This window comes from Nycticebus coucang, chromosome 24 (genome assembly GCF_027406575.1).
Source record: "Nycticebus coucang isolate mNycCou1 chromosome 24, mNycCou1.pri, whole genome shotgun sequence".
Taxonomy (NCBI): Eukaryota; Metazoa; Chordata; class Mammalia; order Primates; family Lorisidae; genus Nycticebus; species Nycticebus coucang.
In genome coordinates, this window is record NC_069803.1 from 5,784,369 (window position 1) to 6,937,801 (window position 1,153,433).

Genomic DNA, 1,153,433 nt, shown 5'->3' on the forward strand with positions numbered 1-1,153,433 from the left:
ATCATAAGAGCGTTTCATAAACTGAGCAGAGCTTTAGATGTGTCCTTTTAAAGTCTGTTCTCTTTCTCAACAACAGCAAACCAGATAATGTAAATGAAAGGAAAAATCTAAGTATCCAGACTTAATTCTGACACTGCTGTTAAGCAATGACTTTGGACAAGTTATATCATCTGGTTAAATTTCTTTATTTTAATGAGGAAAATGGGGGATCAGAGAGATTACAAAGTATCTTCCAACATTATTATTCTGGGCTTTTATGTAAAATAAAAATCTCTCAGAGCTGGATGTGGTGGCTCAATGCCTGTAATCTGAGCACTCTAGAAGGCCAAGGTGGGTGGGGTTGCTCAGGAGTTCAAGACCAGCCTGAGCAAGGGTGAGACCTCATCTGCAAAAATAACTGGGCCTTATGGCAGGCACCTGTAGTCCTACTCAGGAGGCTCAGGGAAGGGGATAACTTGAGCCCAAGATTTTGAGGTTGCTGTCAACTATGATGCCACGGCACTCTACCCCTCTACACAGGCAGGGCAACAATGAGACTCTGTCTCAAAAATAATAATGATAAATAAATATCTCTCAATATGCACATCAAAAGATCAAACTTGACCAATCACATTCTTTAATGGAAGCCAAAGTTAAGTCCTTTAAGCAGAGAACTTATTTGGTTCTTACATAAGGACAGTTGTCAGTGGTCATGGTTACATGGAAGTTTCTTTACTCCACATTTTCTGGTCAGGCTATCTATTCAAGAACATCTAACCACCATAATCAGATGTTCTGGTCAGTAGCAACAAAATACTGAAATCAAGCAGCTCACCAACTACGCGTAACTCAACTGACGGGAAAATGTTTCTTCTAGATTCATCCTCTTCCTAAATCAGCGCATCATTCTGATACCTTCCTATAGCATTTCCTGCCTTCCCGCACCCGTCGGGTACACTGATATTCACAATTGCTGGGCCCAAGAAGGAATAAAGTATAATTTTTATTCTTAGACAGAATACACACTATGTAAACACCAGACACACATATGGCAAACACATGGTGAAATTCTCTATCTTCAAAAGTCCCTCTGCCAAACACAGACTAATCTCTCTCATCTCTCTGGAAAAGCTAGCAAGCAACTAAGCAAATAAAGGGAAGAGAAGCATAAAAAAAATCCATTTAGGACACAAATTCCTAAAACAGCACATTATTACTAAAATCTAAAGTTATAAAGTACAGCATTCAGGTGATCTTTTCCAAGAATAGGAAAATCACTTCAAATCCTTGCTTGTAAACATTAGTCTTCAGTTCTATCAGTGCCTGTATGGAGCAGCCACTGCATGGAAGATTTTGTACGGTTTTATTACAGAAAACAAACTGTGGTCCCAGTTCTTGAGTAACTTACCATGTAACAGGAGAAGCAGAGATTTACATACGTTATATATGAAAACAATATGCGATGAAAGAAAAATAATGAAATACATTTAGTGCACAATTACCTTGTGGAAATAATAAAAGAATTTGAGCCTGATTCCTGCAAAGTTTATTCAGTAAATCTGTGGTTTGAAACTAAAGCAGTACATTAGAATCACCTGAAGAGTTTTTTGAAAGTCTCAGTGTCTAGGCCTAATAATTAAAGTTTCTGAGTCAGTTGAACTGGGCGATACACGGGTATTTTATAAAGATTGCCACTGAGTATGCGGATGTGTGGGCAGGGCTAAGGACCAAGCATTAAACGTTCTGTGGGTCCTTACTAGAAACTAGATTCTCCATATCCCCAATACCTGGCAAAGAGGAAAAAATTCTGATCTCTGCTTTTAAAGTTATTAGCATAATGGAGATTCTTGTCCCGTTATTTAAATTGGTAACCAGTAAAATGATCAGACCATAGGAACTTCAAGGAAGAATTCTAGGACTAACACACACCTCTGTCTTCTACGCGACTGTACTTTAAAAGAACAAAATTTCTCAGTTATCATATCCGTGGATCATCTGAGGCAGATGGGGAAACTGCATGTTAGAACAATTTAAATCAAAACTTAAGCATATTTGAACATACTAGAAATAGAATGAATCTAAAAAAGATTAAATAGGCCTAAAGTCAACAGGACTCATAATACTATAATACTTAAGGATCCTAACAACCTACTGGATAGTCGTGGAATGGTTAAGTTGTATCCTAGCAAATGCTAAAGAATCACCAGTGAACTTATTTGGAGTTAACTAAGGGTTTAGGCTATTAAAAGAAATTGTGAAACTATAATCAGAATAGAAGTATAAATTATAAAATGAACAATGACAATATCTAATTCTCTTGTGCTGTCAAACTAACTGGGGACAGAGGCTTTCCGTTCATGCCCTCACTCTTGAAAGAGATGTAGATAGCTGTAAGGAGGAAAAAGATAAATTAACCAAGGCTGTGTGAAGTGTTGCACACAATTCATCTGAAGAATATTGAAGGAACTGGGGTTGAAATGTACGAGTTCAGAGGATTATTTTGGCCAAAATAAACACAACACTCAATTCAAAGTGGCCTGAAAAGTTATAATGGGCTGAATATTTGTGTTGGTATCCAGCATTGGAGTCTTTGAGGGGTAAGTAAGTTTAGATGAATCCTGAGTGCTGAGTCCCCATAGTGAGATCAATGTCCCCACGAGAAGAGGAAGAGACTGTAGTTGTCCATCTTTGCCTTAAGGACACAGCGACAGAGCAAGTGAGGGCCCACCCCAGAGCCTGGTCATGCTGGCAGCCTGATTATGAACTTTCAACCTCCAAAACTGTGAGAAAACAAATTTCTGTTGTTTAAGCCACCCCCTCAATGGTATTGTAGTATAGTAGCCCAAAGTGACTAGGACAATAATGATACTTTATTGTCTCAGAAGACAAGAAGTGTAGAAGGAGAGAGTTGAAGAGTGGGTTCCGGTGTCCAAGGATGTGCCCCAGGAGCCATATGCAGCTTTCTGCCTTCTGTTCTGTGGCTTGGTCACTCCTGGTTGCAAAATGGCTGCTGTGTTATTCCTTTACACCATGGCCATGTGCAAGTCAAAACAAAACTTTCTCTTTACGTGCCTTTATTTTTTTATAATGGGGATAAAATAGCAGAATAGCCATGTGCTGTTGTCCGAACTGACCATATTCCTATGCTAGAATAATCTGTGATACAAGGACATTGAGCTACCATGACCAGCTTGGGACAATCATGACTTGTTTTCAGCATCTGGGGAATTCCTGAAAATGCTGCAACTTCATATATGAGCAAAACCAGAGGAAAATGAAGGATGGTGCTGACTCAGAAAAATCACAGTGTCTCCTGTGCTGCCCTAGACAGGAGTCTAAAGGAAGGTCCCAGTGACGGTCTTCCAACATTTTTCTGAAATAAACTGTGAAATATGAGTGAGCCTTGTTCAGCAGAGTCTCAAAAGGTAGAAGTAGAGCAGTGGAAACTTTACAGAGAAGAACATTCTTCATACAGTTGTGCAAAGTTACCTGGGCATTTTTGTATTTTCTGTCTTCAATGGTGTACCAGCATGGAGAAAATTAAGCCCTGGAAGGAGTATTTAGTCGAAAGACCTTTAGGAAACTTCTAAGCTCTATATTTCTATACTTTAAGCTCTATACATTAGAATGGGTCTAATAAAAATACAAACAGGATTTTTAACACATATTATTCACCAGTGGGCTCATGAAGTCTGCATAGGTCGTGGAAACAGGTCATAAAAATCCTCCTCTTTCATTTCAATACTTTGTATTAGTTTCCTGTTGCTGTTACACAAATTGCCACAGACTGAGTGACTTAAACCATCACAGATTCATCTTCTTGCAGAGCGCAGGAGGTCAGGAGTCCAGCATGGTCATCAGGACTGAGCTCCTGCGGGAGCCTGCAGGGAGAGTACATTCTGTGTTCTTCTCTGTCCCTGGCGGCCACTCCAACTCCTCAGCTCCTGGTCCGCCCTCCACTTCCTTCGCCGCATTTTCCTTCCTTCCACTGTCACAGAGCCTTCTCTGCCTCTGGCCCTCCTGTCTGCCTCTTACAAGGACTCTGTGGTTCTCTCGGTCTCACCCATATAATCCAGGATAATCCCACCTGAACTGAATCACATCTGCAAAGTCCCTTTTACCCCGTAAACTGCCATGTTCACAGGCTCTGCAGACCGGGACCCAGACATCTTTAGAGAAGCATTATTCAACCTACCATATGCTTCAAATGTTTTTTCTTTGCTCTTTTTAGGGCAATCCAGCCTAAAATACTTAAATACTTTTCTCTCCTAGAAAACATACTGGAACCTACACCCTTAATATTTCACATTGATAATAAGTAACAGAGTTAACATATATTACGAAGATTTCCTATTTAGAGTAATAAAGATATACCATATATAACAGGTTACAAAATAAACGTAACACTGGAAAAACTGCATTTCTGATCTGCAACCATAATGCAACCTGGTAAATCCTGTAAACACATTTTCCTTTTTTGAACCACATTACCCAAAAGATTGAGTCCCAAGAAAAATGTGTCCCAAAAGCAGTAGCAGGGATGGAATATTTCAAATGTCTATGCTATTAGGTTGAAACACATGAAACTGCCATTTTTCATGGGTCAAACACAGTTGAAAACAATTTCATACAATACCTAATATTATAATTCTTTACATAAACATCTTCTTTAATGTTTTGTTGTGAGACATTGCAAACATACAAAAACAGGAATAATATAATTACTGTAGCCCCTACCAAGTTTTGTGGAATACTGTATTAATAATATGTTTCTTTTAAATATATTTTACATGATTAGAATAATACAGTGGAAGCTCATGTGTACCCTTCCCTCAATTACAGTCTCATCTGGGGAGCTGTATGAAATATTCTTACGAGATTTTAGTGCTCCTGACTAGATACAAGTTTGTCTTTCTTCCCTGAAAACAAAATCAATGTGTAGTTTTTTTTTCTGTCCAGTGTGCCACTCGATTTTTCATATCATTTGTTAGTTGACTTTGTCTGATTCATTCATTTGAACATTCTACTTTATATGATGGGGTAAAGTGAAAACTAATCTGGAAGGCTTCTCGAAGGTGCTCTGAGTGGTCACTCGTGCAGATGCAAAGCACCCACCCATCTTTTGGCAAATAGCCTCAAAACCCTGTGAAAGCTGACGTTTAAGAACAGAGTGAGAATGTCAAGTTCAGATAAGATGAAACAACTCATCTAGAATAATTAACCTGTTTGTTTTAATAAGCTTCTCATTATAGGTTTGCCGTTTGCACAGACTCATTCTTTTTTTTTAGTCCCTTTTCCCTACTCAGCACATACCTGTAAGACTGTAAGTTTTGTCATGTGGGGCCATGACTATGAATTACACAACTCCTGCTCAGCTCAGAGAAAAATCAGCCATGAATATTAAAGAAAAGGATTCACGGGCTCTGAAAAAGGTCATGTAATTAGGGTTTAACTGATTATATTAAGAATAGAACCATTCATGTACTAAGGCATGCACATCTAGGAGCCCTAGCACTCTGGGAAGTAGAGGTGGGAGGATTGCTTGAGATCAGCAGTTCAAAACCAGCCTAAGCAAGAGTGAGATCCCCATTTCTACTAAAAATAGAAAGATTAGCCGGGCATTGTGGCAGGCACCTGTAGTCCCAGCTACTCGGGAGGCTGAGAGGAAGATCACTTGAGCCCAAGAGTTTGATGTTGCTGTGAGATGTGACGCCATGGCACTCTAGCCTGAGCAACAGAGTTAGGCTTGGTCTGGCAAAAAACAAAGTGTGTGTGCTTAATAACAGGAATACATTCTTAGTATTGTATCCTCAGGTGAATTCATCATCGTGTGACATCAGTGTAGATTGAACTAATGTAGACTCAGATGGCATAGCCTACCACACACCTAGACCATATGCCTGCTGCTCCCAGACTACAAACCTGTACAGCATGGGACTGTATCAAACACCGTTGGCACAGGGGTAAGCATTTGTGTATCTAAACATAGAAAAGAACAGTACAGATTCTTTATGATACCCTTATGGGATCACTGACCTATATGTGGCCTGTCATTGACCAAAGCATCATTAGGCAGCACATAATTGTACAGCTGAGGAATTAGAGGCAGAATTTTTTTTAAACAAAAATTTACTGAACTGTAAGAAACACCTAGAGAATTAATTCTTCAAATATTCTTTTTTAGTCTCTAATTTTGATTAAAACTCATGTCATTGCCTTCTATCTATGTGCAAGTAATCATTTCATCCTGAATTATTCTGGCAGCCTTCAAAATTTAGTGAAGGATAGTAAGTTTCTTCTGGAAATGAGTGAGAAATTGAAGTTCCTAGTGCAGAGTATTCTAGTTGGGGTTTAAAAATCTGCCAACTTTTATTTGGCATTTGAAGTTTACAAACTTCAATTCCCTTTACAAAGCTTTCCCTGTCAAGGAGCCCCAGCATTTCAATTGTGATTAAAAGAATTTCAGGGTTAGAAGGTAAGAAAATTGGCTTTTGAAGTATAGACAAAGTAGAACACTTGATAACTTGTGTTTTAATATCCACTTTTTAACTAGATTGGGAAAAAAATGATGATAGCTGCTTCTGATGTAAAAACATCATTTATTTCTAGTGAGATAATTTGAAAACTGCTGAACTCATTATCACCAAATTTTTCAATGTAATTTGTCACCAGCCCTGGAGCAAAAATGACTGTAGCCTTCACACTCTTAGGATTATATACGTGGGTGTGTTTCAAAATACACAATTCTAATATAATTATACACTGGCATATGTAGAAAAGCTTACATTTGGCAAGTAATCTGATATGTGTTGAGAATTTGTGATGGAGTGACTGAATCTTCAGAATAAATGGTCATAAGTAAGAATCTAAGATTGAAGCTTTGCAAAATCTGCATTATAGTCAGCTCACTCAACAAATACCATCTTTTAGTTTTCTAGCTTGTTGCCTGTGGTGTGCCGACTCCAACAATCAGCTGAGATCATTCAGACCTACAGTCCATTGACCCTCTTCATGCACTATGTGCCCTTTTCCTTACTTGCTCTTCCAAGTTCCACAGACTGTCTCGGCTGCCTCACCCTCACCACGGCACCTTTTTGCTGTGGTGTGTTCACTTGCCCCAGTGACAGGGCTGTATTGGCTGCTCTCAGCCCACTGTTGAGTCTCATCCCTGGGAATCACCCTCCAAAGAAGGTGGAGGTACCTGAGCTTGCACCTCCTCTTCAGGGACAGGTTTACATTCAGACTTGGTTGATGTAGGGGGACAGAGGCTCAGCTTTTTTTTTTTTTTTTGCCTCAATAAAGGACATTTGTCATGGACATTCCAGCTCTGTTCCCCCAGCTGGATTGGCTAAAGCAGTGGTTTATTTTCATTGCTAATTTTATGGTTGGGGGTCATCACAACATGAGGCACTGTATTAAAGGGTCGTGGCATTAGGAAGGTTGAGAACCACTGGGCTAAAGGCTGGGCTTTGTGGCAACAACATGGCGTTTCAGTGTCTCTCTGCCTGGTCCTACATTCCCGCTTCCTCCCACGCAGGTCTAGTCCCCACGCTGCCGACCTTGGAAACATCTGCACACAAGCTCCATCTGAGAGTCTGTTTGGCAGGGAATAGGACTTAGATAGTTTAAGGGGTGGTGCTAGAAGACAGATTCTAAAACCAGGCCATGGAATTTGGTCCAAGCAGACCATGAGGACAGGAGCCCTGATGGGAGGAGGAGTTAAGACAGCAACTGGTGTGATTGTCAAAAGTACCACTGGTCGTAAAGTGCAAAGGGACGCCCATGGAGGAGAGTACACTGATTGGCCCCACGTCTCAGGGGCTGAGAGGTTTAGGGAAAAGCTAATAACAAGAACTATGGAATTGAATGGCTATTGCCAATGGTAGTGACTCAACAATTTAAGCAAACAGTGAGAGCTTCCTGGGCAACTTGTAAAAGTCCTTCCATCTTCTGCAGCTCCCATATGAGGCTGAATTCCAAAATCTGGCAGAAGCCGGCCTGGCGGTCTGCTGCACCACGCTTAGGACCCCCAGTGAGAAGCAAGGTGACTGAGACTTACAGTGGGAACTTCTGAATGTCCAGATTTCCTGAGCATTCTGGATTACAGGGGCATCTTTTTTGTCAAAGGCTGTGCTCTCCCCTTGTTTGACTGGAGAAGAGCCAGCTTCCAAGCTCACTAAGGTTGTTGGCAGAATTGATTTTGTTGCACATGTGAGACTGAGAGCTTTAGTTTGTTTTGGTTATCCACCAGAGCCTTCACTCAGCTACCAGAGGTAGTCCCCATGGTTTGCTGCCCTGTGGCCATGGATGGTCACAGTACAGATGCTTGGATTGCCAAGGCTAGCAGGAGGCCAACAGAGGCACCAGCCACAGTGGTAACATCCATCACCTTTGCCATGTTCTACTGGTTAAAGAACGTCCTGGGTCCCACCCACGTGCTTAGGGAGGAGGCAACAGGAGAACAGAAACATCAGGAGGTGGAACTTGGGGATCCTTTTAGTGTCAGGAGGTGGAACCTGGGGAATCCCCTCAGGATCAGGAGGTGGAATTTGGGGATCCTTTTAGTGTCAGGAGGTGGAACCTGGGGAATCCCCTCAGGGTCAGGAGGTGGAATTTGGGGATCCTTTTAGTGTCAGGAGGTGGAACCTGGGGAATCCCCTCAGGGTCAGGAGGTGGAATTTGGGGATCCTTTTAGCATCAGGAGGTGGAACTTGGGGATCCCCTCAGGGTCAGGATGTGGAACCTTGGGGATCCCCTCAGGGTCAGGAGGTGGAACCTTGGGGATCCCCTCAGGGTCAGGAGGTGGAACCTTGGGGATCCCCTCAGGGTCAGGAGGTGGAACCATAGGGATCCCCTCAGGGTCAGGAGGTGGAACCTTGGGGATCCCCTCAGGGTCAGGAGGTGGAACCTTGGGGATCCCCTCAGGGTCAGGAGGTGGAACCATAGGGATCCCCTCAGGGTCAGGAGGTGGAACCTTGGGGATCCCCTCAGGGTCAGGAGGTGTAACTTGAGGATCCTCCCAGGGTCTGGAGGTGGAACCATGGGGATCCCCTTAGCATCAGGAGGTGTAACTTGGAGATGCCCCAGGGTCAGGAAGTGGAACCATAAGGATATCCTCAGGGTCAAGAGGTAGAACCTTGGGGATCCTCTTAGCATCAGGAGGTGGAACGTGGGGATCCCCTCAGTGTCAGGAGGTGGAACTCAGAGTCTGTCTGCCTCAGGATTCTCTTGACAGCTCTTTACAGGAAGTGACCGAGAGCAGTGGCCTGATCCATGAGGGGTGTGCTGACCAGGGATTCAGATTCCCAGTGGTTAGGGCCTGCACACCTCCTGGGTTAGCCTTCTAGACTAACAGAGGTGCTAATTATGGACAATTAGGCTAAAATGGACAGTGGAGAAATGACCATGTGTTTCAGTAATAACCCCGAAACAATTGTGGCATCAGAGACTTTAGTTCCTCCTACCAGACTTTCTCTTGTACGTTTCCCCAGGAAGAGGCATCTGGAATCCCAGAGAAGCTGTCCTCAGATGGTGAGAATTCACCCTACGAGGCAAACAGCTTTGGGAAGTGCAGGGGTGACCAGCTGGGCGCCGTGGGCACCTCCCTTCTCTGTCCAGCCCCGATGCTGTCAGCTCCCGGCTCGGAGCGTGGCCTTCCCGGTTCCCAGCATCGCCCCCAGCCCGGGCACCGCCTCCTCCAAAGCACCCTCCATCACCAGCCGCAGCCTGTGTCTCAGGACTGGTGGAGACGTGGGCACAGGGCTCGGTGCCCCAACCTCAGCCTCAGCCGTGTGTCAAGGGTCATTCCAGTTCCAGAGTCCTGGGTTCTCTGCAGGGCCGCACGCCCCAGGGTTCAGTCCCTCTCCTCCTGCTCTGAAATCTCTGTCCTTTCCTCATTTAGAAAGAATTCTTTCTCACGTGAGATTTCTGTTTCCGAGGCTCTGTGCCGGGGAAGATAACCCACAATAGCAGCTGGACGGCCCCGGCTGCAGAGACGCCCCTCACTCCACGGATCACAGCCCTGGAGGCTCCGGCCCCGGCGCTCAGTCACGGTCACCGCCATCTGGGGCCCTCCCTGCTGCCCGGACAGCTCCCCGCAATGACCCTGCGCACCTGCTCGTCCCGGTCCTCTAGACGTGGCTTTCCCTCCCTGTGCACGCCTCCTCTCCATCCTCACTTCCGGCTGACAATCCTGCTCTTTGCTTTTAACGAGCTTCCGCAGACGCCCCCCTGCCGCCGCCCCTCTCACCTGCCCGTGCAGCTTCCCACCAGGGAAGAATTTACTGCAGCACCCGTCCGCGAGGATGTGGCTCCAGAAATGCCCCTTCACTCCCTGTGCAACACTCTGCCCCCTCAGTGAGACACTCTCCGTCTGCACAGGAACCTGGCCCTGTTCTTCCCTCTTGGTACCATTTTGTCATCTAGATTCTGCTCATTTTCTGCTCTTCTTTAAAGCAAAGAGCCCCAGAAGAGTTGACTGTGTTCCTCCCCTCTCACCCCTTCCTGCTCCGCCAGGGCCCGCCCGGTCTTTGCCTCCGCCACTCTGTAGAAACTTCTATCTTGAAGGTCACTGGTGACCATCGCGTTACCGTGTCCAGTGACAATCCTAAACCCGAGGTTACCCCGTCAGGGACACTTGACACAGTTACTCACCCTCTCTTGAAAGCCGGCTCCCAGGATGTCGCGCTGTCCTGGACGTCCTTCCACCTCACTGGACGCTCCTTTTTTGTCTCCTCGGCCAACTCTTCCTCGTCCTCGTCGTGTCTGACCGTGAGAGCCCCAGAACTCAGTCCTGGGACTCTTCTTTCCTCCCCTGAGGCTTCCTTTCCTCGGTAATTTAATGCAGCCTGTGCCCCCAAATAATACAAAAGCTAATAACCACAATATTTATATTCTTTGTCCAAAACTTTCCTCTGAACTCCAGACTTATATAACCATTACGTCTACTCTTGAATGCCAAGTAGATGTCTGACTTAATCTGTTCAAACCCCAAATTCAGTCTTTTTCTCCCAAACCTGCTTTTCTGCAGTCCCTCCCATTTCAGCTCAGGTTATTCCATCTTTCCACTGTCTCGATTTGAAAGCCCTGGTGGTGTTCTAGAATGTTCTCATGTACACACTGCACCATCTCTCATAGACCTACCGTATGGTTACTCCATCTTTCACTGTCTCGGTTTGAAAGCTCTAGTGGTGTTCTAGAATGTTCTTTCTCATGCACTCACTGGACCATCTCTTGGAAATCTACCAAGTGCTTATTTCAGGTGTTATGGAGAAGCTGACCGTGTGGTCGTCTCCTCTGCCACCTCCCTGCTCCAGCCCCCACTTCCTCCACGTACGTGCTGACTGCAGAAGCCCCCACTCGTCCTCCCTGAGCCTCCGTCCCCTTCCTTACAGTCCGCGCTCCATGCAACATCCAGAGCAATCCTGGAAACACAGGCTTCATCTGCTTTCGCCTGCTCGGTACCGACTCAGAAGTCAATGTCCTCTGAGGCGTGGGTCCTGTACATCCTGCCGCCCCCGCGGCTCTCCGAACTCCTCCTCCAGCGCTTCGTCTCCCTCAGCCTCTTCCAGCCACTGCCCTGAAGCAGCCACGCACCTCCCTCCCTCGGGCTTTGCAGGTGCCATTTCCTCCTCCTCTAATGCTCCCTCCCAGACACCTGCTTTGTTTCTCTCACATCTCCTGCTGCTTGTTAACCACCTCCCGAGACGTCCTCTAACCGGCCTGCCCTTTGCTCCAGCACAGTCCCTTCCTGTCCCTCTTCCCCTTTATCTCCACAGCACTTCCCTGCTTCTGATACTGCAGTCCAGCTACTTGTCTTCTGTGTTATCCATCTTCCCTAACTAGACTTAAGTCCCTTAGGGACAGAGATTTCTTGCTGTTTGTGTGCAGTGTTTATATTTCAGAAAGACCCAAAGTACCATTTTGAGGATCATAGATATTTGCTAAAGAAAGTAATAAATGAACAAGTGAATGAGGAAACAGATGGAAAAATCAAATAGAGAAACTTCAGTTAAACAAGGGACTATCTATAAAATAAATATAGCAGGATTGATGTGGGCCCAGGAGCCAGGAACTGTAGGAGAGGGTGTTATTCCTGCACCTTTAGAAGCAAGGGAGGGAATCAGATGCCAGAATATAAGAATAGAAGCCATGATACAAAGCTGCCCAACAGAAGTGGTGGCCTTCAGTAGATGGATACAGGCATCTAGAAGGAACCAGCTGGAGAGCAGCCTGAAAAATAAATATCCCAACCTCAGCCTCCTCTGTCATGTCTCCACTGATGTTACCCATTGGCCAAACCCACCTGCAGGGCAGAAGACCAGGAAGGCTCCAAGTAGAATCCCGAACAGCCAGAGCTCAAGCATAAAGCAGGGAAAGGATGTCTGGAGAGTGAGGCTGGAACAGAAAATGGAAAATGTCCCCTGCATCTGCTTCATTCCCTGTCACCTGCAGTTTCATACAGGAAGGGTTAGAACAAAAACACTATTTTGAAATTAGCATACATTTGCTGCAGGAGATAAATTATATTTATGGTTGAAATTCTGTAATTAATAACTCCATCTTTCCCATTGCCTATGTATCATTCATTCCCTTTTAAAATAAAAAATTTTAATCCCTACGAGGTTTGGATTCTTTATTTACCTTAAATCATGGTAGTGAGACTGATTTCCCCAAATCGAATGCTACAGCCTTTAAGAGAATGTGTAAAGGCTGAATTCTTTGGCCTGTTCTATTTAGGTGACTAGAAGAAATGGCATTGAAGTGTGCTAAAGGCATCTTTGGAAATTTTTTGAAATGAGTCTTTTTTTACTTTTTAAACAAATGGAAGCGAGGTAAAATGAAAGGGAACTGAAGCAAAAGCCATGTTGTGGGAAGGTAAAACTCAGCCCTGGCCGAAAATAGCATCATGATTGCTGATGAGAAAAAGGATGTGTGGTGGGAAGAATGCTGGTATCAGGCGGCACTTTTGAGAAGGTGGCTAGAGCATCTGGGACTTCATAACTACACCAATACCGTGGATGCCAAAAAGATGGAGTAGGGAACAGACCGAGAACATTGCTCAAGGTGGCATGAGGGTGTCCAACCTGCAGCTGGCGGGCCACATGCTGATATTTTGAGGACTCTGTGGTGTCCAATATCACAAAAAGTACACAGGGATCTTTTTTGTTGCTCCTCAGCTCTATTTTTGTGTATTTAATGTGTGGCCCAAGACAACTCTTACTCTTCTGATATGTGTCAAAGAAAAAAACAGGGTTGGACACATCCGGATGGTCTTAGTTTTCTGTCCTCTAAAATTGTGATGCTGTACTTGTGAAAGAGGCTTCCTCTGCCTTGACGGAGCCTTTATTTGAAAAGAGCTTTATGAAAAGAAAGAGAAAGAAAGCAAAGAAAAGCACATGTCTATAAAGGAAGTTTCACTGGTAGTTGAACACGGTCAGCTATGAGGAACCAGTCTTTGGAAAGACTTGTCCTCAGTTCTGGAGGGTTCTGTAGAACTGGAGGGTGATTGCATAACACAGATCAGGGTGAAAATTCCAGATAGTTCTATATTGATTTTGACTGTGATGGTTCTGCTTGTGTTCCCTGATGAGGGTGCATTTGCTACAGAAATACTGAGAGGCTTGTTTGGTTTCCCTTCTGGATTTTGTTGCTGGGTAATGTATCTCTCTCTTTAAACCCTGAGCTCTTGGGATTCAGGATACATTTCTGCTTCCTTCCATTTCTTTTTCACAGCTCAAACATGCTACCTTTTGCCTGCTCCTCTGGGAACTGTGAATTCCGCTTTACCATTCTTTATTAGCAAAAACTGAGCTCAGCGCAATCATTTACTGTTCACGCAGCAAATGTTTGCTCCTTTCTAGTAAATCCACTGCCAAGTAACCTGGTCACTTTTTTACCTTTCTCTGAACTCTTGGCATCTCTGAATTGGTGTCCCTACATATTGTTCTTCCCTATCTCAGTAAATCTTCACTGCAAATGACAAAGAAATATATCTTTCTCACTTCTCTTGAACCTCAAGACTCACTCAAAACTCCATTTTCTCCCTCTGCATGCAGCGCAGCTTGAGGCCATGCAGGCCTTCAACCAGTCATATCCAACTTACCTCACACTTCCCAAGTTATTTTCCTTACATTCTTAACAGAGTTGAATAATAATACAAGACGACTCTAGAACCCCTTAGTTTGGGGAAATATCAGGGTGGGAGTCTCTACTTGTGTGCCCATAGGGATAGGTCCACGTGCATTTACCTCTGGAAGCAAGTATTTACGCCGAGCCCCATCTCCGTAATTGTCACAACTGACTCTCACCACAGCTCTGCAAAGTAGACGGAAACCCTAAGACTTTTTTGGTAGTTTCTCTCCACCTATCTGCATTTTGGGGTTCATGGTGTACTCTGTTATCAATTTTTATTGTAAGTATTTTATTTTTGCTGCATGCTTGCTTTGACTTTTTATGTGAGGATTCAGGAAGATTAGAAAATTATACTCTTGCCATTATATTCCCAGAATGCAGTTTTTTACCCTTCTTAAAAAATATGGCCATTTTCCACATCAGTGTATGTGGCTCTAACTCATTTTTTGAAATAAGTAATTAACATTTAGATTTAAAGCCTAACTTAATGAGTCATTTTCTATTATCATTTACACAAATATTACACAAACATTCTTTTAAGTATTCTACTAATGAACTTTTAAACTCTTTAATTTGTAAATTAATGTGCTATTTTTTAATGGTATCTAATAGGATATACTTTTATTTTATTTTCTGGATAGGTGGTCAATCATTCTGGACAGATAGCCAAAAATTAACGTCACTTCTGGATGGATAGTCATTGAACAAAATTTATTTTATCAAACATATTGTAAAACCACATTTATTATATACACAATTCCTATGTACTTGGATTGGTTTCTAGATTTCATATTCTTTTTCTTCTTTTTTTATTTTAGTTTTTTATTAAAGCATAACTGTATACATTTATGGGGTACAAAGTGATGATTTGAAATACAATGTGGAATGCTTAAATCAAACTGATTAACATAACCACTCACTCACTTGTTTTCTGTGGTAAGACATTTATAATTTACTCTTAGTTATTTTGAAGTGTGCCCTTGCCTTGTGCACATAAGGCAAGATCCCACCAAATGCCCTCCCTCCTCCCACCAATCGCCTGCCCCCTGTCCTTCCTCTCCCCTTCCTCTTGCTAGACTATTTTTGTGTTTTATCATTCATATGAATATGTACATGATTATATATTGGTTTCATAATAGTATTGAGTACTATTGAGTAGTATTGGATACTTTTTTTTCCATTCTTTAGATACTTTACTAATAAGGATATGTTCCAGCTCCATCTATGTAAACATAAAAGATGTAAAGTCTCCATCTTTTCAATGGCTGAATAGTATTCCATGGTACATATATATACCACAATTTGTTATCCATTCATGGATTGATGAGAATTTGGGCTGCTTCCACACTACTTGGCAATTAGGAATTGGGCTGCAGTAAACATTCCGGTGCAAATGTCTGTATGTAAAATGATTTTTGTTCTTCTGAGCAAATACCTAGTAATGGAATTGTAAGATCAAATGGTAGGTCAACTTTTAATTCCTTAAGGATTCTCCATACTTCTTTCCATAGAGGCTGTTTTTGTCTGCAGTCCCACCAGCAGTGTGGAAGTGTTCCCTTCTCTCCACATCCATGCCAGCAACTGCAGCTTTGGGACTTTGTGATGTGGGCTACTTTTACTGGGGTTAGAGACATCTCAGAGTGGATTTGATTTGCATTTATCTGATGATTAAAGATGATGAGCATTTTTCTCATGTGTTTGTTGACCATTCATCTATCATTTGAGTTATTATCCAAATCATACCATTGAGAAGTGGAAGAACCATAAAATGAAGCTAATTATCCAAGTTAGTATTTCTCTACACAGTCACTGCTCATTGATACCTCCCCCATAAACTTTTCTCAATGTTTACTGCACACACATATCACCTGAAGATCTTGGTGAAATGCAGGTCTACAATTTAGGATGAGACCCAAGATCCTGCATTTCTAACTAAGTCCCAGGTGATGCCAATACTGCTGGTAGTCACAGGACAGATTTTGAGAAGCAAAAACCTCGAGTGCTTTGAAGAAAAGACAGGGTGACTATACTTCACCTATGGCCACCTGCATTTAAACTATTTAAATCTTTGAAGACAGGGGCCAGATTCAAGTATTTGTAAATTGCTGCCAAAAGACTACAATACATAGACATGATTGAAAACTACTGGTAGTCACTGAGATTTGCATGCATTCCTCCATAAAACAATACCTCTTAGTAAGCATTTATTTTATCGAAGTCTGTCTGTGTAATACTTCACATGCTATTTGTAAATGCATTATGGTTAAAAGTGGTAATAGGAGGAGGTGTGTTAGTTTCCTGTGGTTACTATAACAAGTTACCAAAAACTAGGAGTCTTAAAATAACAGAAACATTTTCTCAAGGTCCCAGAGGGCAGAGGTCCAAAATTAGGATCACTGGACTGAAACCAAGGTTTGACAGGGGCACAGTCCCACCAAAAGACAGAGAAGAATCTGCTCCTTGCCCTTCGAGCTTCTGGTAAATGTTAGCATCCATTAGTGTGTGACTGCATCATTCCTACCTCTGCTCTTCTTCAAACAGCCCTTTCTTCTGTATGTCAAATCTCCCTCTGCCTCCTTCATATAAGCAAATGAGATCATACAAGTAAGTTCTTGAACTTATACTAGAAAAAATGCTGCATATTTCATTGCTGAATCAGTACAGTCACCTAATGTGTTGGCATTAGAGCCCTGGATAATCTGGAACAATCTCTCCATCTTCTCAAGATCCTTGAATCACATCCACAAAGACACTTTTTCCCAAATAAGGAAAAATTTACAAGCTCCAGGGACTAGGATGTGGATATCTTTGAGGGGTAGTATTTGGCTACAAAGGATAAAAAGGATTTATGATTATCTCATGCAATCTTGAATAAAAAGAACAAGTTATAAGATTTACCCAGCTTGAAGACTTGCTGTAAAGCTACAGTAGTCAAGACAGCATTGCACTGGCTTCAGGGCTGACAAATAAATCAGTGGAAGAGACTAGAGCCCAGCTGTAGACCCACATCTGAAGGACTGTTTGATTTTTCACAGAAGAGTCAAAACAATCTGACAGAGAAAGGAAAGTCTTTACAACAAATGATGCTGCAAGAACAGGATGTTCACAGGGAAGAAAAGTGACCCCTACTTCACACCATACACTGTGATCAGTGTGGATAGATCCTGGACTTACACATGAAAGTTAAAACTACAGCGTTTCTTAAAGAAAATGTAGGAGAATATTTTGACAACCTGGGGAAGGCAAAGGCTTCTTAGAACACAGAAAGCAAAAACTATAAAAAGGAAAAAAAGCTAAATTAGAGTTCAACAAAATGTAAAATTCTTCCTTAAAAAACAGCATGTAACAAATGAACGAGCAGGCCACAAAGAAGGAGAGGTCAGCAAAACATGTATCTGACAAACACTAATATCCAGGACATAAAAAGAGTTCCTGCAGCTCAACGGCAAAAAGACAAACCACTCAATTAAAAATGGGCAAAAGATTGGAAAAAATGCTTCACACAAGAGGATACAGAAACAGCCAAGGAGCTCATGAAAGGAGGCCTGACCATCATCAGTCATCAGAGAAATGCAAATTAAACCAGAAGGAGATGGCATTGCACACACACCAAAACAGCTAAAATTAAAGACCCTAAAAACACCAAATGTTAGTAAGAATCCAGAAAAATGAAGTGGGCGGAGACAAGATGGTGGACTGAAGCAAGCTTTCCACAGAGGCTCCCGTCCTGAAGGAGAGTTAAGGGATGAAAACTTAGCAAGTAACCTGATGGATTCAAGCAGCACCAAGCGAGAAAGTTGAAGAATGCACATCAACCCCGCTGAGGAGAGCTGCGACCACAAGGACACAAACAAAAGGTACAAAACCCACCACCAAGCAGACAGGAGTCCCTCCTCCCCCATCTGATCAGCTTAAGAGCCCCACAAACAAACGGGCAGAAATCAAAGACCCTCCCACTACACTTTACGGGAGAGACCTACTAAAATCTAGACCTACCTCCCTTACTACGGTGCCTAGGCATTCTCCTGCCAGGCATAAAACTGTATAAAACTGTAAATATCCTTTGCCGGCAACTCTGAGCTTCCAGCACTTCCCTCCACTCTCTCTGAGGTCTGAAAGCCTGTCCCCCAGGAGTTTGGATTCTTGGGTGACTTCTAGAGGGGAGAGGACAGTCCCCGAACTGCGGCTGGTCAGCGCTGATTCTGGGGCACCGGAGAGAAGTGAGGACAGTCAGTGGAGGGCGACTCTCACCAGGGCGGCACTTCCCTGAGGTGTGGTGCAGCAGCCCTCCTTGGGCAACAATATAACCAGGCACAATATAAACTGAGGTGACTCAGGCACAAAACTGAGTGGAACTGTGTGACCTCGCTACCAGCGGCTCTGGGCTCCCACCACTCCCCCCACCTAGCCCTCACTCTGAAGCCTGAAGGCTTGAGCTGCCGCGGTGTGGCCGGGTGAGAGACTGGGAGGAGCTGAGTGTGCTCGCTGCTGGCGCCTCTGGGCTCCCTGCGGCTCTGGACTCCCAGAGGCTCTTGGCTCCTGTTGTTCCTCCCACCCTCACTCTGTGATCTGGAGACCTAAGCGCCTGCCGGGCGGCCGGGCAAGGAACTAAGTGGAACTGAGTGTGTTCACTGCAGACGGCCCTGGGCTCCCACCGCTCCCCCCACCCCGCCCTCACTCTGAAACCTGGAGGCTTACGCTGCCATGGTGCGGCGGAGCTAAAGATTGGGAAGAACTGAGTGTGCTCACTGCCCGTGGCTCTGGGCTCCCGGCGCCCAATCCCACCCTCAATCTGGGATCTGGAGGCCTGTCCCCCGGGAGTCCAGATTATTGGGGGATTTGTCGGGGTGTGGACAGTGCCTGAACTGTGGCTGAGACACAGGAGTGAGGCTGGGGGAGACCCACATCAGAGCAGCAGTTCCCTGAGGTGACTGAAGCCACAACCCCTGCCTCACTGGGCAACTAGAGGAGGCCACCCCTGAGTATAGGATTTCCCTGAGGTGACTCACAGACCCGGGAACCTTATAGGGCAGGGCCAACTCTGAGAACTAAGACTTCAACCCAGAGCAAGTGCTTCACTGGGGTCAAACAGAAGCCAGCTGAAAATAAATCAGAACCACTTAGCCCCACCACACTAGACAGGGCCCCAGTCTCTCAGGCCACAACACTGAACAGGCCCTCAACTAAACCCCAGGTGAAATATCAAAGGGAGTAAAACAACCATGGGGCAGAATCAACAGAAAAACTCTGGTAACATGAATAACCAGAATAGATCAACCACCCCAAGGAAAGATATGGCGGATGTAATTGAAGATCCCATTCATAAACAACTGGCAGACATGTCAGAAATCGAATTCAAAATTTGGATTGCAGACAAGACTGCTAAAATGGAATTAGGAATCCGAGGAGAAATTCAATAGTTGTCTCAAGAATTTAACAAATTTAAAGACAAAACCACCAAAGTCTTAGACACACTGAAGCAAGAATTTGCAGCCCTTAAAGATATGAAAAATACAGTAGAATCCCTCAGCAACAGAATGGACCAAGCGGAAGAAAGGATTTCTGACATTGAAGATAAAGCCTTTGAACGCTCCCAAACTCTCAAAGAGAAAGAGAAATGGAGAGCAAAAACAGATCATTCTCTCAGAGAGCTCTGGGATAATTTGAAGAAGGTCAATGTACGAATAATAGGAGTTCCAGAAAACGATGAAGCATCGATGGGCACAGAGGCCCTTCTGCATGAAATTATGAAAGAGAATTTTCCAGACATGCCTAGAGATTCTGAAATTCAGATAGCAGACAGTTTCAGAACTCCAGCATGATTCAACCCCAATAAGTCATCTCCCAGACATATCATAATTAGCTTCACTAAAGTTAACATGAAGGAGAAAATTCTCAAGGTTATCAAGTGAAAGAAAGCCATTACCTACAAAGGTAAGAACATTAGAATGACTGCAGATCTCTCTGCTGAAACTTTTCAAGCCAGAAGAGGGTGGTCATTGACTTTTAATCTCCTAAAGCAAAATAACTTTCAACCCCAGATCTTCTACCCAGCTAAACTGAGTTTCATCTATGATGGAGAAATTAAATACTTTAATGACATTCATATGTTGAAGAAATTTGCCACAACCAAACCAGCTCTTCAGGATATTCTCAGACCTATCCTCCATAATGACCAACCCAATCCTCTACTACAAACGTAAACTCACTCAGAAACTTCTGATCAAACTCCAACTTCCACAATGGCAAAAAGATTAAAAATGTCCACTGGACTTTTGAAAAACTTGATGCCCAAAATTTCACCAAACTTATCAATAGTCTCCATTAATGTGAAAAGCTTAAACTGTCCTCTAAAGAGACATAGTTTAGCTGACTGGATACAAAAACTCAGACCAGATATCTATTGCTTACAAGAGTCACATCTTAACTTAAAAGACAAATACAGACTCAGGGTGGAAGTATGGTCATCCATATTTCAGGCAAATGGTAACCAGAAAAAAGCAGGTGTTGCAATTTTATTTGCAGATACAATAGGCTTTAAACCAACAAAAGTAAGGAAGGAAAAAAATGGTCACCTCATATTTGTTAAGGGTAATACTCAATATGATGAGATTTCAATTATTAATATCTATGCACCCAACCAGAATGCACCTCAATTTATAAGAGAAACTCTAACAGACATGAGCAACTTGATTTCCTCCAGCTCCATAATAGTCAGAGATTTTAACACTACTTTGGCAGTGATGGATCGATCCTCCAACAAAAAGCTGAGTAAAGAAATTTTAGATTTAAATCTAACCATCCAGCATTTAGATTTAGCAGACATCTACAAAACATTTCATCCTAACAAAACTGAATACACATACTTCTCATCAGCCCACGGAACTTACTCCAAAATTGATCACATCTTAGGTCACAAGTCTAACCTCAGTAAATTTAAAGGAATAGAAGTTATTCCATGCATCTTCTCGGACCATCATGGAATAAAACTTGAGCTGAGTAACAATAGGAATCTGCATACTCATACAAAAACATGGAAGTTAAATAACCTCATGCTGAATGATAGCTGGGTCAGAGATGAGATCAAGAAGGAAATTGCCAAATTTTTGGAACAAAACGACAAGGAAGACACCATCAGAATCTCTGGGACACCACAAAGGCAGTTCTAACAGGGAAATTTCTAGCACTGCAAGCCTTCCTCAGGAGAATGGAAAGAGAGGAAGTTAGGAACTTAATGGGACATCTCAAGCAACTGAAAATGGAAGAACCCTCCAACCCCAAACCCAGTAGAAGAAAAGAAATAACCAAAATCAGAGCAGAATTAAATTAAATTGAAAACAAAAGAATAATATAACAGATCAATAAATCAAAAAGCTGGTTTTTTGAAAAGGTCAACAAAATAGATAAACCATTGGCCAACCTAATCAGGAAAAAAAGAGTAAAATCTCTAATCTCATCAATCAGAAATGACAAAGACGAAATAACAACAGACTCCTCAGAAATCCAAAAAATCCTCAATGAATATTACAACAAACTTTACTCTCAGAAATATAAAAATCTGAAGGAAATTGACCGATACTTGGACGCTCATCACCTTCCAAGACTTAACCAGAATCAAGTGGAAATGTTGAACAGGCCCATATCAAGTTCGGAAATAACATCAACCATACAAAACCTCCCCAAAAAGAAAAGCCCAGGACCAGATGGTTTCACATCAGAATTCTACCAAACCTTTAAAGAGGAATTAGTACCTATACTACTCAACCTGTTCCAAAAGGTAGAAAAAGAACGAAGATTACCCAACACATTCTATGAAGCAAACATCAACCTGATCCCCAAACCAGGAAAAGACCCAACAAGAAAAGAAAATTATAGACCGATATCACTAATGAATATAGATGCAAAAATATTCAACAAGATCCTGACAAACAGAATCCAGCAACACATCAAACAAATTATACATCATGATCAAGTTGGTTTTATCCCAGGGTCTCAAGGCTGGTTCAATATACGTAAATCTATAAATGTAATTCAGCACATAAACAAAGTAAAAAACAAAGAACATATGATTCTCTCAATTGATGCAGAAAAAGCTTTTGATAACATCCAACATCCCTTCATGATCAGAACACTTAAGAAAATTGGTATAGAAGGGACATTTCTTAAACTGATAGAGGCCATCTATAGCAAACTGACAGCCAATATCATATTGAACGGAGTTAAATTGGAATCATTTCCACTTAGATCAGTAACCAGGCAAGGCTGACCATTGTCGCCATTGCTTTTTAACATTGTAATGAAAGTTTTAGCCACCGCAATTAGGGAAGAAAAGGCGATCAAGGGTATCCACATAGGGTCAGAAGAGATCAAACTTTCGCTCTTTACAAATAATATGATTGTATATCTGGAAAACACTAGGGACTCTACTACAAAACTCTTAGAAGTGATCAAGGAATACAGCAGCGTCTCAGGTTACAAAATCAACATTCATAAATCAGTAGCCTTTATATATACAAACAATAGTCAAGTTGAAAAAACAATTAAGGACTCTATCCCATTCACAGTAATGTCAAAGAAGATGAAATATTTGGGAGTTTATCTAACAAAAGATGTGAAAGACCTATATAAAGAGAACTATGAAACTCTAAGAAAAGAGATAGACGAGAATGTTAATAAATGGAAAAACATACCATGCTCATGGCTGGGAAGAATCCACATTGTTAAAATGTCCATACTACCCAAAGCAATACATAACTTCAACGCAATCCCTATTAAAGTTCCACTGTCATACTTTAAAGATCTTGAAAAAACAATACTCATTTTATATGGAATCAGAAAAAACCTCGAATAGCCAAGACATTACTCACAAATAAAAACAAAGCAGGTGGAATTACGCTACCAGACCTCAGACTATACTACAAATCGATAGTGATCAAAACAGCATGGTATTGGCACAAAAAGAGAGAAGTAGATGTCTGGAACAGAATAGAGAACCAAGAGATGAATTCAGCTATTTACCGTTATTTAATCTTTGACAAGCCAATTAAAAACATTCAGTGGGGAAAAGATTCCCTATTTAACAAATGGTGCTGGGTGAACAGGCTGGTGACCTGTAAAAGACTGAAACTGGACCCACACCTTTCACCATTAACCAAGGTAGACTCTTACTAGATTAAAGATTTAAACTTAAGACATGAAACTACAAAAATACTAGAAGAGAGTGCAGGGAAAACCCTTGAAGAAATTGGGTTGGGCGAGTTTTTTATCAGAAAGACCCCCCCAAGCAATTGAAGCAGCTTCAAAAATACACTACTGGAACCTGAATAGACTAAAAAGCTTCTGTACAGCCAAGAACACAGTAAGTAAAACAAGCAAACAGCCCACAGAATGGGAGAAGATATTTGCAGGTTATGTCTCCGACAAGGGTTTTTTTTTTTTTGCCTTGTAATGGATTTTTTTTCTTTCTTTTTTTTTTTTATTTATTGTTGGGGGTTCATTGAGGGTACAATAAGCCAGGTTACACTGATTGCAATTGTTAGGTAAAGTCCCTCTTGCAATCGTGTCTTGCCCCCATATAGTGTGACACACACCAAGGCCCCACTCACCTCCCTCCTTCCCTCTTTCTGTTCGCCCCCCCATAACCATAATTGTCATTAATTGTCCTCATATCAAAATTGAGTACATAGGATTCATGCTTCTCCATTCTTGTGATGCTTTACTAAGAATAATGTCTTCCACGTCCATCCAGGTTAATACGAAGGATGTAAAGTCTCCATTTTTTTTAATGGCCGAATAGTATTCCATGGTATACATATAGCACAGCTTGTTAATCCATTCCTGGGTTGGTGGGCATTTAGGCTGTTTCCACATTTTGGCGATAGTAAATTGAGCTGCAATAAACAGTCTAGTACAAGTGTCCTTATGATAAAAGGATTTTTTTCCTTCTGGGTAGATGCCCAGTAATGGGATTGCAGGATCGAATGGGAGGTCTAGCTTGAGTGCTTTGAGGTTTCTCCATACTTCCTTCCAGAAAGGTTGTACTAGTTTGCAGTCCCACCAGCAGTGTAAAAGTGTTCCCTTCTCTCCACATCCATGCCAGCATCTGCAGTTTTGAGATTTTGTGATGTGGGCCATTCTCACTGGGGTAAGATGATATCTCAGGGTTGTTTTGATTTGCACTTCTCTAATATATAGAGATGATGAACATTTTTTCATGTGTTTGTTAGCCATTCGTCTGTCGTCTTTAGAGAAAGTTCTATTCATGTGTCTTGCCCATTGATATATGGGATTCTTGGCTTTTTTCATGTGAGTTAATTTCAGTTCTCTATAGATCCTAGTTATCAAGCTTTTGTCTGGTTCAAAATATGCAAATATCCTTTCCCATTGTGTAGGTTGTCTCTTTGCTTTGGTTATTGTCTCCTTAGCTGTACAGAAGCTTTTCAGTTTAATGAAGTCCCATTTGTTTATTTTTGTTGTTGTTGCAATTGCCATGGCAGTCTTCTTCATGAAGTCTTTCCCCAGGGCAATATCTTCCAGTGTTTTTCCTATGCTTTCTTGGAGGATTTTTATTATTTCATGCCTTAAAATTTAAGTCCTTTATCCATCTTGAATCAATTTTTGTGAGTGGGGAAAGGTGTGGGTCCAGTTTCAGTCTTTTACATGTAGACATCCAGTTCTCCCAACACCATTTATTGAATAGGGAGTCTTTCCCCCAAGGTATGTTCTTGTTTGGTTTATCAAAGATTAGGTGGTTGTAAGATGTTAGCTTCATTTCTTGGTTTTCAATTTGATTCCAAGTGTCTATGTCTCTGTTTTTGTGCCAGTACCATGCTGTCTTGAGCACTATGGCTTTGTAGTACAGACTAAAATCTGGTATGCTGATGCCCCCAGCTTTATTTTTGTTACAGAGAACTGCCTTAGCTATACGGGGTTTTTTCCAGTTCCACACAAAACGCAGAATCATTTTTTCCAAATCTTGAAAGTACGATGTTGGTATTTTGATAGGAATGGCATTGAATAGGTAGATTGCTTTGGGAAGTATAGACATTTTAACAATGTTGATTCTTCCCATCCATGAGCATAATATGTTCTTCCATTTGTTAATATCCTCTGCTATTTCCTTTCTGAGGAGTTCATAGTTTTCTTTATAGAGGTCCTTCACCTCCTTCGTTAGGTATATTCCTAGGTATTTCATTTTCTTTGAGACTATGGTGAAGGGAGTTGTGTCCTTAATTAGCTTCTCATCTTGACTGTTATTGGTGTACACAAAGGCTACTGACTTGTAGACATTGATTTTATATCCTGAAACATTACTGTATTTTTTGATGACTTCTAGGAGTCTTGTGGTTGAGTCTTTGGGGTTCTCTAAGTATAAGATCATGTCGTCAGCAAAGAGGGAGAGTTTGACCTCCTCTGCTCCCATGTGGATTCCCTTTATTTCCTTGTCTTGCCTAATTGTATTGGCTAGAACTTCCAGCACTACGTTGAATAGTAAAGGTGACAGAGGACAACCTTGTCTGGTTCCAGTTCTAAGAGGAAATGCTTTGAGTTTTACTCCATTCAGTAAAATATTGGCTGTGGGTTTGTCATAGATAGCTTCAATCAGTTTTAGAAATGTGCCACCTATGGCTATACTCTTCAGTGTTCTCATTAGAAAAGGATGCTGGATTTTATCAAATGCTTTTTCTGCATCTATTGAGAGGATCATGTGATCTTGAATTTTGCCTCTGTTAATATGCTGGATAACGTTTATAGACTTGCGTATGTTAAACCAGCCTTGCATCCCTGGGATGAAGCCTACTTGATCATGATGAATGACTTTTTGATGATAAGCTGTAATCTATTGGCTAGGATTTTGTTGAGAATTTTTGCGTCTATGTTCATGAGTGAGATTGGTCTGAAATTCTCCTTTTTGTTTGGGTCTTTTCCTGGTTTTGGTATCAGGGTGATGTTTGCTTCATAGAATGTGTTGGGGAAGATTCCTTCTTCCTCAATTTTTTGGAATAATTTCTGCAGTACAGGAATAAGTTCTTCCTTGAAGGTTTGATAGAATTCTGGAGTGAAGCCATCTGGACCAGGGCATTTTTTGGTTGGAAGCTTTTTTATTGTTTCTTTGGTCTCAGTGCTTGAAATTGGTCTGTTCAGGAGCTCTATTTCTTCCTGGCTGGCTCTAGGGAGAGGGTGTGATTCCAAATATTGATCCATTTCTTTCACATTGTCAAATTTCTGGGCATAGAGTTTCTGGTAGTATTCAGAGATGATCTCTTGTATCTCTGTGGGATCAGTTGTTATTTCCCCTTTATCGTTTCCGATTGAGGTTACTAGAGATTTTACTTTTCTATTCCTCGTTAGTTTGGCCAATGGTTTATCTATTTTATTTATTTTTTCAAAAAACCAACTCCTTGTTTCATTAATTTTCTGAATGATTCTTTTGTTTTCAATTTCATTGATCTCTGATTTGATTTTGGATATTTCTTTTCTTCTACTGAGTTTAGGCTTAGATTGTTCTTCTTTTTCCAATTCCATAAGATCTCTTATGAGACTGTTGATGTCCTCTCTTTCTGTTTTTCAAATGTAGGCATCCAAAGCGATGAATTTTCCTCTCAAAACTGCTTTTGCAGTAGCCCACAGGTTTTGGTAGCTTGTGTCTTCATTGTTGTTATGCTCCAGGAAGTTAATGATTTCCTGTTTTATTTCTTCCTTCACCCATCTGTTATTCAACAGAAGATTGTTTAGTTTCCATGCCTTTGGGTGGGGTCAAGCATTTTTGTTAGAGTTGAGTTCCACCTTTAGTGCCTTATGGTCTGAAAAGATACAAGGTAAAATTTCAATTCTTTTGATTCTGTTGATATTTGTTTTGTGTCCCAGGATAGCATCAATTTTGGAGAATGTTCCATGGGGTGATGAGAAGAATGTATATTCTTTATTTTTGTGATGGAGTGTTCTATATGCGTCTATCAAGCACAGTTGTTCTAGGGTCTCATTTAAGTCTCTTATGTCCTTGTTTAATTTCTGTTTAGAGGATCTGTCCATCCCTGTAAGAGGAGTGTTAAGGTCCCCTGTTATTATGGTATTATCAGATATCATATTGCTCAGACTGAGTAAGGTCTGTTTCAAGAATCTGGGAGCATTTAAATTGGGTGCATAGATATTTAGAATTGAAATGTCTTCTTGTTGTATTTTTCCCTTGACCAATATAAAGTGACCATCTTTGTCTTTTTTGACTTTAGTTGCTTTAAATCCACATGTATCTGAAAATAAGATTGCAACTCCTCTTTTCTTCTGAATTCCATTTGCCTGAAAAATTGTCTTCCAACCCTTGACTCGGAGCTTTAATTTGTCTTTTGAAGCCAGGTGTGTTTCTTGCAGACAGCAAATGGATGGCTTGTGTTTTTTAATCCAGTCAACCAATCTATGTCTCTTCAGTGGGGAATTCAAGCCATTAACATTTATTGACATAATTGATAAGTGTGGTAGCACTCTATTCGTCTTATTTTGTGAGAGTCCATTGCTTAGTTTTATCTTTTGCATCAGTGTGGAGGTTTGGTTCTGTCCTTTAGTTTCTGAGTTCTTACTTTGCTGCTGATCCATTGTGGTGGTCAGTGTGCAGAACAGATTGAAGTATTTCCTGTTGAGCTGGTCTTGTTGTGGCGAATTTCCTCAATGTTTCTATATCCATAAATGATTTGATTTCTCCATCAATTTTGAAGCTTAGCTTAGCAGGGTACAGAATTCTGGGCTGGAAATTGTTCTGTTTAAGTAGATTAAAGGTAGATGACCATTGTCTTCTTGCTTGGAAAGTTTCATTAGAGAAGTCTGCAGTCACTCTGATGGATTTGCCCCTGTAGGTCAACTGGCGCTTACTCCTGACAGCTTGCAGAATCTTTTCTTTTGTCTTGACTTTGGACAGGTTCATCACAGTGTGTCTTGGAGAAGCTCAGTTAGAGTTGAGGCGACCTGGGGTCCGATATCCCTCTGAAAGCAGTGTGTCAGAATCTTTGGTGATGTTTGGGAAATTTTCTTTTATAATATTCTCTAGTATGGCTTCCATTCCTCTGGAGCATTCTTCTTCCCCTTCTGGAATTCCTATAACTCGTATGTTGGAACGCTTCATAAAGTCCCATAATTCTGACAGTGAACGTTCTGCTTTCTCTCTCTTCTTTTCTGTCTCTTTTACTATCTGAGTTATCTCAAAAACTTTGTCTTCTACCTCTGAAATTCTTTCTTCTGCATGGTCTAACCTGTTGCTGATACTTTCCATTGCATCTTTAAGTTCCCTGATTGACTGTTTCATTTCCTTCAGCTCTGCTATATCCTTTTTATATTCTTCATATCGTTCATCTCTGATTTGATTCTGTTTTTGGATTTCCTTTTGGTTATTTTCCACTTTATTAGCAGTTCCCTTCATTGTTTCCATCATTTCTTTCATTGTTTTCAACATGTGTATTCTAAATTCCCTTTCTGTCATTCCTAACATTTCTGTATAGGTGGAATCCTCTGCAGTAGCTACCTCATGGTCCCTTGGCAGGGTTGTTCTGGACTGGTTCTTCATGTTGCTTGGAGTTTTCTGCTGATTCTTCCTCATGAGTGATTTCTTTTATTTGTTTCCTTGCCCTAATTTTCCTTTCATTTCCTCTTGCTCTTTAAGTTCTCATGCCTGTGGACTAAGGGTTACAGGACCAGAAGGGTGAGAAGGTTTAAGAGCAAAAAAGGGATGAAAGAAAGGAGGACCGAGTAATAAGGAAAAAACAAAGAAAAATAGAGAAGGAGAGGGGGTGGTTAAAAGGAATATTGACAAAAAGAAGAGAGGCACAGAAAGAGGGAGACAGAGCAATATAGGTGTACAGCAGGGTCCTTTGATACAACCTTAAAAAAAACACCTTCTGGGGGTGCCCAGTTGGTGGTTCCCTTGAGGTCAGCAGCAATTTGCTAACCTGATCAGACACAGTACCCCACCTCCACCAAGTAGAGAGGAAAGACAAAAATGCTAGAAATCAAACCAAAACAAGCAAACAGAAAACTTTATGGGATAAAATTGGGTGGAAAACCAAATAATAGCAGTAGAAACTCTAGCAAAAATGAAGTTCTAATTATTGAAAAAGGCAGCAATGGGAAATTATAATTAAACTAGAAAAATTGAGAAAGAAAAAGGATCTGTATGGAAAAGGTTGAACTTAAAAAACAAAACAACAATCCACAACATCAAAATAAACAAAAAAAAACAACCAAACCAAAAAAAAAAAAAAAACACACACAACCAAAAACAAAGCATTATGTATATGTTATTGAATATTGTCTGGGCAACACGTGGTCTTCTGGGGTGTGAGATGTTAATCACAGTTCTGATACGACTGGAGGCTGCTAGTTTCTCAAACCCCAGCAGGTAGACACCCTAAATCTCTCTTTAGCCCACTTAAAAGGCACTTTGAACTTGTTCACTTACTGAGCAGAAGCTTTCTCAGGGAAGTGCTTGTCGCTGGAATCACTGCTGAAGTGGCTATCCACTTACCCTGTGTGTCAAAACTGGTCTCCCTCTGCCCCCAAGGGTTAGGGCTGCAAGGCGGCTCACACCACGCCCTTAGGCTACTTGGTCACTGGGTTACCAGGTCCCACCCAATTCCAGCTCTGCGACCCTAAGGGCGGAGCTTGCCGGGGCAGATCACTCACAATGTCTGCCTGTGACCCAGAGCCAAACACTATTAGCTCCGTCTGGCTCAGCGGCTCAGACTGGGGCCCTAGACAAAGGCCAAAGTTCTCCGCACTCCCGCTCAGGCTCTCCTCAAGGCAGTTCAGCTGAGTGCCAAGTCCAAAGACACCAAAACAGTTCACAGGTAAGGCCTTTCTGGTTTGCAGTCTCGCTGCTACTGAACTTACAGTTGCAGGCGGGTTTAGACGGATTGAAAACATGCGACCACTTGCCGGTTTTCCACTGTTTTAGTCCTCCTCTTGGGGTCCAGAAGTCTCTCGCTGACTCCCTGTATCCTCTCAGGGGTGATGATAGGCAGATCCCACCAGCCAGAGATGCCTGGAGTCCTATATCCCCAGACTCACGGTGCCCAGATGCATGGAAGCTGTTACTCGGCTGCCATTTTGCTCCGCCTCCTATCTAATGGATCCCGACAAAGGTTTAATAACCAGAATCCACAGAGAACTCAAATGCATTAGCAAGAAAAAAACAAGGGATACCATCGCAGGCTGGGCAAAGGATTTGAAGAGAAACTTCTCTGAAGAAGACAGGCACGCGGCCTTCAGACATATGAAAAAATGCTCATCATCTTTAATCATCAGAGAAATGCAAATCAAAACTACTTTGAGATATCATCTAACTCCAGTGAGACTAGCCTATATCACAAAATCCCAAGACCAGAGATGTTGGCATGGATGTGGCGAAAAGGGAACACTTTTGCACTGCTGGTGGGAATGCAAATTAATACATTCCTTTTGGAAAGATATATGGAGAACACTTAGAGATCTAAAAATAGATCTGCCATTCAATCTTGTAAATTCCTCTGCTGGGCATATACCCAGAAGACCAAAAATCACATCATAACAAAGATATTTGTACCAGAATGTTTATTGCAGCCCTATTCATAATTGCTAAGTCATGGAAAAAACCCAAGTGCCCATCAATCCACGAGTGGATTAATAAATTGTGGTACATGTACACCATGGAATACTATGCAGCCTTGAAGAAAGATGGAGCCTTTACCTCTTTCATGTTTACATGGATGAAGCTGGAACATATTCTTCTCAGTAAAGTGTCCTGAGAATGGAAGAAAAAGTATCCAATGTACTCACCCCTACTATGAAACTAAGTTATGGCTTTCACATGAAAGCTATAACCCAGTTACAACCTAAGAATAGGGGGAAGGTGGAAAGGGTGGGGAGGGAGGGGGGAGGTAGGTAGAGGGAGAGGCATTGAAAGGATCACACCTGTGGTGCATCTTACAGGGGTATATGTGAGGCTTGGTAAATGTGTAATGTAAATGTCTTAGCAAAGTAACTAAGAAAATGCCAGGAGGGCTATCTCAACTAATGTGATGAAAATGTGTCAAATGGTCTATGAACCACTGTATGGTGCCCCATGATCATATTGATGTACACAGCTATGATTTAATAAAAAAAAAAAAAGAATCCAGAAAAACCAAGCCTCGTACTCATCATCGGTGAGAGTTTCAAAGTGCACAACCACTTTGGAAAAACGTCTGGCAATGTCTCACAGAACTAAACAACTACCCAGCCTATGACTCAATAATTTCACTCCAGAGGTGTTTACTCAAGAAAAATGAAAACACATATTCACAAAAAGACTCCAAGGAAAGTGTTGATAAGAGGTTAATTCGTCATAACCTCCCAAGGGAAAGCACAGGTGTCTATCAGGAGGTGAGTAGATCAACTGTGGTGTATTGATACAATGGAGTGTTACAAGTTGGCAAGCATGATCGGCCATGTGCTCTGCCTATGGTATTCTCCCCACACCACAGAGAAACACCTACAGTTCAAGCAAGTTGTTGTTCCAGATCACACGCAGATAAGCAAAAGAAACATAAAATGAAGGCCTTTGTCTAACTTAGTGCTCCCTGCTTCCCTGCTCAGTAAAAAGGGAATAAACTATGGACAGAAGCACCGACATAGCTGGGCTTCAAAATCAGTACGTGAGCAGAAGCCTTCTAGAGCGGAGGGCATACTGCAGTGTCCAAGTCAATTTCTCCTGGGAAATATCAGAACAGTGGTTGTCTGGAGGGAGTGTGAGAGGGATGACTGCCTAGGAAAGGGGACGCGGGAATTTTCTGAGCAATGATGGGGTCCTTGTGAAGGAGAAGGACTACAAAGGTTTATGCATTCGTGAAAACTTACCCAATAGTACACTTAAATTCGTGCATGTCACTGTGTGTAAATTATCCCTACATAAAAGGAAACGGATATTGAACTGTAGTTCATAGTGAAGGGGAAGGTCATGCTGAAAAAAGTGTGTTAATATCTGCAATTCACTTATAAATGCTTCAAAAATAAAATGGGTAAACGTAGCACAGAGGATACTAGAAACTGCAAGGGTGGGGACTGGTGAGGAGGAAGAGAATCGTTAAAGGGTAGAGAATTATAGCTGATAAGGGGAGTAAGTTCTAGTGCTCCATAGCACTGGAGAATGACTCCCGTTAACAACATATACTCTAGGGTGGTGCCTGTGGCTCAAGGAGTAGGGCGCCGGTCCCATATGCCAGAGGTGGCAGGTTCAAACCCAGCCCTGGCCAAAAACCAAAAAAAAAAAAAAACAACAACAACAACATATACTCTATCTTTTGGAGTAGGTAGAATGAGAATATTGAATGTGCCCAACACAAAGAAATGATAAATATCTGCTAGTTACTGTGATCTGATCACTGACCATCTATGTACCAAACATCACTATTTACCCAATGAGTACGGACAATTATTATTTGTCAATTTAAAAATTTAAATTAATTTAAAAAATAAGATGGAATGACATATATGTAGCTATGTGATAAAGCAGTATAGCAAAATATAAATTTTAGAATCTATATGGCAGATAAAAATATGGCTGATCTTTCTAAAATTCTGTACAAATTTAAATTGCTGTACACAACAAAATATTGGAAAAAATGGGTTGGGGAGAAAGCCTTTCTGAGGCTCTGAAACCCTTCTTCCCCTTCAGTGTTCACTCAGTCCTCTACAATAAACAACCCATCTGTCACATCTTCAAATAATTCGTCATTTTATTTTATTTTATTTTATTTTTACTATGGGCTTATTCATACTTGCTTTACTAGTGGGGACAGTTCAGATTATTGACATGATTTTGTATCTCATGATGCAGAACATGAAATACAGGGTCAGCTAATTAATATCAGGTTTAAATTTTAAAGTCACTCCCTCCCTAAGTTACTAGTATGTAGTAGTGGGACTACTACGTGAGACTGCAAACTAATACAACCTTTTTGGAAGGAAGTATGGAGAAACCGCAAAGAATTCAACCTAGACTTCCCATTTGATCGTTCAATCCCATTACTGGGCATTACCCAGAAGGGAAAAAAAAGCCTTTTAATATAAAGATACTTGTACTAGGCTGTTTATTGCAGCCCGATTTACAATCGCTAAAATGTGGAAACAGCCTAAATGCCCTTCAACCCATGTATACCATGGAATATTATTCAACTATTTTTTAAAAAATGGAGATTTTGCAGCGTTTGCACTAACCCGGATGGAGGTGGAACACATTATTCTTAGTGAAGCATCACAGGATGGAGAAGTATGAATCCTATGTATTCAACTTTGATATGAGGACAATTAATGACAATTAATGACATGGTAGGGCCTGGGGGAAGGGGAGAGCAGACAGAGAAAGATGGAAGGGTGAGGGTAAGGAAAAGAAAAAAAAGAAGAAAGAAAATAGTGACTAATTCTCACATAAATTGGATTCGATTTTGACTAAAGTACATTACTTAAACATTAATTTTTACTTCAACTTGTTAATATATTGTTTAGGATACAGGATACTGCATCCTCACTTATAAGTGAATTATGTTTGTAATTTCCCCTTTATCATAATACATTTTTTCTAATTTTAATATCAGGTATATCCAGATTAAGTAGAATGATTTCAAAGTTAGGCATGATCTATTTTTTGAAGTTATCTTTTATCTTTATTTATAAATATTAGTTGTCTATTCTTTGATACTTTGGGAAAAAATAAAAATAAGTAGTTAATTGATGACTCCATACTGAACCTCAGAGTCAAAGCATTCTTTTTTTTTTTCTTTTTTTTGTAGAGACAGAGTCTCACTTTATGGCCCTCTGTAGAGTGCCATGGCCTCACACAGCTCACAGCAACCTCCAACTCCTGGGCTTAGGAGATTCTCATGCCTCAGCCTCCCGAGCAGCTGGGACTACAGGCGCCCGCCACAACGCCCGGCTATTTTTTTGTTGCAGTTTGGCCGGGCCGGGCCTGAACCCGCCACCCTCGGTATATGGGGCCGGCGCCTTACCAACTGAGCCACAGGCGCCGCCCAAAGTCAAAGCATTCTATAATAGACATACTCTATTTGACAATGTGAATGTTACTTTCTTTGCATTGCTATTATTATTATTGCTTAACACTTTGTTGCAGCAATTGTCTGATTTCTTTTCTGAATGTATTTGTCTTCATTCATTCTTTGCGAGGTTTATATTTCTGGTCCCTATCTTAAACATTATTATTATTGTTAAAGTTTAAGCCTTTTTACTTTTATGAAGGCAAAAAGTGGAAGCCTAATGAACACATGTATATGTGAAAATAAAAAAAAAAATTTAAAGTCACTCCATCCTTTAGCTACTAATATGTCATCTCAGCTAAATTACTTTGCTGGTCTTAGTTCCATAATTATTAATTTGGTAATAATGATAATGAGGAAATACTTTGAGATGATTCAGTATATTGCAGAGGATAAAACACAGGGTCAGCTAAATAGACCAGATTTAAATATTAAAGTCACTTTACCCTTACTTAATAGTACGTAATTTTAGGCAAATTACTTTGCTGGTCTTAGTTTTATAATTTTTAATTTGGTAATAATAATGATGAGATAATACTATTAATAAAATTTACCCCATAGAATCAACGTGGCAAACTGAGATATTTTAAGATACCTGTTCTGTCTGTATGTCTTTTTTTTTTGTAGGACAGAGTCTCACTGTACCGCCCTCGGGTAGAGTGCCGTGGCATCACACAGCTCACAGCAACCTCTTAACTCCTGGGCTTACGCGATTCTCTTGCCTCAGCCTCCCGAGCAGCTGGGACTACAGGTGCCCGCCACAACGCCCGGCTATTTTTTTGTTGCAGTTTGGCCGGGGCTGGGCTTGAACACCCACCCTCGGCATATGGGGCCGGCGCCCTACTCACTGAGCCATAGGCGCCGCCCTGTCTGTACCTCTTTTAACACACTAAGTGCCACCACCAGTCTTTGCTGTCTCACACAGTCACGTTTTCTGCCATGTGGCCTGTTACTCCACCACTCCCACCGTCCTCAGCACACTCAACTGGAAGCTCAGCTGGATGACAACCCTGAGGCCAGCAGCCAGTTAACTCCAACTAGCCAGGGACAGCTGAAATTACTAAAACATCTCTCAGCAGGGTAAATCAAGAGACTCATTGAGAGGTGGCAGCTGGTCGGGTTCTGGGCTGGAAGATGATCTCCACTGGCCTCACTTCTGATGAGTAAGTATAAAGGTTCATAGAGGGAGGGGGGAAAGTACCAGTAAGTAGAGAGAAGCAGAGACCGTGAGCTTTGCGGCTCCTGGGACATGAATACAACAGCCTTGTTCCTGACTTTGGAAACCTAAGTGTGCTTAGTTCCAATTGGGATGTGCCTAAAATTCCCTGTAGAATTCTCTCAGGAACCTCCCCTGCCTTTGAATGAAGTAGATAAATCTCCACCAGCAAGGACAGACTAGCTTGTGCTGTGGAAACAGACACACAAGACTCTCAAGGTTTTACAATCACAGACATTTCTCTTTCTCCTGCTACGTGCCCAACTCAAGCTAGCTGGGGCTCTGTTTTACAGTATTTGAGTTAGAAAAAAAAAGAGTTTTGTTTTTTTTTTTTTTAAAGCATATCAATCATCAAATAATACCAGACCACCATGAGCTGGTTCAAGAAGCTGTTGTGCAGACTCACCCTTTCCATTCCCGCTCTCACTTCACCGGCAAAGGAACCACATGACGACAGCTGACTTCCAGGGGGCAGGGTGTGCGCCCTGGGGAGAGGCCCTGGATACTGGGGAATGCTAAAACAATCCATCCCAAGAGCTTTGTGAGGCTTTCTCCCCATAAAAATGGCACTAACAGAAAGCTAACAAAACGGCTGGTGCATAATAAACAATAAACTGGTGTGACATTTGCTCGTTGTGAGGCTTTCTTCAAAGTGTTCTGACGTTTCTGTCCACTCATCCTTCAGACAGAGTGCCTACCTAAAGGTGTGCCAGGCCTGCTGCTAAAGGCTGGAAATAAAATGAGGAACAAGATAGACCTGGGTCCTGCACACACGTGCATGGAGAATCATGGGGAATAGACAATCACAGAGCCTTGGCGACGCCTGGGATGCCAGTGGTGTCTAGTACTGGGTGCCTGAAAACACAGGGGGCAAAGCTAATTTAGATCTGGGACACCAGGAGATGTTTCTTAGACGGAGTGACAACACCTGAAACCAGATGAATAAAGAGGAATTCAGGTGAAGGGCAAGAAAGACTTGGAGTTCTACAGGTAGAGGGGCCCTTAGAGTCACAGGCACAATGTAAGGGTCTAGGGCCCACCTCCTGGGTGTGGAACACAACTACAGCAGGAAGTGCACATACCAAATGCAAAGGTTGTAACCTAATCAGTTAGGTTACAATGATTTCTAAAAAGTCAGATGCAGATGTGAAGGAGGCATGAAACATTTAATGAACCATAAAAAAAAAAAAGGCGTGTGGACAAGCCTGCAGGGGCAAGGGGTCTGCACCCAAAAGAAACTCAGGGCCTCCTGGTCCTTAAGTGCAGCCTTTTGACTGAATCCAAATTTCAGAGAACAAATCCTTTCATTAAAAGGGATGCAACAGGGAAAGGTGAAGCTTTTCTTGCCTTCTTTGATGATTAAAAAAGAATGATCTTGAAATTAGAAGCCTGCAGGTTCCCAAGCCTGTATCTATGAGCCAATCCTTAATCTCCTACTTATGTTTATCAGACGTAACTATATCTATCAGACAAAAAGGAAGAGACTCGTGTTGCAATTAAACTGTGACTATTCTGCGCCTTTCAGCAAAGCTATCCTGCACACGGCACGCAGGTGCACACCGTGCTGAAGCAGGCGCAGGAGCAATGCAGTGGAAATCACACAGCCAAGTGCTGGCCCCAACTCTGAATTCCTCAAAATGTGATAGGGGCAAATCACTTAAATCCTCTGAAAAATGGAGAGAACACGTTAAGGTCTTTGAAAAATATAACTCTACTTAATATGGGTGGCATTACTGGGAGGTTTAGAATATCATTCATTAAAAAAAGCAAAGAAAGGAAGGAAAATCTGTGAAATAATCTAGTTGTGAAATAAACTATGTTAGTGTGGCATAATTTGCTTGTATCACATGGGTAGATCTTATTAATAGCCTCTTTGGCAATTAAGCAACCCAAATGGTACTCTTCAGGTTTTAATCAGATGAATTAATTGAAATTTTTTTTCATTTATGTGGGTGATAAAGTACAACAAGAGCCTTTGGGAGACTCGATTGGCCTCACCCTGGAGCCAGTTCTGAATACGGAGGGAGCTTAGTCAATCTACACACATGGTCCTTTCCTAGTGTGGGTTGGACTTTCCAATTTGCATTTGAAATTCAAAATGTCAGCCCTAATACTCCTGCCGTGCCTCTGAGGGCATGACATGGCCTTTATAACTAAATGTTAAAACATAACTTGGTGCCTGATAGTTGCAATTCCATTTTCCAATCCTAGGAGCTGTCAAAGGCACTGTGTAATGTGCTGTCAAGCCGGGTTGGTCAGACTGTGTAGAATGTGTTCTCCTTTCTTAATGCTGTTCTTACAGTAGGGAGTGTCTCATACCCACACTTGTCTTACGACTTACCAGCAGTGTCTGGGATTCCTTTCATCTCTCTTCAGATCACAGAGAAGCCCCTCTGGAGGGCGACCTAGAAGGGCGGAGCAGCCTGGAAGTGGCTGACGCCCATGACGCTCATTCTTTATTTTCCCCACTGAGCAGTTTCTCAGCTGCTTCAGCTGCATCATGGGAAACTGTCCTGCAGGGAGGTGGATTCAGCACTTGCCAAGGACGGCTGTCCAGAGTCTGCACCCATCTGTTGGATAGGAGCAGATGGACAGCTGAAGCATTCCAGGTTAATGGTACCTTACAGCAAAGAGCAACAGATATGGTTCAATGAACTATCTCACTATAAAGATCATCAAAAATCCTCCTTCTGAGGGGCTGAATCAAAACTGATGAAAATATTTTTGCAAACAGATTCATGAATGATAAATTCTGATGACACAAAAAACCACAGTAGAAACTGTGGCTCCACTTAAAGGAAGTGACATAAAGGGGGGGCTAAAAAATGCATACCATTCTGACCCATCAGTGAAGCGCAAATAAACACGGAAATATTAACAGAAATAAAGATAAAATAATGAAGAATTATTTTCCTTCTGATAATGGAGGAGCTTGTGGCAAACCAACAGTCCATTTGACAAAAACTAAAAAGCTAGATGGTTTTTAAAACTTGTGTTTGAAGGCATGTGACATTACCAAAGCTGCTGGGCTTGCAGGGTTGGGATTCCAGACAGCAGACGACCGAGACAAGTGCTTCTCCCCTTCAAGGCTTTTGTCAGTGACAGAGAGAACCCAATGGGAAATCAGTGGCTAAAAGGTCAGGAAGCCTAGCAGAACACTGGGCCATCTCATGGGATGGAGTAACAAAAATCAACTTCAGGGCCCACCGTGTGGGTAAACATCTCAGACCACTAGACAAGACCCAGAAGGGCTCTATTTAGGGGTGTGAACAACCAAAACTGACCTAGTGTCACAAAATTCTGAAATCTAAACTTGAAAGATCTGAAACCTAAACTCTATTGGGAACGTTACCTATCCCCAAACAAAAGTAAATCTTCTCTTGAAAAGTGACAACCTGAGTAAGAGCCTCAAAATACCTATGTGCTTTTCTATAATAATGTCTGACATTTTGTCAAAACTTATAAGATGTGCCAAGAGGAAGAACAAAATGACTGGAAAAGACCCTGGAAAATATCCAATACAGCAGATTCTTAAGTGATTCAGATGCTACAGTTAACCAGGTACAGGATAGAAAATAACGATTATTCATAGGATCAAGATAGCAGAAGATAAGGCTGAGAATTTCACCAGAAAATTGAAAATCTACAGGAAGCCAAATGAAAGCTCTAGATCTGAAAAACACTTATAATTTAATAAATGGGTTTAAAATAGATCAGATGTAATTAAAGAAAGAGTAAACTTCAAATAAAAGAAGCACTAGGGGAAAAAGGAAAGACTATAAGAGACACATGGGACAAAATGAAAAGCTACAGGAGGGAAGGAGGGAGAAAAGCAATATATTGATCAAGATTTTTCCAAAATTGATTTTTTTTTAAATCAGACCACCAAAGCAAAGAGCACCTTATATCAAAGTAAAGGGACATTGAGCTGTGTCATAGTAGAACTCCTAAGACCAAAGGCAAAAGAAAATATCTCATGAACAGCCAAAGGAAAAATTAAATGTGTATTCTTTGAAGAAGCAACAATAAAATGGAACGCAGAGACAATGAAAAGGAATATTGCAGAGAAGGGGGCTGAGGGAAGAATAACTGCCAACACGAATTCCATGTCCAGGAAAATTGACCCTCGTGAATACGAAAAAAAGAGAGAGAGAGAAGTGCTTTCAAACAAACCCAAAATCAAAACCAAGGGATGTTTTTCACTAGCAGGCTTACACTAAAAGTTCGAACTATTAAAGTGAGTAACTTAGACCAGAGAAAAATGCTCCCAGATGGCAACATGGAAATTCAGGTACAATGAAGAGAAATTGGAAGAGTAAATGTGTGAATAAATAGACAAAAATACTGATTACATGAATTAAGTCTTTTGGGTTAGAATATAGGTGGGATGCAAAATGACAAAACTGCACAAAAGGCAGAAATAATTGTGCTCTTAAGTCTTGTATTGTATAGAAAGTGGGGGAACACTTCAATTTATACCAGACCTAAATAAGCTATGAATCCATTTTATCATCTGTAGAATAACACAAAATGGAGAATAAACGATGTATAACTTGGCTGGGCTCTCACCTGTATCCCAGCACTCTAGGAGTCTCAGGCAGGTGGATTGCTTGAGCTCAGGAGTTGAAGACCAGCCTGAGCAAGAGCAAGACCCCATCTCTACTAAAAATAAAAAAATTGGCTGGGCATGGTGGTGCATGGCTATAATCCCAGCTACTCCAGGGGCTGAGGCAGGAGGATCGTTTGAGCCCAAGAGTTTGAAGTTGCTGTGAACTCTGACTCCATGGCACTCTAGACCAGGGCAACAGAGTAAAGACTCTGACCCCCTCCCCCCCCCAAAAAATGCAAAGTAACCTGCAAAGTAATAGAACAGGAAAATTGAATAATAATAAAAATACTAACTGATCCTAAAAAGATGTTAGAAATACAGGAAAAGGAATACAATAGGTGAGATTAAAAGAAAATAAATAGCAGGATAGTATAATTAAAGCCAAATATATAGTAATTACATTAAATTAAATAAATATTTCTATTAAAAAACTAGATTTCTGGACTAGACTTTAGAATATATTCATTTATATGTCATTTATAAGAGATGTACCTTAATTTAAAAAAATGAAACAGAAACATTATAATTAAAGCAGACCAATAGCATAAAAAATTTGACTTAAAAAAAGAAACATTACTATAGCTAATAAAATTAATGATGAAGGTGACAATTCACACAGAGGATGGATTCTTTATGGAGACAGAATAGACTAAGCTTTGAATTCCTGTCAAGCTACTCCAAGACTCCCAAAGTAGTAATTTATGAAGCATTTGTTTCTATAATTGTGAGTTTATTATTTGTCTCCCTAGTCATATTGTAAATTCACTGAGAATAGAAATTCTATTCATTATTAAATACCCAAGATCTAGCATAGAAATAAGCACAGAGAAAGAGTTCAATAAATAATTTTTTTTTTGAGACAGTCTCACTTTGTCACCCTAGAGTGCTATGGCATCATAGCTCACAGCAACCTCCAACTCTTGGGCTCAAGAGATTCTCTTGCTTCAGCCTCCCTGGTAGCTGGGACTACAGTCGCCTGCCATAACACCTGACTACTTTTTTTTTTTTTTTTTTTTTTGAGACAAGGTCTCGCTCTTTCTTGCTCAGGCTGGTCTTGAACTCTGGAGCTCAAGCGATCCATCTGCCTTACCTCCTAGAGTGCTGGATTATAGGCGTGAGCCACTGCGCCCAGCCAATAAATAATTTTTAATTGAATAAATGGGTGGATGGATGGATGGGCAGATGGTAGGAATGGGCTTCAGAAAAGCAGTATATTTTCTTTACATAAAATTATGCTGTTTCTGGAAATCAATTACATAACTTGTAGTTTTTAACAACTCTAATAATACATTTTAATAGTGTAGTAATGTCATGAGGAAATTCCAGGATCATCTGAGTTATAAACATAATAATTATATTTACTCAATGAAAATGACACATTAGATACTTCCTCAACCTTGACCAAAGTTTCGCCTTCACCTTCCGTTGATCTCATTTGGTGCTCGTTCTTTGTATATACCTGTGTAGGATTTTCATGGGAAGAGGAGCTGTTATAAAGGCAGATGTGGACATTCCTGGAACCTCTAGCCAAAAGTCATGAATTTCCTACAATTTCCTGTAACAGTTTCTTTGACTAACCTTACTGGTTTTGTGTTTTTTATTATTTTTTTCCCTGATAGCTGCTTCCATCTTATTTCTTGTATTCCTTAGTCCTGAGGTATTTAGATCAGAAGACAGGCAAACAAATGGGAGAGAGAATTATGACTCCCTTTCAGTGGCACTCACAGTCTCCTAATTCAGTCATTTCCTGTCGTTTTAGTGCAGACCATGTTATCTCTTCATAATCTTTCACATTACCATTCCTGTTCCCAAACCAAGTTGTTACCAAGAAAGCAAATCAAGAGCTGTGGTTATTTTTTTAAGGAAATCTATCTAGATAACACTGTGTTCTGTAGAACATTTAAAATCTTTAAGCATCTGCTCCATTTTAGTTTTGCACAGAAAACTACCTGCTTCATAGTCATAAATACACTACTTTCCCGCAGACCTATAATTGAGTTAGTTCGGTTTCCCTGGCAACCACCACAATTAATTAGAATACTTGAGCATGGTAAGTTTATAGATGCAGAAAATATTTCATGTATAAATAGTGCAATCTGTTTATGCTCAAAGGAATTTTTTTCCTCCAGTTGAGAAATGGGGTTATTTTTTTTCGTTTTTGTATGGATTAATCTCATTTTCTATCCTGTGAACTCCGTAAATAATATTTAAGGATTAGTGTTGATTGAGCCCTTTTAGCAAAATACTGCAGCACTGTTACGCTTTGAGTGGCTTCTGGCCTGAATCCTGGGCCCCTGCCGGGCGAGGCATGACTATGCCCTCAGTATATTTAGTGACAAAGTTGATGAAAGTGTCCTCTGGGTCCCAAGAATCCCCGTTCTTTTCCTAAATTAGCTTGCAGTACCAACAATTGTGTGTAAGAACATTTGTGTAAAAACTCGGTTCTCTCTGTGATAACCTTTGCACAAAACCAAAAGGAACTCATCAATTTGTTTAAAAAAAAATCCTCTCATTTTTTTGTGTGCTATAAGCACCCTCAAATATACATTCACTTTTATGATACATACAATGTATTAATCTTTTTTCTTTCAAAAATTTTTTACTTTTTTATTTTTTTATTTTTTCCTATTAAGTCATATATACATAGATCATGAATACATCCATGTGTTGATTCTTTGTACAAATTGGAGTGCCTACATCCAACCAATCAACATAGCTTTCACCTCATTCACTTAATCACTGTGTTAAGACATTTGTGTTATATACGTGATAGATTTGACTTGTACACTTACAATATGCTCCATAGGTGTGGTCCCACCGTTCACTTTCCCTCCATCAAAACACTCACCTCCCCTCCCATCATCTCCCTTGCCTTCTTTCCTTCATCTTGGGCTATAGTTGCGGTTTATCTTTCATATGAAAGTGTGAGTGGTTGCAAAGTGGTTTCATAATAGTACTGAACACATTGGACATTTTTTTTCCATTCCTGAGATACTTTACTAAGAAGAATATTTTCCAGCTCCATCCATGTAAACATTAAAGAGGTAAAGTCTCCATCTTTTTTAATGCTGCATAGTATTCCATGGTGTACATAAACCACAATTTATTAATCCATTCATGAGTCAATGGGCATTTGGCTGGGAAGAATCAACATTGTTAAAATGTCCATACTATCCAAAGCAAGCTACATACGTAATGCAATCCCTATTAAAGCACTTCTGTCGTACTTTGAAGATCTGGAAAAATTAGAACTTCATTTTATATAGAAACAGAAAAAAACCTCAAATAGCTAAGACATTACTCAGAAATAAAAACAAATCAGAAGGAATCATGCTACCAGACTTCAGACTTTACTATAAATCTATAGTGATCAAATCAGCATGGTACTGGCACAAAAACAGAGAGATAGATGTATAGAACAGAATTGAAAACCAAGAGATGAATCCTCCAGGCAATTAATGTTTGTTTCCCATTAGGAAAGAAGAGATGGGAAGTATTATTTATTGAATGTTTATACAATATGTCTGTCATTTATTCCGGGGTTTCACATATGCTGTTCCATTTCATCTCCACATTGTAGTGAGAGTAGAATCTGAGCCTTGTTTTAGCGATGTGCAGGCCGAGCCTGAGCACGTTGGGCAAATCATTCAGATTCACTAAGTTGGGAGCTGAAATTTAGGCTGTCATGACTCTTCTTCCAAAGTACCCGCGGAAGAAAGAATAAGAGAGATGCAGAATTTACGTCACAATAGGACACCTCGAGTCTTTTGCTTTGCCCAGAATCCATCTCCACACTCTTCCGAATCAGAGGAAATGGGGCATGTGTGTAATAAGGCAAAAATTGCTTTTACTGAGACGTGCTTGGCCCCCACTGGTCTCTTTTAGCCAGCTATAATTAAATCTTAAGCCAATTCTCAAGAAATAATTTTCAGCATATGTGGGTAAGTCTCCTGCACCCAGACTGGGGTTCAAAGTAGAGTTCAAAAGGCACTGAACAGGTACTAAGGGGCTGTCCCTGACAGCAGTTTATTCCAGGGACATGCATTTCCTCACTGCTAAAATGAGGAATGTCACACATTACTCAGAAGCCAGCAATTCCTCAGAGGTGACAGCGTGTGCTCCCCTCCCTTCACTCTATCCAGATGTTCTCTGGGCCAAGCCCTTTCCCTTCCCAGGCGTAGGCACAACACTAACCACAGAGATTCCCCTTCTTCCTTTCCCAGACAAGTTATTACAGCCCTGAGAAACAATGGGAATTTTTAGCTAATTGTCTCAATAATTTACATATTGGAACTAGTACCAAGATCAGGAACAGTTAGTCAGCTATGGTCATGTCCATGACCACTTACCAAGTTCACCATTCTCATCCTGTATTAATAATGATTTTCCTATTTATAACATAAGAGTATCTAGTTTTATCATTATTATTATTATTATTATTATTAAATCATAGCTGTGTACATTAATGCAATCATGGGGTTTTATAAACAGTTTGACACTTTTTGATCACACTGGTTAACATAGCCTTCCTGGCATTTTCTTAGTTATTGCGTTAAGACATTTATATTCTACGTTTACTAAGTTTCACATGTACCCTTGTAAGATGCACCGTAGGTGTAATCCCACCAATCACCCTCCCTCCGCCCATCCTCTCCCTCCCTCTCCCCCTTCCCCATATTCTTAGGTTGTAACTGGGTTATAGCTTTCATGTGAAAGGGATAAATTAGTTTCATAGTAGAGCTGAGTACATTGGATACTTTTCCTTCGATTCTTGAGATACTTTACTAAGAAGAATATATTCCAGCTCCATCCATGTAAACATGAAAGACGTAAAGTCTCCATCTTTCCTTAAGGCTGCATAATATTCCATGGTGTACATATACCACAATTTATTAATCCATTAATGGGGATTGATAGGCACTTGGGCTTTTTCCATGACTTAGCAATTGTGAATTGGGCTGCAGTAAACATTCTGGTACAAATACCTTTGTTATAATGTGATTTTTGGTCTTCTGGGTATATACCTAGTAGAGGAATTATAGGATTGAATGACAGATCTATTTTCTGATCTCTAAGTGTTCTCCAAACATTTTTCCAAAAGGAATGTATTAATTTGCATTCCCACCAGCAGTGTAGAAGTGTTCCCTTTTCTCCACATCCACGCCAACATCTGATTCAATGTTATTAAATCCCTGAGACCTCCTAGATCTTAAGGGGGATTTGGGATGCTCACTGGTTTTTACCAGAAACTCAGCAGAACTAGTTTCAGCTGTAAGTATACATTTCCTGCTAGTGTGTTTTAAACTAGGAAATGCATTCATAACATTTTAGATACTAATATAACTGTACCAACATTTCTGGTATTTCCTGGTCATGACATTAGATTACTTTTCTAATTTAGACAGATACTCAATTTTAGAGTTATCATATAAATTGACTTTTGCTTAGAAACCTAGAAAGGTCTGAAGGTTATCCTCATTAAATATGACTTGCCAACACCCCAAATACATACAGTGTGCAGAAAATAGAGCTTGCCTGCCTTTGTCTTTCCTGCCTCTTTCTTTCCTCCCTCCCTACCTCATTTTCTATGTCCTTCCTTTCTTCAGCTCTTTCTGTTTTTAAAGGGCACTATCTCTCCTACCCGCTCCTCGTCCCTGCATCTCACAAACTCCCCCTGCCCTTCCCTGCTCAGACAGGATTACAGCTCAACTGTGGTGCTTTGAGCAGCACTGATAGCAGTTCAGGCCCCATGGCTGGAGAGGTCCTGAGCTCATGATAAAAGCATTTCTCAAAGAGTAGACTTGGGCGTGGGAGGTGAAGCATTTAATAATATTGTCTCAAGAATCTGTGATGCCAGCTTCATGTTCCTAGATCTCTTGAGAGAAGATTAGAAAGCTCACTCAAAAGGGGGAATAAAGACAGTTCTGAACATTTTCTCTAGATTCAGGCAGCGTCCCATCTTATTCTGCTCTCAATGTTAGTACCTAGCAGAGGCCTCAAAAGTATTCATAGGTGTTTGTTGGACTGAAATTCAAACCTTTTAATAAACTGATCCTGTTTATTTGTAGGACATTTAAAAGCATATCTGAGAAATTAACCAGTTGAATAACCGTAGTCAATGTGTTTTGGCTCAACTTTTTGGAGCTATAGGTTGTTTTGACAAACTTAATTCATACAAAACTAAATAATTTTGCTACTTGGAAGACTATGATCAAGTTCATGGATTATTAAGATGACGCTGATAAAAATTAAGATAATTGGAAACACTAACTCTGATTCTTCCTACAGGTTAGTCAACGAAGATTGTGTCTAAGATGATGGCACCAGCTACACCATGGAGGGAAGGGGGTCACTGTCTGGGGCATCGATCTCAGAGTCATGGACATACCCTCATCAGACTCTGCTGCACTAACTCGTTGCCTAAAAAATATTGAAATATAGGGTGGCGCCCGTGGCTCAGTGAGTAGGGCGCCGGCCCCATATGCCAAGGGTGGCGGGTTCAAGCCCAGCCCCGGCCAAACTGCAACAAAAAAATAGCCGGGCGTTGTGGCGGGCGCCTGTAGTCCCAGCTACTCAGGAGGCTGAGGCATGAGAATCGCCTAAGCCCAGGAGTTGGAGGTTGCTGTGAGCCATGTGACGCCATGGCACTCTACCAAGGGCGATAAAATGAAACTCTGTCTCTACAAAAAAATATATATATATATATTGAAATATATTTTCAAAACATAAATAAAAATGGCTAAAATCTCTATAAGAAGTTTAGTAAATTACATATCCCTTCCAATGTTGAGATCTAATGAAATGTTTATTGACTGTTTTCAAAACTTTTCAAAGCCCTCTAATTCTTTGAGCCTATGCTTTGGTAAAATACGTCCATCTTATCTATGCACTTTTCCTTTTCCTAAATATGCTATTACATCACCCTTTGCCTTATCTCTTATATTTAAAGCACTTTGCCGTTTATCTCCCACCACATGGCACATCCCAAATCCACAATCTCTCAAGCATTTCAGATTTTTCTGACCAATTTTTTTATAGAACAAATCTATGGAATGTGACCCCAGAAAAGGAATTATGCTTATCCTGTGGTTTAAGGAATTAATCCCATCGGAGTGCTTATCAGCAGACCCAACAATGCCCAAAGCAGGCTCCAGGTAGATAAAATTTGGTTCTGATAACCCATTAAAGACCAGCAGGGTTCCCCAAAGAGCAGCAATTCTTCTTTATCGACTAGGCGGCAGCCTCATGTGTCTAGGGGCAGCTCAAGTTCTCTTGGCCCAGCAGCATTCAAATAGCATTATATTTATCCTCTCTAATAAGTGTCAGCTTTCCTCCCAGTGGGTCCCAAAGTGGTACCACACGTGCCCAAAGACCAATCATTTGGCTACAAGCACCACATGACACCAGCCCCCTTTTGGTTCCCACTTGTCACAGCCCATGAGTTCTCCCTCCTCCATTTCTCAGAGTAACAATCAAGAGAACTGCAATGCGCAAGTTGGGGGTGCAGTCTGGTCCTTCCCAAAGCTGTCATTTCTCAGGGAACCAAACCAGAGCTGAGCTCTGGGCAGAAGCAGAGAGAGCAGCTTCCTCCCAACTCTGAGACACATTTGGTTGCCTGCCCAAGAAGCTTTGCTTCAGAAAAGAAACCCACCAATTTTCTCTTAGCTTCACAATTAACAGACCTCATCATTTAATCATAGAGCTCCCAACCCAGTTCAGTGCACCAGAAAGAGAGCTGGAGGTCAGGTGCCCATATTTCCTCTTCACCCTTCAGTTTGCATTAATAAGTCTCTCCCTAAAAGAACACGCTCTTTCCCAGATACCAATTTTATGCCTCTCCTTCAGGATCAGAATTCTTAAACATCATATTTTAGCCGAGAGTGTTTGTTTAGGTGTACCTCCACCTTTCAGTAATGCAGAAAATAAAAATTTGAATCTGTACATATGAAGAAAAAGAACATTCTCTTGCAGCTTTTAAGCAACAAATTTTTTATCATGAATTCAAGAAAAAATAGTTGGAATCTGGAAAAGGACCATCTCATTACATAGAAAGTTTCTTTTATAAAGCTGAGCCCCCAGGTGAGCTGAAGGGGTGACTGTGTTAACCCTTGCAGAGGAGAGAGAAGACTCAAGTCACAGGAAGGGGGTGAGGCTTTTGCCATCCCAGGGAGCCAGTGGACAAGGCCGAGGCCAGGACAGACATGCAGGCCGGAGATGCGTCTCCGTGGGGAAAAGAGGGAAGGGCTACATTTGGAGAAGTCCTCCCTAGCAGCAAATTAATCACACATCATTGTAACAGGATGGCAGTCCCAGCAATTATTGACTCACACTGTAGACAGCAGATTTCAGATTCTGCTCTCTGACAGCTGGTCCTCAGGCAAGGACCGATGCTCCGGCGGTGTTACATCTTCCTTGACATGTAGCAGCCAGAGTGGAACTCATTAACCCAGGTGAGGAAAGCTCTCCCCACACCCACATAGTCGGGTGTAAAGACTGCAGTGTGTGCTCCGGGGTTTCAGCACCAGAGTCAGAGTGCGCCCCTGTGCCCGGGACTTGATGCTGTGATTCCAAAGCCATTAGCTCTGCCAGGTCTTAGCAGGACCTCAGCTGGGGGTCTGATATTGCTCTCATTGGAATGAGGTTTGACTAGGTATTGATTAGAATTTCAGCAATATGAAAAAAATAGTAATGCAAATATCTTATGTTGGATCCCTACTTACCACTGCTCAGTGCTTGGTGCTTTGGGAGTAGGAAGAACTCTGGGCAAAATACATCGAGACGAGCCGTTTCCATACCCGCCCCAGTGAAGAGATTTGCTCTTGTCACTCCTGTGAGCAACACTGATGCCTGAGTCAACTTCCCATCTGTCATTTGAATGAATGATGACTACCTTGCAAGGTACAATGCACTTTACAAAGTCCACGGACACATGTTATCTTTCCTGATGCAGGAAACCAGGAAGCACCTACAGGAACACATTTTATGCATTATCCCGCTACACAGAGTATTTTTCTCAAAACCAACAGTTCGTGACTGCTCTTTCCTTTTTAAAATCATATCTCTGAAGGTCAAAAGAAAAAAAAAGTCTACTGTAGCAGATTTTTGCATTTTCAGCTGTTTTTTGACCCTCCACTTTGAGTAGAGCAGCAGGGGGTTCCCTGACGCCCTGACTCCGTCTGCACTGACCACCCTGTGTAGAGCGGCAGGGGGTTCCCTGAGGCCCTGACTCCGTCTGCACTGACCACCCTGTGCAGAGCATCAGGGGGTTCCCTGACGCTCTGACTCCATCATCACTGACAAGCATTACACATTCAGAAGTTTGTGCAAAGATCTGATTTCAAGGGCAGTCTCGGAGGAGCCCCCTGGTTCCTTTTTGCCAGATTTCTGTTATTTGTTTGCATTATTTGGCTTAAATTATCCAAGTTTCCCTGCATCAGCTCCCGTTTTGGTTACTTTTGCTATATGTTTATTCATCGCTGGTGCTATCAAAGCACACAGAGCATAAATAAATTACTTAGTAAATACACTCTGAACAGAACACGGCAAACTGTTCAGCAGTGCAGAAACAGATGCTCATTTACTCACTTACTCACTGAAAGCTTCTGAAAATAAGGACCTGGTGCTCCCTACCACAGAGCAGAGGGCCAGATACGTGCCTGTTTGGTCCCAGTACCCACCAACAAGCAATAAGTTCGTTCCCCCGGGCCTGGCCCTGGGACAGCTGATGCTGCTTTCTTATTCTCCCTGCAGGTGCCTGGGATGGTGGGGACTGAATGACCCCACACCCACACCGAGCCATCACAGGTGGTGACTCAGCACAACCTCAGGGAGGAGAAGCAAGTGAGACCTCCCCTGCTGTGGACAGCACGCCTTTCCCCTCGGCCAGTCAGGGCCTCCTGCTCACAGACAGAACAACCTTGGTGCACACAGTCCAGGTGTGTGATTACACACATAGGCACATGTGATATCCTTGACAGAATATCCTTCAGCTTGTGGCTAATACACTTCTAAAACTACAGATTAGAGAGAGAGAGAATTTCATGCCTGAAATTCAACATATCTCCCTTCAGGTTAACCCCTTGAAAAGATGCTTTTAAAAGATTTTATAGGCCACACAGAGTTGTTTGGCATAGAGCAGGTGGCAGGAAGCAGCTCACGCTGGTGTCCCTTGTCCACCAGCTTAACTCAATAGGCATCAGAAGTAGTGAATGAAATATTTCCCTTCCCGTAACCACTTATGTGAAGGAGATCTCAGGTCACAGTTCCTTCCTGGTGCCTACTGCTATTGCCTGTCAGATATTCTACAATTCGCCTTCGCTATTTAATACCAGCTTGGTATAAATTGAACTGGATTCTCAACATTTCTTAGCACACACACATCCATTTATCTCTGTCCCTTTTTTGCTTCAGGAACCAACCTTGCATTACAAAAAAGGTACACAGAGCCCATAAAGACCCACTGATAGAGTGATAGATCTTTTTTAAACACAGGGGCATTCCAGGATTTTATGAGGCAGTAAAACTTTCTCCAGGCATGAAAAGTGCAGACTGACAGAGACCATTTTCTCTGTAAGGCATTAAAGTATAAGTGCCACGTCAGACAAGCATAATAGAAGGGGGGGGGGGGGAACACAATAATTTCAGGAAAGGTGGCCAACTCCTCCCACAAAAAGGATCAGCCTGGGGCGGCGCCTGTGGCTCAGGGAGTAGGGCGCCCGTCTCATATGCCAGAGGTGGCAGGTTCAAACCCAGCCCAGGCAAAAAAAAAAAAAAAAAAAAAAGGATCAGCCTGGAAGATACCTAATGTTCTTCAAGAAACCTAGCAAGTCAAGGTTAGCCCTTTCCACACCTGAGTTTCCAATCAGAAGAATACTGGCCTCTACCCTACTCTCCATCTCAATGGGAAAAGCAGCAGAAAACTGAAGTAATTCCCAAAAGACTTTTCTGAAGTTAATGGTTTAGACACTAAGAGAAAGAGGGGACCCCACTTTCTCATCCCATGCTTCTTCATTTCTCCCACCACTTTAGCATGGAGGAAGTGACATGTACACGGTGTCATTTCCCCCCAAATAATTCAGTGAGCAGCTACTGCATATAAAACAAGGCATTGTATGCTGGAAAAGTAAGGACCAGGGCCCTGCCTTCAGGATTGCACCTTATTATATATATTTTTTTATTGTTGGGGATTCATTGAGGGTACAAGAAAGCAGGTTACACTGATTGCGCTTGTTAGGTAAAGTCCCTCTTCCAATTGTGCCTCACCCCCCAAAGGTGTGTCACACACCGTGGCCCCACCCCCTCCCTCCTTCCCTCTCTCTGCTGTTCCTTCCCCCACCCTCCTTCTTCTTTCTCTCTCTCTGCTCTCCCAACCCCCACCGTGTCATTAATTGTCATTAATTGTTCTCATATCAAAACTGAATGCATAGGATTCGTGCTTCTCTATTCTTGTGATGCTTTCCTAAGAATAATGTGTTCTACTTCTGTCCAGGTTAATACAAAGGCTGTAAATCTCCATTTTTTTTTAATAGCTGAATAGTATTCCATGGTGTACATACACCACAGCTTGTTAATCCATTCCTGGGTTGGGGGCATTTAGGCTGTTTCCACATTTTGGTGATTGTAAATAAATTTCTGTGATACATAGTCTAGTGGAGGCATCAACATACTAGATTTTAGGCCATACTATAAAGCCATAGTGGTCAAAATAGCATGGTACTGGCACAGAAATAGAGACATAGACACTTGGAATCGAATAGAACCAGGAAATGAAACTAACATCTTACAACCACCTACTCTTTGATACCAAATAAGAACATACACTGGGGGAAAGAATCACTATTCAATAAATGGTGCTGGGAGAACTGGATATCTACATGTAAAAAACTCAAACTGGACCTGAACCTTTCTACACTCACAAAAATTGATTCAAGATGGATAAAGGACCTAAATTTAAGGCATAAACAATAAAAATCCTCAAAGAAAACATAGGAAAATCACTGGAAGATATTGGCCTGGGGGAAGACCTCATGAAGAAGACTGCCATGGCAATTGCAACAACAACAAAAATAAACAAATGGGACCTAATGAAACTGAAAAGCTTCTGTACAGCTAAGGAGACACAACCAAAGCAAATACACAACCTACACAATGGGAAAGGATATTTGCATATTTTGAACCAGACAAAAGCTTGATAACTAGGATCTATAGAGAACCCAAATTAATCCACATGAAAAAAGCCAACAATCCCATATATCAATGGGCAAGAGACATGAATAGAACCTTCTCTAAAGAAGACAGACAAATGGCTAATAAACATATGAAAAATGCTCATCATCCCTATTTATTAGAGAAATGCAAATCAAAACAACCCTGAGATATTATCTAACCCCAGTGAGAATGGCCCACATCACAAAATCTCAAAACTGCAGATGCTGACGTGGATGTGGAGAGAAGGGAACACTTTTACACTGCTGGTGGGACTGGAAACTAGTACAACCTTTCTGGAAGGAAGTATGGAGAAACCTCAAAGCACTCAAGCTAGACCTCCCATTTGATCCTGCAATCCCATTACTGGGCATCTACCCAGAAGGAAAAAATCCTTTTATCATAAGGATTGCACCTTCTTATGGGAGAAAAGGCACAATACTAGTAACAAAATAAAAAAAGATAATTAAAGATTATCTGTAATAGCTATGAAAGAAATAAATGAGGATGTTATCATACACTTGCAAAAAGAATAAAAGGGGAGAATACTTTAGATGGTGTGAGCTGAGAACAGGTGATGTGAGGCGTAACCACGACGGGGGCTTCACTGAATATCTTTGCTCCTCAGTCTCACCAGTCTTCCTTCCACTTCTGGAAGGAATCTCCAGTCTTTAATCTCTTCTTCCCTGTCTTTAGATAGTATGGCTCACAAGTGACCCCAGTTAGGCAGATGTCTGTCCTATTTTAAAGGAAACAGACTCCAGATATTCTTTGTATAATATTCTGGGGTTCCAGTCTTTAGCCATGATATTTTTACGTTGACCCAGCTTCCTACATTGCTTGATCTATCCTTTTTCCGATTTTAGTAGAAGACCCAAAAACTATTATTCTCTTACCAGCAAAACTTCTTTTCTTCAAACAGATATGTTTTGTGTACTTAACCTTTAAATGTTGATATATTTTCTACACTTTGGTTTTCTAAAGTGACCTTTTGTGAGACATCTCAAACATAAAAGAGCCCTACTTGGACAAAGTAAGAACGTGTAGTTGGTGATCCAAACTAAACTTTTCAGGACTCAGCAAATTGTGGATTCAAATGATTGCCTCATAAGGCCACCTACAGCAGAATGCTTCCTTCAACCTGTGTGTGCCTCCCTGAGTAGGACAGTCACAGATGTAAGTTGGAAAAACTAGCTTTGTTATTTTACTTCCAATCCCCCAAATTTCCAATGGTCTCTCATTGCCTAAGATATTCTCCTGAACCCCACACAGCTGGGTTTTTTGTTTTTAGATTAACATGAGGGTACAGATGATTACATTTCTCTCTCTCTCTCTCTCTCTCTCTCTCTCTCTCTCTCTCTCTCGTAAAGTCCAAGTTGCAGATGAGCCATTAACCCAGGGTGTGTGTTGTGTGACCTCACATTTTGCCCATTAAGTGAGAGCTAACCAATCACCTTCCCCCACTGGAGTTTTTCTCTTATGTGGGCATGTATTTGTTCATCTATTGGTTTCATATTATTAATGAGTATATTAAATACTTGCTTTTCCATTCTCGTGATACTTTACTAAGTAGAATTTCTCCACCTCTGTCCAAGTTAGTACAAAAGATGTAAAGTCTCCATCTTCTTTATGGCTTTATTAATGCATTCAAGGGTTGATGGGAACTTGGGCTGTGAATTGAGCTGTGTAAACACACTAGTGCAAATGTTCTTGTGGTAAAATGATTTTTTTTTCTTTTGGGTAGATACCTAGTAATGGGATTGCAGGATTCTCATACTTCTTTCCAAAGAGGTGTATTAGTTTTCAATCCCACAACAGTGTAAAAATGTTCCTTTTCTCCACACCCTCTCCAGCATCTGTAGCTTTGGGACTTTAGGATGTGGGTTGTTCTCAGTGGGTGTAGGTGATATGCACAGCTATTCTTAATTACAGAGATTTTTTTGAAGCCAGGTCTCTGCATTTACAGCTCGTTTCTGTCATTCTTTCCTATTTTCTCTCCCTCTATGATTCTTCTTCCACAAGGCCATTCTTGTATGTTTTAGAGCACATCGGCCTCCTTTTCTTCCTGATTTACTGTTGTGATATTCAGATGTCTGTTTTAGGACACTTCATATATAGCTACATAAATCCTGCTCTGTAACTAAGGCTGGAAGACCCAGGCAATGTACAAACGCCATCTGTATAGCATTCAGGTAGCTCAGTATGACAGGCACAAAAATGCAAGCCTGGATGTTGACATACAATTATATTGTGTAGATTATGTCATGCGCCACTCGTTACGGGATGCGTATCATGTGTTATGTTCCCCTCAACATATTCCTTGGCACAGAGTAGACGTTTGCCAAATATGTTCAAATGACATATACCTTATTTAAAACCTTTGTTAGGTTGAGTTTAAACAAATCAGGTACAAGTGTTTTCACAGAAGATTGTTTCTCCTGCTTAGAAATTGTAAGTTAATCAGTTAGGTTAGACAAGAAAAAATAGATTTGATTGCCTGTTTATTGGGAAGGATATTCCATAGTATCTGCACATTCTGAAAATTAATCCAGGAAGTAAGGCACAAAGACTTACTTAATAGATACCTGATTATTAACATTTATTTAGTAAATGTCAGTGGAAGATAACCAAATGAAACACATAAATTTTACCTGCCCCAGACTCTGGTTAGACATTTAGAAGTGATTCATCTGATGAGATCAGTGTATGAGCTACAATATTCCCAGTCACTGTGAGAGCTACTCTGCTCAAGGTAAGCCCATATCCACTCTGGACAAAAGTGCCCTTAGTTATCACACTACCAGATAATGGAGAAGGACAGTGCCAAGCTCCAGCATCAGCTTTTCCTTTCTCTTGCACTTCTGCTGGTCCCCGTATCATTTAGCTGTTGTATTCATCACCCCGTAGTTAAACACACTAGGGAATTCTAAATGGTGTGTAACGTGAACATCTGGCCGCTGCAGGATGGGCACATCTGCACCCATTAATTTTTCATCATTTCCCCAAATCCGGGGTCAGATGTTCACAATGTGCTAATATCTTGGCATTCCTCTCCCATGGATCTCACGCCTCTGAAGCGGATCTTGCAATTATGAGAAAATGGAGTCACTCCGGCAGAGACTGTGTCGGGTTGTGGAGAGTCTACCTCTCACTCTCAGTGGGGAGAAAAATGTTTAAAAACGCTCCATCTTCAAAAAGGATGGAAAGAGGGAATCAGCTTGCTGCTTATTAAACATGGGGTAATCATCTTTGCTGCTTCTTATAAGTATGTTTAGAAAAAATAAGTACAATTTTCTTGCCTGTGAGTTTTACTTTGCTTCTGTTCCTAAATGTAACGGCCCATAACAGCACCTTAGTTTTCATTCACCTTCTATCAAAATAGCTTACCAACTATTCTCTCTTTTTTTCTATTTCTCAGTCTTTTATGTTTAACTCCATCTTTCATCTTTTTATTCCAAAAGAGGAAAGCAACGATCTCGTGCCGCCCTCTCTTTGTCACTCTGCCAGTCTAGGTTTTCTGGTCCTTTCCCTTCCATTCTGTCACCCTGAGTTGAGCACGAGGTAGAGAAATAATGCAGAGCAGGGCAGATAAACACAACCTCTGTGAGGGGCTAACAGGCGTTAAAGTCTGCAGTGACCTAACAAACATTTGTTTTGGGGAGGAAAGTTTCATGCAAATGTTTCTGTCAGACTCTATAGGAACAAACTATTCTCAGAAATGTTGCCTTGGTTAATTGCCAATCTCATAGTGTGTTAAATATCTAAAAATAACTATTGATTGTCCTTTTTTGCAAAGAGTAGAAATCGCAGCAGGAGGGCTATGAAGAAAGAAGATGTTTTTAAAACTTGGATGGTTTCCCAAGGCTTTTTCTTTTCTTTTTTTCTTTTTATTTTATTGGCTTGCTTCAGAGGTTTCCCAAGCTGTCCTAAGGTTGGAGCAAGTGTATCGGCATGTCCATTGCTCCTGAGGAAACAAGACTGTCTGCTTTTCTTCCCTATTTTTGCAGCCCGTGTAAACATTTTGTTAACAGCAGGTCAGCTGTTCCAAACTCACAGTTGCTATCAACATGAACCTTGTTATCAAGGGTAAGAAGATTCTTTTTGTGAGCCTGGTTCTCTTGAAGTCTCTCCTTTGTTAGAAACCATAGCCATTACTGCTTTTGTGAATATATTTCATCCAACAACCATCTTTCCTTAAATAAAACTACCTGGCTTTATTCCAGAATTTTCACAATAACACCAAACCACAGCCAACAGCAGGAACTAGGGAACACAGTAATTATCCAGTGGACGTAGTTAGCCCAGGGCTTTTCTTTCTTATAAAATATAGTAGCTTGGCATCCTGGCATCAGTCGAAATGTTTGAGAACCTGCACACTTTGCTTTTTATTCTGTTTGTTTCTGGAGAGATAACTTTGATCCAGGTGTTCTAGGATATGAAAGGAAAGATAACAATGGTATTTTAGATATAGACAGCACTCTAATTTACAAAAAATTTTCAAAATTATCGCATTTTCCTTCCAACTACAAATTAGATAACCATAAAATATAGTAGCAATTTATTTGAGGAGGCAAGACTTATTATACAAGTTCAGTATTTTTTTAATTCAGAAGGGAACCTATATTTACCATTATACCAGACATTGTGTTAAATTTTTACATATATTACCTCAAATGCTTACAACAGCCTTGCAAAATTAATTTTACTGCCCAAATCAGCCTCAGAGAAATAAAGTAATTTGCACAAAGTCAAAGGTTTGAAGCCACCTCCCATACCTGTGCTCCTTCCTCTGAAACACACAGATTATTATTGTAACAAGGGTTGTAGCAGGGTTGAACATTGATCATATTTCAAGGACTCCTATGTTTTTTATAATCCTGTCCTTTTCATGTTTTAGTCTCAAGCCAATAGGGTTTGATGACCTTTCTGAGTTGTTTCCCAGAAATGGTAATTTCTGGAACACAAAGGAGTAGAGATTCTGAAGACCCCTGGGCAGACTTCCTGATGGCAAGGCTCACCATCCGCCCACAACCTGTCCCCAGTGCGTGTGCCTTGGTTAATTACCCTACCACCTGCCCCAATGCATGTGGCCCCTCCTTACAAAGCCCATTATCTCCCTGAGTCTAGGACACAGATTTGAAACCTGATTCCTTTCCTCCCAACAGATGTCTTTCGTAAAGAAAAATTGCTTCCTTCCTTGGAAATCCTCATTGTCTAAATAATTGGATCTTTACCTGGCAAGCAACTGGAACTTAGGCTAAACCCCCTTGCAGTTTTGATAATAGTGTCTTCTTTAAGAACCAAATCTCAGTTTGCTGATGAAGAATTAAAGGGTATGGGTTGAATGCTTCAAATACTTTGGTGATGTTAGTGAGGTCAGCAATGGAGAGGGCCAGGCAGGATTACATGGCCTGTAGGGATCTGCTGGGCTCTGAGCCCAGAATCTGACTCACAGCCTCATACTATGACCCAGTGCAAATGCAAATCCGGTCTCTATCTCCATGGCCAGCTTCCTAGGACATGGAATGTGTTCAAGTCCATATTCTACCCGTGAGATCAGGCAGTTAGATGAGTCAGATGACAACTTAGATAATTCAAAGAAGATTCTATTTGGTTGGTTCTGACCAATGTTAAACAACAAATAGTCCTGCATGTGAATTACTTCTTTTGTCTTTGATCCCCTAGGCACTAATCCCCAGAACCAGACAGTCCAATTTAGGAATGAATTGATTCTACTCTGCCCACTAATTTATCCAGGAGGGAATAATAAAGGTTACAAAGTGAGTTTAACTCATCCTGGTAGAAACTGATTCCCAATTGCTAGAAAAGAAGTATCTACTTATACTGCCAGTGGAACTCTAAATATTATACCAACATGTATTTGAAGGGCAGTTTTATACGGGGTGCCCAAAGCCCTACAAAGTTTTTTGGAATATTGCTTTAGGAATATATTTAAAGAAGAAGAATGTGGTAAAAATAGATTAATTAATTTTGTTAACCATCAGCACAAATCAACACATTATTTATACTAAATTGAACGCATTTAAATTTGTGTTTCCACCCAGGAAGCAATCAGAAAAATTGAAATCCTGGGCATCTTTTTCACCTCCCAAAGTCTTCTTGTAACCCATTGGAATGCATCCCTCCCTCCACCTTTGTCCATAGGCAACCACTGTCACTGTGTTTCATATTCCACAGAATTTTATGTAAATGGAATCACAGAGAACGTGTTGTTTTGCATCTGTGTTCTCTCAGTCTGTGACCTTGAGATTCATCCATGTGTATAGACCTGTAGTTTGTTTCTTTATGTTGCTGACTAATATTGTAAAGGTACACGGCAAACTTTTCATCCATTCACCTGCTGATGGACATGTGGGTCATTTTCAGTTTGTGGTATTACAAGTAAAGCTTCTATAAATATTCACATGTCAGATTTTGTATGGGCAGGTGTTCTCTCTGTATTTGGTAAGTATTTAAGCAGTAGAACGGTTCTATCATGTGGTAGGTGTTGCAAACCAGTTGGAGGAGGGTGGTCAGGGACTTACAAAACCAGACCATCCTTGATCCACCCCATCAGTATGTTCCTGTTAAGTGAAAAATTTCAAACTACCTAAACAAACAACGATAATTAAGTAAATCAAAATGGCTACTTCCAACGGAACCACTATCCATTAATTTATAATTGCAAAAGTATGATTCCAAGGAATTTTATAACATGAAAAATCGCTCATAATAAATAGTTAAGTGAAAAATATTTTAAATACAGAATTCGAACAATGTATATGATCTTTAGAAAACAAGGATGAAGAACATAGAATAATATCAACAATCATTATTTCTGAAGGTTGTTTTCATTTTTTCCACCTACTTTAACTTTCTAAATACGCTAAGACATAAATAAATCATCAGAAAAGAATAGCAGTGTATGTATGCTACATATCTATGAGTATATTCACGTGTGTATGTGTGTGTGCAATATGCATTTTTTGAGTCTTCCCAAAGGCACACCTATACCCTGAAGGCAATAGTTTTCCAGCTTGGGAACTCTGGGAAGAGAAAGACTCTTAGAGTACATGCTCACAGATAGCATCTGAGTTGCTTTGCTCATAGCCAAAATGTAGATGACCAGCTGCTAAAAGAAATACAAATATTAGGCCTTCATTTCTTTCCAGAGCAAGACTCAGAATGAATAAGTAAATAAATTCTTAAATTTTTCTACTGTTTTACTCTTGACCACAAGGTTTTCACATGCATTAACCCTGGTTAATCCTCACGACCACCCTGGTAAGTGGTCCCAAAGGAGTTTATTGCTATACAATGCTACCTCATCAAGTGCTTTATTCAAAATCATAAATTTTTTTAAAAGGTTACTTTATCACAGGCTTACTTTGCACATCCCATAGGGAAGTTCTTGAGGAAAAAAACCACCATGACTTACGCTAGTGAAGGAATTATTCTGATACCTTTGTGTTGCTCTGAGCAATCTCAGAGATGAAGAGGGACTCTAGGCTCTATGCCTCTCTATGTCTGTGACTTTAAGCACAGAAGTAGAGCCAAGCAAAATAAGAGGAAGAATGTTTTCTTTATATATCTCTGCTTTTGCTTATCTGTCCTTTTCTGTACTCTCTCTTCATGCCCAGTAGTTCTCCTCAATAAATGATGAGTGACCCCAACTCCATAACCTGAGGTGAGTAAATCCAAGGCAGTGCAGTAAAGGCTTGGTGATGTGTAGTAGATTCCGTAATGCTGTGGTCCCCAGCCCTGCAGCGCCAGTCTGAGGCCCGTTAGGAACTAGAAGAGAAGAGGCGAGTGGTGGCAGGGCGCAAGCCAGCCACCCCTAGCTATCTTTACAGCTGCTCCCCATCACTTGCATCATCACCTGAGCTCTGCCTCTTTTTTTTTTTAGAGAAGTTTTTATTTATTTTGCTTTTTTATTAAATCATAGCTGTGTACATTGATATGATCATGGGGCATCACTCACTAGCTTCACAGACCATTTACCAAGTTTCACATATACCCTTGTAAGATGCACCACTGGTGTAATCTCACCAATCCCCTTCCCTCTAGCCATCTCCCCCCTCCCTCCCCTCCCTTTCCCCCTTCCCCCTATTCTTAGGTTGTAACTGGGTTATAGCTTTCATGTGAAAACCCTAAATTAGTCTCATAGTAGGGCTGAGTACATTGGGTACTTTTTCTTCCATTCTTGAGATACTTTACTAAGAAGAATATGTTCCAGCTCCATCCATGTAAACATAAAAGAGGTAAAGTCTCCATCTTTCTTTAAGGCTGCATATACCACAATTTATTAATCCATTCATGGATTGATGGGTACTTGGGTTTTCTCCATGACCTAGCAATTATGAATTGGGCTGCAATAAACATTCTGGTACAAATATCTTTGTTATGATGTGCTTTTTGGTCTTCTGGGTATATGCCCATAGAGGGATTACAGGATTGAATGGCAGATCTATTTTTTGATCTCTAAGTGTTCTCCATATCTCTTTCCAAAAGGAATGTATTAATTTGCATTCCCACCAGCAGTGCAAAAGTGTTCCCTTTTCTCCACATCCATGTGGGTGAGCCTTTCCTTCGAGAAGATAAAAACAGAGGCCTGAGAGAATATTCATTACAGCAGTAGTATCCAACCTTTTTGGCACCAGGGACAGGTTTCATGGAAGAGTTTTTCCATGGAAGAAGGTGGGGGAGAGGGGTGGTTTGGAGATGATTCAAGTGGATTACCTTTCCCTCAGATCATCAGGCATTAGATTCCTATAAGGAGAGTGACCTGACTCCCTCCTATACGCAGAGTTTGAGCTCCTGTGAGAATCTAATGCTGCCAACAATCTGACAAGAGGCAGAGCTAGTGATCATCAGGTCACTCTCCTTATAAGAATCTAATGCCTGATGATCTGAGGGAAAGGTAATCCACTTGAATCATCTCCAAACCACCCCTCGGCCCCACCTTCTTCCATGGAAAAACTCTTCCATGAAACCTGTCCCTGGTGCCAGAAAGGTTGGATACCACTGCTGTAATGAATATTCTCTCAGGCCTCTGTTTTTATCTTCTCGAAGGAAAGGCTCACCCATTAACTTTCCATTCGCACCATGTGCATGCTGACATGGAGCTCACACATAGGAAGCCAAGCTAAAAACAAACTCTCTTCCTCCAATATTTCTAACCACCTCTTTATTTAAACAGCATTTGTACAATTTGTTTCATTTGCTTACTTCATTGCTTTATTATATCATAATTTTATGTAAGTTTTTTCAATCGAATTATTAGCTGTTTCTTTTTTCTCATGTTACTCATCACTGCATCCTTTGCAGAGCCCAGTGTGGTGGCTCTGTACCTGATTGGTGTTCAACGTATTAGCTGACTTGAACTCATTTCACTGATTTGCAGTCCGCTTTACAAGGCACCATCACATTCATGTACCTAACAAACTGTTTTCTTCATATTTTTTCTGACATCAGGATTTTCATGAGCTCCTTATTATCACCTAAAAGTCTCTTTAGTGCCAGATTAATGTATAGCATGGATTTTCCATTGTCTCTCTGGATTTTCTGCATTGGCCAGAAAATTCCTTTTCCTTCCACTCAAGCAACAGAGATACCTACTAATGCCTCAGTGCCTTATATGGTCTTCAGGACAAGTGATAGTACTGGCATATAACTGCCTTGAATAGTAATAAGAACTGTGACATCTTACTGTGGATGCAAGCTGACGACTTAGCCTGCCATAGTTTCACCAACGCTAATGAAAAACACAAGGCTCCCTACATCAGAGACGAAAGACATTCATTACTAAGCAACAGTAAGTGCCAGAGCATTAGTGTTAAACCTAGTTCCTTGACACAGTAACACAAAAAGGACCATATAAAACTATCACAGGCAATAGGTCCCATTCCCAGAGAGGAACTCTGAGCTCACAGAACTGGAATCTATTATAATGGAGAGCTCCAGACAAGACAGTATCTCCAGCTTTCCAAGCTATGAGTAGACCTGTTCTTTGCTGTGGGCGGGGAAACACTATCTTCACCTTCCAAGGATCTTTGCTATGCAATTCTAGAACAAAGGGAAGTCAACATCTTGCTTCACGAGTTGTACTGAAATGTAAGAAGCCATGTAAAATTGGCCCTTGATGATATCCACCTCTCATCTCCAGGTCATCTTGTTTCTAGCCAGTTCTCCCATGAGTATGCCACCCCAATGCCTACTTTGATTAATCTGACCAACAGAGGCTAGGACCAAATTCATTAAATTAGTCTCTTGAAGTATTAATAAAGGCAACCATTCCTAGAACTTCAAGTCTCAGGATGAGGTCAACCAGCAGTAGTGTCCTCAAGCCATGCCTCCCAGGTTCCCTGACCCAGCCAGTTGAACAAAACCATACAGCCATCAGGGTCTACTTTAGAAAATCAAGCTCTGTGCTGACTTTTCCACCTGACCAGAAACATTGACTCAGGAACAGCAGATGCATTGGTGTTTGTGTAGACTCTGTGTCTTTGCTAACAGGTAAAATACTAGGGTATTATTTTGTTCATCCACAACAACCTTTCCCAATGAATGGGTGATAATAAGAATGCTTCCTAGGGTAAACTTGGTGTCATAAATGATTTCATCAAACATAAGGGACAAATTCTATACCAACCTTTCTAATTAGATGACACTTCTTGTGTAGATAACTGTCCATCATATAGATTAACACTCTACAAGGTGAGCATGAATGATGAGTCTGTTACCCTCCAGGAAGTTCCTCAAATATCCAAGGATAGCCTTGTTTAGAGGGCTACAGAATATACTGTTGGCATTTTCTTAAAACATTTGAAGATCTTTTTTAATCACTTGTAAGGTGCAAGACATGTTTCTTGGAGGGAGGCAAGTTGATAAACGTCTGACTTCCCCACAAAGAACAACACTGACAGCATTCATGGTCCTACCGGGAAAAGTTCACTATTATCATGGCCTGCCAAGTGGAACCTACAGCAGTCTGGAGCTAGGACTGGCAGAGCTTACTTGGGATTTCCAGTTTCGTTGAATAACTTTTTGGAGGGAGTATCAAAGGGCACTTAGGCCATTCTGCCATTTCATCCATACCACATGCTGGGTGGCATTCGACTGCCCCGTGGAATGGCTGAGAACAGAGCAGGGAGATGCCAGGAGGTGATGGACAGCAAAAACATAGAAGTTGGGACCACCTCCTGCAGTTTCTGATAGACGTGTCAATAAGGTTAGGAAGAAAGGTGACCAAACCATGGTCAAAGCCATCTGGTCAGGAATGGTGGCCCAGCCGCCCATTATGTTTTGCAGTTGTTTACATACAGGGTGTTATCTTTATGAGGAAGGCTCTAGGGTTAACTCTGAAAGATAGAGATCACTAATGTCAACCCCACCCTGCCTGCCATCCCTCCCAGAATCTAAGGTGCTCCCTCGCCATTTGCTAAGATTGATTTCATTCAATGGCCTCAAAATTGAGTCCATCTCCTAGACTCAGAACTTCTGTCTAGGAGACCCTAGTACAACAGGGGAAAAGGAATTTTTATAAATTTTACAAAGACCCATTATGGCTCCCAACTTTAGTCCACAGGGCCTTCATGGGGGGCCTCTGCAAACAGTTCATCCACCCAAGTGATTATTATCTTTATGATCTTCAATCAATAATTCAAGGGACCGAACCAGAATTAAGTACAAATTTCCTAGGACTCCTTTTGGCTGCTCTGTCACTCAGAGGGATTGTCAACTAGGCTGACCTGGTGTTTTTCTTAAGGAAAAGACAAAATCATCATGCTGAAGAATGATTGGGGGAATGTCAAATTTCCAAAATAGTTCTATGTAACTCTACTCTTTTTGACCAGATCATTGCATAGAAACCAGCTGAGAATAGATGATCACTCTTTGGTGAGAGCTGCATTCGGTGCCAAAGCTGCCTTGCTAGGTTGTGGCACACAAGAGAGGAGTCAGAAATCTGTTTGAGTAGCTTTTGAGGAGGCCATTCCAGTTCAACAATGGCAGATGCCCACAGATGACCTGAACTGTAGAAGCTCATCAGATATCTCTACTGTCATCCCATTGTTGAGTGCTTGTTGCAGTAAAATGTGTGTCACTGCCCTACATTTCAGTCTGAAATATGATCGGAGTGTAAGGCCACAGTGGTGTGGCCAGCATCTGCAATGTGGAGTCCTTTGTGCTACGTCTGGGATGATCAATATCTGGTCACATTCAGGCTGACGGGGGATGCAGGCCTCCACGTGTCAGCTTGTGCAGTGCGACCCCCCTGAGCAGCCTGATTAAAGTGGTTGTCATCAGAGAATAGGCCCTCCATGGGCATCTGGGTCTGTGCCATACAAAGCTCAATGGGCAGTCCCAAGTACTGCTTTCAATCTGCTCAGTCTCTGGTGTTCCAAGTAGCAAGACAAACAGCCAGACCATTGTAAACAGCTTAAGAATCAGTAAAAATATAGCAAAGTTCACAAAGGAGGGTATTGACTAGAGCTATGAGACCAACCTTGTATTCTGCCCATGGTGTGGAGAGACAGTGGAATAAGGAGTAAAGTTCCTCCCAATTGAAAACATTGCCCCTTTTCAGTGTAAAACTGATTTACCAGGCTGCCTACATTCGTGAATATGCCATTTCAAATGGAAAGGAAAATCTTGTTGGGTCCCTCTCACCATGTCAGGCAAATAAGTATGAACTGATCCATCCCAAATAGAAGTATGCGTAATTCTCCATGAGTGTAGAAGAGTTCCCTTCTCTCCACATCCACACCAGCATCTGCCGATTTGGGACTTTGTGATGTGGGCTATTTTTACTGGGGTTAGGTGATATCTCAGAGTGGTTCTGATTTGCATTTCTCTGATGATTAAAGACAAGATGTTTTCATTTGTTTGTTGGTCATTCATCTCTCATTTCAGAGAAGTTTCTGTTCAAGTCTCTTGCCCACTTATAAATGGGGTTGTTTGTTCTTGTTGATTAATTTGAGTTCTCTGTAGATTCTAGTTATCAGGCCTTTGTCAGACTCATAACATGCAAAAATCTTCTCCCATTTTGAAGGCCGTCTGTTTGCTTTGGTTGTGGTACCCTTAGCTGTGCAGGAGCTTTTTAAGGTTGTGGATGCAGAGAGAAAGGAACACTTTTACATGGCTGGTGGAATTGCAAACCTTCATGGAAAAAAGTTTGGAGAATTCTTTTTTTTTTTTTTTTTTTTTTTTTGAGACAAAGCCTCAAGCTGTAACCCTGGGTAGAATGCTGTGGCATCACAGATCACAGCAACCTACAACTCCTGGGCTCAAGCAATTCTTCTGCCTCTGCCTCCCAAGTAGCTGAGACTACAGGCACCAGCCACAAGGCCTGGCTATTTTTTGGTTGCAGCCGTCATTGTTGTTTGGCGGGCCGGGCTGAATTAGAACCTGCCAGCTCAGGTGTATGTGGCTGGCGCCTTAGCTGCTTGAGCCACAGGTGCCGAGCCAGTTTGGAGAATTCTTAAAGAACTAAAAGTTGACCTTCCACTTGATCCTGTAATTCCATTACTAGGTACCTACCCAGAAGAACAAAAGTTATTTTACTATGAAGACATTTGCTCTAGAATGTTTATTACAGCTCAATTCATAATTGCCAAGTTGTGGAAGCAATCCAAATGCCCATCAAACCATGAATAGATCGACAAACTGTACCATATGTATACCATGGAATACTATTCAACCATAAGAAAAAAATGAAAACTTTACATCTTTATGTTTATCTGGATAAAGTTGAAACACATTCTTCTTAGTAAAGTATCTCAAGAATGGGGGAAAAAATAACCAATGTACTCAATACTAATATGAAACCAATATATAAACAATCACATGCCCACAAGAATGATAAAACACAAATATAGTCTAGCAAGGGGAGGGGACAGGAGGGAGAGAGCGGGGGTATTGGGGAGAGCGACTGGCGGGAGGAAGGAGGAGAGAGGGAAATTGGTGGGATCTCACCTAAGGTGCACAATGTGAGAGTGCTCAGCACGCCCCTTGGGTGAGGGGTTCTTCTATAACTTGAACTTTACAATGTAACTTAAAAATTTATACCCTCATATTAATTTGAAATTTAAGAAAACCTCTATGAGCTAAGATTGTTTAGTTTTTACAAGAGCCTGAAAGGAAGCTCATATTGCTTTTCAGTACAGAGACAGGGAGTCTGGACTCCACAGGGCCACCTGCTGGCTCCTCTACCAGAGGCTCCAATCGGTAAAAGTCGTAAGTCATAGATAGAGACTTACAGTTCAAGGTTAAAGGACCCTGAAGGTACAAGTACCTCTCCGCATGCAGCTCTTCCTGGTTGGAATAATCCCCCCTGGCTTTTATAGAACAAAGAAGTAAAATCACATAACCCATCACTTCCTCCTGCACATTCAGGTGTAGAAATAATAACAATAGTACATTGAATCAGCTCAGCTCAAAGTGTCCTGTTAGAGTCTTTTGGGGTTTTTTGTTTTTGTTTTTTTCTTCCACCAACCTTGCTCAAATCTCTTGAGTTTTTTCATTCATTTTTTTGATCACCAAAAGGAATCTTCCCATCCACTCGCAGCTACTCCGTAGCCACCCGATGCCCAGCTCCTGGCAACCACTATTCTGTTTTCTGTCTCTACAGTTGTACCTGTTCTGGATGTTTTTGATGAAGAGAATTACACAATATGTGGCATTTTGAGTCTGATTTCTTTCACTTAGCATAATAATTTTAGGGTTTAACCATGTATTTTTTTCTGCAATTTTTTATTATCGAGATACAATTCACACAACATAAAATTCACCATTTTAAAGTGTACGATTCAGTGATTTTTATTATGTTCACAATGCTGTACATCCATCATTACCATCTAATTCCAGAACATTTCCATCACCCCAAAAGGAAGTCATGTACTTGTTATCAGTGACTCCCAGCTCCTCACTCCTCTGATCCCCTGGCAAGATCATCATGTGTATCACATTTCAGGGCCTTATTCCTTTTTTCTTTTTTCTTTTTTTTTTTTTTTTGAGACAAAGTCTCATTTTGTCACTCTAGATAGAGTACTGTGGCATCACAGCTCACAGCAACCTCAAACTCTCAGGCTTAAGTGATTCTCTTGCCTCAGCTTCCCAAGTAGCTGGAACTACAGGCGCCTGCTACAACATGCGGCTGTTTTTTGTTGCGGTTGTCATTGTTGTTTTAGCAGGCCCAGGCTGGGTTCTTACCCACCAGCCTTGATTCATGTGGCTGGGGCCATAACCACTGTGCCACGGGCACTGAGCTGCCTTATTCTTTTTTATAGCCAAATGTCTCCTTATATGAAAGTGGTATTTTGTCAATCCCTTCATCAGAAGATGGATATTTCCATTATTTCTGCCTTTTAGCTGTTGTGAATAAGGCCGCAGTGAACGTCCACTTCTAAGTTTCTGTGTGGACATATGTTTCCAATTCTCTTAGGCATTGCAATGGTCTGAGTGTCCCCTAAAACTCATGTGTTCAAACTTAATTTTGATGAAATCCAATTCATCTTTTCTGCTTTTGATTTTGATAAGAAGTCTTTGGCAAACCCAAGGTCACAAAAATTTACTGCTGTGATTTCATTTGATCTCTAATCCATTTTAGGTTAATTTTTGTTTATGGGTAACGAAAGGGCCCAATTACATTTTTTTTCAGATAGATATCTGTTTTCCCAGCACTTGAAACACTATTCTTTCCTATATTGACTTTCTTGGTATCTGTGTGGAAAATCAACTGACCGTAAACGTAAGGGGCTATTCCTGGACATGTCACCCTCTTGCATTCATCGACCTGCCTATTCTTATGCCCCAGTAGCACCTGTTTTCCTCCTAAGGCATCCACCTTAATCCTGAGCTTTGCTACCTCATTGTCACGGTAAAACCTTATACATGTGTGTTCTTGTCTTCTTCAAACATAAGGAATAAGAGCATTTTATAGGGGATAAGAGGACCAATCTCAAAAATTTATGTAAATTTCTTTAGGATCTCCAGCAGATCACCTTTGCCAACAATGAAACCCACTCTGCATGTTCACTGCCTTATCTATGGTTTTCCATGAGATTTTTTTCTCTCTTAGGGAAATCTCCCAAAGGGGGGCTACACTCCCTTACAGCTGCAAAATCCTACAGCCAAAAACTTTGAGACATTCTAATGACATCTTCAAATGGATTTAAGATTTGCATAAGGCTGCAGGAAGGGCTGAGCCATAAATGGCCCAGCTGCTACCCTTCTTCCTTCACAAGCATTCTGTGCTCTGCCCCTTTTCTACCAAGTAATCATCCAATGCTCTCATGATTCATCTGGGTTGTGACCACTGTGGCTGTGAATTTCACTACTTTAATGATTGTATAGATGCAAACTTCTGTAACTGTGAAGGGTCTGAAATTTTACTCTACTTACCAGCTAAAAGTGAACTTGCTGCATTTTTGTGGATGCTGGCAGAAAACACAGGGCCACCAAATTGGAGACAAAGGACAGTTTAACAGCAATAGCACTAGTCAGAGTAACAGCATTTTTTTCTAGTTCTCTTAATAGCCTTAATAGGCTTCTCTCCTACATGATGGTATGAAAAGAGACAGATGCTCTCTTCACATGTGATGGGTTGCATTCCAGGAGAGGCCGCCAGGGCTTCAGGAACCCAACCTTTTATAACGGGAATAAGCTTGTTTACCCTGTGCTCAGAGAAATGCTGTTTACCTTCCAAGGCTTTAATCAAGCCTGCCTTCTGCTCCATAGGGACACACTGTATTTTCCAAAGCTGTTTGCTACATAAACATCCTTTAAAAGATAGTTTGAACAAAGGCCAGTCAATATGCCACTTTACAAGATGCACAGAAATGCAAGAGACACAGAAAAAATCTCCCAACAAGCAGTGGCGACTGCCCAAGTTTAGCTGTTTTTCTCCAGTCTGTGAAATGCTTTTTAAACTCTTAATGTAAAAACACCATGCACGGCACACCTCTCCATGGAATGGCAATGATAGATGGGCTCTGTATCCTATCATATTGGTACTTTTCTTGTGTAAGTTTCTCCTACTTAGTGCCTGTGTGGGAGGGTCTGCGGTAGCCTCTGTCATCCACCATGCCCTTGTTTTCTCTTCCCAAATGGCCTTTCCCCTGCCCCTCCTGTGTCCTTTCTTCTTCAGAGGTTACGATTATTCAGCTATTTCATCAATTTAGGGACCTCCACGAAACATTTTCTGATAACTCAGAACTGTATCATCTCTTAGTTCTCAAAATCCTTTACCCTTATTCTCTACACTGGACACCTGATGCTTTCCAACAGACCATCTCACTCTTTAGTTGTTTGTGTGTCCGACTTAATTTCATTTGTTAATTTCTCTGTTTCCCAGCAAGAATATGAAGACAGTATGGGGAAGGTCTTAGCATTTTCTTTCTCAGGAATGTTTAGCACAACACCAGAAATATAGCAGCCATTTAATAAGCACTTAGTGTTGGTAAATCATTTTAGTCAGGAAAGAAGAAAAACCTATGAAGCAAAGCCGTTGAGTCAACGTGACTCACCCTTCAGCTGTGTCAGACCCACGGCCCACGGAAGGTAAACAGGCGACGTGTCTAGGAAGGTGGCCCTGAGTAAGGCTAATAATGAATGGGAGGAAGAGAATTTGCCCACAATGCTCTGTTCACACCACTTTCTGGTGTAATTACTTCAGGAAAATGGAAGCGTGAGATACCAGCTCTTCTGCTCAAAGGCAACCTATAGGTCCAGCTTGCCCAATTTCATGTTTTGAGCGTAATCAGCCCAACTGTAACCCTGGCAGGTTTGTGAACAAATGAAGGAGATGGCCTAAGGGGAAAAGCCTGGGTTCTGAAGTTGGTCAGCCCTGCCTCCAGCCACCATCTTTACCACTTTGTTAGCAAGTAAGTTATTAGTGGCACCTTGTACACTCTGTGGCCATGTGCTCACAAGATGACGGGTGATAATAACAGTCTTGTCCTGAGGATTAAATGAGAGAACAGAAGGCAGTTGGATGGGGTGCCTGAGTTTGAATCTGTGACCTAGGATGGTTACTTAACTCTCTCCACTTCAGCAATCCTCCTTTTAGAAAGGGATAGTTGTTGGGAAGATTAAATGGATTAATACATGGCCTCAGGAAGTTTCAGTCTGACTATGATGATATCTCTAAAGCAATATGCCTGACACTTAGCAGGTAATCATTAAATGACAGCTACCCTTAACTTATTATTTTTTTAATAAGATTGTTATCCCTGAATTTTTTACTAAGCAAAAATTCTGTCCCTTCTCCTAAGCACCGGAGGGGAGACAGTAGTCAGGGAATGCAATTCTACAAGCTGTGCAAAGTTTAGCCACAACTAATTATTCTAATTTTCTTTGTTTCCCAGCAAGACTGTCAATTATTCTAATTTTCTGGGTCTCATTTTATTTCAGCGTTACAATGAGGAGTTTAGGAAATAATCCCAAAGGTTGCTTACAAGCCAAAAACCTCTATCATAGAATATATGTGTGTCCATTCATATCTCAAGGAATAGGCCTGAGTTAGCTCAGAGCTAGAACAGTGAATCTTTTTTTATTTATTTTTATCAGATTAATATGAAGGTACAAATGATTAAGTTACATTGTTTGCCTTTCTAAGGCAAATTTGAAATTGTAGTTGAGACTTTCAGCCAAGGGGTGTGCCATACACCCTTACACTGTGCACATTAGGTAAGAGTTAACCAATCCTTCCCTCCTCCCTGCTCCCCCCCCCCACTTGAATGTAATTGTGTTTTCCTCTTGTGTAGGTGGGTGTTGTTTATCTTTTGGTTTGTAGTAGTATTGGCTACCTTGGATACTCGCTTTTCCATCCTTTTGATACTTTACTAAGAAAAATGCGCTTCAACTCCATCCAGGTTAATACAAAAGATATAAAGTCTCTATCTTTTTATGGCTAAATAGAGTACACTAGTATTCCCTGGTGTACATATACCACAGTTTATTAATCCATTCCTGGGTTGATGGGCACTTGTGTTGCTTCCATGTCTTGGCAATTGGGGATTGAGCTGTGATAAACATTCTAGTGTAAGTGTCCTTATGATAAAATGATATTTTTTTCTTCTGAGTAGATACCTAGTAATGGGATTGCAGAAACAAATGAAAGGTCCACTTTTAGCTCTTTGAGAATTTTCCATATTTCTTTCCATAGAGAGTACATTAGTTTGCAACTTCACCAGCAGTGTAAAAGTAAAACAGTGATTCTTAATGTGCAATCCCCAGAGCAGTAGCATCGACATAACCTAGAAACTTGTTAGGTATACAAATTGTGGGTAGGATACAAAGCCCTCACATGTGAGTCCAGTGCACAGTAGAGTCTAAGAAGTGCTGACCTAGAGTATTAGGAGAGACTTAATGGAGAGGGCTTTAGAAACTAACTAGATTCTAATCTAGAGCAAAACTTTCCAGCCCTGTCTGTACATCAAATCACCTAGGAGGAAAAGAATTAAAAAACAAGATCAAATACCAGATTCTTGCTTAAGTTCCAGAAATTCTGATTTGTTTGGTGTGGAATGGGGCCTAGGAATCAGCATCTTTAAAAACCATCTGAAATGATTCCTGTTGAGACTTACAGATTGGTAGGTAATTTTCTTACATGAATGAAGAAAGGTGCTCTTAGATGTTAAATGGTTTACCAAGGTCATATTAATCCTGGTGTTCTAATACTTAGAACAGTTTTAAACTTATGTACTTTATTGTATTTAATCAATCAGGTTTCACAATCACCCAATCTTGAAGGGCAAAAAAATCACATAGTAAAAACATTCCAAGTATTTACTTGTCAAGTGTGTTTGCCCAAGCAGTGTCCAATGCTTTCATGATTAGGAGGCCATTCAATTTTTTTTTCATTCTGTCAATAGTTGTTCAAATATCTCCTTACACTGACCTACACTCAGAGTTCAGTTTCCCATATAAACATGGCTACGCAGGCTTGTTCACAAAGGTTACGGAATATACTCCCCTATAAATTTACATTTAACAGGATTACAGAGATGGAAATTTGCAAACAGCAATCTCCATGCTGGCAAAGTTCTAAGTAGTGTGTCTCAATGGGAAATACAGTGTAACCTATGATCATTGCTTCCTGAGCATCTATTAGACATATAACCCTTGATGGTTTCTGGAGTCACTTACAGACCCAAGATAATTTCTACAAGTGAGTGGTTAGATCTGGAAATACCTGCCACCTAAAGGAACTGTAGGAAGACAATTTCTCATATGTCCAGGAAGCCGAACCAATCCAGTTTCGGCTGCATAGAAACTTTCTGAAATACACAGCGGCTTTCAAATTACCTTTATTTCTCAAAGGTGCTTTACAAGTTTGTGAATTATTTTAATCTCTTTTTGTGCTTTATTTCAAACTATTTTAAAATTTAAATGAAAGAGAAAATATGCACACTCAAATGTGTTATATGAACACACATTGAAGGTGACCAACATGTTAACTGCTTACTGATGAGCTTCACGGTATAGATTTGAATTTATATAATTTTATAAAGATAATATATGCTTTTCTTGGCTTTATTTAGAGTTTATGTAGAAGTTAATTGCAAAATATCTACATGTTTTGAAAAATCACTTGAGTAACAAAAAATAATAGAAGTGTATAAGGATTAATAATTACTGGCCTCTATATAAATAATATAGCCACCTAGAAAATAAATATTTTTAGGTGTCTGAGACATAATACTGACATCTACTTATTTATTACTACATTTGCTTTACACATATTTCACATTGCAATGATTTACAAAACATTCAGAAATAGGTCTCTTTTAGATCCTCATTAGAATCAAATTCTGCAGATTATTTTCTCTCTTCCTTTGTATAGAATCCCAAGTTGGTGATTTTTTTCCCCCTAGAATAATAGCTGAAGAATCAATTAAATTTGGCTAGAAAAAATATGATCTCATTACAAAGCTTTTTTTTTTTTTGTCACCAGGTATAATCTATAACCAGACTAAAAAGACAAAGATGTTCAAGAATAGTAAATCCATAGTGGCAAAGTTATGAATATTTAAGAAATGTTTCTATTCTCTTCTTTATTGTATCACAGATTTCAACCCCTGTGATCTCCTAGACTATTAGACATATATCTTTTTTGTAGGTGAATGTTTTTCAACCTTTTTTATCTCACAGCACACTCGAACCTATAAAGTTCCACAGTACATGTAAATGATGTTGATCAAAAATTGAGAGTAAGAAAAAAGAATATACTTACTGTGCTTTGAACTTCTTTTGAAAGTAATTTAATTAATTATCTTTAAACATCTTGGCAGCACACCTAAGATCCTCTCACAGCGCACCAGTGTGCCATGGCGCAGTCACTGACAGGTACTGGCCTAGATGAACAAAGGTTTGATTGAACAGGACTGGGCCCACATCAGAGGTAAATAAAGTACAGCTGACATCTTCCCTCAGTTCCCAGGCTCTCCACTGGCCCAGCTGACACATATTTTACACTCCTTAACTTTTACCTCTTTTCTACCAATGTCTGGGTTTCTAAGTTGTGCTAACAATAAAGGGGACCCACCCATAACAGAAACGCCCTGCTCAGTGCTACTTATTAGCCATAAAGGACAAGAGAAATTTTTCCAAAGAACAAAACTGAGGGCAGCCAGGTTACCTCATCAAAGATGCTGTGCTTTTCAGGTGTTGCCAGTATGAAGGTGTTAGGATTGAGGCCTTGTAGAGGAGATTAGGCCTCTTCCTGGGCTCTTCCCTTGCGAATGAGATTAAAACCCTTATAAAAGAGAGTTCACACCTCATGGGGGGAGGGGAATACAGCTGTCCTTCCCTCTGGAGGATCAGCCCTCACCAGATAGCTGAACGTGCTGGCGCCTTGATCTTGGACTTCCCAGCCTCCAGAATGGTGGGAAAACAAATGTGTTTTTATAAATCACCCAGTCCCAGGTATTCTGTTATAACAATACAAACAGGCTAAAACACAGGATATGGTATGAGAAATCTCTTTCCACACTCCTCTTTTCTACCCTGAGGTTCTTGATGTGCTGATTCTACTTTGTCCATACCTTATAAATTGAGAATATTCAAGGTAGTTGCAACTGTAGCACAAAGGATGCAAAATCATAAGCAATACATATGGGTGCCTACCCAGTGGCCAACATCCCCAGGGTCTTCTCTGTTCTTCAGATTATATATAGACCCTCCTGGCCATGGGTGTCTTCCAGTGTTTTTCAGGCAAGAAACTGATGAAAATAAGATGTCTCCTCTTTTAGTCATCTGTGAAGATATAGATTCAAAGATTTGCATTCCCACTTCAGGACATCCACACTTGGTATTCCCTCTGGAAATCTCTTCCCTGGACTTTTGCATGGCTGACTGCTGCTCAGCACTCAGTTCAAATATCACTTCCTCAGAGAAGCTCTTTTTATTCATGCAAATGTCAAGCTATCTGCTGCACCACCCAACTCTAGAACTCTACCACTTCACATTTCACCACTTAAGTGTCCTTCATTTTCTTTATAGTCATCACCATCCTGAAATATGTACTTGTCTCAGCTGCCACTTCCCTCTTTCACCTCTGAGTGCCTGTTCCCTCAAACTTTGAGCTGCTATCATCCTCATTGTCTCGTAACCATAACCCACCTCTGCTCACGTATTTCAGCTTTGCTTTCGTCTCTTACCGCCATAACTGGCGGTACTTTTTGTTACCCACCTCCCTCCCTCCCCCCCGCCAGAAGTCATATCAGTTGGAGGCAACCAGCTTAACTTTCATTAAGCTGGTCAGGTACACACCCCCGTATCATGAAAAAGAATCCTTTCTTCTCATTTCATTTTTCCAAGTGGCTGGCTTTACACCTGAAAATGGTTTTCAATATGTAGTTTCCAGACCAGCAGCATCAAAAATCACCTGGGAACTTGCTAGAAATGCAGATTCCTCAGGCCCCACATCAGACCTACTGAATGAAAAGCTCTAGGAGTGTTTCATATTTAAATGTGTATTCTGATAAACCCTTTAGGAATTGTAGGTATCTGACAACAGTAGTGTTGCCTAGTTTCCATCTCCCAATATTCCCCTCTAGAAAACAATATGGAATAATAAAAAGGAAAAGAGAAGTCTGCACAAACTATGCCATCAGCATAACTTAAAGACAGGGAATGCCCAAACTTCAAAATAACTGTAATTTAAAAAAAGACCAAATCTCAGTTCAGTGTTTCTCAGGTTAATCTCCCACCCCTGCTTCACAGCAAGGGTTTCGGCATGCAAGGAAAAACTAAGAAAAACTTCAGGGAGGACAGCAAAAAGAAGCCAGTGAAGGAGGCTTGTTTCGATCTAAATGTACCCCGAGAGAGACTAAGTCTACTTAAAGTTTAAAATCACTACAGTATCCTGCTAGATCAGAGCACAGATACAGGGGCAAGGACTTAAAAGTCTGCGCAGTTTGAAGGTTCAGTCTTCAAATGTATAGATTCTGTGAGAGAGAAGAAAAAGTACCCTTTGATTATATGGAAAAAAAAGAAGCAAAGAAGAAAAATTTAAAGTTCTATAACACACTTCACAACCCGTCTTCAACTACCAAACAAAAATCCACCAGAGTATCTGACAGGAGGGAAACCATTAAATTAGGTCTCTTGTAAAACACTCAGTACTATGAATATTAATTAAAATTAATAGATCCGTGCAAAGGCATTACAAAAAGTCAGACAATGAATTTCAGCACACATCAATGAAAGGAAATGCCCCATCCTCCCCCGAAAAACACACATAACAAAGAAGACTGTAAAGTGACGCTCCAAATGGAATTAAATAGACTCAAACACGCACTTAAGGACATGAAGCTGTTTATAACATACAAGAATTTAGGGAATCTCGCACATGTGGCATCTACAAAGGATGAGCTTTAGCCAACCAGGAAATGAATAAGAAAACTTCAGCAAGAGGTCTGATGGTGAGCACTTTAAAAAAAGGGAACGTCTATGGGGGTTTCTCAACTTTGGGTCTGTTAACATTTTAAGCAGGGAACCCTCATGTAAATTATCAGATGTTTACCAGCATCCCTAACCTTACTCAGCAGCAACATTATCCTCCCAACCCCCAACCAAAAATGTCTCCAGATATTGCCAAATATCCGCTGGGTGGCCAGATGTCGCCAGTTCTCACTTAGGTCTCCAGATGTCCTCATGGACACCTGAGACTGAAAGGTAGAGATGAGCCAGGAAGACCAACCTACAATGTGCTGTATTATGATGAAATGAAAGATGAGAGAAAGAAAAATCAAATAAAATAATTGATTATTGTTAGGTAATAGGTTAAACAATGTCAATAAAAACTGATAAACCAGATAATAAAATATTAATTAGTAAAACAATGGACCAAGGATATTAAAATTTAAGGACAAAATGAGAAGAAAAAGGAAGACCCTCAGAATGACTGTATTTGGAGCTAGGGCTTTTAACAAGTTACTAGGTTAAATCAGGTCATAAGGATGGGGTCCTACACTGATAGGATTGGTGGCCTCAAAAGATGGAAAAGAGACCAGAGCTTGCTCGCACTGCCCCTTCTGTGTAAGGACATGGTGAAAAGGTTGCATATGCCAGGCCCAAGTCTGCTAACACCTTTATCTTTAATTTTCCAGCTTCTAGAACTGGAAGAAATAACCTTGTGTTGTTGAAGCCATCAACAACATGAAGGAATTAGTCATGGCAGCCTGAGATGACTAATATGTTGAATCAGTGTTAGTTTTCTGATGGTGGTAACTATTCTATGATTAGGGAAAGCTGAATGGAGAGTTTAGGAGACCTATTTTTGCAACATTTTTAAATTTAGAATTACAGCAGCACCTCTGTAAATTGACCACCCAAGGGGCTGTAACAAACTGGTCAACATTCGTGGAGATGGTCAACATAAGGAATGAGGGGCTACTGTACTGGTGATGCATGTCCAGTTTATGGAAAATTAGGTCAGCTTATGGAGGTGGTCAAAATAGGAGGTGGTCCACTATGGAGGTCCACTATTGTATTTCAAAATAAAAAGTTACAAAAATTAGTGCCCTCTAGTTGATTCTGGTGCATGCCAATGTTTGAGAATCACTGTGCTAGAAGAATAGTCCTTGCCTCTTCCCTTTTTGTTATTTTTCCACAGAGAGATGACATTCATTTGTCTATATTTCTGAGGTGGGACTAGAAGCACTCAATGAAAAAGGTAACTGAGACTTCATCAAAATAAAAAAATATTTGTGCTTCAAAGAAAGTGTAGACCACTATCAAGAGGCTGAAAAGACAACCAAAAACAACCCACAGGATGGGAGATGATTAGAAATCATGTATCTGACAAAGGAATTTTTTTTTTTTATTAAATCATAGCTGTGTACATTAATGCAATTGTCTGGTAAAATGTGCTGGTTTTATATACAGTTTGAAATATTTTCATCATAAAGTTTAACATAGCCTTCGTGGCATTTTCTTAGTTATTGTGTTAAGACATTTGTATTCTACATTTAGTAAATTTCACATGTATCCTTATAGACTCTCACTCTGTTGCCCAGGCTAAAGTGCCATGGTGTAATAGCTCACAGCCTCAAACTCTTGGGCTTTAGCAATCCTCTTGCATCAGCCTTCTAAGTAGCTGGGACTACAGGCATCTTTCACCATGCCTGGCTAGTTTTTCTATTTTTAGGAGAGACAGGGGCCTCAGCCTTCCAGAGTGCTAGGATTACAGGCATGAGCCACCATGCCCACCCTGATAAGGGAATTCTATCTAGAATATGTAAAGAACTCCTACAACTCAGTAATAAAAGGATTAATAAACCAATTTTAAAAGGGGCAAAAATTCTGAATGGACATTTCTCAAAAGATGAAGATAAAGGGTGAATATGCACATGAAATGATGCCCGGCATTGTCAGCCATTAGGGAAAGGCAGATCAAAACCTCAATGAGACACCGCTGCTCCTCCCCCAATCCATAATCAAAAGTCAGATCATAACAAGTGTTGACAAGGATATGGAGAAATTTGAACTCTCATACATTGCTGCTGGGAATATAAAATGGTGCAACTATATCGTTTGGCAGCTCCTCAAAAAGTTAAGAATCAAGTAAGTGTGTGCTGCAGGAATTCCACACTTAGGTGTATTCTTTTGAGAATAGAAAACACATTCTTACAAAAACTTGTACACATATGTTTAAAGCAGCATTATTCATAATAGTCAAGAAATGAAAACTGCCTAAATGACTATCAACTGATGAGTGGATAAATAAAACGTGTTATATCCATACAGAAGAATATTATTCAACAACAAGACATGGTGAAGTATTGCTAAATGCTAAAAATGGGTGAATCTTGACAATTATGCTAAGGAAAGGAAGGTAGTCACAAAAGAACTCATAGAGTAAGATTCTAGTCACATGAAATATCCCAAATAGGGAAACCCATAGAGACAGAAAGTAGTGGATTGGCAGTTTCCCAGTGCTCGGGGTAATGTTTGGGAGGGAAGGGAGTGACTGCTAAGGGTATATGAGGCTTCTTTTGGTGAATGAAAATGTTTTAATTGGTTGTGGTAATCGTTCCACAACTCTGCAAATACATGAAAAACTATTGAGTTGTATACTTTAATGGGTGAATTACATGGCATATGAATATATAAATCAATAAACCTGCTTTTTAAAAAGTCTCAAGAAAAAAATAAAAACCTTATACAACTCTATCGAAGACTATGTTAACCAGTTTGTTGTATTTCAAAGTGTATATAAAACCAGCACATTGTACCCCATAAATACATTAATGTACACAGCTATGACTTAATTAAAAAAATAAAAAGGTTATGGGGGGGAGCAGAAAGAGAGACGGAGGGAGGGGGGCGGGACCTTGTGTGTGTGTCACATTTTATGGGGGCAAGACATGATTGCAAGAGGGACTTTACCTAACAATTGCCATCAGTGTAACCTGGCTTATTGTACCCTCAATGAATCCCCAACAATAAAAAAAAAGAAAAAAAAAACTTAACCTTCAGATCTTTAAAATATCAATCATAATTATTTCTGGGTGGTAAAATTAGAGGTTATTATTTTCTGCCTTATAGTGCTACTGTGTTTCAACATACACAAATACTGTTTTAAGATTAAAAAGATTAAAGTTTTATTTTATATGATTAAGATGGAGGAAAAAAACTGGCCATATAAAAAAACTCTCTTTTTTTTTTTTTTGAGACAGAGTCTCACTATGTTGCCCTTAGTAGAGTGCCATGACATCACAGCTCACAGCACCCTCCAACTCTTAGGCTAAAGCAATTCTCTTGCCTCATCCTCCCAAGTAGCTGGGACTACAGGCGCCAGCCACAACACCCAGCTATTTTTTGTTGCAGTTGTCATCGTTGTTTATCTGACCTGGGCTGGGATCTAACCTGCCAGCCTCGGCTTATGTAGCTGACTCCATAACCACTGTCCTACGGGCACTGAGCCATAAAAATCTTTTTGCCATGCCAAAACAACTATTTGTGGTGAAAAATATCAATATAAAAGAACTATTGGGATGGCAGTGTCTTGGGATTGGGATGCGTTCTACCCATGTTCTGGTTAGCTGTGAATGGTGAACATACCTTCTGGGCCCAATCTCCTTTCTAAATAATACTTTGATTTGCATCAGGGATCCTGGACTTGGAATCAAAATACCTACAGCAGTGATTTTTGACCCATGTGCTGTGAACATTTTTAAAGGTCATTAATTAAATTATCTTTGAAAGAAGTTCAAAGCACAGTATGTCCTTTTTTTTTTTTTTACTCTTTTTTTGATCAACATAATTTAAGTGTGCCATTTAAGTTTAACTATAGGTTCAAGTGTGCCATGAGATAAAAAAAAAAAAAGGTTGAAAACACTCACCTAGATTCACTTACTGCATTGAGATTTCAGTTTCCTCATCTATAAAATGTAGACAGAAAATAAAGTGCAATGTTCTAAGGGACTCAGATCAGTGGTTCTCACCCCTGAAGAATCAGAATTGTCTGTGAACGTTATAGAAACGAGGATCCTTCCCACCCGAAACCTACAGAATCAGAAACGGGAATGGAGGCCAGCAACCTGCGTTTTATTAGTAAGCGCTCCCAGTGATTTCTGATGCGAGCTAGATGTGAAAACTACCAGTCACTATTTCTTAAGAGGTTGATAAGAAACATGCCTCGGCACTGCTTCAGTCAACACCTGGGGGATATCTTGAAACTGGATCTCTCTAAACCGCAGCATTCTGAAATGCCTTCCCTATTCTCTCCCAGACATACACTCCACCCATGAGTGCCTGTCCATGGACACGCACATTTCAATTGCCGGCATAGTCAGCCACTGTCACTTATGAGCGTCCTTCTCAGGAGTCCAGGAATGGTGATCATTTAAAACCTCCAACAGGTCCAAAATACAGGTCCAGGAGAGTGGGAGGAAGCACCCACCAAACCGGAATAGCTAACATTGTACTTTCTGGTAAAGGCCAATATGCATCTTTTCGGTTGAAAGGGACATTCTAGCATTCCTAAATTCACATCCCCTTCATTTTGGAATTGCCTCTTGTTAGAAATACAGTAGAGACTCCACAGTTGACCACCTCCCTGCACTCAACACTTCCTTAAGTTGACCTAATTTTCATAGCTGGACATGCACCCCATGTACATGTCAGTACAGGAGGCCTCGTTCCTTATGTTGACCACCTCCATATGCAAACCTGTTTGTTACAGTCCCTTGCATGGTCAACTTACATGGGGTACCTACTTCTGCCTTTACTATGTCTATTTTTGTACAACACTTTTATCTTTTACATTTAACTCTAGACATCTTCAAAACCTTCCTAAGGAAAGATTAAAATGTTCTCAGCTCTTGTCTTCCCCTTCCCCCCGCTCTCCTTCTCTTAATGTTAGTGGTAGCACTGGGGAGCCAAAAGCTAGCTGTGATTCGAAAGAAGTGGTGTATCATTACAACTGCCTAGAGATTTCAGCATCCATGGGTAAGGTAGGAGTTAATTCCTTAATGTAACATTCAATTAAAAACCATACGGTATACACATGCTTAAAGGGAAGGGTACTATAAAGGCAGAAGTTCTAAAAAAATCACTTTGCCCATCTGAAAGAATTTAAATTTATATTTTGTCTGCTCTTGTATTTGTTTTTCAACCACTGCTCTCTTCTGAGAAATCTAATTTCTTTGCCCAGCACATTTTGCAATGCCTAAGACCTTCCGTAAGCGCCTTGATCTGAGAACTGCACAGAAAAAAGGTTTGCAGGTAGAACAAGGAAGAAAAGATGGGCCTCCAGTTGAATACCTTCTCTCACCTTTAGAAAACAGCACAAATAAGCAGTTGCAATTTGTTACACTCCCACTGTTAACAAGATTACCATGATTGCTATAGGCAAAGGCGGCAGCGAAGAATTTGCTTCATCTGCCAACTGTTCTGTGTCTTAAGGGAATGTGTTGATTCACTGAATGACTGGACTAAGCTGTTTGCAGAGTATATGAATCTCGCCTCTGATCCTGGCACTTAAAGTCTGTGTTGCAGGACTGTGTTCCCCACGCAAGATGTGATCGGTCGCGTGATAACTGCGCTCTCTTCTTTCCTCTCTTTTCTTATTTTTCTGAGGCTAAAGAGAAATATTCTGTCCCCTATCACTAATAGTTGGAGCTTTCACCTAATTTTTGCTGTTCAGTCTAGAAGACACTGAGGGAACTCATGATTTTATCAGTTTTGAAATAATTTCTCATGCTCAAAGAATTTTAACATGATGATAAGATGGTATTTGTCTATTAATTAACTCCTGTCAGACAGTCTGGAAAAGCCTGTCCTGAACACATACTAAATCACGTGGGAAAGGCAAGTATGTTCAAACATGTTCATTCTCTTAAATAATCTGGTAGCCCATTTTAACCAGGACCAAATTGTGAAGTTAGTTTGTACTTGAAATTCTTTTATTTCAACTTACTTCGTTAGTTCTTCTTCTCTAAAGTCCACTGAAAATATTTGGTGCCTCAACTCTAGTTCCTTACTTTCCTTGAAACAGATTATCCCTGGTATATTCTTAATTCCTTTCTGGCCCCAAAGCCTTATAGAACTAAAGAAGTGAAAGATCAGCAGTGGAATCACAATGGGAGGGTTGAAGCTTCCCACTGCACCCACAATCAAACCAATAGCAGACTTTTGCTACAAAGGATTGGCCCTTGGATTATATAACCATTTGTTTGTCTGTCTTGGAGAATCTTAGATCCAAGTACTGTAAATTTAATAGTTTCATAGGCAGTCAAGGACTGTCTGTGGTCCCCAACTCCTAGGCCACAGACGGGTACCAGTTCACAGCCTGTGAGGAACCAGGCCACATGGCAGGAGATGAGCAGTGGGCAAACCAGTAAAACTTCATCTGTATTTACAGCCACCCCCCATCTCTTGCATCATCCCCTGAGCTCAATCCCCTGTCAGATCAGGGGTGACCACTGGATTCTCACAGGACTGTGAACCCTGCCATAACCTGCACAAGTGAGGGACTCCTGCTGCTGTGCTGCCGGCTCACAGTCAGTGAGCTTGGGGTGCACATGCCCCAGTGAGACCGGCTGTGGTACACAAGCAAGTCCCTGGTCTCCCTTCCCTCAACTCCAGGCCATGGGACTCAGGGAGAGTCTTCTTCCCCTTGGGAAGAGAAAACAGAACAGTACACAGGATTTTATTTTGCAACTCAGATGCCAACTTAGCCACAGAAAAGGGTTGCTGAAGATTCCTGAAGCCTCTGCTTCCAGGCCTCTGCTCCTAGAAGGCATTTCTAGACTCACCCTGGGCCAGAAGGGAGGAGCCCAGTCCTGGCAGGATCCACCACCTGCTGACTAAAGAGCCCTTGGGCCTTGAGTAAATATCAGTGGTAGCTGCAGTGACTGGCCTGGCGTTAGGGTGATCTGGTGCAGTCCCAACAGGGGTGACCATGAGAGAGTGCTCACCTCAGTGAGCTCACCTCTAGAGAGTGCTCACCTCTAGCAGCCTGGCACAGAGCGTGAGAGACTTCACCTGATAATCCAGGGAATTTTCATGCATCTTACCACAAGGAGTCTGCAAGAGCCACCATGTCCCTGGGTGTGGGACATCCCCTTTGCTGATTAGAGCTAAACTGGCCAAAGACTTAGATCACGTAATTCAATTCCCTTTCAGTACCTAGAAAGCTTCATTAAGAAGGATGAGCACAAACAAACCCAGACCAAGAAGATCAGAACAAAGCCTACCCGTCAACGCCTTGACGTTGGCCGCTATCCACAAGCATCCAAAAAATCCAGAAAAACATGACCTCACCAAACAAGCTAAACAAGGCACCAGTGACCAACCCAGGAGTGACACAGATGCGTGCCCTTTCAACAGAATGCAAAACAGCTGCTCTGAAGAAGCTCGGTGAACTTGGAGACAACACCAAGTAGGAATTACCAGTGAACCCACCTTTAACGTTTAATTAGTTAGAGTAGTAAGTCACATTATTAAATGTTTTAATGATTAAAAATTCTTTTTAAAAATGTATTAATTTATAAATTATGCGGATACATGTCTTTGGGGTGCATATGATAGTGCACATTCATATAATCAGATCAGGGTGATTAAAACATCCACCACCTTAAATGTCTTTGTCCTGGTAACATCCAAATTATTATCTTTGAGCTATGTTTAAATGTATGATAGATTAACGTTACTATAGTCACCCTTAAGTTTTCTCTCAGTTTTAGTTAAAATCAGTTGTAAGTTTAAAAAAAAATGAAATCTTGTCATTTGCAATAACATAGGTGGAACTGGAGAAGGTGATGTTACATGAAATAAGCCGAGGGCAGAAAGAAAATCTCACAGATTCTCACCCACATGTGGAAGCTACTTAGTAAAACATTTGATCTCAAGGAGATAGAGTGTAAAATGGTAGTTACCAGCGGCTGGGAGGGGTAGCAAGGAGTCGGGAATAAACTGGGCATGCTTAATGGTACAAAAATATAGTTAAGTAGTTAGAGAGAATGAACAATATTTGATAGGACACACAAGAAAGTGACTATAGTCAACAGTAAGTTACAGTATGCTTTAAAATGACCAAAAGAGTGAAATTAGAATGTTTGTAGCACAAAGAAATGATAAATACTTATGATGTGGAGACTCTAGTTACCCTGATTTGATCATTACATACTATATGCCTGTATCAAAACATACACCTACCCTATAAATTTATACGGCTATTATGTACCCACATAATTACAAATAATTCATTTCCATTTTTTTTTTCTCTAAGATTCCCAGAAACAGCAACTAACTGCTGGAAATATTGTCTTTGATCCTTACTTATCCCTGTTCCTGGGTTTAAGCTTTTCAATATTGCTAAACCTGTCTTTCCTCTATCTAGAAAAATACTAACTGGAATAGTGATAATCTTTAGAAACTACATTTTGCATTTTATACCATTGGTATGGAAGTCAAAATACTTGAGCTATAGATACAAATCCTATTAAAAATGCTGATAATTCTTTAGACCTTCATAATCCAACAATTGGACTCTCATTAGCATATTTATTCTCTGAATTTGACCAGTTATAGCTGACATGTTTTTCATTCTTGAATCTCAAGGCCAGACTTTTTTCTGAATATCTGTGGGGCTACCGTCCTCTCTATATGGCCAATCAAGATAAACATAGTCATGAGGACATGGTACAATTGTCAGAGTTGATGACCCTCAACATGACCAGACATCATTGGTGTTTATTTAGTTGGAGTAAGTATAATGCTTAAGACCAATTAAGAACCTCTTGCTTCACGTCTCAGAGCACCAACTCCTCATTGTGTTAAAAAACGAGCCTGCAGCTCTCATGTGTTATGAGACCTTCTGATTCCTTATTTCTCAAATTATTCCCACATTCCATGGCACTTTGTCCGCCACTTAACATTAGTGAGGTCATATGAAATTTACAACTCTGGCACTTCTTTTGGGAAGTGATTAAAGAAATTTCCACTTCTGAATAATCTGCTTCTGTAGCAGAACATTAAAACGGGTACTTGGGGCACCATTTTTTTCTAGTTTGTACCAATTGGCCTTCTTCTCTGCAGCCACTAGCCACAGGGAGTAGACCTGGTTCATTTACAGGGATCCCGAAAAGCAATAAAAATCATGAAGCAATATACACTGTTTACTTGGTTCCATTTTCATTGTTCAACTTTGAAAATATCACCCCACATCTGAAGAGTCAAGGTTGATTTTTCCTGTCAAATCAATGGACCCAGAAGATCGATTTTTCTCAGTGAATAATTTTTTCCTAAAATTAAATTTTTTTAAGAATAGTATCCAAATAGTTTCAAGGTAGGTAATACTTACATTTGTGACTAAAATCAAGATAATGGTCAATTATTTTTAAGTAGCCTTTTCTGATCATGAAAAAGAAGCTGGGTGCATGAGAAACGGGAAAGATAAACTCATTTACCAGAAGGAAATCTTGGTGTATCGTGAAAAGCTGTAACTTGTCATTGGAACTAAGGAAGAAAGGTAAGGGGTGGAGGATTAGAGAAGAGGAGGGGAGGAGAGAGGAGAGGGGAGGGAAGGGGAGGGAGTAGAATTATTTCATTCTGTCTGTAGTCCATTAGGTTTTGGAATGTCATAACTGACAAGCCCTGTGCACCACTGAAGTCAGCCCTCTTCTTAAACTGTTGGGCTTGTATTGATGAAACTAATGCTCTGTAATCAATCCTTTGACAGTACATGGATTTCTAGTGCCAAGTTCAGCAGAATTATTAAAAAGAAAGTTGGGGTATTACAAGCTACACCATCAGCATTTTTTTAATTACTAGTTGAAAGATGACAAATTTTTTCTCTTATTTCCTGAATTGAAAGAATTATTCAAATTAAATAGCAGACATGGAACTTAGATTTACCCCATGCTCGTGTTTTGTCTTCAATGTAATCCAAAGTGGTAATGTTAATGGCCATTCTATTTCCTAATCTGATCAAGAAATGGTTCTCTGAAGCTCTCCAGAGAGCCCGTAACATTTTATACCTGCTTCATCATTCATCAATATTCATAGACACATCTATAATTTTCAAGATACAAACAGAGCCTTGTTTATTGCGCAGAAAAAAAACACAGTTTCGATAAGAGCAATGTTGTGAAGGAAGTAAACGGCCCTAGGGGACCCTCTCTTTCTGCCCAACTCCTACCCTGATTTATGTCGGCTCCCCTAGGGGGCCAGTGCTTTCCTGCTGCCCGCTGCTGCCCAAAGCTGACTATACCTCCTACCGTGTTCTGCTTTCCTTCCCGTCTATTCCCAAAACATCTTGCTACAATGCCGAAGTGATTGTAATAATCTAATTTGCATGCACCTGTTAATGGTCTATAAGAGTTTAATGTGTTCTCCTTCCCAGGCAACATGCTTACACACTTGCATTTTTGCTTAAGCTTCCAGGGCTTTAATCGAAAGGAGAAACCTAACATTTTCAAGATGGTATTTGCTGATTTTAATAGAGCTCAGGGCTAATTCACAGTCTGATATCCAGCTGCTGGCAAGAAAAGCAACTTCAGTCCACCCCCTTTTTATTCCTGAAAGACAAAAAATCAATAATCAGCTTCTCAGAATGATTCTGCAATGGTGAGTCCTGGTAACACGGTGGGCAGAAGTCTGGATGTATTTGTCCCCCTGACAGCACTGCCATGTGGGTGCTCCTCCCTCACTACATTGATGAAAGGTACGGACACCCAGTGCAAACATGGAAAAGCACCATCAGGAGTTTCCCTCCCTCGGGAGGAGGACTCAGAAGAGCAGGCCACCCTCCAAGTGCCCTGAACCAGCAGTCCCCGGCCTTTTTGGTTCCAGGGACTGGTTCCATGCAAGACATTTCCCCACATACCAGGGAGGTGCATTACATCTCTGCCTCAGATGGTCAGGTGTTAGAGTCTCGGAAGGAGCACGTGTCCTCCATCCCCTGCACTGCAGCTTACAGCAGGGTTCCAGCTCCTATGAGAATCTGATGCTGACCCTGATGTGCCAGGAGACGGAGCCCAGGTGAGCAACAGGGAGCAGCTGTAAGTGCAGATGACACTTCTCAGCTTGCTTCACCTCCTGCTGTGGGGCCTGCTTCCTGACAGGTCACCAATGGGTAGCAGTCTGCAGCCTCCAGGGGCCCATATGCAGCTACCCTGCCCCTCCCCACTTGGCACATTTTCTGGAACCCTTCCTTGTACCTCTCATTCTCTGCACTCTAAACAGTAATGTGACAGTGGGACTCATTTTAAAAATATCTAAGAAAATTATCTTTATTGTCTTGTAGAGCTTGGGGCTAAAGTATAAGGCATTTGCCAGCCTAATTGTTTGTCAGAAAAATAATCTGCAACTCATTTCCTAAATCCCCTCGTGTCAGGCATCTATTGCATGGAACTGTTTGGTGGCATAATTTTGTACAGAAGATACTGTATTGTTGATATCTGTCCCTTTCCAAGTAATGGCGGAACCATCTGGCATGCAGTAAACAGGTTATGTATTAACTGACTGCACTCAGGAAACCTTGCAGTTAGCAATTAATTTTATCCCTGAATAATGCAGTGGAAATGATAATTGATGGGATGAAAATGGACAATATTAAAAAAGAATCTGGAAAAAACCCGTGTTTCTACAGATGTAGAGTTTCCATACATTCACTCAGATCAGAAATCAAATCCATGTCAGCTCATAGCGTCAGGTTACTAATGCTACGTGGTCCATAACTGTCAGCCTACCAACCAGAACTTCCACCCCTGAATGACCTTGATGGGCTGCCATTATTGTACTGTGCTATCATTCAAGAAAAGCCCATCTGGTCTTCCTAAATACACGCAGAGGAGAGCGGACTTCCACAGTCATAAATGCAACTAAAGAATACCTTCAGTTCAGGTGGAATCAGATGCGTCTCTGATGAAACAGTTTTGCCCTCTGTGAGTTTCTGTAATTCCTTTGGTGCATGAATCCATCCAAATGCCCAATATTAGGAACTGGTTAAGTAAATTATCCTTCTTTTACTTGATGACTTAATTTTTTTTTTTTACTTTTAATTGTTTTTTGTAGTTGTTGCTATAGTTGTCATTATTGTTCAGCTGGCCAGGGCTGGGCGAACCCGCCAGCCTTGGTGCGTGTGGCTGGCACCATAACCACTGTGCCACAGGTGCCAAGCCTACTTTTTTTTAATGTTTACTTAAAATCAAGTTTTTTTTTTATTTATTTTTTTTTTTTGTAGAGACAGAGTCTCACTTTATGGCCCTTGGTAGAGCACCGTGGCCTCACACAGCTCATAGCAACCTCCAACTCCTGGGCTTAAGCGATTCTCTTGCCTCAGCCTCCCGAGTAGCTGGGACTACAGGCACCCACCACAACACCCGGCTATTTTTTGGTTGCAGTTTGGCCGGGGCCGGGTTTGAACCCGCCACCCTCGGTATATGGGGCCGGCACCTTACCGACTGAGCCACAGGCGCCGCCCAAAAATCAAGTTATTTTTAAAAATACTCCCATGACAAAAGCATGATACAAACTGTGTATGTATCACAATGTCTACGATCTAACAAAACTGCACAGACATGCGAGTGAGCAACTTCCCCTCTGTTAGTTTGCACGTCTTCTCCTCTGTAAGGAGACGTGTCTCTAGAGCACGCCCTGATCAAATGTTTGACGAAGCAGAGGGAAGTGGGGATGCAAGATAGAGAAAAGAAAAAGGATGTTAATCAAGGAGTTAACTCTGTGAAAACCCAAACTCTGCAGAAGACCCTCTGAGATGATCACTTCTCAGAATTTTCCACCACGCCATTTGTGTGTTAGCACCAACCCTTACTGCTTGTCAGACATTTCTGGGACACTTAGGCCTGTACCATGTGGCACATGCTGGCATCCACAGCAGAGTGCACCTGCAGGAGAGAGCAGCAGGAAACCATCGGAGCGTAGAACTGCCTCTAGGGTGGGCCCAGGGGGTATAGGGAAAGTATAGACAGAATCTGCCAAGAGGTGATTGGCTCAGATGACGCCCCACACGCCATCCATCCCCAAAAGCTTCACTAGCAGACAGGGATGATGCTGAATGATCCTACACTTCATCTAGCATTTTCTGCAATAAGCTTTCAGAAGTCTACGACCACAGTTGTAAACCAGCCCTCAATCCCGCCCAGGAATTCTGAAAGGCAGTGTAGATTATGCCCCAGAGATATTCTGTGTGAGAGTAGAGGGAACTGAGGTGCTTTCTCCTGAATTCAATTAGTTATTTGCTGGAAACGGTTTCAAGTGGGGCATCAACTGCCTACTGTTTCTGACCTGGGGTGTGCAGAGCAGGCTTGGGTGGCCAGAGAAATCCTCAGGCAGAGAGTCTCAGTGCTCGGTGCTGAATGAAATTCAGGCAGCTTGCAAGGAAATGGTGAGGGAATGAATGGGGCACCAGGAGCATGTGCTCCAAGGGCCAACTGCAGAAGCCTGTGGCATACACCAAAGACGGGGGCTCTTCACGGCTTCTCTTGTGACGTGCAGATTCCTGCATTAACCTAGAAAGACAACTGGGGGAAATATCCAAACCCGAATATTTCAGAACCTTCTCAAGCCTACTCCTAGTCACCACAGCCAGCCTTCTTCACCTTCTACAAACCACCCATGGAAGTTTTGCCCACACCACCCATTCAGAACTTACCACACCCTTTTTGGTTCTACAAGATAATGGATGGCATGTCTTCCTAACCATATGGTGAGTTTGCCTAGAGCGGAGCGTCTGTCTCACTTCTCCGGTCCCCTCTGAGAGCTTAGCACACCGCAGTGCTCCACAAATATTTAGTGCTCTGAATCAACCGTAAATACTAAGTATAGCAAATACTAAAAAGAAATATGCTTTTGATCTGGGCAAGTGGCTTATGCCTGTAATCCTAGAACTTTGGGAGGCCAAAGCGGGTGGATTGCTTGAGCTCAGGAGTATGAGACCAGCCTAAGCAAGAGCAAGATCCCCATCTCTAAAAATGGCCAGGTGTTGTGGTGGGCACCTGTAGTCTCAGCTACTTGGGAGGCTAACGCTGGAGGATTGCTTGAGCCCAAGATTTGAGGTTGCTGTGAGCTATGATGCCATGGTACTTTACCCAGGGTGACTGAGGGAGACTCTGTCTCAGAAAAAAAAAGAAAAGAAAGGAAAAGAGGAAAGAAAAATGCTTTTAAAAATGATATCTATGGCCAGTGGATTTGTTTTGTTTTTATTTTTTCTTTTGCTTTCTTTTATTTTTAAAACTTTCTTTTTTATAAAGCAGTATGTGTTCTTGTAGAGAATTTGGAAAGTATAAAAGATTAACTTTAAAAAATATCTACTGGGGGCAGTGCCTGTTGCTCAGTGGATAGAGCACCAGTCCCATATACCGAGGGTTCAAACCTGGCCCCAGCCAAACTGCAACAAAAAAATAGCCGGGAATTGTGGCAGGTGCCTGTAGTCTCAGCTACTCGGGAGGCTGAGGCAAGAGAATCACCTAAGCCCAGGAGTTGGGGGTTGTGAGCTGTGTGATGCCACAGCACTCTACCAAGAGCAACAAAGTGAGACTCTGTCTCTACAAAAAAAAAAAAAAATCTACTGGCTCGGCACCTGCAGCTCAAGTGGCTGAGGCATCAGCCACATACACCAGAGCTGGTGGGTTCGAATCTGGCCTAGGCCTGCCAAACAACCATGACAACTACAACCAAAAAATAATAGCCAGGCGTTGTGGCATGCTCCTGTAATTCCAGCTACTTGGGAGGCTGACGCGAGAGAATCGCTTAAGCCCAGGAGTTGGAGGTTGCTGTGAGCTGTGATGCTACAGCACTCTACCCAGGGCAATAGCTTGAGGCTCTGTCTCAAAAAAATAAAATTAAAAAAAATTTACTTTTCTATTCTAACAATGGCAAAAGCAAGGGAATAGGCTACTTCTTTTTGTCCCCCAGAATATTACAGGGGATCCTATGTTTTGGTCATATGAAGTGCTCTCATACAGTTTGAGTCAAAGTTGTAAGTGTTCCCCTCCCCCAGCTAGTGTGCCCTGTCCCTGGTAGGTCCAGAGCCCCTCCCACCTCATTTCCACCGAGTTTTACTAACAGATGTGCACAGACACCTTGATCATTTAGTTCTACAGGATCCTTCTTAACATCAAATTTAGCCCCACACTCAGGACTAGACCTGAGTAATATCAGCAGTTTCAACTTTCAGACAACTTGTGATCGGTTACTCGAGTGATAAACTTTCATTTGCTTTCCTAAAATAGCAACGTCATATTTCACCAAAGAAATGGTAAGATTAAAGAGATGACATAAATAACCTGTTTGTGTTAAGTTTCCAGCCTCCCAAGTGTTCCTCACCTGTTTTTGCTGGACCTCTCCAGATCACATAGAACAGTTCCAGGCTTGCCTGATTTAATTTAGAAACTAAAATACACTTTAGTGTAGTGCTAGGCTTGAAAATGAGCTTCTTTGAACTGTGATGATCCTCCTTAATTTCAATGTATCATTATAACTACAGATTTAATTTTTCATGTGTCAGAGATACCTCAGTTTCAATCTGCACATTATTAACAATTAATGCTTAGATTTAGGATGGGATACTCTAATTTTAATAAAAACCTTCACAGGAAAGGTCAGTGAACTCTGTGGAATCAAACATTTATGAGCAATCTTTGGTTTTTACTGAAATATTTATGAATGGTAAAATTATTTTGACAAGGCAAAGTTCAATATGAAGGCCATTTTTGACAACATGACATGGTTTCATAAAAATTTTGGGATGCAATTAAAGTAAGGCAAAAAACTAAGCCAGAGGAAATGGATAATTCCATTTTAAACTCTCCAAGGAACAACAGACATCTCATGAGAATATGCACACAATTATAGATGCGACACCTTCTCAGGATCAGACCAAAGAAGCAGTCAGTCACGAATGAAGTTTGAAATAAATATACATACAAGAAAGTAAAACTATTCCCCAAGGCCTTAACAAGCAGATGTTTGGATGTTTCTATGGTGTTAGAATGACATTTACTCAAAAAAATAGTTATACACATGAAGAATCAAATCAACTTTTTAAAAAATATATAGAATTGTCTGCGCCTTTTGGAACCAAATTGATACAATAGAAAGTGACAGCATCATGTTTGTCAATAAAGGGGCATAAATCCTAGATGGTTAAATTAAGAACACGTACGTGATGGGGTCACCACCTGGGAGGTGATTGGAAGAGATAGCTGCCTTGCAACTCTTTTCTACAACATATGTATCAGATTAGCCCTTACACCCTGGAAGCATTGCCAAGCACAAGGTTTCTTTTTCTATATAACCTCAATCTAGGTTTTGATGTTCATTTTAACCTAATTTCACATGCATATGAACGGGAATCCAAGAAGAAGCCATTCGTAAATGGGGTGGGCTCACAATGTGATTTGCCGCTAGCCCCCAAACAGCCCACACCTCCATAGGCCCGATCATAGGAAGTCAGCTCAACAAGGTCTTAGTATTCAATGGGAACGGTGCTTTGGGAGTAGACAGAAATATGGTGAAATGAATTAATATTAAAAGTGGCTAGCTTGGGGGCGGTGTCTGTGGATCAAAGGGGTAGGGCACCGGCCCCATATGCCAGAGGTGGTGGGTTCAAACCCAGCCCTGGCCAAAGACTGCAAAAAAAAAAAAAATGGGTAGCTTGGGCCCAATGTGTTGACTCACACCTACATTCTAGCACTCTGAGATGCCAAGGCAGGTGGATTGCTTGAGCTCAGGAATTTGAGAACACCCTGAGGAAGAGCCAGACTTCATCTCTACTAAAAAATAGAAAAATTAGCTGGGCATTGTGGCAGGTGCCTGTAGTCCCAGCTACTCAGGAGGCTGAGGCAGGAGTTTGAGGGTTGCTCTGAGCTATGATGTCACAGCACTCTATCCAGGGTGATAGAGTAAGACTGTCTCAGAAAAAAAAATAAAAAAGTGAGTTGTTTACTTTCTTTCCATATCATCCCATAATATAAAATATGCCTAAGTCTTTTGAATAAATGTTGCTGGGAAAAAATGGATATCCATATGCAGAAGAAGGAAACTAGATCCTTATCTCTTTCATTACCTACAAAAATCAGCTCATACTGAATTAAAGACTTAAATGTATGACCCCAAAATATGAAACTATTAGAAAAACTAAAGGGGAAATGCTTCAGAACATTGCTCTGGGAAAAGATTTTGTGGAAAAGACCTCAAAAGGCAGGCAAGAAAAGGGAAAATAAACAATTGGAATTTAAAAACTAAAAGCTTTCTGCATAGGAAAGGAAACAATCAACCTAGTGAAGGGACAACCAGCAGAACAGGATAAAATATTTGCAACTCTTCACCTAATAAGGGATCCATACCTAGAAAATACAGAGAATTCAACCAACGAAAGCCAAATAATCCTATTTATAAATGAGGCAGTGAGCTAACCAGACATCTCTCAAAAGAAGACATACAGATGGCCAAGAGGTATATGGAAAAAAGTTCAACATCACATGGAAATGCAAATCAAACCCCAGTGAAATGTTATGCCACACCTTTTAGAATGGTTAGCATCCAAAAGAAAACCAATAATAAATGCTGGCAAGGACGCAGAGAAAGGGGAAATCTGACACGCCATTGGTGGGAATGTAAATTAGTATAGCCATTATGGAAAACAGTAGGGAGGTTCCCCAAACACCTGAAAATGGAACTAACATGTGATCCGATAATCCCACTACTATCTACATTCTTAGTGGAAAGAAGTTGATATATAGAGAAGATACGTGCACTCCCAGCACTATTCATAATAGCCGAGACAGGAAATCAACCTAAGTGTTCACAAATAAATGAATGGATAAATAAGATGTGTTACCTCCAGCCCTAAAAGAATGAAATCCTGTCATTTGCAGTAACATGGATGAACTAGGAGACATTATGTTAAGCGAAATAAGCCAGGTACAGAAAAACAATTAACTGAATATTTTTCACTTACAGGTGCAAGCTAAAAAGGTGATCTCATACAAGTAGAGTATGGAATACTATTGCTGTCCCAACCCCCGGCTGTGGACAGCTACTGGCCCATGGCCTGTTAGGAGTCTGTTCACACAGCAGGAGGTGAACAGTGCGTGAGCCAGCAAAGCTTCCCCTGTGTCTCCAGCTGCTCCCCATCATGCACATCACAACCTGAGCCCCACATCCTGTCAGATCAGCGAGGGCATTAGATTCTCGCGGGAGAGTAACCCTCCTGTAAGCTGCACATTTGAGGGATGTAGGTTGTGTGCTCCTTATGAGAATCTAATACTCCCCTCCCCAGTCCATGGAAAAATTGTCTTCCATGAAAATGGTTAGTCAGCTGCAAATGGTTAGTCAGCCAAAAAAGTTGGAGACTGCCAGAATAGCAGATATTAGAGGTTGGCACTTGTGGGGAGCTCAGGGGAGAGAGCTAGAGATTGGCTAAAGAATATAAAATTACAGCTAGGTCAGAGGGGTGACGTCTGACACTCTGTAGCACTGTAGGGAAATTAGAATTAACAACAATTTATTGTACATTTTCAAATAACTATAAGAGAGATGATTTGAACATTCCCAACACAAGGAAATGATAAGTGTTTAAGGTGATGGATACACTAATTATCATTGATTGATCACCGATTGATCATTATACATTGTATGCATGTATGGAAATATTACACTTGCTTATTAATACGTACAATTGTTATGTGCCAATTAACATTTTTAAAAAATAAAAGGGTCATATTCTTAAAAAAACATGTTTTTACAACTTGGAATCAAAACTTTCTGGAGCTATTCTGAGCTTGTTTAATTTTATTAAATTCATGACTCTGAGCTAGGAAAAATAAAAATACTTTATGGATTTGAAATATGGATTTGCAGTGTCAGTAAACTTACATTAATTTAGAATAATTAGGCAGAAGTGAAATATAGAAATGTTAACATTATTTGAAGCACATATATAATGTGTTATATAATTACTATTTTCAGCAGGAGGCTGTGTTACACTGTTATTTGTAATATTAATGAAAGCTTTACATTTTTAACATTAATCATATGCCAGTGACTATTCAAGTGCTTTCAGAATACATGACAACAATTAATTTCCTCGAGATTTTTGAGGACAATATTTGGTCTGCCTTTATTAGTAATCTGCCTAAGGAATAATTATTTTCTACAGATGGCACAGAATTTCCAACTAATGGACCCTATTCAAGTGATCACAGCTTTCAAATTAATGAACCTAGAATTTATTATACTGTTCATTCTATCTCTAAGATTGTTTCTAGAGGATCAGAATTCAAATTATTTAGTTAACTTCTAAATTTGTGAAAAATGAGTTTAAAAACATGGGGATCTACAAAGCCAATGGTATTTTAGCCAACCTAGAGCAAGTTCTCCCCATATTCTCCCAAGTACTTTAATCTCTAGCACGTCCAAGAGTTCTTTTTTCTCTGGAGGCCTTCCAAAATCATCTCTTCTTTTCTCTGTTTCAACCAGTACTCCACTCGTGCAGCTTCCTGGCCCTCCCAGGAACCATACCCACTTCTTCAAAAACATCCTGCGTATACTCCCTCAAACACAATTCTGATCTAGATATTTCTCTACTGTGAAATCTTTTGTATTCCCACTGCCTGAGGTCTAAAGTGAACACAGACTTGAGTTACACAGTTATTCAGTTGTATTAGTAAAGTAGTGGGGAAAAAAAATCACACTTTTTTCCTGTGATTTTTCCCTGTTAATAGTCTCATCTGTTGAAGTGGAAGACCTACCTACATCGTTCACATTCTAAATCATTGGAAATATGAAATAAAAATATGAAAGGAAAATGCTCTGAGAAGTGTCACAGTAAACGCGTGCAGCTTGTCATCATAATTATTTCCAATGGCTTTTTTGCTCAGCAAAGTCCTAGTCTACTGGGTTTTTCAGGTTATCAGACGAAACATGGGGTGACATACTTCCTTCATTGGCCCTTACTTTTTGTTCTGCTACCAAGGTAAACAAGCTAATGTCAGGCATACTTAGCTCCTTGCTGTGAAAACCATTACCATTCTTTTGTATAATTATCACGCTTACAGATTTTGTAATTCTTCCCTTGCATTTGACATTTTACTTGGTACTCTATATCTAATTTTTATGTGAATCAATTCAATTTAATCTCACCATCATCCTCTTGAAACAACAGTTTCAAAACATCAGGCTTCAAAGCCTCTTTCCCTCCCTGCTTTCGCTGACTCTTCACCTGGTATTTCCAACAGTCATATGGTCTCTTTGGACATCCCCACTTAAAAGAAAGGTTGCAAAGACCACAAGGGAACATTTCAAGATGCTTGTAAACCTAATTTTCTGGGCCTTTACTAAAAGTCACATTCACAAAATGAGACTTGTAAAAGCTCAGTTATCTATTATAGTGTATTAAACTTAATCCTCTGCAAACTTTTCATTAAACCAAACTCCACCTTGCTTAGGTGTAGGAGAGCTAAGACTTTAAAGCTGTCTAAAATGGATGGACGCATGTGCACACAAAATACAGGTGTCTGAACACCTTATGGAGGGAAATCTGCCAAAGGTTTCTCAAAGTTTGAACTTGGCAGTTTTCCCTTCCTACATTTATGTGGATTCTCATGGCAGGAAATTGTGTTGTGTTTTATTTTTTCCACCCAAGAAACAAAAATGGAAGGAAGGAAAGAAGAAAGGGAGGGAAGGGAAGAAAGAATAACCAAATGAGAAAAGAAATAACAAAAGAAAGAAAATGGCCCCTGAACAGATGATAAAAAAAATTCAAAAGAATGAAGGCTATGTTAACCTGTTCCATGAAAATATTTCAAATTGTACATAAAACCAGGACATTGTACTCCATGATGGCATTAATGTACACAGCTATGACTTAATAAGAAAAAAAAAAGAATGATAGGAATTTTTAAAAAGTATCTTTCTGAACAGTCCACTCTTAAACCATCCCCTTCCATCTCCCTGAAAAAAGGATGGCTTAGGTAGTCATTCATTTCCTGAGTTCACTCCCAATTCTGATTTTCAGTTCTATGAAGGAGAACAAGGTTCTCTCTCTCTCTACACAGTTGAGAAATCATAATAAATGACAATGAAACATGGTTAACCCATATATTTGTGAATTAGCAGGAACCAACTCTGCTTTTGTATTAAGTCTCCAAGTAGCTCATCCAGGTTAAAATTGATTGAAAAGCAAATACCTAACCTTTGCTTCCTCCAATCCTGCTGTACAGTTGTTTGGAAATTAAGCCAGAAAAATCATACACACCTGGACTTTCTTTTTCTGTCTATTCTTTATTTTATTTTATTTTTATTAAATCATAGCTGTGTACATTAATGCGATCATCTGATGTCCATGTTCTGTGTCTGCTGCTGGCGCTTTGCATTACAAAGTGATGACAAAACAGCAAGTGTTCGCAAAGCCTTGGCAGAAGGCAGGAAGTATAATTTTCAAAGGGGAAAAGGAGTCACAACTTTCTTAACTATTCTCAAAAAGGCCTTAGTAAGTGCATTTAAATATATATATTAATTAATTTTAAATGTTAATTCTTTCTGTCTTTGCATTTAGATTATACAGAAAAAGGAAAACACAGGGACAATTATTATTAACATCAAATATGTTTCTTCAGGAAAAGACTGAAAGCTATTCTAGTTTATTACTCAGCTGAATGACAGGATGAACAAAGAAACTAAAATCAGTGAATAAAAAGAAAGCAAAAGCCAACTCAGTTGCATTATAAACCATGATCTACATCACAACGGGAGGACAATAATTTAAAAGAAAATTAGCAAGTTTCTGTTAACAGAATAATGAATAGTTTCAAGGGTTTACCATATCAAAAAGCCCTAATTGTGTTCATTAATTCCAAGCCCAACATTATTGTGGGAAAACTAAAAGTGAACAAAGCAATAATCTACCTCATATTCTCAGAGCCGTGCACAAATGCTTGCTATCCATTACCTTACTTTGGAACATCCCATCTTAATTAGTGTAGCGATATAATAATGCAACAGTCTCTGAAGATGATGAGGAAATGCATTGATCTGAAATATCATTTTCCAGAGTTGTATGAGGAGAGGGCAACAAGAAGACATTTGGCCTTGCAGGACAAGGTAGAGTTAATAAGGGAAAAAAACAAAGTAACATAATTGAAGAATTTATACCACGTAGTATAGATTTAAATGTGAACAAGAATCTAAGCTCTCACAAAACAACTAAATTTATATAATACAATTCAGTGGGGAAACAAAATCAATCAAATTGGTAATTTGGAAATGTGTGGAGGAATGTCCACATGAGTGACGGGCGTTTTCCTCCTCAAACTGGTTGTTTAGGCAATATGAGACTCAAAATTGATGTCTGTGTTCTAAGGGAAATAAGTTTCTCTGTTGCAATTTTTCATTTTTAATAATATTAGTTCAAATTTCTCCAGTGCCTTTTATTCCATTAGCTCAAAGCTCTTTTCAAACCACTAATGAATTACGCTTCCTGACATTGCAGCAAGGCAGAAAACCTTCCATCCATTTTCATAGCAAAATGCTTTACTTCCAGCAGTACAGGCCATTAGAGAGTAGCCACGGTTTTAAAAAAGTATGTATTTTTTTCCACTTCCCATTTTAGCTCCTGTTTCATAGGTAAATCTGAAGTAGTAAGAGGTTTAATGAAATTCTCCCAAAAAGGGAGCTTTCAGGTCTTCCATCCCCACTAATTTTGTCTGTCCTACATCTGAAATTATCCACAGGAAATTGATCCACCTGGAGTTTCCAAAACTCACAGTGGGAGGACAAAGAACAAAAGACAGATACCCCCCAAATCAGTCTCTTCTACAAGGCACCTCCATTATCTTTTCAGAATTCAGGAGCCTGAACATAAAGCATTGAAAAGAACAGGTTAGGTGACACAAGTTATTTCCCCAAACTGAGTGAATCATTGACAACATCATCCATTATACGTGAGAAAGAAAGCAATTGTCAAAGACAGCAATGTTAATTTCAGGTGCATTTAAATTCCAAGTCACTTCTTCATAAAAATCTATCCTGAGCGGTTCTTCTGGGCTCATACACAAACAAATGAGATGAGATTAGAGGAAGGGAATGAGTCCATTTGTCCTGCTTTGGACAACTGAATAGGATAACTTCTACGGGATTTCTAAGATTTTTGTTTTTAAAACTTTTCACTACGGGCGGTGCCTGCTACTCAGTGGGTAGGGAACCGGCCCCATATACCAAGAGTATTGGGTTCGAACCCAGCCCCATCTAAACTGCAACAAAAAATAGTGGGGCATTGTGGCGGGCACCTATAGTCCCAGCTACCTGGGAGGCTGAGGCAAGAGAATTGCTTGGAGGTTGCTGTGAGCTGTGATGCCACAGCACTCTACCAAGGTTGACAAGGTGGGACTCTGTCTCTTTAAAAAAATAATAATAAAATAAATAAATAAATACTTTTCACTAAAAGTAAAAGAAGATTTTTATCTATCTCTTCCATGCCTACTGAGTTGGACACATCAAAATGTGTAAAATGATTATTATATTGTCACCTGTAATTTACCTCTTACAATTACTGCATTTAGGTCCTTAATTACATATTTCTATCGCTAGAAAATTAGACACAATTTTTCTTTCAGATTAATGTGAGGGTACGAACAACTAGGTTATAATGTTTGCCTTTGTTAGGTAGAGTCCCTCTTATAGTAGACACAATTTTTAAAAAAGCACCTAGTCCTTCTTTTTTCCCTTTAGGTCAAGAGGAATCAGAAACAGCCTATATCCCAAGTCCTGCAACTATGGTGCCATGAACTTAAGAGGGGCACAGTCCACAAGGCAAGACTGGGCTGGGAAGAGGTCTTTGTGTTAATCTCAAAGGTCATGACATTTCTGCTTGGGATGAGCTGGAGTGGAAAAGAGGACTCAGTAGGGAAATGCAACAACTTACTAGAGTCTTCTGAGCCAGAACCCTGTATGGTATTGTCAAAATACGTTATAAAATCTCAAATTATCAGACATCTCCACAGGTAAATGGTAGTTGAAACATATTCTGAAGTCCAGTGTAAATCCTATAAAAAAATTATACCATGACATAAGAAAAACATGCCACAGGGGTACTATAACTGCTCTCAGTTTGCAGAGATAAAGAGGAGCTGGCTGAAAAGCCTGTCTGGATGTGTCTAGATGTGTGAGGTCTGTCTAGATGTTTCAAAACACACACCAGACAGCAGAATGAGAGGGAACACATTTCCTATCTCATGAACACGTAGTTACTCTCTACTGACACCAGATGGCCTTCCAAACAGCCAAGTGTTCACATTGGTTTTCTCCCCCACATTAAAAAACAGTGATGAATATTCAGAATGTTGCAAAAGAAAAATACTAAATGTAAATGTGTTGTAAGCATTTTTAGATGACAACATTAGCCAAGTGTAAAACAAAAGAAAAGTAGTAAATCTGGCATATTAGTTTTTTGATATGATTCCATCATAGATATTTGGAACAATTTCCTTTAGAAATAGAAAAATGAACATTGCACTTTCTACTTGATTGATGGAGATCACTGAGGTACATAAAAACTAAGTTCAGTAGAGCTTAACTAGTAGAACTTGGCTAGGGCAAGTAAAAGAAAAAAATTGGGAGGAATAGGAATCATGTAGACCTTGGACAAATGTAAAATAATAAAGTCACCAATATATCATAGCCTACCTTCTTTGTGAAACTACCTCTCAAAGAAAGATCAATCTCCTGCCCCAAGCAAAATATGTTAAGATCCCAGAATAAAACATGCCTGTTTTATTCTTATCCTCTTATGCCTTCCCTCTGCTTTTTGTACTAACTCTAGAGAATATGCACTTGCCATGCCTTGCTCAAGAGGTGGAGAGCACAGGAACAGATACGTCTGCGGCTGTGACATTCAGACTCAACGTGAAAAATCAGAACATTAAGACAGAGGAACTAAGTGAATTCCCCTTGAAGTTCCTAAGTACGCTACCAAGAAAGTAAATGCATCCTCAAACAACCCGCAGGCATGCACCCTTGTTAAAAAGAGCTGTATGTTAGACGTCCTCAGTTTTCCGAGGTCGCAGCAAGGTGTTAGCTGATGTCGCCAGCAGACTTGTCACTGACAACAGTTACTGCTTTTAGTTTGGGTGTTATGTATTACTTAAAAATGGATGAAAACTAGTTTATGGAGATATTATCACAAATAAAAATGAATGAATTTCCCAAAAAAGAGAGAGAGAGAGAAAAAAGAACTGGATGGCATTAAATTAGTGCTCAGTGTGTAAATTTTGTATCATTATCAAAAGTTGGCTTTCAGCTTGCAAAGATCGTCACTTCCTGCAAAGATCATCACTTCCTGAGAAGATCGTCACTTCCGGCAAAGATCATCACTTCCTGAGAACATCGTCACTTCCTGAGAAGATCGTCACTTCCTGCGAAGATCATCACTTCCAGTGTTCCGCGTGTCTCAAGGCCGCGAAGCCGCCTGTTCCTCCTCTTGTGCGCGGCTGGTCTATCCTGTGTCCAGATCGCTCAAAAGACCCAGCACAGTGTTTTGAACCAGTTCACTTCAGTGGGAGTGAATGAGCAAATTTGGTGTTAAAATACCTGTTGAGTGTATACATTAAAAAATACATTTTATTTTCTACTGGGTATTTGGCAGAGTTACGGGTCAGATTTCACCAGTTGACATGAACAGGAATCTCAGGTTGATCCCATAGCAAGTTGGAGGCTTTGCTGCGGCCACACCGCGTGAAGCCCGGGCAGGACTTAGAAGCAGCTAAGAGACCTGGTAACCCAACCCAGAAGTCACAGACACTGCGTAAGTGGGGGAGACATAGAAACACAACACACGTGTGTACGTGTCTTCACACACACCTGTCTTTAGGAAATTCCGTATTGACCGTCTTATCCACCTCTTGGTAAATACTCCTACTTTCTGAAAATAAGCTAGTCAACTTGACATTAACAAACCCTTCCGGTGTTTCTGCTCCACGTGGAGACATGCAAAAGGTGATGGAATAAAACCAGAACCAGATAAAGAGGAGACACGACTGGACCAGCTTCTACGTGATTTTCCTTCTCTCCACACAGACGTGGCACCTTAGGGCTGCAGTCCCCCACCCCTGGGCTGTGGACGGCACCGGTCTGCGGCACTAGATTTTCATAGGAGCACGAACTCTACTGTAAACCGCACAAGTCTAGGTTGTGGCTCCTTTTGAGAACCTAATGCCTGATGATCTGAGGTGAAGATGTAATGTGATCGCATCATCCCAAAACCAACCCCCACCCTCTAGTCCGTGGAAAAATTATCGTTCACGAAACTGGCCCCAGGTGCCAAAATGGTTGGAGACCCCTGGCATAGAGGATGATAGGTCTGGTAATGCCCAAGAACTATTTTACCTTGACAAGTAACAAAAAAATTTTTTTTTATTTTGGGGTTGAGGAGAAGTGTTTGGGTTTTAAAGTATTTTTGATAAGTTTCTCTTTAAATACAGCTTGGGCTAGACACACTTGTATGTTTCATTTGGGAACCAGGGATCTAGATTTGAATTCCGGCTATATCACTTAGAAACTTTGTAATCCCAGGCAACTTTACTTCTCCTAAGTGTCATTTTTTTATAAAATTGGTGTAATTCTTTACAGGGTCTGATTTCAGTATTATTGTCAGGGTTATCTAATGTGGTGATTACATAAGATGTTTACAGGTAAAGGATCTTGTACCATGCATAGAACACTTTTGTAACCCAAGAACAGGGATGCAACATGGCAGACTAGGGGTCTCTCTGTACAGGGAACGTGCCTGACTATGAAATATATCTAGTTAAAAACCAGCAACTTAAAAACAAAAATGTAAATACAATTAAAAAGTAATTATCAAATATCCCACAAATATCCTGCAGGCATCTTGACCTGAAAACTGTAACTTTCCCTCACTAAATTCTCACCACAGTATTTTCAGTCTGTATTTAATACTCTGTCCTTCAAAATGTTCAATTTCTTCTTTAAACTAAAAACTACTTGTTTAATTAAAACATGAAGCTACTACCAGTTCACTTTTTGCCTTGTGTATATAGGCCCCCAGCTTACCTGCTAGCCTCACAAGAAACTAATATGGTGTCATCTCCCATGTTTCAGAACACTAAATACACACACAAACACAAACACACATATATAGTATATAATATATATATGCATAGTATATATCTGTAAATTCTGCAATGCTTTCTCTCCCTTTGTCTGCCAGACCCCAGACAGTTAGGCAAGGTCCCTTTGCAGAAGGACCCCCCAGTCCACAGCATTGCTGCTCAGTTCTCAAGGTACAACAGAACATAACAAACACAATAAATTTTGACAGGCTTTTCCTCACTTTCCAAGATGAATGAGCATGGTTCCATGAATTCTTTTCCACACTTCGAGCAACATTGGCTTATGATGCTACAACATTTAATTTAAAAAAATTGTTTCTTCATCCCACTTAGTATCTCATAAAAATAAAGGGAATTATCTGATTTCCAGGGCAGCCAAATATTTTTCAGTTTTTTCATCAAGAAGAATCTCACTGTGTTCTTTCTCTTTCTCTCATTCATTCCTTGTCTATCATCCTGCAGCAGTTCCAGAGTCTCTCACATCGAAGACAAACAAACAAAACCCCACAAAAGACTGTCCCTCAGATTCTTTAAACTGAAACATGTAAATAAACATACAAGGTCTGGCAATTAAGCTCTAGAACTTGCCACCACCTCTTGTGTTGGCAGCACTGTAGACACAGCTCAGTAAGGTTTCACACCTGGGTGTATATCTGTGTCTTACAGCTGTGTTCATGTGAATTTGTGGGGTTGTCTTGCTGAGTGGTGCTCATTGTTGTTGTGAGAATGGTAGAGCTTAAATTAAAGTAATGGGCAAACATTTCTATATTTCTTATTAAAGTTGGCAAGAGTGAAGTGAAATCAAGCATAATGCCATGAAGAAAATCACAGTGTACAAAGGGATTAAACATTTTTCTAAGGGGAGAGAAAGTCTCTGGTAAAGAGAGCTCAGGGAAGCCAGTAATGAGCAGGACTGATGAAAGCACTGCAAAAATTCATTGAACTGAGTGTGAAAATCTTGGCTGACTGTGAGAAGCATAGCACACCAAGTAAACATCAATAGAGAAACTGTTAGGAAGATATTAACTGGAAATCTCGGCCAACAACTCATGGCTCTTGTATCACGACAATTCACCAGCTCACACGGCACTGTCTATAAAGGAGTTTTTAGCCAGTAAACAAATAACTGTATTGGATCACCCTGCCTACTTACCTGATTTGGCCCCCAGTGAATTTTTTCTTTACCTGAAGATAAAGAAAATATTTAAAGGAAAACATTTGATAACATTCAGGACATCAAGGGTAATAGGATGACAGCTCTGATGGCCATTCCAGAAAAAGAATTCCAAAATTTCTTTGAAGGCTGGACTAGGTGCAGATGTTGGTGCACAGCTTCCCAAGGGAGATACTTCGAAGGTGGCCATAGTGACATTCAGCAATGAGGTATGTAGCCCTTTTTCTGGGATGAGATCTTGAACTTAATTGTCAGACCACATATGTGTATGACTTTCTCTTTTTAGAGTGGAAATACCTTTTTTTATTAAATTATAGCTGTGTACATTAATGCATTTATGGGGTACAATGTGCGGTTTTATGTACAATTTGAAATATTTTCATCAAACTAGATAACATAGCCTTCACTGCACTTTCTTAATTATTGTGTTAGGACATTTATACTCTACACTTAGTAGAGTTGACATGTACCCTTGTAAAATGCACCATAAGTGTGGTCCGACCAATTACCTCCACCCACCCTTCCCCCTTCCACTCCCCCTCTTCTTTCACTTTCATCTTGAGCTTTGGTAAGGAAGTGTGGGTGCTTATATATTGGTTTCATAGTAGAGCCGAGTACATTGAATACTTTTTCTTCCATTCTTGAGTTACTTTGCTGAGAAGAATATGTTCCAGCTCCATCCACATAAACATAAAAGAGGTAACATCTTCATCTTTTTTAATGCTGCATAATATTCCATAGTGTACATATACCACAATTTATTAATCCATTCATGGCTCGATGGACACTTGGGCTTCTTTCATGACTTAGCAATTATGAATTGGGATGCAATAAACATTCTGGTACAAATATCTTTGTTATAAAGTGATTTTTGGTCTTCTGAATATATACCTAGTAGAGGAATTACAGGATCAAGTCACAGAGTATACATATCTTCAAGTTTTCCAGTTAATGCAAATTATTTCTCAATAGGGTTTTGACAATTTTTACCTCTACCAGCAATGTAGAAGAGTTCCTATTTTTCTTGTTTTTCTTTTTCTTTTTTATTTTTTTTTATTAAATCATAGCTGTGTACATTAGTATGATCATGGGGCACCATACACTTGGTTCATAGACCGTTTGATGCATTTTCATCACACTAGTTAACATAGCTTTCATGGCATTTTGTTAGTTATTTTGCTAAGACCTTTACATTCCACATTTACTAGGATTCACATATACCCTTGTAAGATGCACCGCAGGTGTAATCCCATTAATCCCCCTCCCTCCACCTACCTCCCTCCTCCCTCCCCTCCCTTTCCCCCTTCTCCCTATTCTTAGGTTGTAACTGGTTATAGCTTTCATGTGGAGGTCCTACATTAGTTTCATAATAAGGGTGAGTACATTGGGTCCTTTTTCTTCCATTCTTGAGAAACTTTAGTAAGAAGAATATGTTCCAGCTCCATCCATGTAAACATGAAAGAGGTAAAGTCTCCATCTTTCTTTAAGGCTGCATAATATTCCATGGTGTACATATACCACAATTTATTAATCCATTCGTGGATCGATGGGCACTTGGGCTTTTCCCATGACTTAGCAATTATGAATAGGGCTGCAATAAATATTCTGATACAAATACCTTTGTTATGATGTGATTTTTGGTCTTCTGGGTATATGCCCAGTAGAGGGATTACAGGATTGAATGGCAGATCTATTTTTAGATCTCTGAGTGTTCTCCATATCTCTTTCCAAAAGGAATGTATTAATTTGCATTCCCACCAGCAGTGCAAAAGTGTTCCATTTTCTCCACATCCGTGCCAACATCTCTGGTCTTCAGATTTTGTGATGTAGGCTAGTCTCACTGGAGTTAGATGATATCTCAAAGTAGTTTTGATTTGCATTTCTCTGATGATTAAAGATGATGAGCATTTTTTCATATGTCTGAAGGCCATGTGCCTGTCTTCTTCAGAGAAGTTTCTCTTCAAGTCCCTTGCCCAGCCTGCGATGGGATCCCTTGTTCTTTTCTTGCTAATGAATTTGAGTTCTCTGTGGATTCTGGTTATTAAACCTTTGTCGGAGACATAACCTGCAAATATCTTTTCCCATTCTGAGGGCTGTTTGCTTGCTTTACTTACTGTGTTCTTGGCTGTGCAGAAGCTTTTTAGTTTGATCAAGTCCCAATAGTGTATTTTTGAAGCAGCTTCAATTGCCCGGGGGGTCCTTCTCATAAAAAAACTGGCCCAACCCAATTTCTTCAAGGGTTTTCCCTGCACTCTCTTCTAGTATTTTTATAGTTTTATGTCTTAGGTTTAAATCTTTAATCCAGTGAGAGTCTATCTTGGTTAATGGTGAGAGGTGTGGGTCCAGTTTCAGTCTTCTACAGGTTGCCAGCCAGTTCACCCAGCACCATTTGTTAAATAGGGAATCTTTTCCCCCATTGAATGTTTTTAATTGGCTTGTCAAAGATTAAATAACGGTAAGTAGCTGGATTTATCTGTTGGTTCTCTATTCTGTTCCACATGTCTACTTCTCTGTTTTTGTGCCATTACCATGCTGTTTTGATCACTATTGATTTGTAGTATAGTCTGAGGTCTGGTAGCGTGATTCCTCCTGCTTTGTTTTCATTTTTGAGTAATGTCTTGGCTATTCGAGGTTTTTTCTGATTCCATATAAAATGAAGTATTGTTTTTTCAAGATCTTTAAAGTATGACAGTGGAGCTTTAATGGGGATTGAGTTGAAATTATATATTGCTTTGGGTAGTATGGACATTTTAACAATGTTGATTCTTCCCAACCATGAGCATGGTATATTTTTCCATTTGTTAACATTCTCAGCTATCTCTTTTCTTAGAGTTTCATAGTTCTCTTTATATAGATCTTTCACATCCTTTGTTAGATAAACTCCCAAGTATTTCATCTTCTTTGGCACTACTGTGAATGGGATAGAGTCCTTAATTGTTTTTTCAACTTGACTATTGTTGGTATATATAAAGGCTACCGATTTATGAATGTTGATTTTGTAACCTGAGATGCTGCTGTATTCCTTGATCACTTCTAAGAGTTTTGTAGTAGAGTCCCTAGTATTTTCCAGATATACAATAATATCATCTGCGAAGAGCGAAAGTTTGATCTCTTCTGACCCTATGTGGATACCCTTGATCACCTTTTCTTCCCTAACTGTGGTGGCTAAAACTTCCATTACAATGTTAAAGAGCAATGGAGACAATGGGCAGCCTTGTCTGGTTCCAGATCTGAGTGAAAATGATTCCAATTTAACTCCATTCAATATGATATTGGCTGTGATTTGCTATAGATGGCCTCTATCGGTTTAAGTAATGTCCCTTCTATACCAATTTTCTTAAGTGTTCTGATCATGAAGGGATGTTGGATGTTATCAAAAGCTTTTTCTGCATCGATTGAGAGAATCATATGGTCTTTGTTTTTTAAGTCGTTTATGTGCTGAATTACATTTATAGATTTACGTATATTGAACCAGCCTTGAGACCCTGGGATAAAACCGACTTGGTCATGATGTATGATTTGTTTGATATGTTGCTGGATTCTGTTTGTTAGAATCTTGTTGAATATTTTTGCATCTATATTCATTAGTGATATCAGTCTATAATTTTCTTTTCTTGTTGGGTCTTTTCCTGGTTTGGGGATCAGGGTGATGTTTACTTCATAGAACGTGTTGGGTAGTCTTCCTTCTTTTTCTACCTTTTGGAACAGGTTGAGTAATATAGGTACTAATTCCTCTTTAAAGGTTTAGTAGAATTCTGAAGTAAAACCATCTGGTCCCGGGCTTTTCTTTTTGGGGATATTTTGTATGGTTGATGTTATTTCCGAACTTGATATGGGCCTGCTCAACATTTCCTATTTTTCTTGTATCAGACCAACTAAGAAGACAAAGTTGAATTTGTTAATTTTTGCCTATTTGGTGGGTGTGCAATGCCATGTGTTTAATTTGCATTTTCTTAGTTACTAAAGGATTTGTGTTCCTTTTCCAATATTCACTGACAATTGGATTTCCTTTTTCCCAAAGTGCTTTTTAAAAATTTTTGGACACTTTCCGTAAGAGTGTAAGAGTTCCATTTTTATTCTTGATACAATCCCTTTGGCAGTTATATGTGTGACAAATGTCTTTTTCAAGTTTGTGGCCTTTTGTTCTGTATGAAGTGTCTTTTTCATGAATAGTTCTTGATTTTCATGTAATCATTTTATTAGTCTTTTCCATATGGTTAGTGCTTTTTACCTCTTTTAAAATTATTCTACCTTACCCTGATTTTATCAGTTCAATTCTCCTTCCCCCTCTGTTTTGAAAGAAGATTGAGTTTACCAGGCACTTGAAAGCTGCTGATTCAGCCTTGATTCAACAAAGCTAAACCATACTTAGAACAATACTTTCCCAGTAGATGGAAATTGCTTCACTGGCAGAAATAATATTTTCTCCTTTTATTGGAATGATGGTATTGTAAAATGTTCTCATTGCTTGTAGACCTATAGATTTGCTGGTTTAAAGCAAAACCCTCCATAGAAAATCATCAGTAAAAGGTACATTCCTACTGATAGCTTGATTTTTTAGAGAAAATGCTCCAGAAATGTTGGCTCTTCGCTAGATGAAATAGTAAAAACTAGGCAGGAGGAATGGCAAGATCACTAAAGTATCACTAAGCATGCATCAGTTTTATTCAGGAAGTAAGATTTTCTTTTATGCAAATAAAGAAATTAAAAAACAATTGGTACCATCTCAGCTCTAAAGAGTTAAAAAAAGTCATAAAGGACAGGTAGCAAAATCTCTAGGACATGGTAAAAATCTCATCATATCATTTAGCATCTGCCTGGTCTATCTCACTACAGAAGCATGGCATTCTTTATTACACGGCTTTGATTTTAATAAACACAGTCAGGACCTTCCTATTAAAAAGATACCCTCAGCTTACTTACTGAAGTGAATGTTCCATGCCCCACTTAGAAGTGCACCATCCTTGTACCATAATTAATGTTTACCCCTGGGCTCAAAATGCCCATTCCAACTGCCAAGGCTTAAAGGCACAAATCAAGAAAATACAGCTACAAATAATTCTCCTCAAATAAAAAGGTCAACTGGTATTAAATTAGTTCATTTACAGAACTCATTGAAATTAGCAGCGTGTTCTTAAATTGCTTCTTGATTGAGGACATTTGCCTCATTAATTCTAAACAACCTGTGAAGACTATTAAAGTCTTACAGAAAAAAAAAAAAATGACCAGAAGACAAGATGCACGATGCGCATTACCTGAGAGGGAAGCGTGCATCCCATAAAATACACACCCCAGGGAGAGAGCCCAGACGGGTCTCTAACTTTCACATTCTCCCGGAGAAGTCCTAATACTTTTGTGTGTGTGGCGGTGGGGTGGAGTGCAGAATTTTTTGTATGTTTTCATTTTCCAGTGAGGAAAATATTTCCAAAACATCAATCCAGTCATATAATTCCCCCTTCAGTGATTCCTGTTTGCCTTTGAAGAAAGCCCTTGAGACGATTCTAGCTGTGGCGCCGCCTCCGCCTGCTCCTCTGGTCTCTCCATCACGCCAGGCCCTTTTTCTCTTGCCTGAGTTTGCTATTCTCTGACTCACCTTTGGGGCGTTTCACTTGTTTCTTTCTAATTCCTTAATCTAGGCTAATTTCTACTCCTCATTTTTTAGAATGTAACCTGAGTATCCCTGCGTCTGGGAAGCCTTCTCTAGACCCCATAGACTGCCCTAGCTGCTTTCTGTCCTGTAGTTATCTTCACCATAATACTTACACAATGACACGATCGCCTGCTAATTTTTCTGTATCATCTTCTTAACTTCAAAGGCAGAGATTATGCCTTATATGTCATTTTCTTCCTAGCCTGGGCCTGATGTGTGCTCAAGACACAGTGATGCCACTGCGTTAGAACCTATCCATGATGAGAAGAGTCATGCAAAAAAGTACCAGAGTGTAAATCACGAAAAGATTCAAATAAGGACAGATCTGAGGAAGGAGCGGCTATTTTTACTTGGAGCCATCAGGGAATTCTTCTGGTACAGTGGAAGGTAGGCAACCCACTACATTTCATTTGAATATCAACAGATGCAATGAATGATTTGCCTAAGAAAAAGAAGAGACAGAGAAGAGCATTCTGATCACAGAATGGACAAAGATCCAAGGAAAGAACATTACTCATGTATTTATTCATCCATCATTCATTCACTTACTAGTCATCAAAATTGATTCACTGCGTTCCTACTATGGGTCAGACACTCAGTGCTGGATACTCAGTACTGAGTTAAACCAACTTAGTCCCTGCTTTGTAACACTTTTAGTAAGAGGGAAGAAAAACATTAACTATATAATTATTCTCTACCTATCATCATAACGTTATTAACTCTAGGTAAGAAGAAGGCATACTTAGCAGGAGAATGGGATTGAGAGAGTATATTTTTATAATGGGTGAAATTTGTACATCTTCTAATCCTGAAGGCAGGGATCTAGAAGATACCATTAAGGTATAAATGAATGAGCAAATAAGTAATAGGAGGAGATTCCAGAAAAGGTAAAAGGGGTGGTTTCTGGAAAACATGTCCTTAGATTAAAAAATAAACTAGAAAAAGAAGATAGTCCTAAATGTAGGGACTGGCGATTTGGAAGGGTTATTGAGGTTGTCCCTGTAGTTCTAATTCTTTGAGAAATTGGAGGCCAGATAAATTTCTCATGTTAAAAAAAAAAATGTTAAAGAAAGGAAATGCTGTCAGAGGTTGAAGAAAATGAAAACGGGCATTCACAGAAAGAAAAACGCAGTTTAGTTTGACTTAGGGTTTGAGTTATGGAAAATTAGGTTAGGAGTGGAAATTGGGGTCAAGTTGTAGGCACTACTGTTTATGAAGCTCAGCATGCCTGCCTGTTAGTTTCTGGATGACTTCAAGAAGAAGTGGGAAAAAGAAACCTGTAGCTAAAAGCTACTTTTTTTTTCAACTTACATGGAAGAGACTTTTTTTAAACTCCTTTGTTCTGCTCGGTTGTGTTAGCAGAGAGTAAAAGGTCTTTCATTCTTTGTACTGTGTCTGGACTGATGAGAGAATTAATTCTTGGAAGAGAGGAAGTTACAGAGCACCTCTTCCTTTAAAAGGACATAGACCAATAGACAGAATTTGCCCTCCTCAGTGGCCTGTCGCGGATGATCAGATGGCACCTTCACACAGACAGCTGGAACAGGACTCAGGGTCATCTCCTCCATCCGTGTCATCTCACAGCTCACAAGAGCACTGCTGAGAAGTGGAAAGCGTCTGCTGCCATGCACCTCTCAAGACCAGGGCTCTAGTTCAGCTTCTGTCTGGCATGCAAAAGATCACTTAAGTCCTGTCTTCTTCCATTTGTACAAAGGAATCCTTTGATTTGTTCCATGTTTGAGTATTCTAAATTATAAATATTGCTAGATCATTACATCCATCCCCAGAGTAGGCTCTAATTAATCGTGTTTTAACCATGACTTTTCATGCTATATAGGCCAAAGAATTTTAGTTGGCCGTCTTATGCCAATCTCTTATCCCTTATCAATTTCATGTCCTTCTTGATAAAATCAAGAGGTGATAACCACTTTGAAACATATACAGTATCTGATACATGGTTTAGGAGGAAGGTAGGATTGTATTGTCTACTTTCATTCTCATCTCCCTCCAGTGCCCAGAACTGTGATTACCCTTTAGTCTACAGAATAGCTATGGACCAGAGTCTTCAGGGACCAATCTAGGATGTCTCCCAGGCATCTTTCTGACTTATTCACTGCCATTATTTGACATTTTTCCACCCTCTTGGAGCACTCTCTTGAACATGCCCACCCTGAAAATACAAATAAATCCCCACCATATCTTTAACTGGACTTTGGGGAATTATCTCAATGTTCCTGGTCTTAAAATACAAAGAAATAAAGGAAAAGCACAGGTATGGTCCCAGCCAGAACCTTGCTCTGCTACTGAGTTTTACCCAGATTCTAGCTGATTGTGGCTCTGGTGGAATCTTTAGGAGAATAATTGCAGGACAGATGTGTGTCTGTTTGCACACATAATTATGTGCAAGATCTTTATTGATCTCTAAGGCTGCACACAGGCACACACATTCTATAGATTGAAACATGAAAGCACATTTTAGGGAAAGTTTGAATAAAGGGTCCTCCTCACTCCCCCTTTCTGTGTGCCCCATGTGAAAGGTGTTACTTGCAGTGGAATAGTCTTGAACTTTGTTTTTTTGTTTGTTTGTTTGTTTTCTGTCATATTTAGAGATTATTTTATGTGAGACTACATAGTTTCGACCCTAGAGGAGTCTTGCTGGAAAATTGGATGTGCTCAGGTTCAGTTATTAATTTAGCCCCAAATTTCAATTTCAGACAGCCTGAGGCTGGCCTCCCTAGTTACCAAGCTCTCATCATCCAAAAGCCCTTTGGCCCCCCATAACCTTTGGCTACCTCATTACCCTCCTTTGCATAAATATGAGCACCAAGTAAATGAGTTGGAGAGAAAAATGGAGCAAAGCAAGGCATGAGACAGCATGGAGGAGGCTCTCTACTCCGCCACCTCCAACTTGGTGACAAACCGGTCAGCCTAATGTGAGTGCCAAGATAATTAGTGGGAATGCTCTTTATGGCTGCATAATTTCCAACACATCTCAAAAAAAAAAAAATCTCCAACTGACATTGTGTTCCAAGGTTACTTTTTTTAATGAGCTGGTATGTGCGAAATATTAATCCTGACACGTAAAATGGAACCACTGCTGACAGGAAGGCCCAGTGTGGTTTTCAGATCTTATTTTTATTATTTTTAACTCTTGGTTTTTATATGCATATTAGGTGGTCCAGAGACATCAAGGATTCTAGTCAAATCCAAAAATACAAATTCATGTTCAGACCCATTAAATTAGTTGCATTCCATGGTTTCATCATAGCCAGATTTTATGCCTCCACTGATTGAGAATCTAAAAATCCCATCTTTTTAGAAAACATCTTTGGCTACTGCAAATTTTGATATTTATCTTCACAAATAAGTGGTGCTACAATTTAAATTTATTTTAATGTGAGAGATTTCTATGTGTAGCTGATGACTTTTTTTTTCTTTGCATGATCTAAGCTTGATATCCTACCAAACTGCTAATTGTCAGACAATTGAAAGAGAATGCTGAAAAAAACAGACAATTCTAGCTTATGGGGATATGTGTTTAGGAATGCTCCTGGCTGTAAGTAACAGATCTACATAGACACAGACTATATGCCTAAGACTGGAACAAATAATACATATTCATGTATTATCTCCTTAAGTAGACCAATAGTTGACACTCCTAGGCTGAACAATAGTTTAAATGGTCATGGGACCTTCTTCACCATTGCAGTCATCTCAGGCTTGTGATCTCTTGATTACAGTAAAGCTGCCCAACTCCTTCCACAATAAACACACAGCAGGAAGTAGAAACTGGAGCGAGTAGGGATGGAAGGAAAGATAGAACAAGTCTGTCTTTTTAGCCTGAATCACCCCCCATCTCCCATACTTCAATTCATGTCTCATTGGACAGAACTGGAACCCAAACCCACTCCTGGAATGATCACTGCTACAGGGAAATAGGATCACCAGGTTTGGCTTGAATCAGGCATTAGCAGTTCATTCCCTTACACCAGAGACAGGTTCAGCTTCCACTGAGATGAAGAATCCCTTTCTACCTAAAACTCAGGGCTGTTATCAGAAAATAAGAGAAGAGAGAAATCCAATTTTGAGAGAGCAAGACGGTGGCCAACTAACAGCTTCCCTGCATCTGGGCACCGTGAGTCTGGGGAGATAAGACCCCAGGCATCTCTGGCTGGTGGGATCTGCCTATAATCATCCCTTTGAGGCTACAGGAAGTCAGCGAAAGACTTCTGGACCCCAAGAGGAGAACAAAAACAGTGGAAAACTGGCAAGTGGTTGTGTGTGTTCAATTGGTCTAATCCCACCAGCAGCTGTGAGTACAGTAGCAGCGAGACTGCAAACCAGAAAGGCCTTACCTGTGACATGTTTTGGTGTTTTTGGACTTGGCACTCAATTGAACTGCCTTGGGGAGAGCTTGAACAGGAGTGCAGAGAACTTTGGGCATTATCTAGGGCCCCAGACTGACCCACTGAGCCAGATGGAGTATTTGGCTGTGGGCCGCAGGAAGCCATTGTGAGAGAACAGCCAGGCGAGCTCCACCCTCAGGGTCACAGAGCAAGGATTGGGTGGGAGCTAGTAACCTAGTGACTGAGCAGCCTAAAGGCGGGGACTGAGCTGCCTTACAGCCTTAACCCTCAGGGGCAGAGTGAGACCAGTTTTGGCACACTGGGTAAGTGGATAGCCACTTCAGCAGTGATCCCAGTGACAAGCACTTTCCTGGGGAAGCTTCTGTTTAGCAAGTTTAGAACTTTGAAGAGCCTTTTAATAGGACTGAAGAGAGATTTAGGGTGTCTACCCTGGGGGTTTGAGAAATCGGAGGAGGCCTCCAGTTGTATCAGCATTGAAATAACATCTCATACCCCAGAAGACCACCTGTTGCCCAGACAATATTCAACAAGATACATATACTGCTTTGCTTTGTTTTTTTTGTTGTTGATGTTGTTTGTTTGTTTTTTGTTTATTTTGATGCTGTTGTTGTTGTTTCGTTTTTTAATTTCAACCTTTTCCGTACAGATTTTTTCTTTTCTTTATTTTTCTTTCTTTTCTTTCTCCATTTTTCTAGTTTAAACACAATTTCCCATTGCTGCCTTTTTCAATAACTAGCACTTCATTTTTGCTAGTGTTTCTACCCTTATTATTTGGTTTCTCACCCAATTTTATCCTCTAAAGTTTTCTTTTTGCTTGTTTTGGTTTGATTTATAGCATTTTTGTCTTTCCTCTCTACTTGGTGAAGGTGGGGTACTGTGTCTGATCAGGTTAGCAAAGAGCTGCTGTCCTCAAGGGAACCAACCAACTGGGCACCCACAGAGGTTGGGGTTTTTTTAAGGTTGTGTCAGAGTACCCTACTATACACCTATAATGCTCTGTCTCCCTCTTTCTGTGCCTCTCTTCTTTTTTGTCAATATTCCCTTTCACCCACCCCCTGTCCTTTCTCTTTCTTTTTTTCTTTATTTCTTTCACCCCTTCTTGCTCTTCAACCTTCTCATCCTTCTGGTCCTGTAGCAAAAGGACTCATTGAAACCTTAGTCCACAGGCACAGGAACATAAAGAGCAAGAGGAAATTAAAGGAAAATTAGGGCAAGAAAACAGATAAAAGAAATCACTCATGAGGAAGAATCAGCAGAAAACTCAAGACAACATGAAGCACCAGTTGAGAACAACCCCTCCAAGGGATCATGAGGTAGCTACTGCAGAGGATTCCACCTATTAAAAAAATGGTAGAAATGACAGAAAGGGAATTTAGAATACACATGATGCAAACAATGAAGGAAATGATGGAAACAAAGAAGGAAACTGCTAATAAAGTGGAAAATAACCAAAATAAAATACAAAAACAGAATCAAATAAGAGATGAACTATGTGAAGAATATAGAAAGGATATAGCAGAGCTGATGGAATTGATTCAGTCAATTAGGGAACTTAAAGATGCAATGGAAGCTATCATCAACAGATTAGACCATGCAGAAGAAAGAATTTCAGAGGTTGAGGACAAAGTTCTTGAGATAACACAAATAGTAAAAGAGGCAGAAAAGAAGGGAGAGAAAGCAGAACGTTCACTGTCAGAATTATGGGACTTTATGAAGCGTTCCAACATACGAGTTACAGGAATCCCCAAAATGGAAGAAGAATGCCCCAGAGGGGCATGAAAAATGAAAATTTCCCAAATATCACTAAAGATTCTGAGACACTGCTTTCAGAGAGATACCAGACCCCAGATCACCTCAATTCTAACCCAGCTTCTCCAAGACACATTGTGATGAACCTGTCCAAAGTCAAGACAAAAGAAAAGATTCTGCAAGCTGCCAGGGGTAAGCACCAGTTGACCTACAGGGGCAAATCCATCAGAGTGACCGCAGACTTCTCTAATGAAACTTTCCAAGCAAGAAGACAATGGTCATCTACCTTTAATCTACTTAAACAGAACAATTTCCAGCCCAGAATTCTATACTCTGCTAAGCTAAGCTTTAAAATTGACAGAGAAATCAAATCATTTATGGATATACAAACATTGAGGAAATTTGCCACAACAAGACCAGCTCTACAGGAAATACTTCAACCTGTTCTGCACACTGACCATCGGAATGTCAATAGCAAAGTAAAAACTCAGAAATTAAAGGACAGAACCTAACCTCCACACTGATGCAAAAGATAAAACTAAACAATGGACTCTTACAAAATAAGATGATTAGAACACTACCACATTTACCAATTATCTCAATAAATGTTAATGACTTGAATTCCCCACTGAAGAGACATAGATTGGCTGACTGGATTAAAAAACACAAGCCATCCATTTGCTGTCTGCAAGAAACACACCTGGCTTCAAAAGACAAATTAAAGCTCCGAGTCAATGGTTGGAAGACAATTTTTCAGGCAAATGGAATTCAGAAGAAAAGAGGAGTTGCAATCTTATTTTCAGATTCATGTGGATTTAAAGCAACTAAAGTCAAAAAAGACAAAGCTGGTAACTTTATATTGGTCAAGGGAAAAATACAACAAGAAGATGTTTCAATTCTAAATATTTATGCACCCAATTTAAATGCTTCCAGATTCTTGAAACAGACCTTACTCAGTCTGAGAAATATGATATCTGATAATAGCATAATAATAGGGGACTTTAACACTCCTCTTACAGAGCTGGACAGATCCTCTAAACAGAAATTAAACAAAGATATAAGAGATTTAAATGAGACCCTAGAACAACTGTGCTTGATAGATGCATATAGAACACTCCATCCCAAAGATAAAGAATATACATTCTTCTCATCACCCCATGGAACATTCTCCAAAATTGATCCTATCCTGGGAAACAAAACAAATATCAACAGAATCAAAAGAATTGATATTTTACCTTGTATGTTCTCAGACCTTAAGGCACTAAGGGTGGAACTCAACTCTAACAAAAACGTTCGACCTCACACAAAGACATGGAAATTAAACAATCTTCTGTTGAATAAAAGATGGGTGCAGGAAGAAATAAAACAGGAAATCATTAACTTCCTTGAGCATAACAACAATGAAGACAGAAGCTACCAAAACCTGTGGGATACTGCAAAAGGAGTTTTGAGAGGAAAACTTATCTCTTTACATGCCTACATTCGAAAAACAGGAAGAGAGAGTATCAACCAACTTACAAGCCATCCTATGGAATTGGAAAAAGAAGAACAATCTAAGCCTAAACTCAGTAGAAGAAAAGAAATATCCAAAATCAAATCAGAGATCAATGAAATTGAAAACAAAAGAATCATTCAGAAAATTAATAAAACAAGGAGTTGGTTTTTTGAAAAAATAAATAAAATAGATAAACAATTGGCCAGACTAACCAGAAATAGAAAAGTAAAATCTCTAGTAACCTCAATCAGAAATGATAAATGGGAAATAACAACTGATCCCACAGAGATACAAGAGATCATCTCTGAATGCTCCCAGAAAATCTATGCCCAGAAATTTGACAATGCGAAGGAAATGGATCAATATTTGGAATCACACCTTCTCCCTAGACTTAGCCAGGAATAAATAGAGCTCCTGAACAGACCAATTTCAAGCACTGAGATTAAAGAAACAATAAAAAAGCTTCTACAAAAAATGCCCTGGTCCAGATGGCTTCACACCAGAATTCTATCAAACCTTTAAGGAAGAGCTTATTCCTGTATTGCAGAAATTATTCCAAAAAATTGAGGAAGAAGGAATCTTCCCCAACACATTCTATGAAGCAAACATCACCCTTATACCAAAAACAGGAAAAGACCCAACCAAAAAGGAGAATTTCAGACCAATCTCACTCATGAACATAGACGCAAAAATTCTCAACAAAATCCTAGCCAACAGATTACAGCTTATCATCAAAAAAGCCATACATCATGATCAAGTAGGTTTCATCCTAGGGATGCAAGGCTGGTTTAAAATATGCAAGTCCATAAAATATGTTATCCAGCATATTAACAGAGGCAAAAATAAAGATCATATGATCCTCTCAATAGATGCAGAAAAAGCATTTGATAAAATCCAGCATCCTTTTCTAATTAGAACACTGAAGAGTATAGGCATAGGTGGCACATTTCCAAAACTGATTGAAGCTATCTATGACAAACCCACAGCCAATATTTTACTGAATGGAGTAAAACTGAAAGCTTTTCCTCTTAGAACTGGAACCAGACAAGGTTGTCCTCTGTCACCTTTACTATTCAACATAGTGCTGAAAGTTCTAGCCAATACACTTAGGGAAGACAAGGGAAAAAAAGGGTATCCAAATGGGAGCAGGGGAGGTCAAACTCTCCCTCTTTGCTGATGACATAATCTTATACTTAGAGAATCCCAAAAACTCAACCACCAGACTTCTAGAAGTCATCAAAAAATACAGTAATGTTTCAGGTTATCAAATCAACGTCCACAAGTCAGTCGCCTTTGTATATGTCAATAACAGTCAAGATGAGAAGCTAATTAAGGACACAACTCCTTTCACCATAGTTTCAAAGAAAATGAAATACCTAGGAATATACCTAATGAAGGAGGAGAAGGACCTCTATAAAGAAAATTATGAACTCCTCAGAAAGGAAATAGCAGAGAATATTAACAAATGGAAGAACATACCATGCTCATGGATGGGAAGAATCAACGTTGTTAAAATGTCTATATTTCCAAAGCAATCTACATATTCAATGCCATTCCTATTAAAATATCAACATCATACTTTCAAGATTTGGAAAAAATGATTCTGCATTTTGTATGGAACCAGAAAAATACCCATATAGCTAAGGCAGTTCTTAGTAATATAAATAAAGCTGTGGGCATCAACATACCAGATTTTAGGCTGTACTACAAAGCCATAGTCATCAAGACAGCATGGTACCGGCACAAAAATACAGACATAGACACTTGGAATCGAATAGAAAACCAAAAAATGAAACTAACATCTTACAACTACCTAATCTTTGGTAAACCAAACAAGAACATACCTTGGGGGAAAGACTCCCTATTCAATAAATGGTGTTGGGAGAACTGGATATCCACATGTAAAAGACTGAAACTGGACCCACACCTTTCCCCTCTCACAAAAATTGATTCAAGATGGATAAAGGACTTAAATTTAAGGCATGAAACAATAAAAATCCTCAAAGAAAGCATAGGAAAAACACTGGAAGATATTGGCTTGGGGAAAGACTTCAGGAAGAAGACTGCCATGGCAAATGCAACAACAACAAAAATAAATAAATGGGACTTCATTAAACTGAAAAGCTTCTGTGCAGCCAAGGAGACAACAACCAAAGCAAACAGACAACCTACACAATGGGAAAGGATATTTGCATATTTTCAATCAGACAAAAGCTTAATAACTAGGATCTATAGAGAACTCAAACTAATCCACATGAAAAAAGCCAAGAATCCCATATATCAATGACCAAGAGACATGAATAGAACCTTCTCTAACGAAGACAGATGAATGGCTAACAAACATATGAAAAAATGTTCATCATCCCTATCTATTAGAGAAATGCAAATCAAAACCACCATGAGATACCATATAACCCCAGTAAGAATGGCCCACATCACAAAATCTCAAAACTGCAGATGCCGGCGTGGATGTGGAGAGAAGGGAACTCTTTTACACTGCTGGTGGGACTGCAGACTAATACAACCTTTCTGGAAGGACGTATGGAGAAACCTCAAAGCACTCAAGCTAGACCTCCCATTTGATCCGGCAATCCCATTACTGGGCATCTACCCAGAAGGAAAAAAATCCTTTTATCATAAGGACACTTGTACTAGACTGCTTATTGCAGCTCAATTTACAATCGCCAAAATGTGGAAACAGCCTAAATACCCACCAACCCAGGACTGGATTAACAAGCTGTGGTATATGTATACCATGGAATACTATTCAACTATTTAAAAAAATGGAGACTTTACATCCTTCATATTAACCTGGATGGAAGTGGAAGACATTATTTTTAGGAAAGCATCAGAAGAATGGAGAATCATGAATCCTATGTACTCAATTTTGATATGAGGACAATTAACGACTATTAAGGTCATGGTGGGGAGGAAAAGCAGAGAGAGGGAAGGAAGGACGGGTGGGGACTTGGTGTGTGCCACACCTTCTGGGGGAAAGACATGATTGCAGGAGGGACTTTACATAACAAATGCCATCAGTGTAACCTGGCCTATTATACCGTCAATGAATCCCCAACAACAACAACAGAAAAAAAAAAAAAAAGAAAGTAAGAGAAGGTGGCCCTTGGGTCAGTGATTTGTCATGTCAGCACACACAGTAGACGCACCTCCAACCACCTGGATTATTAGGGACTCTCTTTATCCACTGACAAGCTGTTTGCCCCTGTATGTCTCTACCCATAACTCACAGCTCACTCAACACAGACCTTGGGGCTTTAGAAACCAGGGCCCTTGTTTCTGAGTTTAGTGTACTTTCCAGGGTGTAGAGCAGCATTTTTCAAGCTTTCTTATCTCATGGTCTATATAGAATATGTTCACTGTGCTTTGAACCTTTTTGAAAATATTGTAATTAATGATCATTAAAATTTTTCACAGTACACCTAAGATCCTCTTACAGCACACCAGTTAAAAATCACTGGCTTAGAGTTCGACATCAAGCATCTTCTCACAGCATGCAGGAATATTCCCCCAAACAGCAGTGATAGCACATCTAGGAAACGACCCCCGATGTCTGTATATACTTTACTGTTCAAAGAGCTTTCATAAGCATTGTTTTATTTTACCATTCAAAGAAATCGCAGCCATCCCATAGTACACTGGTGGGATTGTTTCCAGGACCTCCCCCCCATACCCAAATCAGGTATATTCAGCCCCACAGTTGGCCCTGTGGAAATGAAGTATATGAAAGGTTGGACCTCTATATACTGAGGTTTCAAATCCTATGAATACTGCATTTGTGATCTGCATTCAGTTGAAAAACATCCGCATATATGTGGACCCATGCAGTTGAAACCCATGTTTTTCAAGGGTCAACTGTAGTTGTGATTTAGGCAAGACCCAGATGGAGTTCAAGAAAGGAAAGTGGCTCACTTGTTCCACATATCTTGTTACAGAGAAAAAGATGAACCAGAGATCTTCTGACCCAAATTCTATGCCTATTTCTCTGCTGCTATGGAGGCCAACCCCAGTGACTACTACTCCCACGGTGGCCACATTTTCTGCTAGGGCTCTTGCTGCCTCTTCAGGCCACATGCTGCCTTTCATACCTATATTATCTTGATGTGACCCTTCCAACTATCTTTTAAAATAGGTATAATTAGCTTCATTTGTGTGAGAATGAGGAAAAGGAAGAGTTAAAGGATTGACAAAGGTCATAGTGACCGTCCTCAGAGAGGGACACCCAGCCTACAGCACACCCAGTGTCACTCTTTCCAACATTCTGCCTTTTGCCCCAAGTACGGAAAGAAGGAACAGAGAGGAAAGAAGACTTAAATGCTATTTTTTCTCTTATAATAGTCATATATATAAAGAACAGCTAATCCAATCTGCCTTTCATCTTTAGATTGGAAGATGGAACAAATGGTGATCTGATAGTCAATAGCGAGTAGATCGACCTCACTGTCCTAATGAGAATATTTCTTAAAGTGGAGGAAGAGTGTCCCTAAAGTTATGTCATAACAATAGGTATATATATAAACAAGGGTTGTCCTAGGAAAATTAGGGCATATGGTACCATAAAAATAAGAGCTTACAGAAAATAAAACCTCAGACGAACAAAAGAAAGCAATATCCAATCTAAGGTTTTAGCATTGATGTTCACTTTCTAGGTTCCAATCCTATCTCTGAGAAACCATTTCACTTCACTCCACGTACAAAGTGCATCTGAATTGCTTTTACAAAGTGTAACTCCCCTTGTAAGATTTAAGTCAGGAATGTTTTGGGTTTTCTGTTCCAGCAAATCTTCTTTATCTGCTTTCCTAATCTCCCCAGCCTCCTTCTCCAGGCCAAATTTTTAGGGAGGGGGGTTTTCAAGAGAGCCTTGAGATGACAAAGAGATTTCACGGTAGAACTTCAGGGAGCAACGCCGCAGATGAGCTGGAGATTTTCGGAGCTGTGTTTGTGCTGGTTTTCCCTCAGTGCTCTCTAGGGGAAACTCTCTGGGAAGAAAATTGACACTTGAGCCTGACAGGATAGTAGGATGGTCTTTGTTCAACTTTATAGACTGTTGAACTATTTGGGGGCTTTAAGGAAATCCAGCCGGGATGGAGCAGGCTGGGAGCCCCTATCACTTGATGCAGATATCAATCCAGAAGGAAGATAAAAGTGGGGTTTTGGGCTTTGTTTTTTATTTCTTCCTGACTATGTGAATAAAATGAAAGCTTTTGACCATCTGGTTCCTGGGACCATGGGGAGGGGTGAAAGGGAATGTGAAGCGAAGGCACTTACTCTAACTTCCTGAGCATGCTGGAGGGAATCAGCGCCAAGGACCACTCTTAGTTAGACCTTCTGGGAGGGAAATTGCCTGTTTCCCAGAGGTACAAGCCCCACCAGCGGAGGAGTGATGGGTCTCTCCGGTCTCCTTTCCCACCCTTGGACCTGTGTTGTGTGACCGGAGACACGAACAAACAGCAGCTTTGCCGTGGGTGTAAACTCGCTCCTGTAATTATTAAGTCAAGAAACAGACTACACGGGATAGGATGGTGTGTAGCGAAGTTCTTTATTTAGGGGTTTGATTTTATACCTTTCTAGTCATGTACACACTTAATCTATTATCTGTTAGTTTCACCATTACCTCATTTTACCTATCTGAAATTAACTTGAAAGGAAATATCCTGTTACCATATCAACACAATCACTTTTGTAGTAAACATCTTCTTCTAGACACTGACTAATCTCTGGGCAGGTATCTAAATAAAGATCAAAAAGAAGAAAGTAGCCACAGGGGAACAGAGTTAATGGAAGAATATCTTCAAGCATTCACTCAGTTTACTCAGTATGAAGTAACGACTGTGTCTTTTCCTCAGGGCAGAGCACCTATAGACCTCTGACAATATGTTGTTAACATAAGTCAACCCTCTGGCCCGTATCTCTGAGGAAGGGCGGCATGCCCTTTGATCTCAGGCTTCACGGGGCACACAGCTTCAGAGAATGGGCTTGTGGAATTTTTAACTCCAGGCAAGCCAACTCTGTGTGTCCCAGGGGGGCCCAGGTCCCTTAAGCCTCTGGGAAAAAAAGCAAGCCATTTTAAACTCACACTGAGTTCACTTTGTGTGCTTGATGTAGGATATGTTTATTTCTAAATATTGTCCTACACACCTGCAGTGGCATCTTGTATTGACACAAGCCCAGGCACAATGGTGGGAGCCAGTCAGTTGTTCAGCAGGGAAGGAAACAAACTCAGACTCTTAGCAAGCTGCCTGGCCCTCCATATGCTGCTCCTGCCACTCGGCTCCTGATTGATGGGAGAAGGTGGCTGCGGGGGAGAGGGAGGTGGCGGGAGCTCTTCAGGTGCTCCAAATTAGGGATAATTCAGCAAATTAGCCTAATGAAGTCAAAAAGTTAATTTGTGGCTGCCAGCTGTTGAAAGTTATAAAGCTCCACAGCCCCCCGCTGCCCAGTGGGGGACGCTGAGGCAGAGCAGAAGGTTCACAGAGGACTTTGAATAAACACAGTCATCAGTGTCAGCCAAGGAAAGCTTGGCAGTGGCCAGGTGGCCTCACAGAAGAGGAGATAATGGAAATAATGATGGTAGGTGGCCTACCAGAGGGGAGAGAAAGGATCATTCTCGGCTCTGGTGCTGGGGCTGACCCCTGCTTAACAGTGCCCTGCTGCCCGCTGGGGCCAGGCTTAGAGGCCCTGTTGCTACATGGGGAACATGTCTTCATTTCCAGCCTCATCCTCCCTCTAGGCTTTCTTTCTATTTAACCCACCAAGTAGCCACTATTTTGTTTTTAGCAGCTCCCCTCCTGCACTGCCTGCAGCCCTGTGCATTCTGAGACACAAGCAGACTTGGGATTGTCATGGTGGGAGGGGCTTGGGGGGGAGTGCTCTCCTAACTGTCCCCCTACACTCATGCACACATGAATGTCCCTGGGCATCAGCATGGACTCCACCAGGGACTCCACCTGGAGGGAATCATCCATCTGATTTTTGACTCCAGCAAAAGCAGGCAGACTAAGGAAGGGTAGTAAGTGCTCTGTGCTTCAAAATGTACACAGATGAAAAAATAAAAAGGAAAGAAAGCTTGCTTCATCTGCAAAAACCTTTTGAAATCCATAGCTAGAGCTTTCACCCCTTCCACAGCACTCATCAGGCCTCAGTTAGACAGTGTAGCTCATGGGGCTGTGTGCACGTGTCAGCCATGGTTTTCCCCAGTGTGTGACCACCTCTTCCTGGAGAGAGTTCCAGGTGCCTACAAGACGATAATAGGTCTAAGGACATCTACTCAATGAATTAAAAGTTACTCTATGGGCAGCGCCTGTGGCTCAGTGAGTGGGGCACCGGCCCCATATGCCAAGGGTGGCGGGTTCAAACCCAGCCCCGGCCAAACTGCAACAACAACAACAAAAAATAGCCGGCGTTGTGGCGGGCGCCTGTGGTCCCAGCTGCTCGGGAGGCTGAGGCAGGAGAATCGCGTAAGCCCAAGAGTTGGAGGTTGCTGTGAGCCGTATGACGCCATGGCAGTCTACCAGAGGGCAGTAAAGTGAGACTCTGTCTCCACAAAAAAAAAAAAAAGTTACTCTGTAATGTCTTCCACTTCCATCCAGGTTAATAGGAAGGATGTGAAGTCTCCATTTTTTTTAATAGTTGAATAGTATTCCATGGTGTACATATACCACAGCTTGTTACATTATTCTTAGTAAAGCATCACAAGAATGAAGAAGCATGAATCCTATGTACTCAATTTTGATATGAAGACAATTAATGACAATTAAGGTTATGGTGGGTGGGGAAGGAAAAGCAGAGAGAGGGAAGGAGGGAGGGGGTGGGGCCTTGGTGCGTGCCACACCTTCTGGGGGCAAGACATGATTGCAAGAGGGACTTTACCTAACAAATACAATCAGTGTAACCTGGCTTATTGTACCCTCAATGAATCCCCAACAATAAAAAAAAAAAGTTACTCTATAAACTAACCATCAACCCAGGGGCTTTTTCTTTTTTTCTGCTGCCACTGGCTATAGAAAGCTGTTCACAGCAATGTTTGAACAATCACCCACAAAAGTTTTTTACTTGCCTTCTATCCCACTCTGCCCTGAACCCTGCCCCTGACAAGCACTGTAAGTAATTCTAATGCGTGTGAAACTGGCCTGCAGTCTTTATTTGAGTTTGGGTCTTAACCTAAGGAAAGAAAAATGCTTTAGCTAGATCAGGGACTGCTCATATGCAAACAGATTATCCCCTTGCTTGTTGGAAAGTTATGTAATGTTGTGGTTGTAAAATTCGGTCTTAATATCTAGCTGGTGATTAAGTCTATAATCACCCACTCTGTGGAGTGATTTAGGAACTCAGTAAACGAGCTGTTGCGGCTGCAGAGGCTTCTCCCTGGGGCTGGAGGCTTTGCCAGCTGCACTGTTTTCATGGAAACTAAAGGGTTGGTAACCCTCCATCTGCCCAGGTGCTCAGGATGAGTCCCTCCGTGAAGTCCTCCCGGTGACTCTGCAGGTTGATCTTCTCCTGTGAGATGGAGATAAGGGTCACTTTACCAATGTGGAAAATAAGTTTCTGAAAGGTTAAGTAAATTACCCAAGTTTGTGTAGTTTGTCAGGTTGTGAAGATATCTAGCATTTAAGCCCAAGACCATTCTAGATTCTGTATTTTCAATCCACGGCACAGGACACCTATTCCCTCAATCCAGTGAGATTTCGAACAAAATTTAATAATTTCGTGTTTAGTTACAGTGACAGGCTACATGGAAAATATAAGCACTATCATCATCACTTTGGCCATCTTATAAGCAAATAACCCAATAATAATCATTTAGCTTGGGGGTCTGAGTTGGTGTTTATGAGCATTTCCTTCTGAGTTATAACCAAACAATGTCTCAGAACACCTGTTTTGCTTTGATTTAAACAGGGGTAAGGATGAGGAGAGCCATCCCATGCCCTGGAACCTCGTGCCACTATAGTCACACCAGAGCCATTGAGCTGTCGGCAGATCGTGAGCTTGTACCCTGCTAAGATCCCATCTTTGCCAGTAAGAGAGGATTAGAAATGACACGGCAGCTACTCTGTTCCTAATCTTGGCAAGAACTGACGATGGGAAAACAGGCTTCAATAATGCAGCAATGCTAAGATTACCAGTATCTTTAAGGGAATAGACAACTTTATAGAATGAAAGATTCTGCAGAGTCATAAAATTTGTCATCATGAATTGATTGGCGACAGCTTTGATTATGATACCTGATTAACTTGATATAGCCAAAGAGGTATTCATTCTAATTTGTAAAACATACTTGCAAATTAACATTTTCTATATTATTTAAGAAAACAGGAGAGATTGATATAGGTCCAAAGTAGAGGCTATTTCATTTAATCATGAAAACAAACATTAGAAACTTTGCTCCAGAGGGGCTGGGTGAGGGGTCACAGTGCATGGCACACCTCTTGAGGGCAGGACACAATTGTAAGAGGGACATTATCTAACAAATGCAATCAGTGTAACCTAATTCTTTGTACCCTCAATGAATCCAAAACAATAAAAAAAAAAATTTGACTCAGCACCTGTGCCTCAGTGGTTAAGGGTGCCAGCCACATACACCAGGGATGCTGGGTTTGAACCTGGCCTGGGCCAGCTAAAACAACAACGACAACTATAACAAAAAAATAGCTGGGCATTGTGGTGGGTACCTGTAGGCCCAGCTACTTAGGAGGCTGAGACAAGAGAATTGCTTAAGCCCAAGAGATTGAGGTTGCTGTGAGCTGTGATGCCACAGCACTCTACCCAGGGTGACATAAGGAGCCTCTGTCTCAAAAAAAAAAAGACATTTTGCTCCATGAAAATAGCATCATGCATCATATGAAATTAATGTTATTAATTTGAATTTTATGCAGTGCTGTTTTTATATTTATAAACTTGCATTGGGTTTACACAAGAGATATAAACATAAGAAATATATTGAATTATGTGTTAAGATATATTAAGTAACACTTTAACAAGATAACCAAAATTGGTAGTCAGGAGTTAGCATAAGATCATTTATTTTTACTTTAAAATGGCCCATGAATACTTAAGTTTGAGAAAGAATGCACTTTACCACACAACTTCCTTTAGTAAAAAACAAATACTAGAATCTCAACCTTAAAATGAAGCAAACTAGAAAAGGTTATAGATAGATGAAGTATTATGTACATACAAGATTTAATCCCTGGTTAGGGAAGAGGCATTGTTATTTTTAAATAGATTCAATGATAAAAATAAAATTTATCATGCATCCCATTTTTTTCTATTATAAAAACATACATATGGATACAGATGCCAAAGAGAAGCAAACAGGATGACCATCAAACTGCTGATGGTTTTATGTCAGGTGGTAAGATTTTAATATTTATTTTCTTTTTCATATTCTATGCACTATTCATTTCATTAAGTTTGTATGTATAATCAGGAGAAAAAGCCATTTTCATTGTGAGAAAATTAAGCCAAAGGTAAAATACAGAAATAGTACCTATGTTATATTTATAAATTTAAGATTGCATCTGCATATGAACAGTGGTTGGAAAGGAATACTGAATATTGAGATCAGTTTGGAAGGTTGAGAAGGTGAGAGTAACACTTGATTTTTTTTTTAATTTAGATTTCTATTTTCTCCTATAATTAGAAAAACACTCATTTCAAAGGCTGAGGAAGAAAGGGAGCAACAATCTGAGGGAGAAAGGAAAGGAATGGTAGAGAAAACAAATAGATTTCCCACCTCTAAGTCCAGGGTATTGTTCACAAATAACTAATATTCATTCAATAAGCATATCCCAGGCAGCACTGTTGTAGGGACCAGACACAGAATACTTCAATATACAAAGAGACAAAAATCCCAGCCCTCAGGAAGTGTGCGGTATAGTGGGAAGGGACGATAGGCAGAAGGTACCTTGTGTAGCCAGTTAGAATATGTATTATATTATACTATAAAAGTATTATACAAAATAGAGCTGGGAAAGTAGGTTTGGAAATGCAGGAGAGGGGGAATCAAAATTTTAAATGGGGAGCCAGTGGAAGACTCACGGACTCTCAGAGAAGGTGAGGGAGGAATGCCTGTGGAAATCTGGCAGAACCAGGTCCAGCAGGATGAACAGCTAAGGCCAGGACCCTGCAGAGGGAGCCAGCCTGATGTGTTGGTGGATGGTGAGAAACAGAGTGAGGGAAGGATGAAGCCTTGAAGTCACAGTAGGTCCTGCAGGCCACACAGGCTGGGTCAGCTTTGCCTCATGGTGTGAGAGGACATGGGGCACTGGAGGCAGGGGCAGATGAGTGGCAGAACATGAAAGTGGGGGGAGCCGCTGGAGGCAGGGGCAGATGAGTGGCAGGACCTGAAAGTGGGGGGAGCCGCTGGAGGCAGGGGCTGATGAGTGGCAGGACCCAAAAGTTGGGGGGAGCTGCTGGAGGCAGGGGCAGATGATTGGCAGGCCCTGAAATTTGGGGGGAGCCGCTGGAGGCAGGGGCAGATGATTAGCAGGCCCTGAAATTTGGGGGGAGCCGCTGGAGGCAGGGGCAGATGATTGGCAGGCCCTGAAATTTGGGGGAAGCCACTGGAGGCAGGTGCAGATGAATGGCAGGCCCTGAAAGTTGGGGGGAGCCGCTGGAGGCAGTGGCAGGACCTGAAAGTGGGGGGTAGCCGCTGGAGGCAGGGGCAGATGAGTGGCAGGACCTGAAAGTTGGGGGGAGCCGCTGGAGGCAGGGGCAGATGAGTGGCAGGACCCGTCCCTAGTTGAGCAGGATGGTCCTCTCTGCTGTGTTAAAGACAGACTAGTTCTCAGAGTAAAGAGAAAGTAAATATCACCTGGATTTGATTGTTATACATTGTTTACATAGATGAAAATATCACACTGCACTCCCCGAATTTATACGACTATGACATTTTAAGTAAAAACAGATTGAGGGAGGCAGGGTAGGCATCGGGCCATTGCTGTCATCTAAGCATGTCAGTTGGGATCTCAGAGGAAACAATGGCACAGTGAATTGGTTAATTTGAAGAACAGTTTAGTGAAAGGACCATTACAGGCTGTGCTTGGTGCCTCACACCTGTAATCCCATCACTCTGGGAGGGTGAGGTGGGAGGATCGCTTGAGCTCAGGAATTGGAGACCAGCCTGAGCAAGCCCATCTTTACTAAAAGTAGAAAAATTAGCCAGGAGTAATAGTGGGCACCCATAGTCCCAGCTACACAGGAGGCTGAAGCAGGAGGATGACTGGAGCCCAGGAGTTTGAGGTTGCTGTGAGCTATGACCACACAGCACTCTAGCTCAGTGAGACTTTGTCTAAAAAAAGGGTGAGGGACTACCCTGTTTCCCAAAAAATAAGACAGTGTCTTATTTTAAGGTGTGTTCCCAAAGATGCGCTAGATGTTATTTTCAGGGGATGTCTTATCTTTCCTGTAAGTAGATCTTATTTTCAGAGGATGTCTTATTTTTGGGGAAACAGGGTATTACAAAGCTATGGTCAGGGTGTCAGAAAATCATGTGGAAAAATTACGGCCAGAGGAGTTGGAGGGAAGTGGGAAGCTGTCACAGAGACCCAGGGCCAGACAGTGCTATGTGGAGTGGCCCCCGACCGAACTGACACTGCAAGTGGGGGGTGCAGCCAGGCCACAGGGACCCTACAGATGCCCGCAGAATAAACACTTCAACTTCCTCTCCTTTCTACCCTTTTTGCTTGCTACCATTCCTTATTGACCAAACCCTGTGGAATCCAAGGGGAATGCAAGGGACATCCTTAGTGCAGTCCGAGGGTGATGGCTCATGGCCGGTACCCATTCCTATAAAGGAAGTTTTATTTGGCACACACCCTTGCTGGTTCAGTAGCTACCTATGACTACTTTCACACACAATGGCAGAGTTGAATGGTGGCTACAGAGACCATGTGACTGTCAAAACCCTAAATATTCATGATCTAGCCCTTTAGAGAAAGTTTGCACACCTGATGGACCTCACACCAGTTTGCCTTCAGGACATAGGATAAAAATATTCTGGATAGTGGCTATGGATGGGCGGACAGTAGCCATCTGTCACACCAGGCATGAGGTGACCGGGATTGGGGTGGGTTTTGTATCTGTTTATAATCTATTTTGGTAAATGTTGCAGAAGCAATTGAAACACACATATATGCTTCTATTTGGTACAAATGAGCTGGATTTTGGTTTGGGGGAGAGAGGACTCAAGGAAGCCTCTGAGTATTGTGGCTTCTGCTCCAAGGAGGATGAGGAAAGAGGAGAAGCTGGCTGGTGGGCAGGAGACGGAGAACTCAGGTTGGGGCCTGTTCAGTCTCATGGGCTCATTGGTCATGGCAGAGAAGTCCAGAAGGCAACTGGATCAGGGGAGGGATCTGATTGCAATATAAACTGGGAAGTGATCAGCTTGCAGGTGGTATTTGGAATCCTGAGACTAATGAGGCCACCGAGGGAATGAGTCTAAATTTTTTTTTTTTTGGCAGTTTTTGGCTGGGGCTGGGTTTGGGAAAGCCATCTAAATTCTGCACCCTGGGCCACAGTAAGTGGTTCACACATAATTAATCCTCACAATAATCCCAGGACATGACTAAGTTATTTTAAAGTACTTTACAGATGAAAAAGCAGTGCTCAAAAGTTAACTTAGTCCAGAGGTGACCTCTGGGAGTACTCAAAGCAGGGTTTAAGCTGGACTCAGAATGTCAGAATACATCTCTCTAATATTCCAGGATGAGCTGTCTGGGCCGTTGCCCTGTGAATGCTCCCTCTGTCGTGGCCTCAGACAGGACACTCAGAGGCGCCACTCCCACGGTTCTTCCTAGCTACCTTGGCTTTCGTTCCACTCCAGTACACCCCTCTTGGGAAACTCTTTATACCATTGACTGAAGAACTGAAAGGAAGCAGAATTAACTAAGAAACAAGGAGAGACATAAGTACATAAGGGACGTAAGTAGAGCAGAACCTCTGGAAGTTGACTGCACCGGCGACTGTGAAAAGCCAGTCAGCATACAGAGGTGGTCAGCATAAGGAACTAGGCCTTACAGGTGTGATCTAGACATTAGGTCAATGTATGAGGTAGTCAAGGTGAGGAGGTGGTCAGCTATGGAGGCTCTACCGTATCTGGTTCATACAGGTTGTGATCTAACTTACTGCAGTAAGGCTAATGTTTAGAAGACTCTTAAAACATCTATGAAGAGTAGTTCCAGAATGTTGTAGGATAAGTACTGGATGAGATGAGTGGGTAGGCTTGAAATGGATATTTCAAAGGCCTATTTAATTTGCATGTATATTCATGTATGTATATGTGTATCTGTACACACACACGTACAATGATACTAGGCCCCAGGAGACACTGATATACCTCACAACGTGGAGTGTCTATGACAAGTTGGCCAGTTTTTAAAGGTGTGACCTTGGAATCAATGTCAGCACTGAAGACTTTTGAGTGTTTCTACTATTTAACAGTATAAGATCTGAGAACAGTGCTTCTCAACATCTGTTATCTCACAGCACACTTGAACCTAAAATTAAACTTCCATAGCACCCTTAAATTATGTTGATTAAAAAAAGTGAAAAAAAGAATATACTGGCCGGGTGCAGTGGCTCACACCTATAATCCTAGAACTCTGGGAGGCTGAGGCGGTGGATTACCTGAGCTCACAGGTTTGAGACCAGCCTGAGCCAGAGTGAGACCCCATCTCTAAAAATAGCCGGGTATTGTGGAGGGTGCCTGTAGTCCCAGCTACTTGGGAGGATGAGGCAAGGGAATTGCTTGAGCCCAAGAGTTTGAGGTTGCTGTGAGCTATGATACCATAGCGCTCTACTCAGGGTGACAAAGTGAGACTCTGTCTCCAAAAAAAGAATGTACTTACTGTACTTTGAACATCTTTTGAAAACAATCAATGACTTTAAAAACTTTCATGGCACACTGGTTGAAAATCACTCCCTTATCGGGTGAAGCCAAGTGTCTATCATTGCTGAAAAGACAAACCAAAAGGTTTTCTGTTCAACAGTAGTAGAACCACAAATGTCTACTGCCTGTTCTTACTGCAAAGTATGAAGAAAACAAGATGTTGACCCACAGCCCTGTGGATCAGACACCTGGGCTCATAAACCCATGACATAGCTCTGAACTTAACCTCAAACCTCCTCAAAGATACCTGTGAAAGTATTTAAGGACGTCCTTCTGCATTGATCAGTTCTGATGAACTCTCTCTGTCCCCCTCTTACTAACAGCGGAAAGTGATTTAAATGGACTAGCAGCAAAAAGAAGCAGAAGCACAAAAAAACACTGAATTTTACAGTGGTTCAAATCCAATAAAAAATTCTATGGTTGTTTATGATGCTTTCTTAGCTAAAGGTTTATAACATGTTATGACACTATAATACATATTAATATATGTATATATAAAAAACAGCTTGGAAAAGTTTAATAACAGGTCTGGAGAAGTTGGACCTCTGCGCCTCAGCCAGAGTGAATAAACTAAAGGCCAGCCTCACACTATATTATAGTTTCCGCAGGAAAACCAGACTGACTGACAGCTCCTTTGCCAGGAATGTAAACTGCTGTGTGTGCAGGGGCTGCCCTCACGTTGCTTTGCAATGTGATCTCAAGCACAGCCCTGTTGCAATGAAAGGAAGTCGGCCGGTCAAATCCTGGCACCTCCGCTGCAAAAATATATGAAGACTTCCTGCTCCTGATCATCAATTCAGACTCCCCAAGCAAGGAAGACACTGGCCAAGGCCTCCTGCCGGAGTGTGGGGAGGAGAAAATGATGGCTGTGTGCTCACCTGTGCCCCGCCAGCCTGATTGTGTGGGGAGAAGTCAGCAGCACTGCCACTGGTCCAGCTGCTTGGGCTAGTATTGAAAAATGTTGAGTAATCAAATTGCCCATTTCTGCTCAATTGCTCTAATTTATTATCCCAGGCATTCTGAATGCTAATAAAAACCACCTATCATACCACTGCATGTCACTACTTTATGATCTTATTAAAATCTTAGGATTTCTTAGCCCAGTGACAATGGATGGAGACTGTGACAGCTGTCCTCCTGCCTCCAGTGAGATTCAGACCCCACCCTGCCACCGCTAACAGCTGAATGATTTAGGCCAAATGAACAGGATGGAGTGATATTTTTATACCCGTGACAGGATTATATAACTTAGAGAAAGGCCATTAGCGAGTATAAAGAAATAAGCAGAAGAGAGAAGCAGGTGAAAAATGGGCAAGTATATCTTTGGGTTTGACTCTTCATTATAAAATGCCCTTCACGTTTAGATTTAATGAGCTGGTTATCTCACCACATGGGAAGGGGGGAGCTGTCGCCCGAGCTTCCCAGCTTTTCTCAAGATGCACCCAATTACAAAGGGGCAAGCAGGCAGATTTTGCAGGAAACAGGGGAGCAGACCCCTGGCCCTGCCTCATGTCGGTGGGAACAATTAGCAACCCTCAGATTTCCAACCCTCAGTCTGGGAAGGGAACCCAAGACTTCATATTTCTGGCCCAAACATGATGAAAGCTAATGAATTGTCAGGTTTTTAGGCTTTTTATGTGTTTGTCAGTTTCTGTGTATGGATATAACACTAATTTGCTAGCACCATATGGTGGGGGGTATTTGACAGTCCTAAACCATGTCACATGGGGCAAGGTTAAGGGGGAGGCCAAACCATGATTCCACATCTCAGTATTAACTGTGAAAATTCTGATAGTGAACCCTTTAGAAAAAAAGTATTGCGATCATTTTCCATTCAAGAAATATATGCATTTGGTTTCTTCTGTGACATGATTCATTTATAAAACCAAAAATATGTTTGTTAGCTGCCTGTATCAATGACCATTTCTGAAATTTCTATGCATTTTAGCTGTAGAGCCCATTGTATCTTTTGTTTTCAATGAGGTTCATATAAAGTTACGTTTTTATTATATGTGACGTATATAATGTATATTTGTGTGTATGTAAACACATTGCATGTATAAACAGACATATAAGTACTATGTAAAGCCCCACAAAGCTCACCAAATTGTGGGTGTGAAGTCACATTCCCTTGGTTATCAGACCCTGCAGTGATAGTATCGATACTCTCCTCCCACAAAATGGCAGGAGCTCATCTATTCTAGGTATTAAGTGGTGTAAACAGGGAATGGGATTTGTGACTTTGCTCTGGGCCCTGGGACACCTGCGCCTCACCAGCCTGCCTGGTAGGTTTCAGTGCTTGCCCCAGGTATCATCACTCAGACCTGCTCAAAGTGAGTGGTGCCATCCTCTTTAACCTTCCACCCTGCTTACACACCCAGAGACCTCTGTGCTCTCTTCTTTACTGTTTAAGAGTCTCAACTTCTCTCTCCAGAGGTCTGCTATTCACCTCTCTCTGGGTTTTAAGGAGATTCTTCCCTCTCTCATCTCTGGCATCATGACTTTTGGTGAGGAGTGGGGAGCTAGCTATCGCAGAAGGGCATCTTCTAGCACGGGAGCTTGCTGCCACCCCCAAAGAATACCCATTATTGGAAGTTTAATACACAGACCTCTCTTCCCCAGAGGGCTGAGTTCCCCTCAGGAGGCTGAACTGAGATGCATTCAAGTGTGGACTCGGCATCCTTAGAAACTCTTTCTTTCTTCCCTGGCCTTTTACTGAGCTGGGCTTCCCCTCCTCTGTGGGAATGTTCTCCTACAGCCCCATAGTGCCTTGCTGCAATCTGGTGTCTGTCAAGGTCTATTTAACTTTATAAACACACACACACATATTTTTATATATATATATATCTGTACTTCTCTAAATCACAGTTGTAGTCAGTGCTTATATTCTTTTCTTTTATTGTTGGGGATTCATTGAGGGTACAATAAGCCAGGTTACACTGATTGCATTTGTTAGGTAAAGTCCCTCTTGCAATCATGTCTTGCCCCCAGAAGGTGTGTCACACACCAAGGCCCCGCCCCTCTCCCTCCTTCCCTCTCTCTGCTTTTCCTTCCCCCCCCACCATGACCTTAATTGTCATTAATTGTCCTCATATCAAAATTGAGTACATGGGATTCATGCTGCTCCATTCTTGTGATGCTTTACTAAGAATAATGTGCGGCTCAGTGAGTAGAGCACCAGCCCCATATACCAAGGGTGGCAGGTTCAAACCCAGCCCCAGCTGAACTTTAACAAAAAAATAGCCGGGCGCCTATTGTTGTGGTGGGCACCTGTAGTCCCAGCTGCTTGGGAGGCTGAGGTAGGAGAATCATGGAAGCCCAAGAGCTGGAGGTTGCTGTGAGTCCTGTGACGTCATGGCACTCTACTGAGGGCGGTAAAGTGAGACTCTGTCTCTACAAAATAAATAAATAAATAAATAAAAATAATAACCTGGATGGCAGTGCTTATATTCTTACCTCTTGGCTCCTTGGTCCCCAGCAATCATGGAATGTGGCTAGACTTAGTGGTGGGAGTTTTTTTAAGATTTTTTTTGTGGTTTTTTGGCTGGGGCTGGGTTTGAACCCACCACCTCCGGCATATGGGACCGGCGCTAAAGATTTTTTTAATGCATGCTCTTGTATACCTTAGATGAAGCTGTATCTATCTGGAATTATAACCAGATGGGCAGAAGGATTATCAGAAAAGCAAATGAAAGAGAACAATTGAGTCTGGAACTAGATTTCTCTGGACATTTCACTAACTAGGTTAAGATCCAAGCTAGATAAAGGCAAATGCTATAAACATCAGCCTCATAATTGTGTCACTATTAGCCATGGAGATATTGCCTTCTCATATTTGTTATACATTTAATGAAAAAAAGAAACCATGGGAAATTGGGTTGTCTACTCCAGGCACCTCTTACGGTACTTGTGAATCAAGCTTTGTTTTCTATGTCTGAAGGCACCTGTGTGAATGCTAGGAAAGCACAGCTGTTTCAATGTTAGTCTCTTTCAACATTTTTATTCTGCTCACTCGCCAGAGGAACTGACAGAAGGTGAAAGCTGGGATGCTACCCTGAGTTCTTACTCAGCAGGCCAAATTCAAGCCCCTCTGGGTCAATTTCAGCTCCCCTCTACGTGCCCCTCTGTGTACAGGGGTGTGTGTCCGTGGGAGTGTGTGTGTGTGCCTGTGCAGGAAAAACATCTTCAATGAGCAACTGGACTGATGGTAGCGCCTTTAAAGATAAAACCATTCATTGTGCCTTCCGGGGGATGAGAGGCCACAAATGGCACTGTCTCAAACCTGATGGATGCTCTATCCTCTGCTTGGTGCTTCAAATGTGGAGAGGATGCAGGGGTGGTGCTGGGCTGCGGAAATCTTCCAGCTGCTTTGCTCCTGCTCCCTGGCCCTTAGCTTCTCCCCGTCACCACCTCCCTCAGTCCTAGAGCAGGAGATAGGCAAGACCCCCTCACACCACCCGACCGAGGACCCAACACGTTCCCTCTGCCAAGTGTGCACTTACTTTCACAGAAGCCTATCAGGAGGACTTAATGGCTAATAGGAAGAGATGAAGGGCTGACAGTAAAATTCAAATATCAATAAAGACGAACGGGATAGACGTGTAAAGAGGCATAGAGGGAGGAGACGCACACCGGTCCTCCAAATTCCACTGCAGAGGCTACAGTCACCTTGGTCGGCGCCACAACACCACAGACTGGGGGACTGGATGAGAGACTATCCCCTGTGTTGGCAGAGAGAGCTTAGGGGTGAACCAGTGACCTACATCGTAAAATTACACAAAGGGAAATACTGAAGCTATTATGAGCTCTGGAGAAGACAGAAATGGGTATAAGAATATGATGTAGTAATTTGCCCCACTGGGCTGAGGAGTAAACCCTGAATATTCAGTTAATAAATATATTAGGAGGATAGAGTCATTGTAGAAGCTACATGGAAGTTGTAAGAGCTGAATCCTCATTTTTCGTTGCAGAAATAAAAATCATCTAACTGAAAATTTTAGAAATAGCCATGCTATTTAGAGACATGGAGGTAAATGGAAGAAAACTAAAAGAGCTAAAGCAGCTCCCTTTGCTGAATGAATTGGGAAGGGGTGAGGCAGGGAGCTGCTGTTTATCATTCAAATAAGTCTTGTAGATCTGCAGTCTCCAACCCTCAGGGTCACGGCCTGGTACCAGTCCACCTGGGTTTCCCCTCCTGCCCCATCTCTCTCCCCTCATATACATGGAAAAATAGTTCTCCATGAAACCAGTCCCCAGTGCTAAAAAAGGTGGAGAGTATTATATTTTATCTTTTTCAAGTATGTACATGTATTTTGATTTAAAAAACAAACAAACAAACAAAAAACAGAAAAGTTCTCTAAAAGCCTCCAGACGGGGAAAGCAGAAGCTCTTAGGCTTGCAAGATATGCTGCCGTTCCAGGAGCATCCCAGCCAGTGGGAGGAAAGGGACTATTTTTCTTGTTTAGGAATAAAGAGGCTTGTCCTAGAAGGTCCCCAGCAGGTCTCTTCTCATATTATAGTTTCTGCAACAAGTCCTCCCACTGCTGGAAAGGAAACAAGACACGATGATTAACTCAGACTTATCAGAATTCAACCTCGAGTCACATGCGGGACCCAGGAATACTACCCAAACACAATGGAAACGGGAAGGAAGAGCAGCATCGGCTGGCAGGTCAGCCAAAGAGTCTCCTGCTGTATGAAACAGTGTTTATGAAACCCACCCTTCATTGTCTATTTTTTTAAACCAGCAGAGGAATGCTGAAAGGCTTTCAGAGGATGACACACTCGGGGCCCTGTCCTGTGAGCATCTCAGAAGTCGATGTTTATGGGCCTAAGGCCTGTACTCATGAGGAAGGAAGGTTCTGCACTTAACTACATGTTACTCACTTGTATTTACTTTTTACAAAGGTCATCTGCTTTATTTTGTGTTACAGGTTATTGGTTGTCAACATTTATAAGTTAAACAGTCCCATGGTTCTGATAACTAATGTTGGTTTGTCAACTCCTTGAGATATGTGTGATATATCCCAAAAGAGAGTCTTGCTGTTAGAAACCACACTCCTGAAAGACTGGGCCTGCCCAGGGTGTTGGTGCATGGCTTTGGGCATCACACACGGCTTTGTTTGTGCAGTACACAACCTGGGCAGCTGTGCTCCGCAGCCATCTTTTAGAGACACTAACAGAACCAGCAAATGCTAACTTGAAGACATGCCTGACAGTTAACAGATGCAAAATAGATTATTGATAACAGGCTCAAGGTTGGGTAGCTCCCATCTTGTAAGATCAATACATTTCCCTGTATCTTGGCTCTATCACTTGCCAGCTGCTGAATGAGTAATTCAGATAGTCTAAAACCTTGTTTTCTCATTTGTAAAATGGGAAAAGAAATATTAACCATCCAAAATGTATAGAACTGTTGTGAGGATTAAATTACTTAATTAACATAACATTTGTATCACAATCCCTAGCACATAATTATCCTTCAATGAATGTTTACTGTTTATTGTATTACTCTTAATTGAGTGTTGCTTTCAAGATCAAGTGCAATGATGCACAGTGTGCAGTACACCGCCCGACAAAGACCTATCTAGGAGAGCTTCATTGACAACTAATATGATGTGAATGGTACTTCCCAGGGCTGGGCAATCCAGGGCTGCACCTAGGTATTTTCAATAGCTGCTAGATGTCATAAAGCCCCACCCATCTCCTTAAAAGCCAGATATGTGACACACTCCCGCTCCTTATGCACATATTTCTTGGGTGACATATTGCTATTAACTCTTTCAAGGAAGCTATAATGTCTGCTTTGACTCTGTTGCATGTTAGAACGGGGAAGAGGGCCCCTGATAGAATCTGCTGTTGAACCTGCTACTATGGGGACAATGTGAATTTCAGTTTCACAAGGGACAGCGTGACAGGCTGAACCGTCCTCCAATATAAAAGTTTAAGTGGAGGAGAACCAAGAAATGCAGCTCCATGTTTAATATCAATATCAGTAAAAGGAAGCTGGAGCAGCCCCTGCTAAGGAAGTCAGGTTACAGGCAACATCAACCATCAGTGACAGAAGAATAACATTTTTGAGTAAAGCAGAATCCAAAGGAACTCAATAAAGAACTCCATGTAAATGATTCTGTTTTAAGAGGTCATTAGAGTGGTTCTTTCCATTATCAGCTATTATAGATACTGCATTCCTGTTTCTTTACTCTGTTAGGCACTTTTGGGAGTTAGTAATTTCTTATTTATATCAATAACTTAGTTTATTATGGAACAATCATGATATAAAGATGATCTGGGCAGCTTGCTGAGGTTAAAACACTGCAGAGTTAGACCATCCAGACTCCAGGGAGCCGTGCAAGGTGTTGTTGCTAAGGAATTGTATGTGGCTTCTGAAGCCCAGCTGACTTGACAGGCAAGAAAATCGACTCACAAGCCTCTTTTGCACACTATTATGAGAATCATGTGAGCTAAATGATTTTAGTGCCTCTTACTGAAGAAAAACAATATCTTGGATTTGCACAACTCTTTACAATTTTTAGTAGAGTTTGCCTCATTCTCAACCGTGACTGATTTGAAAGATGTGAAATTTTCCTACTAAGTTCTCAGAGGCACCATTTGCAGGTTTTTTTTTTTTTTTTGAGAATGAACTGAAAAATTGATGGTTGCTTAGGAGTAAAAATGTAAAAACATAATGCTTTAACTCTGTATGCAGGATAACGTGATTACTATGGTAGTAATTAAAATGTTCAGATTAAATTTATTCACCCATAAAACACTTTTAACATCTTTCCAGTTGGAAAAGAAGTATGGGATGTCATTAATGTTAAAACATCAAATCCTAAGAAGCATATACTAAAGGTACACACTAAAAAGTAAAAGCCCTGACTCTCCCCACCCCTACCCCAGCCTCTTGCTCATTCTACTTTGCTTGAGTTTGAATTTTTTTAGGTTCTACATATAAATGAGATCATCCAGTGTTTTGTCATTCTATGACTGATCTAGTTCACTTAATGTCCTCCAGGCTCATCCATGTGGTTGCAAATGACAGGATTTCCTTCCTTTTTTTTTTTTTTTTTTTTTTTTAAGGCTGACTGGTATTCCATGGGAAGTACATACACATTTTCTTTTCATCCACTTGTTGATGGACACAAGCTGATTCCCACACCTTGGCTATTGTGAATACAGCTACAGTAAACATGGGCGTGTGGACACGACACATCTTTTGCACACAATGCTTCCATTTCATGTGGATACATACCTGGTAATGGGATTGCTGGATCGTTTGGTAGCTCTATTTTCAATTTCTGGAGACCCTCCTTACTGTTTTCATAACACCTACACTAATCAACATTCTCACCAACAGTATACAGGAGTTCCATGTTTTCCATAATCTTGCTAGCACTTGTTATCTTTCCTCTTTTTGATAATAATGATTCTTACAGGTGTGAGGTGATGGACCATTGTGGTTATAATTTGCATTGCCTTAATGATTAGTGATGCTGGAAATTCTTCTGGTCATTTGTACATGTTCTTTTAAGAAAGGTCTATTAAAGTCTTTTGCCCATTTGCTAATTGGGTTACTTTTTGCCATCAAATAGTTTAAATATTAACCCCTTATCAGATGTGTGGTTTGCTAATATTTTTCTCTCACTTTGTAGGTTGTCTCTATGCTGTTGTTTCCTTTGCTGCGCAGTTTTTAGTTTGATGTAATATAATTTGTCAATCTTCTCTTTGTTGCCTATACTTTGAGTCATATAAAAAAATCATTGCCCAGATCAATATTGTGGAAGTTTTCCCCTTTGCCTTACTTTAGTAGTGTTACAGCAGCAGGTCTTGCATTTAAGTCTTCATTTTAAATTGATTTTTATATGTGGTGTGAGGTCCAGTTTCATTCCTCTGGATGTGGATATTATTTATTAAACACTGTCCCTTCTCCACTGTGTGTTATTCACATCTGTGTCAAAAATCAATTGATTGTAAATGCAAGAACTTATTTCTGGGATTGTTCTGCTCCATTGATCATGTACCAAGATGTTGTGATTACTATGGCTTTGTAGTATATTCTAAAATCAGGTAATTTGATGGGTTTGAGAAGTATTAGTTTTTTAAATGTTTGGTAGAATTCAGAAGTGAAGCCATAACATCCAAGCTTTTCTTTGGAGGAAGAATTAGTATACCTGAAAGAATCTGCTTACTCATTATTGGTCTGTTTAAATTTTCTTTTTTGTTATTGTTGTTTGTTTTGAGACAGAGTCTCACTTTGTTGCCCTCAATAGAGTGCATCATAGCTCACAGCAACCTCAAGGTCTTGGGCTCAAGCAATTCTCTTGTCTCAGCCTCCGGAGTAGCTGGGACTACAGGCACTGACTATTTTTAGAGGCGAGGTCTTGCTCTGGCTCAGGTTGGTCAATCTACCAGCCTCACCCTCCCAGAATGCTAGGATTATAGGTATGAGCCATCTTGCCCAGCCACAATTTTCTGCTTTTTCATGATTATATATTGGTGGGTTATATGTTTCTTGGAATTTCTCTATTTGTTCTAGGTTGGCATGAAATTGTTCACAGCAGTCTCTTATGATCCTTTGTATCCATAGTGTCAAGCAGTAAGGGCTTTCTTAGCATTGGCAGGGTCACTGGAGGACCGTATTTCATTTCCTTTAAGAACTTTTCCTTTGCATTCACAACTCGGCTAACTGGAACAGAGACTTTCAAATGTCTTAGCTTTCAACACGTTTTTTTCACAAAGCTTAATCATTTCTAGATTTTGGGCTAAACCAAGAGAGATGTGCGTCTCTTTTCACCTGACCACTTAGAGGCTATTGTAGAGTTATTAATTGGCCTAATTTCAATATTGTTGTCTCTTAGGAAAAGGGAGGCCCGAAGAGTGGAAGAGAGATGGGGATTTCTGGTCAGTGGAGCACTCAGAACACACACAATGTATTTGGATCAAGTTCACTGTCTTATGTGGGTGTGCTTTGTGGTGCCCCAAACAATTACTCAGTAATATCAAAGATCACTGATCACAGATCACCATGATAGATATAATATCAATGACAAAATTTCAAATATTGCAAGAATTACCAAAAGTGTGACACAGTGACATGAAGCAAGTACTTCTTATGGAAAAGTGGCTCTGTTAGACTTGCCTGATGCAGGTTGCCACCAACCAATTAAAAAAAAAGCAATTATCTGCTAAGTGCCATAAAAAGGAACACAAACAAGGCATGCCTGTACCAAGTTCTAATACTTCTTCACTTACGCTGGCTTTACTCTGGTGAGTCCTGGTAAGCTGTCACTGAGGTGAAAATGGGGACCTGTGCCCTTCATCCCTCCTGGGTGGCTTTTTGTCAGTGAGCTCCCTCCTTGGCTTCATGCTGCCCTTGGCAATGGTCATTCTTGCTCAGCTAAGTCTGTGTTGCTGGACTTTACCTACCAGCTGTCAGACATTGTGAAGATTTATTCCCTTGTTACTCAAACTTCCTTTTGCAAACTCAAAATTTAATAATCACCATCGTATCATAATCATTTCAGGAATAAAAGGTTCACATTTAAAGAAACTCCTTGTGCACCAGCCTCCCCTTTTATGTAAGAATTCTAAACTGAATCTTATCAACATTTAAAGCCGTTGGCTATACCTTCAACGGCTCAGGAAACCTAAATAGGGTTTGAAGGCTTATGACTAAACTACTTTATTAAACTTGCCTGAAGATAGGAGAGAAAGTCCACATCCTATAAGGTAGCTTGAGGAATGGGAAGGTGGAAGGAGGTCAAAATAAAGGAACAACAACAAATTCTAGGCAAATACTGCAGACATCCAAGATGTGCTCATCCAATTGGATAAAAGAGGCAGAGTGCGGAGTAGTTTTCTTCCCGTGTCAATTGTTTCTAGCCAGCAGGGAACTACACGGATCTGTTTTGTTTATCACTTGGGTATCACTTGACTAATCTTTGCAAATTTCTTGTAAAAGTGGGTATGACAGAGGGTAGAAACCTGAATCTGTATTATTTATAAGATTACCACCAGATTCATAGAAATTAATCTTTCTTTCTAGCTACAACCCATTCTTAGCTAAGGATAGATTTTTTTAAACAATAGCGTACAGATTAAAGAACATGTGGACTGAAATAATAAAGGGAAAAGTATGTCTTTCTTACCTTTACTCACCTCATTTGATTAATCTGAGGCTACAACTACCCATGATTTTCTGCTGTTGGTCTCATCTCCATGATTTATGCCAGTGGGAGGTTGGCGGCTATCAGAACGGCCCATTGGTTCCCAGTACTGTCTCAAACATCTAGCTTCTACAGAATAGTTTCCGGAAGGTCCTGGAGGAAGTAATGACACAGACTAATGGAAACACTTAGGCCTTAAAATAAGTGAAACTCCCAACCTGTAGTTGGTTTCCCCCTATTTGTTTACAGTGAATGATCAATCATTTTCGAATGTTCTTCACATTCCAGCCCCTAACTTCCTACTAGATGAAAAATTCAAAGGTGTGTTCAAGACTGTATTTATAGACAGCAGTAATTTTACTAGACAGGTAAGTTTGATACTAAAAAAAATCATTCTTGTAATCAAATACATTTGAAAGTATGGTAATATGAAAAAAATGTTTTTACCATGTGACAGCTAGGGGGTATTAGGTAATTGATATGAACTTAACTTCCCATAGAAAAAATTAAAGGTGGGGAAATATACCCAAGATCTATGTAGAATAAAATAGTAAAAAGGAAATATGGTACACTTGATTCTGTCTACCTCCCTGTCTTTCTCTCCCATCCCCCAACACAATAAACTTTTAACTTAAGTTTCTAAAGTACAAATAGTGCAAATATCTTCCAGTCACCTGGCCAAATCCCTACTACTCCTTGGGACCTTGCTAAAGTCTGTTCTCTGTAGGAATCCTCTTATTCCTAATTCCTTCGCTCTGAGCTCTGTATAACACAAGTTGCCTTTCACTTGGGATACCCATCCTTCATTGTAAGAATGTCCAAATCCTTTCTTTAGAGTTCGTGCCTGCTGATTACATCTTCCCAACCAGACTGCTTGCTTCCTGAAATTAGAAGTCATAGCTTCCATCCTCTCTGGGGTTCCTGAAGAACCTAGCCCAGTGCAGAGGACACAGGTGATGGTGTTGAATGTTGCACAGGTCATATCACTTGATTAGATTATTCTGAGCTTCTGGGGCTTGAAACTTTCTTTAAAATTCAGAGCAGGTAGATGTTTCATATATGATGAGCTACGTGGTTGTTTGTGTTTCTACTCCGGAGCTCCGTGTGATTTCAGGCAATATATTTCTCTCACTGCTGTTCCAGCTCTGACCCGTCTTGGCTCCCATGGCCTGAAGTCATGTTACATCATTGATCTGACTTGCTTGGCGTCTTCCCAGCATTAGAAAGTGGCATCTACCTGTAGTTTTTTGTTTTTTTTTTTCAATCAAGTTTCGCACATATAACAATCCCTAAATATCCCATATGGTTGAAGATAACAATAATTTTAATTGCATCTATAAAATCATCATTGGCACTGCTCATGTTGGGAGAGCCATGTATAACCTCAGAGCAGAAATGATCACACAGTTAACCTTTGACCTCATGCTGGTTTCTCCTTCACTCAGGATTGTTAAACTCACGAATGGGGAAGTTCCAGTTTTGTTTTCTCCCGTTTTCCACTTTCAACTGTAAAAAGGTACACAGTGGGGACATTCCACTTCAATTAGACCCTTATTCTTCCATGCATTGCCTATGCCAGAATTTTTTTCTTCTTGTGAAAATGTCCCATTGTCTATTTACATGTTAGCTTCTTTATTCTTCCCCCCTTTCTTTATCACAGTGAAGAATAAATTTCAGACATTTAAATTATGCTTTCAAACTTATTTTGAAAAAGATACATTTTCTTCTCTATCCTATTCACTTCTAATTCTTGCTCTCCTGAGGGAGCCCCTTTCAACGTTTTTAGCTATGCTTTCATATTTACATCCCTAGTTACAAACACTACTCCTATGTTCTTTCTTAAACATTTTTTTTAGCTTTGCATATTCTCCATTGAGTACCTACTAGAGTGGATAAGTATTTAGGCTTTTTTTGAATACTTAACAACACACCCACACATAAAAACATGAGCGTATAACATAACCACATTCACTCACAAGTGCCCTATTACCTCAATACAGTGATTCATTTATTTTCAATACAGTCATATTTTTTGTTACATCGGTATATCATGTGTTTATATTGCTAAGATGTAAAACCACCATTTACAGCTGGGCCAGGTATTACACCACAATTACATTTTCCTTCTAGTACAATAGTTAAGTCTGTCTAAGGTTTCTCATGACCTCATGGTAATTTTTCTTAGTTATTTCTGTATCAATCACAAATTTCTCTCCATATTCTCTAATAGATTTGAAGATATCCCCTGAATAAATTCAAACATATAAGGCACAGTGAAGAGTAAATTTTCTTCTCTATCCTATTCCCTTCCCATTCTTGCTCTTCTGAGGGAGCCCCTTTCAACGTTTTTAGCTATCCTGTTTATTTTCTCGGTGGAAGTATTGCTACTGGAACCCACAGACTCCAGCTCCAGTGTTGATTACTCTCTGAGGCTGTAGCACAGCAGACATCCTATCACCCTAGACTCCCTTTTGCTTCCCTTTATTTTTGTTGAGGAATATTTGGCACTTGTCCCTGAGTCCACTTCAGAAGAATGAGGACAAGTGGTTTGAAAAGAAGGAAAGGGAAATTTAAAAAATTGCAGGCAAATGAGAAGGTTTCCAGGCTCCCATTTTAAAGCACTCATGTTCTCTCTTTTTAAGACTTTGGCTAAGATAATCTTGTGACCTCTGAAGGACAGTTCCCTTAAGCCGTCTCCTATGATACAAAGGACAAAGCATAGCCCATGCCCCTCCTGACCACTAACTCGAGGCAGGGATGCAAGTTTTAATTCTCCAAAAGAGTACAGGGAGGTTTTAAAGAAGCAAAACATTTTTACACTTTTTAAAGCTATTCCCCCTTACCTATTGGATTCCTATTTTTTGTATTTGAAGTTTTTCCTTTTCTAGTTTTTTCTCTTGTTTCCATGAATATGTTCTCCCGACATTTCCCCAGGAAAAGGAAAATATTCCATCTGAAAATATCTTTATTCTACCCTCCTAATTTAGTGACAGCTTGGCTAGGTATAGAATTCACGGCTGTAAATCATTTCCCTTAGAAAACAGAAGCTCAATGATATCCTTTCTCATCTTCTTTCGTCCCTTTACCCCAGAAATAGGAAGTTCTACTTTAGGTGACTGAAATTATCAAATTTCAAAGTAATATGCTTAATTATGGATCTTTTATCATTTTTCATTTGGTATCTCAGAAGTGTTCTTTAAAGTTCATGTCACAACTTACCATTTGAGGACAGTTCTATTTTTTTATTTTTATTTTTTTAGAGACAGAGTCTCACTTTATCGCCCTCACTAGAGTGCCATGGCGTCACACAGCTCACAACAACCTCCAGCTTCTGGGCCTAGGCAATCCTCTTGCCTCAGCCTCCCAAGCAGCTGGGACTACAGGCACCCACCACAACACCCAGCTATGTTATGTTGCAGTTTGGCCAGGGCTGGGCTTGAACCCACCACCCTCGGCATATGGGGCCGGCGCCCTACTCACTAAGCCATAGGCACCGCCTGAGGACAGTTCTATTTTTTAAATCCTTTTGCCAATTTCTGCTATCTGCCCCCCGTTTATCTGTTCTTTATAGAAATACATATTTCCAAGTTTGATCCCTTAATTCTCTTACATTTTCTCATTGATTTTCATATATTTTGTTCCACTTTTTGGGGAGTGTTTCTCAACTATGGTGCATTAAGTTAATCATACAAATATATCTGTGGAATTATTTAAAATTATGTCATATGTTTAGTTTCTCAGAGCTTTTTCAAATTCTCTGACACTTTTATATGTAATAGTTTTCATGTTTTATAGATGCATTTCTTATCTAAGAGTATTATTGACGATTTTAAGAGTTTTTTTTTTTTTAGTCTTAATTTTCAATTTTCTTCTTTCCTTTTGTCTGTGCTCCCCCCCCCCAATTCCTTTTATCTGTTGGTCTCCTTTTGGTATCCTTCTTTTACAGGAGAAGCTTTCCTTAAATGTCTTGTCACCATTGTCTTTCCATTCACATTTTAAAATGAAGCACCAAGAAAACCAACCAACTGAACTATCTGAAAGCTCTTTGAATGGTGAGGGCTTGTCGACTGGTGATCTTTATGGGTGCATAATCAGGTTAACCTTACCTGTCTGGTTTGGGACCTCCAAATGTCAGTGTAACAGGGGAAAGGCCTGAAAAAGGATAAAAATGTTTTCTATCTCTCTAAATCCACCACCTTCCCTTTGGGGAAATTAAAATATGTATCCCTGCCTTAGGCCAATGGTCAGGAGGAGCAAGGAGCAAGGGAGTGTCCTTTATTCTTTGCATCACAGAAGATAGCTCAAGGGAACTGTCCTCACAGAGGTCATAGATATTCTTAGTGGAAAATGGGATTAATCAGAACCATCCCCTTGAAAAGCCCTGTATTTCTGCTCAGAAGCATGACATTGTAACTTTAAGATGGGAGTCTCCTCCACCCAGTTATGGAAGCCTGGCCCTATCTGGCATTGTCACTGGCACCCTCCCTGTTCTAGTATGGTGCACACTCCTTTCTGTAGCTGCACTTGGACTCCAGCCTAGAGCATGTTTGTTTTAGCTTTTTCTAAGTAGAGATAACCTTAGTGTGGCAGGCACAAGGGAACCACCCACTGTGATGCACAGAGTATCCAGGAGTCTGTCTACAACTTTTAAAGCTTTCAAGTAGTCAAGCTTGCTGACCAACTTCTCCATTTTCACTATTCTGAGAAGAAAAAAATAGCTCAGAACACTCTAAGCTATGAAAATATGTTGTGCAGGACCCAAGAGACGTGAATGTGATCTTCCCTCGTGAATCTCCACCTTCCATCCCACTCCCATGTCTGGGGGGCAACTGTTTAAAGGCATTTGGTTCCTGAGTAGCTGCCTCACCCGTTATTTGCATAGTCCCAGAATTTGTGATCTGGGATCACAGAATATGTAGCCAATGAATAGCTTATGTATTTTTAATGTAAATTCTTGGTAAACAACTCAGAAACTGTGTCTCTTTAAACCCACTCATAACTGCTGTTAATAACAGTGTACATAGTGTCCCAAAAGTTGCCCCTAATTTTGCCATATGTCGGGAAAATGGGAAATTGTAGCTACATGTACCTTTATTTACAAAATATTCATTACAGAAGTTTACAAAGAGGTAGCCAACATGTAGAGAATATTTTGTAAATAGTTTTGTCTCTAAATATTTCTAAACATGGTCTCATTCTGTCACCCAGGCTAGAGTGCAGTGGTGTGATCCTAGCTCACTGCAGCCTCAGATTCCTGGGCTCAAAGTGATCCTCCTGCCTCAGCCTCCCAAGAAGCTGGGACTATACGTGTGTGCCACCATGGCCAGATAATTAAAAATTTTTGTGTAGAGATCGGGTCTCACTACGTTGTTCTAGTTGGTCTCAAACTTTTGGCTTCAAATGATCATTCTATCTTGGCTTCCTAGAGTGTTGGGATTACAAACATGAGCTGCTCTACCTGGCCCATCTTTTATTTTATTGTAGACTCTGCCCTACAGGTCCAGGGTTCAGCTTTCTCAGATATGGCACATCAGTTACTGTTCCCCTACGAATATCAATTTCTTCTTGCTACATTTTGATCCTTTTCTTCATATCTTTGTGTGGGCTTATGGTCTGCTTATTCCCATATAGCTACTTACACAATCTTTTGCTTTCATTTTGTTATAATAATATATTTTTTAAATGAAATACATCAAGTATCAAGACAGTATATAAAATAAAAAAAGAACACATGTATCCATATCTGTTTTGAAAAGTCTTATTTCAGGTACTTTTCTTCCAATTCATATTGGAAGATTCATTCTTCCAGTTCATTTTTAAAGAACCACAAAAGTATAGTGAGAGCCTCTTTTAACTTCAGCTTCATCATTTCCCCCTCATTCCTCGGAGGTCATTTCTATGATTTTGTTAAGTATGTCTCGTATTCATCCATGTTGATATCTTAACGTATGTTATGTACAGAGTCCTAAACAATTTGTGGCTCCATTTTGTATTTTTAAAACTCTGTGCGGATAGTGTTGTATTGTACATATTTCTCTGCAAGGGTCTTCACTCCACATGTTTGTGCACATATACATGTTGACTCCTTTCAGCAGCTGGAGGCATCCCGATGTGTATTCTACCTCCATTACTTTTGTCTCTTAGACTAGAGGCCATCCTGGAACACAGATCAGGTCCTTAAAGTCATCATGTGTCACCACCACCAACAAGCAGGATTGTGTGAAGAACCTGGATCCTAGTGTCAAGTAGACCTGGTTTCAAATCTGGAATCTTCTATTTACTAGAAGATTATATAATTTAGGGCAAGTTACTTCTCACACTTAGCTATTTGTTTAGGCTTTATTGGTGTTGTGGGGGTTAAAGGAGATAAATATATAGACTTTAGGACAGTACTTGATAATAGTAAATAGATAATAGAGCTGCCATGATTATCATGTAATTCATGTTATTAGATACCAGTAAATGATTCCCAGAATCTCAGAACTGGTGGTTCAACTATTTTAGGATGTTTGAAGTCTCTTTGAAAAATCTCCTCCAAATAGTAGTCTGGCTTCTGTCTAAACACCTTCAGTGACTTGATATTCTGAGCAAGTCATCCAGTTTTGGACAGCTCTGCGAAATTATGATTGCTATAAAGGAAAAAAAAAAGTCTCCCTGTAGTTTCTGCACAATTGATTCTAGTTCTATCATTGGAGACCAGCCGGAACAGGCCTAATCCCTCTTCCCTATGACAGACTTTCAAATATTTGAAGACAAATATCAAGTTCCCTTGAGTCTAATTATATTGAAAAAAAATGAAAAAGGAAGGGAATTGGTACATGTCAGTGATAGATGAAACCTCACATATTGAAACAAAGAGGCAGGAGCAGAGATAAGGGCCCCAGATATTTCTTTTCTATCAGTTCCTTCAACATGAAAAGCTGCCACCAGAACCTCCCTTTGAGGCAATCTTGTTAAGTCCTGGTCCAATTTTTTGTTACTACCTCTTGGGGACTTGCCTTAATGGTATTGACATAGGTGCTACCAAATGGACTGGGAAATAATCTTTAAACATATTTTATAAAGAGTCTTTATTGTAATCCGTTATACTCTAAGCCTGAAAAGGGTAATTGTAGGAAAGGGATGCTCTGGTTTTACGAGGCAATAACGTGGTGTCTGAGCAGTCAAACTTTACTGAGAGGCAGACTGTGAAGTAGTTTGTCCCAAAGAGGCTCTTTCTGATTATTGTAGAACTGCTCCCACTCTAGAGGTGTGATTGGAGTCAAAAAAGCTTCTAACAAAAATAGTTCCACTTCCTTCTTCCTTAGCTTCAACCAACTTTTACTCCATGCATTGTGTTCAAAATCGACATACCGGTCATTATACCTTCAGCTGAAGATCTTTTTTAGACTGCCCCTCAAGGTAAAATTGTTAACATAGGAAGATTCCTGGCTGAGCAATCTTTCCCCCAAGTTACAACAGATTCTCAATCTGCGGAGTCTCCTGTGAGAGGTGGACAGAGTTTACAAATGGTTTGGACAAGTGGCTCCTCCTCGTGGTCTGTAATGAAAGGCTAGGACAGGGGCTGGTGAACCAACAAAACCCAGCCTGCTACCTGCTCATTGGTGGCTCATGAACTATGAATGACTTTAATGTTTTTATTATTTGGCAGGCCTGGGCCGGGTTCAAACCCACTAGCCCTGGTGTATGTGGCCAGTGCGCTAGCCACTGAGCTACAGGCGCCAAGCCTGACTTTAATGTTTTTAAATGCCTGGAAAAAAATCAATAGAAGAGCAATATTATATATACATAAAAGTATATGAAAATAAAGTTTCTATGTCTAAATATAAAGCTTTTCTGTAACACAGCCATGCTTGTTCATTTACCTGTAGTCTATGACTGTTTCGTTGCAATAACCAAGTTGAGTAATGTCATCAGAGACCTTATGGTCCAGAGGGCCTAATAGTTTGCTGTTTGGACTTCACCCCCCCCAAATTTGCTCAACCCTGGGCTAGGGCATGAAAACTTAAGTGGGAAGAACCAAGAGTCTCAATCTGAAGGAACAGAGGAGGAAAAAATCTGATGGGGTTTTTGGAAGAAAGGGTTTATCAAAAACTACGAAGAGTGTCGACAAAGAGAGATTAGCACTATTTTATTTCAGTGAAAGCCATGGATCAAAACTACTGCAAGTTTTTAAGATTCTTTAAAAGCTCATCCCAGTTTTGGAGAGCTCTGTGAAAACTATGCTCCTTGCAAAGACAAATCTCTCGGTAGCTTCCACAGCACTGGTCTCAGTCTCCACCTGGGACCAGGCAGAACAGGTTTAATTTATCTTCCATGCGATAGACTTTCAAATATTTGAAGACAAATATCAAGTCCCCCTGAGTCTAATTATACTGAAAAGGGAAAAAAACATACAGAAAAGAAAGGAAAATAGAGGAATTGGTACATGTCAGTGATGGACGAGACTTCATATATTGAAACAGGCTTCTTTTTTACCTACCACAGGGTAACCACATTACAGTAACTATAAAGAAAATCTCAAGTTCAGGGTTGCCAGTTGCTCAGATTTACAGAAAGAAATGGAGATAGAGGGAGAGGCCACACAACTTCTGTCTTCCCTTAGTAGCTTCAGAGGTTGAGTTATTGATGTTGGTAGAAAAAAGGGATACAGGCCTACCAATTCTTAGAGTAACAGAAGGAAAAAAACAACATGGAAGTGTTTAGAAATTCCAACAATTGGAAATTTTTTGAGAGATGATGCACAGATAAACGCAGATTTCTGAGACACACTGAGCATTGTTAGGAAAAGGTTGTTAAAAACTTGGATATGAACAAAAAGTGAAATGGTGGGCGTGTCTAGCTGACGTTTTGGAATTACCTGATTCCAAGGTCATGGGCTCCTTTGGTCTCTGTTTACTTGGTTATGTTACAGCTTTGTAGGGGTAGAAGTCAAATTGTGGAAAACGGGAAGTAATGCCAATAATTCTTTTCCAAAGCAATGCAAATGAAATTTGTCCAGATATACTTTATTTCTCATTTGCAGGAGCAATAACGCCAAATATTACATTTCTTTTGCCCTATGAGATATTAACATGTAGGCTAACATTACCCTGTAGGCTATTGACCAATTTTGTTATCTATTATTACCTTGTAGTCTATTAACTGGTTTTGCTTCTATTAGCAAATTAATGTCAAAATTCTCAGTGGTGTATACATGTATATATGTATGTATGCATATGTGTTTTTGAATCTGTTTTTCAAATTTTCAAACTTTTTTACCAGAACTTCATTCATGAACGCTTATTTAATATAGTCTTTGACATGTTCATTTTATATTTGAATGTAAGTCAGGTTCTTAACTCTTTAAAAATATCTTTTAAATACTATAAAGAATTGTTCCAATGTGTTCTCTGTAAAATTCTTTTAGACATAGAATTTTTTTCCAAATCACTCCTTTTGAATATATTCTTCTAACTCCATCAGGAAGGAAGTCTGAAAAAGATGCTCAAGTGTCTGAACTGTAGTATCTTCTGATGGTTCCCTGCTGACTTAAACAGTTCCCGGAAACTATAGCTGTTGGACTCTTTAACTATATTCATTGCTAGCACATCCTCTTAGAAAAATTAAGTTCTGCTGCTTGAATTAAGAAGACTTTTCTGTTCTATGTACATCATGGCTGACGAAACACTGGGGCAATCTTTTTTAAGAAGAGAAATACCACCTCATAAGTAGATTTGGCTTAAACTCTGCCAGCAACTAGCTTAGAAATCCGTGATTATGCCCTTCATTTCTGTTTTACTTCTTTTTTGTTAAATAAGCACATATCAGAGCTTACCTATATCAGAGCTGTCCACAAAGTTCTAGACATAAACCAGGTAAATGTTGACAAGTATAAGTGCATAATGAACTTTTATGCAATCACTAATTTATTCCATTTTAGTGACTGCTGTTATTGTGTCCTCTATCTCTGCTGAGGTCCATCGCCAAGAGATGGCCCTCTCCCCCAGGCCACCCCACTCCCTGGACTACAATCCTCCTGAGGGTCTGTGCATCTGACCCACCACCCTGCCCAGTCCGTGAAACCTTCCCCTGTGCCTTCAGTCACCAGCAAAATGCTTTCCCTCCTCAGTCATTTCTCTGAACTCGTCCTCCTCCTTGCACTCCAGGACGCCCAGTTCTGCCTTTGAAGAACCCCTACTTCTTCCGCGGCCCCTTAGGTGGTTGCTATTCTCTCTTCTGTATATTCTGTACCACTGGAGGTGTGGGGTAGGAGGCACTCTCCTTCTCATTGCCATTTCTGGGCCTTTCTCCCTCACTTCTCCCTAATATTTTCCATTTCTGATGCTCCTATTTTGAGATAACACCGCCCACTCTCCCTCCTGGTTGCCATCATCTGATGCCCAAGTCCGTTCCCCTTGTGCACTGAGGAGTTAGCTTCTGGCTTGTCGTCATGCCGCTCCACACGCTCCCATTCTAATTTCTGAAGATTTTAGTCACATACAGATGAGTCTTCTACCTCCATGTTATTTCAATCACTTGGATTTTGAGTCTCCAGTGTTTTTATCTTTTACCCTGTCTCAGCTTTTTATTGTCACCATATTTTATACACAATGGTTCTTAACTGCAAGCAATTTTGCTTTCCAGAGGACAGCTGGGAAAGTCTGGAGATGTTTTGGGTTTTTTAATAGCTGGTAGATGCCACTGTCACCTAGTGGGTACAGGCCAGGGAAGGTGCTAAATGTTCTACAAAGTACAGAAGAGTCCCTGCTAACAAAGAGTGTCCAGCCCCAAATGTCAGTAGGACCAAGATTTCAGACTTTTAATAGACTTTGTTTAGAACAAATAAATATTTTATGTTCCCATCACATCTAAACTGTTCAGAAAATATTTAATCAGGCAAGAGTCATTTAACAGAAACTTTCAAAACATACCAAGCTTAGAAGCGCTTTTGAACTTTAAGTTCTTACATCAAAGAGAAGCACTTTTAAACACAGGGTGTCCCCAAAGTGCCCCATCCATAGGGAAAATGGGAAATTGTAGCTAACATCCCTTCATTCACAACATCTTCCTTGCAAAATTTTACAAAGAGGTGGCCAATAGATTATTCTCTATGTATTTGCCACCTCTTTGTAAAATTTTGTAAGGAAAATGTTGTAAATGAGGGGATGTTTAGCTACAATTTCCCATTTCCCCTATGGACGGCAACTTTGGAACACACCGTGCATCTGTTTCAAGCTTCTTACTTTCTGATATACCTTACCAGAAAAGGAAAAAAATCTCTTGCCATTAGAGCAAAACTAATCAAAAGTGTGCATTAGAGGGCTGTCTCCTTTTTCTCTTCCCTTTTTTTTTTTTTTTTTTGACTCTACTTTAAATAGGCTTTCCAGCACAATCCTCCATCTAGACTGGTCTTTACAGACCACAGAGAATGTCTAAGGCTCTCTTCTAACCCTCATTGCACTTGACTATCAGCAGCATTTTTTCACAGCTGCTTATGCCACTTTTCTCATAAATTTATCACTTCCTCAGACATCACTCCCCTGATTTTCTTTTCACCTTACCACTTTCCCCCAGTTTTTTTGGATTTCTTCTCATCTCCTGAGGGTCTTAGTTTTTGAGTGCCGTGGGGTTTGGGGCAGGCTCATGATTTTAAATACTATCTACCTTTTGGCAATTACCAAATGTACACTTCTCCCTTGAACTCAAAACTGATATATCCATCTGGGTGATCGACATTTTCACTTGGATTTGGGTCCTTTAGAACTAAATCACACCCAACAGGCTCCGAGTCCCACCTTCCTCTAAACCTGCAGCCCCAAGACTCCATTTTGGGTGGTGGCATGTCTATTTTTGGCTGCTCAAACTAAAACCTTGGAGTCATCACTGATTTTTTTTCTTCTTTCTACAACACCGCTCTGTTGCATCAGCAAATTCAGCCTCTCTACCTTCAGATATAGTGGCTATCCACGTAGCTCTGATCACCTGCACTGCAGGCACGTGGAAGCAGCACACTGTGATCCTCTCCTGTGAGTTACGATTGTGGTAACCTCCCTACTCCCCAAGTCCTCCACTATACATGTTCTCCAGCCAACAGTGTTATTCTGGTGACACCGCTCGGATTCCTCCTGAATCTTCCCACATCACACGGATTGGACAAAGCCTTGCAGGATGGCACGTGACCTGCACCCATCCCTCTCGGAGCTAGTGCCTTGCTGCTCTCCCACTCCCACCACTCCGACCTTCCTACCGCCCCCTGAATAGGCCCCATGTCCTCCCGCCTCAAGGCCTTTGCAGTTGTGGTATGTCTGCTTGAATCCTCTTCTTCTGAGGATTTTATTTACTCTGTCATCTCCCTCAGGTATTTAGTCAAAATTCACCTTCGCACTTGAGGTCTGGACCGTTGACTCTATTTCAATACACAACCCGGATCCCACTCCAGACCCTGCTCTTTCTGCATCCCACCCACGCAACATTGCACTGCCCTCATCTTCACTCTTTCCCATGTGAAATCTCCGTGAGAATGAGATCGTTTCTGTTCACTGCTCTCTTCCTCCTGTCAACTACAAGCTTCCCCTTTAGTAGACATCTAATATTTTCTTTTAATAAACTCAAAAAACCCCAAAAAACCCTCAACACTTTGGTAAAGCAATAAAACCAGAGAGAGAACAATTAAGTGATGAGTTATTTTTATAAGTGCTGTGCAAACACTGCCCACGCCACACACACGGACGATCTTTCTCATAGCATCTGGGTTTTTGGAGAGATGATTCTAGGAAAAGATTCTCTTTTCCTAGAATAGTCTCTCTCTGACTATTCTGCCCACATTATTCAAACTCTAGGGGTCAGAGGAAATGGCTGAAGCCAAGAGATTGCCTTGAGAGCAGAAATTTGAGAGCAGCCTGGGCAACATAGTAAGGCCCTGTCTCTACAAAAAATAAAATAGCTGAGAGTGGTAGCAGGTGCCTATAATCCCAGCTACTCAGGAGGCTGAGGCAGGAGATTTATTGAGTCCAAGAGTTACAGGTTGCAATGAGCAAAAGTGACACCAAAAACATAGAAACTCTACTAACAATAGCCTTGGATGAGTAATTAAAAATGCACATTAGTGTAACTTCTCTTTTCCTCAGTTTCTCTATAAAATGTGAGTAATAGTAATATTGACTTCATATGATTATGAGGGGATTGAATGAGTCATGACATTATGTGAAGGATCTAGCCTATCAACGGTATTCAAAATAACTGCAATTAGTGTGCTAAAGCCTCTGCAAGATCTCACAATAAAGAAAGCTCTGTCAATGTGATTAACTTCTCTTCTTCCAAACACGGCTAACCAGGGGATCAGCACCTATTAATAACGACACAGCCAAGAGAAAGGCAAGTGCTACTGTAGCAGACCCATGAACTGTAAGGCCTAGTGGAGTGTTTTTCAGCCATTTTTATCTCACGGCACACTTGAACCTACAGTTAAACTTCTGTGGTACACTTAAATTATTTTGATCAAAAAATAAAATAGAATTATTGCGCTTTGAATTTCTGTAGAAAATAATTTGTCTTTAAAAATTTCCCCGGCACATCTAAGATCGTCTCATGGCACACCTGTGGGCCGTGGTACACGGGTTGAAAATCACTGGCCTAGAGGCATGAAAAACAGTATGGAAGTCTCTCCGCCCCAAAATGTTTCTTAAATATTTATCAATGCTAATCTTCCTCTTTGAATTCTATTCCTCATTTTTTCTCTGACAAATTCTTACTCATTTCTGATGGACAAATTGAAACTGTGGCCCCAGTTCTGTTCCTGAACTCTTACCCTTTGCAATGGGATTTTGCAGCAATTCTCATCAAGAGGTGGATTCTATTTCCCAACCCTTTGAATGGGCAGGTCTTGAGAGTGACATTGGCAGAAATGACAGTGTTCCAAGCCTGGTCTTCAAAAGACTCTTCCCACTTCTCTTCTTCTGCCTTTACCACAAGGACACACTCAGCCTGCACCATTGGACTCAGATGCACTCATGGCCGAGCTGAGTTCTGTTGTCCTAATCAAGGCCCCAAGCACGGGAGGACCTTCTGCTGACCAGACACCTGAGTGAGTCCTGCTGAGCTCAGCCAAGCCAGGCTTAGATTATAAGGACCATCTGACCCATAAATTTGTGAGAATAAATGTTATTTTAAGCCACATAATATGGAGTTTGTTACACAGTGTTGTTATATTGAGCTATATTGAGCGTACCATCCCCAAAACTTAGCTCCATGGCTTCTCCATGTGACTTTGCCTCACACAACACAACCTGGTTTCAGTTGTTTTTCCTTAACCTGCACTCACTGTCCTAATATCTACTGTATGTAAGTATGAATAATCTCTCGAATCAGACAGCGAGCTTCCTGAGGGTTGAGTGGCTGCTTTTTATTTATTAATGTGTGGCACGTAGCATGTGATTGTGCTCAGGGGACTCTTCAATGTTTAATTTGGGCACACACCAGGTTTGAAGGCCTGTGTATCATCTGAAAACCATAAATGAATCATGGACCATCTTACTGTGGGAGCATCAACTATACACAGTGGTGCCAACATCTAAACTGGCATTAGTTATAGTGAAAGCCACACATTAAATTATGTATTCCCCTTATCCTCTGCCTTAAGTTCTTTCCTAAATTCATCCTATATGGTTTAAATATAGGGGATCTTACTAGAGTATTTTTTAAAACTCATTGTATGAAGCATTAATCTCTATATTTGAAAATGAATTTCATTTGTTTCAGGGGCAGTAAGATTTTTTTTTCTTAAATAACTTTCAGGTATTAGAAAGATAATAAAGTTGAGTACATCATTGGCTGGGCCATACCCTCACTAGGTTTATATAATGAAGCTCAAGGGTGTCACTGTTCAGAAGCAGCTGATGATGAGTTTAGTCATTATCCATGTGTAATAGTTCAACATTTACTTTATACCCACAGAGCTTGATATGCTTCTCCCCTTTTAAAGATAGTCTCTCGGCCAAGGTCACACAGCTGGAGAGTGACTGACTTGGGATTCCTGTCTAAGCCTGTCTGCTCTCAAACTCATTCTGCTAACTGTTAATACTATGCCTACCACCCTCCCAGTAAGATAAATGTAACATTCATTGATTGCTCACTAAGCACCATGTAGAATGTGAAGGGCTTTACATTTTCTTATGTAAGATTCTATTATCTTACATAATGTAAGATTCTATTATCATCCTTATGAGGAAGCACAAATAATAAGTGTCTTGCCCGCTATTGATGCTAAATGGTAGGAGCCAGGGTTTGATACCCAGGCTCTACTGTGTAGTACATGTAAATGCTAAATATTGAGTGAAGGAGTAAATGCCTATCAGAATAAAATTAAATTTAGCAAATGTTGGGTTTCTGAACAAGCATAAATGAGCCCAAATTGATTTAATTCATTCAGAATTAGTTCTTCACTAAATAAAGCAGTTTTTAAAAGTTTAAAAAAATTATTTTGAATAGTTTAACAGATTGGCTTGAGTCTGCAAAAAAATTTTCATGCAGATGAATCAGTTACATCCAGATATTTATGCTAGTCACAGCATTCTGCTAAGTTAAAATCTGTTTTTACCAACTTAAATTTACTTGCTCTAACTATTCAAATAATTCTGAAGTTTGACAGTCAGTTGTACTAATTTACCTGGTTCAATTAAAACCAATTCTCACTGCCAGTACCTTTAAAACTCTAAGTTAACGTGGTCAGAAAGAATAGTTGGAACAACCTCTTTGTGGCTATCCTTACGGCTCCCTAGCAGTCCCGTGAGACGGTTGGAGAACAAGGACCTCCTGGCAGAAAGTGTGCAGGGGCTGCTTCCTGCCCGCCTCTCCCAGAGACCTTTCATTCGGATCCGTCATGCACGTAAAGATTGTCAGAAATCTACAGAATGATGTTTCACTTTACTTCATAGCTTTCTAAACTTAATCTGAAAGAAAAAAAAAAATCTTACCTTTCCACAGAAACAGTAATTTGTTTAAAAAAAAAAAAAAAAAAAGCTTTGGAAACTACTGGCTTAGATCAACCTTTGGCCTTTAAAAAAAGATTAGAACTCACTAGTTTAAATAGACCAGATTCCATCTTTGGTAGATCACCCTGTTTCAGCTGGATCTCTAAGTAGTTCTGACTAAATTCTTGGGGGCTCTCTGAATCTTAAAACCACACAGAACAGATTCCGTCAGACATATTTGAAATATACAATATTGTACCTATTTATATTTTCTTATGGAAAGGCAGAAAATGTTCAATATAATTTGTAAATTTAATCTGCGCATTTTGAGGAATAAAGGGAATGGTGTCCCCGTTACGGAGTGGCTCTGGTGGGGCTCAGAGTGTATTTAATACCATATCCCAAAGAAAGCGTATATATAGCTGACAATTATGTTCTTGAACTCATCCAAGAAAGAGCGCTACATGTCTCACTGCTGAATATCAATCACTACAGTCACCTTCGAAGTCCTCCCTTTGGGAAGCTGTGCCCTGATGCCAGCACCTGAAGTCCACCCTTCAAAGCACATTTTCTAGGATGAGTTCTCAAACTTACCAGATCCTGTATAACTACTCAATGGCCATTCAGAAAAAGAGTTCCAAAATTGCTTTGAAGGGTAGCCCAGGCGCTAGTGTTGTGTGCAGCTTCCCAAGGGGAGTGAGCACCTCAAAGGTGACCCTAGTGATTTGCAGCAATGAGGTGCGCAGCGCTTTTTCTAGGATGAGTTTGGAACTTAACTGTCAAGCTCTTACGTGTATCTGTGTTGGGTGTTAGAAGGCAGCCTCCTCTCTGCTCCCAGCACTTTCATAGCCCTGTATCACTCCTGAGGCCAGACTGAGAAATTAGAGTTAATATGTCAACTGGTATTTGGAAATCATCCTTAAGAGCATTCCAGCTCCTATGGGGATGTGACAGAGGTCCCAAGAAGGTGGTCATTGACATTTCAAAGTCCCACTCACGGAATATCCTAAAATGTCAATAAAAGACTCTTTATTCATAAATAACTGATATGCAGTAATTTACGTCTGTACATGTATCTTGAAAAGTCTGTAACCATCCAGTTTTTTTTTTTTTTTGCAAACTCTACATAAAACATCCAAACTGTCCATTTTGTTCAATACAATATAACACAGCTGTTTGGCATTACCAAATATATATGTATATATATTTATAGGTATGTACATGTGCTGAAAAAGAAGCCAATGCAGCCTTTTCTAAGAAGTCCATCCAAGTATTTACTGTACAACATTCAGAATTTACATTGATAATACAAGGCACAAAAAGTGTGGTACGAAGCCAAGGCCATGCTTTATTCAACCCCTCTCCTCCGGCTTGCTCCCTCCTTTAGCTTCATGTCAAATTAAGTGGTCAGCCCTGCTTTTTTTTTTTGGCTTTGAACACATCAACTGAAAGTTGCGAGTGTTATGGGTTTGAGATATGGATCACTTGAAGGAACAACCCCCACCTACCTTCCCAAAATAAACAGAACAAAATGAAGCCTATTTGAAAACACCTCCATACAGAAAGGGAGGTCAAAACAACTACTCGTTTTTTGAGTTTGGGTTAAGAAACGAAGCCAGTTTTCTTCTAAATGATTTGTGTTTGCAATATCTCTAGGTTGAGACTTACTGGAGAGCATGTGCCAATCAGATATGATCAAGAAAAATGGGAAATTGAATCTTTATTCTGATTTTGAAAGAGCACTGTTTTTCCTAGCCAGAGAATTCCCAGCTGGAGTCTTTTCCCAGCTTCTCACAGGTGAGTTTTACACGGTTTTATCCTAAATCTACCCCATCTAGGATAAGTCTTGCAGAGTGTTTCTGATTGAAAGCTTTCTGTTACTCTCTGAGGAGGCTACTGCCTCCTGGTACAGGGCAATCTCCCTCTCAGCATCATCAGAGATGCCTAATGGAGGGAGATTAAAATCATTATACCTACTGCTGATGGTAATATCTGTGTTTCCATAATGGGATCATAAGGCATGATACTTTGCTTACAAACTCCCCCCGAATATCAGCTCTCCTTTTTATGATTCACCAGAATCATGTTGAATCTCTACCTAACAGAGATATTAAATTTTAATTATATAGGTTGGCCAATTTTGGAATTTGTGTATAAATAATGCTTGAAATTAGTGAAACACTTTTAGGGTTAGCAAAATTGGAGGCAAGAGGGCATTTCCATTGTAATCATTCATGCTTTTCGTAAAAGTATTTTGACACGTATTTCCATGCATGCAAAGAAGTACTGTGTTGTGAAATTTCGTGATATATTCTATAATTCAAAGCTATCACTTCTTGGGAAAAAAAGATGTACCCCTCTTGAACTCAGTATTAGGGACGGGGAAGGACATTTTTAAGCTTAGGCCTAATCATGAAGCTTACTGCCTTTTTTTAATCTTTGGGTTAGGATGGAGGGTGGGTTCCAAGACATGAAGTTTAAATGTGACTGCCTTAGGCTCACCTCGTAAGGACATTCCGAATCCATGATCTTCACAGCAAAAGGAAAAAAGCAATGAGTAGCTGCTTCAAAAACCACAATTATTCTATGTGAGTTAAATTTCCTACTTCAGATCACAGCACTACGCACTAGAGACTAACGGCCAGGTCTGATTTTCATCCCTTTTTTTTAAAAAAAAAAATTACAGCTTCCGAGCTGCCATTTCAGTTTTGTTGATGACCCTGGAGTTAGGGATGTGAGGAGTCCATGGTAGACACTGGCTCTCCTAGGATTGCTTTTGCAAAAACACCACATGCTGTTCAATACAGCCAAACAGCTTTGTAACTGCAGCTTTCAAAAGAGTTTGGAAAGTAAACACACAAAATATGCAACACGTCTAAGATTAGTAACATCTTTCACTGTTGTGACATTTGACAAAATACATTTTTGTTTGTAGTTCAGGAAAATTCTATGCAGACAAAACAGTGGAAAACTACGGAAATGGTGGCCATTTGGCTTTTGGCTAAAGCATCGATTTTCAAATACAGCACTATGGCAACTAACACCAGAGGGCTAATAAAATTTTGTCACTCTCTGTAGGCTGACATTTTGCTCTCCCATTTGCTGTGGCTGTCGCCTCTAGTCCAGTCAATGGGAGTTACTAAGGATTCAAACTTTGCAATGTCTCATGAGGAAATAAGGACAATGGGCCACACAATGAGCTGGAGAGGGACGTTTCTCAGCTCCCTGGAGATTCCTGTGACATTGATGGAGCTGGAACAAAGACCTCGGGGAGAACTTTACCTTCAACACATCTGATAGCTGTATCATCAAACACATTTACAGGGTGGGAAGACTAAGAAATCGAAGAGAAAATGGTTAAGAGGAGAAACGTAAGCACACCAAACGATCTCCTAACATTTTGAAATTCACAGGTACATTTGCCAGAAGTTTGGCAAGTGGAGCATAGGATCTAAGACCAATTATACCACTGGAATAGTCTACATTTGTTTATCAATTTTGATGCTGAAAATTTTTGTCAAGCATTAGAATCTAGGACTTTTGATCCAAAGAGAACCCTGGTTTAGTGATTTCACTTTAGAATCCTTTCTCAAAGCCAACAGAAAGAAAAATATACAGACAACACCCGTAATTGGAGACAAAAATAATTTTTTTAAAAAGTGAGAAGTTCCCTTTTTTAAGGGGAATTCTTTTTCATCTCTTAACAAAAAGCCAATAAAATTTTTGTGGGAGTACATCTGAGTTTTACGAGACTTCCTGCACCAGTAAATGAAGTTTGCATTTAAATCCACAGAGCAAGCTTCCTTTGGCTTAAAGGAATTTAATGTAAACCAGTAAGACTCCACAAGCAATGTTGTAAAAACTGTAAATTAACTTTATGATGCTGCAGTTTGGTGCAGCTGTGAAGTACACCATTTTGGTGGCATAATTTTAAGTCATGTTGAAAGGATGACTATTAGACTTGAATGCCTTTGAAGACTGAAAGATTTGGCATTAAGTGGGATATTTTGTAAAAATGTTAAGTTACCTACCAAGTACTCAAGGCTACTTTTAATTTTTGCCTTATTTTGCATCAGTCCAATAAGACTTCCAAATCATGTGCTTAGATGAATAAATGTTCAAGAGGGCAGGGCATTTGTGTCGTGATAGAACAAAGGTTAGGCTACAGTGAATAACCACAAGTTCGAGTATGAATTAAGTTTTCATCTGATCTGCAATTCCACCCCCTCACACACATATCTGGGTCTGTAAATCTCATAACCAGGGGTTCTCTTTGAAATTCTATTGTAAAATACTGCACAATTCTGACATGCAATGATCACAGAATTTCATACACTTGTCTAGAAATTCCATGTAGGGCCCAGCAGAAATAAGTAAGAGAAATGTAAAGAGGGAACCAACAGCACTGAACTATGGATTTGATTAAACCTTGGGCTGAAATCTGAGCTAAATCACACTAACTTCTTCCTTTTTTGATCTACATGATAGGAAGTTCAAGTACATTTATAATTTGGTCTCCCCCCAGGCCCCTGCCAAAGAAAAAAAACAATCCATGAGAGGAAATTCCAGACATTCAGAGATTTCCAATAATCTCATCTTAAATAATCTAGATTTTTAGAGAAAATTGTTTACATTTTTCACCTGTTTTAAAATATAAAAAGAAGGATCAAGCATCTGAAAAAGACCTGCATGGGTTCATAGAATAGATGAAACAATTATAAGGCCCACTGGAGGGAAGATTAAGAATGGGTAGGATGGTTTAAAACAAAAAATCCTCCAAAATGGATATTAACATCAACTCCAGAATGTGTTTTCTCCATGTTATTACTCCACAGCGAATGCAGATTCCATCTGCCTCCCAACCCAGGGCAACGGATCTCTAGTTTATTGTGACCATCTACTTCCGCCTCTTTCTCTTTGGAAAATTACATCAGTGATGCCAAATGATTTACATTTTTATGCTGTCCCTCTATTGTTCCCTAGAAGGAATAAAGAAGTTGAGTCCACTAGCAAAAGGGTGATTTTCTGATCTTGATATGGTATTTTGAAAATATGCTTGACAATTCTAAGATGATAGGTTTGTTTAATAAGCCTTTGGTTCCTGAGAAAAGTGAGATGCTCTTAAATTACATGTAGCAAAGCCTTCTAATACTGGGGACTGTGAATACCACACGTCAGCTAGAGAAAATGGCCAGCACACTCAGTTCTTCAATGCCGTACCCATGGTATCAATTCAACTTGTTGGTAGGTCTTTTTTTGCTCAGCTGGAGATTCTCAACATTTTTTTTTTTTTCTTAACAGGGTCTATAAAAATGTTTCAAAAAATTGATCATATCCCCATTGCCGAGTACACCCCACCTCCCTCATTCCCTGACTATGTTTATTTTATTCTAATGCAGCCAACTTCTAAGTAGCTGATTAGCTACCTTGTGGTAAATCTGGGTCCTTGACTTTGGTCATCCTGATTGTGGACAGCTAATTAAAACATCCATCAGAAAATGAGCAGGAGTGTATCTGTTCATTTTTAGTCTACCAGGACATCTTGTCAAAAATGATTTAGTAGGAGAAAAATGATGGAATAAAACGTTATGATGAGGGTTGTGAATTGTCTGTAGATTTCAGTAGTGCTGTGTCCTAATTTTAAAAAGAATCATGAAGCAATAGCCATATAAGTGAATGGTTCAGTAGAGAAAGCATAATCAGTGAGGGGGAGTGGCCAGACCTTTAATGCTCCCTGAACAATGCATGTGGTTTCTCGGACACCGGGTAGAGCTATTCCTCGAGTCTTTACTTAGGTACCATTTACAGCAAAAACTATCTGTTAATTTCCTAAGAGGAGGAAGCCAATACTGATGACATAGTACCTGAAGGCTAGAAAATTTCAAGAATATGGATTGAAAAATATAGTAAAACACCTCATTCTCTTATAACAATGTTAGAGAACAAGATAAACACTTGCCTCCTAGAGTTACAGCTTCTTGGAGGCCTGTGACATCTGTACTGTACTTCATGGTTTTGGACCTAAGGACCTCTCCTGTCTCCAAAGCCACATGACAAACTGTGTTCTAATAACATTATGCAGTATGAGTGGCCTAGGTGGGAACAGAGATGGTCCTATTGTGTTATGTTCAAAGAAATACATTTCTATACTGATGAGTCTAGGGCCTTGAAACCTCTCTACTGCAGGAAAAAGGAAGGAAGAATATGGGTAGATTTGTCTCTGGGGAAAAAAGAAGGTAGGGTACACGATGGGAACTGGTTTGTGGTCCCCCTTACCTTGTTACCTGGTCTCCATTGAGTGCCCGGGAGACTGGTGCTGGGGCGATGTACTCGGATTCTAAGTTCTAAATGCCTCCTTGATGTTGTCGGAATTACACAAGTGGGTTAGCAAACCTGTTTCACTTCTAGAATGACTCCTGACATTCCAGATGCTAGTTGGTAGAAAACTCTGACAATTTGGTACCAGAATCAGCTGGCTTTGGGGGCGGGGGCGCATCATTAAAAACCTGCTTTTAAACACGCACTTGCAGTCTCTGCCTTCCCAGCTCTCGGGTAGGTCATTTCCCCACAGCTACTTCTAGATATGCCCTCACTTTTAATCTTGCCACCCAAGTCCAAGGAATGTGACCCTTGTTAACCCGAGTGTGGGAACAGTGGCGCCCTCTTCTATCTGAGAAAGCTTGTACTCTTCCCTGTTAACACGTTTTCATTATATAAAATGCAGTTTCTTTTGCCAGGGAATCTCACTGATTGTAAAAGCTGAATTCCCTAAACACCACTGGGCACAAGGCTGCCTCTTTCTTTCACCGTTTAAAGCAAATGTCCCCAAGCTGGCCATCACACTGTCACACGGGAGGAAGTAAACTAGAGTCCATTTTGCCTGCTGTAGTTGAAGTTGGCTTCGTCAAGCTGGGATTCCGAGATGTTTGCGAGTTTCGTGTGTGTCCTCCCAATCTCTTCAAGGGCACAGGCCAGGGAGTCAAGGTCACCATCATGCTGATGACGAGCCTCCCACAGGTTCAAGATGACAGCAGACGGGCTACTTTGTGTAGCAAAATAAGATAAATTCCTAGGTAGGGTTGAACAACAAAACAACAATGAAAATAAAGGAATAAACAAAATCACAATGGGGGAATTTAAAATGAATTTTTATAGATGTTATTACAATGGGGTAAAGTAGCATGAAGGCAGGTCTGGGGTGGTCTAGTTTGTATCCTGGCACTCACGTGGCACTGTAGTTTGGAATGTTATCAATGACCTTTTTATCCTGTCTCAGTACTCACCTTCCTTGAGCTGTTTGTTTCCCTCTTGAAATACTTAATTTCATTAGTTTAGGTAATGTTGTAACTCATTTCTGTTGTTTTCAAGATGTTTGACCCTTCTCCCCTTGGTAAGTGTAAGGGCTTTCAAAGTTTTATCTTGGATTTCTTGTTGTTCCTCCTCCCTTTAGTGGGTTCAAATACTAAACGGAGTAGTTATCGGCTCCAGGTGGACAGGGTCTACGTCTGCACCTACAGTCTTGCAGGCTACTGTGCGCTAGTTATGGATCTCTGAATGACCTTGGAGTTGCTCCAACTAGATACCCCTCCACTTCCTCAAACTCAATCCATCAGAAATTGGTATCATCTCCACGCCTCCCAACTAGAATGAGTATCCCATATTTACAGCTCTCTTTTCTAATGAAGGTTTGTTTTTTGCCCCTGGCTTTTATGTTTTTCTTCCTGTACTCATCTGTTCTATTTTTACCACTTATACTAATTTCTACTCTATCACATTATGGCCTGGATCACAAAAACAAAAACCTTAGAGTTCCTTCAAACTCTCTAATATAGCCTTCATTCTATTTCCTCAACTCAATCCTAAAATACCTAGTTTTTCAGCACATGGTTTCATTCTGTCGCCTGGGCTAAAGTACAGTGATGTCAACGTAGCTCACTGCAACCTCAGACTCCTGGGCTGACGTGGTCCTCCTGCCCCAACCTCCCAAGAAGCTGGGACTACTGGCATGCATTACCATGTTTGGCTATGGCTATTCTTTTTTTTTTTTTTTTTAATAGAGACAAGGTCTTATTCTTGCTCAGGCTGGTCTTGGACTTGTGTCCTCAAACACTCTTCCTGCCTCAGCCTCCCCAAATGCTAGGATTATAGGCACCTGTATTCTCTGGTTGTTTCCAATGCCTTCCTTGGTATGGCCTCAACCTCAATATGGGAAATTATATATTTATATATGCATACACACACACACACACATATATATATTTCCTCCACTCAGTCTTCCTTTGCTCTTTGAGCTCTGTTCACTGGAAACATCCACTTCCTCCCTTTGTCCTGGCTATCAAGATCATACACCCACAGCGCCTGGTTCAATTCTCATCTCTTCTTTCCTTAAAATGATTAATGTCTTCTCTGAACTCTTTCGATGCTTACGTTTAAACTTTCATCTGAATAAAATGCTTATGTATTTCTTGTGTGGTATGTGAGCTCTGCCTTTCCAATTTGAACAAATACCTGAAAGGCAAGGATCGTATCTAATGATTTCCTAAGTCTGCTACAGAACTTAACAGAATACTACGACAGGTATTTATTCATTGCCCATCAGCTAAGTGACTGGTTCCTACAAGCCTTTTGCAGATGATATGGTATCTTCAGTGAAAAATGCTAGAACAATAACTTCGCTGCAATGAAGGCTAAGTCACACAAAAGATTAAAAGTCACTGTTTTCATAGGGACATTTATTGTAAGGATAGAAATATCATCTGTGGAAAATCTTTTCAACTCATAAGAACTTTAGCAGAGTCAACCACGTATTGCCTATTTCAGGTTGGTTTTACTTTGCATCACCGTACCCAGCGTATAATCATACAAAGTAGCTTCATAGACTACTCAAAAGACAAGCTCTTAGGGACACATTACCCTTTATACACACACGTGTGTGTGTGCACAGCAGTTCTGACTGATACAAGTCCCATGTTATTAACGTTTTAAGAGACTGTTTACAGCCAGTGGTTGCCAAATAGCATACATATCAAGGATACTATAAATATTTCCCGCCATTTACGAATCTTTAATTGAAAAAGGGAGAAGCCCAGCTTAAAACCAATCTGACATTCTGATTTCTTTTTGTTTCCCTTCGATCCTTTTTTTTATGGTTGTTCATTTCTACCCTAACAGCAATAACAAAGCCAGCTGTGCCAGAGGAATTGAAGGGTACCAGGCCCTCTTATTTCCCAACTTTGCTTTGAACATGGTCTCTTCTTCCTGGCCATGTGGAGATGTTTGCAGGGAGTGTCATTCTGTCTCCCCTCAGCCCCCTAACCAGCATTCTAGAAGAACACAGACGGATGGCACAGCTGGGAAAGTGGCAGAGCAAGGCTCAGCATGGCCTGTGAGACCATGTCTTTCCATATCCATTATGAGAATGACGACCATTCTCTTGTTTCTGACATGGGTAAATAATTCTTTATGATCTCCATTGTCGTCTCAAAAAATGACAGTCTCAGAAATAAAAGCAGAACTATTGATACTGTCTTCTTAATTTTATGAAAGATACACACTTTGTGTTGGCTGTTGAACAACAGTGCCTGGAATCCTGGGGGCCCAAAAGTTAGACACACACTTCTGTACTGGGATGACAAACTTTCTCTGTAAACAGCCAGGCAGGAAACGCTTTTGGCTTTAGAGGCCACACATGGTCTCTGTTGCCGCTACTCTGCCCTGCCAGGGTGGTGCAGAAGCAGCGGCAGGCCGTGTGTCAGTGAATAGGTGGGCTGTGCCGGTAAAACTTTAACATAGGTGCTGGTGTTAGATTGTTGTACAATTTTCATGTGTCCTGCAAGATTACTCATCTTTTGACCTCCCCCCCAACTATTTAAAAATGCAAAAACCATCCTTATCCTGTGGGCTTTGGAAAAACAGGTGGTGGGCCACATTTGGCCCATCTGTAGGCCATTGTGCCCATCGCTGTCCTATGATCCACACTAGATTTCCACAGCTATTTGAAGGAGAATAGGCTGAACTTCCTACTTTGTGCTACATTTGAATATGAGATCCCCCAAACTGCTGAATCCCAAGCCGTGTGTCCTGCCTCAAGGGCTCGGAGAGCTTTATTCCCTGTAAATGTTTGGGGATCTTTGACATTTCAAGATGTGACGGGAAGACCTGGGCATAAAAATGCAATAATAAAAATTGCAGTGAGACACAAACAGTAGTCTGATGAATCACTGTCACAACATAATATTAAAATACTTGTGATACACCTGCCCTGAGGAAGAAGAGGGCTAGAGAAGGACTCCTGCCAGCCAGGAGCCACCACATTCTGGAAAATCCTACAAATGTCCTGATTTGTGGAATAGGCACCCAGGGCTGAAGGAAGCTAAATGATCAAAACAGGCAGAAATAGAACTCCCACTTGGCACAGGTCCTGAACATATTGTAGCAAGTGAAATGTGCTCCCCAAAGCAAGTTTCAAATTTATTCCTTGAATATATACAAGCATATTCAGCAGAACACAAATCTCAAATTCCACTTAATTTGGAAAGCATATCAGCCTTATTAAAAATGATACTATCAGCTTTAGATTAATAGATATCCTATTAAACTACACTTACCTGTTCATAACAGAATAATATGTAAAAACCCTAAGTCCTAATGCAATAGACTGTTCCCAAAGTACAGCTGAATCATTTTACTGCTCACATGTGTGCAAATGCATTGTTTTTTATTCGTGTGTCATATACCCATCTGGTCATCTATGTACTGCCCTTGTGACCCTAATCTGTGTGACCCATTTCTGTTTATTAATATATTTATGCATTTGTGGGGTACAATGTGATTTTTTATACAATTTGGAGTGCTTACATCAAACTATTTTTCACCTCATTTACTTAATTATGTTAAGACATTTCTGTTCTATACTTGGTAGATCTGACTTGTACCCTTGCAATATGCTCCCCTAGGTGTGGGGTGTGACCCGTTTCTTTCCACAATGATGGTGGCACACACATAGTTCAGGAAATACTGTAATACAGTACTGCAAAACAGAATTCACAGCGAGTTGATTTTAAACAATTTCCTGAGTGTCTTTGAATTTTTTTTGCGGGTAGGGAACAAAACCAGAATATTTGCAAAAACAGTAATCCTAAATATTCAGGCAAATGCCTGAAAATAAAAGTCAGTAGTATTTTTTTCTGTCTCTTTGAGAAATTTTTAAAGAAACAAATGTTTATTATGCTCATTTTAGATGCTTCAATTTGTCACTTTTCTAAGCACTGAACTTCAGGGAACCTTTTTGTCATAGCCTTTTCAAATTCAGATCATCAGAAGTAATTCTGAAAACTGAGATTTATATTTTATGCTTATAAAGATGTTACATATTGTGCAGATAAAATGATCTAATCTCTATAACTTTTAGGAATTTGCTTTAAAATAATTCTATTTCTTCAGTTCTATTCATTTGACCTAAATTCTATGGATCCAATAACTTTACCTTTTCCTTTGTAAATCCGAGTACAGATAAACTGCAAAACACACAGACAGGCAGATTAAAGATTCCGCTAAGATAGTTGAATACATTTATCCTTGTAAGTTCATTGGATGCTAATGGTTTATTAAATTTAATTTTGTTTTGTTGAGCTTAAATGCTTTCTATACACCTGAGTTCTCGGAAGTTTATTTTATTACCATGATTAATTTCATCTTTCAGAGGCTTCCCTATCCTCATCCCTGGGCTCAATTAAATTCCCATGCTTCACGTGGAGGCCAGGGAAGAAGAGGAAACATGAATCTAGTTTACCAATTTTGCTAGCTAGACACAGGCCAATTTATAATGATGTGTGTGGGTCAAACGCTGACTCGTAATATAGAATCTTAATTTCAAAACGTATCTTCCAACTAATAGCCTTGTTAAACTAATGATGGAATTTTAAGTTAGATGTCAGGATTTTTGTAAATAGTTATTGTGCTATTTTCTTTTTGTGGTATAAAGAGGGGAGAGAATTGAGGGGCCATGATACAATTCTGCTATATAGGTTATTTATAAACTATTATCACCTGGTGCTAATATTATCAAAAGGAAAATAGCTAGAGATATGGGCCTTTCTTTAGTGCTGTGAAAAGCTTTCAGGCCTTCCAGAATTCCTGCACAATTCAAATGCAAATGTCTTTGGGACAAGTACATCTAAGTCCTTTATCAGTTAAGAAAGAGATTAGATAACAGTAATGGAAGGAAGGGAGACCCACCAAGGGCACCTTGGACTTGGAGCAGGAGTCTCCTAGCTCAGTGTTCTAACTCCCTCAGACTGTGCCAGGCCTATAAGGCAAATTCCAAATCACAAATCTGGAGGGAGTTGGGGGGAGCACCCTACCTGCTTGAATTGTGACAATGAATTTTATACTAAAATGCAGGAGGGGATCTCACTTGAGACTGCGGCCCAACATCCTCAGCAGAGAAGGCGCCTCATTTCAGGCACATGCCAAAATTTCATTCAAAACTTGGGCTTTCACCCAACTCCTTGAACAGAAAGGAGCATTTGCAACTGTCCAGGAGGGCAAAACGTTTGTTTATAGTCTAGAAATTGTTGCCATTTACAGTGAAGTTAACTTTATTCTTTAGCTGCTAAGAAGCACATTTTATTTACTTACTTATTTATTTATTTTTTAGAGACAGAGTCTTAACTCTGTTGTCCTCGGTAGAGTGCTGTGGCGTGACAGTTCACCGCAACCTCCAGCTCTTGGGCTTAGGTGATTTTCTTGCCTCAGCCTCCGGAGTAGCTGGCACTACAGGCATGCACCACATGCCTGGCCATTTTTTGTTGCAGTTTGGCCAGGGCCGGGTTCAAACCCACCACCCTCGGTATATGGGGCTAGTGCCCTACTCACTGAGCCACAGGCGCCGCCCGCAGGAAGCACATTTTTAAAAGATCCCTGTTCTGAGTATTTTTTTGATACTTAGTATCAAAAGTGAAAACTAAGTGAAGCTGCCTGATAAACCAGGCAGCATCATTGTTAAGAACAGCGCGGAGTCTGGTGTGAAGAGTGCCAAAGAGGGAACTGAAACATACTCATAAAGAAAAAAAACAAAGATTTCTGCCATCGTTCTAATTGTCTCACTTAATGAAAACCTTTCTTGTGCCCCCAAACAACCCCATAGAATTCTTTAAATAACCTTAATGGCAGTAACTGGACAGGCCATAAGCATTTGGCCTTCCCATCAAGCTCTTCCCCCCAAACTTCAGCCTCACTGGGCAAGTAAACAAATAGTAAAGGAGTCTCCAGGGTAAAGCAAATCAGTGTTTAATTTTCTAAAAAAGCAGCCAAAGATGAATGCTATCACATAACTCTCTATTCCCCAGTGTCTTTCAGTGAAGGGAAGCTGGCCTGGAGAACCCCCCCTAAAAAGGACACAAGCAATTGGAAAACTCGCCGGGTTCCAGTCTGTCTCTCCCTAAGAGTGGTGCATTCATTCGTTTAGGCCATTTAATTTGGCAATAAAATGTCTTCCTAGCTATCTTTTGCCCATTCCATTACCTGGTTCTTGAAAGGGAATAGCAAGGTTTCCTCCTTCTTTGGAAAACATATAAAGCCTTGGAGACTGTGCATCCTGTTTTCAATTTCTCCAGTTTCATTCTTGACAGAATAAGCCTGTGACAATTTCTCAATTTGGGAAATGAAACAGTGGTTATGAAAGGGATTCTTTAGGCTATAAGGGGCTTTGGCATGTCCACCTTTTCTGAAAACGATCTTAGCTTAAAGGAGAGAAATCTGTCCTTTGAAGAGCATCACACATTCACCCACTGCCTAGACCAGTGGTTCTCAACCTTCCTAATGCTACAACCCTTTAATACAGTTCCTCATGTTGTGGTGACCTTCAACCTAAAATTATTTTCATCGCTACTTCATTAACTGTAATTTTGCTACTGTTATGAATTGTAATGTAAATATCTGATATGCAGGATGTGTTTTGATTGGTTGCAACCCACAGGTTGAGAACCACTGGCCTAGAAGAAGCTCCACCAACCCCTGGAGCTCATAGGGGGAGTATGACTTTAGTTCTCTTGGAGGGATATAAAAAGCTTTTTTTCTATGTTGCCTGAGGACGACACCTGCAACTCAGCAAACCATGCACAGCTTGTTCCTGGTTAAGTGTGTCCCAGGGCTGCCTGTTTTCAGTTTCATGAGTCACTGACTTTGCCAGAATGAAGCCCAAACACCCACCATGCTGTTGGGTTGGGTCCCTCTGGCTTCAGTCTAAGGGATTTTGAAATTTCAGACTCTGCATAAGTCTACCAGGCCAGAACCAGAAAATCTGATTCGGCCTTCACAGTATTTTGCCTCCAAAGACCTATGTAATGTTATTGCCCTATGCATTAATTCTCCTTTGAGGAATCATGAAGATCGTTTTCTGGAAATAGCAACCTCCTTCCCACTTTTATTATTTAAAAGGTACAATGTGTTTTCTAGTCTTCAGCCTGCAGAACCAAGAATGCTGAGCTTGGTGTAATCGTACTCCAAATTCAACACAGGAATGAGAAATTTAGTGATGGGGTCACCACACGTGTCCTCCCTCGCTGCTCTGCTTGTGAGGCCGGTTTTCCGTGCACTTTATTCTCAACTTCCTCTCTCTCTCATCCCTCCCTCTTTCTTCACCCCCAAGAAACCTGGCTCTGAGACCGTCCCACCACCAGGGAATTCTCAGTGGTCACTCAGAGACAGATCGGTATGCCGCCTTGGGACCTTGCTCTGGCCATTTCACTGTCCTTTGCATTCAGCTAAGAGGATGGACAGATGGGATGAAAAGATGGTACCTCAATGTGAGAAGATTCTGTTTCCCATGAAAGGTCCTGTTAAAAGATCTGGTGTAAACAAGTTAACATGGCGCTGCGTAGTGGCCATGAGGTTTGAGGAATTTACTCACCATCCCTATTAACCTTCACATCTGAAATAAGGAGTGGACTGTTTAACTAGCTGAACAATAAAAGATAGATTGCCCCTTACTTTGGAAATTAAAAAGTAATACTAAAAAAGGATTTCCTTGGCAATGCTTACACATTTTCAAACAAGTTTATGATTAGGGAGGGGCTTGGGAAAACCTGCGAATGAGATGTCATTTATCTGCTACTTCGCCTTTTGGAATCCTTTCTTCCATTTTAGCTGATTCCTCTCTACTCATCTGCCCATATCTCAGGCATCTGTTCCCATAGCAACCTGGTAAGCTGGCTGTGTTATCCTAAGAGTTTCTGGAATATAAAAATAATGAAGTCTTAAAAAGAATGATCTAAGTAAAACTTCACGTACCATGACCTAGGAGGAAAGCCAGGAATCCTTTATAACTGTGGTCCCCAACCCCTGGGATGTGGACTGGGCTGCGCACCACCACCACCTGAACTTTGCCTCCTGTCCCATCCTTCCCTTCCCCCCAGTTTCTTCCATGAAACTGGTCCCTGATACCAAAAAGGTTCTGGCTGTGGCCTGTTAGGAACTGGGCCACACAGCAGGACATGAACAGTGGCCGAGAGAAGCTTTGCCTGTGTTTTCAGCCATCCCCCATTGCTCTCATCCCCACCTAACTTCTGCTCCTGTCCCATCCAGGAAAAATTGCATTCTAGGAAAACAGTCCTTGGTGCCAAAAAATTTGGGGACTGTTGCTTTATAACATCAGCCAGGTAGCCTTTTTTTTTTTTTTTTTTTGTAGAGACAGAGTCTCACTTTATGGCCCTCGGTAGAATGCCGTGGCCTCACACAGCTCACAGCAACCTCCAACTCCTGGGCTTAAGCGATTCTCTTGCCTCAGCCTCCCCAGTAGCTGGGACTACAGGCGCCCGCCACAACGCCCGGCTATTTTTTTTTTTTTTTGGTTGCAGTTTGGCCGGGGCCGGGTTTGAACCCGCCACCCTCGGTATATGGGGCCGGCGCCTTACCGACTGAGCCACAGGCGCCGCCCCAGGTAGCCTTATTTTAAGACTAAATTTCAAAATCCCCTGATGCTTGTTCATATCAAAGCTATTTATTATGAGGCAAGGCTTTAGGATCAAGAGTTCAAAACCCATGAAAGAGCTCATATCAATCAAATATTTACTGAATTTCCCCTAAGTAGATAGATGGTTTTATTTTGGTATATTCAACTGTAATTAAAAAACACAGGTATTATTAAAGTTTAGAAGTGGGGGAATACTTCTACCCAAAGCAGTTTGTCTCTCATATTTAATCTGCTAAGTTCTCAGCAGTCCCCTACCCCTACATGGTCCATGCCCGACCTGCCTATCAGATGTGGCAAAGAATGCTGAAGGGGAGAGTCACGACCGCTGAATTTACAGAACAAATGTGCAATCCCAGTTTCGAAATGCTGAGTAATAGCAGAGTTTGCTCGCAGAGTCTGTAATGGCAGCTGTTACCTACGACATTCTCTGCTGAGTAATGCGGCTTATTCAGCTAGATCCGTATGGCAGGCAAGTTGAAGACCAACTGTGTTGCCAGCCTTCCAGGACACACCCCTGACATTTCTCACATTCTCATCATTTGCCAAGCCTTTTAACTTTATATCCCTGTCTGTTCCTTCCTTCTCAGATCCAAGTAGAAACTTCATTGGCAAAAAGGAAGCTCATCATTAGTGACAGTTGCAGTCACCAAAAGTAAAGTAAAACATTTGCACTGGCAATACAATAAAAGCAAATGTTTCTTCTCCACTTCCTTTGCAAACTCTTCTTTCATAATTTGAGAGCTGTTGCTTTAGTAGCTTTTTAACACTCTTTGAAATTGAAAGGAGGGGAAAGAGTCAGGTAAAAGTATAGTCACAAATTGAGGTCGGTGAATTCTCTGAATGGAAAGAATATGTGTTGTGTGGTCATCTTTCTGTTGTGATACCAGAGTTGATGAAACGGCTTTCTTATCCAATAATATTGACATATAGACAATTTTAGATGTCTATGTTTTACTAAACATCATTCTATACTTTTAATATATTATTTGGAATTGTAAGATAACAAAACCAGCAATTCGGTACTACACAATAGGAAGTTGTGATGGGTAGTGTCTGAAAATTTGAGGGGATCCATAAAAGGAACTTGAGTATGGAAAAGCAGAAAGAGGATTAGGTGATAAGGGTGCAAGACGGCTTGGAGTCGTCTTGTCCTACTCTGTTTCTCCACATAGCCGTCTCTGCTGTAACCACAGCAGCCTGCAGAAGCGGACCCTGTCCTGCCCCTACGCTGAAGAGTCTTGGATCCAGAGCTGAACAACGGGGCCTCTGCTCCAAGTACTATCCTGACCAAGGCAACGTGATCCTAAAGAGTTTTATTTAATGAGGGCAGGCACATTCCAGGAGTCAGGAAACATCAAACTGTCAAATATGCACGATGCTGTCTGTGTTTGTAAGTACAGTGCACTAGAACGCAGCCAGGCCTGCTTGTTTCAGTAGAGTTTAATAGCTGCTGAGTAGATGCTGTCTGTGTTTGTAGGTACAGTGCACTAGAACACAGCCAGGCCTGCTTGTTTCAGTAGAGTTTAATAGCTGCTGAGTAGATGCTGTCTGTGTTTGTAGGTACAGTGCACTAGAACACAGCCAGGCCTGCTTGTTTCAGTAGAGTTTAATAGTTGCTGAGTAGATGCTGTCTGTGTTTGTAGGTACAGTACACTAGAATGCAGCCAGGCCTGCTTGTTTCAGTAATTTCCTCTGGCTTCTTTACCGAGATAGCACAGAGTTTAACAGTCGCTGAGTAGATGCAGCAGACCCCGTGTGGCCTCTTTGCTATCTGGCCCTTCACAGAAAAAAACAGTTTGCTGATCCCTAATTTAAACCATTTTCTAGTTTTAAAGAATAAACCTATAAAGAAAGGTAAGGAAATGCCATTCAGTGAGACTGCATATGTTAACTGTTATGATTTAAAGATAAAAGGGAATTACGGGAATTCCTGCTATTCTAATTTGCTGTTAATTGTGAAAATGTCAAGAGGTACAACTGACATTTACTGAGAATCCACATATCCCGGGCACCACATTAGAATCTTCCCATAAAATTGGTTATATGACCTGCTTATGTAAAAAAAATTTAGACATTCCAGGAGATACGGTCTTAGGGAAAAACAAAAACAAGAAAACCAAGGGCACAACCCACATTTTATGACCCAGACACTGAGGGGCATCCTGCTCCAGCACAGCCTCGATGTTCCTTGTCCCAGACACAGAACTCTGCTAAACTGTCTCCCAGTTTGAAATGCATTTTCCTTACTGTTCAAGGTCAGAAATAGATGACTTCGGAGGCACTCACTGTAGTTCTCTTATTTATACTATAAATGAAGAATTAAAGGGAAAAAGGCAAAACATGCTCGTGCTCATTCAGGAAATCAACAGCAGTGTCCCTGGGTACATAGGTATTCTGGGGCAATTATTTTTTTTCTAAATGGTGACTTAAAAATCATAAACATTTGTAGCCAGAATTAATTGAAGAATTAACCTAGTTCAGATTCCATGAATTTTATTTCTAAAAAAAGAAATGTAGGGATGGGAAGTGATTCAATGGGCTAGATTGGGATTGGCTGCACAATTAGAGTTGCCATCCAGATCTTCCGCGTCCCCTTTCAGTGCTTTCTTTGTGTTTTGTTTCGTTTAACCAAATTACATTTTCTAAGTTAGTTTTTCATTTTTTTGTCCTCACGTTGACCAGAGAGTGAGCCTGACAGAGTTGTGATGTTCACTGGTTCCATACGCGACATCTCATCTTTTGATCTCAACTTTCCCAAAGTTGCTGGGAAATATTCAAACTAATTTCCCCCCAGTGTACATATTTGTATTCTTTCCTTTTCAATATCTGCCTTTCAGGCCTGCCTGTCTGTAAATTCAGTCCTCCCTTGCTGTGATGCCTCCTGTTTTGACATTCCTCTCTGAGTAGATGGCTGGCTCCATTCTTGACTTCTGTCTCCCTTTACTCCATCCTTCCTTGGCAGACATCTACCCTCCTTGGGTAGATGAGGTAGGATGTCGGCGAAAACAAAGAACAAAAGATGAAAATGACAGAGCAAGTCACACAGTGAGAAAATAAGGCTTTGCCTCAAAAGGAGGAAAAAAACCCATAGTACCAAAGGAAAGGGAGTAAAATGGTCCTGGCAAAACTTACTGTCTTTTCTATTCATTTTGGGGCACTGGGGGTGGCAGTTAGTTAGAGAGATGGGTGATTTGGTTTGTCAATATCTTCTCTCTGCTAAAGGTCCCTAAGCTGAGCCAACCCCTGCCCCCCATCAGTGCTGCCTGGGAGGCACCCGCCTGCCTTTCTCATCTAACAGCACCAAGCCTACGTGACTGTCTCTGTTCTCCTCGTAACTGCAAGTTTAGAGGGGTCGTATCACCATGCCCAGGCAAACCTTTCTTTCTTTAACACCCTCTGGCTTCAAACGTGAGTTATCATCCTTATACTTCCTTTAGTTTTGGTATTCGGGCACCTGGTTCTCAGGGTGAGCACATTTCCCCCCATTAGGGGTTAAATAATGCATTCTGGTTGCCGGATGGTGGGAGGAGCTGTGAGGAATCTGCTTCTCTGTTTCTGTGCGACACACAGGCATGAAGATGACACAGGCTAAGCCCCCATTTAGCAAACCTGGAGCTGGCAGCAGAGCCAAGGTGAGGCTTTTCGATAACATCCCCCAAAGTAGAATGAGGTGGCTGGAAATGCTCCACGCACTGTCACATTCTAGTTCTTTTCCCACTTACTTAGTTGGGACCACACATGAAACACGGCCAGAAGAAAGCAAAAAGGACTCAGGGCCCGGAGACCGCATGGTGACACTTAGCCCACTTTACTCTCAAAGTTTTCTTACTAAAATTGTCTTTCTTCTGAAAGTTGCCCCCGATTACCTGTTGATGCTGTTTTTCTGTGCTAACATCTGCCAGTCCTTGCCTTTGGCATTGGGGGTATCAAACGTAGCACAAATCCGCTGTCTGATGGAGTAGGGGATTTTGAAGGCTTTGGGGCCAGTCTGTGCAGGAAAGGTGCTGTCCTCTTGTGCAATAAAAGTGATGGTCTCTCTTTCACTCTGTGAACAAAATAAAGAAACCTGGTTCAGATCCAGCTGAAACCGTTACTCATCAACAGATTTTTTTTTTTTTTTAATAGAAAATCTGTGTTAACACACATTGTGCAAAACGCTTGCCTGTTGTGTTGGACTCTATAAAATATATTGATAAGTCCCTTTTTCTTCTAAGACAGTAAAGAACTTCTCTAGTAGCCTAATAAATTGTGTACTGGAGATTTACAACACCAGCTTCCGCTCAGAGGAGTCATAATCACCAGCTTCCAACATCCAAAGATCTGGCAGGTGACAGAACAATTTAGACTTTGGGGGGCTCTCGGACAGTTCTAGTAGCAGTAGGAAGAAGCTACCAAATGACAGATTTCAGCCCAGAGTAAGGAGTGACCCTCGGAGGACAGTCATAACTGACCGCAATGAAGGGTTCATCAGAGGACTAGCTCGAGACAGTCATAACTGACCGCAATGAAGGGTTCATCAGAGGACTAGCTCGAGAGCACCTTGTAGGGAAGCTACAGGGTACGATCTACGTTCATTATCCTGAAGTTTTTCCCCACCCCAGTCCTAAAGTGTGCTTTTATAGTAAATAGTCTGGTCTTGTTTCAGGATTTAAAAATCACTTTGGTAAAACACAGTGAGCCATGAGTCAGAGGTAACACCTAGACTGGCCTGGCAGTGGATAGCCTAGAAGGTGCCCAAGTACTGCCTGCCCACCACACTTCTGATTTAAAGCCATCCAAAGAGGATTTGCTATCTTTTTTCTTGTTTTTGAGACAGAGTATCACTTTGTTGCCCTGGTGCCATAGCGTCACAGCTCACAGCAACCTCAGACGCTTGGGCCCAAGTGATCCTCTTGCCTCATTCTACCAAGTAGCTGCGACTACAAGTACTCGTCACAACACCCAGCTATTGTTAGAGACAGAGTCACACTCTTGCTCAGGCGATCCGTCCGCCTCGGCCTGAGGACTTGGTATCTTAATTCATCACAGCAATTCTTTTATCATGTCCAGAATGAAATCACACAGAAATCTGCCAGATTGCCCTGGCTGCTGCTAAGTTTAGGTGCACTAACAGAACTTTAAGGACTGAAAAATATCTTACTGAATCACCCTCATAATTCTAAGACAAAAGGGATTCTACTGATGTCATTAAATTCCCAATTCAATTGACTCTGAATTAATTAAAAGAGCAATTTTGGGAGGTGGGGCTGACTTAATCAGGTGGTCGTAAAAACGGAGAAGAGACGGCTCCCATCTGGAGGCATTGCTTCGGCTGGCCTAGAAGAAAACGAATGGCCTGCTGTGAACTGCACTAATTGGGGGGGGACACAGCTGGGAACTCTAGGGGCTGACAATGTCCCCTGGCCAACTGCCGGCTAGAACATGGGGACTTCAGTCTCAGAGCTGCAAGGAACCAAACCAGACGAACAACTTGTATGAACACGGAAAAGGACTCTGAGCATCAGATAAGAGAGTGTCTGGCCAACACCTTGGTTTCAGGTTTGGAGCTCCTCATCTGAGTACCCAGTTGTGCCATGCCTGGACTTTTGACCTGCAAGAGCTCTGGGGTAATAAATGGATATTGTTTTGTGTTGCTAGTTGAGGTAATTTGTGATGAAGCAAAAGAAAACTAACACAAGGGAGTAATTAAAGCATCACATCCTAGATTGGTTAAAGCAAGGGCTGGTTAGAACTGTTTAACCCCCAAGAAGCTATCCTTTGTGCTGAGAAAAGGCAACCCACCACCCTCCTGCCCTGAACTTCTTCCTCGTGTGGGCACCACAGCCGCGGGCATGGAGGGGCCCTTCACAGCCAGCGGCCAGGCCCACACAGCACACAGAGCATCAGACTTGGGGAGTTCAAAACAGAACTGAGAACCCAGCTGATGCGAAGATTTCACTAATGACCAAGGCAGGTCCTCTTTGCCTAAACTATTTAACACAGTTACATTCCGAGGGCTGTGTTTTGGAAACAATGTTTTAACCCAGCGTTTCCAACAGGCCATCTCAGAAGAGATGCCTGGCCAAACACATTTGAGAAATACTGCCTATGGCAGCCTCTTCTCGGAAACTCATGATACACGTTTACTTACTGGTTTCAGTTTCATGCCTGGAATATTACACAGCAATTCTCATCAAAGCTCTTCTAGTATTTAGTCTAACAGAAAAACATGCTTGTAAGAACCACAAAGACCTCACTTTGGATTAAGACACAACCCTTCCTAGCTCGGTTAAGGATGCTACGTTAACTGTTTCAGCCTTAATTTCCTAATTAGTCCTTTGCATTTTTAAGGACCTCACACAGGTTTTGGAAGTTTGTGACATAGCTGAACCTATAAATCGAATGTCCTGATAACTATACTAGTAGTTACCTCACTACATCACCCTGCTTCAAGACAAGCACCAAGAGCTCCCCAGAGCACGGTGGCTAAAGAAAAAATCCTCTAAGCGACATGAGCATCATGCTCCAGGGATTTACAAGAGGAAAGACTCCACTGGGCAAACACTTAAGGTGACCTTGAAGGATAGGTCAGTATCAACTGAATAGGATTTTGGTGGCTTGGGTAGTTATTCTGGGCAGAATGAACAAGTCTGTTCTGATATACTGCATGGTTATAAAATAAACCAACTCAGCCCCTTACGGCTTAAAATAGGTTACAAGATATATCATTTTTTATCATGGTTTGTAAAATTTCTTCTAGGATCTAAAAATGCAAATCAAGTAGAAATAGCTTCCTTGCATATTTTCTGACTTAAGAGTATGGTATAAACTAGAGGAAAATTAAAAAATAATTCTATGGGGCGGCACCTGTGGCTCAAAGGAATAGGGCGCCAGCCCCATATGCTGGAAGTGGCGCATTCAAACCCAGCCCCAATCAAAAACTGCAAAAAAAAAAAAATAATAATAATAATAATTCTGTGCAAGTTAACAGCGTTACCTGTCATTGCAAAATGACACCAAAGGGTATTAACCCCAGGCTTGCCAATGAAATTGAAAATATTAAAAGTGTCTGTGCAAAAGACTCGTACGAGGCAGACTGGCTTCTGGTAAACCTCACAGCACCTGCAAATTGTAGATTAAGCTCTGTCACTACTGTTGGCAGAAGAACCACCTTGATGCAATGACGTCTTCAGAAAAAGCTGGACAAAGTGCTCTTATTTGAAGGTGAATAAAACATTACATGACACTGAATCTAAAAATAAGTAATTTTTCAATTTACTACGCTTTACTAGGTAAGCCCCCATTTCCTTCTTAAGGTTTCCAAATTTAAATATTTTCTATGCATAAGGATGACACTTTATGTAACATTTATGATGCATTCTAAAAGACGTCTGGGCCAAGTAGTGAGAACCCTGTAGATACATCACATTTTCTGATTGTTAAAATTAAACATGCAGAGGAACAGTAGATTTTCATGCTCTGCACATCTCAGATAAGCTCCTGCTACCTGCTTAGCTCAGGGAGTTATAAATCAATGAGAAATTCTAAGTCTTCTATTTTGTAACAGACAAATTATCCCCCAACTTCTACCACTTTTGGAAGAAAGATAAGAGTGCTGCTTGAAGGGAAAATTGTAACATACAAGATTCCCATTTAAGTTTTTTCTACTGAAAAATAAAGATTCTTTAACACTACATTAACAAGGAATGACCAAATAAATTGCTTGGGGATTCTTCTTTTCAATATTTGGCAGTTTTAGACTAGGGATACTTTATAGAGTATCAGTTGGCAATGACCATAAGGTAATTTGATAGGGTTAAATTTAAGAAGACTCAAGCTACTTCTAAAGATTGACACAATAATGGCTACTCTAAAGAGTAAAAAAGATCTACTGGTCACTGTAATAATTTTTAAGTATAAGAAAGATATGAAGGATTAGAGCAGTGATTTTCAACCTATGTGCTGCGAGAGGATCTTAAGTGTGCTGTGAAAAAATTTAAAGATAACTAATTACATTATTTTTGAAAGAAGTTTGAAGCACGGTAAGTATATATTTTTTTACTCTTTTTTTAAATCAACATAATTTGTGTGGCGTGAAAGTTTAACTATAGATTCAAGTGTGCTGTGAGACAAAAACGGTTGAGAAACACTGGATTAGAGGCATGAAAGGATATGACAGATGGTATACTGAACAGGGTCAAATATCTTCAATGATGATCACCATTCCATTGAGAAATTTAAAATTAATAACATATAACTTAAACATTGATTTTAGTTTCATCTGATCTAATATATTTTAAATATCAATTTTATATGTCTATACTACCTAAAGCAATCTACAGATTTAACACGTCCCTATTAAAGCACCTCTGTCATACTTTAAAGACCTGGAAAAATTAGTACTTTGTTTTATATGGAAACAGAAAAAACCTCAAATAGCCAAGACATTACTCAGAAATAAAAACAAATCGGGAAGAATCACGCTTTCAGACTTCAGACTATACTATAAATTGATAGTGATCAAAACAGCATGGTACTGGCACAAAAATAGAGAGCTAGATGTATGGAACAGAATTGAAGACCAAGAGGTGAACCCAGACACTTATCATCATTTGATTTTTGATAAGCCTATTAAAAATGTAAATTGAGGGAAAGATTCCCTATTCAACAAATGGTGCTGGGTGAATTGGCTGGCGACCTGTAGAAGACTGAAACTGGACTCACACCTTTCTCCTCTAACAAAAATTGACTCTCACTGGTTAAAGGACTTAAATTTAAGATGTGAAACTATAAAAATTGTTAGAGAAAGTGCAGGGGAAACGCTTGAAAAAATTGGCCTGGGAGAATACTTTATGAGGAGGACACCCCAGGCAATTGATCCAAAATCAAAAATACATTACTGGGATCTGATCAAAGTAAAAAGCTTCTGCACTGCCAAGAACACACTAAGTAAAGCAATAGACAGCCTTCAAAATGGGAGAGGATTTTTGCAAGTTATATTTCCAAGAAAGGTCTAATAACCAGAATCCACAGAGAACTCAAACTTATTACTAAGAAAAAAACAAGTGATCCCATTTCATTGTGGGCAAGGGACATGAACAGAAGCTTCTCTGAAGAAGACAGGCACATGGCCTACAGACACATGAAAAAATGCTCATCATCTGAGAAATGCACACCAAAACTGCTCTGAGATACCATCTAACTCGAGTAAGAGTAGCCCACACAACAAAATTCCAAAACTACAGATGTTGACGTGGATGTGGAGAAAAGGGAACACTTCTGCCCTGCTGGTGGGAATGCAAGATAGTACGTTCCTTTTGCAAGGAATTTTGGAGAACTCTCAGGGATCTAAATGTAGACCTGCTGTTTGATCCTGCAGTTCCTCTTCTAGGTATATATCCAAAGGACCAAAAATCATTTGGCAATAAAGATACTTGCACCAGATTGTTCATTGCAGCTCAATTCATAATTGCCAAGTCATGCAAGAAGCCCAAGTGCCCATTGACCCATGAATGGATTAATAAACTGTGGTATACGTATACCATGGAATACTATGCAGCATTAAACAAAATGGAGACTTTACTTCTTTTATGTTTATATGGATGGAGCTGGAAAATATTCTTCTTAGTTAAGTATCTCAGGAATGGAAAAAAAAATCCAATATACTCGGTAGTACTGTGAAACCAATTTATAATCACTCACACTTGCATATGAAAAATGAAACACAACTATAGCTTAGGATGAAGGAGGGAAGGGGAGGGAGAGGGGAAAGGTCCATAGAGGGAGGGTTAGTAGGGGGACCACACCTATGGAGCACATTGCAAGTACAAGTTGGATCTATCAGGTGTACAACACAAATGTCTTAATGCTGTGATTGGGTAAATGAGGTGAAGTCTATGTTGATTAGTAGGATGTAAGCACTCCAATTTGTACAAATAATCAACACACTGAATCCCATAATGGCATAAATGTATTTGTGATCTATGTACAAATGACTTAATAAAAAAAAAGAATAAAAGTCAATGGGTTAAGGACACAACACAAAAAGGCTCAAAAGAACTGGGGTGGTTATTGGTGTATGAAACTGACAGGAAGCCAATAAAACCGAATTTTTAAAAGAAAAAATATATCAATTTTATATATCTTAAAGATTGATTTCTGGAGCTGTGATATTTGTCTCTAGTTCCTGAACCCAAAGACAAGACTCACATCATGGTCAAGGCCCACAGGTAAGGCTAATAAATTAGAGTGCCTTGACTGGGTGCCAGAAGGAGCATCCTATGGCAGTCGGACTTTGATACCTTGATAGCTCCATGATCTTGGGTAAGAAGGTTGAGCTCCTGGAGACAGATTTGTGATGGTTATATGACACATGTGAAGGCCAATGGAAACATACCTGAAATACAGCAGCTTTCAAAAGTTATTAGTCTTTTTCTGACACAGAAAATGAGATCAAATTAGACTTGTCTAAGAAATAAAGTGTATTACAAAGTGATAGAAACACACAGGAGGACTGGGCCTAATCCCGCAGTTATGCTTGAAGCAATTAATTAACATGCTCCTAGATGGGATCAAAGGGTTAATAAAGTTTCTGGAATGCAGCAGCCCTCAAACTGGAGACTGTAGCCTAACAAGGAAGATCTAAATATTAATCTGATGTTTGCCTCCCATTATCAAGACACTGTGATGTTATCCTCTTCAAGTCATTTCAAAGTGACTGTGAACTTCTGAAGCATTAGTAAAGAAATTGGAGAATAAGGGATAAGACTCAGTTTATTAGCTAATTTTCCTTCCACGCACTTCAAGAATTTAAGCAAGGAGCAAAAATACCAGCACGTGCCAGCCATCCCATATTTCTCTTACATAGATATCTTATAATCGCAGAAGTTGATCACCAATATCTGGGGGCCTTAAAAAGCAACCTTTCAAAGCTGGAGTTCCTTTGCTGGCCTGTTACCAGGTATTTAGGGCACCCTGATCAGAGGCATCATTAGGGCTTGCTTCCTGAACACCAGCTCTTCTTGGAGTTTCTTTATTTTAAAACTTTGCTACATTTTTTATTTTACTTTGAAATGTATTGTGTTAAATATGCCATGGCTGTTCAAAAAAGGGGCTCTAAAAATACCCCACCCCAGGTTTCTGGATCTACCTTCTCCATCAAAACCACTTTAACACATAATGCTAATTGGCAATAATGAATGCAGATGCTACACAAACATGTCAGTTAAGGCAGCTATCAATTTAAGGCACAATCCTTCAGAAAGCCACCACCTCTTCAGAAAAACTATTTGGGAAATTAGCAATACCCATTTGGCATAAACAATGAATTCAAATGAGAATGGAGAGACATGATCACACTATACTGCTACAAATTAAAAAAAAATCCTGCAATTGACTTGTATACATAGGAATATGTTGAATCTTCTGCCTAAATGAGTAAACCTATATTATTTATATATTAATAACTTGTAGAAGTGAATGATAAAAATGTGTATTTTCTTATTCTAGGCAGGAATGACCTTGAAACTGCTAAACAAAAGCATCACACCCCACAGTTACTGTCTGCCTCTACCCCTGCATAACTATTCAGGAGGGATTACTGTTTTGTACTTTATAAGCTTCACATTCAAAGCCATGAACTCACCAAGCGGTTTAGGGCAAATCAGAGCCATAGTCTGCCATGAGGTGTCTTTTGGCAAAGGCTCCTTGTTTGAGTCCCACTTTTAACTCTGTCCTACAATAGTAGTACAACCTGGACAAAGTCATTTTACCTCCCTGCACCTGGTATGGAAAATAGCAGAAGGTTATTATCAACCCTGTTCTTCTACTATTGGGCTGATGGATGTAGGTTGATGAAGGTCTGGATGTGCAGAACCCTGAGTCTGGAGAGCATGGGGAAATAAAAGAAAAGGGCCCCGGCCCCAAAGGTGAAATAACATATACATGGACACCGAGTGCTGGGAAACGAGCCAGAATCAGCAGAAAAATGGCCTAACAGTGACCTTCGTGCCTCTTTGTGGTGTGCATGTCAACTGTACTAGCTGGCGTCAGCCCGTGGTGAATCCCAGCTGGCATTCCAAGTCTACTGTGGATGCTGAGACTTCTTGTGGTTTTATGTATAAAAAGCCCGGGACCAGTTCCTTCTCCAAAGGTCCCTTCATAGTCTACATAAGCTCTCTGAGGCCTTGAGTTGTTCTCTGTCCAGTGGGAAGCTCAGTTCAATCCCTCATCTGAGAAAACATTTATTTTCCCTTATTATTAAGTGATAATGACATTTAAGAGTTCATGCAATTTGAAGCTCTTTCAGAAGCCCAATAGCATGGCTAAGATAGGCGTGGTGTGATTATTCTTACCGTCCTTTACAAAGGGGGTCAGATGACCAGTAGATGAAGGACTCACCTCCAGGATGGATGTCTGTACTTGGAGGATTTGCTCATGGCCTTTGAGCTGCCGGATGCAGATTTTGCAGGACAGCTGGGTGGTGGTGGGCGTGTAGCGCTCCAGGGAGAAGGCACAGTGCAAGGGCTGCCGGTTACTGCACCACACGCGGGAGAACGGGACTTCCTGCGGGGAAGACGGGACAGGAGAGAGGGGAGCGTGTGCAGAAGCCGGCTGAGATGCACTATGGCCAGGAGAGACTACACAGCAACAATCAGGCTGATGGTGGCGGTGCTGAGCGCAGCAGAGATAAGCCTAAGCGACTGTGGTGGGATTGCTGGAGGAACAGCGTTCCAGCATACAATGAGCAGCTCACAAGTAATTAACGTCAATTCCAACTGATAACATTTGAATCCCAAACCATGCCACAAGAGCTCAGATCTCACTTGGTGACACACACAATAAGAAAGAATATCATTGAAAAGTAATCATTTTTTTCCCCTTAAAAAAAAATACATCCTTTAGAAGACTCCTGTGGTTTATCTTTCTACCTACACCTAAGGTGGGGGAGATCTTCTCACTTAAATAAAAATAATGCTAAGCAAATGAAAAGTTAGCCCCACACCACAAACTCACACACAATGGTGTGAGAACACAGTATTGATAATGTACCGAGCAGAAAAATTAACATCTACTGCAACATCACACACATACACACATCCCAGAGAGACACCCAGACACACCAGGCCACCACGAGTGATCTAGTTTGCCAGCTACTCTCTCGTTCAATTTGTCCATTCCACGATTATATAAGGGGCCTACTAAAGGCTGGCATGGTACTAAGATAAACAATAAGAAGCAACAATAACATTTCAAGTTCGGTTCTCATTTTCCAAGGACTTACAGACAATTGATTGGCAAAAGTAATTTTTACCAAATGAGAGAGATTATAAAACCTGTATGGATACTCGTTTTCCCCAGCACTAGCTGGTACTTGTTATCAACTGAACTATGCTCAGGCATTTTTTTTTTTTTTTTTGGCCGGGGCTAGGTTTGAACCCGCCACCTCTGGCGTATGGGACCGGTGCCCTACTCCTTGAGCCACAGGCGCCGCCCTGTGCTCAGGCATTTTACAAAAACACAAAGTAGAAATCACTGGAATAGATGCAGAGAGAAAGGAATACTTATATATTGTTGACTGGACTGCAAATTACTAAGACCTCCATGGAAAACAGTATGGAGATACCTCAAAGAACTAAGAGTAGACCTGCCGTTTGATTTAGCAGTCCCTCCACTGGCTGTCTACTCAAAGGAAAATAAATCAATCTATTAAAGAGACACCTGTACTCTGTTTATTGCAGTACGATTCATAATTGCAAACTTGTGAAATCAACCCAAGCGCTCATTCCACGAGTAGATTAACAAAATGTGGTGTCTGTACACCCTGGAATACAACTCAGTCACGAAGAAGGATGACTTAGTGCCTTTTGCAACAATTAGGATGGACCTAGAGACCATTATTCTAAGTGAAGTATCTCAAGACTGGAAAAACAAACACCACCTGAACTCACTACTGAGCTGGAGCTAACGGAGGAGCACTCACGTGCACAGAGCGCAGTAAAGCTCGGTGGAAATCCAGCAGGGGGAGAAGGGAGGGATGAGAACCTATCTAAGGGGTACAATGAACACTGGCTGTGTGATAGGTGCAATTATAGCAATGACTCAGCACTATAAAAGTGATCCATTTAACCAAAAATATTTATACCCCCGTAACACTTTGAAATAAATCAGTCACTGAAATCTTTCATGTACTAAGAAAGAGAAGAAGTCTCTCCTTCTTACTCAGATGTGGCCAAGGGCGCTTCCCAAGGACCATGGATACCCAGCCTCATCCTCGCGTTCCTCCATTAATTTGCTCTTACCAGTTGCTAAGAATACAATTTCTTGCAAAATTGAAAAGTGACAAAACACGAATCAAGTCTGGAAGTTTGGGACCCTGGAATGTGTCTGGTGATGAAGCCAGCACATGGTCAGGAGACCGAGGGCCGGGTGAACACTTGGAATGTAGAACACAGTTGAACATTCACTCCCTCATGCATCTCAGCATCAAAGGTAAGACTTTCGTGGGTTATTTTGTTTGTTATTCATTCTGAAACAAAGGAAAAGCAATGCACTTCCATCTCAAGAAGTACAGGAAGGACTCAGAAGAGGCCTACAGGTGTGACACCGCCTGGTATTTCACTGACGTCATTCCTGTATAAGATGTGCTGTAAGTATCCAATATTATCTCTGCTATTCTCTGTTCTCCCCTATATGGAAGGCCACCAGCTTCATTTTACAGACCCCCCCGTGCTGGCAGAGAGTCCAGATGTCCATTCTGCTAGTGAGATGCACTCGTGCTGGATTTGGAAGGGGGAAGAGGTGAGGAAGGCATCGTGACTCCCCTGCCATCTGCAGGCTCACAGGCTCTTGCTGACAGCACAAGATAAGTGTACAGGGACTTCTGGTCACTCCGACGAGCCACTGCCTCCATGCTGGTGCCATTCCCTGAACTTGCTTCTTTCCTACCATCACTAGAGGCTTTCTCTGACCTTGGCTCCCCCAAAGGTTTTGCAAGCACATAAATCCTTCGATTAAATATCTCCTTGGTTGAAATGCCTTGAATGCTCTCTGTTTCCTTGACCAAACAATTCTCTTTGATGTGAAGAAATTCTCTTGGAAACCAGTTAGGAGTTGGGCAACTTGAAAGGTGTCACTCTAGGTTCCTCAGGGAGGCTGTCCCCTGGGGCAGTGCTGGGAGCAGCACCAAGCTAATAATCACCCAGGCAGCTGCTGGCTCCAGCGCAACTTGCTCGTACCACCTACTGACAGCACCAGGCCAGCTCCCAATATCTCTTTCCCCTTTTCTTCTATACAGAAAGTGTTACTTACGATCTCTCCTTCCTTCCTGTAGTACTCACTGCAGCACAGGGCACTTCTGAGTGATGGGAGACTTTCGGCAACTTTTAGAGGAAGTCACTTCCCTAAAACACTCCAGAACGGTCTTTCATCTGAACTATAACGTGCACATCAAGTCTGGAAGTTTGGGACCCTGGAATGTGGCTGGTGATGAAGCCAGCACATGTTAGGAGTTCAGTTCCAAATTCTGCCATTTCTCCTTGTTGTCTAATGTGATTCTTTCCATCTTTCTCCTCCTGAGCCTTCTTTCATTTTGCACACCAGAGCACACCTTCCTCCACACGTCCACTTCCTACACTTCTCTGCCTACAAGATCCCACCTGCCCACACAGGCCCAGCTGCCACGTCCCTGTGGAAGGCTCCAATAGCAACATCTCTGGTATCTTATCCTCCTCAACCCTGTAAACATAAGGCTAAGCACGACAAATCATTTTATTTGGCCTTTGCTTCTGTGGCAATTTTTACCTTTGGAAAACTTACTACAACCATCTCTCTCAAGGATGCTCTTCTCCAATCTTCCAACGTCCAGCACACTTCATCAGCGCTGACCGCAGTAAACTACTCACCCATCCTGGCTTCAGTCTCTACTAGACAGAGCTAAGGATGGGCTTGATGATAGAGGGAAACAAAAAGAAATTGGTTCTCTTCAGGGAGTGCATCATGGTCTTTTACCTCCAAATGGGTGTGACCAAGCCACCTTCTTTCTCTGTGGGGAGGATAACACTGGCCCCCTGGTGCCTGCCATGTTAAACATACTCTCCTATCTAGCCTCAAAGACTTTCACCCTCTGTTGTCCTGGACTCATTTTCTCCATTCTTATTTTGTTTAATTTTTTGAGACAGAGTCTCGCTCTCTTACCCTGGGTAGAGTGCTGTGGCATCACAGCTCATAGCAACGCCAAACGCTTAGACTTGAGCATTCATCTTGCCTCCGCGTCCGGAATAGCTGGAACTACAGGCAACTGCCACTACGCCTGGCTAGTTTTTCTATCTTTAGCAGAGACAGCCTCACTCTTGCTTAGGCTGGTCTCAAACTCCTGAGCTCAAGCAAGCTACTTGGCCTCCCAGAGTGCTAGGAGGCATGAGCCACTATACCTGGCCTCTCCACTCTTTTCATTAGCCCTCAAATGAACTATCTTCTTCAAATCACTACATTTTTATACACTCACTTTCTTTGCATCATGCTTTTCAATAAAAGTAACTATAACACAGGGCTCTGGTTAACAGGTGCTTCTGCCTAACTGAGTAAGTAGGGTTTTGTTTTCTAAATTGGAAATTTGAGTCACTGTAATATAAGGCAAGTGCATGGACTTCAGGGAGGGCTAGAAAGAGACAAGCTGAAGGTCCATTTTAACACATTAACTGCCATGTGAATTGTATTTAACTGAGGCTAGTTTTGAGCCCTGGGCCTCGTGAAGCATATACAACTTACACATCTCTTGACCTAATAAAACACGGAGGCCCCCTTTTTTTTTTTTCTGGTGTGATACTCAATGTTTAAGAAAACCTACATTTTCTGCAGTACATTTGATTCTTGGTAATGTTTTTGCCTTCCTAAGAAAATGGCACTGGCTCCTTATTTACAAGTATATTCTCTGGCCTCAGTCACTAGTTTCCTGTATATTCTTCTGAAAACACTAGAGGAAAAGTTAAGAAAGTAATGCCCACTGCAGAGATGTTTTTTCCTTTCAGAAAGACATGAGGATTAACAGAGACACACAAAATCCTCTCTTTCCATTCCACTACACACAATCAAAACATTTTAAAAGTCTGATTTTAAGACAGTATCAAAGGAATATTTTTTATTGTTGACTTGAGTAGCAGCTGCCAATAGTGCTCAACAAAACATTTAAAAATAATAGAATTAGAAGCACTGCGATTAGTGTGTTTTGAGGGCAATCATCTTCACTTTCATTTATTCAAAAAAACTCAAAATGACAACAAAAAACCCCACCAACATGCTCACTGAGCTGCGAGGGACTGTACAGAAACTAAAAGGAGAGGACAAAGTATGGCAAAGTTATGGGTGTTTAAAGAATTCCAGAAATGTTTTCATTTTGATTCCCATTATAATTAGGTTTCTAGCAGATGGAGAGAATGTAAATCAAATTCTAGCAGGAGACAGACACGGGGTTCTCTAAGATACACAGCGGGCTGGAAAGACAGCTGCTTTTATTCTAGGGAGGTGACAACTTGACTGTGTGTGTTTTGCTGGATCTAAAAAATAAATTAATAATTTATTGTACTATATTTATTGCAGCTTCCCCACCCTGAAGCCATCAAGGAATAAAGGGAAGTGTGATTTAGTAGCTCTCAGGTCCCAGCAACCTACTGAGAGCAGAGTTATTTACCTCCCAAGAGAGGGTTGCTAATTCTTCAGCAAGGACAACAGTGTATCCCTAATTGCAGCAGCAGGGTCTTAGAGCCTGAGAATAAAACAGGGGATAAAGAATTATTTATTCGGGGGTACCAGCATTGTAGGCCTCAGTTTCTCTTTGAACTAAGGCCAATGGGTGCTACTGACATAGCCTTCAATTACCTCTCACCCATCACAGCTGGCTTCACAGGCAATAGGACTGTAGCATAATATTCCTCAGGTATAATCCTCCAGAACCCAAATCAATAAGATTTAAAATCTAGTTGGTCCTTCTACATATACATAAGTTCCCATCACTTAGCTCTCTGGACCGAACCCTGAACTCACACCATTCCAAACACATTTTTCCTGCAGTCTGTTGATGTCTGATAGGCAAATGCTCTTTGCACAGGGAATTTTCCCAAGAAATTCCACCTTTCTCAAAGAAAACAGGGAGGCTTCTTGTTAGAGTAGGGATCAGGTACGAGTTGTCACATGTCATCTCCCAGGCTCCTGATTTGATGTTAGAGAAAGAGAGAGGAGGGAACAGGAAGCCAATGCTTCCCTGGATTAAGTTGGAAGATGACAGAGAGATTCACCCACTGAGGGAGAGAGCTACACGTAATGTCAAGACTTGTGTGGGATGACGAGAAAGAGGCCCTGTCAGTTCACAGCCACTAGCACTAATGAAAAGCCGTTCTCTAATATCCATGCCAAGCTCGTGCAGGCAGCACACAGGCCTCCCCAAAGCACCTACGCCTAATGCCCAAAGTAAACAGCATGGCCCTCAGCCAACCACGACACCTGTTCCCACAAACCGAGGGATTTCTGTGATGAGAGGGGCAAGGAAAGTGGTGGTAGGTGGGTGGTGAAGAAAAAAAAAGGAATAAAGTATAAAGCCCTTTGGGGTAACAAAAATAAAGTGGAAAAGAAAACTCAGCGGCAATCTTCCTGATGCAGAGAAAATTGTTTTTCAGCCTTCCAAGACTATTTCAAATTATGCTCAATTACAACAGGCAAATATTTATACATGTTCACAACCTCTGAACAAGCCAACCCATCCCAGCAGTAAAGCTTGTTGGGTTTCCTTGCAAGCCAATGCTCTCCAGTCCTGGCTGGTCCTTCTGCATCCTTGGAGTTTGGTAGGCACTCAGCCCCTAAGCCTCTTCTGCCTGGGGTTGCCTTTGGTATCCCCGATATTGGAATTGTTGCTCAAGTGCTGCTCCCAGGTAATGGTTCTTTCATCTGATTTTTTATCTCCAAGCATTAAACTTAATAGTTCACTTTGGACTGAGTCACTTGCATTAGACCCAGTGAAACAAGGCTCTTATAACCTATAATGACTAATCCCGAGGAATTTGCATGTCTGTCAGGAGTTGTGTTAACAATACTCTCAAATTCAATCTGGACCAAAAACTTTGAATCCTGCTTACTGTAAAACAAGGAGCTCTATGTCTTGAACATCAAAAATAATACATTTATTCATAGAAAACTTCTCTCCATTCAGGAAATGCGCTGAAGGTGCCCTAACCCCTCACACCCAAAATTGTTCAGACCCACGAGAGATGTTCATGCTAAAACTATACAGAGATAGGCAGATCCCACAGCAATGAGAAGTCTGAAAAATAAACAGAAAAATTTAGCCCTGTTTAGTTTGAAAATTCTCATTTTTAGAAGTTAGAAGGGTGGTTAGTGGTTCAACAGCTTTTTCTAACTGTCATGAGTGGTCAAGATTTTCTTTCTTTCTTTTTCTTTTTCTTTTTTTTTTTTTTTGGTGATTGGCTTATTCCCATTCTGACAGATTGGTATACCTGTGAATATTTTAAGAAATATGAATGCCGCAAGAATGGATAGGTTAAGAAGCCCGCAAGACTTTGCATGTTATGCTCAGGGACAGAACAAAGGAGCTTTAAGTGTCCTGTGATTCCAGGTGAATAGGAGTCTACCAGAAGCTCTTCCAGAGTTAGGGAAATGCAAAGATGACTCCGACTTAAGAACTACCACAGAGGGTGGTGCCTGTGACTCAGTGAGTAGGGCGCTGCCCCCATATACTGAGGGTGATGGGTTCAAACCCAGCCCCGGCTGAACTGCAACCAAAAAATAGCTGGGCGTTGTGGCAGGCGCCTGTAATCCCAGCTGCTAGGGAGGCTGAGGCAGGAGAATCGCGGAAGCCCAAGAGCTACAGGTTGCTGTGAGTCCTGTGACATCATGGCACTCTACTGAAGGCGGTAAAGTGAGACTCTGTCTCTACAAAAACAAAAAGAACTACCATAGACTAGCTGGCTGCTCACAGTGACAATGCTCATCCATGTTTGGTAAGAAATCTTTCCATGTGAAGTGCGTAGTCAAAATCCCTGAAAATGATCCAAAGAGATTCTGAGTCTCCCTGCCATGTTAAAAAAAACCTCTAATAAGAGACATGAGGACAGTCACAGGTAAATATCTTTAGATATGTATAAAAGGACTCTACAAAAAGATTATTTTTCTTTGTTTTTCAATTTGTAATTCCTTCTTTTCATCTTCCTCATCTGCTTGGCAGCAAGAAATTCTTGCTGCCAAGAACAAACCCTCTTGTTCTCAGCCGGCTGGCCACAGCTCTAACTCAAAATTATCATCCTTAAAAGGCATCTCACCAACATTCAGTTTAATCATTGACAAATATGATTAAAACAAGGTCTCAGAATGAACGGATTTTAATAAAAGCAAACCAACACGCAAACCTTACCCTGTGTTGTTGAACTACCACCTTCAACCTACGCTGACCAAAGATTCAAACAGGAGAGAGGACGAACGTCACATCACCTGACGCCCGGGCACTTCCCCCACCTGTTGGAGTCTTGTGAATTGATGACACTGCGTTTCATGGCCTGTGCGTAGGCAGCCCCACCGTTACATCTCCGTGACAAATCTGGATGAAATCCGTACTCTAGGTTGGGGCGGGGGGATGGGAGGGAGGAAAAGCCAAGCTGCTTCTGTTGGAAACCCGAGTGGCTAGTACCTGGCATGCAGTGAAGGGTTTGATTCTCCAGAGAAATGGCGGAATATCCAGAACAGAGATCTGCAGGCTGAAGGTGTTGCCTCTGAAATGCAGCAGCTTTGGCTCCTCCAGCAGCTGTCCTCCTTGATGTCTTTCATCTGAAACCACTTCCTAGAGGAGGGGAAAGGAAAACAGGGACAGCATGAAAAATGGTCTTCCTGCGTCTGGACACAGCTGCCCGCCACCCTGTTTCTTCTGGACATGGACCAACATCACAGTGGACACGGACTTCTTAAGGCTCAGGACCGATTAGCAAAAGGATTTGATCAGAAAGAGACAATTGTTCTTTATTACGTGTTTTGCTTAGGTTTTTAAACACAAGACCTCCCTTGCCCCTGTGCAATGAGTTTCATTCTGATATGACGAGAATCGAGGGACATGTCTGTTCTCAACATCATTATATTTCACAGTGATTGTATTACAGAAACAGCCTTCTCCCACTCTGCTTCAATTATTCTTCCCTAACACAGGCATTTTCCAATATTTGTTTTTTTTTGGCTTCAAATAAATGTTCCAGAGTTCATGTATCATGTTTATTTGTATACTGTTCATAAAAGTTATTATACCAAAAGGGTAAGAAAAAAATAAGTTGTTGATCAAGTTAGCTGTAGCTCAGAAAAAACAGCGATCCAATCCTGAGGTAAGTGCTCCTGTATCTTTCACTGAAAAATCTTTATCCAATATAATCTAATAATATAAACTCAATCCACATACATTCTGTTGAGTAAGCCATTTAATTGGTTCCAAATTTGTGGTGCTTAGAATTATATTGGAGAGAGAGGAAAAATGAAATAATGAAACAAACACATGTTCCGTAAAATGCTACATGACGATTACAGACCTCCTTAAATCCCTTTTCTTAAATCACCGTTACTTGACTTTTAATTTCCTTGCAGTCAGAAAAAAATACAAAAACTGAAATCTTTTATGTCCTATAACCTTCCCTGATTCTAAAAAAAAGATTGTAAACAGGTTTATAAATGTCAGGAAACTCACATTTCAATTAACGATGAATACAAATAGCTTTACTGGTCATCCTATCCATCTCTTATCCATAATAAGTAGAATGACATCAACAAAAATATTGCTAAGAAGAAGCCTTCCAACATTTATCCTACATGTCCATATGAACTGTCAAGAAGCAGCTAGTATCTTTTTTTTCAGGACTAAATGCCTCAGTCCCAATGTCATTTTCTCCATCTCTTTGGTATTTGTGTGTGTGTGGGGGTGTTTCGTGGGGTCCTTGGGTCAGTGCTAAACTTGCTGTGATGAAGGAAATGTTCTAGATCTGTGTGGTGTGATGGTATCCACCAGCCACCATGGCTTTTAACCACTTAAAATGTGCCTAGAGTGACTAAAGAGCTACATTTTTCATTCTAATTAGTTCAAATACCCACGTGCGATTAGCAGCGACTATACTGGACAGTACCATGTTCATAAATGCTAACGTTGTGGATTTCATAGTGCCTGGGGCGGGGGGGTGGTGCGTAGGAATGGAAGAAAAGAGAATTAATTATAAATGCCCAGTCCAGTGAGGCATTAGGCCTTTTACGGACACTGGTCACTGGTTTCTTCTGTTGAGATTTGCTAAGTACCCACCAGTGCTATAATTAAGCTGGACGCTGAGCATACAGAAATGAAAAAAATCTCTGCCACAGCGGAGCTCAGAATCTATGGAGGGTCAGAACGTGGGCATGTGATCACACTTTACTATGTGAGTATTACTATACATGTGTGCATGGGGAAGACAGGGGTACCTAATCCAGATGGGAAGACAGGCTTGGAAGGAGTCGGGATTACTGGAGGAGGCGATATCTGAGCTGAACCTCCAAGTGAATATAGAAGCCAGTGACTTAAACAAGAGAAAGATGGCATTCCAGACACTGAGCAGGTGTGCACAGAGGCATGGTGGCCAGACGCAGCTGGGAGAGACGATTAGGAAGGAGGCGTGTGGCTGGAGGGGATGGAGGCAGAGGGCCGTGACCAGACCGTGAATTCTTCCTGCCATGCTGAGTACTCTGTATTTTATCTTAATGCTCTAGTTTTGAGTTCCATAACAATCTTCTGGGGCCTAGATAGACTCCAAAGAGCACGAATCTTACAACCCGAAGATGCAAGTTATAGGACTTTAATCACATTGCTGTGTGATCTTGGAAAAATTACTTATTTTCTATAGGCCTCAGTTCCATACCTGGGTTTATTTATAACTAAGCAAAATAACTAATATGATAATACATTAACCTCTTTCTTTTTTGCAATTCCGATGCAAAATGAGAAACAGGTACGGGTGACAAATGTGCTTATTAAACTATATTAAAGCCACAGTGTTAGAATAACCATGTTGACACTTCTAACTATACCGTAAACAGGTTCTCCAAAGTATATCCCTTTTCTTTAAGTTGCCTTAATGAACTGGGAATTACCCAACACCACGAAATAAAGTGACTCATTCAAGATCACATGTAATGGTAGGCTAACTTAATATTATGAAACAACACAGAACTATCATAGTCAAAGGGAACTTAATAATAATTTAGATCACCAAGTCCCTTATTTACAGACAAAAACATGGAGGCCACCCAAGAATGTTCTTTGTCCAAAGCAGCAGTTCTCAACATGTGGGTCGTGACCCCTTCGTAATAATGAAAATACATTGTGTCATTAGAAAGGTTGAGAACCACTGGTAAAGCCACATGGTTAATGGAAGAGCTAAGACAAGAACGGGCAACCTGATCATAGTCTAGTGTTTTTCTTCCTAAATTTTGCTGCCTTTTCTGATACTTTGCTTGATAATTTTTTTTTTTTTTTTTTTTGTAGAGACAAACTCTTACTTTATCACCCTCAGTAGAGGGCCGTGGTGTCACAGCTTACAGCAACGTCTAACTCCTGGGCTTAGGTGATTCTCTTGCCTCAGCCTCCCGAGTAGCTGGGACTACAGGCGCCCACCAGAACGCCTGGCTATTTTTTTGTTGCAGTTTGGCCGGGGTTGGGTTTGAACCCGCCACCCTCAGCTTGATAATTTTTTAAAAGAGTCATGTGAAGGCCAGACTGTTATTAAATCTGTCCCATAAATAATTTTTCAGTGGTGCAAAATTATGTAGAAGAGGATGTAATTCAGCCTACCCACGATATTTACCCTAGAGTTATATGTACTGTTGAAACAGTCTTTGAAATGAAGAATAAAAAATATTAGGGATTTTTTTAAAAAATGGGTGTCTACTTATGATTATCATGAGGGAAAAGAGTAACTTTTAATAAAAATTCCTGCTTCGAGGCCCCAATTTTAAACATGACATGATTAATGTTTGCTTTCTTAGCTTAATACTTTAATCTGCACATATCGAACCAACTATATGCAATTAACAGTGTCTCGTAATCTTGCACAAAATATTAAACAATTATAGTTATTCTGAAACAAAACAGTTATTAAAATGAAAAAGCCCAATAATGAGCTAATCATTAGATTTATATATATGAAAAGGCAACATTGGCTTCAGAGTTAAAGAAATAAACTCTTGAGCACAAGCTTTAAAGCATTATCCAAAGCCCAGCACAGTAGCTCATGCTAATAATCCTGGCACTGTGGGAGGCCAAGGCAGAAGGATGATTTGTGCTCGGGATTTTGAGATCAGCCTAAGCAAGAGTAAGACCTGGTCTGCACTAAAAATAGAAAAATTAGTTAGGCATTGTGGTGGGCCCCTGTAGTCCCAGCTGCTCAGGAGGCTGAGGCAAGAAGATCACTTGAGCCCAATAGTCTGAGGTTGCTGTGAGCTGGGCTGATGCCATGGACCATGCATGGCACTATAGCCTGGGGCCACAGAATGACACTCTGTCTCAAACAAAACAAATCAAAACACCACCATTATCCAAACAGTGGCTGGCACTTAACACAGATTTCCTAGTCTTGCTTTGGCCTCGTGTTCACGCGAGGTGGGCGCTGACACCTGCAGGTACAAGCACTTCTTGGATGATTCTGCAGCTGAGCCAGGTTAGGAAATCAGTGACGCCAATCACGCCACTGTGCACATGGATGTGTCACCCCAAGACTGAGGTCTGATATTCACTTGATTTTTCCTTCCTGCCTCCAAATGACAAGCAACTCCTATTTAATTCCTGGTTCTGTTGGTAAATTGGTATCTGAGTTAATGAAAGTAGAAGATAGGGTCTGGCTGGATTCATGTGTATAAAATGCACAAAAGGCACTGGGTGGTGGTTTTTCTAGGGCTCTACTTCATGGTCTCACACTGGGTGCAAGTCATCCAGCTCTGGAAGCTATGGCCAGGAGAAACCTGTGCTTCATGCCTCACCGAGCTCTTCATGTTGATTTAATGAGACAGGCAGCAGTGTTTAGCCGTGCTGCAGGGATAGTAAAACGGGCCTGCAGAATTTACATATTTATGAGACAAAACTGTTTGAACTTACACACACACACATCCATGAACACACACATACACGCAAACAAATTATGTCACAAATTATGATGTTTTCCTTTAAATGCTTTACATGTACAATATCTCCCAAGGTTGCATTATTGATAAACATAAGAACTACATCTGGTAGAATTCCTTTGAAATTAAATTCTAAATCTTCATTACATCAGGATTAGTAAATTTAGGATTAGCTAAATCAGTAACGAATGGGGAGGGGCACCAAACAGGAGAGATGGGAGCAATGCGGGGAGGGCTATTTGTGTTTTCTTTTTTCTTTCTAAGGTAAGACAGGGCAAACACTTAATTCCTTGCTCTCCCTAAGTCAAGGTTTGTTTGAGCTGTATGTGTGTATTAGCATGTAATAAAACACAACAACCAAAAACCAGGTCTTAAAATGTTACTGCTTCAAAAATATATCACCATGCCTCAACCTTCGGTTTGAATTTATCAAAGGAGGCGATGTCAAACACTCACACATCAAACAGCAGCTCTAATTATTACAGGAACACAGACTCGGAAAGGACGAGGAGTCCTCGGGTCTTTCTCTTCCCTCACCTGTAGGCAGATGACATTTTTATTTAAAAAAAAAAAAAACATATCTGAGCTGATTTAATTTTCCATAGAGATGGTTTTACACATGTTTGCCAGAACAGATCTTTGGAAATCTGAAACTAAATTAATTATGTCTTAGGCAAGGCACATGAAATGTTAATGTCTTTGTCATTCAGAGAAAATGCCACTACTACTCAGAAAAGCTCCCCCAGAGCAAATGAGAAGCAAAGGGAGGAGCTGTGCAGAGGCTACAGGAAGGAGGACAGGATTCGAAAAGGAAAATGCTTCCTCGGTGGCTCACGCCTGTAATCCCAGCATTGGGAGGCCAACGTGGGTGGATTGCCTGAGGTCACACATTCGAGACCAGTCTGAGCAAGAGCAAGACCCCATCTCTAAAAATGGCCGGGTGTTGTGGCGGGTGCTTGTAGTCCCAGTCACTTGGGAGGCTGAGGCAAGAGAATCACTTGAGCCCAAGAGTTTGAGGTTGCTGTTAGCTGTGACGGCACAGCACTCTACCGAGGGCAACAAGTAAGACTCTGTCTCAAAAAAAAAAAAAAAAAAAAGTTTCTACTTTGTTACTGAAATTCCCTAATGGAATTTTTTCTTGGTGAGGACATCATCTTGCCTGGCCGCCAGCCAGTTCTGAGAGGCTGGGCGAAGCTGGTCTGTACCCTGTCCTTCTTGCCAGGTCTTCCAGCGAGAGGGGGGGCTTTTAAGTGTTTTATGGGATGCAATTCCCCAGTGAGACATGAAGTGAGAAATGCAACCATGACCTTAAATCCAGCTTCTTTCTTGGTTAAGAGCATACCCCCTGCATGAAGGGCTCAACTATATCTTGAACATAATTTACCTTAGAATTGAAAACAAAATAACCTAAACCTTTGTACCCTTATATTAATTTGAAATTTACCAAAAAGAAAAAAAGGCAAACTGGCAAGTTGTTAGGGAATGTCACAGAAAACAGTATGTGAATTAATTTTAGTTTCAAAAGAACAGCAAGACTTAGGTAAAAATATTTATATTAATATGATGCAACTGCCACATTTTATCTGTGTGACCAGTAGCACTTTCTAAACAGCAGCTGCTGGAGAAATACACAAAGGAAATGTATCAGGCCCACAGAAAACATAATTTCTGTATTCCAGCTATTAAGGTTTTTTTCTCTCAGTCCTCACATTTCCCCCCAACTCTCACAGGATATGAAGTTTTTGCATGACTTGCAAATTCATAGTTAAACGAGGCACCTTTTTGACTTGGCTAAACCCGTATGGACATCAGAACTGCTTTGAAAGGTAGAACCACACATTGTTGGCATTACCGTCATGATTTTTTAAAATATCAGTTTCAAATTACTGTGTGTGAAATTAAATTACAATAGCAATTCAAAAAAAAAGCATGGTTCTAGTTGGGCACATACTTGTTATCATTTCCTTGAAATGCACCACAGCAGGAGAGTCAACCATGGCTGGATCGCCTTCCTAATCACAACCAATACTTCATGGCAATGACAGCTGAAGCAAATTCCAGGAAGGGCACTTTCTGCAGAAATACTCAATATTTACTAATTCTGATTAAGAAGTCAGAGTTCTATGAGATTTGAAGAAAATATCACCACCATACACTATATTTTCAGCCTTCATCGAATAAGTAGAGGAAGGGCTAAAAACTAATTTAAAAGTTCAAAAAGTGAACTAAGTCTTTTGCTAAGTCTTTCTTAAAGAGTGGATCCATTTTAAGGGATTAGAAACTCATTTCTCCTCTAATTAAACATCACATACAAAGCCATAAAATTGTAACACTGATGATTTGGAATATTGAGGTGGTCAAAGTGAATCTGTGCAGAAGGCCCTGAACACATTCTGCAAACTCAGAAAGCAATGACCGAAGAGTAAATGGTTGTTTTCTGGCCTAGGAAGTCTCAGTTCGGAAAAGCTACATGTTTTGTTGAATGTCTATGTGGGTCAGAAAGTCATTCAACCAAGGTTGATGATCTCTCAGAACCCCAAGGGGGAAGTGTAGCTTTTCTGCTCATGACAGCTGTCACATACATCCTGTCAATAACAAGTACAACTAAACCCAACTGTAAAATCGGTTTTATTTGGCATAATAGGGAAGAGAGAGAGAGAGAATCTCACTGGAGGTAAAAAAGATTAGTACAAGTGGAGTCAGAGGTATTTCTACTAGAAAACATTTCTCTAAAGCAAAATTAGAGTTTTACTTATTTAAGAAATGCCTATTAATGAGGAAATAAAGACATTTGGATTCAATTAGAGAGAGAAATTTCTTTGCCCTAGAACTGGCTGAAAAGGGTAGATTACCTTTTTTTACTGCGCTGTTGGTGGGAATGCAAGCTAATATGTTTCTTTTGGAAAGAAGTTTGGAGAACACTTAGGGAACTAAAAGTGGACCTGCCATTCAATCCTGTAATTCCTCTAATAGGTATATAGGCAGAAGACCAAAAATCATTTTACAACAAAGATATTTGCACCAGAATGTTTGTTGCAGCCCAATTCATAATTGCCAAGTCATGGAAGAAGCCCAAGTGCCCATCGACGCACGAATGGATTAATAAACTGTATATGTATACCAGGGAATATTTTGCAGCCTTGAAAAAGATGGAGACTTTATCTCTTTTATGTTTACATGGATGGAGCTAGAACATACTCTTCTTAGTAAAGTATCTCAAGAATGAAAGGAAAAGTATTCAATGTACTCAGTACTGTTATGAAACCAATATATAACCACCCACACTTCCACATGAAAGATAAAACACAACTATAGACCAGGCTGAAGGAGGAAAGAGGAGGGGCAGAGGAGGGAGAGGGGAGGGGGGAGGCCAGGTGGATGGAGGGTAATTGGTGGGACCTCACCTATGGTGCATATTGCAAGGGTACACGTCAAATCTGTTAAGAGTAGAGTATAAATGTCTTAACACAATAATTAAGTAAGAGAGGTGAAGGCTATGTTTGATGTAAGCATTCTAAATTGTATATAAAATCAGCATATTGTACCCCATAAATGCATTAATGTACACAGTTATGATTTAATAAAAAATTGTTAAGAAAATTAAAAAAAAAGGATAGATTGCCAACAGAAATGGAGAGTGGTTTGAAATGGAGAGTGGCTCTTCTGTGAACAGCTGAGCTATTGTAAGATGTGGTAGCAGTGGACAGGAATGAAAACAGATTCTCTGAAACACACTAAGAATAGGTCTTTAGGTAAATGTCTATCTTGCTGCTGTATACTTTGGCAGTGAGAGCATTATTCAGAGGGCTGACGTCCAAGTTGTGTGAACAACTCACAGCAGTTGGCAGTGGGCTGTCTGTGTGAGCTGGGGGCTGGAAATCTTCCAGGATCCCCCATGGCGACTCCAGTCTACTCAGCCTTTAGAATCCAGCTGAGTCACTGAAGCCCCGACCGGAGTCAGGGTGCATTCTATACGGGTGCAGTGGCAACGGGACCCGGAGACCAACCTCTGTGTTCCTTCACTCGTTACTTCTGCTTTCTGGCCGACTGTTGTGTATTTTCTATCAGGGAATTCCTCTTATTGGGTGTGGGGGGTGAGCATAAAATGGCAATCGCAGGATGAGGTGATACTGAAGCTCCTTCTTCTACAAAAGGGCACACCTCTCAAAGAAGCCCCTTTCTGGAGCAGCTCAAGGTTGAAGCGTGTGTGCCCTTCAGAATGGCCCGAGCTGCTGCAGAGACAGTCAGTGGGGTTTGGGGAATACAGGCTGGCGCCGTGTCCCCTGACCGGCTTATTTTCAGAATTCAGGTCATTGTATCTTTTCTATTGGTAAACATGAGTTTTCCAGCTCAGTGTCTTAAAATCTAGTTACTGAGGAAATGCTCTGCATAATGGACTTAACGACCCAAGACTGGGACAGCAGAGGTCTGGAATGAGGTATGTCAGGAGAGCTGCGCTATTTATATATGGGTAGAACTCACATGGGCGGCTCACATCATCTGGCTGCTATTAATAAACTCGCACTCTTCGTGAGCAGCTAATTTAAAATGAATCTTACATGATTAAAAGTCCCCAAAATGGAAAGGAACCTTGAACCAGCTCTGCCCTAGTAGCGCTAATAATTAATAGACTAGGTGTCCAGGATATAAAATAACTACCAGGTGACAGGCACGATTTATAATTGTTTCCTAACGACAACCTTCAGTTGACACAGGCAATTTTCTCAAATGCCCTCTGCACAAAAAACGACTATTTTTGTTCCTATGACTCAGGCCATTTTCTTTTATTTTTTTTTTCCTTTTTGTTTTTGGAGAGAGAGTATTGCTTTGTCACCCTGGGTAGAGTGTGGTGGCATCAATCAGAGCAACGTCAAACTCCCGGGCTGAAGCAATTCTTCTGCCTCAGCCTCCCGAGCAGCTGGGACTACAGGCAGCTGCCACCACACACAGCTTATTTTTCTATTTTTAGTAGAGACAGGGTCTCCCTCTTGCTCTGGCTGGTGTCTAACGCCTGGCCTCAAGCAATCCTCTCACCTCATCCTACCAGAGTGTTAGGATAACAGGTGTGAACCACCTTCCTGGGCCCATTTTCCTTTTTGGTATAGTAACCCTTTCTCTTTGCTTCTGAATCATGTGAATTTATGAAATGAATCATATCCATTTATGAAAGCTTGCAAATGGTTCTCAGAAATTCTTCCCCATCTCTGCTACTGCATTTGGATATTTGTTTTCTGAATTCTGATTACAGTTGTCATCGGTATCACAATTCATCATCCAATGTTCTCTCTATGTGCTCATTCAACCCTTCTCTGTTCTGGACTGCCAAGGACCTCAGCCCCTCTTGCCTTGCTGGACACACAGGAACAAGGCTCCTGTTTCAAGATCAGTATCTCAGGCAAGTCAGGGGGGTAGGTTTACTCTCCAGAGTCTCCATAATAGAATTTTCTATTGCTACTGATCTTCAGGAAGCCCATCCATTCATGACACCAAGAGGAGAATTACGCAAAAAAGGCATACCTGAAAAGCACAAGGGGTGTTGTCCACACAGTAGACTCTCAAGTTGTAATCCAGGGAATTACAAGACATGCAGCCAAAAACCGCCACCTTGAGTTGCTTCACAGCACAGTCTGTGATTGGCTCTCCAGTGAGGGCATAGGTGCCAAAGCTGTCAAGGAGCAGATGACATGCAAAGGGGTCCAAAAGGCAGTAACAGGATGTGGATTCATCCTCCACTGACATCACTTCCTGTTGGGAAACCGCCATGTTAAATTCTCTCAGCTCAGAAATAAGATGCTATATGAGCATCACACTGCTAGGACATAAATAAATTAACAGTTTTATGAAAAAATTTATTTGTAAGTGTTTTTTGTCCGAATTATCTTGATGTTAAATGTTTGTTCCTCTTCTATCAAATGAACTACTTACATTAAGAATTCAAGAAATTATTATGTTCAAAGTGTTAGAATTTCTACTTAATGGGTTATAACAATAAGAATCACTTTAAAAATTCTATTTGTGGTTACTTTGCTTAATGTTGAGTTAATAAAATCTTGAATACTAATGTGTATAAGCAAACTTATTTTATTTAACAAAGAAGTATTTCTGAAAACTCTTTAGCTATGCTTAGGTAATGTTTATTTTCTCTCAAACATTTTCTCTTCTTTTATTCCATCAAAATTATTCACAAGGGACCACTAGTATAAATGATTTGGATAAGATATGCTAGAATATTTTACCCTCCCTGATAAGAACTTCGGTATGTGAGACCGGTTTAGTAGAATATAAATATAATACCATCTGGGTGTAGAAGATTATGAGGAAGTACTAGGAAGAAAACCCAAAATGGCAAAAATCAAGGCAAAACCAAACATAATGAGAATGGGACCAAAACACGGCTCTTTGTGAAATTCATGGAAATCCGCCTGTGGTTGTAGGAGGACTGAATAGCAGCAGCATGCCTTCCAGAACAAAGAAAATAGACCAGTTTCAACATAGTTGGGCAGAGTTAATATAATCCATGGCAGCAACTGAGAATTTTCTTCTAAAGAAACATGAATTTCCTTTTGCTTCTTTTTCCTGAAGCACCTCCTGGGAGGCAAGACCCTAGGGCTGGCTGGGATAGGTCATTGTGCTCCAGCAAGATAACTCACCTGCTTTCATGCAAACCGACTTCAGAGGGACATAAAGGAAGCCCTATCAGACGGATAAATCAGAACTTCCACTCAGAACAGTAATTCAACTGAAATCTTTCTTTGCTGTGACTGTTTCCCTTGTGGTGAACCTCCCTTACGGAGCCTCATTTTTTTCTTGCCTCTCTTTCTGTATACTTCAGCCATTCTGCATGTACTTACAGACATGAAAACAGATGCTGATAATAATTCTCAATGCATTCATTAACTTGCCAAACATATATCAACCATCTATTGTGTTCCTGTTACCATAGATATGTTCTAATACCCAGGACAGAAAAAAATAGATGTAGGGATTTCTTTCATGAACACGGCCTGCCCGCCAGAGGCCACAGAGGAGGGACATGGCCTAGAAGGAAGTGAAGGGAGTCAGTGACCAGGGCCACAGGGGACAGCACTGTGTAGGTTAAAATAACTTTATCCTCAAACCAAACTGAAAATCTCTGGAGTCTCCCTTGTCCCTCTCTTTTCCATTATCATGGGAAAAACACACTCGCCAATACCCTGCAGGATGTTATAAACATTTGCTATCAGCCCTTTGCAAAACAAGAAAATGCTGATAAAGAGAGGTTACGGTTAAATCTATCCCATGGATAGATTATCCAAATCCCATTGTTTAAAAGGAAGAACTGCATCTCACCTCCCATTTGCCCTGCTGGGTCCTCTTCTTCAGATGGATATTCCAGTGCTCAGAGCTGACATCAGCACAGTGTGGGATGGTCAGTGCAAAGGGCGTGGTGACAGTCATGTCTGGAGGACCACAGGTGACCTCAGGACTCAGAAGCACCTCAGACCCATCAGACTGGAGGCTGAACAGTTGGAAAGGGAATGAAAAACAGAAGTGTGTCAAGGATAGGGTGTATGTGATGAGTTACAGACTGAGGTTTTTTCAGGTTCATCAAATTCCTTCCCAGGAGTCCCTTCTGGGTAGCGCCACGTCACAAAGGTCTGGTCCTTCCCCAGACAAAAGGAGCAGGTGAGCTGAAGCCTAGACCTCAAATCCAGGTTTCTACAAACAAACCAACAAAATGACGACTGTGTCTTTGCAAAGGGTAGAATTGGGAAAGCTCAAAGCCCTGGCTGGTGGGTCCACATCCCAGCTGTCGAATCCTTATTCTTGTTGATAACATTATCAATGGCCAAAAATGACTTTTAAAGAAATGAGTTACCTTGTCAACTTATCACCATCATATTCCTTTCCCCCACCGACACATTCTACAGTAATTTTAATGCTGGTAAATGATAAAACAGATTATTATGAAACAAAACAGTACTGAAACATACATGGAGCACGTGTGTCTATTCTGGCTTTGAAAACATTTATTTTTTGCCAGTGCAGAAATAATACACAGGTTATATAGTAACAGAACGATAGACAGCTATAAATGTGCATAATAAAATACATAAACATGCATCCTTCAACTCTTTCTTGTTTTAGATCTGAGTTTAACATCATTCCACCTAAAACTGGTGTTCAGATTTTCCTGTATTGTGGATTATTTACAATGGGAATGCAGAGTCATGAAACAGATAAAAGAAAGTGAAATTTAACTAAAGGGAAATAGAAACACCTCATTACTTGCCGCCTCCTTTCCTTTTCTTGGCTTTTGTTTTAATCTCTGCTCCCAAACAGCATGCAGGGCTGGTCTGTAGGATGCAACTGTGAGACAGACCCAGGAGTCCACTTATTTCTCCCCCAACTGCATATGAGTTCTTCAATAAGCAAGTTGATTTGTTTTTGTTTGCTAGATTTTCACTTTTAAGAAATATGATAATATTAAATAGTCAATATAGCACTTTAGGACTCACAGATACACCGTGCTATGTGAGGGCTAGGATTGGTATTATTATCATAGCAGTCACTCATTCTTATTTAGGAAGGACATTTAAATATGCTGTCCCTGACAAAAAAAAGCAACCCCATGGGCAATATGAACATGAAATTTAGTGCTAAGAGATATCACCTTTCCCATGATTTTATGTAAATACACAGCTTGAAGAAAAATTTGAAAATACTACATGTTGGTGAAGATGTGGGTGTATAGTCATTCTTAATTATAGTCATTATTGATGTTACATAGACTGCATTTCCATGTAAGGCAGTTTGGCAAAATCTATCAAAATCACACAATGCACAAGTCTACCTCAGATATTACCAGCTCTGTTCCAGACCCCCACAATAGAATGAATATTGCATGAAAGCAAGTCACACAAAGTTTTTGGTGTCCCAGTACATATAAAAGTTATATTTACAGTATACTATAGTCTGTCTGCAATAGCAGTATGTCTAAAAATATATACATAATTTAGTGGTAACATTTTACCTGACCTTTCAGTGAGTCTTTTTTTTTTTTGAGACAAAGTCTCACTATGGACTGCACTCAATGGGTAGGGCACCAGCCACATGCGCTGAGGCTGGTGGATTCAAACCTGGCCTGGACCAGCTAAAACAACAATGAGAACTTCAACAACAACAACAAAATAGCTGGGCACTGTGGCGGGCGCCTGTGGTCCCAGCTACTTGGGAGGCTGAGTCAAGAGAATTGCTTGAGCCCAAGAGTTTGAGGTCACCGTGAATTGTGATGCCATGGCACTCTGCTGAGGGTGACAGCTTGAGACTCTATCTCAAAAAAAAAAAAGTCTCATTATTTTATTTTATTTGTTTTTGAGACAGAGTCTCACTTTTTCCTCCTCGGTAGAGTACTGTGGCATCGCAGCTCGCGGCGTCCTCAAACTCTTGGGCTCAAGTGATTCATTCTCTTGCCTCAGCCTACCAAGTAGCTGGGAGTACGGGTGCTCACCACAACACCCAGCTTTTTTTTTTTTTTAGAGACGGTGTCTCATTTTATCGCCCTCAGTGGAGTGCCATGGCGTCACAGCTCACGGCAACCTCCTGGGCTTAGGCGATTCTCTTCCCACAGCCTCCTGAGTAGCTGGGACTGCAGGCACCCGCCACAATACCCAGCTATTTTTTTTGTTGCGATTTGGTTGGGGCTGGGTTTGAACCCACCACCTTTGGTGTATGGGGCCAGCACCCTACTCACTGAGCCAAAGGCACGGCCCCTGGCTTGCTTTTTTTTTTTTTTTTTTTTATAGAGACGAGGTCTCCCTCTGGTTCAAGCTGGTCTTTTTTTTTTTTTTTTTTAAGAATGGGGTCTGACCCTTATTGAACCTCATCTATCCCAGGCACTTACAGACACACCTGTTTTCTTTTCTTTTCTTTTTTGCAGTTTTTGGCCGGGGCTGGGTTTGAACCCACCACCTCCAGCATATGGGGCTGGCGCCCTACTCCTTTGAGCCACAGGCGCCGCCCTCAAGCTGGTCTTAAACTCCTGAGCTCAGGCAATCCACCTGCCTCAGCCTCCCAGAGTGCTAGGATTATAGGCGTGAGCCACCGCGTCCGGCCTGATGAGCATTTAGATTGTTTCCACATCTTGGCGATTGTAAACTGTAATAAACAATATAGTGCAAATGTCCTTATGATAAAAACATAAAAAAATAAATAAATAAATACACAGCTTTTACAAATGAGTACATGTAATGCAGTGATTTTCAACCGGTGGGCCGTGAAAGGATCTTAGGTGTGCCACAAAAAGTTTCAAAGATAATTAGTTAAATTATTTTTGAAAGAAGTTCAAAGCACAGAAAGTATACTCTTTTTTGTACTCTTTTTCTGATCAACATAATTTATGTGTGCTGTGGAAGTTTAACTATAGGTTCAAGCGTGCTGTGAAATAGAAAAGGTTGAAAAAAAGCTTCTTCCAACATGTTATTAATTTCTGAACTGCTTTTGTTGACATCTCCTTTTTGCTCTCAAGTTATTGATAGTAAGTCACACTTGAGCTCATTATCTATAATTTGCTGCTGCAGTAAAAGCTAAGCCACGTAAATGAACAGGAGCATCTCCCAAAAGAGTAGACATTACACTATTAGGTGACCTGCTTCCTTCCTCAAGCAGCACTGGACATGCTTTTTAAAAACTTCGTCTTCCACAGGGGTGATCACCAGTCCAAAAATGGCAATTCTTCCTACACAAGCAAAGCACAGATTATGCTGGGCACATGTCTGCATTTACCTTTAAGCCGGATGGGCAAGGGAAGGACGACTGGAAAGCAGTGTACTAGCAATTGCAAACACTCTATGAAAAGCCTAGAACAATGCACAGTAAGACCTCTGTGAGTTGACCACCCAAGAGACTGTAAGGAACTGGGTAACACACAGAGGTGATCAACACAGGACCTAGACCTGGGTAAGTCCTGACCGCACACAGGGTGCATGTCCTCTCCGTGAAAATTAGGTCAACCTTAGGAGGTGGTCAATGTAGGGAGGTGATCAACTGTGGATATTCTACTGTCCTTGAGGTGTGAAAAAAATACAATACAGTAATACATACAATAAAGTGTACAATAAAGTTCAAATGTGTGCCGTCACCAGCGTAAAGTGGTGGCCTGCGCATGGGTGCCTGCCGTGGTCGTCAGAGAGGGCTAAGTGCTTCCGTGTGATTGTCGCCTGCACGCTTCACAGAATAGGAATAGCAGGGATGCTTACGAGTGACCGATGACAAGCTCTCCTAAAAGAACTATTTAATTGCTTTCAGAGCATCAGCCCCTGTCTTGAACATATTGTGCAAACATATGGGAATTTGGGGAATTATTTAATGCCAAATGAACTAAAATCAGCTAATGAGATGAACTCTCACACTCATTTTGAATAGCAAGACTCCTCTCGGTAAAAACTTAAACAGCAGTGGGAGTCAGAGGCAGTGCCTACCACCATGTAAGGGGCAGAGCAGTGTAGGGCAGCGGGCATTTCTGTAAGTGCAAAGTGAGTAAATCAAGATTTGTATTTAATCTTCCTATGATGAAAATAGTATCTGTGGGTGTAGGTCTTTCTCCAGTGAAGGAATAAAACGTAATTTCTCCATTTTCCCCCATGATGAATAATAGTCTGCCCTTTTCAGCAGCCTTCTATTTGTGGCAGGCAGGGAGATTTGCAAATGTTAATTAAAGCTCCCCACACACCCGTGGAGCAGGTGTGAACAGCCTTAGGTCACAGAGGCGTTGATGAAGGTGATGGCTGAAAAACAACTCTGCACTTCTGACTCCAAAGGCCCTCCTCTCTGCGACCAGCCTGTACTGTGCTGGCTCTTGTGACATTCCAAGGAAAGATGAGGGCAATGGAGGGAGAGGGAATGTTGTCCAACTGTAATCCTGGAGAAAGATTCAGGACATGTCAGGACAGAGGCTGGGGAGAGAAGCCTTTAATTGGGTGTGGACACAGATGAAGCTTCCTAAGGAAAGCAGAGGTGGGATTTAAATCTTCCCACATTGTATAATCCATGACAGGCAGTGTGATGTTCCTGCTGCGGGAAGGAGCAAAAAAAGGCAACATGTTTTCCTAAAATTGCTGAAAGCTAATAATAACTGTAAACTAATAACAGTAGTAATTTCAGGACCAAAATACAAACCACATCGGTGTATCACACACCCTGGAGTGGCATGTAGATTGAAAAACCTTTTTGCCTAGAACTTTTGCTACTTATGTTTTTTCCTACACACACACACCCCCCACACACATAGGCACACACATGGTTCAAATGCTTTGAAGGGATAGAAAAAGTTGAATAATTTAGTGGCCAGGTCTTCTGTAGGAATTCTACTTCCTGAGAGGGCTCATTTATTCAATAAATTGTCATCGTATCAATATACATTTCGACAGAAACTTGAATGGGTGCCCTGGGTATCTGAGGCTCCTTGGCAATGGAACAGGTCTCCCCTCCATCCTCGCTGCCTCCCACAGTCTTCCCTCAATCAGCCACTCAATCGTCTCCTAAAAAAGCCCTCTGCTCTTGCCTCATGGAACTGCTACTGCTTCGGAAGGCCGGGCACTGCCTGGTGGAGTTTTATTCTAGACGTCCACACGACTAAACTCCCTCAGGCCCTTCAGGTCTTTGCTGAAATGATACCCACCGATGAGGCTTTCTCTGCCCAAGCCCTGGTAATTGCAGCACGGTCTTCCCCTACGGCTGATCTCTGCTTTGCTTTCTCTCCTCAGCACTAAACGCCGACAGGTGCTTTATACCGCTGCTGCCTTACTATTTACATTCTACTACAAACTAGAATGTGAGCTCCACGAGGCCAGGGAATTTTTTCCCCTTGCGTAGTTCCTCTCTGTATCCCCAATTCCTGATATATAGTGAAGACTTAAAAATATTCATTGCAAAGGACATAGGGGCCAGCTTGAAGTGGTTCTCACTGATCAAATCTGGAACATTTTGAACATCAAAGTAAATAATGATAGTAAAGAATTATACCCATTGAGTAGTACCATAAGAATCTACAAAATGTACTGAAGTGAATGGACGAAGGAAGGAAGGGAGGGGAAACTCTACCATGTAAGAGATAATAACCAAGTAATACATACAGAAAGCCATCAGTTAGAATCAACCACATCAACACTAGATTCAGACCCGAACCATAAACAGATGCTACAGGGTGAACGCTTGAAGAATAAAGAACTGTTTACACGGTTGCAAAATATCTTCCTACAAAGGATTCAACTAATTCCCAACAGCAAAACATTAGACCATAGTGGGGCACCTTGGCAGACATCACATAACACAAGCTATTAATGTTGCCAGGAATGGGCCGGATGGAGAGAATATACCTCCAGATCGGACCCAGTGGAGAGAAGGCAGCACCACTGCTGTGACATTCCCACTCGGAGCACACAACCAGAATCTCCTGGTAAGGAGACAGCACAGCAGCTCCCAGGCAGGGACGTTCTGCAATATAACTGATCCGCATTCTTTAGAAGCTATCAATGTTGAGAACCAAAATGACAGCGACTATGCCAGGTTAAAGGAGTCTAAAGATACATCACACAGAACGCAACAAATCCCAGGGCGGGATTTTCATTTGCTGAAAGGGACACTTCAGACAACATGTGAAATAGGAATAAGGTTTGTCCAGTAGGTAATAGGATTTTATCAGTATTAATTTCCTGATTTCGATGACTATACTGTGGTTATATAAGAGTTTCTTATTTGGGGGACATAGACACTAGTATTTAGGGGTAAAGGAACAAGATATCTTGTTCACAATGGATGAAAAGACAGATTTATACATAAATATATTTTATTTGTGTGTATACCCCCAAAAGGAGAAGAGAGAATACAGCTAATGTAAAATAATAACATCCGTAAATCTGAATGTAGGATAGATAAGAATTCTTTCTACTTGCTACCTTCTCCTTGATATTTTATCAAAATAAAGAAAAATAAAAATTTTGAATGAATGAAGACAGAAGGTGCAGGGAGAATTTTTCCAGGGTTCTCACAATGAAATCAGCAGGCCCACTGACTCATGGACAAAATGCATCCTCCAGGGGGCAGAAGGGCTGGTGGAGGTGAGGGGCTGGTCCAGCTGCATGGCCAGTGCCCAGCGGTCCACAGCATCAACCTGCACGCCCACGGCAACGGGAGGCCGGGCTGCAGGTCAGCCACGCCCATGGCAACAGGAGGCCTGCAGGTCAGTGCCAGGTGGCCAGGGCAGGCTGCAGGCGTTCCCTGAATACTTCATTTTTGCACTCAATATACGTTGACCTGATAGTAAACTTGTGACATGTCGCTTTCTTTGAGCAAAACAACCAGTTCCAAGTTTCCAGATGAGGCTCTACTGCTGTTGCTGTAGTCATGCTGGGCTTGGTAATTATAATTCCTTTTTTTCCTCCTTCTGGTCTATCTTACAGATTAATGTAGGTTTGATCACCTTCACCCAGAGTATCACTCGGGGATCCAGGCAGGAGAGTAACGATAGCTTTACTATGTCAGACCGGGGTCGATAGAGAATTAAATCATATTTGAATGGAGCAGACATCAAGGCAGACAGACAGGAGCTGTACTTGGTCTGAAAATTTGAGCTCCAAGGGCAGCGCCAGCCTCCTACAGTTCCCCACCGAAGACGGCATGTAGTTCTAACTACCATTATTCTCTTTTCATTAAAACCCTCTGATTATGATGTAGGAATAAAAATTAAGATTTAAGATTTCCTTCCTTCCTCTTTCGTTCTTTTCATGAGATACCTGTCTCATTTGCCAGCTCTGCCCAGAGATTTCAGATCAAGCCCAGGAAAATGATACCGCGGAATCTCCTAGAGAGATGGGCTCTTTATAGCCGGCTTTTCTCATCTGCCAACCTCAAGGCTGTGACTACACGTCCTGAGGACTTTACGTCAGGCAACTGCTGTGTCTGCTTTCAGAAAACAGATTCCTGGAAAGGGGAGAATGGGGAATGAGGAGCAGGACACAGGAAGAAGAGGGATGCTGAACAGACCCCTCTTTCTGTCCTTCAGTGATTCTAAAATTGTAATGTGGGTCACAATTTCCTGGGAGGCTTACTTAAAATCATATTCCCATACACCACCAATGAAGAGTTCTGATTCCATATTTCTGGGACGGGGCCCAGGAACTTGCACTGTTCCCGGTGTTTTCTACCTGCAAGGTGGTGTTGAACCTGACATTTGAGAAAAGTTGTGTAGTTCACGCCCCAGGAGCTTGGTGCTCTGTCCCATAAAGAGTAGGCTTCCCAGGTGGAGTCTGGATGCAGGACCAGTTTCAGCGCTCACTATTAAGGCCCTGGCTGATGCTACTGTTGGGCTGCTGCTTTTCAGCTATTCCACTGTCCCCACGTCCCTTTCCCTAAGTAGGACCTGTATTAATAAGAAAGGACGTTAGGTTTCGGGGTTGATTAGCAGTGACTAGAAACAATGTTGCTGCTCCTCAAGCCACTATGCTCCATTCACTGGGTAGAGAAAAGGGAGCAGTTAGCAGAGCAGATTACAACAAACAGCAAGCACAATTTACTGAGGAGGGAAGCATGTGGCTCTTCTACTAAAGAGTTTAAAGATCTGGGTCACCCACCTGGTATTATCTGAAATAGGATCACAGGAAGGGAGGTGGCGTGTGGGGAGTGGGGCCGGGAGGGAATTATATACACACTGGAATGAGTGTCTGAATTTGCTGGAATTTAAGCGACATCACATTGAAAGATTACACTGTTTGCATATGTCAAACCGCTTTAGTTTACACACACATTCTCAGGGTGTTTACCAATTAATACACTAACAGAATCACAAATCATGTGTAAATCACCAGTTCTTAGACACAATTTAAGCCTCATCTTTCATGCAGTGTCGGGCTCATATTTAGCTTGTTTTTTTTTAGGAGAAGTGAGATGACGGCTCACCCAAAATGCCTTAAAATGAACAAGAGCAAGGAGGGACCAGCAGCCGGTCTATGCGACCTGCTGCTCGGATGCTTCTTTTCTTTTTTTACATCCATTTGGTTGTTTATTCATTTCCATTTTGAATGGAGAAAGCAGCCTTCTCTGGAGGCAATCTGAATCCTGTCTCAAAGCATCACTTCATTTTAGACTGGGGAGGGTCGTGGGAGCATCACTGGGCTCAATACTCCTTAGATGTTCAGATACATGGCACGGGGTAGGTGACCTGGCCAGAGCCTCATCTTAGTGGTGAGACACTGCAGGAAATAAGTCCACCACCCTGTTGGTGGTGGTCGTGGAGGTGGGATGGGCAGGCAGTGGGAGAAAGAAGAAACACATTCCCTGGGACGTATCTTCCAATCTGGAATTTAAGGTGGAGAGGCCGGAGAGTTGCTGAGGTTGTGTTCCCAGACACGAGCAAAGCCTTGGTCACAACAGAGGTCTGTGGCAGCTTCCCACTGCTGCCACACACAGACACATGGCTGTAATACTGTGTAGATTAATAAATCTACCTTGTGATTCCATAGGTCCCAAGTCTCACTGAGCTGACGTGAGGATGTGTCAGGACCACTTTCCTGAGGTTCTGAGAAGAATCCATTTCCCTGCCTCTTCCCGCTACTAGAAGCTGCCTGCATTCCTTCACCTGAGGCTCCTCTTCCACATTCAAGCCAGCAGCCTGGCCTCTTCAGATCTGTCTCTGATATTCTTACCTTCCTCTGATAAGGGCCCTCACCTGGGCCAGGATCAGCTCTCCTCCTCAGGCTCTTTAACTTTATCTGCAAAGTCTCTTTTCCCATGTAGGGGACTATATCCACAGTCCCAGGGATTAGGTTGTGGGCCTCCTGGGAAGCCAGTCTCCCACCTGCTGCTGGAGCCGTCATGCTGCACAGGCCTGAGGGCTGCCTCCCAGACCCCTTGCCATCGACACAGGAGTCAGTGCACCTTGGGCCATGTTCACTGTTTTATTTCTGACAATCCCCAGCACAGTCTCCAGAGTAAAGCTCCACATAGATATACGTAGGTCACTACAAAAATTTTGAGACAGACTATATTATGGTTCATTATTTCACTTCCAAGAACAAGGTCAAGGCCAGGTACAGTGGCTCATACCTATAATCCTAGTGCTTTAGGAGGCCGAGGTGGGCAGATTGCTTAAACTCAGGAGTTTGAGACAAGTCTGAGTAAAAGTGAAACTACCATTCTACTAAAAATAGAAAAAACTAGCTGAGCATCATGGCAGGCACCTATAGTCCCAGCCACTTGGGAGGCTGAGGCGGGAGGATCGCTTAAACCCATGAGTTTGAAGTTGCTGTGAGCTATGATGATGCCATGGTACTCTACCCAGGGGAACAGACAGAGTGAGACTCTGTCTCAAAAACAAAAACAGAAACAGTCAACAGTGTCCTTCTGATTCACCCGTGCAGGTTCAATTACTCGGCTCATTGGCACGGCTGGGAGGCCTCTTCGTTTCTGTCTGCTGGATTTAGGTTTCTTGATTTTTGTGTATGTCAAAACTTTCATAATAACCCACGTCTAACTTTGTGGAATCTTGAGAAATAGTTATGGATTATCTTAAGGATCATAACCAAAAAAGTGGGGATGTTGCTGGCCTAGGTTTTCAAAGGGTTGTGTGGACTGTGTTAGAAAGCTTGGCGGCCGCCTCCGTGTGGGCTGGTATCTGCTGGCATTTTATTGGGCTATAACTAAGTGAAGAGGTAAGGATGATATATATTAAATATCTTAATAGGACAGGTTATTTCTACTTCCAGCATGGGCAATAAAGGAGATGGCACATACAAATAAAAATAATTACTGTAGGGGCGCTCCTTTACAATGTGCAATCAAACCCACGAACCAATGACTTTCCCCTTATTGAATTAGGAGTACCGTCCATTCCGCTCTATTAATGACATTCACACACCATTGTTATCTTGTCAATGGCATCTTTAATTAAAGACTCCTCTGGACCACTTTAATCACTTCGAATTGTGAACTCACATGGGCTTCAATTGTGCTTTGATTAAGATGATGGCAATTTTCATTTACACGTGTTTGTGGACCGAGCGGGCGTGAGGTGGAATGGAAGGTAAAGAGCACAGACAGAATGGGGAAAATTCTCTACCAAAAAGAACAGGTCTTAAAACGACAAAGCAAGAATTTTTGAATTTTTACCATCCCCCCTTTGTCTTTCTCTTTGCCCCTTCATTTATTTTGGGCCTGGAGAAACGACATTATATTCTAACCTAAATGACTTGGTGAAGAAATCATCATGATTTTACTGGGGAAAACAGGACAATCTTCAGCTAAAGGTGCATTAACCCTTCTAGGCATTAGGATACCATTTGATAAATTGCCCGTTTTATTACCCTGCATGGCACTGGTAGCCTGAAAGAATTAACGTATTTCTCAAATGGCAGCAATTTACTCCCCCCCTTTTTCTTACTTAGAAACTCCCTTCCCTTAGCAGTTCCCTATACGTTACAAAGTTAATTAATGTCAATCTTTTCCAAGAAACAGGTATATGCCATCAATTTGATTTTTCCAATACAAATCTCTAAAACTTGCTTAAAGCAACAGACCGAGTCCAAATCTGTGACTGACCACTGCAGAGAAATGGTGACAGGGACAATCTCTTCATTTCTGTTCATCAGTATTTAGCACCAAAAGCCTGGAGAAGTAGACAGGAATAAAGCTTGTTCAAGGTGGCCTGCGCCACCTTCCTTGTGCGACCGGTCACTGATCGCCTCCTAAACCCCAGCCCTGCTGGAGTCCACTGCGTGGGCCCATATACGTACAGCGTGCCTCTAAAGCAGTGATTTGCAATGAGTGTGCCGTGGCACACTGGGGTGCCCTGGGAGGACCTTAGGTGCGCCATGGAAATTTTTGAAGATCGTTAATTATTTCAAAAGGAGTTCAAAGCACAGTATTTTATTTTTTACTTTTTTTTTTTTTTTGATGAACATAATTTAAGTGTGCCGTGGAAGTCTAACTGTAGGTTCAAGTGTCAGATAAAAAAGGTTGAAAAGCACTTCTCTAAAGTATGAACCACACTCCACAGAGTGTTACGAGAAATAGAGGTGGGCACACAGGAACTGAGGTGGCGAGTTCCGTGTTACCTTCACGAGGCTCCTGATGTTAAAGAGAACTGTTAACATGTTTGCTGAATTAATCTTTCCTCTGATTTTAGGACTGTGGCAGCAATAAAAAAGGAACACACAGTTCAAGCAAATTCCATGCACTTCAGAGAACTTGGGTCATCTACATAATTAAAAACAATTAAGGACACAAGAAAATGGTAACAAAACGCTGCATTTTAAAGGCATTTCACAGTGTGCACTGGACTTCTCAAACATGAAGCCATTTTGTGGTCCTCACCAACATCCTGCAACACAGTAATGTGTAAAATCTGTACAGGACATGGGCGAGGCCTCAAGGTCACCCAAGCCGCTGGCGGGGGAGCTGGTCCCCCACAGCCCCGGAATCTCTGTTCTCCTCAACTTTGCCCTTGGGTGATTATTTCTGATAAGTCCTCATTTCTCTTATTTTTCTGACACATTATGTACGTTATCAGTTCACTTCAGCGAGCCTCAGGATCAGCAGACTCTTACTTCTGAAGGCAGAAGATTTTGCCTTGAACAGAGAACAGTCTATGTCCGATGTCATGATATCTCAACAGTCTGCAGGACGTGGTCACATGCTGTGCAGAAGCTGAATGTGGGATTTGTTGTTGTTCTTCTGGGGTTATAAGCATTATATTTCCCTTTTACTTATCTATTCTTCAATCAATTTTTTCCTACCCTTTTTCTTGTAAGTCAAAGAGCTGTGTTTATTCCCCGGAAAGAAATCCAAAGTTACTCCCAGGGCAACTATGATCACAGACTCTCAAGTGACCTGCAGCCGGCAAATCTCTCTCTCCTAACTCATCATCAGTTCCCAAGCCAGAATTCTGGGGATTATCTTCAACTCCTTCACCCCACATTAAAACATACACCCCCCAGACCTTGCCAAGTTTCTTCCCGAGTCTCTCTCAAAATCTCCCGCTGAGAGCAATGTGGGGATTAGAGATGGGATTTTAAAAGTTCAGAATGAGGGACAAGGCCACACAAAAGCAGAGTGACTATAAATTATTGTCCAAATTGACATACATTTGAGAGAGAAAAGGAAAATTCTTCACAACTGTGCCAAGCCAAACAAAACACAGTGTGACTGAGCTCCCAAGGAAGGTGCTTGTGTAGCAAAAATTTTGAACTTAGGCAGTGGCCCTGGAGATAGAATAGAAAATAATAGATGTAAAATGTAAATATGACCCTGTCTCCCAAATCTTAAGCCTCATGCCCCCTCCCACAGATACATTCCAATCTGTCCTGGGCAGCAAGTGACACTCCCATGCTGGTCCTTCCTTCCCAGCCTCCTTCCCTGTGACTCCTGCTCTCATACCTACCTGCTCCTGATTTGCTTGGTTTCCAAAATTATGTGACGTTTCCGCACTTCTGCGTCTGTGTGTACACCTGCCTTTGACTGCAATGCCTCTTCCTCTCTTTCAGTTTATAAAGCAAATGCCACTTCCTCTCTGAAACCTCCCCTGAGCCTTTTCAACAGGCTCATCCCCTTACTCCAGTGACCACAGGTACCACACTGCAGAATCCTTATTAATTTAAAGAACTGGGTTTGCTTATGGGCCTAATCAGTGATGGTATGAACTTGTCTCAATTTTCCTATAATCACTGACATGGTCAGTCACCATCCACAGTCGCAGAGTCCCTTGGAGACACTCATTTTGATTCTGTAACTTCTCATTAACAACCAGTTAATAAAATACAGTAGAACCTGGTATGGTGACTCAAGCCTATATTCCCACCACCCTAGGAGGCTGAGGTGGGTGGCTCCTTTGAGCCCAGGAGTTCAAGACCAGCCTAGCAAGAGGCAGATCACATCTCTACTAAAAATAGAAAAATTATCCGGGCATGATGGTGGCACCTGTAGTCCCAGCTACTCAGGACACTGAGGCAGGAGGATCGCTTGAGACTAAGAGTTTGAGGTTGCTGTAAGCTGTGACACCTTGGCACTCTTGGCAGGGCCACAGAGTGAGAGACTGCCTCAAAAAATAAATAAATAAATAAGTAAATAAAAATAAACCAGAGTGGACTCTCCATAGTTGATGACCTCTCTACCTTGTTCCCCTCCTTAAATTGACCCAATTTTCCTCTAGTGGGCAAACAGCCCACGTACCTATCAGTATAGCAGGCCCAGCTCCTTATACCGACCGGTTCCTTATAGCCCCTCGAGTGGTCAGCTTACAGGGGTTCCACTGTAGTTTGCTTTGGTTCTCAAGGGTCATTTTTCTTTTAAACCTTAATCTTGTACTGGATTTAAGAACTCGTGCGTGGGAACACATGTGCTGCACACTTGTACACACACACGTCTGCACACAAAGCCCTGCAGGGGATGTAGGCGTTGTCTGTTTCCCGGTGTATTTCTTCTTTCATGAGCTAATCCTCATGGTAATGCAGTTAGGAAGGGGGAGAAGGAAAATACACGTCTTCTCCTTCCTTGATGTGTGGCTAGATGACAATATTTTTCTTAGATAACTGACACAACTTTTAAATTTTATTTTTTAATTGACAAATAATAATTGTCCATATTGGTGGGGTACTGACTGATGTTGCAATACACACAATGTGTATTGAAAGGATCAGAGCAATCGGCACATCCTGTGTCTTACGCATTTACCATTTCTTTGTGTTGGGACACTCGATGTCTCCCTTCAAGCCCTTTGACACCATCTTTACTGCGAATCACGGCCTATTACAGTGTCCGGAACCCCAGGCCTTATTCCTCCGGGCAGATATCATTTTGTGTTTTGTATCCGTTAACAATCTCTCCCTAGCCCTCACTTCCTCCTACACTTTCCAGCCTCTCGTATTCTCTTTTTACTTCTGAAAAGTCACTTTTTTTTTTAGCTTCCACACGAGTGAGAACACGTGGGGTTTAACTTTCCATGCCTGGCTTATTTTTTATTTCCCTTATATCCTTTGGCTCTGTCCACACTGCTGTGAGTGATGGGGTTTCATTTTCTCTGGCTAAATAGTATTCCATTGTGTACACACACCAGGTTTTCTTTCTCCTTATTGTGGGCATGTAATGGCTGTACATAAGTTTATGGGGTAGAGGTGATATTTTGGTACAAGCATACAATTTGTCCTAATTAAAACAGAGCAATTGGGATAACCACCACCTCAAGCATTTATCATTTCTGGATGACTAAAATTTTTAACACTAAGATAATCCTCCACGGGCTCAGTACAGATGAGTGGTGACACCAAAAGGTCACACTGACAGAGGGGTGAGGTGACTGGGTCACTGACAGCTGCCCAGTACATCTGTGGTTCCTTGTGGGTCTCAGTTCCATCTGCCACCTGCCCCAGCTGGCCTGACCCTGCTGCCTTACATCGCAGTGGACCCTGGGAGACATGTGGTTCCCCCCTTCCCCTGTGGCCTCAGCTCTAGGCCAGATTGCATCCGCTCAATATCTTGGGCGTCTGAGTTCCAGAAACTGTGGGGGCTCCTTGGCTGCTCTCACACGTTCTTGTCTCAAACCTTTTTTTCCTGGCCCCCTTGTTCCCCAGAGCATGGAGCAAGTCAGTGTAGAAATCAGTACCTGTGTCCACTTCCTAGAGATGACCCAAACTTTATAACCCAGTCTCTTGGGTGCCTGGGGACTCCTCTCCTTTGGCTTTGGAAAGGACAGGGAACAACCACTTTTGATACTTGCACTTCTCCAAAATGGGACTTCTCTTTTCTCTTAGAGTCTCACTTTTATGTCAGTAAGGAAGGAGAAGCCATGGGGTATGAGCAGGTGGTGGGGGCAGTGGCAGTGTCCGTCATAAAGAAATGACACTTCTCAGCAGGTTCTGGAGGGAGGAAGGAAGCTGGACAGCTGAAAAAACTCTGAAATTGGAATGCTGGGGTATGTGATTTTTTTTTTTTTTTTTAATCAGATCTGAGCTTTCTCAATTCCAGAAATAAAGAAAAAGTCCGTAGGGTCCAAACATCGCCCTGGTCACGTGTAGTATACAATCTCTCTCCTTCCTCTCCTGTCTGTTTCTGTGTTCACTGTGTCCACAGTACAGAATACATTGGGCACTTATTACATCATTATTGACTGAACTGAGCTCATCATATCAATCATGTAAACTATTCCAGAAACACATAATTTTTTTGCAATGAGAGGTGCAATATTTTTCACTTTCGCTGGGGGATGTCTGGAGAAGTCCTTCAAGCCTTAGGTGGCAAAAAAAGAGATGCTGATCAGCTCAGAAGGGCTTAGCCAGCTTCTCTCCCGTGCAGAGTGTCACACCTACTCACCTCATGTCCAGGCAGAATCAAGGTAGGTGCTCTTACTTGGAGCTCAAGAGGACCATTCTCCTGCTGACACTGGCCTGGCAAGTAGTTTCTTACCTTGTAAGAAATCAAGGCCCTCAGAGCCCCATGAAGAGTGCAGGTATTTCATATTTTAGTGTAATGAGCACTTTTAGAAAGACCTCAAATGTCTGCTTTCGACATAAAGTATAGTTTACTACAATCAGGTTATATCATAAAAACTCCATTTTTATTAACAGAATGGCCAGGTGGCTAGCTCATTGATAAAAACTGAACATACAGTATGTGTTTCTTCACTCTTCTAGAAATAGTCTAAGTATGTTTCTGAGTGCCTCTCACAGCTGTGAGGAGGAGGATCTTGCCACAGGGCAGTGTAAACACCTGAAGCTGTTCCCAAGGAGTGGTTGACACTGCAATGCTTGTGAACCTGTTACTCAGAAAGCAAGTCCGTTCTCCATCCTCTTGCCTCTGTTTTTAGAGCTACTTGTTCAGTCTTCCTTGTCCGGTACTTGGTTTCACTTCATGTTTTGCTGTCAAAACCACCGTGCCATCTAAGCACATCTCAGCACCCTAACAATAGGCAATGATTCCTATCCCTGCTGTTTCTATCTTCCCCACCCTTACCACAAGACACAGACACAGGCAGACCATGCTATTGATAGCAAAGAAAAGCCACACACACACACACACCCACCCACCACCACCACCCCATATAACAAAGAACGGGGACAGAAGAAGAAAGTGGTTGAAGTAGCCTGTTCTGGGCTGAGGCCAAATTCCAAAATATATGTCCGTTTGTAAATTCATCAATATGATTACTTACACCATTTCTGATTCTAGTCTAAGCACTTGGTCAGGAGTATCCACACAGTGGTGTAATTGGAAAAAGAAATGAATGTTTGCCTTGGGTTTCATTTTATTGCTTTTCAGAAGAAAGCTTCATATTATAATTTTCTGGTCCAGTTCTCTCTCCAACCAGGGGAAGGGGAGGGTGTCAGAAAGGGAAGTGGGAAAAAATGGTGCTGCATCTGTGTCATTTTTTTATTGTGGCATCTCTGGGAAGAACGCTGAAATGAGACAGTTAATTTTTTTAATCCCCTTGTTTCAAGACTTAATTTATTAAAAAAATTATTGAAACCCGGTAAAATTGGAGAGGACAGAATCTCACTTCCATCAAAGATAATTCCTAAGAAAAAGCAAAAAATAAAAAAAATCCCAAATTAAAGTCTGGGAAGTGAGACAGGCTACCTTTGAGAATGATCACTGCTGGTTTCCTCCTGGGCACAGGGGCCTTTAAGAGAGGCACCCACATCTAACACTAAGGGAGCTGCTCTCATATGAGATTGGACGATAAATTTGGAATGGCCATCAGAGGTGCTGTTGTACAAGCCCTGACAATTAAGTTCACGAACATGCCATCCTGTGTTAATGTTGGCAGCACTGTACAAACAACTCTGTGTGGCTTTATAACCTTGGTATATCAGCATCTTGCAGCTGTGTTTGTGTCAACATGTGGTGGTGTTTTGCTGAACAGATTTCACTATTGTTGATGCATATCTTGTGGGCCATATAATGATAGCTCCAATGGCTATTCCAGAAAACAGAGTTCCAAAATTGCTTTGAAGGGAGGACTAGGTACTGGCATCAGTGCATAGCTTCCTGAGGGGAGTACTTTTAAGGTGACTGTAGTGGTATTCTGCAATGAGGTAGACAGTGCTTTTTCTTTCTTTCTTTTTCTTTTTTTTTGCCGTTTTTGGCTGGAGCTGGGTTTTACCCCAACCACCTCTGGTATATGGGGCTGGTGCCCCACTCCTTTGAGCCACAGGCACCACCCATAGACAGTACTTTTTCTAGGATGACCTCATGAATTTAATTGTCCGACCTTAGATCCTTGATCCAGGAGTTGACCAAGGACTTCTCAGCAGCAAGAATATCTGAAAGCTCCAATTTTATGCCATTGCCTTTGTATGAGGCCATCTAGCTCCTGTGCCCACAATGTCACTAAGTGTCCTCTATTTTGTGAACAGGGAAGAGCATGAAACCTGTTTCCTGTCCTTGGCAAAGCCTGGGCTAGAATAGGAAGCTGCTTTGGGCAAAGTTCTGGCCTCAGGGGGACTTTACAGCATGATGGATCTGTGGTTGCAGATCCTCAACCTCTGCCCTCAAAAGAGCCACAGGAAAGGGTCTCCTGGCAGATGGGAATTTTTGAGGCCCTTACACCTTCCATTTGGTAATTTATGCTCCTTTTTAAGACTCATCTGAGTGCCATCTTCAGCAAGCCACCCTCACTCTCTACCCCTGTGTAAGTCTACCATTAGAATGGGTTAAGGGCCCTGCTCTGTTTTTCCATTACTTTCTGTTAAGTACTCTACCATGGTCATAACCACATTACAATGTTACCCTTCCCCAATCTGGGCCTCTCTCTGTCCCCTCCATGATGTATTTTGCATTCCCATTATTCAGCATGGGAGTCCTGTCTCTGGCCCTCATCAATCAGTCTGAGAATAATATGCCTAATTAGGCCTTAAGAGGTATGATGTAGTCCAAAGATCACATTCTTTAAAAAATCTCACTTTGGTGCCAGGTCCTGCCATAACCTAAGACAAACACATAAACATTTATTGGTCTCAATTTTCAAATCTATAAAATTAGGATGATGATAATGATTTACAAGGTTGATGTGAAGATTAAAATGCTCCAGCAATGTATGAACTGTTACACACTTGTCCCAAATAGGTCTACCTTTGTTATTTCCATCATCCTCAAAACTGCTACATCACTGTGTTGGGGTGTCCTATGCAATTCCACAGTGTGTCTATCAGAGAGGCAACTGCTATTATTTTGTAATGAAAAAACAGAGACACAGAGTCTCATTGCTTTCTCCAAGGTCACTCGGATAAGAGTTACGAAACTTCTCAGAGACACAGAGTTTCATTGCCTTCCCCAAGGTCCATGGATAAGAGTTATGATGCTTCTCAGATCTGAATCCAGGGCCTCTGATGCCTGCATGTGCAACACTCTTGGCCACTGAGTTAGAACGTTTCCTGTCAAGATGTTTACAAAGGTTCAGCACTGGAGTGAGACTTCTTTCCAGCCTTTACATCCCAACTTTACACTGGAAAAACAGCAATTTACCCATGTTGACTTCTAAAAAATGCTTGATTTGAGCCTGTGTTGCCTAATTTCCAGCTATCCCAGAGGATGCCTCCTTACAGGTGCCTTACAGTTGTGCACCATCAAAAAGCGGTCTCCTTATGGTCTCCTATATCCAGAAGAGGCCCAATAATTTAGTCCATGAGCAGTGGAGTCAGAGATTCTGAGCTCAGATCCCAGCTCAGCCACTGAGTTGTACACATTTAGAAAAGCAGCTTAGCTTCTTGGAGCTCTCATTTTCTAGATGCTTTTTTCTCATCTCTAAAACTAGTACAAAATTCTCTTCCTTGAAAAATTACTGTGGAGATTAAGTGAGTCAAGTGTATGTGAGAGTACTTGGCAAATCATACCGAAACAGAGGTAAGGAATAAAAAGCCCTTTTTCAGTAAACCACTTAATACATACAAAGGGACAAAAACGTCAATAGAGATAATTTTCTATACTTTATAACTAACCAAAGGTCTAGGCTGCTGGAAGATTCTGGAGAAGATTCACTAAGAGGATTATTCAAGGCTAAAAATGTAGGCAGACTAGGGGCAGGAACAAGAAGGCGGTCGAGTAATAGCTTCTTTGCAACCAGGGAGGGTGAGATTGGTGAGGAAGACTCCATCCCTTTGGGGATGTCTTGCAGGAAGACAGTGAGTGACTTTTGGACCCCTGTAGGAGGACAAATGCAGTGGAGAAGTGGCAAGAATGGTCTGAGGCTGCCGTGGCTGTAACTATAACAGCAGTGAGATTACAGACAGGGAAGGCCTTCCCTGTGGGTTGTTTTGTTTTTCTGGACTTGGGCACTCAGTTGAATTACCTTGGGAGAACTTGGGCAACAGTGTGGGTGACTTTAAGGGCTATCCAGGATCTGGGACTGAGCCATTGGGCCAAACAAAGATAACATTGTTCGGCTGTGCAACCCAAGCGCAGCCATTGTGGGAGAACTGCCCTGAAGGCCCCACCCTCAGGGTCGCAGAGCAAGACCCAAGTTGGGAGACCTTGGGTGAGTGATCTAGTGCCTGTGAGCAGTGCCAAAGAGTAGGACTGAGACACTGGGGAAAAGCAGAGCTTTCAGTGTTTGGTAGTAGAAGGGCTGCTTTGCAGCATTGGCCCTCAGGAGCATAGGGTGAGAGCCGGTTTTGGTGCACTGGATAAACAGGAAGCAACATCAGGAGAGATCCCAGCAACAAGTGCTTTCCTGGGAAAGCTTCTGCTTAGCAAGGTTAACAGTATAAAGTGTCTTTTAAGCAGGCTGAGGAGAGATTCCGGATCTCAACCCTGTGGGGTTTGAGGGCAATGAAGTCAGCAGAGGCCTCCAGTCCTCATCTCATACAGCTGTATCAGCATGGTCATTAACATCTTATACCCCAGAAGATCACCTGTTGTCTAGATAATATTCAGCAAGATATATGTACTGCTTTTTTTTATTTCATCACTTTCCGCTAGATTTTTCTTTTTTCATTTCTCTAGTTTAAATATAATTTTCCATTGTTGCCTTCTTTAATAATAAGAACTTCATTTTTGCTAGTGTTTCTGTCCCCATTATTTGGGTTTTCATCCAATTTTATCCTGTAAGGTTTTCTTTTTGTTTGTTTTGGTTTGATTTATAGTATTTTTGTCTTTCCTCTCTATTTGGTAGAGGTGGGATACCGTGTCTGCTCAGACTGGCAAAGACCAGCTGACCCCAAGGGAACCATCCAACCAGCACCCCCAGAGGTTAGGGGTTGTTAAGGTGTGGGTAAAAGTACCCTACTGTACACCTGTACACCTTTATTACTCCTGTCTCCCTCTTTCTGTGCCTCTCTTCTTTTTGTCGATATTCTCTTCTATTCATCCATTCTCCTTTCTCTTTTTTCTTTCTTTCTTCTTCTTCTTTTCTTTTTTTTTTATTGAGACAGAATCTCACTTTGTCGCCCTTGGTAGAGTGCCGTGGTGTCACAGTTCACAGCAACCTCCAACTCTTGGGCTTAAGTGATTCTCTTGCCTCAGCCTCCCGAGTAGCTGGGAATATAGGCACCTGCTATAATGCCTGGCTATTTTTTGTTGCAGTTGCCACTGCTGTTTCAGCTGGCTGGGGCCGGGTTCAACCCTGCCATCCCCAGTATATGGGGCCAGCACTCTACCCACTGAGCCATAGGCACTGCCCTCTTTTTTTTTTTAATTTTTTTCCCTTCTTCCTCTTCAATTTTCTCATCCTTTCAATCCTGTACCAAAAGACTCATCGAAACCTTAGGCCAAAAGCCAGGTAACTTAAAGAGCAAGAGGAAGTGAATGAAAAATTAAGGTGAAGAAACAGACAAAACACTAATGTGGAAGAATCAGCAGAAATATCCTGGCAACATGAAAAACCAGTTCAGAGCACCCCTCCAAGGGACCAGGAGGTAGCTACTGCAGAGAATTCCACCTATAAAGAAATGTTAGAAATGACAGAAAGGGAATTTAGAATACAGATGATGAAAACAATGAAGGAAATTGCTTAGAAAGTGGAAAATAACCAAAAAGAAATTCAAAGACAGGATCAAATAAGAGATTAATGATATGAAGAATACAGAAAGGATATAGCAGAGCTGAAGGAATTGAAGCAGTCAATTAGGAAACTTAAAGATGCAACAGAAAGTATGTATCAACAACAGATTAGACAATGCAGAAGAAAGAATCTCAGAGGTAAAGGACAAAGTTCTTGAGATAATTCAGATAGTTGAAAGAGCAGAAAAAGAGAGAGAGAAAGGAGAATGTTCACTGACAGAATTATGGGACTTTATGAAGCATTCAAACATATGAGTTATAGGTATCCCAGAAGGGGAAGAATAATGCCCCAGGGGAATGGAAGCAATACTAGAGAATATTATAAATGAAAATTTCCCAAATATCCCCAAAGATTCTGACACCTTCCTTTTAGAGGGATATTGGACCCCAGGTCACCTCCACTCTAGACTCTAGACTAACTAGAAATAGAAACAAAATCTCTAGTAACATCAATCAGAAACCATAAAGGGGAAATAAGAACTGATGTCAGAAAGATACAATAGATTATCTCTGAATACTACAAGAAACTTTATGCCCAGAAATTTGACAATATGAAGAAAATGGATCAATATTTGGAATCATACCTTAGCCAGGAAGAAATAGATCTCCTGAACAGACTGATTTCAAGCACTGAAATGCAAGAAACAATAAAAATCTCCCCCCTAAAAAATGCCTTGGTCCAGATGGCTTCACACCAGAATTCCATCAAACCTTCAAAGAGCTTATTCCCATACTGCAGAAATTATTCCAAAAAGTTGAGGAGGAAGGAATCTTCGCCAACACGTTCTACGAAGCAAACATCACCCTGATACCAAAACCAGGAAAAGACCCAACTAAAAAGGAGAACTTCAGACCAATTTCACTAACAAATATAGATGCAAAAATTCTCAATAATATCCTAGCCAATAGATTACAGTTTATCATCAAAAAAGTCATACATCATGATCAAGCAGGTTTCTTTCCAGGGATGCGAGGCTGGCTTAACACACACAAGTCCATAAATATTATTCACCATATCAACAGAAGCAAAAACAAAGACTATATATGATTCTCTTAATAGATGCAGAAAAAGCATTTGATAAAATCCGGCATCCTTTTCTAACTAGAACACTGAAGAGTATAGGCATAGGTGGCACATTTCTAAAACTGACTGAAGCTATCTATGACAAACCCACAGCTAATATTTTACTGAATGGAGTAAAACTGAAAGCTTTTCCTCTTAGAACTGGAACCAGACGAGGTTATCCTCTATCGCCACTACTATTTAACATAGTGCTGGAAGTTTTAGCCAATACAACTAGACAAGAGAAGGAAATAAAGGGCATCCAAATGGAAGCAGGGGAGGTCAAACTCTCCTTCTTTGCTGAAACTATGATCTTATCCTTAGAGAATCCCAAAGACTCAATCACAAGACTCATGGAAGTCATCAAAAAACAGTAATGTCTCAGTATAAAATCAATGTCCACAAGTCAGTAGTTTTTGTATATGCCAATAACAGCCAAGAAGAGAGGCTAATTAAGGACACAACTCCCTCACCATAGCCTCAAAGAAAATTAAATACCTAGGAAGTGGTGAAGGAACTTTATAAAGGAAATTATAAAACCCTAAGAAAAGAAACAGCAGAGGATATTAGCAAATGGAAGAATATACCATACTCATGCCTGGGAAGAATCAACATTGTTAAATGTCTATACTTCCCAAAGCAATCTACCGATTCAATGCCATCCCTATTAAAATACCAACATCATGCTTTCAAGAATTGGAAAAAATGATTATTTTGTATGGAACAGAAAAAAACCCATATAGCTAAGGCAGTTCTTAGTAATAAAAACAAAGTCGAGGGTATCACCATCCCAGACTTTAGGCTGTACTACAAGGCCACAGTTGTCAAAATAGCATGGTACTGGCACAAAAATAGAGACATAGACTTTTGGAATCAAATATAAAAAAAGGAAATGAAACTAACATCTTATAGCCACTCAATCTTTGATGAGCCAAACAAGAACATACACTGAGGGGAAAAAAATCCCTATTTATTTTTTTCCCCCGTGGACGCGTATGCTGGGAGAAGTGAATATCCACATGTCAAAGACTGAAACTGGACCCAAACCTTTCTCCACTCCCAAACATTGATTTAAGATGGATAAAGAACCTAAATTTAAGGCATGAAACAATAAAAATCCTCGAAGAAAACATAGGAAAAACACTTGACGATATTGGTCTTAGGAAATACATTATGAAGAAGACTTCTGTGATAATTGCAACAACTACAAAAATAAACAAATGGAACTTAATTAAACTGAAAAGCTTCCATACAGCTAAGGAGACAACAACCAAAGCAAAGAGACAACCTACACAACGGGAAAGGATATTTGCATATTTTGAATCAGACAAAAGCTTGATAACTAGGATCTATAGAGAACTCAAATTAATCCACATGAAAAAAGCCAACAATCCCACATGCCAATGGGCAAGAGACATGAATAGAACCTTCTCTAAAGAAGACAGATGAATGGCTAGCAAACATATGAAAAAAATGCTTATTGTACGTAATTATTAGAGAAATGCAAATCAAAACCACGCTGAGATACCATCTAATCCCAGTGAGAATGGCCCACATCACAAAATCTCCAAACTGCAGATGCTGGCGTGGATGCGGAGAGGAGGGAACACTTTTACACTGCTGGTGGGACTGCAAACTAGTACAACTTTTTTGGAAGACAGTATGGAGAACCCTCAAAGAACTCAAGCAGACCTCCCATTTGATCCTGCAATTCCATTACTGGGTATCTACCCAGAAGAAAAAAATCCTTTTATCATAAGGACACTTGCACTAGACTGCTTATCGCAGTTCAATTTACAATCGCCAAAATGTGGAAACAGTCTAAATGCCCACCAACCCAGGAATAGGTTAACAAACTGTGGTATATGTAGACCATGGAAAACTATTCAGCCACTAAAAAAGATAGCGACTTTCAGCCTTTGTATTAACCTGGGTGGACGTGCAACACAGTGTTCTTAGTAAAGCATCACAAGAATGGAAAAGCATGAACCCTATGTATGCAATTTTGATATGAAGACAGTTGATGACCTAGTACATGGTGGGGGAGTAGGGGAAGGGGAGAGCAGAGAGAGGGAAGAAGGGAGGGGGGGAAAAAGAGAAAAACCCCCAAAATAAAAAAAAATACAAATGTTGACAGACTAGAGATGATGGGGGGGAGGGGGAAGTGACGTCATTCCTTATCACTAGGCCAGGGATATGACTAGAACCTTCTCTAAGGAAGACAGATGAATGATTAACAAACATGAAAAAATACTTATCATCCCTAATCATCAGAGAATTGCAAATAGAAACCACCCTGAGATTTCAGCTAACCCCTGTGAAACTAGCCCATATCACAAAGTCCCAGAGCTACAGATGCTGGGGTGGTTGTGGAGAGAAGGCAACACTTACAGTATTGGGACTGCAAACGCATACAGCCTCTTAGAAAAGAATTATGGAGAATTCTCAAAGAACTCAAATTAGACCCTTCATTTGATCCTGCAATCTCATTACTAGACATCTATTCATAAGGGAAAAAATCATTGTACCACAAGGACATTTTCACTAGAATGTTTATCACAGCTCAATTTATAACTGCCAAGATGTGGAAACAACCTAAATGTCCATCAATCCCAGAATGGATTAACAAACTGTGGTATATGTATACCATGGAAGACTATTGAACCGTAAAAAGATGGAGACTTTACATCTTTTATATCATCCAGATGCAGCTGAAATGCATGCTTCTTAGTAAAGTATCACAAGAATGGAAAAGCACGTATCCAGTGTACTCAATACTACCATGAAGCCAGTAGATGAGCTAATACTTAGCCACATAAGAGAAAAACTCAATTCAAATTCAGGGGAGGGGTATCAAGGGAGGGAGGACAGGGATGGGGAGGGGGATGGGAGTGGTCCCACTTAATGGGCACAATGTAGGGGGTATGGCACACCTTCGAGGTACAGGACACAACTATAAGAGGGACTCTACCTAACAAACGCAAACACTGTAACCTAGTTATTTGTATCCTGATAATGTTTCTGAAATTAAAAAACAAAACAACATGACATCCTTCTTCTTAACAGAAAGCATAGAGTGTCCTTGTAGGGGGTTACCAGGAACACAGGTGGTGTCTCCCAAGAGAGACAGGGTATGTTCAATTCAGACAATGACAACCTCACTTATAACTTACCAAAATATCAAAATAAGCTGTAATCTTAGCACTCTGGGAGGCCGAGGTGGGTAGATCACCTGAGCTCAGGAGTTTAAGACCAGCCTGAGCAAGACTGAGATCCCATCTCTAAAAATAGCCAGGCATTGTGGTGGATGCCTATACTCCCAGCTACTTGGGAGGCTGAGGCAAGAGGATCACTTGAGCCCAAGATTTTGAGGTTGCTGTGAGCTGTGATGCCATGGCACTCTACCCAGTGTGAGTGAGACTCTGTCTCAAAAAAAAAAAAAAATCAAAATACAACCATCTAAGATTATTTCAATACAAGAGGTTGGTTTGTGTCTTTGATTTATTCCAAACAACCATGTGCCTTGCAAATCTGCTAAGAATTTGGATTAAACATGTCACTTTCAGTACCGCTATACCACCACCCAGCCACCTCAGGGATGTAACTTAGGAAGGGGCAAAAGAAATGTGTCATCAATCATAAAACAGAGTGGACCTTAAATACAGCATAAAGATGTTGTTTGGAAGATTGTGCTGTGTTCTGCATGTGTGGAGATGAACAAGTCAGCAAAAACCAATCCTCAGATGGATGACGGAAAAGGGAGAGGCCTGTGGCGGCCGGAGGTGGGAATGAAAGCCACAGGGAGGCGCAAGCTCCAGCTTTACTTCGAGGAAGACAGGCCTTATTCTCAGCACAAGCTCGGGACGACAGAAGTGCGTTGTACCACGAAAATGGGTTTTCAAGTGATATTATGATGAAGAGGCATCACGACAGCCTGTTCATCCAGAAACGAACAAGTTAAAGAATTCAGACCCAACTGAATTCTTCCTGGCAGATATGGGAGAGGTTTCATCCAGGTTTAAAAAAGTCACAGAAAGGCATTTGCTATTTTCAGTGTTTTTGTAAGTAGTTTGAGGCCATGGAAAGGAAATGAAGATTGTGAACGAAGCTCACCGGTCTGTAGCCCACAGACTGGTCACTTCCTCAGGAGATGGGAACATCAGGGAAGGGCCCAGCCATCTGTGAAGGGATGTGCTGTTTTGTACAGCTGAACAGCCAGAAGAACGTACACCTTACGGAATTGGATTTGGGGGCAAACTGGTCTGTGTCTATCCACCCCTACACAGCAGCTGTGAACTGATCCCCTGGACACCAACAAGAGAAACCCCCATTGGTCAATGTGGACCTTGCCAAGCTAAAGGACAGCAAGGTCATGGTCAGCATAGGTGTGACCCCACGAGGGAAGCCTGTTTTCTTAGGTCTTCAGGCTCTGGTAAGTTCTTAGGTATTTCTCCCGCCTACTTGCTTACTTTATTTATTTATTTATTTATTTATTTATTCATTTAGAGACTGAGTCTCACTTTGTTGCCCTTGGTAGAGTGCTGTGCTGTCATAGCTCACAGCAACCTCTAACTCTTGGGTTCAAGTGATCATCCCCTTACCTCAGCCTCCCAAGTATCTGGTACTATAGTCGAACAACATGTGGCTATTTTTATTTTATTTAAAAAAAAATATATATATATATATTTGAAACAGAGTCTCAGTATATCACCCTTGGTAGAGTGCCATGGCATCACAGCTCACAGCAACCTCAAACTCTTGGGTTTAAGTGATTCTTTTGCCTCAGCCTCCCAAGTAGCTAGGACTACAGGTGCTCACCACAATGCCCAGCTATTTTTTGGTTGTAGTTGTTGTTGTTTGGCGGGCTCAGGCTGGGATCCAACCCGCCAGGTCCGGTGTTTGTGGCTGGCACCCTAGCCAGTGAGCTATAGGCACCAAGCCTCTCCCGCTTACTTTAAACTGCAAGATGTAGTTCCTTTCTGATATTTTTGAGCCATTTTTATTTAAGTTTTTGTATGTGTCATGCTTGTCTAGCTCGGACCTCTTAAGAAGAGGCAGCTTCTTGTACAAGACAGGGATTGTGGTAGGTTGTATCAAGAAATGGGGTGCCTTAGAAAGCGTGAAGGTCCTCTAGGTTGGTTCTCATATATTGAGAAGACACTGGAACAGGGGTTTGGAAGGAAAGAGGTGAACCTATGATCACTGGATTGACAACAACCCTGGGGGTGGGAGGAGAGGCCAAGGCAGGGTGTGCAGCAGGTCCTGCTTCTGGGACTAGGTTCTGCATCAGACTGACGTTTGCAGTGTGATGTGTTTTAAATTATCTGTGAAAATGACCATGACCTCTATGTTAAACACTGGTTGATGATTCTTCTTTTTTTTTGAGACAGTCTTACTCTGTTACACGGGACAGAGTGTCGATCCACTTGCCTCAGCCTCCCAGGTAGCTGGGACTACAGGTGCCAGCCACAATGCCTAACTAGTTCTTCTATATTTAGTAGAGACAGGGTCTTGCTTTTGCTCAGGCTAGTCTCAAACTCCCGAGCTCAAGAAATCCACCCACCTTGGCCGTCCAGAGTGCTGGGAGTGCAGGTGTGAGCCACCTCACCCACCCTGGTTGATTCTTAAGTAAATCAACCATGGACGTAACAAAGAGGTAACTTCTAACCAGGGAACCCTGTTTCTAGGTTTGCTTCGACTGACTTACCTAGGATTTTGAGTAAACTCTTCAAACCTTCCTGAGCCTCAGTTTCCCCTATCTCCCAAGTAGAGATATTTGAACACTGGCACCTTTGCAGGCATGGAGTTAAAGATTCTAGCAGAAATAATGTGTAAACCCATCATAGGGCAGCCTGCAGACAGATCCTCTGAGAGCCTCACCAATAACCGACTGGCAGAGCCTCTTCTCCCATCCTTCTCAAGCCCCGTACACCACTGGGCACCAACAAATCCTTTCATAGAAATAGATACCAAAATCTGTTTCAACCATCTGTTTCTCTGGCTGTTTTTCCTTCCAGTGTTTTTCTTTCATATGTTCTTGGCTAACAACAACAAGAAAAATCTATTCTAAAATAACCACGATGTTATGACTAAAAATGCCAGAGGTATATATCCAGTTTATGAGAGAAATCACTTTCTAAAGAAGAAGAAGGTTTATCTTATGTGGAGGAAGGCAACATTTCCACAAATATTATAGTTGCACTAAGAATATAACCAACTACTTTCATTAAAAGAGTATGTGACAAGATTTACATTTATTCAAGTAATTGAATTTAATGTTGTCGGAATCTGTCAGATCAGAAAGCAATTGAAGTTTACATCATATTTTTACATTGAGGGAAACTGCCTAAGAAATTGTCTTTCAGCCTATACATAGCAGGTCTTCTGCTGACATTAAAAGGATCAGGAACCAACCACGGTATGTATGTGCCTAATACCCAGCACCAAAGAGGACCTCATGGGATAATATTTTCTTTGCTTTCGAGAGGAAGACACCGGGAGGCCGCCAGTGTCACTAGGAAGCCAGCTGTGACCCGCTTACCAGTTCACTGCTCTCCATCTGGTGCTTCCTGTTAAGAAGCGGGCGACCACACAGTGTGGACTAATATGTATTTTCCTCCCAGAGAATAGGATTTGGCAGCTGTTTTTTCCCTCTAAAGGGTCAAGGCCTCACTATCCCACCTTCATACTTCCAGGTCTCATTATTAACAACTTCGGATTGTCCATAGCAGTTTCATTTCCTGTGTAACCTGTCATGAGTGTCATGAATATACCATTCTTCTCTCTTACCTGGGTTCACCTTGGTTTATGGACATGTAAATCTCCCAGGAATTCTCTTCTGGAATGGCACCGTGTGGTATGAGTAAACTCACCCCTGAAACAAAAAAATCCAACGGTTACTCAAGAGATTTTTCCAATTAACATGAAGTATCTCACTCGGGCACCTCAAATAAGCCGCAGAAAAGGACTTTCTTGTAATAATTCATGAAATGCCCATCCTTGGAGAGTTTAAAAAGTCAAGGACAATGAGGGAAAAACACTGCTTTGTAACAGTGACATAAAGAAGAGCGTATTGTTCAACTGAGTACTCAAAAACACTTTTTCCTTTTAAATTTTAAGGCTTCTCAGCATTATTTAATTCTCTTAAAAAATTGGGGTATTCTGGCTTGGTGCCCGTAACACAGTGGTTAGGGTCCCATATACAGAGGCTTGCAGGTTTGAACCCAGCCTTAAGCCCAAGAGTTGGAGGTTGCTGTGAGCTGTGACACCATTGCACTCTACCCAGGGCGACATAGTGAGACTATCTCTAAAAAGATTAGGTGTTCTAAGATCAGGTCCTATTAAAAATATTAAGAGTTTATCAACACATCAGCGAATGTGCTGCAAAGTTCTCTATCTTGCCTCTTATTCCACTGGTTTCCTGAAAAGGTACCTGGGATGGTGGCGGGTGAGTGATCTAATACTTTGCCGGAAACCGGTATGAAATACTCTTACAAATACCACATTTGGAGGGAAGTTGAGGGCTGCATTCAAAGGAGTGCTATATTTTGTTAAGAAAACTCGAGAAAGTATAAAAGCATCTGATATGCTTAGAACACGTTCCGGTTAGTACGTAACTGATATGGCCTTTAATTTGCAAACAGAAGCCAGGAAGGGTTAAGGTTAAAGGTGACTTAACCGTATCTACGCCCATGCCAACTGAAAGAACCCAGCAGCCTTACGTCATTCACAATCACACAGAGCAGAGTGGCCGGCACTGGAAACCACAGCACACTGCATTTTAAACTTCTCCTCTGTCCTCCTGAATGCTGTGAAGAACACATTTCACTTTGTCCAGGAGAGAAGAGTCTGGGGGAGGCCAGAGATTCTCTTTAACGTAGCTTCTTGCTTATAAAAATAAATAAAATGGAGAAGCCGTAAGATCCATACAAAATAAAATCTCAAGGCATCCTCCTATTCTTTGAATAATGCATCTCTCGCCCTTTTTCCTTTCATTAGGGCTAATGTAATCGCTCAGAACGCTTTCAGGTTGCTGATGATAATTTAATCCTGGAGATCAGCTGCTTTACTGATATTCCTGTGTGTGCCTGTTAGCAGCTCTCGAGTCAAGGAATGCAAGACGCATTGCAAAACAAGTTATTTGTGATTCACATTTATGAGCATTATTCGGTAACATGCTAGTTACCATCAGTACCTTTCACTGGTACTAAGAATAAGGCACATTTTAATCTCGCTTACAGCTCTTCAGCAAGGAGATCCATTTATATTCTGGACCTTAATGTCACTAGTAGGAGAACTGCAATTGCCATACTTAGGGATCGCCAATCAGGCTCATCTTTCCATTTTCTATTCTTCCTTAAATGTAGTTGCCAAATGAAGTAGCTTCTATTCTATCCCTCCCTGCTGATGAATGCAAGCTGCTGTACACGGGGACTCAGCGTGTCTGGACATCCACAGGGATGTGTGCCCCAGACATACTGTCTCTTCTTAGCTTAACACAGAACTTTCTCTCTGCTGCCCCTCAGTCAGGCTCTGTAGGTCACTGTGACATCAGAGACACCTACTCTCTATTCTTCAAATGGAGAAGCACTGGGGACTGTCCCCAAGCAATAACGTCTTATGTCACCAACAGCACTCAGAGCAGGGCTGGCTGGAGTGGGACCCCAATACCAATATCTTGAATAAATGAACCAAGGAGTAGAATTCAAAATTCTTGGTAAAGAAATACAAGAAGCCAGGCTCTGAAACATGTTACCTTCTATAGATTATCACGGCCTGATAGTCAACTCCCAGATCAAAACAGAAGAAATGTGTGTGAGGATGTTTGAGAAAGGGGCGTCTGTGGAGCAGACCACACCACACCATGCTCCTTTCAAGTCAGCTTCCTTCCCCATGTTTGGACTGAAACATTCTTCATAATATTCCTAAATTCACCCTGGATCGACAAAGTCACTGGACATTTCAACTATCTTCTCAATCAGAAACTGTAGTATCTTTCCATGGCACCTACCCTTCCTCCTGCCCAAACCTGCAAATTCTGTGTGGAGGCTGGAGATGGTGGAATCCAGAGGCAGATAGGGTAGCAAGTGAGTTAGATCAGGAGGAAGGAAACACCTGTTGTGCCTATGTCCCTCAGAAAAGTACACATTTCAATACGTCATTCACCAGTTGTCTCTGATTAAGGAAAAACAGACTCTTCCCAAACTCCACCTGCAACCCTGACGGCCTTTTATTTGAAATGACAATAGAACCATCTTTCTGAGTTCCCTGTTTTATATTTGTAAAAATAAATGATGGCTAGACTATGGGCAGCACCCCAACCTTTTGGAGAAACCATTCCAGGCACCCTACAACAATTTGGGATGAATGGCATTAGAACAACCTAATTTCTGTGCCTTGCTTTCTTTACACGTTAGCTCCTAGGGCAGATTTTGCATTTATCTGGGCATATGTTTCAGAAATTCACCACATTTATTTTCTCTCAAATTCATTCTCATTGAACAGCTTCAAGCTTGTCTAGCACTCCTAGTCAGGAGCTTTAAACACGCCCCTCTCCCAGAGAAAAAGTCCAGGAAGCACTGACAATGCCCTCAGAACTCTGAGTTTCCAACAGCAGAGCTACTCAACTCAGAGGGGAAGGAGAAGAAAAATCTCCAATTCCCCACGATTTCATCTCCTCGCTTTCTTTGAAGAACATCAATCAAACACAGCCGAGGAACGGGATTGTCTTCGCATTCCCTCCCCGTGTGTGTAGATGCCTGTACGCACATGGACACAAACTGGCAAAGGAGGACAGGAAGAGAGAGGAGAGTACCAGCCAATGTCGCCAGCAAATAACCACTGACAGGCTGCTGAGGGCCAGGCAGGAGCTAGATAGCAAAAGGAGAGGAAATGAATGCCTGGAAACTCAGCCTGCAACTTGCCATGATTCTGATGTGTCTGTCCGAGAGAGGGCAAGGGTTGTGTCTCTTTTCATTCCTGGGGACACACACTTCTATTAATAATTTATGGCTCCTTCCAGGAAGGTAATTGGTATATATGGCTGACTGATTCATTCCTCATTGAGTCTCTTATCTGCCAATTATCAACAGGAAGACTCCCATCACACACGGATACTCATACATCGTGACACATACATATCTAAACCAAGACCTTCACCCCGTCGTAATATGCTGACCAAGGAAGGTTTAGCAGAACGAGGCCTTCCAATTAGGGCCGCTGTTGAGGGCTGTTTTTATGAAATAAATGTACTGGGAAATGAAGTTTTTAAAGGAGGCAATTGCTCCAGGAGAAAACAAGACGAGATATGTCAACCTGAAATGAATTTCAGTGTCAAGTCACTAAGCTACTAGAGGGGTCATTTTGCTGGAAGAGTCGTTATCAGACTAGTCCTATTACAGATTTCATTTTATGAGATGAAATGTTTGATTTCAGAGGTTGGTTAGTGTCACCCCCGAGAGAAATCTGTTAAGGCTCTGATGGCTCTGATGCAATGGTGACCTGTGGTTTAAAGACACTGGCAGATCCCGTTGATGCCTTTCCCTCTCACAGACAGTGCTGTGCTGCCTGAGCCAGCACACCACCTGAGTCTTGTTGCTTAGAAGTCAGAGGAGAAATTGACCTCATCTGCCATCACTCACGTCTCGGGTGGCAACGCTGACAAGTAATCCATAGATGGGGTAACATTTTAAAAGTGATCAGGGTTGGACACCTGAAGTGTTCTGTCAACACATCAAGAAAATCTCTCTTCCAACCAAAAGGAGGGAAGAAAAATATGTGAGAACTCATTACGCAGGTGATATAGCCCTGGAGCTGAATTTGAAAGAGCATCTCCACAGTGGTCCTCATCACTGCTCAGGAATGTTATGGCAAGATCTGGACACTCAGAGTGTGTACAAGGGCAGTTCCCGATGAACTTAAGACTCTGAGGGTCACTTCACAAAATTATCTACTGATGCATAAACTGTGCTTGGAGATGCACATGACACTTGTCTGTCATGGTACAGAATGTTTCTGGTGCTTCTTCATCATATTCTAGCAAATACGTTTCAAAGGGTACCTCAACCTTTTGAGCTAATATGGCAATCAACCCTAACAGGGCATGACACAGAGAATTCGATCCCAGTAGAGATGTAGGCTGCAAAACCTAACCTCAGCATTGGTTCTGGTTTTGCTGTGTGAATCAAGTGGGCTGGTGGAGCTGCGGAGTCTGCAGCTCTGATGACGGGATAGGAAACCACATAAGACAGATGTGATGGGAAAAATCGCATTAAACACAAAATGCCCATGTGAGTGCTGGGAAACATGCAAACACACACCCATCACCCACCTGTATTTGGCATTACTAAGCGTCCCCCTAAATGGCCAAAGACCCCAGTTGTCCTCAGTTCAGTCCTTGTGGGAAGGGAGGACAGATTCTGGATGTAGGGCGTTTGGCTTCTGGGATGCATTGTACCAAAACCTCGGTTGTTTCCATGAGGAAAAGTCCCAGAGTGGTTCTTGCCGTGATAGTCTGCTCTTTCAGACACTCCCAGGGAAACCATGAACGAGCTCTGCACTTTGACCTTGATGTCTGACAAAGGGTTAAAGAGTGAGGACTCAGTCATGAGCTCCTTGTCCAGAGGGTCCTGCAGGCAGATGGGTCCACTGTATGTTCGGCTCACCGTGAGGTCTGGTTGTATGGAAGAATTCAGGAGCAGGGAGTTACCTGGTAAAAGAAAATTGATCTGTCACTCAGAAACCACAAGGCACCTAGGTTGCCCCTCTGTGCGCCCCACTAACTGTGTGCCAGCCTGCCTGGATGCCAGCTGCTCTGAGCTGAGCTGGCCCCTCGGGCAGACCCTGCCAGGTTGGGCGTTAGTGACCAGGGGCTCTGGATCAGAAGCTCTGGCTTCCACAGTGCATTCTCTGAATGCCACTGACCCAAATCCTTCACCTTCCAGAGATCATTCCACAATCCCTGAAAAAAACAAGTATTTCTGGCATCCTGTCAGGTAACTAACTCAGATATTATTGTTTATGTCATTATTTTAAATGACAAAGAGAAGCTAAAAAAAAAAAATCAAAAAATGTTTTGTAATCCAGTATGGAGCAAAAATAACATCTGTTCCTTTTAAATGGCAAGAGATGACACAGCATGGTGACTAGGCAGTGCTGTTTATAACCACAGCCGCCTCGGTCCCAGCACACTACATGTGGGATTCTGGGCAGTTTCTGGAGCTGTGGGAGGAAACAGTGTGTACCCAGAGCAAAGGGTCAGTGGCTCTCAGGAGTCGCACCACATTTGAGGGGCCAATTTGCCCTATTAATGCCTGTGTCACTCTGGGAGGGAAGAACGCAGCACATGGGGACAGCCTGGGACGCAGCGTCCACATAGGGAGCAACTGCAGACGGCTTCCTTCTTAAAACAAAGGAAAAAAAAATGTGTTTACAGAAACATGAGAATTGGGGCTTTGTCATCTGTTGGGCCTCACCAATTTTTCTAAGCCAAATATTAAAAAGAAAATGCAGTGATATTTTTCTCATGATGAAGTAACCTCATTTATTAGTAAATAACAAAATAACCCTCCGTCACAGGCCTCCCACTCATATCAGTCCATCACTGTGACATCTCCAATTGAAAACCCAAACTATATTAAATAATTTTCCTTTGGGGTCTGACAAAAAATGTTTAAAGTCTGATATTTCTGAAAATGCTGCAATTCTAGGCCACAGTGTATTAGCCTCTATTGTTTTTCCATTTTCATAATTTGTAGCAACACCAGCAGGAAATCTACAACCTCTGACTCTTCCCATCTCTGTTGAGATGCTCTAAGAATCCAGATTCACGGGGGAAAACACACAAATAACGTAAAATAACACCATGGAGCCAACGGCTCGCTGAGGGCAGCTCCCAGATGGTACATTTTGTTCATGCCTGGGGCTGTAGTGCCAAGACACCATCGGGAGCTGTGCTTTTTAACAGGACTTCCCTGAGTTCTACAGGTGACAAGTCTGATTTTGTTTATGGTTTCCCAGGCAAGACGTGGGACTGGAAGAACTATCTCCCATCTGAAAAGAGTTTGGAACAAGACCTGCATGGAGACCCTCAGAAGTCATATCCTTAAGTCATCTGCCTATTTTGTCTCTAGCCCTCACCTTCTGAAGTTTATCTTCTTCAAAGACTCTCCTAGACAGTACATTGAGTGGAAAATGCCTGATTACAAAAGTATGTACATAGGCTAGAGTCCACAGTTGGGAGAAAATTGGCTGCCACTGTGATTGAAGTCTAACCAGGGCTGGTCAGCCCACCTCAGCCAGCACACTCTTCTTCTTGGAAGTCCTTCTTCAGGTCCCTGGTCTCTTGTCAGTATGACATTCTTTAGAAGTTTCAATGTTTACCCACCTGGAACACTGTAGGTTGTGCTGAAGAAATGGTTATAAGGGAGTGGGGGGCAACCCTACGGCCACCAGTGTAAGGCAGATCATGGCAATGACCACAGGAAGAAAAGCATTTACCGAAGGGTTTTCCTTTTGTCACTTGTTTTTGAGATTCTTGGCCAAGAATAAAAAGTGCAATGGTCAAATAAGTTCGGCAAGACGGCATAATCTCTTAGAAATTCACAATACATGTAAGTTTGAGAAACGCCTCAGTAACGAAGCTTAGAGAAGTCAGCATTCCCCCCACACACTTAGACCAGGAAACCACCCTCTTGCCTGCTGCCTGGGCTCTGTGGAACATGCTGATGTCCTGTTTTTGGAAACAACCAGCTTCTAGACCTTTTTAGAAACATATTCACTACATTTATGAGCATTTTACAAAGACCGAGGGCTTACCCAAGCTGTTCCAGATAATTTCATGTTCCCACAAACACTCTGAGGTGGATGTTAAAATCCCTACTTCGGAGCTATAAAAGTTGAGACTGAGAATTGATGGCTTAGGCCGTATGGTGGATTTAGACTCAAATCTCACTGACTTCAAAGTCTGGGGACTTAGACATGAAACTGTCTCTCACACGAAAACATTTCCTCTATTTCAAAGTGTTAAGCTCTAAAATACTGATATCTTATTATTTGACAGGAGTGTATTTCTAGTTTCTTTAGGTAGCATAACAACCAGTCCTTCATTTGGATTTATTTCTACTGAAGTCACATGTACTCAGCAATACAGCCACAACCGGGGGCGGCGTCTCTACCTGAAGCCGCACACGGAGGGCCCAGAGGTGAAGCGCTCCTGCCTCTCTGGCTGGTCTCAGTTTCTCTTCCTGGCCTGCTTGGGTCCCCACTTCCCAGCCTGTCTGCTCAATCACTGCCAGGCACTGAGACTTCTTGTCCCACACGGGAGGGAGGCATCACTGATGCGCAGTGAACAGAAACAAAGGTAACAATATTGACAGCCAGGGTTGAGGTAGAAAGTGCCACCCTCTGAAAGGAGCCAGTTTCTTTTTTTTTCTAAAATGAAAGCCGTGTATGTCTCATCCTCACCTCGCAATCAGGAATAGTTTCATTAGCATAAGAAATTATGGCCTCTGCTCTGAAAGCACGCATCGCCATGGTTCCTAACATGATAATCTTCCTTTCCCCACAACAGAAGATTACTTGAACCTGGAAACAGCTAAGAGTTGTTTAGGCTGGAATTTTATCCCCACCCGGAACCGACCCATCGCATATCCTCTAAACTTAAATAACCCCACCTCACAAACAGTGTAATAAATATACCTGGGGGACTGTGGTGTAAGAGCTGTTCCTCAGCCTTCAATAATCAAAATTTAACTGAATTAAATATGCATCCTCGAAGTGGACTTTGTAAAATAGAAAGTTGGATATTTTGTGATGAAATAACTCATTAAACTCACTATATGTCAAAGATGAAAATTTCCCATTTAAAATGTTGCTAATGATAAATAGAGATCCTTTTGTCCTTGTGGCGACCAAGGACCCAAACAGATCACTTCATAGAGCCTGTCCTCCAGATGTGTGAAGACAATTTGGTGGTGGCTCCCAGGGCCCAGGGGACACAGGGGCTTCTGTGCAAGTGTAGTCTGCGGCCCTGAGGATGAGGTGTTGGGGGACCTGTGCTGCTGACCTTGACGGACTGTTTTGAAGTTGAAGGTCTGGAAGCCACCTGACAACGCAGCTGAGTCGATGACGTCCACACCGTAGTCACTCTGGCTCCGTCTGTAAAGGGCGATGCCGATGACCAGGACTGCCACGGCCACCACTGCAGCACCCAGGCCCGAGTACAGAGCGATGTCGCTGGCATTCTCGATGCCTGCAAGACACAGGGAAAGCCCTGAATGACCAACCCAGGCCCAAAGCCAAAGAACCACCCGGGATGCAAATGGAACACTGCTGGGTTTTTGGAACTGCCACTCTGAGAAAATGATATGTGTACCTAGCCACAATAATTGTGCTTCTAAAACGCCTTGTAATAAATCAGAGGGATACTGGTCAAGTATCTTAGCTGCATTAAGGTAGCTGAACGTGTAACAGACTCTCAAACAAGAGGATCAAGTGTGCAAAGAAAATGACATTCTCTTAGCAAGAGCAAACCACTCCTTCATTTACTTTAGGAAGTCATACTCACCTACAAAGTACTTTTTACGATTATGTTTACTGGAAGGAGCACAGACCCACACACAATGACAAACTATGGGTGAACTATTCTGTTACGAATCTCCTGGGCCGCATGCATTCCCAGAGAGCAGTCTACGCGGTCTGTATGAGCCAAGAGAGGGAAAACCAGCGTTCACAAATGGAAAGTTTAGCTTTGGCACAAATCATTCAGATTCAGAGGAGACTGACAACACCCGCTGGAGGCACACAGTCATCATGAGCAAATCTGTACTGTGAGATATGAGGGTCTCAAGTCCCAGGTGCTGCCGTGTCCATGGAAAATGCTCTGACACCGGTTAAACACTACATACTAATCCTTCACTGAGGAGCAGGACTGGTCTCGGGGCACGTGCTGTTTCTCCCGTACCTCTCCTACTCCATCCTATTGAATGCATGAGCAAAGCAAAAATAAAAGCGTTAGTTTGGATTTAGAATGTGGTGTCTCCCCATCCCCGACATGTGTGGCAGCTACTTTTCAATCCTTTTTCTAGCTGTGCCTTGGGTGTGGTTTATCCTGGAAGCAGACTCATAATGGTTACTTGAAATTCAGCATAGGAGATTTATCCAAGATAACGTAATCCTCAAAAGAGGTGTAATCCTGGAAAAGCACGCAGAAACGGAAGGTGGCCAGTGTTAACTACACAATTAACCTCCCTACAGATTATGAGGTAAGTACACTTAATGGGTCCAAAAATAATTGCTCTGTCACCCTGTGTTGGGCTTAGAGGATAAAATAAAACCATCATATATTCACCCTGTAACTGCATGGCACCAACGGTATACTCACCACACCCTGACACAGCACTTATGTTATCAAATGTGTAATACTAACTGCACACGTAAAGTGAATTTATTTTTGACAAAGTTAGTGGACTATAAAGTAAGGTGCTACCAAATCAAAGAGTGAACAAGGAAATCAGCAGAACAAGTTCAGTAATAAGGAGATACCAATAGATACGTAACAAATAATTCCCAAGGGAGAAAACCAGCAAAAAGAACAGTATCCAGGAGTCAGAGGTTTATCAAACACATCTCATCACCAGAACAGGATGGTGGGTGCCGAGAAGGAGGGTGTGATTTAAATCTCAGTTCCAACTTCACGACCGCCCCGATGGGGGGAGTGACACGTATGCAGGCTACTCCTCCACGAGCGAGTGGGCAACGCCAACATCGGAGCTGTTGTGTCTGCTTGTGTCTTATGGGGCAGGGAGAGGGAAACTCTCCTTCAGCTCTCATCCTCCCTCCCTCTCTTCCATTAAGTTCCAGGAATAATTACGCCCGAGCAGAGAGCGGGCACAGAAACAACAGCTGCATCACGCCAGGGTATCAGAACAGCGAGGGGACTCTGGGTTGAAACCAGTTAGCCTTCTCCCTCCCTTCCCTCCGGTTCCGGGGCACTGCTGACTGATGACACTATCACCTTCGAAGGTGCGTCTGGGGAGAACACACGTGCTCAGCAAAGGAGCACACACAGAGAAACAGCCTGGCAGTGCCCCGAATGCAGCTGCTCTGTTGCTGAGTTGACAAAATAGAGACAAAGCATCTTCAGCGTCCCAGGCACTAACATAAAAACAGCCACAGGCCAGGAGGACGCTCAGGGCAAAATGCTTGGGCTGAAAATGGACATCACTGGACGTGAACACCGAGACACAGCTGAGCAGCAGTCCAGTTCCCCTGGACTCCCGTTCTGTCTTTTGTGTTCCCATCTCTTGCTACGCAGGTAAACAGGACTCTCATTTTCCCTCCAGACACAGTGTCCTGTTTTTAGGGAATGACCCTACATAAGCCTTTACACTAGTGATTGTTCAACTGGTGTGCCAGGAGAGGATCGTAGGTGTGCTGTGAAAAACTTTAAAGATCATTAATTAAATTGTTTTGAAAAGAAGTTCAAAGCATGGTAAGTATATATATTATTTTTACTCTTTTTTTTTTTTTTTCTTTGATCAACATAATTTAAGGGTTCCATAGACGTTTAACTACAGGCTCAAGTGTGCTGTGAGATAAAAAAGGTTGAAAACGCTGCTTTGGACTGATGCGTGAATGTTAGCTGTGCCATAATGCGTTCTCTCTCACACAAACATCTGCAGAATCTACTGGACTATGTCAAAAGAATAAAATACTAAATGACAGAATTATATATTTTAAAAGGCGGGGGGCGTGGTGGCTCACGCTTATAATCCCAGCACTCTGGGAGGCTGAAGTGGGTGGATCACCTGAGCTCACAAATTTGAGACCAGCCTGAGAAAGAGTGAGACCCTATCTCTAAAAACAGCCAGGTGTTGTGGCGGGCACCTGCAGTCCCAGCTACTCAGGAGGCTGAGGCAGGAGAATCACTTGAGCCCAAGAGTTAGAGGTTGCTGTGAGCTATGATGCCATGGCACCATACCAAGAGAGATAAAGTGAGACTCTGTCTCAAAAACAAACAAACAAACACAGAAAAAAACAAAAACAAAATCAAGCAGCCAGATTTTGGGGAAAAGGCGGAGGAGAAGGGGAGGGAGACCTGTGTGGTGAGTGCCGGCTCTCAAAAGGCTCAGCCTGACACCTGAGCCGGGTGGGACAGTGATCTGTAAGGAAACACGGCAGAAAGGGATGCCAGCAGAGAGAGGGGCACACTGGTGATGGTCTCACGGGACCAATCTGCCCTGGGAATGATAAGTTTCTGGATATAAACATTTCGTTCATTCACCAAACATTTGTTGAGGGTGAACAATGAGGCCATGTGGACATGTCCTTGTTCTCCGTTGCTTCTTGTCTAAAGGCAGCAAGACAAGGCTGTGAAGACGCCAGCCTGGAGCTCTGAGAGTGGCGACAGAGGCAGGTACAAGGACTCACAGAAACACTTTCTGCCTGGAGAGATTTAATCAGACATCCGTACCCACAGCTCAAATTCTTCTAAAACTGGGACACTGAGCTTCTTTCTCATGTTTTTTTCTCTCTTATCTACCGGCTTATACTTCACCCCATTCTTTTTCTCATCCCCTCCACCCCTGCCCCACTGAGCTCCAATCCTTCTTTCAAAGAAGGTAGAGTAATCCTCCCTATAGGGATTTCTGCATGTTTATGAAACTACGGCGCTTCTCAGTGCTGCGTGTTCAGGGCTGGCCCCAGACGCAGCTGCAGTTCCAATCCGGGCTTTCTCTTCTGGCTCCTGGGAGGAGGGAGAGAGTGTGCATGCAGGTGTGTGAGCACATAGCACTGGGAAGGGTGCCCTGCTGAATCACCACACACACGCACACTCGTGCACCCACGCGACTCTTGTCAGAGGAATGCCAGATGTCTCCACCACTCTCCCTGAGAGAATCACTCCAGCAACCACAGGACACCGTCACCGACCGGCTGCGGGGCACCATCACATCAGCCACGTCCCCTCCTGTGCTCACACTTTCAGCCCTTTGCTGCAATTGCCATTTACCCCAAATGCTGCCCAGCCCTTTGCTGCAATTGCCATTTACCCCAATTGCTTACCCCAAATAACTGACCTCCTTGCTAGGTAGTACACAACTGAACTGCCGCCCCGCAGGGCACCTGGACACTGCCTGCCTCTGTCCAACCCGTCTGTCACTCCCAGGCCAAGCGCCTCCTGACCCACAGGGGGTGACTGTCCTGGCCAGCCCAGCCATGCTGCTGACCTGTGGTCTTCTGAACTCTCCCATCACTCCTGGGTCCCAGAAATCATTTGAGGTTACGGTTTCTATTGTTAATTTTCTGAATGCCAGTGAGCTGGTTTGTTCTCCCTAACTGCTTTAAGCTCTTCAAAAGCAGTAATATCTCTACAGTGTCCCAGGGAAATTTGCCAATCACTCTTAGCAACTCTTTTATCATTGTTTGCCTGGCCTCCAACTGTGAGGAAAGAAACATGAAGGAAACCAGTCTTAGGCTGATTCTGGCACACGTTTATGCCTGCTCAGCCTCTCACATGCACTGTTTGTTCCTGGTTCCTTTGCTCAGAGAATGTGAACAGAAGCCTCCAGTGAGCAGGCCCTTCTGCTTTTCAGTTTCATAAACAAAGCTTTACATATCAATGTGTTACCTGTTTCCTTTGTCCCAATTTTCTTCTCTCCCAGAGTCAAAAAAAAGCTTTAGGCAGAGCTTGGAAGAACTCACCAAGTGGCAGAAAAACACTATTGGGTACAATTTACAAGTATGAAGGAAAAACCTAAATGCCCCCAAAAGAAAAGAAAACAAACAACTCAAAGAACTGATGGAGAAATCTCTCTTATTCCAAATCAGTCAGAAATTCCATGGGCCTGTGATCATTGCTGGAAGGGGCACAGAAGCTCTGCAGAGAATGGCTGAGAAGATTAACAGACTCGGAAGGTAGGACCTTGGAGAGGAAATGTTTAGGCATCCATTTGGCCTGGAGAAAAGAGACTTCCAGGTGATCTTGAATATATAAAGGGCTGAGACCTGGCCCCGTCGGCTCCCACTGACCGTTCATTTATGATGAAGCTAGTAACCAACTCTTCACCAGCTTTAACAAGGACTCAAAAGGAGGACATGACCTTTTATTATAGCAACTGGGGCTCTGGTTGGATATTAAAATGACCTTTTCTACAATGAGGGTTGTTAAAAACTGAATTGTATTTCTGAGGGAGACTGTGAACTCTTCCAGAAGGTTTCTAAAAAAACAGCATCATTTTACAATAGTCTGCTGTGACTTTATTTTAGTTTTTTGGTCAATGCTGGAGAGAGGGATTACACAACCTTCCAAAGCCCCTTTGAACTTCATAGTTCTAGGAATATGAACTATGAACTAATGGTTCTAGGAATGTGAATTAGAATCCCATGTAGTCATTTATAGTAACCAATGTCCCCACGGACTCAGAAGCCAGGCGGTTAGCTTGGCTTTCTTCCTTTCTTTACAGGACTCCCACCTGAAGGGTGCATTAGTGCTACTTACTAATGGAAATACTGTGTTCTAAGCTAAACCATATTAACAGGCAAGAATCCGCTTTGCAGGATTCAGATCAGTTGCAGAGAATTGACAAAGGAGCACTGCCAGAGCTTTTCAAAACCTGTGATATTCTGTTTTATCTCCTGTTAGATATTGCAGCTTCCGTTTCTGAAAAACAAACTTGAGTTTGTAAATATCAGAGGCAGTGAATTACTGAGAAATACACACGATACACGTCCACAAAGGGAGTCTTGGAAGGCATGACAAGCTCAAGACTCAGCAGCCAGCTAGTGAGCTGGAGTCCTCCAGAGGACGGGCAGGAGGCGGCGCCCTCAGTGAAGACAGTACTGCTGGTACAAAGTGACCTGCCACCTCTTTAATGGTAAGTTGAAATAACATACAACAGAAATTGCTGTGGAATTTTTATGGTTGCTATCATCAACAAGGCTTCTTCCCCCCCTTTAATGTAACACATCAGAAAATAGCTTTTAAATGGTCAGTTATGGTTTACAATGGTAAGCAATTTCAATTATATTTGCAATCCATGGCATCTCATAACATCTCTGCCTTTCCAATTTCCCCTCCTCAAAAACACTATTGTTGCTAATGTAGTAGTTGTTTTATTGTTGTAATTAACAACAATAGCAGCAAAGTCTTAAAAAGCATTTAACAGGCACTGTTCTAGTACTTTTACACTTACTAGCTCATTTTGATTTTTCCAACAACCTTGTAAACATTTCTCCACACATGTGTGTAAGCCAAGGCAAAAAATTACTTGCCTTGCTCCAAGCCTTGTGACTGGGAAGCAGCAGAGCTGGGGATCAGTCCCAAGCAGTTTAGCTCTGGAATCAAGGCTCTGGAATCTGTGGCCCGGGACCGGCACTGGTTTGTGGCCTGATAAGAACTGCCACACAACAGCAGGTGAGCAGTGTGGGCGGCAAGCGCAGCTTCATCTGTGTTTATAGCTGTTCCCCATCACTTCATCACGGCCCGAATCTGCATCCCGTCACGTCCCCCTCCACCCACATGAAAAAACTGTCCTCCATGAAACTGGTCCCTATAGTGGCAAAAAGGTTGGGGACACTGCTCTAGGTCACTCCCTCCCTGGTGGTGACCTCTGTCTTCCTGCCTGTGCTGCCTCTCTCAGTAACAGAGGCACTCCGTGACCAAGCCTGCACCACATGCTTGGCTCTCTGAGAACTATGAAGATCTCATTCCCATCCTGATAAAAGTCTATGGAGTAGGGATTATATTTTTTATTTTACGGAGGATGACACAGGGTCAGTACGATAGGAACTTAGGAAATGGCAAAGCCAGGTTCTGAACACACATTTATCTTCACTTCCAAGCTGCTTACCCAATGCTGTGTCCGGTCCTTCCATTTCCTGTCTGTTCTCACCACACCTGTGCCCCAGCGAGCCTCCCTACTGGAGGAAGTCCATCACCCTACCCTTTTTCCAAACCACTTCCATGGTGTCCTTAAAAAGGCGATGCTGTGCAACTCCACCTGGGCCTTCCTGACAGCTCAGTAAGTATTTCACTCCAGTTCTCTGACCAGACGACAATTTCAACATGACGGATTCTCAATTTTATTCCCTTTGTTTTGAGACCCCTATTTCTCAACTGTTTTCTTTCTTTCCTTTTCCTTCCTTCCTCACTCCCTCCCTTCCTTCCTCTTTCTTTCTTCCCTTCCTTTTCTTTCTTTCTTTTTTTTCTTTCCCTCCCTCCCTTCCTTTTTTTTTTAAGACAGAGTCTTACTGTGTTGTCCAGACTGGAGTGAAATGGCATCACCAACAGCTCACAGCAACTTCAAACTCCCAGGCTCAAGTGATCCTCCCGCCTCAGCCTCCCCAGTAGCTGGGACTACATGTGCTCGCTACCCAACCTGGCTAACTGTTGTACTTTATTATTTTTTTTTTTTTTTGCTGGGGCTGGGTTTGAACCCACCACCTCCAGTATATGGGGCCAGTGCCCTACTCCTTGAGCCACAGGAGCTGCCCCTAATTGTTGTATTTTTTGTAGGGATTGAGTCTCACTCTGTTGGTCAGGCTAGTCTCAAACTCCTGGGATCAAGAGATTTTCCCACCTGGGCCCAACGTTCTAAGATTACAGCCATGAGCCATCTCACCTGGCCTGACCTCTTTCCTGTTGCAAAAAGGCAGGTCACCCTATAAGTTCACACCCTTACAACTCAAAATGCCTCTTGTTCCTTCACACACTTTGTTTATCCTTTTCTCTGCTCCCTGAGCAGCTGCTCCAGGAGGACCTGGTCTCATTCATTATTCTCCTTTGGTCTTGTAGCTTCAAGGTTTCCCCCACACCTGAGCCGTGCCCTCTGCCCATGCAGTCTAGTCACCTTATCACTGCTCCCCAAAGCACTTCCTCGACCCCCTCTCTGATAAGTGTTGCAAAGGTGCAGTCCTCTTTACACCTACTGAATTCTTAGCTTTTTGTGTAAAAGGATTAAGTCTTTTTTAACATTAAATATTTCTTAATATTTGTTCCATAATCTCCTCAACCAGTTAACCCCTGACACCGTTTTTTTTTAACATTTTTTATTTTTTACTGGATTTTTTTTTTTTTTATTGTTGGGGATTCATTGAGGGTACAATAAGCCAGGTTACATTGATTGCAATTGTTAGGCAAAGTCCCTCTTGCAGTCATGTCTTGCCCCCATAAAGTGTGACACACACCAAGGCCCCACCCCCCTCTCTCCGTCCCTCTTTCTGCCTTTAACCCCTGACACTGTTAAAAATAGCAGTAATACATGTATAAGACTAGAACATGTTTTAGGAAATATAAAAAGTTATATATACTACGCAAAGAGAAAGCTTCTCTTCCAACTACCTCATCTCCAAAAGCAATCACTTAATAGGACACATAACTTGAGTCCTTTCAGATAAAAGAAAAATGTAAATATCTGCCATTTCTTTTTACCCTAAAGGCCCTGTATTATACTTCCTCTTCTGTGATTTCCTTTTAGTAAATGTAGGTATCTTTTCAATGGTTCCTTATCAGAATACACATGCCCTAAATTATTTAACTAGTCACCTATAGTTATATCATTTTATTTTCCCTTACCCTTTAAAGTCTCACCGTTTCCTCTGGAAGGTCATTTCATTTGCAACGGTATCAACAGTGACCTCTTTGTCTTACTGTGTACCACTGATTTGTAGCAATAGATAAGAATAGCTGACCCTCCTTCCCGAGAAACACTGTCCTCATGTTTGATGCTCCGGATTCTAACTTGCTCTGGACTTACTGTTTTGTAACTACCCTTCATTCTCCTGTTTTTAATGTTCAGTTCTTGGCCTTTTCCCTTTCCCTGTTCTCATCTACTTGGATAATCACTCACGCCAGACAGCCCAGCCATCCCTCCATCCTGACAGTCCTAGGCTCACATCTCCTGCCTCATCTTCCTGCTGGACAAAACCACCTGCATCTGGCAAACATCTCACATGTGGCTTGTGATTTACATACTCATTATTCTTACATACGCTAACATTTTCTCCTCTTGAGTTCTCTTTCTGGTAATGACACCGCCAGGGGCATGGCTGAGACCAAAGAGTCATTTTTGCTTCTGTTTCTACTGATCCTTTCTCCAAACCAGTTCCATGCCTGAGTGAGGGTATCTCTAGTGCCCCTCGCATCTCAACATCAAAGGTAAACATCCCAGTTGGCACCCACATTGGGCCAGTCCCTTCCACCCAGATCCCCATTCTGGGAACATTTCACGTGTGGATGGCTCCTCCCAATCCTGACCTAGCAGTGCCACCCTGGCACCTCCCAGTGACCCCCCAGGATGTACCATCCCCTTCTACTGGGCTTAACTGCTCAAGGCACTTGATGCTCTGTCCACACTACTCCGATGCTTCTTACCCACGTCTCCACATTGACAGACCCTATTCCCTGTCTGAACCCGATGACTCATTTTTTCATGTAGACTTGTGCAGACTCCTATTTTTTGGCTCAGATTTTTTGGCTCAGACTTGCTGAGAGGCTCCCTCCTCTGATACCTGCTTTAATTCTAACCATTCTAACAAGGTGGGCAACAAAGGTCAGCCATTTCTTGACAGTGCAGATTCAGACATGCTTTTGTCTTCCTTTTGGTAAGGCTGCCAGGTACAAATATAAGACACACAGTCAAATCCAAATTTCAGATCAACAACGAAAAATTTTAACATGGTATTTTGCACACAATATCCAGAAAACATTCATAATAAAAATGTTATTTTTTAATCTGAAATTCAAACTTAACTAAGGATGCTATATTTTATTTGGCAGATTCCACCTGTGAACTGTAAAAAACTGTGCTTTTGTCCACCACATAGAGACAAGAGTTTTAAATAAGAAGGATTTGAACTTTAGCCCTTGAGGAAACCACCTCACTTTATTTAATTTCCTATTCTGAAAACTGAAGAGATAAACTTTGTAAGGTTTTAATTACAAAGAGATAGAGAAACATGACTTATAAATGCACATTCTTAACAAGTGCCCTGGGTAACTCTGATGTTGAATAATACGCTATTCAATACTGTGTCCATGCTGGTTCTGAGACATTTAATGAACAAAATCTCCTTAAGGGCAGAGGTACCCAAATCACTGAAATTGGAGTAAGAAAAGACATACACTTATGATGGGATAAAAATTAGATCATAAAAAAATAGAAAGTGGCAAGGAAATGACAGACGTTGGGCATACATACATGCGTGGGATTGATTCACAGTAGGAGTGATTCTGAAGGACGAAGCAAGTCATGCAATTTGTGGAAAGTGCTGTATTTATGAAATTGAAAATAATCAGCAGGAGGTGGGGAAAAACCATGGACAAAATAAGGAAGAAAAAGTGTTTAAGAGAGCAGCTAGAAAAATCAGCCTCAGTGCCATTAGCCTAATATTAGCTTAGAGGAGCCTGGGAGTCTGTCGAGGTTTAAGGGACAGCCCCACAAAGCACAGACAGCTTTGTAGGCTCTGTGTGCTCCAGCCCACAGACAGCTCTGTAGGCTCTGTGTGCTCCAGCCCACAAAGCCCCAAAGAGGATGGCAAGTTGCCTGTGAAGACCCCACGTGTGCTGCAAAAATTTTTAAAGATTAATTATTTTTGAAAGACATTCAAAGCACAGTAAGTCTATTCTTTTGATTAACTTTTTTTTTAATCAACATAATTTGAGTGCTCCATGAAGTTCAATTATAGGTTTAAGTGTGTGGTGAGATAAGAAAAGGTTGAAAAACACCACCCTGCGTCTTCTGAGGAGGTCCCTGCCTGGTGAAGATGACAAAGGATGGGGGTCAATGTGAGGCCACCATGGAGGAGGCCAGTGTATTGGGGGAAGAGACACAGGGTGGGGTTTCCTTCAGTGAGGAGGAGAGTGAACCTACTCCTCAGACCTTAAGGACACTTCAGGCCATTCTTTGGGCGCTGGCCTGGTGCCTGGCACAGAATATCTGCTTATTAAACATTGTTTCTGTGCTTTGTCTTTTCCCAAATCACTTACCATCCTTCTACCCTGTACTGAAATTGTGGGGAAGGGGCACGTTTCTTATTTTTTCTTCATGTTTCACTGAGCAAAGATGATTTGTATAAGACAACTGCATAGTAAATATCTACCACATGAATGAATAAAACTGTCTATTTAGAAACAAAACTCTTGACTTTTCACATTAGCAGTAAAAGGCCTAGTGAGAACAAGGCAGGAAGAATTAAAAGCAAAACTGAATATTTACAGACCATCTACACAGTAGGCTGTGGCCAGTGTAACAGGTGTTACAATGAGAGAAAACCTACACTGTTTATCAGATGGCGGGGCTACCAACCAGAGAGGGGACCTAAGCCACCACATTTTTCTTTCTCTCATACTCTGTGCCCCATCCATCAGCAAATCATTTGACTCTGCCTTCAAAAGACATCCAAACTGTGACCCATCTTTACAATTCCTATTGCTATGTATTTGGCCCAAGCCATAGTCATCTTGAATCTAGATTATTCAAATGAATGACCCAGGTATTTTAATAGACTGTTAGTTTCATAATAAATTATTGTAAGAGATCTCCTTGCTTCTGTCCTGGTTTACATTCAACACAACAGTTAGGATTTATCCTTGAAAATATTAGGTCATGTTACTCTAAATCAGTGGTTCTCAACCTTCCTAATGCTACAACTCCTTATTTTTTTTTATTATTTATTTATTTATTTTTTGCTACAACTCTTTAATACAGTTCCTGTGGGTCGCAACCCACAGGTTGAGAACCACTGCTCTAAATAAAAATCCTCAACAGCTTCCCATTTCTTTGGAGACAAGGGTCCTTATGATGACCTATATCACACTTCAGGGTTTCCTCCCCACACCACTTGTCAGTTGCTGCTCTCCCCTCGCCATTCTCTCCCAGACACCTGGTCTCCTTGCTGTCCCGCCACCACTCAGGCAAGCTCCGACCTCTTGCTTCTGCTTTCCTGCGATTCTCTTTGCCTCGAATGCACATCCTCCAGCTATCCAGAATGTTTGTTTCTTTGCTTTTTCTCCCCAGGTCTCTTCCCCAAATGTGATTTTATTACCAAGACCTCTGAACACCTTACATCAAAAGCAACACTCCCTCCAGTCCTGCCTAAGCCTTTTACCCTGCTGGGTTTCTGTGCATAACACTTAATACTATCCCCACGGCACTGACCACTATTTTTTTTCTAGTTTGTTTACTTATTCCCGTCCCCCCTCACTAAAATCATGAGGCGCAGGAAAGCAGAAACTGTGTTTCGCTCCGTGCTGACTCTCACCACCTGGAACGCCTCCTAGCACACAGTCAGCCCTCAACAAATCACCGTTGAGTGAATGGTTGGAAGGTCTGAGACGAGTGGAAATGGACGGCATCTGATGAGCCTGAAACCCATCAAGGTTGCAGAAGAGTCAGGCCGTGGTGATATTGGGTACTGAGCAGAAGAAAAGAAAAGAAACATCTAGAAGGCTGTCCACGTTTCTGCCCTAGACATGTGAATCAAAGGTGTGCTGCTAACTAAGAAGACGGGAAGAGGAGTGGATATGTCCAGAGATGGGGAAGGAAAAACTCAATTTATAAGAAGTTGAGATTAAGGTTACTGCGAGGTATTCCACTGGAGGTAACTGACTCTAGAACAGCGGTTCTCAATCTGGGTCATGACCCACAGGAACTGTATTAACGGGTCGCGGCATTAGGAAGGCTGAGAACCACTGCTCTAGAACTAATTGGATTCACGCTGAACATTCATCTCTGTTAGGTACGAAACAACTAAGTGGGCAGGAGATGAAGCATACACAGTGTTATTTTCTAGGGGAACACTAAGTGCTTTCCACCCCTTTGGTGAACTTGTGGAACCTGCTGCTCCTCCGAAGCCCACAGCCTTTCAGAAAACCACATTCTCCAACCCTCCAAGGAGTCGCATTGTCTCAACCCAACCGTTTTCAGTCTGACTCTGGGGGTGTGTGTTTGCCATTCAGAGCCTACTATATTTTACTGCACCTCCTGACATTGTTACACAACATTTATTGAAAGCACATTTGATGGTAATGAAGTTTCTATTAACTATGATTAAATCTCATAAAGCACCTGAAGATAATTTAAGATGTGCAGAAGTAGAAAATGAAACATTCGGTTTAGTACATTAGGAAACGTAATTGATTAAATTATCTCATTTACAATAAGTGCTTTCATGAGCTATGCTGTGCACATATTTTCCCCAGTTTGTCATTATGATTTGCCAACAGATATCTTAAGACTTCACTTTCTTTTTACACCTCCCTGCAACTCAAAGCTGGCTCCTCTTCCTGCCTGCTCGTGGAGTAATACGCGCCAGGCTCCCAGCGATGTCATCACCAGGCCTCTCCGAGCATCATATAGGAACAGGTTGTTTTTCAATTATCTTCATAACTGACTTTGATTTTGCATCAATGGTGATTCATGTAGCCTTAAACAAAGCCCCTCTTTCACTGAGCAACTGCAGCCTGAATTTGTGTAAAGCGCTTCTAACCATGCAGCCTGCTAGAGCCCTGGCCAGATTCCTCTGGGAGCCCTTTGCAATCACATTGACTCTGTTAAGGTTTTATTTTTAGGGAAATCACAAATTAAAACAATTTAAGTGATTCAGTTGCAGTATCCAGCAATTAAGCGTGGCGCTCAGGAGTGAGAACCCTAAGCAAAAACTAACCCCGGAGTCCCTGAGGACCAGGAATAGCTTCTGTGGGGTTTATGGTTGGAAGTACAATATAACCAAATTAGAATGGCACAGGACTCACAAACTAAGCGTGAAATTAATTTTTAAAACACACACATGGATGTCTAAGTAACTCTTACACTGGCTGCCACACAGAGTCCTATGGTCTTTCTGTGTTACACAAACAGCAGAACCAGTGAACGGTGTGTACCAGATGACCAGGAGGAGGGCAAGGGTCCACGCACTCCTGTCTCACCCTTCAGGTCTTGACACAGGCACAAGACAAATGTTTCCCTCTCCTCAATATCCATGTACATGTGCAACACACAGACACATGCACATGTAGCCAGGTTCCCCCAACTTCAATCTTCCTATGAGTTCAAACTCAAGCATGCATGATGTCAGAGGTCAGCTACCTAAGTACCAACCAACGATTCTTTTATGGTCCCTAGGAGGCAGGGAAAGAAGTTAAAAAAACTAGTTTTGGTTATTTTACAAAATTCTCAGACTCTGCGTGTGCCGACAAAATTGTAGCTCCAGCCCTCAGGAACGGCATCGGGAGCAGGAGCGCGATGGCTTTGCTAGACTCTTCCCTCACGTCTCCTGACCTCTGTCCCAAGGCACCTATTTCTGTCTGTCCTTATAGGGTTTTAATTCTTTCAAATAAGTTAGTTCATAAAAGCTATTAACTTTCCCAAGCTCTTTGAATTTTAATACTCTAGGATTTATAAGAGCAAAAGTCATTCCTTTTAAACTAGAATAAGAGATACTGACTGGGCAGACACATCTTTCACGGGCTTTGCACACCAGACTAGCCAGGTGGTCGTCCCTCGTCTGACTGGTGAGAGCTGTATTGCTGTTGCCCCTGTATCTTTAGGTTGCCCTAGCAGGCTTCACATACTCCTGAATGTGTGAGAGAGACTTGGGGGAGCATATTAACATGTAGATGCTCAGGAGTTTCCCCCAGTCCACCAGGAATTCTAATGGATTTGTTTGGTTCTAAGACGGTGTTTAACAAGTTCCTGCCACACTCCCAAGATTCTGATGCATCTGGACTCTGATCTACTTTGTGAGAAACATTTTTCCAAGACCATAATTCTTAGGCTTACTTGTGCAAAGATCAACTGAGTAGCCTTGTTCAAAAAAAAACAAAAACAAAAACAAAAACAAAACAGAGATTCCTGGGTTCTAAAGAAAAACCCATACCCCAAATTCTGATTCATGGATGCAGCTTGGGAATGGGATTTTTAAAAAGCCTCCCAGTGATTCTAAAGTAGAGTGAAGGCTGAGAACTGTAGTGTCAAACGCCAAGCTGCCAAACATTCAAGCTCCTTTTTCTCTAAATGTACAAGATGCCTAAAATAAAAATAAAGCAAAGGCTCTTCCAGGAGCCAGCACCAGCACCAACATTCTCAGTTCATAATTATTTCACTGTGGACTCCACTTCCTAATGTACCCAGTTGCCATGGAGTCCACAGGAGGTAAGGCTCTGGGCTTGCACTAGCAGGCACCCCCTCCTCCTCCTAGGTAGAAAGGCTTGTAGTCAGGTTTTTTTGCCTACGGGTGTTCTCATGAAAGCGTGTAATGACAAATATTTATTAATTTTAATGCTACAGATTTCTTCAGAAATCAGAATTTTTAGGTGACATTTGCAGAGGAATGGACTTTTAGGCAAAAGGAATCAAAGGGAGAGATTTACTTTTACTCTGAGGGAGGGGAGGGGTGTGCGTATTTCTTTCCAGTTTAAACCTTTGACATGCGACTCCAAACTCAATGAGGAGAAACCTCGAAAGCCCTGGATCTTTCATTGGAACATCAAGTCTGTGTGGTTCCTAAACAAATACAACAGTAAGGCAGCAAATATGAGAATAAATCATATTCACAAGAGGAAAAATAACTTACTTTGGGGTTTTATTTCATGAAGAGGTTTTTTATCTAAAAGAAAGAAAGAGAAAAAGAAAGTTGCATTTAATAATTTACACGGAGCAGATATATTTTCTGTATGACTTTTATCTACTTCTATAAATAAAACATCCTCTCCACTTTTGTGGACAGCATGGATTATGTTTCCATTCTAATTCTTATTTTTTCTGTTTTGAAATATTTTTCTAGAATGGTTATTTCATTTTAAAAAATATTTATTTTCCTTCTGGTTTACTGGCATTTCTGGTGCACTGGCTAGATTCTTATCAGCAGGATGACAGCAGTGAGCTTGCAGCCTGTCCTGCTTGTATACACAGCCAGAAGCCTGCTCAGGTGAGGAATGCCATTTCACTGTATATGCAGATAGAAAAAAATGAACCAGTGAATGAATATTTAAAGGGACCCTGCCTTGCTCTGCAGTAATGATGGCCTGGGTAGGAAGTTCACACTCTGCCTGTTTATCCATTCTCACTGGGGATGGGTACAGTACTGATAGCACATCAGAGTATTGTTTGTTTGCTTGGTTTAAAAAAAAAAAAAAAAAAACACTCATTTTTTGTTTCACATCTCCATTTGCTGCTAAAATCTGTATCATCTCTCTCGACAGAAAAGCTATCACTTTATAATCATAGTATTTGGCAGCACCCTGGACAGATGAGGTGGATAAAAGGAAAATATGTTAAGCAGAGGTTCAGAGGTCAGAGCTCAGTGGGGCCATCTGTGTCAATCCACTCCAGTGCCCTCCAACTACCTACCTGCTCCTGTCCCATCGCCAAAGAATCTCACAGATCACAGGGCGACTTGGCACCTGTGGCTTCCTTGGTGTTGACACCACTCTCCCTCTGCTCCCCACCCCCCTGCCCTGGTTCCATCTCAGCCCAACACGACTCTGCCACAACACAGAAACCTGGGAAGACTGTCCTTCCAACATTGTGCCAAGATTCCAGAAGCTTCCTGCAGTGTTCTATGCCTCTCATCATTACCCCCATAGGGGTCAGATGGCAACAGTGAGAATGCAAGGCTGTTGCTCTTCACTTCCAGAATCACACAACGGTTGGGGACCTCCTGCAGTCCCCTTCTTCTGTTTGAAGGTGAGCCTTGCTGCCTGAGACCGTCATTTCAGATTAGGTTTTCAAATGAAGCCAATCTAGCTTCCTACACATTTGAGAACTTTATAAATATCATGGGACTGGCGGCACCGTAACCCTTCCCAGGCAGATAAACACAGCTATATTCTGAGTTCTCCACAGAAATCTTCCATTTCCTAACCTACTTCTGCATTTAACAGTGATTTTCACAGAATGCCTCTGTAGTATGTAAATGCTGTGTGTTTTTAAATACAGTTTTTGTGTATTTTGCTGATTCCTATGGAACTAGTTTTTAAAAGTCCTGTGTAGGCTGGGTGTGGCGGCTCACGCCTGTAATCCTAGCACTCTGGAAGGCCAAGGTGGGTGGATTGCCTGAGCTCACCAGTTCCAGACCAGCCTGAGCCAGAGTGAGACCCCCGTCTCAAAAAAAAAAAACAAAAACATAAAACAGCCCAGCATTGTGCTGGGCACCTGTAGTCCCAGCTACTTGGGAGGCTGAGGCAAGAGAATTGCTTGAGCCCAAGAATTTGAGGTGGCTGTGAGCTATGATGCCACAGCATTCTACCGAGGGTGACATAGTGAGAGTCTGTCTCAAAATAAATAAATAAATAAATAAAGGCCTGTGTAGAGCACATACTTCCAAATGGGCCACCTTTTTCTTTTCTTTTCTTTTTTTTTTTTTAATGGTGGTGAAAAATGAGATGGGAAATTTCTGGCAATTCTTTAAAATGAAAACTCCAGGCCAGGTGGGGTGGTTCATGCCTGTAATCCTAGCACTCTGGGAGGCCAAGGCAGATGGATTGCCTGAGCTCAGGAGTAGGAGACCAGCCTAAGCAAGAGTGAGACCTTGTCTGTACTAAAAATAGAAAAGCTAGCTGATGTCCTAGAGGACACTATAGTCCCAGATACTTGGAAGGCTGAGGTAAAAGCATCACTTGAGCCCAGGAGTTGGAGGTTGCTGTGAGCTGTGATGACACAGCACTCTATGCAGGGCGCAGAGTAAGGCTGTCTCAAAAAAAAAAAAAAAATTAAATTAAAAAAATAAAATGAGAATTCCTCCTAAGAGACAACAATTTGTTCAGATTTATATGATCATAAGCAGATTTCTACACCATCAGGTTTCTTAAAACAGAGAACACTTACATTCCCCTTACTGTACAAATTCAACCCCACAGGCTTTCCTGAGAGCAGGTGGTACCTCTCAAAGTCCAGATGCTAATGCATTCAAGAATCAGAGGAAAAGGACTTTGGAGGTTTTAACCAAACTTCAGTTTTTGCTTACTGCACCGTATGGGGAGGCCTTTGGCATGGGCACAGCAATGCGGGCTGGCCCGGCTGACCTCTGGAGTGATGCCTGGCCACATTGACCCAAGGAGATGGCAGAACACCTATCTGGAGCTCTGGAGCCCAACAGTATTTCCTTCCTTCTGAACCACAGGAATGAAGATTACGCTGGGTAGCAAAATGAAACTCCATTAAAAACAGGTGAGATGTATAACCACTCCTCAGAAAACCAAATCTAATACAGCCAGGCTCTGAAAAAAATCAGAGGAGAGTTCTGTTGGGTACAGATCTGAAGGCAGAATGTGAACGTGGCTGAGAAGCCCAGCATCATGCTCAGGGGACGGAGAAGGCAGGTGAGGAGGGGACACAGGGCAGCTCTCGAGCCCTGTTACTGGCAACGTGGCACCGTGGAGTCAGGGCAGACTCTCGGGATCAGAACTGGATTTAATCTTCAGTTGTCCACGTTCTGTGTGACCTCAGTGTTCTTTGCAGTAAAATGGGAATAAAAGTGCCCTTGAAGGTTGTTACTGAGGAGGAAGCTGAGAAACATAAAGCTAGAGGATGTTTGGCATCGATCAATGCAACAAACGGCACCTAATGATATAATTCTAACATGTTGATGATGACATGTGTGGCTGCTGCCTGAAGGTGCGTCGTACACCCAAATCAGAAATTCCAGTGAATTTCGGGGCTACTTGAACCCAAGTTAAACTTAAGTCTTGTTTTGGTCTCTGCTGTTTTGAGTCCAAGGTGAGGTAAAACTTAAGAAAGGCAGGGACTGGAGGCCCCTAGGGTTGCTTTCACCCAATGCAAATATGCTGAACAGTCGCCAAAGACATTCCAGAAAAAAATTCATTCAAAATGATTTCCTAAAGCAGAGTAAAAATTATTCAAAGGGCTGTTGTTCTACGGCGGGATTTCTCATGTGAAGGTCCAGCGCGTCTTCTGTGTCAGCATGCAGCCTTGTATGGAAAAGGCTGGAGGCCTCTGATCCCCTGGCACCAGCATCAAAGTTGGGTTCTGCTGTATTTTGTGAAATAACAGTACCCTGACAGCAAGCTGCCAGCATAGAGCGTTTTCCCAACGAGAAATCTCTGATTCAAGATTGTTCTACTACGAATGCAAGAGAGGGCTACCCACTGACCTCACTAACTTTGCAAGAACTGCCCACTCCACACTCAATGCTCTTTTATTCTGTTTGCATAATCATTTCCTCACAAAGCTAAGGGTGATGCAACAACTTGGCCTTGGTCAACCAAATCCTCTCTACTTTAATTTTACCTCTCTCCAAAGGCCAAGTTCAAACGACCCCTTAGTAAATTAATCCATTAGGGCTATGGTTCTTAATGCTGGCTGCATATTAGAATCGCCTGGGGAGCTTTTTAAACAAATACCCAAGCCTGGGCCCCACTCCAAAAGATCCTGATTAATTGCAGTTTGTGTTTTTGTGATTAGGATCTCTTCTTGGCAACAACGCTAGGATTCTGTGTGGTCAACTTTAGTCTCTGCCTCCCGAAGGGGCCTTGGGGTAGCTATGGTATACAGATGAGCCCAGAAGGGTCCCTTCTATATCTTGCAGACAGACAAATATTACAACTTTGAGCCAGTAACAGCTGAGCCCTAGTTCAGAAAATCACAGCAGTTTTCCCAGGGTCTAACCATACTGAGAAGTACCTTCTGGGTAAATAGAAATTGGCAAAGAGTAATTATAAGTCAACCTTAGAATCTTTCTTTGTGCATTTATAAGTTAAAGATGCAAAAGTGTTTTAAAATAATTTTAATAGTGTTTTCAACTGTCATGTTATCTTTGAAAATCATTTTTATTATTTATGGTTACGAAGTAGTTATTGCATCCAAAATAAAAAATACAAGCACAAAGGGAAAAGAAAAAAAAAAACATAATTCCACCATTAAGAGGTAACGACTATCAATGTTAAGTTGTATAGACAAGTCTAGGTTTTTTTTTAAGAAGTTTTATATATATTATTAGCCATGCCTATGGATAAACACATAAATTACCATGAAACTACATGAGATTGCTAGTAATTCATCATTTTCATTGATAGAAACATGGGACTATCTTACAGATTACCCAGCAATCTGCTTTTGCCACTTACTTCTGCAAGGTAGTCACAAAAACTAAACATTGCTCTGTGTCTGCCTGTGTGTGTGAGGTAGGTATAGATTTGTACAAGTAAGAGAGAACAATGTATTTTTTATTCATTTCTTTTTCACTTTAATTTCTGGCTTCCTTTTTAAAAAAATATCTGCTGTTCCTAAAGCATTTCCATGGTATCCATTGTTCTTAGGAGTTATTCAGAATTGCACCCACCTACCCCACCCACATCCAGCCTCCACCAGAGTATAAACGTGGCCAGCTGCGTGCAGGCCTGAGGGGAGAAAGCTCATGGGAACCGAGGGGTTCAACCTCCAACCACAAAGCAGGGGCCCTAGAAAGGTGGCCATGCCATTCCTCAGAAGCTGTGGGTTGTGATTACTTGAAACCTCCACCTCTTGGTTTTGGACACTGCACAGACATATTTGATACCCAAGTCTATGCCATTTTAAAGACTCAGGCACAAGGCTGCTAATTGCAGACTAAACACCCACTGGACCTGCAACCCTTTTCTCAGGCAGCAATTCAAATATATCGTTACAGTCTGTGTTTACTATTCTTTTATTTCACTGGACCATCATTTCCTCTATTTTAGTCTCCAAAGACCATTTTTATTATTTCCTACTTCATATGCTTGGAAACCCTTCTCATCCCAAAAAGATATGTGTTAACTGCTTTAATATATCCTTCACATTCTTTGCAACTCTTAAATTATTTAGCAATGGATTCTGGAAGTCTGTGGAATTAGTCTTTTCTGCTCTCCGGCCAATTCTTTGTTTGTTAAAATAATTCTCCAGTATCAGCACCCAACTATCTCCCATGATTCCAATCGCCTCCAAAACATCACACCTGCTGGCCCACCTTTCTCGTCTTATATTAATCGGTCCTGCCATGCCAGATCAACACAAATCCACGCACGACTCATATAAACCTATTGACACTCCAGTCTCATCTCAAAGCTTTCTGCTCTTCTCCCTCCAGACTCCCTATATAGATTGTCCTGGCTCTGTGACACAAATCAGTTTCAGTTCCTTCATGAGATCACTGGCAGTTAGTCCATTCACAGGGGTTGCTCCTCTCCCTGAATAGTATGCCTTACTCATAGTCACTAAAACACAATGTAGTCACAAAAACTAATTAATTCATAAATGTCAGCTTGACATATTTTATACTTCTGTAATCACTATCAACTATCAGTTATGGTGCCGTCACATGTAACTCATAGTTAAATGATTAGTTCATGTGACATCACAACCACAGCATCACAGCAAGAGAAATGGGGGGGGGGGGACAAAATTAAAAGCTATTTCCTTGAATATTTGCTGATTGGTAGAAAAGAGACTGAGGTTATTGATTATCAGTGGATTTCGTTTATTCATGCTTTCCCTTTTCCCCCATAACTAGAAATAATTAAGAGCCAGTGTTATGCCCTCTGAATGCCATCCAAGGCTGCAGGAAATCCCAGGGCCTAGCAGATCAGCCTTGAGTTAGCAATAGAGGATAATTAGACAGACACGAGGCCTGCTCTGCATTGGCAACACCACTGCGCCTGAGTATGTGAGCCAGACGCTGAGGATGACAAGTGGGGATGCTAATCTCCTCTGGGTGTTGAAAGTTCACCTAGGTAGTAGAACTTGAAGACACAACCGCTAGCTCTCGTACACATCCTAAAGCTGTTTCAGTGATCACAAGTGCAGAAATTCAGAAAGAGCATAAAAATACAACGGACATCTCGTTCTCACTGGTTTTTAATTTCTTCACTGCATTTTTCTTTTCAGTCCATTTTTAAAGATCTTGCCCAGAAATGATGCTTCAGAGACCATATTTATCCACCTGTTAGGGGTTAGTTCAATTCTTACCTCCTTACTCCCACTCTACTCTGCCAGCTTCCCCACCTGGACGGATATCACAAGATGTATCACCCCTTTTAAAATGCAATCTGAGCACGTCCATGGAGGACAAGCTCAGAGAGTGAGGTTTAGATATGGCGCCCTGAGTTTTCCACGTGGTGATGGCTGTTAGAGAAATCACTCATTTTCCCAGAGAAGTCTGTGTAATAAATGGAAATCCAGGGCTCAATGGCAAAAACACAAAACTAAATAAAACCCATACATTAGTAAGTGAAAAATATTTCTTTTTTTTTTTTTTTTTTTTTTTTGTAGAGACAGAGTCTCACTTTATGGCCCTTGGTAGAGTGCCGTGGCCTCACACAGCTCACAGCAACCTCCAACTCCTGGGCTTAAGCGATTCTCTTGCCTCAGCCTCCCGAGCAGCTGGGACTACAGGCGCCCGCCACAACGCCCAGCTATTTTTTGGTTGCAGTTTGGCCGGGGCTGGGTTTGAACCCGCCACCCTCGGCATATGGGGCCGGCGCCTTACCGACTGAGCCACAGGCGCCGCCCTGAAAAATATTTCTATTGCTATCTTCTACCCATTGTTCAAGATCTCTTCATTTTAACTACGTTAAGCCAACAAACGGCTCCTGGATGTCGCTTGTGAGGACAACGAACTTCTAGAATTGCCCTTAGTGAAAGCACGTGACGGGGGTACCTTTAGGAGATATAGTCCCTCCCCCCCTTACATCCAGGAACTAAGATAAACAAGTGTCCATAACAACCAAGCTCCAAGATCACAAGTGGCATTTGTGTGTTTTAGTTTTGAGCTCAAGAATTTAAATTTAAAAAAAGGGGCAGGGGCAGCGCCTATGGCTCAAAGGAGTAGGGCATCGGCCCCATATGCCGGAGGTGGTGGGTTCAAACCCAGCCCCGGCCAAAAACTTAAAAAAAAAAAAAAAAGAAATTATTTTTTGAAAGAGACCAATCTCAGTCTGTTGCCCAGACTGGAGTACAGTGGTGTCAGGGCAGCTCACTGCAGCCTCTAACTCTTGGGCTTGAGTGATCCTTCTGCCTTAGCTTCCTGAGTAGCTCAGGGATGTGCCACCATGCCCAGGTAAATATTTTGTCTTGATATAGTGCCCAGGCTGGTCTCAAACTCCTGGCCTCAAGTGATCCTCTAGCCTCAGCCTTCCAAAATGCTGGGATGACAGATGTGAGCCACTGCAACCAGCAATCATGGAAATTTCTAGATTTGATGCCAATTTTGTTACAGTCTATCCATTCCTACCGATTCCTTGTGTGTTTGTTTTGTGATGAATATACAGAGTAAAATGTGTTCTTGGGCTGCTGCAAACACCATTCAGCATGTGTCTACAAAACCTTCTCTTATCAGAAATTAGCCTCAAAGTGATAAAATGCAATGATTCCAAATCTGCTCCAAGGGACAATACACACTAAAGTCCCTTTTCTATCCGATAAATTCCTCTTCTTTGATTCCCTAGCTTTCACCCACAACAGAAACATACACTGCATAGATTCAAAACTGAATGAAAATGCCCAGGGTCTACGGTTCAAGCTTACGGAAGCATTTACTGTCATGACAATCACTTACATTAAGGCAGGAGTGATACTCACAATATTTAAAAATTATTTTAAAACATCAGTATATTGAAGAGGTATCTTCACTCTCATGTTTAATTCAGCATTATTCACAATAGCAAAGATATGGAAATGACCTAAATACTTGTTGATGGATAAATGGATAAAGAAAATGTAGTTTATATACACAATGAAATATTATTCAGCCTTAGAAAAGAAGGAAAACTTGCCATTTGTGACAACCTGTGTGAATCTGGAGGATATTATGCTAAGTAAAATAAGCCAGTGGTGGAAAGACAAATCCTGCCTGGAATCACTTACACGAGGAATAAAACGCTGAATTCCCAGCAATGCGGAGTAGACTGGTGGCTGCCCGGGGCTGGGCAGGAGATAGGATGTCAGTTAAAGGGAATAAAGTTTAATCATGTAGGATGAAGAAGTTCTGGAGACTCAATGAGCAACAATGTGACTACAGTTAACACTGTACTGCATATGTGAAATCTGTGAAGAGGGCAGAGTTTTAAGTGTTCTCACCATACACACACGCAAGGAAAGAAAGAAAAATACCAGCAGATGCTTTATGAGGGGCAGGCTAATTATTTTGGTTGTTGTAATTATTTTGGTTGTTGTGAATATTTCACAAGTATACATGTATCAAATCATCAAGCTAGATAACTTACATAACATATATACAATTTTTAATTACTGATTATAACTCAGTAAGTTGGAAAAAAGAACTCCCATCTGTAAGTGCCAGTCTTGACACAAGGTCACGGCAGCTTCCCGTTGTGTCCAGGGTTAGCCCTTTGGTTGCTGGGTCCCAGGGATGTCTGGGCAGGGAATGGATGGTGGGGGTGAGATTTAGGAGGGTATTTGTTAATAACGATTGTTTCCTCATTGCTAAAAAAACACTTAACAACTTATGTATACAGGCGATCGGTCCTATCTTATAAAAAATGCTTAAAGGGAAGCTGGGTATTGAGGACCCTTGACTTCCAACTGTTTCATTCAGCCTCCCAGCCCTCATGTTAGCCACGCATTTATACGCCATTATAGATCAAACTGTTGAGAGTCTACATCTGTCCTGTTTAGGTATTCTTAATACCTAGAATGGGAAATAGAACATAGTAGGTACTTAATGAAAATTTGTCCAATGAAACAGTGCTGCTGTGCCTTATTCACTGTTTATAGTTCCAATCATAAGCATTGTAAGTCCAGGTCCATAACTGTCCTGTGTTTTGAATGAATTCCTAGAACATTGTAGCTAAATAAATGCTGAAGAGGCTGGACTGGATACGTCTGTCACTAGATGACGCTACTTCTTTTGTTGGGGTAAAGTTGCCTTCATCACTCAAACGGTTAATTTCAAGTGTGATTGAATTAAAATAACCCCCCCCAAATGGGTTAAAAAACATATATTCTGAAAGCACTGAAATGTCAGCGGTATTATTTCCATATTATGGATATGTAGTAATATATATATTTTCTACATGTGTGTATATACTGAGGGTGACAAAAAAGGTATATATACATTTTAAGAATGGAAAAAACTTATTAAAATTGCAATAATACTCAAGTCAGGTCTGACTTCTGACACGAGAGATACGAGCCACAATGGACAAGCTATCTATTGAGTATAACAAATTTAAAACAGTTTTTTCTTTCTTAAAATGCGTCTGCACTTTCTGGCTCCCTCTGCATACATGGAAACTACTTTGAAGACATTAAATTACAATGATTTCAAGTTTTAAAGCTGGAATGAAACTTTGCTCAACGTCCTGATATTAGATGTGGACATAAAGTACATAATTGCAAGATTTGCTCAAGGTCGCCTGCTAGTTAACAAAACACCTGCACAGGGAGCTGTGACTCCTGAGTCCTGGTTTCAGAGCTGGTTACTACTCAGGGTATCTTCCTAAGTGACCATGGCTGTTTCCCATTCCACTAAACACTGACACTGTCCTGTACTAAACACACGGAAGTGAGACCAGGTGTCCAGTGTCACCCCACTGACACTCTGGCGGAGGGGAAGGTGGGGTTAACAGTAATGTCTGTTGATGATGCTACTATCATCTTCACTTTTTGCATCACCTTTTTTCTTTCCTTTTTTGAGATAGAATCTCACTATGTCACCCTTGGTAGCTCACAGCAACCTCCAACTCTTGGGCTTAAGCAATTCTCTTCCCTCAGCCTCCCAAGTAACTGGGACTACAGGTGCCTGCCACAATGCCTGGCTATTTTTTGTTGCAGTTGTCATTGTTGTTTAGCTGGCCTGGGCCGGGTTCAAACCCACCAGCCTTGGTGCATGTGGCTGGCACTGTAACCAGTGTGCTATGGGCGCCAAGCCTACAAATCATCTTTTGCAATGATCTTGAAGAGACACGTTACTTAACTTGTAATTTAAAGAGAAAAGGTGGAATCAAAAACAAAGAGGCTTCCCTTATTTCTATTAATGTGGTTTGTGCAGCACATGCTGGAGGCCACTGAATTTTTTTTACAAGAGTAGATGACTCAGTTTTAAATCACTTCCCTGACAGGGCTCTTGCCACTTCTTTTATAGCCCAACTACTCTATGATGTCAGACATTAAATCTTTCTCTGGTACAGACTAATATTTCTTATCCAGGGTTTTGTACTGTGGAATCCTTGACTAATTACACTAAAAATGTAGCATTTGCAACTCATAGAACAAATGAATCCGGGAAAGTCTGCTTTAGATGACAGCAAACCTAAATTTTCAAAAATTCCTCACCACTTTGGAGATCGTTAATTACTAACAGCCAAATCTATTAACTGCTGAAAAAATATTGAAAAAAAATTATAGCACGATTGCCCATTTTGGGATTTGGGATGTGGGAATGTGGAAAAAGAGTAGTGTTGAGTGTGCCCCAAATCACTGTTGCAGAATGGTGAGCAACAGCATGTGGTCCTGGGGTCTGCGGGAGGCTTCCCGATTTAGTACGTGTATGTCCTTGTTTGGTTCAATGAGGAACAATTTTTGAATTTGTGTTGACAAATTAAGATTTGCCTTATAAAATTACTTTCTGCCCAGATGTTGGAACACAGTGTTTCTTTCATCGAGGGAGGCCTGTAAATCCCTCTCCTGGGGCAGTGAGGACTGACCTTCCCTGCTGCGGTTCATCTGGGCCCCCTAGTCATCCTGTTTCCTTCTCCTGAGCCACCTTCTTGAGTGATTTTTAACTACTAGGTCAGTGGTTCTCAAACTTCCTAATGCTGTGACCCTTTAATACAGTTCCTCATGTTGTGGTAACCCCTAACCATAAAATTATTTTCGTTGCTACTTCTTAACTATAATTTTGCTACTGTTATGAATTGTAATATAAATATCTGATCTGCAGAATGTATTTAGGCGACTGCTGGGAAAGGGTCATTCGACCCCAAAAGGGGTTGCGATCCACAGGTTGAGAACTGCTGTACTAGATGGACTCGTAGAATTTTGGAACTGGTTAGGACCTTATAGGTCACCTGGTCTGTCCCCTTCTCAACACTGAATCCCACCAGCAAGGCAGAGGGCTGGATGATGGAGGGCAGTTCGTTCAGCTACTCACAAGTTCTAAGGAGGGATATGGAAAATTTTGTCATGGACTGTTAGGTTATTGTAGGTTCTCCTACAATTGATGGCATGTCTCAGTTGATCTGATGCAAAGCAGAACTGTGAAATGTTCTCTGGAAAGTTTTTTGCCCTTACATTTGTCACCCTCCATGATCAGGCTCTTGTCAAGCATCACCCTGAATAAGAATCTGCACTTGTCAGTGTTAAAGGTGTTATCTTTGATGCTCAACCTCTGTGCTCAAACACTCCCTAGTTCAGAGGCTCTGCCTGCATGGGCTTCTTGGGGATGCCATCCACAAAAACTCTCTTCTTTGAAATGGATTTGCCTTCTCACCCACCATCTGGTTCTATGACTAAAATTTCACTTCCTTAAGAAATGCTTTTAAGCTTTCTAACAGACTTGGGGCTCCTATTTACATGGACACAGGGACCTGTTATTATTTGTTTGTTTACTTTCCTTGGGTTTTTGTTGTGTTTTTTACTTTGCTTTTGTCTTCTTAATGTGATCTGGAGGTACCTGTATCCTGCTCTCCAGCTGCTCAAATTTAGTTTTAGAGTCCGTCCTGCTTACAGTGTTGGTGTTTTTGATTCCTCTCATAAAATGAACAAAGTTAACAAGATGTGCCTGAAGTAAATGGCTTTCCAGAGATTAAGTTTTTAAAGCACAACACATCACTTCCTGTCTAATTTCACCAAGAGAGTGAAAGCATAAAAAAGAAAAAAAAACACAAAACCCAAAATCTAAAACCAAAAGAATAAAACAAAACAAAAAAAGAAAATGAAAAGAACGTAAGCATAGTGGAAAAACACATACTGAAATATGTTGGGAGGAAAAGTAGATGAAGCAGAAAAAGAGGGAGACAAGTAGAATAATTGCCTTGAGGTCTATGAGCTGGGAAAGCAATTCCTGCCTAGGCTACTCTGCCAGGACTACGTACACACAGAACCACGAGGAAACAGAGGAGAAGACGGTGATGAAAGGAAAGTTTCCAGGATGACATACGTGTTTTGGAGCTGGTTAATAAGAAGGACCACAGATTTTTTTTAATAGCTTATGAAATACATATCAATCATGGACCAATGGATTGAGGCCAACCTTCAATTAGAAGGGAGATTCTGTTAAACAAAAAATCAGATGTCTTTATCTTTTTATTAGAAAGGCATACAAATAAAAATGTCCAGAGTAGATGCATAACAAGGAACCGCATCATGGGAACTTGTTGCACAGATTTTATTCTGTATCCTCGCTGCCCTCAGTTCCACTAGGATATGGCGTGAGTGCAACACTTATTGTTGACAGCAAAAATGACAGCTTTAGCTTTGTAAAATTAAAAAAAAAAGCCTCCACTATGCTACATGAGTATTAAGCTAGCTCCCCTTTATTTTCTTTTTTAATTAAGCGTGAAACTTTAGTCTTGAGCCACTCCAGTCTGTCTCGTTAAAGCTTGTTACTCACTGGTGGTCTTACTGGGTCCCGTAATGGCGAAGTGTTTACTGGGGCATGGGGGAGAGATTGTTGTTAAGCAGTTAATGACACCATATGTGCCAAAATCTACATTCTTATTACTCCTGTGGGTCTATGATATTATATCCACATTTGCAATGCTGTATACATGAAGGCAGCTCTGGATTCATCAACTGTCTGTCAGGCAGAAAAGAGGCTATTAGGTTTTCCTGGGAAAAATCTTTACGTAAAAGGAGCACCTACTATGTACTATACATTAAAACCACTTGGAAGAATTGTCAGTTAAGATGCTTTGTGACAGCATAAGAAGGCACTGTGCTACGATGTTGTCTTGCTGATGCCATTTTCATTTCTGGGCTAAGGAGAGCTTATGCTATAATTAGGCAATTGTGCATTGCAGCTTGTTCTGAAATATGAACTTATCCAACAAAAAGTTTAAGAATGAGTCAAATATTCTTGACTCTTTGCCCAAAGAAAGGAATTGACAGGTTTTTGTTTTGGTAAAGGGACACCTGTTCTTTGTAATCCTATATAAAAAATAGGTATTCTATAAAACCACTAGCAAACAAGTAGCAGAGTTATTTTAGATGCACAGCGCTATCTCCAGAACAAAATTTCTCCTATTCAGCATCTCAGGAAACACAGGGAAGGGACCCAGGTGATTACTGTAATGGGTAACAGTGAGGCTTGGAATTGTCCCAGAGAATGTGCTTAACAAGGCAGTGTCCCCATCAGGTGATTACAAGTTCACCTCAGGGGCTTGTTCTGGGTCAGTCAAAGCAGATCATTCAATGGACAATGTGGTTAGATTATTAGAGGGTGGCGGGTTCAAACCCGGCCCCGGCTGAACTGCAACCAAAAAATAGCCGGGCGGGGTATGGCGGGCGCCTGTAGTCCCAGCTGCTCGGGAGGCTGAGGCAAGAGAATCGCGTAAGCCCAAGAGTTAGAGGTTGCTGTGAGCTGTGATGCCACAGCACTCTACCCGAGGGAGGTACAGTGAGACTCTGTCTCTACAAAAAAAAAAAAAAAGAAGAGTTCCTCTTTCAGTTCCCTGGGGCATCTCTCTGGATTTCCTCTCTCTACACAGCTAGGTAGTAACCCTCTCTGAAGAAGACCCATGTAGTCTCAGGCCAACGCCCTCGGCTTTCTATCTGCTGGGGTAAAGACAGGGGAGTGGCTCTCCCTATTCCTCAGGATCAAACATCGGCCTCTGGCTGTGACTCTCAGAGCACAGAAGGAAACGGGACAACAGTCAGAAAACTACGGGATTCTGGTGTTCAAGCTCAGGAAACACACATCCACAGTTCCTGTTTCTTAACAGTTACAACAGTAATTATCTTTTTTTTTTTCTTTAGAAAAGCACTGTTTGAGTAGAAAGACATGGAATGTTTGGTTTATGCTTGCAATTTGGATCCTTGGACTCACCACTGTAGGCAAAAGTTGCCAATCTTACTCTCACCAGCTTAGCACCATTTATTTTCTTGTTGGGAGCATTTAGGTGTGGCCATCTGTGATAGCATAACACTGGGGGTCCTGTGCCCCAGTCATAACCGACCAAGCAGCAATCATACCCAAATATTAAAGTGATCGTTCAGAGCTGGCAGCTCCATCTTTAGGAGAAATGCAACCCTCGGGGACAACGTAGGAAACCCAGATGCTTTGTTGAAGGCTAATAAAACCCAAGAATTATAGGTCAGCCAAGAGCCAAGCAATGTCATTGTTAAAGCTCCACGAGAAGGCGGGAATTAAAGAATTGCTTTGGGGTCATGTTTGGCATAAAAGAAAAAAATTAGGATGAAGGAAATTCCCAAATTGTAACATGACCTAGATCCTTCAACAAAGCTATACTGCTCCATAAAGCTGTTGCCAAATGCTATTTTAATCAAAGATAGCATTCACTGGCGCTCTACCCTGAGAGCACAGCTATTTTCACCAAGAGCGCTCCGACAGAGTACCAGTGAGAAGCACAGAGGGATGCTGGCATCGGTTAACTGGACTGCTGTCACTGCTTCCTGCAGAGACAGTAAAATGATATTCATATTTGTGGACATGGTAGCCACTCTCTGTGTAAAATGACAGAATAACACATCCTGGAGTCAGGCTCTTACAAACACACCCCTTTCCCACTGACATGCAAATACATCCCAATCATTGCTATAATTTCAGACTTTACCCTTTCTCCCTCAAAAAGCTTAGTCACAGGGTCATCAGAAGTTTTCAATCACATTTGAAAGATACACTAATATGCATACTATGAAGGTTAAAAAAACGTGGGTAAGTAGAAAAGGAAAGAAACAAATGGATCAAGTAGAAAGAAAAGGCTCACGTAGTATTTTCAGCTCATGGAGGGATTTAACAGAGATCTTACCTCCTACATTGAACACATTCCAAGCCTTACTGTCTTTGTAGCTATTTTATTTCCACTGTATGAAAATACAAACAGAAAGAACTAAGCTTTCTGAATTTCCCAAGTACATATGCTTTTGTGATGGTTAATTCTACATGTAAATTTGACTAGGCCATGGAGTGCCCAGATATTGGTCACACATTATTTTAGGTTTTTCCGTCAGGGTGTTTTTGGATGCAATTCACATTTAATTCAGTACATGAGGCCAGGTGCAGTGGCTCACGCCTGTAATCCTGGCACTCTGAGAGGCCAAGACAGGAGGACTGCTTGGGGTCAGGTGTTTGAGATCAGCCTGAGTAACAGCAAGCCCCTGTCTCTAGTAAAATAAAAATAAAAATAATATAAAAAAGGAAAATTAGTCAAGTATGGTGTCATATACCTCCTATAGTCTCAGCTACCTTGGAGGCTGAGGCAGGAGGACTGCTAGAGGCCAGCAGTCTGAGGTTGCAGTGAGCTGTGATGATGTCACTGCACTCCACCTACAGAAACAGAGCAAGACTCTGTCTCAAAAAAAAAAAAAAAAAAAAATTGTCAAACCGAATAAAACTGATCTAAGCAACATATGGGTGGGCCTCGTTCTGATCTCCCCGAATAGTAGGGAATTCTCCTTCCTAACAACCTTCAAACTGGGCCATAAGGTCTTCCTGGCTTATGGCAACCTGACAACCTCTGGACCTGAACTGGGACATTGGCTCTGTAGATTCTGGACCTGCCAGACTTCAGAATCACAGGAGCCAATTTTTATAACAGACATTTCCCAGTAGCTCTCCATTGTACGCTTTCTGAATGTGTATGCGTGCTCCACTGTTCTGTTTCTCTGGAGAACCCTAATTAACACAGCACCTTGATTTTGTGCTTGGAAGCGAGGCTGGCCACTGCACTCTCAGTGCTGACAAAATCTTCCAGCCCTGAACAGAACTCTTAGTCAGTTAGATATTCAAGTGCAAATAAATACCATTCACATATGAGATAACAATTCTTTCTTACATTAAGAGATAACCATTGTCTCTCTTCAATATGTAACTCTTAGACTAAGCCTTAGTCAATTAAGATTGAAGACCAAGTGTAAGTCTAATCTGTGGTTGATAGTGAAGATTAATAGTATGATGATCTAAAGTTTAACCAGTAACCAAATAGTTACACTGTCATGTTCTGTAGAGGATATATGACATCCACAATTCCTGCTGTCTAAATTTAAAAATATGGCCTGTATCAATGAAAAACTGTTATTAACTTAAACATGTAGGCACCCCATGACTCAGGCAAATTAACACATAAAATTAACCATCACAGATACACAGACACTTGTAAAATTCAAATTCTTTCTTCAAACCTTTCCCAGCCATCAGCATGTGGTGGTGCTATAAGCTATTCATTGGTTTACTGAATAAAGCCCTTCCTGTGAACACTGGCCACATGTGGCTTTTGTCAGACATGAGTAGTTTCGTATTTTTTCTATAGAAGAAATAAAAGCATGCTCAAACACAGACACATCTTGGCCAGTGGTAGCACAGTGGTTACGGCACCAGCCACATGCACCGAGGCTGGTGGGTTTGAACCCAGCCCAGGCCAGCTAAACAACAATGACAACTGCAACAAAAAAACAGCTGGGCATTGTGGCTACACCTGTAGTCCCAGCTACTTGGGAGGCTGAGGCAAGAGAATCACTTAAGCCCAGGAGTTTGAGGTTGCTGTGAGCTGTGATGTTACGGCACTCTTCTGAGTATGACACAGTGAGACTCTGTCTCAACATAAAATACAAACAAACAAACAAACCAAACAAACAAAAACACAGACACATCTCAAAGGTATGTTTCAGAGAACTCTGGTGGCATTCAAGGATGGTCAGAAACACAGTTCCTTAAACATCTTGCTACTGAGTCTGTGTTCAGTATCCTTATGTTAGTAGGAAGTGGGACGGGGATGCATTCCAAAGAAGACAAGTGGTTGGTGTGTATTTATTGGAGAACACAGTCAACTTCAACCTGATGGCTAGGCTGTCAGGTGTTTTTGTTTTTTACTGTTAAACAAAGTTTACTGAGAAAGAGAAAGGTAGGTTTACAGAATAAGAGCAAGATATAGGTTTACAGAGCAAGATATGTTTGCCATAGACAACAAATGGGCAGTGGTCATCCAGAAAAGGCCTTGGTTGTCTTCTGTTACAGCCCCAGGCAATGTTTCTGACATTGGCAGGGCACTCTCAGTACTACCGACTGTAGAAACCATAGGCTATAGTACGTACTGCTTTCTGTGAATCGCCCATTGTAACCAATGACTAACCACACAGATTGAGTTTGAAAGTCCAACAGTTAGCTGGTGCTTGTCTTCAAGGGTCCCTAGTCATTTTGATGCAGAAAAACAAGTCCAACTTGGATGTCTCCTCCTTACTGTCCTCTTGCCAAATAAAAAGTGACACGTATCTCTGAAGAGATCACACACGATTGAGCTATGGTACTTTCTGTGGATTATTTACCCAGGAATTTTCTCAGAAGGGAACTGAGTTTCAAAGAATGAGCATGTTTTCGGTTTCACGTTTACAGACCCCGGCAGAATCAATACACCTTAGAGTTCATCTCAGCGGGCCAGTGGGACAGGGACTTCCACTCAACATCTGCTTTTCATCAGGAAACACTCAGATGAGCTCTTTATCATTCACCCTTGACAATGACCTAAAGCAGGTATCACATATGGCACCTGTAGTCAGAGAAGTTAAGCAACTTGCTTCAGAGTTACAATAAAAAGAGTGGCAGCACCACAATTATAACCTGTCTCTCTCTGACTCTCTCTGATACTCCCCCCTACCTGCTAAACCAGGTGGTCACTTGGAGACGGTAATAATAAAATCTCAAACTAGATCAAAGGCATGGGAGTTTTGAAATTAATATTCTGCTTCCTACTCTGTCAGACCACAGTTACACAAAGCCACCCCCTCAAGTTATCACGCCTCCTCTCCTCGCCCTTTGTAAGGTGACAGTCGCAATACACATCTCTGGACGCAAGTAGGGCCTCGTACAATCTATTAAATGCTTTATTGTGCTGCAAAATTCTTGAGAGAAATGTAAGCACCAGAATTTCACCAAACTTAAAAGTGGCAGCTCCTAAAACAACAGTCTAACGTACTCCTTCAATTATTTATTTTTTATAAAACCTTATTTATCCAGGTTGGTAAATATACACATTTATAGAACTTATAGGGACAGAATACTGAAATTTACACCATCTCTACGAACAATATCTTTGTTTGCTTTTCTTATACTTTTCCTCCAACTTTTCTGTTTTTGCTCTTGGCTTTTGCAGTTGTCTTTCTGCTGACGTATTTAACCACATTAATGGCTATGGCATTTTTTCTCGAGACCCCAGAATATTGTGGGTATCGTGAAAAAACACTGAAGATGTTAAACAGAAGGTGTTACCTAGGATGCAGAGTCCATCTGTGCAATTCTCAGATTCCTGGCTTAGGCCTTCGCAGAACCTGCCCCCGTTCCTCGGAGCTGGCGCGGTGCACTCCCGGATCCGCAGATGTTCACACTCGGGACTGCAGACTGACCATTCACTCCACACCTCCCAGCTCCCGTCCACTTTAAAGGGAAACAAAAGAAACATCATTAGAAAGACTTGAGTGACCATCAGGAGACTCACCTCAGGACTGCTGTTGTTCTGAGAGCTGGATTTTAAAGAAATAACCACCAAGACAAGAAATGAAATATCAATTTATCTTCTCTCCACGCAGACAGGCTAAAAGCAGGGCATTGTTCCCTTGCTATTTCAGGACAAGACCGATTATGGAGTTTAGGCAAGCATTTGAATTACCAGTACCTTGGGGTTGGCTAATGGTGTCAATATCCCTTCTTTCCCGGTCTTCCATGCATCTCAGATGGACAGATAAACTATGAGCATTAACTGCTGGTAATCAGCGTCTTCCTTATGGGTTGACAGTTTAGAACAGAGAATGAAATGACCTCTCTTTAAACCCGAAAGCCCCCAAAACAGTACAAAGTTAACCCAAATATATTGATAGCATTAAACTAAAACAGGTCAGTCAAACCCCAAGGCACCAGGACTTACACAAATAGAATTTCTTGGGTCATGGATTGCTGCCGTATGCAGAAATGAGGGAACTGAATTCAATTCCACTAAAAAGCAACCCTAGAGATTATGGCAGATGTTGGAGGCAATTGCCCCACAATCTCCTAGGAATAGTTCAACCCTGCTTATGTGGGTTATTGAAGATATTGCAATTTTTAATCCAGAGCAATTAGTCAAGAGTAGGGTAACACAGAAAATACTGAACTTGGAGCATATTTATGTTTGAGCCCTTGGGTTGGTTCTATCAACTTTTTGACTGGGCGACCCTGGGCAAGTTACTTAGCCTCCCTTTCCCATGCCTGTGAACTGAGGATAATCAATCTCACAACACAGAGTTAAAGGACACTGCACGTGTAAAAGTATCCTGCACAGTACCTGGCGCATAGTAAACACTCAGTAAATATTTTATTGAATATGAGTTCAAGATGAAACTTTAAGAATATGCTGCTGGGGAGAGTCTCACCTTGACATTCAGTGGAACTAAATTTGAAATTTTAAAGACACAAGGCTCTAGTCCAGTGTCTTTGGAGGCAATATTCTGTAATGCACATGAGACCCAGGATCAATTCATTTCTCAGTGGAAGGATATGCTTTCCCTAAAGAAAGTCATCTTCCATCTCATCTATTTCTCATCGTATAAACTGGGTTATGGCCAATAAGGGATGAACAAAAGAACTTACGAAATTTGGTAAATGAGCTCTCTCTCTATTCAGGAAGGAAGGCAAGCAGAGACCAAATGTAAAATTCTGACTGCTAAGACAATGCACAATCTGCCCATTGTCTTATAAATAAATAAAAAGCTAATATCAGGCTAGCTGAATAGTATCTAATGACAAAGAGTCAAATTTTTGGTACCTGCTCTTTTGTTGTTGAAGACAACACACCTACTTCTTGCTAATATAAACATATATGCTACAGAATGGGAGAACCCAGGGGAGAAGGGGATGCTGTGGCCTAGCCAAACTCTGGGAGTCTAACAACACTTCACACCATTTGGTCTATTGATGTGTATGTTCAGTGTCACCTGCTGGTTTTAAAAAAAAAAAAATACCCCCAAACATTGCACAGAGGTATTTCATCCATGTCTTGCCACTACAATGACTTCTAAGTTAGCACTTTGGATAAAGGCTCTACTCTAAGAATTTGGGAGAGGGTGACTTTGGAAAAGAAGGTTATATGGACTGTTTCACACCAGCTTGAGAGTGTTGGTGGGTCAGAAGGAGGAAGGGAATCTGCGTATATCTCACCAGGACAGAGAGAAGTGCAGGTTACTTTCTGCACTGACATCCCCTCACAAAACGCCCCACCATTGAGAGGAGCTGGGTTGGTGCAGGTCCGGGAGCGTTTCTGCCATCCTCTACCACAGCGAACATTGCAGGCTGACCACTCTGTCCAGGAAGACCAGCCTCCATTCACTGAGAGAGAAAAATGGGGAGGGGAGAAAAGAGGAGAAAGGTTTTTACTGATTGCCTCCTACGTGCCAGCCACTGTGCCAGGTGCTGGGAGTCGGGGCAGCCCCACTGGCTGCTCTTTAGGAGGCCACAGAGGCCTCCCCTCTTTCAGCACTCAGTCTATTTACCTGAAATCAATCGAGGAATGCAGAATTTACTTTGCAGGGAAATTATGGGAAACAGGAAGAACTCATCAACAGACCACTAAAGCACTTGAAAATCCAGAGTATAAAAAGAAAATATCAGCATTTGAATTTCTATCACTTTAAGTGCTTCAGAACTAAATCCCAGGGTTCTTCTCTTGTGGCAGGGAGGCCTTTACTTAAATAGCTGGGAACTTCTTTGATATAATACCTGAGCTATTCAGCGAATAACAATGTTTGTTTTTGGTGGATTTCACATAGAGGAGGGAAACTCCCTGACAGCAGATCTGGGATAGATCAGGGTAGGTGTGAGGTTTGGAAGGGGTGGGGAGAAGTCGCCCATCTCAATTCTTTCTGAGTATAAACACAAAGGAAGAAAATAAACACCTTTTTATTATTTTTAAAAGAGAGAGATCTGAAATGTCACTATCTCACAATATTGGAACAACAAACCCATTAATAGCAATAGGGGTGTCTTCTCGCCTGCTGAGTTGGGGGGGCACAGAGCACGGCAGTGATGCCCCCAGGTGATCTCAGCGCTAAAGGCTAAAGTTTTAATAAAGCACATGTCCCTCGGCCTCTGCCTCCCGTCCACTGCTGGCCGCTGGGCTGGTCTTACCGTAGACCACCACGGTGGCTGACAGGCTCCTCCTCTTCGCCACTATGTTGGCTGCCATGCAGGTGTAGTTCCCGGAGTCGGAGAGCCGGGCCTGCCTGATGATCAGGTTATGGTCGGCTCTGGTGTCGATGTTCTCGTCTTGTTCTGAGTCAATGGGCTCCTCATTTTTCAGCCACTCCACCTACAGAAGGAGGAATATTTACAACCCATTAAAAACAAACAAGCAAACAAACAAAAAAACCAAGAACATTTTTTTAGAATTGGAAGGTGAGCAGTTCTGCAGTGTGGGATAGAAATATACCTAGAATACATGAGGACAATTAAGTTCATGAACTCATCCTAGAAAACGTGCTACCTCATTGCAGAATATAACCATGGTCACCAGACGGCCCGTGGAGTGCTCCGAAGGAGACTGTAGTCATATTCGGCAATGAGGTATGGAGCACTCCTTTCAGAATGAGTCTGAGAACTTGATTGTCTGACCTCATGGAGAAGCAGCAATGATTTTCTCCTTTATGCCACATATTTTATTCACTAAGTTTGGTTATCTTCAGGAAATGGATACTCAAGTTAATAAGCTGCAAACAGAAAAAGAACCCAAATACCCTATTCACTCTGACCCATTTTCTAAAAACGCAAGGGAAGAGAGAAATGAGGTGACTGCAATTAGGTCATTTGATTGCCACTCAGATGACAACAATGATATTTCAATAATTGGTCCAAAGTGAAGCTCAGAAAATCAACACGTAACTGGCAGAATTTGTACTTTGTGCTAAGAGTACATTATATCATTATACAAGGGTTTCAGTCAATAACTTTGCATTTAAACAAGTTTTAATAATGGTGTAAGACCATATAAAGGCTAAGTGACACAGATTTGCGCAGAGGCATGTACATCAAATTCAAAGCTCAGTGTTCTCTGGATTTGGCATCGAGTTTCTATGGTGATGGATTATATTTTCTTCTGATGATTTACCAGACATGCAGGCTTGGGGTTAGGCCCCCTTCCTTCCAGAGGAGCCCACCTCCTCCATCCTCTGGGTATACGCTATTCCAATCTCTGATTTGTCTTCCCCTAATGCAGCTCCTGGAGAATCTGTTTTCTTCTGTCTAGATCTCTGATCCTGTCCTTGCTCCTACTTCCCTTTCCTTGAACAAGTAAGGAAGACACAGACGGAAGCCTTCTGCTTCTTATGTCTTCACCCTTCCCCATGTGGAGGGACGCCACCCTGCGGTCCTCTTCCTGAAGCAGGCCCGGTTCCCTGGTCTGGGTTCCTCCCCATTCGTTCTCTGCGTCCACAGCTAAACATCTCCACTCTCCAGCACCATCTTAGTAGCACTAGATACACCTCTTGAATTGTCAATAACTACTTAGCTCTAGTTATGAGCATATGTAAAACACAGTAATTTAACAGACGCGTTAAAAATGGAAATTTATTACAGAAAGCAATGGCTATGACTACACCACGCACTTCCCACAGAAGTGCATACCTCAGGAGGCATTTCGTCACACTCTGCCCACCATTAAGACAGCTAAGTGAAAGTTGGTTTTTAAAATAAGACAACTCATTTCATTTTGTGTTTAAATCTAAATAAGTCTAATTTATCACCAATAAAAAGTATCATCAGTTATATATAACAATTTGGTTTAATAATGACTTGCTGGTCTCTATAAAAAAGGATTTATTTACAAGAGAACCTATAATAATCCTTCAGTGCCTACCCCAAGTCCCACACCATCAATGAGAGCTTAGATACCAACGTTTATCACCCTCCACATTTACTCCAGCGGAGGCCAATGGGAGAAAAGAAGAATAGCCAGAGAGATGTGAGAACATGAGGAAGAGTTGAAGCAAAGCAGCTGTCACTACCAAGCTCTGTGACTCCTGAGGACATCAGCAGGACACAGCCTGGAAGTGCAGGTGCTGACGTGACCCAAACAGCACTGCTCCGATTGACAAAGCTGGACAGTGTCTGCCCGCCTGTGACACAATGTCCTCTACTCACTGCTAACTTTGCATATTTCAAGCCAAGCACAGAAACACAAATCTCTCATGTTCTCGCTCGTGTACATGTGGGGAAATTGATCTCATGTAGTCAGAGAGTAGAATGATGGTGCCCGGAGCCTGGGAAGGGGCTGGGGGAGGGGCAACAAAGTAGGGATGGTCAACGGGCACAGATAGTTAATTAGATAGAATGGGCGGTATTTGACGACACCACAAACTGACTGTAGTCAATAATAAGTTACAGTACGCTGTGTTAACTAAAGGAGTGAATTGGAATGTTCCTAACATAAAAAAATAATAAATGCCTGAGGGGATGGACACCGCAATTACCCTGATTTGATTAATACACATTTCATACCTGTATCAAATATGACACATATGCTACAGATATACACAACTATTATGTACTCATAATTAAAAATAAAACAAATTTAGAAAAACATTTCATATTTCCCAGACCCATCCATTTATTCCTTTGAAAAATATACATTTACTGGCTATCAGCTGTTTATCGCAGCCCAATTTACAACTGCCAAAATGTGGAAACAACCTAAATGTCCTTCAACCCAGGAATGGATCAGTAAGCTGTGGTCTATATATACGATGGAATATTATTCAGCCATAAAAATGGAGATTTCCCAGCATTTGTACTAACCTGGATGGAGGTGGAACACATTATTCTTAGTGAAGCATCACAGGAGTGGAGAAGTATGAATCCTATGTACTCAATTTTGATTTGAAGACAATTAATGACAATTAATGACATGGCGGGACATGGGGGAAGAGGAGAGCAGACAGAGAAGGAGGGAAGGGCTGAGGGAGAGGAAAAGAAGGAAAAAGAAAAAAGAACAAGAACAGAAAAGAAAATGGCGACTAATTTTCATATAAATTGGTTTTAATTTTGACCAAAGTACATTACTTAAACATTAATTTTTAACTCAACATGTTAATATGTTGTTTAGGATATTGTATCCTCATTTATAAGTGACATATGTTTGTAATTTCTCCTTTATACTAATACATTTTCTCCAACTTTAATATCAGGGGTTCTCAGATCAAGTAGAATGATTTTGATGTATTTCTCCTTTTTCTATTGTCTAGAAGATTTAGCATGTTCTTTTTTTTGAAGTTATCCTTTACTTTTATTTATAAATATTAGTTGTCTGTTTTTTGGTGCTTAAAAAAAATAAGAAGTTGTTAACTGATGACTCCATACTAAATCTCAGAGTCAAAGCATTCTATAATAGACATACTCTTATTTGACAATGTAAATGTTATTTTCTTTGCATTATTATTGCTTAATATTTCAATGTAGCAGTTGTCTGATTCCTTTTCTGAATGTATTTGTGTTCGTTCTTTTTTTTTTTTTTATTGTTGGGGATTCATTGAGGGTACAATAAGCCAGGTTATACTGATTGCAATTGTTAGGTAAAGTCCCTCTTGCAATCATGTCTTGCCCCCATAAAGTGTGACACACACCAAGGTCCCACCCCCCTCCCTCCATCCCTCTTTCTGCCCCCCCCATAACCTTAATTGTCATTAATTGTCCTCATATCAAAATTGAGTACATAGGATTCATGCTTCTCCAGTCTTGTGATGCTTTACTAAGAATAATGTCTTCCACTTCCATCCAGGTTAATACAAAGGATATAAAGTCTCCATTTTTTTTTAATGGCTGAATAGTATTCCATGGTATACATATACCACAGCTTGCTTGTTAATCCATTCCTGGGTTGGTGGGCTTTTAGGCTGTTTCCACATTTTGGTGATTATAAATTGAGCTGCAATAAACAGTCTAGTACAAGTGTCCTTATGATAAAAGGATTTTTTTCCTGCTGGGTAGATGCCCAGTAATGGGATTGCAGGATCAAATGGGAGGTCTAGCTTGAGTGCTTTGAGGTTTCTCCATACTTCCTTCCAGAAAGGTTGTACTAGTTTGCAGTCCCACCAGCAGTGTAAAAGTGTTCCCTTCTCTCCACATCCACGCCAGCATCTGCAGTTTTGAGATTTTGTGATGTGGGCCATTCTCACTGGGGTTAGATGATATCTCAGGGTTGTTTTGATTTGCATTTCTCTAATATATAGAGATGATGAATATTTTTTCATGTGTTTGTTAGCCATTCGTCTGTCCTCTTTAGAGAAAGTTCTATTCATGTCTCTTGCCCATTGATATATGGGATTGTTGGCTTTTTTGCTGTGGATTAATTTGAGTTCTCTATAGATCCTAGTTATCAAGCTTTTGTCTGATTGAAAATATGCAAATACCCTTTCCCATTGTGTAGGTTGTCTCTTTGCTTTGGTTATTGTCTCCTTAGCTGTGCAGAAGCTTTTCAGTTCTTTACAAGTTTTTTGTTTCTAATCCTTATCTTAAACATTGTTATTGTTATTAAATTTTAAGTCTTTTTAATTTTGTGAAGGCAAAATAATGGAAACCTAATTAACACATGTATATGTATAAATAAAAATTAAAATTAAAAGAAATAAAAAATAAAGAAGTTAGAACAATGTGAGATCTTATGATCTGAAACGGCACAGATTACGATGTCTCTCTCACACACGCTGTTGTGATCTGAGTAGTCTGTCCCTCACTGGGAGTGACCAGGAGACGTCCCACTTACTCCTGTTCTGCTGCGCAGTTTGAACAGCAAAGCTTGTGTTGAAATTTAACCCTCAGTCTGGCGGTCCTGAGAGGTGGGGGGCTTTAGAGGTGATGGAGGAAGAAAGCAGAGGCTCATGGGTTCCCAGGGGAGGGGACCTGGTGGCTTCACAAGAGAAGGAAGACAGCCCTGAGCTGGCGCATTAGCACAGGCAGCCCCTCCCAGCATATACCTGCACGGGGACTCTGCACAATCCCTGCCAGCAAAATGTTCTCCCCAGATATGTTCTCTCAACACTGGGATTCGCAGTCTCCAGAACTGTAAGAAATAAGTTCCTTTCTTTATAATTACCCAGTTTCAAGCACTTCGTTATAAGCATCAGGAACCTGGCTGAGACACTGCTCCTCCCTTCTGTCCTTCCCTGGACTTTGGCCTTAGCTTCTTAACCTGTCTATCTGCGGCTTCCTTTCTGGCCTCTGCTGGTGATTCCCCACAATGAGATCCGATCAGATTGTTTTTTAGATTGATAATCCTTCAATGGCCACGACTTGTATTTAGAACAAAATCCCTAATCCTTCCCTAGGCTAAAAACATCCTTCTGTAGTGTAGTCCTCTTTCACTTAGCTACCTCTGACCTTCCCAGCAACCCAGCTCATTCAGCTCCAACTCTGATGGACTCTGTCTTGCCCTAGGCAAGTTCAAAGCAAGTTCCAACCCTGGGGCTTTCACACCTGCTGAATCCTCTGCCCTAAAAGACTTCCCCACAGGAGTCCTCATCCTTTAGCCCCACTTTGCATTTGAGTCTCAGGTCAAATATCATGGCCTGACTACTCTTTTTGAAAAAGTAAACCCGGGCCACAGGGTGGTGCTCCTCTGTAATCTCAGCTACTTGGGAGGGAGGCTGAGGCTGGAGGATCGCTTGAGTCCAGGAGTTCAAGGCTACAGTGAGCTATGACTGCACTCCAGCCCAGGCAACAGGGTGAGATCAGTCAGTAAACGAGTAAGTCCCTCCCCTCCCTGTTTCAATTTTCTTCCTAACACTTACCTCCATCTGACAGATTTGAAAATAGTAATACTATTTGTTTTTGTAATTATGATCTCAGGAATTTGCTAAAAGTAAGTATGAGGGCTGCAAGTGAGGATTTAACTACAATAAATTGGTTTTGGTGGGAAAAAAAAATAAAGAAGCTACATGCCAATTGATGGAGCTCTGTTGAAATAAATCATGATTCCGCGATTGATTTAGTGTTACAGAGGCTTTAGAAGTTAGGATTTCACCTAGTGAAAACATAAAAATGCTCATAATACATGTCCAAATATAAAATTATGTGTTCAATATTATCATAATTTGTAAAACAAAAAAAATTATAAACATACATGTGCTTTATACAAAAAAGACTGGAAGAGAACACAGTTTATTTACTATAGAGGTCTTACTGGGGGTAACTTCTCTTTTCCCTTGGTAGTTAATTTTGGCACATTCAAGGAAAAGCTTTAGTAATCTGAAAAAAATCACTTCAGCTTCAAAAATCTCTTTTACTTAGCAGTTAGCACAGTGATTTTCAAATTTATACTTAGCTAGAGGATGTTTCTTCAGTTCCAAGCTGATCTGAAAGTCCAAAGTGAAAAATGGATCATCAAGGATGGATTCTGTGTCTGATGCAGGAGCGAGGGTTTCTCAGAAGCAGATCTGAGGACCCTCAGTTTCATCAGTGTGGTCACACCCAGGCCCACCGTTGGCACAACTCTGGAGATTAGTCCTGTCCTCCCCCATATCAGTGACGCCCCCTAGTGATGTTCACTGCACAATCTGTGTGACCAGGCAGGGCACAGCGGCTCACCTCTGTAACCCTACCACGCTGGGAGACAGACGCAAGACTGTTTGAGCTCACGAGTTCGAGAGCAGCCTGAGCAAGAGCAAGACCCTATCTCTATTAAAAATAGAAAAATTAGCCAGGCTTTGTGGCGGGGACCTCTACTCCCAGTTACTAGGGAGGTTGATGCAGGAGGATCACTTAGGCCTGAGATTATGAGGTTGCTGTGAGCGATGATGCAAAAGCACTCTACAGAGGGCAGCAGATTGAGACTCTGGAAAAAAAATAATTGTGCTGCCTTATGTTAGCCAGGCCCTACCACCTACTCCCTTGGCACCCACAGGTATGATGAAAATTTACCTTTGGGCTCCCCATATCTAGTCGGTAAAACATTGATATAGGATAAGTGAGGTGTTATAGAGGTGTGGTGTATAAATAGATATTCTGATATACATGATATTTACAGTGCCTTGACTGTGGTCCATCAATCCAATTGTGTCTAAGAACAATCAGCACATTAGTAGACTCTTAACTATAGATTTTTTTTATTTGTAACATTGTAATAGTTTATCCAGTTAATGGATGGCAGGATCTTTATGAGGAAATCAGTTTGGCATGTTCTGAGCTTATAAAAGTGACAAATTGCATTTGGATTTATGCTTCTGTCACTTAGAGAAACTTTAAAACATTTTTGATGAGCTAAGTGCTTCTAATGTAGAACAGTTTAATAAATAAGATAGGGAAAAAAAAAAAAAAAACTTCTCCACAGTAGCTGCTGCAACCTCTAACGTTTCTGGGGGCCAGGGAGGCGACATAAATCAGTGACACGTTGCTGGGCGCAAGACACCAATGTGTGTTGGTGGCACAATAGCAAGGGCTTGTTCTTCATTTCCACAAAGGAATGAGCTCACGCTCATTTTTCTTAAAAATTGTGGCATTTTCTGTCTTGTTTTGTTTTTCCACTTTAGATAGAGACCAGCATATCTTTAAAAAAAAACGATAGTACAATGAAAAATGGCAATGAACTCATTTTCGCTTACCAACATTTTTTGCTTCTAATGTATTATAGTGGTCTTCAATTTTAAGAATATTTAGCATCAGGAATGAAATGTAGATCACAGATGAGCAGCCAGTAGTCAGGGTCAGACCACTGTTACTGTGAGAGAGCTCAGGCCCAGGGGTCAGATCTTGTATTTTTTTTCCCCCACAGAAAGCCAAGGATATGTATTTTAATGCAATTATTTCTTCATTCTTACAGGACTGTTTATATATTACAAAATATACGATGAGGACTAAAACATAAAAACATATATATGTGTTTGATGTAGATTCGTCCTCTTTACTCCACAAAAATGATGACACACCAGCTTTCTGACCCTTAGAGAACGTTAGCACAGAGAGGAACTCAACGCCTTTCACCTAAGTCAACTTCTTTTCATTAAATCTGCTTCATCCACCCAAAACCGTTACAGGTCACCTGTGCCACTGCCAAGCCTATGGCTTCCCTGTGGAAATGTGGCCATCTAAGAACTTGTCAATCTACATACAGTATTCTGCAAGTGTTACAAGGGTGCACGCAGAGGCTGAATCTAGAAGCTGCCTAACAAGAGGCTGCCAACACTAGAAATCCTTAATTAAGCTCCTAACAGGAGCGGCACAAATTTTCAGTCAGCATCATGGGGTCAATACACTGACCACCGTGAGGCCACCAGACATTTGTGACTCTGATCCAAATGACCTCTCGCCAACAGGTCACCAGGTTGCGGGAGGCAGTCACCCCTCAGAGAAACGATTGCTTCTCTGGTTTCTGCTTGTTTGGTTCTGATGGATAATCCCAGTTAGGAGCATGTGAAGAGAACGGTGACTTGGAGGTAATGAGCACTGGATGCGCAGGGTGCCGCGTGCATTAGCATAGTGCTACACACAGATGGTCTGCAATTTGTAGATTTTTCCAGTTTATAAACAAATCTGGAAAAGCAGAACATTAAAGATGATTAGATTTCATGCTGAACAGCAGGTTCCTGATCAGTCATTCTGGGTAGTGGGAACAGAGGGTGTGCAGCTCATGAGCCTACAGATTCTTCTCACCAAAGCAGCAGAATGGACTCGGAGGGGGAGGCCATTCCCTTTGTAAGGGGGAGGGACTGATGCTTTGTAGGGCACCTTCTCACCTCAGATGTGGCTTACACGTGAACATGTCTGCGTGAGTCATGACGGTTAACCTGCTCTGACCTTTCCTCAAAGACATCTATTTAGGTAGACATGTAACCCTTACACCTCAATGTGATTCCCACCAGGCAGCACATGAGGATTCTCATGCTTCTGTTCCTAATGTTCCACAAGACGATGAGAAGGCAAGTAGCATTATAAACCTTTTAGAAATTTAAAAAACAAACGAAGAAAAAAACCTGGTCCAGAAAGAGTAGAAAGCTATTTTAACAGTCTATGGAAGACCCCAAGCCCCTTGATCTTTGAATTCTAGACAGTATCAGCCTGGAAGTCTTCCATCATATCCCACAGAAAATGCAAATGAGAATCTTCACCTCTGTCATCTACCCTGTGTTCCGACCCCTCAATCCTGGTCTTCACTCTTGGTGGTGGCTAGATTATCAGAGTTACGTGCATACGTTACAGATGCAATCTCGGCTTTATGACTTTCGAAGCTTCTTGATTCATCTACTCGTTACCTGTGATCATTTTCTTTCTGATTATTTATTGGCAAGCTCTGTAAGAACTTGAACAATATTTTAAAGTATATCTCATGTCTAAGGATGCTTAATACTATCTGCTCAATAAATGTTGTAGCCCAAATGGGTGTCCATGCAGACTTGGAGACTGGAGTCACTCACACACCCACACAGGATAACACTTCACACTGCATTTTAGGGGTAGGGCCAAGGAGATGGGCATTTTTCTTTGCTTTAGTTCTCAGGGTTGAACACAGATATGGCACAGAGGAGCAACCACGCTGGTGTGGCTGTTTTGAAATTTAAATTCCGGGAGCCACTGGTATTTCATGATGGTTTCACGTTGCATTCATGGAGTTGCTCAAGGTACCCAAGTCATATAAGACTAATCATTTTTCATTCATCAATCAAAAATGGCTTGGGAAGGCAACCTTGTCCCGTGGGATGGGAAAGAGAGGTGTACGAGGAGCACAGCTTGGGAAATGCTGGGAGGCCCTAGCAGGTGACAGTGTGATCACCCCCTACACAACCTTTCAAACCTTTTGTAAATTTACTGTCTTACAAAAAACAGGAGTGATGGGATTTCTGTGAGAAAGCAGAGAGAAGGATGAGGTCTGCATTCCAGTTGGTGGGCATTGTCGCCGAGGACACAGGCTGCAGACGGAGTGAGCAAGACAGGTGTGAAGATGAGGTTCCCTGAGAACCACGAGGAAGCCTTCACATCAGTGAGTTCAACCTGTGGGCCATGACACACTGTTGTGCCCTGACAGGATCGCAGGTGTGCCCCAGAAATTTTTAAAGATTGTCAATTATTTTCACAAGAATTTCAAAGCACAGTAAGTGTGTGTGTGTGTGTGTATATATATATATTATATATATATATATATTTATTCTTTTTTTTGATCAACATAATTTAAGTGTACTGTGGAAGTTGAACTAGAGGGTCAAATGTGCCATGAGACAAAAAATTTTTAAAAACACTGTTCTAGACTTTCCTCCTCTAGGACACTGGTCCAACAGTTCTCATTCACTTTAGGTCCCATGGTGAGTTGTTTTGTTTTATTATGAGACAGCGTCTTGTTTGGTCATCCTGGTTGAGAGTGCAGTGGCATCATCACAGCTCACACCAACCTCAAACTTCTGGGCTCAAGCCATCTTCCTGCCTCACAAGTAGCTGGGTCAGGCATGCACCATCAGGCCTGATTAATTTTTTTTTTTTTTTAATTTTGTAGAGACAGTGATCTTGTTCTTGCTCAGGCTGGTCTTGAATGCCTGGCCTCAAGCAATCCTCCTGCCTCAACCTCTCAAAGTGCTAGGATTTCAGGTTTGAGTCACTACACTGGCCTTATTGTGAATTTTGATCAAAGGGATTATCTCCCAGCCTAATGACAATAATATCTAGCCTTTCTTGACCACTTACTATATGCTAAATGCACTTTTAAAGACTACAAATGTGATTAATTTAATCCTCCAATCATCTCTATGGAGTAGATACCATTTTTATCACTTCCATTTTATAGACAAACAGATACGTTAAGTACTTGGCCCCAAACCACACATAGAGAGTTAATGGTGGAGCCAAAATTTGATTCCAAGTTTGAGTTTGAGTCTTGCTTTTAACCACTAGACTCAATTATCCCATTGTTTGCTAGATTTGGGTGGCATGACTACAGGCTGTTTGAAAACTTACACTGAAATACAGAGGCTTGTCATAATTAAAGACAATTTTGAAAACGTATTTTGGGTTTTTATGATCATTCCTAAGGAATAATTTAAATTTTTTTCTTGGCAATAGCAACACTGTTAGAATAAGTGTCTCTGGGGGTAGGGGGGTGATTTAAAGGACAGCTCCGCACATATTCCAGTTAGACTCTATCAACACAGCAGGATGGTCAGAACGTGAGCTGAATTATGATGACATCAAAAAATGATCGAAACTCAGTCTCTGTCCATATATGAATCACGAGAAGCTACGCCAGCCCTCTCAAACTTATCTGCTGCTGTATTTTGCATCTTGGCAATGAGTAGAAGTGCATGGCACAAGTGTCTATGAAATCCTGCTGTGGTGATACAGCTGGTGGCCTTGGTATTTCTGTTCTTTTGCTTGTGTTGGACATGCATGTGATTCTGGAGATGTGGCAGCCATTTTGTGACCATGAGGAAAAGGCAAAGGAAAGCACAGAGGTCCTGGCTGTAGCTTTAACCTTGCAAGGGAAGCTCTTACTATCTCATGCATGACTGTATTTCATTTGATCCTCACAACAACCCCACAACAGGCAAATAAAACCTGATTCTTCCCATTTTACAGATAACATGATTTTCTGGGCTTGGGAGAAAGACTAGAATTAGTAGTCTTTGCATAGTTTTTCTACCACAAGCTATAGCAATTTTCTTAGGCTCCTGCAGGCCACATGAAGCGCCACACCTCAGCATTTTCCATAATGCGACTTGGCATTGTCAAGTACGTCTTAAATGGGACTTAACCACGGTGCAGAGTGACACTCCTCTGCTCATAATGGAGCCCATTATCTCCTAATGTTGGTTTGGGCCATTACATGCTTTGCCACTAACAGATGAGATGTCACCTGTCCTCTCCTCTGTCCTTGATAATGTTTCTTCTGACTTATTTATAACAGCACTATCATGTTTCCCCTTTCGTCTTGCTTTTCTTCCCAGACTATCTAGATTGATTTTAAAGCCACCTATACTGCAGTTTCTTCAATTTAGCTCCACTTATCTGATTATGCATTACAAAAGGAAGCAGAAATTCAGCTTAATTGTGAAGCCACTATAGCAGAACCAGGCAAATGGCAGAAACCTAATGACAGGCAGAATGGCAGTCACGGTGCTGAATGGGATGACAGACACGAGTCCTGCTGCTGAAGCCTGGGTTCTGATGATGAAGTTTATGTCCTGACACTCTGTGTCTCTCGTCAGACACTGCCGTCCTTCAACTTCCCTGTTCCAGTTATGAAAGTTACCAGTAGATGTAGCCTCACGCTTTATTTATTTATTTTTTTAAATTCATTTTGACAGGTAAATGGTCTCTGGCAAAGGAAGCACCCTTAGCTCCCGCTTACTGAAAGTGTGACACTGTCATGAGTGAAGGATGAACCATGTTTGCTTTAATATAAAGTGTTTACAAGAATGATGATTGCAGGAATATAAAACATTAAATGGACGTAATGCAAGTATTGGGCAAGATATGCAATGAGAAGATGATTTGTAAGGAAGGAGACACACTGTCGTTTGCTTTTTAGCTATGATTTTGACAGTGTTAACAGATTTTGCTCTTTGATAATTATACCTTTGCTCATTGTCATCCTCAAAGGGGAAATAATCTGCTTTTGAATCTCTAGTGAGGCCACACCTGAGTGCTCTAAAACAGTGCAATGTGCTGGTTCCTGTTAAAAAATATTGTTTTAGGGTGGGGAGGTTTCAGAGAGACTCAAAACAATTTTTCTGTGTTCACATTCCTCCCATAATCTAAGTTATTTAAACAAGGGTTTAAGGTGTTGGTGGGAGACATTAATTATCAGTTCCCTTTTTCTGTTCCTTGTTATCACATAATAAACACTCAAGTGTTTAGAATGTACCCATCATACTAAAAACTAAAGCATTAGAGATTCTCAATGTTCCCCCACAGACTGGTTTTAAAAGCTGATATCTGAGTTACATGCAATTAGATAACGCTGCACAAACATGTGTCACACATCCGTACCCCATTTGAGAAATCAAATCTACTAAGAATAAAAATGTTTCCATCAGGCACAGTAAAAGGGTAATCAGGCAATGATCTACAAAGGAAATGCAGGGACAGATACAGATTAGCTCAGATTTCAAATACTGGGGAGCTAAGAATGAATTAGCATAATTATAAATTTGTTCCAATTACAGAAGGCAATTATCAGAAACCAGCTTACAGCATTATCAAAATGAAATCAGCAAAGTGCATCTACATTCCAGGTAGACGCCACTGAGTTAGTGGTACTTTTAACAGGAAGGCTCCACCCCCATTCACCTTCCATCTCTTTGATTACTGCACACTCGGTACAAGTTTCCTTCCAGCTGACAGACACAGAGCCGCCATGAGGGAAGGAAGAGCGCTCACTGCAATCATGCTTAATAACACGGCTGCAGAACAACCAAACTCTCACTCCGAAGTCCGTTGTGGATAATTTATTAGATCAGTGGTTCAGATTGTGCTTTCAAATTTTAGATAGGAATTCACATCGCCTCTGTGTTCTCTCCCAAAATATTGATTAGGAATAAAACTGTGACTAAGCCTGTTCTTACTTGCTCCAAACAAAAGCTCTCTGTGCAGAAATACAGTGCTGTTTTGCAAAAGTAGACTCTTTGCTGTTTATATTGTTTGTTTTCATTTGTGGGACACGTTGCCTTGTTAACCATTATAATCCTAGAAAGAGCAAAGTAGAGTCAAATGGGACTGTAGTCTCCAGACTGTAGAGCTGAAAATGCAATTCCATTTCATGAGCTAAGATTATACATTAGAATATACCCAGCAAGTAAGGAAGCAATAATAGGAGAGAGATGCAAGAAATCACAGATTATTAAGGGACAAACGTGTGTTTCCATTGTAACGAAATACAAAGGTTTTACTATCATCAGAATGGATGGTAGACTCAGCAGAGGTAAGGGAGGGAAAAGGGGGGGAGAAAGAAAGGGACAGAAAGACTAATATTTTACTTATACTGATGGTTAGCTGCGTATCATGTAACAGTTTGTGTTCCTCCTCATCTTGAGTCTTTTAATGAGGTAGACATTGCTAACCACATTTTTATAGTCTAAATAGACACATGGATGGGGAAGCACAGGGAAAGCTAGTGGCAGAGACATCAAGACATTGGAACCTTACAAGGAAGAAATTACAGTGGTTTTACTGGAAGGTTTATGATGTATAAAAGTAAAGAACCTTCACAAGGAATTAGGGAGTAACAGAGAATGAATGGAAATTTCTAAAGGACTTTATATGACATTTATGGAGAAGGGGATCAAAATTTAGCACCCATATTTCTAACTTAGAAAAGTGATACAGAGAACACAAGGTCATCTGTGCATAGTGTTCTAGGACGTATTGACTATCAGCTTGGTCCTACATATACAAAAAGCACCCTGAAATCAATAAAAAGAAATAAAGAGAAAGGAGCAAAGAACTGAATGTGGCAACAGAGAAATGGGCTGAGCACATGAATAATTATTTCAGCAATGCTATATACCTAAATTTAAAATGATCCTAAGGCATTGAAAGAAATATCTCAAACAAAGATATCTCATGAGTTCTAGAACTAAATAGTCAACCATTTTATGAACATATTTACTGAGAGTCTTCAGCATGGTTGTATCCAAAGCTATAGGCATGTATGAAATTATACAAAAAGCATGAGGTAGAAAAAAGGGTTAAAACACAATTCTGAAGAAAGGAACACTTTATGACCAGGAGAGGGAAGAAGGTGCAGAAATATGCTGCTAATTATGAAGTAATAATAAATCAGAAATGCATACATCCCAGAAACCAAGAAAGAAAAGCATTGTAAATATTGAAAATCACCACTAAATAAAATGAGTGTAGGTAATATCTCATGCTCCATCCAACATGACGCTCCTTCTGTGGTACGGTAATTAAAACTAATTTAAAGGATTCCACTCTGTTATTTTTTTATTTGCACATTATGGCGTACATGAGGTATTTTGTGACAAGACCAGTCTTCAGCTTGTCCGAGTAGTCTGAACCCTGCACTCATCCCATCTCATCATGTGTTTGCACCTGTAACCCACTTGGCTTCAATTTTCCCCATCCCCACTCTTCCTTCCCCATCTCTGTTCTCTATTTCTCCACTGTCTGCCTCCATGTGTTCAAATGTTTTTAGCTCCCACATATGAGTGAGAACACATGATAGTTGTCATTTGGGGCCTTATTTATTTCCCTTAAGATACGACCTCTAATTATGAGCACATCACTACGAAGGACATACTTCATTCCTTGTGTATGGCTAATAGTGTTCCATTGTGCATATGTACCACATTTTCATTATCCATTCATCCATTGCTGGACACATTTTTTAATGTGGATAGTAAAAATAAATACTTTCCCCCTCTGCTACCTTTCCTTGTTATTCACAAAAACTCCCCCAGAGTCATCTGGTCTCTTGAAAAATAAAGCGGCCTCTCTATCTTACTTGTAACAGCAAAATAAACCCTAGATGCATAAAATACTAAAATACAATAAGTGAAATAATGAACATAATAGGTGAAACCACTAAATATCATAAGAAAGCATGGGTGAATAATTTTGTAATAGTAGAAGGAGAAAGGATTTTTGCATGTTAGGAAGGGCAAAAGCCATAAAGATTGCTAAAATTTTGAAGTTTTATATAGCAAAAAGATGCCATAAACAATGATAAATATGAAAAAGTGTTTTTAATGTGTCTGCAACATGACAAAAAGTTGTTATACCACAAGTAAGGAAGATATTAAATATATTTCATATTCAATGAAACAGATAACAGTCAATATATTGTACCAGTATATACTAAGTGAATATCACCCTGATCCCTAATATATAAAGAAGGGATCCAAATCAATCAAAATAAAATTCCAACAGAAAAATGACGTGAGAGCTGAGTGGTGACACGTGTCTGTAGGCCCAAGCCACTTAGAAGACTGAGATGGGAAGAATGTTTGAGTTCAAGAGTTTGAGGCTACAGTGAACTATGGTTGCACTTCTGTACTCCTGGGCAACAGAGTAAGATCCTGTCTCTAAAGGAAAAAAAAGAAAAGAACCAAGGAAGAAAATGACCTAAGAACTTGAATAGATTATTTAAGACAATAAAATACAAATAGAGAACTAACCTCTGAAATATTGTTCATCTCACCAATAATGAATATGAAATTTAGGTATTATTGTTAGCCAATTATTGTAGCAAATACTAAGTCTATTTAAGGATGGCAAAGGTGTCAAGAAATAGTTTTCATTCACTTTCGGTAAGAGTCTAAATTAGTATGTCGCTTGTATAGGACAATTTTGCAATTTTTATCAGAACTGAAAATGTTTTTGTAACTTAAGGTAAAATTCACTATAATAATCATTACTCCAAAATCCAGGGATATTAAGATGTTAATCACAACATTTTTTTGTAATAATGAAGAAATTGGAAACAACCTAAATAATTGTTTAAATGAATTATAGCACATTCTTTCAAGCAATTATTCTATGTAACCATCAAAAAGGATGCATTTCTATTTCAACAGAATGAGAAAAATCTCCATGATACATTACTGAATAGAAGAAACTAAATCCTAAGACCGTGTTTTTATTATGTGTAGGTTCAAATGCATACTTTAGTATCTGGAAGGCAGTTCACCAAATGTTGGGAATTTTTGGTGATCAAAATTTTCATATTGGTTTCTGCACTATTGTAATTTTCTAATCACCAAATATTTCTAGCTTTTTGCTTTGCAGGTGTGATTCCTCCTCCTGACCGCCTAGTGGTTTGGCAGGTCTAGGACTAGCTCTGGCCAACAAGGTGTCAGTGTAAGTAATTTGTTAGTTTCAAGACAAAGTCTCATACTGAGATTTTCCAGATTTCTCTCATTTTCCCTCTCCACAACAACTAGCTCACAATTTTTTGGAGGATGGCTAGTCATCAGCCTTGGACCTGTAGTAAGTGTGTCAGGAAACAGAGTACACAGTTGATAGATGATGGCCATATAGCGCAAAAGAGAAATAAATATTTGTTGTTTTAAGCCACTGAGCTTCCTAGGTTATTACTTTATCATAATCTCATCTATCCTATTTTCTACAATCTATATTATGTTTATAAGCAGGGGAAAAAGCTATTTCCATTAAACAAATACATGTTCTCAATTTGAAAAAAAATTCTAATGCTCCTCGCCTCTAAGAAGTAAACACATTCTCTTAAATTGCATATGCGTTGGTTCCATAAACTAATACATTAACTAGAAAACAATCCATTTCTAGACAGCTGAGGGGTTATGTGCGGATCCCACACGGCATTTTATCTCCACAGCTATCCTTACCTGGTGCTGTCAGAGAACTTCTTGTTTTCTGCTTAACCTCACACAGTGTGGACTGCAAAGTGAATAATGAGCCACCGTATCAAACACATTCCAGGATCCAAATCCATAAAGGGAAATTAAAGAAAATTACACATCCCTTTTACATTCCGTACATACTTCAGATGACCACACAATTTCACCAATGGAACTGAGTTTTTCATTTGCTTTTATTTTTTAAATAATACAGGTAGTTTCCTGGGTTACAAACAATTCCAAGAGGAATCTAAAAAGAAGTGACTTTGCAAATCCAACATTTTCTCATTTGGGAGGGTCTTTACGTTTCTCATTTTAATCAGCCTGGTCAATTAAACTGGATGGTTTCCTGTTTGTTTCTACCAAGTTTACCCTCCTCCTCTTTGAGTTCTGGTTTTTATGAACTAGCTCAGAGCTGAGTTGGGCTTCACAACACTATGGGGAATGTTTAAAAAATAAACTAAATTGCCTTTGTGACTTTTTTTTTTTAAACTCTGAAAATGAGGTTTTTCAATGGCCTCAGCTCTATAACCCCCTCCCTTCCTTTTTAATTTAAATTTTGGTGCTAAAATGAGTTTACAATACTCTATTAATATCACTAGAGGAGATACTTATTTCTGATGCAATGTACAGATTAGTCCACAGTTCTCCCAATTTTATCCTTCATTGTTATTTGACTTGGCGCGCGCGCGCGCGCGCACACACACACACATTTATATATACTATTTAGCAGTTTGTTTGCCTTAAAAAATCTACCTTTCCATTTTACTTATTTTTTGTGGGCATATATTTACAAAATAAATAAATAAAATTCCCACACAATCCTCTTTCTACCATAAACTGGCCCTTTGGGGGTGGGGGTGTCAGAGATTTACCTCAGGACACTTGAAGAGTCAATCCCTAACAACTCATTCAATGAAGGAAGACCATGATCAAAATTGTCAGGAAAGAAAAATATAATCCACTTTAGAATGAAATATTTTGTTATTCTGGGGAAAATACAGGTAGATAGGTGCATATATTAAATGGGTGCATAGTTCATAATGAATCAATGCAATAGGGTACAAAAGTTGTACCCAGCAGGGGTGTCCAACCTTTTTGTTTTGTGCTGCAATTTGGAAGAAGAGGAGTTACTTTGGGCAACACACACAAACACTAAAGGAACCTGATTAGCAAAAAAAAAAAAATAGTCCATACATAATCTTTGTGATATCTGACACAACAAATAAAAGTCCTCCCCAAATCGGAAGGCAGCCGTGGGCTCAGGCTGGACACTGAAAGGACAAAGGCCCATGATGTGCGTCTCCCAGATAATCCACCAATTCTATAATCTGCAGAGAGCACTGGGAGTTGATTCTCTAATGGTACTTGCCTAATGAATCAGTGTGGATCTTCACCTTCTCTTCCTCTGTAAAACAGCACCTTCTCTCCTTGCTGGGAGGTTGAAAATGAAACTGAATGAAAGGTTTTGTGTAAAAGTGTAAAGCAATAAATTAACATAATACTGGCTTCCCTCTGGGTGCAACATCCATCCTTCAAGAGATGAGGCCACAACAAAAGCAGTTTGTAAGGGACCCTGCATGCCAACCAGGGGGGTCAAGACTCAACCCTGATATGGCCTGAAGGAGCTAAGGAAGGCAGTTGACCAGGAGTAAATGGAGGAGTGCTGCTTCAGGAAACTCATCTGGCAGCAATGGGGACGGCACCAGTGACACAGGGCCAGAGAAACCAGACAGGAGTCATCACTCCAGTAAGAGGGGAATGAGGACGGCCTGTGGAGGGCAGCGTGGCAGGATGGAGGAGACACGGGCACAACAGGGGGATTGATAACCAGCAATAACTAAAAATGAGAGAATGGATGCGTGAAAGAACCCCAGAAAACACACATAACTCACAAGTTCTCAGCTTGAGCAATTTAAAATAAGGGGGTCTAGATTTTCCAGGTCAAGTGCCTATTTTGTACATGTCATTGCTGAGCCCAAGAGTTTGAGGTTGCTGTGATCTATGATGCCATGGCACTCTACCCAAGGTGATACTATCTCAAAAACAGAAAAAAAAAAAAACAGAAACGAAAAGAAAAGAGAAAAGAAACAGACACCCAAGCAACATGCTGCAAACAGTATTTCCGGTTTGAGAATCTCTGTTCATACTTCCCACCAGGACATGTGCTGTTGCCATCGCTCCTCACTGGCCTCAGGTTGGTGGTGGTGATTCGGCAGGTCAACTATTAATACCAAGTAACTCTGCAGTTCTTGAGTTACTATGGCACTATTCTACCCTTTAAATACATCTGACTCTCAGTGGTGGTCAGTGAGCGGTTTGTACAAGTACGTATCACATCAGGAGGTCAGCGCTCCTTGAAGACACCAAGCAGTGTCTTCCGAAAGGAAGGGAAACTGCAGCCAGTTTACTAGTAAAAAAGGTTAATACCTGGTGGGTGGCTACAACTCATTTGCTCATACGCCATTCTTTGAAGTTTATAAACCACAAAAAACACAAGTTAGTAGGAGTCTCTGCATCCTGGTCCTAAACCGCAACCTCTCCTGTGTATTCCCTGCCCTAAGGAGGGCACGTCCAGCTTGTCCTTTAATCATTTTCTGAAGAACACAGAAACTGGCAGAGAAATGAAGGCACTGTGTTTGGGAATAATTATGATCAAAATCTTTCCCCCATTTTGTAAAACATTCCTCCCACCCCCATTTTACACATGTTCGCCCTGACCACTGCACCTCACCCTCACCACCACCACCAGAATGTGCCAGACAGACATATAGACAAGATTAGTGGAAAAACAAAAACTTCTTTTATTTTCCTGCAGATTTCTAGCTTGATGTGAGTGCTCATGTTACATTTAAGCCAAAATGTTCAGACCATCAATGACACAGCTGCCGCTCCAATCACCAGGGCACTCCTGTCGGTGCTGGAGGCCAGCAGAAATGTGAGCTGATTGGATCTGTGTTTAGAGTACAATGAAGGGAGGGAGGACAGAAAGGACGCCTGGTAAGGAAGTACTAACAGGATCAGATAATCATTTTCTGCCAGGCATCAGGCCGCCTAACACCAGGAATGTGTCAGCCCTTTCCCCAGCTCTGACCAGTGTATCTGGCAGACATTGGTGGCTCCAGTCCATTTCACTGGGATATCTATACTCACTAGTTGGCAATAGATAATCCCCTCCATGGCTCCCTAAAAGAAATGCAGGGAAACAGTCTTCTCCGTCCAGCGAACTTGTGACCCCAGATTGATTGTTTACGACTCCTTTTCCACGTTAGGGATGTGAGCTGTTCATTTTCAGCCGCATTTGCTCGGTAGCAGGGTGTGACCATGTGCACAGGGAGGGCCCAGTGTTAACCTGCTCTGGGTTCTGTGTCTCTCCCTCTCAGTTGTGACCCTGGAGCTGTACGATCCTCTCTCTTCCTGGCAAGTGTTTATTTTGCTGTAAACCAACACTCATCTCTTAAAGCTCGTATTTTTTTTTTTTTTTTTGTAGAGACAGAGTTTCACTTTATTGTCCTTGGTAGAGTGCCCTGGCGTCACACAGCTCACAGCAAACTCCAACTCCTGGGCTTAGGCGATTCTCCTGCCTCAGCCTCCCAAGTGGCTGGGACTACAGGCGCCCGCCACAATGCCCAGCTATTTTTTTTTTTTCGTTGTTGTTGCAGTTTGGCTGGGGCTGGGTTTGAACCCGCCACCCTTGGTATATGGGGCCGGCGCCCCACTCACTGAGCCACAGGCGCCGCCCAAAGCTCGTATTTTTTACACAAATCGCAGACTGAACGAGGTTGTTCACCTTCTCATCCACACGTTACTATCTACGTCGCTGTAACGCGCTGTCTCAAGAGGGCATCGTGGGATTTATGAACAACCGCAACTCAATACAGCACAGCCTGGACTCTGCTCGGCTCGTCTAGCCAGCAAGTCCACACCACCTCGTACCTCGGAGCCAGACAGCACTTGCATCGGTCTACACCACGGCACGGTTTCCTCCTCAAAGTTCCTCTTCATTCCCTTCCGACTCTCCCAAACACAGGAGGGACAAAACAGCACGCTTCCTGTGCATGTCACAGAGAAAGTGCTAGAAGTGACACACGTTTAGGAGTGTGATCAACCCTGGCATCAGAAAACGCGCGTTAGAACCATGGTCCTTTTTCCCATGGAGAAAACGATGCTAGGTCCCCAGCCACAGAGTCTGGAGCGGTGATTCTCCACCCGTGTGCCCTGAGAAGATCTTAGGTGTGCCACGAAAATTTTTAAAGATAATTAAATTATTTTTGAAACAAGCTCAAAACAAAGTATATTCTTTTTTTACTCTTTTATGGGGATCAACATAATTTAAATGTGCTGTGAAGTTTAACTATAGAGGTGAGATAAAAAAGGTTGAATAACACGGCTCTGGAGTGACAAGGAGAAACCACCATGATCAAAGTGATGCACCCTCTCGGGTTCTACGGGCGAAATCTCTCAGGATTCTTACACAAGAAGCCTGTTGAGTGAGAAAATCCTAAACTAAATAGATACATATATTGGTTTGATTATCTATTAAATGACAAGTAGTTCACCTGTGACTAAGGGCTACTTACAGGAAAGTGATACAATGTTGGAAGGCAGCCTTACTGTGGGCTGACCAGAGGCCGACAGACAACGCAGGACAGACTGGTCCAGAGCTCTGCAGTTCCCCATCCTATGGGTGTTGGTTCTAGAGGATGAAAATAATCAGACATTTAAGCCTAAAGCAGGTGGCCAGGTGTGAGGGCTCACACCTGAAACCCCAGCACTTCAGAAGGCCGAGACAGGAACATCACTTGGGGCCAGGAGTTTGAGACCAGTCCGGGCAACACAGTAAGACCCTGTTTCTACTAAGAACTAAAAAGTTTGGCTGGGTGTGGTGGCTCATGCATGTAATCCTACCACTCTGGAAGGCCAAGGCAGGTGGATTATCTGAGCTCTCGGTGTCCAACCTGATCCAGAGTGAGAACTTATCTGTAAAAAAAGTCAGGCGTTGTGGTGGGCACCTGTAGTCCCAGCTACTAATGAGACAAGAAAATCGCTTGAGCCAAAGAGTTTGAGGTTGCTGCGAGCTATGATGCCATGATACTCTACCAAGGGTGACAAAGTGAAACTCTGTCCCAAAAAATAAAAATAAAAAAATGAAAAAATTAGCCAGTTGTGCACACCTGTAATCCCAGCTACTCAAGAGGCTGAGGCAGGAGGCTGAGGAGTCCAGGAGTTTGAGCATCCAGTGAGCAATGATGGGTTCACTGTGCTCCCACCTAGGTGACAGAGTGAGACCCCGACTCTACAGCAAAACAGCCCCACGAGTAAGAGTCTAAACAGGATGAGGGCGGGGAGGAAAGCTAAGCATTGAAGATGTAAGTGTTAAAGTAGACTTCTCTCTTTCCATGGTTTTTCCCCATCAAATCCTGTTAAGACCGGGCTCATTCTCCACAAAATACCTCTTGAGAATATCAACCAGAAATGAGGCAGACATGAGAACCGACTTGCGGACTGGATCATCCTGAGTCATCTCTCGTCTCAGCAAAGGTCTCGTGAAAGTGAGCACTGCCTTCAATACACCAGCACCTTTCAATTAAATGCCTCTTTATGCCAACGGATCTCAGCAATGTTTCTGGAGGGGACTCCCCATGTACAGCCCTGAGCCCTGCAGCATTTACCCTGGAAGGAGCTCTAGAGGAATTGACAAGTCACTTTTAAATTGTCCCTCTCTACCTGGGAGCCTCGCCTAGTGCTCAGAACTCTTAAATATATTCACACATCTTAGGCCCGGAGCTCTGTGGGGAGAGGGAGCACGGGGGCTTGCTCTAAGCTCATTTTATGGAAGAAGATCAATTAGAACCCAGCAGAGTCAGGCTCTGGCAGTTGGTGGTTGGCAGCTAGAGTCTGCTCTAACCAGAGAGCCCGAGGGGAGGGGAGCCCTCCATGCCCACCCCTCCTCCCGAGCTGACTGGTCCCCCGGTGCTATTTTACCCAGATGGATCACCGCATACATGCAACCCTGCTCCCGCCGGTTCCCTCCTCTCCCAGGTCCCCTGTTTTATAATATACACTAACTCCCAGCAGAATCAGAGTGATGAAGGGGTGCGTTTGGCTCTGCATACATTACAGGGATCAGAACTCAGTGCGGGATGATGAACACCGCCGGGGAGCAGGGGTGCTCCAGGAGAAAACGATCTCTAATGGAGACGTTCTTAAAAGTATCTGCATGTGGCAACACTAAATACCCATAAAATCCCGGTTACAGATCACAGCCCCCAAACGCATGAATATTAAAAGAGAAAACAGCAGAGAAGCAACTCAGAGTGAGTAGAAGTTGCGCTGAGAGGAAAACCACATCCATCCGCTTTACTTCCTCGCACACGGACGATCCAGGCAAAACCGTGACAGATAAAAACCTTTCTGTCTAGATTCAAGCTTCGCCCTCCCCCTCTGCCCCACACGCCTTCGTCATCCCATTTCTATCATGTTCTGCCAAGAGAGGCAGAAGCTGAAAGTAATTATTTAGGGAGTACATAAATGCCATAGTTCCCAGGGTATTCACATTTTAATTGGGACAAAGGTTTAACCCAGGGAGTGACCCTCCAGCAGTACGACTTCAGGCAAAATGGGAAAGTGAAAGTGAGGTAGAAGCAGATGGAAGTTTTGGAAGATGGAATGCTCCATAAATCATACCCTTTCACGGTCTCCTCCATTCACGCCACTTCTTCTCCTGGGTGCTGACTGCTATTCTAACTCTAATTCTTCTTTTCCTTTCTAAGAATGGGTGGTGGTGGTTGAAGAAAGAGGGGTTGCTTATAGCTTCAGTATAATGAGCTTTTCAAATGTTGACCCTATAAAAGTCATTTCCACTCAAGTCTTTCTAATACTCTGTCCATTGTTGCAGGAATGAAATCAGCAACGTGGAGGCACCATTTAGAAACTGTGCACGTGCTGTGGGGTGAGACCCATTTAGCTCACCAGCACCTTCCAGACGCAGCCTGAGCTCAGGCCTCTGCGTGTACACACACAACATGCTTGCACAAGTGGACCTTGGAGATTCAAGCTAAAGAATAAATCGAGTCTAACTGAATTGCTGCGAGGAAGTCAGCAGTCATCATAAAATGTAACACTGGTGATTGATCTAAGGAGACTCCACAGAACCCACAGCACATCGCTTGGTTTACTCTGGTAGTTCCATCTTGTTCACATTTGCGTCTGTGACCGTATTGTTATGCCATCGGAATAATAAAACACATAAATCTTCACGTCACAAAACTGATCACAAACCTAGGAGAAGAGGGAGTCACTCTACCTGCTGCCTGGTCTAAACAAATCCACAGAGGGATCCTGAGTCATCCGCTGTGGGTTAGCTTATTTCCCTTTCAGTAGATTTAATATGTAATCTCATTATAGAAACCTGACACTGCACTGACTCTCTACTCATAAATCAGCTTCTACTTCTATTCCCATGGCTCCAAAAGGGAAAGAAATAGCAACAAAGTATGACAAGAACACACAGCATAACATCGCTTCAGCCAGAGGTGCCACTTCTTACAAGGTCTGACAATTACGTTTGCGAAGTCACAGTAGAAAGACTGCTAATTTGTTGCTGAATATCACTACGGTCACCCTCGAAGTTCTCCCAGAGGGAAGCTGTGCACCTATGCCAGCACCTCATCTACCCTTCACAGCAATTCTGGAACTCCTCTGGAACGCCCATCAGAGCTGTCACCGTGAGGGCTGTGTGACGGTGTGACCTTGCTACCATGCGCTTACCTCAGCAGCAGGGCACAAACAACTCGGTTTAAGGTTTTATGACCTTGACATTTGAATGTTTCCCAGCTGAGTTCACGCTGACACGTGGTGATGTCTTGCTGAGTGGTGTTCATTGCCATTGTTGTGTTTGTGTGCTGTGTGATGACAGCTCTGATGCTCATTCCAGAAAAAGAGTAACAGAGTTCCAAAATTTCTTTCCTTTTTCTTTTTTTTTACAACAAAGTCTCACTCTGTCCCCCTGGGTAGAGTGCCTTGAAATCATAGGGCACCTCAACCTCAAACTCTTGGGATCAAGAAGTCCCCTTGCCCTAGCCTCCCAAGTAACTGGGACTACAGGTGCCTGCTACCATGCCCAGTCAGTTTTTCTATTTTTGGAAGAGATTTTTCCAATTTGGTCTCACTTTTGCCCAGGTTGGTTGCATACTCCTGAGCTCAAGTGATTGACCTGCCTTGGCCTCCGAGAGTGCTGGGAATACAGGCATGATCTACCATGCACCTGCCCTAGTTCCAGAATTTCTTTGAAGAGTGGACTAGGCACTGGTCTCGGTGGTGCATAGCTTTCCCATCAGCTGAGAGGTAGGTGACTCAGGACGGGGTGGGAGACAGGGCTTTTCTGTCATAAATAAATTAGATCAAGGTGATGGTTGAGGGTGGGGGAAAGGGTAAGGCTTGGATAATAAGCATAATTGAAAACTAAACATGTCCTTTCCGCTTATCAAAGAAAATTTTGATATCAATACCACCTAAGTTAGGGATTATTCACATGCAAATTCAGATTATATTTTTATATAAATAGATAGCTATTTGCTTGGCCCAGCTTTAGACCTCTCAAATTTAGAATATAAAGTTATATCTAGGAAGACTGGTCAATTGTAGGCAGAAGCCTAGATGTTGGGGCCCTTTATTATCACTTGGCTGCTGGAGCTGCCCCTCCCCTTGCCTATACCCTGACGTCTGAATGGACTGCTCTTCTCGCGATTCCTCCGTCTCTGACTAGTCCTCCTTCCTCTTCAAACCTTCTAAAACACTTGTCTATATCTGACATTCAGGACTTAGCATTTTGTATCTTATTAACTACTTTTTCATAAATTCTGTCTTTTCAATTAAATTGGAAACGTATTGAAGGAATCGCATTAATGTACACAGCTATGATTTAGTATTAAAAAAATTTGTGCATTTTTGATATCTAATTATGTTTATTATGAAATATTATTAAAATATCTATTGTATGACTCCTTAGATACCAATTAAATACACTGAAACAAAGGGCATTCACCCAGTGTCACCAACTAAAAAGATAATACGTACAAAATATTTGTTACATAACTAGGAGACATTCATCTCAAGGGAAGATGACAATATTTTTGGTTAATACCCAGGTGATAATTGGTTAAAAACCAGAAAAAAATTATACAGAGAAAGTAACCTTCAGTGTTTTCAGGGTCCATGTGTTTATAATCCAAAACACCCCAAATCTATATGAAGCAGGTTGGAATAAAGTTCTATAATCTTATTGCCATTTTTCTTAATAGAAAAAGGAAAAACTAAACGGTTGTATTTTCATGATCAAGCACATGACCCAGGCCCCTTCTGCGGAGCTGTCAATCCGTCCTCTACCCTGGAAAGCAGGTCTCACGTATCCTTTCTACCAACTTCAAGGCGCGGGACTGGAGAGAGAGAAGGGACGCCACCTCGCTGGATTCCCCTGCTTTGTATCTGAGAAAACCGGGGCCAAAGGAGTGATGTGAGATATTGAATCACACAATTAATTTGTCATTTCTGGCTTATTATATCAACTGAAGTTAGCCGCTCATATCATGGAAAGGTATTCTAAGCTCTGCTAATTAAAAAAAAAAAAAAGAAAGGCTGGAAATGTGAGTTCTGCAAATATGACAGAGTAGACATGTAAGGAAATCTTACTAGTACAAAGTAACTAAAACTGCTAGATAAAATATGGCAACAAACAAGCAAACAAACAACCTTTTTAAAAAGCCTGGCTAAAATGGTGATAAAGTGAGTCAGTCAAACACCAGTTTTCTCAAAGAGTTAACCTGAGCCCAGGCGCAGTGGCTCACGCCTGTAATCCCAGCACTCTGGGAGGCTGAGGTGGGCGGACTGCCTGAGCTCACAGATTCGAGACTAGCCTGAACCAGAGCAAGACTTTGTCTCTAAAAATAAGGCACTGTGGTGGGCACCTGTAGTCCCAGCTATTTGGGACTGAGGCAAGAGAATCGCTTGAGCCAAAGAGTTGGACGTCATGGCACTCTACTGAGGGTGACAAAGTGAGACTCTGTCTCAAAAAAAAAAACAACAGTAACCTGGGCAGCTGAGCTTCCCAGCAGGTGGTTTTCCATCGCTATGCACATGGGGCCGTGAGTAAAGCTTGACACTCCAGGACAGTGGGAGATGAGAGCTGAGGCCTCTTCACAGACAGGTACTAACTCACAGAGGAAGAACTAGAAAAAACCACAGTCTACAGAAAATTTGCTGTTTCTTGGAGTTTACATTAAGTGAGGCAGGGAAAACAAAAGTCTCTTGTGAGAGTTCTTCACCCAATCTAATTTTCCAAAAACTGAGGTCAGAATTCATATGACAGAGAAACATCTCAGGGAAAAATTTAAAGTAGTATCAAGAAGCAGTGTCCATATGTACCTAGAAGAAACAATTTACAAATCCCTTCTAAAGAAACACACTCTACATACAGGCCATGAAGAATTCCTGCAGATGAATTTCAACAAACACGAGCTCACTATAAAAAACACAACCAGTACACGAGGAAGCACGCCCAATGAACAGGAGTTTCCAGAAACAACACAATATCAGATTAGCAAAGACTGATGCTATTATAAATACAGTATATAAAATGTTTTTATACTTTTATGTGTTCTTATTTAAATACGTATTAACACATTAAAATTAAAACTGATGAGGAAAGACTGAAATAGAACATACAGAAAAAGCATTCAAATTTAAAACAAATACCACTGAAAATATACAATTTAATACAGTTGAAGATTTTATAAACTGACACGTTAATATCAAGAAATTACATGCAAAATAGCACTGACAGAGACAGAAAAAAGGAAGTGTCCATAAGTGGTTAACAGGCAAGGGGACATGGAGTGACAGGGTCTAATACGGTGTGGGACTCTGTAGACCAGCAGCACTGACATCAGCATGACCGCAGGACACAGGGTGAACCTACCACGGTACAGCCCTCCAGGCAACCATTTTGCAGCCAAGGTGTGAGAAGCAGTGCCCTCATACATCCTCATCAGTTCTAAACAGGATGTATAAAATATAAGAGCAGCTGACACAGAAAATCTAATAGCCGAAAATTCACTGTAAGAATGATCTGAATATTCAGACTAAGAATTTCAATCCTCCCTTGTGCAGAAAATAAAGAACAGCAAAGACAGCAAGATGACCTCGGCGCAGTCGGGGCAGACACCAGGGTGGAGTTGGAGCAGATCCTAAGAACACACAGCTCAGTTATCAGACCAGATCCAGGGAAATGAGAAGGCTAGAGGAAAGATTTCCTCGGAATGGTAACATGGACTGAAAGTTAATAGCAACAGTTCTTGAATATATAAAGAGAAGATTTTCATACCTGGCAAAAAATTAGGAATAAACGACACCCACACAGAAAGCTGAGAAATGAAAAAAAAAAAAAAAAAAAAAATCGGGCGGCGCCTGTGGCTCAGTGAGTAGGGCGCCAGCCCTGTATGCCGAGGGTGGTGGGTTCAAACCCAGCCCCGGCCAAACTGCAACAAAAAAATAGCCTGGCGTTGTGGCGGGCGCCTGTAGTCCCAGCTGCTCGGGAGGCTGAGGCAAGAGAATCGCGTAAGCCCAAGAGTTAGAGGTTGCTGTGAGCCGTGTGACGCCACGGCACTCTACCCGAGGGAGGTACAGTGAGACTCTGTCTCTACAAAAAAAAAAAAAAAAAAAAATCATTGCTCTTCAAGGAAAACCAAACATTGTGCAGTGAGGGGAGTCGTGCTACGCGCTGCCCGTCTGTGAACACTCAGACTAACGCAGACCTCACACGGTGACCTGCACATTGTGCAGTGAGGGGAGTTGTGCTACGCGCTGCCCATCTGTGAACACTCAGACTAACGCAGACCTCACACGGTGACCTGCACATTGTGCAGTGAGGGGAGTCGTGCTAAGCGCTGCCCGTCTGTGAACACTCAGACTAACGCAGACCTCACACGGTGACCTGCACACTGTGCAGTGAGGGGAGTCGTGCTAAGTGCTGCCCATCTGTGAACACTCAGACTAACGCAGACCTCACACGGTGACCCGCACATTGTGCAGTGAGGGGAGTCGTGCTACGCGCTGCATGTCTATGAACACTCAGACTAACGCGGGCCTCACACAGTGAGGGGAAAGGGGAATCTTCACCTTGTGTGAGTAACACACTAAGTATGTCTCAGCTTGGAAACCAGGACATAGCAACTGAAGTTTGGATGAGGATATAAACATTGCTAAAATACTATAAGTTAATGACTCTGGAGAGCAATGAATTTTATGTTTTCCATCCCACTTCCTTAAATTGGTTCTCTAAATTCAAGCACATTTAAGCTTCACAAAATATCATCTTACCTCCTTGGTCACTGGCAAAAAGGTGAAAATTTGAAAATCTGAGGTGTTGAGTCTGTGAGGCCATAAGAATGCACTACAGCTGGTGAGAATTCACTTTATAGTAGAACCATTTTTAGAATGATTTGGTACGACACGACAAAGCCAAGTACATCCCAACTCCAAGATCCAGCTCATTCTGTGCAAACCCTAGAAAACTCCTGCCCAGGCGTACAAGGGCATGTGTACAGGAGAGGAAAGGGCAGCACTTTCTGCCTGTATCCAAGATCTCCAGTAGCTCGGCCACAGACCCTGCTGTCCGGTCACGCCGAATACACATGTTAAAAACAATGAAAGAAATGATGGAAACAATGAAGGAAATTGTTAATAAAGTGGAAAATAACCAAAAGGAAATCCAAAAACAGAATCAAATAAGAGATGAACGACATGAAGAATATAAAAAGGATATAGCAGAGCTGAAGGAATGGAAACAGTCAATTAGGAAACTTAAAGATGCAATGGAAAGTATGAGCAACAGGTTAGACCATGCAGAAGAAAGAATTTCAGAGGTAGAAGACAAAGTTCTTGAGATAACTCAGATACTAAAAGAGGCAGAAAAGAAGAGATAGAAAGCAGAACGTTCACTGTCAGAATTATGGGACTTTATGAAGCGTTCCAACATACGAGTTATAGGAATTCCAGAAGGAGGCGAAGAATGCCCCAGAGGAATGGAAGCTGTACTAGAGAATACTATAAAAGAAAATTTCCGAAATATCACCAAAGATTCTGACACACTGCTTTCAGAGGATATCGGACCCCAGGTCGCCTCAACTGTAACCGAGCTTCTCCAAGACACATTGTGATGAACCTGTCCAAAGTCAAGACAAAAGAAAAGATTCTGCAAACTGTCAGGAGTAAACGCAAGTTGACCTACAGGGGCAAATCCATCAGAGTGACCGCAGACTTCTCTAATGAAACTTTCCAAGCAAGAAGACAATGGTCATCTACCTTTAATCTACTTAAACAAAACAATTTCCAGCCCAGAATTCTGTACCCTGCTAAGCTAAGCTTAAAAATTGACGGAGAAATCAAATCACTTATGGATATACAAACATTGAGGAAATTCACCACAACAAGACCAGCTCTACAGGAAATACTTCAACCTGTTCTGCACACTGACCACCACAATGGATCAGCAGCAAAGTAAGAACTCAGAAATTAAAGGTCAGAACCTAACCTCCACACTGATGCAAAAGATAAAACTAAGCAATGGACTCTCACAAAATAAGATGAATAGAATACTACCACACTTATCAATTATCTCAATAAATGTTAATGGCTTGAATTCCCCACTGAAGAGACATAGATTGGCTGACTGGATTAAAAAAACACAAGCCATCCATTTGCTATCTGCAAGAAACACACCTGGCTTCAAAAGACAAATTAAAGCTCCGAGTCAAGGGTCGGAAGACAATTTTTCAGGCAAATGGAATTCAGAAGAAAAGAGGAGTTGCAATCTTATTTTCAGATAAATGTAGATTTAAAGCAACTAAAGTCAAAAAAGACAAAGATGGTCACTTTATATTGGTCAAGGGAAAAATACAACAAGAAGACATTTCAATTCTAAATATTTATGCACCCACTTTAAATGCTCCCACATTCTTGAAACAGACCTTATTCAGTCTGAGCAATATGATATCTGATAATACCATCATAACAGGGGACTTTAACACTCCTCTTACAGAGTTGTACAGATCCTCTAAACAGAAATTAAACAAAGATATAAGAGATTTAAATGAGACCCTAGAACAACTGCGCTTGACAGACGCATATACAACACTCCACCCCAAACATAAAGAATATACATCCTTCTCATCACCCCATGGAACATTCTCCAAAATTGATCATATCCTGGGACACAAAACAAATATCAACAGAATCAAAAGAATTGAAATTTTACCTTGTATCTTCTCAGACCATAAGGCACTAAAGGTGGAACTCAACTCTAACAAAAATGCTCGACCCCACCCCAAAGCATGGAAATTAAACAATCTTCTGTTGAACAACAGATGGGTGCAGGAAGAAATAAAACAGGGAATCATTAACTTCCTTGAGCATAACAACAATGAAGACACAAGCTACCAAAACCTGTGGGATACTGCAAAAGCAGTTTTGAGAGGAAAATTCATCGCTTTAGATGCCTACATTCGAAAAACAGAAAGAGAGTGCATCAACAATCTCACAAGAGATCTTATGGAATTGGAAAAAGAAGAACAATCTAAGCCGAAACTCAGTAGAAGAAAAGAAATATCCAAAATCAAATCAGAGATCAATGAAATTGAAAACAAAAGAATCATTCAGAAAATTAATGAAACAAGGAGTTGGTTTTTTGAAAAAATAAATAAAATAGATAAACCATAGGCCAGACTAACGAGGAACAGAAAAGTAAAATCTCCAGTAACCTCAATCAGAAATGATAAAGGGGAAATAACAACTGATCCCACAGAGATACAAGAGATCATCTCTGAATACTACCAGAAACTCTATGCCCAGAAATTTGACAATGTGAAGGAAATGGATAAATATTTGGAATCACACCCTCTCCCTAGACTCAGCTAGGAAGAAATAGAGCTCTTGAACAGACCAATTTCAAGCACTGAGATCAAAGAAACAATAAAAAAGCTTCCAACCAAAAAATGCCCTGGTCCAGATGGCTTCACACCAGAATTCTATCAAACCTTCAAGGAAGAGCTTATTCCTGTACTGCAGAAATTATTCCAAAAAATTGAGGAAGAAGGAATCTTCCCCAACACATTCTATGAAGCAAACATCACCCTGATACCAAAACCAGGAAAAGACCCAAACCAAAAGGAGAATTTCAGACCAATCTCACTCATGAATATAGATGCAAAAAGTCTCAACAAAATCCTAGCCAATACATTACAGCTTATCATCAAAAAAGTCATTCATCATGATCAAGTAGGCTTCATCCCAGGGATGCAAGGCTGGTTTAACATACGCAAGTCCATAAACGTTATCCACTATATTAACAGAGGCAAAAATAAAGATCACATGATCCTCTCAATAGATGCAGAAAAAGCATTTGATAAAATCCAGCATCCTTTTCTAATTAGAACACTGAAGAGTATAGGCATAGGTGGCACATTTCTAAAACTGATTGAGGCTATCTATGACAAACCCACAGCCAATATTTTAGTGAATGGAGTAAAACTGAAAGCTTTTCCTCTTAGAACTGGAACCAGACAAGGTTGCCCTCTGTGACCTTTACTATTCAACATAGTGCTGGAAGTTCTAGCCAATACAATTAGGCAAGACAAGGAAATAAAGGGAATCCAAATGGGAGCAGAGGAGGTCAAACCCTCCCTCTTTGCTGATGACATGATCTTATACTTAGAGAACCCCAAAGACTCAACCACAAGACTCCTAGAAGTCATCAAAAAATACAGTAATGTTTCAGGATATAAAATCAATGTCCACAAGTCAGTAGCCTTTGTATACACCAATAACAGTCAAGATGAGAAGCTAATTAAGGACACAACTCCCTTCACCATAGTTTCAAAGAAAATGAAATACCTAGGAATATACCTAACGAAGGAGGTGAAGGACCTCTATAAAGAAAAGTATGAAATCCTCAGAAAGGAAATAGCAGAGGATATAAACAAATGGAAGAACATACCATGCTCATGGACGGGAAGAATCAACATTGTTAAAATGTCTATACTTGCCAAAGCAATCTACCTATTCAATGCCATTCCTATCAAAATACCAACATCGTACTTTCAAGATTTGGAAAAAATGATTCTGCGTTTTGTATGGAACCGGAAAAAAACCCGTATAGCTAAGGCAGTTTTTAGTAATAAAAATAAAGCTGGGGGCATCAGCATACTAGATTTTAGTCTGTACTACAAAGCCATAGTGGTCAAGACAGCATGGTACTTGCACAAAAACAGAGACATAGACACTTGGAAACGAATTGAAAACCAAGAAATGAAACTAACATCTTACAACCACCTAATCTTCGATAAACCAAACAAGAACATACCTTGGGGGAAAGACTCCCAATTTAATAAATGTTGTTGGGAGAACTGGATGTCTACATGTAAAAGACTGAAACTGGTCCCACACCTTTCCCCCCTCACAAAAATTGATTCAAGATGGATAAAGGACTTAAATTTAAGGCATGAAACAATAAAAATCCTCAAAGAAAGCATAGGAAAAACACTGGAAGATATTGGCCTGGGAAAGACTTCATGAAGAAGACTGCCATGGCAATTGCAACAACAACAAAAATAAACAAATGGGACTTCATTAAACTGAAAAGCTTCTTTACAGCTAAGGAGACAATAACCAAAGCAAAGAGACAACCTACACAATGGGAAGGTGTATTTGCGTATTTTCAATCAGACAAAAGCTTGATAACTAAGATCTATAGAGAACTCAAATTAATCCACAAGAAAAAAGCCAACAATCCCATATATCAATGGGCAAGAGACTTGAATAGAACTTTCTCTAAAAATGACAGACGAATGGCTAACAAACACATGAAAAAATGTTCATGATCTCTATATATTAGAGAAATGCAAATCAAAACAACCCTGAGATATCATCTAACCCCAGTGAGAATGGCCCACATCACAAAATCTCAAAACTGCAGACGCTGGCGTGGATGTGGAGAGAAGGGAACACTTTTACACTGCTGGTGGGACTGCAAACTAGTACAACCTTTCTGGAAGGAAGTATGGAGAAACCTCAAAGCACTCAAGCTAGACCTCCCATTTGATCCTGCAATCCCATTACTGGGCATCTACCCAGAAGGAAAAAAATCCTTTTATCATAAGGACACTTGTACTAGACTGTTTATTGCAGTTCAATTTACAATCACCAAAATGTGGAAACAGCCTAAATGCCCACCAACCCAGGACTGGATTAACAAGCTGTGGTATATGTATACCATGGAATACTATTCAGCCATTAAAAAAAATGGAGACTTTACATCCTTCGTATTAACCTGGATGGAAGTGGAAGACATTATTCTTAGTAAAGCATCACAAGAATGGAGAAGCATGAATCCTATGTACTCAATTTTGATATGAGGACAATTAATGACAATTAAGGTTATGGGGGGAACAGAAAGAGGGAAGGAGGGAGGGGGGTGGAACCTTGGTGTGTGTCACACTTTATGGGGGCAAGACATGATTGCAAGAGGGACTTTACCTAACAATTGCAATCAGTGTGACCTGGCTTATTGTACCCTCAATGAATCCCCAACAGTTAAAAAAAAAAAAAAAAAGAAATGTACGCAGCCGTTGGAATGACATGGTCAAGTGGATGACCTCAAACATGCACAATTGTATGGAATAAGGCAGAGAGGACTGAAATTTCAGGGCTGAGTTTGAACCTGCCATCTCCGGTATATGGGGCCAGCACCCTACTCCTTGAGCCACGGGCACTACCCAGGGCAAAATGGTTTTTAAAAGCTACTGAAAAGTGAAGCCATGATTAGTTCAATTTTAAAAGGGAGGCACTCTCTGCAGCAGCGGAAGAGAGAGGTTGCAGGTGGGGGTCACACCACAGGCTTTTATTTCTTAAACTGGGAAGTTCCTTAAACTTTTTCTTATTCTTTTTGTATTTCCCATAAGAAAATTAAAATTGGTTCATGCCACATATCAGAATTTATGGTTTCACAAAGTGAAGTGGGAGTCCTAGCTGCTCTCACCAGCGTTCACCTCTTCACTTTCTATCCACTCACTTTTAGGTCATTTCGTTCATTCTTTCCCCTTTCCTGGTCACTTCTTTGACCCTGGCTCCCATAAACATTTATATACAAGCTTCCTGCCTGGCCTGAGTGGGTAGAATACTTTTACAGTATTCTTACTACTGTTATCACGGAGAATGTCCCCAGACAAACTGGGAACCAGATTGTCCCAGTTTATATGTAGGTATCAGAAAAATAAATTCTGCCTGTCTTTATCCCCCACCCAGGCCATTTCCTCTGAACAGTACCAGCTCAGGCTGTCATATAACACAGTGGAGGCCAGAGAGACCACGTGAACATCCCGCTCCCCCCAGAGGGACAAGCAGGCTAAGAGCAGAGTGTGTCACATGACCACAGGCCAAACACCTGTCAGGCTACTGAGAAAACAACAGCTTGAAGAGATTTAAACATACAGAAGAAAAAAAAAAGCCTATTTCTTAACCTAGTTTCTCATTCCCATCGAAAATGATCAGGAATTGCAAAGGTGCTCCTGAGTATTGGCAGTGCAAATCTCATTCCCTGGGTCCTTTGCTGGGACTTCCAGCCCAGCACTGTATTAGAGAGAGAGCAGTTCCTCTCTGCAGCATCTCCACTTTGTAATCCAGGCCAGTGATCATTAAGGCAAAGTAAAACACGCCTGCTCAGTACAATCTGTCATATCAGAAACTGCTTCATCAGGGCTAATGGAGGCTCCCGGCACCCTAGCAAGTTAGTATGACTGCAGAGAGGAAGAAATATGAGCAGGAGGGGCGAGGGGCCCACGGGCTCACCCCAAGTCAGTGATGGAGCAGCAGCCAGAGCCTCAATCCTGAGCCACACTCTGTTCTGAATTCTTGGCGCAATGAAATTAGTGTTTAGAACTGCGTGAAGTGGTTGCTTCTCTTAGTCTCAGCCCTCACGTTCTGAGTTGAAGGTCTGCAATGTCGCTCGCCCACTCGGCATAATATTTCCCCTGTGTCATTTTGAGAAGGTCCCTCCTCTGCCCCCACTTCCCAGAAATGTTCTCGTCCAAGGATTCTAGAAATCTGATTGACAAATATAATTATGGAAATGTGACAAGATTCTTTTATTTTTTCCTTTCTGTAAGAACATAATCTGAAAGACAAGTTAAATCTTAGTATGTGACAAAAACGCAGCGCCATCTCCTTCTGCTTACTCTCTGTTCCTGACATTCCACTGTTGCTCCTATTTTTCTGTGGACACCTAAATTAATGTTAGATATTTCAGACTATCATCTATGGCTGTAGAGTCAGCACTCAGTACCCTGTCCAGTAGAATTCCAGGGCACAGTATCCTACCAAAATAGAATGAACTCCGTTTCTCAATGACGAGACCTCATCAGACCCCAGCGGCAACACTGCCAAGGAGTTACCACTGAAACTCCTGCTTTCTGCGCCCTCTCTCACTACCACCCTTAGCAGGAGCTGAGAATCTTTAACTTCTGAGGATACCGTGGGAGTAGGTACTTCTGTCCCACTTGTTAATGATGCCAACCATCATAAAATGAACATCACTGCAAAGCATAGGATTTTTTTTTTTTTCTGGATTTAAGCCACATAGTTTAAGCCACATAGTTAAGCCATAATTTTGTGGTTTAAAGACAAGATGAGTAAAATGAGAAATAAGATGAGTAAAATGAGAAATGAAAGAGCACATTCTGGAAAGCAGAGCTACGTACTTGGCTTTTTTCCCATTTTAATTGGAACACATGCTCATCCTCTCCTTCCTACGGAAGCTGTGCTGTGATTCACTGTTTGCAGGAGGATTCCAGGGGGGTCAGTAGGTAAAAAGGGTACACCTTCAAGTGACACACAACACAGCAATCAGTTGACTTTAATTATTTTCTAGTAAGAAAAAAGGTGACCTGACTTTTGCTGAAACTCTGGATCCCTTGACTGTAGCTCACGAAAAGGAGAACGGTGAATTATCTGTGCTGTCTTTGGAATACCGCTTTATGTTGCAAACTTGGGAAGTAAAGATGTAGAGAAATACTCTGTCTAGCTTATTACCAGGCCTATGTATGCAGATTTTTTTAATCTAAAAGATACAAGAAGTCCAAAACCATTGTCCATACTTATTTCTAGTTTGTCTTCATTTATAATTAATTAGGAAGAGCCTGCATTCTGCCAATAGATAAACTGTGCAGGGAACAAATGTAGATAACCGGACGGGTGATTGTATTTTTGTATAATCTACAGACAGCATTTGTCTAAGTAGCACTCATTCCAAAGATTGGGATCTAGACAGTAATCACAGAAAACTGAGGCTGCGAACCAGTCCACTCTTTCTCACATAGTCCCCATTCCCTAACGTGAAGATGAGACATTGAAAAGACTGAATAAATTGAAGTGCATGTAATATTTACATGATGTGAGGGCTTCCTACAGACCCTGTACACAAACACACGCACACTTACACACACATACCAACACCACAGCTCAAACCACACGCGCACTTACACACACATACCAACACCACAGCTCAAAACCAGGATTTTCAATAACAAAGTATCCTGGTAAAAAACAGAATTTTTAATAACAAAGTATCCTGATAAATGCGCCATGGTCTAATGAAATAAATCGTTTCCCACTGCTGGTTTGACTGGTCCTTATTCTTGATACCATGAATATCTCTGCACTGTGTGTAAAAGTAATGGCGCCGATATGTGATCAGCTTTAGAGTTATAGCTGAGCAGGAAGGCTCAGATACAAGGCATTTTCTTTTGACAAACAGTTTCTTTCAAAGAACACATTTTTTTGTTTGTTTATAGATGCAGGTGAAGTCAAACAGATAGAAACATCATTAAGATCTGCTAATGAATCATTCTGCTATTTGCACTGGGAATAAGAGTTTGAACTCAATGCTGCATCTATGTTTGAAGAAATACTATTATTGGTTAACAAATGTGCTACATTTAGGTGGTACGGCTAGATGAATACTAACTACAAAGCAAGCCTTGGTTCTGTTGTGCTAGAGAAACACAGTGCTGTATGGTAACATTTCATTTTCACCTAAGCAAATACACATTCAACATATTATCAAGTCAGAGTTAGGCTTTTAAAATTAATATGTTCTTTCTCACTGATGATACATGCTCCTTGTAAAAAAAAAAAACATGGAAAATAAAGAATAAGTAATGATTTAAGGATAAAAATTGTTCTAATTTTGCTGTCTATCTTTTCTTATAGACATACACTCACTTATATGTACAAACACACCCATTTCTGGAACAGAGGGAGCTGTGTGTTAACACAGAAGTGTGAATCTTTAAGAACTACACAAGGATAAAGAGAGGGAGAGGAGGTAAGAGGGTGGGTGATGAGAAATTATATAACGGGTACCATCAATGTACATCATTCAGAGGATGGATACCTTAAAAGCCCCGACTCCACTTCTGCATAATCTGTTTGTTAACAAAATTACTCTTGTAGTTCATGAATTCATATAGATATAAAAAAAAAAGTAATTGATTTTTTCCCCTAGATCCTTATTGGCAAATATCAGCCAGGATATATGGCTTTTACAAACTGAGGTATTTCGTGTCCAAATTAAAAATAAAATCAAGAAAAGACAGAGACAGGCGCCAGTGAGCTGAAACTAACAGACCTGTGACAGCCTTCCTGCGTTCTCCCTGTATTTTATTCCATAAATGTCCTTGAGTCAATCTACTTCTAACATTGCAGAACTTTTTTGAAGACTGTTTTTACCCTGCACAAAACAAACAAAAAGTATAGTGTGTTTCTCTTTGCCTGAATAGGTGACTCCTGATTCCAGACGCCTCTTGTCTCTTATTAATCTGCAAGTTTAAAGCAGAGACTGTGTTTATCCGCCTTTCCCAAACCCAGCATGACACAAAGCGGTGCTCACAAATGTTCAATGACGCCTCACATTACATAAAAATATTACTTAATTCATATTCATCTACTCTTATTTTTTCGTGTCATTTACATTATTTCCTGGGTTGACAGTCTCTGCTGAACTCAACAGACAGAAGTGTTTGTTTGATTTGGGAGCCCTTAGCCTAAGATTTTCAGTAGAGTTGGGTGTGTAATCTCTGACCAGAACACAGACCCACTTTTATCGAGGACCAGGGGGCTGAGCACAGTGGGCGCTGAGTCTCCATCTCATTCATCTTTGAAGTGCAGGTCTTACCCTTCTAGGCCTTGACCAGTGAACGTCCAGAATGGCAGACAAAGAGCCAGGCTTCCAACATAACAATGTAATTCCTTTGCCCTGGCATTTCATAATTTATGAAGAACACCTTTATCTACTTGAAAGCATCCAAGTTCAAAGACCCTCACAGCAGCTACTGGAAGGAAGTGAGCCTCCAAATTTTCCACCTAAGAAAAACACTCCACTCGGATGGTGTATGCTTAAAACGAGAGTGGAAGGGCTAAGAGCAAGGGGGGAATTCACCTGAAAAGAAGAATTTTTCATGGAAAATATTTCAAGTGGGTTTGAGAAATCTTATGACTTGGATGCATTTTTTCCTCTAGTTTTCTCCAGTACTCTGTTAAAGAATTATGCACAGGCTAAAACTGCAAACCAGGCAGCATGCCTGTGTCTTTCTAATATTTAATGGAACACAATGCATGCCCAATGGATTCAATAATTAATTAATTTGAGAGACTAGGCTGCTGCTTCAGCTTCTCCAAAAACAGTAAATAATGCCCAAATAAGGGTTCTGTTATCCATACTGAGAAAAATTCCTCTATGCATCCAGTTCAGGGAAGGTTCCTCTAGGCTTCTGAGGCGCCCGAAAGAGACACATACATTAAGAAGCAAAATCAGACCTGGGCAGAAGCCCCAGTTAGAGACTGTCAGCTGCCTGGAGTGGGAGGCGTTAAACACAGCTACAAGACTCTGCAGCTACCCTGCCCCAAAGTCACTGACACCCGTCTGGACTCAGTTCGGTCAGATCAGATGGTGACAGGGAGAGACAAAGGCCTTCATGTAGAGGCCCCAAACACATTTATATTGAAAAAAAGAAATATTGGAATCCCACTAGTGACAGCATACCCAGAATCTCACTGTTTGTGTCTGTGGCAACAAAAATTCAAGACACAGAACATCCCACTCTTTTAGTGATTTCGTGTGGTCTCTCTACCAGCTGTGCACAAATGTGAGGAGCTACAACCCTTCAAGACGATCAGAAAAGGACCTTCAAATGAAGGGAGAACACACCATGCGTTCCTGAGATGTAACCTGAAATGCCCTTTATCAATGAGGGCAGAAATGGGCTTGTAATAGGCAGCCAGCCATATGAAGGGTGACAGTTAAGTCTGAAGTAATTAGCCCCGAGAACTATGAAACTGCTGGAAAAACTGATCCAAAGTGGAGCTGAACTGTAGTAGACTCTGGACCAACTGAGATGAGATGGTTTCCCTTCTGAGAACTATTTTGCAATTTTATTTGCAGATATAATAGGCTTTCAACCAACAAAAGTAAGGAAAGATAAGGATGGTCACTTCATATATGTTAAGGGTAACACTCAATATGATGAGATTTCAATTATTAATATTTATGTACCCAACCAGAATGCACCTCAATTTATAAGAGAGACTCTAACAGACATGAGCAACTTGATTTTATGAATACCTAGGGAGATGGAAGAAGAGGGAAGATGTGGAATCAGTACAAATGAACACAGCTATAGAGAAGACAAACTTCTTGGTCCAGCTGATCAGCTGTGCTGATAAGAACAAGGCTGGGTGTGGTGGCTCACACCTGTAATCCCAGCACTCTGGGAGGCCTAGGTGGGAGGATCCTTGAGCTTGGGAGTTTGACAGCAGCCTGAGCAAGAACAAGACCCCATCTCTTCTAAAAAAAAAAAAAAAAAAAAAAGGAAAATACTAGCAGGGCAAGGTAGACACCTGTAGTCCCAACTACTCTGAAGGCTGAAGCAAGAGGATCACTTGAACCCAGGAGCTTGAGGTTGTTGTGAGAGAGGCTGATGCCATGGCTCTCTAGCCTGGGACCACAGAGTCAGTCTCTGTCTTAACAAAAACAAAAAATAATAACAAAACCATCAACTAAAAAAAGGGGGGGTGTTTCTTTAAATGCTCACAGAATGACCACACAAATCTGTAATTGTTCCATGAGAATTCCTTTTTCCCATTTCCTGTTACCCACTTATATCTTATATCTCTATCCTTCCTCCCCACGTTTTTGTTGTTGTTGAGACCTGGGTTCACTCTGTTACCTGGAGTTTAGAGGTGTGGTCACAGTGGGCTGCAACTTCAGACTTCTGGACTCCAGGGATCCTGGAGATGGTAAGTCCTACTGAACATCTACCATGTACAGGATCGCGTCCCACAACAAAGACTCACTGGCTCACAAGGTCGGCTGAGCAACCCTGAACTGAGGCTGCTGACTCCCCCTTCTCCTACACACAGGAAATAGCCGACGTCCAGATGCTCCCTGTCTCTTTTGTTAAGGATGTCCTGCCATGGTCTTCACCCTGAGACATTTACCCTGTTTCCCTGAAAATAAGACATCCTCCGAAAATAAGACCTACTTACAGGAAAGATAAGACATCCCCTGAAAATAAGACCTAGTGCATCTTTGGGAGCACACCATAAAATAAGACACTGTCTTATTTTTGGGGAAACAGGGTACCTGCTCAGTGGCTAAATGAAGGACACCTGCACTTTACCAGATTTGGGATGGGGCAGAGAGAAAAACAAGTCCTGTAACTAAAAATAAGGGGAAAAAATATATTTTGTAATTGTTCCAAAAATGTATCATTAAAATGTCTTATAGGTACTTAATGCCTCATCAGAATAAATCTGTACCTGCCAAAACCCAATACTTTCTAGTAATCTTCGGAGTATGTGATAATTAAATTTAGCAAATGCCTTAAGATTAGCCAGGAACCCAGCTAGGAAAGCAATCTGTTGATATGCCTCCTACCGCCAGACTGATTTGACAAGTAGGCTTAACTGATTTGAACTTAGCAGGGTTCAGAAGAGCGCTGCTAGCCAGCGACACTTAGTTTATTAAGGAAAGAAGTTCCCACTAGTTAAAGCCTGAGAGTAAACTTAGATGTATAAATGATGGTTGGCCCAGTGTCCAGACGTGGGTAAAAGAGAAGAAAGAGAAACCTCTAAAAAAAATGGTCTCATGTTGTTTCTTTCTTTTTTTTTTTTCATGTTTCAGAATAATGTTTCATTTTTGTTTTTTTAAATTTTTTATTAAATCATGGCTTGGCACCTGTGGCTCAAGCGGTGAGCTGGTGGGTTCAAATTCAGCCAGGTCCTGCCAAACAACAATGACAGCTGCAACCAAAAAAACAGCCAGTCGTAGCAGGAGCCTGTAGTCCCAGCTACTTGGGAGGTGGAGGCAGGAGACTCACTTGAGCCCAGGAGTCGGAGGCTGCTGTGAGCTGTGACGCCACAGCACTCTACCCAGGGTGACAGCTTGAGGCTCTGTCTCAAAAAAAAAAAAAAAAAAAATCGTAACTGTACATTAATGCATTTATGAGGTATGATGTGCTGATTTGATATACAATGCTGTGCATAACGCAATGATACATTTCTAAACTATTAAGAATAAAGGATGCATGTTTTGCCACAACAAATAAGTCAGCAAGGAGATGGTTCTGTTAATCAGTTAGATGTAAGCATTCTCATGTTGTTTCTGTTGCTTTTGGAATAAGAGGCCTGAAAATGTGAGAATATGCTAACAAATGTACTGTTAGCAAAATACGGGCAAGCTAAAAAGCACAGTAAAAGCAAAAGCTCTAGACCCTAGGACTTGGGACCAAGCCACAGCTTTCATCAACACTCAGATCCTACAGATAAGGTGGCTACTTTCCCAGCCGTAAAATGCAGCGAGGGGCAGAAACAGTCCTGTCAGTTTTTGTGATATTAGTGTAAGAATGCTGGATGAAGATTTGCCATTTTAGTAGATTAGCAGGAAACAACTTTTTTTTTTTTTTTTTGTAGAGACAGAGTCTCACTTTACCGCCCTTGGGTAGAGTGCCATGATGTCACAGGACTCACAGCAACCTCCAGCTCTTGGGCTTTCACGATTCTCCCACCTCAGCCTCCTGAGCAGGTGGGACTACAGGCAGCCGCCACAACGCCCGGCTATTTTTTGGTTGCAGTTCAGCCGGGGCTAGGTTTGAACCCGCCACCCTCGGTATATGAGGCCGGTGCCACAGGCACCACAAATTTTCTTTTTTTCCACTGAGCCACAGGCACCACAAATTTTAAGAGTCTCCCCCAGAGGAGACTGCTACTCCTGGGATCACTGGGAAGCAAGGGAGAGTTTTAAGTTTCAAACTAAAAATATAAACTGACTTATAGCAACAGGCTTTAAGAGTGTTCCGGTTCCTTGTATTTAGCCATATGTCAGAGTCTTTGAGCAAATTTTTAAGGGTTTTCAACAGTGACATGGTGCTACCACATTCACCTATGCAGAGACATGGAAAAGTAAGTTCTATGTGAAATTGTGCCATCCCTTTGGATCATAAAAATCCTAAGACAGCATCTGGAATTGACAACTGTGAGCCTGGAGTTTGAAATAAATACACTGTTTTCAAGTTCTATCCGTTTAGAGTCCTGAACTCCTACAGTCCCGAGCCATCTTAAAATAGCTATATTTTGTGCCGGTTCTGTGAACAGAGCCTGTCTGTTTCTTCTTCCTTTTCTCTATCTCAAATAACACAGAATAGGTATCATTTCCTATTTTATGAACATGGGTATCATCGTCATATTTGATGACTGCCATAAAATATCCCAAACTGTAGAAGATGATTCAATTTCTAATGAAACCTGACATTCCTTTTTATTTTTTTTATTATTATTATTGTTTTTATTAAATCATAGCTGTGTACATTAATGTGATCATGGGGCACCATACCCTGGTTTCATAGACCGTTTGACACATTTTCATCACACTGGTTAACATAGCCTTCCTGGCATTTTCTTAGTTATTGTGCTAAGACATTTACATTCTATATTTACTAAGTTTCACATATACCCTTGAAAGATGCACAGCAGGTGTAATCCCACCAATCACCCTTCCTCTGCCTAAACCCCCCTCCCTCCCCTACCTTTCTCCCTTCCCCCTATTCTTATGTTGTAACTGGGTTATAGCTTTCATGTGAAAGCCATAAATTAGTTTCATAGTAGGGGTGAGTACATTGGGTACATTTTCTTCTGCTCTTGAGATACTTTACTAAGAAGAATATGTCCCAGCTCCATCCATGTAAACATGAAAGAGGTCAAGTCTCCATCTTTCTTTAAGGCTGCTGTATGTGTTCTCGCCAAGAGAAAGATAATCACGCCCCTGCAGCCTGATCAACGGAGACAGCTGCAAAGATGTGATCAGGGCCCTCCATCCCAGGCACCTGTGATATCTCCAAAGTTGTAGACTCTGTTTTTATTTAACTTTTTTCCTGTTTGACAGTGAAATATATTATACAGACACAATCCTGAGGTCCTAAAATTGAAAAGAGATTAAATGATTACAAGCTTTGGGCAGCCAGAAAACACTGCTTAGTAGATTTCGCCTTTTTATGAAAGGTGGATGTGAAGATGAACAAATTCTGCTTATCACTCATACTCCTATACAGAAGGTAGTAAATAAATGTATATGTACATTAGAAGAAAAAGCTGCCCCACCCGTGCCTGCCACAAGGGGACACTAACATTCGTTTCATTAACATCATCTTTTGACCAATGTCATATACTACACAGTGACACCATACTTCAACTTCGACACAGCTCTTGAAAAATACGAATACTTTTGTTGGTATCCATGGTATATACAAGGTCTACAAATGTGAGATACTGGTGTTTTTGAGAAACCGTCTCAACCCTCATCTATGCTATGTCTGTGTTTCTATCAAACACCAGATACTTCTAGGATTTGATTCAACTTAATTCACATGAATGTATACTCAAAAGAAGCTCTAAGGAGAAACCAAGAGAAGGGATGTGTTCTAACAGGTTAAAGTTACAATTCAGAAAACTATTAGAGAGAGAGGAATAAAAGAGCGGGGGACAGAGAGATATAGCTAAAGGATGACAAAAAAACTAAGTATTCTAAAAAATATACGTCATAGAAAATATACTTTTCTTTATATAGATGAACTTGGCCATGTTTCAAAATTTATCATCTATTGAAACACGCAGCAATGTGGCGGCCGAGTAACAGCTTCCTTGCATCTGGGCACCGTGAGTCTGGGGAGATAGGACTCCGGGCATCTCTGGCTGATGGGATCTGCCTATCATCACCCCTGTGAGGATACAGGGAGTCAGCGAGAGACTTCTGGACCCCAAGAGGAGGACTGAAACAGTGGAAAACCGGCAAGTGGTCGCATGTGTTCAATCGGTCTAAACCCGCCCGCAACTGTAAGTTCAGTAGCAGCAAGAATGCAAACCGGAAAAGCCTTACCTGTGAACTGTTTTGGTGTCTTTGGACTTGGCACTCAGTTGAACTGCCTTGGGGAGAGCCTGAGCGGGAGTGCGGAGAACTTTGGCCGTTGTCGAGGGCCCCAGTCTGAGCTGCTGAGACAGACGGAGCTAATAGTGTTTGGCTGTGGGCCACAGGGAGCCATTGTGAGTGATATGCCCTGGCAAGCTCTGCCCTCAGGGTCGCAGAGCTAGAATCGGGTGGGAGCTGGTAACCTAGCGACTGAGTAGCCTAAGGGTGGAGTCTGAGCCGCCTTGCAGCGCTACCCCTAAGGGGCAGAGTGAGAAGAGTTTTGGCACACTGGGTAAGTGGATAGCCACTTCAGCAGTGATTCCAGCGACAAGCACTTTCCTGGGAAAGCTTCTGCTCAGCAAGTTTACAAATTCAAAGTGCCTTTTAGGTGGGCTGAAGAGAGATTTAGGGTGTCTACCTGCTGGGGTTTGAGAAATCAGCAGCCTCCAGTCATATCAGAACTGTGATTAACATCTCATACCCCAGAAAACCACGTGTTGCACAGACAATATTCAACAACATATACACACTGCTTTGTACTTTTTTTTTGTTTGTTTGTTTTAATGTTGTTGATGTTGTTTTGTTTTTTAATTTCAACCTTTTCCGTACAGATCTCTTTTCTTTCTCAATTTTTCTAGTTTAATTATAATTTCCCATTGCTACCTTTTTCAATAACTAGAACTTCATTTTTGCTAGTGTTTCTACCACTATTATTTGGTTTTCCACCCAATTTTATCCTGTAAAGTTTTCTGTTTGCTTGTTTTGGTTTGATTTGTAGCATTTTTGTCTTTCCTCTCTACTTGGTGGAGGTGGGGTACTGTGTCTGATCAGGTTAGCAAAGAGCTGCTGACCTCAAGGGAACCACCCCACTGGGCACCCCCAGAAGGTGGGGTTTTTTTTAAGGTTGTGTCAAAGTACCCTACTGTACGCCTATATTGCTCTGTCTCCCTCTTTCTGTGCCTCTCTTCTTTTTGTCAATATTCCTTCTACCCACCCCCTCTCCTTTCTCTATTTTTTTTTTTCCTTTTCACTCAGTCCTCCTTTCTTTCATCGCATTCTTGCTCTTCAACCTTCTGACCCTTCTGGTCCTGTACCAAAAGGACTCATCGAACCCTTAGTCCACAGGCACGAGAACTTAAAGAGCAAGAGGAAGTGAAAGGAAAATTAGGGCAAGGAAACAGATAAAAGAAATCACTCATGAGGAAGAATCAGCAGAAAAATCCAGGCAACATGAAGAACCAGTTCAGAACAACCCCGCCAAGGGACCATGAGGTAGATACTGCAGAAGATTCCACCTATAAAGAAATGTTAGGAATGACAAAAAGGGAATTTAGAATACACATGATGAAAACAATGAAAGAAATGGTGGAAACAATGAAGGAAACTGCTAATAAAGTGGAAAATAACCAAAAGGAAATCCAAAAGCAGAATCAAATAAGAGTTGAACGATATGAAGAATATAGAAAGGATATAGCAGAGATGAAGGAACTGAAACAGTCAATTAGGGAACTTAAAGATGCAATGGAAAGTATCACCAACAGGATAGACCATGCAGAAGAAAGAATTTCAGAGGTAGAAGACAAAGTTCTTGAGATAATTCAGATAGTAAAAGAGTCAGAAAAGAAGAGAGAGAAAGCAGAACATTTACTGTCAGCTCATGGGACTTTATGAAGTGTTCAAATATACGAGTTATAGGAATCCCAGAGGGGAAGAAGAATGCCCCAGAGGAATGGAAGCCATACTAGAGAATATTATAAAAGAAAATTTCCCAAACATCACCACAGATTCTGACACACTGTTTTCAGAGGGCTATCGGACCCCAGGTCGTCTCAACTCTAACCGAGCTTCTCCAAGACACATTGTGATGAACCTGCCAAAGTCAAGACAAAAAAAAAGATTCTATAAGCTGCCAGGAGTAAGCACCTGTTGACCTACAGGGGCAAATCCATCAGAGTGACCGCAGACTTCTCTAATGAAACTTTCCAAGCAAGAAGACAATGGTCATCTACCTTTAATCTAATTAAACAGAACAATTTCCAGCCCAGAATTCTGTACCCTGCTAAGCTAAGCTTCAAAATTGATGGAGAAATCAAATCAATTACAGATATACAAACATTGAGGAAATTCACCACAACAAGACCAGCACTACAGCAAATACTTCAACCTGTTCTGCACACTGACCACCACAATGGATCAGCAGCAAGGTAAGGACAGAACCTAACCTCCACACTGCTGCAAAAGATAAAACCAAACAATGGACTCTCACAAAATAATATGAATATAATACTACCACACTTATCAATTATCTCAATAAATGTTAATGGCTTGAATTCCCCACTGAAGAGACATAGATTGGCTGACTGGATTAAAAAACACAAGCCATCCATTTGCTATCTGCAAGAAACACACCTGGCTTCAAAAGACAAATTAAAGCTCCGATTCAAGGGTTGGAAGACAATTTTTCAGGCAAATGGAATTCAGAAGAAAAGAGGCGTTGCAGTCATATTTTCAGATTCCTGTGGATTTAAAGCAACTAAAGTTAAAAAAGACAAAGATGGTCACTTTATATTGGTCAATGGAAAAATACAACAAGAAGACGTTTCAATTCTAAATATTTATGCACCCAATTTAAATGCTCCCATATTCTTGAAACAGACCTTACTCAGTCTGAGCAATATGATATCTGATAATACCATAATTACAGGGGGCTTTAACACTCCTTTTACAGAGCTGGACAGATCCCCTAAACAGAAATTAAACAAAGATATAAGAGATTTAAGTGAGACCCTAGAACAACTGTGCTTTATAGATGCATATAGAACACTCAATCCAAAGATAAAGAATATACATTCTTGTCATCACCCCATGGAACATTCTCCAAAATTGATCCTATCCTGGGACACAAAACAAATATCAACAGAATCAAAAGAATTGAAATTTTACCTCGTATCTTCTCAGACCATAAGGCACTAAAGGTGGAACTCAACTCTAACAAAAACGCTCGACCCCACACAAAGGCATGGAAATTAAACAATCTTCTGTTGAATAACAGATGGGTACAGGAAGAAATGAAACAGGAAATCATTAACTTCCTTGAGCATAACAACAATGAAGACACAAGCTACCAAAACCTGTGGGATACGGCAAAAGCAGTTTTGAGAGGAAAATTCATTGCTTTACATGCCTACACTCGAAAAACAGAAGGAGAGTGCATCAACAATCTCACAAGCCATCTTATGGAATTGGAAAAAGAAGAACAATCAAAGCCGAAACTCAGTAGAAGAAAAGAAATATCCAAAATCAAATCAGAGATCAATGAAATTGAAAACAAAAGAATCATTCAGAAAATTAATGAAACAATGAGTTGGTTTTTCGAAAAAATAAATAAAATAGATAAACCATTGGCCAGACTAACGAGGAATAGAAAAGTAAAATCTCTAGTAACCTCAATCAGAAATGATAAAGGGGAAATAACAACTGATCCCACAGAGATACAAGAGATCATCTCTGAATACTACCAGAAACTGCCCAGAAATTTGACAATGTGAAGGAAATGGATCAATATTTGGAATCACACCCTCACCCTAGACTTAGCCAGGAAGAAATAGAACTCCTGAACAGACCAATTTCAAGCAATGAGATCAAAGAAACAATAAAAAATCTTCCAACCAAAAAATGCCCTGGTCCAGATGGCTTCACACCAGAATTCTATCAAACCTTCAAGGAAGAGCTTATTCCTGTACTGCAGAAATTATTCCAAAAAATTGAGGAAGAAGGAATCTTCTCCAACACATTCTATAAAGCAAACATCACCCTGATACCAAAACCAGGAAAAGACCCAAACAAAAAGGAGAATTTCAGACCAATCTCACTCATGAATATAGACACAAAAATTCTCAACAAAATCCTAGCCAATAGATTACAGCTTATCATCAAAAAAGTCCTTCATCATGATCAAGTAGGCTTCATACCAGGGATGCAAGGCTGGTTTAACATACGCAAGTCCATAAATGTTATCCACCATATTAACAGAGGCAAAAATAAAGATCACATGATCCTCTCAATAGATGCAGAAAAAGCATTTGATAAAATCCAGCATCCTTTTCTAATTAGAACACTGAAGAGTATAGGCATAGGTGGCACATTTCTAAAACTGATTGAAGCTATCTATGACAAACCCACAGCTAATATTTTACCGAATGGAGTAAAACTGAAAGCTTTTCCTCTTAGAACTAGAACCAGACAAGGTTGTCCTCTGTCACCTTTACTATTCAACGTAGTGCTGGAAGTTCTAGCCAATACAATTAGGCAAGACAAGGATAAGGGGAATCCAAATGGGAGCAGAGGAGGTCAAACTCTCCCTCTTTGCTGATGACATGATCTTATACTTAGAGAACCCCAAAGACTCAACAACAAGACTCCTAGAAGTCATTAAAAAATACAGTAATGGGGCGGCGCCTGTGGCTCAGTCAGTAGGGCGCCGGCCCCATATACCGAGGGTGGCGGGTTCAAGCCCGGCCCCGGCCAAACTGCAACCAAAAAATAGCCGGGTGTTGTGGCAGGCGACTGTAGTCCCAGCTACTTGGGAGGCTGAGGCAAGAGAATCGCTTAGGCCCAGGAGTTGGAGGTTGCTGTGAGCTGTGTGAGGCCACGGCACTCTACCGAGGGCAATAAAGTGAGACTCTGTCTCTACAAAAAAAAAAAAAAAAAAAAAAAAAATACAGTAATGTTTCAGGATATAAAATCAATGTCCACAAGTCAGTAGCCTTTGTGTACACCAATAACAGTCAAGATGAGAAGCTAAGGACATAACTCCCGTCACCATAGTTTCAAAGAAAATGAAATACCTAGGAATATACCTAATGAAGGGATGAAGGACCTCTATAAAGAAAAGTATGAAATCCTCAGAAAGGAAATAGCAGAGGATATTAACAAATGGAAGAACATACCATGCTCATGGACGGGAAGAATCAACATTGTTAAAATGTCTATACTTCCCAAAGCAATCTACCTATTCAATGCCATTCCTATCAAAATACCAACATCATACTTTCAAGATTTGGAAAAAATGATTCTGCGTTTTGTATGGAACCGGAAAAAACCCCGTATAGCTAAGGCAGTTCTTAGTAATAAAAATAAAGCTGGGGGCATCAGCATACCAGATTTTAGTCTGTACTACAAAGCCATAGTGGTCAAGACAGCATGGTACTGGCACAAAAACAGAGACATAGACACTTGGAATCGAACTGAAAACCAAGAAATGAAACTAACATCTTACAGGCACTTAATCTTCGATAAACCAAATAAGAACATACCTTGGGGGAAAGACTCCCTATTCAATTAATGGTGTTGGGAGAACTGGATGTCTACATGTAAAAGACTGAAACTGGTCCCACACCTTTCCCCACTCACAAAAATTGATTCAAGATGGATAAAGGACTTAAATTTAAGGCATGAAACAAGAAAAATCCTCAAAGAAAACATAGGAAAAACACTGGAAGATATTGGCCTGGGGAAAGACTTCATGAAGAAGACTGCCATGGCAATTGCAACAACAAAAATAAACAAATGGGACTTCATTAAACTGAAAAGCTTCTGTACAGCTAAGGAGACAATAACCAAAGCAAAGAGACAATCTACACAATGGGAAAGGATATTTGCATATTTTCAATAAGACAAAAGCTTGATAACTAAGATCTACAGAGAACTCAAATTAATCCACATGAAAAAAGCCAACAATTCCATATATAAATGGGCAAGAGACATGGATAGAACCTTCTCTAAAGATAACAGATGAATGGCTAACAAACACATGAAAAAATGTTCATCATCTCTATATATTAGAGAAATGCAAATCAAAACAACCCTGAGATATCATTTAACCCCAGTGAGAGTGGCCCTCATCATAAAATCTCAAAACTGCAGATGCTGGCGTGGACGTGGAGAGAAGGGAACACTTTTACACTGCTGGTGGGACTATAAACTAGTACAACCTTTCTGGAAGGAAGTATGGAGAAACCTCAAAGCACTCAAGCTAGACCTCCCATTTGATCCTGCAGTCCCATTACTGGGCATCTACCCAGAAGGAAAAAAATCCTTTTATCATAAGGACACTTGTACTAGACTGTTTATTGCAGCTCAATTTACAATTGCCAAAATGTGGAAACAGCCCAAATGCCCACCAACCCAGGACTGGATTAACAAGCTGTGGTTTATGTATACCATGGAATACTGTTCAGCCAGTAAAAAAAATGGAGACTTTACATCCTTCGCGTTAAAATGGATGGAAGTGGAAGACATCTTCTTCTTTTTTTTTTTTGCCTTATGAAGTAGATTAATTAATTTATTTTTTTATTAAATCATAACTGTATACATTGATATGATCATGGGGCATCATACACTCGCTTCATAGACCATTTGACACATTTTTATCACAATGGTTAACATAGCCTTTCCGGCGTTATCTCAGTTACTGTGCCAAAACATTTACATTGTACATTTACCAAGTTTTGAAAATAACCCCTGTAAGATGCACCACAGGTGTGATCCCACTGATCCCCCTCCCTCTACCCATCCCCCCCATTTCGCACTTCCCCCTATTGTTAGGTTGTAACTGGGTTATAGCTTTCATGTGAGAGCCCCAAATTAGTTTCATAGTAGGGCTGAGTACATTGGGTACTTTTTCTTCCATTCTTGAGATACTTTACTAAGAAGAATATGTTCCAGCTCCATCCATGTAAACATGAAAGAGGTAAAGTCTCCATCTTTCTTTAAGGCTGCATAGTATTCCATGGTACACATATACCACAATTTATTAATCCATTCGTGGATCGATGGGCACTTGGGCTTTTTCCATGACTTAGCAATTATGAATTGGGCTGCAATAAACATTCTGGTACAAATATCTTTGTTATGTTGTGATTTTTGGTCTTTTGGGTATATGCCCAGCAGAGGGATTATAGGATTGAATGGCAGATCTATTTTTAGATCTCTGAGTGTTCTCCATATACCTTTCCAAAAGGAATGTATTCATTTGCATTCCCACCAGCAGTGCAGAAGTGTTCCCTTTTCTCCGCATCCACGCCAACATCTCTGGTCTTGAGATTTTGTGATATAAGCTAGTCTCATTGGAGTTAAATGATATCTCAAAGTAGTTTTGATTTGCATTTCTCTGATGATTAAAGATGATGAGCATTTTTTCATATGTCTGAAGGCCGTACGCCTGTCTTCTTCAGAGAAGTCTCTCTTCAAATCCCTTGCCCAGCCTGCGATGGGATCCCTTGCTTTTTTCTTGCTGATGCGTTTGAGTTCTCTGTGGATTCCAGTTACTAAACCTTTGTCAGAGATATACCCTGCCAATATCTTCTCCCATTCTGAGGACTGTTTGCTTGCTTTACTTACAGTGTTCTTAGCTGCGCAGAAGCTTTTTAGTTTGATCAAGTCCCAGTAGTGTATTTTTGAAGCTGCTTCAGTTGCCCGGGGGGGTTTTCCTCATGAAATACTCACCTAGACCAATTTCTTCAAGGGTTTTCCCTGCATTCTCCTCTAGTATTTTTATAGTTTCATGTCTTTAAGTTTAAATCTTTAATCCAATGAGAGTCTATCTTAGTTAATGGTGAAAGGTGTGGGTCCAATTTCAGTCTTCTGCAGGTTGCCAGCCAGTTCACCCAGCACCATTTGTTAAACAGGGAATCTTTTCCCCACTGAATGCTTTTAATTAGCTTTTCAAAAATCAAATAGCGGTAAGTAGCTGGATTCATCTCTTGGTTCTCTATTCTGTTCCAGATATCTACTTCTCTGTTTTTGTGCCACTACCATGCTGTTTTGATCACTATCGATTTGTAGTAAAGTCTGAGGTCTTGTAGTGTGATTCCTCCTGCTTTGTTTTTATTTCTGAGTAATGTCTTGGCTATTCGAGGTTTTTCCTGATTCCATATAAAGCGAAGTATTGTTTTTTCAAGATCTTTAAAATATGACAGTGGAACTTTAATGGGGAGTGCGTTGAAATTATATATTGCTTTGGGTAGTATGGACATTTTGACAATGTTGATTCTTCCCAGCCATGAGCATGGTATGTTTTTCCATTTGTTAACATTTTCAGCTATTTCTTTTCTTAGAGTTTCATAGTTCTCTTTATAGAGATCTTTCATATCTTTTGTTAGATAAATTCCCAAATATTTCGTATTCTTTGGCACTACTGTGAATGGGATAGAGTCCTTAACTGCTTTATCAACTTGACTGTTGTTGGTGTATATAAAGGCTACTGATTTACGGATATTGATTTTGTAACCTGAGACGCTGCTGTATTCCTTGATCACTTCTAGGAGTTTTGTAGTAGAGTCCCTAGTGTTTTCCCGATAGACAATCATATCATCTGCGAAGAGCGAAAGTTTGATCTCTTCTGACCCTATATGGATACCCTTGATCGCCTTTTCTTCCCTAATTGCAGTGGCTAAAACTTCCATTACAATGTTGAAAAGCAATGGAGACAATGGGCAGCCTTGTCTGGTTCCTGATCTGAGTGGAAATGATTCCAATTTAACTCCATTCAGTATGATATTGGCTGTGGGTTTGCTGTAGATGGCCTCTATCAGTTTAAGAAAAGTCCCTTCTAGACCAATTTTCTGGAGTGTTCTGATCATGAAGGGATGCTGGATATTATCAAAAGCTTTTTCTGCATCAATTGAGAGAATCATATGGTCTTTGTTTTTTAATTTGTTTATGTGCTGAATTACATTTGTAGATTTACGTATATTGAACCAGCCTTGACACCCTGGGATAAAACCAACTTGGTCATGATGTATAATTTGTTTGATGTGTTGCTGGATTCTGTTTGTTAGGATCTTGTTGAATATTTTTGCATCTATATTCATTAGTGATATTGGTCTATAATTTTCTTTTCTTGTTGGGTCTTTTCCTGATTTGGGGATCAGGGTGATGTTTGCTTCATAGAACGTGTTGGGTAGTCTTCCTTCATTTTCTACCTTTTGGAACAGGTTGAGTAATATAGGTACTAATTCCTCTTTAAAGGTTTGGTAGAATTCTGACGTGAAACCATCTGGTCCCGGGCTTTTCATTTAGGGAGGTTTTGTATAGTTGATGCTATTTCTGAACTTGATATGGGTCTGTTCAACATTTCCACTTGATTCTGGTTAAGACTTGGAAGGTGGCGTGCTTCCAAGTATCGGTCAATTTCCTTTAGATTTTCCTATTTCTGAGAATAAAGTTTCTTGTAATTCATTAAGGATTTTTTTGATTTCTGATGAGTCTGTGGTTATTTTGTCTTTGTTGTTTCTGATTGATGATATTGGAGATTTTACTCTTTTTTTGCTGATTAGGTTGGCCAGAGGTTTATCTATTTTATTGACCTTTTCAAAAAACCAGCTTTTTGATTTATTGATCTGTTGTATTATTCTTTTGTTTTCAATTTCATTTAATTCTGCTCTAATTTTGGTTCTTTTCTTCTACTGGGTTTGGGGTTGGAATGTTCTTCCTTTTCCAGTTGTTTGAGATGTCCCATTAAGTTGTTAACTTCCTCTCTTTCTGTTCTCTTGAGGAAGGCTTGCAGTGCAATAAATTTCCCTCTTAGAACTGCCTTTGCGGTGTCCCAGAGGTTCTGATAGTTCATGTCTTCATTGTCGTTTTGTTCCAAAAATTGGCGATTTCTTTTTTAATCTCATATCTGACCCAGCTATCATTCAGCATAAGGTTATTTAACTTCCATGTTTTTGTATGGGTATGCAGATTCCTGTTATTACTCAATTCAAGTTTTATTCCATGATGGTCTGAGAAGATGCATGGAATAATTTCTATTCCTTTAAATTTACTGAGGTTAGACTTGTGACCAAAATGTGGTCCATTTTGGAGTAAATTCCATGGGCTGGTGATAAGTATGTGTATTCAGTTTTGTTGGGATGAAATGTTCTGTAGATGTCTGCTAAATCTAAATATTGGATGGTTAGGTTTAAATCTAAGATTTCTTTGCTCAGCTTCTTCCTGGAGGATCGATCCAACACTGCCAAAGGAGTGTTGAAATCTCCGATGATTATGGAGCTGGAGGAAATCAAGTTACTCATGTCTGTTAGAGTTCCTCTTATAAATTGAGGTACATTCTGGTTGGGTGCATAGATATTAATAATTGAGATCTCATCATGTTGAGTATTACCCTTAACAAATATGAAGTGACCATTCTTGTCCTTCCTTACTTTTGATGTTTTAAAGCCTACTGTATCTGCAAATAAAATTGCAACACCTGCTTTTTTCTGATTACCATTTGCCTGAAATATGGATGACCATCCTTTCACCCTGAGTCTGTATTTGTCTTTTAAGTTGAGATGTGACTCTTGTATGCAACAAATATCTGGCTTGAGTTTTTATATCCAGTCAGGTAACCTATGCCTCTTTAGAGGACAGTTTAAGCCATTCACATTGATGGAGAGTACTGATAAGTCTGGTGGAATTTTGGGTATCGAGTTTTTGAAAGGTCCAGTGGACATTTTTAATCCTTTCACCAGTGTGGAAGTTGGAGTTTGATCCGAAGTTTCTGAGTGAGTTTACTTTTGTGGTATAGGATTGGGTTGGTCATTGTGGAGGATAGGTCTGAGAATATCCTGAAGAGCTGGTTTACTTATGGCAAAATTTTTCAACATATGAATGTCATTGAAGTATTTAATTTCTCCATCATAGATGAAACTCAGTTTAGCTGGATACAAGATCCTGTGTTGAAAGTTATTTTGCTTTAGGAGATTAAAAGTTGATGACCACTCTCTTCTGACTTGAAAAGTTTCAGCAGAGAGATCTGCAGTTATTCTAATATTCTTATCTTTGTATGTAATAGTTTTCTTTCGCCGGGCTGCTTTGAGAATCTTCTCTTTCATGTTAACTTTAGTGAAGCTAATTATGATATGTCTGGGGGATGACTTATTGGGGTTGAATCGTGCTGGGGTTTTGAAGCTGTCTGCCATCTGAATTTCAGATTCTCTAGGCATGTCTGGAAAATTTTCTTTCATAATTTCATGCAGAAGGGCCTCTGTGCCCTTCGAGGCCACTTCATCATTCTCAGAAATCCCAATAACTCATAGATTGCTTTTTTTCAAATTATCTGAGAGCTCTCTGAGTTAGTGATCCGTTTTTGCTCTCCATTTCTCTTCCTCTTTGAGAGATTGGGAGCGTTCGAAGACTTTATCTTCAATGTCAGAAATCCTTTCTTCTGCTTGAATCCATTCTGTTGCTGAGGGATTCTACTGTATTTTTCATATCTTTGAGGGCTGTAAATTCTTGCTTCAGTGTGTCTAAGTCTTTGGTGGTTTTGTCTTTAAATTCGTTAAATTCTTGAGACAACTTTTGAATTTCTCCTCGAATTTCTAATTCCATTTTATTAATCTTGTCTGCAATCCAAATTCTGAATTCGATTTCTGACATGTCAGCCAGTTGTTTATGAATGGAATCTTCAATCACATCTGCCGTATCTTTTCTTGGGGCGGTTGATCTATTCTGGTTATTCATGTTACCAGAGTTTTTCTGCTGATTCCGCCCCATGGTTATTTTACTCCCTTTGATTTTTCCCCTGGGGTTTTATCAAGGGCCCGTACAGTGTTGTGGCCTGAGAAACTGGGGCCCTGTCTTGTGTGGTGGAGCTAAGTGGTTCTGTCTTGTTTTCAGCTGGTTTCTGTTCAATCCTATTGCAACTTCTACTCTGGTTTGAAGTCTTAGCTGTGTGGAAAAATCAACAATTAAGTCACCCCGCCTGCCCCCCTCTGGCCCCAGTTGGAAAAGGAGAATCAAACCTTCCTACAACCGCACACCCAGGGCACCGCCTGAAAAGTCCTCAGTCTATTAGCCCAGTTCAAAAGGTCCAAATCAACTGTCTCAATCGGCACCTGTCTCGGGTGGGAGAGTTCAAGAGGTCTCTGGGAACTGGATCACAGGGGCCTGGTGACTCCTCTGACAAGGCTCATCCCAGTGCAGCGTGGAGTCAGGAGGAGCCACCCAGCAAACAGAGCAGTCTGGGAAGGTTGACGTCTCCTTCCCCACTTTGCCCCTACGTCAGACCCAGTCACTGGTATCTCTGCAGATGGCTAACCCAGTTGCCTGCAGTGAACAGACACTCCAGGGGTTTGCACCTGCCTGAATCGCAAGGAAGTCTGCCAGGCCCCCGCAGACTGCCACTATTTAGCAAGAGGAGATGGGGCCTGACATCTTTGAGTGCTTGATGCAGGTGATGGGAAGGAGGTGTTCACTCAGGCTTAGCCCCGTTCCTGATGGGTGCTGTTAACAGAACAGAAGAGAACAGACAACTTTGCGGGGTTCTGTCTCTGTTCCTGCCGAAATCGCCTACAGAATGCGGGCTGTTCTGAGTTCAAACGTCTTTGCTGCTGGAGGTTTGTGTCCTTTTTGCTGCTGAAGGCTTGCATCTGATCACCTCTCTGGGTCGGCCCCACCCTGGAAGCTTCCCAGGTTTGTGAGCAGTGTCAGGAAATCCCCCGCTCACCGGTGGCCTCCTCTGGTTGCCCAGGGAGACAGGGGGTGTGGCCTCAGAATATCCAGAAGTGAGCCGTTCTGCCGTTAAAGAAAAAACGGCTGTTGCTCTGCCTCCAGGGAACTGCTGCTCTGGTGTGGGCACTCAGCCCACCCTTTTTTCCTCTGTCTCGCGCCCCATAGTTAGCACTGAGCAGCCGTAGTTTATGCTGGGTCCACACCCCTTGAGAGATCCCCCAAGAATCTAAACTCTTGGGGGACAGGCCCCCAGACCCCGAGTGGGAGTGGGGGGGAAGCTACAGTTTCATTCAGTTTTATGCCCGGCCGTATTGTTGCCCACCCGGGGAGGGCTGCTGCACCGCACTGCAGGGAAGTGCCACCAAGGCTTGATTTCCCCTCAGCAGAGTGCCCTCTCCTCGCTCACGTGTCTCAGAGTCAGTGCTGACCTGATGCAGCTCGGGCACTGTGCACTCCCCTCGAGAAATCACCCAAGGATCCGCACTCCTGGGGGATAGGCCTCCAGACCCCGAGTGAGAGTAGGGGCGCTCAGCGGGGAAGCTGGAGTTTTATTCAGTTTTAATGTTGCCCGGGGAGGGCTGCTGCACCGCACCGCAGGGAAGTGCTGCCGAGGCATGACTCCCCCTCAGCCCGGTGCCCTCTCCTCACTCGTGTGCCTCAGAGTCAATGCTGACCAGTCGCAACTTGGAGACTGTCCACTCCCCTTGAGAAATCACTCAAGAATCCGAACTCCTGGGGGACAGGCCTCCAGACCTCAGTGGGCGGGAGGGGAGTGTTGGGGATTCAGGGTTGCCGGCAAAGGATTTTTAAAGTTTTATTCAGTTTTATGCCCAGCAGGAGAACGCCAGTTTTATACACGGCACCCAGTAGAGGAGGTAGGTCCAGTTTTTAGAAGGTCTCTCCCGTGGAGTGTAGTGGGAGGGCCTTTAATTTCTGCCCGTTTGTTTAATTGTGGGGCTCTTGAGCCGGTCTCATGGGGGAGGGGGATTCCCTCCCGCTTGGTGGTGGATTTTGTACCTTTTGTTTGCATCCTTGTGATCACAGCTTGCCTCAGCGGTGTTGATGTGCGTTCTTCAACCTTCTCTCTTGGTGTGGCTCAAGTCCACCAGGATACTTACTAAATTCCTGTCCCTTAACTCTCTTTCTGGACCGGAGCCTCTGTTGAAAGCTGGCTTCAGTCCGCCATCTTGTCTATGCTGGTCTCCTCCAGAAACACCCTCTCAGACTCTCCTAGAGCAGTCTAGTCATTCTCATCATCAGCAAACCATCTGGTTTTGCTTTCAGTAGAGAGGGATGATCTGACATTATTCTTAGTAAAGCATCACAAGCATGAATCCTATGTACTCAATTTTGATATGAGGACATTAGTGACAATTAAGGTTATGGGGGGGGGAGGAAAAGCAGAAAGAGGGACGAAGGGAGGGGGGTGGGGCCTTGGTGTGTGTCACACTTTATGGGGGCAAGACATGATTGCAAGAGGTACTTTACCTAACAATTGCAATCAGTATAACCTGGCTTATTGTACCCTCAATGAATCCCCAACAATAAAATAAATTAAAAAAAAATTATCATCTATTAAATTGAGACTGTTAAACACATCAAAATGCTAAAGACAAGACAGTTAAGATTACAACAGTGAAAAATATCTCTGAGTTTTTAGGAAGTCTGGTTTTTAGAAGAAATGATAATGGCTTGGAAACAGAGCAGAGTCTGTACTTGAACTTTCCACTGTAATCCTTGTAGATTGCTTTTCTCCAGGCAGGCCTATGATGATGGGGATGCCGTTTTTTTTCACCCCAGAGCTTTGTGTTCAGGTAGTGACACTCCAGATAGCTTCACGTCACCCCGGCGGTTCAAACTCTAGAATTTGAATGTAAGCGACCCAGTCCACATACTATCACACTGAGAAACCAACCAGCAGTTTTAACCACTTACTCCTGTAAGACCCAAGAGTTACATTCTTTTGGGTCTTGAAGGGCTATGCGCTTTTTATTCCACAATCCTGAATGGACTGGTCATAATTTGAGCAGGATATGGAAACTTTGAGGCCAGGAAGTGAAAGAACCATCCATTTCATGTAACCAAAAGCCTTTGAGAGCAGGAAAATATTTTGCCTAGCCTGAGTTTAACCTTGTCACACCCAAAGTAGGAATTAAAAAGTAAGTACAAACTGGGCAGAAATCGTTCTATGCCCTTCTTTTAAAAACTTTTTAAAAAATTTTATGAAGCTGGAGGAGACGTCTTCAATATTTTCCAAATGAAGAAAATGAACCATGCACATGTACATAATTTAAAAGTTAAAAGATTATATATTATTTACAGTGAAAAAGAGAGTAATTTGTTTCTCCCACTCTTTCCTGCTCTTTATCATCCAGAATTAATACTGATATTTTTAAATACAGGTACTATGCTTTTATGGCTATTAACTGGCTTTTAGACATGAGTAATAATCTGTTTGCTTCTCATATTGAGGATAAAGATTTAGAGCATGCCTCAGTAAGACACTTCCTATCACCCTCCTGCCAATATTACACATGTGATTACAGTGACAGTATGATGGCTATTTAGCACTGTTTACTTTTAAATTAGTTTGCTATGATTACTCTTCTTTCTTGATAATTTTTTCCCTGTAGTTAACAATTCCATTAATTTTTGGTAGAGGCAATTTTTCTCCCAAATCTTCAAAATAACTGTAAACCTCTCAATACAAGCAAATAAATTACATAATCTATCAGATTTACTTTCTTCTTTGTAATGTCCCCTCTTCTTTTTTTCTTTTTAAATCAACAATGCAAATGTATTTCCCACAGCTCTAGCGGATGGGAAGTTCTAGATCAAGACACCCACTTCTGAGTCATACAAAGCATCACATGGTGGAAGGGGTGAGAGACCGCTGTGAGGTCCATCATTTTGGGTGGAAGGGGTGACAGGCTGCTGTAAGGTCCATCATTTTGGGTGGAAGGGGTGAGGGGCTGCTGTAAGGTCCATTATTTTAAAGGCCACTAGGGCCCTTCACAAAGGCCCAGCTCATAACTTAGTTACTTCTATAGGTCCCATCTCCTAATCCCATCATATTGGGCATTAGGTTTCAATACAGAGACATCCCTAATTGATCTCCCTACCCCTCTGCTCTAATTAGGGCTACCTGCCTGTTGGCTTGCTGTGAGACCTGGGCTCAGCCATGGTCCTAGAATTTCATTCCATCATTCTTGGAATTCTATTGTATTTACTTCCCTCTGCCACTGGGATCCACTCATGTCTGAACACTTTTATTTTCTCTTACACTTGAGCAATGATTTTCAACACTAGTATGCTGTGAGAGGATGTTAGGTGTGCTATGAAAATTTTTAAAGATCATTAATTAAATTATTTTCAAAAGACATTCAAAGCATAGTAAGTATATTGTTTGTGTGCTGTGAGATACTAAAGGATGAAAACCACTGCATTTGATGTTTGCATTGGTTCACAATTCAGAACAGGGAGGATACATTTATCATGGTATCTGCTGCACCTTTCCTAAATGTGGCTTACAGGAGACTTAACAAATGTTATCAATAGTTGGAAAAAGGAAACGAACCAAAGTAGGTATAACTCATCTGCCTTTGATTGCTTTTACACAAGTTTTAACAAAGTTTCAATATTCTTTTTATATACTTTTGATAGTGAGACTTAGGATAGTTTCAGGATCAATGGGGTTAAGTTTTAATCTTTACTTACTAGAGGATAAACATGCACATATAAGAAAATAAAAATAAAAGACATAGACAAATACAGTCCATTCTTCTAGTTGTCATTCATTTAATCAAACTGAATATCTATTAAGTGCTGATACTTCTGTGGGTATGTAATTCCTGTTCAGGAAATTATTTCTATATTTAAACAAGTCTCCATGTGCATACACTGCACCAATTTTAGTTTATTCCCATTATCTTACTCAAAGCATAGTATTTAAGCTACTCCATATTATTATTTAATCTCTAAGTATTTGTTCTAAAAAAATATGTACAGGAAATGTAGGTGACAAGTCATCTTTCACTACTATGAATTAAAAAAGCAAATAATTGCTTTTTCTTACAGATAAAAAGAAGTATGAAAAAACCTAAACTGGTACATACATAGCTCTAGGAGTAAAAAATATATGAAGAAAATATTCCATTAAAGAACACACCACAGGGTTTTTCATTTTTCCTTTCCCTTCTTCTCAAGATACAAAGAACAGAGGACGACAGCAGGTCCAGAATTGGAAACCTCACAGATGGACTGGGGTATCCTGCTGCATACTGGTTGGCTGGTGCAGGGGGACTCCAGGGCCGGGTCAGCAACATTCACAGCGCAAAACACAGCTCTTGAATAATAGCAGAGGCCAAGTGTCTCTTGAATGCAGCCTCATTACCCGGCAAGAATGAAGAAGCCCTCTCTTTGGAAATGCAACACACTAATTTTTTTTTCCCTTTTGATTTAAATGTGAAACATTCCAATTAGCACCAAGAGATGCCAATGCCAACAGAGCAGGCTGAATTCTTCTGTTATGATCACCGTGTGCTTATTTCATCATCAGAATTTAGGATACTGACACTGACCGACTCTAGAGCACCTCCACACCAATTAGACGGGCCTTATGAAAACATGACCTTGAGTCCTGTCTCTCATCTCCACCCCTAAAATGGGCTCATTACCACAGGATGACTCCCTCTCAATTTTACAGATGAATTATGAAGATAACAGGGCTATTTTACAAGTACTTTACAGATTTTAGATGGAAAGTACAATAGAATTCCATAGGAACTAATGTTCCTGAGAAATTTAGGTTCCACATGACACCTAAATTTAAAAATATTTTTGATCGGTATGGCAATTGATCCTAGTTGAGCTAGTGTATCTCTGTAACCTAATCAGAAAGAAAAGGTGTCATTATAAAAAGAAATCAAGGGCAAAGGATGTAAATGCTGCCTTCAGAGTATAAAACTCTGTATGGATTTAATGTATAAACGAGATGTGCAAAGTGCTGATAACTACTTTCGCAAACTAGCAATTGGACCTCTACTTGGAAAACTAATTGCAACGGACTTTTGATTTGCACACTGTCAGATGAAACACACAAGGATGTTGCTGGGATTATTTTGAATGTTACAGAGGTTAACTACATCTGCTGAGCTAGCAAGAATGCTGCCAGATTCTCCACCTATGTTTCGATGGGCAAGCTCCACAAAAACTCTTGGTAACAGAAGAGACAGAATATTCTTGTGAAGCCCTGACGGGAGTCCCCACAACCTCTGGCACTTTCCTGGGCTGATGAACTCCTCACTGGGGAAGACAGAACCAGGCAGGATTCAGGTGGAGTTCCCTGCTCTGTGAGGAAGTCTACAAGTCCTTGCAACCCTCTTTACCTAATGAATGGTTATATTCAGACTGTTGGGTTTGGAGGAGGGCAAACACGTGCCAAATGGCTAAAGGTGGAGAGCAGAAACTGAATTGTAGGTAGGAACAAATTGCGGCTAGGAACTGTTTCCTAGTGGATAGACACAGAAAGACGTTCCATGACCTTTAAGTGACCCGGGGCTCATTACCACCTAATTAGCACAGCATGGGCGGAGCTTTATGAAGGATTGTGGGGAAGATGCACACAGAGAAAGGAAAACTAATATGTAGCAACCTATTAAGCAATTTATGTAATCTATGATACAACCTCAGCCTGTCAATCACTCCGAAAGGTAGGAAAGAACAGCCAACCCTGCCAGGAGAAAGGCAGGACAAACTAGTGAGCTTATAAAAGGCAGGGTGTGCTCAGACTCCGGGTGTCTTTCTGGACGCCTGGAGTCTGTTCAGTTCCTCTCTCTCTGGAACGTATTTGTGTCACTTTGTGAGGCTTCCTTCTTCATGTTCACTTAGTGCAGCTTCTTTCTTTTTCCCATAGTATTCTGTGTGGGACTGTGCTGAATCTGTGATCACGGTCACTGGCTCTACTCAGTACAACGATTCATTCTTGACACTGGCAACCGAGGGACCAGGAGACGTCCAGAGCACACTGCTGCCTCCCCACAGGTGAGAATGTTTATCAGCATCTGGAGAGACTTCCAGTAGACACCTGGAGGATTCCACTGGTACCCAGAGTGTGGGGCCAGCGCTGCTGCTGAGCATGCCGCAGTTCACCTGACAGCCCCACAACAAAGAATGACCAGCCCCAGTGTCATGAGTTCTGGGGCTAGAAAACCTGACCTCATTTTTAAAAAGTTTAATTTTAAGCCATTTGTCATCTCTTTTGTGACAGATGCTTAGTTATTAAATACTATTACTGGTAGGTACAAAATCCATTGTCAGACCCTGTTTGCTTTTCCCCCCTTTCTATGAAATTGATTTAACAACACAAATGCATGTAGAAAAAAATCAATGGTGTTCATAAGTCTTAAGCAGGTACAATATAGAGCTAGGAAGGACGTAATCAGAACTCTGAATGATTAGGAAAAATGTAATCACTTTGTGGTTGTACATACTCTACGGCCTTCCTGCTAACACTGCCTTGCACCCAACAATAAGATCTTCCAGGATTTCCACTTTCTACTTATATATAGGTTCCTTCCATATGTCCACCATGATTTTACTTATCTGACTCTGTGAGGTATGAACTACATGTCTCCCCTTGAGCACACCTTTTTAGTGAGTCCATAGAGGGAAGGCTGAAAACATCTCCTGTCCCCTTGATGAGGAAGAAAAAACCTACAAACATAACTCTTTCCCCTTTTCCTTTCCATATGATTTTTGATTGTTAGTTTCTACATACATAACAAGCTTATTGTATATGTGTCTTTTATTGTTAGCCAGCTCAAATCCTTTTGTGAAAGTAGGCAGGGTATAAATTACAAATAAATAAACGCCACACAGAAGAACCCTTTCTTACATGCATCACGCGCTATTTATAGTAGGTTTGCAGAGCCTTCATCAGTGAACTGCCACCAGTCAGCGTTGTTAAAATGATTTCTTACAACTTAGGAGCATTATCATGGTTTCCAAGCGGACCAGGCAATGAGTTATAACTTCTGCTCAACTTCTTATTAAGAGCTGAACTGCCTCAAAGCCACAACTGGTTTCCCAGGTAGGTGGACAAGTGACACAACCAGCGGAAGAGGAACACATAATGTACAGGACTTAAATGTGTCTCCCTCTCAAAGTCAAAAGACTTTGTCAGGAATGGAGATGAGTGACAGAGAAGTGCCATCATTCTACTGCAACCCCCAAAGGAAACACTTTGGTGCAAATACTCAAAATGAGACACCTGAGACTGCCAGGAGAGCCAGAGGCTAAAGGGGGAGGGAGTCTCCCAGGACATGATGCATATATATTTTCTGGAGAGAGTTTCACTTTGTCACCCCCTGGTAGAGTGCTATGGTGTCACAGCTCACAGCAACCTCAGACTCTTGGGCTCAAGCGATTCTCTTGCCTCAGCCTCCTGAGTAGCTGGGACTACAGGCACCTGCCACAACACACAGCTATTTTTAGAGACAGGTCTCGTTTGCTCTGGCTCAGGCTGGTCTTGAACCTGTGAGCTCAGGCAGTCCACCCACCTCAGTCCCCCAGAGTGCTGGGATTACAGGCATGAGCCACCGTGCCCAGCCTAACATGATGTATATTATATGCCAAAGAGTAGAGAAAAAAACAGTGGAATCTGCTAAGCGGTCAGTATCTGATTTGTGTAACTTTGTAGAAAAAGCCAGAGGGAGAAAAACAACCATAATAATGGTTCCCTTATTTACCTTACAACTGCACCAAAAGCACTTCAAAATCGGCATGTGCCTTCACATCACCTGTTTTTTTCCTCTTGCATCAGTATTTGTAACCTTTCAAAATTGAGTAGCTTGTCTCTCTGTACCCTGGAACTCAGTATCCTACTTCTAAATGCTCTTAATTCTATCAAATAGATCCATTTAGGTCACGGCAGGCCCAGCAAATGAATTCACAGCTCTAGCAGGAGCTCTCTAGTCAGAGCTGGAGGACCTTGGGATGCAAATCTTTCTCACTTTAGCACTCCCATTAGTAGGGATGTGTTTTGCTCCAGTGTTTCTGTTCTGTAACCTTTGCTATTCCTTTGTGAATCGCCTCGTTTAGTTTACAGTTTAACCCAGAAGTAAAAATGTGCAAGTTTCCTGGTTCTCAGGGAACATGTGTGCCCCACTCATTTGCCTGAACTGAATGGAAATTCTCTGTGATTCTGGAAAAATGCTTAAGAGTACATACAACACAAACAAAATGGCTAATGTTTTCATCTTGCTTAGGAGTTTACAAACTGTTTTCCCAATAATTCTGATTTTTTTTTTTTGAAAAGCAAAATATCCCTTTTATTATAATTTCTTTTTACATAACCTCTTCAACCTAGATCCAGGTTAACTACCTGTCTCTCCCACCAAAGGAGAAGGGTCCTGCATATTACAACAGGCAAAAAGGCTTTTAGGAAATAAAATATTTTAAATTGATCCATTACACTTTTTCAATTTTCTGGAGTACATTGGAAAGTGGGAAAAAGACAGAAGGAAGAAATGGTATTTCAAACAACCAGACTATAATAACCTTAGTTAGGTTGGTAGTATACTCTTTAATATTTTATTCCAAACAGGTATTAAAGGAGGATCAAGTGCTCTATGTGGATGCTTTTCTATACCTTAATTTTTTTTTTTTCTCCCAAGACTCCCCTGGCCAGTGTTTGTCCAGATTCTCTGAAGCATATTAAGGAGTCTCAATTATGCAAAATAACCTGGGCAACCGCAAACAAGAGGGAAGCACATCTCCCAGAAATAACAAATAGTTGTACCTTAATTACACTTTCAGAATTTAGAAGTGCCAACTCAAAATGGAGAATATGCAGGGGGAAAAGTTATTCGAAAGGTAACAGAGTTTGACTAACAGTACAAAATGTAGAATTTTAAGATTCAAAGAGCTCCTTAAAAAACAATAAAATAAACATGTAGAGCAGAATGGAAAATAGGAAGAGGGTTTAGATGATTAATTTATATCAATTGTTTACTACCCTAGCACCCTTTTCAAAAAAAAAAAATTTTATAAGGTCCATAAAAAACACTTTAAAATTTATTGCCAACTGCTACAATAATTTATTATAGGGTAATGGTAACTATGAAGACCAAATAAAGAAATAAGAGAAAGAAAAAAAGAATGGAAAAGAACAGGAACTTTGTAATTAGTAGAATTAACTACTTGCTTTTTGTGAAGTATCTGAATAATAGTACAAGGAAGGAGAACATCAGAAAGAGGTTTTTTAAAATGCAGTTTGCTTTTGTTTATGTAGGTGTCTAGAATATCTGATGACTAACCAAGGCAAATGAAATTTATGGAGACAAAAGAAGTGTGATGACAAAAGTTAAGTGTGAGTTAGAGATGCTAGCTAGTGAAATGGTATTAAAATGGACTTATCTGAGAGCAGAACAACTTGATGTAGGCTCATCCAACCAATCTTAAAATATTTTCAAATATACTCAAAATACCCAAGTCAACTCTGAACCCTTACTGTAGTCAGGAAAGCACACTCTACATCCTTTCTATACTTACTCCATTTTCTACCCCCACATCAGAGGGATGGCAAATCTGCCAACAAATCTCTAAAAAGAAACAAGAGTGCATTTAAGACTGTTCACCGTAGCTGTCTCACTCTGTACTTCTGGCATCCCAACCACTGACATGAGTGGGTGTAAACTAAGCCTTTTTTCAAAAATGACATTTCGTTACCCCTCGTTTTGGGAAAAAATAAATAAAAAGGATTGATAAATTTGGTAGTTTTAGTGTCTGTGAAAAACAAGCCATTGCTTATTTTGTTTCTTCATTCTTTCTAAAAGCCATCACATTTTTATGCCAATAAAACAATGAATAGCGTAAGCCTTTAATTCCAGCTTCTGAGGTACACAGAAAGATAGGAATTGCCCTTGCAATTCTCTACAAATGAGCCTACATAGATTTTTACTCTTCTGAGAATTATGAATTACCCGTCTCTACCATGGACAGTAATAAGCAATCTACACCCCATGAAAATCCCTATCCCAAGAAAAATGGTGATTTCCAGAATTTTAGGTGCAAAACAAAGCCATTATTCTATAGATTATTAATATGTCTATCGAAGCCTTTACTCTTCTGAAGTGTTACTAAAAGGGAAACAACACAGCGAAGTTTTCTTTGACTTTAAAACACTTTAGGACTTACAGATTTTGTTTCTTCACTAAACGGCAGTGTCCTTCACTAAAGAGGGAGCTGGAATGAACCAATGATAAAGTAAAGCAAGAAACAAAACAAGGGAAGGAGCCAGAGTTGGGGCAACAGGGAAGTATATGTAAAGAAATGATAGAGAAAAGAGAAGAGTAAATTCACAAGAGAAAATCTTTTATCTGTAATTTAGATCCTCAACAACCTGTCCTCATCCCCTTGAAATTCCTGAATCTCAATGCTCTAAAGATCTTAAAAACCACACTAGTTACCACGAACCTATCATCCTTCCCCCCCGAGCGGTAGGTTATTGTAGTGACTGTTAGTGCTGAGGACCAGCTTTCTTTATAAAGGCCACTGGAGAGCTATGATTTCAGAGGCTGGCTGTGCTTCTTCAACCCTACGTCTTATCTTCAAAGTACCCCTTGTGGAAGGGATCCCATGCCAGAAAAATCTAATTTCTTAGCCCAGCCTCACAAAATATAGCAACAAAGACAAAAAAAAAAAAAATCAAACTTTCTGTTAATAAATAAGAAATCTCAGGCTCCACAACACAAAGATACACATGTTCAAAGTGCAAATTTCTGCTATTAGTCTGGGACTTTTCTCACTGTCTCACTGATAAAGAGCCCTGCCTTGCAGTCCAACAGACTGTACAGAGGGCAGCTCACCCCCCACCCCCACCCCTTGGGAGTATGCTTCCAAGCAAGTGAGCACCATTGAGAGCCATATGGGGGGTTGGGAAGGGGACTGAGATGCTGGGGTCAAGGAAGAAGGAGGTGGTCCCCATGTATCCTTCCTTTCCAAACCCAGTGGGGGATGGAGGAAGAGGGGGTGAGAGCTGTTTTTAACAGCTCACCCTGCTAAGCTCCCCTAGGAGAGAAAGATATGCGGAAGGAGATTTGGAAACCTAAAGATTACACCAGTGATCACGGTGTGGTTGAGATAAAAAGCCCGTTTGTCTGAGTCAGGAGCTTGTGTTCTCTGCAGATTCTAACGGCTAGCTTGGACTAACTCCTGGGTTTTGACTTGGTTTCCTGGCAAGGCTGTACCTTTCCCGTTACCTTTACCAGCTGTGGCCACAGCAACTCGTGTAGGAGTGACTTTCTCCCTGGAACCCAACCAAGGCTCTGTGACACAGCACCATCCTGCCAGGGCCCACCATGTGGCTGGGGGTTTGTTTGTCCTGGACCCTAAAAAACTACAGGTCTTGCCTTTTATATGATAAGCTATATCTGGGATCCAAGCAGAAAAAGATACTGTTTTTTCTTATCTGATGAGGCTAAAAGAGATTGCTCAATATTAGACTAGAAGGTATATATGGCCCTAAAATTATTCTGTGTGGTTTAGAAAAGATCTTGTAAATCAGAATAAGATGGGGCACAGGGAAATAGCTCCGAGGAACTATTTAGATTTTAACCTGGAAGCAGGGGAAGAAGTGTGTAAGAGCAGGAAGTGTGTAAGGGCAGGACACGTCTCACTTACTGAAATACTGTGCAGCTGTGCGCCCAACTGTGCACACACGGAGTCATGTCCTTGGAAGCACAGATGTCGGGAAGGCCTGAAATACTGCAAGTGTCATGGGCACAGGTGCTGTCAGTGACACTACAGGAAGGCGCAGAGAGCCTTCTGGGGTTCCCAAGCACAATGGGACTTGGACAGTAGCACCAGAGACCTAGACTGTTGGGAATGCAAGTTGTCACCTGACGACCACCTGCTCTTCTGTGAGGAGGGAGCTGACTGTGAAAGTGAGAGCCCAAAAGAGCATAGAAAAGGGGTGTCATGGGCAGTTCTGGACAAGGACAGGAGCTCCTGTCTAGAACCGGCCTCAGCTTCCTTTCCTTGCTGAGTCCCTCTGGCCTGGAGAGGGTAATAGTTGAGAAAAGCACAAAGTCCTTGGGAATCTGGGTACATGGGAACAAGGTCCAGGCATGCCTTTGGATGGACTATGGGAACTGTCCTGCAGTGGACAAGATGGAGAAAAGAGGGACAAGCCTGGTCTCAGGGACGTGATCTTCCCAGGAAAGTCCCTCCTTCCCCCTCACCTCTGAACACAGCAACAGCAGCAAAGGGATGAGACCACAGCTGGTCAAACGTTCCTTTATTCCATTGGAAAAGAGAACCTAGACCAGAGGACAATCAGGTAGATTTGAGGGCAAACGACACTCAAGCTTCGGAAATTCCTAGGCAGTCTCCCTCAGCCTCCCTGACCAAGATGATCGTTGAGATCACGATGAAGGGTTTCCATTTTATCCCACATCACAGGCAAAATATAAGTAGCTAATCTTGCAGTTGCCTGTTATGTCAGGAATAAAACTGTGAATTTTCTAAATAATGCAGGGTTTCCATACTTGTGTCTTCACAAGGAAGCTGGGTGAAGACGATGCCTGAATTTCACCCCAAGTAGGAAAAATGGAAACTTTCCAAAATGAATGCAGACCCGGTGATAGTAGAGTTATAGATTTGACTCCGGTTTTATCTCACACATGCAGGTGTCAGTGAGTGCCCAGGGGCTGCGTCTTGGTCTTCAGTGCGGGAAGGCTCTGGGTGCTCTGTGGGGACACGGCAGACTTCTGTGCTTGAGCTGAGGAACGATGGATGGCTGGGTGTTCTGTTCAATCTGAGGGACAGAGACAGCTGACACGCTCAGAATGCAAATGCCCACATGTGCCCCCCGTGGAAATACATCTGGTCATGTGGGTATTGGAGAAATGACACTTAGGGTCCCGGCCAATATAAAACCTTACTAAATAAGGTCAAAGTAATGTTAAAACAGGCTTTTAAGAAAGGGTGAGAGTGAATCTTTGCAGATTCCAAAGCTCCCTAACAACTGTCAATAACCCTTATCCATTAGCAGCTCCCAACCTCCAGGCTATGGACTGGTGCTGGTGTGTAGCCTGCAAGGAGCCCAGGCCGCACAGCAGGAGGGGCGTGGCAGGAGAGGAAGAGAAGCTTCATCTGTGTTTACAGCTGCTCCCCATCACTCACATCACCTCCTGAGCTCCACCTCCTGCCAGATCCTCCCTACCTGGGTCCATGGAAAACCAGTTCCTGGTGTCCAAAAGGCTGAGGACTGCTGCTATACATACTCACCCTAGGTGGGCCTAAGGATCGTCACAGTCGACATCCTCACAATACAAGTGGAAAACCTGAGTTGTAGGCAATAGAATGTACCATGTAAGAACCATAAGCAGGCTCAGAGCAAGTCCCCAGCGACCTGCTCTGTTTGGACTCTTTGCTGGAGGACTGAGTATCTCAAGCTGCTTCCTGCTTCAAATGACCTCTGATCCCTAGCCCGCACATGTGCTGTGGTGACAATGAAGACAAATGAGCCTTGACACCTATGACCTCAGAGGGCAATGGACAGTTGGAGCTGCCCGGCAGTGCGTGGTGCAGTTGAAGGAACATCTGACGAAGAGTCGGGAGAGCTGGGTCCAGCTGTGTGATGGGGAAATCGTCAGACCTTTCTGGATCTCACCCTGCCCTCTACATAGTGGAGCAGTCAGATCAAGTGGTTTATAAAACTCCTTCCAGCTCACACATTCTGTGTTTCTACTAAGGGGGAAGCCATTGTCTCCCCATAGAGAAACTGCTCTCATTCCCAAATGATGAGTACTGTGCCCAAAGATACCTAAGTGCTATCTCGGATCCTTGAGGATCCAAATTATGCTCTTGGAAGAAGTTTGGCTTAAATTAGGAACAAAGCTTGCAACCTTCCAGTAGAACTTCTTCCTCTGGTAAATTATTCTGGCTCTGAATTGGGAGCTGTGGTAGCACTTTAATCAGTTAACTAAATAAGATGGGGAAGACCTAATGAGCCATTTTCCCTATTGCAATTGCTAGATGAGAAAGGGAGATTTGGGAGGACGGTGCAGTCCTGAAACTCCTGAGAAGATCCTAAGAACTCAGTCAAGAGACCCACTTGCAATGTGGCCCGTAGAGAAAGCCAGAACATGGCCAAGCACATTCACTGCCCCAGTGTCGCTGGATTGGGGTCCCGTGGACGTGAGAAAGGACACCACTGCTCCTGGGTGTCCTACGACTTAGTGTCGCCTTTCCGTCTACTTCAGGTATGACTGGGCTGTACACCTCAGTCAGTGTTGCAGAACAGTAACCTACCCATGTGTAAGCTCCATTTTCTGAGATCAGGGCTACTTAGAATTCAAATATGTGCAGAAATCATCCCTGATCACACAAAAGCAACTGTGAGCAAGAAAAAAGAGTTGTAGATCAATGGATAGAAGAGTGTTTATATATGGTCCAACTTGCTAAAGTATAACCTTTGCCAACGAATTCCACTATGGTAACATTTTCTGTAAGAAGTAGATAAAATTCAATGTAAGAAGTCCAGAGTTCATCTGTTGTTGGGGAAGCAATTTATTGAATTTACTTCATTGCATTAATCAATTTCAGTCTAGAAAGAAGACGACCAAAACAAAGCCTTTTCTACATGTAAATACCTATGAAATAACTTTTCCTCCAAGGTTAAAATAAAATAAATAAGATTTTCAGGTAATAAAATATTCTAAACGAATAATTTGCGGTGCATCTTACAAGAGTACATGTGAAACTTAGTAAATGTAGACTATAATTGTCTTAACACAATAACTAAGAAAATGCCAGGAAGGCTATATTAACCACTGTGATGAAAATGTGTCAAACTGTTTATAAAACCAATGTATGGTGCCCCATGCTCGCATTAATGTACACAGCTATGATTTAATATTAATAAAAAAAAAGAGGAAATGAAAAAGCAGGAGAAACCCAATGTCACGGTTATCCTTCAATTCTAACATGACCTTGGTCATGGTTATCCTCCAGTCCTAACACGACCTTGGTGACAGTTATCCTCCAGTTCTAACACGACCTTGGTGACGGTTATCCTCCAGTCCTAACACGACCTTGGTGACGGTTATCCTCCAGTCCTAACATGATCTTGGTGACGGTTATCCTCCAGTCCTAACATGACCTTGGTCACGGTTATCCTCCAGTCCTAACATGACCTTGGTCATGGTTATCCTCCAGTTCTAACACGACCTTGGTGACAGTTATCCTCCAGTCCTAACACGACCTTGGTGACAGTTATCCTCCAGTTCTAACACGACCTTGGTGACAGTTATCCTCCAGTTCTAACACGACCTTGGTGACGGTTATCCTCCAGTCCTAACACGACCTTGGTGACGGTTATCCTCCAGTCCTAACACGATCTTGGTGACGGCTATCCTCCAGTCCTAACATGACCTTGGTCATGGTTATCCTCCAGTCCTAACACAACCTTGGTCATGGTTATCCTCCAATTCTAACACGACCTTGTTCTAGGCCTCACACTGTTACCTCATTTATAACGACCGCAAAGCTTTTATAACTTCAGGGGGAAAGGAGCTAAGAATGTGATAAATAGACAATATGTTAGACTAGAGAGGTTGCAGATGTGTTTTCAAATTTGTATTCGCTTTCGTGAAACTAAACCATACCGCTTTCTAATTACAGGAAGATTAAGCAATTTGTGTCTCTGTTAAAGCAGCTTCTACTCTTCGACTTAAACGAAAAGATACAAAACACTGCTGCCAATATTGGGGGGCGGGAGGGAATGTTTACTATCAAAACACTGCTGAGAGTTTGAGAGAAAAATGTAACAGCAAACAAAGAAGGTACCTCTGAGTGTGTCACTGGCGCTTAGGTCCCTCTCTCCCTTTCTTCTGTACCAAAGATACCACAGGAACCCGCACAGATAGAAGAGCACCAGATGGGAATTTGACTGTATTTTCATAATCAGGAGGTTGGCTAAGTCTACATAATTATTATGATTTTTATCCAGATTTGACAATTGCTAATTCCATGGAATATGCAGAAATCTTTGAGAATGAGACACACTGGTGGAAATATCTAATTACTCTATCAATAATTCCACGATAAGCACTAAACTAGCTCCTCCAATTGTCTATAACAATAAGCTTTTCTTTATTCCCTTCACAAATCTCTCTCTATATATTTACCTATAAAATTTATCTAGGGTTATGTGGAACCTAGTAATTTAATATGTAATCTATTTCTGCAAACATTATTGTCAGTTTTTCGTTTGTTTTTTAAAGAATGACATCTGTTTGTTGAGTTATAAAGTTTTAAGGTTCCATACTAAGGAAACAGAGAGAGAAAAGTCAGTGGAGAAGAGAAACTGTACTTGTTTCCCTGATTCTAAAAATCCATGCACACTTCTCATTTCTTGGAAACCAATGTTTTTAGCTGGTACCATGTTAACGTTAAACATGGCTTCCTAAAAGTGGTATATAAAGTAATGATTCTTATAATTGATGTCAACTTCAAGTCTATGAAACACGGTTATTATCCATTACATACAGGCCAATGCACAATCCCCCGGCAAAAAAAAACACAACCCAATAGCCAAGTAAATATGAAAGAAGAGTTTTCTTTTTCTTTCTTTCTGTTTTTTTTTTTTCAATAAAGTGCTATCAACTGGAGAATGACATTTGGAATTTTCTGCAATGGTGAGTATTTTAAAATTTGGGTCATTTTCCACAGAAACAAAAGGGGGGAATTGATGGCCGCACTCTCAGACAGGAGAAGACCCACACACTATAAATAATCCACCAGGGCAAAAGACTGCTTGACTGCTATGAACGGAATGGTGACAAATTAATACAATAAAGATGCCCTGAGTGTGCTGAGAATCTGCAGCTCCCCTGCTCCTCTGTTACGGCAAGATGATGAATCAAACAAATTAGAGCAGAAATTACTAGATTAATTAAGCCAGGTGATTATGCCTGAGCGTTTTTTGTTTGGAGCTCGTAACTCTACCTGAAAGGTCATTGGATCTTATGTTAGAGGGTGTGTATCCAACTGATAAGAAGAATTAGTGAAGAGGAGGCTAATATGATGGAACCTTAGGAAAGCTCTCTTACTTTTTCCTGTTTTTTAATAAAATCCGTGAATTAGTTTTGTACACATCTGTGCTTAATTTAGCAGGATTAATGAAGCTGTTGCCTTTTAAATCACTTCTTAGTGGCTGGGTGTTGGTTGAACTGGTTTCTGTGGATACAGTCAGCACACACCAGGCTGGAGTTGTGAGTCTTCACCAGAGCATTCGAGAGAGGAACATTTCCTCTCTGGGGTAGCAGCAGCAACGTCTCACAATCATGGGAGCATCAGAGCCTGTTACAGATTTTTGCTAAGTGAATATATCTCTAGTACCAGCAAGTCTGATGTCTGGAAGACAGCAGAAGTGGTTAAGAACCAGCAACGTGGTTTCAGATACAGACTGGACCCTGCACGTATATATGAAGGTTGGCCAGATAGCATTATCTGGAAAACTTTTGAACTCAGACTAAGAAATAAAGAAACCTCTCTTTTGCAAAGAACACGGAGGATGCCTGGGTGATACATGTTCCCAGCCTGTGCTCCAGGGAAAGTAACAGCAACACAGCAAGTGGAAATTGTACCTTGCCAGCTCTGCTTTAATCATTTTCAAGCACTCCTATCTTGCAGATGGCTTTGAACCCCAAATGAGCTGAAGGCTATGTGTGCCCTGCTATAAATGCATCACCTTACAGAATCTAATTAATCATTTTCATTCATTTCTAGCCTAGGAGCACGGTTTCCATGGTTTACCAAGCGCCATAATCACATATATGCATATAGCTAATCAGAGTTAAAATTCCAAAGGGAGGCTACATTTTAATCTTTTGGTTGTAATTACAATTGGAAACTAAGGCCTACAAAAAAACACGTATGGATATTGTTATGGGTTTCTACGAAATGATGCTTATTTTAGCAGTTGTAGGGTACTGAGTACTGTACAGAGTTTATATGTGGATACTGAGATTTCCTTAGACAGAGATTTCCTTTCCTTGTATTAAAAAAAACAAATCTGTGTGCCCCGGGGAGAGAAACCCATGTGGTATTTTGCAGACACAATGGAACACAGGGTCAGCTGCCCCTTTGCTCCACAAGGCTCCCATTAGCATTAATGAGGATGCTGCACGCACATCAAGAGGCAAAAAAGACCCCACGGGTTCTAAAGCAAAGCTGAAAGACAGCCCTGCTATCTGCCAAGGAGCAATTTAATTAAACTCTTATTTATCGCTGCTCGCTCCAGTTTCATGGGTTTCAGAGAGCAGCTGCAACACTCGTGTTTGCTTATTGAGAAGCCAGTCTTGCTTCCCTGCAACGGGGTTTCTAGATCAATAATCACCGAGACGTACGTTGTACGGGCTGACTTGAGCACTGAAGCTGGTGTGTCTTAAATAAAAAATGAAGCACACTTATTGTATTTGTAACTAATGTTCCTTAAAAGTAAAGCAAATATTGATATTCCAGGCACACATAAAAACCAAGATGTATAACTAAGTGTGTAAAAGGCACGCTGCACGCATTTAATAATCATACTCCATTTTCAATAAAGGGAGACCAGGCACAATGACTACAATAATTCACCAGCCCCTTTTTTTCTTCAGCAAGCAGCACATTGTTTTATTACAATATAGCAATCCCGCCACATTACATTTTACTGTATGTGTACAAGAACCATAAATACACCAGCCCGCCTAAAATATGCAGCCGCACTCCCAGCTTTAGTGATTCTTGCAACTTTGCGTTTTATGTGAATTTCACATTTTGTTGATGTGTTCGCAGTGAAATCAGTACTGCCCAGAAGAGAAATTATTTTACATTTCCATTAAAAGCTACAGTAGTAAATAAACCATCAGAGTTTATGTAAATCTCCACGACAACAGCGAGGGAAGCCCATTAAAGTGCCAAACCCCATGTTAAACATTTGATAAAAGAGAACCTGTAAGGCACATTTCTAGCATTTTTTTTTCAAGTGATAGAGTCTTAAAGATATTTTATAATACTGTACCAACCTCTGCAGAACACTCAAAAATCAAGTGAAGTTTATGTCTGTCAGTAAAGCAGCTGAACAGCTCATCACAAAGGGGATGCCCTGTCAGGGCAGAAAATGAAATGGTGATGGAAAATGGACGGCAGAAAGGCCACGGACGGCAGAAAGGCCACCGGAGACTGGTGAGTTCACAGACTGCTGGGCTGAAATGCCCACACACATGCATGAACACGCCCACATGCAAAGGAAGCCTGGAGTTGATGACAATAATTAAGGGGAGATAAATAATAATTAACATTCCTGTAATTAAAAGGGCTCCATTTTAAAGAATAAATTAACAAGGAGGTTTATGTCATCAGATGCACGTATGGAATGTGACTCAATGCAGCTGGCTGGCTGTGCAGAGGGAAGAACCACAGCAGTTTGTTAATTTAGAGAGATGGCCCATTTAGGTTTGCCCTTAAAAATGCAGTTGTACCATGGATGGATTAACAAACTCTGGCTACTGTATACCATGGAGTAGTATTCAGCCACAGAAAGATGGAAACCTTACATGTTTCACATTTACCTGGATGGAGTTCAAACACTTTCTTCTTAGTAAAGTATCTAGTACATCAAGAATGGAAAAAAAATATCCAGCATACTCAATACTCATGTGAAACCAATATATAAACAATTACATGTCCACACAAAAGATAAAACACAAATATAGTCTAGCAAGGAGAGGGGAAGGGAGAGAGGGGGAAGGGAGAGGAAGGGGAGGAGGAGGGGAGAGAGGGAAGGAGGAGGCTGATTCGTGGGGTCGCACCTAATGTGCACGATGTGAGGGTGTTCAGCACACCCCCGGGTGAGGGGCTCAACTGCAACTTGAAAATAATGTATCCTAAGAATTTGTACCCTCATATTAATTTGAAATTTAAAAAAAATGGATGCAAGAAAGTGTTAAAATCTGGTGCTCAGCCTCGATTTCAAAACATTTTATGAGATCAACTTCCAGATTTTTTGTAAAACTTAAACTTAAACTAGGTAATTGATAGCTGTATTTGCCTCAGAAATAAATCTACATTTATTATCTAAAAAAAAAATTGTGGTTGTAATTAAAAAAAAAAAAAGTGCTTGTCTGTGTCCCCTGAGACTACGTGCCCTGGTAGCCGGCGTCCTTCTGCCTTTCCTTTAAATCTTAGAATGGTCACTTTAACATCTGTAAATGAGAAAATCAGCTTAGAGAAAAGAACGAGCCCCCATCACCTTGGCAGTAACTGAGAAGCAGGTCTCAATTCCTGTCCCTGACTCATGGCTCGGGTCTTCCCTGCACAAATGTGCAAAAATAAAAAAATCAGAGGTTACATGCTCTGGGAATGACAGGGTGACATTGTGCCAGCCACCTTCACCTGGGCAGCACGGAGTGCTTAATGTGGCTGAAGGACATTAACAGGCCCCCCCCGACGCTGCAGTGGAAATCTGCATAAACGCTGATGGTTTATTTACTGCTATGGCTTCTAATGGAAACGTGAGGTTACATTTTAGTGGATGCCAACACGAACTCTGATGGTTTATCTGGCACTGTAGGCTTTAATGAAAATGTAGAATCATTAATTTCTCTTTGGGGCAGTGCTGATTTCACTGTACCTGCACAAAGTGGGAGGGAAAGAAGGTAGTCCTAAAAACGAGAATGCACAGGAACTGATGAAGAACGAGGACATGCAGCTTCCTCTGTGGACGCCGGACAGTGTTCTGCTCATCCCGCTCTGATCTGCCAGTGTCACACGGGGGAAGAGGGCTGATCTTTGAAACAATGCCATGTATTATTCATTTACCACATGCAGCCCTGTGATGACTTTTTTAGCTTTTAGAGAAAGGAGATAATATACTGAATTTCTTATAAAGCTAAGCTTATTTAAAATTTGTTATTCTGAGATAGAATGTCATTGTTAAATGTTTCCTATATGAAATAATGGTTAGAAAAATGGTTATTATTACATCCTCAGATCCTTCCTCTAAAAAAAAAAAATTAAAAGTTGGTAACACTCGGCTAGTCCCTTCTCTTATAAAAAGAGGGGAGAGGTCATTTTACTGGTTTACAAAATCCAGGAGCCCCATTCACTGCTCTGAAGATAAGAAACCATGTAAAGGCCTCAGCTTCTGTGCAGCTGGAACAAATAAATGGTCAGGCCAAAGAAGAAGATGCTGGGAAAAAAAAAATAAAAGAAGGGAGAAAAACAATTTCGGCAAAAACTTTGGCATCAGGGAATAATGAAGTCATCACAAAAAATAATAAAAATAAAATAAAATGTACGCCTCGGGTGTTCATAGCACATTCTCTGTTCCCGAGCCCAAAGTAATAGAGATTTTACTCAGCCAAAGAAAGTAATAAGGGAACAACAGACATAAAAATGACTCAAAGCTCGACACCCTGGACGCATTGGCCATGTCCTCCCAGGCCTGGCTGGTGACTGGTCTGACAGCCGCTCTGGAGGACACAATGATGGCCATCAGATCAGACGGGGAGAAGAAATCACCATCCAAGAGGCACAGGGGAGGTGGTAATTCATCCTTTCTGCTGAGTCTATCACGGGAACTGGGATCCATTAGTCACATTGATTCTGGATTGTCCACCTTGACTGGTACCGAGCACCAGCAATGACAGAATCAAGTTGTTCACATTATTCATTGTTTTACTCGGGAAAGTAAATGGCTTTGTCACTGAGAAAACACGACTTCAACAGTGGCTGCACTTCTGAAACTGAGCAATCATCATCCCTGGGAAAGAACGTGTCGGCCCTGACTGGCGTCTGATGAGCTATTCCAGGTTAAGTGGAGCAGGTATGCAGTTGGACCAAATCATTTTAGGAAGAGAGACTATCGCATGAAAACATCCACACAACCTCACTTCAACCAATTACAAGGTGAGAATGACACAGAGGCAGAACCACTTCCTCAAACACGCCTGTGGAGCGGGTGCTCCAAACTAAAATAAAGTCTTTTTTTTTTTTTTAATTAAATCATAGCTGTGTACATTAATGCAATCATGGGGCACCATGAGCTGGTTTTATATACAATTTGAAATATTTTCAGCAAACTGGTTAACACAGCCTTCCTGGCATTTTCTTAGTTATTGTGTTAAGACACTTATATTCTATATTTAGTAAATAAAGTCTTAATGGATTTTCTTATCTATCTAATCTACTACTACTAATAATACACATTTAATGTGCCCAGAACTAAGGTAAATGTTATGTAGTCATTACCTAGCTTAATTACATTACACAGCATCCTCTTAAGGCATATTATCCTATTTTTCCTGTGAGGATCTCTATGTACAGAGGCCGTAGAATCAGCTTAAGATCACTCAGCTGATAAGAGCAGGGGCTTAGATTGCAAGCCTCACCTGACTCCTGGTTTCAAGATTCATGCTCTTGAATAACACGCCTATGATAAATAATGCCTCCCCTGGGATTGTAAGGGGCCCTCACATGACTGCCTCTTGCAGGCACCTGATTGTTAAAGAGGAAAGGTAACCTCTCCACTTGAAACCCTAAGGGATCCTCTTTTTTCTAATTCTGAGTTTCCCCTTCCTCTGACGTGGGCAGTTCCTCCATGGTCACAGGAAACGTGTTCACCTTGCATCTGGAAAGGACCACACTGGTGGAGAGTGAGGCACGTACTTTAGGAATATGCTGTACCCCCTTGTTGTACCTTTTAGGGTTCTGATGTGGCTCAGTGGCTCTCTACTCTGCAGTAGCTTCCTGAAGGGTCGTGGCCTGACGTGATTGACCCAAACTGTGTGCTTCTGACCCTCGAATTTAAGGCCAAAGATGCAGTCTACAACTGTGCAATTTGTGTTTTTGTTTGTTGGTTTGTTTTTATGTTTTTTTTTTTTTGAGACGGGATATTGGTCTGTTGCCCAGCTAGACGGCTAGTGTGCTATGGTGTTATCACAGCTCACTGCAATCTCAAACTCCTGGGCTCAAGCAATCCTCCTGCTCAGCCATTCAAGTAGCCGGGACTCCAGGTGTGCACCACAATACCTGGCTAATTTTTGTAGAGACCTTGCTCTTGCTCTTGCTTAGGTCTTGCTCTTGCTTAGGCCAGTCTTGAATTCCTGGCCTCAAGAGATCTTCCTGGTTTGGCCTCCCAGTAGTGCTAGGATTATAGACGTGAGCCACCACTCAGCCTTTTTTTCTCTTTCTTCTTTTTAGGGTGAAGCCAATTGGGCCATCTGAGTAGAGACAGAGTGTAGACAAGGACCATGGTCTGGTGAACAGAACTTGTACCTTCCTGACTTACCATGTTTCCCTCACTGATTTCCTCTTTATTCACCTCTTCTTGCATAGGTCCAACTCATTCCAGCTCACGCCTCCTTGATTAATTAGCAAAGTGAACACAACCATTTTCTTTTGAGCTTTCTGCCTTATCTTTTCAGTTATGCTTATCCCTTCAGCATATATATTCCGAGTGCCTACTTCATGCCAGCTACTCTGTTAAGGGCCAGTTATGACAAGATGAGCTTAGCATGACACTCGTCTCTACAACACGATCACGGGCTAGCGGGCATATGTTCAACTATCAGCCAGTGCTGGGCTCAATTCAATAAAAAATCCCTGAGCACCTGACATATGGCAACCCATGTACTAGGTGCAGTGGAGGCACCTGAAGGAGGTCACAAACTCCCTGAGAACAGAGACTCTGTCTCGGGGATTCCCAACCAGGAACGATGATTGGTAGTGTCTAGAGTGAGGAGGAGGTGGAGGGTCTACTATCATCTGATGTAGTATTTTTCAACCTTTTTTATCTCATGGCACACTTATGTTGATCCAATAAAAGAGTAAAAAAAATGTAGATACTTACTGTGCCTTGAACTTTTTTCAACAATAATGCAATTAATGATCTAATAATACAATTAATGATCTCTAGAAGTGTTTGTGGCACCTAAGATGGCCTCCTGGCACATGGGTGACAATCACTGACCTGATGGATAGGGGCTGAGGACACCACAAACCCCCCCATGCGGAAGGACCCCCCCCCCCCAAACATGACAGTGATGGGGGCCAAGCGCCCTGGGTCTGTCCTGTGCTCCTCCAACTCCAGTAAGAGTTCAGTGCCCACTGACCAGTGATGAAAAGCAGAAGGGCATTATCTCTGACAGAAGCTGTTTTTAATTGCCTTAGGTATCCATAATTGCTTTTGGGAGCCAGGAAGACAATAGAAACCAGCAACTTAGGTGCAAAGGACCAGTAAGAAGAGTGTGATTAGGCCCAAGGGCAGAAGTGAATTAGAGCCAAATAGCAGATCTTTAAAGGAGGAAAAGAAAGAAATAATGGCCCAGCACTTCAAACACAGCATATAATGTAAACCTTGATAGCACGAGGGTGACTTGACTGAATAAGCCCAGCTGTACAAAGCACACGGGGTGACAACAAATGCAGAGGGTGACTGAGGCAGCAGGTAAGGACATGATGCGACAGGGTGACTGAGGCAGCGGGAAAGGGCGTGACGCGACAGGGTGACTGAGGCAGCGGGTAAGGGCCCGACGCGACAGGGTGACAGAGGCAGCGGGAAAGGGCCCGACGCGACAGGGTGACTGAGGCAGCGGGTAAGGGCGTGACGCGACAGGGTGACTGAGGCAGCGGGAAAGGGCGTGACGCGACAGGGTGACAGAGGCAGCGGGAAAGGGCCCGACGCCACAGGGTGACTGAGGCAGCGGGTAAGGGCCCGACGCCACAGGGTGACTGAGGCAGCGGGTGAGGGCCCGACGCGACAGGGTGACTGAGGCAGCGGGTGAGGGCGTGACGCGACAGGGTGACTGAGGCAGCGGGTGAGGGCGTGACGCGACAGGGTGACAGAGGCAGCGGGAAAGGGCGTGACGCGACAGGGTGACTGAGGCAGCGGGTAAGGGCCTGACGCGACAGGGTGACTGAGGCAGAGGGTAAGGGCGTGACGCGACAGGGTGACTGACACAGTGGGTAAGGGCGTGACGCGACAGTGTGACAGAGGCAGCGGGTAAGGGCGTGACGCGACAGGGTGACTGACGCAGCGGGTAAGGGCGTGACGCGACAGGGTGACTGACACAGTGGGTAAGGGCGTGACGCGACAGTGTGACAGAGGCAGCGGGTAAGGGCGTGACGCGACAGGGTGACTGAGGCAGCGGGTAAGGGCGTGACGCCACAGGGTGACTGAGGCAGCCGGTAAGGGCCTGACGCGACAGGGTGACGGAGGTAGTGGGAAAGGGCGTGATGGGACAGGGTGATTGAGGCAGGGGGTAAGGGCCTGATGCGACAGGGTGACTGAGGCAGCGGGTAAGGGCGTGACGGGACAGGGTGACTTAAGCAGTGGGTAAGGGCGTGATGTTAGAATACACTCACCATGCTTTGCGAATTGCCCGTGACCCAAAAGAACACAGGAGTCCTTCCAGGACCACAGGACCAAGGGACCTTTCAGGGACAATTACCCTATGCTGATGAAAAGACTGCCCCATGGGAATAGTGATAGCAGCACTCCACGGTCCTTGGTCTGCCCTGAACATGAGCTTTAGTAAAGCCCGAGATGCTGGCATTTCCTGCATGCTTCTAATGGTATCAAAGTCACCAGTAAAATGGAAGCATCTCAGCATGGTTCAACGAGAACATGGATCAAGTACAAAGTAGGTAGCAGAAACCTCCAAAGATGTCAAAAATTTTTGGAATCCCTGATGAATACAGGAGTGAAGGGACAGTGTGGGGCCATTGAATGGCATGGAGATCTCTGACCCCTCCTTCAGCTGCTCCTTTTATTCTGAATCCAGGAAGAGTGAGGGTGCCTGTTAGGAGAGCTGGGCAGAGTAAAAGACCAATTGGGTTGAGGCAGAGAGACATGCTCAGAGGCAGGGGCAGCGATGCTGGGCCAGGCCACACTGCCCTCCATCAGGAATACGAAGTCCTTACTCATCCACACCGATGTCATTGGCTACATGTGACAGGTGCAGCAGAAATGACAAGAGGGTTTGACAAGGCAGGAAAAGTGGTCACAGCACTCGGCAAGGCATCTTGAAAGGAGGCTTCTGCTAAGGATTTCTTGCTCTCACTCTTGAGGCTTGTATGTGAAGTTTGAAAATATTTACAAATACACCTTCTGTAAAAAGCTAGTTCCAATAATGCTATAGAGACATACACACCTATTAAGAACCTCCTACTAGCTGCTCAGCTGCACTCTAACTACCAGGTCCTGGAAATAAAAAATAATTTGAATATAAAAACAGACAGACACACAAATCTGGCTCTCACTTCCCTGATGCACATTCTGCCATGGCTGGTGGCCAGGAGGGGAGACAGGTCGAGTTTTCAGGACGCCAGACTAGTCACTTTGTGATCTGACCATCTCCACTTCAACCATTCTCCCACTTGCACTGGCTCACTGGGCTTCCTGGCCAACCACACTATTCCACAGCTGCGTGAATCTGACCAGGCTTATCATGTACAACCTCTCATCATGATGATCTCATTCATCCTTCAGAAACCAGCGTGGGAATTATATTCCCCCAGGTCTTGGTTGACCACTCTGGCCAGCAGAAATCATCAGATCCTTTTGTTGTACTGATGTTGTTATGATTACAGGGAGCACACTCTATTTTAGGTACTTACTTATACATTTATTTCATTTATTTGCTGTTGGAGCTTGTCAGGGAGACAGTCCATGTTTCATTTATTGGAGGTGAAGAAGTCATTTATTAAATAAACTGGAACCCGGAGTAAGAGATTAAAGCTGGATTGGAGAGCAAGATGGTGGCTGAGTAACAGCTTCTCTGCAACTGGGCACCGTGATAAACCAAACAAGAACATACCTTGGGGGAAAGACTCCCTATTCAATAAATGGTGTTGGGAGAACTGAATATCCACATATAAAAGACTGAAACTGGACCCATACCTTTCCCCACTCATAAAAATTGATTCAAGATGGATAAAGGACTTTTATGAAACAATAAAAATCCTCAAAGAAAGCATAGGAAAAACACTGGAAGATATTGGCCTGGGGAAAGACTTCATGAAGAAGACTGCCATGGCAATTGCAACAACAACAAAAATAAACAAATGGGACTTCATTAAACTGAAAAGCTTCTAGCTTCTGTACAGCTAAGGAGACAACAACCAAAGTAAATAGACAACCTACACAATGGGAAAGGATATTTGCATATTTTCAATCAGACAAATGCTTAATAACTAGGATCTATAGAGAACTCAAATTAATCCACAGCAAAAAAGCCAACAATCCCATAGATCAATGGGCAAGAGACATGAATAGAATCTTTTCTAAAGAAGACAGATGAATGGCTAACAAACATATGAAATAATGTTCATCATCCCTATCTATTAGAGAAATGAAAATTAAAACCACCCTGAGATACCATCTAACCCCTGCGAGAATGGCTCACATCACAAAATCTCAAAACTGCAGATGCTGGTGTGGATGTGGAGAGAAGGGAACACTTTTACACCGCTGGTGGGACTGCAAACTAATACAACCTTTTTGGAAGGAAGTATGGAGAACCCTCAAAAAACTCAAACTAGACCTCCCATTTGATTCTGCAATCCCATTACTGGGCATCTACCCAGAAGGAAAAAAATCCCTTTATCATAAGGATACTTGCACAAGACTGTTTATTGCAGCTCAATTTACAATCGCCAAAATGTGGAAACAGCCTAAATGCCCACCAACCCAGGAATGGATTAACAAGCTGTGGTATATGTATACCATGGAATACTATTCAGCCATTATAAAATGGAGACTTTACATCCTTCGTATTAATCTGGATGGAAGTGGAACACATTATTCTCAGTAAAGCATCACAAGAATGGAGAAGCATGAATCCTATGTACTTAATTTTGATATGAGGACAATTAATGACAATTAAGGTCCCGGTGGGGGTAGGGGAAGGGGAGAGAAGAGAGAGAAAGAAGGAGGGAGGGGTGGGGAAAGGAAGAGCAGAGAGAGGGAAAGAGGGAGGGGGTGGGGCTTTGGTGTGTGCCACACTTTTTGGGGGCAAGACACGATTGCAAGAGGGACTTTACCTAACAAATGCGATCAGTGTAACCTGGCTTATTGCACCCTCAATGAATCCCCAACAATAAAAAAAAAAAAAGAAAAAGAAAAAAAAAAAGAGATGACAGCTATAGTAGACCAAGCAAGAAACTGTCCATGAGTGGTCTCTGAACCATGCTTGGACTCCAGGTATGACCAAGTTGATCCAGCACCAGTGGGGAGGGGGGCAGGGGGCCGTGGGATGCAGGAGCCAGGGTCTGACATTGGAATCAGATAATTCCTGATTGGGTGTCTATTTCCTCACTCCCCAGATTCATGCATATGGTTAGTAACAAGTGAGGATCTGGACTTTGAAACCAGAGACAAGCAGGTCCCTACCACATGAGGGGCTCTGGGGAAGTTACTTAACTAAAGCCTCAGTTACTACATCTGTACAATGAAAACATAATAACAGAACCTAACTCAGTAGGGGCCTAGTACAGAGCCTGGCACATGGTCCTCCATATATGGAAACTAACAGTGCCGACCAGGAATGAGGAGTCTGTCACTCCAGCAGATCACAAAATGGAACAAAGTGACACAGGAACAGAATCCAGCCTTTGCCAGCTGTCTCCTCCACTCTGAAGTCTCCTCAAAGCATTAGCTTTCTTATTCTTTCCATCCCTCACACCCACCACCCCTCGACAGATGGGTGGTGGATACAAAAACAGACAGACAGACAACAAATCTGGTTGTCACCTCCCTGATGCACATCCTATTGTGGCTGCTGGCCAGGAGGGGAGACAGGTCAGGTTTTCGTGATGCCAGACTAGTCACTTTGTGATTCGACTGTCAATTGATTCTACAGAATCAATTCATGCTGCCATTAGGTGAAGGAGTTAATTAAAAATGAGAACATGAGTTCCTAGGAGGAGATAAACTTTTCCATACAAACGTAGACTGCCCATTGCCAGGTAATACACCTTTCTAAATGGATCCAGATACTGAAGCTAAGGCATTTCAAGCAGTTCCTAGAGGACAATGTTGAAAGATTAAACTGATCATGGGGGCCCACATGCAAGTTACACACTGGAGCGACTATTTCTGTCAAATTTTGGTGGCATCACTGGATCTGCTGTTTTGGTTCCCTGCAGTGTCACAGCCATCTCTAGAAGGTGGTCTCCCAATGACAGTGCTGAGCCAGCAAAGGAATCAGCCTGATGCTTCCCACATGCAGAAATCAAGGTTTAAGTCATCCCTGGTAACTAGCAAGGGCCGGTGCTGGCAGTCTGTGGACGATGAGGAATACTGCACATGATTAATAAATACATCTATGCAGGAGGATTGACAGCCAGATCTGAAAGCCAATACTGAATCAACAATTAAAAGAACAGTTCCAGTTCAGTCAAGCCAGAGCCAAGAGAGACTCAGTCATGTTCAAATCACAATGCTCTCCAGCAGGGGATTATCAGCTGTTCAGTTCCCTTGGATGTTTTCCTTGGAAGCTTAACTGATAGAACTGAGTGACTCTGAGTTATGTGCAGCTGCTAAGCTGGGGTGGGTGAGCGTGTCCTCTGCCATGTGGAAGCCATTGCAATTTGCACAAAGCAAAGTTTGGGGAGCTTCAGTAAGTCATTCTTTTCACTTACTGAATCTAAGGTGGGGCCAAAGGAAGATCATAGCTCCTTAAGATTTTATAGGGCAGGCGAGCTTGAGAGCTGTGTAGCTCAGTGAAAGAGGCCACCTAGGCCATTTTCAACAGGTGCAAATTCTGAAACTGAAGTGTAAGGTCAGTACAATCAGTTGGCTGTAGCTTAATAGTACCTCTAGGTGGGTGCTTCCCCTAAACTACCCATGAAGGAAAATGGGCACACATCATTCTACCGGCAGTTACAGAGGAAACTGTCCACAGGGCTGGGGCATCTTCCTAGTTGCCCACAGTTAACTAAAAGAAAAAGGCATCACACAAGCTGAATGGCGTACAGGGGGAGCCATTAGGATTCAGGGATCATGGCAAAGAATTACCAAGAGGAGCTGCTGTTGTGGTGGTGGTCGTCGTGGTTTATTTCTGTTCTAGCAGGCTCTGCCTAGAAAAACAAAGGCAGGCAACATTGATAAGTGAATCAGGATGGCGTGATGTGCTTCACAGAAACATGAAAATCCTTGCTGCCTCAGCAAGACGGGGATGGAGTTCTTGATTTGGGCCCATGGAACATTACTGGTGAATTACAGATTGGTAGCTCTTTACGCACAGGCTTCCCAGGCTGCTTCTACTTCTGCATAATTCAAGATATAAAGACTGTTTATTGCCGCTAAACTGTATAAGAAGGCGCAGGACAGGGAAATAGCTCTTAACGCCTTCATTATGTTAATTTAGAAATCACACATTTCCTTTTTCTCACGTGTGCTTTCTGGATAAAGTGCTCACTAGTGACTGATTAACTGCCGGGCTTCTGGTGCTCCCCACACTGCTTTCTCTCTGGTCCATTTGCTGCTCCTTCCATCTTCAGGAACCTTAAGCACATGTACAAATTTTATATTTTTGAAAAAATCCTACATCAGTGAAAGATAAAGGATGTGGGCTGGGTGTGGTGGCTCACTCTTGTAATCCTAGCGCTCTGGTAGGCTGAAGCGGGTGGACTGCTTGAGCTCAGGAGTTCCAGACCAACCTGAGCAAGAGTGAGACTCGATCTCTACTAAAAATAGAAAAATTAGCTGGGTGTTGCAAGGGGCGCCTGTAGTCCCAGCTACTCAGAAGGCTGAGGCAGGAGCATCACTTACACCCAAGAGTTTAAGGTTGCTGTGAGCTATGACTCCATGGCACTCTAGTCTGTGCAATGGAGTAAGACTATGTCTTAAAAAAAAGAAAGAAAAGAAAAAAGAAATAAAGAAAGAAAAGACAAAGGATGCAATTTTCCTGTAAGAGGGAAACAAATTGGAGAGGAGACCGGGGATGGGGGACAGTTCATCAACAGCATTTCTCCATCCCATCAAAGCCTGTTCCAGGTCAGCCTGGCACTCAGCAGCGCTGCCAAACCATCTCCAGAAACTGAAGACAGTGTAGATTCCAATGCCATCAAATCAGAAAGTTAACTGTAAATGGGAGCCATAAAGCTCAAACCTAGAATCACAGACATGACAGGAAAAAATGGAAGAAAGCAGCAGGCGTGCACAGACGTGTTTGGATGTGCACCGCCTTTCCCTCTTCTGCTTAGCTGTGTTCACATGACGTAAGGTGGTGAACAACTTAAACACTGGCACACCATCTTTCACAGCTGGCACCCAGGATGCAGTATCTGACACATTGAGAGGCGTGGGCAGGTATTTAAGAGAGCAGGTTCTAAAACCAGGCTGGTTCAAATATTGGCTCAATCACTTCTTAACTGGTTTCTCCACGCCTCGGTGTCTTCATAAGTGGCATCTACCTACCTCAGAGTCAGGAGAATTCTGTGAACAGTGCCTGGTGCAGAGTACACACGTAACATGTGTGAGAGAGACAGCAGCTTCTCAATGAACGGCTCCATAAAACTGAGATATTGCTGTATTTGCCTAGTTCCCCATGACAGCTTTAAGGATCAAATGAATCAAGGTATGTGGAAATCTTTATAAATAGTACAGTGATATTCAAATTTAAGAATTTATTACTATGTGCAGCACACAGAGGCTGTGCAAATATCCACTCACTTAGTCATATACATTTCCAGAAATCTACTATCTTTCCAGGTGCCTTTGTGTTATTTGAGGGGGATGGGAGATGGCACCAAAAAGTATACTTTCAGCTCGGTGCCTGTAGCTCAGTGGGTAGGGCGCTGGCCATATACACTGAAGGTGGCAAGTTGGAGTCCGGCCCGGGCCAGCTAAACAACAATGACAACTGCGACCAAAAAATGGCTTGGCGTTGGGGTGGGCACCTGTAGTCCCAGCTACTTGGGAGGTTGACACAAGAGAATCGCTTAAGCCCAAGAGTTTGAGGTTGCTGTGAGCTGTGACGCCACAACACTCTAATAAGGGCAACACAGTGAGACTCTCAAAAAAAAAAATAAATAAATAAACTCACAAAAAGTATACTTTCCATTTCCTATCCTGAATGGAATTAGGAGATATGTCACAGAGGTATGAAATATTAAAACATGAGTTAGAAAAAATTTTTTAAAATATATTCAGAATGATATACTACAAAAATATTTTGGCATCTCTGCACCACACTGAAGAAGAAGAGCAGTCCTGGGCCATATATTAAATACACAAACACTAATGAAAGCTGATGAGAAAAAAAAAAAAAAGGTCCACACAGCCCATGGGCCACAGGTTGACACCCCTACTTTAGAGTTTTAGAGGCAGGGAGAAAAATGCTGTCACTACTTGAGCAATCCATGCCAGGGACTGAGGCATTTATAAGAAAGAGAGGTCAAGGTCCACTGGGACGGGCGGGAAGAACTCGGTGGGCTGGCTGGAGCAGACCTTCCAAGACTGTTCACACCACAGACAGGGCAGACAAGGACCCTGCCAGCAAGGAGCAATGACAAGGACACAGACACAGGCCTAGAAATAACCTCCGTGGAGAGAGCGAGGCCAAGACAAACACCCAAGCAAGTTTTGTGATTTCATCTGTGGTTGCTGCCCTTGCCTTTGAACAATGTGATTCTAACTTCCATGCTTCAGGCCTTCCAAGAATGCAGAACAAGAAGGAAAAGGACAAAGAAGTCACCATTAGGGCTCTAGGAGGAACGAGAGGTCCCTTGCAAAGAATGTGGCAAAGATCAGTTTAGTAACAGAACTTACTTAAGGCTCAGGATTGCTGAGGGTACAGGGGCCGTAGGCATCCACTTTTTAAATAACATACATTAACCTCATTTTCCCATCTCTTTCACAACAGAAAATTTTTTTCTGCATGAACATTTTCAGAGAAGTCATTTACTGGCACCTAATTACTAGTATTTAACCAATTCAACATTCCCTTTTCTTTAGAGTGCATTAGGTTGCTATTACAACATTACACACTCTAATCAAAAGTGGTTTTCTGCAAAGGTCCTCATTGTCACTCTCCTCAAAGCAAAGTTTATCTGGACTATTAAACATTCTCTCTGCTTTGGCTGCACCAAATTAGATTAATTATTTATACCTGAGGCCCCATTGCTTCAGAACTCGGGCACCCCACTTAACATTTTTCTAGTGAATTATTAAGAGTCTTATTTTTTAAATAAAATACTCATTTCACAGTCTGTTTGATTGAGGTTAAACACAATAGTCTGTGATTCTTGTATTAAACAGTCCAATGTCATAAGGTTCCCTCCTGGGTTTTATGCCAATGAGCATATTTGAAACAAATGAACCTTTCATTAAAAACACCCTGGCAGGGGAGAAGGACAGAAGGCTTCTGACTTGAAAACTGTCTGGCACCAGCCTGGGCAGAATAATTAAAACAATGGACAAGTCACAGATAGCGTGTCTATTTATATATCAGGAATAATCAGAGGGGGAAAAAAGGGCCTTCAGGGCTTTGTAGCCTCCTCCCATTTCCATTGTTAGAGAGAGATCTCAGCACCCCACGGTCTCTGCCTCATGGTCCCTTTCTTTGCTCAAAAACCACTTACAGATATTTATCAAAGACGTCCTTAAAGAGTTAAGACTTGGCACATCACTGAAAGGGTCAGGGTTCTTTCCTGCAAGCAACAAACTCTCCTCTCTGTTTATGCAGGGAAGAAATTCATTAAAATGATATGAGTAGCATCCAGAACCTCCAGGAGAACCAAAAAGCCAGGCTAGGACATTAAACAGGCAGAAACAACATCCAAGTAAACCCCGGGTAAAAGCACTTTGGCAACACTCTCACAAGGCAGAAAACAGCACAGCTCACACCCGGTGGATGTGGGAGAGATGCTGGTTCTCGCAACTCTCCTGTGGAGCTGGGCCCCTCAGCACACAAACACCACCCCGTCGTGTAAGAGAACACCTACTGCAGACATCACCAGAAAAGTCAGTCTTCTGGCTTTTATCTTCAATAAGTGAGACTTAAAAAGAAAACCCCCAAACACGAGAAAACATGACAAATGTCAAAGCATACGGGATTAGCAGGGCTTCTCAAAACATCCCTGATCTCCAGATGGGTGTCTAGAAGGTAAATAAGGGGAAGCCATACCCTCCCCCAACCCCGGCTGACTGCCCACCCCCCACCCTTCTCCAACACTCTGCAATTTAGCTTCTAACGCGTGTCTGTCTCCAGCACACTTTATTAAGCAGAAAATACATTCTTTCATCCTGACCCTAAAGATCAGCCCATGACAAAACCCATTTGGTGTTAAGCAAAAAGAAAAGAACCTTTTCCCTGTCCAAGCTGCGTTGACCAACACCCTTGACCTTCTTTGAGTTTTCTAATTCCAGCATCATCCTGAGTCCTTGGTAAGATTAAAAAACAACAGCAGTGCCTGGCATGCAATGCCTCAGGGCTAGAATCTGTCCCTCGCTTACCTTTAGGGCCTTAATTCTCAAAGACATTGAATTATTTTGAGTAGGCTGTTTACCTTGATGTGAGCAGAATTAGCCTTAGACACTAAGCCTTTATGGCAAGGTTTTATTGTCCAAGGCAAATATAACCTGTTAAGATTTACAGGCTTTATTAACAGCAATAACCATTTCATAGCCAACATCAGTAAATCAGGGTTTATTGAGAACTCTACAATTTTAATCTGTGGAAAACCATTAAAATGTCGGCTTTTCATTGGACATAATTTCTAACTTTTATGAAAGATAGATTTTCCATTTAATTAGGGAGTATAAAAAAGTGCAGTGTGGGATAATGAATTGTTTTCAAAAGAGCAAATTGGTTTTAGCTAAACAACAAGTGTCAAGTACTAAAGTTGCTATCTTTAGTTAGAGCTGACCCAAAGTTAAGGTTAAAAATAACAGCAGGAACAAGTACGTTCTAACATACACAGCTTCGTGATGACCTAGTGGGGCTTAGAAAAGCTTGAGTCATCATCCATCCACATCTCAGCTGCTTCCTGAACAAGGTGTGGGGCCCTATTATGTCATCCAAACCAGGGTCTAAATGAGTGTGGTGAGAACCTCCAAGTTCACATACATTTTTCCTAAAGTGTTTTCATAACAACAATGCTATTTGTAAGACACTTCAACGGTAGCAAGCAAGGTGAACCAGCTTTACAGTCTCCATCAGTAACCATTTAATTTCTCCACGTGAAAGATTACAAAAGATGGGGGCAGGAAGCTTTCTGCTGGGCATCTTGATCATCTGAGGGGCTGGATGGACAAGAAGGCTGGGACAGAGCACATGGCTGGGGGTGAGGGGCACTCTTAGCATTTCCCTGCTTCTTCATAGGACTAAAAAGTATTAGATATTGCCAGAATTTTCAGTTTGAATATGGTTTCTCAACCACAATGGGGCCTAGTTTCTAAGAATCAAAGCTTCCTGAATCTTTAAAAAACAAAAAAGTGTGAGGGGAAGTCACAATAATCTCTACTATTTATCTAGTATTAGAAATTACTGGCTAGGTGCGGTGGCTCACACTTGTAATCCTAGCACTCTAGGAGGCTGAGGTAGAAGGATTGCCTGAGTTCACAAGTTCTAGACCAGTCTGAGAAAGAGTGGGACTTCATCTCTACTAAAACAGAAAAAACAGCCAGGCATCATGGCGGGTGCCTATATCCCCAGCTACTCAGGAAGCTGAGGCAAGAGGATCGAATGAGCCCAAGAGTCTGAGGTTGCTGTGAGCTATGATGCCACAGCACGAAGGAAGGAAGGAAGAAGGAAGGAAGGAAACTATGCCAAGTATTTTGCATATTGTGGGGTTTCTGTCCTCTTTGCCTCATACCAATCCTTCAATGAAAATATTTTTCCCATTTTCAGTGAGGAGCCCGAGGCGCAGAGTGGTTAGTGACTGCATTAGGAAGTCAGGGTCCGATCTCGTTTCTGTTTGACTCCAGAGTTCATCCTTGTCCCCCACTGTACCACACTGACAATCCTCACCTCTGTTTCTACCACTGGCGTTCTTGGTAAGGTACACGAGGATAAACACCCCCGCGACAGACACAGGATGACCTCAGCAGAGGACAGTGGGGTCCCTTCTTGGCAATGTGCTCTGCCAGGGCTGAGAGAGGGCTGCCATGAGGGCAGAAATGACCCTGACTGTCCACTGCCCCTGGCCTTCTCCTCCAAAGTCTCTTCCACACAACTTTAGGCATCCAGCATCCTCTTATCTCCTAGGTCAGCATCGAAACTAGGTTCCTTATCCTTAGAAGGCTCCACAGATGTCCTGCCCCACGGTTTCCGCCCACCTCGGCTCCCACAGCACCCAAGCTCTCAGTGTGCTGGCCTGAGTCTTGTTATCTCAAACAAAGAGCCATCTCAAACAAAGAGCCACAGAGTACATAGCAAACATAGGGTCAGAGTAGCAACTAAACTAATTCAATCCAAAACCCAGTATTGGGGGTCACGTTAGGCAGCCCAGTAAGCAGACAGGCCATCGTTCCCTGGCGTGGTGACTTCCAGCCTTCAGACAGGCTCAGAGAAACCAACTAAACCCACAGTCCTATTAAAACCAACCAACAAATAATACATATCATAACCAGAGAAAGGAAAGATATGAACTTTTAAAGTCAGGGTGGCCTGACACCCAAGTTCTTGGTGCTTTGGGGTGATCTAAGTACCTAGACAAGCTGCCTTAGGACAGACATGAAAACAGCTTCCCACACCTCATACATTCCTGTGCAAATTAAACGTAAAAGACAGAAAAGGCACTTTACTATTGTTCCTGAGTGAGCAGGGGGTGAGCTCATAATGGCAGCTCTTTCCATTCTTATATAAACCACTTTCTCATGTAAACGAGTCAGTTGCCAAGAAAGTTCTTCTTGCAGAGAGAAGGCTATTGCACAAGGAAAAACGCCACAGCCATGCCCCGAGGAGGGGCTGCCTTTCAGTGTGCCAAGTAGAGATGGCCTATTCCGCCCAGGGAAAGAGCCAGGTCATGCTCCCAGGCCCTGCCAGTTGAATGGCCTTCAGTTGTGACCCCACAAGCCCCACAGGAGGCAGGTCGGGAAGCGAGTGTTAGCACACAGAGGATGAACGTGGCCTGGTCAGGGAAGATAACTTAGAATGGTGATATTTCACGGTGATAATTAAATGACCGAATCACAAGTAATACTTCCCAGTTACTGCCATTAATGAGAGGATCCTGAGATCACTGTGAAGTTAATAAGCACAATTACACACTCTCAGTGACCTGAAGGCCACACCCAGGCACTGGCAGACATCCCCACCAGCTGTGGAAGGTTTCCGTGTCTGCACTTTGATCCTCCACCCCTGTCACCTCTCTGCTCTCTTCTCTCACTCTGCCTTCCCTCTAAGAAAAGCACAGATGGTGATGGTCACACGTACTGAGCTGTAAATATTGGTGTACAGATATTACTTGTGTCCAACTCACGACAAAGTGAAACTCCTGGGGATGCTGCCCCACGTTAATACGATGTTGTGAACATTTGCTAGGACCACACGATAGCCCTTAAACCCTCAATGTAGCTGAAACCCCCTTCATACCCAGCTACAATACAAAATTTAGACATTTTATCTTATTTTATTTTTTTATTAATATTAAATCATAGCTGTGTACATTAATGCGATCATGGGGCACCATACACTGGTTTTATAAACAGTTTGACACATTTTCATCACACTGGTTAACATAGCCTTCCTGGCATTTTCTTAGTTATTGTGTTAAGACATTTTAAACTGAAAGTTTAGAAAAGCATTTGCCCCTTCTCAGCTCAGAATGTCTGTTTTAAACCATCCTACAACCCTAGCTACTCCTTGGAATAAAACTTCTATTTAATTTCAGCTGGCCTGACTCTGAAATTTTTCTAAAAACATATATTATTAAAATGTGAAATGTGATAGGATTTCAAAGGCAGAATGGGACGTGTACTAAGCTGAAAAGCATCCCTCAAAATTCATGTTCATCTGAAACCTGTGAATGTGACCTTGTTGGAAAACAGGGTCTGTACAGAGAAGCAGGCATGCTGGATTAGGGCCAGCCATAATCCAATGCCTGGTACCCTTTTAGTAAGAGGGAAATTCAGACACCCAGAGACAGAATTATGCCACGTGAAGATGAGGTGGCAGCAGGGACCAGAGTGATGTGTCCACAGGCCAGTGGACACTGATTGCCAGCACCACCAGAAGCCAGGAGAGAAGCTAAGTACAGACGTTCCTTCAGAGCCCCCAGAAGGTCACCCTTCTGACACCCTGATTTCTGACTTCCAGGCTCTACAACTGTGATCCCCAACACCTGGGCTGTGGAACAGTAAGAGCCAGGCCACAGATCATCATGGGCCTGAGCTCTGCCCCCTTTCCATGGAAAAATCATCTTCTATGAAACCAGTCTCTGAGGCCAAAAGGTTCCCACCCATGACCTGTTAGGAACAGGCCGCACAGCAGGAGGCGAGCAGCGAGCAAGGGACGCTTCATCCATCTCTGTTTACATCACCTCCTAAAGCTCTGCTGCCTGTCCTACACCCTGCCCTCCTGCATCCCATGAAACCGGTTCCTGGTGCCAAAAAGGGAGGGGACCACTGCTCTGGGCCTAGGAGAGAATAGATTTCTGTTGTTTTAAGCCTCCTGATTAGTGGTAATTTGTTACAGCAGAGCTAGGAAACTAACATGGATAGTGAATACCTACCATTCGTAAATGTGTATGAACTAGAAAAGAAAATGAACTTTCTGACACATCTATACTGTGTTCCCTCCTTTCCTGTCCAACAGCTCTCCCAAAAAATGCTTTCTCTGACACAGGATTGTGCTGCTACCAAAAGCTTTTCCCATCTGCTCTGCTCCTGGTGGTTTCAGCTGAAAAGAACCATCAAAGCAGATGCAGAAAGGAAACAGATCGAGACAACAAGCAGAACTCATTCCCCTCAGGAAGAAGGAAGGACATGCCCAGCACTGCTTAGCGCTTCAACTGAAGTTCAGCCCTTCCAGATACCAGACGGGTATGCCGCTTACTCCCTAGAGCCCTCCATTCCCCACGGGGTACCCTGTACCAACCACAGACCTGAGCAGCCTGGGAGTCCTTACAATTCATGAATCTCCTGCATTCTCTCGGAAGATGCTTCAGAGTGTGTGAGTGTGTGTGTGTGTGTGTGTGTGTGTGTGTGCGCTGTATACGTATGTACACGCTCCAGAGTGTAGTTTTGCTTTGGGCTATTAACTTACCAGAATGTACATCCCTTATTCTACTCCTATGTTCTTTGTTTTTTTTTTAAATGTATGTCTTGAAAAAAGCAGTTGGGGAATGTTTACCTCACTTGCTGGTACCCAGTAATGGGAGGCAAATATATGTCTGCAGATTTCACCCAGGAGCCAGTCCTGGTGTAAGCTCAAATAGTCATCAAGATAGTTCAGAAACTAGTTTTTATTCATATTCAACAAATACTTATAGAGCACCTAGATATGAGGAGCATGTTTTATTTTTATAATTAATTTTTAATAGAAAAATTGTATATATTTATCACATACAACATGTTGTTTTGAAATATGTGCACATTGGTACGGCTAAATTGAGCTAAAAAATTAACATATGCTTTGTCTCACATACTTGCCATTTTTTTGGTGGTGAGAACACGTAGCAATTTTCAAGCATATTCAAGCAAATTTCAAGCATTGTTATTAATGACATTCACCAAAATCATTAAACATAGTCTATCTTACTGAAACTTTGGACCCTCTGACCAACATCCCTATCTTGTTCCACTGGCCCTGCTCAAGGCTTGGAAACCACCATCCCATTTTTCACTTCTAGGAGTTCAACTTTCTTAGACTCTGCATATTAGTGGGATGGTGGGGTATACTGTCTTTCTCTGCCTGGCTTATTTCACCTGACATGATGTTCTTCAGACTCACCCAAGTTGTCCCAGATGACAGGATTTCCCAAATAGTATCCCATTGTGTGTACCCACCATATTTTCTTCATCTCTTTATCCTTTGATAAACACACAGGCTGAGTTTATGTCTTAGCTACTGTGAGGAATTCTGCAATGAACACGGGGATGTGGGTATCTTTTCTGCACTGACCTCATTCCCTTTGAATATACGCCCAGGAATAGAATTGACCAAAGCTGTCTACAAAAAACCCACAGACAATATATTGAAATAAGTAAAATTGAAAGCGTTTCCACTTAAAACTGGAAATAGACAAAGATGTCCACTATCACCACAACTATTCAACACAGTGTGAAAGTTGTAGTTTATGCAACCAGGAAAGATAATGATATCAAGGGAATTCAAATAGTGACAGAGGAGCTCAAAATCTCACTCTTTGTAATTGGTGGGACCACACCTACGGTGCATCTTACAAGGGTACATGCAAAATTTACTAGGTATAGAATACAAATGTCTTAAAACAAGAACTAAGAAAATGCCGTGAAGGCTATGTTAACCAGTTTGATGAAAATATTTCAAATTGTATACAAAACCAACACATTGTACCCCATGATTGCATTAATGTACACAGCTATGATTTAATAAAAACAAAAAGTAAAAAAAAAGAAGTGCCGGGCCATGCGGTGGATCTTACTCCTTCGAGCAACCTCTGTAACGTATTCCATGATGGCTGTACTAATTAACATCCCCACCAACAGTGTCTAAGGGTTTTCTTTTCTTTACATCCTCACCAACACTTGCTATCTTTGAGCTTTCTGAGATTAACCCCAAGAAGCCCTGTTTTGTGTTCTGGAGGTACTGTGATGAAAAAGAATAAATAAAAATTTCCCTGGTGAAACTTAAATTGCAGTAGGATAGAGATTAAATAAGCAGAGTGAATACAGTTTACTTGTGATACGATATAACAGTGGAACCTCCTCAAGTTGACCTAATTTTCATAGACGGGACGTGCATGTATGTATCAGTACAGGAGGCCTAGTTCCTTACGTTGCCCACCTCCATATGTTGACCAGGGTGGTACAGTCCCACACCAGTTGACTTACAGAGGTTCTACTATACAAATCAGAGAAAAGTTTTGGAGTGGGGAAGCAATATTTTCAACACAGTGTCCAGAGCAGACCTCACTGAGCAGGTGGTATTTGAGCAAGCCCTGATGGAAGAAGGGACAAAGCATTGTCACAGCTGGGGAGGAGCATCCCAGAAGCCAGGCCAGCACGTGCAAAGGCCCTGAGGTGGGAGCACAGCTGGTGCATCTGAGAAAGTTGGAGGATGCCAATGAGGCTGTGGCCAGTTTAGGTGTATAGCGGAGGATGACAGAAAGCAGCCCATTGTCTCGGGTCTTATAAGGCACTAAATGAACGTAGTCCTCTACCCTGAGAGCTTTGGAGGACCCTGAAAAGAGCCCATAAAAAGGCTGCAAGACGTTTTGGGAGGTCATTATATTAGTTTTCCTGCTTCAAAAACGCAAAACTTGTGGCAGCAAATATCTAAGTTCTCTTCCAGCTATAAAAATTGATTACTAGACATTTAGAGCATTCTAGGTTCCCACAGGCAGATTTTTAATAAAAACATCACCTTCCTTCCCACTTCTCCCTCTCTGCTGCTGCTGATGCTGACAGTGGTCACCAAGCACAAAATAGCAAGGAAGCGTGAGAACACCGGGGTACGATTTCACATGGTAGCATGGCAGAGGGTAGACATTTTTATGCCTGAAACATTTGTAAATTGAGAGATGGGCAGTGAATGTAACTATAGATATTGGAAGGCAGGAGTTTGAGACCAATCTGGGCGGAAGAGTGAGACCCCACCTCTACAAATATTAAAGAAACCTAGCCAGGCATGATTCTGCATGCCTGTAATCCCAGCTCCTCAGAAGGGTGAGTTGGGAGGATCCTTTGAGCCTAAGAGTTCAAGGTTGCGGTGACCTAAAATTGGGCCACTGCACTCCAGCCTGGGTGACAGAGCAAGACCTTGTCTGTAAAAAGGGGGGTGGGGTGAGAACTACAGACACCTAAGTTAGACCCCCAGGAGCACGCAGGGCGTCCTAAATGAGACTGTCCCATTCCCTTTATGCAGTGATCGCCCCACTCAGGAAACAAGGGCACACACTTAGTAGGGAATAAGAAGGCAGCAAAAGAGATCAATATCTTTTCACTCCACATTAAATAAAAATGTTAAAATAAGCATTTCCTTTCTAATCATTTCATATCATGCATGGAGTGTTCACTTTAATTTTCAAGTCCGTTTACTTCATTTCTGTGAACCATCTGAGCTTTGACTAGTGCCCACCCAGCGTGCTTTCTGTCCAAATATGCAAGTGTATGTGTTTTTTCTCTCATTTTCTCTCCTCCTCTGCCCTTCCAATTACAAAATCCCAATTTTGCTAAAATGTGAGGTACAGATTTCCATTTTTTTTTTTTTAAAGTATCTGTCCCTCTCAGGGAGTAAACAGTAGCCCCATGGCCAGTTTCCCAACTTCCCATAGAGGAGTCAAAACTGGACCATATACTACTAAGCAGAGGCCTAAGTTGATAAATGTATATATAATTTATCATTCTATTAAGCATGCCTTATACTTAGTTTTTCTCTTCCTATAATACTTAGAGTAGAACCTCCATAGCTGATCACCTCCCTCCACTGACCACCTCCGTAGGCTGACCTAATTTTCACTGACCGGACATGCACCCCATGTGCGTATCAATACAGTAGGCCTAGTTCAGTGGTTTCAACCTTCCTAATGCCACTACGTATTTTCATTGTTACAAAGGTGTCGCGACCCACAGGTTAAGAACCGCTGGCCTAGTTCCTTATGTTGGCCAGCTCCGTATGTGGTTAACTTACAGAGGTTCCACTGTATATTTCTAATCTGTTAGGCCATGTTTTCATTGTGATTTAAAGGACTTAGGAACTCCCCCGATCACCATGGTACGTTATCTGACAATTTCATTCTAATAGTGTGTTAGAAGTCCCAGACAACATTCAAGCAGCAAACGACAAACGACCCTGGATTCTAGACGTCTCAGTGTAAAGGAAGGTCAGTAAATCAGACACCTTCGTCTCACATCCTATCCCTGACACCATCTCTGTGCCTAAAACACAACACACAGTCAATGGAGGCTTCGCCCAGAACAAACCAAACAGGAGCGAACGCCGGGGACACTCAGGACCGTGGCCTGCCACCTCCTTGCTGATGTGCTTTTTCATGCAACTCCGTGACAGCTCAGGCGTGATCTGTAAGCTGATGTGTATATCAGAGTGCCTGGACTAAGGACAGAGAAGATGACAGCTGTGGGGTCCGAGGTCACCGGGAGGAAGAGTGTGGATCCATTCCTACCCAGGCTGCCTAGCGAGGGCTCTATGTCAATGAAGAGGATGATGAAACCAGTTCCTCTTCTAGCTTATTTCCTTCACAATTTCTCCATCATCACTAGCAGCTGGGTCCGGGCAGCCACAAGCCCAGATGCAGGCTCTTTCACTTCACTCACGTCCATGCAGGACGGCGCCCGCCCTCTCAGGAGCAGGCCTGGAGGACGGGCCGAGGGTGCGCCTTACCTCCGCTGCGGGCACTCCCTCTGGGGGGCGGCAATGCAGCACGATCATGCCTTCAATGGGCACCTCTCGTCCTTGTGGGTCCTGTTCGAAGTTTTTCCGTAAATCTGCAGAAGAAATATGGGACAGATGACATGTTGGCATTGCTTGGAGGCCAGGGTTATTCACATTTGGTTCAAGTAAAATAAATTCATGAGCTTGACGTCACAACCTAGATACACACAAATAAGTGCTTATTTCAGAGGTTCCAGAATTAAAGATCCATTCTTTTCCCCCAATATCCATCAACACATTTGAAATAACCTGGACAGAACAGTTCCTAATGTTCTGTATTGATGTGAAAGATGAAAGCATTAACTGGGGAGCCCCCCCCCAAAAAAGAAAAGAAAACAGAAGACCTCATCGTTTCATGAATCTTTGCTAGCATTCTCTGCGTGTATCTAATGAAACACATGGCCTAATAAATTATCATCTACAGCTATTATGCAGTTAAGATGTGCATGATTTTTTATTAACTAAAGAACGCATTATTAATCTATAACCTCTGCCATTTCCTTAACCCTCCAGGGGGCTCTAGAAGATGGTAATGGAGTGAGATTACATAGTAGTTGTTTTATTTGTAACCAGGGAGAAGGGGTAACATTCAACCACCACAAAATCTATAACCTATTCAACCAAACACATAATTAAAAAAAGAGACCCTCCAGTCAAACAGCAAAGCTGGCTATAAGGGTAGTGCCCTTCATGAAAGGCTCCAGGCATTTTGCAAACAAGCTGCACTATTAACCTTTTACACAGGGAAGGTGACACTTGGAGAGGTTAATTGGCTTGCCAGTGGTCAGAGAGCATCAGTGCCAGCAATGGGGGAAAATCCAGCAAGCGTTCAGACACCCAGGCTGACTGCGGACCAGGAAAGCCTTCTCAGGGAAAAGGACACGCACAGAGTCCGGAGGACGAGATACAACTTCATTTCCATTGCTTTCTACTTGTGCATATACGTCACTAACAAAAAGGTGGGGAGGTGGCCTCTGTTACCTTTGAGGTGTCAAAACACTTCGATAACCTCTCAGTATGAGGGTAATTCTCACTGTCACTTGGAAGCACAGGGTAGTAGAGAAGAGATAGGTTGTTTACAAATCTTCTTCAATGTGAAAGATTTCGCCCTCCCTTCCTGACAATGTATTTTTCTTCAAATTGAGTATCTCAAATTACGGGCTGTGAATTTATTGATTTAATTTTCTTCAGTGCTTACCATAACATGAAATATGTTCCCTGTAAAGAGCAGAGCTCCAGAATCAGTTACATCTTTATAAATTGTATAAATACATTAAACTTGCTTTTAGCAAGTGAACAACACTCAGTGAATACCAAGCATGGCAGTCCATGTGTTCACTTTCCTCTGAACGTTACTCTTACTGCTGTTCCTCCCAGGGGCAGCCCACCTCTCTGGTCAGCAGCAGGGCCATATACTTGCAAGTCTCCATGAGAATATATAAGGCAAGAGATCTTAAAAGGATTGGAGGCGCAGGTGGGTGACAAGATCCCTTCTCTCATTTCTCTTACAGCCCCGAGTTGCAGACCCAGCTTCCTTCTGTCCAAGATCTGTGAATTGCCACAGCCCTTAGGATTCAGAACTTCTGACTCTAAGTGTGATGCAGGTCACATCACTGGTAACAAAACCATGACTGGGTGGTGCCTGTGGCTCAAAGGAGTAGGGTGCCGACCCCATATGCCAGAGGTGGTGGGTTCAAGCCTGGCCCCGGCTAAAAACTACAAAAAGAAAAAAAAAAAAAACTTGGCTAAGGTACTGAGAGTAACCCAGAATGAAAAGCCCCACATTTCTAGCACAGTTTGGCCACAAGGGCTCTTTGGGCCAGTCCCTTCTCTTTAAGACTCAGCTATTCAACGGAACGATGTTAAAATTAACACAGTTAACATGGTTGGCAGAGAGTGACAGTGACTCCAACATATGCAATGCTCCTTCACTAACGGAAGGAGCTGGTTTTTGTGGTTTAGTTTATTTGCGGTTCGGGGCCTTTTTTTCCTTGGTCTTAATTGCTTCGTTTTCTAAAAGAGGTCCCACTCACGGGGGCTAAATAAAGACTGTTATTTCGACACCACCAAATAATCTGTGCTTAACCAGATAAAGTATAAAGAACAATAGCAGAGATTTCTATTTATCTTTTATTTCCTTTCTTTGCTTAGTAGTAACAGAAAAGGTAACAAATGCTTAGTTTATATCTCCAGGATACTGACCGCTTAGGAAGCGTAAAGACAGGAGCGAAGTCATTTTTCCTCCTCATTCCCTCGCCTTAGTAAACAGGTAAGTAAATATATGAGATGGCCAAGGGAAGCCCTTCAAAGGGGACCACAGCGCTAGTCAGCAATGAGGTTTGCAGCACGTTTTCTAGTATGGGTTCAGGAACTTACTCTCTAACCGCCCAAGTGCATCTCACACCGGCGGGATCAGATTGAAGAAAGGACCAACCTAATCTTTTCCCAAATGACATTGGAAATAACTGGAAGACTCCTAATAAGAAGCATATTTCATTTCCCCATTTGGAAATACAAAGATTAAAGACAAATGAGGGGTAGAAAACTACTGGGGTGTTATTTATCTGACTCAAACAGTGGTAACAAGCAATTGACCAGACACCAGATATTACACCAAGTGAGAATCCCCTGGGTCACAGAGTCCTGGCTCCCCCCTCCCCATGTCACCAAGTCCTGCCCCCCCCACCCCAGGTCACCGAGTCCTAGCCCTCCCATGTCACTGAGTCCTGGTCTACACCCGCTGGTGGTGCCTAGACACTGTCTCCTAAGGAGGGAAAACTCCTGAGTTCTAAGGAGAGTAAACACACAAGACAAACGTGTTAGCACTGAATGATACTAATACTAGGGAAATAAACTTCTTAGACACTGAGGCGAAAGCTTCCAGTTTTACCTATGAATCTTACAACAGGCCACCCATAGTAATTATTTTCTGAATTGGCAATCTGAAAGTATGATCACTTGATGTCCATTTTCCAAACTCATAGAAAATGACTCAAACTAAAGAACTGAGTATTTGGAACTATGTTAGTTCTGAGGCTTGAAAGATTCAGACAGGAACTGATCCAACTTGTAATAGGAGGGCAAATATCCCCAGCCATGAAAAAACAAAGTAAGGAAACAGACCACAGAACTGGAAATAGATTAGTGTCTTCCTCTAAAAAGATATGAGGAATTGTTTAGATAATTTCTAATTTAAGTTCTTTAAAGTCAAAAGGAAATAGCAACTGAGAATCTGGAGTAGAGAATCATAATTACAATAACATCTGAGATCAAGAAGCTGCCACCGTGAAGAAAAAAAAATTGTAACTGCTGAATGAGAAGAGGTCGTAAACAGCACACTGAACACTGCGGGACGCTGAACGGGCATCAGTCAGGACGCAATCGGAAACGCTGAGTGCTCCTGTTGGAGTAACAGAAAATACTAACACAAGACAGTGATAGGACGCAGGGAGGCGAGAGGAGATCCAGGTCTCGCTGCAGGAACTGGACCACCAGTGGGTGCAGCCGTGGGAGACTGACAAGCCAGGCCGACACAACCCAGCTCAGGAGACGTCTTCACACTGCTCACGTAACTGCTCACCCCATCCCCACAATCTGGTCCCTCAGGTCCGTGAAGGTGGGCCCTGTGTCCCAGACATTGTCTCCCATCTTCCCAGTGCCCGGTGCAATATATGATACAGGACGTGGCCTTAATAAATCCATGCCGAATAAATGAGAGAAGAAGAAAGTGATAAAGTGATAATGACATGGCCAGAAGAAGGATGAAATAATTGACAAAGATAACGTGGAGACAGAGAAACACAACATTGACTCTGATAGGATTTTGAAAGGACACAAGCTAGAAGAAAAAAAACAAAAGTCAATTTAATAATTATCATACTAATAATAACAACAATAATAATAGCAGCTCTCAGAGCTAAAAAGAAAAGGATTTGAGTTTTCCAAACCTTATTAGACAGAAAAGAAAAAAAAAATCCTGGACATAACATTAGTTAAATTTTTAAATTTTAACAAAATTCTGAAAATAATGTTATAAGTATCTTTGTAGAAAATAAGGAAAAAGAAGTAATAATAGAACAAAAATTAGGCTATCCCCAGATTTTTTTCCCTATATTATCTCATATACCAGAATACAATTAATTAAATTCTATGAAATTCTTTTTGTGTGTGTGTATTTAAGAAAAAAAAAAAAACATGAGTTTCTATATCCAAACAAGTCATTATTCATGAGTAAACTAATGGCACTATGGTCTCAGGAATGACAGGGCCATGAGATTGTTATCAGCCACATACCTGTCCCAAAAACATAACCTATTAAAAAAAAAAAAAAAACTAGCAGAAAATGACACAAAGTAATGAATTGAGTATTTGAAAGTTGTGGGTTTAGGAGAACCTGGCAGTGAATGATAAGACCATTTAAAAGTTTGAAATCTAAATATTTTTATAGTGTAACTAAAAATGTCATGTAAATATCAAAAGAATCTGAGAAGAGAAATGTATAACGTACCATAAACCTGCACACTAATTAACAGTAGGACTTTAACTCCTGGGCCGTGTGTTCCAGAACCCACCAGGTAGGAGTGTGCACCGTGAGGAAGGTGAGGTCTGCAGCTGCAAACCTGGGAATGTACCTGGGAGGCCACTCACTCTTTAGCACCCCGACTCTGAGGAGGTATATTTAACTCCCCTTGCCTCAGTTTCCACTTCTGTAAAACAAGAATAATAATTCCTACTAATGCATTTTTTTGCGAAGATTAAATGCTAATATATTTAAGGTCCTTTTAGGAGCCCTGGGTGTATAACAGGGCTTAACAAAGGTCACATATAATACTAGATCCTATTATAAAGCCATGAAGATTAAAATGGGGTTGGTTTTGTTATAAGTCAGACACAGTTATGAACTACGGCATTTTTCAGAGACACTCTGATAAAAAGAATAATTTAGTATATGATAAAAGTGACATAAATGAAGTGGGAAAGGTATTAGGATTACTAATTGCCCTTTTTAGGAAAAAAAAAAATAAAAGCAGATCTGTGTCTTGCTTTTACCAAAATAAATTCTATACCAATAAGAAATATTTTTTCCACATAATACCACAGCAGTAATAAAATATTTATTAGATCTCGAAAGAAGAACACCTTTCTAAACCTAAAATGGTAGAATGAACGGTTAAGGAAATGATTGGTAGATACTGTTTTGTCAAAATTAAAATTTATAATTAAAACACTATGAGCACAATTATGGGCAGAGTGTTTACAGCCTTAATACCAAAAATCTCTTATGAAACAAAATGAGAACAATAATTACCCTCAAATAAAATGAGAAAGAGGCATGAAACATAATTTCATGACAAGATGAGACACAACTGGCTTATAGAAATATTCAACACGGCCAATACCATTAGTTATTAAATAAATGTAAATTTAAAAACCATCAAGGTATCACTTACTTTTTCCAAATAGGTTTAGTTTTATTTCTGTTTTCGAATGATAATTCCCAGGATTAGAAAGAGTATGGAAAATTAGAATATCTTAAACACTGCTCGAAGAAGTGAAAATAGGCATCTCTGAAGAGCAAGCTGTAATATATGTCAAAATTGCCTTAAAAGTTTAATTGTAGGGGTGCTATATAATGAAGAAATACTATCTGGCATATCCATGGAATATTATTTAGCAATAAAAAGGAATGAAAAGTTGATGCAACATGGATGAATCTTAAAAACAGTGTGCAAAGGGAAAGGCATTCACAAAAGGACTGAGGTTTTTTGAAACCATTTGTAATGTCCATAATAGATAAATTCTTTTAGCCAAAAAATAGATTAGCGGTTGCCTATGGGTACATTTGGGGAAAGGGATAAGACTGCTAATAGAAATATTTTCATATGTTTTTCCCAGTGTGATAAAAATATTATAAAATTGACCCTGATGTGATGGCTGTACAACTCTATACCTATACTAAAAATCATTGAATAATATACTTTTTTTTTTTTTTTGGTTTTTGGCTGGGGCGGGGTTTGAACCTCCGGTATATGGGGCTGGCAACCTACTCCTTGAGCCCAGGCACTGCCCTGAATTGTATACTTTTAATAGGTGAATTGGATGGTACGTGAATTGTATCTCAAAGATATTATTTAAAGTATCTCATTCATATCGTTCAACAATTCTACTTCTACAGTTTTCTAAGCAAATGATTTTAGATAGCTACACAGAAAAATGCGTGCATAGTGACACTGCCTAAATGATCATTTACATTGCTGACCACTTGGTAACAACAGAGACACTTAATAAAGTAAGAAGGGCCAGGTGCAGTGTTCACACCTGTAATCCTAGCACTTTGGGAGACAGAGGATGGAGGACTGTCTAGGAGTTAAAGACCAGCCCGAGCAACCCAGCCAGACCCTAGCTCTACAAAAAAATAGAAAAAACAGCCAGATGTGGTGGCATGTGCCTACTGTCCCAGCAAGGTTCAGCTGAGCCCAGGAGTTTGAGGTTGTAGTGAGCTACAAAGACACCATTGCACTTCATTTAGACTGGGGACCAAAGCAAGACCCTGTGTCAGAAAAAAAACCCACAGGAATGGTTAATATCTTTTGGTGCATACACACAATGGAATACTATGTAGACATGAGAAATTGTAAATGAACTAAAAGTATTTAAGATGGCAGATAAATGTTCTAATAAACTGCTAAATAAAATAGTGTGAAATGAATGATCCCTTTATATAAATTTTAATAGGATAAAAATTGTTCTCTTCCAGTTGTAGTGAATTGCATTGATACAGAAAACATCTATTTCTGAATAAAAGCTGGTTCATGTGCATGGAAAACTCATTTTGATAGAGAGCCCTTCCTTTCATTTGCCTTCGGGTCTTCAGTAATTGTGCAATAGCCCTTCACCGACTCCTGCTGTGGGCTGGACGCTGTGCCAGGCAGTGGGGCCCATTACTGACCACGACACAGACCATGCAGGCCTTCCCACTGCGTCTGCTCTTGCAGGGAGACGCTGCCCTATGTACCCTAATTAAACAAGCAATTGGGGTACATGGCTCAGTGACGGATGGAGAAGCAAGAAGTTGTAAATCCGTGCAGCACAGGGAACCCACCTTAGCCTAGTGACTGCAGGAAAGTTTCTCAGAGGAAAGATACACCCAAGCTGAGACAGAGCCCCTCACAAGCTACCCAATACACGCTAGACCTCGTTTACAGCTTCAATCCAACTTCTCCCAGCTTGGAGCAGAATGCCCATCCTCCCTTTGTGTAGACATACGATGTCTCATTTTTTTGCTTGCAAGTCTCTGTAAAACGCTTGTCTTGCTAACTCACTTTCCTTAACTTATCACACCACATAAGGACACTCTTTTATTAGACTTGTCTGCTATTCATAGATATCGAGAGGGTAGAGCATAAATAGATTGCCACCCTCTGCTCTCACTCATAATCATGTGTACGTGGCCCACAGGAATAAGAACAGTAATAGTCACATTATCCTGTAAAAGAGAACTCAACCAAACTGCATATATATGCGTAAGACTGAAGATTTTAAAAAGTGGTATAAAAATATGAAACCTTATCTGAAAATAAGCAAGCAATGGCTGTGGATTAACATATAGGTTGTTACATGAAAAACTTTAAACAAATTATTAAATATTTCAAAGATTTGCCATTGGGTGATTATGGATATATTAATTATCTTGTTTATTTCAGCATTTTCTAAAGTTTCTAGAATATGAATTACTTTTAGAGCCACCAAAAATATTGTTCCCCCCAAAATATTTCTCACTTTTCTGTGAGCTGTCAAGCATTTCTGTACTAGACTGAATCAGAAACCAGGAGAGTACATTTTGTTTAATTTTATTGTACCGAGTTTCATTCCCACAATGTCTATCAAAGAAGGAAGCAAGAAGGACCATTATCCTGTAGTAAATTGTGAATTCTCAAATATTCTTATCTAATTTTATTTTAGTCATGGGAGAATCTGCTCAGGTGGGCAAAATTTTTCATAAGTTTCACTTATTGCTTTATTTCTAGTAGCTGGAAGGAGCTGAGTTAATCTTTGTGAAATGAATGAACAAATAGGAGCTGCTGCCTTCAGCTCATCTGAATGATGATTATGAACTAATATGCAGCCATGTGTCTGGTGGTCGCAAGGGCAGGCAACTGCAAAAGCGCGAACAGACAGATGCAATGGATGCTACGGTGACGTTACAATGATGCTCTCACTGCCACTTCACGCATTCATCACACGTACATGTGTTTGATACTAACACCGTCAGCACAGCCCGATCCAGAGCATCACCCTGTCTCCTTCTGTTCCTTCTTCTCCCCATCACCTTGCTCAGCTCTGCAGCAGAATGCCAACAAGGCCCCAGATGGCCAGAATCAAAGAGAGCAAAGGAAGGAAGAGGGAGATTTGCAACAGCACCACCCAGACTCAGCTGCACCGGCCAGTAAGTCGCCCATCTAGGCCTGGTCCATGGACGCGGCATCCGCCCCTTTCTCACCCTATGCCCTACTTGGCCTTTTTCTCATTTTCCTTTCATGCTACTATGTTAGAAAAGTCATTGTAGCACAAGAAAATCAATAAAAATTCAATTCTGAATAATAGTTCTTTGCAGCTCAGCAACGCCAGGGAGATGTCAGCTCATTCAATGTTCTGGCAGTTAATGCAATGAAATAAAAATAATTCACTCATTCAAACCAAATCAGCCGGTGAAAAATCATAGTCATTTTTTTAATAGTCGCACTCAAAGCCATTTGTTAAGATTGCAGGAGGATGTTACAACGTCCCCTTGGTTGTCCAGCTACTCCGGGATTCTGGTCGGCACCAAATGTTCCCCACCCATATTGTTCCGAAGGAACAACAAACCACATTTGTCATCCACAAAAGGCATTTGTAACTTAGCCAAATACAGATCCTTGGTGGTCATCAAAGGGCTGGTTCACGTGCAGAACAGATGCACGCCAGCAAAATGAAGTCGAGGCCGGGTGCCTCCGTTTGGGTCTGCTTTACTCCTCTAGCCCTGAATAGTTATGGCCTGAGGAGTCAGCCACTGACTGCAGTTCCTAAGGGAACGCAAGTAAACGGCGTCCCATGAGGTTGACTCTTTCAGGCTGTGATATTCTCTTGTATCTGGCACATTGCATGAGCTCCTGTGGTGCTGAGTTCTATGATTCTGCAGTTTTTGACCAGCGGCTCACACAGATCCCAGGCTGTTTTCATGGACCAAAGTCCATGTTTCCATGGACTTTCCATGTATTGGCTTTGGCTCTTCTGGTTTTAATTTCAGCCCCGGGTCCTTAAGTGACAAACGCCACACTTAAGCACAATGCAGCACAGATTCCTACAGGTCAGTGACATAACTATGAGGTTGTGTCAGTTTGCAACATGATCCTCAAAAAAGTTCTACATCTCTCATTGCCGAGGATCCCTGGGGTCCCCTTGGGAAGCTGCGCACCGTACCAGCCCCTTGTCTACCCTTCCAAGCAATTGTGGAACTTTCTGAAATGGCCATCAGAGCTGTCATCACACAAGGTCTGACAAGTTCAGAAATTCACCCTAGAAACAGTGCTCTGAAGGGTGGACTTGGAAGGGATGTCTGAGGTCTGCCTCCATAGAAGGCACTTCCTGTGTATCGACTGTATTGATTTTGCTGTGTTGATAAGGACAGCAAAAGTGTGACTTAAATAGGACGTCCTAAAAGTCTTACAGAAAAAGTTACTCATTGAAAACAGAAATTCTCTGCTCCCTGGTTTTTAAGGCATTAAATTGAGTGAAGACAAAGTTGATAACTCACATTTTGTAGCGCTGCACCACTTTCCACCAAAAGCTACAGGGAGAGAAGTATCTGTGTGCCCCCATCACATAGGTGTGGGAGCGCTATCGCTCTAGTCACTGTGCTAATGGGAAACAGAGTCCCTGGTGAACGCAGAAATAGCCCAGAATGTAAGTGATTTTAACAAATAATAAAGTCCAGGGCCAGGAAGTACTGACTGTTCCAGGCTGCTTAGTTTCTAAGCAGAATATACAAGGTTAGACAATTAAGTTCATAAACGAATCCAAGAAAAAATGCTCCCCATTGCTAAATATCACTACTGTCACCCTCAAAGTAGTCCCTGTGGAAGTCTATGCACTGATGCCAGTGTCCAGTTCACCCCTCAAAGCAGTTTTGGAGCTCGCTCTCTGGAATGGCCATCAGAGCTGTCCTTGTGTGAAGTCTGCCAAGTAAGTGAGCAAACACATCCTACAAACATGTCTCGTTGCTGATATTCTACGGTCATCTTTGAAGTAGTGCCCTTGGCCAGCTGGTGACCGTAGTGATATTCACCAATGACGTTTGCAGCGTTCTTTCTAGGAAGAGTTGGCAAACTTAACTGTCCAACCTCATACAAATGTCATGCTGTTCATTTTCTTTTTTTTTTTTTTTTTTTTTTGGTTTTTGGCCAGGGCTAGGTTTGAACCTGCCACCTCCGGCATATGGGACCGGCACCCTACTCCTTGAGCCACAGGCACCACCCTGCTGTTCATTTTCTATTGCTGGGATTTCCTGCCCTGAAGCTGCTTGATTCCTGCACCCCCCACAGGCAGCCACAAAGCGCGTTTGCAGCTCGGCAGCCCGATGGACACTCGAATGCGAAACGACCCCGTAGTTTAGAACAGCATGGACATGAAGAACCATCCCTGCCTTTCCCAAGTGCCCTCTGCACCCTTCATGGGACGTTAGAAAGATGTGAACTAGCAACGACTTAAAAAAAAGAAATGATCTAAAAACAAAAAAAAAAATCACCTATTTTCCAGTACTCACCACCTCGTTATAATTTGATACCAGTCCAGGAGCAGGATGAAAGGAAAGAAAGGGACTGGAAGAGTCAAAAGGATCAAAAGGAAAAAGCCACCAGCAGTAAGAACGAATTTATTTTAGATGCATTTTTAGCATCTTGGTCCTTCCATCACACCACATCTGAGGCCAAGAAGGTTGATCTGGACAAGATGTGGCCACTGTCATGGCCATGTAAATGTGTCACCACCCCTCTAACACCTCCGCTTGGCCCCACAGAACAAATGAGTGGAAGGACAGGAGACCACATCTTCCTTCACCTGAATTGGAGAACAGGAACGATCCAAGAGCTCGCTCTGGCCAGAAGTTGTTCACTGTTTTAGGTAGCAAATAAGACAACCCAACAAAAAGTGTAGATGAAAACAGAACCAAGAAAGAGCCAATCACGTGTGCAGAGGGATTTTTCAGGAAAAAAGAATAATAAAAGGTCCTGAAATAGGAGCAATCATGGGTCCCCGAGCCGGCAAGGTGACGAGAAGCAGAGTGGTACGAGGGAAAGGGATGGGGGTGAGGGTGGGATTCCTATGGGGCCAAGTGTTGGGAGTCTGGAAAGTCACTCAAGGATGTTCAGAAGCTATGGGAATGCCAAGCTCCAGTTCGCATTTCTTAAAATAATCGTCATTCTGGCTGCTGTGTGGACAATGGATTTTAAGGCAGGCAAAAGATTCTCACAGTAGAGAAATGATGACTATATCAGGGTGGAGAGAAGAGGGCAGATTCAGGATTTATTTTGGAGGCACGGGTGGCTGGGCTTGCTGGTGGGTGGGATGCTCCTGAAGGGAGGGTGGGAATCCAGATGTCCCTGGGTCAAAGCTGAGTCACTGAGCCCAGAATGCAAACCCAGCTCTTCTGGTCTTTACTACTTTACTCTTTCAGTCACGCCTATTCCTTTTTTACACATTTTTCAACTAGAAGCCTATCTAACCTTCACAGGCTGGCATCACATCACCACTTCCTTCTCACATGGTCAAACTCCAGCTCCTGCTCCTGGCTCATTAGTGGAGTTTTGGGGAAGAGTTATCCACACCTTCTCCACGTTCTCATCTGCTGTGGGTTCCAGATACACTATAATCTCCTACCACCCTCTGCCATTACGACATTTTGCCCAAGAGGTCTTCCAGTTGTCAAATCCACCAGGCACTTCTCCATTCTCATGCTGTGTAGCTCACATCAACACTCCTGACATCTATTCCATCAGCAGCATCTTCACTCCCTCTTGGATGCTACGCCTCTTCCACTTGCTCTCTTCCATCGTGTTCATGGGCTCTGTCCCATATTCATGTCTTTGAGATCTACAGAATTTTGCTCATCGCCTGCTGCACTTTCCTTCCTCACCAGCAGCTTGAGTGCTGGTGAGTGTGGTGGAGACTGCAGAGCAGGGACAAACATTGTAGGTGTTTCTGATAAAGCCATGTTCCCCCATCTTCTGATAAAAAGTCTATTATCCCAACGACCACCTACTTACTATTGACTCTCCATTCTGTATTTTTTTTTTTTTTGCATTCTGATCTTACATCTCTGAACTCAGGCTCATAAACAGGTATATAACTGCATGATGGAAACCATCATTGACTGTTCTAAAGCAGTGGTCCCCAACCTTTTTTGCACAAGGGACCAGTTTCATGGAAGACAATTTTTCCATGGGTTGGGGGAAGAGGGACTCAGATTCTCACAAGGAGTGCACACCTAGATATCTCACACATACAGTTTATCTAATGCCCTCACTGATCTCACAGGAGACAGAGCTCAGGCAGTGATGTGAGCAATGGGGAGCAGCTGTAAATACAGATGAAGTTTCCCACGCTTATCTGCTGGTCACCCATGCTATGTGAGTTGGTTCCTAACAGGTCACCAACTTGGTCCTGGTCCAAAGCCCAGGGGTTAGAGACCATAGTTCTATAGTTAGTTTATATATAATATGGTCAAAAAAACAAACTCGGTAGTTTGCTCTTCAAACTGATTTTTTCTACTATAGTCACAATCTACTTAATGGCATTCTCATCAATACAGTCACTTGAGCCAGAAATCTAGAAAGTCCAACAGTTTTAGAAGTTGCTAACATCCATCTTACTTCTTCGCTCAATGTCTAAGCAGCCCCAAACTTTGATTTTACCTTCCTGAATCCTCAAATTTGCACCATCCTCTTTAATCAATACTACCTCTGCAAAAGCTCAATCCCTGTCAACAGTCTCACAGGTGTAAAGCTCACATTCCTTAAGTCTTCCATCCCTTAAATCTCTCTGGCTGCAGAGAACAGGGGGGGTTGTGGGTTTTAAAAGTACGACCACATCACTGCCCTGTGTGTGACATCTCAACAGCCCCAAACTGCATCCAGGATGAATCTAAACTCTTAGCAGAGAATCTGAGCACCTGCCAAACTCTGGCCTAATATACTTCTCCCTGGTAGTTCATCTCTTGCAATTTTGCAAAGTTCTGATGCTTGTTTCCCCACATGGGCCATCTGCTGCTGCTCTATCCTTCTGGGCTTTCATTCAAATCCTCTCCTTAACTGGGGATGCATGTGCTCTGAATTACCAGTCCTCTTCCTTCCTCAGGAATAAGCTCACATGTTAACTCAGGAAGTCTATGTAAGGCCTCAGGGACAGCAAACTGTCCCTTGCTAAAACACATTATGCCCACCGCTAACACCCCGCCCAGTGAAAACACTTGTTTGTAAATACATCTCCCACATTAGACTATAAACTCTTCAAGGAAAGGAACAGTAGCAGTGTTATTGTGCTGCCTAGAACCTGCAGGTAATTATTTTTGGATGCCTGATATTTTTGTACCCTAGTTAGCATTTGTATGCTACTAATCGAATTTCTGAAATGCAGTCCCTTGTCCTACTAACTCTGACAGAAGGATATGAAAGTAATCTAAGAAGAGCATCACTGGGCTCAAAAAATCCGTGAAGATTAACAAAGGCAAGTTGTTTGTTTTGCTTATTAGCTGTTTGTATTATCCATTTGAAGGTTCCTTTAGTGGAGAAAATGGGTATTGAATTGTAATAAAATCCATATCCTTTCCCCTGCTGAAGTTTTACTGAGGTTTTTATAGAAGTGGCCACTTTCCAGGAACTTTTAAGGCTAATTTCACCACAAAAATAGCACATTGAATTAAACCTTAAACTGTGATTTCCTCCAAAGGTGATGGTTTATATTTCTGTAAATTCTTCTTGGTAAAATAATGGTTGGTGATAAATAGCAGATTGGATATCAGCTGGGGAAACTGTCTTGCTTGCCATCCACAGTAAGATATATTGTAAAGTAACATGTTTCTGCCTCAGTAGCTCCCATCTGAACGGCTGGTATTGTCAACTGTGTGCACATTAGGCAAAAGTATCTCAATTTATGTCAATTCCATGCAAATCATTCCACCCTGTTCACAACCCCAATCCCTTATAGTTGAGTGTCTCTCACACTTCCTTGGGAAGCACTCCCATCAGCAGAGCAGAAAAACTCATACCCCCAAGCCATCTATGGGTAGAACCAAAATAGACATGGCACGCACAAAGTGACTTTGAAGTCCCCGTTAAATCTTCAAAATTCATGCAGATTTTCCATTCTATTCCATCCTGTGTTCATGTTTATTTTTACTGACCTAAAAGTATCAGTATGGATTCATGAATTCTTTTGTAATTAGCTGTAACCCTTTACTTTCGTTTTGAAGTTTAAATTATTTCAGATTTGGCCAGTGGGACCCTTTTATGGGTGGAGGAGCTTCTTCTTTTTTTCATGTTCAAATTGAGGAACGTTACATAAAATAACTGGCCTTTATTCTTTAGAAAAAAAAATGCAATGCCATGAGAGATGACTGAGGAATTGTCCATAGTAAAGGAGGCAAAACTGACCTCACAAATGAAGTAAAACATGATCTAGAATTTTGTTATGGACATTACTGGTCAATTGATGAGCTGTCAATAAGGCCTCTAAGTTAGATAGAAATATTTCTTGTTAATTATACTATAGTTATGTCAAAAAATATTTTTGATTTTAAAAAGCATACAATGAAGTATTTAGGAAAAAGGAGCATCATGTCTGCACCTTAATCTTAAGCAGTTTAAGGGGGAAAAAAAGCCCCTACTTGTCTATATATAAATACATGGATAAACACATAAAGAGAATGCTCAGGCATATATAGTGAAACGTTAACATTTGAAGACGATTCTTTGTAAAGGGCTTACAGGAATTTTTAATAGTATGGTTCAACTTTTCTGAAGTCTGAAAACATGTTACAAAATTTTAAACTTTTCTAGTTCACACCTTACTTACTTACCTAACACAGTAATTCCTTCTCCAGTATCCCTGCCAGACGTGCATGCCTTGGCTTTTCCGGACTACCTACAGGGATTTGTGGCCGCAGGAAGAATATCCCATCACTGGGCATTCCTAGCTGCTTGCCTGACCCAAATAGGTCACCTTAAAACTTAACCCCAGTGATGCTGCCTCTGGCCTTGGAACAGAATAATCCTGTCAATTCTACATAAGACAGTTTGAATGTGTTCTAACCTTTTCTAGGCCAATTATTCCTTTTTATATAACTATTACATATAAGCGGTGGTTTCCTCAACCATCCCATTCCTGCCACTCAGAGCCAACATCATAGGTGTGTGACTCACACAGTTACACAGAGCTCCAGCCTTCACATTCATATTCTGCTGCTGACTTGAAACTCTTAAATTATTTTTCAACAGAGGGCCTCACATTTTAATTTTACACTGGGTCCCACCAATGACCTACCCAGTCTTGCTGCCAAAGCTCATGTAGCCCCTTTGCAGGAACTGGCTGACCACGAGGCTTGGTGAGTAAATGGCACCTACAAGTAAAACTCGCCCCTTCCCACAGGCCGAGGCAACCACACTCCTGGTGTGTGCTCTGGGCAGGCTACACGCCACGTTCCCACACTTCCTCCGGCTAGTCGTGAAGTGCACAACTTTATGCGGAGGCCCAGTTCTCCTATCCTACACTAATATTCCCATAAATTAACTCAAGTCTACAGATAAGGCGTGGAATAATATGGGCTCTCGACCTTGGCCACTTTGGTCATGGGAAAGGAAAAGGAAGCTTTCATGCTTTTGTGTGGTTCATACCAAGTGCTCAGAATTAATCTTAACATCACTTCCATGACCTGGGAATAGGTTCTGAAGCAGAAGAAGGAAGCAGAGGAGGCAGAGCTGGCAGCCTGGGGCATTCTCAGAGCTACATACTGCACATCACAAAGGGCAGGGCTGCAAGGCTCCATTGCCTCCCTCTCCCTTTCTGACCCCTTCCCCACTGCAGTACTGATTACCAGAGACAGTGCATAAACAAGCGACAGCAAAGATGATCCTTGTATGTCCTCGTGAGCTATGGGTTCCCTAAGAAGCCAGATGCCATGTTAGCACCATGGCACAATCATGGCATGCAAAAAACAAATGCCCCTCATGGAGCCATTTCCAGTACTCACAGGATTCCTTTTCAAACCAAAAAAAGATTTATAATGCAAAGGTAATATACGTATCAGGCTCTGTACTAGGCTCTTAAGAAAACCAGGTTGAATCTTAAGGCAGTTTTCAATCTAACAAGAGAAATAAATCCACAGATAACTTCAAAAACAGCTATGATTTAGGATGAATTATAATAAGTAGTGTGGTAACAAGTGCTTTGAAAACTCAGACACGGAGAGGTGGAATTTTGAAGCTAGGGATGTTAAGTACCCTTTTCCATGGCTGAGTTGGTGTGATAACCAAAAGTCGGCTGCTGAGATCAATCTAAGTGAGAAGGAATTTGCTAAACTAGATTTTGTGGAGGAAACAGTGAATAAGATGGGCCACAATGTAGAAATGAAGTCGGAAGAGGTAGGAGTTCGAGACAGGGCTGAGAATATACTCCAGTGTATAGGGCTGAGAATATACTCCAGTGTATTGTGCTCCACCCAAGTGGCACAGCTTACAGCTTCCACTTATCACAGGAGGTAAGAACGGAAATGTAGGTCAAGTCTAGGCAGATGAACCTTTATTTATTTATATATTCTGCAGGTAGAAAGGGGCCATTGGTAGTTTTTTAGAGGGTGGAGTATTTATCAAAGCCATAAAGCCCAAATCCATAAGTGAGGTTTAATTGGATATCTCCCTTCCATGATTTTAAGAAAATATACCATCTGCCAAAAAGCAAATAAAAATAATGCTGTTTTTACTATGGGAGTTTCATAGCTTTTAAATGAAACTCTACTGTAATTCCTTCATTTATTCTTGGCACAACTGCATAAATACTTCGAGGTGTGTCTCACATAGCAGCGTATTTAAATCACGTTCAGGATGTGTCACATTTTATACCCTTTCACACACACACACACACACACACACACAATAGTGCTGTTCTACTCTATTCTCTTCCCTGGCCAACTTGCAATAAGAGGCTTGAGAATAATAGGGGAAAGCTTCCTTTTGTCCCCAACCCTACCTCTCACTTTGGAGAAAAGGCCCAAGTATCAACAGGGTTTGCCTAGGCAAGGGTTAAAGACAATGGGCACAACATTTAATCAGCAGACAACCAGGAAAGAGAAAAACAAGGAGGAAAAAAAAAGGAGAAAGTAGCCAAATGTTCATGCATGAAAATAAACAACCACGAATAATTGAATATTCCTCGTTTTGACAGCGGTCCAGCAGCAGAAGTAACAGCTGCCACAGCAAGCCCATCTACCTCCGGCTCGACTGCGCCAGATGAACGTGGGGGACGTGGGAGGCATTCCCTGGAGACAGTCTTCTGCCAACTTTGTGGGGGTAGGTGTAGGTTGGCTTTATTTATTTATTTTTACCTGTATAAAATCGCTTTTGAAACTGGACCTCAGCTATTTCCAGCCCCAGTCAGTTGGATAGGCCGCCAATATCTTCCTGCCACAGTGTGGAATTATCAAGGACAAAACTGATAGTTTAAAGATGACAAGGCACTTTGGCTCCTAAAATACACACACAGCACACCGGAACTTGACCATGAAGAGGAATGCAATTTGCTCATAAACGGAGAAAGAAAAGAAAGCAAGCAGTGTTTCCATCAAAGAAATACTCAAATGCACGTGAACTTTTCTATTATGGTTTTAAACATCTATTTTGTTGTTGTTGTTGGGGAATCATCGAGGGTACGATGAGCCAGGGCACACTGCTGCGTTTGCTGGGTGAAGTCCCTCCTCTACTAATAGTGTCCTGACCCCAAGAGGTGTGTTTAACAGAAAAAAAAAAAATCAACTCAGCTTCCGGAATAGCTGGGACTACAGGCTAGTTCCACAAGCTTGGCTGAGATTTCCGTTTTTAGTAGAGCTGGGGGTCTTGCTTTGCTCAGGTTGGTCTGAGCTCCTATACTCAGGAGATTCTCGGGCCTTGGCCTCCCAAAGTGTTGGGACTAGCAGGCACCAGCTTTGGCTCTCCTAACCTTTTGGCAAATCACTTTCCCAGCTGTTAAATAAAGAAATTGGGGGAATGAATTAAATCCACATTTCACAAACAATGCTTCATGAAGGTATTCCCAGAGCCTTGTGACTGAGAGGAGGGTCCACAGACCAACTGGCAGCCTCTGTATCTAGGGAGCTTATTAGGAATATAAAACTGCAGGCCTTACACCAGATTTACCGAATAATTTAACTGAACCCTACCAGCATTGTAATAGGACCCAGTTGATTTGCATGCATGTCAAAGTCAGAGAAACCCAGAGTTTCCTGATCACAGAATCACCAGGATAATGGACGCAAACACAGCCGCCCAGGCCCTTCCTCCAGAGTCTCACTAAACTCTGCATTCTTTTTTTTTGAAGAAGACCACACATTATTTTATTTTATTTATTTATTTTTGCAGTTTCTGGCTGGGGCTGGGTTTGAACCCGCCACCTCTGGCATATGGGGCCAGTGCCCTACCCCTTTGAGCCACAGGCACCGCCCTAAACTCTGCATTCTTATCAGCCCATGTGAGTCCAGTTTCACCAACCCATGAGTTCTATAAATAAACCCCATTTATCTTGCTTCCCTTTAAAACTCGAAGCTCTCTAAGTAAGTCACAGCTTCCTGGTGTTTTTGGCTACTGAGATCATGTCAAGACATTCTGGTCAATATGTTTCTTAGTTGAATGTCCCAGTTGCCATGGACGCTTTGCCCACAGCAGTTACACAATTGTTAAATTCTTATGGGTAATTGGTTAAATGTAAGCAGCATAAGGAGCTCTGAAGTGGAACTACAATAATTTAATGAATGGTATAAAAATGATACTAATTTTTCAAAGTTCCTCTGCCCCCCGCAAGATGATTGTCAACAAATTCATACTCTACAACGACCTACTGAAATCCTTATTTAGCTCATTAAGATGTCTCTCAATCCTTATTTAGCTCATTAAGATGTCTCTTGTACTTTAAAAACCAAACTTGAAAAGAAGATACATTGTGACAACTTCATCCAATTTGGCTTTTCATTTACTGGGAATAAAACTATCCTTATACACAATATGTTATTTGCTGGGAAGTGCTTACAAACAGCAGCCAGAAATCTTCTTTCTTATCCCAGTCTAACATAAAACTTGTTTTTCTGAAACATATTTTTTTTTTCCTGCAAGCAAATCAAAAGAATCCCAAACAAGGTCCTAAAGGCAATCTCCACCCCACTTCTGATGCCATTACACTATTTAAATTTCAATTTGCATTTTAATGTACACGGGTCCTCAAGTCAAATGCAATATTTAATGACAAATCATGTCTTGGATTGCATAAAGAATTTTAGATAAATTAACCTCTCACTTGCTACATGGAAAGAAAGTAAAAATATGTTGCAAATATACTACAGGCATTAATGATATTCAGATTTCACATCTTTATCATATACAGTAGAACCTCTGTAAGATGACCATCCAAGGGATCATAATAAACTAGTCAACATATGGAGGTGGCCGACATAAGGAATTAGGCCTACTGTCCTGATACGTACATGTCTAGGTCAACATAAGGAGATGGTCAGTGTAGGGAGGTGGTCAACCATGGAGGTCCTACGGTATACATGAGCATATCATATACAACAAAGACAACATATTTTCTTAATCTCTGAAGAGAGTTGTGAGATTATTACCAGAAAAGCATTTCATGACTCTAAAATTGTGAGAAGTTGTACAGAAAACTGAGCCCTAATCTTTAGCATAAGACTCACTTCCTGCTTGAGAGACCTAGAGAATTATGAGAATGGCATGTGAGTTGTGTACATGCAGAAGATGAGAAAACTGATTTCCAAGAGACAATGTGTACGTGAGGTGTGGCAATAATAGTTATGGTAAAGGTTCTCTAGATTCCAAAGGGCTCTAGATGCTGGAGGCAGAGGCTGTGCTCAAGGTCTGAAGCTTTACAAAAACAAAGGAGGGTCTATCTGACCCTCCATATCCTCCCCAACCAGAGCTAACGTTGGATAAGCACCTTTTGTCTAGTCCTTCCTATTTTATGATAAAAAATACAACCCAAAGTTTACTGGAGCGGGGGTGGGGTGGGGTGGGGCTCCTCCCAGCGTTCCTCAGCCACCCTGCACTCTGTCAAACTTCTGTATTCCTGACGTCAAAACCCTCTCATCTGCTGACCCCAAATCTCTTCAAGAAGTGAAAGAATGGAAAAGCAGTTTCCACTTTTAACACTCTTTGATTCTACCACATTTGGGAGCGTTGGATACCTAGGGCTGACCTAAAATAAAACTTTATACAGAGTCCATATATCCATAATCTATAGAAGAACTACTAAGGAACTAAACTTCTAAATCAACTGATTTAGTTTCAGTAAGGATTGATATGCCTGCAACTAAGTTGGAGATGCTGGTGCTGTGGAGGGTCAAATGTCATGATAGCTAATGACTGACAGGTGCCAACTCTGCGCCAGGTGCAGTGGTAAACACTTTATAGATATTACTACCTCTAACTTTCAAAATGGTTCTGAGGCAGGCATCCTTTTATTGATGAAACCATTAAGACACGATGAGGTGAAAACAAACCATCTACCACCTCAAAACTAAGAAGCAGGGGAGGTGAAAAGTGGAAGCCAACAGGTGTGAAACCGGGAACTGCAGGAGCAAAGAACCGGTCAGGCAGGGCGGCTGACCACAGGGCAGCCAGGCATTCGGAAGGCTGAAGTATGAAGGTAGCATGAGCCATTGTTTGCCAAATTTTGTTTTCCCCTGGTGGTGTGAAAATGCCTGGAGGTTTCTAGCAAGCAAGTGGCATTCAGAAATTAAGTGACTCAGAAGGAAGTGGAAGGGATGAGACAGGGACAGATGAGGGAGATGGGACTTAGAGTCCTGCAGGGAATAAGTCATGAGGATAGGAATAAGCAGGGTTGAACATAAAGAAATGGAGGGAAGCTGGGCTGAAACCCCTTACATTCTTTCACATCTGCTCTCTGGAGACAGAGCACAGAGGATCCCCACTTTGTCCTGACTTGGGTCATATGCCCTGGCAAGCCTGACTGAGGCCATGCTGTGAGCAGGGACATGAACTTAGTAAGGGAAGGGTAAATGCAAACATATTTCCCCTCTCAGCTGACCTGCAATTATAAAATCATAAAATACCTGTTGGCTAAAATTAATTAACTAAATACCCACAGGAAAAATATTTCCCATGGCTCTCAGATCAAGAGGTGACCCCTACTCCCCGGGCAATTAGGGCCCAGGCAGCACGTAGGATTCCCAAACTGCCAGTGTAGTGAAGGTGAACTGCGTATTTTAAGAAGAAGATTTTCATTTCCCAAGAAACATAAATGTCTCAGCAAATAGCAATTCACTCCTATTCTTAATCCCTAAACCATCAACATCTGCTATGAAGAATTACTTGAGTCCTCAAATAAATCTCTCTTGTCCCGTATTCTTTACGACACTCTCAAAAGGCAGTATTTGAATAAAACAACAATAACCATCTCTGCCTCCATCTCCCAATTTCATTCTGGAGAGGTTTTACAGTCCTGGGCACACAAAGGAGGTTTTATGGGGCTCCACGGAGGTGGGTAATGGGAGTGGGTGGGCCAAAGACATTTTAAAGGAGGAGAAAAGAAGTTCGTGTACTGATAAACTTTTTTAGATTATAAAATAACTGATGCTGAAATATAAAAAAGAAATCTTAGACTCTCCTGAAAAGCAATTTTCTTTCTTTCTTGTTTATTGTTTTCCAAGTGTGTATTTTTATTTTTATTTTTACGCATTAAGAGGGATGAAGTGTCCTGTACATGAGTCCTACTTGGGTCAAACAAATGCAGCTTAAAAACCCATTTCCATGTTTTAACATTCAGAGGGAAGAGATTTACCAGGAGTCTATAAACATCCCTTAATGTCCTCAACATCTTATTTTTGCAGATTTGCTGGAGAGTATAGCAAACAGCCATCACTCAACGTTTGCCATCAATGCCCCTTGAACTTTGTCATTGATGGTGAGCAGCAGAATCCATTGGTGTGGATTTCTTATGCTCCAGAACAGTTTTCCTGGCATTGTTGAAACACCTGCACTCTGACAATCTAGGCAGAATCTCTCAGCCAAACTGATTTGCTGATTGTACTCCGGAGGAAATTATCAAACATTTAAAATACCATTTAAAAAGAGTAAATTTAGCAGAGGTAGAGTTCTGATGGTTTCTTTCTGTTCTCATTCTCATCTGTATTCTGCAGAAGCATCTGATACTGCCAAAGCCCCTCTACACCTCTATCTGATGGCTGTCTGCATTCCCACGGGATCAGGTCACCCAGAATGTACTTACAGGCAATGCGCACAGAGGCCTTCCTGCTCTTGGAGGTGCCCAGGTGGCTCCAGGCCACACACTGGCACCAGTAGTCCTCTGGCCCATGGAAGTCCTCCACCTGCTGTCTGGTGACGTTGATGAAGACCTCACGGACCTTCAAGCCTGATGAGGGCAGACAGAGAGGGTCAGCTAAAGCTCGTAGCTCTCAAACAAAAAGTTAAGTTTAGCCAAACCTTTTCTTTTTAATTAAACAATTCTGTTTTTAATCAAGGCAAGGTTTTAATTACTCTGACAATAATATATTACTGCTAATTAAACTCCAACAGCTGAGCAGGCTGCAAAGCACAAGTGTAAAGTATTTCTCACCAATTGTGGCTCTCAAGCAGTGTAACAGTGTTCACAGTATCTTAGTGCTGTGTCTATCTTTGTGTAAAACCGACTATGAGCCATGTAGTAACAATGTTAATTGCTGGGGTTCTAGAAGCTCAAAGAGGTCGGGACACACTAACCCCAGAGACCCAGTTCTAGGTTGTTCTGCGTGGTCCCCCCCACCGGGTCTGGCAGCTGAGGAGGGTCACTGTAACAGGGCAGCCTGTGAAAGGACAGGAGTGTGTGCAGACAGGGCAACCTGGCTGGGAACCTAAGGACCCGCCCAAGGCTCAGGACAGCAAAGCGATCCTAAAGAAAGGATGAGCACAAGTGGGAAGCAGACAAGACTAAATTAGCCTTTTATTCCACCCCCCAATATTTCTTGATATTTTGTAAATTTCTTGCTATATCATAATTGTACATATTTTTGGAGACTGTGCTATTTTGATATGTGCACAAAATATGTAATGATCAAATCAGGGTAATTGGGATAACCATTACCTCAAACATATTTTTTTAATTTCTTTGCTGATACAGCACAGCTGTACACATGAAGTCAATCTCAGAGCCCTCATGGGAGAACCCAGGAGGGCCCCATCTCAATGGTGCAAGGAGGAGAGACACAGGCTTTTATAGAGAGGGGGCTAGGCCAGGCGTGGTGTCTCTCGCTGTAATCCCAGCACTCTGGGAGGCCAAAGCGAGTGGATTGCTCTGAGCTCAAGAGTTCCAGACCAGCCTGAGCCAGAACAAGACCTCATCTCTACAAAAAAAAAAAAAAAAAAAAAAGCCGTCGTAGGCTCCTGTAATCCCAGCTGCTGGGGAGACTGAGCAAGGAGAATTACTTGAGCCCAAGAGTTGGAGGTTGCTGTGAGCTATGACGTCACAGTACTCTACTGAGGGTGACAAGGTGAGACTTGGTCTCAATAAGAAAATAAATTAATTTAATTTAAAAAAAAAGGGGGGGCTAAGGCCACATTGATGAACTGGGAGAGAGCCTTAACCCTTTAATGGGCGTTTTGTTTCTTTGCATTTTTCTAATAGTTAGAAAATAAGTTTGGTGCCCCTCACGGCAGGGGTGGGATTTCTCTCACAGCCCTGACCACACAGTCTGAGGCTTTCTCTTTGGGGGGGTGAACAGTCATTGGCAAGGAGCACCAAGAATTTAAGGGGGCACTCTCCTCTTCACTGGCCACATCAGTGAACTCATCACAAACAGCAGCAGCCTTGACTGCCAGCGTGTCCTCCCCACCCAACACACACCCTCTGAGGCCGTGCCCTGCCCCAGCACAGGCGACGTGGGAAAAAAGAGGCGACGCTTATTACTGAATCCACCTACCCGCTTCGCATCGTGACAGGGACGTGTACCCCCATTACATCTCCACACACAGAGCCCCAGGACGCTCCCGCACCCCACCATGAAGAGGCCGAGCACGCTCCCGCACCCCACCATGAAGAGGCCGAGCACGCTCCCGCACCCCACCATGAAGAGGCCGAGCACGCTCCCACATCCCACCATGAGGAGGCCGAGCACGCTCCCGCACCGCACCATGAGGAGGCCGAGCACGCTCCCGCACCGCACCATGAGGAGGCCGAGCACGCTCCCGCACCCCACCATGAAGAGGCCGAGCACGCTCCCACATCCCACCATGAGGAGGCCGAGCACGCTCCCGCACCCCACCTTGAAGAGGCCGAGCACGCTCCCGCACCCCACCATGAGGAGGCCGAGCACGCTCCCGCACCCCACCTTGAAGAGGCCGAGCACGCTCCCGCACCCCACCATGAGGAGGCCGAGCACGCTCCCGCACCCCACCTTGAAGAGGCCGAGCACGCTCCCGCACCCCACCATGAGGAGGCCGAGCACGCTCCCGCACCCCACCTTGAAGAGGCCGAGCACGCTCCCGCACCCCACCATGAGGAGGCCGAGCACGCTCCCGCACCCCACCTTGAAGAGGCCGAGCACGCTCCCGCACCCCACCATGAGGAGGCCGAGCACGCTCCCGCACCCCACCTTGAAGAGGCCGAGCACTCTCCCGCACCCCACCATGAAGAGGCCGAGGACGCTCCCGCACCCCACCATGAGAAGGCCGAGCACGCTCCCGCACCCCACCATGAAGAGGCCGAGGACGCTCCCGCACCCCACCATGAGAAGGCCGAGCACGCTCCCGCACCCCACCATGAAGAGGCCGAGGACGCTCCCGCACCCCACCATGAAGAGGCCGAGCACGCTCCCGCACCCCACCATGAAGAGGCCGAGCACGCTCCCGCACCCCACCATGAAGAGGCCGAGCACGCTCCCACATCCCACCATGAGGAGGCCGAGCACGCTCCCGCACCCCACCATGAGGAGGCAGAGCACGCTCCCGCACCCCACCATGAGAAGGCCGAGCACGCTCCCGCACCCCACCTTGAAGAGGCCGAGCACTCTCCCGCACCCCACCATGAGGAGGCAGAGCACGCTCCCGCACCCCACCATGAAGAGGCCGAGCACGCTCCCGCACCCCACCATGAAGAGGCTGAGCACGCTCCCACATCCCACCATGAGGAGGCCGAGCACGCTCCCGCACCCCACCATGAGGAGGCAGAGCACGCTCCCGCACCCCACCATGAGAAGGCCGAGCACGCTCCCACATCCCACCATGAGAAGACCGAGCACGCTCCCACATCCCACCTTGAAGAGTCTGAGTACAGTCCCGCACCCCACCTTGCAGAGGCCGAGCACGCTCCCGCATCCCACCTTACAGAGGCTGAGCACGCTCCCGCATCCCACCTTACAGAGGTTGAGCACGCTCCCGCATCCCACCTTACAGAGGTTGAGCACGCTCCCGCACCCCACCTTGCAGAGGTTGAGCATGCTCCCGCATCCCACCTTACAGAGGTTGAGCACGCTTCCGCACCCCACCTTACAGAGGTTGAGCACGCTCCCGCATCCCACCTTACAGAGGTTGAGCACGCTCCCGCACCCCACCTTGCAGAGGTTGAGCACGCTCCCGCATCCCACCTTGCAGAGGTTGAGCACGCTCCCGCATCCCACCTTACAGAGGTTGAGCACGCTTCCGCATCCCACCTTACAGAGGTTGAGCACGCTCCCGCACCCCACCTTGCAGAGGTTGAGCACGCTCCCGCACCCCACCTTGCAGAGGTTGAGCATGCTCCCGCAGCCCCACCTTGCAGGCGTGAGAACCGTGACTCGCCATCTGTCCACAGAGAATTCATAAACAGAGGGTAGCAGGCACAGAGTCTGATAAATGAAACTTCTTTATCTTACTTTTGGTGATTAGAATACTATAATCTAATGAAATGACCTCTCCAGTTGTCTTTCTCTCTACACAGGGCTGTCCAACCTTTTTGTTTTTTCCTCTGCCTCATATTGGAAGAATAAGAGTTGCCTTGAGTCAAGTAGGAAATAGTAAATACACAAACACTAATGGAAACTGATTAGTCACAAAACAAAGGTCCATGTGTACTTTCCGTGGATGAGCAAAAAAATGTCCTCACAAGGGCTGCAGGTTGGACGCCCCTGTCTTACATCCAAACCAGCACTGCATTCAAGTGCCTCTTAACCGTTTGATTCTGTCCCTATGTTTTTAGGTACTTATTCTTTTTTTTTTTTTGTAGAGACAGAGTCTCACTGTACCGCCCTCCGGTAGAGTGCCGTGGCCTCACACGGCTCACAGCAACCTCTAACTCCTGGGCTTACGCGATTCTCCTGCCTCAGCCTCAGGAGCAGCTGGGACTACAGGCGCCCGCCACAACGCCCGGCTATTTTTTGGTTGCAGTTTGGCTGGGGCAGGGTTTGAACCCGCCACCCTCGGCATATGGGGCCGGCGCCCTACTCACTGAGCCACAGGCGCCGCCCTAGGTACTTATTCTTAACGATGGAAATAAGAGTAGCATATGGAACATTTAAAGAAAAAAAATTAAATACTTAACTATGTTTTTACTTTAAGGTCAAAAGCAGAACAGAGAGATCAGATGCTGTGGCACTCTGAGAGGCTGAGGCAGGTGGATTGCTTGAGCTCAGGAGTTGGAGAGCAGCCGGAGCAAGAGTGAGACTCCGTCTGTAAAAATATCTGGGTGTCGTGGCAGGTGCCTATAGTCCCAGCTATTTGGGAGGCTGAGGCAAGAGGATTTCTTGAGCCCAAGAGTTTGAGGTTGCTGAGAACTATGATGTCATGGTACTCTACCCACGGTGGCAGAGTGAGACTCTGTCTCAAAAAGGAAAGAAAGAAAGGCAAAATAGAGGAGAGAATAACAATAGAACCAAAATGAGCCCAGGACTCACAGTGGAGGAAATCAAACACGATTACTTCACAGGGGCAGAATTTAACACATTAACTGCCATGTGAGTTGTATTTAACTCATGCCAGTTATGGACCCAGGACCTCAACTGTGAAACGACTGCCTGTTGTTTCCATGGCAATCAGCCTGTCCTCCTCACCTCCTGTTGCCCTGCTCCCAGGGGCCCACCCAACGGCACAGTAAATAATAGAAAATAGCCAATAACATTCAAAATTATTTTTGAAGTTTTTATTCTGTTTTTGTAATGAAACACCACGGCCCCAAGGGGAAAAAAAAATTGTAATGTGGAAGTCAATGTGTTAAAGAACAAGAATGAGGGTGTAGGATTAGTCGGTTGGGGAAATGTTCCCTTCCACCCAATCAATGATACATGCAGTGTGTGATGAGAGAGGATGGCGCATCAATCACCCGGCATAATTTGAAGAGGACTTTCTATATTCATAGGAGGAACCCACATACAGAAAATCATCTTGATGACAGCTGATAATTCACGCTTCCCCTGTTTGTGTAAAGTGCAAAAATACCGTGTTTTCCCTGTCAGAGATTAAGAGTTCTAAAAGCTGTCTCCTACATTAAATAAAAAGACGCCCTAGAGGTGATGATATTGCTACTGCTGCAATTTTTTGTTTGTTTTGTTACACCTAAATAAAATACAGAGTAGAAGGACAAAACAAGGGGAAAGACATGCTGGCAGGCAAAGAGAAGAGGGCAGAGTATTAGACAAAGGGGAAAGAGCAAGATTTTTTTTTTTTAAAGTTTGTCAGGGCAGAAAACATCTATATTATAAAGCTGAATAGGTAAAAATAAGGAGGCAGGCTCTGGACAAGAAGGCTTGACTTATATTTTTCTCTTTGAGGCAAATGGTGGATGATCTGCCTCATCCACCAAATCAGCGCACACAGGGAAGAGGCCGGGCAATTGTAACAGGCCGGGAGGTGGAGCACATCCACTCCACTTTCTTGGTCTCACCAAAGATGCTTTTGATAAGAACTCAAATGTGTTCAAGCCTTTCAGCCAGCCACTGCAGAATACTCACAATACTACTTGGAAGAATTAAAGATTGAATGCAAATCTATCAAAATACCCAGGATGTAATTCACAGAGATGGAAAACACAGTCCTAAAATCAGGATGGAATCACAGAAGACCTCAAATAGCCAAAGCCATCCTGAGCAAAAAGAATCAAGCTGGATTCATTACACAACCAACTTAAAAATACATTACCAAAAGCCATAGAAAGCAAAACAGTGTGGGACTGGCATAAAAACAGACTCTTAGATCAATGGAGTAGAACTGAGAACTTCAAAATGAACCCAAGCATTTACTCGTTTTCGGCAAAGGCACCAAGAACGTACACTGATAGAAAAAACAGTAAATGGTGCTAGGAAAGTTGAATATCCACATGCAGGAGAAGAAACTAGATCCTTACCTCTCACCACACAAAAATGAAATTGAAAGAACCAGACCAGCACCATCTTAGGAGTTAAGTTTCGCCCCCCACCCCCACCCCCTGCCATTTAGTTTCACCTTCCAGGCAAGCCCAGGCATCATAAGACAACTGCCCACCAATCAGGGACCCTTCCCCCCCACCTAACCACCCAGAAGCGCCCCCTTTGTTTCAAGCTGTGCATGCCCACCCGTTGCATTGGGACCATAAAAACCCCCTGCTCCAGAGCTGGGGACTCTCGGTTGGATCCATTGTAACGGAGACCCGGGGAGTCCAAGCTCGAACTTGCAACAAAATGGCTCTTTTGCTTTTGCATAGGATTCAGCTCCTCGGTGGTTTTTGTGGGGATTTTGACTGGGCACAACATTGTGTGCATTGGCCGGGAAGATCCCCCAGGACCCCCTGAGGACATCCGACCCGAAGAGCCGACGATACGTGGTAAGTGTTTGTCTTGTCTATTGTGCTAATTTTTTTGTATTGAAGGTCTGTGCATGGTGTGGTCGGTGTAAAGTCAAGGTGCATGCACTGGAGGCTGCCGGCCAGGAGAGCCGCAGAGATGTCCCGGCCTCTTAGGAAGTACGAAACTTAGTGTATATTGTACAGGTAATCCCACCAGACTGGGACGAGGATACCCCAGGGTGTGGTGTGGAAGAAGTGGTTTTTGTGCCCAGGCAATTTCGCGGGTCGCTCCCACAGTACGGTCAGAGACCGTCAGATTACTTTTGGTTTTGTTTCCACTGACCGTCTGTCTGGTTTGTCTTTTTGTGTGCCGTGTGTTTCATTGGTGTCTTTGTGTGGTTGTGGCTGGCCTTGACGGGGCGACTCTGATTTAGACAGTAACATGGGACAGACTCAAACAACCCCCCTTTCCCTTTTCCTTGACCATTTCTCAGACTTCAAGTCCAGGGTGCAGGACCTAGGACTCATGGTGAAAAGAACTAAACTCATCACTTTTTGCAGCATGGAGTGGCCAACTTTCAACGTTGGCTGGCCTCCCGAGGGAACCCATCATTTTTCAGGTTAAGGACATTGTCTACTGCTTACGGACCGGTCATCCCAACCAGGTTCCGTACATTACCACTTGGATGGATTTGGTGAAAGATCCCCCTCCTTGGCTCAAGGCTCTTTTGCCTCCAGCAGATAATCACTGCAACAGAACGGCAGTTCTTGCCATACGCGAGAAGCCCCTCACTGAGAAACCCAAATCCAAACCCTCTGCACCGCTTTACCCTGTGTTACAGGACAGTACGGACCAGGATTTCTTTTGTCCTCCTCCGTATCATCCTCTCGCCCCTCCACAAGTTGCTTCTCCACCTCCTGGAGAGGAGGCAGTGGGGGATCCAGCTGCAGAAGCTGAGCCTGCAGCTAGACCTGGCGCTGGGAGCCCACCATACACGAGGCAGCGGGCCCAGCGAGAGGCGAATGCTGACTCGACTGTCCTTCCTCTGAGGGCTGTAAGCCCTCCAGATGCACATGGGGCACAAGATTTTTATTACTGGCCCTTTGCCACAAGTGAGCTGTATAACTGGAAAATGCAAAACCCTACCTTTTCTGAACAGCCTAGTGTGTTAGTTAATCTTTTAGATTCTGTTCTCTTTACTCACCAGCCTACCTGGGATGATTGTGAGCAGCTTTTACAGGTGCTCTTCATTACAGAAGAGAGGGAGAGAATTCTGTCGGAGGCTCGGAAGTCGGTCGTGGGTGCAAATGGGGCTGTGACCACTAACCCTGCTGAGATTAATGCTGTTTTCCCCCTTACCTGCCCTGATTGGGACTTTCAGGGAATGATCAGACGAGTCTCTGAGTCTACCGCCAGACTCTAATGAGGGGTCTCCAGAAAATGGCCCATAAGCCGACTAATTTGGCTAAGGTAGGGAATATGCTGCAGGAAAAGAATGAATCTCCCACTGCCTTCTTAGAGAGGATCATGGAAGCATTCCGTACTTATACTCCCATGAATCCTGAGGAAGATTACTGCAAGGCTGAAGTAATCATGGCCTTTGTTAATCAATCTGCTCCTGATATCCGAAAGAAACTTCAGAAAGTAGATAGATTGCCTGAGAAAACTTTACAGGATTTGCTTGCAGTGGCTGAGAAGGTTTACAGTAACAGAGAGACACCAGAAGAAAAGCAGACTCGCGTTCAGGCCAAACAAACTCATGATTTGGCTAAAAGCCTGCTGGCTGCCACAGCTGCCGAACCTAAAGATCAGCAGGCTCCACTGAAGAGATTGACCACTGAAGGTGAGGAGAAACGCTGGGAGGGGGGACGCAGACGCTTACAGAGAAACCAGTGCGCCTACTGTAAGGAGATAGGACACTGGGCCAGAGAGTGTCCTAAACGGAGAGCCGGTAAGCCTGTCCCCCATGGTGAAGCCTGCATCTTGGAGATGGGGGAATTAAGTGGTTAGAGGGGTCAGGGTTCAGCACCCTTCCCTGAACCCAGGGTAACCCTCAAAGTGGAGGGGACACCGATTGATTTCCTTGTGGACACTGGCACCCAGCATTCAGTGCTTTTAAGGACCAAGGAAAACTAGATACAAAGAAATCTTGGGTCCAAGGGGCAACTGGTATAAAGCAATATTCATGGACTACCCGAAGAACTATAGACTTAGGCACGGGCCGGGTATCCCATGCATTTATGGTTATTCCAGACTGCCCATACCCCTTACTTGGAAGAGACCTATTAACCAAAATCGGGGCTCAGATATCTTTTAGGCAGAATGGCCCCCAGGTAACAGATGGGCAAGGGCGACAAATACAAGTTCTGACTGTTCAGGTAGAAGATGAGTATGCGCTCCACCAAACACCCCATGGAGCCCCAGCTGACATGAGCGACTGGCTCCACGCTTATCCGTTGACATGGGCGGAAACAGGAGGGATAGGGTTAGCCCTTTATCGGCCTCCGGTCTCAGCAGAACTTAAGCCGGGAGCAGAACCCATAAAAGTGAAGCAATACCCAATGGCCGTAAAGGCAAAGAGGGGCATAATCCCACACATAAGAATTCCTCCTTCAGGCGGGCATTTTGATCCCCTGCCAGTCTGCTTGGAATACCCCCCTGTTGCCTGTTAAGAAATCCCTTACAAATGACTATCATCCAGTACAAGATTTACGAGAAGTGAATAAGCGGGTAATGGACATCCACCCCACATATACACTTCTCAGTGCTCTGTCACCGACTCAAAAGTGGTACACAGTACTAAATCTAAAAGATGCCTTTTTCATTCTGTCTCTAGCCCCACAAAGCCAGGCTATATTTGCTTTTGAGTGGAGCGATCCAGAGGAGGGCATCAGTGGACAACTGACCTGGATCCGCCTGCCCCAAGGCTTTAAAAACTCTACGACCATCTTTGATGAGGCTCTACATGCAGATTTAGGTGAATTTTATAAATCTCACCCTGGCTTGATCCTTCTTAAGTACGTAGATGATATATTATTAGCAGCCGCCACAGAGCACAATTGCCTGCAAAGAACAAGAGATCTGCTTACTATTCTGGGAAACATGGGATATCACGCATCAGTGAAAAAAGGCCAAATTTGTCAGCAAAATGTGACTTATTTAGGGTATGTGCTTAAAGATGGCCAGAGATGGCTAAGTGAAGCCAGCAAGCACACTGTGCTTGGAATTCCTGTTCCCACTACTCCCAGGCAAGTACGGGAATTTCTGGGGACGGTTGGATTTTGTAGACTGTGGGTGCCGGGGTTTGCAGAAATGGCTAAGCCCCTCTATGAGGCCACTAAGGAAGGACAGCCCTTCCAATGGACAGAGGAAAGCGATCAGGCATTTAACAATCTTAAGACTGCCTTGCTAACCTCCCCTGTGCTAAGTCTCCCTGATATCACCAAACCTTTCCATCTATATGTGGATGAACATAAAGGGGTGGCAAAGGGGGTACTAACCCAGACTCTGGGACCCTGGACCTGCCCAGTAGCTTACTTGTCTAAAAGACTCGATCCAGCTGCCTCAGGGTGGCCCCCTTGTCTACGTATTATAGTGGCTACTGCTCTCCTAGTGAAAGATGCCGATAAACTCACCTTGGGGCAGGAACTGTTAATAACAACCCCTCACACCATTGAGGGAGTTTTGAAGCAGCCCCCAGATCGGTGGATGAGTAATGCACAGCTGACTCATTACCAAGATCTTCTTCTGAATCCACCGAGGATTCAGTTCTTGCCCAGTACAGCTTTGAATCCTGCCACTCTTCTGCCCAACCCGGATGCAGAGGTACCGCTGCATCACTGCCAAGATATACTGGTGCGAGTCCACAGCCTCCACAAGATTTGACCTATCAGCCGCTGCCGGACGCTGAGGAAACCTGGTACACGGACGGCAGCAGCTTTGTGAAAGACGGACACAGGTATGCAGGGGCGGTGGTTTCAGAGACTGAAACGTTGTGGGTTGAACCTTTTACAAGCAGAACTTCTGCCCAATGAGCAGAACTTATAGCCCTTACTAAGGCCTTAGTACTGGGAGAAGGGAAGAAGGTCACATCTATACAGACAGCCGTTATGCATTTGCCACGGCCCATATCCATGGAGCCATATACCGAGAGGGGATTACTGACAGCAGAGGGAAAAACAGTAAAGAATAAGCAAGAAATAATAGACTTCTTGACAGCTATCTGGTTGCCGAAAAAGTTGGCCATCATTCACTGTCTGGGCCACCAGAAAGGAAATTCCCCAGTGGCCAGAGGGAATCGCCGAGCCGGTGAAGTAGCCAAGGAAGTGGCTCTTACAATGGCCCAGGAGCTAATTCTCCATTTGCCAGATCCAGGGACACCAGTGTTACCTGAAAAACCCAAATATTCCCCTCAGGACCTGGCTTGGCTCCACACTATTCCTCAGGCCCATTGCCCATACAAATATAATGGCTGGTGGCGCACTGCAGATGGCAAGACTATTTTCCTGGCACAGTTAGGAATGGAAGTGCTCCAACGCATGCATCAGGCCACTCACATGGGCAACAGAAAGTTAAAAGATCTAGTCCGCCATGCAAAAATTAAAATAGAGCGCCTAGACACCAAGATAGACCAAATCATCAGGGCCTGTAAAGTCTGCCAGCTCATGAATGGCAGAGCGGGCCCTGCTGCTCCGGGAACCCAAGAACGAGGAGACAAGCCTGGTGCATATTGGGAAGTGGACTTCACAGACGTCAAACCAGGTTGGTATGGATATAAATATCTTTTGGTCTTCATTGATACCTTTTCTGGGTGGACTGAGGCATTTCCAACAAAGCATGAAACCGCCCAGGTGGTGGCGAAGAAACTGCTAGAAGACATCTTCCCCAGGTATGGACTACCAGCCCTGCTAGGCTCAGACAATGGCCCTGCCTTGGTATCACAGATAATGCAGGGGGTGGCTACGGCTCTGGGAACTACCTGGAAATTGCACTGGGGATAGGTAGAAAGAATGAAAAGAACTCTAAAAGAGACGTTAACCAAATTAACTCCTGAGTCTGGTGGAGACTGGGTGGATCTCCTTCCCTTTGCTTTATATCGGTTGAGAAATTCTCCCTATTAGCTAGGGCTTACTCCTTATGAGATACCATATGGAAGATCACCCCCCATCATTCCTAACATTCGTATAGATTTAATAACTGAGGCAGATGATGAAAATTTCCTCCTCTCCCTTCGGTGTTACCAGCAGGTACAGAAAGAGTGTTGGCGCCGCCTGCAGGCTACTTACGAGGCTGGTCCCGTACCTGAGCCCCACAAGTTCTGACCTGGCGATTGGGTCTGCGTAAAAAGGCATCGCCGAGAGACTTTGAAACCCCGGTGGAAGGGCCCATATGTCGTGATCCTGGCAACACCCACCGCTCTCAAAGTAGACGGCATCGTCTCCTGGGTACACCACACCCACGTGAAACTTGCAGACCCGTTCGCCATCCAAGAAGACTGCATTCCTCAATGGAGAATCCAGCAGGCCGAAGGCAAACCTTTGAAACTCAAACTAAAGCGCTTCCCACCTACTCGCTGTTAATATTGATTGTATGTACCCCTTTGAATGCCTTTCCTTACCCTAATCCCCATCAGCCATATAATGTCACCTGGTATGTCTATGGGGGACCCATGCAGGGGTGGTTCGGGGGCACCTTTGTCTGAACTGCTGACTAAACACTGTTGAATGCTACATGGGGTATCCATCCTAAAAACACTTGGTACCCAGATTTATATATAGACCTAGATCAAGTAGTGGGACTCATGCCCAGTACCTGGAGCCCTCAACACAGCTTATATTATGTGTGCCCAGGTCATAAAACAGACAAGTGTGGGGGAAAGAACTATTTTTTCTGTCAACATTGGAGCTGTGTATCCACGGGTCAGATCTGGTGGACACCACCGAATACCCCGGACTTAATTACAGTAAAGAGAAGTCCTGGTCCTTGGTCATATACGGTCGGCAGAGACAACTGCCGGCATACGGGGCTCCTCGGGGAATTAAGATTATGTGACCCAGTGAGCATTCAATTCACTAGCCTTGGGAAAAATAGTTACACCACCTGGGAAGTAGGAAAAATTTGGGGACTCCATTTATACAGCCACACTTGAATGGCAGGCTTTAACGGTGCTGTACATGACAAGGGAGGGTTCATTAAGATAAAAGTGGAATACAGACCAGTTCCTGATAAACCCGCCCGAGTTGGGCCTAATAGTATCCTCCCTTACCCAGCTAACGTTCAAGTATTTTCCAGGTTGATCACTCGTGCCCCTATGACGTCCCCATCGCCATCCAATGCTAATGAAAACGGTGGTCAATTTACATACCTGGACCCAACATGGGACCTGCTTACCAGTACGTATCAAGTGTTAAACTTAACTCGGCCAGACCTAACTGCAGCCTGTTGGCTCTGTCTCAGTGTAAAACCTCCTTATTATGAAGCTGTTGCCATCCACGGGCAATACACTACTGGAGACACCACAGCCTGCAGATGGCATCAAAACCACCCTAGACTTACTGTTCAGACAGTAGTGGGAAAGGGCTTGTGTGTTGGAAAGGTACCCATTTCCCACCAGCATTTATGTAATGCTACTAGCCCATGGGATGGAGCCGGGTATCTGATACCCCCGCGCGATACCTGGTGGGCTTGTTCAACAGGTTTGGCTCTGTGTATACACGAGGGGATTCTAAATCAGAATGATGATTATTGTGTCCTGGTACAGCTTATACCAACAGTAATCTATCATAAAGAAAGTGAAATACTTCAGAAATATTTAGGTACCTTGAGCCCAGCCCCACGAAAGAAACAGGAGATAATCACCGCTCTCACTACTGCCACTTTATTAGGGCTAGGGGTAGCCGGGGGTGGGACTGGATGTCGGCCCTAGTCTTCCAGAACAAGAATTATGGTGCCCTCCGGGATGCAATTGATCTAAATATTCAGCAATTAGAGAAATCTATTACTCTTCTTCAAGACTCTTTGACTTCTCTATCCGAAGTAGTCTTACAAAACCAGAGGGGACTGGACTTACTGTTCCTCCGGCAACGGGGGCTATGTGCCACCCTAGGGGAGGAGTGTTGTTTCTACGCTGATCATGCGGGGGTCGTGAAAGAATCTATGGCACTTGTCTGAGAAAGCCTGCGCCAACGTAAAATAGAAAGAGAAAATGGTCAGAGCTGGTATGAGTCCCTGTTCAATTGGTCCCCCTGGTTAACAACTCTGATATCAGCAGTTGCAGGCCCTCTAATAATATTAGTTACTTCTAACTATAGGCCCTTGTATTATCAACAGGCTCATTACATTTGTGAGAGAACGTGTAGGGGCTGTACAATTAATGGTTCTTAAAGGCCAGTACCGGCCCTTAGCAGAACAAGAAATGATGGACACACAGGTGTAGGAGCAAGGCCCATGATTGGGCCTTTAATTTACAAGTAGAGGGGGGAATGAAAGAACCAGACCAGCGCCATCTTAGGAGTTAAGTTTTGCGCCCCCAACCCCCACCATTTAGTTTCACCTTCCAGGCAAGCCCAGGCATCATGAGACAACTGCCCACCAATTAGGGACCCTTCCCCCCACCTAACCAATCCAGAAGCACCCCCTTTGTTTCAAGCTGTGCACGCCCACCTGCTGCGCGGGACCATAAAAACCCCCTGCTCCAGAGCTCGGGGCTCTTGGCTTAGATCTGTTGTAACGGTGACCCTGGGAGTCCAAACTTGAACTTGCAATAAAACAGCTCTTTTGCTTTTGCATAGGATTCGGCTCCTCGGTGGTTTTTGTGGGGATTTCGACTGGGCACAACAAAATCAGAATGAATTGAAGACCTAAAACTATAAAACCACTAGAAGAAACATTGGGGAAATTCTAGGACACTGGTCTAAACAAACTTTTTTTTTTTTTAAGATCTCAAAAGCACAGGCAAGAATGGACAAAGGGAATTACACAAGCTACAAAGCTTCTGCACAGCAAAGAAAACAATCAGCAAAGTGGGCACAGAGGCTGTCTCTAGTGGTGTGCAGTGTGAGAGCTTCACAGAGGAGGTGGATTAGGGCTGTGGGCTCTGATTAATTGGTTGTTTTGCATATGAAAAGCAAGCCAGCTGTTTGGGACATCTAAGAATTAGCCAGCCCTGGGCCAGGAGGGCAATCCCTGTAGGGTCAGTGAGACACCAACTAGGAATCATGATTACAGAGACCAAGCCACATGCTGTGCTTGGTAAAGCATCAACTGTTGGCCATGGCCCCCACCCCATAAGATCATAACTGATCTCACTTGCTTCTCGTGAGCAAGTTCTGCAATCCCTCCTTCAGACTAACTCCAGGTGGGAGGAAAACCCAAAGTCATGATGTTAAGATTAGGAAGCACCAAGTATAGAGTATAAATGTCTTAACACAATAATTAAGTAAATGAGGTGAAGGATATATTAACTAGTTCGATGTAAGCATTCCAAATTGTACATAAAATCAGCACATTGTACCCCATAAATGCATTAATATATATCTGATCTTTGTGTTTATGACTTAATAATAATAATAAAAAAAAAAGATTAGGAAGCTCAGTTACCAACAGAGTCTCTCCATCAGTGAAGCAATTGAGTACAGGCCGACCGTCCCAAGCATGGTGTTATCCTCCCTACCAGCCACATTAGGGCGTCAGGCTTCTGTAAAAGGTCACAAGTGACGTTACTGTCCCACAAAAAGTACATTAGTACTCCGGATTATGGCTTCTTTCTCTAACATGAGGCCTTTAGTTTTATCAAAGCAGAAGAATCTTTGGAAAATCATCAATACTTTGTATCTACTAGACTTTTCCCTTCTGTATATGAAATAACTAATGAATGCAATGAATATTTTATTAAAAATTACTCAAATATTCACTTCTCTAGTGATATGTATGTACACACATGTATCTGCGTACGTATACACACATTTATATGTGCAGAATATCGATATCTATGGACACACGAGGTCTACCACGTTCACAAACTCATTCTTGAATGTGTTGAATTATCACCAAGGTCACCTTCGAAGCACTCCCCTTGGAAACGTATACACCGATGCCAGTGCCTGAAATGACCAGAGTCATTGTCTCCTAAGGTCTCACAATTAAGTTTGAGGACTTGTCTGCAAGCACTTACATTGGCAGCACATGCAAACTCAGTGACGTTTCCTAGCCTTGGTACATCAGTGTCTCACAGCTATGTCTGTGTCGATGTACGCCGGTGTCTTGCTGAGTGGCATTCATTATTGTTGTGGTGTGTTTTGGTGAGCCCTATGACAGCAGCTCTGATGGTCATCCCAGAAAGGGTTCCAAAATTGCTTTGAATGGTGGACTAGGTGCTGGTGTTGGTGCACAGCTTCCCAAGGGGGGTACTTCAAGGGTGACCATAGTGACATTCAGCAATAAGGCATGTAGCCCTTTTCCTAGGATGAGACTGTGAACTTGTCAGACCTGGTACATATATATACATGTAATAGTATACATAGTTTTGTACACGATACACTTGTATACACAGAGGACACACCCATGCAAGAACAGCCAAGGTAAGTAGCTCTTCTTAAGGAAACCCAGCTCCCATCTCCCCTCCACTGAAGGCCACCCAACAGCGGCACATGCACAGACAGCTGTCCAGCCGCATCTTCTACATTTCCATAGACCGCAGCTAACTTACTCATAGAAAATGCTACAGGGAGGCAAATACCCCAACAAATAAAAAAAAAAAAAATGGCATCTCACAAAAATGAGCAGCATTGCACCCGATAACTTGCCTAACTCTAATAAACACAGAAAAGTCCACCCCTTTAAGTTATTGAGAAAATTACAACCATCAGCCTTTGTTATGGAGTAGAGTCTTATAGAATATAAAAATATGACTGTGGTATGGATATGCTAATCAGCCTTCTACGCTGTGGGCTGGTTTAGCTGTGGATAGACTAATGCTGGCAGCAGATGAGTAATTGCTCTTATGTCTAAACATCAGGGAGCAGCACAGAGCTTCATCATTTGTCAGCTTTATTTGTTTAAATGAGAAAAATGCTGACAGCAGTTATTGCTATAATCCGTTTACTTTTCAGATAGGAAACACTAGTTACTCTTAGCAGGTCTAATCCTATTGGGAGACTAAAAGTTAGAGAAATTTTAAACTAATTGAAGGTGTATGATTCACCATTTAAGGAAGGGAAATGTATGAAGGAGAACAGGAAGGAAAAGATGGAAAGAGAATTAACATATTTTATTTCTGGTCACCTTTGAATAAAAGGGCTGTCATCTCAGTCTAAGATCCTAACACGTTCTGGAAAAAATAAAGACTTCTGGACTAGCCTTTAACATTCAGCACCAGGCCACCTCAAGCTGGTACTACTGACAGGTGGCCCTGAGCCTGTTACCACCTGCTCATGACCACATTGACCCAAAGCCTGCTGGCAACATCCTTCCTGTCCTGGTTAGTGCTACCAACCAGTTCCCAATTACTCCCAGTGACCTGGGGAAGAGCTGGACACAGCTCTCAAATGCTCCCCTGCCCTCTCTCCGCCTCACGCCCTTCAGTCACGTGGACGCTCTGACTTACTGACTGGAAACACTGGATTCAGCACAGAAAGGAGAGGCCCTCTTCTCCTCTAAGATGTTTCTCTCACCCCAACCACACAGGAGCAGGACACGACGAGCCAGCTGGGTTTCCTGGTGGGTTGTTTTCTCATCTCTGCATCTGTTTTCCCTGGCTCCTCTTCCCCCAACGCTGTACCTCACTCCTACTCTGTACCCCATTTTCTACATTGTAATGATTCATGGTTGTCTGGGAGAATGATCCAGGGAATGGTTATCTGGCTTTTCATCATAAAAGCTCTAAAGCACAAATCCAGCATAACTTCTTGAGTAGCACAGGGCCCTGCTCAGTTCTCTGGGAGAGAAAACAATGAACTTCTTATGAAAAGCAACAGTCTCTTGCCTTCAAGATCTTTCTCTGACAGACCATCATGTGTCTAAGTAGTTCAGCCCTTCTCACACCTGGACCCTTCTTACTATCTCCTGAGCAGACATAAAACAGCCCATTCAATGGAAAGGATGGGCTGAGTCCACCACTCATATAAGAGAATGCTTTCCACTTGCCTCTTAACTGGTTCAAGACTACAGCCTAGAAAACATGCTTAAACAATGGGGAGTAGTTCATGTTCTGAATATCACCTTAATATTAATTAATATTTGCATATTATATTTATTAAATGCCATCACATACAGAATCTTCTTTCATCTAATGCTATGTTACTATTATTTCTACTTTGGTATCAATATTACTACTGTGCCCCAGGTGCTATACTATGTGAGATAGATCAAAGATGTCATAACATTTATAATACATATTTATTTGAAAAAATAATTACTGAATGTCTCATATGGACCTGCTGAGGCTATTATGATCAGCAAATGATCAAAATCTCTGCCCTCAAAGAGCTTCCTCCTGAGGCATTTCAAATCTGTTCCAAAAAGGCTGCGTGACAATTGCTAAGAAGCCAGAAACACAGATTGCTGCTACAAGTTCACCTAAGAGGGGCTTCTGACCTCTTCACGGGATCAGGGAAAGCTCTGGAGGTGGGTACCATTCTCCCTAAGACCAAAGCACTGACCTCATCCAACATACAGCTTAGTTTCTAGAACAAAGCTCTAGGATTCTGATAAGAACACATGACTCTGACAAATATTTCAAGTTTCAAAAACTGAGATATAGGGAAGAAATGTCACGGAGCTGAGCCTCCACATCTCGGGGGAGTTTAGATGTCCTTGGGCCCATATGCTACCAAAAGCAGTAAGTTGAATATAGATCATTAAAAGGCAGAATGATATTTCATTTTACTGGCAGATGATTAATTAGGGCTAAATATCTTTTACCACCTCATCCTAGCAACAAGATAAAAAAGTATTTTGACAAAAAAGTCATGCTTTGAATGTGCCTGTACACTCTGCCTAATGAATGCTCCTTAGTTTTCCCAGGATAATAAGCACTCCACGTATTCCTCAGAAGTACCCCAAGTTCAGTCTTAAGTATGGAAATAAAGAACACACCCAAGCTCTCCAGTTTCTTCCATACCAGAGATTAGAATTAATCAACTCAGAGGTGTGTGGCAGAGGAAAACAAATTAATCTGATAATGTTGTCTGATATTAGCAAGACGGGAAACATACGAGAGGCCCAAGTGGACATGGCAGACTCCCTTAGAGCTGGTCTCCCATCACTGACCCACCCCCACGCCACATTCACAACACTGAGGGAAACAAAGCCACGATTCCCAACTCTGTGGCTCTCAGCGATGACCTTTCATCCCTGTAGCCACTGAAATCACCTCCTGCTCGTCACTTATGACCTGAGGTCAGGGAAAATAGCACCCCACTTGTTTCACCCACTGCACTCCTACCAAGGGCTCTGAGAGTAACACAAAGACAGGTTGGAACCTGAAGGAATGAGGCACGTGCAAATAATGCCATGTTATTCTCTGGAGGACAAATATTTACCCTTGTAAATAATATTAACCCTGTGTCTCTGTGGAACTGTAAAAGCACATCATCATGTATTTATTTTTTCAATCATAATTACTAGCTACACACCTAATTCAAAAAAATAATAAAATACCAATTTTATATTTAACATCAGAGGCTATCTTTTTATTTATATTTTTTCAGACAGAATCTTGCTCTGTTACCCAGGCTAGAGTGCAATGGCATTATCATAGCTCACTCCAGCCTCAAATTCCTGGGCTCAAGTGATCCTCCTGCCTCAGCCTCCCAAGTAGCTGAGACTGTAGTACTCTACCTTGCCTACCTAATTTTTCTTTTCTTTTTTTTTTTTTATTTGTAGAGACATGGTCTCACTTTTGCTCAGGCTAATCTCAAATGGGTGACCTCAGGAATCCTCCTATCTCAGCCTCTCAGAGTGCTAGGATTATAGGTGTGAGCCATCTGGCCTGGCCAAGAGCTAACTGTGATAGAATGCTTGTTATCTGTGAGTCCCACGGATAAGGGTGTCGTGTATATTAGGTGCCATAATTCTCCCCACAATGAAGGCAGATATCATTACTATTACCATCTCATACAAGGGGAAACTGAGGTGAAAGGAAGCTAAATAACACGTGTACCCCAAAGAGTTTGTAAATGAAGAGCCAGATTTCAAACATGGTGCCATCTAACATTAGAACCCATGCTCTTAACTACTACATTATCATCCCATACCTGTGTGTATGTATTTGGGTTTTTTTTTTTTTTTAGATCTTTTCATTCTCACTTCAAAAAAATAGTCATACCTCTTAATGTTCCATGAACAGAAAAGACTGAAAAATTGAAAGACAGTAGTTAAGAAATAATGTGTTTGGAACAACTCTCTGGTCAATATTAGGAACTATTATTAAATCACATAAAGTGAGTAGCTGCTACCACGGGTGAGGGCAGAATTAGGGTAAATGGTCTCTATTTTTCTTCTTGCAGGAAAGGTTAAATTAGAAATAAGAGACAAGGCCTTCAAACTCTGCCATAGGCTATGGAGAGAATTCATAATATTTTCCTAAAACCTTTTTAAATTTCCAGTCTTTTCTCTGAGAACCACAGCAATCAACAAGATGACATCCAAGGAGAATGTGTCCCCACAGACTAAAAGTGGGACACCCGAGAGACTGTTTCTGTGTTATGTGGTCTACAGTACATGCTTTTCAAACCTACTCTGGCCCTCTGTGAATCGCTGAGGGCAACTTCAAAGTCATGGTTTTCTGGAAAATCCTATATTCAAATCCCTATCACCAGCACAGCAAAGTTCTGAGTTATAAACTTCTAAAATGTAACAGATTATTATGTCTTGTCCTCTTTTTCTCAACATAATCCGTTAACCTTTTATCCCCAGAGAGTGACTCCAGTTGTTTTAAAAGGAAACCCTCAATGATATTCTTTAAGAAGAAAAAATAGTAGTTTACCAGAGTTGAGATTTTTCCCATAACAAATGGAATATGCATTAGCACCCTCATTAGAGTTCAATGTCTCTGAGGTAGAATCAGGCAAGAGCCACAGAGCAGAGTTAAGGGGAACTCCGGTTTTTATTGAACTATAAAGAAGTGGTTTAGCTTATTGATGACTTCAGCTTCCCACAGGCAACATCGTCTTAATTGCCTACATGTGTTGGGGTGGTTGTCGGCTGTTGTGTATGAAGAGGTGTGCGTCTCCCAATTATACCAAAGCTCTTAATTTCCATGTTACCGAACATTTCCACCCCTTTTCACAGGAGCATGATTCTTGCTCCAGATGTTAACAGAGGAACACCACAAGGAAGAAGAGTTCCCATATTTCCAAATGAAATGAGGCACAACAAATGAAAGAGGATCCCTTGGCTTGTGCAGAGAGCTGAAAGTGCACATTACTAAGAGGTATAGCCTTGTCTGTGCAAGCCCAGTAACTCACGTCAAATAAATGGTACTTTCTGCAGGAAAGAACTCTAGCTCTGGGTTTTCCAAGCTAAATTGCATGAAAACATACAATCCTTTTTCTTCTTATTTGAACTGTTAGATGACGGGGCTAAATTACCAGAAAGACCAAAGGCAGTTTGCAGCCTTTAACAACTGAAAGGACTTATTGCTTCCAATTTAGGAACACAAAAGATTCTGTGCCCACTCCAAGCACTCCAAGGTCCTATAGGTTTCCCATTAGTTCTGTGAAGAAAGCAAACCAGTAAATGCACAGACTATCAAAATCCTCTAGAATTTCAGAAACGGAGAACACATTTTCCAAAGACATAAGGGAGTTACTTCCAACAGGACTCCAAATAACATGAACAGCTCTCTCTCCCTGGTCAAATGTGGTCCTGCTGTCCTGGGCTTCTAGGTTCCATTAACTTCTACTGGATTGGCAGGAATTATTTTACAGATCCAGTCAAAAGCCATTAAAAGTCTGTAAAGGCAGCCAAGCCCTCTTCTCCAGCTCTGCCTGGGAACACCCAAGGGAGGTCAGGCGTCTATTTTTCAATGCCTGAGGCCATTTTGTTTCCAACCTTCATTGTACTTACGTATTTGGTTTGGGCTACATATCTCCACTCCCCTTGCTCTTGTTTCCAATATCCCACTATTAATACAGAGTTTAGGAAACATTTGTACAGGGTGGTAGACAGAGATTTTCATTAACTACACAGAATAAATCTGTTTAGGGAGAGACCTTGCTTTCCTATTGATTCACTCAAAATGATTTAGAAGAAAAGGTTGTGCTTATTAAATTCTTTTCAAAAGGTAACTGTTAAAATTTAAATTCTTTCTCAACAGCTTTAATAGAAAGTGGCATATAATTTCTTCAGATTTTGTCATTTATGAATTTTGTGTTCTGCCCAGTTCCTCTGAAACGTGACTTTGGGGAGCCTTTTTTAATTAAAAAAAAAAACAAAAACAAAAACAAAAAACGAGTAGCGGGGAGGAGATTTCTACATCTAGAGAATGTAATCAGCGATTCTATCCCTGTGATTTGGAGCTGCCTAGAAACGCTGGGGGAATTAAAAAGGAGAAACAATAACAGAACAGAATGTTGTGAAATTACGAGAGGGTGCACTGTTCCGCTGGTTTGCAATACTCATCAAGAGGACTTTAAATGAGAATGGATATAGGATTTTCTAGCAGTGCTACCAAAAACGGCTGGTCGTTTTCCACTCTTCTTTCGCTGTTCTTTGTATCTTTCATTTAGGACATTTTGCCCAATGGGATTCTGCTGTTTTGAGCTCATTACTAGGCACAATCCAGGAGAGACATCTGAGGATGTGACATACGGCTTCACTGAACCACTGGTATTCGAACCTTTTTTAGTTGGATTAATTGACTGTAAGATGCACAAGCTTTCACATTCTCCCATTGTTTTGTAGGGTACTGCTATGTACATATTGTTCCCTTCATTGCCCTCTCTTAAATTCTAGAGTCTTCCTCTGAGTTTTTCATGCCAAGTTGAGTCTGCTAGAGTCTCTGACTCAATCTCTCCCAATGATAGGTCCATCTGCCTGTCTACCCTAGGTCCAAATCTTTGGGGCACAAAGCCAGAAACTTCTATGACACCAAGATTCAATTTGTTCTCTTTTATCCCCTTGATTATGCCAAATCCTCCTTTCAAAAAGGAAATTGTACCTGCATCCTGGAAAAGTCTTTTTCTTTGTTACAAACTTTGGTCTAACAATGCCAGAAGCATGGAATAAATACAGATTGGCCTTTGTAGAGGTGTCAGAAATGGTCAGGAATAAAGCAATTCTAATGGGATATGTTTAGGATTATACACATGAGCCAGTGAAACACTAAACAGATTCACGATGGGACATGGTGAGCTGTGGCCTGTAATCCATTCTTATATCAGCAAGAGAACTTGTCCATGCTTTGGTCTGGAAGGAAAATGTAGAAACCATAGGCTAAATGGCTTGTAGCATTTAAAGAAATTGACCTGAAGTAGAAATCAGGAGATCTGGGTTATGGAAATAGCTATGCTGTAAACTAGTGGTATCTCTTGGACCTTAAGATTTTTAATGTATAAAAACATGGCTGTTAGATGCTAAGTTCTTTTCCAGTCCTCGCACTTAGGTTCCAAGATTCTAAGCATGGTCTGGTCTAAAGAACATCTCTGACACAGATACTTTTTATTTTCTTTTTCTTACTAGTTCCAGTCTGGAATGAATAGGAAACTGTGACAGGGCTTTAAAGTGTTGCTCTGCACTGAAGTTTTATATTTACACTGCAATCCTGCATTGGCTCAGAACTGTACGCTAATTAGTGCTGTCATATATGCGTTAAGTAGACTGTTTAGTTCTTTGCCCTTTTCTTTACTGACTCTTAAGCAAACCAAGTATTACATAAAGTTCTTTTTGAAAAATTTTCTCCTTTAGCTTTGGAAACAGAATACTCTGGTTATTTTTATGGGACACTGACATTCCTCCCTTCTTGACCCTAGAAGAGATATGTCTCTGGATCCGTTTCCTTTGTCATACAACCTCTTCTCTCTTTTCAAATCCTCCATCTCCACAGCTTCATTCTTTACCAAAAGATCACTGATCTCTTCATTCACCTCATGAGTACCTGACATTCAAATGATCAAGTCAATTTGTTTACCTGTCAAGGAATTATTTATATTCTAGTTCTTATTTCTGGCCCCCCACACACTCTAGGAGCAGAGCTTACGTCCTCTCACCTGATCTATCCAAGTCTCCTCACTCTCATGTGTGTTTCTCCTTACCAACGCCGCAGCCCGATTCATCCTGTACTCCCACACATCGATACAATCAGTCACAACCATCACCCCAAGAACCAAGAAACTAAGTGAAAAACGCCACACTCTGGCATTAAGGCCTTTCATGCCATTGATTAAACTAAGTTTTCTAGCTACTGTCTACCATCCTCTTATATTAACTTTACATTTCTTTTGCTTTTTTAAAGGACAAAAATCTCACTACTTTGCCCAGGTTGGTCTCGAACTCCTTGGCTCAGGTGATCCTCCTGCCTCAGCCTTCTGAGTAGCTGAAACTACTGGTGTATATATCTCTGTGTCCTGCTCCCAATTTCACATTTCAACCAAATCAAACTTCTTGCAGAATGTACTATGTATAGTAAGTTTCTTCATTTACTAATGTTTGTGGGCTTCTCGTCACTGAAATTCCTCTTTCCTCCACGTAATGTAACACCAGTGATGCTATTTCTGTGTTCATCAATGTCCCTTTCAAATACTGTCAATTCTACCAGACCTTCTCTGATGGTCCTACTTAGCTGTGATTTTTTTCTTCTGAAATTCTCCATAACATCATATACCTCTCTTTATCCTATTAGGATAATTCCATTTGTACCACACTACTAGGGGTGTATTTATCTCATACCTATAGGTAGGTGTAAAGCTCACCTATGGACTATAACTTATCTCTCTTGAATACTCTAAAATGCCTACCAAGGATATTGAAAAACACTGGTATATAGTTAGTAAATTAAACTGACTTGAAACTTCCTAATTATATTGAGATTTTATGACTTCTGCAAAATCCAACATCTAGAGATCCAACCATCTCAGGAATAGTAAATCAATGATCTAAACCAGTATTTTTCCATCTTTTTTATCTCACGGCACACTTAAATTATGTCGGTCAAAAAACAAGTTAAAAAAAGAATATACTTACTGTGCTTTGCATATCTTTTGAAAATAATTTAATTAATGAACTTTGAAAATTTTCACGGCACACCTGAGATCCTCTCATGGCTCATCAATGTGCCCTGGCACATGGGTTGATAATCACTGGTCTGGAGCATGAGCAGACTGGATTGAGTCTGAGTAACCAAAATTCAGAAGCATATACTATTTCTCTTATGTGCTATAATATTAAAAAATTATGCATTTTGAAGGTTCAGAGTCAAATTATTTTGCTTAGAAATCCAACACAAGCACTTAGTTTACCGAATCTCTTTGAGTTTCAGTTTCCTTGTCTGTATGAAGGTAATAATAGCATTATCTACCCTGGAGGAAGCTGCGGTACAGACCCCGACAATGCCTGTGAGATGCTGAAATCAGGCTTGTATATAATGAATGTTTCAGAAACATTAGCTAGTACGATCACAGTTTTCATCATCAGGCAAATTAGCCAAACTAATAAAGTAAAGATTGTCCTCAAATTTGTTTATACTGGAGATCCCGCTAGAATATAGTAATCTAATTTGGGATCTGCTACTATATGGTAGTCAGAAAAACTCACAGAGAACTTAGAAACCACCAACAGTAAAGGAATGAAGAACAAAAGAACACCTGGGAGGAAAGATTAAAGATGCTGGAATTATACTGCTTTAAAAAAGGGTTTGTAAGATTTCATGTTTGTCTTCAAAAATATATAGAACTCAGCAAATTAAAACAGCGACTGCCTGATTTTATTTCTGGTGAGAATATTAACTCTAATACAGAGTTAGATTTTTAAAGTTATAAAGAACCACCAAAAAAAAAAAAGTCTTAATATCATAATGGAATAGGCTGCCAAGGTAGCTGTGGAGTCATTTAAAGATAAGATTGTGTCTTTTATGTCTGGAGTGTTATAAACATGACCTAATTCAAATATGGCAGTGGGGGTGGTGGGGCTGGGGGTGGTTTCTATAGTCTTTACTAGACACAGAACATGAATCTGAAGAGCTACCATGGCTTCTTCTCATAGCCCCACACTCACCTGAGCTCTCGTCCAGACTCTCCTCAGAGACGTGCTCATTTTGATGGACCCACTCGCCATTGCATTTGAAGAAAATCTGCATGGCTGGCCTTGCTTTGCACCGGAGTGCAATAGGGTTACTCTTGATGATGTAAGCATCATCTGGCTCCTCTATGAAATGAGGCAGTGTTCCCGGAGCTGATGGGATGGACTCAGGAAGGACTTCACTGTTGTCAGCTCCTACAGAATTGAAAAGGACATCAGAACAGTTTCCACTGCTACCATGTAAACAGAACACAGTGTCAGTCCCACATCAGCCCTAAGGGTCTGTGCTGAAAAACTTGGCATCATTTCAACACAGCATGCTTGTGTACGTAAATGGTCTTCCATGATATAGCCTGCTTGTGTAGGTGAATGGTCTTCTGTAATACAACCTGCTTGTGTAGGTGAATGGCCTTCTGTAATACAGCATGCTTGTGTAGGTGAATGGTCTTCTGTAGTACAGCATGCTTGTATAGGTGAATGGTCTTCTGTAGTACAGCATGCTTGTGTAGGTGAATGGTCTTCTGTAATACAGCATGCTTGTGTAGGTGAATGGTCTTCTGTAGTACAGCATGCTTGTATAGGTGAATGGTCTTCTGTAGTACAGCATGCTTGTGTAGGTGAATGGTCTTCTGTAATACAGCGTGCTTGTGTAGGTGAATGGTCTTCTGTAATACAGCATGCTTGTGTAGGTGAATGGTCTTGTATAATACAGCGTGCTTGTGTAGGTGAATGGTCTTCTGTAATACAGCGTGCTTGGGTAGGTGAATGGTCTTGTATAATACAGTGTGCTTGTGTACGTGAATGGTCTTGTATAATACAGCGTGCTTGTGTAGGTGAACGGTCAGCTGTAATACAGCATGCTTGTGTAGGTGAACGGTCTCCTGTAATACAGCATGCTTGTGTAGGTGAACGGTCTTCTGTAGTACAGCGTGCTTGTGTAGGTGAACGGTCTTCTGTAGTACAGCGTGCTTGTGTAGGTGAACGGTGTTCTGTAGTACAGCGTGCTTGTGTAGGTGAATGGTCTTCTGTAGTACAGCGTGCTTGTGTAGGTGAATGGTCTTCTGTAGTACAGCGTGCTTGTGTAGGTGAATGGTCTTCTGTAGTACAGCGTGCTTGTGTAGGTGAATGGTCTTCTGTAGTAAAGCGTGCTTGTGTAGGTGAATGGTCTTCTGTAGTACAGCATGCTTGTGTAGGTGAATGGTCTTCTGTAGTACAGCATGCTTGTGTAGGTGAATGGTCTTCTGTAGTACAGCATGCTTGTGTAGGTGAATGGCCTTCTGTAATACAGCATGCTTGTGTAGGTGAATGGTCTTCTAGAAGCTCAACTAGCAGGACAGGGGAACGTCCAGCTGAACACAACTTCAATATTATTTGAAAAATTGCAATGATAAATATAGGACACCTCAAACTTCTGTTTTGAATCTGAACATCTTTTCAGAAAGAACTTAGATAAATATCTGTGGGGCAAGAGTCTAAATCTCGAGATTCACTCCAGTGAGTTGCAGTGGATTCAATGAGAACCCTAAGCTGCCTCAAGACGTTAAGAAAAACGTGAGAATACAAAATCCCAAGACCAGAGATGTTGGCGTGGATGTGGAGAAAAGGAAGCACTTCTACACTGCTGGAAAGATGTTTGGAGAACACTTAGAGATCTAAAAATAGATCTGCCATTCAATCCTATAATTCCTCTACTGGGCATATACCCAGAAGACCAAAAATTACATCACAACAAAGATATTTGTACCAGAATGTTTATTGCAGCCCAATTTATAATTGCTAAGTCATGGAAAAAGCCCAAGTGCTCATCGATCCACAAATGGATTAATAAATTGTGGTATATGTACACCATGGAATATTATGCAGCCTTAAAGAAAGATGGAGACTTTACCTCTTTCATGTTTACATGGATGGAGCTGGAACATAGTCTTCTTAGTAAAGTATCTCAAGAATGGAAGAAAAAGTATCCAAAGTACTCAGCCCTAGTATGAAATTAATTTATGGCCTTCACATGAAAGCTGTAACCTAGTTACAACCTAAGAATAGGGGGAAGGGGCAAAGGGAAGGGAGGGAGGGAGAGGAGAGAGGGGGATGGAGGGAGGGTGATTGGTGGGATTACACTTGTGGTGCATCTTACAAGGGTATATGTGAAACTTAGTAAATGTGGAATGTAAATGTCTTAACACAATAACTAAGAAAATGCCAAGAAGGCTATGTTAACCAGTGTGATGAAAATGTGTCAAACGGTCTATAAAACCAGCGTATGGTGCCCCATGATCGCATTAATGTACACAGCTATGATTTAATAATAAAAAAAAAAAGAAAAGAAAAACGTGAAAATAGATGTTGTACTTCCCCAAATGTGTGTGTGAATGGTAGTAATGAAGGTGGAGATCTCAGTCATAGGATACATTCCAAACATTCCAAACTGCCTGCTTCCTTCACCTATGAGACTTTAGAATTAGCCTGACATTCTGCTTTAGGTAATTCACCAACTTATTGTTTTTAAAAAGGAATGTGAGTTCACACTGCTTGCCTTTTGCCTGCCCTCTGTCCCCCTAGCACTCACCCCTTCATGATGTACTATGGATTCACCACCAAGGGCAAGAACTAAAGCAAATTACTAAAACAGCTCTGACCTTGCCATTAGTAGCTTTAATTACATCTGTTCAATGGAAAGAAACAGGCTGGGCATGATGGCTCACCCTATAATCTCAGCACTCTGGGAGGCTGACTGCTTGAAGCCAGGCATTGGAGAATTGCCTGGGCAATGTAGTGAGACCCCATCTCTATGAAAAATTTTTAAGAATAGACAGGAGTGGTGTGCATCTGTAGACCCAGCTACTCAAAAGGAGAACTCAGAAGTTTGAGGCTACAGTAAACTATCATGCTGTTGCAATCCAATAATAGAGTAAGCCCAGTTCTCCTCCATCTCCCCAAAAGGAAGAAATAAGATATGGTTCTCCTCTAAGCACAGGGAACTGATAAAAAAAAGAGAAAAAGGGAAAAGCTGCAGCCAAGACTTCTGTTTTCTTGCCTCTTCACTATGCTTAGAAAAGAACTCAAACCCCAGGAAATGACCACAGATCACAGGCAGGATAGTCTGACTGCTGAGCATATGAGAGGCCCACGAAGAGTGGTGTGTTGTTCCCTCCAAAGGTCATTCCACTGAACAAATAAAGCAAGGATTCCAATACCAAGACCAGCTATGCCCTGGAGAAGGTAGTTCCCACCAAGACCAACCAGTCTCTAGGACTAAACCAAGGGACCCAACCAAGTGAACTAATGGAAAAACAATTGCAGTCATCAGACCGAACTCTCAGGAGAGTGTCAAAGGAAGAGGGGCTGCAGCTAGGACCTAGCCTGCCTCTCTGTCAGTGCAATACAGACGAGCGCTATGATGGCTGAAGCTTAAATCAATAAGCATTGTTAAAGAGAAACCTAGGTCATTAATATGTTCTATGTATCTAATGGAGGCTGGCGGTGGCTGCTCACGCCTGTAATCCTAGCACTCTGGGAAGCTGAGGAGGGTGGATTGCTTGAGCTCAAGAATTCCAAACCTGCCTGAGCAAGAGAGAAACCCCCAACTCTATTAAAAACAGAAAAATTAGCCAGGCTTTCTGCTGGATGCCTTTCGTCCCAGCTACGAGGGAGGCTGAAGCAGGAGTCTGAGACTGCCGTGAGCTAGGCTGACACCAGAGCATTCTAGCCTGGTCAACAGAATGAGACTCCATCTAAACAAACAAAAACCTATAAAGAGAATTCTGAAATATAAAAAAGAAGGGGGGGCTTGGGCTTGCAGAAGTATTTGGAATAAGGAAGAAAATAAGAGACACTGAGTTATAAAAATAACCACTAGGGACCCCCAAGCACCATTCACCACTGCCATGAATTCAATGCATCTATAGCCTGATTCTCCCAAATAAGATGTTTTTCCCATTGAATATATCAACTTAAGGGGAAAAACAGCCTCATATAACAAATAATTTAAGGCATCTATAAACCTTGAAATATATTTGCAATGCAAGCGTACCTCATATGTAAGTAAAAGGGAGTATCAAAAAATTGTAAAGCAAATATTCATTAACAAGTAAGGTCGAACAATTTATGTCATAAAAGTACAATAAAGTCACCCAGAAAATAAACTGTGCACCTATCACAAGGAGTAAGGGAATTTCAGGATAGAATCTAAGGTGTGTGTTTTATTAATGTTTTAAATTTTATTTACAATGGACTTTATGAAATATATATAAATTTATTTTCTTATTGACTGCTCATGCCAATTTCCATCTTCAGCAACTACCAAGTCCCTGCAGGCTTTCCTAAATCCATGCATTAGCAGAAATGACAAAAACATTAAAAGATTTTATGTGGGCATCAAATGCACACACTCCCATCAGGAGCTTTAGTCCAGCTTCCTATTGTATAAAAGGGTCACTTGATAGAGAATACATCCCCAAACCCACAGTGGAAGCCTGAGAGGACAGGCAGAGACACACATTTTGAATGATGAATTTCTGCTTAACTAGTAATAATATATGAATGTGTCTGAAATAACTATCTGAATGAGGGAAGGGATGGGGAAAGGGCTATAAATAATGACCTCTTATAGTGAGACCACATTTATCCAGCATAAATAAAATGCCAAATAAAAGAACAAAAGTACTCAGTTATAAGATAAATCAAATTTTACCCATCCAGCTCACAAAACAGAGATCTAAGAGCAATTAGGTTGCTCCTCCCGCCGTTTTAATGAAAGCTCGTTAGGGAAAGCGAGTTCAGGCTACATTTGAAACAAGGCAGGAGAGTGGAAGGGACAAGTGTGAGACTAAGTGTCCCTGCTTTCAAGGGACCTCCCTTACCATCTTTGTGTGTATTTTAATAGAGATAAGGGGGAGGGGAAGAGGAAGGAGGGGGAGGGTCAGACCTTAGAGATAAGGGGGAGGGGAGGGGGAGGGGAAGGGGAGGGATGGGGGAGGGTCAGACCTTAGAGATAAGATCCTGCTCCGTCACCCAGGCTGCTGCACAGTGGCGCCATCATAGCTCACTATAGCCTGGAACTCCTGGGCTCATGTGATCCTCCCATCTCAACCTCATGAGTTACCTGGGACTACAGGCATGTACCACAAGGCCTGACTAATTTTTCTATTTCTCATAGACAAGGTCTCATATATTATCCAGGATGGTCTCTGACTCCTGGCCTCAATCAATCCTGCCCCCTTGGCCTCTCCAAGCACAGGAGTTACAGAATTAAGCTACTACACCCAGCCAAGGATCGATCTTAATGTTCAGAGGAGAAAAAGGTAGAATGTAACCCTATGTCTTAACTACCACTGAAGCAACATCAAAATCACGTTGCATAAGAAAAAGGACTGAGATACAAGAGAACAAGGAACATTAGTATGGCAGTGGTGAGAGACTGCAGCCATGATGTATTTGTATAAGTGTAACCATTTTTTGCATCCTTCCAACAAATAAATGAGGTTAAGTATAAACTGCTTACTGGGAATTTTTTTCAGAGAGCTTTGTATATAGAGCAAAGTGTTGGGAGTGGTATTTAGAGGTATGTCCAACACTGCTAATCCCTAACACTGTGGGACTCCCCTCACACCCCAGTCCCTCATGGGGTCAAGGGGTCAGGCTCTAATGCAGATGCAGCAAAGCCCGCCCAGAGTGGGCTCCCTCACAGCCAGAAGGTGGGATGTGAAGCCTCCCTGTAGGAGGACACCCCTTCCCCAGCTCAGGGGACCAGAAGTCACCTTCCTCCCGTCTCTCTCACTCTAGGGACAGACACTGAGGTGCTCAGCTCCACCTGGTGGTTTGGGAATAAATCTTCAGGAAATTCTCAATTACTCAAGTAAAAGGGGAGAAAAAGGAAGAGGAACTAAAGTGTAAACATCTAAGGGGCTTGTAAGTTGCTGACAGATCCTGTTCTTTGGAACGGGAGGAAGGAGGTCACTTCAGGAAACAGCTTTCTGGGAGACTGCCACATGCTTCTTACCTCAAGGTAAAATGACCTACAACGTCAATACATGTGCCACCACTGCACTCTATGATACAGAGAAAAGTTTAAGGTTGGGTGGTACGAATGCTGGTGACAGACGTTGCCAACTGCCTTCTCCCACATCAGATGCTGAGAAAGCCAGGCATTCTGGAGCCTTCCTTGCAGGCCAGCCTGATCAAGTGACACAGGTCTAGCAAAGGAGTGATAATCAGAAGCTTCTGAGAAAGCTTTTAGTTTCCTGATAAAAAGAAGTGTGGTTGGTACCATCCACTCTTGCCTTAGCTATGGAAGACCGAGAGGAGGAGTTTGCGAGGAACACAGAGGCCCCAGGGCTGATGTCGTGGGGAGCTGGATGGCGGCACACCAGGAGACAGCCGCCCCAGACAACGTGTTAGGGCTGTTTAACAATCTCGGCTTATGTAAAGCTACAGATAGATTTTCGGTTCTTTGTGGCAGAAAACATTCCTCACTGATACAACTGCAGCTCCCTTCTTAAACAAAGCCAGAGTGCCAAACTTCACTTAATTAAATCTTAATGCTATCAGCTGTTAAGGAAAGAATTTGGTAAGAAATGTGGAAATGATGCTAACTCATATTACCTCCTGGGTAATTTCAGGTGACAGCACTAAGCCTTCCTTGTACATAGATTTGGTCACCTGAGCACCAAGGCAGCTCTCTAAGGCGGATCCTGAGAACATCCCCATTTGTATTTGGCCCTGAAGAAATGCTTCAGTTCCGTGTCTTGTCCAGGGGGGAACAGCCACGGTGCGCTTGGAATGTGAACACAGGTCTCTGACTCCACCCACCTCACAATTCCATTTTCCTTCCCAAGGATGGGCTCTGAGCAGTCTGGAACAGTGTGCAGTCCATAAAACTGTGATATAAAATGATACCTTATCTGGGTGGCAGCTCACCACTTAGAGAAAGTATGAGATTTACTTTAAAGTTCATTCAGTTACCTGGTCAGCTGGACAGGCCTTCCAGGCCTCCGGTATGTGAGGGACACATTTAGAAGTGGTCTGGAGAAAATAAATATTTTTGAGAGAACAGCAAGTAAGTCCTCAACAAACTGTATCCACCTGATGAGGGTCCTCAGCAAGGTCAGAAATAAGGAAGTCCAAAATAACTGTGTGAGAAGTAAAGTCATGAGAAGGATTTGGCAATGTGCCATTTGGAAACAAATATTTCTTTTTCAGCAGAAGTAGCTAAATTATTTGTGTATGTTTTTCTTGAGAAACATACATTTTAGTGCATTTGAAATAATTTCATTATATTGGTATATGCTTCAAAGTGCAAACAGTGGCCACGCCATAACGCAAAGACGAATTCAGATGAAACAAAAGAACTTTAGAATCATTTACAGGTTGCCAGCCAGTTCACCCAGCACCATTTGTTAAATAGGGAATCTTTTCCCCACTGAATGTTTTTAATTGGCTTGTCAAAGATCAAATAATGGTAAGTAGCCGGGTTCATCTCTTGGTTCTCTATTCTGTTCCAGACATCTACTTCTCTGTTTTTGTGCCAGTACCGTGCTGTTTTGATCACTATTGATTTATAGTATAGTCTGAGGTCTGGTAGCGTGATTCCTCCTGCTTTGTTTTTATTTCTGAGTAATGTCTGGGCTATTCGAGGTTTTTTCTGATTCCATATAAAATGAAGTATTATTTTTTCAAGATCTTTAAAGTATGACAGTGGAGCTTTAATAGGAATTGTATTAAAATTGTATATTGCTTTGGGTAGTATGGACATTTTAACAATGTTGAAACCCAGCCATGAGCATGGTTTGTTTTTCTATTTGTTAATATTTTCAGCTATTTCTTTTCTTAGAGTTTCATAGTTCTCTTTATAGAGATCTTTCACGTCCTTTGTTAGATAAACTCCCAAATATTTCATCTTCTTTGGCACTACTGTGAATGGAATAGAGTCCTAAACTGTTTTTTCAGCTTGACTATTATTGGTATATATAAAAGCTACTGATTTACAAATGTTGATTTTGAGACGCTGCTGTATTCCTTGATCACTTCTAAGAGTTTTGTAGTAGAATCCCTGGTGTTTTCCAGATATACAATCATATCATCTGCGAAAAGCAAAAGTTTGGTCTCTTCTGACCCTATATGGATACCCTTGATCGCTTTTTCTTCCCTAATTGCCATGGCTAAAACTTCCATTACAATGTTAAAGAGCAGTGGAGACAATGGGCAACCTTTGAAGCTGGAACATAGTCTTCATAGTAAAGTATCTCAAGGATGGAAGAAAAAGTATCCAATGTACTCAGCCCTACTATGAAAGTAATTTATGGCTTTCATATGAAACCTATAACCCAGTTATAACCTAAGAATATGGGGAAGAGGAAGAGGGAGGTGAGGGAAGCGGATGGGCAGAGGAACGGTGATTGGTGGGATTACACCTGTGGTGCATCTTACAAGGGTACATGTGAAACTTAGTAAATGCAGAATATAAATGTCTTAACACAATAACTAAGAAAATTCCAGGAAGGCTATGTTAACCAGTGTGATGAAAATATGTCTAATGGTCTATAAAACCAGTGTATGGTGCCCCATGGTCGCATTAATGTACACAGCTATGATTTAATAATAATAATAATGATGATAATAAAAAGAACTTTAGAATCAAACAACCTGATGAAGTCTGGGTTCAGTGTGTGACCTGGAGTGAGAAACTGAACTCATCCAAGGCTCCAACCTGATGAAGTCTGGGTTCAGTGTGTGACCTAGAGAGAGTAAGTTAACTCACCCAAGGGTCTGTTTTTCTTATCTATAAAAACAGATCATTAAAATCAATTTCGTGTTCTGTGCTATTAATATGTGTAAAAACATAGTAAACAGATAAATGTCACATACAGGCGCCATCACTACCGCACTCTCAGCATCATTGTGTGAATGAAAACAAACAGAAAAAAAAGACAGTTATAGGGTGGCACCTGTGGCTCAAAGGGGTAGGGCGCCAGCCCCATATGCCGGAGGTAGCAGGTTCAGGCCCAGCCCTGGCCCCCAAAAAAGACAGTTATAATTATGATCTCTAAAATTTTCATTCCCAAACTTATTTTCCTAACTTCTAATAGTATTTTACCAATTGCTACCCACATGCTCGGTAGTAAACTTTGTTAAGTCAAGGATTCTGGTGGCGTGCTATGCAGCCCTCACGTGAACACAGTGAAAAGGTCCCACCATACAGCAGGTACACGGCTCTGTGGCATAGCAGCGAGCGCGGCCCGTTGGACAGTTCCCAAACCTACTAACTTGAAGAGGCAAGTCGTTATTAGACATCAGAGATTTCATAGTATTCCAGAGCACCTTTTACTGCAATACTGAAATGGAGGAAGGCACTTTAAAAATAGCTCTTTCGCTTCCACTCCTGGTGAGCACACACACCCGTGGCACAGTGTGAGCCAGAACAGAAAGCCCAGCAAGGAACCCAGGCTGCATAATCCACAGAGAACTCTGGGGAGCGCTCTCGGCTCTGCTTTCTGTAATGGGACTTTCTCCACACGCTTCCTTCATTAGATCGGGGGTGCACTGTGTCTGCTAACGCAGCAGCAGCCAGAATTTTACAGACCAAATAGTTAATGCAATTTATGAAACACAGGCTCATTCCCGGGGCCCCCATAAAAGTTTTTTGTGCTTTTTTATTAAACTCAAAAACTTTTCTGCCTTCTTCCCAACCTCTAATAAAAATGGAAATGTTTTAGATCACTGCATTTGCACAGTTCACCTCACTGGTGCCAATCTTATGTGTATATTATCACCTAGAGATATTTCCTTCAGCAGATCTGAAATTATACAGAATGAAAGATGGGACGCAACGCTTACAACACATCCAGAGAAACGGGAAGAGCCTTTCTCAGTTCCTTAAGCAAGAAATTACAAATTTCAGTAGCACTTACTAAAGCACATTCATTATTCCTCAATTTATCACAATTTACCTTCTAATACATTTGATTAATTCATTTTTCTGTAGACGTATGCATGCCTAAGATTAAGCAATATTCTAAGTACTGGGGATTCAAAGATGACTAAGACATAGTTGATTTCCTCAAGGGGCTCCAGACTCAACTAGAGATACACAACAGAACAATGACAAGGTGCTTCCAGTGCTCTAGAGGCAGATACTGAGTGTCACAAGGACGAGAGAGGGAGAGAGCCATGAGAGCAGGCCTCCACGGGTAGGCCTGGCTGGGACAGAGATAGGAGGGGAGAGGAAGCTGTAGGAAATGAGAGAGGGCTGAAATGCAAGGTTCTGGGAGTATGAGGAAAAGAAGTGAATGGCTAGGTACAGCTGATAGCATCTTCATCAGAAAGCACGTTTTAAAGAGTGAGGCTTTACTAAAACTGCTGTCCTACTTGGCCGTAACAGCCTCATTTCTGCCTTGCACTAGGAACTTCTGAGATTCAGATACAGAGTGATCAGAAATTGCAGAAAGCACGCTGCTTTGGCTTGCTGCACAGATGCTCAGGCCAGCTGAATGGAACCGTGCGTGTGCATCTCTGAATGCAGAGAAACGGTGGTTCAGTTCGTAGGATGGGATTATTCTTTCAGCCCCGCCAACACAGGTCACTTACTTTCCAAGGTGGCCATGAGGGAAAGGTTTTTGCTTTCATTTTTAAATTGTAACCAACATTTTAGCTCTCACTTCAGTCTCATCCAAAATTGGTTTCTCAAATTAGGTCTAAATGAGAGATTCTATACTAATGATGGCAGGTAAGACTTGGTTCCTTCATGGAAACAAACAATGATTTAACATGAGGCATCAGTTCTTACAACACTTTCTCCAAAGGGACTTTGAAGTAAGATGTCAAAACTAGCCTAATGGTCTTCTCTCTATGATGGGATATTGCTAAATTCAGTTCTGTAATTTTTTCTTTTTTAGAACACATAACCATAAAATACATATATGAACATACCCACCTACTTCGTACCCACCTACTTCTTTGTTCTGGTAAAAGGCTCCATAAACTATGGCAACTCCTAGGTTTCACTTCAGATATCTAAACTTAGTGTATTAAAATCCAGAAGTCAGGGAAAAACCAAAAAAGAACAGTAAGTCCAAAAGAAAAAATGGAAAAGAACTTGATTATCAGATTTATAAAAATTATTCATTTCAAAATGTAGAGAAGAATATTTGGCTGAGAATACTGGATGAGATGAAGTTTTAAAGTTATTTAATTTTTCTCCCAACAATGGATACATTTATATATGAATATGACTAATTTTTAAATTCATCTGAAAACCTAGTGGGATTTGAGAAAGGTTTTACTTTCCAAGTGTTATTGCTTTTCATTTGTAACTGACAGTTTTCAAGAGTGAGGCCACTCATAGTTATGGAAAAATGGCTGTTTTAATGCAACAGTGAATGACAGAAAACCAAACAATCAAACACTATTCTCATATTTTTCATTCCTGGAAAATTACCTTTCAAAAAGAGCTTTGTTTTTCATGTTCTGCACACTAATACAGAAGGGACTTTCAATCTTTTTATGACAAAAAGAAGAAACAAAGGGGGGAAAACAAAAGTATAAGGAATAAACCAAATTCCCTTTGAAATAAATTGACTTCTATGAGATGTCGGGTCACATTTTAAAACTCAGACTATGACCATTTAGCCATAACAGTAAACATTTAAACATGGGCTGATGTGACTGGGACATGGCTTGATAGAGCTTGTGATGTAAATACCGGCAGAAATAGACAAAAATAGGAAGATCACCCTAGATAAAATCTGGGCCAGTTGTTATCTTAAAAGTCATCCAGCCTCGGTGGCGCCTGTGGCTCAGTCAGTAAGGCGCCGGCCCCATATACCGAGGGTGGCGGGTTCAAACCCGGCCCTGGCTGAACTGCAACCAAAAAATAGCCACGCGTTGTGGCGGGCGCCTGTAGTCCCAGCTACTCGGGAGGCTGAGGCAAGAGAATCGCTTAAGCCCAGGAGTTGGAGGTTGCTGTGAGCTGTGTGATGCCATGGCACTCTACCCAGGGCCATAAAGTGAGACTCTGTCTCTATGGAAAAAAAAAAAAAATGTCATCCAGCCTCTTAGGGAGTTCTAAGAATAGAGGAGGGTAAAAACCTCTAATGACACCAGGTTGCCTTTATTTCTGTGGGACACAAAATACTAATTCACAATTAAATTTGTTCTATTATCTACAGAGAAATTTTACCCAGAAAAATATCTTGTAAAGTTTCTTTTACAATGACCTTGTAAACTTTTTCTGGTAAAAGGCTGTAAACTATAAATATTCTAGTGAAATTGAGTACAGCTAAAAATACATTCTTTACCACTTTATAAGATATTTTGTATTGAAATTAGGGCTTATAATAAGACACTGAATTATAGAAAAGTACAAATAAATATGTATTTTAAAAATTCTTATCCACTGCCACCAAATTTTCAAAGTCAGGGAAAATATTAATAATTGACAAATTTCATTCTAGTACCTTTTCCAGACACAGTTTCATAGTTCGGCTCTGTGTATAGAGGCTACACATACATTCATAACATCATCTCATTTTGCTGTAGTATTAACTTCTCCTAAACTAATTCTCTATCGTCTAAGAGTAGGTTTGTCAGTGCCCACCTAGTTATGTCTATGCTGTTTAGTATTCTGTTAATATTTCAATTTTAGCTGTATATTAACATTATAATTCTTTACTTACCATTGATATCTTGATTACATCAGAATTTTTCTCTTCTGTCCAGTTATTTTTCTTCAGCTTCACATTTTTACATTAAATTGCTTCTAGCTTCAAGGTCTGACAATTAAGTAAGTGAACTCGTCCTAAAAAAAGTGCCACACATCTCAGTGATGACTATCACTACAGACACCAGATGGCCAAGGGGAGGACTTTGAAGGGGACTGTAGCAACATTCAGCATTGAGGTATACAGTACCTTATCTGGGATGAGTTCTTGCACTTAGTAGTCCCCATTCATATATTCATTCACTTTAACGTCCCAGAGGTCGTTCAAACTTCGGATGCCTGAAACATACTGCTTAGCCTCTCAGAAAGACTTTTTTTTTGGCCAAAGTCACATAAATCAAAGAATGGCTCTAGTCCCACTGAATTCCCCAGGTTAGAACCTGGGTATCACCTACTTTCTCTCTACTCAGCTCCAACATCTAATTCATCACTAAACACTATTGATTCTGTTTCCTAAATGTCCTTCACGTTGAGCAGTGACCTTCATCCCCATTCCCTGGTTATCATCATCATTCCCCTAAATCATCACCCCTGCCTCCTCCTTGATGGCCTTCCTTCAATCCTTCTGCACACTGCAAAGCAGAATGAGTTTTACAAAAACACAGACTGAGGCTGGGCATGGTGGCTCACACCTGTAATCCGAGTGCTCCGGAAGGCAGAGCAAGAGGGAGACCCGGTCGCTACTAGAAATAGAAAAACTGGCCAGATGTGATATGGTGGCACATGCCAGTAGCCCCAGCTACTTACTAGGGAGGCTGAGGCAAGAGGATTGCTTGAGCCCAAGAGTTTGAGGTTGCTGTGAGGTACGATGACGTCACAGCATTCTACCCAGGGCAACAGAGTGATACTCGGCCTCAAAAAAAAAAAAAAATAAAAGCAAATTCAAATGTATCATTCTGTATAAAAATTCTCTACTCCTTTGGATGAAATCCCTACACACACACACACACATATATATATATGGATTTTTTTCTTTAAACTTCACTGACCAGGCCTTTCATGATCTGCCTCCTGTGTGCATCTCCAGCTTCAAGTCCGATCACTTCACCCCCCAGAAGCTAGAGGGAACGCCTCTCAATTCTTCCAGGGACCTATGTGCTCTCCTACTCGGAGGAGCCTACACTGTGCTTCTCTTTCTGCCCATAATGCACATCTCCTCCTTCTTTTGCTTATGGCCCATTCTTATCCTGTAAGTGAAAGCTGTGCCCAGCCGCACTAAACTCTGGGTTGAACCCCCAAACACTTCCTTACATTTCCACAATACTTCGTAGCACTACGTGATTATTCCTGTATTTCAACACACCTTGCTTTTACCAGTGATTTTCAGCTGGTGTGCCACGCAAGGACCTTGGGTGCACCCTGAAAATTTTTAAAGATCATTAAATTATTTTTAAAAGAAGGTCAAAGCAGAGTAAGTATATTCTTTTTTTTTTCTTGATCAACATAACTTAAGTGTGCCATGGAAATTTAACTATAGGTTCAAGTGCTATGAGATGAAAAGTTTGAAAAACACCTCTCTAGATTGAAGGGTCTGTGGAAGCAACGGACGTGAGTCTCCCGTTTGTGGTTTACAACCCCAGTAGCTGAACAGCTCTGAGATGCAATACAAGCTTGTGGAATCTCTTAATTTTTAAAAATCAAAAGTAAATGAAGCGATGAAAAAAATCTCTGTGACTGTTACCTTTCTAATAAAATGTACTGTGTGCAAATGATGTATCATTAATTTTATTTTCCAAAGGACTATGAAAATTGACACAGGTACCAGCGTTACAGGATTTTTATAAATTTTTCTCAACCTTGCCAGCTTTAAACATGATCTGTTGGGGGCTATTTGTTAATTAATGGGTAAAAAAATAATACTTTAATACACACTTACTAATTACTAGTAAAGGTAAATGTTAAAACATCAACTATGTTCATTTACCTTCTTCTGACTTCCTTATTCATTTTTTGTCATTTAAATTTTATGTTTTACAGATGACATAACTTGAAAGTATAGATTTCACTGTTTTAGCATCAACTACTTAAATGATACTAAAGGTACCTTGCATTGTACATTATTTCTATCTTTTTACTGTTGATATTTTGTTTTTTTATTTTTTAATTTTTTTATTGAATCTTTTGTACATAGATCATAAATACATTTATGCCAATTTCAGTGTGTTGATTATTTGTACAAATTGGAGTGCTTACATTATACTAATCAGCATAGCTTTCACCTCATTTACCCAATTATAACATTAGGACATTTGTGTTTTACACATGATAGAACCAACTTGTACTTGCAATGTGCTCCACATTTGCACCAGATTGTTCATTGCAGCTCAATTCATAATTGCCAAGTCATGGAAGAAGCCCAAGTGCCCATTGACCCATGAATGGATTAATAAATTGTGGTTTATGTATACCATGGAATACTATGCAGCAGTAAAAAAAAAATGGAGACTTTACCTCCTTTATGTTTACATGGATGGAGCTGGAAAATATTCTTCTCAGTAGAGTATCTCAGGAATGGAAAAAAAGTATCCAATGTACTCAGTACTACTGCGAAACCAATTTATAATAACTCACACTTGCATATGAAAAATGAAATACAACTTTAGCCTAGGATGAAGGAGGGAAGGGAAGAGGGAGGGATGGGGAGGGGAACCACATTGCATTTACATTATTTCTTGCAATTCATTAATTCATTTATTACTTTTTTTCTTTTCCAGACAGAGTCTCACTTTGTTGCCCTTGGTAGAGTTCCGTGGTGTCACAGCTCACAGCAACCTCAAACTCTTGGACTCAAGTGATTCTCTTGGCTCAGCCTCCCAAGTAGCTGGGACTACAGGTACCTGCCACAACACCCAGGTTTTTTTTTTTTTTTAGAGACTAGGTCTCACTCTGGCTTTGGCTAAATACTCAGGCGATCCACCTGCCTGGGCCTCCCAGAATTCTAGGATAATAGGTGTGATCCATTGCACCCAGCCCACTACCACATTTTTGAAAAGAATTTTGGTTTACAGTAATCAAGAGATCAGTTTCACTCCTCCAAATGCAACATAATTTTGATGAGAATAGTTATTTTTAGATTAAAGAAGGTTTCGTGTAGGGAAGAAAGTACATTGTCAATGTTTTTGTATAGAGGATTCATAAAGAAAAAGACAAAAGAAATAGGATTTATTTTCCATTTCTTAATGAGATGACATTGTTTGTACAACAAAGTCCATCTTCTGGAAATCACCTAAGACGTTGATATGAGGATAAAGTTTTGATGCTCATATGAAATCCTTTAATTCCTTTGTTATTTTTCCTAATACACAGATTTAGTTGTGCCTGCTGGGAAGTGGTATTTAGTAAAGACTGACAATACACCACATGGCACCAGTGTCCAGCAATAGAAGCTGTGTCCGGATTTGATTTGACAGTTATCTGATTGGGATGTGGAACCAGTATAATACGAGGGGCTTAATTTCCTTATCCTCCTAAGAAAGGATGCTAGACACTGTCAGAAACAGATTTATACCATGTTGTATTTGAAGCACAAAATATCGTTCTTCCTGATATCTTTTATCAAGAGGTGACCTGGTACGGGGGGAACAAATGTGGGCTCTGGAGTTAAGACAGAGCTAGGTTCCGATCTAGGCTGACTCATTAGCTATATAATCTTAGGCAGGATATCTAACCTGTCTTAGTCTCCATATAGAATAATGTAGTACTACAATGCTATTGGGCATTAAAATAGCTAAATACAAGTGAACTGTAAGATTACCTGGCATACAGCAGGCACACAACTACCCTGTTTCCCCAAAAATAAGACATCCTCCGAAAATAAGACCCACTTACAGGAAAGACAAGACTCCCCCTGAAAGTAAGACCTAGCACATCTTTGGGAGCACACCTTAAAATAAGATACTGTCTTATTTTGGGGGAAACAGGGTATTTACAGAAATTATACTTACCACATATAATTAATTAAAGAAAAACTACGGGAAGCACAGATGGACAGATGGTAAAGGATGAAACACAGAGTTGTGTCTTGCAGAATTTTGTATGTTATGAAGAAACTGCTAGAACAAGAGCGGGTTTACTCAGCAGCACTCCAGGAAATGTCTGAAATTTTACAGATCTTCTCCTTACAAAACACTATTTAAGATTATAATCCAGTGACAGATTCTGGGGACCTGATATTCTTGAAGGCTCCTTGCCTCTGCTGCACTGCTTTACATCATGTGAAGGCCTGTAGGTGTACCTCAAGAATTTGGCATTTGACTTATGGAGCTTAAAAAAAAGCAACAACAATTAAAAGCAGCCATACTTGAGTGGGCAGTGTTACCTAATCAGCTTAACTGCAGTGGGGTGAAGCCTGGCGTGCAGACTGTCAGCAAGAAGAATGGGGAGTAAAAGAACACACTAATAGAGAAAGTTTAATTGCATTATGTGATTTAATTATTTAGCTATCTCAGCACCCTACCTCCATGTACAAGGGAATATGAGTCAGACAATCAAGTCTGTGTTGTTAGGCCTTTACAGATCACTATTCATCTTCAACAGCTTCATCGCTTCCAGGTAGCTCTGGCTCATGGCATGCACTTCATTTTGCTGGCAGCCAGGGTCTGGGTCAGGACATTAGTAATGACCTGTATTACTACTGAACAGATTTTGAAATTAAAGAAACAGCCAATACTAGTTGGTCCTTTGGGGGATGATATTAAAACATCAGTCAAATGGATCAATGTGCCCTAAAGGGAATGAGACATCCCCTAACATTTAGAGGGAATGTTGTGGGGAGGGGGAGTCTACAGAGTATCAAAATGTTCCTGTTTGGCTAACTGTGTATATGGAGGGAGAAGAACGGAAATTGTATCATTACACTATGTTTCCTTCTATCTCTCAGGATCTTTGTGTGTCCCAAATATACTTTAAAACAAATTTGAATAGTGTTCTTCCGGTCAATTTCTGTGGCCATTCCAAATATCAAATGATGGAAATGACACTGCAAAATTCCAGGAAGGACATATTTTGGGTACCTTTACCTAAAAATGACACTGGATACTTTACAAATCAGGTTTTATCTAATTAAGTAAACATACTTATTTTCAACTGGTCTGTAAGGAAATCTAGCTAGAACTATCAACCCAAGGTCTCTCAAAAGGACACCAGTAAAGATGCTTATACTTGACAAGGATTAAGCTTTAATATTGTAACAGCAAATTAGAAATAAAGCACATTTAATACCTAAGCATGGAGACAAGGTAACGTCATTAAAAGATACTAAAATCGGCGTTTAGGCCATGTTTAAGGTTGACAGTCTGACACAGACAAAGGAACAACAGTGTCATACAAAGGTGACAAAAAGAACAGTACAATGGGTAAATTCACACCTGTTGGGTACAGTGCACACAAGGTGGGTGAAGGCCATACTTAGCAGGTACAACATTGCCTCAATCTGTACAAAAACAAAGTATGTGTGCCCCCAAGTCTAATGGTCTTAGGAGGCGGGAACTTTGGAAGTTAGTTAGGTCATAAGGGTAGTCACCTTATACATGCAATTAGTACTCCCCAAGAAGGGATAGGAGAACTTCTCCCTCTGCTCTCTGCCTTGGGAAAACACAGGGAGAAGATGGCCGTCTGCAACCTGGGAAGCTGAGCTTGAGCAGACACCAAGTCTTCCAACCCCTCAATCTTAGATTCCCAAACCCAGGACCACCCAGCCTGCAATACTGTGCATTTTTGTTGTACCAGCCCTAACCTACTGAGGCAGGGGCTATCCATCTGTAGGGAAGGAGCCTCAGGAACACAGAGACTAACATCCCCTGCGAGGGATTCCAATCAAAACAATCCCTACTTATTTACCTGCTCCACACAGCACTGGGAAAACAAGGCAACAGCTCGGGAGGCTCTAGAGCAGCAGTTCTCAACCTTCCTAGTGCTGTGACCCTTTAATACTGTTTCTCATGTTGTGGTGACCCCCAACCATAAAATTATTTTTATTGCTACTTCATAACTGTAATTTTGCTACTGTTATGAATTGTAATGTAAATATCTGATATGCAGGATGTATTTTCATTGGTCGCAATCCACAGGTTCAGAACTGCTGAGAGGTTGAGGAAAACCCAAAGATTTTCAATTAGGAAAGAAGAGGAAAAAAAAAACAAAAGGAATCTAAGAGCAGCCTACAATTTTTACTAATGAAAATATCAGAGTACAACTTGTAGATCTTTTTATTTCTTTACAAGTATTTTTCCTAGGTTACACTCTATTACAGAGAGAACCCCCATTATAAAATGTGATGAAAACAGAAGTAAAGGTTCACAAAGTTTTGACCCATGATGAATACAAATCGTTTTCTACTCGCTCACTGCAGACAGGGTCAGGGACGGCACAGCTGGAGGAGAGGGAGCCATTCTGGAGGGTACGGAGTGGTCCGCTGTAGCAACACAGAACGTGGAGGAAGCAAACTGGGCGTTTATGTGCCATTGAAATATAATGGGGTGCGGGCGCCGTGGCTCACGCCTGTAACCCTAACATCTGGGGGCCAAGGAGGAAGGATCCTTTGAGTTCAGGATTTTGAGACCAGCCTGAGCAAAAGCAAGACCCTGTTGCTACGAAAAATAGATAAAATTACCTGGGTGTTGAAGTGGGTGCCTATAGCCTCTGCTACTTGTGAGGCTGAGGCAAGAGGATCACTTGACCCAGCACTTTGAGCTGCTGTGAGATATGATGCTTGGGCGAGAGAGTGAGACTCTTCCAAAAATAATAATAATGAAATGAATTAAAAAAAAAAAAACAGAAATAATGGGATGTGAACACTGGGAAAAAAGCAGTAATGTGAGACATGCATTCACTCCTCTGATTAGCCCCTTTTTCTTAGATGGCAGAAAATAGATTTTCCTCATATGGAGAAAACAATCTTTCATCACTCAGTATTTAAAGTTCTTGGCAATAAAAGTCTGTAGGGATTAAAATGCTAACATTGTAAAAAACAAAATCACTTCCTATCCTGTGAATGCTGTCCCCATCCCCACCTACCCCCACCCCTGCCCTGATCCCAGATTAAACAATTCTAACCACCCTGCTGATGACTCGGGCAGACCAGGAACGCATCTGGGAACGCGTGTGGTTTCTGGGGTATTAAGTGCTGCTGAGGCTGCGTCCCTGTGCAGAACCAAGGAGAGATGAATGAGGCTGAGGTGTCCAAGGACTCAAGGAGCCACTTTCTGAAGAATGTGCTGCTCTCCTTGTGACTTCAAGGAACAACACAAACCATCAAGATAAATGTGGACCCTGGGTTTGGTTGAAGGACTATGCGGGTCACAAATGCAGATTACTAGTTTTCTACTAGAAAGTGGAGAACAGCAAACTTCAGTGAGATTAACTGTACATTGAAGTCATGCTCTCGATTGACAATGAGGCACTTAACAGTAAAACTACTAGAAGAGAATCAAGTTTTTCCCCTTTGTTTCACGGGGAACTATTTCACGTCTGGGCCATGTCACGCTGCAGTGACTCGCAGAAGAATGTAATGCTTAATGAGCCAAATAAGAAGATAATTATGCCGGTTATATTTGGGACACACACAAAGTAACAGACTACAGTTGTAGTTTCTTTATGAACACTTCAGGGCAGGGAGAGAGAAAATTTTCTTTAATAGCTGAAATGGATTTTACTATGACTAAATACTTTTAAAATGACACATCACTCTTCCACCCAATTAAAATGAAAAAGTTAGTTGAAAGAGCACATTCCGAATTTCAGTGGCTCCAAAAGAAATTGGTTCTCAAACCCCAGCTGGATTTTATCCTTGTGATCTCCAAAGGAATAACCAGATCTGTCGTTTCTTGAAAATTATACTTATTATACAATACTATCTTTGCATCACTGTTTTTGATGACAAGCTGACAGAACAGTACTGCTGTAATTACAAATAAAAGTAAGTTTTAAAGCACAACAGCAGTCACATACTTTGAGATGCCCTTAATATACTTTATTATGCTGTTAGATATCAATAATAATCATTAATTGGTAATTATGGCTCATCAGGTTTATTCAAGGAAGTTTTTGGAGCAAAAGGACAAGTCAATATTATGCTGTGCTTAAAAAAAGCATGTGCTTATGAAAAAGATGTTTGATGCCTATGTGAAGTGTCTTTGCTGTAGAAAAAGTGGGAAGGAGCAGAGTGGACCCAGATGTATCTTTGGAATCACTGCACATGCCGAGGCCAGAAGAAACTGTCCAGATCATCCAATTTAACTCATTTAACAGACAAGAAAAGCATTAATCATAGAATCTAAGTTACCTGTCTATGTTTACTCAAGTAGTTAACAGCAGAGTCAAGGTTAGGAGACTGGAAACACAGCTCTGGATGTTGAGATTCAAGTGAAAAAATCTGACATTTAACCAAAGTTGCCTTAAACTATTTCTTTCCTTCTAGATGAAACTTCCTCTCTTTGCATAAGCAGCTCGCAGAGTTAAAATATCCCAAGGCATTTCAGAAATTGGTTGAAATCACCAGCTCACTGTAATCATCTTTGAAAGCTCTCAGAGTCCTGCGAGGGCCCCTCTGATCAGAAAAAGGGCAAATGAAACATCTATTTTTGAAGGAATTTAGGTTTGGCTCCACATGAGAGCTCATCAAAGACTAAGAGAATTGAGCTTGAATCAGATTAGGGTGCACAGCTGATTAGAAAGTGATCCCTAAAAATCAGATTTTAGGCAGCCCAGCATGGGGCCCATTATCTAAAACACTGTCATAGAATTTATTGCGAAAATAAGTTCAAACAGGGCAGAGCCTGTGGCTCAATGGAGTAGGGCGCCAGCTCCATATGCTGGAGGTGGCAGGTTCAAACCCACCCCCGGCCAAAAACTGCAAATAAATAAATAAATAAATAAATATAAGTTCAAACACAATAAGCATGTTAAAATGTTCATTTCAGAATTAGCAGATGTTACAGGAAGATGATAGGGTAGCAAGGCGTTGTTTGGTGTGGAGTGTGTGCGGGGGGCACAGGTTCATGGATGGCAGACTGGGCAAGCTCAGTGATGTGCACTGCTTCTCAAAGGATCTCAGCTTCAGCAAGGGGAGCACACGACTGGGGGAGGCAAGAAGGCTGAATTCCTCACGGGTCTTCTAACTCAGAGTAAAGTGCCCAGTCAGGGGAATGTCCACGTGCCTAGCCCTGAATGGAGACTCAACAGTGCAGGTGGGCTAAGACCTTTAGATTCCTAATCAACACTTTCTATTAGGGAAGTTAAGATAGCTCAAAGGGATGAAACTTGTTTCTCCTGTCCTCTACTCCCCATACACTCACTGCCTGACTGTTTCAGACACCCCATTACTCTGTTGTTGTTTACCTAATCACTGCCCTTTACATTTCTGGGGGTATGGGTTCTGCTTTCATCTTTAACTTTGATACCTGTGTGCATTCTTGCACATATGCATTGATGTCTGAGCACAAAATAAGACCCCTGGGAAGACTGAAGAGGGCTGAAATGTCTTGAGTTGCCAGCAGGCATGAAGGACGGAGTATGCCTCCTCAGCTCTCACGCTTTTATACACTAAGTTTGTTTGTGAGTCTCATGATTTTTCCAGCACCATCTCCCTTCTCAACCACCATCCCAGGTTGGGTCCATGAGAGGTAAACCCAATATGTTGTTTAGTTGATTAGTCAAGCTAGACCTCCCATTTGATCCTGCAATCCCATTACTGGGCATCTACCCAGAAGGAAAAAAATCCTTTTATCATAGGACACTTGTACTAGACTGTTTATTGCAGCTCAATTTACAATTGCCAAAATGTGGAAACAGCCTAAATGCCCACCAACCCAGGAATGGATTAACAAGCTGTGGTATACGTATACCATGGAATACTATTCAGCTATTTAAAAAGATGGAGACTTTACATCCTCCGTATTAACCTGGATGGAAGTGGAAGACATTATTCTTAGTAAAGCATCACAAGAATGGAGAAGCATAAATCCTATGTACTCAATTTTGATATGAGAACAATTAATGATAATTAAGGTTATGAAGGGGGGAAAGCAGAAAGAGGGACGGAGGGAGGGGGGTGGGTCCTTGGTGTGTGTCACACTTTATGGGGGTAAGACATGATTGCAAGAGGGACTTTACCTAACAATTGCAATCAGTGTAACCTGGCTTATTGTACCCTCAATGAATCCCCAACAATAAAAAAAAAAAACTGTAGAACATTCTTCTCACTTCTTAAGAAATCTCATATAACTCATATGCCATACAATTCTCCAATTTAGTTTACAACTCAATGGTTTTCATATATTCACAAAGTTATGCTACTATCACCACAATTGTGGTGAGAAATATTTTCTTCTCCCCACTCCTAAACAATCCTGACCCCAATAGCACTTGCTCATCTCTGCCCCTGATCCAGCCCATGGCAGCCTTCAGGATATTTTCTGTCTCCATGGACTTGCCTCCTCAGGATACCTCATGCAAACGGAATCATATGAAACACAAATGTGACCGGCTTCTCTCGCTTAGTGTAATGTTCTCAATGTCCATCCACATTGTAACACACCTTGGTGCTTCATTCCTTTTCATTGTCAAGTAATATTCTGTGGTGTGGCTGGTTCCCTAGTTTGCTTTTCCATCCATCAGTTGATGGACACTGGGCACATTTTCACTGTTATGAAGAATGCTGCTATGACTATTCATGAACAAGATTTTGGGTGAACATGCGTTTTTATTTCTCTTGGGTAGGGCATAAGCTAGGTATAAAATTGGTAGGTCATATGATAGCTCTATGCTAAATGTGAGGAAGAGCCAAACTCCTTTCCAAGGTGGCTGCACCATTCTACATTACCACCAGCAACGTCTCAGGGCTCGAACTTTTCCACAGCCTTGCAAACACTTGTTATTATCTGTCTTTCTAATTAAAGTTATCCTGGTGGGTATAACACAGGAACTTTTATGATTCTGATTTGTATTTCCCTAATGGCTAGAGATGTTAAAACATGTGTTCATATGTTTATTGCCCATTCATACTATGATTGCTTTGAGCTGTACATTGTCTTTAAAAATCACCCTTGTCAATATGTGTGATTAGAATTCATGTATTTTATCACAGTAATTTATTGTGTGAATATGTCATGATTTACTTATCCAGTCTGTCTGTGGGTGTTTAGTTTGTTTACTTTCTTTTATTTTGCTATTAGAAATAATTCTGCTATGAACATCTTTTACATATTTTCTGGTATGTAACAACTCCCTCTCTTTGTCATAAACTCCCTGTCTTTGTCATCAACTAATACTTAAATAGCAAAAATGGCTTTTGTACAACATGTCAAGAGGCATAACCAGGACACACACTACAGCTAACCCAGCTACCCAACACTGTCTGTGTGCACGTAGGCGTATTAGAAATACAGGAGTCCTGCTAAATAGAAGAAACACAAGATTTCCTGAAAAAAGGGACATACACATATGTATGCGTAAGCACAAATACAGAAAGTCATATATAAATACTGGGAGGTAACTGTTAGCCCTGTATAAGGCAGGCCATGATAAGATCATATGCTTTTAGTTTTAAGCCATAAAATGTAAACAGCAAGTGGATAAATTTGAAAAAGCTTTTATTGTAACTATACAAACCACCAATGGGAAAAAACCCTAGAAGAAAGGGTAAGGCTAAAAGGACTTCTCTCATAAATGCTAAAGAAAACAGTAACTATAAATCAGCATACCAGATTAGAAAGGGGCTTTCTTTTTTCTCTTTTTTAACACAGGGCCTCCCTCTGTTGGATGGGCTAGAGTGCCCATGGCATCAGCCTAGCTCACAGCAACCTCAAATTCCTGGGTTCATGTGATCCTCCTGCCTTGGCCTCCCAAGTATCTAGAACTAGAGCTGTCTGCCACCATTCCCAGTTAATTATTTTTATTTTTAGGAAAGACAGGGTTTCACTCAGACTGGTGTCCAACTCCTGACCTTATGCGATCTTCCCACTTCAGCTTCCAAGCGTGTTGGGAAGGGTTATTTTAAGAGTGGAACTTACTAAGCAGCTGGTCTTATTACTCCTGGAGAGAACAAGAGGGATTGGGCTTCAATTATAGAAGTAGGATTTTAGGTCAAATGTTGTTAAAAATTTCCTACCTCTAGTGTTCTGAGACACGTATAAGTAACCAAAGGGATTTGTGGCCTCCTACTTGGGTGTTTTTTTAAAAGGGAGAGAGAAAATTTCTAAGATGAGTTAAATTTAATCAGGGGTAGACAGGTGCACTGCATCAGTGACATCCAAACCCTTTGACCATTAAAGGATTCTGCCTACCAAACAGCATTTGTTAAATAATATTCTCCCCAATGTTTTTAACAATTGGAGACATAAAGAAATTTCTACTAGAACATGAGCCAAAGAAAACATGCATAAATATGTTCTACATGTTTCCCAGAGAAAAACTAAAATCAATATACCTGCCTCCTAACGGTAGATCTAATAAATCACAGAAGATATATTCATAGAAGAGAACAGTGTGCTGCAGTAAGAAGGAACCATCGATCTATCCACCAACACGTATAAATCTCGATTTATATTGCATTTAAAAAAATGTGCAGAAGAATATACTCTATAGGGTTCTATTTTTATAAATTTTTATAAATAATAGTCATAAAGCAATGTAAACCACATTACAAGCACACAAATGTATGCTGAAATATAAAAACAAAAAGGAAAGATATTAAATTACTACAGAGATGATTTTGAGAATATGGGGAAAGGAAAGAATGTAGGAAAAGATTTGGAAGAAAAAGTACTTCAATGTTACCTACAATGTTTATTTCTCTTGTTAAAAATATATCAAGCAGATATGGTAAATAATGTTACTTAATACTTTTATAGTCAGAGCCTAAGATACTGTTTTTTTCTGTACTTTAAAAAAATCTGACACACAACTTATCACAATCTCTGATTAATGCTCTGCAGCATAACAGATACTTCTGTGCCCCGACAATTCATCTGATGTAATCCTAACCCCCAAGGTCACGGTAGTAGGAGGCAGGAACTCTGGGAGATGATTAGGTTATGAGGGCAGATGCAGCATCAATGAGAGGCACACCTTTCTCTGAGCGCTCCTGTGTCCCTCCCGCTGTGCGAGGCTACAGTGAGAAGGCATCCGTTTATGAGGAAGTGGCCCTTCCCCAGACACTGAATCTGCTGGTGCTTTGATTTTGGACTTCCCAGCCTCCAGACCCGTAAAAATAAATTTTGGTTGTTTGTAAGCTACTCTCTCCAGGATATATTTGTTATAGCAGCCCAAACAGACTAAGACATCCAGCATCACTCATCTAGACCCACAGAATTTCAAAAGCTCCAGCCAAAATGAAAGAAAGGCACTTGTGAGTAAATACACAATTTGCATTATGATTCGTGAAATTGGGAAAATAGTGGACATGCCACACCTGCTCTGCAAATGTTTGGTTTCCTAGGATCCAAAAGGGATAGTAGCCTCTCTTCTAGCTTTTGAACAGGGCAGGTCTACCCTCCCAATTACAGGCCCATTTCCAGTCTCACTTCCTTCCCTTTTAAAGCAAAAGAAAACAATGATAAAAACATTGCCCTTTTCAATTGTTCCCTCTGTTAAGATTTAATTTGTTTCAGAACTGCATTCCCACCTGTAAAGAGAACTAACTTTTACCCTTTCCACTCTTTTCCACCAACCATATGGCTAGTTCCCAAATCCTTTCAAAAGGATTGCACGACATTCCAGATACTCTATAAACCTCCCAGCTGCTTTACTCAGAGAAGTCAAAGAGAAGCACTTTTATGATGACGGGATAGTGTATTTGGTTTGGGGGAGGAGTAAAGGAAAGATCTTTGAAAGGAAGACAAAAGAGGGAACAAAACTTAACCCTCAAATACTAAACATCATCAATATCTTAAATTTTAAAATTTTGTGTACTGAAATAATTCTAACAGCAGAGAAGGACTACAGTTATCTTCAGAGTGTCAGGGAGGGCATACTAGTTTGGTATCAGCTATTTCATCTTCAAATTCAAGCAAATTTAGATTTTTGCTCTATGATATGTCTGCTATTAAATAATAAGAAAAAAAATTCAAAGTAAAATTAACAAGATGTGACGTGTTCAGCTTGTGATCCTTCTACACTTGTACACTGCCGCCCACCCAGGACAGACCACCTCTTCTTGGGGAGCACAAAACAAGCAAGTGACGACACCACAGAGCTTGTGCTGGGACACGGGGCAGGCAGCGGAGCCCAGAGGCTGAGTTTGCAGGGGAGGGTCTGGGTAGGAGAACTTGGAGGGGCAGTAGAAAGTGGAAGAGGAAAGCTGAAGGATTTACTACAATCAGCTTTTCCACTCTGGATCTTGGGCACACCCAGTGTAAATGCTATTTTGCTGCTATTAGTTGGTGACAGGACATAGAAAAGATTATGATGAACACAGTGGCTCCTACCAGACTGCTGAGGCCCTGGAGAGACTGGAATGGCTCTGCCACACCGGCGGACCCACCACCAGTGCAAGCCCGGTGACATCGATGAGCTGGGAGAAGTCAAACATCTGGTGCAAACAAGAGCAGATTGTCAGTGGGGGGAGGCAAACTGGGTTTGGAGCAAGGCCACACCATTATTGCCACACTAACAGCAACAAAATGCTCTTCATGATGATCAAATCTGTCTCATTCCAGATTCGTATGCAAATGATGCAAATAAAAAACATTAAGTGAAAAATTCTAAAAACCATGTCTACAAAGTGCTCCCAAGTCAAGAAAGTAAGACACAGAAATCTTTTTTGAGAAAGTAGACTTTGAGCTGAGGTCACGATGGGTAGGCAAAATTTCAATTTGATCAACAAGCAGGGTGAGAAATGGCAAGAACAAAAGTATGGAAATTAGGTAATTCTCAAGGATTCTGTAGGAGTGAATAGTTCAGTCTGACCAGCTTGTTGGATACGCAGGGTGGTAGAAAATAAGATAGAAAAGGCAAGTGAGGGTCTCAATATCCAGGGACATGACTGCCAGCTCATGAATTTCGGTCCCTCCTCTGAGCCACCTGAGATCTAGACGTGGCCTGGTAAATCTATGCTTCAGGAAAATCCTTGTGACAGTAGCAGTATTATTACTTACGATGTCCATAAAACATTCAGAGAAACTAGGGGAAGAGCGACAAAAACAGTTTTATATATATTGTGACAGGTTAAAAGGGTGCTGCCATTATGCATGGACTTTTAAACCAGCTTTATGTTGACTGTACAGACCATTCTGGCTGTCTACCTAACAAACTGCAGAGAAATAGAAAACTCAACAGAGACAGTAAATTACTTGAACCAGAAATCAAATGACAATTTAATCATTACCTACGAACCAAGGCTTTTTTTTTTTTCCTTAGTTCCAGTTACCAAGAAGGTGAACAATAATAATTTCAGGCAATTAATTCAGATCTCTGGCAAGGACACAAGAGTTTTGCTGAATACAGTTACAATGTAAAAAATGAAAAACACCATTTTCCACGCCATAGGTTGAGAACTGCGTGCCTGTGTGTGTGTTTGTGTCATTGAAGCTGGTCTTTTGGAAATTGCCCTAACTACCGGAAATCCATCCACAGCTTTGCAGACACTTTAGCAAGCTGGACAGTGATTCAGGGTAGCAGTTTCATTAGACCCTTTCACTTTCAAAGGATCCACAGTACAAACTTTCAGAGCCAGCAACATAATCCTTCTCATCAAATATTTGGGCGACAGGTAGAAAATTGTTCTGCCAGTTGAAGAAGACAAAATCCATTCCTTCTGGCAATTTTCTGCAATGAAAACTCCAGGATTGAATGTGCAATAACTTGTGGAAATAAATTTCAAATATTATCTCACACAAAAGCAGTGTGCTCAAAATCTCTAACTGTAAACTAACTCCTGCTTATCTGAATTTCAAAATGTTGATTCCTTTTTGTGTTTGAATTGCCACTAAGGTAAGAGAAAATATTTTCAGACATTAAAATGCCAGAGAAATGCTAAATTCAAACAAAGTAAAGTCATGTTAAAAGCTGTACTTTGTTAGCGGCAACTCTTGGGTCAGGATGCGAGGACCACAAGGGCATTTTCTACCCTTAGCTCGTTCCAGCAACTGCCAGGTCTCTCCCTTCGATTAGAATGCTGCCCACAAACCAGCCTGGAAGTGTACGTTGGACTCTGAGGCTTTTTGGTTGGTTGCAGAAACTTCATCTGCTCTCTGATGCAGAGATGGATCACTCTGGTCTTCCTCATAGATAAAGGTTCTTTTAAAGGTTTCTCTCAGAAGCCCTCCTTTGCTCACTCCCTAACTGCGTAAGAGCCCAGCAGATGGGTCTGTAACGGGAGGTTAAGAGGGTTTGCAGCAAGTTAATGAGAGACATGATCGCATACTAGCAGTCTGGGTCTGCAGCCTCACACGTGAACTGCTCAAACATTCTTTTTCTTCCCGCATGTCAGAATTCACACGGTTACGGAGATACATGACGTACCCGGTTGGGGGACAGGCAGGGAATAAGTGTCTTACTCTGGAACTACTACATCAAACAACTTAATTAAACACCTCCTTCAACTGGAGGATGTTTTTCCTCCTTTCACCCACTGCTTTCTTATGTGGCTTGTGTGTCATGATAACCAATGGATTCTAATTTACATAGTTGGGATTTTATAAAACCATTGGTAAAGTTTATATCTGCAATAGCTTAAAAAAGTGTTGAACAAATGAATAATACAAACAAATTACCAGTTTAATACATTATTTGCTTTAAAAAAGCAAACACTTCATGGATTTTAAAAGTACCTGTTTAACAAGTCAACAATTATTTACATGAATATCATACACATTCACAATTCACAGTCAACAATTTCTTTGGTGCCTCCTCTGTGCCAGGCACATGACAGATGTTGGGAGTACTTAGCAATCAAAGGACACAGAATCCATGTTGATACGCTTGAGAGAAGAGAGACAATACACACACTTTTTTTTTTTTTTGGTAATATAGATGAGATCTCCCTCTGTTACCCACAATTCACCCTAACCTCAAACTCCTGGGCTCAGCCTCCTGAGTGGCTGGGACTACAGATGTGCAACACCACACTCGGCTAATTTAAAAAAAATTTTTTTTTGTACAGATGAGGTTTCACTTGTTGTCCAGGCTGGTCTCAAACCCCTGGCCTCAAGTGATCCTCCTGCCTCAGCCTCTTAAAAGTGCTAAAATAACAGACATTAAGCCACCATGCCTGGCCATTACACGTATTTTTAACAAGTTATGAGCAGGACACCAGAGGATATGTTCTGCAGAGAAAAATAAAGCAAGGGAAAGGGATTAGTAGCATTGGGTAAGGAGGAATTGTAGCTTAAGATAAGCTACAACTGGTTGGTTAAGAAGGACCACAAGGCGAGGAAGTAATGCACATGGATTATTTAGGGAAAAACATGTGAAGGCCTAGAGGTGAAAGACACTGAACCTTGTAAGTTTGCTCTTTTTGAGTCACTCAAACAGATCTTACAAACGCTGAGAACCATTTCAAAATAACTTCAGTAAGCTTATATATTAGGAATGCTAAAGGGGAATTTTAAGGAAGTGGGTACCCCAAATATCATCCACGTTTACAAAAAAAGACAAGTAAGGTTCAAAGTCCTCACCTTGAAAGGATCACTGCAAATACAAAACTAACCTTTATTTGCCAGTGTTTCTCTTCAAGATTTTAACCTTTTATAAAGTTTAAGAAATTGCTCTTGGTCAGATTATAAGAATGCTATCTAACAACTTCCAGGGGAAGAAATGTAATCTAGGTTCTTCTTAATAAATCTAATTAGGTCTCTTATGGATAATGGCAATTTTTTTTAAGAACCAACAAGAAGCAGTCAGGTAACTAATGAAGTGACTATAGGCCCGATTACTCTTTTAATATCCAATATGTAGAGAGAGAGAACTCCTTTCCTTATTCATTGCTATTATGTGAACATGTGTCTTTGAGGAATTCACGGTCCTGCGAATTAATCAGAAACTGCAGCGCAGTATTCCACAAACATTTGCAACTCTGTCTTAGTATCTTAATTGACACATGCATTTTTATACCAAAAGCTCCTTAATTTACACCCTATCAATTAGACACTATACCTTAGACCAGCGGTTCTCAACCTGTGGGTTTTGACCCCTTTGTAACAATGAAAATACATCATAGCATTAGGAAAGTTGAGAACCACTGCCTTAGATTGATACACCTCTATATTTTTAAAAAAGGAGGAAGAGGTTGTCAAGCAAATTAAGAATGTATCAAGAATGGAGGAAAGAGGAGAATGTTGAAACTATTTAAATTTGACTCCTATGTTTCAAGGATGTCAGAAACCTCCATTCTCAATGGTACCCAAGAATCTCCAATTAGTTATCTTCCGTATTCACATTAACATGTGAAATGACAAAATAAACTTTTGCATTTATACTTTATATCTTTGTTTTTACAATAGTAAACCTCTATTTCTTGATATTCTGAACTGGAAAGTATTTGGTCAGGTGCATTTTCTGGTTAAAATAAAGTATCTCAGGGTTGGAATAAAATTTGAACATCTGAGCAGCCTTTAGATTTTTACATCCTACCAGTACATTACTCATCTTCTGCAGGGCTACATCGATGCTGAAGGACTCTGCCTCTCAAGAAACACTATCTCCTCCTCCTTTGAATAGCTGGACTCTGTTTAAGAGAATGAGCTTTAGAGCCAGAAAGCTCGTGTCTAGGTCTCTTCAACACTCACCCACTAGTGTGAGACCTTCAGCAATATAATTAACCCCTTTAAACACCTGTTTTCTTACATGCAAAAGAAAAAAAAAATAACACTTCCTTTCCAGGGGAGCTGCAAAAAATTCAGACTCAAATCACATAACGTGCTTATTTTGAGAACCTGTATACCACACAGTGGTCCTGAGCCCCTAAGAGTTAGCCTAAATCAAGTTCATTATACTTTTACAAGACCTCCTTGTGGTGCCACCTTGGTGTCTCACGATTTTATAACACATCGTGTTGCCAGGAATGGGAAAGACCAGTGAGAGAAGGGGTATTTGTACACTGCCAACACCCAAAGTGAAGGCCCCGAACTGAAGCAGAACTTTTCCTCTTTCCTGCTCTAGTGCCATTCTTCCCTGGTGCCTCCACAGGAACTAGAATCAATCTGCCCCTCGTAGGTCATAAATGCTGCATTCCCCTATTCCCCCCAAAACCGGCCGTAAAACCTAAAATTATTCTATGTACAAACTGACCATAAAGAAATTATTTAACCCCATGTGCAGCAGTGTACAGTGAAGCAGAGGCAGAGCGGTTCCGCAAGCTCCTCTCCACTTTCCCATAGTGAAACCCTGACTGGCCACCGAGGGCAAGCCACATACACGCCCTCACACCCCGTGAGCCCACGAGGTAACTATCATATGACAAAGGCTTTGCCACAGTTCATCTACCTCCCTGTGTACTTTCCATTTGCCTTCCTGGATTTAAACTGTTCCACCTGGACCTCCGTAAGAGCTGTGCCACGACCCACAACCCGCCATTGGCGCCCGACCGGATCTCTGTAAGAACTGCGCCCTGACCCGCAACCCACGATTAGTGCCCACCTGGACGCCAATAAGAGCTGTGCCGGGACCCGCGACTGCCCAGACATTTGTACGAGTGGCGCAGTGACCTATGACCTGCCCCCGTCCGGCCTCTGCATGCCCTGACGAGAAACTCCAGGAACCACACAAAACTACGTCCTCTCTCCAGTACCCTCTCTGCCTCCACAAGGGCCTGCTCATCTGGCCAGGGATTATGCTAGCTGGTGCCCTCCGGAGACCTCACTGCCTCTGCGAAGAGCCCTTCTCCTGGCCAGAAACTGCTAGAGCCTTGGGCCCTCTGTGCCAAAGTCACTGGGCACAAGGCACTCCCAGAACTGTGTGCACCACCCCCACCCTGTTGCTGAATCTGGGTGTGTCACACTCTGGAGCTGCTCCCTACAACCAGAACTCCCTGGCTGGGGTAGCCCCATAGGAGCTACACAGGGTCACTCCCTACAAAGATCCAGCAACAACAGAGTGATCCTGCTGGGGCCTAATCTTGGAGAGACACCTCCCCAACTTTGAGGATGGCCAGAGGCAACAGCGAAAAACAATCATGAGGTGAAATCAACGGAAATACCCTGGCAATATGAATAATCAGAGTAGATCAACTCCCCAAAGGAACAATGGGGCAGACACAGCACAAGATCCCATGCACAAACAAATAGCTGAGATGTCAGAAATCGAATTCAGAATCTGGACAGCAAATAAGGTGGAATTAGAATTCCAAGCAGTAACCCAAAAGATGTCTCAAGAATTCCATGAATTAATTTGAGTTCTCTATAGATCCTAGTTATCAAGCTTTTGTCTGATTGAAAATATGCAAATATCCTTTCCCATTGTGTAGGTTGTCGCTTTGCTTTGGTTATTGTCTCCTTAGCTGTACAGAAGCTTTTCAGTTTAATGAAGTCCCATTTGTTTATTTTTGTTGTTGTTGCAATTGCCATGACAGTCTTCTTCAGCAAGTCTTTCCCCAGGCCAATACCTTCCAGTGTTTTTCCTATGCTTTCTTGGAGGATTTTTACTGTTTCATGCCCTAAATTTAAGTCCTTTATCCATCTTGAATCAATTTTTGTGAGTGGGGAAAGGTGTGGGTCCAGTTTCAGTCTTTTATATGTAGACATCCAGTTCTCCCAACACCATTTATTGAATAGGGAGTCTTTCCCCCAAGGTATGTTCTTGTTTGGTTTATCGAAGATTAGGTGGTTGTAAGATGTTAGTTTCATTTCTTGGTTTTCAATTCGATTCCAAGTGTCTATGTCTCTGTTTTTGTGCCAGTACCATGCTGTCTTGAGCACTATGGCTTTATAGTACAGACTAAAATCTGGTATGCTGATGCCCCCAGCTTTATTTTTGTTACAGAGAACTGCCTTAGCTATACAGGGGTTTTTCCGGTTCCATACAAAACGCAGAATCATTTTTTCCAAATCTTGAAAGTACAATGTTGGTATTTTGATAGGAATGGCATTGAATAGGTAGATTGCTTTGGGAAGTATAGACATTTTAACAATGTTGATTCTTCCTATCCATGAGCATGGTATGTTCTTCCATTTGTTAATATCCTCTGCTATTTCCTTTCTGAGGAGTTCATACTTTTCTTTATAGAGGTCCTTCACCTCCTTCGTTAGGTATATTCCTAGGTATTTCATTTTCTTTGAAACTATGGTGAAGGGAGTTGTGTCCTTAATTAGCTTCTCATCTTGACTGTTATTGGTGTACACAAAGGCTACTGAGTTGTGGACACTGATTTTATATCCTGAAACATTACTGTATTTTTTGATGACTTCTAGGAGTCTTGTGGTTGAGTCTTTGGGGTTCTCTAAGTATAAGATCATGTCCTCAGCAAACAGGGAGAGTTTGACCTCCTCTGCTCCCATTTGGATTCCCTTTATTTCCTTGTCTTGCCTAATTGTATTGGCTAGAACTTCCAGCACTACGTTGAATAGTAAAGGTGACAGAGGACAACCTTGTCTGGTTCCAGTTCTAAGAGGAAAAGCTTTCAGTTTTACTCCATTCAGTAAAATATTGGCTGTGGGTTTGTCATAGAAAGCTTCGATCAGTTTTAGAAATGTGCCAACTATGCCTATACTCTTCAGTGTTCTAATTAGAAAACGATGCCAGATTTTATCAAATGCTTTTCTGCATCTATTAAGAGAATCATATATACATGAAAAAAACCAACAATCCCATATATCAATGGGCAAGAGACATGAATAGAACTTTCTCTAAAGACGAAAGACGAATGGCTAACAAACACATGAAAAAATGTTCATCATCTCTACATATTAGAGAAATGCAAATCAAAACAACCCTGAGATACCATCTAACCACAGTGAGAATGACCCACATCACAAAATCTCAAAACTGCAGATGCTGGCGTGGATGTGGAGAGAAGGGAACACTTTTACACTGCTGGTGGGACTGCAAACTAGTACAACCTTTCTGGAAGGAAGTATGGAGAAACCTCAAAGCACTCAACCTAGACCTCCCATTTGATCCTGCAATCCCATTACTGGGCATCTACCCAGAAGGAAAGAAATCCTTTTATCATAAGGACACTTGTACTAGACTGTTTATTGCAGCTCAATTTACAATCGCCAAAATGTGGAAACAGCCCAAATGCCCACCAACCCAGGAATGGATTAACAAGCTGTGGTATATGTATACCATGGAATACTATTCAGCCATTAAAAAAATGGAGACTTTACATCCTTCATATTAACCTGGATGGACGTGGAAGACATTATTCTTAGTAAAGCATCACAAGAATGGAGAAGCATGAATCCTATGTACTCAATTTTGATATGAGGACAATTAATGACAATTATGGTTATGGGGGGGGAACAGAAAGAGGGAAGGAGGGAGGTGGGTGGGGCCTTGCTGTGTGTCACACTTTATGGGGGCAAGACATGATTGCAAGAGGGACTTTACCTAACAATTGCAATCAGTGTAACCTGGCATATTGCACCCTCAATGAATCCCCAACAAAAAAAAAAAGAATTCAATGAATTTAAAGATCAAAATGACGAAAGGTTTTGACACACTGAGACAAGAATTTGAAGCCCTCAATTTCTGAGAAACACACTAGAATTCCTCAGGAACAGAATGGAGCAAGCAAAAGAAAGGATTTCTGACATTGAAGACAAAGCTTTTGAATGCTCCCAAACTCTCAAAGAGGAAGAGAAATGGAGGGCAAAAACAGATCACTCTCTCAGAGCGTTCTGGGATAATTTGAAGAAAACCAATATTTCTCTTATAGGGATTCAAAAAAGCAATGAAGTGGCTTCACAAGGCACAGAGTCTCTTCTCCATGATATTATGAAAGAGAACTTTCCAGACATGGCAAGAGATTCTGAAATTGAGATAGCAGACAGTTTCAGAAATCCAGCACAACTCATCGGAATAAGAAATCCCCCAGACACATCATAATCAATTTCACAAAAGTTAATATGAAGGAGAAAATTCTGATAGCAGCCAGATGAAAGAAAACCATTACCTACAAGGGGAAGAAAATTAGAATAACTGCAGATCTCTCTGCTGAAAACTTTCAAGCTAGAAGAGGATGGTCATTGACTTTTAATCTCCTAAAACAAAATAACTTTCAACTCAGGATCCTGTACCCAGCTAAACTGAGTTTCATTTAGGACAGAGAAATTAAATATTTTAATGACATTCACATGTTGAAGAAATTTGCCATAACTAAACCAGCTCTCCAGGATATTCTCAGACCTATCTTCCATAAACACCAGCCCAGTCCTCTACCATAAAAGTAAACTCACCCAGACAATTTTGATCAAATTCCAACTTTCACAGTTGCAAAAGGATTAAAAATGTCCACTGGACTCTTGAAAGGCTTATCAATATTGTCCATTAATGTGAATGGTTTAAATTGTCCTCTAAAGAAGCACAGTTTGGCTTACTGGATACAAAAACTCAAGCCAGATATGTGCTGCATACAAGAATCCCATCCTACATTAAAAGACAAATATAGGGGTGGTGCCTGTGGCTCAGTGAGTGGGGTGCTGGCCCCATATACTGAGGGTGATGAGTTCAGGCCCAACCCCGGCCAAACTGCAACAAAATAAATAAATAAATAAAAATTAATAAAAAGACAAATATAGACTCAAGGTGAAGGGATGGTCATCTATACTCCAGGCAAATGGAAAGCAGAAAAAAGCAGGCATTCCAATCATATTCACAGATGCAATAGGCTTTAAACCAACCGAAATAAGGAAGGATAAGGATGGACACTTCATATTTATTAAAGGTAATACTCAATAAGATGAGATTTCAATTATTAATATTTATGCACCCAATCAGAATGCACCTCAATTTATAAGAGAAACTCTAACAGACATGAGCAACTTGATTTCCTCCAGTTCCATAGTAGGTGGAGATTTTAATACCCCATTAGCAGTGCTGGATAGATCCTCAAAAAGAAGCTAAACCAAGAAATTTTAGATTTAAACTTAATCATTCAACATCTGGACTTAAAAGACATCTACAGAACATTTCATCCAAACAAAACTGAATATACATCCTTCTCATCAGCCCACATACTCCAAAATCGACCACATCCTAGGCCACAAATCTAACCTCAGCAAATTTAAAAAAATAGAAATGATTCCTTGCATCTTCTCAGACCATCATGGAATAAAAGTTGAACTCAATAAAAACAGGAATCTGCATACCCATACAAAAACATGGAAGCTAAATAACCCTTATAATGAAGGATAGATGGGTTACAGATGAGATTAACAAGGAAATCACCAAATTTTTGGAACAAAATAACAATGCATACACGAATTATTAGAACCTCTGGAATACTGCAAAGGCAGTCCTAAGAGGGAAATTTATAGCACTGCAAGCCTTCCTCAAGAAAACAAAAAGAGAGGAAGTTAATAACTTAATGGCACATCTCAAGCAACTGGAGAAGGAAGAACATTCCAACCCCAAACCAAGCAGAAGAAAAGAAATAACCAAAATCAGAGCAGAATTAAATGAAATTGAAAACAAAAGAATTATACAACAGATCAATAAATCCAAAAGTTGGTTTTTTGAAAAGATCAATAAAATAGATAAACCTTTGGCCAACCTAACCAGTAAAAAAAGAGTAAAGTCTCCAATTTCACCAATCAGAAATGGTAATGATGAAATAACAACAGACCCCTCAGAAATTCAAAAAATACTTAATGAATATTACAAGAAACTTTACTCTCAGAAATATGAAAATCCAAAAGAAATCGACGAATACTTGGAAGTACCTCACCTACCAAGACTTAGCCAGAAGGAAGTGGAAATGTTGAACCGGCCTATACCAAGTTCTGAAATAGCATCAACTATACAAAATTTCCCTAAAAAGAAAAGCCCAGGACCAGATGGCTTTACATCAGAATTCTACCAAACCTTTAAAGAAGAACTAGTACCTTTACTACTAAACTTCTTCCAAAATATAGAAAAAGAATGAATACTACCCAACACATTCTACAAAGCAAACATCACCTTGATCCCTAAACCAGGGAAAGACCCAACAAGAAAAGAAAATCATAGACCAATATCACTAATGAATATTGATGCAAAAATACTCAATAAAATCCTAACAAAGAGAATCCAACAACACATCAAATAAATTACACACCGTGACCAAGTGGGATTTATCCCAGGGTCTCAAGGCTGGTTCAATATACTTAAATCCATAAATGTAATTCAGCACATAAACAAACTAAAAAATAAAGACCATATGATTCTCTCAATTGACGCAGAAAAAACTTTTGATAATATCCAGCATCCCTTCATGATCACAACACTTAAGAAAATTGGTATAGAAGGGACATTTCTTACACTAATAGAGGCCATCTACAGCAAACCCACACCCAATATCATATTGAATGGAGTTAAATTGGAATCATTTCCACTCAGATCAGGAACCAGGTAAGGTTGCCCATTGTCTCCACTGCTCTTTAATACTGTAATGGAAGTTTTAGCCATTGCAATTAGGGAAGAAAAGGGGATCAAGGGTATCTACATAGGGTTAGAAGAGATCAAACTTTCACTCTTTGCAGATGACATGATCGTATATCTGGAAAACACTAGGGATTCTACTACAAAACTTTTAGAAGTGATCAAGGAATACAGCAATGTCTCAGGCTACAAAATCAACACCCATAAATCTGTAGCCTTTAAACATACCAACAATAGCCAAGCTGAAAAAACAGTCAAGGACTCTATTCCTTTCACAGTAGTGCCAAGGAAGATGAAATATTTGGGAGTTTATCTAATAAAGGACGTGAAAGATCTCTACAAAGAGAACTATGAAACTTTAAGAAAAGAAATAGCTGAAAATGTTACCAAATGGAAAAACATACCATGCTCATGGCTGGAAGAATCAACATTGTTAAAATGTCTATACTACCCAAAGCAATATATAATTTTAATGCAATTCCTATTAAAGCTCCATTGTCATATTTTAAAGATCATGAAAAAATAATACTTCATTTTATATGGAATCGGAAAAAACCTCGAGTAGCCAAAACATTACTCAGAAATAAAAACAAATCAGGAGGAATCACGCTATCAGACCTGAGATTTTACTATAAATCAATAGTGATCAAAACAGCATGGTACTGGCACAAAAACAGAGAAGTAGATGTCTGTAACAGAATAGAGAACCAAGAGATGAGTCCAGCTACTTACCATTATTTGATCTTTGACAAGCCAATTAAAAACATTCAGAGGGGAAAAGATTCCCTATTTAACAAATGGTGCTGGGTGAACTGGCTGGCGATCTGTAAAAGACTGAAACTGGACCCACACCTTTCACCATTTACTAAGACAGACTCTCACTGGATAAAAGAGTTAAACTTAAGATGTGAAACTGTAAAAATACTTGAAGAAAGTGCAGGGAAAACTCTTGAATGAATCGACCTGGGTGAATATTTTATGAGGAGGACTCCCCAGGCAATTGAAGCAGTATCAAAAATACATTACTGGGACCTAATCAAACTAAAAAGCTTCTGCACAGCCAAGAACATAGTAAGTAAGGCAAGCAGACAGCCCTCAGAATGGGAGTAAATATTTGCAGGTTATACCTCCAAGAAAGGTTTAATAACCAGAATCCACAGAGAGCTCAAAACGTATTAGCAAGAAAAGAACAAGTGATCTTGTTCACTTTGATCTCAGGGTGGGCAAAGGACTTGAAGAGAAACTTCTCTAAAGAAGACAGACTCACGATCTACAAACACATGAAAAAAAGCTCATCATCCTTAATCATCAGAGAAATGCAAATCAAAACTACTTTGAGATATCACCTAACCCCAGTAAGAGTAGCCCACATAACAAAATCCCAAAACCAGAGATGTTGGCGTGGATGTGGAGAAAAGCGCACACTTCTACACTGCTGGTGGGAATGCACACTAATACGTTCCTTTTGGAAGGATGTTTGGAGAATACTTAGAGATCTAAAAATAGACCTGCCATTCGATCCTATAATTCCTTTAGTAGGTATATACCCAGAAGACCAAAAATCACAATATAACAAAGACATCTATACCAGAATGTTTATTGCAGCCCAATTCATAATTGCTAAGTCATGGAAGAAGCCCAGTGCCTATCGACCCACAAATGGAGTAGCAAATTGTGGTACATGTATACCATGGAGTATTATGCAGCCTTAAAGAAAGATGGAGACTTTACCTCTTTCATGTTTACATGGATGGAGCTGGAACATATTCTTCTTAGCAAAGTATCTCAAGAATGCAGTAAAAAGTATCCAATGTACTCAGCCCTACTATGAAGCTAATTTATAGCTTTCATATGAAGGCTATAACCCAACTATAGCACAAGAATATGGGCAAAGGTCCAAGGGAGGGGAAGGAAGGGGGGAGGTTAGAGTGGAGGGAGGGTAAGGGGTGGAGCCGCACCTATGGTGCATCTTAGAATGGGTACGGGCGAAACCTACTAAATCCAGAATATAAATGTCTACATACAATAACTAAGAAAATGCCATGAAGGCTACGTTGAACACTTTGATGAGAATATTACAGATTGTATATAAAACTAAAACATTGTACCCCTTGATTGCACTAATGTACACAGCTATGATTTAACAATAAGAAAAAAAAGAAAAGAATTATTTGACCTATCTTGTTTGACTACAGGTCAGAAGACCCCCAGAGAGGGTCCTGTGCCATAGCCAGAAAGGCCAGAAGAATCCAAACACACAGGCCTCGCTGGGCTGCCCCACTGCAGTAAATTAACATTTGATCACACCCATTTTGTCCATATTTCTAAACAGCTGTCCATACATTATTGAACCTATTAGAATTAAGAATTTCCCCTGTATCTTTGAGTCTTTATTCTGCAAGCTGTCATATAAATATGTCATTTGTCTCAAGTTGGTGATTTTTTATTTTTTTTGCAAACTATTAGGGGGCCGAGCATCATATAAGGTATATAGTCTAGAAATCATTTTTAAAAAAGAAAACCCTTAAAAGCTTAATTTTCCCAAGAGTTACAAGTCTCTTACGCACTTGAAGGGCAAAAAATTGATTAATTGAAGTCTTGGAATCTGGATTCCAGTTAATGGAGGCTTTCTATATATAATTGGCCTTTCTCTCAATTAGTCCAAATTAGTAAATTCTACTATACCTTTGTTCTTGTCAAGAGTGAATTAATAATTCAGGTGTGACATTAAATAAATACCAGACATTGATTTATATGTGTCATCTTCAGTAACATCAATTTTCCTGTGAAGCCCTTGACAGTGGCAATAGAGCACAGCAGGCAAGATGATGGAGAAGAACTTTTGCTTTACCTGTGTGAACCACAAAGGGAAAAAAAAGTGAACAGCTGCCTCCTTAGAAAAACAAGTGAATTTATTCCCATTTATAGAGAGTAAACTTAACGTGCCTGACTGGGCCAGGAGACTGAGCAGAATTGTTTATACTGTGCTTCCTATATCCTGTAAGGAGTGGTGAGTCTTGTGTTACCTGGGCTCAGGGCAACCTCATAAAAGGCAGAGGTCATAAGGAGCTATTTTTTATAACTTCAGCAATAAAGCTTACTTTTTCTTAAAAAAAAAAAAAAAAAAAGCCAGCAGGTGATAACTGATCACAGGTGTGAAATATACAAGCACACAACTGATAATACTTATTTCAACATGGAAAATAGTGTGATCTTATAAAATATGTATTTTGCTGTCCCCTTTTCCTGGCACACAGCCACCAGCATCCTTAGAACTTCCTGAGCGAGGAGTGTTTTTGGTATTCTAATGGGTGGACTGGGTGGCTGGCAGCCTCTACCTAGCTCCAGGATGGGGGCTGGTCACAAGAAAGGCCATGGCATGACTAGACAGCTGGCACTTTTCAGAACCATCCCTCCTAACCTCCAAGGAAGGAAAAGGAACTGAAGATTCAGTTAATTACCAATGGTTCAACAAGGTAACCAATCATGCATATGTAATGATGTTTCCATGAAAAACCCAAAAGGACTGGGTTCTGGAAGTTTCCAGGTTGGTGCACACGTGAAAATCCTAGGAGAAGGTTTTGCCCAGAGAGAGCATGGAAGCTTTCCCCTCCTGCCCAATACCCTGGCCACCTGGTATTCATCTGTACCCTTTGTTAACACCCTGTATAACAAACCAGTAAATAAGGGTTTCCTTAAGTTCTGCCAGGTGGCAAATTAATCACACCCAGAAAGGGGTCATGAGAACCCTGGTTTGTGGCCAGTTGGCCAGAGGTTTAGGTGGTCCAGACTTTCAACTCTCTGAAGTGGGGGTGACCTTGTGGGATCTGACTCTGTCTAGCATCACAATTGAATTAGGGAACACCCAGTTGGTGCACTTATTGTAAGCAAAAAATATCTACACATCTGGGGTCACAGAAATTTTCTGTGTTATGGCAAAACAGAGAACAAGAAAAATACACTGTTTTTTCCCTATGTCCTCACAGTGAGAAAGGATGGGCAAAGTACCCAGTTACGGGGCGAGAATACAAGGGAGACATCCAGCATGTAGCATGTCCCAGGGTCTCAAAAAACAAAAACTTCTTGGCCAGGTGTGTTGGCTCACGCCTGTAATCCTAACACTTTGGGAAGCTGAGGCAGGAGGATTACTAGAGCACAAGAGTTCAAGAACAACCTGAGCAACAGCAAGACCCCATCTCTACAGAAAAACTGTCTAGGTGTTATGGCAGGTGCCTGTAGTCCCAGCTAAGGTAGGAAGATCGCTTAAGCCCAAGAATTTGAGGTTGTTGAGAGCTAGTCTGACGTCACAGCACTCCAGCCTGGGCAACAGAGTGAGATATTGACTCAAAAAAAAATTATATATATGTATACATATGTGTGTGTGTATGTGTGTGTGTGTATATATATATGTGTGTGTGTGTGTGTGTACACACACACATTCATCCTTGTTCTCCTAGCAAGGCAGACAAGCTAAAATCTCGGCCTGGGTCTCTACTTGGCCCGGTGCTCTCTTCCTGACTCTAGGGGCTAGCCCCGACAGGGCTCTAGCAATTTCTTTCACGGCCCCTTCCTACTTCTTGGCAACACTGCTTTCTTTTATATCCCAGGGAGGTTTGAAGCCAGCCTCTTGCCCTTATCTCTAATACTCTGATGTAATAATAAATCTATTTATCTTGATTGATGTGCAGGAAATGAAGTATTTGTGCTCCTTTTTCAATTCCAATACTCTCTCGGGCTCTGTGCCCCACCACACACTATTTCCCTATGTCTGCACAGATTCTAAGTCCAGACCTTTATCCTATGACACAGTAGAAAACTGGGAGACAAAAATATGCAGTAGCAGCCAGGCACATGTGAACAGGCACGATTTGAGCTCCTGAACCTCCCGGAGCGCCCTCCTTATGTATTAAGATGAATTTTATAATATCAAGCTTGATTAGCTGCAGAAAAAAAAAAAAATCAAAGAAAATATTTTTTTATTTTTCCTAGACATTTGCTATCAATACTAAATTCAAACTATGTAAGTTTTGAAAATATATTCTCAAAATCAAACCTGAGGCAAGCACACTACTAAATTTTCTTTTCTGAAGGTATGAGAGGTCCTGATTCCTTTCTAGACTGCAAATGAAGCTGCACATCTTTATTTCCAACACTCTTCCTCGCAGCCCCGCTGAGCTTATCACAGGTGTGTGTGATTAAGGGTCTTAGTGCTCAGCTGATGCTCCCAGAGGCGCTGTCCCCTGCCCTGGTGCCACCTGCCACCCCACTGGAGCTTGTGTTCTGCCATTTCCCTCTCTGAAATCCTTTCTGTGAGGAACAAGTTAGAAGAAACATGGGCCGTTTCTTTTTCCCAGTAATACTTTAAAATATGTACAAAAGGCCAGGGGCAGTGGCACACCTGTAATCCCAGCACTCTGGGAGACTGAGGCAGGAGGATTCCTTGAATTTAGAGGTTTGAGACCAGCCTGAGCAAAAGTGAGACCCTGTCTCTAATAAAAATAGAAAAATCAGTGGATATGGTGGTGCGTGCCTTAGTCCCAGCTACTTGGGAGGCTGAGGCAGGAAGATCTGTGAGCTCAGGAGTTCAAGACCAGCCTGAGCAAGAGCAAGCTCCTGTCTCTCCTATAAATAGAAAAACTAGCCAGGTGTTGTGGTGGGCACCTGTAGTCCCACCTACTCGTGAGACTGACGCAGGAGGTTTTCTTGAGCTGTGAGCTATGATACCACAGCACTCTACCTAGGGTGACAGAGTGAAACTGTCTCAAAATGTAAATAAGTGAAATAAAATAAAAATAAATAAATAAAATATGTAGAGTTAGTCTTTCGGAGGGCTCACTCTTGACTTGCCTGCTTAGCTATGACAACAGAAGATTCAGAGACAGAGCCTGGTGCAAGTGACGCCGTCCTTGTCCCTCACAAGTCTCTGAAGAGATACACCATCTGGTTTTATTTATTTATTTATTTTTTTTGTGGTTTTTGGCCATGGCTGGGTTTGAACCCGCCACCTCCTGCATATGGGACCAGTGCCCTACTCCTTTGAGCCACAGGCGCCACCCGACACACCATCTTTTTCATCAGAAAACTTCTGGTGCTCCTTGATGAAGTCAAAATGTCAGGCATTCAGCCGATGAGAATAACTAAAAAAATTAAAATGAACTAGACCTAGGTCAACTTTTTTTTGAGACAGAATCTCACTATGTCACCCTTGGTAGAGTGCGTGTTGTCACAGCTCACAGCAACCTCAAACTCTTGGGCTCAAGCGATTCTCTTGCCTCAGCCTCTCATGTAACGCCCACCACAACGCCTGGATATTTTTTGTTGCAGTTGTCATTGTTGTTTAGCTGGCCTGGGCCGGGTTCAAACCTGGCTTCCTCGGTGTATGTGGCTGGAGCCCAACTACTGTGCTATGGGCACTGACCCTAGGTCAACGTTTTAACTTTTCTTCCCATTTATATCTGGAAATAATTATTTTTTTTAAATGCCCCCAAGGTCACTGTATTAAAAATGTGCCGTAGCCCAAACAGTGAGCTAACGGTAACAGTGTCTGAGAACCAGGAAGTCCCCAGGGGGAGACTCCGATGTTTAGAGCATTTCCATGTGTCTTATCCTATTCATTTCTTATATAGCTTGGGACTGACATCATTACATTCATTTACCAAGGAAGGCAACGTTAAGTGCCCCAGCTACCACCTTAGGACCAGTGACTGACAGTGCGAGGGATTCCTGCCTGCTGTTCCAGCATGATTTCACAAAACCACACTTCTTCAACCTTCTCAGTTCCAAAAGCAGCGTTTCTTGCTATGTTTTCCCTCTTGACTCCTTTTTATCAATAACTAAAACAATTTCTCCACCTGTGAGACTGTGTTTTCATTGTGTTCCAGGACCTTTGCCGTGAAGCCGTCCTCAGTCAGTATAGATGGTCTCTGCTCCCACCTGTGGGCACAGGGTCTGACCTATGGAGTGGGTCTGTCGACAGGCTTATTTGAAAAAGAGAGCCTGATGGAGACATGCCCTAAAGACTCAGCCCTATGAAAACGCCTTCAAATGACAGCTTTGCCTGTCAGACATGATTGTTAAATGCCAGGACAATATTCATCAGTTAACGCACAGTGGCCTGTATCATTTACTCCTGGAGGCTGGCAGCCCTGTCCCAATGGTCCTGACCCACCAAGTCATGTCTGTCCCACTCAGATAACAAGGCCTTTCCAAGGTACAGCCCTTAGATGCCTTCAGTGTCACTGGCATACCCAGGACACAGCTGTCCTATCCTGAATCTTCCTTTCCATCACATCCCGTAAATAATGCCATCAGTGCCTTCCAGACTTCTAAATACACGCGTGTCCTAACGCAGATCTAATACGCCTGTGAATCAAATCACAATGCAAGGTACAGGCTGTAATTCACGAGCTTTACAATCACAAACACTTCAGTTCAAAACCTGTTTTCTGTGTAACCTTAGGCTGTGTTAATCTTTGAACCTCAGATTCCTTGTCTCTGAATGGTCATACCTGAACCTCTAGCACACAGGTTCTCAACCTTCCTAATGCTGCGGCCCTTTAATCCCACAGGTTGAGAACCGCTGCTCTAGCAGATGACTATAGTTTGCTGAGGTCTCCCTCCGTTTGAAGGGAGCCTCTATCTACAGCTTCCTTCTCAAGGCTCTGCAATTCACATGCCAATGGGGTAACTGCAGGGGAAGCAAATGTGACCACTGAGATGTAAATGAGGGTCTGCTGCGGAATCTGGGGCCCAAAAATGACACACCCAAGAAAGAAGGCCTATCTTGCCTTCTGCTGGACAGTGTTCTTGCCTGAATGTGAGGGCAGGAACCTCGGCAGCTACCCTGCAAAGATGCATGAAGGCAGCTTGAATGGACACTGGACACACAGAATCAGTGTTAGGTAACTGCCCCAGACTGACTAACCAAGATTAGCTGTTTCACTCTTAAAGTTACAGCTACCCACTGAAAATTTCAAACTTAATGGCCTGCCCCTAACGGCTCTTCCTGCCAGAGCAGTAACTCCTTATTGGCTATCCTACCGTCCTGTCACCATTCTGAGACTCCCCCTAACCAAACTTATATAAAGGAGCACGTGTGCTCGCGCGCGCGCGCTCTCTCTCTCTCTGTCCCTCTCTCCCTCTCTCTCTTTTTCCTCTCCTCCTTGGTGCTGCTCTGCAGCATCCCTCTCTCGCCAATAAAGACCTTTTGTATAAGCCTCGGTGGTCTGTGAGATTTCTGCTGGTCAAGTGCCGCCCTTTCAGTCTGTGTGTGTAAAGGCCAGAAGTCCCTGGGCCTCCGATATCCTCACTGAGCTGCTGACCTAGTAAGTATTCTTATCACTTACGTCATCTGAGGGCATTTTTCTACCACCTGAAGCCTAAAGCAGCATAATAATTGAAAATAATGACAACAACTAACACCAAGAAATTCCTTAATGTCAAATACCCTGTCAAACATTTTGGTCTTCTAATGTATGACAGCCCCCCTCCCAGGCTATTGAGACACAGCACAGGGAGGGTGAGCAACCTGCTCAATTCACCCAGCAAAGCCAGAATTTGATCAAAGGCAGTCTGGCCCCAGGGGCAACCTCCATGCAGAATCACTGTCCCTTCTTGCACACGCTGTCTCACTTTGGGTTAAAATATAAACCCATCTAAACAGGCCCTAATGAAAAGCTGGAGGAATTCAGACACGCTGGTGATTTTGCAATGATGATGATTTTTCCTTCTGCTTCCTACAATATCAGGCATCTTCTCACTCACTGTAATTGTTCTGCTCACTCCATTATCTACATCTCTGAGTTTATCATTCACACTAACCCTTCCCACAGTACTAGATCCCTTAATACCCCCCACATAGGTCTGCTCTCAAAATTACTCCCCTGCACCTGACCCTTAACACCCACTTTCCCTCTTCCAGGAGCTTCTCTGCCCTGCCACTACTCAGACTCTCAAGCTACTTTCTGAAGAAGGGATTTGGTTTCATCAAGCCAGCCTAGGAGAGCTTCTTACCATTCAAATGTACTGTAATGTCCTTTTTTTTTTTTTTTTTTTTGAGAGAGAGCCAGAGTACCGCTGGGGTAGAGTGCAGTGGTTTCATCATAGCTCACCGTAAACTCAAACTCCTGGCTCAAGCAATCCTCTGCCTCAGCCTCCCGTGTAGTAGCTGGGAGTACAGGTGTGCATGACCATGCCTGGTTAATTTTTAAAATTCTTTGCAGACACAAGGTCTCACTATATTGCCCAGCCTGGTCCTGAACTCCTGGCCTCAGCAATTCTCCCACCCTGTCCCCTCCCCCAAAGTGCTGGGATTCTAGGTATGAGTCACGACAACCAGCCTTATTTTCATTTTCTTATCTCCAAAATACTTCCATAATTTCTGGACATCTTTACCATCACTCTCAAGCAATTTGATCCAAATCATCCTGAGGAAGTTCATGTGACCACACCATTCCCGGTCTAGGACAATGGGTCTCTTTTCCCCTTTTAGATACACATGGGAGTCTTAACTACTTGTTCCTCCACCTGCAGAAGGAACCTGAGGGTGGAAACAGGGAGCCCAGCGGTGAGAGGGAAGGTAGATTCTGTTTGAACCACGAGGGAAGAGGAGGCACCACAGAACCACCAACAGCAGAGCCCTCAACCAGAATCCCGATGCCTGACTCCCATGACAGACTTACCTCAACATCTTAGGAAAAGGCTCAAGTATATCATTGTAAACTGTCGCACAGGTGATTCTGATGCACACTAAACTCTAGGACTCCCTGTCATAATGGCCAGAAAGCACAAAGGAGCCAGTCAGTAGGATTTGAATGGAGTCCAAGCACCTTTATATGGTGGTACTTCAAGCCTGGGGGTAAAGCTGCCCTATCTTCTTTTCCTTTACTCTCCTACAATGCCTTTATCACATCACAGTTCAGGACTTCTCCACCATTCACAAGCAGGTTATTAGCCTCATGGCTTTATAGATTCTGCACCTAATACCTCTTGATAGTCCCAAAGTGACCTGAAAACTAAGCCCTGACACTTACCAGCACACCTGCCAGAGGCGATGGCTGTGCCCTCAGCCATACTAACTCGCCTCATCACCCACAAAGCTGTGGTACTGTTACTCTTCCCCAGGACCAAGATCACAACAGATCACAAGAGACCAAGGCCACATGGTGGGTCAGGACTGATCTGGGATTTTGACTGAGTATCTGCTTCTGAAGTTGGTGCTCTTTTTAACAACAGTGCCGTCATGCCAGAACTAAACGAGACGTTACCAATAGCTTTTCTCTGACTCCAGTTGGAAACTCCAGCCCCTTCCCCTCTGGACTTTCCCGTATCTTCTCCTGCCTGGAATACCCTCCTATCTTCATCAGCTTTTCCCCTCTCCTGTATCCTTCAAGGGCCACAGCTAATTACAGTCAAACCTGGCAACCATTTCAAAGGTTAAAAGCACAGGAGATAAAATTGCCTGCTAATGTCTCCTGAATTTTAAATCATACAGGGGTCCTCAAACTTTAAACAGGGGGCCAGTTCACTGTCCCTCAGACCGCTGGAGGGCTGGACTATAGTTTAAAAAAAAAAAACAACTATGAACAAATTCCTATGCACACTGCACATATCTTATTTTGAAGTAAAAAAACAAAATGGGAACAAATACAATCACACTGCCTCATGTGGCCCATAGGCCACAGTTTGAGGACCCCTGCGCGTAGAACCTCCATAGCTGACCAGCCCCCTGCACTGACCGCCTCCTTGAGCGACCTAATTTTCACAGACTGGACGTGCACCACATGTGTGTATCACTATTGTAGGCTAGTTCCTTAACGTTGGCCACCTGCAAATGTTGCCCAGTTTGTGACAGTCCCGTGGGGGGGGGGGGTCAACTTATAGAGGTTCTACTGTATATTAAAGGCTAAGTAACACGATGCGCGGCCCTCAGGTAGCACAGCTAGCAACTACGCTTCATGTTCTTTTCTCCACCTTTTTCTTTCTTTAGCTCTTTCCATACACTGTTCAATGATGACAATCCAGGGGGCACATCAGCAGGCGTGGGAATCACAATTCTAACTCCCTTCCTAGGAAAACAAACTTTTCCCACAGTGTTTTACCAATTCAATAACAAAAACTTATGCTATTAATTATTCTTAATTTCTCCACGATGGAACACAACCTTAACAAAGTGAGATACTCACATTCAAATACACACGGTCAAATACTCACAGTCAAATACACACGGTCAAATCCTATCTCTGACATTTGCTAACTACATGATCTTGGGCAACTCACTGTCCCAAGTGAGGGGTTGTGGGGGCTCCAACTACAACTCTGGGTGCCTGCCTTGCCTTGTTATTGGCCGTGTGAATTTAGGCCATGCTTCAAGTCATCCGGGGACCTTGTAAAAATGCAGGTTGTGAATTAGCTGTTCTGGGAACAAACAGATTTTATATTTCTCCAACTGATTTTGTATTTCCAACAAGTTCCAAAGTGATAGTGATGACCACAGCCTACGGACCACACTCTGAGTAGCGAGGAGCCTGAGCTTAGTTTGTCTGTTTTTTAAAAAATGAGAACAACAGTGTCATCCTTTTTGTGAGAATGAGGTAATCCCCATAAAACACTTAGTGCACCGTCTTAGAACTGAGAAGCAGTTTGAGACACTATGTGAAAAACAATGTTCTTGAATGAAAGCTCAGGGAGCTTCCTCTTGGGGTGGCTGAACTTTTGTCCAACTGACATGCTGTGACAACTTTGCTTGACTCTAAAGAGCACCTGTTCCTTACATAAAAAGGACTGGGGCTGGCGGCAAGGATAAATGTTACAGCAGCTTTCATCTTTAAGTGCACCCCCCACCCTGGGCCTGTTTGTTTATCCCGCCCTCTGAGTGCTTTAGGTAGGCTATGCTATGATATGCTTACCTCAGTGAGACTCTGCAGAAATTAAGGGGGAATGACTTCCCATAAAACATGTTTATAATTGGTATGGGAAACCAACACATTTATATCCACCAATGAGGATTAATGTGCTCATAAAACACCAGTAGTAGTAGTCTCTTTTGACAGCTAAAAAGAAAGCACCACCCCTTTCTACTGTCTCATATTATAAATTCATATTTTATTTCTATATCTTTGCAAAATACTCTAGTTTTAAGCATTAAGTGGAGTACAAGTTATCACAAATGATCACCTCTTCTACATTTGTCTAATGCTGAAGTCAAGAGAGGAAACCACAGTGAACCAACATAAATCCGCTTCCAACACACAGAAAAGCTTATCTGTTCACAAGCACTGCAGCACAAACAGAATAGCAGAGCCGGAACTCCGTGAGGCTGCTGACAAGTCCATATTTACTAACTGCTTTCCAGTGATGGTAAGAATGGAGAAACGAATCCAAATGATTGACTTCAATTCTGAATGACATGATTTCAATTTTTTTTTTAAGATGCAAATGACTGAGGACTAGAGAGGCTTTCAGACCTATCAGTTTTACACCTGTCCTTCTGCCCTTCCACAGAGATATCTGAAACCAAGACAGCCGTGGCTCTAGTGGACCTTTGCTCTGTCTCTCTCACAGAGTGCCCCTCTAAGCAGGGGCTCTGCCCACTGTCATCTGCATTTGAAAGCTCTCAAGCTCCCAAGTACAGAGCCATAAAGGGAAGCTACCAACAGCAAGAAAGCCTAGGGGACAGACACACTGCTAGAAGAGTGAGTGAGAATCTATTTGCTTTTAACCTTAGTCAGGCAGCACCTGGAAGTGGCAAGTTCTCAGGAGAATTTATTTCTGACACGAAGCCCTCTGTATAAGATGGGCTTATCTCCACTGCCTCAGTAATCACATTTTCTGAACTGCGTAGGGCGGCCCAAAGTTTCGTGTCTGACTGCGACCAGACAGTCTTTGGCCAGGCAGACATCAGATGTTCATTGAGCAGCTCCCGTCTACTCAGTCCTGTGCTGGCCACCGGTGATAGAGTCAGACACGTCCTCGGCCCTCACTAAGCTCCTGTGCCCAGGAGCTACTGCTAAGAATTAAGAGACTCTAAACGCTACCTTTCCCCCCACTTTGCTTCATAATTTTAAGAATTTCTGAACCTCTATTAGAGAGGTTTTAGATTTTACTTTAATTAAGCCATTTTCCAAATGTGATACTTACTGTCTTCCCCTCCCTCAAATGTGGACAGTATCCAGTGAATTTCACAGTGAAATTCAGCCTCATCCTTTAAGTCATTCACATGCATTCCATCAATCACCAATAATTTATTGGGCAGCTATGGGATGCAAGGTTCTGAGCTAAGCACGGAGATGACAAACAGCCCTCAAGATGCCCATGGCCTAGTGGGCAAGGTCAAGAACTTCCCATGGGATAAAATATGATGAGTAGCATAAATACAGCTTACAGGGTGCCACAGGAAGTTAAAGAAAGAAAAAGATGTTGGAAATGACACTTCCACAGAGAAGGAAATACTGAAGTCACTGAGTCTCATCTGCAAAGCCCAAAGGAAACATAGGGATGTAATATAAGTTTTTATCATCTTCATCTTATGAGCCAAATATAGTCAATAAAAGGCATTATGGCTGAACATATTCTCCAAAACTCAATGCATTGCCAACTTAACCCTTCTGCCTTCATGAATGAATTAATGTCACTGTCAGGGGCCTGGGTTCCTTATCGCAGGCACTGCTTTGGTATAAGACCAAGCTCTCTCTGGCTCTCCTGCCCTGTGCTCTGGCCAGGCACGCTCTCCACTGTGTTACGCGCAGCAGAAAGGCCTCACCAGGGCCATGCCCTCCGTCTCCCTGCCTCCAAAACTATAAGAAATAAATTGATTTTCTTAAATTATCCAGTCTACAGTATTTTTTTCTAGCAACAGAAAATAGAGTAAGACAAGAAGTAGAGATATATTTCCTTGAAAACTAATTAATACCAACAGAAAACATGGCTTAATGTCATTCAAAAATGTAATCAATTATTTAAAATGAAAGGTGATGGGGGTAATGTGTTTCTATCGTTGTTCAGTACAATTTGGGGCTTGAGTGGTGCAAGATATTTATCTATTCCCAATTTGATATTTTCACTTGCACAAAATCCAATTAGAGTATCAGATGTTTTGTATTTCCAGTATAAGCATTAATAAAACATTGGGGAGGGGGAATGAAACGTTGGCGCCTACATGATTCACGGATGTTTTCCAATATGTTTCAACTAATGAGCAATAGCTGAGAAGCAATTTAGGGTATTAACTGCTACATATTATTAATGCCCTGCCTGAAAATGGAGACAGGCCTTCTCCATGCTGCTTATAAACAGCCTGTGGAGCTCCTGTAGCCCCTCCCTTGCCCCATACCTCCCCCTAAGCTAATCTTCATGAAAGCACTTCCACATTAAAACCAAAACTTTCAAAGGGAGATTAAATGGGCCCCTCAAAAAAAATATTTCCTCTGGCTAAATGATGCCCAAACAGACATAATTAAAATATATTCACAACATTTGTTTAAAAGTCACCACCCCAGAGAATAAAGTTTCCCCAACAACTGAATTCAGGACAGGCACTGAATCACGTGTGGTTTGTTGGCTGGGAAATTCTCTGTCATTCAGTCAGTTAAGTTTTGATGAATCAAAAAGATAAATATCCAAGAGGGAGAGCTAACTGGTCCCAAGGTCAATACTCAATCTTCCACAAAGGATAAGTCAAAATCAACTTTCCTCCTAAGTGCAATTATTGAATTAATGTAGGTGCTTACCAGGCCTCAGGTCTGAAATGTGTGCTAAAGCATGGACTTGCAAGCTGGCAGGAGTAACAATGAAACTGAATCCTGCCCAGATCATAATTGCACCTGTGGCGTGATGTTTATTCTTAGCTAAAAAAACATTTCATTTACTGAAGCTATTTGTCTGAACCAATTCCCAAGCTCTTCCTTCAACTTGATTTGCGGATCAATTGTCATGATTAAAGCTAAAGGATTTGAAGAAGCCAACTGCTGATTCAAACGGTAGAGGTGCTTACTGCAGGGTTACTCATGCCCTGCTTTACACTAAGCTGCCTGAGTTCCTTTTTTTAAGCAGAGAAGTTTCAAAACGCTGCTGAATGGCTGCAAGCAAGTGTGAGGGGAACAGGCTGTACTGAGGTGAAAGGGCACGAGTCAAGGTAACAAAAACACACGGGGTGATTTCCAGAAAATGAAACTTGTGCTAGCCAAGGTGTGATTTACACATCTCCTTCAGTGATTATGAGTTTCAAGCTGGGAAATCCTACACACACACACACAGACATGCACACTCACATGACTCACACATGCGCGCACACTCACATGAACAGCACACACACGCACACTCACATGACTCACACATGCACACACACTCACATGCACAGCACACTCACATGACACACGCGCGCACACTCACATGCACAGCACACTCACACACGCACACTCACATGTGCACACACATGACTCACACATGCACACACACTCACATGCACAGCACACTCACACACACACACTCACATGACTCACACGTGTGCACACTCACATGCGCACACACAGACACGCACTCACATGACTCACACATGCACGCACACTCACATACACATTCACACATGCACATTCACACATGCATGCACTCACACACGCACATGCACCATGCCTTTGTGCTCTTGTCTGATAACTAAATTAAGAAATTAATTTAGAGGAACAGGCCAGCCACGTGCAAGTGCGTCAATATGGCTGCAACCAAGTCCTAAAACTGAATGTAAACCTCCCTACATCCCCACACAGTCTTGCACTTTCCTGCCCAGTGCCCTGGAACAACATCCATCTTCCCCCTCCTTCAAGTGCACCTTTGATCCCCTTTCTCCAGGATGCCCGCCCATGGTGTTAGCCTTCTCCTTTCTATACGTAACTTTCCAGTTTGCCTGTACCAATCCTTCTGGTCAACACTTAGTTCTGCTCAAACTGCTGCCAGGTGTACAGCACTCAGTTACACATTCCGTCCTCACTTTCTTCCTCACCAGAGGGTCACCTGCAGTCATAATTCTTATTTCTTTTGTCACCCAATTGTTCACCTGTTCCAACCTAGAACCACTCAGTCAACACGAATCCCACTTAAGTTACCAGCAGTATCCCTTCAATGGGAATTTGCACCCTCAACTTAATAGACTTGTTTGTATCACCTGATGCATATAACAATTCTTTTTCTTGAAATATTCTCTTCACCCTGCTCCTGTTTTTCCTTTTATCTCAATGGAGAGAGAACTTTTTTCTCAGTTTCCTTCAAATTCATCCTCTCTACAAACATGAGTTCCACAAGGCCTGGTTGTAGGCCACCGTTTTTCCCCCCACGTCTTTCTTTTTAATCCATGCTCAGTACTTTCATTAGCAGCTGTAATGAGGTATTTCCACAGAACGTCAAAAAAAAGGTCTCACACTTGGTATGTCCCACCTACTCATCACCTCTCCCCTGCCATGGCCAACCCACTTCTTACTGAAAATAAAGGATCCAAGGCTGGCATGGTGGTTCACGCCTGTAATCCCTGCACGCTGGGAGGCTGAGGCAGAAGGAACGCCTGAGCTCCAGGGTTCCAGACCAGCCTGTGGAAGAATAAGACCACATCTCTACTAAAAACAGAAAAATTAGCCGGGCTGGTTGGTGGGCACTTGTAGTCCCAGATACTCGGGAGGCTAAAACAGGAGGATTGCTTGAACTCAGGAGTCCCATGTTGCCACGAGCTACAATGATGCCACGGCCCTCTATCCAGGGTGACAGAGTGAGATTCTGTCTCAAAAAAAAGGAAGGAAGGAAAAGAAGGGATGCCATGCATCAAACAGCGCGGCATATATGGGTTCAGGACATGCCACCCTTGCACAGGCAGGAAGGCCACTCCCCGCTTTGCCCGCTCCTCTGCCTTGAAGCAGACTATAAACTCCCAGGAAGGATTTTGTGAGCTTTCCCTGAAGCAGGTCCTAAGACTGTCATTTAAGAAGTGCCCTCCTGACACCCAGATGAAAAGAACAGTCTAATCTCTGAAGTCTCTGAACACATGGGCCTTGCTAAATTTCCCCTTGTGTTTGACCAATAGTGGGGGAAAGGAATTCTCATAACTCTGACAAGAGTGCAGCCATTTTAGAAAAACATGTCAGAATCAGCAACCACCTCCACCACACACACACACACACACACAAACACATTCCTGGAATGCTTCAAGGGCAGAGTTCCTGGGAACCACCGTACCCACATCCCGGCTGGCACTGGAGCCCCAGGATTTATTCCTGGGGGCAGCCTTTACCCAAACAGCAATCAGAAGAGAAAGACTCCCCCCACTTCCTACATTCCAGCTGTCCAGATAAGGTTAATAAAAGCCTCCTGCCATCGTATGGGAGCTCATCATCCCTAATTATTAGAGAAGTGCAAATCAAAACCACCCTGAGATACCATCTAACCCCAGTGAGAATGGCCTATATCACAAAATCTCAAAACTGCAGATGCTGGCATGGATGTGGAGAGAAGGGAACACTTTTATACTGCGGTGGGACTCAAACTAATACAACCTTTTTGGAAGGAAATATGGAGAACCCTCAAAGAACTCAAGCTAGATCTCCCATTTGATCCTGCAATCCCATTACTGGGCATCTATCTACCCAGAAGGAAAAAAATCTTTTACCGTAAGAACACTTGAATTAGACTGTTCATTGTAGCTCAATCTACAATTGCCAAAATGTGGAAACAGCCTAAATGCCCACCAACCCAGGAATGGATTAACAAGCTGTGGTATATGTACACCATGGAATACTATTCAGCCATTAAAAAAATGGAGACTTTACAGCCTTTGTGTTAACCTGGATGGACGTGGAAGACATTATTCTACGTAAAGCATCACAAGAATGGAGAAGCATGAATCCTTTGTACTCAATTTTGATATGAGGACAATTAACAACAATTAAAGACATGGTGGGGGAAGGGGAGAGCAGAGAGAGAAAGAAGGAGGGAGGGGTGGGGAAAGGGAGAGAAGAGAGAGGGAAGGAGGGAGGGGGGTGGGGCTTGGTATGTGCCACACCTTTTGGGGGCAAGACACAATTGTAAGAGGGACTTTACCTAACAAATGCAATCAGTGTAAACTGGTTTCTTGAACCCTCAATGAATCCCCAACAATAAATAAAAAAAAAAAATTGGGCATTTCTACTATTACTATTTCAACAAAATTTATACACACACACATGCTCTTGCAATAATTTTAGTTTCTTTATACCTCCTGGCCAGGTAAACTGAGGCTTTAAACTGGGACTAGTTTCTGAGAGGGGCACCACAAGGGAAATACATGGAAGCTCCACATTCTTGTAAATCAAGCAAAATTATCTTAAGTCTTGTCTGCTCTTTTCCTAGTTAATAAGGAGCATTTGCCAGCCAAACAGAAATGTTCACATCACCCCTCCCAATTATGCTAGAGAAATAGTATTTTTACATTCTCTCCCTTTCTCTGCATAAGCTAACCACTTCCAGCTGAGGTATGGATGACAGGACCCATGGCAAGTCCAGAGTCCTGAGTCTCTTTCTTTTCCCTGTGATTAAAAATACGTGTCTAACTATCAGTTGGCAAAAAAGATGAGCTGTCAAGCTCTCGGTCCCAACTCCCTTTCATGCTCTGAGCAGAACTCTAAGCCCACTGGGTCCGTCCTCAAGGAGAAAACTTGGTCCATCCCCTGAATGTCATTACCTAATCCAAAATCCAGAGCCTTTAGACACTACATAAAGAAGGAAAAATCTCAAATATTAGGTAGAAAAAGTATCAAAGCCGTGTCTGAAGAGTCTTCTATCAGAGACTTTAAAAATAGTTAAAGAACAAATACACAATTTAAACAAGGAAAAACAAAATATCATTCCACAGAACAGAATTAAACTACACTTTGAAAGAAAAGGAACTAAAATCACACCCACAGAAAATATAACTGGCGCATTTAATGTTGTAGACGGGAGCTGTCAGATTTCTTCTGGACAATTATATCTCAATAAATATTCCAAACACTTGACTCAACTTATACAAGGCGCAGCTTCCTAATGAGATTTCTGCCAGGTGTACAAATGATTTGACTAGCAGGCAGCTGAATAGAGAGCACGGCTCTTCATCACAGTCACTGTTTGTAATTCTTAGGAAATCAATTCTTTCTAGAGATTATTGATTTCCTATCTGTAAAATTAATATAATACTGCTTGGCATTCTCATGGGATTCTTTAAAGAGTAACAAAAATATTTCAATATAAGATTTGAGGAGTTCTAGGAAAGAGATATTGTAATATCATACCTCTGTTGTCAAGGTAAATAATCCTAATACAAGTTCATTATAATGCAAAAGTATTATTAGAGAATAGTGTGTTTCATACATTTTCTTTCAGAACATTATGCATTAAACTTAGGAACTGTTCTGAGGAGATACCAAAGATTTAATTAGAATATCTTACAATAGGCATCTATTTTATTAAATAGAACCATCTACCACTGATAGGTTACTTAATTCCTCTCTCAATGTATTCATGTGAGTTACCAGACATGAAATGAAAAGTCAAATTAACTTCTAAACATTCTGCTTAAAAGAAAAATGCATCTATCAATTCCAGTAACTTTTTACTTGACAAATTCTAATAAAACCTAGAAATGTAGGGTTTACTTGTTCAAGAAAAATGGAGAATAGTATATCGATTAGTAAAAGAAAACAGAGTATCCACTAAAAGTGTTAAGAAAGCTTTCTATAAACCAAACTTAGTATAAAAACCTCAATATTCTATTTAATTAAAAAATCTCGAATACTCAACATTAGATATTTTTATGTCTTAGTTACAACACAACACCTCTTTTTTAAATGCCATTTTCAAGTTTCCATTTTTTGTTCACTTTTTGTTGTTTTGTGATATCAATAACCCCAAACCTTTAATTTATTGGCCAACTAAAACGACAGGACCAACAACAAGGGAATGTTGTCAAGTTTTAAAGTGGCTTCTGGACACACCTGGACACAACATCTCACAACACACACAACCCAGACGCTTCCTTGCAGTGAGATGGTTAACACGTTTCCTATTTTTCCTATTTTCAAGACTAGGAACAGATACTTAACTACAAAGCAAGGTGATTCTTTTGTCACAAGCTTCATTGGAATAAATCTGAATTGTCAATTAAAGTACAGATCAGAGCAAATTCAAAGTGTTGCTCGGGTGCAGAGAACGCTACGCCATACTCTGATGCTTTGTCACACTAAGCACTTCTGAATTAAAGGAAACTAGAGGGCGGTGCCTGTGGCTCAGTTGGTAGGGTGCCGGCCCCATATACTGAGGGTGATGGGTTCAAACCCGGCCCCGGCCGAACTGCAACCAAAAAATAGCCGGGCGTTGTGGTGGGCGCCTGTAGTCCCAGCTACTGGGGAGGCTGAGGCAGGAGAATCGCTTAAGCCCAGGAGTTGGAGGTTGCTGTGAGCTGTGTGATGCCACGACACTCTACCAAGGGCCATAAAGTGAGACTCTGTCTCTCCAAAAAAACAAAAAAAAAGGAAACTAGAAAGTCTTGGGAGCCTCCTCAGAACTAAGAGTTTTGTAACCACCTCTCCCTCACCCACCTGGGGTCTCTTTGCGTCTGCCTTTATCTGACTGACTGAAACTCCTGTGAAAAGAAATACAAGTGAAATAAGTCATCATCCCCAGGAAGCTCATCAAGTGACCAAAGTTAACTAGAAAACAGAAGAGACTAAAGTCATGCCCAGAGAGACTTTTCATCTCTTTGTCTGAGGGCAGCTCCCAGAGTTTACCTGGAAGACTTTATCTGCATAGTAAGACCACCTTTGTTTACAGTGCACTTCTGCCCCTCATCTTCCCATAACTTGCCAGTCCCACTCAGTTTCCTAAAAGAAAAACAACTACTACTACTACTACTTCTACTTTACAAACTACTTTCTCTTCCTTGAGCCCATTCATTTCCACTGAAAAGAATTTGAAATGTCACAACTGCCTGCCTTTCTCCCATCTCCACAAGGAAGAGGCTGTTGAAGCCTCAACCATCTTGCCTTTCTTTGAGCCTTGTTTTTTATATGGCTTCCAGGCTCATACATGTTGATAAATTTATAGTCCCTTTCTCCTGTTAATCTGTCTATTGTCAGTTCATTTAAGCAGACATCAACCTTTGCAGAGGGAAAGGGAATATTCCTTTGCAACTACAGTGTCACCAAGTACACAGCAGTTTGGGAGGCCCTGAGTTCTCAATCACTGATGGGCAACTCTAGTTGTTCCTTGATTAAAGATGAAAATGCTAGTAGTAACTTTTTATTTCCCTCCTTATAGATTTCTCTTATCACTGTGCTCTGATAGACATATCATAACCCACTGACGGAGTTATGTAGTCTGACGTACATTTTTTTTTTAAAAATCATAGCTCTATACATTAATGCAATCATGGGGCACCATACACTGGTTTTATAGACCATTTGACATATTTTCATCACACTGGTTAACATAACCGTCCTGGCATTTTCTTAGTTATTGTGTTAAGATTTTTATATTCTACATTTAGTAAGTTTCACATGTGACTTACATTTTGCCACAATTAAAACAAAAAGAACAGAAGTGTCCAAGCTCTGAGGGCAGAGTAATAAGAGCTATCTGTTTTATTTGAACGAAACTTGAAGCTCATTCTTTGCTTAAGGAGATAATGGCAATGAACTATAGACTCACAATTAGACCCTAGGAAAGGTAGCAAAGAAAAGAAAAATATAGGCTGGGTGTGGGGGCTCACCCCTGTAATCTTAGAACTCTGGAAGGTTGAAGTGAGTGGATTGCCTGAGCAAAAGCAAGACCCAGTCTCTTAAAAAAAAAAAAAATAGCCTGGGCATCTTGGTGGGCACCTGCAGTTCCAACCACTCAGGAGACTAAGGCAAGAGAATTGCTTGAGCCTAGAAGTTTGAAGTTGCTGTGAGCTATGACACCAGAGTACTCTATTGAGGGCAACAAAATGAGACTCTGTTTCAAAAAAAAAAAAAAAAAAAAAGAAAGACAGTGCTCTAAAAACCAAGAAAGATAAATAAAATTAGCAAGTGAAATGTTTGAGACCATTTTGTTGTTCATCAAGTACTCGCTCTATGCAAGGCAAAGACAGCTACCAAGAGGGAGTTCAAAGACAACTCTTCTTATGGTCTTATAAGGGGATGAGATGGAAATGAGGAAAAGGGAAGCTGATGATGAAGGGATCCATCAACTACTTCCATGTAAGGAATGACTGTCAAATAAAGGTCTGAGTGAATATGAACACGCTCTTTAAAATATGAGAATCATGCCAGGTAAGGGAAAGAAACTAAAGGATACACAAGTCACAAAATCCCATTTTGTCAGTCTCTAAGGAGCTCCCTAGAAGCTGCAAACCTTGAAGGACAAGTTTTCCAGTTGGGAACCTCTTCCTACAAGTACAGCATTTCCAAAGCGTTGCTTACACCCTAGAGTATATTTTTGAATATGTTACATTAGTAACTACCAAGGATAATGATGCCTGAGGTCTCTCATCTTACGTAAATGGACATATAAAAATCTAGGTCTTAAGAATTAATTAAAATGGAAGGAAATGGTGAGGTTTCTTTAAATAATACTATCTATTCTATAAATCAAATATACTTTAATTTATCAAATGTAGGGCTATTGCTCAAGGCTAATTCCATCATGCTCATAGTCATGTTAAAAGTCAATATCTCCCTAATTTGCTTAATGCTTATTTTTGAAAAATTAAACAAGGCAAATCAATAGCCATCTGTCCTCTAAAACAGGGCATTGACATCTCACCAAGTCTTCAGAGATCAGGAAGAGATACCATCTAGAATAACGTCGTATTTGACAACACGAGTTCCAGTAATACTGTCTTTACCTATAGTTCACTTAGCAGCCTTAATTATCTGAATGTAAACAAGAAAATGTAAGGTATTGGTAGCTCCTTATTAACTAATATTAATACTGCAAATTTCAGGTACTAAAAATTTGGTATATAACCCCAGCCCATTTGTGCTTATTTGCAAACAACTGTTGCCACTTCAATCATTCAAGTACACAGGGAAGGGGGGGATGCAAATTAGGAATGAAGAGAAGGAATTCTATAGGTTAATGAATGAAAAATAAGAAATAGTAATTAAGGAAAATTCTGGTATGAAAAAATAATTATTGTAAAAGCATTTCTGAAGATTCAAGTTCAAATGCAAGCTGAAGCCATGTGGTAAGATGACAAACCTTCTAATAGCTTCCGGCAGTCCTCCCTCTTCTAAAGGCCAGCAAAATAACACAAGTGTTCATAATGAAAGGCACTGAATCACAAAAAAAACATTTAATACATGTCCACTCTGTTACACCAGGCTAAGCCATCAGGTGCGTGCTTAAAGATATTTCTGTCAAAGACTATCCAAGTGTGTGTTTTGGTTTTAGTATATAAAAGGGAACTTTGGTTATATAGAAATTTCTCTTCCAAGAGCCTCCAAAATTATTAATGAAGCAAAATAAATAGGACGCTTCTGTGCTTGTTTCTGGTGACGACCAGAAGAGAGAAAATGGAATTGCTTAATAACAAAATTCCTGGTTATAAAATACAACCAATTCATAATTTTAAGAAGGAAACATAATAAATATACTAGAATATCTTCATAAGGACTTTCCAGTGGATTATATTTAAGCAGAATCAAGATTGATGTGTGAACAGTGGTTTCTCTCTTTCTAGTGGATATTTACTAAGTGTGAAAACTAAAAAAAAATAAAAAAACCTCCACAAACAAATAAAAACTATCAAAAGTTGAATGTTTTTTGTTTTTGTAACTAAACAGAAATCTTGGATGGACGTCTTGGAATACACTTCATTATTTCGGATTAGGTGGGAGACCCAAGGCAGCAATGTTTAAACTTTTGCAAAAGTCCAAAGCAACACGTCGTGGAAGTGGACTTCCTCAGCACGGCCGTCTAATCAGTCGAGTCAGGACGATAAAATTGTAAAGTTTCACCAAGTTTATTAGATTGTTAGAGCTGGCATAAGAAGATAGGACAGACAGGGCAGCTTCAACAAAAATGTGTTTTCTCACAGTATTTGAGGGAGGAAGTCCAGGATGAGATGTTGGCAAGTTTGGGTTCTTCTGAGGCTTAGTGGTTTACAGAAGGCCACCTGCTCGCTTTGTCCTCACAGGGCCTTTCTCAGTCTGTGCACAGCCTGACTGCTTCCCCAAGTCTCCAAATTTCTACTGTAAAGACACCAGTCAGATAAGATTAGAGCCCATCCTGATGGCCTCAGGTTGACTTAAATCACCTTTTAAAAGACACTATTACAAAATACAAATGACAAAATACAATGACATACTGAATACACTGGTTGTTAGAACTTCATATGAACTTGGGGGAGACAATTCAGCCCATAACACTCCAGCCTCTGCCCCACCCCCAGATTCAAGTTCTACTGACATGCATATTACACTTTCATCTCCAACTCAATAGCTCAAAGTCATAACCCATTCCGGCATCAACTCTTAATCTCAAATACCATCTAAATATCGAAGTGAGGTATGATTCATCCTGAGGCAAAAATCTTTCTCCAGCTGTGAATCTGTAAAACAAGTTAAGTTCTCTGGTATCCAGACACAGTGGTAGAATAGGCATAAGAGACATTCCTATTTCAAGAGTGAGAAAGAGAAAAGAACAACGTGATCACATAAAGTCAGTCTGAAACCTATTGGTATTAAGGTCAAGAACAAGCCCTCTTTGTCTGATGCTCTGTGCTCTGGGCCCTCCACCAAGCTGGATGGCAGCCCTGCCTTCCAGGACCTAGGGAGCAACCTTGGCCTCACTCAAACTGAGGAGGCGGTTCTGGCTTGTGAGACCAGGAGGACAGCCTCACCCTCCCAAGTCCAGATTTGTGCCCCTCTGGCCACACTGGCAGTGGTAGCCCTGCTGACCTGAACCATCTTCAGGGTCATTCTCCCACCCACATACCCAACTAGGGAGCTCCGTAGTCCCATCCTGCAGAGTTCTAAAAATACAACAGCCTTCCTTCATTCTTCCTAATCTCTGTAATCTGTGCCTGGCAGTATTCCCACTGTTATGACTCCATCCCTATTCTGTCCTCTGCTGAGCTGACCGACTGTGTCCAGTTACACTAATGATCTCTTTATCAATCTTTGCTTTATCTAAAGCAAGGTGCTTGGTCTTCTCTCCAGCACACACTTAATTCAATATTTCCAATATGAACAGGCAGAGAATTTTATAAATCTTTAAGTTCTGATTCTTTTCTCAGCTTAACAATTCTTCCTTTAGTATCTCTCCTTTCACATTTTCCTATAAGCAGCAATATGAAACCTGACATGTTTGTCTCCAAAAGAAAGAAAAAAAAAGGATCTTATTCTATTATCCTAGGGAGAGTGCTGTGGCATCATAGCTCACAGCAACCTCAAACTCCAGGACTCAAGTGATCCTCCTGCCCCAGCCTCCCCAGTATCTGGGACTGCAGGTGTCTGCCACCATGCTCAGCCAGTTTTTCTATTTTTAGGAAAGACAGGGTCTTACTTTTGTTCAGGCTGATCTTGAACTCCCGAGCTCAGGCTTTCTACCCACCTTGGCCTCCCACTGGCCACACTTTGAACACTTTGCTTGGAAATCTCTTCAAATAAACAAATTTATCATTTACAAATTCTACCTTCCACGAATCAACAGAACACAAATCAGCCAAGTTCTTTGCTATTTTATATCAATGATTACCTTTTCCCCAGAGACTAATAATTATATGGTCCTCATTTCCATCTGAGTTGTCACCAGAAGCACCTTCAACATCCCTATATCTACAAACCATCTCTTTGAGGCCATCTAGGTTTTATCTAGAAAGACCCCAAACTCAGCCTCCATCCATCGTTCAGTTGCAAAGCCACTTCATTTCTAGGAACCTGTTACAACAGCATCCCACTTCTGGGACCAAAATCTATAGGCGTAAGGGTTCTCCAGAGAATAACTAACAGGTTGTGTGTGTGTTGTAGAGCGAGAAAGAGAGATTTTAAAGAAAATGGCTCATGCAATTGTGGAGGCTTGATAAATTCAAAATCTTCAGGGAAGTAGGGAGGCGGGGGCCAGGGAAGAGTTGCAGTTTGAGCCCAAAGGCAGTGGTGGGCAGAATTCCTTCCTGCTCAGAGGGGTTCAGTTTTGTTTCAACTGACTGCCTTTCATATTATAAAAGGCAATCTTTTTTCAAAGATCACTGATTTATACATTAATCTTATCCAAAAAACACCTTCCCAGAAACATCAAGGATAATGTTTGAGCAACTATCTGGGCACTGTGACCAAGCTACACTGACACTTAAAATGAATCATCACACCAAGGAGTGTCTCCTCTTCATAAGGCACATGCATCAGGTGGAAAACGAAGATCCACGACCAGTCAGCAGCGATGTTGACCTCACAAAGGCTGGTGATCTTCGCCCTCCAAGAGGAGCAGTAACTAGTAGGCTTTGAAAACCATAATAATCAGTAAATCTTAGTTATAACATTGTGACCTGTGGTACCATAGTGGGGCCTGGGATTTTGTACTGTGTAGCTTTGAGCCCTGTCCTGGGAGCTTTAGAACTGGAGGGCCAAACTCATGAGCAGTTAGTTGTAACAACTGTGGAAATTCACATCCCTAGTGTGAGTTTCCTTAAGTGGTCATTAGATTAAAGATAAGGTTTCTTCCATTTCTACACTTGTCCGAATAACTCAGAGAATCTTCCTTCTATTGAAAACTAGAAACGCGTGATACTTTGCTGTGGACAATAAGGACACTGAATCCAATGACTACTCATTTGCATTTTTTCTAGTTTTCAAGATAGACATTAATCATCTTTCCTTAATCAGACATTCCAGCTATCACTAGCTTTGATCTCATGGAACAGAACAGTCAGACATGAGGTTTAAAAGAAAATCTAGGTTGATAAAATCAAAATATAATCTTAAAAATTATTGTTAAGTTTTATTTTTCTTCAGATTCAAGTCCTCATAAATTTCCTATGGAGTGAAAAACAATCAAAGATCAACTTACATTTATCAGAAGGAAAAGCTCAGACTGAGATTCAGATGTTTCCCTGGGCTGCTCTGAGTCAGTGTCAGGATTGGTATTGAACCTTTGGCCCAAGGTCATCACTGTGGGTATGGATTTTGGGGGCTGGGTCCCATCAGGCAGCATGTGCTCTATGGATCGTTACCGCAGAGAAAATGGGAACAGAGCCACGTGTGTGCATAAAAGGAATTAGAATGTGCTCCTCACAGAGCCCAGGAAACGGCTTTTATACCTACTCATGCTAATTAGGAAATTACTGAAAATATTTCCCATATTTAAAACAGCAGCACTCCTCATTGATATGCCGCTGTCTCCTTACATGGAAACCCTGATATGAATCAAACCTGAATAATAATCCATCACTGTCAAAGGTAAATTACTGCCTGGAAAAAAAAGCAGTGCGACATTTAAAGCATGGAGAAGTAGTCAGCTAGTCCTTCTGGTACTCCTCGAGATGCAGAAGAGCAAAGCTGAATTGACAGGCGGGGCCAGGGTCCACATGCCTGGGACACTTCTGTGGACAACAGGGACCCGCGGGAGGACACATACTCTGATCACCTCCCCTATGTCTACCACCATTTCACACAAGTTACTGTACTTGATTCTTACAATGACTCTCAGGTTCTGCTCAACTCTACAGATCAGGAAACTGATCCTCAGTGAAATTAACACCATATCCAAGGCCTCCTGATTGGTGACGGGGGAGCCAAGAATGACAGACAATGTCCATGTGACATCGAAGCCTGCGTTGATCTTAATGCCTCTCACTCCTACTGCTGGAGGTATTCTGGTGGGTCGTACCACAAAGCCCCCATGTGTGTGCTAGCACACCGGATATTCATATAGGTTGTGACATACACAATAACATAAAGCTTTCTGCGTCCGGTTTGTGCCACCATATAATGGAGCAATAACTGTCTACCCAGTCACACTGTGTAGATGGAGGTGCTCCCCAGGTAAAGTCACAGCACACAGTGCTTCCTGAGTAAGCCGGGTTTCTTCCTAACACTCTAAATTAGTGGGTGACGACCTCTTTGTCACAATGAAAATACATCACTGCATTAGGAAGGTTGAGAACCGCTGCTCTAAATGCTGCAACAGGAATATGTTTAAGAAATCTGTACTGGTGACCTTGTCTATCTCTAAGGAAGGTTATACTGAAGAAAATAAAATTCTAGATTTGTATTCTAAAAACAAATGCTAGATTCCTCCTGCAGACGGTGTAACTGTTATCATTATGATCGTCGGTATCAGAATGTGAGGCCCGATAATGAGCAGATGTCTCAGCCTTTAATCACAGTGGCACTAACTACGCTTCTCCCTCCCTTGCTTCCTGTGGGGTTTGCTTCTCAGGGTGGCCTCCTGGGAGCTCATGGATTTCTTATCTCATGGTAGAGGGACCCAATGAAATGACAGAAAACAGAGTGTGGCTATGAAGCTTATGTGCAATTTAAAATAGTGTGCAATATCAAAATTGCACATGAATGTTATGGACACCCTGCATTATACTGGTAACTTACAGTGTCACCACCACAATATCCTTGCCTCAGTACACATAGAACAATTTACAAGAGAACACTCTTTAAGACCCGGTAAGATGACCGAGAACTGGAGTCAGCCTGCATCAAGACTGCAATCTCTTCCTGCTATGTCAACATGAAGCAAGTTGTCCCATCTCTGCCAACCTAAGCTTCCCCCACTGAAGATGGTGATGATAACAGTACCATCCTCCTGGCAGGGGCAGCACCATAGTCTGTACCCCAGACCTTTTAGCTCCTCTTGCTGCAATGCTGAGAAGATCCGTGCCATTAGGTCAAAGAGAGTCATTAAGAGCCCATGGCCCCTGCCCAAAGCATGACCGACTGGGCTCTGGCCACACGCATGGCAGGCCACAGTCAGACAGAGACCATTTGCATCTGAACTAGGACTTGTCAGGATTCTGTTTCCACATTCACTTTCCTCTAGAGCCACATCATTAAATCCATTCTTCTCTCTGCCTCCACCTGTGGCTAAGTGCATAGGAAATCTCTACCACTGAATTAGTCAGTCACTATATACAGAACACTCACAGCCCTGAGGCCCCAGGCTAGGTAGGTGCTTGAGAAAACAACAATGAACAGGACCAACATGATCCCCCACCTCACGAAAAATGCCCTAGTGTGTGAGGAACAGCAAAAAAAAGTAGATAAAAAGTTATTAGTTTGTGATACATGATGTGAAAGAAACAAACAAAAATACAAACAAATTAAAGAAAGATGGGGGCGGAGCGCTTGTTTTAACCAGTGTGGTCAGGGATACCTCTCTGAAAAAGTGGCAATTCAAATGAGACCAGGAAGACAAGAGGGAGATGGGTGCACGGTCAGAGGAAGAGACTTCAGAGAAGGGCATTTGCGAGGGCCCTGAGGCAGGACAGACGGGCACGCTCCCGGGGCTGACAATCTGGAGTGCCCAGCAAGGAAGATGACTGAACCACAGGTCACAAGAGATGGGAGGAGCTAAGTCATGCAGGGCCTTAAAGGATCACAGGATACGAATCACTGTGTTAACTTGAAAAAATAAAAGACCCTAGAGAAAATGCTTCTAAATATGTTGTGTTTACTCAGGAATGTAAAATGAGGATTATAATCCAAATGCACAAAATGGCAAGCCTCCGGTCTACCCCGTGGAGGGAAGATAAAGAAAACTCTCATTAGCAATAAGGGAGAGGTTCACATAAGCTGCTTAAAAACACGGTGGGTGCAGTGGCTCATACCTGTAATTATAGCCCTCTGGGAGGCTGAGGCAGGAGGATTGTGTGAGCTCAAGTGTTTGAGACCAGCCTGAGCAAGAGCAAGACCATGTCTCTCGTCAAAGTAGAAAAAACCCCAGCCAGTCACTGTAGCAGGCAGGCCCAGCTACTCAGGAGGCAGGAGGATCGCTTGAGTCCAGGAGTTTGAGGTTACTGTGAGCTATGACGCCACAGCATTGTACCCCACGAGTGAAGTACAGGGAGACTCAGTCTCAAAAAAAAAAAAAAAAAGAACCACCCCAGTTCGTTGGTTCCAGAGGCTCAAATCCAGACTTTGTTGTCAGTTCCTTGGTAGAGAGACTCGGCCTGGAAAAGTGTTCTTTCAAGAACATCTTATCCGAATTACTGCAGCCCTAAAGAATGTCTCTCGAAAAACCTTGTCAAAAGTAGTACATTCATGTAAGACACGAAAGGGCTTCTTGTGGGGATTTTAGAAAGTTCGTGGAAACAGTCCTCAAACATGTAAGCAGAAGGTCCTACCCCCTCCCTGACGCCTTCTCGGCTCTGTGCTGTCTGGATCTGGTGACAGTGATTTCCTCCTGATAGCTATGATAGTCACAACTGTAAGGTCAGAGGAAAGCCACTGAAGAGTCTGAGGAAGGGAGTGAGGTGATCTGATTGCCTTCTAAGAAGATCCCTTTATAGGAGGGAAAGAGCGGCCTTGTGAGGGGCAGCGCGAGAGGGAGCCCGCCTGGCCAGCTGCGCCCGTGTTGGGGCTGCAAACAGCACCCTGTAGAAGGAACTGCTAAGGCGAGAACATAAAGGGGATATAGGTATATTGGAGGACAAGTAATAAACCATTGTGATAGATTGTAACAGGGTAAGAAAAGAAAGAAAAGCAGAGTAACTGGAGATTCTGGCTGTGCAGCCAGCCAGCCGACCAGCCCCAGTGGAAGTCAAGGCAGTGACCAGAGCCAACACCAGGCTTTGGATATTTAGGGAGTTTCCAACAAAAATTGGAAATTGAGAGGTTACCATGGGGTTGCAGCTGTTATTTCCCCTATTTATTTTCCTCTCTGCTTCCTCTCTACTACCCTCCTCCGCCTTAACAGGCTTTTGACAAGGTTGGCATTGATGTCTTGGTGATTGAATATAAATATGCTTAATTCATTACAGACAGAGATAAAGGAACTCAGCTTTCCCTTAAGGGTCATCATCTAGATATGATTATACTGCGAATTGAAGCCAGGTCTCTGGAGGCAGCCAATCGATCCACTAGTTCACAAGCCTCTCCTCCTCCCACACACCCACATTTGGATGCACCACAAATTTCCAGCTTAAGATCTCTATTCCAGCAGCCCTCTGTTAACCACATGGAGCTTTTGATGTCAGGGAAGCTATCTAAGCGACTGCCTAAAGAAAAAAATAATAAAATGTTTTTATCTGTTCTCGAGACTCATCCTAAGCTAATATATTGATTCCACCTCTGCACCGTGAATGGTATTTTAAAATCAGTTCCTCTTGGGCCCCATGGGGATTGAGAGTGGGCGAAGAAAAACCCTTTGTTTTCTATATGCCTTGACAGTTATCTTTTTTTTTGCAGTTTTTGGCTGGGGCTGGGTTTGAACCTGCCACCTGTGGCATATGGGGCCACAGGTGCCACCCAACATTTATCTTTTATAATAAATACAAAGACATAAATCCTTGGATTCCCTATTAGGAGGAAGCCCAGCATTGGAGGAAGAACATATTGCTGCTCTATTTAGAAAAAGTGAAACAAATTAAAAGGTCTGTGGTTTAAGATTAGTTTCTACCTTTCTAGCTAAATCCCCTCAACAAAAGTAACCCTAGTGAATGATCTAATCTAGAATGTGCTACAGCAGTAGTTCTCAACTTTCCTAATGCCATGACCCTTTAACACAGTTCCTCATGTTGTGGTGACCCCCAACCATAAAATTATTTTCATTGCTACTTCCTAACTGTAATTTTGCTACTGTTATGAATCATAATGTAAAATCTGATAAGCAGGTTGTACGTAGGCAACACCTGTGAAAGGGTCGTGTGACCCCCAAAGGGGTTACAACCCACAGGTTGAGAACCGCTGTGCTATAGGAAGATTTGCCGGCTAGCAGTATATAAAATATATACACAGACCTCCCACTGGGGAGGTAAAAATACTGAACATTCTGAATCTTTCATGGGGGGTAAACCTGCCAGATACACAAATTCATGAAATTTGGCCAGGAACAGTAGACAGTGCAGGCAGGTATTCTGAGATGTCTCTCTGAATTTAGGAAGGAAGGGTCTTTCAGAACCTGACTTGTCTGCAATGCTTACAGGAGATTCTGTACTGCACAGCGCTGTCCACACACAAATCCAAGATTTGGAGGCCAACCCATCAAGATTGCAAACTGCTGTGACCAGTGAGTCTCTTCTAACTCACATGAGATTGAACAGTATCAGTGAAACACACACACTAAGAGTGGTAGGAAGGCTGGCTCTCTCTTTTTTTTTTTTTTAATTTTTTTTATTGTTGCAGTTTGGCCAGGGTTGGGTTTGAACTCACCACCCTCAGTATATGGGGCCAGCACCCTACTCACTGAGCCACAGGCACTACCCATGGGCTGGCTCTCTTTAATGACATACTTTTAAAAAGTATCTCTAAGTGACCCTGAAAATTACATTCATTGTTCGATTTGTTAATGTTTGCCTCTGTGGTCTCCCCTAAGTTTCATGATGTCCGTGTCTATCTGTGTCTGTTTCCTAGAACCTACCAGCACATCTACTGTAGAGTAGTGACTTAAGAAAACACTGGTCCAGTTTAATGAATTCTTCTTTGTCAGGCCTCGTTTAGGCAACTGACTTTAATTCTCTTGTCTACATTATAAGAGGCAGAACTGGTATCCAGAACTGGTTAGCTAAGATGGAAAAGTGAATAGAAAGTTTATATATATTAGCAATATTAAAGTTAGCAGCTGAGTCTAGGAATGGTGTAAGGATACGGTGGAATTCTTTGCAGTTTGTAACATCATGTTTTAGAGAAACGGGACTTCATTCTGGATCTCTAAAAGGCAAAATTAAGAAAAAAATGTATGGAAAGCAATGAAAGACATTTTAACTCAAGGTTAGAAAAAACACACTCATAATTTAAATTGTCTAAAAATTAAAAATACTCTGGTTTCTCCTCAGATCATAAAAATTAAACATCTACTTGAGAAGAAGGGCAGATCCCAGTAACACACACCTCTAAATCATAACTCAGTAATCACAGCTCCCAACATGCTAAGGACAGGATACCCCTTCCTCCTAGAAAGCCATGATTCAATGACTTTATTCTGTGGAATAAAAACATTTCGGCTTGTTGGTTCTAAACAATAATGTAAAGTATATTCTAACAGCTTAACTTGGCATATGTTGGGATATATTTGATGGGACAAATATAATTAGTTTTGAAAGTAATTAGGTTTAAAGTCATAAATATTTTAATCAGATGTTAAAAGTGAGTACAGCTAAGAAATAAAGTATTTGAAAGATATGGGAGAAGTGATCCAATTCATACCCTCCCACAACTGTGGGAGTGAAGGTGTTCAAAAGTGCAGGATGAAAACCACATTCCAGGTACAAATGAGGAAAGAATGTTGGGAACAGGTAATTTTTTTTTTTTTTTAATGCAGGGGACCACCTTTAGAGAAAAAGCTCAAGTCTAATTTTAAAATCAAAAGTTTGGTGTGAACTACTGTGTGTGTGTGTGAATAATGAGGCAAGACACTGATTGGCCTCAGATTCAAGGGGGAGCTGAGGACCCATGAAGGGTTGTAAGTAAGGAGTGTAACTGTTAGAGGAGGAGGAAGGGGGGCAGGGGGAGCAGGGGGACCGGAGGGAGGAGGAGAGGCACAACATCCACATCAGAGCAAAAGCTTGGGGACAAAACCGTGCTGGAAGGTTAGCTCTACCTGCTACCTTTGGGCTTCGCAGTGCCACAGTGAAAGAAGCAGCATCATCTGGTTCTTTCAAAAACACTAACAAGAGCTGATGAGAAAAAAAAGAAAATAGCTCCTTGCATACTTTGTGATATCCGCCACCACAGATAAGCAATCAAGTCCTCATGTGGTCCATGGGCGACTTACTAATTTTGTCAAGTTTGCTGATTACAACAGTAGCAGCCATGTGCAGTCACTCCGCGCCAGACGCTTCATCAAGTAGAGCAGGGCAGTTAGTGAGGGGAGGAAAAAGGGTCATGCAGATTATCTGTCTATCAGGGAGCATTTAAAACATCACGGCGAATTGTAAGATGAAATATTGTGTGGGTATTAAAAGCAATGATTACATCTGTAGCTATAGACCTCTACTTCAAGAAAGTCCAGAAGGAAAGGGAACACTTACACACGGTTGGTGAGACTGCAAACTACTGCAGCCTGGTCGGAAAGACCTAGTGAGAATCCTCAAGGAACTAAAGTAGACCTTGCATTTGGTCCCACAATCCCACTACTAGACCCAGAAGAAAAAAAATCATTTCATCATAAGGACATAAATACTAGAATGTTTATCACAGCTCAATTACAATTGCCAAGATCTAGAAGCAACCCAAGTGCTCATCTGCACAAGAATGGATTAATAAACTGTGGTACGTGTATACCATGGAATACGATTCAGCCATAAAAAGACTTTACATCGTTTGTATTAACTTGGATGGAGTTGAAACAAATACTTCTTAGTAAAGTGACACAGACACAAGAATGGGAAAGTATCCAATGTAGTCAATACTGATATGAAGCCAGTAAATAAACAAATTCACATCCACGCAAGAGAAAAGCGAACTCAAGAGGGGAGGAGGGAAGAGAGACTGGTGTGCCCTCGCCTGCAGGCACGAGGGAGGTCACATGGCACACTCCTTCCTTAGAACAGTGGTTTTCCACCTTTTTTATTTCATGGCACACTTGAACCTATAGTTAAACTTCTATGGCACACTTAAATCATGTTCATCCAAAAATATATATATATAGTAAAAAAGAATATACTTACTGTGCTTTGAACTTCTTTCAAAAGTAATTTAAATAATGATCTTTACAAATTTTCACAGCATACATAAGATCCTCTAAAGGTGCACCAGTGGGCTCTGGTGCACCAGCTGAAAAATCAACAAACTGGAAGGTAACATTTATTTGCTAATGAAATCACTGATTTAATGAGATGATAGGTTTAGAGGAACTTTAGTGTTAAATAATGATTGTTTTAACTTTTTCAAATATGACACTTTTTTAAAAGACTAATCCCTATTTTATACCTAAATCCAAAGCTCAACCAAATAGCAAAATGTTTAAGATATTTATTCTCAAGTTCAATACTATTTAACACAGCAATGCAAATGGCCATGTCACATGTTAAGTATGTGGAATTTCGACAGCTAGCACAAACCCACTATAGAAAGTGGGTGTTTCTACTTTAATTTCTGTTAATTTGTGGCCATTTTCCCTAATACGAAGACATGTGGCCTCAGCCCTGGTAACAGCAGGAATGACATTACCCCTCTGCCTTCTGCTTTTTAATCCTCTGTCTCATAAGATGTGTTGTGAGAACTTTATTCGATGTTAAAGGTTAATCCCCTCTTCCAGTAGGATATATTTGTCCAATAAAATATATACAGAGGTTTACTTGTCAAAAAGCAAATAAAGTTGGCTTCACCCAGGATTATTTCACCCACAGAATCAACTAAGAGACTTTGTTGCAGAGATGCTTTGTAAGAATCTATCCATGTCTTGGGGTATTACTTAGTTTACAAATTGCAGGTATTTAGACACACTCCACATCTCCACTTGCAAGTCTGATTTTCACCTTAAACCACACATATCCCAAACTGAACCTGTTATCCCCCACCTCCACCCAAGCTTAGCTCCGCCAACCCCTCCCAATCTCAGGGGAGAAGCTTCATCCTCAGAGGCAGCAGAGCCAAGAGGGCAGAGTCAATGTTGGACTTTTCCTCACACCCTAAATCCAATCTGTCAGGAAACCCCATTGGATGTCCCTTCAAAAAGACCCAAAATGGTCTGGTTTCTCCAACTGTCCACTGTTGACTATCTCATCCAACCAATCATAATATCTTACTGGACAAATAATCGGAATAGCCTCAGAACAACCCCACTGCTTTCTCCTTTGGGCTCCAAGAGCCTGTGCTGGACAGGTTTTGTTTTGTTTTCTTGAGATAGAGTCTCATTTTGTCACCATGGGTAGAGAGCTGTGGCATTAGCTCACAGCAACCTCAAATTCTTCGGCTCAAACAATCTTCCTGCATCAGCCTCCCAAGTTGCTGGGACTACAGGCACTGATAAGACACTTGGCTAGTTTTTCTATTTTTAGGAGAGACAGGGTCTCGCTCTTGCTCAGGCTGGTCTCCATTTCCAAAACGCAAGCAATCCACCCACCTCGGCCTCCCAGAGTGCTGAGATTACAGGCATGAGCCACCGCACTCAGCCCAAGGTGTTGGTTTTAAAACATAAATTATCATGTCTCCATTTTCTACATTGTACAAAACCCTCCAACTACCCCTCCTTCCTCCACTGACCCTCTCAACTCTGCACACGTTCTTGGCAGCCCTTGTTCTTCCACCTGCAAGGCTGTTACTCAGTGTTCGCACTGCGAGCTCCCCTCATAGTTGCAAAGCTCACTTTCTCCTGTTACTCAGTGTTCACTCTACGAACTCCCCCTCATAGTTGAAAAGCTCACTTTCTCCCTTTTCTCAGTGTTCACACTCTGAGCTCCCCTTCATAGTTGCAAAGCTCACTTTCTCCTGTTACTCAGTGTTCACCCTGTGAGCTCCCCCTAGTAGTTGCAAATCTCACCTTCTGAGCAAGGCCTGCCCTGTTTCTTCCCTGTAATGGCAACCTTTCCTGATCTCCCTCATCCTGCTCTATTTCTTACTACCTTCTCTACAATCCACTTTGCTATGAGGGTCATTACAGGAGGTATGTTCCCTACCCATTCTCCTAGAACGTAAGCCCCATGAGAACAGAGATCTTTGTCTATTCTTGACATACCCCAGGAACCTAGAACCAACCCTCACGTATAGGAGATCCTTCGATTGATACTGTTTAATAGTAATTTTTTTTTATCGTACAAACTAGGAATGTACAATGAAAAATATTTTGTTTTCCTCATGCTGCCAGGAAACCTCTCAAGGCCTCCTCAGGAAAGCCACCAAGGAATAAGGATCCTACCACTGTCCCATCAAACAATAACCTTCAAATTCCAGCAGGAGTTCAGTCTCAGTGAAAGCTCTTCTGACAAAATGATGCCTTCCTTCTTCTAGGTATTCTCGAATGTGTTTGGGTAGTTTTGTTTCATTTAGACTTGATTTTTAACATAGTACAGTTTTTATTTATTTAAGGGATATGTGTATTATTGTTGATGGTTTTAGCTTCTCTTTTGTTTGGAAGAACAGTGTTGTAGTAGAACCACATGCTGTTAACATAAATATAGAAGATTTATTATCCATAAAGATGGTATGTTCAATATTCTACCTCTAAATCACTAATACTAAAACACAGCACAGTAGAATTCTGGAGACTAAAACCTTGAATACATTGATGACATTAAAATGGGTTAACTCAGAGAAGGACACTGGTTTAAGGATCACCATTAGCAACAGAGTGCACGGTGAGTCCGTTAACAGAGCCTTCCAGAGGACGGAGTGATGGATCCCCACGTCGTAAAGTACCCTTTGCTAATGGAGGGTTCCACTATCATAGAATTGACTTTTGCCCCACTAATCAGATACGGAGAATAGTAGTCCTGATTTCTGATTTCTCTGCATTCCTTTTCTAATAAAAGAAAATTACCTTCATAAAGAATGAAAGCCTCCTAAAGGCTAACGATTTATTAGAAATTCCAAGTGACTGACAGCTGCCGGGTGAAGGCAAAGCAGGCTCCTACTAGTTCTGTGCGTGTCCACACCAGTAAACGGCAGGGAGAAAGCTCTGCAAAGCCTCTGGGAGGGAACAGCATTGTTTAGACAGGGAAAATGCTGTCGCCCACCACAGAAGATGCTTCTGTAAACTACAGTTGTGTTTCTGGGGTCCAAAGACAAATACAAGTTCTCTAAGTCTCTCATTGCAAAAAGACATCGCGCTCTCCGGAGACTTGCCCCTTATTTCACTCAAAATTTTCTGAAACCCTCTCCTACAATGCCTAGTTTAGAATGTGATCTAAAACAACTCGACAGCCAAGACTGAGGAGCTGCAGTGAAACTCAACAAATAGAGCCTAAAATCCCTAATGACCTAATTAAAAGCAGGTTAAAGAATGTTGTACTTGACTTTCTACATCCTCAGATACCTCACACTTCATCAAAAAGCACAGAATGTTTAATGTTATTAACACATTTCTATACCATCAATTTCAGGTCTGATATTCAAGACCATTTATTAGAAGATAAAACCAAAATTAAGGATCAGAACTCAATGCTGATTTCACCTTTAAGGAAACTATGGTCTCGTATGGGGAATGGGCTTCCCTTAGGAATAAATAACTTCACCGCTACGACCCTGAGGGAATCCCAGCAAGAATCAAGAATCATTGTTCCTAGGTAAATTTGCCTGTATGTTTTCATTTAGAATATTAATATACAGTGTTATGACTTTCTTATGATGACAAGTTACTTTTAACATGAGCTGATGAAAGAAAAGGATTTTTATGTGTGCTTCTAACCCGTGGATTTTTTTTTTTTTTTTGTAGAGACAGAGTCTCACTTTATGGCCCTCGGTAGAGTGCCGTGGCATCACACAGCTCACAGCAACTTCCAACCCCTGGGCTTAAGCAATTCTCTTGCCTCAGCCTCCTGAGTAGCTGGGACTACAGGCGCCCGCCACAACGCCTGGCTAATTTTTTTTTGGTTGCAGTTCAGCTGGGGTTGGGTTTGAACCTGCCACCCTCGGTATATGGGGCCAGCGCCTTACCGACTGAGCCACAGGCTTTTTTTTTTTTTTTTTTTAGACACAGTCTTACTATGTCACCCTCGGTAGAGTGCCAGGGTGTCACAGCTCACAGCAACCTCTAATTCTTGGGCTTAAGCAATTCTCTTGCCTTAACCTCCCCAGGAGCTGGGACTACAGGTGCCAACCACAATGCCCAGCTATTTTTTATTGTAGCTGTCATTGTTGTTTAGCTGGCCCAGGCTGGGTTCGAACCAGCCAGTGTCGGTGTATGTGGCTGGCACCATAACCACTGTGCTACGGGCACCGAGTCTAACCCGTGAATTTTTGATATCAAGTTGAAAATCGCTTAGTCACCAATCTAAAAGCTCAAAGTCAGAATATCAACATTTAAACTAAAGCCACTGTGTCAACCATTTGATGGGGCCTCATATATTATTTTTTCATATTGAGAAATAAGCTAAACAAAACTCAATAATTTTTAAAGAGGTAAGTATATCTGTTGATTAGTTTATATTTTTAACTAATTTTATAAGAGGTATTGTGCATATTGACCTAAATCTTTTAATATATAATTGTAATGACAAGGAAAAGAATTAGTGAGTAAATTATGAATTTGAATACAATTCCTTGATTAAAATGAATTTTTTTTTAATAAATGCCTCTACCCACCTCCCTAGCATGGTATTCAAAGTTTCTTGACAATATTTACTTTTATTTACCATTAAGCATGCTCAAAGATTATCTTCCTACTTAAATCAGTAAAACTCATGAAAAGTGGTAATTGCTTTTGACTACTGCAATTGCCAGCAAGCAGTGAAGATACATAAAGTTACGTGATTTTTCCAAGTTGCAGGATGTGCTCAGATATGGACATAGCCACTGAGTCTGACTGGGTGTTTGGTAAAAACTGCAGATTAAAAGTCCATATTAAGTTTTGGGGCCATGATTCTAGATGAATTTTTACTATTTTTTTTCCCTTGTATGATCCTTACTAGCCATACATGATTATCTTTGATCAGGTTCAGAATAATCCATGCAAAGTTCCATTCAAATTTTTTCCACACAGAAACTCTTTCTGGTAGAAAAAATATCATTAGCAGTAGCATCATTGAACAGTAAGTATCATAAAAATCACTCTATGAAGAAAGTGCAAAGAGGTTGATTTTACATAATGTGACACAGACTTTGAAATTATGCAGGTAAATATCCAAATGATATGTAATGGTGAAAAAGACCCAAAAAAGACAAAAGGACAATCAACATGCTTGAGTGTCAGCTGTGTGGAGGCAATACATACATGGAAAATGATAATTATGAAAAATGAAAAGAAAATTCTTCTTTTAATTCTTTATTAAATAACTGTGTACATTAGTACATTTATGGGGTACGATGTGCTGATTTGATACAATGTGGAATGCTTACACCTAACTGATTAACATGACCATCTCCTCACTTACTTATTTGTTGTGGTAAAACATTCCTACTCTATGCTTAATGGCTTAGAAATGTGTCATTGCATTATGCACATTAGGTGAGGGCCCCAAATACCCTCCCCCCCCCCTTCTCTCTCTTTCCTCCTTCTTTCTGGACTATAATTACATTTTACCATTCCTATGAAAGTACAGGTGATTATATCCTGATTTCATAGTAGTATGCTTAAACTAATCCAATACAGAAAAAAAGAAAGCTACATACTTAAGGTTTTAACACATTAAAATTAGGCCCTGGAATAATTTCAAAATTAGGTGAAAAATCACAAAAGCAGGCAAATTTCTTTTAAAGCATAAAGAAAATTACCCAAGAGGATGAGAGGGAGTGTCTTTCCAAGTGCAGCTCATCAGACACTTCAGAGGGACCCACAGAGGGACCCTGTGGAGTGACAGACATTGCTAATAAACACCCAAATGGATGCCCTGCCATAATGACCAGGGGAGGAATGAGACACAGGCATTGCAGAGAGTGGCCTGATTTCAGGAGCAAGTGAAAAAACATTAAATAAAAAAGGAGAATGTAAATCAATATTAATGCCAGAATAGGTGATCAAAGCATCACAACTCAACGTACAGACCCCGAACTCTGAAGCTTGAAAGAAATGAAAAAATACATATGCAAAATCCTTCACACGCTTTCCAGGTGGAGCTTCAAAGAAAAAAATAAACAGAATTCAACTGCCATAAACGGTGGCTGCCTTAATTCTCAAGAGAGGCCTGAATGTCACTCCAGGGAAATCCAGGACAGTGGCCTTGGGGAAGGTAGAGTTGGAGGGTAACAGAAAAGGGAAACTTGGCTTGGAAATAAAGGAAAGGAAGACACTTGTCACTGGCGGTGCTGAGGATGGACTGACCCTGGTGGTGAGGTTCAGAGCCAAGGCCACGGAGTGTTTAATCTCTGCATCAGAGAAGACACGAATCTCTCTCCTTAGTGGCCTTCATGTGCTGTACAGCAAAACACTCCCTTGGGAAAATACTGAGATAAAGGGAGAGACAGCCATCAAATTTTAAGAGTGATAAGAAAACTCTGCAAGCATCTAGGAGAACATCTTTATAGCTGGATGAATAAGCTCCTCCCTGGAGGGGAAAATATCTGGTTTCTGACTTCACAGGGCAGCCAGAACTAGAACTCAGGTGTCAGGACTGGGACTTCGCTTATTCCAGCATGCTTACAAAGGCCCCATCGCCCACTTTTGTGGTGGTTCTTCAACTTTTGTTTGCAGAAAAGTCATTTGGAGAGATGTCAAAAGGCAATTTCAGAAACAGTGACTGTAACCCAATAGCAAAGGATGGCACGCAGGCTTGAGCCGGAAGGAAGCTCCAGCTCACACAGCACAAGTGCCAGAAGTCCCAAGCGAATGTGTGAAGTCCTCCCAGACGAGGGTAAAGTGATGATGGCAAGGACACTGTCCTCAAAGAACTTTCCATCTAGTGGCTATTCTGCTTCTGTTGGGCCGAGCACCCAGTGGGCACTCGGTAAACGTCAGCTGAGAAGGACAGAGGAAGCCTCTGCCGGCTGCTGCTTCACAGATGTTCAATAGTAGAAAGAAATAATACCTGAGTGTAAGGTGGGTTGCAAACCCCCACTCAGACGCACAGAATGGATATGGGGATGGGGCGCTATGGTCATCAGGGTCAGTAGTACATATTTATGTTGCAATTTTAAAAAAACTGAAATTGAAGTTTGGACCCATACCATTTTGCCCCAGCCCCATGTTAAAACAAAATACAAAACAGGTTTTGGGGATGAATAATTCTGGAAGAAGGTGCCTCCATCTGCCTTCTACCCCACCTCTCCTCTTCACACCTGTTAAGAGGGACCAGGGCTGGCAAAAGCAGCCACGCCATGGTTGGGGTCCCTTGCGGCGTCTCGAGGCACAGGGTAAGCCTTCCTAGTTCAGAAGACTGAAGTTCATGCACACCCCAGAACAGACACACAAGCCTGAAGTTCATATCCCAGAACAGAGCCAGCTAGGACAAGGAAGCTGTGAGGCCTAGATAGCTGTGTTGACTACTTTCGAGTTCCCCTTTTGGCCTACATGTGACTGCTACATGGTATGTCTAGAAAAAAGGGCAGCCTGGGAGGAGGATAGGTGTGCAACAGGCCCAGACTTGCCTTCCTGGTTCTGTCTCATCAGGCGGCTGTCGACTTGATTGACAAGGACAGTGCCAAATCTGGCCTCCTAAATTAAGCCTCTACTTGTTTATTTAACATTTTTGTTAAAGTTTAAGGGAAAACAAAAGTGCTCAGAACAAAACCAAACAACTACACACTCTTCCCGTTCTTCCTGAGTGTGCTTTTCTATTCCCCCAAATTGAAGACCCAAACTAAACCTTACAGACCCCTCTGTAGGACCACAGAACCCGTTCCCCATTTCTTCTTTACAACTCCATCTCCCACAATTTAAGATTTAAATGGTTGATATAATGAATGGCCTCACCTATATAGACTCAGATTATCAACTCCCCCACCTGAAGGGAATTTTATGATTCTCTCTTTAGGTGGGCCTCTTTCCACCACCATAAAGTGGTTTGTTGGCTAAAGCCCCATACAAAACTTTATTAGGCAGGGTAATTTATCTCAGCTACTGCAGCAAACAATGAAATCTCACTATCCCCATTCAATGAGGGGATGTTCCTCGGGTCACATAAAGTCCTGAGCGGTCAAGGGGGCCTTCCTCCTTCCAGGACTCAGGGACCCACTATCCTGCCACACTTTGATACCACTGTTCCCATTTGTGGTCTTCAGTGTTGCTGAGGCAGGAAGGGACAGGAGGCATCACGCTGACTTTTAACTACCTCTGTCCAGAAGGAACACAACCCACTCCTGTCCAATAAATAGAACCAGTCCTAAAGCTTCATCCACAAAGCAGGGGAGACCAGTAAAAATAAGGAAGCTCCTGGAATACTCAGTGTGCATGAACTCTGCCATGACAGCAATAATCATTACATATAATAATAGCATACATATCTGGAAGGGTCTTTTTTTTTCATACTTTTACAGTTCACATCCAATAATTGTTACTGCCATTCAGGGTAGTAGGGAATATTCTCTTCTGTTGTTCTACTGAGGGAGCTAGGTAACTAAACATAATTAAATGCAAATAGAATGACAAAAAAGAACAATTCTTCTTTTGTATATATTAAGGATCAGAATGTGCACATGGTTAAGAAAGAACTGTGGGAAACAACCAGGAAAGGAGTAGAGGAGTAGAGGAAAATAAAGGGAAAACATTACAGCTGGTACTGTCTCTGATAAACACACTGCACAGCTCAGTCCCTAGATACAAACATCCCATTGACCCTGCACACACTGCTATGGTTTGAACGTGTCCCCCAAAGTTTGTGGGCTAGAAACCTGATGTCTCACAAAGTGGTGTTGGGAGGCGCAGTTTAATGGAAAAGGTTGGGGTCTCAGGGGCACTGCCTTCACGAAGGCATTGATGATGCTATAGTAGGAGTCAGTTCCTTGTAAACCAATGAGATCAGTCCCCTCTTACTCTCTCCTGCCCTCGCACCACAGGATGACACAAGGAGAAGCCCTCACCAGACGCCAACCCCTCCACCTAGGACTCCCCAGCCTTCAGAATTTTAACAAATAGTTGTTCATAATTCTCAGGTATTCTCTTACAGGAACACAGACTAAGACACACACATTCACATGCACCCCCAAAATATCAGAGGTTCTTAATGCTTCATAACAAATGGAATCTAGTTATTATCCTGGTGGTTTCTACCTTCCAACATTCAGAGCCCTCAGCAGGGAGTGAAAAATTATATGTACTTCACATCATTCTTGGACCTGCAGGTGGCTCCTAAGCTTGTAAAGGTAATTCTTTTGATGTAAAAGTATATTTCAGATATATCTTGAATTTTGGGAAGATGGCCAACTGGTAGCAACCCTTGTCAGAGGCTCCTGTGAAGAGGAAGAAAAACTGGACATAGTCAGACTCCATGAAGCCAAAGACAGGGAGCTGAGCCAAGAAAGAAGTTTGGCAAGGTGTAACTCCAAGGAAGAGCATTCAAGAAAACAAATTACAGGTACAAAGCCTACTGACTAGAGGATGGGAGACCCCTCCCCCAAGCAGGGGGCCTGCAGCAGGCTATCTGAGAAAAAGCCGGGAACAAAATACCTCTCATTTTACCTCGCTAGAGAGAGCTGCTAAACTCCATCTCTTTCTCCAGGGAAGTCTGACTTATGAATCTAAATACCACTCCACCAGGCATAAAATTGAACAGATATTTTTCCCCACAAGTCCAAACTCCCAGTCCACCCTTTCCCTCTCACATGGTGGCCTGAAGTTCTGCCCCCTGCAGAGCATAGACTATTTGGTCTTGTCCTGAGAGACCTGGGTATAGAGTGGACCGCCAACCAACAGGACGGAATCTGTGACTAACGGAGAAGGAACAGGGTATAGGAAGAAAGGCACACTCAGCGGGAGGAGGAATAGTCCCCTGGTTATGACTATGCCAGGCCAGTGGTGGTGTTGACCCTCGGTTTGGGCTGTGTCTGGCGGGATGGGGTGCAGAATCCCCAGTTCTGATGGCACCCACAGCAGGAGAGTGGTTTCCTTGTATGGACTGAGTTTGGCAGACCAGGCAGGTCCCTGCTGGGCCTGCGAGCAGAGGCTTGATAGGCCTGGACTGTGACCTGAGAGCAAGGGTGTGGTCTTCTGATTGCAACAGAACCCTTGAGCAGTGGCTTACTGGGTATGAACTAAGGTCTGAGGGCTAGGGTGTGCTCCACTGCCTCCAGCGGGACTGGTGAGCAGAGACTTACCAAGCGAAGACTGAGACCTACGGGCAGAATGTGGTGCCCTGATTCTAACAGAGCCTGCGAACAGAGGTTTGCCAGGCAGTGGACTGAGACTGGCAGGTGGGGCATGGCCCCCTGACTCCAACTGGTCTAGCAAGCAGAAGCAAGCTATGTGTGGACTTAGCTTGAATAAGAAACAAGACAGGTTCCCTGTCTGGTGCCCTGACGCGGGTGCCCTGAGTCAAACAGAGCCTGCAAACAGAAGCTTGCCTGGCAATGGACTGAGACTGGTAAGGGGAGGTGTGGTTCCCTGACTCCAATTGGACTGACAAGCACTACTCCAGACACTACTCCAGAGGCTAGCTGTGTGAACTGAGACTGGTGGGTGAAGGCATTGCCCATGGCTCCAGCTGGGCCTGTGAGCAGAGAAGCAGAGAATAGTGTGGACTGAGTCTGGGGTGGGGGGAGCATGGATCTCTGGTCCCAATTGTGCTTTGAATCCCTTTGCTTTGAATTGTCCTTAAATACCTCTCTCTGTTGGGCAGGGTTTGCACTGCCAGAGACAATTTGGTTGGAATCCATGTCTGGGGCTGTCCACTTAGGGACATTCTGAGGTTGACCTTCGATGTTCTGTAGTGGAAAAGAACTGAAGGGTGGGGTCTGGGTGCCACAGCTATCTGTATCTCTTGACAGTCAAGATTTAAATCTAATAGTGTGGTTTCTTAGGATAGGGTAGAGGTTGGCTGATATCAAAACAGAGATAGCCTGTGCTATCTCACTAAGTAGGTCCTCAGAGTCTCCAGCCAAAACTCTGAAAGGGGCCTTTGTAAGGTTGTAGGAGATAAGCCACAATTACAAAGCCTGGAGCTTTGGTAAGGGGCTATCTCTACTACCTGGGAACCCCAATTCAATCTCACCCTACCAGTTCTAATAACCACACAGTGGAAAAGAAACATGGTGCAGACCCAACAGAAGAACTCTGGCAATATGAATAATCAGAGTAGATCACCCCCCCCCCCAAGAAATGACAAAGGAGATACAACTGAAGATGCCATGCATAGACAAATGGCAGCAATGTCAGAAATTGAATTCAGAATATGGACTGCAAATAAGATAAATAGAATAGAAGAAAAGATAGAAATTGAATTCCAAAAAGTAGTTCTAAAGTTGTCTCAAGAAATTAATGACTTCAAAGACAAAGTCACCAAAGATTTGGACATAATGAGAAAAGAGATAGCAGAGCTCAAGGAAACAAAAAAGTTAGTTGAGGAGCTCCAAAATACAGTAGAATCCCTCAGTAACAGAGTTGACCAAGCAGACGAAAGGATCTCTGAAACTGAGGACAAAGCTTTTGAATGTTCCCAAACACTCACAGCGGCAGACAAATGGAGAGCAAAAACTAATCATTCCCTGAGAGAGTTGTGGGATCACTTGCAAAGATCAAACATTCATCTTATAGGTATTCCAGAAGGAGAAAAGGATGGTCCTAAAGGTACAGATGCTCTACTCCAAGAGATTTTGGAGGAGAATTTCCCAAACATTGCAAGAGATACAGAACTTCAGATAGCAGAGAGTTTCAGAACCCCAGCAAGACCCAATCCAAATAAAGCATCTCCTAGACACATTGTGATTAACTTTGCCAAAGTTAAAATGAAGGAGAAAATTCTGCAAGCAGCCAGACGTTAAGAAAAGCATCACTTACAAAGGGAAAAATATCAGAATGACTGCAGATCTCTCAGCCAAAATGTTTCAAGCCAGAAGAAGATGGTCATCAACCTTTAATCTCTTAAAACAAAACAACTTCCAGCCCAGGATCCTCTATCCATCTATACTGAGTTTCATTTGTGATGGAGAAATCAAAAAATTTAATGGCATAGACATGTTGAAGAAATTTGCCATAACTAAACCAACTCTCCTAGATATTCTCAGACCCATCCTCCACAACACCAGCACAATGCTCTACCTCCAAAGTAAACTCACCCAGAAATTTTCTGAACAAAACCCAACTTTCACAGTGGTGAAAAGATTAAAATTGTCCACTGGCCATCTGAAAATCATGACACCCAAAACACAACCAGGCTTATCAATCCTCTCAATTAATGGGAATAGTTTAAATTATCCTCTACAGAGGAATAGGCTGGCTGACTGGATATCTGCTGTATACATGAATCTTACCTTACCTAAAAGGATAAAAATAGACTTAGGGTAAAGGGATGGACTTGTATAGTACAGACAACTGGAAACTAGAAAAAAGCAGGTGTTGCAATTTTAGTAGCAGATACAATTGGCTTTAAACCAACAGAGATAAAGAAAAATAAGGAAGGTCACTACATATTTGTCAAAAGAAACACCCAACATGAAGAGATTTCAATAATTAACATTGATGCACCCTACCAGAATGCCCCTCAATACACAAAGCAGATCCTAATAGACATGAACAACTTGATATCTTCCTGTACTATAATAGTTGGAGATTTTAACACCCTTTGAGAGTTTTGGATAGATCCTCCAAGAAGAAACTCAACAAAGAAATATTAGACTTAAACCTGACCCTAGAACAAATGGACATTATAGAACTCTATAGAACATTTCAACCTAATAAAACTGAATATACGTTCTTCTCATCAGCCCACGGGTCATCCTCCAAAATAGATCACATCCTAAGACACAAGTCTAACCTGAGCAAATTTAAAAGTATAGAAATTATTCCTTGCAAATTTAAAAATATAGAAATTATTCCTTGTATCTTCTCGGACCACCATGGAATAAAAGTTGAACTCAACAGGAACAGGAATCTCCATACTCAAAGTCATGGAAGCTAAATAATCTTAAGTTGACTGATAGCTAGGTCAAAGACGAGATTAAGAAGAAAATCACCAAATTTTTGGAACTAAATGATAACGAAGACACAAATTATCAAAACCTGAGGGATACTACAAAGGCAGCCCTAAGAGGGAAATTTATAGCATTGGAAGCCTTCATAAGGAAAACAGAAAGAGAGGAAGCCAACAACTTAATGGATCATCTCAAGCAACAGGAAAAGGAAGAACATTCAGATCCCAAACCCAGCAGAAGAAAAGAAATAATGAAAATTAGGGCAGAATTAAATAAAATTGAAAACAAAAGGATCATTCAGAAGATCAAGGAAACAAAAAGTTGGTTTTTGAAAAAATTAACGAAATTGATAAACCTTTGGCCAACCTAACCAGAAATAGAAATGTAAAATCTCTAATATTGTGTATCAGAAATAATAAAGAAGAAATAACAACAGACACCTCAGAAATTCAAAATATCCTCAATGATTACTACAAAAATCTCTACTCCCAGAAATATGAAAATATGAAGGAAATGGACCAATACCTGGAAGCAGGCCACCTTCCTAGACTCAACCAGAAAGAATTAGAAATCTTGAAACAGCATCATCAATATGAAATCTCCCTAAAAAGAAAAATCCAGGGCAAGATGACTTCACATCTGAATTCTAGCAAACCTTTCAAGAGGAACTAGTACCTATATTATACAACGTTTTTCAAAGCATAGAAAAAGAAGGAATACTTCCCAACACATTCTCTGAAGCAAATATCACCCTGATACCCAAACCAGGAAAGGATCCAACAAAGAAAGAAAATTATAGACCAATATCATTAATGAATATCAATGCAAAAATATTCAATAAGATCTGAATCAACAGGATTTAACAACACATCAAAACCACGATCAAGTTGATTTTATTCCAGGGTTACAGGGTTGGTTCAACATATGCAAATCTATAAATATAATACATCACATCAATAAAATAAAAAACAAAGAACATATGATTCTCTCAATTGACACAGAAAAAGCCTTTGATAATATCCAGCATCCTTTCATTATCAGAATTCTTAAGAAAATAGGCATAGAAGGGACATTTCTTAAACTGATAGAGGCCATTTACAACAAACCCACAGCCAATATCATATTGAATGGTGTGAAATTGAAAACATTTCCACTCAGATCAGGAATGAGGCATGGATGCCCACAATCTCCACCGCTATTTAACATAGTAATGGAAGTCTTAGCTATCATAATCAGGCAAGAGAAGGTGATCAAAGGTATCCAAATAGGATCAGAGGAAATCAAACTCTCACTCTTCACTGATCACATGATCCTATACCTGGAAAATCCCAGGGACTCAACTTCAAAACTCTTAGAAGTGATCAAGGAATACAGCAGCATCTCAGGATACAAAATCAATACTTACAAGTCAGTAACTTTTATATACACCAACAACAGTCAAGCTAAAAAAAAAAAACAATAGAGGACTCTATTCCTTTTACAATACTGCCAAAGAAGATGAAATATCTGGGAATTTACCTAACGAAGGATGTGCAAGATCCACACATGAAGAAATGCTCATCATCCTTAATCATCAGAGAAATGCAAATCAAAACCTACTTAGAGATATCATCTAATCCAGTAAGATTAGCCCATATCACAAAATCCCAAAACCGCAGATGTTGGCATGGATGCAGAGAGAAGGGAATGCTTCTACACTGCTGGTGGGAATGCAAGCTAATACGACCTTTTTGTAAAGAAGTTTAGAGACCACTCAAGGAACTAAAATTAGACCTACCATTCAATCCTGCAATTTCTCTACTAGATATACCCAGATGATCAAAAATTATTTTACAAAGACCTCTGCACCAGAATGTTTATTGCAGCCCAATTTGTAATTGCCAAGACATGGAAACAGCCCAAGTGCCCATCAACCCATGAATGGATTAACAAATTGTGGTATATGTACACCATGGAATACTATGCAGCCATAAAAAATGATGGGAATTTTTAAACATAAAACACATCTTTTATGTTTACCTGGATGGAGCTGGAACATATTCTTCTTAGTAAAGTATCTTAAGAATCGAAAAAAAAGTATCCAATGTACTCAATACTACTATGAAATCAATATATAACCACCTACACACTCATATAAATGGCAGAACATAACTATAGTCCAGAAAGTGGAAGGGAAGAGGGAAGAGACGGGAGTGGAAGGTGGGATATGGGAGGAGGGAGGGTATTTGGGGGGACCTCACCTAATGCGCATGATGCAATGGTACATTTCAAAACTTTTAAGAAACGAGTATAATTGTGATGGATGTTACTTAGTTCAATGTAAGCATTTCACATTGTATATCGAAGCAATACCCTGAACCCCATAAATGCATCAATGTACAAAGTTATGATTTAATAAAAAATAATTAATTTTTTAAAAAAAGATATATCTTAACTGAGTGACAATTAATATGCAATGGCTGGGAACATGTGTGTGAGTGATTTGCTTATCTACCATCCTTCACCTATCTACCCAATATTTGTTGAATGCCTACCACACACCAGCCTCTATTCTGAATGTTGTTGATATGGAAGTTAGTAACACCTGCAAAAATTCCTGCCCTCATGGAACCTTAGAGAATAAATCTGCTTTCCCTAGCTTGTAGTATATCTTTCCAGTTAGTTCTTTCTTTCACTCTTGCTTTTTCATTTTCCCACTTTGGGTCATCACCAGATGAACTTGATAGGTCTGTTTCCAAATACTACACCATCTGTCATTCCTCCCATATTGTCAACTAACGTTTACACTGTCCCTGTAATCAAGGTCATCATCTTGCTCATTTCTAGGAAGCCCCGTCACTCACTATCAGGGCAATCGTGTTTAGTAAAATCCCACATTCTACCATTAACAACCTGAATATTATTTTCACAATCTGTTCACTTGGTTGACTACCAGGCACCCTGGTGAGACACAACTCTGATCTGCCCATTATCTGGTTTTGTATCTTCCACCTCCCGCTACCTGCAGAAAAGCCAGCTTCCAGTATTACACTTCCATGCAGCATCTTTAACCCAATATCTTTATTTTCCATCTTTCCTTCATCCTCACTCTTTTACTGTTAATTCTTCATGTGAGGACAGGTAATATCATGAAATGTCCAAGGTGAGAGGAAACCTGGGTTTATATTCTCATTCTGGCAAGTCACTTATCTTCTTGTGTTTCACGAGCATTCTGGGTTCAGAGTTTCCAAGCAAAAGGCATCTCCCCGCCACCACCACCCCCCGCCACCTTTTACTTATCTGGGGACTTTGTGGCGATAGAGACCACATACCTACTTTTTGTCCCCAGAATATTTCCCACATCCCTTCCTATAAATATGCCGTCATATTTATCTGTTTTAGTTTCCTCTAAAAATGCAAGGTTATAGTTCACCTGGTGGCTTAGCAGGGCATTCTCCATTAAAAATCACATTTTCGCTGAGTGTCTTTTTAAACAAACCTTTTTCCAACCTCCTCCCACGCCCTCACTCATCTCAGGTTAAGAACACTTACCAATTTTCTGCTCATCCAGACAACCCACTCGTGTCTGCCGGCATCACTCAACATGCCCTTATTTATGGGCTGCCCTGCCAACCTGACTGATGTTCACCAGATTCTGTCCCCTCTTTTCAACAGAGGTTCCCCTAGTTTGTCCACACCCCACACAACACTCCCCTGCAGCCTGACAGAGTCCCTGAGCTATAGGAATGAGAAGAATTCTTTTGAGGAAATCTTTTCTAAATTCAAACTCAAGACTCTGTGTGTTTTCTGATGACAGATTCAATCTCTAGTTTCTGCATCAGCAGAGCCTTCGTTTAAATACTGTTTACTTGAGATATGTCTTATTGCCCTTCATTTTATTCTCATCCTTGTAACTCCTTGAGGGTAGGGTCTAAGAAAATTCAGCTTTACCTGTCCAGTACTGAACTTCAAAGAAAACACTGAGATGTTTGCTTGTTTTGTTTTCACTTACACGGTCATTAAACCACAAGAAAGCATTACTATACTTCATTGTCATGGCAACTTCCTCTTTGAAGGACTCAATGGATCTTTAAATACTCACCAAACACCACATTCTACAATAGCCACCAGGCAAAAGATGTCTCTACCAGTGTGTGTTTGTGTAATTCATTAAGAGAAACATAAAAAGTGGTTGTGGTCTACTGCATGACAATAACATTGCCAGATATTAGAATGTTAATTATTATTATTATTATTTTTTTTTTTTTTTTTTGCAGTTTATGGCCGGGGCTGGGTTTGAACCCGCCACCTCCGGCATATGGGGCCTGCGTCCTACTCCTTTGAGCCACAGGCGCCGCCCTAGAATATTAATTTTTTTAACTATGAAGGAAGGGAGGAAAAACCTGGTAAAGACACTAACAAGAGAAAGATGTAATAGCATTAATTTATTTACGATCCACTGAGGAACCTGAGTTAACACAGTAAAAATTATATAATGCTTTGTTCTCAATATTATGTATGTTGGTTTACAAGGTTGTTGTAGTCCATTTTAATTACAAGAGACTTCACTGAATGCTTTTGTAGTTAAAATACTATGAAATTCACGCAGTGTCTTCCATTTGCAGGGGATGGGGATGCACTTAGTATCTCAGTTTTCTAACCCTTTCGAAATCTTTTATACAAACCTTTTTCAACATAAGTAAATCAACAGAGATACTTACTTCCTTATGGAATTTCTTGGAATAGTTATTCTTTGGATAATGGAAGTTTGAAAGAAATATGAGATGACACAGCTATTAGTGGTTTAAACATTATCTGTCACCTCTAGTTGCACAGCAAAATGTTACTTCCCAGGCAGTATGATGGGTGGGGATTTGAATAGACAGCAGTGATCAAGGAATTGGCCCCTGGGTACTAGAATTGGGGAATCAGCTTCAAGTGCTGAAATCCCTAATAACTCACTGTGTGAATTTAAGACTAACCTGTAAATCTTGTTGGGGTAGCCTTTATCACTACAAAATGGGAACTCAACCTCTCACTGCTGTTGCAAAGCTTAATTGACATAATGTCTATGAAAGCATCTTGTAATGATACACACACAGGCCGCAGGTGCAAAGCCTTGGTGGTGGAGGTCTCACTCGGGCTGAGCTGTCTTTTGGTTCTCTCTTCCAGTCAATGCCACACTGACTCTTCATACTCCGTCTAGACATGCAAATCATCTTCCCCAGCTAGACCACAGTTCTCCTAACATCAAGATCGACCAGCAGTTTCCCACAGGTCAATGCCATGCTACGACCAGAAGAAAAGATGATTCAGGAAATGCTTGTTAACATAAATAAATACATTGCACAGAATTTTTTCAGGTGATGGCCAAAAACCCTACTTAAAAAAAAAAAAAAAAAGAGTCAACACCATCCTGTGGGTCTTCCAAACCACTTTACACAAACTTGTATTAGCACATGCCTCAGTGAGTTGTAATTAATTAAACATAGGTTTGTCTTCTCAGTAATTAGCTGTATTTAATTTTTGTCCTTATCCCCTGGCTAAATTATTTGCTCCTGCTTCTACTTAATATTCTACCAGAGACATAATACAAATCAAAATTTAAAGTATGCACTTTTGCCCAGCACCAGGTTTGCAGCATCCTCATCAACAGTGCCCAGAAGACAAGCACTGGCTTAACGTTCGTGTCATACGTGTTCAACAAGGGCCGGAAGTCCCAGGGTCCCTCCTTCATTCCTACAACCAAGAAAAGCCCTCTGCCATATACCTGAAGCTCTCCTATCATAATTTGATACCTCTTCCTCTCTCAAGATCCAACAGCTGTGATATATGTTAGGCATAAATGTAATAATACCATCAGGAGATCAGATTTTTGAACTTAAAACCTCATATTGATCATTCAGGACTTTCTGGGGAAATGCACTATAGCTCCCTTTAAATGCCTTTCTTTGGCCAAATGGAAACATTCTATAGATTCCTAGTATCCTCCTTTATTGCCTATCTGCAAGGTAAGTGAGCAGTTGGTGTTACCAAGCTCCAGGAAAGGCAAAAAAAATAAGGCACAGAGTGGGTACTAAGTAGGCTTTCCAGAGCAAAGCAAGTCATTAAATCGAGACGGTACAGTTCGTTTATGCCCAGAGCAGGCACTCAGTACTGGCTGGTGCAGCGAGGGCTGGCGGTGTGGTTGGTAATCCATGGACTCCTCCACTTTGCTTCTGCACATACTACTTACCTCCATTTATTGAACGCTCCCTGAACGATGGGTACCAGGCTAAGTGCTTGCTAGGCATTAGTCCATTTACGTTAACTCGCAAGGCTATGCTATTACAAGGGTATTACTACTCCCACTTCAAAGATAAAGAAAATGAGACTCATGGAACCTAAACGAATTGCCTGAGTTTAAATCAATATATTTGACTCCTGATATTAACCAGTATAAATATACATCCACTGGAAAATTAGAAGCTTTTATCTGTGCAGGTCTGATACATGTATATTGCTCCTAAAACGTGCTTCCTCTTTGATCAGAAGAAGTTAATCACGCCTGTCATATCACGAGAACACTTTTAACTTGCTGAGGAAGGTGCAAGAATAGATTATTTCACATCATCAGCTACCACCCTCTCCAACTCCCACCTTCCACACGGCACGGCTATTTTATTTTTTCATCTCCAGGCTTTGCTGGCCACTTTTTGCCAATTAACAAGGGCTCTCCTACCTCCCAAGCACTTCCACACCTTCAGTCTCCCTCTGACCCACCTGTTAATGCAGTGTTGAAGAATCCTAATTAAAAGGTCCTCAACTCTGTCCTAGGGAAATCACACCCTCTTTGCCAGGAGGTGTATTCAGTGACACCAGGGGTTGCCACTCGGGAATGATGGCTAAATGTGATGTCAATCATTCTGCAAGATAATAGTATAGAAATGTATCACTGCATTAAGAACAGAGGATGAATGTTTTTGCCACAACAAATAAGCAAGCAAGGAGATGGTTACGTTAATCAGTTAGATGTAACCATCGCACATTGCATATAAAGTCAGCACAATGTACCCCATAAATCATCAATGTACACAATTATGATTTAATAAAGAATAAAAATATAAAATTCCTACGCCAATTTGTTGCCACTGGCCAGGTAATAAGCCGTTCATGCTGAAAACCATTCTGAGCTGTAACGTAAGTCAAAAAATAAGAGAATCCTGACCTCTGTATTTACACACGAATGTCACCCGTCAGGAGACAGAGGACACAGGCAGCACCACACCCAACACGAGGATCACAGCTGCACATTGGGCACCAAGGACCAAACTTCCAAATGTGAAAGCTCATTTCTCCACCAGAGGAAAAGAAAAAGTACTGAAATCCAACTTTCACAACATGAATCATTTTACTGAACGTGAAAGGTGATTTTGACTTCCTTGAAGAGCTCAGCCTAAACACGGAGACTGGTAAAAGAGCTGGTGACCTCTGCCTTTGTGACTCGTCAAAAGCCCGTTCCTGTCTTCATGAAGACTCCATCTGGGTTGTCACTGTCACCTGCTCTCAGTAACAATTCATCACTCCCGCACTCGGCAATCCCTATACCACAAGCACACTTCCAGGTAACTTAGTCTCACCAACTATTGCACTCTGACTGCTACCTTGGTTTTGATGTTGAGGGATTCATCTGACTAAAGTTAGCAGCAGATAAACCTGTGCTCTAATAATAACTTAAACTTGGCTTACTATACTTTAAGGAAAATTGACACATTTATAGATTTCTTTTAAAGAAACTTAAAGAAATTATAAAGAGAGTGTTTAATGTACCGCCTTTGTTAACATCACAGATATTTAGATTTGGTAGATTTAAACAAAAATTGTGATGGTCATCCAATACTACTTCTCAACCAATCTTTCACTAAAAAGTGATCATCTGGCCTTTTCCAGAAAGCTTTTGGTTATGAGAAGCATGTACTGTGATTACACCCCTATTGTTGGGAGATACTGCTGTGACCTTCAGTGAACTCCAAACCACCTCCCCCAAACTCACCCTGAAGTTTCTAGTTTTGCACTAAAATGCACACTGCATAAGATCCTTTTCTTCTCTATCTGAAAGTTCTTTAAATATTTGGAGACAGTTATTGATGGGTTACTCAAACAAGTCTGATCTTTTTGCCTGTCATAGTTTCATTATGGCACAGATGCTTTCAGACATGAAATAATGGCCCTGGATTACTGAGAACATTAACGCCGCATACCTAAGAGGATGAATCCAACAATCTTGGGTATCTCAGCTGAATTTAAATTATCTTCCACTCTGCCTTCATAGCTTAATTCGTGCTTCCAAACAGTCAACCCACCCACCCCGAAACAAACTTGGTGTGTCTACGTACTTTCCACATCCTCATCTTCCCAAAACGCAGTTCCATGACTAATTCGGCTTTGAGAATAGAACAGGTAACTTCAGCTAAGTTCCCAGGAAAGTGCATTAGAATTTGCAAACTATCTACCCAGTCGTGAATGTAAAGACAAATGGCACTTGAGATATAGGCAAATTTTAAGAAATTAATCTTTAAGGAAGAATGGGTAAAGAAACACAAGTTTCTGAGCTTCCATATTCAAGACCTGCTTGTTTTGAAGAAGCTTCACAAGAGACCATAAAGTCTTCACAAGCTAATTTTGTATTGTACATATTCACAAAATCTGGAATTTCACCCCTTGTCCATGATTCTCTAGGAGAGAATATCCTCAATTTTTATTCCAATTGAAAAAGTAAAATTAAGTTTTAGCTAGCTGGAAAATTTCCCTACTTTCTCCTGACCTCTTAATGAAAGAAATTCAGCAAATGTGTTACATAGTACCAGGGTGCTCAATGAAACACAGTCCATCACTGGCTACACTGCACTTGGAAACATGTAGCTGTGCTGAAGTCCCATGAGGCAAAGATGTTCTCATTCTGTTATATGTGCATACCAACCTTTATTTTTAAACTATCAATGACATTTTTTATATATAAAACATGAAAAAAAATCTTGTGATTGCAAATACAGGATTGTTGATAGCCACATTCTCATTTCCATTTTTGCAAGGGGTCAACAAAAAATAATCTCATGGGATAACAGAACTTTTTAAAGGAAATATCTCCATCTTGTGGGCACTCAGGACTCGTGTGCAGTGCCATTTCCAATGTGTTGCATTTTTACAATTTGATTCGAAAATCACTGGCTTGAACGCAAAGCTTTCTTTTTAGATTCTGTAGTATCTAAGAAGATCAATTATCTATACACTTTACTTCCTGACAACTCAAATCCAAGGTTAGACACCATAAACTAAACAGATATCTAATAAAAGAGAGAAAGTGCTAGTAAAAAATATAAGGTTTTAGTTGAGCATGGGAGAATGTGAAAGAGATAAATTCTGACTGCAAGAATCTTAAAAGTCTAAGAAAAGGTAAGATCAATACTGAACCTTGAAAGTCTTTATCAGATTGTAGTAAGTAGGTATGAAGAAGATTATCCCCAACATAATGATCATCTTTGGTTAAAGCATACAGGTGGATGTATTAGTTTCTTGTTGCTGCTGTAACAAATCATCTACTACATGCATACAAGCTTGGTGCCTTAATACACAAGTGTATTATCTTATAGTTGTGTGGAAGTCTCACATGGGTGTCACTGGGCTAAATAAATCAAGGTGTCAGCAAGCTGTGTTCCTTTCTGGAGGCTCTAGGACAGCGGTTCTCAACCTGTGGGTTGCAACCCCTTTTTAACAATGAAAATACATTGCGGCATTAGGAAGGTTGAGAACCACTGCACTAGAGGAAAATCTTTCCTTGTATTTTCCAGCTTTTATTAGTTAATCATACACCTGGGTTCACAGCCCCTGGCTCCATCTTGAAACTGAGCACAGCAGATCAAGTCCTTCCCACACTGCATCTAACTAACTGATCATTTCTTACAGCAACATCACCCTCTAACCCCTTTCCTCTGCCTCCTCCTTCTACCTGTTTTTTTTGTTTGTTTGTTTTGTTTTGAGACAGGGTCTCATTCTGTCACCCAGGCTGGAGGGCAGTGGCCTCCTAACAGCTCAGTTCAACCTCAAACTCCTGGTTTCAAGCAAGCCTTCTGCCTCAGCCTCCTGAATAGCTAGGATGACAGGTGCCAACCACCATGCCTCACTAATTTTGCCTTTTTTTCTTTTTTTAAGTAGAGGTGGGGTCTTTCTCAGGCTAGTCTCAAACTCTAGATTTCAAGTGATCCACCTGCCTCAGCCTCCCAGAGTGCTGGGTTTATGGGTGTGAGCCGTCACACCCAGATCTTCTTCCACTTTTAAGGACCCTTGTGACACTGGGCTCAACTAAGAAATCCAGGATACTCTCCCTATTTGAAGGTCAGCTGAGTAGTATCTTCAGTTCCATCTGCAACTTTATTTTCCTCTTTTCCTTGAAACCTAACATAGTCACAGGTTTCAGAGATTAAGACATTTGGGAGGGCCACAGAGAGGAACATATTAAGAGAATAAAATGTAAATTGGATTTACATAAAGAAAGAAAGGCACCTGTGAGGAATATAAGGTGATGTACAATGTAAGAGAATTGGAACTCACCAACAGCTTCTGAGCAAGGAGAAACATCATTTAATGTCATTATTAGAAGACCATCGATATCCTGGTGGTTAATGATGAGTGTCTGAACTTGTATGGTAATTGGGTGAAGAAAATACAGTAGAACCTCTATAAGTTGACCACTCAGGGCACTGTAACAAATAGGTCAACAACAGAGGAGGTCCACAGAAGGAAGTGGGTCTACTGCACTGATACATGTGGTGGATGTCCAGTCTATGAAAACTAGGTCAACTTAACAAGGTGGTCAATGTAGGGAGGTGGTCACTATGAAGGTTCTGCTGTAACACGAACAGCACTGTAAAAACAGAAGACATAAGACTCTGACTACTATCAGGGTTCTGGAGCAAGGAGTAGATTTCAAGATCCCCCAAATTTCCAATGTGTGAAAAATAGGATGCTACTATCAGCATTTGGGAACACAGGAGACACTACCTTGATGAAGAGCCTATGACTTGGGAGATGGTCAGGGACAAAGGTGGGTTTACAAAATCTCCAGAAGTTCATGTTATCCTCCAGAAAGGTGTTTTTTTTTGTAGAGACAGAGTCTCACTGTACCGCCCTCGGATAGAGTGCCGTGTTGTCACACGGCTCACAGCAACTTCTAACTCTTGGGCTTACGCGATTCTCTTGCCTCAGCCTCCCGAGCAGCTGGGACTACAGGCGCCCGCCACAACGCCCGGCTAGTTTTTTTTGTTGTTGTTGTTGCAGTTTGGCCAGGGCTGGGTTTGAACCCGCCACCCTCGGCATATGGGGCCGGTGCCCTACTCACTGAGCCACAGGCGCCACCCTTGAAAGGTTTAATGAAATGTGAAAGTAAACAGTGAAGGACTGACCTTCCATGACCACCTCTGTTTAAAAGGCTGGTAAAGGAAGAAAATAAAGGGAAAAACTAAGAGAGAATCAATGAAGAGCAGAAACAAGAGAGCTTAAAAGAAAGGGAAAAAAGAGTGAACAACGAAAGCTGCAGACATGAGCAGAAGAAGGAAGATTACAATCCCAGAAAATTACAGAGGAGCTGGGCACCGAGCACCGGCATGGTAATTCAGCTTTACGGTGACGGCACTACCACACGTGACTAGCAGGTATGCGAGAATGCAACCACCGCCATGGGGACTGTCAGTCAGTTACGTTCTAATGAATTAGTCCTATTTACAAATCTGAGAGAGACTGTGGACAAGTTGTCACCAAAGCATAACATCAGCCAACTTTTACTGTCCATTTTCTGTTGTCTAGTCACTGTCTGAACACTGTACATTTAAGATAAATAAGCAAATGTTTTCAGAACACATACAAAATCCAGGCACTCTGCTAGGTGCTTTGGATACAGCAACGACCAAACAGACAAAACCGTTATCTTTACGATGCTTCCATTCTCGTGGACTGAATCCATACAACGGGATAACAGGGCAGGTTTTATTATGAACTTAAAGATGAAGTCGGTATTATTGATGCCCATAAAGTCTCACAGCCCTCAGTGGTGGAGCAGGTGACAAAGTCAGGTAGTCTGGCTTCAAAGGACAACTGCAGATACCGCCTCTCACGGTATGATTGCTGCCCAGTTTGTGAGAAGTGATGCTCAGCAAATGTTTTTAAACAGCTGCATTTCTAATTTAGCATTAGGGAATTCAGATCTGCACAAATGCTCCTGTTCAACCTCTCCTCTTCTCCGTTGTAACTAGTTTTTCAAAAGTCTGATAGCAGTCCCCATAAAGCAAACTCAACTTGGGATGCAGCAGGCAGCAACAGAGAGCAGAGGACATGTTCCGGGTGGCAGAAGGAGGACGCGGCTTCAGTTTGTGGGCACCTATCCAGGCAGTGATGTGACAGACACGAATCCAACTGGAAATGCTGTTAATAACTATGCAAGTTACAGTCCTGCCAAACAGGAACTGTACCTATCAAAACTACAGATCCAACCTCTAGCCAGTACAGAGAGATGTGGGAAGTATTACATGAGCGTGCCATGGTCAGAGGGAAAGACTGAGCCCATGTCTTAAGAAAGTGCCATCAGCAAAAAATATTCACCTGAGTTAGTTATGTGTCTGGAGATGGTTCTAACTTTGTAAGCAGAAACTAAGAAACTAAGTCCCTCTATTACTTAAACCCAGGGTTACCGAAACGAGATCAAATCTCTTTAGAGTCTCTACGTTATCGCACTCGTATTAAGGCGAGTCTGTGGCAAGAATCAAGTCATTTGTTCCACCTTCCTCTTTGGGTCCCTAACTCACCAATGCCAGGAAAGGGACCCCATTTCCATCAGTATGAAATCTTCTTTTTTTTTTTTATTTTTTTTTATTTATTTTATTTTTTTTTTGTAGAGACAGAGTCTCACTTTATGGCCCTCGGTAAAGTGCCGTGGCCTCACACAGCTCACAGCAACCTCCAGCTCCTGGGCTTGAGCGATTCTCTTGCCTCAGCCTCCCGAGCAGCTGGGACTACAGGCACCCGCCACAGAACCCGGCTATTTTTTTGTTGCAGTTTGGCCGGGGCTGGGTTTGAACCCTCCACCCTCGGCATATGGGGCCAGCGCCCTACTCACTGAGCCACAGGCGCTGCTCTTTCTCTTAATTAGACAGCTCAATCTAGCATATTATTTTTGTTAGATTTCAGACTATTCTGATTATAATTGGTATTTTAAAAACACTGTATTAAACAAGTTTAATAGGATGGCTAAGGTATCATCTTCATGATTAAAAGGATGCATAATTGAATAACTTTCAAAACAGTGATTTCACGTTGCCCACTATGTGCATATTTTTCTAAATTTATAAATATTATAACATGCAGAAGAATTAAGATACACCATATTTATAACTTTAATTTATGAGATTTACAAGTATTATTTAAGCACATGGGTAAGTCTATTTGTTAGACAATTTAAGTAGTTAAAAAGAAAGTAGAATATATTAAATTTATAAGTGCAGTTTAAAATATTTAAGCAATTTAATTAACTAGGTTGTTAAAAAAAAAACCTTTTAAAGGGATTGCTAAAGTTGCTAGGTTTAGTGAAAGAATAATTAGATTTGTAAATTGAATTTAAAGGCTTAAGAAGAAAACTGAGTTTTGAATGTGTAATTTTAATAAATCAAATATTAATATTCAAAATGAAAATAGTCCTTAAATAATCTTTTCTAAGCACAAAAGCCACTTTTAAGGACACCAAAGGCTCCCACAGATTTCATGCAAACCCAGGACATCTGTTTCCCCATATATTATGACAGGCCTGGATTAAAGAACCTCTAAAACCCTTTCCAGTTCTAAACATCCCAAGGTTGTGATTCACCTTCTAAGTAGTTAATTTCTTCATTGTCAACCGTGTTTTGAGTCTTTTCTTTATAGGACTGGGTTTAATTTCGATTCTTATCACAGACCTATGATTATGACTTTAAGCGAGTTGTTTCCTGAGTACTGTAATCTGCTCTCTCCCAGGGCAGAAGTTCCCAGCCATGGTGCTGTGAGCACTAACATGGCCATGTGCTCGTGCCAACTTGCTGCTCCGCTGTGCACTCCTAGGATGCTACAAAGTCTGTGCCAACAACGTTCAAAGGATGGGATGAAGGTGCCTCTTCTCTGCTGGGATGGAATTACCATTGCTGCAGGTTACAAACCATTACTGGACCTATATGTTGGATCTTCCACCTCTTCCGGGTGATGAATGAGCTCCACCACCATACGTACCTCCACTTTGCTTCTGATCTTAGACCCTTTCCAGGTGCAACGCTGAGTGTACCTCTTCATCCAAGTATAGCAAAGAATCAAGAGGTTCTCAACATAAGCAAAGCAGAGTGTGAGACAAAAATCCAGACAAGGAGCTCAGGAGTAAAGGCCCAGCTCATGTACAGAAACAAGGGGTATCAATTTTTTTTATGATTTGTCTTATTAAGTGGGTGCCTCCTGAGCAGCTCAGCCATCGCCACTCCTGCAAAGATGGTAACTGTCTGCTAACCACACAGGCAGCTAGCTCACATCGGCAATGTTGCTGCCTCCATTAGGAGTCTGCGTTCTCAGTACCACTAAATTTCACGATCAAGCACAGTGTCAAGTACAGCAATCAATCCCTAAAACAATCTAATCTTCTTCCTTTGCCTAAATGCAAACATGAAATCATACAAAGGAAAAGATCTGTTCCCGAGCCAATGAGAAAAATCGTCCTGACCGAATTTCCTCTTTTGCTTTCCAAATAAGCAGACCGCTGAGTGGAGAAAGTTAGAAAATATAAACAGAGGGAGTCACTAGCTGATGTGGAGGACAAATGACCCTTCTAAATGCATTGATGTGAAGGGCAGGGTGCTCCGAATTAGCCTGAGAACAAAGCAAGAAAAAAGAGAAAAACAGCCAGATAGAAACATGTAAGAAAGACTGTCTCCAATATGCGTGCAAAGACTCCAAGCAGCTTACAAATCCTTAAAGAACTCTGCATCATGCTCTAAACAAAAGGGGTAAAAAAAAAATGCAGGAGTGATAAATAAAGCATATCCTCAAAAAACGAATGACTAACATTAACTGGCATTGTGGTTTAGCACTGCAGCCAGTGTACTTCCTGGGTTTGAACTTCACCTGCCCCAGGGGATTTTGAGTAATTTGATGAAGCCACGTGTATTTTCAGAGGTTTTGTGGTCCTGGTGTCATTTCAAGTTAACAAGTTCAGGCTCTGATTTCATGTTGCAGCACCTGGAGTATTTCCTGATGTGCAGCTCGTTTTAACCTACATTTCCATGAGCAATCTTTAGTTGCTCCACTCTGCTGTCTCTCAAGCTGTCGAGAAAGTCTCCCTGGGGAGACTCTAACCTCTTCTAGGGAAAGCAAGCCTCAGGAATGTTTTCAGAAAAGAGAATGGGTCCCCTGTCTATTGCTCAGAGAGTAAGCGGCAGAGCTGGTATTTGGCATCTCACTGCCCAATTAGAAACCTTTAATTTCTCTGGAAGTAAATAAAAGGTGATAATCCAAGTTGGCACATTCGGGGCATATGCTTGTAAAATGTGAGCTAAGTTTTGCTTTCTGTTCACTCCAATCTTCCAAGTCATTTGGAGACCAGCTCTTTTGCTGAGATGGGCTGGCTGACCCTCTCTAGTTGGGCTAGTCACCCCCACTGATGACAGGTCATGGAGTTGAATCCTGAAGCTAGAACCCTCCAGTTTAGTTACGCTTGTCTAAAGGCCACAACAGAACTAAAAATACCTAATGAGCCGTGTTCATGTAAATGATTTTCAGTTATAGCAGGACTGTCCAATGGCATAAAATTCAAGCTAAAAATATATGCAAAATTCAAGCTAAAAATTCAACCTATCAATATATGATTTCTAACATAGTGTTAGAAATCAAAACACAAGGCTCATTAGTGCAACAGGAAAGACCCAGACTGGAAACAAGATGCTTTTCCATTTGACAGTACAAGTTGACTCCACATTCCCCATAACTAATCCCTGTTTCAAAAACAAACATTTCCTTCACCTAATCTGATGAATAATACATTGGTGGTTCCAGAAATCGTGGGGGCCATGTATCTTCCCAATTCTTCCCTGTCTAATACGTGCCACAAGCTTCAGCTTTGTGATTTGAACATTTGGCCTCAAATGTCAAAAGGCTTGTGTAGTCAGCCCAGCAAATTCAGTTATGTGTGATGGGATTCAGCACAAATTCCGGAATTAACATGTGTTCAAAAGGTGGTTGTACGTCAGCAACATTTCAACATGAAAGAAAATGGGGCCGAGAATTTAAAAACTGAAATATTAGCCTGCTTTTCCTCATTATTGGTGACACTGTCATTTCTGGTAGAGGCTTAGGATTGCTGCTTACAAGTCCCAGCCTCACCTCACTGACCAAGACACCCTGAATGAACAAGAGTGATAGTCCCTTGTCTGCCCTAAAGAACCATTTTGTGCCATCCCTGTGGAACCTGAACAACCTTCGCCATCAGATGAATTAGTCTATCCAGTACCCACCCTCCCTCTCCTCAGGTCACACACCCTGCCAAAGAGCTAAAAAAAAAAAAACAGTGATTAATAAATCAATCAATGACATCAATTAAGTTCACCTCTCATCTCACAGACCTTCTGAAATGTTTTCCCCTCTACAAGTATGGAAGTAGAGGCCAAGGAGCCACAAAAAAGGAAAAGAAAGAAGAGTAGTTTTTAATGGTTTGATGTTAAAAATGTTACTTAAGAATAAGAAATAGCAGAAGAAGCATAAAATCTGAAGCTTGCATAAGGTATCTCAGCCTTAAAAAGATGACTGCATGGTTGCATCACAAGGCCTCCCTCTGCAGCTCCTTTTTGACCCTGGGTACATGCAGGCTGCTTCCAGCATTCCTGAGCTCTCTTCATGGTGCACCTGTTTTCATCCAAACAGAAGGATCCTGTTATTTAAGATCGGCTTTTCTTAATGGCACAAGAGAGAGAGCTTTCCACGCCAGCCTTGTTCTCTTGTTTTCCTTTAGATGCTATTAATTAAAGGTTCCATGTTGGAGGAAAAGGGACTGAATCCCATGGCAAGCAGGTCAGCGCTGACGGCCTCAGGAAATGACAGCACGATTCCAGCACTAGTCAGGGTGAGCCCCCAGCAGCAAGCGACCAACGGGGTCAAGAATCACCATTAGCAGTGCCCTCTGTGGAGCACGTCCTAGAGGTCATTTGTGCTGAATCACAAAACTCAGGTGCTGGGCTCATTACAAGGTAGGGAAAGGTACCGAGAGGCATTGCTGAGCCAGAAAGCACAGTCTGTCCAGGAGCGAAGTGAGTTTCCTCCTCTGTACAATGAGGGGGTTGCCCTGGGCCATCTCCCAAGTCCCACTTTCACATTCTGTTCTGCTACTACGCCTGCAAAGCAGGCAGGGACTCTCTCCAGGAACCCCGCAAGGACTGACTCCCAGTCTCCCACAGAGCTGACTGACCAACAAGGCTCCATGAGGTCTTGGTCTTCAGAGGATGCTTCACGCTTTATGGTGAATTCAGGAGATCATCAGAAAAACTGCTTGCTGATCTTTTGTGAAATTCTTGAGTCCTTTGGGATGGGGGAGCAATCCCAAGAAAACTGTTCTATTTTAAAAAGCTCTTTCAAAAATAATCATTATTGTCCCTTACTGTGTGAATATTGGGCTAAACCATTGGTAAGTAATAGTAAACAAGATCCCATCAATGTCCTCACATGGATTCTTCCTTATGGGACTCAGAGGACAGCCATCCTGGAAACACAGAACAAGCAGAGCAAGGCCCTCAGTCAGCTCCTCTCAGAGCACTATTCCAATCCTCTAACTCACTCACATCGGATCAGGCTCCGTACCCTTGCCTCCAAACCAAAAGGATGGACATATTCCAGACAGCTTGAATGAACTGTAACAAAATGAACCATGTGGTTCCATGACCATGAAATTTGGTAAGTTATCAATACCTATCAGAACTACAGAGGCATATTCAAACTTGCAACCTGGGGAATATAAATCCCATGATAGGAACCCACGACAGCTACAGACAGGCAGACCCAGGCCTTTCCCACCCCGATGAGAGGGAGGTGAAGGATGCCAAAGGCTGCGTCTTCAAACCAGGAGAGCCTCCAGTCTGACCCCTGAAGAAAGCTTTGCAACATCATCACACACACACACTCCTTAGAATCAGGAAATGTCAATTAATTTTTAATTGTTTTAATGTTAAGTGACATAAAAAGAAAAGGAGAAGAATTAAGTTATCTATTACATACCAGCCATTTTATAGGTCATCTGATTTAATTTTTGAATCAGCCCTAATTAATGGGAGGGATTATTATCCCGTCAACTGAGAAGGAAAATTAGACCCAGTCACCATCAACAGAAACCCGTTCAAGGACATATATTAATAAATTTCTGAGTCAAGACTCAAAACCTTCAGTAAATGCGCTGAAAGTAACATACAGAGAGGTGCACTAAGCATTATAGCTGCTAAGAAAGTGAGGAGGAAGATGCACGTTTGTAGGTGTAATCTTGCAACTCTCCAAACGTGTTCAAATGCCCCTTCCACAAAGCATGCCTCCTACAGTCATGTTCTAATGAGCCACAGAACCCCACTAAGGAGTGAAGCACGAAGGCCCAGATCCCTCTGCAACACAGCCAGGCACTACTGGATTGAACAACTTCTGACTTTTCACAAATTTTCTCACAGATGTGGACAATTATATCAACGACTTTTCCCATGGCCCACCAGTCAGGTGGGTCCTACCTCACCTAACACATTTGGACTTTTAGACAAAATGAATAATATTCTTCTGGAAGAGCATGACCTCTCACTTTCACGGTGCTTTAAGGACACGGTACAAATGTCAGATAGAAGTGAAGATCTGCAAATACACGCTGAACTGCTAAAGCATCAACATATAGGAGCTAACTATATCCAAAGTTACTATCCAAATTATTAGGGCTCATTTTGTCTTTAAGAAGTAGGTCTCAAAGGGTACTCTCTTAACCTGTAGCATCGGGGTCACCTAAAGATGCAAATTGTTGGCTCAACCCTGGCCTACAGAGTCCAAAATTCTCCCCTGCTGATTTTGATAAACATTCAAATTTGAAGACCACTGGCGTAAAGAGAACAATCATGTAACAACGCAGATTGTTATTAAGAGGGAAAAACTAGAAACCCTACTGAATAATAATGTTATGTGATGCTCTAACGAAACTCCTTCCAGGGAATCAGGAATATCACTGACTTAGAATGTTATGTGATGTTCTAACAAAACTCCTTCTAGGGAATCAGAAATATGTTTGCCCATTTTGATAAATGAATTTTTTTTCTTAAAATAAAAGCATCTGAATTAAGCAGGCCAATTAGGTCTCAGTTAACTTCTAGGAAGTACAATCTCCATATCCTGCTTGTTCTGTGTATTTGTTTCACAATGCACTTTTTAATATGTTAGAATATTCCATGTCTGGTTTAAAAGTGTTATTTTATGGAAGAAAATTATAATAAGGAAGGTAAAACATTTAATACTGTATAAAGTCTGATCACTTTATATCTAAAAGCAGCATTATATAAGCAGATAGATGATAGGATGATATACAGCATAAGGCCTTCTATCAATATAGTAATTTTTAATACATTCAATTTAAGGTCTCTACGGACTCTAAAATTTTACCTCTACTAGACTATCAACTACATAAGTATGAGAAGAAAGCCTTAATCATGAGGATACTCAATAAATGTTTATTAGATAAAAGAAAAAATACATAGCAAGGGGTAATTTTCATTTGAGATTCAGGTTTATAAGTGATTTCTAGAGAATTCTGCCCAAGTCAGAAAAGGGAAGTTACTAAATAAGAACAATTCCTTGACAGTGTCGGCCAGATAGGAAAATTTTTCCTCTATTTTCAGGTTCTGTGAATGAGGTCTAGGAATAAAATTAACAAAAATTAATAGGAGAAAGGCATGAAAATTTTATTGATGTTTTAATTTTTCATATAAATAGGAGTTTCACCGAATAGGAAAGAAAGCCCAAATGAGTGGTTAGGTTTGAGAACTTATATACCATTTTAATAAAGGGCAATAAATTTTGAAGTAGGTAGACAAAAGAGGCTTAGGCTTCAGAAACAGAAAAGTATGGAAACATGTGGAAATGGAAAACAAAAATTGTGTTAATAATGCTTGTTTATAAAGACTCTTCTCAGTGCCTTCTTTCTGTGTCTGGTGATAAGGGCTGTCCTCCTCCTGCTGATATGAAGGGGAAGGAGGGCAGTTTCACAAAGGAAGATTTATTCTGTTTTTAAGCAGCTACATAGAGGGTAGAGAGCTCTTCCTGTGTTGTTTTTTCTCAGTTCCTTTAGTTCAACATAATCCTCATGCCAAAGTGGCACCTTTGGGGACAGCATATTCCAATCCCCTTCACAATACCTTCTGAATCTCTGAGTGAGGTGAAGTGAATGTGCTCTGTTCTGGTGTGTTGGGGGTGTGCAAGAGAGGTTCAAGAATCGCTACTGCAACAGTCATGGCCAAGAATTATCTTCTCTGCTCCACTCCTCTTCTATGTAACATGAAGGCAAGAGAGGGCGAGTCTGTCAGGTTGGCAGGTCACATGGGAGATCAAAAATCCAGGACTCCAAGGTCAAACTCTGGCATGCAGTTAAATGTGCTGTGCAGGTAAACAGAAACCAGTCCTATATTAATATTTTTTCTTTTATACCTTCATCGATTTTTCTGAGTCTATATTTTTCTCCCATTAGGAGAAGTGGAGGAAAAATAAAAAGGAAAGAAAATGATGGCTCAGAAAAAACAAAACCAGCCCCTTCTACTGAGTGTGGGCAGCAGGTTAATTTTACACTACAGCTAAAGGAAGATGAGGAATGTCCTGGTAGGCAGGAGAGTGGGTGGGTGGCAGATGTCTTACTCTGCCTTTTAGAAACACACATTTGAAAGTAGAGACCTGAATATGCTACCCCCAAGAGACACAAAGCAGCAAAGAGGCCTATGAGAGGAGGAAGAACTAGGCCAAACAGCAATTAGGAGGAGAAATTAACTGAGAAAATGCCAAAGGACTTGATCCTCTCTGTTCCCTGCTCCCTTGATACAATTTAAAACTAAATGTTAAAGAAACAAAATCATTCTTTTATTTGGTTTGCTCCTGTCTTACCTGCTATTAAGACTGTGCTCAAGGTGGCCCCAGTATGTGCTTCAAATTATAATCCTGTAGCCTGGCGTGACCCAGGGCTGCCAGAAGTTTGAGCTTTTGTCAGCAATGCCATGGACCTCTGAGTTATCAGTGCCGTGGACCTCCTTTGTAGCGCCCCCATTTCTCAAGGCCCTGAAACTACATGGGCTTCATAGATCTTAACTCTCCATCTTGATGTGGTATGTGCACAGATGGGCACCTTGGTCATGACTAAAAAAGCACTCTGAAATTCTGCGATGATATTTCACTATTCTTGGTGCTAGAAAATGCTATTGGAGACAGGAACAGAAATTCACATATGAAATGTAAATTCATCTTATGCCATTCATTTGAGGTCAGTAATTAAATAGATTTCTTCATTTTCCAACAAAGATATCAGGCATTAAAAAAAAAGAGGCTGTGGGGATTGCACTGACTTTGCAGAACGGTAAGAGCCAGAGCCTGCAGGATGGATGCATTAGTTAATTTTCCACTATCACACACTAAACAGCTTTTTTGGACTCTAGACATCAATTTGTTCCAACACCAAAGGCTCCCGTAGTAAAAAGATATGAAAATATTCAAAGTAAACTAATGCCCCGAAAGCACTTGGACTGGAATACTAATGCCTCCATCTGAAGAGGCCATAAGTCTGTTATCTTTCCATTAGAAATCTTTCACATCAGTCCACTTGGACAATAAATACCTGTGGCTCACGGAACGCTAGTCAGCAATACCCATTTACTTTCCCATGTAATGCCCTTCTTTCTCTGCATGTCTTGGGCAAATTCATCAGCAACACTGTTTTTATACTCTCGTCATAAGGAATTCATGGAAAGCTACCTCCTATGTCATTTTACCTAACTTTGGGTAACTAGCAAAGCATCAAGTGTGATTAGGCACTTGATAAAGTTTGTTAACTATAAATGTTATAATTTTCTTTTCTTTCCATACATAGATAGAAACTCAAATTCTACGCAATTCAGAAAAAACGTATAAGTTCTTCTGTGATTCACAATACTACTTCACATACTAATTCATCAAATATTTATCAAGTGGTTATCACTCTCCAGGCACTGAGAACTGGGTCAGAACTGCCTGACCCAGGGAGAACTCCCCATCCTGGGCGAGGTAATGCATGTAATTCTTCACTTAAATGAGCTAAACTACTGCTCAGTGTCCATGAGAGGGAATGAGGGAAGGGGGGTTCACAGGAAGTGTTAGGGGCTTCACAAAAGTCACATCCACTTTACGTTTGCCTCTAAACAGAGAGAAGCTTTCCCATCAAAGGAATGTCAGCTTGGTTCTCCCAAGATCACACATGTAGAAAACATGGACTTGGAGGAGAGAACTGAATGACCAGAAAAATCGAAGGCACCAAGCCGTAAGGTGATGGAGAATTCAGCAATAGACACAAACAAAACCATCTATACCCAGTAACTGTAGGAAGCAGCACCGTGGCAGGGCTTGGACCCTTTGGGGCATACAGAGAAGAGTATAGAAGAACCAAAGATATGTACACAGGATGCTGGGGAGTGTAAGAGATTAAAACTGCAAAGTGTCCTCTAAGGCTAGAGTCTTAGTTTGAGCACCGACTTTCTGCGTGATCTTAGGCAATATTTTTAACCTCTCTGGGCCTGTTTCTTCATTTATAAAACTGAGATAACAGTGCCCACACACTGGACCACCGTACAGACTGCAAGTCTCAATACATGTAAAAAGCTTATAATCATGACCACTGCACAGTACTTTATAAGGATTTAGTAATAAACGAACTATTTAGTCATCTTCTCACACTTCCTAAAAGGTTATCACTACGGATGTGCCTCAGTTTATGATTGGGTGACATGCTGATAAACCCATCCTAGATTGAAAACATCATAAGCTGAAAATGCATTTGATACACCTAGACCCCATTGATCATCATAGCTTAGCTGAGCCTAAGTGTGCTCAGAACACTTACCTCAGCCTACAGCCAAAATCATCCAGCAAAAAGTCTATTTTATAATCAAGTGCTGAATATCACTTTATTTATATAAAGTGTAATGTAGTTTATTCACCACTGTAAAGAAAGTGATAAGAATGGTTTATGGACAGTTCAAGCACAGTTTCTGCTGAACAGGCAGTGAAGTTGAAAAATCCTCCATTGAACCAGTATAAGTTGGAGGCCCATTTGTAGTTTCTCAAAGAAAACAGATTATTTTGAGAAACTACTATAGTTTTGTTTGTAAGTGTGTTTTATAAACAACATGAAGCTCCCTCTAGGAATGCGGATGATAACAGCACCTGTGTCATAAGGTACATGCCAATTATTATTTTATTATTAGATATATTCAAAACAAATTCAAAAGTATTTTGGCTTCCTAAAGTTGTAAGCTAAAATAATCAATCTTAATATTATCATACATAGTTATCAATAATACGGATGCCCAGAGTAAGAAAACCCACAGAAGCTCGTGGTTGTCTCTCTTTCTGAGGACTGGCCTCTGTACTGGGAGAAGACAGCACCGACTTATTCTGAGCGAGCCCCAAGAGAAGTGAGTCACAGTCCCGAGGAGTGACGAAGAAGGCAGGCGGTGAGTCATTCATGTGGGCGCTGGTGCGCATTCCCTCAGTCTGGACGAATCCAGCACTTACAGATAAGACAACTCACTACACGCAAATTCCATTTGTACTTTCTGGCCCCAATTTAGGAGGGGTACCACGCCTTGTATAATATAAGCCTACCAAAAAAGCCTAAATAGTTCCAAAGTAATACAAAGCAATATCCAGACGAGTGAAAGGAAAGAGATCAGTATGGGTCCAAACGGCAGGAGAAGGCTTTGGAATTTAAGGAAGATGATTCGAAATGGATCAGGGAAGTACACGAATGCCGAGCACAGTTGCAAAAGGGTGGGCCTTGACGAACGGATCAACACGGGGTGGGGGGCGGGCAGGAGGCCCCAGACCAGACCGTGACTGAGGCGTAGCAGTAAATGTTACGATGCAAGAGGCTCCTGATGGGACTGAGATACGATACTCAGAATACACAGCTGCCTGGTGCAAACAGCAAAACCCAAAAAAACAGCTACCAGAGAGGGCAGGCAAACACTGGGGTACACAAAGCAAGCAAGAATGATGATGACGTGATACCGTAAAGGGAGCAGAACACGCAAGAGAAATCCCAGCTCCCAAGCACAAAGAACATAAGCTCCACAAGAGTAGGCACCACATTTGTTTATTGTTTTGACAAACTAGGGGTCAATAGATATTTGTTTAATGAATGAACCCCAATGTGATATGGAGGAATCTGGATTCCTGGAGGAGGGCAGGCCAGCAGGTGGAAGGGGAGCTCGAGACTCAAGAAGTTCCTCATGAATGAGCCAAGAGAGGGACAATGGGCAGGGGTTCAACGGCAGAAAAGAGGAGGCCCGGACTGTGCTGGGGCAGTTTTAGTGGGGAAGGACAAAGCAGGGCCGGAGAGATGGGGCTTAGTAGAACAACGGTGTGCAGTTTCACTCAGCAGACACCAACCTGGGAAGAAGAGAGCCCTGCGTTGTCACACACTGTACACCGACACTACGGGGAGCGGGGACCGTAGAACACGGGCAGCCACATGGCTCTCAGTGGCCGCAGCTTAATGCTCACACTTAGCTGAGACAATGGCAATGATAGTAACGGTGAGGAAAGTCACCTGCCCCCAAACCCAGCATCTCTGTGTGAAGACACAGATTCATGCCTGTGAGAGCGTAAACCCCAAAGCAGCAAGTGGGCGACGGTTCCCTCCCTCACCTCCAAGAAACATTCACAGGCAACTGAGGTTCTGTTAGGGAAGGAGCAATTCCTGAGAGATGTATCACCACAGTCACTGTCTTACGGAAGATGGGGTGAGCTTGGGGAACGTACTGGGTTGCCTCCATGAGGCGACGCTTAAAGAACCCAATGGCACAAAGACCCCATCCGTCTCAGAAATGGCAAAGTTAGGGATTGAGTCAAGAATAGAAACCTTCGCTAAAGAGATCACATTTCTGAGATTCAGAGACATCTAATGAGACTCGTTCACGCGCACATTCATGTAACAAATATTTACTGAACCATATGCAGGTACTTTGCTAGTCTCTTTTTAAAAATTAAAAGGAATGAAAGAATTAGGTGATTAATGACATTGGCTTCATATAACTACTAGGTATTTTTCTTTTTAGTTTTTTAAAATTATCCAATGTAAAAAAGAAAAAAACCCAATGAATTCTACAGAACAGTGATTTTCAACCAGTGTGCGTGAGAGGATCGTAGGTGTGATCCTAAGAAAATTTGTTTTACTTCCCCTAAGAAAAATTTTAAAGATCATTAATAAAATTATTTTCAAAAGAAGTTTAAAGAAAAAATATATATCTTAAAATATATATTTTAAAAAATATATATGTATATTATATATGTACGAAAAACTTTTTTTTATCTCTTTGTCGATGGACATAATTTAAATGTGCTGCGAAGTTTAACTATAGGTTCAAGTGTGCCATGAGATAAAAAAAAGTTGAAAAACACTGCTCTAGAGGCCAAAGAATTCAATATAAACATCAAATTCATAAACTATAAGAATTAAAGTGAGTTATCTGATCTTCAGCTGCAGATTCCCTATAGTGTAGAGACAATATACAAATTACATATTAAAATTTCAAAACTTAAGGTCTTTAAAAAAAACACAAAACTCTGAGCGGTGCCTGTGGCTTGGTGGGTAGGGCGCCAGCCCCATATATCGAGGGTGGTGGGTTCAAGCCCGGATCTGGCCAAACTGCAACAAAAAAATAGCTGAATGTTGTGGTGGGCACCTGTAGTCTCAGCTACTCAGGAGGCTGGGGCAAGAGAATTGCCTAAGCCCAACAGTTTGAGGTTGCTGTGAGCTGTGATGCTACAGCACTCTACTGAAGGCAACAAAGTGAGACTCTGTCTCTACAAAAAATAAAAATAAATAAACTCCACATACAAATAACAACTTTTGCATAATGGAAATGCAGGGAGTCATTTAAAGTACTATTTTTAATTTGTCAATGGCTGGAAAAATGCTTACAAAATATGAAGTAAATACAAGCAAATCATAAATTGCAACCAACATAATTATTGCCACTTTTTACACTTTTATGGATTTTTCCAAATTTTCTAAACAAACTCTAGATTACTAGAAAATAAACACTGTAGATATATAAAACACTATTTTTATAAAAATAAAGGTAAAAAGAAATGAAAGATAAATCAGTGAAAAAAATGTAGGAGAAGGAAGTGAATGGTTCTCAAACGTGAGTAACCATAGTCACCTGTATGGTTTGCTGCTGGATTGTCCCCCATCCTCTTGCCCCCAGTTTCTGATTCAGTAGGTTTGCAGGTGATGCTAAAGTTTGTTATTGGTGGGGGGGGGGGGTCGAGCTTTGTTTAGTTATTTTTTAGAAATGCAGATGAGCTCTTTCTCCCAGGCCCCCGTGCAGTGGAGCAATCACAGCTGACTACAGCCTCAAACTGCTGAGCTCAAGCCATCCTTCCGCCTTAGCCTCCCAAGTAACTGGGATTACAGGCACAGACCACTATGCCTGGCTTACTTTAGATTTTATAGAGACGGGGGTCAGTGTGTGGCCTACCCTGGTCTCGAACTCCTGATCTCAAGGGCCTCTCACCTTGACCTCCCAAAGCTGTGGGATCACAGGTGTAACCCCGTGAGTCTGGCTGGGAATCACACTTTAAACCACCAGGTAATAGACAGGATCATGGACTTAAGTCAGATTATCTGGGTTAAACTACAACTCTGACACTTACATTAAGTGTGTAAATTAGTTAATCTCTGAGCTTTAGTTTCTGTAAAATGAAAGCAGTAACAGCAGAGGATAGTATCTACCCCTTAGGACTGCTACTGATTTAAATGCACAAACACAAAGGGCCCGGAAAAGCACTTATTACATAGTAAATTCTGTATGTAGTATTTTAGGAAGAATGAAAATTTAGCAGGGTTCATATTTTCCTAAAGATGGAAAAAAGGAGTTTCATGATTCCTACCACATTTTGAAACTTGGTCATAGTTGTTGGTTTGTTAACGCCTTTTGCAATTCTTTAGCAATTACTTGCATAAAGTCTTCCAGAACCCTCAAAAGAATTTGGTGCTCACTGGAGGACAGGAAGGTGGTGGCGTGGAAGAGGTACCGAGGCTGGCAGAGGAGACAGTAGAGGGCTGTGCTCCACAGCCAGCAGAAGTGGTGCAGGAGGGCAAACAGGAGCTTATCTTGAAATAGTAAAATTCGACCTCAGGACAAAAAATGCTATGATCCACATCTCGAGTGATGCTCTAATTTGTCATCCAAAAATGAGAATTTTAAAGATGAACAGAGAGAGGTGGTATTAATAACTACAGTGGGTCAAATGGCATAACTCGCACTGTCCCATCGCAGCTATCCCTTTTCAATATCAAAATTACTAAGTAAAAATGCCTGTGCTCTTCCTGGTCAATACCAATAATTCTTACAAGGTATGTACCATTACTACGGGGCCGCAGATTTCTGACAGTCTCAAGGGGAAGTGTAGCTGAAAGAACGGCAACCTTTGAGTCAAAGGGTCCCCAGTCTAGGACAGATGACAGACCAGGCCAGAAATTCCATCCTGTATCCACATACTCTCTAATTTTCACTGCCACTGATCTTCCCAATCCTAGGGATTACTTAATACAACAGTTTCTCTTTTTTTGTTTGATTTCAGAAGATGAATGAATTTGAGAAAAGAGTATGTGTATGTGTGTGTGTGGCTGTGTGTGCACAGGCGTGTGATCACAGACACATGTGCACATCTCAGACAGACACATGTCTCACTTGAAAGGAAAAAAGAAAATCAATCAGGTCCTTCCATAAACACCAAAAAAAAAAAAAAAAAAAATCTGCAACAGACTGATTACTTTCCAGGGGGTAAACGTTCTCTAAATGCTTAGAGTAATTTTAGATTGAATGTGCTTCCAAACTGAAATTAGCCAAGTCCCCCAAAGAGCTTATCACTCAGTTCAGTAGGACGAGCAACAGAATGTTCAAAGGGTACGAAACCATGTATTGTAATACATCCACACTTCAGGAGGGCAGAACAGAGAAAAGAGAAATCGATGTTTCTTCCAGCGAGGACTGCAAATTCAGTCACTCTCTGTCTGCAAGATGAACACCCAGAGATGTGTGAAGAAAGGGCTCCTCAAATGCCTTCAAACATCAGACAAGAAATATGACCAAATCGAATTGTTCTATTATGCCATTCCAAATAATCTATTTTTCGTCAAAAATATATATTTAATGAATGAGTGAGGAAAATACATGCAACAATAAATGTCATCAATTCCCACATTAGCAGTGAAGACATTGACCTTTTCTTATGTTTCTCTTCTAAGAAGATTTGCATTAGAGTGTTGCAGGAAGACGAGGCCTGGTGGAGACACCCAAACACCGAGTTTAAAGAGGAAAGGCTGTATGCCAGCCAGCGGAGCCATACAAGGCAAGAGTCCAAAAAGTCTTCTCCTTTCTACCCCCACTCAAAAACTTCCAGCCTGTGGGTAACTTTCTCATTGATCAGCTTGACTGAAGCTGCAGAGGCAGACTCTGGCTTTTACACTAGTGGAAGTGTAGTGTTAGTTTCCAGGTCCCAGGAAGTTAAGTTTCTACCAATTCCTGAGAGCTGCGTCACCCTGGGGTGGGCCTTGCAGGTGTGTCCTTGGGGTCTACTTGAGAAGACCGCTGTTCCCTTAGACCTTTTTCCAGCTACCCTCTTTCAATAGAATACAGTTCCTGATTATACTCTTGGTACAAAAGATGATCAGCTACTTCTGTGCAATGAATCATGTTCTGATATATTTACACGTAGAGCTATATATACAAATCTAATTCTATATTACATCCCAGGCATCTACTTTATCATGACAATCAGACCACAAGGAAATAAGTAAGGAAATTGTCAACAGAAAAGCCAAACTCTGCAAAATAATTTAAAGAGGTTTACCCTGAGCCAAGTGTGAGGACCATGGCCCGGAGCCACACCCAAAGAGTCCTGAGCCAGTGGACTGTGGCTGATTTACAGTTTACTTTTATACCCTTCACGGAGACAGGAATTACATGCAAAATCATAAATCGATACACACAAGCATACACTGATTTGGCTCAGAAAGGCAGGACATCTTGGGAGATGGAGCCACATAAGGCATAGATGGTTTTAGGAATTCTTTAGAAGACAAGACAATTGGCTACAAGAGTTAACCTTTGTCAGAAAGACGACCAGGAGTCAGTGGAAAGGAATGCCTGAGTCAGGATAAGGGTCTGAGCCCTCTGGGAGGACAAGACAGGACGAGACCTCCCTGAAGATAAGGAAGTCTATTAGTTGGGATAAGCCACCACCAGCCACATACCCTGACTCAGATGATTTGTTATGTAAATTAAGGAGCTGTGGTTAATGAGTTAGGAAGGACAGCTCTAAGAAAAGAAGGGAGGGGGCATGATGAGGCCGTCTGACCTCCCTTCTCTTGGCCAACAACTCAGTTTTAGGGTTCCCCCTTGGGCAAAAGGCAGTCGCCATCAGTCAGCTGGTGGGGATGAGCTTATGATTTTATTTTGGTTCACAGTTCTTTTAAAAAACTGTTCTCATACTTGGCTCAGTGCCCATAGCTCAGTGAGTAAGGCGCTGGCCACATACAATGAGGCTGCCGGGTTTGAGCCTGGACTGGGCCTGCTAAACAACAATGACAACTGCAATCAAAATATAGCCAGTCACTGTGGTGGGCACCTGTAGTCCAGCTACTCGGGAGGCTGAGGCAAGATAATTGCTTAAGCCCAAGAGTCTGAGGTTGCTGTGAGCTGTGAGCCACAGAGACAAAGTAAGAGTCTGTTCCAAAAAAAAAAAAAAAAAAAAGGTCTCATACTTTTAACCACATTTTTAAAAAATAGAATTATTTACAGCAGGAAGCTATTATTATTACCAGCAGGCAAAGATTTGAAGAAGACACAATGCAATGCCTCCTTGCAGACCAGAACTAAGTATTCACCAGCTTCCCATGAGCATCCGCAATCTATCTTTTGAAAGTCCCCACAGAAACAAACCCACCGACATCCTCACACCAAGCAGCACCAGGTAACGTCAGCTCGGCGTCGGGCTGTGCACCCATCTTCCTGCGCTGTTGCCCTTCTCTCCAGCCTGAGTTCCCCCGTTTCGGTGGCTGGTTCCCCCCACAGCCAGCAGCGAGTTCATGACTCCTGCGGAATCGTCTCCATGTTCTTCCCCGAGACACGGTACCTCGTTGCCATCCAGAGCAAATCCACTCCCTGACATACAAGTCTCTCTGTGCCCCCAAGACAGCACATATTTTTCAGGTGTTCTCTGAATAACCTTCTTGGTAAAAAGGATTGAATACACTGTTTTTGGTGAAAAAGAGTACTCTTTTACCTTCTTAAAAAGGAATACATTGTTCTTAGTAAAAAAAGGAAACAGGACTACTTGCGTTTTAGCATCCAGATAGAATGAATGCAGGGTGGACGGTATACTATACAGAGCAGGTACAGATAAGTAACTATGGAGTCTCAAGCTAGAGGGTCCATTCCCTCTCCCGATTACTAGTTGTAAACTTCAGGGGCAAGTACTTCACCTCCCCCTGAGCCTAATTAATGGTCCTCATCTATAAAATGGTATTTTGATTCACACCAAATATAGTCACCAACCCTGAATTGGGTTTGCTCTCCTACAATCTAAAGGTTAAACTAGCTACAACAAAACACTTCAGCTATCTTTGTCTCCTGATCAGTGACAGAGGTCTTAACTAATTAACAAAGCAGATTTTCGAAATGGATTTTCACCGGTGGATTATGTCATATTCAAATTCCCTAGATTTAATTAGAAATGTTATTCATACTACTATGTATATATCACTTTTGCATAAAGAAGATATACAAAAGCTACATCTTTCAAATAAGACTTCAACTTTGGTTTTTAAAGAGACTTGAACCCAGCCAGAATTTCAGATTTTGGTTACTAATGACAATTATGAAATTAAGTAACTCTTGTCTCCAGAACAACTGCCGTATGTGCGATCTTACACACCAGTTGCAGACAGAACCCTTAGAGAACAAACCACTGGGTGTAACTGTTTACCTAGCATGGTGTACGACTAATCTCATACTTTCAATAAATATTTGTATCTGTTGCAAGATTTGGTCCAAAACATACACAAGGTTATGAAGGGCAAAAAAGACCCCTCACCCACCTGCCAATAACTGCAGGTCTTGCCAATTAAAAAACAGAAGGTACCACCAAAAAAAGTAATGATCACAAATAGCCAAATTTAGAGAAATCAATTCACAACAGGAGGAAAAATAAAAAGAAAATGACTTTATATATTACAAGGATATACAGGGTTTTGTGAGGACAACATGTGCTGTCACATACCTGGGTCATGGAGAGTACTAACAATTTAGTTCACAATGGGTGAATCAAACAGGCCCTGGCTGAACTTGACGGGCAGCCCCATCTGAACTTCTACTTCTTGCTACTCACGATCCATCCTCATTAGATGAATGGTGACCAGACGACGGATTCCACTGCATTCTCCTCTGTTCCTCCGAAGTGAGATAAAGTATAGACTCTTCAGGTTCTTCTCATTCACCTGCTCCTGTCTCATCATGGCCCCGATGGACACCCTATCTCTGTCCCTCTGAAATCAAGGAGCTGCCACCTTAGGGACTATCTATGAAAGCCAGGGATCCACGCCTAACACACTCAGCTCCCAGTAACATCCCGACCTACTTCTGCTCTAGGATATCCCAAAGTTGAAACTTGAAGGCACCACCAGGAGGAGTGGGGGAGAGGAAAGACTGAAGTACGGGAAGCAGTCAGGGAGAAGAAAGACGGAAGTACGGGAGGGAGCCGGGGGAGAGGAAAGACGGAAGTACGGGAGGGAGCCGGGGGAGAGGAAAGACGGAAGTACGGGAGGGAGCCGTGGGAGAGGAAAGACTGAAGTACGGGAAGGAGTGGGGTAGAGGAAAGACTGAAGTACAGCAGTCACCACCCCTTCCACAGAGACTCTGGGCAGGGTGCAGTGAGTGCCTGAGACTGTGGATAGTACCAAACCCTACGTTATTTTATTTTATCATACACACCTATGTTAAAGCTTAATTTATGAATTAGTCATGGTAAGAGGGTAAGATGAAACTAGAATAATTATAATGATATACGATAATAAGTTATGTGAGTACCGTCTCTCTTTCTCACAATCACATTGCACTACACTCACCTGCAGTTGACTGCACTTGAGCATTGGTAACTGGACCAGTGAAGGTGAAATCATGGATAATCAGGGCTCTCAACTCTACATTGTGTTCTGAGTTCCTCAACTTTCTGGCTACATTTCAAGCTATAATAGTGAAGAGCAAATACAACAACCCTTACGTGCACCTTTACAGAATTTTACATTTAGGTATATTGGTACCAGATAATCAAATGCCCATGACCAAAAGTCACACCAACAAGAAGGGCACAGCCCCCAAGAAGGGCAATCTTCCACCAGCCCAGGGTTTAGAAAACATTTAAAATGCTGACTCTGACTAAACATTTCTCAAGGGAGTAGATAAAATCTGGTCCCTACCCTACATCTCAGAACATATATAGTCTTATCATGGGGATAAGATCACTGTATCACAGATAAATAAATATACAAGAAAACAAATCCAGAAAAATACCAGGAAGACACATTTAACACTCAATGAATGTAGACAAATTAACTTGTGGCAAATGTTCTACATGGCAGTTGTGTAAGAAGTCAAAAATTAACAAGAGCACTGAACACTGCATTGCACTTCACCTGCATTAAGACATATTCCTGGTGTATAATGAAGGGCAAGAGTAACCAAGGACAGCTTTGAAAAGAGGGGGATGTAAAAAGCTTGTCCTAAATTGGGCACGGTGCTGGTTTAACCAACGGACCAAATGCATCAGCAAAGCATCAGGAGAGAGGCACTGGGCTATTCGTCTGGCTGGATAGAAGCTCAAGGAATCAAAGAACCCACAACAGAAAACACAGAAAAATGTAAATCATGTTTAAAGTTTTTTCCCCATAAAGCAGGCTTCATGAAAAGCTGACCAGGGTGGTTGAATTCTCTGAAAGATACGGGCTGAGCTTGTGAAGGAATGCGCTCGCAACAGAGATTGGTATTCCCGTGATGTGCTCCAAGGATACGCCGGGGACTTCAAAAGGAAACCGTCAGCACACACGCAGCACACACACGGGATCTCAGATAAGCCCAGACGGAGATAATTAGTTTCTTACCTATGAAGACACATTTCTGTGCAGCCAAAGGATGGAGTTAGTTAAAGCCCCGAGAGACGCAGCACTACCACACAGCAACAATACAGGTCACTAGAGTGAGAGCTGAACTTGTGGACAAGTCTGATTAGAAAACACCGAGGATTAGAGAGAAGGAACAAAGGACTGAATCTGAAAGTACTTGCTGGTGACCTTCATCTCTCTGTGTCAGTGATTTACAACCAGGGTGCCGTGGCACCCCAGCGTGCTGTGGGATCTTAGGTGTGCTGTGAAAAATTTAAAGATCGTTAATTATTTTCAAAAGTTCAAAGCACAGTAAGTATGTTCTTTTTTTCACTTTTTTCCCAATATATGTGTGCCATGGAAGCTTAACTATAGGTTTAAGTGTACCGTGAAATAAAAAAAAAACAAACATTAAAAACCACTGTTCTATACATTGCCATTGGACATTCCTTCTTACAACTAAAAGTTGTCTCCCTACCTCCTTTCATTTACCTTTCAAGGTGAATGATACCATCCTGAGAAATTCTGGGATACTTTGGTTCAGTCAGGAATTTAGTAAAGGTAGACAGACAGGCATTCAAATGTCCTAGGGGAAGATCCTTCTGTATTTAGAAAATGACGCTCGCCCTGGAAATGACAGGGAACTCAGCTCTGCTGCAGCTGACTGGCGCCTCTGACAGGCAGAGAACCGCAGCCAGGGGAATTAAGACTGCTTGCCCACCGCCTCACCAGTCTTCTGCTGGAACAAGACTTCATTAGGACACAAAGCGTTTGAAAACAGGCACTGGTTCATAAACTTGCCCACGTAGTTCAAGAGTGGCAGGAAATGCTGACAGGCCTCCATCATTTGCGTTCGCGTCCCTGCTGCCCACTGAAAGGCAGGCCGCAGACTCCAATGGGGGAGAACATGCATCTCGAGAAAAACTGTTAGTTGAAAATTTCTCAGGCAAATTTAGGTTTCCTGCAAATTAGGAAGAGGCCCCAGCATGTTATTTTCTTAACAGTGGCAGACACTGGATCAGCCTGCAGGGTGCAGACAGTGTGCTGGAATTCAGAGGTGATCACTCTTTACCCAGAGCCTCCAGAAGCACCAGGTACTTTTTAAGGACCTTTCAAATCTTCAAGGCAATCTGTGAGGTACATATTATTATCTGCGTTGTACGATCTACAAAAGAAGGCCTCTGATAGTCTAAATAATTTGCCCAAGGTCACTCAGCTTGGCAAAAATCAATATTTGGACCAAAACTGTCTACTTTATTAACTTGGATTTTCAGCCTCAGCATCTATCTCAACCAGGCCAGGGGTCCTTTTATCCCTACTTACAGGCTTAAAACTTTCTGTCTCTAAAGCCAGACTTGATCTCAGCAGTATCCGACATTACACTGTAACCTCATGCCCTAATTCTTCAGTGCTCCCTGCACTTGGAGAAGCTGACATCCCTCATTCTCTACCTCTGGGTTCACCACCATTAAATCAAGTTTTAACCTGAACTCTAGCCCTGAATATGGAGCCTGGCTTTCTGCTGCAGACTCTGTAAAGGCAAATTTATGCAACAGCAATCTCAACATAAAGACAGTTTCTCCCGTATCTCTCTCTGTGAAACCTATACATACACACACATATAAACAGGAAGATTCTTGAAAGCATTATTTGAATGAAAATGACTTTCTTTACTTAGGAAAAACCTTATTTTAAGCTTATTTAAGCTTAAAAAACCTTATTTTAAGCTTATTTAAGCCAATTGTCCTGCATACTTATGAACAGTGCCCCATTCCAGTATCAAAATCATGAGTTCAAAGGATAAACATTAAGGTTATCTCAAGGTGTGTACTCCTGAAGTACTTAAGCTTTTTAAAATGTTCACGATAGCTTGAAATGTACTTCTTTATTCTCATTATACAAGAAAGTTAAATGAAACTCAGAGAAGTCAAAATATTTGAAAAAAATCCCAGCTCGCTTAGTGTAAATACAATTCAAAGCCAGAGCAGCCCCGGCAGCTTTCGTATCAATGTCAGCCAGGCTTTCTCAGGCTCCTGTAGAACTGTGGTCCCCACTCCACCCCCACTAGCCTGTGCAGGTCTGGGCCTGTTGGGAAAGGGGTGCAGAGCAGGCCAGTGGCGTCTCATCTGTATGCACAGCTGCTGCGCCTCCTGCCAGACCAGGGCCAGCACTTAGACTGTCACAAGAGCACCAGCCCTCCCGTGAACATGTGTGGCGGGGATCTAGCTAGTGCGCTCCTATCAGAATCTAATGCCTGATGCCAGCTACAATGCAGTGGAATCATCACCAAATCATCCCTTCCCCACTTCAGCATCCATGGAAAAACTATCTTCAATGAAACTGGCCCCTGGTACCAAAAAGGTTGGGGCTGCTGCTCCAGAACATCTGTCTGCCCCACAATCAATGCCCTTTTATTTTCCTTCTCAGAATGGATGGAAGGTGGCTTCCAATTAGATTTAAAATATACCAAGATAACGTATTCCAAAGAAAGGGGAATAAAGATATAGAAAAATAAAACAGAGAATTAAAACTGAGCTGATGTATGAGTATTATCACAATATTTGCCATAAGAGTCAATATTCTGACTTCCCATGAGGGGAAGCAAATTTGGTTTACAAACCAAATATCAATGAGGAAAAAAAAAAAATCACCTGCTCAAAAGAAACCTACTTACACCAGATACTAAATTCAGAAAACAGCAAAGCATTTCTTCCTAAAGGTACTCGCAAAAGGGACACTGCAATCTGATGAGTAAAGATCGTAACAGCATGTTAACAGGAGACTCAAAAATTGTGTAGGGTTTCTTTCCTGTGGCTTCCTCAGACATTGGCTAATGGCACCGCTCCAAACTGCAACTCAGAACATGGAGTGGGGAGGGGAGGGAACGCCACGGATTTCACAGGATGCCCATAAAATGCCACTGGGGTATATGAATGTTGTTAGGGCTTAATCCTGGGACAGATTTTAGCATATTTAATAGTTTAGAGTCTTTAATGGGTATTCATTAAGCAATCATCCACAGATAATGTTTGATTCAGCTAAACATGGACAGGTACAGGGAACAACTAGCTACTGCCAGAAAAAAACTTTGCTGTCTATTCGATACAAATGAAAAAGAGAACTTGGGTTCCCCTCACTGTGGCTTCATGTTACAGATGTACCACCCGTGCCTTCTGTGCTGGAGAGGGCATGTGATACACCGATAAATTGATAAACCAGAAGTCAGTAACATGGGCAAAGTATAATAGGAATATGATGGTTTTCAGGAAAACACCTATAGTCCTGGCTTATGTTTAGATTTTTTTTTTTTTTTTTGAGACAGTCTAACTTTGTTGCACTCAGTAGAGTGCCGTGGCGTTACAGCTTACATCAACCTCAAACACAGGCTCAAGCGATTCTCTTGCCTCAGCCTCCCAAGTAGCTGGGACTACAGGCGCCCGTCACAATGCCCTAACTGTTGTTGTTGATTGAGACAGTCTCACTTTGTCACCCTTAGTAGAGTGCTATGGTGTCATAGCTCACAGCAACCTCAAACTCTTGGGCTCAAGCGAGTCTCTTATCTCAGCCTCCTGCGTCGCTGGGACTATAGCTGCCCACTACAACACCTGGCTATATTTAGCCTGCTCTGGCATGGGCTGGTCTCAAACCTGTGAGCTCAGGCAATCCACCCACCACATCATCTCAGAGTGCTGGGATTACCTGGCCTATAATAAGAAGGATATATGCAATTATCCATCCTAAGGACACAGGAGTATACTTTGTCCAAAGCATAAAAGTCAAATTTTTAAAGTGATATTGTCATAGTAAATGACAGTAATAAATAAAACATTCGATTTTTCCTTTACATATATATTTAAAATATTTGTCAATAGTTCCGTTTTTTCCCTCAAATGAAGAATCATCTATCAATGGGCACTACGCATTTTATGGAGAAAAAGCTCTAGGCTTTGTGCTGCTGTAGTACGTGTCTTGTGCTTTGTGTTTTATCTCTAAACTGAAACACATCTGGAGTTCTAAATCTCAGTAGTCATTACCTGCTATAGACCCTTAGGGATTGGAAGTTTTGCCTTCCAATCCATATATTCTGATTCTCTCCTACTATAACTGAATACAGTCTTTGATTAGTATTTATATGGGGATATACAACCTTAATACTAACAGCTTCTGGCTAACACTGCAGTCAACCCAACTGAAATGCCAATTGTTAAAAAAAGTCAGGAAACTTCTCAGCTAATTATGTGGTTTTTGGTGCCCTCAAGAGTAATTTTTGAATGCAGAAAAGATTATTCAAAAGCTTTCATTTAGTTTCTATAATAATAAATTTTAGAATAGCATTAAAAATACATGCCTCCTAATGAATGTTGTATGAGCCACATCTAAATTAAATCGTGGCACTGTATTAGTGTCTCAGCGTATAATAAGAGAATAGTATACAAGGAGGAAGAGGAGAGAAAGTTGAGGTAGAAGAGAAATGGTACCTTGCTCTGGGACACAGTTCCTAACTAAGAGCTAACACTGTGTAAAGAACCTGAAAGCAAGTGTCTTACTCCTCCAGGTAAGATTACTTCTGCTGTTACATACGTATTACTTAGCATCAAAATAATTTTAAAATCATTTTCTCCTAGCACCTTGGGAGGCTGAGGCAGAAGGATTGCTTGAGGTCAGGAGTTTAACATCAGCCTGAGCATGAATGAGATTCCATCTCTACAAAAAATGGAAAAATTAGACAAGCATGGTGGTGGGCACCTGTAGCCCCAGCTAGCTTGAGGTCAGGAGTTTAACATCAGCCTGAGCATGAATGAGATTCCATCTCTACAAAAAATGGAAAAATTAGACAAGCATGGTGGTGGGCACCTGTAGCCCCAGCTACTTGGGAGGCCAAGGCAGAAGGATCACTTAAGCCTGGGAGTTGGAGGCTGCTGTGAGATATGATAATATCACTGCACTCTACCCCAGGCAAGAGTGAGACCCTGTCTGAGAGGGGAAAGACGTGCTTCCTTTAGTTGTTTGTTTGTTTGTTTTTTATTGTTGGGGATTCAATGATCCTTTAGTTTTTTATATATACCCCCTAAATAAAAATATTTTCATTTGGAAGCAATTATAAAGCACAAATTCCTGCTTCTTAAAATCTAAAATTGTAGCCCTGATTCTCATTAGTGGAAGTTAATATATTTAATTTTCACTAAAATGTTACCAAATTCATTTTCATATTTCAGTCTTATGGATGAGCTAATATGTAAAAGTCATGTGAAATTGATTACATTTAATTTGCTGTCAATTCTGTACTGAGATTTCACAAATCTTATCAGTTTTTTTCAATAAAGCTCAAAAGTCTTATTTTCCTAAAACAAGTAATATATATCAGAGTTATATTCCAAAATTCATTATGTTACATATTTTAATTCTGTAAGTTTTTTTTAAAATGCTAGTTTTAAAAGTAAATTACATTATAAATGAGAATAATACATCACAAAATGGACAAGTCAGAAGAAGATAACTGATAAAGATCATCCTTTAAATGATAACATTTCACTGGCATAGATTAGAACATAAGGTGACTATCAATGAAAATATTCCACTACATTAACATAAAGGCAAGAATTATTTTACATCACAGTATTTTACAAGTGTTATTCCTATGCCCTGTGAGTCCTGACAGCTTATAAACCAATTAAAAAGATACAAGAATTAAATATAAATTTAGTGTTCATGAATATTCTATTCATTTATGTTCATATTCTGACCTAATTAAGTACGTAACTATCTTTAATAGTCCTTTCACACGGAATTGAGTAAACGTTTATGGTTATGTTTTTGTTGGGGTGGGTTGATAGAGATTAGTTCACTTAAATGTGCATAAATTACCATTTCTTTCTCTAGGAATTCATTACTGAGTTCTTCTCATATATGACCCCATCATACAAGAGCAAGAAAGAATCTTAGAAAATCAGAAAGGGAACACTGTCCATGGTTTGGGACTCAATATTACAACCTTAACAAACAGACCAAGAACATAAATACTTTGAGATGGAGAAATTTCAAGGTACTGGTAAGTACTACTGACCAGGTAGACTGATTTCATCTCAGGCCCTGACCGTTGCACTGGAGTATCCAAACTATGATTTGAATCTTGCTCCTCTTAGAGCAGTGGTTCTCAACCTTCCTGATGCCACAGCCCTTTAATACAGTGAGAACCAACCGCTGACTTAGAGAAATGTGGCATACCAACAGAAATTCATCACCCATGTCTTCATACAAAGAACAAAGTAATCGAAGACAAAAATGTCAGTTTTCACAATGAGCTCAACCATCAGGCTAAGCAATGTAATTACGCAACAATACATGTACCTAATATATGTCAATACTTTCTTAGCTATTGAGGACATAGTGTTGTTTCAGACACGGTCCTTGACCTCCAGAAATCTCACAAATAATATAGGAATATCCTTTGTGTGTATTTGTTTATTGACAAACTCACTATTTACCTGTGTAACAAAATGAAACATTCTTTATTAGAGTCTCAGGAAGCTTAATTGTTCCTGGCACTAAACAAAGCTTCCTTGGCCTTGAAAGTGACTGCAGATCAAAGTACTCAGGCAGGACAGCCAACTATTTGTTGAGCTGAATTGAGAAATTGGAAACTTTTATTCTTATGCAAACATGAAAAATACACAAAATGTGATTTCCGGGCAAGTGAGATAAGATATGGCTTGTGATTTAACCGATGAGTGACCTACTTCGTCAGGTCTTTCCACCAATTTCCTCCTCCTGCCTTTCTACCACTAAGTGACAACACTGATTTCATAGAATTATGAAGTAACCCCAAGACTCTCAAGCCCACGTGATTCTAGTTAAAACATAAAGGGTAAGAACCTCAGTCAAGTAAATCCAGGGCTTCTCAGCACATTGGACAGAGCCACAAGTCAGCCTGGGGAGAAGCATTGTGACAAAACCCGATGGTGAAAACTAGAGATTTTCCCTCGCAGCACTTCCTTAAACTTTCTGATTTACAAAATTCTGTCATAATAATATATTATCTCATCGCAATTGAGAAAATTAAAGAAGTATTTTGCATGTGATGATAACAGTAGCGCTCTTCCCATGTGTACATGCTATTGTAAGTATTTCCCAGGGTTAGAAAACAGTAACGCTACCACGCAGGTGACATTCCTTTACTGCATGTGTAGAGGTGAGCACACTGAGACTACATAATCTGACTAAGGTTACACAACTACTGTATTAAAGACCCAGAATTCCAAGCCACCCTCTGTGGCTTAACAAAAAAGAAATTTTTAATTAAAATAAATACACTTTCAAGGATTATGTCACAGAATTCATTTTAATATTCTATTTAAATTTAACTGTAACGCACAAAGAAAACTGTTTACTTTCTTCCACTTGAAAAATGGTCCATGTTACCTAATTTAAGAATATTACTATTGAGATAAAGCACAATTTATAAATTATTTTTAAACTAAATATTATATTGTATTAGGCTTGGAAACCAATCAAAATATAAAGTAAAACATAAAAATGTACCCCAAAGGATACAGAACTATTTTCATTATCTGATGCTTAAAATTATATTCTTTCACTAAAAAAAAATCTTTTGGTATATATTTGTAAGATTTGCACTTCATTTCCAGATGACATAAGAGATGGGTCAGGATGTTATTTTCAATCTCTGCCCCATCAATAATCCACTGTATTTACAGAGTCTTTATACCTCCCCCACTGAAAACCCAAATGGAATGTAATTTTCACAGTATTTTTTCTAGCATTATTTTCTTGAAGTCCTGGAAACTTTCACTTTTGTTTACTTAGTGGGCTTTAAAAACATAGTAAAGATCACCTTGAGATAAATTTTTAGAATTATGATATCTGTTAGGTTCCTAATTTCTTATTCCAGGAAAAAAATTAAATAATCAATGACTAAGCATAACATTCAATATATAATTATGCATTTTCAAAACCACCAAGGCAGGTAGTAATTTTCAGATGAGTAATAAATTGACTAAGTCAGAGCATCCTTAAATCAACTTTACTAACCACCATGGATAACTACTCTTTTTACACATACGGCTTTTCTTTTATAAGGAAATATTTAAATAACTATTTTACTTATGGAATTTTTTTTTACGGATTGATTTTGAAAACAGAAACTGCAGCAGATGCCAATAATTGTTTATCAAATAATTTTTTTTCTAGTCAGAGTCTCACTCTGTCCCCCTGCATAGAATGCCATGGTGTCATCATAGCTCACAGCAACCTCAAACTCTTGGGCTCAAACGATTCTCTTGCCTCAGCCTCCCGAGTAGGTGGGACTACAGGCGCCTACCACAAAGCCCAGCTCTGTGCCTTGGTTGTGAGAATATATAAATTACACTGTGCTAAAATTGATAAAATGGAGGGGGAAAGCCATTATTTTAGACCTTCCAGAAAAAAACTTATTAAACTCATATGCCCAAGAAATATTTTCAACATTAAAGATGAAAAAATAAAACTAAGGATAATATAATAAACTCAGGATGAGTTTGGATTTAAGACATTAGAAATGCTCTGATACAAATACCGAAAATTCTGAGATTGACCCTGTAAGTAGAAACTGGGGTTGAACAAACCCACACTAGTCCCCACTGTGGAGATAAAACACTAAGCGAGTTGTGCTCTGACTATTCACTGAAATGCACATATGTGAAAAAACGTTTCATGGAGAAAAAATTAATTGGTTAATTTATTATCTCACTTCATTGTTATCTTTATGAAAAGATATCAATGTTATTTTTTTATTTTTTTATTTTTTTTTTTAGTCTGTATCACTATTATTGGTGGGTTTTTTATTATTATTATTTTTTATGAAAAGCCTACACCTCACAATCGCAGACACAACACTTCCTGGCCTCTTAGAGACACCAATCCCACCGCCCCACAAGTCCTTACCAAAGAAGAAAGAGATGAACAGGAGATTAATGGAGCTTCTGAAGTACAGTCATTTTCATGCTGACAATCAGCTATGATGTGTGTTTTACACAATGTAAATGAAGCAGAAAATAGCCACCAGATCTCACTTTCACTGCTACCATATTTCCCATTTAACCAGCCGACTGGGGCGAAGGCTTTTAAGAGATGGATTTACTCCAGCCTAGCAACATCTCCTCATTCACTCAATGATTAATCAGTTAACATATTCAATTTCTTTGTAAACTGCCTGCTTCTTTTCCAGTGATCATTTACTGTTTATCTGAAGGCAGGAAAACCTTTCCCAGAATGTGAAAATGGTCAGGAGAGGAGCCACCATGTCCCCAGTGAGGCTGTTACTGTTGTCTTTCATTTCTGAAGACCCTGATAGATAAAAGTCCCTGACGGTCAAGGGTTCAACATTAACTTGTTAATGACTCACAGGTACTAAGACACATGGAGAGCCAACAAAAGCTGAAGGTGGTGTGCACATGGGTCATAGTCTGCAAACACCAGCATAGTGTCCTTACGCTGCATGAGAGAAAATGTGTCCTCAGAGAGGCAGGAGACAGCCAGGAAGGAGCACAATCCATTTACTCAGCAAGAAAATGAGTTTAAAAATAAGACCTGAGGCCAGGCGCGGCGGCTAGCAATTGTAATCCTAGCACTCTGGAGACCAAGGCGGGTGGATCGCTTGAGAGCGGAAGCTCCGAGACCAGCCTGAGCAAGAGTGAGACCCCCACTTCTATTAAAAATAGAAAACCTTAGGCAAGAGAATCACTTGAGCCTAAGAACTTCAGGTTGCTGTGAGCTATTAAGCCACAGAACTCTAGTCAGGGTGCCAGAGTGAGATTCTTTAAAAAAATAAATAAAAAGATCTGACATAACTGTTAAGTCCCTCAGACGTGTGCCAGTGAGTAGGGGAGAAGCCATTTCAGCAAGGTTCTCAGCCTAGCGACGCCTTAGGATACGAAGACTGCCCATCCGCAGGTCCACCTGAGAGGCACTCCCTTTATGTATGTCTAATATTTCACTTCCACAAAAACATTTTATTGGAAAAAACATTGGTTCTTGATAAACCACCATCCAATGACACTGCCTGCAGGAACTTTAGATGCACAATCCAGAATAAGCTTCAGTGAGTATTCCAGGCCGCTCTGATGCAGAGCGTCTCGCAGCTTCACCCGCAGGAAAGGACAAATACAAACAGAGGCTTGAAACTGACAAGGAGCATTGCAGAGCCGGGCTTAGCTTGACCACGCTGACTTCACCCTGCAGGCGCTCAGTGAGGACAAAATGGTTAAAGGGAGCTAAGGATGCATGACTCCGACCTGGTCAGGGCACACACACAACAAGCAGCAATTATGGAAGACCCTCATCGGGATCAGGCAGGAAAGACCCAGAATAGTTCATCTTCCCACTCTGCCCACACCCCATCCTCACTGTCCCCACTGCCCGCACTTTCTTGGAGGTCAGCATCGATCCCTTTGCATCTCAGGGCTGATGGTGGACAAGGAGACCCAACTAGGCCAGGAATCCATCCTGCTAAAACTCATGGGGAAATTTTGGTAATAAAAGCAGTTCACTGAGTAGAATTGCTGGGCTCCTCCTTGTTCTCCCAACACAGGCACCAGAAGAGAAAGAAGCGAATTAAGTGAGCGGAGGAGAAAATGGGCCTCAATCCCAAGCACGCTAGCATCTCTTTCTAAAATGACTTCCCGTGTGAGGTGTGACAGAATAATTTAAAAGGGGAGCGGAAAATGCTGAATTCTGCGCAGTGAATCCACTTCCACCAGAAGCCTGTTTTGCCACTGCGGAGGAATACAACAGAGAAGGTGCATTTCACCATGGCTGGGGCCGAGGGACTGCAAGAATCAACTCGTTCATCATCTTCCATCACCGAGAAATTTAGTAAATAGCAGCAGGAGTCAATAAATGTGCTTAAATAATATGTTGGCTTTTACCTGCTGTGCTTTTAATTTTGTAAATAAATGCCTTCCACTGGGCGCCCACCCCAGAGTCCAGGCAATGACGTGGATTAAATCCCCTGTTAGTGCCGCAGAGTTGAATGCATCTCCGAGGTCTAGCTGATTGTAATGGCCCTGGAACATTCAGCCTCAATCTCCCTGCTGTTTAATTTCAAACAGTAAAAAGGGACATGTGGGACCAACAATACTATGTAGTTAAAAATATCACCTTTTTAATAGTTTTAAGTCTGCCAGCTGTATAAATAAGAGATATGTGCCTTCACATTAAGAAATACAAGTATATGGATGTCTGTACAAAACTGTATTTATCCATACATAAAACAGTAAGATATCGTCCTGATTATACTAAGTTAACCTCAAAGTAACTCTTCTAATATCAGAAAGGTATATTTAGCAAAGGAAAACTACTCAATTTCCCCTCACTTGGTTTCGCCTCTATAATGCAAAAGGTGCCACAGGGATTATTTTCTAAATCACGAATGTTATAATTATTCAGAGGACAAAAGAAAACCTTCATAGAAGTTTCTTTCACATCTGCATTTTCCCTACTTTTCCCTTTTTTATGAATCTGTGATAATGAGATATTTAAAGTACTACATGTAATAAATAGTCCATGAATTCAATTCAAAGGAGAATAAGAGAACTTAGACCATGTTTTATGAGGAACAGTTAAAAGAACTCAGAATAACTCAGCCTAAAGAAAAAAAGTCAGGCAGAATATATTAATGGAGGTGGGAGGGACTATAGCTGAGTTCCTATTTTCAAGTATTTGAAGGCTGTCATGCTTAGATGCCCTATATAGCATTAAAGGGTAGAAGCTACAGGAGGACATATTTTGGTTAAATTAAAAAGGAAACCAAGCTGTTTAAACATGAAATGGTGAAGTTAAAAGTTGGTGAAATTCACGTTGTTAGCGGCATTAAAAACTAAACTGGGCCAAGTGCAATAGCTCATACCTATAATCCTAGCACTTTGGGAGGCTGACGTGGGATGGCTGCTTGAGGTCAGGAGTTTGAGACCAGCCTGAGAGAGAGAGAGACCTCATTTCTACAAAAAGTAGAAAAATCAGCCAGGCGTGACAGCATGGTACTGCAGTCCCAGCTACTAAGAGGATGAGGCAGGAGCATTGCTTGAGCCCAGGAGGAGGTTTAGGCTGTAGTGAGCTACGATGACATGATGTCACGGCACTTTAGCCCAGGGGACAGAGAAAGACAGTTTCAAAACAAACAAAAATTTAAAAAAAAGAAGTAAATTCCAGAGGGCTGAGTATTAGGCTATTTAAGAGGATTTGCATATAAGGGTTTGACTTAGTCATTTTTTATGCTTCTTCTAACCCTGAGATGGCTGTAAAGAGAGGTCACTGTTACTTAAACAAAAGACAAACCTTCCCAAGTTCAAAGCCTGCTCACATGTTCCCTCCAAAGGGCGGAGAGCAGCAGGACAAGGTTGGAAAAGAAACCAAAGGACTGAAGAGTAGAATCGGGAGAAGTTACCTGGCTCTGAGGGGGAGTGGGCCCTGGAGAAGTGCAGCTCCGTGCAGATCCTGTAAACACCCCCTTCCCTTCCCACCTGCTCTGCAGCTCACCACGATCCTGCAGTGACATGGCTCACTGAGCACAGCAGAGCTGCAAACGGGCCTCCCTGAGAGTGCAGACATCAGCATTGACCACATTTCAGGGCTGGATAAACAGAAGCACTAGGAAGCTTAAAGGACAGTGAAGAGAATGATGCACTCAGAAAGGGCCCGAAACAGAACCTTCGCAGATTTCTGCCTGTTTTTTCTTTTTCTGACTCTACTTTGACACCTGGAGTTACCAAGTGATGGGCATTAGAGGGAGGCAAAAACCAGGAGTAAAGACAAGCTCCCTGGCACTCACCTTTGTGAGGAGAGGCACAATTTCAACTCTGTTCCAGATCACACACACTCTAACAGCCCGCCACAGTCCCACGATCACAGAGTGAACAAAGAACCACTCAGCAGTGCTGTGGAAGTCACTGTGGAAGCGTCGGTTCCTTGATGTGTGTGTCACATACTGAGTTACCTCCGGACAAGCAGAGCAGTTTCAGCTGGGGAAGGTTAGAATCACAGAAGGATTCCAGATGTCCTGGGGCTCTGTTCCACGTTCTAGGGACACAAGTAGTGCATGAAACTGAACCTCAGTGAAGTGTACAGGGTACGCACAGAGCCATACTGGAGAACTGAAGCCCACTGTAGTGCATGGAACTGAACCTCAGTGAAGTGTACAGGGTACGCACAGAGCCGCACTCGAGAACTGAAGCCCACCAGGTACATGGAACTGAACCTCAGTGAAGTGTACAGGGTACGCACAGAGCCGCACTCGAGAACTGAAGCCCACTGTAGTGCATGGAACTGAACCTCAGTGAAGTGTACAGGGTACGCACAGAGCCGCACTCGAAAACTGAAGCCCACTGTAGTGCATGAAACTGAACCTCAGTGAAGTGTACAGGGTACACACAGAGCCGCACTGGAGAACTGAAGCCCACCGTAGTACATGGAACTGAACCTCAGTGAAGTGTACAGGGTACGCACAGAGCCATACTGGAGAACTGAAGCCCACCGTAGTGCATGAAACTGAACCTCAGTGAAGTGTACAGGGTACGCACAGAGCCGCACTCGAGAACTGAAGCCCACCGTAGTGCATGAAACTGAACCTCAGTGAAGTGTACAGGGTACGCACAGAGCCGCACTCGAGAACTGAAGCCCACCAGGTACATGGAACTGAACCTCAGTGAAGTGTACAGGGTACGCACAGAGCCGCACTGGAGAACTGAAGCCCACCGTAGTGCATGGAACTGAACCTCAGTGAAGTGTACAGGGTACGCACAGAGCCGCACTGGAGAACTGAAGCCCACCGTAGTGCATGGAACTGAACCTCAGTGAAGTGTACAGGGTACGCACAGAGCCGCACTCGAGAACTGAAGCCCACCGTAGTGCATGGAACTGAACCTCAGTGAAGTGTACAGGGTACGCACAGAGCCGCACTCGAGAACTGAAGCCCACCGTAGTGCATGGAACTGAACCTCAGTGAAGTGTACAGGGTACACACAGAGCCGCACTCGAGAACTGAAGCCCACCGTAGTGCATGGAACTGAACCTCAGTGAAGTGTACAGGGTACGCACAGAGCCGCACTCGAGAACTGAAGCCCACCAGGTACATGGAACTGAACCTCAGTGAAGTGTACAGGGTACGCACAGAGCCGCACTCGAGAACTGAAGCCCACCGTAGTGCATGGAACTGAACCTCAGTGAAGTGTACAGGGTACACACAGAGCCGCACTAGAGAACTGAAGCCCACCAGGTACATGGAACTGAACCTCAGTGAAGTGTACAGGGTACGCACAGAGCCATACTGGAGAACTGAAGCCCACCGTAGTGCATGAAACTGAACCTCAGTGAAGTGTACAGGGTACGCACAGAGCCATACTGGAGAACTGAAGCCCACGGTAGTGCATGAAACTGAACTTCAGTGAAGTGTACAGGGTACACACAGAGCCGCACTGGAGAACTGAAGCCCACCGTAGTGCATGAAACTGAACCTCAGTGAAGTGTACAGGGTACGCACAGAGCCATACTGGAGAACTGAAGCCCACCGTAGTGCATGAAACTGAACCTCAGTGAAGTGTACAGGGTACGCACAGAGCCGCACTCGAGAACTGAAGCCCACCGTAGTGCATGAAACTGAACCTCAGTGAAGTGTACAGGGTACGCACAGAGCCGCACTCGAGAACTGAAGCCCACCAGGTACATGGAACTGAACCTCAGTGAAGTGTACAGGGTACGCACAGAGCCGCACTGGAGAACTGAAGCCCACCGTAGTGCATGAAACTGAACCTCAGTGAAGTGTACAGGGTACGCACAGAGCCGCACTGGAGAACTGAAGCCCACCGTAGTGCATGGAACTGAACCTCAGTGAAGTGTACAGGGTACGCACAGAGCCGCACTCGAGAACTGAAGCCCACCGTAGTGCATGAAACTGAACCTCAGTGAAGTGTACAGGGTACGCACAGAGCCGCACTCGAGAACTGAAGCCCACCAGGTACATGGAACTGAACCTCAGTGAAGTGTACAGGGTACGCACAGAGCCGCACTCGAGAACTGAAGCCCACCGTAGTGCATGGAACTGAACCTCAGTGAAGTGTACAGGGTACGCACAGAGCCATACTGGAGAACTGAAGCCCACCGTAGTGCATGGAACTGAACCTCAGTGAAGTGCACAGGGTATGCACAGAGCCGCACTCGAGAACTGAAGCCCACCGTAGTGCATGGAACTGAACCTCAGTGAAGTGTACAGGGTACGCACAGAGCCGCACTGGAGAACTGAAGCCCACCGTAGTGCATGGAACTGAACCTCAGTGAAGTGTACAGGATACGCACAGAGCCACACTGGAGAACTGAAGCCCACCGTAGTGCATGAAACTGAACCTCAGTGAAGTGTACAGGGTACGCACAGAGCCGCACTGGAGAACTGAAGCCCACCGTAGTGCATGGAACTGAACCTCAGTGAAGTGTACAGGATACGCACAGAGCCACACTGGAGAACTGAAGCCCACCGTAGTGCATGAAACTGAACCTCAGTGAAGTGTACAGGGTACGCACAGAGCCGCACTGGAGAACTGAAGCCCACCGTAGTGCATGGAACTGAACCTCAGTGAAGTGTACAGGGTACGCACAGAGCTGCACTGGAGAACTGAAGCCCACCGTAGTGCATGGAACTGAACCTCAGTGAAGTGTACAGGGTACGCACAGAGCCGCACTGGAGAACTGAAGCCCACCGTAGTGCATGGAACTGAACCTCAGTGAAGTGTACAGGGTACGCACAGAGCCGCACTCGAGAACTGAAGCCCACCGTAGTGCATGGAACTGAACCTCAGTGAAGTGTACAGGGTACGCACAGAGCCGCACTGGAGAACTGAAGCCCACCGTAGTGCATGGAACTGAACCTCAGTGAAGTGTACAGGGTACGCACAGAGCCGCACTGGAGAACTGAAGCCCACCGTAGTGCATGGAACTGAACCTCAGTGAAGTGTACAGGGTACGCACAGAGCCGCACTGGAGAACTGAAGCCCACCGTAGTACATGGAACTGAACCTCAGTGAAGTGTACAGGGTACGCACAGAGCCGCACTGGAGAACTGAAGCCCACCGTAGTGCATGGAACTGAACCTCAGTGAAGTGTACAGGGTACGCACAGAGCCATACTGGAGAACTGAAGCCCACCGTAGTGCATGAAACTGAACCTCAGTGAAGTGTACAGGGTACGCACAGAGCCATACTGGAGAACTGAAGCCCACCGTAGTGCATGAAACTGAACCTCAGTGAAGTGTACAGGGTACGCACAGAGCCGCACTCGAGAACTGAAGCCCACCGTAGTGCATGGAACTGAACCTCAGTGAAGTGTACAGGGTACGCACAGAGCCGCACTCGAGAACTGAAGCCCACCGTAGTGCATGGAACTGAACCTCAGTGAAGTGTACAGGGTACGCACAGAGCCGCACTCGAGAACTGAAGCCCACCAGGTACATGGAACTGAACCTCAGTGAAGTGTACAGGGTACGCACAGAGCCGCACTCGAGAACTGAAGCCCACCAGGTACATGGAACTGAACCTCAGTGAAGTGTACAGGGTACGCACAGAGCCGCACTGGAGAACTGAAGCCCACCGTAGTGCATGGAACTGAACCTCAGTGAAGTGTACAGGGTACACACAGAGCCGCACTCGAGAACTGAAGCCCACCAGGTACATGGAACTGAACCTCAGTGAAGTGTACAGGGTACGCACAGAGCCATACTGGAGAACTGAAGCCCACCGTAGTGCATGAAACTGAACCTCAGTGAAGTGTACAGGGTACGCACAGAGCCATACTGGAGAACTGAAGCCCACGGTAGTGCATGAAACTGAACTTCAGTGAAGTGTACAGGGTACACACAGAGCCGCACTGGAGAACTGAAGCCCACTGTAGTGCATGAAACTGAACCTCAGTGAAGTGTACAGGGTACGCACAGAGCCATACTGGAGAACTGAAGCCCACCGTAGTGCATGAAACTGAACCTCAGTGAAGTGTACAGGGTACGCACAGAGCCGCACTCGAGAACTGAAGCCCACCGTAGTGCATGAAACTGAACCTCAGTGAAGTGTACAGGGTACGCACAGAGCCGCACTCGAGAACTGAAGCCCACCAGGTACATGGAACTGAACCTCAGTGAAGTGTACAGGGTACGCACAGAGCCGCACTGGAGAACTGAAGCCCACCGTAGTGCATGAAACTGAACCTCAGTGAAGTGTACAGGGTACGCACAGAGCCGCACTGGAGAACTGAAGCCCACCGTAGTGCATGGAACTGAACCTCAGTGAAGTGTACAGGGTACGCACAGAGCCGCACTCGAGAACTGAAGCCCACCGTAGTGCATGAAACTGAACCTCAGTGAAGTGTACAGGGTACGCACAGAGCCGCACTCGAGAACTGAAGCCCACCAGGTACATGGAACTGAACCTCAGTGAAGTGTACAGGGTACGCACAGAGCCGCACTCGAGAACTGAAGCCCACCGTAGTGCATGGAACTGAACCTCAGTGAAGTGTACAGGGTACGCACAGAGCCATACTGGAGAACTGAAGCCCACCGTAGTGCATGGAACTGAACCTCAGTGAAGTGCACAGGGTATGCACAGAGCCGCACTCGAGAACTGAAGCCCACCGTAGTGCATGGAACTGAACCTCAGTGAAGTGTACAGGGTACGCACAGAGCCGCACTGGAGAACTGAAGCCCACCGTAGTGCATGGAACTGAACCTCAGTGAAGTGTACAGGATACGCACAGAGCCACACTGGAGAACTGAAGCCCACCGTAGTGCATGAAACTGAACCTCAGTGAAGTGTACAGGGTACGCACAGAGCCGCACTGGAGAACTGAAGCCCACCGTAGTGCATGGAACTGAACCTCAGTGAAGTGTACAGGATACGCACAGAGCCACACTGGAGAACTGAAGCCCACCGTAGTGCATGAAACTGAACCTCAGTGAAGTGTACAGGGTACGCACAGAGCCGCACTGGAGAACTGAAGCCCACCGTAGTGCATGGAACTGAACCTCAGTGAAGTGTACAGGGTACGCACAGAGCTGCACTGGAGAACTGAAGCCCACCGTAGTGCATGGAACTGAACCTCAGTGAAGTGTACAGGGTACGCACAGAGCCGCACTGGAGAACTGAAGCCCACCGTAGTGCATGGAACTGAACCTCAGTGAAGTGTACAGGGTACGCACAGAGCCGCACTCGAGAACTGAAGCCCACCGTAGTGCATGGAACTGAACCTCAGTGAAGTGTACAGGATACGCACAGAGCCACACTGGAGAACTGAAGCCCACCGTAGTGCATGGAACTGAACCTCAGTGAAGTGTACAGGGTACGCACAGAGCCGCACTGGAGAACTGAAGCCCACCGTAGTGCATGGAACTGAACCTCAGTGAAGTGTACAGGGTACGCACAGAGCCGCACTGGAGAACTGAAGCCCACCGTAGTGCATGGAACTGAACCTCAGTGAAGTGTACAGGGTACGCACAGAGCCGCACTGGAGAACTGAAGCCCACCGTAGTACATGGAACTGAACCTCAGTGAAGTGTACAGGGTACGCACAGAGCCGCACTGGAGAACTGAAGCCCACCGTAGTGCATGGAACTGAACCTCAGTGAAGTGTACAGGGTACGCACAGAGCCATACTGGAGAACTGAAGCCCACCGTAGTGCATGAAACTGAACCTCAGTGAAGTGTACAGGGTACGCACAGAGCCGCACTCGAGAACTGAAGCCCACCGTAGTGCATGAAACTGAACCTCAGTGAAGTGTACAGGGTACACACAGAGCCGCACTCGAGAACTGAAGCCCACCGTAGTGCATGGAACTGAACCTCAGTGAAGTGTACAGGGTACGCACAGAGCCGCACTCGAGAACTGAAGCCCACCGTAGTGCATGGAACTGAACCTCAGTGAAGTGTACAGGGTACACACAGAGCCGCACTCGAGAACTGAAGCCCACCGTAGTGCATGGAACTGAACTTCAGTGAAGTGTACAGGATACGCACAGAGCCACACTGGAGAACTGAAGCCCACCAGGTACATGGAACTGAACCTCAGTGAAGTGTACAGGGTACGCACAGAGCCATACTGGAGAACTGAAGCCCACCGTAGTGCATGAAACTGAACCTCAGTGAAGTGTACAGGGTACGCACAGAGCCATACTGGAGAACTGAAGCCCACCGTAGTGCATGAAACTGAACCTCAGTGAAGTGTACAGGGTACGCACAGAGCCATACTGGAGAACTGAAGCCCACCGTAGTGCATGAAACTGAACCTCAGTGAAGTGTACAGGGTACGCACAGAGCCACACTGGAGAACTGAAGCCCACGGTAGTGCATGGAACTGAACCTCAGTGAAGTGTACAGGATACGCACAGAGCCGCACTGGAGAACTGAAGCCCACCGTAGTGCATGGAACTGAACCTCAGTGAAGTGTACAGGGTACACACAGAGCCGCACTCGAGAACTGAAGCCCACCAGGTACATGGAACTGAACCTCAGTGAAGTGTACAGGGTACGCACAGAGCCGCACTCGAGAACTGAAGCCCACCGTAGTGCATGGAACTGAACCTCAGTGAAGTGTACAGGGTACACACAGAGCCGCACTCGAGAACTGAAGCCCACCAGGTACATGGAACTGAACCTCAGTGAAGTGTACAGGGTACGCACAGAGCCGCACTCGAGAACTGAAGCCCACCGTAGTGCATGAAACTGAACCTCAGTGAAGTGTACAGGGTACGCACAGGGCCGCACTCGAGAACTGAAGCCCACCAGGTACATGGAACTGAACCTCAGTGAAGTGTACAGGGTACGCACAGAGCCGCACTCGAGAACTGAAGCCCACCAGGTACATGGAACTGAACCTCAGTGAAGTGTACAGGGTACGCACAGAGCCATACTGGAGAACTGAAGCCCACCGTAGTGCATGAAACTGAACCTCAGTGAAGTGTACAGGGTACGCACAGAGCCGCACTCGAGAACTGAAGCCCACCGTAGTGCATGGAACTGAACCTCAGTGAAGTGTACAGGGTACACACAGAGCCGCACTCGAGAACTGAAGCCCACCAGGTACATGGAACTGAACCTCAGTGAAGTGTACAGGGTACGCACAGAGCCATACTGGAGAACTGAAGCCCACCGTAGTGCATGAAACTGAACCTCAGTGAAGTGTACAGGGTACGCACAGAGCCGCACTCGAGAACTGAAGCCCACCGTAGTGCATGAAACTGAACCTCAGTGAAGTGTACAGGGTACGCACAGAGCCGCACTCGAGAACTGAAGCCCACCGTAGTGCATGAAACTGAACCTCAGTGAAGTGTACAGGGTACGCACAGAGCCGCACTCGAGAACTGAAGCCCACCAGGTACATGGAACTGAACCTCAGTGAAGTGTACAGGGTACGCACAGAGCCGCACTCGAGAACTGAAGCCCACCGTAGTGCATGAAACTGAACCTCAGTGAAGTGTACAGGGTACGCACAGAGCCGCACTCGAGAACTGAAGCCCACCGTAGTGCATGAAACTGAACCTCAGTGAAGTGTACAGGGTACGCACAGAGCCGCACTCGAGAACTGAAGCCCACCGTAGTGCATGAAACTGAACCTCAGTGAAGTGTACAGGGTACGCACAGAGCCGCACTCGAGAACTGAAGCCCACCAGGTACATGGAACTGAACCTCAGTGAAGTGTACAGGGTACGCACAGAGCCGCACTCGAGAACTGAAGCCCACCGTAGTGCATGAAACTGAACCTCAGTGAAGTGTACAGGGTACACACAGAGCCGTACTGGAGAACTGAAGCCCACCGTAGTGCATGGAACTGAACCTCAGTGAAGTGTACAGGGTACGCACAGAGCCGCACTCGAGAACTGAAGCCCACCGTAGTGCATGGAACTGAACCTCAGTGAAGTGTACAGGGTACGCACAGAGCCGCACTCGAGAACTGAAGCCCACCAGGTACATGAAACTGAACCTCAGTGAAGTGTACAGGGTACGCACAGAGCCATACTGGAGAACTGAAGCCCACCGTAGTGCATGGAACTGAACCTCAGTGAAGTGCACAGGGTATGCACAGAGCTGCACTGGAGAACTGAAGCCCACTGTAGTGCATGGAACTGAACCTCAGTGAAGTGTACAGGGTACGCACAGAGCCGCACTGGAGAACTGAAGCCCACCGTAGTACATGGAACTGAACCTCAGTGAAGTGTACAGGGTACGCACAGAGCCGCACTGGAGAACTGAAGCCCACCGTAGTACATGGAACTGAACCTCAGTGAAGTGTACAGGGTACGCACAGAGCCGCACTGGAGAACTGAAGCCCACCGTAGTGCATGGAACTGAACCTCAGTGAAGTGTACAGGGTACGCACAGAGCCGCACTCGAGAACTGAAGCCCACCGTAGTGCATGGAACTGAACCTCAGTGAAGTGTACAGGGTACGCACAGAGCCGCACTGGAGAACTGAAGCCCACCGTAGTACATGGAACTGAACCTCAGTGAAGTGTACAGGGTACGCACAGAGCCGCACTGGAGAACTGAAGCCCACCGTAGTGCATGGAACTGAACCTCAGTGAAGTGTACAGGGTACGCACAGAGCCATACTGGAGAACTGAAGCCCACCGTAGTGCATGAAACTGAACCTCAGTGAAGTGTACAGGGTACGCACAGAGCCATACTGGAGAACTGAAGCCCACCGTAGTGCATGAAACTGAACCTCAGTGAAGTGTACAGGGTACACACAGAGCCGCACTGGAGAACTGAAGCCCACCGTAGTGCATGGAACTGAACCTCAGTGAAGTGTACAGGGTACGCACAGAGCCATACTGGAGAACTGAAGCCCACCGTAGTGCATGAAACTGAACCTCAGTGAAGTGTACAGGGTACGCACAGAGCCGCACTCGAGAACTGAAGCCCACCGTAGTGCATGGAACTGAACCTCAGTGAAGTGTACAGGATACGCACAGAGCCGCACTCGAGAACTGAAGCCCACCGTAGTGCATGGAACTGAACCTCAGTGAAGTGTACAGGGTACACACAGAGCCGCACTCGAGAACTGAAGCCCACCAGGTACATGGAACTGAACCTCAGTGAAGTGTACAGGGTACGCACAGAGCCGCACTCGAGAACTGAAGCCCACCGTAGTGCATGGAACTGAACCTCAGTGAAGTGTACAGGGTACACACAGAGCCGCACTCGAGAACTGAAGCCCACCAGGTACATGGAACTGAACCTCAGTGAAGTGTACAGGGTACGCACAGAGCCATACTGGAGAACTGAAGCCCACCGTAGTGCATGAAACTGAACCTCAGTGAAGTGTACAGGGTACGCACAGAGCCATACTGGAGAACTGAAGCCCACCGTAGTGCATGAAACTGAACCTCAGTGAAGTGTACAGGGTACGCACAGAGCCACACTGGAGAACTGAAGCCCACGGTAGTGCATGGAACTGAACCTCAGTGAAGTGTACAGGATACGCACAGAGCCGCACTGGAGAACTGAAGCCCACCGTAGTGCATGGAACTGAACCTCAGTGAAGTGTACAGGGTACGCACAGAGCCGCACTCGAGAACTGAAGCCCACCGTAGTGCATGGAACTGAACCTCAGTGAAGTGTACAGGGTACGCACAGAGCCGCACTCGAGAACTGAAGCCCACCGTAGTGCATGAAACTGAACCTCAGTGAAGTGTACAGGGTACACACAGAGCCGCACTCGAGAACTGAAGCCCACCAGGTACATGGAACTGAACCTCAGTGAAGTGTACAGGGTACGCACAGAGCCATACTGGAGAACTGAAGCCCACCGTAGTGCATGAAACTGAACCTCAGTGAAGTGTACAGGGTACGCACAGAGCCATACTGGAGAACTGAAGCCCACCGTAGTGCATGAAACTGAACCTCAGTGAAGTGTACAGGGTACGCACAGAGCCACACTGGAGAACTGAAGCCCACGGTAGTGCATGGAACTGAACCTCAGTGAAGTGTACAGGATACGCACAGAGCCGCACTGGAGAACTGAAGCCCACCGTAGTGCATGGAACTGAACCTCAGTGAAGTGTACAGGGTACGCACAGAGCCGCACTCGAGAACTGAAGCCCACCGTAGTGCATGGAACTGAACCTCAGTGAAGTGTACAGGGTACACACAGAGCCGCACTCGAGAACTGAAGCCCACCAGGTACATGGAACTGAACCTCAGTGAAGTGTACAGGGTACGCACAGAGCCGCACTCGAGAACTGAAGCCCACCGTAGTGCATGAAACTGAACCTCAGTGAAGTGTACAGGGTACGCACAGAGCCGCACTGGAGAACTGAAGCCCACGGTAGTGCATGGAACTGAACCTCAGTGAAGTGTACAGGGTACGCACAGAGCCGCACTCGAGAACTGAAGCCCACCAGGTACATGGAACTGAACCTCAGTGAAGTGTACAGGGTACGCACAGAGCCGCACTCGAGAACTGAAGCCCACCGTAGTGCATGGAACTGAACCTCAGTGAAGTGTACAGGGTACGCACAGAGCCGCACTCGAGAACTGAAGCCCACCGTAGTGCATGGAACTGAACCTCAGTGAAGTGTACAGGGTACGCACAGAGCCGCACTGGAGAACTGAAGCCCACCGTAGTGCATGGAACTGAACCTCAGTGAAGTGTACAGGGTACACACAGAGCCGCACTCGAGAACTGAAGCCCACCAGGTACATGGAACTGAACCTCAGTGAAGTGTACAGGGTACGCACAGAGCCATACTGGAGAACTGAAGCCCACCGTAGTGCATGAAACTGAACCTCAGTGAAGTGTACAGGGTACGCACAGAGCCGCACTCGAGAACTGAAGCCCACCGTAGTGCATGGAACTGAACCTCAGTGAAGTGTACAGGGTACACACAGAGCCGCACTCGAGAACTGAAGCCCACCAGGTACATGGAACTGAACCTCAGTGAAGTGTACAGGGTACGCACAGAGCCATACTGGAGAACTGAAGCCCACCGTAGTGCATGAAACTGAACCTCAGTGAAGTGTACAGGGTACGCACAGAGCCATACTGGAGAACTGAAGCCCACCGTAGTGCATGAAACTGAACCTCAGTGAAGTGTACAGGGTACGCACAGAGCCACACTGGAGAACTGAAGCCCACGGTAGTGCATGGAACTGAACTTCGGCCACCTCAAAATCGCCAAGAGAACTTCACAAACACAGATGCCAAGGCCTCAACCCAGACTTAACAAATCAAAACCTCTAGAAACGGGCTCTAGAAAACCTTATTGTCTAAAGCCTTCTAGAAAATTCTGGCGCTCACATAGGCGTCACATCCTTTGTAGCTCATTCCTACACTACCGACCTGGATCCACCTGGTCCCACATGGTGGCCGCCAGCCCCTGAGCACTTGAAATGTGGCTCGTCCAAACCAAGATGTGTTGTGAGCACTACGTTTCTAAGATTAATGTAGAAAAATGTAAAAAAAATTATAAAAAATGTAAAGAAATACGAAATATTAATTACATGTTGAAATAATATTCTGGATATATCATGTTGAATAAATACATCATTAAAATTAATTTCTCTTATTACTTTTTATTTTGTTCATATGGTAACTAGAAAATTACAATGGATGGGCCATGTATGTGGCCCACAGATACCATTTAAGTGCTCCTTCTGTTTCTACACAGTTTTGTGTTTTCGAAGTGTATGCTTTCTGAATGGTGGCACCCATAGCTCAGTGGGTAGGGCGCCTGCCACATACACCCAGGCTGGCGGGTTCAAACCCAGCCCAGGCCTGCCAAACAACAATGACAACTGCAACAAAAAATACCCAGGCGTTGTGGCAGGTGTCTGTAGTCCCAGGTACTCGGGAGGCTGAGGCCAGAGAATCGCTTAAGCCCAAGAGGTTGCTATGAGCTGTGACACCACAGCACTCTACCAAGGGCAATGTAATAAGACTCTGCTCAAAAAAAGAAAAAAAAAAAGTGTACACTTTCCCATACGCTGCATCATCAGCCATGCTAAACTCCAGAAGGAAATGCCTCGAACGCCCTCCGAATTAAGTATCCTCATTGACACCCTCCAGCTCGTGAACTCCTTTTCTTACTTTACTTCTTAACTCACTTCCACCTCATCTTCAACCTTGTAGTTTCAATGTAAGTCAACAGTTGCTGCCAGTTGCGCTTCTGTAAAAATGCCACCATCTCAACTCTTCCAGTCTTTAGGAGGGATGTTTTCCCTTAACTTTATCTCCAAAAATAGGGCACTCATTAAAAATTATAGTCATAGGCTGGGCATGGCAGCTCACACCTACAATCCCAGCAGTCTGGGAGGCTGAGATGGGTGGATTGCCTGAGTTCAGGAGTTTGAGACCAGCCTGAGCCAGAGCAAGACCTCAACTCTAAAAATAGCCGGGCATTGTGGCAGGCGCCTGTAGTCCCAGCTACTCGGGAGGCTGAGGCAAGAGAATCACTTGAACCCAAGAGTTTGTGGTGGCTGTGAGCTGTGATGCCACAGCACAAAGTGAGACTCTGTCTTCAAAAAAAAAATAAAAATTATAGTCACAATGATAAATTTAACCATCAAATGGTACTTGACTACAAAGTTTAAGTTTTTGCCACTTGCCTGCTTATTAAACTCAACTATAGAAAATGAATAAATTTCTATGCCCAGGTGTCTATGAATGGACTGGGGTGAAAAATAAGTTACATGGCATCTAATCTAAAGGCCATCAGTTTCCTGTGTATAGGGGACAATTCTCTCTCATCTGGGGTAGAAGCAGCTGACTAGGAGGACGGAAAGGACGTTTCAGGAGTATCAGGCAAGGTGAAGCCACGGGGACTCTGCGAAGGTGCTCCAGGACACGTGTGGTGATGGGACCAATGCACAGGACATGAGTCTCACTCCCTAGGAGGTGCTCTGCTCAAGACAGCCATCTGTTACACTCTCTCCTCACCAACTGAACTTTCGGCACTGTTCACAACATAACAAATGGCTGAACACTAGCTAAGCTGCCTCACGGCCTCCTCTTAAAACCAAAGGGCCTTTTCACCTGGTGCTGATCAGTTAGAGGACAACCTGAGGCCAGTCACGAAACCTGAGGATGTTTTCTGTCCTCTGTGGGATGTGTGACAGGATCAGGGAAGGCCTTTCCCCACGTTGCCACTTTGATTGCTGCGACCCCAAGTGGGAGAGTAGAAGGAACATGGACGTGGAGACAGAGTATTAAATTAGTATTTCCTTCCCCATTTCCAAGTTGCAAAAGAGAAAAAACACCATGTACCCCATATAGCATTTGAGAAAATTAAACATTTTTTTCTATAAAGCTCTTTGCCCATAGTATGTACTCAATAAATGGCAGGGCCCTTTTCTCCATTATTTCAAGTGACACTGGTATTCAACCCCATTCAAATTCTCATGTGGACAAAATCAACATTTGTTTGGTAACATATGAAAGCATAATTCTGTGTGCATAGGTATTGACCTTGATGGGGAAATGGAACCTCAGCGTTCATGGGAAGACACGTCATCTTTCGTCATTTCATACTGTGGAGACAATTCTACTGCTTAGCAGTGTCTGAATCCAACGTGTGGTCTCCTCCCAGGCAGGAAAAGTAAGTTTCTAGTCCTTCCCTGGCAGTGGGGGACTATTACCCCTTTAGAGAACAGCCTAGCCCTCTCACAGCACGATTCATTCAAAAGTACTTGGTTCAGCAAAACAAGGAACTGAGAAATGGTGCCATGCAATCCGTCCCTCTCCAGCCTCTTTCGAGTCACCACACATTTTAATTATTAGCACATCCTTCTGTTTGGCTATTTCCAGAGTCCCCTCAGCAGCAGCCCAACTGCTGACATCACCACACGCCACAAGCTCCCAGGAAAGGGCCGTACTGCAGCCCACTGAGCTGGCGGCGCTCAGAGCACGCGGCCGGAATCGCTATGCTTCCAATAGCTGCAGCAACTCCAGCGGGCACCCACTCAGTTTACCACACATTAAAAAAAAGTTTCAGACTTTAAAAAGCCAAAAGGTAGTTGCTGGAAAACATGCTTTCTCAATGGACATGAAAAACTCACGGGTATATTATCTTATCTCCAGTTTGGTTTTTACCTTGTGTCTTTCAAGGGGGCATCAATGAAAACTTATTTTTTCAGAAAGACTCACTGCAGAATGTGGATAGATATGTTTATGTTTTCTTTTTCACTGTTTTTGAAAACGACAGCACAGAGGACGTGTAGACTAGCTAAGAGTGATCTAAACCTGAAGGGTGGGTTGCTTGAGCTTACTGTTTCTTTTTGTATAGAAATATATAACATATATATACATGGTCAATTAAGTTGACAAACTTCATCCTAGAAAAATGCTACCCATCTCCCTGGCCACCTTCCAAGTACTCTCCTTGGCCATCCAGTGACTGCTGGGTATCCAGCAATGAGGTACGCAGCACTTTCTCTAGGATGAGTTCATGAACTTAACTGTCAGATATCGTCTGTGTATATATGATATAGAAATATGACAATAAAAATACAGGCTTAAGGAAAAAGTGCAATCCATACTAAACTACATGCGTTATGAAACTGGTTTTTATACAAAACTGGATGAAATTATAAATCATTCCCATTATTAAAGCATTATTTAAAATTCTCTATAAAAAGGATCTGAACTTTTCCCTGGAATCTCTTCAGTCAAGATCAGATCTGTATTTCCCTAACCGAGGGCCTCCCTTAATGTGTTCACGAAAATTGTGTTTACTCTCCAGCACCAGTAATTCTCTTCTCGCCTTCCCCACATAGCCTGCTGGCTCTCTGGACAAGGCTGTGAGTCGTGTCCAGAAAATGAGTCCTATCACTGTGTTGTGATACCCCCAGCTGTATTTTGGGAACAGGTGGCGCTATGAATTCTTCTAACAAGTGATTCTTGAAAATTTCTTGCTTCTTCTGCTATTTCACCCTCGCAGTATGTTCAGCATCCCAGGGTCCCAAAGTCCAGCTGAAATAAGTGACCAGCCGTTAGACTGGTAGGTTGTATCCACACTTACATAAGTGACCAGCCGTTAGACTGGTAGGTTGTATCCACACTTACATAAGTGACCAGCCGTTAGACTGGTAGGTTGTATCCACACTTACATAAGTGAGCCCTGGAACACTCATGCCCATCTCTGCCACTGACTCAACAATAAAGGCTCTAGGAATTTGCACTGAGTAGTTTTTTACACAACTTGTAGGGCACTGTGAGGACAAACCCATCTCACCGTGTCTGTTCCACGAGAACCTCATACTGTCCATGACATGCGGAGGGGGCACAAGGACAGGGCATTCCTGCATAAGGGGCTTCCAATTAATTTCCACCATTTGCTGCTTTTGCAACACAGTCAGAAACCCAGAACAGACCTTGAATGGCATTTTGACATGTAATTTGCAGGCTGGAAAGCCAAATGCTACAGTGAAATTCCACAGAGATGCTTCCTTGTTCTATCAGCCTGTAACAGGGAGTCTGTATTATTAACACAAGGAACACGGAGGCTACAGCAGGGGCTTTAAAATCATCACTAATGTACATCTGGATTACAACAATATGCTCAAAATGCCTTTACATGTCAAGCATGACGCAGACTCCTGGCACCTGCTGATGGAACTGACATGAAATGAAACGCTGGCAGTGACTCGGTGTATCCGCAAGGGAGCAGGCTGAGGCTCTGAGAGCAACGGCTCCCTCGAGGCGGTGAGACCACTGCCAGCAAACCAAGGGAGCCGGGGTCACCACATAAACCGCTGAGATTATTTCAGAACACTACTGACAGGGGCCCTGGGCAGTAAGAAGCAAACAGAACAGGACAGATTTTTTAAATTAAATTAAAACAATATTTAAAACCAATTAACTTCCAAGGGAGCTCTATCCTCCACCTCTATTTTCAAAACTTACTCATTCTGCAGCTGGCTTGGGGTCTGGAAAGAGGATGGCTCATGGCTTTCTATAAGAAATGAATGAACTCTTCTAATTTAAACTGGCTCACCTGAGCTCTGTTCTGTAGAGGTGAAAACGCGCACAATTCAAATCTGGAAATTGGAGTCAAAAGTCCCACAGTCTTCACTGTACAGATTGACTGTGTGACACAAATGCTGTGAATGCTCTCTAATCTGTGAATCTAGGATAAAGATTCTTTCACTGATTTGCTTACAAATATGGAAGCAGAAATATAACATGCTCAGGATGTCTCTTTGGGACAATTACTTTTAAAATGAAGAGATGGTTTCCATTTCAACAGGGAGATTTAATAACTGAAAGTTGAATACACGTCATAATTAATAAGCAAATGAAAAGACATCAGCATGTTAAAAAAAGAAAATGTATAACACCTAGACTCACGCCATTTTTTTTTAATCTATACACGTGACCTATTGTTTCAACGAAAATAAAAATGGAGTGTTATACTGGCTAAAGCATTGTGTTATGTTGCTTTTCTGAACACTTTTTTTCGAATGGCTTTGATGGAGAAAATAAATCAGTACAGCTTACTCCTTAGCTGGGTATTAATCCTATTCAAAATGTAGATCCGAACCTAAATCCAAGTAAAACCTACCTTTCCCTGTGGAATCTGATGTGAACATCACCCCTGCATCCTCCCCCATCAGGAATCTGGGTATAAACTTGTCACTGCAGACCCACATCCAAATGGTTCATTTAAAAGGACTCTCAAATAGTCACACAGCATCTCAGTGATAACTGAACCTGCTGTTGAATCATGGATGTTGCAAACTATACCACTGTTATTAATATCCCGTGTTTATCTGTGGCCTTACAGACTAAGTTTGTCTGCAATTGATGCAAAACTGTGAGATGTTATCATTGGTAAACCAAGGCCATGTACACGTTCCTCTTTTCCAGCTGGAACATGTCAGCAGTTCCTCCTGACTCTACTCTTATTATGAGAAAATAAATGTCATCAAATTAAATACTTGTTAAAACATACCAGCGGGAAAGACAGAGAGGCCGCCTGCATTCTCCTCTCACATTTAACCAATTAGATGTTTGGGGGCTCACTCTCAATTTTCTCTCTTACAATTGACTGACCATTTTTGATATTTATACTGTCCAAGCAGGTACAGATCAACTTGTTTATAAAATACTAGTTAAAACACATGCCAAATGCCAATGTGTTCTCAGCCATTTTTTAGAGTAAAAGAAAGAAATCAGTGCATTACCACATGAACCTAAACTTACTCTCTTTTGCAGAGTTCTCTGCTTCTCTTTCTCTTGTTCCTTCTGTCTTCCTATGCCTGAAATAGTTAGTTTCCTTTTCTAGTTAATAGTTAATCTAGCAATACAGCCAGCAGGGGCAGTCACTAGGCCAAGTCAATCCTCCTATGGTGAAGCCTGACCCTTCTGGACACCTTGGAATCTTGAGTCACATAAAAGGGACACCAACAGCAGCAGCAACGGCAAAACTCCATCATGCACAGCTCTGTGTAGTTTGCAAGTTGCATTTCCAGAACAAATCAAACTTACTTCTCTGGGTTACAAGCTCAGTCATCTTCCTACTCTATTTGCAGTTCACTGTTTCACTGTTTTGTTTTAGAGACAGGGTCTTTCCATGTTGCCCCAGGCTGGACTCAAGCGACCCTTCCGCCTCAGGCTCTCAGGGAGGTAGTACTATAGTCCTGAGCCACCACACCTGTCTGCAGTTCACCTTTCATGATCTCTAAAATAATTCCAAATTTTATGTGGCTTCCATTGTTAAGGACAAGCAAATAGGGAGAGGAGAGTGGAAAATACTGTGGTCTTCATAACTGCTGTATCTTTAGAAATATTTAGAGTTCAAAATGGTGTAAATAAAAATGGACACAAAAATCACAGAAGTAGCGGAAACACCTGACAACTGAAAATTAGACATCGTTACTGGATAATTGCCCTGTGGAATTATGGAATATGTGGAATTATTGCCCATATATAAGTCAGAGGCACTGCATGCACCCCCTGTGGTCACTGTGCAAGAAGGATATACAGCCACTCGGCTGAAAGAGAGTCAGGGGGAGAATACCCACAAAACCAAAAAGGAGACTCTAGGACAATGAGTTTCAACTGGTGTGCCGTGGCACACAGGTGTATTGTGAGAGGATCTTAAGTGGGCCGTGAACATTTGTAAAGATCATTAATTAAATTACTTTCAAAAGAATTTCAAAGCATAGTAAACATATTCCTTCTTCACCCCTTTTTTTTGATCCACATAATTGTGCCATGGAAGTATAACTAGAGGTCCACGTGCATCCTTAGATACAAAATATTGAACGGCACTGCTCTAGGAAGTACAGTGGAACAAATGACCATGGAACAGGAGAGGAGATTTTCATTGGCCTAACTTCAAATAGATTTTAAATAACACATGATATGCACGTATTGTTTATTCAATATCTAATAAAAATCTAAAAATGAAAATAAATAAGCCAAATGGATTCTATTGTCAAAGACGGTCTGGAAATTTAATTTTCAACACTGACCTCATATCAGAATTGCGTGTTCATATTAGTCACTTGACTAGCCACACAGACAAAACTAAAGCCAGATTGCAAGGTTGGTTAGACCATCAACATACAATTATGTCTTGAGCAGTGACAGATTTAGAAACAACCTATGAAACATCAGAAGAAAACCTATAGTAACATTTGTAATCATCTAGAGCAGTGGCTCTCAACCTTCCAAATGCCACGATCCTTTAACGCAGTTTCTCATGTTGTGAGGTCCCCCCACCCCCATAAGGAACTGTATTAAAGGGTTGAAACACTAGGAAGGTTGAGAGCCACTGATCTAGAGAGAGGTAAAATTTTCTAAGCTGAACTGCTAGATCATTCTGTTTACATATAGTCACCTACAGGCTCAACCTCCCTTTCCCCAAACAAAATTCTGGTTTAGTGGGAAGAATTTTAGTGAAGAATTTCCCTGAGTAATTCAGTTTCACACTCCTAGCTGTACCGGCCTTGGTGCTGTAACAGCTACTAAAGGATATTTCCTATCAATTGACAATAAATAGAGAGAAATCATATTTTATATTCAGGGTCTAGTGTATATTTCTGTGTCCACTACTAGAATTGGAGAAGAGATTATTATAATTTGGGAAACTAACCCTTAAAGAGTTGCAGAAAATGATAGTCATAAGACAACCAGTATGACAGACAAGAGAATTTCTTCAAAGTTAAGTTCTAAAATCTAAGTCCATCAGAATTTGTATCATTATCCACGGTAAAATTAGGTAAACGAGATATTAATACTGTATTATTTCAGGAAAATCAACTTCCTCAGAAATTTTCCTCAGTTTCCTCTGAATTCCTGGCCTTTTTAATGTTTTGGTTCTTAAATATGTCTCATTAGAAAACAATTATAGTAGATCAGGGTTCTGGTTCTCATTCTAGAATTTTAAGTTTGTCAGTGATGATCTATAAAACCCATATAAAAGACTGTAAGATAATGCATTACAATTACGTGACAAAAAAGTAACCACAAATTTGAAACTTCATGGTATCTAAAGGCCGGCACTAAGAGGCCTTAGAGGGCACAAAGACTACAGACGACACAGTTTTTGCCTTGAGAGACTTTTAATCACAATCTCAAGGCTTGTAGGATCTCTTGTGGATGTTAATGGGACCCATCCTGACTGCAGACTCCAGCAAGATTAACAGAGCTGGGGAACAACTGTGTTAGTGGGACTAATTATCCTTACAACAGGTGGTTCTCAGCCTTAGCCACACTTTAAAACAACTCAGTCTTGTAGGAGAAACAACACACTGATAGTCTGGTCCCTTCTAATAATCAAGACTCTGTGGATGGCACTAGTGACCCTAGGATGTTAATTATTCTTTAAAAGGTCTCAAGATGATTCTAACGGGTAGCCAGCATTAAGATTCACTTATCTACAGTACAGAAAATCTGTACGCCCATTCTACTAGAGAAAAAAGGAACAACTCTCTCTGCTACCAACTGAAGAACTTCCTATAATTTCTAAAGCCAGTCTAACTACTATCACACAGCATTTATAACAATCTTAATCACCCTAAGGTGAGCAGATGGTATCAAGAACTTGGGGTATTTGGGGCTTTATACACTATTATGAGTTCCCTGGATAAACAGACACTTTCATCAAGATCAAATTGTCTACTTTGACATATAGTCACGTGACTTAGATGGTAACAGAACGTCAAAGCCCAGCCATCACCACCACCACCAGTCTGTTTAATAAGAGCCTGTCAGCGGCACACTCACTGCTGCTATTTTTGCACACACACACACAAAAAAAAAAAAACAGTGCAGTGAGAAAGCTCTTGGTAACATCAGGCTTCTGGCTATATTCTTAATGAGTTTAAGAGGAGACAGAACAAACAGCTGCATGGCTTTTTTGGTTGTTGTTAAGTCTGTTAAAACCCTAGTTTCCAGCTGTCCATCTCCAATTTGTCCAAGACTGCAAAAAGGAGAGAAAAACACACATATGCACGCACAAACACACATTCTAATAAGAAATATGAGAGAGATGCCTGCAGAAATCTCAGACGCAGGAGCACAGAACCTTGCTAATGTAGTTTCATTTTGCATTGACCGGGCAATAAATTCATGGCTACTACTGTAAGTAAACAAACCAGGACTGGCAAACTTTCTATGCAGCTTCTACCATCAATCCACTACATGGTGCATTCACAGCTGCTCAGTGTGAACAAAAACTACCTTCGCAGTGAAATTCAATAGAACCAGGTCATTTTATGTGTGGAAAAGAAATCCAAGGAGACCTGTGGGTGTGTTAAGAGGCACTCTCTCTGTAGACTGCACACCTGCCTTCCTCTCCAAAGAGTTTTCTGCATCCCTCCATGGAATCAGAGTTTGGTTCAGTTTCTAGATTACCAGTCTTGGGAGTTGGAACAAACATCTGTTGTGCATAATAAACGGCAGAGTGCCAGAGCAGTTTCCCATCCCTGATAACAAGCAGATTACAGCAAAGACTCATCAGAACAGGCAGCAGAATGGCATCTCCACCAGCATCTCATGTCATTGAGAGAACGTCCTGTCTAATAAGGCTTGCAGTGTTTTATTTACCTGCATTGATTTATTTCATTAAGATATCCATTTCTAAAAGGAAGATGTCATTTTTGTCATGTTAAAGATAATAAAACTATAGCACGGAGAAGTTAAATATTCTACCTGAGGTCATAAAGAACCTGTGTTGTTTAGGAAGAAAAGTGAGCTCTTTTGGACTGTGGTTCAGTGTTTTTTGGGGTTTTTTTTCTGTCTTTCATACAAGAAAAAAAAAACAAAGGGTCTAGGCAATAGAAGCAGAGCAGCTTTTGCCCAAGGGAATCTCTCTGAAGTCTCTGTCAAATCATTTGTTTTTGCTCAATGCAATAGTGCTTATATTTTTAGCATAAGATCAGATCAGAAGAGCCAATGCCACCAATCTCAGAACATTTTCTCCCCATTACTGTCACAGTGTGGACAATTTAAGTATATTTCTAACTGGTGCCCAATGGAGGGTTCTAAAAATAGGACAAGTGGTGAGAGCTGACACAATGTAACTGCCAATCCCACATTTAAGACATACTTGAAGCATTTATACTAAAGTAGTTGTAAAGCAGACCACAGGACATTTACCAGTGGCAGCTTAGACACCAAAAGATTAACAGAGTGATTTAAAAAAAACTCTGCACAAGGAGGTGAACAACAGCACATAAACTTTAAACTTTTTTCACTTACAGACCTTCTGTTCACTGTGCAAAACGACCTTTCCCCACTATTTAATAATTTCCCTGTGTCACGGGGAAAGGAGAAGACAGGAGGGGACGTATTTTATCGCATTTTGAGTATGATCATTCCACGCAAATACCTACTTCATTATTGTTTCATTCATTCAAGGAATAGCCACTGATCACTTTTAACACAAAATATGCCCAAGGACCATTCTAGGTACTGCAAATATATGTTGATATAAATACTTCTTTGCCTTCGTGGAGATTATATTCTAGAGGGGCAAGAGAGAAATAAGTATGTGTATAAAGCAATGCCAATACTATTTATGAGATAAAAATAAACAAAGTTGGCTAAAGGAATCAGAGGTGATGAGGTAAGAAGTTCTGAGATCTCAGTAGCAACCATTTCATTCATTCCTTCCTCCATCAACAATTTTATCAGGGACTATTATGTGTCTGACCCTGTTCTAGGCATTCAGGACACATTAGCAAATGGTCCTTACAAAGTCTCTGCTCCGTTAAAAATACTTAGAGGAAGGAGACAAAACTGTTACTTCAATTGATGACTGTCATCTTATATAAGACCAATCAAATTTGTGTTTAGTGTTTTCTTATTATTTTATATGTTTAACTGATATGTTAAAAGAATTACAAAAGCAACAGGTTCCAACAACTTAACCTGCAAATCTGAGGACTGCCTTCCAGCCACTCTGAGATGTCAGGGAACATTTTACTCCAAGGTAAAAACAAACTTTTAAAGGTTGGCGATGGGCAGTGATGCCCAGGAATCCAGGGGTATCAGCTGGATGAGCACCACCAGGGGGCCTTTGTAAAACTCATCAGCTGTCTAGTTTTCAGTGATCTCACTCAAGTCTGCCAATACTTTCTACCTGGATGACAATAAAATACTGACAGGGTAGACTTGGCATAAATGAGGGCTTCTTCTTATAGATAAGGGGTTTTAAATACTGAAGCTAAGATAAACCCCAGGAACATTTCTTACTAGAATGTACAAAAGAAAAAAAACCCAGTTTCCATGGAAACATATAATCTATCTTGAGGAACATCTGAAAAGATAGTCATCTTGAGCTTTGTCCTAAGAATCAGAAGATGGGGCTCCATGCTTCTACACCAATTGGTTGTGCAACTGTCGGCAATGGACATAGCTCTTTGAGGCTCAGTTTTCCAATCATTGCAGTAATGTTATGAGGCTTTCAAATATCTCTGCAAAGCTCAGTTCAAACTGAGCAGCTCTGCTTTTATCTGTTTCTAGGTAAGATTTCGATTGAAAAACAGGTGCTCTGACAGAGGGTTAAAAAACACAATTTCATAATCACCGGAAGAGATGTTCTCTGAATCCTCCTTGTATTCTACAATACCAAGATTCCTAACAAGAACAAAAACAAATTTAGAAAAAAGAAAAAAACCCTCTAAGACTTGAATGATGGTAGGAGAGCAGGTGAAGACAGGAATGAAGAACACTGTACCCTGCCTGACAAAGCCACTTGCTGGCTTCCCACATTTAAGGGAGAGAGAAACCCTTCCATGGCACTGGGAGAACTTTATTTTGACAATGGAGCTGAGTGATTATTGCAGTGAATTACATTAAAAGGTACTTTTGTCTTTTTAAAAATAAATGTGTCGATTCCTTTACTACTGAATGTTTCCCTAGTTGAAAGTATATAAGGAGAAAAGGGAAATTGATAATTATTTTTGCTAACCTGTTACTTTAACAGTTGCTCATGGAAATTACTAGATTTTCTCAAGTTAGAAAATAGTGCACAATACAAATCCAAAACATAAATAAATAGGTATCATCTTCAAGGATTAGAAGATTCATTGTTGTTAAAATTAATTCTCCCTGGACAGAGCAAGATGGTGGAACTGACTGATCACACAGCTGAGCTCTCCTAGAATGACTGGGGTAAAAGCGAGAACCCAGCCATACCTGATGCAGGGACCTTACCCACAGTCATAGCTCAGGGAGCACAGTGAGGAGGTGGTGAGCTGGATACTGTGAATAATCCAGAGCAGCAGAAATCTGATGAATTAGGCAAGTAATTGCCACCAGCTAGAATCTGCTGGCCCCCCTATAGAGGTCTTGGACAGGAAGAAGCCTTTCTGGAGTTCTCAGTTGGTGGGGGAAGCTATGCCTTGAATGGGAAGGTTGAAAGAGTAGGTAGAATCAAAACATATATAGCAACCAGACTTGAATGCCAGTTGGAGTGGACTTGCCATAAGTTTGGTGGCTGCAAGTCAGCATACTGAGAAGGTCCTGGTGGCCAGGAGGCAGCCATAGTGAGAAGGTGGTGAGTAGGTCTTAGCAGGGGCATAAAGCACAGCCATCTTAATTCCACCTGCTCAGACAAGAATTCCACTCTTAGGACAGGCTGAGGGACTCACACACCCCATGGGAACTGGAGTCGGGGGCACTGTGAGACCTGCCCTGAAGGATTCTTGCAAGCTTTAAGGTCCCAACATGGCAGGATCTGAATGCTGAGGAAACAATCAGGCAATCACTAAGGCAACTAAGTTTGGAATAAGGACCATAGAGGTTGCTGGCTGTGCTGTCTCCTAAAAAAAAAAAAACCACACACTGCCACCTGTTGTTCTCGTGACATATTGTAACATATTGTTAACAAGAGCAAAAACTTCTATTTTATGGCCACTAGGAAGAGTTTGGCTTTGCTCAGACTTTGGCCACTTCAAAAAATAAGCTCTGAGAGGTATTCTGAAGCAAAGGAGGCAGTGAGAAGTAAAAAGGAACACAAGGAAGTGAAGAAGAAGAAAGAACACATGAGGAAGAACCAATAGAAAAATTCACGCAACAAGAAAAACCAAAACAGAGCAACTCCGCCAATGGACCATGAGGCAGCTAATGTAGAGGACTCCACCTATAAAGAATTAATGGATTTTCCAACAGCAGATTATAACAAGTAGTTAAAAAACATTAATGTAGTTGACAGAAAGGGAATTTAAAATGTGGATAATAAAGACAATAAAAGGAACGGACAAGAAAACAGGAAGACAGAACCAAAAGTCAGATGAAGACATGTAGAATATAGAAAAGATATGGCAGAGCTTAAAGAAATTAAGCAGACAATCAGGGAATGCAAAGATGCAATAGAAAGCATCAAAAATAGGTCGACCATGGAGAAGAAAGAATCTCAGAGCCAGAGGATAAAGTTTTTGAGTTAACCCAAGTAGTTAAAGAGGCAGAAAAGAAGAAAGAGAAAGAAGAACAAGTGCTTAGAGAACTACAAAACTCCATGAAGTATTCAAACATCTGAATAATAGGGATTCCTGAAGGGAAATACGATTCTCCCAAAGGAATGGAAGCCCTACTGGAGACTACCATAAAGGAAAACTTCCCAAGATTTACTAAACACCCTGATACACTCCTTTCATATGGATATTGAACCCCGGGTGATCACAACTCAAACTGAGCATCTCCAAGACACATTGCAATGAACCTGTCCAAAGTCAACATGAAAGAAAAAATCTGCAAGCACTCAGCACTAAGTGCCAACTGACCTACAGGGACAGAGCCTTTACGATGACAGCAGACTTTTCAACTGAAACCGTCCAAGCAATAAGAGCATGGTCATCCACCTTCAACATTCTTGAACAAAAAAATTTTCAGCCCAGAATTCTATATCCTGCTAAATTAAACTTCAAAATTGATGGAGAAATTACATCTTTTCTAGATATACAAACACTGAGGAAATTTTGCCATAACAAGACTAGCTCTATAGGAAATACTTAGACCTATTCTCAACACCAACCATCACAATAGACCACCAGTTAAGTAAACACCTAGAAGCGAAAGGCCAATACTTAGCTTTCCTAATAGTGCAAAGGATAAAACTACACAACTGATGTTCACAAAATCATATGAATAGAATTCCACCACACGTATGGACAGTCTCAATAAATGTCAATAGACTGAATTCACCACTGAAGAGGCACAGGCTAGCTGACTGGATAAAAAAAGCATAAGCCACCCATATGCTGTCTCCAGGAGATACACCAAGCCTTGAAGGAAAAATCAAGACTCAGGGTTAAAAAGATGGAAAACAGAATTTCAAGCAAATAGAAATCAACAGAAAAGGAGGGGTTGCAATCTTATTTTCAGATACAAGCAGATTTAAAGCAACCAAAGTTAAGAAAGACAAAGATTGATACTTTATACTGGTCAAAGAAACAATATAACAAGAAGAAATTTCGATTTTAAATATTTATGCACCCAACTTAAATGCTCCCAGATTTATGAAACAGACCTTGATGGTTCTGAGCAATATGATATTCCATAATACCACAATAGATGGGGACTTTAACACCCCTCTGACAGAAGTAGACAGATCCTCTAAACAGAAACTAAACAAAGATACAAAGGACTTCAATGTGAGCCTAGAACAAATAGGGTTAATAGACACATTTTTTAGCTTTGGGATGGTGTGTCCCATATATATAATTTTTTCTTGTCTACTCATGGTACATATTCCAAAATTGACCACGTCCTAGGATACAAATGAAACCTCAGCAAAATTAAAAGAATAGAAATTATATCTTCTATCTTCTGAGACCACAAGCCAAAAAAGGTGTTACTCAACTCCAACAAAAAACATTCATCACCACACAAAATGTTGGAAATTAAACAACCTCCTGCTAAATGATAGTAAGGTTCAGGAAGAAATAAAAGAGGAAATCGCTAAATTCCTCAACATAACAATGAAGATACAAATTACCAAAGCCTGTAGACACAGGAATATGTATGGATACAGAAAAAGCAGTCCTGAGAGGAAAATTTATTGCACTAGATGCCAACATTTGAAAAACAGAAAGAGAGCACCATCAACAAACTCATGAAACATGTTACGAAACTGGAAAAAGAAAATCAATCTATCCCAAACCCAGAAGAAAAGAAACAATCAAAATTTAATCAGAGATTAATGAAATTGAAAACAAAACAATCACTGAGAAAATTAATGAAATAAAAAGTTAATTTTTCAAAAAAAAAAAAATGAAATCAATAAACCTTTGGCCAGAGTACCTAGAAATAGAAAAGTAAAATCTCTAACAACCTCAATTAGAAATGATAAAGGGGAAACAACAGATGCCACAGAGAAACAAGAGATCATCTCTGCTCTCCAATCCAATGTACTATAGAAACTCTATGGCCAGAAATTTGACAATGTGGAGGAAATGGATCAATACCTGGAATCACACAATCTCCCTAGACTTAACCAAGAAGAAATAGATCTCTTGATCAGACCCTATTTCAAGAACCGAGATCAAAGAAACAAAAAAAAAATCTCCCAACAAAAAAATGACCTGATCCAGAATTCTATCAAACCTTCAAAGAGGAGCTTATACCCATACTGCAGAAATTATTCCAAAAACTTGAGAAGGAAGGAATCGTCTTCAACACATCAATGAAGCAAACATCAAATTGATACTCAAACCAGGAAAAGATCCAACCAAAAAGGAGAACTTCAGACCAATTTCACTAATGTATATAGTCTCAATAAAATCCTAGCCAAGAGATTACAGCTTTGCATTAAAACAATCATTCATCACAATAAAGTAGATTTCATCCCAGTGATGCAAGGCTGCTTTAACATTTGCAAGTCCATAAACGTAATTCACGGTATCAACAGAAGCAAAAACAAAGACCATATGATCCTCTCAATAGATGAAGTAAAAGTATTCAATAAAATTCAGCATCCTTTTCTAATTAGAACACTTAGGAATATAGGCATAGGTGGCACATTTCTTACTCTGATCGAAGCCATCTATGACAAACCCACAGCTGATGTTATAATGAAAGGAGTAAAACTGAAAGCGTTTCCACTTAGAACTGGAACCAGACAAGGTTGTACTCCATGGCCACTACTATTCAACATAGTGCTGAAAGTTCAGGCCAATACAATCAGGCAAGAGAAGGTAATAAAGGGCATCCAAATAGGATCAGAGAAGGTCAAACTCCCCCTCTTTGCTGATGATAGGATCTTATATTTAGAGAACCCTGAAGACATAACCCCAATACTCTTGGAAGGGATCAAAAAAGACAGCGATGTCTCAGGATATAAAATCAATGTCCACAAATCAGTAGCCTTTGTATACGCCAAGAACAGCCACAATGAGATGCTAATCAAGAACACAATTCCCTTCACAGTAGCTTCAAAAGAAAAAATAAAAAGAAATACCTAGGAATGTACCTAACAAAAGAGGTGAAGGACCTCTACAAAGAATTAAGAAACCCTAAGAAAAGAAATAGCAGAAGACATTAACAAATGCAAGAAAATACCATGTTCATCATCACAGTGCTAATTCCCAGCAATGTCTATACATCCCAAACAATCTACAGATCCAGTGCAGTCCCCATTAAAATACCATCAGCATACTTTCAAGATTTGAAAAAAATAATTCTTCGTTTTGTATGGAATGGGAAGAAACCCCATGTGACCTAGGAAATTCTTAGTAATGAAAACAAAGCCAGGGGTATCACCCTACCAGACTTTCAGCTATACTGCAAGGCCACAGTGATCAAGAAAGCATGGTACTGGTACAAAAATAGAGACACTGACATTTGGAACTGAATGGAAAATGATGACATGAAACTAATGTCTTAGAGCATGGAGATTTTACATCTTTTTATTACCCTGCAAGGAGTTGGAAAACATTCTTCTTAGTAAAGCATCACAAGAATGGAGACGCAAGAATCCAATGTATTCGATTCTAATATGAAGGCAGAAGATGAGCTAATACAACAGGTGTAAGGGAATGAGCCAGTGGGGAGAGAGCAGGAGGGAGGGGTATGGGGGTCATGGTGTATGGCACATCTCTTGGGGGCAGGACACAATTATTAGAGGGACTTTAAGAAATGCAATCAGTGTAACGTTTCTTAGTTACCTCAATGAATCCCAAACAATAAAAAAAAAAGTATTACAGAGAATGGGATCATATTTAGTCATTTCCTATTTTCATGTGAAAAATTTTAAGAAATAAAATTAATTCTCCCCTATTTTGTTCATAGATTCAACAAAAGTCTATACATAATCGTAGCAATGTTTTTGTAGGTATTTACAAACTGTAAAATCTGTATGAAAGGTTAAATAAATATTAAATAGTCAACAATTCTGAAGATGAAAGTTGGAAGACACACACAGTTTCAAGACTTTTTATAAAATGATAATCAAAATAATGTGGAATTAATGAACAAGGCATAGACCAATGGAACACAAAAGAAAACATAAAAAGAAACAAGAAATAAAACCACACAAATGAGGTCAACAGATTTTTAACAATGTTCAAAGGCAATTCAATGAAGAAAGACTGGTGCTTTTGCAACCATGAGAAAAAGAAAAAAAAAAGAACCTAGACCCCCATAAATCATACTCTATGTACAAAAATTAACTAAAAATGACTTAAATCCAAAACCGTAACACTGGGGGTAAGAAGGACAAAATGTGTATGGAAAAGGAGGAAGCTGGGTCTGATGATGACAGATTTAGATGTGATATCAAAATCAATATCATAAAAGAAAAACATGATAAACCGAAATTAAGAATGTTTGCTCAACAAAACATTTTGCTGAGAAAAAGAAAAGGCAAGCCAAAGGCAGGAAGAAAATGTTTTCAACCTGCGTATTCTACTTTAACAACTTGTGTTCAGAATATAAAACATTTCTAAAACTCAACTATAATAAATCAAAGCTCCCAAGTTATAAATAGGTGAAATAATTGAACAGATACATTACCGCAGAAGATATACAGACGTCAAACATATTTGAAGATTCTCAATGTCACAGGTTTTTAGGAAAACATCAGTTAAAAACCATAATGATACATCACTATCCACCTATCAGAAAATTAAAATCAAAACAAAACAGAAGGACAAAAGCAAAAGCTGATAACATCAAATATACAGAGTACTAAAACTTGGGTATACCACTGATAGAAACGCAAAATCAAACAGGGCACACTCACTTTGGAAAAGTTTCTAAATTTTTGTAAACGTGAGCATATCCTTAGCACATGACCCAGCATTGCCACTCCTATTTATCCAAGAAAACTGAAAACTTATGTCCACAAAGAAACCTGTGGGAATTCTTAAAGTAGCATTATACACAATTGCCCATAACTAAAAACAACTCAACTATCTTTCAGCTGATGATTAAATGAACCAGCTCGAGCATGACCATGATTCCCATTTCTACAAGAAACAAGCTGTGGTGCACACCTGCAATCCCAGCTTCTTGGGAACAGAGGCAGGAGGATTGGATGCCTTAAAGTCCAGGAGTTTAAGGTTGCTGTGAGCTATAATGACACCACTGCACTCTAGACCAGGCAATGGAGTAAGACGGTCTCCAAAAAAGGAAAAAAAAAAAAAAAAACAAGGAAGGAAGGACAGTGCTTTCAGGAGCACCAGCAATTACAAAAAAGGGTGGAGGACAAAATACGTCTTTAATGTTTAACTTCCGAGTGAACTAAAAATAAATGCACAGATCTTTGCACATGACCAGATCCTGGTTGGCTTTTTTTCAAACATTATTAATTTTTTAATATTTTTATAAAAGGTACTTATCTGAAAATGATGTTAATGATCACAACCTTTCCTAGAGAGAGTGCTGATTCTAAATGATCTAAAAGTAGAATAATTACAGTTTAGTCTTTCATTCATAAAAAATGCATTTCTATAATATGACTTTGTCAACTCTTCTGCAAAAGTGATTAAATTGAGGTGTGTCTATCTGAAAGTGTATTACTGAACCATCAGAAACAGTGTATGGCCAAAAACATTACTACGAAGTGTCTTTTATTTGTATTAATGTGTGTATAAGCACACTCAGGCAAGTCTTGACAACAGGGATGTGTTGTTAGAAACGCACCCTTAGGTGATTCTGTCCTTGTGTGAACATCGTAATGTGAACTCACACGCAGCCTGCTGCTCCCAGGCTATAAACCTGGCCAGTATGTTCCTGTATTCAAACTGCAGGCACTCTAACACAGTGGTATGTATTTTTGTATTTAAACATACCTAAATAAAGAAAAGGTACAGTGAAATACAGTATTATCCTCTTACAGGACCAAGGTTTCCCGTGTGGTCCTTTGTTGATTGCAGCATCGTTACACAGATATGACTGTACATGGTAATTCAAACAAAGGTGTATACACACACATGCATATATGTGTGTACACAAGCCAGATATATGTAATTCTTCAATAGGTGCAAGTTCCTGGTGTAATATAAGTAACTCTGGAATACAACACTAATAAATAAGAGATTGTAACTCTAACTCTGCCACCAATGAGCTATGAGACCGTGAGTAGGACATGTGTATTCTTTAATTTGCCATTTCCTGATCTAGAATGTCATTTCAAATTCTAAAATGGTATCAGTGCTCTGAGGAAGCACTTCAAAGGAATGGAAGGTCCTCCTAATTATTTACCCGTCCTGGCCTCCCGCATTTTACCCAGTACCAGATTCTCTCTGGGAAATAGATGTGGGGAAGCCAAGGCTCACACTGGCTTTCACTCTGCAGAGTTTAGAATGACTCTCATCAATTTTTCAGGAGCAGCCCAATAGGATTACAATAATGTAAGTCTTGGAAATTTAAAGTAGCTGAGTCTTATCATGATCTAAAGAGAATGGCAGTATTTGCTAGACCATTGAGAAACACAGTAAGTCACCGTAAAGTTCATTTTCATCAAAAAGAACCTGCAGGCTCCTTAAAAAGGAACACTCCTTATAATTCCTAAGAACATGCAAATCTTGTCAATTCCAATTTCACTCCTTGCGAATAGAGAAAATCATTAAGATGTACCAGTTGCTATCATCTTTTGGTTCAGCATTCAGTATCTTTAAATAGAATTCAGTTTTGTTTTTCTTGTAATGTTTACTAAGTAAATATAATCTTCAGGTTAATCAAAGTTTATTATTTCCAGTCTATCTTGTTTGAGGCACTATTTTACTATCAAGCCTGACATATGAGAATACAGAAGCAGTAAAATCAAGAATTTCATTAACCATGTTGAATTATATGTACTATGTAACTTAAATTAATGTTACATTAATAAATTTAGAATTCTCAAAAACATTTAATTTCACATTCCCCTTCCTTTTTCCATTTAAATCTGCAAACAGCTATGTCTCTGAGTTGCAGATGTCGAGATTCTGAATTCAGTTAATCGTATTCATTATTTTCACATACTACAGTCCAGCACCCTGAAAGGAAAAACACAGTTACACGTAATAATATTTTCCTACAGGAAAGAAGTGTTAAAAGCCAGAGTTGTAACTAGAAATGAAGATGAAAATTAGAAAATGAATCTACCATAATAATGTGATTTTAGAGACTGTAAAAAAAAAAAAAAAAAAGTTGTGAATAGAGAATGCCAACTCTTGAAAACAGTTTAACAGTAGTAGAAACTTCATTACCAAATGAACACTCATTTGATAGAAATAAAAATGTCATGGGAAATTTTTTCTTGCACCTCCTTTCACACTTAATCAGTTGATTAATATTCCCAATTGTAATGAAATCTGTATGGCCATGGCCAGGTCAACTTTTTATGTAATTTAAAGCCATTTGGTCAAATCTGGCACAAGGTAAGGTGTGAACTGCAGGTTCAGAATCCACAAGTACCTGAGATTTTATCTATTGGATCCATGGAATTTCAGAACAAAGCAACAAGTTAATGAGGGTGCAGGGTTCATTTTCACTGCAGCCTGTATGCTTTTAGGTGTCCTGTATGATTTCTATTACACACACCATCACTGTCCTTCCGCCGCTAACAATCTTCCAGTTCTAGTTGTCTCTCTTCCCTATTACCTGGGTGGATACGGATGCCATTACCTGGGCCAGGACTGCTGCTTGTGTTGAAAATGAGATTCCTTGCAGAAAGTCTCCGAACTCTTCACATATTATGCTTTATATTTTCATAAATGCTTCCAAACATTATTTTTAAAATCTGTGCAATAAGAGTAAGGTAGCTACAAAGATCCCATTTTTTTAGATAAGAATATTCAGGCATACAGAGCCCAATTTATAAATGAGGGGACCAAGGGTAGGGTCCATGAAAAGGAGAGGCGGCCAGTCCAGGGACTGGGCAGGGAAGGCTTTATTAGCAGAGAAAGGAAAGAAAGTTCAGAGTGGAGTCTGACCATGAGTCAGCTCAGCTTTCATGGTTTCAAGGGGCTTTTCTTATCCTTAATCAGCAGAGCTGAGGGTGGGAGTGGTGGTTCCCAGAGGCAGTCATCCCTTCTGCAGAGGTACTAATTTTTGCACTCAGGGCAAGTCTAGGAGTTACTCCCTTAATTGGCCACCAGGCAGGGCCAGAATAAAAGTTACTGTTGTGTTGTTCCCAGGAAAACCAGCCTTGAACCACTGCAGGGGCTGAGAGGGGGGTGGCTGTGATCAGGCAGTTTGGTTTCTGGCCTACTTTTTCCCACCAGCTATCTCCCCAAATGGTTGTACTCTTGTCAGGGCCATGAGGATTTCTTTCCCACAATAACTTATCAAGCTTCAATGTGCGTAAAAATCACACTGGAAATCTTGATAAAATGCATATTCTACTGTACTATAGTTCTGGCCTGGGAACCGAAAAGACGCATTTCCAATAATCTCCAAGGTGAGATCAGCTCTGTGGTCTCAGGTCACCTTGAGTAGCAGATGTGTAGACAACAACTGACCCCCAAGCCTTCTTCCAGTCCTGGAACCACAAACTCCAGCTTCTTCCATAACTGGTCCCTATTTCTCCTTCTCAAAGCCCCTGCTCCTGCTGGGTGTCAGGACGGTAGCTGCTCATCTCACATATGGAACTCAATCTGGAGAGGCTTTCTTGGCCTCTTGCCAAATCAGTAAGAGGCCCATTCCTCTAGAAATTTCTAACCACACTACCATTTATCAGAATGATTGTCTTTTGTTCTCAACACAAAAGGCTATACAGACTTCGTGTCCTACATCAGGCTGTCTAGGGACACCGGGAAGTTGAGGCTAAGAAGGAAACGCCATCTGGGGGGCCTCAGGCAGGGAGAACAAGTGTAGGCGGAACATGTAGATATCCACACATAAGCTAAACACAAGGAAACCAGACGGCTTGAGATCAGATTGCTTGGGAGGAATGTCAGTGGAAGGAACAGAGGGGAAATGCTCATAGGGAATACAGTGCAGGAGAAAGGGGATTATTCACCCCCTCCCACAGTGGCTATCTGGATTTAGTGTGGTCCGTTATTTAGAGGCCAGCTGATGATGATGATGATGATGATGATTAGCATTTTGGGCATTCTCCACCTCAACAGCATAATTTTCTTACTGTAGGTAGAATCACAGCGCAACCATAATCCGAAATCCAAACTGTTCCCAAACTGGAAGCTTTCCAAGCACCAATACAACACATGAAGGAAATGGTCATGTGAGCAATGTGGAGCCTGGATTTCAGGGTGAGGATGCTCAGCTGGTATGTCTTCTGAACATACTCCAAAATTCAAAAGAAATCCAAAAATGTGAAATACTTCAAAGGCCAAGCATCTCACACAAGGGATGCTCAGCCTGTATGTGCACTTTCTGCTACTGGAGGTACTTGGTCAGCCTCTCCCTCAGGGTCTAGGTCAGTGCCTCACACACAGCAGATGCTGCTTAGCACAGTTCGTGGCAGATGGCAGGCAGGTGGGACCACACAGCTAAGGAGCAGGTTCCAGGCTGACACAGATGCGTCTTCCTCTGGCTCTCCTGACTGCCCAGGGTCCAACACAGACAGTGCTAAAGAGGCGCCTGACTGCAGCTTTTAAAATAATGACACAGCGACCTCAAATCACTGGCCAACAAGCCTCAGTGAAAGACAAGAACATTACAAACACCTCATGCTTTCCTTTCACTGATCTACGCAGCATAACGTGACGGCCTGCCCTGATTAATAAATGTAGGTGACAAGGAGCAGAAACACCAAAAGCTGGTCAATGTCAGCTCATATGCTGCCGGACTCCTGGAACCCAACAAGGCTGGTCCTGCAATGAACTAGATGGAAGAGCTCTGTGTGATATAGCTTTCTAAGGCTAGGAATGAAAATCAGACCACCAGGATTCAAAATGGGATTCTGGGAGGAACCCCCCCAAGTGAGAACCCCCAAAGTGAACTAGACCCACAATTGAATCATCTGAGGTGCATCAAACCGCCCTAATTCCTTTAGAGTCACAGAACCTCTCACAATTCTTTTGGGGCAAATAAGAAAAGAAAGGGTAAGGTGTTAATAAGAAAGGTCAGAAGAATTAGTAGCAAGAAAGTACAAATCCTACTGCAGAGTGCTAACACCTCCAGCACATGGAGGTCAAGATGAGATGTCACTACCATGTAGCTAAACTAGTGATCGAGTTGGTGAAAAGCCTAAGGAAACCATCCAGTGTCTCATGAGAACACAGATTTTGCATAAATTTTCAAATCCAACTTAGGTGGACAAACCATAACGACAGATAAATAAAAATTTAAATTTTCTGTAAGCTAGTCAACACAGCATAAACAGACCAAACTCCTGGAAGGTTAGGTTTTAACATTAGAAATGTGGCTCAGCGCCCGTAGTTCAGTGGTTAGGGTGCCAGCCATATCCACCAGGGCTAGTGGGTTAGAACCCTGCTGGGGCCAGCTAAACAACAATGACAACTACAACAAGAAAATAACCCAGCATTGTGATGGGTGCCTGTAGTCCTAACTACTCAGGAGGTCGAGGCAAGAGAATTGCTTAAACCCAATTCTCAACCCAAAGAATTGCTTAAACCCAAACCTCAACCCAAGAGTTTGAGGTTGCTGTCAGCTGAGACGCCACAGAACTCTACCAAGGGCAACATAATAAAACTCCATGGAAAAAAAGGAAAGAAAGGGGGCTCTGCACCTGTGGCTCAAGTGGCTAAGGTGCCAGCCACATACACCTGATGTGGCAGGTTTGAAACTAGCCCAGCTGCCAAACAACAATGACAGTTGCAACAAAAAAATTAGCTGGGTGTTGTGGCGGTCACCTGTAGTCCCAGCTACTTGGGAGACAGGATATTGGCTTGAGCCCAGGAGTTGGAGGTTGCTGTGAGCTGTGATGCCACAGCACTCTATCAAGTGACAGCTTGAGCTCTGTCAAGGAAAGTGAAAAGAAAAAGGAAGGGAAAGGAATGAAGGAAAAGAAAGAGAAAGAAACATGAGGGCTTTCCACCTGGTGCGTGAATAAGTGAGTGGAAAAGCAATCACACGAGGGCTGATCAGAAGGTTCATGGTGAGCACGTGAGCAGAAGCTTTCCAGGTCAAATCCATTATTTACGAGGCAAAATTAAGATCAATATTTCTGACTTTCACTAAGAGCACAGCCCAGGAGTTGAAGCAAACATAAAGGACAGGAGTTCCGTGCTCCAGATAACGCCAATTTTGCAGGTTTCTTTTCATAGCTTCTGAAAGGGTCTTGGCTGCTTGTCTTCATCCAAGACAAAACTCAGAAACGCCCGAACATGAGACACGTTTCTCTTTTACTTGCCCTGACGGCCTCAGCCAGTACTGGGATGATGTACTAAGACTTCTCTGTCTTCAGGTCCACTGTCTCCAGTGCCAACCTGGGGTTTAGGAACAGGGAGGCATGATGCCGGAAAGGGGCAGCCCCCCTGCTCCCCTCTAACAATTAAAGTCTTTAAAACAGATGGCGTCAGCAAAACTGAAGGGAGCAGGCTAGGAGTAATGAGGTCTCCTCATCCACCAACCCTTCTCCCACAGCTCCTCTCCCTTATTTTGTCAGCAGTGCCTTTATTATTATCTTAGGTGGATAGACTGTTCCCATTTTAAATGTGGGCATTTTTTATTATTAATAAATCATAGCTGTGTACATTAATGCGATCATGGGGCACTATACAATGGTTTTACAGACCGTTTCATACATTTCCATCACACCGGTTAACATAGCCTTCTTGGCATTTTCTTAGTTATTGTGTTAAGGCATTTACATTTTACATTTACTAAGTTTCACATGTACCCTTGTAAGAAGCACTGCAGGTGTAATCCCACCAATCCCCCTCCCTCAGCCCATCCTCCTTCCTCCCTCCCCTCCCTCTCCCCCTTTCCCCTATTCTTAGATTATAACTGGGTTTTAGCTTTCATGTGAAAGCCATAAATTAGTTCCATAGTAGGGCTGCATACATTTGATATTCCTTCTTCCATTCTTGAGATGCTTTACTAAGAAGAATATCTTCCACCTCCATCCACGTAAACATGAAAGAGGTAAAGTCTCCATCTTTCTTTAAGGCTGCATAATATTCCATGGTGTACATACACCACGGTTTATTAATCCATTCATGGATTGATGGGCACTTGAGCTTGTTCCTTGACTTAGCAATTATGAATTGGGCTGCAATAAACATTCTGGTACAAATATCTTTCTTATGATGTGATTTTTGGTCTTCTGGGTATATACCTAGTAAAAGAATTATAGGATTGAATGGCAGATCTATTTTTAGATCTCTAAGTGTTCTCCAAACAAATCTTTCCAAAAGGAATGTATTAATTTACATTCCCACTAGCAGTGTAGAAGTGTTCCCTTTTGACAACATCCACGCCAACATCTCTGGTCCTGGGATTTTGTGATATGGGCTAATTTTACTGGAGTTACATGATATCTCAAAGTAGTTTTGATTTGCATTTCTCTGATGATTAAGGATGATGAGCATTTTTTAATGTCTGTAGGCCATGCAGCTGTCTTCTTCAGAGTAATTTCTCTTCAACTCCCTTCCCAAGGCTAAGATGGGATTACTTGTTCTTTACGTGCAGAGAATATTTGAGTTCTCTGTGTATTCTGGTTATTAAACCCATGTCAGAGACATAACCTAAAAATATCTTCTCCCATTCTGAGGGCTATCTGCTTGCATTACTTACTGTGTTCTTGGCTGTGCAGAAGGTTTTTAGTTTGATCAGGTCCCAATAGTCTATTTTTGATGCTGCTTCAATTGCCCAGGGGGTCCTCCTCATAAAATATTCGCCAAGGCCGATTTCTTCAAGAGTTTTCCCTGTACTTTCTTCTAGTATTTTTATACTTTCATGTCTTAAGTTTGAATGTTTAATCCAGTGAGACTCTATCTTAGTTAATGGTGAAAGGTGTGGGTCAGTTTCAGTCTTCTATAGCTCAACAACCAGTTCACCCAACATCATTTGTTAACGAATCATTTACCCACTGAATGTTTTTAATTGGCTTGTCAAAGATCAAATAACGGTGAGTAGCTGGGTTCATCTCCTGGTTCTCTATTCTGTTCCATACATCTACCTCTCTGTTTTTGTGCCAGTACCATGCTGTTTTGATCACTATTGATGTATAGTATAGACAGAGGTCTGGTAGTGTGATTCCTCCTGCGTTGTTTTTATTTCTGAACAATGTCTTGGCTATATGAGGTTTTTTTCTGATTCCATATAAAACAATGTATTATTTTTTTGAGATCTTTAAAGTAAGACAGTGGAGCTTTAATAGGGGTTACAATAAAATTGTATATTGCTTTGGGTAATACGGACATTTTAACAAAGTTGATTCTTCCCAGCCATGAGCATGGTATGTTTCCTCATTTGTTAATGTTTTCAGCTATTTGTTTTCTTAGAGTTTCAAAGTTCTCTTTACACAGTACTTTCAAGTCCTTTGTTAGATAAACTCCCAAATATTTCATCTTCTTTGGCACTACTGTGAATGGAATACAGTCCTTAACTGTTTTTTCACTTTGACTATTGTTAGTATATATACAGGCTACCGAAGTATAAATGTTGATCTTGTAACCTGAGACGCTGCTGTATTCCTTGATCACTTCTAAGAGATTTGTAGTAGAATCCCTGGTGTTTTCCACATATACAATCATATTATCTGCGAAGAGCGAAAGTTTGATCTCTTTTGACCCTATATGGATACCCTTGATTGCCTTTTCTTCCCTAATTGCGGTGGCTAAAACTTCCATTACAATGTTAAAGAGCAGAGGAGATAATGGGGAGCCTTGTCTGGTTCCTAAACTGAGTGGAAATGATTTTAATTTAACTCCATTCAATACGATATTGGCTGTGGGTTGATTTATTGATCTGTTGTATAATTCTTTTGTTTTCAATTTCATTTAATTCTGCTCTAATTTTGGTTATTTCTTTTCTTCTACTGGGCTTGGGGTTGGAATGTTTTTCCTTTCTAGTTGCTTGACATGTCCCATTAAGTTGTTAACTTCCTCTCTTTTCGTTCACTTGAGGAAGGCTTGCTGTGCTATTCATTTCCCTTTTAGGACTGCCTTTGCGGTATCCCAGAGGTTCTGATAATTCGTGTTTTGTCAGTTAGTTCCAAAAATTTGGCAATTTCCTTCTTAATCTCATCTCTGACCCAGCTATCATTGAGCATAAGGTTATTTAACTTCCATGTTTTTGTATGAGTATGCAGATTCCTGTTGTTACTGAGTTCAACTTTTATTCCATGGTGGTCACAGAAAATGCAAGGAATGGTTTATATTCCTTTAAACTTACTGAGGTTAGACTTGTGACCTAAGATGTGATCGATTTTGGAGTCTGTTCCATGGGTTGATGAGAAGAATGTGCATTCGGGATTTGTTGGGATGAAATGTTCTATAGTTGTCTGTTAAGTCCAGATGTTGAATGGATAAGTTTGAATCTAAAATTTCTTTGCTTAGCTTCCTTTTGGAACATCTATCCAGCACTGCTAAAGGGGTGTTAAAATCTCCAACTACTATGGAACTGGAGGAAATCAAGTTGCTCATGTCTGTTAGAGTTTCTCTTATAAATTTAGGTGCATTCTGGTTGGGTACATAAATATTAATCATTGAAATCTCATCATATTGAGTATTACCTTTAACAAATATGAAGTGTCCATCCTTATCCTTCCTTATTTTGGTTGGTTTCAAAGCCTATTGCATCTGCGAATAGGATTGCAACGCCTGCTTTTTTTCTGCTTTACATTTGCCTAGAGTATAGATGACCATCCTTCACCTTGAGTCTAAATTTGTCTTTTAATGTAAGATGAGATTCTTGTATACAGCAGATATCTGGCTTGAGTTTTTGTATCCAGTCAGCAAACCTGTGCCTCTTTACAGGACAATTTAAACCATTCACATTAATTGAGAATATTGATAAGCCTATTGAGTGACCAGGGGACATTTATAATCCTTTTGTGACTATGGAAGTTTGAATTTGATCAAAATTGTCTGGGTGGGTTTACTTTTGTGGTAGAGGGTTATGCTGCTCTTTATGAAGGATAGGTCTGAGAATATCCTGGAGAGATGGTTTAGTTATGCCAAATTTCCTAAACATGTGAATGTCGTTAAAGTATTTAATTTCTTGTCATAAATGAAACTCAGTTTAGCTGGGAACAGGATCCTGGGTTGAATGTTATTTTGTTTCAGGAGATGAAAAGTCAATGACAATCCTCTTCTAGCTTGAAAGGTTTCTACAGAGAGATCTCCAGTCATTCTAATATTTTTCCCCTTGTAGGTGATGGTTTTATTTCATCTGGCTGCTTTCAGAATTTTCTCCTTCCTATTAACTTTAGTGAAATTGATTATGATGTGTCTGGGGTAGTCTTATTCAGATTCAGTCATGCTAGGGTTTTGAAACAGTCTGCTATCTGAATTTCAGAATCTCTTGGCATGTCTGGAAAATTCTCTTTCATAATTTCATGGAGAAGGGCCTCTGTGCCTTGAGAGGCCACTTCATCACTTTCAGGAATTGCAATGAGGTGGATATTAGCCTTCTTTGAAATATCTCAGAGCTCCCTGAGAGAATAATCCATTTTTGCTCTCCATTTCTCTTCCTTTCGATAGTTTGGGAGCGATCAAAGGCTTTGTCTTCAATGTCAGAAATCCTTTCTTCTGCTTGCTCCACTCTGTTACTAAGGGATTCTACTGTATTTTTCAGATCTTTGAGGGCTACAAATTCTTGTTTCAGTGTGTCAAAATCTTTGGTGGTTTTTACTTTCAATTCATTAAATTCTTGAGACAACTTTTGATTTTCTCCTCAAATTTCTAACTGGAGACATTTGAATTGCTCCTTGAATTTCCAATTCCATATTTTCCTGCATTCTATTAATCTTGTTTGCAATCCAAATTCTGAATTCGATTTCTGACATCTTGGCCAGCTGTTGATGAATGGGATCTTCAGTTAATCTGCATATCTTTCCTTGGGGGGGTTGATCTATTCTGGTTATTCATGTTACCAGAGTTTTTCCACTGATTCTGCCCCATAATTGTTTTACACCGTTTGATTTTTCTCCTGGAGCTTTGTCGAGGACCCGTATAGTGCTATGGCCAGAGAAACGGGGGACTTGTTTGGTGTGGTTGCGCTAGTGGTTCTGTCTTGTTTTCAGATGGTCTCTGTTTGACCCTAGTGAAACAGTTACTCTGGGTTCAAGTCTCAGCTCTGGACAAATACCAGCAATTAAGTCAAACCGCCCCCCACAGGCAACAATTGGAAAAGGAAAATGAAAGCTTCCTACAACCACAAACCCAGGCACCACTTGAATAGTCCTCGAGCCATTGACTCAGTTCAAAAGGTCCAAATCAATTGTCTCATTCAGGACCTGTCTCAGATGGGAGAGTTAAAAAGGTGGCAACTGGATCACCACAAGTCAGATATGACCTGTTCCATTGCTCTGTGAAGTCAGGAGAACCCACCCAGTAAATAGATCAACCTCGTAAGGTTGGTGCCTCCTTCCCCACCTTACACCTCTGTCACACCCAGTCACTGATACCCCAGCAGGGCTGTGACCCAGTTGCATCTAGTGAACAGATACTAGGAGTTTGCACCTGCCTGAATCACAAGGAAACATGTATCTGCTCAGCCAGGCTGCTGTGCTCTGCCTCTATCCAGCAGGGGAAGGTGAGGCCTGACAACCTCAGGCACTTGATGGAGGCTGGTGGGTGTTGACTCAGTTGAAGCCCTGCCTCTAATTGATATTACTGACAGAACAGAACAAATTTGTGGGAATTTGTTTCTGTCCCTGCTAAATTCCCTTGCAGAAGAGAAGCTGTATTGAGTTCCCAGAGCCTGCGCCTCAGGCCCTGTCTTTGCTCCTGCAGGTTTGTATTTGTTTAGCTGTCAGTTCAAGCCTCCTGCTTTCCTTTATACATAGGGTAACGATCCCCTAAGGGCTGTGGGCGTCTTAGGCTCAGTAAGCGGTCCTCTGGGTCAGCCCTACCCTGGAAAATTTAACGGCTCTGCACTTGCGTTTTCTAGTCCCCGAGCTCCTCCCAGGCGGGTACTGCCTCAGGCAACCCCTTTACTCACAGGGCCTGCGTTTCCATCCCAGATCTGTTCCATGGTGTTTGCCACCTGAGAAGGTGCCCAGCTTCCTCTGGTTGCCCAGGAAAACAGAGGATGTGGCTTCGGAATATCTGGGAATGAGCCCTATTTTTGCCAAAAACACCTGCTGCTCTGTGCCTTGGGGCATCGCTGCTTTGGTGTGGTTCCCTCTCAGCCGACCGTCTTCTCCTCACTCCTGTGCCACAGAATCAGCACTGACCAGCTGCAGTTTAGGCCCTGTGCACACCCCTTGAGAAATCACCCAAGAATCTGGACTCCTTGGGGCAGGCCTCCAGACCTCAGAGTGAGAGTAGAGGGAAGTGCTGGGAGCTCAGAATTGCAGGTAAAGAATATATACAGTTTTATGCCTGGCAGGAGAACACCGAGGCACCCTAGTAGGGGAGGTAGGTCCACTTTTTAGAGGTTCTGTCTCATGGAGTGTAGTGGGAGGACCTTTGAACTCTGGTCATTTGTTTGTGGGGCACTCCGAGCCGTTCTAATGGGGGAGGGTAATCCCGTCTGCTTGGTGACGGATTTTGTACCTTTTGTTTGTATCCATGGGGTCGCAGCTTGCCTCAGCAGGGTTGATGTGAGTTCTTCAACCTTCTTTCTTTGAGAAGCTCAAATCCACCAGGTTACTTGCTAAATTCTGTCCTTTAACTCTCCTTCTGGATGGGAGCCACTATGGAAAGCTGGCTTCAGTTAGCCATCTTGTCTCAACCCTCCAACCGTGGGCATTTTGCCTTATTCCTTGGGACACCACATATGAACTGAGCAGATAATGTCAGGCCAGAGCACCACCCCCTGCGCTGTCGCACAGAACCTTGAGGCCACAGTAAGCAAGAAGGGCCTTCCTGTTCCATTTCTGCCTTTCCCCTCCTGTGAAGCTGAACGAAGGGGGCTCTACATAGTGGTAGACTGTCAATTTTGAGTGTGAGGGGAGATGGGAATGGCAGTGGAATATTTAACAAAATGTCAAAATTTCATCAACCCCTCAATCATAACGCTTGAGTCTGATAAAAACAGACACACCCTGCTGTCCAATTATTGCTCAAGCACAGCATTTTTTCCACTGGTGTGCCACGTGAGAGGATCTTAGGTGTGCTGCCAAAGTTTTAATAATTTTCAAAGATCATTAACTATTTGCAAAAGAAGTTCACAGCACTGTAGGTGTATAGCTCAAGCACAGCATTTATTCTACTGGTGTGCCACGTGAGAGGATCTTAGGTGTGCTGCCAAAGTTTTAATCATTTTGCAAAGATCATTAATTATTTGCAAAAGAAGTTCACAGCACAGTAGGTATATTCTTTTACTTTTTTTCATCAAAATAATGTAAGTGTGCAAATCCTTTAACTATAGGTACAAGTATGTCATGAGATTCAAAAAAAAAAGAAAAAAGGTGTGGGGCAGAGACAAGATGGCTGACTGAAGCCAGCTTTCCACAGAGGCTCCCATACAGAAGGAGAGTTAAAGGACAGAAATTTAGCAAGTAAACTGGTGGATTAGAGTTGCACAAAGAGAGAAGGCTGAAGAATGCACATCAACCTTGCTGAGGCGAACTGCGACCCCAAGGATACAAATAAAAGGTACAAAATCCATCACCAAGTGGACGGGTGTCCCCTCCCCCAAGAGAATGCCTCAGAGTGCCCCACAAACAAACGAGCAGAGTTCAAAGGTCCTCCCACCACACTCCCCTGGAGAGACCCTCTAAAATCTGGACGTACCTCACCTACTAGGGTGCCATGGCATTCTCTTGCCATGCATAAAACTGTATATATTCTCTACTATCAAATCTGAGCTCACAGCACTAACCTCCAATCTCATTCTGAGGTCTGGAGGTCTGTCCCCCAGGAGTCCAGATCCTTGGGTGATTTCTCGAGGCGTGTGTACAGGGCCTAAACTGCACATTGTCAGTGCTGACTCTGCAGCACGGGAGTGAGGAGAGGACAATTGGCTGAGAGGGAACCACACTGGAACAGTGGTGCCCCAAGGCACACAACAACAGCCGCTTTTGGCAATAACAAGGCTCGCTCCTGGAAATAACAACCTCATTCCTGGTTGTCTCCATGGGCAACCAGAGGAGGCCGAGCATCTACTCAGGTGTCAGCCAGCACGGAACAGATCTAGGACGAAAATATAGGTCCCATGCATAAAGGGTTTCCCTGAGGCAGTACCGGCTTGGGTAGAGCGCGGAAACTAGAGACGCATGCACAGAGCCAGGAAGTTCCCAAGGTTGGACTGACCCAGAGGACCGCTCTACTGACCCTATGACACACCCGGCCATCAGGGGGTCGTCAGCCTATAGACAAAGGAAGGCATGAAACTAGAACTGACAGCTAACTAAATACAAACCTGCAGGAGCAAATACAGGGCCTGAGGCACAGGCTCTGGGAACTTAAAACAGCTTCTCTTCTGCAGGGGGATTTAGCAGGGACCAAAACAAATTCCAGCAAAGTTGTTCTGTTCTGTCAGTAACATCAATCAGGGGTGGGGATGGAACTAAGTGAACACTCCCCAGCCTCCAACAAGCGCCGGAGGTTGCCAGGCCTCACCTACTCCTGCTAGATAGAGGCAGAGCACACCAGCCTGGTCAAGCAGAAATAGATTTCCTTATGATTCAGTCAGGTGCAAACCCCTAGAGTATCTGGTCACAACAAGCAACCAGGTCACAGCCCTGCGGGACTATCAGTGACTGAGTGTGAAAGAAGTGTAAGGTGGGGAAGGAGGCATCAACCTTCCCAGGCTGATGTATTTACTGGGTGGGTCCTCCTTACTCCATAGAGCACCGGAGCAAGCCATATCTGAGTAGTCCCCAGACCTCTATGATACAGTAGCCAGAGACCTTTTAAACTCTCCCACCCGAGACAGGTGCTGACTGAAACAATTTATTTGGACCTTTTCAACAGAGCCAATCACCCAAGGACTATTCAAGTGGTGACTTGGATGTGTGGTTGTAGGAAACTTTGATTTTCCTTTTCCAATTGTTGCCTGTGGGCAGGCAGGTTGACTTCATTGCTGGTATTTGTCCAGAGCTGAGACTTCAACACAGACTAACTGTTTCAGTAGGGTTGAACAGAGACCATATGAAAATAAGAAAGAACCACTTAGCCCCACCACAACAAACAGGTCCCAAGTTATTCAGGCCATCATACTATACGGGTCCTCGATAAACGTCCAGGGGAAAAATCAAACAGTGTAAAACATCATGGGGTGGAATCAGCAGAAAAACTCTGGTAACATTAATGAATGGATCAATCCCTGCCAGAAAAGATATGGCAGATGGAAACGAAGATCCCATTCATCAAAAGCTGGCCAAGATGTCAGAAATTGAATTCAGAATTTGGATTGCAAACAACATTAATAGAATGGAGGAAAATTTGGGATTAGAAATTCGAGGAGCAATTCAAAAGTCACAATTAGAAATTTGAAGAGAAATTCAAAAGTTGTCTCAAGAATTTAACGAATTTAAAGACAAAACCACCAAACATTTTGACGCACTGAAGCAAGAATTTGTAGCCCTCAAAGATCTGAAAAATACAGTAGAATCCCTTAGTAACAGACTGGAACAAGCAGAATAAAGGATTTCTGACATTGAAGACAAAGCCTATGAACACTTCCAAACTCTCAAAGAGGAAGAGAAAAGGAGAGCAAAAATGGATCATTCTCTCAGAGAGCTCTGGGAAAATTCGAAGAAGGCTAATATCTGCCTCACTGGAATCCCTGATTGATAAAGTGGCCTCGCAAGGAACAGAGGCCCTTCTCCATAAAATTATGAAAGAGAACTTTCCAGATATGCCAAGAAATTCTGAAATTTAGGTAGCGGACATTTTCAGAACCTCAGCACGACTCAATCTGAATAAGACATCCCCCAGGCATATCATAGTTAACTTCACTAAAGTTAACATGAAGGAGAAAATTCGGAGAGTAGGCAGACGTAAGAAATCCATTACCTACAAAGAGAAGAATATTAGAATGACTGCAGATCTCTCTGCTGAAACTTTTCAAGCCAGAAGAGGGTGGTCATCGACTTTTAACCTCCTAAAGCAATATAACTTTCAATCCAGGATCCTGTATCCAGCTAAACTGAGTTTCATTTATGATGGAGAAATTAAATACTTTAATGACATCCGTATCTTGAAGAAATTTGCCATAACCAAACCAGCTCTTCAGGATATTCTCAGACCTATCCTCCATAATGACAACCCAATCCTATACCACAAAAGTAAACTCACTCAGAAACTTTGATCAAATTGCAACTTCCAGAGTGGTGAAACGATTAAAAATGTCCACCGGACTTTCAAAAAACTTGATACCCAAAATTTTACCAGACTTGTCAATATTCTCCATTAGTGTGAACAGCTTAAACTGTGCTCTAAAGAGGCACAGTTTAGCAGACTGCATACAAAAACTCAACCCAGATATTTGGTGCATACAAGAGTCACATCTTACCTTAAAACACAAATATAGACTCAGGGTAAAAGGATGGTCATCCATATTGCAGGCAAACGGTAATCAGAAAAAAGCAGGCGTTGCAAGTCTATTTGCAGATACAATAGGCTTTAAACCAACAAAAGTAAGGAAAGATAAGAATGGTAACTTCATATATTTTAAGGGTTATACTCAATATGATGAGATTTCAATTATTAATATCTATGCACCCAACCAGAATGCACCTCAATTTATAAGAGAAACTCTAACACAGATGAGCAACTTGATTTTCTCCCACTCCATAATAGTTGGAGATTCCAGCACTCCTTTGGCAGTGCTGGATTGATCCTCCAATAAGAATCTGAGCAAAGAAATTTTAGATTTAAACCTAAACCATCCAACACTTGGGACTTAGCAGACATCTACAGAACATTTCAACACAACAAAACTGATACACATACCTGTGTTCACCCCACGGAACTTACTACAAAATTGATCACATCTTAAGTCACCAGTCTAACTTCAGTAAATTTAAAGGAATAGAAATTATTCCTTGCATCTTCATGGACCACCATGGAATAAAAGTTGAACTCAGTAACAACAGGAATCTCTATACTCACACAAAAACATGGAAGTTAAACAACCTTATGCTGAATGATAGCCGGGTCAGAGATGAGATTAAGATGGAAATTGCCAAATTTTTGAAACAAAACGACATTGAACACATGAATTATCAGAACCTTTGGGATACCGCAAAGGTAGTCCTAAGAGGGAAATTTATAGAACTTTAAGTTTTCCTCAAGAGATAGAGAGGAAGTTAACCACTTAATGGGACACTCAAGCAACTGGAAAAGGAAGAACATTCCAACCCCAAACCCAGAACAAGAAAAGAAATCACAACAATTAGAGCAGAATGAAATGAAATTGAAAACAAAAGAATTATACAACAGATCAATAAATCAAAAACTTGGTTTTCTGAAAAAGTCAATAAAATAGATAAACCTTTGGCTAACCTAACCAGGAAAAATAGAGTAAAATCTCTAATCTCATCAATCAGAAACGACAAAGACGAAACAACAACAGACTCCTCAGAAATTCAAAAAATCCTTAATGAATATTACATGAAACTTTATTCTCAGAAATATGAAAATCTGAAGGAAATTGAAAAATACTTGGAAGTCACCTTGCAAGACTTAGCCAGAATCAAGTGGAAATGTTGAACAGGCCAATATCAAGTTCTGAAATAGCATCAACCATACAAAACCTCTCTAAAAAGAAAAGCCCAGGACCTGGTGGATTCACGTCACAATTCTACCCAACCTTTAAGGAGGAACTAGTACCTATATTACTCAACCTGTTCCAAAATGTACAAAAAGAAGAAAGACTACCCAACACGTTCTATGAAGCAAACATCACCCTGATCCCCAAACCAGGAAAACACCCAACAAGAAAAGAAAATTATAGACCAATATCACTAATGAATATAGATGCAAAAATATTCAACAAGATCCTAACAAACAGAATCCAGCAACACATCAAACAAATTATACATCATGACCAAGTTGGTTTTATCCCAGGGTCTAAAGGCTGGTTCACTATATGTACATCTATAATTTTAAGTCAGCACATAAACAAATTAAAAACCAAACACCTTATGATTCTCTCAATTAATGGAGAAGTAGCTTTTGATAATTTCCAGCAACACTTTATGATCAGAACACTTAAGAAAATTGGTATAGAAGTGATATTTCTTAAACTGATAGAGGCCATCTACAGCAAATCCACAGCCAATATCATAGTGAATGGTGTTAGATTGAAATCATTTCCACTCAGATCAGGAACCAAGCAATGCTCTTCAACTCCACTCTCTTTAACATTGTCTCCACTGCTCTTTAACATTGTAATGGAAGTATTAGCCACTGCAATTAGGGAAGTAAAGGCGTACAAGGGTGTCCACATAGGGTCAGAAGAGATCAAAATTTCACTCTTTGCAGATGATATGATTGTATATCTGAAAAACACCAGGGATTCTATTATAAAACTCTTAGAAGTAATCAAGGAATACAACAGTGTCTCAGGTTACAAAATCAACATTTATAAATAGGTAGCCTTTATATATACCAACAATAGTCAAGCTGAATAAACAGTTAAGGACTCTTCCCCATTCACAGTAGTGCCAAAGAAGATGAAATATTTGGGAGTTTATCTAACAAAGGATGTGAAAGATCTCTATAAAGAGAACTATGAAACTCTAAGAAAAGAAATAGCTGAAAATGTTAACAAATGGAAAAATATACCATGCTCATGTGTGGGAAGAATCAACATTGTTAAAACGTCCATACTACCTAAAGCAATATACAATTATAATGCAATCCCTTTTAAAGCTCTACTGTCATACTTTAAAGATCTTGAAAAAATAATACTTTGTTTTTTATGGAATCAGAAAAAACCTCAAATAGCCCAGACATTACTCAGAAATAAAAACACAGCAGGAGGAATCACGCTACCAGACCTCAGACTATACTATAAATCGACAGTGATCAAAACAGCATGTTAGTGGCACAAAAACAGAGAAGTAGATGTCTGGAACAGATAGAGAACCAAGAGATGAATCCAGCTACTTCCAAGGGTATGTGTGAAACTTAGTAAATGTGGAATGTAAATGTCTTAGCACAATAACTAAGAAAATGCCAGGAAGGCTATGTTAACCATTGTGATGAAAATATCTCAAATGGTCTATGAAGCTAGTGTATGATGCCTCATGATCATATGTATGTTTAATAGATTTAATAAATCTATTTAATAAATTAAATAGCTATGATTTAATAAATTAAAAAAAAAGTTTGAAAGAGAAAGTGAGAATGAAAATAGAAGAAAAAAAAAAGAATCCAGCTACTTACCATCATTTGATATTTGACAAGCCAATTAAAAACATTCAGTGGGGAAAAGATTACCTATTTAACAAATGGTGCTGGGTGAACTGGCTGGCAACCTATAGGAGACTGAAACTGGACCCACACCTTTCACCATTAACAAAGATAGACTCTCACTGGATTAAAAATTTAAACTTAAGACCTGAAACTATAAAAAATACTAGAAGAGAGTGGAGGGAAAACCCTAGAAGAAATCGGTCTGGGCGAGTATTTCATGAGGAGGACCACCCGGGCATTTGAAGCAGCTTCAAAAATAGACTACTGGGACCTGATCAAACTAAAAAGTTTCTGCACAACCAAGAACACACTAAGTAAAGCAAGCAAACAGCCCTCAGAATGGGAGAAGATATTTGCAAGTTATGTCTCCGACAAAGGTTTAATAACCAGAATCCACAGAGAACTCAAACGTATAAGCAGAAAAAGAACAAGTGATCCCATTGCAGGCTGGGCAAGGGACTTGAAGAGAAACTTCTCTGAAGAAGACAGGCGCACGGCCTACAGACATATGAAAAAATGCTCATCATCTTTAATCATCAGAGAAATGCAAATCAAAACTACTTTGAGATATCATCTAACTCCAGTAAGATTAGCCCATATCACAAAATCCCAAGACCAGAGGTGTCAGCATGAATCTGGAGAAAAGGGAACACTTCTACACTGCTGGTGGGAATGCAAATTAATACATTCCTTTTGGAAAGATGTTTAGAGAACACTTAGAGATCTAAAAATAGATCTGCCATACAATCCTATAATTCCTCCACTAGGCATATACCCAGAAGACCAAAAATCACATTATAACAAAGATATTTGTACCAGAATGTTTATTGCAGCCCAATTCATAATTGCTAAGTCATGGAAAAAGCCCAAGTGCCCATCGATCCACAAATGGATTAATAAATTGTGGTATATGTACACCGTGGAATATTATGCAGCCTTAAAGAAAGATGGAGACTTTACCTCTTTCATGTTTACATGGATGGAGGTGGAACATATTCTCCTTAGTAAAGTATCTCAAAAATGGAAGAAAAAGTATCCAATATACTCAGCCCTACTATGAAACTAATTTATGGCTTTCACATGAAAGCTATAACCCAGTTATAACCCAAGAATACGGGGAAGGGGGAGAGGGGGGAGAGGGAAAGGAGGGAGTGGGGGAGGTGGGCAGAGGGTGATTGGTGGGATTACACCTGCAGTGCATCTTACAAGGGTATATGTGAAACTTAGTAAATGTAGAATGTAAATGTCTTAACACAATAACTAAGAAAATGTCAGGAAGGCTATGTTAACCAGTGTGATGAAAATGTGTCAAATGGTCTATAAAACCAGTGTATGGTGTCCCATGATCGCATTAATGTACACAGCTATGATTTAATAATAAAAAAATATATTTAAAAAAAGGTTGAGGAACACAGCTCTAATGACTGGTGGGTGCAGGGTTGTATTTCATTAAACAGAACATGAAATTACATCTGTGGTTAGGCCTATAGGGAAATGGTCAATGAAGGACCAATTTTCCTTAGACGACAAAAGTGTGCCTTCATCATTGTCAGTATAATCCAGGATAATGAAGGGCTTGATGGTTCAGCCAGAGGAGAAAATATCTACCTTCCAATTTCAGATACTGACTCGATACTGTAAGGCCTGAATATGCACCTGTAAGTGCGCACACTCACAATGGGAGTCATTAAAAAGGTAAATGTATTTAAAAGTATTTGAATTTTAAAATTAATTTCTCCAGTGTATGAGCTTTTCTTGTTGTTAAAAGAAAAAAGGGATCCCAACTAAGCATGGCTTAAACTACTAGAACCAATATTATCTCAGAAGCATTAGTGCTGGGGGCTGGTAGTTCCAAGGCCATGTAAATACCCAGTAATGTCACAAAAGACCCAGTTCTTTCCAACTTACCACTCAGCCATCACCAGGATTAATTTTTTCCAGATCAAAATATGGCTGTCATTGGTCCAGGCATCATATCCTTATATCCAAAACAGAAAAAAGTGGAGTTTCTCCTCCCACAACTGTTTTTTATCATGAAGGGAAACGTTTCCAGAAGTCCCCAAGCTAACTATACTCAGACCATATTACCAACTTATTTCCTTGGCTGCAGGGGCTTCAGAAAAAGTGAATATTGTTGTCTTTTATCCATCCCTACAGTTGCTGGTAACTCTGCTGGCAAAGAGGAACCTAATGGGTGGGCAATCAATCACATGCACACCCAGTTTTCACAATTAGAATATTAACTGTTATACTGATGTAAGTGCAACAAAAAGCCTTCATTCTGTAATTAAAAGTCTCAATTCCAATTCTCAGTTTTTTTTCTTATCCTTTAGAGAGACACAGATGTTAAGTGTGCTACCTTTTCATATATGGATGTATATAAATTTGTGATGCCCAGATGTAGAAATTGGCTTATAAACAAGTTTCTAAAATGGCAGAAAATACAAGGCTTGAAAGTTCACTTGCAGATTCTTTGCTTTGAATTGAATCTCGAACAAAATATAAGTTCTTTATCTCTCAAGAACATGATATCAAAACAGCAGGGTGACAGAAATTGGGGCGAGTTTTAATTCTACCTGTAGTGCAGGCTGATTAGATCTTTGGGCCTTTGAAGAACAAGGGGCGGCAATGTCTAGAAACCTATTTTGCCCACTTCCTAGAGGTCAGAGCAAATTCACACGTACAACGGTGAGATAATTGATATCTGAAAAACTTTTTTTTAAGTGAATAATAGTTTAAAACCCATTTAAACTCCTGTTTAAGAAAAGAATGAAAGGAAATTTGGAGTATGATCATTTTGCTTAAAATGTGCCCAAATCACTAGCAAAACAGTATGTCTAAAACCTTCTGAAGAGTTGAAACAGTTCATCACTGAGTTTTCAGCAGATAACCAAATTAATTCCTATGTATTCAGTAAGATAAAGGAAAGAAAAACTCAGATTTAATGAAGAGCTTCTCAAATACAACTTCAGTGAGGGGGAGAATAAAGCAATGGAATGAAGAAGAGACAGACTGAAAATCACGCCCATTTGGGAGCACTGCTACTGTCTACCCATGAATTGAAGAGCAGTTCATAAAATACCAACACTGCTGCGGGCGCCCATACCTCAGTGGGTAGGTGCCAGCCACATGCACCACAGCTCGTGGGTTGGAACCCAGCTTCAGGCTGCTAAAAACAAAAAGATGAGCATTGTGGCAGACACCTATAGTCCTAGCTACTTGGGAGGCTGAGGCAAGAGAATCACTTAAACTCAAGAGTCTGAAGTTGCTGTGAGCTGTGACACCACGACACTCTACCAAGGGCAACAAAATGAGACTCTGTCTCAAAAAAAAAAAAAAAAAAAAGTACTACCACTGCTGGGTGCTAGCTGTACAGCTTGTGAGCTTGTCAAACTTCACAGCATAATTGGGGTAAAAGATGTTAAACAACCACATAAATATATAATTATTATGAAATTTGTAATATGAAAAAGGTTTTTGTTGTCTTGGGTTTTGAGACATAGTCTCACTCTGTCACCTGGGGTAGAGTGTCCTGTGATTACAGCTCACAGCAAACTTAAATTCTTGGGCTCAAGAATCCTCTTGCCTCAGCCTCCCGACAGGTGCCTGTCACAACAGTAGGCTATTTTCAGAGACAGGATCTCACTCTTGCTCAACCTGGTCTCAAAATCCTGCGTTCAAGCAATCCATCTTCCTCGGCCTCTCAGAGTGTTAGGATTATAGGTGTGAACCACTGTGCCCAGCCTAGAAAGAATAGGTTTTATATACAAAAAGTGATTCAATTTTTTTTTAAGCAAAAGGGTCAAAAAACGACTCTGCAAGGCAGAGATCTATTTGTAGGATGACTGCTTTTCCCAGTTATTAAACCTGTTGACCTAAATAATTATAAGTGATACCTCCTTTTTCTCTCAACAGTGTCCTGGTTTAGATGGCAAATTATGTAATTCCCTACCTTTAAAGTAAACTGTAAATAATAAATAGGCAATAGCTGAATAATAAGTAAGACAGAACAGGCTCAGTGCCTGTTACAGGGCCAGCCACATACACTGAGGGTGGAGGGTTCAAAGCCAGCCCGGGCCAGCTAAAAACAACAATGACAACTGCAACAAAAAATAGCTAGGCGTAGTCCCAGCTACTTGGGAGGCTGAGGCAGAAGAATCGCTTAAGCTCAAGAGTTGGAGGTTGCTGTGAGCTGTGATGTCACAGCACTCTACCAAGGGTAACACAGGGAAAGGAAAGGAAAGGAAAGGAAAAAGGAAAGGAAAAGGAAGGGGAGTAAAGGAAAAGGAAAAGGGAAGGAAAAGGGAAAGAAAGGAAGGGAAAGGAAAGGAAGACACAACAGCATTCCATTGTCTGGATTAGCTTGTTTAAGGCCTGAAGGGAGGGGGCCTGGTGAATTTGAAGAAATGACAGAAGACTAGCACAGCTACAAAGCAAAAAGAGCGAATGGATGGTTCCAGCCAAGACTGCATTACAGACTTCGGAATTCATCTGCAGAGCAATGTGAAGTCAGGATAGAATTTCAAGTTTTCATCTTAAGGAAGATTTTACATCTTACCAGAAAGTTCCAAGCTGATTAGAGGAAGGTAAAAGTTGAACAGAGAAACCAGCCCAGTTACAACCACAGCAACGCAGACGAGAAATGAGAGTCTCTTGAATTAAGACGGAGAAGGGAAGAAAGAAAAATCACATGAACTCATCTTATTTTAGATGTGGACAAAGTAGAACTTGGCAGAGAATTATACTGATGGTGCCTAAAAAAGTATACACATTTCAAGAAGGAAAAGAACTGTATAAAATAGCAATACTCAATTTATACTGATAACAAAAGATGAATACGAGGAGCATTGAGCACCACTTATAATACAGAAGTCAAATGTGACCGGAATATTACAAATTTAATATAGTTTCTTTCTTTCCTAAAATATGCATACTTTGGGGACACCCTCTGTATACTGAGATAAAGAAGCACGGAGGAAAAGCCTTGAAGAACAGGGCTAAGAGTTCAGCATGGTTAAGAGCTTTTGAGGAGCATCCTGCTTATACGTTGTTACAACATCTCTGATGAACAAGTTGAGCAGGTTGTAAATTACTACACGATTGTTCCGAGAAAGGATAACCTAGCCCAGACTGATATACTTCAAAAGGACTGTTTCTAAGGTTACCCCTTGGCTGGTGTTCTGGAACTTGTACTTTGTGAGAGTTTCTACCATTCTAGGAATTGCTCCAGTCCAGAGCAGCTCAGCCTGCCCGAACTGTCCCTGTTCCTAGTGTTGATAGGAAAATCAGCACCAGGGTTTGCACCCTACACTAACTTTGTCCTTACGCTGGAGCCTGGAATTTTGGTGTGTACTGAGCAGAGGGTGTCCACGCGACCTTGGCTTTCAGTCTCCGACCAGCTTCTCTAGTTGGCACCATCTCACACATGTTGTCAGTTTCTTGCTGGAGAGACTAAATGTGTCCTTGTGACTCCACCAGAAGGGGACCCTTCCTTAACCTTTCAAGTCATCTGGCTTCCCGCGACACTGCCCTGTGTGCCCTCCCCATACGCTCTAATACATCCGCGCCATTCAACACAACCACATGCTGTGTCCTGGGAGCCCTCTGGCCACTCATCAAACCTGAGACAAAGACCAAATTCCAAACTGCAGATTTCAAGGCTAAATCCTGGGCTTTGAGGGGCTGCTTAGTGTAATGAATACAGAATATTAAATGCTCTACAAATTGATATTTACATGACTTATACTCTGGGTCTCTTCCTCACTGTTCCAGGGAGATAAAGTCACCATACCTGTGTAAGAAATGACTGATAGACGTATTTGCCTGACATTCAGGTCAAATGTCCCTGTATTCTAGTGTCCTGGCTCCATAATGCACCAAAGAATCAAGCTTGAATCCGGCAGCCCTGGGAGGGAACAGGAGATGAGGACCTGCTGACATCTGAGGAAGAGTGTCAGGGGCCGAGGGATGCTTGCAGATTCTGTGGTGGATACAAGGAGCTTTCTTCTTTCCTGATAAATGCAGAGCTAGCCATTATCTGCTTCTGCATGAAGACAGAATTCTGAGCAGTTTGCCTGATGGCATGTTGATTATTCAGGATCTCTCTGGCATTTCAAATAATTTCATCTCTACTACTAAACCTAAAAATAAGTTCTTCAGAAGAAAATTTAACTAAAAAGCATTTCTAGCAATATAAGCTACAAGAAATTCAAGCAAACTTTGAAATAATTATAACACTGTCTCGAACACAACATCTCCTGTTTAGCTTTTTTTTTTTTTAAGATGTTGAAAAGGTTACTCAAATGGTGTTGCCTTCTACTATTAGATATGCAAATGCCTTATTTGACTAAGAGCTCTTTTCTGACAGCACTATCTTCGTGGAAAGACGACACTTCTTCATTTTAATGATCAAATAGCATTATTAACTGTCCAAACTAGTCAAGTTATACTGCTCAATGTTAGAATGCAACAAACATAAAACAGTCTTTATCCTTTAAGATTTGATGTAAGAGGCCAAACGCAGTGGCTCAGGCCTATAATCCTAGCACTCTGGGAGGCTAAGAGAGGTAGACTACTTGAGCTCAGGAGTTCAAGACCAGACTGAGCAAGAGTGAAACCCCATCTCCACTAAAAGTGGAAAAACTAGCTGGGCATTGTGGAAGGTGCCTGTACTCCAGCTACTTAGGAGGCTGAGGCAAGAGGATTGCTCAACCCAAGAGTTTGAGGTTGCTGTGAGCTATGATGCCACAGCACTCTACCTAGAGTGAGAGAGTGAGACCATGTCTTAAAAAAAAAAAAAAAAAATTTAACATAAGAAAACAGCACTGCTTCTCTGAGGTTCCCAAAGCACTCAACACACGTTATCCATGTAATTTCTCAGCACTCTCATGAAGTTTTATGAAGAAAGAGTAGCCCTATGTTTCTCATTTTTACAAACATACCTAAAATACTTTAAAAGGAAAACAAATATTTACCAATAAAAGCTGAGATATTCCTACAGCTCCATCTATCCCCTTTATCCAAAGTACCTATTAGGTGACAAGTGCCAGGTACTCTCCTAGACTCTTGAGATACAGAAAGACTATGAAAACTACTTTACATTACCCTTGATTTAAAGACTGTCCTTCATGCCTTTCTCCCTACTAACACAACCTGACATTACCATGACAAGACCAAGACTTCTGGCATTAAGAGAAATAATACCTCTCCATATTTACGTAGAACCTGTTCTGTGTCCTTACCGTTCCTGCTATTGAATAACACTGAAGCTGGAATTAGTTTATCCCATATTTGGAGTGGGATACATTGCAGTGTTTGCTTTGGATGTGCTTTAAACCGCTTTATTGAGGTCTATTTTATATATCATAAATTCACCAGCCTTCCTAATTTTTATTTCTTTTTCTAGACAATAAAAATAATGATCATAAATTTCAAATTATCTAGATGTACATAAAATAGGAAGCAGGAGCCCCCAAAACGAATCCAGTCCTGGCATTATTTTTTTTCACTGTTATCTTTTCCCATTCTTCTCAACATAAAGAATGGTTTTTTGAACACTTAAGATAAAATATCTATACACAAAGTGCACATCATCAGTGAGCAACTCTTTTGTATTTTCATACCTTTGTAACTAGTTCCCAGGTCAAGGAACATTATCAATATACCACACATTGAATTTTATTGCTCTGCGACTTCCCACATCAGCATATATTCACCAACACTAGATTGCTTTCATAAATTATTTAACTAAACTCTATTCATGGGCATTTAGGTAATTTTCCATTTTTCATCACGAAGAATTATATGGCAAATATCCTTGTACATATAATTTTCTTCTGCTTTGGCAGAACCACTGCTAAGGCGAAAATCTTACCAATTCCATCACGGACTGGTTTGTCTGAAATACATGCCGCAGAAATTTCCAGGGCAAGAAGAAAAAGAGGATAAGAAAGAAGATGAGAGAAGAGGAGGAGGAAGAAGAGGAGGGGGGCGGATGGGAAGAGAAGGGAAGAAAACAGACTGAAAGGAAGGAAATTACTACACCAGGCATATGTGGATGCCATTTTTCTTTCAACCACATACAAGTTTAAAACTAAAACAATCGTTAACATCTGCAGTGGAGTATCACAAGAATGCATACACAAGTATCCAATGCACTCAATTCCAATATGAAGCCCGTACATGAAATAATACATGTCCACACAAGAGAAAAACTCAATTTAATGCAAGTTGGGGGCGGGGGGATGGGGAAAGGGACTGGTGAGCTCCCAGCTAATGGTTACAACACGAGGGTATAGGGCACACCTGGGTGCAGATCACCAGGACAGCAGGGACCTCACCTAACAAATGCAGATGCTGTAACCTAGTCCTCCACACCCTCATATCAATCTGAAATAAAAATAGAAAATGAAGATCTGCAGTCGGTTATTCTGATCTAATTCAAAACTACTGTAGAAAAACTCCTCTTTTGACAGTTACAAAGCAAGCACTTTTCCTTTTCCTTAAAACATGCCTCAGAAGGAGGGGGTTCGTAGTTTAGGGAGAGCGTCTTCCATGAGTGAAACACCTATGGCGACAAAAAGGGGAGGTGAGAGTTCCCCTGAATCTCAAGGGCTTTGCGTTTCCAGTAACTGAAGTAGGGCGCTGGGTCTGTGCACGTCATTGGTGCTTTTCAAATGACGAAGATGATGACTGTGGACTTCTTAATTTGATGAGTTCTATTCACCAAGTGCCTGAGAGAAGGGAGGGCTCCTAATTTATGTAAAGCACTACTGAGAATCATCTATACGACAGTGAGATGTAAAAAGCTGAATGCAAGTCATTTCTCACTGCAGACAGTATTGTGACAAGGGAGACATTAGATCACAGAGGATAAAAAGTTGGAACAGGTATTCACATATTTAGTTACATTTGCATAATCACCTAAAGCCGGCCTCCTGTGTCCTCCTGGGGCTAACTAGCATATCATCAATAGAAAAGTGGTTTCCTAAAAATCCACCCTAGACAATATATATTTTTAAGAACAAAAGATATGAATGCTATCAAACATATCCCATTGAGAACCATCCTTATTCCAAGGAGGAGAAATTCTGCAACTCTTGTTTTTTATGAACATAAATAAGTGTTAACTAATAGATAGCAGAGACTCATCTGTAATGAGGTTATCTGGAAGCCAAAGGCTGCAAAAGGACAATATTTGTCCAATTTCTGTGGAATCCATCTTTACATGGTAGGCAGAATAATACCATACTTCCCCTATACTTCCCTAAGATGTCTTTATCCGCAAACCTGTAAATATATTATTTCACATGGCAAAGGAGGCTTTGCAGATGTGACCTTGTAATAGGAAGAATAATTTGGATAATCTAGGTGGGCCAATATAATCACAAGGATTCTTAAAGGCAGAAGGTAGAAGACAGAGGTGTAAATTTCCAAAGAATGATCAGGAAAATGTGACTTTGCAGGCTTCACAGAAGAAGGGAGGGGCCCAGTGTCCAAGGAATGTGAGCAACCTCCAGCAGCTGAGAGGTCCCTGGAAATCGATTCTCCACCACAGAGACTCCAGAAGAAAACCTAGTCCTACATATAGTTTGAATTTAGACCACTGTAACTGGTTGGACTTCTCACCTACACCATGCTATTAAGGAAACTGATGTCTTAAGCCACTAAAATAATCGTAATTTCTTATGACAGTAATGGGGCGCTAACACATACCATCTTTAAGTCTGAAAATTGAAAACATATTCTCTAGTCTTTGTTCTAAAGAATAGTAGGACCAGGTAAAAAAGGAACTATTTGGTTGTTGTTGTTGTTGTTTTTAAATCTCTGGAAGGGAGTAAATCAAGTATGACTGAGTACTGAGGAGTGAGATGAACAGCCTGTTCACCACTTGTCACATCCACAGCCTCATCCTCATCTCACTGTGCACTCCAGGTCAAAGTTTTCATGCCAAGAATTCCCAGTGCTAACCAGCTCCCCAGTTCCCAAGACCTGCCCCTGAAATCACTCTTTCCAGGCTTTTTACCTTTTAAATATCCTCCCTCATTTTCCTCCATTTGAGAGGCTCCTAAGTCTCCCCAAGTTGGACATTCTCCCTTATACAATAAATCTAACCAACTCAGCTTTGCTTGATCCATAAGTTTTGCCAATTTCGGAGGACATTTCATGGGCACTTCCTTCCATTGGCATAAGTGAAAATTTCTTCAGAGCACTGTGAAGGCCACAGAGCCCGGACCCCGACCTGAACTGAGGAAATACACACACATGGAACTACAGAAACAAAAACGTACCCTAATTAAACACCACATATTGGTTTTCATTTTGTCCAGTTATCTCTAAAACAAAAAAACACAAATTTTAGACATATTGGTTTGGGATGCTGGGATAAAGATGACTCAAAAAAATAATGTGACTGGCTTATGCCACACACAACTGAAGAAGTCGATCTGGCCTGAATAGGGAAGATGCTTATTCCCTGTGCACTTATCTAGAGAGTGTACGCTGGGTGGCTTTTCCCCCCACTTTTCCACCTTGCATTTCACAACATGAAATCTAGTAGTTGTACTTCAACAGAATCAGGTCCAGTTTCTTTTTTTTTTTTTTTTGTAGAGACAGAGTCTCACTTTATGGCCCTCGGTAGAGTGCCGTGGCGTCACACAGCTCACAGCAACCTCCAACGCCTGGGCTTAAGCGATTCTCTTGCCTCAGCCTCCCAAGTAGCTGGGACTACAGGCGCCCGCCACAATGCCCAGCTATTTTTTGGTTGCAGTTCAGCCGGGGCCGGGTTTAAACCCGCCACCCTTGGTATATGGGGCCGGCACCTTACCGACTGAGCCACAGGCGCCGCCCTCTTTTTCTTTTTTTTTTTAAACGGAGTCTCACTCTGTCTCCCAGGCTAGAGTGCCAAGGCATCAGCCTAACTCACAGCAACCTTAAACTTCTGAGTTCAACTGATCCTCCTGCCTCAGCCTCCTAAGTAGCTTGTGACTACAGAAGCCTTCCACAACACTCAGGTAATTTTCTCTATTTTTACTAGGGATAGGGTCTAGCTATTGCTCAGGCTGGTCTCAAACTCTGAGCTCCAGGGATCCACCAACCTTATCCTCTCAGAGGGCTAGGATTACAGGTGTGAGCCAGCACACCTGGCCAAGGGTCCACTTTCTTCCCAAATGCCTTTGTCAGGACTGTCCTCCCTAAGCCTGAAGTGTACAGCATCTTTTATGCCCCTCCTCTAGACCCTACTCCCTCCTCCGGACCTGGCTGGTTACCTGCAACAGATGAACGGATGGAAACTCCACCTGACGCAAGCACCAACTCACACAAAACAAAGCTCCTTAAAGCATTGGGACACTGCCTCTAAAAAAGCCAAGTGCCTTTTCTGCATTTGTTCTTGTGTTCGTTGTTTTTTCATTCTCACAGAACAATCAGCACACTGGTGCATTCCTTTAACAAGTTCAGACAGCAACACAGAGGAGTTATAATCCATTACATCCAAATTACACGTCAGTTGGAACTGGGTTTTTACTATTGAACGTGAGTATTTAATCCATAAAGAGGAACTAATGAGATATTTGAAAATGGAATATATGCATCAGTAAACTGAGAGACTTTGCTGGGATTAATGAAATGCCAGAGTATTATCAATAAATAGGAAAAGTATTTCTTTTAGGCGTGTTAACAAAAAGAATAATTTTGCTTTTAATAAAAAAAAAATCTTTCAGATATTGCGGTTCCAATCTATCCCTTAAAAATTCTGCTTTTTGCTTTGAATTTTCTCTCCAGAATTTTTTTTCTCATAACCAACCCTGAGAAAGCTCTCTTGAAAGAGCCTTTGAAAAAAATGAAACTTTGGTATCATTTATGTAATAATGAGGATAGCGATAACTAGTATTAACTGATCACCTACTATGTATAGAGTTTTTCAAACCTATTTTTAAGGTAGCATAACTATCTTCTGTTAATAGGTAATGATGATTATGATGATGTCGATATAACTGTATCTGGATAGTCACACGCACGGTCCTTCTCATTCCCTTCAAGTTCTTGTTGCTGCTATATATCGTCCCACAAGACTGACTTTTTTATCAGTCAGAACATTAACTTCTAGAATTCCATTAAGGAGGTGAACCATGGTTGCAAAATCCTTTCTATATCACAAAGTAGTTCTCAGCCTTGGTAATATATATTTAATCATGCAAAGAAAAAAAGGGCAAGTTATTTAGCAAGTCAAAATATTCTTTCTGTTGGTTATAACAAAAGGAAGGGAAAACAGTGGAGAAGCAGGTTAAATAGTGGGGACTGGAATTTCTGTGAGTACAGTCACGGCACAGTATTGTTTTCCGAACAGGAAAGAAATCACAGCCAAAACAACTGCACCACCTCAAAACTCTCAAAACTTCAGACCTCAGGTCCTACCCCATTTTAACAAGATGCCCAGGCGATGTATGTACATTAAAACTTGAGAGTAACGACCTGGTGTTCCTGGCACACAGCTCTAGAATGCCAAGAGGAAAGGGCTGAGGAGCAGCACAGGGCTCCGCAACCCTGGCTGTGGATTAGACACAAAGCCATCATCTCCAGAAACGGGCCCCAGGCTTCTGGGGGGTTGTTTGTTTGTTTGTTTTAATTTCTCAAGTATTTCTAATCTGTAGGTTAGGGAAGAAAATCACAGGTAAAAGTGCGAAAAATACTGTATCCACTCAGTTAAGAAACAAATACACACACACCCAGAATGATTCTCAGTTCACTGGTCAAGTCTGAAGTTCATGCAAAAAACACAAAAACAAACCACAGTGAACTCAGGATGGATTCAGGGAGAAGAACCACATTCCGTCCACTCCAAAGAGACTCAAGTCCCTCCGGGAAAAAATGCCAGATTCGTTTTTTAAGAGACTAAAGAGACCTTAGGCTTTCAATGACGACAATATTTATTCATCTCTAAAAATTAACTCCCTTACCAACGACCACATTTTAGTGCAAAAGATAGTTCATTCATATTCATTCTGGAACAAACCAGCCCCTCTCAGTTCAACAATATTTGTTTATCATCTTTTGCATAAACAAATATGCAAAAGATAATAACTACTTAGGAAAATAACATGTTACAACAGTGTTTTTCAACCTTTTTTACCTCGTGGCACAGTTGAACCTGTAAGTTAAAGTTTCCTGGAACACTCAAATTATGTTGATCAGACAAAAGAGTAAAAACTAATAATAATAAAAAGAATATGCTTACTGTGCTTTAAACGGCTTCTGAAAATTATTTAATTAACAATCTCTAAACATTTTCAGCGCACTGACACACCTCACACTCCAGTTGGAAACACGTCACAATGAAGCTTTATAGTATGGACTATCTTTCATAGTCTATATAGCCAAAGCACTGTGCGTAGAGATTATGCATAGAAAAAATGTTTAAACTTCACTGAATTGAATAAAAATAGGTCTAAACCCCATTTAAAAATCTACAGTCATGTCATGTACTTGCCAATGATCTATTTGACCGTATGACCTTTTAGTTAGGCTACTATTCCAAGATGCTTGAACATTCCGATCTAAACTCACGAATCTGTGATAATAGGAGATTGCTGACTTTATACCCACACGTTAAACGTACTCAGAGCACAGTGGGCTAAAGATTCAATGCTCAACAATGTAGAGAGAGGAGCCAGTCCTCAGTCTTCCTTCTGGACTGAAAAATTGATTCCTGAATGGAATTTAAGAAATTCCTCTTGAGTGTTTTTTCTTACCCACTGTTGACCTGTGTAGGATAGAAATTGTGAAGAGATCATATCATCCATCTCAGTAGGTTTTGTAAGTGCAGGTGTTTAGAGACAGTGCCTGGGACCACGTAAGTGAGTACACAATAAGAATTAGGTATTATTACAACTAACAAAATTTTAGAAGAGTCGATCTACGTAATGTTATTGAATGCCTTCTGTTGCTATTCTGAAAGAAAAACATTGATAGGCTAAGCAGTTAAAAAGAGAAATACCAGTTTTCCCAATGATCAGCACACAGAAGATCAGAGAGGTTAGGGAACTGCTTCAATGATGCACAGCCACCAAGTGGCCTAGCTGGGAGTCAAACACACACACACAGGGAGATTGCCTTTAAGCATCTTCATTGGGATGTTGACGCTATAGGTCTCTCTACTATCTCCTACTGACTGAAAGTGTTTATTTACTGCTACAGAATTTCCCAGCATCAGCAGAGAGAGAGAAGCATCTTTAACAGGTTTAAGAAAGTACAATGGAGAAAACTGCACAGGCAAGGGCTTCTCAAGACTTCAGTGGGCATCAGATGGACCAAAAGGGCCAGAGAATTTGCATTCGTAACAAGTACCTAGGTGGTAAAGATGCTGCCACTAAAGCAGAGGGGAAAATTCCTCTCACCACCCACCCTGGGCCAGGTGCGATGATTACATTTCATTACCAAAGTAAGCTCAAATTGTCCCTTTCCCCTAGTCACTACAAATTTCCTACAAATTCAGCCATTTCCTACAAATTCAGCGTTTAAACTTAATGTGGAAAAGCCTCGTGTGTGCCACTTTTGATAACAAATAACTTAGGATACTCCTCAATGCCACTTCTTCATTTATATTTTCTTTACTGCTCAAACAAGATAAATGAGGGGAATCCAAACAATTCTTCATAGGTCAGAGATTCAGTGCACCTGCTGCAGAGTTTGGTTAACAATACAGCGATGGCGCTTCTAAAATTACAACCTAAACTTTTTTTTTTTTTTCTTTCTTTCCTAAGGGTTTTTAGTTAATTTCCCTTTCACAGCCCTGAGCCTCCCTTTACGAAAACAATAATTAACAGAAGAAATCATTGAATCTTCCAGTTAAAAAAGCAATACGGTACTGTGGTTAGAAAGGCAAGCAACTGACTTACAGGCTCTCAGGGCTGAGGGGTTTCCTTATGTAAACGGGGGAGGGAGCAGTGTACGGCTCCATACAAAGATATGTCATATTCACATGGTTAGCACAGGATTGTAATAATTCCTTATTGGAAAATTTATCTTAAAGTTTGAGCACATGAGCTAAGTATGGTGGCTCACGCCTATAATCCTAGCACTCTGGGAGGCTAAGCAGGTCGACTGCTTGAAGCTAGGAGTTGGAGACCTGCCTGAGCAAGAGCAAGACCCCTCTCTACAAAAAACAGAAGAATTAGCTAACTATGGTGGCATGTGCCTGTACTCCCAGCCACAGAGAACATTGAGCCCTGAGGGTCACTTGAGCCCAGGAGTTAGAGGCTGCAGTGAGCTATGATGATACCACTGCACTCCAGCTCAGGTGACAGCAAGATTCTATTTCCCCAAACAAAACAAAAACAAAAACAAAATGCACATGACACTCTATCAGAGATTGGATTAAATGTCTCAAAAATCGGCTGAGAAATTTTTACTGAATCAAAGAGAAACTGGAGAAAAATAAGTAAAAAACAATTTCCAATGGGGCATACATATCGACGTTTCAATGGTCTGCTTTAAATTTTGCAGACATAAAACAATTACTCCATGTGATGGTGACACACCAGAGATGGGAATTAACAAAGCCGGCCCTTTATAGACAGCACAGGATCACATTCAGAAGGGAAACAGAGGCAACATGCTACAACCAAAGACAAAATTGTTGGCTGGAGATGATTAGAGGCTATCGGAATTTACTGTGAACCCTGAGAAATGCTTTCAGCTAGAAACACTCCCCAGTTTCACGTTAGCTAAATGCTCTGAGGGGGTAGCTACTGCTGTCTTTGTTAAAAGAGGTAGGCAGAAGAATAAGAACCCCTGACAAAGTGACTGTCCCTGTTGAAAAGGCAGTGGCACATAGGATTCAGTTGGTACAAGGATCTTCACACCAGGCACTGCAGACTTTATGTGCAGGACGATGGCTCCTCCCTAGGGAAGACGAAGACCTTATCTCGTGCATCATTAAAATCTGGACTCACGGAAGAAGCCCAAATGTCCATCGACCCATGAATGGATTAATAAATTGTGGTATATGTGTACCATGGAATATTATGCAGCCTTAAAAAAAATGGAGACTTTACCTCTTTTATGTTTACATGGATGGAGATGGAACATATCCTACTTAGTAAACTATATCAAGAATGGAAGAAAAAAATATTTGATGTACTCAGCACTATTATGAAACCAATTTACAATCACTCACACTTTCATATGAAGAATATATCACAATTATGGCTCAGGATGAAGGAGGGAGGAGGGGGGATGGGAGGGAGGGAGAAGGTTAGATTGAGGGAGGGTGAATGTGGGATCACACCTATGGTGCATAATACAAGGGTACATGTTGGATCTATTAAGTATAAATGTCTTAACACAATAATTAAATAAATGAGATGAGGTATACATTAACCAGTGTCATGTAAGTGTTCCTAATTCTATATGAAATCAGCACATTGTACCCCATAAACGCATTAATGTATCCCTAAAAAGAAAAAAAGAAAATGTTGACTGGACCAAGAATGAGAGACTCAACTTTAGGAACCAATTCCCGTGCTGCCAGAGAGGAAAGGGCCAGGGGCCTTTCCCACCTCTCATTATGTGATTACACAGTGCAAGCAAAGCCAAGAACTCTCCACTGAGGTAACAGCTCAGGGCTGCAACAGCTCCCCCCTCCCAAGGTCTCCTTCTACTCAGGCTGGCACTCTCAGAATACTGCACTGGGTGTGTTTCCAGCATGTGGCGGGAGGATATGGAGTGGGTTCACCCCTTGAATTTTAGTATCCGTCCCAAGGGGCTCCCTCACAACCTTGGCCTCCCCTTTTGCAGACTCCAGAGCTCCGTCCCAGGCCCCCTGGGCTACCTACACATTCCCACCCTGCTGCCACAGGGCTGTCTCCAGCAAACGTTCAGGAAGCTCAGGGATACCTTACGGTAGGTAGATAAACCTCCCTTTCGAGGACAGATGATCTTCACTTAGCCTGACAAGTAAAAAATGAGCATGAAACAAACAGAATTTTTACCTGCTAATTAACGTGGGTAACTAGCTCACCTCTTTACCTCTTGCAGTTTTTTTTTCTCCTTTGTCCCAGTTTGGGTTTGTGGAACTGCTGCCAGCTGTAACTTTGATTAAGCATTCTGCATTTCATTAGGCAGCCAAAAGTGCTCAGGGGGGAAGCAGTAGCAAAGCTCCACCACAGAGCCGGGCAGCCACAGTAGAAGGCTCTTTTAGAAGCTGACTCTGTCAGCAGGAACTCTAAAGATACAAACTACTCCCATGTAAATGGAGAAGTGGGGAGGGGCTGCGACACAGAACAAGGCCAGTTTGAAGGTACACCTAATGGTCCACCCACGTTTACAGGGCAAATAGTGTCCAATCACATGTTCATCAAGCCTCTGTTCTAAACAATGTGGGGAACAGAGTTAATTAATACAAACACTCATAATTTTCTGAGACCATATTATTTTACATGTTCAGTCTTTCTAACCACTACCACACACATGCGAGCGATACAATTGGCATTATTAAGAAATTAAGGATAGACCAGGAGTGGGAGGCTCACATCTATAATCCCAGAACTTTGAGAAGCTGAGGCCAGAGAATTGCTTGAGCCCAGGAAGAGTTATGACCAGTCTGGACAACATAATAAGACACCGTCTCTGCAGAAAAATTAAAAACATAGCTGGGTGTGGTAGTATGCACCTGTAGTCCCAGCTACTTGGGAGGCTGAGGTGGGAGGATCAATCACTTCAGCCCAGTAGTTGAAGGTTGCGCTGATCTATGATCGCACCACTGTACTCTAGCCTTCTCAGAAAAATAATAAATGAGGACATTTCAACTACAAAACAGTGTCGTACACTGGAAGCTAAATTTTTGCCTACAATTTATCTTCAAGCACACCTGCTCCACCTCATTCTCCCCACTCTGCGCTAAGCTCACCTACAGCCCATGCTCACACAGGCTCCCCGTCTCACCCACACATGGCCTCACCCACCACGGAGGCCCCTTTCCCACTCATTCATCCTTCAATCCCCAATTGAAAGATGGTTTCACCCGGAAACCTCTCAGATAACTTCGGTTTTTCCTCTATGAAATCAAAGGGAAGGGCATATAATTATCTAATTCTAATAAAACTTATCATGTCACCTGGTAATTTTCAATCCCTCTGTGTGACTCTCGGATCTTCAGGGTCATGATCTAATGACTGTATTATGTATACAGATTTTCCTAACCCTTAGAATTTTTAACTTGAAGCCTCACCTATGTGTTTGCGGGGATGTAGGAAATGGCGCAGACGAGTGAGAGCAACTGTAGCCTGAAATGAAAAGGTTTGTGTTCTAGTCTGAGCTCAGGGTCTACCCTGTAAGAAATAAAGGAACTGCTGGACACAGTAATGTTATTGTGATGAAGTTCCCGTGTCTCTAAGATCAGGATCATAGTCTGTTACTCACTTCCTGAATTGCCTAAATGTGAACATTGATATGATAGTGTCCTTTAAACTATAAAGGGCTGTCAGCTCATCAGTAAATGCACATTCTTCTCTCATACTTCACAGGAGGGGGTGTTTTCAGCCATGTTACATCCAACACTTGAAGTTTACTGAGCCTGCACAATCTCTAGCACAGAACTCCTGGGACTTTCAGTTAAGGGTAGATGATGACAGGATTAACAAAGTATCGGTAATGTCTATAAACTTTTACTATTACTAATGTAAAAGTGAAACAGAAACTTTCATAGAAACATCAGAGCCATGGTCACAGTAGTCCAGAGGCGTCCGGAACTTCACCAGCCTGGGCCCCACAAACAGGCAGGGCCTCAGCTGGCAGGTGCTAATGCCCTTCTTGAGATATGACAGCAGGAGCCACGTCCAGACAGAGTCACTATAAATCTACAAAGCAAAAACCTTCTTTGTAATTCTTATTCATCTTTTGGAATTTATTACCAATGAAATATTAAAGCTCAGTCTCAAGACAATGCAAAAGATAAAGTACTTTAGCCAGTAAACTTTAAGGTGAATGAAAAATTGTATCTATTATAAATAATATATCTTTAGAATCTCAAATCAGCAAAAGAAAGCATTAAATTTTTTAAATCAAAAAAAATAAGGGCATCTCTGTTCACAAGTGTATAAATCAAGGAGCCTGGATGAGTTTAGTTTTCAAGAAAGTGACTTGAGGCAGTTCTGAAAGTGTCTCCAACGTTTTTTTTTTCTTTTTTTGGTAAAGGACATCACAGACACCTAAAGCAGAGTAAGAAACACAGTTGTCTGGCCTGAGTTACATATCAAAAAATGTCACGGACTGCTGTAGGGGAGAACAGGGAACCTCGACTCCAGCCTCCCAAATGCCTTTCAATTCACCTTGACAGATTTTTATCTTAGTCCGTATGAAACTGTGAACTCCTCAAGGTGATTTGAGATTGCTTTGTGTTGGGTTTACCTGTGTCAAGATTTTCAGGCACTTGTTTCTTAAAAAAAATGTACCTGTGCTAAAATAATCCATAATTACAAAGTTATTTTAAAATCCCAACAGGCAAACGAGTTCTTTCAAAATGCCGCATGCTCACGTGTTGTATTCCATCCAACCTTCAAACAGCTCTCTGGCACCTTCTGCTGTATTACACGTGCTCACCTTTTAAAGTTAATGAAGATTTAATATGAAATGAAAACTCTGGCACAAAACAAAAGCAACAGGAATCTGTGACAAGAAAACACCAGGAGGAAAAGACACACCCGTTCATCTGAGTTGAGCCTATGCACACGTGCAAAGCACAGGGTGACCGCGCGCTTTGTAATAAAGACTTCATGCTGGGAAGCAAAGGGGCACGGCTTCAATATTTCATGTGACCACAGCAGCCTGGTAGGGCTAAAAATTTAATAAGTGCTATCTAAACTAATGGCAGTGCTTCAGACAGGACCAAAACAAAGAGACACATGAGACTAAGCATTCTCGTGACTATTTAATGAAACTTAAAAGAATATAGATCATCTTCCCTTGAATTAAAGAACTCAGGCGAAATAAGAATAATTAAAACACATAATCACAGCCCACAGCTGAGTGTCAGGGAAGACTCCGCAGCAGAGCTGCTGGAGATGTCGGGCTCTCAGCAAAGCTGGACAGCTGAGTCGGGGGCCTGTGCGAGGCAGCAGCTGTCAGGGGTCTGTTCGCACAGCCAGCTGGCCGACCGGCCCCTTTCCTACCTGAGAGAGTCTGTGGTTATAAATCACCCAGGATTGGGGCCCTGGAAAAGGCAGAGGTAAAAAGAACAAGATAAATTATTTGGACTCTAAAGGCAAAATTTCAGTGTCAAGCGCACCATAAAATCTTTCACAACCACCAGGGTCAATCCACGCAGATCTCATTCAGATTCCTAAGTGCTTTCTCTTCTGCTCGTGGGGAAGGTTGAAGAAGTTGGTTTTTCATGCTGGTTATCATACCAATTTGACTTCCTTATATATTTAACTCAATCAATGGTTCTTTCTAGAAGAATATTCTCTCTCACATTCTCTTTAACCTTTGTCCCCACCCCAGATTTAACACAATGTCTTTCCTCTGCAGGGTCCTGGAGCCTGTGACTGATGTTAGACAAACCATTTCTTCAGGGTGGCTTCTTAACACATTATTTCCCTCCCCCCCTCGCCCATTTTTTTTCTTCTTAATACATCATTGACCAGTCAGAAGTTACTCAGTAGCTTGGATAGTTTAGGCATAAAACTGCCAGTGAACAACATGTTAATTTGTTTCTCAAATGAAGAGTAAAAACTGCTCTACGTCTAAGAACTATGCCCCCATGTGCATCTTAACACACAGCACCAGTTTCAGCATCACATGAAACTGGCAAATTGCTTTACCTCTGGTACCCAATTCCTCATCGTATGCAATCCCAAATCTTCCTCTGTCATCTAATTTGTGGTTTTAGAGGAAACATTTTGCTTCCTCTGCTTAAAGAGATCAGATTCAAATAAGCTTTACTTACTTTCAATTTTCTAGTCTGGAAGCCAGAATCCTAACATGAAATTATAATAAAAAGAATAATCAATATTAATAAAAATCATACCGTAAGTAGTATGACTTAGAGAAAGATTTCAACACTTCTCTAAATAAAAGATTATGTCTTAGAAGGCCCATCATTCTTTCAAACGTGATGAAAAGTTCAAGTGCTCATATTATAATATTTTCACAAATACACATATTTATGTTTATCTGTGTGTGTATATACGTGTGTGTAAAATGAACTGAATTTGTCTCCTCCAAAATCCGTATGTTGAAGCCCTAACCCCAACGGAGGGGTGGAGCACCTGTGGCTTAAGGTCCTTCTAGGTCCTTAATTGAATCTTTTCAACTGAATGCAAATTTTACAGAACAAGTCCTTTTATTGAAAGGGGTGCAGCAGATAAAAATGATGCTTTTCTTGCTTCCTTTGGTGCTTAAATAACAATCTTGCAATCGGAAGGCCGCAGTTCCCCACCCGGGTTGGATCTCTGCTATGGGATCGGTGCCCTCGCCAGAAGAGCACAGACAGCACACACATAGGCTAGCCGCCGTCTCCCTCCCCCCGCACATACAGAGGTCACCCAAAACACGGGGGGAGAGGGAGAGGCTGTCTACAAGGCAAGGGGAGAGGCCTCAGGGTGAAACCCACCTCGCCGGATAGAGCCTGTATGTTGGACACCACACGCTCCAAAACCCAGGGAGAGACATTTCACCATTCATGCCACCGAGTCTGTGTTATTTCACTAAGATCCCCAATGTGGGGGTCTGAGGGGCACAAAGGGGGAAAAGGTGAGGGTGACCCAGCTCCTGGCAACAGTGAGAAACGGGCTAAAATGTGACTCAGCTATGTGCACAGCATTGCAGGAGGCTGGAACGGGACTCAAGCACCCAGCTGAGCAGCTGTATGTCTCAGCAGGACCTGTGACCCACCCAGGCTCTGCCTCCTTTCAAATGAGCAGGTTGAAGAAGATAATCTTCATTCTCTCTTCAGCTTGAAAGAACACCACTCTGTTGTGGCTCCCATTTCCCCAGTCAGCAATATGGGAAATCCAAAGAGTCATCTATTCTTCTCTGCAAGGGAGATAGCTCTAAACCAAGACTGAGAATGTTCTGCTGTCCCTTTTGTAGGGCTCTCTCAGTTATCAGAACACCTGCCGAGTCACCTCCACACCTGCAGGAGCCACAGCAAGCCCCTCTGCCTTTCACTCTTTAGTGACAGACCAAGCACGATCAGAAGGCTGCTAAGATTGGGGCCCAGAAGGCTGCTAAGATTGGGGCCCCGCAGGACTCCCCACAGCCACCACTCCCACTCCAGGCTACAACTGCTCCCTTCCCAGCCTCCCTGCCCAGCACCCTGCCCCCTGCACGTCCTTTACAGTCCAGGTGCATGACACCCTCAGATTTCCCAACTCTCTCCAGCGCTTCCACTAGCCCAGACTGTAAAATGAACCCCCAAACTATGGGGCTGACGGTGTGTGCACTACATGCTGGGTGGCCACAGGGGCAGTGAGAAACAGAGCCTAAAGCAGCAACAGGCAGGGGCAGCCAAAAGCATGAAAGCTGGGTGCCACCGCAGAAAAGATGAGAAGGGGACGTCTGGATGTGGCAAACCCACCAAGCAGGACAGAGGTCTTGGAGGGGGACAGACTGGAGTGGGTGAAGCTATGACAGCAGTCGAGGCTTGCCGACTTACCAGGATGCGCGAAGCCAACTTTCTGGGCTGAGCGATGACCTGGATGGCTGGCCATGCTGTTCAAAACTGGGCTTTTCGTGCCCTTTTACTGTGTCTGGGCCCCAAGCAGGAAACCAGGTGCTCTAAGGAAATGCTAAGAGACCAAAGGGGGTTGGTGACCAAATAAAAAGGTGAGTCACAATGAAAATTCCCTGTTTAGGCAGATACTGACTCTTATAGAGGTCTCTGTAACTGAAGGGAGGTGAACTTTAGGACCATGTGCACCTAACACTTGTTAGTAAGAGCTGTCACTGGGATCACAGGCAAAGGGGCCTGGCCCAGGAGTTAGGAAGCCGGCACACTTAGCTTCCCAGAATCATTTTAAAAGACACTAAAAGTTGGGGGTACAGAGAGATGGGATGGAAGGGACCAGACAGCAGCAGCTAGAGTGATTTGTCACCGCCCAATCCCTGGAAACCATATACCATGCCCAGAGCTCTGGGGGCAGACAGCACAAGGGCAGCAAAGGCCCTGGGTGACCCTGGACCACTCTCCCTCCATGAGCATCCTGAGTACGCAGGACGGACTCCTGAAACAAGGACACGGGAACATTCCATACAACTTGTCTCAGGAGGAAAACTAACTGTAAGCATAAAGCAAATGGAATAACTTAGATAAGCACATGTAAAAAAACTTCAGGCTGGGCACGGGGCTCCTGCCTATAATCTCAGCGCTCTGGGAGGCTAAAGTGGGACCATCACTTGAGGTCAGGAGTTCGAAAAGACAAAGAGCAAAAGCAAGACCCCCATCTCTACTAAAAATACAAAAATTAGGCATGGTGGCGGGCACCTGTAAATCTCAGCTATGCAGGAGGCTGAGGCAGGCGGATCACATGAGCCCAGGAGTGTGAGGGCAGAGCCAGACATGCTTCATTAAAACAAAGAAACAAAAAAGTTCAGCTATAACCATTTTGCTGAATCCCTCATCCTCATAAAAACAACCCAAAATGTCACAGGCACAGGGTCCAGCAGTACGCACGCCTGCTAATGTCTTTCCCCTTGCCTCACCTGGAGACCCATCTGGTTACGGGCCTTCACCTCTCTGTGTAAACACAGACAAACCAGGGACAAGGCAGATGAATCAAAGGAAGGCGCTGTCCCTGCAGTCTCGCTGCTTAGCTGGGAGCTACGGTCAGCAGACTGGAAGGTGGCCCCCAGAGCTTTCCCACTGAGCTGAGATTACAGAAACACTCTGATGTAATGATCCCCAGCCCAGCACCTGCAGAGACTCTGCACAAAGCCTCTCCAGCCTGGGGCTGCCTGCTGTGCTATCCTGGAGGCTGAGCTCAGCAAGCACTGGGAAGATCTAAAACGCAGACAGGACACCCACGCTGCCGCCACACAGAACAACAGTCACTCCAAACTCAAGCCAGGATGAGGTCCTACCAGAAAGCCTCACCATGGGACACAGTGGGAGGAGGACTATGCCCCAACCCAGGCTGAGATGCCCAAAGACAGTTCTGTGCTGAAGGTCTGCAGTGATGTCTGTAGTCCCTCGAGGAGTAACTGCTTGGCAACAAGGCCCTGTGCAGAGGAAACCTGAGAAGGAGGTCTCCACACCTGGGGTGGTTTCTGTGCAAACCTCATGTGCACAGAATACATCTGTGAGAAGAGGTAAGCACCCAGTGACAACGCAAGTTTACCAGAGACAAGCAGGAAAAGGACAAAACTCTGAGATTAGTTGGTCAAGGATAGTTTTTTATGAAAAAGACACAACTTTTGCTGGCCCTTAAAGACTCAGGAAGTGCACGTAGAAGATGGTGTGGGCATGATTGCTCTTGCCTGATGGACCAGCATCAGAGGTGCAGAGAGAGGGGCCGCTGGCACAGAGGCCCTGGGCATGGGCATGTGGATGTTGGAGAGGGAGGTTAGGAACACGTGCACAAGCCTTCAAAGTTTCGAGCTCGAGAATGACTTCCAAGGAGCAAAGGAGTCATGGGTGTGTAGGACCCGTCTTCCCATGAATTTTCATCAACTCTCTTCTCATCAATAGTATAGACTTCAGGCACCTGCTGCCCACTACACCCTTCAATAGTCATACTTACTCACATGCATGTGCACTGAGCTTGTAGCCCAGCTCTCTTCCCAACAGAGCTAGCTGGCCACCACTCACCGCAGCTCCATGTTTTGTTCCACTGCCCAGGACAAGCCATAAGCCAACCTCATATCCACCACCAAATATTCTATTCTGTAGAGACTCTCTCTGACCTATCAGAGGTCATGATAAACACTCCTTTTAGTCTAAGTCTTTCAAGAGGGGAATTCACAGGGGGTCCTCTTCACTTCTATTGCTGGTGTTTACACACTTACTCGTGCAAAGAGCGCCTGGTTCAAAAGACTGCACCAGAGGGTCCTCCAAGAAGGCGACACTCAGAACACTCAGCTTATACTTTGCAGAGCTCCACTAAAGCAGATTTTAATTCATTTTTTTATAACTTCAATTACACTTGAGATAGAAAAGTATAAGACTTTTTGTGCATGTGTGATCCAAAAATGCACAATATAAAGAATTTTTCTCAGTGTAATGAATTGCAGACCGTACTCAGCCCAAACTAACTTCTGGGAATGAAGAAATCTCAAATTTCTTCTGAGATTCAAGAGGTGGGAGAGAACAAAGAGGTAGCTATACACCATGAATTTTCATATTGAAAATCATTATTATATGGAAAATCTAAAAATGATCAGCATTTGGGATTCCAAATACTGCCCTGGGCTCCTACTCTGAAAGGATTAGACACGTCATTCCTCTTTTCAAAAATGCAATTGAACTAATGGGACAAATTCAGCCACCCAGCAATTCCACTATAGCTTTAGGAACTGCAGACTCCATGAAATTTACCAGAATCAATAGTTTAGAATAGAAAAGAAAAGTCTCAATGACCTTTATTTATTCTATTGCTTTCTCTAAAATGCTCACAGTTTGTAACAAATAGAATTCCACTGTTAAAATTAAATATAGATTGCAAAGCCAACACCATTAATCTTATTCGTTACTACTATTATTGTATGAGGATTGGTTTGCCATTGTTAAGAATGGCCTGAGCTAGACCTCAGCTTTCTTTTGTGTGTGCGTGTTGTCCTTTTTGATTAGATAGAACCCCGACCGCAAGTGGAGAGTCTCTGATTTCCACATGTGGAACGTGTTATCTACACTTTTTTTTACCTTTCTCTCCTTCCCCAGCACCAGCACGTGTGGCAATTATCAAGGTGTGGCAATGTCAAGGTTGCACATTTCAGTGACCCATACGAGTCACCTTGATCCCTTTAACAAAGTGGGGGCAAAAAACACTCTTTACTTCAAATACTTTGTGCTTCCCTCATGGACAGTCTCACCCAAAAAGTGAACTAATAGAATTTCTGGTCTCCCACCTTTCAATGTGGGAGAGATGGCATGAACCTCCATGTAAAATAAAGATTTTTATCACCTACACTCTAGATTGTACTTAAAATATTTCCCCTATATGACAACCCCACTGATTTCACCCCCTAAAAGAAAACCCCACTGTTTATCACATGCTTTATAGTGGGGACACAAGCCTTAGATGGAGCCCACCTTTATATGATACGTGATATCACCTATGCAAATGAAAATCACCTATGCAAATGAAAAATACAGAAAAGGTTGTAAAAAGAACATTTAGCTTCTTATAAAAAAACTAATTTTCTCATTCTTCATAGAAGGTTCGTGTATGTATGAAAATTTGATCTGCTAATTAAAACTAGTCTTACCTCCCCATTAAAGCAGAGCCTCAAAGAATCTCAGGAAACACTGCAAGCTTTTAATTCTCAACTATTATAACAACCATCAAATGTGTTACATTTTATAAAATTCAATACTCCCAAATTGGCACCAGTGACCGCTCCCCTCACAAAGGGTCTGAATCAATGAAGATGCTGGAGGAACATCTGTGATCTCAGGAGGCAGAGGAAGTATCAGTGAAATGGGGGTTCAGGGGGTCCTCTTGAGACAGTAACAAATAAGCACAGGGGAGCTCACCAAGAGGCGACGGGGGATGTGAAGGTGGGGGGGATGCTCATTCTGAACAGCCTCTTTTTGTCTTGTCTCTTTATATATATGTCCAACCTAGCTCTGCTGTACTTAGCACATTCTTCATAAACAAAAGCTTCATGTATCCTCTAAGCCTGTGGTCCCCAACCTTTTTGGCACCAGGGATCAGTTTCATAGAAGACAATTTTTCCCTGGGAGGGACAGGCGGTGGGGGAAATTCTGACGGGAGGTGGAGCGCAAGCTGTAAACCCAGACGAAGCTCCACCCCCCACCTGCCACCCACCTCCAGCTCCTGGCCCTGCGTGGCCCCGTTCCTAACAGGCCACGTCAGCCACCCATGGCCCAGGGACTGCAGACTGCAGCCCTAAACTGTACATCCCGTGCCTGTGACCCCTCAAAGAACTGTTTTCATGGTAACTTTTCATCTTCACCAGAAACGGCTGAATACTCTTTGAGGAATCATTCTCACAAATACTTCTTCCCTCCACCTTCTTTTGGGCCGTACAACTTTAAACACTTACCATCACATCATCTGTGGACACGTGGCTGGGAGCACTAGAAAAACCCTATTTAAAACACTCACTTCCTGCCATCATTTAGGTGAATTACTTCTTGCACGAAAACAGCAAAGAAACAGTTTTTATGGTCAAAGCAAAGTAAAGGCACAGAGGTAATTTCTCCAACTGAAATGCAGTATCATCAATACACATTTAGGACAGACATTAAGCTACTAGGATGTCAACAAAAAACTCACCCAATTTCTCTGCAAAACTCATAGAATTTTTTTGAAGCAAATCCGTCATGTAAAACGTTGCCTAAATCCACATCATTCACTCCCTTTGCTTATCCCTGCTCTTCAGACAAAATAATTCCCAGCCTATTTTGGAAAATAAAGCATCCCAGATAAGGAAAGATCGGTTTGATCTCTGGAACCCCGGTGCTCCAAGTGTCTGTACTGAGGTATTCCTCAACATTATTTTTCTACGATAATAAAGAAGACGAGTTTAGACTCACAAATTTTGGAGTTAACGCTGGGGTTGACAATGCCAGGTTGTGTATGGCCAGCTCTGATCTCTCCTCCCACCTCTCCACCTCCTTCCCGCGTAAGCAATCCTATCTGCCTTGCTGATGGGTCCTCAAGACAGGGTAAACTCAAAAATAACAACATCGTCTGCCTTATCAGGGGGCCACTCGGCTGCAGAACTGTCAGCTTTATTGTACTGGAGATAGTAATTAAACCTTCGCCAGCTCACACATACATCCCTTTACAAGCAGAATAAGCATGTTCCTCATATTATGTGATGCTTATTAACTAGACAATAAAAGCTGTGTTACAAGAACAGGCCTGACAAGAGAGGAGAAGGCTCAGTAAGTCCACGTTTCAACGCTACACGTGTTTTTTTAAAGAAATGCCTGTGGTACTATGGAGTAGGTAACATTTCCCAGTGTGTCTGAAATCACTCAGTGAGCACCATATGGAGCGGTAATGTCACTGAACGGTGGGGCACACATAACTCACAATTCATTTCACTTTGTACTCTTGTCTGCTTAAAAGCAACAAACTATTCTGAGATGCAACACAGCCACTGGATGTCCTTCACAATCAGAAAAGGCTGAGCACTGGGTGTGGTTATTCATTTCTACATATGGAGCCATAAAAGACAGACAGACATGAGGAAAAGATCCTTCAGGAGAGAGTGTCTAGGTCAGCCAGTGTGAGAGAAGGGACCGCAACAAGCAGAGGGGCTGAGATTCTGTTTGCCTCGTCCTTAAAACAAAGCAAACCATTAGCTCAGACTCGAGAGCCTTTTCAAAATCACTGAGGTGGGTGAAGTCACCCTGCTCTCAAGGGAACCACGTATGGATGGGGTGAATTAGAATATTCAAACAGTTTCATAATAGGTCAAAGTGGGTGTTGATTCCTTTTCATTCTGAAGCTTCAGTTTCAAGCACCAAATGGTGGCTATGGGGGAGAGAGCCATGAGCTTCTCTGTAGAAGAATAACAACAAAGTCAACCCTGTGTATCAAAGAGGCACAAGTGAGGAGGAGCTGAACTGAGTAATGTGTCTCCCCATCCCATTAGCTAATGGTCAGGGTGGGGGAAGTAAAAAAGAGTAGCTAGACTCAGAGCAAAGGCCAAGATCAAAGATTCCAACAGTTGATGTACCATGGTTCCACCATGACCCACCCCATTAGACAGCTGTTCCTTGTTCACCCTTGCCTTGCTCTATTCAGAAGGACCAGATACCCACAGGTCCTAATTAAGAAGGAAGAGCACAGGACTATCTTCAATTCAAACATCTGCTCTCTCACCCGACAGGGTGGAAGAGCTGTAATACACAGTGAGGTGAATGAAACCAAACACCAACCAAAAACCTCCAGGACCCAGAATTATCAACGGATGCACAAGAAATGCCCAGAGATACAAAGTGTAAGAAATACGCTTTTTCCAGCTTCTGAAGTGATGACAGCTATGAATACATAATAAACCATAATTTGGTTCAAGTTCCTCTTACCAAACCAGGAAGAACAAGGTCTTCCATCAATGCTATCCCTCTCCCCGCCGCAGGTGTTTACCAAAGGCTTGATTTCCAGTGATGATCCTCAAAAAGGTTTGCTCGTCTTTAATACCTGCCCACTCCCTGTATTTTTAAAAATGATAATGTCAGCCCAATATGTGCCAAAATATACAGTATCATCAAATCCGAAAAGGAACTGTTAGCAGAAGTCTTGGCCTGGAAGGAGTGACTCTGTTCTACATTTTTCCTTCCACATCCCTGGGCCCCCTGGTGTTAAAGCGGTCGTGATTAAGAAGCAGCAAGCCAGTGGCAAAGCAGCGTAAGTCGGAGCACATCTTCATTGCTATGTTCTCCACCTTTACCAGCTCATCCATTTTTTTTCTCTTTTTGACAGAGTCTCACTCTGTCACCCTGGGCAGAGTGCTGTGGCATCATACCTCACAGCAACCTCAAAGTCTTGGGCTCAAGAGAGCCTCTTGCCTCAGCCTCCCGAGCAAATGGTACTACAGGTGTCCACAACTCCTGGTTATGGGGTTTCGCTCATCAGGCTGGTTTCAAACTCCTAAATTCAAGCAATCCACTAGCCTCAGCCTCCCCTTTAAAAAGAATTAAAAGGCCATGTGTTTTGGCTCATGTCTGTAATCCTACTTTGGAAGGCTGAGCCAGGAGGATCTCTTGATGCCAGGAGTTTGAGACCAGCTTGGGAAACACAGCAAGACTCTGTCTCTATGAAAAAATAAGAAAAGTGAGCCAGGCATGATGGCACACTTCTCTCATCCCGGCTCCCGGAGAGGCTCAGGGAGATAAATTGCTGCTCCCAGCAGTTCAAGACTGCAGTGAACTATGACCACGCCACTGCACTCCAGCCTGGGCAACAGAGCGAGAATGTCTCTTAAAAAATAAAAACCAATAATAAAAATGAATTTGTATGAAATGTTTTGATAAATACATTGCAGGTAATTCTATAGAGATTATCCACGTGTTTCTCCAGACGTGACTGAGTGGACTGCTTTACTACTGATTTAAGTGACTTTCATTTACTCAGCCCATTTCCATGAAGGATGGTAACTATGATTATGCTACAACTGTAATTTCGTACCTTGCTAGAGAACTACTGTGACACTTGGCTCCACACCAAAAAAATGGAGTCCACGGTCCAAGTCGGGCATTCCTGTGTGTTCCATTTCTCGGGGTAAGAGTTACTTTCATTATTTGGTGCTTTGTTTCCCCCAGCTACCAGGAAATAAAAAAGCTGACAGACTGTTAAAAAAAAAAAAAAAAACCACAACATTCTAAATAGCACAGATATAAGTGAACAATAAAAATCTTGAAAAAATGACCATTTTATTCCAACAACGGTTTTAATTCTAAACACTTAATATTCATATGAAACCTCCTAGACACAATTACGTTGACAAGGCTTTATACATTTCAAAAGAATATGACTGAACACTTAGCTAAATGTTATATTAAAGATTCATTATAAATTAAATATTAAAAAGTATTCGACAGCTCCAAGTGTGGTTCAAATCCATCTGTTACTACAAACTGCATTTTTTCTTTATCTCAGCATCGCCATATGCCATAGCAAAGCACCCAAGCTTTTTTTTTTTTTTCTCATTTTCCTTTTGAAAACCCCCCTTTGAAATGAGTAGCCATGGTTAATATGTGGCATTTATTTTCCATAAAGACAGTCTTATTTCACTATCCTCAAGTTAGAAATATAATAATTTCTGAGATATAATTTAACTACAGCTTCCCCCCCACCCAAAGGCATATCAGCTTCTTAGAATTCTGTATAAAGTGTGCCACCAAAGTGGCCTCAAGGTATAAGAAATATGAAGGAAAGAAGAAAGGGGAACTCATAATACTCCCGAGAATGGGGAAGAAAAAAAAAATGTAGGAGAGATTCCAAAGGTACAGCAAAAGAGAAGACTGCAACCTGGACTGTAGGTGCAGAGGGATTCTCCATCCCACCACCATCCACAGACGATGCTGAGCACAGAAGGAAAGCAGGACAAAGACCTAATCCCGACCAAAGTTCAAGAGACACAGAGTCAGGCCGGACATGTTGGCTGACACCTGTACTTGTACTTGGGAGACCGAGGCAGGCGGATTGTCTGAGCTCACGAGTTTGAGACCAGCCTGAGCCACAGCGAGACCCCATCCCTAAAAATATCCAGGTATCGTGGTGGGGACCTGTAGTTCCAGCTACTGGGGAGGCTGAGGCAAGAGAATCGCTTGAGTCCAAGAGTTGAGGTTGCTGTGAGCTGTGATGCCATAGCACTCTACCAAGAGCAACAGAGTGAGACTGTCCCAAAAAGAAAAAAAAAAAAAGACACAGATCTCTTCATTATAGTTTCTTCTTCTGAGGGAAAATAAAGACAAAAATACAGAGACAAACTAGAGTTGTCCACAAACCGTTTCACAACCACCACCATGCCTTTTGCTAGGGATGTTGTAAGAAACAAAATAAACCAGAAGAGGAAAAAAGAGCTCCACCACGACAGCTCTGTGGACGGACACAGCCAACCGGATAGACTCTCAGCACTGCTCGACCAAGCTGAGAGGTGGAAACTGAGACCTGCGATTCACAAACCCAACGTGGATTGAGGCCTCCCAGACAGAGACGAGAAACACCCCAGGAAACGAGACCACTGTCCACCCAACCCTCCTTCATAAATAAGCCTTATTAGAGTTCGTCACTTATAAAACACTATCCCTGAAGGAAAAGACCCTAAAATCAGATTTCAAAGGAATATCATTCGACCCATTAATTGTAATAAAATTAAATCAGCTTATCATTTTTTCTTCACCCAGCATTAGCTAGATGCCAAGAATACAAAGATGAACAGCGTAAGACCCTGATTTACATTTGATCCTTGACAATAAGTGGCTAACTTTCGAGGAGAAAGAGGGCCTGAAAGACGGGTCACCTCATTACAGTATTCCAATCACCAAAAGGTAAGATAAAGTTATATAATTTATATTCTGTATTACATAATTACATTATAATATATTGCCTTGGCAAAACTGCCATACACAAAATCCCTTAGCACGGGTAGCTTAGTCTAACAGTAGATATTTTCTCACAGCTCAGAAAACAAAGTCCAAGGTTAAGGATCCAGCGTGCTTACGGTCTCTTCCTGCCTTGCAATGGGCCAGCCTCTCACCCTGTCTTCACCTGGCTGTCCCGTGTAGAAGCATGGAGAGAGAAGGCAAGCTCCCAGAGCCTCTTTATGCAAGGGCACCCATACCAGGACTGTCTCACCCAAATGAACTCAACCAACCCTAATCACTTCCCAAAGGCACCATCTCCAAATAACATCACGCTGGGGGTTAGGGCTTCAACATACACACTGGAGGAGGGGCAAGCTCTCAGCCCACAAGAAATACGTAAAATGTATGATGCATATTATTTGTATGCATTATATATAATATATAATTACATTCTAAATATATTATCTATAAAATTTTAAATTTATGTTGTTCTTCTAAATTTATATTAAACACCTTAATTTTATTGGGTTTCCTAAGTGTGACATATCATGGTAGTTACATGATGGAATGCCTTTGTTTTTACAGGGCACATAGGCTGCAGAATTTGGGAAAGAACTATAAAGATATCTGCAACTCTCTTCAAAATAGTTTAGTTATTCCCACTTTAGCTTTCTCTAGTTTAAAACACTGTCTTAGAGAGAGAGAGAGAGAGAGAACGCGCATACGCGGACGCACACACACATCAGAGGAGAAAAGAGCAAATGTTAGGAGCTGGTGAACCTGACTGAGGGGCTCTAACACAAGTGTTTGTTCTTCTCTTTCACTTTCTCTATAGGTTTGAAAGTTTTCAAAACAAAATTCAGAGAAAACAGCTAATTAACCAAGATGCTGCTTTTAATCTAATTAATACTCATTATTTTTGTGCCAACTCTAAAGTCTTTCTTTGGGTGGCACTTGAAAATATGTCACTTAAGGGATGCAACTGATCTGTTCTTCTATGAGCTGTCACATGATTAAACTACTAGTCCCAATTAAAAACCAAGGTAGGGTCACACCTGCATGCAAGGGCAGACGTTATAGGAAACCTGCTCGCTAATTAAAAATAGAGGGAAGTCTCAAGGAGTCGGGAGAGACAGGGAAGAAACAAACGAGGCAGAGAGAAGGGAGGGAGCACAGGGCAGTGTAAGTGACTTACGTTCCAGCAACCCTTGTGTTCCGTCCCACACCACATGACAGAATGATTAACCGGTTTGCTTCATTTGCTAGAATGAGCTACAGAAACCCAGCAGAGCGGGAGCAGCGAAGCCCGAGGCTCCTGGATCTCACTGTAAAGTCACTCTTCTTGCCTATTTTGTCTTATGAATGTATCTGATTTAATGCCACATTTGTCATTTTAATTTTTGAGTTTTCTGTTTTTATTTTTGCTATTTTATATTAAGAAAAAGAAGACATTAGCGTTTACCCAGTTGAGATATGTATTTCAATAGTTCTATTATGTCCCCAGTAATCAAAATGCTTCCCTCTTGGGAAATCATAAAGGTACACGTGCTGCTAACACACTGGTCCCCAGCGCAGTGGGATTCATTCATGATCAGGTTATCTTCTGAGGAGAACCAGGGTTCCTGCTTGGGAACAGAGTATACCCTGACATCCTCCTTTCTTTCCCTAGGGAGGAAATCAGAAACTGAAAAAATAAAAGTAGGTTTAATGGCAGGAATTATGGAATAGCAAGAAAGCAGGAGAATGGGGAGAAGCAGGTAAGAACTTACGGATCATTCTCTCAATAGACAGGTAAGCAGATAGGCAGAGAGTAATAAGCACTAGTTCTGAAAGCAGCTCAGTTGTCAGGAGAAGAAAGAGCCCACAGTCATTTTGGAAATGCTGTATACTATATCCTCTGAGAGATTCACAAAGAAGAGAAGTATACAACAGGTTCTAGAAAGTTTTGCAGTAACAAATTACTAGTATCATTTTAAGTCAAGAGATCTGCCTGTTGTTAATTCTGTTAACTAAATTGTAAACATTACAGACACATCATATAGCTACACATTTCAAATTTTATTAATTTTTTTCAAATTTTATTAATCTTATCCCAATTGGAGTTGTAGAAAAGAGTATACTGAAATGATGATCTCTATTATGACATGAGCTAAGAAAACAATTTCTGCTACTCTTAGGTAATCAGAAGTTCTATGCAGCTGTCTACCATGTGACAATGAATATGTAAAATATCTTAAATGACGATAATCATGCTATAACACCTCTGTTTTCTTTTACTGTTTCCCAATACATTTCCAATAATATCCATCACCTTTCATTTCTCAGGGGAAAGAGGACCTAGGATTTACATTACCTCGCATCCAAAATCATGGGGCAGGTAGTGTATCCATTCACTCAGCAGATAGGCCGCAGGCTGTGAATATCGATCAGGTGAATATAATGATGTATATGACAGATACAGCCATTGTCCTGGTTGCACTAGAAGACTTGAGAACGGTGTTTTTCAACATTTTATATCTCCTGTCACACTGGAACCTATAATAAACTTCTGTAGCACACTTAAATTATGTTGATAAAGAGTAAAAAAAAAAAAAAAAGAACACGCTTACTAGCTTTGAACAACTTTCAAAAGTAATTAATGATCTTTAAAATTTTTCACAGCACAACTAAACTCCTCTCAGGATGGCACACTGGTGGGAAATCGTTGCTTTAGATAGAGGAAGGGTGAGTGGACAATTCCATAAGCCAATAGAGGGCAGTTTGCTAAGGGCGTCAACAAAACAAACACTAGAACAAAACTCTCACCAATCCTGGAGGTCAAGAAAAAGCACATCAAAGACAAACCTGCAGACTGAGTGCAATTAGCCAAAATAAGGAGACAGTCGTCTATGCAGGAGAGCTAGTACCCAGGCAAAGGGCACGCACAGAAACAGGAGGTGAGAGATGGAACCACTGGGCAAATGGAAGTTCATTAATGCAGGGAGAATGGGGCCTGAAGACCCCATTCTTGGCAAGGGAAAGCAGCCCCAGAAAGACAGGAAAATTAAACAGTAAGCTGAGTGAGTCGGAAAAAAGAAAAGTCAGCTAGTCTACTCTTAAACTAACCATTGCTAGCCAGCTTCCTGCCTTTTCTGAAATTCTAGCCTATTGAGGATACAGCTTACAAACACCTTCCTGGGTCTGTGAGCACTCTGAGGAGAATGGCCATAGAAGAGACTATGGTAAGTCCTAAAAAAGATACATCTTCTAGGGCATTTTCTGCCCATTAAACAGGCAAAGCAGATACCCATCCATCATGGAGATTTGCATTTGCCTGGGGCAGAGACCAAGGGAGTAGCTTGAGCCCTGAGATATGGGCAGAAGATCTTATATCCCTTATCGCAGAGGAAGATCCTCTGTGGTGGTGATGGGAGGAAAATGCCTCACTTCTACTGATCCCTCAGATGACTTAACACAGGTGGCGTTTTACTCCACAGGGAACAAGCAGACTTTAACACTTCCATAGAAATCTGTGTGTGATCTCAAGCAGGAGCCTCTCGCAATACGAGGCTCAGATTTCAGATTTCTGAAGGCAACCCTAAGGTTAATAATAATAACAAAAGGAGCTGATAAGCTCAATCAAAGAAACTACCTGTGCCTTTGTTCCCTCCCTCATCTTACCCTCGGGACAAATAGACTTCAATAAAATCAGAGTGGAGCAAACACTCTGGGCCATTGCCAGAAGCCCACAAACAGCCAATGGACCCCTGAGCTCCCTCTTTTAATTCTATTCTACGTTTCATGTCTTTTCCTTTACCAATCGTTTCTAACTGTGTATTTCTTTAGTCGTTGGTCACTGCCATTTTCCACAGGTCTTAGTGGACCCTGCTCCTGGGGCAAGTCTGCAACAATTAACATTTCCCCTGAAGGAAGGACAAGTACAAAGCAAAAAGAATGAGGAAAGAATATAGACCACTGTCCTCGGAACCTCCAAGATGTCTGGTTTAGGGGGAAATGCAGTCAACTCATTTAAATAGGATTAGATTTCATCCCAAGTATGCCCGAGCTCTGGGCAAGCCCCTCGAGTATCCACTGGGGGTCACCTCGTATTTCCTGTTTCCCACTCTACACACCTTCAGAACATTTTGGGAGGCAAGGAACAGAGAACCAAAACCTCTTAAAATTTTTGCTCCATTGGTTTATCATGTCTGGAGATTTAACTCTTTTTTTTTTTTTTTTTTTTTTTGTAGAGACAGAGTCTCACTTTTATGCCCCTCGGTAGAGTGCCGTGGCATCACACAGCTCACAGCAACCTCCAACTCCTGGGCTTAAGTGATTCTCTTGCCTCATCCTCCCAAGTAGCTGGGACTACAAGCGCCCGCCACAATGCCCAGCCATTTTTTGGTCGCAGTTCAGCCGGGGCCGGGTTTGAACCCGCCACCCTCGGTATATGGGGCCGGCGCCCTACTGACTGAGCCACAGGTGCCACCCTGAAGATTTAACTCTTATTTGTTATATCTGATTTATTCTTCTATTTCTTTCCCCAAAAAGACACAGACACTTCCTTCACTGTCTAGTTAATATGAACTGCAGTTGAGATCTTTCAAGTATTTTAAGTCAGAGCTTCTTCTCATCATTACTTGTAAAAGCCTCATTTTTTCCCCCAGTAAAGTTCACTCTGAGCATTCATGAGACCTAAACCTAGCTGGTCTCCAGGAGAGGAAAAGAAATCATGAGTTTTACTTAGTGTCAGGATTTTACTCCCGTGCAGCGATACCCCATCCTGTTCTCCAGGGCCTGATGTCTGCAGGAATTATTCTTTGAGCAAGGAAATTCTGAAACCCTTCATTCTCCCCAATTGTCAGTAACTGGTAAATGTGCCATCCTTTGGATTTTTGTTTTTTTGGCTGAGGCAGAAGGGAAGGCATACAAACTACAAGCCTAAAAAGGAATACTCCAATAAAAGATTTTTTGACTAAAAAGTGAAAGGGAAAGGATTGTGTAGAGGCGCATGTCACAGGAGCGTCCAGGGGGACCTTTTCTTAAACCTATTTCTGACATAATTTTTTCTTCAAATAACATTATATCCTGGAATCACCACCCTGTCAGTTCCCAGGGATCTTTGTTCTTTGTTACAGCTGCACAGGACACATGCAGGACCTCTCTTCCGGTGTGGGCATTGAATCTGTTTCCCATCTCTCACAATTACAAACACTGCAGCAATGCAAACCTTCAGGCACAGTCACCTGCTGCTGCTGGACACCAAAGAGTGCAGAGAAAGTCGCCCACCCACCTCTGTGCAAAATGAAACAGAGGAAGGACTTCTGACTGTGGAACTACGGGGCTGTTTCATATATAACAATAAAGACGAGAAGATGACACGCAGCCCCTCACAAATCAAGTTAGCTCTGCAGTGAACGGACAGTGTGACCACGCTGAAGCGTGGAGGCAACATATGTGACCTTGGAGATAGGACAGTGACTTTATGACCTGAGGCTAAGACAAGAGAACTGCACACAGATAGTAGTTTTGCTTTCATGGAAATAGGGGCCAGAAATTTCCAAACCACCTTTTTTGATTTTTACTTATTAACCGAATACCTAAGTATATCACGGATAATGGTAGCCAACTTTCTTAAAGGAAAAGAGAAAGATGGAAAAGAGAGATTCCTATTATGTTGAGCTCGAATTAGAGGTAGTGGTATGAACTTGTGCATTTTAATATATATACTGAGAAATATATACTGCAGATGTGTACTGTGTACGTATACGTATGTACATATATTTCCTAGCTCTGTTCCCTGAGTGGGCCTAGAGCCAAAGGTACCTCCAGTTAATATAAAATGCCTAGCACCCCTGATCATGACCTCTAAAAGTTATTCTGTAATAAAAAGAACCCGGAATCTTTGGTAAAATACCCTGATTCCTGGGCCAGGGCAGGCAAAGCACAGGTGAGCCTGCACTATGTTGTGGTGTCATAAAACAGAAAAAGTGCTTGAAACATAATGGGGACACTCAGAAGGGCACAGCAGCCGTCCTGTCTGCAAGCCTCTCACTAGTCAAATATAGTTAGTTGTTTTTTTGTTTGTTTGTTTTTTGTTTTGTTTTGTTTTTGCAGTTTTGTGGCCGGGGCTGGGTTTGAACCTGCCACCTCCGGCATATGGGGCCAAGGCCCTACTCCTTTGAGCCACAGGCACCGCCCTGTTTATGAGAAACAAAATACATAATGACAGCAATGGAAACTTAACCAAAACTATAAACAGTAATCTACAAACTCATAGTATAAACGAGAAGAAAAAGTATGTCCTTACAGTAGAATTTCAACTGATAAATGTCAAAAACATAATGAATAGAAAAAATATTAAAAAGTGACCATTTGGCAAAAATATTAACTATTCAAGGAAAAGGTCATCACTGGACACTAAAATTAATGAGAAGTATGAAGAGAAACACTATATATTGCGGAAGTACCTTACTACGTTGTAATTACAAATGGAAAAATAGGAGCTCTGATAACAAATGAAAAACAACCTTACAGTAGAGAAACCTGGCAGATAACGGATTAACCAAATGACTCAAGTTAGAATCACCAGCAGCGGGACAGCATGGTCACCTCCCTCCTGGTAAAAGGCACAGAGGTCGCATGGTCTGTGCTGTGCACAGCGGAAACGCACAAGACAAACAGACTACAAAGAATCAGGAAAGCCCGAGGGGCACGTAGCCAACAGCAGGCCAGAGTGTTTCAGGCGTCTTGGTCTCATTCAATATCAAAACTTAAAAATTGTTGTGAATTAGGGACTAAGATGACGCCACTACTCCACACAGCACCGTGATCTGAAACCAGACGGTGGACGAGAGGAAGGATACGAGTGGGAAACCCTGAAGCCAGACATGCGGGCTGTGGATTCAGGGCTGGGCAGACTGTGACAGGCTCGTCACCTATTCTTATGGCTAAGGTTTTTGAACACTGTCATTCTTCTCAACATTTTCTAGAAACAGGCATGCACAGTGGCTCAGCCTATAACCCCAGCGCTCTGGGAGGCCAACATGGAGGATCCCTCGAGCTCAGGAGTTCCAGATCAGCCTGAGCAAGAGGGAGACCCTGCCTTTACTACAAGTAGAACAACTAGCCTGGTGTGGGGACGGACACCTGTAGTCCCAGCTACTCGGAAGGCCGAGGCAGGAGGATCACTTGAGCTCATGAGTTTGAGGTTGCTGTGACCTAGGCTGATGGCACAGCACTCTAGCTGGGTGACAGAGTTGTCTCAAATTAGTTAACTAATTAAACACTCTACACCGTCTATGATGACAGAGATGAGTAGCTGCTATGAAGACCTTACAGCCAATAAAGCCAAAAGTATTCTCCAGCCCTTCGCAGAAAAAGTACACTATTATTCTCTGAATTAGAAAACAGTATTGCATCAAGGGGACTTTCATGATTTGGATAACTGCACTGTGTGGCTCTTGAAATTGTTACTTTGGGGAATCTAAGCAAGATTTACGAGAATTCTGTGTGTGCAACTGTTTAGTAGGTCTGAAAATACTCAAAATAAAACATTTTAGCATCAGCTAGCTCTTCAAGCATAATTATTTCCACTATCAGAATGGTCCAGTAATTTTGCTTACTACCCTGAAGTTTGTCTCTTCCCTGCCACTGGTGAGAGACAGCTACCCTCACAGAAGGCTAAATATGGAAACGCAAACTCCACATGCTTAGCTGGAAAGTGCTCCACCCAGAAGGTGCTTCATGGTTACCATTCACTCTGTGTCAGGCTCTGGGCTAAGTGCTTTACACCTATTTTCTCATAGAAAGTGCATTTGCAAAAAGGAAAATCCATTTACTTAAAGAGTTCTAATTCCATAAAGGTACTTTCTACTAGCTAGTAACAAAAGGGAGCGTTAGCTACAGGAGAGGGGCAGGGGACCTTTGACTCAACTGGGAACAGACTTAAGACTTATTTTTGGCAAATATTTCCATGTCCAACATCCTTGCCATGTTAATGGAGGTTCTTTGTCTCTGCTATAAATATTGTCCAAAAAGGAACTTAGATTATGTCTAATGATATGGATGAATATTATAACCCACTGAAGTGAGGACCTCATTGAATGCAAGGGAGAGCAGTATTTCATTTGCCACAAGGGAAAAAGTTTGTCAACTTTCATAGGAAGATATCAGTAGAAAAAAATATAGTAGAACCTCCACAGTCAACAACCTGCCCACCCTGACCATCTCAAGCTGACGTAATTTGCATAAACCAGACATGTACCACATGTGTGTTATCAGTACCACAGGCCTGTCTCCTTACGTTGACCACCTCTTGTGTGCTGACTGGCTTGATGAAGTCCCTTGGGTGGTCAACTTACAGAGGTTTGGCACACACTCAAGATACAGACAAGAAGTTTTTATATTTATTTATACATAGGATGGCCATAAAGTTCATGTATAATTTTAAATTGGTTCTCACAGTCACCTGTGGTCACCCCAGCCACCCCGTGTGTGTGTATGTATGTATATAAACCTATTTTAAATAGCACATGAAGTTCAGGTTTTCGCTCTGTCCTCCAGGCTGGAATGCAGTGGCTGTAACACAGCTAACATAACTTCAAACTTGTGGGCACAGATGATTCTCTGAACTCAGCCTCCCCAGCAGCTGGGACTACAGGTATATGTCACTAGCCCAACTAATTTATTTTTATTTTTTGTAGAGACAGAGGTCTCACTCCACTGCCCAGTCTGGTCTTGAGCTCCAGGTCTCAAGTGATCCTCCTGCCTCAGCCTCCTAAAGCTCTGGGATCACAAGCACGAGCCACTGCACAGAACCTCAAAGGAACTTTTAATAGCTTGGATTGTTCTAAGTAGACAGAGATCCCTGACCTGACCTAACAAAGGAAAAACAAAACTCAAGCAGATGGCCAGCTAAAGCTGTTACTGAGAATCACACCTGGGAATACTGGTTGGGATTGGAAAATCTCAGCTCTGAGGAATAAAGGCAGCAGCACAGGTGACTGTGAGGACCTGAACTGCCTTCGCCATGGACTCTGCAGGCCACGGCTGATCCCTCCTCACACATCTCTGCACGTCTTTCAGTGCGTTTCTGCCACCATCGATGAAAGTGATACCCATCTGAAGAAGCCCGGTCCTGCAGGGAGGACTGTCTGAGGATTCCGAGTTCACATCCTGAAGATGAGCGAGTAAGATACTGACATAAGTGACTTTTGTCCTGAATGTCTGTTGTTCTGGAGAGGTTGCATATAGTTAACTTATGGTCACACTGCCCCATTAATTTGTTTTTGTACAAACAATAAACAAAATCAAATCATGAGACTAGTCCACCCTTCTTAAAGACAGAGCGGAGAGTGGGGCGAGTACCTGCATGAAGAAAGGAAGGACAGTCGGGCAGGGCTCAGACCCGAGCCCACAGCCCCTGGCTGGTGGTCCAGAACTCTTCCCATTATTCAGACGACTGAATCTTGCTTAGTATTTGCAACCACCCTGAAACTCCCTCATCACCCATGTACCATTTTCACAATCCTGGCAGCATGCTAGTTGTCAGACATTTTGGCATCCATTAAATTTATTTTCCATCTTATAAAAAATGAGCCCAAATGTGCTTTTGATGTTGGAGGGTATGTATTTTTTTTAAAATCTTTTAAAAAAGCAACTTGAATAGAAATAAAGGTATCTAAAGCAATAGCAACTTTGCAATAGTGTTCAATTACAGTACCGCCACCTGGGGAAGCCAAGCTGGAAACCCAGTAGGAGTTTTAAACTATACATTGTCACTAACTGTAATTTGAGTTTTAAAAAACATATACTACGTATTGCCGATTTCACATCAGGTCTTGGAGCACGCATTCATGCGGACAGTCTTAGTTTTTATCTATCACCACACCCAGGCATGTTGCCCACACTCTTAAAACATGTACCAGAGAGCAGAGAGCAACAGTACAAACTCAGACATGCACATCCTTGACTTACACCACAGCAGCAGTTGAAATTCAGACACATGGAACAAAGACGAAGCTTTTCTTTCCAGGTAATGACAGGTAACCTACAGACCAGCAGTTCTCTCCTGTGGGTCACGTCCCACAGGAACTGTATCAAAGGGCTGCGGCCTTTGGAAGGTTGAGAACCACTGCCATAGACAATGCAATAAACCAGACAGATGACAGAATGCTGGATCGCGGAGACGGCGCCAAGCTGCACGCCAGACCCGTGAGCGGCTCAGCAAAGCCCAAGATCAGAGCTCACGTCGCTGTGGGCTGATTTAATGAAGTTCACAAAAGCTGCTTTAAAGGAGGAAACCATTTGATGAAATTTAGGGTGCTGACATCCTCTAATTAAAGCACTCCCTGTGGAAGTAAAAGCTTCTGGTCTGAATTACAGGAATTCAGTAAGTTATAACCCTCCGGAAAGGCTATTCACCACTGCGCAGAGAAAGAAACCAGGGACAAAATGGACTCCAGGGGACAGAGAGACAAGCGCGGCAGCAGACCAGGCAGGGGCTTCAGAACAAGGGGAGAAACTGAGGCGCACAGGCATATGAAAACACCCTCTACAGCAAACCTTGAGAGATGTCTGGTGATACCTGAGCTTGCACACTAAGTAGAAGACTACAAACTAGAAAAAAAGGAAACTGATCCTAGAGTAAGCTGATGTACAGAGACCTTCCTTAACCCTCCCTCCCAAGCTCCTACTGTATAATGATATGATAGCTGGCACTCATAATTTTAGAACTGCACTTTTGGAATCCTCATGTATGGTGGGATTCAGAAATACATCCATTTAACAACCATGATGTAGAACATAGTTTGAATAAGCTGCTGTCCTTGACGCTGAGGGGAACACACAGAAAACACAGGGTCACAGTAAAGAAAGTAGAAACGGAATGATAATGCAACTGTATTTTTCTAAGGTAGGTAATCCACCTATGGTATAAACAGTAACTTCAATAATCAGGATGTTCAATTAACCAGAATGTCTCCCATGCCAAAGAATCTTAGTGTTCACACACGTGACTGTAATAAGACCCTTAGTCATCTCACATGGAGACTTCCAGAATGTTGTGAATAGACAAAGATTTAAGCAAAGCTCTTTGTATTCTAAAGGGGTGATCAAGTCATCTCATCCCCTGGTTTGGCAAACACAGGGAAGTTGGTTGCTCTGCAAAGAATCTGATTTGAGAGAGTTGACAGTCCAAAGTGCAAAGAAAAAAAGAAAACACCAGGCCATAGAGCTTAGACCTCTGCTAAATAGTAAAGCAAGAAAGCAAAAGAAAACAAAAATACATGTGCTCAAAACAAATATGACTTCTTCTGAAAGAGGCTGATTCACAGTCATCTCTATGGCTATTTTCCACCTGTATCTGACCTATTAACAGCAACCATGATTTGAAGTACACTAATTCTTAACTTATTCATATAAGAACCCAATATTTCATTTAACACAGTAACTGTGATGTCAGTTCCAAAGGAATACTAAAAGATAGAATACTAGTTTCTAATATCTTACAAATAGAAAAAGAAAAATGGTAGTCAGTGGACTGTGTGTATCACAAAACTGAAAGAGAAAGAACAGAATGGCCCACGGGATATAGCATTTTTTGAAAGAAAGAGGGATATTTGACTCTGATTCAAATACATGACATAACAGATAGGAACAGGGAATTAATTCTTTAAAATATGAACAGTAAGCAAAAATCAGGGGGCAGAAGAAAAAATCCCCAGTGCTCTGAATTTGATAAATATATGGAGCCTGGGCAATAGAGAATCCTTATCTCTACAAAAAGAAAAAAAAAAAAAAAGAATTACACCAGGCATGGGGGTGCACACCTGTAGTTCCAGCTACTCTGGAGGCTGAGGCAGGAGGATCACTCGAGCCCAGGAGGAGGCTGCAGTGAGCTATGATGACACCAGGGCACTCCACCCCAGGCAACACAGTGAGACCCAGTCTTAAAAAGGGAAAAAAATACGGGAAGCTACTGTTGTAAATTATAGTAACTTCCCAGTGAGGTGGAAGTCAGTGGAAACCTCTAAGGAAGGAAGGGAGAGAAGGAAGACAGATAACTTCTGGTAAGCAAAAAACATGTTATCAATGGAAATAGGTGAAACTGTCTTTCTCACAGAACCATCAGCCAAAACATATTCATTCTGAGCTTCACATCTTCACACAACTGGTCCTTCTAGCGGGGAGGTTGTGGGGACCAGGAAGCACCAGGTACCGGTCTAGGCTTGGGACTAGAGCACTCAAACCTCCCGTATGAGAGGAAATAGCCAGCAAATAAGCAAAGGCAACACAGCAACACTCAGTGACATCCCTCGTGGGGGAAGAACAGGGTCAAACAGAGCACACGACAGAAGTACTAACCCAGCTTTGGTGGGTCATGGAGACCCCCTGAAGGCACTGTCCTGATCTGAGACATAAGAAGTGGCAGGGGTTAGAGAGATGCAGAGGCAGGACAGTGACGCAGCAGAGCATCCCTCGCGCACAGTGGCCAGAGGCTGCTCCGTCCTGGGGAAGGAAAGCAGCCGGCACAGCCCAGCTTCAGGAAAGCAGAGAGAGAGGACAGTACAGGGCGACAGGGAACCAGGAGCCAACCTCACAGAGGCTCGTCAGTTACTCCCCTTTATTCTGGTGGCAACAGAGCTGTAAATTAAAGAAACAAAAGTTGAACAATCACAGCAACAGATTCTCACTTCAGCCACGATGGACGGGGAGGGCAGGCAGAAGACTCGGAAAGAGCAGACGCGAGCCGGGGGCTGGGGCCTCCCCTCAGCTGAGGCTCCACGGTCTGCAATTTGTTACCTGTGTCAACTGTGGTTTGAAAATACTAAATAAAAAATTGCAGAATTTTTTCTTCTGGGTAGATACCTAGAAAGGAGACAGATCTAAATAATGTAACCTAATCACATGTGTTCTTATGTTAACTCAAAATTAAAAAAAAAAATAGAAAAACTCCAGAAATAAATGTACAAGTTTTAAATTGCCAGGCGTGTGGGCAGCAGCTGGGGCTCAAAGGAGTAGGGCTCCAGCCCCACATACCGGAAGTGGCAAGTTCAAACCCAGCACCAGCCAAAAACTGCAAAAAAATAAAAAAATTGTGCCAGGCATGGTGGCTCACACCTGTAATCCTAGCACTCTGGGAGGCCCAGGCAGGAGGATTGCTTGAGCTAAGGAGTTCGAGACCAGTCTGAGCAAGAGCAAGACTTCTCTACTGAAAACAGAAAAACTAGCCAGGTGTTGTGGCATGCACCTGTAGTCCCAGCTACTCAGGAGCTAAGGCAAAAGGATCTCTTGAGCCCAGGAGTCTGAGGTTGCTATGAGCTAGGCTGACACCACAACACTCTACCTCAGGTGACAGCATGAGACTGCATCTCACCAAAGAAAAAAAAATTGCATGATGTTCTAAGATGCATGATTACATCTTACACGGTCCATCCTGCCTGGGATGTGAATTCCCACTCTGTCCAACAGAGCCACGCTGTCAACACTCTCGGCTCATAAGTCACTCAAGTACACCTCGGCTTGTCTGCTTGACTGCCATGGTAATCACGCTGCTTGTGTTCAAGTCACCATTATCTGACTTAATAATGTCCCCAAAGTGCAAGAGCAGTTAGATGCTGGTAATTCAGATCTGCAAAGAGAAGCCATAAGCTCCTTCCTTGAAGTGAAAAGGTGAAAGGTCTCAATTTAAGAGGAAAAATAATTGTAAATTGTATGTTGAGGTGGCTATAGTAAGAGCTACGGTTAAGAATTCAATCTTATATCCATGAAATCAAGAAGAAGGAAAAAAGTCCATGTTACCTTTCCTGTTGGACCTCAAAGCATACAGGGCATGGTCATAGAGTTAGGAAGGAAAAGGCATTAGATTTGTGGGTGAAAGATGGGAACAGAAGCATGTTTGAACTGGTAACTACTGGGTTTGGCACTACTTGTGGTTTCAGACATTCACTGATAAGAGAGAAAGCTGCAGCAATAAAGATAGTAGAAAAAATGTGGGTTAGTTCTCACGAATTTAAAGAGAGGGCTGGGCGTGGTGGCTCAAGCTGGAAATCCTAGCACTCTGGGAGGCCAAGGCAAGATCAACTGAGCTCAGGAATTCTAGAAAAGCCTGAGCAAGAGCAAGACCCCATCTCTACTGAAAACAGAAAAAAACAGATCTCAGGACAGGCGCCCGTACTCCCAGCTACTTGGGAGACTGAGGCAAGAAGATTGCTTGAGCTCAGGAGTTTGATGTTGCTGTGAGCTGTGACACCAGGGCACTCTACCCAGGATGAAAAAGACTTGGTTTAAAATAAAACAAGAACGTAAAGAGAAAATTTTTTATCATGATTCATTTATACAACTAGTACAGTTAGAGCACTGATCATATTTCTACAGGTTCTTAGTGCCGGAAATGGAAGGCAAACATGGTGCAGAGCCTGCTCTCACCACAGGTGGGACACCCAGAGCCAGGTCTCACGCACAGGTGGGACACGCAGAGCCAGGTCTCAGGCACAGGTGGGACACGCAGAGCCGGCTCTCACCACAGGTGGGACACCCAGAGCCAGGTCTCAGGCACAGGTGGCACACGCAGAGCCGGCTCTCACCACAGGTGGGACACGCAGAGCCAGGTCTCAGGCACAGGTGGGACACGCAGAGCCAGCTCTCACCAGAGGTGGGACACGCAGAGCTGACTCTCACCACAGGTGGGACACCCAGAGCCAGGTCTCAGGCACAGGTGGCACATGCAGAGCCGGCTCTCACCACAGGTGGGACACGCAGAGCCGGCCCTCACCACAGGTGGGACACGCAGAGCCTGCTCTCACCAGAGGTGGGACACGCAGAGCCAGGTCTCAGGCACAGGTGGCACACGCAGAGCCGGCTCTCACCACAGGTGGGACACCCAGAGCCAGGTCTCAGGCACAGGTGGCACACGCAGAGCCGGCTCTCACCACAGGTGGGACATGCAGAGCCAGGTCTCAGGCACAGGTGGGACACGCAGAGCCAGGTCTCAGGCACAGGTGGCACACGCAGAGCTGGCTCTCACCACAGGTGGGACACGCAGAGCCGACCCTCACCACAGGTGGGACACCCAGAGCCAGGTCTCAGGCACAGGTGGGACACGCAGAGCCAGGTCTCAGGCACAGGTGGCACACGCAGAGCCGGCTCTCACCACAGGTGGGACACGCAGAGCCGACCCTCACCACAGGTGGGACACCCAGAGCCAGGTCTCAGGCACAGGTGGCACACGCAGAGCCGGCTCTCACCACAGGTGGGACACGCAGAGCCTGCTCTCACGCACAGGTGGCACACGCAAAGCCAGGTCTCAGGCACAGGTGGGACACGCAGAGCCAGCTCTCACCACAGGTGGGACACCCAGAGCCAGGTCTCAGGCACAGGTGGCACACGCAGAGCCAGCTCTCACCACAGGTGGGACACCCAGAGCCAGGTCTCAGGCACAGGTGGCACACACAGAGCCAGATCTCACCACAGGTGGCACACGCAGAGCCAGGTCTCAGGCACAGGTGGGACACGCAGAGCCTGCTCTCACGCACAGGTGGGACACGCAGAGCCTGGTCTCACTAACAGGTGGGACACGCAGAGCCGGCTCTCACCACAGGTGGGACACCCAGAGCCAGGTCTCAGGCACAGGTGGCACACACAGAGCCTGGTCTCACTAACAGGTGGGACACGCAGAGCCGGCTCTCACCACAGGTGGGACACGCAGAGCCGGCTCTCACCACAGGTGGGACACCCAGAGCCAGGTCTCACTCACAGGTGGCACACGCAGAGCTGGCTCTCACCACAGGTGGGACACCCAGAGCCTGCTCTCACCACAGGTGGCACACGCAGAGCCGGCTCTCACCACAGGTGGGACACGCAGAGCCTGCTCTCACCACAGGTGGCACACGCAGAGCCGGCTCTCACCACAGGTGGGACACGCAGAGCCGGCTCTCACCACAGGTGGCACACACAGAGCCAGGTCTCACTAACAGGTGGGACACGCAGAGCCGGCTCTCACGCACAGTTGGGACACCCAGAGCCAGGTCTCAGGCACAGGTGGCATACGCAGAGCCTGGTCTCACTCACAGGTGGGACACGCAGAGCCTGCTGTCACGCACAGGTGGGACACGCAGAGCCGGCTCTCACCACAGGTGGGACGGCAGGTGTCATGGTTCATTTGTGCTGCAATAACAAAATATCTGGGACTGGTTAATTTAAAACATGAATTTACTTCTCATATTTCAGAAGGCTGGCAAGTCCAAGGTCAAGATGCCACAGGTTTGGTTAGCTGGTGAGGTCCCAATCCCTGCACACCTTCAAATCTGTGTCCTCCAGGAATGGGAAAAACGCTGTGTCCTCACATGGTGGGGGGACCCCGAGAGCAGAAGGGGCCTGTCTCGTGCCCTCCAAACCTATCAAAAGGTTTGCCCTTATGAGTCACCCCCCACAAAAGTCCCACTTTCTAATAATACCAGCTTGGCAATTATATATCAACATATAAATTTTTATTTTTATGATTTTTTAGAGACCGTGTCTCCTTCTGTTGCCCAAGCTGCAGTACAGCAGTAACCCCTACCTCAGCCTCCCAAGTAGCTGGGACGACAGGTATGTAACCACCATGCCTTGCTAATTTATTTTAAGTTTTGCAGACACAAGGTCGTCTCCATATGTTACCTAGGCTGGTCTCAAACTCCTGGACTCAAGAGATCCTCCCATCTCAGACTCCCAATTGCTGGCATTACAAGCATGAACCTCTGGGCCCAGCCTCATCATATGAATCTTAAAGGATACATTCAGACCATAGTTAATAGGAGAGCTGAGGGATTTCAATCTGCTTGACATGCCAAGGTGAAGAGCTACTTTCAAAAAAGCTTTGATGTAAGAATGAGCAGAGCTTTGAGATGGAAGGTTATAGGTGCTAAGATGGAAAGAAAGGACAGAAACTGCACCCAATCCTCAGAAAGTTGCCTCCTAGATGTGTATTTCCTAACAAGATAAAGAAAATTAAGTTGCTAAACCTTGGCACAGAAGCACAAGTTAATTGCTAACAATAAAGAAAGGTACATTTTAGGGTCTGAGTAAATGTTGGCCTTCCAAACTTCCCAAGGCAGTCTTTAGGATCTTGTTCAAATTGTTCAAAAGGAGTTCAGGTGCATCAAAATCGGCCACAAATTCTTTACCACCCCTCCCATCAATAGATGGGGTTACATGCTCTCTCCTTGAATCAAGTGACTAAGTGGCCGCAGTGATGGATGGATGCAGCTCCTGCTCTCCAGTCAAGGCCCTGGCAGCTCCCCTTGCCTGTCTCTCATGACACTGGCTCTCGGCAGCCAGCCTTCCTGGAAGAAGTGTGGCTACCAGGACACCACCACCAACCCAAGCTGCATGACAGGCCAGGGACAAGGCGTAATCTGGAGAGACAGGCCAGAGAACTGAGCTGTGCTACGTGTGTGAAGAAGCCAAAGTGGTTTCCACCCCCTGGGATGGATTAAAACCAACCACCCAACCCAGCACTTCCCAACACCCTTACCCAGAAAATCACAAATTACATAAAATCGCTGTTTTAAAGGCACTAAATTTTGAGATGGTGTGTTACGTAGCAAAAGATAATCAGGATAAAATTATAAGTGAACTAAGGAAACAAGGCCATTTTTTTTTTTAAGAGTTCCAAGTAAAAAAATTGTTTTTCTTGTGTCAAAGAAGCTCTTCACCTTGATGGGGGTGTATCAGACAAAGAAGAAGCCAGCTCAGTGACAGCAGGACCGACGCAGATGAAGCAAAATAAAATAAATTGTGCATAAAGTATAAGCCCAGCTACCTCGCAACACACGCACATAAACTAGCTCAAGTTGTACCGGAGTTCACAGCATCACTGCTAACATCTTGTGAGATGTTAACTTTGAGAGCTTATTAACAAAGCTGTCATAAACTCATAAAAACTCCCACATCAACTTTTTAATGACAATCTGTCACTCATATTTGTCTCTGATTTGCCTAATATATTAGAATAAAGCAAGATGAGGAGAAGAAACACAAAAGGAAAAAACACAAAGGCAAAAAAAAAAAAAAAAAAAACCCCACAAAGAAGAATAAGTGACCCGCTTACTTAACTTGCAGTGTAACACCAGATTAAGCCTTGAGGGGAAAAAATTAGTAATACTCGGTGATTCCAATAAATTGTGTTCAACATAACCTTTCCTGTAAAAACAATTACTGAACATATCCAAAACCAAGGACTGTGGACAGTGATACTATGTTTTTCATATTGTATCTTAAACAGGTGTTTCATTCACTGATCAGGCTGCATAATTCATTTACATTATTCCAACTCCTAGCTTTGTAAAGAGTACAGAATGGAAGTTCGACCTCCTAATCCCGTCTCCAGTCACTCAGTACTCTTCCCTGCAGGAAACAAATATTATCAGTATCTCAGATTCCTAAACATATTCTAACAAGAACACATATGCTTTTATATAAATAACTATTTAAATATATAGGCAAACTTTATAAAATGTGCGTCATTCTACAATTACGCAATGCCCTGAACTTTCCGGATGTATTTTTGGATGATTTTCCAATATTAATAGTGGTATTTTATTCTTTTTTAGAATCACAACACACGAACGCAGCCTCTTGCTCTACATGTAACCAGAACCCTATGGACAGACAGGAGAATACTGAGTCTGTTCCGTACCAACGATGCTGTGAATTACCTCTATGATACGGCCACTGGCTAGTGTGCAATATATCTAGAATTCCCAAAATGTGAAAGTTCTGAGTGAAAGGGTATGTCTTCATAACTCAAACAACACTGTCAGCATTGCCTACATAGAGTCTTATAAAATTACAATCCTGAAGCAATGGTTAATTTTATCCACAGACGTGATGAGAGTAGATCAAATGTTTAGACTTCTGCTGTTTAATAGGTAAGGAATTGGTACTTCGGTATTTTATTTTGCAGTTCTCTGAGGTACTGTCAGTGCTCGACATCTGTGCTTTCCAGCCCATGACTGATGGGCTCACTGTTTTCTACTGAGTTGTTGGTCTTTTCCCCACTGATATCTAGGAATTATTTTAAGGAATCAGCTCTTTGGCCAAAATAAAAGTTCAAATAATTATTGCCCCAAGTGGTCTTTTGAATTTTGAAAAAGCTTATGGAGGCTTTTTCCAGGAGAGTTTTTTAAGTGTAGCTGAATTTGTCACATTGCTCTTCGATGCTTTCCACATTTAAGATTATAATTGAAGACTACCTACTTTGTATTTATTTTAATGTGTGCTGTAAAAAAGATATTGGTCTAGTATCATTATTAAGAAATATCATCATTGAGAAAATCTTTATAGGACCAAAAAAAAAAAAAATATTCCAGCAATATTTGAATTACAGTGCCATGGCAAAAAAAGACAATTTCTTGCTTTTCACAAAATGACAGAATTTTACTTATAATTTTTGATGTTATGTAGCTTTTTTCTTACTTTTAAAATCACACAAGCAATAAATTGTTATGAAAGCCACAAAAAGAGAAGAATCAATCAGATCAAGTCAAAATTACTAGAAACTCCTCCACGCAAGATCGTAAGTATCACAAGTATTTAGGAAAAATGTCTTTCCTGTTTCATCTAAAATGTACATACACATATAACTTAATACTGAAGCTAAGAGTTTCGTGCTAACATAACAGCCTTCTGTGTCAATAACTCTAGAGCTACACCTTTATTTGAATGGTTATCTAAAATCTTCTATATTTGTTTTTCTAATCCCCAAATGTCAAATATCTGGGTTGTTTTAATTACTATAAATACTAAAAGTATTTCAATATGTCCTCATATAAATACATATTTGTACACTTGCACTGTTATCTTCTATTTCTTAGAAAAATTTCAAAATCTAAACTTAGTTACTTTCCGGAGGTTTTGATACGTAGTGATAAACCGCCCTCCAGTGAAACTGGCGCCAGGTTCACAGCGTACATAGGTTTCTACCCTCCATATCCAGGCCACTGCCTGCACAAGGTACCATCAAGCTTTCAGTGCTTTGGTGATCTTCAGAGGGGCAGAAATAGCACTTCTATAGTTTACCTTGCTTTTTTATCATCAATAGTTCTAGTAATAAAAACGAACTCTTATCATTTACAATTCCACTAACACAAACTACTTCTCATAGTAGGCAATGACCATCCCTAAGGCTAGGGACAATTAAATCAAATTTTTGTCAGGTGGTAGATATTTAATACTATAAACATCTTCCTTCCCAAGGGACAATAATCCTTGGTCTGTATGTGTGGAAGAAGAGGGGTTTGGTCCTATAATCTTTGAGAATGCTGTGAACAGGATGGCACTGATTACCCTTTAGAGGTAAGGAAGATGCTCCCCCAGTGGTATCACTTTCCATAATGCTTAAGATTTGAAAATGTTTATACTGCATTAACGTGCCTGCTTCATCCAATGGTAGCTAAATGCATTAATATATTTTATTATTCTGAGTTTAGTTGCTTGAAATACCACTGTCAGGAATACTAAAGAAATTCATGTGTAAGATCACCCCCAGCTTTAAAAAACTGGAAGTGTTTTAAAGGTTCATGAGTCATACAGAGGAACTAAGTGGATAGAACAAAGAAAAAAGGATTTTAAATATTGTTTAGAAAATAAAGAGTTACAGGGCTTTGGAAATGGGGTCTCTATTAAAAGCACGTGCATGCATACGAACTCCCACAGGTAACTTCCAGCCTCCAATTACACACATGCAAAACGGTTTAAAGCCAGCAGAAATATTCTCACTAGAATAACAGTCTCAAAACATAAATTTCTTTTGAAACAACTTGTTAATTTTCATTCAGAATCTTTCCTATTTTTAAATATTGTCTACTTAATGATAAGGGATTGTGCTGAAAAGAACAAACGCTGCAATAGACTGCAAGCATTTGATGGTCATCAAAGAGGGTGCACAGATTGGAAATCAAAGCAAACTCACAAACGTTAAGACAGCAAGTTCTTAAACATTTTTCTAAACATAATGCTTCCCCATTTCCCTAGTTTATTAAATGAACTGTAAACATTACTTTTACTGAGACGTAAGCAGATAGAAGGTAGGAAATTTAACTGTTTGTACATAAGTGTGCCAAAAATAATCATATGGACAAGTATGAACTTACTTTTGGAGTCAATTTTAAAGATAAAAGTTTTGACATCAAAAGTGGGAAGGCAATGAACACTTTTTTGGGTGATGGGTACACCTGTCACCCTGACTCAAGCATAACAAAAGTGATACATTTAATCAAAAACACTGTACCCCTATAGTATTTTGAAATAAAAAGTGAGAAGTGCTGAAGTTTACTTCTATGTTGTCTAAAAATGTCATTGAATTTTGCACATTTTTAAATTTTATTAACAGAAATTATTCACTCAAAACAAATATGCATTGAATGCTTTGTATGTATCTTAAAATTAAAAAGTCGAACACAAACTAAAATAGAAAAAGACACTTTCATGGAGACAGCCCCTCCAAAAGAAGCAACAGTAGTCTGCCCTTGTCTTTTTTCATTTTAGTCTCCACACAGAATTCCATTATGTGACTACACTGCAATTTATCCATCCTCAAATTAATGGACATGTGAATTATTTTCAAATACTTTTCTATTACACACAATCGTGCTGTAAACATTCTCATACATACCCACGTATAATTTGCTGCAAAAGGGCAAGTTTTTCTAAAGCAATTGTTCTCAGAATTCAGTTTCCAAGATCCTGGAAGTTCCCAAGATTCTTTTAGGGGTCCAGGCAGTAAAGACTAATTTACTAATACAAAAATATTATGTGCTGTATTTCACTGCATTGACCCTGCACTATAGGTATAAAAATCAATGGTGACTAAAACTGTCTTACTCCAATGGCGACAATGGCACCAAACTCCACCAATCATTGTATCCTTTCCTGCCAACAACTGCAGGAGGGGCGAGTGCCAGTGTTAAGTCCTTGGCAACAGGAAAAAATCATCAATTTTATTAGGTCTTCACCCTTGAGGGCATGGCTTTTTAGTAGCAAAAATTATGCATAAAGTTATTGTGCCACATACTAAACTGGTAATCTTAGGGCTCTTTGTGTGAGTTATATGCTAAACTTTTCTTTTCATAGAATGCCACATTTTACTTGAAAGAATGGCTGGGAAACGTGGTTGAGTATTCACACTTGAGCATTCAGCAGTAATTTTTTTTTTTTAAAGTAAACAATGACACTATCACTTAACAGCAAAAACACAGTATTCGTTATCAGTACAAAATTTGATATTGATTTGATATCAGTACAAAATTTCAATTGAAAATAAGCATTTTGGAAAACTTATCACTTGGAACTGTACAGTTTCCTAATATGCAAAAATTTTTCAGAAGCAATCAGTAGTAGTATTAATGAAAGTCATTCCTGTATTAGATTATGAAATGTTTCAACATTTGGAAGATATGAATAACTCAGTGAACCAGTATTTTCTAATTTATCATTGCTTGATGTAACAAAATTATACATAACTAAAGATCCATTCAAAATGCAGATTAATAGAATAAAAAGAATGCGAAAGTTCTTTGATATGGTTTCAGATTACACACTGTTGCTGAACTTTAAAAAATTGTTACTCGTGAACTTATGGTGCAGCAGCAAAAAGAATGCCACAAATAGCTGAAAAGTCCATTAAAATGCTCCTTTCTTTGTAAGTCATACATCAGCATGGGGGTCAGAATGTCTTTATAGACTGGAACAAAAGCAATGTATTAGACAGACTGGATGCCGAGGCTGATATGAGAGTCCCCTGCCTTCTATTAAGCCAGACACGAAATAAATTCACAAAAGCTAAATATTTTGTAGTAAATTGTTTTAGAAAAAATAGCTATTTTTCATAAGAATATATTGTTTATGATAATACATAATTGCTTTATTCTTATTGTTTCTAAATATATAATAAATACATTAAAGTTATTTAAAATTTAACTTCTTATGCCCTGGTAAAATCTCACTAGCTAAAACTTATATAACTGTAAAGGATCTTTAGAGCTACTGAGCCTTTAAAACTCTAAAGGGGGCCTGAGATAATATAATTTGAAAATCTCAGTTCTAACATACATTCCAAGAGTGGACGCTTTGGGTTTAGCATGTACATGATTTGAAGCTCAGATAATGAAAAGTGTTTTCTAATTTGTAACAGGTAAAAATATTCCTTGTTTCTACATCCTCCCTGAATTTCTGAATTATCAGAATTTTTAATTTCTTTTAATAAATCATAAACACATAGATCATATATACATTAATGCATTCATGGGGTACATTATGCTGATTTCATATAGAATTAGGAATGCTTACATCACACTGATTAACATATACCTCATTTTGTTTAATTATTGAGACGTTTATACTCTATACTAATAGATCCAACATGTACCCTTGCATTATGCACCATAGGTGTGATCCCACCATTCACCCTCCCTCAATCTGACATCCCCCTCCTCCTTCCTTCATTCTGGCCCACAGTTGTGATCCATTCTTCATATGAAAGTGTGAGAGACTGGAAATAGGTTTCATAATAGTACTGAGTACATTGGATATTTGTGCTTCAATTCTTGAGATACTTTACTAAGTAGGACATGTTTCAGCTCCATCCATGTTAATGTAAAAGAGGTAAAATCTCCATCCCTTTTTAAGACTGCATAATATTCCATGCCATACATATACCACATTTATTAATCCTTTCATGGGTCGATGGACACTTGGGCTTTGCCCATGACTTGGCTATTATGAATTGAGCTGCAGTGAACAATCTGGTGCAAATATCTTTAACATAAAGTGATTTTTGGCCTTTTGGATATACCGCTAGAAGAGGAATCACAGGATCACATGGTAGGTCTACTTCTAGGTCCCTGAGTATTCTCCATACTTCCTTCCAAAAGGGATGTATTAGCTTGCACTCCCACCGGCAGTACAGAGTGTTCCATTTTCTCCACATCCACGCCAACATCTATAGTTTTGGGATTTTGTGATGTGAGCCACTCTTAATGGAGATAGATGATATCTCAAAGTGGTTTTGATTTGCATTTCTCTGATGATTAAAGATGATGCGCATTTTTTCATGTGTCTGTAGAGCATGTGCCTGTCTTCTAAAGAGAAGCTTCTGTTCATGTTTCTTACCCACAATGAAATGAGATTACTTGTTCTTTTCTTATTAATAAATTTGAGTTCTCTGTGGATTCTGGTTATCAAACCTTTCTCAGAAGCATAACCTGCAAATATCCTCTCCCTTTCTAAGGGCTGTCTGCTTGCTTTACTTACTGTGTTCCTGGCTATGCAGAAGCTTTTGAGTTTGTTCAGGTCCCAGTAGCGTATTTTTGATGTTGCTTCAATTGCCTGGGGCATCCTCCTCATAAAGTTTTCTCCCAGGCCAATTTCTTCAAGTGTTTCCCCCCTGCACTCTCTCCAAGAATCTTTATAGTTTTGTGTCTTAAGTTTAAATCTTTTATCCAGTGAGAATCAATTTTTGTTAATGGTGAAAGGTATGGGTACAGTTTCAGTCCTCTACAAGTTGCCAGCCAATTCTCCCAGCACCATTTGTTAAACAGAGAATCTTTCCCACAATTTATACTTCTGATAGGCTTATCAAAAATCAAATGATGATAAGTGTCTGCGTTCATCTCTTGGTTTTCTATTCTGTTCCATACATCTACCTCTCTATTTTTGTGACAATACCTTGCTGTTTTGATCACTACAGATTTATAGTATAGTTTGAAGAGTATAGCACAATTCCTCCTGATTTGTTTTTATTTCTGAGTAATGTCTTGGCTATTCGAGTTTTTTTCTGGTTCCATATAAAACAAAGTACTATTTCTTCCAGATCTTTAAAGGATGAGGGTGGTGCTTTGATAGGAATTGCATTAAATTTGTAAATTGCTTTTGGTAATATGGACATTTTATCAATGTTGATTCTTCTCAGCCATGAGCATGGTATGTTTTTCCATTTGTTAACATCTTCAGTTATTTCTTTTCTCAGAGTTTCATAATTCCCTTTGTAGAGATCTTTCACGTCCTTTTTTAGGTACGTTCCCAAATATTTCATCTTCTTTGGCACAACTGTAAAGAGAATAGAGTCATTGACTGTTTTTTCGGCTTGCCTATTATTGGTATATATAAAAGCTACGGATTTGTGAGTATTGATTTTTTATCCGGAGACACTACTGTATTCCTTGATCACTTCTAGGAGTTTTGTAGTTTAGTCCCTTGGGTATTCCATGCGAAATTATATCATCTGTGGAGAGTGAAAGTTTGATATCCTCTGATACTACCTGTATACTCTTGATCGCCTTCTCTTGCCTGGTTGCAATGGCCAAACTTCCATTACAATGTTAGAAAGCAGTGGAGAAAATGGGCAACCTTGCCTGCTGCCTGATCTGAGTGGAAATGTTTTCAATCTTACTCCATTCAATATGACATTAGCTGTGGGTTTGCTACAGATGGCCTCTATCAGTTTAAGAAAAGTCCCTTCTATACCTAGTTTCTTAAGTGTTCTGATCACAAAAGGATGCTGAATATTGTTAGAAGCTTTTAATGCATCTATTGAGAGAATCACATGGTCTTTGATTTTAGTTTATGTGATATATTATATGTATAGTTTTATGTATATTAAACCAACCTTGAGACCCTGGTATGAAACCCACTTGGTCATGGTGTATAATTCGCTTGATCTTTTCATGGATTCTGTTTGCTAGGATGTTATTGAATATTTTTGCATCTATGTTTATTAAAGATATTGGTCTATAATTTTCTTTTCTTGTTGGGTCTTTCCATGATTTGGGGATCAGAGTGATATTTGCTTTGTAGAATGTACTGGGAGTAGTCTTTCTTTTTCAATGATTTGGAAAAGGTTAAGTAATATAGGTACTAGTTCCTCTTTAAAGGCTTGGTAGAATTATGATGGGAAGCAATTTGGTCCTGGACTCTTCTTTTGGGGGGAGATTTCATATAGGTGACTCTATTTCAGTTATGAATGTAGGTCTGTTCAGCATTTCCAATTCTTTCTGATTAAGTCCAGGAAGTTGGCATGCTTACAAGTACTGGTCAATTACTTTCATATTTTTATATTTCTGAGAATAAAGTTTTTTGTAGTATTAAGGATTCTTTGAATTTCTGAGGTGTCTGTTATTTTGCCTTTGTCATTTCGGATTGATGATGTTAGGAACTTTGATTTTCTATTTTTGGTTAGGTTGGCCAAAGTTTTATCAATCTTGTTGAATTGTTCAAAAAACCAACTTTTTGATTCATTGGTCTTTTGAATAATACTTTTCTTTTAGATTTCATTTAATTCTGTTCTAATTTTAGTTACTTCTTTCCTTCTGCTGCATTTGGAATTGGAATGTTCTTCCTTTTTCCACTTACTTAAGATGTCCCATTAAATTATTGACTTCCTCTCTTTCTGTTCTCTTGAGGAAGGCTTGCAATACTATAAATTTTTCTCTTAGGGCTGTCTTTGCAGTATCCCACAGGTTCTGATAATTCATGTCTTCATTATTGTTTTCTTCCAAAAATTTGGCAATTTGTTAATCTCATCTATGACCCGGTTATCATCCAGCAGAAGGTTATTTAGTTTCCATGAGTTTGTATGAGTATGCAGATACCTGTCATTGGTGAGTTCAACTTTTATTACATGATGATCCAAGAAAATACAAGGAATAATTTCTATTCTTTTAAATTTGCTGAGGTTATATTTGTGACCTAAGATGTGATCAATTTTGGAGGAAGTTCCATGGGCTGATGAGAAGAATGTGTATTCAGTTTTGTTAGGATAAAATGTTCTATAGATGTCTGCTATATTGAATGGTTGTATGGTGAAGTATAAGTCCAAAATTTCTTTGCTTAGTTTCTCATTGGAGAATATATCCAACACCTCCAAAGAGGTGTTCAAATCTCCAACTGTGAGGGAGAGACAAGATGGCGAACTCAAGCCAGCTTTCCACAGAGGCTCCCGTCCAGAAGGAGAGTAGAGGGACAAAAATTCAGTAAGTATCCCGGTGGATTTGAGCTGCACCAAGAGAGAAGGTTGAAGAATGCACACCAAAACCGCTGAAGCAAGCTGTGATCACAAGGACGCAAACAAAAGGTACAAAATCCATCACCAAGCGGACGGGAGTCCCCCTCCCCCATGACACCGGCTCAAGAGCCCCACAATTAAACAAACGGGCAGAAATTAAAGTCCCTCCCACAACACTCCACGGGAGAGACCTAAAAACTGGACCTACCTCCCCTACTAGGGTGCCATAGCGTTCTCCTGCCAAGCATAAAACTGTATAAAACTTTAAATATCCTTTGCCGGCAACAATGAATCCCAAACACTTTCCTTCCACTCACACAGAGGTCTGGAGGCCTGTTCCGCAGGAGTTCGGATTCTTGGGTCATTTCTCAAGGGGAATGGACAGTCCCCGAGCTGCAACTGGTCAGCGCTGACTCTGAGGCACGCAAGTGAGGAGAGGGCACCAGGCTAAGGGGGAGTCACGCCTCAGCGGCACTTCCCTGTGGTGCAATGCAGCAGCCTTCCCTGGGCAACAATACGGCCAGGCATAAATCTGAATGAAACTCTAGCTTCCCTGCTGAGCTCCCAGCACTCCCCCCAACTCTCGCTCGGGGTCTGGGGGCCTGTCCCCCAGGAATTAGGATCCTTGGGTGATTTCTCGAGGGGAATGCACAGTGCCCGAGCTGCGACTGGTCAGCGCTGACTCTGAGACACACAAGCGAGGAGAGGGCACTCTGCTAAGGGGGAGTCAAGCCTTGGCGGCAATTCCCTATGGTGCGGTGCAGCAGCCCTCCCCGGGCAACAATACAGCCAGGCATAAAACTGAATAAAACTCTAGCTTCCCCGCTGAGCTCCCAGCACTACCCCCCACTCTCACGCGGGGACTATGGGAATGATCCCCAAGAGTTCGGATCCTTGGGAGAACTCTCGAGGGGTGTGGACAGAGCATAAACTGCGGCCGACTCTGGGGTGCGAGACAGAGGAGAAAAGGGTCGGCTGGATGCCCACACCACAGCGGCAGTTCCGGGTGACAAATCAACAGCCATTTTTCTTTAACAGCAAAATGGCTCAATTCTGGATATTCTGAAGCCACACTCGCTGTCTCCCTGGGCAGCCAGAGGAGGCCACCAGTGAGCAAAGGATTTGCTGACGCTGCTCACAAACCCGGGAAGCTTACAGGGCAGGGCTAACTCAGAGAGGTAATCGGACACAAACCTCCAGCAGCAAAGTCGTTTGAACTCAGAACGGCCCGTCTTCTGCAGGCGATTTTAGCAGAAACAGAGACAGAATCCCGCAAAGTTGTCTGTTCTGTTCTGTTAGCAACATCAATCAGGGACGGGGCTAAGCCTGAGTGAACACATCCCCCCACACCACCTCCATCAAGCACTCAAAGATGTCAGGCCCCACCTCCTCCTGCTAGATAGCAGCAGACTGCAGGAGCCTGGCAGATTTCCTTGCGAATCAGGCAGGTGCAAACCCCTGGAGTATCTGTTCACTACAAGCAACTGGGTTAGCCATCTGCAGAGATACCAGTGACTAGGTCAGACAGAGGGACAAAGTGGGGAAGGAGACATCAACCTTCCCAGACTGATCGATTTGCTAGATGACTCCTCCTGACTCCATCCAGCACTGGAGTAAGCCATATGAGAGTAGCCACCAGACACCTGTGATCCAGTTCCCAGAGACGTCTTCAACTCTCCCACCCGAGACAGGTGCTGATTGAGACAACTGATTTGAATCTTTTGAACTGAACTAAGAGACAGAGGACTTTTCAGGCGGTGCCCTGGGTATGTGGTTGTAGGAAGGTTTGATTTTCCTTTCCCACTTGGTTCCAGAGGTGGGCGGGCGGGGTGACTTAATTGCTGGTTTTTCCACATATCTGAGACTTCAAGTCAGAGTAAATGTTACAATAGAATCGAACAGAAACTAGATGAAAACAAGACAGAACCACTTCATCCAACCACACAAGACAGGGCCACAGTTTCTTAGGCGACAACACTGTACTACGGGCCCTCCATAAAGCCCCAGGGGAAAACTCAAAGGGAGTAAAACAACCATGGGGCGGAATCTGCCGGAAAACTCTGGTAACATGAATAACCAGAATAGATCAACCCCCCCAAGAAAAGATACGGCAGATGTGATTGAAGATCCCATTCATAAACAACTGGCTGAGATGTCAGAAATCAAATTCAGAATTTGGATTGCAGACAAGAATAATGAAATGGAATTAGGAATTTGAGGAGAAATTCAAAAGATGACTCAAGAATTTAACGAATTTAAGACAAAATAACCAAAGACTTAGACACACTGAAGCAAGAATTTACAGCCCTCAAAGATATGAAAAACACAGTAGAATCCCTCAGCAACACAATGGAGCAAGCGGAAGAGAGGATTTCTGACACTGAAGATAAAGTCTTCGAACGCTCCCAATCTCTCAGAGAGGAAGAGAAATGGAGCGCAAAAACGGATTATTCACTCAGAGAACTCCGGGACCAATATACGAATAATTGGGATTTCTGAGAATGATGAAATGGCCTTGATGGGCACAGAGGCCCTTCTGCATGAAATTATGAAAGTAAATTTTCCAGACATGCCTAGAGAATCTGAAATTCAGATAGCAGACAGCTTCAGAACCCCAGCACGATTCAACCCCAATAAGTCATCCCCCAGGCATATCATAATTAGCTTCACTAAAGTTAATATGAAAGAGAAGATTCTCACAGCAGCCCAGCGAAACAAAACCATTAGGTACAAAGGAAAGAATATTAGAATAACTGCAGATCTCTCTGCTAAAACTTTTCAAGCCAGAAGAGGGTGGTCATTCACTTTTAACCTCCTAAAGCAAAATAACTTTCAACCCAGGATCTTGTATCCAGATAAACTGAGTTTCATTTACGATGGAGAAATTAAATACTTCAATGACATTCATATGTTGAAAAAATTTGTAATAAGTAAACCAGCTTTCAATAGCTTTTCAAGATATTCTCAGACCGATCCTCCACGATGACCAACCCAATCCTATACCACAAAAGTAAACTCACTCAGAAACTTCGGATCAAACTCCAACTTCCACACTGGCGAAAGGATTAAAAATGTCCACGGGACCTTTGAACAACTCGATACCCAAATTCCACCAGACTTATCAATACTCTCCATTAATGTGAACGGCTTAAACTGCCCTCTAAAGAGTCATAGGTTAGCTGACTGGATACAAAAAGTCAAGCCAGATATTTGTTGCATACAAGAGTCACATCTTAACTTAAAAGACAAATACAGACTCAGGGTGAAAGGATGGTCGTCCATATTTCAGGAAAATAGTAATCAGAAAAAAGCAGGTGTTGCAATTTTATTTGCAGATGCAGTAGGCTTTAAACCAACAAAAGTAAGGAAGGACAAGAATGGTCACTTCGTATTTGTTAAAGGTAATACTCAACATGATGAGATCTCAATTATTAATGTCTATGCATCCAACCAGAATGCACCTCAATTTATAAGATAAACTCTAACAGACATGAGTAACTTGATTTCCTCCAGCTCCATAATCGTCGGAGATTTCAACACTTTGGCAGTGTTGGATCGATCCTCCAGCAAGAAGCTGAGCAAAGAAATCTTAGATTTAAGCCTAACCATCCAATATTTAGATTTAGTAGACATCTACAGAACATTTCATCCTAACAAAACTAAATACGCATACTTCACATCAGCCCACGGAACTTACTCGAAAATTGACCACATTTTAGGTCATAGGTCTAATCTCAGTAAATTTAAAGGAATAGAAATTATTCCTTGCATCTTCTTGGACCATCATGGAATAAAACTTGAGCTGAGGAACAAAAGGAGTCTGCATACTGATACAAAAACATGGAAGTTAAATAACCTTATGTTGAATGATAGCTGGGTCAGAGATGAGATTAAGAAAGAAATCACCAATTTTTTGGAACAAAACGACAATGAAGACACAAACTATCAGAACCTTTGGGACACCGCAAAGGCAGTTCTAAGAGGGAAATTTATAGCACTGCAGGCATTCCTCAAGAGAACGGAAAGAGAGGAAGTTAACAACTTAATGGGACATCTCAAGCAACTGGAAAAGGAAGAACATTCCAACCCCAAACCCAGTAGAAGAAAAGAAATAACCAAAATTAGAGCAGAATTAAATGAAATTGAAAACAAAAGAATAATACAACAGATCGATAAATCAAAAAGCTGGTTTTTGAAAAGGTCAATAAAATAGATAAACCTCTGGCCACCCTAATCAGAAAAAAAAGAGTAAAATCTCTAATATCATCAATCAGAAACAACAAAGACGAAATAACCACAGACTCCTCAGAAATCCAAAATTCCTTAATGAATATTACAAGAAACTTTATTCTCAGAAATATGAAAATCTGAAGGAAATAGACCCATAACTTGGAAGCATGTCACCTTCCAAGACTTAGCCAGAATCAAGTGGAAATACTGAACAGGCCCATATAAAGTTCAGAAATAGCATCAACTATACAAAAACTCCCTAAAAAGAAAAGCCTGGGACCAGATGGTTTCACGTCAGAATTCTACCAAACCTTTAAAGAGGAATTAGTACCTATATTACTCAACCTGTTCCAAAATGTAGAAGAAGAAGGAAGACTACCCAACACATTCTATGAAGCCAACATCACCCTGATCCCCAAACCAGGAAAAGATCCAACAAGAAAAGAAAATTATAGACCAATATCACTAATGAATATAGATGCAAAAATATTCAACAAGATCCTAACAAACAGAATCCAGCAACACATCAAACAAATTATACACCATGACCAAGTTGGTTTTATCACAGGATCTCAAGGCTGGTTCAATATCCGTAAATTGATAAATGTAATTCAGCACATAAACAAATTAAAAAACAAAGACCATATGATTCTCTCAATCGATGCAGAAAAAGCTTTTGATAATATCCAGCATCCCTTCATGATCAGAACACTCAAGAAAATTGGTCCAGAAGGGACTTTTCTTCAACTGATAGAGGCCATCTACAGCAAACCCACACCAATATCATATTGAATGCAGTTAAACTGGAATCATTTCCACTCAGATCAGGAACCAGACAAGGCTGCCCATTGCCTCCATTGCTTTTCAACATTGTTATGGAAGTTTTAGCCACCGCAATTAGGGAAGAAAAGGCGATCAAGGGTATCCATCTAGGGTCAGAAGAGATCAAACTTTCACTCTTCGCAGATGATATGATTGTGTATCTGGAAAACACTAGGGACTCTACTACAAAACTCTTAGAAGTGATCAGGAATAGAGCAGCATCACAGGTTACAAAATCAACATCCATAAATCGGTAGCCTTTATATACACCAACATTAGTCAAGTTGAAAAAGCAGTTAAGGACTCTATCCCATTCACAGTAGTGCCAAAGAAGATGAAATATTTGGGAATTTACCTAACAAAAGACGTGAAAGATCTCTATAAAGAGAACTATGAAACTCTAAGAAAAGAAATAGCTGAAAATCTTAACAAATGGAAAAACATACCATGCTCATGGCTGGGAAGAATCAACATTATTAAAATGTCTATACTACCCAACGCAATATATAAAATCAACGCACTCCCTATTAAAGCTCCGCTGTCATACTTTAAAGATCTTGAAAAAACAATAATTCGTTTTATATGGAATCAGAAAAAATCTCGAATAGCCAAGACATTACTCAGAAATAAAAACAAAACAGGAGGAATCACACTACCAGACCTCAGACTTTACTACAAATTGATAGTGATCAAAACAGCATGGTATTGGCACAAAAACAGAGAAGTAGATATCTGGAACAGAATAGAGAACCAAAAGATGAATCCAGCTACTTACTGCTATTTGATCTTTCACAAGCCAATTAAAAACATTCAGTGGGGAAAAGATTCCCTAGTTAACAAATGGTGCAGGGTGAACTGGCTGGCAACCTGTAGAAGACTGAAACTGGACCCACACCTTTCACCATTAACTAAGATAGACTCTCATTGGATTAAAGATTTAAACTTAAGACATGAAACTATAAAAATACTAGAGGAGAGTGCAGGGAAAACCTTTCAAGAAATCGGTCTGGGCGAGTATTTTATGAGGAGAACCCCCCGGGCAATTGAAGCAGCTTCAAAAATACACTACTGGGACTTGATCAAACTAAAAAGCTTCTGCACAGCCAAGAACACAGTAAGTAAAGCAAGCAAACAGCCCTCAGAATGGGAGAAGATATTTGCAGTGTATATCTCTGACAAAGGTTTAATAACCAGAATCCACAGAGAACTCAAACGCATCAGCAAGAAAAAAACAAGGGATCCCATCGCAGGCTGGGCAAGGATTTGAAGAGAAACTTCTCTGAAGAAGACAGGTGCGCGGCCTTCAGACATATGAAAAAATGCTCATCATCTTTAATCATCAGAGAAATGCAAATCAAAACTACTTTGAGATATCATCTAACTCCAGTGAGACTAGCCTATATCACAAAATCTCAAGACCAGAGATGTTGGCGTGGATGTGGACAAAAGGGAACACTTCTACACTGCTGGTGGGAATGCAAATTAATACATTCCTTTTGGAAAGATATATGGAGAACACTTAGAGATCTAAAAATAGAGCTGCCATTCAATCCTGTAATTCCTCTGCTGGGCATATACCCAGAAGACCAAAAATCACAACATAACAAAGATATTTGTACCAGAATGTTTATTGCAGCCCAATTCATAATTGCTAAGTCATGGAATAAGCCCAAGTGCCCATCGATCCACGAATGGATTAATAAATTGTGGTATATGTACACCATGGAATATTATGCAGCCTTAAAGAAAGATGGAGACTTTACCTCTTTCATGTTTACATGGATGGAGCTGGAACATATTCTTCTTAGTAAAGTATCTCAAGAATGGAAGAAAAAGTACCCAATGTACTCAGCCCTTCTAGGAAACTAATTTATGGCTTTCACATGAAAGCTATAACCCAGTTACAACCTAACAATAGGGGGAAGTGGGAAAGGGAGGAGAGAGAGGTGGATGGTGGTTAGAGGGAGGGGGATTGGTGGAATTATACCTGTGGTGCATCTTACAGGGGTATTTGCAAAACTTGGTAAATGTAGAATGTAAATGTCTTGGCACAGTAACTGAGATAATGCCAGGAAGCCTATGTTAACCATTGTGATGAAAATGTGTCAAATGGTCTATGAATCGAGTGTATGATGCCCCATGATCATATCAATGTACACAGCTATGATTTAATAAAAAAAAAAAAAAGAATATAAAAAAAAATCTCCAACTGTTACAGTGCTGGAAGATATTAAATTGCTCATATCTGTTACGGTCTCCCTTATAAATAAAGGGGCATTCTCATTGGGCGCATAAATGTTAATAATTGGCATTTCATCATGTTGAGTGTTTCCCTTAACAAATATTAAGTGACCCTCCTTGTCTTTCTTTACTTTTGTTGGTTTAAAGCCTAGTGTATCTTCAAATATATTTGCCACCCCTGCTTTTTTCTGATTTCTATTTGCCTGGATTAGAGATGCCCTTCCCTTCACCCTGAGACTATATGTATCTTCTAAGGTACAATCAGACTCTTGTATGCAGCAGATATCTGGCCTGAGTTTTTGTATCCAGTCAACCAACATGTGCCTCCTAGAGGACAGTTTATGCCATTCATATTAATTGAGAGTATTGATAAGCCTGGTAATATTTTGGATCTCAAGGTTTTCAAAAGTCCAATGGATAATTTGAATCTCTTCGCTACTGTGGAAATTGGGTTTTTGTCAAGAATTTCAGAATGAGTTTAATGGTAGAGCACTGTGCTGATCATTATGGAGGACAGGTCTGAGGATATGGCAAATTTCTTCAATGTGTTTATGTCATTAAAGTATTTGACTTCTCCGTCATAAATGAAGCTCAATTCAGCTGGAATCAAGATCCTGGGCTGGAAGTTGTTTTATTTTAAGAGATTGAACATCGATGACCATCCTCTTCTGGCATCAACGTTTCAGCAAAGAGATCTGCAGTCATTCTAATATTCTTCCCCTTGGAAGAATTAAGGTTAATGTAATTAATGTAAGTAGGTTATGACTTACTTACATTTGGTTGCTTGCAGGATTTTCTCCTTCATATTAACATTGGTAAAATTAATTACAGTGTGTCTAGAAAATGCTTTATTTGGGTTGAGTCGTGCTGGTGTTCTGAAATGGTTTGGAAAGTTCTCCTCAATTATCTCTTGGAGTAGAGTATCTCTGCCTTTCGGACCATCCTATTCTCCTTCAGGGATTCCTATGAGGTGAATGTTTGCTCTTTTGGAGTGGTCCCACAATTCTCTCAGGGAATGATGTGTTTTTGCTCTCCACTTCTCTTCCTCCTTGAGCATTTGGGAGCATTCAAAAGCTTTGTCTTCAATATCAGAGATCCTTTCTTCTGCCTCCTCTGTTCTGTTCCTAAGGAATTCTACTGTATTTCTCAGATCTTTGAGGGCTGCAACTTGTTGCCTCAATGTGTCAAAATCTTTGGTGATTTTGTCTTTGAATTCATCGAATTCTTGAGAGAATTTTTGAATTGCTCCTTCAATTTCTAATTCCATCTTTACTTCCATTCTGTTAATCTTATTTGCAATACAAATTCTGAATTCAATTTCTCACATCTCAGCCATTTGTTTATGAAGGGGATCTTCTGTTGTGTCTCCTTTGTCATTCCTTGGGGGAGTTGATCTACTTTGATTATTCATGTTGCCAGAATTTTTTGCTGATTCCACCCCATGATTATTTTTCACCATTTGGCTTGAGAAGCTGACAAGGTGAAATTGAATTGAGGGCTCCTGGATTTATAATTAAGCAGCCCTTTACCAAAGAACTGGGACTGGAGATTGTGGCTTTTCCCTTAGAGCTTTACAACAGTCCCATTCAGAACTACAGCCTGAAACTCTGGGAACCTGCTTGGTGTGGTGGGGCTAGATGGCTCTGACTGTTATTCAACTAGTCTCTATCCAATCCTAATGAATCAGTAGCTTTGGGCTGAAATCTCAGCTGTGGAGATATATAAGCAACTAAGACACCCCACTCCCCCACAGGCAACAACTGGAAGGGGAGAATCCCACACTCCCACAACAACACAGCCAGGGTACAACCTTGGTGGGTCACCAGGTGATTGGCTCAGGTCAAGAGTTCCAAACCAATTGTCCTGGTCAACACAAACACTGATCAGGTGAGAAGGTTCAAATGGTCTTCGACATCTAGGCAGTGGCAGTCCACTGGTAGATCAATTTGATCCCAGTGGGAGGGACTGTGGAACTGCCACCACGTGGTGGTGGTGCTGCCACTGTCAGGAGTGGTGACCCCAGTCTGGGGTAGTGCTATGTGCAGGTCACAGGAGCCAGTGGGGAGCCGGAGTGGCTGGGCAGGAAACCAGAGAGTGGAGCCACTAACCTCCAGCCTCATGCTGCAGGAGCCTGGTGGGAAGCCAGATGGCAGAGTTGCAGGCCTGGGGGCCTCAGAGGTCAAAGGAGCTGGGCAAGAGTTGCTGGTCGTGAGCCACAGGTCTCATGAGTCAGGAGGGGAGCCAAAGGGTAGAGTCGCAGGCTGCAGGTCACAGGAGCTAAGTGGGAGTCGCACCAGCCATGTGCCACGGGTTTCAGAAGCTGGGCGGGGTTCGCTGGCCATGGGCTTCAGGTCACAGGAACCGAGCAGGGTTCACCGGTGAAGGGCCGAGGGTCACAGGGGCCAGGCAGAAGTCGCTGGCCATGGGCTACACAGGTCACAGGACTTGGCCACCAGTTGCAGGAGCCCAGTGAGGAGCCGAGCCACCCACCTCAGGCTGCAGGCCTGGATAGCCGGTGGGCCGCGGTCCCCAGTGGTCAGTAGCACAGGTCCCCAGCTACGTTCTTTCCAACATGGGGAAAGTATCTCTCCCCGGTGTGACTCCCCCTCTCTATTAAAGTTATACTTTCAACACAACTGCCCCACAGCTCATGTGGTGACCTGCCCAAGCAAAAATCTACCAAACGCTACAGACTTTACAGGGGGTAGTCTTCCAGACTGCCAGGAGAGAGGGCAGGGGTGGATTGGGAGTTCAGGAAGACTATTAGATCAACTTTTGGCCCAAGAGACTGCCTGGGCTTGCAGCAGTATCTCTCTGTGGAGAGAGTCCTGGCCCTCAGTCGTTCTCTCCCCTTTGGTGAAATAAAAGGTTCTTTATTCTCTACTTGCCTCAAGCCACTCTCCTGGGGGGAGGGGAAGGATGCCCATTCTCTTTGGTATGGGTTTTGTACCTGAAATTTGTTTCCTTAGAGTTCCTTGTCGCAGCAGGCCTAATGCGAACCTATCAATACCCTCTCTCAGCTCAACTCCTGATCTTCCACTTTATTGGGTTATTTGTGGCCATTACTTCTCCCTCTGGATGGGAGCCTCTGCTGAAAGCTAGCTTCAGTCGGCCATCTTGTCTCCCTCTCAGAATTTTTAACTTTTGTCAGTGTAATTAACCCATCTTATCCTATACTACTCAATTTATAAACATTGACCTTGCTGGGGGGGTGGTTTATTTCTGAGACAGAGTCTCCCTCTGTTGCCCTGGGTAGAGTGCTGTGGCATCATACCTCACAACAAGCTCACGGACTCAAGCAACACTCTAGCTTCAGCCTCCTTAGTAGCTAGGACTATAGACACCCACCACAACGCCTAGCTAATATTTCTATTTTTAGTAGAGATGGGGTCTCTCTCTTGCTCAGGCTGTCTTGAACTCCTAAGCTCGGTTGATCTAACCACTTGACCTCCCAGAGTGCTAGACTACAGGCGAGAGCCCCCGCGCCTGGCCCGAGCGTGTTTCTTTCTCAGTTGTGCCCCACAGCATTGCAGCCACACCTTCGTTTCTGCTCCCCTGGTTCTATGTATTGAGCTCATGCCTTGTTCATTCCATGATATACTTTTAAATGAAAAAGGCAAATTAAAGACTAAAATACATGGATGATTTTATTTTGGTGCAACAACATCCCCAATGATGTAAGGATGTAATATTCTTCAAATATTTGCATACAAGCAATAAAATATGTAAGCAATAAAGAAATGTTGAAGATGGACTCAAAGCTCTCTACAATGGCCACGTCAGAAGGAAGGCAGGGCAAAACCAGCCTTCACACATCTTGGTATTGCTTTGTTTCCCTCAATAAAGAGGAATTATTTCCATTATCTGAAGGAAGTAATAATGTAGTATGAAATAAAACTGAACGTTTTCCTTTGCACTTAGCTTCCCTTCACAGCTCCACTTCTGCTCTTCATAAACTCCCTCGGTCCTTGTTCTCACGGCCTCTGGGCTATGGAGCACAGATTTCGACTGGAATTCCAATGAATTATAGAGTTGAACAGGGTTAAACTCCTTGTGCAAAAATCACAAATGATGAAACTGCAGAACCGTCTAGTGCAGGGAGCACAGATCTTGGAGCCTGGTCACTTGCTGTCTTTGCCACCTGTGACCATACCACCAAGGTTCATAAAAGTAGGCTTAGCAAGAGGGACACATTAGGGTTGAGCAATAATATCTGACTGATGTCAATCAAATATGCTCTAACCAAATCCAAAAGGAATCACAGGGTCAAGAGGACATGCTCCAAGTATACTGTCAGGACATTTGGGGGGGGGGGGGTAGGGGAGGAGAGGGCGCGCACGGGGAATAAAACCAATCACAGTTTGACAATTTTAACAAAATCTTGACATTGATATTCAGAGGAGGTCTCTCACTTAATCCCAGAGAACCCACATGAGCTGCAAGGAAAGCAACCATGTACATGATTCTCAGATTTAGCAGAGACTGAAGATGAGGGCTGAGTGCCCTGTTTCATGACACATCTACATAACATCCCCCTCAAAATATGAGACAGAAGGCCAGACCAAGTTCTGGTGCCCCTTCAAAAAAGAATGTCTATATAGACACTCTACAAAACCCACGTCTGTGTAGACAACAACTAATAACCCACCCCATTGCTGCCTGTGGGACCCGTCTGTCCTGGCGCTCTGCCACAAAGAGCCTAATTCTGCTCCAAATTGACCAATCATTTTAACTTGTCAATCGATGCAATCTGTTGACCACATTCACAGTACAAGACTCAAAGGCCATTTTCGAAAACATTAAGTTGTTCTTTCCTCTTCTCTTAACGGTGTTAAGCACCTTTCTTTTATATTTAATTTTAGTTTAACTCCTGCCAAGCTTCAATTAACCTAAACCTAAGGAACAATGGTTACTGCGCTCTAATGTATAAACTGGTCTGCACGGATGGACTGTGTAACTCTGAAGCGGTCCAATGTGGCTTTTCAGAAACAAAAAGCATCACTGTTGTGAATGCCAATATTTGACACATTTCCATTAGAAGAAAAAAACTGTCTATATTAATAAGAAGTAGTGAAGGCTTAATGTCCTATCACAATGGTCACAGTGACAGCTCCAATAAAATGATTCATAATAGTGACCCTCCATTATTTACAGGCAAAATAAACAACCTTTATATTCAAGGCCATGATATAAATTTTTCTGTCTAACTTTTGGTTGTATCACATACTGTGTATTTGAGCTTTAAAATTCTGGGTTATATGGAAATATAGTATGTAATATATATTGCAATAAAATACATAAATACAATCTCCTGGTTTTCTATTTTTCTTGAAGTTTTTCACTAAATATTCTGTTAATATTATTGCTTCATTTTCTTTTGACAATTAAGCCCACTCCAGCTGTAGTCCACACATGGACCTATGAAATCGCGTGTTAGAAAAGGAAAGAGAAACAGCCCATAAATTTGAAGATGAAAATAAACCTTAGAGTTGCATGTAACACCTATTACACATAGACTCTTTTCACATAGACTCTTCAAACATATTCACAGGGGGGAAAAGCAAAAAACCTTGGTGGTCCTAATTGGTTTTCATTACTTCCTACCTAAATATGTATTTAATCAATCATTATCATTTCAACGGTCTCTCATGTGATATGCAATCCTACACAAAGAAAAATGATTGTTCCCACAGAGCCCCTGCATTAGATTCTACTAACCTCAATAACCATCACATCCAGGCCTCCACCGGGTCAGGCCTATGTACATCCTTGACGCTAATGTCCTTTCCCCAGGGGACCACACAAACCAGCAACAGAGCAGCAGGTAAAGCAATGGGTTTTGAAGTCAGAGAAATTTTTTTCTCTCTTTTAAGAATTTCAGCATGTTAAAAAAGACTTGAGATCCCTGTGGTGAAGGCAGGCACATGGCCTAGGCAGTCACGACGGCCTGCTCACGACACTGATGGCCTCGTCGACACGTGCATATTTTCATTGTTCAGTTGGCTGGTGATGCACTTCACAAGGGGATGGCTCTGCTTTTTAACTTAATTTTGTTCTGTCAGGTCTGTATTAGAATCATAAAATCTCTATCCCTTACTTTGGACATTATCCATTTTATTAGGCACTTTCATGCATGAGTTTTTTATTCACTGAGGTTTAAAAAAAAGAATCTAATATGTGTTTCATATCCTCTAAATTTTTGTGAGCACACAGAACATTTAAAATAAAAGTTTATAGCAAAGTCTCAGTGATATAAAGTCAGCATATGTCTACGTTTACTCTCCTTCCAATGCCTTACGCTAAGATGATGAAAATTACATTCCCGAATAAAAGAATCCTCTTTAACATCAAAGTGGAATCGGAGGAAATTTACTAAGACAGAGATGTGTTATTCAAATGTATTCAAAGCAGAGAACAGCAGAGTTTTTATTTCTAGAAATCCTCCACAGGAGAGCCACATAGTAGGAAATTTTTCTTTCCAGGTTTCCTTGGAAAGGCTAAAGTATTTTCCAGTAGGTCCTGTGGTCTCATACTTCCACTATTTTATGTCAGCTTATTTTCTCTTCTAATGCAAGCAAAAAGGATCATAGAAAATTCTAGAAGGAATTCATTAAATGAAGACAAAGCAGGTGAGGAGTAAGTGTAGGGATTATAAAAGGTAAACAGCACTGACTACAATCAAGTATAGTTAGATTACAAGGGTTCTTTTCAGCTAGCACATGGAGAAAAATCTACATTTTTAGCAATGATTAGGATTTAGCAAAGATAAAAGTTAACACATAGATTAAACTTTGTCCACATTTGAAACATTAAGTGTAATCAAATTGCACTGTGTAATCCTTTTGGCATTTACTACAGCAAACCCACTACCCAATAGGTTATGGGGATGTGTAGATTACCAATATATTCCTATATGAGCACACTTAGGGTATTGAACACTAACATAACAAAGACATCATAATGCTACCAAGTTTGGGCCAAATTCACATACCCCTCAACCTCCTCCTAGCACTTCTGTTTTTGAAAGATAAACTACAAATGATTTGAAGCAAAGTACTAGATAACCATTCATAAAAGTGAAAGATTCAGTGCAGTCTTTATGGGACTATAGTAGCTGGAGATGAAATTGTAAATGGAGAAGTACAGATTGCTTTGATTTAGAAAATTGTTGCCATTAAACAGTTTACAAAGAGCCTAATGTTTCCGCATCATTATCCTCAATGTGTCAAAGTCAGCATTTTCACAATATTTAAAGCACTCCCAAATTCCTCATAAATATCATTTATATTCCTGCATAGCTATTCGGCGTATCAAGGGACATCATTTACAGTCTTCTAGAGTTACACTGTAGGATCACCTGAGCCAATGCAGGTGAACCTTAAAGAGAGAGAAGGCAAAACTCCCTCCAATCAGAACCATGAAGATCGTGGAATTTTACTGTCAAATCTGATCCAGGACTCAAGGCCATTGTGTTCTTTGTACGTGGAGAGTATCCCAGGAGGTCAGTGGGGGTAGGTGTGCATCCAGCATCTCTCTACCAGCAATCTCAAGTGGAAATGAGCAGCTGGTTCATGTCCTGGCATCATCATTTTTATTTGTTTGGTGTTAGAAGAGGCCTTTCTTGCTTATATGAAAACAGATCTTGACTTAGAATTATTTTTTCCTACCTCCCTTCCTATTCAAATCCCAACAGAGTTCTGTCGAGTCACTGCCTCCCATAAGGCACTGACCCATCTAACACTGGTAACAGCTGTCACTGACACTCTCTACGCTTGCTGAGTGTGGGACATAGCACTTTTGATAGGCAATGTTTGAAACTGTAGGATGAAACCTTCATGAAATTCCCGTGTAGGCAAATAAAATTTTAAGCTGTGAGAATGATAAACACAGTCCGTAAAATGGAATTTGAAAACTAATTAATTTATATTCAACACCACACTACTGCAGAGTTGGGTAATGAGGCTCCTTGTTTCGGAAGCTTTGAAGAAACAAATGATGCATCACCAGGAGGACATGGCGCCAAGCCCTGCGGCTGGAAGGTCCCCAGGAGGACATGGCGCCAAGCCCTGCGGCTGGAAGGTCACCAGAAGGACATGGCACCGAGGCCCCTGCGGCTGGAAGGTCACCAGGAGGACATGGCGCCGAGGCCCTGAGGCTGGAAGGTCACCAGGAGGACATGGCGCCGAGGCCCTGCGGCTGGAAGGTCACCAGGAGGACATGGTGCCGAGGCCCTGCGGCTGGAAGGTCACCAGGAAGACATGGCGCCAAGCCCTGCGGCTGGAAGGTCACCAGGAGGACATGGCGCCAAGCCCTGCGGCTGGAAGGTCACCAGGAGGACATGGTGCCAAGCCCTGTGGCTGGAAGGTCACCAGGAGGACATGGCGCCAAGCCCTGCGGCTGGAAGGTCACCAGGAGGACATGGTGCCAAGCCCTGTGGCTGGAAGGTCAGTGGAGGACATGGCGCCAAAGCCCTGTGGCTGGAAGGTCAGTGGAGGACATGGCACCAAGCCCTGTGGCTGGAAGGTCAGTGGAGGACATGGTGCCAAAGCCCTGCGGCTGGAAGGACAGACGCCTATGAGCTTCCATCAGGTGAACGGGAATTGGGCACGGGAGACTTATAGTTTGCTCATTAGAACTGTAATTCTTCAAGGAGCAAATGTAAAAGCTGAACGTGCTAAAAAGAAAATGCCCCACTGGGAAGTATTTCCCAGAGAAATGGATAACTTCTTTCACCTACTAAGCACTCTTCCTAAACATCATGACTAAAGCTTCAATGAAATAACAAGTTATCAGTAATTCACCTAATTAAAAGAAAACTGTAACATACAAAGACAGCATCCAATATTAACAGTGATTGATGACATCAGATATTTGTTATTTGCCTGTAATGTTAAAAAAGCTCGAAACAGAAAAATGACCTGTAATTTTTTTTTGTTAAGCAAGAAGAAAAAACACATTTAACAGAAATAAAAATATAAGAATGGTGTAATATAAACTAGGATTTTCTTTTCATTTTGTGATAGAGATTTGAGGTTGGAAAGAGAAGGAAGGAAACTGATGGAGCAGAGGAGAAGCAGCATGTTTTGACACCATCTGAAAACCATCTCCATCTTAGACCCCCAGCAGTGCTTTCCCCAGACCAGCAGCTTGTTAAGAGGCTTGTTAGAACCACTGAGACAGTCTCACTTTGTTGCTCTTGGTAGAGTACCATGCTGTCACAGCTCACAGCAACCTCAAACTCTTGGGCTCAAGAGATCCTCTCATCTTAGCTTCCCAAGTAGCTGAGCCTACAGGCACCCATTACAACACCCAGCTATTTTGTTTTTTAGAGACAGGTTCTCACTCTGGCTCAGGCTGGTCTTGAATCTGTCAGGCAATCCACCTGCCTTGGCCTCCCAGAGTGCTAGGATTACAGGTGTGAGCTACCGTACCCAGCAAGAACCACCAATTCCTAGGTATCACCCAGACATACTGAATCCGAAAATCTAGGGGTGGGACTGGGATTTCTGTTCGAACAAGACCTTTAGATAAGTCTGAGGCACACTTAAGTCTGGACCCACTGCTCAAAAGACTACAATGTTTCACACTGCAGCTTGTATAAAACGCAGCCTGAGGTGTCTGTCATATCTGCAGCTCACGCTGAAATATCACAACAGCATCCCTCTATAGTTAAATATATACAGAGAAAGAAAAAAATGATAAGAACTATGGATCTGAATGGAGGGCAGATGGAGCACGGTCTCACCAGAGACTATTACAATAGGTCCACGTTTGAGAATCTGGATTTTATCAGGTCCACACCGGGGAATCTGGATTTCATCAGGTCCATGCCCGGGAATCTGGGTTTATCAGGCATCCTGGGTCTTCCTTTGGCTGAAGGTCTGTCTCACTTGACAAAACATCTCTTTAAAAAATACTGCTAAATGTCGTGGATATTTCTTGGTAAACAATGATGTGGTTGATCAGACTCTACCCAAAATGTGTGTGCAACTCCTTAGATGTGACAGACCTGTGGGTGCTTCTGTCTTCACTCCATTGACCTGTGCAGAGGGGATGCCCAACCAGGTGCCTAATGACTCCTGTTTCCCTGTGCATATTACAGAAGATCATATCCCACACCTTCTAAATCAGAAAGTAACAAGACAAGCAAGTTTATGTGGTTACTCTCTAGAGCAGTGATTTTCAGCCAGTATGCCACAAAAAAATTTTAAAGATTATTTTCAAAAGAAGCTCAAACCACAGTATGCTTTTTTTCCCACTTATTTTTTGATCAACATAATTTAAATGCGCTGTGGAACTTTAAGTACAGGTTCAAGTGTGTCATGAAGCACTGCAACTGAGACAGAGTCCCACCTGGTGATTAAGCATGAGTGTCAGCAGACCCAAAGCACCTGTCTCTCATTCTGTGTGTCCACGAGGCCAGTTCTGATCTATCTGGGATTCTGAGGTCACAGGGAAAGGTCAGAACTCATAGACCTGACTCACTGAATTTTGTATTATTTGTAAGATTCTATTTGTGAGCTCCACTGAGCCAGAAAGATTTCATGAAGGGCTTTGTTCAAATAGCAAATACCCAGGGGGAGGAAGGGGTTAGAAAGTGTTTCAGCACATCAATAGTTAAGTTCACTTTTTCAGAATGCTAGACAGCAAAAGAGCCTTAAAGAGGTAAAATAGAAAATCTACATTCTACAGCACTGATGGTGTGAGCATGCCAGTTAGACTACTGCAAAATTGTAGTATTTGACATTTTGCCCTATTCTTCCCAAATGTGTTGAAAAACACACGATTATTGCATAAACCATCTACATTTTGTAAAACATTTTTGCTTTCTTAAAGCTGAATTAACTATGAATGCCTCATTTTTAAAATATTCACCAGCCACTGCATGTCTCACCATTAATTCCATTTAACAAAATATGTGTCACGTCTCTAGCCATTTGTTAATAAGATATTTTGCTAGTAGTTATTTCTCCTATTAAAGATGTGTCTTTTCTGCCTAATTTACATGATTATTAAGCATCTCTACTTTCTTCTGAGTACTTGTTTAAAGGTTTACCAAGGTAACAGGCTAAGATGTGCTTTAAAATGGTGTGCACACACACACACAAAGAAAACCAACCCAAAACAGTAGAGGAAGAGGTAAAGTCAATTCGGCATACCCAGTGATCAGTTCAATCAACTTTAAATGTGTCCCCACTAAAAAGAAAATCCCTCATTCTGGTTCGGGCTGCTCGGCTTAGTACCTTGCTACCTGGAAGAGTATCAGGAGTGATAGGTAAGAATTGAAATCCATGTAACATGCAACTCAAAGGGAATTTCTTTTTATATAATACATGTTGGGTGATAAATGTGACATAGTTTTGCACATTTATAAACATTATTTCTAGAATAGAAAAATTCTAATTTATAACAATATGAATAGAAAAGTTCAGAGATTCTGCTGTAGTATTATAGCCCCTGAAGCCTGAATGAGATCTGAGTGATTTACTTGTATGAACACAAGAGATGAGTATCATAGATAACTGGCTGCACAGCAGGCACAGACCAGGGCATGTTCCCAGGTTCCGAAATCAACCACCTTCCACTACAGAAGATTAGATCCAGATTAAATTCTGAAAATATTTTATACTCTCAGGAAGACTACTTTAGAACAAAATACTTGTCACCTACCTCACATTAGATTTGAAAGTGTTGGTCCCTAAGCTTCAAAAGCTGATAGAAAAAAAAAAAAATCATTACATCCCCTTCTGTGGGTACTGCATAAATCTCAACTCAAAGGTCAAATCAGAGTCCTAGATGTTCTCCACTCGCTGAACACTAATGTGGACATACCAATTTTCTCTTCCAATCCTATGTCCCCCAAGGACCAACACATGGCAAAGAGGAAAGCAATGAATTCTAGAGCCAGGTACCAAGGAGAGACAAATTCTGCAAAGACTCCAGATCATCCCTTCAATCGTAGAGAGGCTTTACCTCATCCGCTGTCTTGTTCTCATCCAGGCTTCACAACTTCCGTGAGAACCCTCAAACACACCAAACCCGAGTGCATCAAGCAAGGCCTTGGTTACTGAGTCAAACCCCAGGGTAAAGACAACCCCGTTCCACACATGGCCATTCGCTGAGCTGCCAGATCCCCTGTTGACAGTTGACGTGCTGGCCCAGGATTTCACACAGGATGTCCAGGACCAAGGCATTCCAAGAGTGTTTCTATTTAGAATTGGAATAAGAAGTTTTCTCAACTACTGTGAGAAAGGTGACTTCGTGTATTTTGGTAGGAAATCCTCTCCCATCCTCTGGTCCCCTCTTCCATATGGACACTCTTTGTCATATGTCACACGCCTGATGGCAGCTCCAGGGCTCCTGAACACACACCCACACTCACCCGCCTCGGCACGCACTGCTCCTTCCCCTTTTGATGCCATGGAAAACTCCTTCTCATCTTTCAAACCCCAAACCAAACACCATTTTGTCTGTGAAAGCTTTGTTGTAAGAACTAAGGAGTCCCACCAAACTGTTATGGCAAGGACCACCGTGTGCACGGCCTCTTATTAAAATAAGTCAACATCATACAGTAATTATTTCTCTGTCATTTCCATTATATGATTAACTCTTACAGGTGATAAGCATTGAGAAAATAAGGGTCTTCTCTTTATTCCTGGATCAAGCACACTATTAAGCACAAAGCTGATTCTCAGTTTTGGGGAGGGGAGAAGGGGTAGAGGGTGGAGTATGAAAAAACAGGGCTCCAAGGCAAGACATTTTAGACTACATCAAACCTGTCTCTTTCCTAAATTCCCTTTATTTTCATACTAAGTTTTCAGAAAGCATAAAAGCATGGAATAGAAATGTTATATTCAGATATTTCATCCCAAGTGGCATTCAGTAAAATGCCCCAACTGAGGGACAGCAGCAGCCCCAAACGACAGACAGATGCACATGAGGGGTGACCTGGAGTGGGATTCACTGTCTGGCGGCTCTCAGGGGCCTGACACTGCAGAGGGGAATGAACAGAGTTCAGGGCAGAGGTAGGTTAGCGTACATTTGGCCAAACAGGGAAGGGCTGGTACAAGGAAAAACTGGACTAGGTCAGAGGCCAGAAGGCCAGGGGCAGGAAACCAGCAAAGAGAAAAGCTGTGAACTGGAATGTGTCTAAAATGTGAGGCTTAGAGATGAGAGCGGAGCTGACACACCTGTCCTCCGGAATCCCTCCTCTCCCCCGCCCCGGAGCCAGCCCTGCAGCGCGTCTTCCATACTCTGGTCTCCAAAAGAAAATCTCCGTGGTCACTGGAAGATCTCAATACGATCTTGTGATGTGGTTCTGGAATCTGTGTCAGGGAATCAGACACTGTTTTAGGTCTCTCTTGTTTAACACACACACGTACAACACCCCAGAGAAACAAAAATTGGTTTAAATGAACATCGCTGAAGGTGTCACTGAATTTTAAACAGTCATGCTTGTTAATTATTATTAGTTGTTCAGCATAAAAGAAAAAAGAACCAAAAAAATACCCTAAAGAATTGCAAATTTGACAATCTGAATAAATTTCCCTTTAGGGAGAGAAATTTCCACTGAAATTTCTATATGCCAAAGCAGAATTTATTTCTTTCCCATTAAACGTCTCTTGATATCAGGTAAAACAAACAAACAAACAAAATATCCCAGACATTCAAGAAAACCAAGGTATGGAAATTGCAAGGCTTCATTCCTTGTTTTCCTTTTCAACCTTGAAGCAGCACTCTGATTATGAACACAGCACAATTTTAATACAATCATTTGCATTCTGCAAACACTTTAAAGCAATGAAAAAAGCAAAAGGCAAATTAAATTTTTACTGTCTGCCAATCAATTTGGATAATGCACAAGTGAAATAATATCCAAACACAAGCCTTTAATAATTTATACCTTTGACATTAATAACTAGAAATACGATTACCACTTTGGAAATGTTGAGATTAAACCAACAATTGATTTTCTTGGCTATAGAATTTTTTTTTAAAAGGGAAAAATAACACTATCTACATTTGCATAGAATGAGGCTTTTATTGTTTTTTCAACAAAAATGGTCAGAAGTTGAGTTTGAGAGAAATATGCTAGAAACTCACTGAGGAAAGCGAAGTTCAATGTATGCCGTGGACCACAGCAGAATGCTAAGACAGCTACCCACACACTGAGTCTTATTCTCTTAAGTCAGTAGAAACAGCTGACTGCTTTCTTGATGACTACACACTGAAGTCGATAACGTGCCCGGTCTCGGCAGACCTTGACCAGCCTAAATACAAAAGTAAAATGTCAGTACTGACCTCATGTCAGAATGAAAACATTTTGTTCAAAAGCAAGATCTAAAGCCGTGCCTATGGCTCGGTGGCTAAGGCACCAGCCCCATACACCAAGGGTGGCGGGTTCAAACCCAGCCCCAGCCAAACTGCAACAAAAAATAGCTGGGCGTTGTGGCGGATGCCTGTAGTCCCAGCTACTCGGGAGGCTGAGGCAAGAGAATAGCCTAAGCCCAGGAGTTAGAGGTTGCTGTGAGCTGTGAGGCCACAGCACTCTACCAAGGGCAATAAAGTGAGACTCTCTTTAAAAAAAAAAAAAAGCAAGCTCTAAGTACGGCACTTCTAAATAAGTTTCCTCTGTCTCTGAGAACCCTCAAAGAAAATAACCCATTTTTAATTGAAAAAATATTAGCAACACACTTGGAAACTCCTATCAAAAATAACCCCCCAACACACGAGCAGGTGGTGGTACAGGGGTGGAGGTAGGGATGGGGGGTGGGAAATGTGTTGAAGACATTGATGTCTCCAAGTGTGTATCAGAGAAGACAAAATTAAGATTTTTCAGCTGCTGAAGTCTGTGATGTGTTGCATTTGAATTTATAACCACTGCAGTATTTCTAAATCGTTAGTCACCTATGATGGGGTCAGCATTTTTAATATTACTCAGGCAGAAGCAGCTAAACATATAATTAAATAAATATGAAAAAAAATGCAAAAGACAGACCTGAAAACACAGGTCAGGAGGTTACTGGGTAGCATTGCTCACCAGCATCTGTTCATCCAGCTGCTAGCTGAAAAGACAGAAAGCGGGTGATAGTTTAAGAGCTGCTTTACAGTTAACTTCACATAAAGCACTGCTGAGGAGAAAAAATCTAAAACAGTAAAACTAAAAATAAAGCAGAAAAAATAAACACATACATATATATATCTCATTTCTTTGTGTCATTCCAGGCTCTGTGTTTGAAAACTCATCTCCTCCAGAGAGGGTCCTTTGTTCAAGAACTATTGGGAAAAAAAACGTCTGCTTACAATCCGTGTCCAGACAACTTCTAAGCAGACACGGGGGAAGGTGGCTGCTCAGCTCTGCCCCTGTCACTGGTGATGGCCTCAGAGAGAGCTCAGCTACGTCACCTGTGGTACAGCCAGCTGGTTTTCAGCATTCACACCAGGAAAGTAACAATACTGAATCCTGACCCTACCAAGATGCCTAGACGAAATGTGTTCAAAACACTGCCCCTCTCTGACCAGTCACACAATCTCCCTGGCACAATTAACAATCATTTCAACTCAATGTTGAGATTGCAGAGAACGCCAGGATGGTTAAGGAAGTATCTTGTCACATAATCTGTCACAGAATCATAGAACTTGTGAGCTGGAGGCCAACTGCTCTAAGTGACAGAGAGGTTCAATGACATCCCCAAAGCAACAACATTAATAAGGAAAGTGGTTTTCACTCTCCAGCTAGAGATTCCTCCTCCACTGACCACACGTCCTCTAGAGGGGCAGCTTCAGAATCATTCTCCTCTCCCGTCCCCTCTTCCACCACTGACTTTCCTTATACCGTCATACGCGGATACTGATTACTAATGTTACTAAATTGATTACGTACTCCATGCATTTTAATATACGAACTGAGTTTTAGAAATTGAAATCTCTTCAATTTACCCTTCCCAGCATTGACTGCTAAGCATTGTTTTTCATTAGCTGAACATTCTACATATGTCTCATATGAAAGTAAACCTATCTTTTAAATACACAATATTAGAATCACAATTATGCAGCACAAGGAAATAATCATTTTTTACAGAAGTGGATTTCCCAGAAACTTAAGCAAAGCTTAGAAACTGAAATGCTAACATTAAGTTTTAACAACTGTTAAACTTTTTTTTGTGTGTGTGTTAAACTTTTTTAAAAATCAGTTAAGATTTCGAATGCTTACTGTAAGCCAGGCACAATGCTAAGTGCTTTACATAAATCATACCATTTGATCCTTCTAAAGAAAATCTGTGCTTTAAATATTATCTAATCAGATACGGAACTAGCGCAATGAACCCAGTGCGAACACAACAGAGATGCAGGTCCAGGCAGTCAGCACGCAACCCAGCCATTCCACTCCTGGTATTGTATCTACCCAATGGCCTGAAGGCACGTCTACCCAGAGACCAGCACATAAAGGTTCCCGGCAATTTTATTTGTAATAGTCACAAAACGAAAAGACCCAAACACCCATCACTGGGACTGGACAAGTGCTGCCACATACACAGTGAAACAGCACTCAGCAGGAGAGAGCAGCTTGCCCCCAACACGGGGATGGACCTCAGGACCCACAGAGTGAGGCTAGGCACAGTGGCTCACGCCTGGAATCCCAGCACTCAGGGAGGCTGAGGAGGGAGGATCGCAGGAGACCCACCTGAGCAAGAGTGAGACCCCCATCTCTAAAAATGATAAAAATTAGCCAGGTGTGGTGGGGCACTTACAGTCTTAGCTCTTGGGGAGACAGGGGCAGGAGAATCGCTGAAGGCCAGGAGTTTCAGCTCGCAGTGATTATCCCACTACCCTCTAAGTCGGGAGACAAAGCCAGACATGGTCTCAAAGAAAGAAAAAAAGAAGAAACTTAAGGGAAAGAATTTTGACCAAAAAAAAAGCACATGTTTATTGAAACTTTTCAGAAAATGCAAACTACAGTAATACAAAGCACAGCAATCAATGCCTGTGGCCCTTCCCACAACCTCATCATTTGTACCCTCCTAGGAATTAAAAAAAGCACATCAATGGCAGCCAAGAATGGGCTCACAGAGTGGGAAGGGAGGGATTCAAAAGAGGAACAGGGGACTTCTAGCACGGATGGATGTGTTCATTATCTTAATTATGAGGATGGCTTCACAACCGACCACACTGGTCAAAATTCATCAAAACGGGCACTTTAAAAATGTCCATTTTATTATATATTAATTATACCCAAGTTTAAAAATTTAGACAAGCCATCTCCAAAGCTTGAGTCCTTCAGCATCAGAGTAAACTGTCTCCAATGTTACAAAAAGTCTTACTGGGAGGTCACCGTGTATGGCACACCTCTTGGGGGTGGGACACAATTGTAAGAGGGACTTTACCTAAAAAATGCAAACAGTGTAACATGATTCTTTGTACCCTCAATGACCCTGAAATAAATTTAAAAAAAAGTCTCACTTAGAAAAAGCAGCATATTGACTTTAATTTGAAGTTTTCAGTATAAGATCATTTATGTTATAAGTTATAAAGGGCCAATTGATTTTGTTGTTCTTAGAGCTTCTGTTGCCTCCCTGCAAGTGAAATCCTTAGAGAATTTTAGTTTGACCAGTCTGCCCTGTACTGAGCAGACCCAACTGCTATGCTGTTGTCACAGAAGCCACTTCTGCCCTTTCTCAGCTGATCACTGTTACGACTTTCTGCTAGTCTAGGTGGGTCTGTTTCTAAACTATCTTTTAATCTATTTTCTTTACCATCTGTTCTTTCAATCCCTTGGGTTGTGAAGTTATGTAAAAATGATAAGCATATACTGCATATAAAGTAAAAAATACATATCAAAGAGGTTCTGCGCTCAAAGAGGCTTTTTGCCACATTTCCCACAGAGTAAAATGCTCTATTAAAGTCAATTTTATTGATACTAATGTTTAACTCGCTTAGAGTAAGTAGGGCTGAATCTGAAGCTCTCTTCAAGTTTCCAAGACCTGAAACACTGGGTAACAGGTAACTTACTGAAACGAGTTACAGTAGTAATTTAACATTTTAAAATATTGTAGTAAAGCACCCTGTGTTCTAAAACTTAACTTGTAGTGATGGATTTACCCACAAATCATGGTAAGAACAAATGCTGATTCTCCAACTTCAAGAAACTTATAGATTATACAATGAGATTAGACGATGTGGGAGTCACTTTAAGATTACAAAGGAACAAATGTACAATTAAATCAGAATTCAGAAGAGGTCCATGTGTGTAAGGGGCTTAAATCTTAAATACGAGTGTCTTCAGCTGCAAAATCCACCTCTGATTCCAGAGCAGCTTATTCAGAAGGGCAGTAGAGACCGTAGCTGTTCTCCCTAAATTGGCTGAAAAATTAACTTGTAATAAGTATTTGATTAGAATTATATGTTCGTCTCATTCAGAAGAGTAATAAAAACTTGGGGCTTTGATGGGTACCCATGCCAGCAGTTAAAGCTGGGGCAGGGGCTTGGGAATCTTCTTTGCCCCCAGCAACCAGCTCCCCAGACCTCAAAACAGGTCCAGCTTCTCTTGTATTCATGTGTGAGGGGCAGGAGAGGGGGAATTTGACACCAATCAGCCGTGGCCTAACTGCCAATTTCTTGGCCCCCAAATGAAGCGTCTGGAACTCTGCTGTCTTAACCATGACTACATAAACTGATAGTTGGTTGCACATTATTAAAATGTTCATTACCAGTTTTGTGTTTTAAAACCAGTGTAAGTGTTAATAATAATTCTCTGGGCTGGGCGTGGAAGCTCACGCCTGTAGTCCCAGCACCTGTAGTCCCAGTGGGAGGCCGAGGCAGGTGGATTGCCTGAGCTCAGAGGTTCGAGACCAGTATGAGCAGCAGTGAGCCAGAGTAAGACCGCGTCTCTACTAACAACAATCAAAAAAAAAAACAGCTGGACATTGTGGTGGGCGTCTGTAATCCCAGCTACTGGGGAGGCAATGGGAAAGAGGAAGAAGAAAATGAACAAAAAAAAAAAGAGTACTTCAAATGAAGAAGAATGAACAAGCAAGCTGAAATTAAAAATAAAAATAATAATAATAATTCTCTGACCATCGGATCCCAATATATTTAACTAGAACGACCAAAACAAAAAAGCTCTCTGAATTCAACAGGAGTTCAGATGAAGTCTTTTCATTTCGACCAATACTTCACAAGGTGTTACTAAAACAACAAAGGAATGAATTTGCCTATAGTTGCCGCTGCCACCACCCTCCCTGGAGCCTGGAAGATTTGTAATGGAGATTATTAGGTTGAGAACTTTGCAAGTGAGCTTTCAAGAAACCTACTTTACTTCTTTTATGTTTACAAGGATGGAGCTGGTACATACTCTTCTTAGTAAAGTATCTCAAGAATGGAAGAAAAAGTATCCAATGTACTCAGTTCTATTATGAAACCAATTTATAATCACCTACACTTTCATATGAAAGATAAAACACAGTAGCCCAGGATGAAGGAGGGGAGAGGAAGGGGAGAGGAGGGGAGGGGGAGAGGAGGGGAGGGAAGGGGGTGGGCAAGGGAGGGCAGGGGGAGGGCGGGGGAGGCGGGGGAGGGGAAGGGAGGAAAGGGGGAGGGGAGGGAAGGGAAGGGAAGGGTGGAGAGGAAAGGGTGAATATAGGGAGGGTAAACGGTGGGCCCACCCCTATGGTACATATTGCAAGGGGCTTTGATGGGGTGTAGAGTATAAATGTCTTAACACAATAATTAAGAAATTCAGGTAAAGACTATGTTAACCAGTTTGATATAAGCATTCCAAATTGTATATAAAATCAGCACATTATATCCCATAAATGCATTAATGTATACATGACTTATATATTTATGACTTAATATAAAAAAAAATTAAATCTTAGAGATCAAAAAATATTTTTCACAGCACATGGGCTGAAAAATATCACTGGATTATGCAAATACTTTGAAGAAAAATAGAAACCTACTCTACTGCATTTCAGTAGGATAGCAAAAGCCTTCACAACGTTTGCAAACTTCACACACTAACCGAAAGATAAAAGTGTATCAAACATTTTTTCTTAACTGCTAAGCGAGTATGCTGCTTGCATCATGTCGATCTTCATTTTAGCACGTTTTGGCCTGAACCAAAAAGCTTATGGTTCTAATCCCTCAACAGAAAGGCCTTGCCGGGTTATCGTGAAGCCTGAGCACACGTCTGATGAGTTGACGTACGGCATCATTACATCACGAGCATTTACTCTCGTCAGGCAAAAGAGAAAATGAGTGCAGTCAAAATCATAAAAATGACCCCCACATCCTGAACAGGCGCTGTATGCCTGGAACTTCACTTCATATTATGTATTGCTGTCACCTCCCCACCCAAGATCTGGGCAAAGGAAACGTCGTTTTCCTTTTCTGCAGTGTAACATGGGGAGATGGAGAAGCTGCTGGCAAATGTCCCACAGTGGGTAGTGACAGAGACAGGACGTGGGGCTTGGCTCCAAACTCTACCAGGCAGTTTGACTGTTCAGTTCAATTTCAATTCTTCTTCAGGAAAACTGATTCACAGTGAAAAGCAAACATTAAAAAGATTTCACATTTAAGAGTTACAGCAGCCCTCAAAAATTGGTCCATATTCAGACCAGCGATACTGTCTGGTCACACACAAGCGTAAGTTGCCTTCCTTCTGACTGATCACTCTACCAGCAGAGGAGAATAACAGAAGCCACAAGGATGGACGAGTGGACACAGCTCGACCTCCTCCCTTGGTCTTCAGGGGATCCTTCTGATGTTCCATGGTCACATTCTCTATATCAGGCATCCTCAAACTTTTTAAACAAGGGGCCAGTTCACTGTCCCTCAGACCATTGAAGGGCCAGACTATAGTTAAAAAAAAAAAAACTATGAACAAATTCCTATGCATACTGCACATATCTTATTTTGAAGTAAAAAAACAAAACGGGAACAAATACAATCACAACACCTTATGTGGCCCGCGGGCCACAGTTTGAGGACCCCTGGACAGTTTGAACCATGCGTGACATTCAGAGAGCAAAGACACCTGTGTCCACCCCTCACTTCACTGAGCCTGGAAAACACTGTGCCGGCTCAGGGATCCACAAACTACCAGAGGCGGCAGCAGCCACAGTCATCAGCTCCTGGGTTTCAACTGTTACTGGATCACCAGATTGAAGAGGAGCCCGGGGGGGTCCCCATGCTGCCCTGCGATTCAACTGTTCCAAATACCGACAGAGGCTATGAATTCATCTCTCATCTCTTATCTTTCTCTGTCTCTTCTTTTTGCTATCCCTTCTCTTGCTCCATCTCTCTACTTTCAGTTCTACATCTCAAAAAATTCCCCTTTGGAGAACAATTTATCCATAAAAAAAAAAAAAGACTATGATTATCTTAATTTAGCAAACAAACACACCTACGGATGGCAACCTGTTAGCGGCCCTTGACAGCACTTAAAGGAAATGAGGCCGCATTGCCTTTCTGGTTTCCCCTGGGGCAAAAGGCTTTCCAGTGCCACGGCCCACTTCACTTAGACAATCATTTTCAAACTCACTTATCACTTTTATCCACATTTTGTATAATATAGTCAAAAAATACACTTGAAAGCCAAAGCACGCATTAAGGAGGCCTGTCATGGTTCATATCGAGTTCAATTTTATAGTTTTCTTCTTGCAGCCCCCAGCTATGCCACTATATGGTAATCACAGTTGGGCTCACTCATATCATCTTATGCATATTTCAGATTTCCAAACTCAGGGCTGGAAGCCTAAATGTATTTTGTTTTTCAAACACACTGAAAAATGATAGAGGCCCCACAAAAAAATGTATCTAGATTGGATCTAAATGGAATTATACCACGACAGCTGAATGGGAGATCGGCTGGAATAATGCAGGAGCTACTTGCCCTGTAACTGTGGTGCATCAGCTCCCAGTTTTGAATTATTTTTCTAGTCACCACTTCTGATTTTGTTGGCCAGAGTTTAGAAGAGACCTTGGAGCTCACTTAACCCCTTCCCCATCATGTTACAGATGAGAAAACTAGTCCCGAGGAAGAGTGACGTGGATTAGAGGAAGAATCTTTTGCCTTCTAATTATAAGTCCTGTGTTTGTTTCATCAGAATACAGTCTCATTCCTACTACCAATTTAGGATGCATTTCTTAAGCAATTAATATGTGACAAATACTGCATTAGATAATGGAAAGATAATATCAACCAGGGGGGAGGATTTGCGCTGGAAGTCACCGAAATAAGGAATGTGAATTTGGCCTTATGGCTTACTCCCTCCATGACTTTCGACACATTACTTCCTTGCTATGAAACCTAGAAAGAAATTATGTTTAGTTTTCCCCCTTGTAAGTATAAACAGGATGCCAAGAGGGGACAGCACCTGTGGCTCAAAGGAGTAGGGTGCTGGCCCCATATGCCGGAGGGGTGGCGGGTTTAAACCCAGCCCTGGCCAAAAACTGAAAAAAACAAAAAAAAACCAACAAACAGGATGCCAAGAGTACACTCACCTGGGAGTGTATAATATAATCACGCTTGATATGGACTTAGCTTTTGGTGTCCTGTGCACGGTCTGAGATCAGCTTGGAGGCTTTTGTGGTTCTTCTGCAATGCAATGGGGGAGGCGTCTCAGGGGTGCATTCACTGTAGCCATCACCCACCATTATTACAAGCTGAGCAGAGCACTGTCTACACCTGCTCCAGTGCTATAATACCAAACTCTGGACACAAGGAGAGAAACCATCAGCAGCAGCAGAATCAGTTCAGCACAGTGAAAAAGGCCAGTGCAAAGGGCAGAGGAAGGTCCTGGCTACAGTGGTTGGGCCATTCTGCTGTCAGCCAGGCTGGGCCCCAAGTACAAACCTTATTATTTTTTCATTTCTGAATTTTTATTGGTTTAGCTTTATAACAAACCCAGTCATGGCCTACTAATACATTTGGAAAGAAGTTAGAGAGGAGAAAATATATAAACACAACTGCAATAACAATTGAGACTTTAGGAACGGAGGTGAAAAATAGCACTCAAGATCTTTCTGGTGCCTGCCTAGCCTCTGGTTTCATTAGACTATTCCAATCTACTGAATTGCTTTCAAGATTCATAACTTATTTTTCTATCCTTTTTTTTTTTCAGGTATGTTAGCCTAGTAAAAACCGGGAAATTGGGAATATACTCTACCTACATTACTTTTATATGCTAAAAAATGTTTTTATTTCAATCAAAAATAAGTAATCTTCCTCTATGACTGAGAACACACACAGACACACACAGATGCTCCAGAGACAACAGCATGATAGGAAAAAAGTAGGACTTGGCAAGTGGACAATCCCAACATCAAATTTTGGTTCTGAGTTTGAGCAAGTTATTTAACTTCTCAGAGCATAATTTCCTACACAATAGAGAAATAATATCCAGCTTCTGGGTGTCAGTGCTGACTAGAGGAAAGCAGACCTTCCCGAGGTGAAACAGACTAAAAACATTTCATTGAAAAAAATAATTTAAAAAGCAAAGGGACTCCACAGGTTCACTTTATTAGTATCTCAGAAAATAAAAGGTGTCATAAGAGATTCATTCCAGAGTTTTTTAAACGCCGGAGAATGGAGCAAAGATGCAAAGGAGACAGAGAAAGACACATAGAGGGGTAATGAACATACATGTGCAATTGGGGAAGAAACAAAAATAGAATACTTCCAAAATGTCTTACGGAAGGAACAGTTCACCTGAACAGCAGTATGTGGAACGATCCTCCGGTGGCCCCAAGAGTAAACGCCGCCCCCGATACAGACTGACGGGTTTGGCAGAAGGAGCACACTGGGCCAGTCTAACTTGATTACGTTTATATGCGATGTCTTAGCCGGTGTATTAAAATTTTCTCTCAGATCCAGTCTTGTCGGCCTTGGGGACTGCTAGGCTGCATCAGTAGACCCAATACCAGCACAGTGTATAAAAAGAAAGATCCACAGAAACATTTCGAGGTATAATTTGGATAATTATTGCAGTGAGAAAGAAAAAAAAAGTTTGCACCTATGCTGTGACTGGAGTTATTAGTTCATGAAGCACGAACTGAGCTTGAGTCCCTGCCAGGATATGAATGTCAAAAGTCTTCTTCAATGCCAATGTTTAGACTTAATAAAAACACAAATAGAACTGTAAATACTCAGTTTCACTTCCCTGTGGAGGACTGAAGTGTTTATTGTCTAAAAAGCACAACTGTCACTGACTTTGTAGTCTGTAATTAAAAGGATTTAACCCAATGCCACCTGTGAGTTTTCAAAGAGATTACTAAATACCACCAATACCGCATTTGGGAGGGGGTGGAAATAAGTAAATTTGTGTTCAAGGCGTTTTTAGAATATCTTTTCTTCAGGGTTTTAAATTTGTTTTTTACATAAGGGTTGCATCAAATGAGTTTGCGTTTTGGAGGTAGAGCGCTTACCCACATCTTCACTGGTGTTATTTCAGTAGAAAGCAAGAAACCATGCTGGCATTTAAATAGTAGAAATGTACCAGGAGACCTCCTCACCGCAATTTCCCACTCACCCAGATGGAGAATTAACAAAGGATCCCACTGACTGTGGTCTATCAAAGATCTTCTTGTCCTAATCTTCTGTGACTTATTGCTCTGAGTAGGGTATCTAAAACCTGTCACCTCAAATATCCAAATCTCTGAGTTCACACTTCTGATAAATGACTCTTGCAACATTGTACTTGTGAAATCAACTGACCTGGGAGCTCAGAACTTCAATTTGAGCTGTCACCTTCAATCCGTCATTGTGGAATGTCATAGCTCTGCTACTGCAGACCGTAGGAGGGTCAGAAAGGACAGCTGCAGTCAATTAAACAGTTTAGGGATCAACTTCCCAGGTTCCCCCTCAAACAGATAAGCATCTTACCAAAAGGGGTATTTGTACAGGAAATGCGAAAGAGAGAAGCCAGGCAGGGCTTCTCCACTTGCCCTGGTGGAAAAACCCTGCCTGGCCTCCTTTATAGCCACAGAGGTCTGGACTAAGGGAAGTGGGGTTTTCGCCAAATACTGCATGACCTGTTCCACACGTTGGGAATTATATTAGACTTGGGGATGCTGGGGCGCAGTGACACAACTTGTACGTACTCATCATCGAGAGGAGGTGCTGACATGTGGGAAGCAGACCTGCAGAAAAAGTCTTCAGGGCAAATGGCATCACTGTCATCATTGGAAAGACCATTTAGTCCCACGTAAAAATTAACCGATACGACGTACACAGTTGCGAGTGAGTGAGCTGTGTGTTCATCAATGAAATATCCTTTGGGAAACATGGTTTAGAAAATATCATTACAGCTATATGTTGCAGAACTCAGTGGGCATCTAACTTTAACGGGACTCCTGCTGGTCATCTTTCCACAGAGACACTGAGGCCACCTCAGTGCTTTGCCCTTCTCAGAAATACACATCTGACCATTTCCACTAATTCAGACATATTTTTCCCCAACAAGTCAAATGCAGTTGGGGCAAAGATCATTACAACTGCATCACAGCTGAACCTTAAAACAAATTAAAGATGCTACTTCTGGGGTTTCCCTTCTGAATCTAACACATGTCCATGTGTCTGCTGCCAGATGAAGGCTTTGCCCTGCACAGGCCTGTAGGGTGGCACCTCCCCTCTGGGGACTCCCTACAGGGCAGGACTCAGATCCCCAGCAGGGAGGAGGGGGGAGGGGGGAGGGGCTGTGTTTCTTTCCCACCTGCAGTCCTGCACTCTGAGGCCCTGGGTCTTGTGCCTCATCACTACCCCATAGGCCTCCCCATACCTTACCTCTGGTTTCTGGCCACCTGTTTTGACCTGTCTCTCCTCTGCCCGTTCTTGGTGTCTCAGCTTCTGAGGGGCTACGGAGCTGTGTAGTGCTGCCCCTACAGGCTCACTCATAACATCAGGGAGAGGCACCTTCTCAGGGTCAGAACAAAATTCGCAGGGTATCCACACCTGTTCCTGCCCATTCCCGTCCAGGGGACGGCCTACATCCTGCTTAGCCCAAAGTAACTTCATAATGAGATGTTCCCTTCCCACATACAAAAGCCTATTCTACGGTAGGAAAAGTATTTTTTTTTTTCTTTTGAGACAGTCTCACTCTGTCTCCCTGGAGAGAGTGCCGTAGCATCATAGCTCACAGCAACCTCAGCCTCCAGAGTAGGTGGGACACTACAGGCACCCACCACAATGCCTAATTTTTTTTTTCCTTATAGTAGAGACAGAGTCTCACTCTTGCTTAGGCTGGTCTCAAACTCAAGCAATACACCCACCTCAGCATCCCAGAGAGCTAAGATTACAGGTGCGAGCCATCACACGCAGCCATTAGTATTTATATATTAAGTCTAAATCATTATTAAAGTTTCTACCCACTGGTCCTACCACTAACATTTTAGGACAGAACAAAGTGAGGAATTTAAGGAATTGGCTTTTGAAGACCCGTTTAGCATCACAGTATCACAGACCAAGCCTCCACATCCTCATTCTCCCAACCATATCCTGAGGACCATGACATGGTTTTTTTTTTTTGGGGGGGGGGGGTGAGGGGAGGTTAATTGTGGTATTTGAGTCCCTAGTACAGGGCCTAAAATACACGAGTCATTAAGCAAATGTTCCCTCCTTTTCTGTTTATCCTTCCTCTGCGTGAGAATCAGTCTCAGGTGTATGAAGGGCTATCCAGCCTTCCTTCAACAGTCTAGAGCAGCGGTTCTCAACCTGTGGGTTGCGACCTTTTTGTGACAATGAAAACGCATCCTGCATATCAGATATTTACATTACAATTCATAACAATAACAAAATTACAGTTATGAAGTAGCAACAAAAATAATTTTATGGTTAGGGGGTCACCACACCATGAGGAACAGTATTAAAGGGTCGTGACATTTGGAGGCATTAGGAAAGTTGAGAACCGTTGATCTAGTGGTTTCAGATTCCTTACAGCCCCTGGTGACTCCCCCAGAGCACATTCTGGCTGCTTCTATCTCTAACACGGCAGCGAGAACAGATCGCACTGCCTCCTGTCTGTTCAGGTCAGGGCAGAGTAGTAGAACTGCCGCTTCCGTGGACACTAACGCTGCATTCCTACATTTCTTTTTTTTTTTCTGGTTGCAGTTCAGCCGGGGCCGGGTTTGAATCCGCCACCCTCGGTATATGGGGCCAGCGCCTTACCGACTGAGCCACAGGCGCTGCCCCTATGCCTACATTTCTAATAATGCTCTTCAAGTTGCCTTTGACGATGCACATTGGCAAGTCCTGTCCACTTAACAAAGTCTGCTTTGCCATTTCTCAACTGAATTCTACCTACCTGCTCGGCCCTGATTTCAAGGGTCTACCATCTCTGAGGCCATTACCAATTTCAGTTTTTCACTGGCTGAGAACAACCCCCTTCTCCTTTGGAACCTTCGATCTTTCCGAGCTTTGCTTCTTGAGTAACATGACTTTCTCAGGCTCCACGGCACTGATAAATCAGCACGGCCTGGCACAAGCCAGTGATGCCAGTTCTCTCTCTTTTCCATGTCAGTGCCAGAAAAAGGGGGCCAAGAATAGTCCTTAGAGAAATAAGCCTGCTTCAACATATCCTGTCCTAGGACAGGCACAAGATGCCATTTTCAGCACAGAGAACTAATTAGCATTCATTTTCTGTAACAAGCAAGTTGCTAATTTGATAGAAAAATCCAAGTAAATTTGCAGCTTCCCTTCATCATATAAAATTCATTTTCCTTCAGCAACAGGGTCATCTCATACTGATTATTAGTTTTGAAATTTTAATCGACTACATGTCTTTTACTCAGTAAACCACAAACACTTTAATCATTAAGGTGCAAGAAAAATGAAATACACAAATGGCTGCAGTTACCTATGAGAAATGCACATAAAAGCTGTTCAAGAAAACTAGTAATAAAAATAAAGCCTAATATTTGCATAGCATTTTAGAATTCATGAAATGCTTTTTAAATATCTATATTATCTATTTCATAAACTTCATACAGCATAAAAACAAAAGATGAAAATGACATAATGAACACCATAAATAGCAAATGAAATGGGAAAGGATTTTTAATATCCCCCTTTTAGTCTCCAATGGTTATTTACAGGAAGCATTCAATAAATACCTGTTTAATGAGTAGGTATGGCTAGTCATGGCTCACCAGTATTCTGATGTTTGCCAGAAACTAGAGTCAGCAGGAAAGTCTTGAGATATGCAAAAATCAAGAAACATAAAATCCACACAGATGGAAACAAGTGAAGCCCTTTCAGCAACACGGATAAGCTGAGCACATTGAAACCTACACGGGTGAGTCAGAAGGGATGCTGTTCAATGTGTTTCTTGGAAGAATGGCCCTGACCACAGCCTGCACCCTCATGTAAATGTGGTATGCTCTCAAGAGCAACAGCCAGGAATGTCCTAAAACTTGGCTAACAACTGCCAAGACCAGTGAGGACAATGACTCTTCTATTAGTGGTAATAGGATGGATTATGGAGAAATAGGAGCGGATTCACCTCTCACACTGAGCAGTGCCTTGGGCAGGTAACACTCTACACAGCAATGTACCACTAAAATGGACACAGTAAAAATACATGCCCCATGTGGCTGTTCTAAGGAAAACTAGATTTACATACCAAAGAAAGGCTTTTTCCAAGTTTAATTCACATCAAAAAAAGTAGTAAGAGAAAACAAAACATCAACTTTTTTTTTCCTATGTCAGAAATGGAAATGATGTAATAAATTAGTATCTATCTTCTCGGATAGGAAGTACTACATCATCTTTTTTCCTACATATTCTAAATATTGTCTGATTCCATTATGATATATGTGAAGGCAATATTAACCCTACTGCTGTGACCAGATTGACGAGGCAGAAACGCCTGGGCTGAAATAAAAAAGCCTAAAGATAGATCATCAAGAAATACAGCTTGCTTAATGGAAGGGCTTGCTGCTGTAACTAGACATTATGTGGCAAAAATAAAAGTACTGTATGATTCGTCTCTTTAAATCTGTCAATCCAGCCTCTTCGGATAGTAAACTCATCAAATCATTATAACGATTTAGAGAGATCATTTAAGAAATCGAAGGTACTGAGCCAAAACCTTGTGCAATGATTAGAAAAAATTAGAAGCATTAAGTTACCTATAAATAGGAAATCAACATATTAACCTGTACTTCATTTAAAGAGGCAGACACAGCGTGCATTGCAAATGAGGGACATTGGCATACAGCATACACTTACTCCCTAGTCACAACACCAAGTACTCTGGAGAGGGCAGGGTCCTGAGGGATTAAAGTACGCGTTCTAGTCAGCTCCCACCCTAAAGGAACTGAACATGTAATATAGGAAAGCAAGAGAGTGTCGCAGAGGATGTGAGCCTCCCAGTAAAAGGAATGTGCCCAAAGCAGATGTTAAATCCAAGAAAAGCTAAAAAGGTAAGTACATAAAATTTAGATTTATACATGGTGTCTCTGCCAATTTAGCAATAACTCTTGCAGAAAAAAACACTATTTACTAATTTAAAGGACAAAAAATAAGGCAAGAAAATCTCCTTTGTTTTCAATTCTTTAGATAAAGAATAAGAACCAAACAGAATTTAGTATGTCAGAAATGTAAATATGTGCACCTTAAAAAAAATCCTTGACCAAGTAAATAAGCAAACGTTTCAATTAGACTAACTCTTAACAGCAGAATCTGCTTACATAATATTGCATCCTTCACAGTACCCATTAAAAGTACTTCCCCTCCTAGGACCAATTCTTAACTACATAGGTAGAAATAAAAGCAAACATCTACTATATTCAAGGCACAGGGCTGAGCTTTTCACATAAATGCAAAATGCACTTCTCAGAGCAAAGCTGTGCAAAGCTGCCCTGGGTTTTAGTTTCCCACCCACAAAAACTAGATATAGAGATATCCACTTAACTGCTCAAAAGCCCCCCCCTTAAAGTTAACACCACAGGGTTTGTTAATCAGCATAAGGGATAGTGAAATGAGAGGTGAGCAGGGCCTGAGAAAGCCAGCCAGGAGCCAAACACCTCACAAGCAGCTCTGGCAGTATGGATCCCTTGGGACCAGGGACCCCCAACTTCAAGGAAGACTGGCCCCTCGTGTGCCTACAATTTGCAGTTCCTGTTTCCCACCCAGCATTGAATCCACTACACTTAATGCTCTGGGCCCAATGTGTGCTGCCATCATGAGGACAGAATCTGGTGCTAAGTGTGCTTAAACAGTAGGCTGTACCATACTTCTGGGCTGCCTGCTAACCAACGTCTGCATGTTTGACAGAATTGTGCATAAGATCTGCTCTCATTACAGCCCAGGACCTAAAAGATAGTTGCAATGCAAGGGATATACAGCCCTGTTGACGTAAGAGGAAACAGCTGAGGCCAAGTTCACTCAGAGTTTGTTTGGGCCTAAGGTGAGGGCTTCTGAGAGCTGCCCTGGAAGTGCTTGGGAGAACAAGCTCCAGCTTTTATAGAAAAAAGGACAAATCAGAAGAGAGGGAGATGACAAAAGCTGCTCATCAGAAATTCTCATTGGTTCAGAGAATCCATTGCTGACTTGGTGTCAATCAAGAGCCCCCCATAGCAAATGCCTCCCTAGCCCAAGGCAAGAGACACAGGACAGCTTACACTTTAAATGCCTCTCTGGACCTGATACTTTACAGGGGCTCACATTCCTCAGATAAAAGAGCTGTTTCCAGTTCAGCTCCCAGCTCCCTTTGATCCCCAGGTGGTGCTAGTATTTCCATAAAGAACAGGAGGACTGAGAAGCAAGGAATTGCATTTGGCTACTTTTTAAAGTTTCAACATCAGAAGCCAATGATGTTGGCTTGCTCCTTTCTGGCTTCCTCAATTAGTGAGTTGAGATTAACTTATAGTTCAGTAACTCTCTCAGGTAACCACTATTTTAAAAGTGGGGGGAGGGACAGAACATCAAGGAAAGGAAGTGACAGAGGATCCATCCTCTTAGCTGACATACAGAGTCGACCAGGCGCCACTGTATCACAGGGAAACAGACGGTCTCATTAAGGAGTACAGATTAATCTGACCTTTACCCAAATAATCTTGTTATTGCTCAGGCAATAAGAAAAACAAAATGCGTCCCACTTCTAATTAAGTAGAGGCACAAATTAAAAATGACTTGCTATAGTTTTGAGACTACGCCACTGAGCAGCAGAAGGAAGAGAATCTCAATTGCTGACACCTGAGCCTAAGTTAGCCAGAAGGGTGTATTTTAATACAAAATTATAATGTGGTCATACACTTCATACATATGGAAAAACCCAGACTTCATCACCGTGCTCATAAAAACGAGTTCAAAGATGCCTTGTCAGCTTTTGAAATGCTACCCTGGGAAACCACAGAACCTTTTCTCATTCTACAGACTGGAGGGTAAAACAGAGGACTTGTTTAGGAAACACAGCTGAGGTCCTTCTCTAAGAGTCCACGTGGCCAGGCAGATCTTCTGTTACATCAAAGTCCTTGGTATTAATCTCTGTGTATTGTAAGGATATATGCTCAGATATACGTCTAGGCTACAGCTAAATTCCAGAAACCGTGTATCTATTTGTAGCTTCACTCTCCCTAGGTCTCTCCTCAAACTATATTCCTACTGATTCACACATGTGCTACCAGAGACACAGGCTGGCATGTGTTCAGGCTGTCTTGACTGCATTAGGATAACAAGGTCTCATCCAAGGGGAAGTTACTTTCTCCATCTCTACATGTCATGAATCTATAGTTCTCCAGCAGGAAAGTCATTACCTGCTATGTGGCAGGAACGCAGATAGGGAATACATATATAGACCTGCTTGTCATCCTAAAGCAACCCTACAAGGTATGTGTCATTAAAATGTTCTGGATGATAAAACAGAATCAGATGCAAAAATGCGTGCCCCAGGTCACACCATTGATAAGTGAGACCTGCTTCAGATCCAGCAGCATCTGGCTTTGCGTCTTGGGAACTCATGTCGTTATTACATGGGTACCTATCAGCTGCTGTCTGATAATCTGTCGGGTTCAATACTAAGGGTAAGTGGATGACAAATAGTCTTACAGAGCTTTTCTGTATACCAGGAAGACAACTGCTCTTTCCATATAAATCCACCTGAAATCCCTCTCAAAGTATTTTGACGTTGAGGTAGAATCTGGAGTCCAACCCAGGGAGGACTGGAATCAGCCTGCGGACAGAACAGTGAGGTGATGCCATCTCTTCCATGAACTGGGAAGTAATGATAGCAGGTTGCCTGCCGAGAGTTCAACAGTGAAATCAGGACACGTACATGTAAAATTCCCTTCCACAGGAGAAAGTATCTCTTAAGCACAGGAAGACTTAAAAAAAGCTTTAGCACATGGAAGAGTGAGGAGGGGGTATCAACCAGAAAGAAAGGACGGTCAGAACTGGAGTTTATAAAAAGTCACTCAAATGAGGTTGGCACTGCCTGTCCCCACACTGACCAGAGAGACCACACAGCGCCAAGAACGAAGCCCCCTGGGTTCCGGAGAAGGTAGTCCTACAGGGAAAACAGGCGTAATGGTCAACATTGGCCTGGGACCATAAAATAATCAACAGTTCTCAATCCCCTTCCTCAGTCTAACTCGGAGCACACCAGGCAGCAGGGCTTCTCAGGTCAGAAGGCAGAGGAGAAGGTGCAGGGCAGGTGGGCAGGATGTGGGCTTTGAGCCATGGCTCCAATTCTCATTATGAAATGATGGGCACTGCGCCTTCCATCTGTTAGTCTTTCGCATTAAAGTGATTGAGCATCCTTAGTTGAACACATCTTGATAAACTGCTAATTTAATTTTCAGAGAGGTAAGCTAAAAAGTCACGCCTTTAACCACAATAAATTTACTGGGATAGTCATAATAGCCTTGTGGCCAGTGACATCAGCTGGTTATTAGCTGCTGATCTGAATGACCCAAACTGCCCTCTTTTAACATTTAGAGAACCCATTTAACTCTTCAAGAAGAAGTGTTAACTGTCAGCAAATGGACATATTATTTTACCTACCTTCTGATGACATTTAATATCTGCAGCTAAATTCATCATAACTGTTATAGACCATTGCAATAGCACATGATGATGGAAGATGCAGTGGACAGGATCTAAAAAGTTGGGTTACTTCTGTAACTCTACTGCTAATTAGCTACCTAACTTTGAAAAAAAAAAAATCATGTAACTGTTTCAAGCCTTAACATCTTTATCCATAAAATGGAGAAAATGAAATATATGCTACCTAAGCTCTTTCCAAAGTGCTAACACTCCATTTTAAGTCGTGATGTTAGCTTATCCTCTAAAAGTCAGAACATTTATTTTGTGCTGAAATGACTTCATTTCTTTCAAATATTGGCTCTCTGCTGTCATGGTTTCTCTCAGTGATTAAATGAATGTCCTCTGGTGGTGTCTAATATCGCCAGCCCTTCTGACCGTGTATTTCCTGAAAATGCAAAGTAATAGAAGGAATGAAGTAAACCCATCTCCAATTTCTGCATTACCCGTGACCTTACTCACTCATCACACAGAAATGCAGGCTCGATAAAAATGTAGCCTAAATAATTATACTCCTGATTAAATCTGTAATCATTTTCATTCAGGCTCACATGAACCATCCCAGAAATCAAGAGCCTAGGCATTGCTAAGTCAAATAAGATAACAACGTCTCCCTTTCAATTCCAAAGAGTTAGGGCAATGAATCTGATTTCCCTAGGACACTGCATAACTCAGTGTTCTGAAAAAAACGTATTGTCACACCTTGTGAGTTAGTTTGGCAGATGGACAATCACAACACTGTTTTGTGTTCACTAAACAAGTACCATTTATACATTTTACTTATGGAGACAGAACCAGGACTGGCATCTTTACAGGACCAATTAGCAAATATATTAAGAACTCCTTCACACCTCCACTGTCAAGTCCAATCATTTATTTATGCCAACTAAAATCTTCTGTCTTCATTACTCATTATTGACTAACAAAAGATAAGGTGATTTTACTTCTCCCTAAATGAGTTACACACACAATTCGAGTTTTCCCAAGCAACTCACATCCAATCAATACCATCACATTTATAGGAAAGTTTTTAACATGTGATTTCCTTATTTTAAATAAAACTACCCCTCGGTAGGTTCCCGCAACAGTGACCTTCAGGGAGCCCAGAAGACCATGGAGGCCTCCTGAGCAACAACTTCTGACCTTCACCCCCTCAGGCAGAGGGAGAATCACTGGGAAGAGGGGAACAAGGGGAAGGAGACAAAATGGTCACCTCTAGAGTGGCAGCAAGATTTGGAAACATGCTTGTTTCCCAGGCACCTCCATTCTCTCCCCATCTTGGGGACATGAAATAAAGTGTCATGATTGTTCTGCATCACTGGACAAAAAATAAATAAATATAACTATACAGCTATTCCACCGCCACAACCTTAGATCAGGTTTCCCTCGATATACTACTGTCGAACCTCTAAGTTGACCACCCAAGGGACCGTGACAAACCAGTCAGCATACAGCCTTGGTCAACACAAGGTCAACTAGGTCTTCTGTCCTGATACGTACACATGGTGTGTGTTTGGCCTATGAAATTTTATTTCCAATAGGCCCTCATATTCCAATATTTTATTTCCATTCCTGCCCTCCTGTGATTCTTTCTAATCTATGAAGCTGATTTTGTCTCTCTCATGATCATTCTTCAACGGCTCTCCAATGTCCTCAAGATAAAATCCTACCTCTTACAACACTTCAACAATACCCTTCATGGTCTGTACTTAGTTTTCCTCTCCACTCAAAAGCCCACAAGTGGGTGAGAATCAGACTCCAGAGTCACAAGGCCTGACTGCAAAATTCTAGACCTGCCCCTTGCTCTGTGACTTTGAACAAGTTAAAATCCCTAAGGAACCTCAGAGGTAATAGGGATTGATAATACCACATGCCTCACTAAGATCTTTAGAGTTGTAACAGATTACAAAACTGGCCATCCTCACATTCACTCCCCTCCATGTAAGGGCTATTTCTCACATCCTTCATTCTGGGGTGACCTTGTGACTTGGCATAGACATTAGCAGAGGCTTGGTACTGGAGCACTGAGATTTGTCCTCCATTTAATCTTGGAACCTTTGACTGTTGTGTGAACTAGTATGACCAGAGACAGACACCCCGGTCATCTCCACTTATCCACCAGCAGCAAAGCATGTGAGTGAGGGCCTCCTGGAGGGACAGCTGAGCAGAGATGAAAGAGTAAACCCAGCCAGGAGGATCCACACCCAGCCCATCCAAGAAGAATCACTCGGCTCATTTCCCAGCCAGGAGGATCCACACCCAGCCCATCCAAGAAGAATCACTCGGCTCATTTCCCAACGTGTACAATTGGCTCAGGTCACTAAATTATGAGTTTGTTATGCAAGAAAAGCTAACAGACAACACAATTACAAGAGTTAAAATAGGTAAACCACTTTTTAAGGTACCAGGCATATATGAAGATCAACTACTCTAAAACTCAGTAGTGCCTATCTCACATTCTGTTTTTACTTTGAGCACTGGCACTTAATCCTAGAATCTACAACGTGCTGGCATCTCTAGGCTTTTCTAGGGCTGATCAATCTAGAATACCAAGGTCCTTACCCCTCACTTGGCAAATCCAGAATCCTCTTAGTTTAACTCTATCCTCTCTATGATCATTTCCTAACACCATTATGTGGTGTGAAATACCCCTTCTGTGAATTCTTGAGAATGCTACACTTATTTCATTGCAGTATTTCTATACTGTACATTTATTATCTATAGTTTTGCTGCTGACACTAATTAACAAACTCCTTAAGGGTAGAGACTGTGTCACTATTAAGCCTGAGTTGCTGTTTTACTTTTAACTCCTCTTTATTAAGATGCTAAAGTCGGGCAGTGCCTGTGGCTCAATGGAGTAGGGCACCGGCCCCATATGCTGGAGGGGCAAGTTAAAAAACCCAGCCCCAGCCAAATATTGCAAAAAATATATATACTAAAGTCAACCTTATGGAACCAGCCTGACCATCCAAAAGAAAATTGTTTTCAGGTAAAAAATGTCTTAAAATAAATATCCATCTGTGAAGCCTAGACCACGTAACTATTGTGAGACTTTAGAACAAAATTAAGATGACTTTACATATATTCCTATTAAATGTTACTTCTGTTGTTTCAACCACTATTCCTACTAATTGCTTTTTTGGAAACATCTGTCATCAGTTCCCTGTCTAAAATGTGTGTAACTCACAGGACATGCATGTTTTCTAGGTCCTAATGCAGAAATCAAACAAATATTGAATTGAAGTGGGCAAAATATGTTTGTTTAGGGTATGAAAGATTGCCCTTGAGAGTAACAGTCATTGTGTCAGGACCCAATGACAAAACAGAAATTCCATTTGACCAAACTCACGCTTCCTCATTTCAATCAAAATATAACAAAAGAACACATATACTCAAGACAAGCAAATCCAATAATGCTTTCCAAAGATGAGATTCAGATAGTTTGAAATGACTTGCTTTTGACTCGCACATTGAGATGGTTACTGGCCACCACATTTTTCTCCAAGTGCTCAAACACCATCTGGTTAGTAACTTTTACTAGGATTTTTTAAAAAAGAAACGGTAACAATCTATTATTTTTAGAATCCAAATGCTCTATCAATTTAGTAGAACATTTCCATACTCCTGACACCTTTCTTGGGCTCAATGAAGCATCAAAAAATTTAAGAGTGCTCAACTTCAATACATCAATTCTTATAAAGTTTAAATAATAATGATGGGTTAAATCCAGAGTTCCTCCTATGCATCAGACACTGCCCTAAGCTTATTAGATAAACTCATTCAATCTTTAGAATAATCCTGAGGGCTGTTCTATTATTATGTCGAGCCATGTCACAGATGAAGAAACTTGATATAAAAAGCTGTAGCTCACCTAAGTCATGGAGTTCTTAAGTGGCACAGCCAGGATTTGAACTTGCACCAACCTATCCTATATCCATTGCCTTAATTACTCTGGGATCAACAAAGAAACAACTCAAATAAGCATCTGATAACTAGTGTCATCAGGCTGGTCTCCCACCTGTGCCATCCCATTTAGAAGAAGTGTCAGTGGACAGCATCAGGAGTCTGCCTTGCAAGCTTGCTGGGTTTTCTTTTCACAAGTAATCACAAACTTTATGTGGAATGGGATGATTATAGTAATTTTCTATCACTTGGGATACTGGTTCCATTTCATCTTGTAGAAGAGCAAATTTGATGAGCCGTCTACAGTATCTTCAAATACTTTATGTATGGCAGTTCAACAAACTCAGGATCACAGGAGCAAGAGCACCGTGGTGTTAAAGAACATGTTATTACATACTACACTAAATGACAAATGATTTCCATGAGCTATATCCTTCGAGATAAATATCTGGATACATGCATTGTATTTTCAATTTAAGTAAGCTTGCATTCTTTGCATTTTATGAAAAGCATACTCCATACTAATGGCCTATCACAGGTGAACTCTAATAAAATAAATGTGGACTAATCCCTTCTCTAGTGGTGAATGCTGTGCTCCCTGTAAGTAGAAATGTTCACTGAATTTTAACTGATTATTCCTTTCAAACAACCTGTTGAATTATTTCAATACGGTTACCCAGCTGTTTCACAGAACTACCTTGCCAGCTGATAGGAGACTGTCGAATGTGTATTGACACAGTCAGGTAATTCCACTGGTGGGAAAGAAAACTGGCCAAGAGACTCATTTGACAACTCTGGTTATAAAGTAAGAGTAGATAAATGCTATACAACAGTGACATTTTAGTGAGTCTATATTTTGCAATACTACCCTATGTTGAAAGACTAAAGTGCTAAAATAGAAGAGGAAATTCAACACACACTGCAGCAGATCTGTGCTATGATCTGACACCCCTGTAAGAGCTGGTGTCACTGGGGTTCATAAGTTTTCTAAGATGCTAATCAGTTGTTATGAAGACTATTGAACATGTCAACATTCATTTAAAACTATTACCCAGTGTGACAAACCCAACTTTATTTCCTTGAAAATGATCCATGTATCCAATTTCCACACCTAATAATTTTTAGTCATGTAGGCAGGGCCAGACTACCCTGTGTTGGTCCCAAGGTAGAATGGCCTGAAATGTAGCACGGACGCCTAGGGAGACGCTGACTGACACGCACAGCATCCACCCTTTAAAGTCATCAAGGAGAAGTGATATTTTTTAATCTTGGCAGAGAATATTCTGGACATGTATTTAAATGTTTGATCTGACTACAGTAATAATTTCTGACATTTGAAAATGCTAGTGAATGCTACAGTAAAAGCACAATTACATATTTGACAATTATGTCATCCTGGTTAGACATTTTGCATGTTACTATGACGGGGTGTCAGAGGTGTTTTCAGAAGCTGGGTGATGACAGCCAGGCATCACAATGATTTAAGGCATGTGTGACAGCAGTCAATTAATTGTTCCTAACAGATTTTAATTAATTGAAAAACAATGTTAGTTTGGGAAACATGACTTTACCTCCAAAGATGAAACACTGATTGGAGTATAGCACTAGCATAAAAGGCCAGAATTAAAAACAATGAGGGTTGTTTTTAACAAAAAAAAAAAAGAAGTGTTTTTTTTTTTCTTTTACTTTAGTAAACAGATGGAAATACATTGTGCCAATGTGGAGTCCAGGGGTGTTGACACAGGACTGCGGATATGACAGATTCAAACATATCACTAATTATCATGGCAGTCCTAAAATAAGGGTAACTCCCTTACACATCATTTTAAAAAGCTTTGATCCATCATCTTTCTCTCTAGCTTCCTCTCCATTCCTTCCCGCGCTAGTCATAACTTGCCTTGCAGGCTGGGACTGAGGATGCGACTTAATGCATTTCTAATTCTGTACGGGTTTTAGTCATTTTAATATCAAGCCATAGCTTGAGCTCCATGCCCAGCACACAGGATGCTGAGCATTCAGTGAAACAGAAAGACCCGGATGGAGCACAGGCTGAGAGTGGCTCTGTGGCTCTACAGCCAGCACTTCACATGCGTTATCGCAGTTAGTCCTCACAACTGACCCACAAAAGAGACACTGTTATCCCTGTTATCTTAGAGATGAAGAATGGAAGTTTTCCGGCAGTTAAGCATTCCACCCAATCAAGGTCATAAACATAGTAACACCCAGACCTGTCCAGCATCCGAGGCTGAACTTCTGTGACTTCATAGTGTCCGGAGGTCACTATGAAGTCAGTCCAGAGGTCACATTACTCCTCTGTAGAAATGGCTACACCCTTCATGGTCCAAACTCCTCAATGGTTTGTGTCCAATGCCATTCCAATGTCCTCGGAAGTAAACTTTCCAGCTTACAATCCACAATCTTTCTGTACACGTTTCTGCCTCTTATCTGTAGACACGTAGCTCTTTCTGTAAATACGTTAACTCCTATGGCATTCACCTGCCTCGATGTGCTCCCTCCCCAAGACTCTACTTAGCCCCGACATTCCGTGAGGCTTCCCCACTGGGGTCTACCACAACCCTGGATTCTCTCAGGCCCTGTTCATACTGTGTTTATTACACATGGTGTTATTCACATCAGAGACCCTGTCTCCAGCTCCACCTACCCATCAAATTGAGTATATGAACAGTAACTGTCTTTCACCTGTTTGTTCATCCTCTTGGACTCAATTTTCTGTCCCCCAAATTCATATGTTGAGCCCCTCATCTCCGGTATGACTGTTTGTGGAGACAGGGCCTTTAAGGAGATAAGTGGGGTTAAACAGACTCATACTGTCACCATAAAGAGACAGCAGGGTACACAAAGGGATGGCCGCAGACGACAGCTGTATGTAGAAGGTGCTCTGCCTGACTGACCTTCATACATTACCTATTTTTGTAAATCCTGGAATGTCAACTGATTTATGCATAGCTTCTCCTCTATTATTTTTCTTTCTTCTCATTATTTACTTATTAGTTTTTTTTTAACAGATACAAAATCAGATAGGTCACTTCCACAGAGGATTATACATGAAAACATATGCAATGTCCGAAAGTAAAGTATGAATTTCTTTGGCATTGTGGTCTCTCTAAAATAGACACTAGTATCTTTCAAGGAACATTTGAATTAAAGTATTGAAGTATAAAAGTATAAAAATCAGGTTATCAGAATATAAACCAAGACACAAAGAATCATGAACAGTCCCAAAACTACAGAAGTGCTTATGCATATTTCATTTAAAGACAGTTCTGCAAATTCATTTCAGTGAAAACAATGATGAAAATTTGAAATTAATCAAAATTCAGAATCAGCACACTAGGTTGAAGATCTTCAAAATGACTTTTGATTATCTGTAACAGAACCTCCGAGAAAGCTTGTTTAACATTCAATTTCTTGGGCCCCAGCCCAGAAAGCCTGAACAACAATCTCTAGGAGACAGAACCTTAGAATCTCTAGGAGAAGTTTATATTTTTGGAAGTTTAAGAACATTCTCAGTAATTTGTAAAGGCAAAAACATAAGAGAAATGACTCAAAGGAATTCTAGTATTTTTGTCTGGAACAAATAATTCTTAAAAATTATCAGTAACTATCCATAATTAAACTTTTTTTTTTTTTTTTTTTTTGAGACAGGGTCTTACTTTATGTCACCCAGGCTAAAGTGCACTTGTGTGTGGTCATAGCTCACAGCAACCTCAATCCTCCTACCTCAGCCTCCCAAGCAGCTGAGACCACATGTACACGCCACCACACCCAGTCATTTTTTTTCTTCTGTAGAGTCAGGATCTCACTATGTTGCCCAGGGTGGTCCAAAACTCCCAGCCTCAATTAATCCTTCCTCTTTGGCTTTCCAAAGTGCTGGGATTACAGGTGTGAGCACCACACCCATCCTACAACTACCATTTTGGATAAACATGTGTTTAACATTCTCGGATTTGTTTCAAAGGAAGCTCACAATTATCATGTGGGCCAAGAAGAGTTATTTTTCCAGACACACGTTTCCCTGTTAACACAGTCCCAGATGCACAAAAAGGAGAAGAACTTGCATGAACTATGACAGGAGAGATCAGGAGGATTCTAGACATTGTCCCAGAGCTGATGACGCCCTGACCCAGCCAACTAGCACCAGGCTGAACTTCGTACCATGGTGTGCAGGACCAGAGATCACTGAGGGTCTTTCTACTCTGCAAACTGATGACCTTAAGTGGCTCTGTCATTAATTTAAGTCATGCTTCGGTTTCTGAATCTATAGGTCAAAAAGGAGCTCTGTCCATTGGCAACATTATGGCTTGCTGATACCACAAAAAACACGGAGGAATTTCATAAGCATTTCAAAGTCTCAAAATTGTTCCTGTGGAAGAAAAAGGGTCTGTTTGAGTAGGGATCAGCCATACACCAGTGTCTTTATGAAAAGAGTTTTTCTGGAGGACAACAGGGTATGTGGCAAGCGGTCAGCAGTGGTCTATCCATTACCACAGTCCCATGTACCCCACCTGTCCCTCGCCTCCCTTCAACCAGTGAAAACACAGGGTTACATCAAGTTTGAGAGAATGATGATTCTCCTTCCTTCCTATTAAAGACTAGGATACCCAAAGTATGAAATAATCATTATTGATTCACAAATTGTGGCTACATTTGTAATTCTAGTATAACCACAAACCATGTGTTCATTCAAGTCAAAACCATCCCTTCTCAGGAACTGTCATTTTTATATGTATATTGATTGAGCTTTGGTTCCTACTACCAGATGGCTGACCTGTGAAATTCTAATACAGCTGAAGAGAGTCAAACAGATTATCATCCACTAGATATCAGGCACTAGAGCCCGCAGTGAAGGCCAAAGTTTTTATTTCAAAAGTAAGTAATGAGACTGGACAGCAGAAGTGTAAAGGGAGCCCAACTGGATGAATTTGTTAAACAGACTTCCCTGTGGTAGCTGTCCACCCAGGACCGTGTGGTCATCTAACAGACGTTTGCATGTCTAGAGTTTGATTTAAAGAGTGTCCTTGGAGTCATGTCACAAAATGGCATCCCAGGCAAGATTGTAGTATTACGTTAACCAGTGAGAACCTGATTTCACTTACATGATATAAGGCTTTGTTAATTACATGCTGACAGAACGCTTTTGACAGAAACCTACAATATGTAAAAATCAGGAGTGAAAATTAAGGCCACCACCTTCTAAGCTTCTATTTATAAACGTACACACACAGTTACATAAGACTAGAAACAGGGATCTCTGTTGCTTCCATCACAAACACATCCTTCTTTTCAGTAAGAAATACATGAGGCACAATCAAAGTCATATAAAAAGGCTGCCTTTAGACCAATGGTTCTCAACCTTCCTAATGCTGTGGCCCTTTAATACAGTTCCTGTGGGTCATGACCCACAGGTTGAGAACCACTGCTTCAGAGCAAATGAGAAGCCAGTTACCCAGGCCCCAGCACACACCCTTGGTATCTCCACCTAAGTCAATAATTAGGACTTGCACATTCACACATTCCAAATGAAATTTTCAGTAGGTTCCCTCCCCCACCACTCCAGGCTTCTGCATTGCAATCAATGTTGTGCTTCTGACATGGAATCAATATTAATTGTAAAGTCCCTGCATGGCATTTCCATATGCATGTGTAGGAAGGCAAGGTCAATTCTATCCCACAGCATTTTCTCCTTACCTGCCCAAAAAGACTACACAAGTGGAAATGCAAGCTTAATTAAACTAGGCTCACTGCAAATGATGATTCATTGCCTGCCTTTCCTTTCCGTTTCAAACGCTATCATTTAAATCTAAGGCAATTTAAATGATTTTACACTAACTTGGGCTTCCCTTTCACACGCCTGACACCCTTCCCACTCTGTCCTGAGCCTGTCCTCATTTAACCACAAGAATAACTTTTAGGTCTTCTCACTGTCCCATCAATTACTAGTACCAGTCAAATGGTGGTGTCACAAGCATTCCCGGAATACTGGAGAATGTAGTGTGTAACAACACATCCGCTGGGTCAATTAAAATCTAGATCAGGTGAGGACCCTTGTCCAGATGATCTGTAGTCAATTAAAAGTAGTAGGGAGTCACGGTAAAGGTAACTTACCTGCCTCAATATAAGACCTGTGCTTGAGTTCTAAGCTACCTATGGGAGGCACTCATTTTTATTTTTACCAACTGTGAATACTTCTGTACTAAAAAATTGAGATTTGCCAAATTTTCTTTCAAATGGAAATCTCAAAGGACAAACTAAATTAAAATTAAAAAAAAGAACAGCATGAGTCCAATTTATCAGTGACATTTCAAATCTTCAGTTAATTTTGAACTATTTCAAACAAATGGAAATTTAGACTTAGAAAAATGTCTAGCTATCCAACAAGTGTATTCCACCTTTAAGCAGGTAGTCTGTGTAGAAATCCTCAATGTCAAATTATAGAGATAATTCGTATAACAGAAGGCCTCCTGCCTTCAATGTAAATCTAAAGTAATCCCTGTCCACAAGTAGTTAGCAGCTACTAAACTGGTTAGAAACTAGCAGTTACTAACATTCACAAAAGATTAAAAAACCGAAATAATTATAAAATTCCACTCAGAATAATCACTTTTAGAAAACACTGCTCTCTCTCCTCTCATACTCTCTCCCCCTCCATAAATATTTTTCATAGAATATTTTAACATGTTAGGAATTACAGTATCTCTCCCTAATAAAAATGACAAAAATTATGCTTAAAAAACTTTACACCTGGAGCGGTGCCTGTGGCTCAAAGGAGTGAGGTGCTGGCCCCATATGCCAGAGGTGGTGGGTTCAAACCCAGCCCTGGCCAAAAAAAAAACACAAAGAAAAAACCTTTAAACCTGAAAATATAATTGATAACCCTGAGAAACTAAAAGCTCAGTGAATATTCTTAGGCAATTTCCTCAGATGAGAACTTAGTTAGGCTATCTCAACAATGAAGGGGACAAAAACCACCAAAAAGACCTGTCACCCGTGCAGAAGTTTGTACATTTTTCATCAATTTTTTATCATTTATTCACTTCTATGTAGCTTAAACTACCGTCCTCTTATTGTTTTCACAATTCAGGTGAAGAACAAAACATTGAAACATGTTTATACTGAAGTACTGCTTGCTTATATAAAGTTTAGCAAATGGACCAATATATATGACAGAAAGCCATATTAACTGTATTTCTGTATATTAAAAGCAAGCATCATTCTTCCTCTTTACAATCTGCACACTTTCCTCTTCCCACTATTTCTCAACTTATATGAATTATATAATATATACATTTACACATAAATTTTTATGATAAATTATAGATTATAGAAAATTATATATAATTTTATATAATATAAATATATAATTATAATTTTCTATAATGTATATTATGTATGATATATATCTACAATTACACATAATTTGTATAGGATATAAATTATGTACATTTATATGTAAACTAATAGTGGCAGGAGGAATTTCCCCAAAATCATAATATCTGAGTGGTTTGCTCACAATTCTATGACATTTTGGTTAAAACCCAGGATTCCTCCAGAGAACTGATTTCATGGGTTTCTAGGTTGGAAGAGAAAGGCCTATAGATGCTTTTTTAAAAATCGCCTATATCTAATTTTAGAGACTTTCTGGACTTAAAGGGACCTACATATAGGACATAAGCTGGTGAGAACTCCCCAGCTCTCATGGAAGTTCATGCTATCTTCAGATAGTTCACCCAATGATCATTTCTTCATTATATTCAACTAAAAGCTGTCTTGTCACTTAGCTCCACCCACCCCATTTCTCCCCACTTGGACCATTCAGAACAAATCTGACCTCTCTGTCATATGTCTTCAAATATTTGACAACCATCATAATCTGTTTACATCTTAAGTATAATGAAAAGGCTGCAATTATTCCCATTTCATAAAGATGACCTTCAGAGCAAAGCTGGATGTTCATGGAAAAAAAAAAAAAAAAAAAAAAGAATCATCCATGGTGCTGCTTCAATTCTTCAGCCTAAAATAATATAATACATTTCTGTGCCTTTCAAACTAATATAAATGAATATAATAACTTCCTTTTGTTCATGGCCGATTACATTATAGTACAACAGCACGACTTCCAGAGCTAGCATGCAAAAGTAATTTATTTTTCTCCCACATCTGTAACTATTTGGGAGCGCAGCTAAGTCTTAATAATTATGCTGCAGACACAGTAAATACAGCAAACCCAATAGGTCACACTGTGACTATAGTTCAGGGAGAGAACAATTATTTTATCCCATATAATTTGCATCCAACATTTCATATAGAAAACTAAAGAGAAAAACATAACACTGGCTTATGAAATTACTACAGACTTTTCATATTCACTCTTTTCTCCTGTCTGAAATAGGAAGACACACGTGCAGATGCACACTGGGGATGCACAGAACATACCTGAACAATCTTCATTAAAAAGTCATTTCCTTTCAGGTTGTGAGTCATTTTACTTCATCTGACATAGATTAAATTATTATGAAATTAACTAAAATTGCTTGCATGTCATTCGATTTTTCTACTTTTGCTGTTTTCTACCTCCCTGTAAAATAAATAAATAAAAACAATTTTCCACCATCTAAACAATGGTCAATGTTAAGAAACAGGGTTTTTTGCCCTTTTTTTTTTGAGACAGAGTCTCACTATGTTGCCCTCAGTAGAGTACCGTGGCGTCACAGCTCACAGCAACCTCAAACTCGTGGGCTTAAGAGATTCTCTTGCCTCAGCCTCCCAGGTAGCTGGGACTACAGGCGCCCACCACAACGCCCAGCTATTTTGTTGTTGTTATTGTTATCTAGCAGGCCCAGGCCAGGTTCAGACCCACCAGCTTTGCCCTACCGACTGAACTATGGGCACTGCCAGGTCTTCTGATTTCATCAACAGATAACTGACCATCACAATTACCTTTTTTTCCGAAGTAGAGGGAAACCTGCTGACAAAAATGCAAATCAATTAACAAGCAAGTATCTTCCCAGGAACCATGTCGGTATCAGACAGGCCACTATTAGGAAATTAACTCAGTGTATTTGTGGTTTTTTAAATATTACTGTTATTGAAAAGTATGAAACATCAAAATGATTCTCTAGGGAGGCTAAAGGGAAAAAAGTCAAGTCCATGGCCATATTCCCTGCCATCCAAAGGGTTCTATCTAGACTTCTCTTGTTTTAGAAGTCAAATCGCTTCATGGAGCAATCAGTGTAAGTCTCTTGAGAAATGCAGTCTAATAGCCGTTGTTTTTTAACATGAAAGAACCCGAAAATGTACAAAACAAAATTAAATGCACCATGACAAGGACAAACACCTAACTCAGACCGTTAATAAAGTACAACCAGGGAGCCCCAGCAAAGCAGAGCAAGCCTCCAGAACGAACCGGTTTTAGCTGACCATTTGCATTTTTCTTCTCATTTCATCACGGTAATGACTAAAATTAACTAACAGCTACATGAACATTTTTGCCTGTGACGTGTGCTTCCTGCTGGTCTCCAAGGCCCGCCTCCTCCCTGATGCTTATAAACAAGCCTCACGGTGGACAACCGATGTAGGCATTCAGGCCCATCAAATTAAGCACGACTGACATAATTGCAAGAGGGACTTTACCTAACAATTGCAATCAGTGTAACCTGGCTTATTGTACCCTCAATGAATCCCCAACAATAAAAAAAAAAAGAAAAAGAAAAAAAATTAAGCACAATTATCAAAAAGCAGAGAACACATTCAACTAAGTAAAACTCTCGTGACTGTACGACTTCTGCTAAGCAACAGAATTTTTATACTAGAAGCTAGGATTAAGATCATGAAATTTTGAGTAGTGGTAACTGAGATTTAAATGTCAGTTCTAGCACGTAGGGGCTCAGAGCCCTTGGGTAATTAATTTTAATTCTCTAAACTTGCACTACCCAATATTAACCACATGTGGCTACTGAGCACTTGAGATATGGGTAATGTGAGCAGGGAGCTGAATTTTAAGTTTTATTCTATTTTAATTAATTTAAATTTAAAAGTAGATCCTCTCTGCAATTATTAGAAAAACTCTGGTACAAATTGGGTCTGGAAATCTATTGTTTCAACTAGACATTCTATTAAATCTAAATACAGACTAAGTATTTCCAATGAAAATTTAGCATCCAAATTAAGGTGCCTATAGAAATAGGCATTGGTTTCAAAGACTTAGTATAAAAATTTAATGTAAAATACCTCATTAAAAATGTTTTATATTGATTATATGTTGACATATTTTGGATAAACAGTTGAATAACATATTTATAAATTAACTTAATTTAAAATTATATGCATAGTATGCAAGAATAAAAGAATTAATGTAAAATAGCTCATTAAAAATGTTTTAGATTGATTATATATTGACATAATATGTTGGATAAACAGTGAGTAATATATTTATAAATTAACCTATTTTTTATCTTTTTTAATGTAGCTACTAGAAAAGATTCCCTATCTGTAAAATGGGAGAATAACTACATCCTACAGGGTTTTGTTAAAAACCAAAATGTATGGAGTAATGCAAAAACAAGTTGCAATAAAACTTTTCTTCTAAATAATTAACTTTAGTAAGTTACCTTTGAGAGTCAAAGAAAGGTTAACAGGAGTTCAAGACCACAAACCAAGGCTCATCCTTCCACAGGGATGCTGAAACCTCCAGCTGCATGCTTGTCTGCACACCCAAATCCAAACAGATGTGATAAGAAAGCATTCACATAGCCCTTGGGGGGATATCATCATTATGCTTTCATATCTCCCACATTTAAATATTAAATGAGTATTTCCACATTAAAAAAAAACAAAATGTACACATACACAGTGTACATAGTCACTTTATTGATAGCGTATTATCTAATGCAGAGGATGGCTTACTTATATCTTTAAAACATTTAATACCTTAAAATCCTAATTATCCAAATTTCCTACACCATTAATTTTTCTCCTTAATACTTTGCAATATAAGATCTTCATGAATGCTTTATATGCATTCTCCAAAGAAGTAAAGGAATTTTTTAAAAGATTAACTCACCCTCCATCCCTCCTTCAGGTAGCAGTCCGTCAAATCTCCACTTGTGGTCCCACTACGTGCTCTTCTGTGCACACAGGCACCTGCTATTGTTATCTCTGGTTATGAAAGAAGGTTTTTTAAAAGTGGCTTTGGGTAGTCCTGTAAAAGCCCTGATGTACCCAGCATCCGAGGAATGACAAGGTGCAGAGCACCCGGCATGTCACTCATTTGGTGACGAGGTCATTTTGTTGCTTCACTTACCAGTTGCATTTGGTTTATCCTTCCTTTGTGTATAACAAAGGAAATTCCAGAATCCTAAGAAAAGGAGACTGTGGAGAGATTGAATTTCTCCCCTCACAGGACTTCCCAGATTTGGCTCTTAGCTCATTTCCATTTAGAGATTCAGAGCTTCTCTCTTTCCTTGAGAGCCACTAGTACCACTGAGCCCCTCGATGTTAAGTAAACATTTCAAATACAACGGCGAGCTGTTGCCTTTATCCCAAGTAGACTAACAAGAAGTTAAACTCTACCCTCCTCCCACACATCCCCCCCAAGTACCGCTCACTCCTTTTTAATCAGGCACAGAATTTTAAGCCTTTCGAACCCATCCTGCCCCCGCCACAACCCCAGAGCGCCTTCATCCTCTCTGTCATGCTGCAACACCAGCACTCTCAACGTCAGGCTTACACTGTACCAAGACCCTGTCACCCATGTTTCCCTGATGCTAACAGTGTTTGTAAAACCATTACATACTTAGGAAAGCCAGGAAATTAACACAGGTAGCATGTTCATCTGCCAATTAGATTAATGCTTCATCTTCTTAGAACTGATCTTATTCCAATGTCACACTGCCACATGGATGTCTTTCTGATCTAGGAGCCAACCCAGGATCCCACAATGCATCGAATGCTGCTGTTTCCTTGCTCTCCAGTCTACAGCAGCTCCTCAGCCTGTCTCTGTAGTTCATGACCCTAACACTTAAAAAAAAACACTGCTCAGTAATTTTGTACTATGGAACGTCTTTCAACTTGGCTTTATCTGGTATTTTCTCAAGATCAGAGCTGAGGCATTAATTTTAGGCAAAACAAGAAAATCACAGAACTCAGGATGGGCTTTTCTCAGCATCCATGAGATGTTCGACATCTACACACATGACGCAGCCGGTGTTCAGCTGGGTCACTCTGAGAACAAAGGGTCTGTAAGCCTTCTCTGTTGAAAGTTTTCTATTTTTTTCCTCTGTAATTAATAAATACTTTGGAGAAGATACTTTGAGACTTTGCAAATATCCTTCGCAAATTTTAATGTCCGCATCCTTCCTATCTGCATTGATGATCACTGTGCTGTCTGCCCCACCGTGACTTTCTGTTCCTCATTCTTTCTGTATTTATTAAACAGAATGAAGCAGGAGGCCCCTGACCAGAGGCTGCCTCTGTATTGAGTCTTTACATAGCAAACCCCAACATAACTTAGAATATAAACAAACCAAAACCTAATTTGGTAGCGTTTTTTGTTTGTTTTGTAACAAACACCCATGTTTCACAGCTAATCACAGGCAGCCAACTCACCCCACGATGCACAAGTAAGGCAAACCCCGAGCTACTGCTAACTGATCATTTATCTACTTTGCTTCCAAGTTCAGCCTAGACAAGCTTGTTGCTCAAGCTTCTGGGTGGAACTCTATGAACCTCTTCTTGTTATGAGTGCTGCCTGATTCCTAAATCATTTTTGTGCAAATAAACTGTTAAGTTAGTCTAAAGTTTTTCTTTTATTAGATGGGGCTCATGAATATTAATTTACCTCATGGGTTATAGTATAATACTATCATCATTTGTTTATTTTCTCAGTTTGTTCCACCTTTGGCCACCGGGAGCTCTTTCAAGTTGGTGCCTACGGCCTTTCCACTAGTCCTTATTTTTCAAAGCTTTCTTACTTTCTGTTACTATAAAACATGTCAACTTCATCTTACATTTCCCTGCTCCATCTGAAATAATTTTTTAGAAGAGATGGTTTTTAAACACCATTTTTTTCAATAAAAAAGTAAGATCTAAATGAAAGGCATGCTGCTGGCACCTCTCGACAGTTAGGAAACACATGTCTGTGCATAAATACATAAGCACATACACGCACCTGTATTTTTGCTGGCATCTATCTGTCTTCATACCGACACCTCCGATTCTAATCCAATACCACAGTGTTTTATTCTGTATTTCTCCCTTTCCTTATTTTGTAACTTTCTCCCAAAGTGAGAAATCTACCTCTCATTATCTGCAAAATACTGTGTTTAGTATTTGTTCAATCCTAGATCATTCAAATTAGGTCACAGTTGCTAATCATCTCTGTGTGAGAAACACAGTTACTATGTTGAGTACAGTACTGGCTATTTGTCTACAATCCTTTTGTCTTTAGTGAAAACACAGTTTTCCAAAGTTACTGAGGTTAGTCCTTTTGTTCCTTCAGGAGGTTAAGTCTTCTGTGATACAGTCAGGTACATTTGCTGCTTCTTGTATTCCTGCCTTTGGGTTCCACCACATTTTGGTTAATTTTTATCTGGATATACAAAGCATTACTCTGGTTTTAAAAAGGCACGCTAAACCAAAGGAATAATAAGAGACGTGCTGTTCCCTCCCCTCTTCTTCTTTCTCTGCCTTCTTTATCTACTTCCCATGAGTAATTTGTCTCATGAGTTTCTGATGTCTCCTTGCTGTATTTCTTTTGTACAAATTAGTAAATGCATGCTTTTGTACATACATCCTTTTTCTTCTATTATATGAAGGGCAGCTCAGATACTCTTTCACATTTTGCCTTTCCATTTTTTAGTAGTAAATCCTGGGAATTGCTCAAAAGTAATCAATTCACAGTCATCTTCCTCTTTCTTACAGCTGCATGGTACTTCATTGAGTGGACATACTAAACTTCACTCAGCTCCTCTGAGAGTGGATATTTAGACTGTCTCCAATGTTGGCAATTACCAACAATACTACAATAAATAATCTTATTCACACATATTTTCATATTGTTGGAGGTGGATCATTTGCATAAATCCCTTAGTTCAAAGACAGTTTTGCTCTGCATTGCCAACTTTTCCTTTAGAAGAGCTGTACGAGTCTGTGTTCCAAGAAGCAATGGCTGATAGTGCCCAGGTCTGTTTGTGTAAATTTTTATTCTAGCACATCATCCACAATGCACAGAAATGAGGAGGGACAGGAAACGGAAGGGGAAGGGAACAGAAAAGGGAAAGGAAAAGAAAGGAAAAAGGAAGAATGACCCAGATGTCTGAACACATCACCATCCATCTTAAGAATAACTGATAATCTCTCAATGCTGTGAATTTCAGGTCTTAGACCTTTGACCATTCCTGTCAGGCACTCTCCAGGAAGGTTCAAGGCTACCTTTAGCTTTTATGAGGGGAACCTGACATTCAAGTATCACTTGATCAGTTCCCAATATCACAGCTGTGATCATATTCTTCCTGTCCTTCCAATTCCAGACCCCCAGATGACCCATAACTCACTTCATCTACCTTAATCCACTGGTTCCCTCAAGCTCAAAATGTCAACCCTCCATCCAAAGAACACGCTAACATTTTGAGCACTCCTTTGCACCCTAGAAGTTCTGCATTTACACCACCCACTGAACCCACTGTGCATCTTGGCTCCAGGCAGATCTGGTCCTTTGCACAAGTGTTCAGCCTTTGACAGTGCAGACATTCTGCTCAACTCTGAGGATCCAACACTACAGGTGCACAAGCTTTCAAATTGATAAACACAAGAAAATGACATCGGCCTTTATTTGAAAGCGTGATTCTCTTTCTCGTGTCCTCTAGTCTAACAGCTTTTATTAACATTCACATATTGCTTCTAATGAACACATTTTGAAAGAGCAGCCACCAATACTTGTATCTACTATGGTCAAATATGCATCCTTCCAAAACTTATGCTCTTGACATTATGTGGAACTTTGCTCTTTTTTCTTGACTTTCTTACGATCTCTCACCACCCTTACCGCTACTGAACACGTGTGTCTGAGCCCGACTACATATGCTTACTTAAATCAGCACTACTCTCCAGCTTGTAATAGCCCAAGAATCTAAGACAATCAAAAATGGTAAAAGATAAAGAAACTAATCTTTATTCCAACAAAGAAGGCACAGTATAACCTGAGATATTAATTTGTATTTAGTTCTGGTGCCAGAGGAAGCATGCCTTCTGTCTTCAATACTCCTTTTCAAAAGAGTATCTAAGGCTTTGAACTTAAAAGAAATGGACATTTACTTTTTCTAAGCAGAAATAAGTTATGTATAAAGCATACATTCAAAGAGGACCAGAGCCAAAGTTCACGAGTGAAGTCAGTAGGGAATTCCCAAGGGTGGAGAAGGCCAGAGCAGCCAACTGTGGGGACAGTTGGCCTCCCTGTGATTGGGAAGGTGGCAGAGAGCATGAGAGTGGATCCTGCTCATATCCAGAGCTCAGATCATTTAAAAAGGGGGGGGGCTCTAGATGATCAGCAGATGCTGCTCATAAGAGCTGTGCCGTCCTGAGCAGCAGAGAGGTCACTGTGGCTGAGCCTTATCTACAGAGAGAACTCACACGAGAGAAAGCCCTGTGTGCAGCACACCTGAGACTGACCAGAAAATACCACAGCACTGACTGTAGCAAGCAAGAACCCTACTGACTCAAGTTCAGGCCCCTGGTCTCTGTTCAGACACCAAGAAGCCTTCCACCTTCTGACCCTATCCAGTGCAAGTTACAAGATCATGCTGAACTTGAATGAGTCTGGGGTCCTGCTGAGCACATACTGTGAACTTGCTAATTTTTTTTAAGTTGGGACATCTTACATACAAGTATTAGGGAATACAACTCACACCCGTCACAGTTATAATCTATTAAAATGCCAAAGGAAGAAGGGCTGGAACTGTGCTTACCTAGTTTGCTTTTGTATGGTTATAGTCAGAGTTGCTGGTGGTCGCAGGTGTGTCCTTCCCCTACGAAGTGTGTGATACACGGGTATAAAGTACCTGTGGGGTGGGAACTTGCCCACCCCCTTCTTCCCCTCCCCCAACTCGAATCTCATGGAGTTGCACCCTCACCAGTAAGTCTTCCCATGCAGTTAAGAAGGGATTTCATTTTTGTTGTTGTTGTTGTCATTGCAGTTTGGCTGGGGGCCGGGTTTGAACCTGCTACCCTCGGTATATGGGGCCAGCGCCCTACTCACTGAGCCACACATGCCACCATGGAATATTATGCAGCCTTAAAGAAAGATGGAGACTTTACCTCTATCATGTTTACATGGATGGAATTAGAAAATACTCTTCTTAGCAAAGTATCTCAAGAATGGAAGAAAAAGTATCCAATGTACTCAGCCCTACTATGAAACTAATTTATAGCTTTCATATGAAAGCTGTAACCCTATTACAGTATGGAGTATTACTTGGCAATAAATGAAGAAATCCTGTTGTTTGTCACAGATGAAGCTGGAGAGCATTAGAAGTTAAATAATCCTGACAGAGACAGATGAATACCTGTCATCTAGGTATTGTCATTTAGAGTCACATAGAATCTGAAAGAGTTAAATGGAATGCCATGAAGACTCTAAAAGAGGTCAACTTTTAGAAACAGCAAGAGGAAGGGTAGTGACGTAAGCTAAGGAGTAGCGGAAACAGGGAAATATGGACAACAAGGTACAAATTTTCAGTTATAAGATGAATACCTTCCCGGGATCTGAGGTACATCATGGTGATGATGTAAATAGCATATTTGAAAACTGCTAAGAGAACAGACCTTAAGTGCTCTCAACAGACACATAAAACAAAGGTGACCGAGTAAGGTAAGGGGATGCTAACTAACTCGACAGTGGCAATCATTTCACAACATACATGCACGACAGATCATTTTGTATACCTTAAAAATACTTCATCTATAAAAACAGTAAAATTATAATAAAATGCAGTTAACCCCTGAAAAACTCAGGTTTCAATTGTATAGGCCCACCTATACACAGATTTTTTTTTTTTTTAATTGCTGGGGATTCATTGAGGGTACAATAAGCCAGATTATACTGATTGCAATTGTTAGGCAAAGTCCCTCTTGCAATCATGTATTGCCCCCATAAAGTGTAACACACACCAAGGCCCCACCCACCTCCCTCAGTCCCTCTTTCTGTTCCCCCCCCATAACCATAATTGTCATTAATTGTCCTCATATCAAAATTGAGTACATAGGATTCATGCTTCTCCATTCTTGCGATGCTTTACTAAGAATAATGTCTTCCACTTCCATCCAGGTTAATACGAACGATGTAAAGTCTCCATTTTTTTTAATGACTGAATAGTATTCCATGGTATACATATACCACAGCTTGTTAATCCAGTCCTGGGTTGGTGGGCATTTAGGCTGTTTCCACATTTTGGCGATTGTAAATTGAGCTGCAATAAACAGTCTAGTACAAGTGTCCTTATGATAAAAGGATTTCTTTCCTTCTGGGTAGATGCCCAGTAATGGGATTGCAGGATCAAATGGGAGGTCTAGCTGGAGTGCTTTGAGGTTTCTCCATACTTCCTTCCACAAAGGTTGTACTAGTTTGCAGTCCCACCAGCAGTGTAAAAGTGTTCCCTTCTCTCCACATCCACGCCAGCATCTGCAATTTTGAGATTTTGTGATGTGGGCCATTCTCTCTGGGGTTAGATGATATCTCAGGGTTGTTTTGATTTGCATTTCTCTAATATATAGAGATGATGAACATTTTTTCATGTGTTTGTTAGCCATTCATCTGTCGTCTTTAGAGAAAGTTCTACTCATGTCTCTTGCCCATTGATATAAGGGATTGTTGGCTATTTTCATATGGATTGAGTTCTCTATAGATCCTAGTTATCAAGCTTTTGTCTGATTGAAAATATGCAAATATCCTTTCCCATTGTGTAGGTTGTCTCTTTGCTTTGCTTATTGTCTCCTTAGCTGTACAGAAGCTTTTCAGTTTAATGAAGTCACATTTGTTTATTTTTGTTGTTGTTCCAATTGCCATGGCAGTCTTCTTCATGAAGTCTTTCCACAGGCCAATATCTTCCAGTGTTTTTCCTATGCTTTCTTGGAGGATTTTTACTGTTTCATGCCTTAAATTTAAGTCCTTTATCCATCTTGAATCAACTTTTGTGAGTTGGGAAAGGTGTGGGTCCAGTTTCAGTCTTCTACATGTAGACATCCAGTTCTCCCAACACCATTTATTGAATAGGGAGTCTTTCCCCCAAGGTATGTTCTTGTTTGGTTTATCAAAGATTAGGTGGTTGTAAAATGATAGTTTCATTTCTTGGTTTTCAATTCGATTCCAAGTGTCTATGTCTCTGTTTTTGTGCCAGTACCATGCTGTCTTCAGCACTATGGCTTTGTAGTACAGACTAAAATCTGGTATGCTGATGCCCCCAGCTTTATTTTTGTTACAGAGAACTGCCTTAGCTATACGGGGTTTTTTCCAGTTCCATAGAAAACGCAGAATCATTTTTCGCAAATCTTGAAAGTACGATGTTGGTATTTTGATAGGAATGGCATTGAATAGGTAGATTGCTTTGGGAAGTATAGACATTTTAACAATGTTGATTCTTCCCATCCATGAGCATGGTATGTTCTTCCATTTGTTAATATCCTCTGCTATTTCCTTTCTGAGGATTTCATAGTTTTCTTTATAGAGGTCCTTCGCCTCCTTCGTTAGGTATATTCCTAGGTATTTCATTTTCTTTGAGACTATGGTGAAGGGAGTTGTGTCCTTAATTAGCTTCTCATCTTGACTGTTATTGGTGTACACAAAGGCTACTGACTTGTGGACATTGATTTTATATCCTGAAACATTACTGTATTTTTTGATGACTTCTAGGAGTCTTGTGGTTGAGTCTTTGGGGTTCTCTAAGTATAAGGTCATGTCGTCATCAAAGAGGGAGAGTTTGACCTCCTCTGCTCCCATGTGGATTCCCTTTATTTCCTTGTCTTGCCTAATTGTATTGGCTAGAACTTCCAGCACTACGTTGAATAGTAAAGGTGACAGAGGACAACCTTGTCTGGTTCCAGTTCTAAGAGGAAAAGCTTTCAGTTTTACTCCATTCAGTAAAATATTGGCTGTGGGTTTGTCATAGATAGCTTCAATCAGTTTTAGAAATGTGCCGCCTATGCATATACTCTTCAGTGTTCTCATTAGAAAAGGATGCTGGATTTTATCAAATGCTTTTTCTGCATCTATTGAGAGGATCATATGATCTTTATTTTTGCCTCTGTTAATATGGTGGATAACGTTTATAGACTTGCGTATGTTAAACCAGCCTTGCATCCCTGGGATGAAGCCTACTTGATCATGATGAATGACTTTTTTGATGATAAGCTGTAATCTATTGGCTAGGATTTTGTTGAGAATTTTTGCGTCTATATTCATGAGTGAGATTGGTCTGAAATTCTCCTTTTTGTTTGGGTCTTTTCCTCGTTTTGGGATCAGGGTGATGTTTGCATCATAGAATGTGTTGGGGAAGATTCCTTCTTCCTCAATTTTTTGGAATAATTTCTGCAGTACAGGAATAAGCTCTTCCTTGAAGGTTTGATAGAATTCTGGAGTGAAGCCATCTGGACCAGGGCATTTTTTGGTTGGAAGATTTTTTATTGTTTCCTTGATCTCGGTGCTTGAAATTGGTCTGTTCAGGAGCTCTATTTCTTCCTGGCTGAGTCTAGGGAGAGGGTGTGATTCCAAATATTTATCCATTTCTTTCACATTGTCAAATTTCTGGGCATAGAGTTTCTGGTAGTATTCAGAGATGATCTCTTATTTCTCTGTGGGATCAGATGTTATTTCCCCTTTATCATTTCTGATTGAGGTTATTAGAGATTTTACTTTTCTATCCCTCGTTAGTCTGGCCAATGGTTTATCTATTTTATTTATTTTTTCAAAAAACCAACTCCTTGTTTCATTAATTTTCTGAATGATTCTTTTGTTTTCAATTTCATTGATCTCTGATTTGATTTTGGATATTTCTTTTCTTCTACTGAGTTTAGGCTTAGATTGTTCTTCTTTTTCCAATTCCATAAGATCTCTTGTGAGATTGTTGATGTGCTCTCTTTCTGTTTTCCAAATGTAGGCCTCTAAAGCAATGAATTTTCCTCTCAAAACTGCTTTTGCAGTATCCCACAGGTTTTGGTAGCTTCTGGCTTCATTATTATTATGCTAAAGGAAGTTAATGATTTCCTGTTTTATTTCTTCCTGCACCCATCTTTTATTCAACAGAAGATTGTTTAATTTCCATGCCTTTGGGTGGGGTCGAGCATTTTTGTTAGAGTTGAGTTCCACCTTTAGTGCCTTATGGTCTGAGAAGATACAAGGTAAAATTTCAATTCTTTTGATTCTGCTGATATTTGTTTTGTGTCCCAGGCTAGGATCAATTTTGGAGAATGTTCCATGGGGTGATGAGAAGAATGTATATTCTTTATCTTTGGGATGGAGTGTTCTATATGCGTCTATCAAGCACAGTTGTTCTAGGATCTCATTTAAGTCTCTTATATCCTTGTTTAATTTGTTTAGAGGATCTGTCCAGCTCTGTAAGAGGAGTGTTAAGGTCCCCTGTTATTATGGTATTATCAGATATCATATTGCTCAGACTGAGTAAGGTCTGTTTCAAGAATCTGGGAGCATTTAAATTGGGTGCATAGATATTTAGAATTGAAATGTCTTCTTGTTGTATTTTTCCCTTGACCAATATAAAGTGACCATCTTTGTCTTTTTTGACTTTAGTTGCTTTAAATCCACATGTATCTGAAAATAAGATTGCAACTCCTCTTTTCTTCTGAATTCCATTTGCCTGAAAAATTGTCTTCCAACCCTTGACTCGGAGCTTTAATTTGTCTTTTGAAGCCAGGTGTGTTCCTTACACACAGCAAATAGATGGCTTGTGTTTTTTAATCCAGTCAACCAATCTATGTCTCTTCAGTGGGGAATTCAAGCCATTAACATTTATTGAGATAATTGATAAGTGTTGTAGTATTCTATTCGTCTTATTTTGTGAGACTCCATTGCTTAGTTTTATCTTTTGCATCAGTGTGGAGGTTAGGTTCTGACCTTTAATTTCTGAGTTCTTACTTTGCTGCTGATCCATTGTGGTGGTCAGTGTGCAGAACAGGTTGAAGTATTTCCTGTAGAGCTGGTCTTGTTGTGGCGAATTTCCTCAATGTTTGTATATCCGTAAATGATTTGATTTCTCCGTCAATTTTGAAGCTTAGCTTAGCAGGGTACAGAATTCTGGGCTGGAAATTGTTCTGTTTAAGTAGATTAAAGGTAGATGACAGTTGTCTTCTTGCTTGGAAAGTTTCATTAGAGAAGTCTGCGGTCACTCTGATGGATTTGCCCCTGTAGGTCAACTGGCGCCTACTCCTGGCAGCTTGCAGAATCTTTACTTTTGTCTTGACTTTGGACAGGTTCATCACAATGTGTCTTGGAGAAGCTCGGTTAAAGTTGAGGCGACCTGGGGTTTGATATATTCTGAAAGCAGTGTGTCAGAATCTTTGGTGATATTTCGGAAATTTTCTTTTATAATATTCTCTAGTATGGCTTCCATTCCTCTGGGGCATTCTTCTTCCCCTTCTGGAATTCCTATAACTTGTATGTTGGAACGCTTCAAAAAGTCCCATAATTCTGACAGTGAACGTTCTGCTTTCTCTCTCTTCTTTTATGCCTCTTTTACTGTCTGAGTTATCTCAAGAACTTTGTCTTCTACCTCTGAAATTCTTTCTTCGGCATGGTCTAACCTATTGCTGATAATTTCCCTTGCATCTTTAAGTTCCCTAATTGACTGTTTCATTTCCTTAAGCTCTGCTATATCCTTTTTATATTCTTCATATCGTTCATCTCTTATTTGATTCTGTTTTTGAATTTCCTTTTGGTTATTTTCCACTTTATTAGCAGTTTCCTTCATTGTTTCCATCATTTCTTTCATTGTTTTCAACATGTGTATTCTAAATTCCCTTTCTGTCATTCCTAACATTTCTGTATAGGTGGAATCCTCTGCAGTAGCTACCTCATGGTCCCTTGGTGGGGTTGTTCTGGACTGGTTCTTCATGTTGCCTGGAGTTTTCTGCTGATTCTTCCTCATGAGTGATTTCTTTTATCTGTTTCCTTGCCCTAATTTTCCTTTCACTTCCTCTTGTTCTTTAAGTCCTCATGCCTGTGGAAGTTGCAGGTGGGTTTAGACGGATTGAACACACGCGAGCACTTGCCGGTTTTCCACTGTTTTAGTCCTCCTCTTGGGGTCCAGAAGTCTCTCGCTGACTCCCTGTATCCTCTCAGGGGTGATAATAGGCAGATCCCACCAGCCAGAGATGCCTGGAGTCCTATCTCCCCAGACTCACGGTGCCCAGATGCAAGGAAGCTGTTACTCGACTGCCATCTACACAGACTTTTTTTAAGAAATACACAGGAAAAACTTTTGGAGATTAAGAATACCATGAAAAAAACCTTGTAAATAACACACATAGCCTCAAAATATTTTTAAAAGAAAAAGTTAAGTCAGGAACGCATAAAACAGATACCAGTGTACTTTCTCATTTACTACCCGAAAATATAAACAAATCTACTACAAAGAACTAAAATTTATCAAGATGTACACAAACGGCATTGGTGGTACAGTGGCAGCTCAGCCGCCTTCCAAACTTACAGACCATCCATGCCGTCATTCACAGTGGATACGCAGGCAAACACAAAGATACAGCATTAAATCATAACTGCGTAAAATTAACCATAAGACACATGGCGCTCACCTAAGAATTTTGGCGGGGCTTCCTGTTGCTGCTGTAGTAAGCTCTACTGTCTTGATTACCTGCTTAAAATGCAGCATGACACTAAACTCCTAGTGAGGAATTGGCCTCTCCAATAAATTGCCTATCACAGTAAAAAGTGATCTCTCGCGGTTCTTGCATATTTTCATCATGTACAGCGCAATGCCAGACACCTTGAATGACACCTGGGACACATCTGAAGTCCCATGACCGATGCTGGGAGTGCTCCCAAGCAGCAAAGTCGCGACATCACAAAACAAAGTTGAACTGCCCGCTATGCACAGTAAATGGAGGTCTGTGACTGTGCTTACCTGCCATTTCCAGGTAAATAAATTCAGTGCAAGGACCACCATAAAAAATTAAAAAGAAAAGGAAATTCATGAAGTCATGTCAGGAGCAAGATACTAGCAGGTACAAAAACCTTGCACTTTTGTGAAATACTGCACCTCATATTGAGATGTAGCTTTTATATGGGTGCAGGATGGCTTTAGGAAATGCACACCTGTATATTCTAATGTGATTCCAGGAAAAGCAACGTCATCCCGACAAAGTAAAGGCAGGGTGAAGGATCTAAAGGTGGGGAGTAAACGCCAGCAAAGGATGGCTTGATAATTTTAGAAAGATTTGGCTTCAAAAATGTCAAGATAACAGAAGCAAGTCCTGCAGACAAAGCAGTAACAGGTAAGTTCCCTGAAATCATTAAGAAAATCGCTGAAAAAGGAAATCTCCTGAACAGGTTTTTAAATGCAGACAAGAGTGTCTTATTCTGAAAAATTTAAAAAAAAAAAAAAAAAAAAAAAGCCACCAACAACACTTATCAGCAAGGAAGAGAAGCAAATGCCAGGACTAAGGGCAGAAAGGGATAGACTAAATACTGTTTTGTACAAATGCCATCACTTTTGTGATCAACCCTGGCCTTACCTATAAAGCTGCAAAGACCTCAGCTTTGGAGGGAAAACAAACACCAGCTTCCAGACTTTCAGCTGCATAAAAAGGCCTGACCAGTGAAAATCCTTTTTATATATTGGTTCCATCATGCTTTGTCCCTCAAGACAGGAAATACCTTGCCAATATAAACTACTTTTTAAAGTTCCTCTGACACTGGACAGGGCCCCGGCCACCCAGAACCCCATGAGTTCAATCAACACCAGTGGTGTTTACGTGGTCTGCCTGCCCCTAACCTCAGCATCTCTAATTCAGACTCCAGACCAGTGTTTTACAACATTTTTATCTCAGGGCAAACTTGAACCCACAGTTGAACTTCCATGGCACACTTAAATTATGTTGATCAAAGAAATACGTATTTACTGTGCTTTGAATTGCTTTCTGAATTGTTTCAAAAATAATTTAATTAATGATCTTTAAAATTTTACACGGCACACCACTGTGTAGTGGTATATGGGTTGAAAATCACTGCTCTAGAGCAAACAGTTTTGAGGACCTTGAAAGGTTCATGACACATGGTACTTGGTGGAAGGACTGTCATCACTTCGTAAGAGAAGGGTGACAGGGGTCACATCAGGAAAGTCGGGAAGAATTACAACATTGAAGATTCTATTATTGCTACAGAAAAAGCAGTGAAAGCCATCAAGCCCACTACAATTACCTCTGGCTGGAGAAAATGGTGTCCAGTGCCGTGCAGGAAGGGAGAGGGTGAAGGGCTTCGAGATACAGACCTTGGAGAAAGTCCAGAGCTAACAGACACCACAGCAGAGGAATCAATGGAGACGAGCTGATGGAGGTGAGAGCTGCAAAATCAGTGCAAGAAGAGGAAATCGGAGAAGCCACAAGGAAACAAATTGACACCAGGCAATCTGGCAGAAGGGCCCAGTCACTCAAGGCCGCCTTCTTTTATGATGTGGACCCTTCCATAATAGTGGCACTAAAACTAAACCAAATGGTGGTGGAAGGACTGTTAACACATAGAAACATTTGCAGAGAGATAAAGCAAAAATTCAGACAGAAATCATCCGTTATTTCTGTAAAGTCACACTAGGAGGACCTTTATGAAGGTTCACTCCCACTAAATAGATCTTCTCTTCCTCATATTTAAGTTTGTTTTTTTTTTTTTATTAAATCATAACTGTATACATTGATATGATCATGGGGCATCATACAGTCGATTCATAGACCGTTTGACACATTTTCATCACAAGGTTAACATAGCCTTCCTAGCATTATCTCAGTTACTGTGCCAAAAGATTTACATTCTACATTTACCAAGTTTCGCAAATACCCCTGTAAGATGCACCACAGACATGATTCCACCAATGCCCCTCTCTCTACCCACCACCACCCTCCCTCCCCTCCCTTTCCCACTTCCCCCTATTGTTAAGTTGTAACTGGGTTATAGCTTTCATGTGAGAGCCCCAAAATAATTTCATAGTAGGGCTGAGTACATTGGGTACTTTTTCTTCAATTCTTGAGATACTTTACTAAGAAGAATATGTTCCAGCTCCATCCATGTAAACATGAAAGAGGTAAAGTCTCCATCTTTCTTTAAGGCTGCATAATATTCCATGGTGTACATACCACAATTTATTAATCCATTCGAGGATCGATGGACACTTGGGCTTCTTCCATGACTTAGCAATTATGAATTGGGCTGCAATAAACATTCTGGTACAAATATCTTTGTTATGTTGTGATTTTTGGTCTTCTGGGGATATGCCCAGTAGAGGAATTACAGGATTCAATGGCAGATCTATTTTGAGATCTCTGAGTGTTCTCCATATATCTTTCCAAAACGAATGCATTAATTTGCATTCCCACCAGCAGTGCAGAAGAGTTTCCTTTTGTCCACATCCACGCCAACATCTCTGGTCTTGAGATTTTGTGATATAGGCTAATCTCACTGGAGTTAGATGATATCTCAAAGTAGTTTTGATTTGCATTTCTCTGATGATTAAAGATGATGAGCATTTTTTCTTATGTCTGAAGGCCATGCGCCTGTCTTCTTCAGAGAAGTTTCTCTTCAAATCTCTTGCTCAGCATGCGATGGGATCCCTTGTTTTTTTCTTGCTGATGCATTTGAGTTCTCTGTGGATTCTGGTTATTAAACCTTTGTCAGAGATATACCCTGCAAGTATCTTCTCCCATTCTGAGGGCTGTTTGTTTGCTTTACTTACTGTGTTCTTGGCTGTGCAGAAGCTTTTTAGTTTGATCAAGTCCCAGTAGTGTATTTTTGAAGCTGCTTCAATTGCCCGGGGGGTCCTCCTCATAAAATACTCACCCAGACCAATTTCTTCAAGGGATTTCCCTGCATTCTCCTACAGTATTTTTATAGTTTCATATCTTAAGTTTAAATCTTTAATCCAATGAGAGTCTATCTTAGTTAATGGTGAAAAGTGTGGGTCCAATTTTAGTCTTCTGCAGGTTGCCAGCCAGTTCACCCAGCACCATTTGTTAAATAGTGAATCTTTTCCCCACTGAATGTTTTTAATTGGCTTGTCAAAGATCAAATAGTGGTAAGTACCTAGACTCATCTCTTGGTTCTCTATTCTGTTCCAGATATCTACTTCTCTGTTTTTGTGCCAGTACCATGCTGTTTTGATCACTATCTATTTGTAGTAAAGTCTGAGGTCTGGGAGTGTCATTCCTCCTGTTTTGTTTTTATTTCTGAGTAATGTCTTGGCTATTCGAGGTTTTTTCTGATTCCATATAAAACGAAGTATTGTTTTTTCAAGATGTTTAAAATATGATAGTGGAGCTTTAATAGGCAGTGCGTTGAAATTATATATTGCTTTGGGTAGTATGGACATTTTGATAATGTTGATTCTTCCCAGCCATGAGCATAGTATGTTTTTCCATTTGTTAACATTTTCAGCTATTTCTTTTCTTAGAGTTTCATAGTTCTCTTTATAGAGATCTTTCACGTCTTTTGTTAGGTAAATTCCCAAATATTTCATCTTCTTTGGCACTACTGTGAATGGGATAGAGTCCTTAACTGCTTTTCAACTTGACTATTGTTGCTGTATATAAAGGCTACCGATTTATGGATGTTGATTTTGTAACCTGAGACGCTGCTGTATTCCTTGATCACTTCTAGGAGTTTTGTAGTAGAGTCCCTAGTGTTTTCCAGATACACAATCATATCATCTGCAAAGAGCGAAAGTTTGATCTCTTCTGACACTAGATGGATACCCTTGATCGCCTTTTCTTCCCTAACTGCGGTGGCTAAAACGTCCATTACAATGTTGAAAAGCAATGGAGACAATGGGCAGCCTTGTCTGGTTCCTGATCTGATTGGAAATGATTCCAATTTAACTCCATTCAATATGATATTGGCTGTGGGTTTGCTGTAGCTGGCCTCTATCAGTTGAAGAAAAGTCCCTTCTAGACCAATTTTCTTGAGTGTTCTGATCATGAAGGGATGCTGGATATTATCAAAAGCTTTTTCTGCATCAATTGAGAGAATCATATGGTCTTTGTTTTTTAATTTGTTTATGTGCTGAATTGCATTTATAGATTTACGTAAAGTGAACCAGCCTTGAGACCCTGGGATAAAACCAACTTCGTCATGATGTATAATTTGTTTGATGTGTTGCTGGATTCTGTTTGTTGGGATCTTGTTGAATATTTTTGCATCTATATTCATTAGTGATATTGGTCTATAATTTTCTTTTCTTGTTGGGTCTTTTCCTGGTTTGGGGATCAGGGTGATGTTTGCTTCATAGAACGTGTTGGGTAGTCTTCCTTCTTTTTCTACCTTTTGAAACAGGTTGAGTAATATAGGTACTAATTCCTCTTTAAAGGTTTGGTAGAATTCTGACGTAACACCATCGGTCCCGGGCTTTTCTTTTTGGGGAGGTTTTATATAGTTGATGCTATTTCTGAACTTGATATGGGTCTGTTCAACATTTCCACTTGATTCTGGCTAAGTCTTGGAAGGTGGCGTGCTTCCAAGTATCGGTCTATTTCCCTCAGATTTTCATATTTATGAGAATAAAGTTTCTTGTAATATTCATTAAGGATTTTTTGGATTTCTGACGAGTCTGTTGTTATTTCGTCTTTGTTGTTTCTGATTGATATTAGAGATTTTACTCTTTTTTTTCTGATTACGTTGGCCAGAGGTTTATCTATTTTGTTGACCTTTTCAAAAAACCAGCTTTGTGATTTATTGATCTGTTGTATTATTCTTTTGTTTTCAATTTCATTTAATTCTACTCTAATTTTGGTTATTTCTTTTCTTCTACTGGATTTGGGGTTGCAATGTTCTTCCTTTTCTAGTTGCTTGAGATGTCCCATTAAGTTGTTAACTTCCTCTCTTTCCGTTCTCTTGAGGAAGGCTTGCAGTGCTATTAATTTCCCTCTTAGAACTGCCTTTGAGGTATCTCAGAGGTTCTGATAGTTTTTGTCTTCATTGTCGTTTTGTTCCAAAAACTTGGCGATTTCTTTCTTAATCTCATCTCTGACCCAGCTATCATTCAGCATAAGGTTATTTAACTTCCATGTTTTTGTATGAGTATGCAGATTCCTGTTGTTACTCAATTCAAGTTTTATTCCATGATGGTCCGAGAAGATGCAAGGAATAATTTCTATTCCTTTAAATATACTGAGGTTAGACTTGTGACCTAAAATGTGGTCAATTTTGGAGTAAGTTCCATGGGCGGATGAGAAGTATGTGTATTCAGTTTTGTTGAGATGAAATGTTCTGTAGATGTCTGCTAAATCTAAATATTGGATGGTTAGGTTTAAATCTAAGATTTCTTTGCTCAGCTTCTTGCTGGAGGATCGATCCAACACTACCAAGGGAGTGTTGAAATCTCCGACTATTATGGAGCTGGAGGAAATCAAGTTACTCATGTCTGTTAGAGTTTCTCTTATAAATTGAGGTGCATTCTGGTTGGGTGCATAGATATTAATAATTGAGATCTCATCATATTGAGTATTACCCTTAACAAATATGAAGTGACCATTCTTGTCCTTCCTTACTTTTGTTGGTTTCAAGCTTACTGTATCTGCAAATAAAATTGCAACACCTGCTTTTTTCTGATTACCATTTGCCTGAAATATGGATGACCATCCTTTCACCCTGAGTCTGTATTTGTCTTTTAAGTTGAGATGTGACTCTTGTATGCAACATATATCTGGCTTGAGTTTTTGTATCCAGTCAGCTAACCTATGCCTCTTTAGAGGACAGTTTAAGCCATTCACATTGATGGAGAGTATTGATAAGTCTGGTAGAATTTTGGGTATCGAGTTTTTCAAAGGTCCAGTGGACATTTTTAATCCTTTCGCAAGTGCGGAAGTTGGAGTTTGATCCGAAGTTTCTCAGTGAGTTTACTTTTGTGGTATACGATTGGGTTGGTCATTGTGGAGGATAGGTCTGAGAATATCCTGAAGAGCTGGTTTACTTATGGCAAATTTTTAACATATGAATGTCATTGAAGTATTTAATTTCTCCATCATAAATGAAACTCAGTTTAGCTGGATACAAGATCCTGGGTTGAAAGTTATTTTGCTTTAGGAGATTAAAAGTTGATGACCACCCTCTTCTGGCTTGAAAAGTTTCAGCAGAGAGATCTGCAGTTATTCTAATATTCTTTCCTTTGTACGTAATGGTTTTCTTTCGCCTGGCTGCTTTGAGAATCTTCTCTTTCATGTTAACATTAGTGAAGCTAATTATGATATGCCTGGGGGATGACTTATTGGGGTTGAATCGTGCTGGGGTTCTGAAGCTGTCTGCCATTTGAATTTCATATTCTCTAGGCAAGTCTGGAAAATTTTCTTTCATAATTTCATGCAGAATGGCCTCTATGCCCTTCAAGTCCACTTCATCATTCTCAGAAATCCCCATTATTCGTATATTACTTTTCTTCGAATTATCTGAGAGTTCTCTGAGTGAGTGGTACGTTTTTGCTCTCCATTTCTCTTCCTCTTTGAGAGATTGGGAGCATTCGAAGACTTTATCTTCAATGTCAGAAATCCTTTCTTCTGCTTGCTCCATTCTGTTGCTGAGGGATTGTACTGTATTTTTCATATCTTTGAGGGCTGTAAATTCTTGCTTCAGTGTGTCTAAGTCTTTGGTGGTTTTGCCTTTAAAGTCGTTAAATTCTTGAGACAACTTTTGAATTTCTCCTCGAATTCCTAATTCCATTTTATTAATCTTGTCTGCAATCCAAATTCTGAATTCAATTTCTGACATCTCAGCGAGCTGTTTATGAATGGGATCTTCAATCACATCTGACGTATCTTTTCTTGGGGGGGGGATGATCTATTCTGGTTATTCATGTTACCAGAGTTTTTCCGCTGATTCCACCCCATGGTTATTTTACTCCCTTTGATTTTTCCCCTGGGTCTTTATCGAGGGCCCGTACAGTGTTGTGGCCTGAGAAACTGGGGCCCTATCTTATGTGGTGGGCCTAAGTGGTTCTGTCTTGTTTTCAGCTGGATTCTGTTCGATCCTATTGTAACGTTTACTCTGGCTTGAATTCTCAGCTGTGTGGAAAAACCAGCAATTAAGTCACCACCACCCCTACCTCTGGCACCAGTTGGAAAAGGAAAATCAAACCTTCCTACAACCACATACCCAGCGCACCGCCTGAAAAGTCCTCAGTCCATTAGTTCAGTTCAAAAGGTCCAAATCGATTGTCTCAATCGGCACCTGTCTCGGTTGGTAGAGTTCAAGAAGTCTCTGGGAACTGGATCACAGGGGTCTGGTGACTCCTCTGATATGGCTTACTCCAGTGCTGCGTGGAGTCAGGAGGAGCCTCCTAGCAAATAGATCAGTCTGGGAAGGTTGATGTCTCCTTTCCCACTTTGCCCCTCCGTTGGACCCAGTCACTGGTATCTCTGCAGATGGCTAACCCAGTTGCCTGTAGTGAACAGATACTCCAGGGGTTTGCACCTGCCTGAATTGCAAGGAAGTCTGCCAGGCCCCTGCAGTCTGCCGCTATCTAGCAGGAGGAGATGGGGCCTGACATCTTTGAGTGCTTGATGCAGGTGATGGGAGGGAGGTGTTCACTCAGGCTTAGCCCCGTCCCTGATTGATGTTGCTAACAGAACAGAACAGACAACTTTGCGGGGTTCTGTCCTCTGTTTCTGCTAAAATCGCCTACAGAAGACGAGCTGTTCTGAGTTAAAACATTTTTGCTGCTGGAGGTTTGTGTCCGATTACCTCTCTGAGTTAGCCCTGCCCTGGAAGCTTCCCGGGTTTGTGAGCAGCATCAGGCAAATCCTTTGCTCACTGGTGGCCTCCTCTGGTTGCCCAGGGAGACAGGGTGTGTGGCTTCAGAATATCCAGAAGTGAGCCGTTTTTGCTGTTAAAGAAAAAACGGCTGTTGATTTGCCTCCAGGAACTGCCGCTCTGGTGTGGGCACCCAGCCGACCCTTTTCTCCTCTGTCTTGCGCCCCAGAGTCAGCACTGAGCGGCCGCAGTTTATGCTCTGTCCACACACCTCGAGAGATGTCCAAAGAATCTGGACTCCTGGGGGGCAGGCCCCGAGACCCCCGAGTGAGAGTGTGGGGAAGCTAAAGTTTCATTCAGTTTTATGCCTAGCCGTATTGTTGCCCGGGGAGGGCTGCTGCATGGCACCACAGGGAAGTGCCACCAAGGCGTGACTCTCCCTCAGCCGAGTGCCCTCTCCTCACTCGCGTGTCTCAGAGTCAGCGCTGACCAGTCGCGGCTCGGGCACTGTGCACTCCCCTACAGAAATCACCCAAGGATCCAAACTCCTGAGGGACATGCTCCCAGACCCCGAATGAGAGTTGAGGGTAGTGCTGAGAGCTCAGCGGGGAAGCTAGAGCTTCATTCAGTTTTATGCCTGGCCGTATTGATGCACGGGGAGGGCTGCTGCACCGCACCGCAGGGAAGTGCCGCTGAGGCGTGACTCCCTCTCAGCCCAGTGCCCTCTCCACACTCACGTGCCTCAGAGTCAGCGCTGACCAGTTGCAGCTCGGGGACTGTCCACTCCCCTTGAGAAATCACCCAAGAATCCGAACTCCTGGGGGACAGGCCTCCAGACCTCAGTGAGCGGGAGGGGAGTGTTGGGGATTCAGGGTTGTCGGCAAAGGATTTTTAAAGTTTTATACAGTTTTATGCCTGGCAGGGAATACCATGGCACCCTAGTAGGGGAGGTAGGTCTAGTTTTTAGAAGGTCTCTCCCGTGGAGTGTAGTGGGAGGGCCTTTAATTTCTGCCAGTTTGTTTAATTGTGGGGCTCTTGAGCCAGTCTCATGGGAGAGGGGACTCCCGTCCGCTTGGTGGTGGATTTTGTACCTTTTGTTTGCGTCCTTGTGATCACAGCTTGCCTCAGCGGTGTTGGTGTGCGTTCTTCAACCTTCTCTCTTGGTGCAGCTCAAATCCACCAGGATTATTACTAAATTTCTGTCCCTTAACTCTCCTTCTGGATGGGAGCCTCTATTGAAAGCTGGCTTCAGTCCGCCATCTTGTCTCTCTCCCCCCCTCTTCCTCATGTTTTTTTTTAAATAACATTATTTTCCAACTTACTTTATTCTAATACAGTATATAATACTCGCGACATACAAAATGTATGTTAATTGACTATTGATGTTATAATTACGGCTTCCAGTCAGCAGTAGGCTATCAATAGTTAACTTCGGAGTGTCATAAAGTACGTGCGTATTTTCAACTGCACGGGGGGGGGGTCAGTGCTCCAATCCCCACCTGTTCGAGGGTCAACAGTAAATTCAAGTTGCTTTATTACCATCTTCAGAAGCTTTGAGCAATGTCCTATTTCGCAATGCCACAATTAGAAGAAAATTTTTCTGCTAGAAATGAATTAATAACTATAGTTCTGAATATGCAGCATGCACTAATCCTGGTTTTTAAAATCCCTAATGGGCTTTGTACCAATGCAATTTGGCAAAGTGAGTAAAACACTCACATAATAAAGGTAATTAGAGATGCAGAACAAATTCTTTTTAAATGCCCTGCATACGATTCGGACACTTTAGTTTCTTCTTCAGAAATGGGAAACAGTGAAGAGAAGAAATGAAACATATCAGAAGAATAAGGCAAAATCAAACTGTATCAATTACAAAGGGATTATGGGGCTTGAGAGTTGTTAGAGTTCCTTGTAGTTACTTGGACCTTCCCAAAACTCCCAAGAAACTGGCCAACTTACAATTAGCAACTCCATTCAGAAATAGCCTAACTTCAGCCAGTTTGCCAAAGGAGCAGGAAAACAAAAGAAAACCAACAAAAGAACGTTTTATGGAAAACGTACCCTTTCTAACATGGCTGCATCAACCTCTTCTCATAACTAACAGCAATCATTTCAAAGATGTACACATTTATCATAAACTTGGTTTATATCACAGTAAGTGCCCACCCTTCAAACTGAACCTCATCTTTATAGCAAATACTTAATTTTGAGCCATGTCTTTAAATAGCTGAAATTCAACAACAAAAGAAATGAAAGAATGGAATGGAAGAATTAGGATTTGGAATCAAGGAGTGTAAGAGGTAAGGCTCACACGATCCACCACCCAACTCCACGTGCGTAAGAAAACAGAACTGCTGCCAACCAATCCCATGTCTAAGAGCCAGCCATTACACACAGGCAACATTGGGTCCAGAATCAAATTTTCTGATTCCAGCCAAGTGTTTCCATTGCAAAATCAAGCCTGTTTCCCCATAAGCAGCTCCAAACATCCCTGGATGTGCTGAATCACCACATAAACCATCTCCAAACCAACAAGGATGCTGTGGGAACTCGATGGAGCTGTCTCCTTATGGTACTTACTCTTAGGATACTTTGCTAGTTGACTTGTACAGGAATAAAGAAATAACTGCAAATTTCCTCGTTCTATTGGCTCCTAGTTTATGGTTAATTCTGAGCAGCTCAGTTTTCATTTGGGGCACTGGGCATTGGTGCAAGGTTTCATTCTAAACCTCTGTCCCTCAAAGTGGATACAAGTAGCTGAATGTCATTCTCTCTTCCACTTACTCTTAGGTACCTTTTAATAACATTTTTAAATTTATATTTTTATTGACAAGTTATAATTGTATGTGTTTATGGGGTACAATGTGGTATTTTGATACATTTATACAATGTGGTTTGATGAAAATCAAGCTAATTAACATATCACCTCATTTACTTTTATGGTTAGAAATTTACTCAGTTATTTTGAAATATATAACAGTATTACTGATGAATCACACTGCTTTGGGACAGTTCTCGAAACCTATGCCTCCTGTCTGTCTGAAACTTTGTATCCTCTGAACAACAATTTCCCATTGCCTTCCCCCCAACACCACCCCTGCCCAGACCCCCACCCATCAGAGTTCTGGGAACCAGCATTCTACTGAGTTCAACTTTATTGGAATCTACATATATGTACATTATTTTTCTGGCTTATTCACTTACCACAATGTCCTCCAAATTCAACCATGCAGTCACAGCTGACACAATTTTCCCTGTTTTTCAGGTTGAATTACTGCTGGCTATACACCCAGCACATTTTCTTTACCCACTTGATGGGCACTCAGGCATTTGCATTTCTGTAATGATCAGTGATGCTGGGTATTTTCTCACGTCCTGATGGGCAATTTATACACCATCCTTAGAGAAATGACTATTCAGGTCTTTTCCAATTTTCTAAATGTATCTTCTTGCTTCTAAATTGGAAAAGACCTGCTCTTTTTTTGGATGTTAATCCCTTGTCAGATGCTTTCTTTTCAATGCTTTCAAATTTCTAAAGATTTGCTTCACGGCCTAACCTGTGATCCATCCTGTAGAATCTTCCACGTATACTTAAGAATGTTACATACGCCTGTTAGGTCTGCTTGGTCTGAAGTATAACTCAACTCTAATGTTTCTTTTCAGGTGACTGTCTATTGTTGAAAAGAGGTGTTTACATGCCGTGCCTTCAAAGTCTTGCACTCTCTCTCTTCAGTTTCTTTCTTTACGTATGTAGGTGTCATGATGCTGGTTACACACATATTTACAATCGTCATATTTTCTTAGTGAAGTCACCACTTTGTATAGTTTTGATTTAAAATCTATTTCAGCTGATTAATAGTCACCCTGCTCTCATTCAGTTGCCACCTTCCACGGAACATCTTTGCCCCCACTTCACTTTCAGTCTGTGGGTCCCTTGACTAGTAAGATTGAGCAGCCAGCAGCATTTGGCTGTATCTTGTTTTCCATTCCATTCAGTCACTGTCTTTTTACTGGAAAACTTACTCTATTAATTCAAGGTAACTGATAGGTGAAGACTTGCCCTACAATTTCATAATTTGTTTTCTGATTGTTTTGAGGATCCTTTCTTGGTTTCCTGCTGTCTTCCTTTGTGGTTGAATGGTTTCCTATGCTAACAGGCTTTGAATACTTTATACTTTATGCAACCACTATAGGTTTTTGCTTTGTAATTATGATAAAGTTTACCTAAAATAATACATATAACAGGCTGGGCTGATAAAAATCTGTCTTTAATCACATACAAAAACTCTACACTGTTTCTGCTCACTTTTTTATTAAATCATAGCTGTGTACATTAATGCAATTATGGGGTACAATGGCTAGTTCTATATACAATTTGAAATACTTTCATCAAGCTGGTTAACATAGCTTTCACTGCATTTTCTTAGTTATTGTGTTAAGATATTTATATTTTATCCTTAGTAGATTTAACATATACCCTTGTAAAATGCACCGTAGGTGTGACCAATTATCCTCCCTCCACCCATCCTCATCCCCTCCCCTCCCCCTCCTCTTTCCCCTTCATCTTGGGCTATAGTTTGCTTATAGCTTTTATTTGGAAGTGTGGGTTCTTTTTGTTTTTTTTGCAGTTTTTGGCCAGGACTGGGTTTGAACCCGCCACCTCTGGCATATGGGGATGGCACCCTACTCCTTTGAGCCACAGGTGCCACCCGAAGTGTGGGTTCTTATAAATCAGATTCATAGTAGAGCTGAATACATTGGATAGTTTTTCTTCCATTCTTGAGATACATTACTAAGAAGAATATGTTCCAGCTCTATCCATATAAACATGAAAGAGGTAAAGTCTCCATCTTTTTTTAAGGCTGCATAATATTACATGGTGTACATATATCACAATTTACTAATCCATTCATGGGTTGATGGGCACTTGGGCTTCTTCCATGACTGAGCAATTATGAATTGGGCTACAAGAAACATTTGGGTGCAAATATCTGTTTTTTGGTTTGCTTTTATTTTTTGTTGTTGTTTTGCAGTTTTGCAATTTTGGCTGGGGCCAGGTTTGAACCTGCCACCTCTGGTATATGGGGCCAGCACCCTATTCCTTGAGTCACAGGCACCACCCAATATCTTTGTTTTAAAGTGATTTTTGGTCCTCTGGATATACACTTAATAGAGAAATTGAAGGCTCTAATGGCAGGTCTATTTTTAGATCCTTAAGTGATCTCCAAACATGTTTCCAAAAGGAACGTATTAGTTTGCATTTCAACCAGCAGTGCAGAAGTGTTCCCTTTTCTCCACATCCATGCCAACATCTATGGTTTTGGGAATTTGTTATGTGGGCTAATCTTACTGGAGTTAGATGGTATCTCAAAGTGTTTTGATTTGCATTCCTCTGATGATTAAGGATGATCAGCATTTTTTTCATGTGTCTGTAGGCTATGCCCCTGTCTTCTTCAGAGAAGTTTCTCTTCAAGTTCATCACCCACAGAGATGAGATCTCTTGTTCTTTTCTTGCTAATATGTTTGAGTTTTCTGTGGATTCTGGTTATTAAAACTTTGTCGGAGACATAACCTTAAAATATCTTCTCCCATTCTGAGGGCTGTCTGCCTGCTTTACTTACTGTGTTCTTGGCTGGGCAGAAGCTTTTTAGTTTGATTAGATCCCAGTAATGTATTTTTGGTGTTGCTTCAATTGCCTGGGGGTCGTCCTCATAAAATATTTGCCCAGGCCAATTACTTCAAGTGTTTTCCCTGTACATTCTTCTAGTATTTTTTATAGTTACATGTCTTAAGTTTAAATCTTTAATCCAGTGAGAGTCTATCTTAGTTAATGGTGAAAAGTGTGGGTCCAGTTTCAGTCTTCTACAGGTTGCCAGCCAGATCACCCACCACCATTTGTTAAATAGGGAATCTTTTCCCCACTGAATGTTTTTAATTGGCTTATTTAAGATCAAATGATGGTAAGTAGCTGAGTTCATCTCTCGGTTCTCTATTCTGTTCCATATGTGTTTTTGTGCCAGTACCATCCTGTTTTGATCACTATCAATTTATACTATAATCTGAGGTCTGGCAGCATGATTCCTCCTGATTTGCTTTTATGCCTGAGTAATGTCTTGGCTATTCGAGGTTTTCTGTGATTCCACATAAAACGAAGTATTTTTTCGAGGTCTTCAAAGTAGGACAGTGGTACTTTAATAGGGATGGCATTAAAATTGTATATTGCTTTGGGTAATATGGACATTTTAAAAATGTTGATTCTTCCCAGCCATGAGGATAGTATGATTTTCCATTTGTTAACATCTTCTGCTATTTCTTTTCTTAGAGTTTCATAGTTCTCTTTATAGAGATCTTTCGCATCCTTTGTTAGGTAAACTCCCAGATATTTCATCTTCTTTGGCACTACTGTAAAAGAAATACAGTCCTTGACTGTTTTTTCACATTGATTATTGTTGGTATATATAAAGGCTACAGATTTCTGAGTATTGATTTTGTAACCTGAGATGTTGCTGTACTCCTGGATCCCTTCTAAGATTTTTGTAGTAGAATCCCTGGTGTTTTCCAGATATACAATCATATCATCTGTGAAAAGTGAAAGTTTGATCTCTTCTGACCTTATATGGATACCCTTGATCACCTTTCCTTGCCAAATTGCAATGGCTAAAACTTCCATTACAATGTTAGAAAGCAATGGAGACAATGGGCAACCTTGCCTGGTTCCTGATCTGAGTGGAAATGATTTCAATTTTACTCCATTCAATATGATATTGGCTGTGGGTTTGCAGAAGATGGCCTCTATTGGTTTAAGGAATGTCCCTTCTATACCTATTTTCTTAAATGTTCTGATCATGAAAGATGCTGGATATTATCAAAAGGATTTTCTGCATCAATTGAGAGAATCATATGGTCTGTTTTTTATTTTATGTGCTAAATTATAGATTTATGTATATTGAACCAGCCTTGAGACAATGATGCATAACTTGTTTGATGTGTTGCTGGATTCTGTTTGCTAGGAGCTCATTGAATATTTTTGCATCAGTATTCATTAGAGATATTGGTCTATAATTTTCTTTTCTTGTTGGGTCTTTTCCTGGTTTGGGGATCAAGGTGATATTTGCTTCATAGAACGTGTGCGGTAGTATTCCTTCTTTTTCTATATTTTGGAAAAGGTTAAGTAATATAGGTACTAGTTCCTCTTTAAACATTTGGTAGAATTCTGATATGAGCCATCTGGCCCAGGACTATTGTTTTGGGGGAAATTTTAGAAAGTTGATGCTATTTCAGAGCTTGATATAGGCCTGTTCAACATTTCCACTTCATTCTAAGTCTAGGAAGTGCTTCCAAGTATTGGTCTATTCAACATTTCCACTTCATTCTGGCTATGGCTAGGCATGCTTCCAAGTATTGGTCTATTTCCTTCAGATTTTAGTATTTCTGACAATAGAGTTTCTTATAATATTCATTAAGAATTTTGTGAATGTCTGAGGAGTCTGTTCTTATTTCATCTTTGTCATTTCTGATTGATGAAATTAGAGATTTTACTCTTTTATTCCTGGGTAGGTTAGCCAAATGTTTAACCTATTTTATTGGATCTTTTAAAAAAGCCAACTTTTTGATTTATTGATCTGTTGTATAATCCTTTTGTTTTCACTTTCATTTAATTCTGCTCTAATTCTGGTTATTTCTTTTCTTCTGCTAGGTTTGGCGTTGGAATGTCCTTCCTTTTCTAGTTGCTTGAGATGTCTCATTAAGTTATTGATTTCCTCTCTTTCCACTCTCTTAAGGCTTGCAAACTACAAATTTCCTTCGTAGGACTGTCTTTGAGGTATCCCCAAGGTTCTGGTAATTTGTGTCTTTATTATTGTTTTGTTCCAAAAATTTGGTAATTTCCTTTTTTCTCTTTCTTTCTTTTGCAGTTTTTGGCCGGGGGGTGGGTTTGAACCTACCACCTCCGGCATATGGGGCTGGTGCCCTACCCCTTTGAGCCACAGGTGCCGCCCCGGGTAATTTCCTTCTTAATCTCATCTATGACCCAGTTATCATTCAGCATAATGTTATTTAGTTTCCATGTCTTTGTATGAGTATGCAGATTCCTATTGTTATTGAGTTCCATGGTGGTCCGAGAATATACAAGGAATAATTTCTATTCCTTTAAATTTATTGAGGTTAGACTTGTGACCTAAGATGTGATCGATTTTGGAGGATGTTCCATGGGTTGAAAAGAAGAATGTGTATTCAGGGTTTTTTTATTATTATTTTTATTTTTTTATTTATTTGTAGAGACAGAGTTTCACTTTATGGCCCTCGGTAGAGTGCCATGGCATCACACAGCTCACAGCAATCTCCAACTCCTGGGCTTAAGCAATTCTCTTGCCTCAGCCTCCCAAGTAGCTGGGACTACAGGCACCCACCACAACGCCTGGCTATTTTTTTGTTGCAGTTCGGCCAGGGCTGGGTTTGAACCCGCCACCCTCGGTATATGGGGCCGGCGCCTTACCAACTGAGCCACAGGTGCCGCCCATGTATTCAGTTTTGTTAGGATGAAATGTTCTGTAGTTGTCTGTTAAATCCAATTATTGAATGGTTAAGTCTACAATTAATTTCTTTGCTTAGCTTATTATTGGAGGATCTATCCAACACTGCCAAAGGAGTGTTAAAATCTCCAACAATTATGGTGCTGGAGGAAATCAAGCTGCTCATGTCTGTTAGAGTCTCTCTTATAAATTGACGCGCATTCTGGTTGGGTGCATAAATGTTAATAATTGAAATCTCATCATATTGAGTGTTGCCCTTAACAAATATGAAGTGACCATCCTCATCTTTCCTTACTTTTGTTGGTTTAAAGCCTATTGAATCTGCAAATAAAATTGCAATACCTGCTTTTTTTCTGCTTTCTATTTGCCTGGAATATAGATGACCATCCCTTCACCCTGAGTCTATATTTATCTTTTAAGGTAAGATGAGATTCTTGTATGAAGCAGATATCTGGCCTGAGTTTTTGTATCCAGTCAGCCAACCTGCACCTCTTTAGATAAGCCAGGTAGTATATTGGGTGTCAAGTTTTTTGAAAGTCCAGTGGACATTTTTTAATCCTTTCACCACTGTGGAAGTTTGAATTTGATCAAGTTTGAGTGAATTTGCTCTGATGGTAGTGGATTGCACTAGTCATTATAGAGGCTAGGTCTGAGAATATCTTGAAGAGCTGGTTTAGTTATGGTAAATTTCTTCAACATGTGAATGTCATTAAAGTACTTAATTTCTCCATTATAATTAAAACTCAGTTTAGCTAGATACAGGATCCTGGGTTGAAAGTTAGTTTGTTTTACGAGGTTAAAAGTTGATGACCACCCTCATCTAGCTTGAAAGATTTTAGCAGAGCGATCTGCAGTCATTCTAATATTCTCGTATGTTATGGTTTTCTTACATCTGGCTGCTTGTAGAATTTTCTCCCTCATATTAACTTTGGCAAAGTTAATTATACTGTGTGTTGGAGATGTTTTATTTGGGCGGAGTCATGCTGGGGTTCTGAAACTGCTATCTGCATTTCAGAATCTCTTGCCATGTTTGGGAAGTTGTCCACAATTATCTCTTGGAGTAGAGCATCTGGACCTTTCAAAACAACCTCATCACCTGTATTTCTCAGATCTTTGAGGGCTACAAGTTCTTGTCTCAATGTGTGAAAATCTTCGGTAATTTTGTCTTTGAATTCATTGAATTCTTGAGACAACTTCTGAAATGCTCCTTGAATTTCTAATTCCAACTTTCCCTCCAATCTATTAATCTTATTTAGAATCCAAATTCTGAATTTCTGACATCTCAGTCATTTGTTTATGAATGGGATTCTTCTGGTGTGTCCACCTTGTTGTTCCTTGGGGGCAATGATCTACTCTGATTATTCATGTTGCCAGAGTTTTTCCATTGATTCTGCCCCATGTTTATTTTTCACCATTTGGCTAGATGAGCAGATAAGGCAAAATTGGATTAGGGGCTCCTGGAGTAGTGATTAACCAGTCGTTTGCCAAAGAGCTGAGACTGGTGACTGCACATTTTCTCCTAATGCTTTGCAAAGGACCTGTACAGTACTATGGCTTGAGACACTGGGAACCTGCTTGGTGTGGTGGGGCTAAGTGTCTGTGTCTTGTTTTCAGCTGGTCTCTGTCCAGTCCTAGTGAATCAGTAACTCTGGTTGGAAGTCTCAGCTGTGGAGAAATACAAGCAATTAAGATACCCCATGCCCCACAGGAAACAACTAGAAAAGGAAAATCAAACCTTCCCACAACAACACAACCAGAGTACCACCTTGGACGGTCCTCGGGTGATTGGCCCAGGTGAAGAGTTCCAAATCAATTGTCTCAGTCAGCATGTGGTCTCAAGTGGTAGAGTTCAAAAGGTTTCCAGCAACCAGATAGCAGAGGTCTGCTGGCAGCATGAGTATGACTCGCTCTGGTGCTCCGTCAAGTCAGAAGGGCCCACCCAGCAAATGAATTCCAGGAAGGTTGATGTCTCCTTCCCCACTTTGCACCTGTCACACCCAGTCACTGGTAACCCCACAGGTCTGTGACCCAGTTCCCTCCTATGAGCAGATGCACCAGGATTTGTGCCTGCCTGAGTCACTGAGAGATCTATGTCTCCTTGGCCAGGCCACCACACTCTGACACCAGCCAGCAGGGGGAGCTAAAGCCTGAGTACCTCAGGTGCTTAATGGAGACTAGGGAGTTTCACTCAGTTCCAGCCCTGCCCCCGATTGATGTTGCTGCCACTTATAATCTCGCAGAATTTGCGTTTCTGTCCCAGCTATATTCCCCCGTGCTCCAGGAGCTGTTTGAGTTCACAGAAACTAGGCGTCAGCCCTGCTCTGTGCTACTGCCGCCCACCAATTCTCATAGAGCTGGCGTCTCTGTCTCCGCTGCACTCTGTATTGGGGTGGGTGCGGTTAGAGCTCACAAATGGCTCTCAGTTCCTGCCTCTCCCTGGGCTGATGGTGCAGCCATGCCTGCTTTTGTCCCAGCTATGCTCCCCTGGGGACTGGTTGCATGTTGGGCTCATGAAAGCAGCAATTCTGACTCAGCCCTGCCCTGAGAGTAAGCCACCTCTGCACACATGCAGATTCTACTCTCCGTCCCCGCTGCACCCCACCCGGGCAGGTACCACCTCAGGCGTACCTTTGCTCATGGGGCCTGAGTTTCCATCCTAGCTCTGTTCTGCCCAAGGCTGCCATCGGAGCAGAGGCCCAGCTCCCTCTGCTTGCTAAGAGAGGCAAGAAGTCTTTCTCCAAAACTTCACCAGCGTGTGAGCCCTATTGTTCCCACCACTACCACTGTTGCGCTGTGCCACAGGGCACTGTCTCTCCTTCTCTCTTATGGGAAAATTCTTTGGAGGCTGTCAAGAACACCTCTTCCCGGCTTTGGAGCCCCCTACTTCCCTAAGTGGGCTGTCCACACATACAAACGCAGGGCCTTCACTTATTTTTAATATGAACATTTACATGTGTTTGTAATTTGTGTCTAACTATTTACTGTAGATGCCTATGTATTCCTTATACAATTCAGTGTTTTACTTTATTTTTTATGTTATTAGCAGCCTCTCAGCTTGAACTCTCTATAGTAATTCCTGTAAAAGAGTGCCGATGAACGTCCTTAGGTTTTGTTTGTATGGAAAAGTTTTCATTTTTCCCTCTTTTCTGTATTAGTTTTCCCAAGTCAAGTATTCTCGATTAACAACCCACCTACCCACCGGCCCCAGCTCTTTGAATATATCATCTCTATTCCATGACTTGCAGGGTTGTAAGAAACCCACTGAAAACCAGGATGAGGCATCCTTGTACAGATTTTTGCTTTCAGTAACTTGTCTTTGATTTCTGACATTAATATGATTATGATGTGGTCATGGCAAACTTTTCTAGATCAGTGACCACTAAGCTTCCTGCACCTGGCCAATGTCATCTCTCACCAAGATTGGTGGATTTTTCAGCTACTATTTCCATGGTTGTTTTCTCTGCCTTTTTCTCTTATCCTTTGACAATTCTTAGTATTCAAAGGTTTGCTTAATAGTGTCTGATAATTCTCATAGGCCTTTCTTCACTTATTTACATTTTCTTCTTGTTCCTCTGGATACTTTCAAATGTCCTGTCTCTAAACTTGCTGACTTTTTTCTTCTGTTTGGTTAATTATGTTCTTTATCTCTAGGATTTCCTTTGGGTTTTTTGTTTGTTTGTATTACTTTAAGAAACTTCTCCTTTACTCATAAATTGTTTTGCAAATTTCATTTAATTTCTTATCCATGCTTTCTTGTAATCCCCTACTTTAATTATTTCCTAGATCTCCATTTCTTTTCAGTCAACTTCTTGAGCTTCATTATTTTTGGTGGTGTTCTTGATTTGTTCATAGTCTGTGTCCTCACATTGATGCCTCTGAACCTGAGAGGATGGCCCTCTCCTCTGGCCTTTGCAGGTGTTTTTCGTGGTTACAGACCTTTACTGTTTAGTCTTGCCTGAGATTCTGAATGGGTGGCTGACAGCAGGCAGGCAGACCTTGTTTCTTCCTGTGCTCTGAGGTTGAACGGCATTGCTGGATGTGCTCTCTAGTCCAATGAGACTGCTAAACTGGACAATGCCAACAAAGGGGGCTACTGGCTAAGCTCTGCAATCATCTTTGGTTACACAGACCTGCAGGTTGTCTTACCTAGCTGAGTGGTGCTGTTTGGAATCTGTAGTTAAGCATAGCCTTGTGATGAGTTCCAAAGCTGGGGGAGATCTCTCAGGTTGCTGCTTGGCCACACAGGGTGGGCAGAGGCAGAGCGTAGGCCACACAGATGTGTGTGAGCTGGGCTTGCCTCCTAGTCTATGGTACACATAAGCAGAGGTCTGAGAATTGGTCAAGTCACTGCTCTGCAGCTAGGGCTGGGTGGGCCAGATGCTCGTTCCATGGGGAAGGCTGACCTGAACCTGCCTGCTGGCTGGGGGAAAATTAATGAGAGAAACAGAGCCTGAGTAGCCAGCCCTCCCAGTCACCACAGTCCTGCAGTTCCTTCCCTTCAGTCTGGGGAAGACCTACAAGAAAACTCCAGGGTTTACTTAGGATCATTTCTCTCCCCATCACTAGGCATCTCACCTCTCTCTCTCCATCACTAGATCACTAGGCTTCCATGGGTCCAGGTGTACCCCCACATCTCCAGCAGATAATTGGTGACCCACAATTGTGTCTTGACCTGGAGAGTATCTGACAAGAACACTTGAGTTGTATTGAGAAGCTTGCTAAAAATTCAAGCTTGGAAGACTCATGGCCTATGTTTCCAACAGTATGATGTTGTTGGCTAGTCCTTCTGGCTTGGCATGTCCATTGGCCAAGTTGCAGGACAGCCACCCAGATCTGTGCACTGCTCAGTGACCCCTTCTTCTCCCCAATTCACTGTTCCTAACTGACCCAGCAGAGTTGATTTTATTCCTAACGTTTATTCCAAGCATTTACTATACAGTGATATATAAGATTCCTGCAAAGGGTCTCAGGATGGTAGGGAAGCTGAGTGTCTGTCTCCAACCCACTTTTCCCAGTGCAGAAAGCATGGTTATAAGGGAATTCTCCAAGTGGGTAGGGTGCTGGCTTAGGGGAGGCATCCGTGATAAAAAGGTCAGAGAGAATAGTTCCTGTTACACAGTTCATGTGTGGCTTTTCTCAGTTCTTTGGTCACAGGGGGTGTCCCAGCCTCATTCTCCAGTTATGGATTCCGCATAAGGTATTCTTCCCTGTAGACAGTTGCTGTTGGATTTCTGTGAAGGGACTGAAGCCACAGAAATCTGGAGAAATGGTCACACTTTCTTAAAATTATACAGGTTGATTATATTTGATAGGTAGTGAAATGCAGCCCTATTTGGAATGATAATGTCTTTTAACAGTTGTCAAGACGGATTTAACAGAAGGCTACAATAATTCATAACTCCCAAATAGATTTTTCATTTTTACATAAAACTTCAGGTCCCCATGAATAGGCATTACTATTTTTTGCCTTAAAACCAGTCACTAAATTTTGACTCATTAATTCTAATATTTCTATTTCTAATATTATAATCAGTATTGATATAGAGTAACTTTACTGTATAGTATATATTTCAGAGAAATGTTTTACTTCTAGAAAATATATTTTTAAATAACTTTTCCCAGATTTTTCCTACTGCTAAATCAGAAAATACTGTGATTATAAATACTGTGATTTATCTAGTAATAACTGATGTGGATAACTGTGAAATTGTCAGGAAATAATGTATCTCCAACTCATTGCATTAACCCTGGGATTTAGATGGACAGTGCAAATAAAATCTTTGTCACCAAAAGTAGTAAATTATTTAAACACTTAAAAGGTTTTGCAACTTATATGTTTTAAGGAAATAAACATTTGCTGTTAAATAAAAGCAGCTTATGCCCCCTGAGTCCATAATTGTTTTACATATAAAATTTCTAAACTTGGTATGATTATTTCAGCTGAAAGTATACACTAGCATAATGTAGTTTAATATAGTTTCATGCAGTCTTTATCTTTTTCTATTTATTCATAGAAGTAGCCAAGACCAAGATTTTCTATTGGTATTCTCACTAAATCTTTTCTCAATTTAAAATGAATTCATCCCAAAAAAGACTCCCTATAGACATTACTCCTGTTAAAGCTTTCGAGATTTAGTCTGAAAAGTCTAGGTACTTGAGTCTTCATATAAACAGACCTCAACCTTGGCTGTGCTAGAATTATACAGGGGAACATTTAAGAAATACTGATGCTTGGGCATCTGAAGTTTAGTTTCTAGAAAAATTAAGTAAGAATCTCTGAAGTTAGGAACTGAGCATGAGCATTTTTCCAACCTCTGCAGGTGATTCCAACCCAAATTTGAAGACCTTCACCACAGGCTAATTTGTAACTTGGCATGATGCATCTCACGAAGTTCTTTAACATTTCACCGTCCACCACAGACCTTATAAAGAAGGCAGGCTGCTAAACGGTGAAGTTGGACTCATGGACTCTACTGTGAATAGTTAGGATCAAACGTTTATATCTTGGGGATGAAATCAGCCAGAGATACCCACAATAATGTTATATTAGAAAGGACTACATGAGCAAATTTTCTCAAAAGGTATTCTCCTTCATACATAATACGGTTTTGCATTAATTTTCATTTTCTCTACCAATGACAACCACAAGAATGAAAACTATCCCAAAAAACCTCCCAAGAGTAATAAATCACCAAATAGTGTCCATGTAGATGTGTCAACTGGTATTAGTAGTTTTAGCCAACTTGGGAGTTGATAAAACATTGAAAATCCATTAGTCAAGGCTGCAAGTTTATTAAGATATACTGATGTTTCCATATAGTAAAAGATTTGCCCCCCAAAGGAAGGAATATTTATAAGTGCTTCACTATAAATCATAAGATAATAAAAACCCTAATCAGTAAGCATATTTTAAAAGTTCCATTAGTATTAACTAACATAGTTGGCTTTCAATTAGCTAATGATTATTATTATTCCAGGATGAGACAAAAAAGAATATACTGACTTGTTTAATTTTTAAAAGGGTCTCACTATGTTGTCCACACTGGTCTCAAACTCTTAATCCTCCCACCTCAGCCTCCGAAAGAGCTGGCATTTCAGGAATGAGCCACTACTCTTGGCCAGATGTTTGTGTTTTTTAATGACTTGTTAGAGAATCAAAGTTAAGTGCAGAAACAATACATTTCAAAAAGCACAGTGAGCATTTTTACCTCTGAGATCATGGTGCCAAATTTCCTAATCATAATCAATTCTATGCCAATTTCAGTAACACAAAGTTGTTTATGCAGAATCATCTAAATGGAACAAAACCAGAAATCTCACACTCTCCCTGACAAGCCGCTCTTCCCTGTCAAAGAGACTTCACATGTGCCAAAAATTTCTGATAACCCACAACAGAAGTTACTAAAATTGATATTAAGAGTGTGGGCTACTACATTACGTTCACGTAATCTGCATGTAAATTAGTAAACAGATATAATGAAAAGCTATGCAAAGAAGTCGTTCATGAGGGCTGGATGCTGCAATCCCAGAGCATCCTGACCTGGGGGAAAGACTTCAATGCTGCAGTAGCATTAACAGCAGGATTCAAGGAATGGCTGCTGCTTAAAGAGGGATTTTAAACACAAACGAGCTAGGACTAGGTTTTTTTTGTAGTTAAGTTTAAGGAAACAATGTTTTTTTTTTGTTTGTTTGTGTTTTTTTTTTTTTACTTTTTTTTTTTTTTTTTTTTTCCGTAGAGACAGAGTCTCACTGTACCGCCCTCGGGTAGAGTGCCGTGGCGTCACACGGCTCACAGCAACCTCTAACTCTTGGGCTTACGCGATTCTCTTGCCTCAGCCTCCCGAGCAGCTGGGACTACAGGCGCCCGCCACAACGCCCGGCTATTTTTTTGTTGCAGTTTGGCCGGGGCTGGGTTTGAACCCGCCACCCTTGGCATATGGGGCCGGCGCCCTACTCACTGAGCCACAGGCGCCGCCCAGGAAACAATGTTTTTAAACCAAATTCCTGCCTCTGCAAATTGCTCTGAGCCTTTAGAGATTTAGAACTGCTCTTTACAACTGAATCCAGCTCAGGCAGACATTAAGTGCTAGAAAATAATACAATATTTTAGGAGCTAAAAGAATAACTGAGTATATGTGAAGGGACAGGTCGTTAAATGTGGATATTCAAAAAGCACTATAAAAGTCATTCATAAAACAGAACGTAAAAGCGAGAAGGCTACCTAGATTTAAGATACTATCACAACATCATTCACCAAACTAAATGTGGAAAGTAAGCTAGGAATGAGAGAATAAAACTCACCAGGAAATGTCAGAGGCATCAGGGATTGATTTCCCATCACAATGAAGACACAAAGTGTAAGGGACAGTGGGATGGGGCTACCCCACACCTTGGCTACAAGACGCTCACGGGTGCATACTATATAACGATTACTTCATGTGGCCTTAAGAGACCCTTCAGGGAAGATGGTACAGCAATGTTAACCTTGCTAATATTTTTGGTCAAATTCCCCTTTTCAAAAGGGTTATTCTCTTTTTTTTCCAAGAAAAGAAACATTTGTACTCAGTGACACGAACGGGGATGTTTGATACATAAATGGTCCCCCTGTAGCCCACGTAGCTATAAAGATGACCACCTATAAAGATGTCTCTCTCCTTCCTTGAACCAGAGATGTGAAAGCAAAGATGAGAAACTGTAGCATTGCCAGGAAAGAGATGAATTTTCATGAGGGCACGAAGTGAGAAGATTTCAAAAGGGGGTGTGGGGGCGGGGGTAGGGAGCATCAGTCCCAAGAGGAATCTTCCCACAGGGAGGAGGATACACAGAAATGTGATCACAGAACAAAGGCACAGCGATGGCCTGGGGAGATGCTGACATTCTGGCAAGGGAATCAGAAAGAGAAGGCTTTCTGCCAGGAGTGGAGTGATGGGAGTTGGGAGACGGCCACGTACGCTTTAAGAATCATTTTGGAAGTTATTTGTTAGGCAATGGGGAAAAGGAGGAAATTTGGGAAAGGGAAAGACATTAGAGCTGAGCATTACAAAGATTAATTTGGCAACTAAGGGTGAATGAATTGATGGGGAAAGGCACCCACGACAGATGTCCACTTGAATGCAGTCTTTCAGCCAAGAGAAAACCAGGGCAAAATGGTGGCAAGAGGAAAGAAAAGAGGAAAGAACATTAAATTAGAATTTGCATATTTCTAAACATATGATTTGTTATAAAAGGTATCAAAGAGTATTTAAGTATTGCCAAACCTACATGAACTCCATTCCGGCCAACAGTGGGTTAAAAACAAAGGGAGGATGTGTTCCCCATCACTCTGCCCAGCACCCTACCAAATACAACACGCACACACACAAGAGCACTCACACCAACGCAGGGAAAGCATTAGTAAGCTCAACTCTGGCTCTAACCCTGAACATAGGGCACGATGGAGTCCATCACAGAGCATCCAACAATACCCCTCCCCAGCTGTCTTCTAGGCAAGGTCCTCCAGCACAGGTACCATGTGGGCTGCAGAGTGGAGAAATCACAGATCAACCTCTCCCAAGAAAAAGGAACAGGTTGTTCGTACACATTAGCATCATAATGGAAGACTGTTCTACCTCCTCCATAACAGCTCCCAGAGTCCTCGATCTTTCTTGATTATACAGGGACCAATCTACAGATTCCATTTTCCGTTCTGGTTCAAATTTGCTAATTGGAAGCCGGGACAGCAAGTGCAGGCTGAGCAAAGTCATTTCACATCTTCTCATCATGGCAGCATTCTAAACGCGCTGGAGGTTTTCGGGATGAAGGTGGAAGGGAAGAGTCACCGTTGTCCCCAGAGGTTTACTGTGGTAGCAGACTTGGTTATTAACTGGCCACAGGGAACTGATTCCTCTACCGTTTACTTCTGGAATCTGAGTTCATTAATCACCACTGTGACCTACCACATAAATACAATGCTGACAAGTTTTCTCTCTATTGCTAAGGGTCAGTCAGCTTGGGAGCAATTTGCCACCCACATAGCATTTATATTTTTATATTCTCTGAATATGGTATGAGTTCATCACTGTATCTCACAAGCAGCTGGTGCTTACTCGCAACATGACCTGTCCCCACTGTAAATACAAACACACCAAGTTACAGCAGGACCACCGAGTGAAGCCCCAGATACTTCTTGTGAGTATTTTACCTTCCTCTCTCAGAAACACTTGGGGAATGAAGCCTTAACTCAACCCTGTAAGGCTCAGACACTATTTCCAAAATGAGTGAGTCCACAAGGCCCCAAGTCCATGTGGAGCCATCGGGATTCAGGGTACACGCCCTGGCACCCTTAGCATCTCAGCAGGGTGACGGGGATTCTGCACCAGCTCTAAGACTTCAGGGCTGGGGACCCCAGCAGGGAGTCTGAGTCTGGGCCAGGGCAGAAATTGGATTTCTCAACAGGCTGTAAATCCTCACTCTTTCTTAGGGTGGATAATCACTCACTGATGGTAAAAATACCTGGCACCCACCATACTAAGCAAAATTCAACATTTCATGGAATATTTTTAAAACGTATGTGGGTACCAGGAGCAGAGAGGTGGGGGAGATGGAGACACATTTGCCAAAGGGTATCGAAGTTTCTAAGAACGAGCACAGGATGAACAAGTCTGGAGACCTGGAGGACAGCGTGAGGACTGCAGATGCCAACACAGTATTGTATCCGGGAATCGGCTGAGAGTGGACTGTGGATGCTGTCAGCACACAAAAAAGGTTCCTGAGGGATCAGACAAGTTAAATTTGCTGGACTGCAGTGAATCATTTCACTATGTATATTTATAACAATACATGTTATACAACTTAAATACATACAATTTTTACTTATTTTTAATGATAATGAATAAATTCAGATGCCCCCCAAAAATATATTTTCTTCTCGAGGATCATAAACACATCCCCTAAATTCGAAAATCCACTGTAATAACCAAAAACTAGGTTTTTAGTAAGAATAATCTGCTTATATTTTTTACACCAAAAAAGTCAAAGAGTTTTCTTGCTAGCTGTAATGCAGAGGGGTCAGACTGGGGGAAGCACATCCTAGTGAGGACAGTGGACGCATGAAGGAAGTGCGTGCCTGGGAAGGCTGTGGACATGATCCTAGAGGATGTTTTACAGATGGCCATTAGGTAACAGCAGAGGGCACAGGGTGAGTGGCCAGGGGCACATGGGGCCTTCCCAGATGCATCTGTGGGGCAGAGCAGTAGCAGGAGGGTCTCCGAGCAGGCCCAGGTCTTCAGCATCATCACTAGATGAAGCCCGGCTTTCCACTGGCATGAAACACAAAGCATCATCCTGGCTGGCTGCTAACTGGAAGAACCAGACCAAGCATCGAGGAAGGAGTGACACTGACTCCTGCACAGCTACTGAACATGGCGGGAGCCTGGAAAGGGTTGGAGCAGCCTTCGGGACTCCCTTTGGTTCTGGTCACCCCTGGCCAAGCTGTGACTCTGAAATTTCCCCTTCCTCCTTCATTAAAGGCTGAGCAACATGAACAGCATTCAAAACACCATCCCTGAAAGAACATACCGTCACTGCCAGTCTTTGAAAAGCAAAGGAGTCGCCCTGTACACAACGAAAATTTTAGAGAAGCAAAGCCTAGAAAACAGACAAGAGACAGGAGCACTTATTGTAAATGTACTGTTAGTTGAACTCAAAAGGAAACTGCATCTCAGAACTGAGTAGTGGTCACGAAAAGCAGCCGAGAGGGAGGGAAAGACGGAGACCCGGCTGCAGAGACCAGGAGCAGGCAGGCAGCGGCAGGCAGGACTTCGGAAGAAATCAGATCAGTGACACAGAAACTCAACAAACGTCTCCCAAGACACGGATAGAGATGAAGATTGAAAACGAAGGATGGTATTAAAAGCAAGCACAAGCAATCTGAATTTCAGGAGCACCAGACAGAGATGACATGGAAGAACAATCAAAGAAATGGTAACCAAAAATTCTTCTCCACTGAGCAAAATCTCTGAAAATACACAATCCATTTACCAGTCTTTAAAAAAATTACCCTACGGATGTATTCCTGTTAACTGACAGTTCCAACGCTAATTAATTTACCGTGCTAGATAACCATCCCAAGCACCATATCCTGCAAAATCCACCTGACTGCTCCTTGTACACAGACCTACATGGAAAACTATATATCAACTCAGAAAACTTGAGTGAATGAGGAATCTCAACAAGAGGAAAGACATGAACAAATCAAAACCTAATGGTATCAGCTTAATATACATCCATCTCAAAAAACATACAGCCATAACTAATGACTCAAAATGCCTTAGGTCCACTGAAAAGTGCATCTGGGGCTTCTCAACCTTCAATGGCCGTGCATCTGATACTCGGCTGTGCTCTTAGCTGTTGTAATTCAATCAGCTTCTGGTCAAATCTTGCTGGCCCAGAAACAATTCTGACTTTAGACAATGAGAAAACATCCACATCTGAGCTCTAATCAACATATGTCAATATTCAACTCAACATTCGAAGGGCAAGCTTAATGCTATTACTGTGTTATTTGGGGGCAAAGCAGTAAAAACCCCTATATGCGGACAGCTCATGCAGAGGATTTCAAAAATTTATTAAGAGGAGTGATTAAGCAGATGTCCATTGAAACCTGTTAACCGGCCGATTTAAAAAGAAAAAAACATTTTTATCTTCAGTTCGCATGAATCATTAATAAAATTGATCACATATTGAACAACAAAAGCAGTTTGTTATTTTGAATTAATAGGGGGGTACATGTAAATTATTTTCGTTGCTACTTCATAACTGTAATTTTGCTACTGTTATGAATCGTAATATAAGTATCTGATATGCAGGAGACCCCCAAAGGGGTCACTACTCACAGGTTGAGAACCGCTGCTCTAAGGCAGAGGTCAAGTTGTAGTTGAGCCCTTCCCCCTGGGGGTGTGCTCAGCACCCTCGCACTGTGCAGATCTGGTGAGATCCCGCCAATCGCCCTCCCTTCTCCCTCTTGTCCCCTTCCCCTTGCTAACTATATTTGTGTTTTATCTTTTGTGTGGATATGTAGTTCTTTAGACATTAGTTTCATATTGGTATTGAATACACTGTATTATTTTCCATTCTTTTACTTTACTAAAAAGAATGTGTTTCAACACCATCCAGGTAAACACAACAGAAGTCCAGTCTGTCTTTTCTTGTGGGTGAACAGTACTCACGGCGTACGTGCCACCACTTGTTAATCCATCCACGGGTCGATGGGCATTTGGCTTGCTTCTTCCAAGTCAACCTTCCCTTTGATCCTGCAATCCCATTACTAGTTATCTACCCAGAAGAACAGAAATCATTTCACCACAAGGACATCTGCAGCAGAACTGCAACCCTTCACAACTGCCACAAAGGAAATTTTACATCCCAACTCACCTCATCTTCCAGAAAATAAAATCAGAAAATGGAAATATCCCATTTCTCTTAACCTTAGAAATTTTACACAATTTTATTTCCAAAAGGGCTTGATGCGATCAGGAAAAAAAAAATTACAACTAGAAATGAACACTTCTTAGATACAAAAAATTAAGGCATACAAACAAAACTGCAGTTGGAGACAAACCGATAGCCCTTTACAGATGCGCTCTCCAGCCCAGGGAGGCAGCGTCATGCTGCCCATTTCACAGATGAGGAAATCAAGGTCACACAGAAACAGAAAAATGGTGCAGACAAAATTAGATTCCGCATATGCCAGATTGGAAAGCCCTGTCAAAAATACCACCCAGGCTTCCACAAACAATGAAAACAAATTAAATAAGCATAATTTCACAGAGCTGAAATGTGCCAAGGGAAAAGAAACATACCTAAGAAAACAAATACCAATTTTCACTTACATTACCCCCGGGGAAAAGAAAAGCAGGCCATGTTCCTCTGCATGAAAGACACAGTTTGCCACATTGATTTGTCACAATGATATTGATTTGTATTTATGAAACCATTTTTTCCAACACACTTTGCCTGAAATTAGGGCACACTAATTTATTTATAACACATGGTGACACCTGTTATGAACTTTTGATCCAAAAATATTCGATTTCTTCTACCCTAGATCTTTGGGAAGAGGGAGTAGTAGGGGAAAAAAATAAACAGGAGCAGGATGGAAAGACAGAGTCAGCAGAGGAGGAAAAGAGTGCCAGGGAAGGGGAGTGAGGCAGCTGTATCTGATGTCATGAAGTTTCGATCAAAAATAGACTTTAGAACAGATAACATTTTGAAATACTTTTCAAAGTATATTAGATCATTTTGCCTACTAAAATGTCCTCTGGCTATGGGTGCCTATGATTTAAATACATTTTCAATGTCTCCGATACAAACTTTTAACCGGTAAAAGTTGCTGCTCAGCCCACCTGTACTAGGGGACAAATAAATGAATGTTGCTGCCCAGTTTGTTCGCTCTGCACAAAACACAGTGCAGCACCCAGCAATGAGACTTTGAGGTTCTCTTCAGGTGGACAGGAGCACAGGTTATCATGTTCTAAGCTGTACGCAGACACGCGTGCAGACACGTGTGCACATCGTCACGTGTTGCAAACTGGAGATGCAGAATCCTACGCAATCATCTGCTGGGTAAACAGGTTACAAATGCAACTGGCTAGACGATCATTTATCTCTCCCTTTTGAGACAGTTCAATGTCTTAGGATGTGACCGCCGCTGTGCTGAATTTTCGCAATGGGTTCTTAAGACAAATCCCTCCCTAGAGATTTGCTAACTCATCTGAAGAAAGCTTTATACTCTCAGCTTTTCACCCTGGCAGTCCTTTTGCACTGTGGTATCTTTAAAAACTCACATTCACACCAAAGTAGGAGGAACCTATATATTCCACCGACTGAGAAAAGACTTCACTTTCTAAATGCCACCTGTGCCAGCAAGCTCTTTTGAACTTTACAGAGACAAGATTTGAGATTCTCAAAGGTTAAAATGAGCTCCATTCAAACCATAATTATGTTCAGTCAGTTGAAGTAGACAAATGTCTTCATTCCTGGGAAAGTTTAAGAAAGGAAAAAAAACAACGATGAATTGATGTTAATATAAAAATTCCATAAAAGGCATAAAAATGATACTAGGAACCCTATGAGAAAATGGAAGCTTTGGGTTGTTAAGCCTGTATTTCCCCCAGGGTTATAAATAAGATTTATGAGGGAGGATGTTAAATTTACATTTAACAAACTTTTCCAGCCTCTGTGGCCACTTAGTAAGAGCTTTCTAACCCAACCTTACAACAGAAAAGCAATTGAATTTATGTAAGCCAATAAACAGCCATCAGTCAAGTGGTAAGAATTTTCAGTTATTACCATCCTGGAGAGGTTATGCTAAGAAAGTAAAACACTGAAATTAAAATGAACATGTTTTCACTGAGTTTTAGCTATTAATTTTCTCTAACTTCCTTGGAGGAAAATATTTCCAAAATCAACCTTCTGGGGCTCTTTCTACACATATGGGAAACCCTTTGGGTGCTGTGTCTCCTGACCAGACAGGCCTGCACTGAGGGGAGTCTCATTACACAAACCCAGAGGAGGCCTTCCCATAAGCTTGTCACCCTAATTCGATCCACTGTGAAGATACGAAGGGAAAAGTCGGGGCAAGGACCTTCAGTACTTGAACCATCCTCCCTGATTACATCTGGAAACATCCACAATATTCTCACAATTATGCACGTGTGCGAAGACGTGATGCCAAGCAAGAGAACAACCACAGAGCACGCCCCGCCACACTCAGCACCACCTTCACTGGTTCCAGTTCATTCATTCAGGAGACGCTGTTTAGCTCAGTGTTCAGCAACTGGTAAAACCCGTGTCTGGCAGGAAGGTTGACAAGATACTCGGCAGTCACCTGAATGGTGCTGTGGATTGAGTCCACATTCCACCTTTAGTGTTTAGGACAAAGGGATGTGCTTTGCCCACCGACCCTATCGGGAGTCCCGGTGGCTGACCGCTTTCAGCTATTCAGCCAAATCCTGAATCCTCCTCCCTCACCATTGCTATAGACTAGAATTTCTCAAATTTTATCAGTTCTGGGAGCCTTTCTCAGCATTCCTTAAATTAAAAGTGATACCTACCTCAAGTCCTAACAACTTAGTACCCATTGGGCACCACACCACTTTCCAAACCCTAGAAGACAGGACACCACCACCCTCATCTTCCACTTCACATTCAGTGTCACAGGGTCCTTGCTTTTCTATCCCGGTGACCACTGAAGCCCTGGTTTCAGATGAAAAATAGTGATCCAGTTGGGAAACCACAAGCTACCTTAATCTAGTCGTCCCTACTGCAACCTTCAGTCCACTGAAGAACTCGGGGCACACAGCGCAGTTCAGGAACCAGCCTGGGCTGCAGAGGGTGGGCTCCCAACAGGTCACCCCTCCTCAGGGGCAGGCCAGGTCAGGGGACTGTTAAGAATGGAGCTGTTAGGACAAAGGAGTATGTGGGAGTCCCTGGCACTTCCCGGAGTGTGGCATACTGCAAAAGGCCATTTTAGTTCCAGAGCTCCCCATGGGATCGGCCGAGGCCTCTGCTACAAGGACACTGTCCTTCACCTTGTCTGACGGCCCTGAGGCCTCCCCTCCCCGCACAGCTGGTCCAGAGCAGGCCCAGTGAGCTGCCCACACGCTGCTCTGTACCTCACAGCCCACGACCCAGGGAACCCAGGCAAGGGTGGTCACTTAAATAAAAATAAACCTTCCATTCCCTCACTAGTCAGCTGAAAATATACTTCTAATATTTATTTTTAACACATTTGTTTGGGGCTGCATAGAACACTTAGCGATTCAATCACTTTTTTTGTGGCTTTTTGTGAAACAGTCTCAGAAACAGCACAACATCAGATTCCATTCCACAGCTGCTGTGCTCCCCAGGAGTTCTATTTCAGCAGCAGGTACAGTGACCACTTGTCACATCTATCCGAGGCCACCCTGTACATGCGGGTAAGGAGAGCACCACTCCTGACCGCATCCACAGCAGTGATGTGGAGACTTCCCAAGAGCTAATCGCAAAGTTACTTCAAATCCTTCTATTCAAATGGAAGTCCCATGAGGAAAGAGACACCATCCCCTCCTAGCAAATTGCAGGCACTCCATATAATTAATAAAAAACTCTCCAAAATCCACTTTTCATATTCTCTTTAAGGATCATCATTTTCCTGCAATGTAACTACAGAAGACATTAACCTCTTTAGGTATCAGTCAGGATTCCTGTGACATGCATGTATTTGAAGACGTAGCTCATATCCGGATGTGCTCTGCTGATGAGACCTGCCAGGAGACCATCTCCAGTAATGCAGTAAGACGTCCATAATGTTCCTTACGGATACATTTCAGTGTTAAAAGTTAAATGATTTTTTTTAATTGCAGATACAAGTGCAGTGCCATGAGTTGGCAACTAGAAGAAATGACTGCCTATATTTACGAGTTACTGTTTTAAATGGCCACGAAGCAGGTATCTGTTAGATACTTCTGCAAAGCTAAGAGATTCACAAAAATATAAATGAATGAGGAAGATTTGTCTTAGATCTTGTAATTTAAGATCTGTCAGGATACCAGGTTGTAGTTTCATGTAAAGAATATACTGAATTCTACCAACCACTACTATATTGAAGACAGCTTTCTTGTATTATTGTTGTTCAAAGAAAAATGCAAAAGCTGGGTGAACAGGCTTAAAAATTAACTCAATGAAAATCAGAAAACAATTTCTCATGAAGCTCATCAAGGTAGATGGCCACTGACAGAATTAAATCTGTGATTTGAGTGCAGGTACATAATCATTGTGAACCAGATTCTACAACCGCCAGCTACAACCGCGCACAATCATAGTGCAAAGCTTGAGAAATGAACTGCACACCACACAATGTGGTTAGCCAGCCACACGCAAGCACACACTGGGTAACTGCTTAAACTGAAACAGGAGAAGTACGCGAGGAAAATATGGATTTCTTTTGGATAGATACTGGGCTAAATCCCAAGGCTGATGGAAAGAAAAGTTCACATCTCGACTTGCCTCCGTTTTCTTCTGTTAGCTACAAAAGAAACATTCAAAGTCAAGCAGCAGGGTAAGTGTCTCCTCTCATCCTTCCTCCAAACTAAAACCCCATTCTGTGCCACGAAGGCACTATCAGTTGGGAGGCACCACCAAAGCCATACTGAACACAGGACTTGAGCCTGCCCCTCAAGGTCTCCTCACCCACCTATGTGACCTTGACCTCCCGGGCTAATCCCTGGAAACTCAAGTCTCCTATAAGGACTTGCCTCACTGGGTCACTGTTCAGATTAGATAATCTACAAAGTGCAGCTCCTTGTACATAAACCAGCAATGGGAAGAGAAAGAGCAGCGTGGCAGAAGAAGAAATAGTGATGGGCTGTGTCTGGCCTGGGGCCAGTGGAGCCTGAAAGAGATGAAACAGACACAGCTCGTGGCCTGTGGCCTTTGCAAGCTTCCACTCTGCTAAGATACATGAGAAAACTGAATGAATATAGGGAAACACGGAGACTACCATAAACGACGAGGAAAGGTGAGCAGAGGAGCCATAAACTCTGCAGCGGCAACTCGAAGAGAGCATCTTGCAGAAAGGGGCGCTTGACCTGATCTCGAAGAATGAGTAAGACAGGGAAGACCAGGAAGGCTGGACGGGGAGAGCGCTCACGCCCCAAACACAGAGACAGCAGAAGATGGTGGGCTGGACGGGGACAGCACTCACGCCCCAAACACAGAGACAGCAGAAGATGGTGGGCTGGACGGGGAGAGCGTTCATGCCCCAAACACAGAGACACAGCAGAAGATGGTAGGCTGGATGGGGAGAGCACTCACGCCCCAAACACAGAGACAGCAGAAGATAGGGAGAGCGCTCACGCTCCAAAGACAAAGACAGAAGAGGATAGTGTGCTGGACAGGGAGAGTGCTCATGCCCCAAACACAGAGACAGAACAGGCCAGTGGGCCGGACAGGGAGAGCACTCACACCCCAGAGACAGAGCAGAAGATGGGTGTCCAGCTTGGCTGAAGGGGAAAGTGGGAAACAGAGGGTCCTTATAGTCTGGGTCCCAGGCTGTGAAAAGCCCAAAATGTATATATATATATACACTCACATACATGCTTTCAGAGTACAAGTGATCACTTACTATATTCATCTAATTTGTAAAGATCTAATCAGTATAATTGGGATATCTGTCACTTTAAATACATTTGTCTTTTCTTTATGCTAGAGACATTCAAATCATTCTCTATTTTGAAATGGATTATTATAAACTATAGTCATCCTCAGATACTGTTTTAAGAGTTTGTGCTTCGTGTTCTACGTTGGTGGTACCCAAACTTACACCACTGTATGCTTTGCTCAGTAATGATTTTTTATTGGATGACCAATATTTATTAAATACAATATATACAGTGATGTTTCACTATTATCTACAAAGCTTAGCTATGAAACTCAGTGAGAATACTTCCAATGCCAATGTCCTTAATCCATAAGGCACAACAGTAGCATCATTTTTATAAGGTTAGAAAACTCAAGTGAATTTAACCTTTATAACACCCTTATGAAAATATGTTTAAGAACAATGCTCAGTCTAATAAACTCTAAGCTACCTTATATTGTAAAATATTGTAATATTATATTGTAAAATGTATCCCAAAATAGAAAAATTTTAACAAATAAGGAAATAACACATTTAAAAAATATTTACTTAAGGGCACAAAAAGTTTTGCTATCACTTAAACATTAGTGACATTATTATTAGTTATTAATAACTAAAGTTCACTAAAGTTATTAATAACTTTAGTTGGTAGGAAGCACACAGTTTGCTCAAAAAGTTTTGCTATCACTTAAACATTAATAACATTATTATTAGTTATTAATAACTTTAGTTGGTAGGAAGCACACAGTTTGCTCAAAATGTTTAAAAAATAACTTCAGTGGGGGCTAGAGAAGGCAGGAAGGGCTTGGTAAGCTCTCACCTAAAGGACACAATGTCAGAGTACACGGCACCCCTCCTGGAGGAAGGGCTTAACTACAATTTAGACTTTACCTAACAAACACCAACAGTGTAACCTAATTGCCTGTACCCTTATATTGATCTGAAATTTAAAAATAATAAAAAAACTTCAGCAAAAGAAATGTGACTGAATGTTTTTATTATCTTGGTATAGTGATAAACAGAATTTAGAAACAATGCTTTGAATTCCCTTATCGCTATAATACTAGGTTGTAATAAGCTATTAGAGCCACAAAGGAAACCCCAGAAGGCCAAAAGGAACTACCTTTCTGGGGATCCTAATTAAGCAGTTTAATTGCATTTTTCAGGATTTTTTTTTTTTTTTTGCAGTTTTTGGCTGGGGCCGGGTTTGAACCCGCCACTTCCAGTATATAGGTCCAGCGCCCTACTCCTTTGAGCCATAGGCGCCGCCCCTGAATTTTCATTTTCTTAAATTCAGTTTTCCTTAAAAGGAATAAAAGATAATGATTTTTTCTTTTTAATTTTTAACAAACACCGAAAGCCACGGAAAAAATTATTTGAAAGACATTAAAGCATGTTTGTACAATTGTTTCCATTTTCCATGTGAATAGATATGAGAATTTATAGAAAACACAAATAGTATTCAGCAACAAAAATCTCAAAAACCGTCATTTCCAATCTCTCATTTTTAAATGTTCTCTACATTTTAGAGTTGTTTTTAAATCACATTTTATATGATGAAAAACATCAAATGTAATTTTTCAAAAACTTTATTATTAGGGAATACAGCAATGCTCACTTGCACCCCCAAAAAGGCTAACAAAACTAGACCATTTCTTTTGGGGAAGAAATTGCGTGTTATTTATCTTGAAGATTGACCATTCTTTAGGTTACTTTCCCTAAGACAACCAGAGAACCTGTATGTGGTTCAAAAAATGTTCAGGGTCATTTCTCAACTCCACACAAAATACTGTCAAGATTCTACAATTTAAGTCTTATTCTTTTATAAATTTAGCTATAACAACACAACATTCTGCCCTTTGTGCTGCCTTGTTTAAGCTTCTTAATCTTTAAAGAGCTCAATCATGAGTGATGGAAAAATAAATTTCATGTGGGTGGTTTCTCATTAACCTTACTCCAGAAAGATTTTTATTGCCATCAAAATGTCTATTCCATCAGTGATTACACTTGTAAAGATTTATTTAGGGTTTCAAGTTGGTATACAACTTCTTTGGTATAATTCTCCCTTAATAGCTCATCAAAAGACAAGTATAGCTGGATGGGGTAACTCACATCTATTTCCTAGCACTTTGGGAGGCCAAGGTGGACAGACTGAGGTCAGGAGTTTAAGACCAGCCTAAGCAAAAGCAAGACTCTGCCTCTACAAAAAATAAAAAATAAAAATTAGCTGGTCATGGTGGCATGTGCTTGTAGCCCAAGCTACTTAGGAGGGTAGGGTAGGAGGATCACTGGAGTCCAGAAGTTGCAGTCTGCAGTTATCTGTGATAAAGGCATCACACTCCAGGCTGAGCAAGACAACGTTTCAAAAGAGAAAAAAAATAATAAAAATTTATTCCTTGTAATAGTTTATATATGGCCCCCCAAATACTAACATTCCTTATAGAGCTCAATTCTGTCTCCTTCATTTCCATATGAGTGGCCTTCTGATAGCTTCAATCTATACAGCATGGCAGAAGTGACTTCTGAGACTAGGTCCTAAAATCTGTTTTCCACTGGGTTTTCTTGGAACATTTGCTCTCTGGAGGCTCCACTTCAAGATGCAGCCTCTTGAAACCCAGCTGCCACAATGTGAGACACAGATCTACACAAACAGCTCAGGGAAGGTACTCCGATGACCACCCCAGCTGAGCTCCGCCCTCACGGAGAAACCAGACACACAGGGTGTCCGTGAAGTTCATGTGCGATTTAAGATAGTTTTAAATTTTAAATTGCACATAAACATTATGGATAGGCTTTACGTGAAGAAACTTCCAGTTGACTCCAGCCCCAACTATTTTGTTCATTTACAGGTATTCCTGTCGTCCCTGCTGAACTCCTAGACACCGGATCAGAGACAGGCCAGCCCATTGCGCCCTATAGAAATCCTGACCTAGAGAAAGCAGCAGCATAGTGAGATGGTATCTTTTGCCACTGAGATGGTTGGGATGGTCTAATGGTAATTAGAATAACCTGTATGTATTTCACTTCTGGAAACTGCATAAGCTCCGAGACATTGAAACTTCTACCCCGTACCTAACCATTCAGCAAACTTCTCATGGTACAGTTTGTTCCTTTAAATCTTCGACAGTTTTTACTATCCATGTCCCATAGCATTTGTCAAAGGATCATACTCCAACTGAAAGCCACAGTGTCTGCTGCATATTTCAGCCATTTTTACCAAGGAAAGAAGAACACTAGGTTCTTCTTAAAAAGTAGAGCCTCCGGAGAGCAAATGTTCCAAGACAACCCGACGGAAGACAGATTTTAGGACCTAGTTTTCTTTCAATGGTATGTGGCTAATTCTCTTTCAGCATAAAGAAATCTCAAATAAGCTTCTAAGCTTTTACCATCAAATGTAGGAAAATTTTGTAAACTACTGAACTAAATGCTGATTTTAAACCTTTAGAGACAAAAAAAAAAAAAAAAAAAGGTTTTGACCTAGAGACTTTGTATGATGGAAAATTAAAATACATAATTAGAGGGCGGCGCCTATGGCTCAGTCGGTAGGGTGCTGGCCCCATATGCCGAGGGTGACAGGTTCAAACCCAGCCCCGGCCAAACTGCAACCAAAAAAATAGCCGGGCGTTGTGGCGGGTGCCTGTAGTCCCAGCTACTCAGGAGGCTGAGGCAAGAGAATCACTTAAGCCCAGGAGTTGGAGGTTGCTGTGAGCTGTGTGAGGCCACGGCACTCTACCGAGGGCCATAAAGTGGGACCCTGTCTCTACAAAAAAAAAAAAAAAAATACATAATTAGAAATATATAATATCTGGCGGCGCCTGTGGCTCAGTGAGTAGGGCACCAGCCCCATATGCCGAGGGTGGCGGGTTCAAACCCAGCCCTGGCCAAACTGCAACAAAAACATAGCTGGGCATTGTGGCAGGCGCCTGTAGTCCCAGCTGCTCGGGAGGCTGAGGCAAGAGAATCGGGTAAGCCCAAGAGTTAGAGGTTGCTGTGAGCCGCGTGATGTCACGGCACTCTACCCAAGGGCAGTACAGTAAGACTCTGTCTCTACCAAAAAAAAAAATATATATATATAATATTTATTTATAAATAATTAACCTAACCTCAACAATAGTCAGCACATGACCCATCTTTTCTTATCTATCTCCCCATGCACGCTCTCTCTGAACACTCCTAGGGGTTTTAACGGTATCCTATCACCTCCATAAGCATTTCGGCATGTGTATCTAAACACAGGGTCAGTAACCTAGAGCCCCACCCCTACAAGTCAAATCCAGCCTGCTACCTGCTTCTATAAATAAAGTTTCACTGGAACACGGTGACACAAATTCATTAGTGGATTGTCTATAGTGGTTTTCTCCAGCACAACTGAGGAGCTGGTAGTAGGAAACTTACCAGTCTACAAAGACTGACATTCTTACTAACGACCCATTACAACAGCGGTTGTATTAAAGGGCCGCAGCATTAGGAAGGTTGAGAACCACTGCGTTACAGGAAAAGGTTGCCAGTCCCTGCTCTGAAGAATCTTTAGGAGGAAAAACAAAAAAAAAAATAAAAGGATCTAACATAATACACCTTGCTAGTCATTACAGCTCTATACTTAGGTTGGCAAAACATGGTTATAGCATGATTCTTAGAATGGAGAACATTTAGTCCTGATTCTACTAAGGGTAGAATTTATCGTTAACTAACATTTGTCTGATTTCTCGTCAAACCTGCTTTGACTTTGCTTATCCTCACAACACAGAGGAAAGAGCTATGTAGACCTGAAGAAGCAAGTCTCTTCTATTTTCTTCTGGTTTCATCTGTGTTTGCTGTATTAGGACGGTTTTCAGGGTACTATTTGTTTGCAGTATTTATGAGCCATCTGCCCCTTTTGTGAAGATCAGTGAACACTAGAGCATTACTCAACCATCTCCAGAAGCCCTCCGGGTTGTACCAGCCCCTCTCTGCTCTCAGGATGTTTCAGGCACCACAGGATGGTCCTGCCAACAGGCCCCAAGTGGGCACAAGAGCCAATTTGTATGTGTGTACATATACAGAAAAGCTTGGTACTTTTTACTATTTTCCAGATAAAAATTAAATGTATGATGAAGCTTGTAGAAGGAACGCATGTAACCATTGTGAAGTATTCTGTCTTTCCAAATGCTCAAAACACTTCACATAAAGGTATTTTGCTCCTGCATTCAAAGAGATCATATTGCAAACCCACTTTTAAGGATGCTGGAGGAATTTCACCACTCAGGTCTGCACATACAACATCTGCAGAGCCTGAGCAAACAGATCAATGAATTAATGAGCAGTAGCATGTGCTGTAAATGTGGTCTTTACATCCCATGGCTGGGTATAAACAAGCCTGTATTTTCACTCTCAAAAAGCTACTGTATCTTATAAATCCCAGGACCTTGCTGGATCAAATGAAAGGTGACACAGGTAAGCTCAGTCTCAAAACATGAAAGTGCTTCTTTCTGGACAATTTCTTAATATGGATACAACCAATGACAGAAAAAAAATATCACATGACCAATGTTTTTGCTAAATTGGTTGCAATTACATAGAGTACAGTAGGAGGAGTTATTCACTCTTACTGTCAAACGAGAAAATTACACAGTAGGAAATCTGCATACAGCCGCAAGGCAAGTCAGTGGTCAAATGAGGCTCATATCTTCATAGCTAGGGGGATTTGAACTTGGCGGGGGGACCAACCCCTAAATTCCTAAAGTCCAGTCACTTGTTCAGTTCATATCTTACCTCTAGTCTACCATTACCACGGCTTACAATTCAAATATTCTTGTAAAACTTAAGTGTCTTAATGTCTGAACACAAAACTACAGATGTGGCACTTCCTTACCACTAGGTAGCATGAAAAAGTCCATTATCAATTAAAAGAAAAAAAAAAAAAAGCTTAAGTATAATGTGCTATATATGGGATGAATAAAATATCTCTTAAAATTTAATATAAATCTACAAAAATGGGCAGTTTATTCACTGTAGCTTAGTACAATAAATGTCACAATTTAAGAACTGGCTTTAGAAAAGTGGTTCATTCTGCTCCATGGAATTACTAGGGAATTTGCAATGGTGCTCACTTTTGAAATGGGCTTAGAGGGTTAAGTAGGAGTTCATTAGCCTGGGTATAATGCCAAGGTACAGACATGTCACAAGTTCATGTTAGGTTTTTGTGGTTCACATGAAGTACAGGTGAGGGATGAAATTGGGATGTAGATTGAGGCCAAATTGCAAAGTCTGTGCTTTATGTTAGAGGCAACAAAGAACTATTGCTGATTTGAGGGTAACAATAAAACAGCATAAGGGTTTTAGAAATAGATTTCTGACACTGAAGATAAATCGATACGAGAAGGTCTCCAAATCTTACTCTAAAGTATTATAGGATATCATCTTGAATTTATGAAATGAGCGTCCTTCTGTCTACAAATCACTTTAACAAACAACACTATTAGTTTAAAGCTTCCTGCTAAGATGTGAGGTGTCCAAAGAAAGGAAACTCCCTGAAGGGGGCATTTTGGCATGCAATGGAGACAGTATCCAATTTCCTCTGGTTCCCATTCCCAGAAACGAGCTCCTGCTGGCTCCCCAGTGAAGCCCTTCTTAGTTCTTTTAATTCAATCTTAGCTCCTCTGGTTTAGGTGAAGGTCTGTTCCTTGAGTACAGCACTTTGAATTTTAACTATCTTGGAAAGGCTTTTTGTTTGTTTGTTTTTATAATCTGGTATGGCTTTGTTCAATAGTTAAGCAAGCTTTTAAATCACTTCAAATTGAACCTAATATAAAAGGCCAAATATTTAAGAAGGCAGGCCTGTCTACCAGGCAAATATTTATACAATCTGTAAAACATTCAATATTTATTCAGCCAGCCATAATTGTAGTTTCCAAGACATTAGTCAATGTAAATACATGCTCACTGGAACCAGGGGGAGAAATGACTCTAGAAGAGAAGAAGCTCTTATTGTGGCAACTGTTCTGGTTTTTAATTCCCTGCGGTTTAAATACACTACAACTGAAGTTCTTAGAAATAAGGAAGTTTCATTCGAATCTCTTAATTACTGTACCAGAACCAATAAACTTTTACAGGTACCTTGGTCCCACTGTCCAGAATCACCCCTTTAATCTGAATGGTTTTCAATGCTGTCCCTTAGAGGTATTATCTGCAGAAGTCAATAAAATTATTGTATGAAAGCCAGACAACTACAAAAACCCACATTTTATTTTATGCTATTTTTTGCTAGCACTGGCTGTATTTAGTAGCATCAGACATAGCCTTCCTAGAGATATATATCTGGCTTCAAAGAGTAGAAAAAGCAGCTGAAGAGCTTAATTAAAAACAACCTCCTTCCCAAACCTACGAGCACAATGAAACTTCTAAATGCTCCCTATTATAAGACTCTAGAAAACAATAGCATAGAACACTTATGATTGTTCTCAGAGTTGAGAACATATGCCTGAAAACTATTTCTGCCAGCACAACAGAAATGAGGCTCGTACCCTCTCCCTCTCTCTTTCACACACACACACACACACACACACACACACACACACACAGAGTTTCTAAGCCAGGTTGTATTTCCCTTAAGAGGAAGGGCACAGAGAGGAGCGCTCCGGGCCCCACTGAGAAGCTGCTCTGTCTGGCTCCAGCATAATAAACTTCTGTTTACCTTTGGATGCTATTTATGCCACATGCACATTGTTCATCATTATTAAATGATCCTTTTTTATCTTTCTATGATAGTCACATATTTTAACAGGTGACAGTTTGCCTTTATAAGCAGCAAAACACTGGTTTATTAGTATGCATGTGTGGCATAAAAAAAGAGTTCATTTTTTACTGAAATAACTGGAGGAAAGAAACATCAATTGTGCAGGGTTCTGAACAGCTCAATGGGTATAGAAGGTACTGGCTATAAATTAAGAGAGGTTTGCCTTATTTATGAGTCTTAGGTATTCCTTCACAGTGCTATTGTGCATGAATTTTAAGTGGTCCTTTGATGGGCAAGTCCATCCAAAGCAGCACCATAAACTCTTACAGTTTCTCAATTAATTGCTTTTCTGTGTCAACTGAAGGAAGAGTAACTCTACCACTCAGATGATACTCCCTGGTTCCTGGCCATAGCTCTTTAGGCTGCTATTGGGGGAGGGGATTATAAATTATGATACCCCTGAGTCAATGAAATGGCAAAGTACATTCTTTATCAGATTAAACCACAGCAAACCTCAACCCAACTCATTCTGTAAACAGCCAGTAGTGTATCTTCAGGGAACAAGGGTCTGGGTTACTCCTACACACTGATTGCCGCTGTAGCCACTGGGATAACTCCCCCCACCCCACCCCCAAAAAAGACAACGTTTCTGGCAAATAGCATTTAAGAATTGCAGCCACCATAAACTCCACATGCCATTGTACAAGTTTGTCATTAAAAATAAACATTAAACCCCTTCCTGCAGATAACACTTTGTTGTATGTGCTTTGCAGAAGAGGCAAACAGCACATCCACCACAGAGTGCCACCATCCAGGGCTGTCACTGGAGCCTGAGTTAGTACATCATTTCTATAGCTGCTTGTAGTAAGCACCTCATTGGGTAAAATATAGTCCTTGGGAATGATGGACCACTCCAGAGGTGTCTGCTGCTTGGCAGCTGTGGTGCAGGGCTAAGATAATGGGCCTGGCTGGGAGCTCAGCTATTTGTTTGTCACCTGACAGGTAAACCATTCTCTCTGCATTTCTGCAGCGGCATAACTATACCTTTCACTCCAAAGGCAAAATTCACTCCGGAATAACACTGGCAAGTCCCCAGTCATGATGATTTCATTCTCAGGGGTCAGGGATTTGGCAAATCAATGCCAAAGAACAGAGCAGACATTTTCTCAATTAAAACCTTCATTTTCTCAATTAAAACCTTGAGGGACATCTTTTATTTGTACCCTAGCACAGGGCCTGGGGAAAAATAAAGACCGTTCTTCCTCCCCTAACTTAAAAAAGGAAAAAATAAAATCCCAGCAACAGAGGAACTGTCTCACATTCCAAATTCACCCCCTTCCCCTGCTCTCTCACCCTCCATCCTTTACACACCTTTTACCAACGTCCACATATGAGCCCAGAGGATGCATCTTATACATGTTTTCATTATAGAACTTAAAAAAAAAAAAGATCAGTCAGCTTTTTGCACTCTCCTCTCTCACTAAAGTTGCTTCTGCCCTTTGAAAATATGAAAGCCCTTGAGTGATTTTATATTTTCAAAGGGTAAAAGTGCTAAAGAGCACTCCTCTATTTCAGAGAGGAGGAAAAAAGTAAATCAGTCTGCCTAAAGTGTTCACTTGGAAAAGGTAAAAATGAACCACCGCCGTGATGGGAAGTAGTTACCACACCTCGAGTAACACACACACACACACGCACACGCTTCACCCCAAAGTCCACAGCTGGGAAACACCACGCCTGCACCAGTCTCAGCTCAAAGCTGCACCATGTCTGCTTCCGATAGAACCAATTCCTGTCCAGAGGACAGTCATGGTAACCACCTGGATGGCATCACAATGCAGGTAAAACCTGAATCCACCCCATGGTCCCCCATCCCGACCTCCAGCCAGCCACCAAACACCTCCTCTCCCTTCTTTGAAGAATTTTCCTTGGGATATGGCTTCCCTTTCCTTTTAGGAGTCCACAGTCGTTTCTTTAATGCACTGGCTTTTCTTCTCTCTGCATCCCACTATTAGGAATTACTTTGTTAAAAAAAAAAAAGAAAGAAAGAAAAAGACTGAAAATCAGACCATAACACTTCAAAACAAACCAATGCTCACCTCTCCCAAGGACATTTATGCTTTTCCTTTCTCCAGGAGATACAAGGTTTTGTCTTCTGATAAATGCACACCCCCAGCCACGAGGGGGCGTTAGAGGGCTTTGCCTTTCTCTGTGCTGTCCTGAAGGTCGTCCTCCACACCTTTCCTGCATAATTCCTGCTCAGAATTCATCACTAGGCTCAGTCATCACTTCCTGTGGGTAAAAAAACCTCCTACTTGCAAGATGGGAGGGGTCTAGACCATCCTGCCTCAGCACCCTGGTTTCACTCCCTCTCTGCCCTGCAACGCATACCCCTTGCTACACTGAAGGCTCTAATGGCACTTACACCTTTCACCTAGGTCTCTGTTTCTAGCATTTTTCATCAAACGCAGGAGTAAGAAATGTATATAAAATATGTCTTTAAATATTTAGCATTTATTAATCTGCTTAACTCTTTGCAATACCCTGATGAGTGAGTTCTACTATTTAATCCCCAATTCCCAAAGAGGGAGAGTGAAACAGACAGGTTAAGTAATGTTCCTATGGCCATACAGCTAATAAGTACTAAAAACTAGATTCTAACTCAAGTAGTCTGATTCCCCCCACTGTGGGCTATCACTACCACTTCCCACTGCCTCTTTCAAAAATAACATTACCACACGTTTGTGTCCCTCTAAAATTCACATTGAAATTTACACGAGGTGTTCCTTCACAGTTGCTACTGTGCATGAATTTTGAGTGGTCCTCTGATGAGCAAGGTGCCACCTTTGGGAAGTAATCAGGCCATGAGGGCTTGTGCCCTCATGAATGGAACCAGTGCCTTTAAAAATGGCTTGAGGGAACATGGCTTCCTCCACTTGGGACATGGTGTTTACCCCTTCTTTCATGCAAGGATCCATCCAGAAGGCATCATCAAGGAAGCAGGAGGCAGCCCTCACCAGACACCAAATCTGCAGGTGCCTTTAATATTGCATTCTCAGACACCAGAACTGAAAAGTAAATCTCTGCTATGTATAAACAACTCAGTCTAAAGCATTTCATAACAGCCTGGACAAACCAAGACACATAATATGTACAATAAAATGTACTCAAATGTTTCTTGGCTGAATTAAAAAATAAATTTAGATCCATCACTTACAATCTGTTATGACCCAAGAAAAGACAGTTAGTGCTTTCCGATCTTACTTTATTTTCTCCTCTGCAAATTCAGTTTCAATTTCAGTTTCGAGGACCAAATGAGAGTTCTAAAACGTGGCCGCCACAGCGCACAGTGTCTTAAACACATTAATACTGCTGCTCTAATACCAGCCCGTGTGTTAATACTCCTGGTAAGTCTCAAGCAGCGAAAGCCCAGCTAGAAATGCAGGTTACTAATTTCACTTGAGCTGTCATTTGGCCTCTAATTCATATCATCAACTATTATTAGTCCATGTAGCCACACGGGCACAATGTGTGCCCAAAACAAGGTCACATCACACATACCACTGACCGGCTTAGTACTGCGATGTCAACCTTAGTCATCTGGATGTGCACGAAGCAGCAGGCCCTGAAACAGCAAGGACTGTGACCAGGTCTCATCAGCAGCCAGCCTAAGACCAATGGGGGGGAGGGGGTCCTACAAACAGACCAGCACCCCAGAGGGCCCAGCCACCAACATTCTGTGCCATTTGGACGCCAAAGAGGAAAACAAGACCTGTGCTCGAAGATAGTTACCTGTAAGGAAAAACCACAACCTACAAAATGCAAATACAGAGACAGTCAAACAGAGAACCAGAAAGAGATTTCAACATTCAAGCTCCAACAATTAAGTTCATGAATACACCACTGTGTGCTGACATTGGAAGCCCTGTGAGGGCTCAGTGAGGTCTCACAACTTAGTGTGACACCACAGCTGTGTTCCTGTGATGTGCGGTGGCGTCTTGCTGAGTGGTGTCCAGTATTATTGTTGTGTGCCATCGAGAATGTGAGAATGAATTAGCGCAACCAAAAAAACATTAAGTTACTTGTTAAGCTTAGCAAGAATGGAAGTGACATTGGAGAAGTGATAGTCCAACCTCCTGGGGACAATAGAAAACAGCACTGTACAAATGGATTAAACAATTTTCTGAGGGTAGAGAAAGTGTCACTGATGAAGAGAAGTCAGGGAGGCCGTCATAGAACTAATGACAACATTGCAAAAATTCATCCAATTGTGCGTCCAAATTGTTGGCTGGGAGGGGCGTCGCAGACCAAGTAAACAAGGATGGAGAAAGGAAAATCTTAACTGAAAATCTTGGTGTGAGAAAGGTATAGCGCTTACATCACCACAATGCACCAGCTCACACGGCACTGTCTGTGAGGGAGTTTTTAGCCAGTGAACAAATAACTATTACAAAACTCCCTCCCTATACGTCTGTCTGATCTGGCCCCCAATGACTTTTTCTTTACCCAAAGATAAAGGAAATATTGACAGGAAGATATTTGATGCAATTCAGGACCTCAAAGGTAATACAACAGCTCTGATGGCCACTCAAGAAAGAGTTCCAAATCTGCTTTGAAGGGTGGACTAAGTGCTGGCGTCAGTGCACAGCTTTCCAAGGGGAGGACCTCAGATGACAGTCATGATATTCAGCGATGAGGCACGTGGCACTTTTTCCAGGATAAGGCCATGAACTTAACCGTCACACTCCTTCGTATAGCCACTCTGAAAACTCTCTACCACTAGTGGCTAAGCAGCAGCTGGAAAAGCTACTTTGTAAAAGTACAGCTGGTTCTAGAGAGTATCCTAAACTTTTGGTCCATCTTCATCATAGCCAGAAGGCACAACATGATACTAGGAAAAAAATACATTTAGGTTGCCCTGTGTTCAAAACCCTACTCCCTCCCCTTATCAGAAGTGTGGACTTGGGAAACTGAGTTTTGTTTTTGTAAAGCACATAATGACGTCCACCTTACAGGGTTACTGTAAGAACTAAAACATTTTTATGTGAGCACCTAGCACAATGAGCAGCACACAGCTAAGATGCTATCACAACTGAGCTGGGTTGGCTCATCATCACACACACACAGTCACCGTAGCTCGGTACCTGGTCATCCTCGTTTCTATCCATATTTTCCTCGGATGACTCAAGAGTCCAAAACAACATCCAATGATTCAGAAAACAATCTCCTATCATCAAGGTGCTTTATGAGGAAACATTCACCTTGCTACCTAGCTGACCACTAGCTGCAGAACTCTAAACTAGCACACAGAGACACACAGAGGAAAACACCTTTGAAGACGTGAAACTACAGAAATCTTCGATTTAGAGGTGAGTACTTTGGCCAGGAGGGAGGGTGGTGATAGAAAGAGGGGTAAATTGAGACCTGCATATTAAGTAACAGTCTGTCAAGAAATATGGTCTGCAGATTTCTTTTTCTACAGCTTAATTGCTTCAGACGAAATTTTTAATAAATCAGTTTAAGGAGGAGGCGGGAACCAACCTAGGTAAAGACTGATGAATCTTAATTAACTTTGCCTATGAAAATTCCATATTAACTGTTCTATCCAAACCCAAGAAAAGTTAAAAAAAATCCAGAATATAATTTGAGTGCATGTGATGAGTTCATTGCTGTTGGCCACCCAGAGATGAAGCTTTACCGTAACTGAGACAGCCTCCACAGAGTAATATTCTGTTTTGTCTTTTTGAGACAGAGTCTTACTTTGTTGCCCTGGATATAGCTCACAACCACCTCAAATTCTTGGGCTCAAGTGATCCTCTAGCCTCAGCCTCCCAAGTAGGTGGGACTACAGCAGGCTCCCGCCACAACGCCTGACTAGTTTGTCCATTTTTAGTAGAGACTGGGTCTCGCTCTTCCTCAGGCTGGTCTCAAACTCCTGAGCTCAGACGATCCACCCGCCTCAGCTTCCCGGGGTGCTGGGATTACAGGGATGAGCCACTGAGACCAGCCAAGAACAACAAATACTCTAAATAAACATTTCCCAGTTTACGTAAGTCTATAATGGTCAGAAGAGCTCATCCTAGCTGAGGTGTGATTCATTCTGATGCTGAGACAAAGGTAGTGCAGGATAACACACCAGAAATAGGAGAACCATCCCTCAAAGTCATTTTGAAAGAATGTCATTTTTTAAAAAATCTTGTTTTGAACATCATTGCAGTGATCCAATCACATATCTCCTCATCCTGAGGGAGTAGAAATGCTTTTTGAGTTATGTGTTCCATTGCTCGCTTAACACAAAGTACAACTAACTGGTCGGTAAAGTTCACTGCCAGTGGTCCTGGGGCAGCAAACTGTGTCCACTCCGTCTGGCCACAGGTTGAAAAAGGGTATGTGATATTTTCACATTAGGCAAAGCATGGAAGATCTGTAACATGATATACAAAATCCTTAGCACCTGTTAACAAGGAGTGAACATTCTGAAAAGACCAGCAAGACTACAGTATACTTCTTGGTTCACACCTTGGGTAATTAGATGTTCCTCTTTCCAAACCATAGGGTAAAAGGTCTCAGCAGAGATCTGCACACCAACAGAGGGACTCCCCAGGGGGTTATTTTTGCATCACCCATTGCAGATTTCTGTTCTCTTAAATACTTTCCTATGTTTTCAAACTTCTAACAATAAGCACATGATAGAATTTATTTAAGTTCATTTGCAGTTTGCAATCTTTTCCTTGTTTGGTTTTTAGAACATCTTGGAAGCCTCACTTATACCAGACACAGCCCCATGCTGGGGGTCAAGACCATAGAATGGTCTTCAAGTTGAGGAAAGAGACCATTATAAAAACTGAAACGTGGTTGGTCTGAATGGCAGTGTAAAAGAAGTAACATCAAGGTATAAACATGTAACATTCAATGGAGAAATTAATCTGTAAGAATGGAGAAGATTCATAGACAGCGGCCCATGAAGACAGTTTCACTGAACAAGGGGCATGGACAAAGGCACAGAGTTGAGAGTCAGTACATTGTGCTTGGGAAACGGAAATGTTGAGCATCTGGCTATCAAGTGAACTTTACTTTTAGTAAGGGACTCACTAAGGGCCTGGGACCTGCCACACGCCTCTCCATCAGTTCTCCAGCATCTTCATACTAGTTCAGTCATTTACCCATGGAATAGATAATGAGAGATATTCTGAAATAAGCAAAAAAGTAAAAAAATAAAAAAGGAGTCAGGAACCCAGCAAGCAAAGTGAAACTGGGATTGCATTCAATCTCAATAAATCTCACTGACCAGGGGTAGGCAAATTTAATGAGATTGTTTGGATAATTCCACAGACATTCAATTTCAAATTTCAATTTGATTCCATTATTTACCAAATACTCATTAAGTAAAAGACTTTATATTCTGTTTGATGGTATCAACGATGAACAATACACCTTTCCTACTTTCAAAAATTTGCAATGAGAAGCAAAAGAAACACACACCTGAGAAGTACATGAAAACACAACATGCAAAAGAAAGGGAGCTGTGGGCAGTTCTGAGACACATCAGAGTCCCGTTCAGTGGCGGCCACGTGAAGGGAGCACCAGGAAATGAAACCAAAAGGGTTTCCTGGAACTGTCTTAAAGAACATTTAACGCAGCCTAAAAGAGTCCATGCCAACATGAAACCTTCACAAATTACAGAGATGACGCTGCTAGTGAGTGGAGAAAGAAGGGGGCTTCGCAATACATGGTTCTGGGACAACTGTTCATTCACACCAAAGAATTGAATCTAGAACTCAAACCCTACACACAACAAAAGAAAACATATTAAAGGCAGAAGACCAAAACATAAGATTTTAGAAGGAAATACAAGAAAGCATATTTAATGAAAGATTTTCCCAAGCATGACACAAAAGAGCTAAACATAAAATAATTAACATTGATTACATTGAAATTCAAAATTTTAGTTCATAAGAGATACCAGAAATAGCCCTCTTCATAAGACGAGCCCTAAAACAAGTTGGGGACAGGAAGGAAGCCTCAAACTAGGAAGAGATATTTCAATCACACATAACACATTAAGGAGACCCACAAAACTTCTTATAAACCAATGAAGACAAAAACACCACGAGTGAAAACTTTGAGTAGGTACTTTACAGAAGAAGCCTAAGAGGCAATATAAAAGTATTTTAACTTTATTAATCAGGATCAAAATTAAATACATATAGAGATAATATTATGCTCACTACATTAAGGGAAACATTTATGCCTGAAAATATGAAATGTTGGCTGGTGTGAACTGGCAGGAACTCATATTGCTAAAAAATAATTGGCATTTTCTGGAAAATCAACATGCCCGTCCTCTAGGTCCAAGTAATCTATTCTCATATAATAAAACACACACCTAAAAACATGTACCATTAGTCAGGTACATAAATGTTCCCAGTAGTATTTTTCATAATAAAAGATCTGCTGGCCATCCAAATTTCACTGACAACAAGAATAAGCAAATTAGGACACGGTCACACAACCAAATATTGTACCTCAGGGAAGTGAATCAACTACATAACACACCCAATGACACAGATGCAACAGGACAGTGGGTGAGAAGGGAGCTGCTGAAGAATAGGGAGATTATAATAAAATTTCAACATATCTCAAAAAGAAGCAAAAGTAAACTATGTTTAGGAGTACATGTTTAAATTTTTCTTTTGGCTGGGGCGGGGCCAGGTTTGAACCCGCCACCTCCAGTATATGGGGCTGATGCCCTACTCCTTTGAGCCACAGACACCGCCCATATTGAAACATTTTTTTAAAAAGGGAATGAGCACAAAATTCAGGAGTGATTAGTTCTAAGGAGAACCAGAGAGAAGGACTAAAGGAGCAATGCAGGTGAATCAAAAGTGTTGATATCAGTCTACTTTCAAATATGGTGGTAAGTTCACGGATACACATTTTAATTTGACACTTTCAAAAAAAAAAAGAAAACCATATTCACATCCAAAAATAAAATCACAAAACATTCCACAGAGTTTGTATCTGATTTCATAAAGAACCTGGCATTCGGAACAGGGTAGTAATATTAGAAAAGCTTATTTTAGGGAGAGGACAGGTGCACACCAGGGGTCCTTGCCTACTTCTTTGGGTCAATGATGGGTGGTGACTGGGCCCTCGCCCTACATGGTTAAAGAAACTACACTACCTACACCTTTGGACAATAAAACCAGTATATCAGTTAAGACCATGGTATTAATCCACTCATAAATGTGGTCACTTAATTCATGAGATGTCGTGTCTAAGACACATTAGAAGGAGGTTAAAGGGAAATAAGGAGTCTTCAGTTGCAGGCCTCACTCATGCTATTGTCCAGACAGGAAACATAAGGAACCATCTCCAACCCTACATTCTCAAAAATCTCCTCCTTTATAGACTCCCTCATATAATCTCATCCCTTTTATTAATACCGCTGCTTTTATCCCAGTAATAAAAAGTCTAGCTCCCAAAGGCTGAGGAGGCCAGCATTCAATGTCACTCTCCAAGCCACCTGAGATCCAAGTGGAAAGAGGCCAAACAGGGAAGAAGAAGTGAATTGTGGGCAGACACCCTCAACCCTTACGTTCTTCTTATAATAAAGATCTTCGAGTATTTTCCTGAAATCTAAAAAAAAAAAAAAAAAATGATGAGTTTCAACATTCACACACAATTAACACATTGCTGACCGGTCACTTGTTACCTGGTGACGTGGACAGTTTCTACATAAAATTCCCAGTCCACAGTGTGTTAACACAGCAGCTGTTCCTGAATTCATTTCTCCCGGTCTCAATTCCCAGATGTCCCAAAGTCAGCCTATTTTATTCTTTCTGCCCTCCTCGTCTCTCAGCTGCTTATCATATAGAATCACTTAGCACTGCTAACATCTTAAGGTACCCATTAAATCCCTGGGTCTTCATCCCGAGTTCCAAACTAAGACTCACCTAGAGAACTTTAAAAAGAAAAAAACCAACACAGGACAACTGGGTCCTTTCAACTGACATTCTGATTTAACTGCCCCAAGATCAAGGCATCAGCTAACTAAGAATTTCAGAATTCAAGTCCTTCTCTTTAGAATTTACATACATGTGTAATTTCTATAAACAAAGGTTGCATTAAACACTTGGTGTTCATCTTTCAATCTTATATGCATCCATAAGGCTATTTAAAACTATTAAATGTCATTTTTAATCTTAAAAACAAAGTTAATGTCCACAGCACCTGATTTTCTCATCTACCATCAGTGGCACTACCACAGATGTTTTCCTTTCTGCAAGTTGGAAGAAAGTGCCCTTGGGTAATGAGCAGGGATTTGTAGATTTAATGTCTGACCACCATTTCCAGCAGGAAGATGCTTCACTGACAAATTGCTAAAAATAACCAAACCCCGAATATTTTGACACCTGATCTCCAAGAATCAGAAATTTAACACCCTGTGCATTTAACACTTTCCCAGCGAGGTGACTTCAATAGGAATAATCAGGATAGAGACACCAGACTTTATAAGCTCCTAACTACAGTAACTGCTTTTTGCTGCTGACCATAGCCGTCAGATGTAGAATACACATTAAAATAAAATAAAACAGGAACTGCATGAGAAGCAGCAATTAAAGTGTTTACAATCGTATCCAGTCACTCTCTTTGGATGCAGATTTACGGGGGGTTTGAGGATGATATTGACATATCACTGCCAACATCAAAAGCTTTCCTCAAAGATGCACAAATCTAGATGCCTAAGAAAAAAATCAGCCCCACCTCAGAGTGGCCAACCACGGCGTCCATCTGAGTAATGTTACTTCCTAACAACAGGTTCAGCTAGCCATTCAGTCTTCCTCACCACACATAAAAACCCAGATTTAAACAGCTTAAAATGGACGCTGGAAGTAATTTACTTATTCCAGTAAGAATTAGCAGCCATGTGACACACATTCTAAAACGATTTCCTTTGGGTGTACCGTAAGGTTCCCTATTCTAACTCATGGCTCCTATCAAATTGTACAAAGGGTACCAAAAGTTGCCACAAAAGTCACCATACGTAGTTAAAACTGGGAAATTGTAGGTATATGTACCTTCATTTAAAAAAATATTCCCTTACCAAGGGTGGCGGGTTCAAACCCAGCCCCAGCCAAATGGCAACAAAACAGCCGGGCGTTGTGGCAGCCACCGGTAGTCCCAGCAACTTGGGAGGCTGAGGCAAGAGAATCACCTCAGCTCAGGAGTTGGAGGTTGCTGTGAGCTGTGTGACACCATGGCACTCTACCCAGGGCAATAAAGTGAGACTCTGTCTCTACCAAAAAAAAAAAAAACTCTAATGTACCCTACATTAGTGGAAATGAATGAATCCTCTCCTGTGAAATTTTTATTTAGAAGATATTTAGAATCTCCCAGTGAATTCATATTTCTACAAATTTATCAAGCTGCAGAAATGGGAAAACTTAAGCCTCACCCTAAATTTCACCCAAACACAAATCAAATCTACAATGCAAACCTCTTTTACTGTATTAATTATCTCTGCTACACTGAACTAGCTTGAGTCTATTATAGTCCCAGCATCCCAGATAAGATAGATTTTTCTATCTTATCTCCAAGACATTTTAGAAAAATATAAACATATTAAACAACAGGAAAACATCCTTTAGCAGAGGGATAAAATGATCGATGGTCTCTAGTCTTCTGGTATCATTCTCTTGAATTCTTTTGTGCCTCTATTGATTACTTTTGCTATTATAAACCTGAAAAGAAAAAGCAGCCAGAATAACATCGAGAAAATGAAGATCTGGATTCACGGGCAAGTGAAGGCAGAGATGACCTTTCTCAACCAGCCAGGCTGCTTCGTTTCTTGGCAACTTGTTTTTTCACATATAAATTTTAGCTTTGGCCTGGAAATTTCACCAATATTTTATAATTTTTCTTTGCAAACAGGAAGCAAAGATACATAGAAATTCAGTGATCAAATTACTGCATATCAATTGTTTAATAAAAGGCCACTTCAGTGGTTTAGACATTCAGGGGTATCCAACCTTCAGTCTGTGGGGCCACATGCTGCTTTTTTGAGGCCTGTTTTGTTTATCCCTGGTGTCAAATATCATGGGGAAAAAAAACGCAGACTTTTTCTCAGCTTTCCATAGTGTTTGTGCATTTAACATGTCTCCCAAGACAACTCTCATTCTTCTAAATCGTGGCAAAGAGAAAAAAACGTTGGACACCCTGAAATCATGTACTAAACACTACTCCACAAAGCTAGAAAAACCATTACATGCCTGTAAATGAAGCACAGATAATTACTGAAAATGAAGACTGACTAGCTTCCTGATCCTTTAAATCTAACAAAATGTGACAAAGGCATTGATCTGAGATGAATTGAAAAGCTGAGGGCTATACCTGGTTTTGAATCAAGTTGTTTTATTAAAATAATTTGAGGCCAGGCACGGTGGCTGTGATCCTAGCACTCAGGGAGGCCAAGGAGGGTGGACTGCTTGAGCTCAGGCGTTCGACATCAGCCTGAATAAGATGGAGACCCTGTCTCTACTAAAAACAGAAAAAACAACCAGGCACTGTGGCGGGTGCCTATAGTCCCAGCTACTAGGGAGACTAAGGCAAGATGATGGCTTGAGCCCAAGAGTTAATGATGTCACGGCACTCAACTCAGGGTGACAGAATGAGACTCTGTCTCAAAAAATAAATATAATTTGAAAAGACATCAACTCTGGAAATTGAATGAAATTTCATGTATCTTATTTTTTTAAAAAAATAAAAAGTTAATGGCTCAAGGAGTAGGGCGCCGGTCCCATATGCTGGAGGTGGCAGGTTCAAACCCAGCCCCGGCCAAAAACCACAAAAAATAAAAAAAAATAAAAAGTTAAATTTAAAAAAGGAGAAAGAAAAATCCGATCTAGCAAGAAGGGGCCCCCACACCCACGGAGCAATGGCTGAGAGGAGGGGTTCCTCCCTCCTTTGGCTATTTCCCATTCACCCTACTTCTGTGCCAGTGACACTTGGATGCCTTAATTCATATCCACTGACTTCAGAGTAAACAATTTTTTTTTTTTAATGCTGGCACATTCTTGAACATGCCTAAGCCAAGGATTACCAGCATCATTCTGAGGCCCCGTTAACTTAGGGGTTTGCAAATTCTACTTCCAGAGTATTATCCCTTTACTGAAGGTTTGATACATATTTGTAGTGCCAAGGAAAGCTTCCTGAAATGATAAAAATACTAAGAATAAACAGAACTGAAAAATAAAGGGTAGCATCACAGAATGTTAAAAAGCAAGAGGAAGCTTTCAAGAGAATTCAGTCACCTTCTCTCGTTCTACATATAAGAACCAGAGAACAAAAGTGAACTTTCCAGCCCTTCACGCAGCCTAATCAGAAAGGAAGTTTGGACTGAGGAGGAGAAAGGGAAAGACTAAGTGAGGAGGTTACACAGACGACACCATGGAGAGAAAAAGGGCAGTGCCAGAATTAAGCAGCTGACTTTCAAGTCAAAATTGTGACCACATCTCAAGTGTTAATTTGATGCAATGTGACATTCTTAGGGCACTTACCACCTTCACAGTAATCGCCTGTACCATTGTCTTCTCCAGGGTAGGAGATGCTAGTGTTTGCACTGATGTCTCAGAGACTGATGTGCATTGAAAGCTAGCTGTGAAACTTCACAAAACATCAGATGGATTTTTTTGTTTGCTCCAAGGTGGAGGGGTAGAAAAAAGTATTCAACTTTGTTCTTTTTACAACAGCGGTTCTCAACCTGTGGGTCGCGACCCACAGGAACTGTATTAAAGGGTCGCGGTATTAGGAATGTTGAGAACCACTGTTTTAAAGCAAACCCCTAAATACTTACATGCCACCCACATCTCATACTGACAAGACCTGTAAACCTTCTGATTGCCTTTTTCTTAAAAAAGAGGAACAATTTTCAAAACCTTTTGCTGCAACCTGCTAGTAAATGCAGTAGCTTCTGGTCCCAACCCTGAGGGAGATACAAGAGTTGTCTATTCAGATGAAGGATACTTTCCCAGTTCCTTACAACACATGTTTTTCTGGCAAGGAATTTTATTTTGTGCTCTGTATTTTTCCCCCTCATCTTTTTAAAATACTTTATTAAAGATATTGATGAAAATCGTCATTGGAGGTCCAACCACACGGTGCCACTAGATTACTTTCAAACACAAATTAGAAGGCTAATCTTGTTTCCTAACTCAACACAAAGTAAACATACAGGGCATACACTCTGAATCAATAAAGGCAAGGTGTTCAGAAAGCCATGAAGATTGGGGACTAGTGTTACATTTCCTTAAAAAAAAGGGGGGGGGCTGTAATGGCATCTTTTTTTTCATTATTCATGAATACGTTTTAATTCATTCTATGAGTTTAAGGCATTTACCATGCACTAGCACTAAAATTACAAATATATATAGATCCCTTTCTTCAGGGATCTCATATTTCTTTTTTTTGTTGTTGTTGTTGCAGTTTGGCCAGGGCTGGGTTTGAACCCGCCACCGTCAGCATATGGGGCCGGCGCCCTGCTCACTGAGCCACAGGCGCCGCCCAGGGATCTCATGTTTCAATAAAAGAGATAACATTTAGTGATGTTAACAGTATGCCAGACATAAATGCATTATGCCATTTAATTGTATAATGGCATTTTTAACAAAAAAAAAAAAAAATCTTCAGAACTACTATCATCTGTGATAATACTTATTTTAATGAATGACATTAATTCCCTTGATTTTTAAGAAAACATTCTTGCTTAGCAATTTCCTCTGGCTATTTACACACCATTTATTCCATACTACAGTTTGACTATATTCACAAATAATTTCTTCCAATCACTCAGGCACATTTCTTACTGCCTCTTGTCCCAGATAGGGTCATTTCTGTTTACAACCATGAGAAACATAACATAGGGACCAAGGCAGCGAGAGGGGTTCTGGAGTGAATCTGTATCCATTTATTTCTCCTCTTCTCTGACATGCTCACATAGCCACACCCTCAGTCAAATGGAATATAAGCAGAAGTGCTGGATCATCCAACTTTTGTATAATCAACATGGTAATAAAACACAATTACATGGCAACATCTCAAAAAAGCCCCCAAAACCACACCCAGACCTAGTTTCCAGCGCTACTGCTATTTACTGCTACCTGCCTAGCTCTGGTTGGGAAAAAAAATTTCCTAAATTTTATCTGTTCAGTTTTTGGGCTGGATGTGAAGATACAAAGCCAATGCAATTGTGAAAGTCACTTAAAAATGTCAAGTTCCATACAAATAAATTATTATTGAAAACAGCCAGCCATGACAAGGGTACACAATAGATGTCACTTAACCTTCTTTCTCTAAGAGCCTATGGAGGAATGCAGGCTTTATAATCTAGTGAGGGGCAAAAAGATGAAAAACCCTCTGACAGTTATCTCATTCTTTCCCTGGTAACTAAATTTCCCCGAGAGTTTGACCACACTATTAAATAGATTTTACAAATTTTAGTCCAAATATCATGTACACCTCAACACGAGCAACATTCGTGAGAGGGACAATTTTATTACTATTTGGCATGTTCTTGCCAGGTACTGGGTAAGGAACAGTGAACAAGAAGGTCCTTGCAGCAGAGGCAAACAGACCAAAAGCCAGTTCCCACATGATGCCACAGCAGTGACCCCACTGCTGGAGGAACAGCCATAGTACCCCAATGGGGTCTCACTCTGTCTCCCAGGCTGGAGTAGCTGTGGCACGATCATAGCTCACTGCAGCCTTCAACTCCTGGGTCCAAGTGATCCTCCTGCCTCAGCCTCCTGAATAGCTGGGACAGGTGCACAGCACTGGCTAATTTTTTTTTGTAGAGATGAGGCCTTGCTATGCTGCACTGGCTGGTCTCAAACTCCAAGCCTCAAGCAATCTTCCAGATTTGGCCTCTCAAAGGGCTGCGATTATACATGTGAGCCACCATACCCAGCCAAGTTTTGTTGTTTTTAATCAGCTGAGTTTGTTCTACTGAGTCTTACTTAACTACAGCCTCATCTTCTCATCCCAAACTCAGGATCATTCTCCAGCATATACAGCTAAGGTCGAGAAAAATGCAGGGAGCTGAAGGAGCAGTGGAGTGTTAGAAAGCCTCACAGTCAACAAAAAGACAACTCTGAGCAAACTTAAAAGCCTGGGGGAGTCAGTTTCTTCTTCAGCGCAAGAAATTAGATGTAAACATTAGGCCCCAATTATTTCAAAAGAAAATTCAAGACTTTTAAAATATCATTCAACTGGAGCAAATACTGCATGCATCTCTATAAATGCTTCATGTTTCATCAGAATGTGCCCCATTCGTTTTGTAAGCTGCCTTTTGTTTTTTGTTTGAGACACAGTCTCACTATGCCACCCTCAGTAGAGTGCCGTGGCGTCACTCTTGGGCACAGTAACCTCAAACTCTTGGGTATAAGCAATTCTCTTGCTTCAGCCTCTCAAGTAGCTGGGATTACAGGTGCCCACCACAACACCTGGCTACTTTTTATTTCAGTTGTCATTACTGTTTAGCTGGCCCAGATTGGATTCGAACCCACCAGTCTTGGTGTATGTGACTAGAGCCGTAACCACTATGCTACGGGCGCCAAGCCAAGCTGCCTTTTGTTTATCTGAGTTAAAACTGACATTTGTGTTTGCCTATTCTACTGGCATTTTAAAAATAGCTTTATATTGAATTCTGTTTCATGTTGGTTTGCAAGTGAAAAATGTTTAAAAAATCAAAAACTTGAATGACTGGCTAGGTGCAGTGGCTCAGGCCTATAATCCCAGCAACTGTAGAAGGCTGAGGCAAGAGAATTGCTTGAGGCCAGGAGTCTGAGACCAGCCTGGGTAACTGAGTGAGACCAGCTTTGGTGGGGAAGGGGAACTTGAGGCTGGTCTCTAAAACAAACAAAAAACCTGAATTACTATCACCTATAACCTATGGATAGAGTCATCATGAGCTTATCAGAAATGCAGATCCTCAAGCCCCTCTCTAGATTTCCTAAACCAGAATGTGCATTTTAACAAGATGTGCAGTAATTCAAATGCACATTAACATTTGAAAAGCCCTGATTGTGAGTTTCAAACATTACCAGCTTAACTTCCCTAACCCATGATCATTTGGCTTCCCTTCCTTCCACAGAAGGTTTATTAAATTAAATTCCAATCAAGGTGATAACTACAAGTACTATCGCCAGCAGAAGCCACCAATGACTTCCAGACAACTTTAAGCAAAGTACTACAAATATATTTAGAGGCAAATCTTCTCATCCAATATTTAAGAAGTAAATTTGCTTTTATATAGTAAGTTACAAAAAAATCTGTGAGTGACATCACACAAAAGAGTCATCCCAAGGGTGGCTGGGCCCCTGCAGGAGAGTAGTGACGACCATTCCTCCACTCAGCCTCGTGCAGCTCCAGTTTCCTGATGCCAGCCTGCTAATTACCTGCCTTCTGCAATGTCTGTGATGTCATTTCCCTCTGATTTACCTGCCTAAGAAATGATCACATTCAATTTAGGTAACAAGGCACCTGTAAAGTCTCTCCTTATGCCAGTTCCACACTGTTGCAATGATATCTTCCCCACAACACAGGTTGGAGCGGTGAGTGCCAGACTTTCTGGGAATAAGGACTTTCTTTGCACTCTATGAACCAAAAACTTGTGGGCAGAAAATATTATTTATTTTGCATTAAATAAATCCATTATTGACCTCACTTGGAAAACAGCTTTTGACTTTCCAGTACCCCCCACTTATGAAAGTAACTATCTCTGTATTTGATAGAAGAAATAAGAACTAGTGTTTGATAGATCAGTAGAATGACGATAGTTTATAATAATCTATCGTACATTCCCAGACAGCTTGAAAAGAATGTGAATATTTATAGCATAAAGGGAAAAAATATTCTTTCACGGTGATGGATATCCAAGTACACTGGTTTGATCTTTACTAATTGTATGAATGCATTAAGTTACCACATGTACCCAGAAACTACGTGCATCTATCATACATCAATAAAAAGACTTACATTTTAAAAATAAAAAATACTTTGAAGTTGGGAGAAAAAAAGAAGGAACCAGTCATATGTGAAGAATACAGTTCTCACCTTATTCTCGCCCTATTAGAAAGAATATTAGGAAATACATCCTATAGCAGCTTGATGTAATCTGAGAAGTGTAAAACCTGCCTACTATTCGTACTTTAGTGCCAGAAATGCAACCCTGATACTTCTATCATGGAGTTCTAGTGAAATAGGGTTGGGGGAGTGGCAGGAATCTGAGCACGGAATACTTGGTACACACCATACTGCACACATCCCCACTTTCAGAAGAAGATTCCAAAAGCACAACAGAGTTTGCAGTAGATTTCAGATACCACAGTCCAAAGTGAATACATTAACATCCGCCTAATTCTGAAAATTATCTACGCACAGCATGTGTATGAACACAATAGGGCCATATGATGCAACGTGGCACAAACAATTAAAAGTTCGTTGCGAAGTGGAAATGCAAAATAGAACGAATATCTATTTTCTATAAATGAATCTAGCCATCTGCCTCACCAGAGCAGCAGCAGGAGTACCCAAAACAGCAGAAACAGCAGCCTCTGGTGTTAACAATCTATTCTCAAATCTCATGCTCCACATTTCCCTGGCAAACAAGGCTAAAAATACAAGACATCCAACAAATAGTCTCTTCGGATTTGCCATTCCAAGGATGGTGTATTCAATCAGAGTAATATTTTCTGTTGAAATTTAAAATTGAAAAGAAAAAAAAAGCAAGCTATCATATTGGAAACTGGTATTCAGAATTTTAAGTATGAATCTAATCCCAAAGCATATTAAGCTGAATGGTGAGAGGGTGGTTATTTTCATACAACATAAATCTCCTAGATTTATCTGAATGTATTTACAGGTTTATTTAAGCCACTCCAAATTCCTCTACAACTCGAGAGTAATAAGGATACCATTTTAGTACTTTTGTCACCAAAAATACAAAAGTCATTTTGTTTTCGGTATAGTCTGAAAAATTGTCTTGTGCGCTCTGAAGTCTGAGGAAGTAGGTTCAAATCTAGGCCCCACCATATTTAACTCAATGGCCTTGGGCGAATTTTTAACCCATGTCCCTGTTTTCCTATCTTACAAATGGGATTAATAATAGTACTTACCTAATAGAGTTATTTTAAGAATTCGATGAATTCATGTGTATAAGGCATTTAGAATAATGAACAGCACACTTTAAATATAATTATTTCGTGTTTGAATGCAGCTACAGAAATATCTTTTAAGGAACAGGCATGATATAAAAAGACAGCTAACACGATGGCATATCTCAAGCCAACAACAATGTCCCTTTAGAAATGAAGGGAAGAGCACAGAGACACACATATAGAATGTGGCTTAGAATAAAAGAGGAAATGTTTACACTGGTATTCCACTGGGCTGCCGGTTCATGGCGGCGTCAGGAGGCAGAGGGAAGAGAAGACCGTGATGTTCCTGCACAAGCACCACTTCCTAGAGCGAGGGACAATAGGCATTAATGGTGAAGGTGTATCAAGAAGGCAGGCACCTCTAGCCCCCTGTGAACACATGCCTGAACACTAAGAGGGCACCCCCCACCAGTGTCACCACCACCACCTTCCTTAAGACAGTATCGAATAAGTCTTTCCTCATACACCTGTCTATAAAATTAGACTTTAATGCATGTGGCCTGGATCTGTAGCTTTGATATTTAAAAAAAAAAAAAAATGAAGGGAAGGGTCTCAAATATTCACTAACTCCTTAAAAAAACAATTCCTTGATAAACCTTTAGCATCGACAACATTTATAAGTTGGCTACTGTATTTGGTAAGAAGAGGATGATAAAAGCTCACCAGTCACGGAAGCTATAAACAGAAAAATGCTTCCCTAATTAATAAGAGAGCATGGCCTAGAACCCCAACAATTCACTCAGCCAGTCCTGAGACACATGACAGAGGTTCCACAAGGCTCCAAAGATTTCCCCACCCTATGGGGTTGAATTTGAACCTCAGACCCACAGATGGGCCATTCTAAGAGGGACCAACTATGTCGAGGGTAACAAGTGCTGTATTGCAGGACCAGGTCAGAGAAATGTATCTTCTTATAAACCAATACATTTAAAGAGATCTCTTGAGCACAACACTTTTTGGATAGGAAATGTCACCAGGCTACTCGATCTAAGCACACAATCCAAGAATCAGAAGAAACAAGTCCAGCAGGGAATTAGGATTAAGACTCTTAAACTCCTGCCAAGGAACAGACTTGAGGAAAAGGAACAGAAAGAGAAAAGGAGAAAGAGAAGATGGCCTTAGAATGTTCATTTAGAAGGAAATTATTTTAGATTCAGAACTATATGAACCAGACATATAAATGGATTTAAGGACAGGTAAATCACATGACTATTATGCCTATAAAATAAATGTGTACTTCTCTTGCCATTAATGCATTACTCCAGTTATTGTAAGGAAGATTTCATTGTCCAGGAAATTTTTTTAAAGCAAGGAATTGTCTGAAAGCTCAGCCTAGATTTTCTTCCTTTCTGCCTTTAATGACTAGAATCTCTGATGTACAGGACTTAATGCAGGAATCACAACCAGATGAAGAGGAGTACTCTTTTTCCAAAGAACAAAAACAAATCAGTATGACAACATTATGTGGATTCAATTAGCACTTGGCAGGTCATGAATAACTTTTGAACAACCTTCTTTTATCTTGGACAGTGTTAAAACATACAGTAATCATGACACCAGAGTGCCTTCCTCAGAGTACTCTGACAGCCGGAAACAAATCTAAAAAGAACTAAGTCTTGCTTTAAAACACTGAACACTGCTCCTTGAGCCACTACTAGTTTCAAGCCATCCCGTGCCCCAGGGACCTTCTGTAAGTGTATGTAAGGCTGATGTGAAATCGCCCTCTGATTTTGAGAGGGCTTTACATAACTACAGAAGGAAAGAAAAAAATGGTGTAATCATTTTCAAAACAGATTAATGATAAATATAATGAAATGCTACTGAATTGTTAAATATCTTCATAAAAGCAAAACAACCAGCATAATTTTATGTCTCCTATTGGTTAGGGAAGGTAGACTATTTTGATACTCAGGAAAGTCTTGCAGAACAAAAACTATTACTTGGATAATTAAGACCAACCCAGGACCACCATAGTATTTGCAAGTATGACTCAGGCTGGATTTTAATGAATGAGCACCTGCCTGGGATGGGAGAATTTAAGCAAACACTGAAACACGCCCTTAGTTCTGAAAACTAATTGTGGCCACCTGTCCAAATCCAGGTGCACTTGGCTTCACAGGCTTCATTGCCTGGTTAGTGCTCATTTCTTGAGGAATCTGACAGGCGCTAAGAAGAATGGACTTCGTGCCCCAGAATGTGAAGTACGAAAGGGAAGTATCAGTCAGATTTACTGCTCCACTCCGTGTGTCTCGCATACTACTATGATCTGTGCAAGACATTTGCTGTAAATAAGCCTGCAGAGTGTACAGTATGTTTTCCTGAAGACCTTTAAAGAACAGCTTGCAGACAAGAGGTGCTAGCCTTAGTTTCACAGCCAGCAAAACTCCACCAGAGAAGCTTTAGGCACGTCCCCACCTCTTGTGCAGAGCTGCCTTTGAGACAACTTCACCAACCAAATTCCAAGGGTCAGTACCTGGAGTCAGTCACTGTTAAGACATTCCACAACACACTCAGACATTCAGATCAACGTTTGGAAAACAAAAGGCTCACATTTCCCCCATAAGAATGTGTTAAAAACAACTCAGAGCTGACTTTGCAATGAGGCATTTGCAGTAGTGAATTAAATGGCTGAAGCTTGAGCTTCTTCCAGCACAAGAAAGGAAACACGCTAGCCTGTGCACCCCATAGCCCAACGGTGCACAGGCTCATTTTTAAACCTTTCCTTTCTTAAAAAGCTTGACCCATTAAAAGGAAAGAAAAAAAAAATAAAGACTTCTCAGTAAATGAGATGCAAATAGGCACAGAACTAGATCATAAAACAGAAAGCCTCCAAGCACCTTTTTTATTTTGATGTTTCTTTGCAGGCAGTGTGACTACTTTTAACACACGGTAAGATCTTCTTAAAAATGAGATATTAGTTCTTTTGTGGTCGTCCTCAACCTTTTCCACCCTTTCTGTCAGAATACGTTCAGCAGAGCGAGCAGAGCAGAAGGTGACGCTGGGCAGCCCGGTTACACCTCCCGCCACACAGCGGAATCATTTAATGCAGTTACATATTCTGATCCTTATGGACAGCACCCAGGGAAGGAAAAGGTAAAGAAGGGCGGAAAGGAGAAGCTTCCGGATTTTTTTCAAAGGTACTCGAGCTACGTCTGATTTTGCCTCTGATCATCTTCAAAACAAGTCCTTGGGATTTATCTTTAAGTTGATGCTTCCTGTCCTCGCTCAAGGTGGAGCTGAAACCAGCTGCAAAATTTCACTCTGCTGGAATCCGGAGGATCCAGGAAAATGAGGTTCTAAGCTTCTAAGTCCGGAAGAATCAGAGGTTTCCCCGCTGCTCGGCGGGGCCCCGGCTTCCCAACTGGAGAAAGCAGCGGGCCAGGGAGAGGAGGCGCCTGGCGAGCAGCCTCCCGCCAAGGGCTCGCCCGGGCTCGGCTCTACAGGGGCAGCTAAACCCGCGCGGTGCGCGCCCTTCTCCCGAGGCCCCCGTGGCCTCCGGCAGGGACAGCCCGGGGCTGGCTGGGACCCCGGGAAGGGTCGCCCGACGGGTGCCAAGCTTGGCGCAGAGCAAGGGGGCTTCAGCTTGAGTGTTACTACTCTCCGAGGGGAAAAGGCGCCCTCTCGGCTCAAGGCCACCCTGCAGACACTGCCATCACCCGGCCCCTCTCCCCAGAAACTCTCCAACACCGCTAAGGGCGCCCACCCGTGATTGGTCTCGCCTTAAAAAGGTAGCGGAGAGAACAGAGGAGCAGGAGGTTGAAGACCGGGCTATTCCAGTCTGCAGCAATTGGGGAGGGCTTGGGAAAGGGAGCAGGTGATGGGACTTAAGGGTAGGGGCCTGGGTCACAACAACCTGTAGGATTGTGGCAGATTGCAAACTTAGCTTAGAAGGCAGTGGTCCCCGTGGAGTCCTCCACTCTGCTGGGCTTGGCGCGCGGAGAGGGGCAGGGAGCAACTTGGGACAGAAACGCCAAGGTGCGAGTTCCCGCTCCGTCTGGCTGACGCTCGTTCCCCCCACCGCCCGCTCTGCCCAGCACTTACCTCGGGCAGCCGCAGCCCCCGCCGCCCAGAAGCACAGCCCCAGCCATTGGAGCCACCGGCGCGTCCCTCCGCCGCCGCTGCCTCCTGCAGCCGCCGCTGTCCCCATGCTCCGCACCCGGCGCCGTAGGACAGCTCCTCTTCCACGCTCCGGAAGCCTAGGAGCGGCACGGCGACCCAGGGCCGGAGACAAGTGGGTCCCGGGGGTCTTCAGCGAGTGACTCTGCTTGCTCCACGGCAGCTCCCTAAAGCAACGAGGCAGGGCGCTTCGAGCCGCCGCCGCTGGAGGGGCACCTAGAGAAAGCGCGCGTCCTCATTGCATCTCCCGGCGCCGCGATCGCTGCCGCCGAAGACTTCCGCGGTCCCTGCCGCGCGGCGCTCAGCCCTGGCGCCTCCGCCGGGCCTCGGACTACAGAGCGGAGGAGCGAGTCCGCATAGCTAATGAGACCCCCGCAGACGCCCCGTCCCCGCCCCTCCGAGCGGCAGCCAATGAGCCGCGCCGGGGCGGGGCGGCGGGCTGGGCGGTGGCGGCGCCCTCTGGGCTGGAGGCGCAGGTGAGCGCGGCAGCTCCACGTGCTCCGGGGGTGATCCTGGGCCGGCCGGAGCCTCAGCTGGTGAAGACTGAGGAGGGCCGGGAGCCGGCGGCAGAGGACACGTGCGCGGCCCCGGATGCGGGGCGGAGCCGGCGGGCCGCTCGGAAGATCCGTGAGCGTGGGGGTTGGCTTTAACTCCCCTCGGCTGCTTCTAGGAGACCTCTGCTTTGTTCATCAACTTTCAAAGTCCTGCCTCTCCTGCTTCCACTGTTTAACATCAGATCATCGCTCCTGAAAAATCCTAAGAAAAAGAAAGACTTAAACGCAGAATGGGGAAAAATAACAATGGAATAAATCCATGATTCCAACTGTGCTAACTAAGCATGCATGTAAATAAAGAGGTGGGAAGTTACAATTACGTATTCATTAAGGAGTGTGTATGATCAAGTTTTATTTTTACTTTTCTGATTCCCTTTTCTGTTGTCCTAATGACTCCGGAATCACCAAACCTTTCAACTTTTCATCTTGTTGTTACTGTTATTGCTTGTGGTTTTTTGTTTTGAAACAGGGTCTCTTTTAAAATACTGTTTGTTTTTTGTTGTTTTGTTTTTGAGACAGGTCCCACTGTATTTTGTTTTTAATAGATTCGCAAATCTTTATTTAAGGGCTTTTGAAAAGTGCCTGTCTGTTGCCTCTTCTCTCTGCTTTAGAGAGATTTGCCTAGGTCACTCATTTTCAGAGCAAAGAACACGTCCACAGAGTTGGTGCTCTGAGTCCAGGGCCTCTGGGGCAGACCACCCCAAGTTCTCTAAATGGCACCAGAACTCACCTAATCAGAATAGGTGTCCTCTTTGGCCTAGTGCTAACCCATTAGAAAGGGAAGCCTCAGGTTGAAAGACAGGCTTCCCAACAGTTCCAACTGCTCACGCTCAATATCCTTCCCGTACTTTTTAAAAAATCCATCTCTCTTGCCAAAGTGCTACCTGCTCCCTCCCATACAACTTTCTCTGGAGAATAAACAGTTTAAGGCGAGGTAATTGTTCTGGATGAGGTAATTGCACTAACTCTCTTTCTTCTGAAGAAAAAGAGGATGATAGGCAGAAAGATTGATTTCCCAACAAGCACACACGCCATCCCTCTCCCCAAGCGCCACCAGACGTGTGAATGTCAGTGGAGGAGGGGACTGTTCCCTCCAGCCCTCCAAAGCTCAATAAAAGGTTTGGGACCTCGTAGAGAAAACCAAGCTCTGGGGAAGAATGCTGCAAAGCAAAGACTGATGTGGGGCTGGCTGGGGACTTGCCTGGAAATCTCTTTTGACTCTTGGTAAATAAGGGCTTTGTCCTTTTCCACTGAGAAGGTGAATTGAGAATTAATCTACCAAATATGCTTTACCTGTCTTCTGAAAAACAGTCATTCACCGCCTGACTTTATTCTTCAGGACTGTGTGGCAATTCTCACAAATGAGTATTTGCCTAAAAAAAAAAGAATTACCCTGTGCCCAAGATAGTCTTACTACTGACCCACAGGGAGCAAAAGTAAAAGTAGTTTTATTTTAAAATTGTATCTAAGAATTAGATGAACTAATGTTAGATATTTTCAATAATGCAAATAAAATTGCAACGACAAATGGAGCAGACGAGGGAAAAGAGTAAGTATCCTTTGACTGGATACTCAAGAAATGGGTCCTTCAGACATACTTTTTTTTTTTTAAAGCAGAGGAAAACCCTATAAGATGGGCTCTATTATTTCTATTAAGTGGGTTAGTAAGGACAGACTGAGTTTAGCAGTAATTTGCGCAAGGTCACAAAAGCAGATGGCTGAACATCAAGAATGAAACACCAATTTGTGTAATTCTAAACCCAGAATGAAGACTGAGCTAGTATCCATAGCTCAGTCCAGTTTTTCAGAGAGAGATTTCCTACCTCTTCCTCCTCTGGACCGTTCAGCTATTATGTTCTACATATTAATATACCTGTATGTATGATTCTAATTCTGGATGTTTTCAAATATATATGAATTGTACTTTAGTCCGTTTGGAAAAATAAATTAAGTAATTGCTACCCAGAATCACAATCGATAGCAAAGGAACAACAGCATAGAACAGAAGAACCAGCTGGAGATTCAGAATATCCAGAGGCTAGATTAGGGGCAGGGAACCGGAGGCCTTCAAGGTCCGTCTGCGTGCCATTTTGACTGAATACAAATTTTATAGAACAAATCTTTTTATTTTTATTAATACATTTTTGTTTAAATTTTTATTTTATTGTTAAAATGAATGTATGTAAAATACCAAAGAATAAAATAAGTTTCAATGAAATAATCTTCCTGGATTGATCAGCACAATTAGAACATTAGTAAGCTATAAGAGCTAAACTGATGATTTCTGTGCTCATAATTTAATTCAAACTTCCCCTGCCTGACGGGTGCTACAACTGCAGGAGGTTGGTTGGGGAGAGTTTATGGGGATCTAGTAAACCCATCTGTTACCAGCTTTTGGCAATGGTGCGCTGTGTTTCTTCTGAAGCGGAAGTTGTGCATAGTTGCACAGCTCAATGGTATTTTTTAATTCTGTGTGCTTAACAGCCCGTCATGTCAAAGAAGACCAAGAGAAAACTGAAGGAAGAAAACAGACTTTTTAATGAGGGTTGAGAATTGCAGTGTTATCTTGTTTCTGATAAAGATAAGATGATTTGCTTGCTTTGTGATACTGCAATATCAACATTAAAGAAATTCAATGCTCATGAGCATTATAACTTATAAGGACCACAAATACTTTAAATTACAGGGAGAGGCACAAAGGGTTGCATTGCAGACATTAGAAGATGCAAAGAAAAAGCAAAGAAAAAAATTTTTTTTCCAGTTTTTGGCCAGGTCTAGGTTTGAACCTGCCACCTCTGGTATATGGGGCCTTTGAGCCACAGGCGCCACCCCAAAAACAATTCTTTCAAGTAGCAGTAAGACCTGGAAATAATGCCCCTGAAGAAAATTATAAGGTAGTTTATATACTTGGGGAGAAAAAGGGAAGCAGCAATATATTTCAGTGATGTAAAAGGAGTGAAAGAATGTATTGTCAAAGATGCCTGGCCCCTGATATGTTTTAACACCCATCTCTTTCACCGAGAACCATACTGCCTGGCAGCATAAATTAGCCTTTGACTTAACAGAACTTCATACAATACTTCAAAAGAAAAATATATGTTATTCAATTGCTTTTGATGAATAAACTGATATTACCAATTCGGTGTAACTTTTTTTTTTTTTTTTTTTGCAGGGGCTGGGTTTGAACCCACCACCTCTGGTATATGGGGCCAGCACCCTATTCCTTGAGCCACAGGTGCCATCCTCAGTGCAATTTTTATACTTCATTTGGGTCATTACAGAAGATTTATTTGCTAGGAAGACCTACTTGTTCTGGGAACTTTTGTGAACAGAACATGGGAAACAGATATCTTCAATAACTTTCAAGATAAATGTGAATTTGGACTGGATTTGGTATATTTAGTGAGTGTACATACAGATGATGCACCTTCCATGACAGGAAAACATGAAGGATTTATGGCACAGAGTTTTAAAAAAATGTTAATAGATTTAAATGCTCTCATTTCTTTTCATTGTATTTTACATCAGCAGAATTTCTTTGCAAGAAGTTATAAGTATTGTTAACACTTGCTGACCAGTCATGAGTTACCCAGTAACATGGACAGCAACTGTGTAAAACTGCAGTCGACAATGTGTTAGTAGCTGTTCCCTGATTCATTTCTCCCACTCTCAATTTCCAGTTGTATCAAATTCAGCCTATTTTATTCATTCATCCCACCTCATCTCTCAGCTGCTTATAGTATAGACTAGCTTAGCACTGCTAACATCTTAAGGCATTGTTGACCAGTAGCTTTAGGCAGGGACTATCCATGTTAACACATAACTCGTTAGCCATATTTGTGTGAAGGTAAAATGGCATCCTCAGCTTTGTAACATGCTAAGTTGAAAGATGAGTTATTCTGGGTGAATTTGCCCTTTCATTTTAAAGTGTCCTGGCTATCACAGGGACAGGTGTTAGCCAAAACTTTCTCTCTGTGAGAGCAGATAGTTACATTTATGAATAACAGAATCAGCAATGTGAATTATTGAAAGCAAATTTCTACAGGAATGCAGCATTTCTGTGTGATATCCTGTCAAATCAAAACAACTTGAATGTTTCTTTGCACGGTAAAACTCAGTCTATATATAATATGTAGCAAAAACTCCAGCCATTTCAAAAAAAAAAATGTTATCTTTTCTCAAAATACTTCTTCCAAAGGAAATTTCAGATGAACATCTTCCCTGGGTAGCAAAGGTCATTGATGAGCAGGATGATATATGCAAATCATCTGAAGAATATGCAGCTGTTATAAACCTATTAATTGGAGAATACAATGAAAGGTTCACTGACTTTGAGAATTATGACAACACACTCACATCAGCATTTCAGCCTCTCCTAGTTGATATCATCCAGGTACCTGAGGAACTATAGATGGTATTGACTGAACTCTCAGTAGATGGCATTTTAAAGTCACTGGTGGTAAGAAAGATCCAGCTGAAATATGTAAAAATGCTGTAGAATACCTACACCTTTGGCAACGTGCCGGAAAAATGCTTTTTCCCTTTCAACCTCTTACTGCTGCAAATCTACATTCTCCTACCTAGCCCAAATCAAGATGTCCTTAAGGTCACAAATGAGAGCAATACATCTATTGGTGAACTGAAACTGCAGACCTCCATGCTGCAACCAAATATGCAAATGCTTTCTAACAAAAAGCAGACATGACAAAGACATCAAAAGATTACTTAATTTAAAATAAACAGTTTTCATTTTTTTAACTTATTAAATAGTAGTTACATTTTACAAAATACGTATATTTTTAAGTATATATAATTGAAGTTTCTTGAATGCAGCCTTATTTGAATACATGAAGAGATTCTGCCATGGAAAGGTTCCCCACCCTGGGGGAACCCTCACACTGCCAGCAGCTGGCTAGATGGCCTGAGACAAGTCAACAACTCCTATTTTCCACATCTGTAAAATGAGAGTGTCTGAGTAGCTGATTCTAGGATCACTCCTATTAAAAAGCCATCATTTTTAACTGTAGCATGTTATGATTTTGAAAACTCAAAATACTCTGGGTGGCGCCTGTGGCTCAAGGAGTAGGGCGCCGGTCCCATATGCCGGAGGTGGTGGGTTCAAACCCAGCACCAGCCAAAAAAAAAACAAAAAAAAAAAGAAAACTCAAAATACTCAACTCATAAGGACTCTGCACTCATGACCTAATCACCTTCCAAAGGCCCCCCACCCCGCCCCAAATACCATCATATTTGTGATTAGGTTTCAACCTACAAATTTTAGGGGAAAACACATTCTGCCCATAGGACCAAGTAAAATTGATTCAATGCATGGGGATGAGGAAATGTTTCTCTCACTACTTTGTTGTATGAATTGACTATATTTATTTTCTAACACTTTACCGAGAAAGGTGAAGACATATAAAGTTTCTACTTCCTTTGCATTTTGATAATCTCTAACCCAACTAGTCTGGAAAAATAGAAAGCGTTTGAGTCAAACGTAGAGATTGACAATGGAGGCAAGTTCTTTCACATATCATGAGTATTTTTTTAAGTGGTTTACTCTAATTCCTTAGAATACTATTTGTCTAGAAGAAAATTATTTAATCACCCAGCTTGGTGTAAGTGGGCAAAACTCTGAGGGAAGTTAAAGACAGTAGAAATCGTTTACATGAGTCCTGGGGAAGCACCTGTAGTTCTTGGGAGAGGAAGAGGGGAGATGAGATGAGGAGCTGGCGGGAGGGCAGCCCTGCAAAGACGCGTCCTTTCCTCTTGGAGCTGCAGAACACCACTAAGGTGACGTGAGTGAGTTATTTATGAGAATGGTGAAGATGTACAAGCATGCCTCGCATTATTGCTCTTTATTCCTTCACTTTCTTGCTCCTCACAGATATGGTGCTTTGTTTTTTGGAGGGTTTTTTTTTTCTGTTTACAAATTGAAGGTTTGTGGCAATTTTGCATTGAACAACTCCATGGATGCCATTTTTCTAGCAGCAAGACTCAGGCTCACTTTGTGTCCTCATGTAATTCTCCCAATATCTCAAACTTTTAAATTATTGTTATATCTGTTATGATGATCCGTAATTGGTGATCTTTAATGTTACTCTAGTAATTGTTTTGGAATACCACAAATTGCACCCCTGTAAGACGATAGCCTTGATCAATGTTCCCCCCATTTCCCTTCCTCCCCTCCACTGTCCCTATTCTCTGAGATACCAAATTAAGCCACTTAATAACCCTACGATGGCCTCCAAGTGTTTAAGTGGGAGGACGAGCTGTGTGTCTCTCACTTTAAATCAAAAACTAGCTTCGTGCAGAAGGCAAGTTGAAAAGCCAAAAATGAGGCTTTTTATGCAAAACAGTTAGCCAAGTTGTGAATGCAAAGGGAAATTCCTCTGAGCAAATTAAAGGTGCTACAGTGAACACACTGATAATAAGAAAACAAAACAGCTTTATTGCTGATATGGAGAAATGTCGAGTGGTCTAGGGAGAGGATCCGACCAGCTACAATATTCCCTGAAATCAAAGCCTAATACAAATAAAGGCCATAGCTCTCTTCAGTTCTGTGAAGGCTGAGAGAAATGAGGAAGCTGAAGAAAAGTTGGAAGCTAGCCAAGGGTGATTCGTGAAGTTTAAGGGAAAGGTGATCTTCATAACATAAAAATGGAAGGTGAAGCAAATACCTACGTAGAAGCTGCAACGAGTCATCCAGCGGCCCTGGTGGAGATCACTGACAAGGCAGCCACACTGAACAGCAGTGCGCCATGGAGATGAAGCAGCACTGGGTCAGAAGAAGACGCCGTCTAGGATGTTCATAGCTGGGAGCAGAAGTCAATTCCTGATTTTAAAACTTCAACAGATGGACTGACTCTCTTATTAGAGGCTGACGCAGCTGATGACTTTAAGTTGAAATGAATCCTCCCTTACCATTTCAAACACCCTAGAGTCCTTAAGAACAGTGCCTGTGTTCTACCAGCTGAATCACAAACCCTGGATGCAGCACTTCTGTTTACAAGCCAGTGCACTGAACATCTTCAGCCCACCATTGAGACTTAAATAACATATCCTTTCAAAATATTACTGTTCATAGAATGCACCCAAGAGCTCTCTTGGAAACATACAAGGAGATAAATGTTTGCATGCCTGCTAAAACATTTATTCTTTAGACCACAGATCAAGGGGTAATTTTGACTTTTAATCTTCTTATTCAAGAAATATATTTTGTATGGCTATAGCTATCCCTATTCCCCTGAGGGATCTGGGCAAAGTAAATTGAAAACATGGAAAAGATTCAGCATTCTAGATGCCATGAAGAACATTCCTAACTCATGCAAGGAGGTCAAAATATCAACATTAATAGATGTTTGGAAGAAGTTGATTCCAACCCTCATGGATGACTTTAAGGGGTTCAAGACTTCAGTGGAGAAAATAACTACAGATATTGTGGAAATAACAAGAGAACTAAAATTAGAAGTAGAGCCTGAAGATGTGACTGAATTACTGCAATCTCAAAACGCAATTGGATTGGATGAGCAAAGAAGTGGTTTCTGAAGATGGAATCTATTCCTGGTGAAGATGCTGTGGACATTGTGGAAATGACAAAAGATTTAGAATAGTCCACAAACTTAGTTCATAAAGCAGTGGAAGGGCTTGAGAATATTGACTCCAATTTTGAAAGAAGTTCGGGGCGGTGCCTGTGGCTCAAGAGTAGGGCACCAGCCCCATATACCGGAAGTGGTGGGTTCAAGCCTGGCCCCAGCCAGAAACTGCAAAAAAAAAAAAAAGAAGTAGAAGAAGAAGTTCTACTATGAGTATAATGCTATCAAACAATATTACATACTACCAAGAAATGTTTCATGGAAAAATGAGTCAATCAGTGTCGCAAACTTCATTCTTGTTGTGTTTGAAGAAATTATCATGGCTACCCCATCCTTCAAGGCAAGACTCTCCACCAGCAAAAAGCTAGGATTCAGGTGATATGAGGATATAAAGGTTGTATCCCAGCTAAAAGATGAAGATACCGTCTCATTAATTGCTCACAGTAGAATTAGGACTCCAAGGGGCAAGAGGATTCTTAATTTCTGCTTTGTCAAGAGAAAAAGAATCTTTAATAATGTATAAGAATTTGATTGTGTAGTTTATAGATTCTACAAGGCTTTTCTTACAAGTTTTAATGAATTCATTGAAAGAAAAGAGTAAAACTCAAATTATTTTTCTATTAGCTCATCATTCTAATATATAATTAGAATGGTCCTTAGCACATTTTCATAGTAAAGCATTTTATAATTAAGGTATTTACATTGTTTTTAGACATAATGCTACACACATTTAATAAACTATAGAATAGTGTAAACATAACTTTTTTATGCACTGAGAAACCAAAAAGTTTTGTGTGGCTCATTCTTTTGCAATATTTGCTTTATCACAGTGGTCTGGAACCAAACCAGAAATATACTTGAAGTATGCCTGTATTTTGAATCTAGATTATTGAAGCTAAAACAGAAACTCAGAAAAGAAAAAAAGACCTTAGATATGGAAGCATTCAAAAAGTATGTAAAATCTTTTGATGTCCCTAAACCATGTATCATGTATTTTTAGGAATAGGAAATGCCTCATTTAAAATGTGAACCCACCAGGTGTGATGGCTCATGCCTATAATCCTAGCACTTTGGGAGGCCAAGGCAGGTGGATTGATTCAGGTCAGGAGTTCAAGACCAACCTGAGCAAGAGTAAGACCCCACCCATCTCTACTAAAAATAGAAAAAAAAAAAAAATAGCCAGGTGTGGTGGTGCAGGTCTATAGGCTAAGGCAAGAGGATTGCTCAAGACCAAGAGTTTGAGGTAGATGTGAGGTATGATGACACCATGGCATTCTACCTAGGGCAACAGAGTGAGATGCAGTCTCAGAAAATAATAAAATAAAATAGGTGAACCAAAGCAAGAGGCCAGAAGTCGGTGACATCAAAACCCTTGGGATTACAACACAGCTAGAAGGACAAAGAGAAGGACCTGGGAATATTGAGTGAAGGAAGACTTCAGGGAAGAACAGCTGAAAACAACTTCACAATACACTTCTGAATCATAATTCACCAACTTTCTGGACTGAACGGGCAGTTTTAGTTAACACAGCTGTAGGAATCTTTCTTAGCGTTGCTAGGGGCTTTTCCTTGCTCGTGACTCCTCCCCTGGGTCTGGGGAACAGAGAGGCAATCTTCCTGTAACTGGAGTGCTTACTCTCTAGCCTCCTCTTCCTTGAAACTGAAGACTATTTTTGAAGACCTAAATAACAATGTGTTGCTGGCTCTGTGACTTCCCAATGTTTCTGATGAAAGCTCACTGTCTCTACTAATCATACAATCATGATAATAAATTAGGGAAAACCAAAAATCAACTGGACGGAAGGGCAACAGCTGGCAACTTCAATCGGTGAACTTGGCAATAGCAATTACAAGACAGATTGTACAAGTGATATTTCCCCCGGGAATACTCTGTGCCGTTCATTTCCCCAGGACTGTGTCATCCAACAGTGGCACCTCTCAGCACACAAGAGACGGACAGAATGCAGGCTGACTTTTATTTACCACTCTATGCTCACCACCCAGCTCAAGACCCATGATCCTGCTGGACATGGGCCGTGGGGGGGAACATGTTAAAAGCTGGAGAGCTGCAAGCACTTAGCATGCGATGTTCTATGGCTGTACAATAATCCTGCTTAACAACCTTCCCTGTTAAAGGAAATATGGGGTCATTTGTTAAGTAAACTCCCCTTGCACACAAAATTAGAGAAGTCTATTTTAGAGACTGGGCTATGAAGCAGCAAGAAAGTGCAAAAATCCAATACATTTGTTTAAAAAGGGCAACAGGGCACCAAGATAAGACTCTAACTACACAGGTTTTCCTGACACCACAAATGTACCTTGCCCATTTTCTACCCTGGGAATTCTTCCTGGAATCAGGGCATCTTGGAGTTTCAGCTGCAGCTGCTGACACAGATGAATGAAAGGACTTAAAATAATAAGAAGAAACACAATTCCTTGGCAGTAAAATTAATGTCTTAGTGTTCAAAAAATAATAAACTGAGATGAGAAAAGATGTGATGTGTTAACTTATACAAGATGTGGCCTCTGATAACAGCATAACACACTACCCCTGAGTTACCTGACCTTGGCATTTAGCATCAGAAATGTGAAAATTGACACACTCCGACACTTGACAGTGTTTGTGGAAGCTAAGGAAATACTTAACATCTTGCCATATTGAGGGAAAATAGTAAGATGCTTGTTGTCAAATGGAAGATGCTGCCCAAGCCTTGTGGGGTATTTGTGTCAGGTTTTTATGGCCTGGTTTTGTCTGTATTTGCTTCCTCCACATCTCACCTTAGAATATCATTCATTCATTTGCCCCTCTTTATCTATTCTGGAAGATTCTGAGTCTGCTGGTGAGTAGAGAGGACAAAAGAAGAGACAAAGACAATGAAAATGAATTTGTAGGTCTTAAGAGGTTCAAAGTCATATGACGGCCATGTAGCCTCCACTGAACCATAAGACATACCACACAGCTCTCCCCAAACAGAAGACAGCAGAAGAACTGAAGAAATGCTGCTGTGCAACTTCTGCTCAGGAGTATGATCAAGAATTACGAATGAGACAAGTGAAGGAAACTCAATTTCCAATGACCCTATCACCTAATTAATATTATGAAATCAATTTCTTTTTATTTGTTGACAACTTGAACAAGGCTTTTAGGATTGGAATAGAATAATACTTCTTGTATAGGGTATAACTTCTCTGGAGCTGTCAAATCCACCCAAAGTGAATTGTCTGGGGATAATAGGGTTAGATGCTAGGTTTGCTGTATGCTCATGTGAGTATGGATTGCAAATGTATTTTTACACTAAAGCTACCCATCCTACTCCAGAACAAGGGCTCAGAAATGCATGGGTATAGTTGGAGAATATCTGAATGTCAAAATTGGAAATAAGAAAGAAATATATTGCCTCAGCACTCGTAGCACAGTGGTTATGGCATCAGCCACATACACCAAAGTTGGCAGGTTCAAAACCAGCCAGGCCAGCTAATCAACAATGACAACTGCAACAAAAAATAGCCAAGCATTGTGGGGCTCCTGTGGCTCAAAGGAGTAGGGCGCTGGCCCCATATGCCAGAGGTGGCAGGTTCAAACCCAGCCCCAGAAAAAAAATAGCCGGGCATTGTGATGGGCGCCTGTAGTCCCAGCTACTTTGGAGGCTGAGTCAGGAGAATCGCTTGAGCCCAAGAGTTTGAGGTTGCTGTGAGCTGTGATGCCATGGCACTGTACCAAGGGTGACATAGTAAGACTCTGTCTCAAAAAAAAAAAGGAAAGAAAGGAAAAAAAGAGAGAAAGAAATATATTGCCTGTTTGGAGTACCAGAACCAGAAGAAAAATAAGATATCTGGTTGTCTCTGGAACAAAAAGAATGGTAATATACAGCTGTAGGAAGCAACCTATGTAATTGTAAGAATTATAAAAATTTATCTAACAGACTTTAATAAGCCACTTCTAAAAGCATCATGTAGAAATCACTAAGTAAAAAAAAAAAGAAAGATTTCTCTAGAAGGTAAAACAAAGAAGTAAACAATATACGTTGTCTTTCCACTTAGATTTTATTTTGTTCTTTCTTTTCCCTTTTTACTTCTCTGCAGTTGACTTCTCTTTAATAATAAGATATTATAAATTAACCCCTGTGACTAAGAGAAGGATGGCATCGTTAGTTGATCCTTTAAGATAGACTTAAGTAGCTGTTAAATGATTCTAGTTGAAGATGTGCAAAGAGAATATGCTAGCTTAACAAACAGAATCTTTTCTAGCTTTCCAATAAAGCCATGGTTTTTCCGCTCCAAATTTTATATCTGCTTTTTTTCTCTATCTTCAGACCAAAAAAAGTTTATAATTTGTTATATAGTTTGTAATATTTCAAGGCTCATGAAGTAGATTTAAAAGCATTCATTAGCAAATGGCTGTCATGCATTTGGAAGGAGAAAAGATCTGGTTTCCACGGTAAGTAGTATTTTACTGAAAATAAAATTTAAGAGTACCATTTGCAATTTCATTCAACCACATATTCTATTTGTCTTCTCAGATATGAAGATAACTTCATCTCAAGTCTAGTACCTGCTTCCCCAGAGAACAACAATATATTTCTACAGTAGATGGTGGAGATTACTTAGAAGGCCATGATCATCATTAGCACTTTGCTAAGAAATCCATCCAAACAGAAAATGATGATAGAACTTTTTCGAATCTCCTGCACTCAAACTACTGACAATATAGCTCTGTACTGAGAAGAAAAAGCCAATTACATACATACACACATAAATGCACACACGCTCTGGGTAGATGCACCAGTTCATTCGTAAAGGTGGATGGATATATAGATATAAATGTGCACAGGTGTGTGTACATATAGTATTTGTGTCTGAGTGAACTGGCACATTCACCCAAAGAGGGTGGGGCAGGGAGACAAGAGAAGTGAGATATTTTAAGACATCCATTAAGATTGCGAGGATAAGAAGATAACTTCTAACAAAAATGATCTTTTCATTTTAAACTTTCACTAATCTCTTTTTACTTTGTGCCAAAGGAACAGTAGATAACATATGAAAAAAAAAAATGAACACACAAAATGTCAAAACCAAGACAAATATCTGCATGGACTTCAACAAAACAGGTGCTAGTGAGTGGAGTTAATTCAGGGGCTCTCTGGGGTCTGATTTTTGAAGCAGGCTGTGGTATATGGGGGTCTGAATAGTGCAATGCCAGGGGAATGAATGGCTCTATGCCAGATGGGATACTACGGCCAGTTTCACAGCTCCAAGCAGAGACTGGGGCAGGATTACCTTGAACTCAAGAGGGCAGTCTGAACTACATCTGCTATTTGGGGAAGTAGAAATTACAAAGACTCAACTTTGTTACTGGCAACTGAAACTAATTATTCACTAGTCCAAGGAGTGAGATATCTAACAACAGTAACACAATCCAGAACTTGTGAATAACTTTTATAAGACCTAACTTTAGACCTAAGTCTAAATTTTAAGCTTAGGGCCTTGGATTAAGATAGAGGCAGCCAAAATCTTCAATCCAGAGAACGATGATGACGGAAGGAAAGGGATAGTAGGGAAGTTAGAGGGGAACAGAAATGTAAATCTCTGCCTTAAAATTACCGTACTAACCAGAATTCTATACATTTGAATAATGTTTAAAATTACAGAAAAAAATAAAAATCAACATTTGAATGTCAACTCACTCTTCATGAAATCACAAACTTAAAAATGCATTTATTTGGAAGATTCTAAGTAGACATTAAAGAACTACATATATTACATAATTATAAAAAGTAAAAAAAAATTGTGGGGCGGCGTCTGTGGCTCAGTGAGCAGGGCGCCGGCCCCATGTGCCGAGGGTGACGGGTTCAAACCCGGCCCCAGCCAAACTGCAACAAAAAAATAGCCGGGCGTTGTGGCGCGCGCCTGTAGTCCCAGCTGCTTGGGAGGCTGAGGCAAGAGAATCGCGTAAGCCCAAAAGTTGGAGGTTGCTGTGTGACGCCACGGCACTCTACCCGAGGGCGGTACAGTGAGACTCTGTCTCTACAAAAAAAAAAAAAAAAAGTAAAAAAAATTTGAAGCCAAACCAATGGAAATGAAGCAAGTATTTGTGGATAAGAAACAAGTAAAATCTTGGACGGGACAATTCGTTCATAGAAAAGTAATAAACAGAAGACTCAAGGTTGGAAAAAGTGAAGAGAGGGTTAATTAACTTGAAAATAATACTGAGGAAAATATCAGAATATAAAAAATATTAGTAAGACGTCAAACATGTAAGAGAAAGTAAGAAGCTTTGAAATATATAGTAAGATATATAGTAAGATACTCTGATAAACCGCTAGTAAGAATTAAAGGGAAGTATCATAATGGGAATTATGGAGAAATAACTTTGTAATGACTACAAGATGAGAAATTTCCAATATTCAGCTGAAAATCACACCCAAATTACTAAGTATGATGCATAAAAATAAACACATAGCAACACATCATAGTGATAGCACAGAATTTTAAGGATTAAACATTTCTAAAAATATGTATTACTGAGAAAGAAACAGATGGCAATCGATTTTATTTACCAGTCATTGTGGATAACTGAAAATGGTAGAACAATACCATTAGCATCTACCATCACCATTTCATTAGTGAAAGAGCATCAATGTAAAACACAGTTAATTAAATCTATAGTTACAAATTTTAAATAATTCCTCACACATAAAAGATTGAGATGCTTTATAAGCACAGAAAACTACTTACTTAATATGAGGACTGTGGCATTTTGTGTAGTCAGCCCACACCAGACTACTCAGCTGTGGCCTCTCCTCATCATTCTCTGTTACTAAAGATCAACCTCCAGGCCTATCCACTCTCCGGGTGGTGGTGATGCGTTGGGGTCGGGTGTCCAGTTTGGCATCTGCTGCATGCCAGGCACTTCATTCACATCTGAGCCAGGCCTGCTGTCCCCAGTCACAGACTGTATGCAGAAGTGGCAGTGAACACCTGACGGGAAGCTCCCTGGCGGCAGGGCTGTGAACTTTGCTCTCTGACATGACTCAAGCTCCTAGGACAGTATCTAACACATAATAAGCCCTCAATAAGGATCTATTGAATTCAAACCACCTCCCCTGCCAAAAAAGGACAAATGACTTGCATAGACATTTTTCCAAAGAAGATATACAGATGGACAGTAAGTACCTGAAAAAATGCAGAATATCATGGGTTATGAGAGAAATGCAAATCAAAACCATAATGGGAACTTACTTCCCACTCATTAGGATGGCTACTATTAAAAGAAAAATCTACAAAAAACAACAAATATGTGCGCAAGCTGGAAAACAACCATTGTTGGTGAGGATATGGAGTAACTGGAAGACTGTGCATGGCTAGTGGAGATGTAAAATGGTGCAGCTGCAATGAAGAACAATATAGTGATTCTTCAAAATATTCAAAATAGAAATATGATCCAGATATTCTGTTTCTGGTCTGGATATATATATACATATATATATATATATACCCAAAGAATTTAAAACAGGTACTAAAATATATATACACATATATACACACACATATACATATACACTTACATATACACCCACACATATAAACACATATATACACACACATTCATGCTCATGTTATCATTGTTCATAGTAGCCAAAAGGTGGAAGGAATCCAAATGTCTGTTGACAGATGAAAGGATAAACAAAATGTGGTATACCTGTATACATAGAATGAAATGTTATTTGTTGTTAAATAAGAAATACATTTTGACAGATGCTACAACAGGATGAACCTTGAAGACATTTTGCTAAGTGAAATCAGCCAGACCCAAAGGACAAATATTGTGTAATTCCACTTATATGAGATACCTAAAATAGCCAAATTCATAGAAACTGAAAACAGAATGGCGGTTGTCATGGGCTGAGAGGAGGTGGAAATTGGGAGCTATTTTTAAATTAGCACAGAGTTTCATTTTGGGAAGATGAAAATAGTCCTGAAGATTGTGGTGATAATGATTGCACAATAATATGAGCGTACATAATGCTGCTAAATCGCACACCTAAAAATGGCTAGATGTTTTGTGTCTTTTAACACAATAAAAAGAATTTCACAAAGACCAACATCTATTCATGATGAAACATCTCAACATTTTAGGAATAAAAGGAAACTTCCTCAAGCTTTCAGAGGACAGTTAGAAAAAACTTACAGTGAAAGACTGAAGCCTCTTCTCTCAAGATAAGGAACAATGAAAGGAAATCCACCCTTACCGCTTCTGTTCAACATTGTAATTAAGGCTACAATAGGGAAAGAAAAATAAAAAAATTGAAAGTATACTTATTGGAAAGGATGGATCATTTATATGTAATGATTCTGTATGCAAAAAAAAAACTAAGGATTCTACAGAAAAACTCCCAGAACTAATAAGTGAGACTAGGAAGATTTCAGGATATAAGACAATGTACAAAAAATTAAATTTTTTTACATAATATTGATGCACATCCTAAAATTAAACATTTCCTCAAATTGGTCTACATTGGTCTACAAAATTTCCTCAAATTGGTCTCATCCCTGTGAGAATTCTAATGGCTTACTCATAGAATTTAACAAGCTAACCAGTGTGATGAAAATGTCAAACGGTCTATGAAACTAGTGTATGATGCCCCATGACCACATTAATGTACACAGCTATGATTTAATAAAAAAAAAATTAAAATTAAAAAAAAGAATTTAACAAGCTAATCCTACAGTGCAATAAATACAATAAATACAGAAATGCAATAAATACAGAAAGCCAATGGACCTATAAAAATCAATCAATTTTTTTAAAAGAGGAACAAATTTGGAGAACATGAGACATAAAAGGTCACATGTAATGATTTCCACTCAAGAGAATACCAGAAGTAGACAGATACCACGATACAGATGGATTTCAAAACATGTAATACAAAAGAAAGACTCAAGGCAGCGCCTGTGGCTCAAAGGAGTAGGGTGCCAGCCCCATGTGCCGGAAGTGGCGGGTTCAAACCCAGACCCAGCCAAAAAACTACAAAAAAAAAAAAAAAAAAAAAAAAGACCCAACAGGCTGCACACTGTTTAATTCCATTTATATGAATTCCTAGAGCAGGGAACACTCATCCCAGAAAGATTAGTGGCTACTCATGTGGAAATAATTAAAATGTTTCATGTCTTAATTAGGGTGGGAGTTACCTGGGAGAATAAATTCATCAAATCCCTGAGAAGTATAAAAAAAATTAACTCAAAATGTATACTGTCTTAAAATAAAATAGAGAAAAATTCTGTGACCTTGGGTTAGGCGACTATTTCTATGACACCAAAAGCATCATTCATAAATAAAAAACTACCCAGTTGTTGATTTTTATCAAAATATAAAACTTTAATTTTTTAAAAGATACCACTAGATAATTAAATAAAAATTTACAGACTGAGATAAAATATTTCCAAATCATGTATCTGATCATAGACTAATATAAAAAATAAAGAACAAATAATTTAATAATAATAAGAAAAAACTTACAAAAATTTGAATAGTCACTTTACCAAATCAAAAAGAAATAAAGGCAACATAAAAGAGAACAAATGGAAATCATTTATTCAGAGCCACCTATAGCAAGAGAAGACAACTACCATCACTTTAGTTTGGTAGAGACTTAAAGACAGGCAGACTGGCAGGAATTCTTTTTAGCCGAAAGAGTGAGAGGTTTCTGTTGTGCTTTGATGAGTGATTATTGACATGCAGAACTCATTACACAAAGAATGAGGGTCAGAGTGTATTGTCATAAATGCTCAGGCCATTGTCCGTTTTTATGTTCAGTCTTCCATACAAAAAAGAAAAGAGCATTAAGTGCATGGAAATATATTGAATATTGCTAGTTATTAGTGTAATGCAAGTTAATATGACGATGAGATACCATTATATAACCAATAGAATGACTAAAATTTAAAAAGGAATTGATACAATCAAACGTTAGTGACCATATGGAGGAATTGGAACCCTCATACACTGTGAGTGATACAGCTATTCTGAGAAACAGTGTGGCCACTGTCTCAAAACTTTAACATATGCTTAACATACAACCTAAGAATATCCCTCCAAGGTATCTTTCTTGGCATTTTCTTTCTTGGGGTGGGAGTGAGGTTGCAAATCTGCATGTGGTCTTATCTTAGGGTCATGGGTTTGTTCAAAAACTGGATTGTGATGGTGGTTGCACTACTCTATACATTTCCTCAAAATCAATGAACTGTATACTTAAAATAAGAGCATATTGTATCCTGTAAATTATAAACTTAAAAGCACTAAATTAATTTTCTAGAAATTTAAATTTAATACTGAAAATTAAAAACCCAATAACAGTTTAAATAATAGTAAGTTATTTCCTTGGCTTTAGAGCTCAAATACTTAATAATCATCCTATATGTATTTTAATTTTATTCATTTATAAATTTTCCATATTTTGTGCACTGAATAAAGATTTCTTGCTTAAATTTTAAATGAAAGATAAATGGATGTCTTCTTTATTCTTGTTTTCACAGACAGCCCAACTAGTCTGAACTCTAGTGATTTTGCTCCTAAATACTTGATGATTTTCCCCACGGTCTCTCCTTGCTCTTTCTATCCTACTCTTTGGCAACCTTTCTAAAATCTCAATTATAGTCTTATTTCTGGTCTCAGAATATACAATAGTTTTGTGCATCTTTTCTAGAGAAAATAATTCAAGTTGATATTTTAATAACATGTACAATGTTCTCATATTCTCAAAAATTAATGATATTACTGTTATCAAAAATATAAAAATATAATGTTATCAAAAATATAAAAAATTTACTAAATTCTAGCTTCCAAAACCTATGACTTAGTAAATTTGAAAAATAGGTACAGTTCCTTTTTTTTTTAAATGGTCACCCTTTCTTTCCCATGGGTCAGTACACTGAGGTAAAACATTTTTTATTTTATTAAATCTTATCTTTTTAAGGCATGGTCTCACTATGTCACTCTGGCGAGAGTACAGTGGTATGATCGTAGCTCGCTGCAACCTCAAACTCCCAAGCTCAAGCAATCCTGAGTAGCTGAGACTATGGGTGCGTGCCACCATGCCCAGCTAAGTTTTCTATTTTTTGTGGAGACGGGCTCTCACTCTTGCTCAGACTGGTCTCAAACTCCTGACCTCAAGTACTTCCTACTTAGGCCTCCCAATGTACTAGGATTATAGGTGTGAGCCACTGGGCCTGTCTTATTTTTTAAATCTTTAATACAACAACTAATATATTTCTCATAAGGCCTAATGAGCAAGTATGTCTTTTCCGACAAGACAACTATATCTTTTATGCTTTGATGTAGCAAATTATCTAGGAATTTAAACATTAGATGACAATACATAGTTCACAGGCAAAGAAGCTTGAACTGTCAGCTCAGCGCCTGTATCTCAGTGGCTAGAGTGCCAGCCAATACACTGGGGCTGGTGGGTTTGAAGCCAGCCTGGGCCTGCCAAACAGCAATGACAACTACAACAAAAAAATAGCTGGGTGTTGTGGTGGCGCCTGTAGTCCCAGCTATGTGGGAAGCTGAGGCAAAAGAATCGCTTAAGCCCAAGAGTTTGAGGTTGTTGTGAGCTGTGGGCACGGCACTCTACTGAGGGCAACATAGTGAGACTCCGTCTCAAGAAAAAAAAAAAAAAAAGAATCTCAAACTGTTGAAGTTATCCCTCTTGTGCAAAATAATAAATAAGATGTCTGATGCAAAATTTCTGCTTTGGCTAAAACTATTTACAAAATAATATTTTTAAAAACACAAATAACATTATTCTATTGCCATCAAAAAAATAAAATTAAAAATAGTTTGAGACAATCATTAGGTGAGTAATCCCAGTCATTAGATGCATGGTCATTTGATGGGTGATACAGCAGCACCCTGACTGCATTGCTGTGGAAGGGTGACTCTTACAGATGTCTTCTCTTTGTCTATGTAATTGTGATATGGCCCCATTGTCTGCACAAATGTGATTTTGACAACAGTTTACAAACACAATGAAATACATTGTGGTAGAGAAATTTCTGAACATTGACTTTTAAGTTTAGAACAAATGAATTGAGGATACAGAAAGCAAAAATCTGCTTTAGTTTTGTAAAAACTCTGTTGTTTATAAGCATTTCTATTAGCTGCTTACTGGCATGTGACAAAAAGATAATTTTGCTGAATTGAAAGGAAAGAAGCTGCCCTTCAATGTAAGTCATGGCCACAGGGTAATCTGTGCTTTTTATTGTTATCACTGCTAATCAAAGTCTTGTCTTAACTTGGTGTGTTGAACAATTTATTCTCAGCAGTTTGACTGACTAGAATTGGCTGCTTTGTAATACCAAGCCCATGTGAAACCGGCAGACAAGAATACTCAATTATCACACGGAAATAATAGGAATAGCTAAATAAATAATGTTGGCTGCTACTGTGAGAGTGTGGTGTGTGTGTCAGAAGCCTGATTATTAGGCCATCACAGGCAGTGGTGGTTTTGAACACATAGAACTGAAGATGGGAGGCCTTGGGGGATACATCTAACACATTAATCCTACCATAATACATTTCCACTCTTCATTCCAGGAGGCTTCCTCTATATAAACAGGGCTAGTCATCAGAATCATCCTCTCTACCCAGGATATTTTAGAACATGAAAATATATTGGCAAAGCCGTTAGTCAAAGATTTCCTTTCTTTGCTGTTTGAGTCATCAAAAATTCTAGTGGTATGGTAGTACCAAATCAAGCAGAAGTTCCCATAGTTTTTGGCACCAGCTGCCAGTTTCATGGAGGATGGTTTTTCCATGGACATAGGGGCATCAGATTCTCACAAGGAGCCCAACTTAGATGCCTGTCACCAGCAGTTTACAGTGGGGTTCTGCTCCTGTGAGAATGTAAGGCTGCTGCGATGTGGGGGAGGCAGAGCTCAGGAGGGGATGTGCGTGATGGGGAGCGGCTGTGGACACAGGGGAGCTGCACTTGGCTGGCCCACCACTCACCTCCTGCCTAGTTCTTCACAGGTTACAGTCAGGAGCCCAGGGATTGGGGACCACAGGAATAAAGTATTTATACAATGATTTTGAAGATGTCCCTATTATCATCAACCATAGTTGAACTACCCTGTTTCCCCAAAAATAAGACATCCTCTGAAAGTAAGACCTACTTACAGGAAAGATAAGATGTCCCCTGAAAATAAGACCTAGCACATCTTTGGGAGCACACCTTAAAATAAGACACTGTCTTATTTTCGAGGAAACAGGGTATTTTCTTTTAAAGAGTTCTTATAATGGCTTTAAGAATACCTGTGGACTCTTGTGATAAAATGTTAGGATAGAATATTTTGTGCATCACAGCCTTTACTCAGCCACAGCCTTTTCTAGGTACCAACATTGCTGTTGTTATAGTATAGAAAACACTTTTGAAAATTTAACTGTTTTTTTTTTTTTTAAATACAAGGTAGGTAGTGTCCCTCTCATCTAGGAGTCCTCACGATAACTGTGACACAAAGAAGGCATACTCTCAAAAATAAATATAAACAGGGCAGAGTTTCAAATATAGACAAGTCAGAGGATAGCCACCTGTTAAAAATAATGTAAATGAATTGTGTTATGTCTGAGTATTTGTATAGAGAATTCTGGTTTTTGAGAAGTGTGAACCATAAATCATCACAAAATGGGACAGAAGGGTGATGGGGCTGTGTGAAAATGACCCGCTCATTTCAGGTCTTCAGTTACCTGCTGTCTACGAGGAAAAGACAATTATTTATTGACAACTTGGAACAGGCTTTTAGAATTGGAATAGAAAAACGTTTCTGGAACAGAATATGAAGAAAAGCATGGGAAAGATTGTGCTAAACATACTTCTTCTAGTTTAAAGCAATGCAGTTGTTCTTATCTATAGAACAAATATGACATTCCTCGAGTATATGACATCTGTTTGGTAGTGTTCTTTTTCCCTCCCTGAATATAGTTGTTTAATTACCAACATGTAATTAAATGATGCAAAACATTCCAAGGTGCTCAGTTACAGAATTAAACAATCCAATAAAAATGCAAGTCTTCTTCTGGTTTTGGCTGTCTGAAATTGGTGATATATGTACTCACACATACACACAGACTTACGTACATATATAAAAGGATATATGTGTATCTATCTAGACATTTACATCTGTATATATGTTCTTATGTATGAGATATGTATATTTGTACATGAGAGACACAGACAAAAAAATTACATCTACCCTGTTTCCCCGAAAATAAGACAGTGTTATTTTAAGGTGTGCTCCCGAAGATGCGCTAGGTCTTATTTTCAGGGGACATCTTATCTTTCCTTATTTTCAGAGGATGTCTTATTTTCAGGGAAACAGGGTAGGCTATTTCTTTCACCCTCACCATTTACATACAGAAAATAGGGACGAATTCTGCCATACTGGAGAAATATTTTGAGTTAGGCCCTCAGAGCAACAAGGGGCATAAAAATGTCCACCCACGCTGAGCCAAATCATGGCTTAGCACTGCCTTTCTGAATTGGTACCAACTGACATGTTTGGTATATTTCTTTTCATGAGCTCATTATCACGATCTAAATAAGACACGAGGGCAAAACCCTGACAAAATACTGTAATTCATGAGTGTGCATGACTCTCTGGTGAACGGTCACAATTGCTGGTGCAAAACTTGTCAAAAGATCCATGTAGATTTGAACTGAGTGGAATAGTAGTATTGCTGCTAAAAATATCTGCCATTTGGCTACTGTGGGGGGTTTATCCAGCTGGTGTTTACAGGGAAGCGACTGGACCTCATTTGAATTTAGTTAACAGCTTCTGTTACTACTTTGGTTACAGGTTATCCCCATAAAAATATTTCCCATATGTTCAAGTGGTGTTAATATTGAAGAATCTCAAGTATGCTAACAGCTATGCTTAGTCCATTGCATGATGGAAGTGAATAGAATTTAATAACCACAGATACTGTGCAACTCATAATTTTCAAACACCAATCTCACACTTCTTATGCTTTCTGAATAATTGAATGAACGGCGAGGTGTTAATTTGACATCCTTCTACCTGAGAAGGCATGATTTAATCTTAGCAGAAACTTGAAGAATTAAGCATTTAACTTGCAGGTTATATGACTTTTAAGTCTTCATTTTAGCATAAGATTAAGATTCTTATTTGAATAAGTAAGTAAAAGTAGAAGACTAGACACATCAAAACATTAGTGAAACCATAAGCACAGAGTCTGGGGTGAAGTACTCCAAAGATACGTCATGAAACAAAGAGGAACGTCTTGCAGCACTTAAAGACCATCTCTTAAAGTGGCGTTCAGCTTGATGAATCAACTGATTTGGGTAGCTGAGTCAGGTATGTTGTTTAGTGCCATACGAAAAAGAGAAAGAATGTTCCTATGAATCATTGCAACTAGCTAAGAAGGGAATTAACATACTCAGGATCATCAGAAAAGTTTTTCCTCTTTTAAAATAAACTTAAAATACAGCTGGTATATGAGAATCAATTTGCACCTGCTGTACTAGTCAAAAAATTACATTAAGTGCCTATTAAGAGGAAACAGCTTTCATGAGCACGTAGTGTGTCTTAACCATCAAGAACTTTTCACAAATACTTTGTCCAGAAGTTAAAAGACTTACCCACTCCTTCTCCTTTGGTGTAACACAGTATTAGAGGTAATGATCAAAAGGCTCATGCTTCTTCTGCGATTTTGGTGACAATTTTGCTTCTGGGAAGGCTTAACATTTTTGTCCAAAACTCCTACATAACCAAGAGCCTTTGGGTGGGCAAAGAGCAGTGATCTCCCAACGTAAAGCAGTCGTTTACCTTGCTAACCCTAAACTGCAAGTCCTTTTTACCATCTCTGTCTGATTACTAATTACACATTTATCACATTTCATGTGTCACATGCCTGTTCCAGGCCAGTGAGTATCATATAAAATTTCTGCTATTTGGAGGTAGCACAGTCCAACTTTCTGACTGAGACCCTTCTGCTAGCAACTAATAACAGTTTCTATTCATCGTTCCACTCTGGTGTTCTTTATTTTAAGATATTCCTTAATTTCTCAGCACACTGCTCTTGTTTTCCATGTAGACACAAGGGAATATTTCACATCCAAATAGATATGCATATTTTTAAATTGAGAAAAGATGGCTTTGGGTTATGTAAGCATGAGAAAACCCCCAAGAATTTCAAGGTATGTCTTTAACTGAACCTGTAGGTGAGAAAGCCTTGGAAGACTGATTATATGAGCATAGTTCTCAGTTCATCTCCAGTTTTCAGTTGACTGGAGGGACAGGTGGGCCCACCCTTGGATTTATGTGCCCAACATCACTGCTGACTCAGAGTGGATTCGAGCAGATGTATTAGTGTTGCTGTTTGTGATACAAGAAGTAAGATTACTTTAAAATAACCCTAGGGGCTTCTTTCTGGTGGTCTGGATAATGATCTAGCCCAGGAAGGTTGCAAAGGGGCCTCTTTCTCCATGTTCAAAAGGCTGCAACCAAAGTCAGCTTCCCAAGAGATTCACAGGATTCTTTCTGGTGACGATCCCCAACCATTTGGGAACCAGAAACTGGTTTCATGGAAGACAATATTTCCATGGATGGGGTGGTGATGGTGAGAGGTATTAGGTTCTTATAAGAAGAATGCAAAATAGATCCCTCATGTGTGCAGTTCGCAGTAGGGTTGTTACTCCTGTGAGAATCTAATGCCACCACAGATCTGACAGGAGGTGGAGCTCAGGCGGTGATGTGAGTAATGGGGAGTGGCTGTAAATACAGACAAAGCCTCCCTGGCTGGCCCAGTGCTCACTTCCTGCTGTACATTCAGGTTCCTGACAGGGTTCCTCAGGGTTGGGAACCACAGAACTAATTTTCTGGAAAGTTACAGTCCACATGATCCTCCTCTGCACCTTCCAAAGTCTGCATTTTTAGTCTTGTGACAAATTCTCCTGTCCAAGAATGCTGTCAATATTTATTTCAACTTTAACCTGATTTAGAGTATAAAATAACTTATATTCTAAATACCCTTGATATTTACCAACCATTTAGACAAATGTTATTTCTTGTCAGCACTCATAATAGTCAGGCAAAGAAGTTCTAACGTTCTTCTCTTGTTCCAACATTCTGTTGTGATGGGGGAGATAGTTTCCTCAACAGTGCTGTGCTGAAATGTTCAGAGGCAGAGGGAGTCAATTTTTATCAAGATAAATAGGAGGGGGAGACTTCAGTTTAGGTGAATGTTCAAGTGTTCCTCCCTTTCTCCTTATGAATACTATAAAACCATGGATTTCATTTTGGAAATCCAAAAATATGCTACATGTTAATTCAAATCTTTGGGCAAAATGTCAATGGATAGAATTTGAAAGCTTCTGCCCACCCATTTATTTACTTGTTTGTTCTTTAATTTATCCATCTACCCGTCCATCCACCCACTGTTCTCCATTAAATAAATACTGAATGAACACCTGCCACGTGCCGGCATTTCCCAAGTGAACATGATAGACAGTGTACCTGTTCTTATTTAGACAAGATCCTAGTTGGGGGTGGGGAGCATTACATCAAGATATGTTTCTTTTACAGTTACTTTTTCTGGACTAAAATCATAGCTGCTGTGCACATTGTTGTATGAAAATAATGAAATCACAATGGGATAAACAGTGGAATACAAAGTTAGACAATTAAGTTCACGATCTTATCCTGGAAAAACTGCTACATCCCTTATTGCTGAATATCGTTCTGGTCATCTGTGAAGTCCTCCCCTTAGGAAGCTACACACCAATGCCAGTGCCTAGTCCACCCTTCAAAGCACTTTTTGTAGGACGAGTTCACTAACTTAATTGTCTGACCATGTATGCTCCTATGAGTAAATATGAAATGAGAACTTAGTCTGAGATTAGAGAATACCTTCCTAAGAAGGAGGGAATTGCTTGTGCAAAGACTTTAAAAGGAGAAAAAGATTGACAAAAATGAAAATAAAACCAAAGGAAAAATACCCCACAAACAAAAAACTCACTGCGTTTGGATCATACTGAGCTAAAGTATAGAATAAAGGTTATAGAATAAAGGCTTCAGAGGTGGACATGGATTAGGTCTTTATCCTTACATCAACAGATTATATTTAAGGAGTTTTAAGCTAGAAGCTGACATGACCAATCACACTGCTTTTCATTTTATCTTCTAACCTCTGTAGTTTTATTATTTTATATATTTTCTTAAAATATAACACTTTTTCCTAGTCAAACTTTGAAACATTTAAAAAAATCATACAGTAGAAAATTTCACTTCTTCTCTAATCTTCCACCCCTTTTACCCTTTCCTGAAAGCAACCAATATTACTGCCATCTTGGCATCCTTCCAGCAATATCTTTCTGTGGACTTTATTTTACAAACAAAATTATTAACATACATAAAAGCAATAATAACAGTAAATGCCCCTCCACATATGCATCACATACCACCAATTACCAATACTGACATTCCACTGGTGTGATGGAGGAGATAGTTTTACCAACAGTGCTGTACCACTTCAGAGCCAATCTTGTGCCTCTAACGCTCCACTCACTTTTCAGGCAATCCCCTCATATATTACTTTGAAGTGAAGCCAAGATATCATATATTTTATCTGTAAATTTAAAAAGCATCTCTCAAAGGAGCCCCTTTTCAGATATAACATCAACACCATAATTATACTCCAGAAAATAAGTTTATTATCATAAAATTCCCAGTGATTTATCTTGGACTCCCCCTAAAAGTGGACTCTATGAAAAAGATTGGAATGGCATAATATACTACCCTTGGAGGTGATATCAGGAAGGACTTTAAGTCGAGAAATAAAATTCAAAGAAGAGATTGAGAGAAATGACAATTTATTTCTAAAGGAGAGGTGTCTGTGAGGAAGTAAGACTTAATTCCAGTGGGGATCCCTGGACAAGGTTAGGGCATGCATCCCAAGGTCAACGTATGCCCTCTGACTGTTGACAGCTATCTCCCTGGGACTTATAGTCTGTGCTCAGGACCAGTAGTGTCCTTAAAGATGCAGGAGATTGGCAGGCCCAAGAAGTGCTTGCCTCTGTCTTCTGGGATAGGCTGAGAGAATGTTCTAGGAGCACAGTCGGCATCTGCTATGTCACTCACTTTCTACATAGTCTATATTGCTTTCACTGCTTGTTTATGAAATTGGGATCCTCACAGCATCCATGAATTGTCATTGGTTAATATGTCCCTTAAGTGCATTTTAAGAATTATCGTTAATAGAACATAGTTGTATTTTTCTGTAGAACTTGTCAAGAACTATACTGCAGAGTTCCTGTTTTGTTGGTCTCTGTATTTCAGGTACATTGGTAATTATTGTATTTAAATTTAATTTTGATTTTTTGCTAGATGACTTCATAAGTGGTGATACATTCGTCCATTTGGAACCACATAATTTCCAGTTTCCCCTCTCGTGTGATAGTGGTAGTGATTTAAAATCACTAATTGGACACATTAATTCATCAGAGGTTATGGAAGGGTAATAGTCTGATTCTATCATTCTTTATCCAATTGTTAGTGGGACCACTTCTGTAAAAAGAAACTTGTCTTCATCAAGTATATGGTTGCCCTAAGGTATAATTCTTAGAGGTTGATTGGTTATTTTCTTTTATTTTTATTTGTGAATATTCAAAATAATAAGTTAGTCTTAATATCTTCCAAAGGTGATGACTTGTTTATATCATTATGAACTCGTGGATTTAAATAGTTTAATGTTTTCCAATCCAGTGCAGTTACTATCTGTACTGATGTTCCCATCCTGCCATTTTCAACAACTGAGCACCTGCTGAAGTTGGTGCCAAGTTCGTCGGACACTCTGTTCTCGTCTCAGAGAGCTTCCTTGATTTCTGGTGTAGAAATGCTCATCTCGTTTCCTTTATGACCCCACCCCTTTCCTAGGTACCCTCACCATGATTATTCTGAAAATTTTTTTTAGCCTGATAACAGCTCCTTTTTTTTTTTTTTATTAAATCATAACTATGTACATTGATACGATCATGGGGCATCATACACTCGCTTCATAAACCATTTGACACATTTTTATCACAGTGGTTAACATAGCCTTTCCGGCGTTATCTCAGTTACTGTGCCAAAACATTTACATTCTACATTTACCAAGTTTTGCAAATACCCCTGTAATATGCACCACAACAGCTCCTTTTTTAAGGAGTCCTTGCTCTTTTCCATTCTTGTTGGCACATCAGGACCACAACTGGGCTCTAAGGCCATTATTCATTACTTGACCATTCTTTGTTTTTAGGCCAAAGGACAGAGCTAAAATATGTGTATCTTTTAAAATTAAAGAGTATTATGAGTTTATACTGACAGTTTCAGTTACAAGTAAGGACTACAGTGATTTTATTTAACATCATTGATCTTATGTCAGTGTTTCTTTCATCCTACACCCCAAATCTTGGTTCTCAGTAACACCAACATAATCCTGTCTCACACTAGACACATAACAGTCCCTAATTGTACATTACCCCAATGATGTCATTACTAAAAACAGCTACATATTTTATTTTACAGCTTGTTCCCCTCAGGATCTATTCCACTATGAATGTGTGACCAAATCACTGGGCTGGGGGTTTATTTATTTATTTGAGACAGAGTCTCACTCTGTTGCCCTGGGTAGAATACTGTGACATCATAGCTCACAACAGCCTCAAACTCTAGGGCTCAATTGATTCTCTTGCCTCAGCTTCCCAAGTATCTGGGAATACAGGCGCCCACCACTATGTTCAGCTAGTTTTTCTGTTTTTAGTAGAGATGGGATCTCACTCTTGCTCCGTGTAGTCTCCAACTCCTGAGCTCAAGCAATCCCCTCGCCTCGTCCTCCCAGAGTGCCGGGATTACAGGCAGGAGCCACCGTGCCCAGCTCAATCACTGGGTTTTACAGTTACTTGACATATTTCTTCTCTGTGGGTTATGTCAAAAACTGAAATACATAGTTATCATTGTTTATTTCATTTCATTCTTAGTTCTAGGATCTTTTTTAAATTTAATTTATTTTGTAATTACATGTGTATATGATTTCAAAATCTAATTCATAAAGTAAGGTATATCCAAAGAAATTTAGCTCAAATTGTTGTTCTTTTTACCTTATTTCCATCTAGGCAACCTTAACAATGTAAACATATACATATATTCATATGCCTACATACAGTGTATGTATATATACACATGTGCACAAATACACGTATGCATGCATAGGCATACCCACATATTTGCATTCTTATCCTCCTTGGATAAGTGATAAGTGACAATGCTTGGGGAAGGCTTTATGTCATTGACATTAGTACAATATCTAAGAAGACTGGCTATCAGGTCAGAAGTTTCTGGAAGGTGAGAGCCAGGACTATATGGATGTGAAGTATCTGGCACACAAAACCGAAGTTCATCACGTAGTGTAGTGAACATGTATATTTTTTATGGCTTTTTAAAATGAAATTCTTAATTGCTATTTACTTGCTGTTTTTGTTTGTGGCTGGTGTTGCAGGATAAAAATGGTTCTTTGATTTGCTTGAGTTCAAGATTTCCTGTTTTGAATTCTGATAGAGTTTCATACAGGTTGTTACATAAGAACAGGCTGCACAATTTCCATTTGCACACACAGCCTTCGTGCTACACAGCCACCTTGTGTAAGAAGACCTTGACTTTGCAATGTATTGGCAATTCAGAAACACAACTTCCTCTTTTGTACTGCTTTTTGCTTTTAACAGAGTCAGTAATAAGTGAAACTGGATTAGTCAATTTCACTATGGATTACTGTTCAATTTAAGTCAGTTTTCTTTTGTCAGTGCTCTGGAATTAACATAATGAAGAAAGAGCTGGAACTGAAAGGAAAACAAAGGCCATTTTCCAGGTTGTATGTTTTTGTTTTTTTATAAATACATTATGTTTCAATTCTGTCATGAAAATTAGAGTTCCCTTATCACTTCAAACAAAATAGAATTTTAGGTCCTTTCGATCACACTAAGTTTGGGAAATGGAGTTAGTGTGAACCAGAGGAAGCTTGTACATACCAATGAACTTTGTGTGTGGATCCAACAGTGAATATTTTCAAAACTGGTGGGTGTTTTGGTGGCAAGGATATAGGAGGAGAACCTGGGCACACCATTCAATGGTGCATAATGCAAGGGTACATGTCGGATATACTATATAGAGTATAAATGTCTTAACACAATATTCAAGTAAATGAGATGAGGTATGTATTATCCAGTGTGATGTAAGCATTCCTAATTCTATATGAAATCAGCACATTGTACCCCATAAATGCATTAATGTATACATGACCTATGTGTTTATGATTTAATTTAAAAAAGGAGAGAGAGAGAGCACCTGGGAAGGAGACTTAAGGAGCTTCCACCTGTGGGCATATGTGGTGTGGAATGTGGGTGGCCGAACTGCGATGTGTGACTCTCCACACTTGAACTAGACACTTTATGCAGCCTGTGTTAACACACGTAATTATATGCCTGATCCTTTTTAATATCTTCCTAAAATCTTATTTCAAAAATCAAAATCATTTAACATTATTTTAACAAATTACTAAAAATTGAAACTAAGAAACAAAAAAATTAGGATATGTTTAAATATCAGGTAGATTCATTTCTGGCTTCCTTTAAATACAGTCATGCATCAGTTGAGGAGGCAAAGTTCTGAGAAATGTGTACTAAGGTGAATTTTTCATGTGACCATCATAGAGTATACTTACATAACCTAGATGGTCTGGCTTATGACACACCTAGGCTGAATGGTAGAGCCCGTCTCCAAGGCTGCAAACCTGTACAGCCTGTTACTGCATGGAATACTGCAGGCAATTGTAACACAAAGCTAAGAATTTGTGTCTCTAAACATCTAAATGTAGGAAAGGTAATGCACTGTGGTGCTGCAGGGATGACACTAGGTGGCAGGAATTTTTCAGTTCCATCTGTAATCTTGTGGGACCACCATTGTACATGCAGCCTGTTGTTGACTCACTTGTTCTTCAGCACAGGACTGTAGCGAACTTCCTTAACACTGTCGAAAACTAATTTACTAACATTTGATTTAGCTCCAGCGTTATACCTAGCTGTTAAGTAAATGTAGGTGTTTTAATGATGCTGTTTTTTATAGATTTGCCCACATGAGATTATTCGTAACTTTGACAAATCAATCACAAGCATGCATGTGGTAAGTAGAAGATGGCGAAGAAGTGGAGAAAGCTAATGTAGTTTGCTCATGCTTTTCTTATAAAATAATATTCATTACTCTTTTAAGAGTCCTAGCTGCATGTGCAAATGAAGTACAATAGTACTGGGAGGAGACCATAAGATCAAAGGACAATATTCCGGTGAAATTTTTGCACTAAATAACTAGAATGTAATTCATTTCATTTCTGAATATTTAAATTTTTAAACTTTGAATAATAAAAATAAATTTTTACAGATAATGTGTGCATTTTTGTAACAAAACAAAACAAAGCAAGATAAAAGTGGAATGTTTCCCTCCAAGACAGGCTCCATTTCCTCTAGTTTTTGCCTGTCTTAGATGGGCAGAAGGCAAACATGTATATTAATTTTTTACATATTTTCCTGACTTTTCCTTATGTAAATATAAGCAAATATGAGCATATGAGGTCAGACAATGAAGTTTGAAAACTCATCCTAGAGAAAGTGCTACATACCTCATTGCTGAATACCACTGAGGTCACCTTAGAGGTGCTCCCTTTGGGAAACTATGCACCGATGCCAGCGCCTAGTCCACTCTTCAAAGCACTTTTGGAACTCTTCTTCTGGAATGGCCATTAGGGCTGTCACCATATGACATTGTTGAATATCACTACAGCACCAGATGGACGAGGGAAACAGTTCAAAGTTGACTGTAGTGATATTCAGCAATGAGGGATGTAGCCCTTTTTCTAGGATGAGTTTGTGAATTTAATTGTATATCATCTACTATGTTTTACTATTTCCTTTTGAAAAATTATATATGCTTCATATTTTAAAAGTTCCCATTTTCAAATGATTGAAATAATCACAACTTGTGTCTATTAGTTTCCCATTATGAGAATATAATTCTAATATAGAAAAGTAATTTATGTTCTCATGTTCTTTATCCATCTTCTCCTCTCTTCTGTATAGCCCCTCAAATTTACACCATCATATTTTTTCTTAGTGTATATTACTATACTCTTAAAATGTGCTTATATTTCTCCTATTTGATTTTCCAGCTTTAAAGTCTGTTTTGACTCTTACCTACTAAAGGGGTGCAATCAGCAAATTCACTTCACACTCAGCCTTACCCACCGCTCCCACTCTTCACTTTGTTAGGTGTTTTACTTCTATGTTATCACTCACCTTGTATTCCCACATTATTCCAGTACACTTATCCATACAATTTTTTAAAATTTGAGTTACAGCAAAATATATTCATTGCTCACCAGCAGCGTTTTCCTAAAATTTCCCCAGTTATTTCTTGGGTGGGTAAAATTTCTATAACTAGTTCTTTAAGTAGAGTTTATGGAACAAGTACGCTCATATTCTCTGAGTTTTTCCATTTCTAACTATTTGTGCATAGTTTTTGTTTGTTTTTTGCATTTTTTTTTGGCCGGGGCAGGGTTTGAACCCACCACATCTGGTATATGGGGCTGGCGCCCTACTCCTTGAGCCACAGGTGCCTCCTTGTGTGTAGTTTTTGATATATAGCTATTTATATTTCATAGGTTTAACTGGTAGCTGGGCTAGACACAAGTCCTTAGCTTACATTCTCTTCACCTTCAGTGTTCCTAGGTTGCCCCACCATCTTCTGGCACAGGAATTGAGATACAAAGACAAATCTGATGTTAGCTTGAGCAAATGGAGAATTTTTTTCCATAGAAATGACTTAACTTTTTTGTCCTCTAATTGCAGGAGTCTGTCATGATCTTTAACATCCAACAACTTCACTAGTATGTACTATGGAGTTGACTGTTTTGGTCAGTTCTCCCTGGGACAAAATAATAGGTTCAAAGTTTCTCTGTATTCAGAAAATTTTATTGAATTACACTTTAAAATATGTGTCTTTGTTGCTGGCTTTTAAGATATCCAAATGTGAGCACATATGTGCAGCCACATGCGGTGGTCCAGGCCTGTCCTATGGGGAGGCCTAGGTGGGTGGACTCGGGAGCGCAGGAGTTCCAGGCTGCAACGCACCGGAGTCTCGAGCCTGGAAACGGCTGCTGCGCTCCCGCCCGGGCGACACAGAGAGATGTCATCTCTAAAAGAAGAAGAAGAAATTTGAATCTGATTAATGACTCTGTTGACGGCCTTCCCCGTCTTCTCCGTATCCCTCCTCTATCCTTATGACTCTTTCATTTATTATTCCTGCTCATTCCCTGTGGCTCTGCCCCTCCCAGTGGCACCTGTCCGATGGCAGGAGCTGTCCTGGACTCCCGGGTCACCTGCACCTCCGAGCTCCTCTGATCCTCCCTCTCCTCCCCCTGGGTTTACCAGCCGGTGTTTCGCTCATTTGTAACATGTGGCCGTTGCCCCCGCAGCTCTTATTTTTCTGTTCTGTGCTCTTTCTTCTTGCCGTGATTGCTTCATAACTCATTTTAATGGTGGGATCTGTGGCTGAATCTTCAGCTACAACTTGGCCATGTTTTTGTTTCGCGGGAGGAGGTTTTACTGCTTTTTTAAAACGCAACTTCTCAGGGTGGCACCTGTGGCTCAAAGGAGTAGGGCGCTGGCCCCATATGCCGGAGGTGGCAGGTTCAAACCCAGCCCCAGCCAAAAACTGCAAAAAAACCCCGCACTTTCTCAGTGGTACTTTTTTATGGATTCTGGGCCACCGTTCTTTATAAGTCAAAGTTAAACGGATTAGATTTTTCCTTTCCAGCTATCAGCAGGTGTCTATGTGGGGCGGAACCCAGGACAGTGGGGCGAGGCGAAGGACGGAGGTACATCTCAGGGGCTGTACCTTCTGGGACCGAGAAACAGATGCTTTATTCCAAGTCTGACGCTTCTGCGTGCTTCTCTCCTTGACTCTCAACAGACTTCCTCCTTTTCCCAAAATTGACTTGGCCAGGAGGGCTCTGCACCCCACTTGGCTCATGGGTGGCCATTTCCACAGAACTTACTTCACGGATATTCATTAAATGCTTTTTTCACATTATCCGCACTCCACAGTCCCTGTCCTCACTTTCCATGGCATGGTTGTTAACTGAACCTTCCAGATAATTCCAGCTCTGTTCTCGGTGGCTTCCACGTTGGCTTTTGTACTTCAGGATTTGACTTTGACCTTCAGGAAGGATGTTTGTGTCAGTGCCTCCTGGGCCCCTACCATGGGATCCCTTCCCATTTTGCTGCCGCTCAGGCTACTCTGCCCACGCTCACAGCCCTGCCCTGTACCCGCCAGCATTATTCTTGCTCTACTTAATATTTCTTTCTTTTTTTTCTTTTTCTTTTTTATTAAATCATAGCTGTGTACATTAATGCGATCACGGGGCACCATACACTGGTTTTATAGACTGTATGACAAATTTTCATCACACTGGTTTACATAGCCTTCCTGGCATTTTCTTAGTTATTGTGTTAAGACATTTATATTCTACATTTACTAAGTTTCACATGTATCCTTGTAAGATGCCCTGCAGGTGTAATCTCACCAATGACCCTCCCTCCACCCCCCTCCCTCCCCTCCCTTTCCCCCTTCCCCCTATTCTTGGGTTATAACTGGGTTATAGCTTTCATATGAAAGCCATAAATTAGTTTCATAGTAGGGCTGAGTACACTGGATACTTTTTCTTCCATTCTTGAGATACTTTACTAAGAAGAATATGTTCCAGCTCCATCCATGTAAACATGAAAGAGGTAAAGTATCCATCTTTCTTTAAGGCTGCATAATATTCCATGGTGTACATATACCACAATTTATTAATCCATTCGTGGATCTATGGGCACTTGGGCTTCTTCCATGACTTAGCAATTATGAATTGGGCTGCAATAAACATTCTGGTACAAATATCTTTGTTATGATGTGATTTTTGGTCTTCTGGATTACATGCTTAGTAGAGGAATTATAGGATTGAATGGCAGATCTATTTTTAGACCTCTAAGTGTTCTCCAAACATCTTTCCAAAAGGAATGTATTAATTTGTATTCCCACCAACAGCGTAGAAGTGTTCCCTTTTCTCCACATCCACACCAACATCTCTGGTCTTGGGATTTTGTGATATAGGCTAATCTTACTGGAGTTAGATGATATCTCAAAGTAGTTTTGATTTGCATTTCTCTGATGATTAAAGATGATGAGCATTTTTTCATACGTCTGTAGGCTGTGCGCCTGTCTTCTTCAGATAAGTTTCTCTTCAAGTCCCTTGCCCAGCCTGTGATGGGATCACTTGTTCTTTTCTTTCTTATAAGATTGAGTTCTCTGCGGATTCTGGTTATTAAACCTTTGTTGGAGACATAACCTGCAAATATCTTCTCCCATTCTCAGGACTGTTTGCTTGCTTTACTTACTGGGTTCTTGGCTGTGCAGAAGCTTTTTAGTTTGATCAGGTCTCAGTAGTGTATTTTTGAAGATGCTTCAATTGTCTGGGGGGTCCTCCTCAAAAATACTCGCCCAGACCCATATCTTCAAGGGTTTTCCCTGTACTCTCTTCTAGTATTTTTATAGTTTCATGTCTTAAATTTAAATCTTTAATCCAGTGAGAGTCTATCTTAGTTAATGGTGAAAGGTGTAGGTCCAGTTTCAGTCTTCTACATGTTACCAGCCAGTTCACCCAGCACCATTTGTTAAACAGTGAATCTTTTCCCCACTGAATGTTTTTAATTGGCTTGTGAAAGAGCAGATAATGGTAAGTAGCTGGATTCATCTCTTGGTTCTCTATTCTGTTCCAGACATCTATTTCTCTGTAGTTTGTGCAGTACCATGCTGTTTTGATCACTATCGATTTGTAGTATAGTCTGAGGTCTGGTAGCATGATTCCTCCTGCTTTGTTTTTATTTCTGAGTAATGTCTTGGCTATTCGAGGCAGGGACTAGAAATGCACTCGCAAGCCCTGGAAGTTCCCAGGGTGGGGCTGACCGAGAGGACCTCTTTACAGAGCCTAAGACGCACCCGGCCCTCAGGGGATCGTCAGCCTATAGACAAAGGAAGACAGGAGGCTAGAACTGCCAGGTAACCGAATACAAACCAACAGGACCGAAGACAGGGCCTGAGTCGCAGGCTCTCGGAACTCAAAACAGCTTCTCTTCTGCAGGTGAATTTAGCAGGGACAGAAACAGATTCCCGCAAAGTTGTTCTGTTCTGTTCTATCAGTAACATCAATCAGGGGTGGGGCTGGAACTGAGTGAACACCCCCAGCCTCCATCAAGCTCCCCCTGCTAGATAGAGGCAGAGCGCAGCGGCCTGGCTGAGCAGAAACAGATTTCCTTGTGATTCAGGAAGGTGCAAACCCCAGGACTATCTGTTCACTACAGGCAACTGGGTCAGCCAACTGCTGGGCTATCAGTGACTGGGTGAGACAGAGGTGCAAGGTGGGGAAGCATCAACCTTCTCAGACTGATGTATTTGCTGGGTGGCTCCTCCTGACTCCACACAGCACTGGAGCAAGCCATATCAGAGTAGTCAACAGACCCCTGTGATCCAGTTGCCAGAGCCCTTTTAAACTCTCCCACTGGAGACAGGTATTGACTGAGACAATTGATTTGGACCTTTTGAACTGAGCCAATTGCCTGAGGACTATTCAGGTGGTGCCCTGGATGTGTGGTTGTAGAAAGGTTTGATTTTCCTTTTCCAATTGTTCCCTGTGGGGGGGGGGGGCGGGGTGACTTAACTGCTGGTATTTCTCCACAGATGAGACTTCAACCCAGAGTAACTGTTTCACTAGGGTCAAACAGAAACCAGCTGAAAACAAGACAGAACAACTTAGCCCCACCAAACCAAACAGGTCCCCAGTTTCTCAGGCCATAGCACTGTATGGGTCCTTGGCAAAGCTCCAAGGGGAAAAATCAAATGGTGTAAAACAATCATGGGGCGGAATCAGCGGAAAAACTCTCATAATATAAATAACCAGAATAGATCAAACCCCCCCAAGGAAAGATATGCCAGATGTAACTGAAGATCCCATTCATAAACAGCTGGCCGAGATGTCAGAAATAAAATTCACAATTTGGATTGCAAACAAGATTAATAAAATGGAGGAAATTTGATATTAGAAATTTGAGCAGCAATTCAAAAGTTGGAATTAGAAATTTGAGGAGAAATTTAAAAGTTGTCTCAAGAATTTAATGACTTTAAAGACAAAACCACCAAAGATTTTGACGCACTGAAGCAAGAATTTGTGGTCCTCAAAGATCTGAAAAATAAAGTAGAATCCCTCAGTAACAGAGTGGAGCAAGCAGAAGAAAGGATTTCTGACATTGAAGACAAAGCCTTTGAACATTCCCAAACTCTCAAAGAGGAAGAGAAATGGAGAGCAAAAACGGATCATTCTCTCAGAGAGCTCTGGGATGATTCGAAGAAGGCTAATATCCACCTGATTGGAATCCCTGAAAGTGATGAAGTGGCCTCACTAGGCACAGAGGCCCTTTGCTATGAAATTATGAAAGAGAATTTTCCAGACATGCCAAGAGATTCTGAAATTCAGATAGCAGACAGTTTCAGAACCCCAGCACAACTAAATCCCAATAAGACATCCCCCAGGCATATCATAATTAACTTCACTAAAGTTAATACGAAGGAGAAAATTCTGAAAACAGCCAGATGAAAGAAATCCATTACCTACAAAGGGAAGAATATTAGAATGACTGCAGATCTCTCTGCTGAAACTTTTCTTTTTTTTTTTTTTTGTTTTTTGGCCGGGGCTGGGTTTGAACCCGCCACCTCCGGCATATGGGACCGGCGCCCTACCCGCTGAGCCACAGGCGCCGCCCTCTGCTGAAACTTTTCAAGCCAGAAGAGGGTGGTCATCGACTTTTAATCTCCTAAAGCAAAATAACTTTCAACCTCGGATACTGTATCCAGCTAAACTGAGTTTCATTTATGATAGAGAAATTAAATACTTTAATGACATTCATATGTTGAAGAAATAATTGCAGGTACAAAATCCCAGTCAAGGCTGGGCACAGTAGGTCACCCCTGTAATCCCAGCACTCAGAGAGGCTGGGGCAGGTGGATGCCTTGAGCTCAAGAAGTGGAGACCAGCCTGAGCAAGAGCAAGACCCTGTCTCTGTCAAAACCAGAAAAACTAGCCAGGTGTAGTGGTGCAGAACTGTAGTCACAGCTACTTGGGAGTCTGTGGCAAGAGGATCACTGTGCCCAAGAATTTGAGGTTGCTGTGAGCTGTGATGATGCCATGGCACTCTATCCAGGGTGACAGAGTGAAACTCTGTCTCAAACAAAAACAGTCAAACACTTTGGATCAAAAGAATCACTTAATTTGAAAAGCATATTCTAATCATTTCTATTATTTTATTTTATTTTTTATTATTAAATCATAGCTGTGTGCATTAATGTGATCACGGGACACCATACACTGGTTTTATAGATCATTTGACACATTTTCATCACACTGGTTAACATAACCTTCCTGGCATTTTCTTAGTTATTGTGTTAAGACATTTATATTCTACATTTACTAAGCTTCACGTGTACCCTTGTAAGATGCACCGCAGATGTAATCCCACCAATGACACTCCCTTCGCACATCCTCCCCCCTTCCACCCCTCCCTCTCCCCCTTCCCACTACTCTTAGGTTATAACTGGGTTATAGCTTTCATGTGAAAGCCATAAATTAGTTTCATAGTAGGGCTGAGTACTTTGGATACTTTTTCTTCCATTCTTGAGATACTTTACTAAGAAGATATATTCCACCTCCATCCATGTAAACATGAAAGAGGTAAAGTCTCCATTTTTCTTTAAGGCTGCATAATATTCCATGGTGTACATATATCACAATTCATTAATCCATTTGGATCGATGGGCACTTGGGCTTCTTCCATGACTTAGCAATTATGAATTGGGCTGCAATAAACATTCTGGTACAAATATCTTTGTTATGATGTGATTTTTGGTCTTCTGGATTACATGCCTAGTAGAGGAATTATAGGATTGAATGGCAGATGTATTTTTTGATCTCTAAGTGTTCTACAAACATCTTTCCAAAAGGAATGTATTAATTTGCATTCCCACCAACAGTGTAGAAGTGTTCCCTTTTCTCCACATCCACGCCAACATCTTTGGTCTTGGGATTTTGTGATATGGGCTAATCTTACTGGAGTTAGATGATATCTCAAAGTAGTTTTGATTTGCATTTCTCTGATGATTAAGGATGATGATCATTTTTTCATATGTCTGTAGGCCGTGCACCTGCCTTCTTCAGAGAAGTTTCTCTTCAAGTCCCTTACCCAGCCTGCATTGGGATCACTTGTTCTTTTTTGCTTATATGTTTGAGTTCTCTGTGGATTCTGGTTATTAAACCTTTGTCGGAGATATACCCTGCAAAAATCTTCTCCCATTTTGAGGGCTGTTTTCTTGCTTTACTTACTGGGTTCTTGGCTGTGCAGAAGCTTTTTAGTTTGATCTGGTCTCAGTAGTGTATTTTGAAGCTGCTTCAATTGCCAGGGGGGGTCCTCCTCATAAAATACTTGCCCAGACCGATATCTTCAAGGGTTTTCCATGCACTCTCTTCTAGTATTTTTATAGTTTTGTGTCTTAAATTTAAATGTTTAATCCAGCGGGAGTCTATCGTAGTTAATGACAAAAGGTGTGGGTCCAGTTTCAGTCTTCTACAGGTTGCCAGCCAGTTCACCCAGCACCATTTGTTAAATAGGGAATGTTTTCCCCACTGATTGTTTTTAATTGGCTTGTTAAAAATCAAATAATGGTAAGTAGCTGGCTTAATCTTTTGGTTCTCTATTCTGTTCCATTATTCTACTTCTCTGTTTTTGTGCCAATACCATGCTGTTTGTCACTATCAATTTATAGTATAGTCTGAGGTCTGGTAGCGTGATTCCTCCTGCTTTGTTTTTATTTCTGAATAATGTCTTGGCTATTTGAGTTTTTTTCTGATTCCATATAAAATGAAGTCTTATTTTTTCAAGATCTTTAAAGAATGACAGTGGAGCTTTAATAGGGATTGCATTAAAATTGTATATTGCTTTGGGTATTATGGACATTTAACAATGTTGATTATTCCCCAGCCATGAGCATTGTATGTTTTTCCATTTGTTAACATTTTCAGCTATTTCTTTTCTTAGAGTTTCATAGTTCTCTTTATAGAGATATTTCATGTCCTTTGTTAGATAAACTCCCAAATATTTCATCTTCTTTGGCACTATTGTGAATGGAATAGAGTCCTTTCCTGATTTTTCAGCTTGACTATTGTTGATATATATATCAAGGCGACTGATTTATGAATGTTGATTTTGTAACCTGAGATGCTGCTGGATTCCTTGATTACTTCTAAGAGTTTTGTAGTAGAATCCCTTGTGTTTTCCAGGTATACAATCATATCATCTGCGAACAGTGAAAGTTTGATCTCTTCTGACCCTATATGGATACGCTTGATCGCCTTTTCTTCCCTAATTTTGATGGCTAAAACTTGCATTACAATGTTAAAGAGCAGTGGAGACAATGCGCAGCCATGTCTGGTTCCTGATCTGAGTGGAAACAATTTCAATTTAACTCCATTCAATACAATATTGGCTGTGGGTTTGCTGTAGATGGCCTCTACCAGTTTACAAACTGTCCCTTCTATACAAATTTTCTTAAGTTGTCTGATCATGAAGGGATGCTGAATATTATCAAAAGATTTTTCTTCATCAATTGAGAGAATCATATGCTCTTTGTTTTTTAATTTGTTTATGTGCTGAATTATACTTATAGATTTATGTATATTGAACCAGCCTTGAGACCCTGGGATAAAACCAACTTGATCGGGATGTATAATTTGTTTGATGTGTTGCTGGATTCTGTTTGTTAGGATCTTGTTGAACATTTTTTCATGTATATTTATTAGTGATATTGGTCTATAATTTTCTTTTCTTGTTGGGTCTTTTCCTGGTTTGGGGATCAGGGTGATGTTTGCTTCATAGAACGTGTTGGGTAGTCTTCTTTCTTTTTCTACATTTTGGAACAGGTTGAGTAGTATAGCTACTAGTTCCTCTTAAAGGTGTGGTAAAATTCTGACGTGAAGCCATCTGGTCCCGGGCTTTTCTTTTTAGGGAGATTTTGTATGGTTGATGCTATTTGAGAACTTGATAAGGGCCTGTTCAACATTTCCACTTGAGTCTGGCTAAGTCTTGGAAGGTGAAGTGCTTCTATGTATTGGTCAATTTCTTCAGATTTTCATATTACTGAGAATAAAGTTTCTTGTAATATTCACTAAGGATTTTTTGAATTTCTGAAGAGTCTGTTGTTATTTCGTCTTTGTCATTTCTGAGTGTTGAGATTAGAGATTTTACTTTTTTATTCCTGGTTAGGTTAGCCAAAGGTTTATCTATTTTATTGACCTTTTCAAAAAAACCAACTTTTTAATTTATTGATCTGTTGTATTATTCTTTTGTTTTCAATTTCATTTAATTCTGCTTTAATTTTGGTTATTTCTTTACTTCTACTGGGTTTGGAGTTGGAATCTTCTTCCTTTTCCAGTTGCTTGAGATATCCCATTAAGTTTTTAACTTCCTCTCTTTCCATTCTCTTGAGGAAGGCTCACAGTGCTATAAATTTCCCTCTTATGACTGCCTTTGCGGCATCCCAGATGTTCTGATAATTCGTGTCTTCATTGTCGTTTTGTTCCAAAAATTTGGCAATTTCCATCTTAATCTCATCTCTGACCCAGCTATCATTAAGTATAAGGTTATTTAACTTCCACATTTTTGTATGAGTATGCAGATTCTTGTTGTTACTGAGTTCAACTTTTAATCCATTGCTTCCCAGAAGATGGAAGAAACAATTTCTATTCCTTTAAATTTACTGAGGTTAGACTTGTGACCTAAGATGTGATCAGTTTTGGAGTATGTTCCATGGGCTGATGAGAAATATGTGTATTCAGTTTTCTTGGATGAAATGTTTTGTAGATGTCTGCTAAATCCAAATGTTGGATGCTTAGGTTTAAATCTAAAATTTCTTTGCTCAGCTTCTTATTGGAGGATCTATCCAACACTGCCAAAGGAGTGTTGAAATCTCTGACTATTATGGAGCTGATGAAATGAAGTTGCTCATGTCTGTTACAGTTTCTCTTATAAGTTGAGGTGCATTCTGGTTGTTTTCATAAATATTAATAATTGAAATCTCATCATATTGATTATTACCCTTAACAAATATGAAGTGACAATTCTTATCCTTCCTTACTTTTGTTGGTTTAAAGCATATTGTTTCTATGAATAGAATTGCAACACCTGCTTTTTTCTGATTACCATTTGCCTGAAATATGGGTGACCATTTTTTCACCCTGAGTCTATATTTGTCTTTTAAGGTAAGATGTGACTCTTGTATGCATGAAATATCTGGCCTGAGTTTTGTATCCAGTCAGCCAATTTGTGCCTCTTTAGAGGACAGTTTAAGCCATTCACATTAATGGAGAATATTGATAAGACTGGTAAAATTTTGGGTATCTAGTTTTTTGAAACTCCAGTGGATATTTTTAATCCTTTTGCCACTGTGGAAGTTGGAGTTTGATCGAAAGTTTCTGAGTGAGTTTACTTTTGTGGTAGAGGATTAGGTTGGTCCGTATGGAGGATAGGTCTGAGAATATTTTGAAGAGCTGGTTTGGTTATGGAAAATTTCTTCAACATATGAATGTCATTAAAGTATTTAATTTCTCCATCATCAATGAAACTCAGTTTAGCTGGATACAGGATCTGGGGTTGAAAGTTATTTTGCTTTAGGAGATTAAAAGTCAGTTACCACCGTCTTCTGGCTTGAAAAGTTTCAGCAGAGAGATCTGCAGTCATTTTAATATTCTTCCCTTTGTGGCTAATGGCTTTCTTAGGTCTGGCTGTTTTCAGAATTTTCTCCTTCATATTAACTTTAGTGATGTTAGTTATGATATGCCTGGGGGATGTCTTATTGGGATTGAGTTGTGCTGGGGTTCTGAAACTGTTTGCTATCTGAATTTCAGAATCTCTTGGCATGTCTGGAAAATTCTCTTTCATAATTTCATAGCAAAGGGCCACTGTGCCTTTTGAGGCCACTTCATTACTTTCAGGGATTCCAATGAGGCAGATATTATCTTTCTTCGAATTATCCCAGAGCTCTCTGAGGGAATTATCTGTTTTTGCTTTCCATTTCTCTTCCTCTTTGAGAGTTTGGGAATGTTCAAGGGCTTTGTCTTCAATGTCAGAAATCCTTTCTTCTGCTTGCTTCACTCTGTTACTGAGGGAGTCTAGTGTAGTTTTCAGATCTTTGAGGGCTGCAAATTCTTGCTTCAGTGCGTCAAAATTTTTGGTGGTTTTGCTTTAAATTCTTTAACGTCTTGAGACAACTTTTGAATTTCTCCTTGAGTTTCTAATTCCGACTTTTGAGTTGCTCCTCGAATTTCTAATTCCACATTTTCCTCCATTCTATTAATCTTGTTTGCAATACAAATTCCTGATTCGATTTCTGACATCTTGGCCAGCTGTTTATGAATGGGATCTTCAGTTACATCTGCCATATCTTTCCTTTGGTGGGTTGATCTATTCTGATTATTCATGTTACCAGAGTTTTCCCACTGATTACACCCCATGATTGTTTCACACTGTTTGATTTTTCCCCTGGAGCTTTGTCAAGGACCTGTACAGTGCTATGGCCTGAGAAACTGGGGACCTGTTTGGTGTGGTGGGGCTAAGTGTTTCTGTTTTTTTTTTTTTTCAGCTGGTTTCTGTTCAACCCTAGTGAAACAGTTACTCTGGTTGAAGTCTCAGCTGTGGAGAAATACCCGCAATTATGTCACCCCACCCCCGCAGGCAACAATTGGAAAAGGGAAATCATTCCTTCCTACAACCACACACCCACGGCACCACTTGAATATTTCTCGGGTGATTGGCTCAGTTCAAAAGGTCCAAATCAATTGTCTCAGTCAGCACCTGTCTCAGGTGGGAGAGTTTAAAAGGTTTCTGGCAACTAGATCTCAGGCGTCTGGTGACAACTCAGATATGGCTTGCTCCGGTGCTCCATGGAGTCAGGAGGACCCACCCAGGTAATAGATTAGTCTTGGAAAGTTGATGTCTTTTTCCCCACCTTGCACCTCTTTCACACCCAGTCACTGATAGCACTGCAGGGCTGTGACCCAGTTGCCTGTAGTGAATAGATACCCCAGGTGTTTGCACCTGCATGAATCACAAGGAAATCTATTTCTGCTCAGCCAGGCTACTGCCCTCTACCTCTATCCAGAAGGAGGAGGTGAGGCCTGACAACCTCGGGTGGTTGATGGATGCTGGGGTGTGTTCACTCAGTTCTAGCCCTGCCCCTGATTCATGTTACTGACAGAACAGAAGAGAACAACTTTGCAATAATTTGTTTCTGTCCCTGCTAGATTCCCCTGCAGAAGAGAAGCTGTTTTGAGTTCTCAGAGCCTGTGCCTCGGGCCCTGTCTTTGCTCCTGCAGGTTTGTGTTCGGTTAGCTGTCAGTTCTAGCCTCCTGTCTTCCTTTATCTGTAGGTTGATGATCCCCTGGGTACATCTTAGGCTCAGTAAAGCAGTCCTCTGGGTCAGCCCCACCCTGGGATCTTCCCAGCTCTGCACGTGCATTTCTAGTCCCCGTGCTCCACCCAGGCCAGTACCGCCTCAGGCAAACCGTTTACTCACGGGGCCTGCGTTTCCATCCCAGATCTGTTCTGTGGTGTTTGCCACCTGAGTAAATGCCCGGCCTCCTCTGGTTGCCCAGGGAGATGGGGGGTTTGGCTTTGGAATATCCAGGAATGAACCCTATTGTTGCCAAAAACAGCTGCTGCTGTGAGCCTCAGGGCACCGCTGCTCTGGTGTGGTTCCCTCTCAACTGTTCGTCCTTTCCTCACGTCAGTGCCATAGAATCAGCACTGACCAGATGCAGTCTAGGCCCTGTCTACACCCCTTGAGAAATCACCAAAGTATCTGGACTCCTGGGGGACAGGCTTCCAGACCTCAGAGTGAGAGTGGAGGGGATTGCTTGTAGCTCAGAATTGCAGTAGAGAATATATATGGTTCTATACATTTTTATGCCTGGCAGGAGAACACTGTGGCACCCTAGTAGGGGAGGTAGGTCCAGTTTTTAGAGGGTCTCTCCTGTGGAGTGTAGTGGGGGGACCTTTGAACTCAGCTCATTTGTGGGGCACTCCAAGCCATTCTCATGGGGGACAGGATTCCCATCCGCTTGGTGATAGATTTTGTACCTTTTTTTTGTATCCTTGGAGTTGCAGCTCACCTCAGCAGGGTTGGTGTACATTCTTCATCCTTCTCTCTTGGTGCAGCTCTAATCCACCAGGTTACTTGCTAAATTTTTGTCCTTTAACTCTCCTGCTGGATGGGAGCCTCTATCTAATCATTTCTATTTTAAGTAACTTAATCTCAATTGAATAAAGACAAAGTTTTCTTGTGTCAGTGAATTTTGCTTATACATATTTTGAGCTTAGGTTGTGCTGTAAATGTGTGAGTTGTATGTGAATGTGTGTGTGTTTATAGCAGAAGTTTCTAAGCAGACCTTTTCTCATTCATGTAGTTCCCAAGCTTTCCGTCAGTAACATATACATATCTCATGTAAACTGTGATGAAATGTTTAGCTTTGTGGTCCTAAAATAACTGAAATCAGAACAAAGCTATGCCAACATGTGCCTAAGTCACAAATCAACTTGGAGAGTCAGTGAGCAGAACATTCTAACCTGAAGCTGAGGAGTCCTTCAACAATGTACCAGATCCCATAGAGGAAGTTCTGACCAAAGCAGGAAATATTAGCAGGTGCTGTATTTTCAGCCAGTAAATAGCTGTGATTCTGGTCAATAGAATATAGTAAAATTCAGGCTCCTGAGTCATCAGAGTCATTTATTTTAAAAAGTGGCATAAATCCTTATAATGCCTTACTTGTCCGTAACTGAGAGAAGTTATCCCTGCTTGATATTCCCTTGACTTAATCGTGTCACGATCCAGATTCAAGGAAGAAGCTCTAGTCATTAACTTCTTGCTCCCTTCTGATAGTAAGTATCTCAGACATAAGGAAAGCAAGAGTTCAAATCCATCTTTCCCCAAATGAGTGTCACTTCTATGACAAATTTTCATAGGATAAAGTTCTGCCTCTCTTCATATTGACATGTTAACACATGCAAAAGTTTTCAAAAAATACCAACCTCTCATTTTTAGGGTGAATTTAAGGCAATCTTATAATAACTGCTTGACAAGTAATAGACATATCAGCACAGAAGGGAAGCAACATACTCACTCCTGACTGTTGGGATGGCTAGTTTGTTGCTACTGTTTTGTTTTAAACCCTGGCTAGAACACTCTTAAAGAGGGTTAAGACTGCTGCTTTAAATATTGGAGCAAATAACTTTTTTTCCATTCTGTAAAAGTTAATCTTTCTGCAAGTATTTATTGGTGAAAATTGTCTAGTGCTTTAGAAGTAAGGAGGGAGACATAGCAATAGTGGTAGGATTAAAAGGGAATCAGTCATATTTTTTATTTGCTAAAGAAAACAAAGGAAATCAAATCAACAGAGTAATTTCTGCCTCTTGGAAAGGCAATTTAGCAGCTTGACTATATGGGAAATTGTGGGTTTAGGGGGAAATATTTCAGATTCAAACATTACAGGAAAGTTACCCAAGGTGGTCTTTAAAGCATCTTATACACTATTTTGCACAGCACTGCATGGTTTAAAATAAGGGTTGTTAAGTATAAAGGCTATGGAGCCTCGACAGGAGAAAGTGGGATAGAGAAATTATACTTAACGCATAAGATATGGAAAAAGAAATAATCTGGGCTTGTTTAGGAAATAATTAGTCATGTATGCACTTCATTCTTTCTTTCTTCTCTCCAGTTAAAATTGCTTTTACATACTCATGAGCCATAATAAATATTTGTTCGATGAATGAATAATGATGCAATTAATCACAACCACTAGCACTACTACTATGTGAAGAAAGGAAATTAAAAGTTTATAGAAAAAGAGAAGTGTGCCCATGGAGAAATCAGATCAGCGTATTATCTGAACATGGTGGTTGCAAGTATAGATTCTGGGCTTTGGACCCACCAAGGTTCAAATCCTGATTTTATCATCTCTTGGTACACATACTTTACCTCAGTTTTCTCATTTACATAATGAGGACAACTACAGCATCCACCTTATCCAGCTGCTACAAGGATTAAATATTATGAGTTATGTTAAGTACTTAGCATAATATCAGCATATAGTAAGGACAAAATAAATACTAGCTATCCTCATTCTTTGGTTATTAATAAAACATTATTATGGAACAAGCTGTCTTGCTTGGGGTAGGTATATCACCTCAGACCTCATTATTTCAAAATCACTTAAATTCTAGAATACCTTATCAATTTGTACCTCTGCCAGGGAATAAACAATAAAAATATAAGTTAGCAAAGTAAGTAATAATAACACAAATGTGTTTACATGTTCTATATTTTAGAAAAATTTTGTGGAAGCAGAGGTGATTCCGGGTCCCTTTGCCCACTTACAGTAAAATCTGGGAAGGGAGTTAGACTGATGAACGTCTTGGCACGTGCAGGTGAGGACCAGCGGTTCTCATGAAGGTGGCTCACTGAACTTACAAGGAGAATCTTTTGAAGTGTTCATGATGGCTCACACCACAAATTAAGAGAAATTAAATGAAAAGAAAAAAGGAAAAATATCTTCTTTTCCTTAGTCAATGGAAGGCTAGTTGGAGGAATGAAGGTGGGAGGAGGAGATATAAAACAGGTGTAGGTCCAGCTGCCTCTGTCTACTGCCTCTGATTTAGTTTGTTCTTCTTAAAATCAAGAATTACTTTAAAGTCTTATGAGCACAGACTGACCCTCAACACCATCCTGTGATTCAGTTAGACCAGTGGGAATAGAAATGCATCCTTCACTTGAAATCCAGCCTCTTTGGGATGTTGACAGAAGATAAGGAGCTGCATCTGATGGAAGCCCCATCCTGACTAGTTGCAAGCAAATCACTCTTGCAGGTCCAGAGCATGCCACTAACTTCACATGGGGTTTCTTTCCATGGGAAATCAACCACTTAAGTTGCAAAAATTACTCAGGCAAAATGCCCCTCAGCAGTTGAACAACATAAGAAATGTACAGCCTTTGGTATGTTGGTGCAATGAAAGACCAACTGTTTCTACCTCACTACCGCACTCTGATGCAGAATGGTACATGGTATGCACTGACAATTCAAAATTCATATCCTCCAACATGACTATATTTGGAGAGATAGGGCCTATGAGAAGAGGATAAAGGTTTAATGAGACCATAAGGGAGGAACATTAATCCAACAGGGCCAATGCCCTTATAAGAAGAGAAAGAGACCCTGTGAAAGCACTCTCTGTCTCTCCACCATGTACGCATGCTGCAAGAAGGTGAATGTCTGCAAGCCGGGAAGAGAGCCCTCACTAGGGACTGAAACAATTAGCATTTTGATATTGGACTTCCCAAACTCCAGAACTGTGGGGTATAAATTTTTGTTGTTTAAGCCACCCAGCCTGTGGTATTTTGTTAACTAAACCAACGAAGGAGGGAACACACAGGCCTGAGTTCAAATTCTAAGTTTATAATTTATAAACTTTGTGACCTTGACTTGCATTAATCCTAAAAGAATTTTATGAATGGGCCTCATATGATGTACAGACTCCTAGAAATTGTATGCAACATTTTCATATAAAGAAATTTCCTAGGGAAGAGACCAGAGCTTTCTTTGAGTAGAGTCCCAATATGGAGGTGATAAACAAACCACAGCCTTATCTATTAAAATGTGGATAATGTTACTCAGAAAGTGATGATGGTGCTCAGCTGAGGCAGTTTAATATCCAAAAAGAATCTTTTCTTCCTGGAAGCCAATTAGGAATAGACTGCCCAGGAAGTTGTGGAAATACTGTCTTTATCAGTTGCCTTGGATTGCCATTCAATTTAATGACAAGTTCCCCTACTAAGTCTCACAAAAAGGCCACTGCATGTATCTGTTCCCCTTCCTTCTTTCCCCAGTTTAAACTGTGCCTTTCCTTTGTACAAGGTTCTTACTATCTCTCTTCCCCCTCCACCTCCCCCCTCCTCTTCCTCCTTCTCCTCTACTCTTTCCCCTCCCCCTCTCCTCCCCCTTCTCCTCCTTCTCCCCCCTCCCCTGCCTCTCCCTCTCTCCTCCTCCTCTTTCTTCTTCTTCTGTCTGCTGTGGGAAACCACATCTGTTGCCCTGAATACCCACCCTTTTTAAAGTCCCCTGACAGTGGTGGAAACTTGCCCTGGGTGATAGGGCCTATCTCTCAAATAAACTTCTCTTTTTAAAGATGATGAACATAAATAGTGAAATAGGGAAGAAAATCCCATATAGTCATATGCGTATGGAAATGTTCAGTAAAATGGAAAGGAAAATAGGAATCATCATCATGGGAAATTCTCACTAAGGGCTCTGGAGGAAGTTTCATTTGTGTATTATCTCATTTAACCGTGATGGAAACCCCATGAGATGGGAATAGTATTATTCTCATTTCAGAGGTAAGAAACAGAGACCCAGTGAGGACAGGTCATTTGAGGGTGGGTGCACAAACTCCATTGAGCAAATGGAATATCTTTAGAAAGGATGTAATAAATAATACCTTGTCTACATATTAGGCAGACTATTAGAGAATTGGGTTTACACATTTTGACAATTTTAAGTGCAGATATAAAGATCTAATTTGAAAATGTTTGCCTAGTTTTCTCATTCAGAACATTTTACTATGGGTTCCATCATTTTTGCAGATGATCAGGATATGAGGAAAAGTATGGGAGTGTCAAACTAGTGGCAGCCACCAAGTCATACCAACAGATACAAAAACACCGCCAGCTAGAGAGGTAGGGAGTCAGCACCAACCACCTATGTTGTGGATTCAGTTTGCCTGGACTGAAGACATTTCAGTTGACTTTGACTCGCTTGTTGCTTTGGAGTAATCAGTCATGGGAATTTTATTTTCTCCTAGTGACCAGAATGTTGACACCTCCCCAGAAATTGTGAAGGAAAAAGGGCTCCATTTTGGCTTGACCTTTGTCAATTTCTGAAGAGTCTGAAAACCTGCCTCCTCTATCATTCACCTGATCCTTCTGTGTAGAAATCACCTGCCTTATAGCACAGTCTTTGAGAAATAGGAAAACTAAAAGCAATTTCATATTTCTTACAACTCACGGTCATTGGAACCCTGTATAGCCCAGTCACCATGTAGTTGAATTATTCAAGGTCCACGTGACGTGTGTAACAAGAGGGGCTGGATGCAGCCCTTGAACAAGGAGAATCCAGGCATAGTTCTCATAGTTGGAACTTCCTCTGGAAGGTTGCAGAGTCCTTTTTGGTAGAAGAGACACATCAATAATGCAAAGGAAAAACAAGGGTGTTGCTGAATCTAGATTATATTAAGGTACACAGAAAATTCTGGCTAATGAAGTAGAACTGAACACAAGAAAAATAACTTAATGTGGATGTATCAGTTCTACACTTTGCAACACACCCACAGAGATAAGGGACGGGGGTGCTTGTTAACATCAGTGGACTTCTTTAATGTTCACTTAGGCAAGATATTCTCCTTATTAACTACAAAGCAGGGAGCTTTGTCAGGTTTTCCACAGCAAAAAGTAACAGCAGAATTTGTCTCTGTGGCGATAATGGTGACAGATGTCCCTTACTGAGTATTATTTGTGGGTGAAGAGGGATTATTACTGTCATTGTTTTTTTCTTATCAGGGCTCACTAGAAACCAGGTGCCATATGGGATAGTAAGTTAGTCCCCATCCTGCCAGGGCCATGCACGATCGTGCACGGATTGCACTGAATGGGAACCCTCTGGAGTGTGGCTGCAGTCAGCAAATAGCTTTGATGCATTTCGGGCTGACAATGTGATTTTCAGATGTTCTCTGTGATGCCTCAGAGTCACTTCAGATCTTTGTCATATGCCAACCTGGTGAGGACAAGCTCACTTTGGTCTCCTTATTTTTTCCTTTGGGAAGTTTAAAATGCAATCCCCTTGGAATATTTTCTGAGAATTCAAATCTACGTTGGCATGATGGGAAGGGCAAGGACAAGGAACAGGTGTTCCCATGGGTGCCTTGAATGAGATGAAGCATCTGGCCCAATACTGTTAGAAACTTTCATTGGTGGGTGTAAGATAATAATAAATAACATTTAATAAGACACTTGTGTTACAGGCATTGTTGTAAGAATGTCATAGATTTTGTCTCATTTAATCCACAAACCTGAATAAAAAGAACTAATATCATCTCCATCACACATATAAAGGACTGGGTGGATGAAGGGTTAAGTTACCCACCTACAGTCACACCTATAGTAATCTACAGAGACCAGCTTGGAATCCAAGCATTCTAGCTGGGTTTTAGGGTACCCCAAACAGTAGTCTCTGTAGGTTTCAAACATTTTAGAGCACAAATTTCTGTTATTGAATTAATAGGACTTCTATTTCTTAAAGAGTTTTCAATTAAATAATAAAGTCTCATCATGCTCTTTGCAGTAAATTCCTTGTCAAATTGAAAGAAAATTCAAGAAAACTCCCCTGTTGAAGTGCTGAATCTGGCCTTATTAGGGTGCTACCACTCCTACTCTTTTTAAAAGCAATTCTATTTTTCCACAGACATCACTGTCTGTGTGTGAGAGGCTGTCTGAAAGAGCCTTATGAGTGTGGCCAGTTGCTGATGAGTACGCACTGTTGCGTCTATCGCGATGGAGAGTGAGCTGATTTACAAGGAGGGTACTGGGCTAATAGGAAACATGCACGCTGCAGCTGGGAACTGCAGTTCATTGTTCTTCTCAGTTCAGGAGCATCGCTCAGTAGCTCCGGTGAGGAAGCCCTGGGCCTTGCTCCTGTGGACAGTACTTGACCCCAGGCAACGAAAACCTCACTTTGTCCAAGGTCATGACTCCTACTCATTGATGATGAACCTATGGAAGATGATGCAATTCTTGGTCTCTTTTTTTCAGCTCCATGGGAAGCATCAGTCCATCATTTGCAGAAGATCTGATCCTAATAGCACTGGAGCAGCAAGGCTGGTGCTCTGAGCTCCTGGCAGCTTCACAGTGTAGTGGTGAAGGAAATGCCTGTCCTTTCATGTTGGCACCACCTCCCACTCCCCAGAGAGATGCAAATAACAGTTCACTGATTTGGGAGGACAATCTCCTGCACCCCATGGCCTCCCTGCCTTCTTAACTGATCAGGCAACCTAAGGGAGGCTTTGATATCCTCTTCCTTTCCTGCTGGCCTTAAATAAATTTGTAATGTGCTGATCAGTGCTGGGATTATTCACAGGAACAGCAGCATCTTGGGCTTCCTCTCTTTTCTCCTGCCATGGAACAGGCCTGGATATCTCAAGAAAACTCTCCAAGTTCAGCCTGTTTCAAGCCTCGTACATCTGAGCGAGTCTCAAATAGTGTCCATTCTTCCAAGAAATTAACTTGGATTCCTTTTCCTTTATGTGTAACCTCTCTGGCTTGCTGTCTTTGACCCTGTGCTGGGCTAACACACCCCGGTAGCTTAGCATCGTTCCATTCTGTCTGCGTTCCCGGACTTTGTCTTCTCTGGTATGATGAGAAACTCCCACTGCAGACCCGACCCCTGTAGAGCCCTCTGGCTGAACCTGCTTGTGCCTCTTTCCTCCTGGTTCTTCCTACAACTCCAGCTCCCAAGAGAAGTGAGACAGATCCAGTTGTGTACTAGGATCCAGCGGTTGTCTTTTATATGGCTGTTTTGAACCTTTAAAAGTTAAAATAAAAGTGTAGTGAAGATTCTTCCAGGCAACATGAAGATGACTTGAACAAACTCCCCATGTGAGGAGCCCTTCTGAAGAGGTGCAAAAGGGACCACTGGCTCCAGAGACGTCCAGCTCCCTTATTTTTCTTGTAAGTCTCCTGTCTTCACCTCCATTCTTCAGTTCAATTCAACAAATACCAATCATAGACACTGAGCTAGGCATTGAAATTCAGATACATAAAAAATATCCTGTATTCTCGACGAGAATTTTATCTGGAGCCAGATAAAATATACAGATGTCTTCAAAAGACTAAGTCAGTGACATGATAGGTGTGCATGGAGTGGAAGAGGGACTGAGGACGGTTTCCTGGAGGAGAAATCACCTGAGCTGAGACATGAAGCCAGGTAGGAGTAGGATAATGAAGCGACACAGAGCAAAGAACACGGCTTGGGTGTGTAGCCAGCTGCTTGCGTTTGATGTTTCTAGACAGTCAAGCATGCAGCAGGAGGCATTCAATATGTATTATTTATGAAAGAAACACAGTGTCGGCAAGCCCTCCCCTAGAAACCGGGAAGCATGCTGTCGTCTTGATTATGCTCCTGTCCCTGGAAGCTTAAAGTCTTAGTGCCAGATGGCATCAATGAATTACTCTTTTAACCATACAAAAGACTTTGGTTAGTTCTATGCACATCTGAAGAAAATTGTAGGACCAGGCACTCCAGGAGGCCCAAGTAGGTAGATTGCTTGAGCTTAGGATTTTAAGACCAGCCTGAGCAAGAGCAAGACCCCATCTTTAAAAACTAGCTGGGCATTGTGGTGGGCGCCTGTAGTCCCAGCTACTCAGGAGACTGAGGCAAGAGGATTGCTTGAGCCCAAGAGTTTGGGATTGCTGTGAGCTATTACGCCAAGGCACTCTACCCAAGGTGACAAAGTGATATCCTGTCTCAAAAAAAAGAAAGAAAGAAAAGAAAAAGAAAAAAAGGGGGAAAAAGAAAGAAAATTTTAGTCCTAGGAATAAAAAGCATAATAAGAAAAAAAAATGGTCTGGACAACCTTTGCATGTATGCTTTACCCAGGTGACTTTGTTCCCATGAGTTCTAGGTTTAGAAACAATGGAGTGCTCAGAGAAACTCCAGCTTGCAAACCCAACACATGGCTCCACTGCCTAATCTGTCACTTTCCTTGGTGGGCAGTTCATCCAGCATGGAGACAATTGGCTGCATGCTGCATGGCTCTTTGGAATTCTCACCAGCATGGAGATGATCAGCTAGCTGCATGCCCCATGCCTCGTTGAGACTCTACCAGGGACAGGAGTGTGGCAGAAAACAAGAACTGACACAAACATGAAGCTCTCAACCAGGATGTTTCATATCCAGCAGGCACAGGAAAAGTCTGAAGTGGGGTTGTACGTGTCCCATCTCTCTTTGTCTGTAACTAGCAGAGAAAATAATATTGTGATCATCATCTCCCCATACAGGAAAGCACAACTGCCTCTTCTAATGAAACAGTGATTTCCTCCTGCTTTAATCAGCTGATTGGACTCTCTTTGAAGATTAAATAATAATGGTCATATAATCTAATACAATAAAAGGAAATCAGCAGAAATATCTATGTGACCAAGAATTATTACCAAGCCATTTAACAGAAAATTTTATCTTCTCTGACTTTTATAGATCTTGGATTTTAATACCTACATAAGAGAATACAGTATATATTGAATTTTGGAATAAGCAAACATTTTTGATAAACACATAGTAAGTCTATGCCTTGCTGAATGGATCCCTTACCCTCTTCTAAGAAAGCTCCTCAGAAATACAAGTTCACAGGGAATTCTCTGTCTGCTCTGTTCCTAGAGTAATCTTTATCTGTATTTTAATTTGGCTATTAATCACACAGGATTCATAAACTCCCTTGTATTATGTATTGAGCCATTATTTATCCATCATATTGCCATTTAACTTTTCATGATTTTGTGAGAGGTAGCTAAGCATAGGAGAAAGAATATGGATTTTAGTAAAGAAAAAGCTGGATTGACCATTTTCTAGTTATGTGCGTTGGTGTGACTAGGTAGCAATTCTAAACCTTGGTGTCTTCACCTTTAAAATAGAAATAGAGGTACCCATTTTGCAGGGTCATTATGATAATGAAAGAATATATATTCCTAGTACCCGGCATGGGAAGAGGTGCTCATTAAACTATAACTACTTTTTTTATTGCTTAAAAATTACTTTAAGCTCTTGTTTTACATTTGCTTGGAGGAAGTCAGTTGCCATGTGAGAAATTCAACTACTCTGAGACTGCCAAATTGTGAAGGAGCCCAGTAGAAAGGCTGTGGGGGAGAGTGAAAGCAGAAAAATACCAGAACAGCCCCAGCTATTTCCACCATTCCAGCCCAAGCCCAGGCACCCCCCATTAGAGAGAAGCACCCCCCAAGAACATAAGCCTCATCACCATGTGACAATAGCCACTTGAGGGACCGCAACAAAAACCACTCAGGTGGCCCACTCAACTCCAGAGCCATGAAGAGTATAAATGCATAGATGTGTATAGACACAGAAGAAACCAGGATCTCCTTCGAGCAAATGTTATTTATTGCCTCTCTCTCTCTCTCTCTCTCTTTCTTTCTTCTTTCTTTCTTTCTTGAGACAGAGTTGTGCTCTGTTACCCTGGGTAGAGTGCAGTGGCATCAGCCTAGCTCACTGAAATCTTATACTCCCTGGGTTATGTGACCATCCTACCTCATCCATCAGAGTAGCTGGTACTAGAGGCTCCACCATAAGCCTGGCTAATTTTTCTATTTTTAGTAGAGATGGGGTCTCACTCTTGCTTAGGTGGATCTTGAACTCCTGAGCCCCAGCCTGTCCTCCCAGAGTGCTGGGATTACAGCCTTGAGCCACTGCGCCTGGCCTTATTGTATGTTTTGTATTTTTCAAGATCTAGCTTCCCAGTGGATGTAGCAATCACTGTTAATAGGTAAACTGGCTACTTTTTCTCTTCTCTCTATTTTAAACTAAAATATCAATATTCTACATCAGCAAATCTCTGCAAAAACACCTGATCTCAAAGCACTTGATTTTTTTCTCAATGCATTTTCACAAACAGGTTCTCATTTTCCAAATATTCATAGAGGTGTACTCATATTTGAGAGGTTCTGGACCCAAGGATAGAATCATTTTGAGATGCGAGACAAAAGGAAGACAGAGATCCAATTCATGCAGCTAAAGTGGTTTTTATTCCACCTGGAGTGTAGGTGGGGTGAGATTCCTGACTAGACAGAAATCCACCGTGGGCTATGGAGGACAGAGATTTAAAGGGTTAGAGCAGCCAGGATTGGTCTGTCCATAGTTTTACCTGGGCAGGTAGGTAGGACAAGGTTAGGGAGATCTGCCTTGGTCCGTTCACTATTTCCTGGGTGGGACATGCTTCCCAGGACAGAGATCCTTCATGGGTGGGTCGGTATCTTGATTCTATCATTCTTGACTTCCTAATCTATTACAAGGAGGCAGGTGATGGGCATGGTGTCTCTCAGGCTGCTTCCTGCAGGAGGAAGTGGCTGAATGGACTGCCTGTAAAAAGAGAATGGGAGAGGGAAAGGGGAGTGATGCTTACAGGAATGCTTCTGGATTTTCAGTCTGAGCTGGTTGGTATTCAGTAAGGTGAAGATATGAGCAGTTTTCAGGTGACTGTCTGCTCAATAAATCGAGCGATGAGGCAAAGAATTGCTGATCCGTAACTGAGAATGAGAAGGATTATAATTAGTGACTTTATCATCCATTGAGGTTGATGGGTGGGGTAGAAAGGCCAGAATCAACAGGAGGGGTAGCCAGAAGGAAAAAAAGGAAGAAGAAAATTGGATTTCTTCAGGGAGAAAGTCTTTGAAGGAGCCACAGATCTTTAGAGGCTTCAAGGAGGTTGTCCCAACTTTGAACATGTGAGAGTAGCCAGGCATCAACTTCCAGTGAGAAGTTGTTCCATAAGATACAGTTTTATTCGGGATCAGCAAATCCAAACTGGGGGTTGGGTGGGGGGGTGTGGGGGGCCATAAGGCAAACAGCCGTGGGGGTGCTGTAAAGAACTGTGTGAGGGCCTGTCCAATGAGGAGATAAAATCTTGCAGGGCAAGGGAGATTTGAGGAGAACTTGTTGCCCTGCCAATTGGTCTGTAACTTCCTCTGCTGGAAGTGTAAGCTTATTGATTGTTTTTCTAAGTTCATCTCTGGTTTCCTGGAGGATGGGAAAATAGTTTCCTATGATAGCATCTGGGGGAGGGCCAGAGCCTAGAATAATAGTTCTGCCAAAAGAGGGGTTTTTCCAGGGGTGGATTGAATGCAGAGTAAGGCTGTGGGCAGGAACTTAATCCAATCTTGTTTGTGTTAGAGTACTAATTTTGTGAGATGTTTTTAAAGATGCTATTAGTCTGTTCTACTTTTCCTGATGATTGGGCTCTGTAAGGCACATGTAGACACCACTGAATTCCTAGGGCTTGTGAGATTTGGAAGATAATGTAGCTAATGAAAACTGGGCTGTTGTCACTCTGAATAGAGTGGGGAGACCAAATCTAGGTATAATGTAGTGACCTTTACAGTGAATAATGGCAATTCCTTTGGAAGTGTAGCTCCATTTAGAAGGTCTTTAACGAGTGTGGCACTGATGATAGAGGAGCCTTGGGTGGTAAAGAATCCCCTTTCTTGCCATATGGCTACATGGTAGAGATGTAAAGCTGTGGTTAGGGTAAGGGTTCTGCTTATTGTGAGGAAATGCCAAGGGTCAGAGTAACAGAGGTGATAATGTGGGAAGAAGACATGATAGCAAAACCTGTCTTGGCAATGGAGTGAGCAGTGGGCTTAAAAGAACTGCCATCAATAAACCAGGGGTCTTCAGGATTAGGTAAGGGAAAAATAGAAATATTTGGAAAATGTGTGGTGTTACAATAGGATCTACAGGGAGGTCAGATGGAGAGAATGGAGGGGTTGCTGGGGGAGGGGTTGGAGAGGAGTAGAATGAGTAGTGAGAGGTGGGGACCAGTGGGAATTGTCAAGATCACTTGCAACATTGAGAGAATATCTCTACCTAGTAGGGGAACATTACATGAGGGAATAAGAAGGAATGAATATGAGAAAGAGTGCCCAGAAAGTCTGCATCATAAAGGTGGGGTGGATTACATTACCATGTATTGTATTACAATACCCACCACCGAGATTTCTGTCTGTTCTAAAGAACCTTTAGAAGATGGCAGCATGGAAAAGGTTGCTCCCATGTCTATTAAAAAAGAAATTGGCTTACCTTCCACTAGCAAAATCCCCCAGAGTTTAGACTTTGTAATTATCCAGAGGGCACTCTGATCCTACAGGAACTGTGAATCTGCACAGACAGTCCCAGAAGGTTGGGAAATTCAGGCACATTTTTTGGTGCATCCATGAACCAGGTTCTCAGGAAAACCTGTGCAGAATTTGGCCCCATTCTGGGAGTGTCTGTGAACCAAATTTTCAGAAGAACTTGGGCAGTTAAACTTCCAATGAGGGCCTCTGGAGGCTGGACCTGGTTTGTGGGCAGGGTTTGGCTCTGGGCATAGTTTTGCCCAGTGACCTGACCTGCCGCATTTAAAACACAGTCCTAAAAAAAGAGTAAAATCTCTAATTTCATCAATCAGAAATGACAAAGACGAAATAACAATAGACTCCTCAGAAATTCAAAAAATCCTTAATGAATATTACAAGAAACTTTATTCTCAGAAATATGAAAATCTGAAGGAAATTGACCAATACTTGGAAGCGTGTCACCTTCAAAAACTTAGCCAGAATAAAGTTAAAATGTTGAACAGGCCTATATCAAGTTCTGAAATAGCATCAACCATACAAAATCTCCCTAAAAAGAAAAGCCCAGGACCATATGGCTTCACGTCAGAATTCTATCAAACCTTTAAGGAGGAATTAGTACCTATATTACTAAACCTGTTCCAAAATATAGAAAAAGAAGATGACTACCCAACACGTTCTATGAAGCAAACATCACCCTGATCCCCAAACCAGGAAAGACCTAACAAGGAAAGAAAATTATAGACCAACATCACTAATGAATATAGATGCAAAAATATTCAACAAGATCCTAACAAACAGAATCCAGCAACACATCAAACAAATTATACATCCGGATCAAGTCGGTTTTATCCCAGGGTTTCAAGGCTTGTTCAATACCCGTAAATCTATACGTATAATTCAGCACATAAACAAATTAAAAAACAAAGACCATATGATTCTCTCAGTTGCTGCAGAAAAAGCTTTTGATAATATACAGCATCCCTTCATGATCAGAACACTTAAGAAAATAGGTATAGAAGGGACATTTCTTAAACTGATAGAGGCCATCTACAGAAAACTCACAGCCAATATCGTATTGAATGGAGTTAAATTGAAATCGTTTCCACTCAGATCAGGAACCAGACAAGGCTGCCCATTGTCTCCACTGCTCTTTAACATTGTAATGGAAGTTTTAGCCATCACAATTAGGGAAGAAAAGACAATCAAGGGTATCCATATAGGGTCAGAAGAGATCAAACTTTCACTCTTCGCAGATGGTATAATTGTATATCTGGAAAACACCAGGGATTCTACTACAAAAATCTTAGAAGTAATCAAGGAATACAGCAGTGTCTCAGATTACAAAATCAACACTCATAAATCGGTAGCCTTTATATATACCAACAATAGTCAAGCTGAAAAAACAGTTAAGGACTCTGTTCCATTCATAGTAGTGCCAAAGAAGATGAAATATTTGGGAGTTTATGTAACAAAGGACATGAAAGATCTCTATAAAGAGAACTATGAAACTCTAAGAAAAGAAATAGCTGAAAATGTTAACAAATGGAAAAATATACCATGCTCATGGCTGGGAAGAATCAACATTCTTAAAATGTCCATACTACCCAAAGCAATATACAATTTTAATGCAATCCCTATTAAAGCTCCACTGTCATACTTTAAAGATCTTGAAAAAATAATACTTCATTTTATATGGAATCAGAAAAAAACCTCGAATAGCCAATACATTACTCAGAAATAAAAACAAAGCAGGAGGAATCACGCCACCGGACCTCAGACTACACGATAAATCAATAGTGATCAAAACAGCATGGTACTGGCACAAAAACAGAGAGGTAGATGTCTGGAACAGAATAGAGAACCAAGAGATGAATCCAGCTACTTACCGTTATTTGATCTTTGACAAGCCAATTAAAAACATTCAGTGGGGAAAAGATTCCCTATTTAACAAATGGTGCTGGGTGAACTGGCTGGCAACCTGTAGAAGACTGAAACTGGACCCACACCTTTCACAATTAACTAAGATAGACTCTCACTGGATTAAAGATTTAAACTTAAGACATGAAACTATAAAAATACTAGAAGAGAGTGCAGGGCGAGTATTTTATGAGGAGAACCCCCGGGGGAATTGAAGCAGCTTCAAAAATACACTACTGGGACCTGATCAAACTAAAAAGCTTCTGCACAGCCAAGAACACAGTAAGTAAAGCAAGCAAACAGCCCTCAGAATGGGAGAGGATATTTTCAGGTTATGTCTCCAACAAAGGTTTAATAACCAGAATCCACAGAGAACTCAAACGTATAAGCAAAAAAAGAACAATGATCCCCAGGCTGGGCAAGGGACTAGAGAAACTTCTCTGAAGAAGACAGGTGCATGGCCTACAGACATATGAAAAAATGTTTATCATCCTTAATCATCAGAGAAATGCAAATCAAAACTATTTTGAGATATCATCTAACTCCAGTAAGATTAGTCCATATCACAAAATCCCAAGACCAGAGATGTTGGTGTGGATGTGGAGAAAAGGGAACACTTCTAACTGCTGGTGGGCATGCAAATTAATACATTCCATTTGGAAAGATGTTTGGAGAACACTCATAGATCTAAAAATAGATCTGCCATTCAATCCTATAATTCCTCTACTAGGTATATACCCAGAAGACCAAAATTCACAGTATAAGAAAGATGTTTGTACCAGAATGTTTATTGCAGCCCAATTCATAATTGATAAGTCATGGAAGAAGCCCAAGTGCCCATCGATCCACGAATGGATTAATAAATTGTGATATATGTAAACCATGGAATATTATGTAGCCTTAAAGAAAGATGGAGATTTTACCTCTTTCATGTTTACATGGATGGAGCTGGAACATATTCTTCCTAGTAAAGTATCTCAAGAATGGAAGAAAAAGTATCCAATGTACTCACCCCTACTATGAAACTAATTTATGGCTTTCACATGAAAGCTATAACCCAGTTATAACCTAAGAATAGGGGGAAGGGGGGAGAGGGAGAGGAGGAAGGGGGAAGGGTGAGCAGAGGGAGGTTGATTGGTGGGATTGTACCTGCAGTGCATCTTACGTGGGTACATGTGAAACTTAGTAAATGTAGAATATAAATGTCTTAACACAATAACTAAGAAAATGCCAGGAAGGCTATGTTAACCAGTGTGATGAAAATATGTCAAACGGTCTATAAAACCAGTGTATGGTGCCCCATGATCACATTAATGTACACAGCTATGATTTAATAAAAAAAAATAATTTTAAAGACAAAATAAAAATAAATTTTAAACCTGACCAAAAAAAAAAAAAAAAAACCAGCCTGGGGAAAATCTCATTTTTTCAGAGTACCCTGGGGAATTCTGAGACACTGCCAGGTTCTGTCTGATGGCCGAAGCCAATAACTGGAACATTGAGAGCAGCTGCCTTTTAAGAGCATCCTCACAATTATTAAAAACTTTGGAAGTCAGGTTAAATTATATGATTGAGTTAGATATCTAAATTCTTGAGAGTACTTTGTGGGATCTGTAGAGAACGAACCTAGTCTTTGACTTTTGTGGCAAAGGTCTGAGAGAGAGAATGGGACCTGAACCCTGACAATGCCTTCCGTTCCCACAGCCTCTCAGAGGGGGCAGTGGGAGGCCCAAAGGTGTGGCCAGACCTAGTATGGGGCAGGAAAACTGGGTCTGGCAGGGAAAATGGCCAGATAGTCTCCCTTGAAATTACCCACCTCTGTCACTGTGTATGCGTGAAAGCAGCCACACGTTTTTTCTGTTCCAGGTTTGCCATTTTTTTTCTCTTACCATGTGTTGGGGAATTGGAGAGGGGGTAGGAGGGGTGGAAGTTTGCTGATAGGGAGGAGTAGAGATTATTTATTGAGAGCATATGGTATATCATCACTATGTCAAATTTCTCTATTAATCATAAGAAAAATTAGAAAGCCAAGTGTTGTGGCTGGTGCCTGTAGTCCCAGCTACTTGGGAAGAGTAGCTGAGGCAAGAGAATCACTTGAGCCCTAGAGTGTGAGGTTGCTGTGAGCCGTGATGCCGCAGCACTCTAATGAGGGTAACAAAGTGAGGCTCTGTCTCAAAAAAAAAAAAAAATTAGAAAAATTTCACAGCAAGAAATAGTTGGTTGTTTTCATATTTCTCTTGGGTCCCAATGAGAACTCTGTGATTTTGCAGAACATAGGAGAGAAAATTCTCATAAAAATTTGGCCTAGGACTATCACACTTATATTTAAGATACTAAACCAAAAGAAACAGATATATAAAAAAGTTTATATTCACTTTATAGTCTGAAATATGTATATATGTGGATATATATACACATACCAGTTATTTGGAAGGGACAAAGTTTCTGGCACTAAATTTTGTGAACTCAATCTAACACAGATTCTTTCATTTGGCATGCTGATTAATAATGACAAATTCCTTCTTTGCAAGAAGATTCAAAAACTTGCTTCATGAGGACATTTCTTATAGTGATCCTAAGTGAAAATAAGGACATAATGTTAAATTTTAATTCAGCAAAAGCATTTCACTGTGTCTGGTGTGATACTGGCAAAGGTGCTATGCTCGGTGGGAGCTGGTGGTGAGCTGCTTTTCTGGAAAAGCAGCGAGAATTAATCTTATTCAATCCCTGTGGTGAAGTAAAAAAAGAGTTGAATGCTGAGATAATGAAATATATAGAAGATGACAAAGGCTGTATAAGAAAAACCAGAGGGAGAGTCAAGAAACCATCACTTGGGATCAGTTACTTGAAAATCAGCTTGAGATGATGAGAGAAAGAGGGAGAAGAAATCAGTAGATCCTGAGTGTCCCTCGGCGAAGAAACCTCCAGTGTAGAGCAATACTCTATAGGGCGGGGTGAGTGTCTGTGATGCCCTAAGAGACTTTCCCTGTCATCTGAAAAGCTGATGGGAAGCAAAGGAAATACGATATCGTTTTTCGTTGTTGTTCTCTTTGTGAACAAACTTGTTGCAAAATAAATTAGGGAAAGGCTATAAATATGGGTGATTAGTGTGTGACTTACATGAGCTGTGCGTTTCTTGTTTCCACATGAGTTGAAGAGACCATCTAGAATCTGGACTACGCTCTGACAGGCACCTGCAGTTCAGATGATTGGCACATTGACAGGGCGTCGTTTGCTGTACACATTGGTTGTGCAGATGGCAAAGCTCTTATTCTCATGATTTGAGGTCTCCCTATTTAAAAGGTCTCTGTATCTTCTCTCAGAGATGGAGGCAGGAGTGCACTTGCAGGACTTGAATGTTGGAGTATGCTGATTTCTCCATTATGTCATGTTGAACAGAAATACAGCCGCAGAATTTATTCAAGTATATGAATTTACCTGCCCATCCACTTACAGAGTTAACTACAGAATTCGTTGCAGTAAAGAATTTAGGGAAGTTTATTAATGAACTCAGTCCTATAAAACCTGCTAGATGTACGTGTATGTATCTGTGTATATATGGACTATAAACATTTTCCGTAAATGGCCAGATAGTCTCCCTTGAAATTACCCACCTCTGTCACTGTACGCATGAAAGCAGTCACACGTAATATATTAACAAATGCGTGTGGCTGTGTTCCCACAAAACTTTACTTACAAAAACAGATAGTGTACAGGAGATGGCCCTTATGGTCAGTTGTGCAATCCTGGTGAAAAGTAGTACACAAACACACACTTACACATTACAGTTCAAAACCATACACGCAGTCCCCGAGTTACAAACACCCAGCTTACACACCTCACACTTACGAACAGGGGCTATAATTGTGCCTATTCCAACTTACATACATACAGATTCAACTAAGAACAAACCTACAGAACCTATCTCACTTGTAACTCAGGGGATGCCTATGTATGCAATATATAATGATTTCATTTCTACTTTTTATATAGCTTATTTACAATATTGGTGTGATGTTCAGTTGGTTGTTGTAAGAGTACTCTGATATTTATCTGTGAAAGATATTATAATGAAAAAGTAATAAACAAATGAGAATTTTGTTAAACACTATATAGATTTTTAGCATATATGATTCCTGTTTCCTCCTCCACAAAAATAATTGTAATTCACACTATGAATAAATTGAGTTGCATGAGTTGAATTTTTAAGGGTAGGATACTAAGATTATATTTTAAGGGTAAGATTCTGAGATTATACTTATATTAGTAGTTGGTAAATTATTCTTTGCCTTTTGATCTATGTAGATAGAAGACTTACTGAAAGATAGAGTTGTATTTGTAGAAGACTTACTGAAAGATAGAGTTAAGGCTTCGGAAATATGTTTTTCTCTCTTGTTACTAATATATAATATATATCTTTTCCTTACAGAAAAGGGAATATTTTTCATCATTCGTGGTGTGCTTTTAAAATTCCATTCGGCTAGGGTAATTAAAGGATCAAATTCATGTTGCGTTTAAGTAAATTTCTGGCTTTCAGCACTGCCATTTTTCTTTTCTTGGCATTTAATACAAAAGATCCAGATGATGCTTAAAGAGTAGTAATGTTCTTCCTATTTCTCTTGGAATGAAAAATGTGCATTTATTAATTTCTTAAGATTATTTTACATTAAATGATACCCATTAGTGGTCATTGAACAATCTTACAGTGCCAAGATTAAATACTGAAGCTTAAAGTATACAAATGCTGTTTTTAAGGATATACTACTTCATTCAAAAGGGAAGCAATTAAAAAACACGCCAAGTTTCAGAATTCTTAGATCTGACCTGCTAGTTCTTATCCAACCATTTAGTGATCTCGGGAGCTGGTCCCAAGCCATAGAGTGAAGACAGGCTCGCTTAGTAACAGAGATTAAATTGGGATGCCACCTCTCAGCTCAGCTGCGCCTGCGTTACAAAATTCTATGTTCTCAATGGATTAATAAATTGTGGTATATGTACACCATGGAATATTATGTAGCCTTAACAAATGATGGAGACTTTACCTCTTTCATGTTTACATGGATGGAGCTGGAACATATTCTTCTTAGTAAAGTATCTCAAGAATGGAAGAAAAAGTATCCAATGTACTCAGCCTTACTATGAAACTAATTTAGGGCTTTCACATGAAAGCTATAACTCAGTTATGACCTAAGAATAGGAGGGAGTGGAGGGAGGGGGGAGGTGGGCAGAGGGAGGGTGATTGGTGGGATTACACCTGTGGTGCATCTTACAAGGGTATATGTGAAACTTACTAAATGTAGACTGTAAATGTCTTAATACAATAACTAAGAAAATGCCAGGAAAGCTATGTTAACCAGTGTGATGAAAATGTGTCAAGCAGATCACATTAATGTACACAGCTATGATTTAATAAAAAATAAAAAAAAGTTTATAAAAAAAACTCTATGTTCTCTCATTCCCTTACCTGTGAGCTGAGATCAGCAAGGCCTGGCACATTATGAGGAAAGCCAAAATAACGTATTACAGGGTGCAAGCACAGTGCCCATCTCTTCTCTTCCTTTTAAGAGGTAATGTCTTCCTGATTCTGGAAATCACTTCTTCATTTTTGGACAAACACTGTTCTATTAACACCAGGCCCACTGATGAAGAGGAAGCCTCCCAAGTAAAGAAAGCAAAGTGGAAAGGGTGAGAGGTGCATGCTGGAAGAAACCTTTAGAACAGCTTGCAGTCAGGTGTGGTGGCTCATACCAGTAATCTCGGCACTCTGGTGCAGTCAGGTGTGGTGGCTCATACCAGTAATCCCGGCACTCTGGGAGGCTGGGAAGCCCAGGCAAGAGGGTCACTTGAGGCCAGAAGTTCAACACCAGTCTGAGCAAAAGTGAGACCCCCTACCCCAGCTCTTCCCACCCCTGTCTATACAAAAAGATACAAAAGTTAGTTGGGCATGGTGGCACACCTGCTTGGGAGGCTGAGGCAGGAAGATCTCTTGAGCCCAGAAACTTGAGTTTGCAGCAAGCTGTGATGATGCTCCTGGACTCTAGCACAGGCAACAGAGCAAGACCCTATCTCCAAACCACCTCCCTCCCAAATCAAAACCCAGATTGCTCCCTGGAGGAGGGAGAACACAGGTTCCTCTCACTTTTGTGAATCCTTTAGCTACAGCTCAAGAAAGAACTGAAGGTTAAAGGAGGATAATTAGAAATTATTTAAAAGGTAATTGTAATGAGCTGACATAGAATGATCAGAACATCAAAGCTTGATGTTCTTTTATTTTCTAAGTAAAGAAAATTATTTCATTAAGTGGCATACAAAATTGTTCAGGTGAAAACGGCCGTGACATCTAAGACGGTGACAAGTCTGTGTGAACACAGAGTAAAACTGCTGATAGTTGCTGCAGCATGAGGGAGGATACGAGGAGGGGGTCACACAGAAAAGGCAAAAAATCATTTTATCAAAAATAATTTGGCCATCCTATGTCTTTGGCAGGTGGAACTTTCCCAAGTATCATCGAGGATGCTTCTCATATTACAAGAGAAGCTGAAACCAAAGAAGGGAATTTTTCCAGTGCAGAGTTCCTAATTCAGAAGAATGCCAAGATTTTCATTGTAAATTGAATTGTGAGTTTCTCATCTGAAGTGTGAAAGAAACCATAGTGTTGTTTTCCTATTAAACATTTTTGTTTGACTATTGTGTATCTTCTTCAGAAAGAATAAAATCCCTTAACCTTATTAGACTTTAACTATGAGACTTTTTGATGGAAAAGAGTGATTTCTAAGGAAAGGAAATTGGGGATGGGGTGGGGGATTTGGAAATGTCAAACTATCCCTTTCTTTCAGGCGCAATTATTTTCCACAGCAATTTTTTGTCCTCATTATCTATTTATCTGATACCACGCTTTCATGTCAGGACACCCTGTAACAGGTTCAGCTGGTGAAGTGGTGGTGTGTGTCCCCACCCACACTGGCCCTGGCTCACTCACATCTTCTCTCCCTCTTGGCATCTGAAATCAGGCTCACGCGGCTCATCCTGCTGCCTCCAGCAAAAACTTGGCCACGGTTTCCACTGCCTACTAGATTCAGCAGCCCCCCTCTGCAACTCTCTTAAGGAGCGTATCTTTCTATTGATCATGTGCTGAAAGTGAAGAACATTTCTATGAGTGGAGGAGTGTGTGTGCAAAGAGAGAGAAACGAGAGGCAGAGAGAGAGCACGCTTTCTTGTTGAAATGAAACAGAATTTTTGACTAGGAGAAGGCAGTTTTTGCTCCTACCTGGCACCACGCATATGAACGAGGGCCATGTCCCAGGGTCCTTTTTCTTAGGGACTCAGTTCCAATGGGTTTTAAGTGTGTGTGTGCATTTGTGTGTGCACATGTGTGCATGCCAGGGAGAAAGGATTTGGGAGTGTGCGGAGGGCTAAGAGAATTCAAATTGATCAGCACAGCAAAGTAAGGAAAAATCAGCATGAGACACAGTTCTTTCCCTGCAGCATCTGTGGTGTCCCTGGGAGGAAGACCAGTTTCAGGCCTAGGCCTTTGTCTGAATTTCCACTTCGATGCCGAGGTTTGAGGGAAGCTGTGTGCTACCCTGTAAAGAGAGTGGACTGCCTACTGGACAGTGCTGTGCTACCCAGCAGGGCTAGGTGGTGACGGTGAGAGTTCTCGGTGACAATTACCTGGGCTTTACAATTGCCCCAGGACTCTGGCTGGGATCTTTCATTGGCACCAAATTCACATTTTTACATGTCATTAGTCTCTGCACAGACTAAAGTGTGTTTTCTTTTGCTTGCTGGCTCAAGCCACACTGCGAGTCTAATGTCTGAACCTTAACATTTTAGTATTTTCAGTTTAATTAAGTCCATATTCTAGGAAATGTTTTCTTGCCAACCTCTACAATAAAGCTCTCCTGTCAGGCAGGGCCTAATCATCAGTGCTCTCTGGACTAGCCCATAATTAATTTTAAGAACAAAAATAGAATTATGAAAATTATCCCTGATTATGTTATTGGAGTGAGGGGACAAAATAAATACTTTCTAGGGCTACTTAGTCACCCACCGTCCAGATGGTAGCATGAAGTTGGATTAAGACACCTTTGGGGCCCACCTCAAGCTGTAGAAAGTATCCACCACCCCCACAGGAATTTGTCACCAGAGAAATCCTGGCATGAGCAGCAGTGAATTCCTAGGAGACAAAGGTTTTATGGGCACATTTTTACACATTTCATTCCCAAGAGGAAAGAAATAATTTTCCTTTCCAAAAGCAATTATTTCCAGGCTTGTTTTGGCAGTAATGAAGGTAAAATGTAATTTTGTGTGTGTGTGTGTGTGTGTAAGGACTAGTGGTGATGAGAAAGGTTAAAGTGTGTTTGCCTTTCATTGGACGGATTGATACTTAGAAATACTTTGCCAGAAGCATTTAATGATTGTCAATGGAACAAAGACAGGGAAGAGAATTAGCTTCCATGCTTCACCTGTAGTTTCTATCATTAATCTAACTTCAACTAAGTAGCATGCCAGCCCCCTAAGGGACTAGCTTTGTGTTTCTCCCATAAAACGTCAAAGTGGAAAAAAATGTTGCATGTGAAGAATACCCCCGAGTGCCCCAGGAAGCTTTCTAGACATGGAGGAAAGGGGGTGTGAACATTCATCACTCCATGGACATTCCAGGCAGACTCCTTCACCCAAACAGATGTTAAACCACATAGAAATGGTTAGCAACATTTCCAGGAAAGTGGCTCACATCTTTCACGCAGGAAGAGACAAGAGAAAAGACTGATCTTTGTGCAGGAACCACCTTGTGAAGAGAAATGACCAATATCTGAAGTCGGGGGCTGAGGGGCACTTGGGAGGGTCTTTGATGGACAATTTTTTTTTTTAAATACTGATGCAAGAAAGCTTACCTCATCTCTTGGCGTTCTAACTCATTATTAAGGGTCAATCAGGCCCAATGACTTTAAATTCTCTACCTAACCCTGCTAAGACACTGGCTTAAGTACATGTTTTATCAACCATTTTGGCCAGTAATGGATTCATTGACAGCAGAAAAAAATGCCCAAACCTAATCCAACCCAACCCAACCCAACCCTGTCTCTTTACCACTTACACAATTTGATAACAGGATGTCTGGAATATAGTAAGGAACTCAGCCTTTCATCTGGGAACAAGGGTAAAGATATTTTCACTTAGATAAATGCAAGTAATTTAATCAAGAATCTACATTGAAATTCCATTATTTGTACCATAAAGTCTCTGCTAACTCTGCTCTCTTAACCCAGTCCTTTGCTTTCTAAATCTCCTAATGCTAACCTGCTCCATTGTTGATAAGAAGCTCACAGTGGCACGCTCAGGTAGCTTTTGGTCCTCCCCACCCATTTGACATGTATTATCAACTTGTTTTTCTTTTAAGACTTTTTATTTAGAAATTATTTTAGATTCTAGAAGCATTGTAAAGACAGTGCAGGGAGTTCACATGTATCTTTCACCCAGTTTTCCCTAAAGCTAACATCTCACATCATCATGAGATGATTTACCCAAACTAAGAAATTAGCATTGGTACAATATTATTAACTAAACAACAGGTTTGTGTTTTTTCCTTCTTCTTCAAATATGACTTTTCTTCTGTCCAGAATCCAATCCAGGAATTCACTTTGCATTTTCATCCTTTTACTACGTCATTCTCTACCAATCTCTGATAGTTTTTCCAGTTTTACTTTTTTGTCTTGTGTATGTGTGACCTTGACACGTTTAAGAGTACTAGACAGATTTTGTGCAGAATGTCCCGCCTTGTTAGCTTGCCTTAGATTATGTTTGTGATTAGGTGGAGGTTATGGATTTGGGAGAAAGATACTAGAAAGATGAAATGTCCTGATCATTACATTGTACCAGAAAGTACACGATATCACTGTGAGTTATTACTGGTGATGTTGACCTCAAACACTTCATTAAGTGTCTGCCAGGTTTCTCTGATAATTATTATATTTACCTTTTCTATTCTATTCATTAGAAGTGAATCCTTAAATCCCGCCCATTTTTCAGGGGAGAAGAATCAAGGTGCATTTTCTGCAAGAAAGAGTCCCAGAGAATTTGTGAGCAGATATCAAAAACCATGATGGCAATTAATAGGAGTTATGGGGGAGATGACTTCGAGGCTCTTCAAACATTCTGTCTCTCAATAGTTGCTCATTAATTTTAGCATCTATCAGTAGACTTTGCCAGAAATAATTATTACTATGGGGTTTAATGGTGCTTTTTAAAAATTTCCTTCATTTTCTCTGTGTTTATCTTATTAATCCTAAATGATGACTCCTTTGTTAGGTAATGTTTGCTCATTTCCCATTTATTTATTTACTCATTCATTTATATCAGCATATCATGGACCTTTATTTTATTATTTGTGTTATTTTATTTTATTTTATTCCAGGGTTGTCCATTGGGAGCTCTTCTATCTGTTTTGACATATGCTCATTTTATTTTTTTTAGCATTTCCTTAATTCCTGGCACTTTTAGATGTTCCAGAATCATCTTGCATTTTCCTGGACTCTACCCTGAAGTAAGCTCTTTCTACAAGGATTTCCGGTTCCTATTATTGGAGAATGGAATTTAGAAATCAAGTTGTGTGTGCTAATTGTGCTCCTTGCTACTAGACTATCTCACTGCATTTAGGCTCTCTCAGTACACAGAACTAGGAAGTATATTTGTAGGAATAATATCCTGTATACACATCTGTCTGTCTAAACAAATAAACATGAGTTCATATCACATCTGCTATCATACACCTTCTATTTGAAGATTTTCTCTGACATTGAGAAACTTGGCCCTCATGATTTATTTCCTAGTTGGTAAATTCTAAATACATGTAAAATACTTCCAGAACTGCTAGTCTATACCCCTGAAAAACCAAACTACAATATAGGATTATGTAGAGCTCCTTTTAATTCTTTTGGTCCTGTGTTTTCCAGCCAATAAATACAGTATTTACCGAAGTTACTTATGTCAGATTATTTTCTGTCCCACTTTCTTCATTGAGATTTTCTTACATATTTGTACTATAATTAAATTCATCTGTCAGAAACTGCATTCCATCAGGCTTTCCTCTAACTTTGTTTTTTTTTTAATTAGCGTGTAGTGAAGTCCACTCTTTGTGGTACATAGTTCTTCTTCTGAGAAATGTGTAGAGTCATGCATGTACCTCCAGAGATACATCTATCTACAAATGGCACAAAGTTATCTACAAGTGTCCTACTCGCCTCCTTAAATCTCTCAAACAAAGGCTTATTTGTTTTCTACTCCCAATGTTTTGCCTCTTCAAGACTGTTACATAAATATCTATAGTATACCATATGTAATCTTTTGGGCCTGGTTTCTTTTTTTCTTTTTTTATTGCAGTTTGGCCGGGGCCAGGTTTGAACCCGCCACCCTTGGCATATGGGGCCAGCGCCCTACTCACTGAGCCACAGGCACCACCCAGGGCCTGGTTTCTTTCACTTAGCAAAACGAATTTAAGTGTCATCAATAGCTCATTCCTTTTTCTTGCTGAGTAGTATTCCACTGTGTGTATGCACCATGGCTTACTTTTTCACTCACCTACTGAAGAACACCTAGGATGTTTCTAGTATTTGGTAACAAAGTGTCTATGGACTTTTGGGTGCAGGTTTTTGTGAACATTAGTTTTCAATTCACTCAGGTACATACTTAGAAGTGGGATTGTTGGGTCTCACTATGCTGGGTTGTATAGAGAGTGTACTTTCAACTTCGTAAGAAACTGGAAAACTGGTTTCAAAAGTGGTTGCACATTGTGCATTCTCACAAACAAGGAATGAAGGTTAATTAACTTTTTATATGATATCTACGTGTAATACCAGAATGTGTGGGATATTGTTTGTTTAATTCATTTATTTATTGTAATTACTTTTTGAGTCCTACTAGGCAGTTTCTGGCTGGGGCCAGGTTTGAACCCGCCACCTCCGGTATATGGGGCCAGTGCCCTACTTCTTGAGCCACAGGCGTCTCCCAAGTCCCTAATATGTAGCAAGCACTATTCTGGTGTTGGTTTTAAAATAAAGATTACATTCAGTTGGAGGAGAGAGAAAATAAACATGATACAAATAGATAATGTTAGAGAATGTTGAGTACTATGAAGAATATTCTTCTATGATTGAGATAAAGCACTTTGAAGAATTATAACTTTGATAACCACTACCTTAAAATTTAATTTGTCCCACTGACTAAGAACTTAATAAAAATTCATGAGACCAGTGAATGTGTCATGGGTTTTCTGAAATGATGATTTGGAAATGTGTTGTTAAAAAAAATTTAATAAACTCTATTCTTTCACTAGATATCTGGTTCTAAAATCTCTTGCTTTCAGTAAATGAACAAGATTCTCTCAGAGTGGCCTCAAGCGTCTATTTCTTTGTTAATCATTTGTTTTACATTTAATGTGGAGAATGAAGACCAGGGAAGCAGACAAAGAGAGGCAAAAAAGAGCATTGACTGAAAGGTGACGTCCAAAAAATGCACCATTAGGAAAAATTAATTCAGCTGGGTCTCAAGTTTGCCCTGTCTTTAGAAATGGAAGATAACTTAATTTTTTTTTTTTTTTTTTTTAGAAAACTATAAATTACTTTTAAGGCATTATTTGGAGAGACATAAAGTAGAATTCATGGAGACAGGATTGAACTTAAAGTTTAGCTGGAGGAGGTTTAGAAATTGATTTTTATAATATTGAATTTATGGTTCAATGATTTTCTGTTGGGATGGAGGTCATGAGTTTGGAATAGTTGCCCTGTGATATGTGATACTATCACATTTCTCTTATGTGGAAATGCATTACTTACCTAACATAAGAAAAGGTAGACTTCCTGAAACTAAATATTTTAACATATTAATCCCGGAACTTTGGTTAACGGAATGCCTTAAGAATGCCCAGAAACCTATAAGGATGGTGGCTTAGGTTTCACATGCAGTTGACACTGAGCTGAATGTCCTCCTGAGAAAGGCTGAGCTTGGCAGGAGTCAGTAAATGCGCTGGTCACGAAGCTGGAGTTGAGGCCATCGGAAGTCCAATAGCTTTAATATGCAGTATTGTTATTGGTATCTGCCCTACAGTGATTACTGTTCTTCCTGATCCTTCCAAACTTATAAAACTAAGATTTTCCTGATCACATGTCATCATGTGGGAAGTATACGGCCAGCTTCTGGAGAGAGTTCAGTTCTTGGGGGAAGGGAATGACTTGGGGCAAAGAGGCACTGGGTGTCACTGGAAAGTGGTTATCACCAGAAGTGCCAACCAAATTATTCAGGATCAATTTTGGAAGGTTTTGAGTCATTTTCCCATGAAGGAAAAGTTTCAGAGTGGTCTTGGGAGTTCGGAAGTCTGTCCAGGTCCATATTACTTTTCCTGTGGAATCATAATTCCAGGAAGCTTAGCTCCAAAATTCCTCACTGGCTAGAAATCCCCACAATTGTGGAAGAGGCATAGACAGAAGAGCAGGGCGACCGCCTTTATTCAGCATTTCTTTTCTCACAGTTTATTTTTCACTGATCAACAACTCACTTCAGATGAATAGAAGTAATTCGTTACTGTTTTAACCTCATTTTATGCATATAATTTCAATAAAATGATTACATTTCCCCATCAAGATGAGAAATAATACATGAATAACACACGTTGGATTTTGTAGGGAAGATAAATACATGTATGTGCCTGTATGTATGCATATGTTTAAATGTATGTTTATATGTATATACACTTTGATATATATATATATATATATATATATATATATATACACACACTTTGATCTAGTTTTGATTTGTTTCTCTGTTGGACAGAGTCCTGAAGTTAGAGCCCCCGTTCTTGCCCACCTCCCATGGCATCCTTAGACAGCTTTGTTCTAAAAGACAAGAAAGACAATGCCAGGTAAATGGGGGAAAAAAATAAAGCCTTGAGTTTCTCACATAATAAAGCCAACAACAACAATGCTCTATCAGTAGGACTTGCTGAACAAATCATATTGTAATAAATATTTTAAAAATATTTTAGTGAAGGTCACTGTAGTTAACCTCATTTAGGGAAAAGAATCCAAAGATGATCAAACAAAAGTGTACATTTATTTAAGTACTGGTCAAAATTTAGGGCCTGTGCACATACGCTGTTTTAATGTGAGCCTAAATCTCCTGCTCAGGGCGCACTTCATTCTGGCGACAGATGTGGGGCTGGTCCCTCCCTGCGATGCGCCGGGTCTGGGCTGAGCGCGGCCCCGCGGGCGCCGAGCGAGCATCGATCTGTTTTGCAGCAGCGCCACCTATCGGTAGAAAGCGGCAGGGGACGGACCAAAGCTGTGGGCCTCAAGGCAGATTTCAGCAAGTTTGGATGAATTGTTCTCACTGCTAGAAGGCGTTAGGACTTAGTCACTTTCCACCTGACACTGAAAGTTCCCCCAGTCTCCGTGTGTTCGTTTAGGCTGCTTCTGGGAATTAACTCTGTTACATAAAACTTCAGTGAGAGGATTCTGCAGGCTGAATGAACGGAAATGCTGTCTGATGATTTCCAGATTAACGTTACCAACAGGTAATTAACAGAGAAGATTTTCATCCCTTTGAAGCACTGTAGTGAGTAGCCTTCTCAGTTTTCTGTCTGTCAGGCCGTCTGGGGAAGGAAGGTCGCACCTCCTTAAAGGTCCCGAGCTTTGAGCATTCGATTGAGGAGTTCTGTCCCGCAAGCAGACTTTCTTGGGATTTCAGAGGCCTTGGTGGCAGGTTGCTCGGTCACATCCCAAAGATTAAATGTCCACCCACCACGTCTCAGGCAGAGCGATGCCGGTTGGCTAGAAGATGATTTCTTCGGTGGCTGCTAGCAAGGACTTATGACATGCTGATGTTAAAATGGAGCTGGTTTGCAGAACACTCAGGAGGAAAAATGGAATGACAGCATTTCCTTAACTTTTCATTCCAAATGTAATTGGAATTACATGCAATCTTTTTGTGGTGAGGGAGAAGAAAAAGGAGATAGCACCACTGTTGTTGTAATTTTCGTAGAGATAGCTTTAATTCTACCTGCTGCTCTGACTGATCACTTCCTCCTCTCCCTGAAGCCCAAATTCAAACTGAGAGGGGAGGGAAGGTGGATGGGTTACTGTGGTGCTCCAAGCAGGATCCAGTCAGGGTTGGTGGTGAGGAAGAGAAGAGAGGCTATTTTTGCTTCTTGCTGTCATGCAGTCACACCCCAAACTGGAGCAAGTTTAATGCTACGATTAAACACGACTTTCATGATCATTTATTTATTCATAGCTAAATAGACTCAAGGATCCTATAGATCATTACTTTCATTTTCCTGTCACTGAAATCCCATGAGTCTAAAAGTCTGAGGCAAGTGGAGAGATGTGAAGGAAGTGAGTCCTTCCTTATAATCTACATAGTAAACGCAAACAATGAGAAGGGTAAAAATACCAGCAGCCTGCAGCCTGCATTAGGGTAGAACGTGGTGAGCGTGGTGAGTTAAAATCAGACCATCCTTATTAACACGCAGAGTGAAATCTCTTTTCTCCTTCTCGGTGCTTCTCAGAACCAGTTTACTTAGTTACTTACTTACTTACTTTACTTACTTACTTCTCAGAACCAGTACGCTTAGTCATTCAGATCCTGTGCAAAGTGATGAATCACAAAAAGGTGATTTTCTTTAACAGTGTGCCACCAAACAGTTCCTGCTCCATCCAAACACATCAAGTGAGGTTTGCTGGAACGAGGAGCCTTGATCACCATCACAAAGTAGAGGAGGGCAAAGGCCAAACACATAAAGCAAAGGAAATGACTCTCTTCCTCCAAATAAAACAAACAAGCATGAGTATTTACTGGTATTTTCTCAAGTTTGAAACAAAGCAAAACATTGAATTATTATTTGTATAATATACAAAGAAGACTGCTCATTTTTTTGGAAGGGAGATTTTATGCTTAAAAAGTTTAAAATCTAGCAGGGAGATAAGGTATAAGATAATGAAATTAAACAACAGAAGAATAAGTAAGAGTGGTGGGGAATAAACACAGAACATTATAGAAGGCTGTGATTAGCAAATGGTCAGATAATACGCCGTGTTCTGTGGCTTTATAAGAAGCAGTGGACAGCTGATGGTTTGTAAAAGCAAAGATAGATTCTTTTAGCTTTGAAAGCTAGACACAAGTAAACTGATTACACAGTAATGTTACTACTCTTTCCTAATTCTTAACTGTACTCTCCAGAGGTAACTTCCTTTGATCTTTTATGCTTTTTTCTAGGGTAAGTGGTTTTATGCATCTTAATTCAAGAGAGCCTAAAATATGTTATAAAATATGAAAAAGGTAAAAGACAGCTTTGAACTCCAACCTCTTCAAAGAGTTGAGATAAATGAACAACTGTAAAAGAAACAACATATCTTTGATGAATTGGAATGAAGAGAAACCATTAGAATTTGTTTTGGAAGAAGAGACTATCTGATGGGCCATTTTTATAAACACTGGTGCCTAGCAACAGGCTTCACATGTGAAACAGGCTTGACACTGCTTTTGTACATCCATTCATTTCCTGGACCATTTGCCAAATAATTATCAAATACTTCCTTTAAGTACCAAAAGCCTAGTCTAGAGAGCTAGGAAATAAACACTAGAAAAAGACATTAATACGTGGCTTCAAGAATATTTCAAAATAATGGGAAGAGAAGTATATTCAGAATTAAGGTTAACAATGTGACCTAAGATTTAGATATCCAATGAGTATAAGGATCAATTCTGACCTTAGAGAAAGTACCATGGAGGGCTTTAAAGAATAAGCAGAATTTTGACAGCAGAGAAAAACAATTCTTCAGAATTGTAATTATATACCTGTAAGTAGAATGAATAAAGTGATGGAAGAAGTGAAGTGAATAGCTTGAATAAAATGCTAATTATTTGGGAACAGTAAATGTATAGAGGAGAAATTGTCAAAGAACTTTGAAGGCAATACTAGAGAATTTCAACTCTACCTTCATGGAAATGATTTTACCCTTAAAAATTTGAACTGTACCCTGACATATGTACTCTATCTCACATATATGTCATACATATATACATGACATATAAATATATCAGATATTTATAGTGTGCTTAGAGCATCCAATTGTTGGCCAATTCTTACTAATGTTACAAAGATAACCACCTCGGGATAAACAGTTTAGAAAACAAAAATGGAAGCTTATCTATTTATTCAACAAACATTCATGAAGATTTATTGCCATTCATACTTTGTTATTGATTTGGGGACTATTTAATGGCCAAAGACTTATTAAAATACAGAAGGAAAATAAAACAAAGGAACAAAGTTTTGTTTCCATTACCTGCAGCCTGAAGTGAATGCCCTGTAAAAGGCTAGCAGTAAACACTAGAAACTTTCAATTTTAAGTACCCCTAGTAAGTTTTCACATGCACAAAAAGTCACCCTTGTTTATTTGAGCAGCAGACCTGTTTTCACTCTTAATTCAAAGAGAAAAATACCCTTGAAAAGTACATGCACCAGAAGCAAGATAAATCAGCACCATTGCTGTGAAAGAATTACTTGGCTGGAGATAGTGTTTTATGTGCTGTTTCACTACCACTTTAATTAACTTCAAAGAAGGAATACATTCTAGCTGTGCTTGCTTCTTCAAGCACATGAGTCTGTATTCTGTATGTGTGAAGATTGTAACATTGAATTCTACCCTCTGGGAAATTAACTTGACATTGCTCCTAATTGCCAGTGGAATATACAAAACATTCAAGTTCTTTGAATTGTAAAGGATGGTGTGAAGGGAGTTTTGCCTTCTACACCCTGATTGGCTACTACCTTACTCCTTCAAGCCAATGGTATTAACAAGTTCAATTAGAAGAGTTAATGTCAGGCCCCGGAAGGGGCTGCGCAGGTTGAAGAACTGTAAGTAGGACTAGGAATTTAATATTGTAGCTATATTTAGTATTTCTAACATTATCAAATTTTTTAGGGGGGCTTTAAAAAAAGAATTACAATTGAGTTTTTACATTTTTTTTAGTAGATTCTTTTCTTTCTTTCTTTTGATTTTTAAGTATGGGAAGTTTACTCCTTTATTTTCTTTGCGTCATACCTATATTCTTATACTATCTATAGAGTGATTAGCTATTAAATACAGTAGAACCTCCTTAGTCAACCACTTCCCTACAATGACCATCTCTTTAAGTTGACTTAATGTTCGAGGACCAGACATGCACCATGAGTATGTATCAGTATAACAGGCCTAATTCCTAAGGTTGACCACCTCTGTATGTTGAATAGTTGGTTACAGTCCCTGTAACAGTCTCTTGGGTCAACTTACAGAGTTGTTGTTGACCTTGTTATGTGGTCAACATAACTGAACTTGTTATGTGCCAGGCAATGTGCTTTACATATATTACTCTCATAATCTTCCAATTACCTTAAAAGTTAGCTATTGTTATCCCCATTAAATAGATGAACAAAGTGTGGTGAATAAGTGGTAGAGCTTGTACTTAAACAGAAACTCTCATATCCCAAGCCAAGATACTTTATAATCACAAGGCTACCTGTGACCACATGTTAGCATATTTTTTAAAAAAGGAAAAGACATTATTAATCTTGGATGCACTGAGATAGATGACCTCATGGTGCCCTTTTCCCTTTTACTATGGGAGTTTAGGGTTAACCTGTGAAAAGGAAAAAAAGAGATGTGTCCAGTTGGTTTGGCTGCAGCCGGACACTTACTTAGTTGGGAAAGACATGGGTTTTCTCTGGGGACTTCACCTGAAGATCCATCTTTTCTCAAAATGTTGTGTCATTTGCACCAGGCGCAAGAAGCTCAGAATTGGTAACAGCCTGCCAGATCCCTGCTGCAAACTCAAAGTCCCTCCAAGCCTTCCTACTGTCAAAATATCTGTTATTAATTTTCGTTGTGATTTTTCTAAGGTGAAACACAAATGCATACAAGCTTAACACTGCAAGTGGCTTTAGAAAAGGTCAGTAATTGTCCCACCTGGCAGAGATCACTCACACACAAATATAAATTGTTTTGGCTCTTTGTGTTTTCAGTGGTTGTTTGTGAGCAAAGATTCATCACCATTTCTTCATTCTCCATGGATACCAAAGTGTCACATGGCTATGCTGCTGTCCCTGGAGACTTCCACCCTCCCCCCTCTCCCCCCAGATTATGGATCCAGCCTCTGGGATTAGTGAGCATAATTCATGTTTGTGACTCTGTGTATTCTGAGAGAGTTTGCAGTACAGAGGAAGAAGAAATGTCAGCGTGTTCTGCCCTGATCCTTCCTGACCTTTTGTTGTCAACCACCTCCTTTACTCTGGAGAATAGCAAGAAAAGGTCTTCTAATGCCAGATTTGAAGACCTGGCTTCAAGCCCACCACGGAATTGTATGACCAACTTGGTCACCAGACTACCCTGAGCCTTAGTGACCTAGACTCTAAAATCAGTGTATGATGTTTACCCTACAGGTTTGCTGGGAGAGGAAGATGAAATGATGTAGGGAAAAGAACAAGGTGAGCCAGAGCGAGGTGCATCTCCAGCATGGTACTAATAACTGCACTACCTTTAGGGAGGCGCCATCAGTCCTGCTGTCCTCTTGTCTTGGCTGCTTTACCAAGACAGGGATTTAGACGTAGAGAGTGACTAAGGAAGGGAGGGAGTGAGTTGGGTGGTGGCTGGTCTGCTAACTGATGCTGACACAAGTTCAGGCTCAAAGAGGTGCAAGTGTCTCCTCTGCTGACCCATGACCCAGCCCAACCCTTGACCTTGCTGCTTATCTTTTCCCCTTCACATCTCTAAGGCTAAAATGTTTTATTATTTATATTTATAACTTCCAATACTCTTTTAGGTTTTTTTTTAAAAAAGCAAAACATATGTAAATATTAAAGTCAGAATAAAGTATGAGGGAAGATTGCAAAAATCAAAGTTTTCCTCTGACTTCATCCTTCCTAGGGATAACATTGGGCCCCATAGTGATTTGAGGGATCCTTTAGAGACAGAGCTAAATCAATGATTGTGATCTTTCTCTTTCCTCTCCTCTGTTTTTCCTTCTCCCCCACATTTTCCCTCTTTTATTTCAATTATACAAGGCTAAGTTTCTTGGAGCATTAAAAAAAAAATTCTGCCTGGATGAAACTAAGGAGATTTTAATTGAGAATGACTCATCAACATTTTGGCATTACTGCTAGTAGGCAAATTTACATATTGTCATTTTACTTGGACAAGCCAAGGGTAGGTAAGACATTGAGTTATAAAGTAGGTAAAGAGCTGTGATTTATAAGTGCTGTATTTCTTTGTGTGTGGATTGCAGATGTATCCACTAAGAGAAAGTCAAAATATGCTCCCTTAAACTAAGACTGGAATTGATGTCATAAAGTGACTCAGACTTATTAACCCAAAGAAGGACACAGACTGTGCATGTTCAACCCTCATAGACCAGAGTCCAAATGAAAGAGAGTCATCAGACAGTTTTGTCTCTTTTAGAATTTTTATTGCTCCTTTCCCTTCAGGACTGAGAACAGTCATGTGCAAAAAACAAAAACAACAACCAAAGTCAAAACCAAAACTCTTCCCCTTTAGTCCCCATTAGTCCAGAACCAGCAGGGAAAGAGTCGTCTTAGTCAGTGAGACCACAGAGAACATCTGGTCGATTAACAGATGTTAATGCCAGAATAGCTTCAGTTTGATCAATGATGTAATCAATCATGAAAGTTATAATTTTAGCAAGGTTTAGACTGTTCCATTAAATAAAGATGGAATATATCTGATGTTCCAGATTTTCAGAAAAAAATGTTTTTTCCAAAACCAGTCTTTTCGGAACATCTGCATGCATATAATTTTAGATGTGATTTTTAACATGTCCATATGGCAACTACCTTACATAAAAATGAAACAGTGGCGGGAAAAGGTAAAGATTTATTATTCCCTGTAGTTGGGGGAGGTTACAAATTTGTGCAGTCTTTAATTTTGTGCATTGAAGAGACAATAGAGAAAATATGAGCTAAAAAACTGAGATTCAATTAATTAATTTAGAAGAAAATTGTTTAATGGATGTTTTATGTTTGTATACTCGTATTACAGTATCGGAATATGGACTTTAGTTTTACCTGTTCTGATCAGACAAAAAAAAAAAAATCAAGGAAACAGCAAAGCAAAATGGAAAATTATAAAGAAACGAAAGAAAATGATAGTAAAATATTCAATGCCAATTCTTCTACAAGAGGAAATCGTATTGACCCAGCTAAAGCAAGGAAAGAATAGAAGCCATCAAGAATATGGCAGGAGGGTGGCGCCTGTGGCTCAAAGTAATAGGGTGCCAGCCCCATATATCGGGGGTGGTGGGTTCAAACCCAGCCCTGGCTAAAAACTGCAAACAACAACAACAACAACAACAACAACAAAAAAAAGAATATGGCAGGAGAGAGGGAAGAGCATGTGGAAGAACAAAGAAAAATAGCCAAGTGTTCTGTGATCTGAAGAAAAGGTAAGATACTTGCCTAGAAGTTGCCACTGAAATGGCAGAAAAGGAGGCTGAAGTCCAAGAGTTTACAGAAAGTTTGTCAGAAGGAGAATCTCTGGCAGAATCTATCATTTGTCATCATCGTCAAAAACCCGCGGTCTCGCAGGTAAGGAAGTAACACGGGTAACTTCATTACACGGAGGTGCAGACACCATATTTCAGTGAACCAAAATGCATGAACAAGGGGAACTAACAAAACATTTGAAACCAAATAACTAGTAACTTGTTCTATTTGTAACAAAATAGGAAGGCTTGCCTCTAAATGTTTTACATAACTAGTTTTATGGATAGGCATAATCAGAAAGAGAAACTAGAACCTCTCTGTGTTCACACCAAACAAATTAAATGTTACAGTCTAAGGGTTGTGTATGCAGTAAACTCACCCAGCGGCATAATGAGACGAGAAAGGGCACAAGTATTTTCCCTCTGCATGAACAAGAAACAGAGGCTCAGAGAGATTTAAACACACCACGCGTTCTCCCAATTATTACACAGTAAAATAAGGATTCAAAATCAGATACACTCAGAACCACCATGTTGGGCTGTAGATACGTGTTCAACGATGGTTCAAAAAGCAATGTAAAGCATTTTATACATATTTTTCATATAGCTTTGCTAAAAGCAAAGCAGAGGATGAGAAAATTTTATTCCCTCTTGGTCAGAGACACTATAATTCACCCCCACCCCTAAAGATCGGGCAGACTAAACGTGCTCTGAAGTAAGACTCTGCTTTTTTCTACTTTTGTTATTTTGAAAAACAAAACAAAACAAACCCCTTTGGAGAACAAACCTTAACCTAACATTTCAAATATTTTGTTTAAGAAAACAATTTTCAAATGTCAACAAAGGGTTGTGCTCTTTATAACCATTCTGAAAAGGATACCTTATAACCTACACTAGAAAGAGGAATTTTTACATCTCTAAACTATAATTAGATTGAAAGGGTTATATTCTGTTCTTTTGTAGCTTCAAAATTAGGAGCGATTTTCCTTCTCAGAAGCACTCATTATTACAAATAACCAAATAAATAAGCTTTTTGGTTCAATAATACCGAATTTATTTTGTTCCAGGAAAAGAAGATAATTGAAAATAATAATAAAACTTAACTTGTTATTAATTTGAAACTTTTTTCCTTAGTGATATTAAACATCATGTGCATTAGTCAAAGGTCCTCCAAAGAAACAGAATGGGAAGGAGATACGAGGACTGTCTGGAAAGTATCCAGGCACACGTGTCTCTATCTTTCATGGCATATGGCTGGATGTTTTCTGGACATGAGCAGCCCTTGCATTTCTCAGGGGTGGAGAGAGATCGAGTTAGTTTAGGATGGGCTTGCATGATTATAGCAATTGCCAGGGTGGTAAATCCCAAATCTACAGGGTAGGCTGGCATGCTGGAGACCCACAAAAGAGTCAAGGTTGCAGCCTGGATCCAAAGGCAGATTGTAGGCGAAATTCTCTCTGTCTTGGGGACTTTATTCTTTCTTTTTTGAGAGCTGCAACCAAATGGATGAAGCTCCTTCATATTATGGAAAGTAACTGCTGATTTAAATGTTCATCTCATCTAAAAATATCTTCCCTATTATATCTAGACTAGTGTTTGATCAAATATCTGAGTCCCATGGCCTAGCCATACTAACACATAAAAATCACCATCCCGTCAAAACATTTCTTCTAAGTATATATTAATTTTTGCAAAGAGACACTGACCTTTTATCCCTAAATCCAGAGCCAATCGATGAATATGTAAGATGCAATGTCTGACTTTACAATGTATTTCTATTATACCTAGAAAAGGACATCTGTCAGTTACATATCTCTCATTTGGGGGGGTCTAGAGACAATGTTGTACTCAAGGTAGCCGAGAACAGCAGTTTGATGCTCTACTTGAGATCTCTACCTTGAGATCTCTGTGTGTTGTTGCTGACTATATGAGATCACTTTTCAATAAATACGTTTTTGGATACTGTAGAGGCCAAACCTGGAAGGGGTCCAGGACGGATGAGCCACATTCTGGATGTTGTCGTCGAGTGAAGTGTGCTATTTCGAGGGATGGATTTAGAGCACTTCAAGTTGGGGAGTCCCTTTTATTACTTGTAGTGTTTTAGAAAGTTAACATCCAACCTACAATATTTTATTATTTTTATGTGACTTTTAAAAAGCTGCATTTCTATGGAGCTGCAGGGCTTTTGAAAATGAATTCAGCTGACACACTGAATCAGGATGAATTAAGATGGATGGTAGATTCGTATTCCAGGGCACCACATGAGCACATCCATTTTGTGTGTCAGCTGAAAAGTTTAAGGAGAAGGAAAAGAATCAGTTAAAGAAACTTCATCTCTGGTAAAAATGAGTTTAGGGAACCTATAGTTATTAAAGAAGCTTTATACTGTAAATTGTCATAGAGGTTTAAAAGGCTGTACATAGGTGATATTTCAGTTTAAATGTGGATGTCAACACCCTTGATGGATCAGATTTTGGACAGTGCTTTGGAGTCCAAAGGAAAAATCCAGGAAGCCTGGATGGAAAGTGATGGATTTAAGTGAGGATTTCCCATCATTTAAGATAAGAATATTTTGGGTATCATGAATCAAAGAACAAAACTGTAAAATTTTATGTGAAAAATAGTTCTGCTTGAGAAGTATGGAAACTAAGATTGTATGGGTTCTAATATTTGGGTAATATTTTAAAATAAAAGAATAAATATATTTATATCCTTAACCCCAATATTACCTCCTAGATACCAGATACTGTCTCAGATACTTAGAATACAATCAGTAAACAAAGCAGCAAATCTTGGTGCTTGCATTTTTACAGGGATGGGTAGAAAAATGAGCCATAAATATAAGAAGGATGTAAATTCCATGGTGTGCCAGAAGGAGATTCACACTATGGAATAATACAAAATTCAGCAGGATTGCCAAGATTGAGCGTGTTTGGATGGGGTGCTGGAGTTCACCAGTTGACAGATGAGGATGTTCCCCAAGAAGGCCGAGGCCCATGGAGAAAGGGGCAGCACCGTGCTTAGATGAGTCAGAGAGAGTCAAGTTGGGAAGGTACTAACCACAATGCCACAGATCTGACTTTCAGTCTGAGTGACATGAAGGGAAGGAAAGTGAAATAATCTGACTCATGTTCTAAAAAGATGATTCTGTCTGCTTCTACAGACTGTAGAAGGTGAGGCTGGGAGCAGGGAGGAGGGGAAAAGGCAGTTTGAAGGTAGCACCAGAAAGACTTTTTTGCAGCCTACATATGGCGTTCAAAGTCAGGGATGATACAAAGGTTTTTTTGGTCTGGGCAACTGAAAGGATGGAAATACCAGTCTTTGAGCTGGAATTGCTTGGTGGAAACAAGCAGGAGTTCAGTTAAGACCAGCTGGGGTGGAGGTATCTGTTAGGTGGTCGAGGGAGATGTGGAGGAAGGGTTTGACTGTGCAGGCTGGGGTTTAGAAGATGCTTCTGAGCTGGGAGTTGCCATTATGCAGTTGGAGAATGGGTTAAACAATATACAATAGATAACACCTGGTGATTTGTTTACCACAAGTAATAGCAGTTTCATATGATTCAATTTTATAAAAAGCTTTGGCATTGGAACAGGTCACCATGGTTGGAGTACAGATAGACAAGAGTACCAAGGGTGAAAACTGGAGACAGCCCTGCCTTAGGAGGTTGAAGGCAGATGAGAGAGAAATAGCAAAGGAAAAAAAGTGTGCTATTCAGGAAACCATAGATAATCATGACATATGTGCCCACATGGCAGGAAAACTCAAGATTCAAGAAGATGGGGGAGGGAGGGAAGGAGAGGACTAAACTCACAACTAATGGGGACAGTGCTTGGGCACATCACACACTTTCTAGGTGAAGGGCCCACCTATGATTCTGGCTTGAAATACACAAAAGCTGAAATTAAAATAACAATGAAAGTGGAAGATGTAATTCTTGAGTCAGATGCTGTGATAGATTATATAAAATGAAGAGCAGTTGTTAATCTAACAACATAGAGATCATTTATGACCTTGATAAGATGTTTTTCCAATGAAATGTACAGGTTAAAGCATAATTGGAGTAATTCCAAACAAAATGAGTGGGAGAATTGGAGATCAACACTTTAACAAAGTTTTGTCATACAGGCGGTCAGATAAATGAGGTGTTTGGTGAAAGAAGAGGTTAGATCAACATAACATTTTTTTTTTTTAAATATGGGAGAAAAGTTTTTGTACTGATTAGAACGAATCTAGAGATGAGAATTTTTATGATGAAGGGAAGATAGAGAATAATTGCAGGACCAATGTCGGGTAGACAGGAGGGAATGGAAATGTATAGCTGGACTAGCAGGCCTCAGATGCTGTGCAGACCAGCTCACTCTAGCAACAAATAGGCGGTGAACTGCACCGACACAAATGCGGAAGGGCTGGAAGTCCTACTCATGGGAGCTCATGGAGGTCTTTTGCTACTTGTTTCTGCTTTCTTACTTACAGAGAAAGCAAACTCATCAGTTGAAAGTAAGAAGGACCAGCTAAGATGCACTGCTGACTGTAAGGAACGTATGAAATGGTCACTGGGTGATATGGAAACTGAAAGGGCTAGAGAAATGTGCAGGATTGACAGGTGGCTCTCAGGGACCCTCAAGGATGACAATCACAAATGCAAAGGAAGGGTAATGATTTTCTTCCAAGTATGTTCTGCCGTGTGGGTGCTGGTATGAGCAGGAAGAGAATGAAATTAATCAGGTGAAGAGGGTGAAGGCAGAGCAGAGCAACCGGCCGTGTGTCTCCGCACAGGGGAGTGATCATGAGTATAATGGGCACACAGTTCCTAGGCCATGTGAGGAAAACCACAACAGGAGGAAAGGAGGGTGAGAGGAGAGTGCAAGGATGATAGAATTAAGGTCCCAAGGACCTTTGGAATTGGGGTACTAACGGCAGTGAAGAGGAAAGATAGGAGATGGTGCGTGAAATTGAGGATTAGAAGAAATATAATTATTTGTATAGGGGCGTAGGGTATGACGACGGGGGGTGGGGGGGAAGAGGGAGGTGACTGAGGTAGGGAGGAAGCTACAGTCATCGGAGCAGAAGAGGTCGAGGCACTGAGAGCCTCTTGCATTGCATTGGAAATCTCAGCTGTGTGTACGTTGAAATGATTAGGAATTAATCTAGTAGGTTCATTTCATTCTAGGATAAGATGACTGAATATTTTCAGGATGTCACCTTACTTTAGATGCTTAAATACAAACATGCTGAAAGTTTCAAGAGGTCTTTTTTTGGAACTTGCAGGCGTGAATAAAGGATTCTTCTGTGAGAATGGCTTAGAACCCTGCAAAACTTTTCATTCAATATTTAAAAACAAATATTAGAAAGTTTCATATGTTTAAAGTTATAAAGGAGGACTTATAGGATCAGATATTTCAATATACTATAAATTATAACAAAACAGAAAAACAAAAAAAATAAAGTGACAGTGGCCCACTGTCACTTTAATTAATCCATAGACAAATTTAACAGAGTAATTCAGAAACAGATAATGGAATATCATTGTATTATGTGACCAAACTGGCATCACAAATAAAGATGCTGAGAAAGTTTATTTAATAACTGAACTTATGTTATAGTCAACTGTTTGAAAGAAAAATAAACCACATAACTTATATCAGAATGAAATTTAGGGAAGAATTACACGGAAAAACTGTAAAAACAGAAGATTACCCAAGCAGATTATTATTTTTTATATATTTTAATAAGGGGAAGTTTTTTTTTGTTTTAGTAATAAGATAGGGTTGCCATTTTAAAAGGTTACCCTGGCTATTGTGTGAAGAGTGATTGAGAAGCATAGATGGAATCAGAGAGACGAGTTGGAAGGCTATTGCCAGGTGCAGCTGAGAAATGGTGGTGACGCACATGATGGTGGCTGCTTCTGATGGAGAGAAAATGCCTGCATTTGAGGTGTGAATCAGTCAGTCATACCCCTGATCCAATTACCACTCTTATCCAAAAATCACTTCCCTCTTACTGAGAAACCCATTTTCAAATGTTTGTTCTGAATCCATGTTATTTATTTCTGTTACATCATTGCATAATTTGTGCATTTTAATTCCTTTCTGCTTCTTTTTTTCCAGCTTAAACAAGGAATACCTTATCATTTCTAATGTCCCCTATAATTACAGACCCACAGGAAATAGAAATAGTACAGTTCAGTGTATTCTTCCTGCTGCTGTCCCCACTGTCAACATTTTTTATAACTGCAGGACAGTATCAAAACTGGGAAAATTGACAATTGGTACAGTGTTAACTATAATAGATTAGGGGCTAGTCAGATTTCATGGGTTTTAGGTGCACGCGTGTGTGTGTGTCTGAGCAGTTTCATTCCATATAACAACCATTACAATCAAGATACAGAAATACTCCATCACCCCAAAGGGGCTGCCTTGTGCTATTTATTTTATAAACACCTTCCCCTGTCGATTTATCCTGAAAGTCATTAAGCTCTTCCCATTTATGTAATTTTCCACTTTTTTTTTTTGAGACAGAGTCTCACTTTTGTTACCCTTGATAGAGTGCTGTGGAATCACAGCTCACAGCAACCTCAAACTCTTGGACTTAAGCGATTCTCTTGCCTCAGCCCTCCGAGTAGCTGGGACTACAGCCACATTGCCTGGCTATTTTTTGGTTATAGTTGTCATTGGTGTTTGGTGTTGGGGATTCATTGAGGGTGCATATTTTGATATTCTTGGAAACCTCATTTATGCTTATGTTGATTATCATCACATCATGCCCCTCTTACTTAATGTTTCATAGAAACCACTCTACATTAAAAGTGACATAACTAATTCATTATTTTTAATAGAAGCACAGCATTCTGTGATGTGGATATAAAATAATTAGTTTAGTTATTCTTTAGTTATTTCTTTATACATGTCTAAATAACTAAATAACTAAATAATTGTACATTGTCTTTATTTTATTTTATTTTATTTATTTATTTTATTTCATGTTATTTAATGTCTAAGCTTTTCCTTCAACTTTTTATCTTTTATATTTTATTTTTCACAGACATGCAATAATTATATGCATGTATGTGTACATAATGAAAGATGTTTTGATATATATGTATAGTGATCAGATCAGGGTAATTAACTCATCTCACATCACAAACATTTATCATTTCTTTGTGTTGGAAGCATTCACATTTAAGTATATTTTATATATATTAAAATCCACCTTTTAAAATATACAGTTCTGCTGGTTTTGACAAATGCACAGTCATATAATCACCGTGATGAACATGATGGAACATTTCCATCACTCCAAAAAGCCTACATGCCCAATCAATCCTCTCCCCTACCCTTAGGCCATGGTGACCTTTGACATTTTTTATGTCCTGGTAATTTTCTTTTCATGGACTGTCATAGAAATGGAGTAATACATAACGTGGGCTTGAGTTTGGCTTATTTCACTTAATGTAATTCTGGTCTTGGCAAGCAAGAATATAGTTGCTATGAACATTCTTGCAGAGAATTTGTAAATATATTTTACTTCCCTCTGGTAAATACATACAAGTAAGCGTGTTGGGTGCTAAGGTAAGAACGTGTTTAACCTTATAAGAGACTCACAGATTGTTTGCCAAAATGGCTGTATCATTTCACAATCTTACCAGTGCAGGATGAAAGATCCTGTGAATGTATTAATATATAATATGCTCACTAGCACTTGGTATTCTCAGATTTTTTTTTTTTTAATTTCAATTTTAATGGTTTTTTTTTTTTTTTTGAGACAGAGTCTTAAGTTGTTGCCCTGGGTAGAATGCCATGGTGTTATAGCTCATAGCAACCTCCAACTTCCAAGTCCTGGGCTCAAGCGATCTTCTTGCTTCAGTTTTTCTATTTTTAGTAGAGTTGGGGTCTCACTTTTGCTTAGACTAGTCTTGAACTCGTGAGCTCAAGCAATCCACCCATCTTGGCCTCCTAGAGTGTTAGGAGAAGAGCCACCATGCCCAGCCTTTAATTCTAATTTCTAATTTTTTAATTTTAATCTTAATCACCTTAATAAGCATGTAGAGGTAAAACTCACTGTAGTTTCAGTTCTAAGGTGTGGATTATTTTTTCATGTGCTTGTTTGTCATCAGTCTTCTTTGGTGAAGAATCTATTCCAATCTTTTAGATGTTTTAAAATGTCTTTTTCATATAATTGATATGTGAAAGTTCCTTATATGTTATGAATTTTTTTTCACTTTTTTTATTGTTAAATCATAGCTGTGTACATTAGTGCAGTCAAGGGGTAGAATGTGCTGGTTTCATATACAATCTGAAATATTCTCATCAAACTGTTCAACGTAGCCTTCATGGCATTTTCTTAGTTACTGTATGCAGACATTTGTATTCTGCCTTTAGTAAGTTTCGCCTGTACCCATTCTAAGATGCATCATAGATGTGGCCCACCCATTACCCTCCTTCCACCCTAATCTCCCCCATTCCTTCCCCTTCCTTGGCCTTTTCCTCATAGTATTGTGCTATACTTGGCTTATAGCCTTCATGTAAAAGCTATAATTTAGCTTCATAGTAGGGCTGAGTACATTGGATACTTTTCTTCAATTCCTGAGATACTTTGCTAAGAAGAATATGTTACAGCTCCATCCATATAAACATGAAAGAGGTAAAGTCTCCATCTTTCTTTAAGGCTGCATAATATTCCATGGTATACATGTACCACAATTTGCTGGTCCATTTGTGGGTCGATGGGCACTTGGGCTTCTTCCATACTTAGCAATTATGAATTGGGCCACAATAATCATTCTGGTACAGATGTCTTTGTTATAGTGTGATTTTTGGTCTTCTGGATATAAACCTAGTAAAGGAATTATAGGATCAAATGGCAGGTCTATTTTTAGGTCTCTAAGTATTCTCCATCTAACATCCTTCCAGAAGGAACATATTAGTGTGTATTCCCACCAGCAGTGTAAAAGTGTGAGCTTTTCTAAACATCCACGCCAACATCTCTGGTTTGGGGATTTTGTTATGTGAGCTACTCTTACTTGGGTTAGGTGATATCCCAAAGTAGTTTTGATTTGTATTTCTCTGATGATTAAGGATGATTAGCTTTTTTCTTCTTCTTTTTTTTTTTTGTTGCAGTTTGGCCGGGGCTGGGTTTGAACTCGCCAACCTTGGCATATGGGACAAGCGCCCTAATCACTGAGCCATAGGCACTGCCCGATGATGAGCTTTTTTTCATGTGTTTGTAGATCGTGCGTCTGTCTTCTTTAGAGAAGTTTCTATTCAAGTCCCTTGCCCACCATGAGAAGTGATCAGGTGTTCTTTTGGTGCTAATACATTTGAGTTCTCTGTGGATTCTGGTTATTAGACCTTTATCAGAGGTATAACATGCAAATATTTTCTCCCATTCTGAGGGCTGTCTGCTTATTTTACTTACTATGTTCTTGGCTGTGCAGAAGCTTTTTAGTTTGATCAAGTCCCAATAGTGTATTTTTGATACTGCTTCAATTGCCCAGGGAGTCCTCTTCATAAAATATTCACTCAGGCCGATTCTTTCAAGAGTTTTCCCTGCACTTTCTTCAAGTATTTTTATAGTTTCATGTCTTAAGTTTAAATCTTTTATCCAGCAAGAGTCTATTTTGGTTAATGTTGAAAGGTGTGGGTCCAGTTACAATCTTCTACAGGCTGCCAGCCAGTTCACCCAACACCATTTGTTAAATAGGGAATCTTTTCCCCACTGAATGTTTTTAATTGGCTTGTCAAAGATCAAATAACGGTAATTAGCTGGATTCATCTTTTGGTTCTCTATTCTATTCCAGACATCTACTTCTCTGTTTTTGTGCCAATACCATGCTGTATTGATCACTATCGATTTATAGTACAGTCTCAGGTCTGGTAGCGTGATTCCTCCTGCTTTGTTTTTATTGCTGAGTAATGTTTTGGCTATTCGAGGTTTTTTCAAAATGAAGTATTATTTTTTCAAGATCTTTAAAATATGACAATGGAGCTTTAATAGGAATTGCATTAAAATTATATATTTCTTTGGGTAGTATAGACATTTTAACAATGTTGATTCTTCCCAGCCATGAGCATGGTATGTTTTTCCATTTGTTAACATCTTCAGCTATTTCTTTTCTTTTTTTTTTTTTTTGTAGAGACAGAGTCTCACTGTACCGCCCTCTGGTAGAGTGCCGTGGCATCACACGGCTCACAGCAACCTCTAACTCTTGGGCTTACGCGATTCTCTTGCCTCAGCCTCCCGAGCAGCTGGGACTACAGGTGCCCGCCACAACGCCCGGCTATTTTTTTGTTGCAGTTTGGCCGGGGCTGGGTTTGAACCCGCCACCCTCAGCATATGGGGCCGGCGCCCTACTCACTGAGCTACAGGCGCCGCCCAGCTATTTCTTTTCTTAAAGTTTCATAGTTCTCTTTGTAGAGATCTTTCATGTCCTTTGTTAGGTACACTTCCAAATATTTCATCTTCTTTGGCACTACTGTGAAAGGAATCGAGTCCTTGACTGTTTCTTCGGCTTGGTTATTGTTGGTATAAATAAAGGCTGCAGATTTATGGGTGTTGATTTTGTAGCCTGAGACATTGCTGTATTCCTTGATCACTCCTAAAAGTTTTGTAGTAGAATCCCTAGTGTTTTCCAGATATACGATCATATCATCTGCGAAGAGTGAAAGTTTGATCACTTCTGATCCTATGTGGATACCCTCGATCACCTTTTCTTCCTTGATTGCAATGGCTAAAACTTCCATTACAATGTTAAAGAGCAATGAGACAATGGGCAACCTTACCTGGTTCCTGATCTAAGTGGAAATGATTTCAATTTAACTCCATTAAATACAATATTGGCTGTGAGTTTGCTGTAGATGGCCTCTATTAGTTTAAGAAATGTCCCTTCTATACCAGTTTTCTTAAGTGTTCTGATCATGAAGGGATGCTGGATATTATCAAAAGCTTTTTCTGCATCAATTGAAAGAAACATATGGTCCTTATTTTTTAGTTTGTTTATGTGTTGAATTACATTTATAGATTTACGTATATTGAACCATCCTTGAGACCCTGGGAAAAAGCCGACTTGGTCATGGTGTATAATTTTTTTGATGTGTTGTTGGACTCTGTTTGTTATGGTCTTGTTGAGTATTTTTGCATCAATATTCATTAGTGATATTGGTCTATAATTTTCATTTCTTGTTGGGTCTTTCACTGGTTTGGGGATCAAGGTGATGTTTGCTTTGTAGAATGTGTTGGGTAATATGCCTTCTTTTTCTCTATTTTACTTTTTGTTAGATATTATAATTTTTATTTGAGCTACTTATCTACAAAACCCGTCTTTTTCTGTACTTATCTATAAAATCTTGTTTTCTTAAAATGAAAACAAAATATGGAATTGCATTAAATTATAAGATTGATATGCAACTGGAAGACCCATTTTTCAAGTTTTTGTGTTCATCAAATAGGTGAATTTTTTTATTAAATCATAACTGTATATATTGATATGATCATGGGGCATCATACATTCGCTTCATAGACCATTTGACACATTTTCATCACAATGGTTAACATAGCCTTCCTGGCATTATCTCAGTTACCGTGCCAAAACATTTACATTCTACATTTACCAAGTTTCGCAAATACCCCTGTAAGATGCACCACAGTTGGGCTGCAATAAACATTCTGGTACAAATATCTTTGTTATGTTGTGATTTTTGGTCTTCTGGGTATATGCCCAGTAGAGGGATTACAGGATGGAATGGCAGATCTATTTTTAGATCTCTGAGTGTTCTCCATATCCCTTTCCAAAAGGAATGGATTAATTTGCATTCCCACCAGCAGTGCAGAAGTGTTCCCTTTTCTCCACATCCACACCAACATCTCTGGTCTTGAGATTTTGTGATATAGGCTAGTCTCACTGGAGTTAGATGATATCTCAAAGTAGTTTTGATTTGCATTTCTCTGATGATTAAAGATGATGAACATTTTTTCATATGTCTGAAGGCCGTGTGCCTGTCTTCTTCAGAGAAGTTTCTCTTCAAATCCCTTGCCCAGCCTGCGATGGGATCGCTTGTTTTTTTCTTGCTGATGCTTTTGAGTTCTCTGTGGATTCTGGTTATTAAACCTGTCAGAGATATACCCTGCAAATATCTTCTCCCATTCTGAGGGCTGTTTGCTTGCTTTACTTAGTGTGTTCTTGGCTGTGCAGAAGCTTTTTAGTTTGATCAAGTCCCAGTAGTGTATTTTTGAAGCTGCTTCTATTGCCCGGGGGGTTCTCCTCATAAAATACTCGCCCAGACCAATTTCTTCAAGGGTTTTCCCTGCACTCTTCTCTAGCATTTTTATAGTTTCATGTCTTAAGTTTAAATCTTTAATCCAATGAGAGTCTATCTTAGTTAATGGTGAAAGGTGTGAGTCCAGTTTCAGTCTTCTGCAGGTTGCCAGCCAGTTCACCCAGCACCATTTGTTAAATAGGGAATCTTTTCCCCACTGAATGTTTTTAATTGGCTTGTCAAAAATCAAATAGCGATAAGTAGCTGGATTCATCTCTTGGTTCTCTATTCTGTTCCAGATATCTACTTCTCTGTTTTTGTGCCAGTACCATGCTGTTTTGATCACTATCGATTTATAGTAAAGTCTGAGGTCTGGTCGTGTGATTCCTCCTGTTTTGTTTTTATTTCTGAGTAATGTCTTGGCTATTCGAGGTTTTTTCTGATTCCATATAAAACGAAGTATTGTTTTTTCAAGATCTTTAAAATATGACAGTGGAGCTTTAATAGGGAGTGCGTTGAAATTATATATTGCTTTGGGTAGTATGGACATTTTGATAATGTTGATTCTTCCCAGCCATGAGCATGGTATGTTTTTCCATTTGTTAACATTTTCAGCTATTTCTTTTCTTAGAGTTTCATAGTTCTCTTTATAGAGATCTTTCACGTCTTTTGTTAGGTAAATTCCCAAATATTTCATCTTCTTTGGCACTACTGTGAATGGGATAGAGTCCTTGACTGCTTTTTCAACTTGACTATTGTTGGTGTATATAAAGGCTACCGATTTATGGATGTTGATTTTGTAACCTGAGACGCTGCTGTATTCCTTGATCACTTCTAGGAGTTTTGTAGTAGAGTCCCTAGTGTTTTCCAGATACACAATCATATCATCTGCGAAGAGCAAAAGTTTGATCTCTTCTGACCCTATATGGATACCCTTGATCGCCTTTTCTTCCCTAATTGCAGTGGCTAAAACTTCCATTACGATGTTGAAAAGAAATGGAGACAATGGGCAGCCTTGTCTGGTTCCTGATCTGAGTGGAAATGATTCCAATTTAACTCCATTCAATATGATATTGGCTGTGGGTTTGCTGTAGATGGCCTCTATCAGTTTAAGAAAAGTCCCTTCTAGACCAATTTTCTTGAGTGTTCTGATCATGAAGGGATGCTGGATATTATCAAAAGCTTTTTCTGCATCAATTGAGAGAATCATATGGTCTTTGTTTTTTAATTTGTTTATGTGCTAAATTACATTTATAGATTTACGTATATTGAACCAGCCTTGAGACCCTGGGATAAAACCCACTTGGTCATGATGTATAATTTATTTGATGTGTTGCTGGATTCTGTTTGTTAGGATCTTGTTGAATATTTTTGCATCTATATTCATTAGTGATATTGGTCTATAATTTTCTTTTCTTGTTGGGTCTTTTCCTGGTTTGGGGATCAGGGTGATGTTTGCTTTATAGAACATGTTGGGTAGTCTTCCATCTTTTTCTACCTTTTGGAACAGGTTGAGTAATGTAGGTACTAATTCCTCTTTAAAGGTTTGGTAGAATTCTAATGTAAAACCATCTGGTCCTGGGCTTTTCTTTTTAGGGAGGTTTTGTATAGTTGATGCTATTTCTCAACTTGATATGGGTCTGTTCAACATTTCCAGTTGATTCTGGCTAAGTCTTGGAAGGTGGTGTGCTTCCAAGTATTGGTCAATTTCCTTCAGATTTTCATATTTCTGAGAATAAAGTTTCTTGTAATATTCATTAAGGATTTTTTGGATTTCTGACGAGTCTGTTGTTATTTCATCTTTGTTGTTTGTGATTGATGAGATTAGAGATTTTACTCTTTTTTTTTCTGATTAGGTTGGCCAGAGAGAGGTTTATCTATTTTGTTGACCTTTTCAAATAACCAGCTTTTTCATTTATTGATCTGTTGTATTATTCTTTTGTTTTCAATTTCATTTAATTCTGCTCTAATTTTGGTTATTTCTTTTCTTCTACTGGGTTTGGGGTTGAAATGTTCTTCCTTTTCTAGTTGCTTGAGATGTCCCATTAAGTTGTTAACTTCCTCTCTTTCCGTTCTCTTGAGGAAGGCTTGCAGTGCTATCAATTTTCCTCTTAGAACTGCCTTCGCGGTGTCCCAGAGGTTCTGATAGTTTGTGTCTTCATTGTTGTTTTGTTCCAAAAAATTGGTGATTCCTTTCTTAATCTCATCTCTGACCCAGCTATCAGTCAGCATAAGGTTATTTAACTTCCATGTTTTTTTTTTTTTTTTTTGTAGAGACAGAGTCTCACTGTACCGCCCTCGGGTAGAGTGCCGTGGCGTCACATGGCTCACAGCAACCTCTAACTCTTGGGCTTACGTGATTCTCTTGCCTCAGCCTCCCGAGCAGCTGGGACTACAGGTGCCCGCCACAGCGCCCGGCTATTTTTTTTTTGGTTTCAGTTTGGCCGGGGCTGGGTTTGAACCCACCACCCTCGGCATATGGGGCTGGCGCCCTACTCACTGAGCCACAGGCGCCGCCCAACTTCCATGTTTTTGTGTGAGTATGCAGATTCCTGTTGTTACTCAATTCAAGTTTTATTCTATGATGGTCTGAGAAGATGCAAGGAATAATTTCTATTCCTTTAAATTTACTGAGGTTAGACTTGTGACCTAAAATGTGGTCAATTTTGGAGTAAGTTCCATGGGCGGATGAGAAGTATGTGTATTCAGTTTTGTTGGGATGAAATGTTCTGTAGATGTCTGCTAAATCTAAATATTGGGTGGTTAGGTTTAAATCTAAGATTTCTTTGCTCAGCTTCTTGCTGGAGGATCGATCCAATACTGCAAAAGGAGAGTTGAAATCTCCGACGATTATGGAGCTGGAGGAAATCAAGTTACTCATGTCTGTTAGAGTTTCTCTTTTAAATTGAGGTGCATTCTGGTTGGGTGCATAGATATTAATAATTGAGATCTCATCATATTGAGTATTACCCTTAACAAATATGAAGTGACCATTCTTGTCCTTTCTTACTTTTGATGGTTTAAAGCCTACTGTATCTGCAAATAAATTTGCAACACCTGCTTTTTTCTGATTACCGTTTGCCTGAAATATGGATGACCATCCTTTCACCCTGAGTCTGTATTTGTCTTTTAAGTTAAGATGTGACTCTTGTATGCAGCAAATATCTGGCTTGAGTTTTTGTATCTAGTCAGCTAACCCATGCCTCTTTAGAGGACAGTTTAAGCCATTCACATTAATGGAGAGTATTGATAAGTCTGGTGGAATTTTGGGTATCGAGTTTTTCAAAGGTCCAGTGGACATTTTTAATCCTTTTGCCAGTGTAGAAGTTGGAGTTTGATCCGAAGTTTCTGAGTGAGTTTACTTTTGTGGTATAGGATTGGGTTGGTCATTGTGGAGGATAGGTCTGAGAATATCCTCAAGAGCTGGTTTACTTATGGCAAATTTTTTCAACATATGAATGTCATTGAAGTATTTAATTTCTCCATCATAAATGAAACTCAGTTTAGCTGGATACAAGATCCTGGGTTGAAAGTTATTTTGCTTTAGGAGATTAAAAGTTGATGACCACCCTCTTCTGGCTTGAAAAGTTTCAGCAGAGAGATCTGCAGTTATTCTAATATTCTTTCCTTTGTACGTAATAGTTTTCTTTCACTGGGCTGCTTTGAGAATCTTCTCTTTCATGTTAACTTTAGTGAAGCTAATTATGATATGCCTGGGGGATGACTTATTGGGGTTGAATCGTGCTGGGGTTCTGAAGCTGTCTGCTATCTGAATTTCATATTCTCTAGGCAAGTCTGGAAAATTTTCTTTCATAATTTCATGCAGAAGGGCCTCTGTGCTGTTCGAGGCCACTTCATCATTCTCAGAAATCCCAATTATTCGTATATCGCTTTTCTTCGAATTATCTGAGAGTTCTCTGAGTGAGTGATCCGTTTTTGCTCTCCATTTCTATTCCTCTTCGAGCAATTTGGAGCATTCAAAGACTGTATCTTCAATGTCAGAAATCCTTTCTTCTGCTTGCTCCATTCTGTTGCTGAGGGATTCTACTGTATTTTTCATATCTTTGAGGGCTGTAAATTCTTGCTTCAGTGTGTCTAAGTCTTTGGTGGTTTTGTCTTTAAATTCGTTAAATTCTTGAGACAACTTTTGAATTTCTCCTCGAATTCCTAATTCCATTTTATTAATCTTGTCTGCAATCCAAATTCTGAATTCGATTTCTGACATCTCAGCCAGTTGTTTATGAATGGGATCTTCAATCACATCTGCTGTATCTTTTCTTGCGGGGGGGTTTGATCTATTCTGGTTATTCATGTTACCAGAGTTCTTGCGCTGATTCCGCCCCATGGTTATTTTACTCCCTTTGATTTTTCCCCTGGGGCTTTATCGAGGGCCTGTACAGTGTTTTGGCCTGAGAAACTGGGGCCCTGTCTTGTGTGGTGGGGCTAAGTGGTTCTGTCTTGTTTTCAGCTGGTTTCTGTTTGATCCTATTGTAACGTTTAGTCTGGCTTGAAGTCTCAGCTATGTGGAAAAACCAGCAATTAAGTCACCCAGCCCGCCCACCTCTGGCACCAGTTGGAAAAGGAAAACCAAACCTTCCTACAACTGCATACCCAGGGTACCGCCTGACAAGTCCTCAGTCTATTAGTTCAGTTCAAAAGGTCCAAATCGATTGTCTCAATCGGCACCTGTCTCGGGTGGGAGAGTTCAAGAGGTCTCTGGGAACTGGATCACAGGGGTCTGGTGACTCCTCTGATATGGCTTACTCCAGTGCTGCGTGGAGTCAGAAGGAGCCACCTAGCAAATAGATCAGTCTGGGAAGGTTGATGTCTCCTTCCCCACTTTGCCCCTCCGTTGGACCCAGTTCCTGGTATCTCTGCAGATGGCTAACCCAGTTGCCTGTAGTGAACAGATACTCCAGGGGTTTGCACCTGCCTGAATTGCAAGGAAATCTGCCAGGCCCCTGCAGTCTGCCGCTATCTAGCAGGAGGAGATGGGGCCTGACATCTTTGAGTGCTTCATGCAGGTGGTGGGAGGGAGGTGTTCACTCAGGTTAGCCCCGTCGCTGATTGATGTTGCTAACAGAACAGAACAGAACAGAACAGAACAGAACAGACAACTTTGCGGGGTTCTGTCTCTGTTTCTGCTAAAATCCCCTACAGAAGACGGGCTGTTCTGAGTTCAAATGTCTTTGGTGCTGGAGGTTTGTGTCCAATTACTTCTCTGTGTCGGCCCTACCCTGGAAGCTTCCCTGGTGTGTGAGCAGCGTCAGGCAAATCCTTTGCTCACTGGTGGGCTCCTTTGGTTGCCCAGGGAGACAGTGGGTGTGGCTTCAGAATATCCAGAAGTGAGCCGTTTTGCTTTTGTTTGGGTCCTTGTGATCACAGCTTGCCTCAGCGGTGTTGATGTGCGTTCTTCAACCTTCTCTCTTGTTGCGGCTCAAATCCACCAGGATACTTACTAAATTCCTGTCCCTTAACTCTCCTTCTGGACGGGAGCCTCTGTTGAAAGCTGGCTTCAGTCCGCCATCTTGTGTCTCTCCTCAAAGCAATTTTGGAACACTTTTCTGGAATGACCATAAAAGCTGTCCTTGTGTGAGGTCTGACACGTAAGTTTATGAACTTGTCACTCTGCACTTATGTTAGCAGCAGCACTGTACAAACAACTGTTCATAACCTTGGTATATCACTGTCTCACAGCTGTGTTCATGTTGATGTGTGTGATGTCTTGCTGAGTGGCATTCATTACTGTTGTGTGTTTTGTGTGCTGTCTGATGACAGCTCTGATGGTCATTCCAGGAAAAATGTTCCAAAATTGCTTTGAAGGGTGGACTAGACATTGGCATTGGTGCATAGCTTCCCAAGGGGAGTACTTTGAAGGTGACTGTAGTGATATTCAGCAATGAGGTATGTAGCACTTTTTCTAGGATGAGTTTGCAAACTTATTTGTTGGTCCTCATACACACACACTTGGAATAATTATTTAGTACATGTATTTATTCTTATAAATCCAGAGAGCTAAAACAAGACAGGTATTACATGTACCAGCTCAGAGGTGCTGTAATGTATTGAGCACAGAAGCTGGAAATCGGTGTACGCTTGGTTGTGCTAAGAGACTGCACTACTGAATCTTTAAGGGTTTTTCTACTTCTAAGATTATTATTTTCCCAAAGAGGAAAAAACAAACAAACATATTTCTCAAGAAAAGACAATAGGATACACATACAAGAAGTTGAGGCATGGCTGAGTCAGGACAGGCACTCTGACACTCTATTCCTAGTGTGTGTGACTGTTCCTTTGAAACACAAATTTTCATTTAGTTTCTTACTTTGTGCGTTGTGTTTTGGAGACTGGACAAACTAGAAAATGTTACTGTTTTCAGATTTTTGAATTTGGATGGAATGGGTAGTCACCTACTGACCACAGGTCTTCTATAGCAGCTGAGAAACTGGCATTGCCAAGTCCTGGAAATGTGACCACCTTCTGCTCCAGCAGATGGTGGAAAAAGCAATGTCTTAGAAAGCTGAAGAAAGCCAAACTGAAGCTGATCCCTGGAAGGGAGTTTCAGAAGCTGTGAAGCCATGCGCTGCACCACTGTGTCAGTTCATGGTGTGGTCTAGGCATCACCCAAACAGCGTACATTGTACCCAATAGGTAATTTTCCCTCCTTCAGCCCCCTTATACCTTCCTGCCTTTTGAGTCTCCTATGTCTATTTTTCCACTCTGTAAAATCATGTGTACCCATAGTTTAGTGTCCACTTAGAAGAGAGAACATATGGTATTTGATTTTTCCATTCCTGAGTCACTTCAATTATGATAATGGCCTCCACTTCCATCTAAGTTACTGTGATAAACATATTTCATTCAATTTTGTGGCTTAGTGTTCAATGGTGTGTGTGTGTATGTATAAAACATTTTTTTTTATCCACTCACTGAGTGACGGATTCTTAGATTAATTCCATATCTTTGCTACTGTGAGTTGTGCTGTGACATTCATATGAGTACTGGTATCCTTTTCATATAATGAGCTCTTTGCCTTTAGTTAGAGACGCAGTATTGGCATTCTTGGGTCAAATGGTAGATCTACTTTTAGCTGTCTGAGAAATCTCTATACTGTTTTCCATAGAGGTTTTGCTAATTTACCTTCCCACCTACAATGTATAGATATTCAGAGGTTCTCATTTTATATGTTAATTTCACTTTCACTTCTCTATCTTGAAAAGAGCCCAATCTCAGCTCTTGCTCTGTCATGTGTTTTAATATTCTAGTTCCTGAACATCAGAAATTGGCATCTCTTCAAGGTGCTTAAGGTAGGGAGGTACCCACTGCTGGATTTGTTTGAGGATCTGTAAAAGGGATATATCATCAAAATATGTGATTCCTCAAGATCTGTCTAACTCTAAGATTATCTGATACTGCAAAAATATTACCTAACATTTTATTTCAGTTGTGCTATGTATGCAATAGAGTGTGAGATGTTCAGACCCCATCTGAGGTGTTTGGGGATGTAACATGTAGCATGATGTGGGTCAGAGCTAACTTGTGAGAAAGTATGCAAACCTCAGGAAGTCAAATATAAGAAACAACCACATCTTTCCTCAGAGAATATTATAAGGAAAGACTTTCAAGTCTTGGTCAAATAACTGACCCTGTGCCTTTTGAGGTGATAAATATAGATGTTCTGTTCCTTTCATTGATGAACCAATAAATAAAAACCCAAGGCACTTTTCAAAAGTACTATGTGGTAAACAAGATGTTATTGGCCACTGTGCCTCCTAGTGATGTGTGAAAAATTTGATAAAATGCACCAAATGTTCTGAAGATAAAAAGTACCATGTACTGTAAATGATGAGTGATGACCATAATGGAATAGAATGGCCACAGGACCAGAGACACTATCGATACCTGGAGAAAGCTGTTTCCTCCTTTCAAACACAGTAACATTGCTTTAAAGTGCCTCATCTACATCTTCAAGATATTTTCAAGACATTGAAAAATGTCTAGAGTCAATGAACTATCCAGAGATAATTTAATCCACTCCTTGCCCCTCCTAAATTAATAGAAGGATACTTTCTTTGTAAGCCATTCCAGGAAAATATCTTATATCCTTATATGCATATTATGTTGGCATGTTAGACAACTTAACTTAGTCCTTTGTTCACATTCAGATTCAAGGGTATTGGCTAACTACTTTCACAGAGAACAACATAGACACAAGCTAGGAGACGGATTAGAACAATTGGCATTTTAATTTCATATTAGTCAGCACGCTCTGTTGGTTGAATGACCATTTATTTTGTGCCTGTGCAGTCTGAAGGGCTATGAAAGTAGAAGTTAATTTGGTTGATCTAACAATGGCATGTACTCTGCTCTGCTTGATAATGTAAGCAGTTGGGCATTTGGGGTGACTCATGAGGCTTTTTAAATTCAGGAAACATTAGTAAAATTACTGGGAACAATGATTCAGCTTGCACAGCTGGACCACCTTTAAAAGTGCTGTTCTTGAGAGCACATTTGTTAAGTAGGAAGTGCCTAACCCATCTCCTTGTCCATGAGTTTGGAGAAAAACAGCAATGTTCACTTCCCTTAGAAAAACCCTGAGTAAAGAGAGGGTCAGAAAGATGCCATAGGAGTTCACACTAAAAGTGTCAATGCCTAATTGGCTTTAAAAATTCTAGAAGACAGAAAGAATCCCATTAAAAACAAATTTCATGTAATAAAGGGCATTCCACAAACTTAGTAAACCTACGATAAGTATGAAATATTTCTATATTCCTAGCACTTTGATTACAGATCTTCAGCACACAGGATTGTGTGTCTTATAAAAATATTTCTGTTCTTACTCTTAATTTAAATGTTTCTTTTTCTTGATGCTTGCTGATGTAGGGGCAAGGGATAACTTCCTTTTCCCCCAGAAGGTTCACTGAAAGATCAACTCACAGTAAGGCAGATTATTAATAAGAAAAAGGATTTTCTTTACTCTGTTCATGGGGAGGGAGAATCACGGAATGGCTACCCAATATTCCAGTGGGGTCATTTTAGAGGGCAGATGAGAAATGTAGATAATTCTGTTGAGGACAATAAATGGTTACTAGAGAAGATGAATAGATACTTGAGAGAAGGAAGGATGAGGGAAGCAGAATGACTTACAAATGATTCTCTTTGCAAATTAAATTAAACTTGAGAAACAAGTGTTATATTTGAAATTATTTAGGTGAGGTCTGATTGTATTCTTGGTCTTCTTTCCCATAATATGTAAATATTGAGATAACAGGGAAGGGAAGCGAAGGGAAGGGTAAAAAAAGGAAGGGAAGGGAAGCCAATTCTTTTCTTTTTATGGGTCTGGCTTTTTATGAAGAGGGAAAAGCCCCTTCCAAGTCCTGTTGATCTCTAGGACCTTTAATTCAAAATACTGTTTTATATTGGGGCGACGTTTCCTGAACTCTTTTGCTGACTCACTGAGCACCAATTGGCAGCACTTTAAGAAGATAGAAAACGTCCATTTTCTAATTTTGGGATCTGAACGCATGTTCAAACAGGAAGCATTGTTAGGCCAAATAGCCACATTTAAGCTTCATTCAGAGTCTTTAAAACAAAAAACACCATTCAATATCTTACAAGTACATATCAGAGGCTATGTTAATTTTTTTTTTTTTTTTGGTAGAGACAGAGTTTCACTTTATGGCCCTCGGTAGAGTGCCGTGGCATCACACAACTCACAGCAACCTCTAACTCCTGGGCTTAAATGATTCTCTTGCCTCAGCCTCCCGAGTAGCTGGGACTACAGGCGCCTGCCACAACACCCGGCTATTTTTTGGTTGCAGTTCAGCTGGGGCCGGGTTTGAACCCGCCACCCTCGGTATATGGGGCCGGCGCCTTACCGACTGAGCCACAGGCGCCGCCCTAGGCTATGTTAATTTTTAATGCTATCATCTCAAAATAGTTCCATGTCTGGGCAATTCAGAGAAGAGCCTGACGTGTGTTTAGTTCATGCTCACCTCCAGAAGACACTGAATCATATTTGCAGGCTTTAAGTTCCTATTTTCTGGGAATTTTATACAGAAAAGCATTTCAATGTTATGTTTGAATACAGCCAAATAACAACATAATATTTAATATTTGCTCATAAAAATAAACATTTTGCATATTTTGGAGTACTAAGCTGCCTGAATCTCCACCCTTTAAGACAAGAGCTTTTCAGAGCTTGATGTGAATGAACAAAGTCTGTTTCCTTACATATTGAATCTTGGCCACATTTTATATTTTCCTTCCCTAATGTTTATTGGGCTCTGAGAAAGTTATAAATATAAAGAAGAAATGTAGGAAAAATGAGAAAAAGATTTGGAGGCAAGACGATGAAAAAGTTACTGAGGATAGCTGGGCATTGTGGCAGGTGTCAGTACTCCCCGATGCTTGGGAGGCTGAGGCGGGAGGATTGTTTGAACCCAGGAGTTTGAGGTTGCTGTGAAGGAGGCTGCTGCCATGGCACTCTAGTCTGGGCAACAGAGTGACACTGTGTCTCAGAAAAGGAAAAAGAAAAGTTGATGAGGAGAGAGAGACTGAAAATAAAGACAGAAAACGACCAGACCAGGTCACGGGTAGAACTCTGACCCACAACCTGCAGCAGCCTACTCAGGAAAGGAACCTCCCTATCTTTAATGAACAGCCCAGAAAGCCAGTCTGCTGTGTCAGGCTCCTGGGAAGCATGATAGCTATCTCTAGCAACAATGCGGAAAATCAGACAGTAACTCCTTTAACAATCTCTTAGGTTGATAGTCACAATTCTATCTCTTCCAGGAAAAAAGGAAAAAATGTTTTAGAGCTGCCTTGAGCAATTGTCCTACCTGAGAAGAAGGACAAAGGTGGGTCCCATCCTAGTACCATCTCACCTTAATCCTATCCCAGGAAAATAATTGCCACACTGGGAGGAAGAAGGAATGCCCCGGGGGCTGGGCAGCCCAACTACAATAGGATTTGGAGAGTGACTTGGAGCTTACTATCCTGTCCTTAACTGTTCATCAAAGTGGTTCCATGGTAACTCCTGAGCCAAAGCAGGGGCCAATGCTGACTGTATAAAACAGAACCCCAGACTCCTATGGGAGCCTTTTATTTGTCTTGAGTAGGTTAGGTTTTTTGGGGGGAAGACTGTTCATTGTCTTTGGTGAGTGTACCTTGCCCCGTAAACCTATATCTCACTCTTGCTCTATAAACCTATCTTTTTCTTCCCTAAGAAACTTTGTTTCATGCTTGCCTTGCTTTGTTGGGTCTGGGTGTTCTTTGGTCATGGGCCATGAGCACACTAAGGACTTAGAGGGCAGACAATTGCCTGAACCCCCAACAAATTCACCCCAGATGGCCAGGACTTGATTAGCAGTGGAGAGCTTCCTGAGTTCTCCTCTCTGCTGCCAACTTAGGACTAAGTTTGCACCCTTAGCCAATGACCTAGGATACTTTTCTAGTCAGCCCACCCGTAGCTCCCCAACCAATAATCTCCAATCTGGGTACCCCTGAAACCCCACTGTGAAGCCTTCCCTCCCCTCTGCCCACTTTGATTCTCTACCAGGGTGTGAGTGATGGTGGCTGACCCCTTTGGTAGAGCAAATTCTGAATAAATAGACTTTACTTTTTTCATTTGTTTAGTCTACATTTATTTCTACAGGAGAAATAAAAAAAGGAAGGAAAATGAAAAGAAAAAAGAAAGGGAGGGTTACAAAACAACAGAGGAATCACTGTGTCTTACTCCCCAGTAAACAATGCTACATCTCTCAGAAACGAGGGCATGGTCATGAGATTACCAAGTCCCTTATCTTTTGATGTATCTTCTCCTAGGCTTCCTACTATGTGTAACAGAATCTTCATAGAAAGCAGAGTCCATGCAATCCAAAAGAGAGCTGATCATCTCTCTCTAGAAGTCCGTGCTAATGGTGTTCAAATTTTGAACAGAGGATTCTTTTGAATAGATATTCTTACAAATATCTGAGTGATTTTTAACATTTTAAAGCAATGTTTTGGTCAAGATTGATCATTAATATTCTCCTAATTGAATGATATTTATTGCTAATTTAAGTTTCTAGTAGGCCTTTTGATGACCTCAGTTAAAAAGAATAACCTTATTCAAAGAAGGGAAATCACGGTAATGGAAAGACTCTCACCTCTACATCTGGCTTCCAGTGGATAGAAAGAATGTGTTTGAAGTTAACACACATCATATTTAATAGAAAACAATACTTTTCTTCCAGTGCAGAGGTAGAGAAGAGATCACTTTTAAATGGAGATAAATAAAAGGAAGCCAATTTGGCAGCCAAATTTCTATTTTGAGAAGACATTTCTATTTGATTTTAGAATGCATTGTAAACAATGACCTTTTAAATGAATAAATACCCCCCCCCCAATTTAATTACTTAAGATCTTGGTGGATCCTCTGATCTCCTTAGGAAGTCATTATAGCACAAGGGAAGCTTGGATTAAGATCAGTATGGCCTGTTTGAATAAATACTATTTTAGAGCTGTGAAAAAAACATGTCTAAGAAGGTTAAACCCAAGATAAACCAATACATCTGCTTAATTTTTTTTTTTTTTTTTGAGACAGAGTCTCAAGCCATGGCCCTGGGTGGAGTGCCATGGCATCACAGCTCACAGCAACCTCCAACTTGGGCTCAAGTGATCTTCTTGCCCCAGTTTTTTCTATTTTTAGTAGAGATAGGGTCTTACTTTTGCTCAGGCTGGTCTCGAACTTGTGAGCGCAGGCAATATCCCTCCTCATTCTCCTAATGCTAGGATTACAGGCATGAGCCACCACGCCCAACATCTACTTAATTTGACAGATGAGTAAAATGAGGCCCAGAAAAGAGAAAGGGATAATGTGTCCAAGGTCATAGGATCAGGGAAGAAAAGAGAAATTCTGGTACATAACTGGCTCCCACGAAACTTAGCACATTGAGAAGACATCAAGGTTCCAGAATCCTTTTGAATATTACATCTTTCCAACTCTCTAAGTATATTCTTCAGTGTCCATTACATTTTATTCCAGGACTTGGAAAGGAGTATCACAGGACATTGTCCAAAGAAAGGTGAGGTTGAGGAGGAAAAGTGCTAACCAGGCATTAAGAGAGAAGCCATGCTCATGTTCTTACAAGAGGAGAGAGATTCTACTAGGCCCATTTCCTTTGGCAGTTCCCAGATGAAGGCAGAATCTGTGCATCTGCAGAGGACACAGATTCAGAAGTGTCACGCGATACTCTGCTTGGCTGATGACTGCCTCCCATTATGGGTCAACTCTAGAGACACCTTCCTGTGTTTACTCACCACACCTGGCGAGGCAGAGAACACCTGGAAACTGGAGCTACACACAGTGATGGCTATGGACAAAAGGGTTCCCCAAATCCACTCAGCAGGAGCCCACTTCTTCCGTGGGAGTAGCACAGAAAGGCATAACAACTGGTTATAGACTTTCAGTCACTGTCTTAGCCACACACGTATTTATTCACATACCTTCCCTTCACCACTGTACAGTTAAACACCCATGGCCACTTACTAGCGTCATGGTATGTTTAACGGGGAATGTAATTGCTTCCTTCCAACCACTCTAGCTTGAAAGAACTATGGTAACACTGCATCTCTGCATGCTGACTTCCATGTTTTCTGTTGTAAGAGAGATGACTAGAACTGCCTGGGTATACCAGCTATCTGAATGCATTTGGGACCACTGGTAAGACTGAGGATATGATAGATTGATCACCCAGAGAAAATCTCTATGATCTGTGGCCTGTGGTATCTCAGTGGTGCGTAGAAAGATCTGCTTTTAGATTTCATTTACAAATAAATAACAACCTTCCTATATGATTTCCATTAATCAATTGCATTTCTTCATAATCCTATCCATTGATGGTACACCTGAATCAAACCAGCTCTTGTCAGAACAGGATGGTGTTTATCTTGGAGACTCCAGCCCTGTTCACCTGGGATTCCCTTGGAATTTGCTAGGTAAGTTCTGGAATCCGTGGAAGGGAAAGCTTCCATTTATTTTAGGCTTTAGAACACAGAAAAATCTTGCTGTGGTTCTTGGAAAGATCTTGCTGTGGTTCTTGGCACTGATTAGAAACAGTTGATAGATGCCCAAGATGCCTGATTTTATTTTCTCAGAACCATATCTCAAGCATGTCATTTTCTTTATCTATAATTAGAGGATAATATCTCTCCTACCCACCTCGCAGGGCTGTAATAAAACTCCAATGACATAACGTGTGTTAAAAAACTCCTGGAAATTATAAAGTGTCAAGTTACAGGACACAAGAGAGAAGTGACCGCTATAAAACGTGGTTTGCCCTTGCTTCATAAACGTAATCTTATTCAATTTTCCAATAACACTTTTAGGAAAGGAGATGCAGAGAACCTGAGTAATTTCTTAAGTAAACAGTTCAAGTTGAGATTAGCTGTTTTATTTCATAAGTAGACAGGGGCAGGACCAGCATTTTAATTCTACACTGTTTAAATCTGAAGGTCCTGTTATCTTTTACATAAAGATGAGATTCAGTTTAAAAAATGTATCTGGGTAAATCTTTTCAACAGTTTATACCTTTTTCAGATGTGTTCTGTTAAAAAGAGAAGACAAGCAAGCACAGCAAATTCTTCCAAAATCTCCGAGTCAACAAAATGAAGTATAAATCCTGCATGCACAGTGATAGTACTAGCTGGATAGAGTTGAAAAGAGGTGATGGTTCTCCTTCAGGCTACTTGTGTATTGTTGAGCAGGTCACTAAGAATGATTTTTGTTTGTACCCAGAGCAATGAAAACACAACTGATTATTTAATAAAATATTGCTGGTCTTTTGTAGAGTTGTATCATCAGACAAAGTGCCTGTGAGTTGGTGCTTTAGAGTGTGCAGAAGCTGCTCACATGGGGCAAGGAGAGCTGAAAGTTCCAGGTGGATGGAGTAAACACAGCACTTAAAAAATATGATATAAGGTTCGAAAATGCAGCCATGGAATACTCTTCAGCCATGAAAAGATGGTGGTCTAGTATCTTTTGTAACATCACGGATAGAATCTGAGACCATTCTCCTAAGTGAAGTATGACAAGAATGGAAAATCAAACACCACATGTACTCAGTTCTAAATCAGAACTGGTTGATCAACAGTTCTGTGCACACGTGGAAGTAAAACTCAATGAAATTCAAGAAGGTCGACTCACAGAAGGGAAGGGGTAAATTCACAACTAACGGATACATTGCGTGGCCACAACATGTACTTTCTAGATGAAGGGCACAACTCTGACTTAAAATACACAAAAGCTAACTCTGTAACCAAAATGTGTGCACCCCCATAATATCCACCAAAGGAAAAGTATGATATACATTTGAAGAGCATGGATATTCCTCTCTGGACCCCATTTTCTTATCTGTAAAATTAGGATGTTAGGCATCATCTCTAAATACCTGCTAGGCTTTCATAGTCCAAGATTCTGTTGACTCCTTTGAATTCTGTTTCTAATATTCTCCATTTGGTGCAAAAAAAAAAAATCAATTGCATCAAGTAGCCCACTATTCTGCAAACATAATGCAATTAAACTTTACTACCGGAATTTACTGACAGACTTATCCACTCTGAGCTGTGAGCTTTTGAAAAAAATTAAAAAGCAGGCTACCTGAAGGCTAAGACTTCCCTTAACAGGGAGCAATTGTATGCTGAAGCACAGTTGGCTCTCCTATGGGCATTAAAACAACAGGGAAGCATATTTCCACTGAGTTTTAAAAGGGTTAAATGTCAGACATGATATATTACTGGAGAATGTCATCAGAAATGGATGAGGCTACTGCCCCTAGAGAAAGGATTATTGTTGGCCGTCAAAGAAATTGCACTGACATTCAGTCACCTCACTACACTTTAAGGTGAAAGATCACTTTAGGCAAATAGAAGGCAACTTGTAAGCACTTATTTTAAGAAATTGCTCATTTAGGTCTAACAAACACCTTCTGTAAATGTTGGCCAAACAGTTAATCAACTCAAAGGCCAGAAATATTTCCCTATTTGATTTATTTCCAAAGGAAAAAATATAGGAGCCAATGGTTAATGGGGAGGGAAAAATCCCTTTTAATTTACAGAGGTGTCCAGGAATTGAAAGCTTAAGTAAATACAAACTCCATGTCTTAAACCTTTCTTAGTTCACTAGGGTAGTTGTGAGTTCCACACGTGATTTGACTCCCCTAAAGATTAGTATTAAGGGGCTTTTTTGGTGTATTATATAATATGAGGGTTGCATTAAACTTTTTTTGGAAAATAGAGAAATTATCTTAACTGAAATGCTATATGTCATTAATTGCTCTTCTCATCCATTTTACCATGAAACACAAAATACCAATTTTGCATTTGATTTTTTGCAGTGTGTTTGTTTTTTAAATTCAGTTAAGGTGCAAATTCTGATCTCATATAGGGTAAGAGGAATGGGAGCAAATTCAGCCATATGATATACAGTTGTTTGGAAATTTAATGAAGTATCAGAATTTTCCTCTTGGGAACTGGACTGTGTGCTCTTCAAAAGCTGAACTATAGGGGACTTGATAGGACCAATCACAAAAATATATCAAAATGTGGAGCTCAGAAACTTAAATGAAAAACAGCATCCATGAAAGACACTCTTCTCTGGATTTCTAGGCTACAGAGAGAGAGAGAGAGACACACACACACACACACACACACACACACACACACACACACACACACACACACAGAGAGGATTAAGGCTACTGTTTTGAGACTACAGATCCCAATTAGGGTATTAATCACCTTATCTCCCTAAATGATCTTTAATTTCTAATAGGAAAGGAGAAATATTCTGACCACCAGAATGTATATATCTAAGGTGATAGGAAACTCCATTTTCCTCGGGACTTGCTCTTCACTTTCTCCCTATTCATTGAAATGAGACTTGCCTCCCATTGCAGGGACAGCAGGGCGCGCCTGATGGATGCTCCACGGGTCTTCACTCGACTCTCCTATTAATCCATCCTTTGCTCTCCAGCTCTTCTCTGAATCTAAATCAAACTGCCCTTAAGCAGAGGCCAGGCCAAGGTTATTTCTAAGCAATGGGCCCTGCAGACCTAGTGTCTCTTGGGGGAAGTTTCACCAAGTGTGGCCCAAGTATGGCCCTTGGACCAATTACTTAAGACTGAACTGAGTCATTATTTAAAAAACGATATTTCTATACCCCACCCAGAACTACAGAATAGTCCTGGGAATTTGTATGAAAGTTTTAATTTTCCCAGGGAGTCTTATACTTATTCATATCTGGGAATTACTAACTTAAGTCAAGGGCTGAAAAGCCTAATAAATAAAGAAATTAGAGATTATGAAATTGGTTGGTATAATATACTTTCTCCCTTTCCTGTGAAATCACAATTTTCTAGAATCACTAGGAAAAACAACCCATCGACTTGATGAATAGAGGCTGTTACTGCAATTGTTAAAGCCTCACAACGGGGGGCACAGCACTTGGAAAATTCCCAAATTTCGAGAACAAAGGGCTGCACCTCTGAGGTACAAAGAGAGTGGTGTATTGTTGCGCAAGTAGCCTTTATTTCAGTCGCTTATTTTAATTTTTTAAAGCGTGTTGACTTCAATGGTAAAAGGAAACATGAATGATATTTCTTTGTGGCCCACAACTGTGAAGATTTTGTACAGACATCATTCAGCTTAACCTGAATACCAGATTTTATGATTACCAGTTAGTGGAAAGATGCACCCAACATCCTGCAATGATTTGGATTCATCTTACCTATGACTTCTGGACCTGAGTAGTGGAGCAATTGCAATCATTTCTCCCTGCAGGGTCACTGATTTGTTTCCCACAGCTTAGAATGCAGGACATTTTGTTTTACCTTGAAGTGAAACAAGGATCTGGAAGTACAGCCAAGCCACAACAAGTAGCTACTGGGCATTTGCCATGTTCTCATGTAACCAATTTTTTCCAGATGATTTTCTTTCTATATCCTTATTACTTCTGACTTTAAAACTTATCATTTTTATTTTACCTCTTACACAGCCCAAGGTAATATGTACCAGCAGTTACCATGAGTCATGCTAAGTGTTTCCTACAAAGGAAGAAAGTATGATCGAGTTAACAAAAGGTGCTTTGTTTAATGCAGTGGATAAAAATCAGCCACACTTCACAATATATCTGATGTCTCTTGTCAAGGGGAGGAAATTAGAAGCATGACTTGCGGTGATATCTCTGTAGAAATCTGTTCAGGTAGCAGGACACTTATCTGAGCCATTTCTGGTTGTGAAGTGCCAGCAACTAATTCAATTGTTGACGTTAGCAATGATACATTATAACCATCCATCTGTGCACTCCCAGATTATTAACAATAGAAAAGACATATTTCAAAACATTTAAATATATTATCTTTTGGGAAAAATAGAAACATAGTTGCTCAGTAAAATGACTAATGTCTGTAAGTTTCTGCCTTAACTTATAAACTCTTTTTTTTTGTAGAGACAGAGTCTCACTTTATCGCCCTTAGTAGAGTGCTGTACACAGTTCACAGCAACCTCCAGTTCCTGGGCTTAGGTGATTCTCCTGCTCCAGCCTCCTGTAGCTGGGACTACACGCCCCCATCACAACACCCGGCTATTTTTTTGTTGCAGTTCAGCCGGGGCCAGACATGAACCCACCACCCTCGGTATACGGCACCCTACCCACTGAGCCACAGGCATAAAGGACCAAAGGGCAAAAGCAAAGGACTCCTCTAACCTCTGCCATATTTGCCTTCTACACCCCTCTCTGCACATGGCTCCAAGCAAAAATTTCGGCAAACTTCTTAGGCAATGAATGGAGAATTTTTTTTATTATTATTAAATCATAGCTGTGTACATTAGTACGATCAGGGGGCACCATACACTGGTTTTATAGATCTTTTGACATATTTTCATCACACTGGTTAACATAGCCTTCCTGGCATTTTCTTAGTTATTGTGTTAAGACATTTATATTCTACATTTACTAAGTTTCACATATACACTTGTAAGATGCACTGCAGGTATAATCCCACCAATCACCCTCCCTCTGCCCCCCTCCACCCTCCCTCCCCTCCCTTGGCCCCTTCCCCCTATTCTTAGGTTACAACTGGGTTATAACTTTCATGTGAAGGCCATAAATTAGTTTCATAGTAGGGGTAAGTACATTGGATACTTTTTCTTCCATTCTTGAGATACTTTACTAAGAAGAATATGTTCCAGCTCCATCCATGTAAACATGAAAGAGGTAAAGTCTCCATCTTTCTTTAAGGCTGCATAATATTCCATGGTGTACATATAACACAATTTATTTTAATTTTTTTTTGAATTTTTCAATGCAAATTATATTTTGAACACAAATTCTTCATTTCTGAATGCTAAGGACTCATAAAGAATGCCAATGGCTTATGAATTAGGCCATTAGCATGCAATTTGTGATTCAAACAGCACACCAGCACCCTGTAATAAGTAACTATATAAAGAGTCGTGTTGTTGTCTAAATTTTCTTTTCTTTATTTTATTTTTTATTTTTTTTTTATTGTTGGGGATTAATTGAGGGTACAATAAGTCAGGTTACACTGATTGCAATTGTTAGGTAAAGTCCCTCTTGCAATCATGTCTTACCCCCATAAAGTGTGACACACACCAAGGCCCCACCCCCCTCCCTCCGTCCCTCTTTCTGCTTCCCCCCCATGACCTTAATTGTCATTAATTGTCCTCATATCAAAATTGAGTACATAGGATTCATGCTTCTCCATTCTTGTGATGCTTTACTAAGAATAATGTCTTCCACGTCCATCCAGGTTAATAGGAAGGATGTAAAGTCTCCATTTTTTTTAATAGCCGAATAGTATTCCATGGTATACATATACCACAGCTTGTTAATCCATTCCTGGATTGGTGGGCATTTAGGCTGTTTCCACATTTTGGCGATTGTAAATTGAGCTGCAATAAACAGTAAACAGTCTAGTACAAGTGTCCTTATGATAAAAAGATTTTTTTCCTTCTGGGTAGATGCCCAGTAATGGGATTGCAGGATCAAATGGGAGGTCTAGCTTGAGTGCTTTGAGGTTTCTCCATACTTCCTTCCAGAAAGGTTGTACTAGTTTGCAGTCCCACCAGCAGTGTAAAAGTGTTCCCTTCTCTCCACATCCACACCAGCATCTGCAGTTTTGAGAGTTTGTGATGTGGGCCATTCTCACTGGGGTTAGATGATATCTCAGCATTGTTTTGATTTGCATTTCTCTAATATATAGAGATGATGAACATTTTTTCATGTGTTTGTTAGCCATTCGTCTGTCATCTTTAGAGAAGGTTCTATTCATGTCTCTTGCCCACTGATATATGGGATTGTTGGCTTTTTTCATGTGGATTAATTTGAGTTCTCTATAGATCCTAGTTATCAAGCTTTTGTCTGATTGAAAATATGCAAATATCCTTTCCCATTGTGTAGGCTGTCTCTTTGGTTTGGTTGTTGTCTCCTTAGCTGAACAGAAGCTTTTCAGTTTAATGAAGTCCCATTTGTTTATTTTCGTTGCTGTTGCAATTGCCATGGCAGTCTTCATGAAGTCTTTCCCCAGACCAATATCTTCCAGTGTTTTTCCTATGCTTTCTTTGGGGATTTTTATTGTTTCATGCCTTAAATTTAAGTCCTTTATCCATCTTAAATCAATTTTTGTGAGTGGGGAAAGGTGTGGATCCAGTTTCAGTCTTTTACACGAAGAAATCCAGTTCTCCCAATACCATTTATTGAATAGGGAGTCTTTCCCCCAAGGTATGTTCTTGTTCGGTTTATTGAAGATTAAGTGGTTGTAAGATGTTAGTTTCATTTCTTGGTTTTAAATTCAATTCCAAGTGTCTATGTCTCTGTTTTTGCGCCAGTACTATGCTGTCTTGACCACTATGGCTTCATAGTACAGACTAAAATCTGGTATGCTGATGCCCCCAGCTTTATTTTTATCACTAAGAACTGCCTTAGCTATACGGGGTTTTTTCCGGTTCCAAACAAAATGCAGAATAATTTTTTCCAAATCTTGAAAGCACGATGTTGGTATTTTGATAGGAATGGCATTGAATAGGTAGATTGCTTTGGGAAGTATAGACATTTTAACAATGATGATTCTTCCCATCCATGAGCATGGTATGTTCTTCCATTTGTTAATATCCTCTGCTATTTCCTTTCTGAGGATTTCATAATTTTCCTTATAGAGGTCCTTCACCTCCTTCATTAGGTATATTCCTAGGTATTTCATGTTCTTTGAAACTATGGTGAAGGGAGTTGTGTCCTTAATTAGCTTCTCATCTCGACTGTTATTGGTGTATACAAAAGCTACTGACTTGTGGACATCGATTTTGTATCCTGAAACATTACTGTATTTTTTGATAATTTCTAGGAGTCTTGTGGTTGAGTCTTTGGGATTTCTAAGTATAAGATCATGTCGTCAGCAAAGAGGGAGAGTTTGACCTCCTCTGCTCCCATTTCGATTCCCTTTATTTCCTTGTCTTGCCTAATTGTATTGGCTAGAACTTCCAGCACTATGTTGAATAGTAAAGGTGACAGAGGACAACCTTGTCTGGTTCCAGTTCTAAGAGGAAAAGCTTTCAGTTTTACTCCATTCAGTAAAATATTGGCTGTGGGTTTGTTATAGATAGCTTCAATCAGTTTTAGAAATGTGCCACCTGTGCGTATACTCTTCAGTGTTCTAATTAGAAAAGGATGCTGGATTTTATCAAATGCTTTTTCTGCATCTATTGAGAGGATCATGTGATCTTTATTTTTGCCTCTGTTAATATGGTGGATAACATTTATAGACTTGCGTATGTTAAACCAGTCTTGCATCCCTGGGTTGAAGCCTACTTGATCATGATGAATGACTTTTTTAATGATAAGCTGTAATGTATTGGCTAGGGTTTTGTTGAGAATTTTTGCATCTATATTCATGAGTGAGATTGGTCTGAAATTCTCCTTTTTTTTTGGTTCTTTTCCTGGTTTTGGTATCAGGGTGATGTTTGCTTCATAGGATGTGTTGGGGAAGATTCCTTCTTCCTGAATTTTTTGGAATAATTTCTGCAGTACAGGAATAAGCTCTTCCTTGAAGGTTTGATAGAATTCTGGAGTGAAGCCATCTAGACCAGGACATTTTTTGGTTGGAAGCTTTTTTGTTGTTTCTTTGATCTCAGTGCTTGAAATTGGTCTGTTCAGGAGCTCTATTTCTTCCTGGCTGAGTCTAGGGAGAGGGCGTGATTCCAAATATTGATCCATTTCTTTCACATTGTCAAATTTCTGGGCATAGAGTTTCTGGTAGTATTCAGAGATGATCTCTTGTATCTCTGTGGATCAGTTGTTATTTCCCCTTTATCATTTCTGATTGAGGTTGCTAGAGATTTTACTTCTCTATTTCTAGTTAGTCTGGCCAATGGTTTATCTATTTTATTAATTTTTTCAAAAAACCAACTCCTTGTTTCATTAATTTTCTGAATGATTCTTTTGTTTTCAATTTCATTGATCTCTGATTTGATTTTGGATATTTCTTTTCTTCTGCTGAGTTTAGGCTTAGATTGTTCTTCTTTTTCCAATTCCATAAGATCTCTTGTGAGATTGTTGATGTGCTCTCTCTCTGTTTTTCGAATGTAGGCATCTAAAGCGATGAATTTTCCTCTCAAAACTGCTTTTGCAGTATCCCACAGGTTTTGGTAGCTTGTGTCTTCATTGTTGTTATGCTCAAGGAAGTTATTTCCTGTTTTATTTCTTCCTGCACCCATCTGTTATTCAACAGAAGATTGTTTAATTTCCATGCCTTTGGGTGGCGTCGAGCATTTTTGTTAGAGTTGAGTTCCACCTTTAGTGCCTTATTGTCTGAGAAGATACGAGGTAAAATTTCAATTCTTTTGATTCTGTTGATATTTGTTTTGTGTCCCAGGATATGATCAATTTTGGAGAATGTTCCATGGGGTGATGAGAAGAATGTATATTCTTTATGTTTGGGATGGAGTATTCTATATGCGTCTATCAAGCACAGTTGTTCAAGCGTCTCATTTAAATCTCTTATATCCTTGTTTAATTTCTGTTTAGAGGATCTGTCCAGCTCTGTAAGAGGAGTGTTAAAGTCCCCTGTCATTATGCTATTATCAGATATCATATTGCTCAGACTGAGTAAGGTCTGTTTCAAGAATCTGGGAACATTTAAATTGGGTGCATAAATATTTAGAATTGAAACGACTTCTTGTTGTATTTTTCCCTGACCGATACAAATTGACCATCTTTTTCTTTTTCAACTTTAGTTGCTTTCAATCCACATGTATCTGAAAATAAGATTGCAGCTCCTCTTTTCTTCTGAATTCCATTTGCCTGAAAAATTGTCTTCCAACCCTTGACTCGGAGCTTTAATTTGTCTTTTGAACCAGGTGTGTTTCTTGAAGACAGCAGGTGGATGGCCTGTGTTTTTTAATCCAGTCAGCCAATCTATTTCTCTTCAGTGGGGAATTCAAGCTATTAACATTTATTGAGATAATTGATAAGTGTGGTAGTATTCTATTCGTCTTATTTTGTGAGAGTCCATTGCTTAGTTTTGTCTTTTGCATCAGTGTGGAGGTTAGGTTCTGTCCTTTAATATCTGAGTTCTTACTTTGCTGGTGATCCATTGTGGTGGTCAGTGTGCAGAACAGGTTGAAGTATTTCCTGTAGAGCTGGTCTTGTTGTGGCGAATTTCCTCAATGTTTGTATATCTGTAAATGATTTGATTTCCCCATCAACTTTGAAGCTTAGCTTAGCAGGGTACAGAATTCTGGGCTGGAAATTGTTCTGTTTAAGTAGATTAAAGGTAGATGACCATTGTCTTCTTGCTTGGAAAGTTTCATTAGAGAAGTCTGCGGTTACCCTGATGGATTTGCCCCTGTAGGTCAACTGGCGCTTACTCCTGGCAACTTGCAGAATCTTTTCTTTTGTCTTGACTTTGGGCAGATTCATCACAACGTGTCTTGGAGAAGCTCGGTTAGAGCTGAGGCGACCTGGAGTCCGATATCCCTCTGAAAGCAGTGTGTCAGAATCTTTGGTGATGTTTGGGACATTTTCTTTTATAATATTCTCTAGTATGGCTTCCATTCCTCTGGGGCATTCTTCTTCCCCTTCTGGAATTCCTATAACTCGTATGTTGGAACGCTTCATAAAGTCCCATAATTCTGACAGTGAACGTTCTGCTTTCTCTCTCTTCTTTTCTGCCTCTTTTACTATTTGAGTTATCTCAACAACTTTGTTTTCTACCTCTGTAATTCTTTGTTCTGCATGGTCTAACCTGTTGCTGATACTTTCTGTTGCATCTTTAAGTTCCCTAATTGACTGTTTCAGTTCCTTCAGTTCTGCTGTATCCTTTCTATATTCTTCATATCGTTCATCTCTTATTTGATTCTGTTTTTGGATTTCCTTTTGTTTATTTTCCGCTTTATTAGCAGTTTCCTTCATGATTTTCATCATTTCTTTCATTGTTTTCATCATGTGTATTCTAAATTCCCTTTCTGTCATTCCTAACATTTCTTTATAGGTGGAATCCTCTGCAGTAGCTACCTCATGGTCCCTTGGTGGGGTTGTTCTTGATTGGTTCTTCATGTTGCCTGGAGTTTTCTGCTGATTTTTCCTCATGAGTGATTTGTTTTATCTGTTTCCTTGCCCTAATTTTCCTTTCACTTCCTCTTGCTCTTTAAGTTGTCAAGCCAGTTTTCTACTGTTTTATTCGTCCTCGTGCGGTCCAAAAGTATCTTGCTGACTCCCTGTATGCTGACTGGGGTGATTATAGACATATTCCACCAGCCAGAGATGCCTGGATTCCTGTCTCCCCAGACTCACGGTGCCCAGATGCAAGGAAGCTGTTCCTCGGCCGCCATCTTGCTCTCCTCCTATACCGTAATTTATTAATCCATTCGTGGATCGATGGCCGCTTGGGCTTTTTCCATGACTTAGCAATTATGAATTGGGCTGCAGTAAACATTCTGGTAGAAATATCTTTGCTATAATGTGATTTTTGGTCTTTTGGGTATATCTCTACTAGAGGAATTATAGGATTGAATGGCAGATATTTTTTAAGATCTCTAAGTGTTCTCCAAACATCTTTCCAAAAGGAATGTATTAATTTGCATTCTTACCAGCAGTATAGAAGTGTTCCCTTTTCTCCACATCCACACCAACATCTGTGGTCTTGGGATTTTGTGTAATGGGCTAATCTTCCTGGAGTTAGATGATATCTCAAAGTAGTTTTGATTTGCTTTTCTCTGATGATTAGAGATGATGAGCATTTTTTCATATGTCTGCAGACCATGAACCTGTCTTCCTCAGAGAAGTTTCTTTTCAAGTCCCTTGCCCAGCCTGCAATGGGATAAATTGTTCTTTTCTTGCTTATATGTTTGAGTTCTCTGTGGATTCTGGTTATTAAACCTTTGTCAGAGACATAACCTGCAAATATCTTCTCCCATTCTGAGGGCGGTTTGCTTGCTTTACTTACTGTGTTCTTGGCTGTGTAGAAGCTTTTTAGTTTGATCAGGTCCCAGTAGTGTATTTTTGAAGCTGCTTCAAATACCTGGGGGGGTCCTCCTCTTAAAATACTATCCCAGACCAATTTCTTCAAGGGTTTTCCCTCCACTCTCTTCTAGTATTTTTATAGTTTATGTCTTAAGTTTATATCTTAATCCAGTGAGAGTCTATCTTAGTTAATGGTGAAAGGTGTGAGTCCAATTTCAGTCTTCTACAGGTTGCCAGCCAGTTCACCCAGCACCATTTGTTAACTAGTGTGATGAAAATGTGTCAAACGGTCTATGAACCAGTGTATTGTTCCCCATGATCATACTAATGTACACAGCTATGATTTAATAAAAAATAAAAAAATAAATAGGAAATATTTTCCCCACTGAATGTTTTTAATTGGCTTGTCAAAGATCAAATAATGGTAAGTAGCTGGATTCATCTCTTGGTTCTCTATTCTGTTCCAGATATCTACTTCTCTGTGTTTGTGCCAGTACCATGCTGTTTTGATCACTATTGATTTATAGTATAGTCTGAGGTCAGGTAGCATGGTTCCTCCTGCTTTGTTTTTATTTCTGAGTAATGTCTTGGCTATTTGAGTATTATCTGATTACATATAAAACGAATTATTAGTTTTTCATGATCTTTAAAGTATGACAGTGGAGCTTTAATAGGGATTGCATTAAAATTATATTTTGCTTTGGGTAGTATAGATATTTTAACAATGTTGATTCTTCCCAGCCATGAGTTGGAAAATGGTATGTTTTTCCATTTGTTAACATTTTCAGCTATTTCTTTTCTTAAAGTTTCATAGTTTTCTTTATAGAGATCTTTCACATCCTTAGTTAGATAAACTCCCAAATATTTCATCTTCTTTGGCTCTACTGTGAATGGAATAGCGTCCTCAACTGTTTTTTCAGCTTGACTATTGTTGGTATATATAAAGGCTACCAATTTATGAATGTTGATTTTGTAACCTAAGACACTGCTGTATTCCTTGATCACTTCTAAGAGTTTTTGTAGTAGAATCCCTAGTGTTTTCCAGATATACAATCATACCCCTGTGAAGAGCGAAAGTTTCATCTCTTCTGACCCTATACAGATACCCTTGATCACCTTTTCTTCCCTTTCTTTCTTCAGTAGGTCCTTGGTCTCAGGGATTCCAAGAATGGACCACAGAGCTTTTGGCAAAGGGAAAGACCCAAGTGGGAAGTCTCCACTTGGGTACTTTGTCTAGGGGTAGAAGGTCTTGAGAATTACATTTGGCCAGGACTTGGTAGATGGAAACACTTTTTCAATGTTTAATGAGCGTTATTGACAAATGATTGAATGTAGTCCCTCCAGCTAAGGGTAAAAGATCAGGATGTCCCCTTCATGAGATTGTCCAGAGCTAGGAAACCTGAGGTCTCTTGTCCGACCTTGAATGGGGAACTCTGTATCACTACATTAGTGAATATAAAACCAATCAGGGGTACCCGAGCTCTGTGGGCTCTGTGCACACAATGGCTAAATCACCTGCTCTGGGGTGTGACTTCACAGGTCTGTAAATTTGGCTGCTATTATTGGCTCTGTCCATTTTTGGCAAGTCATAGAACCATTCTGTACTTCAGTTTATTTATTTGTAAGTTTGGGGTAATATCTTAAATAGTTGTGATAAATTGAATGTATATACAAAGCACTTAAAATAGCATCTGAAACATAGTTAAACCTCAAAGTTGTTTCCTACTGTTGAATTATCATCCAAGAATCTTTCCAGGGACTCCATCAGGGATATTTGGTTATAAAGGGACTTAAAATCATGAGACATACTATAAGCAAAATGAGCATTTAAGCAATTATCTGTTTTTCGAATCTAAAGCAGTGGCCGCCTGCCCAAACCTCCAGAAAAGCTGCACAGTGACCTGTGACCGGCACCCACTGAGCCTCCATTACCCCTAACCAGGAAGTCTGGGAGCCATGCAACACCGTGTCCTCCCTCCTGTACCCTTCCTGCCTCCACACCAGAGTGCTCTTCTGGCCAGGAACTCTGGTAGTCGTGTGCCCTCCAGAAACCTCCCTGCCTCTGCATGGAGCCCTTCTCCTGGCCAGAGACTGCTGGAGCCTTGTGCTCTCTGTGCAAAAGTCACTGGGCTCCAGGCACTCCCAGAACCATGTGCACCACCCCACACCCAGTTGCTGGATCAGGGTGTGTCACACTCCGGAGCTGCTTCCACAACCAGAACTCCCTGGCTGGGGCAGCCCCAGAGGGTCACTCCCTACAAAGATCCAGCAACAATAAAATGATCCCTCTGGGGTCTAATTATGGAGAGACACCTCCCCAACTCTGAGGACAGCCAGAGGCAATGGTGAAAAACAATCATGAGGCAAAATCAATGAAAATACTCTGGCAATATGAATAATCAGAGTAGATCAACTCCCCCAAGGAACAGTGGGGCAGACACAGCACAAGATCCCATGCACATACAAATAGCTGAGATGTCAGAAATCAAATTCAGAATCTGGATAGCAAATAAGATCAAATTAGAATTCCAAGCAGTAACCCAAAATATGTCTCAAGAATTCACCAAATTCAAAGACCAAATGACCAAAAATTTTGACACATTGAGACCAGAAGTTGCAGCCCTCAAAGATCTGAGAAACACAGTAGAAACCCTCAGTAACAGAATGGAGCAAGCAGAAGAAAAGGATTTCTGACATTGAAGACAAAGCTTTTGAACACTCCCAAACTCTCAAAAAGGAAGAGAAATGGAGGGCAAAAACAGATCACTCTCTCAGAGAGCTCTGGGATAATTCTAAGAAAACCAATATTTGTCTTAGAGAGATCCCGGAAAGCGATGAAGTGGCTTCACAAGGCACAGAGTCTCTTCTCCATGAGATTATGAAAGAGAACTTTCCAGACATGCCAAGAGATTCTGAAATTCAGATAGCAGACAGTTTCAGAACTCCAGCACAACTCAACCCAAATAAGACATCCCCCAGACACCTCATAATCAATTTCACTAAAGTTAATATGAATGAGACAATTCTGAAAGCAGCCAGATGAAAGAAAACCATCACCTACAAGCGGAAGAATATTAGAATAACTACCGATCTCTCTGCTGAAACCTTTCAAGCTGGAAGAGAATGATCATTGACTTTCAATCTCCTAAATCAAAATAACTTTCAACCCAAGATCCTGTACCCAACTAAACTGAGTTTCATTTAATGGAGAAATTAAATACTTTAATGACATTCAAACTTTGAAGAAATTTGCCATAACTGACCAGCTCTTCAGGATATTCTCAGACCTTTCCTTGATAAAGACCACGCAATCCTCCACCACAAAAGTAAACCCACCCAGAAAATTTTGATAAAATTCCAACTTCCACAGTCGCAAAAGGATTAAAAATGTCCACTGGACTCTCAAAAGGCTTATCAATATTCTCAATTAAAGTGAATGGTTTAAATTGTCCTCTAAAGAGGCACAAATGGGCTGACTGGATACAAAAACTCAAGCCAGATAACTGTGGCATACAAAAATCGCATCTTACATTAAAAGACAAATATAGACTCAAGGTGAAGGGATGGTCATCTATACCCCAAGCAAATGGAAAGCAGAAAACAGTAGGCATTACAATCCTATTTGCAGATGCAATAGGCTTTAAACCAACCAAAATAAGGAAGGATGGACACCTTATATTTGTTAAAGGTAAAACTAAATATGATGAGATTTCAATTATTAATATTTATGTACCCAACCAGAATGCACCTCAGTTTATAAGAGAAATGCTAAGAGACATGAGAAACTTGATTTTCTCCAGTTGGAGATTTTAACACCCCTTTATCAGTGCTGGCTAGATCCTTCTAAAAGAAGCTAAGCAAAGAAATTTTATATTTAAACTTAACCATTCAACATCTGGACTTAACAGACATCTACAGAACACTTCATCCCAACAAAACTGAATACACATTCTTCTCATCAGCCCACGGAACATACTCCAAAATTGACCACATCCTAGGCCACAAATCTAACCTCAGCAAAATTTTAAAAATAGAAATTATTCCGTTCATCTTCTCAGACCATAATGTAATAAAAGTTGAACTCAATAACAACAGGAATCTGCATACCCATACAAAAACATGGACGCTAAACAACCTTATTCTGAAGGATAGAGGGGTTATAGACAAGATTAAGAAGGAAATCACCAAATTTTTGGAACAAAACAACAATGAAGACACGAATTATCAGAACCTCTGGCATACTGCAAAGGCAGCCCTAAGAGGGAAATTTATAGCACTGCAAGCCTTCCTCAAGAAAATGGAAAGAGAGGAAATTAATAACTTAATGAAACATCTCCAGCAACTGAAAAATGAACACTCCAACCCCAGACCAAGCAGAAGAAAAGAAATAACGAAAATCAGAGCAGAATTAAATGAAATTGAAAACAAAAGAATTACACAACAGATCAATAAATCCAAAAGTTGGTTTTTTGAAAAGATCAATAAAATAGATAAACCTTTGGCCAACCTAACCAGAAAAAAATGAGTAAAATCTCTACTTTCATCAATCAGAAATGGTAACGATGAAATAACAACAGACCCCTCAGAAATTCAAAAAATCCTTAACAAATACTACAAGGAATTCTACTCTCAGAAATATGAAAATCTGAAATAAAACGACCAATACCCAGAAGTATGCCACCTACAAGACTTAGCCAGAATGAAGTGGAAAGGTTTAGCAGGCCTACATCAAGTTCTGAAATAGCATCAACTATACAAAATTTCCCTAAAAAGAAAACCTCAGGACCAGATGGCTTTACATCAGAATTCTACCAAATCTTTAAAGAACTAGTATCTATATTACTAAACCTCTTCCAAAATATAGAAAAAGAGGGAATACTACCCAACACATTCTATGAAGCAAACATCACCTTGATCCCCCAAACAGGGAAAGACCCAACAAGAAAAGAAAATTATAGACCGATATCACTATGAATATTGAGGCAAAAATACTCAATAAGATCCTAACAAACAGAATCCAACAACACATCAAAAAAATTATACACCACGACCAAGTGGGATTTATCCCAGGGTCTCAAGCCTGGTTCAATATACGTAAATCTATAAATGTAATTCAGCAGATACACAAACTATAAAATGAAGACCATATGACTCTCTCAACTGTTGGGAAAAAAGCTTTTGATAATATCCAGCATCCCTTCATGATCAGAACACTTACGAAAATTGGTATAGAAGGGACATTTCTTAAACTGACAGAGGCCATCTACAGAAAACTCACAGCCAATATCATATTGAATGGAGTAAAATTGAAATCATTTCCACTTAGATCAGGAACCAGGCAAGGTTACCCATTGTCTCCATTGCTCTTTAACATTGTAATGGAAGTTTTAGCCATTGCAATTAGGGAAGAAAAGGTGATCAAGTGTATCCACATAGGGTCAGAAGAGATCAAACTTTCACTCTTTGCAGATGACATGATCATATATCTGAAAAACGCTAGGGATTCTACTATAAAACTCTTAGAAGTGATCAAGGAATACAGCAATGTCTCAGGATACAAAATCAACACCCATAAATCTATAGCCTTTATATATACCAACAATAGCCAAGCCAAAAAAAAAAAAAAACTCTATAAAGAGAACTATGAAACTTTAAGAAAAGAAATAGAGGAAAATGTTAACAAATGGAAAAACGTACCATGCTCATTGCTGGGAAGAATCAACATCGTTAAAATGTCTATAATACCCAAAGCAATATTTAATTTTAATGCAATTCCTATTAAAGCTCCATTGTCATATTTTAAAGATCTTGAAAAAACAATTCTTCGTTTTATATGGAATCAGAAAAAAACTCGAATAGCTAAAACATTACTCAGCAATAAAAACACAGCAGGAGGAATCACACTACCAGACCTGAGACTGTACTATAAATCGATAGTGATCAAAACAGCATGGTAATGGCACAAAAACAGAGAAGTAGATATCTGGAACAGAATAGAGAACCAAGAGATGAATCCAGCTACTTACTGTTTGATCTTTGACAAGCCAATTAAAAACATTCAGTGGGGAAAACAACTGGTACTGGGTGAACTGGCTGGCGATCTGTAGAAGACTGAGACTGGACCTACACCTTTCACCATTAACTAAGATAGACTCACACTGGATAAAAGATTTAAACTTAAGACATGAAACTATAAAAATACTTGAAGAAAGTGCAGGGAAAACTCTTGAAGGAATCGGCCTGGGTGAATATTTTATGAGGAGGACTCCTCAGGCAATTGAAGCAGTATCAAAAATACATTACTGGGACCTGATCAAACTAAAAAGCTTCTGTACAGCCAAGAAGATAGGAAGTAAAGCAAGCAGACAGCCCTCAGAATGGGAGAAAATATTTGCAGACTATACCTCCGATAAAGGTTAAATAACCAGAATCCACAGAGAGCTCAAACATATTATCAAGAAAAGAACAAGTGATCCCATCTCAGTGTGGCCAAAGGACTTGACGAGAAACTTCTCTAAAGAAGACAGATGCACCATCTACAAACACATGAAAAAAAACTTATCATCCTTAATCATCAGAGAAATGCAAATCAAAACTACTTTGAGATATCACCTAACCCCTGTAAGAGTAGCCCACATAACAAAATCCCAAAACCAGAGATGTTGGCATGGATGTGGAGAAAAGGGCTCACTTCTACACTGCTGGTGGGAATGCACACTAATATGTTCCTTTTGAAAAGTTGTTTGGAGAATACTTAGAGATCTAAAAATAGAGCTATATTCAATCCTATAATTCCTTTACTAGGTATATACCCAGAAGACCAAAAATCACACTATAACAAAGACATCTGTACCAGAATGTTTATTGCGGCCCAATTCATAATTGCTAAGTCATGGAAGAAGTCCAGGTGCCCATTAACCCACGAATGGACTAGCAAATTGTGGTACATGTATATCATGGAATATTATGCAGCCTTAAAGAAAGATGGAGACTTTACCTCTTTCATGTTCACATAGATGGAGCTGGAACATATTCTTCTCAGCAAAGTATCTCAAGAATGGAAGAAAATGTATCCAATGTACTCAGCCCTACTATGAAGCTAATTTATAGCTTTTATATGAAGGCTATAACTCAACTATATCACAGGAATATGGGGAAAAGGCCAAGGGAGGGGAAGGAAGGAGGGGAGGTTAGGGTGAAGGGAGGGCAATGGGTGGGGCCACACCTACGTTGCAACTTAGAATGGGTACAGGCGAAACGTACTAAATGCAGAATACAAATGTCTACATACAATAACTAAGAAAATGCCATGAAGGCTATGTTGAAAAGTTTGGTGAGAATATTTCAGATTGTATATGAAACCAGCACATTGTACCCCTTGATTGCACTAATGTATGCAGCTATGATTTAACAATAAAAAAACAAAACAAAACAGTATCTGGCTGTTTTTTTTTTTTTTTATTTCTGCCATTTCCAGAATTCAGAGAGTCCTGAGGATTTTCAAGGCAAACATTCTTTCTCTTCCTTCCCGGGGTCACATTGTCAGAGCAAGATTGATGATTGCACCTAGTTCAGTCAACTGTGGCCAAAGGTTCCGAATCATGGGTCCCATTTGTGCACTTCGTAATTGTTGTGGAAATACACCATATGAGAAAGATGAATATCCCTGTGGAGGATATAAGATTGGTTGTCTACCAACCTTAGCATGAAGCTTGTTGCAAAAAATTCCATCATACCCTGGCAGGCTATTGGTATGTGTTCATACACCTGCATATAAAGTACAAATAAGGACAAGAGAAGTGGTCAGTGGTGAGAAGCCTCTTCAGGAAAACCTTAAAACAGGGTGTCCAACCTGTGGCCTGTGGGTCACATGCTGATTTAGTGAGGACAGTTTTTGTTTATCTGTGGTTTAGGACATCACTAAAAGTATGCAGGGACCTTTTCTTTGCTAACCAGCTTTTGTTAGTGTCTTTTGTTAGTGTTTGTGTATTTACTATGTAGCCCAAGACATCTCTTATATCCTTCCAATGTGTGGCAGAAACAAAAAAAGGTCAGACACCTCTGCCTTTAAGCATACATCCAAACATTTTTATCTCAGCCCTATTAATTTTGAATAAATTTTGGGTAATTTTTTCACATGGATTATGAGAAATTCTGACTTTTTGGATAGGATTTTTATTCTTGCAGTTCTTTTCTAGTTCTCTTTTTGAAATAACTCTGATAGGAGCCTTTTCCCAAGTACAGCATGAAGCAACTGGTTGGGAAAGCATTACATTTTTAATGTTAATATTATTGTAATATATAATTTAATGCAATAGATTTCCAAATTGAATAAGTCACTTTTAGACACTACATATGTTTACCATCAAAAGAAAAGAAACAAATAAAACAAATACACAAAAAGAGAAAATCTAAACCTTACAAATAATAAACACCTCCCCCAAGAAATTTGAAAGTTATAGAGATAATTTAACCCATTGCTATTCATTAGCGTTCATGAATCTTAAGGTTTGTGAATCATCAATCTTTAAAAACACTTAAAAAGCAACAGATTCCCCTTAAGCCCAAACAAGAGCAGCTGTGTATTATTTTAAATATTTTAATATCATGTTAATACAAGAATGCCTAGATTACTGGGTATAAGCACTTAAAGTAGGAAAAAATGGAATTTAAATGCTATGTTTCCACCTATAGTGAGTTTTTGTTTTGTTTTGTTTTATTGAGACAGAGTCTCACTCTGTTGCCTAGGCTAGAGTCCTGTGACATCAGCCTAGCTCACAGCAACCACAGATTCCTGGGTTCAAGTGATCCTCCTACCTCAGCCTCCCAAGTACCTGAGACTACAGGTGCCTGCCAAGATGCCTGGCTAATTTTTCTATTTATAGTAGAGACAGGGTCTTAATCATTCTAGCTCTGGTCTTGAACACCTGAGCTCAAGCCATCCCGCCTTGGTATCCCAGAGTGCTATGACTACAGGCCCAAACCACTGTGCACTGCCATAGTGAGTATTTTAATGATTTATTATCTTTTATTATCCAATTTTTTCATCATGAGCTGTTGGAAGGCTTCACTCATCCACTCCATGAAAATCGGAAGGGTTGTGAGAATCGTTTAAGCCAGCAGTCCCCAACATTTTTGGCACCAGGGACTGGTTGTATGGAAAACAATTTTTCCACAGATGCAGGTGGGGGTGTGGGGATAGTTTTGGCATGATTCAAGTACATTACCTTTATTGTGCACTTTATTTCTATTATTATTATGTTGTAATATATAATGAAATAATGATACAACTCACCACAATGCAGAGTCAGTGAGAGCCCTGCTGTTGTTTTCCTGCAACTAGCATTACCACCTCAGCTCCCTCTCAGAACATTAGGCATTAGATTTCCTTAAGGAGCATGCAACCTCCATCCCTTGCATGAGCAGCTTCCAGTAGGCTTCACGCTCCTATGAGAATCTAATGCTGCTGTTGATCTGACAGGAGGAGGAGTTCAAGCTATGATGTGAATGATGGTAGCAGAAAGAAAATTCTATAGTCATTTGCAATTTTAATCACTTAATATTTTGATCAAAATTATCAGTGGAAATGTGAGGATTATGCTAGCATACAATTCCAAATTGAGTTTACTTTCCCTCCAAAAGACATGGGAGATTCAAGCTTTCTGCCTTTTTGTATGGTTTATACAAAATTGATGAATAAAATAAAGGAAGGAAATAATTAAGAATAGTGGAGATGTGGCTAAAATAGGAGTCTTTTGATTGACAGTTATTACAGGCAGTATGTTTAAAGGATATGAGTTTGATTCCCAAGGTGAAGCAGATTGGACAAGTTATTTGACTTTATTAGATTCTGTACCCTAACTGTAAGAATTGATTAAATTCTAAATTTCTTTCTCACTCTACTTTTAACTTTTTTCTCCACCAACCCTTAATGATTCTTTGATTTTTCTATATTAAAATTTATCTGTGTGTAGTAATTGAAAGTGTAAGAATTTAGCAAAGAAGAGTTGTGTAGAGCAAAGCTTTGTAATTCTTAAATGCCTTTAGTACACGTTTTCCAGAGTACTTTCTGTTCCTTCCTGCAAATTGTAAACATTTACTCTTGTAAGAACAAAGCCTTTCTTTCTTTTTTTTTTTTTATTAAATCATAGCTGTGTACATTAATGTGATGATCACGGAGCACCATACACTGGTTTTATAGACCGTTTGACACATTTCTTGTTAACTTCCTCTCTTTCCGTTCTCTTGAGGAAGGCTTGCAGTGCTATAAATTTCCCTCTTAGGACTGCCTTTGCAGTATCCCAAAGGTTCTGATAATTCGTGTCTTCATTGTCATTTTGTTCCAAAAATTTGGCAATTTCCTTCTTAATCTCATCTCTGACCCAGCTATCATTTAGCATAAGGTATTTTAACTTCCATGTTTTTGTATGAGTATGCAGATTTCTGTTGTTACTGAGCTCAACTTTTATTTCATGGTGGTCCAAGAAGATGCAAGGAATAATTTCTATTTCTTTAAATTTACTGAGGTTAGACTTATGACCTAAGATGTGGTTTAATTACAGCTGTGGAATGAAGCCTTTCTTCCCTGACTTCTTCACTTCTATTCTTTTCATGTTAGGCTCTGCCTTAGCAGGTCTTCAGATTTCCCATTTCTTCTTCTACCTCTTTAAATTGTCCTACATGGAAACTTTGTGGTACTTTATGCAAGGAAATTTCCTAATGATTTGAACCTATTCCACTGGCACACCATCCATTTTTTAGCTTTACTTGAAAATTGGCTTTGCCCAATGACATAGCTTTTCCTGAATTCCTTACCAATAATGCCTTCTTTATTACTTTTCCTTACTCTTGAGGCTAGTTGGTGAAATCAGACTTTTTATTAACTCTTTTCATGCCATGCACACTTCTACATCATGGTTTCACTCAATACCTTGCTTGCCTAAGTTTAGGCTTTTTGCTTTAACATCCTTTTAGTAACCACATTTGCCACATTTATCCTTTTATATCCAGGGCATTTCTCCATCTTCCTTAATGAATATGCAGGTGGTGCCTTGCCTATGAATTTGCTCTCTATTCTGTCTCTCTCATTGTTTGTTTTGACCTTTACATTCCTTGCTGCATGAAAGTGAGGAAGAATGGCCAATAGACCTCACTGCCATTCGGCTTCATCACAGATGTCTGTGATGCTTTCTTTTGTAGTTGTTATTAATCACCTTTTTATCAGATCCTTACCTTAATTCCTTATTCTTGTTGGCATACCTTTCATCGTCTTCATAACCTCTAATTCCCTGAGAATCTCCCAGTTCTCGTCCTCCACCAACTCTGTCTGGATCCACTTGCCTACTGTAAAGCAAGGACCCCTGGTCAGAGAACTCAGTGACATCTCATTAGGTTCTCACAATCCTCCACTGATACTTCCAACCTGCCAAGTCTGTTTTATAGATCCTTAACTCTGGGGAATCTATAGGAGCAGCAAGCAATGCCCCTACTCTTTCTGCTGGACTGTTAGCAGAGGGCAAAGAGAGTCACAAAACCAGGATAATTGGGTCCTTTGCAATTTCATGCTAAGTAAATGCAGGTCTTCCCTGCCACTCAGCAGTCCTTTGATTTTTCTATCTGTTTATCTATGGGGGATACAGGAAAGCCTTCTCCACTGCAGCTATCCCATGTTATTCCACATTATTAATTTCCTCATATCCATACCCCTACACATGTCATATAAAGATCCTGAATACACCTAATACGCTGGCACAATTACAAAATTTCAGCTTGAGTTTTTTTCCCTCCTTCCACATCTCAGAGTGTAGCATTGGGCTTTCCACCCTCTTCTGCTTACTCTAGCATCGCTCCCTCATTTTCGCCAGTGTTTTCTCCTGTGCACCTGATCATAGCCCCTTCTCTTTGTCTAGGACCTGCTCCTATAGACTAACACTATCCCTTAGCATTTTTAACATCTCTCTAACCACAATTTTCCTTCTTTCTCTTTGTCAACCAGCAAATCCAGATTCTGTAATCCTAGAAAAAGGAATTTTTCTTGGTTATTCTATTTCTAGAGTGATCACATCATTTCTTTCTATTTTTGCATTTGAATAAATTAAGTCTTTTTTTTTTTTTCACCTCTGGCCTGGCATTCACCCTCTTGATCCTTGTAATTCATACTTACTTTGGGTGCCCTCCATGCCTTTGGAGCAAGTCAAGGACAATGTTTGAATATAGTTTCATAGCCTGTAGATGATTTGGTATAAAAATTTATTGAACATTTATAGCAAGCTGACAGGTAAGATAAAGAAAGCAGGAATAGGGATAACAATTGAAGGGATGTCCCCAGGATGGGCCACCAATCATCTATACCACAACATTCAAACTTTTGGAAAATACATAAATTGTGGATTAGTACCCACAGGAGTCCAAGATGGTCTCTGGTGTGGTAGCAAGAATTTGGGGGCAGTAACAGACATTGACCCCAAGAGGAGGTGCCTGGAAGTGAACAATTATTAGATATATGACCAGCATTAGTAGGATGACTGGACTTTAATCTCCTATTTTAAATTAGTTCATTGAGGTCAAGGTCCATATGGTTCCTAGAATTCTGTTCTCACTAACTGGTAAAATTTTGGTCAGTATTTATCCTTGCATTCCTTTAAGTTAAGGTGTGGAGCAGGGTGTGGTGGATAGTCACTGAAGTGAACTAAAATACACTAAAACCTCCATAGTTGACCCTCTCCCAACATTGACTACCTTGTTAAGTTGACCTAATTTTCATAGACTGGACATGAACCACATGTATGTATCAGTACAATAGGCTTAGTTCCTTATGTTGACCATCTCTATATGTTGACCAGTTTGTTGCAGTCCCTTGAGCAGTGAAATTACAGAGGTTCAAGTTTCTACTGTATAATCAGCAATCCAAAGTTAAATTGCAGGATTCAACCACTCAGTGACTACATGGTGCTCTCTGGTGTCCCCAACTTTAATGCGGAAAGGCAAATTTCAGTCATTGCTGCTTGCAGGTGGTATGGTGTCTCCTAACACACTGTTGGTCATGGTCAGGACTGACTCACAGTTGAGCCTGTAAGTGGTGCTCCCAGTACATGAAGCTGAGCGGTCTGGAGCAGGCAAGGGGCCAATTCTTACTCTCATTTGGTAAGCTCCTTTCTCCTCCATGGACAGCTGAGTTTCCTTATTCTTGGATATATAACACATCTACATTCATCTGAATTCAAAATCCTGCTTATTTCTTAGATGGCTCAGATTGTAGCTTACTGTTGTAGCTCTTATTGTGGTCTAAATGGAACATCTCTTTATCTCCCGACACACCTGAAAACACACATATTGAGGAGTGAACTTCCAGATGGCAGGGCACGTTCAGTACTCACTTTGTAAAATGGGTGCCAAAAGTATCTCATGCTAGCTCTGTGGTGATGGGAGACTTCTAATGTATAGCAGTAAAAGTCTGATCCCCAGCAAAAGGAGTTTGCTGGTGAAATTATATAATCAATACTGGTAAAATTCTTTTTGCTTTATTGACATAGCAGAACTTCAGATCCTCAGCACCACACTGGGGTCTGGTGAACAGTGATGAGGCTGGGGAAACTACATTATGCCTGGTCTCTAGACAGATCACTAGCTCAACACATTATGGAGCAGGAAAATGGGAATCTTGGGAGGATCCATAGAGAAATATGAAGATAAAGCAAAGTGGGTGATTTGGTGAACAGAGTAGAAGTTCTACTGGTAACTTCAACTTTCTCAAGAAGATGTACAAATAGGTTCTGTTTCTTTTTTGAGATGGACATTTAGATTTTAATATGTTTGTATGATTTTATTGAGGTATAAATGATATTTGGTATATTGTCTATATTTAAAGAATACAGTGTGTGAGATTTGACTTATGTATATATGTGGAAATCAAGATAATGAACTTATCGCATTCTAAAATTTTCTTATGCTTCTTTGTAAACCCATCTTCCTATTCCTACTCCTCCTTCCTTCCCCTGATCTTAAACAACTGATTGACTTTCCTTGTTTTCCTGTTTTCTCTTTATTTAAAAAATATTTTATTTCAAGCAGATTTCACATAGTACAAAAATATTACACATTTGAACCTGACTCCCAGTGAAGAGCCTTTCAGGCCAACCTTCTTCAGAAGCAGTAAATAAGATGTATGTCATATTATGCAGAGCAGTGTTTTCCTGCCTTTTTATCTCCTGGCACACTTGAACCTATAGCTAAACTTCCACAGAACACTTAAATTAATGTTGATAAAGAAAAAGTAACAAAAAGAATATACTTACTGTGCTCTGAACTTCTTTCAAAAATAATTTAATTAGGGGAGAGAGCAAGATGGCGGCTGAGTAACAGCTTCCTTGCATCTGGGTGCTGTGAGTCTGGGAGATAGGAATCCAGACATCTCTGGCTGGTGGGATCTGCATATAATCATCCTTGTGAGGATACAGGGAGTCAGCGAGAGACTTCTGGACCCCAAGAGGAGGACTAAAACCGTGGAAAACCGGCAAGTGGTTGCATGTGTTCAATCGGTCTAAACCTGCCAGCAACTGTAATCCACAGGCACGAGAACTTAAAGAGCAAGAGGAAGTGAAAGGAAAATTAGAGCAAGGAAACAGATAAAAGAAATCACTTACGAGGAAGAATCAGCAGAAAACTCCAAGCAACATAAAGAACCTGTCCAGAACAACCCCGCCAAGGGACCATGAGGTAGCTAATGCAGAGGATTACACCTATAAAGAAATGTTAGGAATGACAGAAAGGGAATTTAGAATACACATGATAAAAACAATGAAAGAAATGATGGAAACAATAAAGGAAACTGCTAATAAAGTTGAAAATACCCAAAAGGAAATCCAAAAACAGAATCAAATAAGAGATGAACGATATGAAGAATATAGAAAGGATATAGCAGAGCTGAAGGAACTGAAACAGTCAATTAGGGAACTAAAAGATGCAATGGAAAGTATCAGCAACAGGTTAAACCATGCAGAAGAAAGAATTTCAGAGGTAGAAGACAAAGTTATTGAGATAACTCAGATAGTAAAAGAGGCAGAAAAGAAGAGAGAGAAAGCAGAACGTTCACTGTCAGAATTATGGGACGTTAGGAAGCATTCCAATATATGAGATATAGGAATCCCAGAAGGGGAAGAAGAATGCCCCAGAGGAATGGAGGCCATACTAGAGAATATTATAAAAGAAAATTTCCCAAATATCACCACAGATTCTAACACACTGCATTCAGAGGGATATCTGACCCCAGGTCACCTCAACTCTAACCGAGCTTCTCCAAGACACATTGTGATGAACCTGTCCAAAGTCAAGACAAAAGAAAAGATTCTGCAAGCTGCCAGGAGTAAGCACCAGTTGAGCGACAGGGGCAAATCCATCAGAGTGACCGCAGACTTCTCTAATGAAACTTTCCAAGCAAGAAGACAATGGTCATCTACCTTTAATCTACTTAAACAGAACAATTTCCAGCCCAGAATTCTGTACCCTGCTAAGCTAAGCTTAAAAATTGACGGAGAAATCAAATCATTTACGGATATACAAACATTGAGGAAATTCGCCACAACAAGACCAGCTCTACAGGAAATACTCCAACCTGTTCTGCACAATTACCATCACAATGGATCAGCACAAAAGTAAGAACTCAGATATTAAAGGACAGAACCTAACCTCCACACTGATGCAAAAGACAAAACTAAGCAATGGACTCTCACAAAATAAAACGAATAGAATACTACCACACTTATCAATTATCTCAATAAATGTTAATGGCTTGAATTCCCCACTGAAGAGACATAGATTGGCTGACTGGATTAAAAAACACAAGCCATCCACCTGCTGTCTTCAAGAAACACACCTGGTTCAAAAGACAAATTAAAGCTCCCGAGTCAAGGGTTGGAAGACAATTTTTCAGGCAAATGGAATTCAGAAGAAAAGAGGAGCTGCAATCTTATTTTCAGATACATATGGATTTAAAGCAACTGAAGTCGAAAAAGACAAAGATGGTCACTTTATATTGGTCAAGGGAAAAATACAACAAGAAGATGTTTCAATTCTAAATATTTATGCACCCAATTTAAATGCTCCCAGATTCTTGAAACAGACCTTACTCAGTCTGAGCAATATGATATCTGATAATAGCATAATGACAGGGGACTTTAACACTCCTCTTACAGAGCTGGACAGATCCTCTAAACAGAAATTAAACAAAGATATAAGAGATCTAAATGAGACCTTAGAACAACTGTGCTTGATAGATGCATATAGAACACTCCATACCAAAGATAAAGAATATACATTCTTCTCATCACCCCATGGAACATTCTCCAAAATTGATCCTATCCTGGGACACAAAACAAATATCAACAGAATCAAAAGAATTGAAATTTTACCTTGTATCTTGTCAGAAAATAGGGCACTAAAGGTGGAACTCAACTCTAACAAAAACTCTTGACCCCACCAAAGGCATGGAAATTAAACAATATTCTGTTGAATAACAGATGGGTGCAGGAAGAAATAAAACAGGAAATAATTAACTTCCTTGAGCATAACAACAATGAAGACACAAGCTACCAAAACCTGTGGGATACTGCAAAAGCAGTTCTGAGAGGAAAATTCATCGCTTTAGATGCCTACGTTCAAAAAACAGAAAGAGAGCTCATCAACAACCTCACAAGCCATCTTATGAATTGGAAAAAGAAGAACAATCTAAGCCTAAACTCAGTAGAAGAAAAGAAATATCCAAAATCAAATCAGAGATCAATGAAATTGAAAACAAAAGAATCATTCAGAAAATTAATGAATCAAGGAGTTGTTTTTTTGAAAAAATAAATGAAATAGATAAACCATTGGCCAGACTAACAAGGAATAGAAAAGTAAAATCTCTAGTAACCTCAATCAGAAATGATAAAGGGGAAAGAACTTATCCCACAAAGGTACAAGAGATCATCTCTGAATTCTACCAGAAACTCTATGCCCAGAAATTTGACAATGTGAAGGAAATGGATCAATATTTGGAATCACACCTTCTCCCTAGACTTATCCAGGAAGAAATAGAGCTCCTGAACAGACCAATTTCAAGCACTGTGATTAAAGAAACAATAAAAAATCTTCCAACCAAAAAATGCCCTGGTCCAGATGGCTTCTCTCCAGAATTCTATCAAACCTTCAAGGAAGAGCTTATTCCTGTACTGCAGAAATTATTCCAAAAAATTGAGGAAGAAGGAATCTTCCCCAACACATTCTGTGAAGCAAACATCACCCTGATACCAAAACCAGGAAAAGACCCAACCAAAAAGGAGCATTTCAGACCAATCTCACTCATGAATATAGATGCAAAAATTCTCAACAAAATCCTAGCCAATAGATTACAGCTTATCGTCAAAAAAGTCATTCATCATGATCAAGTAGGCTACATCCCAAGGATGCAAGGCTGGTTTAACATACGCAAGTCCATAGATGTTATCCACCATATTAACAGAGGCAAAAATAAAGATCATATGATCCTCTCAATAGATGAAGAAAAAGCATTTGATAAAATCCAGCATCCTTTTTTAAATAGAACACTGAAGGGTATAGGCATAGGTGGCACATTTCTAAAACTGATTGAAGCTATCTATGACAAACCCACAGCTAGTATTTTACTGAATGGAGTAAAACTGAAAGCTTTTCCTCTTAGAACTGGATCCAGACAAGGTTGTCCTCTGTCACCTTTACTATTCAACATAGTGCTGGAAATTGTAGCCAGTACAATTAGGCAAGACAAGGAAATAAAGGGAATCGAAATGGGAGCAGAGGAGGTCAAACTCTCCCTCTTTGCTGATGACATGATCTTATACTTAGAGAACCCCAAAGACTTAACCACAAGACTCCTAGAAGTCATCAAAAAATACAGTAATGTTTCAGCATATAAAATCAATGTCCACAAGTCAGTAGCCTTGGTATACGCCAATAACAGTCAAGATAAGAAGCTAATTAAGGACACAACTCCCTTCACCATAGTTTCAAGGAAAATGAAATACCTAGGAATATACCTAACGATGGAGGTGAAGGACCTCTATAAAGAAAATTACAAAATCCTCAGAAAGGAAATAGCAGAGGACATTAACAAATGGCAGAACATACCATGCTCATGGACAGGAATAATCAACATTGTTAAAATGTCTATACTTCCCAAAGCAATCTACCTATTCAATGCCATTCCTATCAAAATACCAACATTGTACTTTCAAGATTTGGAAAAAATGATTCTGCGTTTTGTATGGAACTAGAAAAAACCCCATATAGCTAAAGCAGTTCTTAGTAATAAAAATAAAGCTTGGGGCATCAGCATACCAGATTTTAGTCTGTACTATGAAGCCATAGTGGTCAAGACAGCATGGTACTGGCACAAAAATGGAGACATAGACACTGGGAATCAAATTGAAAACCAAGAAATGAAACTAACATCTTACAACCACTTAATCTTCAATAAACCGAACAAGAACATACCTTGGGGGAAAGACTCCCTATTTAATAAATGGTGTTGGGAGAACTGGATGTCTACATGTAAAAGACTGAAACTGGACCCACACTTTTCCCACTCACAAAAATTGATTGAAGATGGATAAAGGACTTAAATTTAAGGCACGAAACAATAAAAATCCCCAAAGAAAGCATAGGAAAAACACTGGAAGATATTGGCCTGGGGAAAGACTTCATGAAGAAGACTGCCATGGCAATTGCAACAGCAATGAAAATAAACAAATGGGACTTCATTAAACTGAAAATCTTCTGTTCAGCTAAGGAGACAACAACCAAAGCAAAGAGACAACCTACACAATGGGAAAGGATATTTGCATATTTTCAATCAGACAAAGCTTGACAACTAGGATCTATAGAGAACTCAAATTAATCCACATGAAAAAAGCCAACAATCCCATATATCAATGGGCAAGAGACATGAATAGAACCTTCTCTAAAGATGACAGATGAATGGCTAACAAACACATGAAAAAATGTTCATCATCTCTATATATTAGAGAAATGCAAATCAAAACAACCCTGAGATATCATCTAACCCCAGCGAGAATGGCCCACATCACAAAATCTCAAAACTGCAGATGCTGGCGTGGATGTGGAGAGAAGGGAACACTTTTACACTGCTGGTGGGACTGCAAACTAGTACAACCTTTCTGGAAGGAAGTATGGAGAAACCTCAAAGCACTCAAGCTAGACCTCCCATTTGATCCTGCAATCCCATTACTGGGCATCTACCCAGAAGAAAAAAAATCCTTTTATCATAAGGACACTTGTACTAGACTGTTTATTGTAGCTCAATTTACAATCACCAAAATGTGGAAACAGCCTAAATGCCCACCAACCCAGGAAAGGATTAACAAGTTGTGGTATATGTATACTATGGAATACTATTCAGCTATTAAAAAAATGGGGACTTGGGCGGCGCCTGTGGCTCAGTCGGTAAGGCGCCGGCCCCATATACCGAGGGTGGCGGGTTCAAACCCAGCCCCGGCCAAAATGCAACCAAAAAATAGCCGGGCGTTGTGGCGGGCGCCTGTAGTCCCAGCTACTCGGGAGGCTGAGGCAAGAGAATGGCTTAAGCCCAGGAGTTGGAGGTTGCTGTGAGCTGTGTGAGGCCACGGCACTCTACCAAGGGCCATAAAGTGAGACTCTGTCTCTACAAAAAAAAAAAAAAAAAAAAAAATGGGGACTTTACATCCTTTGTATTAACCTGAATGGAAGTAGAAGACATTATTCTTAGTAAAGCATCACAAGAATGGAGAAGCATGAATCCTATGTACTCAATTTTGATATGAGGAAAATTAATGACAATTAAGGTTATGGGGGGGAGGAAAAACAGAAAGTGGGATGGAGGGAGGGCAGTGGGGCCTTGGTGTGTGTCACACTTTATGGGGGCAAGACATGATTGTAAGAGGGACTTGGCCTAACAATTGCAATCAGTGTAACCTCGCTTATTGTACCCTCAATGTATCCCCACCAATAAAAAAAATGTTATTAAAGAGAAAAAAATAAAAAATATTAATTTAATTAATGATCTTTAACAGTTTTTGTGGCCACCTGAGGTCCTCTCATGGCTCTCATGTTTGTTGGCTATTTGTCTATCATCTTGTCTATCATCATCCAGACTGGTTGACTGGTTGAAAATCACTGGTGTAGAGCACTGTTCTTCTTTCACAAGAACAACAGTATTTGGACACTTTATATTTATTGGAATTTAGCAATCCAGGTTAAGTGGACAAATTTAGCTCATTGTCCGGAGGTACCCCTTACACATGAAAAGTAACTCAATAGGCAGTGGATACTTTTGCCTGTAAGGACAAAATGTCTGATGCAATTTTTCTTGTATTTTTTGAAGAAGATATTCTGTAAATTCATGCCTGGTTGGCCCTTTTTAGTCTTTTTGCTCAATAATTTGAAGACTTTCATTTTCTTTTTTGTAGCGCCTTCAAGCTCCTTCTCACTCTTGTTTTTCTTCTCAAAGTCTCATTTCTGAGCAGGATGTTTGTACCTGTCCATATCCTTTTTGCACTTTTTTGTTTGATGTTTTCTTTTTATTTTTCTTTGGAAAATTAGAGGACTTCACTGTTTTGTTACCTTGTTAGATTATCTAAGTGAGGCTGGTTGAAGCGACCCTGTTCTTTAGACAGAGGCAGGCACAGGTGAGTCAACTCACTTTTCTGACATAGGCTGGTCAACTTTTCTTAGCTGCTTCCCAGATCTTTTCTCTTCAGCTAAATAGAGAAGTTTAAGGTGATCTGGGTATTGATTTTTAAATTGGGACTCCTATGATGTTTGAGCTTTCTTTTTACTCTGTAGTAATTTCTTGCAATTTTGCTGAATCTTCAGTTTTCTTTGAAGCACTAAGCCTTGTCCCTTGTGAACAGTCCCCAGGAAGGTTTGCGAATATTTGGCTGCCATTCCTCTGGGTTCACATTCTTATTCCTGAAAGGGACCAAAGAACCTCCCTTTGCCATGTGTTCCCAACCCCCCATTCACAGCCACTATGACAGTCTTACCAGCATCATTTCTGCCCACCAATTGATCTGCTTTCTGTTCTTCTGGTTTTCTTTATCTACAACTTTATGTAAATGCAGTATGAGGTTTTGGTTCTGGCTTCTTTTACTCAGCATGATCATTTTAAGATAAATTCCTGTTGTTGTATCAATATTTTCTTCTTTTTATTGCTGAGTACCTTTACTAGATAGTTATAAGTTGTTGAATTTGAATTCCTGGGCTCAAGGGATCTTCCAGCCTCAGTCTCCTGAGTAGCTGGAACTACATACTTGTGTGCCCAGTTTGTATTTAACTTTTTTTTCTTTTTTGAGACAGTCTCACTCATTTACCATGGGTAGAGTGATGTAGTATCATAGCTCACAGCAACCTTAAATTCCTGGATTTGAGTGATCCTCCAGCCTCAGCCTCCCAACCGACTGGGACTACAATCACCTGCCACAATACTCAGCTAGTTTTTCTATTTTTATGGAGACATAGACTCACTCTTGCTCAGGCTGGATCTCAAACTCCTAAGGGCAGGCTATCCCTGTACCCTGTCTTCCCAGAGTTTTAGGATTACACACATGAGCCAGTGTGCCCAGCCCACATTTAACATTTTAAGAAACAATTAAACACTTTTCCACACTGGTGTGCCACTTTCACATTCTTACCCATCAATGAATATTAGTTTCAATTGCCTGACATTCTCACTAATAGTTTGTAAGGTCATTCTTTCTAATTTTACCAGTTCTGGTGGTTGTGTGGTAGTATTTCACTGCGATAATAATTTATACTTTTCTAATGACTGGTGATATTGGGCATATTTTCTTGCATTTATTTATTTCCCATATATCTTTGTGTGTCCATTAAATTTGGGGGGAACAAATTTTTAGATTGGGTTGTTTGCTTTCTTAATACTGAGTTGTAAGTATTCTTTTCCTACTTTCAAGACCTTTGTCAGATATATATTTTGCAGATATTTTTTTCCAAACTTGTGGCTTGTCATTTCACTTTTATAGCAGTGCCTTTTGAAAAGCAAAAGTGTTTTAAAATTTTGATATAGTCCAATTTTCTTTTGTTTTTGGCTTTGCAATTTTTGCTTTTTGAGTCTTATTTAAAAATCTTGTGAGGCCTGATAACTAGGATCTACAGAGAACTCAAATTAATCAACAAGTAAAGAACAAAAAATCCCATTTACAAGTGGGTAAGAGACTTGAACAGAAACTTATCTGTTCAAGATGATAAACAAATAGCCAACAAACACATGAAAAAAATGCTCATCATCATTATCATCAGAGAATTGCAAATCAAAACCACTCTGTGATACCACCTAACTCTGGTAAGATTACTCCAAATCACGAAGTCTCAAAACTGCAGATGCTGGCATGGATGTGGAAAGAAAGGAAAACTTTGCACTACTGGTGGGATTGCAAACTAATACAACATTTATGGAAAGCAGTATGGAGAATTCTTAAAGAATTATAAGTCAACCTTCCATTCGATTCTGCAATTCCATTGCTAGGGATCTATCCAGAAGGAAAAAAAATTATTTTCCCACAGAGACAGTTGAATGGGAATGTTTATCATAATTTCCAAGTTATAGAAGCAGCCTAAATTACTATCATACCTTGAATGGATCAACAGACTGTGGCATATATGTGCTATGGAGTAATTTACAGCCATAAGAAATGTTGAAGACTTTACATCTTTCATATTTACCTGGATGGAATTGAAACACATTCTTTCTAGTAAAGTATCTCAAGAACAGAAAAAAAAAAAAATCCAATTTACTCAATACGAATACGAAACCAATATAAAAACAATTGAGCATACACATAAGCAATAATACACAAATAAAGTTAAGGGATGGAAAGGGAAGAGTGGGAAAGGGTAGGGCAATTGCAGAAAGTAGGGAGGGCAATTGGTGGCCAATTGGAGGGCAATTTCTCCTAATGTACACAATGTATTCAGGGTATTCAGCATGCCCTGAACTGAACTAGGTGAAGGGCTCTGCTATAACTTGAACTTTACCTGGGAAATGAGAACAGTATAACCTAAAATTTGTCCATTCATATAAATTTTAAAAAAGAAACCTTTGGGGCAGAGACAAAAATGGCTGACTGAAGCCAGCTTTCCACAGAGGCTCCCGTCCAGAAGGAGAGTTAAAGGATAGAAATTTAGGGCGGCGCCTGTGGCTTAAGGAGTAGGGCACCGGTCCCATATGCTGGAGGTGGCGGGTTCAAACCTAGCCCCGGCCAAAAACAAAACAAAAAAAACAAAACAAAACAAAACAAAACAAAACAAAACAAAACAAAAAAAAAAAGGGTAGAAATTTAGCAAGTAACCTGGTAGATTAGAGTTGCACCAAGATAGAAAGTTGAAGAACGCACATCAACCCCGCTGAGGTGAGCTGCGAAACCAAGGATACAAACAAAAGGTCCAAAATCCATCACTAAGTGGACAGGATTCTCCTCCCCCATGAGAACAGCTCGGAGTGCCCCACAAACAAACAGGCAGAGTTCAAAGTTCCTCCCACTACACTCCAAGGGAGACACCCTTTAAAAACTGGACCTACCTCCCCTACTAGGGTGCCATGGCATTCTCCTGCCAGGCATGAAACTGTATAAAACTGTATATATTCTCTACCTGCAACTCTGAGCTCCCAGCACTCCCTACACTCTCACTCTGAGGTCTGGAGGCCTGTCCCCTAGGAGTCCAGATTCTTGGGTGATTTCTCAAGGGGTGTGGACAGGGCCTAAACTGCAGCTGGTCAGTGCTGAATCTACAGTATGGGAGTGAGGAAGGGATGGTCGGCTGAGAGGGAACCAAACCAGAGTGGCGGTACCCCGAGGCGCAGAGCACCAGCCGTCTTTTGGCAACAATAGGGCTCACTCCCAGATATTCACAGCCCCTGTCTCCCTGGGCAACCAGAGGAGGCCGGGCATCTACTCATGTGGCAACCACCACAGAACAGATCTGGAACAAAAACGCAGGCCCCGTGAGTAAAGGGTTTCCCTGAGGCAGTACTGGCCTGGGTGGAAGGTGGGGACTAGAAACGCATGTGCAGAGCTGGGAAGTTCCCAGGGCAGGGATGACAAAGAGTAAATTTAAAGGAATAGAAATTATTCCTTCCATCTTCTTGGAAGGCAATGGAATAAAAGTTGAACTCAGTAACAACAGGAATCTGCATACTCATACAAAAACATGGAAGTGAAATAACCTTATGCTGAATGATAGCTGGGTCAGAGATGAAATTAAGATGGAAATTGCCAAATTTTTGGAACAAGATGACAATGAAGACATGAATTATCAGAACCTCTGGGATGCCGCAAATGCAGTCCTAAGAGGGAAATTTATAGCACTGCAAGTCTTCCTCAAGAGAATGGAAAGAGAGGAAGTTAACAACTTAACGGGACATCTCAAGCAACTGGAAAAGGAAGAAGATTCCAACCCCAACCCAGTAGAAGTAAAGAAATAACCAAAATTAAAGCAGAATTAAATGAAATTGAAAACAAAAGAATAATATAACAGATCAATAAATAAAAAAGTTGGTTTTTTGAAAAGGTCAATAAAATAGATAAACCTTTGGCTAACCTAACCAGGAATAAAAGAGTAAAATCTCTTAATTTCATCAATCAGAAATGACAAACATGAAATAATAACAGACTCCTCAGAAATTCAAAAAATCCTTAGTGAATATTACAAGAAAATTTATTCTCAGTAATATGAAAATCTGAAGGAAATTGACCAATACTTGGAAGCACACCACCTTCCAAGACTTAGCCAGAATCAAGTGGAAATGTTGAACAGGCCCATATCAAGTTCTGAAATAGCATCAACCACACAAAACCTCCCTAAAAAGAAAAGCCCAGGACCAGATGGCTTCACTTCAGAATTCTAGCAAACCTTTAAAGAGGAATTAGTACCTATATTACTCAACTTATTCCAAAATGTAGAAAAAGATGGAAGACTACCCAACACGTTCTATGAAGCAAACATCACCCTGATCCCCAAACCAGGAAAAGACCCAACAAGAAAAGAAAATTATAGACCAATATCACTAATGATTATAGATGCAAAAATGTTCAACAAGATCCTAACAAACAGAATCCAGCAACACATCAAACAAATTATACATCATGACCAAGTTGGTTTTATCCCAGGGTCTCAAGGCTGGTTCAATATATGTAAATCTATAAGTATAATTAAGCACATAAACAAATTAAAAAACAAAGACCATATGATTGTCTCAATTGATGCAGAAAAAGCTTTTGATAATATCCAGCATCCCTTCATGATCAGAACACTTAAGAAAATTGATACAGAAGGGACATTTCTTAAACTGATAGAGGCCATCTACAGCAAACACACAGACAATATCATATTGAATGGCGTTAAATTGAATTCATTTCCACTTAGATCAGGAATCAGACAAGGCTGCCCATTGTCTTCAATGCTCTTTAACATTGTAATGGAAGTTTTAGCCATTGCAATTAGGGAAGAAAAGGTTATCAAGGGTATCCATATAGGTCAGAAGAGATCAAACTTTCGCTCTTCACAGATGATATGATTGCATATCTAGAAAACACCAGGTATTCTACTACAAAACTCTTAGAAGTGATTAAGGAATACAACAGCATCTCAGGTTACAAAATCAACATTCATAAATTGGTAGCCTTTATATATATCAGCAATAGTCAAACTGAAAAAACAGTTAAGGACTCTATTCCATTCACAGTAGTGCCAAAGAAAATGAAATATTTGGGAGTTTATGTAACAAAGAACGTGAAAGGTCTCTATAAAGAGAATTATGAAACTCTAAGAAAAGAAATAGCTGAAAATGTTAACAAATGGAAAAACATACCATGCTCATGGCTGGGAATAATCAACATTATTAAAATGTTCATACTACCAAAAGCAACATACAATTTTAATGCAACCTCTATTAAAGATCCACTGTCATACTTTAAAGATCTTGAAAAAATAATACTTCAGTTTATATGGAATCAGAAAAAACCTCGAATAGCCAAGACATTACTCAGAAATAAAAACAAAGCAGGAGGAATCACGTTACCATACCTCACACTATACTATAAATCGATAGTGATCAGAACAGCATGGTACTGGCACAAAAACAGAGAGTAGATGTCTGGAACAGAATAGAGAACCAAGAGATGAATCCAGCTACTTACCATTATTTGATCTTTGACAAGCCAATTAAAAACATTCAGTGGGTAAAAGATTCCCTATTTAACAATTGGTGCTGGGTGAACTGGCTGGCAACCTGTAGAAGACTGAAACTGGACTCACACCTTTCACCATTAACTAAGATAGACTCTCACTGGATTAAAGATTTAAACTTAAGACATGAAACTATAAAAATACTAGAAGAGAGTGGAGGGAAAACCCTTGAAGAAATTGGTCTGGGCGAGTATTTTATGAGGAAGACCCCCCCGGGCATTTGAAGCAGCTTCAAAAATACACTACTGGGACTTGATCAAACTAAAAAGCTTCTACACAGCCAACAACACAGTAAGTAAAGCAAGCAAACAGCCCTCAGAATGGGAGAATATATTTGCAGTATATGTCTTTGACAAAGGTTTAATAACCAGAATCCACAGAGAACTCAAATATATAAGCAAGAAAAGAACAAGTCATCCCATTGCAGGCTGGGCAAGGGACTTGAAGAGAAACTTCTCTGAAGAAGACAGGTATATGGCCTCCAGACATATGAAAAAATGCTCATCATCTTTAATCATCGGAGAAATGCAAATCAAAACTACTTTGAGATATCATCTAGCTCCAGTAAGATTAGCCCATATCACAAAATCCCAAGACAAGAGATGTTGGTGTGAATGTGGAGAAAAGGGAACAGTCCTACACTGCGGTAGGAATGCAAATTAATACATTCCTTTTGGAAAGATGTTTGGAGAACACTTAGAGATCTAAAAATAGATCTGCCATTCAATCCTATAATTCCTCTACTAAGTATATAAGCAGAAGACCAAAGATCACATCATAACAAAGATATCTGTACCAGAATGTTTATTGCAGTCCAATTCATAATCGCTAAGTCATAGAAAAAGCCCAAGTGCCCATTGATCCACGAATAGATTAATAAATTGTGGTACATGTACACCATGGAATATAATGTAGCCTTAAAGAAAGCTGGAGACTTTATCTTTCATGTTTACATGGATGGAGCTGGAACATATTCTTCTTAGTAAGGTATCTCAAGAATGGAAGACAAAGTATCCAATGTACTCAGCCCTACTACGAAACTAATGTATGGCTTTCACATGAAAGCTATAACCCCAGTTATAACCTAAGAATAGGGGGAAGGAGGAAAGGGAGGGGAGGGAAGGAGGAGGTGGGCAGAGGGAGGGTGATTGGTGGGATTAAACCTGCGGTGCATCTTACAAGGGTATCTGTGAAACTTAGTAAATGTGGAATGTAAATGTCTTAACACAATAACTAAGAAAATGCCAGGAAGGCTATGTTAACCAGTGTGATGAAAATGTGTCAAACGGGCTATAAAATCAGTGTATGGTGCCCCATGATTGCATTAATGTACACAGCTATGATTTAATAATAAAAAAAAAGAAAAAGAAAAAAAGAAACCTTGTGACCAAACCAAGGTCACTAAGATTTTAGCTTCTGTTTTCTTTCATAAGTCTTAGATTTTTAAATCTTTCTGCTTTTTTATTTATTTTTTATTGAAAAATATTATAGCATACAAATGTTTTTGGTTACATGTATCAATTTTTATTATGCTTGATTCAGGGCTGTAAGTGCACCCATTATCTAGATAGCATTCAGTATGCTTGGTAGGTTTCACCCATCCCATCCTTTTCACTCCCCGCTGCTTGACTTCTGCTGAGTTTTACTTCCCTTTGTGCACTTGTGTGCTCACTGGTTAGTAGAACTTACTAGCAAGTACATGTGGTGTCAATAGGCATCATATTAACAGGCTTGACAGGTCTTTCTCTTGTTCAGGCTGGTCTTGAATTCCTAAGCTCAGGCAATCCACCCACTTTGGCCTCCTAAAGTGCTAGGATTGTAGGTGTGAGCCTCTGGGCCCAGTTACAAAGTCCAATCTTCTAAGTGAGGTATTTCAGGAATGGAAAAACAAACACCACATGTACTCACCTGTTAAAATGGAACTAATCTTTCAACACTGATATGCACTTTTGATAGTACAACTCAACAGAATGAAAGCAGGTAGGAAGAGGTAGGGAGGGAATATTGGTAATTTCATACCTAATGGGTACAACTCACACTACCCAGGTGATAGGCACACTTACAAATTTGACTCAAACTGTACAAAAGCAATTCACATAAGTTCACATAAGCAACATTTGCACCCCTCTAATATTCTAAAATTAAAAAGATAAAAATATCCAAAACAATAAATGCTGGCATAGATGCCCAGAGAAACAACAGAGTATGTACTGTTGGTGAGGCTGCAAATTAGTACAACCTGTATGAAAAATAGTATGACTGAAGGGTTAAACAAAGACCGACCATTTGATCCAGCAATGCCACTAGTGGGCATTAACCCAAAGGAAAGAAGTTATTTTATCAAAAAGACAAGTGCATGTGAATGTTTATTGCAGCACAGTTCAAAATTGCAAAGATGTGGAGTCAACCCCAGTGCCCATCAATTCATGAATGGATTCATAAAATGTGGTGTATATATATATATATATATATATATATATATATATATATATATATGTTCCAAATATACATACTATGGAATACCACTCCACCATGAAGAAGGATGAATTAAGGCATTTTGCAACAATTTAGATGTACTGGAGACCATTATCCTACATGAAATATCTAAAGAATGGAAGTTTTAGATTTTTAATTCTTACATTTAAGGCTATTATCAATTTTACTTTGATTTTTAGATAAACTCTAAGGACAGGATTAAGGTTCATTTCCTAACATATGGTATCCAATAGTTATAGAACCATTTGCTGAAAGCTGTTCCTAACAAATTGTGTTAGTATATTAATTAAAAATTAGTCCATCACATAAGTGTAAGTATATTTTTGTGTGGTAACTGAGTTCTGTTGCTCTATTTTTTTTTTATTCTTTTATGGTGCCAATACCACACTGTTGTCATTACTAAATTCACAATAAATTTAGAGGTCCAGTAGTGTCAACTTCCAACTTTCTTCTTATTTTTCAGAGTTGGTTCCCATAGTTTCTACTTTGTAAAGAATGTCTGTGATAGATTTGGGGAATGCTCAGTTGTCCAGTGGGTGCTGCTCTCAGGACAAGAAGAGAATTTCTCTAGACCCAGATTAGAATACAAAAGTAGAAGTTTACTTTATTTTATTTTTTATTATTTTGGTAGCTTTTAGTCTCTTTTTTTATAGATCATAAATACATTTATGACAATTTCAGTGTGTTGATTATTTGTACAAATTGGAGTGTTTAAAGGGAAGAGAGTGGGGGAAGAGAAGAGAAAGAGAGACAGAAGGAAGGAGAGAGCAGGGAGTGAGAGAAGGGAAGTTCGGGGAAGGAGAAAAGGAGCAGAGAATCCCAAAGGAAGAAAGGAAGAAAGCCTGTCCTGAGGTCCAGGGGCAATTGAATTTAAGCGGGGAGAAGGTAATTGCAATAGAATTCACAAGCTGTTGGCTTGGCACCTGTGGCTCAGTAGCTAGGGCACCAGTCACATGCACCAGAGCTGGTGGGTTTGAACCCAGCCCAGGCCTGCCAAACAACAATAGCAACCAACAAATAGCTGGGCATTGTGGCAGGCATCTGTAGTCCCCGCTACTTGGGAGGCTGAGGCAAAAGAATCACTTACAAGCCCAAGAGTTTGAGGTTGCTGTGAGCTATGACACTACAGCACTCTATCATGGGCAACATAGTGAAATTCTGTCTCAAAAAAATAAAAAAGGATTCATTAGCTGTTGTGAATGCAGATGCTCTGTCCGTTTGTCCTCAGGCAAGGTTGTAGATGGATGTTTTTCTAGGTGTTTCATCTGTCTGGGACGCTCAGGAATCACTTGAGGCTTAAAGAAACATGTTCTAAATGACAAAAGAACTGTAAATTTATCTACATTTCTTTCGGGTCTGGTGGATTCTTCAATGGACAGAGATATGCAAGTGTGGGGGCTGGGAGGCTGGCAAGAGAAAGAAAGCAGGTAGAGAGTTTTTTTGTTGTTGTTGTTTGTTTTTTTTTTAGTCACAGAGTCTCACTTTGTCACACTTGGTAGAGTGCTGTGAGGTCACAGCTCACAGCGACCTCCAGCTCTTGGGCTTGGGCGGTTCTCTTGCCTCAGCTTCCCAAGTAGCTGGGTCTACAGGTGCCCACCACAATGCCTGGCTTTTTTTTTGTTGTTGCAGATTGGCCGGGGCTGGGTTTGAACTCGCCACTCTTGGTATATGGTGCCAGTGCCCTACTCACTGAGCCACAATCACTGTCCAGGCAGAGAGATTTTAGGCCTTACTGAAAACTATGAGTTAATAATTTTCTATTATTTTGCTATAAAGACTGATCATCCTTGTAGTCTATCACTGGACATTATTTTTTAAAACACAATTCTAAGGAAGCACAAGGAGGAAAGACTTGCCCTGGCATTTTTCAGAATGACTGTGATCCAGAAATTGTTTCTCTTTCTTCTACTTGTAAGTTCAGAACATGAACTTTTTGATTACTTCATAAAATAGGGGTCCTGCTCTTAAATGGCCAAAAGTCCAAGCCTGTGAAGCAGTGTTTTTCGAGATCTGGTCTGTAATGTTACGTCAGGTGACCCCAAACTTCTTTTAAGCACTCCTACATAGAGAATATGATAGTATAGATAATTCTCAATACATTATCATTTAATTAGTATTGGAATATACCTAAAATTTATAAATTTTATTAATTTTATAAAATTATAAAATGTAATTACAAAGTAATTATTTCATTTGAACCTAATAATTTTTTAAAGAGGTCTCATAAGCACTGTTGATGGTATAATTATTGCACTACACATATAAGAAAGCTCATGGTGGCAAATGCATGTTATGTATCTATTTTGTATGTGAAATAGCACATATATGCAGTCTTCTGGGGTGTAATTCATTGCCTTAAAAAAGAAAACTGGTACAAAACAGAAAATTATTTGTACATATAATCTGAATGTGTGCATTGAAATTATACATTAATATAAATTAGTTAAAAATTGTAAATTAATATTACCTAGGAAATACATAACTAATGGTTGAGATAGATAGCTATAGCCTATAGGGATTTGAAAGGTGTGGTAAATATTAGTGTGATTGAACCAAGCATGAAAAAGTTCCCAAACTAAGAGGGACATAAATTTAAAGAAGGAATAGTCTGTTCAGCTCAAAATGGAGGAGGAAGACTTCTTAGGAAGTGGCAGAAATTTGAACAAGGCATGGGGATAAAAGTGGTTAATGCTATATTGAGACAGAGAAAATAATATGCTCTCTGGGGGAAATAAATTGACCAGAAAAATAATCATAGATGATGCTAGATTGCAGGTTTAAACACAAAGCTTAAAAAAAAAAAAAGACACAGCTTCTATTAGTACCTATCTGCTGTTCACTCTTCCATCCAAGATTCCAGAACAGAAAGCTTTCCTGAATTACCAGCCTGTGAATTTAAGTGCTTGAGAGGCATCGAAGCCTGAGAGATTTCTCAAATAACTCAAAATAAACATGCTTAAATCTGAGAAATACCTTTCTTCACTCAAGCTTGCTCTTCCTCCTCTGTTCTCTATTTTATTAAAGGCCTTATAAACCTCCCTGCAATCTGAGTCAGAAAACAGGGATCTCATCTTGTTTCCTTTCTTATCTTCAGGCATAACTTGCCTTTGTGAATTTTAACTTTTAAATATCTTTTCAATCACTTTCCCTTTCTCCATCACCATTGCTATCACCATCACAGAGGTCTGTATTACCTCTTGTTGGAAATACTGATGGCCTTTAATTCATTCTCTTGACTCTCAGCTTAGCTGAATTTGCCCATAAGGATAAATGAACCCATCATTTCTTCACAAAATTCTTGTCCACGCTTCTCATCAGTGGTATCACAGACTGTACGCAGCTCCCATTTTTGCTATAAATCCTGCCCTTCCACTATCGGCCTTGTACAGCTTCCATTCCAGACAACACATTTCCTTGGACATGCTTCTTTTGTACCATGGTGCTCTTCCCCCCGTTCTTGCTGATAGGATGTCTTCCCTACCATTCATTTTTCATCAAAGCTCAGGTGCTATGCCTCTATGATGCTTTTACTGGTCTCCCTAAGTAGAGTTTTAGAGTTTGAATATTCTTTCTTTTGTGCTTCCTGGAACCTGGTGCAGGCTTATGTTTGTTTATATGAATGTGCTCCAGAAAGACTGTGTGGCCCTTTTAGGAAAAGCATCATAAGCTATTTCATTTCCTATCCCTTTTCAATAACATGATAACTAGCTCAGAGGGGGTACTAAGTATATATGCTTTTGATGGTTGAACTGAATAGATAATAAAAGGGAAGCCTTAAAAATACTAACTTGGAGACAGTGAATTGGAACAGAGTGATGAGGTGGTGAGTGATGGCAGGGAGCCTATTGTCAGAGGAGCTTCTTCAGAGTAAGGGATATGTGGGGAGTAAGCACCTGCTCTTTGGAACTTGGTCTTAATCTATACATCAATTTCTTTACTTATCTGCTTATCCTACTATGGTTTCTATACTTTTTTACTTGTTTCTGCTCCATTTGCTCAGTCACCCACATAATTTTTTAATCTGTTAGGAGTCTGAGGCAGAGAATAGCATATCTATAAGTCTTAGGGCTAAAGTTCCTATTAGGAAGATAAACCAGAATAACAAATTTAAGCTCTTAGATGTCAAATAATAACTACATGATTTCTAATAATAAGGAATTATGTGAGAAACCCTATTGGAGACTTTACTAGCCCCAAAAGAAAGGTGATTGTGGAGATAAGAGACACAAGAAACAGCTTGAGGAAGTCTATTAGTATATTTTTGGGAAAAGTAATTGCCCATTGGCAGGACTGACATTTTAATCACATTTTTTCTTCCATTTACTTACATTCTTTAAATCCAGGCTGCTGCTCGTTGAATGGGACGACTGTACCCCTAATCTTGCTATTTTACTGAGTTTACCTGGCAGTTAAATATTTTTAATGCCTTCACTATTCTTTAAAAAGTGTAATTAAACAATGCTTAGCCTTTGGCACAATTAATGTTTTCTTTGCTCTTCAGAGATAGTCCAAGGTACTAAATATAGCTGCTGTCAGAGAACAGAATAACAAAAGCAAGAGAAAAAGGCTCAAAAGAGATGGTGGTAGAGGTGGTGGGGGGAAGCAGATAAGTAAAGTTATTACATCAATTACTTTTATTTTTTTTATGTTTTTTTGTCTTTTCATGAACTTAAAATTTTCACAGACCGGGAGGTGGAGAGCAAGATGGCAGTCGAGTAACAGCTTCCTTGCATCTGGGCACTGTGAGTCTGGGGAGATAAGGCTCCAGGCATCTCTGGCTGGTGGGATCTGCCTATAATCATCCCTTTGAGGATACAGGGAGTCAGTCAGAGACTTATGGACCCCAAGAGGAAGACAAAAACAGTGGAAAACTGGCAAGTAATCGCATGTGTTCGACGGTCTAATCCCGCCAACAGCTATAAGTGCAGTAGCAAGACTGCAAACTGGAAAGGCCTTACCTATGAACTGTTTTGGTGTTTTTGGACTTGGCACTCAGTTGAACTGCTTTGGGGAGAGCTTGAGAAGGAGTGCAGAGAACTTTGGGTTTTGTCTGGGACCTGAGATTGAGCCACTGAGCTGGACGGATGGAGCTAATAGTGTTTGGCTGTGGCCCACAGGAAACCATTGTGAGAGAACTGCCCCAACAAGGTCCACCCTAGGGGTTGCAGAGCAAGGATCGGGTGGGACCTAGTAACCTAGTGACTGAGCAGCCTAAAGGTGGGGTCTGAGCCACCTTACAGCCCTAACCCTCAGGGGCACACTGGGTAAGTGGATAGCTACTTCACCAGTGATTCCAGCAATAAGCAATTTCCTGGGAAAGCTTCTGCTTAGCAAGTTTAGAAGCTTAAAGTGCCTTTTAAGTGGGCTGAAGAGAGACTTAGGGTGTCTACCCTGTGGGGTTTGGGAAATCAGCTGAGACCTCCAGTTGTATCAGCATTGGAATTAACATCTCATACCCCAGAAGACCACCTTTTGCCCAGACAATATTCAACAAGATATATATACTGCTTTGTTTTTTTGTTTGTTTTGTTTTGTTTGTTTGTTTTTTGTTTATTTTGATGTTGTTGTTGTTGTTTTGTTTTTTAATTTCAACCTTTTCCATACAGATTTTTTCTTTTCTTTCTCCAGTTTTCTAGTATAAATACAATTTCCCATTGCTGCCTTTTCAATAACTAGAACTTCATTTTTGCTAGTGTTTCTACCCCTATTATTTGGGTTTTCACCCAATTTTATCCCATAAAGTTTTCTGTTTGCTTGTTTGGTTTGATTTATAGCATTTTTGTCTTTCCTCTCTACTTGGTGGAGGTGGGGGTATTGTGTCTGTTCAGGTTAGCAAAGAGTTGTTGACCTCAAGGGAACCACCCAACCGGGCACACCCAGAGGTTGGGGTTTTTTAAGGTTGTGTCAAAGTACCCTACTGTACACCTATATTGCTCTGTCTCCCTCTTTCTGTGCCTCTCTTCTTTTTGTCAATATTCCTTTTACTCACCCCCTCTTCTTTCTCTATTTTCTTTTTGTTCTTTCCTACTTTCTTTCACCCCTTCTTGCTTTTCAACCTTCTCATTCTTCTGGTACTATACCAAAGGACTCATCGAAACCTCAGTCCACAGGCCTGGGAACTTAAAGAGCAAGAGCAAGTGAAAGGAAAATTAGGGCAAGGAAACAGATAAATCACTCATGATGAAGAATCAGTAGTAAACTCCAGGAAACATGAAGAACCAGTCCAGAACAACCTCTCCAGGGGACCATGAGGTAGCTACTGCAGGGGATTCCACCAATAAAGAAATGTTAGGAAAGCCAGAAAGGGAATTTAGAATACACATGATGAAAACAATGAAGGAAACTGCTAATAAAGTGGAAAATAACCAAAAGGAAATCCAAAAACAGAATCAAATAAGAGATGAATGATATGAAGAATATAGAAGGATATAGCAGAGCTGAAGGACTTGAAGCAGTCAATTAGGGAACTTAAAGATACAATGGAAAGTACCAGCAACAGGTTAGACCATACAGAACAAAGAATTTCAGAGGTAGAAGACAAAGTTCTTGAGATAACTCAGATAGCAAAAGAGGCAGAAAAGAAGAGAGAGAAAGCAAAATGTTCACTGTCAGAATTATGGGATCTTATGAAGCGTTCCAATATATGAGATATAGGAATCCCAGAAGGGGAAGAAGAATGCCCCAGAGGAATGGAAGCCATACTAGAGAATATTATAAAAGAAAATTTCCCAAATATCACCAAAGATTCTGACACACTGCTTTCAGAATATATCAGACACCAGGTTGCCTCAACTCTAACCAAGCTTCTCCAAGACACATTGTGATGAACGTGTCCAAAGTCAAGACAAAAGAAAAGATTCTGCAAGCTGCCAGGAATAAGCACCAGTTGACCTACGGGGGCAAATCCATCAGAGTGACCACAGACTTCTCTAAAGAAACTTTCCAAGCAAGAAGACAATGGTCATCTACCTTTAATCTACTTAAACAGAACAATTTTCAGCCCAGAATTTTGTACCCTGCTAAGCTAAGCTTTAAAATTTACGGAGAAATCAAATCATTTATGGATACACAAACATTGAGGAAATTCGCCACAACAAGACCAGCTCTACAGGAAATACTTCAACCTGTTCTACACACTGACCATCACAATGGATCAGCAGCAAAGTAAAAACTCAGAAATTAAAGGACAGAACCTAACCTCCACACTAATACAAAAGATAAAACTAAGCAATGGACTCTCACAAAATAAGATGAATAGAACACTACCACACTTATCAATTATCTCAATAAATGTTAATGGCTTGAATTCCCCACTGAAGAGACATAGATTGGCTGACTGGATTAAAAAACACAAGCCATCCGTTTGCTGTGTGCAAGAAACACACCTGGCTTCAAAAGACAAATTAAAGCTCCGAGTCAAGGGTTGGAAGACAATTTTTCAGGCAAATGGAACTCAGAAGAAAAGAGAAGTTGCAATCTTATTTTCGGATTCACGTGGATTTCAAGCAACTAAAGTCAAAAAAGGCAAAGATGGTCACTTTATATAGGTCAAGGGAAAAATACAACAAGAAGACTTTTCAATTCTAAATATTTATGCACTGAATTTAAATGCTCCCTGATTCTTGAAACAGACATTACTCATCTGAGCAATATGATATCCAATAATACCGCAATAACAGGGGACTTTAACACTCCTCTTACAGAGCTGGGCAGATCCTCTAAACAGAAACTAAACAAAGATATAAGAGATCTTAATGAGATCCTAGAACAACTGTGCTTAATAGACGCATATAGAACACTCCATCCCAAAGATAAAGAATACACACATTCTTCATCACCCCATGGTGATGGAACATTCTCCAAAATTGATCATATCCTGGGACACAAAACAAATATCAACAGAATCAAAAGAATTGAAATTTTACCTTGTATCTTTTCAGACATAAGGCACTAAAGGTGGAACTCAACTCTAACAAAAATGTTCGACCCCACCCAAAGACATGGACATTAAACAATCTTCTGTTGAATCTGTTATGGGTGTAGGAAGAAATAAAACAGGAAATGATTAACTTCATTGAGCATAACAACAATGAAGACACAAGCTACCAAAACCTGTGGGATACTGCAGAGGAAAATTCATTGCTTATATGCCTACATTTGAAAAACAGAAAGAGAGCACATCAGCAAACTCACAAGCCATCTTATGGAATTGGAGAAGAACAATCTAAGCCTAAACTCAGCAGAAGAAAAGAAATATCCAAAATCAAATCAGAGATCAATGAAATTGAAAACAAAAGAATCATTCAGAAAATTAATGAAACGAGGAGTTGGTTTTTTGAAAAAATTAATAAAATAGATAAACCATTGGCCAGACTAACCAGAAATAGAAAAGTAAAATGTCTAGTAACCTCAATCAGAAATGATAAAGGGGAAATAACAACTGATCCCACAGAGATACAAGAGATCATCTCTGAATACTACCAGAGACTAACTCTATGCTCAGAAATTTGACAATGTGAAGGAAATGGATCGATATTTGCAATCACACCCTCTCCCTAGACTTAGCCAGGAAGAAATAGAGCTCCTGAACAGACCAATTTCAAGCACTGAGATTAAAGAAACAATAAAAAATCTTCCAACCAAAAAATGCCCTGGTCCAAATGGCTTCACACCAGAATTCTATCAAACCTTCAAGGAAGAGCTTACTTCTGTACTGCAGAAATTATTCCAAAAAATTGAGGAAGAAGGAATCTTCCCCAACACATTCTGTGAAGCAAACATCACCCTGAAATCAACACCAGGAAAAGACCCAACCAAAAAGGAGCATTTCAGACCAATCTCACTCATGAATATAGATGCAAAAATTCTCAACAAAATCTTAGCCAATAGATTACAGCTTATGATCAAAAAAGTCATACATCATGATCAAGTAGGTTTCACCCCAGGGATGCAAGGCTGGTTTAACATACAGAAGTCCATAAATGTTATCCACCATATTAACAGAGGCAAAAATAAAGATCACATGATCCTCTCAATAGATGCAGAAAAAGCATTTGATAAAATCCAGCATCCTTTTCTAATGAGAACACTGAAGAGTATAGGCATAGGTGGCACATTTCTAAAACTGATTGAAGCTGTCTATAGCAAACCCACAGCTAATATTTTACTGAATGGGGTAAAACTGAAAGCTTTTTCTCTTAGAACTGGAACCAGACAAGGTTGTCCTCTGTCACCTTTACTATTCAACGTATTGCTGGAAGTTCTAGCCAATACAATTAGGCAAGACAAGGAAATAAAGGGAATCCAAACGAGAGCAGAGGAGGTCAAACTTTCCTTCTTTGCTGATGACATGATCTTATACTTAGAGAATCCCAAAGACTCAACCACAAGACTCCTAGAAGTCATCAAACAATACAGTAATGTTTCAGGATATAAAATCAATGTCCACAAGTCAGTAGCCTTTGTGTACACCAATAACAGTCAAGATGAGAAGCTAATTAAGGACACAACTCCCTTCACCATAGTTTCAAAGAAAATGAAATACCTAGGAATATACCTAATGAAGGAGGTGAAGGACCTCTATAAAGAAAATTATGAAATCCTCAGAAAGGAAATAGCAAAGGATTTTAAGTAATGGAAGAACATACCATACTCATGGATCGGCAGAATCAACATTGTTAAAATATCTATAATTCCCAAAGCAATCTACCTGTTCAATGCCATTCCTATCAAAATACCAACATCATACTTTCAAGATTTGGAAAAAATGATTTTGCATTTTGTATGGAACCATAAAAAAACCCATATAGCTAAAGCAGTTCTTAGTAATAAAAATAAAGCTGGGGGCATCAGCATACCAGATTTTAGGATGATCATGGCATGTGCTGGAAAATGATCGAGTGGAAGTTTTAACTGAGAACTGGTGGGAGCTTGGGTTTCAATTAGCAGCTGAACCTAAATTGTCTTAGAATCAAGGTCCCAGTTGACTGCCTAAGATAAGAGAGTTTCAGAGAAACAGCAGGCACTCAGGGAATTAGACAAGAGAGAACAGTGAGCCATTCTGTTTTTCCCTTGGCATTCTTCTGTGAATATGTACCCTAACCATGACTATAATATTAGGAGCAGTAAGGTAATTGTTATGGGCTAATTTACTAGATAGTATCAAGTGACTTTACATCATTTTTAAGTTTTCGAATTAAAATTGACTTGAATCTACACTCCACATTTTGGCAGAATTGTTTAGGAGACAACAAAGGCTTACTCTGATCAAGTGCTTCATGGCAAGGGGACCACACTGGAGGGCTGCTGCTTCTGCTTGCTTCTTATGCTCTAGTCCATCATAAACTTCTGCTCCAACTCATCTAAGGCTATCTTGTTTGCTGATATGCTGCTCCTTCTGTTTCAAACACTTGCAGAAGGCTCTGTGGTTTTGCCCTGGTGAAGATCTATTTCCTTGTTGTTTTACTTTGCGTCCGTGACTGAAACCCACCTGTTGTGTGTGACTGGCTTTCTTCAGTCTACCTAAAAGAGTTTGATTATAATCTTTTCCTCTGGGTCCTTGGATGCCAGAGAGTTTTAGATGTATATAACAATGGGGTTCCACACATGATCTTTCCTTGATCAACATAGAGTCAAAGACAACCTGTTTTCTCCAAATGTACAACTTTAGTGACAACTTGTCTTAAAAATAGAAATCTAATTTCTGAGCACTGGGTCACTTAGCTACAATTTATTGAGTGCCCACTATGTACTAACTTTGATCTGGATCTCATTTAATATGTAATCTCAGTCTATAGTCTCGGGCCTTGTGAGTGCTAAAATAACTTTCCAAATAAAACAATTACAGTCTCTTTGATTTCAAACGATAGGGTCTTTTTACTTTGTCAGAATTCTTCATGCTGACTATGCACCAGAAATTGTGGGAGTTTTTGCCACAATTGGGCACAGAACAGTGACAAGACTATTTCTAAATCTGAATATTCATATAGTATGGGCTGTTAAAATAGTCCCTAAAAGGCTGCATACTTCTGTTTTAAATTTAAGAGAAAAACTGAGTGTTCTGTATATCAGTGTTGAGAGGGGTTGTCAGTGTTAACATGACACACACACCCCTAGCATATATATGTTATAAAAGTCACAAAAATTTACAGATACAAAATATAATATGGTCCTAACATATTTATTAATTTAGTAAATATTGATGAAATGTACATTTGTGTGCTGGACACTGAGATAGATGTAAGGGATATAAAAATGTGATCTTTGTTCTCAACACATAGTACAGTGGCAAAACCGAGTCTTGGCGCCATCTGAGCAAACAGAAAAAAAATGTCAGCTTGAGCTCACCAGATAACAAGCTGGCTTGGCAGATGGTCCCTACCTACTAGACAGCTCATTATAATTGCTAAAGTATGAGGTAAAAGTAACACGCTCCTAGAAAATGTTTTGTAACTTTCCCTCTTTCTTAGAAACTCTCAGTTTATAGCTTATTTTCCAGTTCTTTGAGAAAATATAAGTAATTAGAATAAAACTTTCACATTGTCCCTCCACCCCATGTAACACTGTGTGCTCCTAGGATTAGAATTCACTGCATCTCCCCCAGGGTATCACCAAAGTAATTTACCTGCACCAAAAATCATTAATCATTCCTTCTTAGTGCACAATTCCTAGTTGTAGGTACACATGCCATCATTCTCTTCACTCAGCATCTCTTTCAGCTGTCAATGACCTTGTCCCCTTTTTAAAAATACCCATTGCAGAAGCTCATGCTCTGCCCTCAGCTCCTTCCCATTTCCCCTTGGGTCCACTCCCGTAACACTTGACTGATATTGCTCTTATCTATTTTGCAGAAGTCCTCCATGTTGCTAGATCTAAGTAAGGCTCGATTCTTATCTTACTTGACATAACAGAAATGTTTAACATAATCGCTTCTTATTGGACATATTTTCTTTACTTGACTTCCAAGGAATCACCCTCTCTTGTTTCTTACCAGTTTCCTTTGTTAAGAGCTGGTTTTTCCTCATTTCCTTGCCTTCTAGATGGTCTATGCCTCAGTTTTTGGAAATGTAATTCCTTATATCTACTTTTATCATGTAATGACTGTGTCTGGTAACCTGGCTTAAATAGCATCTACCTGCTCATGTCTCTCAAATTTATGTGTTGAGACTTGGCCTTTCTAGTGAATTCCAGACTTGGAAGTCCAATGTTGCCCTATCCTCAACTCTGTTATACCCAGCATCACCCAGTTTGGAAATGGGCATTTCAAATTTAACTTGCCCCAAACCAAAAGTATGCTCTTTCCTCCGAACAGGCTCCACCTGCCATCTTCTCCATCTCAGTTAGGGGCAACTGCATGCAGCCTGTTGCTCTGGAAAGTCTGTCAGGAAATCTTTGACTGCAATCTGTTGCTTCTGCCTCAAAATATATTTGTAATCCTTAAGATCTCTGTTCCACAAACCATTTTCTCTTCCCTGAATTGTTGCCATTTTCTTACAACTTGTCTCCCAATTTCTGTCTTTGTAAAATCTGGATTGATTCTCAACATGAACCAGAGTTGTCCCATTATGACATAAGTCCAATCCTGTTTTTTCTCTGCTCCAAGCCCTCTAATGGCTTCTATCCAATTCAAAGCAAAATCAAAGATCTTTGGAGTGCCTAGACGGTCCCACACTATTAGCCTCATCCTTTCCCTCTCAAATCTCATCTAGTACTACCTACCAATCACTAACTCTACTCTTGCCACACACTGGTCTGCTTGCTGTTTTTTCAACATTTTAGACACCTTTGGTTCTGATCTCCCATATTAGTGATCTATCTAAGGTCTCTAGCTATTTTCTCTCTCTCTGAATCTCTCACTAAGCTTCATTTGTGGAGTGGTTTTTGCTTGTTCTGTTCCCACATTTGAAACTAATATATGTATTATAGCCACCTATTAATTTTTCTAACTAAAGGAAGATGGATCTGAAGCGTGAGCAATTAGACAATTTTAGGTGTTTATTTATTGAGGGTTTTGAACCTGCCAGGCCCTAGACTGAGAGTTTGACATGAATAATTTCCTTTCATCCTCACAAGAATCCATTGAGGTAAAACTGTTCTTCCTAAATTTTACTGGTAAGGAAACGGAGAGGACAATAGTCCAACAACAAGTTGGCAGAGTGAGTATTTGAGACCAGGCATCTGACTACTGACCTTCTGCTCCCAGCCATAACAGTAACATTTGACATAGATCTGTCCTTCCACCTCGAATTCCTCCAACCACACCACTGGTCTGTATCACATTCCATTCCATGTGATCATATAAATATTTTTGAACAAATAAAATTCATTTCCCCTGTGGACAACCCACTCTCTTGCACATTGAAGGAGCTCATTAAATGCTGGATTAAGAGATACAAAGGCACATGTGTGACAGTTTGATAATGAACTGGAATTAAAATATCAATAGCAATTTTGAATTTCAGAAGTTGAATTCTACAAAAGCAGGGGAGCTGTCCAATTTCCATCCTGTTCCTTTTAGTTCATCTCAGAGTCCATTGCATGCTCAGAGTTAGAGGCGATACTTCCTCAGAACGCTGCCAACTTCATCCTCTTCCAAATGTTGTTTAGTGCATAGTTTTCAGCATCATTCAAAAAAAAATAGAAGGTACTGGTATCAACAAAGGTATAATTATGCAGATTAAGAACTTCACAATTAATTAATTTATAGCAAAGCACTCTTCTAGGTCTGTGAGTTATAAAAAGATAATGTTAACTTGTTCTTCAATTAACCTGGAAAAATTCCAGTTGTCATTAATAATGTGATATTCTCCAAACACAAACTTTCTTTAAATATTACTACTTAGGCAAACAAAAATTTCTTAAATGTCTTTGAATTAAAAGTATAGAACCATTAAACTTTTTTAAAGGTAGTTTTCCCATTATGAGTTATAAAATAGTTAAAGTTACCTTCCCTCCCCCACCCCCCCCGGTTTGGGTAGCTTTGAATTTATAGCTCTTAAAAACTCCTAAAAGGACAAAACTAAAATTTTAATGGGCATTTCATCTAAGTCTTTTTGAATTTAGTATTAGATTTTCGTTTAGCCTTGGGTAAAGCCATAAAAAACAACAACAACAACAACAAAAAAAAACTGCCTGCTTGAAAAAGTAATCATCACACAGGAAACTTCCTAAAGTCAGCATCGAATAGAATAAAATATATTTTATTAATGATACAATTCACAAAATTACCTGCCATTCTTTGCCCTCAAGAGATATCTCCTCTTCTTATTACTCATATACCAGTTTGTTCTGTGTAATTTAATCTTCTGATTGCCTTGAATGCTTAACGAACTAGATTAAGTGAAATGCTATTTAGAGGACTGTTGACTTCTGATGTGGAAGTGGACCAGTAAAATCCTGGTCTTCAGGCAGAGACTGAGGAAAGCCCATTCATTATCTTGATTGAGAAAGGAAAGGCAAGCTTTGTTTGTTTTCATTTTCAAAGTGTTATGTATGTATTTATATATTTTTAATGAAGGTAGAGTCTTAATCTGTCACCTGGGTAGAGTGCCATGGCATTAGCCTGGTCTGCAGCAACCTCAAACTCCTGGATTCAAGTGACCCACCTGCCTTAGCTTCCTAAGTAGCTGGGACTACAGGCATAGCCACAACGCCTGGCCAATTTTTCTATTATTAGTAGAGATGGGGTCTCACTGTTACTTAGGCTGGTCTCAAACTCCTGAGCTTACGGGATCCACCCACTTCAGCCTCCCACAGTGCTAGGACTACCAGCATGAGCCACTGTGCCCCAGCCAGCCAAAGTGACTCTTCCTAAAGAAAGGGCATCTACTTTCAAAGATTCAGTCAGAACAGGGAGTCTGGGCCACTTGGAAGGTGCATTGGCCTGTTTCTACTTAAATGTCATTTTAAGAATCACACTGAGTTATAACTGATCTTTCCCCTCCTTTCTCAATGTGTTGGTTTATCTTTGTCTCAAAACCTAAAAGGTTCTTTCTCAAATTTGTCTCAAATTAGAAGTGCTGTTGCCTCACAGTACACCTCCCTGGGAGATGGATCCCTAAGCCTAAGATCAGCTTCATTATAAACTGAGCTTGACAGTTTCACAAAAACTCACTGCAAGGTGCTGTGGCCTTTCAGAAAGAGAGAAAATGCTACTGGTGAATGTTTATCTTTGGTTTGTCATAAAACTTTATTGTAGTATTTTGTTCCAGGATTCATTAAATACCAAATATTTAGTAAGAATTTGTTAGATGTTGAAAATTGATTAGTTTTTAAGGTGAACATCCCCAACATCCAAAATTTTTATAAGAAGTTCATAGCTTCATTAAGATCTGGTAAACAATGACATAATAATGAAGAAATACCACATCAACTTTTGAAGTACTGTTTAATTTTTTTTGACTTTGAATTTTGAGATGCTGAAGATAACACAAGAACAACTTATGATGGCAGAAAACCTATGATGAATTCCTGTAATCCCTCTACTGGGCATATACTCAGAAGACCAAAAATCACATCATAACAAAGATATTTGTACCAGAATGTTTATTGCAGCCCAATTCATAATTGCTAAGGCATGGAAAAAGCCCAAGTACCCATCGATCCACGAATGGATTAATAAATTGTGGTATATGTACACCATGGAATATTATGCAGTCTTAAAGAAAGATGGAGACTTTGCCTCTTTCATGTTTACATGGATGGAGCTGGAACATATTCTTCTTAGTAAAGTATCTCAAGAATGGAAGAAAAAGTACCCAATGTACTCAGCCCTACTATGAAACTAATTTAGGGCTTTCACATGAAAGCTATAACCCAGTTACAACCTAAGAATAGGGGGAAGGGGGAAAAGGAGGGGAGGGAGGTGGGAGGTGAGTAGAGGGAAGGGAATTGATGGGATTACACCAGTGGTGCATCTTACAAGGGTATATGTGAAACTTGGTAAATGTGGAATGTAAGTGTCTTGGCACAATAACTTGCCAGGAAGGTTACGTTAACCAGTGTGATGAAAGTGTGTCAAATGGTCTGTGACGCTAGTGAATGATCATATCAATGTACACAGCCCCCTGATCATATCAATGTACACAGCTATGATTTAATTAAAATAAATAAATAAATAATACCAAGTGGAGAAAATACTGAGACAAAGATGTGTGGAAGAAAAGTACTGGAACTAAGATGTATGGGAAAATATTAAAACAAGGATGTGTGACATATAGCTAACTAACTGCAAAATTCTGCTTCTGTACAATGCTTGCTTGCTACACCACCCGAATGCACCTGGAAAGCCTGTGTGCCAACCAGGATGCAGACCAAGCTTTAAAAACCTGAAACACTTGGGGCTGCTCTCAGAAACTCCATGATGGGACACTGAGGCAGTCACCAGCTAGCTCTTCAATAAAAGGACTCTGCTATAAATTTGAAAAAAAAAAAAAGAAAACCTATGATGAGTTTTTCCAATGGAATAGATGAAAAAGTCAAAATGGCACGTTGATGTGGGAATAAATTTCTACTGGCTAACTAGGCAGATCCAGAAAAAGATCAATAATTTGATTTATTAAACTTATTTAATTTCCAGTGAAATTAAGTTTTCATTTCAGAGGAAATGAGTCAGTGAGAAGATAAGTTCTTGATTTTTCAGCATTGTAGAGGGGGAAAATGAGCCAACACCATTTTAGCAAACAAGATATTTATGTGCCTATATTCTATGGGGCCTTCCAAGGAGCATGTACAATGGGGAAACCATAGTTACACACTTGAGTTTGTGTGATTATCATTAATTCCATCCTGCTCAGAATCTTTCCTAAAGACCCAACTATGCACAATGGCCAAAGCATGTAAATTTCAGAAGGAGAATTCAACAGATATCACATCTGCTGTAAGATATATAATTACCAAGAGCAGAATGTCCATACTATGACATCATTCTACCCTTAATATAGGAGTGGGAAATTAGGAGATCATGAGCATTACTTTCAACTATTGTTTTATTTTAGTGTTCCAAATAAGGTTTTTTTCTTTCCTTTTACTTAATTTCTTCAGTGTTTTGTATTAAGAGGACTTAATTTGGCTAAATCAAGTACTTGTACTGTACAAGAATTAAATAGGCCATTTATAAATTACTCCAGCTGGCCCTTAAACCATTGTGAAACACTTCGTTGGACAAGATAAAAATTAAATGGATGTTATAGGCAAAATACAACTAGAAAAAGAATGATCCTCTGTTCTGCTATATTATGACCTCTGGCAAGAATTTTTAAAATATTGCTTCATCTCCAGTACGTAAATATATATGTTCAGTAAAACTTTGTTGTGGCTAGCATTCTAGCTGCTGAGCTATAGGTGCCAAACCTATGCTCAGTTTTTTAAAACAATGAGATGCAAAGTATATTCAATCAAATCTATGGTTCATATTTGCTGAATTTATTACCTTAATCTATTTCTCTTCATTGATACAAAAACGTCTAGTTTCAAGGTTGAGTTGAAAGTTGGCTGCAGGTCAACACACAAGGTTGAAATGCTTTCTAAAAAGATATAGAAAAACTCAGTGATAGAAAAAAAAACATTATATTTCAAAGAAGAATAACTGCATTCAGAGTCTCCACAATGTATTATTAATAAAGCCAAGTATGCAACAAAAATTTAGACATATTAAGAAAATGATAAATATTTGAGAAAAAAATAATCAATATAAAAGTATCTTGAGATGATGTAGATATTGAAATTAGCCTACAAATATATATACATATCTATCTATCTATCTATCTATCTATCTATCTATCTATCTATCTATATATATATACACTATATATTTTTTATTGTTTGGGATTCATTGAGGGTACAATAAGCCAGGTTACACTGATTGCAATTGTTAGGTAAAGTCCCTCTTGCAATCATGTCTTGCCCCCAGAAAGTGTGACACACACCAAGGCCCCACCGCCCTCCCTCCATTCCTTTTTCTGCTTTTCCTCCCCCACATACCCTTAATTGTCATTAATTGTCCTCATATTAAAATTGAGTACATAGGATTCATACTTCTCCACTCTTGTGATGCTTTACTAAGAATAATGTCTTCCACTTCCATCCAGGTTAATATGAAGGATGTAAAGTCTCCATTTTTTTTAATGGCTGAATAGTGTTACATGGTATACATATACCACAGCTTGTTAATCCAGTCCTGGGTTGGTGGGCATTTAGGCTGTTTCCACATTTTGGCGATTGTAAATTGAGCTACAATAAACAGTCTAGTACAAGTGTCCTTATGATAAAAGGATTTTTTTCCTTCTGGGTAGATGCCCAGTAATGGGATTGCAGGATCAAATGGGAGGTCTAGCTTGAGTGCTTTGAGGTTTCTCCATACTTCCTTCCAGAAAGGTTGTACTAGTTTGCAGTCCCACCACCAGTGTAAAAGTGTTCCCTTCTCTCCATAACTGTGCCAGCATCCGCAGTTTTGAGATTTTGTGATGTGGGGTTAGATGATATCCCACTGGGGTTAGATGATATCTCAGGGTTGTTTTGATTTGCATTTCTCTAATATACAGAGATGATGAACATTTTTTCATGTGTTTGTTAGCCATTCATCTGTCATCTTTAGAGAAGTTTCTATTCATGTCTCTTGCCCATTGATATATGGGATTGTTGGCTTTTTTAATGTGGATTAATTTGAGTTCTCTATAGATCCTAGTTATCAAGCTATTGTCTGATTGAAAATATGCAAATATCCTTTCCCATTGTGTAGGTTGTCTCTTTGCTTTGGTTTTTGTCTCCTTAGCTGAACAGAAGCTTTTCAGTTTAATGAAGTCCCAGTTGTTTATTTTTGTTGTTGTTGCAATTGCCATGGCAGTCTTCTTCATGAAGTCTTTCCCCAGGCCAATATCTTCCAGTGTTTTTCCTATGCTTTCTTGGAGGATTTTTATTGTTTCATGCCTTAAATTTAAGTCCTTTATCCATTTTGAATCAATTTTTGTGAGTGAGGAAAGGTGTGGGTCCAGTTTCAGTCTTTTACATGTAGACATCCAGTTCTCCCAACACCATTTATTGAATAGGGAGTCTTTCCCCCAAAGTATGTTCTTGTTTTGTTTATCGAAGATTAAGTGGTTGTAAGATGTTAGTTTCATTTCTTGGTTTTTAATTAGATTCCAAGTGTCAATGTCTCTGTTTTTGTCCCAGTACCATGTTGTCTTGACCACTATGGCTTTGTAGTACAGCCTAAAATCTGGTGTGCTGATGCCCCCAGATTTATTTTTATTACTAAGAACTGCCTTAGCTATACGGGTTTTTTTCTGGTTCCATACAAAATGCAGAATTATTTTCTCCAAATCTTGAAAGTACAATGTTGGTATTTTGATAGGAATGGCATTGAATAGGTAGATTGCTTTGGGAAGTACAGACATTTTAACAATGTTGATTCTTCCCATCCATGAGTATGGTATGTTCTTCCATTTGTGAATATCCTCTGCTATTTCCTTTCTGAGGATTTCATAATTTTCTTTATAGAGGTCCTTCACCTCCTTCATTAGGTATATTCCTAGGTATTTCATTTTCTTTGAAACTATGGTGAAGGGAGTTGTGTCCTTAATTAGCTTCTCATCTTGACTGTATTGGTGTATACAAAAGCTACTAAATTGTGGACATTGATTTTATATGCTGAAACATTACTGTATCTTTTGATGACTTCTAGGAGTCTTGTGGTTGAGTCTTTGGGGTTCTCTAAGTATAAGATTATTTCATCAGCAGCTCTTTGCTAACCTGATCAGACGCAGTACCCCACCTCCACCAGGTAGAGAGGAAAGACAAAAATGCTATAAATTAAACTAAAACAAGCAAACAGAAAACTTTACGGGACAAAATTGGGTGAAAAACCAAATAATAGTGGTAGAAACACTAGCAAAAATGAAGTTCTAGTTATTGAAAAAGGCAGCAATGGGAAATTATAATTAAACTAGACAAATTGAGAAAGAAAAAAGATCTGTATGGAAAAGGTTGAAATTAGAAAACAAAACATCAACAACATCAAAATATGCAAAAAAAAAAAAAAAACCAGACAGAAAAAAAAGAAAAAAAAAACACAACTAAAAACAAAGCAATATGTATATGTTGTTGAATATTGTCTGGGCAACATGTGGCCTTCTGGGGTATGAGATGTTAATCACAGTTGTGATACGACTAAAGGCTGCTGATTTCTCAAACCCCAGCAGGTAGACACCCTAAATCTTTCTTTAGCCCACTTAAAAGGCACTTTGAACTTGTAAACTTGCTGAGCAGAAGCTTTCCCAGGAAAGTGCTTGTCACTGGAATCACTGCTGAAGTGGCTATCCACTTACTCAGTGTGCCAAAACCGGTCTCACTCTGCCCCTGAGGGTTAGGTCTGCAAGGCAGCTCAGACCCCACCCTTAGGCTTCTCAGTCGCTAGGTTACCAGCCCCACCCGATTCTAGCTCTGCGACCCTGAGTGTGGAGCTTGCCGGGGCAGATCACTCACAATGTCTCCCTGTGGCCCACAGCCAAACACTATTAGCTCCATGTGGCTCAGCGGCACAGACTGGGGCCCTAGACAATGGCCAAAGTTCTCCGCACTCCCACTCAGGCTCTCCCCAAGGCAGTTCAATTGAGTGCCAAGTCCAAAGACACCAAAACAGTTCACAGGTAAGGCTTTTCCGGTTTGCAGTCTCGCTTGCTGCTACTGAACTTATAGTTGCGGGCGAGTTTAGACTGATTGAACACACGTGACCACTTGCCATGTTTCCACTGTTTTAGTCCTCCTCTTGGGGTCCAGAAGTCTCTTGCTAACTCCCTGTATCCTCACAGGGCTGATGATAGGCAGATTTCACCAGCCAGAGATGCCTGGAGTCCTGTCTCCCCAGACTCACAGTGCCCAGATGCAAGGAAGCTATTATTCGGCCACCATCTTGCTCTTAGGGATCAGCCTACAAATATTTTAAAGCAATAAACAGAAATCTTCAGAGAGTCCTTCTTCCAGTTCCAATTTCAAAAATAGTGGAGTACTTCGTAACAATTATATTACATGTAACTCCATCTACTAACATAGATCTCTATCTACACACATGCAGACACACGAGAATAGATCTCTGCATCTACACACATGCAGACACATGTGCTAGACCTCTACATCTACATATATGCGGACACATGTGTATAGGTCCCTACACCTACACGCATGCAGACACACGTGCATAGACCTCTACATCTACACACATGCAAACACACATGCATAGATCTATACATCTACACACATGCAGACACACATGCATAGATCTCTGTATCTACACACTCGCAGAAACACCTGTATAGATCTGTACATTTATACACATGGAGCACATGTGCATACACCACTACATCTACACATATGCAGACACACGAGCATAAATCTCTACATCTACACACATGCAGACACACTTGCATAGAAATCTACATCTACACACATGCAGATACACCTGAATAGATTTTGACATCTACACACATTCAGAGACACATGCATAGATCTCTGTATCTACACACATACAGACACACAAATGCATAGATCTCTACATCTACACACATGCATAGATCTCCACATCTAAACACACACAGACACACGTGCATATACCTCTACATCTACACATATGCAGACATGCGAGCATAGATTTCTATACCTACACACACGCAGACACACGTGAATAGACCTCTGTATTGACACACATGCAGACATGCCTGCATAAATCTCTGTATCTACACACATGCAGACACACTTGCATAGATCTCTATATCTACACACATGCTAACACATTTGCATAGAAATCTACATCTACACACATTTAGACACACTGAATAGATCTCGGCATCTACACACATGCAGACACACATGCATAGATCTCTACATTGACACACATGTGGACACATGTGCATAGACCTCTGTATCTACATACATGCAGACAGAAGTGCATAGATCTCTACATCCACAAGTATTGAGTTGCACATGCATAGCTCACTATATCCACACACATGCAGACACACATGAATAGATCTCTAGATCTACACACGTGCAGTCACACATGCATAGATCTCTGTATCTACACATGTGCAGACACACATGCATAGATCTCTGTATCTATGGATGTACACTAGCAGGAATTCAAGGTGGAGATGCGGATCACCCTGGAGAGGAACACTCCATGGATTTACACTAGCACAGGAGTGAGGTGCGGACTCGGATCACCCTGCAGAGGATTACTCGCTGGGATTACAGAAATGCTAGGTGAGGACTTGGATCACCCTATAGAGGAAAAACCGCTGGATTCAACTAGCAGAAAGGCGAGATGAGGATTACTCGCTGGATTTAACTAGCGAGAAAGGCGAGATGAGGATTACTCCAAGGATGTACACTAGCAGAAATTCAAGGTGAGGATGCAGATCAGCCCAGAGAGTATTACTCCATGAATTTACACTAGCACAAATGTGAGGTAAGGAATCGGATCACACTGCATAGGATTACTTGTTAGGTTTATACTAGCAGGAATGCGAGGTGAAGAGTCTCGTCCGTTTGGTAGAGGAGTGCTGGAGGGATGCTCACTAGCCAAAAGGAAGGTTGAAGATGCGGGTGCTCTGGGAATGGTGTGCTGTATGCAAGTACACAGACAGAAATGCGATATCAGGACTCGGGTGCAAAGAATACTGCTGGTTATATGCTGGAGCAGGGAGGCAAACTTCTACTCCCACTAAAGTCATACATGTTATAGCAATACAGTTGGCACACCAGCTTAGGAGCACATGTGCATTGATGTTCCCTCAGCAGGAGTGTTGAGATAGTTACATGTACGATGAGAACAGATATTCTCTGTTAAAGATTGCACTCTGGAAACACGCTGAATTGTGTTTAAGGAGGAACTTTCAGAAGAAATTTCTGAAAAGCAAGGTGTTGTGTAATTTGTGAATCAACTTTACCGGGTAGCTCTCCTCAACCGTTCTTCAGGAGAGGAAACTGTTTTTCCCTGCCAGAAGTATGCTGCCAGTTATTCCCTGGAGCAGGGCTATACTCCTGTTCTCAGTGACATTGTGCATGTAGTAACATGGTATTGGGCACATTAAGTGTCATTGGTGAGGGACTCACAGGCATTAATGTTCACTCAGCAGGAATTCTCAGAGAGTTATATGTACGATTAGTAGAAGTAGTCTAAGAAATAGATTGTATTTTGAAACACGCGGATGTGTTTATAAAGTTCCTATGGATGGACTGGGAAACAAGGTATTGTGGGATTTTTAAAAAGGTATTCATGGGTAGCCCTAAGTAGCACACTTAAGAGAAGAAAGTGAATTTCTCTCCCAGCAGGAAACTGCCAGATATAAGCTGTAGAAGTGCAATCTGCTGGATGTACACTAGTAGAAAGTGAGGACTCGGATCACCCTGGAGAGGATTATTCCAAGGATGTACACTAGAAGAATGGTAAGGTGAGGACTTGGATCACCCTGGAGATGATTACTCGCTGGATATACACTAGAAGAAATGCAAGGTGAGGACTCAGATCACCCTGTAGAGGATTATTCCATGGATATACACTAGCAGAATGGCAAGGTGAGTACTCGGATCACCCCGTAGAGGAATACTCGCTAGATTTACACTAGCAGAAAGGAAAGAGGAGGACTCGGATAAACCTGGAGAGGATTATTCCATGGATGTACACCAGCAGAAATTCAAGGTGAGGACGCAGATCACCCTGGAAAGGATTACTCAATTAATGTCCCCAAGCAGAAAGGTGACTTGAGGACTCAGATTACCCTGGAGAGGATTACTCTGTGATATACACTAGAAAAAATGCAAGGTGAGGACTCGAACATGCTGGAGAGGATTATTCCATGGATGTACACTAGCAGAATGGCAAGGTGAGGACTCGGATCACCCTGAAGAGAATTATTCCATGGATGTACACTAGTGGAAATTCAAGGTGAGGAAGCGGATCACCCCGAAGAGTATTACTCCTTAGATTTACACTAGCACTGGAATCAAATCACACCGCATAGGATTACTCGTTGGGTTTACACTAGCAGAAATGCAAGGTGAAGAATCTGGTCCGTTTGGTAGAGGAGTGCTGGATGAATGCTCACTAGCCGAAAGGAATGTTGAAGACGCGTGTGCTCTGGGAATGGAATGCTGTATGCATGTACAAAGACAGAAATGTGATATCAAGACTCGGGTGCAAAGAATACTGCTGGTTATATGCTGGAGTAGGGAGGCAAAATTCTACTCCCTTTAAGGTCGTGCGTGTTATAGCAATACAGTTGGCACACCAGCCTTGGAGCACATGTGCATTGATGTTACCTCAGCAGGAGTGTTGAGAGAGTTACATGTAAGATGAGAACAAATATTCTCTGTTATAGATTACACTGCGGAAACACGCTGAATCGAGTGTAAGGGGCAACTTCCAGATGAAATTACTGAAGTGCAAGGTGTTGTGGAATTTGCGAATCATCTTTACCGGGTAGCTCTGCAACTGTTCTTCAGGAGAGGAAACTGATTTCCCTGCCAGAATTATGCTGCCGGTTATCCGCTGGAGCAGGGCTAAACTTCTGTTCTCAGTGACATCGTGCACATAGTGACATGGTTTTGGGCACAGTAAGTGTCATTAGTGAGGGACTCACAGGCATTAATGTTCACTAAGCAGGAATTCTCAGAGAGTTATATGTACGATTTGTAGAAGTATTCTACGAAATAGATTGCAAATCGAAACAGGCAGAGGTGTTTATAAGAAAAGGGCCTTCCCAACAATAAAAAAAAGTAAAAAAAAAAAAAAAAGAAAGAAAGAAAAGGGCCTATGAACCATCTAGGAAACAAGGTATTGTGAGATTTTGAAAAGGTATTGATGGGTAGCTCTAAATAGCATGACATAAGAGAAGAAAGTGAATTTCTCTCCCTGTAGGATACTGCCAGATGCAAGCTGTATAAGTGCGATCTGCTGGATGTACGCTAGCAGAAAGTCGAGGTGAGGACTTGGATCACCCTGGAGAGGATCACTCTGTGGGTATACACTAGAAGAAATGCAATGTGCGGAATCAGATCACCTTGGAGATGATTATTCCAAGCACGTACACTACCAGAATGGTAAGGTGAGGACTCAGATCACCCTGGAGAGGATTGTTAAATGGATATACACTAGCAGAATGGCAAGGTGAGAACTCGGATCACCCTGGAGAGGATTACTCTCTTTTAATACACCAGAAGAAATGCAAGAGGAAGACTTGGATCACACTGGAGAGGACTACTCTCTGGATATGCATTAGAAGAAATGCAAGGTGAGGACTCAGATCACCCTGGAGAGGATTATTTCATGGATGTACAATAGCACAATGGCAAGGTGAGGACTCGGATCACCCTGGAGAGGATTACTCTCTTTATGTACACCAGAGAAAATGCAAGGTGAGGACTCAGATCATCCTTCATGGGTTATTAAATGGATGCACACTAGCTGAATGGCAAGGTGAGTACTCGAATCACGCTGTAGAGGAATACTCACTGGATTTACACTAGCAGAAAGGAGAGAGGATGACTTGGAACACTCTGCAGAGGATTATTCCATGGATGTACACTAGCATGAATTCAAGATGAGGACACGGATCACCTCGGAAAGTATTACTCTTTGGATTTACACTAGCACAAAGATAAGGTGAAGAATCAGATCACACTGCACAGGATTACTCGTTGGGTTTACACTAGGAGAAATGCGAGGTGAGGAGTCTCATCCATTTGGTAGAGGAGTGCTGGATGGATGCACACTAGCTGAAAAAATGTTAAAGATGCGGGTGCTCTGGGAATGGTGTGCTATATGCATGTACATAGACAGACATGCTGTATCAGGACTCACATGCAAAGAATAATGCTGGTTATATGCTGGAGTAGGGAGGCAACTTCTACTCCCACTGAAGTCGTGCATGTTATAGCAATACAGTTGACATGCCAGCTTAGGAGCACATGTGCATGATGTTCCCTCATCAGGAGTGTTGAGATAGTTACATGTACGATGAAAACAGATATTCTCTGTTACAGATTGTACTGGGGAAACACACTGAACTGTGACTAAGGAGGAACTTCCAGAAGAAATTTCTTAAATGCAAGGCATTGTGGAATTTGCAAATCATATTTACCGTGTAGCTCTGCAACCGTTCTTCAGCAGAGGAAACTGTTTTTCCCTGCCAGAAGCATTTTGCCTGTTATCTGCTGGAGCAGGACTAAACTCCTGTTCTCAGTGACATGGTGCAGGTAGTGACATGGTTTTCGACACATTAAGTGTCATTAGTGAGGGACTCACAGGTATTAATGTTCACTCAGCAGGAATTCTAAGAGAGTTATATGTGTGATTAGTAGAAGTATTCTACGAAATAGATTGCACTTTAAAGCACGTAGATGTGTTTATAAAGTGCCTATGAAACGTCTGGGAAACAAGGTATTGTAGGATTTTAAAAAAGGTATTCATGGGTAGCTCTAAATAGCATAACTTAAGAGAAGAAACTGAATTTCTTTCCCAGTAGGATACTTCCACATATAAGCTGTATAAGTGCAATCTGCTGGATGCACACTAGCAGAAAGTCGGGGTGAGGCCTCGGATCACCCTGGAGAGGATTACTCGATTAATGTCCCCTGGAAGAAAGGTGAGGTGAGGACTCGGATCACCCTGGAGAGGATTATTCCATGGATGTACACTAGCAGAATGGCAAGGTGAGTACTCAGATCACCCTGTAGAGAAATATTCACTGGATTTGCACTAGCAGAGAAGAGAGATGAGGACTTGGATCACTTTGTAGAGGATTATTCCAAGGATGTACACAAGCAGAATGGCAAGGTGAGGACTCAGATCACCCAGGACAGGATTATTAAATGGATGTACACTAGCAGAATGGCAAGGTGAGGACACGGATCACTCTGGAGAGGATTACTCTCTTTATGTACACCAGAAGAAATGCAAGGTGAGGACTCAGATCACCCTGGAGAGGATTATTAAATGGATGTACACCAGCAGAATGGCAAGGTGAGTACTCAGATCACCCTATAGAGGAATACTCGCCTGATTTACACTAGCAGAAAGGAGAGAGGAGGACTCGGATCACACTGGAGAGGATTACCCTCTGGATATACACTAGAAGAAATGCAAGGTGAGGAGTCGGATTCTTCTGGAGAGGATTATTAAATGGATGACCACTAGCAGAATGGCAAGGTGAGGACCCAGATCACCATGGAGAGGATTACTCTCATTAAATACACCAGAAGAAATGCAAGGTGAGGACTCGGATCACCCTGGAGAGGATTACTCTCTGGATAGACACTAGAAGAAATGCAAGGTGAGGACTCTGATGGCCCTGGAGAGGATTATTCCATGGATGTACACTAGCAGAATGGCAAGGTTAGGACGGATGACCCTGGAGAGGATTATTCTCTGGATAGACACTAGAAGAAATGCAAGGTGAGGACTCGGATCATCCTGGAGAGGATTACTCTCTGGATATATACTGGAAGAAATGCAAAGTGAGGACTTGGATTCCCTTGGAGAGGATTATTAAATGGATGTGCACTAGCAGAATGGCAAGGTGAAGACTCAGATCATCATGGAGAGGATTACTTTTTTTATATACACCAGAAGTATGCAAGGTGAGGAATTGGATCACTCTTGAGAGGATACTTCCATGGAGGTGCACTAGCAGAATGGCAAGGTGAGGACTCGGATCACCCTGGGGAGGATTACTCCCTTTATATACACCAGAAGAAATGCAAGGTGAGGACTCGGATAACCCTGCAGAGGATTATTCCACGGATGTACACTAGCAGTATTTCAAGGTGAGGACTCGGATCACCCCGGAGTATATTACTCCTTGGATTTACACTAACACAAAGGTGAGGTGAGGAATCAGATCACACTGCATAGGATTACTCACTGGGTTTACACTAGCAGAAATGTGAGGTGAGGAGTCTCGTCCGTTTGGTAGAGAACTACTGGATGGATGCTCACTAGCCTAAAGGAATGTTGAAGACGCGGGTGCTCCGGGAATGGAGTGCTGTATGCATATACACAGACAAAAATGCGATATCAAGACTGGGGTGAAAAGAATACTGCTGATTATATGCTGGAGCAGGGAGGTAAACTTCTACTCCCACTAAGGTTGTGCATGTTATAGCAATACAATTGGCACACCAGGCTTGGAGCACATGTGCATTGATGTTACGCCAGCAGGAGTGTTGAGATAGTTACATATAGGATGAGAACTGATATTCTGTTATAGATTGCACTGTGGAAACACGCTGAATTGTGTCTAAGGAGCAACTTCAATGAAATTTCTGAAATGCAAGGCGTTGTGGAATTTGCAAATCATCTTTACCAGGTAGTTCTTCAGGAGAGGAAACTGCTTTCCCTGCCAGAAGTATGATGCTGGTTATCCGCAGGAGCAGGAGTAAACTTCTGTTCTCAGTGACATCGTGCACGTAGTGATCTGGTTTTGGGCACATTAAGTGTCATTAGTGAGGGACTCACAGGCATTAATGTTCACTCAGCAGGAATTCTCAGAGAGTTATATGTACGATTAGTAGAAGTATTCTACGAAATAGATTACAATTTGAAACACGCAAATGTGTTTATAAAGAAAGTGCCTATGAACCATCTAGGAAACAAGGTATTGTGGGATTTTGAAAAGGTATTCATGGGTAGCTCTAAGTAGCATGACTTAAGAGAAGAAAGTGAATTTCTCTCTCTGTAGGATACTGCCAGATGCAAGCTGTATAAGTGTAATCTGCTGGATGTACACTAGCTTAAAGTCGAGGTCAGGACTCGGATCACCCTGGAGAGGATTACTCGATTAATGTCCCTTGGCAGAAAGGTGAGGTGAGGACTCTGTTCACCCTGGATTACTCTGTGGATATACACTAGAAGAAATGAAAGGTGAGGAATCGGATCACCTTGGAGAGGATTATTCAAGGGATGTACACTAGCAGAATGGCAAAGTGAGGACTCGGATCATCCTGGAGAGGATTACTACCTGGATTTACAATGGCAGAAAGGTGAGGTGAGGACTCGGATCAAACAGGACAGGATTACTTGCTGGATGTACACTAGAAGAAGGGCGAGGTGAGGAGTCGCGTTTGTTTGGGAGAGGAGTCCTGAATGGATGCACACTAGCTGAAAGGAATGTTGAAGACGCAGGTACTCTGGGATAAATGTGCTGTATGCCTGCACACAGAAAGGGATTTTGTTACTCAGCTCCAAAGCATACTGTCTGGAACATGCCGGAATAGGTCAGCAAACCTACTCTCACTGAAATCGTGCACTTTATACCAATACAGTTCGCACACCGGCTTAGGAGGACGTGGGTGTTGATGTTCGCTCAGCAGTAGGGTTGAGACAGTGACATGTATGATGAAAACGAGTATTCTCTGGTAGATTTTTGAACCGAAGAAAAACAATGAAGTGTCTCTAAGGAGGAACTTCCAGATGAAACTTCTGGTGTGCAAGGAGTTGTGGAAGTTGGGAAATTTCTTTCCCGGGTAGCTCTGTAACCGTTCATAAGAGGAAGAAACAGTTTTTCCCCCGCCAGAAGCATTCTACTGGTTATCTGCAGTAGTGGGGCTGAACCCCTGGCATGGCTTTTGACACCTTGAGTTACATTGGTAAAAAACTAGCACTCAGAAGTAATTTTCATGGAGTTACGTGTATGATAAGTACAAGTTTTCTGCGAAATACATTGCACTTTGAAACATGTGGAAGGTTTTATAAAGAAAATGCCTATGTACCCTCTAGGAAACTAGGTATTGTGGGATTCTGAAAAAGAAATACATGTTTAGCTCTTAATAGCATAACTTAAGAGAAGAAAATACCTTTCTCACCCAGTAGGAAACTGCTGGATATATGTTGGAGAAGTGGCAAACTGTCAGAAGTACACTATCATTAAGGCGATGTGAAGACTCAGATCACCCTGGAGAGGATTACTGGCTGAAAGTGAACTGACAGAAAGAAGAGGTGAGGACTTGGATCACCATGGACAGGATTACTCTCTAGATGTTAGATTTGCAGAAAGTTGACTTGAGGACTCGGATGACCCTGGAGTGTATTACTCTCTGGATGTCAGGCTTGCAGAACTTTGAGGTGAGTACTCGGATCATCCCAGAGAGGATTACTACATGGATTTCCAGCAGCAGGAATACGAGGTGAGGACTCAGATCACCCAGAAAAGGATTACTTGCTGGATGTACAATAGCACAAGGGCGAGGTGAGGAGTCACGTTTGTTTGGGAGAGGCGTCCTGAATAGATGCACACTAGCTGAAACGAATGTTGAAGACGAGGATTATTTGTTGAAAGTGCACTAAGAGAAAGGAGAGGTGAGGACTCGGATCACCCTGGAGACAATTACTCGCTGAAATTGCACTAACAGAAAGTAGAGGTGAGGACTCCGACCACGCTGGAGAGGATTATTCTCGGGATGTTAGATTTGCAGAAAGTCTACGTGAGGACTCGGATCACCCTGGAGAGGATTACTCTCTGGATGTTAGATTTGCAGAAAGTTGACTTGAGGACTCGGATCACCCTGGAGAGGATTACTCTCTGGATGTTAGATTTGCAGAAAGTTGACTTGAGGACTTGGATCACCCAGGAGCGGATTACTTGCTGGATTTACAATAGCACAAGGGCGAGGTGAGGAGTTGCAATTGTTTGGGAGAAAAGTCCTGAATGGATGCACACTAGCTGAAAGGAATGTTGAGAACATGGGTGCTCTGCGATAAATGTGCTGTATGCCTGCACACAGAAAGAAATGGGTTTTGGGACTGGGCTCCAAAGCATACTGTCTAGAACATGCTGGAATAGGTCAGTGAACATACTCTCACTGAAATCATGTACTTTACAGCAATACAGTTTGCACACCGGCTTAGGAGGACATGGGTATTGATGTTCCCTCAGCAGTTGGGTTGGAGAGGATTACTACCTGGATTTACAACAGCAGATATGCGAGGTGAGAACTCGGATCACCCAGGACAGGATTACTTCCTGGATGTACAATAGCACAAGGGCGAGGTGAGGAGTTGCATTTGTTTGGGAGAGGAGTCCTGAATGGATGCACACTAGCCAAAAAGAATGTTGAGGTTGCATGTGCTCTGGGATAAATGTGCTGTATGCCGGCACACAGAAAGAAATGGGATTTTGTTACTTGTCTCCAATGTATATTACAATGTAATAATAAGAGAAATAAGGTTCACAATAAATCACTTGAATCATCCTGAAACCATCCACCCCACCCCATCCCAGTTCACGGAAAAAATTTCTTCCATGAAACTGGTCCCTAATGCCAAAAAGGTAGGGGGCCCCTGATGTATTACATTTCCTGAGAGAAATAAAGGAAATGAGCTAAAATAGAACTTAAGAGAAATGCACCAAGTTCCCAGTGGACGGAGGCCTACCCTGCATTGCTTTGGCCTCTGCCCTGCCTGAAAGACAGGGGTATTTTGTGGTCTTACACATGTGCATACAAGGGAGGTGGCCAGAGCTGCATGAACATTTTCTGCAGTAATGTCTTGGGCTTTGCAGGGTGGGGAATGCTGAGGCTGGTTCTGTCCCAGGAAGTCCCATTTAAACCTGAGTCAGTGTGTTTCACGTCCATATGTTGTGATGAGACCCACTTACTGTGTCCTCTGTGGGCCAAAAATACACTTCACCCTATACCAATTTAGAAATTTTACATTCCTGGACTACATATCTTGGGATTTATTTGCAGCTTTGGAAGGACCATGCTTGAAATTGCAGTGCATTTGCCAAAACATAAACTTATCAAAGTTGAACAGTCTCCTGTTTTTAAGGTTAGCGCACTTTCCTTAATTGTAGAGTAGGACAGGAGATTCTTGCTGCCCAGATGATCTTCTCAGAGTTTAGAAAAATTAGGTGTTCCTTTGCCAAAGGTGGAAAATATTGGACATAAGATGATCCATCTTATTTCTAGATTTTAAGTTTTCCTGTATATTGTATTTTCAGTTTTTGAAGGTCATGGTAGATTTATTTATTGTTGGGATTTGTCTTTTTTCATTTTTTTTTTTTTTAGCCTGAAACCGCAGGGTTTTTTTCCCCCCTTCCATTGATGTGTCAAGTTGCCTACATCTATTCATTTTCTTAGAAAAATAGTAAGACTGACTTGAAGAAATAAATTTATATTGGCTAGGCCCCTTGGCCCCTCCTCTACTGCCATATGCATTTTAAATGACTGGGAGGAATGATCTGTATTAATAAAGATGAATTATTAATTATGTCTTATAATTTAATAGTTGAGGGCTGATTTCTTAAGTTTATTTTTAGAAAGAGATTCCACTTATAACTCTAATGGCACATTTAGATTCACTAATCTCTGTTTCCAACCCTGCTTTTGGAGGTAGTAGCTCTGGTTGCAAGTCTTGCTTCAGAAGAAAATGAAGAAGCAGCAGATTCAAAGGAGACATGGTCCGCGCACTAAGGAGACATGGGGCTTTGTTACAGAAAGCCGAGAGCAGCCCTAAACTTTATCACTGGGGGTTTGGTCATACACCCAGCTCTTGTAAATCCAAGGAGCTTTTCAGGGTCTGGTACCTCTTTAAACAAGGGCTCTATTTGTTCACTAAAAGCTAGGGGTATGCAGTGCTCCAAAAAGAATTTGGGGCTGGAGAGAGCAAGATGGCAGCTGAGTAAAAGCTTCCTTGCATTTGGGCATCATGAGTCTGGGGAGATAGGACTCCAGGCATCTCTGGCTGGTGGGATCTGCCTATAATCATCCCTGTGAGTATACAGGGAGTCAGCAAGAGACTTCTGGACCCCAAGGGGAGGACTGAAACAGTGGAAAACTGGCAAGTGGTAGCGTGTGCTCAATCGGTCTAAAGCCGCCGACAACTGCACAAGAAGTTAAAGAGCAATAGGAAGTGAAAGGAAAATTAGGGCAAGGAAACAGATAAAACAAATCACTCATGAGAAAGAATCAGCAGAAAACTCCAGGCAACATGAAGAACCAGTCCAGAACAACGCCGCCAACGGACCATGAGATAGCTATTGCAGAGGATTCCACCTATAAAGAAATGTTAGGAAGGACAGAAAGGGAATTTAGAATACACATGATGAAAACAATGAAAGAAATGATAGAAACAAGGAAGGAAACTGCTAATAAAGTGGAAAATAACCAAAAGGAAATCCAAAAACAGAATCAAATAAGAGATGAACGATTTGAAGAATATAAAAAGGCTATAGCAGAGCTGAAGGAACTGAAACAGTCAATTAGGGAACTTAAAGCTGCAATGGAAAGTATCAGCAACAGGTTAGACCATGCAGAAGAAAGAATTTCAGAAGTGGAAGACAAAGTTCTAGAGATAACTAAGATAGTAAAGGAGGCAGAAAAGAAGAGAGAGAAAGCAGAACGTTCACAGTCAGAATTATGGGACTTTACGAAGCGTTCCAACATACGAGTTATAGGAATCCCAGAAGGGGAAGAAGAATGCCCCAGAGGAATGGAAGCCATACTAGAGAATATTATAAAAGAAAATTTCCCAAATATCACCAAAGATTCTGACACACTGCTTTCAGAGGGCTATCGGACCCCAGGTCGCCTCAACTCTAACCGAGCTTCTCCAAGACACATTGTGATGAACCTGTCCAAAGTCAAGACAAAAGAAAAGATTCTGCAAGCTGCCAGGAGTAAGTGCCAGTTGATCTACAGGGGCAAATCCATCAGGGTGACGGCAGACTTATCTAATGAAACTTTCCAAGCAAGAAGACAATGGTCATCTACCTTTAATCTACTTAAACAGAACAATTTCCAGCCCAGAATTCTGTACCCTGCTAAGCTAAGCTTCAAAATTGACGGAGAAATCAAATCATTTACGGATATAAAAACATTGAGGAAATTCACCACAACAAGACCAGCTCTACAGGAAATACTTCAACCTGTTCTGCACACTGACCACCACAATGGATCAGCAGCAAAGTAAGAACTCAGATATTAAAGGACAGAACCTAACCTCCACACTGATACAAAAGATAAAACTAAGCAATGGACTCTCACAAAATAAGATGAATAGAATACTACCACACTTATCAATGATCTCAATAAATATTAATGGCTTGAATTCCCCACTGAAGAGATATAGATTGGTTGACTGGATCAAAAAACACAAGCCATCCATTTGCTGTGTGCAAGAAACACACCTGGCTTCAAAAGACAAATTAAAGCTCCGAGTCAAGGGTTGGAAGACAATTTTTCAGGCAAATAGAATTCAGAAAAAAAGAGGAGTTGCAATGTTATTTTCAGATACATGTGGATTTAAAGCAACTAAAGTCAAAAAAGACAAAGATGGTCACTGTATATTGGTCAAGGGAAAAATACAACTAGAAGATGTTTCAATTCTAAATATTTATGCACCCAGTTTAAATGCTCCCAGGTTCGTGAAACAGACCTTACTCAGTCTGAGCAATATGATATCTGATAATACCATAATGACAGGGGACTTTAACACTCCTCTTACAGAGCTGGACAGATCCTCTAAACAGAAATTAAAGAAAGATATAAGAGATTTAAATGAGACCCTAGAACAACTGTGCTTGATAGACACATATAGAATACTCCATCCCAAAGATAAAGAATATACATTCTTCTCATCACCCCATGGAACATTCTCCAAAATTGATCATATCCTGGGACACAAAACAAATATCAACAGAATCAAAAGAATTGAAATTTTACCTTGTATCTTCTCAGACCATAAGGCACTAAAGGTGGAGCTCAACTCTAACAAAAACGCTCGACCGCACCCAAAGGCATGGAAATTAAAGAATCTTCTGTTGAATAACAGATGGGTGCAGGAAGAAATGAAACAGGAAATAATTAACTTCCTTGAGCATAACAACAATGAAGACACAAGCTACCAAAACCTGTGGGATACTGAGTAAGCAGTTTTGAGAGGAAAATTCATTGCTTTAGACGCCTACATTCGAAAAACAGAAAGAGAGCGCATCAACAATCTCACAAGCCATCTTATGGATCTGGAAAAAGAAGAACAATCTAAGCCTAAACTCAGCAGAAGAAAAGAAATATCCAAAATCAAATCAGAGATCAATGAAATTGAAAACAAAAGAATCATTCAGAAAATTAATGAAATAAGGAGTTAGTTTTTTGAAAAAATAAATAAAATAGATAAACCATTGGCCAGACTAACCAGAAATAGAAAAGTAAAATCTCTAGTAACCTCAATCAGAAATGATAAAGGGGAAATAACAACTGATCCCACAGAGATACAAGAGATCATCTCTGAATACTACCAGAAACTCTATGCCCAGAAATTTGACAATGTGAAGGATCAATATTTGCAATCACACCCTCTCCCTAGACTCAGCCAGGAAGAAATAGAGCTCCTGAACAGACCAATTTCAAGCACTGAGATCAAAGAAACAATAAAAAAGCTTCCAACCAAAAAATGCCCTGGTCCAGATGGCTTCCCACTACAATTCTATCAAACCTTCAAGGAAGAGCTTATTCCTGTACTGCAGAAATTATTCCAAAAAATTGAGGAAGAAGGAATCTTCCCCAACACATTCTATGAAGCAAACATCACCCTGATACCAAAACCAGGAAAAGACCCAAACAAAAAGGAGAATTTCAGACCAATCTCACTCATGAATATAGACGCAAAAATTCTCAACAAAATCCTAGCCAATAGATTACAGCTTATTATCAAAAAAGTCATTCATCATGATCAAGTAGGCTTCATCCCAGGGATGCAAGGCTGGTTTAACATACGCAAGTCTATAAACGTTATCCACCATATTAACAGAGGCAAAAATAAAGATCACATGATCCTCTCAATAGATGAAGAAAAAGCATTTGATAAAATCCAGCATCCTTTTCTAATTAGAACACTGAAGGGTACAGGCATAGGTGGCACATTTCTAAAACTGATTGAAGCTATCTATGACAAACCCACAGCTAATATTTTACTGAATGGAGTAAAACTGAAAGCTTTTCCTCTTAGAACAGGAACCAGACAAGGTTGTCCTCTGTCACTTTTACTATCCATCATAGTGCTGGAAGTTCTAGCCAGTACAATTAGGCAAGACAAGGAAATAAAGGGAATCCAAATGGGAGCACAGGAGGTCAAACTCTCCCTCTTTGCTGACGACATGATTTTATACTTAGAGAATCCCAAAGTCTCAACCACAAGACTCCTAGAAATCATCAAAAAATACAGTAATGTTTCAGGATATAAAATCGATGTCCACAAGTCAGTAGCCTTTGTATACACCAATAACAGTGAAGATGAGAAGCTAATTAAGGACACAACTCCCTTCACCATAGTTTCAAAGAAAATGAAATACTTAGAAATATACCTAATGAAGGAGGTGAAGGAGCTCTATAAGGAAAATTGTGAAGTCCTCAGAAGTAAATGGCAGAGGATTTTAACTAACGAAGGAACACATCATGCTCATGGATGGGAAGAAGCAACATTGTTAACATGTCTATACTTCCCAAAGCAATCTATCTATTCAATGCCATTCCTATCAAAATACCAAAATCGTACTTTCACGATTTGGAAAAAGTGGTTCTGCATTTTGTATGGAACCAGAAAAAAACCCGTATAGCTAAGGCAGTTCTTAGTAATAAAAATAAAGCTGGGGGCATCAGCATACCAGATTTTAGTCTGTACTACAAAGCCATAGTGGTCAAGACAGCATGGTACTGGCACAAAAACAGAGACATAGACACTTGGAATCGAATTGAAAACCAAGAAATGAAACTAACATCTTACACTACCTAATCTTCGATAAACCAAACAAGAACATACTTTGGGGGAAAGACTTCCTATTCAATAAATGGTGTTGGGAGAACTGGATGTCTACATGTAAAAGACTGAAACTGGACCCACACCTTTCCCCACTGACAAAAATTGATTCAAGATGGACAAAGGACTTAAATTTAAGGCATGAAACAGTAAAAATCCTCAAAGAAAGCGTAGGAGAAACACTGGAAGATATTGGCCTGGGGAAAGACTTCATGAAGAAGACTGCCATGGCAATTGCAACAACAACAATAAATAAACAAATGAGACTTCATTAAAGTGAGAAGCTTCTGTACAGGTAAGGAGACAACAAACAAAGCAAAGAGACAACCTACACAATGGGAAAGGATATTTGGATATTTTCAGTCAGACAAAAGCTTGACAACTAGGATCTATAGAGAACTTAAATTAATCCACATGAAAAAAGTCAACAATCCCATATATCAATGGGCAAGAGACATGAATAGAACCTTCTCTAATTAAAAAACAAAGACCATATGATTCTCTCAATCGATGCAGAAAAAGCTTTTGATAATATCCAGCATGCCTTCATGATCAGAACACTTAAGAAAATCGGTATAGAAGGGACATTTCTTAAACTGATAGAGGCCATCTACTGCAAACCCACAGCCAATATCATACTGAATGGAGTTAAATTGGAATCATTTCCACTCAGATCAGGAACTGGACAAGGCTGCCCATTGTCTCCATTGCTTTTTACATTGTAATGGAAGTTTTAGCCACCACAATTAGGAAAGAAAAGGCGATCAAGGGTATCCATATAGGGTCAGAAGAGATCAAACTTTCGCTCTTCGCAGATGATATGATAGTATATCTGGAAAACACTAGAGTCTCTACTACAAAACTCTTAGAAGTGATCAAAGAATAAAGCAGCGTCTCAGGTTAGAAAATCAACATTCATAAATTGGAGGCCTTTATATATACCAACAGCAGTCAAGTTGAAAAAACAGTTAAGGACTCTATCCCATTCACAGTAATGCCAAATAAGATGAAATATTTGGTAATTTATCTAACAAAGGATGTGAAAGATCTCTATAAAGAGAACTATGAAACTCTAAGAAAAGAAATAGCTGAAAATGTTAACAAATGGAAAAACATGCCATGCTCATGGCTGGGAAGAATCAACTTTGTTAAAATGTCTATACTACCCAAAGCAATATAGAATTTCAATGTAATCCCTATTAAAGCTCCACTGTCATACTTTAAAGATCTTGAAAAAAACAATACTTCGTTTTATATGGAATCAGAAAAAACCTCGAATAGCGAAGACATTACTCAGAAATAAAAACAAAGCAGGAGGAATTACACTACCAGACCTCAGACTATACTACAAATCGATAGTGATCAAAACAGCATGGTATTGGCACAAAAAGAGAGAAGTAGATGTCTTGAAAAGAATAAAGAACCAAGAGATGAATCCATCTACTTATCGTTATTTGAGCTTTGACAAGCCAATTAAAAACATTCAGTGGAGAAAAGATTCCCTTTTTAACAAATGGTGCTGGGTGAACTGGCTGGCAACCTGTAGAAGACTGAAACTGGACCCACACTTTTCACCATTAACTAAGATAGACTCTCACTCGATCAAAGATTTAAACTTAAGACATGAAACTATAAAAATAGTAGAGGAGAGTGCAGGGAAAACCCTTGAAGAAATTGGTCTGGGCGAGTATTTTATGAGGAGGACCCCCGGGGCAATTGAAACAGCTTGAAAAATACACTACTGGGACTTGATCAAACTAAAAAGGTCTGCACAGCTAAGAACACAGTAAGTAAAGCAAGCAAACAACCCTCAGAATGGGAGAAGATATTTGCAGGTTATGTCTCCGACAAAGGTTTAATAACCAGAATCCACAGAGAACTCAAATGCATTAGCAAGAAAAGATCAAGGGACCCCATTGCAGGCTGGGCAAGGGATTTGAAGAGAAACTTCTCTGAAGAAGACAGGCACGCGGCCTTCAGACATATGAAAAAATGCTCATAATCTTTAATCATCAGAGAAATGCAAATCAAAACTACTTTGAGTTGCCATCTAACTCCAGTGAGACTAGCCTATATCACAAAATCCCAAGACCAGAGATGTTGGCGTGGATCTGGAGAAAAAGGAACACTTTTGCACTGCTGGTGGGAATGCAAATTAATACATTGCTTTTGGAAAGAGATATGGAGAACACTTACAGATCTAAAAACTGATCTGCCATTCAATCCTGTAATCCCTCTACTGGGCATATACCCAGAAGACCAAAAATCACATCATAACAAAGATATTTGTACCAGAATGTTTATTGCAGCCCAATTCATAATTGCTAAGTCATGGAAGAAGCCCAAGTGCCCATCGATCCATGAATGGATTAATAAATTGTGGTATATGTACACCATGGAATATTATGCAGCCTTAAAGAAAGATGGAGACTTTACCTCTTTCATGTTTACATGGATGGAGCTGGAACGTATTCTTCTTAGTAAAGTATCTCAAGAATGGAAGAAAAAGTACTCAATGTACTCAGCCCTACTATGAAACTAATTTAGGGTTTTCACATGAAAGCTATAACCCAGTTACAACCTAAGAATAGGGGGAAGGGGGAAAGGGAGGGGAGGGAAGGGGGAGGCGGGTAGAGGGAAGGGGATTGGTGGGATTACACCAGCGGTGCATCTTTCAAGGGTATATGTGAAACTTGGTAAACGGTCTGTGAAGCTAGTGAATGTTGCCCCATGGTCATATCAATGTACACAGCTATGATTTAATAAAAAAATAAAAATAAAATAAAAAAAGAAGACCTAGTTGCAGGCTCCATGTGCCAATGGACAAGCTGTGAGGAGGCGTGGCTACAGGCAGCCTGATTTCAGGGGGTGCTCAGCTAAGCAAGAATTATCAGCATGAGCCTATTCCAAACAAACAGAAACTCTGTTTTTTTTTTAATTTATTTATTTTTATTAAACCATAGCTGTGTACATTAGTATGATTGTGGGGCACCATAAACTTGGTTCATAGATCATTTGACACATTTTCATCACATTAGTTAACATAGCTTTTGTGGCATTTTCTTAGTTATTTTGCTAAGACGTTTACATTCCACATTTACTAGGATTCACATATACCCTTGTAAGAAGCACCGCAGGTCCTCCCTCCTCACTCCCCTCCCTTTCCCCTTTCTCCCTATTCTTAGGAGAAACTCTTGATATTTGCATCATAAAGATAAAGTCCTTCTCTTTTTCCACACTGGTGGGTCCCACTTGGAAGCTGTGTTTACTTTAGTTCTTTTAAAAGTGTTTTTGACCAATGAGAATAGGCCCAGAGGACAGTGAACAGAAAGGTTAGGGGGTCTAGAAACTATTTTATCTAAAGAGTAATTCAAAGAATGAGAATGTTTATCTTAAAAAAGAGAAGTTTTAGAGTATCATAGTCTAAGAGGACTGTTGATTTTTTTCCAACTTCTCCTGCCTAACAGGCATCACTGCCACACAAGACTGGTTGGGGTCCAGCATGCCAGTCTGTTATCACCTTCTGACAATGGTGCACCATGTTTCTGTATGAAGTGGAATTTGTGCATAGTTGCACAGGGCAACAGTATTTTTTAATTCTGTCTGCTTAACAGCTCGTCATGTCAAAGAAGACCTAGAGAACACTAAAGGAAGAAAACAGATTCGTCAGTGAGGACTGGGAATTGCAATGTTTCTGCCAGAGATGATTTGCTTCCTTTGTGATACTGCAACATTAGAATAATTCAATGCACATCAGTGGTATAACACTCATAAGGACCACAATTTTTTTTTTTATTATTTAGGATTCATTGAGGTGACAAGGAATTAGGTTACACTGATTACATTTACATCTGTTAGGTAAAGCCCCTCTTATAATTGTGTCCCCCCCAGAGGTTTGCCATACACCGTGACTTCCCCACTCTCCCTCTCCTTCCTCCCCTGTCCCTACTCCCTCATTCCCATAGCCCCACCTTAGCTCATCTACTGCCTTCATATTAGAATTTAGAACACTGGATTCTTGATTCTCCATCCTTGTGATGCTTTACTAAGAAGAATGTTGTCCAACTCAGTACAGTTTAATACAATAGATGTAAAGTCTCCATCTCTTTTAATGGCTGAATAGTATTCCATAGTATACCTATACCACAGCTTGTTAATCCATCCCTGGGTTGGTGGGCATTTAGGCTGTTTCCACATTTTTGGTGACTATAAATTGACCTGTGATAAACAGTCTAGTGCAAGTGCCCCCATAGTAAAAGGATTTTCTTTTTTTCTGAGTAGATACCTAACAATGGGATTGCAGGTTTGAATGGGAGGTCTAATTTGAGTTCTTTAAGGATTTTCCATACTTCCTTCCAAAAGGATTATATTAGTTTGTAGTCCCACCAACAGAATAAAAGAGAGAACAACTCAACCAAAGAAACAGTGATGATGCCATTTACGGAGACTTGGGTGGAAATAAAGGCCATCACCCTAAGGGAAGCAAACTCAGGAACAGAAAAATAATTGCTGTATGTTAAGTGGGAGCTAAACTGTAAGTATGTAAGGACACACAGAGGGGTATAATGGACAGGGGAGACTTTAGAGGCGGATGGAGGAAGGTAAAGTGTGATACAAAAGTACCTTTTGGGTACTCCGCACACTATTCAGGTGGTGGGCACACTGAAAGCCCAGACTTTGCCACTACACAATATACACATGTTCAGCTTGTACTCGCTACTGAAATTTTTAAAGAGAAAGAAACAAAGAGGAGGCTAGATAGATAGAAAGTTGCTCAGCCAGATCTATGAAGTGCTTTATTTTTTTCCACCATATAAAAGAAAAAAATTATGTGCATTCGGTTTTTTAATTTGCTTTATTCCCTGAAATTTGATGGCTACAATTACATGATACGTATTTCCAAACAGGATTTTAAAGAGGAAAAATGAAAGTCATAAAGTTCTGGGCATAAGAAAGATGACCCCAAACAGAAAAATCTCAAGATCATTAGAGCTTTTTAAGTAACAGTCTGGGTCCAAAAATAAAAGTTCTTGGCATAAATTCAGCTTCATCACTCCTTGGTATGAAACAATGTGTACGGAATAAGGAGTCATGTGGCTGAGTTACATGACTGACTAAACTCAAAAGATAACTTGCATACTAGTCAAGTTAGCAGTTCTGGAGCCAGAGACTAGAGATCCAGTTATAGAAATTAGAGTATAAAATGAAGATGGTGGAATTACATCTGTGGTGCATAATGTAAGGGTACAGTTCAGATCTATTAAGCACAGAGTATAAATGTCTTAACACAATAATTAAGTAAATGAGATGAGGTATATATTAACCAGTGTGATGTAAGCATTCCTAATTCTATATGAAATCAGCACATTGTACCCAATAAATGCATTAATGTATACATGATCTATGTGTTTATGATTTAATAAAAAAGATTGAGAAACTACCGAAAGAATAAATTAATAAAATGAAGATTTTGTCTTAATTCTGAGAAGACCTAGTATAAAATGAGGATTTTGTCTTAAATCTGAGAAGACCTAGTACTTCACCCTATGAAGCAAAACAGAAGGATATTAGAACTGGTTGGCTTGACATTAAATTGAGAACTGAGTCATCTCAGTTTTTCACTAGGGCTCCCTGAGAGGATCCCTGACTTTGGATTTTGGATCCATTGCTTAGGGGGTGATACCTGGTATAGAAAGTGTGACCTTGACTTTGGTATAGAAACGTGTGACCTCGACTTTGAGAAGAGGCAGTAAGTATGGAGAGCCAGGTGGTTACCAAGTCCTGCCGTAACAATAAGGAAAATGCAGTGAGGTTGACTTTTGATGAGTAATGCAAATCTTCATGGTTTATTTATCTGTTTGGTAATGCTTGTACTTTCCTAGTTAGAAAATGTGGGCCATGAAGAACTACTTGTTTTTCTCTCTAGAAGCCAATAATCACCAACGACTGGCATTGTCTCAAAAACCATTTCCCATGAACATTTATTATACTGTGACTCACCAAACAGGTGTCCCTGGGATGAGATTTTAATACCTTTAACCAGATTAGTGAAGATCTAGATCATTAACAGAATATAGCATTAATCAAGGGGCCTGCTTATAGTAATAGCGTAAAGATCTTTCACTTTTTGGTTTAATTAAGATCTTCAACTTGCTAAGAATTGCACATAAACATTGCTAACCCAGCACTGCCAGAAAAGAAAACACTGACTTCTCTAATTATTATGAAATTTGAAAATACACCTCAATATCCGGCAAGTAACAGTTACAGTTTAATAAAAAATTTGCATTCAAATGAATTGGTGATCAGGAAAGGCAAGTACATCCTTAGAATAGGCTTGTCAACAACTCAAGGCTACTACCTTGCTCACCAGCCTCAAGGCAGAAACTGATTTAGTTTTCTTCTTTCTTAACTTTTTCTCTCAGCTGGGTAAGGCCTGATTATTAAATACATATATCCAAATGTCCTGTGTTTTCTATGTCCACTCTATAGGATGACAAGAAAATTTCACACTCCTATCCAACTCTTACTGGACATTTAGGACTTACTATTCCAAAGGTTTAGCAGGAAACAAGTGAGGCACTGGATACCTTGTGCACAGATGCACATCCAGGCAATCCAAAAGACACTTCAGGGCCGTTTCTCAAGTTGGGCAGCATGACAAGTAAAATGCTCAAAAATAACGTGACTCAGGCTGCTCCATCGTGTTTCTGGGAACAGAGACAAACTCACTGTGAGAATAACTTGGATTAACATAATAGGAGTTACAGAGTAATTAAATTCTTCTGCATCACACCTAAGTCTAATGTGTTAATAAAAAAGTAATCACACCTCTATTGTTTCTGCAGGTTCAGCTTAATTACATGGCAGTTAGAATGCTCCCCCTCTCATACTCAGCAAGGACTCCCTTTACCATCTGCTGATATTTAATTAATATACATTAAATGCCCTGCTCTGCTATTAACTATAATTTAACAACTTCCTCTGTCCTCAAGATCCAGGACATAATGAATGGGAGATGTAATGAAGCAAAGTAACATCTACTGTTCATATTAAAATATTGTACACACATTTATCCACATATTACCCCATCTAATCCAGTTTTGGAGAGATATTTTTTCACCTTTCAAGCATGGGACAACTCTTGAAAGTTTCAAGAGTTTACAGTCCACTGTGAGCCAAGAAAGGGTTTTGAGTTTTTCTTCGCTAGCACAATCATCTGATTTGAAAATAGTCACCTTTGACTCTTTCAAAAGCCTGGGAATTTGGAGAATTGGTAGATGATTAGAAGGAAAACAAGGTGGCTTTTTTTCTTATCTAATATTTTCAATGAATGTTCAGTATGAAAATGTTATAATGGGGCAGCGCCTGTGGCTCAGTGGGTAGAGTGCTGGCCCCATATACTGAGGGTGGCAGGTTCAAACCTGGCCCCAGCCAGCTAAAACAGCAGTGACAAGTGCAATAAAAGTAGCTGGGCATTGTGGCGGGTGCCTGTAGTCCCAGCTACTTGGGAGGCTGAGGCAAGAGAATCGCCTAAGCCCAAGAGCTGGAGGTTGCTGTGAGCTGTGACACCACAGCACTCTACTGAAAGTGACAAAGTGAGACTCTGTCTCTTAAAAAAGTTTTTAAAAAAGAAAGAAAGAAAATGTTATAATGTGTAAATCTCAGCGGTGAAAGAGAATGATGTCAGGTTGAGTGAACATATTTGCCCTCATTACAGAAATTCAGATGTAGTCAAGATTTCTGACTTAAATGTACTAAGCTCTCCAAACCAAAGAGTATTAACCCTGCAAGTGCCTGCTTGTGTAAGTGAGAAAATAAATAGGGATTAGCACGACCAAAATTACTTATCTAGTCATGGCAGAAAGCAAGAATCCAAACCAATGGCCTGGGAAGGGCAGAGCTATGGAAATTCCCCAAATGCCCTGATCAACTATCCACTTCCCACCTACTTCCACTTGCTGAAACTGCTTCAAACATGGATATAGAAGAGAGATTTAACTCTTAGCATATGCCAGGCTCTTGGCTAATTTAGGGAAATAAAATAAAATATTGATCATGATTTGTAGGGGGTGCAGGGAAAAAAGACATAAACTAGAAATTACAATTCAAGTAATGTCATCTCAGTAAGTGTTGTGATGGAGATTTGTGAACTCATGCCTTCTGAGATCTAGTTAGGGCTCAGCTGAAAGAATGTCTCCTCCAGGAAAGGATATGTAAGCTGAGACCTAAAGATCAGCAGAAGTTAGTGAAGGTAAAATGGTTCAGGAAGAAAGAACTGTGTGAAAGCCCTGAAGGCAAATTATTTGATCGTTTCAGAGGATTAAAAGGAAGAACAATTGGATGCTGTTGCTGGATGCAGGAGAGGGAGGACGACAGCCTAACAGGATTGGTAACGATGGCAAATGAAGAGGGACCCTCTGCAGAAGCAGCAGTGAGACACGGGCATGGTAGGCACGCGTGGGTGAGAATCACTGCCTTCTGCCATGTTAGCAAATATTACTTCTGGTTATAAAAATCCATCTTATAGCTGAAGCTGATTATCTTTCCAATAAGGAAAATGAAACTAGGCATCATTTTCAACTGTTTCCTGATGACTCTGATTGAAAATACTTCTGTGGCCAAAAGACCAAGGCAGACAAAACCTAGGGCAGCCTGGAGTGAAGGACACCCAGGGTCGTGCTCTGGGGTCACGCAGCTCCTGCACCCTGCCGTGGTGTCTTCATGCCCCTCTTCTTTCTGATGCAAGGTGTCCCCTGGCGATGCCTTTTGTAAAGGTTCCTTGTTTTCTTGGGAGAAGTTCATAAGGTTTTTAGGTCGAGTATTCCCCTTCGTTATACACTCAGTACTTTTTCAGTGCCCTTCATATAAGGGAGTGTAAGAAAATGTTTATTAAACTGAAATTAGTTTATCAGAATCCCTGTTCAATCAAGTGTTAACCCACCCACCCCCTGCAAAAGTTAACTGTGATTAAATTATTTGCATAGGATCTCATGGCAAAGCAGCAACACCTCTCATTTCCACCTCTGGGATTGTCTTCAAAGTTCAAACAGGATCTACCTCTGTAGTTCAGGGAGGGTTACTTGTTCACCTTCATTCTCTCAGGGACTGTCTTTCCAGAACCTTCTCCTACTTCTCACATCCCCAGAAATATAAAACTCCCCTTAGGATAAGTAATTTAAAAAAAATGAGTACCTGGGAGTCTCAGTTGCCTTTGCAGAGATGGTAAGGAGAAAATGTTTTCCTGCTCATTGTCACTGAAGCAAACTGTCACTTGTCACCAACCAAAAAGCCAGCAAAAGCCATCCTTGGTATGGGCCCTCTGGAATGTTCATGAACTTGTTTTCAAAAGTCACACAAATGCATCACCCAAGATATTACTATCACTTCAGAGTTTGTTGTGTGGTTATTTTGTTTGTTTTAAATTCGATTATTTCTCAGGGGAAAGAAATGAGGAGAAATATAAAGGAAGAGAAACGCCCAGTGGAAACATTGGGCTAGATGCTAGATGACATCTCTGCACTGGACTTCTGTGTTTGATTTTACAAGTGTGAAATTGAATGCCTTCACTCTTCCAGCCTTAGAGGGCCATCAGCAGTTTCCCCCTGCCGGCTGAACAGTGCAGGGTGCAGAACAGAGAAAACAGGCACCGGGGTGGCCCAGCCGCGTCAAGCTCCCCAAATAATGAAGAAGGGGTGTTTTTTCAGGCTAGGTACAGCAATTTTTTTGCTATTTTTTTGTCTACCTTCCCGTATCTGATGTCTAAACAGCCTGCTTTGCTAACTTCCAAAGTTTGCATTTTTTTCTTGCTTTAGTATTCTTATTCTTTTTATAGCAACAATCAAACTCTTTGAACATAACCCATAGTAGAAAATTGGCTTTGCACTGTAATCTTGCAAATGTGCAACATACACTTTTGTGTATACCTGACTGCAACAAATTTTTCACAAAACAACACTTCAGCATATTGTGAGGCCCTTCCTGCTTCCCTTTCTGTTCTTTGTTCTCTTCTTTTTTCTCTCTTTCATTTCCTTTTTTGTTTTTAATGTGGTGTGAAAAACTAATGGGTGACACTTGTGACACTTGTCCATTTAAGAATCACTCCTTTATTCCAAGTTAGCAATATTTTTTCTGAATGTAAAAATCCATCTTATAACTGAAACTGATTATCTTTTCAATAAGGAAGAATAACCTTGCTGTCATTTCAGACTGTTTGCTGATGACTCTGGTTAAATATTTCTGTAGCAAAAGATTAGTATAGTTTTTAGATGAGCCAAGAGTATAGGGCATAAAATAGAGGGGCAAAATATTTATGTGAAATGCTGATTAGTTCACTCCTGGGCTAGTGTGTGAAATTCTGGTTAAACTACTTCAAGAAAAGAGATAAGGAAAATGGAGAGGTTCCAGAGCAGGTAAATGATTGGGCTGAAGTCATCTTAGCTCCTAGCAGAGGAACAGTGTGGGAAGACAAGGTTCTCACAAAGGAATTGGGGCCCATCATATTTTGTTTCTGTGTTCTGCAGAGTGGCTGGAGTACTTGTAATTGGATTTTTTAGATTGACCTGAAATTATTTGTTTAGAAATTAGTAAATTTTATTTATTTATTTACTTATTTATTTGTTTTACCTAAATAGCCTGTATACATCTATGTCTTCAACTATGGAGTCACAGTTCTTTCATCAAGGCCGGGACCAGTTAAAGCGTCATTATCAGATCAGTCTTCTTGTCTGGGAAACAATGTCCTCAGCATGTTGTGACTGTGTTAGGAATGACAGTGCCTCATGAACAGGTTCTTTTTGTGCTTTACTAATTAAACACTTAGATATATAGGGATGAAAGCAAAGACAGAACCAGTCTTTAAACATGCAACCCCTGAGCCTAAGCCATTTTAGAAATCGTAGAATCCTCTCTCATTCTAACGTCCTCATTTTTTATGACTTGATGAAGGGTACACAACAAATCAGGTCAATATTATGACACAGATTAAATTTTGCCGATTCTTTAAGCAGCTTTGCTTCTATTTTTGTTTTCACTTTTTAATTTTTTGTTTCTTTTTAAACTGCTATTATTTCATACTTCAATTTGATCAAAGAATGATTTAAGAAGAATACTGTTTTAATTTGAGCTGCATCAGGGGAGAGTGAGCAGATCACTTTGCCCTTGGCAGACTGTTTTCACTACTCTGTGTTTTTCTATTTCCCAAATCCAATCTCTACAACCAAACACAAGCAAACAGAACACTCTGGGTGGGGTGAGACCCCAGGACCGCTGCTGTGCACAAGCTGGTAAAGAAGCCGGAAAAGATTACATCTGAGATCTCCATGTCATCACCATCAGCAGAATAATTCAGGGCTTGAGCAAATATTTGTGTCGATGTAATTGTCTGGAGAATTTATTAATTGCACTGGTTAATGGGTAATTATCAGATCACACCCAGATGTTCTCTCTTTCCTTCCCCCTGACTGGTACACATAATACAGCAACAAATTTTTCATTTAATGTACCAATACATTTTCCTTATCTTGTGTTTCACTGGGAATTTGTTTAACTAAGACTTCACTGATATGAGCAGTTGTTTAAATTGAAAAATTGCAATGCTTTCTCCAACAACCTTGATACAAGTCTTATCTGTGTGTGAAAGTGACAAAAACATATCCTTTTGTTGAGACTGCACTGGGATTAGCTAAGCTACATAGAGGCTTATTTTATATCAAGGGTTGAAAATAAAGAAAAGACTCTGTCCTTTTTTAGGGTTCACGGGGTTATCCACAGGAGTGGGATGTGAGTGTGTGACTGTCACTCCCTGGGGAACTATCTCAGTGGGCTGCAGGGGAGAGCTCTGTGTTTATGTAGGGAAATGTGTGCATTCTTGACATTTACATTTAAGAAGGGATGAGATGATGGGACCTGGAGAATTTCTATATAGGCTTCAAGAGTATTAATTATTTACTAGGTCAACTAAACATTTTGATAGGGACATCCCTAATATATTTTATTAATAGACTCTCTTGTGATGGGTGTAGTGAAGCATCAAAATAATGAAAGGATATATTCAGATGTTCTTGTTCAAATAAACAGAAGTTTTAAGCATTGATCTACTTTTTTTTTTGAGACGCAGTCTCACTCTGTCACCCTGAGTAGAATGCCGTGGCATTATACCTCACAGCAACCTCAAACTCCTGAGTTCCTGATTTCTAGCAATACTCTTGCCTCAGCCTCCTGAGTAGCTGGGATGACAGGCACCTGCCACACAACACCCAGCTGTGGCCTTGGTGATATATACACCAGAAACCTACCATTTCCAGATGAATCATTTCACAAATGCCTATTCCCTAGGTGGGATAGTAAGAGTAGATTACTAGAATTACAAACAAACAAATAAACAAACAAACAAAAAAACAACAGGAAAAGATCATATGTTATATTTTAGGGTCTTACACAGTCTTGTAAAAATAAAAAATGCTTCCTCTCTCTGACTGAGGAAGGTGTGGGACCAAGCGCAGACAGTTGGCTGTGTTCACATGCACAGTCGCTGGGCTGCAGTAACAGCTCCATTATCACAAGGCGCCTGAGTTATCTTTAATCTGTGTGCACTCGCTGTGTTGGGTAGTACTCCTTTTCGGCAGGCAAAGCATTCCCAAGAGGGTTGGCTCATTTACTTATTTCTACCTACATGAATGAAATTTATCCATGTAGAGAATGTAGTCCCTGACCTTTGCTGAGTGTGAGAAACAACTCTGAAACTCTCTCTCTTTCTAATGGCTTACTCTTCAGCCCGTCTTACCCACCAGGCGCTGCTAAAATGCCAGCTACAGAACAACAAAATTGTTTAAAGTCAAGAATGGGGATGAGAGTAGCTCGCAAGCCCGGCCTCATCAGCAAACCTAAGGAATTGCACAACATGCTCCTCGAGGTGGTAGGATAATTCCAAACCTTGCCTTTGCTAAATTTTCTCCAATGTTTTTGCCTGCAAGGATTCAAGTCATCGCCTGTGGACTATAACATTGTCTTTCCGTTATCTTAAGATACGTTTAAGCTCCTTTGAAGGAATCAATATTGAAGAGGAAAGTCTTGATGCAGGCACAATAATGGGGATAAGTAAATCCCACACATTTCCCCAGGGCTCGAGACTCAAGAAGATGTAGTTATGACTCCCTCAGCTCCAGAGAACCTCAAAATCCTATGACAGGGCAAAAAAATTAGGGAGCAAAACAGTGATGAAACAACTACCTCAATCAAGCACATATTGTTTGTTTTACTTGCAGTATCTTTAGCTCACGTAACTATCTCTTAAAAGATGGGGGGGGTTAATTCATTTTCTCGGGGTCACGTAGCTTGTGAATAATGGCAGACTCAGAGTTTAGTCACTGATCTAATTGATGCTAAACTTTTGCAGCTACTTTGTGAAACCTCTCATGGATCAAGCTTGAAAGAAGAGAACTGTTTTCAAACAAAGGCACTTGGCAATGGCTTCCATCTAATGCTTGGATGCTGGCTGGATGTGACAAAGTCCGCTGAGTGTCACCAGAGCACACAAAGTCACCCACAGGAGCACAGTGCTGTGGAGGAAAAAGAGACGCGTACACCAGGAAATCGTGATGAGTGCACAGGAGACGCGCACACAGGCACACACACAAATGAACAATGAGGGACAGGCAAGAAATAGCTTAATTCTGCTCTGGAAGATTAAAAACACTCACACACACAAAAAGAAGTGTAGGTTTAGTTATGCCTTGAGGGAAGACTACACAGATAATGGGAAATGAGAACATTACGGCTAAAGTGGAAGGAGAGTAAGCTCTGAGCAAGAGTGCAAGGCCAAGTCTAGAGGTTTCATGGTTTAGCAGGATTAAACAGGTGTTAAAAAAGTTGACCTCAAAACCCAATTTAGGAAACAGATTTTATTTTGTAAAGAAAGGGGGTATTTGAAGTCTTCTACAGATAAAAGTGTGATTGTTTTGCCAATTTTGAAGGTTAATCTGGCCCCAGCACGTGGAAGGGAGAATTTAATAGACTTTAGGCCCTGGGGGAAGTACATAGCGTCTAATAAAAATAAGAACAAAAACCTCCGTCTGAAAGGATTGAAATTTGAAAAGACATTCAGAGTGGTTTGCTAATTTGCCTGATCACTAATAAATCATGACCCCACAATGGGCCAATTCAATTATCATCCCCACCCCTGGGGATTTATTCCCTGCACCAGAAAGATGGTTCTGGTTTCAGAGGAATGGATTGAATGAATCTGATCTAGAGAGTCAGCAGTAAACATTGTTTATACCAGCCAAGCTTTCGGTAAGCTTTAAGGCTGTGCACTTCCTGACAAGTGTCTGAAGAGCAGTTAAGTGTGGAGGTTTATCTCTTAACTGCAAGCTGAGGTTCACTTTGGGCTGACATCCTCTTATAAAAGTTGAGAATCTCAAAAAGACACATCCATGCACTTAAGCCCACCCTTTCTCTCTCTGCACCAAGACTGTCCTTTTACCCGGCAAAAGGACCCACATTTTTCCCAAAACGTAGTTTTCATTTGCTACAGTCAAGTTTCGACAAATTGCATATTGCTTCCAAATATTACAAGTACGATATTTAGGTCTGAAAATATTTAAAGCAGAAAAATCCAAATTCTACATATTATTCTCATTCCTTTTTTCAATAATGCTTCCAAGGACTCAGAAGCGGATTTACCATAAAACTATAATGAGGTTAAAGTGTCAGCACCCTCAATTTAGGCTCTTTATAAAACTCCAGAAAGGATCCTAGAAATTTGCGAAGTCTGGTATTTCAGCTTTTTGTTTTGAGTTATAATTTGTTGTGATTTTTCTCTCAGCTAAGTAAACATTCACACCTGTCTTTAATTCTATTTTTATAAAGAGGGCCTCCCCGAATTTTATAAGCAGCCTCTGTGCTTTCTTTATCTTGGGCCACATAACTTCCTAGTGTATTCTCTGAGGTTAATTGGTTGAAAAACTCAATACAAACCCAGCTAACTAAATAAATAACTTGCTGAATGTGATTATTGATTTCAAGTCACTTGAATATCAGGGGTTATATACCAATCTTTGAATTGGTTCTATAATAGCTGTTTTGCCACCATGTGAGCTGTCACTTGACAAAAGAGCCTGTTGTCTGCTAAGATCAATCCTTCTTTCTGACAAAAAATCTATTTAATCTACATATAAGAGAGGGCATCATCTTTTAGTTCTCTATGGTAGAAGGCATACATTCATTTTATCCAAGAACAATTTCAAGGTATTAAGGAACAAGTTAAAGAATGGAAGTACAATACACAACTCCATTTTGAATGGATGAAAATTGGAATTATTACCTGATACAGCCATCAGAGTATTATGATGGGCTTCTATGAACAATAAATAATCACTCTGTAACCAGGGGATCTGTTGTGCTCCACTAGTTTGCCTGGAACTAAGCCATGTCTACAGAGTCAAAGAAAGTAGAAAGGTCAGTAACAGCTGCTAAATAATAATTACTGGTTTAATTATTATTTTTCTTTAGACAGTCTCAATCTGTGACGCTGGGTAGAGTGTTGTGGCATCACAGCTCACAGCAACCCCAAAGTCCTGGGCTCAAGCGATCCATCTGCCTCAGCCTCCTGAGCAGGTGGGGCTACAGATGCCCCCACAGAGTCCAGGTCCTTTTTTCTATTTTTAGTAGAGAAATGTCTCTTTCTTGTTCAAGCTGGTCTTGAACTCCAACTCAAGTGATCCACAAGTTCGGCAGGAGGGCACCTGCCCACTTTGAGTCCTTATTTAGTACATAACTGCAACCTAATTTAGTACATAAACTAACTGAAAGCCTAATGTTTGAGTATATTTTTGTAACAAATATCTGAGCTTTCTCCAATCACAGTACCAAGCTTCAGTTAACCACAAGCAGCTGATTCACCAGACCATGTTGGAATGAGGCAAGCACAGAGATGTAACGGATCAAGTTGTTCCTGTACCTCATTTTGTTGTCTGTCCATAAGTGACGCCACCAGCCACATTCTAGAGCAGAGCTCCCTGCCCTTCTGCTCGTTCTAAGGGCTGCCCAATTTGAGAATCATTCTTTGCTCAATTAAACTCGGTTAAATTTAATTTACCCAAAGTTTTATTTTAACAAGCCATAATCTTGAATCCTTCTAGCTGATTTATACACATAGTGATAGGTATTAGTAATAACTGGGATCACCCACAGTATAACTCTACACAGAGGTTGCTTTCCTTATGTAGACTATCAGCTGTCGAATGAACAATTTATCAATTAGAGCATTGGAAAATGTTCTATATGGAATGTTTAATTAGCTAATAGCTGCAAATTAGAAGTAAAGGTTTACTCTTTAAAAAAAGAAAAGAAACTTATAATTTCTACTGTTGCAAGGCAGACCATGTTCATGAAGTTGACAAAGGCAAACAAATTGGTGAGGATGTGTGTCCATCAACCATGAAGCGTGGTATCTGGACAGATGTAGGGGCAAAAAATCAACCCCACTTTTTAAGTTTGTTAGATTTCCCACCAGTTACGCAAATAAATTATTAGTAGTATCATCAGCACCTAGACAGAAAATGGCTTTGACTTTATGAAGTTCAGGCAGTTGGCCTGCTCTATGAAATGAGGAAACTCCAGATCTTCCGCAGTGTAGCCTCTGGAGTTTTTCATCATTCCCTTCCCAGAAGTGTTGGCCAACCAAGATCTTCGGCTTTTCCCACCTACTATTATTATATCTGAGGTTTCATGTTCTTGAGACTTATAAAAAAATGTAAGTAAAATAAAAATCCTAGAGGAATTCTTAATACTTTGCAATGTTGATATACCTTCTCTTATTTTTGATACCCACTAATCTTGTTAAATTTGTTTCTTGGTCTAGAATACATCTGGGGTTCATTGATGTGCTCCAACAATAAAACTGATGATAGAGGACCAGTAATCTATAGATAAGGAGCTGAAGAAGTCTTGACCTCAAAGACCAACAGGAAATTTCACATTTTAAGAATATTTACCACATTTATTGTAATTATAAAAGTGGTATATCTTTGAAAGCCAATATACACTAGAATTGTCCATATTCCTACTTTATAAGTAACATGAGAATCAGACTCAATCAATCCAAAGTGGGATCAGAATATCTGTGATTTTAAGAAATTCACCAAGTGACTCTGATATACGTCAATTTTGAGAACCAATTTTGAGTTACATATGCTTTCTTGTTATAACAAATTTTTAACAAAATATTCTATGACTATATTCTTAATTTGTTAAAAATTATTGTATAGGATGATTTGCAATAATCTTAGCTTTCCAGCATAGGAATAAATCATAATTCTAAAATATTTCTCTATTTTTATATTAAAATCATAAGCTTATTTTAATTTTTCTATTATAAATTATGTGCCACTAAACATTTCTGTATATAAATAAACCTTTCCAAACTTCTGGTAAATTTCTTCAAATAAATTCCTATAAGTAATACTACTGAATCAAAAAAAATGCATTATTTATGTCTTTAAGACATTTTGCTAAATTATTTTCCAGAAAAGTTTTAATAGTTTATATTAGCAGTTAAACTATTGCTCTTCTGACCCCATTCCACTAGTTTTAAATGTTATAATTATTTTCCTGATTGCTAATTTGACAGCTGAAAACTGTTATCTCCTTGTATTCTTAATTTGCATGTATTTGAGTATCAAGAGGTCAACATTTTTTTCTCTGTTTATGGGCTCTCGGTTTTCTTTCCTTCATGAACTGTCTGCTCCTATACTTTTCCAAGGCAGAGTTAAAGGTCCTCAGATAACTACAGATCACCAAGAGGTTTTAAAATCCGTCCCCCCCAGAAAAACTCTGTTAAATTCAAGTGGGGGGGGTGAGGTGAAAGGTTGGGTAAATTCTTGGCCAGTGAGCACAATGCATGAGTACACACGTACTGCACACTTCCTGGGGGAAGGACACAGCTACAACTAGGACTTCAACCTTACAGAAGCAAACAATGCAACCTAATTGTATGTACTCCCATATTAATCTGAAATTAAAAAAAAATCCCTCCAGCACATCTAACTCTCACCTTTCTTCTAATCTCTCAACTTTAATTTAGGAATGCAAGTGGGTTCCCAGGCAACCCTATCAAGGTTACAGAAGAAGGTGTTCTCCAACACAGCATGTTGCTTTTCAGTTTGAAATATGACAGAAAGGAATCCACTCCCATTGTCACTGTCACTCATGTTGCCGCACACTGCCATAGGTGGGAGAGAAGTTGGGGCCCCAAGCTCTGCAGTTCCTGGTAAAGCCCTTCCCCTCTCTAAGAATACTGGCAGTTTCACTGCCACCCTTTGAGAAACAGGTCTTCAGACCCCCAACCCTGTCCACTTCTGTCATCACTAGAAACTCGAAAGACATCACATGTGTCCCTTGTCCTCTGGACTCTAGCTCCCTAACATTCTCTGATCCAAATCTGTCTCCCATCTCTTGCTCTCTGACACCCTTCCACTGCTCCCTGTGATCCTCAGGCTCCCTCATCAGCCACATCTCTTTCTTCTTCAGGCCCTTCTCCAGATTCTCTGGTCTTGTGCTGTTCTGGGTGGCTCAGTCAGGAGAGCACTGCTTCTGCCCTGCAACACTAGGCCGTCCTCAGCCTCATGATCCTGAGCTTGAACGTGGAGTTGTGTTCTTGCTCTTCACACTCTGCTCAGACTATTTCTCCATCTGTGGTGAAAACCTGAAGCTTTGAAGCTCCAATCCGTACCCCAGGTCTCCATGCCTCATTGCTGTGGTTGCCTAGAGACCCCAGTCCTCCAGTTGTTGGGGCTCGTGGTTCACTCTGTCAAACACTAATGACATGTTGATTTTTGGTGACTTCTTAGACCCTGGACCTTCTCTTTCTCCGTGACCTTGCTCTGCGCCCAACCCAAACTCTTTTCTTGGAGTTTCCTTAAATCTTGAGTTTACCAACATTCCCTCTAGGTCCTGTATTTCAAGAATGTCCCTTTCCGACTTCCATCTTCTATCTTTTCAGTTCACCTCATCTGAATGGCCCTAACTAGAACAAGTCTTAGATTCTATTGGAACCTATAATCCAAAGAACCTGAAGCCATTAATTCCTTCCATCTCCAGCCTGAACTCTATATTCTAATATTATACAAGTTGAGTATCCCTTATCTGACTTACTTGGGATCAGAAGTGCTTCAATTTCTGGATTTTTCATTTTGGATTTTGTAATATTTGCATATGCATAATGAACTATTTTGGGAATAAGGCCCAAGGACTGAATATGAAATTTATTTATTTAGCTTTTATGCATACATTATACTTGCATCCTGAAGGCAAATGTATACGATGTTATTAGTAATTTTGTGCATGAAATGAAGCTTATGTAGGTTGAACCATCAGAAAGCAAAGGTGTCACCATCTCAGCCACCCATGGGAATAGTCCGTAGTTGTTTGGCATCACCAGCATTCCTGACCCTGAATTTATGTGCTAGTGACAGGCAATTATTTTCTTACATTTATTTACATGTAAGTACTTAAAAGCAAAAAAGTATGATACACATTAATACACTGAAAACATACTGTGCTCAGGTAACTGAGCAGTCCAACAGCATCACCAGGATCCCTGTATCAGGCCAAACAACAGCAATAGCAAACAGCAGCAAGTTTCCAGTCTCCACTAGGATTATCACAAGAGTTCAGGTGTGCAATTTTCCACTTATGGCACCCTCCCAGAATCTCTCCCCCAAACTCCACCCATCCTATGCTAATTCAATGGTAATAAGCCTAAGATCAGATAAAGGTCACTAGGAACTCTTTACTGCATATGTTCCCACCAAGGAACAGTACCTAGGAGAAATTGTTTCCTAGCTACAATTCGGTTTGTACTCTCCACCCTTGGCCACCTCCTTCCCTGCCTTGCCACCTGTTTTCTCTTCTCCAGACCTGACCACCACATACTGTTGTACTGATTTGCCACCTGGATGAAAAACTTGGACCCCACTTCAGGTATAAATCAGATGGTGATTTATTATACCTGCCCAGGAAGGTCATTGCCCAAAGGGCAAAAAGCCCCAAAGAGAAAAGCAGGTTGCCTTTTATACCTTTTTTGTTGCCATGCAAGCAAGCAAAAACAAAAGCAGAACATGGCAGTTAGCTGGGGCAGAGTTACAGTTAGGGGGCTACAGCTTGGTGACTGTGTGGTGTACAACATTTGGGTTGGCATGGGGACAAACTTAGGAGACTTAGTAGCTTGGGAAACTCTAGGTAAGTTTTCCACCATTGTTTAGCTATTGCTAAGGGGTTGGGGTAAGTTTTCCCATTGTTTTACCTGTGGCTAGGAGTTTTTTGTGGAACTCAGGGAACTTCCTTGTTCTGAAACCTGTTCTCAGAATTAACCCAAGGGGAGGAAGGGTTGAGACATGCGGGGACTCAGGCTGAGACAATTAGGGGCCTTTAGGGTCTTTCTGCTAGGTACTACAATATACATCTTCCCCCTTGCCTAACATCTTTGTAATAAACCTAAAAATATAAACAAATGTTAGAAGACAAAGACAAAGACTTTTAACTTTTTAATTATTTTCAAAAGTAATTGCGATAGTTAAATGCCAAAAGTAAGACTAAAATACATACATTGTAACACTAAAACACTGAGGGTAAAGGAGGAAAGAAAATAAAAAGAATTGATTAAAAGTTAAAAATAAAAAAGTTAACTCTCTAATAAAATTAAATGGTCAAAAGCTAAATATAAAAAGATGAAAGAGATGAGATTTAAAATATAAGATAAAATGCAAGAAGCCAATGAGACAAAAGGTTGAACACATGAAAGAAGAGAAAATTTAAAAAATTAGGATAAAAGGCTAAAGCCCATGAGATAAAAAGTGAAATATGTAAAAAAAAAAAAATGGATTAAAGATTAAGAAGAATAGAATGAGGAACTTAAAATGTAAAGTTGAAAAACCTTAAACTGAAAAAGAGCATTGAGAGAATGTTTTGAAATAAAAATAAAAAAAACCTTGAATATTAGAGGAACAGTCTTCAAAACAGGGAAAAATGCTCCAGCAGTTAACTAAAACAAGAATTTGCCATAGTGAGCATATTTTTTAGGCATTCCTTCCCCCCCCATCCCCATGGAACTTGCATTTTGAAGTACAGGAGTCCCCAAGTTAGGAATGCAATAGGGCTGTGAGTTTGCTCTTAAGTTGAACATGTACATAAGTTGGAACAGGTACATGTACCTATTACCTGTAACAGCTTCTGCTCTTAAGTGTGAGCTGTACGTAATCAAGTGTTTGTAACTTGGGGACTGCTTGTAGTAGTTGCCCTGATAGAAGCCGTACACAAGGAAAGCTGTTTAGTAAGGTAGGTTTTGTGGAAAGATCTGGGTCCCATTCACATGTACCATCAGTGGTGCTGAGCTCCAGGATGACAACCAGTGCCCAGTTTGGCCTCTAGAAAATTCTAGGGGAGAAAAAAATATGTAATATGTTGACTCAGCATTTATCACATACATTTGCTCATTGTGTTTATTTGGAAAGCACTTCCTATTTATTATTTCCATTTGGCCTTTATTCAGGAGGTGAGCAGATATAATTTGCACTTTTCAAGAGGGAACAGTTTCCTAGAGCTTGGAGGTGTAAGGGTGGACTCGGATAGTGTCACCCAATAAACAAAGAGCACTGCACATGACCCTACCTCTTCTGAAGCTGAGAGGGATAAAACCACATGTAAACCTTCATAAAACAGTAGGCAGGATGCAGAGTAGAGAAGATGAAGCCTTTTAGAACGTTTGCAAAGAAGCCTACGTGCTCGACTGCTGGAGGACCTCTGAATTTTCTGAGCAAGAGGAAAGTCTGTAGGAGGGCCTCTGGGCCATTTTGATATAACCCCTTTCCTGTTTTCTGCTTGCCCCGCCACACACAATCTATCCCTCGTCCATTTGTGCAGCCACCTAGTGACCTTGCCACTGCGGATAAGAAATGAAAAATTTTGAGGACGGCTGCATTCCCTGGATTTTCATGGCCTTGGCATAAAATATTTAGTACAGGTGCTTTCTGAGCAGTGAACTGGTGAGGAAAGTTTGCAAAGTGCTGTGAGCCACAAAATCACTTCACTGTCTACAAGGGATGGCCCCAGCCTCCAAGGCCATGGTGATCTGTAAATACCAAGGCCAGCAAAAGGAGAATGATTGTCTCCTGTGGCATTACTAGAGAATTCCCCGTTTCTTCTGGGCTTTTCTAGATCTTGCTATTAAAAAAAATAAGAGAGAGAATGTTTCTTTGGCTCTATGCTGATCTTTCAAAGTTACACTTTATAAGCAGGGATTAACGTGGATTTGGAAACCCCTTTGGGTTTCAAAGAAAATCATCATTCATTGAGGTGTTTGACATTGGCAAGTCTCTAGCAAGATGGGTAAGAATAATCATTGCCTCTCCTGTCTCTGCGTCCCACAATTTTGAATTTCTTTACTAGGCTGACTTGATTTTCATTGCTATTGGGTTCTGGAAAGAGAGAAGCAAGTAGGCATGAAAGGGAAAATTTAACAAGGGAAACAAAAATAAAGAGAGTGAGACATCGGAGGTACTAGAGGAAAATGCCTAAGACACTTTTATAGAGAGACCTAAAGCTTTCTAAGAGCAGCAAGAAAGCCATGTCATAGAAAAATTTAAAAAGTCTCTCCTTTAGCTCCTCTGTGGTGGATTCAGGGTTTTTCTTCTCTGCTCTGACCTTCCCTTCTGTTGTTGTCTCTTTTCTTCTTCTTTTTACAAATCTAAGTTCATAGCTTCCCTTTAGCACCTTCACCTCTAGCAGGACATGATCCATCCATTCATGCATCTCTCATTTAACAATATTATTTAGCACCTGTTATGTGCCAGGTACTCTGCTAGGCACTGAGACTGCTAATTACTATAAATGTCTACACTGAATATCTGTTGTGTGCAGTAATCAAAATACAATAGGAAAGGAGCCTAGAGCCTTCTGAGAGATACAGAACCACCATTTGGCCACAGACTCACTCCACAAACCATCCTCCTTCTCTCAGCAGGAGGAAAGGTGGCTAAGTAGTTCTATTCAACACTTTTTATCAATTTCTGATTTTCCCAGATATTAGCTCCATTCACAGAAAAGTTATGCCTGCTATCCTCTCTGTATCCAATGTCCAAATACCGATGACTTCTACATTTAAAGGTAAGACAAGGTATAGAAAAGGGTTACCATCATGAAGCACCTGAGTGTTTGTATACAGCAAATAAAATATTCAAACAAAAGTATTCTTTAATCTTAATTTTTTAATAAAATTCATTCTGCTCTGTGACCCATTATAAAGGCTTGGGATGAAGATCAGAAGACATTTGTGAGACTTTGACACCAGAAAATGTGTCATGGGCATTTGAGTCTGGACTAAGCATCCAATGCTAACAAGGAACTTCAACACATCTCAGAAGAAATCAGCAAAAAATATCCAGGGAGGCAGAGACCCAGCAAGGAAGAGGTGGAACCCAACACATCTCAGAAGAAATCAGCAAAAACCATCCAGGGAGGTAGAGACCCAGCAGGATGAGGAAAACCTCCAGAAATGCCACAGGAAACCACATGTGGGGCACAGGATGAGAGGCTGTCCTCCTTACAGCTTCCCCTACACTCAGCTTTCATCGTGGGAAGAGATGTGGAGAGAAATAATCTTGATAGGAAATTTGGATTCCAAGTTGCCGATCAGGAGCTTTGGTGACTATTATTTGAAACAATTAACTATTTTTCTCAAGAATAAGATGAGGTCGTGTCAAACTGCAGTCCCCAACCTCCAGGCACTGACCTGTGCTGATCTGCTCGGTGGCCTAAACTGCTGCACAGCAGGAGGAGAGCAGCACCACGTGGAGGAAGTTTCCTGGGTCTGTGCACCGCTGCTCCCCTCACTCCACCACCTGAGCTCTGCCTCCAGTCAGATCACTGGAGGCCTTAGATTGTCACAGGAATGGGAACCCAACGGCCAACTGCGCATGTGAGGGGTCTGGGCTGTGCACTCCTTATGAGACTTTAATGCCTGATGATCAGGTGGAGCTGAGGGGCTGATGCTGTAACTGGGGAGCGGCTACAGATACACATTATCATTAGCAGAGAGGTTTGACTGCACAGAGACCATAATAAATCGATTGTTGCAAACTCATATCAAAACTGCCTCCTTTCACCCCACTTGGTATAAAAACTGTCTTTCATGAAACATGTCCCTGGTGCCAAAAAGGTTAGGGGCCACTGAGATTATAAAATATAAAGAAAGTGGCCAGGCACAGTGGCTTACACCTGTAATCCTAACAGCCTCGGAGGCTGAGGCAGAAGGATCCAAAGTGGATGGATTGCTTGAGCTTAGAAGTTTGAGATCCAGAGCAAAAGCAAGATCCTGTCTCTACTAAAAAAATAGAAGAACTAGCTTCCCATTGTGATGGGAACCTGTGGTCCCAGTTATTTGGGAGGCTGAGGCAGAAGGATCTCTTGAGCCCCAGAGTTTGAAGTTGCTATGAGCTATGACACCACAGCACTCTACCCAGGGTGACTGATCAAGGCTCTCTCTCTCTCAAAAACAAAAAAGAAAATTAAATAAAATTAAATTAGAAAACAAAGAAAGTTACAATTTTTTGAATGTAAGAGTCAATGTGTTTCAAAAAAATCTTGTTTTTTTTTTTTTTTTTCATCTGCCTGGCTATAATTAGGACTCTTTTCAGGGAAGAAAAGCATAAATATGACTTTGGGTCCTTAACTATTAACAGAATTCTAGAGAAGGAGAAAGACCAATGAGTGTTGTCAACTTTAGCACGAATCCAACATTAGCCTTCTAACAGCTGTTAGAATGCCACAGGCTGAGTAATTTATAATGGACAGGAACTCAGCTGGCTCACAGTCCTAGAGTCTAGGATGTCCAAGATCTAGGGACTGACATCTGGTGAGGGCCTTCCACTTGTGCCGTCCCCTGGTGAAAGGTACAAGAGGCAAAGGAATGGGACAAACTCGTCCCTTTATCAGGATCTCACTCCTGAGCTACTAATCTAGTCCCCAGATAACAGCAGTCCATTCACGAGGGCAGCGCCTTGCTGACTCACCTCACCTCCCAACACTGTTGCTTTAGAGATTGTGTTTCCAACATGTGAGCTTCAAGAGACACATTTAAGCCATAGCAATGTGTAAAGAAAAGGTGTGAGCAGCTATAAAAATTACTTTTCCAGTAAAACTGAGAAAATAAGACTATTTGATCAAAGACTTTCATACGTCAAATACATTTTTGTCATCTACTACCAATTTCAGCAAGCCAAAAATAAAAGTAAAAAACTCTCCAAGTAAATAAATTAGTTCTAATAACACCCTGTTAGTCACACCCTGTTTTGAAGCAAAGATAACCGACATATCACCTAAGAATTTAAAAAGGAAAGAGGAACAGAAAGGTTCTTAATATTTGTTTTTTGCTGTTTTAAAGTGCATGTAGAGATGCCATGACATTGGAAACACCACCCGGCTGAATCAGAAGACTTTGTTGTTCTTTCATGTTCTTTACTCAAGCATTATAATGACATGGTCTGGAAGTTTAATTAAGGGGCTTCTCAATGTTGGATAGTTGTGTCTTAGTTGGATGCAAAATCTCACCTAATTCTCAACATTTTTCCATAATAAATATTTCATAGGAAGCCATGCAGAGATGGAAGGTATTCAACTTAGAGGAAGATGTAGCGCACCACGCCAATAGTTAAGCCAAATTACTACATTTTGCAACTGGAGGCAACAGATTTATAAAGGAACTGACAGAAAAAAATTGAACCATTTCATAAAGAGCACTCAGTCTGGGAATGTTAATCCATTGTAGGCTTAAAAATTATTTTCCACTTAAGCACGTATAACATGTATTTTCATTTAAACATGCATAAACATTTCATTTAAACATATCTCACATGTAAACACAGATAAATGCACATAACATTAAAGGAGGAAAATTTTAAATCTAAGTAATGGGGATTGGAGGAAGGTGATCCAGACACACATACAAGGTCCAGAAACAATTGTCTAATCTGTAGGTCTATACCGCAAACCAAACCAGAGAATACCTCCCTCAGTGATTAACATGCCCTTGGTGAGACTTCCACCATTTTTCAGATCTTTTCAAGGGCTGGTATCACGTGTTCCCCTCAGTCTTGCCCCCATTGTTTATTAAGAAACTTGAAGAAGATGAGGATTCAAGGTTTCAGCAGGTTTCCAGAGGCTCTAGTTATTATTAACAAAAAAAGCAAACATGCATATAAATTAATGAATAATTAAAGGCAGGTTCTTGAAAAGCTACTTGCAAACTGAGTATCCTTCAATTTGATTTCTCTTTTAAATACTAGTATACTAAGGGAGCCTCAGCCTTCAGAGCAGTCCTGTCTTGAATCATACACAGCTATGATTTAGTATTAATAAAAATAAAATTAAAAAAATAAAAAGCAAAGATAGCTTTGTGTCTGTTCTGTATGTGGGACTTTGACTCCGGGAATTCCCTGACCAAGAAAAACATAAATAAACAACAATTACAAATCCCACTATGAGGTTTTTAAATGATCAGAGCTATTCCTTTTCCTTCTAGCTTTCTACCTCTCATCACTTTGCCCTTCCTCTCTACACCTTCACCATAAAAAGAGATAAAGTCTCATCTCTTGGGGCCATTATTTTTTCTGACGACAAAAGAACTAGACAGACGCATCCAACCTCCTTCCAGCTCTGTCCCCCTACCTCCTTTCTGTTCATACCCCGTGAGGGACCGAATTGTCTAACATGGGTCAGATATGAATATTCTAAAGGAAGATTTATGGGAAGTCGCCTCCTTCCGCTTAAAATTCCTCAGCTACAGACATTCTGGCAGAGTCTTATGAAATATAACAGCTTCGATTGATTTAAATTGGAATCTTTCTCTTTCCTTCCTGTAAAAAAGAAAAAACAAGAGGCACTGAATTCAAGTGACATTTCACTAATGGTGATCATGTCACTCAGTGAATACTTAAACCTTTGAAGCGACTGACACCATTCTTCTTAAACACTGATTTATTAAGTAGTATGCACACACATTTTACATACATTAAACAGTTTAATACTTTTTGAGACATCAAAATAACATAAAGGAAAATTAAGCATAATAATAACAATAGTTAATATGAACTTAAAGAAGGCTGTGTAGGACACTTTTCTAAGAACTTCACCTAACTCATCTCATATATGCTATTGTCCTGTGAGATGAGTATTATTATCCATTCAACACACAAGAACACCGATAGAGGGTGAGTTACTCACTGAAGAGCCACAAACTGGGGTTAGCAAAGCCAGCGCCTGAGCCCTGTCCCCAAAGTCTGTGCTCTTAATGAAATGAAGAAATGAATATGAAATCAATCATCTTTGAGGGTGAAATGGAATGTATCCAGCCGGTGCAGAAATAGTTGAAAGAGTGAGAGATGTACAGGGCCTACTTTTTGATTACTGGAGAAGAGATAGCAAAAGAAAAACACCAAGCAGTGTACCAGTGTCTCCTCAAATCTCTTCTAGACCAAGTGGAGCATGATGGAGTGTGAGGCACTGAGGATTCCAGACTTCAGGGATAAATACAGGATGGAGAGTGGAAGAAGCCAGGTAGCTTCCTGTGGAAGAATAGCTTGGAAGAGAGGTGCCCATTAGAGCTGAGAGTCCATCCATAGACAGTGGACCCTAGGCTAGGAGAACTGGAAGATTCTACAGAGGAAAAAGAATATCACGCCTGGGAAACTTCAGAAGGTACCGAAAGGTGTAAGGCCTTTTCCACAGGGTGCCTGCACTGGATGGGGTGAGGAAAAGTGGTGGTAAGTGGAAGGGCCGGTTTCATCTATGCTCTTGATGACTCACCACTGCCAAGATTCAGCCTCAACTACTCCCAGAGCATTCAAACTAGCCAGCTTCTCGACCTGCTGGTCTCAACCTCAGCCAGAGCCTTCCTAATCAAATGTAAATCTGAGCACATGACTCTGTGCCAAGTCCTCCAGTGGCTTCCCATACAAGGGACCAAAATCTGAACCCTTGTTCTCTGGCTCCCACTCACTGTGCTCCAGCCACCCTGGCCCACTAGGGCTCTGCATGTGTGTTAAGTAAACCATCCAACTCAGGCCCTTGGCACATTCTGTGGCTCTGAACTGGAATTTTACTCCCTACGACAGCAATGCTCACTTGCTTCTCTTCTCTATGGTCTCTGCTCAGACCCCCCTCACACTGGGGGCTTCTGCAAAGGCCCTGGCTCTTCTGCTGCTGTAGGTTCCTCAGAACCCCCATCACCACCTGGTCTATCATATGTTTATTTAGTTTCATCGTCTCTCTCCACTAGAATTCAAATGTCACAATGAACAGGCACTTTGGGTTCTTTATTGCAGCACCCCAAGCACTTAGATTAGCACCAGGAACACAGCAGGGCTTCCATAATAAACATCGTCTGAACGTTGCATCGGACATTATCGAGACTTTCTAATAATGGTCAGTGGGACTGAAGGTAGAAAAGGCTATGTTGCATGTAGGTCATTAAGAAACTTCCAAGATGCACAAAAATCAGAAAATGTAAAATTAACACAGATGGAAACAAATGAAGCTCTCCCAGCAACAGTGATAAACCTAGCAGGTTAAAACTTGCACCAGTACATCAGAAAGGACACTGCCGGACTGTGTTTCTTGAAGTGAAATGATGGCCCACAACACAGTCTGTCTCAAACTTTCATAGTAAGCCACTTATTAGTCTAAAAGAACTGACTGCTCTTAGGCTGAATTCAATCCTCAGCTGCTTTGCTTTATATGCACAGCAATATTTCAACAATATAAACCAATATTTAAATAGCAAGAGAGTTCATACAAAAACCCAGAATTTGGGGTTTTTTTGTTTGCTTAGGTTTTTGTTTGTTTATGACAGATTCTCACTGTGTCCCTGGGTAGAGTGCCATGGTGTCATCATAGCTCACAGCCACCTCAAACTCCTGGGCTTGAGCAATCCTCCTGTCTCAGCCTCCCCGGTAGCTGGGACTACAGGTACCCACCACACACCCTGGCTAGTTTTTCTATTTTTAGTAGAGATAGGGTCTCACTCTTGCTCTACTGGTCTTTAACTCCTGAGCTCCAGAAATCCTCCCACCTCAGCCTCCCAGAGTGCTAGGATTATAGGAAGAGCCACAGTGCCTGGCCTTGAACTTTGCCTTCTTTTCCAAATGAAAAGATTTGGCATCACTGGACCTGTATTCCTGAGTTTCCACAACTGGCCGCATTTGAGCAGCAGTTGCCCTTTGAAGGCCAAGCCTGCCATCTCCAGTTTATGCACACACACACAGCCCTCACCCCGCACCAAGGCCAGTGGACTCTGCCACTTATCATTGTTATTGTGGTGTGGTAGAGACTAAGGTGGAGAAATATTTCTCTGTACCCATGTCCCTGTCAATGGCAGGAAAACAAAAGACTGAGAGAGCCACATGATTCAAGAAAAACGGAAGAAAGTGTAATTCTTTGTAGAAATGGAGACATTCCTCTGTGTTTAAAATGCCAACAGTGGGCCACCTGTGTCATATATAAGATCTGCCTGGCTTCTGTTATCATTTGAATTTGCCAGGCTCCAGCCCCACACAATCCAAGCAAGACAAAAGAGAATGGCAGCAGTTGGGGCTGGGGGAGCTCTGTGTGGGCGGACTCCAATGGCCTGAGGATGAAGGAATGGTGGCTGAATGCATGTGGCCTCTCTGCTTTCACATTCACATTCTGTTCATTATTTTTTCTACCTTAATTTCCTAGAAAATTTGCCTCGGAGGAAACTCTACATCTCAGTTGAATAGCAGGAAAACTACCCCAGTATTGAGACTGCATGTCTTGAACAATGTAAGTGTTATACGCCTATTAACTTAATCTTCCCAACTAACTTACACAATAGAATTATTATTCCATTTAAGATAGGAAAATAGAGGCACAGCTAGAAAAAAAATGACTTATCAAAGGCATGAAAGCTAGTACATGGTAGAGCCAGGATTTAAAGCCAGGCCTGGCTAGCTCTGAAATTCGTTCTCATAACCCATCTTCACTGCAGCAGCACAGGAGAGACTCACAGCCTCAGCACTGTGTGGGCAGGAGGTGACGAGGTGGGTGGTTTGGAGATGCCCTGTGTGTTATGGGATGTTCAGCAGCATCCTGGTCTCTGCCCACTGAACATCAGGAGTGCTCTAGCCTCCTACTCATTGTGACAACCCCAAATTTTTCCATACATAGGTGAATATTCCCTGGAGTCTAGGGCCTGTGCACTAAACCAAAACTGAGGTTTACCCACTTCTTCTCAGCCAACTTAGTTAGAAGACTCAGAGAGCCAAAATAAAAGGCAGAAACAACCTTGTGAACTTAAAAGTTTAGGTGTAAAATGGACAGGTGTGGCAGAGGTGCCTGTGGTCTCAGCTACTCAGAGACTGAGGCTGGAGGATTCCTTGAGTACAGGAGATCAAGTTCAGCCTGGGTAACACAGAGAGATCTCATCTCTAGAATAAATAAATAAATAAATAAAGTAAAAATTTATGTACCTACAGCATAAAACTGGGGCTACACAGACAAAGAATGTACTGAGAGAGAGACAAAAAGAGAGAGGTACAGGTAGGAGTGATGGTCAATTTAAATTTTCACTTTAGAGAATAAACATGTTTCTCTGACATCAAAACACTCATAGAGGGGTATGGAGCAAGATGGCAGCCGAGTAACAGCTTCCCTGCAACTGTAAGTCTGGGGAGATAAGAATCCAGGCATCTCTGGCTGGTGGTATCTGCCTACAATCATCCCTTTGAAGATACAGAGAGTCAGCAAGGGACTTCTGAACCCCAAGAGGAGGACAAAAACAGTGGAAACCTGGCAAGTGGTTGCGTGTGTTTGATAGACCTAATCCCGCCGTCAGCCATAAGTACAAGCAGCAGTGAGATTGCAAACTGGAAGGCCTTACCTGTGAACTGTTTCAGTGTTTTTGGACTTGTCACTCAGTTGAACTGCCTTGGGGAGAGCTTGAGGAGGAGTGCAGAGAACTTTGTCTAGGGCCCCAGACTGAGCCGCTGACCTGCACAGAGCTAATAGTTTTCAGCTGTGGGCCGCAGGGAGCCATTGTGAGAGAACTGCCCCTGCAAGCTCCGCCCTCAGGGTCACAGAGCAAGGATTGGGCGGGAGCTAGTAACCTAGTGAATGAGCAGCCTAAACGCAGGGACTAAGCTGCCTTACAGCCTTAACCCTCAGGGGCAGAGTGAGACCAGTTTTGGCACACTGGAGTATCGGGCTGTTGCCCTGGGTAGAGTGCCATGGCATCATAGCTCATACCAACCTCAAACACCTGGGATGGGCGCTGCCCAGACTGCCATAAGAGCTGTGCCGTGACCCCCAACCAATGCCGGCTGGGCCTCTGCATGCCCTGACCAGGAACTGCGGGAGCCGCATGACCCTGCATCCTCCCGCCTATACCCTCCCTGCCTCCACAATGGCCCGCTCATCTGGCCAAAGACTCTGGTAGCTGCGTGTCCTCCAGAGCCAATCCTACCGCTGCACAGAGCCCTTCTCCTGGCCAGAGACTTCTGGAGCCTTGGATGCTCTGTGCCAAAGTCACTGGGAGCCAGGCACTCCCAGAATTGTGCACACCACCTCCCAACCTGTTGCTGGATTCGAGTGTGTCAAACACCGGAGCTGCTTGCACAACCAGAACTCCCTGAATGGGGCAGTAATAGAGGAACTACACAGGGTCATTCCCTACAAAGATCCCGCAACAATAGAGGGATCCCACTGGGGCCAAATCTTGGAGAGACACTTCCCCAGCTCTGAGGATGGCCACAGCAATGGTGAAAAACAATCATGAGGTAAAATCAACAGAAAAACTCTGGCAATATGAATAATCAGAGTAGATCAGCTCCCCCAAGGATCAATGGGACAGACACAGCACAAGATCCCATGCACAAACAAATAGCTGAGATGTCAGAAATCGAGTTCAGAATCTGGTTAGCAAATAAGATCAAATTAGAATTCCAAGCAGTAATCCAAAAGATATCTCAAAAATTCAACGAATTCAAAGACCAAATGACCAAAGATTTTGACACATCGAGACTAGAAGTTGTAGCCCTCAAAGATCTGAGAAATACACTAGAATCCCTCAGTAACAGAATGGAGCAAGCAGAAGAAAGGATCTCTAACATTGAAGACAAAGCTTTTGAATGCTCCCAAACTCTCACAGAGGAAGAGAAGTGGAGGGCAAAAAGAGATCCCTCTCTCTTGAGCTCTGAAATAATTTAAAGAAAACCAATATTCATCTTATAGGGATCCCCAAAAGTAATGTAGTGGCTTCACAAGGCACGGGGTGTCTTCTCTATGAGATAATGGAGAACTTTGCAGACATGCCAAGAGATTCTTCATTCAGATACCAGACAGTTTTAGAACTCCAGCATGACTCAACCCAAATAAGACATCCCCCAGACACATCATAATCAATTTCACTAAAGTTAACATGAATGAGAAAATTCTGAAAGCAGCCAGACGAAAGAAAACCATCACCTACAAGGGCAAGAATATTAGAATAACTGCAGATCTCTCTGCTAAAACCTTTCAAGCTAGAAGAGGATGGTCATTGACTTTTAATCTCCTAAAACAAAATAACTTTCAACCCAGAATCCTGTACCCAGCTAAACTGAGCTTCATTTATGACAGAGAAATCAAATACTTCAACAACATTCACATGTTGAAGAAATTTGCCATAACTAAACCAGCTCTCCAGAATATTCTCAGACCTATCCTCCATAAAGACCAGCGCAATCCTCCACCACAAAAGTAAATCTACCCAAAAAATTTTGATCAAATTCCAACTTCCACAGTCGCAAAAGGATTAAAAATGTTCACTGGACTCTCGAAAGGCTTATCAATATTCTTAATTAATGTGAATTAATATTCTTAATGAATGTGAATGGTTTAACCTGTCATCTAAAGAGGCAGAAGTTGGCTGACTGGATACAAAAACTCAAGCCAGATATCTGCTGCATACAAGAATCGCATCTTACATTAAAAGGCAAATATAGACACAAGGTGAAGGGATGGTCATGTACACTCCAGGCAAATGGAAAGCAGTAAAAAGCAGGTGTTGCAATCCTATTCTCAGACGCAATAGGCTTTAAACCAACCGAAATAAGGAAGGATAAAGATAGACACTTCATATCTGTTAAAGGTAATATTCAATATGATGAGATTTCAATTATTAATATTTATGCACCCAACCAGAAAGCACCTCAATTTATAAGAGAAACTCTAACAGACATGAGCAACTTTATTTCCTCAAGTTCCATAGTAGTTGGAGATTTTAACACCCCTTTAGCAGTGCTGGATAGATCCTCCAAAAAGAAGCTAAGCAAAGAAATTTTAGATTTAAACTTAACCATTCAACATCTGGACTTAACAGACATCTACAGAACATTTCATCCCAACAAAACTGAATACACATTCTTCTCATCAGCCCACGGAACATACTCCAAAATTCACCACATCCTAGGCCACAAATCTAACCTCAGCAAATTAAAAAAAAAATAGAAATTATTCCTTGCATCTTCTCAGACCATCATAGAATAAAAGTTGAACTCAGTAACAGGAACCTGCATACCCATACAAAAACATGGAAGCTAAACAACCTTATGCTGAAGAATAGATGGGTTATAGACGAGATTAAGAAGGAAAGCACTAAATTTTGGAACAAAACAACAATCAAGACACGAATTACCAGAACCTCTGGGATACTGCAAAGGCAGTCCTAAGAAGGAAATTTATAGAACTGCAAATCTTCCTCAAGAAAATGGAAAGAGAGGAAGTTAATAACTTAATGGGATATCTCAAGCAACTGGAGAAGGAAGAACACTCCAACCCCAAACCCAGCAGAACAAAAAAATAACCAAAATCAGAGCAGAACTAAATGAAATTGAAAACAAAAGAATTTTACAACAGATCAATAAATCCAAAGGTTGGTTTTTTGAAAAGATTAATAAAATAGATAAACCTTTGGCCAACCTAACCAGAAAAAAAAGAGTAAAATCTAATTTCATCAATCAGAAATGGTAATGATGAAATAACAACAGATCCCTCAGATGTTCAAAAAATCCTTAACAAATACTACAAGAAACTCTACTCTCACAAATATGAAAATCTGAAAGAAATCGACCAATACCTGGAAGTACACTACCTACCAAGACTTAGCCAGAATGAAGTGGAAATGTTGAACAGGCCTATATCAAGTTCTGACATAGCTTCAACTATACAAAATCTCCCTAAAAAGAAAAGCCCAGGACCAGATGGCTTTACATCAGAATTCTACCAAACCTTTAATGAAGAACTAGTACCTATATTACTAAACCTCTTCCCAAATATAGAAAAAGAAGAAATATTACCCAACACGTTCTATGAAGCAAACATCACATTGATCCGAAAACCAGGGAAAGACCCAAGAAGAAAAGAAAATTGTAGACCAATATCACTAATGAATATTGACGCTAAAATACTCAATAAGATCCTAACAAACAGAATCCAACAATACATCAAAAAAATTATTCTCCATGACCAAGTGGGATTTATCCCAGTGTCTCAAGGCTGGTTCAATATACATACATCTATAAATGTAATTCAGCACATAAACAAACTAAAAAATAAGGACCATATGATTCTTTCAATTGATGCAGAAAAACCTTTTGATAATATCCAGCATCCCTTCATGATCAGAACACTTAAGAAACTTCGTATAGAAGGGACATTTCTTTTTTTTTTTTTTTTTTGTAGAGACAGAGTGTCACTATACCACCCTTGGGTAGAGTGCCATGGCGTCACACAGCTCACAGCAACCTCCAACTCCTGGGCTTAAGCGATTCTCTTGCCTCAGCCTCCCGAGTAGCTGGGACTACAGGCGCCCGCCACAACACCCGGCTATTTTTTGGTTGCAGTTTGGCTGGGGCTGGGTTTGAACCCGCCACCCTTGGCATATGGGGCTGGCGCCCTACTCACTGAGCCACAGGTGCCGCCCCAGAAGGGACATTTCTTAAACTAATAGAGGCCATCTACAGCAAACCCACAGCCAATATCGTATTGAATGGAGTTAAATTGAAATCATTTCCACTTAGGTCAGGAACCATGCAAGGTCGTCCATTGTCTCCATTGCTCGCTAACAGTGTAATGGAAGTTTTAGCCATTGAAATTAGGGAAGAAAGACAATCAAGGGTATCCACATACGGTCAGAGGAGATCAAACTTTCACTCTTTGCAGATGATATGATCGTATGTCTGGAAAGCACTGGGGATTCTCCTACAAAACTTTTAGAAGTGATCAAGGAATACAGCAATGACTCAGGCTACAAAATCAACACCCATAAATCTGTAGCCTTTATATATACCAACAATAACCAAGCCAAAAATTCAGTCAAGGACTCTATTTCTTTCACAGTAGTGCCAAAGAAGATGAAATATTTGGAAGTATACCTAACAAAGGACATGGAAGATCTCTACAAACAGAAATATGAAACTTTAAGAAAAGAAAAAGTTGAAGATGTCAACAAACGGAAAAACATACCATGCTCATGGCTGGGAAGAATCAACATTGTTAAAATGTCTCTACTACCCAAAGCAATATATAATTTTAATTTAATTCCTATTAAACCTCCATTGTCATATTTTAAAGATCTTGAAAAAATAATACTTCATTTTATATGGAATCAGAAAAAAACTTGAATAGCTAAAACATTACTCAGCAATAAAAACAAAACAGGAGGAATCACGCTACTAGACCTGAGACTGTACTATAAATCAATAATGATCAAAACAGCATAGTATTGGCAGAAAAACAGAGAAGTAGATGTCTGAAACAGAATAGAGAACCAAGAGATGATGCAGCTACTTACCGTTATTTGATCTTTGACAAGCCAATTAAAAATATACAGTGGGGAAAAGATTCCCTACTTAACAGATGGTGCTGGGTGAACTGGCTGGCAACCTGTAGAAGATTGAAACTAGACCCACATCTTTCACCATTAACTAAGATAGACTCTCACTGGATAAAAGATTTAAACTTAACACATGAAACTATAAAAATACTTGAAGAAAGTGCAGGGAAGACTCTTGAAGGAATCGGCCTGGGTGAATATTTTATGAGGAGTACTCCCTAGGCAATTGAAGCAGTATCAAAAATACACTACTGGGACCTGATCAAAGTATAAAGCTTCTGCACAGCCAAAGTAAGTAAAGCAAGCAAACAGCCCTCAGAATGGGAGAAAATATTTGCAGGTTATACCTCCAATAAAGATCTAATAACCAGAATCCACAGAGAACTCAAATGTATTAGCAAGAAAAGAACAAGTGATCCCATCTCAGGGTGGGCAAGAGACTTGAAAAAAAACCTCCTCTAAAGAAGACAGACGCATGATCTACAAACACATGAATAAAAGCTCATCATCCTTAATCATCAGAGAAATGCAAATCAAAACTACTTTGAGATATCACCTAACCCCAGTAAGAGTAGCCCACATAACAAAATCCCCAAACCAAAGATGTTGGCTTGGATGGGGATAAAAGGGCACACTTCTACACTGCTGGTGGGAATGCACACCAATACGTTTGTTCTGGAAGGATATTTGCAGAATACTTAGAGACCTAAAAATAGACCTGCCATTCGCTCCTATTATTCCTTTAGTAGGTTTATACCCAGAAGATCAAAAATCACAATATAACAAAGACATCTGTACCAGAATGTTTATTGCAGCCCAATTCATAATTGCTAAGTCATGGAAGAAGCCCAAGTGCCCATCGACCCACGAATGGACTAGCAAATTTTGGTACATGCATACCATGGAATATTATGCAGCCTTAAAGAAAAATGGAGACTTTACCTCTTTCGTGTTTACATGGATGGAGCTGTAACATATTCTTCTTAGCAAAGTATCTCAGGAATGGAAGAAAAAGTATCCAATGTACTCGGCCAGACTATGAAGCTAAATTATAGCTTTCACATGAAGGCTATAACCCAACTATAGCACAAGACTCTGAGGAAAAGGCCAAGGAAGGAAAGATTAGTGGGGAGGGAGGATAATGGGTGGGGCCACACCTACAGTGCATTTTAGAATGGGTATAGGTGAAACTTACTAAAGGCAGAATACAAATGTCTACATACAATAACTAAGAAAATACCATGAAGGCTACGTTGAACAACAGTTTGATGAGAATATTTCAGATTGTATATGAAACCAGCACATTGTACCCCTTGATTGCACTAATGTACACAGCTATGATTTAACAATAATAATAAAAAAAACACTCATAAACTGCATCACCTAAGAGCGAAATGATACTATTTCCTGTCTAGCTTCACCTTGGTGCCACTGCAGCTCTTATTAAATGCTCCACCCAGAACGGTGATCATACAGTGACCTTGGCTATCGAGTGAGTGTGCTATGTCTTGGAAGGATTTGGTTCAGTAACATCTCAAGGTAATAAATGTTATTTCAGGTTGATTGAGCAATGGTAGCTTCTGGCTTTAATATTATTTAGAAGATTTAGATTCCATATACAGAGAGTGCCAGAAATGTGTACACATTCTAAGACAGAACAGAACTACACTAATTTGTAATGCCCAGTGTAGGCTGAGGATGTTTGTCAGCTCGCAGGTTGCATCTCTTGTGTCTCCTTTAATTGCAGAACTCAAACATGTCTTGAATATTACAATTTTGATACTTTTTTTCCTTTCGTCAAATGTGTATACATTTTTGGCACACTCTGTATTTATTTAACTTCAAAAAACAAATATTTGTTGAAATACTTGGAAGAAATTTGTAGCTATAAACTAAGAAGAAAACAATCAATGGGGAAAATGTGAAATATAGCTAATGTGCAAATATATGTATATTTGAGTGTGCCTTCCCTTTACTGAGAGAAGAATAGTATCTGTGTGGTTCAGCAAAATAATTTTTTTTTTTGGGGGGGAGAACTGTTTGACAGGTAACCTGTGTACAAAATAGTCTTTTTAATGGGAAGGCACAGTGACTTAGAGAGGAGCCTTGCTTACAAGGGTAAAAGAGACCATCTCTAACTGGTTTCACCATGAAGGAGATTTATTAGATTTTCAAGTCCCACACAAAATCCAAGGCTATTGTTAATAAGCAGGATTCAGGAAAATAGGGACAGGAGCAGCCTTAGGATCTTAATAGTAAGGATTCGACCCTCCTCTGGTGTTAGGTCACTCACACAGTTTGGCTCTCAATTCCCAGCTCTGAGGCCCTTGTTGGCCCTTCTGAGGTTAGAGTCTTTTTTTCTTTTTTTTTTTAAGATTAATATGAGGGTACAATGTTGAGATTACATTGTTTTCATTTCTAAGTTCAAGGTGTAGTTGAGCCCTTCACCTAGAAGGCATGTGCAACACCCTCACATTGTGTACAGCAGATGAGATCCTGACAATCACCTTCCCTCCTCCCCAACCCCTCTACACGCCCTAGGTTAGATTCTAATCGCCAATGAAATCATCTGTGTCCAAGAACTCGGAATCCCTTGGTATAAAGGTAGCTTTGTGGTTCTCATATATTGCTAGGAAAGAGGACCTTTTTCAATGATTAAAGTCTAAACAGACAGTCCAACAGATATCTGGGATTATGATTTTGAGATAGAGGAAAACATACATGTAATACGGAGATTAATAAGAATTCAGAAATCACAAGATTTCAGGATAGCAGGAAAGACTATGGTCTCTGAAGCAAACCTGCCCGGATTCCAATGCCAGCTCTTCCACACACTGTGTGAGTCACTTGACCCTTTCATGACACAGTTTCTCCACCTGTAAGAGAAAGCCAATAATATCTGACTTATAGAGTTGCTGTAAGAATTGAATAAGTTAATATACTTCATTTATTTATTTTTGAGACCTGGGTAGAATGCTGTGGCATCATAGCTCACAGCAACCTAAAACTCTTGGGCTCAAGTGTTCCTCTTGCCTCAGCCTCCCAAGTAGCTGGGACTATAGGCACATGCCATAACACCTGGCTAGGTTTTCTATTTTTAGTAGAGATTGGGTCTTATTCTTGCTCAGGTTGGTCTTGAACTCCTGAGCTCAAGCAATATATCTGCCTTGGCCTCCCAGAGTGCTGGGATTACATGCATAAGCCACTGCCCAGGGCCAACTATTTAAATAGTCTCTGGCTGATCGTGAATGCCAGATAAGTGGTAGGTTATGCTAGGTAAGATGTTGAAGATGCAACCCAGATGTGGCTGCTGCCTGTGTGCAGCCTTCACTAATACTAGCCCAAATTCTGGGTGTCCCTCCCAAAATTTCAAACTCCATAATGTATTAGAAAGATAAATGAGTGGGATGGATGGATGATAGACAGATAGATGCAAAGATATGTATTAAACTTTCATGGGAAGACAAAGAAAAATGTTTAGAAATATATCAATAAAACTTAATTAAGATCCTGTATACCATGGAATACTATGCAGCCATTAAAAAAGATGGAGAGTTTACATCTTTAACATTTACCTCGATGGAGTTGAAACATTCTTCTTAGTAAAGTATCACAAGCATGGAAAAAAGAGTATCCTATGTACTCCACACTAATATGAAATCAGTATATAAATTATTACATGCTCATAAAAACAAAACACAAATATAGTCCCCTACAGGGGTGTGGGGAGGACAGTTAAGCAAAAGAGGGAGGGCATAAGGCAAAATCTCACCTAATGTGCACATTGTGAGGGTGTATAACACATCCCCTGAGTGAGTGGCTGTTTTACAAATGGAACTTTACCCTGGAAGTAAGAACAATGTAACCTAAAAATTTGTACCCTCATATCAATTTGAAATAAAGCATATATATATGTGTATATATATATGCTTTATTTCAAATTGATAATTGATATATATACACATATATATACATATATGTATATATATACACACACACATATATATATATATACACATATATATATATTTTTTTTTTCTGTAGAGACAGAGTCTCACTTTATCACCCTTGGTAGAGTGCCATAGCATCATAGCTCACAGCAACCTCAAACTCCTGGGCTCAAGCGATCCTCATGCCTCAGCCTCCCAAGTAGCTGGGATTACAGGTGCCTGCCACGATGCCCAGCTTTTTTTTGTTTGTTTGTTTTTATTGTTATTGTTGCAATTTGGCTGCGGCTGGGTTTGAACCTGCCACCCTCAGTATATGGGGCTGGCACCCTACTCACTGAGCCACAGGTGCCGCCCCAACATACATATTTTTTAAAACTTAACAACATCCTAACTAGGCAACACTAATCTTTCCTCGATTTTTCTATTGCTGTTTCTTTGTTTTCCCCCATGTAGTCTTTGAAGACCCTTCCAATGGCTCTGGCAATTCAGCCTGACTTCTGGTCATCATCTGCTGAAGAGGAAAAAGAAAATTCAGCAGTGAGGGACATTCACACAAAACACGATGGCCTGGCCAGTGTCCATAAGCAAAATAAAACAGGCCCAATCTGATGCCAGGTGCAGAGGCAGAGAAAGCAGAAACTACAGAGGAGGAGAAATCTTGCTGCTTATGAAAATCTAGGGTTTTTTAATAATATTATTCCATTTTGATGGCTATGTAAAGCCTAGAGTGTACAAACCTAGAGAAGATATTTGGAGGACCTCTCCCCCAAATTAGGGAGAGGCTTAGAGCATAGTGGGTCCACTGATGTGAGGCCCCAGTGTGCTGGGGGAAGGCCGGCAGCTGAGGGTGTGGGTGAGCTCACAAACTCGACCCCTCCATTCTGACACTCAGCACCTCAGCAGCTTAAAGTCTAAGTTATTTGATCTGTTTTAATTCCATGTTTTTTTTGATCTGTAAAATGGGGATAAAAATAACATATACTGGCTGGTGGAGCAAGATGGCGGCTGAGTAACAGCTTCCCTGCAACTGGCCACGGTGAGTCTGGGGAGAAAAGACTCCAGGCATCTCTGGCTGGTGGGATCTGTCTATAATCATCCCTTTGAGGATACAGGGAGTCAGCAAGGGTCTTCTGGACCCCAAGAGGAGGACAAAAACAATGGAAAACTGGCAAGTGGTTACATGTGTTCGATCGACCTAATCCCGCCGGCAACCGTAAGTACAAGCAGCAGTGAGACTGCAAACCGGAAAGGCCTTACCTGTGAACTGCTTCGGTGTTTTTGGACTTGGCACTCAGTTGAACTGCCTTGGGGAGAGCTTGAGCAGGAGTGAGGAGGACTTTGGGCATTGTCTAGGGCCCCAGACTGAGCCACTGAGCTGGGATGCAGGGAGCCATTGTGACAGAACTGCCCTGGCAAGCTCTGCCCTCAGGGTCCCAGAGCAAGGATTGGGCGGGAGCTAGTAACCTAGTGACAGAGCAGCCTAAGGGGGGGGGGAGACTGGTCTGCCTTACAGCCTTAACCTCAGGGGCAGAGTGAGACTGGTTTTGGCACACTGGAGCCTCGGGCTGTTGCCTTGGATAGAGTTCCGTGGCGTCATAGCTCATAACAACCTCAAACTCCTGGGCTTGGCATGGCCTGGACCTCCATAAGAGCTGCACCACAACACCCAACCCACGACCCATGCCCGCCAGGGTTCTGCATGCCCTGAACAAAAACTACGGGAGCCACGCAACCCCGCGTCCTCCCTCCTGTATCCTCCCTGCCTCCACACTGGCCTGTTTGTCTTGCAAGGGATATTGGTAGCCCCATGCCCTCTGGAGCCCTCCCTGCCTCTGCACAGAGCCCTTCTCCTGGCCAGAGAATGGTGGAGCCTTGGATGCACTGTGCCAAAGTCACTGAGTGCCAGGCACTCCCAGAACTGTGCGCACCACCTCCCACCCTGTTGCTGGATTCGGGTGTTTCACACGCCGGAGCTGCTTCCACAACCAGAATTCCCCAGCTGGGTCAGCACCAAAGGAACAACATAGGGTCACTCCCTACAAAGATCCAGCAACAATAGAGTGATCCCACTGGGGCCAAATCTTGGAGAGACACCTCCCCAACTCTGAGGATGGCCAGAGGCAACGGTGAAAAACAATCACGAGGTGAAATCAACAGAAAAACTCTGGCAATATGAATAATCAGAGTAAATCAACTCCCCCAAGGATCAATGGGGCACACACAACACAATATCCCATGCACAAACAAATAGCTGAGATGTCAGAAATCAAATTCAGAATCTGGATAGCAAATAAGATCAAATAAGAATCCCACGCATAACCCAAAAGATATCTCAAAAATTCAATGAATACAAAGACTAAATGACCAAAGATTTTGACACATTGAAACAAGAAGTTGCAGCCCTCAAAGATCTGAGAAACACAGTAGAATCCCTCAGTAACAGAATGGAGGAAGCAGAAGAAAGGATTTCTGACATTGAAGACAAAGCTTTCAAATGCTCCCAAACTCTCAAAGAGGAAGAGAAATGGAGGGCAAAAAAAGATCACTCTCTAGGAGAGCTCTGGGATAATTCGAAGAAAACCGATATTTGTCTTATAGGGATCCCCGAAAGTGACGAAATGACTTCATAAAGGCACAGTGTCTTCTCTGTGAGATTATGAAGGAGAATGGTCCAGGAATGCCAAGAGATTCTGAAATACAGATAACAGACAGTTTCAGAACTCCAGCATGACTCAACCCAAATAAGACATCCCCCAGACAATCATAATCAATTTCACTAAAGTTAATATGAATGAGGAAATTCTGAAAGCTGCCAGATGAAAGAAAACCATTACCTAGAATGGGAAGAATACTAAATAACTGCAGCTCTCTCTGATGAAAGCTTTCAAGCTAGAAGAGGATGGTCATCGACTTTTAATCTCCTAAAACAAAATAACATTCAACCCAGGATCCTGTACCCAGGTAAACTAAGTTTCATTTATGACAGAGAAATTAAATACTTCAATGACATTCACATGATGAAGAAATTTGCCATAACTAAACCAGCTCTCCAGGATATTCTCTGACCTATCCTCCATAAAGACCATCGTAATCCTCCAACACAAAAGTAAACCCACCCAGAAAATTTTGATCAAATTCCAACTTCCAAAGTCACAAAAGGATTAAAAATGTTCACTGGACTCTCGAAAGGCTTATCAATATTCTCAATTAATGTGAATGGCTTAACCTGTCATCTAAAGAGGCAGAGGTTGGCTGACTGGATACAAAAACTCAAGCCAGATATCTGCTGCATCCAAGAATCACATCTTACATTAAAAGACAAATATAGACTCAAGGTGAAGGGATGGTCATCTATATTCCAGGAAAATGGAAAACAGAAAAAAGCAGGCATTGCAATCCAGTTCACAGACTCAATAGGCTTTAAATCAACCAAAATAAGGAAGGATAAGGATGGACACTTCATATTTGTTAAAGGTAATACTCAATATGATGAGATCTCAATTATTAATATTTATGCACCCAACCAGAACACACTTCAATTTGTAAGAGAAACTCTAACAGACATGAGCAACTTGATTTCCTCAAGTTCCATAGTAGTTGGAGATTTTAACACCCCTTTAGCAGTGCTGCATAGATACTCCAAAAAGAAGCTAAGCAAAGAAATTTTAGATTTAGACTCAACCATTCAACAACTGGACGTAACAGACATCTACGTAACATTTCATCCCAACAAAACTGAATACACATTCTTCTCATCAGCCCACGGAACATACTCCAAAATTGACCACATCCAAGGCCACAAATCTAACCTCAGCAAATTAAAAAAAAAATAGAAATTATTCCTTGCATCTTCTCAGACCATCATAGAATAAAAGTTGAACTCAATAACAGGAACCTGCATACCCATACAAAAACATGGAAGCTAAACAACCTTATGCTGAAGAATAGATGGGTTATAGACGAGATTAAGAAGGAAAGCACTAAATTTTGGAACAAAACAACAATGAAGACACAAATTACCAGAACCTCTGGGATACTGCAAAGGCAGTCCTAAGAAGGAAATTTATAGAACTGCAAATCATCCTCAAGAAAATGGAAAGAGAGGAAGTTAATAACTTAATGGGATATCTCAAGCAACTGGAGAAGGAAGAACACTCCAACCCCAAACCCAGCAGAACAAAAAAATAACCAAAATCAGAGCAGAACTAAATGAAATTGAAAACAAAAGAATTATACAACAGATCAATAAATCCAAAGGTTGGTTTTTTGAAAAGATTAATAAAATAGATAAACCTTTGGCCAACCTAACCAGAAAAAAAAGAGTAAAATCTAATTTCATCAATCAGAAATGGTAATGATGAAATAATAACAGATCCCTCAGATATTCAAAAAATCCTTAACAAATACTACAAGAAACTCTACTCTCAGAAATATGAAAATCTGAAAGAAAACAACCAATACCCGGAAGTATGCCACCTACCAAGACTTAGCCAGAATGAAGTGGAAACGTTGAACAGGCCTATATCAAGTTCTGAAACAGCACCAATTATACAAAATCTACCTAAAAAGAAAAGCTCAGGACCAGATGGCTTTACATCAGAATTCTACCAAACCTTTAGCGAAGAACTAGTACCTATACTACTAACCCTCTTCCCAAATATAGAAAAAGAAGAAATATTACCCAACACATTCTATGAAGCAAACATCACATTGATCCGAAAACCAGGGAAAGACCCAAGAAGAAAAGAAAATTGTAGACCAATATCACTAATGAATATTGACGCTAAAATACTCAATAAGATCCTAACAAACAGAATCCAACAATACATCAAAAAAATTATTCTCCATGACCAAGTGGGATTTATCCCAGTGTCTCAAGGCTGGTTCAATATACATACATCTATAAATGTAATTCAGCACATAAACAAACTAAAAAATAAGGACCATATGATTCTTTCAATTGATGCAGAAAAACCTTTTGATAATATCCAGCATCCCTTCATGATCAGAACACTTAAGAAACTTGGTATAGAAGGGACATTTCTTATACTGATAGAGGCAATCTACAGCAAACCCACAGCCAGTATCGTATTGAATGGAGTTAAATTGAAATCATTTCCACTTAGATCAAGAACCAGGCAAGGTTGCCCATTGTCTCCATTACTCTTTAACATCGTAATAGAAGTTTTAACCATTGCAATTAGGGAAGAAAAGGCGATCAAAGGTATCCACATAGGGTCAGAAGAGATCAAACTTCCACTCTTCGCAGATGATATGATCATATATCTGGAAAACACTAGGGATTCTACTACAAAACTCTTAGAAATGATCAAGGAATACAGAAATGTCTCAGACTACAAAAGCAACACCCATAAATCTGTAGCCTTTATATATACCAACAATAACCAAGCTGAAAAAACAGTCAAGGACTGTATTCCTTTCACAGTAGTGCCGAAGAAGATGAAATATTTGGGAGTATACCTAACAAAGGATGTGAAAGATCTCTACAAAGAGAACTATGAAATTTTAAGAAAAGAAATAGCTGAAGATGTTAACAGATGGAAAAACATACCATGCTCATGGCTGGGAAGAATCAACATTGTTAAAATGTCTATACTACCCGAAGTAATATATAATTTTAATGTAATTCCTATTAAAGCTCCATTGTCATATTTTAAAGATCTTGAAAAAATAAAACTTCCTTTTATATGGAATCAGAAAAAACCTCAAATAGCCAAAATATTACTCAGAAATAAAAACAAAGCTGGAGTAATCACGCTACCAGACCTGAGACTGTACTATAAATCAATAGTGATCAAAACAGCATGGTATTGGCAGAAAAACAGAGAAGTAGATGTCTGGAACAGAATAGAGAACCAAGAGATGAATCCAGCTACTTACTGTTATTTGATCTTTGACAAGCCAATTAAAAACATTCAGTGGGGAAAAGATTCCCTATTTAACAAATGGTGCTGGGTGAACTGGCTGTCAACCTGTAGAAGATCGAAACTGGACCCACACCTTTCACCATTAACTAAGATAGACTCTTACTGGATAAATGATATAAACTTAAGACATAAAAGTATAAAAATACTTGAAGAAAGTGCATGGAAAACTCTTGAAGGAATCGGCCTGGGTGAATATTTTATGAGGAGGACTCCCCAGGCAATTGAAGCAGTGTCAAAAATACACTACTGGAACCTGATCAAACTAAAAAGCTTCTGCACAGCCAAGAACATAGTAAGTGAAGCAAGCAGACAGCTCTCAGAATGGGAGAAAATATTTGCAGGTTATACCTCCGATAAAGTTGTAATAACCAGAATCCACAGAGAACTCAAACATATTAGCAAGAAAAGAACACATGAGTCGACCTCAGGGTGGGCAAGGGACTTGAAGAGAAACTTCTCTAAAGAAGACAGATGCACAATCTACAAACACATGAAAAAAAGCTCATTATCCTTATTCATCAGAGAAATGCAAATGAAAACTCCTTTGAGATATCACCTAACCCCAGTAAGAGTAGCCCACATTACAAAATCCCAAAACCAGAGATGTTGGCTTGGATGTGGATAAAAGGGCATACTTCTACACTGCTGGTGGGAATGCACACCAATACGTTTGTTCTGGAAGGATATTTGCAGAATACTTAGAGACCTAAAAATAGACCTGCCATTTGCTCCGATAATTCCTTTAGTAGGTTTATACCCAGAAGACCAAAAATCACAATACAACAAAGATATCTGTACCAGAATGTCTATTGCAGCCCAATTCATAATTGCTAAGTCATGGAAGAAGCCCAAGTGCCCATCGACCCATGAATGGACTAGCAAATTTTGGTACATGCATACCATGGAATATTATGCAGCCTTAAAGAAATATGGAGACTTTACCTCTTTCATGTTTACATGGATGGAGCTGTAACATATTCTTCTTAGCAAAGTATCTCAGGAATGGAAGAAAAAGTATCCAATGTACTCAGCTCTACTATGAAGCTAAATTATAGCTTTCACATGAAGGCTATAACCCAAATATAGCACAAGACTATGGTGAAAGGCCCAAGGAAGGGGAAGGGAGGGGGGAGGTTATGGTGGAGGGAGGGTAATGGGTGGGGCCACACCTACGGTGCATCTTAGAATGGGTACAGGCAAAACTTACTAAATGCAGAATACAAATGTCTACATATAATAACTAAGAAAATGCCATAAAGGCTACATTGAACAGTTTGATGAGGATATTTCAGATTGTATATGAAACCAGCACATTGTACCCCTTGATTGCACTAATGTACACAGCTATGATTTAACAATAAAAATAAATAAAATAAAAAAATACTAATAACATATATCTCAGAGCATTATTTTGAGCAGCATTAAATAATGTGATATATATACAGTACTTAAAAAAATATTGTGCATCTCAAGAGCAAGCCATTATTATAATGAGGATTTATTATGATCACAATTGTGTTTGCTAGAACTAAGGTGAGTTTTCATAAGGGAGACTATATGGTGGGGAAGTGTGTATGTGGGAGATGGGGAACCTGGTACAAAAGCTGTTGAAATTCTAAAGTGCTTTGCAAGTGGACATTTTAATCCAATATTAATAGTTAAGAAATTGTGTACCTGAATATAGGTTTTTTTTCTTGTGATTGCAACTAATTATAATAAAGTAATAGTTCAGCCAAAAGGGTGCAGTGATGAAAGAAAAGTAAATGGAATAGTTCATCCTCTGACAAACTGTGAGGGCAGTCTCACCCTCTAGCCCTCATGCTAAGCGGCCTCAGGGTTCTGGGATTCTGACTTCAAATTGTACATAGAAGCATCCCTGGGACCCCATGCAGAAGGAGCCACAGCATGTCACCATACATGTCACCTCCCAAGTTACAATTGTCAGTCCTGTCCTCATCATTATTGTGACTACTGCCTGGCTCAGTGCATGGCTCATGCAGAGAGGCTCAGGACATATTTATTTAGCAAAAGACTAGATAGCGGAGGGTGTAGTCTACCCTGTTAACCTTCTCAAGAACGTATTATCAACCATGTGCTGATAATACAACTGACACTCAGAGAGGTATATACTCCTCCAAGATCACACAACTGAGCAGGAAAAACTAGGTTTTAAGCTCTGACATTTCTTCCATTGCAATATTTTACAACATTTTTTTTTTTTAAGAAAACAAACAAAAAGGAAAACCTCCTCTTGCTTCCCTTTGCAGTAAGAAGTTATTAGACTGACATTTCAGTTTCTGCCAAAATCTTGTACTCAATTCACCTTTCAAACTTCCTTTCCTGCTTGTCTCTTATGCTTGTTTTATCTCTGGCCCAGTCAGCCTGCTCTGGCTGAACTCCTACTCTTGTTTTCAGGGCCTCGGATGCCTTCTCCACCACCACACATCTTCTGTCAAGCTTTTTGTGACCCTCAAACTAGGAGGGATATTCTCCCTCTTCTTAATCACTATAGCATATTTTTGTGTCATTATTTAAGCATTTTTAATTTATAAATTAAAAAGTAACAATTGATGTGACTGTATTATCCCTGAAAACATCTTAAGAAGAGGAAAGCACATTTTATACATCTTCATGATGCTGAAGATATATAGTTCCTGCAGCCGCTAATAGATGGTTTGAAGGTTAGTTGAATGTTAGTTAGTTAGTTGAATGTTAATGTCTGGTCTATCCAGATATTTCCAGGTCCCCTGATCCTCAGTGTCAAGAGTGAGTATTGGTGCCCAGTGGAACCAATCATGGAGTGATCACAGATACGAGGCAGTTTTTCTCATACACACACATTTACTGCACAGTGAAAGTTCATCTCAGAGGGAGACATGGGTCATTCCACCAAATCTGAACGCACACTGCCTTATGTGCTCACCTCTGTGGTGATTGATAGGTTGGATTATATAACAGATTACATAACAGGTTGGTTCTATGAATGGGTCCTTCCAGAATTCTTCATGAAAACTCCACTCATGCTGTGCTAATTAGATGGCAATAAACTTCAGGTCAATTAAAGGTCATAGGAGCTCGTGTGTGTGTGTGTGTGTGTGTGTGTGTGTGTGTGTGTGTGTGTGTTCCTGTTCCCTCCAGGGAACAATTCCTCCAGGTGGAATTTGGTTCCTAGCTGCAAATGGGTTCCTGCTCTTCCCCTTCAGCCACTTCCTTGCCTCTACTCTCCACCAGACCTAACATTAAGGCACTATTAACTGAGAGAGTAAGCACAGGAGATCATTTTCAGAGGGGGTCTGATAGAAGAGTGAAATGTACTTTGAATACTCATTGAGTTATCGCATCCTCTTGGTTACAGTACGTTTACCTGGCTAGGTCAGGCCTTCTGGGAGGACCTGAGAGTCAAGCCAGCACACAGGAAGAGTGCACAAACCTGGGAATCCAAGAGTGGAAATGGGAATAGCTCCTCTCACCAAGACACCTAATGTTCTGCTGAAAGTTTATTTATTTAATTAGTTATTTGAGAGAAAGTCTCACTTTGTTGCCTTCTGTCAAATCCCGTGGTGTCTTAGCTCACAGAAACCTCAAAACTCCTGGGCTCAAGCGATTCTCTTGCCTCTGCCTCCAGAGTAGCTGGGACTATAGGCACCCACCACAATGCCTGGCTATTTTTTAGAGATGGAGTCTTGCTCTTCTTCAGGCTGGTCTTGAACTCCTGAGCTCAAGAAACCCACCTGCCTTGGCCTCTAGTGTGCTAAGATTACAGGTGTGAGCCACCACAGATGGCCTTCTAAAAGTTTTGTCTTCTGATCTTCAAAACTTAGGGTTCTGCATGTTTGGACATAATTTAAAAAACAGAGACGGTGGTAGAGCAAAGGTTTTACTGATCTGGAAGTTAAGACTAATCACCTGACTGCTTGGGGCTCCTAGTGTACTGACCCAACAGGCAAAAAATAGAGTTTATGTATGTTTATGTATGGCTGTGTGACTAATCTTGGTTATTAAGGAGAAACAGAGTTATTATTACACAGTGGGGGGGAAATGACTAAAGCCTAGAGGATTCTCTAGGGGCCCAGGGGTCCTCAAACTTTTTAAACAGGGGGCCAGTTCACTGTCCCTCAGACCGTTGGAGGGCCAGACTATAGTTAAAAAAAAAAAAAAAACTATGAACAAATTCCTATGCACACTGCACATCTTATTTTGAAGTAAAAAAACAAAGCGGGAACAAATACAATCACACCGCGGGCCGCAGTTTGAGGACCCCTGAGAGTCTAGGGAATGTCTCAGTAGCCCCATGTCCCACAGTAAAAGTTAATAAGCCCACACACAATCACACAAAACAAGTGAAAGTACCAGAAGCACAGAGCCACTGGAATTAGACCCCTAACCATCTGTAGTGCCAGCTGAGAACAAAAAGAAAATTAAATGGAGAAAATTAAATTAAATGGCAGTGGAGGAAAAATGTTACAAATTGCAATCATAACTTCATGGCCAGTTGAAAAAATGAGAATTGGATTATTTAGGCATATTTCTATTGTTTAACCAAGTATCACTTATACATAGTGTGTGTGTGTATATTTATGTGCAACACTGTTTCCTTCTTTCTTTTTTTTTTTTTTTGTAGAGACGGAGTCTCATTTTATGGCCCTCGGTAGAGTGCCATGGCATCACACAGCTCACAGCAACCTCCAACTCCTGGGCTTAAGCGATTCTCTTGCCTCAGCCTCCCGAGTAGCTGGGACTATAGGCTCCCGCCACAACGCCCGGCTATTTTTTGGTTGCAGTTCAGCTGGGGCCGGGTTTGAACCTGCCACCCTTGGTATATGGGGCCGGCGCCTTACCGACTGGCTCACTTTCTATCTGATATCACATGAGGGAAGGAGGGAGTGGGGCAGGGCCCTGGTGCATGCCACACCTTCTGGGGGAAAGACATGATTGCAAGAGGGACTTTACCTAACAAATGCAATCAGTGTAACCTGGCTTATTGTACCCTCAATGAATCCCCAAGAATAATAAAAAAAAATAGTGGTTAACCCTATAACTCAGTATGGCCATTGAAGGATAAGAAAAGGACTATGACTTCACCAGGAGAATGATAAAATCACTCGGTTCACAAAGCAGCATTGCACAACTTGGGGTCTCCACATTGTGAGGCGAGGACATGTTTGGTTGTTATCTGAAGAGCTCCATCGTGCAGGACAGACGTTGTCTTGGTCTTTATCATAAGTGAAATAGCATGAGTTAAAGGGTGGTATTAATACTAAGCTGACAATGCGGTAGGCTGTGACTCGGGGTCAGCCATGAGTCTTTCAGTAGAGCCCCCATAGAATGGTCTGCAAATGCCTTTCACAGACCTCCAGCTGCAGGTAGCTTCCCTGAGCCAGGGCCCCTACTGTCTCCTGTGAAATCCATCAGCACATTTGCATTGAGCCCACATGTCCGGTGAGCTGCTTCCAGCTGACAACTGAGTATGGCAGGAATACAGAGTAGTTGGCTTTCTGGGAGGCCTGGGTTTCCTCTAGTGACTACCTTTGGCTTAAAGACTCCCTGACGCCTCAGTGAACCTTCCCTGGACTTTCCACCTCTTCCTTTACCATTTATCAGAACAGCATGTTAGTCTGAAAGCTCTCCCGGCCTTCCTTAGAATTCTTGCTATTTTCTCTTACAGGAATTTCTCCAAATAAAAACGGTGTATTTAGCTCCATCTTGGAGTCCACTTCTTAGAGGACTTGCACTAACCCGTCCATTTTAATATCTTCTCTATAATGCAGCATAGAAAACAGGAGCAACACTTTCAAGGCACCCCTTTCCTGCAGGGTTCTGGGTGACCTGCATGGTGCTTTCAGGGCAGAATGGAGAGAGGTCACCACACTCTGGAGGCCTCACGAGCAAACACACGGGCTTCACAGACCTCTCTGCAAGCAAGCTCTTTAATGCAGAAAACTGGGGAGGTGGTGGGATCTTTCCCAAAGACTTAAAATTTGCAGCAATTTATCACAGTACTTTTTAAAAACCAACCAATTTAGTATTTCAGGGACTGGGAAGAATATTTACAAACATTTATCACATCTTTGTTTCCTCAGAAAACGTAACTTACTGACTTACGAGGAGCTCTGATGATAGAAAATGGAGGAAAATTCATTTAAAAAGCATGTTTATATCCTTAGAAACTTAAACCAGTGTTATTTACACAAATTATTTTGGTCCACAAAAGCAAATAAAGTTTAAAAATAAAAAGATAAAATTAGTAGTCTGAATTGAACTTACTATAGACTTCCAGAGAACACCATATGTAGGTAAGTTCTGATGAACAACTTTACTGGGATTTATCTGTCTTGAGGCAACAGTGCAAGATAGCAGATGAAGGAACGTGCCCCTCCACATGTACATGTGCCACTTTTAATGATTTATCAAATAAGCATTCATCACTGTGATGTAAGACAAGATAGTCCCCACTTTGAGATGAGTGATTTTATTACATACCAAAAAAACACTATTTCATTACTAATCGCTGAAAAATGTAATGTCTGAGAGAAGAACCATACTTCTGGCTATGTTCAAAATCTAAACAAGCCAAAAGTCACCCTTGGAAACTTTCATTGTTGGTAAATGGATTATATTTCGTTTCATGCTTCATTTTTTTCCTTTCTAACTGAAACGTTAAGAGATGTTTCCAAACAATCTGGCCTATTTGTGTAACAACACCCCAGTGGGTATAGACCATTCCGTGGAACTTGACCTCAGAAAAATGTTCTTTTTCCTTTTCGCTTTTTCTTTTTTCTTTGCTTTTAACTTTTCACTTTAAAATAGGCAAATGACACAAGCAATTTGGGTCCCAATGAGGGTCCTTATTTGACACAAGCAATTAATGTAACCTGGTTCTGTGCAGCCTCAATGAATCCCCAACAATAAAAAAGAAATAAATTAATTTAAAAAATAATAAAATAGGCAAATGACATCAAGAAAGTTGTAAAACTTAGGACCTAAGCAGGTTGGCAAATCATATTACATATAGTCCTGGGCGTCTGTTACTTCTGGATGGTTAAAGCCAGGACTCTCAGCTCAGGAACTCAGGCAGGCTTCGTTTCCACTTGCCAGGACAGGAAACCAAAGGCATAATTCCTCCCCTGGGGGTGCTGCAGGGTTAGGACCTCCATTGGGACTGCACAGATTCACAAGCATATGACTTCTGCCTCCTGCACCTCACCTGTTTGCCTGTTACAAAAACCGTGCTGCTTAACTGCGTATAGAATGTTATAAATTTAATCAGATGGTGATGACTATTGTGGCTATAGTTCCAGAGGTGGGATCTGCTGGCACAAGTCAGCACAGCTGCTGGCACTTCAGACATGCAGATTAACTGAACAAATGCTTTCTGTTCAGCCCTCATCAGCAGGGATGACCCAAAGCAGTCTGTCTTTAGGAGGCAGAGACAGCAATTTGCCTTTACCATGTAAGCTCCAAACTCGTGAACTCTCCAGTTCCTCGTCTGGAGGACATTAAAAAATCTGGATATTTCATGGGAGACCACACTGGTTCATTGACATTACAAACAATTTTTCTAATTCTTCCCAGTTATTTCTTGATGTTACACTAAATACCTGTATAACACACGCCCCTGCCAGAAGAGCCTGCTGCATTGCTGAGCTTCTCATGGCTGCTGGTAGGAGCAGGCATGTCCCAAATTCACTTCTGTCATGGAAAACAGGCCTCTGCCCCTGTGCTGCCCACCCACCACCAAGAGGCTCACAATGCAAAGCTGAGGGAATGAGATAAATGAGTGACTTCTCTGAAGTCCAGTAGATTCCCTGGGATGCCTCCTAACCAGTCATGCCAGTCAACAGGAAACTGGGGCAATCCAATTAAATCAGGACCACCAAAGACCTAGTTGCTAAAAACATTACATTCTGGTTCTCCTCATCTGGGAAAGAACGCCGTCCACAGGCAGCATAGACAGAGCGAAAGGATCATGGAACTGGTAACAGAGAAGAAAACTTTGGTTTTCAAGTTAGGCCTTAAGAGCAGCTACAGAAGTGAGGACTTAGCATCTGTGTTTCATCTCAATTAATTGCTTTTGATGCCCTTTCCCATTTTTACATAATACAGATTGTGTTGGTGAAGGCTAAAATTCTGGGCATAAGGTGGAAATATGGCTGAAATTACACTACTTAGTGTAAAAGATAAACTTAGTCATGTTAAAAATTTAAGAGTTTATTTGAGCAGACGGTCATTCATGAATCAGCTCCAGGCTGCAGACAGCCAGGGCACCACTGAAAGGGCATGAGCAGAAGGCTTTTATAGGGTGAATGTGGAAGCAAGGCAAAGAGAAAATTTGATTGGTTAAAGTGGAACAATCCCTTATAGGAACAATCCCTTATGGGAACAATCTCAGGGCAAAGTCCTGAGTTGGAAGTTGGTAGTTTTTCGTTAAGTTTTGTTTTACAACTTACATTGATTGGGTTCTGTTTTGCTTACATGGGAACTCGGGGTACTGAAGCCTCCTTGGTCTAATGATACCCCAATTAATTATTTTAACATACTATAGTTAATGGGTCTTTGTCCATTCTGTAAGAGATATTGAGGGGGCAAAATAGATTAACTGTGCCATGTGACCTCAATTTGACCCACCATTCATCCCTGCCAATTTCATCTTCCCTGCTTCTTGCCCAGGAATACAAAACTCTATAGATGGCCTGAACCCTCTTGCCTCTGACAGGGGTTAGCCGATCATAGGCTACCATGAGAAATACAGGACAGGAGATGTATGTCCCTGGGTCTTTTCCTGTCAGGCCAGGATTTGGCACACTCTTCATCCAAGTCCTGCGTCCCCCGCATCCCCAGCCCTGTTCTGCATTGATGACCCTCCCCCAGTTTTGATAACCACTCCCTCTGTCCTCCGTCAGGTGAGGTAATGACTACACCATCCATGCCAACTACTTTATCAGCACCTAAGCGTTTCCATTAACCCCCCTACATCTTTGCAAATAGTTCCTTCCATAAATTATCTTCAGTTATACCTTTTGAATATGCCATTTATTTCCTGCTATGACTTTGACTAGAACAAATGTCCTGCTCTATCCACCCTGGAATTCCCTGTTTCTTGCTAGTTCTTGTTTGCTCTTCTCCCTAGGGTTTGCTTAGGCTTTGTCTCTCAGCTGGAAGATTATTCTCCAAATCATACTGTTAAGTACTATATATATATGTATCTCCCTACCTTCAAACTCAACGTGCACAGTGAGTATATCCATTGTAACTATCCTGGAAATCCTAGCACCTTCCACAGAGTTTGACATAAAAGTACTCAATTAATAACTGGAATAAATGATTCCATGCTCCCATCTGCTTTTTTCAGAAATTGTCACCTTACAAAAAAAATGTTTTTAATAAAAAGACTTTGTATAAGGAAAGTGTTGAAAATTTATTTGTATAATCCGTCCACTGCCCATTCAGCCTATGCTCAATTCAACTGCATTTCACCCTGTTTGTTTCTGAGGTGAAAGCGTCTCTGCTTCCAAGACTAACTGAGGCTTTTAGGACAAAGGGAGTCCTGATGATTCATGAGATACAGCTCAGGATCTGAAGAGTCTGGGTTCCCAAATGGCAGATAAAAAGTAACAGATTGACTCCTGGTCTCAGCTCCAATGTGTAAAGTGAGAGTTGTCATTTCCATCTTAACATCATTAAAAACTGAACAAAGTAGCAGCTGGGCATGGAGAGGCACACCTGTAATCCTCCTACTCTGCATGGCCAAGGGGGAGGATCACTTGAGCTCAGGAGACTGAGACCAGCCTGAGCATGATTGAGACACCTGTCTCTACTAAAAATAAAAATAAAAAACTGGATGGGCCTATGGCAGGCATCTGTAGACCCAGCTACTCAGGAGGCTGAGGCAGGAGGATCCCTTGAGCCAGAGTTTAAGGTTGCTGTGAGCTATGATAACATGGCTCTCTACCCAGGGTGATAGAATGAGACTTTGACTCAATAAATAAATATATAAATAAATAAAAGTGGAGCAAACTAAAAAGCAATACTTTCCTTGGACTTATCATACAGCTGAGTCTGCCAGACAAACTTTCAGCCCCAAATCTGGAGAAACAGCACTTTAGGAGACTCCCAGTGGAGACCTGTTTGCTTAGAGCAGAGGTTTCTGGGGCCAAATAGGAGGAACAGTAAAAGGAAGAAACTCCTGGGACCTGCAGTTTTCAGAGAGGCCCAGACTGCTTTGGGTTTTACCTCCAGGAGCCTGGTATAATAGTTTCTCACAGTGAAGATCCAAGAACAATTTTCTTGCACTGTGAGAGCAAAAGTTATTATTTTGAAATACTATGCACCTGAGGAGTAGTATCATAATTGTTCTCCCAGGAAAAGGACTTCCCCAAACTTACATTTTATGCAAGGAAAGGCATGGTTTTTACTACAGGCTTTCTGCATTTGTTGTATCACCTGAGGGTGCAATGAAGCTATGACAATGGGGAGGTACTTGTGAAGATCGCAGCCAAGATAGTTCAGGTCCACTGAAAGCTGGTGTTAAATCCTAAGATCATAGAACACTTTCTCTCCCATACTTACCACCATACCCATTCATGATTATAAAAAAATCAGTCAATCAATCTCTCTGTAAACTAGGAAAGGAGAAGAACTTCCTCAACTAGACAAAGAACAGCCACATAAACCCCACAGCCAGCGCCACACATAATGATGAGGTATTTATTTGCTACAGCAATGATGTCCTCTCTCACCATTTCTATTCAACATAGCAATGTAAGGCCTAGTTTCTTCAATCAAACAAGAAAAGGAAGTAAAAAATACAAAGATTAGCAAGGAAGAAATAAAATTCTTATTTTTCCCAGGCGACATGATTATCTATACAGAAAAGCCCAAACAATTGACAAGAATTCTCCAAAAACTAATAAGCAAGTGTAGTAAGGTCACAGGAAAAAATAATGCACCAAACTCAATAGCTTTACTCTGCTTCACCAATAACAAATTAGAATTTGAAATAAAAGAAAACTATGTTTATAAAGCAACCAAAAACTTTAATGCACAAGTACAAATCTAACAAAATAGCATAACTTGTATGTATAAATCTACAAAAATGCTGATTAAAAATATCAATATGTGAATACATGGAGAGATATTTTGTGTTCGTAGGTTGGAGTACTCAATACATTATATACATTATATAAGGATGTCAGTTTCTCCCAACTTTATCTAGAAACAGAAGGCAATCCAAATTATAATTCCTGCATGGTATTTTGTGGATATTATAAAGTTTATAAAGAAAGGTAAAAGATCTAGAATAACTGATGCAATGTTAATGACAAATAACAAAATTGGAGGACTCACACTACCCTAATTTCAATACTTACTATGAAGTTATAGCAACCAACATCGTGTGGCATTGGTGAAAGGACACTTAGAATTATCGGTGACACCGTGTAGGGACCCACCTAAATACAGTCAACTAATGTTCCACAAAGAAGCAAAGGAAATTCAGTGGAGAAAGGACAGTCTTTTCAACAAAAGGAGCTGGTATTACTGGATACCCATATGCAAAACAGATTAGAAATTTTAAAAGGCCTAGAGAAAGACCTTAAATTAAAAAAAAAAAAATAGGCTTGACATGGATCCAATAGAACTAAATGAAATGTAAAATGCAACACTATGACACCAGGTAACCTGTAGAGGAAAATTTAGGACAAAAATCTAAATGACCTTGGGATTAGTGATAAGTTTTAGATATCACAACAAAAGCAAGATCCAAGAAAAAAGGAAGTTGGACTTCATTAAAATCAAAATTGTCTGCTGTGTAAAAGACACTACTAAAAGAATGAAAACACAGCCATAGCCTGGGAGAAAATATTTGCAAAATATATATCTGACAAGGCCTTGTATCCAGTATATACAAAGAACTCTTAAAGCACAGCAGTAAGAACACAAACAACCCAATTAAAAAATGGGCTAAAGTCCTAAGCAGACACATAACCAAAGAAGAGACACAGATGGCAGATAAACATATGAAAAGATGTTCATCATCATTTTTTTGTCAGGGAATCGCAAATTAAAACAACAATGAGATAACACCAGTACCTATTGGAAGGGCTAAAATACCAAAAAAAAAAAAAAAAAAAAAAGGACAATACCAAGTGTTGGGTAGGGTGTAGAGCAATGATCATTCTCATTCCTGACCCCTTCAAATATGATATTGTGCATTTACTTTGGAGGACAGTTTGACAATTTCTTACAAAGCTAAACATAGTCCTACCAGAAGACCCAGCAATCATGCTCCAAAATATTTGCCCAACTTATTTGAAAACTTATGCCCAAAGTAAAACCTGCACTTGGATGCTTATAGCAGCTTTAGTCATAATCACCCAAAACTGGAAGCAACCAAGATGTGCTTCAATAAATGAATAGCTAAGCAAGCTGTGGTGCATTTATACAATTGAATATTATTCAGCAATAAAAATAAATGAGCTATCAAACCATGAAAATACATGAATATATCTTAAATGCACACTGCTAAGAGAATGAAGCCAGTCTGAAAATGCTATATGCCGTATGATTTTAATTATATGAGATTCTGGAAAAAACAAACCAATTAAAATAGGCAAAAGACAATAAAAATGAAAAGTGATCATGGTTCTAGGGGTTTGGTGGAAAGGGAAGGAAGTTTGAGTAGATAAAACAAGTTTTTAGAGTCATGAAATTCTATGATACTGTAATAGTTAATGCATGATCCATTTGTCAAAACCTGGAGAACTTTACGGCAGTTAATGAATGCAAATTAAATAAGCATCAGTTAGGAGGTCAGGTGAATCCCAGGATGGAATGCACAACGTGACCAAAAAATTGTATTACAAATGTATGAAACAACCTCAGTATAGATGGGGGAAAATTGCTGACCTAGGTAACTTTGGAAATGAGTGGAATCTGTAAAACCAAAGGCACAGAAAACTGCTCTTAAGAATTGTATTCTACTAGATAAAATTGTCCTGTGTAAATATGGATTAGTAATTTTGAGACTTCTACTTGTGTGCTATCGTTGAACAGTTAAATGAGTGGATCATACAGAGTGGAACGAGGTTTTTCACCCTTTGGAAAGTTACAGACAGACAAGCAGAGACAGGAAACTGGAGGAATGTGTGTGGTAACAGATCAGAGTTGGAGGCATCAGTTGGCATTCCTATTTAGCTTAACACAGGTACAGATGGTAACATAGAAATATGTATAGATGTGTGTCTATATTTCTACAACATATGTCCATCTGCATGCATGTCCTTGCTCTGCCAGCTGAGGGTGATTCAAACCAACAGCACACCAACAGCAAGAAGCACTCCCAGTGACTAATGCCCTTGTCCAAGAAAAGGAACAAAGTCAAGTTTGAAAAATGACTGAATCTAGAACTAGGTTTGGAAATGTCTGAGATGAGCCTGGAGCGTCTTGGAGTACCCAGAAATAAGAAATTGCCGAAAAAAAAAAAATCCAAACAGGAGGGGGAGCATGATGGCGGATGGGATGGACATGTAGCCCACCTCTCCCAAGTCATCAGGTGAGAGAAAAGGGGGTCTTGTCGGTGTCGCTCGGCCGCCGGCCAGCAGGGACGAACACACCAACGCAGACAGCTTTCAGCAGGTTTATTATCGGGGGCAAGCAGCTTGTCCGGGGAGAGCAGGATGGAAAAGCCCTAACCTTGTCCGGGGAGAGCAGGATGGCAAAGCTCCCTAACCTTGTCTGGGGAGAGCAGGATGGCAAAGCTCTCTAACCTTGTCCGGGGAGAGCAGGATGGAAAAGCCCTAGCCTTGTCCGGGGAGAGCAGGATGGCAAAGCTCTCTTTGTCCGGGGAGAGCAGGATGGAAAAGCTCTAACCTTGTCCGGGGAGAGCAGGATGGAAAAGCTCTAACCTTGTTTACAGCACTCTGTATATATACTCTAGGACACATCCTGTTATTGCGGTTTCTTGACCTAGATATCTCTCCAATGAGCGCAAAGGGCACGGGCGGCAAGGTTGTTGCCAGGGCGCAGCCTGCAAGCAGGTTTCCTAAAGTATGCCTCCGCCATCCTGTTTTTGTGCCTGATCGATACATTGTATAAGGGCCCTCCACATCTCCCCCTTTTTATTTATTTATTGCGAGTTGTGACCATGCCTGTCTTAGGTTGTCCCCCTGTCCGAGTATAGTCTTACCCGTCATTGAGGGTACAGGCAGCGGTGGCCTGTCCTCTGTCTTAGGTTGATCTACATCGGGGGGGATCTTACCCGTCATTGGCTACTGGTCCAGCATGCTAATCCAGATTTGGGGGGAACCTCCTGCTTGGAGGGCGAGGAGGGCCTGCTGGACGATGACGTGGTCTCGTTGTTGTCTTTGGCGGAGGGTAAGGAGAAGTTTGATGCAAAAGACTATGGCAACTGGAAGTATAATACTTAAAGCCGCGGTGCCGGCCCAATTGCGGGCATGGGAGAGCAAACTAGTTACTTTTCCTAGAATATCGTGAGCAGTAATTACTTGTACTCGAGTGCTATTGATACTAACAATATGATTCAACATTTGGCGGGTGAGGTTTTCAAATTATGCATCCCAGCTCCCCAGAAGGTAACAGGATAGTTGCAAGGAAGCATTACGCAGGGTACCATTAGGTTCAAAAATTGTGGGGATAACACACAAGGAACTAAACAACCAAAGGAGAGGCATCTCTCCACATCATCCACCCGCTGCTGCAAAATGTCCACTCCCTAATTGACCAACAACAGTCCAGCGTGAAGGCGTCCAGCTGCGGCGGCCCGGGTGCGCAGGGCCTCCGCAACTGAGGCGGACAATTGGTTGACAGCAGTAGCGGTGGGGACCGCGGTGGCAAGGGCTGCAGTCACGGTGGCGGCGGCTGCGAGGGCTGTGGTGATGGCCGTGACAAGGGCCGCGGTGACTCCGAAGTCGCGCTTCGATGTGGCTCCATGGGCGCGGCTTCATCGTGTGAGGGGTTCACTGGATGGGTGAGTCTTTCCGGGACCCACACCGGGGAGCTCTGGTCCTGTGGAGAAACACAAACTGCACCTCGGTTCCAGATGAGAACCGGGTCTGGGCCAGGCCATTGGCCGGTAAGGACATCCTTCCAGCGCACTTGCACTGGGGAGCTGGTTTGGCGACCAAGGCAGTGGCGGTCTGCTGCTGTTTGCCCTTTGGCATCCAAAGTTAAAAAATTAAAAATGAAGAAGATTGTGTTGAACGAGGACAGGCAATGAACTGCTGTTCTCACTCAGACTCAAGACAGATACAACAAAAGGGGTCACGAACACCAGACAGTACACACACTTAACAAAAGACTAACACCTGCCACTATGGTCGTGGCCAATGACCCATGTACACAACCCCCCGCTCTGATCGCGGGCCCTCGCTTTTGTCGCTAGCTGGATCCCTTTTCCTGGATCCCTTTTCCTCCCCCGCTTTGAACGCGGGCCCTCGCTTTTGTCGCGAGCCGGATCCCTTCTCCTCTCTTGCAAGCTCTGCGGCTACCGCAGAAGTCTCCCCCACCACTTATCTACCTGGTGGGGCTACCCGGACAAACCCAGCATGGGGGGCGGCTTACCTGTCAGCTGAAAGCAGTCTCGAGAGGGGATCCTGAAGTTCCCGGGTTTCGGCACCAGTTGGAAAAGCCCTAACCTTGTTTACAGCACTCTGTATATATACTCTAGGACACATCCTGTTATTGTGGTTTCTTGACCTAGATATCTCTCCAATGAGCGCAAAGGGCACGGGTGGCAAGGTTGTTGCCAGGGCACAGCCTGCAAGCAGGTTTCCTAAAGTACGCCTCCGCCATCCTGTTTTTGTGCCTGATCGATACATTGTATAAGGGCCCTCCACAGGGTCTGGACCTTTTCCCCACGTGGATTATTGGTGTGGACAGGCAGCTGGAGACGCACAGCGAATTGGCAGATTGCTGTATATGAGGTGTAATTTAAAACCACAGACCCTGTTGTAGGGATTTTCCCTCCTTGGCTGTGCTGGCTGGCAGGCCTCTCCCTCATAGAGGACAGCAGCTTGCAATTCCTGGCAAAACTCAACAGATGAAAATTTATTCCTGAGCAGAGTTTGGCACCTGAAAGGGGAGCCACTCAGAATCACAAGGAACTAAGCAACCTGATGGAAAATTGAAGGGAGGGATCCCACCCAGGAAACAGACATTTTGAATTCTCCAAAATGGAGGGCACCTTCCCCCAGAACAACAGGAGTGAATAAATAGACCAGACCATTCCTGGTGGGGAATGTTGGTGTGGGCTGGCAGTTCAGGATGTGCGGGGAACTGGTGGGTGGCTGGACTCAAAACTCCAGAGCCACAAAAACTGAATATAAGGTTTCCGTGCACCACAGCCACGGTGGAAGCAGGACGCGGACACCCAGCAGCACCCGTGGGACCCGGCAGCAGCTGTGGTAGCCAGCAGCAGCAAGATCCAGCCAATGCCAGCACCCTCCTCCACAGCCAATTGCAGTTGCCAATTTGCAGGAGAACTCGGGAGCAGAATGAAGTTGGGAGGTCAGATAGGAGTGATTTCGTGAACAGAGCAGCTGAGGTTGCACAACAATTAGGTAAAAAATCTTTTACAGAAACTCCAAAATGGCGATTGGCCAGGTAGTGTGGTTATCATGGTAGCAGTATAAACTGTGAATTAGGTATAAGCCTGGGAACTACTCACAGTGCCACCTGATGTCCAGAAAGTATATTGCATTATAAATATATTCCTACGAAAGTTGATCCCTACGTCATACATATACATATATTTCTGCATATATACAAGAATAATATTTTTGTGGTTGGTGCCTTTTTTTTTCTTTTCTCATCATTTTCTTGGAGGAACTATCATTAATTTTTATTATTTTTATATTTTTATTTTTTCTTTCTTCATTTTTAACTTCTTGAGGAACAGCACTTTTTTTTTTTCTCTTCTCTCTTCCTCTTCTTCCCTTCTTATGGTTTCTGAGAGTGCTAATATCAGATTGCTAGAAGGTTTTTTGTTTGTTAGTCCGTTTTGTTTGTATGTTTTTTACCTGTTTTCCTCAATTTTATGATTAACATTATTTTTATGGTAGTTGTTTTTTGTTGTTGTTGTTGTCTGTGTGTCTATGTGTTTCTGACTGTGTGTCTGTGGGCTTGTGTGTCTGGTAGCCTTTTTATCTGTTTATTTGCTTATTTGGTTTCAATGAGTTTGGTATTTCAACCTGCAATTCTGAGCTCCCAGCACTCCCCTCCACTCTCACTCAGAGGTCTGGAGGCCTGTCCCCCAGGAGTCCAGATTCTTGGGTGATTTCTCAAGGGGTGTGGACAGGGCCTAGACTGCAGCTGGTCAGTGCTGAATCTGTGGCATGGGAGTGAGGAGACGACAGTCAGCTGAGAGGGAACCACACCGGAGCAGCAGTGCCCAAAGGTGCAGAGCAACAGCCGTTTGGGGCAATAATAGGGCCCACCCCCAGATATTCCGAAGCCACAACCCCTGTCTCCCTGGGCAATCAGAGGAGGCCAGGCATCTTTTCATCTGGCAACCACCGCAGAACTCATCTGGGACTGAAACACAGGCCCCATGAGTAAAGGGTGGTACTGTGGTGGTGCTGGCCTGGGTGGAGTGTGGGGACTAGAAAATGCACACACAGAGCTGGGAAATTCCCATGGCAGGGCTGAACCAGAGGACCACTTTACTGAGCCAAAGATGCACCCACCCCTCAAGGGATCATCAGCCTATAGATGAAGGAAGGCAGGAGGCTAGAGCTGACCATGCTATGAATACAAACCTACAGGAGTAAAGACAGGGCCTGACGCAGAGGTTCTGGGAACTCAAAACAGCTTCTCTTCTGCAGAAGAATTTAGCAGGGACAGAAACAAATTCCCACAAAGTTGTTCTGTTCTGTCAGTAACATCAATCAGGGGCAGGGCTGGAACTGAGTGAACACCCCCCAGCCTCAATCAAGCACCCAAGGTTGTCAGGCCTCACCACCTGCTGCTGAATGGAGGCAGAGAGCAGTGGCCTGGCTGAGCAGATACAGATTCCCTTGTGATTAAGGCAGGTGCAAACCCCTAGTCTATCTGCTCACTGGAGGCAACTGAGGCACAGCCCTGTGGGGCTATCAGTGACCGGGTGTGACAGAGGTGCAAGGTGGGGAAGGAGGCATCAACCTTCCCAGACTACTATATTTGCTGGGTGGGTCCTCCTGACTCCACGGAGCACCAGAGCAAGTCATATTTGAGTTGTCACCAGACCCAGAGACTTTTGGAACTCTCCCACCTGAGACAGGTGCTGACTGAGAGAATTGATTTGGACCTTTTGAACTGAGCCAATTGCCTGAGGACTATTCCAGTGGTGCCCTGGGTGCATGGTTGTAGGAAGGTTTGATTTTCCTTTTCCAATTGTTGCCTGTGGGGTGGCAGGGTGACTTAATTGCTGGTATTTCTCCACAGCTGAGACTTCAACCTAGAGTAATTGCTTCACTAGGGTGAGACAGAGACCAGTTAAAAACATGACAGAACCACTTAGCCACACCTCACCAAATAGGTCCCCAGTTTCTCAGGCCATAGCACTGTACAGGTCTTCAACAAAGCTCCAAGGGAAAAGTCAAACAGTGTAAAATAATCATGGGGCAGAATCAGCAGAAAAACTCTGGTAACATGAATGACCAGAACAGATCAACCCGCCCAAGGAAAGATATGGCAGATGGAACTGAAGATCCCATTCGTAAACAGGTGTCCAAGATGTCAGAAATGGAATTCAGAATTTGGATTGCAAACAAGATTAATAGAATGGAGGAAAATTTGAAATTAGAAATTCAAAGAGCAATTCAAAAGTCAGTATTAGAAATTGGAGGAGAAATTCAAAAATTGTCTCTAGAATTTAATCAATTTAAAGACAAAACCACCGAAGATTTTGGTGCACTAAGCAAGAATTTGAAGCCCTCAAAGATCTGAAAACTACAGTAGACTCCCTCAGTAACAGAGTGGAGCCAGCAGAAGAAAGGATTTATGAAATTGAAGACGAAGCTTTAGAACACTCCCAAACACTCAAAGAGGAAGAAAAATGGTGAGCAAAAACAGATCATTCTCTCAGAGAGCTCTGGGATAATTCAAAGAAGGTCAATATCCACCTCATTGGAATCCCTGAAAGTGATGAAGTAGCCTCACAAAGCACAGAAGCCCTTCCCCATGAAATTATGAAAGAGAATTTTCCAGACATGCCAAGAGATTCTGAAATTCAGATAGCAGAAAATTTTAGAACCCCAGCATGACACAATCCGAATAAGACATCCCCCAGGCATATCATAATTAACTTCACTAGTGTTAATATGAAAGAGAAAATTCTGAAAACAGCCAGATGTAAGAAATCCATTACTTACAAAGGGAAGAATATTAGAATGACTGCAGATCACTCTACTGAAACTTTTCAAGCCAGAAGAGGATGGTCATTGACTTTTAATCTCCTAAAATAAAATGACTTTCAACCCCAGATCCTGTATCCAGCTAAACTGAGTTTCATTTATGATGGAGAAATTAATACTTTAATGACATTCATATGTTGAAGAAATTTGCCATAACCAAACCAGCTCTTCAGGCTATTCTCAGACCTAGCCTCCATAACGACCAGCCCAATCCTCTACCACAAAAGAAAACCTCACTCGGAAACTTTTGATCAAACTCCAACTTCCACAGTGCTGAAAGGATTAAAAATGTCCACTGGGCTTTTGAAAAATTTGATGCCCCCAATTTTCCCAGACTTATCAATATTCTCCATTAATGTGAACAGCTTAAACTGTCCTCTAAAGAGGGACAGATTAGCTTACAGGATACAAAACTGTAGGCCAGATATTTGCTGCATACAAGAGTCACATCTTACCTTAAAAGATAAATATAGACTCAGGGTGAAATGCTGGTCGTCCATATTTCAGGCAAATGGTAGCCAGAAAAAAGCTGGTGTTGCAATTCTATTTGCAGACACAATAGGCTTTAAATGAACAAAAGTAAGGAAGGATAAGAATGATCACTTCATATTTGTTAAGGGTAATACTCAATATGATGAGATTTCAATTATTAATATTTAAGCACCCAACCAGAATGTGCCTCAATTTATAAGAGAAACTCTAACAGACATGAGCAACTTGATTTCCCCTAGCTCCATAATAGTGGGAGATTTCAACAATCCTTTGACAGTGTTGGCTAGATCCTCCAATAAGAAGCTGAGTGAAGAATTCTAGATTTAAACCTAACCATCCAACATTTGAATCTAGCAGACATCTACAGAACATTTCATCCCAACAAAACTGAATACACATACTTCTCATCTGCCCATGGAACATATTCCAAAACTGATCACATCTTAGGTCACAATCCTAACCTTAAGGAAAAGAAATTTATTTCTTGCATCTTCTCAGACCACTATGAAATAAAAGATAAACTCAGTAACAACAGGAACTGATACAAAAACATGAAGTTAAATAACCTTATGCTGAATGATAGCTGAGTCAGAGATGAGATTGAGAAGGAAATTGCCAAATTTTGGGAACAAAATGACAATCAAGACACCAATTACGAGAACCTCCGGGATACTGCAAAGGTAGTCCTCAGAGGGAAATTTATAGCACTGTGAGCCTTCAACAAGAGAAGGGAAAGAGAGGAAGTTAACAACTTAATGGGACATCTCAAGCAACAGGAAAAGGAAGAATATTCCAACCCCAAACCCAGTAGAAGAAAAGAAATATGCAAAATTAGAGCAGAATTAAATGAAATTGAAAACTAAAGAATTTTACAACAGATCGATAAATCCAAAAGCTGTTCTTTTGAAAAGGTCGATAAAATAGATAAACCTCTGGCCAACCTGACCAGGAAAAGAAGAGTAAAATCCCTAATCTTATCAATCAGAAATGACAAAGACGAAATAACAATAGACTCCTCAGAATTTCAAAAAATCCTTAATGAATATTACAAGAAACTTTACTCTCAGAAATATGAAAATCTGAAGGAAATTGACCAATACTTGGAAGCACATCACCTTCCAAGTCTTAGCCAGAATCAAGTGGAAATGTTGAACAGGCCAATATCAAGTTCTCATATAGCATCAACCATACAAAATCTCCCTAAAAAGAAAAGCCCAGGACCAGATGGCTTCACATCAGAATTCTATCAACCCTTAAAGAGGAACTAGTACCTATATTACTCAACCTGTTCCAAAATGTAGAAAAAGAAGAAAGACTACCCAACATGTTCTATGAAGCAAACATCACCCTGATCCCCAAACCAGGAAAAGACCCAACAAGAAAAGAAAACTATGGACCAATATCACTAATGAATATAGATGCAAAAATATTCAATAAGATCCTAACAAACAGAATCCAGCAACACATCAAACAAATTATACATCATGACCAAGTTGGTTTTATCCCAGGGTCTCAAGGCTGGTTTAATATACGTAAATCTATAAGTATAATTCAGTCCATAAACAAATTAAAAAATGAGACCATATTATTCTCTCAATTGATGCAGAAAAAGCTTTTGATAATATCCAGTATCCCTTCATAATCAGAACACTTAAGAAAATTGGTATAGCAGGGCTATTTCCTAAACTGATAGAGGCCATCTATAGCAAACCCACAGCCAATATCATATCGAATGGAGTTAAATTGAAATCATTTCCACTCAGATGAGGAATAAGACAAGGCTGCCCACTGTCTCCACTGCTCTTTAATATTGTAATGGAAGTTTTTAGCCATCACAATTAGGGAAGAAAAAGTGATGAAGGGTATCCATATAGGGTCAGAAGAGATCTAACTTTCTCTCTTCACAGATGATATGACTGTATATCTGGAAAACACCAGGGATTCCACTACAAAACTCTTAGAAGTGATCAAGGAATACAGCAGAGTCTCAGATTACAAAATCAACCCTCATAAATTGGTAGCCTTTATATATACCAACAATAGTCAAGCTGAAAAGACAGTTAAGGACTCTATTCCATTCACAGTAGTGCAAAAGAAGATGAAATATTTGGGAGTTTATCCAACAAAGGTTGTGAAGGATCTCTTTAAAGAGAACTATGAAACTCTAAGAAAAGAAACAGCCGAAAATGTTAACAAATGGAAAAATGTACCATGCTCATGGCTGGGAAGAATAAACATTCTTAAAATGTCCATACTACCTAAAGCAATATACAATTGTAATGCAATCCCTACTAAAGCTCCACTGTCCTACTTTAAAGATCTTGAAAAAACAATACTTCATTTTATATGGAATCAGAAAAAACCTCAAATAGCCAAGACATTACTCAGAAATAAAAACAAAGAAGGAGGAATCACCCTACCAGACCTCAGACGATACTATGAATCGATAGTGATCAAAACAGCATGGTACTGGCACAAAAACAGAGAAGTAGATGTCTTGAAAAGAATAGAGAACCAAGAGATTAATCCAGCTACTTACCATTATTTGAGCTTTGACAAGCCAATTAAAAACATTCAGTGGGGAAAAGATTCCCTATTTAACAAATGGTGCTGGGTGAACTGGCTGGCAACCTGTAGAAGACTGAAACTTGACCCACACCTCTCACCATTAACTAATATAGACTCTCACTGGATTAAAGATTTAAACTTAAGACATGAAACTATAAAAATACTAGAGGAGAGTGCAGGGAAAACCCTTGAAGAAATCGGCCTGGGTGAGTATTTTATGAGGAGGACCCCCCCAGGCAATTGAAGCAGCTTCAAAAATACACTACTGGGACTTGATCAAACTAAACATTTTCTGCACAGCCAAGAACACAGTAAGTAAAGCAAGCAGACAGCCCTCAGAATGGGAGAAGATATTTGCAGGTTATGTCTCTGACAAAAGTTTAACAACCAGAATCCACAGAGAACTCAAACGTATAAGCAAGAGAAGAATAAATGATCCCATTGCTGAGCAAGGGACTTGAAGAGAAACTTTTCTGAAGAAGACAGGTGCAGGGCCTACAGACATATGAAAAAATGCTCATCATCTTTAATCATCATAGAAATGCAAATCAAAAGTACCTTGAGATACCATCTAACTCCAGTAAGATTGGCCCATATCACAAAATTCCAAGACTAGAGATGTTGGCATGGATGTGGAGAAAAGGGAACACTTCTACACTGCTGGTGGGAATGCAAATTAATACATTCCTTTTGGAAAGATGTTTGGAGAACACTTAGAGATCTAAAAATAGACCTGCCATTCAATCCTATAATTCCTCTACTAGGTATATACCCAGAAGACCAAAAATCACATTATAACAAAGATATTTGTACCAGAATGTTTATTGCAGCCCAATTCATAATTGCTAAGTCATGGAAAAAGCCCAAGTGCCCATCGATCCACGATTAATAAACTGTGGTATATGTACACCATGGAATATTATGCCGCCTTAATGAATTATGGAGACTTTACCTCTTTCATGTTTACATGGATGGAGCTGGAACATATTCTTCTTAGTAAAGTATCTCAAGAATGGAAGAAAAAGTATCCAATGTACTCAGCCCTACTATGAAACTAATTTATGGCTCTCACATGAAAGCTATAACCCAGTTATTACCCAAGAATAGGGGGAGGGGGGAAAGGGAGGGGAGGGAGGGGGGAGGTGGGCGGAGGGAGGGTGATTGGTGGGATTACACCTGCAGTGCATCTTATAATGGTATATGTGAAACTTAGTAAATGTAGAATGTAAATGTCTTAACACAGTAACTAAGAAAATGCCAGGAAGGCTGTGTTGACCAGTGTGATGAAAATGTGTCAAACGGTCTATAAAACCAGTGTATGGTGCCCCATGATCGCATTAATGTACACAGCTATGATTTAATAAAAAAAAAATCCAAACAAACAAACAAGTATCACATTGAAGGGAAATGATCAAGAGACACAGTAGCCAATGGAAAGGGCTCCAGGGACCAAAGTCTGCACAATCTGGGCTAGAAAATAAAGAAGTATTGGATTATAGCCCAAAATAAAAGATAAATATCTGTGGTGCATAGTGATGGGAATAAATTAAATAGTAAACAAATGGTGCAGAAGCCGTCCAAGTAATTTATGTAAGTACTGAGTCGTCAAGGAGGGGGAATGTAATTCCTTTACCTTAAATATGAACTGTGCATAGTGACTTCCTTCCGAAGAGTAGAGCAGGGACAGAAGTAGAAGAAAGAGTGACATTGCAGTGGAGAAACTATCATTGTCTCAGGCAGATGATCAAGGTCAGCATCAAAGTGACAAGTTATGTGGATCTTTTGCAATGATGTAAAAAAATGGCAATTTATCTCAGCATTCTTCCTCTGAAGAATGGTCACCCAGTCTAATCATGAGGACAACATCAGACAAATCCCAGTAAAGGAGGTTTTCTATAAAATACCTGGCCAATATTTGTCAAAACTCTCAAGGTCATCAAAAACAAGGAAGGAACCTAAAGAGACACAGAGTCTAAATGGTACCATTGATCCTGCACGAAATCCTAGAGTAGAAAAAGACATTAGGAAAAAAACTGAAAAAGTGAAATAAATATGGGATTTAGGTAAGTAAATCAAAATAAGGAAATGATTAATCTTACCAACAGAGATATAGTAAATCGGACTTTCCAGTCTTTATTCATACTAATCTCCTATAACATCCTCCTTCAGTAATATGAAATGCATTTATTCCTCAAAGTCAAGCTGGAGAAGACCTTTTTCCCAATCCTAGCCCTACTACACCTATTACTCCAAACCCCAGTGAGCTCTCCCTCTAAAGAACAGGTGCTGTGCCACTTAGTCACTATTCATATGTAATAACTTGTCCTTGCTATTCTTTTTGTGTCTTACAACATCTATATGTGGTGTCTTGGTTCCCTGAAATGATTTCAAACAATAGGGCCATCTTCATAAACTTACTTTTATATGACAATCACTTTTTTTTTTTGACACAAAGTCTCATTTTGTTACCCTGGGTAGAAAACTATAGCATCACAGATCACAGTAACCTAAAACTCTTAGGTTCAAGTGATCCCTTCCCAAATAGCTGGGACTATAGGTGCCCACCACATTGCCCAACTAGTTCTAGAGACAGGGTCTCACTTTAGCTCAGGGTGGTCTCAAACTCCCAAGCTCAAGAAGTCCACCTGTGTCAGTCTCCCAGAGTCCTAGGATTACAAACAATCATTTTTTAAATATAATTCTAAGCTTGAAGTTTGTGGCAATTAATTTTTTTATTAATTCACAAAAACCATAAATGACGTGCCCCCAAGATACCTTTTCATCCTCAAGAGTAGCCTATCACAAGATACCATTTCCATTGGTGGATGGAGTATTGGTTTTGAGATTCAAAGGACTGCAAAGATGAACTAATCTTTTCTTTCAGAGGACTTTACACCTCCCTAGTGACTGAATTATTATACCAGTTTAAATCTTCAGTCCCTTCTTCACAAGACAAGTTTTACCAATGGCTTCAGTATTAACCTCTGATGTATTCCCACATTGACACTTCTTTGGGGAAGAATCAAGAGGGCAAGGATAGATTTCCAGGCTCTTCTGTATCTGTGTATGCTGGAATGAACTTTACTCCACTCAAACCACTCAAATCACTTTCTCAATAACACTCCAAACCCTTTCTCCTTTACTTAATAAGAGTTAAATACTTATTCATCTTTTTGTATTACTCTGCAGTATCGTATCACATTATTTTAAAGTGACTATTATATTAATAATACATTGTTGCAATTATGTTTATCTACCCATTTTTCCACCTATACTATGTGATACTCAGTAACAAGGACTGTTACTTCAACAATATACCCCTATAACTCACACAGTGGTTGGCACATAATACATCTTCAGATGAGGACTTAGTTATTGAATAGATTAATGAGTGACTGTGAATATAGCACGTAGAGAAAAGAACCCATTTGAGCAGGTATGCAATATAACGCTCTAAAAATTCATAGAAAGCTAGCATCGTTGATATGTTCTTTACAATACTCCATAAAATGCAAGTTTTAATAAAAAAATGCTGCGTGGAAACACCCACTAACCTTGTCAGTGAAAGACCTGGAGCTTCAGAACACCTATTTCGGGATGCTAGGCTGAAGTTGCAACCTTTCTTTATTATTTTATATTGTATATTCCTGATTCGTATTTTATGAGTACTTTATATTATGTAATTCGCCAATACTGGTTATTGTGGACTTTTCCTGTCCTCCTCACAAATCTTGAGCAAAGACTCAATCTGAAGCACAAATTACCTCTTTTGGTTCCAATCTCCTTCGAAATTTGTCTAAATTTTATAAGCATTTGAACTACCTGAGAAAGTGGCCCCATCTCCTATAAGCTTCCAAGTACATTGGACAATTGGCTGGCAGACACACAAGCAGATAGTGATTTTCAAGTTTGACTTTGTATTAGAGGAGGGTAATGCTGGAAGTCCTTTCCCTTCACCCATGTGGCATGTAGTTGGAGGGCATGGCAGGCTAGTGCAGGCACAGTGCCGGGCTCTGAACGTGATGGCACCAGTCCAGCACATTCATTGTACCCAAGGAGTCCATTGTACAGAGGTCCAGATGGGTAAGCTGGACCAGTCACCTAATGACTGGCAGAGAACCTGGAACTCTAAGATTTTCCTTTCATTGGATTTTCTCAAGCGAAGGGTTTTTCAAAGTTCTCCAAAAGGGAGAAAAGAAAACAAAGACAAAAAACCTTTCCCAAGAGTCTTCAGGACTGAAATACAGAAAAATTCTGCCGTCTAATTCTTGTATCAACCTCTCCCTTCTCTTTCAAATCCTCCCATAAGATGTAAGAAAAAAATATTAAAATCTGTAATACCTTAAAATAACTTAATTCTTTTTTTTTTAATTTATTTTATTTATTGTTGGGGATTCATTGAGGGTACAAAGAATCGGGTTACATTGATTGCATTTGTTAGGTAAAGTTCCTCTTATCATTGTGTTCTGCCCCCAAAAGGTGTGTCATACACCGTGACCCCCATCCCCTCACTAAGTTGTAGCAGTATAGAAACACTGGGCATCTGGCAGGGAAATAGATAATAAAAACTGGGAATATGAATTGGGAAGGAAAGAAGACCTGGGTGATACACGGAGGCGGACAGAGGGCAACTACCTCACAACTTTACCTCAGGTCCACCTGACATGTTCACGTGGAGCAACGAGCTTGCCGACATCTGAGGCTTCGGTTCCTCCGTGGGAAGATCTTCCTGTGATTTACAGACTTCTGCCCACGTGGTGGGCTTGGTGAGAAGTCGCCTGTGACGGTTTGCTGCTGATTAACAGGGTGACTTCAGGACCCACCCTCGGCAGTTTCCAGTGTCGATTGCCATGTTCTCCCTTGTGTTGGGTCAGAAACATCATCAGGAAAAAAGGACACTTCAGAAAGGAGTCTTTTAAAATGGTTATGACCAGAAGAAATTCTGGCAAAAACTCAAACTTACTGATAAGAAAAAAATGGACTAGTCTAGCTTGCTTGAAATTTCTACCTATTGATTGATTCAGAACACTTGGTAGACCGTGGATGAAAGCAGAAGAGAACCATTCTGTACGAATGAAAGGTCAAACTTAAGGGCAGTGCTTAGACCAGTGGCCAGATGGATGAGCACTTGCTACTTAGAAAAGAATATTTAAGAAGTGGGTAAAGGAAGGCCAAGACACTGCACCTAAGAAGAAAGCCATTTTCTCCCAACTCTACATACACATCTGGCACTAAAATCTAGGACCACAAATGATGAAAACTGCCCTTGCCAGCTCTGCTTGTGGAAGGTTCCATGAACATTGCCACGTGCAGCAGCTGCTGCCGATAGCCCTCTATTTGAAGTGTCCAGGAACAGAACACAGTGGCAGACGGTCCCCCCGCCCCAGGACAGGGAGGTCAGCAAATCACTCCTGGGCAGGCCTGGCTGGCCACACTCATCAGCTTCAGTCCTAAAGAACCTGCTGCTAATAAGGATACATTTGGAAGCTCCGTTTTGAAAGACGAATAGAAAAGTGGATTGGATACTGTCTAGTCCCCTTTCCACTGCTTCTGTAACCAAATACCTGAGACTGGGTAATTTATATAGAGAAAGAATCTGTTTCTTACGTTTCTGGAGGCAGGGAAGTCCAAGGTCAAGGTACTGCATCTGACATGGGCCTTCCTGCTGTTGGGGACTCTCTTTAGAGCCCGAGGTGGCCCAGGGCATCAGATGGCAAGAGGGCTGAGCTGCTGCCTCAGGTCTGCCTTTCTGCTCCTTTCAGGCCACTAATGTCCCACCTGTATGACTCATTTAATCCAAATCACCTCCCTAAGCTTCCATCTCTCAAATACCATAATCAAAATCCCCACCTTCTTAATACTATTACAGTGAAGACTAAGGCTACAATATACATTTTGGTGGGACAAACATTTGAACCACAGCAGAAACCCTTCAGTGCCATTTCATTTACAAATGCAAACTTGTCTCCCAAGGGAGAAAGACTTGTCCAAGAGAAGAGGAGCTTCCTTCTTTGATTCGGAGTTTATGGATTTGCTGAAAGTTTTCATTAGAAGTGTAACTAACATCAGACAATCCTGAATTACAAACAGAATTGCAAAATGTTTGATATTCTATTGATGCTAATGCTACACTTTTTTTCTTTTGCCTATTTCTTTCTTTCTTTGGGCTTTTAAGCATGGAGTAATTTAAACAAAAAACATGTAGGAAAAAGTGCACATGGGTATGTTAATATCCCCATCAGTGAAATTCAAAATTGCAATTGTTTGCCAATCTTGTTTTATCTCTTTTTTCCTACTTTCACTGGGTTATTTTAATATAAACCTCAGACATGATGTCATGTTGGTCATAAACAACTTATCTTTGCTTAACCTACATTTCTTAAGATGTGTTTAACTAGTAGGGAAAAGTTATTTGGCTTTTCTGAGGATCAGATGATACATTCTTAGCCAGAACACCTCCTTATCTATGTCCAGAATATTTTCTTCTGTTGACAATGAATTGCTTAAGAATGCACAATTTGAAGCTCAGGAAATACAGATAGGCATAAGAAGAAAACCCAGGTGATGGCATGATGCCTATTTTCTGCCTGGCCACTTGTGCTGAGTTGTGTAAGTCAGAAGGGGATGGAACAATTTTTATGTCCAATTCTATGGGGGTCAGTGTGGGTTCAGGGCTAGTGCCCAAAGGATTTGTTTGAGGGTAGATTGAAAGCACTTATCAAAAGAAATCCAGCCATCCCTCCATATCCACAGGTTTTGCATCCATGAATTCACCCAACCACAGTTCAAATATGGGGAAAAAACCAATACAATAATAAAAACTAATACAAATTTTTTAAATACACACATGCACATGCATGCATACACACACACACACACACACCACGGCTGTCCAGAAAGAACTCAGCCACGCAATATGGAAAGTAGCAATAGAGACACACATGGCTGATACTTTACAGGCAGCCACCATATATCATAACAACTATTTACATAGTATTAATGTTGTATTAGGCATTATAAGTAATGAACATAGGCTGTGGGCCTGAGGCTATGAGTTTTGAACAAGATTTGTTCATTTTTTTTTATTTGTTCATATTTTTAACAAGTCTATGGGCAAGCCTGTGAAAGCAGACCCTGGAGTAAGCAGGCAGGAGGTAATGAGTCTGAGCCCACCCTGGAGATAGTCAGATGTGGTTGGATTTAAAATACATTATGACAGAGAACCAATGGGACTTGTTGATGGATGAGAAGGCTGTAGGTGTGAGGGAGAAAGACTCTCGTGTGGGGTCTGGGCAATCACACACATGGGGTGCTCTTCACTGAGACAGACAAGAGTGGGTTTGAGAGTGACACAGACACCTTTAGTTGCTACCAACCACATTTCCCTCTGGTTCCCTTTCTAAAGCATTGATTTGAGCCTCTCTACTGATCATGCCTACCAGTAAACAAAGGTACAGGACCATTTCTCGTGCCATAGCTACTACCATCATTTCTTCTCCTTGGACCTCCCCTTCTCCATAGGGTCTGAAATCTTCAGGTTGCACTGCTTATGATCAAAGATCACGTGGCTTCTGCTGGGTTTGGAAAATGGGAGATGATGGGAGGACAAGATAAATAAAAAAACAGAAGGATTCTTCCAAGTCCTCTGCCTCTGGTGGCATCTCTAGTACTACCAAGGACTGAGGCAAAAGACATGGAATAAACATTCTGTCTTTTCATGACTCCATTTATTTCAGGGAAAGCAGGTGTGCCCATAAAGTGAGAGTTAGAGTAACCAAGAGAAAAAGAGGGAGCTCAGAGAATATATTGTCTCATAAACCAAGTGATAAAATCATCTCAGGCCGGGCACGGTAATCCTAGCACTCTGGGAGGATGAGGCAGGAGAATCACTTGAGCTTAGTCTTCAAGACCAGCCTGAGCAAAAGTGAGACTCCATCTCTACCAAAAATAAGAAAAAAATATCCAGGTTGGTGACACATGCCTATAGTCCCAGCTACTTGGGAATCTAAAGCAGGAAGATCACTGAAGCCCAGGAGTTTGAGGCTGCTATAAACCAAGACGACACCACTGAGCTCTACCCTGGAGCAAAAGAGCAAGACCCTAATCTCAAAAAAAAAAGAAGAAAGAAAACGAAAAAAAGCCTTTCCAACTTTACTTTACAAGGAGGGACCTGGAACATATTCTCCTGAGTAAAGTATCTCAAGAATGGAGGGAGGGGGTGGCGCCCATTGCTCAGTGAGTAGGGCGCTGGCCCCATATTCCAAGGGTGGCGGGTTCAAGCCCAGTCCCTGCCAAACTGCAACAAAAAAATAGCTGAGCATTGTGGCGGGTGCCTGTAGTCCCAGCTACTCAGGAGGCTGTGGCAGGAGAATCGCCTAATCCCAGGAGTTGGAGGTTGCTGTGAGCTGTGTGATGCCACGGCACTCTACCAAGGATGATAAAGTGAAACTCTGTCTCTATTAAAAAAAAAAAAAAAAAGAATGGAGGGAAAAGTACCCAATGCATTCAGTACTTCTATGAAATCAATTTATATTTACTCACACTTTCTTCTGAAAGATAGAATACAACTATAGCCCAGGATGAAGGAGAGAAATTGAGTGCGAAGGGAGGGTAGGGGGGAGGTTTGATAGAGGGAGGGTAAAAGGCAGTACCACACCTATGGAGCATATTGCAAGGGTACAAGTCAAATCTGTCAAATGTAGAACATAAATGTCTTAACACAATAATCAAGTAAATGAGGCAAAAGCTATGTTGATTGGTTTGATGTAACCATGTCAGATTGTATATTAAAAAAATCAACACATTGTACCCCACATATGCATAAATGTATTCATGATTTATGTGTATATGACTTACTAAAGAAAAGAAAAAACTGTGTCAAATGCTTCTTAGAAGTCAAGTAAAATAATGGCTTAGAATTATGTATTACATTTAAAAGTTGGTCCTGTGAGAAAAACAGCTTGATTGGACTGGTGGAGAGGAAAGCCTGATCAGGGAAGATTAAGGCAAAATAGGAGAAGCAGAAACAAGTATTTGGTAAATTTTACGGGGAACAGAGAAATGTGGTATAGTTTGAGAGGAATATAGCGTTTGATGCAGAGATTTTTCTGAAGATAAGAGATGTATCTGTCAGAATTCAATCATTGAAACAGAACTCTCTTTTGGCATTTAAAACAGAGGTAATGTAAGTAGTGCATGGAATTGCTGGGACACCAACAGCACAGCTGAATGAGCCAGAGATTAGCACCTGCAGGCCGCTACCTTCTTCAGCTAAACAGAAAAAGAAAACAGAGTATGTTACTGGAGCCCAAAATCTGGGGTCTGACTCACAGAAGCTGTAACTACAGCAGCCTTGTCTGGAGTGAGAGCCCAGCAGAATCTGCTTCCACAAGAGGTGATCACTATTCACAACTCCTCTCACTGATGGCTCGACATGAACTGAGGGACCTATGTGTGAATGGTGACAGTAATGTTTGTACATACAAATCATTTCAGGGCCCTTTATAAAACACCAGTGTTCTAATTATATGCCAAATGATTAAATCAGAATTGTTGAAGTGGAGAGCAAAGTGTTTTTTTTTTTTTTATTTATTTTATTTTATTTTTTTTGTAGAGACAGTCTCACTGTACCGCCCTCAGGTAGAGTGCCTTGGCGTCCCACGGCTCACAGCAACCTCTAACTCTTGGGCTTACGCGATTCTCTTGCCTCAGCCTCCGGAGTAGCTGGGACTACAGGTGCCCGCCACAACGCCCGGCTATTTTTCTTTTGTTGTTGCAGTTTGGCCGGGGCTGGGTTTGAATCCGCCACCCTCAGCATATGGGGCCAGCGCCCTACTCACTGAGCCACAGGCGCCACCCAAGTGTTGGTTTTTTTAAAAAACATATTCTCCTGCTGGGCACAGTGGCTCAGGAGGGAGTGTTGCTTGAGCTCAGGAGTTTGAGACCAGCCTGAGCAAGAGTGAGACTCCGTCTCTACTAAAAATAGAATAACTAGCTGGGTATCCTGGCAGGCACCTGTGGTCCCAGCTACTTGGGAGGCTGAGATGGGAGGGTCCTTTGAGCCCAGAAATTTGAGGTTGCTGTGAGCTATGATGCCACAGCACTCTTACTTAACCTTCATTCTAACACATGGCACTCTAACCTGTGGCAACAGAATGAGGCTTTGTCTTCAAAAAGAAAAAAAAAGATGCTCCCAAATAATTCTAAAATATAGCCAGGTTTGAGAAGCACTGCTCAAAATTCTGCATGGTAAAACAGTACTGAATGTTTCCTTGCAAAAAACTGCCTCCAGTGTTTGCAGCCAGGGACCTGTGGCATCCATTACAGTAACAAACGGTGAAAGCCCAAAACCTTTGAATTAATTTTCTTAATGAAATAGGCTGCCTGAAAGCTCTGTTCCTTTAATGCTGTTTTGAGGTTATGAGAGAAAAAGATGAAAAGCCCAGTAGCAACGTTCTCTGTGTTTCCTTTCACCTAAACAGAATAATTAAGCGGTTTGGTTATCCACAAGGCACTGAGAGACACATTTTCCAGGATGCTGTAAGTCATGACTGATGGAGCCGGAGGGAGGGAGGATGCTGGGTACACAGGCTGAGGAATTAACACCACTGATCTCTTTCCAAATCACTAAAATACATTTCAGAGCGGCTCATGTTTGCCCTTCTCTAATTTGAAATATATCATGTACCTCATAATTAGGGATTCTCTCTTTCCTGGAGCCTGAAACATTTGTCACTTTTAGGGAATTGCAATCTTGAGTCTCTGGATCAGAAATAAGCTCCTGGTCTTTTATTGCGAATCCTGCATTTCGGGTAAGTAATTTCCTGAAGCAGCTGGGATTTAGTCAGTGTTCTTAGTTATAATTAAATGATAAATCTTCACGGGGAAGGCATCCAACATCAAATATGTCAGTTCCACCGAAGCGGAATAGAGCACAAGATACATTTACCTAGGAAAATGATTCCACTTTGGAAAACTATATTCTCTTGTCAGAAGCCAGATGACAAGCAGTTGCCTGTGAACAGTCAATAATAAAGGGCTCTTTAGCAGCCTGGGAAGCGTCTTTCACACTCTGCACCGAGCAGTTTTCTGGAAATAATGAGTGGCTCTCTCCCTGCCTGGCACTTCCTTTCCTGACCACATCCCTGATGTCCAGACAGGCTTAGCCCTCACCACGGATTTAGGGCTAAATATCCTGTAATGCTCAGCCGGAATGTGACACAGCACAGAGTCCTACCTTTCACGATGTCGCTTAAGCTCTTATCAAATCTTCTCTCCAAACAAGCACTTATCAAATACCTGCACTGACTGGGCTTTGACTAGGCAATGTGGGAGGCACAGTCCCAACTATGACACATTTACCCTTGGCTTGCTGTCTGCAAGGTGGGAAAATGGGAGAGATTGGAGTTGATGATTCCAATGGTCCTTTTTTCTTTTGAGACAGAGTCCCACTATGTCACCTTCGATAAAGTGCTGTGGTATCACTGCTCACAGCAACCTCCAACTCTTGGGCTTAAGCGATTCTCTTGCCTCAGCTTCCCAAGTAGCTGGGACTACAGGCATCCGGCTTTTTTTTTTTTTCTATTGTAGTTGTCATTGTTTAGCAGGCCCAGGTTGAGCTCGAACCTGCCAGCCCTGGTGCATGTGCTGGCACCGTAACCACTTAGCTACAGAGGTCTGAAATAAAATGGCATGGCTCTGTGTGTATGTGTACATTTACGTGCTTATGTTCAGTACTGTTTAATTCACTTTTGTGTCATCCCAGCACAAGGCACTGGAACCAACAAGATCAATAAGCCTTTGCTGAAAACACAGCACAAACGAGATGGTTAACTATGACTACTGGAAACTCACGGCTTAAATGTTAAAAATGGCAACTGACGTGTGATTGCTTAATGTGGGCAGACCACTATTATAAGTAATGTCAGCCTTACAATAATGGTAAGTGGTATGTATATTTTTTAATGACAGAGTCTCACTTTGTCACCCTCGGTAGAGTGCCATGGCATCACAGCTCACAGCAACCTCCAACTCCTGGGCCCAAGCAATTCTTTTGCCTCAGCCTCCCGAGTAGCTGGGACTACAGGCACCCACCAGAAGTCCTGGCTATTTTTTGTTGCAGTTTGGCTAGGGTGGGGTTTGAACTTGCCACCCTTGGTATATGGGGCTGACGCCCTACCCACTGAGCCACAGGCATCTCCCAAGTGGTAATTATTAATTGTATTTTTCAGATAAGAAACTGAAGGCACAGAAAGAGCCAGTAACCTGCCCATGCATGCACAGCTTGTGCAGGGATAGGGAGCAATGTCAGGCTTTCTGGTGTCAGTGTCACACCACAAAAGCACAGTCTAGGCAAATGTAGTGAGTAAAGTGACACAGGGGCCTCGGAAGAACTTTGCCTTTGGGATCTGACATGCCCAGCTCCAACAGTTAATAGTGCTGTGGCCTGGGGTAAGTTCAAGGACCTATCTGAGCCTCAATTTCCTGATCAAGATTGTGGTTGGAACTATCTCATAAGTGCAGACTCTGGATCGAGATGACGTTACTGAGCAAGGTACTCAACCTCTATGTTTCTCAGTCTCCTTGTTTGTAAAAGATACATAAGGATCCTAATGACTTCATAAGGTTGTAAGTGTAAAATGTACCAAAGTGTAAAATGAAACGTTTTCAACAATACCTGGCACACAGTAAGTGCTACATCAATGTTAGTTACTTTTCTATAGATGCTGCTATTATTATTAGGGTTTGGTATAGAGTAAATTATTTTATCACGATCTAAGGGAAACTCTTCTCCTTTGCAATAATACCCACCCTCTATTGCCTACTTGAGGGATTGTTCCAAGAATTCCTCCCTGGAGAACAATCCAAGATGGCGGACGAGTAACAGCTTTCGTGCAACTGGGCATGGTGAGTTTGGGGAGATAAAACTCCAGGCATCTCTGGCTGGTGGGATCTGCCTATAATCATCCCTTTGAGGATACAGGGACTCAGCAAGGGACTTCTGGATGCCAAGAGGAGGACAAAAACAGTGGAAAACTGGCAAGTGGTTGCAGGTGTTCGATCAACCTAATCCTGCCAGCAGCTGTAAGTACAAGCAGCAGTGAGACTGCAAACTGGAAAAGCCTTACCTGTGAACTGTTTTGGTGCTTTTGATCTGCCTTGGGGAGAGCTTAAGCAGGAGTGCGGAGAACTTTGGGCATTGTCTAGGGCCCCAGACTGAGCTGTTGAGCCGGACGGAGCAAATAGTGTTTAGCTGTGGGCCAAAGGGAGCATTGTGAGAGAACTGCCCCCGCAAGCTCCACCCTCAGGGTCACAGAGCAAGGATCTGGTGGGAGCTAGTAATCTAGTGACTGAGCAGCCTAAAGGCAGGGACTGAGCTGCCTTACAGCCTTAACCCTCAGGGGCAGAGTGAGACCGGTTTTGGCACACTGGAGCCTCGGGCTGATGCCCTGGGTAGAGTGCCATGGTGTGACAACTCATAGCAACCTCAAACTCCTGGGCTTGGTACAGCCCAGACCTCCAGAAGAGCTGCGCCACGACTCCCGACCCATGACCCTCACCTGCCAGACCTCTGCATGGCCTGACTAGGAACGGCGGGAGCCACGCAAGCCTGCATTCTCCCTCCTATACCCTCCCTGCCTCCACACCAGCCCACTCATCTGGCCAGGGACACTGGTAGCCGTGTGCCCTCCAGAGCCCTCCCTACTTCTGCCCAGAGCCCTTCTCCTGGCCAGAGACGGCTGGAGCCTTGGGCTCTCAGTGCCAAAGTCAGTGGGTGCCAGGCACTCCCAGAACAGAGCGCACCAACTCCCACCCTGTTGCTGGATCCAGGTGTGTCACACTCCAGAGCTGCTTCCACAACCAGAACTCCCTGATGGAGCCGCCCCAGAAGAACTACACAGGGTCACTCCCTACAAAGATCCAGCAACAATAGAGCGATCCTGCTGGGGTCTAATCTTGGAGAGACACCTCTCCAACTCTGAGGATGCCCAGAGGCAATGGTGAAAAACAGTCATGAGGTGAAATCAACAGAAAAACTCTGGCAATATGAATAATCAGAGTAGAACAACTCCCCCAATGGGGCAGACACAACAAAAGATCCAATGCACAAATAGCTGAGATGTCAGAAATCAAATTCAGAATCTGGATAGCAAATAAGATCAAATTAGAATTCCAAGCAGTAACCAAAAAGATATCTCAAGAATTCAATGAATTCAAAGACCAAATACCAAAGATTTAGACAAATTGAGACAAGAAGTTGCAGCTCTCAAAGATCTGAGAAACACAGTAGAATCCCTCAGTAACATAATGGAGCAAGCACAAGAAAGGATTTCTGACATTGAAGACAAAGCTTTCGAATGCTCCCAAACTCTCAAAAAGGAAGCGAAATGGAGGACAAAAACAGATCACTCTCTCAGAGAGTTCTGGGACAATTCAAAGGAAACAAATATTCGTCTTGTAGGGATCCCCAAAAGAAACGAAGTGTCTTCACAAGGCACAGAGTCTCTTTTCCATGAGATTATACAAGAGAACTTTCCAGACATGCTAAGAGATTCTGAAATTCAGAAAGCAGACAGTTTCAGAACTCCCGCAAGACTCAACCAAAATAAGACACCCCCAGACACATCATAATCAATTTCACTAAAGTTAATATGAATGAGAAAATTCTGAAAGCAGCCAGACGAAAGAAAACCATTACATACAAGGGCTAGAATATTAGAATAACTTCAGATCTCTCTGCTGAAAACTTTCAAGCTAGAAGAGGTTGGTCATCGACTTTTAATCTCCTAAAACAAAATAACATTCAACCCAGGATCCTGTACCCAACTAAACTGAGTTTCATTTATGACGGAGAAATTAAATACTTTAATGACATTTACCTGTTGAAGAAATTTGCCATAACAAAACCAGCTCTCCAGGATAGTCTCAGACCTATCCTCCATAAAGACCAGCGTAATCCTCCACCACAAAAGTAAACCCACCCAGAAAATTTTGATCAAATTCGAACTTCCACAGTTGCAAAAGGATTAAAAATGTCCACTGGACTGTCAAAAGGCTTATCAATATTCTCAATTAATATGAATGGTTTAAATTGTCCTCTAAAGAGGCACAGGTTGGCTGACTGGATACAAAAACTCAAGCCAGATATCTGCTGCATCCAAGAATTGCATCTTACATTAAAAGACAAATATAGACTCAAGGTGAAGGGATGGTCATCTATACACCAGGCAAATGGAAAGCAGAAAAAAGCAAGCATTGCATTCTTATTCACAGGTGCAATAGGCTTTAAACCAACTGAAATAAGGAAGGAAAAGGATGAACACTTAATATTTGTTAAATGTAATACTCAATATTATGAGATTTCAATTATTAATATTTATGCACCCAACCACAACATACCTCAATGTATAAGAGAAACTAACAGACATGAGCAACTTGATTTCTTCAAGTTCCATAGTAGTTGGAGATTTTAACACCTCTTTAGCAGTGCTGGATAGATGCTCCAAAAATAAGCTAAGCAAAGAAATTTTAGATTTAAACTTAACCATTCAACATCTGGGAGTAACAGACGTCTAAGAACATTTCATTCCAACAAAACTGAATACACATTCTTCTCATCAGCCCATGGAACATACTCAAAAATTGACCACATCCTAGGCTACAAATCTAACCTCAGCACATTTTTAGAAATAGAAATTATTCTTTGCATCTTCTCAGACCATCGTGGAATAAAAGTTGAACTCAATAACAACAGTAATCTGCATACCCCCAAAATACTTGGAAGCTAAACAACTGAAGGATAGATGGGTTATAGACGAGATTAAGAAGGAAATCATGAAATTTTTGGAACAAAACAACAATGAACAAACGAATTATCAGAACCCCTGGGATATTGCAAAGGCAGTCCTAAGAGGGAAATTTATAGCACTGCAAGCCTTCCTCAAGAAAACAGAAAGAGAGGAAGTTAATAACTTAATGGGACATCTCCAGCAACTAGAGAAGGAAGAACACTCCAACCCCACATCCAGCAGAACAAAAGAAATAACCAAAATCAGAGCAGAATTAAATGAAATTGAAAACAAAAGAATTATACAACAGATCAATAAATCCAAAAGTTGGTTTTTAGAAAAGGTCAATAAAATAGACAAACCTTTGGCCAACCTAATCAGGAAAAAAAGAGTAAAATCTCTAATTTCATCAATCAGAAATGGTAATGATAAAATAACAACAGACCCCTCAGAAATTCAAAAAATCCTTAACGAATACTACAAGAAACTCTACTCTCAGAAATATGAAAATCTGAAAGAAATTGACCAATACCTGGAAGTACGCTACCCTCCAAGACTTAGCCAGAATGAAGTAGAAATGTTGAACAGGTCTATATCAAGTTCTGAAATAGCATCAACTTTACAAAATCTTCCTAAAAAGAAAAGCACAGGACCAGATGGCTTTACATCAGAATTCTACCAAACCTTTAAAGAAGAACTAGTACCTATGTTAAACCTCTTCCAAAATATAGAAAAAGAAGGAATATTATCCTACACATTCTATGAAACAAACATTGCCTTGATCCCCAAACCAGGGAAAGACCCAACAAGAAAAGAAAATTATAGACCAATATCACTAATGAATATTGATGCAAAAATACTCAGTAAGATCCTAACAAACAGAATCCAACAACACATCAAAAAAAATATACACCATTATCATTTATCCCAGGGTCTCAAGGCTGGTTCAATATACGTAAATCTATAAATGTAATTCAACACATAAACAAACTAAAAAATAAGGACCATATGATTCTTTCAATTGATGCAGAAAAAAGCTTTTGATAATATCCAGATTGCCTTCATGATCAGAGCACTTAAGAAAATTGGTACAGAAGGGACATTTCTTAAACTGATAGAGGCCATCTACTGCAAACCCACAGCCAATATCATATTTCCACTTGGATCAGGAACCAGACAAGGTTGCCCATTGTCTTCTACTCTTTAACATTGTAATGGAAGCTTTAGCCATTGCAATTAGGGAAGAAAAGACAATCAAGGGTATCCACATAGGGTCAGAAGAGATCAAACTTTCACTCTTTGCAGATGATATGATTGTATATCTGAAAAACACTAAGGATTCTATTACAAAACTTTCAGAAATGATCAAGGAATACAGCAATGTCTCAGGCTACAAAATCAACACCTATAAATCTGTAGCCTTTATATATACCAACAATAACCAAGCCAAAAAAACAGTCAAGGACTCGATTCCTTTCACAGTAGTGCCAAATAAGATGAAATATTTGGGAGTAGACCTAACAAAGGATGTGAAAGATCTCTACAAAGAGAACTATGAAATTTTAAGAAAGAAATAGCTGAAGATGTCAACAAATGGAAAAACATACTATGCTCATGGCTGGGAATAATCAACATTGTTAAAATGTCTATACTACCCAAAGCAATATATAATTTTAATGCAATTCCTATTAAAGCTCCATTGTCATATTTTAAAGATCTTGAAAAAATAATACTTCGTTTTATATGGAATCAGAAAAAACCTCGAATAGCCAAAACATTACTCATATTCTTCTTAGCAAAGTATCTCAGGAATGGAAGAAAAAGTATCCTATGTACTCAGATCTGCTAAAGGGCCAAGGAAGGGGAAGGGAGGTGGGAGATTTTGGTGGAGGGAGGGTAATGGGTGGGTCCACACCTATGGTGCATCTTAGAATGGGTACTGGCGAAACTTACTAAATGCAGAATACAAATGCCTACATACAGTAACTAAGAAAATGCCATGAAGGCTACGTTGAACAGTTTGATGAGAATATTTCAGATTGTATATGAAATCCACACATTGTACCCCTTGATTGCACTAATGTACACAGCTATGATTTAACAATAAAAAAAAGTAGAGCAAAAATAAATAAATAAATAAATAAATAAATAAATAAATAAAGTATATGAAAGATTTGTGTAGGTTGCAAATACTATGTCATTTTTTTGTATCAGGCTCTTGAGAATCCCTGGTATCTGCCAGACCCAATTCCCCTTGGATCCTGAGAAGCAGCTACATTTGAACTTACTTTCCTCCTAGCACCAGCCTGAAAGATCTTCCATATAATTTTCAGGGTACAACAAAGAAGTTAAAAATTAAACTAAACATCAAAGCACCCTTTAGTTACCCAGGTTAGTTGATAGAGAGCTCCTCTGAGAAATATTGGCCTTCATGGTGCCCAGAATTTTAATGCAAGGGCGGAAGTGCAACTGGGCCACTCAAGAGCCACCTCAGCAGGAGACCTGGTTGGCAGCCACACCTGTGCTCTGATTACTGAGTATTTGAAAATCTCTTTGTATTCAAAAATGGTCCTCCAATCTCTTTCATTGCCTTTAATTCCTCTATTAGAACTTTTGCTCTTCAGTGTAAGGATTTGGTAAGGATGGAGTTACTGCGGAATGTCATGTTTCCTGAGGGTCATGGTGTGAATCTTTATATAAGAACATAAATTAGTGGGTTGCATCCATTCCTAACAGCTTATTTGGCTAAGGGGTGAAAGTGTAGAAGAGCATAACATTTGCATAAATAGACATTAAAATGTTTATAAAATGGAGCAAATTGAAGAAAGATGATGAAAAATACCCTGTTTGTCATAAACCCTGACTCTATGGCTCTGGTTCATAACAACTGTGGCATCAGAAAAGAGAAAATAAGAAAAGTTAGATAAACACTATTACTACCCTTGCCAATGGTAATTAGAGAAAGATAGATTCAACATGTTTTACATAAACTTAAGAGATATAGAATTAAAAAGTGCAGATACATAGATTTTCATCTTGAGAGGAAGAAAATGGTACCTTTACAAGTGAGAAGTGATTAAAAAGTGAGACTGTCAAAAGTATAATTGAATGGTCCTCATCTTCTGTTCTCAGGCCCACATCACATTGTTTAAACTTTAGTATTTTCTAAAGGGATACTTAAACTAGGCCCAGACTTTATCTCAATAATGAGACAATTCCCTTAAAAACTGTGCTCCCATATCTCTCTCAACTTCCACATTTTTTAATATTAATCACACATATAATTATTTGTTTAACTGCCCTCCTAGGAGGGCAGAGAATAATTCCATCCTGCTCATGGTCATATCATTTTCAACTGACATGTTACAAAGGCATGATGAATGAATGAACACATGCCCACATGCTTGATTATGGAGCCCACGATGTTTTGGAACAAACATATCAGTTCAATGATTACTATAAGATACTATAAGATATCAATCATACTATAAGATACTATAAGAATCTATTAAAAATCATGTCTTTAGTGAACATTTAGCCAACCAAATGGGGGCATAAACAATGCTCATGATGAAATATTAAGTGGCAATGCAATCGAACAATTGAAGTTTGTGCACACTGAGAGAGTGGGGGAAGGGAATGAGAAAGAAAGAAAGAGAGAGAAAGGAGGAATGGCAAGAGAGGGAAAGGTTAGAATGAATTCTAGGTTCGACTTAAGTGGTCTTGCAACCCTATCCAGGAACTGACTGAGCAAAAAGTCAACTCCTGTGTTTGCTTCTATCTCAAACCCACCTGATTAGCTGAACCAATTGCCTAGCCTTTTGCACGCCAAACTGCCTTTAGAAACCTTCTCTCCCAAATTCTAGGGTAGACAATTTAAGAACTGCCTCCTGGGCGGCGCCTGTGGCTCAAGGAGTAGGGCGCTGGTCCCATATGCCGGAGGTGGCGGGTTCAAACCCAGCCCCGGCCAAAAAAAAAAAAAAAAAAAAAAAAAGAGAACTGCCTCCTGTCCCCTTGTGTGGTGCCTAGGATGTTGGACTCCTTCCCTGCTGTCTCCGTGGGTCTCTGCATCTGGCTTCCTTTCCAGCAGTGAGCAGTGAATCTGGTAAAGCTGTGACATTACTGTACTGAAGATTGTAGGCAACTGGAACACAATGGTATTTGTGTATATCTAAACATACCTAAGCCAAAAAAAGGTAAAGTCAAAATATGGTATAACCTACGGGACCATGGTCACACATGCCACCAGTCAAAGACCACAATCTCATTATGTGGTACATGACTGTATCTGGTTTGTCAGTTTAAAACAATTACTTCTTGATTTCTGCTCCAACAATGAATGAAATTATTTTATTGTCCATATTTTCATTCCATTTTTCTTTTCTTTTTTATTGAGACAAAGTCTCACTTGTTCATCCCAGGTAGAGTACCATGGCATCATAGCTCACAGCAACCCCAAACTCTTGGGCTCAAGCGATTGTTTTGCCTCAGTCTTCCAAGTTGCTGAGACTACAGGCACCTGCCACAATGCCTGGCTAGTTTTTGCATTTTTAGTAGAGATGGGGTCTTGCTCTTGCTCAGGCTGGTCTCCAACTCCATGGAGATAGACCCCATTTTCTGGGCCTCAGCAGGCTCATCAAACCATTTGGGTCAATGTTCTGCCTCACTCTGTCAGCTGAAATAAAGCCCTTCCTCTTATAAACATGGTATTTGGGCCTTGTCTTCCTGCAACTTTTTCATCTAAGCTGCTACTCCTGGAGAGGAGCGGAATACCCCAAACAAGACCACATTTCTATACAGTGGCAACTTGGCAGGGTTTTTTTTTTTTGTTTGTTTGTTTGTTTTTACTTAATTTTTATTAAATCATAACTATACATTTATAGGATACAATGTGATGATTTGATATATAATGGGGAATGCTTAAATTAAACTAATTAACATAACCACCACCTCCCTTACTTATTTTTGTGGTAAGACATTTATAATATACTCTCGGTTGTTTTGATATGTACCCTTGCATTGTGCACATTAGGTGAGATTTGGCAACTTGGCAATTTTAAAATTAACTTCTGGCACCAACGGTTGTGACATGTTTTAGACATACATTCCATGTCCCCAAATCCCTCTGCCTGCAAGGTAGGAAAAGCTGCATATAAACCCCTAGAGAGTCAAACTTGGCACCCCACGCAGGGCCCCCTCTGCTGTGCCTGAGGCTTTGTTCTTCCTCTTATCTTCTAACATCTGTCCTGTCATTTACTCATGGTGGTCAGTGAATTTATTCTCTGATTATCCAAAACCAAAGACCCAGTAAAGAAATTCCAAAGTTTTTATTATCTTTTTGTTGGCTGAAGACCATTCTCTGGTAGTTTTCTCTAGAAAGACTCAAGTGAGCAGCTTGAGTGCCTTCAGATATAAATTGTAGTGTAGAGGTGAGGGGAAACTTCCTCTTCATCTGCCCCATCCTCCAGGTTTGCTGAAAGATCAACTCACAGTAAGGCAGATTAATAAGAGAAAAGTTTCTTTACTTTGCATACAGGGAGAATAACAGTGTGATTGTCTTATATCCCAATGGGGTCCAGAAATTTCTATACCCTTTTTTGGGTTATAGGGGGCGTGTAGGGAGGGGGGAGATGAAGAATTCTGTTTGAGGGCTAGAAATGGTTACTAGGGAGGTTGAATAGAGGCTTAGGAGAATGAATAGTTAGGAGGAAAAGATTAATTTTTTTTTTGTTGTTGGGGATTCATTGAGGGTACAATAAGCCCTCGATTTGTAAATGATTCTCTTTGTAAATTAAATTAACCTGAGAGGTATTATACTAGGTATTTAAAATGATTTGGGCCAGGTCTGGTTGCATTTTTGATCTTTTTTCCTGTAATAAACAGAGATAACAGGGAAGGGAAGGGAAAGGAAATTGTCCTTTTTGATGAGCCTAGTTTTTTGATGAAGAAAAGAGAAAGCTCCTTTCAAGGCCTGTTGGTTTCCAAGGGCCTTTAATTCAAATTGTTCTTTACACCAAGGGGTTACCCCAATATCTTGGGGTGAAAGTTCCTGAGTTCCTTCACTGGCCTTGACATTTGAACAGCAGTTTAACTGTTGAAACACCCTTGGATCACTCTATGAGATCCCTGAGTTGCTTAAAAATGCTGCCACACCTTGTTTCGTATGTTGATTTTGAGAGGCCTGCTCCCAATATTATTTTCTTAATTTGGTCTTTTTGTATGCAAATCCTGAGAATGTTTTTCTTTATCTTTAAATTATAATAGCTTTACTAGGGTATGTCATGAAGTTCAGAAAATTCCAAGTCAATTGTTCCAGGGACCCAATGAACTCTTTTAACATGTAGATGCAAGTCTTTTACTTAAAGAAAATTTTCTTTGGCTACAGTTTTTTTTTTATCCTAACTCCATTTTACTCAGGAGTAATTTACATACCTTAAGATTCAACCATTTAAAATGCAAGAGTCTGATAAGTTTTGATAAATGTATACACTTGTGTGACCCATGTAACCACCATCACAATCAAGATACAGGACTTCTACACCTCAAAGACGTTCCCTTGAACCTCCTTTGAGTTAGTAACTATGCCCACAAACATTCCACTAGCCCATTCCCTAGTCCCCAGCAATCACTGATTTGATTTTTATCACTATAGATTAGATTAAATTTGACTTTTCTAGAATTTTATATAAATTAAATCATGCGATGTGAACTATTTTGTGTCCAGCTTATGCTTCATCTTGCTTTTCTTTCTCAGCACGGTCTTGGAATTTGTCCTTGTTGGTGTGTGTGTCCAGCATTGATTCCTTTTATTCCATTCTGTGTGTACACCACAATTTAAGAATTTACCTATTAATAGACATCTGTGTAGTTTCACATTTTAGACATTAGGAGTAAGCCTTCTACAAACATTTGTGGACCAGTCTTTGTGTGAACATATTTTTTTGTTTTTCTTGGGCAAATAAGAGTGGAATTTCTGGATCATGTGGTCAAGGTACCCTTAATATAAAGAGAAGCTGCCAAACTGTTTTGCAAATTTCTTGAACAATTTCATATCACTATTATCAGCATATGAGTGTACTGTGTGCTCTACCTTATCAACCCTTTGTATTCGCAGATTTTTATTTATAATTTTAGCCATTATATTGGATACATAGTGGTATGCATTGTCATTTTAACTTGAATTTCCTTGATGACCAATGATGCTAAACACCTTTTCCTATGATTATTAGCTACTCACATAGTTTCCTTTACAAATTTTCTATTCAACTCTCTACCGAGCAGCCTCTGTTCAGCTGATTCAGTGTTTATCTTCATATTACTGACCTATAAATTAAAAAATATATATTTTCTGCATACAACCTCTTTACGAGATGCATTCATTGTGAATATTTTTCTCCCCATCTGTAACATCTATTAATTTTACTAGGAGTATGTTTTAAACATCAGTCATTTAAAATTTGATAAAATACACTTTAGCTATTTTTTATTTTAGTCTTCTTGTTTCCTAGGTTGTGACTCAGGTGTCTGAGTTCTAATGAACCTGTGGCCATGAAGATTGTCTCCCATGTTATCTTCTAAATTTTTTATAGTGTTAAATTTTTGCAAAAGGCCTATGTGTTATTTGAATTGTTAATAATTTTGTGTATGATGCGAAGTTAAGTTGGTATAGTTTTTATAGATGGATACCCATTTGTCTAAGCAGTACCGGCTTAATCCTTTCTCATATGGAATTACCTTTATAACTTTATTAAAAATTAATCACTAAACTAAGAAAATGCCAGGAAAGCTATGTTAACTAGTGGGATGAAAATGTGTCAAACGGTCTATGAACCAAGTGTATGGTGCCCCATGATCATACTAATGTACACAGCTATGATTTAATAAAAAATAAATAAAAAAAATTAAAATTAAAATTAATCACTCATAAATGTGTGGGTATGCTTCTGGAGTCTCTTTTCTGTTTCATTATCTAAATATTTTTCCTTAGGCTAAACCACACTCTGTTACTTTTGCCTTAGTATGTCTCAAAATCAGGTAGTCAAGTCCACCCATTAGCTAATTTTTCTTTATCTAGCGGAGCTTTAACTTACTGTTATTGAATTTTTCAGTTATCCAATTTGCATTTTGTTAAAAGTTTTTATTTGTTCATGGATATTCATTATTTGTTTATTCACTTTTATCAATTTTTTCTAATTCTTTGAACATTTTTCTTGTTATTCTTTGAACATATTTATAATAGAAGCTTTGAAGTCATTCTATCCAACAGCAGCCTCTGTTCAGAATGTTTTAATTGACTGCCCTTTTTTCTTGTGTATGGGTAACACTCTCTCTTTTTTTAAACTTTTTTGCATGTCTCAATTTTTCATTGGTAGGTAGACACTGTAGATAATACAATATAGCAATTATGAATTCTGTTGTGTTCTGCTGAGAGTGTTGGCTTTTTATTCTAATAATTTGCTTGGATTCAAACTGAAAAATTGTCTCCCTCACATTATGAAATAGTTGAAATATCAGTTTGCTCTTGTTATGGCCATTTAATGCTTTGAAGCCAGGGCCCCTTTGGGTCTTGGATGTGTCTTCGTAACTGGAGGTCAGCTAAGGAATGAGGCAAATTCTAACCTCTGACCCCTCAACTCAGTTGAAACCATAGGACTCTGCTGATATAACCAAATGAGGCAAGTCTGACCACCTGTCACTGTCAGCCATTCTGCAGAGACAGGGACAGCTCCACCAAACTTTGTCAGAGGCCAGTGATTCTGGAGAACAGTGAGAGTAGCCTCTCCAAGACTGATCTGTTCATCCATTTCCAAAATCACAGTTTTATACATAAAAATTCAAGGCAAATATCACATTAACCCTTATTTTATATAATCAGCATAACTCAGTGACCTATTAGAACTTTTCCAATTCAAAAGTTGATTTCCTAAATCAATTCTCCTAAACTACTCAAGATGGGAATCTCAGGGTGAAAGCTAAATTTAAAAAACAGTAAGAATGGTTATTTAGGACCTGAACTGCCCAGCACAGCTGTGCCATGTCCACCTCAGCCTGAATGACTCTACCTTATGCTCGCTACACATGTTCTTACAGGGACCACCAATATTCAGGTAAACCTTGGCTCACTTTGTTCCTTTCCCTTTCCTCACAGATTTGTGTCCTTTCACTATCTGAACTACAGAGTGGGAAAAGAAGTCTTCCATATTTTCTCCCGTGTTCTGGTTGTTGAGGGTGAGGTCTGGGCCTTCCTTATCTCACTGTGACACACAGTAGAACTCTCTGGCTTGCAGTTCACATACAGTCTCGTTACTTTATTGGACGATCTTGAGAGACTTCAGTTGTTCTTGCGTTGGGTGTCTTTGGCCTGTACACCATTTTAATCACTTTCTTTCTGACTCTTCTTTTTTTTTTGTTTTTATTTTATCATTTGTTTGTTAATCTATGCCTATTAAATTTTTATCTATATTTATCCTTACTTATCTTTCGCCTTAATCCTCATGTATATCTTTTTCCTTAATTTCTTTGCTTGTTGCATTTAACTCATTTACTTTCTTGCTGTTTTACATATTTTTCTTCTTAAATTTTGAATTTATTATATAAAATTATCGTGAAGTGCATTTTTAAAGAATATTTTAGTGGTGTATTATTTTGTAATTTTTCTGCTTTAAGGTTTTTGGGGACAAGACAAGAAGATGGGTGACTGAAAGCCAGCTTTCCACAGAGGCTCTCGTCCAGAAGGAGAGTTAAAGGACAGAAATTTAGTAAGTAACCTGGTGGATTAGAGAGAAGTAACCTGCTGCACCAAGAGAGAAGGCTGAAGAACGCACATAACAGTGCAGAGGTGAGCTGAAACCCCCAAGGACACAAACAAAAGGTACAAAATCTATCACCAAGAAGACAGGAGGCCCCTCCCCCATGAGAATAGCTCGCAGTGCCCCACAAACAAATGAGCACAGTTCAAAGGTCCTCCCACTACACTTCACGGGAGAAACCATCTAAAAACTGGACTTACCTTCCCTACTAGGGTGCCACGGTGTTCTCCTGCCAGGCATAAAACTGTATAAAACTGTATATATTCTCTACCTGTAACTCTGAGCTCCCAGAACCCCCCCCCCAGTCTCTCTCTGAGGTCTGGAGACCTGTCCCCCAAGAGACCAGATTCTTGGGTGATTTCTTGAGGGATGTGGACAGGGCCTATACTGCAGCTGGTCAGTGCTGACTCAATGGCACGGGAGTGAGGAGAGGATGGTCAGCTGAGATGGAACCACACCAGAGCGGTGGTGTCCCAAGGCTCAGAGCAGCAGCCGTCTTTTGGCAACAATAGAGCTGACTTCCAGATATTCCGAGGCCACACCCCTTGTCTTCCTGGGCAACCACCACAAAACAGATCTAGAATGGAAACACAGACCCCATGAGTAAAGGGTTTGCCTGAGGCGGTACTGGCCTGCGTGGAGTGTGGGGACTAGAAATGCTCACGCAGAGCCGGGAAGTTCCTAGGGCAGGGCTGACCCAGAGGACCACGTTACTGAGCCTAAGATGTACCCAGGGGATCATCAACCTACAGACAAAGGAAGACAGGAGGCTAGAACTGACGGCTAACCAAATATAAACCTGCAGGAGCAAAGACAGGGCCAGAGGTGCAGGCTCTGGGAACTCAAAACAGCTTCTCTTCTGCAGGGGAATTAAGTAGGGACAGAAACAAATTCCCGGAAAGTTGCTGTGCTCTGTTCTGTCAGTATCATCAATCAGGTTGGGGCTGGAAATGAGTGAACAGCACCCAGCCTCCATCAAGCGCCCAAGGTTGTCAGGCCTTACCTCCCCCTGCTAGATAGAGACAGAGAGCAGTGGCCTGGTTAAGCAGAAATAGATTTCCTTGTGATTCAGGCAGGTGCAAACCCCTGGAGTATCTGTTCACTACAGGCAACTGAGTCACAGCCCTGCAGGGCTATCAGTGACTGGGTGTGACACAGGTGCAAGGTGGGGAAGGAGGCATCAAACTTCCCAGACTTATCTATTTGCTAGGTGGGTCCTCCTGACTCCACGGAGCACCGGAGAAAGCCATATCTGAGTAGTCACCAGACCCCTACGATCCAGTTGCCAGAGACCTTTTAAATTCTCCCACATGAGACAGGTGCTGACTGAGACTATTGATTTGGACCTTTTGAACTGAGCCAATCGCCCAAGGACTATTCAGGTGGTGCCCTGGGTGTGTGGTTGTAGGAAGGTTTGGTTTTCCTTTTCCAATTGTTGCCTGTGGGGGGCAGGGTGACTTAATTGCCGGTATTTCTCCACAGCTGAGACTTCAACCCAGAGTAACTGTTTCACTAGGGTCAAACAGAGACCACCTGAAAATAAGACAGAATCACTTAGCCCCACCACACAAAACAAGTCCCCAGTTTCTCAGGCCATAGCACTGTACGGGTCCTCAATAAAGCTCCTGGGGAAAAATCAAATGGTGTAAAACAATCATGGGGCGGAATCATCAGAAAAACTCTGTTAACATGAATAACTAGAATAGATCAACACCCCCACGGAAAGATATGGCAGATGCAACTGAAGATCCCATTCATAAACAGCTGACTGAGATGTCAGAAATCAAATTCAGAATCTGGATTGCAAACAAGATTAATAGAATGGAGGAAAATTTGGAATTAGAAATTTGAAGAATAATTCAAAAGTCAGAATTAGAAATTTGAGGAGAAATTCAAAGTTGTCTCAAGAATTTAACGAATTGAAAGACAAAATCACTCAAGATTTTGATGCACTGAAGCAAGATTTTGCAGCCCTCAGAGATCTGAAAAATACAGTAGAATGCCTCAGTAACAGAGTGGAGCAAGCATAAGAAAGGATTTCAGACATTCAAGATAAAGCTTTTGAAAACTCCCAAACTCTCAAAGAGAAAGAGAAATGCAGAGCAAAAAATGGATCATTCTCTCAGAGAGCTCCGGGATAATTCGAAGAAGGCTAATATCCGCCTCATTGGAATGCCTGAAAGTGATGAAATGGCCTCGTAAGGCACAGAAGCACTTCTCCATGAAATTATGAAAGAGAATTTTCCAGACATGCCTAGAGATTCTGAAATTCAGAGAGCAGACAGTTTCAGAACCCTGGCACAACTCAATCTGAATAAGACAATCCTCAGGAATATCACAATTAACTTCACTAAAGTTAATATGAAGGAGAAAATTCTGAAAGCAGCCAGATGTAAGAAATCCATTACCTACAAAGGGAACAATATTCGAATGACTGCACATCTCTCTGCTGAAAATTTTCAAGCCAGAAGAGCGTGGTCATTGACTTTTAATCTCCTAAAACAAAATAACTTTCAACCCTGGATCCTGTATCCAGCTAAACTGAGTTTCATTTATGATGGAGAAATTAAATACTTTAATGACATTCATATGTTGAAGAAATTTGCCATAACCGAACCAGCTCTTTAGGATATTCTCAGAACTATCCTCCATAATGACCAGCCCACTCCTCTACCACTAAAGTAAACTCACTCAGAAACTTTTGATCAAACTCAAACTTCCACAGTGGTGAAAGGATTATAAATGTCCACTGGACTTTCAAAAAACTTGATACCCAAAATTTTACCAGACTTACCAATATTCTCCATTAATGTGAACTGCTTAAACTGTCCTCTAAACAGGCACAGATTAGCTGACTGTATAAAAAAACTCAGGCCAGATATTTGCTGCATACAAGAGTCACATCTTAACTTAAAAGATACATATAGACTCAGGGTGAAAGGATGGTCATCCATATTTCAGACAAATGGCAATCAGAAAAAAACAGTTGTTCTTCAGAGAAGTTTCTCTTCAAATCCCTTGCCCAGCCTGCGATGAGATCCCTTGTTCTTTTCTTGCTAATGCATTTGAGTTCTCTGTGGATTCTGGTTATTAAACCTTTGTCGGAGACATAACCTGCAAATATCTTCTCCCATTCTGAGGGCTGTTTGCTTGCTTTACTTACTCTGTTCTTGGCTGCGCAGAAGTTTTTAGTTTGATCAATTCCCAGTAGAGTATTTTTGAAGCTGGTTCGATTGCCCGGGGGGTCCTCCTCATAAAATACTTGCCCAGACCAATTTCTTCAAGGGTTTTCCCTGCACTCTCCTCTAGTATTTTCATAGTTTCATGTCTTAAGCTTAAATCTTTAATCCAGTGAGAGTCTTAGTTAATGGTGAAAGGTGTGGGTCCAGGCGCACGGCCTTCAGACATATGAAAAAATGCTCATCATCTTTAATCATCAGAGAAATGCAAATCAAAACTACTTTGAGATATCATCTAACTCCAATGAGATTAGCCTATATCACAAAATCCCAATACCAGAGATGTTGGCATGGATGTGGAAAAAAGGAAACACTTTTGCACTGCTGGTTGGAATGCAAATTAATACATTGCTTTTGGAAAGAGATATGGAGAACACTTAGAGATCTAAAATTAGATCTGCCATTCAATCCTGTAATCTCTCTACTGGGCATATACCTAGAAGACCAAAAATCACATCATGTCAAAGATATTTGTGCCAGAATGTTTACTGTAGCCCTATTCATAATTGCTAAGTCATGGAAAAAGCCCAAGTGCCCATTGATCCATGAATGGATTAATAAATTGTGATATATGTACACCATGTGGAATATTATGCAGCCTTAAAGAAAGATGGAGACTTTACCTCTTTCATGTTTACATGGATGGAGCTGGAACATATTCTTCTTAGTAAAGTATCTCAAGAATGGAAGAAAAAGTACCCAATGTACTCAGCCCTACTATGAAACTAATTTAGGGTTTTCACATAAAAGCTATAACCCAGTTACAACCTAAGAATAGGGGAAAGGGGGAAAGGGAGAGGAGGGAACGGGATGGGTGGGATTACACCAGCAGTGCATCTTACAAGGGTATATGTGAAACTTGGTAAATGTGGAATATAAGTGTCTTGGCACAGCAACTGAGAGAATGCCAGGAAGGCTATGTTAACCAGTGTGATGAAAGTGTGTCAAATGCTCTATGAAGCTAGTGAATGATGCCCCATGACCATGTCAATGTAGACAGCTATGATTTAATAAAAAAAAAATCAAAGAAAAAAATAAAAAAGCAGGTGTTGCAATTCTATTTGCAGATACAATAGGCATTAAACCAACAAAAGTAAGGAAGGATAAGAATGGTTACTTCATCTTTGTTAAGGATAATACTCAATATGATGAGATTTCAATTATTAATATCTATTCACGCAACCAGAATGCACCTCAATTTATAATAGAAAGTCTAACAGACATGACCAACTTGATTTCCCCCACCTCCATTATAGTTGGAGATTTCAACACTCCCATGGCAGTGTTGGATCGATCCTCCAATAAGAAGCTGAGCAAAGAAATTTTAGATTTAAACCTAACCATCCAACATTTGTATTTAGAAAACATCTACAGAACATTTCATCCCGACAAAACTGAATATACATACTTCTCATCAGCCCACGGAACATACTCCAAAATCGATCACATCTTAGGTCTAACCTCAGTAAATTTAAAGGAATTGAAATTATTCCTTGCATCCTCTCAGACCACTATGGAATAAAATTTGAACTCAGTAACAACAGGAATCTGTATACTCATACAAAAATGGAAGTTAAATAACCTTATGCACAATGATAGCTGGGTCAGAAATGAGATTAAGAAGGAAATTGCCAAATTTTTGGAACAAAACGACAATGAAGACACGAATGATCAGAACCTCTGGGATACTGCAAAGGCAGTCCTAAGAGGGAAATTTATAGCACTGTGAACCTTCCTCAAGAGAACGGAAAGAGAGTAAGATAACTTAATGGGACATCTCAAACAACTGGAAAAGGAAGAATATTCCAACCCTAAACCCAGTAGAAGAAAAGAAATAACCAAAATTAGAGCAGAATTAAATGAAATTGAAAACAAAAGAATTATACAACAGATCAATAAGTCAAAATTTGGTTGGTTGAAAAGGTCAATAAAATAGATAAACCTTTGGCTAACCTAACCAGGAAAAAAAGAGTAAGATCTCTAATCTCATCAATTAGAAATGACAAAGACAAAATAACAACAGACTCCTCAGAAATTCAAAAAATCCTTAATGAATATTACAAAAAACTTTACTCACAGAAATATGAAAATCTGAATGAAATTGACCAATACTTGGAAGCATGTCACCTTCCAAGACTTAGCCAGAATCAAGTGGAAATATTGAACAGGCCCATACCAAGTTCTGAAATAGCATTAACCATACAAAATCTCCCTAAAAAGAAAAGCCCGGGACCAGATGGCTTCACATCAGAATTCTACCAAACCTTTAAAGAGGAATTAGTACCTATATTACTCAACCTGTTCCGAAATGTAGAAAAAGAAGGAAGACTACCCAACGCTTTCTATGAAGCAAACATTACCCTGATCCCCCAAATAGGAAAAGACCCAAGAAGAAAAGAAAATTATAGACCAATATCAGTAATGAATATAGATGCAAAAATATTCAACAAGATCCTAACAAACAGAATCCAGCAACACATCAAACAAATTATACATCATGACCAAGTCGGTTTTATCCCAGGGTCTCAAGACTGGTTCAATATCCCTAAATCTTAAGTATAATTCAACACATAAACAAACTAAAAGACAAAGATGGCGCGGATGTGGAGAAAAGGGAACACTTTTGTACTGCTGGTGGGAATGCAAATTAATACATTCCTTTTGGAAAGAGATATGGAGAACACTTAGAGATCTAAAAATAGATCTGCCATTCAATCCTGTAATCCCTCTACTGGGCATATACCCAGAAGACCAAAAATCACATCACAGCAAAGATATTTGTATCAGACTATTTATTGCAGCCCTATTCATAATTGCTAAGTCATGGAAAAAGGCCAAGGGCCCATCGATCCACGAATGGATTAATAAATTGTGGTATACGTACACCATGGAATATTATGCAGCCTTAAAGAAAGATGGAGACTTTACCTCTTTCATGTTTACATGGATGGAGCTGGAACATATTCTTCTTAGTAAAGTGTCTCAAGAATGGAAGAAAAAGTACCCAATGTACTCACCCTTATTATGAAACTAATGTAGGACCTTCACATGAAAGCTATATCCCAGTTACAACCTAAGAATAGGGAGAAGGGAGAAAGGGAGGGGAGGGACGAGGGAGGTAGGTGGACGGAGGGGGATTAATAGGATTACACCTGCAGTGCATCTTACAAGGGTATATGTGAATCACAGTAAATGTGGAATGTAAAGGTCTTAGCAAAATAACTGAGAAAATGCCAGGAAAGCTATGTTAACTAGTGTGAGGAAAATGTGTCAAACGGTCTATGAACCAAGTGTGTGGGGCTCCATGATCATACTAATGTACACAGCTATGATTTAATAAAAAAAATTAATAAAAAAAAGAAAAGAAAAAATAAAGAAAATAAAAGACAAAGACCATATGATTCTCTCAATTGATGCAGAAAAAGCTTTTGATAATATCCAGTATTCCTTCATGATCAGAAAACTTAAGAAAATTGGTATAGAAGGGACATTTCTTAAACTAATAGAGGCCATCTACAGCAAACCCACAGCCAATATCATATTGAATGGAGTTAAATTAAAATCATTTCCACTGTGATCAGGAACCAGACAAGGCTGCCCATTGTCTCCACTGCTCTTTAACATTGTAATGGAAGTTTCAGCCACCGCAATTAGGGAAGAAAAGGCAATCAAGGGTATCCATTTAGGTTCAGAAGAGATCAAACTTTCGCTCTTCACAGATGATATGATTGTATATCTGGAAAACACCAGGGATTCTACTATAAAACTCTTAGAAGTGATCATGGAATACAGCAGCATCTCAGGTCACAAAATCAAAATCCATAAACTGGTAGCCTTTATATATACCGACAATAGTCAAGCTGAAAAAACAGTTAAGGACTCTATTCCATTCACAGTAGTGCCAAAGAAGATGAAATATTTGGGAGTTTATCTAACAAAGAAAGTGAAAGATCTCGATAAAGAGAAGTATGAAACTCTAAGAAAAGAAATAGTTGAAAATGTTAACAAATGGAAAAACATACCATGCTCATGGCTGGGAAGAATCAACATTGTTGAAATGTCCATACCACCCAAAGCAATATATAATTTTAATGCAATCCCTATTAAAGCTCCACTGTCATAGTTTAAAGATCTTGAAAAAATAATACTTCATTTTATATGGAATCAGAAAAAAATCTCTAATAGCCCAGACATTACTCAGAAATAAAAACAAAGCAGGAGGAATCACGCTACCAGATAGTGATCAAAATCGATAGTGATCAAAACAGCATGGTACTGGCACAAAAACAGAGAAGTAGATGTCTGGAACAGAATAGAGAATCAAGAGATGAATACAGCTACTTACTGTTATTTGATCTTTGACAAGTCAATTAAAAACATTCAGTGGGGAACAATTCCCTTTTTAATAAACAGTGCTGAGTGAATTGGCTGGCAACCTGTAGAAGATTGAAACTGGACCCACACCTTTCACCATTAACTAAGATAGACTCTCACTGGATTAAAGATTTAAACTTAAGACATGAAACTATAAAAATACTAGAAGAGAGTGCAGGAAAAACCCTTGAAGAAATTGGTCTGGGTGAGTATTTTATGAGGAGGACCCCCCTCCACCCCTGGGCAATTGAAGCAGCTTCAAAAATACACTATTGGGACCTAATCAAACTAAAAAGCTTCTGCACAGCAAAGGCCACAGTAAGTAAAGCAAGCAGATAGCCCTCAGAATGGGAGAAGATATTTGCAGGTTATGTCTCTGACAAAGATTTAATAACCAGAATCCATAGAGAACTCAAATGTATAAGCAAGAAAAGAACAAGTGATCCTATCACAGGCTGGGCAAGGGACTTGAATAGAAACTTCTCTGAAGAAGACAGGTGCACGGCCTGTAGACATGAAAAAATGCTCATCATCTTTAATCATTAGAGAAATGCAAATCAAAACTACTTTGAGATATCATCTAACTCCAGTAAAATGAGTCCATATCACAAAATCCCAAGACCAGAGATGTTGGCGTGGATGTGGAGCAAAGGGAACACTTCTACACTGCTGGTTGGAATGCAAATTAATACATTCCTTTTGGAAAGATATTTGGAGAACACTTAGAGATCTAAAAATAGATCTACCATTCACTCCTATAATTCCTCTCTAGGTATTTACCCCGAAGACCAAAAATCACATTATAACAAAGATATTTGTACCAGAATGTTTATTGCAGCCCAATTCTTAATTGCTAAGTCATGGAAAAAGCCCCAGTGCCCATTGATCCACGAATGGATTAATGAACTGTGGTATATGTACACCATGGAATATTATGCAGCCTTAAAGAAAGATGGAGACTTAACCTCTTTCATGTTTACATGGATGGAGCTGGAACATATTCTTCATAGCAAAGTATCTCAGTAATGGAAGAAAATGTATCCAATGTACTCAGCCCTACTATGAAGCTAAATTATAGCTTTCACATGAAGGCTATAACCCAACTATAGCACAAGACTATGGGGAAAGGGCCAAGGAAGGGGAAGGGAGGGGGAGTTAGAGTGGAAGGAGGGTAATGGGTGGGGCCATACCTGTGGTGCATCTTAGAATGGTTACAGGAGAAACTTACTAAAGGCAGAGTACAAATGTCTACACACAATAACTAAGAAAATGCCATGAAGCTATGTTGAACTGTTTGACGAGAATATTTCAGATTGTATATGAAACCAGTACATTGTACCCCTTGATTGCACTAATGTACACAGCTATGATTTTACAATAAAAAAATGATAAAAAACAAAAAAGAATGGAAGAAAAAGTATCCAATGTACTCAGCCCTACTATGAAAGTAATTCATGGCTTTCACATGAAAGCTATAACCCAGTTATAACCTAAGAATAGGGGAAAGGGGAAAAGGGAGGAAAGGGAGGGGGGAGGTTGTTGGAGGGAGTGTGATTGGTGGGATTACACCTGCGGTGCATCTTACAAGAATATATGTGAAACTTAGTAAATGTAGAATGTAAATGTCTTAACACAATAACTAAGAAAATGCCAAGAAGGCTATGTTAACCAGTGTGATGGAAACATGTCAAACAGTCTATAAAACCAGTGTATGGTGCCCCATGATTGCATTAATGTACACAGCTATGATTTAATAATAAAAAAAAAAGAAGAAAAAGTTTTTGGGGGGATTTCATCTTATATGCTGTACTATTTTCTTTCTTATCTTATATTGTAACTTTATATGGAATAGGCTAATTTTCTTCTACCCATTTTATATTCAATTTTCTTAGTTCAAAAGCACATTTTTTTTCTGATAGTTTAATTAAGATAATTTTTTAGTGGATAACTTTTATGTAGGTGATGATAGTTAAAGGAAAGAATTTATGTGCCTTGCTGCTTTCTTTCATTTATTCAAAACCTATTACTTTTTTCTCTTAATTCCTTCTTTTCCATCACTACTACAGTTTAAAAAGATGTCACCACTTTTCTATCTACTTCCTTCTTCTTCTGAAATAAGTTTTGTCCAAGATTGTCACCGTGGACATACATACTTTCAAGTCCTTCCTTCCTTTCTTCCTTCCTCCTTCCCTCTGTTTCTCCCCCTCCCTCCCTCCCTCCAGTGTCTCTTTCTATCAACTAGACTGGAGTACAGTGGTGTGATCATAGCTTACTGCAACCACAAACTCCTGGGCTCAAGTGATTTTCCTGACCTAGCCTTCTAAGTATCTAGGACTATAAAGTAATTAAAAAATTTTTTTGTTGTTGAGACATGGTCTGCCTACATTGCCCAGGCTGGTCTTAAACTCTTACCATCAAGCAATCCTCCTACCTTGGCTTCCAAAGGTCTGGGAATATTGGTGTGAGCCACCATACCTGGCCTATGATTTATAAAAAATTTTATAATAAATATTTCTAAGTTTTATAATAAAAGTTTCATCGAATAGGTTTTTCAAATTTCATCAAGATACTCATTAAGTTATCACTGCAACATTGTGAATAAAGTAAATAAATGAATCCAGCTGACAAACGTAAAATAAATTTGAAGCTTTTAAAATAACTACACATGAATTAGAGCTTTAGAATCATGTCAACCATGAGAGAAGTATAAAGTTGAAGATCAAAGACTTTTTTTACTGGCTCTTTTCTATCTGATGTTTTAATCAATAACTTGGGCAAAGGTTTAAAAAGCATTTGTTTCAGATTTTTAAATGAGAAAAACTTGGAAAAGGTATCAATAGTTGTGATTACAGAAATAACATTGGAAAGGAATCTTAAGAGAATGTAAAAATGGATTAAGACTCACCAAACTAATTTAGCACAAGGCATTTAGATAAAAGAAAAAAAAAATCAATGCATGAACTTAAAATGTGATGAACTTGGCTGTTAGAAATTCATGTGAAAGGGATCTAATGTTTCTAGTTAACTGTGAAAATAATAAAAATAAACCTTATGATACCTCTGTAGAAAAAGGCTAATGCAGTATCTGGTTTTGCTCCCAGGGTACTGCGGGCTGAGCATATATGGTGTCCAGTTTGGTATGGATTTTGCTAGACACCCAAAGATTATGAAGCCATGACATTTAAAAAATGTGATTCACTAAGTTTAGCTTAGTTTGGTTTCTGAGAGGGAAGAGATTAATTAAAAGCTGACTCCAGAGGTTGGGCCTAGGACTAGGTTTGAGATGGTTAGGATAATTGATTTGTGCTTAGTGTAAGAAGACAGTGCTAAATATTATATTAACTCAAACATGATAAGCGCTTTACTGAAAATTCCATAAACTCCCATCACTGTAGCTCATTCAGCAATGGCTGCTAATAATTATGTAAAGATATATCTGATTTATATAGGAGGTTGCACATAGATGACTTCTCAGATCCTTTTCAACTTTAAAATTATTTAGGTCTATGATACATAAAACAGGGAATAAAATAAATGTGTTTGGAAGTCTATATATAACCACAGAAATGAAATTGGTAAGGAATTGCTACCCTCCTCTTTCCTCTCCACTTGCATAAGCAGCTATGATCATATTAATTAGACATCAAGAAAGTCACTCAAAATCAGTGGGAGAACAATTTTCAGTTCAACTTCAACCTTGAAGTTGCCACACCTGCAGAGGCCACATTGGGATAAAATGCCGGCCTTCTTTCCAGAAGCACACATCAGAACTCTTCGGTGAGAGTACGAATGACAGCATAGACCTGGTTAAAGGAGAGATGCCATGTTTGGATATTATAAATTACCCGTGGAAGGGATTTTCAGAGTGCTTTTTTGAAGTAGAAAGAGGCTCCTGAAAAAATTTTTTTTAAATTAAATCATAGCTGTGTACATTAATGTGATCATGGGGCACCATACACTGGTTTTATAGATTGTTTGACACGTTGTCATCACACTGGTTAACATAGCCTTCCTGGCATTTTCTTAGTTATTGTGTTAAGACATTTATATTCTACATTTACTAAGTTTCACATGTACCCTTGTAAGATGCACCATAGGTGTAATCCCACCAATCACCATCCCTCCGCCCATCCTCCCCGCTCTCTCTACTCCCTCTCCCCCTTCCCCATATTCTTAGGTTATAACTGGGTTATAGCTTTCATATGAAAGCCATAAATTAGTTTCATAGTAGGGCTGAGCCTCCTGAAATTTTATAAATTACCAACACAGATAACTAGATTTATACAAATCAAGTTGTCAAGGGCTTATTACTTAGTTGGAACTTTTAGTAAGTAGAAGGAAATTGAAAATGTTATGAAATTGCTTGTCAAAAACTGAAGAATTGAAGCATGTGAAATTTACCCTACTTTCAAGCTAATAAATTACCCTGCTACAGGTTGATTCATGGATGTTGCCAGAAACTCATGCCAGGGTTAGAGACAAAGACCAGTTAATTACTCACAGCACTCACAGTATCCACAGAACCAGTCTTTTCCTGCACGAGAACCAGGATCCTCAACTCCACAGGGTGATGTGAAGAGGGTCTGGTGACACTTGTACATGTGATAAGGTGTGTCACAGAAGAAGAAGCCTGAACTTCAAAAACCTGAATCCTTTACACTTGGGTCTAAGTACACCTGCCCTTTTCTCTGGTGGAAGGAACTATTTCTGTCTTCCAAGGATTATTTGCTTGAAAAGGTAAGCTGAGAAGAAAAGCAATCACTAGCTCTATACGATAGTTTCAGAAACATGAAAGATCTATGGGGAATTGCCTCCCAACACTGGGATTTCATAGCTGATATAATAAAACCACTGTTCCATTGAATATCAAAGATGATAAAGAGTTACCCCAGAGGACAAAGACAGGAAAAAAAAAATAAGACCATGACCAAACAGTCATTCAGTAAGAATTGTTGCTAATTTCTAGGAAGAAGGAATTAGCCATCACTACCAGAATCATGTTAGATATTTCTCTACCTCAAATTTCACTCCTATCTCTTTCTTATTCCATACACCCATGCTCTAATAAAGCGATCCTATTGTGGATATTAAGGTATTTTTATTCAGTCTTTTGTCTCCTTTCAATTCCAAAGCTCAGATCTTCCTCATGTATTGTTATGGGTCACTGTCTCAAAAAGCTGGACTTCAAGTGCCAGGTATCAACAAGACTCTCATGCCAAGTATGAGGATAATTGGTAAGAACACTGTGATTTTTAAACTTTATTGAGAGGATCACTTAAAAAGTGATGTCCATATAGAGATATCAGTTTATCTATAGATAGATTGATTAATATTAAATAGATACATGAACAGTTATATGATTCTGGATACGATGTCACAGAACCCTGTTTGTGTAGTTGTAGAGTAGGTCCCATAAACTTGCTCTTGAGATAAGGAACCTGGTTGATTTTCATGTAGCTATACTGGAACAATTTGAGAACAAGTGCTACAGGCAGTGTCACTTAGCAAATCTCGGTAGGCTGCATATTTCAAAAGCATATTGAAGTGTCAAGATGTTATATAGATGAAAAGATGTCGTGCATTATTACCAGAAAATTCTTTTCCAATATTATCAGGCTATGTGAGTGTATTGCTATGTGCGTGTTATCTGAGCATACTAGAAATGGAATAATAGAAGTAAAAGTGGGAAGAGGATCCAGAAGTCTTCCAATTTAGAAGAGATAATTGAGTTCTTATTCAATGGTGGTGATGATAGGAAGGGTTTGTGGTCATGCTCACTATAATTAGTGAAGAATTATTGACATAACATAAGTCATTTTGACATAGGTAATGTTTTCATTTCAATCTGAAATTGCCATTGGAGATTTAGAAGAGATTTTAGTTTCTTTTCCCCAAGCCTCACTTTGCAAAATTGCTGACAAGTTTGCACAAATTGTGATCAGGCTGTGGTACAAGTCTGTCCTTCATTCTGGAACCAGGGAGCAGACTAAAGTGTTGACTGACATCACTTCCATTCTACCTGAAAGACTCAGACCTCTTCTGTGGAGAGTCCTTTGTTACTGACAATTTAATATGAGGTGTCCTGGTTCCAGGTCTAGAGTGCTAATCGTTAGCAAAAGCATCAATAACAACACATTGTAGGCAGGAAGATCGGAGTCCCTGGGACCCTTCTCATACTTACCTGGAAAAGAAGAAAACATGGTCCCCTAGGTAGTTTTCCCAGGGCGAGGCCTATCTACTGCACTCCAGATTTCCCCATATGTGGAAAACCGAACTGCATAGTTTGTGGTAGAGGGGGGCTGCATTCATTCTCTCCCCTGGTAGTTTGTGGTAGTTGGGGGCTGTGTTCATTCTATCCCCTCGCAGTCACTGTTTCCAAATGTCAGATTCCCATGCCTGCAAGTGGGTGTTGCCCAAGTGCCTAAATCTATGTATTCCCAGGAGACAAGCAAGATAAACAGGAGCCTATCCACAGGGAGCCAGACCAACCTCCCCACAGCCTTCCTCTTTGCTATGGTGTCAACAAATACGTTTCCCAGCCCCAATAATTATTAGTGCCCCTGTTACTGGATAAGTGTCCAGCTGCCTGTCCCTGTCAGCCAATATGCAGAGACAGGGTTAGGTTCACCCGATCCTATTTGTCAGAAGGCCAGCAACTCTGGAGAAGAGTGAGAGTAGCCTCTCCAAGATTGTTCTATTCTTCCATTTCTAAAACCACAGATTTATACATAAAAGTTAAAAGCATGAACCATACTAACCTTTACCTTAAACAAATATAATCTTTATGGCAATTTCAGATATGAAATGAAAACATTACCTATGTCAGAATTACTTATTATGTCAATAACCCTGTACTAATTATGGTGAGCAAATCGGACTAACCTTTAACTAAACAATAGTTATTACACTTTTCTTAAGTAACAATAATGGTCATAACTCATGACCCCAATAAACAATCTTTGACATAACCCATGACCCAAAGCAACATTTCTGATTCAGAAGTTAATCTCCTAAATCAATTGCCCAAACTACTCAAGTTATACACTTTTAGGTTAAAGGTAGATTTATAAAACAAGGACCTCAATCAGGCCAGACCAGCTGTGTGGGCTCAGCCTTGGCCTGGCTGACTCCATCTTATTCCCATATGTGTCCTTTCACCCGCTTCCCCTAAGAGAGGATTCCCCGTCTCATCCCCAGTCAAAGAGAATAATCATCTAGATTTCCTCATAAGTAGTGCTGGGATAGTGACTACAGTCTGCATCTGCTCTATAGTAGGAAATAAAACTGGAGTGAACCATTTTTTGCGGTTTTTCCTTATAGATATTTTATATTTGAATGTAAATCAATTAGGAAACTGGGTGTCTGATTTTACACAAAGAGGAGTAATTTTGCTGAATGCATTGGGAGATAATTTTTTTGTTTGTTTGTTTTTTGTTTTGGGGAAATACTTTCAAAAATTATTATTTTATTTACATTTGATTCCCACCCTCAACATTTTAGTATAAAAAGGTTTTAGCAACTAGATGCAGTGACATGCACCTGTAATCCCAGCTACTTGGGAGGTTGAGGTAGAGGATATCTTGAGCCTAGGATTTTGAGACCAGCCTGCACAACATCTTGAGCACTTGTCTCAAAAAATACTTTCCAAGGCTCGGTGCCTGTAGCTCAGCAGCTAGGGTGTCAGCCACGTACACCAGAGCTGGCAGGCTTGAACCGAGCCTGGGCCTGCCAAACAACAATGACAACTGCAATGAAAAATAGCCAGGCATTGTGGCAGGGGCATGTAGTCCCACATACTTGGGAGGCTGAGGCAAGAGAATCAGTTAGGCCCAAGAGTTGAAGGTTGCTGTGAGCTGTGATGCCATAGCACTCTACAGAGGGCAACAAAGTGAGACTCTGTCTCAAAAAAAGAATAAATAATTTCCAACACAGAGAAACACAGAAGTGTTAAATGAATACCCATATATTCACCACACAGGTTCCATAATTGACTTTATAATATTTGTTTTCTCACATAACTGTTTATCTATCTTATTGCATATCCATAAATACATCTAAATTAATTAATGCATTTTAATGTATGTTGTGCACTATAAATACTGAACTATATTAATGAAGTATACAAAAGGAAAATAAAAGAAAGATATTGATGATGCTCAGGGAAGTTCAAAACATGACCCCCAAAATATGACTTGTTGGTATAGAGAGTATTTTGAATTAAAGATCCTTATAGATCAACAGACTTTGGGAAGGATTTTCATGTATTTTCATAAAACCCAGATGGACCCATCAAAAAGAACAATTGCCTTTTCTTTCTCTTTCTTATCCAGAATATAAACAGACCTGGACCAACCCATTTTCAAGACAATACCTGTCTTTCAGGCTAACCTAATTTCCAAAGAGAAATATTTACAAGTCAATCTGTCCTCTTTCATATACCCATTCTCCCAAGTATCAATACATCCTCCCTAGTAACCACTACTTCCCCTCAAAAGAATCACCTGTATTCCTCTTTTCCCCGGCCTCTACAGTGAGTGTGTTTCTGAACTCCACTGGCATGTTGGGTAGTCACTTTGTAGTTCTTCCCATGAGCACAGCAAATACATGGATGTCTTTCTCTTATTAATCTGCCTTATTGTGAATTGATCTTTTAGTGAACATTCTGGGGACAAAGATGTTTTCCTTCTCCCCCACAATACTCAGCATCATAAATTATTAAGGAAGCAGATGCTTACACCATAATGTACCATTCTTTTCCTCTTAGAATGGGTTTATATAAACCTAACAATATGAAGTGCTGTGGGGAAGTGGAGCAGCTAGAATTCTTACACATACAACAAGAATGTGGGTATGCAAAATGGAACATGGACTATGAAAAACTGGCAGTGTCATAAATTTAATCAATGCTTCATTTGTTGCTCATCAGTCTTAATCCTAATTCCAAGAAAAAAGACAACCTCCATGCACATAAAATCCCATATGTAAAAGTTGACAGCAGTGTAGGGCCAAGTGTTAGTGCTCCTTTTATCCTTGGAAAATTTATGGGAATGTTAATTCACAAAGGCAAATTAATTGGAGAAAAGGCGTGAAATTTGTTAACATGTGCATAGGGGGAACCACAAAATGATTGTCTACCCACCCGCAAGGGGTGTAGAAGCTTATCAACCATTTTGAGGTTACAGAAAGAGTTTGAGCTCAGACTACACGAGTCATTCTGAAACTTTTGAGACAGACCGTGTTATTGCCCATTGTTTCACTTCCAAGGAACACAGTTGACAACATCCTTTCTGATTCACCAGGGCAAGTTTCAACCTGCCAGTCTTATCGGTCTGCTGGGGGTGGGGGGAGAGGGCTTCATTTGTTTCTATCTGTGAATGTCCTTGAGTTTTGTATTTCTCAAAACTTTTGTAATGACCAATGTATAACTAAAAACAGGGTATTGGGTGAATCAGGTTTTAGTGGCAGGACAGGTTGTGGGAGGGAGAGAAGATGAGTCTTGGCTTGCAAGGGTGATCTGGTTATGTAGATGAAACCTCTCAGATAGTATCTCTCAGAGAAAACAGATGGTAGATGTCTTTCAGACCTTTAAAAGGCATCAGCCTCACAGTTAATCTTCCCTAGATCCTGACAAGGAAAGGCCTGTCTTCATCAATGCAGATTTTCTACAGAAAAAATTTCCTCCACAAAAGATGGCTTTGCAGGGCTACTTCTGTTTTTGAACTCTCTAAAAACTACCTCAAAATATGTCAAAGAAATGTATTTGGGGATAAAATATTTTGATTTCTTTCAGCAGAAAGAAGAGAATGCAGAAAGATTTCTCCCCTACAGCAGCATTATTCATAATTGCCCCAAACTGGAAATAACCCAATTATCTATCAGCCTGTGAATGGGTAAAGAAAGTACGATACATTCATGTCATATAATATTACAATAGATTGTTACTCTACAATCTCCAGTGAATTATTCTAAATGTTACATACTGTGTGATTGCAGGTATACAACATTCTTACAAAGGCAAAATTAAAGGGATAGGAAAACCATTAGTGATTTCTAGGACTAGGAGTATGCAAAGAGATTGATTTAAAACAGCGTGGGGGTGTTATATGTTGACTATGGTGGGCATCATGAAAGCACAAGCACATATAGTGAGAATAAGATAGAGTCTGTCAGGTGAGGGCTGAGACGACCCAGCCTGGCCAGTCTAGGTCCTAGCTGACCTTCACCTCATGTCTTCCAACCTTGTTTTGTAAATCTGGCTTTCACCTAAAAGTATCTCTTTTGAGTAGTTTAGGGCAATTGATATAGAAGATTAACTTCTGAATCAGAAAGGTTTTGGGTCATGGGTTATGTGAATTAGTATTTATTATGGGTCATGGGTTATGAGCATATATAGAATCAGGTGTACCTGCCCAAAATAGACCCACCCTGCCCAGACAGGGTCAGGTTGATGACTTGTCCAGGAAGGGTCAGACTCACGTCCCTCCCAGGAAATAGGAATATTGCCAATTGCTGCCCTCCATGACCCTTGAAATACCCATCGCCATAACTCACATGTGGAATTTCTTTCTTGATTTTACCCCATCTGCATCCAGGTGGAAATAAAGACCACATTACTTCTACAGAACAGGAATTCCATTTTCCTTTATTTTATGCCTTGGAATAATCTTTCGGCCGTGGGTCCAGAACTGTTCACCATTATTGTTGTTTAAGATAAGTGTTAATAACTGTTGTTTAATATAAAGATTAGTACAGTTCTTGTTTTTAACTTTTATGTATAAATCTGTGATTTTGGAAATGGAAGAATGGAACAGTCTTGGAGAGGCTACTCTCACTGTTCTTTGGAATTGCTGTTCTTCTGACAAATAAGGTCTGGTGGACCTATCCCTGTCTCTGCATACTGGCTGACAGTGACAGGCAGCCAGATACTCTTCATCTGGTAACAATGACTCAACTATGTATTTGTAAAAATTCATAGAATTGTACACCTAAAAAGGGAATTCTTTTATATCCACAAATTATGCATCACTGAGCCTGAGTTACAAAATAAGGGACAATGGAGACAATTGTGCTGGCAAATCTGTTTGCTAGAACTGGAATCTATTGCAACTCACAAGCCTGGATGGTGAATTAAAGTGAATTTTGGCCATTTTCAGCTATCAGCTCTTCATGGGCTACCTGTTCCTGCTCTGAGGTCTGTGACAGGCTTTTGTGCCCATGGTCCTGAAGCAACTTGCTTGCAACTTTCAGGAGTCATGGTAGCAATAAGAACTCTGTTCTCCAAATATTTGGGGGTCTGTGTTTTCATTGATGATTGCTGTTTCTGATCACAAAAGTGTAGACAAAGATGTTGGCATTCATTGTTACACTATTCCTCATTATTTCAAGCTTTTCCTCTGGAATAAAAACAACTCCTAGGCACTTCTGGTGCCTTTGAAATGAACTATAGAAATGATCCCTGAAAGTATAGTCTTACTTCTGGTGCCTTTGTATCCTTCTTCATTTTTATCTTCCCTGCCCCTTTTAAGGAAGCAGATATTAAAGACCCAACATTCAAAAGCAACTACATCAGCAGAGCAAATTGGAAAAGTCGCTGCAAAGGCTCAGGGCAGACAAAACCTGAGAAGACCTTAAGCTTACACAGAAGGGTGATTTCTCAGCACAGAGACACCCTATAACAATGGGAAAAAAGGCAAAACTTCTGGGGAAGAGAGAGAATCTGATTTCCAGAGTTACCATGCCATTAGATTCAAATGTCCAGGTTTAACAACAACACCAAAAACCACACAAGGCATACAAAGCAGTATGAAAGTATGCCTGGTTTAAAGGAAAAAAATTAAACAATAGACATTTTCTTTAAGAAAGATCTGGTAGCAGATCTATTAGACCAACACTTTAAAACAACTGTCTTAATCATGCTCAAAGAACTGAAAGAAGACGTGAAGACAGTTAACAAATCCATCCATGTACTAAATATAAAAATAGGCACGGAGAGCTAGAAAACAAAAAAGAAACTCCAAAGGAATTGTGGAGCTGAAAACCACAATCACTGAAATAAAAACTCACAAGAGGGACTCAAGGCAAATTTGATCAGACTTAAGAAAGAATTAGAAAACTTGGAGATAGAACCATTTAAATTACTGGGTCTGAGAAACAGAAAAGAAAAAAAATTTGAGTGAAAGTGGAGAGCCAATGGTACTTGTAGGGTGCCATCAAGCACATCCACATTTTTTGAGTCTGAGAAGAAGTGAGGAAAGGGGTATATTTAAATATAAATTAATTAAACTGTTTGCTCAAAAACCAAAAGATCATGAACTTTACTTTAGAAATGCAAACAATGCAACCTAATCCAATGTAACCTAATTTGTACCCTCATATTAATCTGAAATTTAAAACAAAACAAAACAAAACACCAAAGTTTGGCAGAATATGTTTTTTAAAAAAACATGATCCAATTACATGCTGTCTTATATATAAGAGACACACTTTAGATCTCGGAGCATGAATACATTAAAAATGAAAAGACGGAAAGAAGACTCCATGCAGACAGTAACCAAAAGTAAGAGGATTGATTACATAATACTAAAATCAGACACAAGAGACTTTAATCAAGAAAAGTTATAAGAGACAAAGGATATTATTATACATTAATAAAAAATGCTGATTGGAAGCATCCTACAGAGTCTGATGTAGGACAAAGAAGGAGGAATTTTTTTTTTTTTTAACACAATGGTCCTCACAGATCAGGAAACTCAGTTTCCACCTTTTATTTTATTTTTTTATTGTTAAATCATAGCTGTGTACATTAGTGCAATCAAGGGGTACAATGTGCTTATTTCATATACAATCTGAAATATTCTCATCAAACTGTTCAACGTAGCCTTCATGGCATTTTCTTAGTTATTGTATGTAGACATTTGTATTCTGCCTTTAGTAAGTTTCACCTGTACCCATTCTAAGATGCACCATAGGTGTGGCCCCACCTATTACCCTTCCTACACCCTAACCTCTCCCCTCCCTTCCCCTTCTTTGGCCCTTTCCTCATAGTCTAGTGCTATAGTTGGGTTATAGCCTTCGTGTGAAAGGTATAGTTGGGTTATAGCCTTCATGTGAAAGCTATAATTTAGCTTCATAGTAGGGATGAGTACATTGGATACTTTTTCTTCCATTCCTGAGATAATTTGCTAAGAAGAATATGTTCCAGCTCCATCCATGTAAACATGAAAGAGGTAAAGTCTCCATCTTTCTTTAAGGCTGCATAATATTCCATGGTATACATGTACCACAATTTGCTAATCCATTCATGGGTCCATGGGCACTTGGGCTTCTTCCATGACTTAGCAATTATGAATTGGGCTGCAATAAACATTCTGGTATAGATGTCTTTTTTATATTGTGATTTTTGGTCTTCTGGATATAAACCTAGTAAAGGAATTATAGGATCGAATGGCAGGTCTATTTTTAGGTCTCTAAGTATTCTCCAAACATCCTTCCAGAAGGAACGTATTAGTGTGCCTTCCCACCAGCAGTGTAGAAGTGTGCCCTTTTCTCCACATCCACGCCAACATCTCTGGTTTTGGGATTTTGTTATGTGGGCTACTCTTACTGGGCTTAGGTGGTATCTCAAAGTAGTTTTGATTTGCATTTCTCTGATGATTAAGGATGGTGAGCTTTTTCTCATGTGTTTTTAGATCATGCATCTGTCTTCTTTAGAGAATTTTCTCTTCAAGTCCCTTGTCCAACCTGAGATGGGATCAGGTATTCTTTTCTTGTTAATACGTTTGATTTCTCTGTGGATTCTGGTTATTAGACCTTTATCGGAGGTATAACCTGCAAATAATTTCTCCCATTCTGAGGGCTGTCTGCTTGCTTTACTTACTATGTTCTTGGCTGTGCAGAAGCTTTTTAGTTTGATCAGGTCCCAGTAGTGTGTTTTTGATACTGCTTCAATTGCCTGGGGAGTCCTCCTCATAAAATATTCACCCAGGCCGATTCCTTCAAGAGTTTCCCCTGCACTTTCTTCAAGTATTTATATAGTTTCATGTGTTAAGCTTAAAGCTTTTATCCAGTGAAAGTCTATCTTAGTTAATGGTGAAAGGTGTGGGTCCAGTTTCAATCTTCTACAGGTTGCTAGCCAGTTTACCCAGCACCATTTGTTAAATAAAATCAAATAATGGTAAGTAGCTGGATTCATCTCTTGGTTCTCTATTCTGTTCCAGACATCTACTTCTCTGCTTTTGTGCCAGTACCATGCTGTTTTGATCACTATCAATTTATAGTACAGTCTAAGGTCTGGTAGCATGATTCCTCCTGCTTTGTTTTTATTGCTGAGTAATGTTTTGGCTATTTGAGTTTTTTTCTGATTCCATATAAAAGGAAGTATTATTTTTTCAAGATCTTTAAAATATGACAATGGAGCTTTAATAGGAATTGCATTAAAATTGTATATTGCTTTGGGTAGTATGGACATTTTAACAATGTTGATTCTTCCCAGCCATGAGCATGGTATGTTTTTCCATCTGTTAACATCTTCAGCTATTTCTTTTCTTAAGTTTCATAGTTCTCTTTGTATAGATCTTTCACATCCTTTGTTAGGAATACTCCCAAATATTTCATCTTCTTTGGCACTACTGTGAAAGGAATAGAGTCCTTGACTGTTTTATTGGCTTGGTTATTGTTGGTATATATAAAGACTACAGATTTACGAGTGTTGATTTTGTAGCCTGAGACATTGCTGTATTCCTTGATCACTTCTAAGATTTTTGTAGTAGAATCCCTAGTGTTTTCCAGATATACGATCATATCATCTGCGAAGAGTGAAAGTTTGATCTCTTCTGACTCTATGTGGATACCTTGTTCGCCTTTTCTTCCCTAATTGCAATGGCTAAAACTTCTATTACAATGTTAAATAGCAATGGAGACAATGGGCAACCTTGCCTGGTTCCTGATCTAAGTGGAAATGATTTCAATTTAACTCTATTTAATATGATATTGGCTGTGGGTTTGCTGTAGATGGCTTCTATTAGTTTAAGAAATGTCCCTTCTATAGCAATTTTCTTAAGTGTTATGATCATGAAGGGATGCTGGATATTATCAAAAGCTTTTTCTGCATCTTTCATGTACTTTAAAAGGGATGTCCAACCTTTTTTCTTTTCTGCTGCACATTGGAAGAACAAGAGTTGTCTTGAGCCACACAGTGAATATACAAAAATAATGAAAGCTGATTAGCAAACAAAGGTCCATGCAGCTGTTAGTGACATCAGGCACCACAGACAAGCAAAGAAGTCCTCATAAAATTAGCATGCAGCCCACAAGTTGGACATCCCTGCAAATCACTTCTAGATTACTTATAATACCTATTAGAATGTAAACGCTATGTAGTTATTAGACAATACTGGTTTTTTATGTTGTATTCTTGTTTATTGCTTTTGTTTTTCAAATATTTTAAATCCATGGTTGGTTAAATCCAAGGATGCAGAACTCAGAGATAAGAAGGGCTGCCTGAAATCCCTTCTTCATTTATGTTACTTCATTGAAAACTTTTATGAGCTTTGACAATATTTTTTTCTTTGTCTGAAAGAGTGCTAAAAATAAACTTGAGCTTTCAGACAAGACATTTATGAAGACTTAGAAAGGAAAATGATAAAATGCCACTGGAGAGGGCGGTGCCTGTGGCTCATTAGGGCACCGGTCCCATATGCCAGAGGTGGCGGGTTCAAGCCCAGACCCGGCCGAAAACCACAAAAAAAAAAAAAAAAAAAAATACCACTGGAGAAAGCATGCTCCTGTGGGGAGGAAGAGAAGCTTCATCCCGGGAAGATTCACTGAATGGTCAACTCACAATAAGGCTGATTAATAAGAAAAAGAGATTATAAATGTATTTATCATGCCCATGAGGAGAGTTACAGAGTGATTACCCAGTATCCCAGTGGGGTCCAGAATCTATGTTTTCCTTGCGGGGAGAGAAGGAAGATAGACAATTCAGTTGAGTGACAATAAATGGTTACTAGGAAGGATGAATAATAGATACTTGGGAGAATGATGGGGAAAACAGATGGGCTTGTAAATGATTCTCTTTGGAAATTAAGTCAATTCTAGAGACAGGCATTATTTCTGAAACGGGTTGGGCCGGGTCGCGATGCTTTATTAATATTGTTCTTACAATATATTGAGATTACAGCAAGGGGAAGGAAAGGCCCTGTCCTTTTGACAGGTCTGACTGTTTTATGAATACACACAGAGGAAGGCTCCTTCCAATGCCTGTTATCCTCAAAGGGCCTTTAATTCAAAAGAACTCTTTCTACCTAGAAGTTGTATTTAGATATGAAATTTCCTGAGCTCCTTCACTTTTTTAGAAGATTACCAGTAATATTCTTCTAGAAACTTCTCTTAGTAAGTAGAAGAGAGAAAGAGTGCCCAACACTATAGCCCTTTATAAGAGGAAGGGCTTTATTTCAGCCAGTGGAACAAACAGCACAGAAGAATTTGAAATGACCACTCTCTCCAACCGGCTTGGTCTTTCCCTTTTTATCTCCAGTCAAAAGGTTCCTGCCCACAGGTACCTTTCTCATTGGTCAGTTTGAATGAAGCAAGAGAAGCTGTTCCAGGCCCCACAGAACTACAGGATTTTACAGAAGTGGAAATTTCCAGATCCCAGCACATTAAGCCTACAAATTCCTAAGAGCCCAGTCATTGTGTGGAAGACTTTGCAGGTGTATCCTTGGGTATCCTAGAGAAGACCTCTGTTCTCCTAGACCGTACCCTTCCTGGGGTATCCTCTCTCAGTATAATGATACTTTTAAATTAACTCAGCACTAAGAGTTTTGTGGAAAAGAAACCAGTAAGGATGACACCTCTCAGTCAGCATCAGCAAAAACAGACGTTCTGCCTGCACAGGAGCTGCAAAACAGAAAGTGGATTCTAAGACTCTGGAGGAACGTTCCAGGGTCCTGCCATTTACTGTGCAGCCCCTAGAAATCCAATAATTAGGGCTGTCTCAGTGCATGCCATCATTAGTAATAATCAAAACATTCTTGGGGAGAAAATGATACTTTTACCCCTGCTAATCTGCTGCTGTTTAACCAAACTAAAAATTTAATCTTTAGCACTTTGGGGTCCATGCGACACTCCTTTGCTTTCAGGTGGGCCTGTTCCTTCTCTTCTGTGTGCAGTGGAAATGAATGGTTAACATCCTCCTCAGGGTTTCCACGTGGTTTACTCTGGTTTCTCAAGTTAGATGATGTCTCTTTTTGCTCCCTTTATCCTCTTTGTCATTTTTTCTTTTCTTTTCAGAAAGGTCATCAGAAACTACTTTGAGAATTTTATTTCAGACTCAAGTTATGCATCTGAAACTATTCCAACCTCACCTCTGCCACTCACCCTGAGGGGATGCCCTGTAGCCCTGCTGTGCTGGGCAGCCTCAACTTACATGCTCTCCCTGGTGGGATCCCTGCCTCTAGGACGCACACAGAGCTGAGGGTCCGCACACCCACTCTGATCCCCCTCTCCTCTGCACATAGCTCCTCTATTGGTGAAGTTTGGTTTGACTTTGTAAGAAGAACTTTACTTTGTTTCTATTGACCTTTTGCAGGTTTTCAGGGGGGCACAAGTGTCAGCTGTCCAGGCATTTTTTAATTCTTGACTCACTGAGCGTGGCCTTCCCTGGGGAAGGGGTTTCTGCTTTACCACATCTGTGCCACTGAGGGCAATATCGAAGACATGATAAACAAATAACAGCACATGATAAATGCGCCATCCTCTGCAGGCCACAAGGGGAAGCTACTGTCAAAACAGCCAAGCTGCTTTCTTTTAACGAGGCTGCAGCTCTGGAACATTGAGCAAGTGTTTACAGCACCCCTTTTTTCTTACACTTGGAAAAAAGAGGCTGGCAGCCTTAATAAATCCTAAGTTGTGGGGCTTGTCTATTTTCATCCTTCCTCTGGCCTATTTTAAAGGAAGGAGAACAGAAGTGAGAGTTCCCCTCTGGAGACCTAGACGCTGACCTTGCTTCTTCCTTGAGGGCCTCTTAGCAACTCTCTGCCTCTCAGCTCTTAGATTCCTTCTCTCTGTCTGTACTGTGTCACTGTTCCGAGAGTCTGCTGGAATCACATGTCTAAAAAATACAAAAACATACATGTTTATTAGCACCATTATTAGGTGGTGCTTTCTCTTTGCCTCATTTGACCTTTCTATCTAAGCTCCGAAAGCTGGAGCTCTGCTGTATCTCTGGCCCCTAAAACAGTGCCTGACACACGCTGAGCCCTCACTAAATACGCAGGAGGTAAATGAAGGAAGGAGTGAAGAAGTTAGTTAAGCATTTATTGAACAGTTACTATAGCAGTTACTGGATGCTATAAAAGTGAATAAAATAGGCAGGACTTCTGCCCCTGTGGGAGTTACAGTTTCAAAGGAAATATTGAAAGCTCAGAGCAAAGACTCCAAATTTCCCTTAGGTTGGACAGGACTGGAAGAAATAAAGAAAAAAGGAAAAAAGTACACAACAAAAATTTAGGTCTAAAATTAAGCGAAATTTTGAAGCTGGCAAATTTCCATTCATCTTTTCTCTTTTATGTTTTGCATGTCTTCCTGTTCACTGCCTTTCCTCTGCCCTCCTCTTTCAATTCTGGTTTTTCCCTAATTGCAATCTCTTCATGATATTAATGCATTTCTCATTGGGAGTTTCTATGAAGATGATCATGTCATCTGATAATAAAGAAAATTCATTTCTTCCTTCTTAGTAAATATGCCTTTTATTCCTTCTAGCTTGCCTCATTCCATTGGCTCAAAATCCAGTATAAAAGCTTCCTCTAACTCTCTACTTTTGCTGAGTTTTTACTGCAATGACTGTTAGATTATGTCAACTTCTATTCTACATCTAATGAGATGACGATACTATTTTTCTTTATTCTGTTAATACAAATATCAAATCATACCTAATATCCGTGAATGTTAAACTGACTTTGCTTTTCTGAAACAAGCTTCATCTTATTAAGATGGTAAGTATTATCATCTTATATATGTGTATATGCTGGCAGTGCCAAAAAAATGTGTACATGTTTTAAGTGATGTTATCTATGTATTACTTTTCTATGTTGAATTAAATTGCAGTAGCAATGGGTAGTATGGCATTAGATCAGCAGATGGTGCTTAACTGAATGAAGGCTAATGTTCCCACATGACAGGCAGGACAAAGACATTGGCAGAAGCACAATTGTCTTTCAAAGAGCACAAGACAATTTTGAAGTGGTGTTGAAATTCAAAACAATTGTGGAAGTACCATGACAATGGAGGGTGAGTGTGCAACTGACTCTCCAACATGCCTACCCACTGCACACATTTGAGACACGTGGTGCTGAGTGTGACTTGCACAGGGGAGATCCAGGACAGCCACAGTCCTGCTTCTTCTGCTCTGGTGTTGACACAGTTTACAGTGACCCAGGGGTCCTCAAACTGCAGCCCGCAGGCCACATGAGGCAGTGTGATTGTATTTGTTCCCGTTTTGTTTTTTTACTTCAAAATAAGATATGTGCAGTGTGCATGGGAATTTGTTCACAGCCTTTTTATAATAGGCCCTCCAATGATCTGAGGGACAGTGAATTGGCCCCCTGTTTAAAAAGTTTGAGGATGCCTGGAACTGGCCCAGAAGTCTCCCAAACACTGTGTGCATGAGACAGGGCCTAGAAGAACAAGCATACAGAGCATTCCTAAAATAGCAAAACGGAAAGTTTTCATCCTGAGATGACTGGATGCATGAAGCCATATGAGCTGACCTCCATGAGAATTTGCTAGAACAATGGACTAGACGAGGAGCTGAGGTTGCATTTTCTTTAATTTTGGTGTCTATGTTCATGAAGGATGTTTCTGTGTAATGTACATAACTTGGGAATATCTTTGTCAGGCTTCAATATCAATATTTTGATGGCTCAATAATACAATTCGTTAAATGTTTTCTACTCTATTTCTCAGAGTATTTAAGTAAGATTGGTAGTATTACTTCCTTAAATGTTTGGTAAAATCCATCACTGAAGCAATCTGGACCTGGGATTTTTTTTGTCAAAAGAATTTTTATAAATAATTGAATTATTGTAATCAATATATGAGTCTTACATTTGAGTTAATCCTCTGTCAGCTTTTATAGTTTTATTTAAATGTCCAGGGATTTGTCCATTTTGTCTGAGTTGTCAAATTTAGTGATGTATAATTATTCATGTTTCCTTATTACCTTTTAATATCCATACATCTATTCTGACATAGTATATTTCAAGCAGAAACAATATTTATTGGTAATTTGCATATTCTCTCTCTGTCTCACAAGTTAGAGATATATCAATTCTATTAATTCTTTCAAAAGAATTCTTTTAATTCTTTTTAAATTCTTTTCAATTAGATTTTGTGTTTTGTTTCATGGCTATTTGCTCTAATCTTTTTTTTTTGAGACAGAGTTTTACTATGTCACCCTCGGTAGAGTGCCATGGCTTCACAGCTCACAGCAATCTCCAACTCCTGGGCTTAAGAGATTATCTTGCCTCAGCGTCCGAAGTAGCTGGGACTTCAAGGGCCCACCGCAATGCCCAGCTATTTTTTTGCTGCAGTTGTTTAGCTGGCCCCAGGCCAGTTTCGAACCTGCCACCTTCTGTGTATGTGGCTGGTGCCGTAACCACTGTGCCACAGATGCTGAGGCTATTTGCTCTAATCTTATTGCTTCCATGTTCCTAATTACTTTGCTCTTCTTCTAGTTTCTTAAAATGTACCTTTCAATCATTGATATTAGACCTTTTCTGTTTTCAAATATAAACCTTTAATGCTGTAAATTTTCTTCCAAGTTTCATTTCATTTACTTTAATTTTTATCCTCACATTATAATTTAGTAAGTCTAAGTTTAAACATAGTTTATAAAATTTCATTCTTTTAACATATAGAGACATTTAAACCTTTTTACCCTATTGAAACTTCTTTTATAGTGCAGAATATGGTTTCTTTAGCATACTAATTACACTTGAATAAAACATGCATTGTGATCTGATGTTCTATAGGTAATAGAACATCTATAGTTCATAGAGGTTTATGGTGCTGTTCAGAGCACTTATGGTCTTACTGATTCTTTGTCCAGTTCTATTGATTACTGAGAAGTAGGTGTTAACATTTCCAACTGAATATATGGATTTTTCTATTTCTCCTTTTAGTTTAATCAATATTCAACAGATGGTATTTTGAAGCTCTGTTGTTAGCCATATACATATTTGTGATTGATATATCTTCCTGAAGAATTGATTCAGTCATCATTCATCTCTTATAATACTCTGTGTTAAGTCTACCTTACCTAATGTTAATATATCCACTCCAGCTTTCTTACAGTTACTGCTGGCAATGCATATAGCCTCCATTTTTTAACCTCTCATTTTCCTCGCATTTACGAGTGTTTGTGTTACTTCAAGATTAGAAATGTATTGTGATAAGTTTTCAACTCTGACAACATCTTCCTTTAACTGGAATGTTTAGTACATTTCCATAAAATATAACTAATGCTATCAGTAAGATATGTTTACAATTTTCTATTTGTATTCTGTTCTTCTTATTTTTTGTTTTTCTATTTCTGTTTCCTGACTTTTCTGATGAATTCAATATATTTTAGAATTCTACTTATTAATGGCTTTTAATCTATATTTTTCCATTATATTTTTCATAATTATGATTTGAGATTACAATCCAAATCAATAGCTTTTCAGACTACTTAGAGTTATACAACTTTTATAGGAAGTTATACAACTTCCTATAAAATAAAAGAGTATTGCAATTATACACCCATCTTTATAATTTCCAAATGAATTATGTCTATGTATAATTTAAACCCCCAAGTAAAACTTAAAAATTTGATTTAGTCATGTAAATTATAGAAAAATAATGTAGAGAAAAATCATATATAAAGTTTTATGTAATCTTCTATAAAAATAATTGAGAGAGAAAGTAACCTCTTACTTGCACACATATTTGTCGTTGCCATATTCTTAATTTTTTCCTGAAAATCCGAGGTTCTATCTTGAATTACTTCCCTCAGCAAATTACATTTGTATTAAATAAGATAGGTCAGTTTAGAAACAATCATGTTCATTTTTATCTATCTTAAAATGTCTTTCTTTTATCTACATTCTTGACATACTTTCAAGATACAGAATTTAGAGTTGACAGAATTGGATTTTCCTCTTTCAGCACTTTAAAGATCATACTCTACTAGTTTCTGGGTTCCACTGTTTCTGATCAGGAATCAGTACCATTCATATCACATAATGTGCCATTTTTCTGACTGCTTTACATTTTTTTCTTTTGCTTTTTTTTTTTAGCAGTTTTACTCACTTGAATCAAGATGGAACTTCCTTTGTATTTATTCTATATGGACCTCATTATGCTTCTTAAATCTACAACGTTATATCTTTTGTGAACTGGTGTGCTTTTTTAGCCATCATTTTTTTCAAATATATATTTTTCAAATATATTTGAAATATATTTTTCTGCGTGATCTCTTTCTTCTCCACTTTTAGGATTATTATACTTTTAATTAATTAAAACTTATTACATTTTAAAAATACAATTTTGTAAATAACTTAGTATTTTCCAATATGGTTCTATCTCCATTATTTTCTTTATTATTATTTTTTTATTAAGTCTTTTGTATATATATCATAAATACATTTATGCCATTTTCATTGTGTTGATTATTTGTACAAATTGGAGTACTTACATCATACTAATCAACATAGCTTTCACCTCATTTACCCAATTATAGCATTAGGACATTTGTGTTCTACACATGATAGATCTAACTTGTACTTGCAATGTGCTCCATAGGTGTGGTCCCCCTACTATCCCCTACCTCCCTCCTCTCTCCTCTCCCTTCTCCCTCCCCTTCCCTCCTTCATCCTAGGCTAAAGTTGTGTTTCATTTTTCATATGCAAGTGTGAGTTATTATAAATTGGTTTGACAGTAGTACTGAGTACATTGGATACTTTTTTTTCCCATTCCTGAGATACTTTACTGAGAAGAATATTTTCCAGCTCCATCCATGTAAACATAAAGAAGGTAAAGTCTCCATTTTTTTTTACTGCTGCATAGTATTCCATGCTATACACACACCACAATTTATTAATCTATTCATGAGTCGATGGGCACTTGGGCTTCATCCATGACTTGGCAATTATGAACTGAGCTGCAATGAACAATCTGGTGCAAATATCTTTATTGCCAAATGATTTTTGGTCCTTTGGATATACACCTAGTAGAGGAATGGCAGGATCAAACGGCAGGTCTACATTTAGATCCCTGAGTGTTCTCCAAACCTCCTTCCAAAAGAACCTATCTAATTCTTTGATGCAAATTCTTTTTCAATTAGCTACAGTTCTTCCTTGGCTTCTGGAGTGAGTGAACAAGGACTATTTAATTCCAAAGGTCCTTCCAGAATTTTGAGAAGAAGATTAAGTCCAAAGGTCCTTTCAGAATTTAGAAATACCAACAAAGCATAGGTTTGTATTCCTAAAATAGGATGTAACCAATTAATATGACTTAATAGCTTTTGAAAGTCATTTAAAGTAGACAGGGAATCCAATCAGAGTTGAACACGTTGTGGAAAAATTTGAGTTTGAGACAATTTATATCCTAAATAATTATAAGGAGCTGTAGTTTGCACCTTTTCTGAAGCAATTTGAAGACCATAAGACTTTAATATACATACAACTTATTCAAAGATTTCCTGTAAAACTGTCAAACTCTGATGTACCAATAAGATGTCATCCATATAATGAATAATGCAGGTTGTAGAGTACTTCCTTCTAAGAATCTGTAATGGTTGATCGACAAACTGTTGAGACATTGTAGGACTAACAAAGATACCTTGTGGCAGAACCTTCCACTGGTAACACTTGGGAGGCTTCTGCTGATTATAGACAGTAATAGAAAAAGCAAAACATGGTCAGTCTTCGGGATGCATGTGTATGGTAAAAAAAAAAAATCCTTTAAGTCAATAACATACAAATACCAATCGGAAGGAATCATAGAGGGTAAAGGAAGTCCTAAATGCAGGAGTCCCATGGGTACAATAGTTTCGTTAGCTTTGTGAAGGTCAGTGAGCATTCTCCAATTACCCAATTTCTTGCTAATCACAAAAACAGATTTCCAAGGGCTGGTTGAGGGCTAAATATGCCCTTGCTCTAACTGTTCTTGTACTACTAATTTTATTTATTTTTAATTTTTTTTTCTATTTTCCCACTCACTCCCCTACCTCCCCCCTCCCACCCATCCCTTTCCCCCTTCCCCCTATTCTTAGGTTGTAACTGGGTTATAGCTTTCATGTGAAAGCCATAAATTAGTTTCATAGTAGGGCTGAGTACATTGGATACTTTTTCTTCCATTCTTGAGATACTTTACTAAGAAGAATATGTTCCAGCTCCATCCACGTAAACATGAAAGAGGTAAAGAAACCATCTTTCTTTAAGGCTGCATAATATTCCATGGTGTACATATACCACAATTTATTAATCCATTGGTGGATCAATGGGCACTTGGGTTTTTTCCATGATTTAGCAATTATGAATAGGGCGGCAATAAACATTCTGGTACAAGTATCTTTGTTATGGTGTGATTTTTGGTCTTCTGGGTATATGCCTAAGAGAAATTATAGGATTGAATGGCAGATCTATTTTTAGATCTTTAAGTGTTCTCCATACATCCTTCCAAAAGGAATGTATTAATTTGCATTCCCACAAGCAGTGTAGAAGTGTTCCCTTTTCTCCACATCCACGCCAACATCTCTGGTCTTGGGATTTTGTGATATAGGCTAATCTTACTGGACTTAGATGATATCTCAACATAGTTTTGATTTGCATTTCTTTGATGATTAAAGATGATGAGCATTTTTTCATATGTCTGTAGGCCGTGCGCCTGTCTCCTTCAGAGAAGTTTCTCCTCAAATCCCTTGCCCAGCCTGCGATGGGATCACTTATTCTTTTCCTGCTTATACATTAGAGTTCTCTGTGGATTCTGGTTATTAAACCTTTGTTGGAGACATAACCTGCAAATATTTTCTCCCATTCTGAGGGCTATTTGCTTGCTTTACTTACTGTGTTCTTGGCTGTGCAGAAGCTTTTTAGTTTTATCAGGTCCCAGTAGTGTATTTTTTAAGCTGCTTCAATTGCCCGGGTGGGTCCTCCTCATAAAATACTTGCCCAGACTGATTTCTCAAAGGGTTTTCCCTGCATTCTCTTCTAGTATTTTTATAGTTTCATGCCTTAAGTTTAAATCTTTAATCCAGTGAGAGTCTATCTTAGTTAATGGTGAAAGGTGTGGGTCCAGTTTTAGTCTTCTACAGGTTGCCAGCCAGTTCACCCAGCACCATTTGTTAAATAGGGAATCTTTTCCCCACTGAATGTTTTTAATTGGCTTGTCAAAGATCAAATAATGGTAAGTAGCTGGATTCATCTCTTGGTTCTTTATTCTGTTTCAGACATCTACCCTTCTGTTTTTGTGCCACTATCATGCTGTTTTGATCACTATCGATTTGTAGTATAGTCTGAGATCTGGTAACGTGATTCCTCCTGCTTTGTTTTTATTTCTGAGTAATGTCTTGGCTATTCGAGGTTTTTTCTGATTCCATATAAAACGAAGTATTGTTTTTTCAAGGTCTTTAAAGTATGACAGTGGAGTTTTAATAGAGATTGCGTTAAAATTATTATATTGCTTTGGGTAGTATGGACATTTTAACAATGTTGATTCTTCCCAGCCATAAGCATGGTATGTTTTTGCATTTGTTAACATTTTCAGCTATTTCTTTTCTTAGAGTTTCATAGTTCTCTTTATAGAGATCTTTCACGTCTTTTGTTAGATAAACTTCCAAATATTTCATCTTTTTTGGTGCTACAGTGAATGGAATAGAGTCCTTAACTGCTTTTTCAACTCGACTATTGTTGGTATATATAAAGACTACCTATTTATGGATGTTGTTTTTGTAACCTGATATGCTGCTGTATTCCTTGATCACTTCTAAAAGTTTGTAGTAGAATCTCTACTGTTTTCCAGATATAAAATCATATCGTCTTCGAAGAGCAAAAGTTTTATCTCTTTTGACCCTACATGGATACCCTTGATTGCCGTTTCTTCCCTAATTGTGGTGGCTAAAACTTCCATTACAATGTTAAAGAGCAATGGAGACAATGGGCAGCCTTGTCTGGTTCCTGATCTGGGCGGAAATGATTTAGATTTAACTCCATTCAATATGATATTGGCTATGGGTTTGCTGTAAATGGTCTCTATTAGTTTGAGAAATGTCCCTTCTATACTGATTTTCTTAAGAGTTCTGAACATGAAGAGATGCTGGATATTATAGAAAGCTTTTTCTGCATCGATGGAGAGAATCATGTGGTCTTTGTTTTTTATTTTGTTTATGTGCTGAATTATCCTTATAGATTTACAGATGTTGAACCAGCCTTGAGATCCTGGGATAAAACCAAATTTGTCATGATGTATAATTTGTTTGATGTGTTGCTGGATTCTGTTTGTTAGGATCTTGTTGAATATTTTTGCATCTATATTCATTAGTGATATTGGTCTATAATTTTCTTTTCTTGTTGGGTCTTTTCCTAGTTTGGGGATCAGGGTGATGTTTGCTTCATAGAACGTGTTGGGTAGGCTTCCTTCTTTTTCTACCTTTTGGAACAGGTTGAGTAATAAAGGTACTATTTCCTCTTTAAAGGTTTGGTAGAATTCTGACGTGAAGCCATCTGTTCCTGGGCTTTTCTTTTTAGAAAGGTTTTGTATGGTTGATGCTCTTTCGGAACTTGATATGGGCCTGTTCAACATTTCCACTTGATTCTGGCTAAGTCTTGGAAGGTAATGTGTTTCCAAGTATTGGTCAATTTCCTTCACATTTCTGAGAATAAAGTTTCTTGTAGTATTCATTGAGGATGTTTTGAATTTCTGCGGGGTCTGTTGTTATTTCATCTTTGTCGTTTCTGATTTTTGAGATTAGAGATTTTACTCTTTTTTTCCTGATTAGGTTGGCCAAAGGTTTATCTGTTTTATTGACCTTTTCAAAAAACCAACTTTTTGATTTATTGATCTGTTGTATAATTCTTTTGTTTTTAATTTCATTTAATTCTGCTCTAATTTTGGTTATTACTTTTCTTCTACTTGGTTTGGTGCTGGAATGTTCTTCCTTTTCCAGTTAAGTTGTTAACTTTCTCTCTTTTCGTTCTCTTGAGGAAGGCTTGCAGTGCTATAAATTTCCCTCTTAGGACTGCCTTTGCAGTATCCCAGAGGTTCTGATAATTCATGTATTCATTGTCATTTAGTTCTAGAAATTTGGCAATTTCCTTCTTGATCTCATCTCTGACGCAGCTATCATTCAGCATGAGGTTATTTAACTTCCATATTTTTGTATGAGTTTGCAGATTCCTGTTGTTACTGAGCTCAACTTTTACTGCATGGTGGTTCGAGAAGATGCAAGGAATAATTTCTATTTCTTTAAATTTACTAAGGTTAGAATTGTGACCTTAGATGTGTTCAATTTTGGAGTATGTTTCATGGGCTGATGAGAAGTATGTGTATTCAGTTTTTTGGGATGAAATGTTCTGTAGATGTCTGCTAAGTCCAAGTGTTGGATGGTTAGGTTTAAATCTAAGATTTCTTTGCTCAGCTTCTTATTGGAGGATTGATCCAACACTGCCAAGAGAGTGTTGAAATCTCCGACTATTATGGAGCTGGAGGAAATCAAGTTGCTCATGTCTGTTAGAATTTCTCTTATATATTGAGGTGCATTCTGGTTGGGTGCATAGGTATTAATAATTGAAATCTCACCATATTGAGTATTACCCTTAACAAATATGAAGTGACCCTTCTTATCCTTCCTTACTTTTGTTGGTTTAAAGCTTATTGTATCTGCATATAGAATTGCAACACCTGCTTTTTTCTGATTACCATTTGGCTGAAATATGGATGACCATTCTTTCACCCTTAGTCTATATTTGTCTTTTAAGTTAAGATGTGACTCTTGTATGCAACAAATATCTGGCCTGAGTATTTGTATCCGGTCAGCTAACCTATGCCTCTTTAGAGGACGGTTTAAGCCGTTCGATTAATGGAGAATATTGATGTCTAATAAAATTTTGGGTATCAAATTTTAAACAATCCTGTGGACATTTTTAACCTTTCACCAGTGTGGAAGTTGGAGTTTGATCAAAAGTTTCTGAGTGAGTTTACTTTGTGGTGTAGGATTGGGTTGGTCATTATGGAGGATAGGTTTGAGAATGTTCTGAAGAGCTGGTTTGGTTATGGTAAATTTCTTCAACATATGAATGTCATTAAAGTATTTAATTTCTGCATCATAAATGAAACTCAGTTTAGCTGGATACAGGATCCAGGGTTGAACGTTATTTTGTTTTAGGAGATTAAAAGTCGATGACCACCCTCTCCTGGCTTGAAAAGTTTCGGCAGAGAGATCTGCAGTCATTGTAATATTCTTCCCTTTGTAGTTAATGGCTTTCTTTCATCTGGCTGAAGAATTTTCTCCTTCATATCAACTTTAGTGAAGTTGATTATGATATGCCTGGGGGATGTCTTATTGGGATTGAGTCGTGCTGGGGTTCTGATTCTGTCTGCTATTTGAATTTCAGAATGTCTTGACATGTCTGGAAAATTTTCTTTCATAATTTCATGGAGAAGGGCCTCTGTGCCTAGCAAGGCGACTTCATCGGTTTCAGGGACTCCAGTGTGTCGGATATTAGCCTTCTTTGAATTATCCCAGAGCTCTCTGAGAGAATGATCTGTTTTTGCTCTCCATTTCTCTTCCTCTTTGAGAGTTTGGCAGCGTTCAATGGCTTTGTCTTCAATGTCAGACATCCTTTCTTCTGCTTGCTCCACCCTGTTACTGTGAGATTCTACTGTGTTTTTCAGATCTTTGAGGGCTGCAAATTCTTGCTTCAGTGTGTCTAAGACTTTCGTGGTTTTGTCTTTAAATTCGTTGAATTCTTGAGACAACTTTTGAATTTCTCCTCCCATTCCTAATTCTGACTTTTGAATTCCTGCTTGAAGTTTTAATTCCAAATTTTCCTCCACTTTATTAATCTTATTTGCAATCCAAATTCTGAATTCAATTTCTGACATCTCAGCCAGTTGTTTGTGAATGGGATCTTCAATTACATCTGTGATATCTTTCCTTGAAGGGGTTGATCTATTTTGGTTATTGTTACCAGAGTTTTTCTGCTGATTTCACCCCATGGTTGTTTTTCTCCCTTTGATTTTTCCCCTGGGGCTTTGTGGAGGGCCTGTACAGTGTTGTGGCCTGAAAAATTGGGGCCCTGTCTGGTGTGGTGGGGCTAAGTGATTCTGTCTTGTTTTCAGCTGGTTTCTGTTTGACCCCAGTGAAAGAGATACTCTGGATTGAAGTCTCAGCTGTGGAGAAATATCAGCAATTACGTCACCCTGCCCACCACAGCAACTATTGAAAAAGGAAAATCAAACCTTCCTATAACTGCACCCCCAGTGCACCACCTGATTTGTCCTCAGGAGATTGGCTTAGTACAAAAGGTCCAAATCAATTGTCTCAGTGTGCACCTGTCTTGGGTGAGAGAGTTTAAGAGGTCTCTGGGAACTGGATCACAGAGGTCTGGTGACTACTCTGATGTGGCTTGCTTGCTCCAGTGCTGTATGGAGTCAGGAGGAGCCACCCAGCCAATAGATCAGTCTGGGAAGGTTGATGCCTCCTTCCCCACCATTCACCACTGTCACACCCAGTCACTGATAGCCCTGCAGTTGGCTGACCCTGATGCCTGTAGTGAACCGATACTCCAGAAGTTTGTACCTGCCTCAATCACAAGGAAGTCTGTCAGGCCACTACACTCTGCCTCTCTCTAGCAGGAGGAGGTGAGGCCTGACAGCCTCAGGCGCTTGATGACAGTTGGGGGGTGTTCACTCAGGTCCAATCCCACCCTTGATTAATGCTACTGACAGAACAGAACAGAACAACTTTGTGGTTCACCTGCAGAAGAGAAGCTGATTTGATTTCCAAATCAGCTTGTCTTTGCTCCTGCAAGTTTGTATTCAGTTAGCTGTCAGTACTGTCGTGCTGCCTTCCTTTGTCTATAGGCTGACGATCCCCTGAGGGCCAGGTGCATCTTAGGCTCAGTAGAGTGGTCGTCTGGGTCAGCCCCGCCCTGGAAGTTTCCCCGTTTTGCAAGCCGATGCTGCCTCAGGCAAATCCTTTACTCATGATCTCTGGTTGCCCAGGGAGACAGGGGGTGTGGCTTCAGAATATCTGGGGCTGAGCTGTATTACTGCTAAAAGAGGGCTGCTGTTTTATGCCTCAGGCTGCTGTTTTATGCTCTGGTGTGGTTCCCTCTCAGCTGACCGTTCTCTCCTCGCTCCCATGTCCTAGAGTCTGCACCAACCAACTGCAGCACAGGCACTGTCCACACTCCTCGAGCAATCACCCAAGAGTCTGGAATCCTGGGGGACAGGCTTCCAGATCCCAGAGTGAGAGTGGAGGGGAGCCCCGGGAGCTCAGGTTTGCAGGTAGATAACACATACAGTTTTACACAGTTTTATTCCTGGCTGTATTGTCGCCAAAAGACGGCTGCCACACTGTGTCTCAGGGAACTGCCGCTCAGGTGCGGTTCCCTCTCAGCTGACCATCCTCTCCTCGATCACATGCCCCAGAGCCAGCACTTACTGGCTGCAGCCCAGGCACTGTCCACACCCCCCGAGAAATCACCCAAGAGTCTAGATTCCTGGGGGACAGGCCTTCAGACCTCGGAGTGAGAGTGGAGGAGAGCGCCAGGAGCTCAGGGACACAGGCAGAGAACACATGCAGTTTTACACAGTTCTATGCCTGGCCATATTGTCGCCAAAAGATCCTGCCGCACTGTGCCTCAGGGAGCCGCCACTCAGGTGCAGTTCCCTCTCAGCTGACTGTAATCTCCTCGCTCCCACGCCCCAGATTCAGCACCGACCAGACGCAGTCCAGGCACTGTTCACACCCCTCGAGAAATCACCCAAGAATCCGAACTCCTGGGGCACAGGCCTCCAGACCCCAGAGTGAGAGTGGAGGGGAGTGCTGGGAGCTCAGAGTTTCAGTTAGAGAACATACACAGTTCTACACAGTTTTATGCCTGGCAGGAGAACGCCATGGCACCCTAGTAGGGGAGGTAGATCCAGTTTTTGGAGGGTCTGTCCCGTGGAGTGTAGTGGGAGGATCTTTTAACTCTGCCCGATTGTTTGTGGGGCACTCTGAGCCGTTCTCATGGGGGAGGGGACTCCCATTCACTTGGTGATGGATTTTCGACCTTTTGTTTGTATCCTCGTGGTTGCAGCTCGCCTCAGTGGGGTTGATGTGCGTTCTTCAAACTTCTCTCTTAGTGCAGCTCAAATCCACCAGGTAACTTGCTAAATTTTTGTCCTTTAACTCTCCTTCTGGATGGGAGACTCTATGGAAAGCTAGCTTCAGTCAGCCATCTTGTTTCCTCCCCCAGTTCTATCTCCATCGTTTTCAATTTTTTCTTCCTCATCTTCACATTGGACATTTATATTAATCACTTTTAAACATCCTTAGTTATTTGTTCCCTCATCTCTAGTCCTTTTTTTTATTTCATTCAATGAAATATTCCTTATTTCAGATATCATATTTTTCAACTTTAAGATATCTATTTCCTTTTTCTTATAGTGTTCATTTTCCTGTGGATATTTTGCTATCTGCTTAATTCTTTTTTTATTTATGCATTACTTTATTGATGTTAAATCATAGCTGTGTACATTAATGTGATCATAGGGCACCATACATTGGTTTTATAAACAGTTTGACACATTTTAATCACACTGGTTAATATGGCCTTCCTGGCATTTTCTTAGTTATTGTGTTAAGAGATTTATATTCTACATTCACTAAGTTTCACATGTACATTTGTAAGATGCACCATGGGTGTAATCCCACCTATCACCCTCCCTCTGCCCATTTTCCCTCCTCCCTCCCCTCTCTCTCCCCCTTCCCCAAATTCTTAGGTTATAACTGGGTTATAGCTGTCATATGAAAGCCAAATATTGGTTTCATAGTAGGGCTGAGTACATTGGATACTTTTTCTTCCATTCTTGAGATAATTTACTAAGAAGAATATATTCCAACTCCATCCATGTAAACATGAAAGAAGTAAAGTCTCCATCTTTCTTTAAGGCTGCATAATATTCCCATGGTGTACATATACCAGTGTTTATTAATCCATTTCTGGATCGATGGACACTTGGGCTTTTTCCATGACTTAGCAATTGTGGATTGGGCTGCAATAAACATTCTGGTGCAAATATTTTTGTTGTAATGTGATTTTTGGTCTTCTGGGTATATACCTAGTAGAGGAATTAGAGGGTTGAATGTGAGGTCTATTTTTAGATCTCAAAGTGTTCTCCAAACATCTTTCCAAAAGGAATGTATTAATTTGCATTCCCACCAGCAGTGCAGAAGTGTTCCCTCTTCTCCACATCCACGCCAACATCTCTAGTCTTGGGATTTTGTGATATGGGCTAATCTTACTGGAGTTAGATGGTATCTCATGGTAGTTTTAATTTGCATTTCTCTGATGATTAAAGATGATGAGCATTTTCTCATATGTCTGTAGGCCATGTACCTGTCTTCTTCAGATAAGTTTCTCTTCAAGTCCATTGCCCAGCCTGCGATGGGATCACTTGTTCTTCTTTTGCTTATACGTTTGAGTTTCTGCGGATTCTGGTTATTAAACCTTTGTTGGAGACATAACCTTCAAATATCTTCTCCCATTCTGAGGGCTGTCTGCTTACTTTACTTATGTGTTCTTGGCTGTGCAGAAGCTTTTTAGTTTGATCAGGTCCCAGTAGTGTATTTTTGAAGCTGCTTCAATTGCCTGGGGGGGTCCTTCTCGTAAAATACTCACCCAGGCCGATTTCTTCAAGGGTTTTCCCTGCACTCTCTTCTAGTAATTTTATAGTTTCATGTCTTGCTTAAATCCTTAATCCAGTGAGAGTCTATCTTAGTTAGTGGTAAAAGGTGTGGGTCCATTTTCAGTCTTTTACAGGTTGCCAGCCAGTTCACCCAGCACCGTTTATTAAAAAGGAAATCTTTCCCCAGTGAATGTTTTTAATTGGCTTGTCAAAGATCAAATAATGGTAAGTAGCTGGATTCATCTCCTGGTTCTCTGTTCTTTTCAAGACATCTACTTCTCTGTTTTTGTACCAGTATCATGCTGTTTTGATCACTATCGATTTATAGTATAGTCTGAGGTCTGGTAGCATGATTCCTCCTGCTTTGTTTTTATTTCTGAGTAATGATTTGGCTATTCGAGGTTTTTTTTGATTCCTTATAAAACGAAGTATTTTTTTTTAAGATCTTTTAAGTATGACAGTGGTGCTTTAATAGGGATTGCATTAAAATTGTACATTGCCTTGTGTAGTGTGGACATTTTAACAATGTTGATTCTTCCCAGCCATGAGCATGGTATGTTTTTCCATTTGTTGACCTTTTTAGGTATTTCTTTACTTAAGAGTTTCATAGATCTCTTTATAGAGATCTTTCACGTCGTTTGTTAGATATACTTCCAAATATTTCATCTTCTTTGGCACTACTGTGAATGGAATAGAGTCCTTAACTGTTTTTTCAGCTTGACTATTGTTGGTATATATAAAGGCTACTGACTTATAAATGTTGATTTTGTAACCTGAGATGCTGCTGTATTCCTTTATCACTTCTAAAAGTTTTGTAGTAGAATCCCTGGTGTTTTCCAGATATCAAATTATATCATTTGCGAAGAGCAAAAGTTTGATCTCTTCTGACCCTATATGGATTGTTTATTTCTTAATAAGTATATATTTCTCTAGTAATTTAATGCAGTTATAACTGCTGCTTTAAAATAACTTATAAGCTAATTCCAATGCCTCGGTCAATTCCAGGTAATATTCTATTTATTTTTTTTTCTCTTGACTATGGTTCAAATATTCCTGTTTCTTAACATGCCTAAATATTTTATTACATACTTGGCTTGTTAATAACACATTGTAGAGAATCTGAATTCGGTTATCCTTCTCTGAAAATGGTGATTTTTATTCTAGCAACCAGCAAAATTTCTGGCTGATCACTCACCTTTGCCTTTTTGTCTGACCCCCTTTAGACAAGGGGTTCATTTTATTTTTGCCTTTTTTTTTTTTTTTAGGCATATGCTTAGCCCTGGTATTTACTCTTAAGCCAAGACCTGGCTGTGTTTCCATTAAACCTAAACGTCTCTAACATGACCTCTGACTTGACCGCAGTCAAGCTTTGGACTCTGTTGCATGCAGAGAGCATCAGCTAAACTCTTTTTTTAGCCTTTCAGCTGTTACTTACTGCTGGGCAATTGGGAGCATCACAAATCCAGAGTTGAGGAGACAAGCAAATATTTGAAGAAAATTTAGATACAAATTTGGGATTTGTCTCTCTGTAGACCCATGTTTACTACAATCACTTCATCACCCATTTGACAGCTTTGAACTCAGTTTTCTAACATCTCAAGGCATCCAGCTTGTTAATAAGCTTGTCCTGTACTAATCCTACTATAGAATGAGCAGTACCCCAAGGTTAGAGACAGTACACATGTGAATGTATCCATCACCCATTGAGTTTCTCCTTATTGAAGGGTTGAATGCTCTCCAGTTTTACTGACTTCATGGTCATGCTCTAATGTGATCAACTAACTCTATGTAAGGGTGTGACCATGCATGCACGTGTGTCTGTATGTATGTAGATACAGAGATCTATGCATGTGTGTTCTCTGTGTGTGTAGACGTAGAGGTCTATGTACATGTGTCTGCATGTGTGTATATGTAGAGATCTATGCACGTTTGTCTGCATGTTGTAGATGCAGAAATCTATGCATGTGTCTCTGCCTGTGTGTAGATGCTGAGATCTATTCAGGTGTGTCTGCATGTGTGTAGATGTAGAGATCTATGCACGTGTGTCTGCATGTGTGTAGATGTAGAGGTCTATGCATGTGTGTCTGCATGTGTGTAGGTGTAGGAATCTATGCTCGTGTGTCTGCATGTGTGTAGATGTAGGGATCTATGCACTCTGTCTGCATGTGTGTAGATACACAGATCTATGCACATGTGTCAACATGTGTAGATATAGATTTTTAGCACATGTGTCTGCATGTGTGTAGATGTAGAGATCAATGCATGTGTGTCTGTGTGTGTAGATACAGAGATCTATGCACGTGTGTCTGCACATGTGTAGATACAGAGATCTATGCACGTGTCTCTGCATGTGTGTAGATGTAGAGATCTATGCACGTGTGTCTGCATGTGTGTAGATGTAGAGATCTATGCACATGTGTCTGCATGTGTGTAGATACAAAGATCTATGCACTTGTGTCTGCATGTGTGTAGACACAGAGATCTATGCACGTGTGTCTGTGGGTGTGTAGATCTAGTGATCTATGCACATATGTAAGCATGTGTGTAGATACAGAGATCTATGCACGTGTGTCCACATATGTGTAGATATAGAGGTCTAGCACATTTGTCTATATGTGTGTAGATGTAGAGATCTATGCATGTGTGCATGTGTGTAGATGTAGAGATCTATGCAGGTGTGTCTGGAAGTTATCAAACAATACAGTAATGTTTCAGGATATAAAATCAATGTCCACAATTTAGTAGCTTTTGTATACACCAATAACAGTCAAGATCACCAATAACAGTCAAGATGAGAAACTAATTCAGGACACAACTCCCTTCATCATAGTTTCAAAGAAAATGAAATACCTAGGAATATACCTAACGAAGGAGGTGAAGGACCTCTATAAGGAAAACTATGAAATCCTCAGAAAGGAAATAGCAGAGGATTTTAACAAATGGAAGAACACACCATGCTCATGGATGGGAAGAATCAACATTGTTAAAATGTCTATACTTCCCAAAGCAATCTATCTATTCAATGCCATTCCTATCAAAATACCAAAATCATACTTTCAAGATTTGGAAAAAATGATTCTTCATTTTGTATGGAACCAGAAAAAACCCGTATAGCTAAGGCAGTTCTTAGTAATAAAAATAAAGCTGGGGGCATCAGCATGCCAGATTTTAGTCTGTACTACAAAGCCATAGTGGTCAACACAGCATGGTACTGGCACAAAAATTGAGACATAGACACTTGGAATTGAATAGAAAACCAAGAAATGAAACTAACATCTTACAACCACCTAATCTTCAATAAACCAAACAAGAACTAACCTTGAGGGAAAGACTCCCTATTCAATAAATGGTGTTTGGAGAACTGGATAGCCACATGTAAAAGACTGAAACTGGACCCACACCTTTTCCCACTCATAAAAATTGATTCAAGATGGATAAAGGACTTAAATTTAAGGCATGAAACAATAAAAATCCTCACAGAAAGCATAGGAAAAACACTGGAATATATTGGCCTTGGGAAAGACTTCATGAAGAAGACTGCCATGGCAATTGCAACAACAACAAAAATAAACAAATGGGACTTCTTTAAACTGAAAAGCTTCTGTATAGCCAAGGAGACAACAACCAAAGCAAAGAGACAACCTGCACAATGGGAAAGGATATTTGCATACGTTGAATCAGACAAAAGCTTGATAACTAGGATCTATAGAGAACTCAAATTAATCCACGTGAAAAAAGCCAACAATCCCATATATCAATGGGCAAGAGACATGAATAGAACCTTCTCTAAAGAAGACAGACGAATGGCTAACAAACATATGAAAAAATGTTCATCATCCCTATGTATTAGAGAAATTCTAATCAAAACAACCCTGAGATACCATCTAACCCCAGTGAGAATAGCCCACATCACAAAATTTCAAAACTGCACATGCTGGCGTGGATGTGGAGAGAAGGGAATACTTTTACACTGCTGGTGGGAATGCAAACCATTACAGCCTTTCTGGAAGGAAGTATGGAGAAACCTCAAAGCATTCAAGCTAGACCTCGCATTTGATCCTGCAATCCCATTACTGGGCATCTACCCAGAAGGAAAAAAATCCTTTGTACTAGACTGTTTATTGCAGCTCAATTTACAATCACCAAAATGTGGAAACAGCCTAAATGCCCACCCACTCAGGAATGTATTAACAAGCTGTGGTATATGTATACCATGGAATACTGTTCAGCTATTAAAAAAAATGGAGACTTTACATCCTTCATATTAACCTGGATAGAAGTGGAAGACATTATTCTTAGTAAAGCATCACAAGAATGGAGAAGCATGAATCCTATGTACTTAATTTTGATATGAGGACAATTAATGACAATTAAGGTCGGGGGGAGAGGAAAAGCAGAGAGAGGGAAGGAGGGAGAGGGGTGGGGCCTTGGTGTGTCCCACACCTTCTGGGGGCAAGACATGATTGCAAGAGGGACTTTACCTAACAAATGCAATCGGTGTAACCTGGCTTATTGTCCCCTCAATGAATCCCCAACAACAATAATAATAATAATAAAAAAACAAAGAAAAAGAAAAAAAAGAAAAGGATTAGGTTCTTGGTCTGGATTAGGCTCTGGTTTGAGGGAATGTTGTGGCTGCTTGGATCTCCTACCCAGAGCACTCAAACTTTCTCTGTTTCAGCAATAAAGCTGTTTCCCTTTCTTATGAATTTGTGCGTTCCCTGGAGTAGCACTTCTCTGTTTCTTTGCGTTCACAACTTGGCTAACAGTTGGCACAAGACATCAAGCTTTGGTGTATCTCGGTGTTTGACAAGCCTTCCGAACTAAGCTCAAACATTTCTAGTTTTTTATTGAAAGTGAGAGACACACAACTCTTCCTTTCACTTGAGGCCAGAAATGTCATCCCCCCTCTGTAAACACCCAGAGGCCACTGTAGGGTTATCAGCTGGTCTAATTTCAATATTGTTCTGAATCAGGAAACAGTGGGGCCTTAGGTGAAGGAACAACTGTCCCCAGTCAGTGGGACAGTCAGAAAACACAACATTTTTCAATTAAATTCACCGACTTATGTGGATGTGATTGATGGCACCCCAAAGCAAGTAACAGCAGATAAAATAATAATGAAAAAGTTTAAAATATGGTGAGACTTTCCAAAGCGTGACAGAGAGACATGATGTGAGCACAGGCTATTAGGAAAATGGCCCCATAGACTGCTGGATGCAGAGGGGCCACAGAGCTTCCATTTGTAAAAAAAAGAAAGAAAGAAAAAAACGCAATAAAGCAAAGTACAATACAATGAGGGATGCCTGTAATTGACAGTTAACTACAATTTTAGTGCAGCAGATTGGGGAACTTCCTTTTAAATTAATAGTGGGATTGGTTTTGTCTTTTATATAATTCTCTGGGGAAAAATTATCTATGTGCAATGAATGTTACTGAGTGCTTTTCATGATTTTCAGAGAGAAATCTGGACAGAAAAAATGAGCTATAGCCAATTAGTTAATTATAAAGTCATAGTTACTGTACTTTTCAACAATATGCTTAATATTAGTAATACTTCTAAGATTTCTTGAGCACTTAAACAAATGTCAAGTACTATGTTAAGAGCTTTATGTGTAATGTTCATTTAATCATTAAGCAAACTTATGATACAGATACTAACATTATCTCCATTTTACAGACGAAGAACTCAAGATTTAGAAATATGCATTTTCTCAGATCACACGATTAGCACTTGATTAAACCTGGGTACAAACCCAGGTGACTTTGGCCCCAAATTATATAGTATTAGTTTTCAGCTTAATAAGATACAGTTATATGGCTGCAGAAAGTATCTGATGTTCTCATCAAAATATTTGCAAATCAATTACAAAAGAGTGCCTAGACCAGGCATCCTTAAACTTTTTAAACAGGGGGCCAGTTCACTGTCCCTCAGACTGTTGGAGGGACAGACTATAGTTAAAAAAAAAACAAAACTATGAACAAATTCCTATGCACACTGCACGTATCTTATTTTGAAGTAAAAAAAACAAAACGAGAACAAATACAATCACACTGCCTCATGTGGCCCGCAGGCCGCAGTTTGAGGACCCCTGGCCTAGACTGTGTATTACTCTTTGTGTAAGAAAGAAAGTGACTTAAGAAAATATGCAGGTATCAGCTAATTTGTATATAAGAAATGGAGGCAGCGATAAGCCAGAAGCTAATGAGATTGATTACCTAATAGAGGTCGACAGGAGAGAATGGAGAAAGAGTGAAAGGGTAGAACAGTTGAGGGGGATGACATTTCTGTAACTATACCTTTGTATTTATCTCTAATAAAGTTTTACATACTGCACAAATTAATAAGTAAATAAAACCAAACAGAATCTTGTGGGAATCCCAAATGTAATTCAACAGGAACAAATGACCTTGGCTTCATTATGCTTGACTAAATCACATCGAAAGGGGTGGGGAAAAAAGAACTGACAAATGACTTTGGAAAAGCAAGACTTTGGCTATATGCTGTAAGAACAATGTAGCATTCTAGATAGCAAATATTGCTTTCACAGGGGAAAGGTTAGTAATTTGGAAGCCAATTTTTGCATACTTTAGTTTTGAGAGAATAAGTTAATACATAGTAGATGAAATCTTAATTCCCAAGGAGATGGTATTTAGAGGTGAAACCTTTTGGGAGGTGTTTAGCCTCTGTCTTCAGGAATGGGATGAGGATGAGTGCCTTTATGAAAGAGGCCCCAGAGCCCAGCCTGGCCTCTTCCACTCTGTGAGGAGACAGCAAGAAAGCACCATCTGTGAGACAGTGGCCCCTCACCAGAAACCACAATTGCAGAACTATGAGAAATAAATTTCTGCTGCTGCTAAGTTACTCTGGTTATGGTATTTTGCTGTAGTAATGGAGCTTGGTTCAAGACTCAGGTTCATAATTGATGGAAAAAGAAGCTACAGTTGAGAAAAAGGACAAGACCATGTCTACATGTATGTGATTATGCACACATTGCCCTGTTTCTTCCTAAAAAGAGCATCTGGAAGCAAGGACACTCCAGCAGCACTGAACACAGCCAGCGCTTGGACCTTAGTTTCTAAATATCATTCCTTAATAAAAAAGGAAGTGGTGCTTCTTGAAAAAATGTAACATAACAGGGCTAGGGCATGGGAAATACAGCATGACCCTGGAGTATCTTAGGATAACAGGAAGGAAGAAAACACTTAAAACATAACAGAAGCTGAAAGAACACAGGGGCCAGCTGAGGGAACTCATAATGACCTAACCTGTGATGATTTGAGCAAGAAAATAAACAATGAGACTAATAGAGTAAAACCCACAGAATACAACAAATATCCATGAGACCATACTTATATAAATAAGTAAATAATAAGTATTTAAACTGGCAAGAAGAAGAAGGAAGAGCCCCTTTATGCAGAATTCCAATTAGAATTCCAGGGTGGAAGGGGTAAAGAAATGCGCAGTCCTCACCAGGCAAACACTGTGGTAACTATGGCCAAGGACAAGATCCACTGATAGATGCTAAAACTAGTGGACAAATAAAATACATTGATGAGAAAAAAGGACATTTGTAGAATCACAAAGAATTTTCCTGTAAGATTCTAATTTCAAGGGAGAAATAGTAACTATAAAGTGTAAATACTTGGCAGACACTTAACAAAGTGATCACAATTAGCGTACCAAAAATGAGACCTGTGACCCATGTGTGCCCTATTGCAGTGCCCTGAGCAGGGTACCTCACGTTTGTAGGATTCTTGCCCCCAAATGCCTATCCTTAATCTAATTCCGAGAATCAGACAAAAACATCTTGAAAAGCATGGTATGAAATAATAGTATTCTTTAAGTATGGCATGTAGGTGAGAATAAATTAAGATGGGAATTGTCACAAATTGGAGAAAAGCCTACCTAACACTTAAATACCATATGGGATCTTGTATTTAATCCAGGACTGTCAACTGCACGTCAATTGAAAAATTGGTGACACTAGAATAAAGTGTACAGATTATTTAATGGTACCACGTCAGTGTTAGCTTTCTGTTTTCTGTAATTTTACTGTGATTTTATACCAGGTCAACATCAGGGGAAGTTGGATGAAGAGAATGTGGGTCCTATTTTTAAAATTTTTCTTGAAGTCTAGTGTTTCAAAAATAAAAATAAAAAAAAAACTTGAAAATGATTCTAAGAGGGCATGTGGAAAAAGTGCTAAGAATATATACGAAATATATTCATCCTCAGGCAGAGAGAAGGGAATTTAGCGCACACGTCCCCCTGAGCTCTGTGCAGTCTGCTTAGGCTGCCTCCACAGACTCCTGCAGGTGGAGTGGCCCAAACTGCAGGATTTACTTCCTAACAGTCTGGAGGCTGGATGCCCACTGTCGAGGTGTTAGAGGGTTGGTTTCTGATGAGGACTCTCTCTGCCTGGCAGCTGATTGCCTTCTCCCTGCGTTCTCACGTGGCCTTTACCCTGTGCAGGTGTGGAAACAGAGATCGCTGGTGTCTTTTGCCACCAGTCCTCTCAGATTGGGGCTTCACTCTTATGACATTAATCAACCTTAATTGTCTCCCTAAAGGCCTGATCTCCAAATACTGTTTCATGGGGGAGGAGAGGTGTTTAGGGCTTCAACATACGCATTTTGGGGGGATGGAATTCAGTCTGTAACAAGCACCCACTAGACCAGCAGTTCTCAACCTGTGGGTCAAGTGCTACCCCTTTGTAATGATGAAAATACATGGAGGCATTAGGAAGGTTGAGAACCACTGCACTAGACTCATTGTCTTCATATGTAAAAAAGACTGTGTATATTGATTGACAATTCTGTTTTCTTTCTTTCTTTTTTTTTTGGAAACAGAGTCTCATTCTGTCACCCTGGGTAGAGTGCTTTGGCATCATAGCACAGCAACCTCAAATTCCTGAGTTCTAGCCATCCTCTTGCCTCAGCCTCTCATGTAGCTGGAACTACAGGTGCCCACCACACTGCCCCAGTAGTTTTTCTATTTTTAGTAGAGATGGGATCCCATTCTTGTTTAGGCTTGTTTTGAACTCCTGAGGTCAGGTGATCCACCTGACTCAGCCTCCCAGAGTGCTAGGACTAGGGTGTGCAACCTGGCCTTGATGGAGAATTCTTATAGAGGAAGGGAGAGAGCAAGTAAGAACAGGAGAGGAGGAAGAAGGCAGAGGTTAGTTCTGTGTAAGATAATTTGATGGAGGAGCACATGTCCTCTGGATGAAGACTTATAGAGTAGCCTTTGTGGGGCACTACCCATAATTTGATTCCTATGCAAATCATACAGCTAGTGACACAAGAGTCTACATAGAGTGTGTGTGTGTGTGTGTGTGTGCATAAAGCATAAAAGAATCTTGATTTCTCATCAGACTGCTGAGATTTTTCACATTACCTCTGGAAACAACAAAAATATTTAGCAGCAGAAGTTTCATGATTAACTCATACTAGCTGAACCTCAGTCATATTCAACCTGACATAAAACTCCATGAAACAGACAAGAATGACATTTAAATGCATAGAATTGACAGACTTACCTTGCCCCTCCCCTCTAAATAATAATGTACAGCCACATTCTCTAGCCAATTCCATTTCCTAAGTACTTTGTTTGCCATTTTCCTGCAATGAATGGAATCCCTACCAGCACGATTAACTTTGCAGTATTTTCTCTTGGGAATGCGAAAAGCAGCTGCCAATTCTAACCAGCCAGTAGAGAGGGGGGAAAATGAAGAAGCAAAAGGAGGGATAAAATAAAGTAATCCCTGTAGTAAATTTGAGAGGTTTTATTAGCAAAAATAAAAGGTGAAACAAATATCACGGCTCTTTGATACATAAGTGAAAGGAAACCAGATGATATGTGTGCATGATTGCCATGTAAACCAACCAATGAGAGACCACAGTGAAACAAGGGGGAGGGGACATAATGGCAACTTTCATAGCATATGTATCTAAAGCATGTGAGATATGCATTTAACATGTAGAGTTTTATATGCATGTTTGTCAGTTCATTCTCACTTGTAGAAGGCTTGTTTGGCTGCAAAATTTCCCAAGGCTGTTGCTCACTAGAGTTGCTTTTGTAGCTGACCTTCAAGCCCTGGTTGTGACTATCCACCTCTCCACCTGAAGGTGGGCCAAAGGGCCCTTCCTAATGAATCCAGTCTGTAGGATTTCTACTTGGGATCTTTGGCCCTTTTGGCCATAGCTACCTATAATACTGAAACAAATACCTGAAGGCAATCACAGATAAAGCTCTGGAGAATGTAGGAATATGAAAATGCCCTGCTGGTGGGAGGATTCACTGAAGTGGGCTTTACAAGGCACCTGCTGTGCTTCCTAGTAAATGTTCACAGTCTCCCTCTGTGGCTCAGGTACTCAGCATGTATGTGATTGGCAGGATGAAGGTCATGGGGCTAACAGCTTGTAGGGAAAATGGAAACATATAGTTAAGGGAGGGCTGCCCTCACAGAGAAAAAGAAAAAGCAAAGCAAAAACTTATCAAATGATGGTGTCAAAAGTCCACTGAACCTTTGATTAACGCGAAGATGAAAATGTGCCCAGGACCATCATCATTTCATCCACATCCTATAAGGTATGCAGTAATGTAATAATAACCTTTTTTTGTGTGCGATGAAATCTCACTAAGCTGATACAGTTGTATTCAAAATAGCATGAATTTGAAATAGCTATTTTTCCCTACTTGATTTAAAATGTCTAATTGCTCTTAAATAAAATATTAGATAGTATATACTTAAAGTCCTTTCTTTTCATAGCTTCCTTAATATGGAATTAACAAGGTGTTACTCTATTATTTAAAGTTTTCTGGTAAAGTGCCCATAAAGTTTTCACAAAAAGGGACTATATGTATATCCTTACTTCTCATCGCATATGCAGCAAAACTCAAATCCTGGAAGTTTAGTAACTTATTCAGGCAGCAGAACTAGTCTTTGGTATCCTGGATTTAGCTGGCTGGGGATATAGCCATAGCCAATGGGTGGGCTGGGTGGGGCAATGGAGGGAGGACAGCATTGCCACCAGAATGGAGCACTCGAACCGTAGGGTGTCAAGTACAACTGGTTTGGAAAAACTGCAAGAGGTATGCAGAATGTGACACAGAAAGACACCTGTGGGGAATAGAGCTGCAGGCAGTGAGGCTGTGCACTGGAAAGTTACCATAGTGGTTGTGGACATACGCCTCATTACTTTTCAGTCTACCACTGTCACTCTGTGAAACTTTATGAAGGGCACATCTCAGCTCTTATTCCTTTGAGAGCGGAAACGAATGCATCAGCCAATCACAGCAGCTGAGCTGGAGCCAGTAACAGACTGGCAACTGATCAGACCATGTCCACTTAATTGTAACCAATCAAGCCTTTTCTGCATCTCACTTTCATTTCTTGTCTATAAAACCTCTGCCTGCCTACTTTGCCAAGTGGAGCTCTCAGAACCTCTTCTGATTCTGGGGCTGCCCAATTTCTGAATCCTTTGCTCAAATAAACTGTTAACTTAAGTTGTGGAAAGTTTTTCTTTTGATATGGTATTGAAAGAAAATTTAAAGTTGTAATTCATCTTACTATTTAAAACGTTAAAGTATGTGGAAAATTTTTTCCTCTGTGTATGTGTTCATGTGCCTATATTTCATACATGATCATATAGTGTACTCTTCCAGGAACTTCCAACGAGTGGCATAAAGGCCACATGCAGATTATGTGAGGAATGTATTGTTTATTTGTAGTGTTGGACATAGTAAAAATTACACATGGACCTTTGTTTTGCTCATTAGCTTTCACTACTGTTTGTGTATTTAACATGTGGCTCAAGCCAACTCTTCTAATGTATGGCACAGAAGGAAAAAGGTTGGACACCCCTGAAAAAAACTACCTTTTTCTTTTTACTTAATAGCATTTTTCTACATTCTTGAATCTCCAATTTCTAAATAAGGGAAAGAAGATATTATTGATTTACTACCAATAAAATGAATCACCAGTGACTTTTATAAGTAAAATATTTTTAATGTCATTTGTTGGCAAGTACATAGGACTTAGCTGCTTGAATTTTTGTTACCTTAGCCAAGGACTGTGAATAAAGTGTTGAAAAAATATATTCAAAGCAAAAGCCAGTATGGGGGAGGAGACAAGATGGCTGACTGAAGCCAGCTTTCCACAGAGGCTCCCATGCATTAGGACAAAAATTCAGCAAGTAACCTGGTGGATTTGAGCTGCACTAAGAGAGAAGGTTGAAGAACGCACATCAACCCCGCTGAGATGACCTGTGACCACAAGGATACAAACAAAAGGTACAAAATCCATCACCAAGCGGACGGGAGTCCCCTCCCCCATGAGAACAGCTCAGAGTGCCCCACAAACAATCGGGAAGAGTTCAAAGGTCCTCCCACTACACTCCATGGGAGAAACCCTCTAAAAACTGAACCTACCTCCCCTACTAGGGTGCCACGGTGTCCTCCTGATGGGCATAAAACTGTATAAACTGTATACAGTCTCTACCTGGAATTCTGAGCTCCCAGCACTCCCCTTCACTTACACTGAGGTCTGGAGGCCAGTCCCAGTTGGTGGAGAGGGGACCGCACCAGAGTGGCAGTTCCCTGAGGCACAGTGAGACAGTCGTCTTTTGGCGACAATATGGCCAGGCATAAAACTGTGTAAAGCTGTGTGTTCCCTGCCCGCAACCCCAGGCTCCCAGCATACCCCACGCTCCCCTCTGCTCTTGCTCCAAGGTCTAGAGGCCTGTCCCCCAGGGGTTCAGACTCTTGGGCGATTGCTCGAGGGGTTTAGACAGTCCTGGGCTGCAGTCAGTTGGTGCAGACTCTGGGGTACAGGAGTGGAGAGAGGACGGTTGGCCTGAAGGGAGCTACACCAGAGCAGCGGATGCCTGAGCCATAAAACAGCAGCCCTCTTTTGTTAGCAATACGGCTCATTACCGAATATTCTGAAGCCACACCCCCTGTCTCCCTGGGCAACCAGAGACTCTGAGTATAGGATTTGCCTGAGGCAACTCCAACTTGCAAACTGGGGAAACTCCCAGGACGGGGCTGACCCAGAGGTCTCCTTTACTAAACCTAAGATGCACCTGGCCCTCAGGGGATCGTCAGCCTATAGATGATACAAGAGCAAAGACAAGCTGATTTGGAACTCAATTCAGCTTCTCTACTGCAGGGGAACCACAGAGTTGTTCTCTTCTGTTCTGTCAGTAACATTAATCAGAGGCGAGACTGGACCTGAGTGAAAACCCCCCAACCTTCATCAAGCGCCCGAGGTTGTCAGCCTTCACCTCCTCCTGTTAGAGAGAGGCAGAGTGCAGCGGCCTGGCAGACTTCCTTGTGATTCAGGCAGGTGCAAACTCTTGGAGTACCGATTCACTACAGGCAACCGGGTCAGCCAACTGCAGGGCTATCAGTGACTGGGTGTGACAGTGGTGCAAGGTGGGGAAGGAGGCAGCAACCTTCACAGACTGATCTATTGTCTGGGTGGCTCCTCCTGACTCCACGCAGCACTGGAACAAGCCACACTAGTGTAGTCACCAGACCCCTGTGATCCAGTTCTCAGAGATCACCAGACCCCTGTGATCCAGTTCCCAGAGACCTCTTAAACTCTCACCCGAGACAGGTGCAGAATGAGACAATTGATTTGGACTTTTTGAACTGAACCAATCGCCTGAGGAAAATCAGGTGGCACCCTGGGTGCATGGTGGTAGGAAGGTTAGATTTTTCTTTTCCATTTTTTGCTGGTGGGGGGTGGGGTGACTTAATTGCTGATATTTCTCCACAGCTGAGACTTCAATCCAGAGTATCTGTTTCACACAGGTGGAACAGAAACCAGCTGAAAACAAGACAGAACCACTTAGCCCCACCACACCAGACAGGGCCCCAGTTTCTCAGGCCACACAACTGTACAGGCCCTCAACAAAGCCCCTGGGGAAAAAATCAAAGGGAGTAAAACAAACATGGGGTGGAATCAGTGGAAAACTCTGGTAAAATAAATAACCAGAATAGATCAACCCCCCGAAGCAAAGATATGGCAGATGTAATTGAAGATCCCATTCATAAACAGCTGGCTGAGATGTCAGAAACTGAATTCAGAATTTGGATTGCAGACAATATTAACAAAGTGGAATTAGGAATTCAATGAGAAATTCAAAATTTGTCTCAAGAATTTAATGAATTTAAAGAAAAAAACCACCAAAGACTTAGACACGTTGAAGCAAGAATTTACAGCCCTCAAAGATATGAAAAATACAGTAGAATCCCTCAGCAACAGAATGGAGCAAGCAGAAGAAAGGATTTCTGACATTGAAGATAAAGCCTTAAATGCTCCCAAACTCTCAAAGAGGAAGAGAAATGGAGAGCAAAAACGGATCATTCTCTCCAAGAGCTCTGGGATAATTCAAAGAAGGCGAATATCTGAATCATAGGAGTTCCAGAAACAGATGAAGTGGCCTCCCTGGGCACAGAGGCCCTTCTGCATGAAATTATGAAAGAGAATTTTCCAGACATGCCTAGAGATTCTGAAATTCAGATAGCGGACAGCTTCAGAACCCCAGCACCACTCAACCCCAATAAGAAATCCCCCAGGCATATCATAATTAACTTCACTAAAGTAAATATGAAAAAGAAAATACTCAAAGCTGCCAGGAGAAAGAAAACCATTACCTTCAAAGGGAAGAATATTAGAATGACTGCAGATCTCTCTGCTGAAACTTTTCAAGCCAGAAGAGAGTGGTCACAGAATTTTAATCTCTTAAAGCAAAATAACTTTCAACCCCAGATCTTGTATCCAGCTAAACTGAGTTTCATTTATGATGGAGAAATTAAATACTTTAATGACATTCATATGTTGAAGAAATTTGCCATAACCAAACCAGCTCTTCAGGATATTCTCAGACCTATCCTCCATAATGACAAACACAATCCTATACCACAAGAGTAAACTCACTCAGAAACTTCGGATCAGACTCCAATTTCCACACTGGCAAAAGGATTAAAAATGTCCACTGGACTTTTGAAAAACTCGATACCCAAAACTTTACCAGACTTATCAATATTCTCCATTAATGTGAATGGCTTAAACTATCCTCTAAAGGGGCATAGGTTAGGTGACTGGATATAAAAACTCAGGCCAGATATTTGCTGCATACAAGAGTCACATCTTAACTTAAAAGACAAATACAGAGTCAGGGTGAAAGGATGGTCATCCATAGTTCAGGCAAAGGGTAATCAGAAAAAAGCAGGTGTTGCAATTTTATTTGCAGATACAATAGGCTTTAAACCAACAAAAGTAGGGAAGGACAAGAATGGTCACTTCATATTTGTTGAGGGTAATACTCAATATGATGAGATCTCAATTATTAATATCTATGCACCCAACCAGAATGCACCTCAATTTATAAGAGAAACTCTAACAGACATGAGCAACTTGATTTCCTCCAGCTCCATAATAGTCGGAGATTTCAACACTCCTTTGGCAGTATTGGATCGATCCTCCAACAGGAAGCTGAGCAAAGAAATCTTAGATTTCAACCTAACCATCCAACATTTGGATTTAGCAGAAAACTACAGAACATTTCATCCCAACAAAACTGAATACACATACTTCTCATCAGCCCACGGAACTTACTCCAAAATCGATCACAATTTAGGTCACAAGTCTTACCTCAGTAAATTTAAAGGAATAGAAATTATACAATGCATCTTCTCGGACCACCATGGAATAAAACTTGAGCCGTGTAACAACAGGAGTCTGCATGCTCATACAAAAACATGGAAGTTCAATAACCTCATTCTGAATGATAGCTGGGTCAGAGATGAGATTAAGAAAGAAATCACCAACTTTTTGGAATAAAAGAACAATGAAGACACGAACTATCAGAACCTCTGGGACAACGGAAAGGCAGTTCTAAGATGGAAATTTATAGCACTGCAAGCCTTCCTCAAGAGAACGGAAAGAGAGGAAGTTGACAACTTAATGGGACATCTCAAGCTACTGGAAAAGGAAGAACATTTCAACCCAAACGCGGTAGAAGAAAAGAAATAACCAAAAGTAGAGCAGAATTAAATGAAATTGAAAACAAAAGAATAATACAACAGATCAATAAATCAAAAAGCTGGTTTTGGAGGGGAGACAAGATGGCGGACTGAAGCCAGCTTTCAACAGAGGCTCCCGTCCAGAAGGAGAGTTAAGGGACAGGAATTTAGTAAGTATCCTGGTGGACTTGAGCCTCACCAAGAGAGAAGGTTGAAGAACGCACATCAACGCCGCTGAGGCAAGCTGTGATCACAAGGACGCAAACAAAAGAACGCTCACTTCTGGATATTCTGAGGCCACACCCCCTGTCTCCCTGGGCAACCCGAGGAGGCCACCGGTGAGCAGGAGATTTCCTGACACCACTCACAAACCCGGGAAGCTTCTAGGGCGGGGCCGACCCAGAGACGTGTTCGGACGCAAATCTCCAGCAGCATAGAAGTTTGAACTCAAAACAGCCCGTCTTCTGTAGGCGATTTCGACAGGAACAGAGAAAGAACCCCGCAAAGTTATCTGTTCTGTTCTGTTCTGTTCTGTTAACAGCATCCATCAGGGACGGGGCTAAGCCTGAGTGAACACCTCCTTCCCATCACCTGCATCAAACACTCAAAGATGTCAGGCCCCATCTCCTCCTGCTAGACAGTGGCAGTCTGCGGGGGCCTGGCAGACTTCCTTGCGATTCAGGCAGGTGCAAACCCCTGGAGTGTCTGTTCACTGCAGGCAACTGGGTTAGCCATCTGCAGAGATACCAGTGACTGGGTCCGACGGAGGGGCAAAGTGGGGAAGGAGACGTCAACCTTCCTAGACTGCTCTGTTTGCTGGGTGGCTCCTCCTGACTCCACGCTGCACTGGGGTGAGCTGTGTCAGAGGAGTCACCAGGCCCCTATGATCCAGTTCCCAGAGACCTCTTGAACTCTCCCACCCGAGACAAGTGCCGATTGAGACAGTTGATTTGGACCTTTTGAACTGGGCTAATAGATTGAGGACTTTTCAGGTGGTGCACTGGGTGTGCGATTGTAGGAAGGTTTGATTCTCCTTTTCCAACTGGGGCCAGAGGTGGGCAGGCGGGGTGACTTAATTGCTGATTTTTCCACACAAATGAGACTTCAAGCCAGAGTAGAAGTTGCAATAGGATCGAACAGAAACCAGCTGAAAGCAAGACAGAACCACTTTGCTCCACCACACCAGACAGGGCCTCAGTTTCTCAGGCCAAACACTGTACGGGCCCTCGATAAAACCCCAGGGGAAAAACCAAAGGGAGTAAAATAACCATGGGGCGGAATCAGCGGAAAAACTCTGGTAACATGAATAACCAGAATAGATCAACCCCCCCAAGAAAAGATACGGCAGATGTGATTGAAGATCCCATTCATAAACAACTGGCTGAGATTTCAGAAATCGAATTCAGAAATTGTATTGCAGACAAGATTAATAAAATGGAATTAGGAATTCGAGGAGAAATTCAAAAATTGTCTCAAGAATTTAACGAATTTAAAGACAAAACCACCAAAGACTTAGACACACTGAAGCAAGAACTTACAGCCCTCAAAAATATGAAAAATACAGTAGAATCCCTCAGTAACAGAATGGAGCAAGCAGAAGAAAGGATTTCTGACATTGAAGATAAAGTGTTCGAACGCTCCCAATCTCTCAAAGAGGAAGAGAAATGGAGAGCAAAAACGGATCACTCACTCAGAGAACTCTCAGATAATTCGAAAAAAAGCAACATAAGGATTATAGGAATTTCTGAGAACGATGAAGTTGCCTCCGAGGACACAGAGGCCATTCTGCATGAAATTATGAAAGAAAATTTTTCAGACATGCCTATAGAATCTGAAATTCAGATAGCAGACAGCTTCAGAACCCCAGCACGATTCAACCCCAATAAGTCATCCCCCAGACATATTATAATTAGCTTCACTAAAGTTAACATGAAAGAGAAGATTCTCAAAGCAGCCCGGCGAAAGAAAACTACAAAGGTAAGAATATTAGAATAACTGCAGATATTAACGTACAAAGGTAAGAATATTAGAATAACTGCAGATCTCTCTGCTGAAACTTTTCAAGCAAGAAGAGGCTGGTCATCAACTTTTAATCTCCTAAAGCAAAAAAACTTTCAACCCAGGATCTTGTATCCAGCTAAACTGAGTTTCATCTATGATGGAGAAATTAAATACTTCAATGACATTCATATGTTGAAAAAATTTGCCATAAGTAAACCAGCTCTTCAGGATGTTCTCAGACCTATCCTCCACAATGACCAACCCAATCCTATACCACAAAAGTAAACTCACTCAGAAACTTCGGATCAAACTCCAACTTCCACACTGGCGAAAGGATTAAAAATGTCCACTGGACCTTTGAAAAACTCGATACCCAAAATTCCACCAGACTTATCAATACTCTCCATTAATGTGAATGGCTTAAACTGTCCTCTAAAGAGGCATAGGTTAGCTGACTGGATACAAAAACTCAAGCCAGATATTTGTTGCATACAAGAGTCACATCTCAACTTAAAAGACAAATACAGACTCAGGGTGAAAGGATGGTCATCCATATTTCAGGCAAATGGTAATCAGAAAAAAGCAGGTGTTGCAATTTTATTTGCAGATACAGTAGGCTTTAAACCATCAAAAGTAAGGAAGGACAAGAATGGTCACTTCATATTTGTTAAGGGTAATACTCAATATGACGAGATCTCAATTATTAATATCTATGCACCCAACCAGAATGCACCACAATTTATAAGAGAAACTCTAACAGACATGAGTAACTTGATTTCCTCCAGCTCCATAATCGTTGGAGATTTCAACACTCCCTTGGCAGTGTTGGATCGATCCTCCAGTAAGAAGCTGAGCAAAGAAATCTTAGATTTAAACCTAACCATCCAATATTTAGATTTAGCAGACATCTACAGAACATTTCATCCCAACAAAACTGAATACACATACTTCTCATCAGCCCACGGAACTTACTCCAAAATTGATCACATTTTAGGTCACAAGTCTAACCTTAGTAAATTTAAAGGAATAGAAATTATTCCATGCATCTTCTCGGACCATCATGGAATAAAACTTGAATTGAGTAACAACAGGAATCTGCATACCCATACAAAAACATGGAAGTTAAATAACCTTATGCTGAATGATAGCTGGGTCAGAGATGAGATTAAGAAAGAAATCACCAATTTTTTGGAACAAAATGACAATGAAGACACAAGCTATCAGAACCTCTGGGACACTGCAAAGGCAGTTCTAAGAGGGAAATTTATAGCACTGCAAGCCTTCCTCAAGAGAACGGAAAGAGAGGAAGTTAACAACTTAATGGGACATCTCACGCAACTGGAAAAGGAAGAACATTCCAACCCCAAACCCAGTAGAAGAGAAGAAATAACCAAAATTAGAGCAGAATTAAATGAAATTGAAAACAAAAGAATAATACAACAGATCAATAAATCAAAAAGCTGGTTTTTTGAAAAGGTCAATAAAATAGATAAACCTCTGGCCAACCTAATCAGGAAAAAAAGAGTAAAATCTCTAATATCATCAATCAGAAACAACAAAGACGAAATAACCACAGACTCATCAGAAATCCAAAAAATCCTTAATGAATATTACAAGAAACTTAATCTCAGAAATATGAAAATCTGAAGGAAATAGACCGATACTTGGAAGCACGCCACCTTCCAAGACTTAACCAGAATCAAGTGGAAATGTTGAACAGACCCATATCAAGTTCAGAAATAGCATCAACTATACAAAACCTCCCTAAAAAGAAAAGCCCGGGACCAGATGGTTTCACGTCAGAATTCTACCAAACCTTTAAAGAGGAATTAGTACCTATATTACTCAACCTGTTCCAAAATGTAGAAAAAGAAGGAAGACTACCCAACACGTTCTATGAAGCAAATATCACCCTGATCCCCAAACCAGGAAAAGACCCAACAAGAAAAGAAAATTATAGACCAATATCACTAATGAATATAGATGCAAAAATATTCAACAAGATCCTAACAAACAGAATCCAACCTCACATCAAACAAATTATACATCATGACCAATTTGGTTTTATCCCAGGGTCTTAAGGCTGGCTCAATATACGTAAATCTATAAATGTAATTCAGCACATAAACAAATTAAAAAACAAAGACCATAAGATTCTCTCAATTGATGCAGAAAAAGCTTTTGATAATATCCAGCATCCCTTCATGATCAGAACACTCAAGAAAATTGGTCTAGAAGGGACTTTTCTTAAACTGATACAGGCTATCTACAGCAAACCCACAGCCAATATCATATTGAATGGAGTTAAATTGGAATCATTTCCACTCAGATCAGGAACCAGACAAGGCTGCCCATTGTCTCCATTGCTTTTCAACATTGTAATGGAAGTTTTAGCCACCGCAATTAGGGAAGAAAAGGCGATCAAGGGTATCCATATAGGGTCAGAAGAGATCAAACTCTCGCTCTTCGCAGATGATATGATTGTGTATCTGGAAAACACTAGGGACTCTACTACAAAACTCCTAGAAGTGATCAAGGAATACAGCAGCGTCTCAGGTTACAAAATCAACATTCATAAATCGGTAGCCTTTATATACACCAACAACAGTCAAATTGAAAAAGCAGTTAAGGACTCTATCCCATTCACAGTAGTGCCAAAGAAGATGAAATATTTGGGAATTTACCTAAGAAAAGATGTGAAAGATCTCTATAAAGAGAACTATGAAACTCTAAGAAAAGAAATAGCTGAAAATGTTAACAAATGGAAAAACATACCATGCTCATGGCTAGGAAGAATCAACATTATCAAAATGTCCATACTACCCAAAGCAATATATAATTTCAACGCACTCCCTATTAAAGCTCCACTGTCATATTTTAAAGATCTTGAAAAAACATTACTTCGTTTTATATGGAATCAGAAAAAACCTCGAATAGCCAAGACAATACTCAGAAATAAAAACAAAACAGGAGGAATCACACTACCAGACCTCAGACTTTACTACAAATCGATAGTGATCAAAACAGCATGGTATTGGCACAAAAACAGAGAAGTAGATATCTGGAATAGAATAGAGAACCAAGAGATGAATCCAGCTACTTACCGCTATTTGATTTTTGACAAGCCAATTAAAAACATTCAGTGGGGAAAAGATTCCCTATTTAACAAATGGTGCTGGGTGAACTGGCTGGCAACCTGCAGAAGACTGAAATTGGACCCACACCTTTCACCATTAACTAAGATAGACTCTCATTGGATTAAAGATTTAAACTTAAGACATGAAACTATAAAAATACTAGAGGAGAATGCAGGGAAAACCCTTGAAGAAATTGGTCTGGGTGAGTATTTCATGAGGAGAACCCCCCGGGCAATTGAAGCAGCTTCAAAAATACACTACTGGGACTTGATCAAACTAAAAAGCTTCTGCACAGCTAAGAACACAGTAAGCAGAGCAAGCAGACAGCCCTCAGAATGGGAGAAGATATTTGCAGGGTATAACTCTGACAAAGGTTTAATAACTAGAATCCACAGAGAACTCAAACGCATCAGCAAGAAAAAAACAAGGGATCCCATCGCAGGCTGGGCAAGGGATTTGAAGAGAAACTTCTCTGAAGAAGACAGGCGCACGGCCTTCAGACATATGAAAAAATGCTCATCATCTTTAATCATCAGAGAAATGCAAATCAAAACTACTTTGAGATATCATCTAACTCCAATGAGACTAGCCTATATCACAAAATCTCAAGACCAGAGATGTTGGCGTGGATGCGGAGAAAAGGGAACACTTCTGCACTGCTGGTGGGAATGCAAATTAATACATTCCTTTTGGAGGGATATATGGAGAACACTCAGAGATCTAAAAATAGATCTGCCATTCAATCCTGTAATTCCTCTGCTGGGCATATACCCAGAAGACCAAAAATCACAACATAACAAAGATATTTGTACCAGAATGTTTATTGCAGCCCAATTCATAATAGCTAAGTCATGGAAAAAGCCCAAGTGCCCATCGATCCACGAATGGATTAATAAATTGTGGTATATGTATACCATGGAATACTATGCAGCCTTAAAGAAAGATGGAGACTTTACCTCTTTCATGTTTACATGGATGGAGCTGGAACATATTCTTCTTAGTAAAGTATCCCAAGAATGGAAGAAAAAATACCCAATGTACACAGCCCTACTATGAAACTAATTTGGGACTCTCACATGAAAGCTATAACCCAGCTACAACTTAACAATAGGGGGAAGTGGGAAAGGGGGGTGGGTGGGTAGAGGGAGGGGAATCGGTGGGATCACACCTGTGGTGCATATTACAGGGGTATTTGCGAAACTTGGTAAATGTAGAATGTAAATGTTTTGGCACAGTAACTGAGATAACGCCGGAAAGGCTATGTTAACCACTGTGATAAAAATGTGTCAAATGGTTTATGAAGTGAGTGTATGATGCCCCATAATCATATCATTGTATACAGTTATGATTTAATAAAAAAATTAAAAAAAAAAAAAAAAACAAAGACCCTTTGATTCTCTCAATTGATGCAGAAAAAGCTTTTGATAATATCCAGCATCCCTTCATGATCAGAACACTCAAGAAAATTGGTCTAGAAGGGACTTTTCTTAAACTGATAGAGGCTATCTACAGCAAACCCACAGCTAATATCATATTGAATGGAGTTAATTTGGAATCATTTCCACTCAGATCAGGAACCAGACAAGGCTGCCCATTGTCTCCATTGTTTTTCAACATTGTAATGGAAGCTTTAGCCACAGCAATTAGGAAAGAAAAGGCGATCAAGGGTATCCATATAGGGTCAGAAGAGATCAAACTCTCGCTCTTCGCAGATGATATGATTGTGTATCTGGAAAACACTAGGGACTCTACTACAAAACTCCTAGAAGTGATCAAGGAATACAGCAGCGTCTCAGGTTACAAATCAACATTCATAAATCGGTAGCCTTTATATACACCAACAACAGTCAAATTGAAAAAGCAGTTAAGGACTCTATCCCATTCACAGTAGTGCCAAAGAAGATGAAATACTTGGGAATTTACCTAACAAAAGACGTGAAAGATCTCTATAAAGAGAACTATGAAACTCTAAGAAAAGAAATAGCTGAAAATATTAACAAATGGAAAAACATTGCATGCTTGTGGCTGGGAAGAATCAACATTATCAAAATGTCCATACTACCCAAAGCAATATATAATTTCAACGCACTCCCTATTAAAGCTCCACTGTCATATTTTAAAGATCTTGAAAAAACATTACTTCGTTTTATATGGAATCAGAAAAAACCTCGAATAGCCAAGACATTACTCAGAAATAAAAACAAAACAAGAGGAATCACACTACCAGACGTCAGACTTTACTACAAATCGATAGTGATCAAAACAGCATGGTATTGGCACAAAAACAGAGAAGTAGATATCTGGAACAGAATAGAGATCCAAGAGATGAATCCAGCTACTTACCGCTATTTGATTTTTGACAAGCCAATTAAAAACATTCAGTGGGGAAAAGATTCCCTATTTAACAAATGGTGCTGGGTGAACTGGCTGGCAACCGGCAGAAGACTGAAATTGGACCCACACCTTTCACCATTAACTAAGATAGACTCTCATTGGATTAAAGATTTAAACTTAAAACATGAAACTATAAAAATACTAGAGGAGAATGCAGGGAAAAGCCTTGAAGAAATTGGTCTGGGTGAGTATTTCATGAGGAGAACCCCCCGGGCAATTGAAGCAGCTTCAAAAATACACTACTGGGACTTGATCAGACTAAAAAGCTTCTGCACAGCTAAGAACACAGTAAGCAGAGCAAGCAGACAGCCCTCAGAATGGGAGAAGATATTTGCAGGGTATATCTGTGACAAAGGTTTAATAACCAGAATCCACAGAGAACTCAAACGCATCAGCAAGAAAAAAGCAAGGGATCCCATCGCAGGCTGGGCAAGGGATTTGAAGAGAAATTTCTCTGAAGAAGACAAGCGCACAGCCTTCAGACCTATGAAAAAATGCTCATCATCTTTAATCATCAGAGAAATGCAAATCAAAACTACTTTGAGATATCATCTAACTCCAATGAGACTAGCCTATATCACAAAATCTCAAGACCAGAGATGTTGGCATGGATGCGGAGAAAAGGGAACACTTCTGCACTGCTGGTGGGAATGCAAATTAATACATTCCTTTTGGAAAGATATATGGAGAACACTCAGAGATCTAAAAATAGATCTGCTATTCAATCCTGTAATTCCTCTGCTGGGCATATACCCAGAAGACCAAAAATCACAACATAACAAAAATATTTGTACCAGAATGTTTATTGCAGCCCAATTTATAATAGCTAAGTCATGGAAAAAGCCCAAGTGCCCATCGATCCACGAACGGATTAATAAATTGTGGTATATGTATACCATGGAATACTATGCAGCCTTAAAGAAAGATGGAGACTTTACCTCTTTCATGTTTACATGGATGGAGCTGGAACATATTCTTCTTAGTAAAGTATCCCAAGAATGGAAGAAAAAATACCCAATGTACACAGCCCTACTATGAAACTAATTTGGGACTCTCACATGAAAGCCATAACCCAGCTATAACTTAACAATAGGGGGAAGTGGGAAAGGAGGTGGCGGTGGGTAGAGGGAGGGGGATCGGTGGGATCACACCTGTGGTGCATATTACAGGGGTATTTGCGAAACTTGGTAAATGTAGAATGTAAATGTTTTGGCACAGTAACTGAGATAACACCGGAAAGGCTATGTTAAACACTGTGATAAAAATGTGTCAAATGGTTTATGAAGCGAGTGTATGATACCCCATGATCATATCAATGTATACAGTTATGATTTAATAATAAAAACAAGATTTCAAAATAAAAAAAGTATATTACATAAAAAAAAAAAAAGCTGGTTTTCCGAAAAGGTCAATAAAATAGATAAACCATTGGCCAACCTAATAAGGAAAAAAAGAAAGACTAAACTCTCTAATCTCATCAATCAGAAACAACAAAGATGAAATAACAACAGACTCCTCAGAAATCCAAAAAAATCCTTAATGAATATTACAAGAAACTTTATTCTCAGAAATATGAAAATCTGAAGGAAATTGACCAATACTTGGAAGCACGTCACCTTCCAGGACTTAGCTAGAATCATGTGGAAATGTTGAACAGGCCCATATCAAGTTTGGAAATAGAATCAACCATACAAAACCTCCTAAAAAGAAAAGCCCAGGACCAGATGGTTTCACATCAGAATTCTATCAAACTTTTAAAGAATAATTAGTACCTATATTACTCAACCTGTTCCAAAAGGTACAAAAAGAAGAAAGACTACCTAACACATTCTATGAAGCAAACATCACCCTGATCCCCAAACCAGGAAAAGACCCAACAAGAAAAGCAAATTATAGACCAATATCACTAATGAATATAGATG

The 1,153,433-nt window shown here is 41.0% G+C and overlaps 1 protein-coding gene and 1 pseudogene across 7 annotated transcripts; both read right to left on the minus strand.

Moving 5' to 3' along the window:
- Positions 1-160,750: 160,750 nt before the first annotated feature.
- On the minus strand, positions 160,751-808,702 carry UNC5D (unc-5 netrin receptor D). 7 transcript variants are annotated; one of them, XR_008377393.1, is made up of 18 exons: positions 808,273-808,657; positions 433,303-433,521; positions 407,598-407,741; positions 384,987-385,090; positions 283,213-283,393; positions 282,247-282,414; positions 280,327-280,491; positions 261,526-261,558; positions 246,020-246,205; positions 242,285-242,662; positions 237,745-237,829; positions 208,206-208,374; positions 206,394-206,621; positions 196,390-196,539; positions 188,100-188,264; positions 179,588-179,766; positions 166,025-166,817; positions 160,751-165,052 (listed from the first exon to the last, which is right to left on the minus strand). XR_008377393.1 is itself a non-coding variant. In XM_053578669.1 (17 exons), exons 1-17 carry the CDS (start codon positions 808,376-808,378, stop codon positions 166,613-166,615), a joined length of 2,865 nt encoding a protein of 954 aa, XP_053434644.1. In that variant the 5' UTR covers positions 808,379-808,702; the 3' UTR covers positions 160,751-166,612. The 7 variants fall into 7 exon arrangements, 6 of the variants coding, with proteins under 6 accessions (XP_053434644.1, XP_053434650.1, XP_053434649.1 ...); XM_053578669.1 differs by having other exon boundaries at positions 160,751-166,817; positions 808,273-808,702; XM_053578675.1 differs by lacking the exon at positions 808,273-808,657 and adding an exon at positions 561,752-561,875 and having other exon boundaries at positions 160,751-166,817.
- Positions 808,703-1,106,374: 297,672 nt separating this feature from the next.
- LOC128576619 (uncharacterized) lies at positions 1,106,375-1,106,477 on the minus strand (annotated as a pseudogene).
- Between the last annotated feature and the right edge of the window lie 46,956 nt (positions 1,106,478-1,153,433).

Bases quoted from the DNA above. Each gene is read 5' to 3' on its own strand.
- UNC5D (XM_053578669.1), bottom strand. From the start codon at position 808,378: ATGGGGACAGCGGCGGCTGCAGGAGGCAGCGGCGGCGGAGGGACGCGC. The intron at 433,522-808,272 runs GTAAGTGCTGGG...TCAATTCTGTAG, and splicing joins GGGGGCTGCGGCTGCCCGAG to GAGCTGACAACAGTGAAGTC. The intron at 261,559-280,326 runs GTAACACCTTCT...TCTTTCTTTTAG, and splicing joins AGATGGACTCTGCATCCTAG to ATAAAAAACCTCTTCATGAA.